This window comes from Macaca thibetana, chromosome 11, assembly GCF_024542745.1.
Source record: "Macaca thibetana thibetana isolate TM-01 chromosome 11, ASM2454274v1, whole genome shotgun sequence".
NCBI lineage: Eukaryota > Metazoa > Chordata > Mammalia > Primates > Cercopithecidae > Macaca > Macaca thibetana.
Window position 1 is genome coordinate 107,522,340 of NC_065588.1, and position 1,086,961 is coordinate 108,609,300.

The 1,086,961-nt window shown below is 44.8% G+C and overlaps 18 protein-coding genes, 2 long non-coding RNA genes, 1 other non-coding gene and 5 pseudogenes across 70 annotated transcripts; 15 read left to right on the forward strand and 11 right to left on the reverse strand.

Annotated features, from left to right (window-relative positions):
* Positions 1–11,334: 11,334 nt before the first annotated feature.
* Positions 11,335–16,589, reverse strand: PHETA1 (PH domain containing endocytic trafficking adaptor 1). Its single transcript, XM_050749941.1, has 2 exons — positions 16,500–16,589; positions 11,335–14,081 (listed from the first exon to the last, which is right to left on the reverse strand). The coding sequence occupies exon 2, from the start codon at positions 14,043–14,045 to the stop codon at positions 13,338–13,340; it is 708 nt and encodes a 235-aa protein (XP_050605898.1). The 5' UTR covers positions 14,046–14,081; positions 16,500–16,589; the 3' UTR covers positions 11,335–13,337.
* An 18,054-nt stretch (positions 16,590–34,643) lies between these two features.
* On the forward strand, positions 34,644–38,310 carry LOC126931482 (heat shock cognate 71 kDa protein-like; annotated as a pseudogene).
* Positions 38,311–47,999: 9,689 nt separating this feature from the next.
* Positions 48,000–467,734, forward strand: ALDH2 (aldehyde dehydrogenase 2 family member). Its single transcript, XM_050749773.1, has 14 exons — positions 48,000–48,003; positions 429,539–429,681; positions 444,689–444,793; positions 445,922–446,062; positions 448,354–448,433; positions 450,268–450,379; positions 450,882–451,010; positions 451,758–451,871; positions 452,522–452,624; positions 453,084–453,268; positions 458,595–458,759; positions 460,436–460,593; positions 461,430–461,544; positions 467,299–467,734. The coding sequence occupies exons 2-14, from the start codon at positions 429,568–429,570 to the stop codon at positions 467,329–467,331; spliced, it is 1,554 nt and encodes a 517-aa protein (XP_050605730.1). The 5' UTR covers positions 48,000–48,003; positions 429,539–429,567; the 3' UTR covers positions 467,332–467,734.
* Positions 58,673–104,750, forward strand: SH2B3 (SH2B adaptor protein 3). Of its 3 annotated transcripts, none has more exons than XM_050749727.1 (7): positions 58,673–70,968; positions 99,927–100,028; positions 100,116–100,207; positions 100,297–100,394; positions 100,506–100,720; positions 100,818–100,989; positions 101,142–104,750. In XM_050749727.1, exons 1-7 carry the CDS (start codon positions 69,958–69,960, stop codon positions 101,435–101,437), a joined length of 1,986 nt encoding a protein of 661 aa, XP_050605684.1. In that variant the 5' UTR covers positions 58,673–69,957; the 3' UTR covers positions 101,438–104,750. The 3 variants fall into 3 exon arrangements, with proteins under 3 accessions (XP_050605684.1, XP_050605685.1, XP_050605686.1); XM_050749728.1 differs by having other exon boundaries at positions 58,675–70,968; positions 100,300–100,394; XM_050749729.1 differs by lacking the exon at positions 58,673–70,968 and adding an exon at positions 86,521–88,160 and having other exon boundaries at positions 100,300–100,394.
* On the reverse strand, positions 105,576–260,562 carry ATXN2 (ataxin 2). 12 transcript variants are annotated; one of them, XM_050749642.1, is made up of 26 exons: positions 259,430–259,957; positions 213,026–213,062; positions 211,282–211,341; positions 210,050–210,121; positions 209,418–209,568; positions 181,937–182,061; positions 177,321–177,412; positions 176,304–176,501; positions 174,685–174,863; positions 172,618–172,827; positions 169,796–169,978; positions 166,867–166,926; positions 166,365–166,472; positions 166,024–166,094; positions 147,336–147,640; positions 145,317–145,380; positions 144,284–144,436; positions 143,835–143,901; positions 132,052–132,084; positions 123,676–123,860; positions 123,227–123,359; positions 117,452–117,505; positions 109,928–110,073; positions 109,157–109,384; positions 106,808–106,976; positions 105,576–105,965 (listed from the first exon to the last, which is right to left on the reverse strand). In XM_050749642.1, the coding sequence occupies exons 1-26, from the start codon at positions 259,654–259,656 to the stop codon at positions 105,937–105,939; spliced, it is 3,339 nt and encodes a 1,112-aa protein (XP_050605599.1). In that variant the 5' UTR covers positions 259,657–259,957; the 3' UTR covers positions 105,576–105,936. The 12 variants fall into 12 exon arrangements, with proteins under 12 accessions (XP_050605599.1, XP_050605590.1, XP_050605589.1 ...); XM_050749633.1 differs by having other exon boundaries at positions 143,841–143,901; positions 166,867–167,064; XM_050749632.1 differs by having other exon boundaries at positions 166,867–167,064.
* On the reverse strand, positions 223,565–223,627 carry LOC126931874 (U7 small nuclear RNA). The gene has a single exon (XR_007717983.1). It is a non-coding gene; the product is annotated as a U7 small nuclear RNA (small nuclear RNA).
* On the forward strand, positions 240,571–241,156 carry LOC126931526 (interferon-induced transmembrane protein 3-like; annotated as a pseudogene). The gene has a single exon (XR_007717862.1). The product of XR_007717862.1 is annotated as an interferon-induced transmembrane protein 3-like (transcript).
* On the reverse strand, positions 301,687–345,699 carry BRAP (BRCA1 associated protein). The gene is made up of 12 exons (XM_050749744.1): positions 345,414–345,699; positions 342,851–343,012; positions 341,315–341,513; positions 338,655–338,844; positions 331,506–331,619; positions 326,348–326,496; positions 320,325–320,400; positions 318,929–319,067; positions 318,457–318,566; positions 314,350–314,439; positions 308,048–308,151; positions 301,687–302,165 (listed from the first exon to the last, which is right to left on the reverse strand). Exons 1-12 carry the CDS (start codon positions 345,493–345,495, stop codon positions 301,802–301,804), a joined length of 1,779 nt encoding a protein of 592 aa, XP_050605701.1. The 5' UTR covers positions 345,496–345,699; the 3' UTR covers positions 301,687–301,801.
* Positions 303,521–304,148, forward strand: LOC126931529 (40S ribosomal protein S18-like; annotated as a pseudogene).
* Positions 345,743–418,300, forward strand: ACAD10 (acyl-CoA dehydrogenase family member 10). Of its 5 annotated transcripts, XM_050749657.1 has the most exons (22): positions 345,743–345,943; positions 354,224–354,423; positions 364,921–365,069; positions 368,804–368,998; positions 372,980–373,138; positions 375,950–376,109; positions 379,118–379,259; positions 384,071–384,139; positions 388,028–388,209; positions 389,868–390,018; positions 393,962–394,107; positions 397,476–397,649; positions 405,233–405,633; positions 406,699–406,839; positions 407,608–407,745; positions 407,854–407,944; positions 408,883–409,041; positions 410,067–410,239; positions 414,165–414,239; positions 414,676–414,819; positions 416,869–416,946; positions 417,535–418,300. In XM_050749657.1, exons 2-22 carry the CDS (start codon positions 354,237–354,239, stop codon positions 417,673–417,675), a joined length of 3,255 nt encoding a protein of 1,084 aa, XP_050605614.1. In that variant the 5' UTR covers positions 345,743–345,943; positions 354,224–354,236; the 3' UTR covers positions 417,676–418,300. The 5 variants fall into 5 exon arrangements, with proteins under 5 accessions (XP_050605614.1, XP_050605616.1, XP_050605617.1 ...); XM_050749659.1 differs by lacking the exon at positions 414,165–414,239; XM_050749660.1 differs by lacking the exon at positions 397,476–397,649.
* Positions 467,735–469,323: 1,589 nt separating the features above from the next.
* Positions 469,324–690,928, forward strand: ERP29 (endoplasmic reticulum protein 29). 2 transcript variants are annotated; one of them, XM_050749865.1, is made up of 3 exons: positions 469,324–470,898; positions 680,393–680,608; positions 690,096–690,928. In XM_050749865.1, exons 1-3 carry the CDS (start codon positions 470,851–470,853, stop codon positions 690,111–690,113), a joined length of 282 nt encoding a protein of 93 aa, XP_050605822.1. In that variant the 5' UTR covers positions 469,324–470,850; the 3' UTR covers positions 690,114–690,928. The 2 variants fall into 2 exon arrangements, with proteins under 2 accessions (XP_050605822.1, XP_050605821.1); XM_050749864.1 differs by lacking the exon at positions 469,324–470,898 and adding an exon at positions 687,697–687,835 and having other exon boundaries at positions 680,395–680,608.
* On the reverse strand, positions 471,891–490,925 carry LOC126931489 (endogenous retrovirus group K member 6 Env polyprotein-like). 3 transcript variants are annotated; one of them, XM_050749843.1, is made up of 3 exons: positions 490,835–490,925; positions 481,051–481,197; positions 471,891–475,453 (listed from the first exon to the last, which is right to left on the reverse strand). In XM_050749843.1, exon 3 carries the CDS (start codon positions 474,651–474,653, stop codon positions 473,604–473,606), a length of 1,050 nt encoding a protein of 349 aa, XP_050605800.1. In that variant the 5' UTR covers positions 474,654–475,453; positions 481,051–481,197; positions 490,835–490,925; the 3' UTR covers positions 471,891–473,603. The 3 variants fall into 3 exon arrangements, with proteins under 3 accessions (XP_050605800.1, XP_050605799.1, XP_050605798.1); XM_050749842.1 differs by lacking the exon at positions 490,835–490,925 and adding an exon at positions 490,483–490,572; XM_050749841.1 differs by lacking the exon at positions 490,835–490,925 and adding an exon at positions 489,488–489,577.
* LOC126931524 (putative uncharacterized protein encoded by MAPKAPK5-AS1) lies at positions 491,490–491,945 on the reverse strand. Its single transcript, XM_050749951.1, has one exon. The coding sequence runs from the start codon at positions 491,907–491,909 to the stop codon at positions 491,490–491,492; it is 420 nt and encodes a 139-aa protein (XP_050605908.1). The 5' UTR covers positions 491,910–491,945.
* On the forward strand, positions 491,826–542,682 carry MAPKAPK5 (MAPK activated protein kinase 5). 4 transcript variants are annotated; one of them, XM_050749794.1, is made up of 15 exons: positions 491,826–491,913; positions 513,301–513,374; positions 514,206–514,281; positions 515,619–515,716; positions 516,802–516,914; positions 518,355–518,440; positions 519,158–519,253; positions 529,286–529,366; positions 532,720–532,907; positions 535,084–535,204; positions 537,605–537,735; positions 538,020–538,135; positions 539,176–539,280; positions 542,074–542,129; positions 542,626–542,682. In XM_050749794.1, the coding sequence occupies exons 1-15, from the start codon at positions 491,878–491,880 to the stop codon at positions 542,680–542,682; spliced, it is 1,434 nt and encodes a 477-aa protein (XP_050605751.1). In that variant the 5' UTR covers positions 491,826–491,877. The 4 variants fall into 4 exon arrangements, with proteins under 4 accessions (XP_050605751.1, XP_050605747.1, XP_050605749.1 ...); XM_050749790.1 differs by lacking the exon at positions 542,626–542,682 and having other exon boundaries at positions 538,020–538,141; positions 542,074–542,527; XM_050749792.1 differs by lacking the exon at positions 542,626–542,682 and having other exon boundaries at positions 542,074–542,527.
* Positions 544,005–552,010, forward strand: LOC126931437 (disintegrin and metalloproteinase domain-containing protein 1a-like). The gene is made up of 2 exons (XM_050749682.1): positions 544,005–544,084; positions 547,974–552,010. The coding sequence occupies exon 2, from the start codon at positions 548,648–548,650 to the stop codon at positions 551,396–551,398; it is 2,751 nt and encodes a 916-aa protein (XP_050605639.1). The 5' UTR covers positions 544,005–544,084; positions 547,974–548,647; the 3' UTR covers positions 551,399–552,010.
* On the reverse strand, positions 552,295–561,655 carry LOC126931541 (uncharacterized). Its single transcript, XR_007717876.1, has 3 exons — positions 559,988–561,655; positions 558,172–558,371; positions 552,295–552,628 (listed from the first exon to the last, which is right to left on the reverse strand). It is a non-coding gene; the product is annotated as an uncharacterized LOC126931541 (long non-coding RNA).
* Positions 562,505–680,172, reverse strand: TMEM116 (transmembrane protein 116). 13 transcript variants are annotated; one of them, XR_007717859.1, is made up of 12 exons: positions 666,474–666,591; positions 665,780–665,826; positions 663,993–664,056; positions 652,521–652,652; positions 642,228–642,332; positions 636,606–636,655; positions 635,610–635,693; positions 635,140–635,278; positions 631,939–632,083; positions 630,629–630,702; positions 566,044–571,304; positions 562,505–565,147 (listed from the first exon to the last, which is right to left on the reverse strand). XR_007717859.1 is itself a non-coding variant. In XM_050749826.1 (12 exons), the coding sequence occupies exons 3-12, from the start codon at positions 665,791–665,793 to the stop codon at positions 629,674–629,676; spliced, it is 1,014 nt and encodes a 337-aa protein (XP_050605783.1). In that variant the 5' UTR covers positions 665,794–665,826; positions 670,613–670,732; positions 679,995–680,172; the 3' UTR covers positions 629,352–629,673. The 13 variants fall into 13 exon arrangements, 12 of the variants coding, with proteins under 12 accessions (XP_050605786.1, XP_050605788.1, XP_050605789.1 ...); XM_050749826.1 differs by lacking the exons at positions 562,505–565,147; positions 566,044–571,304; positions 666,474–666,591 and adding exons at positions 629,352–629,880; positions 670,613–670,732; positions 679,995–680,172; XM_050749829.1 differs by lacking the exons at positions 562,505–565,147; positions 566,044–571,304 and adding an exon at positions 581,546–584,027 and having other exon boundaries at positions 666,474–666,593.
* Positions 576,799–579,589, forward strand: LOC126931440 (disintegrin and metalloproteinase domain-containing protein 1a-like). Its single transcript, XM_050749686.1, has one exon. It carries the CDS (start codon positions 577,014–577,016, stop codon positions 579,489–579,491), a length of 2,478 nt encoding a protein of 825 aa, XP_050605643.1. The 5' UTR covers positions 576,799–577,013; the 3' UTR covers positions 579,492–579,589.
* On the forward strand, positions 593,081–596,518 carry LOC126931439 (disintegrin and metalloproteinase domain-containing protein 1-like). Its single transcript, XM_050749685.1, is given in 2 exon segments — positions 593,081–594,368; positions 594,371–596,518. Coding segments are annotated over 2 exon segments (2,496 nt in total). The 5' UTR covers positions 593,081–593,488; the 3' UTR covers positions 595,987–596,518.
* On the forward strand, positions 654,107–654,841 carry LOC126931518 (phosphate carrier protein, mitochondrial-like; annotated as a pseudogene).
* On the reverse strand, positions 660,841–663,979 carry LOC126931531 (immediate early response 3-interacting protein 1-like; annotated as a pseudogene).
* Positions 690,929–695,096: 4,168 nt separating the features above from the next.
* Positions 695,097–782,827, reverse strand: NAA25 (N-alpha-acetyltransferase 25, NatB auxiliary subunit). Of its 2 annotated transcripts, XM_050749671.1 has the most exons (24): positions 782,088–782,827; positions 764,912–764,997; positions 762,604–762,742; positions 759,563–759,681; positions 752,709–752,783; positions 750,643–750,750; positions 750,200–750,278; positions 747,364–747,475; positions 746,352–746,441; positions 742,940–743,109; positions 740,052–740,164; positions 732,076–732,283; positions 731,172–731,261; positions 724,713–724,893; positions 723,877–723,976; positions 718,620–718,771; positions 717,994–718,119; positions 712,430–712,673; positions 711,897–712,020; positions 710,849–710,914; positions 709,228–709,325; positions 707,985–708,095; positions 701,450–701,596; positions 695,097–697,884 (listed from the first exon to the last, which is right to left on the reverse strand). In XM_050749671.1, the coding sequence occupies exons 1-24, from the start codon at positions 782,143–782,145 to the stop codon at positions 697,762–697,764; spliced, it is 2,919 nt and encodes a 972-aa protein (XP_050605628.1). In that variant the 5' UTR covers positions 782,146–782,827; the 3' UTR covers positions 695,097–697,761. The 2 variants fall into 2 exon arrangements, with proteins under 2 accessions (XP_050605628.1, XP_050605629.1); XM_050749672.1 differs by lacking the exons at positions 759,563–759,681; positions 764,912–764,997; positions 782,088–782,827 and having other exon boundaries at positions 762,604–762,698.
* Positions 713,073–714,511, forward strand: LOC126931525 (low molecular weight phosphotyrosine protein phosphatase-like). The gene has a single exon (XM_050749952.1). It carries the CDS (start codon positions 713,074–713,076, stop codon positions 713,482–713,484), a length of 411 nt encoding a protein of 136 aa, XP_050605909.1. The 5' UTR covers position 713,073; the 3' UTR covers positions 713,485–714,511.
* An 18,368-nt stretch (positions 782,828–801,195) lies between the features above and the next one.
* TRAFD1 (TRAF-type zinc finger domain containing 1) lies at positions 801,196–832,522 on the forward strand. 3 transcript variants are annotated; one of them, XM_050749753.1, is made up of 12 exons: positions 801,196–801,860; positions 806,577–806,635; positions 811,417–811,552; positions 811,692–811,745; positions 817,192–817,597; positions 818,465–818,671; positions 822,329–822,405; positions 826,675–826,905; positions 828,665–828,785; positions 830,722–831,061; positions 831,348–831,420; positions 831,653–832,522. In XM_050749753.1, the coding sequence occupies exons 2-12, from the start codon at positions 806,589–806,591 to the stop codon at positions 831,707–831,709; spliced, it is 1,749 nt and encodes a 582-aa protein (XP_050605710.1). In that variant the 5' UTR covers positions 801,196–801,860; positions 806,577–806,588; the 3' UTR covers positions 831,710–832,522. The 3 variants fall into 3 exon arrangements, with proteins under 3 accessions (XP_050605710.1, XP_050605711.1, XP_050605709.1); XM_050749754.1 differs by having other exon boundaries at positions 801,196–801,563; XM_050749752.1 differs by having other exon boundaries at positions 801,196–801,329.
* An 11,112-nt stretch (positions 832,523–843,634) lies between these two features.
* On the reverse strand, positions 843,635–1,068,279 carry HECTD4 (HECT domain E3 ubiquitin protein ligase 4). Of its 8 annotated transcripts, none has more exons than XM_050749617.1 (76): positions 1,067,785–1,068,279; positions 1,002,363–1,002,880; positions 997,509–997,598; positions 996,064–996,194; positions 992,642–992,750; positions 991,835–991,973; positions 989,185–989,355; positions 966,985–967,177; positions 963,436–963,594; positions 958,952–959,065; positions 957,762–957,902; positions 954,355–954,587; positions 953,831–953,976; positions 951,314–951,384; positions 950,279–950,384; positions 949,270–949,390; positions 948,184–948,312; positions 945,472–945,596; positions 943,273–943,426; positions 942,648–942,748; positions 940,425–940,623; positions 938,155–938,274; positions 936,535–936,639; positions 935,084–935,247; positions 934,263–934,496; positions 932,438–932,630; positions 932,185–932,289; positions 931,594–931,682; positions 931,038–931,213; positions 928,013–928,148; positions 927,759–927,900; positions 927,489–927,655; positions 924,017–924,163; positions 923,180–923,364; positions 921,386–921,539; positions 919,938–920,218; positions 919,508–919,697; positions 917,875–917,956; positions 916,389–916,591; positions 915,557–915,692; positions 914,579–914,761; positions 913,554–913,718; positions 913,001–913,170; positions 911,531–911,646; positions 903,901–904,004; positions 901,543–901,704; positions 901,282–901,430; positions 900,806–900,885; positions 897,332–897,495; positions 894,718–894,955; positions 893,221–893,357; positions 892,597–892,723; positions 889,133–889,270; positions 887,285–887,421; positions 883,991–884,151; positions 877,894–878,075; positions 876,323–876,528; positions 875,915–876,045; positions 875,412–875,617; positions 873,635–873,814; positions 867,342–868,648; positions 866,209–866,416; positions 862,197–862,420; positions 861,954–862,105; positions 859,458–859,564; positions 858,597–858,720; positions 856,418–856,608; positions 854,851–854,997; positions 854,063–854,182; positions 853,223–853,378; positions 851,547–851,650; positions 851,047–851,268; positions 847,545–847,711; positions 846,991–847,186; positions 846,491–846,713; positions 843,635–845,975 (listed from the first exon to the last, which is right to left on the reverse strand). In XM_050749617.1, the coding sequence occupies exons 1-76, from the start codon at positions 1,067,959–1,067,961 to the stop codon at positions 845,839–845,841; spliced, it is 13,257 nt and encodes a 4,418-aa protein (XP_050605574.1). In that variant the 5' UTR covers positions 1,067,962–1,068,279; the 3' UTR covers positions 843,635–845,838. The 8 variants fall into 8 exon arrangements, with proteins under 8 accessions (XP_050605574.1, XP_050605575.1, XP_050605582.1 ...); XM_050749618.1 differs by having other exon boundaries at positions 859,458–859,561; positions 1,067,785–1,067,961; XM_050749625.1 differs by having other exon boundaries at positions 936,535–936,670; positions 938,150–938,274; positions 1,067,785–1,067,961.
* Positions 980,014–981,216, forward strand: LOC126931539 (uncharacterized). Of its 4 annotated transcripts, none has more exons than XR_007717872.1 (5): positions 980,014–980,092; positions 980,273–980,308; positions 980,494–980,569; positions 980,977–981,066; positions 981,142–981,216. It is a non-coding gene; the product is annotated as an uncharacterized LOC126931539 (long non-coding RNA). The 4 variants fall into 4 exon arrangements; XR_007717871.1 differs by lacking the exon at positions 980,273–980,308 and adding an exon at positions 980,159–980,248 and having other exon boundaries at positions 980,025–980,083; XR_007717873.1 differs by lacking the exon at positions 980,273–980,308 and adding an exon at positions 980,204–980,248 and having other exon boundaries at positions 980,025–980,083.
* Positions 1,068,280–1,086,961: the final 18,682 nt, after the last annotated feature.

Below are 1,086,961 nucleotides of genomic sequence, written 5' to 3' on the forward strand. Positions count from 1 at the left end.
TGCGATAGTTTGCTGAGAATGATGGTTTCCAGCTGCATCCATGTCCCTACAAAGGACACGAACTCATCCTCTTTTATGGCTGCATAGTATTCCATGGTGTGTATGTGCCACATTTTCTTAATCCAGTCTGTCACTGATGGACATTTGGGTTGATTCCAAGTCTTTGCTATTGATTACAACTAGTTTTTAAGGCACAAAGGCTCACACCTATAATCCCAGTGCTTTGGGAGGCCAAAGTGGGAGGATTGCCTAAGCCCAGGAATTTGAGGCTGCAGTGAGCTGTGATTGCCACTGCACTCCAGCATAAACAGTAGAGAGAGACCCTGTCTCTGGAAAAAAAAAAAAAATTTAAGCCTGGTTTCTAAATTGCCAACATTGGCTTGGCATGGTGGCTCAGTCCTGTAATCCCAGCATTTTAGGAGGCCAATGTGGGAGGATCACTTAAGGCCAGGAGTTTGAGACCATCCTGAGCAACACAGTGAGACCCTCCTCTCTAAAAAAAAAATTGCCAACATTAAAATGTGGGGGCATGTCCCATAAAAAGCATGAGCTTCTCTAGGAAATAGTCAAGATCTTGGCCACACTGGGCCCACGTTCCAGTGTGACAACAGCCAGATGAGGTCTGGCCACCTTTAGATGGGGCATATGCCCATGGTTTGCTTCAGCCCTCAACTGTGCAACCTGCCTGGGCCTTGTGGGCATCTGGGTTAGCAAGTGTGCCTTGTGGACCAGCCTGCAGCAGGGTGGAAGCTGGTCAGACTCCAGGGCCTGGTATGAGGAGTCAAGCTTGCAAGCTGTGCCCACCTCTGTACAGTGTGTGAGTGGTTAGTGCCCCCAGCCCTGATGGGAAAATGCCAAGAGGGGCTTCCTGTTGACCAACGTAGCATCACGCCTTTCCTAGTTGTATAACTGGGGCCTCAGTTTCCTCATCTGCAAAATGGGGGTATCATAGCAGCCAGCTCAGAAGGTCATTGTGAAGAATATACATGCATATGCATAAAACTGCATGGCAGTAAGGACTGGATAACTAAATACAAAGATTAACCAAGCTTAGTGGCGGGCACCTGTAGTCCTAGCTACTTGAGAGGCTGAGGCACGAGAATTGCTTAAACCTATGAGGCGGAAGCTGTCGTGAGCCATTGCGCCGCTGCATTCCATCCTGGGTGGGCAGAGTGAGACGATTAAAAAAAAAAATGCCAGGTGCAGTGGCTCACGCCTGTAATCCCAATACTTTGGGAGGCCAAGAGGGGGAGTGGATCATGAGGTCAGGAGTTCGAGACCAGCCTGACCAACATGGTGAAACCTCATCTCTACTAAAAATACAAAAATTAGCCGAGTGTGGTAGTGTGCACCTATAATCCCAGCTACTCAGGAGGCTGATGCAGGAGAATCGCTTGAACCCAGGAGGCGGAGGTTGTAGTGAGCCGAGATCGCGCCACTGCACTCTAGCCTGGGCGACAGAGCGAGACTCCACCGCAAAGGAAAAAAAGAAAAAACTCAGTAACTATTAGTTATTGGTATTGTAAGTAGGGGGTAGGTTCTTCCAGCCCATGATAGTGAGTCTCTGTGCATTAGACTACAGGAGGGGATTTTGTGACCTGTAATGTCAGGAGAGTCCCTGAAGTGGCACTAAACATTACTCACCCATGAGCCCAGCCATGTGCCTGTCCCAAGACAGCCCTTTTCCCTTTTTCTGGAAATCTTCCAGTTGCCGCAGTTTTTCCATATATCCTTGCAGGGAGAGTTGGACAGTTACCGCCGTCTCGGTTAGGATAACTGGTTGCTCCAAGCCCAGCAGGATGGCCCATTGGGATGCCTGGGCACCCCATCATGGAGTGGTGGCGGTGGGAGGTGGCAGGTCAGGGCCCAGTCCCCCATCAGCCCTGGAGCTCCTGAGCCAGCCCATTGCATGTGACATTTCAGGTGGATGGATATGGCCTATCCTCAGAGCTGGTGAGGAAAATGGGAGTCAACAGCCAGATGGCCTGGTTTCAACTCTGGCTCAACCTCTTAGAGCTGTGTGACGTTGGGCAAATGTCTAAACTATGCAGTGCCTCAGTTTCCCAGCCATAAAGTGGAGATGATAGTAATGGCATCTTGCTCACAAGGTGGTTGTAAAGATTCAAATTAAAACCAAAGACTAGCCTTTCAGACCCTCCGTTCATTCACAGCTCTTGAGAAGGTCGGAGGTCAGAAACCCCTAGGGTGTGGCCCCCTATGGGACCAGGCTGGCAGGAGTGGAGTCTGGCACCGTGCAAGCCACCTGAGAACCTGAGGGAACAGGTGCCTGTGGGCTTCAGGGACTGAAGCATGTTCTGGGTCATCAGCTTTGGTGTTGACAGGGTATCTGCCGCCACTGCCCTGGAGTGAAGCAGGCAGCAACAGCGCAGCAAAATGTGAAATTCTGCACTGGGGGCTGTGGGACAGTGGAGGGGCTGGAGAGCAATGAGAAGGCCAGGACAGTTCCCAGGAGGAGACAGGTTTGGATCAGAGCGCAGAGGAGAGTGGAGAGCCCAGCTGGGGGCCACTGGGCAACTGTACATCAGCTATTAAGTATTTACTGAGTACCTACTGTCTGCTCAGTGCTATAAGCATTTATTGAGTACCTACTGTGTGCTCAGAACTTGGATAGAGGAAACACAGGAGGCCATGAGGGCACAAGTAGTGGGGTCCAGGAAGGCTTCCTGGAGGAGGGGGCATCCCAACTGATGCCTGAAAGATGACAAGAGTTAGAAAGGAGAAGTAGGCTGGGTGTGGTGGCTCACACCTGTAATCCCAGCACTTTGGGAGGCCAAGGCGGGCTTATCACGAGGTCAGGAGATTGAGACCAACCTGGCTAACATGGTGAAACCCCGTGTCTACTAAAAATACAAAAAATTAGCCTGGCGTGGTGGCGGGTGCCTGTAGTCCCAGCTACTCTGGAGGCTGAGGCAGGAGAATGGTGTGAACCCAGGAGGCGGGACTTGCAGTGAGCTGAGATTGTGCCACTGCACTCCAGCCTGGGCGACAAAGCAAGACTCCGTCTCAAAAAAAACAAAGAAAAAAAAAGAAAAAGAGAAGTAGAGGAGGAGTGCAGAAGGAACTATAGGCAAGGGGTGGAACTGGGATAAGAACCAGGGAGGAAGAAGCCCAAAGGAGGCTGGAAGTTTAGGTAGGGCAGCGGGGAGGAAGAGGGAAGGGGCCAAATTGTAAAGCACTTCGGGGCATGGCAGGAAATATGCCTTTCTCATGAGGGCACTAGGGAGCCATGGAGGGTGTGAGGCAGGGGGTTGCTGTGGTCAATCTAGCATTTTGAGGATGTTAGGAGGTCCTATCTGCCTGGGGAGAAGGCAGGGCAGGCCCTGAGCCTCAGGCCTCTGTGCCCTCCTCCCTCCTAGTTTAGCTCCTCCCACTAAGCAGGCAGCCCCACATCCTACCACCTCCTGGAAAATGCACAAAACCAAGCCCTCCCTAGCTGACTGGCCATTGATGTGGTCATTCTGAAGCCCTACCTCCCCACAGCCAAGGTTCCAAGTTGTGCCGCCATGGAAACCAGGCTGTCTTTGCAGGTACGTGGGACACTGAATGCACTCCCACTCCCAAGAACAGGGGCCTGGGGCAGGGAACGTCACCCAGACAGGCCAGCCAGGTGACCTTAACAATGGTGACTCCTCACTCCAGGTCTGTTTCCCTACTTGCACACAATGAGAGGGAGAAACAGTTGAGCTCTTTGCTGATGTGTGATCTTCTCAAGCCCCCTAGGGAATAGCTATGAAAGTACAGGCTTTGAACTTAGCTTGGCCTGGCTTTGAATCTCCACTATCAGGTAATTCTAGAGCCCTTCCATGAAACTCAGTTTCCTTAACTGGAAAATGGATTTGATCATCATAGCATCACTTTTACTAGTTGTCTATTACTGCATAACAAACTATACCAAGATTGAGTGGCTTAAAAGAGTAAGCATTTATCTCTCATAATCTCCATGAGTTGGGAATTTGGGGATTGTGTAACTGGATGATTCTGGCTGGTAGGTCTTTCAGGAGGTTACGGTTAAGCCATCACCCAGGGCTGCAGTTATCTGAAGGCTGTTCTGGGACTGGAGGATCCGCTTCCAAGATGGCTCACTCCCATGGCCCGCAAGTTGGTGCTGGTTGTGCGCTTCAGTTCTCCAGGTAGGCCTCTCCACTGCTTGAGCATCCCCACAACATGGTGGCTGACTTCCCCCAGAGTAGCCACAGCGGAGATTGTAGTGTCTTCTGTGACCTAGATTTGGAAGCCCCATTGTTGCATCCAGTGTAATCTATTGGCTACATGGGCCCACCATAACTCAGTGTGGGAAAGAACCATACCAGGATGCGGATACCAGGAAGCAGGGTCACCTGGGGCCCATCTTAGAGGCTGCCACCACACTACCTTGTCATTTCTTCACCTGTGGCCCTAGAATCCCTTGCACCCTACTCAAAATGCAGTTTCCTGGGCCCTGCCCAAACCTACTGAGCCAGGGCCCAGGAATCTGCATTTTTAAGAAGCACTCCAGGTGATTTGGACACAAACTAAAGGTTAAGCCCCACTGACTGTCATAGGTCTCAGAGGGACTTCTCATCCAGTTGGTTTTCTTTGGCCCCCTGGGTGTGCCAGCCCCTAGGACGGACACTGGCAAACAGAAGAGAATGACAGAATAGGAGCACAGAACAGATATTCACTGGGTGTCTTACAACTGTTGGGTTGAAAGAAATTATAACCCACTTAACTATGCAAATGTTTATTGGGAGGATCGAGGGGAGATCTTGGAAAACCCCAAAACAGGAAGTTCAGCCGGACTTCAATAGGTGTTGCATAGGCTATTGTGATCTTAGCTCTCTCTAAGGCCTGGCTGTTTCTCTTCCTGCCATCATGTCCCAGAAGGGTTGCTCACCATCAGCTCTCTTTTTTTTTTTTTTTTTTTTTTTTTTGAGATGGAGTCTCACTCTGTCTCCCAGGCTGGAGTGCAGTGGCCGGATCTCAGCTCACTGCAAGCTCCGCTTCCCAGGTTTACGCCATTCTCCTGCCTCAGCCTCCCGAGTAGCTGGGACTACACGCACCCGCCACCTCACCCGACTAGTTTTTTGTATCTTTTAGTAGAGATGGGGTTTCATGTGTTAGCCAGGATGGTCTCAATCTCCTGACCTCGTGATCGGCCCGTCTCGGCCTCCCAAAGTGCTGGGATTACAGGCTTGAGCCACCGCACCCGGCCACCATCAACTCTTAAGTTTAGCACTTATGGCTACTGAACTTAGTTCCCAGGACCCTGATTGGCTCAGCTCGTGTCTGACCAACTCTCATCCGATCAGCCGTAGTCAAGGAAGGAAGAATCAGGGAAGCTGAGAGAGGGATGGCGGCAAAGATTGGCTTCTCTGTGCCAGGCCCCAGGGAGGGACAGAGGGGAGGCCCCTTTCTCAAGGAGCCGCAGCCTAGAGGGCCTGGGTGCCCTGCCCTGGGATTTTTCAGCTTCACAACTAGAGAAGCAATAACAGCTGCGCCCCTGGACCGTGAAGAGAGGGCAGCAACTGCAGCCCCGACACTCAGCTGCTCTCAGTCCCAGGCACAGGGCAACCACAAAGGTAGCTGGCCCCTGTGTCAGGAACAGGAAACCCTCTTGGAAAAAACAATCTATGGGCCCGCCTTTATTATTATTATTATTATTGTGGTAAAATATACATAATATACATAATGTTTGCTTTTTTCTTTTTTTTTTTTTTTTTTTTTTTTGAGGCGGAGTCTCGCTCTGTCGCCCAGGCTGGAGTGCAGTGGCCGGATCTCAGCTCACTGCAAGCTCCGCCTCCCGGGTTCCCGCCATTCTCCTGCCTCAGCCTCCCGTGTAGCTGGGACTACAGGCGCCGCCACCACGCCCGGCTAATTTTTTGTATTTTTAGTAGAGACGGGGTTTCACTGTGTTAGCCAGGATGGTCTCGATCTCCTGACCTCGTGATCCGCCCGTCTCGGCCTCCCAAAGTGCTGGGATTACAGGCTTGAGCCACCGTGCCCAGCCTTTCTTTTTCTTTTTTTTTTGAGATGGGGGTCACTCTGTCACCCAGGTTGGAGTGCAGTGGTGTGATCTCAGCTCACTGCAACCTCCACCTCCCAGGCTCAAGCAATCCTCCCACCTCAACCTCCTGAGTAGCTGGGACTACAAGCCCACACCACTATGCCTGGCGAATTTTTGTGGTTTTTTTAGAGACGGGGTTTTGCCATGTTGCCCAGGCTGGTCTCAAGCTCCTGGGCTCAAGCAATCTGCCCACCTCGGCCTCCCAAAGTGCTGGGATTTCAGGCATGAGCCATCGCGCCCAGTCATAACTTTGCCATCTTAACCATTTTTTAGTGTACAGTTCAGTGGTATCAAGAACATTCATAATAATGCAGCCATCATCACCCTCCATCTCCAGAACTCTTTTCATCTTGCAAAACTAAACTCTGTACTCATTAATCGCTAACTCCCCATTTTGCCTCCCCTGAGCCACTGCCACCCACTTTTCTATTTTTTGTCTCTGAATTTGGCTACTTTTAGTATTAGGTTGGTGCAAAATCAATTGCGGCTTTTGTCATTAAAAGTAATAGCAAAACTGCAATTACTTTTCCATCAAAATAATACCTCCTATAAGTGGAATTATATAGTATTTGTTGTTTGGTGACTGGCTTATTTCATTTAGCCCAATGTCTTCAGGGTTCATCCATGTTGTAGCATGTGTCAGAATTTCCATCCCTTAAGGTTGAAAAATATTCCATCGCCTGGATAGACCACGGTTTGTTTATCCACTCATCCACTGGTGGACACTTGGGATGGACACATGAGTAATGCTGCTATGAACATGGGTATGCAAATGTCTCTTCTAGACCCTGCTTTAGCCAGGTGTGGTGGCTCATGTCTGTAATCTCAGCACTTTGAGCGGCCAAGGCAGGAGGATTGCTTGGGCCCAGGAGTTCAAGACCAAGCTGGCCAACACAGCAAGACCCCCATCTCTAAGATAAAAAAGTTAGTCAGGTGTGCTGGCATGCACCTGTGGTTCCAGCTACTTGGAAGGGCAAAGTGAGAAGATCGCTTGGACCAGGGTGATTGAGGCTGCAGTGAGCCTAAATGGTGTCACCACTGCACTCTAGCCTGGGCAACAGGGCAATACCCTGTCTCTATAAGAAAAAAAAAAAAAAAAAAGGCCGGGCGCGGTGGCTCAAGCCTGTAATCCCAGCACTTTGGGAGGCCGAGACGGGCGGATCACGAGGTCAGGAGATCGAGACCATCCTGGCTAACACGGTGAAACCCCGTCTCTACTAAAAAATACAAAAAATTAGCCGGGCGAGGTGGCGGGCGCCTGTAGTCCCAGCTACTCGGGAGGCTGAGGCAGGAGAATGGCATAAACCCGGGAGGCGGAGCTTGCAGTGAGCTGAGATCCGGCCACTGCACTCCAGCCTGGGCGACAGAGCGAGACTCCGTCTCAAAAAAAAAACAACAAAACAAAACAGCTGGGCACGGTGGCTCACGCCTGAAATCCCAGCACTTTGGGAGGCCGAGGCAGACGGACCACCTGAGGTCAGGAGTTCGAGACCAGCCTCCCCATCTCTACTAAAAATACAAAAATTCGCCGGGCATGGTGACAGGTGCCTGTAATCCCAGCTATTCGGGAGGCTGAGGCAGGAGAATTGCTTGAACCCAGGAGGCAGAGGTTGCAGTGAGCCGAGATCGTGCCACTGCACTCCAGCTCAGGTGACAGACCGAAATTCCATCTCAAAAAGACAAAAAACAAAAAACTCTGCTTTCAGTTCTTTCGGATATATACCAAGCAGTGAATTGCTGCATCATATGATAATTCTATTTGTAACTATTTGAGGAACCACCACACTTTTTTCCATAGTGGCTGCATCATTTTACATTCCCACCAACAGTGCACAAGGGTTGTGCAATTTCTCCACATTCTGGCCAACACTTGTTATTTTCTGTGCTGACTGTAGCCATCCTAATTTGACTTGTGTTTTGCTACTGATTACTGATGGTGAGCATCTTTTCATGTACTTATTGCTTATTGGCCATTTATATATCTTCTTTGGAGAAATGTCTGCTCAAGTCTTTTGCCTTTTTTTTTTTTTTTGGAGACAGAGTCTTGCTCTACCCCCAGGCTGGAGTGCAATGGCATGATCTCGGCTCACTGCAACCTCCCCGTCCCGGGTTCAAGCAATTCTCATGCCTCAGTCTTCTGAGTAGCTGGGATTACAGGTACCTGCCACCACAACCGGCTAATTTTGTATCTTGAGTAGAGACAGGGTTTCACCATGTTGGCCAGGCTGGTCTCAAACTCCTGACCTCAGGTGATCCTCCCACCTCGGCCTTCCAAAGTGCTGGGATTACAGGCGTGAGCCACCATGCCCAGATTATTTGTTTTGTTTTGTTTTTTGAGATGGAGTCTTGCTCTGTCACCCAGGCTGGAGTGCAGTGGTGCCATCTTGGCTCACTGCAACCTCCCACCTCCTGGGTTCCAGCAATTCTCCTGCCTCAGCCTCCCGAGTAGTTGGGACTACAGGGACCCACCACCACGCCTGGCTAATTTTTGTATTTTTAGTGGAGACAGGGTTTTACCATGTTGGCCTGGCTGGTCTCAAACCTCTGGCCTCAGGTGATCTGCCCACCGCGGTCTCCCAAAGTGGTGGGATTACAGGCATGAACAACCTCGCCTGGCCTTTTGCCCAATTTTAAATTAGGTTGTTTTTTGTTGTGTTGAGTTTTAGGATATCTCTATATTCTGCATATCAGATTGCAAATGATTTGCAAATATTTTGCCCACCTTTTTAAAAAGTCTTCATCAGAAAAATGCAAAACCTACAGCTAGGCTTAGACAACTTATTCTTTTATCATCTTGGAAGAGTTTCATGTTGAATGCTGAGGTTTTAGAAGTTAGGACAAGTAGCAGGAACTTTTTTTTTTTTTTTTTTTTTTGACACGGAGTTTCACTCTTGTTGCTCAGGCTGGACAAACTCCACCTCCCAGATTCAAGCGATTCTCCTGCCTCAGCCTCCCGAGTAGCTGGGATTACAGGCGTGCGCCACATGCCCAGCTAATTTTGTATTTTTAGTGGAGACGGGGTTTCTCCACGTTGGTCAGGCTGGTCTCGAACCCCCTACCTCAGATGATCTGCCGCCTCAGTCTCCCAAAGTGCTGAAATTACAGGTGTGAGCCACCGTGCCTGGCCGCAGGAACTTTTTCATAACAAAGTTTGTGCAAGGTGAGTGTGGCGAAGTCATCCGCAGAGGGGTTGGGGGAGCAGATAGTTGGCACCAGATCTAACCACATAGCACATAGCAGGGACAAAGCAGCCCCACTTAGGAACATCCGAGAGGCAGGGCCGTAGGGGACATGATCTTCCTTCAATATTTGTTCACTCTTTAGGAAGGGGTAAGAAGCAGTGGCCCCTTTACTGTAACAGGAAATCCCATTCTAGCCCCAACCCGCACCCCACTGAGCCAACAACAGCCCTGCAGTTGGTTACCCAGAACCACCCTCAAATGTGTGCCAAACTCAGTATGGGGCATTTCCTTTAGAGTGGTCAACTTCATGACTGCAAGATGGATGCCAAAGTTCCAGACATCACAGACATTACTCCCCCTTCTCCACCCCCACAGAGAACAATGAAGAGCCTTTTTTTTTTTTTTTTGGAACAGAGTCTTGCTCTGTTGCCCAGGCTGGAGTGCAGTGGCACGATCTCGGCTCACTGCAACCTCCACCTCCTGGGTTCAGCGATTCTCCTGCCTCAGCCTCCCGAGTAGCTGGGACTATAGGCGCCCACCACCATGCCCGGGTAATTTTTGTACTTTTTAGTAGAGACAGGGTTTCACTACATTGGTTAGGCTGGTCCTGAACTCCTGACCTCGTGATTTGCCTGCCTTGGCCTCCCAAAGTGCTGGGATTACAGGTTTGAGCCACCGCACCTGGCCAATGAAGAGCTCTTTATTGTGTATTTTGGAAGGAAGAAGACTCTTCCAACTCACATCTCATTGGCCAAAATCAGGCCACACGGCCACTCTCTGGCAGCTAAAGTTTAGCTATTCCCTGAGAGCCTATGGCAGCGTAACTGATTGAATTTGACTAAGTATTTAGGGTGGAAGGATGTTTGGCAATCAGCCTAACTTCTCACTGCATTGTCCTGCTTGAGGGCCTCACCTTCTACCCCGAGTGGCTTCTCAGAATATTCCTTCTGACCACATATGGTGCCCCCTTAGACTTGTGCCCTGAACACCTCCCCTGGGTCCAGAGGAATCACTGACATATCGGCAGTTGGATGTCCAGCATTTTGCTGCTGACCCTCCCTCTTGGAGCTGTTTTTCTCTCCCACTATTTCCCCCACTCTTTGCCCCATGCTGTATGGTGGCTGCGGTCACAAATGCCACAGGCAGTGCCCTGACTCAGCTTGTGTGGGGAGCCACTTCCCCAGCCCCCATCTGTCAGCTGTGGTCCCACAAGAGATGGAAAAAATTATTCAGCATGCACTGGATGCTCACAAGGGCCACAATTCCCTGATCTTCATACTTCTCATTTCTTGAACATGAGGACTATAGGTTGCTCACCCTAAGCCACATGTTCCTAAATGTACAGGATTTTTCCAGGCCTGCAAGGGAGACCTGTGACCCAAACTGAGTCCATGTGAAGAGGACCTAGGGCTTAAGTCCATCATGCTAGGCCACCTTGGGCCAGCCCCTTCTGTGAACCCCCATTAACCCAGTAGACAGACTCAATCAGTCAGAGAGCAGATACATGGCATGAGCACCACTACCAGGCACGTGGTGCTCATGGCAGATATTACTAATCAATCACAGGCGCTTTCCTTCTGAACTTGCATCGGTGCCAGAGTCTTCACTCCAGCTCCCTCCACAGCCTCCATGAACTTATCAGTGAGAAGCATGCAGTTTCAACTATTCCATCTGCCATCCTAATCAGGATTGTTAATGTCCCTCCCAACTCTCAGGTCTTCAGCCCAGTTAGCTTTCAAATCCTTGGCTTTTCCCTGCCTTCTCTCCCTTCTGAAAGGAACTCTGGGCTCCATTTTCCCTCATATTCCTCCTGAAGACTCTATCCTGTCATGGGATTCCAGAGATTTACATCCCTGCTCTGATACTCTCCAGCTATGTGGCTTTGGCAAGTTTCATAACCTCAATGAGCCTGTTTCCCACATCTGTAAAATGGGACCAGCATCTGCCTTGAGAAGTGAGAATGCGCCTGGCAGGGCACCAGCCATGTGGTATCACCCACTAGTCCCTGCCCTTGCACAGCCTGCTCTGGGCTCTGCCAGGGAAATCAATCAAGGATTTTGATGGGGAAAAAAATGACATGATCAGCCATTACTTGACAAAATTTTATTTTAGCCCTTGCATCTCCCTCCCAGGCTGCCGGAAAGCTCCCCCGACACCCAACCTGGGAGGCAGCCTGACCCCACCTTGTGCTTTGGTAGGGGACATCCCCCACCCCTCTCTCCCAGGAGACCAGGGCCAGCGTACCTTGAGAGTCTGTAAACCTACGCCAGGACTGGGGTTAACACCTCACCCCACCAGCTGAGTCTGCCAGGACACGGGGCTCTGGGCGGCTCCGAACCCCTCCCAAGCCCCAGATCCCGTGCCACCCCCACCCACACTGCTCAGGACTCTGGAAGGAGGTGAGCGGGGACCGTACCAAGACCCCAGAGGTGCCTGTGGAGGAGAGCAGGGCTTGCTGGGGGGAAGACAATGAAGCAGCCAAGGATCCCTCTCGAGGGGCTCCATCTCTGGCTGTGCTTCTCCAGCCCAAGCTGCCCCTCTCCCCAGGAACAGTGACAACTGTTCCCCCAAGCCAAGCCCAGAGTCACAGATCATATCCCCTCCCACCAGCAAACAGGAAACTAAAGCAGTGAAAACATCAAGTTTTGTTGCCAGAAAAAAAAAAATGCACCCTAAGTATTTAAAATTCAGACTGAGGTCCCAGCCCACCGGGCCAGCCGTGAGCTGGAGAGGCCTTGATTGCAGACACACCCCCCTCCATATTTCCCCAAGTCCAAGGGTCTCCAAAGACAGAAAGAAGGGGTTTCGGGCTGAGTCTGTCACCAAGAGGCAGCGTTTGAGAAAATCAAGGTCAGGGTGGAGGTGTCCTCAGGCGGCCCCTGGTGTGGGGCATTGAGGACTGTAAACATGACCCAGGGTGAGGGCCAGAGGGTATTCTCAGCCCCGAGGTTCTCCCTGGATGAAGAATGGGCACTGTGGTGAGAAGAAAGGGGACCGGCGGTCAGCCCCGAAGCCAGGCAAGACCTGGTCCCCACCGGGAGTATGGGGGTGGGGGCTGAGCTCAGGAGGGGACCTGTTGGAGGGGGCTGCCTGGAGCTGAAGAGGGGCTCTGGAAGTTGCATTCGGTGTGAGGCTGTGTTTTCTCTGCCACTAGGTCAGCACCTGGGCCATCTTAGGTGGTGAGTCAGCTGGTGGCCTCCCCTCCCTGGGGGAACCTGCTAGAAGGTCACCTCAGGCCATGGCTGCCCAGCCCAGAAAGGGAGGTCAGGAGAGCTCCCAAGGGGCCCCAGGCCTGGGGGCCAAGACTGAAGGATGCAGTCAAGGAGTGTCTGGAAAGCCCTGTGAGAGCCACCACGGAGACAAAGACAGGGCCTGCAGCCAGAAAGCCACTACCACCAGGAGCACCACCATAAGGCCTGGCAGGGGACCCGGCAGAGTCCTGCCTCAGCCGGCCCAGGCCAGGAGCCCCAGCGACCAGGCAACCTCACCCTTCCGGTCCTGCACTAACACCTGCACCTGTGTCCCTGGTCGCCACCCTCCAAGCCACTGTCCTGCTCCTGGAGACAGGCAGGCACGGAGCCAGGTCAGCTCCTCTGGCAGGTCCTGGAGCAAGGCCAGGCCCAGGTATAGCTGCCACAACCGATCCTCTCTCTATCCACCCTGAGGGCCCGGTCAGGAGGCGCACTAACTGTACATTTGCTTTTCAGGCCACAGATTGTCCTCAGTCCCAGTGACCCTCTGAGCTGCAGGCCCAGCAAGGCCTGTTGCCAGCAAAGGCCTCTGCCAGGCAGCTCAGGCCAGCCTGGGGCCGGAGTTCTCAGGAAACCTCCCCCTCAGGCCCTGGATTCTCTTTAGTGTCACGTGTGACGTCCTCTCAAGGGTAGGCCTTCTGAATCACATGGTCCTAAAGGCCCATTCAGAATCCAGCACCTTCTCAGAGCCTGCATCCCCCAAAACCAGGCCATTCAGGGACTGGAGGCCAGCTTTGCCCATGATTTCCCTCAGGACCAGCTCCCCCAGTCTCTCCAGGACCCGGCCTGTCCCAGAAGGCGTGGAGCTTGCGTCCCCCTAAAACAGGTGCCCTGGTGGCCTCAGGGCTGGACCCGGCTGCTGAGCCACTGGCCGCGCAGGGCTCGGATCTCCTGGCCATAGCACTCGTGCAGCCGGGCGAAGGGGGCCACGTCCAGGGGCCCGTGGGGTGCCGAGGCCCGGCGGCGAGGCGGTGGCGGAGGGGGCTCGGGTCCAGGTCTGAAGGTGGCCTCAGTGCTCCAGACAGCGCAGCCATTCTCCTTGGGCGGGAGGGCGCTGGGCCGGCGGGGCAGGGGCAGGGGCAGGGGCAGGGCTGGGACTGGGGCCGGGGCAGAGGGCAGGGACTGAGGCTGGGGCAGGGCCATGCCACCCCCGCCGCGCACAGCCGCCAGCTGCTGCTCCAGCTCACGCACCACCAGCCGCAGGTAGTCGAAGCTGGCACGCGACAGGGCCTTGACCCAACCCTCCATGGCGGCCTGACTCTCAGCGGCCAGCACGTAGGTGCGCGCCCGGGTCCCCGCGAAGCGCACGGCGAAGGCGAACTCCTCCGCAGCCTCCACCAGCTCCACGGTGCAGCCCTCCAGGATGATGACGCCCACAGGCTCGCGGCTGGCCGCATCCTCGAAGTAGAAGAGCATGTTCCCGCGCAGGACGAACCAGCGCCGGTGGTAGGCTGCGTGTCGCCCGCCCTTCTTGTACAGGAAGCCTGCGTTGTCCACTGGGGCGTCGCAGGTGGCGTAGAAGGCCAGGCTGCGCTCGTTCAGCTTCATGGCGGCAATCGCCGGGCCTGGAGGGGAGCCCGGGGCCTGGACCCCATGGAAGGGCTGTTACGCACAAGGCCACTGATGCTAGGTCACCCAGTGCCCCGAGGGGACCTTTCGGCCACTCTACATCCCCGTTTCACAGATGAGGAAACTGACACTCACAGGGTGGAAGCAGGCAGCCCATGTGCCCACAACTCCTAAGGAGCAGAGACAGGACTGGAACCTGGGTCTCACCAGCCTCCCCAGACAGCCTCATAACCTCCTGCCCTCCTGTATCCCTGAAATAATGTTGTGAGTTCCTGCCGCATGCCAGACATTTCAGAGGGATGAACTCACTTGATCTCACAATAGACCTTAGGTTACAGGGACTGGCCTGGCTTGGGTTCAACAGATGAGGAAACAGGCACAGAGAGGTTAACTGCTTCCCCGGTGTCACAGAGCAGGTTGGGCAGGGCTGAAATCCAAACCCAGGCCTCATTTCAGACGCTGCTGTTTCCATCATCCCAAGAACAAGACCAGCTGGCCTTCCACAGTCCCTGCCAGGTCCCAGCCCTGACTGGTTCGACCTTGGTTTGTCCGTCCATGAAATAGGGATATGGGCGGAACCAACTTCAGAGACTTGTAGAGATTGATTTCATTCATGGAATGTTTATTAAGCATCTACTGTGTGCCAGGCACTGTTCCAGGCCTAGGGATAGAGCAAAAACAAGATGGACAGGGTCCCTGCCCTTGTGGTGTTGAAATGCCACTGGCAAGTGAAAGGGAGCAGACAGTTAACAGATAAGATGTCTGCCAGGTAGTCTCATGTCCTGTGGAAAATAAGACAGGGGCTGGGCGCAGTGGCTCACGCCTGTAATCCTAGGGCTTTGGGAGGCCAAGGCCGATCCTTCTCACCTGAGGTCAGGAGTTCAAGACCAGCTTGGCCAACATGGCAAAACCCCATCTCTACTAAAAATAAAAAAAAACCAGCCAGGTGTAGTAGTGCACACCCATAATCCCAGCTATTTGGGAGACTGAGGCAGAAGAATCGCTTGAACCCAAGAGGCGGAGGTTGCAGTGAGCCGAGATCACGCCATTGCACTCCACCCTGGGCAACAGAGCAAGACTCCATCTCAAAAAAAAAAAAAAAAAAAAAAAAAAGCCAGGCCTGGTGGGGAGTGCCTATAATCCCAGATACCTGGGAGGCTGAGGCAGGAAAACTGCTTGAACCCAGGAGGCAGAAGTTGCAGTCAGCCGAGATCGCACTACTGCACTCCTGCCTGGGGACAGAGCCAGACTCTATCTCAAAAAAAAGAAAGAATCTGGGCAAACATGCAAACCCAGGGTTAGGCTGACTTACAGGAAGGAGGGGCAGGGGGGTGTCCCATGCCATTTAGCATAGAGGACTCTAACTCCATGCCGTCAGCCACAGTGACCCCATTCACTTTCCCCCAAGGAGTATACGATGGGGCAATGCTGGCCAGGAAGGACTTATCGGGAGGTGGCATCTGCGTCCCTGGCCTGGCCACCTTCCCTTGGGGTTTTCCACGGCCATTTTAAGAGCCCACCTTATCTCCCACTGTAGAGCCTCAGCCTGCATAGGATGGTAGCTACATTTTTCAAGAGGCAAAGCATATAAAGTCCTGGTACGCAGTAGGCACTCAGTGTTCATTGCCCTGCCTGGGTGGCGTCTTTCTCAGAGCCTGGTGGAATGAGGTCAGGGTGGTGGCTCTCCTAGGAGCAGCTGACCGCAGTGAGGCCCTGTCGGACTACCTGACCTAGGGTGGAAGGGGTTGTCCTTGCCACCTCCTGTCACCCACACAGGCAGTCAGGGAAGGCTTCCTAGAAGAGGGAACATGAATTGTGACTTAGAAACTGAGAAAATGCCCATCAATGATCGAGTGTATAAAGAAAATGTGGTATATATACACCATGGAAAACTATCCAGCCATAAAAAGGAATGAGATCATGTCCTTTGCAGGGAAATAGATGAAGCTGGAAGCCATCATCCTCAGCAAATTAACACAGGAACAGAAAACCAAATACCGCATGTTCTTACTCATAAGTAGGAGTTGAACAATGAGAACACGTGGACACAGGGAGGGGCAGAACACACACGGGGGCCTGTTGGGTGATGGGGGTGAGGGGAGGGAACTTAGAGAACAGGTCAATAGGTGCAGCAGGCCACCATGGCACACGTATACCTATGTGACAAACCTGCATGTTCTGCGCATGTATCACGGAACTTAAAATAAAAAAAGAAACTGAGGTCAGTCTGTCCTGACCTAGTGGGGGGCCAAGGCCAGAGCCCCCAAAGTCTCCAGGTGTTGAATCCCCACCCTGCCTCTCAGATACAGCTGTCCCTCTCTAAGCCACAGGGATTCACGCATTCCCCACACCACCACCCATCAACTCCCATGTGGATGCTGGCCCCAGTTCTCACAGGACCCTCCCGCCCCACTTGCCCAGTTCCGCTCCTACCTCTCAGGCCACCACTCGCCTCCCTGCCCTCTGTTCAGCTCCAGCCTCAGCTTGCTCTTCTCTGGATTCAAATGTCAGCTCTGCAGCATCTGGGCTGGGGAACCCCAGGCAGGCTATTAACCTCTCTGGGCCTCCGTTTCTGCATCTGTAAAATGGGATCGTAACAGTGCCTAAGTCAGGGCTGTTGTGACAATGATACAGTGACTACACGGACTTTGCGGAGCACGGGGCCAGGCACACAATGCCTGCTGAGCACAGCTGCAGTTCACATTCTTCTTGGCTTTTCCCCAAACGTCCCCGTGTCATACTTCTGATCTCAGCAAATGGCCCTTGGTTTCCCTCTCACCCCCACATCTGATCACATATCAAGTCCAGTTGATCCCGCCTCTCCAGCGTCTTCCAAATCAGTTGCCTAATCTGTCCACTCCACCTCCCCATTCTAGGCCCCATCACCATTCACTGGAACGGCTGCTGTAGCCTCCACACAAGTCTCCTTGCCCCCCCGTCCATGTTCCTTAAGGTAAGATCCAAGCCTCCTTCCTAGGCTCTTCTCCGAGCCACACTGAAATCCACTCCCCACAGAGGGATCCTGTGAAAATTAAGTCCAATCACACTCCTCCTCTGCTCTAAACCCTCCCATGGCTCCCTACTTCTCTCAGCATAAAATTAAATCCTTAGGCAGGGTGCGGTGGCTCACACCTGTAATGCTAGCACTTTGGGAGGCTGAGGCCGGAGGATCGCTTGAGTTAGAGACCAGCCTGGACAACACAGCAAGACCCTACCTCCACAAAAAATAGAAAAAAAATAGCTGGGCATGTTGACACAAGCCTCTAGTCCTAGCTGTCTGGGAGGCTAACATGGAAGGACCCCTTGAACTTGGGAGTGATCATGCCACTGCACTCCAGCCTGGGCGACATAGTGAGATCCTGCCTCAAAAAAAAAAAAAAAAAAAAAAAAAAAAAAAAAAACAGTCCAAGCCTCCCATGGCTTCCAAGTTCCCTTTTCCTACCTCTTTCCCCCTTGTTCACTCAGCTCCAGCCATCCTGGCCTCCTTTCTGTTCCTTAAATACACCAGATACATCCCCACCTCCAAGACTTGGTCCCGGCTGTCTGCCTGCAGGTCTTCACAAGGCCAGTTCCCCATCCTTTGGTCTCAGCCTAGCTGTCACCTCCTCAGAGAGGTGGTCCCTGGCCACCCTATGCATAAGAGGCCCTCCAGTCCCTCTCCTGTGCCTCCACCTGAAATTATTAATACCTGGGTCATTTTTGCCTGCTCTAGGAAAGCTGGGGCTTTTGTGGTGTGAATTCCAGTGCCAGGCATGCAGTAGGTGCTCACATAGCTGTTTGATTCATTCTGCAGGTATCTTCTGAAACTTCTCAACGGCCCCATGACAAGAGGTCTCACCCCACATTCACAGATGTGGAAATGGACACAGGGAGGTTCAATAAGTTGGCCAGAGGCATACAACTGTGCCCAGAATCACATGCTCCAGGCAAGCCACCCAAATAAAGGAGCCAATCTTGGGGTCTCTCCACCCCATCAAGGCCAAAGGAATAGCAACTTCCCTCCTGCTCAGCAAACCACCTCCCTGCACTGCCCAGATGGAGGCCAAACTGCTTCAAAGTCACCAGCAGGCACAGGACCCAGCTCTGCCCATGACCCCTGCCTCCACCAGAACAGGGAAGGCAGGAAACTGCAGGGGCACAGGCTCCAGCCTTGCCTGGAGCGAAGGCCTGGTCCCTGCCTTATCTCCCCACACTGTTTTCCAAGAAGTTCAGAGTCCGCTGTGGGCACTGCTGCTGATTCAACAGCCCAGGGCCAGACAGGAAGCTGGAGGGAGCCTGGCCCCGTGCTGCTCCCAAGGCAAAGTTCCTGCCTCTGCAGGTCCAGGCTGGAAGGCCTTGGACAAGTCGTTTCACCTTTCCAAGCCTCAGTTTCCTCGTCTGTTAAAATGGGCTGTGTGGCAAGGGTCCATGAGCTAAAAGAAGGAAAACCCACTGGCAAACTATGGGAAATGGATTGCAAATATTAGCTGCTGTGAGTCGGGGTTTTCTCAGCCTCATCTGCAAAATGGGGATGTTAACTTCCATCCCTCTATGGGCTGAGTGAATTTACTCCTGAAGAGTCATTTTGCAAAATGCTTTCAGGGAAAGAGCTGTCAAAAAGGCAAATAATTCATTCAAGATCTCCAGGGGCACAGCTGGCCTGGAACCCAGGTCTCTGGGGAGACTGAAGCATGGCATTTTGGCACTCACTTTAACGAAAGAAGCCAGAACCACAGGTCCTGGGGTTGAATCCAACTGCCCTCAGTGTCCCCCAGCAGCGGGCGTGGGGAAGAGGGTGTGGCAGGCACAGGCTGAAAAACATGTGTGCCAAGAACACTGAAGACCAGCCTGTCCGTCAGCGCACCAGCAGGGACCCCAGGGACGTGCCAGCACCGCCGTCCAGACACAGGCAGCCCCCTTGCCCACGGCAGGGACTGCTTCTCCAGGTGTGGCCCTGCTCCCGGCTGCTCTCTGTCCCTTTGTGTGTTGTGCGTGGCAGCTCTCTTAAGTTCCTTAAAGGACAGTCAGGGCCCCAGATGGGTGATCAGCGGCAGAATAGGGGGCTTGTCCGCAGTCCCCCACAGCGGCAGACGTCCCTATGGGCTGAGGGCGGGGAGGGTGGTCATCGGCCAAGTTCGCCTCGGCAGCTGGAGAAGTGACCACTGGTGCAAAGTCCCAGCAGGGAAGATCCCCGCAGCGCGCTCTCCAGGTGGCCGGGGAACCCCGAGGCCCAGGGCGGCCTGACCCGGGTCCCGTGTCCCGGTGCAGGTCCCCCCGCCAGGCCCGCCTTACCTCGCAGCGCAGGCCTAGGGCGGCGACGGGACGGGAGGCGCGAGGCTGGGGGGTGGCCCGGCCATGGTCCAGGACTGGCCCGGTTGCGGCAACCGCGGCAGCAGCGCTTTGTCTCCTGGGCGGCCGGGGCGGCGCAGCCGCGGGAGAGCTCAGATCCGACGGAAGGAGGCGGGAGCAACCGGACAGTCCGCGACCCACGGGCGCGCCCCTTTAACCCTTCCCAGCCTGCTCGCGCCGGGACCGCCCTCGCGTTCTTCCCGCCTCCCGATTGGCCGGCCCCGAACCGGCACGCCCCCGGATTCGCCACGCCCCCGTGAGCCCGCCCTCGAAATCACTCTTAAAGGGTCCGCTCGTGGCTCTCGACTCCCCAGTGCCCTAGCCCAGAAAAGAGGATTCACGCCCGGGAAGCTCATTGCGCTTCCAAAGGTAAGGACCGGCTCAGGTCGTGGATTAGCCTGGAAAAAGCATTTGGGGATCCTGGGCGGGCCATTCGCTGAAGTCCTAGGCTTAAGTCCAAACTCCCCCTAGGACAAGGCAGGAGCCAGTAGTTCAAGACCAGCCTGGGCAGCATAGGGAGACCACCATCTCTACAAATAATAAAAGTATTTGCTAAACCTGGGTTGCCAGGTTTAGCAAATTTAACTCCCAGTTATATTAGAAAAATAGCTCTAACTCCTGAAAAATGTGTAATTGGCAGAAAACAGCTGAATCCAGTACATTTCCATACAGCACTGTTCCATACGGACAGGGCGCCTCGCAAGCTTCCCCTGGCTCCAGGTGAAGAAAGTTCTGGAATGGGGCAGACTTGAGTTCGAGTCGCATTAGGCCACTGAACACTGTGTGAGCTTAGAGAAATCATTTCACTTCTCTAAGCCTCCGTTTCCTCATCCGGAAAATAAAGACGATCATGATATGTAAAGTGCACGGCACAAAAGAAAGCTCTCAAGAAATAGGAATTGCTGTTGTTTTTGCCCTGCCCAAAATAACACAGTTCCAGCTCCTTGAACCCTTCCTTACTTCCTGTTCCTGACGCCTCTTCTCCACCACCTGCCACCTCCCAATCACTATTCAGTCCTGGCCTGAAAGCAGGAAGAACAGGTCAGACCAGGCTCAGCTCTCCATCGTTCAGCCTCTCATTAAGTGCCTACTGTGTGCCAGGCACTGCTCCTGAACCAGGTAAGTAGGTGCAGCCAAGAATCAAGACAACACAAATGAGTTCTGTAAGTTATTCATGCTAGGACTGTACGCTAAGGCAATGGGGCAGAAAGCCTGGGAGTGCAGTTTTTGTTGTTGTTGTTGTTTTTGTTTGTTTGTTTGTGACGCAGGTTGGAGTGCTGTGGCACAATCACAGCTTGTTGTAACCTGAACTCCTGGGTTCAACCAATCCTCCCACCTCAGCCTCCCAAGTAGCTGGGACTACAGGTGTGCGCCACCACACCCAGCTAATTTTTTGTAAATTTTTTGTAGAGATGGAGGGCCTTGCTATCTTGCCTAGGCTGGAAGTGCAGCTTTTAGCAGAGACCTGGAGGAATGAGGGAGGGAGCCATGTGCTATCTGGAAGAAGGATGTCCCAAGCAGAGGGAACAGCAAGTACAAAAGCCCTGAAATGGGGCCATCCTGGGCATGTTTGAAGAACAACAAGGAGACCAGTAGAGCTAGGTGAGCAAACGGAAGAGTAGTAGGAAAATAGGTCAGGTGGCTGGGCGCAGTGGCTCACGCCTGTAATTCCAGCACTTCGTGAGGCCGAAGTGGGTCAATCCCTTGAGGTCAGGAGTTCAAGACCAGCCTGGCCAACATGGTGAAACCTGGTCTCTACTAAAAATACAAAAAAATAAAAATAAAAAAAATAGCCAGGCATGGTTGCATACACCTGTAATCCCAGTTACTTGGGAGGCTGAGACAGGAAAATCACTTGAACCCGGGAGGCAGAGGTTGCAGTGAGCCAGGATTGCACCACTGCACTGCAGCCTGGGTGACAGAGCAAGACTCTGTCAAAAAAAGAAAAAAAAAAAAACAATAGATCAGAGATTATTGGCAAAACCAGGTGACCTAGGGGCTTAAGGACCAGAGGAAAGATTTTGCTTTCACTCTAAGAAGAATAGGGAGCCATGGAAGGTTTTGAGCAGAGGAGGGACATGGTCTGTGTTAGATTTAACATGGTCCCTAACTGTTATGGGAGGATGGACTGCAGGGAATGACAGTAGAAGCCAGGAGACCAGGGAGGACACTGCTGCAGTAGTTCAAGCAAGCGATGTTGGTGGCTTAGAGTGGAGCAGTGGAGGTGGAGAGAAGTGGTTAATTATAGATATATATTTAATGGATATATGTATTAGTCCATTTTCACACTGCTGATAAAGACATACCTGAAACTGGGAACAAAAAGAGGTTTAATTGGACTTACAGTTCCACATGACTAAGGAGGCCTTGGAATCTTGGCGGGAGGTAAAAGATACTTCCTACATGGTGGTGGCAAGAGAAAGTGAGGAAGAAACAAAAGTGGAAACCCCTGATAAACCCTTCATATCTCATGAGACTTATTCACTATCACAAGAATAGCATAGGAAAGACTGGCCCCCATGATTCAATGACCTCCCCCTGGGTCCCACCCACAACACTTGGGAGTTCTGGGAGATACAATTCAAGTTCAGATTTTGGTGGGGATACAGCCAAACCATATCATTTTGCCCCGCCCCCTCCAAATCTCATGTCCTCACATTTCAAAACCAATCATGCCTTCCCAACAGTCCCCCAAAGTCTTAACTCATTTCAGAATTAACCCAAAAGTCCACAGTCCAAAGTCTCATCTGAGACAAGGCAAGTCCCTTCTGCCTATGAGCCTGTAAAATCAAAAGCAAGCTAGTTACTTCCTAGATATAATGGGGATGGAGGTATTTGGTAAATACAGCCATTCCAAATAGGAGAAGTTGGCCAAAACAAAGGAGTTACAGGGCCCATGCAAGTCTGAAATCCAGCAGGGCAGTCAAATTTTAAAGCTCCAAAATGATTTCCTTTGACTCCAGGTCTCACATCCAGGTCAGTAAATGCAAGAGAAGGGTTCCCATGGTCTTGGGCAGCTCCACTCCTGTGCCTTTGCAGGGTACAGGCTCCCTCCTGGCTGCTTTCACGGGCTGGTAGTGAGTGTCTGTGGCTTTTCCAGGCGCACAGTGCAAGCTGTCAGTGAATCTACCATTCCAGAGTCTAGAGGATGGTGGCCCTCTTCTCACAGCTCCACTAGGCAGTACCCCAGTAGGGACTCTGTGTGGGGGCTCTGAATCCCACATTTCCCTTCTGCACCACCCTAGCAGAGGTTCTCCATGAGGGCCCCACCCCTGCAGCAAACTTTTGCCTGGGCATCCAGGCATTTCCATACATCTTCTGAAATCTAGGCGGAGGTTCCCAAATCTGAACTCTTGACTTCTGAGTACCCACAGACTCAATACCATGTGGAAGCTGCCAAGGCTTGGGGCTTCCACCCTCTGAAACCACAGCCCGAGCTCTGTGTTGGCACCTTTCAGCCATGGCTGGAGCAGCTGGGACACCGGACACCAAGTCCCTAGGATGCACACAGCACAGGGACCTGGGGCCTGGCCCACAAAACCACTTTTCCTCCTGGGCCTCTAGACCTGTGATGAAAGGGGCTGCGAGGAAGTTCTCTGACATGGTCTGGAGACATTTTCTCCATGGTCTTGGGGATTAACATTAGGCTCCTTGCTACTTATGCAAATTTCTGAAGCTGGCTTGAATTTCTCCCCAGAAAATGGGCTTTTCTTTCTATTGCAAGTGACTTTTTCTTTTTTTTCTTTTGAGAGAGAGAGAGTCTCACTCTGTTGCCTAGGCTGTAGTGCAGTGGTGTGATCTCAGCTCACTGCAACCTCTACCTCCTGGGTTCAAGCGATTCTCCTGTCTCAGCCTCCTGAGTAGGTGGCACCAGGTGTGCACCACTGCACCTGGCTAATTTTTTGTCAGGGTTTCACTATCTTGGCCAGGCTGGTCTTGAACTCCTGACCTCAGGTAATCCGCCCACTTTGGCCTCCCAAAGTGCTGAGATTACAGGCATGAGCCACCACTTCCAACCTGCAAGTTACCTCTTGAATGCTTTGCTGCTTAGAAATTTCTTCCACCAGATACTCTAAATCATCTCTCTCAAGTTCAAAGTTCCACAGATCTCTAGGGCAGGGGCAAAATGCCACCAGTCTCTTTGCTAAAACATAACAAGAGTTGCCTCTCCTCCAGTTCCCAACAAGTTCCACATCTCCATCTGAGACCACCTCAGCCTGAGTTTTATTGTCGATATCACTATCAGCATTTTGGCAAAGTCATTCAGTGAGTCTCTAGGAAGTTTGAAACATTCCCACATTTTCTTGTCTTCTTCTGAGCCCTCCAGACTGTTCCAACCTCTGCCTGTTACCCAGTTTCAATGTCACTTCCACATTTTTACATATCTTGTCAGCAACACCCCACTCCTGGTACCAATTTACTGTATTCGTCCATTTTTGCACTGCTGATAATGACATACCCAAAACTGGGAACAAAAAGATATTTTTTGTTTGTTTTTGTTTTTGTTTTTGTTTGAGATGGAGTCTCACTCTGTCACCCAGGCTGGAGTACAGTGGCGCAGTCTCGGCTCACTGCAACCTCTGCCTCCCAGATTCAAGTGATTCTTCTGCCTCAGCCTGCTGAGTAGCTGGGATTACAGCTGCCACCATGCCCAGCTAATTTTTTGTATTTTTAGTAGAGATGGAGTTTCACCATGTTGGCCAGGTTGGTCTTGAACTCCTGATCTCTTTATTCTTCTTATTATTATTATACTTTAAGTTCTAGGGTACATGTGCACAACGTGCAGGTTTGTTACATATGTATACATGTGCCATGTTGGTGTGCTTCACCCATTAACTCATCATTTACATTAGGTAAATCTCCTAATGCTATCCCTCCCTGCTTCCCCCACCCCACGACAGGCCCCAATGTGTGATGTTTCTCATCCTGTGTCCAAGTGTCAAACTCCTGACCTCTTGATCCACCTGCCTCTGCCTCCCAAAGTGCTGGGATTACAGGCATGAGCCACCACACCCAGCCAAAAAGAGGTTTAATTGGACTTACAGTTCCATGTGGCTGCAGAGGCCTCAGAATCATGGTGGGAGGCGAAAGGCACTTGTTACATGGTGGCAGCAGGAGAAAATGAGGAAGAAGCAAAAGTAGAAACCCTTTATAAACCCATCAGATATCATGAGACTTATTCACTATCATGAGAATAACATGGGAAAGACTGGCCCCCATGATTCAATGACCTCCCCCAGCACTCCTCCCACAACACTTGGGAATTCTGGGAGATACAATTCAAGCTGAGATTTCAGTGGGGACACAGCCACACCATATTAATATATATTTAAGATATATATAAGATTTGCTGATATGTTGCATGTGGGGAATGAGAGACAGAGAGAGAGTAAGGGAGAAGACCACCCCTCATATCATCTTATGCCCAATTTCTGCCTCCAAAGAAAGAAGAAGTAAAAACTAAAAGGCAGAAATGAAATCCACAGGCAGACAGCCCGGCGCACCCTGGGCCTGGTAGTTAAAGATCGACTCCTGACCTAATCAGTTATGTTATCTATAGATTACATTGTATAGAAATGCACTGTGAAAATCCCTATCTTGTTTTGTTCCGATCTAATTACCAGTGCATGCAGCCCCCAGTCATGTACCCCCTGCTTGCTCAATCAATCACGACCCTCTCACACGCACCCCCTTAGAGTTGTGAACCCTTAAAAGGGACAGGAATTGCTCACTTGGGGGGCTCGGCTCTTGAGACAGAAGTCTTGCCGATGCCCCTGGCCGAATAAACCCCTTCCTTCTTTTTTTCTTTTTTTTTTGAGATGGAGTCTCGCTCTGTCGCCCAAGCTGGAGTGCAGTGGCCGGATCTCAGCTCACTGCGAGCTCCGCCTCCTGGGTTTACAGCATTCTCCTGCCTCAGTCTCCCAAGTAGCTGGGACTACAGGCGCCCGCCACCTTGCCCGGCTAGTTTTTTGTATTTTTTAGCAGAGACGGGGTTTCACCGTGTTAGCCAGGATGGTCTACAATCTCCTGACCTCGTGATCCACCCGTCTCGGCCTCCCAAAGTGCTGGGATTACAGGCTTGAGCCACCGCGCTCAGCAACCCCTTCTTTCTTTAACTCGGTGTCTGAGGAGTTTTGTCTGCAGCTCTTCCTGCTACAAGAGAAAGGAAGAAAAGGACTTAAGAATAACTCCACGGGCCGGGCGCGGTGGTTCACGCCTGTAATCCTAGCACTTTGGGAGGCCGAGGCGGGTGGATCACAAGGTCAGGAGTTCAGGATCAGCCTGGCCAAGATGGTGAAACCCCGTCTCTACTAAAAATACAAAAAAAAGTAGCTGGGCGTGGTGGTGGGCGCTTGTAATCCCAGCTACTCGGGAAGCTGAGGCAGAGAATTGCTTAAAGGTGGGAGGCAGAGGATGCAGTGAGCTGAGATACAGTGAGCCCCACTGCACTTCAGCCCAGGCCACAGAGCAAAACTCCATCTCAAAAAAAAAAAAAAAGAATAACTCCAGGGCCACATATGCTGGCTCACACCTGTAATCCCAGCACTTTGGGAAGCTGAGGCAGGAGGATCACTTGAGCCTGGGAATTTGAGACCAGCTTGGGCAACACAGGGAGAGACCCCATCTCTACAAATAATAAAAATATTACCCAGGGCTGGACACAGTGGCTCATACTAGCAGTCCCAGAACTTTGGGAGGCTGAGGTGGGTGGAACCTCGTCTCTACAAAAAAATAAAAAATAAAAATAAAAAGGACTCTCGGCCGGGCGCGGTGGCTCAAGCCTGTAATCCCAGCACTTTGGGAGGTGGAGACGGGCGGATCACAAAGTCAGGAGATCGAGACCATCCTGGCTAATACGGTGAAACCCCGTCTCTACTAAAAAATACAAAAAACTAGCCGGGTGAGGTGGCGGGCGCCTGTAGTCCCAGCTACTCGGGAGGCTGAGGCAGGAGAATGGCGTAAACCCGGTAGGCGGAGCTTGCAGTGCGCTGAGATCCGGCCACTGCACTCCAGCCTGGGCAGCAGAGCCAGACTCCATCTCAAAAAAAAAAAAAAAAAAAAAAACGACTCTCAACTTTTGGACCTAAGTAATGGGAAAAATGGAGATTTGAAGGGAAAAATCCAGATTAGTCTTTTCATCAGATTGAGCTGGAATAACTGGATATTCATATAGAAACAAATAGCCTTGATACTTACCTCATGCCATACATAAAAATTAACTCAAAATAAATCAAACTCTTACACATAAAAGCTAAACTCTAAAATCTCTAGAAGAAAATAGGGGCGGCTGGGCACAACGGCTCACGCCTGTAATCCCAGCACTTTGGGAGGCCAAGCAAGTTGGAAGGATCGCCTGAGTTTGTGACCAGCCTGGGCAAAATAGTAAGAATCTCTCTCTTTAAAAAAAATGTTTTTTAATGCCGGGCGCGGTGGCTCATGCCTGTAAGCCCATCACTTTGGGAGGCCGAGGTGGGTGGATCACGAGGTCAGGAGATCGAGACCATCCTGGCTAACACAGTGAAACCCCGTCTCTACTAAAAATACAAAAAATTAGCTGGGCGTGGTGGTGCACGCCTGTAGTCCCAGCTACTGGGAGGCTGAGGCAGGAGAATGGTGTGAACCCGGGAGGCAGAGCTTGCAGTGAGCCGAGATGCACCACTGCACTCCAGCCTGGGCGACAAAGCAAGACTCTGTCTCAAAAAAAAAAAAAAAGTTTTTTAATTCGCTGGGTGTGGTGGCACATGCCTGTAGTCCCAGCTACTCAGAAAGCTGAGGCAGAAGGATCACTTGAGCCCAGGAGGTCAAGGCTGCAGTGAACTAGGATCACGCCACTGCACCCCAGCCTGGACAACAGAGTGAGACCCTGTCTCTAAAAAATAAGTAAATAAGGTTGGGCACGATGGCTCATGCCTGTAATCCCAGCACTTTGGGAGGCCGAGGTGGGCAGATCACGAGGTCGGGAGTTTGAGACCAGCCTGGCCAACGTGGTGAAGACTCGTCTCTACTAAAGATACAAAAAATTGGGCCGGGCACAGTGGCTTATGCCTGTAATCCCAGCATTTTGGGAGGCCAAGGCGAGTGGATCGCCTGAGGTCAGGAGTTGGAGACCAACCTTACCGATATGGTGAAACCCCATCTCTATTAAAAATACAAAAAATTAGCTAGGTGTGGTGGCGTGCGCCTGTAGTCCCAGCTACTTGGGAGGCTGAGCCAGGAGAATTGCTTGAACCTAGGAGGCAGAGGTTGCAGTAGCTGAGATTGCGCCACTGCACTCCAGCCTGGGCGACAGAGCAAGACTCCGTCTCAAAAAAAAAAAAAAAAAAGATACAAAAAATTAGCCAGGCATGGTGGCACATGCCTGTAATCCCACCTACTCAGGAGGCTGAGGCAGGAGAATCACTTGTACCCAGGAGGTGCAGGTTGCAGTGAGCCAAGGTCATGCCATTGCACTCCAGCCTGGGCCACAGGGCAAGACTCCATCTCAAAAAAAAAAAAAAAAAAGGAAATAAAAATAATAAAATAAAAAATAGAAAATCTTTACAACTTTAGGATAAAGATTTGTTAAGACTCAAAGAGCATCAACTTGAAAACATTAAAAATTGGACTTCAGTAAGTTTGGGGTTTTTTGTTTTGTTTTGTTTTTTTGAGACAGGATTTTGTCTCAAAATTGCCCAGGCCGGAGTGCAATCTTGGCTCACTGCAACCTCTGCCTCCCGGGTTCAAGCATTTCTCCTGCCTCAGCCTCCTGAGTAGCTGGGACTACAGGTGTATGCCACCATGCCTGGCTAATTTTTGTATTTTTAGTAGAGATGGAGTTTTGCCATGTTGGCCATGCTGGTCTTGACCTCCTGACCTCAGGTGATCCGCCGGCCTCACCCTCACAAAGTGTTGGGGTTACAGGTATGAGCCACCGCACCTGGCCCATATTGACTTTAAAAAATATAAAGTTTGTTTTTAAAACCTGTTAAGGCCGGGCGCGGTGGCTCAAGCCTGTAATCCCAGCACTTTGGGAGGCCGAGACGGGCGGATCACGAGGTCAGGAGATCGAGACCATCCTGGCTAACACCGTGAAACCCCGTCTCTACTAAAAATACAAAAAACTAGCCGGGCGAGGTGGCGGGCGCCTGTAGTCCCAGCTACTCCGGAGGCTGAGGCAGGAGAATGGCCTAAACCCGGGAGGCGGAGCTTGCAGTGAGCTGAGATCCGGCCACTGCACTCCAGCCCGGGCTACAGAGCAAGACTCCGTCTCAAAAAAAAAAAAAAAAAAAAAAAACAAAAAAAACAAAAAAAACCTGTTAAAAGAGAGAGAGAGAGGGAGAGAGGAAGGAAGGAAGGAAAAGGGAAGGGGAAAGGAAAAGGAAAGATACCATCAGAGAAACAAAAAGATAAGCCACCACCTGAGAAAAAAAAATGTTCTTGATATATATATCTGACAGAATCTAAATGCCAGAGCTATATAATGAAGTCTTACAACCCAATAATAAGATAAGCAACCCGATCTGAAGACAGGCAAAATATTTGTGTGTGTGTGTGTTTGTGTTTGAGATAGGGTTTGGTCCTGTTGCCCAGGCTAGAGTGCAGTGGCACGATCTCTGCTCACTACAACCTCTGCCTCTCAGGCTCAAACCATCCTCCCATCTCAGCCTCTCAAGTAGCTGGGACTACAGGCATGCGCCACCATGCCTGGCTAATTTTTTTTTTTTTTTTTTTTTTTTTTTTTTTGGATTTTTGGTTGAGATGGAGTTTCACCATGTTGCCCAGGCTGGTCTCAAACTCCTGCACTCAAGCAATGCTCCCACCTCGGCCTCCTGAAGTGCTGGAATTACAGGCGTAAGCCACCACGCCTGGCCCAGGACAAAGGTTTTAACAGATATTTTATAAAAATCTATAATATGGGCCGGGCGCGGTGGCTCAAGCCTGTAATCCCAGCACTTTGGGAGGCCGAGGTGGGTGGATCACGAGGTCAGGAGATCGAGACCATCCTGGCTAACACGGTGAAACCCCGTCTCTACTAAAAATACAAAAAACTAGCCGGGCGTGGTGGCGGGCGCCTGTAGTCCCAGCTACTCGGAGGCTGAGGTGGGAGAATGGCGTGAACCCGGGAGGTGGAGCTTGCAGTGAGCCGAGATCGGGCCACTGCACTCCAGCCTGGGCCACACAGTGAGACTCCATCTCAAAAAAAAAAAAAAAAAAAATCTATAATATGGGCCAGGCACAGTGGCTGACGCCTGTAATCCCAGCACTTTAGGAGGCCAAGGTGGGCGGATCACAAGGTCAAGAGATTGAGACCATCCTGGCTAACACGGTGAAACCCCGTTTCTACTAAAACTACAAAAAGTAACTGGGTGTGGTAGCGTGCACCAGTAGTCCCAGCTACTCAGGAGGCTGAGGCAGAAGAATGGCATGAACCTGGGAGGCAGAGCTTGCAGTGAGCCAAGATCGCGCCACTGTACTCCAGCCTGGGTACATTGAGACTCCGTCTCAAATGGCTAATAAGCAATGAAAAGATGCCCAGTGTCATTACACATCAGAGAAATGCAAATTGACACCAAATGAGCTAATACCATGTTCCAGTTAGAAAGGCCAAAATTAAAAAGACTGACAACACCAAGTGCTGGTGAGGATGTGGAACAACTGAACTTCCATACGCTGATGGGAAGGTAGAATGGTATAGCCACTCTGGAAAGCAAATTGGCAATTTCTTGTAAAAATGAACAGAAACTCGGCCAGGCAAGGTGGCTCATACCTGTAATCCCAGCACTGTGGGAGGCCGAGGTGGGTGGATTCACCTGAGGCCAGGGGTTTGAGACCAGCCTGGTCAACATGGTGAAACCCCGTCTCTACTAAAAATACAAAAATTAGCTGGGCCTGGTGGCAGGCGCCTGTAATCCCAGCTACTTGGGAGGCTGAGGCAGGAGAATTGCTTGAACCTGGGAGGTGGAGGTTGCAGTGAGCCAAGATCACACCACTGCACTCCAGCCTGGGTGACAGAGCAAGACTCCGTCTCAAAAACTAAAAATAAAAAGGCCGGGTGCAGTATCTCACACCTGTAATCCCAGCACTTTGGGAGGCCAAGACAAGTGGATTACCTGAGGTCAGGATCGAGACCAGCCTGACCAATATGGCAAAACCCCGTCTTTATTGAAAATACAAAAATTAGCCAGGCATGGTGGCGTGTGCCTGTAGTCCCAGCTACTTGGGAGTCTGAGGCAGAAGAGTTGTTTGAACCTGGGAGGTGGAGGTTGCAGTTAGCCGAAATTGCACCACTGCACTCCAGCCTGGGTGAGAGAGCGACACTCTGTCTCAAAAAAAATGAACAGAAACTCACCAGTAATCCCACTCCAAAGTACTTACCAAAAAGAAAATGAAAACATGATCACACAAAGACCTGTATATGACTATTCATAGCAACCTTATTCAGAAACACCAGAAACTAGCAACAATTCAAATGTTCATCCACAGATATATGGAGAAACAAATTATGGTATCTCCATATGATGGAATAGTGCTTAGCCATGAAAAGAAATAAAGTTTCCATTGACATTAAATAACCAGGAGAGCCAGGCACAACGGCTCACGCCTATAATCCCAGCACTTTGGGAGGCCAAGGCAGGCAGATCACCTGAGGTCAGGAGTTCGAGACCAGCCTGGCCAACATGGTGAAACCCCGCCTCTACTAAAAATACAAAAATTAGCTGGGCATGGTGGCAGGTGCCTGTAATCCCAGCTCCTCAGGAGGCTGAGGCAGGAGAATCGCTTGAACCCAGGAGGTGGAGGTTGCAGTGAGCCAAGATTGTGCCACTGTGCTCCAGACTGAGTGACAAAGCAAGACTCTGTCTCAAAATAAAACAAATAACCAGGAGAGAGAAATCCATAGAGCAAGAAATATTTATGGTTGCCCAGGGTTGGTAGGTAAGGAGTAACTGCCAACCAGCACGAGGTTTCCATTTGCGGGGATGAAAAAGTTCTGAAACTAGATAGTGATGATGGTTGCCCAACAAAGTGAATGTACTTAATGTCATTGAACTGTACAGTTTAGCAGTTTAGAATGGTTAAAATCAGAGGTGGTGTGTGTGTGTGTGTGTGTGTGTGTGTGTGTGTTTGTCAAAAACCAAACCAGATTCAGGATAAAATGTTAAGTTTTATGTTATGTGTATTTTTCCACAATTAAAAAAAGGAAAGCGGCTGGGCACGGTGTCTCACACCTATAATCCCAGCAGTTTGGGAGCCCAAGGGAGGAGGATTGTTTGAGCTCAGGAGTTCAAGACCAGCCTGGGCAACATAGGGAGACCCCCCCCCCATCTCTACAAATAATAAAAATATTAACCAGGCTTGGTGACACATACCTGTGGTTCCAGGTACTGAGGGGCTGAGGTGAGAGGATTGCTTGAGCCCAGGAGGTTGAAGCTGCAGTGAGCTGTGATCACGCCACTGTACTCCAGCCTGGGTGGCAGAACGAGACCCTGTCTCAAAAAAAAAAAAAAGAAGAAGAGGCCGGGCACAGTGGCTCACGCCTGTAATCCCAGCACTTTGGGAGGCCAAGGCAAGCAGATCACCTGAGGTTGGAAGTTTGAGACCAGCCTGACCAACATGGAGAAACCCCGTCTCTACTAAAAATACAAAATTAGCTGGGTATGGTGGCGCATGCCTGTAATCCCAGCTACTTGGGAGGCCGAGACAGGAGAATGGCTTGAACCCGGGAGGCAGAGGTTGCAGTGAGCCAAGATCGCACCTTTGCACTCCAGCCTGGGCAACAAGAGCGAAACTCCATCTCAAAAAAAAAAAAAAAAAGAAGAAGTACATGCAACAACCTGGATGCCTCTCAGACATTGAGATTCTGAGCAAAAGATGCTGACTGGGTCCAAGTGAAAGATGATGGTGGCTTGGAAAAGGGAACAGCTATGAAAAACTGTACAAGATGGTCACAAGTTAGAAGTGAGAGGTGAAAGGATGGGAAGAATCGAGGCAGTGGCCAGGTTCCTGGTCTGAACATCTCAGCAACTTGAGCAGGGGGACAGGACCAGGACTCAGAGAAAAGAGTGTAAGTTTGGTTTTAAACATGCGGAGAGACTCATTACGTGTGAAACAACCAACATCACCTCTTCTAGGAAGACCTCCTTGACTACCTGCTCTATGGCCACCCCCATCATTGCCAACCCTCGCTGATCTCATTTTCTCCACAGCTCTCATCACTGCCTGAGAAGTTTCTTATCTATTTATCTGTTCGGTGTCCATGAACACAGGAATCTTTATCTTCTTGACCACCACCAGATCTCCAACACCTGTCTCCATACTTAGCACACAGTAGGTGCTCAGTAAATGCTTGTGGGATTAATGGAGCACACTTCTGGGATGTAATCTCCATGAAAGCTGAGGCTTTTGTTTTAGCACTGCCATGTTCCCAGCACGTGGCACACAGCAGATCTTCGCTAAGTGCTTATTAGATGAGGAGAGTACCCACAAAAAGACAGTCCCACCTTCTCATGGGAAGGCAGGCTGCCAGCCCAGCCCTGGCTACGGATGTTCTAGCAGGGTAGGGTTTCCCGCTGAGCTTCCCACACCCTGTCCCCTTCCCCAAGGCCTCTTATCCACTTCTACCATGCTGTCAGCAAACCCAGATCCCATACTTTGTGTATGCCTCAGATTTCACAGGTCTGCCCTGGCTCAATCCGTTGTTGGTCACAGTCAGAGAGAAGGTCCCTGAGCCTTTGACCCATGGCATGGGGAAATGAATGCCTGGTCAGGTCAGGGACTCTTGGCTGTGTGATCCTAGGGAAGCCCCTCCCTGCTCTGGGCTTCACTCTGTTCAGGGCAGACAGGCTGTGTGGACCTTGGAGATTAGATGTATGGTACCCCCAGAAAGACACACACATACACACACACACACACACACACACACACAGAGTTCCATGGAAGGCATATTGCCCATTCCCGCTGCCTGGGCAATCAGAGCGGTCCGTGCCCCTGGCTATGATGAGGGGTTCAAGGATGGACATGTGACCCATGCCTGGCCAGCCAGGCTCAGACCTGAGACCCTGTTAAGTGGGAGGAGCACAGCCTGCCTGATAGTGAAGCCAGTGCAGAGGGCAGATGTGGAGGGAGAAGGCTACCAGGCAGCATCAGTGGAGCCCCTGGATTCTGGGCCAACACTAACACTGGCATCATTCCCAGGGTAGGAAGGGCAAGGTGGAGTGTCCCCAAGTCTAGACGTTCACCAGGAAAGGAAAATGCCAGGCATATGGACATATGGGCCTCAATGTGGGGGAAATTCCAGGGGGCCTGCGAATCTTGGTTCTCAGAGCCCCTCATGCTGGAGTCAAAGGTTGACCTGGGTGAAGGAGGCAGAAAGCAGAGAGCATGAGCCTGGCTTTTTTTGGGGGGGTTGGGTGCGGGGGGTTCCTTTTATACATTTTTTTTTAATTAAGGTAAAATTCACAAAACAAAAAGTTAACCATTTTAAAATGAATAATTTAGGGCCAGGCATGGTGGCTCACGCCTGTAATCCTAACACTTTGGGAGGCCAAGGCGGAAGGATCACTTTGAGCCCAGGAGCTAGAGACCAGCCTGGGCAATACAGTGAGATCCCATCTCTCCATATTTTTTTTTTTTTTTTTTTTTTTTGAGTCAGAGTCTCGCTCTGTCGTCCAGGCTGGAGTGCAGTGGCACAATCTTGGCTCACTGCAAGCTCCGCCTCCCGGGTTCACGCCATTCTCCTGCCTCAGCCTCCCGTGTAGCTGGGACTACAGGTGCCCGCCACCACACCCGGCTAATTTTTTGTACTTTTAGTAGAGACGGGGTTTCACCGTGTTAGCCAGGATGGTCTCGATCTCCTGACCTCGCGATCTACCTGACTCAGCTTCCCAAAGTGCTGGGATTACAGGCGTGAGCCACCGTGCTCGGTCCTAAATTTTTTTTTTAATTAGAGTCTCATTGAATATGACCACTGCTTTTAGGGTTCATGTGTCTCTCTTCACAATCAGAGCCAGGCCTGCATGCCAGCAACCATTTTCTAAGGGACCTTCATTTAGTGTTGATCTTGCTAGCACCAACTCTTGTGTGTATATTGTCCAGCACAAAAAGGTAAAGTTAATTGTCAATGATTGAGGAAACCAAACCACTCCAAGCTATGCCACCTTTGTGGATACTGAACGATTGATTGGTGATGCCATAAAGAGTCAAGTTGCAGTGAACCCCAACAACACAGTTTTTGATGGCCAACGTCTTATTGGATGTGGATTTGATCATGCTGTTGTCTGGTCTGATATGAAGCACTGGCCCTTCATGGTGGTGAGTGATGTGCTGGCAGGCCCAAGGTCCAAGGAGAGAACAAGGGAAAAACAAAAAGCTTCAGGCCAGGTGTGGTGGCTCACGCCTGTTATCCCAGCACTTTGACAGGCTGAGGTGGGTGGATTGCTTGAGCCCAGGAGTTCGAGACCAGCCTGGGCAACATGGTGAAACCCTGTCTGTACTAAAAATACAAAAATTAGCCAGGTGTGGTAGCATGCACCTCTAGTCCCAGCTACTTAGGAGGCTGAGGAGGGAGGATCACTTGAACCCGGGAGGTCAAAGCTGCAGTGAGTCATGATCACGCTACTGCACTCCAACCTGGGCAACAGAATGAGACCCTGTCTCAAAACAAAAAACTTCTATCCAGAGGTGTCCCCTATGGTTGTGACAAAGATGAAGGAAATTGCAGAAGCCTACCTTGGGAAGACTGTTACCAATGCTGTGCTCACAGGGCCAGCCTACTTTAATGACTCAGCATCAGGCTACCAAAAAGATGCTAGAACTATTGCTGGTCTCAATGGACTTAGAATTATCAACAAGCCAACTGCTGCTGCTATTGCTTATGGCTTAAACCAAAAGGTTGGAGCTGAAAGAAATGTGCTGGTCTTTGACCTGGGAGGTAGCACTTTATTTTATTTTATTTATTATTTTATTTTATTTTATTTATTTTGTCTTATTCTTATTTTATTTTCTGAGACAGAGTCTCATTCTGTCACACAGGCTGGAGTGCAGTGGCACGATCTTGGCTCACTGCAACATTGCTCTCCTGAGCTCAAGTGATCCTCCCACCTCAGCCTCCCGAATAGCTGGGACTACAGGTGTTTGCCACCATGCCCAGCTAATTTGTTAATTTTTTGTAGAGATGAGGTCTCACTATGTTGCCCAGGCTGGTCTCAACCTCCTGGGATCAAGAGAGCCTCCCACTTTTGCCTCCTGAGTAGCAGGACTATAGGCGTGCAGGAGGTGGCACTTTTGACGTGTCAGTCCTCACTATTGAGGATGAAATTTTTGAGGTCAAATCTACATCTGGAGAAGGTGGAGAAGACTTTGCAACCAAATGGACAGCTGTTGCACTGCTGAGCTCACGTGCAAGCATAAGAAGGACCTCAGTGAGAACAGGAGAGCTGGCTGGGCATGGTGGCTTTTGCCTGTAATCTCAGTACTTTGGGAGGCCAAAGCAGATGGATCACTTGAGGTCAGAAGTTCGAGACCAGTCTGGCCAACATGGTGAAACCCCGTGTCTACTAAAAATACAAAAGTTCAAAAGTTAGCCAGGTGTGGCTGGGCGCAGGGGCTTACACCTATAATCCCAGCACTTAGGGAGGCCGAGGCGGGTGGATCACGAGGTCAGGAGATCGAGACAATCCTAGCTAACATGATGAAACCCTGACTCTACTAAAAATACAAAAAATTAGCCGGGCATGATGGTGGGCGCCTGTAGTCCCAGCTACTCAGGAAGCTGAGGCAGAAGAATTGCTTGAACCTGGGAGGCGGAGGTTGCAGTGAGCCGAGATCACGCCACTGCACTCCAGCCTGGACGACAGAGCGAGACTCTGTCTCAAAAAAAAAAAAAAAAATTAGCTGGGTGTGGTGGCAGGCACCTGAAATCCCAGCTACTTGGGAGGCTGAGGTAAGAGAATCACTTGAACCCAGGAGGCAGAGGTTGCAGTGAGCCAAGATCGCATCATTGCACTCCAGCATGGGTGACAGGAGCAAGACTCCGTCTCAAAAAAAAAAATTGTAAAAAAATTAGCCAGGCGTAGCAATGGGTGCCCGTAATCCCAGCTATTAAGGAGGCTGAGGCACGAAAATTGCTTGAACCTGGGAGGCAGAGATTGCAGTGAGCAGAGATCAGGCCACTGCACTCCAGCCTGGGTGACAGAGGGAGACTCCGTCTCAAAAAGAAAAAAGAAAAAGAGCTGCCCCCACGCCTTCTTGCAGCTTGTGAACGTGCAAAGCGTCCTCTTTCTTCCAGCACCCAGGCCAGAATTGAGATTGATTCTCTCTAGGCAGGAATCGACATCTATACCTCCATTACCATGCCCGATTCGAAGAATTGAATGTTGACCTGTTCCATGCCTGATTCGAAGAATTGAATGTTAACCTGTTCCATGCCTGATTCGAAGAATTGAATGCTGACCTGTTCCATGGCATCCTGGACCCATAGAAGAAGCCCTTCGAGATGCCAAACCAGACAAGTCACAGATTCATGATATCACCCTGGTTGCTGGTTCAGCTTCTAACTGCAAGATTCAGAGCTCGCCCAAGACTTCTTCAATAGAAAAGAACTGAAGGCTGGGCATGGTGGCTCATGCCTGTAATCCCAACAGTTTGGGAGGCTGAGCCGGGAGGATCACTTGAGCCCAGGAGGTTGACACTGCAGTGGGCCATGACTGTGCCACTGCACTCCAGCGTGGGCAACAGTACGAGACCCTGTCTCAATAAAACAAACCAAACTGCATAGGAGCATTGACCCTGATGAAGCTGTTGCTTACGATCCAGCTACCCAGGCAGCCATCTGATCTGGAGACAAACCAGAAAACATTCAAGACTCATTGCTCCTGGATGTCACTCCTCTTTCCCTTTCATTGAAACTGCTGGCTGAGTCACAACAGTCATTGTTAAGCATAATACTTCCATTCCTACCAAGCAGACACAGACCTTCACTACCTGCCCTGGCAGCCAGACTGTCGTGCTTACTCAGTTTATGAAGGCGAGCGTGCCATGAGCAAGGATAACAGCCTGCTTGGCAAGTTTGAGCTCACGGGCATACCTCCTGTGACAGTGTTCCTCACACTGAAGTCACTTGACACTGATGTCAGAGACATTCTCAGTGTCTGTGCTCTGGACAAAAGTACAGGAAGTTGGGTGTGGTGGCTCACACCTGTAATCCTAGCATGTTGGGAGGCCGAGGCAAGTGGATTACTTGGGCCCAGGAGTTTGAGACCATCCTGAGCAACAATGGTGAAACCCCATCTCTAAAAAAAAATACAAAAAAATTAGCCAGGTATGATAGGGTGCACCTGTAGTCTCAGCTACTTGGGGATGCTGAGGCAGAAGGATCACTTGAGCCCAGGAAGTCGAAGCTGCAATGAGCCGAGTTTGCACCACTACACTCTAGCCTGGGCAACAGAGCAATGTCTCAAAAAAATAAAAAATAGTACAGGAAAAAAGAACAAGATTACTATCACTAATGAATGACTGTTTGACCTAATGAAGGGTCGTTTGAGCAAGGAGGACATTGAGCGTATGGTCCAGGAAGATGAGCAGTACAAAGCTAAAGATGAGAAGCAGAGGGTCAAGAATTCACTTGAATCCAATGCATTCAACAGGAAAGCCACCGTTGAAGATGAGAAAATTCAAGGCAAGATTAATGGTGAGGACAAACAGAAGATTCTTGACAACTGTAATGAAATTATCAACTGGCTCCATAAGAATCAGATGGCAGAGAAGGAAGAAATTGAACATCAGCAGAAAGAGCTGGAGAAAGACTGCAACCCCATCATTACCAAGCTGGACCCAAGTGCTGGAGGACCGCCAGGAGGCTCACCTGGGGGAGTCCCTGGTAATGGAGCTCCTCCCTCTTAGTGGTACTTCCTCAGGGACAACCATTTAAGAGGTTGATTAAGCCAACCCCAATATAAAGATCACATGATTCCACATAGCTAAAACACTGAAGAACCCAAATTTGTAACAAATTATGTGGCAGTTTTAATGCTGAGCTGCTAGGGGCCGGGCGTAGTAGCTCACGGCTGTAATCCCAGCACTTTGGGAGGTTGAGACAGGTGAATCACTTGAGGTCAGGAGTTCGAGATTAGCCTGGCCAACATGGTGAAACCCTGTCTCTACTAAAAATACAAAAATTAGCTGGGCATGGTGGTGCACACCTGTAATCCCGGCTACTCGGGAGGCTGAGGCAGAAGAATCGCCTGAACCCGGGAGGTGGAGGTTGCAGTGAGCAGCGATCGCACCACTGCACTCCAGCGTAGGTGACAGAGCGGGACTCCATCTCAATAAATAAATAAATAAATAAAGTCGAGCTGCTAAATTACTGGACATTCTCAATACTTATATGGAACATGTGTACAGGGGAAAGAAGTAACATTGTAGTTTATAAGCACTGTATTGTAAGTGGAAAATGCAATGTCTTAAATAAAACTATTTAAAATTGGCACCCCCCAAAAAAACAGCCGGTCTGGGTGGCAGGCACCTGTATTTCAAGCTACTCAGGTGGCTGAGGTGGGAGGATTGCTTGAGTCCAGGAGGTGGAGGCTGCAGTGAGCCATGATTGCTCCACCGCACTCCAGCCTGGGTGATGGAGCGAGACCCCATCTTGAAATAAATACATAAATAAATAAAGTGAACAATTCAGCAGCATTTAGTACATTCACAACATTATGAAGCTACCACCTCTATCAAGTTCCAAAACTTATTTTTCACCTTTACTTTGATAATTGGAAGCATTGATCATTCCAAAACATTTTTATCACCCCAAAAGGAAAAACCCTGTATCCGTTAAGCAGTCACTCCCCATTGCCCCTCCCCCAGCCCCTGGCAGCCAGCCATCTGCTCTCCATCTCTATGGGTTTCCCTATTCCGGACATTTCATATGAATGGAATCAACACTACATGTTTCTGTGTAACTGGCTTTGTCTCTTAGCATCGTGGTTTCGAGGCTCATCCCATTGTGGCGTGTATCATTCCTTCATTATTTTTTTTTTTTTTTTTTTTTTTTTTTTTGAGACGGAGTCTCGCTCTGTCACCCAGGCTGGAGTGCAGTGGCCGTATCTCAGCTCACTGCAAGCTACGCCTCCCGGGTTCACGCCATTCTCCTGCCTCAGCCTCCCGAGTAGCTGGGACTACAGGCGCCCGCCATCTCGCCCGGCTAGTTTTTTTTGTATTTTTAGTAGAGACGGGGTTTCACTGTGTTAGCCAGGATGGTCTTGATCTCCTGACCTCGTGATCCGCCCGTCTCGGCCTCCCAAAGTGCTGGGATTACAGGCTTGAGCCACCGCGCCCGGCCTCCTTCATTCTTTTCTATGGCTGAATCATGTTCCCTTGTATGGATACCCTACTTTTTTTTTTTTTTTTTTTTTTTTTTTTTTTTTGAGACAAGGTCTCATTTTGTTCCCCAGGTTGGAGTGCAGTGGCACAATCATGGCACACTGCAGCCTCAACCTCCTGGACTCAAGCAATCCTCCCACCTCAGCTTCCTGAGTAGCTGGGACTACAGGTGCATGCTACCACTCCAGGCAACTTTTTTGTTTGTATTTTTTGTAGAGACAGGGTCTCACTATGTTGCCCAGGCTGGTCTCGAACTGAACTACTGACCTCAAGTGATCGACCCACCTTGGCCTCTCAAAGTGCTGGAATTACAGGTGTGAGCCACTGCAACTGGCCAGATATGCCACCTTTGATTTATCCATCCATCCATCCACTGATGACCGTCAGGTGTCTCTGTTTGGGCTACTGTGAACACCCAGGCATCTTTGTGGCTGGGAACAGGAGAGGTGTGGAGAGAAGACAGTGAGTTAGAAGAACTAGAAAGGGGAATTTGGGAACTAGAACTGGGCTGTGGCCACTGAGATCAAGTCCTGATTTTACCTCCAAATCATGTCTTGAATCCATCACTTCTCCATCTCTGCCACCACTTCCCCATCCCAGGCCACCGCTATCTCTCCCCAGGTCAACTACTGCAGCCTCCCCTCCAGCCTCCCTTCTGCCACTCCCAACTCCCTCATCTCCGGGGTTCATTCTCCACTGAGCAGCCGAGGGATCCTCTTAGAACTTTCATGAAATCAAGTCATGGCACCCTCTTGCTCAAAGCCTTTCCATGGCTCCCCATGGCCTTGGGAGCAAGTCCAGACTTTGCCCCATGGGTGACAAGGCCCTCCATAGCCTGGCTGCTGGCTACCCCTCCAGCCTCTTCACACATGGTTTACTCTCCTCACACTCCGCTGCAGCCGCCAGACCTCCCTTTCTTCCCAGAGTGCACCATGCTCCAGTCCCTTGCACGTGCTGGTTCCCTTCCCAGGAGGCTTCTTCCTTCACCCAGTTACCCCTCATCCTTTAAGCTTTCACTCAGCCATTGCCTCTTTCAGGAAGGTCTGTGACCCCAACCCTTCCCCTCCCACTAAGTCAGAGGCCTTAGCTTCTTCCCATTAGCCATTCTCTCAACCAGTATTTACTGGGCACTGCTTTGCCCCAGGCACCAGGGATACAAGTTAAAAAGACAGGCAATGGCCAGGCACAGTGGCTCACACCTATAATCCCAGCACTTTGGGAGGCCGAGGCAGGCGGATCATTTGAGGTCAGGAGTTTGAGACCAGCCTGGCCAACATGGCGAAACCCCATCTCTACTAAAAATACAAAGTTAGCCGGGCATGGCGGTGCTTGCCTGTAATTCTAGGGTTCTCAGGAGGCTGAGGGGGGAGAACCACTTGAACCCAGGAGGTAGAGGTTGCAGGGATCTGAGATCACGACACTCCACACCAGCCTGGGTGACAGAACGAGACTCTGTATCAAAAAAATTAATCAATTAATTAAACGGTTAGTTTTGCAGGGCACGGTGGCTCACACCTGTAAATTCAGCTTTTTTTTTTTTTTTTTTTTTTTGGAGTGCCACTATTCAGAGCTGAGGCAGGAGGATCACTTGAGCCTGAGAGGTCGAGGCTACAGTAAGCCATGATCCTGCCACTACCACACTCCAGCCTAGGTGACACAGCAAGACTCTGTCTCTAAATAAATGAATGAATAAATAAATAAAATGGTTAGTTTTGCTGGGCACAGTGGCTCACACCTGTAGTCCCAGCCTCTTGGGAGGCTGAGGCAGAGGAATCACTTGAGCCCAAGAGTTCAAGACCATCCTGGGTAACATAGCAAGATTCCATCTCTATGTAAAAAAAAAAAAAAAAAAAAAAAAAAAAAAAAAAAAGGCCAGGCGCGGCAGCTCATGCCTGTAATCCCAGCACTTTGGGAGGCCAAGGAGGGCAGATCACGAGGTCAGGAGATCGAGACCATCCTGGCTAACATGGTGAAATCGCATCTCTACCAAAAATACGAAAATTAGCCAGGTGTGGTGGTGGGCGCCTGTAGTCCCAGCTACTCAGGAGGCTGAGGCAGGAGAATGGCATGAACCAGGGAGGCGGAGCTTGCAGTGAGAAGTTAAGAGCCCAGGAGAAAAATAAGCAGGGCAAGAGGATATGAATTGTTCATGAGGATGGGTTGTGGGGGTTGCCATTTTACTAGGAGGGGACCAAGGAAGGCCTCCTTGAGCAAAGACCTGAAGGAAATAAGGGCACAAACCATGCAGATAGCCAGGGAAGAGCATTGTTGGCAGAGGGAACAGCACGTGCAGAGGCCCGTAGGCAGGAAGCACAACCGGGAGGCCATGTGGCTGCAGCAGAGAGGAGGGGAGAGAAGAGATGACATCAGGGAGGCCTGTGGGCTTTTCTCAGGAGATTGGGAAGATGAGGTGGAACCCACAAAGGAGATGAGAAGACATAGCCAGTGACATAGGAGAAAAACCAGGAGAAGCCAATTGCAGGTCACATATCCGGGCTTGATAACTGTGGATGTACCCTTGGTGGACCTCTCCCCACATTGGAGGGCAGGTCCAGGAGGGCAGGGGGTTTGGTCTGCCTTGTTCACTGCTGTGTCTCAGCACCTGGCAGTGCCCGGGACATAGCAGGTGCTCAATGACCAGGACATGAGTCAGTGGCTGAGGTGGTGTCCCCTGTCCCCGCTGTTTGGCGACCAGATCTCAGTCTTCCGAAACTTTCCAGTGATGCTCCTCTTCACCTAGCCACCAGCAGGGGCAGATGGTGGTCCAGATGGGATCTGAGGCAGAGCTTCCTTCCACCGTGGCCACCCCACCCAAGAAGTGGGCTGAGCCAGTCACTCGCAAGAGGGAACTGAAATTATCCTCCACCACAACACACAGTCCTGGCGCCACACTGGGTAGGACATGGAGGAAGGGGGAGCAATAGCGAGGGCCAGAGTCCCTCCACTTCAAGGGTCCCCTTCCCCTGGCATATACGTGGGGGAAAGGAGGCACCAGCCAAGGGTTGGGTAGCTGTGTGTGAGTGAAGTTTGCTGAAGTCCCGGAGTCCTGGAAGGTCCTGCTGGCTCATCCCCTGGCTCAGGTGCAGGCTTTTTCTTTGTTTGGTTGTTAATTTTTTTTGTTTTTGTTTTTGAGACAGAGTCTCTGTCGTCAAGCTGGAGTGCTGTGGCACGATCTCGGCTCGCTGCAACCTCTTCCTCTCCGGTTCAAGCAATTCCCCCAAGTAGCTGGGATTACAGGCGGGCATCACATGGCCCACCTAATTTTTTGGGTATTTTTAGTAGAGACAGAGTTTTGCCATATTGCCCAGGTTGGTCTCAAACTCCTGAGCTCAGGCAATCTGCCCACCTCGGCCTCCCAAAGTGCTGGGATTACAGGCGTCAGCCACCACACCTGGCAAGTGCAGCATTTATGAGTCCTGCTTTAAAAGGTGGCACGTGGGACATGGTGGCTCACACCCGTAATCCCAGCACTTTGGGAGGCTGAGGTGGGAGGAATGCTTCAGGCCAGGAATTCAAGACTAGTCTGGGCAATATAGCAAGACTCCCTCTCTACAAAAATAATTAAAAATTAGCTGGCCGTGGTGTCATTCACCTGTACTGGGGGACTGAGGCAGGAGGACCACTCAAGCCTGGAAGGTCAAGGCTGCAGTGAGCGATCACGCCACTGCATTCCAGGCTGGGCGACAGAGCAAGACCCTGTCTCAAAAAAAAAAAAAAAAAAAAAAAAAAGCTGGCATCGCCAACCTCTCTCTTCATGCTTTCATCCCTCCTTTAAGGAGGCTTCTCATTTTCCCCCCAGACCCCTGCCACAGACCCCCAAATTCCTGGACATTTTCTCCCACGGGGCAATTTCTTTCTTTTTTTTTTTGAGATGGAGTCTTGCTCATTGCCCAGGCTGGAGTGCAGTGGCCCGATCTCGGCTCATTGCAGGCTCTGCCTCCCGGGTTCACGCCATTCTCCTGTCTCAGCCTCCCGAGTAGCTGGGACTACAGGCGCCCACCACCATGCCCGGCTAATTTTTTGTATTTTTAGCAGAGACAGGGTTTCACCGTGTTAGCCAGGATGGTCTCGATCTCCTGACCTCATGATCCACCTGCCTCGGCCTCCCAAAGTGCTGGGATTACAGGCGTGAGCCACCGCGCCCAGCCGAGGCAATTTCAATTTCTAAATTTCACCTGCTCAAAGCAAAGAAGAGGTGTTGCCTGGGGCTGGGGCGTGTTCGTTTGACACGGTGCCTCACCATGAATCCTCAACCCAAAGCTCCGAGATGGTGAGTGAGGCACCAGTGTTCTCACAGGAAGAGGCAGAGCCGGTGCTAGCCTACTGGTCACCAAAGCCGGTATTCCTTTTTTTTTTTGGTACAGAATTTTGCTCTTATTGCCCGGGCTAGAGTGCAATGGCGCGATCTTGGCTCACTGCAACCTCCGCCTCCCAGGTTCAAGCGATTCTGCCGCCTCAGTCTCCCGAGTAGCTGGGACTACAGGTGCCCACCACCATGCCTGCAAAGCCAGTATTCCTAACCACCTAGTACCCTCCGCTTCAAATCCAAAGAATCCTATCCAAGTACTGCTTTAGCAAAACCCACAACCAACCAACCCCCGCCCAGAAGCCCAGAATGACTGCCTTCTGTAGATAGATTCCATGGGATTTATTTTCCTTCTGGCTATTCGGGGTCAGGAGCTGAAGGGAGGTGGAGCTGGCGGGCATGGTTCCTGAGTTGCACCCTGGATTGCAGAAGAGCAAAGGAGGTCTTTCATTTGCTGGTAAAGCCCCAAACTCATAAAGCAACTTGTGCTGGGCATGGTGGTGCATGTCTGCAGTCCCATCTACTCGGGAGGCTGAGGCAGGAGGATCGCTTGAGGCCAGGAGTTCAAGGCCATAGTGCGCTATGATCGTGCCTGTGAATAGCCACTGCACTGCAGCCTGGGCAACATAACGAGATTGTCTCTCAAAATTTTTAAAAATAGTAAAAAGCAACTTGTAACCATGCATTAGGCTGGAAATTAATGGGTTTAATATGCATGAGTGGGTTCTAATCCCCACTCTGCCATTTGCAAACTGTGTGTCCTTCAGCAAGTCACTTTACCTCTCTGTGCCTTGGCCTCCTCATCTGTAAAACAGGGGAAATAGGCTGGGTGCGGTGGTTCACGCCTGTAATCCCAGCACTTTGGGAGGCTGAAGCGGGTGGATCACCTGAGGTCCGGAGTTCAAGACCAGCCTAGCCAACATGGTGAAATCCCATCTCTACTAAAAATACAAAAAATAACTGGTGTGGTGGCACGCCTGTAATCCCAGCTACTTGGGAGGCTGAGGCAGGAGAATCACTTGAACCCAGGAGGCAGAGTTTGCAGCAAGCTGAAATTGTGCCACTGCACTCCAGCCTGGGTGACAGAGCAAGACTCCATCTCAGAGACATAAAATAAAATAAAAATAATAGCTGATGTTTACTGAGCACTTGTTGTGGGTTTTGCTTCTTACCATGATGCTGAGAATTAAGAAAGACTTTGCCATCTCTGTTTTAAAACATAAAGAAACCAGAACAGAGAGGTGATGCAGCTTGCCTGAAGTCACACAGCGAGCAAGTAAACCCCAGCTTAGAATCTGAGTAGCTGTGTGACCTTGGGCAAGTCACCTCCCCTCTGTGAGCCTCAGTTTCCTCATCTGGAAAATGGAGATGATAAGGGTTGTTAAAAGGATTCAGTGAGCTTCATGGCCCATGAACTTGTCATTCTGTATTTAAGGGTATTTAACTTGTCACTTTGTATTTAAGGATTCCCTTTCCAACTGCCTGTCTACCATGAGAAGAAACACCATGTCTGCTGTGTTCACCACTGTATCCCCAGTGCCTAGAAAAGTCCTAGCACATAGTAGGGGCTCAGCAAATCTCAAGTTGAGGGGTAGTGTATTCTCTTGACCTTATGGGGCCTCAACTCCTTTCAGCCTTCCTCTGCCACCTGGTGCTGCAAACTTTCAACCCTAGGGCCATTCCAGTCAGCCCAGTAGATGCAAACAGGACCATCCCAGTCTCCTGTTTCAGGTACGAGGAGCCCACAAAGGACCTTTGGGTGATATGATTGCTATGAGGACCCAGTGCTGTTCTCTGGCCATTGCCAAGTGGATAAAAGCTGCACACAAACAGGCTTCAGCCAAAAAGAAATGACTGACTCACAGAGCTGAGAAGTCCAAGAGTGACTGCTTTCAGGTATGGCTGGATCTAGGTGCACAGACATTGTCATCAAGATGGTTTCTCTCTGTCTCTGGGCTTTGCTCTGCTATGAGTGTGTTCACTCCCAGGCAAGACAGCCCTCAGAAATTCTGAGCTCATGTCCTCTGGAGTGCAGTGACACAATCTCAGCTCACTGCAACCTCTATCTCCCAGGTTCAAGCAATTCTCCTGACTCAGCCTCCCGAGTAGCTGGGATTACAGGCGTGCCACCACACCCCAGCTAATTTTTGTACTTTTTAGTAGGGATGGGGTTTCACCATGTTGGCCAGGCTGGTCTCAAACTCCTGACCTCAAGAGATCCACCTGCCTTGACCTCCCAAAGTACTAGGATTACAGGCATGAGACACCGTGCCCAGCCAAAATGAGGTATTTTCTTATCCAACTGTGCTGTTAAAGCCTGGAATTGAGGCTCATTGGCCCTGTGGGGCCACCTGCCCACCCCTGAACCACTCACTGGGGCATAGGAGGGAGGGTTAGCCCCAGAGAACATCTTGAACTTCGACTGGATGGAAAATCAGGTGCTTCTACCAGCACAAGGGGAAGTCAGGCAGCCACAGCCCATGTCCACTTCGACCTTGGCCTCGCGGTGAGTGGCTCCCAGCACGGAAACGTGGGGTCAGCTGCGCTCCCCACCCTCCAGCCCCACCCTCCTCTTTCTACTTCTGCTTCTAACAGTGTTGCCAAATACTCCCCTCTCTCCTCTCCTCCTCTCCGTGGCCCTGTGGCCCCAGCTGCCTCAGAGACATGAAGTGATTTCCCCCAAGGTCACACAGCGAGTCTATGTGGCAGAGCCCTGAGGCGCACCCAGGCAGCTGGCCATAGTGTCCTGCTCTTGGCCCAAGAATAAGCTCAAGCCCACCCCCAGCGCAGACCAGGGGAGCTGGCGTCTGAGTTCTGAAAGGAAGTGACTCAGGCGCCTGAGGCTCTGAAGATAATCCCCTTCCATCTGGGTGACTGATGGTCTGATAGGCCTGAGAACCCCACAGAGGGCAGAAGAAAGTGCAGCTCCTTGCACCTTGCACCCCGCTCGCTGGCTCAGGGCACCTCCTGCCTCGGGGCCCTTCCAGCCATGACTTCAACTCCTCCCTCCCCCTCTGGCACCCTCTTTTCATATATATATATATGAAAAGTACTACATTCAGGTACGAGGAGCCCACAAAGGACCTTTGGGTGATATGATTGCTATGAGGACCCAATGCTGTTCTATATATATATATATATATATATATGAGAGAGAGACAGAGAGAGCGAGAGAGAGAGAGAGACAGAGAGAGCGAGAGAGAGAGAGAGAGAGAGAGAGACAGAGAGAGCGAGAGAGAGAGAGAGAAAGAGAGACAGAGAGAGCGAGAGAGAGAGAGAGAGAGAGACAGAGAGAGCGAGAGAGAGAGAGAGACAGAGAGAGCGAGAGAGAGAGAGAGAGAGAGAGACAGAGAGAGCGAGAGAGAGAGAGAGAAAGAGAGACAGAGAGAGCGAGAGAGAGAGAGAGAGAGAGAGCGAGAGAGAGAGAGAGAGAGACAGAGAGAGAGAGAGAGAGACAGAGAGAGAGAGAGAGAGAGAGAGAGAGAGAGACAGAGAGAGCGAGAGAGAGAGAGAGAGAGAGAAAGGAAGAGAGAGATGGGGGTTTCATCATGTTGCCCAGGCTAGTCTCAAACTCGTGAGTTCAGACAATCCGCTCGCCTCAGCCTCCCAAAGTGCTGGGACTACAGACGTGAGCCACCACGCCCGGTGCCCTCTGACACCTTCTGCCCCTCTCTGAGCATCTTGACATCTTACTCCCCAGAGAGGTCCTGCTTGCTGCCTCCTCCAGCGCAGAGGGTGCAGGTGGACAAGCTCCAGGGGTGGGCACCCCCATGCCTTTCTGCAGCCTCAGGTCCTGCGTAAGTCTTCTTGGGCTGGCAAGGGGCTCAGTAGGCCTCAAGTGTGGTAATCTAGGACCAGGAAGCCACCCTGGCTGATGTGCAGGCGAGGAATGGCCCATAAATATGTCACCTCCTCTGTGGGAGCAGCCCCAGTCTCTGCCAGGTTCTGGGGGTGTGGCGGGAGAACTTCCCAGCCTCTGCCACACATCTGCATCTTGGGGTCAAGATCACCTGGGGAACGGGATGGGGGATGGAGGATGGGGGTAGGGTGGGGGGATAGGGCTGAAGGAATAGAGAGGGCAGGGTGCATCCTAACACCTTTTTCCACATTAAAAAATTAAGGTGAAATTCACATAACAAAATGAATTAATTTTAGTTAATGAATTAACTAAATGTATTCATTTACTTAGAGACAGAATCTTGCTGTGTCACCCAGGCTGGAGTGCAGGGGCACCATCACCACTCACTGCAGCCTCAAGCTTCTGGACTCAAGTGACCCTCCCTCCCACCACCGCGCCTCCTGAGTAGCTGAGGCTACAGGCACATTCTACCTCGCCCGAATATTATTGTTATTGTTATTATTATTATTATTATTTTGTAGAGATATGAGTCTCACTCTGTTGCTTAGGCTGTTCTCTAACTCCTGGGCTCAAGCAATCCTCCCACGTTGGCCTCCCCAAATGCTGGAATTAACAGGTTTGAGCTACTGCACCCAGCCTCATGAATTAACTAAATGTAGTACATTCACAATGTTGTGCAACCATCACTTATCTCAGTCTAGATCCAGAACATTTCATCACTGCTAAAGGAAACCCCATACTCATTAGAAGTTACTTCCCATTCCCGCTGCCCATAGCCCATGGCAACCACTGATCTACTTTCTGTGTCTATGGGTTTACCTATTCTATATACTTTACATAAGCAGAATCATACAATATTTGTCCTTTTATTACTGGCTTATTTCACTTAGCATGATGCTTCCAAGGTTCATCCACATATGCTACAGCATATATCAATGCTTTGTTCCTTTTTATGGCTGTGTAATATTCCATCGTATAGATAGACAGCATTGTCTTGATTCATTCATCCACTGGTGGGCATGTGAGTTGTTTCCATCTTTTGCTTATTGTGAATGGCACTGCTATGAACATTCATGTACAAGCATCTGTTTGTGTGCCTGTTTTCAATTATTTTGGCTCTATACTTAGCTAACATTTTTGTTTGTTTAGAGATGGGGGTCTCACTATGTTGCCCAGGCTGGCCTCCAACTCCTGAGCTCAAGTGATCCTCCCACTTCAGCCTCCCAAAGTACAGGGATTACAGGCATGAGCCACCTCACCTGGCTTTAGCTAACATTTTGATGCTTCTTTTTTTCTTTCTTTTTTTTTTTTTTGAGATAGTCTCACTCTGTGGCCCAAGCTAGAGTGCAATGGCATTATCTCAGCTCACTGCAACTTCTGCCTCCCGGGTTTAAGCTATTCTCCTGCCTCAGCTTCCCAAGTAACTGGGATTACAGGCGTGCATCACTACGCCTGGTTAATTTTTGTATTTTTAGTAGAGACAGGGTTTTGCCATGTTGCCCAGGCTGGTCTCGAACCCCTGACCTCAGGCGATCCACCCGCTTTGGCCTCCCAAAGTGCTGGGATTACAGGCGTGAGCCACCACGCCCCACTGATGTCCCCATTCTTTGTTTCCATTTTACAGATGAGGAGACTGAGGCTCAGAGAGCCCAAGTCGTTTGCCCAAGGTGACCCAGCACTAAAAGGAGAAGCTAGCCATTAAGCCGTCCCCAAACCCGTGTTCTCAACGTTGATGACTACTCGATGGTGGATGAGAGGCATCCAACCTGGAGCCGGGGAAACTTCCAGGAAGGTTTGGGGGGAATCCAGGAGGAGGGTTCTTTCCGGGAGGATGAATCAGGCTGGGGAGTTTAGTTCGCTTCCCAGCCCTCGATCGCCCCATAGCCACCAGGGGGCGCCAGAGCTCCGCGCAAAGCGGCTGCCACCGAGCGGCTGCCACCGCACGCTACCACCCGCAGGGCCCGCCGCCTGGGACTGCAGCCAAGTCCCGGCCCCGGGGAGCTCGCGTGCCCCACGTTGATCCCGGGTCGGGGTGGGGACAGCTGGGGTAACTGGGTTGCACGTCCTCTGCGGAGCTATTAGGGCCTCTAATTACCGGGATTGGAAGTGAATAATTATCTGCTGGGCCTCAGGCCACTGAGTCACTTCCCCCAGAAACCAGATTCCCCGGCTAGCGGAAGAGGGGGTGGCTCGCAGGCTGAGGTTGGGGGGGAGGTGGAAGGGGGAGCCTGGGGTTGGGGTGCGCGGCCGCTGCTGTTTTTGGTGAAGATCAGAACTGGGGAGCCTGGGTGTTAATTGCTGCGGGGCCACTTACCAGCCTTGTAAGTTGGGGAAGTCACTTCATCTTTCGTGCCTCAGTTTCCTTTCTGTCAAATGGGGGAAAACAACATTCTCTCCTTACACTTGGGCAAAGTAAATTGTAATCTACCTAAACTAAGCCCTCAGAGTAGTGCCTGGCACATAATCCTCTGATAATTCATTAATCACTCAGAATTATTAATTAGGCCGGCCGAGGTGCCTCACATTTGTAATCCCAGCACTTTGGGAGGCTGAGGCGGGCGGGATGCTGAGGCAGGTGGGAGGCTGAGGCGGGTGGATCACTTGAGGTCAGGAGTCTGAGACCAGCCTGGGCAACATGGGGAAACCCCATCTCTACTAAAAATACAAAAAATTAGCCAGGCGTGGTGGCTCATGCCTGTAATCCCAGCTACTTGGGAGGCTGAGGCACGAGAATTGTTTGAACCCGGGAGGCAGAGGTTGCAGTAAACCAAGATTGAGTCACTGCACTCCAGCCTGGGTGACAGCAAGACTCTGTCTCAAAAAAAAAAAAAAAAAGACAAAAAATAACATTAATTAATCATTAATCATTGGGCCGGGCGTGGTGGCTCATGCCTATAATCCCAGGACTTTGGGAGAACGAAGCAGGCAGATCGTGAGTTCAGGAGTTCGAGACCAGCCTGACCAACATAGGGAAACCCCTTTTCTACTAAAAATACAAAAATTAGCTGGGCGTGGTGATGTGCACCTGTAATCCCAGCTACTCAGGAGGCTGAGGCAGGAGAATCGCTTGAACCCAGGAGGCGGAGGTTTCAGTAAACCAAGATCGAGACATTGCACTCCAGCCTGGGCGACAGAGTGAGACTCCATCTCAAAAAAAAAATAATAATAATTAATCACTAATTCAGAGTCATTAATTCTGTTATTATTTCCATTTTTTATTATTACTTGGGCTCAGTAGGTGGTTAAGAGGTAGGGCGCTCAGTGAGACCAGTCTTTAGTCCACACCAGCTGCTCCATCACCAGTCGTGTGACGTGGACATCTCACTTCACTGCCCTGTGCCTCAGTTCCCTCATCTGACAAACGGGAAAATGAATAGCAAACCCTTCATTTGGGGTGGAAGAGATAAGGCCTGTGATGTTCTCAGTGTGGCGCACGCTTCCATAAATGGAGTCCAGATTGTAAATACTGTTCATGCTTTTCTTAGGGAAGGACTTGTGGCAATTTTAGCTTCTAAAGCACTGGGAGGACAGAAAACGGAACCGAAGCTAAGGGAAGGAAGCACAGGGAGAGATGACATCAGGCACCTGAGCTCAGCAGATCAGACCCTGAGCCCAGGAATCTGCCGTGGGAGTTCTGCCCGCCCAGGCAAATAGGGAAGGACCCACTAATGTAATTATTTTCTGGCCTGGGGCAGATGTGTGTTGACCAAGGAGGACCATTTCCTGAGCCCTCTTGGTCTCTGTTGGACCCTAACGGGTGGGAAAAGGGTTGGTTGCTTGGCCCCCCAAGGTTTCTTGAGCTCTGTGTTAATTATTGATTGTTGGGTAAAACAAATTACTCCCACGTTTACTGGCTTAAAACAGCAAACCTTTATTATCTCATATGGTTTTAGGAATTCACATGCAATCCGACTTAGCTTGTAGTTCCGGGTCTCTCACTCATGAGATTATAGTCCAAAACGTGGGCTGGTGGCACACACACGCAGTCGCAGCTATCTGAGAGGCTGAGACAGGAGGATTGTTTGAGCCTAGAAGTTCAAGGCTATAGTGCACTAGGATAATGCCTGTGAATAGCCATTGCACTCCAGTCTGTGCGATGTAACAAGACCCCATCTCTTAAATAAACAAACAAACAAAAATGGGTTAGGACTGTTCTCATTTGGGGCCCAACTGGGGCTGGATGATTCACTTCCAGGATGGTTGGAAGAGATGGTTTCAGTCCCGGCTGCTGCCAGGAGGTCTCTGTTCCTTGCTGGCTGGTGGCAGGAAGCCTCAGTTCCTCCTCACGTGGGCCATCATAAAGCTACTTGGGTGTCCTTAAGACACCGTGGCTGGCTTCTCCCAGAGTGGACGGCTCAAGGGAGTACAAGGAGAAGCCTAAATGCTTCTTATGACTCAGTCTCAGAAGTCACACAGCATCACTTCCACTTTAGTCTCTTCGTTAGAAATTACTCATTAAGGCCAGGTGCGGTGGCTCACGCCTGTAATCCCAACACTTTGAGAGGCCAAGGCAGGTGGATCATGAGGTCATGAGATCAAGACCATCCTGGCTAACACGGTGAAACCCTGTTTCTACTAAAAATACAAAAAATTAGCTGGGCATGGTCCCTCGCGCCTATAGTCCCAGCTACTCAGGAGGCCAAGGTCGCAGTGAGCTGAGATCGCACCACTGCACTCCAGCCTGGGCGACAGAGCGAGACTCTGTCTCAAAAAAAAAAAAAAAAGAAAGAAAGAAATGAGTCATTAAGTCCAGCCCACACTCAAGGGCAGGGGAATCAGGTTCCACCTTTTCAAGGGAGGTGTGTCAAAGAAGTGTGGACTGTTTTTAAGCCACCAGGAGCACCTGTTATGTGCCAAGAACTGTGCTCACAAGAGTGAGCAAGACAGACCCAAATGCCTGGCCAAGTGGAGCTGACCTGCTCCTGGGGGTGGGGGAAAGAGACCACCAATAAACAGATGAATGAATGATTCTGGTATGAAGTCAGGAGACCACAAGGGCGAGGAAGGAAAAACATGCAGAGACAAGTCAGGCACGGTGGCTTCTGTAATCCCAGCACTTTAGGAGGCTGAAGCAGGAGGATTTTTGAGCCCAGGAGTTTGAGACCAGCCTGGACAACATGGAGAGACCCTATTTCTACAAAAAATAGAAACAATTAGCCAGGCATGGTGGGATGCACTTGTAGTCCCAGTTACTTGAGAGGCTGAGGCAGCAGGATCACTTGAGCCCAGGAGTTCAAGGTTGCAGTGAGCCATGATTGTGCCTCTGCACTCCAGCCTGGGTGATAGAGTGAGACCCTATCTCTAACAGAAAGAAAGAAAAAAAGAAGCAGGAGCAGAAGAGACATGGAGAGGGTCAGCAATGGAGGCAGGGCTGGTTTAGGTTTGGTGGGCGGTCAGACATCTCCTGGGAGTGAGGAAAGCAAGGGTAGACAGCTGGGCGTGGTGGCTCACGCCTGTAATCCCAGAGGCTGAGGTGGACAGATTGCCAGAGGTCAGCAGTTCGAGGCCAGCCTGGCCAACATGGTGAAACCCTGTCTCTACTAAAACTACAAAAAATTAGCTGGGCCTGGTGGCTTTCACTTGCAATTCCAGCTTCTCAGGAGACCGAGGCAGAAGAATCACTTGAACCCAGGAGGCGGCTGAGACTGTAGTGAGCCAAGATTGAGCTACTGCACTCCAACCTGGGCAACAGAGTGAGACTCTGTCTCAAACAAAACAAAACAAAAAACATCTGGTGGAAGAGCATTCTGGGCACAGGGAACAGCCAGTGCTAAGGCCTTGAAGTGGGAGCATGAAGGTGAGTTTGAGGAACAGCCAGGAGGAGCCCAGTGTGCCGCAGTGTCCTTTGATAACACTCAGCACCCTGCACATTCGCTGAAGGCCACTAGGGACAAAGTGTCCTACACAATGTCATTTCCCTTCACCCAACTACTATCATGCTCATTTGACAAGCCAGAGATACTGAGGCTCAGAAAGTGGGAGCCTCTTACTGGCAGCAAGAGGGGACCTTTGGAGGTTGCACAGCAGTGCTGTGATGGAAACTCGGGCAGGGGAAACGCCAGCAGTAGCCATTGCCCAGCTGGGGGCCAGACCAGGTCCCCGGGCCTCCTCCTCGCCTGTGGCCCAGGCCTGCAGAAGCACATTCTACAGGTGCAGACACCAAGGCCTCCACTCTAGCTGGGTGACCCTGGGCAAGATCTTTGCTCTCAAACCTCAGTGTCTGCATCGGTGAAAGGGGTGTGAAGGTCTGTTGTTCACAGGGCTGGTCTTTGTGGCCACTGCTCTTCACAACTCTCGAGGGATATGGGACTCTCACACCCAGTCATAGATTATAATCACATTTTTCGTTTGTTGTTTTTTTTGAGACGAAGTCTCACTCTTTTCACCCAGGCTGGAGTGCAATGGTGCAATCTCGGCTCACTGCAACCTCCGCCTCCTGAGTTCAAACAATTCTCCTTGCCTCAGCCTCCCGAGTAGCTGGGATTACAGGCACCTACCGCCATGCTCAGCTAGTTTTTGTATTTTTAGTAGAAACAGGGTTTGCCATATTGACCAGGCTGGTCTCGAACTCCCGACCTCAGGTGATCTGCCTGCCTCGGCCTCCCAAAGTGTTGGGATTACAGGCATAAGCCATGGCGCCCGCACTATATTCAACATTCTTTATCAGTCGTTGCTATGTGGAAGTACCTCCCCGACTCCTAAGCCCTTAATGTGTTTTTTCACCAAATTCTCCCCCTCGACCCAGTGGGGTCAGTCCTGTAGTCCTGTCACTGTCCCCATTTTCCAGATGAGGAAACTGAGGCCCAGAGAATCTATGTGACTGCACAGCTAGGAGATACAGAACAGATAACTTTTTTTTTTTTTTTGGAGACGGAGTCTCACTGTGTTGCCAGGCTGGAGTGCAGTGGTATGATCTCAGCTCACTGCAACCTCCCCTTCCGGGGTTTAAGTGATTCTCCTGCCTCAGCCTCCCGAGGAGCTGGGACTACAGGCACCCACCACCACACCTGGCAAATTTTTATATTTTTAGTAGAGATGGGGTTTCACCGTATTGGCCAGGCTGGCCTTAAACTCCTGACTTTGTGATCCACCCGACTTGGCCTCCCAAAGTGCTGGGATTACAGGCATGAACCACCGCACCCGGCCCACTTTTTGAATTTTTATGAGTACATAGTAGGTGCATATATTTATGGAGTATGTGAGGTATTTTGATAAAGGCATGCAATGTGTAATTATCACATCAGAGTAAATGAGGTATCCATCACCTCAAGCACTTATCATGTATTTGTGTTTGTACTAATTAACTTTTGTTTTTTAAATTATTATTAATACTAATTGCTAATAGAAGTATTAATAGCATTGATCATTGTTAATTTATTGCTATTGACCCTTGTGTTGTAATTGTTATTAATCCTGTGAGTCTTCGGCTTTCTGGAACTTGGCCAGCAGGAGGTGTTGGCGTTTTTCACAGCAAGGAGGAAGGGCGGTTGGACCTGCTCCCCTAAGACGGCCTGACTTGTTTCCGAGAGCTACCGATCAGTCGTGGGAATTTGAATAACCCTTTCACTCCTTGGGCCCCAGTGACCTGCCGAGCGGGAAGAGCCGTGGCTCGCCGGCCTCCCGGTGGCGATGACGACCTCGCTGTGCTCGTGGCAGCGGCACTCTCAAATCTAGGGCATGGTGATGGGAAGGTTATTTGTTGGAATCCCTTTGCCTTTCCAAGGGAAAATAAACACAAAAAGTGAGAAGTCTTGGGGTCTCAGCGAGCGCCAAAACAAAAAACTGGACTCCGGCGGGGATGCCGGCAAGAAGCGACTAAGTGAGGAAGGAAACCAATTTGGGCCTCCGAGAAATCTGGCAGGCGAGAAGGTTTGAACTGTGATTAAAAAGGGGAAGAACCACAAGTCCCAATTTAAGTCAGCAGAGCTGCTGTCTGGGCAGTGAGAGGGAAAGTGCTTGTGGCTGGCAGATTTCAGCAGCCATTTGGCATTGGCTGGGTACCAGGCTGCTCTGTGGGTGCCGCCTGGCAGGTGCATGGCTACAGACAAGTAACGGTCCTATCTTGGCCTCAGTGTCCCCAGGTATAAGAAAGTGATCAAATAATATGGGATGATCCGTTCAGACTTTTTTTTTTTTTTTTTTTTTTTTTTTTTTTTTTTTTTTTTTTTGAGACAGAACCTAGCTCTGTCTCCCAGGCTTGAATGCAGTGATACAGTCTTGGCTCGCTGCAGCCTCCACATCAGGGGTTCAAGTGATTCTCCTGCCTCTGCCTCCCCAGTAGCTGGGATGACAGGTACCTGCCACCATGCCCGGCTAATTTATATATTTTTAGTAGAGACAGGGTTTCACCATGTTGACCAGGCTGGTCTCAAACTCCTGACCTCAGGTGATCTGCTGGCCTCGGCCTCCCAAAGTGCTGGGATTGCAGGTGTGAGCCACTGCACCCGGCCTCGTTTAGACTTCATTGACATTCCCCCACCCCACCCCTCTTCCCACATCCTCAGACGCTGTGCGAACAGCTTGAATCCCATGCTCAACAGGTCCTTCTCCTCACAACCCTCCATGGCACCCTACTGCCCTCAGAATAATTCCCAAAGTCCCCACCAAGACCTTCAAGACACCATTTGATGGGCCCACCTTTGAAACATCATCTCTTATCAGTATAGGTATCACCACTGCCTTTATGACTTTCTTCCAATGCACCACATGTATTCCCATCTCAGCACCTTTGCACATGCTGTTCCTTTGGCCTGGAATGCTCTTCCCTCAGACGTTATAGCACCTGGATCCTTCTTGTTGTGGGGGATTCTAAGCTCACATGTTAGTTCCTCAGAGGTGTCCTACGTGAGTCGCGGCTCTAAGACACCCCTTTCCCGCTCTCCATCCCATAACTGTTTTGTCATTGTCATAACTGATCCCTCTTACTTATTCGTGCCTTTATGTCCCCCCACTAGAATATCAGCTCCACGCAGGCAGAGATATTTGTGTTGTTCACTGCTGTGTTCCCAGCACCCAGAACAGTGCTCGGCACATAGTAGGTATTTCGTACCTATGCGCGGAAAGCAGATTTTTGTGGTCCTTTTCTTCAAGGCCATTGGACACCAGGAATCCTGTAGCAGACTGGCTCCCTTCCCCCATCTACTTAGAGTCTGGAAATCCCCACCTTATGGGGAACCCCTTCCTGTAGCTCTAAGGCCAGGACTGAGGCCGGTTTGTTTAACACAGAGCGCTTCCTGGAGCCAAGCCTCGAGATAACTGCTTTAATGCATTAACTCACTTAATTCTCACTGCCAGGAGAGTGGGTACACATTATTTCCATTTCATAGGCAAGGAAGTGGAGGTACGGAGAAGTCAAGTCATTTGCCCGGGTAGGAAGAGGGGGAGGCAGTGGAATGGAGACATTTGCTGCCCGGGAAGGCTTGAGGTGGCCCCTCCAAGCTGGGGGCGTGGGCGACTTGTTTCCTGTTGGGGGAGGGGGAGAAGAGTACATTCCTCCCTCCCCGACCTCCCACATGTTGGGGGAGAGGCTGGCTGAGAGCATGCCCCACTCCGGACTAGGGGGAACCCCACTGTCAGTCTCAGCTCCCCATGAGGCCGTGGAGAAAATGTAAGTAGCCCAGGGGCGAGCAGGGCGGTGGGCGCAGAGTCCACGGGAGCCAGCGGTCCGAGAGGAATTCCTGGAGAAAGATGCACCCCTCCTAGAATTAGGGGACAGGACGGGTGGCCGGAGGGAGGCTGGTCTATACGGGCATCGGCTGTAGCAAAGGCGAAGCTGAGGGCTGGGACCAGAACCCAAATCGGGGGCCTGGGGCCGTGGCGGGTCGGGTCAGCATGATCGCAGATAGTCAGGACCGGGCAGGGCTAGGCTCCCTCCCCCGGGCGATGATGAAAGCCGTGGTCGCTATTGCACTGCCCAGCCCTGCGGGCACTGATAAGGCCCTGCAGGAGGGAGTCAGCAGGGGCGCGCCCCCTGGAGGCCAGGCCGCTCGACCCCGCCCGCCCTAGGCCCCGCCCCTTCATCTGGCCCCGCCTCCAGGCGCTGAGGCACCTGGTGACCTGCCGGCGTTCAGTGGGTGGGGCTCAGGTCGCCCCGCCCCTCCGATCCTCCTTCCTTCATTAGGCTGTGGGACGCGAAATAGGGTGGGCACGTGGTGGGCGTGGCTTCGCAAGGCCTCGTCTTTTTCCGGACCCGCGCCAGGAGAGCCCTCGGACCCGGGCAGCCGCGGACTAGCAGAATTGGCAGGCGGGGCCAGTCCTGGCTCCGCCCTCATGGCCCGCCCCTCCAGCCGAGTCTCCAACTCGCGCGCGGCCTGGGGCGTGGCTCCTGGTGTCCCCGCCCCTGCCCCGCCCCTGTCGCGGCCGCCCTCCCCCGCCGGGCTCCGCTCGCACAGCCGGTTCCTCTTTACATAACGGCGCGGGGCGGCATGGGCCCGGGCCACCGCCTCCGCCCGGCTGCCCACCCGGACTGTCGTGGCCCGCGGTGGCGACGGCGGCCGCTGCAAAGTTTCCCCGGCGGCGGCGGCCCGGGGGCGCATCCTCCCGCAACTGTCAAGCGCTGGCGGCGGAAATGATGAGGCGCTGGCCATTTTCCGAGCCCGGGTTTCCTGCCTAAGCCCCGCTTGAGCGAGCCGCGAGCGAGGAGCCGGCGCGCGGGAGAGGACGCGCCCAGGGCGGGGGCCCGCCCGCCCCCTCGGGATTTCGGGGGCCCGGGGGCGCGCGACGCCATGGGCCGGCCGGGCCCAGAGCTCCTGTCTCTCAGGTGAGCCCGCGTTTGCCCGCGCCCCCCTCCTCCGGGGCCGGGAGGGCTTTCGTGGGGAAAGGGGAGGCCCCGTGTCCAGTTCTGCCCGGGCTGTGCGCGTCACCCCCAGCCCAAAATACTGCCCTGCAGCTAACTCAGATGGAGGCGTTCCGGGGTGACGGCTCCCAGCGCCTACGACCCCCACTCAGCCACTCAGCCACTACCCCACCCACACACGTGTTGGGGAGAGCGTTCGGGTAACTGCGGCCGTGGGATGGGGGAGAGGGCATCGCTGACGTCCCCAGCCCACCCTACAGTAGCCTCGCCGATTGGGGGCGGCCCTCCCCTCAACTTGTGCCTGGGGAGGAGGGGTGAGGGGTCACCCATTGCTACCCTGAAAGTGAAAGTAGTCAAACTGAGACCGTGAGCACAGATGAGCCCTTGGGTGTGGGGGCAGCGGGGGAGGATGCGCCGGTCCTCCCCACTCCCCATTCCGGACCATGTGGCTAAGAGGGTAGCGCCCTGATTCAGGAAGCCCCTCTCCCTAGTCCCAGCACTGCCGAGGTGGGCCGGGCCAGGCCCCCCGCATGCTGCTGAACTGGGCGGTTCACCAGGGCTAGGCGTCCCAGACCCAGGTTTCTGGGATTGATCCTCTCACACCTCTGGCCTGGGGTTCCCTGGGAATCCCCCGACCAAAAAACGTCTGGAGTGTGTGTTGGTCTGGATCCACACGGTAGGGAGGGTATTTCAGAGGCCTCTGATGCCTGGTGCAGAAATCCCCTCCCCTCCCTTCCCTCCCTCCGGCCAGGGGAGCTTTGTTTTGAGGGAGGGGGACTGCATTTGAGGAACTGGAGAGGAGGGTCTTCCTGCCTGTCCCGCTTCTTTTTTTCTTTAGTTTCCTCATTCTCCTGTTTCTCTTCCCCATTCCCAGCCACAATGATGTAGGTGAGGAGGTCACTGCCTGCAGCTGGGGGCCTCCAGGGAGGGGTACGGCCAGGCTGGGCTGAGTGGGAGGAAGTGAAATCTGGTCGGGGGTTCCGAGTAGAGGCCCCGGCAAGGCGATGTCGGCAGGGCCTGCTTTGGTGGCAGGAGGGACCCAGATCTGACTTGCAGCCCCTCGCTGGGGAGATGACAGTTCTCTAACACCGGCCAGCAGCCAGGCCTCAGGGCCCCTGCCAGGGCAGTGGGCGGGTGGGTCTCCAGGGATGCAGGCGCAGGTTGTGTCTGGGTTTCCCATCACTGACCTGGCTGCCTGAGTGGAAACAGCTCTGGAGGCTCCTCGGAACCTGCCCTCGTGGAGGGAGAGCCGGCAGAGGCCACCTGGGCAGGCTGGGCTCTGGGGATGAGAACCAGGGCCTACTGGGGGAAGGTGGAAGGGTTTTTAGTGCACTTTTCTTGAGCCTTTTCCCACAACCCCCCTCTGGGAGGGAAAATCCTTCTGAGCCAAAGGGTGAGCATTCCTAGAACTCCTGTGAGTCCCCGTGGGCCACAGAGTGGCCAGCTGGGAAGGGGCTGGCCCGGAGCATCAGCAGCTGGGGGCTCAGGGTCTGCAGGGGCTCAGCAGGAAGCGAAGGAGGATAGTGAGGAGGGTCCTGGAGACTGTTTTGCTGCTCCTACTGCCTCCATTCAGCTGAAGGCGTGGGCAAGTGACTCTTGTGAACCTCAGTTTCCCCCTGTGTAAAATGGGGGAGTGACAGGTTTGCAGTGGAGATTTAATGAGCCAGTGTGTAATGAGCACCTGCTGCCTGGCAAAGAGTGGTTCAGTTGCAGGTGGTGGTGGTGGTAGTGGTGATTTTATCATCGTCTTCATTAGTGTTATTGTTATTGGCTATGAGGTGTTCCTTCAGCAGTCTTCCTTGAGCATCTCTTGCATACATAGCACTGGAATTTCCTGGGTCTTTGGCATCAGAATTTTGAACATCTGGGCACTTCCTTAGCTATGAGGCCTTGCTTAACTGCCCCACCTCAGTTTCCTCATCTGTGAAATGGGTGTGCTAATAGTACCTACTTCTTAGGGTCACGGGAACCATGAATGAGTGAATTCACAGTGTCCAGAGTGGCTTGGTCAGGAGAGAGAGAAGTAGCCTTGGGGCTGGAGTGATCTTTTTTGTTGTGGGTGTTAGCTCTGCTGGCTTTCCTTCTTCATTCCCCCACCTCCATGCCTCTCAAACCTGGACCTGATCCTCCTTCTCCAATAAATAGAACTTTTGAGTACAAATCAGATCCCACAGGACTGCTGGGCCCTTGGAGTTCTGGGTCCCGCTGTGCAATTCCCGGACATTCTCCATATCCTGGGTGGAGCAGAGCCGGAGGCACTTGGAAGGGCCTCCTAGCTGCCAGTCTCAGTGCCACCTGTCTCTGGTGAGGGGAGACCGGGTGCCCTCCCCAGCCAAGGTGGGGAGGCTCAATGTAGGGAGTCTCAGGGACATAGCAGGGAGCTGTCCCACAGTCTGGGCCAATACAGCTCCTTTTGCTGAAAACACCTTTGGGACCCAGTTTACATGACCCCACACCCTTCTGAGGGCTGGTGTTCATGAGGGTCTTCCATTGCTGGGGATCCTTGGGTTGGTCACTTAACCTGTCTGAGGCAATTGAGAGAGACAACATCTGTGAAAGGCTTTAACAGCTGTGCGCTTACTGTGACATGGCACGTAACGTACTGAGCACTGAGCCTGGCACTCAATTAACAATAGTAGATATTATTGCTATTATTAAAACGAGAGGCTTTTCCTGCTAAATTCCCACTTCTCCCTGGTAGCAGTATGGGCTTTGGAGCCGAATCTGGGCTCTGCCAGCTTCCAGGTGTGAGGTCCTAGGCAGGTTACCTGGCTTCTCTGGTCTGGACCTCGCCTGCCCAATGGAAGCCAAGAGTTCCAACCTCTCGAGGGTGGGTGTGTGGAGTACAGTGTCAGGACTGGAACTGTGTTGGCTGTACTTGCTCTGGCTGTGTGATCTTAGGCTGGTCCCTTAGCCTTTCTGAGCCACAGGTCTTTTTGTCTATGAAATAGGGGTGTTGCCAACTCCCTGTTAGGGTGGTTTTGAGAAGAGGAGGCATGCACAGTGCCTGGCATGCAATTGGCACTCAATAAGTGCAAGCCATTGCTGTTCATGCCCAATAGGGGCTGGCACTTAATTGCCAGGTTTCCTGGGAAAATGGTCCCTAAGGGCCTGCAGGCGTTCAGCATCTTTGACGAGGCAAGGCAGGAAGCTGCTTCTGTCTGGCAGACCGGAGACGCCTGCCTCAGCGAGTCCAGAGGTGCAGTGCTAGCTGCTCATTCCCTGCAAGACCCCATTCCTCACTGACACCCTTCCCGAAGAAACTGAGGCAGGCAGGCTGCCCAAGGGAAGTGACTCAGCTGGGGTCACTTGCTGAGTCAGGCCTTATTGGACCCAGGAGTCCTGCAACCCAACTCCCCAGCTTCCCAGGGCTTGAGATCCCTTGGAGACTGAGCAGGTCCTGAGGCCTGGCAGCAGGACCAGGGCCACCACTGGACATCTGCTTAGTGGGGCCCTGCCACCGGGGTGATGACCAGCGTCCCTCTACCAGGGCTCCAGGGTTCTGCTGGCCACCACTAGCCGTCCTTCCTCCCAGCAGGGGCAAAGGACACTTCCCCAGGGGAACAGGTCCTCCTGGCGCCCTCTCCACTCCCCTCCCCAGCCGGAAACCCGGCAGCTGAGCAGTTGGATAGAAGATTTTTCCTCCCACGCCACCCTGTCAGGGGTCGGCCAGCAGGGCCGGGCCACAGGCTTCCTTGTGAGCCAGGCCTGGAGCCCCTGGGGGCCCACCCGGATGTGGCCGCCCCCCGTCTGGCCAGGGGGGAGCCGGCTGCTGCCCAGGACATGTGTCCCCAGGGAGGCCTGGGAGGGAGGAAGTCTATGCCCTGCTCACAAGGGCTGACTCACAGGGCACCCAATGGGGGGCCCCGGCTGGGGGACTGGGAATGTGATCAATCAGGGAGGTGGACACACAAGGGGACCTCTGACATGGGATCTGCCCCTTCAGAGCTCACACACTGGTGTCATCTCAAGGAGGAGAGGCCCAGAGAGGGCAGTGTATGCTGGGAGAAGCGAGGTAATTGAGGGCTTATGCATGTCCCTCCTGATGTCCACAAGCAGCATGTGGGGAGGAGGTTCACCCAGAGGCTGCCCTCCTAGGGTCTCCCCTGTCTGCCCTCAACCCAGCGGCAGTGAAAGGAAGAAGCCCCGGCCTTGGGATGGGGGATGTGTGGGATTCTGACGGTGCTGCCTCTCCCGCAGGGAGATGGTTCCTGGTTTTCCCTACCTCCTGAAACCTAGCTGGGGCAGTGGCTGGGATGTCAGGCTGGCAGTGTGGGCAGAGGAAGCCAGAGGACATTTCCTGTTCTGGCAGACTGCACTGGCCTGATAAATGTCCCCGGGGCACAAGGTGACCCCAGCAAGGGTGCATCAGTGCCCCGCCGGCTGCCCCGTGGCCTGGTGTAGAACCCACCTCTCTGCCTCCCCAGGGCCTCTGCCTTCACCCCCCGCTTCCTGTGGGCATCTCTGCATCTGGCAACTTGAATGCTGTGAAAGGGCAGCAGGCCGCCTGCCAGGCAGTGTGTGTCAGAATCCCACAACTCTCTGGGCCTCCTTAGGACACAGGGTCTGGGCTCCTGGAACAGTTGGTGCTAGGCATGGGGAAGATAGAAATGTTCCTTGTGGCCTAGATTCAACCAGGAGGCCTCCCTGGAGGAAGTGTCCCCTCTGAAGGTGTGAGACTTCCTGCCTATGTCTGTGAGCTGGGGCAGGGGAGAGTGGAGGCTCTGGACTGGCCCAATTTAAATTCATTTACCACACTTTAAGAAATCTTCCCCAGGCTGGGAGCAGTGGTTCACACCTATAATCCCAGCACTTTGGAAGGTCAAGGTGGGAGGATCACTTGAGCCCAGGAGTTTGAAACCAGCCTGGGCAACACAGTGAGACCCTCTCTCTACAAAAAAAAAAAAAAAAAAAAAGCTGGGTATGGTGGCACATGGCTGTGGTCCCAGATACTTGGGAGGAGTGCTTAAACCCACAAGGTCGCGGTTGCAGTGAGCTGTGATCATGCCACTACACTCCAGCCTGGGTGACAGTCAGACCTGTCTCAAAAAAAAAAAAAAAAAAAAAAAAAAAAAAATTCCTCCCTAAGCCTCGGCAGGGGGAATTCCTACCATGGATAAAGGCTTTCTCTGCATGTGGGCCTGATCATTAAAAGGAAAATTTTAGCCTCCCCGAATTATACTATTATCCAGGGTGATTAGATAGAGGAGAGGCTGAGAAGCCCTGATCTCGGGGGGCCATGGATTAAGGGGACCCCACAGCTCAGCCAGGTTCCCAGCTGTTCACTGACTTGGTGGTTCCAGGTGCCTCAGGCTGGCTGTGCTTCTTAGGGAGCACCAGGCACCACTACTGCTTTGAGGCCCTCAATAGCCCTCTGGTGGACCTGGTTGTGTTCTGAGCTTGGAGTCCTGAGATGCAGACACCCCCAGCCCCGGCTGGTGGGCGTGCAGCTAGTTGTCTCCACGTATTTGCTGCAGGGAGGGACTTGGGGGTGGGGGACCAGGAGGCAGCAGGCTAAGATCTTCCTTCTCCACATCATCCTGCCCCTCCCCTGGCTGCAGGATTTGGGGAAACCCTGGAGACCCCCATAGCTGGGAGCTTCCTGCCCCAGAAGGAAGCCTGAGTAGGTGAGGGGTTCTCCTGGGTGCTGGGGCCCCTCTGTGGGGAAGGTGGTTGATTTCTCTGGCTGACCAGGCTTATCCGAAGCTCTGTGCTGGGATAGAAGTGTCCCAAAGACACTCTGCCCCCAACTCATACCCTACAGTGGAAACCTGGGGGCCGCAGGTCCCCCTGGCGTGATCATCATTGCTTCCTGTCCACAGCTTGTCAGCCCTGATCCCAGGGTTGTCACCATCTGATCAATTGCTTTTTATCTGCGCCTGGCATATAGTAAGCACTCAATAAACGCCACTGCCTGGGCCAGGGCCAGGGCCAGGGAGGGGTCATCTTCCTGTGGCCTGGCTGCCCTCCTGGCCAGAAAACCTCCCTGGCGCAGTCCCTTCCATAGCTTGGGCCGCAGCTGACTGCTCTGGGCTGGCAACTTCCTGCCCAGAGTGGCCTGAGCAGCCGCCTCTGCCCTGAGAAGGTCTTTTGTTCCAGCTCCCCGTGACGCCCCCAGCCCAGACCATGAGGCAGGCCTCCCTGTGGCTTCCCGTGGCAGGCAAGCCTGACTCCAAGGCTGGAGCTCTTTTCTAACAGTAATAGTAAGAAAATAGCAGCAGCCACTCATGAGTCCCGTGCCAAGCACACTGCAGACATCAGTTCTTTTTTTCTTATAGAGATATGGTCTGTTTCTGTCACCCAGGCTGGAGTGCAGTGGTGTGATCATAGCTCACTGCAGCCTCGACCTCCCGGGCTCAAGCGGTCTTCCTGCCTCAGCCTCCCGAGTGGCTGGGACTACAGGCCTAGCCACTATGCCAGGCTAAGTTTTTTGTATTTGTAGTAGACACAGGGTTTCATCATGTTGCCTAGATTGGTCTCAAACTCTGGTCTCAAGCAATCCTCCCGCCTTGGCCTCCCAAGGTATTGAGAGTATAGATGTGAGCCACTGAGCCCAGCCTCTCGTTTTTGTTTTCTTCCTTTTGCCCTGTGACTGTTTTCCTGATCATTGGTCGGTCTGGGACCTGGACAGAGCTACTGCCGACTCCTGACTCGCACTGGAGCTGAATGAGACCTTTATATTCTCTCCTCTGGGACTCACTCATTCATCCAATAAGCATTCATTGGGAAGTGAGCCCTTCTTGTATGCATTTAGGCACTGATCAGACATTTTGGGGGTCCCCTCTGTGTGGGGGTCTCTATGATCACTAGCTATGGGGCTGCTCTCTTTCAGTTTTCCCATCTGTAAAATGGAAGTAATCGTTGGACCTACCTCCTAAGGCTGTTAGGAACCTTGGGAGAGGTAATGTTTTGCAAAAGTAGTTAGAAAAATGCCTAATGTGATCTTGGCATGGTGCCATGAGCCTGTAGTCGCAGCTACTCTGGAGGCTGAGGCAGGAGGATCGTTTGAGCCCAGGAGTTCGAGGCAGCAGTGAGCTATGATTGTGCCACTGCACTCGAGCCTGGAAGACAGAGTGAGACCCTGTCTCTAAAAAGAGAAAGAAAAATGTCTGATGTGTAACAGACGCTCAGTAAATGCCATTGTTCTTATGGGAGGACTGGTGGAAGGGGCCCAGTGAGGGGGTTTCCCAGCCGTTGCCTGGACAGTGAAGGACCTGGAGTGGGTGCAGCTGTTCTGAGGAAGGCTCCTGCCAGGGTTTGGCCCTGCAGTTGGGCTTCAAGACTCTGACATACAGGGCTGCGCAGAAGGTAGGATGGCCCAGGGGGCGGGGGAGGTTGGTTCATGCTGGTTGCCATGCATCTGCCGGGAGAGCACGAATTTGCAAATCCAACTAATCTCTTGCATTCATATGTTCATTCATTCAAGAGACATTCATTGAGCTCCTGCTGTATGCTGGGAGCTGGAGATGAAGCAGGGAATGACTCATAGAACTCAGTCTGGTAGAGAGATAGTCACTAATAAAAGCATCCTGTCAAGTGACAGCGTGACCAGTGTGCTGAAGGTCAAGTTCAGTTGGGAGCTCAGAAGAGGCTTCTCTTATGTGCAATTGGAAGCAGACAGGGCAGAGGGAATGGCTCATGCCAACACCCACAGGCAGCTGGCGTGACTAGAGGCAGATCGTGTAGGTGGGGCAGGAGCCTGGGTCTGGAATCAGAGCTCTCTGGGCATCCTCCAAGCCACGAGGGCAGTGCCTGTCTCACCTGTGTGAAGGCTGGGTATGGGGAACAGTAGGATTGACCAAGAACAGGTGCCCTCATGCAGGGGTAAGACCCTCCCCTTCAGGGACAGGAAGAACATGGTGGCCAAGGGCAGATGTGGCCCCTCCCTCTCCCTTCCCATCTGCCTGACAGCTTTTACTGACTACTTACTGCAAAGCACCTACTGTGTGCGGGTCCCAAGGACCCTGTGATGTACAAAACTGTCGACTATAGCAGGGCACAGTGACTCATGCCTGTAGTCCCAGCACTTTGAGAGGCCAAGGTGGGAGGGCTGCTTGAGCCCAGGAGTTTGAGACCAGCCTGGGCAACATAGTGAGACCCCATCTCTACAAAAAAATACAAAAATTAGCCAGGTGTCGTGGTGCATGCCTGTAGTCCTAGCACTTTGGGAGGCCAAGATGAGGATAGCTTGAGCCTGGGAGGTCTAGGCTGCAGTGAGCCGTGATTATGCCACTGTACTCCAGCCTGGGTGACAGAACAAGACTCTGTCTCAAAAAAAAACAACAACAAACAAACCATTGTCGACTCTGCATGGCCCCCTTCCAGCGAGGGCAGAGGCACCTACTTCTGCTTTTTGGGGTCTCTTGCGGAGATCGGCCATGGGGGCTCCACCATGGCCTCATGTGGCAGGGGCACCCTTCATTGCCACTGCCCTGCAAACATGCCCAGCGGGACATGGCCACATGCAGAGACGGTGCCTGTGGAGGGGTGTGTGGCAGAGAGAACCCCATTTGCAGGTTCGCATCTCCACCTTGCTTTCCCTTTCATGGGTTCTCTACAGACACCTTGCAAGGTGGATGCCATGCTGCTACCTGGTTGCCAGATAAGGAAATCCAGGTTCAGAGAGGTTGAGTCAGGTGTCAGGAGCCACACAGCCAATATGTGGCCCCCTTTGTAATGTGAGCCCTGGGAGAGCAGTGTTCGTATGTGCTGTTCACCATGGTATCCCGGGGCCTAGCTTGGTGTCTGGCACACAGTAGGCCCTCAGTAACACCTGAAGGGAGGATGAAGGAGGGCATGGTTGGAGGCGGTAATTGTACCCAGGCCCCTGTGGCTCTGGCTATTGTGCAGCCACTACCCCTGCCCAGGGAGAGAGTCATTGGAGTGGCACCGCTGTTCATTCAGGGTGTGCTAATATCAGGGATCTGGGGCCCCGTTTTGTGCCCGAGGAGGGAGAGCTTTTCTTCTCCATCTTGAAGAACAGACGTGGACATGTGGTCGCCAGCAGGGGCCCAGGCCCAACCAGGGTCATGAAGAAGGAAGGATGGTGCCCACAGAGGTCCCAGCTGTTCTGTACCGCAGACAGCAGAGGAGTGGGGGATCTCAGTGCCATTCTGGTGATGTTGTGTCTAAGGAAAGGCCCTCTGGCCACGGGAGGAGAAGGATGCCCCAGTTGAGATGGGCAGGCAAAGGTCTGCCAGTCCTGAGGGTCCCCTGTCAGTGCAGGAAATCCCTCTGGACCCCTTGTGACTTTTGTTAATTTATTCCTTTTTATTTTTTGTTTTATATTTATTTTTGTTTTTGTTTTTGGTGTGTGATTTTTTTTTTTTTTTTCCCCAGGACAGAGCCTTGCTCTGTCGTCCAGGCTGGAATGCAGTGGCATGATCTCAGCTCACTGCAACCTCTGCCTACCAGGTTCAAGTGATTCTCCTGCCTCAGCCTCCCAAGTAGCTGGGATTACAGGCACGCACCACCACACCCAGCTAATTTTTGTATGTTTAGTAGAGACAAGGTTTCACCATGTTGGCCAGGCTGGTTTCGAACTCCTGACCTCAGGTGATCTGCCCACTTCAGCCTCCCAGAGTGCTGGGATTACAGGTATGAGCTGCTGCGCCTGGCCCGTTTTATATTTATTTTATAGACACCAATAATATACTCTCATTGCAACATGGAAATAACAATAATAGCAGACAGTCTTTCTTAAGCATTTTCTATGTTCTAGGGCTTTATGTCTATCAATTCATGCTCATAATATGCCTATGAAGTAGGCATGATCATGGTTCCCCTCTTACAGATGGGGAAACTGAGGCAGAGTAGTAGTCACATAAGTCACTTAAGGTCCCATAACCAATAAGTAGTGGTTGCTGGGCTTTTTTTTTTTTTTTTTTCGAGACAAGGTCTTGCTCTGTAACCCAGGCTGGAGTGCAGTGGCACCATCTCAGCTCACTGCAACCTCCACCTCCTGGATTCAAGCATTTCTCCTGCCCCAGCCTCCTGTGTAGCGGGACTACAGGTACGCGCCACCACAGCCAGCTAATTTTTTTTATTTTCAGTAGAGATGGGGTTTCACCATGTTGGCCGGGCTGGTCTCTACCTCCTGAACTCAAGTAATCCACCCACCTGGGCCTCCCAAAGTGCTGAGATTACAGGCATGAGCCACCGTGTCTGGCTGGTGCTGGGATTTGAATCCACATTCCAGAATCTGTGTTCTTAGCTATCCTTGCTAGAGATAAGTAGTAGCAAGCTTCTTGGTTTCTTCCCCGCCATTCCTACCATCCCCACACCCCAATTCTGATTCCTCCCCAGAAATACTCACTGTTTCAGGATGGGTTTGTTTCTGCCAGACCTTTCTTGCCCACCATTTACAAAATGTTGGTGTACACATAAACATTAGTAGTTTGGTTTTATGTATGTTCATGTAAATGGGATCGTCTAGCGTGTCTTGTTCTGCTGTTTGCTTTTTCACTTAGTGAATAGCCCTGCCCTGGAGCTCTCCCAGAGGTGGGGGGGTGGGTCTTCCTCACCCTTTCCCCCTGCTGCAGAGTCTTCCAGCCTATAGATGGGCCAGATTCTTTCATCAGTCTCCAACTGGGGGCATTTAGGTTGTCTCTTAGAGTTTTTCCCCATTATAAATGTTGCAGCAGGAAATATGTAGCAGGGAGCAAGTATTTCTCTTGAATACTTAAAAGTGGGATTCCTAGAGCCTAATTGCTCTGGCTAGGACTGTCAGTACTGTGTTAAATAGAAGTGACCAGAGTGGGCATCCTTTTCTCATCCCTGGCCTTAAAGGAAAAGTTGTCAACTTTTCACCATTAAGTGCAGTGTTAGCTGTGTGCTTATCATGTAGGGTCTTTATTTTATTTATTTATTTGTTTTTTGAGACAGGGTCTCATTCTGTTGCCTGGGCTGGAGTTCAATGGCTGATCATGGCTTACTGCAGCCCTGACTTCCTCAGGCTCCCAAGTAGTTAGGACTACAGGTGCGAGTGCTACAATGCCAACTCATTTTTGTGTTTGTCTTTTTGGAGAGATGGGCTTTTGCCATGTTGCCCAGGCTGGTCTCAAACTGGGCTCAAGCGATCTCCTGCCTCAGCCTCCCTAAGTGGTGGGATTACAGGCGTGAGCCTCCGAGCTCAGCCTTTATATAGGGTCAGTGTGTTAAGTACAACATATCATCTATGCTTAATTTGTTGAAAGTTTTTATAATAAAGTTATGTTGAATTTTGTCAAATACTCTCCCTGCATCTATTGAAATGATAATACGGTTTTTGTCCTTCAAAAGCAGGATTCCAGAGTCTAGAATCAATTCTGCCAAGTTGGCCATGCCCCTTACAGAATGCCACTTGGTAGGAGAGTGTGTGTTTCCCTGCATCTTCACCAGCACTGGGTGTTATGGTCGTGTCGGATTTCTGCTGTGGTTCGCGGTGTGTGACGGGCCGTCACCTGCTTGCCCACCTGCTCACTCCTTGTCGCCCCCCCACCCACATGTCTTTCAGCCCCGCCGCACCACCTGGGTCTCCACCATGAACGGGCCTGCCCTGCAGCCCTCCTCGGCCTCCTCCCCGCCCTCGGCCTCCCCGGCGCCGGCCCCGCGGGGCTGGAGCGAGTTCTGTGAGTTGCACGCCGTGGCGGCGGCCCGGGAGCTGGCTCGCCAGTACTGGCTGTTCGCTCGCGAGCATCCGCAGCACGCGCCGCTGCGTGCGGAGCTGGTGTCGCTGCAGTTCACCGACCTCTTCCAGCGCTACTTCTGCCGGGAGGTGCGCGACGGCCGCGCGCCGGGCCGCGACTACCGGGACACAGGCCGTGGGCCCCCCGCCAAGGCTGAGGCGTCCCCGGAGCCAGGCCCCGGCCTCGCCGCGCCTGGCCTGCCCAAGGCCCGCAGCTCTGAGGAACTGGCCCCGCCGCGGCCGCCCGGGCCCTGCTCCTTCCAGCACTTTCGCCGCAGCCTCCGCCACATCTTCCGCCGCCGCTCGGCCGGGGAGCTGCCAGCGGCCCACACCGCTGCCGCCGTCGGGTCCCCCGGAGAGGCTGCTGAGACCCCCGCCCGGCCCGGCCTGGCCAAGAAGCTCCTGCCCTGGAGCCTGGCCCGGGAGCCGCCACCCGAGGCGCTGAAGGAGGCGGCGCTGCGCTACAGCCTGGCCGACGAGGCCTCCATGGACAGCGGGGCGCGCTGGCAGCGTGGTAGGCTGGCGCTGCGCCGGGCGCCGGGCTCCGATGGCCCAGATGGCCCCGACCGCGTGCTGGAGCTCTTCGACCCACCCAAGGTAAGTAAGCCCTGCTCGCGGGGTTGCGCACTATGCCGCGCCCTTCGCCTTCACCCTGGGGAGAGAGCCGGCTGGGGAGGTGTGATGGCTTTCCAGCTGGTGGCCACAGAGTGCCCAGAGGGAACTAGGCCCTCTTAAAAAAGAACTTTTAGGCCAAGTGCAATGGCTCACGCCTGTAATCCCAGCACTTTGGGAGGCCGAGGCAGGAGGATCGCTTGAGCCCAGGACTTCGAGACCAGCTTGGGCAGCTTAGCGAGACCCTATCTCTATAAAAAATTAGCCAGGTGTGGTGGTGCGTGCCTGTGGTCCCAGCTGCTCAGGAGGCTGAGAAGGGAGGATGACTTGAGCCCACGAGGTGGAGGCTGCACTGAGCCGTGATCATGCTACCACACTCCAAGCCTGGGTGACAGAGTAAGACCCTGTCTCTAAATAAATAAAATAAAAAAGAACTTTTTATTTTTGAATTTTAGATTTACAGGCCAGGTGCCGTGGGTCATGCCTGTAACTCCAGCACTTTAGGAGGCCAAGGTGGGCAGATCATTTGAGGACAGGGGTTCAAGACCAGCCTGGGCAACATAGTGAATCCCTGTTTCTACTAAAAATATAAAAAATTAGCTGGGCACAGTGGCGCACACCTATAATCCCAGCTACTTGAGAGGCTGAGGCAGGAGAATCACTTGAACCTGGGAGGGAAGGTTACAGTGAACCAAGATCACACCACTGTAGTCCAGCCTTGGTGACAGAGTGAGAGTCGGTCTCAAAAAAAAAAAAAAAAAAATTTTAGACTTACAGGAAAGTTGCAAAGATAGTAGTGTTCCTTTACACATGGTACCCAGCTTCACCGAAGGTTCGTATCTTACGCTGCTGTGTACATTGGTTGTAGCTAAGGAACCAGCACTGGTACATCACTATTAGCTAAACGCCACTGTTCCTTTGGCTTTGCCAGTTTTCCTCTAATGTCCCTTTTCTGTTCCAGCTCGCCACCCAGGATACCACATGAAGTTTAGTCGTTACGTCTTCTTTGGGGCCTGCTGGCTGTAATAGTTTCCAACCCTCTATTGTTGATAGCCTTGGCGGTTTTGAGGAGTACCAGTCAAGGATTTTGAACAATGTCCAGGGACACCTTTTTGGCTTCCCATTTGGGTGTCATATGGACTGGTAGCAGGTCACTCTGAGATCCTTGAAAACCCTGACTCGGACTGGCGTTGACAGATTGTTGTTTTATTTCCAGAGGGCTCAAAACCATCAGAGAATTTCTCTGCACCTCCTGTGCCTTGGTGATGTTTTGCAAGTTAAAAATAATTTGTCCTTTAGCGAAACCCCATTGCTACAAAAAATACGAAAATTAGCTGGGCATGGTGGTGTACGCCTGTGGTCCCAGCTGCTCTGGAGGCTGTGGTGGGAGGATCACTTGAGCCCAGGAGGTCAAGGCTGCAGTGAGCCAAGATCGCACCACAGCACTACAGCCTGGGTGACAGAGCGAGACTCTGTCTCAAAAAAAAAAAAGTTCTTTTCCTTCACAGCTGGCTTAATTCCTACTGTGCTGTTGAGGCTGAAAGGTCACTGTGTTCTACTCACCTGACAGGCTCCATCTTTGACTCAGGTATGCATGACAGGACCATATAGCTTTCATCTAATTGCTCTCTCTTTGGGATCCTGTTACGTGGTAGGGCCTTACTCTAGAGCATGAGCAAAACCGATGTGATACTGGCCCTGAGGGGCTCACGATGGGGGTGGAGGAAACCTACGGTTACTCTTTCATTCATTCGACAGATATTTATGGAGCACCTACTATGTGTTAGGCACATTCTGGGGGACCAGGCGGTCTAGTGGAGGCTATTGAGGAAATAAACCCACAAATGAACATGGAATTAAAAATAGTAAATTGTGTTCTAAAACTGGTAAATTGTGTTCTTTTTTTTTTTTTTTTGGAGATGGAGTCTCGCTCTGTCGCCCAGGCTGGAGTGCAGTGGCCGGATCTCAGCTCACTGCAAGCTCCGCCTCCCGGGTCTACGCTATTCTCCTGCCTCAGCCTCCCGAGTAGCTGGGACTACAGGCGCCCGCCACCTCGCCCGGCTAGTTTTTTGTATTTTTTAGTAGAGACGGGGTTTCACTGTGTTAGCCAGGATGGTCTCGATCTCCTGACCTCGTGATCCGCCCGTCTCGGCCTCCCAAAGTGCTGGGATTACAGGCTTGAGCCACCGTGCCCAGCCAGGTAAATTGTGTTCTAAAGGAAAAGCAATGGGGTCTCTGGGAGGATAACTGAGGGGTCCCAGTTTGGTGGTTTGGGAGAGTCATCCAAGAATCCTTTGAAGTAACCTTTTCAAACTTGACTGTGGCGTAACATGCAGACCTGAAAGTATGTGAAGTATGAAACACATCTGAAGCTCTGTGTTTCCGTGTGTGTGCAATGCAAGTGACGAGCACCCCAGAGGGCTCCTTCATGCCTCCCCCAGGCCAGTGCCCCGTACCCCCATACATACTGCCTCTTATCACCACAGGTTCGATTTCTCTGTTCTTGAATGTCATGTGAGTGGAATCACGCAGTAGGTTGCCTTTGTTTTATTTTATTATTTATTTTGAGACAGGGTCTCACTGTGTCGCCTAGGCTGGAGTGCAATGGTGTGATCATGGCTCATTGTAGCCTCAACCTCCCAGCCTCAGGTTATCTTCGTGCCTCAGCCTCCCCAGTAGCTGGGATCACAGTCACGTGCCACCACTCCCAGCTAATAAATAGGCTGCCTTTTATGTCTGGCTCGTTTTACCCAGCATAATGTTTTAGAGATTGATCACATTGATCATACGTGTCAATGGTGTCTTCCTTTTTTTTTTTTTTTTGAGACAGGGTCTCGCTCTGTCACCCAGCTGGAGTGTAGTGGCTCGATCTCAGCTCACTGCATCCTGTACCTCCTGTCCTCCTGGGCTCAAGCAGTCCTCCCACCTCAGCCTCCTGAGTAGCTGGGACCACAGGTGCATGCCACCACACCCGGCTAACTTTTGTATTTTTGGGGGAGATGGGATTTCACCATGTTGCCAATGTTGGTCTTGAACTCCTGGGCTCAAACGATCCCCCCACTTTGACCTCCCAAAGTGCTGGGATTACTGGCATGCACCACCGTGCCCAGCCTGGTTTGTTTCTTTTGAGTACTGAATAGATTCCATTGCACAGATGTCTTCATGTCCCACAACTGATTTATCCCATCCTCTGATGAATATTTGGGTTGTTTCTATTTTGATTTATGAATAAGGCTGTTATGAAGTTTGCATCTAGGTCTAAGTATGAACACACGTCCTTTCATTTCTCTCAGGTGGATTCCTAGAAGTGGCATTGCTCAGTCATAGAGTAGGTGCATGTTTACTTTAGAGAAATTGCCAGACTTTTCCCAAAGCAGCTGCACCATTTTGTCTCCCACCAGCAGTGGGTGAGAGTTCTGGGTGGTTCCGCTTCCCCACCAGCACTTGAGCACTTGGTGGGTTTTTTTTGTTTTTTGTTTTGTTTTTGAGACGGAGTCTCGCTCTGTGGTCCAGGCTGGAGTGCAGTGGCACAATATGGGCTCACTGCAAGCTCCACCTCCCAGGTTCAAGCTGATTCTCCTGCCTCAGCCTCCCAGTAGCTGGGATTACCGGTGTGCGCCAGCACGCCCAGCTGATTTTTGTATTTTTAGTAGAGATGGGGTTTCACGGTGTTGGCCAGGCGCTTGGTGTTGAGTCACTGGTGGGTGTTTTCCCGGATCCCAAGGTGGCTTTACTTTGCATTTCCCTGATGACTCACAGAGGTTAAGCACCTTTTCATATGTTTATTGGCCATTGGAATTTGGTCCTTTGTGAAGTACATGTTTTTATTGTCTGTCTAGCCTTTTTAAAATTGATTTGTAAAAGTCGTTATGGCCGGGCGCGGTGGCTCAAGCCTGTAATCCCAGCACTTTGGGAGGCCGAGACGGGCGGATCACGAGGTCAGGAGATCGAGACCATCCTGGCGAACACCGTGAAACCCCGTCTCTACTAAAAAAAAATCCAAAAATTAGCCGGGCGAGGTGGCAGGCGCCTGTAGTCCCAGCTACTCGGGAGGCTGAGGCAGGAGAATGGTGTGAACCCGGGAGGTGGAGCTTGCAGTGAGCCGAGATCGTGCCACTGCACTCCAGCCTGGGCGACAGAGCGAGACTCCGTCTCAAAAAAAAAAATAAAAAAAATAAAAATAAAAGTCGTTATATATTTTGGACAATTTCTTTGCGTTTTAAACGTCATTTCCTACCTTTATGGGCTGGCTTTTCAAGAAAGCAGTTTTTTTTGTTTTGTTTTGTTTTGTTTTGTTTTGTTTTGTTTGAGATGGAGTCTCACTTTGTTGCCCAGGCTGGAGTGCAGTGGTGTGATCTCAGCTCACTGCAACCTCTGCCTCCTGGGTTCAAGTGATTCTTCTGCTTCAGCCTCCTGAGTAGCTGGAATTATAGGCGCATGCTACCATGCCTGGCAAATTTTTTATATTTTTAGTAGAGATGGGTTTTTGCCATGTTGGCCAGGCTGGTCTTGAACTCCTGACCTCAGGTGATCTGTCCACCTTGGCCTCCCAAAGTGCTGGAATTACAGGTGCGAGAACACCACGCCTGGCCAGGAGGACACTTTTCATCCTAAGTAAATCACTTACTTTCATCCTAAGTAAATCACTGGGCCTTCCAGGCAGAAGGAACAGCATGGGCAGAGACCCAGAGTAGAGAATGTATTTAGCATGTTTTGAAGAAAGGACAATATGAAGAGGCCAGTGTGGTGGAAGCACAGAGAGGGAGATGGGGAGCAGGGAAGTACATGTGGGTGGAGGACACTGGGAACGGAAGGACTTAGTGTTTTATTCCAAGCACAATCAGAAGCTGTTGGGAAAACGCAAGCACAGATAAAAACGGTTTTCTCATCATTTGTTAAAAATCTTGAGGCTGTGACACCATGAAAGACAAATAACGGTCTCAATACATGATCTTATCTGTGCAACACTGTGGGGTTCTTTTTTTTTTGGAGACAGAGTCTCGCTCTGTTGCCCAGGCTGGAGTGCAGTGGGTGTGGTCTTGGTACACTACCAGCTCTGCCTCCTGGATTCACGCTATTCTCCTGCCTCAGCCTCTTGGGTTGCTGGGACTACAGGCACCTGCCACCACGCCCGGCTAATTTTTTGTATTTTTAGTAGAGATGGAGTTTCACCGTGTTAGCCAGGATGGTTTCAATCTCCTGACCTCGTGATCCGCCCACCTCGGCCTCCCAAAATGCTGGGATTACAGGCGTGAGCCACCGCGCCCGGCCAGAGTTCTTAACTTTGAAAAACAACTTCTGTGGCTGGGCGTGGTGGCTCATGCCAGTAATCCCAGCACTTAGGGAGACTGAGGCAGATTACCTGAGATTGGGAGTTTGAGACCCACCTGGCCAACATGGTGAAACCCCATCTCTACTAAAAATTATCTTGGTGGCCAAGTGTGTGGCTCATGCCTGTAATCCCAGCACTTTGGGAGGCTGAGGCAGGTGGATCACCTGAGGTCAGGAGTTCGAGACCAGCCTGACCAACATGGTGAAACCCCGTCTCTACTGAAAATACAAAATTAGCCAGGGGTGGTAGTGTATGCCTGTAATCCCAACTACTTGGGAGGCTGAGGCAGGAGAATCACTTGAACCTGGGAGGCAGAAGTTGCAGTTAGCCGAGATCACACCACTGCACTCTAGCCTGGGTGACGAGAGCGAAACTCCGTCTCAAAAAAGTAAGTAAATATATAAAAAATAAAAATAATCTTGGAAGACCAGGTGTCGGGAGCCAGCTGGTCCTGGGTTTGAATAATGAATGAGCTGCTTTCTCAGCTCTGGGGCAAGTGCCATCACCTTTCTGAGACTCAGTTTCCCCCTGTATACATTGGAGGGTACTCATAGCCTACTCCATAGGGCTGTGTATATCTTGGCAGGGAGAGCACATGTGCCGCGGGCCTGGCGCTGGGAGCACTCCATGAGTGCTGCGTTGTTGTTGCCATGGTTGTTGTGGTTTGTTATGGTTTTGACTTCGGGCAGAGAGCCTGGGTTTATTTCCAGTGCTGGCTGGGCCCTCAGGGGAAGGCATCCCCAAGACTCCTGTTCTCTGGGAGCCCTGATGGTAGGGCCCCATCAGATTCCCCAGGGCTTGTCCCAATCCAGGGAACCAGGGAGGTCCCAGAGGGCTTTGCCTTAGCCCTGGCTGCTGGCTGGGGCTCTGTCACAGGCTTGGCGGTTGCTGCGGGGCCTGGGGTGTTGCCTGCAAAGCAAGCAGCCCTGGAGAGGCTTCTCCTAGCCCCTCTGAGCATCAGGTGGAATAGTCCGGGCGGTTCCAGAGCGTCCCCTCAGTGAATCTGTGTCCAGGTGATGGGCTGAGGGTGATCAGACCACAAATTTTGCATATGCCTGCCAGGTGGTCAACTGTGACCCCTGACCTCTGACCCAGGGGTTGGCTCTGGGAACAGTTTTAAACAAAAGGATAAGAAAGTTCTGGGCCGGGCGCGGTGGCTCAAGCCTGTAATCCCAGCACTTTGGGAGGCCGAGACGGGTGGATCACGAGGTCAGGAGATCGAGACCATCCTGGCTAACACGGTGAAACCCTGTCTCTACTAAAAAATACAAAAAAACTAGCCGGGCGAGGTGGCGGGCGCCTGTAGTCCCAGCTACTCAGGAGGCTGAGGCAGGAGAATGGCGTGAACCCGGGAGGCGGAGCTTGCAGTGAGCTGAGATCCGGCCACAGCACTCCAGCCTGGGTGACAGAGCGAGACTCCGTCTCAAAAAAAAAAAAAAAAAAAAAAAAAAAAGAAAGTTCTGACCACCAGCGCGTGGTGGCGAAGGGCTTAAGCTTTGGATCCGCACCTGCAGTCTGTCACTTAAAGGGTGCCCCACAGGAGAGGGAGCAGATGTAATCCCAGTGCCAGCCTGGAGGAGGCCCTGCTGCCCAGGGCTGTAAGAGGCTTTGGAGGGGGAGAGCCAAGAGAAGGCAGCTGCCCAGAAGTCTGAGGCCAGGTGGGCCCAGCCCACAGGTGAGCCTCACCTGCAGTTGGGCCGCAGCTCCGCCCCCGACCTGCTGTGTGACCCCGGGCCTGTGGAGCAGGGTGACGGTACAGCACCTCCAGGGGCACTGTGAGGGCTGCTCTGGAAGAGAGCGTTCTGTGACCAGGGGTGTGCAAGGGAAAGGCCACAGCCTGCTGGGGGTGGGGATGCGGTGGAGGAGATGTCTGTATTTTCTAAGGTCAGGAGAAGGGGAGAGAAGTCCCAGCTTTCTCTGGTCTCAGTGGCCACTGCAGGACGGCAGCGTGGGCCCTTGGGAGGTGGGAGGGGGCTGCCTTCCCTGGGGTTGGTAATAGGCATCCTAGGGTTGGAGGGAGCAAGAGGGGTGAGACTGCAAAGGTGGTGGAGCTGGACTATGGGGGCCCTTGTGGGCCACCGTGGGGACTTTAGATTTTACACTAAGGGCAATGGGAACAATTGGAGGATTTAGGCTTAGAGGGCTTGAGACACTTGCCTGGGCCGCCTGGGGGTGGGAGTGGGTGAGAGGGACCCTCCAGGCTACCCGTGGTCTCCCAGCTCAGGCCAGCGATGGGAGAGTATGGCATGATTTCTTATGAAGACCTCCCTCCCCTGGGCACTGCTGAGCCCGAGGCAGGGCGAGGACAGGGGAGGAGTGTGTTTACGTGGGGGCAAGGTGACATGCCTTTCATCAGCCATCATCGGGATCATGGCCAACACTCTTGCAACAAGACAGGTCAGCAAGAGAAAAGCATCACAAAGTTATTGAATCAGAGTTTTATGTGACACAGAGCCTCCAGGAATGAAGACCGAAAGACCCCAGGAAATGGTCTGTCTGGTGTTTAGGTTTGATGGAGCAGTGATAGCTGCATAAAAATGGGATTGGGACAAAAGGGTGTGATCTACTGAGCTAGACAGAGGCGGGATACCAGCAAGGCCTACCTGCTCCCAGTCCTCTTGGCCTCTGCATGGCGTTTCTTCCTCCCGGTACAGGGCAGGACCTCTCTGGAACTTACAGCCTGCCTCCCTCAGACAAGGTAGGTTGGAGAATTTCTTTGTGGATGGCTCCTACCCAGGAAGGTAGGGGAAGTTTAGAGTTGTAGTTCCAGGTTTTATTTCTGGCTTTCAGGGAGAGGGGTTCTAGATTCTATGACCTACCTTGAGGAAGAATTCTGGTACCGTTTTTCCTTTCCTTTGCTTTTTCCTTTCCTTTTTCCTTTCCTTTCCCCTTTCCTTTCCTTTCCTTTTTTTTTTTTTTTTTTTTGGAGACGGAGTCTCGCTGTGTCCCCCAGGCTGGAGTGCAGTGGCGCGACCTCGGCTCACTGCAAACTCCGCCTCCCGGGTTCACGCCATTCTCCTGCCTCAGCCTCCTGAGTAGCTGGGACTACAGGCGCCCACTACCGCGCCCGGCTAATTTTTTGTATTTTTAGTAGAGATGGGGTTTCACCATGGTCTCGATCTCCTGACCTTGTGATCCGCCCGCCTCGGCCTCCCAAAGTGCTGGGATTACAGGCTTGAGCCACCGCGCCCGGCCTCCTTTCCTTTTTTTGTAAGAGAGATGGGGATTTCCTATGTTGCCCAGGCTGGCCTCGAACTCCTGGCCTCAAGTGATCCTTCTGCCTCGGCCTCCCAGTGTTGGGATTACAGGCGTGAGCCACTGCGCCCAGCCGCCTACTTTCTATAACTCGCTTCAGGGGAGAAGGGAGGGTGAGAGAGACAGGAGGGCAGAAGAAGGTCAGAGAGACTTTGCTTCTGAGGGCCCCTTCTGAGCCCTTCTAGTCTTCTTTAGTTCAAGTACTTAGCACGCCACAGCACCTTTCTTTGGGGTGTTTTCTGAGCCCCAACATTCATGGCCCTGAATATGTGCCTCTGCGTGCCGGGCGTTGCCCTAAATTCTTTGACCTTCCCATGAGCTGGAGTTCACTGACCCATTTGACAGATGAGGAAATTGAGGCACTGGGAGAAACACAGAAACTTACTTGCTTGGGTTTGTGAAGTGAAGGGGATCTGAACCCTGAGATGGGAACCTTTGATCCCAAGGGCCCTCTAACCCCAAGTCCCTGGCCACCTGCTGAACTAGTTCAAACAAGAGAGTGTATAACGCCAGCTCCAGGCTGGGCTGGACCTGAAGTGCGCATCTCACCTGGCAGTTATCAGAAAAGGAAATTGTACTGGTTGCCACATTTATAACCTAAAGTGGAGAGATTTCACAGAATCCAGACTTCTGGTTTCTCTTATGAAATCAGGGGATCAGCTGGGCACGGTGGCTCATGCCTGTAATCCCAGAATTTTGGGAGGCCAAGGCAGATGGATCACTTGAAGTCAGGAGTTCAAGACCAGCCTGGCCAACATGGTGAAACCCAGTCTCTACTAAAAATACAAAATTGGCTGGGTGCGGTGCGCATGCCTGTAATCCCAGCTACTCGGGGGGCTGAGGCAGGAGAATCGCTTGAGCCCAGGAGGCGGAGGTTGCAGTGAGCTGAGATTGCACCACTGCACTCTAGCGTGGGTGACAGAGCAAGACTTCGTCTCAGGAAAAAAAAAGAAAAAAAATTCAGAGGATCTGGCGGTGCCAGGCCGGCATTGGAGGGGGTCCCAGCCTGGCCTGTGCTGCTGCTGGTTCAGCGGGAGAGCCTGACGGGGAGGTGACAGCAGGGACCCTGAGGGAAAGATTCCAGAAGCAGCTGCTGGACTGGAGTAGCTGGCCTTGGGCCCCAGACCTTCCTGGGGAGATGGGGCTCCCATTTCAAATGGAGCATACCCACCCTGCCGGGCCTCAGTTTCCATATATGCCCAGGCATGGGTTGGCTGAGATGATCTCGAAGTCCTGCCAGCCCTGGTGGTTCTGGAGGTTGAGCCTCAGTTTCCCTCATCTGTACAGTGGAGGACATGATGGAATTCTAGCTGTTGATAAATGCCCTTTAAGCCACCATTTATTGGGCTTTCCTTATACACCACGCACTTTACTGACCTGGCTTCCTTTTATCTTCACAGCAGCCCTGTGAGGATAGCTGCACCATTAGGCCCATTTCACAGATGGGGAGACTAGGTCTGAGAGAGCTTAGTGGAAAAAGGTGGCTTTCCCAAGGTCTCACGGCCCCTGTGGCCGAGAGGGGCTTGGAACCTGGGCAGTTGGCTGCCCCTGTGAGCAGTGAGTCTTTAGAAGGACTTACTGTCAGTATTATTGATGGTGCTGTTAACTAGGGCCCTGCATGGGTGGGGGCACCTGTTTCGGGCTCTGGGACTAGGAAAAGCTCCTGTGGCCATTTTATCCAATGCTGCCATTTTACAGATGCAGACACTGAGGCCTGGAGGGGGCTGGCCAGTGCCCCTCACCTGGCATGGAGGACTCTGCCTGGCACATCCCATCCATGGCCTCTGATGCCCAGCTTGGAGAAGGGGTAGAAGAGGGGCTGGGGGATGCCTCAGGGGGATTTAGCCCTCAGCCCTGAGCCCCCCGCTGCATCACAGGCCTGAGTGCCCAGGAGGCAGTGGTCTGGGTGGGAGTGGCTGCGACTCAGGGGCAAATGTGCTTCAGAGCCATCCTCACTCATCCCCTTTCGAGCCAGGTGTCCCGGGTGAGTGACTTGGCCTTGCTGGGCCTCAGTTTTCTGTAAAATGGGAAGTCTGTAAAATGGGAAATGTCATGGGGGGCAGGCTACGGTAATCACCGACTGGGCAGGTGAGGGGCAGCCTCGGGCCCACCCTCCTGGCAGGAGACATTTGGGGCACCCAGAAGCCCTGGAACAAGGCCACTCTGACTTTGATTTTGGGAACACAAAGTCCCCCCAGAGATAGCACAGGAGCCCGGGTCTCCGATGAGTGACCCAGCTCTTAGGGTCCTCAGTTCCTGGGCGCGCCTGGGTCTGCAGGGGAGGCAGAGGCTCAGGTGGGCAGCTCCCTCTGGGTGGGCCGTGACCCCCGCCTGGGCACAGGAGGGCTGTGCCCATCCGTCCTTGCCGTGAGTCTTCCAAGCAGCACCGCCCTTACACCTCCTTTAAAGAGGAGGAAACTGAGGCCTGGGGAGGCCACAGGAGTCAAGCTCTGGGCCCAGAGCCTGGGCGGGGGATGCAAGGAGCCACCCCCATGCCTCCGGGTGTGGGAAAGAGGAAGCAGAAAGAAAGGGACGTCCGCCGGAGGCCTGGCGGTTTCCTCTCAGGGCAGGAGTGCAAGGAGGAGGAGGAGGAGGAGGAGGAGGAAGAGGAGGAGGAGGGCCGGTGGCAGGAAGCAGCCGCAGGAGGGGCGCTGCCTCGGGCTCCGACAGGCGCGGGCCTGGCCTGCCCCTGCCTTTCTGAACCTTGTGACTCAGGGGAAGGAAGGCACTTTGCCCTCCCTGTGCCTCAGTTTCCTCAAGTAAAAATAGCTGAATGATGGCTCCCACCCCAGGATCAACTGAGTGCTGTCTGGGAAGCACCTAGAGCTGTGCCCAACACAGCCAGTGCCCAGCAAGGCTTCGCTGCTGCGGGCATCACTGGCGTTGTCATTTTTGTTTATTAATTTATTTAGAGACAGAGCACCCAGGTTAGAGCACAGTGGTGTGATCTCGGCTCACTGCAACTGTTGCCTCCAGGGTTCAAGCAATTCTCCTGCCTCAGCCTCCCGAGTAGCTGGGATTACAGGCGCCCACCAACACACTCAGCTAATTTTTTTGTATTATTAGTAGAGATGCGGTTTCGCCATGTTGGCCAGGCTGGTCTTGAACTCCTGGCCTCAAGCTATCCATCTGCCTTGGCCTCCCAAAATGCTAGGATTACAGGCGGGAGATATTGTGCCCAGCCAGTTTTTATTAATTGGTTTCCATGTGACAGGCACTGTGCCCGCCACATCCCATGGAATCCTTACCACAAACCCTGGAGGTGGGGACAGTGATGAAGCCATCTCACAGCCAAGAAAACTAGGCAGAGAGAGGTACAGAAGGTTGCCTGAGGCCCCAGAACTGGGAGGTGGCCAAGGCAGGAAATAAGAGTCCCTGGTGGATCTGCCAAGGCCAGGGGCAGACTGAGCCCGTATCCCGGCAGGCAGGGCAGACTGAGCCCTCGTCTTGGCAGTCAGGCAGAGCTCAGGTCCTGGCGGGCACACAAGCTTAAGAAGCCGATTTTTTCCCGGGCCCACCTCTCCTGGGTGACCAGGGACAGAGGCTCCTGGGGTAGGAATGGAGGTCCCATCCTCACTGTGTCGTGGGCTGCCACGTGACCGGGGTAGGTCCCAGTCCTCTCTGAGCTATGAAGCGGGTGCTTGGGGCAGTGGCCTTCTGGGAGTGGTGGGGAAGGAGGAGGGGGTTGGGCAGGGCTCCCGCGGCCCCAGCCACACACATTGCCACCCCATCTGCCCCCTTATTGGGGTTCCATGCAAAATCGTTTTTGAAAAAGTGCTTTGCCGCTTAGAAGAACCCCCCGACCGCGCTGAAACCACGGGGGTAGATGGTATCGGGCGCTTCCTTTCAGCTCAAATTCTGCGAATCCACAGCCTAGAAAGTGCCCTGAATCCAACAGGGTGGGCGGGGGGTGGGTAATTAAGTTATTATGGTCCGTCCCCACCCCGTCCTGCTCACCAGGCCTGGCTGCTCTTACTGGCTTCTTGGAAGTTGGTGTGGTGTTTTTTGTTTTGTTTGTTTGTGGGGCTGGTGTTGAGATGAGACCATTGTGGAGTCAGGGCTGTGGGCTTGGAGGTTCAGGGTCAGGGTCTAGGGGCGAAAGGTAGACGCTGGAGAAGGGCAAATGGACAGGGTCAGGTTCAGATCTTGGCTCTTGTATCCTTGCTGTGTGGCTCTGGGCCGAGAACTTGGCCTCTCTGAGCCTCTGTGGCTCATTACAGAAAATGGGATGCCAGCACTTGCCTTAGTGGGTTGTTTTGAGCCAAATGCAGGCTCAGGGAGGAGCTGGCATGATGTGTTCCTACCCTGAAGGGTGGAAAAAGGGGAAGGAGGCCACCACATCCCACAGGTAGGTCCCCAGGGTCCCTCCCCAGGATGGGCAGCAGCCTAGCTGCTCCCTACGGCAACCCCTGGCTGGCCCCACTGGTGCTGCTGGAAATCCCCCACCCAGTTCTTTGTGAATGGGAAAGGAAACTGAATGTGCTAGAAGAGGTCTCGAGTGCTGGCCCGGCGGGGGGGCTTCCTCCCCCAGTGCAGGAGGGGCCACCTCAGCTTCCTTTCTGGGGCCCCATACCCCCTTTTTCCTATCTTCCCTCTGAGTTGAGGAGAAGGCTGTGGCCCCTGCCCACTGGCCTCTGGAACCACTGGGTGACAGTGTACATCGGGGCGATTAAGGGCCACTTGGCCTCTGGACCTCCCTCGCTGTGGCTGCTGCCTGGGACCCCCCACCCCATGCCTGACTCGTACCCCGACCTCAGCTCTACACGCAGAGGCACCACTGTAGGAGGAGATAGAAACCTCTCTCTAGGGAACCACCTGGAAGGGGGTCCTGCCCTGTCTTCATCTGAGTACTCCATGTAATCTAGGAAACTGTCTCTAACTTGCCGAGGACCTCCATGTCTGAGTTCTAATGTTTTTTATTTTGCTTTTTCAATTAATAAAGCTCACGGCAGAAACTATTTAAAGGAAAAAAAAAAAAAAAAACAGTACCAGAAAAACCTCCCACAATCTCACTACCCATAGAGAACCAGCATTTCCATTTGATAGATGTCATTATCGTCATTTTTGTTTTGTTTTTGAGACCGGGTCTCGCTCTGTCCCCCAGACTGGAGTGCAGTGGCGCCATCTTGGCTCACTGCATCCTCAACCTCCTGGGCTCAAGTGATCTTCCCACCTTAGCCTCCCAAGTAGCTGGGACTGTTTAATGCTGCTGTTAGCATAGACATTAGCAGGACACCATGCCCTGCTAATTTTTAAGTTTTTTTGTAGAGACAGAGTCTTACTATGTTGCCTAGGCTGGTCTTAAACTCCTAGGCTCAAGCAGTCCTTCCGCCTAGGTCTCCCAGAGTTCTGGGATTACAGGCATGAGCCACCACCACACCCAGCCTCTTCTGTCTTTAACTTTGCCTCCACCCCCAAATTACAATTCCTTCAGCAATTGCTGGGAAGGGATTACTTTTTGCACAATTCTGTCTGGAGCCCCTTGCAGGCAGGAGCTTGTGGACAAAAACTTCAGCCTTTGCAGGCCTGGCATTCCTCATACTATTTGGTCACCTGCTTTTTTCACTATGTGTCCTGAACATTTTTCTGTATTCTTTTTTTTTTTCCCCACCTCCCAGGTTCAAGCAATTCTTGTGCCTCAGCCTCCTGTGTAGCCAGAATTACAGGCGTGTGCCACCACACCTGGCTAGTTTTTGTATTTTTAGTAGAGGCGGGGTTTCACCATGTTGGCCAGGCTGGTCTCAAACTCCTGACCTCAGGTGACCTGCCTGCCTCAGCTTCCCAAAGTGCTGGGATTACAGCCACTGTGCCCAGCCCATTTCTAACTTTTTTGCTGGTATAGATGACCCTGGGATGAACACCTTATGTCAGTCTTGGTGCCCATTTCTGTGATTTTCTTCTGCTCAGTTCCTAGAAGGGGAGTGCTGGGTCAAGGTTTTTATAAGCACTTCTGATCCATTCTTGCTCTCAAAGCTTTATTGAGATATAATTTACAAACCATAAAATTCGCTTGTGTAAAGCATGTAATTCATTGGTTTTTAGTATATTTATAGAGTTGTGCAACCCTCACCATAATCTAATTTTAGAACATTTTCATCATCAAAAAAGGAAACCTTGTACCCATGAAGAGTCACTCCCCGTACCTCCCTCCCCAGCCCCTGGCAACCAGTCATCTCCTTTCTGTCTCCAGGGATTTGCCTATTCTGGACATTTCACATACATGTAATCATAGACTATGCAGCCTTTTGTGTCTGGCTTCCTTCACTTAGCATCATGTTTTCGAGGTTCACTGAGGTTATAGGTTATAGCATGTACTTTGTTCCTTTTTATGGCTGAAAAATACTCCATTGTATGGACTTGCCACATTTTGCTTATTTATCACCTGATAGACATCAGGTTATCTCCACTTTCTGGCTGTTATGAATAATGCTGCTATGAACATTTGCGGACAAGTTTTTGTATGGATCTGTGTTTTCATTTCTCTTGGGAGTGGAATTGCTGGGGCATATAGTAATTCTATTGTTTAATTACATTGGGCTGGGCGGGGTGGCTCACACCGGTAATCCCAGCACTTTGGGAGGCTAAGGTAGGTGAATCACTTGATGTCAGGAGTTCGAGACCAGCCTGGCCAACATGGTGAAACCCTGTCTCTACTACAAATACAAAAATTAGCGGGGCGTGGTGGTGGATGCCTTTAATCCCAGTTACTTAGAGGCTGAGGCAGAATAATCACTTGAACCCAGGAGGCGGAGGCTGCAGCGAGCCAAGATTGTGCCATTGCACTCCAGCCTGGGCTGGAATGAGACTCTGACTCAAAAAAAAAAAAGAAATATATATATATATATATATATATATATATATATATATATATATATACACATATATATATATATGTATGTGTGTGTGTGTGTGTATATATACACACAATAAATATGACTATATATAAAATATGACTGCCAACCTGTTTTCTGAAGCAGCTGCACCATTTTATATTCCCATCATCATTTCATGAGGACTCCAATTTCTCCACGTCCTTGCCAACATTTGTTGTTGTCTGTCTTCTTGATTATAGCCATCCTAGCCATCTTAAAGGGTGTGAAGTAATAGCTCAGTGTGGTGTTTTTTTGTTTGTTTTTTTATTAAATGGGGTCTTGTTCTGTCACACAGGCTGGAGTGCAGCGGCACTATCTCAGCTCACTGCAGCCTCAAACTCTTGGGCTCAAGTGATCCTCCCACCTCAGCCTCTTGAGTAGCTAGGATTATAGGCACACACCACCACACTCAGCTCATTTTTGTTTTTCACTACACTACGCTGATGTGGTTTTTTGTTTTGTTTTGCTTTTGTTTTTTGAAGAGCTGGGGTTTCACTATATTTCCCAGGCTGATCTCGAACACCTGGACTCACGCAATCCTCCCACCTCAGCCTCCCAAAATGCTGGGATTACAGGTGTGAGCTACCGGGTTTAGCCTCAGTGTGGTTTTGATTTGCATCTCCCCAATGGAAAATGGTTTTGAGCATCTTTTCATCTGCCTAATAGCCATTTCTTGTTCTTTTGCTACATTATTTTCGAGTAGGCTTCCAGAAAGGTTATACCCATATATCTTCTCGTCACCAGTGGTGCCAGCACTGAGTATTATTTTAAAAACCTTTGCCGCCTTCTGGATGAAAAGTGGTTATCTTATCCTAAGTATGACCATTTCTCTTTGTTAAAAGTTGAGATATTCATATACCATAAAATTCACTTGTTTAAAGTGTACAATGCATTGGCTTTTAGTATATTTAAACAATTGTGCAATGATCACCACTATCTAATCCAGAACGTTTCTATCACCCTAGAAAAAAAACTCGGAGCAGTCAGTCCCAAAATGCCCTGCCTGCAGCCCCTGGCAACCATTGATCTTTCTGTCCCCGTGGAGTTCGACTGTTTCTCTTCTGTTCCTTGGTCATACACATTTCTTGTGATTCATCAGACTATTTACTCAGCATGTTTGTCTCCTGCACTGCCTGCTTTTTTCTTGATTTGTGAACACTACGTGGCATGGATATTAGCTCTGTCCCGTGTTGCAAACATTTCCCTGGTTTCCAATTTGACTTCTCAATTTTGTTCCTGCATTTCTTGACCTATGGGGGTTTGCAAGTTCCAGGCAGTAAAATCCAGTGATCTTTTCCTTTATGGTTTTATTTTTTTTTTTTTTTTTTTTTAAAAAAACCTTAAAAAGGCCTTTCCCCACCCAGGATCAGATAATTACTTAGGTTTTATTCTAGTTCTGTCTTGGTTTCCTTTTTCACTTTTAATTATTTAATCCAGCTGGCTTTTGTTATGTGTGGCTGGTGTGATTTCCTGTTGTTTTGTGATGTCAGTGAGAAGCTGTGTGTCAAGGCCTGTTAACATGGTAAGCGCTCAGTAAATAGGAGCTAAAATGATAGTAATGAGAGTCTATACCAGGTAGAGCTCAGAAGGACATGGGATTCCTGGTGCTGTGCCGTGGCTGGAGGAGGACGTGGCCTGGCTGTGCCAGCTGGCTGGGAGCCCCTCCGTCCCAGAAGCCCTTGCTCTCACCTCTTCTTCTGAATCATCGTTCTTCGAAGGCAGGCAGTTGCTACCGTCGTCTGGGGCTTTGGGGATCTTGGTGGTGACGAGTCCCCTCTCCTCTGGTGCACTCCCCCCACCAGAGATGGGCGACAGAGGTTTTTTGTTGTTTCTTAACCACATCTTTTTCCACCCACACCCGGCACAGAGCATATGCTTGGCCGGGGCTTCCCCGAGCTGGTCCTGGCTTTGTGGCAGGGGGCTGGGCCATCAGTGCCCCATTCAAGCTTGGGGACCTGGCCCCGCTGGTGTGTGCTACAACAGACCCAGCCCTGGGGCCTCATGATACTGTCAGTGATCATCACAGATGCGGGGCCTGGCTGCGGTCCTCACTGGTGGTTTTTGTTTGTTTTTGAGAGGGCGTCTTGAAGTAGCCCAGGCTGGAGTGCAGCAGCACAATCTCGGCTCACTGCAACTTCCGCCGCCCAGGTTCAGGTGATTCCCGTGCCTCAGCCTCCTAAGTAGCTGGGACTGCACATGCGCCACCACGCCCGGCTAATTTTTGAGTTTTTAGTAGAGACAGGGTTTCACTGTGTTGGCCAGGCTGGTCTCGAACTCCTGACCTCAAGTGATCTCCCCATCTTGACCTCCCAAAGTGCTCATTACAGGCGTGAACAACCCCCACCCACTGCAGGGAGCCGGGTTCGCCCCCTCCCTGCCAAGGAAGCTGCTTGCTCTCCCTTCTGTCTGGAGGCCAGCACAGCCTGGCACTCGTAATTTGGGGCATCCATGGCCTTGTGGTGGCCAGGAGCAGAAGGCATCACCTAAAAAAGGTGTGGCCAAGGGCAGGGGTGCTGGGCTTAGCCAGACTGGCCACAGTGGGGGCAGGAAGGATTCCTACGGGGACAGCTGGGAGCAGGATGTGGTCGTGCGAGGTATGGGCTGATGGCAGCTGACATGCAGCTGGGGAGGTGCACTGGGACCAGGCCTGGAGTGGGGTCTGGTGGCTCTGCTGTGTATGGAGCTGAGTGCTGCCCAGAGATGCCATCCTGTCCTCAGAAGTGGCTCAGGCCTGCTGGGGACAGGGCGGGTGGATGGAAGCCGCTGCATGCCCTGTGCCGTGTGCTGGCCCGCTGGCTGTCACTGTAGCGCAGCTCCCGGTGCCTGACAGTTATTTGTCCTTATTTGGCACTTGAAAGCCCAGCGGTTTGGCCAGAATGGTGCCCTGTGCGGAGGGTACAGCTTGAGTGAAGGTGTGGAGGGAAAAGGCCCTGGGAGTGTGGCTCCCCTCCTTCCATCCTGCCTCCTGCAAGGCCCATCCCAGGACATTCCTCCCAAGTGGGCTGGATGGGGCCTGGACTTCCTGTCCATGTACTGGGATGAGCGATGGGAAAGGGGCCCACTGCGGGGCGGGGAGTGTAGGGCTTTCCAGGCATCATCCCTCATAAGCCACTGCTCCCAGGCCTTGTGCATAGCCCCACCATGGCAGACCCAAGAGCAGAAGTGTCCCGCCATCCTCACAGCAGGCTGCAGGGGCCATGTGTAACTGGCCCCTCCACCCTTGACCACCTGGTGGAGTCGGCACCCACATCTGAGGAGGGGACCATGTCGCTGCTGGGGACTCTGGGCTGGTCTGGAAGCAGGTGTGGTGCGGGCTGTCTTTCCCTGCATGAAGGTCTTCCTCTGGGTGTCTGTCGCTGTAGGGAGGCCACTCTAGCTTCTGAAAGGGGCTCTGTGTCCTTGCCATCATGATTCTGTGTTGGGGTGGGGGGGGTGGTCGCTGTCTCTCTGAGAGGGGTCTTTGTGTCTGTGTCCCTATGATTCTATGCAGAAAGACCGTGATGGGAACTGAGGGGGAATTCACTCTGGGTGGGGTTTTAGACAGGTCAAGTCCTGTCTGTCCCAGCATCCCTGGCTAATCACTCCCCCCGTCCCCCTCCCGCCACACACACACACACACGAAAAGCAGGCTGGTGTGTGTCCTGTTGCCCACACCACACTCACTCAGTGTGAGCTGGGGTGCCACCTGCCTGGAGGGGGGATCTGACTCTCAACAGGGCTTCTGTATTTGGGGGTGTCACACTCACTGTGTCTGCGTCTGCCTCCACCATCTGACTGGGAGAATTCCTCTCAGGGTTGGGTTGGGCCCAGAGGAGATGCTTGGAGGATTTGCTGAGTGATGGATGGATGAGCACTTGGGTGGGGGCCTGGGACCCCCAAAGCCCTCAGATGTCTGGGAAGCAGGGGAGGTTTCTGTTTCTGGTACCAGGGGCTCTTGCCAGGAAAGGGGGAAAGCTGACTTGACCCATGTGGCTTTTCTGGAAGCTTCTCCCTTCTCTTTCCTCCTCCCCTGTGGGGAGAGGGGGCCTGAGGCAGCAGGGTGCAGACCAAGGGGGATCTGGCCCATAATGAACAGGGAGGTGGGGGTCTACAAGCCGCTGCCCTGTGGACTGGGCCCACTGGATGTTGAGGGCAGCAAGCAGGCTCCACTTGCACACATCCAAGGACTGGGTTCCATTATCATCTCCATTTTACAGGTGAGGAAACTGAAACCCAGCGGGCCAAAGTGATTTGATTGGGGTCCAGCATTTGAAGGGTCTATGAAGGAGGGGCCGGGCTTGGGGTCCTGCTGGGGGCATAGCAGAGAAGCGCTCTGTGGCCTATAGTTCTCACACTGATTCAGTCGCTGGAACTGGCTCACTGCCTTCAGTTTGCCCCCCAAGGAGCTGGGGAAAAGGGGGCTGAGATCACCCGTCACACCCCATACCTCCCTCTGCTTCCCAGGCACTTGAGAGCTTGGGGGTCCCAGGTACCTACTCAAGTGCTCATCCATCCACCCACCTGGCAAACCCTCCAAGTACCTCCTCTGGGCCTGCCCCAGGGCTGGGCCTCAGCTGGGAACAAGGTTTGGTGCCCACTCCAACCCTGAGACGGACTCTCGCAGTCAGATGGTGGAGGCAGCTGCGTCATCAGGAAACCATGGCCGGTCCGATAAGCTCAGTGCTGAGGGAGAGGCACAGGAATTGCACTAACCATGACTTAGTGGCCAGGGAAGGCTCCCTGGAGGAGGGGAGGTTTTCTCTGCTGGGACATGCAGTTTGGGTCAGACAGAGCATCACAAATGCAGGGGCTGGGCGGCGGGAGAAGGTGTGGGTGGGAAGGCGGCTGGAGGGAGACCAGGTGTTGGGGGTGTTGGGGCTGGAGGTGGGCAGATGAGGGTTGGAGCCCTGGCTCCACTTGGCTCTTCCCTGTGGCTGGGGTACTGCGTGATTTTGCCTCCCAGAGTCTGTAGTATGGGGGCTCCTGATGGTGCCCTTGCAGGGAGGTCAGGGGGCTGACACACCTGCACCTGCCTTTCAGCCTGCCTTCTTCCCCGGCCAGCTGGAGGGGTCCTGGGAGGCCCACCCCAGCCCTGATAGCACTGGCTTGTAGCATCCCTATCACTCATGGTCTTCACTGGCTGGAGTGGGGGATGGCAGCAGGGGCCATCATCCCCTATGCCCCCCATTACCCAGCACAAAGGATGCTTGGCCAGCAAAAGGCCTATGATTAATGTTGAGCACCCACCACCTAGCAGGCACTGGCTTGTGGCCAAGGACACCATGTGAGCAAAGCCAAGTCACAGTAGAGACCTGCATCAAGGAATGTGCAAGACTAGCTCATAGGACAACAGACAGGGAAGGAAGTTAAGGGGCTTCTGTGACTGGGGATTTAGATACTGTGGTCAGTGAGGGCCTCCCTGAGGAGATGACACTTTGAGCAGCAGTCGTATTTGTGAAGCTGTGGGGGGAGTTGCCTCTCTGAGGGCACAGCAGATGCACAGGCCCTGAGCACCCTTGGTACACTGAAGAAGAGTGGAGGCCAGTGTGGCTGGATCAGAGCGAGGGAGGGAGGCCCAAGAGGCCGAGGAGGTAACGGGGGTCTCTCAGATGGGGACCACAGGGGAGTTTGTTTTTTTCTTTTTTGAGACAGTCTTGCTCTGTTGCCCAGGCTGCAGTGCAGTGCAGTGCAGTGGTGCGATCTTGGCTCACTGCAACCTCTGCCTCCCGGGTTCAAGTGATTCTCCTGCCTCAGCCTCCCAAGTAGCTGGGACTACAGGCACCTGCCACCATGCCAGACTAATTTTTGTATATATATTTTTTTCTTCGAGATGGAGTTTCGCATTTGTTGCCCAGGCTGGAGGGCAATGGCATGATCTCGGCTCACCGCAACCTCTGCCTCCTGGGTTCAAGCGATTCTCCTGCCTCAGCCTCCCAAGCAGCTGGGATTACAGGCATGTGCCACCACACCTAATTTTGTATTTTTAGTAGACACAGAGTTTCTCCATGTTGGTCAGGCTGGTGTATAACTCCTGACCTCAGGTGATCGGCCTGCCTCGGCCTTCCAAAGTACTGGGATTACAGGCGTGAGCCACAGCACCTGGCCTAATTTTTGTATTTTTAATAGAGACAGCGTTTTACCATATTGGCCAGGCTGGTCTTGAACTCCTGACCTTGTGATCTGCCCGCCTCGGCCTCCCAAAGTGTTGGGATTACAAGCGTGAGCCATTGCGCCTGGCCAGGAGTTTTTTGAGATGGGATTTTGCTCTGTTGTCCAGGCTGGAGTGCAGTGGCACCATCATAGTTCACGGCAGCCTTGACCTTGCTGCTTCAGCCTCCTGTAGCCGCAGGGGAGTTTTGAGCAGAGGAGGGGAGGCTGGAACAGTGTGCTGCAGGTGGAAATAGCTAATTCTGGACAGACTTGGGCATAGTCTGATGGGACTGATGCGTTTTTGATGCTGTCCAACTCCCAGGGGGCCCAGGTGTCACACTGTTTTCTAGCCTGGCTCCTCTCTCCTCACTGGGAGTCCTTGTGAATACCCTTTTCCCCCAGTGGTTGTCTGGGACTGGAATCCTGGCTGCTCGGCTCCCAGCATCCACCACTTTCTGCCTTTGAGAGATGGGTCCTGCCTCCCCTCCTGCAAGTCTTCTGTGGCTCCCTGTCATCTGGGGGAAAATGGGGGACAGAGGCCTCCCTGCCCAGTTCTCTTGACCTCCTTCAGACCCCAGCCAGCTCAGAAGCCACCCATGTTAAAATGCAGATTCCAGGTTCCCTTCCAGATGTCATGTGCCAGCAGGTCATAGAAGCATCCTGTGCTGTGTTCACTCCCCCTTGAAGGTCTCTGAGCCTTCTCATCTCTGAAGTGGGTGAAGGCACAGGAGGGCCACGTGAGGCTCACACACACTGCTCGCACAGAGATGGCCTGGGGCAGGGTTGTGAGGCTTTTCCTTCGTAAATCTCACTGACCATGATGCCCAGGATTGTCCTTTGCTCTGGAACCATGACCTTCCTACTTGGTTTCGTGGTGTCCTTTCCTTGATGGTGTGATACTCATTTCTGTGACTTCCTCTTGGAAAACTTGAAATGTTGCCGGCCTGTGAATTCCACAATCTGGAAACTGCTGGCGGGTCACCCAGGTTCCAATGCCCGGCACACATCAGATGCTCACTAAAGGGCGACGTGGGGTCTGTGAGCATCATTTCCAGCCACAGTCAAGCCCCTGCTGTCTTCTAGCCTGGGGCTGTGCCTCCTGCCCTCCGGGTGTTGGCTCTTGCTATTCCCTTAACCTCCAATGCCTTCTCCTCCACCATCTCCACTTTGTAGAATATTCAGCAAACACTATTGCCCCTTACTCTGTGCCTGGCCAAGACCCAAAGATGAAAAAGGAGGAGGGAGGCCTTCTTGAGCCTCTGGTGCATGGGAGCAGGGCAGTGACAACTCAGGAGGGCTGCGCAGGGAGGGGCCTTCTTGCTCCCAAGTCTCTCCTAAGGCTGAGCTCCTAAGGCCCTGTGCTCCTCCCTGCCCTACCATCCCCCTGATAGCCTTCCATACCCCCCGGGAACTCTTTTGCACACACTATGCTCATATTCTCAGGGGAGGTTAGTGGCATTATTATCCCACCTTAGAAAATGCAGACTCTTGCTTGAGCCCAGGAGATCAAGGCTGCAGTGAGCCAGTATGCGCCACTATACTCTAGCCTGGGCAACAGAGAGTGACCCTGCCTCAAAAATCACACACACACACACACACACACACACACACACACACACACACACACCCACACCAGAGAGGGACCCTGCCTCAAAAACAAAACACACACACACATATGCATGGAGACTCACTTTGGGAGGCTGAGGCAGAAGGATCACTTGAGCCAGGAGTTTGAGACCAGCCTGGACAACATAGCGAGATCCTCTCTCTCTCTCCAAAAAAATAATCAGCCACGTGTGGTGGCATGTGTCTGTAATCCCAGCTACCTAAGAGGCCAAGGCAGGAGGCTCACCTGAGCCCCCAGGAGTTTGAGGCTGCAGTGAGTCAGCCTGGGCCACAGAGCAAGACCCTATCTCTTAAAAACAAACAAACAAACAAAAAAACACTGGAGACTGAGGCTAGGAGAGGTAAGTCACTTATCTATGGAAGAGAAGGCAGAGTTGGGACTCAAGCGCAGGACTGACTGTCCCAAACCTCAGGGTGGTGGAATTGCTGCATGGTGGTTCTGCAGCCCTGACGTATTTCTGGGCAGGATACTGGGTGGCTTTTAGCAACTAGGCTCAGTCTTGATGCTGCCCAGAGGATGGCTGAGAGGCACCATGTTTAGGGAGAGTTTGCAAGGTGAGGACCTTCCTCACCTAAATCCCTTATTACCTTGGGATGGTAATAAGGTCTACGAAAGAGGTCAAAGTTTGGGTAACGTATGGGTTCAATAGGTTTCTCTGCTGCAGGACTTCTCAGTCTTTAATGGAGCTAAGCAGCAGCATTCTCTGTCCAAAAATGACTGTCCTTTCTCGGAGTAATCCTTCTTTGCATTGGCTGCCAGGAAGCTCAGAGACAAGTCTGTGGCAAGAGGGACTCGTCTTGTCTTATAGCAGCTGTCTCCCTCCCGGCTCTTTCTGGGTGTCTCTAACCTGACTAAAATCATTTTTGGAAGGAGGCAAGGCATCTTTTTTTTTTTTTTAAGACAGGGTCTCACTCTGTCGACCGGTCTAGAGTACAGTGGCGTGATCTCGGCTCACTGCAACCTCTGTCTCCCAGGTTCAAGTGGTTCTCCTGCCTCAGCTTCCCAAGTAGGTTAACTTTTTGATACCAGACAGTAAGCTTGGATTATTTTCCATAATAATGCTCATTCATTCATTCATTCATCCATCCTGGCAGCATCCACTTCAGGTTCTGAGCTGGGGTGAGGGATTCAGCCATCCAGGACAGGATCTGGAATTCGCTCTGCGCCTTTTCAGACCCTCTTCTCCTCCTCCTCCAGTAAGAAGGTCAACAGGACCTGCTTACAGGCCCCCTATTACTGAAAGCAAACTGAACCTCCAGTTAATGTCCTGCCCAAGGTTTCAAAGGTAGTGAGTGGCAGAGCTAGGCCCAGGCTGCCAGATGCCTCCTTGAGGGCATGGGTGTGGCAGAGGCGTGGCTGGTGTTGGAGGGTTGACTGAGGCCTGTCCCACTGCTGCTGTACACAGATGAACGTGGGCTCAAAGGCCCTGGGGGAGATAGGACCACCAGGGAGCTAGTGTGGCCTGGGGGTTCCCGGGGGAAGGCGGTCTCTCCCCAATGCTGGTCTGGGCCTGGCCCTTGCTGCTGGGATGTGTCAGATGCTGTCCTGTGTCCTGCCCTCTAGCATCCCAGGAGGAGGGGGCCAGCCAGCAGGCCTGCTCCTGTTATGAGCTTCCTGACCTTAGAAAAAGCTCAAGCTGATTCCTACAGCCCTGAAGCCCCATGGTGGCTTCTGTGGCAGCCTCACCTGTGCCTCTTCCTGCTATCTCACCAGAGGCCGTGCCATCAGCCTTGCTCTCCACGCAGGTATGGTCATGCCACCAGGGCTCTGGCCTTTGACTGGTGTGTGCAACCCTGCCCTGCCCCCATTTGCCTGTCTCAGCCCTTGCTAGGGTGGAAGCTCCATGAGGGCCTGGCCAGTCACTCTGCTGAATGCCTGAGGGAAAGACCAGTAACAGACCCCACTCAAGGTGGTTGTGAGGACCTGGCAGGGTGGGGGTGTGGCCCAGTACCTCGGAAGACTCTAGGAGGACCATCCTGGCCCTATAAATGTTTGTGCCAAGGCAGGTCCCCTGTCCCTCAGCACACAGGAAGGGGCAGTAGGTAGCAAGACAGTTTCCAGGTGACAGCATGAGGGCAAGTGAGTAAGGCCTAGAGAAGAAGGGTCCGTTGCCTCCAGCCCGTCACATTCCCTCCGGGTGGGCTGGCCAGCCAGGTGGGAGAAAGAGGGATCCTCAGGTAGGCGGGAGTCAGGGAGAGCTGCGTGCCCTCATGAGGCTGGTGTTTCATCTCCACTTCTCAGATGAGGGGACTGTGGCTCAGAGACCTTTGCAGGGGGACTGATCATTGCACAGGGCCGTCTGAAGGGAGCCTGGGACTGCATTTCCATGTAGGCCCTGGGTGGATCTGGAACCTGGCTGGCTTTCCTGGCTCCCCCACCCTTTGGCTCCCTTATGTTCTTGGCCTTCTTTTCACAACTCAGAAGCAGCCGAGTAGTTGGTCGTGTTGTCTGCAGTCGCACTGAAGCACATTTTATTTTGGCTAAGTGACATTCCTTTGTTGTCCCTGTCTTGTGATTAGTTAGGGTAATAGGTTGGTTATATTATGTGGAATTTATTGCAGGATGGTAAGGGAGCATGTGACAAAATGGAGCAATAGTTCTGTAAGGCTGAGAGAAGCTGGGTGTGTACCCAGTGGCTGGGCCACTCGGAGGGGACTGTCATGCTGTCAGTACTGTAGAGGGACCCAAGCAGGCTTTACTCACCGGCCTGTTAACAGCTGTGCGAGTCAGGCCTTTCGCTTGTGTTAGCTCACCTTGTGAAAAAATGAGCTCTGACTTAACAGATGACAACTAAGGAATGGAGAGCCGAACCCCTTGTTCAGGGTTGCATAGGAAGTGGCAGGGTCAGGGCTGGTTAATCTTAAAACTTAGAGGGCAGGGCCTGGCGTGGTGGCTCACACCTGAAATCCCAGCACTTTGGGAGGCCAAGGCGGACGGATCACCTGATGTCAGGAGTTCGAGACCAACCTGGCCAACCAACATGGTGAAACCCCATCTCTACTAAAAATACAAAAATTAGCTGGGTGTGGTGACAGGCGCCTGTAATCCCAGCTACTCCGGAGGCTGAGGCAAGAGAATCGCTTGAACTCAGGAGGAGGAGGTTGCAGTGAGCCGAGATCACGCCACTGCATTCCAGCCTGGGCAACAGAGTCTTGAGACTCTGTCTCAAAAAAAAAAAAAAAAAAAAAAAAAAAACAAAAAAACCCAAAAAACTCTAGAGGGTAAAAGAACTGTAACATCTGGGATAAAGTTAGCTGTTGAAATAAATACAAGTCCTACTGTTGGAGTAGTGTCAGCTGGCCTGCATCTTTGACTTTGAGACTTCCTAGCAGCCAGAACAAAGAAAGAAATGGATTATTTCCACTGGAGCCACAGTGGCCGTAACAAACAGAAGCCATCTATTTGGATGCTGGAAATGGAGAAGACTTGCTCCCTAGAAATAGATGCTGCAGGATATGGTGGGTGACATTCTGTTCAAACCACAAATACCTGAAGTGATTTGGCCACTGTGATCACCCAACCATAGTATGGCCTAAGCTGGGTCCAGGGAGCAGCAGCTGTTGCTGGCCTGGCTTGACTTTTGAGGGAGGTGGAATAGCGGGCACATGAGAGAAGGGAACCTCAATCCCCCACAGCTGCTGACACAGCCCCCAGACTTGAGCTTGGCTCCCCCATCACCCATCCCCCCATATAGCTTAATCAGATGGGCATCTGGTGGTCCTTCCCTGCAGTGGCCAGAGTCCAGAGCCTGGGCTGTGCAGGCTGAGGTTTCGGCTGCAGCAGGGATTGTCCTGCCCCCGTGTGCCCACATGTTGCAACCTGGCTGGAGCCTCTGGCATAGGATACCCATACCGCCAGGTAGCTCAGTGGTAGACCCGGGCTCTGATACTTGGCAGGCTTGGGTTGAGATTGTGGCTCTAGGCCTGGGCGGCTCTCACGGACTGCTGTGGGGAGTCGGGGAAGAACCCCTGGGTTGTGCTCAGCCAGCAGGCAGGTGGCAGCCAGGCTGGCTATGGGTGAGGACGGGAATCCTCTTTTCACCACTGCCTGCCTGCTCAGCAGTTCCTCAGCTGCTGGGGGTGGAGCTGGCTTGCAGGGGCCAGAGTCAGAGTGAAACCGGCAGCTCTGCTGGTTAATCTCAGCACTGATACTGGGGACTAGGCCTGGAGCGGAACTGAAAGGGAGACCAGGCCCGTTCCCCTCCAGGCCTGGCCTATATCCTGCCAGTGATCCTTAAGGCCTGCAGCCAGTGGGGAGGGTGGAGGCCAGGCAGGGCCAACTGGAAAAGTAGCAGAAGGAAGTGGCCACTCGCACCTTACCCATCTTGCAGACAGGAAATGAAGGCTCCGCAGGGCTGGCTAGCTGTGAAAATGGGCAAGAGCACAGAGGCCCCACTCCCTGCACTGTGTCCAGTGCCCGTGTGGATGCCATGCGAGGCCTCACTCTGCCTGCCCCTTCCTGGCTGCTGGACCTCTGGGAGTGGGAGGTGAAAATGCCCTGGCTGGTGCTGGTCACTTCAGGTTGGAATGTTCTAGTCATGCAGCTTTCTAGTGAGAGGCTGCAGTAAGCTGTGGCCAGTGTTGGTCGTTCCTGCAGTTATTACTCTCCTCCAGCCTGTTGTGTCCGCCAACCAGAGCAGGCCCGGGAGCTCCCAGGAGACCTGCTGAGAGGGCCCAGGTGGCCATCCTGCTCCTGCCAGGATGCCCTCTTACCTCACTGTTCATTGACTCCCCTGCAGGTGGGGAAGAGGGATAAAGGAGGTGGCCAGGCCACTGGGTCATGATCCTTCCAACAGAGGTACCTGCTACCTCTGTGTCTAAAGCAAGGTTAAGCTTTTGGGGGTTAATAGCACTAGCAGCTCCAGTCCAAGGTGTGCCCTTTTGGGCTTGGGTAGAGGTTGGATTACCTGAAGCCACGGTTGCTGGAACATCCTTTGGGCCTGCCTCTGCTTTCCATCCCCCTGCTCCTGGTTTGTTAGGGGCTATAGTATTTTCCAGGAACACCTGAATGGAAGGGGACCAGTGGGACCACTTCTGTCCATTCCTCACTTCATCTCTTTCTCCCCTTTTCTTCTTTTGGTCATCTTTTCAGTCTTATCACAAGAGGAAGGGGAGGGGCAAACCCCCTCCTGAGCAGATTCCCAACCGGAAGCAGCTGGCTCCTTGGCTGCAGAATGCCCAGCACAGGAAGCATCTGCAGGGTCAGTCAAGACCTGGGAGCAGAGTTCCTGCCAGCAAAGGAACAGTGGCCAACTCCTAGCCACCCTGCAGCCCTATGTGCCGGGTGTCCTGGGAAGGTCCAGGGCCGAGATTTTGTGGTTTTACAGTGGCTGTAACTTGGGCTAGCCATGCTAGGCTCTGCCCCTTTTGGGCTTGGTGTGATGAGAGGGTCAGCAGCTGGCATCACCTGGCTGGGCAGGGAGCTCTTTGCTCACCAGTGGGAAGAGAAACGGATGTCAGACACATGGCAGAGTGGAAATGTCCCCAGGTCGAGGTCCAAGGGGCTGGCCTTCTGCCAGCACACGCTGCTTAGGACCTCAGTGTGAATGGTGTTCAGGAGGCTAGGGTAAGGCACCCTGGACCTCACTACAGGCTCAGAGCCTGCACAGCAACACCATGGATACTCTCTCTAAAAGGGGGACTCCTGGGGAGACTATAGACAAACTCAGGCCTGGCTGGAAAAAAAAGCATCAGGAACAAGCTTTGAGTACCCCATCTTGGTCTCGTAGAGTTCAAGGCCCAAGCTACAAGCAGCTTGCTCCAGCATCCAGGAGGTCCGGCGGTGCACACGCCTTGAGATGCCTGACAACCTCTACACCTTTGTGCTGAAGGTGAGTGACAAGGCTTTCCACACCCTGGGGCAATACAAATACATACACATACATCAGACCCAACCCTGTTCCCTTCCTTCCTGCCAGGTGAAGGACCGGACAGACATCATCTTTGAGGTGGGAGATGAGCAGCAGCTGAATTCATGGATGGCTGAGCTCCGGGAGTGCACAGGCCGAGGGTGAGGTCCCAGGCCCTCGTCCCTGGCACGACCTTTGCTGCTACCACCCCCTGACCTGCCCAGATTCTTAACCTCAGCCTCTTCTCCAGCAGGCTGGAGAGCACAGAAGCAGAGATGCATATTCCCTCAGCCCTAGAGCCCAGCACATCCAGCTCCCCAAGGGGCAGCACAGATTCTCTTAACCAAGGTGAGTAAACCAATGGCTAGGCCATTGTATTCTGGGTATGCTGGAACCCAGACTCAGCTCAGGACATAAGGCAGCCCCCTGCGACCACCATCACCCATCTTAATCTAACAGGTGCTTCTCCTGGGGGGCTGCTGGACCCAGCCTGCCAGAAGACAGACCATTTCCTGTCCTGCTACCCCTGGTTCCATGGCCCCATCTCCAGAGTGAAAGCAGCTCAGCTGGTTCAGCTGCAGGGCCCTGATGCTCATGGAGTGTTCCTGGTGCGGCAGAGCGAGACGCGGCGTGGGGAATACGTGCTCACTTTCAACTTTCAGGGGATAGCCAAGGTATGGGGGCGGGGCAGGCAGGACCGTGCCACTCCTCTCCACTGGAGTTCAGGGTCCTAGAGGGACAGCCCGAGCCCACCATCCTCTCCTCCCACAGCACCTGCGCCTGTCGCTGACCGAGCGGGGCCAGTGCCGTGTGCAGCACCTCCACTTTCCCTCGGTCGTGGACATGCTCCACCACTTCCAGCGCTCGCCCATTCCACTCGAGTGTGGCGCTGCCTGTGACGTCCGGCTCTCCAGCTACGTGGTAGTCGTCTCTCAGCCACCAGGTCTGACCCTACTGCCCTTTGCTAAAGGGGGTGGCTGACACTGGGTAGAGGCTTGCTGCAGACAAGGTACAGGGTACAGGGATCTTGTTCTGTGTCCTGTCAGCACTTGCCTTAAGACTGATGGTGTGGTCTCTCTCGGTCACTTGTCCTAGGTTCCTGCAACACTGTCCTGTTCCCTTTCTCCCTTCCTCACTGGGATTCAGAGTTGGGCCTTCCCCACCTTAGCTCTTCTGGCTGTCCCCGGGGGCTCAGCCCAGAGGGTCTCCCAGGGCGATCCTCACCCCCCGAGCAGATCTTCCACCTGGTGCCTTCGCCCGAAGAACTGGCCAACAGCCTGCGGCACCTGGAGCCTGAGCCTGTGAATCGAGCCCGGGACTCGGACTACGAAATGGACTCATCCTCCCGGAGCCACCTGCGGGCCATAGACAATCAGTACACACCTCTCTGACCAGAGAGGAATTCCAGGCCTCAACAGCTGCCCTTGAGGAACACAGGCAGAAGTGTGAACTTGTGAATGTAATTGATCTTTCCTTCCTTCCAGAGAGAGATTTAAGGGACACTGTTAACTGCTCGTGCCAGTTTGGACGTGACCCTTCTATTAGGCCTGTTGAAGGGCCCTCCTGTAAGTTTCATCTATCACCTGGCTTTCTCCTTATTGTTTACAGATGTAGTTCTTGTTAGAGGATGCCGCTAGCTCCTGCCCGGGGTCCCTATGCCCAGTCCCTGTTACTCTTAGAGAAAGGAGTTGGGGTGAGGGCCAGAGCTGGCAGTGGAAACTTGTTCTCTTTTTCACTGACACTGTCACAGCAGATGACAGACTTTCTACGGGAAGTGGGGGTCATCAGGAAGCCCAGAACACTAATAAGCGGTTCTCCCATCTACCGTCAGTCCATGTGGCAGGTCTACTGTGTCCATGCCACAGATGACCACACCTAATCCTGCTTCTACTCTCAGCTTTAGGACAAAAGCTCTGTCAGAGGGACAAGCTGAAGGTCAAAAATGATTTTAAACATTTTACCTCAGACTAATTTCTTTAAAGGATTCAGGTTCAAAACTAAACCACTGCTTATTTCAGTGCACTGTTTCAGCTAACACCCATGCAATTTTTGTAGTCGGAGAGAGCTATGCAAACCCTACCTAATTCACAGTCTGAGCCAGCACGCTGACTTGTCTACTGCATCCTTGGGACAGTCACTGCTGCTGAGCGGCCACTGTCCTTCCTAAATGTCAAGAAGTGAAGTATGTCACCCTTTCAGGGAAATTCAGGCAATTACTGAAATAGGGTGGCAAAGAACAGTTCTACCCTGGTGCCTTACGAACAAAAAACTGGATTCTGGTTTACAGCAGCTTTACAGTGATAGTTAACTGGGGTTGGGGGAAGAACAAGCCAAAAAGGAAGAAGGACTCCTGGGCCCTTTCTAGTAAATCCTTCAACAACAAGGCTGGCTCGGTGCCCTCCAAGCATCTAATGGCTTATTAAATTATCCCACAAGTGGGTTTTGGGCTCCTTTTTTGAGCCAAAATGGAAGCTGGGAATCTGGTGCCGTAACTAATGAGAAACTCTTTTAATAGCCCACAATCAGTGTTCTGTTCCAGCTGGCTACTGCTTCATTGGATTGAGAATGTATCTCCATGCACACATGGGCGCACACAATCTCCACCATCCAGGGAGGTCCTGAAGTCAAATCTCCATCTATACAAGTGATACAATTCATGGCGGGCTGGCTCCTCCCAGAATCTTTGTCTGGAGGCTCACAAACAAGGGGGCAGTGACAGTGGAATCAGCTGCTCTTGGGTGCCAACAGAGCCATTCAGTACAACCCCCAGGCTCATGGCTGTGGCTTCTAGGAAACTGGGAGTTTAGATCAGCTTTACAGATGCATCAATCAGAGGCTAAAATGAAACCTTGGCCTAAAACTTGCAGGACTGCCTGCCTGGGAGGAGGGTTAGGTCTGCTCCTTCTACTTAGTCTCTATACTCCAAGAGGCCAGATTTCTGCTTTTAGAATTTTCTTTGGGTCTTTCAGAGGGTGGGGAAACAAACCCCTCTGCACCACTGTTTTTCTTTTTCTTTTTTTTTTTTTTTGAGACGGAGTTTCACTCTTGTCAACCAAGCTGGAGTGCAGTGGTGCGATCTTGGCTCACTGCAACCTCCACCTTCCTGGTTCAAGCAATTCTGTCTCAGCCTCCTGAGTAGCTGGGATTACAAGCGCCAGTCACCACGCTCGGCTAATTTTGTATTTTTAGTAGAGACAGGGTTTCGCCATGTTGGCCAGGCTGGTCTCAAACGCTTGACCTCAGGTGATCCATCCACCTTGGCCTCCCAAAGTGCTGAGATTACAGGTGTGAGCCACCATGCCCAGTCTGTACCACTTTAGTACCAACACTCCTGGGTGATTTCATGGACCCTAAAGCAGACCTGACACTGATCCAGATTTGCAGTCCATTTTTAAGGACACCTGTCTTTATCTCCTCAAAGTCAAGCAGCTTTCTCTGGAAAATGAATGCTAACTAGTGTGAACCAAAAGAGTAAGTAATAGTCTGAAGTTTTTTAAAGGAGAAAGCTCAAAAGTCATTGGTCCTCCCCTCCGCACAGGAAAGATGCCCAGTAGATAATGAACCAAATTAAGTTCCTTCCCTCCAGCCAGAAGTTAAACATCTGGGATATGACGTCTTCACACCAGGGGCACTCATTTCTTAGCAGCCTCTCTACACACATCTCTCAGGTGATGCCAAGAGGCACACCAGGTAGAGCAAACTTGGCAGCTCTAACAGGCTGCAAAGTACAACTTCAGATTCCGTGGCAGAGATTTGGAAAGCACCCACCTCCAGACTGCTTCCTTTCTAAACTCGTCCAAGTTACCAGGACAGCTCAAATACATGCTGACAAAAAACTCTCATGGCCCTAGGAAGAAGTGACACTAAGCCAACGCCTTTTCTTTGTGCGGGAGCAGACCCAGCTGATGAAGGGGTGGGCAGCAGTGTGGGGCAGGCACCCCACTGGCTGCAGCTAGCCCACCATAGGCACAGCACATCCCACCACTCTCCTTCTAGTCCCGACCAGGCCCCAGCCAGCAACTTCTACCGAGAGCCATGGCTCAGCACCAAACTGGACAGTAGACATCATGATCCCTCCAGTTAGCTCTAAAATTACAGACCCCACCAGTAGAGCTTGACAGCTCCCGGCACCATCACTTCCTTCATCTGACTTTATTGAACTTTTACAAACTAACAGTCACCAGCACCAAAGAATTAAGTCAACTAACCTGCCTTGAATTTTAGACCAGCAATCCATATGGCTTTATCTGGTATAAATCTTCTGCCTTTGATCATTTCTGGACCGTAGGAAAAAGGAATAGCAATCATTAAAATCTTGGGCCAGAGAACACTATTTTTACATAACAGTTTCTTAACCTAAAGTCAAGGCCTTGGACTCTTCCCTGAGGGTTGCCTGCGATTCCTTCATGCTTTCTATTCAGGGTTAAGTCCCTTACTGCAAATGTGTTAGCTCTAACATCTCCCACAAGCTAGAGGAACTTGCGAGTATATTAACAAGGACACATCTGACATCCTGTATTTGGTTAGAATATACAGCACATTGTGATAACAAAGTGGATTCATCTTGTATCATTATAGGCAGAAGGTATTTGGCAAATTTTTATGTATTTTATGTACTGTACAAGTAACTTATTCTTGAATAATGCAAATTTTGCTATAATGTACAAATTGCTATATGTGAATTAAAAATTTTTCAGATCTTGATTTGCTGTCACAATATTTAAAGGCTCAATTAAGACCATGGTCTCTCTACAAAACCCTTGCCCTGCCCAAATACTTGCTCTTCCCTTTGTCCTCCCCACTGCAATCTGGGAATATTAACAAATGCTTATGAGTCCATCTATGTCAATAAGCAGCTTTGTACATCTTTGTGTCTTTTCAGCCTTCATGCCCTCTGGATTTCTTTATTGCATTTTTTTTCTGAGTGTCTCCTGCCCCCTACTGGTAAAATAGGAAAATGCCTGAATTGGGAACTTCCAGCTAATGACACTCATTTTGGTTCAGGAGATATTAAAAAGGAAGCTTACAGAATTGGTGCCAGCTCGAGGATGTGGAATTTCAGTGCTGCCCAACTCTGGCCAACCTTCCTCCTCCTGAAGCAGATCTCTAATCCACCAAAGAGAATAGCTCAGTCTTGTCTTTTTCTAGAGACACCTTGAACCAGAACTAAAGGTGAAGAAGAAAAATCATTTGACAGCTACCTTCCGGGATATTAAAAACACACCCTTAGCGCACCTGCTTTGATATTAAGTATCCTACAGTAGAAGTAGCTTATACAGACACACACTAACTTGATCAGTTTTTAAAACTTTTTTTATTTTTTAAATTTTTTTAAAGTTTTTATTTTATATTATCTACAAAGTAAAAGTTTTTCCCTTAACTTAAAAGTTGAACCACTGTAGACAGTGATCACCTCATCAAACTTGATTTATAAATAATAATCCATCAGTTTGACGGTAAGAATTTACTGAACCTTTGTCAAGTTTAGTAAAAGGGCGTTCCAAGTCTTGATTTTTTTTTTTTTTTTTAAGCAGTAATAGCAGCAAGAATCACTCTTGTTACTTCTTTTGCTAGCTGATGTGTTCATGACTTTCAAGGGTTATTAAAAAATAAATAACTTCCAGTTTCGGCAAGCAGAGCTGGGGTACCTGTGGGACTCTGAAACAGCGTATGGAATTATGGAATAGCCCCCAAGTTCCTAAATGCCTCTACTCGGTCCAAATATCTTCCACTGCAAGTGAACTGTTAGCATTCCTATTGGATGTTACAAGAAATCAACATATATATTTTAAAAACAAAATAAATGAAATTCTAGTTTTCTGTGCTTCCAGTTGGTAGAAGCAGTAGAAGGGAGGAGGGAATTTGGCCTTTCGTTTCCTCCAGGGCAGCCTTACAACTGCTGTTGGTGGTGGGCTTGTACTGTAAAAAGAAAAGCGAACATTGAAACAGAAAACTGGCAACACTACACATCAGCCTAGTGTCTCTGCAGCACATGATTGTAAACTATCCTCGTGCTAGCTGAGCAAGACTCAAAATTGAATTCGCTTTCCCCCCTCCCATCTGCACCAAAGTGGGGAGGGTTGGGTGGGTGGGTAGAAACAAACCAGTCAGACGTAAAACCACTTCAGGTAAAACTCCCAGAAGACTTGTTCATGGGTTAGAAAAAAAGGCCTTAACAAACCCCCTCCCCAAATATTAGCCAAGCACCAGTACTGCTTTCAGAATAACAGGTCAGACTGTGAAGTATCGCCATGGCAGCCATCAAGTAGTAGAGCACAATCACAGGGCGCTCTCCCCTGGTCAGGGCATAGGCTGGGGCTAACGCTACACTCAAAGCCAGTCCATCCACAGCGCTTTCTCAGCAGTATCTTCTCCAGAGCTACAATCAAACTCTGCCATGGTAATAACCCCCCACATGTCAGACTTTTGGGACTCAGGAAGGAAAACACTGCCCTGTCCAACCTATCATAACAAGGAAGGCCAACTGAGTCCTAGGCATGCATCAGCTACACAGAATGCTGCTGCTGCTGCTTCTCATCAAGCCAAATCCTGTATACCATCAGAACACACACAGACTCGGCTCCCGGAAGCCTCAGGCCCTGATGCTAAACTGATCGTCACAGTCCCTCCTGTGCACACTCCTGGATGGGTCTTGCTAGTTCTCAAATGTGGGCTTGAAGCACTGGCCCTGCCTGCCATTCCACCTGTGCGAGCAGAATGCTTTGGGGTGCCCCGGCGGCCCCTGCACACACACGCCTCACCTGAAGGGTGCGTCATATAGGGGAAATGCGCAGTTGTCGAGACTGGAATGGGCTGTAGTGCACTTTGAGCGAGGGCGGCCTGGGGACCGCCGGGTGGCTGTGTCGTCATTAGCATCATTGGCGCATGGGCAGTTGGATGAGAAGGAACCATTCCTGACTGTACATGAGCCTGAAACAGAGAGCTCTTTTACGCATACAGGCAACATCTCCGGCTTCAACAACATGTCAACTGTGTTCCTTTCACTGGGCTGGGACTCTCAGGAAAGGGCAATGGTGGGCCTCAGGGCCCAGTTCTGTTCTCTGGGGACAATCTCTAGTAGATTATCTGTTGACCTGAAGATGTGCTTCACCTTTGGGTAGATCCTGCAAGGAAGGGTCAGGGAGCAGGCACCAAGTGAGCCTAGGTAGAAGTCAGGGCTGTGCTGTCCTAGCCCTTGACATTTCTGATCATTGTATTCTACATATGGGGTAAGATCTTCACAAAGATTAGACACCGGATCCAAGGGTAGCTTTCTCAACTTAATATCATACAAGATTCAATGATGCTTCAGAATCAGGCTGCCATGTGGGGCCTGAGGCGATTTTGCAGATAACATCCCTTTCAAACAGGAAAGCAGATTACTACATTAATAAGCAGAGACTGTCACAGTCCAGTATGTGAATTACTTGGACCTCTGTTCATTTGCCTCTCTCCCTCTGCTTCCGGCCTGCTCACCAGGCAGTGAAAAGAGACTCTTAGGCCCCCGTGACTCTCTGAGAGATATGCTGATGGAGCAGGAGGAGTTGGAGTTTTTAATGGCTCCAGTGAGATGGAAAGGAGTAACCTGGAAGATCTGGGCCAGCCCAGTGTCTCTGTACCAAGTTCAACCTGGTCTCACTCACTGTCAAATTGGAAAGGTGATTTTAGTCAGCCCAAACTAGCTGGATTCCAGCTCTGCAGGGGGTTGGCAGGGCCAGGAAGAGCCCTTGTTTCCTTTTTCCCACACTGTGCACTGTTCTAGACTATGATGAGCCTTGGATGAAATGCCGTTTTTACTCTCACGTATTCAAATGGGTACATGGCATATTTGAGCTTCCCTGTGTTAACCTTTTTGCCCTTTCAGCACAAAAACACAGTGAGGTATTAGGGATCCCTGACTTACATGTAAGTTCACATGCCTACTTAGCCACCAGCCTCTGCTAGACACCTACAGGACCCCAGCTCTTATGAAGCTGACTCCACCAAACCACGCTGGCCGCCACGGACCAAACCGGCTTCCCTCCCCACTATCAAAAAGCAAATCAACTGCAGTGCGCTACACCACAGAACCTAAACTTTGCAGGGTAAGGACGCCCAAACTTCCCAGAGCTGTGGAACTCTACTTACAAGGTAGCCTTCTGAGAGATAGATCCAACTGAGTCGCATCTCTAGCCCACACCTTGCCAGAGCCTCACTGGCGCACTATTTAACAGGAAATGGAATTCATTGTGGCAGGTCTCACTTAGACCCGCCTCAGAGAGTTCTGTTATGAAGTAGCAGAGACATCTAATACAGCCAATTCACCCGTAACAGCCCCAGGGAGGGCCTCAAGGCCAGCGTTAGAGCCCAACTTCAGTGCAGCTCCTTCTCCTCATTAAGACAATCCCCTGGGCCCTGGAGTGCAGGGACCTTGTCAGCAGCTGATGCAAACAGCAACCACGGAGATGGCAAGCACACCTTTCACCTGGAGCAGCTGACACTGGAGGTGAGCTCCCAAGTGCTTCCAGGGCTGCTCTTCAAGAAAAATGGGACCACCTGGGTGCTTCCAGCTTCTAGTTACACTGCACCAATGTCCAAGGCCAAGCCCTCTCAAGAGTACAACTTATGGTCAAAGCAGATATATGAATAACCAGGGAAAACAATTGGAGAGATGTGTCTGGAACTCATGTGAGTAACAATCAAGTTGACAGGCCCCAGTAGTCACCTCGGAGAGCTGAGACTCTGTGAAGGCCATCATCCCCGCCTGGCTTCCGAGGTAAGTGTGTAGAGGGGGATATATATATACACATATATAGAGTAGTGAGGCTATATAGACGTAGCAAAGCAGACACAGAAAGGAAAGAAGGACTGGGTTGCATTCCAGAGTCAAAGATATTTTTAAGGTCTCAGTTGGAAAACTAAAGGACTGACCAATCAGCACCTTCACTGATCCCATGACAAAACCACACAAACATTCCCTTAGGGCCAGATCACGTGTATTTGAGCGGGAAAGGGAGACAGGCAAATGGCATGACACACAGGGTTTCCTAGCTGGGAGAGCCTCTAGCTGCTTACTGATAACCTTCACATTCTACCTGGCCTTCACAGAAAGTTGGCTAAAGCTGGTTTACCTGAGGTACGTGGGCCATGTGGGGTGGGTTGGTATACGCCGGCTGAACGTGAGAAGGATGGATCGTAAAGACGGTCTGTTGTGCTGCTGGGAAACTATTCTGTGGCGACTGCGTGTTGGAGGCAGGTGTCATGGAGGGTGGAGTTGGTGCAAGCCCCGCGTGGTAAATGGCTGACTGCTGCTGTGGACTGGCCAGATGGAGAGCCTGGGCGGCCTGGTGCTGATGGTGCTGCAAAGCGACAGGAAAGAATTGAGAGGAAAACTTCTTTAATGAAAAGCAGCCAAGGGATACTCACAAAGCTGAGCTTTGCACACGTGGGCCTATGATGAGGGGCAACGGAAAGTACAGGGGAAAGCTTCTGAGCATACTAAAGTTAAACAAGACTACTGCCCCAGGGAACTGACAAATATCAAAGTCTTTACCTCCATTAGCAAACATAATTCAAGAAGCTCATAGGAAAATAACCTCATCACATAAACCTTAATTAAAATTTAAAAGTCCCAAGCAAATAGGAATTTGCCTTATGAACCTTATGCTAAATTTGATTTTTCATTAACGCAAGTTTCCAGAGCTTATCCTATCACCTATTATCAATATGTATCTTAAATGTGATTCTTAAAAAAAGCAACCACCCCAGGGGCACAGCTGTATCCATCTTCATGAGAGTGGACATGCCATGTGTTCTGACGATGCAATACCTGGCACCTGAAGAAAGCACTCAGATACTAGGATGAGGAAGCCACTCCATGCAGACCTCTGAGTTGCCCTTACCTGAACAGGGCTGGGTGCAGGATGACTTCCACCATGTTGGCTTTGCTGCTGTCCAGTGGGGGTAGCTGAAGGCTGAGGGTGTGGAGTATGTGGGTGCAGGGTAGCGTTAGGGTGCGCATACTGCTGAGCAAGGGAGCCCGTGGAAACTAAAGTGAAAGAAAAAGGAGCATGTACACAACCGATGTGTGATAACCTGCATCGCTCCTCTACACTTCATCAACTGAACTTTCTTGATGGTTACAATGCATAACTCACGCCACTACCAATTTCTATAGGTGACTCCATTTAAATCATCCATTGTCTTGAAAAAATAAGTGTAGCTATTGCTTAACAGACTAGCATTTGGTTCATATAATACAGCTCTACATATGATATTAAAATCAAATTAGTTTGCTTTTACTCTGAACAGTCACTAGGTTTTCCCAAAAACACAACTTGAAGGCACAGGCAGAAACTACTCAAACAAGTGCATTTTAGGCGCACACTCTTTAGCTCAAGGCCATTATCTGGCTAACCTCACCATGCTACTGCCCTGGAGCAATGTCCTGAGGGCACAGACTGCATTGGGTGTGGTGGTGGGGGGGGTGTGGGCACTGTGTATGGTATGTGGCAGGGCCAGGGATCTATCATCAGGGCCGAAGGCCCACAATCTCTCTCAGCTAATCACAGCAGCCCCTCTGCCATTCAGTTTACTTCCCAGGCCCTTAATGGAGGATCTCCCACCTTTGCTTTATAAAATATAGAAAAGTAAACTCCCTTCTGAGTGCCTCAGCCCTTTAGAAAGAAATTTATTAGAGTAACTTCAAAGGACAACATGATGGGCCAGTTTAAGTCAAAATAAAGATAAGAACTGAAAGCCAATTCTTTGTGAATCGCAGCATGGGCCAAACCTTGGTACAAAAACCATTTCTTCATGTCTTTCATTTTTTTTTTTTTTTTTTTTGAGATATGAGTCTCACTCACTCTGTTGCCCAGGCTCACTGCAAACTCTGCCTTCCAGGTTTAAGCAATTCTCCTGTCTCAGCCTCCCGAGTAGCTGAGATTACAGGCATGCCACACCACACCTGGCTAATTTTTGTATTTTTTTTTTTTTTTTTTTTTGGAGACGGAGTCTTGCTCTGTCGCCCAGGCTGGAGTGCAGTGGCGTGATCTCGGCTCACTGCAAGCTCCGCCTCCCGGGTTCCCGCCATTCTCCTGCCTCAGCCTCCCGAGTAGCTGGGACTACAGGCGCCCGCCACCGCGCCCGGCTAATTTTTTGTATTTTTAGTAGAGACGGGGTTTCACTGTGTTAGCCAGGATGGTCTCGATCTCCTGACCTTGTGATCCACCCACCTCAGCCTCCCAAAGTGCTGGGATAACAGGCGTGAGCCACCGCGCCTGTCTAATTTTTGTATTTTTAGTAGAGATGGGGTTTTGCCATGTTGGCCAGACTGATCTCAAACTCCTGACCTCAAGTGATCCGCCCACTTCAGCCTCCCAAAGTGCTGGGATTACAGACGTGAGCCACCGTGTCCGGCCTGTTCATGTGTTTCAAAAACAGTAAGTGGAGAATCAGAAGCAGAGTAGGATGTGTTCACTGCTTCCAGTGACTATGGACAGCACACTGATGATACAAAACTAACCTCCATGTGGCAATGAGCTGAGAACAGAGCGTTCTCAAGACAACTCTAGCAAGGCATAGTTCCCAGCCCTCTCTTGAGAAATGAATCCTAAAATCCCTCAAGATAATAAGCTCATACACAGAAATGATTCCAAAATAGTTTCCCACATTCTTCATATAACGTGTTAGCGAACACAGACATATGCAGGACTGATTGGGGAGAGAAGCAAGCACAGCTTTGGGACCAGGCACCCTAGCTCCAGCAGTCTGGTAAGCAAGGCTGCCGAGTCACCAGCATAGATGACTAGATGACTCTGGGTATATCCCATGTAAATGGTGTGCAGAGGGTTAGGCAAGGCACATGGAGCAGTTCTATAATGCTAGGTGTTGTAGGACTAAGGGCCACCAACTCTCCAGCCCAGTTACATCTCGAGATGCAAAGCCATCTCTTAGTAGAGGAAAGGGCAAGGCAAAGAGCCAGTTCTAGGATCACCTGTGCATCCACTGCCAATGCCATAGCTGGCATTAATATTCCTTCATACCCAGTTTAGACTGGACACAGCAGCTTTGTTTATACACTGGGAAAATTTTCCAGACTGTAGGAATTAACATATGCCAGAACATTTTAACAAGAAAACTGTGGCAACATATTCTCTGAATGTTTTTAAGGGTAGTGAATGTCTTCTGGGAGCTAGAACAAACGTACAAACGATGAACAATTCTGAGCTTCAGTCTCATGAGTCTATGAAGACAGTCCTTTTTTTCTAACTTGCTGGCTTATTAACAGGCCCTCCATCATCATCATACTCATTAAGTTTACTTCCAGCTCCCCCAAGTTGTATAGGCACTGACTTGGTCTAAAAGATTTGATGTAAATTTCGAACCCGAGTTTGTTGTTTGTTTTTGTAAACATCTTACGTTCATCTTAAAAATGTATGTATTTATTTATTTAATTTTTGACAGGGTCTCACTCTGTTGCCCAGGCTGGAGTGCAGTGGCGCCATCTCGGCTCACTGCAACCTCCGTCTCCCAGGTTCAAGCGATTCTCCTGCCTTGGCCTCCCGAGTAGCTGGGACTATAGTCAAGCATCACCATGCCTGGCTGATTTTTGTATTTTTAGTAAAGATGGGTTTTGCCATGTTGGCCAGGCTGGTCTCGAACTACTGGACTCAAGTGATCCACCTGCCTCGGCCTCCCAAAGTGCTGGGATTACAGGCATGAGCCACTGCGCCTGGCCCTGTTTGTTTGTTTATTTTTGAGACCCAGTCTTGCTGTCACCCAGGCTGGAGTGCAGTGGCGCAATCTTGGCTCACTACAGCCTCCGTCTCCTGGGTTAAAGTGATTCTCCTGCCTCAGCCTCCGAGTAGCTGGGATTACCTGGCTAATTTTTGTATTTTTAGTAGAGACGGGGTTTCACCATGTTGGTCAGGCTGGTCTCGAACTCCTGGCCTCAAGTGATCCGCCCACCTCGGCCTCCCAAAGTTTTAGGATTACAGGCATGAGCAACTGCACCCAGCCTAAAAATTGATCTTTGAATAATAAAAAAGCCCCTTGTAGCTAAGCAGCTACTACGGTAGACAGCGCAGTTTTGTTGTTGTTTTGAGATGGAGTCTCGCTCTGTTGCCCAGGGTGGAGTACAGTGGCGTGATATCAGCTCACTGCAACCTCCACCTCCTGGGTTCAAGTGATTCTCCTGTGTCAGCCTCCTGAGTAGCTGGGACCAAATGCGCGCCTGGCTAACTTTTTTTGTATTTTTAGTAGAGACGGGGTTTCACCATGTTGGTCAGGCTGGTCTTGAACTCCTGACCTCAGGTCATCCACTCATCTTGGCCTCCCAAAGTGCTGGGATTACAGACGTGAGCCACCGCACCTTGCCACCAAAAGTTCTATTGGATAGTGATGTCTACAGTTGTCCATGGTCCCCTACTGTTAAACCATTAGCACTAACCCCTACCCCCAACCCAGCCTCTTAAAAATGTCATTTGTAGCAATACTAAATCTGTCTAAGGAAAAGCAATTCCCAAATCCCAAATTCTGTTCATGGTGGTTCATAAAGATATAGTACAGAATCTCAGAGGGTTTTTTTTTTAACTTTATTCAAGAAATTTTGTACTAAAAAGTTGTAAATTTCACGTTTAATTACCTTCTAAGCAAAGTACTAAGAATATTAAAAAGTAACAATAAATATAGAAAATAATTATGCCCATGAAGTCTCATAATTAAGTTATTCATCAACTGGAAAAATGTAAAAATCTTGAAATCATTTGAAGAGAAAAGTAAAGATGAAATATTTTTACTATGCATTTTTAAAAGGCATCTCTGCAATTTAAGTTTACCAATATTTAAAGACTATAATACAGTGTTCTGATCTATAGCTAATCTGCATGCATAGCACAAATACTCAAGCTGAGTGAATGCACATAGGCTTTGTTTAAAAAAACAAAAACAAAATCCTTTCCCTACCTAAATACCAGTAAACTGCAAGGCATTGATTAAAAACAAGACGAACAAAAATCACAAAGGATGTGTAAAATATGTATCACATATTGCAAACAAAATTTAAAAAGTTAATTAGAAATATTTCCCTTCTCAGCATTTTGGTAGGCCGAGGTGGGGAGATCGAGACCAGCTTGGCCAACAGGGGGAAATCCCGTCTCTACTAAAAATACAAAAATTAGCTGGGCATGGTGGCGGCGCCTGTAATCACAGATACTTGGGAGAGTGAGGCAGGAGAATAGCTTGAACCCGGGAGGCGGAGATTGCAGTGAACTGAGATCACGCCATTGCACTCCAGCTTGGGCAACAAGAGTGAAACTCCGTCTCAAACAAATAAATAAATAAATAATAATAATAATAAATTGGGAGAAATGTGAAACTTATACTTTAAATCAATACTCATAACAAAAATACAGTTCGGCTCCTTGATAGGCCAGTTAAGTAAGAGTGATACAAAGTGGGGTAGGAAGAAAATTTAAGTCAATGAAAAAAATAGCTTGGAAGACAAGAGAGACAAGAAAGGAACTGGAGGCCAAGGCGGGTGATCACAAGGTCAGGAGTTCAAGACCAGCCTGGCCAAGATGGTGAAACCCTGTCTCTATTTAAAATACAAAAAAATTAGCTGGACGTGGTGGCAGGCGCCTGTAATCCCAGCTACTCTGGAAGCTGAGGCAGAGAATTGCTTGAACCCAGGAGGCGGAGGTTGCAGTGAGCCGAGACTGCGCGACTGCACTCCAGCCTGGATGAGAGAGCGAGACTCCATCTCAAAAAAAATAATAATAATAATAAAAGGAACCAAGATAAGGTAAACAAGGAAAAAACACAGGAGAGTCAGGGAAAAGGAGAGTGCAGCGGGAAGGGCCGTGGGTTCTGACCCATGCATATTATTTCACTGCTTTTGTTATACATGCTCATTCTGGCTAAAGATCCCAGAGATGTTAAAAATAAAGTGAATTTTCTTTGTAATTCTGATTTATTCATCAGTTAAACTTCTATTTATAAAACTTAAGAAGTCTTCATAAAATCTTTTGGATTAAAGATAATCAAAGACATATGCTTCTTTGGTCCAGACATAGTCCAGAAGTTTCCCACTCAGTGTTCCTTGACATAAATATTTAAGATTCTAAATATATGATCAGTCAAAAATCCTTAATAACACTAACCACATTCCAGAACTAGTTTCCTCAGCTGTGATCTCACTGAAGAAAATTCAGTACATAAAGCTGTGTGTTTAATTTGTTACTAGGTTTTGTCATTTTGACTTTGGATGCACAAGTCATAAGAGATCACCAGCACTGCAAAACTTTAAAAATAAAACAAAATCTTCCAACTTGTAAATTTGATGTTAAATTCAGAAAAAGGGAAGTGAAGGAAAGCTGAAAACTCCAAAAGGGGAATAAAAGGCAACTTGACCAAACCATCACAAAATGGCTTAGAACAGGGGAAAATGAAGCAGCAAATTAAATTAGCAGCCCAACTGTTAGTTTCTTTTAAAAAGTACTGATACTCCCTTTTAAGGGAAGTTGTGCTAAGGCAATTAAGGCTTAGGTGTAATGATTAAGGACCTTTCAGCTACTTACCAGGAAAACGACACCAAACTACTAACAGAGACAGTAAGATGGTGAGGATAACTACGTTTGAGACCTCAAATTGAGTACATAATAAAATCACTGATTGACACTACCTTTTACACACTACAATCACAGACATAGTTTCCCCTTTAATAGTATATACATCCAGCAAGACTCCTTTTTAAAGAGCATCTATTAAAGGATTAAATTTAACATTTCCTAGCACCAAATAAATAATATATATATATGCACACATATACATATGTATGTATGTATGTATCAGTTTATTTTTGGATACCAAGTCATGGTATAATTAACAAAGATTTAAGGTCAAATGCATTTTAAATGCTAATATGGCATTTAGTAGAGTCAGACATTGAGTCACCCCAAAATAACTCAAAATGTTGTACCTAACATAAAATCTGAATCCTTAATATCCTCTAGAATACAATATTTCATACAAGGTTACAATATTAATAGCACAAATTTCTAAAAGATTTCTACAAATATTAGTACTCTTTCTATTTAAATACCAAAGTCCAAGAGACTAGCCTTATTTTTATTTTTATTTTTTTGAGACAGAGTCTCTCTCTGTTGCCCAGGCCTGAGTGCAGTAGTGCCATCTTGGCTCACTGCAACCTCCACCTCCAGGGTTCATGGAAATCTTGTGCCTCAGCCTCCCAAGTAGCTGGGACTGCAGGTGCGCGCCACCATGCTTTTGGTAGAGATAGTGTTTCACCATGTTGGCCAGGCTGTTCTCAAACTCCTGGCCTCAAGTGATCCACCCACCTCGGCCTCCCAAAGTGCTGGGATTACAGGCGTGAGCCACCGCATCCGGCCCTTATTTTTACAAATTGCCCTACCAATAGGAAAAATGTACCTTACAAGTTCATTTCCAAAAGAAAGCTCTGCCCAGACTTTCTCCATGAAGGAGCAACCATTTCTGTACTTTTTGCCAGGTGGGGAGAGGGGACCCGTGCTGTCCAAGATAATGACCTGAGAGGTCATGATCTCTTGTGCTTAAGAGTTCAAGACATCCTGAGGGGTCTGCTTCCTGAATATTTTATTTTTTGAGACAGAGTCTCGCTCTGCCACCCAGGTTGGACTGGAGTGGCATGACCTCGGCTCACTGCAACCTCTGCCTCCAGAGTTCAAGCAATTCTCCTGCCTCAGCCTCCCGAGTAGCTGGGATTACAGGCACATGCCACTACACACAGCTGATTTTTGCATTTTTTAGTAGAGATGGAGTTTTACCATGTTGGCTAGGCTGGTGTTGAACTCCTGACCTCAGATGATCCACCAGCCTCAGCCTCCCAAAGCGCTGGGATTACAGGTGTGAGCCACCGTGCCCGGCCCTTCCTGAATATTTAAAACCTTTAGCCATGCACAGGACTGAAAAGTTTTTCCCTTAGTATTTCATCAATCCTATTCAATTAAAAATCCTGGTAGGCATAAATTTCTTCTTATCAGAATATAAACAAACATTTTAAGTTTATACTAAGCTTGTGGCTTGGTGTGTGTGTGTGTGTGTGTGTGTGTGTATACGTGCGTGCATGTATAAAGCTGTTTAGGAAAAGTTTCTCTGAACAAGGAAATTATTAGGCATTTCCCAGTCACATTTGCTTGGTATGCAAAAATTGATTTCTGAAACAACTCCATTTTTCATTAACTCCAGCCTTCTTACTAAACTGCATTATATTTCCATTTTAAAAACTGAATTATTTACAGATATAAATACTTTCAATAATTTGACTGGCACAAGGAAAATACTGTTCAACAAGTCTACACCCTTAACATGTATTCTTTAAAAAGTGTTTTACTGTACAATTAAAAATTAGTATAAAAAACCCAACTCACTGGCAAAGTAGAAAGAAGGGCTTGTCTCCTTGTTGTATGGTAATTTGGGACATGCTGAATTTGGGAAATAGAAAGGTAAATTAGCCTTTTGAGGTGTGCATTTTCCGAATTTTCTGGAAAGGTTGACATATTAGTAATTTCTTTTTGTATTCATGCATAATTATTTTTATAAGAGATGACAAGCACTTTAAACATTGTTACAGAATTTTAAAAGAAAGAACTAAACCGGAAGACACTGTTCTTCTGTACTTAGCTTAGGTGTCAAGTTATCATGCTGACTTGCTTAAAAGTGAAAGGAATAAAATAATTATCTAATAAAAAGACCAACATGGCATTCTACTGAACAACCTTGATATAAATCATGTACCAAAATGAAACAATATTTACCAAGTTTAATTCAATAGACACACAATTTTGCAAAATATTACTAATGGAGATGTCATTATCCTGAAAGATCATCTAGCAATGGATCCAAAACTTTAGGAACATTGCAAAAATATAAACATGAATATTATCATTTCTTATTAAAACATGTCTGCATAAAGGGATAGGGCATATGAGTGAATTTAAATACACCTGGAAGGATACACACAAAATGTTAAAAGGCAGTTGTCAGGTGGAGGGATTATGGATGCTTTTCACTTTTTTTTTTAACTTACTGTATTTTCTTACTTATCTTACTAATCTACATTAAACTACCAAAAACAAACCAAAACAGGATTCTGGATCTAACTCTTCCTAATGGCCCTAGTTAGAAAAGTTTATTACTCTTTCTGAAAGGTCAAAGCATCACCATAAAGCAAAATTAGATGAATTAGAGGAGTAGATGTGAGGCTGGGCGTGGTGGCTCACATCTGTAATCCCAGGACTTTGGGAGGCCCAGGCAGACAAATCACGAGGTCAAAAGTTCGAGACCAGCCTGGCCAAGATGGTGAAACCCCGTCTCTACTAAAAATACAAAAATTGGCCGGTTGTGGTGGCGCACACCTGTAGTCCCAGCTACTTGGGAGGCTGAGGCAGAAAAGTCACTTGAACCTGGGAGGCAGAGGTTGCAGTGAGCCAAGATCATGCCACTGTACTCCAGAATGGGCGACAGAGTGAAACTGCCTTAAAAAAAAAAAAAAAAAGAATAGATGTGATAGGAAAAAAAAAAAAAAAAATTAAAGTAACTTCTTAGAAGGGATGGGGTAGAGGCAATGATGAAAGTTAGATTAAGAGACATCAAAGAGGCCAGGCGCAGTGGCTCACACCTGTAATCCCAGCACTTTGGGAGGCTGAGGTGGGTGGATCACCTGAGGTCGAGAGTTCAATACCAGCCTGACCAACATGGTGAAACCCGATCACTACTAAAAATATAAAAATTAGCCAGGCATGGTGGCAGGCACCTGTAGTCCCAGCTACTCAGGAGGCTGAGGCAGGAGAATTGCTTGAACCCAGGAGGCAGAGGTTGCGGTGAGCCAAGATTGCGCCATTGCACTCCAGTCTGGGCGACAGAGCGAGACTCTGTCTCAAAAAGGAAAAAAAGAAAAAGAAAAGGAAAAAAAAAAAAAAAATAAGAGGCTGGGCACGGTGGCTCACGCCTGTAATCCCAGCACTTTGGGAGGCCGAGGCTGATGGATCACGAGGTCAGGAGATCAAGACCATCCTGGCTAACACAGTGAAACCCGATCTCTACTAAACAAAATACAAAAAATTAGCCGGGCACAGTGGCGGGCACCTGTAGTCCCAACTACTTGGGAGGCTGAGGCAGGAGAATGGCGTTAACCCAGGAGGTGGAGCCTGCAGTGAGCCAAGATGGTGCCACTGCACTCCAGCTTGGGCGACAGGGCAAGACTCCATCTCAAAACAAAACAAAACAAAACAAAAGACATCAAAGAGATGAGGTTTTTGACAAAAGCCCTTTCTAAGATAGCTAGAAAGAGTATAAGGTCAATAATTTTTTAGAATGTAATAAATAACTCTCCTATTTGATCAATTTAACTGTTCAGTAATGTTAGCATATTTGTATTAAACATACTAAAAATTTAAAAACAATAATCAGGATTTCATTTTGCAGTCATTAGTGGTCTTATGTTTTCAATGCCTTTGGCTATGGCCATAACAATGAATGAGAAAAGGTGACATAAAATTGTCACCAACATCTGGGTGCACGTTCTGTTTGCATTAAATGTTTTAAAAACCTAGATAGGATGTAGCTTTAAAAAAGCACAATTCATACTCAAAGTATTTGGTTCCTTTGAGAAAATTTATGGCAATATATTTAATATATTTATAAAATATAAATCCTTCAGGGAAGATGAGTATAAAATTAACACTTCTATGTAAGTTTGTTATAGTTTATAAGAATGTACTTCAAATTTTGTTTATATTTGATATAATAAGGCTTTGAAAGTCTAATAATTCAAATAAACCACTGAAGATTTAATGAAGAATGTGCTTAAGCAGATTAAATTATGGCTTATGATGGCATAGAACAAAACAATTCTTTCTGATATTTTCTTTTTTTAAATAGAGACAGGGTCTTGCTCTGTCACCCAGGCTGCATTACAGTGGTGCCATCATAGCTCACTGTAGCCTCAAAGTCCTGGGCTCAAGTGATCCTCCCATCTCAGCTTCCCGGGTAGGCAGGACTACAGGCACATGCCACCATGACTAGACTTTTTCTTTTTTTTTTTTTTTTTGGTAGAGATGGGATCTCCCCATCTTGCCGAGACTGGTCTTGAACACCTGGGCTAAGCGATCCTCCACTTCAGCCTCCCCAAGTGCTTGGATTACAGGTGTAAACCACCATGCCCAGCTCCTAGTGTCCTTTTTAGGGTCTTAAGCACCCCAAAGGGAATCTTGATTAACTAGTGATAATCACAATAAATCCACACCCTTGCTCCTAGCCTGCCTCCATACAGACAGCAATTAAATACCACCTGTGTAAACTGCAGGAGAGTAGTTCATGTTTGGCTGAGTAACCTTCTCCTGGCATGAAATAACTGGTTCTAATGACTAGTTCGTTCCAGATTTCACTGGACTTTAGATCTAGTGCTGTGTTTTATTTGCAACATTTCCTATTTGCCCACACATAAATGGACTTTGGGGTCTAAGGCCCCACTGCTCTTCAAATGGACATGTTCTGGGAAGTAGTTATGAAAATTATTCGTACCTCAAACACAGTATTTACCCTATAGGCTGTTTCAAAATAAATGAACATTCATCCAAAAGATGAAGCCAGATGTTGGCAGTGAATGAACACATGGGAAGAAAGATTCTGCTTAACATTACAGTATTATTGCTACAATGTCTCAAAAGCATTGGTACACAAATATCTACTCTCCAAATGCAATGGAAATTTTAGCTCAAAAGTTTCACATCTGATTCCAAGGGGAGCATGCCAAAAAATGGAAGGAAAGAGATGTTTTTCCACTTGTTAAATCATGATGTATTCACCAGAAATGTACAAACAATCATAATGAACTTTTAACCTAGGCCTTTAGCAAACTGGAAAATTGTTAAAATATACACAAGTTGCATAAAAGCCAGCATGATGAATCAATCGTGCCTTTTCACGCATATGAAGTCCTGGTTAAGACAACTAAAGACAAGTCAAATGACATGGAGTCATAACCAAAATAATAAACCAAGTCAGTTTGTCAGTATCTTTTACAATTAAATTACGGATGGGCTTCTTGAAAAAAATGTTTTCCAAAATGTAGCAATCACATAATTTTTTATTTAAAATGTAAAATCCACAATAAAAAGTTGAAGGTGATAACGTGGGAAATTAAGACTGGGCTTAAGTTTTATAAAACTAAACACCTTTGATGATGTACAAATTCCTATCAGCAGTGAGTCTTTATGACAGACAAGAACCTCCAGGAAGAAAGCATAAGCTGTGGGTTACAGGTAATAGGAAGGATGATTGCTGCTGCCCAAGTCCTATTCTCATTAACCTACAGAATGTTAAAACTTTTAACACTCTGTTAAAAAGGACAGAGTTGATATGAAAAGTAGTAATGTCTCAAGAAGAGGGTTTACCAGAAATCTGTAAATTCTTTTTTTTTTTTTTGAGATGGAGTCTCACTCTGTCGCTCAGGCTGGAGTGCAGTGGCGCAATCTCGGCTCACTGCAACCTCTACCTCCTGGGGTCAAGCAATTCTCCTGCCTCAGCCTCCCAAGTAGCTGGGATTACAGACACCTGCCACCACACCCAGCTAATTTTTGTATTTTTAGGAGAGACGGGGTTTCACCATGTTGGCCAGGCTGGTCTCGAACTCCTGACCTCAGGTGATCTGCCCGCCTAGGCCTCCAAAAGTGCTAGGATTACAGGCGTGAACCACCACGTCCAGCCTGAAATCTGTAAATTCTTTTTTTTTTTTTTTTTTTTTTAAAAACAGAGTCTTGTTCTGTAGCCCAGGTTGGAGTGCAATGGTGCGATCTCAGCTCACTGCAACCTCTGCCTCCTGGGTTCAAGCAATTCTGCTGCCTCAGTCTCCTGAGTAGCCAGGACTATAGGCGCGTGCCACCGCACCCGGCCAATTTTTTGTATTTTTAGTAGAGACGGGGTTTCACCATGTTGGCCAGGCTGGTCTCGATCTCCTGACCTCATGACCCACCCGCCTTGGCCTCCCAAAGTGCTGGGATTACAGTCATGAGCCACTGTGTCCAGCCTGTAAATTCTTAAATAACTCAGTTTTGCCTAGACATACTTGTTCAGGACATCTAAACTTAAAAAATAAAAATTTTATATTCTTAGTATTTCAAAAAGTTTAAAAGAGGTTTTAAAAATGAAATGTCAATGTAGCTGCATGTAACTGTAATCTCATTCTCATAGCAGTACACTTTTCAACTGTACAAATAAACCAAAATTATCCCCTACTCCAAAAAACCAAAAATGCAAATAGGAAAACTAAATGACACTACAGTTCTCAGAAATATTCAGAACAAAACATCTTAATGAAATCAGTACTATTTAAAAGCATATTCTGAAAAACATTTGAAGCAATCCATTAATTCTATATCATAAGATATACAAGTGGACATTTAATTTTAAATTATCAACAGTGAAAAATCTGTTATTTTGGTACTTTAGACAGCTGCTAAGTTGATCTACACAAATTTTTCTGTTTAGTCACAAAATGAAGATGGGTTTTTGCTTATTACTGTCACATATAAATACTGCTTAGTTTTACATAAAATACTTCTCATTTTCATTTCAGCATTCTGTTTACATTGGTTATAAAGTGTGAATCATGTCTAAAATATATCTAATATTACATAATATTCAACCACTTAAAATACAGCATGATGTAGAAACATAGCATTATCATTATAACAGCAAAAACAAACAAACAAACAAAAACAAACAAACAAAAAAACGAATGCCCGTGACCCACAGATCAAGTAGTGAAGCAGAATGTTTTCATGCTGAAAACGCTTTTATGCTTTTATTATTATAAAATTCTCTTGCACGTCATAGGATATACCAAAGCATAATACTGATGAGGAAGAGGAGAAAGGTACCTTTCTCCACAAAGATGCTTTGCCATTATAAACATCATTACATTTTAGTTAAAGCAGGAGAGAGATCTGAAGACCAGGTACAGAAGTAGAAACTATTTGCCAAGACTTATAAAGCAAGTCAGGCAAAGAAACGAGTTCATCTTTTCCTTCAGATTCTTGACCCTCAATGTCATAAAAGGTCAGGTTATTCTTAGAGTATGTTTTCAGAAACTTAAATTAAGAAGAGTCACACACACTGGAAAAGACAAACAAAGTGCTTCCTACCATACATCGCATGCGTCTGCTCATGAGCCCCGTACTGAGTTGCTGAAGAAGACACTAAACCAGGCTGGGCATGTGTTGGTGGTGCCATCATTCTAGCATTACCCTGTATTACAGGACTATAGACATGAGGATGCTGTGTTCAAACAAAAAATAAAGAAAGAACATCAATACTGCAAATAGAGCCAAGCGGACTTTAGTTAAGATTTTTAACTCCATGGTTTCCAGATTTCCAGAAACAACTGTAAACTCTCAAATCTTTCTTGGCTGTTTCCTCTGAACCTGTTACAATGATCAGTAACCTTTGAATATATATTAAAAAGGGTCCCCAAGTCCTTATCTATCTACCCTACCATCACACAAAAGCAAAAATTATAAAGGAAAATCCCTTTACCATATTAAAAGCTTTTTTAAATGGTACAAAAATTAAGAGTTAGCCCTACCAGCCTTACCTGAGACTGATAATGTGGCACATGCTGAACAAGGGGCTGATTTGGGAACTGCTGAGGACTGTAGGCAACATATTGCGTGGAGTAAGCTGGTGGGGTGGCTGCAATCGGTGGGCCCGCTGCTGACGCTGGATGCATCATGGCACTCTGATGATGCTGGTCTTGCCGCTGTTGGGGCATATTTGGTACTGCAGAAAAAAAAGCAGACTGCCTATTAAACAGTATCTCCACAGCATAATACATGTGTTCACATGGTCTAGGAGGCTCTGAATGATTTGACCCTGCATCTGCGTCTCTGATGCCATCTCATACCACTCCCACTTCTGCCACTCTGGGTTGTCTGCGTATCATGCATGCTAGTCCTCAGCCTCAAACACCAGTTCCCAAATCCCAGCTGGGATAATTCTGCCTCATCCTTCAGGTGTCAGCTTGAAAGCAACTTCCTCAGAGAGACTTTCTCACATGGCCCTCAGACTTGATCAAGTCCCTGGAACAGACTCTTACAGCATTTTGAAATCACTTCTCATATGATATTTTCTGGGACAGGCACTGCATTCATTTTGAGAAAAACAAAAGTATGACCAAAGAGCCAAAACAGATCCAACACTAACTTTCTATCTTCCTCATTTCCTACCACCGAATCCTTGTAACACTTCCCATTCTTTCTCAAACCCAGTATAACACAGCACCATGTAGCATAAAGCAGGTTTCTAAATAATAGTTCTTTTAAAAGACTACTCTATGTCTTATCTTAATCCACACAGGTGGTCTGCGTGTAAGGGCCTCTCCCTGTTACAACTCCAGTTAAGAATTCAGCTCAACCGTCGTCTCCAATGTGAGGTTTTTTTCCAGTTCCTCCAGCACAAGCTAGCTACTTTCCATGTGCCTCTTTCCTCACACATTTCTTACAGCACTATTGTCTGTGACCTATTTCTGGTGTGGCATTAACCAAGCCACTTCAGGAAAAGAATTATGGAATGACTGCTTACAACTAGGTATAAGCCACAAAGAATATAGAACTTGTTCATAAAATCCTAAGAACTGATTATATAATTAACTGCAAATTTGTGGCTAAACATTCACTGACTTGCTGAAATTTGGGAGAGGTCGTTACAAATTATTTTATCTATGTAGAAAAGTAAACCTGAAAATTTTTCTACATTTTATCTTGGATGCATGTATTTAAAAAGCACCTCCTTTTGGTAGACAAAAAGCCACTGAAAACTATCACTTTTATCAAATGAAAGTTTGTTCAATTATGCTCACTAACTGAGCTTAAACTATTCACTATTATTACTTTGTTACTTATTACCTTCCCGTATATTTAAAACAAATTAAAAAGCTAGTCAAGTATACTATGGTGCTATTATTTAGATATCGTGCGTCTCCACCAATTTTCATGTTAAAACATGATCCTCAGGCCAGGTGCAATAGCTCATGCCTATAATCTCTGCACTTTAGGAGGCCAGGGCGAGCGGACTGCTTGAGCTCAGGAGTTTGGGACCAGCCTGGGCAACATGGGGAGACCCTGTCTCCACAAAAAATACAAAAATATTAGCCAGCCGCGGTGCTGTGCATCTATGGTCCCCGCTACTCAGGAGGTTGAGGTGGGAGGAACATTTCAGCCAGGGAGGTAGATGCTGCAGTGAGCCATGACTGCACCATTGCACTCCAGCCTGGGTGAAGAAGTGAGACCCTGTCTCAAAAAAGGGGAGGGGAGGGGACAGGAGGGGAAGAAAAGAAACCAAGTCCTTGACTCTGCCTGTTACTTGAAAAATGTTAAAAATATTTTTATCCAACACCTCAAAGGATTGGAATTTAGTAAAGGAGCAGGGTAAAAACTAACATACAGACAGCAGTAGCCTTCACATGTGGTACTTCATAAGTAATCAGTTAGAAGATGCAATGGAAGAGAAGTCCCCGGGTTACATTAACATTAAAAAAGAACCTACCTAAGGCATACACTGAAAAAAATGTACAAAACCTTAAGGATAAACTTTATTTTTATTTATTTATTTTCTTTGAGACAGAGTCTCGCTTGGTTGCCCAAGCTGAAGTGCAGCGGTGCAATCTTGACTCACTGCAATCTCTGCCTCCTGGGTTCAAGCGATTCTCCTACCTCAGCCTCTGGAGTAGCTGGGACTACAGGGGAGCACCATGCCTGGCTAATACTTGCTTTTGTATTTTTAGTAGAGACGGGGTTTCACCAGGTTGGCCAGGCTGGTCTCGAACTCCTGACCTCAGGTGATCTGCCCACCTCCGCCTCCCAAAGAGTTGGAATTACAGGCGTGAGCCACCGCATACAGCCAAGGATAAACTTTAATATGCTACTGAAGGTATACTTTGTTCTTGAACAGGAAGACTCAACATCATAAAGACATCAATCATTTCTTCTCAAGTTAATTTATAAGTTTATTGTGATTCTGGCCTGCCATGGTGGCTCATGCCTGTAGTCCCACCACTTTGTAAGGCTGATACAGGCAGACTGCTTGAGCTCAGCAGTTCGACACCAGCCTGGGCAACATGGTGAAATTCTGTCTCTCTAAAACACACAAAAATTAAGCCGGGCATGGTGGTGCTCGCCTGTAGTCCCAGCTACTTGGGAGGCTGAGGTGGGGAGATTGCCTTAGCTTGGGAAGTGAGGCTGCAGTATGCCCAGATCATCCCACTGCACTCCAGCCTAGGTAACAGAGCGACCTTGTCTCCAAAAAATTTAAAAAAAAAAAAAAAATCCCTAAGTTTATACTGACAATAAGAATCAACAACAAAAAAACCCACCTCATTGGTTACCTTTGGAGGACAACAGAAAACCAACTCATTATTTTGAAGACTGCCTTAAAAAGGGAAATGATTAATATTTTAAATTACTCTCCCTCAGGGTAACCAAACAGCTGGATATGGTAAAGTTTTTCTTTATAAAAATATTCCAGGTAATAATTGAAGAAGGAATGAAAGAAAAAGAATGTCACCATTCTGTAACCCCTAAGGAAATAATGGATCTTGGGCTAGACAATTATCATCAATGGCTGCTAAAAGACAACAACAAAAAAAGTAAGGCACTAAAGGGAAATATTATCTCCTGGATAGGTAAAACATCTAGGAACTCATTGGCTACTCCTATCAGGAAAAAGACTGGTTACATTACATGACTCCTCACTGAAAGTACATACATCTGTGAAACACGGGAAAAAAAAAATCTTATCAAGCCTCCATTATCTACTATCCGTTTACAAAGATTACAGGGGACAGAAGTCTACTTTAAATATCAACACAGGGATACAGTCAGCAAAATTCAGATGGTGGGAAAAAAAATACAAGACAAGTTGGATTGTACAAAGATACGAAGAAGACAAAAACTAAGGGAAAAACTATAATTAAAACTATGAGGGCTGAGTGCAGTGGCTCACGCCTGTAATACTGGCACCTTGGGAGCCAAGGTGAGCAGACTGCTTGAGCTCAGGAATTCAAAACCTTGTCTCTACAAAAAATACAAAAATTAGCCAGGTATGGTGGCATGCACCTTTAGTCCCAGCTACTTGGGAGGATCACCTGAGTCCAATTGGTCGAGACTGCACTGAGCTGAAATCATGCCACTGCACTCCAGCTCAGGTGACAGAGTTAGACTCTGTCTCAAAAAACAAACAAAAAAACCTATCACTTGGCTGGGTGTGATGGCTCATCCAGCACCCCACTAAAGTGCTGGCCTGTAATCCCAGCACTTTAGGAGGCTGAGATAGAAAGATATCTCAAGCCCTGGAGTTTAGGACCAGCCTGGGCAAGATAGCAAGATGGTGAGACTCTGTCTCAAAAAAACAGACAAAAAACAAAGAAGAAGAAAGACAAGACAAGAAAAGCTGGCAAGGTGGCATGTGCCTGTAGTCAAAGCTGCTTGAGAGGCTGAGGAGGGAGGAGCTCTTGAGACCAGGAATTCGAAGCAGCAGTGAGCTATGATTGCACTACTGCACTCCAAGCCTGGACAACAAAGCGAGACCCCATCTCAAAAACAAAAAACAAAACCAAAACTGACTTCAAGATACACATTAAAATGTTGATGAATAAACGGATGCAATGTCTAGAATTTGCTTCAAAATAATCCAGTGGACATATAGCTTAAGAGACAATGGGTAGAATGAAACATGACTGGCCTAGGTTATTAATGTCTCAAAACGTTCATAATAAAAAGTTACCACAAGGCTGGGAGTGGTGGCTCACGCCTCTAATCCCAGCACTTTGGGAGGCCGAGGCGGGTGGATCATTTGAGGTCAGGAGTTCAAGACCAGGCTGGCCAACATGGTGAAACCCCATCTCTATTAAAAATACAAAAGCTGGGCTACTTGGGAGGCTGAGGCAGGAGAACTGCTTGAACTCCAGAAGAGGAGGTTGCAGTGAGTTGAGACTGTGCCACGGTACTCCAGCCTAGGCGACAGAGCAAGACTCCATCTCAAAAAAAAAAAAAAAAAAGTTACCACAATATGAAACAATCACAAAAAAAAAAAAAAGACGTCAACACATAAACAAATCCAATTTGCAAGCCTGATTTGGACCCTAATTGGAACAAATTAATTGTAAAAAGATTTATCTTTTCTGTGGGATTTTTTTTTTCTTCTTCTTTTTTTAAAGAGGGAGTCTTGCTCTGTCACCCAGGCTGGAGTACAGGGGCACGATCTCAGCTCAACTACAACTTCCACCTCCCGGGTTCAAGCAATTCTTCTTCTGCCTCAGTCTCCTAAGTAGTTAGAATTACAGGTGCCTGCCACCGGGCCCAGCCTAAGATATATTTTAAAGATCACCTGGTTTTAAAAAGGCAACTGTTTTTTTTTGTAGTAATTTTAGAGTTCATATGGAAAAATAAACAAAATTCAAGGTAATCTGAAAAAACAAAAAAATCAGTCTTGGCAGTGAGTGGATGAGAATGTAGTCCTATTAGATTAGTGAAGCAGAGTGAAAAATCCAGAAACAAATTCAACCACAAATGGACACTTGGTATATGATAAAATGACATTTCATAACAGTTTGTATGACCATAATGGAATTACATTATTATCTGTCTATCCATGCACACACACACACACACACACACACACACACACACATATACACACACTTGCACTTTAAATACAGGGTCTCCTTCTGTCACCCAGGCTGGAGTACAGTGGTGCAATCACAGCTCACTGCAGCTTTAAACTACTGGGCTCAAGCAATCCTCCTTCCTCAGCCTCTCAAGTAGTTAGGACTACAGGTGTGTGCCACCACACCCAGCAAATTTTAAAATTATTTTGTAGATATGGGGTATTCCTATATCACCCAGGTTGGTCTTGAACTCCTGGCCTCAAGCGATCCTCCTGCCTTGGCCTCCCAAAGCTCTGAGGTTACAGGTATGAGCCGCTGTACCTGGTCAATATGATATACTTAGTAGATGATAAAAAAGTATTTGAACATAATCCAACAACCATTATGATCAAAAAGAAAACCCACCTCTCTGCAAATCAGGAACTGAAGTAACACCGAACTCTATGCTTAATAGTGAAAGACAGTTTCACCCCTAAGAATGGAAGCATGGCAAAATCTCATGCTTTTTTCAGTAACACACCAGTACAATAAGGCCAAAAAAAAAAAAAAACACCACCAACATGGTGATTAGATCATGACTGTATGTTTAAGTCTTAAAGGACTGCCAGAATCAGTGGGCTTACCAATGCATCAAGATACAGGATCAAATTAAAAAATCAAGTGCATCTCTATTTACGAATAAACAAACAGAAGTTTTTAAAACATCACTCACAACAGCACAAAACAGATGAAATACTAAGGGATAAATTTAAGAAAGTGGCACAAAATTGATACAAAGAAAACTAGAAAACACTGGTGAAACTTAAGACTTAAATAAATGGAGCAGTATATGATGACATCAATGAAGATTCCATATTGTGAAGATATTTCTCTCAGAACTGATACAAAGATTCAGTGCACAATCCTATGCTGATTCTAAAATTTATTTGGAAATTCAAAGAATGCAGAATAAGAACAATTTTGATGAGAATATAACTGGGAGACTTATATGAACTGACTTAAAGGTTGATTACAAAGTAACAGCAATAAAGAGAGAATTGGCATAAGGATATATACAAAGATCAATACAACGAAACAGTTCACAAATAGACATATATACATATATGGTCAACTGAATTCAATAAAGCTGGGCACAGTGGCTCATGCCTGTAATCCCAGAACTTTGGGAGGCCGAGACGAGCAGACCACCTGAGGTCAGGAGTTCGAGACTAGCCTGGCCAATATGGTGAAACCCTGTCTCTACTAAAAATACACAAACAAAATTAGCCAGGCGTGCTGGCAGGAGCCTGTAGTCCCAGCTAGTTGGGAGGCTGAGGCAGGAGAATGGCGTGAACCCGGGAGGCGGAGCTTGCAGTGAGCCGAGATCCGGCCACTGCACTCTAGCCTGGGCAAAAGAGTGAGACTCCATCTAAAAAAAAAAAAAAAAAAAAAAAAAAAAAAAAAATTAACTGGGCCTGTAGTAGCGGGCACCTGTAATCCCAGCTACTCAGGAGGCTGAGGCAGAATCGCTTGACCCCGGAAAGGGGAGGTTGCAGTGAGCCAAGGTCACACTACTGCACTCCAGCCTGGGTGACAAGATTTCAAAAAGAGAAAAAAAAAAATAAAGCCATCAATGGAAAACAGAGGCTGGTGCCAGAGAAATCGAGTAAATATTTATGGTGGAGAAAATGAAGCTCGACCTTTACATCACACCCTACACAAAACCTAACTGAAATCAACCATACACCTAACCATAAAAACATTCATAACCTAGGGTAGGTAAAAGATTTCTTATTATGATACAAAAAAGCATGAACCTTAAGAGAAAAGCTTGATAAATAAGGCTTCATTAAAATTAACAATACTGGCTCTTCAAAAAAACTGCAGACTGGGAGAAAATATTCACAATACCTGTATCTGAGAAAGGACTTGTAACCAGAATATATAAATAACTTAAAATAATTTACTAAAAGTAGTAACTTTACTTTTCACAGTAAGAAAAGAAACATGATTTTTTTTTTTTTTTTTTTTTTTTTTTTTTGAGACAAGGTCTGGCTCTATTGCCCAGGCTGGAGTGCAGTGGTGCAATCTCAGCTCACTGCAGCCTCGATCTCACCTCCATCACCCCTCAAACCCCTCACAACCTCGCTCAAGCGATTGTCCCACCTCAGCCCCCCAAACAGCTGGGACCATGCTTCTGTGCCTGGCTAATTTTTCCTTTTTTTTTTTTTTTTTTTCCAGACACAGAGTTTTGTCATGTTCCTCAGGCTTGTCTCAAACTCCCGGATCAAATGATCCATCCAGGTTGGCCTCCCAAAGTGCTGGAATTACACGCATGAGCCACTGCACCCAGCCAGAAACACTGAGACAAAAAGAAACGTTAGGACGGGCACAGTGGCTCACACCTGTAATCTTAGCACTTTGGGAGGCCGAGGCGGGTAGATCACTTGAGGTCAGCAGTTAGAGACCAGTCTGACCAACATGGTGAAACCCTGTTTACACTAAAAATACAAAATTAGCCAGGCACGGTGGCGCATGCCTGTAATCCCAGCTACCTGGGAGGCTGAGGCAGGAGAATCGCTTGAACCTGGGAGGCAGAGGTTGCAGTGAGCCAAGATGGCACCACTGCACTCCAGCCTGGGCAACAGAGTGAGATTCCATCTCATAAATAAATAAATAAAATGAAAAAAGATTTGAAAAATTTACTAAAAAAAAGATTGACAGCCAAAAACACACACACACATGACGAGGTGCTCCTCATCAGTCATCATCAGGGAAATGCACATTTAAGATCACAGTGAGGTAACCCTATGACACCCATTAGACCTACTGAAATTAAAAAGATAAGACAATACCAAGAGTTGGCAAGGATGCAGAACACTTGGAACTTGCATATGAACCTGATCAGCTGGAATGTAAAATGATACAATCACTTTGGAAGTTTGCTAATTTCTTATTAATTGAAATATGTATTTACCAGGCAGTGTGTGGTGACTCACACCTGTAATCCCAACACTTTGGGAGGCTGAGGCGGGTGGATCACTTGAGGTCAGGATTTCCAGACCAGCCTGGCCAACATGGTAAAACCCCGTCTCTACTAAAAATACAAAAAAATTAGCCAGGCGTGGTGGTGCGTGCCTGTAATCCCAGCTACTTGGGAGGCTGAGGCGGGAGAATTGCTTGAACCCGGGAGGGGGAGGTTGCCATGAGCTGAAATCACGCCACTGAACTCCAGCCTGGGCAACAGAGTGAGACTTCATCTCAAAAAAAAAATTAAAAAAAAAAAATAATAATAAAATAAATTAAAAAAAAAATAAAATATGCACTTACCATACCTCAGCAATTCCAATTCTAGGTATTTAACTAAAAGAAATAAAAACACAAACACTTGTACACAAATGCTCACAGCAGCTTCATTCATAATAGCCACAAGCTGGCAATAACTCAAATGCCCATCGACTAGTAATGGGTAAATTAACTGTGGTATAATCATAAAATGAAATGCTACTTAGCAGAAAAAGGAATACGCTGGTTGGGCGCAGTGACTCACGCCTGTAATCCCAGCACTTTGGGAGGCCAAGGTGGGTGGATCATTTGGGGGCAGGAGTTTGAGATCAGCCTGGTCAACATGGTGAAACCCCGTCTCTGCTAAACAAAGAAAAAAAAAAAACCACAAAAATTAGCCAGGCGTGGTGGTGCGTGCCAGCAATCTCAGCTACTTCGGAGGCTGAGGCAATAGAATTGCAGACCAATTCTGGGAGACAGAACAAGACTCCATCTCAAAAACAAACAAAAAAAGGAATAAGCTGATATTAACATGAAGCTCAAATTACTACACTGTTTAGGACACATATATGAAATTATATACCAAGCTTGTCCAACTTGCGTCCTGGGACGGCTTTGAATGTGGCCCAACACAAATTCATAAACTTTCTTAAAACATTATTAAGTTTTGCTATTTTTTTGTTGTTGTTCATCAGCTATCATCAGCGTGTTAGTGTATTTTCTGTGTGGCCCAATACAATTCTTCTTCCAATGTGACCCAGGGAAGCCAAAAGATTGAACATCCCTGTTATATGCTGTTTGATTCCATTTATTAAAAAAAAAATCTAGGGGCTGGCTGAGGTGGCTCACATCTGTAATCCTAGCACTCTGGGAGGCTGAGGTGGAAGGATCACTTGAGCCCAGGAGTTCAACACCAGCCTGGGCAATATAATGAGACGTTTCCATAAAAATTTTTCTTTAAGTAAAAAAAAAAAAAAAAACCCTAAATCTAAAAAAAAAAAGAAAGAAAAAGAAATCTAGAGAGGATAAATGTAATCTACAGGAAAAGAAGGTAGATCACTGGTTAACTGGAGCTAGTGGTAATAAAGTACAGTTGGACAGAGAAGAGGAACAGGCACAATGTTTTCCATCTTCACTGATGAAGCAAGTAGTTACATGAGCAAATGTATTTGTCAAAACTCATTAAAATGTAAACATAAAAAGATGAGCATTTTATTGTATGTAAATTACAGACTAATAAAACTGGTTAAAACATCTTAGTCATTTAGAACAAGATAAACTGGATTCACATTTTATACTTTAAGATAAATTCTAAAATTAGCCAGGCTTAATGGTACAGGCTGGTCTCAAACTCCTGAGCTCAAGTGATCCTCCCACCTCAGCCTCTCAGCTTCCCAGAGTGCTAGGAGGCAGGCAGATCACAAGGTCAGGAGTTCAAGACCAGCCTGACCAACATGGTGAAACCCCGTCTCTACTGAAAATTCAAAGATTAGCTGGGCGTGGTGGCACACCCCTGTAATCCCAGCTACTCAGAAGGCTGAGGCAGGAGAATCGCTTGAATCTGGGAGGCGGAGGTTGCAGTGAGCTGGGATAGCGCCACTGCACTCCACCCTGGGCGACAGCAAGACTCCATCTCAAAACCAAATAAACAAGAGGAAAGGAGTCTTTTCAACAAATGAGGTAGGGACAATGGATATCCACAAGCAAAAAGAAAAACCTGGACCACTACTCTCATATCATATACAAAAATTAACTCAAAAGAGATTGTAGACCTAAATGTTAAGAGCTAACCTATAAAACTCATAGGAGTTTTATGGGAGTTTCATAGGGGTGAATCTCTGTGGCCTTGTGTTAGGCAATGCTTTGTTTGATATGACATCAGGAGTGCAAGCAAGAAAAGAAAAAACAAACAGATAAATTGAACTTCATCAAAATTAAAAACCGTGTTACAAAGAACACCATCAAGCAAGTAAAAAGATAACCTATAGTCTGGGCACAGTGGCTCGCGTCTAAAATCTCAGCGCTTTGGGAAGGTGAGGCAGGCGGATCATTTGAGGTCAGGAGTTCAAGACCAGCCTAGCCAACATGGTGAAATTCCGTCTCTACTAAAAATACAAAAATGGGCCAGGCACAGTGGTGCACGCTTATAATCCCAGCCACTCTGGAGGCTGAAGTAGGGGGATCGCTTGAGCTCAGGAATTCGAGACCAGCCTGAGAAGCATGGAGAAGCTCCATTTCTACAAAAAATACAAAAATTAGCCTGGTGTGGTGGCGTATGCCTGTAGCCCTAGCTACTTGGAAGGATGAGGCAGGAGAATTGCTTGAACTCAGGAAGCGAAGGTTGCTCCAGCCTGGGCGACAGAGTGAGACTTCATCTCAAAGCAAAACAAAAATACAAAAAACCACAATAACACTTCATAACCACAAGAATGGACAAAACCCAAACCAAAGACAGTATCGGTTATTTATAAGGACGTGGAGAAACTGGAACACTTGTACATTACTGAAAGAAATACAAAACGATGCAGCTGCTTTGGAAAAGTTTGGCAGTTCCAACACAGCAATTCCTCTTCAGGAGAAATGAAAATCTAAGGCCACATGAAAAAAAAAATTATTTATTTATTCTTTTGAGATAGAGTCTCACTCTTTCACTCAGGCTGGGGTGCAGTGGCGTGATCTCAGCTCACCGCAGCCTCCGCCTCCCGGGTTCAAGCGATTCAGATGCTCCTGCCTCAGTCTCCTGAATAGCTGCGATTACAGGTGCACGCTACCATGCCAGGGTAATTTTTGTATTTTTAGTAGAGATGGGATTTCACCATGTTGGCCAGGCTGGTCTCAAACTCCTGACCTCAAGTCATCTGCCCACCTCAGCCTCCCAGAGTGCTGGGATTATAGGCAAGAGCCACTGCTCCCAGCCTCATATGAAAATTTATGGCCGGGCGCGGTGGCTCAAGCCTGTAATCCCAGCACTTTGGGAGGCCGAGACGGGCGGATCACGAGGTCAGGAGATCAAGACCATCCTGGCTAACACAGTGAAACCCCGTCTCTACTAAAAAATACAAAAAACTAGCCGGGCGAGGTAGCGGGCGCCTGTAGTCCCAGCTACACGGGAGGCTGAGGCAGGAGAATGGCGTAAACCCGGGAGGCGGAGCTTGCAGTGAGCCAAGATCCAGCCACTGCACTCCAGCCTGGGCGACAGAGCGAGACTCCGTCTCAAAAAAAAAAAAAAAGAAAATTTGTACATGAATGTCCACAGCAGCATTACTCATTACCAGAAAAAGGAAATAACCCAAATGTCCATCAACTGATGATAGGTAAAAGTGGTATATTTAGGCCAGGAGCAGTGGCTCACACCTATAATCCCAGCACTTTGGAAGGCTGAAGGAGGTGGATGACTTGAGGCCAGGAGTTCAAGACCAGCCTGGCCAACATGGCAAAGCCCTTTGTCTACTATGTTTGTTTGTTTGTTTGTTTTTTTGAGACGGAGTCTCACTCTGTCGCCCAGGCTGGAGTGCAGTGGTGCCATCTCGGCTCACTGTCAGTTCTGCCTCTCAGGTTCATGCCATTCTCCTGCCTCAGCCTCCTGAGTAACTGGGACTACAGGCGCCTGCCACCACACCTGGCTAATTTTTTTGTATTTTTAGTAGAGACGGGGTTTCACTGTGTTAGCCAGGATGGTCTTGATCTCCTGACCTCGTGATCTGCTGACGTCGGCCTCCCCAGGTGCTGGGATTACAGGCGTGAGCCATCACGCCCAGCTATTCCTTTCTCTACTATTAATAAAACTACAAAAATCATCTGGGCATGGTAGTGCATGCCTGTAATCCCAGTTACTCAGGAGGCTGAGGCAGGAGAATCACTTGAACCTAGGAGGTGGAGGTTGCAGTGAGTCGAGATCCCACTACCGCACTCCAGACTGGGCAACAGAGTGAGACTCTATCTCAAAAAAAGAAAAAGAAAAAAAAAAGGTTAAAAAAAAAAAAAAAAATTTTTTTTAAGTGTTAAGTCGGGCATGGTGGTTCACGCCTGTAATCCCAGCATTTTGGGAGGCCGAGACGGGTGGATCACCTGAGGTCAGGAGTTCGAGACCAGCCTGGCCAACATGGTGAAACCCTGTCTCTACTAAAAATACAAAGATCAGCTGGGTGTGGTGGCAGGCCACTGTAATCCCAGCTACACAGGAGGACAAGGCAGGAGAATCGCTTGAACCTAGGAGGCAGAGGTTGCAGTGAGCCGAGATTACACCATTGTACTCCAGGCTGGGCAACAAGAGAGAAACTCCATCTCAAAAAAATAATAACAAAAACTTATCCTGGTGTAGTGGCAGACACCGGTAATCCCAGCTACTTGGGAGACTGAGACACGAGAATCGCTTAAACCTGGGAGGTGGAGGTTGCAGTGAGCCAAGATCACACCACTGCATTCCAGCCTGGGTGACAGAGCCAGACTCCGTCTCAAAAAAAAAAAAAAAAAAAAAAAAAAAAAGGTTGAAATACTATCACATGTCACAACATGGATGATCCTTGAGAACACAGGTGAAAGAAGCCAGTCACAAAAGGCTACACATAACATGATACTATTATAATGACATATTCAGAATAGGTAAATCTGTAGAGAAGAAAAATAAGATTCGTATGCCTAGGCTATATGGAGGAGGGGGAAAGAGGGGAGCGAAGGGGAGTAACTGCTAAAGGGTACAAAGTTTCTTTTGGTGGTGATTAAAAGGTACTAAAGTTGATTGTGGTGATGACTACACAACTCTAAGATTATACTAAAAATCATGAAACAGTATACTTTAAATGGATAAATTTCATGGTATGTGAATAATGTCTAAATAAAGCTATTTTTAAAAAATAAACAAATGTAAATGTGCAAAAGTAAACATGTAAGGATAAATTAAAAAATTGTAATGATCCCCTACAGATGACGGGATGAGGGAAGACACAGGTGGACAAGACTGGGATATAAGCAAGACTTCTCTGAATGCATCTTTGTTTTTTTGAGATAGGGTCTTGTTCTGCTACCCAGGCTGGAGTGCAGTGGCACAATAACAGCTCACTGCAGCCTCTACCTCCTGGGCTCAAGTGATCCTCCACCTCAGCCTCCTAAGGAGCTAGAACTACAGTTACATGCCACATGCTCAGCCAATTTTTAAATTTTTTTGTAGAGATGGGGTTTTGCTATGTTGTCCAGGCTAATCTCAAACTCCAGTGCTCAAGCGATCCTCTCACTTCATCAGCCTCCCAAAATGTTAGGATTACAGGCGTGCGGACATTAAGCCCAGCCTTCATGAATGGCATCTTTTTACATAATTTTCACTTTAAAAGCATACAAATAATTTGCAGATGAAAAAATAGCTATCTCTAAATATGAAAAACAAACTCGACTGGATTAACTACCTATTTATCACACTGTCGATGTAACACTTAGCAACTTTAGAAGTTAGTACTGTGGAATTAACAAGGATGTCACACTCTGAAAACTGGCACTTAAAGAATTACTGAAACAGATACTGAGAAAAACTAATACTCCAAAGACATCTCAAAATTTATTCTGTAGTCTAACAATTAGATAATAATAATTTTGAAGATACTGTATATACTCTGTATGAAAATGTAAATAAGCAGACCTCTAAGATGGTCCTTGATGATCTAACTCCTGTTTTCAGTCCCCTCCCATGCTGTACACCAGGGTCACTCTGTACACCAGGGTCACTCTGTATGACCAACAGTGTAGAACATAATTGATGATATGCCACTTTCAAGATTAGGTTGTAAAACATGCTGCAGCTTCTGTTTGGGACTGTTTCTCTGAACTATGCATTTTGGGAGAAGCCAGCTGCCACGTCATGACTAGGGGCTGTGAAGCCCACGTGGCCAACCAACAGTTTCGAATTTGAATGCACATCCTCTAGCCCCAGTTACCCCTTCGGATAACTGCAATCCTAGCCAACACTGTCAACAGCTTCATAAGAGACGAGACAGAAACCACTCAGCTAAGCTATTCCTGGATTTCTGACCCTCAGGAACTGTGTGAAATAAGAAATGTTTGTTTTAGTAGCTAAGCTTTGTGATAAATTGTTATGCAATATCATAATAGTTACTATTTTTAGTAACCAAAGCTTCAGTGTAAAAGAATAAGAGATAAACCATGAAGTCATAGTAAAAAGTAAAAATCTTACAATGTTAACTTGACTTGGAAATATTAATTTAAATTTCTGATTTTAAAAAGTTCTCTCTCTTCCTTTCTTCCTTTCTCGTCTCACTCTATTGCCCAGAGCTGGAGGGCAGTGGCACAATCTTGGCTCACCACAACCTCAACCTCCTGGGTTCCAGTGATTCTCCTGCCTCAGCCTCGCAAGTGGCAGGGACTACAGGTGCACACCACCACACCCAGCTAATTTTTGCATTTTTAGTAGAGACAGGGTTTCATCATGTGGGCCAAGACGCTCTTGAACTTCTGACCTCAAGTGATCTGCCCACCCCAGCCTCCCAAAGTGCTGGGATACAGGTGCCACTGCACCTGGCCTACAGTGATATTTCCTAGTTTAGTCTGGAAAATGCCTAGAAGCAATACTGCAACAGTAATTAACGTCAATGACCAGATAATGATTTTAAAATACTATTTCCCAGCAAAAAGAAATCAGGGTACCTTGGAGGGATAGCTAATCAAGGCAATAAAGTTTTGCAGGAGCCAACTTGAACGGGTTCCCATTCATCAAAGATGGGACAATGAGAGTAACAAAAAAGAATACATGATACAATGAATATATAAAAATCCATGCATTCATAATACTTTTTAAAACAGTAAGAATAAATAAATAAGAATGTTGGGAGAGGATACACCCTTTAAAAAAACAAAAGCAAAACTTTGTGGGCACTGTTGGGAAGTAACAAGGGCACCAACTCCTCACTCTGAAAATTGAAAACAATTAAGAATTTATCCTGTCTTTCTTGTACAAATTATTTCAGGATAACCAAATACTCCCAATTGAAAACAACAGTCCTTTACAGAATAATTCCAGCTAATAAACACAGAAGAAAGCTAGGAATTCAGAAATCACCCTTTACAAACCCCTAATTGCAGTGGTTTTCAGTGTATAGCCCTAGACCAGCGGCATTACTTGGGAGGTGGTTTTATAAATTGCAATAGAAATGCAAATTCTCAGCCTATGCCTCAAACCTACTGAATCAGAAAATCTGGAGATGGGATCAAGCAATCTATGTTTTTAGCAAGCTCTCCCCAAAGGTTTATACTGCACACCAAAATTTGAGTACCATAGCCCTAAAGAAAAAAATGATGTTAAGCATTAAATTAATAATGAATTAGATAAAAGATTAATTGAAAACTTACAATGGGGAGGTGGTGGGATAGGGGAGCAGGGTATTACCACTTGAGCTCTCAATCATTTCGTAATTAAAAGTAGGAAAAGATATTGTGTGCCTCCTGACATATGATACAACGCACACAGAACCATTTAGTATTTGTCTCCCCAACCCAAAATGAACTCAGATGTAATCAATGACATCCCAAGAAGAAAACAGAAAAATTGAGAATGCATGACATACCACAGAACAACTGGCTTCTGATACAAAGCAATAAGGGAAAAGGCAGGGGAACTACAAAGAGATACAATAAATGTAATCTATATTCAAAACAAACCAGCTGCAAGAATATATTCTTGACTCAATTAGGGTGATTTGACTATGTGTGGTTACCACTGAATTACTATCTATCTATCTATCTATCTATCTATCTATCTATCTATCTATCTATCTATCTACCTACCTACCTATCTACCTATCTATCTGTTTATTTTTCATTTATTTTTATTTTTTGAGATGGAGTCTTGCTCTGTCGCCCAGGCTGGAATGCAGTGGTGCCATCTGGGCTCACTGCAAGCTCCGCCTCCCGGGTTCACGCCATTCTCCTGCCTCAGCCTCCCAAGTGGTTGGGACTACAGGCACCCGCCACCAGGCCCAGCTAATTTTTTGTATTTTTAGTACAGATGGGGTTTCACTGTGTTAGCCAGGATGGTCTTTTTTTTTTTGAGACGGAGTTTTGCTGTTATTGCCCAGGTTGGAGTGCATTGGCTTGATCTCGGCTCACCGCAACATCCGCCTCCCGGGTTCAAGTGATTCTCCTGCCTCAGCCTCCTGAATAGCTGGGATTACAGGCATGCGCCAACACGCCCAGCTAATTTTTGTATTTTTAGTAGAAACAGGGTTTCTGCATGTTAGTCAGGCTGGTCTCGAACTCCCGACCTCAGGTGATCCACCCACCTCGGCCTCCCAAAGTGCTGGGATTACAGGCGTGAGCCACCACGCCCGGCCAAATTACTATTTATTTTATAAAATGTGATAACAGCACTATGGGTACCAAAGAAAAATTCCTGTTTTAAAAAAGATACACATGAGGATGTAGGAATTAAATGACATGATGTCTGAGATTTGTTTTAAATACTTCAACAAAGGGAAAAAAAAGTACAAAGGAAGTCAGTTAAACAAGTCAGTTAATGGTGCCATCTTGGCTCACGGCAACCTCTGCCTCCCGGGTTCAAGCAATTCTCCTGCCTCAGCCTCCCGAGTAGCTAGGATTACAGATGCGTACCACCACGCTAGGCTAATTTTTGTATTTTTAGTAGAGACGGGGTTTCACCATGTTGGCCAGGATGGTCTCGAACTCCTAACTTCATGATCCACCCACCTCAGCCTCCTAAAGTGCTGGGATTACAGGCATAAGCCACTGTGCCCACCCTCTGAGTATATCATTTCTATTAAAAAGACAGCACCTCCATAAAGTTAGAATGTGACTCTCCCATCAGAGAGCCAAACTGTCATGCTTGCTCTTACTACAGTAATCTTTTATATTTTAACGACAACAAAAAGTTCCCATTGCATTGTTTTAAGTAATCACTGAAAACAGCTACACCTTCTAGTGATACATGAACACCTTAACATTACATTAAAATGGTAGCAAAAAAAAAAAAAAAAAAAAAAAAACCCACTTTCTTCTCAGAATTTTTACAGCCCCTGAAAATAAGATTAAACTCTATAATCTGATTACATTATTTCAGGCAGAGTTCTTTCAACAGATTCATATGTTCTAAGGCAAAAAAGAAAAAAAATAGCATACTGAGAAAACGAAAATTAAGATTTTTAGTTAACATCCATGAAATCACGCCGAGACAGGCTGATCATGAGGTCAGGAGATCGAGACCATCCTGGCTAACCCAGTGAAACCCCGTCTCTACTAAAAAATACAAAAAAATTAGCCAGGCGTGGTGGCGGGCGCCTGTAGTCCCAGCTACGTGGGAGGCTGAGGCAGGAGAATGGCGTGAACCCGGGAGGCGGAGCTTGCAGTGAGCTGAGATCCGGCTACTGCACTCCAGCCTGGGCGACGCAGCAAGACTCCGTCTCAAAAAAAAAAAAAAAAAAAAAAAAAAAAATTCCATGAAATCACAATTACATCATACATTGAGAAAATCGGCTGGGTGCAGGCACTTTGGGAAGTGGAGCCAAGCTGATAGCTTGAGCCCATGAGTTTGAGACCAGCCTGGGCAACATGGCAAAACCCATCTCTACAAAAAATAGAAAAATTAGCTAGGTGTGGTGGTGTGCACCTGTAGTCCCTGCTATCCAGGGGACTGAGAGGGAAGGATCGCTTGAGCCCAGGAGGTCAAGGCTGCACTGAGCCATGATAGCACCACTGCACTCCAGCCTCAGCAACAAAGCGAGATCCTGTATGCAAAAAAATAAAATAAATAATTAAAACACAAACACACACACACACACACACACACACACACACACACCACCCAAAAAACACATTGAGGAAATCTTAATTCAGGAAAAATGAAAACTTTATGTCAGAAAGGCAATTACTGGGCACTGAGAAATATGTTTTCTGTATAAATTATTCTACTTTCTGTAGTTTCTCAACTGATAGAAATTAACCATTCTAAATTAACTGATTGGCAAAAACGAAACCCTTTAGCATTTTCCAACATTAAAAGAACTCTTTTCTCTTTTTTTTTTTTTTTTTTTTGGATGGAGTCTCGCTCTGTCACCCAGGCACGCACCACTACACCCAGCTAATTTTTGTATTTTTAGTACAGACGGGTTTTCACCATGTTGGCCAGGATGGTTTCGTACTCCTGACCTCAACTGATCTGCCCACCTCGGCATCCCAGAGTGTTGGGCTTATAGGTGTGAGCCACCACTCCTGGCCAAAAGATTTCCTTTTAAGAAAAATAGGGGATTTTTTCTATGAAGGCTCTTTAACCACACAAGCACAAAATACTAGTTTATGCAACTAGATTATACAACAACTCCCTCATTTTAATGTAGAAACATCCATCTTTTTTTTTCTTTTTGAGGCAGGGTTTTGCTCTTTCACCCAGGCTGGAGCCCAGTGGTTCAGTCACAGTTCCCTGCAGCCTGGACATTCTGGGTTCAATTGATCCTCCCACCTCAGTCTCCCAAGTAGCTAGGACTCGAGGAACACACCATTACGGCTGGCTAAGATCTCTATTTTTTTTTTTTGTAGGGACGGGTTTTTGCCATGTTGCCCAGGCTGGTCTTAAAACTCCCGGGTCATGCGATCTGCCCACCTCAGCCTCTCAAAGTGCTGGAATTACACGCGGAGCCACCAAGCCTGGCCGAAACAACCTTCTAATAGGATTTCAACATTGGTTGAAGTTAGTTGCCCCTCTGCTTCAAAAGAAATTCTAGCTTTGGGGAAATAACCGTAGGTATATATAAAGCAAGGTTAGCAATCTAGTAAATTAATGTAGCGAACCCTCTTCTTCAAATTTAAGTTCAGATTTAAATGAGATTTCAGATTAAAAAGCTTTGGAATTACTTTTTTTTTTTTGAGATAGGGTCTCACTAAATTGCCCACATTGCTCTCAAACTCATGGGCTTAAGTCTTCCTCCAGCTGGGATATCAGGCATGGAGCTACTGTGTCCAGCCAATTAGTCTGTTTTTTTGTTTGTTTTTTGTTTGTTTGTTTGTTTTGAGATGGAGTCTCACTCTGTTGCCCAGGCTGAAGTGCAGTGGCACGATCTTGGCTCACTGCAACCCCTGCCTCCCAGGTTCAAGAAATTCTTCTACCTCATCCCCGCCTAGCAGCTGGGATTACGGGCAGCGGGCGCCACCGTGTCCAGCTAATTTTTGTATTTTAGTAAAGATGGGGTTTCACCATGCTGGCCAGGCTGGTCTCAAACTCCTGACCTCAGGTGATCCACCCGCCTTGCCTCGGCGCTGGGATTACAGGCATGAGCCACCGCGCCCGGCCAGTATTTATTTTTGAGACGCGGTCTCACTCTGTCGCCCAGGCTGGATGGCAGTGGCGCAGTCACAGCTCACTGCAGCCTCTACTTCCTGGGCTCAAGTGATCTTCTTGCCTTAGTCCCCCAAATAGCGGGGGCTACAGGCATATGCCATCATGCCCAGCTAATTTTTTTGAATTTTAGTAGAGACAAGGTCTCTGTTGTCCAGGCTGATCTTGAACTCCTGAGCTTAAGCAACCCTCCTACCTTGGCCTCCCAAAATGCTAAAATTACAGGTGTGAGACATCATACCTGGCCTCCAATTACTCTTTTTGAAGAGGATACTATACAATCACAATTGATGGGCATCTCTCCTCTCCTGTTTTTGTTTGTAAAATCCATGTGAATATCTATGTAATGTTGTTCATCAAAAGCCAAAGCATAGCCTCATCAAAAAGTCAGAGCTAAACTACAACTATTTATTCATTATAAACTTAGTTACTCAATTCATGCAGCATGCAAACTACAAGCAAACACAGGCAGGATTATTCTCACCTTTACCTGCTCTATATGTCTTGGCTTGATTCACTGGCATGGGCGTCATAGGTATTGGGTATAAAGGCTTGAGAGAATAAAAAAAAAAATTAACATTAGGCTCCTATGATAATAACAAGGTATTCTGTCGCTCTTAGTTTTATATTGCTAGAGAGCTAGGCATGAGAAGGTTTCCTGATTTTCTCTATTAGTCATTTAAAAATTAGATCATACCCACAGCTAAAAGGAACAAACCCCAAACTAAAGTAAATCTAAACCATCTTTTTCACAGAAAACATTCTCAGATTTAGGTCCTTATACTTAATATCACATTGAATCTCTGCATGCCTCTCTGTTTCAAATGCCTATGCATAACCATCACACCCTCAAGTCACTGAAAACCTAAGAGTGCTTGGTGTCAGATACAAACAATTAGGGAGGCTAAGTGAACATCAAATTCTATGACTTACTTGCACGCCTGGGCTCACTGGGACTGGATACATCATATTTGGTGCAAAACAAACAGGCTGAGTATAAACTGGAGTTGGCTGTTGATGACCCACCATAGATGGGCTAGGTTGTGCTTGAGGCCGAGGTGAAGTTGGGGTAGTAGAAGGCTTTGGCTACAAAAACAACAATAAATTCAATTATTTCAAGGTAATAAATGAACTATTATTGCAATTTAAAGACGGATTTTCCCAATCTGTCTAATTTTACTTGCTTTAACTATTTTCCTTTTATTGAAAACAAAAACATAGCACATCAATTTTCACATTTCAATAAAAGAAAAAACGTTTCAGTAGAAACTAAAAACTTTGCCAATTAAAAAATATTAAAAACAGTGGCAGTGATTTTTAAGAAACTGATGGAAGTGTTTTTAAAAATTAAAAATAAATATACCTTATGATCTCAGTAGAATAATAATAGCAGTCATCTCTTGGTATCTGTGGGGGATTGGTTACAGTACACTACGAAGATACCAAAGTCTTAGAATGCTCAAGTCCCCTATATAAAATTGTGAAGTATTCGCATACAACCTATGCATATCCTCCTATATACTTTACGTCATCTCTAGATTACTTATAATACCTAAAACAAAGTAAATGCTTTACTGTATCATTTTGGAATAAAGACAAGGAAAAGTCTGCATGTGTTCAGTACAGATTATCCTAACTATATTTTTGATCCATGGTTGGTTGAATCCAGGATGCAAAACCCTCAGGTGCAGAGGACATATTTATAAACCTGATAGCCTAGCTAGCCACCCATTGTCAAATTCTGGGTCAGAGAAATTCAAAGATTTGCCCAAGATCACATCTAACTGATGACAAAACAAAGACCTTTTTTTAATGTCTAAAAAGTATTCATTAATGGCCATGTAAGAAAAAGAAAGAAGGTTGTTTTAGCATACTAAAACAAAATTCAGATGACAGGTATGGAAGAAGGACTACTAATTTTTCTTTTTAGGGGACTAAATAACCTCAAAGAAAGTAATAAACCTACCTGAGAGAAGGAACGTGGGTTGAACTCCTTTGCATTAGGATTCAATGTTGATTTCCTAACTTGCCTAAAAAAAAAAAAAAGGCCAGTGAAATCTACATGGACTTTATGTTGTTCTAAAATCTTCCATACCTGACAATTTAAAAAAAACTGCTAGGCCGGGTGCGGTGGCTCAAGCCTGTAATCCCAGCACTTTGGGAGGCCGAGACGGGCGGATCACAAGGTCAGGAGATTGAGACCATCCTGGCTAACACAGTGAAACCCCGTCTCTACTAAAAATACAAAAAACTAGCCGAGCGTGGTGGTGGCGCCTGTAGTCCCAGCTACTCGGGAGGCTGAGGCAGGAGAACGGCGTGAACCCGGGAGCCGGAGCTTGCAGTGAGCCGAGATCACACCACTGCACTCCAACCTGGGCGACAGGGCGAGACTCCGTCTCAAGAAAAAAAAAGAAACACTGCTAAACATAGATTTAAACTGTTCTCACTCGAAGATCACTAATCCTCTTTATTGAAACATACGCACTTATATTGCCAATTCCTTAATCCCTTAAAGAATATAGTCATAAAAGAACAATTTTTTAAAAATCTGAGTAATATACAACTGCTCCTCTCAAAGGCAATCAAAAAATACTTTATTTTCTCCTTCAGAGTCCCACTCTGTTGCTCAGGCTGGAGCGCAGCAGTGCAATCTTGGCTCACTGTAACCTCTGCCTCCCCAGTTCAAGCAATTCACCTACCTGAGTCTCCTGAGTAGCTGAGATTACAGGCGACTGCCACCACACCCAGCTAATTTTTTTTTTTCAGTAGAGATGGGGTTTCACCATCTTGGCCAGGCTGACCTTAAGTGATCTGCCTGAGTCAGCCTCCCAAAGTGCTGGGATTACAGGCGTGAGCCACCACGCCTGGCCAATCAACAAACACTTGAGCTGAAAAGACAGTAGCTACTTATAAAATATCCTTAAAAGCACTTCTTAACATACCAGTATTCTTTTATTATTATTACTTTTTGAGACAGAGTCTCGCTCTGTCACCCAGGCTGGAGTGCAGTGGCATGATCTCGGCTCACTGCAGCCTCCACCTTCCGGGTTCAAGCAATTCTCCTGCCTCAGCCTCCTGAGTAGCTGGGATTATAGGCACCTACCACCATGACTGGCTAATTTTTGTATTTTTAGTAGAGACAGGGTTTCACCATGTTGGCCAGGCTGGTCTTCAACTCCTAACCTCAAGTAATCTACCTGCTTCGGCCTCCCAGAGTGCTGGGATTATAGGTGTGAGCCACCAGTCAACATACCAATATTCTAGCATGAAGTAATTTTTATGTGAGAAGATATTATCTATATAACATACCTGCAGAAAATCATGGCTCTAAAAAAAATTTGCCTCAAATCAAGAATAAGCAGTCCCCAATTTATCAATAAGCTACATTCCAAAACTTTAGCTTTAACTGGATTGTTTGGTACCCAGAACACCTAAGTCAATGGTAGTTAAGTTCTGAGGTTAGCCCCTGAAAGTCCATTTAACAAATATATGGAATGTGCAGAATTAAGTCTATTTTAACTATTTATGTTTTAGTTAATTAAACATTAACTAAAACACTGTTTCTGATGAAAAATATTTTGAATTCCAAGTAGAAGCATCGCATGCTTCTCTCCTTGACAGTGGCAGTTTTTCATCCTAGCAGCACAGTGAGGGTACAGTGGAATCCAGTAAAGATAGGTCTCCTGAACTGATAATTTTTCAACTCCTGTTCATTTACAGAAAAACTTTTCTTAATTTATGCCTTGTTTTTCTAGCCCTGGGGTGCAAAAAAGGGGAAGAACAGAAGAGTAGCACAGGGTGCAATAACCTAATTTACTTAAGATGTCATTTGTTTGGACTAGCTGTTTGTAAACTAAGGGCAATGTATGAAGCAGTCTAAAAGTCCAGATGGATTCTTCACAGTTGGAAGGACCTAAATGCCTTTAAAAAAAAAAAAAAAAAGTTAACTGAGTAACAGGATGGTCTAAGTTCCAGGTTTACTCACTCAGCTGCGTCTTTCTTCTCTTCCTTATCATCTTTCTCTTGTTTACATGCTGGACTGGAAGTCTGAACCCCTTGGGAAGTGACCTCAGGTCCCCTCTTGTGCTCCGTGTTACTAAGTATTGAAGGGGAAACGCTGGGGCTATTCGGCTTGCTGCTGCCACTGGTACAGTTGCTGCTGCTATTTTCAGTGAAAGAATCCTTAGCACTTGGTTCAATTTTGTCTTTGATCAAATCTCTTGATTTTTCTGCCTCTCTATTTTTGTTTAGTAGTTGATCCATAGATTCAGAAGTAGAACTTGGCTGTAACTAAATAAAGGAAACAATTATACTTAAATATCTTAAATAACTTTAGTAATCCATTTTTGCCATGAGCACAAGCAAAGTAATATTAACTATATGCATGAAATGTTTTGAATAAGGCTTTTTTCATACTTTAAGAGTAATGCTTTTACTATAAAGTAACAATAACAGAATACCTATATAGCACAACCACAGTTACCAAAGCACTCAAATGTCTTAGCCTCTAAAGTTCAATATTTACTGAATGCCTACTACATGTCAGAAATTGTGCTTGCTGGGTGAGAAAAATATGAAAAAATTTCTATCCTCCTATACTTGTCATCTAAATAAGATCAGACACTTCACAACAAAATGAGTAAATGCTAAGAGATTCTATAGAAAAAACAACCTATAAAAAAGAAAGGTTTCCTAATGGAAGTTTCAGCTAGTCTAAGGTGTGAAAGAAGTTTAGGAGAGGTGTTTGGGATGGAGAATAGTCTAAGTAAAAGGAGGAATATGTTTAAAAATCCAAAGAAAAGAGAGAAGATGGCTCTATCACATAAAAGAATAGCACCAATGGGGGCTGGGCGCAGTGGCTCATGCCTGTAATCCCAGCACTTTGGGAGGCTGAGGCAGGCAGATCACGAGGTCAGGAGATCGAGACCATCCTGGCTAACACGGTGAAACCCCGTCTCTACTAAAAATACAAAAATTATCCGGGCATGGCGGCGGACGCCTGTAGTCCCAGCTACTCGGGAGGCTGAGGTAGGAGAATGGTGTGAGCATGGGAGGCAGAGCTTGCAGTGAGCCGAGATCACGCCACTGCACTCCAGACTGGGTGACAGAACGAGACTCCGTCTCGAAAAAAAAAAAAAAAGTAAAAGGATAGCACCAATGACCCAGGCACAGTGGCTCATCACTGTAATTCCAGCACTTTGGGAGGCTGAGGCAAGCAGACTGCTTGAGCTCAGGAGTTCAAGACCAGCCTGAGCAACATAGTGATACCCTGTTCTCATTAAAAAATAATAATGATAATAAAATAAAATAAATAACAAAAATAAAGAAGTAAAGCAAAGCACCAATGGCTGGACCAAGGGTGGGACACACATGTACAAGTGAGTCAGAAAATGATAGACTTGCCAAAAGGAATATGACAATAAAGGAACTTAAAAGCTATGTTCAGGGCTGTGTGCAGTGGCTAACACCTATAATCCTAGCATTCTGGGAAGCCACGGCGGGTGGAAACACTTGAGGTCAGGAGTTTCAGACCAGCCTGGCCAACATGGTGAAACTCTGTCTCTACTAAAGATAAAAAAAACCCCCTGGTTTGGCAGTGAAGGAACTGAAATGAACCAGACACACTGATTTGAAGTGTATTAAAATACTAAAAATCCTAAAAAAAAAAAAAAAAAGATAAAAAAAAAATTAGCCAGGCATGGTGGCGCACACGTGTAAATACCAGCTACTTGGCTGATGTATGAGAATCGCTTGAACCCGGGAGGCGGAGGTTGCAGTGAGCCAAGATCACACCACTGCACTCCAGCCTGGGTGACAGAGCAAGACTCCATCTAAAAATTAAAAAAAAAATAAAAATAAAAATAAAAATTAAAAAGCTATGTTTTAGGACTTTGGCTTTTAATTCTCAAGGCAAATGGGAAGTCAATGAGGAATTTTAAGTAGGGTAGAGTACTGGGCAGATTTATAGTTCAGAAAGATTAACACAGCAGCTTTGTGCGAAATGAACTGCAGGGAAGCAAATTAGGATGTGGAGGTACCATCATGGAGGCTGGACTAAGAACTGGGCCTAGTGGGCTTGGAAGGTCATAAGTAGATGAATTCAGAATGAGACCTGACTGTACATATTGGTCAGTTAGACATTCTAAACCCCTAAGTAAAAAAAGAGACGGCAGGGGAGAGGAGACAGAGCGTGGTGGCCAAACAGAACCCTCCAGTGATCATCCCCCACAAGGAGCACCAAATTGAACAACTATCCACACAAGAAAGCACCTTCATAAGAACCAAAAATTAGGTAAGCGATCACAGTACCTGGTTTTGACATCCTATCAAGGAAAAAGGCACCGAGGAAGATAAGGAAGATGGTCTTGAATTGCCCCCGCAACACCCCTGCCATTCCCCCAAAATGCAGTGTGGGGTGGAGAAAGAATCTGTGTGCTCGCGGGACAGAGAGAGAAATGACTGGGATTTTGCATTGAAACTCAGTGCTGCCCTGTCATAGTGGAAAGCAGCACAGGACAGAATTCAGCCAGCACCCACAGAGGGAGTATTTAGACCAGCCCTAGTCAGAGGGGAATTGTCCATCCCAGTGATGAGAATCTGAATTTCGGGCTGGGCGCTGTGGCCTGTAATCCCAGCACTTTGGAAAGCCGAGGCGGACGGATCACCTGAGGTCAGGAGTTTGAGACCAGCTTGACCAACATGGAGAAACCTCATCTCTACCAAAAAACAAAAAAATTAGCCCGGGGTGGTAGCACATGCTTATAATCCCAGCTACTCGGAAGGCTGAGGCAGGAGAATTGTTTGAACCCAGGAGGTGGAGGCTGTGGTGAGCTGAGATCGCGTCATTGCACTCCAGCCTGGGCAGTAAGAGCGAAACTCTGCCAAAAAAAACAAAGAATCTGAATTTTGGTAAGCCCCACCACTATGAGTAAAGGGCTCTGGGGTCTTAAATAAACTTGAAAGGACCGCTATTCCTGGACAAGTCATGGTACTGTGCTGGGCTCAAAGCCAGTGGACTTGGGGTACATGTGACCCACTGAGACACCAGCTAGGGTGGCCAAGGGAGTGCTTGTGCCAGCCCTCCCCCAACTCCAGGTACCAGAGCTCACAGTTCTTAGCTCTGAGAGGAGAGGGAAGTGTAGGGAGGACTTTGTCTAGAAATGTGGATACTAGTTCAGCCACAGTAAAATAAAGCACCAAGCATAGTTCTAAAGCCTCAACTCTAGGCCATAGCTCCCAGATGACATTTCTAGACATATCCTGGGCCACAAGGGAACCCATTGCCTTGAAGGAAGATACCTAGTCCTGGTAGGATTCACCACCAGCTGACTAAAGAGCCCTTGTGCCTTGAATAAAAAACAAGGTGCCATGTCATATTGTGCCAGCTTCAGATATGACCCAGCACATTCCCAGCTGTGGTGGCCATGGGGAGACACACCTGCTTGAGGTGAGAGAAGAGTAAAAAGGACTTTATCTTGCAAGTGGGTGCCCACTCAGCCCCAGTAAAATAAAGCAGATTCCTAAAGCTCCCGATCCCAGGCCCTGGCTCCTGGGCGGCATTTCTAGATGCACCCTGGGCCAGAAGGGAACCTGCTGCACTGAAAGTAAAGACCCAGTCCTTGCAGGATTCTTCACCTGCTGACTAAAGCACCCTTGGGCCTTGAATTAACAACAGCAGTGGCCAGAAAATAGCTGCCACAGGCCTTGGGAGAGACCCAGTACAGTTCCAGTGATGGTGGCCAATGCAGTGCTTGTGTCATCCTTCCCCCAACTCCAGGCAGCTCAGCACAAAGAGAGACTCCATTTGTTTGGAGAAATGTAAGGGAAGAGGACAAGAGACTGCCTGGTAATACAGGGAATTCTCCCAGATCTTCCCCAAGACTACCAAGGTGATACCTCTACAGAGTTACAGTATTACTAGGCCTGGGGTGCCCTCTAATGCATGTACGGCTGCAGTGAACAAAGACTTAGATGACAACACTTAATTCCCTTTGAATATTTGAAAAACCTTCTCAAGAAGAATGGGGGCCAGACACAGTGGCTCACGCCTGTAATCCCAGCACTTTGGGAGGCCGAGGTGGGCAGATCACGAGGTTAGGAGTTCGAGACCAGCCTAACCAACATGGTGAAACTCTGTCTCTACTAAAAATACAAAAATTAGCCAGGCCTGGTGGCACGTGACTGTAACCCCAGCTTCTAAGGAGGCTGAGGCAGAAGAATCGCTTGAACCCAGGAGGCGGATGTCGCGGTGAGCAACGATTGTGCTCTGCACGCCAGCCTGGGCGACAGAGTGAGACACTGTCTCAAAAAAAGAAAAAAAAATGGGTACAAACAAAACCAGACTACAAAGAATAGAATACCCAACTCTTCAATGACCAGACACTGATGAACATCCACAAGCAACAAGGCCATTCAAGAAAACATGACCCCACCAAATGAACTAAAAATAAAGGGCACCAGTGACCAATTCCCAAGTGGTAAGAAATATGTGAACTTTCTGACAGAATTCAAACTGGATGCTTTAAGAAAGTTCAACGAAATCCAAGATAATACAGAGAACAAATTCAGAATCCTGTAAATTTAAAAAACAGACTGCAATAGTTATTAATAAAAAGAATCAACCAGAAATCCCAAAGTGGAAAAATTCAATTGACAAACTGAAAAATGCATCAGAGTCTCTCAATAGCAGAAATGTATCAAGCAGAAGAAAACATTAGTGAGCTTGAATTCAGGCTATCTGAAAATAAACAACCAAGCTGGGCGTGATGACTCACGCTTATAATCCTAGCACTTTGGGAGGCCAAGGCAGGAGGATCACCCTAAGGTCAGGAGTTCAAGACCAGCCTGGCAAACATGGCAAAACCCCGTCTCTACTAAAAATACAAAAAGTAGCTGGGCATGGTAGCACATGCCTGTAATCCCAGCTACTCAGGAGGCTGAGGCAGGAGAATTGCTTGAACCTGGGAGTCGGAGGTTGTAGTGAGCCAAGATGGCACTGCTGAGATGGCACCACTATACTCCAGCCTGGTGACAGAGCATGACTGTCTCAAAAAAAAAAAAAAAGAAGTTCTTCAATCTGAAAGAAAAGGATGTTAACAAGCAATAAGAAATCAACCGAAGGTGCAAAAACTGACTGGTAACAATAAGTACACAGAAAAATACAGAATATTGTAACACTGTAATTGTATATAAACTACTATTCATATTTTAAGCAGGAAGAATATAAGATGAACCTTTCAAAAATAAGAACTACAATTTTTTTTTTCTGAGATGGAGTCTCGCTCTGTCGCCCGGGCTGGAGGGAAGTGGTGCAATCTCGGCTCACTGCAACCTCTGCCTCCCGGGTTCAAGCAATTCTCCTGCCTCAGCCTCCTGAGTAGCTAGGATTACAGGTGCATATAAACCACACCTGGCTAATTTTCGTATTTTTAGTAGAGATGGGGTTTCGCCACGTTGGTCGGTTGGTCAGGCTGGTCTCAAAACTCCTGACCTCATGATCCACCCGCCTCGGCCTTTCAAAGTGCTGGGATTATAGTTGTGAGTCACTACGCCTGTGTGTGTGTTTTTTTTTTTTGTTGTTTTTTTTTTTTTTTTTTTTTAAAAAGACAGTCTTGCTCTGTCGCCCAGAGTGGAGTGCAGTGGTGCACTCTCGGCTCACTGCAACTTCTGCCTCCTGGGTTCAAGTGATTCTCCTGCCTCAGCCTCCTAAGTAGCTGGGATTATAGGCACCCGCCACCATGCCCAGCTAATTTTTCTATTTTTAGTAGAGAGGGGGTTTTGCCATATTGGCCAGGCTGGTCTCGAACTCCTGACCTTAGGTGATCTGCCCACCTCAGCCTCCCAAAGTGCTGGGATTACATGTGTGAGCCACTGCCCATGGCCTATAACTACAGTTTTTTAAGACATAGTATAATAAATGTATAAATAAAAACAACAAAAGTTAAAAAGCGGACAGATTAAGTTGAAGTGTAGAGTTTTTATTAGTTTTCTCTTTGCTTGCTTGTTTTTGCAATCAGTTTTAAGTTGTTACTGGTTTAAAATAATGCGTTGTAAAATGTTATTTGTAACCCTCATGGTGATCTTTTTTTTTCTTTTTGAGACAGAGTCTCGCTCTGTCGCCTAGACTGGGGTGCAGTGGCACAATCTTGGCTCACTGCAACCTCCGCCTCCCGGGTTCAAGCAATTCTCCTGCCTCAGTCTCCTGAGTAGTTGGGATTACAGGTGTGCACCACCACACCTGGCTAATTTTTGTATTTTTAGTAGAGACAGGGTTTCCCCATGTTAGCCAGGCTGGTCTCGAACTCCTGACCTCTTGATCCACCCACCTCGGCCTCCCAAAGTGCTGGGATTAGTTGTGAGCCACCGCACCTGGCTGTCATGGTGATCTTAAATCAAAAACACCAACAACAGATACACAAAAAATATAAAGCAGGAAATTAAAACATACCACCAGAGAAAATCACTTTCAAAACAAGGAAGGGAGGGAGGGGAAAAAAGGAGGGAAGAGGAAGTAAAAAAGAAGGGTGAAAGGAGGAAGTAGGATTACAAAACAACCAGATAGTAAGTTGTAGTAGTTGAGTCCTTACTCATTAGTAACAACATTGAATGTAAATTGACTAAACTCTCCAATCAAAGGACATACAGTGGTTAAATGGATTTTTAAAAAAAGGCTGGGTGCGGTGGCTCACGCCTGTAATCCCAGGACTTTGGGTGGCAGAGGCAGGCGGATCACCTGAGGTTAGGAGTTCAAGAACAGCCTGGCCAACATAATGAAACCCCACCTCTATTGAAAATACAAAAAAGTTAGCTGGGCGTGGTGGCAGGCGCCTGTAATCCCAGCTACTTGGGGAGGCTGAGGCAGGAGAATCGCTTGAACCCAGGAGGCGAAGGTTGCAGTGAGCCGAGATCGCGCCATTGCCCTCCAGCCTGGGCAACAGCGAGTCTGTCTCCAAAAAAAAAAAAAAAAAAAGAAACCCAATGAACCATTGCCTACAAGAAACACACTTTACCTATGAAATCACGCATAGACTAAAATTGAAGAGTTGGAAAAAGATATTCCATGCAAATGGAAACCAGAAAAGAGCAGGAGTAGCTATACTTAGATAAAATAGACTTCAAGACAAAGTCTACAAAAAAAGACAAAGAAGATCATTGTATAATGATAAAGGGATCAATTCAGCAAGAGATTATAACAAGTATAAATATATATGCAACCAATACTGGAGCATCCAGATATATAAAGCAAATATTACTAGAGCAAAAAAGAGAAACAGACCTCAGTAACGGTCAGAAACTTCAACACTCCACTCTCAGCACTGGAAAAATCATTCAGACAGAAAATCAACAAAGAAACATTAGACCTAATTTGCTTTATAGACCAAATAGGTCCAATACATATTTACAGAACACCGTGTCCGACAGCTATAGAATACACATTCTTCTCCTCAACATATGGATCATTCTCAAAGATAAACCACATATTAAGCCACAAAACAAGTCTAAAGATTTGACCTGGCACAGCGGCTCATGTCTGTAATCCTAGCACCTTGGGAGGCCAAAATGGGTAGACTGTTTGAACTCAGGAGTTCGAGACAACCCTGGGACACATGGCAATGCCCCATCTCTACAAAAAAAAAAATCCAAAAATATCAGCCATGTGTGGTGGCACGTGCCTGTAGTCCCAGCTACTTGGAAGGCTAAGGTGAGAGGACTGCTTGAGCCAAGAAGGTGTAGGCTGCAGGTGAGCCAAGATCGTAACATGTACTTCAGCCTGGGTAACTGAGGGAGACTCTGTTACAAACAAACAAACAAATAAAAATTTTAAAAAGTTGAAATCATATCAACTATCTTCTCCGATCACAATAAAATAACACTAGATAGGCCAGGCACGGTGGCTCATGCCTGTAATTTCAGCACTTTGGGAGGCCAAGGTGGGTGGATCACCTGAGGTCAGGAGTTCGAGACCACCCTGACCAACATGGTGCAATCCCCTCTCTACTAAAAATAAAAAAAAAATTAGCCGGGAGTGGTCGTACGCGCCTGTAATCCCAGCGACAAGGATGGTTCAACATATGCAAATCAATAAACTTGGTACATCTTAACAGAATAAAAGACAAAGACCAAAAAATATATATATTATTTATATTATATAAGACATAAATATATATAAATATATATTATGATATAAATATATAATGATTAAAACCCTCAGCTGGGTGTGGTGGCTCACGCCTGTAATCCCAGCACTTTGGGAGGCTAAGACGGGCAGATCATGAGGTCAGGAGATCAAGACCATCCTGGCTAACAGGGTGAAACCCCATCTCTACTAAAAATACAAAAAATTAGCCAGGCACGTTGAAGGGCACCTGTAGTCCCAGCTACTCAGGAGGCTGAGGCAGGAGAACGGAGTGAACCCGGGGGCAGAGCTTGTAGTAAGCCGAGATTATGCCACTGCACTCCAGCTGGGTGACAGAGCGAGATTCTGCCTCAAAAACAAAAACAAAAACAAAAAAACCCTCAAAGAACTGGGTACAGAAGAAATATGCCTCAACAAAATAAAAGCCATATATAACAGACCCGTAACTAGTACCATACTGAACAGGGAAAAACTAAATGGCTTTCCTCTAAGATCTGGAGGAAGAGAAGGATGCCCACTTTCACCACTGTTATTCAACATAATACTGGAAGTCCTAACTAGAGCAATCAGACAAAAGAAATAAAAAGCATCCACAATGGAATGGAATAAGTCAAATTATCCTTGTTTGCAGATAATATGACCTTACATTTGGAAAAACATAGACTCCAAAAAAGAAAAACCTATTATAACTGACAAATTCAGTAAAGTTGCAGGATACAAAAATCAACATACAAAAATCAGGAGCATTTTTATATTTAACAGCAAACAATCTGAAAAAAATTTTAAAAGCAGTCCCATTTACAATAGCTACAAATATAATAAAATACCTAGGAATAAACTTAACCAAATGAGTAAAAGATCTCTACAATGAAAACTTTAAAACATTGAAATTGAAGATGACACAGAGAAAACATGGAGATTCCATGTTTATGGATTAGAAGAATTAGTATTGCTAAAACGTTCACAATACTCAAAGCAATCTACAGATTCAGTGCAATCCCATCAAAATACCAATGACATTCCTCACAGAAGTAGAAAAAATAATTCCAAAATGTGCAGGGAACCACAAAAGACACAGAATAGCAAAAGCTATACTGAGCAAAATGAACAAAACTGGAGGAATCATTATCTGACTTCAAATTATTACAACAAAAATTGCATGGTACTGGCATAAAAAAAGATACACAGGCGGGGCGCGGTGGCTCACGCCTGTAATCCCTGCACTTTGGGAGGCCGAGGCGGGCGGATCACGAGGTCAGGAGATCGAGACCATCCTGGCTAACACGGTGAAACCCCGTCTCTACTAAAAATACAAAAAATTAGCCGGGCGTGGTGGCGGGCGCCTGTAGTCCCAGCTACTCGGGAGGCTGAGGCAGGAGAATGGCGCGAACCTGGGAGGCGGAGCTTGCAGTGAACCGAGATGGTGCCACTGCACTCCAGCCTGGGCGACAGAGTGAAGACTCCGCCTCAAAAAAAAAAAAAAAAAAAAAAAAAAGATACACAGATCAATGGAACAGAATAGAGAACTCAGAAATAAATCCATACGTCTAAGTGAACTCATTTCCCACAAAGACGCCATGAACATACACTGGGGAAAGGACAGTCTCTTCAATAAATGGTGCTGGGAAAACTGGATATCCACATGCAGAAGAATGAAATTAGACCCCTGCGTCCCACCATATTAAAAAAAATCAAATCAAAATGGATTAAAGATTTAAATCTAAGACCTCAAACTATGAAACTACTAAAAAACATTAAACTCCCAGAGACATTGCTCTGGGCAAAGATTTCTTGAGGAATACCCCAAAAGTATAGACAACCAAAGCAAAGATGGACAAATGGGATCACATCAAGTTAAAAAGCTTCTGCACAGCAAAAGAAATCATCAACAAAGTGAAGAGACAACCCACAGAATCACAGAATGGGAGAAAACATTTGCAAACTACTTATCTGACAAGGGATTAACAACCAGAATATAAAAGGCGCTCAAGCAACTCAATAGGGAAAATTTTAATAACTCAATTAAAAATGGGCAAAAGACCTGAATAGACATTTCTCAAAAGAAGACATACAGGCCGGGCGCAGTGTCTCACGCCTGTAATCCCGGCACTTTGGGAGGCTGAGGCAGGTAAATCACCTGAGGTTAGGAGTTCGAGACCAGCCTGGCCAACATGGAGAAACCCTGTCTCTACTAAAAATACAAAAATTAGGCGGGCATGGTGTCGGGAGGCAGGAGAATTTCTTGAACCCGGGAGGTGGAGGGTGCAGTGAGCCACGATCACACCATTGCGTTCCAGCCTGGTCAACAAAGGGCAACAAAGTGAGACTCCGTCTCAAAAAAAAAAAAAAAAGGAAGACATAGAAGGCCAGGTACAGTGGCTCACACCTATAATTTTAGCATTTTGGGAGGCAAAGGTGGGAGGATTGCTTGAGCCCGGTAGTTCGAGACCAGCCTGGGCCAAAGAGCAAGACCTCATCATTATTTATGAATGGCAAACAGGTATATGAAAGGTATTCAACACTACTGATTACCAGAAAAATGGAAATTAAAACTACAACAAGATATCATCTCGCCCCGGTTAAAATGGCTTTTATCCAAAAGACAGGCAATAATGAATGCTGGTGAGGATGTGGATAAAGGGGAACCTTCACACACTGTTGGTAGACATGTAAATTGGTACAACCACTATGGAGAACAGTATGGAAATTCATCAAAAAACCAAAAATAGAGCTACCATATGATCCAGCAATTGCACTGCCAGGTATATACTCAGAAAGGAAATCAGTTTATTGAAGGAATATCTGCACTCCCATGTTTACTACAGCACTATATACATAACAGCCAAGGTTTAGAATCAATCTCTGTGTCCGTCAATAGACAAATGGAGAAAGAAAATGTGGTATATATACATAATAGATTACCATTCAGCCACAAAAAAGAATGAGATCCTGTCATTTGCAACAATGTAGATGGCACTGGAGGACATTATGTTAAGTAAAATAAGCCAGGGACAGAAAGATAAACTTTGCCTATTCTTACTCATTTGCGGGCACTAAAAAAACAATTGAACACATGGAGATAGTAGAATGGTTACCAGAAGCTGGGAAGGGTAGTGGGGAGGGGGAGGGAAATGAGGTGATTAGTGGGTACAAAGAAAATTTAGAAAGAATGAATAAGAACTCTGCAGGACTGGAGGTAGAAATGAAAAAGATATTACAATGATTTAAAAGATTTTTAAAGGCTGGGCGCGATGGCTCATGCCTGTAATGCCAGCACTTTGGAAGGCTGTGGCGGCCGGATCACAAGGTCAAGAGATCGAGAACATTCCAGCCCACACAGTGAAACCGCATCTCTACTAAAAATACAAAACTTAGCTGGGCGTGGTGGCACATGCCTGTAGTCCCAGCTACTCAGGAGGCTGAGGCAGGAGAATCACCTGAACCCTGGAGGCGGAGGCTGCAGTGAGCCGAGATTGCGCCACTGCACTCCAGCCTGGTGACAGAGTGAGACTCCGTCTAAAATAAATAAATAAAATAATTTTAAAATTTAAAAAGTTAAATAAAGAATGAGTAAGATCTAGTATTTGACAGCAAAGCAGGGTGACTACAGTCAGCATTAATTTGTTGTATTTTTTAGAATAACTGAGGGAGTACAATTGCAACGTTCATTACACAAAGAAATGATGAATGATGATGGTGATGGATACTCCATTTACCCTAATGTGATTATTACACATTGTATGCCTTTATCAAAATATCTCACAGACCCCATGAATAATATGTCTACTATGTACCCATAAAACTATAAAAATAAAAACCTTTAAAGTAGACTGCAAAACCAAGGACCATCAAAAATAACAGAAGACAAAGATATTAGCGAAATAAGTGATGAGGTTTTTAAGTTTGCAGACCAGAAAAAATAAATGCTATCACTGTCTGAAGATGATTTAACATGGCATCCTCTAAAAAAGAAAGAAAACAGGAATGGCTGAAGAAAAGGGGGAGCAAGTACAAGCAACAAAAACAGAACCCAAGCCACAGGTTAGGACAACGGACCTAAGCCACAGCCCCAGGTGGTGAGAAGCAAACCAAAGAGAAACCTACACAGCCAAAAAGGTTGCCTGAAAATTGGAGAGAGCCAAGATGCCTCTTCAGCCTCAGCACAGGCAAATAAATTTCAATGGTTTCATTACCAAGGCTCCTGGCGTCATGGCAAACAGCATTATGCAACTCAGGCCCATCTCAAGCTTTACTGCATAGCTAAAGAGACAAGTGGCTGAGGGCAAATGTTGACAGGGCATTTATGTGGGCACACTGGCAATTTAAGTCACGATGTAGGGACTTACTGCTTAAACTTTCATTTGTTCACAAAAATCTTCGGTAGAGGCTATCCACATAATAGACCAACTACATATATATTGCCAAGGACTTCGGAGTTTAATTATCATAAGGATCCTTGAGTGAAGGCAAAAATTAGACTTTTGGTGTTGCTTTTTCTTATAATGTCAAACACATCTGCAGTTCTTCCTATGGGTTGGACATTTTTTTTTTTTCAGACAGGGTCTGGCTCCGTTGCCCAGATGAGCACAGTGGTGCAAGCTCACCTCACTGCAACCTCCATCTCCCAGGCTCAAGTGATTCTCCCACCTCAGCCTCCTGAGTAGCTGGTACTATTGGCATGTGCCACCACACCTGGCTAATGTGTGTACTTTTTTGTAGAAACAGGGTTTTACCATGTTATCCAGGCTGGTCTTTAACGCCTGAGCTCAAGATATCCACCTGTCTCAGCCTCCCAAAGTGCTAAGATTCATGCATGAGCCACTGCACCTGGCCAGACACTGTTCTAAACTAGTTACAGACTTATTCATTTAGTCTTTACAATGGCCCTATTTGATGTAGATACTATAATTGCCATCTTACAAATAGCAAGTCCACTATTTGGTATTTGAATATAGCACTCTGCTATACTGAAATATATTGTTATAATGCTATATTGCTATATATGGAATACAGCATTCTGCTGTATTTCCTCTCTGCACTATACTAAACCTAATGGAAAACTGAAGTTACTTTATTTATTTATTTATTTGGAGACGGAGTTTCACTCTTATTGCCCAGGCTGGAGTACAGTGGCACAATCTTAACTCACTGTAACCTCCGCCTCCCGGGTTCAAGCATTTCTCCTGCCTCAGCCTCGAGAGTAGCTGGGATTACAGGCACCTGCCACCACGCCTAGCTAATTTTCTGTATTTTTAGTAGAGATGGGGTTTCATCATGTTGGCCAGGCTGGTCTCGAACTCCTGACTTCAGTTGATCCATCCACCTCAGCCTCCCAAAGTACTGAGACTACAGGAGTGAGCCATCGTGCCCAGTAGAAAAGTGAAATTCTTATGTCATATAGATGACAAGACTAGGTCATCTATATTTTGCTAGTAAGAATGAACATGTATTGAATACATACCATGTGCTACGCACTATGCTAAACACTTTATAAAGGCAATATCTCATTGAGCTCTCACAGAAACACTATGAAGCAGGTTCTAAAACTAACCCATTTTGGCTTGGGGGAAGTAGATAGCATGCCACAATGTTACGCACATGATGTATAGAGGCCAACATTCAAACCTACGTCCATTTACCTCTAAAACCCACACTATTAACCCAAAACAGATCAAATTACTAGCAATTCTTACACAAATAAAGCTATCTGTAGCCTGCATATGGCTCACAAGGGAATGAACAACAAACACACAAGGTATTCCTATTTCTGCCTCAATGAAGGACTACAGATATTTGTGAACAAATGCAGTCTGGGGCTATGAGCAGGTCATGAAGTTAGTTCTAATGAATCACTGATTGAACAGTGAGGCATACACTATGCATTAGTTACTATTCAAAGCACTGCTAGAAGCTTAAACACCAGATAGCCAGGCCTGTTATTTACTAGACACGTGAGTTTGGGCAAATTACTTAACTTTTCTTTGCCCAAGCCGCCTAATACACACAGTGCAGATACAAACAGAACTTGCTTGAAAGAAATGTTAGACAATAAAAGATTTAACATACAAGCACGAAGAACAGCATCTGGTATGCAATAAAACATAAGAGAATAACATTATATTATCTGAAGAGAACAATTAGAAAGTTCACTATTTTTTTAAAATTATAATTTAAGTTCTGGCATACATTTTTTTTCCCCACTCTCTTTTTTTTTGAGACAGATTCTCACTCTTTAACCCAGTAATGCAACCTCGGATCACTGCAACCTCCACCTCCCGGATTCAAGTGATTCTGCTGCCTTAGCCTCCTGAGTAGCTGAGATTACAGGCATGTGTCACCATGCCCGGCTAATTTTTATATTTTTAGTAGAGACAGGGTTTTGCCATGTTAGCTAGGCTGGTCTCAAACTCCTGACCTCAAGTGATCCACCTGCCTCGGCCTCCCAAAGTATTGGGATTACAGGCATGAGCCACCATGCCCGGCCCACTCTCATTTTTTAAAAACTATTTCTTTTCTTCTTGGTATGCCCCTACGGATCAAGGAGTTATTAGTAAGAGGCTAAATAATACATTTGGTTATTCAGGCTCCTAAAAGTAATAAGACTAAAACTCCTAAAGAGATAAGACTTTTTATGTTGCTCCTTCTTGGAATTTAAGTCAAGCATTAATGAAGGTTTACAGACAGTTGTGATGATAGCTAAAATGTTTTCTGCTAACTGAAAAAGTATAGCCTTTTAAAATACAGTAACTCTAATCAAGACAGTATGGTACTGTTATAAGGATAAGACATAGAGATTCAGTGAAGGACAATTCAGAGTCCGGTAATAAACTTTCACATTTGTAGTCAACAGACTTCCAACAAGCATGTGAAGATAATTCAATGAAGGAAAGAATAGTCTTCTTTTTTGAGATGGAGTCTCACTCTGTCGCCCAGGCTGGAGTGCATGATCTCAGCTCACTGCAACCTCTACCTCCCAGGTTCAAGTGAATCTCCTGCCTCAGCCACTAGAGTAGTGGGACTACAGGTGTGCGCCACTATGCCCAGGTAATTTTTGTATTTTTAGTAGAGATGGGGTTTCACCATGTTGGTCAGACTGGTTTAGAACTCCTGACCTCATGTGATCTGCCTGTTTGGGACTCCCAAAGTGCTGGGATTATAGGCATTGAGAGCCACCGTGCCTGGCCAAGAGTAGTCTTTTTAACAGATGGTGCTGGGACAACTAATATCTACATGCAGAAGAATGAATCTGGACTCTATAGAGTAAAAATGGTTATAAATGTATGGTTATGTGTCAATTAGAAATAAAAAATTAATATTAAAGAATGAATTTGAACCCCACCTTATACTAAATAACTGCTCAAAATGGGCTGAGCACCAAGTCACTCTCCAATGAACTTTTCTTTTTCAAATTTTTTAGTAACAATTTATTTCACTTAAAAAAAAAATCAAACATTATTCTAATAATATTGTTATAGAAAACGGGTCTTGATCCAGACCCCAAGAGAAGGCTCTTGGATCTTGCACAAGATCAGGGCGAGTCTGCAGTGCAAAGTGAAAGCAATTTTTCACTTTGGGAGGCTGAGGTGGGCGGGTTACTTGCGTCCAAGTGTTTGAGACCAGCCTGGGCAACGTGGTGGAATTCTGTCTCTGCAATAAAAATACAAAAGTTATTAATAGCAATGTGTGGCGGTGCACACCTGCAGTACCAGCTACTCACTTAAGCCCAGGAGGCTGAGGCTGCTGTGAGCCAAGACTGCACCACTGCCCTCCAGCCTAAGCAAAAGAGCGAGACTCTGTGTCAAAAGAAAAACAAAGTTGTTCAAAATGGATCACACCTCTAAATGTAATTCTTTAAAAAACCCAGAAGAGTAATAAACCTTAATGATTGACTAGACAGTGTTTTCTTAGATATGACACCAAAAGCGTAAGTAACAACAAAATCAGATAAATTGGACTTCATCAAAATTAAAAATTTTTGTGCTTCAAGGGATGAAAAAGTAAAAAAAAAACCAACAGAATAGGAGAAAACATTTGCAAACCATGTATCTAACAGGGACTTGTACACAGAATATATAAAGAACTCTTACAACCTAATAATAAAAAGACAACTCAATTTTTAAAATGGGCTAAAGATTTGAACAGACAGCAATCCAAAGAAGATATATAAATAGCCAATAAACACAAAAGATGTTCAACATCATTAGCCATGAAAGAACTGCACATTAAAGCCACAATGAGGTAACACTTCACACCCACAAGGATCACTATAATCAAAAAAGACATGACAATAAGTGTTAGCAAGGATGTGGAGAAACAGAAACCCTCATACCCTGCTGGTGGGAATGTAAAATAGTGCAGATGTCTCGGCAAATAGCTTGGTAGTTCCTCAAAAGGTTAAACACAGTTGCCATATGACCCAGCAATTCAACTCCTAGGTAGGTACACAAAAGAAATGAAAACATAGGACGAGAAAAAAACTGCACACTCATGTTCGTGGCAGTGTTATTCAGAATAGTCAAATAGTGAGAACACCACAAATAGCTACAAACTGATGAATGGATAAACAAAATGTGGTATTATCCATATCATGGAATATTAGTAAAAAAAAAAGAAATGAAGTACTAAAACATGCTCCAACATGGATGAACCTTTGTAACACTACCCTAAGTGAAAGAAGCCAGTCGTAAAAACCATATATTTTATTATTTCATTTGTATGAAATGGAAATTTGTCCCAAATAAGCCCATCCATAGAGACAGAAAGTAGATTAATGGTTACTCAGGGATGGGAGTAAGGGAAAGAGAAGGGCTGGAGGCCAGTGTGGAACAACTGCTAAACTGGGCATGGGGTTTCTTTTGGGGGTGAAGAGTATGTTTTAAAATCAACTGAGGAGATGGTTGTACAATATAATTGTGAATATATTAAAAACCACTGATTTATACACTTTAAATGGTTGATTTATATATGTAAATTATATCTCAATAAAGCTGTTACAAAAACATGCTAATTCACATGCTTCAAAGTAAAAATGTTTTTTCTTCATGAGATATTAAATTCAATCCAAGTGTAGTATAAGAGGGGGCTGAATGATGTTAAAAAAATAATGCTGAGGAAAAAACTCAAATGGGGAAGAATACCTACAGTAAGACATCATTTATAGGAAATTTAAGATTATGCAAAAATATCATCTATTGCTCACAGATATATTCATATGCAGTGTAAATATAAACAACTGCACAGAAAAGAAACCCTTCCTTTTGGAAGGGAAGAGGGGGAAGCAGTTGAGGAGCAGCAAATACATAACAGGAGTTTACCTGTGTTAGAATGCTTAACTTACTAAGCTGGGTAGTGGGCACATGATCATATTCAATATTCTTTGTATCATGTGTATGCGTTAACTATTGTTTAACAAATTGAAACACCTTTTTTTTTTTTTTTTTTTGAGACGAAGTCTTGCTGTCGCCCAGGATGGAGTGGAGTGGCGTGATCTCGGCTTATCGCAACCTCTGTCTCCTGGGTTCAAGTGATTCTCCTGCCTCAGCCTCCTGAGTAGCTGGGATTACAGGCGCCCGCCACCATGCCAAGCTAATTTTTCTATTTTTGGTCGAGACAGGGTTTCACCATGTTGGCCAGGCTGGTCTCGAACTCCTGACCTTAGGTGATCTGGCCCACCTCGGCCTCCCAAAGTGCTGGGATTACAGGCGTGAGCCACCATGCCCAGCCAACAAATTAAAATTTAAGTTAACAACTGTTAATAGCATTAAAGCTGAATACATACATGTGCTAAAGTATGAAATAATAAGTAGTATTTTGAATGTTACCAATAAATCAAGAATGAAGTTATTATTAACATTTAGAAAGCTAAAACACAGGCTGAGGAAAGGCTGCCTTTGTCTTTGATTCACTCATCCTTTAATTCAGCTACTTTCTTTAAAAGGCTGGTATTTAGATTTACCTCTCTAAGAAGTTAACTTTCCAGAAGATTTCTTGGTTGGTCTCAAAATCTACCTTGATATCTAAAGTGTATTATAGTATATAATGTGCAAAAGAATGAAATGACAATCAAGGAGAGATGGTAAGCAAAGCCTGTCCTAAGATAGAGAAATAATGTTACAGAAAGATTTTGACATAATATATTTGTGTACAAAGTACAAATCTCCAACTACCTCAGAACACCAGAGTCCAGTACATCTTCCATTTGCCACACTAGATTATTAATGACTTGGCCTTGCTCTACTAATATCTAGCTTCATTAACAAAGTAATCAAATGACCATCAAATACTAAGCTGTACTATGGTGGTTTCAAATGTCAGGGCTATACTCTCATTTGATACCTACAAATTGGTTACCAAATCTCATGATTTTAGTTATCCCACTTAAAGGATAGGCAAAGACCACTTTAAGAATGTTCTGCTTTCTACATATATGGTTTGATGTTTCTGATTGTATACATAATGCATTTCTATAAATAGATGATAAATCTTTAGTAATGTTTATTTTTTAAAACTCAAATTAATCAGTCAGTACAACACTTACCCTAAAATCATTCTTAAATTTCTTTAAATCATCAATCTGTTTTCTATGTTCAGAAACAATTGGTGATATACCTGTAAAATTAAGAACTGTTAGACACAGGTTTATTTTTAAACTTTAACATTGCATTCTTTTTGGTATGAGATGATAGAAATTAGAATAAGATATAAGATCAAAAAATAATTTCAAATATTAAATTTGGATTTTGGAATTTGTCAAGCAATACATTTATCTATCACAATAGTAAGAAAAAATGTTGAACGAAAATATTCTGTACGGGCATGAAATTAGACATACTCCTTCCTATTTCTACAGTTAAGCCTAATGATTCTTTAAACTCTAACCTTTGTTTTCAGCTTTTGAGAAGCTAGGTGATGTTTCATTGGGCTTAATATTTTCTTTATTCCCTGCAGGAGAGTTCTGCCTTTGATCTTGAAGTCTGGAATCTTTAGCTAGAAAACATTTTTTTTTTTTTAAAAAATTCAGAGTTAGAAGTTAGAAAAGTAAAACAAGAAAACACTGAACAATAATTTTGATTTCCTATGTTTTTGGGAAAGAATGCTTTCATTTTAAACAGAGGCTTTTTTCTTTTGTAGATGTCATATGAAACACCAATAATTTTATTTACATAGGTATTTGACACCCAGGAATGTTAACCTTTCTAACACAGACATTGTATTAAATTAGTAGTATTAAACAACATCAAAATTTACACAAACTTTTAAATGTGCATTAAAAATACTTGTCTATGAATAAAAATAAGCTAGAATTTTTTCATATAATGTTACTCTCTAACATTCAATTTCACAGCTGAGATTATGGATCTAGAAGCCTTTTGTTACATACCCTCACTAGAAGGGGTAACAGCTCTGTTCGATGCAGGACTAGCAGGCGTAGGAGATGCAGCTGGAATAGGCATGGCAACAGCTTCAGTTGGAATAATACCAGCTTGGGGAGAAGCAAGAACTGGCCCACTGGGGGTATTTCCAATACTGTTCTGTCTAGGAGACCTGGGTCTATGAGTTTTAGGGGATAATCTTGGAACTAGAAGAAAGGGAAAATTTATTTATTACATTCTCAGTTCAAATGTTACTTCCTCAAAGAGGCTTCTCTTAAGACCTAGGTAAAACAGTCCTCTCTAGCCCTTTCCCTTTATCCCATTACTGTTTTCTTTTCCAAAATGTTAGGAATTTGCTGGCAATCAAAACCACAAGTATCTGAAGAAAAACAACAATTACTAATACGTATGATTTTCTCTCCTAACTAAATGTATCAAGTGCTTCCCCTGCCTAAGCCTCTGGCGTAGCTGGGATTACAGGTACTCGCCACCACATCCAGCTAATTTTTTGTATTTTTAGTAAAGACGGAGTTTCATCATGCTGGCCAGGCTGGTCTCAAACTCCTGACCTCAGGTGATCTGCTTACCTTGGCCTCTCAGAGTGCTGGGATTACAGGCATGAGCCACCACGCCTAGCTCTATAAATTCTTTATAGCGACATCAAGGTTCACTGTGTAGTAATCAAGGAAACTTGAGACCCAAGTTAGTCAAAAGGGGAAGATAATAAAAACAGGGTTTGTATCTCATACGACTTCCAAGTATGTATCTAATAGGTTTCATATACCATTATAAACCTATCTGCAGAGATTAGATTCAAAGGTTTAGAGAAAATGGTTTGATTACTTCATTTTAGTGGTTTTTTTTTTTTTGTAAGTCACAAGCGTCACGGAAGAAAACTATTATTCAACAACTGCCATTTTTCCAATTAGTAAAAACAGCAAATCTATAATGCTATTCTGAGTGTATCTCCAAAACTATGCTTATACTCTCTCACTTCTAATCATGTTATTCTCAAAATTAATTTCCAGACCATCTAAGTAATGTCAAAAGATTAATGGAATAGTTGAAGCAGATTTTTTTTTTTTGAAATGGAGTCTCGCTCTGTAGCCCAGACTGGAGTGCAGTGGCACAATCTCCACTCACCGCAACCTCCCCCTCCTGGGTCCTGGTTCGAGCAATTCTCCCGCCTCAGTCTCCCAAGTAGCTGGGATTACAAGAACGCACCACAATGCCCAGCTAATTTTTGTATTTTTAGTAGAGACGGCGTTTCACCATGTTGGCCAGGCTGGTTTTGAACTCCCGACCTTGTGATTTGCCCACCTCAGCCTCCCAAAGTGCTGGTATTACAGGTATGAACCACTGCGCCTGGCTGGCTGAAGATTTTTTAAATTTTTGTTTTCTTGGTAGTCTTTAGAAAACTGAAGACCAAAGAAGAAAATAAAGAGTACAAACGAATTTATGGTACAATTACATGAATGTACATCACATGAAGCTGAGCAGAAATGTATATCAACTAAAAACAGATTTAACAGTTGGGTTTTGTTTTGTTTTTGTTTTCCTTAAGCTTGAAGATCTTGCTTCTTTTTTCTTTTTTTTTTGAGATGGAGTTTCCCTCTTGTCACCCAGACTGGAGTGCAATGGTACGATGCTGGCTCACTGCAACCTCCACCTCCTGGGTTCAAACAATTCTCCTGCCTCAGCCTCCCGAGTAGCCACCACACTTGGCTAATTTTGTATTTTTAGTAGAGATGGGGTTTCACCATGTTGGTCAGGCCAGTCTCGAACTCCTGACCTCAAGTGATCCACCCACCTCAGCCTCCCAAAGTGCTGGGATTACAGGCATGAACCACCACACCTGGCCGATCTTGTTTCTTTTAAAGGTTCTACAGACTGATTAAATAGACTAAGTTTTTTTTTGTGTTGTTTTTTTTTAAGCTCTTGCTCACCACAGTTATGGGAACAAAGCACTAAGGATTGATTGGCAAAGTAGCAAAAGCAGTCAGCCTTATTGTAAAATCATGTCAACGTCTAATTTTTATACTTTTTTTTTTTTTTTTGAGATGGAGTCTTACTCTGTCGTCTAGGCTGGAGTGCAGTGGTGCGATCTTGGCTCACTGCAAGCTCCGCTTCCCAAGTTCACGCCATTCTCCTGCCTCAGACTCCAGAGTGGCTGGGACTACAGGCACCTGCCACCACGCCTGGCTAATTTTTTTTGTACTTTTAGTATAAGAGACAGGGTTTCACCATGTTAGCCAGGATGGTCTCGATCTCCTGACCTTGTGATCCACCCGCCTCAGCCTCCCAAAGTGCTGGGATTACAGGGGTGAGCCACCGCGCCCAGCCTAATTTTTATACTTTTATAGCTGGTGTCAGCATATTCCTTATGCTAATCACAGATAAAACTTGGACGCTTCATTTGTATTTCATATTCCTTATAATGGAAATATAGTTGGGAATTAGTGCCCTATACAGATGCTATAGAAACACACTACAATGTAAGCCAAAAATAAATGTTTACAGAATGTAATGATAAACAAAGCTGCTAAAAAGGAAATATGATCCCTACAAAGTGTTACATACTGTGTTTGCCTCGTATTCGAGAGGTACTTCACAAAACTTTATAGTTTTATAATATATCCATATTTATGAACCTTACAGGAATCTCATCACAACCCCATAATGTAGACTAGGCAAAAATTATTAACACTTTACTCACTGAGAAATCTCAACTTCAGAATGAGTGTTTGACTTGCTTTAATATATGGTGAATAAGTGGTAGAGCCCAGAATAAAAATATGGGCTTCCCAATTCCTGGTGATTCTACTATTTTTAATATATATATACTTACACTTTCTCAAACAGAGTTGTAGCTCAGCCCTCTTTACATCTAGTGTAATGACAAAATGAGTACCGTCATTATGCCCAAGTGTTACCTACCCCCACTGACCACTGATGACCACGTTCCCCCCGAGGGACTGGTCCTTGCTACTGGAGGAGTAGCTGCTTCACTGGGTGGGTTGTGGGATACAAACTCTAGGCCACTGGATATGGAACCCCTCCCAGCAGAAACTCTGTGATTTCGAGGATGTCGCTGGGCCTTTGGGGACATCCTTGGAGGCCCTAAGGAAGAAACAGTGAACATCACATAAATGCCATGATGTTCATCAGTACTACTTTTCTGCTAAATACACCCATCCCCACACACATGCACACACACACACTCTCACTCACTCTACAGTTTTTCCTTGGTTAAAAATAGGAAAAAAAAAAACACAACACCGTACATATTTTTTGGCCATACTAATTCTTTCAGAATTATTTTGTGGAATGCCATAAAGTTTTGTAAATAAATTTTATTATTTCCCTTTATTTTTAAAGAAAGGGAGGGATGAAGTTGGTGGTAAGAAATCAACAATAAGATGTCAACTCTTAAAATAACTGTAGCAATCTGTTTCAACTATGTCTTATTTGTAAAGAAATAGGTTACTAGAAATTATGACTACATGATAAAATATTTTTAACTTTCCATATATTTTACCTTTCCACACCCCGAATTTTCTACATTACTTCTAAAATTAGGAAAAAAAAATTTAAACAGAAGACTATTAATCCCTATACACTCGATACTACTAAAATATATGTACATACCCTTCTTAAATTTCTCTAAAATTTTAGGTTATTTATCTCTTCTATCATGATCATCAATTTTAAAACTCGGCTTAAAACAGTAAGCAGTAACAGTAACCTGTAAGCAGTTTCTTAGGCCTAGCAGGCTGTGAGATGAAAATTCTATTAAGGAGATGACTTGTATTAGTCTATTAATAGATGACCAATATAACTGACATTTGGGGAAGAAATCAGCACTACATGAATTGTCAAAATTCTGCATTATTGATTCTGCCATGCCACTAGTGACTACTCTTTCTAAATCAGCCTACTGTGCATTAGACCAATCTATTAGCTAAGAAGAGTGGACAGAATGGCCCTCATCAGATAAGTCTACTGGTGTTAACACCAAGCGAAAACTTTCCTAATGTCAAAGCCAAATCTCCTCACTCTCTCACCCTGCTGCCAAACTCTTTAGAACTTCAAATTAATGTGTGTTCCCAAAAGAATTGTTTTTTTTTATTATTATTATTTTTTAAGACAGAGTCTCTCTCTGTCGCCCAGACTGGAGTGCAATGGTGCGATCTCAACTCACTGCAACCTCTGCCTCCCAGGTTCAAGTGATTCTCCTGCCTCAGCCTCCCAAGTAGCTGGGTATTTTTAGTAGAGACGAGGTTTCACCACGTTGGCCAGGCGGGTCTCAAACTCCTGACCTCAAGTGATCCGCCTGCCTGAGCCTCCCAAAGTGCTGAGATTACAGGCGTGAGCTACCATGCCTGGCTCCCAACAGGAATTTAAACAAGAACATGATCTTTAGAAGAATGCTAATGTTATGCACTATAATTTTCAAATGGAAATATTCAACATCTCTGACACAGAACGTATATTTCTATGTGAATAGTTATAGTCTATCAGCAGTCCTTATATCTTAATGTAATAAAAATGTTCACAGTAATTAATGATCATGTCTTATTTAGTATATTCTCATTAAATAAATATCACTTATTCAAATAATGGACCTCAAGAAAAATATCAACAGAACTTTGCATTCAGTGACCACTATTAAGGCCCTTTTGAGCAAAGAAGTCACCTTGAAAATCAGTGGAACTTGCTCTTCAAGGTTAGATGCTTCAAGGTCACATGACCTGCCTGCTTAGATGGTAACAATTTATTTAAAAGTAGCCAATATAGTTTTCTCCAGGGAAGCAGGAGAAACACATTTTGTGCAGAAAACTTTATTAGTCCCAACATAATCAATATTAACTAACTTTAATGAACAAATCAGATTAAAATTTTAACATAAACATTCAGAACTAATATCAAAAGGACATTATGATTCAGAAAACAGGTTTTTAATATATATATGGGTAGCATTAAAATTAGAATGTTACCTTTCTACAACATATCCATGTATTCGATATGTGGCAATGATGGATTAAGCACCAAATACTGAATAAGAATTACAAGATTTTATTCTTATTTTTGATGAGAAAAAAATAGCTAAAATATTCAAATTCATGTCATTTTTATCAATAATTTTATCTCAGATCAAGGACTTCTCCCAGATTAAAGCAGCCTTTCACTGTGTAAGATTGCAAAGCTAACTTTAAAAAAATTACTCAGTTAAATTTAGAATTCTTCTGGCATTCTAAAAATCAAACTACTTTAATTGAAGAGCAGACACGCAAAGGCAGCTATATGGGCTGTCACTCTCAAAAATGACCCAGAAACACCCTTCCTGCTTATGGCCAATAGGAAGGTTCACTAGGACCTTGACCAAAGAGCCGTAAAATGAACCAAAGTTCAAGACTGGTTGAAGAAAGTTCATTTGTTTAACTCCTGTATACAGTGCAAATAAGGAGGGGGAAGGCTGTGGGGCAGACCTTTCTGGGGCTGTAAAGAAGCATAATTATCAGGCAGAGATAAACTCCCTTTTTAAACAACAATTCAGGAGAGTTTATAGCTTCACACAACATTTATCAAATTTCTCTCTAATGAACAAAAGGTTAATAGAAATAGTTGTAATAAACTAAAGTTAAAACACAGAAATTGTAGGTTATTAAATAATGAAGAGGAAACTATTTTGTAATTATAAACTCACATAGGAGTTAAACAAAGACAAACAAAAACATGAACAAATTGTGGTATTGTACCTTCTGAAGACATGCGTTTAGGCATAGTAGAGACAGGAGCTGGAGAACCATGAGCAGAGGGGTGAGACGGGGGTCTGGATGGCCGCGAGGGGGGCCTGGAGGGCGGCCGTGTAGGGGTGGCTGCCCGAGGTGGAAGAGAGTTGGGACCTGACTGGTAGCGAGAAGGTGGGCGAGAGGAAGGAGATGGGCAAGGCGATGGCCAGGGAACACCTGACAGAACAAATGATATGAAGGAAAGTATAAAAACTAAAGAAAAAAATGAGGGAAAAAAGTAAACAGAAAAAAAAGTAAAATGACAAAAATGATTTCTTGTACATTTTAACCCTTTGAGGACAGTCATTTGATTTGTGATAAGTTTTAGCATAACTTAACAGACATAAATTCACATTTTACTTTAACCTCCTTAAGATTAAGTCTGTTTAAATGAATACACGTTCCCAAAGGGTTAATTAGGATCTACACACACTATTAAAGAAGACAGTTAAGACTTTGCCTATTAATCTTGCTTCTATAACTGTTTCTCAGTAATCAGTTGTTTAAAGGAATATAACATACACTAGATAATTTCACATAATAAATCACAATAATTCCTACTCAGGAATAAGATTATTTACTGTATTAGTTTTAACTCTGAGGCATAATGAAAATAAGCAGTAGCTATTATATCCAATTAGAAATGCTGGTTCCTTACAATTATCTATGATTTTCATCAGGTTTACACTTGAACCTGAAATTCAGTTTGAAATCTCATTAAGCAAGTCCCATTTAAGTAGAAATAAAACATTACTCTTCTAGAGTCACGAGAGTATCAAATGATAATATTCATTGCTCTTTCAAAAAAAAAAGTCTTGACCTCATTAAACTAGAAAAAGGGAGACTTTCTAAATAATTTACACAGTTATCTAAGCGACTGCTTAATAAATACTGCAACTACAAAGCAGTCATCACCAAATAAATTTATATTGATGGATATGCCTAGGTAAAGATACACATAGTATTTAACATTACATATCACTTACCTTAATCTTATCAAACAGTCCAGGTCTCCTCTCCATAGGGTTCCACACACTTGAGTATCATACATTTTTCAGCCCCCTTCAGGTTTTTTAGCTTTAAAATTCTGTTTATAAACAACTAAAATCTTTCCTCAGTGAGCAAAGAAATTTCACCCCCAATATTAAGTACTGAAAATACTCAAGAGTGTCCATTTGGAGAGGAATTCTGGAGAAAAGACTCAATGAAAACAAATGAAATTGGAAACTGAGCGTTCTCTATTTTCATCTTTCTAACTTTCCAAATTTAAATAGCTAAAATTGAATGACCACTCTTTTCCCAAAGTTAGTAACATACTATTGCTATTACTATTCCCATACTATCCACAGAACTGTTGTTCAGTATCCCTGATTTATGGAAAAGATCCACAACCTACAAGACATATTCAACCTAGATTTAGAGGTAGAGTAAAAAATGTCTTCCTACTAATGATTCAGGTTTCTTTTACTTAGGTTGCTAAACTGTAACATCCACCCTTAGACTAAGGGTTGTTTTTGTTGTTTTTTAAGCGCATTTCTTTAATTACTTTCTTCACATGACTCTTAATCATGTCTTATATTATAAAAGCTACCTCAGATCCTTTCTTGAAGTAAGCATAATATAGAAACAAATAATGAGAATTAATCTATATTAACCACAGTGTTGCACATAGGTTAGAATTTTCCATATAAATTATGTCTAAATAATTTTATCATCCAGTGTTTTTAAAATTGAGAACCTACCCAAAGTTTCCAATTTCTTTATATGTGGAGTGTTTTTGGCCAAGTGATTGTCTTGGGTTAAATGTAGCACTTTATCATGAATATTTCATCATGCTAAATAAGGTATATGCCAATGACGTACACAATGTTTTACTAATTTGATATCCACAAAAGCCAATTTTAAGTAATGCTGAAGTGAAAAACTACTCCCCAAATCATTAAAGTGCACATTCTTATCAGTTATGCAAACTATTTTAAGTATTTAGAAAACTATTTGATCAATGATATTGACAAGTCTGGTCAAAATACTTGCCTCCATTAACTACTCTTTGGTCTGAACAAGAATTCGGGTTGAAATCTGAAGTGTGAGAAGTGGATCTTGATGGCATGGAGCCCGATCCAGGCTGGCCCATACGCGGTGAATTCTGTCTCCCACTTCCCCAGGATATGACTTCTCTATTTCTTTGTCCAGGAGGAATATATTTATTTTCCCTGAAAATGAGAGATCCTCTAAATCATTTTATTCCAAAAGCTACCAAGTCAATGAAACATATCTAAAAGTCATCTTCACAGAAGGGAATGCTTGTTACAAAAAGGTTCTACACTAAACCAAACTGCCTCACTCCCAGATGCTCTGTTCTTCCATCTTACCCTGAGTTCTAACCTCTGGCCTGTCCCTTCACTTAGATTCTGCTCCTAAGCACAAAGTTTAACAGATGTGTGCTCATTCTTATCCGACTTGACCTCTCTGTGGCTGATTCTATCAATCTTGGTCTATCTTCAACATTTCTTGTCCTTCACTTTCTCAATTTTATTTTCTCTGAGATATCTTCTTTCACTGGCTGTTCTTTGGTTTTCCATGGCTCCAATATCGGCAATGCTGATGAAACCTCAAACTGAACCACCAGTCTCACAATGTCAACATCTGTCAGTGGACATGTCAATTCAAATCACCAGACTCTAAGCTGACTGCCTTGAAGAGAGGATGCATCTCTTAGTTTATCAGATAGGTAGCAGGTATTTCTGAACACATGTTTATGAATAAATGAAAGACCCACAAGTCCCACAAATGCAATTAGCTGCACAAATGGAGTCATAGTTTTTCCCCTCAAACTTGCTCCATGGTTCCTCTCTCTCTCACCAGTACATCCATTAAGTCACTTAGTTATCAAATAAACCTCAGGTTCATCCCTGAACTAGGTGGTTAACAAATTCTCACAGTTGAACTATTTCAATGCACTAACTGTTCTCTGTATATCAGCCAGTCCTCAATGCCCCAGGGTTTATTCACCTCATCTCCTTCCAACAGGGTGCTCTTTAGCATGACATGCCAAGTCCTTCAATGACCTCAGTTCCTACTGTCAACTGCCACTGCTGCACCCGACACAGATCCTGTGTTCCAGACACACGCAACAACCAGCCCTTACCTGAGCTGGCCAAATTTTCTCACACAGCCATGCTTGTACATGGCTTTTCATCAGGTGAGAAATTCTTCTCCCAACTCCTCTCTGAATGTCAAAGACCCTATTATCTTATCACAAAATGTCACCTCCTCAGTGAGGTTTTCTCTGACTCTATAGGTTATGCTAGCTCCTCCTCATTCTGTATGTTCCTAGTACTTTGAACATGCCTTTAACCAAGCAAATCATATTGTACTGCTGTGATTGTTACACGTATCCCCTACCAGACCACTATTTTAACAAGCTCTTCAAGACCTTGGATTGCTCACCGTGACATACCACAGAGCTTACTCTCAAAAGCATATTTTCCAAGATTACCATAACCTTCTCTCTAACAGATCTTAAACCAATTCTACTTGCATTCTCTACCTAAGCTATATTAAAGGAAGAGGAAATATAGTAACAATACACCGTCTCACACAGACCTTGAGTTGTGTATCCAAAATACTGCATCATGATTTCCTTTAAATACCTAGTGTTTATGCTGTGCCCCTCACGTTCACTGGAATTTCTCTGAACTGCTGTGTATTTTTCTTCCTCACTCCTATCATCATTTTCCAGGGCCACTCGAGCTTTGTACTGGGCACTTGACTCAATTTCTTCTGCTAACTGGTTTGCCCTTGCTTCCCGTTTTAAAAATTCTTCTGAGTTATCTCTTTCTAAGGGCACCCTGAAACATGAGGAAAAGAAAAGCAAAATGAGTACTTTAAAGCCACAGTTTATATATCTGTCATAATCAACTACTAAGAAAGTTTAGAGTTTAGAATACTGGTTAAAAAACAAACAAACAAACAAACAAAAAACACTAAAACTAAAAGTTATAGTGATCTGTTTATTTATAAAACAAAATTCTAACCTTTTTTCTGTAACTTTTTCTCCAGAGGAACATATTTTAAAAACTAGTTCAACTGTTCATCATAATCTCTGCCCTTGCAAATTTTGTGTTTTTTAACAACTTAAAAGACAAAACCAGCCAGGCACAGTGGCTCACACCTGCAATCCCAGCACTTTGGGAGGCCAAGGTGGGTGGATCACGAGGTCAAGAGATCGAGATCATCCTGGCTAACATGGTGAAACCCCGTCTCTACTAAAAATACAGAAATTGGCTGGGCATGGTGGCGCACGCCTGTAGTCCCATCTACTCGGGAGGCTGAGGCAGGAGAATCGCTTGAACCCGGGATGCAGAGGTTGCAGTGAGCTGAGATTGTGCCACTGCACTCCAGCCTGGCAACAGAGCGAGATTCCGTCTCAAAAGAAAAGGAAAAAAAAAAAAAAAACAAAATTTGTTTAGTGGATAAAAATAGGGTATAAGCAAACTACATTTATTCCCTTTTTTTAATGGAAATTTATCACACGTGGTAATAAGAGAAAAATTATTTCACGTAATTGTTTAACTTAAAAACTAATGGAAACATTTATTCATCATAAATTAAGTTGATGAAAATCAAAGACAAATGCACTAAAATAAAAACAAACTTTTTAAACTTACGTATATGAAGATAAACTGCTATCATATGTAGACACTACACCATAATTTTCTTCATTATATCGAAACATATCATTGGGATCCCATCCATTAGACTAGAAGAAAATGAAGCTTGTTTTTCAAAATGACAAAGTATTTGTTCCCTTTCATTCAGTTATAACCAACATCTATATTAACAATATCTAACAAGCTACTTGAGCAAAATTAGCAAATTAGAAAACAGGAAAAAATTTCCTTGAAAATGTTTTAGAAAAATACTTACCAGCCCTTACAGTTGATAAATAACTATACAACACAATTATTTGAGCAGTTATTTTTAAAGTTTAGAACATTTTAATCACTTCATAAAATAGCCTTCAGATCAGGGTTCTCTCTTTTCTCTAACCTGTAAAAGCCATCTTTCAGTAGAGACATCTGCGTTTACCTGTAACCTTCTTGAGATCACTGGTCCTCAGGTCTGTGGAGGACAGGAGGTACATATTTTACTTCTTTTAAACAAAGGATTCCACATGGAACAAGGGGTGCTATTTAATAGCCAAAAATATTTCCAATATTTGGGAGAAAAAAGGGAGAAGCCAATGCTTTCCCCCATGTTCAACGATTCCAAGGTGGGACCACGGTACTAGGTCCCTGGCAACCTCCCCTTCCTCCTGGGAATTCTCAAATGGGAAGGCAGCATGAAACGGTGAACAGGCAATCACTGGACAAAGTCACAAGAACTGGGCTTTAGAACTGGTTTTACCATTAGCAGTTGTGAGACCTCAGAAGTGGCAACTCTGGATCTCAATACCCTAACCTATAACCTCAACATAGGTAACTCCACAATTCTACGAGGAAACTATAGGAAATTACCAATTGCAAAAGGGAGGCTGCCTTCTTTTTTTGGTGGCGGGGAGCCGGGGGCAAGCAAGTTTATTAAGAAAGTAAAGAAATAAAAGAATTCTACTCCGTAGGCACAGCAGCTGAGGCCGCATTCTTAAAAGTAAAAGAATCAACCAGTTGAGCCACAGGCTGGAAGATTATTTACCAGTGACTATTAATGTCTGGAAAATCACTTCTCTAATGTTTCAACTCCTTTTTTAAAGCCTTACTGGTGAAAACTATAAAGTCCAGTAAAGGTTGTAATCCATCCCAGAAGAACGAACACAACAACCAAGCAATGCTGATGGCAACCTCAATGCTAAGGCTTGCCTCAAAGTTCACCTATTAACCTTCGGTCCTCCTGTGCTACTCCAAGTAAGACTATAATGTAAGTCTACCACCAACACAATTCCTTTTGCCAAACACATGGGCAGGAAATTACAATTACTTATGGAGGCTTTAAAATTACTTAAGTAATGTATGCCCTACATAAAAAAAAAGCACACAATACAGAAAGACATCCAGTAAAAAGTAAATGTCTTCCAATCCCACTACTACTAACAGTTCCGGCTGGGCACAGTGGCTCGCGCCTGTAATTCCAGAACTTTCGGAGGCCAAGGCAGGCGGATCACGAGGTCAGGAGATCGAGACCATCCTGGCTAACAGGGTGAAATCCCGTCTCTACTAAAAATACAAAAATACAAAAAATTAGCCAGGCGTGGTGGCGGGCACCTATAGTCCCAGCTACTCCTGCTGAGGCAGGAGAATGGCGTGAATCCAGGAGGCAGAGCTTGCAGTGAGCTGAGATGGCGCCACTGCACTCAAGCCTGGGCGACAGAGCGAGACTCTGTCTCGAAAGACAAAAAAAAAAAAGAATTTCAGCGGGGCGCAGTGACTCACGACTGTAATCCCAGCACTTTGGGAGGCCGAGGTGGGCAGATCACCTGAGATTAGGAGTTCGGGACCAGCCTGGCCAACATAGTGAAACCCCGTCTCTACTAAAAATACAAAAATTAGCCAGACGTGGTGGCGGGAACTTGTAGTCCCAGCTACTCAGGAGGCTGAGGCAGGAGAATTGCTTGAACAAGGGAGGCGGAGGTGGCAGTGAGCTGAGATCATGCCATTGCACTCCAGCCTGGGCAACAGAGTGAGACTCTGTCTCAAAAAGAGTTTATTGGGTGTAATTTCAGACATCATCTATGCAATAAGAATATGAACAGCTCTTTTTAAAAAATACATTCATGGCCAGGAGAGGTGGCTCATGCCAGTAATCGCAGCACTCTGGGAAGCCGAGACGGGCAGATCATGAGGTCAGGAGTTCAAGATCAGCCTGAACCAACATGGTGAAACCCCATCTCCACTAAAAACACAAAAATTAGCCAGGCATCGCGACAGTTACTCAGGAGGCTGAGGCAGGAGAATCGCTTCAACCCAGGAGGCGGAGGTTGCAGTGTGACAGAGCGAGACTCTGTCTCAAAAAAAAAATCAAATAGGATCCAAGTGTTCTGCAATGTGCTTTTTCTTTCAGTAAATCTTAGATATCTTTCCCTATTGGAACGCTATTCTTTTTGGGAGATGTGTAGTGTTTCAACTGAATGGTAACATCATAAATCTAACTCATGGTATACTGATAGACACTTAGAATGTTTCCAGTTTTCACTATTAGAAATAATGCTATGGCCAGGCATGGTGGCTGACACCTATAATCTCAGCACTTTGGGAGGCCAAGGCAGGCAGATCACCTGAGGTCAGGAGTTCAAGACAAGTCTGGCCAACATATAGTGAAACCTCGTCTCTACTGAAAATACAAAAATTAGCTGGGTGTGGTGGCACACACCTGTAGTCCCAGCTACTTAGGAAGCTAATGCAGGAAAATCACTTGAACCCAGGAGGCGGAGGTTACAGGGAGCTGAGATCACACCACTGCACTCCAGCCTGGGTGACACAGTAAGACTCCATCTCTCAAAACAACAACAACAACAAAAGAAATAATGCTGCAAAAAATTAATTAATTAATTTAATTAAATCCTGGTTGGGCAAGATGGCTCACACCTGTAATCCCAGCACTTTGGGAGGCTGAGGTGGGTGGATTACCTGAGCCCAGGAGTTCCAGATCACCCTGGGCAACATGGTAAAACCTCGTCTCTGCAGGAAAAAAAAAAAAAATTCTCACATATAATTATTTGCATGTCTTATGGATATATGAGGGCAAAAATAAATTACTAGAGGTAGAACTGCTGGAACAAAGTGTATGTGCATTTTAAATTTTGATGAGCATTGCCAGATTCTCTCCAGAAAGCCTCTATCAATTTATCCACCTCACCAATAGTGTAAAAGAAGTCTCTGTTTCCTCACATTTTTCATACAGGTGATGTGATATACACACTTGAGAACCATTATTTTGGTTATATATGATTCGTTAAAGTTTGAAAATTAATGACATGTTGCCTGTGTATGTCCAGTTTTATTACTAGACTTGAGGTCAAAGTAGGACATTTTAGGCTTCTTGTCTGAGGAAGAGTGTCATTATTAAGCTGATTAAGTTTGATGCCTTAAACATCAAACACAGATATGTTACAAATTCTCTTTCTACTCAATGGAAGGTTCTTCATTCTACTCAAATTTTGCTACCATAACACTCATTTTTGGCAAAAGACTGCTTTGCATCTCTATGCTCTCTATCCTAAAGATAGAGTCTTTATTAAGCGTTTTTATTTTTATTTCGTAGAGAAGGGGTCTCATGGCCGGGCGCGGTGGCTCAAGCCTGTAATCCCAGCACTTTGGGAGGCTGAGATGGGTGGATCACGAGGTCAGGAGATCGAGACCATCCCGGATAACACGGTGAAACCCCGTCTCTACTAAAAACACAAAAAACTAGCCGGGCGAGGTGGCGGGCGCCTGTAGTCCCAGCTACTCCGGAGGCTGAGGCAGGAGAATGGCGTAAACCTGGGAGGCGGAGCTTGCAGTGAGCTGAGATCCGGTCACTGCACTCCAGCCCGGGCGACAGAGCAAGACTCCGTCTCAAAAAAAAAAAAAGAGAAGGGGTCTCATTATGTCGTTCAGGCTGGACTCCAAATCCTGGGCTCAAGTGATCCTCCTGCCTCAGCCTCCTAAGTAGCTGGGACTACAAGCATGTGCCAGCATACCCAGCTAAGCACTTCAAGTACAGATAATGCATTAAAGAGAGAAGCAAAACTAGTATGTGACAAGAAGCATTTTAGAAATAAGAGTTCTGTTGAGAACAATCCCAATTTAAGACCAATAAATTTATGTAATGCTTTAATTCCAATGTAACCTAATTATCTTAATAATGACAACCTTTTCTTCAGACAAGAAGCTTAAAATGTCCTACTTCAACCTCATCTCTAGGTGAAGTCAACAATTAAGACACCACTTTCCTTAGGCTACCTTATTTGGCAGGGTGTTAAAGCAAAACACACTGGCATTTCCTATGATTTCTAATTTTAACTTAAGTTGCTTATTATTATTTAGTTTAATCACAAAGAAGTAATTCATGAGCATCCACAAGAACAGACAGTACTCCTGCTTAATCCCTACAAGTAAAATAACAAACATTTTTCTTTATATACTGCTTGGGAGAAAGTCTCTAGTTACACAACAAACTTGCTGCTCTAAATACACTCACTACAATAACAACAACAACAAAAACACACTTCAATTACAACCAAGTGATAGGATGTCATATGCATACCACACTGACCACAGAGTCTAGCACTAATTACAAAGATCTTACTTACTACGTCATTTTCCAAAGCCTCAAGTTCCTCATTGGCTGTGAGTTCACCTGCATCCCAGGGCTCCAGGTCCTTCTCTTTGTGTTCGCCGTTCACTTTAGCACTGATAGCAGAGTCAGTAAAAGCATCTGGAAAGAATGGTTTTGGTTGAAAGTTCATATAGTCAGGCAATCAGCTACACTCACACATATGAATCACCAACAAAGACATATGTTAAAAAACAATTACAAAAAATGAATTTCACATAATTGTTTAACTTAGAATCTAACAGAAACATTTATTCAACATAATTTAGGTTGATGAAAACAAAAGACAAACGCACTATAATAAAGGTAAACTTAAAACGTACGTATGTGAAGATAAACTGCTATCTAAACTGATACGGAATATATAACATTCAGTAAGAGTATGCTTTCACATTTAATCTAGCAAATGGAATCATAGATGACTATCAGTAAAGGTATTTTCTTCTCATAATGCCACATGAAGTCTTTTTTTTTTTTTTTGAGATGGAGTCTCATTCTGTTGCCCAGGCTGGAATGCAGTGGCACGATCTCGGCTCACTGCAACCTCCACCTCCCGGGTTCAAGCGATTCTCCTGCCTCGGCCTCCCAAGTAGCTGGGACTACAGGTACGTGCCACCACGCCCAGTTAATTTTTTGTATTTTTAGTAGATGTGGTTTCACCATGTTAGCCAGGCTGGTCTTGATCTCCTGACCTTGTGATATCCCCACCTCGGCTTCCCAAAGTGCTGGGATTACAGGCATGAGCCACCGTTTCCAGTCCACATGAAGCGTATTTTAATGTATTGACATAATTTATTAAATTATATTACAGATAATTACTCTGTGTGTCTCAGAAGTGATCAAGAAAATTTCTGGCCAGATGCGGTGGCTCATGCCTGTAATCCCAGCACTGTGGGAGGTCGAGGCAGGTGGATCACGAGGTTAAGAGATCGAGACCATCCTGGCCAACATGGTGAAACCCCGTCTCTACTAAAAGTATAAAAATTAGCTGGGCATCGTGGCGCACGCCTGTAGTCTCAGCTACTCGGGAGGCTGAGGCAGGAGAATCGCTTGAACCCGGGAAGTGGAGGTTGCAGTGAGTGGAGATCACACCACTGCACTCCAGACTGACAACAGGCTGAGACCCCATCTCAAAAAAAAAAAAGAAAAGAAAAGAAAAAAGAAAATTTCTATCAATACATCAGAAATAACTCTTTTTTTTTTTTCTTTTTTGAGATGGAATCTTGTTCTTTCACCCAGATTGGAGTCCAGTGGCACCATCTCAGCTCCCTGTAACCTCCACCTTCCAGGTTCAAGCAATTCTCCTGCCCCAGCCTCCCGAGTAGCTAAGATTACAGGCGCTCACCAACAAGCCAAGCTAATTTTTGTATTTTTAGCAGAGACAGGGTTTCACCATGTTGGCCAGGCTGGTCTCGAACTCCTGACCTCAGGTGATCCACCCACCTCGGCCTCCCAAAGTGCTGGGATTACAGGCGTGAGCCACCACGCCTGGCCTAAAATATCTCTTTTGTTTAATGGATGTACTAATTAGATATATCTTCAAAATACTTGCGGCCAAATATATGTGGATTTTGTTTTTAACTTTCCATATTCATGTCTATGTGCAATGGTCAATATCCAAGCAAACTCTTGCCATTATTAAAGTAAAGCCATTCTAAGTGGTTTTAACCCCTCCCAGAACCCACTTCTTCATATATAACCACTCTGCTAAAAGTTCAGGCCCTACAGTATTACCTGTCTCAGAAAGTTCAGGTGGCAGGCGTATCTGGACTTCCTATTAACACACTCTCACTTTGTGTCCTCTTCTCTTCTACTAATGTTACTGAAGAGTACTGACTTATGAAAGCAAATGTACCATCCACATGTTTAGCTGACCATACTGCTGTCTGGCAAAGGAAATTTTCTCTAGTTGGGAGTTAGACTCAGCTAAATAAAGGACCACTGGGCAATGACGGCATTAGGAAATGCTCTGTAGATATAGGTTTGCATTTAAATGACTGGACCCATAGGGTACCACCTACTACGAACTAAGGAGTAATACTTCTGCTGATCTGGCTCTGCTGAGGAAATTAAGCTCCCAGCCACTGTTTCCTCCCAGTACTGCAAGTTGCCACTAAGAGGAGGAAGGGACGAATCAACAACTAAACACACAATACTCCTAACAAGAGGTTACTCCAGAGGAATTTTTTATTTGGCAATAAAAAATGACAACTGTCATTGTCTCCCTAATGGGCAAAGTGATGCCAAAATAAGAAATTTGAGCCAGCAAATGTAAGCATGGAACTTCAAGCCTAACTAATTCTAACCTCTTCTTATCCCAAACTAGGTGTGGGTAGGTATGAGTGTGTGTACCTGTACATCAGGAAATAAAAGCATCAATCCACCTCTGGGCTTAGCTGCCAGCTCCACCAGCAGCACTACTCCCACTGCTAGCAATTCTAAGAGCCAAGAGTGTGCTGAGGGAGTTCCCCGGAGTAGCAGGACTCAGATGGGGGTGGAATGGAGCATTCACTAGAAATGGCTGAATTTTGGAAAATCTCCGTAAGAGATTCCAAGAGACTAATGCTATCTTACCAACACCTCATCTTTGCTGAAAGCTACTGATGGCACTAAAAATATGATCTTATTTGATACTAACCTGAATCAAGTCCTACTCTACACTATCTTAAAGTTATGTGGATTGTTGGCAAAAATTAATTTAGCCACGTGTATTTTCAAGAATGTAAAATGTTCCAAGAAAACATCAAATAATAACCTACTTTAAGATCCTGAAATTCCTTAAATTCTTACAACACTAGACAAAAAACTATACTACAGGAAAATTCCAAACCAGTCATATTATCTTCTGGAAGAAGCAACAGGACTGTTCCTTTACATGTAAGATCCTGTTGATGTTTTAATCTTACTAGTTTTTGAAAAGCACACATTTAAGTAAATAAAGCATTTATTTAGATAGAAGCTCAGCATCAAAGACAATACACTTTTGATTCAAGAAATTAAAGCTCAAAGCAGTTAGAGATTTTTATAGAACCATATAAATAGATAAATTTTTCTCACTACAGGGTATGTATGTGTGTGAAAATATTTAGAAAATCTTGAGTCAAGCTGTCTTCAAATCAAAAGACCCCAAATTTACACACAAAGTAGCTTAAATATGTTTTTATGATATTATTATAAACGAATTTCTAAAAAGATCCCCAAGTAAGAACCAGTGTGGAAAAGCAAGCAAGCATCTAAAACTTCAGTGGCCCAGGCTTTATTCCACTGACCAGAATTTAAGCTGTGTTAAGAGGACATTATTAATAAATCTATTTTTCTCAATGCTACATTTTAATCTTAAATTTTCTGTTAACAATACCAAACTTAAAAAAAAAAAGTATTCACAGGTTATGGAGCAGTCTGGTCTGGTTTCGAGGCAGAAATGGGGAAGGGGAAACACATAAGTGTGATTCTATAAAGAATATTCCTTGATTTTAAAATTTCACCAAAAGTAGCTCTTTTTAAAGATGAGTAAAGACTTAGGGGAAGATGTCCAGAAGTGGAGAGTTAGTACAAAATGAGGCTGTAGCATCAGGATGCTGAGGAAAACCCTGGCTATATAAGTAATGCATTTCAGGTCAACATTGCATCATCAGCTAGAAAGGAAGCAAGATCTGGGTATCCATTCTGCACTATTACCAATATCCACTATCGTAAATTCTGATTTATTTTACAATGGTTACAAGTCTGGATTTTTGTTTCTATTTCTTAAATTTTTTTTTAAGAGATGGGATCTTGCTCTGTCACTCATGCTGGAGTGCAGTGCCTCAATCACTGCAGCCCTAAACTCCTGGGCTCAAGCAATCCTCCCATCTCAGCCTCCCAAGTCACTGAGATTACAGGCATGAGCTGCCATGCCCAGCAAGTCTGGATTTTAAAAAAAACATTGTTGGTAGTAAATAGTACAATGTTGTAACCAGGATTCCTGCAAAGTTCAGAAAAAACAACTGGCTCTAATCTACAGGTAACTGGGAATTTGCATGCAGATTTTACCAATGCCCTAAGTCAAAGTATATTAATTTTCCATCATCCCCTATGGTGAGAAACAAAAGCACTGTAAGAACAAGATGCAAGAATACAAAGTGACTATTAGAAACGTGTTACCTGTTTCTGAAGAAACTACAGGCATAGAGAGAAAAAAGGAAAAACATAAAAACCATCAGATGAGATGATAAAAGAATGTTTTTCAATTTATAAAAGCCTCTAGACTAGCAGGCGACGTTGGAGGAAAGAACGAAATTGTATCACCTCCACCCCCTGTATCCTACCTCCATGCTACCCCCATAGCAGCGGGCTCTCAACACCTTCCCTTCTGATTCTGGGCAGAAACCCAGTCATTTTGGGCCAGTGGTGCCACCTGGTGGTGGTCGTAAAGAAATGTCTGAACCAATGTGTGAAACTCTTCTGAGTATCCCCAGCCCCATACTCAGGAAACAAGAGTACGTATTCAGCTTCTCAATCTTCCCTCTTTTACCTCTGAGCCAATAATGCCTCTGAAAAACCATTCAAACTTGTCTGAGCATCTCTTAAAGGGCCAGAATAATGGTCAAATAACTAAAATGCTAGTGTTTAAACATTAGAAATAAATATAAACTTAAATGTATAAAAACTATAAAATGACATAAAACTGGATTAAATAATCATTAACATCAGATTTAACATCAGAAATCCTCAAATGTGCTTCCAGAGAAGTCATCAAAATCCTCAGCTACCCATTTCAATTCAACTAAATCAGCCTTTTCTCAAACATCAAAATTCTAGATAAACCTAAAAAATCATATTGTTTTGATCAATTACTATTCTTGTGGCATTTTCAACAACTTTTTAAGACAGTTTCTCATTATGTGTCATCAGTTATATGTGGACCAATCTATATACTATATAAAGTATCAGTATATAGATTGGTATCAGTGGGTGACAACCTGGCAACTGGGACTACTTACTCATTTTTAGCACTTACTGAGTACCTACAATGCACTCATAAGTCTGGACAAGGCGGGGATTCACATTTGACTGATACAATTCCCAGCATTTCCTGTAGGAGCTCCTGGGTGTGAGAGATTAGTTACAGAAACAAAGCAAATCTTTTAGAATCCAATACAGTGAGTGCTACGATACAATTAAGAACAAAGTTCTGAGGAACAAAAGGCTCTGGCTTTCTAAAGTGACAGTGACAGCCTAGCAGCAGCAGCTGATCGAGGCCTTCAAGAATACAAGAAGAAAATAAGGGGAAGTAAAATGATTCCAACACAGACTGGAGTGGCATTAAAAATATGTGTATAGGCGGGGGCGCAGTGGCTTACACTTGTAATCCCAGCACTTTGGGAGGCCGAGGCGGGCGGATCACCTGAGGTCGGGAGTTCGAGACCAGCCTGACCAACATGGAGAAACCCCCATCTCTACTAAAAATAGCTGGGCATAGTGGCGCATGCCTGTTATCCCAGCTACTCGGGAGGCTGAGGGCAGGAGAATCACTTGAATCCGGGAGGCGGAGGTTGCAGTGAGCTGAGACTGCGCCATTGCACTCCAGTCTGAACAACAAGAGGGAAGCTCCATTTAAAAATTAAATAAATAGGCCGGGCGTGGTGGCTCACACCTGTAATGCCAGCACTTTGGGAGAATAAGGCAGGCGGATCATGAGGTAAAGAGATCGAGACCATCCTGGTCAACATGGTGAAATTCTGTCTTTACTAAAAATACAAAAATTAGGCAGGCATGGTGGTACATGCCTGTAGTCCCAGCTACTCGAGAGGCTGAGGCAGGAGAACTGCTTGAACCTTGAATTGCTTTAACTACTAGGAAGGCGGAGGTTGCAGTGAGCCAAGATCGTGCCACTGCACTCCAGCCTGGCGACAGAGTGAGACTCTATCTCAAAAAATAAATAAATAAATAAATAAATAAATAATATGTGTATAAACATTTTCTGAATTGTACACAAGACCACAGGCTTCCCAGGGAAGTGGGACTGGGGGTTAGAGGGGAGATTATTTTTTCATTGTATACTCATCTGTTCTAACTGCATTGTATACTACGAGCATATACTACATCACGTATTATACAGATTATATTAAAGACTATAATACTGAAGAATAACATAAACAAGTTGGGGATAAGAAACACAGTAAGGGTGCAGGATGTATGAACTGGAACAACAAAACCAAGGGCACAGGTGGAGCCATGCTCCTCAGGCTAGAATGGGGTACGGGTATGACGACAAAACAGGACTGTGGGGAGCCTCCAGATTAGGAATTCTCAGCCTTTTTCTTAATACATGGGCCCTTTGACATTTTAGGGAAGCCTATGTAACCGTATTCAGAATGTACTTAAATTCATAAAATACACAGGAAATCAAATGAGAACAATTAACAATGAAATGCAGTTATCAAAAACTAAAAAAATCTGTTGGCATAGTAACATACATGCTTCTTAATTAAAGCATTAAATATTAAGATCCAGTAACAGGTTTAATAACTACTATAAATTTAAAGAGGTGATGAACATACATAATTATTTGAAGCCGGGTGCAGTGGCACATGCCTATAATCCCAGCTGCTCGGGAGGCTGAAGTGTGAGGACTGCCTGAGCCCACGAGTTCAAGGCCAGAGTGGATAACATAGCAAGATTCTGTTTCTAAAAATAACTTGAGGCCGGGTGCGGTGGCTCACACCTGTAATCCCAGCACTTTGGAAGCTAAGGCAGGTGGATCACTTGAGGTCAGGAGTTGGTGACCAGCCTGGCCAACATGGTGAAACCCCATCTCTACTGAAAATACAAACATTAGCTAGGCATGGTGGTGCGCGCCTGTAATCCCAGCTACTCAGGAGGCAGAGGCAAGAGAATCGTTTGAACCCAGGAGGCAGAGGTTGCAATGGACTGAGACTGCACCACTGCACCTCCAGCCTGAGAGACAGAGCGAGACTCCATCTCAAATATATATATATATATAAAATAATAATTTGAGATATCCATAACATCAAGCAATATGGAATTAACTGAGTTCTATACGTGCTTAAGTCATAAATACTGCTAACACTAGTTGTTTGTTGCCTATATTTTTAAATGGGAAAAAATGCTAAATTTCACTCGAAGGTTAGTGTAAATAAAGATGTAAATTCCTCTTCGTCCAAGGTCATCAATGCCCTGAATTCTCTCCACAAATTCCTTGAGAATCCACAGATCCAGGTTAAAAATCCTGCCTCTTTGTACTGACAAGCAGGAAGAAAGAGCCTCTGCCATGAATAAAGCAAATAGGTGAGGGACTAGAAGGAGTGGTCATCAAGGTTGCAGAAACAGGTTTAAGGGAGAAAAAAAAAAGTCTGCTGCGCTCTCCTGAGGCAAGAGCTGGAAACAATCAGCCCTCCAGTGGGACTTTCTCCAGCCACACCCAGCAGGCTGGATTAGGAGTAGACAGAGTTTAAGATCTCAGAGGAACAGAGAGCGCTGTGAGGGGCAAGAAGAGAATAGAAGTGTAGTTTACAGCTGTGGTCAGAGTAGACCTTGGAAGGCATTCTGGAAGAGAAGTCGTCCCTTCCGAGTGATGACACAGTCATGAAAGCAGGATGCTACAACGCCGTGGAGGTGAAAGGGACGGATGGAACAGAACTTACGAGGCTATGTTTCCTAAAGAATAGTGTTCTCCAAATGATCCATTTGAAAATAAATTATTGCAACACACACTACAGTCGTCTTTCAGTATCTACGGGCGATTGGTTCTAATACCCCCTGGGGATACCAAAATCCATGGATGCTTAAGTCCCTGATACAAAATAGTATATAATATTTGCATACTCTCGCATACTTTAAATCTCTAAGTTACCTATAATACCTAATACAAAGTAAATGCTATGGAAATAGCAGTTGTACTGCATTGTTTAGGGAATAATGACAAGAAAAAAAGTCTGTACATGTTCAGTATAGATGCTTTTCATTTCCCATATAATTTTCTTTCCTTTTTTTTTGAGACAGAGTCTCACACTCTGTTGCCCAGGCTGGAGTGCAGAGGCACAATTTCAGCTCATGGAAACCTCTACTTCACAGAATCAAGCAAATTTCTTGTCTCAACCTCTCGAGTAGCTGGGATTACAGATGTGCACTACCATGCCCAGCTAATTTTTTGTACTTATAGTAGAGCTACGGTTTTGCCATGTTGGCCAGGCTGGTCTTGAACTCCTGACCTCAGGTGAACCATCCACCTCAGCTTCCCCAAGTGCTGGAATTACAGGTGTGACCCACAGCCCCAGCATATTTCCCATATTATTTTGGATCCATGGTTGGTTGAATTCACAGTATGTAACACATGGATAGAGAGGGCTGACTGTATCTGCAAACTAACATTTGAAGACATCAGGGTCCCAGCCACAAAACTAAGAAATGAATGATAATTACAATTTTAATCATTGTCTATGGTACCATGCCTATGTAAGAGAAAAAAAAAAGTTCTTCCCTGGTTTAGGAGTATAAAATTGGGTCTAGTGAGTATAAAAATATATTTTAAAAAATTAAAAACATAAAAATATAGTAAATATAAGTAAATTAAGTTTAAAAATATAAATATTTCGGTGGTGGCTCACACTTGTAATCTCAGCACTGGGAGGCCATGGCGGGTGGACTGCCTGAGTTCAGCAGTTCGAAATCAGCCTGGACAACACAGCAAAATCCTGTCTCTACCAAAAATATAAAAAATTAGCCAGGTGTGGTGATGCGCACCTGTGGTCCCAGCCACTTGGGAGGCTGGGGTGGGAGAATCACTTGAGCCTGGGAGGAGGAGGTTGCAGTGAGCCAAGATCTGTATTACCACACTCCAACCTCAGTGACAGAGTGAGACCCTGTATATAAAAAATATATATATGTAAAGTTTTCAAAAATCAATCAAAGGAATACATGTATGTTGAACACCTAGTAACTGTAAGTCACTGTATATATACTAGACACCATGGTTGGGGGGACATTTCCTTAATTCTATAAATTTGTTTTCTAAACTCCAGAAAAGTTTAATGCATTGGGAGAGATAAAATATACTGGCAAAAAGATACTACACACTGCTTCGTAAAGATGAGTGTTTGATACATGACGGAAAGCACTGGTTCTCCAACTGTACTTCATGACATCCTATGATGTCTTCAGGACACCCCAGAAGACAAGGGAAAACTGAGTACGTAGGGAGCTAGGACACCACTAGCTCTTCTTCCAACCACGCTTGTTTTAACTAAGAGTCAGCATGGGATCTCATCAGAGGGAAAAAACTGACCTATTCTATGCTAAAAAGAAAATGTTAAAGTCTGGGCATGGTGACTCACACGTGTAATGCCAGCACTTGGGAAGGCTGAGATGGGAGGATCACTGGAGCCCAGGAGTTCAAGATCAGCCTGTGCAACACAGTGAGATATCTGTCTCTACAAAAGCTAAACTAAAAAAAAAAAACAAAAAAATTAGCCAGGTAGGGTGGTACATGTACTTGGGAGGCTGAAATGGGAGAATAGCTTGAGCTCACGAAGCAGTAACCCATGATGGCAATACTGCATTCTAGTAGGGGTGACAGAGAGAGACCCTTTCCCAACAAATAAATACATACAAACATAAATTAATTTAAAATGTAAAGTTTAACAGCCATTGTTATAGGCAATAAAAACAAACCACAATGAGCAGGGAATGTGAGAGAAGACTCTAAAAAGGACAGATGTGGGCTTGGTTTTGAAAAAGTATCTAAAACTCCAGTTAATAAGGTAGATTCTTGAAGTTAGGATTAAATCCAGGAGTAAAAGAAGAAGGCACAGGCTGGCCACGGTGGCTCACGCCTGTAATCCCAGCAACTTGGGAGCCCAAGGCACGTGGATCACAAGGTCAGGAGTTCAAGACCAGCCTGGGAAACAGTGAAATCCGTCTCTACTAAAAATACAAAAATTAGCAGGGCATGGTAGCACGCGCCTGTTGTCCCAGCTTTTTGGGAGGCTCAGGCAGGAGAATCACTTGACTTGAACCCGGGAGGCGGAGGTTGTGGTGAGCCAAGATTGTGCCACTGCACTCCAGCCTGGGCAACAGAGCGAGACTCTATCTCCAAAAAAAAAAAAAAAAAAAAAGAAGGCACAAAGTTGGTGATGTCTAACACACAGAACATGCCACAGTAGGTCAGTAAGTGGATTAACATTGGGAAATAATGAGAGGTAAGGTTGAAAAAGAGAAGTTCCACTGGGAAGAGTCCTGTATAGCATCCCAACTTTATTCTGTAAGCAATAGTGGCCACTGAAGATTTTGAGCAAGGGATGAGATGATCTAATAAAAGCAATGTCTAAGAATTTCTTTACGTCAATGCCCAGGACTGACTGAAAATGAGAAATCTGGCAGACAAGTTGTTTAGAAGATTATAACAATATTTGCCTTGGTGGAAGAAAACAGGGACCACCCTTATTTTCTATTTTCACTGTTAAATCTTTTGGTATACACTTTTTGAAATTTTTACCACGTGTGCATATATAATTTTTTAAAGTAAAGTTGTAAACAGAAAAAAAATCTACAATGAGATACTACTTCTTACTCTCCCACGAGGATGGCTATAATCAAAGAGACAGACAATAACAAATGCTGGTGGGGATGTGAAAAACGTAAGAAACCTCATACACTGCTAGTAGGATTGTAAAATGATACAGCTATGTTGGAAACAGCTATGTGGGATTGTAAAATGATACAGCTACCATGCCCAGGAGACCAGCCTGTGCAACACAGTGAGACCTCACCTCCATTTTCAAAAAAATAATAAAAAGGAAAGAAACAGCCCAACAGTTACATAAAAGCTTCAACACAGATTTAGCATATGAGCCAGCAATTATCTTGCAGGTATGTGTGTGTATGTATGTATGTATGTATGAGTATGCATACACACACATCCCCATGAAAATTGAAAACCTATGTCCACACACAATTTTTTTTTTTTGAGATGAAGTCTCACTCTGTCACCCAGGCCGGAGTGCAGTGGCATGATCTTGGCTCACTGTAGCCTCAGCCTCCTAGCTTCAAGTGATTCTCTGCCTCAGCCTACCTAGTAGCTGAGATTACAGGTGCACGCCACCACACCCAGTTAATTTTTATATTTTTAGTAGAGACGGGGTTTCGCCATGTTGGGCAGGCTAGTCTCAAACTCATGGTCTCAAGTGATCTGCCGGCCTCAGCCTCCCAAAGAGCTTGGATTACAGGCATGAGCCACCACACCCGGCCCACACAAAAACTTTAAAAGTCAATGTTAATAGCAGCATTACTCGTAAGTCAAAAGGTGGAAATAATGAAAATATCCACCAACTGATGAATAAACAAAACGTAATGTGCCTGTGTACCTGTACAATGGAATATTTGGCCATGAAAAAGAAGTACTAATACATGCCACAACACGGAAGAAACATACCAAGTGAAACAAGCCTATCATAATATATATGGCCAGGTGCGGTAGCTCATGGCTGCAATCTCAGCACTTTGGGAGGCCGAGGCGGGCAGATCACTTGAGGTCAGGAAATCAAGACCAGCCTGGCCAACACAGTGCAACCCCGTCTTTACTAAAAATACAAAATTAGCCAGGTGTAGTGGCAGGAGCCTATAGTCCCAGCTACTCAAGAGGCTGAGGCGGGAGAATCGCTTCAACCTGGGAGGTAGAGGTTGCGGTGAGCCGCGATCATGCCACTGCACTCCAGCCTGGGCAACAGAGTGAGGCTCTGTTTCAAAAAAAAAAAAGAAAAAAGAAAAAAAAAAAGAGGCTATATATGATTCCATTAATATGCAATGTCCAGAATGGGAAAACCTATGAAGACAATAGATCAACAGTTGCCTGGAGCTGGGGAAAATTGAAACAAACAGAGAGGAACTGCTAAGGGGTTCAGAGTTTCTTTTCAGGGTGATGAAAATGTAAATTGATTGTAGTGATGGTTGCACAATGCTGTGAATATATTTAAAAAAAAAAAATGGGCTGGGAGCAGGGTTCACGCCTGTAATCCCAGCATTTTGGGAGGCTGGGGCAGGAGGATCATTTGAGGCCCAGAGTTTTGAGACCAGCCTGGGCAACATAATGAGACCTCATCAGTACAAAAAATGACAAAAATTAGCCAGGAGTGGTGATGCATATCTGCAGTCCCAGCTTAACCAGGAGGCTGAGGTGAGAGAATCGCCTGAACCCATGAGTTTGAGGTTATGGTGAACTATGATGGCGCCACTGCACTCCAGCCTGGACAACAAAATGAGACCCTGTCTCAAAATAGAACGAAAAAAAAAAAAAAAACCTAATTTTCTCCCTATCTCAAATGAATGATTAAATTTTCTAGCACTATGATAAAGTGAGATAAAAGGAAAAAAAAAATCCGTAAGAGAAAAATATATCCTGTTTAAGTAATAAAAACCAGTATTTATTTTCCTTACTAATAAATTGTTTGTGAGAGGTACACATTGGATTCTTCAGTTAAAATTCAAGGGAAAACATTTATAAGATAAAATACATCATCTTAGTTTGACTAAGCCCACTACATAAGAAAAAAGGCACTACAATTAGTAACTTTTCTTCTTGTTGTTGAGACAGGGTCTCACTTGGCTCACCACAGCCTCAATCTCCCTGGGCTCAGGTGATCCTCTCACCTCAGCCACCTGAGTAGCTGGGACTACAGGTGCACAACACCATGTCTGGCTACTTTTTGTATTTTTTTGTAGAAACGGGGTTTCACCATATTGCCCAGGATGGTCTTGAACTACTGGGCTCAAGCAATTCATCTGCCTTTGCCTCCCAAAGTGCTGAGATTACAGGAATGAGCCACTATACCCAGCTGGTAATTTTATGTTTTTATAGCAACCTTCTTAAGCTCTAAATTAGCTAACTTAAAATTTGAACTAAAAATTGTTTAGAAATGGTATCACTTAAAATGGTCCTGCATTTTACTTCAAAATCAACTAAAAAATAAAAATAAAAAATTCAAACTTACTAATGAGGTTCCTCTGAAAGCTGAGTGAAGATCAATAGCCCACGCTCTACAGAATCAAAAATACATCAAATTCTACAGCAAAGCGTGAGTGGTGCAAAACAAGAACAAGACAAAATACGGAAATTCACTTCATGAGGTTTGCTGTATTTAAAAAAATAAGGTGATAGATTCCATGTATGTAATACTAGATTGCTGATTCCCACACTATCTCCTAAAAAGATCAAAATAAGTTTTAGAAAAGATTCCAATATAAAGATACTGCTGTTTTCATTTTCTCCATTAGGCTTCTGGATCAGGATCTATTTTAAGTGGGGAGGAGGAGGAAAAGCTACCTGAAAGAAATTTCTGCCATCTCAAAATATGAAATTAGCCTAGGCCTGGTGTGATAGCTTAAGCCAGTAATCCCAGCACTTTGGGAGGCTGAGGCAAGAGGATCACTTGGGCTCAGGAGTTCAAGACAGCCTGAGCAAGACAGTGGGACCTTGTCTCTATTTTAAAAAGAAGAATTCTAAAACTAGAGAGTAAAAGAGACAAAGAGAAAGAGAGAAACAAGGAGAAATTAGTCCAATCATTGTTTGAGCACTTCTTTATAAAAAGTACTATTTTCAGCTCAAAAATTAAAGAAAAAAAAAAAAAGAAAGTGATTCTGTAGAAGAGCTAAGACAAAAAAAGTAAATTTAGAAATGCTCAAGAATCAAAAAAACAGAATTTAGGAACTGAAATGTCCATACTATTAGCGAAGAATAGTAGTCTTTTTATAACAACTTATTCTCAAACCTATGGCAAAAGTGTTCAGAATTAGGTTAAGGAAAAGTCAGTAAAATGAAATGAATTCCAATTCTTACAGCTATACAAGTATCTTGTTTCCCTGGCAAATATGTAAAACATTTTATAGATTCGGATTCTTTTCTAATAAAAAACAGAACAACTATTCAAGTACATATGCCCACTTAATATTCTTTCCCAGGAGTATGAAATAGAAATAGAACAAAGTAGAAATTAAACTGAGATAATTTATTCACATTCCTTCTCTTGCTTTATTACTAGTTTTAATATATCTGCTATGCATAAGACTCCACTGAGACCATCCAAGGCAAGAGAAAAAAATAATACTAAAACCAGACAGTAAGTATATTAGCATTACACAACCCTGCCAGTAAAGTCTTACTGAAAATGTCCTGAAAACATATGAGTTACTTACCTAAAAAAGAGTTTAAGAATGCTACTTGTTTTACTTAAACTATCCCACTAGCAGAGTGTTAAGTGTTTTTGCAACTCCCTCAGTACCACTAAGTAGTATTAATCTTTCTCACATTTACCATTCAGCACCAGCTGATAGACAATCTGAATTTCTTAAAAATAAAATAAAAATAAACTACACTTCTCAAATCATTACAAGTGAGGAGGGCCACCTTTTCTTATGTTCACTGGCTATTTTAAAAACTTTTTTTCTACTTTTCCCAGTTTGTGGCAGGTCTTTTTAAATGTACGGTTACTTTTGGACACATCTAAGTATTTTTGTTTTTGTTTTTTTGAGATGGAGTCTTGCTCTGTCACCCAAGCTGGAGTGAAGTGGCACAATCTTGGCTCACTGCAACCTCCCCTTCCCAGATTCAAGCAATTCTCCTGCCTTAGCCTCCTGAGTAGCTGGGGCATGTGTCACCACGCCTGACTAATTTTTTTCTATTTTTAGTAGATACAGGGTTTCACCACATTGACCAGGTTGGTCTCAAACTCCTGACCTCAAGTGATCCACCCGCCTTGGCCTCCCAAAGTGCTGGGATTACAAGCGTGAGCCACCACACCCAGCCTAAATCTTTACTTTTTTAATAATCAAATATATCAATCTTTTATGTTTTTTTTTTTTTTGCTCTGGTAGTCATGCTTATAAAGTCCTTCTCCACTCAAAATTATACAGATTCACAGATCTGCTCCAGTGTAGTTTGAGTGTTGTTTTGTTTAATTACAGTTCTCTCATTAATCTATTTGATTTTATTTTAGTTATCAGTGTGAAGTAGGAATCTAATTTGTCCCCAATGTCCCAGAATCATTTACTGAATAATCCACCTTTCCTCCAGAATTAAAGTGCTATGTTTATTGTATATTAACAAAATACCACATAAACTCAGTTTTGGATTCTCCATATGTAGCCACTATGACAGTTATGTTTTAATTCTTTTTTTTTTTTTTTTTTTTTTAAACAAGAGTTTTGCTCTTGTTGCCCAGGCTGGAGTGCAATGGCGCAATTTTGGCTCACTGCAACCTCCGCCTCCCGGGTTCAAGCAATTCTCCTGCCTCAGCCTCCCGAGTAGCTGGGACTACAGGCATGTGCCACCATGCCTAACTAATTTTGTATTTTTAGTAGAGACGGGGTTTCTCCATGTTGGTCACGCTGGCCGTGATCTACGCACCTCAGCCTCCCAAAGTGTTGGAATTACAGGCATGAGCACTGCGCCCAGCTGACAGTTATGTTTTAATTCTGACATATTTTAATATTTGGTAGGGCAAGTCCTCCTTTATGACTCTTGTCGAAAGAAATTTCCAAAATTCTTCTGTTACTACACATAATCTAATAAACTTTAGAATTATTTTGTCAGTTTCTACAAAAACAGAGATATGTATGTGTGTGTGTGTGTATATATATATATAAATATATATATAATTTTTTTTTTTTTTGAGATGGAGTCTCGCTCTCTCACCTGGCTGGAGTGCAATGGCGCAATCTCAGCTCACTGCAATCTTCACCTACAGGGTTCAAGTAATTCTCCTGCCTCAGCTTCCTGACTGGCTGGTACCCGCCACCATGCCCAGCTGATTTTTGTATTTTTAGTACAGACGAGGTTTCACCATGTTGACCAGGCTGGTCTCAACCTCCTGTCCTCAAGTGATCAGCCCACCTCGGCCTTCCAAAGTGCTGGGATTACAGACGTGAGCCAACACACCCAGCCAAAACTGAATATATTTAAAGATTTCTTTGAGGAAAACTGATAACGTTGTAGTATTAAATAATTCCATTCAAAGTATGGCATGTTTCTCCATTTAGCCAAACCTACTTTTATTTCTCCTTCAGTAGTGTCTTCATAAATCTTCAGTTTATCCCCATGTCCTATGCTTATTTGTTTTTGTTTTTGAGACACAGTCTCGCTCTGTCACCCAGGGTGGAGTGCAACACGGCCATCTCGGCTCATTGCAACCTCCGTCTCCTGGATTCAAGCGACTCTCCTGCCTCAGCCTCCCAAGTGGCTAGGATTACAGGTGACCGCCACCCCACCCAGCTAATTTTTGTATTTTTAGTAGAGCCATGTCGGCCAGGCTGGTCTCCAACTCCTTAACTCAGGTGATCCGCCACACCAGGGTGCTTTGTTTTTGAGACAAGGTCTTGCTTGTCACCCAGGCTGGAGTGCCGTGGTACAACCACAGCTCACTGCAGCCTTGACTTTCTGGCTGCAAGTGATCCTCTTACCTCAGCCTCCCAAGTAGCTGAGTCTACAAATATACACCACCACACCCGGCTAATTTTTGTACTTTTTGTAGAGACGGGGTTTCGCCAAGTTGCCGAGGCGGGTCTTGAACTCCTGAACTCATCCTATGGCCTCAGCCTCCAAAAGTGTTACAGGCATGAGCCACTGCACCTGGCCTATTTCTACACTTTGGATTCTGCTCCCATGTATCTTGAATCAACCTTACTCTTATTAGGACCAAACAATATTTTTTTATTGTCTAAATAAAATCTATTTTATGTTAGAGGTTTTTCTTTTTTATATTTAATAAATGAAGTTATTGTTTTGACTTTGGCAAACGTGATAGGGCAGAGAATTTCTATATACTCTAAAAAATATAAAACATAACTTGAATAAATGGAAGATGACCATATCTTCATAAACAAGTAATACTATCTACTGTGTACCACCAACTATTCTGTTTAGCTTTCCATCACATAGTTCCATTCCACCTATTTCTTTCTTTTATCTCAGTAATCTCTGTACTGCCTCCATACTGGCCTCAATAAATGCCACTCTCCATTTACTGCTTGGCCCCCGAATGAACACATATCTGTGTCTTAATAAACCACAGCAAAGTCAAGGCTGTAAACTTTCTAATGGGTCAGTTTTAAGAGAAGAATATTGTACCACTGAGAGTTCTAGCTAGCTCACTAGAATGACAACTCCCAAAGTCCATGGCCCCAACTCAACCTCCTTTCCTGCCCACTGATCTGGACCAACCTAGCTACAAGACTACCTGTGTATCCATTATTTCATCTGTCTATGTACCACAGGGCACCTCAAAGGAGAGACTATCCATCCTGATCACTTGCCCAGCTTTAGTGCTGCCTGCCTGCCTGCCACATCTAAAGCCTACTGCATGCACTCCTAGCTACAAGGATATGCCTACTTAGCTGCAGGGCTGTGGCCTACCTGCCCTAGCCCTAGTAAAGCATCATCCATGAATGAACCTGAAATACATTTAGACTTCTCAGGCCCCAAGGCTTCCTAGGTCATATCCTGCTCTGCGATCTGCCTCTTCATTACATGACTGATACAGCATTTCTAATGTCACACCCTTCTGAAGAGATCCCTGTTTGTTACTCATATTCTGTTACTTAACACAAAGAGCTATCAGACCAAAAAGACAACCATATGAGAACACAACAGCACAACACCAGAATAAAACAATCTGTAGAATTTTATTTCTCACTGTTCTATAATTACACATTCATACTCCAACTTCTTCCAACTACTAAAATCTACACAATTCTTTTATTTTTTTTTTTATTTTTGAGATGGAGTCTCGCTCTGTCGCTCAGACTGGAGTGCAGTGGCATGATGTCAGTTCACTGCAACCTCCGCCTTCTGGGTTCAAATGATTCTCCTGTCTCAGCCTCCTGAGTAGCTGGGATTAGAGGTGCACGCCACCATACCAGGTTAATTTTTTTTGTTAAATCTACAGAATTATTTGCATCGCTGACTCCATTTGTTATTCAATGTCACGCAGTTCATTATTCCATTTTTCTTGAATTCATTCACATGCTTTTGTATCTCTAACTCTAAAAATGCTTAGAATAGAGTACGTGGCGTACATGAACTCCCTGAAGAAACCGTGAACACCATGAAATTACATATAGTGTGGGCACGGTGGCTTGCACCTATAATCCCATCACTTCTGAAGGCCAAGGTAGAGGACTGCTTGAACCCAGGAGGTAAAGGCCAGCCTGGGAAACATAGTGAAAACCAGTGTCTAAAAAATATTTTAAAAATTAGCCGGGCATAGTGGTGCGCACCTGTAGTCCCAGCTACTTGGGAGGCTGAAGTGGGAGAGTTGCTTGAGCCAGGAGGTTGAGGCTACAGTAAGCCATGATCACACCACTGCATTCCAGCCTGAGTGACAGAGCATGACCCTGTTTCTTTAAAAAAAAAAAAAAATTAATTTTTAAAAGACTTACATTACATGTAAAATCTACATGTGTGGTGTAAATTTTTCTAGGGTGAGGATATACAGTTTCACTAGGTATACAGTTTCACAAGGTTCTCAAAAGGGACCCAAAATAGATGCTTATATTTCTCTGTACTGTCCATAGCAACAAGCACAGCAAGGAACACATCCCAGAGCTCTCTAAGTATCTGTTGGATGACTATATATGTAAGACCACTTACAGCTTTTTCATTCTTTCCATAAAATAATGCTTCTACAAAAGTGTATTAAGGCACTGAATTTCATTTATTCAAACACATTTATATTGAGCCTGTACTATGTGCCAAAGCACTATACCAAACCATGAGAATAAATAATACAGTATCACTGTCTTACTTTGAGCACAAGGAACTCAAAGTGTAACAGGGGAGACAAGCACATAATTTTAATACAACATGGAATAAGGGCAATGATATACACATGATAGGAGGGAACTTGTGTGTGGTAGCTGGCAGTGTGTAAGTGTCATGTGGCAAAAGCAGCAGGCAAAGAAGCAGACACTGGGGACACACATCTAAGGAGGGTGTGAAGGAAAAGCAGCCCAGGAATGAGAAAGGGAAGGAATGATCAATAAACATAAAAAATACAGAAGAGCAAATTCTGAAGGAGGGTGAAACGAACATTTAAGTGCAGCAATAAAGACAGAAAAAGATTCCACAGGACCTGGCAGTTAGAGGTTAACGGTAGCCTTAGGCAGGATAATGGCTAGAAGAATTCAGGATTAAAAAGAATCCTTTTGGGCCGGGCACAGTGGCTCACGCCTATAATCCCAGCACTTTGGGAGGCTGAGGCAAGCAGATCAGGAGGTCAGGAGATCGAGACCGTGGCTAACACGGATGGTCTCTACTAAAAATACAAAAAATTGGCCGGGCAAGGTGGCGGGTGCCTATAGTCCCAGCTACTCGGGAGGCTGGGGCAGGAGAATGGCGCAAATCCATGAGGCGGAGCTTGCAGTGAGCCGAGATGGCGACATTGCACTCCAGCTTGGGTGATAGAGTGAGACTCTGTCTTTAAAAAAAAAAAGAATCCTTTTTAGGATGAGCAGGAAGCGAATAGGTTTTCAGGCTAAAAGGAAAGATTAAGTAGAAAGGAGGATGTTGAAGAGTCCAGAAACAGAGAAGTGGTATAAAAGAACAAGGAGAAAATAAGATGGCCGGGCATGGTGGCTCACGCCTGTAATCTCAGCACTTTGGGAGGCCAAGGCAGGTGATCACTTGAGGTCAGGAGTCCGAGACCAGCCTGGCCAACATGGTGACACCCCGTCTCTACTAAAAATACAAAAATTAGCCGGGCATGGTGGCAGATGCCTATAGCCCCAGCTACTCAGGAGGTTGAGGGGGGAGAATCCCTTGCACCTGGGAGGTGGAGACTGCAGTAAGCTGAAATTGCACCACTGCACTCCAGCCTGGGTGACAGACAGAGACTCTATCTTTAAAAAAAAGAGCGAGGAGGTAGGTAGAAGGGAGAGCGTCAAGGGCATGATTGAAGAAGTTGGCTTAAAAATCGTCTCTACTAAAAACAGAGGAAAAACAATAACGAGGCCAGGTGTGGTGACTCATGTCTGTAATCCCAGGATTTTGGGAGGCCAAGTCTTTTGGAAGACTCTTAGGCCCAGCAGTTTGAGACCACCCTGTGCAACATGGGGAAACTCTATCTCTACAAAAAATATAAATATAAAAAATTAGCGGGCCGGGCGCGGTGGCTCACGCCTGTAATCCCAGCACTTTGGGAGGCCGAGGAGGGCGGATCACAAGGTCAAGAGATCGAGACCATGGTGAAACCCCGTCTCTACTAAAAATAGAAAAAAAAAAAAAAAATTAGCCGGGCACAGTGGCAGGCGCCTGTAGTCCCAGCTAATCGGGAGGCTGAGGCCGGAGAATGGCGTGAACCCGGGAGTCGGAGCTTGCAGTGAGCCGAGATTGTGCCACTGCACTCTAGCCTGGGCGACAGAGCAAGACTCCGTCTCAAAAAAAAAAAAAAAAATTAGCTAGGCATAGTAATATGCATATATAGTCTTAGCTATGTAGGAGGTTGAGGTGAGAGGATCACCTGAGCCTGGGAAGTCGAGGCTGCAGTGAGCTGTGATTGCATCACTGCACTCCAGCCTGGGCAACAGAGCAAGACCATCTCAAAAAAAAAAAAAAAAAGATGGCACGGAGGAGGAAGATAAATTTGTAGATAAGGAAGGGAGTGGTCAGTTGATGGAGATCTTTTCCATTAACCAACCTTTTCCTTACATGATTTTTCACTAAATGTGACAAAGAATCTGTTAAGCGAAAGTAATTCTTCAGACTAAATCCAATTAGAATGGTCATGAATAAGGAATCGCAGGATATTATATAGTATTAGAATCAAAGCATGCAATTAGTTATAAGTTTAAAGGACAGAACATGTTCTGTGTTACTTCACCAAAGCCAGTATAGCATGTATTTTTTATCAGTCCTAAATAGCCCTAAATGCAGTGGAAAATATGATTTAGGCCAAGGGCTGGCAAACTTTTCTGTAAAGAGACAGTCAAATTTTCTGGCTTTGCAAGCCCTACAGTCAGCTACAACTATTCAACTCTACGGCTACAGCCATGAAAACAGCCATAGATAATGCACAAATGCATGGGCATAGCTATGCTGCAATAAAATTTATTTACTGATGGGTAGATCTGCTGACCCCTATCATCTAGGCTGAGAATCCTACTAAGAAAATGAAGCAGTAGGAAAAAGTATGAGGAACAATGGAATAAGAAAACAGAAGTAAAGCCATAGTTGAGTTGGAGTAAAGAGAAAAACATGAATAATAGTGCAACAGGAAGAGCAGAAAGAAAATGAAGGAAAAAAAATAGAGGAGAAAGGAATACTGGAAATGGATGGAAAATCAAGTAAAAAACAAGCAGAGATAACAGGACAATTCCAAAGGTACACAAACACAGAGTGAAAAGCGGCTGATAAGAAGTTTTGGCAAAATGAAGAGAATCTCAGATCTGTCTACACTGGAATTCAAATAAAGGATAAATAAAAACTGATTTTCCAATGATAATCTGATGGTCTCCTCTAATTATGAATGTGCCAAGGGGACTCACAGCTCATAAGATGTAAAGCTACTTTCAGTTTGTCAGTAAATCAACTGGAACATGTATAACATTCAAGAGACCAAATGAAATTTATTCATCGTACCGTAAGAAGTCACTATTTCTAAGCCTTTTACTCATTTGCATATATGCATGAGTATAACTTTTAAACTTTATTGAAATCAATGATGTTAGCATCAAGAACTTAAAAGTCACACTGACCTTACTTATGTTAAAAGGTTTCCCCAGCAGTGGCTCACGCCTGTAATCCCAGCACTTTGGGAGGCCCAGACGGGTGGATCATGAGGTCAGATCAAGACCAACCTGGCTAACACGGTGAAACTCTGCCTCTACTAAAAATACAAAAAAATTAGCCAGGCGTGGTGGCGGGCGCCTGTAGTCCCAGCTACTGGGGAGGCTGAGGCAGGAGAATGGCATGAACCTAGGAGGCGGAGCTTGCAGTGAGATGCGATCGCGCCACTGCACTCCAGCCTGGGCAACAGAGCGAGACTCCATCTCAAAAAAAAAAAAAAAAAGAAAGAAAGAAAGAAAGAAAGAAAAGGTTTCCCCAGCAGCCGGGTGCAGTGGCTCACACCTGTAATCCCAGCACTTTGGGAGGCCAAGGTCGGGGGAATCAAAAGGTCAGGAGTTTGAGACCAGCCTGGCCAATATGGTGAAACCCCGACTCCACTAAAAATACAAAAATTAGCCTGGCATGGTGGCAGGCGCCTATAATCCCAGCTACTCCAGAGGCTTAGGCAGAAGAATCGCTTGAACCTGGGAGGCAGAGGTTTCAGTAAGCCAAGATCATGCCACTGCACTCCAGCCTGGGCAACAAGAGAGAAACTCTGTCCCAAGGAAAAGGAAACAAAAAGGTTTCCCCAAAAATAAAGTCAAAGATTTAAAACACACACACACACACAAAATCTTGAACAACATAATAGTCTGCATCTTGTATTTCTTGAGTTTTTTTTTTTTTTTTTTTTACTTTTAGTTTTAGTTTTATTTGTGGAAAAATCCTTTAACAACCATGCAACTTACTTGGCTGGGCACAGTGGTTCACGCCTATAATCCCAGTAATTTGGGAAGCCCAGGCAGGCGGATCACCTAAGGTCAGGAGTTTGAGACAAGTCTGGCCAACATGGTGAAACCCCATCTCTACTAAAAATACAAAAATTACCCAGGTGTGGGTGGTGTGTGCCTGTAATCCCAGCTACTAAGGAGGCTGAAGCAAGATAATCGCTTGAACCCGGGAGGCGGAGGTTGCAGTGGGCCAAGATCATGCCACTGTACCCACCCTAGGCAACAGAGCAAGACTCCGTCTCAAAACAAACAAACAACTGAGATAAACAACAAACCACATAACTTATGTCACTGCAGTATAATGTTAAGAACATGAGTTAGAGTGGAAAAGCTAGATTTGTGTCCTCACTTTAGCAAGTTTCCTAAATATGCCTCTGTTTCCTCATTTATGATGTGGATAATAGCTGTACCTGCTACGGAAACAAGTTGTGATGATTACGTGAACAAGTGTAGGCAAATCTGTTAGCACAGAGTCTGGCACATAGAATATGCACTCAAATTGTAGTAATATTATCAACCTTAAGAATCTGACAGCACTATTACAGAAGAGAATTATACGATAAAAGCTCAGAAACGAAATCAATTCCTAACTTTTAGGAAACTACAACGTCATATTAGTATACTCTAATCATTCACCCACTTCTATTATAAAAAACACTCAATCCATCTATCCATTCAAGATGTAGAAAAGTACTACCAAATGATAACAGCAGAGACTATTTCAGGCAGTTGCCGATTCTGAGACAGAAAGGGGACTGTGAGGCAAGAAAAAAAAGCACAAATTCTTTTTTTATTCTGTTGCCTGGGCTGGATTGCAGTGGCGCGATCTCACAATCTCTGCCTCCCAGGTTCAAGCAATTCTTCTGCCACAGCCTGCCCCTGAGTAGCTGGGATTATAGACATGTGCCATCATGCCCAGCTAATTTTTTAATTTTTTAGTAGAGATGGGGTTTCACCACGTTGGCCAGGCTGGTCTCGAACTCCTGACCTCAAATGATCTGCCCACCTTGGCCTCCCAAAGTGAGATTACAGGCGTGAGCCACCACACCTGGCCTAGAAAGCACAAATTCTCAAGGCCACAGAACAGAGCCACTCCTGGGATCTCATCACATGAAGGCCATAGCTCACACCCTTGACTGCCCAGAGCCTCACCCAGGCTAATTATAATTAAACCAAGATCTTTAGAAGTGAAAACATTTTTAAAAACTCCCCACGTGACTAAACGTGAACCCAGCATTAAGAAGCATTGATTAAGCCATACCTTCCTTTACTTTGGGAGTAATCTGAGTAAGTCTCTAACACAAAATAATAAAAATCCAGATGCAGTACTAAATGCCTTAATTTTGTTATTAATGAAACCATGCAGCCTGGCCAACATGGCAAAACCCTGTCTGTACTAAGAACACACACACACACAAAAATTAGCAGGGCGTGGTGGCATGTGCCTATAATCCCAGCTACTTGGGAGGCTGAGGCAGGAGAATCGCTTAAACCCAGGAGGCAGAGGTTGCAGTGAGCCGAGATTGCGCCACTGCACTCCAGCCTGGGCAACAGAATAAGATTCCATCTCGAAAAAAAAAAAAGAGAGAGAAAATCATGCCAATTAATAACTCTAGAACAGATTTATCCATACTGATTGTACTTCCAAATTAATACTTCTCTTCTTTTATAGAAGAGAGCAATTTCTGCCTGGATAGTCTTAACTTAGCTTAAGAGACCTGAAAAGTCCTAAACACATGACTTAATACTATTTTCAGGATACTATACACTGGACACAACTGTATAATTCACTAAAGCACTCTAAGTTTTGAAATAAGATACCTGGCCAGGCGTGGTGGTTCACACCTGTAATCCCAGCACTTTGGGAGGCCAAGGCAGGTGGATCTCGAGGTCAGGAGTTCAAGACCAACCTGGCCAACATAGTGAAACCACCTCTCTATTAAAAATACAAAAATTAGCCAGGCACGGTGGCACACACCTCTAGTACCAGCTACTTGGGAGGCTGAGGCAGGAGAATCGCTTGAACTTGGGAGGTGGAGGTTGTGGTGAGTTGAGATTAGGCCACTGCACTCCAGCCTAGGCAACAGAGCGAAACTCCATCTCAAAAAAAAAAAAAGAAAAGAAAGAAAGAAAAGAAGAAATAAAATACCTGAAATTACTCCAATAGTAGATGTCCTCATCAAGAAAACTAATTCTGTAATATATAGCAAAATATACCCATCCCCTTATGAGTATAGTGAGATCTTCAAAGTTGTCACTCTGATCTGTATTTTCTTGCCTTTCTATAATGAACTAAAATTATCTGAGAAATAAAGACATAAAGTAATAAAAATTTAATGACATTAATTTTGAAGAGGAGCAAGGAATGGACCATCACAAACATCTCAAAGTAATATTCAGTCTTCCACATTTGGGAAATGCCAATTCATCATAAAAACAAAAAGACAATGCATACTGTAAATGGCTATTAAATGACCTGATACCCAACAGAGTAAGGAACCTTTTTTTTTGTTGTGGCCAATACTCTTTCTAGAGTGTTATGTATTAAATTCAACTAAAATTTTATCTTCCAAAATCAATTTTTGAATTTATAACAGTGGAATATTTCAATAGTATAAGTATAAATAATTTAGTACTCATAGGCATAAACAAAAATCAACTCCAAAGGTAGCTGCTAAAAAAAGACTTGTTTATTTGTATAGGATGCTGAAGGCCTCTTAAAACAAAGAGTTGTGAATCAAAGACAAGGACATTTGAGAAGATTCAAAAACAGAACACTGTGCTTTCATCAGCATATCAAGACAGTTAAAGAATACCCAGTACTGTTAGCCTCTGAAAAAGCAAGCCAAGAGAAAGACTCCTAAGTCTAAGAAAAAGAATCCTGGCATATTATTATTTCCATGTAACAGTGTAGAATAATCAGCCCAACAAAAAACAGCTCTTGGTATAGATTTGAATACTGAAAATCAAATTGCACTGAATTACAATTTACAACAGAATTATATATTTCACTACAGAATTTGGCATATACAAATAAATAAAAGAATTTTAGAACCGGCTGGGCGCAGTGGCTCATGCCTGTAATTCCAGCACTTTGGAAGGCCGAGACGGGCGGATCATGAGGTCAAGCGATCGAGACCATCCTGGCCAACATGGTGAAACCCCGTCTCTAAAAAAAATACAAAAATTAGCTTGGTGTGGTGGCACACTCCTGTAGTCCCAACTACTCAGGAGGTTGAGGCAGAAGAATCACTTGAACCCGGGAGGCAGAGATTGCAGTGAGCTGAGATTGCGCCACTGCACTCCAACCTGGGGACAGAGCAAGACTCCGTCTCAAAAAAAAAAAGAATTTGAGAACCAAGTTCAGGATTGCCCAGAAGTGCCTTGCAATATGTTACTGAACATTCAATAATGCTCTGCAAATGAGTAACAGGAATTCCCACTTTGTTCGTCAATGGACACTTACAAAAGAGACTAAATTTTTAATATAACCACATAATCGCTTTTAAATTCTCAAAATCTTGCCTCATATTCTATTTTTTAAATATACATGTTCTACTTCTTTACCCTTTTTCATTTTCATTAGACAACTGTTTTCTACCAGCCGTTCTCTACCTTTCTTCCTTAGCCCTATGCTTTGATTTCTTTCCAGATTTGCCACATGCCCACTTATAAACGAAAGCATTGTAGGACAAATGGGACAAAAAATTTTCAGTTGAATATAATCAGTAGCATTCTTGACCACAAAACTGTAGAAAATGCTTTACAAACTAATTTTTTAAGAGATCACAAAAACTCTATTTTTCTCTAAAGTACTAAAAGTTTTTCCAACAAAAATGCATTAAAATTCCCATTTTTCGGCCGGGCGCAGTGGCTCAAGCCTGTAATCCCAGCACTTTGGGAGGCTGAGACGGGCGGATCACGAGGTCAGGAGATCGAGACCATCCTGGCTAACACAGTGAAACCCTGTCTCTACTAAAAAATACAAAAAACTAGCCGGGCGAGGTGGTGGGCGCCTGTAGTCCCAGCTACTCGGGAGGCTGAGGCAGGAGAATGGCGTGAACCCGAGAGACGGAGCTTGCAGTGAGCTGAGATCCGGCCACTGCACTCCAGCCTGGGCGACAGAGCAAGACTCCATCTCAAAAAAAAAAAAAAAATCCCATTTTTCTAAAAAATTGCCTTACTTGGGTTATTCCAGAAAGCAGATATTTCTTTTTTCTTTTTTTTTGAAACGGAGTCCCACTCTGTCACCCAGGCTGGAATGCAGTGGTGTGATATCAGCTCACTACAACCTCTGCCTCCTGGGTTCAAGCAATTCTGTCTCAGCCTCCCTAGAAGCTAGGACTACAGGTGCACGCTACCACTCCCGGCTAATTTTTATATTTTTAGTATGTTGGCCAGGCTGGTCTTGAACTCCTGACCTCAGGTGATCCACCTGCCTCAGCCTCCCTAAGTGCTGAGATTACAGGAATGAGCCACCATACCCGGCCCAGATATTTCTTTTAAAAAAGTTTGTAATCCCAGCACTTTGGGAGGCCGAGGCGGGCGGATCACAAGGTCAGGAGATCGAGACCACGGTGAAACCCCGTCTCTACTAAAAATACAAAAAATTAGCCGGGCGTGGTGGCGGGCGCCTGTAGTCCCAGCTACTCGGGAGGCTGAGGCAGGAGAATGGCGTGAACCCGGGAGGCGGAGCTTGCAGTGAGCCGAGATCGCGCCACTGCACTCCAGCCTGGGCGACAGAGCGAGACTCCGCCTCAAAAAAAAAAAAAAAAAAAAAGTTTGTAACAGCACTGTGGAAATCTATGCTTGAATAAATTTAGTAAACCATGAGGCATATTTAGGAAATCAAAACCCACCTCTTTTTGCATAACTGGAGTCCATATCTTTAAACTGTACCACAACAAAGTCTGAACATTTGAACAAGATACTCTCCATTATTTCTTCACGTTTTGGCCCCGAACTGGATTCTGTACTTTTCTCATGTGCGGCATCAAGTACCAAATCACACTAAAATGAAAAACACAAGTAAGTATTCAAAACATTTACAAAATAACATTTGTTAGGAATTCTTTAGCTCATCAAGGTACCAGTTCTTATATGCCTTTGACAAAAATAATCTCAAGAGAACCTGATAATCACATCCTTTTTCCAACGAATATGATTTATTATCCATCATTTAAAAAATCCTCACTTCTAAATGTTTTTTGTTGCTATGGTTTGTCTTAAGTACATTAATAATAATTTTTTAAGAGGAAAAAATAAACCACTACATCCCTCTATTAGTTCACAATGCTTAAAAGTGATTGAAATATTTTAATAAGCACACACATCAAGAAGTCTTTCTGATTACACAAACCAGTCTATAAAATAATCAGTATTTGAAACTGAGGAGTAAAATCATTCAAAGTGGCTTTAAAAACTAGGTAAAGCACTGACTATGAATATGTTCTTTTACTTTGTAAGAAAAAGAAAAAAAAGTAAAAATTACCTTCGGACTGTAGGTTTTAAAAACTCCTTCATATATACCTCCATTTTTCACTTGTACTTCACATTTGGAGCCCTAAAAACATATAATTAATTTATCAAAGAAACAGTATATTATCTGGTCACCAGGGATAATTGTTTTCATTTTACTTTTTATACCTCATCAGGCTTCCTTCAATATTAGGTATTCACTAACAAAACAATACAAAAATTTCAAAACATTAACAATACACTGAACTCTCGAAATTCTTCAGGAGGCTCTACTCAGAGCTTGCAGTACGAATTTTAATACTGAAGCCAAACATGTCTGACCCCAGCTATTTTGACAAAATAATGTACAAAAGACAATCAACTACTAATATTATTTTACACACACCGCAGGGTTAACAAGAATACAGTTGTCTATTGTTATTGGTAGGGGAATGGTTCCAGGACCTCCTTCAGATACCAAATTACATTATACTTAAGTCACTTACATAAAATGTAATAGTATTTGCATATAACTAAGCACATTCTCCCAAATACTTTATCCCTATATTACTTATAATATCTAATATAATATAAATGATATGTAAATTGTCATACTGTATTGTTTTGGGAATAATGACAAGAAAAATGTCTGTACATCTTTGGTTCAGATGCGACCTTGCATCTTTTTTCTCAAAAAAAGAAAAAAAAATTTATTTATTTATTTATTTTTTTTTGAGAAGGAATCTGGCACTGTTGCTCAGGCTGAGTGCAGGGGCATGATCTTAGCTCACTGAAACCTCCACCTCCCAGGCTCAAACAATCCTCCCACGTCAGCCTCCCAAGTCACAGGGACTACAGGCACGTACCACCAAACTCGGCTAGTTTTTTTACTTTTTGTAGAGACGGAGTTCTGCCGTGTTGCCCAGGCTGGTCTTAAACTCCTGAGCTCAAGCGATCTGCCCACCTCGAACTCCCGAAGTGCTGGGATTATAGGCGTGAGTCACTGTGCCTGGCCTTTTTATCAAATATTTTTGATCCAAGGTTGGCTGAATTCATAAATATGGAACTCACAGATGCAGAGGACCAACTGTACTGTTACAATGATTAGACTGGATAAAGGGAGTTCTAACCTATTTCTCTAAATCATCCTGACTAAACATGATCTAAGCAATGTTACTTTGACAATCATTTATCCATATTTTAACTTCATGGAATTACTTTATTCTACCCCCAAGGCAGTTTATCCCCAATAATCTAATAACTTACAACAACTGATGTAAGTATATGAACCATCCTCATATTTGCATAGATTCCGTCAAAAGAAATCTGGAATATTAAAAAAAAAAAAAAAAAAAAAAAGACTATTAGAAATTAGTACAAATTGAATCTCCCTTATCTAAAATGCTTGGGACCAGAAGTATTTCAAACTGTGGGTTTTTTCGGATTTGGGGATACTGCATTACACTTAGTGCTTGAACATCCCTAATTCAAAATGTGAAATTCTAGAGCATTTCTGATTAGGGATATTCAGCCTGTATTTACACTTGCATATAAAGTTAATGTTTATTTTGTTGCAAAATGTTTAGTTAGGTTTATGATATCTTACGTGTATTAAAGGAAGATTCTGTTTATTTAATACTCTGCTTCTGTAGAGAACAGAAGGAACAGAAGGTCAGGTTTTCAAGTGTTATCAGTCATACCAACTAACGATATTTTGACTAAACGTGATATAAAAAAGCAAAAGTCAACTTCCATAAAGGAGGAAGGACACAAACCATAAGGATGGAAGACAAATCAATGGTTGGAGAGAGAGGAGGGTTCACTAAAAAGTGATTTGAGGGATTTTGGTGGGCAATGAAACTGTTCTATTATCTTGATTGTGGTGGTAGTTACACTGATTGTATGGATTTGTTAAAACTCACAGAAATATACCCTAAGAAGGGTAAAGTATAAATAAACGGGGTAGGAAGCCAGGTCATACCTTCACAGAAAAACCCTGACTAGGTTCTCCCAGCATATCTGCATCAATGACAGTGCTTAAGTCTGATCAACCACACTATTCCATATTACTACTATATACGTGTGTATCTTCCTGACTCTTGTAAAACAATCTGTCTAATAAAGGCAACGTCTCAAAAATTTGTAATAGCTTCTCATTTATTTCTTCCATTACATGGAACTTATACCGTCTGCCCTTTAGGTCCAGTTCAATTTCATTGGTAACATTCCAAAATTTAGGACCAGAAAGCCAAAGTAGAAAAATGAAAGCAGCAGAAAAAAAGCACATTAATTCAAAATAAAAAGCATAAAGAATTCTGCAGACTCCACTCTTGGTGTTCATAACATGTATCTTGGAGGTTTTTCACTTAGATTTGCACTTAGTCATTTAGAAAAGAACAAATGACTTGTTCTTATTATTACGCATGAAAAAAATACTATTTACAAATGATATGGTTTGGTTCTGTGTCCCCACCCAAATCTTATCTTGAATTGTAATAATTCTCATGTGTCAAGGGCAGGACCAGGTGGAGATAACTGAATCATGGGAGCACTTTCCCCTATGCTGCTCTCATGATAGTGAGTTCTCAGGAGATCTGATGGTTTTATAAGGGGCTTTCCCTGCTTTGCTCAGCACTTCTCTCTCTTCCCGCTATGTGAAGAAGGATGTGTTTGCTTCCCCTTCCACCATGATTGTAAGCTTCCTGAGGCCTCCCAAGCAATGCAGAGCATGAGTCAATTAAACCTCTTTCCTTTATAAGTTACCCAGTCTTGGGTATATCTTTATTAGCACTGTGAGAATGGACTAATACAACAAATAATTTTACATTTTATGCATAGAATCATTAAAAAAAAAAAACACATGTAGGCTAACAATCATATACTTAAACAGTCAAGTTATCTGTGATAAAATTCAAGAGAAGGGAATTTTTTGCCTTGGCATTTGGTCTGTGGTTAGAGATCATGTTTTAGCTACTAATTTTCCCCAATAAGTAACATTAAAGTTACTCACCGTAGACTGAGGCAGTCCTTTGTTACTGTTTCGACCTCTGAAAAGATTAAATATTATTTTTATTAAATTCAACAGGCTAAATAAGCTGAAAAATATTTCCAAACTTAAAATATAATTCCATTCAAATAAAGGAGAGGCTATCTGTGGGAAGAGCTCACCTAATATTAAGTCTAAAGGTTACCTAAGGATGGCTCTACCTGTGCACTGCTTGTCTGGAGACCCAGAATGGGTAGGGGTCATAGAAGGAAGGAAACTAGAAATAATCAAACTTTATCAAAATCAAATAAATAAAGTAAAATAGCCTACTGGAAGAAAAAAACTAATGTTAAACACAAATTAATAATAATCATAGCCAGGCATGGTGACATGCACCTCTAGTCCTAGCTACTCAGGAGGCTGAGGCAGGAACACCAGAGTCCAGGAGTTTGAGGCTGCAGTGGACTATGATCATTCCACTGCAGTCTAGCCTGGGCAACAAAGCAAGACCCTGTCTCTAAATAATAATCTTTACTCTCAAAGTAGCCAATCACTGTTATAAAGAGCTACTCCGAAGCAAAATACAGATTATATTTTTGATTTAACTAACACAGATGACTGACACCAAGCCACTTCCCATATTTCTCCCCCATCTATAAAAGAGAAACAGGTCATATGGGCTGGGCACGGTGGCTCATGCCTGTAATCCCAGTACTTTGGGAGGCCAAGATGGGCAGATCACGAGGTCGGGAGTTCAAGACCATCCTGGCTAACACAGTGAAATCCCATCTTTACTAAAATTAAAAAATTAGCTGGGTGTGGTGGCATGTGCCTGTAGTTCCAGCTACTAGGGAGGCTGAGGCAGAAGAATCACTTGAACCTGGGAGGCAGAGGTTGCAGTGAGCTGAGACCGCCCCATTGCACTCCAGCCTGGGTGACAGAGCAAGACTGTGTCTCAAAAAAAAAAAAAAAAAAAAAAAAAAAAAAACAAACCCAAACAAGAAAAACAGGTCATATGATTACAACCGCAGGGAAAAAAAAAAAAAAAACTGAAAATAAGCTAAATCATTCAAAGCACTTTCATTTCTAAATAATATGTGTCTATATGTGTGGATTGTTATAACAAGTGCCTTTCCTTGCCAACTCTCTCCCTCAGAAAAGATGCAGTACACAAAATTCGGCTGTCAAGTAAAGATGAACTCTATTTTTATGTGAATTACAGAATATAATACAACCTAAAGCTTATTCCACTGAAAAAGATTAGGGCCCTTAGAATAATTTAAAAACACCGTTAAAGTGAAATGTTACATTTCTCATAAACATTAGTCATGACAATAGGACTGGAATCTTGTTTTAATAAAATAATCACAGCACTCAAACCAAAATTCAAAACATTCAAGGAAAAGCACAATTCAGGGTCCAAAAAGTCTAGTAATATGACTGGTCCATTCCTAGAAGAGTACTCTAAACATTCTGAAGGCCAGTCCCAGCTTGGTCTCCAACTCTGTCACTTTCCTTACTTTCTTCTCTCATCCAGAAAACAATGACTTGAATCAAATGATATCTAGGATTCCTTTCATTTCTAACGTTCTAATTCTGTAACTGTTTGCCTCAAACATGGCACAGAGATAAACTTCTGAAGTCTAAGGAATACAACTAATAATTTATCTTTCATAGATCTCACTACAAAAAAAGACACCATACTAAGTACCTCACATGGAACATGTCTAATCTATCACCTCTACCTTACAGGTGAGGAAACTGAGCCTTACCAATCAAATATCTTGACCAAAATCATCCAATTCATGAGCAGTAGAGCTGGTATTTAAACCAGGTATATCTGATTCCATGTCTAAGTTTTTCATTTCTAGGTTATGCTGCCTCTTTGAAACTGTATCACAAGGAATAAACTACCTCATCTAACAGAAATTCTGTACTTTTTCAAACATCATTTGAATTCATGGCTTTAGTGGGGGGTAGCGGGTGGTTACTTATAGTCTGTACATGAAGGCAAAAATGCCTAAATCTTACTTAGAAGGATGATCTGGTATCCTGGTGGTTGCTGAGATGCCAAGTTACAAAACCTTGAACAAATGCCACGAACTGTCCTTAAATTCATATGGCCTCCCTACAAAGCTATGTAAAAGACTTAAAAACATAATCCCCTTTAAATAAGTCACATTGTTCTTTTTAGTGATTATGTGGTTACATCTTTAACTAATAAAAAGTAATTGTTTGACCATGGAGTTTACTCAACAGAACATATCATTCAACCAGGAAAGTATTATCATATAAAAAACAGTACAGAATACAGAAACCACTGATTTCCACTGATCTATGACATGGTTGGACACCCAAGAAGAATGTTAGCATATCGAAGCAGTATTCTCTGAAATCCATTAAAGTCTAAATTCTTGTTTCTTTTTGTATCCCTTCAAGTTATGCTTCACTTTTAATCTTTTCATTAATATCTCAAACCAAGTATTTTACTATTTAATAGAGAAACAAATACTGAATTGCAATAAAAAAAGGCCAAGAGCACATTTTAGACCTAAGTATATTTATGGTTAGATAGATCAAGTTTAACAAAACACTAATATCCAGGACTCTATGCTTTCAATAGTTGCCGAATATGAAATTCAAGTGTGACTTAAAATGTCAGTCAAATTAATATAAAGAAATTTACATGCTGAATGTGGTAGCTCATGCTTGTAATCCCAGGACTTTGGGAGGCTGAGGCAGGAGGATTACTTGAGTGCAGGAGTTTGAGATCAGTCTGGGCAACAAAGCAAGACCCCGTTTCTACAAAAAATAAAAAATTAGCCATGTTTGGTGGCACAAGCCTGTGGTCCCCGCTACTCGGTAGGGAGAGGTGGGAGGATCACTTGAGCCCAGGAGGTCAAGACTGCAGTGAGCTGTGATCATGCCACTGCACTCCAGCATGGGTGACAGAGCAAAACCCTGTCTCAAAAAATAAGTAACTAAATAATAATAACACAGAAGGGAGAAATCAATGGGGTTGTAAATCAAACAAGAATGGTATGAGCTCATAACTATTAAAGCTGGGTGATAGGTGTTCAGGGGTTCACTTTACCATTCTACTTTCAAACAATTTCCCTTAAAAAAAAAAAAGAAAAGAAAAAAAACCCACCTTCTGATGTGATACAATAGGATAGACCTAATCAAGTTTACGGATCTACTACCAGTTTACGAGAAACATTAAGATGGAAGGATATATTAACTGATACCATGAGGTTACTCACAGTTTAAATCCAGAATGTAGTAAATGCAACATAAAAAATGAGTTTTTCTTTTTCTTTTTTTTTTTTTTATTTTCTGAGACAGAGTCTCACTCTGTTGCCAGGCTGGAGTGCAGTAGCACAATTTGGCTCACTGCAACCTCCGCCTCCTGGGTTCAAGCGATTCTCCTGCCTCAGCCTCCAAGTAGCTAGGACTACAGGTGAGCGCCACCATGCCCAGATATTTTTGTATTTTTAGTAGAGACAGGGTTTCGCCATGTTGGCCAGGATGGTCTCGATCTCTTAACCTTGTGGTCCACTCGTCTCAGCCTCCCAAAGTGCTGGGATTACAGGCATGAGCTACCACGCCCGGCCAAAGATGACAGTTTAACAAATAAATCGGCCGGGCGCGGTGGCTCAAGCCTGTAATCCCAGCACTTTGGGAGGCCGAGACAGGTGGATCACGAGGTCAGGAGATCGAGACTATCCTGGCTAACACGGTGAAACCCCGTCTCTACTAAAAAATACAAAAAACTAGCCGGGCGAGGTGGCGGGCGCCTGTAGTCCCAGCTACTCGGGAGGCTGAGGCAGGAGAATGGCGTGAACCCGGGAGGCGGAGCTTGCAGTGAGCTGAGATCTGGCCACTGCACTCCAGCCTGGGCGACAGAGCGAGACTCCGTCTCAAAAAAAAAAAAAAGAAAAGAAAAGAAAAGAAAACAAATAAATCACGTAGTACAAAAACACCATAGGAGGAGAACTTATAAATTTTAAAATACATATAAAAGCAATACATAAGCTGGGCGTCATGGCTCAGGCCTGTAATCCCAGCACTTTGGAAAGCCGAGGTGGGTGGATCACAAGGTCAGGAGTTCGAGACCAGCCTGACCAACATGGCGAAACCCCGTTTCTACTAAAAACACAAAAATTAGCTGGGCGTGGTGGCACGCACCTGTAATCCCAGATACTTGGGGAGGCTGAGACAGGAGAATCACTTTAACCTGGGAAGTGGAGGTTCCAGTGAGCCAAGATTAGGCCACTGAACTCCAGCCTGGGCGACAGAGCGAGACTCCATCTCAAAAAAAAAAAAAAACTTAATGCGCTTAAAATTGTTGAAATGGTGTATTACATATATTGTACCAAAATTTAGGAGAAAAAAACTCAGAATCTCTTCCCAAAGAAATTTCATTTGCAACAAGGTATGAAAGAGTTCATGATGCTTTCAAAGGCACTTGGTAGGAGGAGATTGGTAGAATCACTGGAGATAAGTGCTAAATTGTAGCTTGCCAAAACTAGGGAAAGAGAGCTGGGAGGACTCCTCCGTGGATCAGAAGAAATTTAAAACACTGATCTCAGAAACTATCCCTTCAAAGAAGCTAAAATTTGATCAGATCAGTCTGTGGAGCAGTTTATGCCCCAAAGCATCACTGAAAAACAATGCAGGCCCTCCACATCTGAGGATCTCACACCCTCAGATTCAACCACTCGAGATGAAAAACACTTAAAAATAAATACGATAAAAACAAACACATAAAAAATATATAACAACTATTTACCTAGTATTTACACCATATTAAGTACTACAAGTAATCTAGAAATGACAAAGTATACAGGAGGATGTGCACAGGTATATGCAAATACTGTGCCATTTTATGAGGGACTAGAGCATCCATAAATTTTTATATCCAACAGGGGGGTCCTGGGACCAATCCCCCAAGGACACCAAGAAATGACTCTATAGCATCATCTAGTAATTAGTGTAGCTTAACAGCTGGGTACAGTTGGGAAAAGAGACAAAGCCATGCCAAAATCACTGTGATTCCAGAATGATGGTAGGCATACCCAAGGCTGCATCCCAAGAAAAGCAGCATCAGACACGTCACACTGTACGGGGAGGGAAGAAGCATAGAACACTAAAATCATTCAGCCAGTCATTAGACAAATAAGCAAATAACAGTAACAACCACCCCCCCCAACCATAGGCTAATGAGGACCAGTATCCAGAGTTACTACATTATTCAAAATGTCCAGTTTTCAACAAAAAATGACAAGACAAGCTAAGACACAGGAAAGTATAACCCCACCCACTGGAAAAAAAAAGTAGGCAATAGAAATTGCTTGTATAACCAGATGTCTGATTTAGTAAGAACTTCAAAAGTGGTCACTATAAACAGGTTTAAAGAACGAAAGAAAACCATAATTAATGCAGTAAAAGAAGGTATGATTGGCCAGGCACAGTGACTCATGCCTGTAATTCCAGCACGCTGGAAGGTCAAGGTGGGCTGATCACAAGGTCAGGAGATCGAGACCATCTTGGCTAACAGTGAAACCCAGTCTCTACTAAAAATACAAAAATTAGCTGGGTGTGGTGACATGCACCTGTTGTCCCAGCTACTTGGGAGGCTGACGCAGGAGAATCGCTTGAATCCACGAAGCAGAGGTTGCAGTGAGCCAAGATCCAGCCTGGATGACAGAGCAAGACTCCATCCAAAAAAAAAAAAAAAGATATGATTATCATATTGCATCAAATAAAGAATATTAATAAAGAGAAATTATTTTAAAGAAACCAAATGGAAGTCAAGTTGAAAATACAGTAACTAAAATGAAAAATTCACTAGAGAACTAAACAGATTTGAACTGACGAAATAACAATTTTGCAGACTGAGACAGATTATGCAATCCAAAGAACAGAGGGAATAAAGTATGAATAAAAATGAACAGTCTCGGTCGGGTGCAGAGGCTCACGCCTGTAATCCTAGCACCTTGGGAGGCCAAGACGGGTGTATCACGAGGTCAGGAGATGGAGACCATCCTGGCTAACACGGTGAAACCTCATCTCTACTAAAAACACAAAAACAAAATTAGCCAGGCGTGGTGGTGGGCACCTGTAGCCCCAGCTACTTGGGAGGCTAAGGCAGGAGAATGGTGTGAAAACAGGAAGCGGAGCTTGCAGTGAGTCGAGATCACTCCACTGCACTCCAGCCTGGGCAACAGAGCGAGACTCTGCCTTCAAAGAAAAAAAAAAAAAAAAGAACAGTCTCTGGCCGGGCATGGTGGCTCACGCCTTAATCCCAGCACTTTGGAAGGCCAAGGCAGGTGGATCACCTGAGGTCAGGAGTTCAAGACCAGCCTGGCCAACATGTTGACACTCCATCATTACTAAAAATACAAAAACTTAGCCAGGTGTGGTAGCAGACGCCTGTAATCCCAACTATTCGGGAGGCTGAGGCAGGAGAACTGTTGAACCCAGGAAGTGGAGGTTGCAGTGAGCCAAGGTCGTGCCACTGCACTCCAGCCTGGGCAACAGAGCGAGACTCTGCCTCAAAAGAAAAAAAAAAAAAGAACAGTCTCTAGTCGGGCATGGTGGCTCATGCCTTAATCCCAGCACTTTGGGAGGCCAAGGCAGGTGGATCACCTGAGGTCAGGAGTTCAAGACCAGCCTGGCCAATATGCTGAAACTCCATCATTACTAAAAATACAAAAACAGCCAGGTGTGGTAGCGGACGCCTGTAATCCCAACTATTCAGGAGGCTGAGGCAGGAGAACTGTTGAACCCAGGAGGTGGAGGTTGCAGTGAGCCAAGGTCGTGCCACTGCACTCCAGCCTGGGCAACAAGAGCAAAACTCCATCTCAAAAAAAAAAAAAAAAAAAAAAAAAAATCATAAAAAATGCTACATTAGCAAATATTCACTTGGCCAGGTGCAGTGGCTCACATCTGTAATCCCAGCACTTCAAGAGGCCAAGGCAGGTGGATCACCTAAGGTCAGGAGTTCAAGACCAGCCTGGCCAACACGGCAAAACTCCATCTCTACTAAAACTACAAAAATTAGCCACGTATGGTGGCACATGTCTATAATCCCAGCTACTCAGGAGGCTGAGGCACAAGAATCACTTGAACTCAGAGGCAAAGATCATGCCACTGCATTGCAGGCTGGGCGACAGAGCAAGACTCCATTTTTGTTTTTGTTTTTGTTTTGAGACAGAATCTCCCTCTGTCGCTCAGGCTGGAGTGCAGTGCCGTGATCTCGACTCACTGCAACCTCCACCTCCAGTGTTCAAGCGATTCTCCTGCCTCAGCCTCCCAAGTAGCTGGGACTACAGGCGTATGCCACCACGCCCAGTTAATTTTTTGTATTTTTAGTAGAGACAAGGTTTCACCATGCTAGCCAGGATAGTCTCGATCTCCTGACCTTTTGATCCACCCACCTCAGTCTCCCAAAGTGCTGGGATTACAAGTGTAACCACCATGCCCGGCCTCCAGACTCCATCTTAAAAAAAAAAAGAAAGAAAATATTCACTTGCCAGGTACAATGGCTCACGCCTGTAATGCCAACTAATCCAAAGACTGAGGCAGAAGGACCACTTGAGACTCAGAGTTCAAGACCATCCCGATCAACTTCGCAAGTCTCCATCTCTAACACAGTTTTAAAAAACAGTCAGGTGTTATGTGGGTGTCTGTAGTCCCAGCTACAGGTGGGAGGTTCACTTGAGCCCAGGAGTTTGAGGCTGCAGTGAACTATCATCATGCCACTGCACTCTAGCCTTGATGACAAAGGACTCTATCTCTTAAAAAAGAGAAAAAGGAGGCCTGGTGTGGTGGCTCACGCCTGTAATCCCAGCACTTTGGAAGGCTCAGGCGGGCGGATCACCTGAGGTCAGGAGTTCGAGACCAGCCTGACCAACATGGAGAAATCTCATCTCTACTAAAAATACAAAATTAGCCGGGCGAGGTGGCACATGCTTGTAATCCCAGCTACTCAGGAGGCTGACGCAGAATTGCTTGAACCTGGTGGGGCAGAGGTTGCAATGAGCTGAGATTGCGCCACTGCACTCCAGCCTGGGCAATAAGAGCGAAACTCCGTCTCAAAAAAAAAAAAAATGTACACAGAGTGATGGAAGAAAGGGGCATCACCACTTGGTAACACCATAGTAAATAACTGTTTCAGGCAAAGTGTTCATAGACGCTAAATATAGTAAGGGAAAGTAGAAACAGAGTATTTACATAAACACAAAGTAACTCCCCACAAGATACTGATGAAATGACAGAGTGAAAAATAACTTTATAGTGAAGAAACTTAGTAGACACAACCCTAACCAAGTGATCAAAGTTAACAACCCCAGTAATGGGACAAATATATATAATGCACTTTCTGATATCATGCAATGAGAAAAACACACAAATCATTTCTGTTGTATTCCTGCCAAAAATAAATATCTGAATCTAATGATAAGGAAACCTAAAATAAACCCTAATTGAGAGACAGTCTACAAAATAACCTATAATCTTCAAAAGTGTCAAGTCATAAAAGACAAAGGAACTGCTATGGATTAAAGGAGACCAAAGATACACGATAACTGAAGGTAACAATCCTGGATTGGTTCTTGGACAGGGGGAGTAAATATATATATTCTACATATATATAGGTACATATATATGTAAAATACAGATATATAGAATACATATATATGTACACATAGCGCATATACATATATGTAGAATATATGTATTTACTGGTTCTTGGACCAGAAAAAAATGTTGATTTGTTGACTGTTTTAAAGGACATTAGAAGAAAAGGTCTGTAAACAGCATAACAGTTTGACACATATTAATCTCCTTAAACTGTACTGTGGTTTTGAAATAGAATGCCCTTGTTATTAGGAAATACAATTTGAAGTATTTAGGGCTAAAGAAGCATCATGTCTCTCATATGTTTAATAAGGTAATTTTTATTTTATATTAAACCTTATATATACAAATACCAATACAGAGAAAACGTAAAGGTGAATATGGTAAAATGTTACTTGAAGAATGTAGGTGAAATATATGAGAATTATTTGTAGTATCTTTGCAATTTTTCTAAAAGTCTAAAATTATGTGTAAGCAAAATATTTTTAATTGGAAACTGTAAGTGATATGACTTGTTAACTCTACTTAGTGCACTGTCCAACACATTTTTTAAGTAATAATACTTAATCCTACTCAGCCTTGAAACTCAAATGCCATCTTTTCAGGAAGCCTTCCTTAGATTATCTCAATCAAATACACAATGCTGTTTTCAACTCTCCAGTTTAGATCTGTATTATAATTACCAGTGTATCTGTCATATGCCCACTACTCAGGACCATCACCTGACCGTATTATGCTTCTGTGAAAATCAGAAAATGATGCCTCTTCCAGGGGGTCATAGGCCCACATTAGGGAAAACAGTGTGGTTGGCAAGCAGTGTCTTTGTGAAAATTAAAAGGAGGCACCAGAAGCACATAGATATAGCCACAAAGGCACATTGTGTGGCCAAAGAAACAACTTGATTTCAACATCCATTTACACTTGGTCAGGAACTCGTGGACAAATGAAAACCTGAACAACCAAGCTTGGCGAAAGTATCTTTCTACCACTACCAAAATTAGCAGAGGAATCATGCCTCATATGATATACACTCAGTAAATATCCAATGAATTAACATCCCAATCAGAACAGGGGAAAGAAAAAAAGAAGAAAGTTAAAAACTTTCCATTTCAGGCCAGGCGTGGTGGTTCACGCCTGTAATCCCAGCACTTTGGGAGGCTGAAGCGGGTGGATCACGAAGTCAGGAGATTGAGACCATCCTGGGTAACATAGTGAAACCCCGTCTCTACTAAAAAAACAAAAAATTAGCCGGGCGTGGTGGCAGATGCCTGTAGTCCCAGCTACTTGGGAGGCTGAGGTAGGAGAATGGCGTGAACCCAAGAGGCAGAGCTTGCAGTGAGCCGAGATCGTGCCACTGCACTCCAGCCTGGGCGACAGAGTGAGACTTCATCTAAAAAAAAACCCCACAACTTTCCATTTCAAAGCAATCAATCTTTAAGTCAGGGGTCAGGAAACTACAGCCCACAACCTGTTTTGGTCTGGCTTCTGGACTAAGAATGATTTTTAAGTTATTCAAGAGTTGCTTATGGTAAAAGGAATTTGAGGGGAAATGGAAAAAAAAAAATAGTAAGGATTGTTTAAAGAAAAAAGGATATGCAACAGAGAAGTTATATGGCCTTAAAGCCTAAAATACTTATTATCTGAGACTTTCCATAAAAAGTTTGCCCATCCTTGCACTGAAGAAAAAAAAAAAAAAAGAAACCATAGCTGCAACAGCAACACAACAATTAAAAATCAAGCAGAGCCAGGTGCAGTAGTGCAGCCTGTAGTCTCAGCTACTCACAAGGCTCAGATGAGAGGATCGCTTGAGCCCAGGAATTAAAGGCCAGCCTGGGCAACATTACAAGACCCTTTTTTTAAAAAAATGAAAGATAAAGTTGTTTATTATTTTACATGAATCAGTATTTACTACTTCTGCATGGGGGCATTTCTGGTAAAGACTGGAAAACCTGCTAGACAAACTCTGTAAGAGCTGTAACACTCTAGTACTTCTTTTCTCTTTTGTAGAGACGGGGTCGCACTACATTGCCCAAGCTGGTCTCCAGCTCCTGAACTCAAGTGATCCTCCTACCTCAGCCTCCCAAAGTGCTGGGATTACAGGCATGAGCCACCACGCCTAGCCTCCAGTACTTACTTCTAAAATAAACTGCTGGATAGCATTAAATTATTTTCATGGAAATTTTATGCACACACAAGTAAGAAATGTCATGAAAGTCCCCATGTTCTCATTTAAGTAATGCTTCATGGCCGGGCGCGGTGGCTCAAGCCTGTAATCCCAGCACTTTGGGAGGCCGAGACGGGCGGATCACAAGGTTAGGAGATCGACACCATCCTGGCTAACAGGGTGAAACCCCGTCTCTACTAAAAAATACAGAAAGCTAGCCGGGCGAAGTGGCGGGCGCCTGTAGTCTCAGCTACTCGGGAGGCTGAGGCAGGAGAATGGCGTGAACCCGGGAGGCGGAGCTTGCAGTGAGCTGAGATCCTGCCATTGCACTCCAGCCTGGGCGACAGAGCAAGACTCCGTCTCAAAAAAAAAAAAAAAAAGTAATGCTTCATATTAAAATTTGAGGTTGATCCACCTACTGAAGAAAAAACGGTATTTTACTAGTGTACATATGATGGCAATACATGCACACCTCATTTTATTCTGCTTTGCTTTATTGAAATTCACAGATGCTGCATTTTTGACAAGCTGAAAGTCTGTGGAAACCTAGAGTCGGGCAAGTCCATTAGTGCCGTATTTCCAGTAACATGTGCCTTCTTTGCGACTGTGCCACATTTTCATAAATCTCACAATATTATCAAACTTTGCTCAATTGTAATACTTTACAATTGTACCTGTTAGAATAGATTGTATTTTACAATAATTGTAAATAATAATTTACAATTATTATTGTATCTGTTATAGTAATCTCTAATCTGCAATCAGTAATCATTGACATTACCCTGATTTAAGGCACCACAAACTGTCCATATAAGACAGCAATCTTAATAAATGCTGTGTGTTATGACTACTCCACGAACCAGCAGTCAGCTTGTCTCTCTCCTTTCTCCTCGTGCCTCTCTATTCCCTGAGACTCAACAATATTGAAATTAGGTCAATTAGGCCAGGCGTAGTGGCTCACACATATAATCCCAGCACTTTGGGAGGCCAAGGCAGGTGGATCACTTGAGGCCAGGAGTTCAAGACCAGCCTGGCCCACATCGTGAAACCCCATCTCTACTAAAAATACAAAAATTAGCCAGAAGTGGTGGTGGGTGCCTGTAATCCCAGCTACTCCCAAGTCACTTGAGCCCAAGAGGCGGAGGTTGCAGTGAGCTGAGATCATGCCACCGCACTCCAGCATGGACAACAGAGAGTGAGATGCTGCCTCAAAAAGAAGGGGAGGGGGCCGGGCGTGGTGGCTCACACCTGTAATCCCAGCACTTTGGGAGGCCGAGGCGGGCGGATCACGAGGTCAGGAGATCGAGACCACCCTGGCTAACAGAGTGAAACCCCGTCTCTACTAAAAATACAAAAACTTAGCTGGGCATGGTGGCGGGCACCTGTAGTCCCAGCTACTTGGGAGGCTGAGGCAGAAGAATGGTGTGAACCCGGGAGGCAGAGCTTACAGTGAGCTGAGATGGCGTCACTGCACTCCAGCCTGGGGGACAGAGCGAGACTCCGTCTCAAAAAAAGGGGGGCGGAGGGGACGAGAGAAAGAGAGAAAGAGAGACAGAGAGAGAGAAGGACAGAAAGAGAGAGGGAGAAAGAGAAAGAGAGAAAGACAGAAAGATATTCTGTAAGGTTACTGTTGCCATTCATAGTCATTCTCTGATGGATCTGGGCAAAATAAATTGAAAACTTTCTGAAAAGTATTCACCATTCTAGATGCCATGGAAAATGCCATCCATGAGCATGGGAGGAGGTTAAAACATCAATATTAGCGGAGTTTTAGAGGAAATTGTTTGTTTGTTTGTTTTTTTAAAGGTGGAGTTTCGCTCCTGTTGCCCAGGCTGGAGTGCAACCTCCGCCTCTCAGATTTAAGCGATTCTCCTGCCTCAGTCTCCCGAGTAGCTGGGATTATAGGTTCCCGCCACCATGCCTGCCTAATTTTTGTATTCTTAGTAGAGACGGGGTTTCACGACGTTTGTCAGACTGGTCTTGAACTCCTAACTTCAGCTGATCTGCCCTCCTTGGCCTCCCAAAGTACTGGGATTACAGGCGTGAGCCACTGTGCCCAGCCAGGAAATTGCTTATAATCCTCATGAATGATTTTGCGGGGTTCAAGACGTCAGTAGAGCAAGTAACCGCAGATGTGGTAAAAAAAAGCAAGAGAACTAAAATTAGAAGTGGGGTCAGAAGATATAACTGAATTGCTGCAATCTCATGATAAAACTTGAATAGATGAGGAGTTGCTTCTTATGGATAAGCAAAGAAAGTGGTTTCTTAAGATGGAATCTACACCTGTTGAAGCTGCTGTGAGCACTGTTGAAATGACAACAAGATTATTAACATTCCAGAAACAGGCCAGGTGCGGTGTCTCACGCTTGTAATCCCAGCACTTCGGGAGGTTGGGGCAGGCAAATCACGAAGTCAGGAGTTCAAGACCAGCTTCACCAATATGGTGAAACCCCATTTCTTCTAAAAATACAAAAATTAGCCTGGCATGGTGGCATGTGCCTATAGTCCCAGCTACTCAGGAGGCTGAGGCAGGAGAATCACTTGAACCCAGAAGGCAGAGGTTGCAGTAAGCTGAGATTTCGCCATTGCACTCCAGCCTGGGAGACAGAGCGAGACCCCATCTCAAAAAAAAAAAAAAAAAAAAAAAAAAAAAAAAAGAACTTGAGGTCAGGAATTCAAGACCAGCCTGGCCAACATGGTGAAACCCCACCTCTACTAAAAAGACAAAAATTAGCTGGGTATGGTGGCGTGCACTCGTGGCTCCAGCTACTCGAGAGGCTGACACAGGAGAATCGCTTGAACTTGGGAGGCAGAGGTTGCAGTGCGCCGAGATTGTGCCATTGCACTCTAGCCTAGGCAACAGACTCTGTCTCAAAAAATAAACGTACATTTTCATATGTTTGTCTGTCTTATTCACTGTGTTAATTAACAAGCAAAACAATATATACAAACAATCTAATGCATCCTGATAACTGACAAACATTAAATAATTTAAGAATAAAATTACCTTCCATTATTGTTTCAACAACTGGGGGAGGCCAGACGTAGTGGTTCACACCTGTAATTCCAGCACTTTGGGAGGCTAAGGCAGGTGGATTGCCTGAGGTCAAGAGTTCAAGACCAGCCTTGCCAACATGATGAAATCCCCTCTCTACTAAAAATACAAAAATTAGCCGGGCGTGGTGGCACACGCGTGTAATCCCAGCTACTTGGGAGGCTGAGGCAGGACAATCGCTCGAACCCGGGAGGCGGAGGTTGCTGTAAGCCAATATCATGACAATGTATTCCAGCCTGAGTGACACGGCAAGACTCCGTCTCAAAAAAAAACCAAACAAAAAAAAAATTGGGGGGAAAAAACGCTGCAATTTCTACTGGTACTGTCACCATACAATATAAGTATAGAGCTTCATGTCTTTTTATTTTTTACCATTCTGCTCATCCATCACCATTTTTCAACACTACTCCTCTATATGTCCTTCAGTAGTTTCTAATGCTATTTCAACAAGGTCTGGGTAACAGATTTTTTTATATAATCAAAATATTTCATTGATCCAGGTTTCTAGAATCACACTGGTTGTATAGAAGTAACTAATTTTCTTTGGCATAAGGGTACTACATACCTCTAACCCCCTTCCAGTAAAACTGTAAGAATGCTCTTCCCTCCAGCTATTCACACGGCTGCCCCTTTCTTGTTAGTTACCAACTTAAATGTCACCTCCTGAGAGAGGCCTTCTCAAACTATCCCATCTACAGCAGCTCCCCAACTACTATTATGTCTACCTGTTTTAATACTTAAGTAACTAATATTTAGTACATCAATTAGACAATTAACTAAAATCTAGAAATCAAGTTCCACCTCTCAAGGTTAACTCACTCAGGTGAGTCATTTTGTTCTTCCCATTTCAGGCTTCTTGTTGTTGCTGTTTAAATTATTATTAGAAAGGGAAATCCTATACCACTTATTGAATATTTTCTCCCTAAAAAGATGAGTCAAATGAAGTGGCAGCAGGGGGTGGGCCATGACAACCCAAACATAGTAAAGCTAGAGGTTTTTTGTTTTTTTGGTTTTTTTAAAGCAAACTGAGGTGGGAAGGCAACTCTAAATTCACACAGAACTGCCAGATTATAATCATTTAGGATCATTGTTTCAAAACAATTACCATTCACACAAGAACTAATATCAGCATTAATTGCCTGGGTTCAAATTCCGACTCCATCACTTCTCAGCTCTGTGGCCTTAATCCTGTGACTTCAGCTCTCCGTGTTTCAATTTCAACATCTACGAAATGAAGATAAAAATAGTACCTTCTCAAAAGAAAAAAAAAATAGTATCTTCTCATAAGGTTGTGGAAATTAAGTAATATTCCATACAGACAGCATAGCTTAAAACAGTGCCTGGTACGTTAAGTGCTTAATAACTGCTAGCTAATATAATTATTTTCCTCATATTCCAGCATAAACTAGAGTAGTAAAGGAGAAAAAAAGGCCAGTTGCAGTGGCTCACACCTGCAATCCCTCTGGGAGGTCAAGGTGAGTCCAGGAGTTTAATACCAGCCTGGGCAACATGGCGAAACCTCGTCTCTACAGAAAAATTTAAAAATTAGGCAGATGTGGTGGATCATGCCTACAGTCCCAGTTATTTGGGAGCTGAGGTGGGAGGATCACTAAGCCCAGAATGTCGAGGCTACAGTGAACCAGGATCACACCACTGAACTCCAGCCTGAGTGACAGAGCAAGACCCTGTCTTAAAACACCACCACCACCACCACCCACACCCTCTTTATATGAAGTTTTACCCCTTCAGTGCCTTTACCCCTTGAGTCCCTCTGGAGAAAGGGATAAGAGGCTTAGTCATGAAGCCATGAACAATTAGATCTACCTAGACACACCAAAAAATCCAAACAACTCCAGTAGAAAAGGATCTTAGGGCTCTAGTCCCATGCTGTCCAACAGAACTTTGTGCAATGATGAAAATGTCCTATGTCATGTTCTCCAATATTGTAGCCATTAGGCATATGTGGCAGCTAAGCACTTGAAATGTGGCTAGTATGGCTGAGGAACTGAAATATTTAAATTTTACTCAACATAATTTTAAATTTAAAGAACCATGTGTGGAAGTAGCCACAGTACTGGACAGTGCCCATTCCCATCTTCTCAAGTTCTCCAGATAGCAAGCCACCCACCTTCCACGGCATTCATATCACCTCTGACTTACGCACCAACAATGCTTCCTGACAGGAAACTCAAGTCTCTCCCAATGATCTACCCATTGCTCATAAATGTATCCCTTCCTGGAGGCCACAAAACAATTGTATTCCCCTTCAAAAGACTATCAGTGGAGGAGAGGAGAGTATAGCTGACACAAGGTTGGCCATTTACTGATAATTGCTAAAGCTGAGTGACAGGTACATAAGATTCATCCAACTGTTCTCTTTTTAAATACATTGAAATTTTATATTTTAAAAACCTTATTAGTGTTTACTTCAAGCTCATTTCATTTTCTAACTGAAACATATTCTTTCAAATTTGTTTCCTTACTTTCAGTGAGGACCCCCTCCAATTCTTTTATCACACTGTGAACCAAATTTTTTCTACATACACCAAGTATATAGCATCCCCGTGGTTTACCACAAACTCTTCCCTGCCTGAACTTCCTCCTCTCTTACATGGCCTCACTGAAAACTGCTTATCATCCTTGAAGATCCTTCTCAACTCTCACCATTTTGAAGCCCTTTTTCTTCACTGCCCACCCATGGCAGTCCCCTCCCAGTGCTACCAGTTTAAACTATCTGCACGCCTGCCTTCTCTACATTGGGTAACCTGGAAGCACAGATAATGTTTCATTCATCTTTGTCTCTGTACTAGTCTGACAGCGTCAACTGTGTAATGAATTAATGAATATACAAACTCAATGAAATGCTAAACTGCATCCATTCATACTGTACTACCCCAAGCCCATCAATACCACTTTTCAACCTTAACTTGCTGGTGTAGTTACTACTGGTTTCCAAACACGCTAATAAGAACAGCTAAAAGTTACTGAGCACTTATTATTTGCCAGACACTGATTTAAGCGTGTTACACGTTTAATTCATTTAATCCTCTTCCATCCCCTTTTTACAGGGGAAGAAACTTAAGCTAAGTGAAAATAACTCGCCTTACATCACCAAATATGAAGCAGCAGGAATGCGAATACTAGTTGTAAAGTCCCTGCTCCTGTGTACAATAAAGAAGTCAAATCATAACGATCTCAAACACAAGCTTCCAATCCCAAAATTCAGATTTGGGAAAAGGGATTAGGATGCAAAATAGGAATACTGACCTGTAAAAAGAAAAAATAACTTTAGGCATTCTCCATAAAACAGTGTGAGGGAAAATGGTAATCTTTTTATTCTTGTAATTTATAGTAAGCTACTATTGAATAAGAAAGCTAACTTGTACCAGACAAGGTTAAGTTCTACAGGAACTCTTTTTTTTTTTTTTTGAGACGGAGTCTCGCTCTGTCGCCCAGGCTGGAGTGCAGTGGCCAGATCTCAGCTCACTGCAAGCTCCGCCTCCCGGGTTCCCGCCATTCTCCTGCCTCAGCCTCCCGAGTAGCTGGGACCACAGGCGCCACCACCTCGCCCGGCTAATTTTTTGTGTTTTTAGTAGAGACGGGGTTTCGCCGTGTTAGCCAGGATGGTCTCGATCTCCTGACCTTGTGATCCGCCCGTCTCGGCCTCCCAAAGTGCTGGGATTACAGGCTTGAGCCACCGCGCCCGGCCAGGAACTCTTTTTTAATTATTAGAATTAGTTTCATGGAAGATTTGGGCTAGATCTTAAAGGGTAAGTATGAGGATCTCGAATGGCAGAACAAGGATGGAGAAGCAAGCAAGAGGCAGACGCTGGGCACTGAACCTCCACAAGCAGTGAGGAAGGAGACCATCTTGATTTAAATGGAGGTCTTATTTTTGAAGAGTTAATGGGAAACATGATCAGAAAGGTAAAATGGAGTTCTACCAGGGGTCAGCAAATGCCCATGGGCCTATGGCCTATTTTTATATGGCTTAAAGCTCAGAACATTTTTTACACTGTAAAGAGCTTTTAGGTCAGGCGCGGTGGCTCACGCCTGTAATCCCAGTACTTTGGGAAGTGGAGGTGGGCAGATTACCTGAGATCAGGAGACCAGCCTGGCCAACATGGTGAAACTCCATCTTTACTAAAAATACAAAAATTGGCCGGGCATGGTAGCATGCACCTGTAATCCCAGCTACTCAGGAAGCTGAGACAGGAGAATCGCCTGACCCCAGGAGGCAGAGGCTGCAGTGAGTCAAGATTGTACCACTGCACTCCAGCTTGGGCAACAGAGCAAGATACTGTCTCCAAAAAAAAAAAGAGCTTTTAAAGTATGTAAAGAAAAACATGCAAACACTCACAAAAAGGGGACTATATATGGCCTGCAAAGCCTAAAATATTAACTATCGGGCTGGGCACGGTGGTTCACACCTGTAATCCCAGCACTTTGGGAGGCTGAGGCAGGTGGATCATCTGAGGTCAGGAGTTTGAGACCAGCCTGACCAAAATGGTGAATCAACCCCATCTCTATTAAATACAAAAAAAATCAGTCGAGCATGGTGGCACATGCCTATAACCCCAGCTACTTGAGAGGCTGAGGCAGGAGAATCGCTTGAACCCGGGAGGCAGAGGCTGCAGTGGGCCAAGATGGCACCAATGCACTCCAGCCTGGGCAACAAGAGCAAAACTCCATCTCAAAACAACACAAAACAAAACACAAATTTACTATCTGGCCCTTTATGAAGTTTGCCAGGCCTTGGATTAGGTCATAGAAAGCTGTGGAGAAGACTCCCTCAGGTTTGGGAATAGGGTGATTTTTAAGCAGAGGGGTTACCCAACACAAGTAGAGTTGAAGCCTAACAGCAAAAGGTAGGCTAGGCTAAACCCATGGATAAAATCAATGTATCGTAGTAATTAACAATAAAATGTACAACCACCTGATATTATTGTTTGGCCCAAATAAATAACAGTATAGCCAGGAATTTGCATAAAGCCACAGAGGAAAGAAATTATTTCCTCAACTATTACATTCATTCCCTCTGGAAGACTAACACGTACTGCTGAAGTCTTGTTCAGTGTCCTTCTAGCCCCAGACTTTGCAGCCTACCAAAATGGACTGAGACAGGGAAAGCGTGGGCAAGTGAGTTCCATACTCTAATTTTCCTACAAAAACATCCTAAGTGGTGTGTGGGTTCTTAGATCAAGTCGCAAACACATTCACAGCCCATGATATCGTACAACACTACTTTTAGTTCAAATTAATTATGAGTAACAATGGACTATCTGCCAAAATAGGCAGCTGCAGAAAACTAATTTATGATGCTGTTTCCAAATTTCAAAATTTAAAAAAAAAAAAAAAAAAAAAAAAAGAATTATAAATAAACTTTTCGACTGAAACTCACTGACAGAGAACTGCCAGGACTAAAGCATGGTTGACAGAATAAATTTTATGGTGGACAATATTGACTGGATTGTTTTCTTCATTGTTTTTTTTTTTTTTTTTTTTTTTGAGATGGAGTCTTGCTTTGTCGCCCAGGCTGGAGTGCAATGGAGCAATCTCAGCTCACTGCAACCTTCACCTCCCAGGTTCAAGCGATTCTCCTTGCCTCAGTCTGCCAAGCAGCTGAGATTACAGGTGCCTGCCACCACGCCTGGCTAATTTTTTTGTATTTTTAGTAGAGATGGGGTTTAGTCATGTTGGCCAGGCTGGTCTCAAATTCCTGACCTCAGGTGATCCACCCGCCTCAGCCCCTCGAAGTGCTGGGATTACAGGCGTAAGCGACTGCTCTCAGTCTTCTTCGCTAATTTTTAGTGGCTTTTGTCATATCTCTATATTACAGGCAGTGGAACAGTTATTAAAAAGCAAAGACTTTGAAATCTCACAAGGTTAAAAATCTCGCTTTGTCACTTCCTATCTCTTTGACCTAAGGGCAATTTCCTTAATTTCTCATATCCATCACTTCCTCATCTGTAAAAAGGATATGGCACTACCAGTCTGACAGCCTGGGCTGTTATAAGACTTAAAAGATATACAAGTAATGCTCTTGGCACAGCTCTCCTGAAACCTAATAGGCACACAATAAATGGTATTTATTTTATTACATAACATTTATTACATAAATAAAATGTTCATCATCTCTTTTCACATCATAGATAGCTAAATGTGGTTTTTTTCTTCAGAAAAATTGGCCACTACTACCACTTGGCTCAGAAATGCTAGTTTTTTTCTAAAATGTTTTATATAGAAAAAATTTTAATAATCAATAGACATTCTTATATATTTCCTCACCCTTTTAGATTGGGTTAAAAAGTATGGAGACTTCCAGCCGGGTGCGGTGGTTCACGCCTGTAATCCCAGCACTTTGGGAGGCCAAGGCAGGCAGATCACGAGGTCAGAAGATCGAGACCACGGTGAAACCCCGCCTCTACTAAAAGTACAAAAAATTAGCTGGGTGCGGTGGCGGGCGCCTGTAGTCCCAGCTACTCGGGAGGCGGAGGCAGGAGAATGGCGTGAACCTGAGAGACAGGGCTTGTAGTGAGCCGAGATCGCACCACTGCACTCTAGCCTGGGCAACAGAGCAAGACTCTGTCTCCAAAAAAAAAAAAAGTATGGAGACCTCCTATAGCATTTATAGACTATGAATAACTAAATTCCCTATCTGTCACAAATGTAAATTCCTCGTTTTCTTTATTTCTTCCCTTTTTTTTGGCAGTGGGGGGATAGGGTCTCTGTCACCTGGGATGGTAAACAGTGGCTCAATCATAGCTCACTGCAACCTCGAATTCCTGGGTTCAAGTGACCCTCCTGACTCAGCCTCCCAAGTAGCTGAGACTATAGACATCCACCACCATGCCCAGCTAATTTATTTTTGTAGAGATGGGACCTCACTATGTTGCCTAGGCTGGTCTTGAATTCCTGAGCTCAAACAGTCCTCTTCCCTTGGCCTCCCAAAGTGCTAGAATTATAGGTGTGAGCCACTGCATCTAGCGAAAATTCCTCATTTCTTTCCATTTTTCACATTGTTGAAGTATAGTCCTTCACCCAGAGAAGCTAGTGACTCAAGTTCCTGACTGATTAAAAGAAACTAATCATAACATTTTTTAATACCATCACTAGTTTTCTTGTCCTGTTCTCACTTGCATATACCTTTCAGAGATCCAAAACACAATGATAGTAACTCATTCATTCCGTCTCTGCCACTTTCTGAGTGAATCTGAATAGGTCACTTAACCTCTCTGGGCCTTCATTTCCTCACGGGTAAAATGGGGACAGGATAACGGATGATCTAACAGGGCTATGTGGTAATCACATGAGATTATGTATGCCCTGGGAGAATAAACTCAGGGTAGGGCCCGGTCCACTCAATCCTGTTTCCCTCCTTTTTAATTATGACCCTAATCAATTTTTACAAGCTGAGGTCAGAAAGCTTCTCAAACATACTTATTTTTGTGCCTAGCCAGTGGCTGTCCCTGAAGCACTAAAAAGAACAAGACCCTTAGCAACATACCAGACTGCTGATGAGAGGGGCTGGAGCGCAGTGATGTGACCATAGCTTCTACAATCTTGAACTCCTGGGCTCAAACAATCCTCTCGCTTCAGCCTCGTGAGTAGCTGAAATTACAGGTGTGTGCTGCCATCCCCCATTAATTAAAAAATATTTTTTGTAGAGATGGGGTCTTGTTATGTTTCTCAGCCTGGTCTTGAACTCCTGACCCTTCCCACTTCAGTCTCCCCATGGCGTGGGGAGGTTTACAGACATGACCCAGACCCATTCTTCAGATGGTTTTTCTTTTTTCTGGTTTTGTTTTGTTTTTCTCTTCATCTAAAAGAACTCCTTTTAAGATTTTATGAGGCAGAAGTAAACAGTACCATCTCAAACACCTCAATACCATAAGGTGGCAGGGGTAATGTGAACTGTCTAGTCTATACTATCACATAAGCTCCAGAAAGAGAGAGACCTCATCTGGCTTATTCACTACTGTATTCCCAAGCCTCACAAGCAGGAGGTATACCAAAAATAAAAAAAAGGGTAGGGAATTAAACGTGGTATGCCTCTAAATGCCATGCTTTCTACATGACAGCTTTTTCTTGACAGGGTCAACTCCTACTGCCTAATAATAAAACCAACAGCCGGGCACGATGGCTCACGCCCGTAATCCCAGCACTTTGGGAGGCCGAGGTGGGTGGATCACTAGGTCAGGAGTTTGAGAACAGTCTGGCCAAGATGGTGAAACCCCATTTCTACTGAAAATACAAAAATTAGCAAGGCACGGTGGTGGGCGCCTGTAATCCCAGCTACTTATGAGGCTGAGGCAGGAGAATCGCTTGAACCTGGGAGGCGGAGGTTGCAGTAAGCTGAGATCATGCCACTGCACTCCAGCCTGGGTGACAAGAGAGAAACAAACTCCATCTTAAAATAAATAAAGTAAAATAAAATAAAGTAAAACAAAACAAAACCAATAGTCTGGCTGGGCACCATGGCTCACACCTATAATCCCACCTCTTTGGAAGGTCGAGGTAGGCAGATCACTTGAGACTAGGAGTTCGAGACAAGGCTGACCAACATGGTGAAACCCCATTTCTACTAAAAATACAAAAATTAGTCAGGCACAGGAGTGCATGCCTGTAGTCTCAGCTACTCGGGAGGCTGAAACAGAAGAATCACCTGAACCCAGGAGGCAGAGGTTGCAGTGAGCTAAGATTGCACCACTGCACACCACTGTACTTCAGCCTGGGCAACACAGCGAGACTCCAGCTCAAAAAATAAAAATAAAAATAAAACCAATAGTCACATATTCAACAAATTATTATTATTATTTTGAGACGCAGTCTCGTTCTGTCGCCCAGGCTGAAGTCCCCTGGCACGATCTCTGCTCACTGCCTCCTGGGTTCAAGAGAATCTCCTGCCTCAACCTTCTGAGTCACTGAGACTATAGGTGTGCCACCACAAATAGCCAATTTCTGTATTTTTAATAAACACAGGGTAGGCCAGGCGCAGTGGCTCATGCCTGTAATTTCAGCACTTCGGAAGGCCGAGGCGGGTGGATCACAAGGTCAGGAGATTGAGACCATCCTGGCTAACACAGTGAAACCCAGTCTCTACTAAAAATACAAAAAATTAGCCGGGCGTGGTGGCAGGTGGCTGTAGTCCCACTCCTGCTGAGGCAGGAGATGGCGTGAAACCAGGAGTCGGAAGTTGCAGTGAGCCGAGATTGCGCCACTGCACTCCAGCCTGGGCGACAGAGTGAACTCCATCTCAAAAATAAATAAATAAACAAACAAACAAACACGGGGTTTCACCATGTTGGCCACGCTGGTCTTGAACTCCTGACCTCAGGGGATCTGCCCGCCTCGGCCTCCCAAAGTGCTGGGATTATTAAAGGCGTGAGCCACTGCACCTGGCCACAGCAAATTGATAACTTACTAAGCATACAAAGTTGTACAAGGCACTTGTTCCTACTGTCAAGATGCTCTAAATCTAGAAGGAAGATAATGCAAATACTTCCACATAAGTCAGATCCCAAATAAAGACATGCACTGCATGTTTCAGTTAACAACAGACCTATATACAATGATCAACTAGTAAGTTAAATTAAATTTATTCTTAAAGAAAGGTATTTTTGACCAGGCACAGTGGCTCACACCTGTAATCCCAGCACTTTGGGAGGTCAAGGTGGGTAGATCACTTGAAGTCAGAGGTTACAAGTCTTAACTCCTAACCACACTGAACTTTCTGTCTGCAGAGAGTACTGGTCAAGAGTTCACAAAACGGCTAGGCATGATGGTGTGCACCCACAGTCCCAGCTTCTTGAGAAGCTGAGGTGGAAGGATTGCTGGAGCCCAGGAGTTAAACGCCCTGGGCAACACAGCAAGACCTCATCTCTGGCCGGGTGCGGTGGCTCACGTCTGTAATCCCAGCACTTTGGGAGGCCGCAGCAGGTGGATCACCTGAGGTCAGAAGTTCGAGACCAGCCTGGCCAACATGGTGAAACCCCATCTCTACTAAAAACACAAAAATTAGTCAGGTGTGGTGGCACACACCTGTAATCCCAGCTATTCAGGAGGCTGAGGCAGAATAGTCGCTTGAACCTGGGAGGCCAAGACTGCAGTGAGCGGAGATAATGCCACTGCATTCCAGCCTGGGCGACAGAGCAAGACTCTGTCTCAAAAAACAAACTAAGAAAGATACTTATCAATTTAGTGTATCCTAACTGTACAGTGTTCATCTATGGTAGTATAAAGTAATGTCCTAGGCCTGCACATTCACACACCACTCATACAATGACTCATCCCAAGCAACTTCCTGTCCTGCAAGCTCCATTCATGGTAAGTGACCTATTCAGATATACCACTTCTATCTTCTATGCTGTATTTTTACTTACCTTTTCTATGTTTAGATATGTTTAGATACATAAATACTTAACATTATTAGGGGCCGGGCGCGGTGGCTCAAGCCTGTAATCCCAGCACTTTGGGAGGCCGAGACGGGCGGATCACAAGGTCAGGAGATCGAGACCATCCTGGCTAGCACGGTGAAACCCCGTCTCTACTAAAAAATACAAAAAACTAGCTGGGCGAGGTGGCGGGCGCCTGTAGTCCCAGCTACTCGGGAGGCTGAGGCAGGAGAATGGCGTAAACCCGGGAGGCGGAGCTTGCAGTGAGCTGCGATCCGGCCACTGCACTCCAGCCTGGGGGATAGAGCGAGACTCCGTCTCCAAAAAAAAAAAAAAAAAAAAAAAAAAAAAAAAAAAAAAACATTATGTTACCACTGCCAACAATATTCAGTACAGTAACATGCTATATAGATTTGTAGCCTAAGAGTAATACTGTGTACCACAGCCTATGTGTGTAGTAGGTATACCATCTAGGCTTGTGTAAGTATACTCTATATTTGCACAATGATGTGATCACCTAAAAAATTTCTCACAACACATCCCCATCATTAAGCAATGCATAAACACAGTTTCTCATCACCAAAGATGGTATGAATGTCAAATAAACACATGAAAAGATGCTCAATATCACTTTGCATTAGGGAAATGCAAAAGAAACCCACAATGAGGCCAGGCACAGTGGTTCACTCGTGTAATCCCAGCACTTTGGGAGGCTGAGGTAGACGAATCACTTGAGCCCAAGAGTTCAACACCAGTCAGGGCAACATAGTGAGACCTCTTCTCTACTAAAAATCAAAGCAAATTACCAGGTGTGGTGGTACACACCTGTGGTCCCAGCCAGGAGGCTGAGGCAGGAGGATCACTTGAGCCCAGGAGGTCAATGTTGCAGTAAGACAATATCGCACCACTGCACTCCACCCTGGGTGACAGAGCAAGACCCTGTCTCAAAAAAAAAAAAAATTAATACACTGTTAGGGGAAGAAAATATAGTACAGTCACTTTAGCAAACAGTTTAGCAATTACTTTTAAAATTAAATAAACACTCACAGGATTATATGTACCCTGGAAAAATAAACACTTTCCACAAAACCCAGCAATCTCATTTCCATGCATGCCAACCAAGAGAAATAAAATCGTATGTTCACACAAAACTTGTACATAAATATTCACACCAGCTTTATTTTTTTTTTTTTTTTTTGAGACAAGAGTTTCGCTGTTGTTGCCCAGGCCGGAGTGTGCAATGGTGCAATCTCAGCTGACTGCAACCTCCACCTCCCGGGTTCAAGCAATTCTATTGCCTCAGCCTCCTGGCTGGGTTTACAGGCATGCGCCACCACGCCTGGCTAACTTCATATTTTTAGTAGAGATGGGGTTTCTCCATGTCAGTCAGGCTGGTCTCAAACTCCCAACCTTAGATGATTCGCCTGCCTCGGCCTCCCAAAGTGCTGGGACTATAGGCGTGAGACATCGCACCTGGCCTCCAGCTTTATTTTTAATAGCCAAAACCTGCTAACTCAATGTCCACCAGTAGATGAACAAACTGGTACATGCATATAATAGACTACTACTCAACAATAAAGAGAAAGAAACTACTGAGTAACATGCAATAGTACAGATGACTTCCTTTTATTTTGAGACAGAGTCTCACTATGTCACCCAGGCTGGAGTGCAGTGGCTCGATCTTGGCTCACTGCAACCTCTGCCTCCTGGGTTCAAGCGATTCTCCTGTCTCAGCCCCCTCGAGTAGCTGGGATTACAGGAGCGCGCCACTGTGCCCAGCTAATTTTTGTATTTTTAGTAGACATGGGGGTCTCACCATGTTGGCCAGGCTGGTCTTGAACTCCTGACCTCTGGTGATCCACCCACCTCAGCCTCCCAAAGTGCTGGGATTACAGGTGTGAGCCACCAGGCCCAGCCAGAGATGACATCTTGCTGTGTTGCCCAGCGCCTTGAACTCCCAGGTTCCAGCGATCCTCCCACCTCAGCTCCCCAAGTAGCTGGGACTATGGGTGCACGCCATCATGCCTAGCCATTTTGTGAACTGTTGACCAATGCTCCTCTCTGCAGACAGAAAGTTCGGTGTGGTTAGGAGTTAAATGGGAAGAAAGAGGAGGCTGGGTGCAGTGGCTCATGCCTGTAATCCCTTCCAACACTTTGGAAAGCCAAGGTAGGAGGTTCACTTGAGCCCAGGAGTTCGACACCAGCCTGGGCAACAGAGCAAGATCCTGTCTCCGGGGGGGGGGGGGGGGAATTAGCTGGACATGGTGATACACACCTGTAGCCCCAGGCCAGGTACTCAGCAAGCTGAGGTGGGATGAATGCTTGAGCCCAAGAATTCGAGGTTACACAGTTACAGTAAGCTATGATCGTGCCACTACACTCCACCCTGAGCAACAGAGAAAGACTCTGTCTCCAAAAAAACAAAAGATGACAATGGGAGGTGGGTGTAGTCCCAGCTACTCAGGAGGCAGAATCATCTGGGCTCAGGAGTTAAAGGTCAGCCTGAGGCAGAATCATCTGGGCTCAGGAGTTAAAGGTCAGCCTGAGCAACATAATAAGACCCTGTCTCTTAGGAACAAAACGGCAGGGGGAGAGAGTAGGTGGGGGGTGGGGGAGAGAGGAAGGGGTGGGAGAGACAGAGAAAGAAAAATAAAAGAAGAAATAAAAAGAGGTAGAGAAAGGAAGGAAGGGGGGGAGGGAGTGAGGGGAGGAGGCAGCAGGGAGGGGAGAAAAGAAGAAAGGAAAGGAAGGATGAAGAAAAAGAAAAATGACAGTGAAAGGCCAGGCGTGGTGGCTGATGACTGTAATCCCAGCACTTTGGGAGGCAGAGGCAGGTGGATCACCTAAGGTCATGAGTTCGAGACCAGCCTGGCCAACATGTTGATACCCCGTCTCTACTAAAATATAAAACTTAGCTGACCATGGTGGCAGGTGCCTGTAGTACCAGCTACTTGGGAGGTTAAGACAGGGGAATAGCTTGAACCTGGGAGAGGGAGGTTGCAATGAGTCAGGATTGCACCACGGCACTCCAGTCTCGGCAACAGAGCGAGACTCCATCTCAAAAAAAAAAAAAAAAAAAAAAAAAAAAAGCAATGTATTAGAAATAGAAGTACATCAGATTCTAATGTCAGTTATGCAGCCAATGAGGAGACACTCTGGCAAATAACCCTCTTGGTCTCAATTTATTCACCTGTAAATAGAATGAGTACTAAAAAACCACCAGAGCCAGAGAAATCCAAACTATCAGGCAAAGGGAGGGGCCCACTGAGAACCAGCCCAGCAACCCGACCACAGCTGGTCTTCCCTGGACACCATGAACCACACTGTCCAAACCTCTTCACTCCCACCAACATCGGCCATCCCCCTAACTATGAGATGCTCAAGGAGGAGCAAGAGGTGGCTGTGCTGGGGGTGCCCCACAACCATGCTCCCCTGATGTCCACCATGATCTACATCCACAGCGAGAACTCCATGCCCGACCATGTTGTCTGGTCCCTGTTCAACACCTACTTCATGAACTCCTGCTGCCTGGGCTTCATAGCACTGGTCTACTCTGTGAAGTCTAGGGACAGGAAAATGGTTGGCGACCTGACCAGGGCCCAGGCCTACACCTACACCTCCACCGCCAAGTGCCTGAACATCTGGGACCTGACTGTGCACATCATCATGACCATTCTGCTCATCATCATCCTAGTGTTGATCTTTCATGTCTATCAATAGATCAGGAGGCATCATCTAGGCCAGGAGCTCTGCCCATGATCTGAATCCCACATACTCCACCTTCCATTCCTCGCCCTGCCCCCAAAGCCAAGTCCTGTATCAGCCCTTTATCCTCACACACTTTTCTACAATGGCATTCAATAAAGTGCTCGTGTTTCTGGTTAAAAAACAAAACAAAACAAACACCAGAGTCATTTCAACTCCAAATGTGTTTGACTCTACATTGTTGAACATCTACTATGTGCCAAGAACAGAACGTAAGAATAATCTAGGCTGAGTGTGCTGGCTCACAGCCTTAACCCCAACACTTTGGGAGGCCAAGGCAAGAGGACTACTTGAGGGCAGAAGTTCAAAACCAGCCTGGGTAACAGTGAGACTGTCTCTACAAAAAATTTTTTAAATTGTAGGGAGCAGCACTTTGGGAGGCCAAGGCAGGCAGATCACTTGAGCTCAAGAGTTTGAGGCCAACCTGGGCAACATGGTAAGACCCTGTCTCTACTAAAAATACAAAAAATTAACCAGGCATGATGGTGCACGCATGTGTTACCAAGCTACTCAGGAGGATGAAGCATGAGAACTGCTTGAACTCGGGAGGTGGAGGTTGGAGTGAGCAGAAATTGCACCACCGCACTCCAGCCTGGGTGACAGAGCGAGACAGTGTCTCCAAAACAAAACAAGAAAACAAAAAAAAAATTGAAGGGTGTAATGGTGCATGTGCCTGTGGTCCCAGCTACTCAGGAGGCTGAGACGGGAGGATCACTTGAGGCTGCAATAAGCCATGATCGCAATACTGTACTCCAACCTGGGCAATAAAGCAAGATCCCATCTCAAAAAATGAATACATAAAAACAGAAAATATTAAGACTTTAGTATCTCACTTTATAAAGAAGGTATTGTTTCCCTTTTTGTTTTTTTTTTTTTTCAAGACAGAGACTCGCTCTGTCACCCAGGCTGGAGTGCAGTGGCGCGATCTCGGCTCACTGCAACCTCCACCTCCTGGGTTCAAGCGATTCCCCTGCCTCAGCCTCCCAAGTAGCCGGGACTACAGATGCATACCACCACGCCCAGCTAATTTTTTGTATTTTAGTAGAGATGAGTTTTCACCACGTTGGCCAGGTTGGTCTTGATCTCCTGACCTCATGATCCGCCCGCCACGGCCTCCCAAAGTGCTGGGATTACAGGCATGAGCCACCGTGCCCAGCCAAGGAAGGAATTCTTTCTCTTTTAATAAATAAACTAAGCCTGAGAGTGGCTGAGTAACTTGCCCAAACTTCTGACCAAGTAGTAAGTGCCAACCATCCAAGAAACAGGGATACAATCAATAGTGAATAAAACAAAGTTCCTGCTTTCATAGAACTTAAATTTAATTACTAAAGAGTGAACCATGGCCGGGAGCGGTAGCTGATGCCTGTAATCCCAACACGTTGGGAGGCCGAGGCGGGCGGACCACCTGAGGTCAGGAGTTCAAGACCAGCCTGAACAACATGGCAAAACCCTGTCTCTATTAAAAACACAAAAATTAGCTGGGCATGGTGGTGGGTCCTTGTAATCCCAACTATTTGGGAGACTGAGGCAGGAGAATCACTTGAACCCAGGAGGCTGAGGTTGCAGTGAGCCAAGATCACACCATTGCACTCCAGCCTGGGCAACACAGCAAGACTACGACTGGAAAAAAAAAAAAAAAAAAGAGTGAGCCATGATTCCAGCTTAGACTGGAGCTGCCAGATAAAATACAAGATGCTCAGTTAAATTTCAACTTTAGATAAGTAACTTTCTTCTATGCAATTTGATACACAATTATACTAAAAAATTAGTCAATGTTCATCAAAAATTCAAATTTAACTGAGTGTCTTGTATTTTTATTTCCCAAATCTGACAACCCTAGCTTAGATATAACCTCAAAACTCTTCCTCAAACCTTTAACTGCATTTCTGTAGCTCTAAAGCAGTAACTTTCTGACTGTATCAATAAAAAATTACTTTAAAAAATTTTGGGCTAGGTGCGGTGGCACATCCCTGTAATCCCAGCATTTCTGAATGCCAAGGTGGGTGGATCACCTGAGCTCCAGAGTTCAAGACCAGCCTGAACAACATGGCAAAACCCCATCTCTACAAAAAATACAAAAATTAGCCAGGCATGGGGGCGTGCTCCTGTAGTCCCAGTCACTCAGGAGGCTGAGGTGGGAGGATCGCTTGAGCCCAGGAGACAGAGATTGCAGTGAGCCGAGACTGCACCACTGCATTCTAGCCTTGGTGACAAAGACCCTGTCTCAAAAAAAGGAAAAAAAAAAAAAATTAATTGAACCATTGCTGCTCAAGGCAGAGCAGGACTAGTCCATAGGCAATGTGCCTAGAGTTGGCCAAAAACTACATTTTGAATTACAATGCAGTATATATACATTAACTCAAACCAAAGCTTAAAACAATTCTTGGCAGCTGGGCGCAGTGGCTCACACCTGTAATCCCAGCACTTTGGGAAGCCGAGGCAGGTGGATTACAAGGTCAAGAGATCAAGACCATCCTGGCCAACATGGTGAAACCCCATCTCTACTAAAAATACAAAAATTAGGTCAGGCATGATAGCTCACGCCTGTAATCCCAGCACTTTGGAAGGCCGAGGAAGGTGGATCACCTGAGGTCAGGAGTTCGAGACCAGCCTGACCAACAAGGAGAAACCCTGTCTCTACTAAACTACAAAATTAGCCAGGCGTGGTGGCCCATGTCTGTAATCCCAGCTAATCAGGAGGCTGAGGCAGGAGAACTGCTTGAATCCAGGAGGCAGATTGGGCCACTGCACTCCAGCCTCGGCAACTAAGAGTGAAACGCCATCTCAGAAACAATTATTTCAATAATGCAGTGTGTCCTAACACTTCCTATTCATTTTTCTAAAAATGCTTGTCATAATCCACTAATGTAATTTCACAATCTACTAAGGGGTCATGACCCGCCGATTGAAAAATACTTGTCTGGGAGATATAAAAAAATCATTTAACCTGGCGTTATGAGTCACCATTATGAGCACATTAATTAACTACATTGTGCTATAAAACAGTAATGCCCTTAGGGCCTAAAGTATACAGCTACAAACTTAGTCAAAACTCCCAGGCCAGGAGTGATGGCTCATGCCTGTAATCCCAGCACTTTGGGAGGCCTAGGTGGGTGGATCACCTGAGGTCAGGAGTTCAAGACCAGACTGTCCAAAATGGCAAAACCCCATCTCTACCAAAAATACAAAAATTAGCCGTGTGTGGTGGTGGGCACCTGTAATCCCAACTACTCAGGAGGCAGAGGCAGGAGAATCGCTTGAAGCTGGGAGGCAGAGGTTGCAGTGAGCCAAGATTGTACTACTGCACTCCAGCCTGGGCAACAGAGCAAGATTCTATGTCAAAAAAAAAAGCCAGGTGTTGGCCGGGCACGGTGGCTCAAGCCTGTAATCCCAGCACTTTGGGAGGCTGAGGCGGGTGGATCACGAGGTCAGGAGATCGAGACCAACCTGGCTAACATGGTGAAACCCCGTCTCTACCAAAAATGCAAAAAACTAGCCTGGCGTGGTGGTGGGCGCCTGTAGTCTCAGCTACTCGGAGGCTGAGGCGGGAGAATGGCGTGAACCCGGGAGGCGGAGCTTGCAGTGAGCCAAGATCGCGCCACTGCACCCCAGTCTGGGCGACACAGTGAGACTCTGTCTCAAAAAAAAAAAAAAAGGCCGGGCGCGGTGGCTCAAGCCTGTAATCCCAGCACTTTGGGAGGCCGAGACGGGCGGATCACGAGGTCAGGAAATCGAGACCATCCTGGCTAACCCGGTGAAACCCCGTCTCTACTAAAAAATACAAAAAACTAGCCGGGCGAGGTGGCGGGCGCCTGTAGTCCCAGCTACTCGGGAGGCTGAGGCGGGAGAATGGCGTGAACCTGGGAGGCGGAGCTTGCAGTGAGCAGAGATCGCGCCACCGCACTCCAGCCTGGGCGACAGAGCGAGACTCCCTCTCAAAAAAAAAAAAAAAAAAAAAAAGCCAGGTGCATTGGCTCACGCCTGTGGTCCCAGCATTTTGGAAGGCTGAGGCAGGCAGATCACCTGAGATCAGGAGTTCAAGACCAGCCTGGCCAATGTGGGGAAACCCTGTCTCTACTAAAAATACAAAAATTAGCCGGGCATGGTGACCAATGTCTGTAATCTCAGCTACTCAGAAGTCTGAGGCAGGAGAACTGCTTGAACCCGGAAGGCAGAGCTACAGTGAGAGGAGATGGTGCCACTGCACTCTAGCCTGGGTGACAAGAGCGAAACTCCATCTCAAAAACAACAACAACAACAAAAAACCTCCCAGAATGGTGTATTTTTTGAGCTCTTGTGTCCTTTTTTTAGTAATTCTCCAGTCTCTTTGTTTTGTTTTTTGAGACAGGGTCTCATTTTAATGCCCAGGCTGGAGTGCACTGGTGCAATCACGGCTCACTTCAACATCCAGACTCAAGTGAACCACTCGCCTCGGCCTCCCAAGTAGCTGAGACTACAGATGTGCATGACCACGCCCAGCTAAATTTTTAGTATAAATATTTTTTGTTGAGACGGGGATTGCCTTTGTTGCCCAGGCTGGACCTGCACTCCTGGGCTCAGGTAATCTGCCTGCTTCAGCCTCCCAAAGTGTTGGAATTACAGGTGTGAGACACCATGCCCAGCCATCAGTCTTCCAAACGTGTTTTTTGTATTTTTCAGAGAGTCTCGCTCTGTCACCCAGGCTGGGACACAGTGACACAATCTGAATCTGAGCTCACTGCAACCTTCAACTCTGAGGTTCAAGCGATTCTCCTGCTTCAACCTCCCAAGTAGCTGGGATTACAGGCGCACGTCCTGCCCCACGCCCGGCTTTTTTTCTTTTTTTTTTTTTTTTTGAGACGGAGTCTCCCTCTGTCGCTAGGCTAGAGTACAGTGGCCCAATCTCGGCTCACTGCAACCTCTGCCTCCTGGGTTCAAGCAATTCTCCTGCCTCAGCCTCCTGAGTAGCTGGGATTATAGACATGCACCACTACGCCCAGCTAATTTTTTTGTATTTTTAGTAGAGATGGGGTTTCACCCTGTTGGCCAGGATGGTCTCAATCTCTTGACCTTGTGATCTGCCCTCCTCAGCCTCCCAAAGTGCTGGGATTACAGGGGTGAGCCACCAAGCCCAGCCCTTTTTCTGTTTTTTAGTAGAGACAGGGTTTCACCACATTGGCCAGACTGGTCTCAAACTCCTGACCTCAAGTGATCCACCGTGCCCAGCCAAGTCTTTCAACTTTCTATCACGCTACTGTTATTTCTCATTGCGGTTAATATATCTGCCTCTGAAAATATTACTTTTCTACTTGCTGCCAATATGTATATCACAAAAGAAAGCTAGATAGAATCATGTGTAAAGTAAAAGTAAGTTCTCAAAGAGGCCATAAGGAACTCTCCAGACCAGAGGCTGAAGCAGGAGGAGTTTAGGCCCAGGAGTTGGAGGCCAGTCTGGGCAACATAACAAGACCCCCATTTCTACCAAAAAAAAAAAAAAAAAAAAACAACCTCTCCTTTCTATAATTTGCTCAAGCTTCAGTGAAAAGACATTTAGTCTTTAATTCCTGATTTCCAAATGCGTTTCAGGAATGAAAATAGTTAACTGCACAAAGTCCACAATAAATGTTTATAAACCCGAAAAGAAAAATGCAGTACGTGTTTCAAAACCAGCCCTTTATAAAAAACTAAAATTATAATCAAGATTAATTCCACTTAGAAAAATTATTAAGAACATTTCAACATGACTTTAAAAAGCAATATGAAAAATGTCAACGAAAAATATTTGACCTGGCTAGCCACGGTGCCTCACGCATGTAATTAAAGCACTTTGGGAAAACTAGGTGGATGGATCACTTGAATTTAAGAGTTTGAGACCAGCCTGGGCAACACGGCTAAACCCTGTCTCTCCAAAATATACAAAAACCGGGCATGGCTGCATGTACCTGTAGTTCCAGCTACTCAGGAGACTGAGGTAGGAGGACTGCTTGAGCCCAGGATGTTGAGGCTGCAAATGAGCCATGACCATACCACTATACTCCAACCTGGCCAACAGGGTAAGATCCAGTCTCAAAAAAAGAAAAAAAAAAAAAATTTGATCATTGGCAACACTGTTCAATAAAGCCTCTCAAGGCAATGGCTTCAGGAGACCAATATTCTAAAGCTCTGATACAGTTAATAAAAATAAACCATGTTCACTTATATTGCCAACAAGCCTCATACCACAACTAATGAGTTTTAAAAAGACTTCATTACAGAATGACATTTTATTCCATTCCCAAAATGTAGTTAGCTATTAATCATGGCACAAAACTGACATTTTCGGGCTGGACACAGTGGCTCACGCCTGTAACACCAGCATGTTAGGAGGCCTAGGTGGGTGGATCACTCGAGGCTATGATTTCAAGATCAACATGTCAAAACTCCACATCTACTGAAAATACAAAAAAACCAGGCGGGCACTGTGGGGCACACCAGTAGTTCCAACTACTCAGGAGGCTGAGGTGGGAGGATGGCTTGAACCCGGGAGACAGAGGTTGCAGTGAGCCATATTTGCAGCACTGCACTCCGGCCTTAGCAACAGAGTCAGATCCTGTCACGAAAATAAATAAATAAATAAATAAATAAAAGAAATTGACATTTTATAGTCACTTGACACAACTTCAGGGTTTAAATTACAAGCAATCTATGTAAGTATCGTTAAACGTTAATGAGAATTTCAAATTTTCACATGAATGCAAACACAGATAATTACCAGCAAATAAAAAGTCAAGGTTGCCAGGCGTGGGAGGCTGAGGCAGGTGGATCACTCGAGGCCAGGAGTTTGAGACCAACCTGGCCAATATGGTGAAACCCAGTCTCTACTAAAATACAAAAATTAGCTGGGCGAGATGGCGCATGCCTGTAGTCCCAGCTACTCAGGAGGCTGAGGCAGAAAAATGTCTTTAACCCAGGAGGCAGAGATTGTAGTGAGCCGAGATCGCGCCACTGCACTCCAGCCTGGGCGACAGAGCGAGACTCCGTCTCAAAAAAAATAAAAATAAAAAATAAAAAGTTAAGGTTAACAGCTGTGACAAGTTTTAATTAACAACCCAGACTCATAAAAATACTAAACCAGGCCAGGCATGGTGGCTCATGCCTGTAATCCCAGCACTTTGGGAAGCCAAGGCAGGCGGATCACAAGGTCAGGAGATCAAGACCATCCTGGCTAACACAGTGAAACCCCGTCTCTACTAAAAATACACAAAAAAAAATTAGCCAAGCATGGTGGCGGGCACCTGTAGTCCCAGCTACTCGGGAGGCTGAGGCAGAAGGATGGCATGAACTTGGGGGGCGGAGCTTGCAGTGAGCCAAGATGGCACCACTGCACTCCAGCCTGGGTGACAGAGCGAGACTCCGTCTCAAAAAAAACAATAAAAACAAAAACTAAACCAAGCCGGTCACGGTGGCTCACTCCTGTAATCCCAGCACTTTGGAAGGCCGAGGCAGTTGGATCACCTAAGGTCAGGAGTCCAAGACCAGCCTGGCCAACATGATGAAACCCCATCTCTACTAAAAATACAAAAATTAGCCAGGCGTGGTGGCACACACCTATAATCCCAGCTACTCGGGAGGCTGAGGCAGGACAATCACTTGAACTATGGAGGCAGAGGTTGCAGTGAGCCGAGATCACACCACTGCATTCCGGCCTGGGTGACAGGATGACACCCCGCAACACACGCACACACAAATAATAATAATTTAAATCAGCCAGGCATAGTGGCTCACACCTGTAATCCCAGCACCCTGGGAAGCCAAGGAGGGCAAATTGTTTGAGGTCAGGAATTCAAGGCCATCCTGGGCAACAAGTTAAAACCTCTGTCCCTACAAAAAAAAAAAAAAAAAAGCCAGGCGCAGTGGCTTATGCCTGTAATTCCAACACTTTGGGAGGCCAAGGTAGGTGGATCACCTGAGGTCGGGGTTGAAGACCAGACTGACCAACATGATGAAACCCCATCTCTACCAATAACAAAAAAAATTAGCCAGGTGTGGGGGCGCATGCCTATAATCCCAGCTACTCAGGAGGCTGAGGCATGAGAATCACTTGAACCCAGGAGGCAGAGATTGCAGTGAGCTGAGATCCTACCACTGCACTTCAGCCTGGGCAACAGAGTCAAACAAAAATTTTGCTGGGCATGGTGGCACATGCCTGTGGTCTCAGATACTCAGGAGGCTGAGATGGGAGGATCACCTGGGCCTGAGAACTTGAGGTTGCAATGAGCCATGATGATGCCACTGCACTCCCTCCTGGGCGACAGAGCTAGACCCCGTCTCAAAAAATAAATAAGGCCGGGCCCAGTGGCTCAAGCCTGTAATCCCAAAACTTTGGGAGGCCAAGACGGGCAGATCACCTAAGGTCAGGAGTTCAAGACCAGCCTGGCCAACATGGTGAAACCCCATCTCTACTAAAAAAAAAAAAAAATACAAAACTTTGCCAGGTGTGGTGGTGCACGCCTGTAATACCAGCTACTCAGCAGGCTGAGGCAGGAGAATCACTTGAACCTGGGAGGCAGAGGTTACAGTGAGCCGAGATCATGCCACTGCTTTCCAGCCTGGGTGACAGAGTGAGACTCTGTCTCAAAATAAATAAATATCCGAGGATTTAACATTTAAGTAGATTTCACACCACATAAGTACAGAACTACATACATTAAAAACAAAGATAAGAAAATAGACCTCCTATTTTAGCAAGCCAAAATCAAGGTTACAAAAAGATATCCTGAAGGTCAAGGACTGTCCGTGACTGTATTCTTAAAACAAGACTGTTAGGGGGCCGGGCACAGTGGCTCACGCCTGTAATCCCAGCACTGGGCAGATCACAAGGTCAGGAGATCAAGACCATCCTGCCCAATATGGTGAAACCCCGTCTCTACTAAAAATACAAAAATTAACTGGGCATCGTGGCGTGCGCCTATAGTCCCAGCTACATGGGAGGCTAAGGCAGGAGAATCACTTGAACCTGGGAAGCGGAGGTTGCAGTGAGCTGAGATGGCACCACTGTACTCCAGCCTGGTGACAGTGAGACTCCGTCTGGAAAAAAAAAAAAAAGAAAGAAAAAAAAAAGAAAGCCTGTTAGGAACCAGACTGCACAACACGAGCTGTGTGAGCATTAGCACCTGAGCCCCACCTGTCAGATAAGGTGCAGTGTTAGGCTCTCACAGGAGCACAAACTCTACTGGGAACTGCGCATGGCGAAGGATGTAGGTTGTGTGCTCTTAATGAGAATGAACCTAACAAATGCGTAATGATCTGAGGTGGAACAGTTTCTTTTTTTTTTTTTTTTTTTTTTTTGAGACGGGGTCTCACTTTGTCCCCCAGGCTGGAGTGCAGTAGCTCGATCTCGGCTCAGTGCAAGCTCCGCCTCCCGAGTTTCATGCCATTCTCTGGCCTCAGCCTCCCCAGTAGCTGGGAGTACTGGCGCCCTCCAACACGCCCAGCTAACTTTTTTGTATTTTTAGTAAAGACAGGGTTTCACCGTGTTAACCAGGATGGTCTCAAACTCCTGACCTCGTGATCCGCCCGCCTCAGCCTCCAAAGTGCTGGGATTACAGGCGTGAGCCACCGCACCTGGCCGGTAGAACAGTTTCATCTCAAAATCATCCCCTGCCCCTGTGGAAAAACCATCTTCCATAAAGCTGGTCCCTAGTGTCAAAAAGGTTGGGGACCATTGCCTTAAAATACACAGCAGGATCTTGTGTATATATTATGTCTCCATTTATTTCAAGGGAGGGGCCCTGGAACTTAAAATTTAAAAATAAAAATAAAAATAAAGGGGGGGGCACTGTGCAGTGGCTCACACCTGTAATCTCAGCACTTTGGGAAACTGAGACAGGAGGACTGCTTGAGTCCAGGAGTTTGAGACCAATCTGGGCAACACGGCAGGACCCTGTCTCTACAAAAAATTTAAATGTTAGCCAGCTGGTGTGTACCTGTAGTCCCAGCCACGCAGGAGGGTAAGGCAGGAGAAATGCTTGAGCCCCGAAGATTGAGGCTGCACTCCAGCCTGGGTGACAGAGGGAGACCTTGACTCTAAAAGAAAAATAATAAATGGAGAGGTGTAATAAAATCCTACAAATGTTGCTTTGGGCAAGTTCCCTAATCTCTCAAAGCTTAGGGTTTTTGCCTTCCATTTTTAAGATTTAGGAATTTTTGTTGTTGATGTTACTGTTCTTTGAGAAACAGAGTAGGCCACGCACAATGGCTCACGGCTGTAACCCCAGCACTTTGGGAGGCCAAGGCGGTGGACCACCCAAGGTCAGGAGTTCGAGACAAGCCTGACCAACATGGTGAAACCCCATCTCTACTAAAAATGCAAAAATTAGCTGCGCGGGGTGGCAGGCACCTGTAATCTCAGCTACTCAGAAGGCTAAGGCAGGAGAATCACTTGAACCCGGGAAACAAAGGTTGCAATGAGCTGAGATTGCGCCATTGCACTCCAAACTGGGAAAGAGCAAAACTCTGTCTCAAAAAAAAAAAAAAAAAAAAAAACCACCTTAGCTCACGAGGCTGGGTGGGGAGGCTCACGCCTGTAATCCCAACACTTTGGGAATCACCTGAGGCCAGGAGTTCAAGACCAGCCTGGCCAACATGAGTGAAACCCCGTAACTACTAAAAATGCAAAAATTAGCCGGGCATGGTGTTGGGTGCCTGTAATCCCAGCTATTCGGGAGGGCTAAGGCAGGAGAATTGCTTCAACCCCGGAGGCGGAGGCGGAGGTTGCAGTGAGCCAAGGTCACACCACTGCACTCCAGCCGGGCGACAAAGACTCTGTCTCAAACAAAAAAACCCTTAGATGGGTCGATTGTGGTGGCTCACGCCTGTAATCCTAGCACTTTGGGAGGCCGAGGCGGGAAGATCATGAGGTCAGGAGATCGAGACCATCCTGGCTAACATGGTGAAACCCCATCTCTACTAAAAATACAAAAAATTAGCCAGGCGTGGTGGTGGGCGCCCGTAGTCACAGCTACTCAGGAGGCTGAGGCAGGAGAATGGCGTGAAACTGGGAGGCGGAGGTTGCAGTGAGCCAAGATGGCACCACTGTACTCCAGCCTGGGCGACAGAGTGAGACTCCGTCTAGAAAAAAAAGAAAAAAAAAAACCCTTAGATGGTAACAGTCACGTCATAGATGACCCAGATAATCTTAGAAAAAAAAAACAAAAAAAATAAAACCCAAGTACCTTCATTTAAAAAGATACAGTAGCAGCCAGGCATGGTGGCTCACCCCTGTAATCCCAGCACTTTGGGAGGCCGAGGTGGGTGGATCACCTGAGGTCAGGAGTTTGAGACCATCCTGGCCAACATGGTGAAACCCAATCTCTACTAAAAATACAAAAATTAGCCAGGCGTGGTGGCGTGCACATGTAGTCCTAGCTACTTAGGAGGCTGAGGCAGGAGAATCACTTGAACCCAGGAGACAGAGGTTGCAGTAAGCAGAGATCGTGCCACTGCACTCCAGCCTGGGCAACACAGCAAGACTCCACCTCAAAAAAAAAAAAAAAAAGACAGTAGCAGGTGTGCCTGTTAACAAACTGTTTACATCTCCATTGAAGTTGTCACAATTACTTGAAATACCTAAAAAAAAAAAAGTAGGGTTTTGTTCATGCTTAACTTTTACACAACATCAAAATACTATCACTATCTAGTCAAAATAGAAAATTGTAATTCTCGCCGGGCGCGGTGGCTCACGCCTGTAATCCCAGCACTTTGGGAGGCCGAGACGGGCGGATCACGAGGTCAGGAGATCGAGACCATCCTGGCTAACACGGTGAAACCCCAACTCTACTAAAAAATACAAAAAAATAGCCGGGTGCGGTGGTGGGCGCCTGTAGTCCCAGCTACTCGGGAGGCTGAGGCAGGAGAATGGCGTGAACCCGGGAGGCGGAGCTTGCAGTGAGCTGAGATCCGGCCACTGCACTCCAGCCTGGGCGACAGAGCGAGTCTCCGTCTCAAAAAAAAAAAAAAAGAAAATTGTAATTCTCGAGGACAATCTTCTAAAATGTTAAAATTCCTTTCAAAGCAAAAAACTGTACTTTGCTAAGGTGACAGTTTTAACACAGCTGTAGCTATTTAGGACAAAGAAAATGAGATCCTCCTTTGTTTTTTCTTCTTTGTTTTGAGACAGAGTCTCACTCTGTTGCCCAGGCTGAAGTGCAATGGCATGATTTCGGCTCACTGCAACCTCCACCTCCTGGGTTCACGCAATTCTCCTACCTCAGCCTCCCAAGAAGCTGGGATTACAGGCACCCACCACCATGCCTGGCTAATTTTTTTATTTTTAGTAGAGACGGGGTTTCACCATGTTGGCCAGGCTAGTCTCGAACTCCTGACTCCAGGTGATCCACCTGCCTCCGTCTCATAAAGTGCTGGGATTACAGGTGTGAGCCACCGCACCTGGCCTTGAGATCCTCCTTTAAGTCAAAACATACGGCTACTATATAGCTACAATATGAGTTAATATCCCTTATGTAAAATTATATACCATCGCTAATTAGAGTAACACTGAAAATACAAGTTTACATTTAACCAAAAAAAGGAACACCATGACTGATCCCATAAATGTTTTCACTGTTTCAGAATGTGAAATCTTTAAGCAACTACAGACTTACTTTTTTCTCTTAAAAAAAAAGAAAAAGAAAACCAATGCAAGTTTTGGCAACTTAAAAAGTTTATTTTTTCCACATACTTGAAACAAAAACTAAACTAATTAGGTAAAATATATAAGCCCAAAAGAAAAACAAAACATGCCTCTTTGGTTAGTAATAGCCATCTACAATTTACCTCTAATGACCCTCAATGTCAATTAACTTTTTTGGTCTAACTTCAGAGATGGTTAGTATCAATATGCACATAAAAGAATAACAAAGGATGATGCCATTTAAACCTTATAAATTACTAATGAGGCCACAAGACTAATTAATCTAGATAAAAAGCAAATGGCTAAATACCTGACCTTCAAATCTTTGCTCAAATGTTAGCTCCTCAATGAAGCTCCCCCTAATCCATTTAAAATTGTAACTCATTCCCCTTCCCACACTCCCTATACCTTTAATCTGCTTTCTTCTAATCCCATAGCTCTTATACACTATTATACACAGGCTGGTAATTTAATGTCTCATTGTCTACCTAGTCACATTAGAATGTAAACTCCAAAAGGACAATATACTTGCTTTGTTCACTGATTAATCCCAAAAACCCTGTGTACATAGATGCTTCACTAGAGCTATGTTCAATGTAGATATTTTAGGTCCTTCTACAAGATATTTAACTGCAAAAGATGAACGGTCTCAATGAAATTTAAATGGAAGCATGACGAACAACTACATTAAACCACAGCACACTTTCTTTTTTTTTTTTTGGAGACAGAACTCACTCTGTCTCCCAGGCTGGAGTGCAGCGGTGCGATCTCAGCTGACTGCAACCTCCTCCGCCTCCTGGGCTCAAGTGATTCTCCTGCCTCAGCCTCCGAGTAACTGGGATTACAGGCGCCTGGCTAAACAGCACAATTTTTAAGTTGCAATGCTTCAAGAGAAAGAAGCAGTAAAAATACTAAGCTGAAAATCACTAAAAGAAAAATATTTTATTCACACTGAATCCTGTATCCCAAGCAATTCTAATGTCATATTATTTAGGTTTAGGAATAGAGTAACAGAATTGTAAATCCCTATTTTTATTTTTAATGGGGAAGGGAATGTAGAAGAAGGAGAAGATGAGTTAACCAGTGAAAATTCCCAACAGTGCCATGAAATTACATGAAAGTTACCAAAAATAACTTGGTCATAGGCTAGCAGCTAATAAAAAACACTTTCAGATGAAAAAGAGAGGTTAACAACAACAACAAAGCTTTAGAACAGTTCCTCAGGAATTTCATTCCTGCACTTAACTCAGTACTATAACAATAGATAAACCAAGTATCCTCATTAATAACAGTGGTTACAGGTTTCAAAACATCTTCACATATATTACCTTATAAAATCCTCAGAGGAACCAAATTAAACTCAAACATAAATAATCCAGTAACAAAAGCACTTAATAATGTATGCACTTGACAGTAAAAACGCAATTTTTCCTTTGAAAATTCCCCACAATATTTGAGAAACTACAAAGAAACCATTCTATGGACGAGCAACCTTCTTGGCACTGGAAGTAATACAAGTCTTCTAAAGAATAATAGAGCACCGTGGACGGGCGCAGTGGCTCACACCTGTAATCCCAGCACTTTGGGAGGCCGAGGCGGGAGGATCATGACGTCGGGAGATCGAGACCATCCTGGCCAACATGGTGAAACCCTGTCTCTACTAAAAAATGCAAAAAATTAGCTGGGCATGGTGGCAGGCTCCTGTAGTCCCAGTTACTTGGGAGGCTGAGGCAGGAGAATGGCGTGAACCCAAGAGGAGGTTGCAGTGAGCCAAGATCCAAGATCGCGCCACTGCACTCTAGGCTTGGTGACAGAGCAAGACTCTGTCTCTTAAAAAAAAAAAAAAGAAGAAGAATAGAGCACTGCTAGCAAAAGCCATCAAAATCCTGAAACCCTTTGACCTAGTAAAACCACTCTTGGGAACTTTCTCTAAGGAAATAATTACACTGAAGCAAAAAGCTATTTAAAAATGTTCACTGCACCACTATCTATAACAAAAAAGTGGAAACCCAATTCCCAACAATAGAATGGTTAAGTAAAAACCTTACAGCCAGGCGCAGTGGCTCACACCTGTAATCCCAGCACTTTGAGAGGCAAGGGCGGGTGGATCACCTAAGGTTGGGAGTTTGAGGCCAACATGGCGAAACCCTGTCTCTACTAAAAATACAAAAATTAGTCAAGCATGGTGGCATGTTCCTGTAGACCCAGCTACTCAGGAAGCTGAGGTGGGAGAATCGCTTGAACCTAGGAGTCAGAGGCTGCAGTGAGCTGAGATCATACCGCTGCACTCCAGACTGGGCAACAGACTCCGTCTCAAAAAAAAAAAAAAAAAAATTTACATTTACAATACAATGTTCAGGAGAAAAAAGCTAACTACAAAATAACATACACAATCACCTCTACTACATAAAAACAAAAAGGTAAAAAACAAAAATAAGAATTAGACGGATGGTTGGGGGCAGTGGCTCATGTCTGCCTGTAATCCTGGCACTTTGGGAGGCCAAGGCTGGCAGACCACTTGAGGTCAGGAGGAGTTGAGACCAGCCTGGCCAACAAGGTGAAACCCTGTCTCTACTAAAAATACAAAAATTGGCCAGGGGCAGTAGCTGACACCTGTAATCCCAGCACTTTGGGAGGCCAAGGCAGGTGGATGACTTGAGATCAGGAGTTCGAGACCAGCCTGGCCAACATGGCAAAATCCCGTCCTCACTAAAAATACAAAAAAATTAGCCAGGTGTGGTGGCACGAACCTGTAATCCCAGCTACTCGGGAAGCTGAGGCCGGAGAATCACTTGAATGAACCCAGGAAGCAGAGACTGCAGTGAGCTGAGATCAGGCCACTGCACTCCAGTCTGGGCTGTAACAGAGTGAGATTCCATCTCAAAAAAAAAAAATAATAATAATTATATTAAAGTAAAATTATGTTCTAATATTGTGCTTACATTATCTTTCCTAAAACAGCCACCTTCAAACATGTGTATAACAAAGATAGAAGAAATCACTTCTTTTTTTTTTTTTTTTTTTTTTTGAGACGGAGTCTTGCTCTGTAGCCCGGGCTGGAGTGCCTTGGCGCAATCTCGGCTCACTGCAAGCTCCGCCTCCCGGGTTTACGCCATTCTCCTGCCTCAGCCTCCCGAGTAGCTGGGACTACAGGCGCCCGCCACCTCGCCCCGCTATTTTTTTGTATTTTTTAGTAGAGATGGGGTTTCACCGTGTTAGCCAGGATGGTCTCGATCTCCTGACCTCGTGATCCGCCTGTCTCGGCCTCCCAAAGTGCTGGGATTACAGGCTTGAGCCACCGCGCCCGGCCAGAATAAATCACTTCTGAAAGTCATGAAAAACTATTCACACACACAAGAAGTCAAATTATGAGATGTTTCTTAAAGCAGATGTGAATTTCCAGACTTTCAAGAATATTTTGCTATCTCGAAACTTGTCAAATCCAATGCTGCATTTTCTTTTTTCACCCTTGCTCTCAGAAACTTATTTTCACTGTTGATACACACAAACATAAGTCAGAAGATTCTAGAAGCTGAAACTTATTTATAAGGAACGGAGGAAAGTGATTCAAATTCAAAGTAATACTACATTAACGATCTGTACAAGAATAAAATTTCACATTATGCAAATCCAACACAGTAAACAAAATTTCACCTATTCATCAAAAAGAATAAGGGCTACCATTTAGGTCTCAAGTAAAGGAACTTAAAGCAAGGAAAAATCTAAATTAACCTTAAACTGTTGTAAAGCCTCAAGGAACAGAAAAAAAGACCTTGTAGTACTAAAATATTCCAAATATCTTTGATCACTCCAACTACTCAGGTGCAAATTCTATTATAGTCTAATTTTTAAGCCTCATAGTCAATGCAACTTAACGACGTTAGTTTTAACGTTTATATATTTGAACATGTTGAATATATCTGCCAAATCTCTTGCTAATACCTAAGAAAGTAAAAACAGAATGCATCCTTTTCTATAAACATTGTATTTTAAATTTTTTTGCTAGATGCCAACGAAAAAAGGAAACTGAATTTACCCTCTACCTGGGGAAATGATCACTTCATCTGAACTAGTTTGGCTAAGCAGTGTTTGGGATGCTTCAGACTCACAGAAGGGGAAGGGTGGGCGGGGCGTGTAAAGTCAAACAACCGACTGTTTCCGCCCCCTTTGAAGGCAGCGGAATTCCTTAAAAACCAGCTGATTCCTCTTGATGGGGAATTTCTGCTGTAAATAAAAATTCTTTGGAAAGGGGTTGCTGAAAATGTGTTTTCAAAAAGAATACTCAGGTGAATGAAAAATCCTCTTATTCCACCTTCCAAAGCCCAAGATGCCTATTTAAGGAGGACGCCGGTCACCGGCCCTGTCAAGACGGCGGCCTAGGCCTAAGGAAGGCACAGCAGTGCCTGCAACACGGATGGACTTGAGGCACAGGGGAAATGGACTTGCGTGCCCTTGGTAAGCTCTGGCGGCACTCCCGAAGTTAAGGACACCGGCCACAATGGAATGGAGTCTATTGACGTTTGCTTCTCCCTTTGAACACTAAGCATTTTCTTAGTTCGCGAAATACGAACTGACAACCACCCGCCACCCCCAACAGGCGCTCCTGCACAAACACACCCTCGAGTCAAACCCAGCTAGCCGGGACAACACTGAGCCCCCAGTCCCTACCACAACCCCAGCTTAGGAGGAAAAAAGACGCCAGTAAACACCCGCATTTCTGCCTTCAGGATCCCCACCACGTCCCCTGCTGCAAACTCTCTCTCCTAGCATTTCCGAAATTGGGGCGGGGGTTGGGATAACTGCGCAGGGTGCCCGCCCCCTGCCACCAGCACTGCCGCCCCGGATCTCCCCGGTCCAGCCTGGGTCCGGCCCTCGCCCACCGCTGTTCAGAGGCGCCTTCTCCACCGTGGCCTCGAACAGCAATGCGGATTGGCCACCACCCGCGCGCCGGAGAGGCCTGGCGGGGGAAGGAGGAAGGCCGGGAGGGGGCCGGGCACTCCCCACCCCTTCCTTTCCCCAGGTGGGGGAGGGCGGAACGCTGCGGGAGGCCACACGGAGCCCCACGATTCCAAGAGAGTTCGGGAGCCCCCGCCGCGCCCTCGGACTCGAACGCGGAGAGGTGCGGGGGCCAAGGCCCACCTGTCTCCACCCGGTCCTCCAATCTTTCCCAGGACTGGGAGGGGGCGGGGAGAGAGCCCAGACAGACCCTGATGATTCCGGAGAAGCCCGGTGCCTACCCCTTTAACAGGCACGAGGGACGCAGACCTAACTTCTCCCCTCCCGAGATATCTCCCATGGCGGGTGGGGGGGGAGACACATGTTCCAGAAAACGACATCAAAGCCTCTAGACCCCTCCAACGTTCACATCTAAACTGGTAGTGGGGGCGCTGCCCGAGCATCCCCACGCTGCAGTCGGAGGATCGTGCGGAAGGGGGATCCGGGGCTGACCATCGCCGCTACCCGAAAACCCCTCCCAACACGCGTGGGGAGGGGAGGCCGCCCGCTCCCTCCATCTTGACCGCTGGGGGAGGGGGCGCGGATGCTGCGGGAGGCTGGACAAGCCTGACAATCCTAGAGGACCCCGGCTGCGCCCCCCGGCAGAGCCTCGGGGCTCAGGCCCAAGCGAGTCCCCCTCGCGCTGCCGGCCCCCGGCCCACCCCGGGCAGCCCGGCGGGTCACGGGGCGGGGACGGCGGCGCAGGCCGCGGGGGAGGGGACGCCGGGACCGGAGCGGAGGGGGCTGGCGTGCCGACACCCACCTGCCCAGGCCGGGCCTACCGCCGCCGGAGGTCGCCGCGGCCGCCGAGGAGGGAGTCGTGGCCGAGGACGAGGAGACCGAGGACGACGACGGCGAAGGCGAAGCGGCGGGCGACGCTAGAAGGCCGCTGCCGCCGGGCTTGCGGACATTGGCAGCCGCGGGCGGCTGCTGCTGCTGCTGCTGCTGCTGCTGTTGCTGCTGCTGCTGCTGCTGGGGCTTCAGCGACATGGTGAGGGGCCCATACACCGGCTCGCACGCCGGGCGGGGACAGCCGGGAGCCGGGCGCGCCGAGGAGACGCCGGAGCGCGGCGGGGACGCGCGGGCGCCGAGCAGGGAGGCGCGGGTTGGCGCGGCCGGGGGGGCACCCGGGCTGCCGCGGGGGAGAAGGAGGACGACGAAGGGGCGGGGAGGCCCGCCGAGACCGAGGAGCTGCGGGGAGCCGGGCCGGAACGCGCCACCGCCGTTGCTGTTGCAACCAAAACAGTCTGAGGCGGAGGGAGGCGAGCGCTGCCGGGAGGGAGGGGGGCCAGGGCCGGGCGGGGGAGGGGCGGCGGAGGGATACTGTCCAGAGGCCGCGCCACCGCCGCCCCGCCCGTTCCGCTGCGCCGGCCGCTGGAGCGAGCGCCACCCGGGCCAGTTGGCTGCGGCGAAGGGGCGAGACTTGGTGCCCGCCGCGGGACTCCGAGGAGCTGCGGCCACTGAGCGCATCGGAGGCCGGGCGCGCCGAGGAGCCGGGGGAGCGCGGAGGTGCGGTAGGGACTCTTTACCGGAAGTCGGAAGGGTCGGGCGGAAGCAGAACGTGAGTGGCCCCGGGGCCGGGAGGGACACGTGAGGAGAGGGCGCCGCGCTGGGCCGCTTTCGCGGGGGTCGGCTGAGGGCCCGGCCGCGGGCCCTGCCCGGATCCGCCCTCTTCGAGGCGGGTCTGCCCTTCGGGGAGGGCGTGTCGGTCTTAGCCTCTGGGGCCTGCCTGGTGTGTAGGACGAGAGGGAAGCATTTCTTTCCCCTACTGTATTCCTTCAGCGTCCTCACTTCTGCGGGGACCTGGTTTGCCCCCACCTGATGCAACCCAGAAAACGGACTGCGAGTGCCTTGAGGCGGAGAATGTGTTTTGCTACGTGTAAAGCACCTAGAACCCTGCCAGACTCAGGGGACACAGCATCCCGCCGTTTTCCTGCCGTCCCCACCTGGCACATAGTAGGCGCTCCAGTGGCTCTGGGCATCTCCCAGGCAGGCCGCGCTCTCCTGCCCTTGCCGGAGCTGGAGTGGAGCAACCCTCCGGGGCCACCCACATCTGGGTACCTTTTCCCCACTTTTTCCACCCCAGCCGCACACAGTCACCAGAAAACTCTTTTAGGTATCTGACCTTCATTTGAACCTACGTTCCCTCGTTTGAACTTCTTTTTCCTCATTCGTGACATTCTAAAGGAAATATATGGGACTGGGACTGCTAACACCACGGATAATAGGATCTCCCTCGGTAGAGCCAGAGCCGACCTCACAAGAATGTGTGAACTTTAGACCTTGCACCCTTTAGAAGTTTTAATTTAACTTACCAGCCAGCACAGTAGACCCTTTTAAAAATGTGTTGCAATTAAACTGGAAGCAAGTAGAAAGTAGATAACTTTTTATTTTTTTAGCAGTGAATCTATTGTTTTTTTAAAGTGAAAGGACTTCAGGAAATAATAGGGGAAGAAACACCAAAATTCCCCTCAATGTCCTAGAACTGCCCAGATAAAGGTAAAGACTTAGATAAACGTGGAGAATGATTGAACCAGCAGTTTTCAGTAGCCCAACTGAAATTAACCTCCTAGATAGTCCGGGCAAAACTGATCATCGTACTCTGCCAATGTAGGAAATCAGTGTTATTTCCCGTCTAAGGTAAAAAGATCAAGGGACCATTGCAAAACCCTTTAAAAAGTAACCGAGCCTAGTCAACATGGTGAAACCCTGTCTCTACTAAAAATACAAAAATTAGCCGGGCATGGTGATGGGCGCCTGTAATCTGAGCTACTCGGGAGGCTGGGGCAGGAGAATTGCTTGAACCTAGGAGGCAGAGGTTGCAGTGAGCTGAGATCACGCCACCCCATTCCACCCTGGGTGACAGAGCGAGACTTCATCTCAAAAAATAAATAAATAGTAACCTAAAGGAAATTGGGGGAAAAAAAAACAGTTGAGGAAACAAAAAAATAGAAGGGCCTTAATAGAAATACAATCACTTGGCCTGGCGAGGTGGCTCACACCGGTAATCCCAGCTCTTTGGGAGGCCGAGGCAGGTGAATCACCTGAGGTCAGGAGTTCAAGACCAGCCTGGCCAACACGGCGAAAGCCCGTCGCTACTAAAAATACAAAAAAAATTACCTGGGCGTGGTGGCGGGCATCTGTTATCCCAGCTACACAGGAGGCTGAGGCAGGAGAATCGCTTGAACCTAGGAGGCGGAGGTTACAGTGACCCAGACGGCACCACTGCACTCCAACCTGGGCGACAAGAGCAAAACTTTATCTCAAAAAGAAAAAAAAAAAAAGAAATCACTTTTCTCTGATTGGAATCAAGGTCCCAGAATACAATCTTTTTTGTTTGTTTGAGACAGAGTCTCATTCTGTCGCCCAGGCTGGAGTGCAGTAGCGCGATCTCGGCTCGCTGCAACCTCCGCCTCCCAAGTTCACGCCATTCTCCTGCCAAGTTCACGCCATTCTCCTGCCTCAGCCTCCCAAGTAGCTGGGATTACAGGCGCCCGCCACCGCGCCCAGCTAATTTTTTAAATAGTTTTAGTAGAGACAGGGTTTCGCCGTGTTAGCCAGGATGGTCTCAATCTCCTGACCTCGTGATCTGCCTGCCTTGGCCTCCCAAAGATCTGGGATTACAGGCGTGAGCCACCGCGCCCGGTCTCCAGAATACAATCTTAAGAACAAGTTTTGGCCAGGCGCTGTGGCTCACGCTGGTCAGCACTTTGGGAGGCAGAGGCAGGTGGATCACCTGAGGTCAGGAGTTCGAGACCAGCCTGGCCAATGTGGTGAAACTCCGTCTCTACTAAAAATACAAAAATTAGCCGGATGTGGTGATGCACGCCTGTAGTCCCAGCTACTTGGGAGGCTAAGGCAGGAGAATGGCGTGAACCCGGGAGGCGGTGCTTGCAGTGAGTGGAGATAGTGCCACTGCACTACAGCCTGGGCAACAGAGCAAGACTCTGTCTCAAAAAAAAAAAAAAAAAAAAAAAAAAGAACAAGTTTCAGGCCAGTGGAAGGGAAAATGGAAGTTGAATAAGAAGGCCTAGGCTGGGTACAGTGGCCTATACCTGTAATCCCAGCACTTTGGGAGGCCAAGGCAGGCAGATCCCTTGAACCAAGGAGTAGGAGACCAGCCTGGGCAACATAGTGAGACCCTCCTCCACATAAAAGTTAAAAAAAAAAAAAAAGAAGGCCTGAAGCTGACGTAGCTGAGAAAGCTTGTTTTAACTCACTACAATTGAATAAAAACTTAAGTTTTATCAAGATATAATTTACATACTATGAAATTTATTTTGTGTACAATTTAAGATTCTCAGTAAATTTACACAACCATTGCCACTAATTTCAGAACATTTCCATTACCCCAAAAAGATCCTTCTTGCCCGTGGGCAGTTTGGTTCCAATCTTCATCTAGGCAACCACTCATCTATATTTTCTCTCTATGGATTTGTCTGGATTTTTCATATAAGTAGAATCTTACAGCATGCAGCCTTTTTTTTTTTTTGACACGGAGTCTTGCTCTGTGCCCCAGGCTGGAGTGCAGTGGCGCGATCTCGGCTCACTGCAAGCTCCGCTCCCCCGGGTTCACGCCATTCTCCTGCCTCAGCCTCCCGAGTAGCTGGGACTACAGGCGCCCGCCACCTTGCCCGGCTAATTTTTCTTGTATTTTTAGTAGAGACGGGGTTTCACCGTGTTAGCCAGGATGGTCTCGATCTCCTGACCTCATGATCCGCCCGTCTCGGCCTCCCAAAGTGCTGGGATTACAGGCTTGAGCCACCGCGCCCGGCCTAGCATGCTGCCTTTTGTGTCTGCCTTCTTTCTTTTTTTTTTTTTTTTTTTTTTTTTTTTTTTTTGAGACGGAGTCTCACTCTGTCCCCCTTGCTGGAGTGCAGTGGCCGGATCTCAGCTCACTGCAAGCTCCGCCTCCCGGGTTCAGGCCATTCTCCTGCCTCAGCCTCCCGAGTAGCTGGGACTACAGGCGCCCACCACCTCGCCCGGCTAGTTTTTTTTGTATTTTTTAGTAGAGACGGGGTTTCACTGTGTTAGCCAGGATGGTCTCGATCTCCTGACCTCGTGATCCACCCGTCTCGGCCTCCCAAAGTGCTGGGATTACAGGCTTGAGCCACCGCGCCCGGCCTGTGTCTGCCTTCTTTCATTTGTCATAATGTTTTTGAGGTTTATCTAAGGTTGTTGCATGTAGCAGTATTTCATTCCTTATTATTGCTACATCATATTCCATGTATGGACATACCACATTTTGTGTCCACTTTCCAATTGGTGATGTTTAGATTGTGTCAACTTTTTGACTATTATGAAAATGCTGCTGGGGCTGAGATTGGTGGCTCACTCCTGTAATCACAACACTTTAGGAGACCGAGAAGGGAGGATCACTTGAATGCCCAGGAGTTTGAAACCAGCCTGGGCAACACAGAGAGAGACCTGTCTCTATGAAAAAACTTTAAAAATAAAAAATTAGCTGATTGGCCGGGCGTGGTGACTCATGCCTATAATCCCAGCACTTTTGGGGGCTGAGGCGGGTGGATCACCTGAGATCAGGAATTCGAGATCAGCCTGGCCAACATGGTGAAAACCCATCTCTATTAAAAATACAAAAAATGAGCCAGGCGTGGTGGCAGGCACCTGTAGTCCCAGCTACTCGGGAGGCTGAGGCAGGAGAATGGCATGAACCCGGAAGGCGGAGCTTGCAGTGAGCCGAGATTGCACCATTGCACTGCAGCCTGGGAGACAGAGCAATACTCTGTCTCAAAAAAAAAGAAAAAAAAAAAAAGCTGGTCATGGTGGCATGCACCTATAGTCCCAGCTACTAGGGAGGCTGAGGCAGGAGGACCGCTTGAATCCAGGAGATCGAGGTTGCTGTGAGCTATGAATGCACCACTGCACTCCAGTCTGGGCAACAGATCAAGACCCTGTCTCGTTCAGTTAATAGAATTGCTAAAACACAAAGAACAAAAGAAGAAGAAAGAAAAATAATAATGCTGCTATGAACATCTGTGAACATATATCTTCATGTGGATATATGTTTTCATTTATTTTGGATAGGTTCCTACAAACGAAATTGTTGGGTGATATGGTAAGTTTATTTATTTATTTTTATTTTATTTATTTATTTATGGAAACTACCTTTTCTCTGGACTTCAGGAGGCTTAAGCTTTATATGAAAATATCAGAGTAGGGTGGGCCGGTGGCTCACGCCTGTAATCCCAACACTTTGGGAGACCAAGGTGGGCGGATCACCTGAGGTCAGGAGACTGAGACTACCCTGGCCAACATGGTGAAACCCTGTCTCTACTAAAAATACGAAAATTGGCCAGGCTTGGTGGCTCACGCCTGTAATCCCAGCACTTTGGGAGGCTGAGGTGGGCAGATAATGAGGTCAGGAGATCGAGACCATCCTGGCTAACACGGTGAAACCCTGTCTCTACTAAAAATACAAAAAATTATCCAGGCATGGTGGCAGGCACCTGTAGTCCCAGCTACTCAGGAAACTGAGGCAGAAGAATGGCGTGAATCCGGGAAGCGGAGCTTGTGGTGAGCTGAGATGGCGCCACTGCACTCCAGCCTGGGCAACAGAGCGAGACTCTGTCTCAAAATAAAAAAATATATAGAAATTAGCTGGGCATGGTGGCGCACGCCTGTAGTCCTAGCTACTCAGAAGGCTGAGGCAGGAGAATCGCTTGAACCTGGCAGGCGAGTTTGCAGTAAGCCAATATCATGCCACTGCACTCCAGCCTGGCAACAGAGTGACACTCCATCTCAAAAAATATATATATACACACACATATATATCTGTACATACATATATATACACACATATAGATCAGAGTAATGCACCTTAAAAGAAGTGGTGTGTCAGGCAGCCTCTATGGTGGCCCCAAATGATTCTTGCCTCCTAGTGTTCAGACACTGTGAAATCCTCCCCACCTGAATTTTAAAACAAAACTTTTTTTTTTTTCCCCGGAGACAGGGTCTTACTCTGCCACCCAGGCTGGAGTGCAGTTCCACAGTCTGGCTCACTGCAGCCTCTGCCTCCCAGGCAGTCCCAAGCAATCCTCCCATCTCAGCCTTTAGAGTATCTGGGACTACAGGTGTGCACCACCACATCCAGCTATTTTTGTTAGTTTTGGGGATTTGTTTGTTTGTTTGTTTGTTTTTAGGCAGAGTCTTGCTGTCTTGCCCATGCTGTAGTGCAGTGGCGCAATCTCAGTTCACTGTAACCTCCACCTCCTGGGTTCAAGTGATCCTCCCCGCTCAGCCTCCCATGTAGCTGAGATTATAGGCATTCACCACCATGTCCAGCTAATTTTTGTATTTTTAGTAGAGACAACATTTTTTAATGTTGGCCAGAACTCCTCACCTCAAGTGATTTGCCTGCCTTGGCCTCCCAAAGTGCTGGGATTACAGGTGTGAGCCACCACACCACCCAACCAACAAGTGAACATTTTGAATGCTCTCCTTTCCCCCAAATTATCATCAGACACCCGTTTAAATAAAAGCAAAGAGTTAGAGAGTTGTCTGCAAAGGCAGTGAACAGTACTCTCCTGAAAGAGTTCTGATATTGGGAAGTGTTGCTAAAATTTAAACTTCAAAAATAGCTATGGTCATTTCAGCCACTATTTCAGAAATGAAAAAATATCTCAAGTGAGAAAGCTTAGAGACAGACCTGCAGACTTGGGAATCTAGTCCTGTAGATTCTGTACTTGCTTTCTGATTTTCATTGACCCTTCAGCAAGCCACAGGGTCCTTTTATTAGCCTGTTAATAATTTTCTTTTCTTTTTTTTTGAGACAGAGTCACCCAGGCTAGAGTGCAGTCGCACAATCTCAGCTCACTGCAACCTCCACCTCCTGGGTTCAAGTGATTCTCCTGCCTCAGCCTCCCGAGTAGCTGGTACTACAGGTGTGCGCCACGACACCTGGCCAATTTTTTTTTTTTTTTTTTTTTTTTTTTGAGACAGAGTCTTACTCTGTCACCCAGGTTGGAGTACAGTGGCACGATCTCGGCCCACTGCCAGCTCCGCCTCCCAGGTTCACGGCATTCTTCTGCCTCAGCCTCCCGAGTAGCTGGGACTACAGGCACCCCCCACCACACCCGGCTAATTTTGTATATTTTTTGTAGAGACAGGGTTTCACTGTGTTAGCCAGGATGGTCTTGATCTCCTGACCTCGTGATCCGCCTGCCTCAGCCTCCCAAAGTGCTGGGATTACAGGCGTAAGCCACTGCGCCTGGCAATTTTTTTTATTTCTAATAGAGACAGGGTTTTGCCATGTTGGCCAGGTTGGTCTTGAACTCCTGACCTCAGGTGATCCACCCTCCTCGGCCTCCCAAAATGCTGGGATTACAGGCATGAGCCACCATGCCCAGCCAAGCCTGTTAATTTTTATCACTTCAGTGATTAATCAAGTCTCGGAATTTGGGGATGACAAACTGATGGAGCCATGTGAAGCAGAATTGTGAAGAGTGATTTGCTTGCACTCACTACAGAAGCACATATCACGTGATCCAGTATTTCTGGCAGTTCGCATTTCTGCAATCATGTCTTTTCATTTCTCTTCACTTGATCTTGCTTAATGTATGATGATATATTATTCACTAAATACTCTTGATTTCACTTTCGAAAGCATGACAATTAATTCAAATCAGAACTAACTTGCATCCCCCCAAATTCATCCTCTTCAAGTTTTTGTATAGACCAATCCTTATTTATAAAAAATAAAAAAAATAAAAAAAAAAAGATGTAATGTCAAAAATAGGACCATGGCTAATTAAACCAATGTTTTTTTCCTAACCACAGTTACTCAGAATTCATAGAGGCTCATCTATTTGTAGACACTCCAGGAATCCCAAAAGAGTAAATGCAATAATAAATGTTATTTTTTAAAAAAGGAAAAATGTTTGGGGGTGGGGGCTTCCAGGAAGGCATTATTTATATACCTTGTGTGCAAAGTAATAACTTTCCCATAGCTTTGAAAAAACTGGAGGGTGGGGGGCTGCAAAATTGTAGAGAACACAGCAATATTATTTAAAGAGCTTTTAAATGAGCCATTCCCTCCAAACGAGCACACTCCTGGTTGTTAAGTTGCTCGTTTTGTTTTACCTTGTGGGATAGAATAATGATGCAGTAACATTATTCACAAGGCAAAAGCTGGTTGCCAGCTGAAATAGACACAGAAGAAAGAATTCTTTATTTTTCATTGGAAATGCTTGGGCTCTGCAGAGCCAGAAATTTAAAGAAACTCGGCCTTTTGTTTTTCCTCTTTCTCCCTTTTTTGTTTTTATTCACTGTCTTTTTGGGGGTGAGTTTGGTGAGCAGCCTGTTGTTTCAGGGCCACAGATTTATGGAAAGCCGAAGATCTGAAGTATGCACGATTTGCAGAATGCAGGAAGGGATTTAAAATGGATGTGTGCAGACCAGTGACAGCTGAACTGGCCATTAGCATGGGATCTTGTTTGTTTGCTACAGGGTACAGTGAGTCCTACAGTGGAGCCCCAGAGGAGTCAGACTCTAATGAATACTGACATTGCTGACCTTTGATCTCAGAATAGGGACTTGGATACTTGTTCCACAGTAGAATCACATATGGGTTTAACAATACACACCATTGTGCTTAAGCCATCATGTTATCAAAAATATTTATTTTCCACAAGGTAAGGCAGGGGTAGAGAACAATAATGAAAATAGTAATTGTAGACCTTTACATGGCATTTACTATGTGCCAACCATGTTCTAAGTGCTTCCTGCACAATAACTTGCTCATTGAATCCTTGCAACAACCTGCTGCTTCTCAGTGCCAAGGACAGTTTTGCCCCAGCTCCACCGCCCCTCAGGAGACATTTGGCAATGTCTAGACACATTTCTGTTTGTTACGATTGGAGGGGAATGCTCCTGGCATCTTAAGAGTGGAGACCAGGTATGCTGTTTGTGATATTGTTAAATATAGGTATTTGGTGTTTGTTCTGGTTTTCTGGCACACAACTCCTAAAACACTCAAAATCTGCAAAGTGATGGACAGCCTCACTATGAGGGCTGGTCACAGGAAAGACAATAATGACAGGGTTGGGACTCTTCAGCCCCATCCCTCAGCATCTGGGGAGGGAAGGGAGGCTGAAGGTTAACTTGATCACCAGTGGCCAATGATTTAATCAATCATGTCAAGAGAATGAAGCTTCCATAAAAAGCAAGAAGAGCTGGGTTATGAGAGCTTTTATTTATTATTATTATTATTTTGAGATGGAGTCTTGCTCTGTCACACAGACCGGAGTGCTGTGGCGTGATCTCGGCTCTCTGCAACCCCTGCCTCCCTGGGTTCAAGTGATTTTCATGCCTCAGCCTCCTGAGTAGCTGGGATTACAGGCATGCGCCACCACGCCCAGCTTATTTTTGTGTTTTTAGTAGAGATGGTGTTTCACCATGTTGGCCAGGCTGATCTCGAACCCCTGGCCTCAGGTGATTTACCCACCTCAGCCTCCCAAAATGCTGGGGTTACAGGCATGAGCCACTGCACCTGGCCTTTTTTTTTCTTCTTTCTTTCTTTGAGATGGCATCTCGCTCCATCACCCAGGCTGGAGTGCAGTGGCACAATCTTGGCTCACTGCAAGCTCCGCCTTCTGGGTTCACGCCATTCTCTTGCCTCAGCCTCCCAACTAGCTGGGACTACAAGCACCTGCCACCATGCCTGGCTAATTTTTTTTTTTTTTTTTGTATTTTTAGTAGAGTCAGGGTTTCACTGTGTTAGCCAGGATGGTCTCGATCTCCCGACCTTGTGATCGCCCACCTGGGCCTCCCAAAGTGCTGGGATTACAGACATGTGCCACCACACCTGGGTAATTTTTTGTATATTTAATAGAGAAGGGGTTTCTCCATGGTGGTCAGGCTAGTCTCGAACTCCTGACCTCAGGTGGTTTGCCCACCTTGGCCTCCCAAAGTGCTGGGATTACAGACATGTGCCACCACACCTGGGTAATTTTTTGTATATTTAATAGAGAAGGGGTTTCTCCATGGTGGTCAGGCTAGTCTCGAACTCCTGACCTCAGGTGGTTTGCCCACCTTGGCCTCCCAAAGTGCTGGGATTACAGACATGTGCCACCACACCTGGGTAATTTTTTGTATTTTTAATAGAGAAGGGGTTTCTCCATGGTGGTCAGGCTAGTCTCGAACTCCTGACCTCAGGTGGTTTGCCCACCTTGGCCTCCCAAAGTGCTGGGATTACAGACATGTGCCACCACACCTGGGTAATTTTTTGTATATTTAATAGAGAAGGGGTTTCTCCATGGTGGTCAGGCTAGTCTCGAACTCCTGACCTCAGGTGGTTTGCCCACCTTGGCCTCCCAAAGTGCTGGGATTACAGACATGTGCCACCACACCTGGGTAATTTTTTGTATTTTTAATAGAGAAGGGGTTTCTCCATGGTGGTCAGGCTAGTCTCGAACTCCTGACCTCAGGTGGTTTGCCCACCTTGGCCTCCCAAAGTGCTGGGATTACAGACATGTGCCACCACACCTGGGTAATTTTTTGTATATTTAATAGAGAAGGGGTTTCTCCATGGTGGTCAGGCTAGTCTCGAACTCCTGACCTCAGGTGGTTTGCCCACCTTGGCCTCCCAAAGTGCTGGGATTACAGACATGTGCCACCACACCTGGGTAATTTTTTGTATATTTAATAGAGAAGGGGTTTCTCCATGGTGGTCAGGCTAGTCTCGAACTCCTGACCTCAGGTGGTTTGCCCACCTTGGCCTCCCAAAGTGCTGGGATTACAGACATGTGCCACCACACCTGGGTAATTTTTTGTATATTTAATAGAGAAGGGGTTTCTCCATGGTGGTCAGGCTAGTCTCGAACTCCTGACCTCAGGTGGTTTGCCCACCTTGGCCTCCCAAAGTGCTGGGATTACAGACATGTGCCACCACACCTGGGTAATTTTTTGTATATTTAATAGAGAAGGGGTTTCTCCATGGTGGTCAGGCTAGTCTCGCACTCCTGACCTCAGGTGGTTTGCCCACCTTGGCCTCCCAAAGTGCTGGGAATACAGGCATGAGCCACTGTGCCCAGCAGTGCGTGGCCTACTTTTTGAGACAGGGTCTTGCCCTGTCACTCAGGCTAGAGTGCAGTGGCATGATCATGACTCACTGCAGCCTCAACCTCCCAGGCTCAAGTGTTTCTCCCACCCCAGCCTCTCTAGTAGCTGAAACTGCAGGTGCACACCACCACTAAAAATTAGCCTGGCTAATTTTTTATTTAATGTTTTGTGGAGTTGGGAGTCTCTCTATGTTGCCGAGGCTGGTCTTGAACTCCTGAGCTAGAGCAATCCTTCTGCCTAAACTGTCCAAAGTGTTGGGCATACAGGCATGAACCACCATACCCATCCCTGAGAGCTTCTAGATAGCTGAAAAGGTGGAGGTTCGTGGAGTGTGACTTGCCCCTTCCCACATACTTTGCCCTGTACCTGTCTTCCATCTGGCTGTATCTTTTGTAATAATGGAAGTGTTTCCCTCAGTTCTGTGACCCACCCTAGCAAAGTAATCAAACATGAGGAGGGGATCGTGGGAACCCCAATCTCTTACTGGGGCCCTGATTTACAGCCTGTTTTTGTGACTGGCATTTGAAGTCGGGGTTGTGATCCGATGCTATCTCCAGGTTGATAGTGCCAGAATTGAATTAGAGGTGCCCAGGTGCGCACTCCAGAAGTGCCTGCTTGACATGTGGCAGGGAAAAGCCCCCACACATCTGGTGTCAAAAGCATTCTTCTTTTGTTGTTGTTGTTTTGAGGCAGAGTCTCCGTCTGTCACCCAGGCTGGAGTGCCGTGGCGCAGTCTCAGCTCACTGCAACCTCCACCTCCCGGGTTCAAGCAATTCTCCTACCTCAGCCTCCTGAGTAGCTGGGATTACAGGCACGCACAAAATTACTGTATTTTCACCATGTTGGCCAGGCTGGTCTTGAACTCCTGACCTTAGGTGATCCACTTGCCTCGGCCTCCCAAAGTGCTGGGATTACAGCCGTGAGCCACTGCCCTGGCCCAGAAGCATTCTATGTTGTATTGTGAGAGTGTAGGATAAACCAAATTTTTTTTTTCTATATCCTTATACTGTTAAACACCCTATAATGCACAGGACAATCCCCCAGCACAAAGAATTATCCAGCCCAAAATGACAATGGTGCTGAGGTTAAGAAACCCTGCAGTAATCCTAAGAAGTAGATAGGATTATTATTATTATTATTATTATTATTATTATTTTGAGGGAGTCTCGCTCTGTCACCCAGGCTGGAGTGCAGTGGCATGATCTTGGCTCATTGCAACCTCCACTTCCCGGGTTCAAGCAATTCTCCTGCCTCAGCCTCCCGAGTAGCTGGGACTACAGACACCTGCCACTACACCTGGCTAATTTTTGTATTTTTAGTAAAGACAGTGTTTCACAATGTTGGCCAGGCTGGTCTCCATCTCCTGACCTCGTGATCCACCTGCCTCAGCCTCCCAAAGTGCTGGGATTACAGGCATGAGCCACTGCGCCCGGCCAGAAGTAGATAGGATTCTTATGCCCCTTTTACAGATGGGGAGATGGGGCATAGAGCAAGTGAGTCACTTTGTCTAAGGGCACATTTAGTAAATGGTAGAGCTGGGATTCAAACCCAGAAAGTCTTTTTCCAACATCTGGGCTCTAAACTGCTTTCCTATATGAAATAGTAAAGGCCTGACCACGCATGGTGGCTCACACCTGTAATCCTAGCACTTTGGGAGACCAAGGCAGGAGGATTGCCTGAACTCAGGAGTTCGAGACCAGCCTGGGCAACATGGTAAAACCCCATCTCTACTAAAATCCAAAAAAAATAAATAAGCCAGACATGGTGGCTCGCGCCCATAGTCCCAGCTACTCAGGAGACTGAGGCAGGAGAATTGCTTGAACCCAGGAGGCGGATGTTGCAGTGAGCCGAGATCATGCCAGTGTGCTCCAGCCTGGCGACAGAGTGAGACTCCATCTTAAAAAAAAAGAAAAGAAAAGAAAAGAAAAGCCTAAGGTGGGTCTCTTGAAAAAAATCAGCTTCTCTCCTGTGTCTCATCAAACACAGGGCTCTAGTGAACTGTCACCACTGATGACTGCCAGTTTCTTGATTCAAGGAATAAGTGATTATTGTAGAAGTCACCACCTGCAGGGGACAAGTTGGCAGTGCCTTAAAACCTGACAGTACATGCATGTTGGTTCCTATAGGGAAAAAATTAATTAAAAATAAATAAATAAACACCAGGCACGTGACTCACACCTGCAAATCCCAGCACTTTGGGAAGCCAAGGTGGGTGGATCACCTGAGGTCAGGAGTTTGAGACCAGCCTGGCCAATGTGGTGAAACCCTGTCTCTACTAAAAATACAAAAAAAATAGCTGGGCATGATGGTGGGCACTTGTAATCCCAGCTACTTGGTAGGCTGAGGCACAAAAATTGCTTGAATCCGGGAAGCCAAGGTTGCAGTGAGCCGAGATCACGCCACTACACTCCAGCCTGGATGACGAAGTGAGACTGTTTCAAAAATATAATAAAAATTTAAAAATAGGCCAGGCGCAGAGGCCCACGCCTGTAATTCCAGCACTTTGAGAGGCCGAGGCGGGTGGATCAACTGAGGTCAGGAGTTCGAGACCAGCCTTACCAACATGTAGAAATCCCATCTCTACCGAAAATAGAAAATTTTCAGTGGCACATGCCTGTAATTCCAGCTACTGTAATTCAGGAGGCTGAGGCAGGAGAATCGCTTGAACCCAGGAGGTGGAGGTTGCAGTGAGCCAAGATAGTGTGATCGTACTCCAGCCTGGGCAACGAGAGTGAAACTCCATCTCAAAAAATATATAAAAATAAAGTAAATAAAAAAGAATTAGCTGGGCGTGGCAGTGCATGCCTGTGGTCCCAGCTACTCAGGAGGCTGAGGTGGGAGGATCACTTGAGCCTGGGAGGTCAAGGCTGCAGTGAGCCATGATTGTGCCACTGCACTCCAGCCTGAACAGCAAAGCGAGACCATGTCTCAAAACAAAAAAAGAGACTGGGCACCATGGCTCATCTCTGTAATCCCAGCACTTTGGGAGGCTGAGGTGGGCATATCATTTGAGGTCGGGACTTTGAGACCAGCCTGGACAACATGGTGGTGAAACCATGTCTCTATTAAAAATACAAAAATTAGGCCGGGCACGTGGCTCACGCCTGTAATCCCAGCACTTTGGAGGCCAAGATGGCCGGATGACGAGGTCAGGCGATCGAGACCATCCTGGCTAACACGGTGAAACCCCGTCTCTACTAAAATACAAAAAAAATTAGCTGGGCATGGTGGTGGGTGCCTGTAGTCCCAGCTACTCAGGAGGCTGAGACAGGAGAATGGCGTGAACCCAGGAGGCAGAGCTTGCAGTGAGTGGAGATCACGCCACTGCACTCCAGCCTGGGCGACAAAGCAAAACTCTGTCTCAAAAAAAAAAAAAAAAATTAGAGCTGGGCTTGGTGGCTCACACCTGTAATCCCAGCACTTTGGGAGGCCAAGGCAGGCGGATCACAAGGTCAGTAGTTTGAGACCTGCCTGGCCAATATGGTGAAACCCTGTCTCTACTAAAAATTAGCCGAGTGTAGTGCCGCGCGCCTGTAGTCCAAGCTAATTGGGAAGCTGAGGCAGGAGAATCACTTGAACCTGGGAGGCAGAGGTTGCAGTGAGCCAAGATCATGCCACTGCACTCCAGCCTGGGCAATAGAGTGAGACTCCATCTCAAAAAACAAAAAACAAACAAACAAACAAACAAAAATTAGCGGGGCTTGGTGGTGGGTGCCTATAATCCCAGCTACTTGGGAGGCTGAGGCAAGAGAATTGCTTCAACCCAGGAAGCGGAGCTTAGTGAGCTGAGATCGGGCCACTACACTCCAGCCTGGGTGACAGAGAGAGACTTCGTCTTAAAAAATGAAAAGAGCCAGGTGCTTTGACTCATGCCTATAATCCCTTTGGGAGGCTAAGGCAGGCAGATCACGAGGTTGGGAGATTGAGACAACCCTGGCTAACATAGTGAAACCCCGTCTCTACTAGAAATTCAAAAAAAATTAGCCAGGCGTGGTGGCATGCACCTGCAGTCCCAGCTACTTGGGAGGCTGAGACAGGAGATTCACTTGAACCCAGTAGGCAGAGGTTGCAGTGAGCCAAGATCACACCACTGCACTTCAGCCTGGGTGACAGAGCAAGACTCCATCTCAAAAAAAAGAAAAAAGAAAAGAAAAAATATCTTACTGTCTATACCACTTTACTTTTGTGTTGTTCAAACAGAAACTACCATTTTCAAACTCTAGGCAGGAAATCCTAAGTCACACAGAAATAGAAAGGAAAGGCCACTTTCAGAAAGTTTTTGTTGTTGCTGTTTTTTTGTTTGTTTGTTTTAAGACAGAGTCTAGACTCCAGCCCAAGCTGGAGTGCAATGGCATGATCTCAGCTCACTGCAACCTCTGCCTCCTGGGTTCAAATGATCTCCTGCCTCAGCTTCCTGAGTAGCTGGGATTACAGGCACGCGCCACCACGCCCAGCTAATTTTTGTATTTTTAGTATAGATGGGGTTTCACTGTGTTGGCCAGGCTGGTCTCAAACTCCTGACCTCGTAATCCGCCCATCTCAACCTCCCAAAGTGCTGGAATTACAAGCATGAGCCACCATGCCCAGCAGGAAAGTTAATCCTGCATGCTTTTCTGCCACATTTGGATTTTTTTCTGCTGAAATGTCATATTGGCCAAATATAGGAGCAGCAGAAGCAGGCAGAGCCCTCTGCTCCCACTGCCACCTACATAGAGTCAATATGAGCATAGTAGGTACTTAATAATTTGATCTGAGACTAATTCTCAGTTTTTGCAAGTATGCTTACTTGGACCTGCAATGGCACATGCTTCCTATGCACCTGCTAACGGCTGTCAGCCATGGGCCAGGATGATGGGGCGAACATCCCGTGCTACCCACAATGACCCAAGCAATGCCAGGCAGTTAGGGGACCTTCTTTACCCAAGCATTTCCATCATATGTGATTTCAGTGGAGAAGTTTCCTTTTTTTTTTTTTTTTTTTTGAGACAGGGATTGGCTCTGTCACCCAGGCTTGAGTGCAATGCTGCGATCTCAGCTCATTGTAACCTTCTCCTCCCGGGCTCAAATGATCTGCCCACCTCAGCCTCCCAAGCAGATACATGCGCACAGGGACAGGGACCACAGTTGCACACCACCACGCCTAGCTAATTTTTTTTTTTTTTTTTTTTTTCCTGAGACGGAGTCTTGCTCTGTCGCCCAGGCTGGAGTGCAGTGGCACAATCTCCGCTCACTGCAACCTCTGCATCCCGGGCTCAAGCAATTCTCTTGCCTCAGTCTCCTGAGTAGCTGGGATTACAGGCGCCTGCCACTGCGCCCAGCTAATTTTTGTATTTTTTTAGTAAAGACAGGGTTTCACAATGTTGGCCGGGCTGGTCTTGAACTCCTGTCCTCAGGTGATCTGCCTGCCTCAGCCTCCGAAAGTGCTGGGATTACAGTCGTGAGCTACCTCCCCTGGCCTCAAAAAAAATTTTTTAATTAGCCAGACGTGGTGGCACATATCTGTAGTCCCAGCTACTTGGGAGGCTGAGGTGGGAGGATTCCTTGAGCTCAGGAGGTTGAGGTTGCAGTGAGCCATGATCACAGCACTGTACTCCAGCCTGAGCAACAGAGCAAGACCCTGACTCAAAGAAAAAAAAAGATAAGAAAAGAAAGAAGAAAGGCAACTGAATAAAGAGAATCTACTTACAGTATTTCCCTAAGCATGCCCAACTAGATTTTTTTTTGAGATGGAGTCTCACTCTGTCACCCAGGCTAGAGTGCAGTGGTGCAATCTTGGCTCACTGCAACCTCTGCCTCTGGTGTTCAAGCAGTTCTCCTACCTCAGCGTCCCACGTAGCTGGGATTACAGGCGATTGTCCTGCCTCAGCCTCCCAGGTAGCTGGGACTACAGGCACAAGCCACCATGCCCAGCTAATTTTTGTATTTTTAGTAGAAACAGGGTTTCACCATATTGGTTAGGCTGATCTTGAACTCCTGACCTTGTGATCCGCCTGCCTCAGCCTCCCAAAGTGCTGGGATTACAGTTGTGAGCCACTGCATCTGGCCCAACTGGACTGCATCCTTTGCCTCCCAGGTTTAAGCAATTCTCTGCCTCAGCCTCCTGAGTAGCTGGGATTACAGGCACCCACCACCATGACCAGCTAATTTTTTTTTTTTTTTTTTTTTTTTTTGTATTTTTAGTAGAGATAGGGTTTCACCATCTTGGCCAGGCTGATCTTGAACTCCTGATCTTGTGATCCACCCTCCTCGGCCTCCCAAAGTGCTGGGATTATAGGTGTGAGCCACCATGCCCGGCCGCCATGGACTATTTTTTAAACAGCTTTATTCAGGTATAAGTCACACCCTATACAATTCACCCATTTAAAGTATATAGTTCAGTGAGTCTTTTAGTATATTCACACAGCTTTGCAACCATCACCATAGTATAATTTTAGAACATTTTTGCCAATCATGGTGGCTCACTCCTGTAATCTCAGTGCTTTGAGAGGCTAAGGTAGGAGGATTGCTTGAGGCCAGGAGTTCAAGATCAGCCTGGACAATGTAGCGAGACCCTGTCTCCACAAAAAATAATCAGAAAAATTAGCCAGGCATTGGGGTGCATGCCTGTAGTCCCAGCTGCTAAGAAAGCTGAGGCAGGCTGGGTGCAGTGGCTCACGCCTATAATCCCAGCACTTTGGGAGGCCAAGATGGGCGGATCACGAGGTCAGGAGATCGAGAACATCCTGGCTAACACGGTGAAACCGCGTCTCTACTAAAAATGTAAAAATTAGCCAGGCGCGATGGCGGGCACCTGTAGTCCCAGCTACTCAGGAGGCTGAGGCAGGAGAATGGTGTGAACCCCGGAGGCGGAGCTTGCAGTGAGTGGAGATCGCGCCACTGCACTCCAGCCTGGGCGACAGAGCGAGACTCCGTCTCAAAAAAAAAAAGAAAGCTGAGGCAGGGGCCGGGCGCGGTGGCTCAAGCCTGTAATCCCAGCACTTTGGGAGGCTGAGATGGGCGGATCACGAGGTCAGGAGATCGAGACCATCCTGGCTAACACAGTGAAACCCCGTCTCTACTAAAAAATACAAAAAATTAGCCGGGTGAGGTGGCGGGCGCCTGTAGTCCCAGCTACTCGGGAGGCTGAGCCAGGAGAATGGCGTAAACCCGGGAGGCGGAGCTTGTAGTGAGCTGAAATCCAGCCACTGCGCTCCAGCCCCGGCGACAGAGCAAGACTCCATCTCAAAAAAAAAAAAAAAAAGAAAAAGAAAGCTGAGGCAGGAGGATCACATGAGCCCAGAAGTTGGAGGCTACGTAGAGTGAGTTGGGTTGGTGCCATTGCACTGTAGCCTGGGTGACAAAGCAAAATTCTTTTTTTTTTTTTTTTTTTTTGAGATGGAGTTTCGCTTTTGTTGCCCAAGTTTGAGTGCAATGGCGTGATCTTGGATCACTGCAACCTCCACCTCCCGGGTTCAAGCAATTCTCCTGCCTCAGCCTCCCAAGTAGCTAGGATTACAGGTGCGTACTACCACATCTGGCTAATTTTTGTATTTTTAGTAGAGTCAGGGTTTCACCACGTTGGCCAGGCTAGTCTCAAACTCCTGACCTCAAATGATCCACCCACCTTGGCCTCCCAAAGTGCTGGGATTACAGGCATGGACCACCGAGCCTGGACACATGAAATATTTTGATACAGACATGTGATATGTAATAATAACATCATTGAGGCAAGGAGCTGTTTCGTTTTATTTTGTTTGTTTGAGACAGGATCTCTCTCTGTCACCTAGGCTAGATTTCAGTGGTGCAATCTTGGCTCACTGCAGCCTCCACCTCCCAGATTCAAGCAATCCTCCCACCTCAGCCTTCCAAGTAGCTGGGACTATAGCCGTGTGCCACCACTCCCAACTAATTTATTATTTATTATTTATTTATTTATTATTTGAGACACAGTCATGCACTGTCACTGAGGCTGGAGTTCAGTGGCGTGATCTTGGCTCACTGCAACCTGTGCCTCCCTTGTTCAAGTGATTTTGGTGCCTCAGCCTCCCCAGTAGCTGGAGCATGTGCTACCACACCCAGTTAATTTTTTTTTTTTTTTTTTTGTATTTTTAGTAGAGATGGTGTTTCCCTGTGTTGGCCAGGATGGTCTCAAATTCCTGAGATTAAGTGATTCACCCACCTGGGCCTCCCAAAGTGCTGGGATTACAAGCGTGAGCCACCATGCCCAGTCTTCCCATTGAGATTTCTTTTTTTTTTTTAATTTTATATTTAAATATTATTTTTTTTAGAGATGGGGACTTGCTATGTTGCCCAGGCTGGCCTCGAACTCCTGGCCTCAAGCAATCCTCCATCTCAGCCTCCCAAAGTGTTGGGATTACAGGCATGAACCGCCCAGCCCCCGCTAAGATTTCTAATGGACTCCTTGAATTTAGGACGTAGAGCTCCAGTCTCCTCTTCCCACTTTCCCCATCTCAGGACACTCTACCTCCAGTCTTCCAGTTGCTCAATAAAACAACAACCTAGACCTAGACTTGTCCTTGGCTCCTCTTTTTCTCATTCCCTCTCACCAATGTATCAGCAAATATGATTGGCTTGGCTTTCTGCAATTTCTCCCACTTCTGTCACTAACACCCTTGTCCAGCCACCACCATCCTCCCCACTGAAGGTTGCTGGAGCCTTCTAACATGTTTCCCTGTTTCCAATCTTAGCCCCACTAAGTCCATTTTCCAAACAGCAGTCAGAGCAATCCTTTTAAACTGCCAGTCATAGGACATGCATCCCCTGCTAAGAACCTCTGAATGTTTCTCATGTCAGAGTAAATGCCACCTTTTTTTTTTTTTTTTTTTTTTTTTCGAGATGGAGTCTTACTCCGTTGCCCAGGCTAGAGTGCAATGGCATGATCTTGGCTCACCGTAACCTCTGCCTCGACTCCCAAAGTGCTGAGATTACAGCCGTGAGCCATGGCGCCTGGCCAATGCCACCTGTCTTTTTTTTTTTTTTTTTTCTTTGAGACTGAGTCTCACTTTGTGGCCCAGGCTGGAGTGCAATCATGCGATCTTGGCTCACTGCAACCTCCCCCTCCCGGGTTCAAGTGATTCTCCTGCCTCAACCTCCCAAGTAGCTGGGACTGTAGGTGTATGCCACCACACCCGGCTAATTTGTTGTATTTTTAGTAGAGATGGGGTTTCACCATATTAGCTAAGGATGGTCTTGAACTCCTGAGGTCAAATGATCAGCCTGCCTCGGCTTCCCAAAGTGCTGGGATTACAGGCGTGAGCCACTGTGCCCGGCCAATGCCACTTGTCTTAACATGACTTAGAAGGTCCTAGATATCTGGTCCTTCACTACTTTCTCAGCCTTCACCTTCTTCCCCTCTGCACCTTGTGCAGAGCAGGCCCTTTGCACTTGCCACTCCCTCTGCCCAGAATGCCCTTTCCCCAGGTATTCACATGGCTCAGTCCTTCATTCAGGTTCTTGGCCTTATTTTATTTTATTGTTGAGACAGGGTCTCCCTCTGTTGCCAGGCTGGAGTTCAGTGATGCAATCTCGACTCACTGCAACCTCCACCTCCTGGATTCAAGCAACTCTTGTGCCTCAGCCTTCTGAGTAGCTGGGACTATAGGCACGTGCCACCATGCCCAGATAATTTTTTTTTTTTTTTTTTTTTTTTTTGAGACAGAGTCTCGCTCTGTCACCCAGGCTGGAGTGCAGTGGTCGGATCTCAGCTCACTGCAAGCTCCGCCTCCCGGGTTCGGGCCATTCTCCTGTCTCAGCCTCCTGAGTAGCTGGGACTACAGGCGCCCGCCACCTCGCCCGGCTAGTTTTTTGTATTTTTTAGTAGAGACGGGGTTTCACCGTGTTAGCCAGGATGGTCTCGATCTCCTGACCTAGTGATCCGCCCGTCTCGGCCTCCCAAAGTGCTGGGATTACAGGCTTGAGCCACCGCGCCCGGCCAATTTTTTTTTTTTTTTTAGATGGAGTCTCGCTCTGTCACCCAGGCCTGAGTGCAGTGGCACGATCTTGGCTCACTGCAAGCTCCGCCTCCTGGGTTCATGCCATTCTCCTGCCTCAGCCTTCCAAGTAACTGGGACTACAGGCGCCTGCCACTACGCCCGGCTAACTTTTTGGGTTTTTTTTTTTTTTTTTTTTTTTAGTAGAGACGGGGTTTCACTGTGTTAGCCAGGATGGTCTCTATCTTCTGACCTCGTGATCCGCCCACCTTGGCCTCCCAAAGTGCTGGTATTACAGGCATGAGCCACCCCCCTGCCGGCCACCCAGCTAATTTTTGTATTTTTAACACATGAGTTTTCACTATGTTGGCCAGGCTGGTCTTGAACTCCTGACCTCAAGTGATCCACCCTGCTTTGGCTTCCCAAAGTGCTGGGATTATAGGCATAAGTCACCTTGGCCTTATTTTATTTTATTTTATTTTATTTTATTTTATTTTATTTTATTTTATTTTTGAGACGGAGTCTCGCTCTGTTGCCCAGGCTGGAGTGCAGTGGTGCGATCTGGGCTCACTGCAAGCTCCACCTCCTGGGTTCATGCCATTCTCCTGCCTCAGCCTCCTGAGTAGCTAGGACTACAGGCACACGCTACTATGCCTGGCTAATTTTTTTTAAATTTATTTTTAGTAGAGATGCGGTTTCACCGTGTTGGTCAGGATGGTCTCGATCTCCTGACTTCATGATCCTCCCACCTCAGCCTCCCAAAGTGCTGGGATTACAGGCGTGAGCCACTGCGCCCAGTCTATTTTATTTTTTCGAGATAGAGTCTTGCTCTGTTGCCCAAGCTGGAGTGCAGTGGTGTGATCTCGGCTCACTGCAACCTCCACCTCCTAGGTTCAAGTGATTCTCATGCCTCAGCCTTCCCAGTAGCTGGGACTACAGGCACTCGCCATCACGGCCAGCTAATTTTTTATATTTTTAGTAGAGACAGTGTTTCACCATGTTGGCCAGGATTATCTTGAACTCCTGACCTCAAGTGATCTGCCTGCCACAGCCTCCTAAAGTGCTGAGATTACAGGTGTGATCCACCGTGCCCAGCCTCTTTTCTTTTCTCTTTTTCTTTTCTTTTTTTTTTTTTTTTTTTTGAGAGAGGGTCTCCTATTACCCAGGCTGTACTGCAGTGGCACAATCATAGCTTTCTGCAGAGTTGACCTCCCTGGGCTCAGGTGATCCTCCCACCTCAGCCTCCCAAGTAGCTAGAACTATACCTTCACACCACCACACCTGGCTAATTTTTTTGTTTTTTGTAGAGATGGGGTTTCGCCATGTGGCCCAGACTGGTCTCGAACCCCTGAGCTCAAGCGATCCACCTGCCTTGGCCTCCCAAAAGGGTGGGATTATAGGCGTGTTTTATGTTTTGAGATGGAGTCTCACTCTGCCATCCAGGCTGGAGTACAGTGGCAGAATCTTGGCTCCCTGCAGCCTTATCTCCCTGGCTCAAGTGATCCTCCCACCTCAGCCTCCAGAGTAGCTGGGACTACAGTTGCCCGCCATCATGCCTGGCTAATTTTTTTGTATTTTTCGTAGAGATGGGGTTTCACCATGTTGGCCAGGCCAGTCTCAAACTAAATGATCCGCCTACCTCAGCCTCCTAAATTGCTAGGATTACAGGCATGAGCCACCGCCTCTGGCCTGATCATCCTTTTTGTTGTTGTTGTTGATTAGAGACGGGGTCTCACTCTGTTGCCAAGGCTGGACTGTAGTGGTGTGATCACAGTTCATTGTGGCCTCTAATTCCTGGACTCAAGTGATCCTCCCACCTTAGCCTCCCGAGTAACTGTGACTTCATCGTCCTTTTGGATGCATTTCGCGAGTGTGAAAGCACTGTCCAGTCCAGCTGATGTAATAGGTGCTAGCATTGTTGAGATGAAAATGCCCAATTGCTGCCTTCAATTATGCAATGTCTTCTTGGTTTTACTCTGCCTGGCCTCTGTTTCTTCATGCATTCCTTCATTTTCCAACAGCCCTTTGTTAAAGGGCTTCTCTGAGTGAGGCCTTGCGTAAATGGAGGAAAGTTGTCCCCACTTTCAAAATGCACACCATCGAGCAGGGGGAGAATGATGGGAGCCACTAGCACTGCCTGCAGGAGAGCAGGGGTGGGAAGGCTCCAACACAGAGACTCCAACAGTGCTCACTGAGCTATGCTAAGCACTAACTCATTTAATCCTGTCTAGGCAGGGCAGATACACTTATTATTGGCCTCATTTTATAGGTTGAAATCAGAAATGTTTAGAAATGTCAAGTAACTCTCCCTAGATCACAGAGCTGGGCAGTAGCGGGGCTGGGATTTGAACCCAAGAAGGCCAACTCCAGGACCATGCAGATAACCCCTGCACCACACTGTCCTGCCTTGATAGCACACCTGGTCCCTGGAGGTAGCAACACCATGCTGCTCATCTGTGACCCCCCAGGGCACCTTGGACTTAAACTAGGCCCTAGATGCATATTTAAGGAAATAGTTTATTTCCTGGCCAGGCGCAGTGGCTCACGCCTGTAATCCCAGCACTTTGGAAGGCTGAGGCGGACAGATCACCTGAGGTCAGGAGTTCAAGATCAGCCCAGCCAACATGGTGAAACCTCGTCTCTACTAAAAAATACAAAAATTAGCCCGTGTGGTGATGCATACCTGTAGTCCCAGGTACTTGGGAGGCTGAGGTGGAAGAATCGCCTCAACCTGGGAGGCAGAGGTTGCAGTGAGCCAAGATTGCCCCACTGCACTCCAGCCTGGGCAACAGAGCAAGACCCTGTCTCAAAAAATAAAGCATTATTTCCTTAGTATTAATTAATATTGACTTGAGAGCTCCTCTCCTGTTTCTGTGTGCCTAACACTGAACCCTGTGCTAAGAATTTCACAGGCATTAAGTCATTTGAGGTTCATATCAGCCCTATTGAGTGAGTATTATTACCCCCCTGCTTTTTTTTTTGAGACTGGGTTTCACTCTGTCACCCAGGCACAATCATACCTCACTGTAACCCTGAACTCCTGGGATCCTCCCAGCTCAATCTCCTGAGTAGCTGAAACTACAGGTAAGGGCCACCACACCTGGCTTCTTCTTCTTCTTCTTCTTCTTCTTCTTATTATTATTATTATAATAGAGATGGGGTCTCACTCTGTTGCTGGTCTAGAACTCCTGACCTCAAATGATCCTCCTGACTCAGACTTCCAAAGTGTTAGGATTACAGGCATAAACTCCCACACCTGGCCAACCTACATTTTACAGAGTGAGAAACTAAAGCACAACAAGAGTAAGGAATTGGTTGCAGTTCACACAACTAGAAAAGGGAGAAAGAAGCTGGGATTTGAACCCAGGTAGCGCATGCACTTAATTACTTGTTTGTAATGACTATGCAAAACAGCCTGTTTAGAGGCTTATTTCCTAGTAGAGAGATGATTTTGTAGAGAGGGAATATGGAAGGACACAGAAATTAGGAGGTAGGGCTGGGTGCAGTGACTCATGCCTATAATCCCAGCACTTTGGGAGGCCAAGGCAGGCAGATCACTTGAGCTCAGGAGTTTAAGACCAGCCTGGCCAACATGGTGCAACCCTCTCTCTACTAAAAATACAAAAATTAGCCAGGTATGGTGGCACATGCCTGTAGTCCTAGCTACTTGAGAGGCTGAGGGAGGAAAATTACTGGAACCTGGGAGGTGGAGGTTGTAGTGAGCCAAGATTGCACCACTGCATTCCAGCCTGGGCGACAAAGCAAGAATCCATCTAAAAAAAAAAAAAGAAAGAAAGAAAGAAAGAAAAAAAAAGAAATTAGGAGGTAGGAGATCTAGGGTATGACCCTAGCTCTGTAGTGTGACCAGGTAAACTCAACCTTTGCTCTGTCGTTTAGTCCACAAACACTGGGGATACAGTGAGGAAAGAGGCATAAACCCTGGCTTCTGGGAGTTTATAGTTTAGTGCAAGGTGGGAGGAAAAATACATGCATATAAATAAACAGAACTATTGCAGTGAAGGAAACAGTGTTGTGGCAAAGCGTAATAGCAAATGGCCGGGCCAAGGATGCTTCAGGGAACACTCATTTATTTAGTGCGAGAAGGGAGATTTGGGGAAAGCCTCTCTTAGGAGAAAACATATAAGCTGAGGTCTGAAGGAAGAGAAGGCCTCAGTCATTCAAAGGGTTCAGGAGGGCATTCCTGCAAGAACAGCACATGCAAAGGCCCTGAGGTTGGAAAGAACTTAAAAAGTCAGAGCTGGCTGGCCACGGTGGCTCATGCCTATAATCCTAGCACTTTGGGAGGCCCAGGGGGTGGTGGATCATGAGGTCAAGGGACTGAGACCATCCTGGCCAACATGATAAAACCCTGTCTCTACTAAAAATACAAAAACTAGCTTGGTGTGGTGGCGCATGCCTGTAGTCCCAGCTACTCAGGAGGCTGAGACAGAAGAATCACTTGTACCTGGGAGGCGGAGGTTTCGGTGAGCCAAGATTGGGCCACTGCGCTCCAGCCTGGTGACAGAGCGACACTCGGTCTCAAAAAAAAAAGTCAAAGCCATGTGTAATGGGTTGAATTGCATCTTCCCCAAACTCATATGCGGCAGTCCTAACCCACAGTACCTCACAATGTGACCTTATTTGAAGATAGGATTTTTCTTGTTTTGTTTTGTTTTGAGACTGAGTTTTGCTCTTGTTGCCCAGGCTGGAGTGCAATGGCCTGATCTCGGCTCACCGCAAACTCCGCCTCCTGGGTTCAAGCGATTCTCCTTCCTCAGCCTTCTGAGTAGCTGGGATTACAGGTGCCAACCACCACGCCCAGCTAATTGTGTATTTTTAGTAGGGATGGGTTTTCTCCATGTCGGCCAGGCTGGTCTCGAAACTCCCGACCTCAGGTGATATGCCCGCCTCGGCCTCCCACAGTGCTGGGATTACAGGCGTGAGCCACTGTGCCCGGTCGGAGATAGGGTTTTTAACGGAAGTAACCAAGTTAAAATAAGGTCATTAGGATGTATCCTGACCTAATATGACTGGTGTCTTAAAAGAAGGAATAGACACATGCACACAGGGGGAACGCCTTGTTAACATCAAGGCAGAGATCTTTGCTGGGTACTTTTCAGGAATTTGGCTGGGATAACTGGGCTTGGCTCGCATCCATGTGATCTCTCATCCACCAGCAGACTAACTTGGGTTTGTTTTCCTAGAGGTTGGGCAGGGTTTTGAGACAGAATAGAATTTTAAAAGGCCTCCTGAGGCTCAGAACTATCACAGTATTGCCAGGTGTGGTGGCTCACGCCTGTAATCCCAGCACATTGGGAGGCTGAGGCAGGCAGATCACCTGAGGCCAGGGGTTTGAGACCAGCCTGGGCAACATGGTGAAACCCTGTCTCTACTGAAAATACAAAAATTAGCTGGGTATGGTAGCACATGCCTGTATTCCCAATTACTCGTGAGGCTGAGGCAGGAGAATTGTTTGAACCTGGGAGGCAGAGGCTGTAGTAAGCTGAGATTGTGCCACTGCACTCCAGCCTGGGCAACAGAACGAGATTCCATCTCAAAAAAAAAAAAAAAAAAAAAAAAGCAAAGAAAAAAGAACTGACCAGGTGCGCTGCCTCACGCCTGTAATCCCAAAACTTTGGGAGGCCAAAGCGCGCAGATCACCTGAGGTCAGGAGTTCGAGAGCAGCCTGACCAACATGGTGAAACCCCATCTCTACTAAAAATACAAAAAAATTAGCCAGGCATGGTGGTGTGTGCCTGTATTCCCAGCTACTCGGGAGGCTGAGGGAAGAGAATCACTTGAACCTGGGAGGCAAAGATGGCAGTGGGCTGAGATCGCACCACTGCACTCCAGCCTGGGCGACAGAACAGGACTCCATCTCAAGAAAAAAAACTATCGGGCCAGGCACGGTGGCTCAAGCCTGTAATCCCAGCACTTTGGGAGGCCGAGACGGGCGGATCACGAGGTCAGGAGATCGAGACCATCCTGGCTAACGCGGTGAAACCCCGTCTCTACTAAAAAATACAAAAAAAAACTAGCCAGGCGAGGTGGCGGGCACCTGTAGTCCCAGCTACTTGGGAGGCTGAGGCAGGAGAATGGTGTAAACCCGGGAGGCGGAGCTTGCAGTGAGCTGAGATCCGGCCACTGCATTCCAGCCTGGGCGACAGAGCGAGACTCCGTCTCAAAAAAAAAAAGAAAAAAAACTATCACAGTATCACTTGCTAAAGCAAAAATTGTTGTCTAAAGCAAGTTAGAAGACTAGCCCAGATTCAACGGGGTGGAGAAGCTGCAGAGTCATGTTGTGGGGGTAATAGTGAGCCATTTTTTGCATACAGTCTACTGTCGTGGCCTTCCCTGACTATCCTACCTAACATAGCCCTCCCCTCCATCCCAATTACACTGTTTTACCTTTTTTCCTGGCACTTACCATTATCTGAAATTTTATGTATTAATGATTTTGTTTGTTTTCAGGATGGCAGTGCCTGGACGGCATTCATTGCCATATTCCCAGAACCTAGGCAGTGTCTAGCACTTAGTAGGCCCTGATGGAATTTTTGAGAGAACAAAGAAATCATGTAAAAATAATATGCATGCTGGGCACAGTGGCTTACACCTGTAATCCCAGCACTTTGGGAGGCCAATGTGGGCAGATCATTTGAGGTCAGGAGTTCGAGACCAGGATGGCCAAAATAGTGAAACCTGGTCTCTACTAAAAATACAAAAGTTAGCTGTGTGTGGTGGCACACGCCTGTCATCCCAGCTACTCAGGAGGCTGAGGCAGTAGAATCACTTGAACCTGGGAGACAGAGGTTGCAGTGAGTTGAGATTGTGCTACTGCACTCCAGCCTGGGTGGCAGAGTGAGAATCTGTCTCAAAAAAAAAAAAAAAAAGAATATGCATAGAAGATTAGCTGGGTGTGGTGGTGTGTGCCTATAGTCCCAGCTACTTGGGGGGCTGAGGTGAAATAATTGCTTGATCTTGGAAGGTCAAGGCTGCAGTGAGCTGTCATCGCACCACTGCCCTCTAGCCTGAGTGACAGAGCAAGACCCTGTCTCAAAACAAACAAGCAAGCAAAAATACCAGAAGAAACATACTGTAAAGTGTTAATAACTTCCTCTGTTGAGATAACCATGTAATTTTCTTCTTTATGTTTTTCTGTTTAGAAAATATAACATTGTATTTTAACAGGGGATATAGAAATATTCTACACACCTTGATTTGGGTTGTGATTACATGGGCATGTACAATTCTCAAAACTCTTTGAACTGACCACTTAAGATCTGCATTCTGTTGTATGTTTATTGTTGTTGTTGTTGTTGTTATTATTTGAGACAGAGCTTTGCTCTTGTTGCCCAGGCTGGAGTGAAATGGCACCATCTTGGCTTACTGCAACCTCCGCCTCCCAGGTTCAAGCAATTCTCCTTCCTCAGCCTCCCAAGTAGCTGGGATTGTAGACGTGCACCACCATGCCCGACTAATTTGTTTTGTTCTATTTTTTGAAACAGAGTCTCACTCTGTCACCCAGGCTGGAGTACAGTGGCACAATCTCTGCTCACTACAAGCTCCGCTTCCTGGGTCCACGCCATTCTCCTGCCTCAGCCTCCCCAGTAGCTGGGACTATAGGCGTCCACCACCACGCCCGGCTAATTTTTGTTGTATTTTTTAGTAGAGACAGGGTTTCACCACATTAGCCAGGATGGGCGCCCAACTAATTTTTTTGTATTTTTAGTAGAGATGGAGTTTTGCCATTTTGGCCAGGCTGGTCTTGAACTTCTAACCTCAGGTGATCCGCCTGCCTTGGCCTCCCAAACTGCTGGGATTACAGGTGTGGGCCACTGCGCGGGGCCTATTGTATGTTAATTATATCTCAATAAAAAATAAACACACAAGCAATATACTTTTGTACTTGCTATTGTCTAATAGCATTTGAAATATATAAGTAGGGGCTGGGAGCGGTGGCTCACGACTGTAATCCCAGCATTTTGGGAAGCTGAGGTGGGTGGATCACGAGGTCAGGAGATGGAGACCATCTTGACTAACACAGTGAAACCCCATGTCCACTAAAAATACAAAACATTAGCCGGGTGTGGTGGCGGGCATCTGTAGTCCCAGCAAACTCAGGAGGCTGAGGCAGGAGAATGGCATTAACCCGGGAGGCGGAGCTTGCAGTGAGCCGAGATCGCACCACTGCACTCCAGGCTGGGTGACAGAAGACTCCGTCTCAAAAAAAAAAAAAAAAAAAAGAAAAGAAAAAAAAAGAATATATAAGTAGGATAAGTGGACATAAGTGAAAATGTAAGTTCAGTAGCACAAATATAGCTATTAAATCAGATCATAGGCCAGGTGTGGTGGCTCACGCCTGTAATCCTAGAATTTTGGGAGAACGAGGTGGGTGGATCATTTGAGGTCCGGAGTTCGAGACCAGCCTGGCCAACATGATGAAACTCACCTCTACTGAAAATACAAAAATTAGGCCAAACGCAGTGGCTCATGCCTGTAATCCCAGCACTTTGGGAGGCCAAGGTGGGTGGATCACCAGGTCAGGAGATAAAACCAGCCTGGCCAACATGGTGAAACCCTGTCTCTACTAAAAATACAAAAATTAGCTGGGCATGGTGGCGCATGCCTATAATCCCAGCTACTTGGGAGGCTGAGGCAGGAGAATCACTTGAACCCAGGAGGCAGAGGTTGCAGTGAGCTGAGATTGCGCTACTGCACTCCAGCCTGGCAACAGAGTGAGACTCCATTTCAAAAAAAAAATTATCCAGGCGTGGTGGCAGGCACCTGTAGTCCCAGCTACTTGGGAGGCTGAGACAGGAGAATTGCTTAAACCTAGGAGGTAGAGGTTGCAGTGAGCCGAGATCATGCCACTGCACTCCAGCCTAGACAGCGGAGCGAGACTGTCTCAAAAAGGAAAAAAACAAAAAATCAGACCATAAATTGAACTTATAATTTTTTTTTTTTTTTTTAGACAGAGTCTCGCTCTGTCGCCAGGCTGGAGTGCAGTGGCGCAATCTCGGCTCACTGAAACCGCCAACTCCTGGGTTCAAGTGATTCTCCTGCCTCAGCCTCCCAAGTAGCTGGGACTACTTGTGCACGCCACCACACCCAGATAATTTTTGTATTTTTACTAGAGACGGGGTTTCACCATGTTGGCCAGGATGGTCTCAATCTCCTGACTTGTGATCTGCCCGCCTCGGCCTCCCAAAGTGCTGGAATTACAGGCGTGAGCAACTGTGCCTGGCCTAAACTTGTTATTATATAATATTTTTTTAAAAGGCCAGGTATAGCGGCTCATGGATGTACTTGCGGCACTTTGGGAGGCTGAGGTGGGTAGATCGCTTGAGGCCAAGAGTTTGAGACCAACATGGTGAAACTCCTTCTCCACTAAAAACACAAAAAATTAGCTGGGTGTGGTGCCGCAAGCCTGTAATCGCAGTTACTTGGGAGGCTGAGACAGGACAATCACTTGAACCTGGGAGGCAGAGTGCAGTGAGCCAAGATCGGACCACTGCACTCTAGCCTAGGAGACTCCGTCTCAAAACAAAAACAAAAACACAAAGAAAAAGCTCTTGAACACATTTGCACATAGATATACACATAGCACCAATTTACATCTGCCAAATTAATACTGCTTTATAATATCCTCTAGTAGTTTGTGAGATTTTTGTTCTAGGCTTTCTCTCTCCCCTATTTATTCTGTAATAAATTGAAGCTGCAAATTAAGCCGATCCTTCCAGAATCTCCAGTTTCCAGTTAGCCTGTTTATGCCGTTTTGACTGTACCTCTCAGGGCACTGGCAGAGTCTGCACTCTTACAGAGAGAACACCTTAGAGCCTGGATAGTCTTGTTCCAGAAGCAGCTTTTCTAATGGAGCGAATGTCCATGAGGCTCTGGATAAAGGAACTGAGATGCCAGTGTAAATGGCTGCTGTGGACTGAGCCCCAAGCTCCCCAGGGTGAAGGGGCCAGCACAGTCCATTGAAATGAATTCCCAAGACCAGCCTTTGGGTATAGTGGGGGGAAACCCTGTGGCTTTCCTCTTCCTTTCTCTTTATCAGCTCAGGCTCAGGCACCCCATTGAAGTGCGAGAGGAGAGAGGGAGAAGTTAGAAAACTCCATGAGAAGACGCCAGGCTTGGTGGCTCACGCCTGTAAGCCCAGAATTTTAGGAGGCCGAGGCGGGCAGATCACCTGAGGTCAGGAGGTCCAGACCAGCCTGGCCAAGATGGTGAAACCCCATCTCTACTAAAAAAACAAAAACTAGCTGGGCGTGATGGCGGGTGCCTGTTAATCCTAGCTTCTCAAAAGGCTGAGGCATGAGAATTGCTTGAACCCTGGAGGTGGAGGTTGCAGTTAGCCGAGATCATGCCACTGTGCTCCAGCCTGGACAACAGAGCTAGAGATCCCTTCTCAAAAAAAAAAAAAAAAAAAAAAAAAGGGAAGGCTGGCAGAGGGTGGATATACAGGACCCTGGACTCACACAAAAGTAGCCTCAACTCAGCACTCTCCTTTCCCCAAACAACAAAATCGGAACTAGGAGCTGTGTCTTTTACATTCCCAAGTCCCAAAGTTAGGGGAGATAGTAGAGCAGAGTGGTGATGAGCCCAGGTTTTGGGGTTAGATGATGTCAAGATTGAGAATTGGCTGAGTGTGGTGGACTGCAACTGATTCATCCCAGTGCTTTGGGAGACGGAGATGGGAGGATCACTTGGAATTCAAGGTCAGCCTGGGCGACGTAGCAAGATTCCATGTCTACAAAAACAAACAAACAAAAATTAGGTGGGCATGGTGGTGTACCTGTAGTCCCAGCTACTCAGGAGGCTGAGGCAGGAGGATCACTTGAGCCCAGGAGTTTCAGGCTGCAGTGAGCTATGATCGCGTCACTGCACTCCAGCCTGGGTGACAGACAGACCCTGTTTATAAAAAAAAAAGAAAAGAAAAAGGGCTGGATACAATGGCTCACACGTATAATCTCAGCATTTTGGGAGGCTGAGGCAGGAGGACCACTTGAGCCCAGGAGTTCCAGATCAGCCTGGGCAACATAGGAGACCCCCAAAATAAAAAAAGGTTAGCCGGGCATAATGGCACGCTCCTGTGGTCCCAGCTACTCAGGAGGCTGAGGCGGAAGGATCACTTAAGTCCAGGGAGGTTGAGGCTGCCATGAGCCATGATCACACCACTGCACTCCAGCCTGGGCAACAGAGTGAGACCCTGTCTCTAAAAAAAAAAAAAAAAAAAAAAAAGAGAGAGAGAGTGAGAGGGCTGGGTGTGGTGGCTCACGCCTGCAATTCCTGCAATCCCAGCACTTTGGGAGGCAAAGGCAGGTGGGTCACCTGAGGTCAGGAGTTTGAGACCAGCCTGGCCAACATGGAGAACCCCTGCCTCTACTAAAAAAATAAAATAATTAGCCGGGTGTGGTGGCAGGTGCCTGTAATTCCAGCTACTCGGGAGGTTGAGGCAGGAGAATCGCGTGAACCCAGGAGGCAGAGGTTGCAGTGAGCTGAGATCCTGGCATTGCACTCCAGCCTGAGTGACAAGAGCAAAACTCTGTTGCCAAAAAAAAAAAAAAAAGAGAGTGAGAGAATGGCCTTTATCACTTATCAGCTATGTGACCTCAGTCAGTGCTGGCCAAGTCCCATCCTGTCTCCACTGCACCCTGTTTTCTTGCTGTGTAAAATGGGTTCACTGTAGGACCTGACAGGATTGTGGTGAGGACTGGATGAAACATAGAAGGCAAGTGCTCAGCATGACGACTGTGGGTGGTGGGTTGTGCGAGCCAGCAGTGTCCTCAAACACATCAAAACCGCAGGACAGGACTTTCTTCCACTTTTCATTCTCAGCAAGTGCAAGGGGGCTCTCTTGGCTGTGTCCTACTAAAATCCAAAACAGGTTTGGGGTCTCTAGATTACCACTCTGGCTTGCCTGATTAGACAACCAGTGCTGGAAAAGAGGCCCCTCATAGGGATGTCCTGCTGGGATTTTCCTAGTCCACTTGGGTTCACACAAGCTAACGGTAATCCAGTGAGGCTCATTAGCATCCCTTACCTCCCTTCCCACGAGAATGTTATGTCTGAAGGTGAAAAGGAAACTTTTTAAAGAGTTAACCAAAAAGTCAACCGTCTCCTGTGGGCCATAACAGAGCTAACCGAGAAGGAGGAAGGGATAGTGTGGGTTATTTTTTGGGGGGACTGTTGTTTTTGAAAGCGGTGGAGCATTCTGATTGACAATGGTAAGGGGCAGAGGTGCTGCAGAGAGAGGAAGAAAAGGACAGGAGTGAGCCGTAGCATTACTCCAGCCAAACAGAGTCAGGAATCTCGCCAGCGAGAAAGTGCAGGATTGGCAGCCACCGAGAGATCCTGCATGGACTTTTAGGAAAGATTCTAGGCTGCAGCACGGGGCCTCCTCCGTCGCAGCCAAGATAATTCTGGCATCAGCCCCCGGCCCAGGCGTGTTCCCACATAATTGAAGTCGAATGTGCTCGGGGAGAGGCCTCTGCATTCTTCCTGGCTGCGGAATCCTCAGTGCCCTGCAGTTGGCCCTGTTTGGGATCAAAGCCAGTTCGTGTTGATTTTCCGCAGCATGGAAACAAATGCGACCAAGCTGTTTTCCTGACGAAGGCATTTTGAAAAGAGGATCTTAATTTTTTTCCCCAAGGACAGGTGGGGTGGGGAGGTGGGGGAGTGCCACGTGGCTCCTCTCTTGCTGTCCCTTTTGCAAACAGCTGGGCTCATAGCGTCTGCGTGAGCAGAAACTGATCAGTTAGAATAGAATACAGCTACAGCTAAGGTTGCTTCTATCACAAAAGATAATTCCTAAAAAATGCTGCTGGAAGACCCGCTGGCTGCGTGTGATAAGTCACAATTTGGTTGCTCTCTGTTGGAGTGCTTCCAAGACGGCAACTCCCCTTTTTCCTCCTAAAATTTTCCGCTTACATGTCTTCACTTCTAGGTCTTTCTCTGTAATCTGTTGTGCCTTCAAAATTAATTCTGTCCCTTCCTTTCAGTTAGCACTGAAGCCTTTTAGTGCTAAGCATTATGCTAATGATGTAAACTGATACAGGCGAGTTTCTTAAGTTGTGGAAACATCTTTTTTTTTTTTTTTTTAAGACGGAGTCTCACTCAGCCGCCCAGGCTCTAGTGCAGTGGCATGATCTCGGTTCACTGCAACCACCGTCTCCCTGGTTCAAGCAATTCTCCCGTCTTGGCCTCCTGAGTAGCTGGGATTAGAGGCACCCACCATCATGCCTGGCTAATTTTTTCTTTTTTCTTTTTTTTTTGAGACAGAGTCTCCCTCTGTCACCCAGGCTGGAGTGCAGTGGCCCGACCTCGGCTCACAACAAGCTCTGCCTCCCGGATTCACGCCATTCTCCTGCCTCAGCCTCCTGAATGGCTGGGACTACAGGCGTCCGCCATCGCGTCCGTGAATTTTTTCGTATTTTTAGTAGAGACGGGGTTTCACCGTGTTAGCCAGTATGGTCTCGATCTCCTGACCTCATGGTCCGCCCGCCTCGGCCTCCCAAAGTGCTGGGATTACAGGCATGAGCCACCACGTCCAGCCATGCCCGGCTAATTTTTGTGTTTTAGTAGAGATGGGGTTTCACCATGTTGGTCAGGCTGCTCTCGAACTCCTGACCTCAGGTGATCCGCCCGCCTCGGGCTCCCAAAGTGCTGGGATTACAGGCGTGAGCCACTGCACCTGGCCGGAAACATCTTATTCTTTTATAGGGGACTTGAGTTCTCCCAGTTCTCTAGGGAAAACCTGAACTTTTGCCTATTGGGCCGTAACCAAGGGATTGAGAATTACAATCAGGAGTTGATATAGCTGGGAGAGCAGTGGTGTGATCATAGCTCACTGCAAACTCGAACTCCCGGGCTCCAGAGATCCTCCTGCCTTAGCCTCCTGAGTAGCTGGGACTACAGGCATGTGCCACCCCTGGCTAATTGTTTTTAATTTTTAGTAGAGACAAGGTCTGTGTTGCCCAGGCTGGTCTCGAACTCCCAGCCTCAAGTGATCCTCCCATCCCGGCCTCCCAGAGTGTTGGGATTATAGGTGTGAGCCACAGCACCTAGCCTGGGCTCTTCCTTTTTAAATTAGGAAACACATGTACAAGGAAATCTGGTCTGGAACCTGCTGCTGCTTCTGGGCAAAAAAATGGCAGAAGACATCTTCACAGAGGCCAGAGGCCAAGTTGGAACTGTTTTTCCTATTTGGCATTTATGCTCAGTGCTATAGGTTTACTTTTATCTTTTTTTTTTTTTTTTTTTTTTTTTGATGGAGTTTCACTCTTGTTGCACAGGCTGGAGTGCAATGGCATGATCTCGGCTCCCCGCAACCTCTGCCTCCAGGGTTCAAGTGATTCTCCTGCCTCAGCCTCCCGAGTAGCTAGGATTACAGGCATGTGCCACCATGCCCGGCTAATTTTGTATTTTTAGTAGAGACGGGGTTCCTCCTTGTTGGTCAGGGTGGTCTCGAACTCCCAACTTCAGGTGATCCTCCTGCCTTGATCTTCCAAAGTGCTGGGATTACAGGCGTGAGCCACTGCACCTGGCCTGCTTTTATCTTTTGAAAATACAACACCCAGGCTGGGCGTGGTGGCTCACGCCTGTAATTCCAGCACTTTGGGAGGACAAAGTGGGTGGATCACTTTAGGTCAGAAGTTCAAGACTAGCCTGGCCAACATAGTGAAACCCCCGTCTCTACTAAAAACACAAAAATTAGCCAGGTGTGATGGTGGGGACCTGTAATCCCAGCTACTTGGGAGGCTGAAGCAGGAGAATTGCTTGAACCCAGGAGGCGGAGGTTGCAATGAGCCGAGATCCAGTGACTGCACTGCACTCCAGCCAGGGTGACAGGGTAAGACTTGATCTAAAAAAAAAAAGAAAAAGAAAAAACACCACCCAGATTTATCTTGAGTGTGGTCAACGTTCATGTTCTGGGATCTTGCGTGTGATTTCACTCTTGGACTTCCCCTCCTGGACAAACCTCCCTGCATTTGTTTCGAGGCAATCTTGAGCTGGATGGGAAAGGAGTCTTGGGTCAGGGGATTTAGAACAAGGTCTGAAAAGAAACAAAGCTGCTTCAGTTCACTTAGTAAGTGTGGTAATTAGCCTTGGAGTAACAAATGTTATCTGCACCGGCGCAGCTCCGTGCCAAGTACCAAAACCACATTTTCCAGATGATTCCAGTGAGTTTTTCACTCGAAGCAATTCAACATTAGGCCCCAAAGACTGCAATCATCTTGTATAAAACAATAGATAGTTCATCTCTTCCTTTCATGCAGCAAGAATGCAAAATCTAGATTAAGAACCAACAGCAGAACCCCTTGCATGTCCTCCTAAGCTTCCAGAATTACAGGGAGAGACTACTCAATATTCATGAAAAGCATACTAGCTACAATAATTCTGAAATAGTTTTGGCTTCTGGAAGTACAAGTTTCCAAATTAATGTCTGATAGACCCTATGGTCATAAATGTCTGTGAACATGTGAGTTTCAGGAATACAAGGTAAATAAAGGTTATCATTAAAACATGAAATATGGCCAGGCGTGGTGGCTCACGCCTGTAATCCCAGCACTTTGGGAGGCTGAAGCAGGCAGATCACTTGAAGTCAAGAGTTTGAGACCAGCCTGGCCAGTAGGGTGAAACCCCATCTCTGCCAAAAATACAAAAATTAGCCGGCATGTAGTGTGCGCCTATAATCTCAGCTACTCGGGAGGCTGAGACACAAGAATCACTTGAACCCGGAAGGCAGAGGTTGCAGTGAGCTGAGATGGCACCACTGCACTCCAGCCTGGGGGACAGAGCGAGACTCCATCTCAAAAAAAAAAAAAAAAAGTTGTTGATTATGGCATTAATCAGGATAGAGGCCAGCCCCCACTCCAGTAAAAATTAAAAGCCTTATGTAACTTCCCTGAAGTCCACTAATGCCCAAATGCAAAGAATGCTTTTCACTTGCTCCAGGGAGACTACAGAACAGGGTTTGGGGGAGGCCAGTGCGTGGGGGTGGGAGGTGCAAAATCAACTTCACCTTGCAGAGGAGAAGGAGACACTTGGCCTTGGCTCTAGGATAAAACTTGGGATTCCTAAAGGACAAGCTTTTCTCCCTTTTACTGCTTCAGTCTTTACTGTCAAAGCCATATCTGGGCCGGGCGCATTGGTTCACACCTGTAATCCCAGCACTTTGGGAGGCCGAGGTGGGCAGATCACTTGAGGCCAAGAGTTTGAGACAAGCCTGGCCAAAGTGGCAAAAGCCCATCTTTACCAAAATACAAAATATAAAAAATACAAAAAATGGCTGGGCACAGTGGCTCATGCCTATAATCCCAGCACTTTGGGAGGCCGAGTAGATGGATCACTTGAGGTCAGGAGTTCGAGACCAGCCTGGCCAACACGGCAAAACCCCATCTCTACAAAAAATACAAAAATTAGCCAGGCGTGGTGGTGTGTGCCTGTAATCCCAGCTACTTGGGATGCTGAGGCATGAGAATTGCTTGAACCCGGGAGGCGGAGGTTGCAGTGAGCTGAGATTGTGCCACTGCACTCCAGCCTGGGCCATAGAGTGAGTCTCTGCCTCAAAAAAAAAAAAAAAAAAAAAAAAAAAAAAAAAGCTGCATCTGTTGATGTAACCATTATATAGGTATTCTGGATCTCCTATTTCAAGAATTTTCACAGGCAAGCATGAAAATAACTGGCCAGCAGAAAAAGTCTGCCACAGAATACTCGGTAGCTTCCTAAACTCGATTAAGGTGACAGCCTGGTCTCTGGGTGGTAGTTTAAAGGACCCCAGCACTGTTAAGCTGCAGGAGCTGATTCTTAAGAGACTTTTAATTTCCCTTCTGCTGCCAAGAGAAGTGATGCAGCAGAGTCACTATGCAGCAGTTAATTCAGCTTTATCCTGGAGAAAACAAGAGTGACTTTTTCCTTTTTTAGATAAGCCCATGGACTTCATCGCACAAGCCAAAATATGCCACCAGCCCAAGCAATGTGGCATCGTGCATGGCAGCAGCCAAATCTCATGGATGGTATTTGTAGCTTGTGGAGCCTGACTGTACTAGGAGAGGGGTTTCTAAATGATGACAGAAGGTTGTTCATTCGTGATTTGCCAAGTTCTCCACACTCTACTAGGTGGCTGTGGAAATCAATTTCTCAGCCCTTTTGAGGAGGACAACTTTGTCATGCAAGCAGAGAGTGGGTAGTTGCTTCGGTGTTTATATATTGATCAATGTATCCTAACGAGTCACATTAATGATGGTTTCCCACCAAGAACAACCACCACCACCCCCCACCACCCCGCTAAACAATCTCAGCTTAGTGTAGGGCATGGGAAATAGTCTCAGGTGTAAAAATTGCTTTTCATGGCTGGGCGCGGTGACTCACGCTTATAATCCTAGCACTTTGGGAGGCTGAGGCAAGTGGATCACTTGAGAGGTCAGGAGTTCGAGACCAGCCTCGCCAACATGGCAAAACCCCGTCTCTACTAAAAACACAAAAAATTTAGCTGGGCGTGGTGGCACATCACAGCTACTCAGGAGGCTGAGGCAGGAGAATCACTTGAACCCAGTGGGTGGAGGTTGCAGTGAGCCGAGGTGGAGCCACTGCATTCCAGCCTGGGAGACAGAACAAGACTGTCTTAAAAAAAAAAAATCTGCTGTTAGTTTGCAAGAGTTGTGTGCCTAGGACGTCGCCTGCCCAGTTCAGCTACTTTTCACTAGTTTGGGAATCTGGAAGAAGGGAGTGGAAAGATGAATAATCTAGATGCTGACTATATTGTTAAGGGTTATTTTTTGAGACATGGTCTGTTGCCCAGGCTGGAGTACAGTGGTACAATCACAGCTCACTGCAGTCTTGAACTCCTGGGTTCACGCAATCCTCCCACCTCAGCCTCCCAAATAGCTGGGACTACAGGTGTGCACCACCATGCCCAGCTAATTGAAAACAATTTTTTTTTTTTGGTAGAGATTGGGTCTGGCCACGTTGCCCAGGCTGGTCTTGAACTCCTGACCTCAAGCATTCCTCCCACTTCAGCCTCCCAAAGTGGTGGGATTACAGATGTGAGCCACCACACCCAACCAAGGGGTTGATTTTTATGTTGCTTTTTAAATTAAGGCCATTGACTTTTTTTTTTTTTTAAAGACGGAGTCTCCCTCTATCGCCCTGGCTCGAGTGCAGTGGCGCAATCTAGGCTCACTGCAAGCTCCGCCTCCCGGGTTCACGCCACTCTCCTGCCTCAGCCTCGGAGTAGCTGGGACTACAGGCACCCACCACCATGCCCGGCTAAATTTTTTATATTTTTAGTGGAGATGAGGTTTCACCATGTTACCCAGGATGGTCTCGATCTCCTGACCTCATGATCTACCCACCCTGGCCTCCCAAAGTGCTGCGATTACAAGAGTGAGCCACCACGCACGCCCCTGACACTTTTTGAGATGGAGTCTTGCTCTGTTGCCCAGGCTAGAGTGGCGCGATCTCGGTTCATTGCAAGCTCTGCCCCCCGGGTTCATGCCATTCTCCTGCCTCAGCCTCCCGAGTATCTGGGACTACAGGCGCCCGCCACTACGCCTGGCTAATTTTTTTTTTGTATTTTTAGTGGAGACAGGGTTTCACCGTGTTAGCCAGGATAGTCTCGATCTCCTGACTTCGTGATCTGCCCGTCTCGACCTCCCAAAGTGCTGGGATTACAGGCGTGAGTCACCGTGCCTGGCCCACTTTCTTTTTCGAGATGGAGGCTTGCTCTGTCGCCCAGGCTAGAGTACAATAGCACGATCTCAGCTCACTGCAACCTCTGCCTCCCAGGTTCAAGCGATTCTCCCACCTCAGCCTTCCCAGGAGCTGGGATTACAGGAACCCACCATCATGCCCGGCTAATTTTTGTATTTTTGTACAGGCAGGGTTTCACCATGTTGGCCAGGCTGGTCTTGAACTCCTGACCTCAGGTGATCTGCCCACTTCAGCCTCCCAAAGTGCTGGGATTACAGGCGTTGAGCCACCGTGCCTGGCTGACACTTTCTTAGATTATTAGAGACATGCTCCCAAGTAAATGTCAGTCAGAGACACAAATTTCACACAGGGCAGAATAATTTCAAAGTTTGGCTATTTTAATTCAATTTCACTGTTCAAGGTAGTATGGATATATTAAGTGGTTCATTTCCATCCTGAAGAAAACAGCTTCTGTCTGATGTGATATTGTGAAATTCAAACATGACTCCTTGTTTTTATAACACACACACACACACACACACACACTTTCTTTACGTATCTTGGTAAGATTTTTTGTTCTTGAACTTTTTTTTTTAAACCTTCAAGTAGTTTGGAAACATTTGCCTATTTGCTCATTCCTCTGGGCACAGCCTTTCAGAGCATTTATCCCACCTGTGCTGAAAAATCTGTTTTCCCAGGTGGTAGTGGAGCCGCTGGATAGAGGGGATCACAGAGAAATGAGTGAGCGAGCTTTGTAAACTACTTCTAATTCTCTTCATTAGTATGCTATGATCCACCGCAGCTTCTGCAAGGTCAGACATGCAAGACAACTACTTGGCCAAAACAGCAGGATTCTAACTAGTGTAAAAATAGATTTTAAATAAAATAGAATCTCTATAGGAAAGAGAATTAGATTATGCTTTACATTCCCACTCTTAAGATATCTGTATATATAAGTCCAAGAGAGACTCAAAGAGTTGGTCTGCCCTAAGTAAAAATTAATGTCTGAGTACATTCATTTTGCAACATTACAGGTAAAGTTTTTTGGGAAATGCTGCAGCATATCCCACAAAAATGGACGGTGATTAGCAATACAGTTGAGGTGCTAACAAGTAACATGTAAGACATTTAGGTCAAAGGGGATGAGGTCTAATTACAGGCTAAAAACCTATTCTGAAATGTGATCATTTGAAAACCTTTGGCTAATTAGAAAGCAAAAACCAAAACCCCTCATTTAACAATACATCTTGCTAACCTATCCCTCTACCTCTTCAAGAAACTAAATTCTAACACAGGTCTTAAGTTTGCTCAATTACTGCAGGTTATGAATTACTTGACATTTATGGTTCCAGAGAGAGTACACAGCTCCTCTGTTGGCCCACACAAGCGTTATATGACTGTTGTAAAGGGGGCTCTGTTGAAATTCTAATTTTAGGATTTAGAAACAGCCTTTGGTTATATCTTGAAAGCATAATTGAAAATCTGCCCAAGCTCCCTCTAGCTGCAACCTGAACATGCAGCCCAATATTTTGTAAACATTTAGAAAACACTGAACCCAGCAAAATACACAATTAGCTAGTCAGAGGCCTCACTCTACATTTTCACATGGATGAGAAATCTCCCCACTCAGTCTTGCTAGATGCTAGGATATCCACTCTGAGATTTGAGTTTGGGAACAGCCATTAAGCCTACTCCTTAATTGTGGTTCATAATGACGTATGAAGTCACCAAAAATAAACAGTGGAGCTGCCACCATTTTTCCTACACTGAGTCTACCTAATGTGCCCCGGGTTGTTTGTTTTTCCTGGCTAGCCCCAGAGCAAGAAGAGATGACTGCTGGTAAAGAGCCAGGGCCCGGTTTACTACCAGGCCTCTTTTCAGATAACATTCAAGCAATTCCTCCCCTCCCTAGAGGAAGGGGGAGATGATAATGATATGACACTATTGCTAGGGAATTTTCATAACTCCTTAGTAGCCAATGGAAACCTCTCTTTAAAGCAGCTGTCATGACCTCAGAGAGGTTTGGTGCTTTAGTGCTAGATAACCTTACCTTTGAGGTTACAAGAAATAACTTAACATCTTAAACCTACCCCAGAACTGAATGTCAAATACACCAACTCCATAAATACAACGGAAAAATGCACAGCAGAGTTGGGGTTTCTACCAAGCAGGAAGGCAAAATGGTCATTAGAATGTCTGAGGTTAGGGAACTCTTAAGACCTTTTCAAACGCAGCCCCTTTCCATCAGCTCTCCAGTCAGCACCATCTACATTCACTACATCACACAACAGCAAATGAAAGAGCCAAACAACTGTGGCTTGATCCTCACTTGTACTTATTAGGGCCCACCCTCACATTTAGCTGAAGGTCCCAGCACACCCTCACGGTGCCAGGGAGAAGAGTCTCGGGGATGTCTGTTGCTCTGAAGGTCACTTGCCCCTCTTGCTGCGGCCCTTCCTGGAGGACAACTTCCCACTGCCGCCAGAAGAGGCAGGGCTCGAAGCTGAGGCCATGGCGATGTTGATCTGTCCCTCCTGGATTTCCTGCCGGGTCTCGGCAGGCAGATGGTTGATCTTCTGCTGTGTCTCCAGGTAGAACATGACATCACGCAGCTGCTCCTGGATCTCGGTGATCTGCAGATCTTTTTGGTCACAGGTCTCTTTCAACACCCTCTCCTCCTCTTTTAACTTGTTCTGCAAGAGGACTTGGTTGGCTCGCAAACACTTGTTCATTTCCTGCTCCTCTTTGAGCTCGTTGGTGAGTTTGGCCACTTTCGTGTTTAGCTGAGTGCACCTTTAGAAAAACAAAGGAAGACAAAAGCACATTTTTCATTTGCTGACACAGTCCCCTTTCTGCTCTGGGATTGAACAGAGAAACCATGACTTCAGAATCCCTTTAGGACAGACCCCTTTCTCCCATGATGAGGGAGACTGGTTTGTTGCCATCGCAATCAGCTACGCAAAGCAAGAATTTTGCTTTACTTAACACAAGCGTATTTTTTTTTTTGAGATGGAGTTTCGCTCTTGTTGCCTAGGCTAGAATGCAATGGCACGATCTCAGCTCACTGCAACCTCCACCTCCTGGGTTCAAGTGATTCTCCTGCCTCAGCCTCCCAAGTACCTGGGATTACAGGCACCCGCCACCATGCCTGGCTAATTTTTGTATTTTTAGTAGAGACTAGGTTTCGCCATGTTGGCCAGACTGGTCTTGAACTCCTGACCTCAGGTGATCCACCTGCCTTGGCCTTCCACGGTACTGGGATTAAAGGCATGATGTACTGCGCCAGTCCACAAGTGTACTATATATTTATTTATTTTTTTTTTGAGATGGAGTCTCACTCTGTTGCCCATGCTGGAGTGCAGTGGCGTGATCTTGGCTCGCTGCAACCTCTGCTGCCTGGGTTCAAGCAATTCTCCTGCCTCAGCCTCCCAAGTAGCAGGGATTACAGGTGCCTGCCACTGTGCCCAGCTAATTTTTGTATTTTTAGTAGAGACAGGGTTTCACCACGTTCCCAGGATGGTCTCAATCTCTTGACTTCATGATCCACTGCCCTCAGCCTCCCAAAGTGCTGGGATTACAGGTGTAAGCCAGCGCGTCCAGCCCACAAATGTACTTTTAAGACACTTTTTAAAAAAGCATCAGAAATGTTTCAGTAGCAGAAACTATTCTGTGACTGATGGTAAAAATTCTACTGCTTCTTTGTTTTGCAGTCAGTGGTTAAATAGGTGCCTTGCAGATGATAACTGTGATAAGGAAGTTATGAGGAAAAGTGGCATTCTTGGAGAGTCAAGTACTCTGACTTCATTGCATTTGCTGAAGGGAAAAAAAAAGGGCACTTATTTTTTTTTTTTTTTTTTTTTTTTTTTTTTTTTTGAGACGGAGTCTGGCTCTGTCGCCCAGGCTGGAGTGCAGTGGCGCGATCTCGGCTCACTGCAAGCTCCGCCTCCCGGGTTCACGCCATTCTCCTGCCTCAGCCTCCCGAGTAGCTGGGACTACAGGCGCCCACAACCGCGCCCGGCTAATTTTTTGTATTTTTAGTAGAGACGGGGTTTCACCGTGGTCTCGATCTGCTGACCTTGTGATCCGCCCGCCTCGGCCTCCCAAAGTGCTGGGATTACAGGCGTGAGCCACCGCGCCCGGCTAAAAAGGGCACTTATTCTAACCAAAGGGCTTTAGACTTGGGAGTGCCCTCTTCTTGATGTCCAGTCTTACTCATAAGTAAAGAATTACAGCTCTTCCACAAGAGGCCTACACACCACTGCTTGTGCTGCCGCCGTGTCTCTAGTGATCCCTGAAAAGTTCCAGCATATTTTGCGAGTACTCAACACCAACATCGATGGGCGGCGGAAATAGTCTTTGCCGTCTGTTATTAAGGGTGTGGGCCGAAGATATGCTCATATGGTGTTGAGGAAAGCAGACATTGACCTCACCAAGAGGGCGGGAGAACTCACTGAGGATGAGGTGGAACGTGTGATCACCATTATGCAGAATCCATGCCAGTACAAGATCCCAGACTGGTTCTTGAACAGACAGAAGGATGTAAAGGATGGAAATATAGCCAGGTCCTAGCCAATGGTCTGGACAACAAGCTCCGTGAAGACCTGGAGCGACTGAAGAAGATTCGGGCCCATAGAGGGCTGCGCCACTTCTGGGGCCTTCGTGTCCAAGGCCAGCACACCAAGACCACTTGCCGCCGTGGCCGCACCGTGGATGTGTCCAAGAAGAAGTAAGTCTGTAGGCCTTGTCTGTTAATAAATAGTTTATATACCAAAAAAAAAAAAAAAAAAGAATTGCAAATGAAACCATCATTTGAGGCCAGGTGCGTTGGCTCATGCTTGGAATCCCAGCACTCCAGGAGGCTGAGGCGAGAGGATCGCTTCAGCAAATGAAAGAGGAAATGAGTTCGAGACCAGCCTGGGCAACAAAGTAAGACCCTGTCTCTACACAAAATCAAAAAAATTAGCCAGGTGTGGTAGCGTGCACCGGTGGTCCCAGATTTACAGGAGGCTGAAGCTGGAGGATTGCTTGATCCCAGCAGGTCAAGGCTGAAGTGAGCTGTGTTCATGCTACTGCACTCCAGCCTGGGTGACAGAACGAGACCTTGTCTCGAACAACCCACACCATCTGAGACCCAGTAGAGTGGCTCATGTCTGTAATACCAGCACTATGGAAGGCAAAAGGTCACTTAAGGCCAGGAGGGTCGCTTTGAAACCAGCCTGGTCAACATAGTGAGACACCATCTCTACAAAAGAAACATTAAATAAATTAGCTATTTAATTTAAAGTGTGGTGATGTGCACTTGTAGACCCAGCTAATTGGGAGGCTGAGGCAGAGGATTGCTTGAGCCCAGGAATTTGAGCCTGCAGTGGGCTGTGATTGCACCACTGCACTCCAGCCTGTTTGACAGAATAAGACCCTGTCTCAAAAAAAATAACAAAAAACAAAAGCACACACACACAAAAAACACAAACAAAAAAACCCCACTATTTAAGATACTATTTTTATGTATCAGAACACCCAAGAGCTGAGACATGAGAAAAGAGGCACTTACATACTGGCACAGGAGCATGAACTGGTATAAACTCTTTTGAAGACAACTTGGCAATATCTATAAAAATTAAAAATTTGGGCCAGGCACGTTGGCTCATGCCTGTTATCCCAGCACTTTGGGAGGCCAAGGAGGGTGGATCATGAGGTCAGGAGTTCAACATCAGCCTGGCCAACATGGTGAAACTCTGTTTCTACTAAAAATACAAAAATTAGCCGGGTGTGGCAGTGTGTGCCTGTAATCCCAGCTACTCGGGAGGCTGAGGCAGAAGAACTGCTTGAACCTGGGAGGTGGAGGTTGCGGTGAGCCAAGATCATGCCGCTGCACTCCAGCCTGTGCGACAGAGCAAGATTCCGTCTCAAAAAAATAATAATAATAAAATAAATAAATAAATAATTGCATTCCCTTTGACACAGATACTTCATTTCTAGGAATTTATCCCATAGAATATACATACTCAGGATTGGGCAAAAAGAGACATGGAGAAAGATGCTCTTTACAGTATTGCTTATAGTACTGTGAGATTTGACACAACCTGACACAATCAATAGGGAACTGGTCAAAATTACTATGGTAGGCCAGATGCAGTGGCTCATGCCTATAATCCCAGCATTTTCGGAGGCCAAGACAGGAGGATCACTTGAGGCCAAGAGTTCAAAACTAGCCTGGGCAATATGGCAAGACCCCATCTCTACAAAAAAATTTTAAATTGGGCAGGCATGGTGGCACACACCTGTAGTCCTAGCTACTCAGGAAGCTCAGACTAGGAGGATCACTTGAGCCCAGGAGCTGGAGGTTGCAGTGAGCTATGATTACACCACTGTACTCCGGCCTAGGCAACACAGCAAGACCTTATTTCAACAACAACAACAACAACAAAAATAATTATGGTACATCCATGCAATGAAACAGCATGCAGATGTTACACAAAGATCAGGACAGATTTAGATGTGCTAGTATGAAAAAAAGTCCAAAAACATATTTTATCAAAGATAACACCTACATTCTATTTTTGCAGAGAAAAGATTATGCATGTGAGATATTTATGTGGGCAGAGCTAAACATCTAGAATAAATATTCACTAGTACTGGATAATAACGGTTAACACTAGATAGCAGGATCTAGGGGGTGAAAAAGAACTTCCTGTTTTTTTTTTTTTTTTTTTTTTTTTGAGACGGAGTCTCGCTGTCTCTCCCAGGCTGGAGTGCAGTGGCGTGATCTCGGCTCAATGCAAGCTCCGCCTCCCGGGTTCACGCCATTCTCCCGCCTCAGCCTCCCAAGTAACTGAGACTACAGGTGCCCGCCACCACGCCCGGCTAGTTTTCTGTATTTTTAGTAGAGACGGGGTTTCACCATGTTAGCCAGGATAGTCTCGATCTCCTGACCTCGTGATCCACCCGCCTCGGCCTCCCAAAGTGCTGGGATTACAGGCTTGAGCCACCGCGCCCGGCCAGAACTTCCTGTTTTGCAGGGTGTGGTGGCCCACACCTGTAATGGTAAAACAGTCTCTACAAAAAATTAGCCAGAGGCCAGGTGCGGTGGCTCACGCCTGTAATCCCAGCACTTTGGCGGGTGGATCACCTGAGGTCGGGAGTTTGAGACCAGCCTGACCAACATGGAGAAACCCCGTTTCTACTAAAAATACAAAATTAGCCAGGCATGGTGGCACACGCCTATAATTCCAGCTACTCCGGAGGCTGAGGCAGGAGAATCGCTTGAACCCTGGAGGCAGAGGTTGCGGGGAGCTGAGATCACGCCATTGCAGCCTGGACAACAAGAGTGAAACTCCGTCTCAAAAAAAAAAAAAAAAAATTAGCCAGGGCTGATGGTGCACAGCTGTAGTCCAGCTACTTGGGAGGCTGAGGTGGGAGCATCACCTGAGCCTAGGGAGGTGGAAGATGTAGTGAGCTGGCCGAGTGCAGTGGCTTATGCTTGTAATCCCAGCACTTTGGGAGGCCGAGGCGGGCGGATCATGAGGTCAAGAGATCCAGACCATCCTGGCCAACATGGTGAAACCCCATCTCTACTAAAAATACAAAAATTAGCTGGGCGTGGTGGCATGCTCCTGTAATCCTAGCTACTTGGGAGGCTGAGGCAGGAGAATCGCTTGAATCCAGGAGGCGGAGGTTGCAGTGAGCTGAGATCGCGCCATTGCACTCCAGCCCGGGTGACAGGAAGAAAGACCCTGTCTCCAAAAAAAAAAAAAAAAAAAACCCTTCCAGTTTAAACTCTATTCTTTATTCTTTAACACAGTTGTTCAATTTGTTAGGGTGCTGAAAGTATAGGGTAATTTAAAATTTTTACTTCTATTAATTTTGTAGTGTTGTTTTTACAATAGCTTAAAAAAAATTTACTTTTGTTGAGACAGGGTCTCGCTGTTGCCCAGGTTGGAGTGCAGTGTTGAGATGTTGGCTCACTGCAGCCTCTGCCTCCCGGACTCATGTGATCCTCCTACCTCAGCCTCCTGAGTAGCAGGGACTACAGGTATGCACCACCATGCCCAGCTAATTTTTGTATTTTTAGTGGAGATGGGGTTTTATCATGTCGTCCAGGTTGGTCTTGAATTCCTGGGCTCAAGCAACCTGCCGGCCTCAGCCTCCCAAAGTGCTGGGATTACAGGCGTAAGCCATCATGCCTGGCTGGTAATTTCAATCAGTAGCAACTATCTTCCCAAATAATAGTAAATAAGGAATGTTATTGCTATGCTGTTTATGAGTTTTATGCTCCATATTCAACATCTTTTGCCTTTAACTCCTGCCCAAGGCCACAGTATATAACATTTCCAGCTTAGACACAATCTCCTTCCTAACTGCCAGTTCACAGCCACAATGGCTCAAAGAAGCCAAAGGCTCTGGATGGAAGAAAATTGCTTTTCACAGGCAAAAATGGAAGATATCTGCACACACTTCAGGCGCACAGACATCAGGAGAGAGCATTGCATTCCACATGGCATCCATCTGGTATGAAACCCCACATTTTTTAATAAATGAGAAGCCTGTTCCATACATAGGGAGACTCCTGAAAACCTGGTGATACGTATATTTGAAAATGAGGGTGTTTCCATAGGAATGAAAGAAACTGTCTGTTTATAGAGCCTGTTACAGCAGAATAGACCAATTGTACCTACCTTCTTTCCACAGACTGCTTTTCCTTTAGGAGATCATTTAGTTTGTGCTCTAGATTATCACACTTCTCAATTGTTTCTTTAAACTTGGTCTTCATGTTGTTAATCTGAGGGAGCAAACAGAAATCAGATTCATTTCACAAAGGTAATGTGGTGTGCTCTCTGGGGCTAACATCATATTTTCCCCCCCAATTATATGTATGTAACTTTGACAAATCAAAATTAGAAAAGGTAATGGCAGTTTCCAGACAGGGAAAAAATATAAAGAAAAGGTGAGGTAATCATTTGAAAGAATTTCTGTAATAGGATTAAAAATGCCAGGAGATCTTTTTTTTTTTTTCTTTTTTTGAGACGGAGTCTTGCTCTGTCTCCCAGGCTACAGTGCAGTGGCATGATCTTGGCTCACTACAATCTCTGCCTCCTTGGTTCAAGCGATTCTCCTGCCTCAGCCTCCCGAGTAGCTGGGATTACAGGCACGTGCCACCACGCCTGGCTAATTTTTGTATTTTTAGTAGAGATGTGTTTTCACCATGTTAGCCAGGCTAGTCTTGAACTCCTGACCTCAGCTGATCCACCCGCCTCGGCTTCCCAAAGTGCTAGGACTACAGGTGCCTGCCACCATGCCCAGCTAATTTTTGTATTTTTAGTAGAGACAGGGTTTCACCATGTTGGCCAGGCTGGTCTCAAACTTCTGACCTCAGGTGATCCACCTGCCTCGGCATCCCAAAATGCTGGGATGACAGGCATGAGCCACTATGCCCGGCTTATTTTTTTTGAGATGGAGTCTCGCTCTGTTGCCCAGGCTGGAGTGCAGTGGTGCGATCTCGGCTCACTGCAAGCTCCGCCTCCCAGGTTCACGCCATTCTCCTGCCTCAGCCTCCTGAGTAGCTGGGACTATAGGCGCCCGCCACCACGCCCGGCTGATTTTTTGTATTTTTAGTAGAGACAGGGTTTCACCGTGTTAGCCAGGATGGTCTCGATCTCCTGACCTCGTGATCCGCCCGCCTCGGCTTCCCAAAGTGCTGGGATTCCAGGCGTGAGCCACCGCGCCTGGCAATTTTTGTATTTTTTAGTAGAGATGCCATGTTGGCCAGGTTGGTCTCAAACTCCTGACCTCAAGTGATCTGCTCACCTCGGCCTCCCAAAGTGCTGGGATTACAGGTATGAGCCACCGCGCCTGACCTAATTTTTGTATTTTTTGTAGAGACAAACATTGGTAATATAAGAAACTTGTAACAGTTGACTCTAGTCGTTTATTTTTTCCAATTCCCAATAATTTTTTCAAGTATCACGAAGCCACATGTAACATAAGCAGTCCATGGTCTTTTGAGTCTATTTATAAAATCAACATACATAGACTAATTCATATTACACAGCCTTAAAAACATAAGAGAATTTAAAAATTCTGATGTATAACATGTCAGATGGCAGCAATCCTATCCCAGAGTATTTTGGAGTCTGGCTAGGTAGATACTGGATCCACTCCTGTGTGAAGATCTGCGAACTTGGGAATTTCCTCAACTCCACTGGTATGAGGACACTGGCAAAAGATTAGGTGGGAAGGCAAAGTCGGGAGGCTGGGTGAACCATAAGGCAATATAACAGGAACTGAAAGTGGCTGAGAATTTAGGTCATACAGCCCAGGGATCAGCTGGACCTTTCTTTTTAATCATTTTCTATACAGCCTGCCTAGCAAGTCTCTAATAACACTAGCTTTAATAATAATAATAATAATGATAATAAGCCGGGCACGGTGGCTCACCCCTGTAATCCCAGCACTTTGGGAGGCCGAGACGGGTACATCATGAGGTCAGGAGTTCGAGACCAGCCTGGCCAAGATGGTGAAACCCCGTCTCTACTAAAAATACAAACATTAACCGGGCAAGGTGGCAGGTGCCTATAATCCCAGCTACTCAGGAGGCTGAGGCAGGGAGGGGCTTGAACTAGGGAGGTGGAGGTTGCAGTGAGCCAAGATCTCGCCACTGCACTCTAGCCTGGGTGACAGAGCAAGACTCCATCTCAAAAAAAATACAATACAATACAGTAAAACAAAAATAAATGTTCCATTCAAATTAACTTTACAGTCAACCTCCATTGGAAGAACACGGAAGAGAGTTTTTTTTTTTTTGAGACGGAGTCTCCTTCTCTCACCCAGGCTGCAGTGCAGTGGCACTATCTTGGCTCACTGCAACCTCCATCTTCTGGGTTCAAGTGATTCTCCTGCCTCAGCCTCCTGGGCAGCTGGGACTACAGGTGCATGTCACCACGCCCAGCTAATTTTTTTATTTTTAGTAGAGAAGGGGTTTCACCATATTGGCCAGGCTGTTCTTGAACTCCTGACCTCATGATCCGCCCACCTCAGCCTCCCAAAGTGCTAGGATTACAGGCGTGAGCCACCACGCCCAGCTGGAAGAGAGATTTCTAAATGTTCTTCTATGTCATAAAAATCAAAATAGCTTTAAAATTGCTCAAATTCTAGTTAGGTATTACTTTTCTCTTCAATATTGTTTTAAAATAAGAGCACTAGATCCTTTTGAAATTTTCTCCTAAACTGACTTGTCAGTTAAAGGAAGTTGAAAAGACAGAAATTACTATCATAAGGAACCAAATGGTGCATGTCTTGGACAGTAAAGATACTTAAGCTAAACACATTTAAATCAAGATGAAAATATAAAGGTAACCCTAAAAAGGTTTTTTTGTTGTGTGTGTTTTTTTTTTTTTTCTTGAGATGGAGTCTCGCTCTGTCGCCCAGGCTAGAGTGCAGTGGTGCAATCTCAGCTTACTGCAAACTCCGCCTCTCCTGGGTTCACACCATTCTCCTGCCTCAGCCTCCCAAGTAGCTGGGACTATGGGCACCCGCCACCACACTCGGCTAATTTTTTGTATTTTTGGTAGAGACAGGGTTTCACCACATTAGCCAGGATGGTCTTGATCTCCTGACCTTGTGATCTGCCTGCCTTGGCCTCCCAAAGTCTGCTAGGATTACAGGCGTGAGCCACTGCGCCTGGCCAAAAAGATTTTTAATATTGCTACAGACAAATGTTAACGATTTAAATTAGTGCTTTTTAAAACATTTCTGGTCCAGTGCCATGGCTCACGCCTATAATCCCAGCACTTTGGGAGGGCCGTGGCAGAAGGTTTGTTTGAGCCCAGGAGTTGGAGATCAACCTGGGCAACATAATAAGCGCTCCCCATCTCTTCTTTTTTTTTTTTTCTTTGAGATGGAGTCTCGCTCTGTTGCCCAGGCTGGAATGCAGTAGCGCAATCTCAAAAAACAAATGAAAAATTCTGACCATTAGCCCACAGTAAGAAACATCCGGCCGGGCGCGGTGGCTCAAGCCTGTAATCCCAGCACTTTGGGAGGCCGAGACGGGCGGATCACGAGGTCAGGAGATCGAGACCATCCTGGCTAACACCGTGAAACCCCGTCTCTACTAAAAATACAAAAAACTAGCCGGGCGAGGTGGCGGGCGCCTGTAGTCCCAGCTACTCCGGAGGCTGAGGCAGGAGAATGGCCTAAACCCGGGAGGCGGAGCTTGCAGTGAGCTGAGATCCGGCCACTGCACTCCAGCCCGGGCTACAGAGCAAGACTCCATCTCAAAAAAAAAAAAAAAAAAAAAAAAAAAAAAAAAAAAAAAAGAAACATCCATGCCACACACAAACCTGAAACGAGTTTCACAAAACAACATTGTCGGCGGGGCGCAGTGGCTCATGCCTGTAATCCCAGCACTTTGGGAGGCCGAGACGGGCGGATCACGAGGTCAGGAGATCGAGACCATCCTGGCTAACACGGTGAAACCCCGTCCTACTAAAATTACAAAAAATTAGCCGGGTGTGGTGGTGGGTGCCTGGAGTCCCAGCCACTCGGGTGGCTGAGGCAGGAGAACGGCATGAACCTGGGAAGTAGAGTTTGCAGCAAGCCGAGATGTCACCACTGCACTCCAGCCTGGAAGACAGAGCAAAACTCCATCTCAGGAAAAAAAAAAAAAAGTTAATTGTAATACACCCTAATATTTACATCTACACTATTTTATCTAATAAAAATGCTAGTTGTGGTCCACCAAACTCATTTTACAATCCACAGCTGGCAAAATACTGATTAACATGAAGCTAGACATCCACAAGAAAAGATATACTTCTAGAGGAGTTCACCTTACGACTACCTCTACCTACCATGTGTTCTTCATATATGGCCATGAAAACTAAGAACCTTTGAGTGTCTGTGAGCTTCGTCACCTAGAATAGGCTCTGCTCACATGCTACTATAACAGCCCTACCTAAGGCACTGGGGGAAAGAAACAGTGTTTATAACTGAAGCCTACAATGAATTTCAACCTTGATCCACACCCCTCCTTCATACCAACAGGAGGCCCACAAACAAGAATCTCTGTCAGTGAGACCCAGGGTCTGGGTTACTGGTACTCCCTGAACATGTTCTACTGCTGGGGGTGCTAACGGACAAGAGACTGGCCAAAAGAAGGACAGTGGTGGAACAAAAGGTTTGCATCATCAATTAACTTATGGATAAATGACATTTGTTACCAGAAAACAAAAGCATCCTTTTAAGCACCTCAAGCGTTTTATTTAGAGCTGCTCTGGCTTCCATTTCACCTGACCTAAAAGCAAACATGAGTTTCAGTGTTTCGTTTCCCTGCCCCTTGACTTGCTTTTCATTGGCATGTTTTAGGGGATGAAGTTAACCCTAAAGAATCCTACAGGGCAGAGAGAATCCTGAGCTTAGCTCTCAAGCATCTGGATGAAGCACTTGAGATAGTCACGCTGGTATATCCCATGGAAAAACCCATGAGTGCAGCTGCAGCAGAGTTGCCAATGCACTTCCTGTGAGCCATGACTTTACAGTATGCGGCAGTGACCTGTGCTCTGCCTCCATCAAGAGCATTGGGAGGCGGTCCTCCCTGCACATACTCTAATCAAGCCCTATTCAGAACTAGTAAAGTCAAGTGACCTTGAGTGCCTTCGGAAGGGCACTTGCATTGATTAGAAGGCTCTTGTAAGAATTTCATCCATAACTTTTAACTGCGAATCATTTTAAAACTGATTTTTTTTTTTTTGAGACGGAGTCTCAGTTTGTTGCCCAGGCTGGAGTGCAGTGGTGTAATCTTGGCTCACTGCAACCTCTGCCTCTTGGGCTCAAGCAATTCTCTTGCCTCAGCCTCCCAAGTAGCTGGGATTACAGGCGCCTGCCAGCACGCCTGACCAATTTCTGTATTTTTAGTAGAGATTGGGTTTCGCCACGTTGGCCAGGCTGGCCTCGAACTCCTGACCTCAAGTGATCTGCCTGCCTCAGACTCCCAAAGTGCTGGGATTACAGGTGTGAGCCACTATACCAGGCCTAAAGCTGATGTTAAGCATTAATTTTTACAAACCCTGATTTTGCCCACTTATGGCATATCCAGAAACTGGGGCCCATGGCCCTGCCTGCTAAGATCCAGGATATTCCTAGCCACCTCAGAGGTGGGCCCCAAGCCCAGCTCTGTACTGCCTATCTGAAGGCCCAAGTACAGGTGGGGACTCACAAAGTTACTAAAGTAATCGAGAAATTTTACAAGATTTTATTTCATACTAAGGTAATCACTGAATTACAGACAGTGTCCCTAGGTCCAAAGAAAGGTTCCTAGAGCCATAATTATACACAATTATACACAGGTGCTTACTAGTTTTCAGACTACCTTCTTTGGAAGTCACAGGGTTCCTTGCACATACTGGAGACAGAGCTCTGGGCCTTCCATCTAAGTTTCCACCAAAATCATACCACTGTTTAATTTTGCTAAAGTAGTGAATGGCATCTTTTTTAAAGGACTATTTCATTAAAATTTGAAAACTGCTGCCCTAGACCTTCAGGGTAAATAATGAAGTGCCAATATCTCTGCCCAATTTTATTTCCTTCCATTTAAAAGGGCTCTGCGCCATTTCACTGCCTTAGAAGTTCATGTTTAGCTCCCAAAGGCAACGGTTCCCAAGTGCCTGACTCAAATGACAAACCCTTAAGTAGACACTTCTGTCTTTTTAGTGGAACTTCACAAGGCACTAGAAAACCAGATTGAGGTTTAAAAAAAAAAAAAAAAAAAAAAAAAGCAAACAAAACCCCCTAAGACCCTAAAATATCAAAACAGTCAAGCCTTTAAATCCAAAGTTTCCACCTGTGGCAAAAGTTTTCCACCTGTTACCAGCCTGAGACGGGAAGATGGTAAGATTCCTCTTTCCCTGTACTCTGCCTTCCACAGCCCCCATCGGAGTGCCCTGCCATGTGGCATTTCAGCAGTCACCAAACCAAACAGACTTACTTCCTCTGCTGTGTCCTTCTCTATCCGAACTATCTTGTTTTCCCAGTAGATTCGCTGAGATTCCAGCTGACTTGTTAGTAAATATGAATACTAGAAACATAGAGAATAAAGACCAAAATGTAAGTCACTGTTGTCAATCTCTGAAATCCAATTTAAAAATCTGATCTTTAATGATCCACAGAAAACTAAAACTAACCAACAGAATGTATATTTACACCGTGGTTCCACTCTTCTCAATATATACTGGACGAGGGGACAGAAATGACATTATGCTTCTGTCCTCCTGCGGTTTACAATCTAGTCAGAATAAATGTACTTATAAAAAAATGTATTCTGGTCAAGCTGACTTTAACAAGAACCACAGTGGTTTTAGATCTATGTATAACTCAAACTTACCTGTCTCCCTGCCCCCATGAAGCAGTCCTGTCCCATCCTGTCCCACCCAGCACTTGAGTCAGGCACCCCCTTTCAGCTCCCTTAGCACTGTGCCTATCAGTAACAGCACTCAGGACAGCAACACTTCATCACCAATTTACCTGCCTGTCTCCCTGACTGGACTATGAACTCTTTGAAAGTGAGGGTTATATCTCTACTGCTGTATCTCCAGTGCCTGGCACACGGTGGACGTCAAGAACTGTTTGCTGCGTGACTGCATGAATCAATGAACAGTGCTGTGTAACCACAGGGAAGGGACAGATGGCATATGACAGTAAGATCTGAGAGAAGGCGAGATTTGAGAGGGCACTGACAGATAGGAGGAGAACAGATAAAGACAGAGATCCGAGTCCAGAGAACTACTTGGCCAAGACAGAACTGTGGACATTAGAATCTCTTCAGAAATGAACGAGTAACACTAATAAGGCTGGTGTGCCAGGTTAGAAGACATGGCGCCAGTGGAAGGCTTTGGGGTATTATAATATCGACAAATATGGGCAACGGGGAACCCAAGGCCAAGGAGTGGTAAGGTCACATCTCCATTTTGGAAAAACCATTCTAGAAGACTAGAAGAGATATAAACATGTCTGCAGGCTACAGAGAGGGCAAGGAGAAGAATGTCTGTGCTACTGAACCCTAAGCTCCACAAGAGCAGGGAGTTTGTTCAATGCTGTGTTTGCAGCACTAGCACCAGTGGGTGAGAGCAAATATTTTTTTCTTTTTTTTTTTTTTTTGGTTTAAACGTGGGTCTCACTCTGTTTCCCAGGTTGGAATGCAGTGGTGCAATCATGGCTCACTGCAACCTCAACCTCTTGGGCTCAAGGGATTCTCCTGCCTCAGCCTCCTGAGTAGCTGGGACTACAGGTGCATGCCACCACACCTGGCTAATTTGTTTTTAAATTTTATTTTTAGTAGAGACAAGGTCTTGTTATGTTACTGAGGCTGGTTTTGAACTCCTGAACTCAAGCGATCAAGCCTTGGCCTCCTGAAGTGGTGGGATTACAGGCATAAGCCACCATGCCTGGCTAATAAATATTTCTTTCGTTTGGAGACGGCGTTTCGCTCGTCACCCTGGGCTGGAGTGCAATGGTACCATCTCGGCTCACCGCAACCTTCGCCTCCCAGGTTCAAGAGATTCTCCTGCCTCAGCCTCTCAAGTATCTGGGATTATAGGCGCCCACCACCACACCCAACTAATTTTTGTATTTTTAGTAGAAGTGGGGTTTCATGTTGGCCAGGCTGGTCTCAAACTCCTGACCTCAGGTGATCCACCCACCTCGGCCTCCCAAAGTGCTGGGATTACAGGCGTGAGTCACCGTGCCCGGCCAGTATTTCCTGTATGAACAGAATGCATGTACATACTTAATGTGGAAGATGTACTTATTCTAAATACTTAAAAGTGTTTGATCTTTTTTTATTAATACAATAATTTATTTATTTATTTATTTATTTTTTTTTTTGAGACGGAGTCTCGCTCTGTCGCCCAGGCTGGAGTGCAGTGGCCGGATCTCAGCTCACTGCAAGCTCCGCCTCCCGGGTTCGGGCCATTCTCCTGTCTCAGCCTCCTGAGTAGCTGGGACTACAGGCGCCCGCCACCTCGCCCGGCTAGTTTTTTTGTATTTTTTAGTAGAGACGGGGTTTCACCGTGTTAGCCAGGATGGTCTCGATCTCCTGACCTAGTGATCTGCCCATCTCGGCCTCCCAAAGTGCTGGGATTACAGGCTTGAGCCACCACGCCCGGCCAATACAATAATTTATTAAAGATAACAATATAAACCTCATTTTAGGCCATTTTACAGACTATCAGACTTTTAAAAGTCTTGAAATAAGCAAGTTTTCAAACGTCCATTTCCTCCTAAGGTTAAGGTATGTTTCTAAAACAACCTTTTTCAAAATGTATATAAAACATGACTCGTGGCCGGGCGCGGTGGCTCAAGCCTGTAATCGCAGCACTTTGGGAGGCCAAGACGGGCGGATCACGAGGTCACAAGATCAAGACGATCCTGGCTAACACGGTGAAACCCCGTCTCTACTAAAAAAAAAAAAATACAAAAAACTAGCCGGGCGAGGTGGCGGGCGCCTGTAGTCCCAGCTACTCGGGAGGCTGAGGCAGGAGAATGGCGTAAACCCGGGAAGTGGAGCTTACAGTGAGCTGAGATCGCGCCACTGTACTCCAGCCTGGGCAACACAGCGAGACTCCGTCTAAAAAAAAAACAAATAAAAACATGACTCGTTGCCAGGTACAGTGGCTCACGCCTGTAATCCCAGCACTTTTGGAGGCCGAGGCAGGCAGACCACGAGGTCAGAGGTCAGGAGATTGAGACCATCCTGGTTAACATGGTGAAAACCTGTCTATACTAAAAATACAAAAAATTAGCTGGGCATGGTGGCACGCGCCTGTAGTCCCAGCTACTCAGGAGGTTGAGGCAGGAGAATTGCTTGAACCCGGGAGGCAGAGGTTGCAGTGAGCCAAGACTGTACCACTGTACTCTAGCCTGTAGCTACGGGAAGACAATCTCAACACTGAACTTGAGACAACTACAGATATCACAATGAAAGATGAAAGTAATAAGTCACTAACAGTGAAACTTAGACTTTTTTTTTTCTTTTTTTTTGGAGACGGAGTCTCGCTCTGTCGCCCAGGCTGGAGTGCAGTGGCCGGATCTCAGCTCACTGCAAGCTCCGCCTCTCGGGTTCACGCCATTCTCTTGCCTCAGCCTCCCAAGTAGCTGAGACTACAGGCGCCCGCCACCATGCCTGGCTAATTTTTTGTATTTTTTAGTAGAGACAGGGTTTCACTGTGTTAGCCAGGATGGTCTCGATCTCCTGACCTCGTGATCCGCCCTTCTCGGCCTCCCAAAGTGCTGGGATTATAGGCTTGAGTCACCGCGCCCAGCCTCTTTTTTGTTTTTTTGAGACAGGGTCTTGCTCTGTCGCCCAGGCTAGAATGCAGTGGCACAATCTCAGCCCACTGCAACCCCTGCTTCTCGGGTTCAAGAAATTCTGGTGCCTCAGCCTCCCAAGTAGCTGAGATTATAGCCATGAGCCACCACGCCCGGCTAATTTTAGTAGGGACAGGGTTTCACCATGTTGGCCAGGCTGGTCTCGAACTCCTAACCTCAGGTGATTCACCTGCCTCAGCCTTCCAAAGTGCCAGGATTACAGGCATGAGCCACTGCGCCCAGCTGAAATTTAGACTTTCAAAGAAGAAAAACAGAATAAAAATATTTTAATAACACTTCACAGCAATGACCGAACATTTTTTTTTTTTTTTGAGACAGACTTTCGCTCTTGTTGCCCAAGCTGGAGTGCAATGGCGTGATCTTGGCTCACTGCAACCTCTGCTTCCCAGGTTCAAGCGATTCTCCTGCCTCAGCATCCCAAGTGGCTGGGATTACAGGTGTGTGCCACCATGCCCAGCTAATTTTTTGCATTTTTAGTAGAAATGGGGTTTCACCACGCTAGCCAGGCTGCTCTTGAACTCCGGACCTCAGGTGATCCGCCTGCCTCAGCCTCCCAAAGTGTTAGGATTACAGGCATAAGCCACCGCGCCCAGCCATGACCAAACTTTTTTAAAAAAACGTACATCCAGGTAAATGACAAATATTTCAAATTAGAATAGTAAACAGCAGTAGAAACAGATATTGAGTGATAACTCATTCAGTCTCTTACCTCTAATTGTAAGGCATCTATTTTCTCTTCCTGGCAAGTATCCCCCTCACATTCATACTGTACTATTTTTCCGTCTGTTTTACTGGCAACCAGTCGATGAACATAGTTATCTAAAGAAAGAATCAATAAAAGTGTGTTTCTTTATAATGAAAAGGGTCTCACTTTTAACTCTGACAAAATTTTTGTTTTTTTCAGATCAAATTTAAATGCTTTATAATATTTCTTTAAAAGTGTCAAATCATTTGAATTTTAGAGGGGAGGGAGAAAGGAAGAATGGAAGTATTAACTCCCTTTATAATGTGTATGATTCAAGCCATTCCTAGAAAAATAGTGCCCTCAGGGAAACTGAGAATTTGGGTTTGCAACAGCTGTCAGAAGATGACATTTCAAGCTGGGAGGGAAAGTGAAGAGGTTGCAAAGGCAAAGTTTCCACATAGAATGAGTCCAAATTAGAAAAGAGAGTGGTGTTCACCTCCAGCATAGTCCCAGACTCGATGGTTGGTAAGCTGCATGGCATACGTGTGCTGTGTTTCCTCAAAGTGCTTATAAGCATGTCGACTGACATACCGTCCACATCCTATGTGGCCGCATATTAAACAAATCCAAAGATTCTGCCGGAAGAGGTAAGATCTTAATTAGTTAAATAAAAATAAGTGATCTGGCCGGGCGCGGTAGCTCAGACCTGTAATCCTAGCACTTTGGGAGGCCAAGGCAGGTGGATCACCTGAGGTCAGGAGTTTGAGACCAGCCTGGCCACCATGGTGAAACCCCCATCTCTACTAAAAATACAAATATTAGCTGGGTGTCGTGGCTGGTGCTTGTAATCCCAGCTACTCAGGAGGCTGAGGCAAGAGAATCGCTTGAACCAAGGAGGTGGAGCTTGCAGTGACCCGAAATCATGCCATTGCACTCCAGCCTGGGCGGTAAGAACAAGACTCCGTCTTAAAATAAACAAACAAACAAACAATCAATCCAGCTCACTCAGAGTGGGAGGGGGCCTGAGGCACAAGAAGACAGAATTGCTGGTCTGGTACAGTGGCTCACACCTGTAATCCCAACATTTTGGGAGGCTGAGGCAGGAGTATCGCTTAAGCCTAGGAGTTTAAGACCAGCTTGAGAAACATAGCAAGACCCCAACTCCACCAAAACAAAACAAAACAAAACAAAACAAAAACACTAGGCCATAGTGGCACGCACCTGTGGTCCCAGCTGCTTGGGAAGCTGAGATGGGAGGAAGGCTTGAGCCCAGGTATTTGAGGTTACAGTGAACTATGATTATGCCACTGCACTCCAGCCTGGGTAACAGAATGACACCCTGTCTCAAAAAAAAAAAAAAAAAAAAAAAAAAAAAGAGAGAAAGAAAAATCTATTCCTACAGGAGCCTGATTAAATGTATGTTTAAAACCCAACAATCAAGGATGCTTTTTTATGGGTCATTTTTTTGCTGATTTCTAAGAAGCACTTATATGAATAGCAAGAAAAAAATTCACAATTCATCAGTAAAAGCCTAACCCTTTCAAAAGTGCAAAGAAAAAAGGAATAAATTTAGCTCAGGAGTAACATAATTTGTGTATTCATGTCTTGCCCGACCCTAGACAAAAAGAAAAAAAATCAGTCTCAAAACTTTAAAAGAATTTAGGCTGGGTGCAGTGGCTCACAATTGCAATCCCAGCACTGTGGGTGGCTGAGGTGGGAGGACTGCTTAAGACCAGGAGTTCGAGACCAGCCTGGGCAACAGAGTAAGCCCTGTCTCTTAAAATATAAAAAAAAAAAAAATTAAAATAAAGAACTTAAGTCATACCAGGCAGAAGAAAACTCATGGCAATTAAAGCTGCGTTCTTTGTTCTTTTCCATCACCCATTACTTACTTCCTGAACACCACACTCAAAACACTTATTTTCTTCTACTGGCTCGGGCGTTTGACAGTACCGGCAAACAGGACACCTATCCAGGACACCAAAAGATAATGGTGCAGGTTAAATATAAATGACAGCTGTTACAGAACCCAAAAGTCAAACACTGGATTTTATATCCTCCTCCTCTTATATGCTATTTTTATCATAACTAAGGATATCACTTAAAATATACAAAATAAAAATATACAAAATCTTGATAAAACAGAGAAGAACAGAGAAATTGGGATCTGCCTCATGTCCTTTTCTGCTCTTCTGTCTAAAGGTTAGATGATCAAAGAGCTAAGTATTTGCAGGTTACAATTAGGACTTCATTTCATGTCTGATTATTTATAATGGTTTTTTTTTTTTTTGAGACAGAGTCTTGCTCTGTTGCCTGGCCTGGAGTGCAGTGGCGTGAACTCAGGTCACTGCAACCTCTGCCTCCCAGGTTCAAGTGATTCTCCTGCCTCAGCCTCCCGAGTAGCTAGGACTACAGGCATGCGCCACCACACCCAGCTAATTTTTCTATTTTTAGTAGAGATGGGGTTTCACCATGTTGCCCAGGATGGTCTCAATCTCTTGACTTCATGATCCACTGGCCTCAGCCTCCCAAAGTACTGGGATTACAGGTGTGAGCCACCGCTCCTGGCTTGTATTTTTTTTTTTGAGACGGAGTTTTGCTTTTGTTACCCAGGCTGGAGTGCAATGGTGTGGTATCGGGTCACTGCAACCTCTACCTCCTAGGTTCAAGCAATTCTCCTGTCTCAGCCTCCCGAGGAGCATGTGCCACCACACCAGCTAATTTTGTATTTTTAGTAGAGACGGGGTTTCTCCATGTTGGTCAGGCTGGTCTCGAACTCCCAACCTCAGGTGATCTGCCTGCTCAACTTCCCGAAGTGTTGGGATTACAGGCGTGAGCCACCGTGCCTGGCCTATAATGTATTTTTACTCCAAACAACCTGCCTTATCCCCATTTCCCAAAGATTTAAATCATTCAAAAAGTACCCTGTCTTCTCCAGGTTGCTCCTAAGAATTGGATTTAAAATCTGTAGTAAAAAACAAAGTTTTTTTTTTTTAAGACACAGTCTTGCTCTGTCACCCAGGCTAGAGGGCAGTGGCGCGATCTCAGCTCACTGCAGCCTCTGCCACCCAGGTTCAAACGATTCTACTGCCTCAGCCTCCCAAGTAGCTGGGACTGTAGGCGTGCACCCCCATGCCCAGCTAATTTTTGTATTTTTAGTGGGCATGAGGTTTCACCGTATTGGCCATGCTGGTCTTGAACTCCTGACTTGAAGTGATCCGCCCACTCGGCTTCCCAAAGTACTGGGATAATAGGCATGAGCCACCGCACCTGGCTAAACACAAGGTATTAATATACTTATTGAAATGCACATGATATCTCACTGCACCATGAACATCATGTGGAAGATATCAGTGCTCTATCAGGCATTCATGTCTCAATTTACAAAAAGCCAATAAAAACAAAGTTGAAAAAGTCCATTAACTGTTTTCTATTATACTCCACATAATTAATGTTAGGCTGGGCACGGTGGCTCAAGCCTGTAATCCCAGCACTTTGGGAGGCCAAGACGGGTGGATCACGAGGTCAAGAGATCGAGACCATCCTGGCTAACACTGTGAAACCCCGTCTCTACTAAAAAAATACAAAAAACTAGCCGGGCGAGGTGGCAGGCGCCTGTAGTTCCAGCTACTCGGGAGGCTGAGGCAGGAGAATGGCATAAACCCGGGAGGCGGAGCTTGCAGTGAGCTGAGATCCGGCCACTGCACTCCAGCCTGGGCAACAGAGCGAGACTCTGTCTCAAAGAAAAAAAAAATAATAATAATGCTAAATACTAGTCATGAGTATTTTTGTCAGATGGGCAACTAGGACAGAAAGTGGGTTATAGCTGAGGCTGATTGAACTGGCACCAGGAAGAAACAATTTTCAAGATATAACTAGTGGCTGGGCTCGGTGGCTCACGCCTGTAACCTCAGCACTTTGGGAGGCCGAGGCGGGTGGATCACCTAAGGTTGGGAGTTTGAGACCAGCCTGACCAATATGGAGAAACCCCGTGGTGGCACATGCCTGTAATCCTAGCTACTTGGGAGGCTGAGGCAGGAGAATCGCTTGAACTCGGGAGGTAGAGGTTGTGGTGAGCCGAGATTGTGCCACTGCACCCTAGCCTGGGCAACAAGAGTGAAACTCCGTCTTAAAAAAAAAAAAAAAGATATAACTAGTAACAGTTTGTTACCCAACTGAGTAAATAAAACCAAGAAAAGGGAATAAACAGGAAGAACACTAAGTGTGCGTCACAGATGACGCAGCTCTATCTGCGTAAAAGAAAGGAAAGGATCTAGTCCACTTCTTCCTTCAGCATCAGAAGAGAAGGCAGAAGACAAACTCACAGAAAGAAATGGTAGCCAGAAAGCAGAATGCAGTCTTATTAGAGATGGAAATTGGTTTTGTCTCATTCCTTCGGTCTGTGTGGTGGCTGTGAAAGTGGTTGAAAAAGAAAACAGGCCAGGTGCAGTGGCTCACATCTATAATCCCAGAACTTTGGGAGGCCAGGGGGCGAGGCAGGAAGATGGCATGAAGCCAAGTCTACCCTGGCCAATGTAGAGAAAGCCCTTCTAAAAACAACAACAACAACAACAACAACAACAAAATTAGATTTCAGAACTGGTTCTGAAATCCAATTCTCTACACTGTGCCCAAATGATCAAAATGATCTTTCTGAAATGTAAATTTGATCTTGAAAAGAAAAAAAATTACAAAAATAAACTTATAAATAAACAATTAGCATTCTATGATATACCAGCTCATCTGTCTACTAAAAAATAATCAACAGTTTATCAGCCAGGCACAGTGGCTAATGCCTGTAATACCAGCACTTTGGGAGGCTGAGGTGAGTGGATCACCGGAAGTCAGCAGTTCGAGACCAGCCTGGTCAATATGGCAAAACCCCATCTCCACTAAAAATATAAAATTAGCTAGGTGTGGTGGTGCACGCCTACAGTCCCAGCTACTCGGGAGGCTGAGGCATGAGGACTGCTTGAACCCGGGAGGTGGAAGTTGCAGTGAGCCGAGATCGCGCTACTGCACTCCAGCCTGGGTAACAGAGTGAGACTTTGTCTCAAAAATAATAATAATAGGCCGGGCGCGGTGGCTCACGCCTGTAATCCCAGCACTTTGGGAGGCCGAGGCGGGCGGATCACGAGGTCAGGAGATCGAGACCATCCTGGCTAACACGGTGAAACCCTGTCTCTACTAAAAATGCAAAAAATTAGCCGGGCGAGGCGGCGGGCGCCTGTAGTCCCAGCTACTCGGGAGGCTGAGGCAGGAGAATGGCGTGAACCCGGGAGGCGGAGCTTGCAGTGAGCCGAGATCGCGCCATTGCACTCCAGCCTGGGCGACTAAGCGAGACTCTGTCTCAAAAAAAAAAACAAAAAAACAAAAATAATAATAATAATAATTAACAGTTTATTAAATTCTTCCTGCCTTTCTCTGCAAAAAATAATTTTATCTTATTTTCCTGATGAGATCTTTGGGAGCTCTTTCCAGAATGGCCTTCTCTGACATCTCTCTGTATCAAAAAGACGAACACCGCCTCCTACTGCAGCCCTTCCTGAGTACTCCTGGTTAGGGATGCCATCACTCTCTCTTCCAATCTCCACCCTGAACCACATGCATTTACGTACAAGTGTAAACTCTCTTAGACCAAACCACCCCAAAGAGGACCTGAATTTGCTTCCTCTGTCTCAGCATCTCTCACAGTTCTATGCTTATACCAAGGCTCAAAACTCACTAAATGAACTGCATGATTTTGAGGGCAAATGGCCTGTCTTACACCCCATATGAGAGGTTGAATTTTAGTCCCAGTTCCGGCATTCTCCAGCCATGACACTTTTTGCTTGCAAATTCTTATCTCTGGGCCTCAGTGTCCTCCTCCTGTATAAACTCAGGTGGTTGGAAAAAATGGTCCCTGAGGAAACTTCCAACTTTAAAATGCTATGGTTCAAAAACAGTTAATTTATATCAAAAGGTATACTGGGGATGGGTATCGTGGCTCACGCCTATAATCCCAGCACTTTGTGAGGCCAAAGCAGGGACACTGCTTGAGCTCAGGAGTTCAAGATCAGTCTAGACAACATAATAAGACCCCATCTCCATAAAACAAACAAAAAAACAATTAGCTGGGTGTGATGGTGCACACCTGTAGTCCCAGCTATTTGGGAAGCTGAGGTGGGAGGATCACTTGAGCCCAGGAGTTTGAGGCAGCAGTGAGCTGTGATCATACCACTGCACTCCAACATGGGTGACAGAGCAAGACCCTGTCTCAAAAAAAAGTAAAAGTGGAATGGTGGGGAACAAAGAAGTGCCTAGAACTTAACTGGTATAGCGGATGGACTGAAGATACAGATAAACACTTTAAGGAATGCACATATCTCAGTATGGCTTTGTTCAAGGCAACTGGACAATTCCTTGAAAAACTCCCAAATGATACCCAAGAATTGACTGAGAACTCCATGGAATTGGAGCAAGACGCTTGTCCAGCTAAATAAGCAGGGCAGTGATAAGCTGCAGAAACCCAGTTTATTTATCCTTAGTGTCCACCAAGCTCCTCCTGTGTGCCACGTCCCCTACCAGGTATGAGAGGTACAGCAATGAGCAAGCAAGGCACAGCCCCTGCTCTGTGAAGCTGACATTCTTCTTCCAGCCACCAGGCCACTTGTGGGTAGACAAAGATTCCTGTAGACTTTCACCCCTCATCACTTCCGTGCTTGGGAACATGATCTTCCCCTTCCCTCACTGCCTTCTCTGGGTTCTGCTCTTTACCCGGCTTAACTCCTAATTATCCTCCTGGAGATGCCGCTTCTCAGGCGGTCCTGGCTTCATCAGGGCCCCAGTTCTCAGTCCCAGTGCTGCACACTGCTCTTCTGTAACACTGGTTATGGCTGTGATTTATTTACTTGTGTGATTTCATTCTGGGTTCTCCTCTGTGCTGGGAAATCCAGAAGGCCAGCATCTGATACACCTTTCTGGTTAAGTCCCACAGTGCAGTCTGCAAAGGGAGCAACCACTCTGGATTTGGGGGTAAAAAAAAGGTACAGGCCTCACCTGTTCTTTGTCTGTAGTAACATCACCTATGACTAAGACCTGGTACGTTGGGAATCAGGAGACTGTAGAGTAGATCTCATACTTAGTAACTGCTATTTCTACTGGCTGCCAAGCCATCAAGAGCCCAGTAGAGCTAAAATATTAGGCTGCTGTAGCCCAGCTGATAAGAAGCCCAGAGTGAATGGCAGACACCAAGTGCAGCTGATACAAGAGATTCCAGATCTAGATTTCATTGCAGCATGAGAGCCTCAAACTAAGCTTTGCTTTTTTTTTTTTTTTTTTTTTTTTTTTTTTCACTCTCTGGCTCTTGGAAGGAAAGAACAACTCATGCTGCTTTGGGGAATTCCACAAGGGTTCAGAATCAGCATACAAAAAAAGGACTTGGTCTCAGAATGCTGATTCCCTGAACTTAGGATACGGAAGGAGAAAAAGGACCTCTTGAATAAAGTCAAATACTTGGAATGGTTCATTTCTGCTGGTGGCTCTTTTTATTTTTATTTATTTTTATTTTTTATTTTTTTTGAGACGGAGTCTCGCTCTGTCGCCCGGGCTGGAGTGCAGTGGCACGATCTCAGCTCGCTGCAAGCTCCGCCTCCCAGGTTCATGCCATTCTCCTGCCTCAGCCTCCCGAGTAGCTGGGACTACAGGCACCCGCCACCATGCCCGGCTAATTTTTTGCATTTTTAGTAGAGATGGGGTTTCACCGTGTTAGCCAGGATGATCTCGATCTCCTGACCTCGTGATCCGCCCGCCTCGACCTCCCAAAGTGCTGGGATTACAGGCGTGAGCCACCGCGCCCGGCCCCTGGTGGCTCTTTTTAATTCTGGGAAGGGTTACAATGGGCTTGTACACAGTGGGGTTCGGCCCCTGCACTCACGTGGTGTCGTCCCAGCGCTGTAGACACTGGCTGTGGAAGCTGTGGTTACATAACGTTGTGAGGATGCCATTCACAGACTCGTCCATGCGCTCCAGACACACCGTGCACTTGGGGAGCTCAGTCAGGTCCATCACTGGGAGGCTGGCGCCCTACAGGAAACACCTCACATAAACCTTACTCTTCATCTACCAGCAATACTTTATTTTTCCTTCTTTTTTTTTGAGACAGGGTCTCGCTCTGTCACCCACACTGGAGCCCAGTGGCACAATCATGGCTCATTACAGCCTTGACCTCCCAGGCTCAAGTGATCTGCCACCTCAGACTCCCCGGTAGCTGAGACTACAGGCATGAGCCACTGTGCCAGGCCTTTCTTCTTTTAATACTAATTTTCTAGTTGCTTTTTTGACTCCTGGCAGGATATTCTCAATATCATTGCTCTAAGCAAATAATTTAAATTGGTAATATTTTCATTCATTTATTCATTCATTCAAGAAACACGCCAAGTACCTCCTATATTCCAGCACTGTGCCAGGTATTGGGAATACAGCGGTGAACAAAACAAAGATCTCTGCCCTCACAGAACTGACATTCCAGGAAGGGAGACTGCTGCCAAAACCTTAACATATAAATCTCAAATGTGACCAGACTCCTAGCTCAAGCTCTAAGTGTCTATGACTATAATAGAATACAAAGGAACAAAAGAATAGCTAGACCTAAAGGATTTTTCCATAAAGTTATAACTTAACACTTTCTACTCAGTGATAACAGCACCAACAACACTGATTTTTCTTTATTCCCTCATTTGACAGGTAAAGATTGAGCCCCTGCTATGGGCAGCAGACAGACACTGTTCTAGGTATGGAACAGTGGTGAGCAAAAACAGATTCATTAAGTCCAAAAAACAGTCAGTTCCTGTCCCCACAGAGCTTAGAATCTAGTGGAGGGAGAGACAAAAATCAAATTAAAAAGCAAACAGTACAGGAAGCCACAACAGGGTGTGAATTACGGGGCATGACAGTCTAGATGGTCAGGAAAGGCATTCCTAAGACATTGCTTGACTTGACGTTTCCAGCCAGAAGAGGAGAAGGAATTACTTAGGCAAAGGTCGGGAAGCACACACTTATGGACAGAGAAAAAGCACATTAACCTATAGTCCCTGAAGAGTAGATACTTACAGGAAATCTCTCAAGAAGCCACGTTAAGAAAGGAATCTCTAAAACTGAGGCCTCGTGCAGCATCCAGCACAAAGGATGCCCAATTTTATCACGTCAAATTTTTTTTGAGTTTGACAAATTTACTGGTATTTTAGTAAAGACATTCATCTCAGTTGTTTCTCTCTCCCAGCTTGACCTTAGGTTAATATTTCATTTGGGTCAAGAAAAGAGTATGTAGGAGAGTTATGTTAACAAACAGGAAAATGGACAAAAATGGATAGTTTGCCTACATTAAAGTAAGTTAAATTCATGTATTTTGATATAATTAAATCATGTAAGAACTAAGAGTTCTATATACATTTCCATTGTTTTACTTGGGGCTTATTCTAAACTTAAATGCTAGTGAACAAGTGTTAGGAATACACACAACATGCTTCTCTGTAGTTATTACCAACTAAAAGAGCTCAGCGAGCAGTTACCACCAATAAAACAGTCTGAAGCTGCCTCCAAATATAATATTGTAGGAGTTTTCAAGGAAATTTTTATACTGTATGCTTCTTCTGTGACTATGCTTTTAAAAATGTGTTTAACTGTCACATTAAGAAAGATGCCAGGCAGGGTGGCTCACACCTGTAATTCCAGCATTTTGGGAGGCTGAGGCAGGTGGATCACAAGTTCAGGAGTTCAAGATCAGCCTGGCCAAGATGGTGAAACACTGTCTCCACTAAAAATACAAAAAATTAGCCGGGTGTGGTGGTGGGTGCCCTGTAATCCCAGTTACTTGGCAGGATGAGGCAGAGAATTGCTTGAATTTGGGAGGCGGAGGTTGCAGTGAGCTGAGATCGTGCCACTGCACTCCAGCCTGGGTGACAGAGTGAAATTCCGTCTCAAAAAAAAAAAAGCATATGCAATACAAAATACAAAAACAAACACCCTACGATACACAAATCTCACAAAGCATATGTGGTGAAATTCCAAAAAAATGTTTGAAGATGCATTTTCTTTCCTTCTATTCCAGTATCTAGCATGTGCTTTTTGAGAGGCCATTTATTATTTTATATATACATTTAAAATAAATCACGTAATTTTACTAGTAAGAAAGCCAGGTCAGCATGGTGGCTCACACTCGTAATCCCAGCACTTTGGGGGCCAAGGCAGGCAGATCACGAGGTCAAGAGACCAGCTTGGCCAACGTGGTGAAACCCCGTCTCTACTAAGAATACAAAAATTAGCTGGGTGTGGTGGCACGTGCCTGTAATCGCAGCTACTCAGGAAGCTGAGGCAGGAGAATCGCTTGAACCTGGGAGGCATAGGCTGCAGAGAGCCGAGATTGCTCCACTGCACTCCAGCCTGGGTGACAGAGCAAGACTCCATCTGGGTCGGGGAGGAAGCCAGTAGTTAAGTTCAATTTAAACTGGATTTCACAAGTTAGTAATTTAAATCCTTAGACAAAGTTAAAGAAAGTGCATCTTCTTGTTTTCCATCTTCATACAATGTTAAAATTTTTTTTTTGGTGTTTATACTTTTAAATAAATAAAAACAGCCAAATGCTTAATATGTACATTTAATTTTTTGGTGGTAGTGGTTCGTATTTTAAAAGAAAAGCTTCCTTATGATTTGCCTCAAGTTCTAGTGGAAATGTTTACAGCAACTAGTTAATAAACAAAAAACAAGAGAAGCACATTCAAACTACTGATTTACTTTGGTAGCAAATGGTTTTTCTTTGAAGACTAATGAAGATACACAAGACCCATTAAGGTGAAGTGGGCTATTTCAAATATTCAACAGGTTACATTTTTAAAATATCCTTTATTATTATTTTTTTAATCTCGGTTCACTGCAAGCTCCGCATCCCGGGTTCATGCTATTCTCCTGCCCCAGACTCCCGAGTAGCTGGGACTACAGGTACCCGCCACAATGCCTGGCTAATTTTTTGTACTTTTTTTTTTTTTTTTTTTTTTGAGACGGAGTCTCGCTCTGTCACCCAAGCTGGAGTGCAGTGACCGGATCTCGGCTCACTGCAAGCCCCGCCTCCCGGGTTTACGCCATTCTCCCGCCTCAGCCTCCCGAGGAGCTGGGACTACAGGCGCCCGCCACCTCGCCCAGCTAGTTTTTTTGTACTTTTTAGTAGAGATGGGGTTTCACCGTGTTAGCCAGGATGGTCTCGATCTCCTGACCTCGTGATCCGCCTGTCTTGGCCTCCCAAAGTGCTGGGATTACAGGCTTGAGCCACCGCGCCCGGCCTTTTTTTTTTTTTTTTTTTTGGGGACGGAGTCTCGCTCTGTCACCCAGGCTGGAGTGCAGTGGCACAATCTTGGCTCACTGCAAGCTCTGCCTCCTGGGTTCACACCATTCTCCTGCCTCAGCCTCCGAAGTAGCTGGGACTATAGGTGCCTACCACCACGCTCAGTTAATTTTTTTTGTATTTTTAGTAGAGACAGGGTTTCACCATGTTAGCCAGGATGCTGTTGATCTCCTGACCTTATGATCCGCCTGCCTCGGCCTCCCAAAGTACTGGGATTACAGGCGTGAGCCACCGCGTCCGGCCAAAAAAAAAAATTCTATTAAGAGCTAAACGTCTGTATCCACTGATAGCAATGCAATACCTAGTTTATGATGACTTGAAACAAAACAAATGCGTATAAGGAAAAAAGCTGCATTGTAATTTTATCTAAATTTACTTTCAGTCAATAGTTCAGCAACATTTTCTTCCCAATGCAATACTCCCTGTCTCCATAAGGCTGTTCCTGGGAGCCAGACAAGTTTAGGTAATAAGCGAGTTAAGAGAGTAACTGCTTGCAGTTTTAAACAGCCAATAACGTTTTGCTTCTCTCTTTTTTGAGACACAGTTTCGCTCCTGTTGCCCAGGCTGGAGTGCAATGGCGTGATCTTGGCTCACCGCAACCTCTGCCTCCTGGGTTCAAGTGATTCTCCTGCCTCAGCTTTCTGAGTAGCTAGGATTACAGGCATGCGCCACCACGCCTGGCTAATTTTGTATTTTTGGTAGAGATGGGGGTTTCTCCATGTTGGTCAGGCTGGTCTTGAACTCGTGACCTCAGGTGATCTGCCCACCTCCGCCTCCCAAAGTGCTGGGATTACAGGTGTGAGCCGGTAATGGCTCACTATAGTCTGGACCTCCCCCGACTCAGGGGATCTTCTTGCTTTAGCGGCCCGAGTAGGTGGGACCAAAGGTGCTCAGCATCACACCCAGCTAATTTTTGTTATTTTTTGTCGAGACAGGGTTTCATCATGTTGCCCAGCCTGGTCTCGAACTCCTACGCTCAAGCGATCCATCACCTCAGCCTCCCAAAGAGCTGGGATTATAGGTATGAACCACCACGCCCAGCCAGGGTGATCCTGTCTCCACAAAAAATTTTAAAAATTAGCCAGGTATGGTGGTGCACGCTTGTAGTCCCAGCTACCGAGGAGGCTGAGGCTAGCAGATGCTTGAATCGGAGAGATCGAGGCTGCAGTGAGCCAAGATCATACCACTGTGTTCCAGCCTAGGTGACAGAGCGAGACCCTGTCTCAAAAATAAAAGGCAGAAACAAGAGTTAGGAAGACAATTAAGGGTTACTATTGAAAACAAAAACATTTATTTTCAGCTTCAGGCTTCACTGATCTAGAATTGATAAACACTCAATTTCAACAATGCAGTATCATTTTTTCTTTTTTTTACGTTTTTTGAAATTTTAGAAAATGAGATGAAATTCAATAAAATTCTCTATTTTAAAGTGTACAGTTCATTGGCTTGTAGTATATTCATAATGTTGTGCAACTGTCACCACTATCTAATTCTGGAACACTTCCATCAATTCCAGAAGAAATCCTGTATACTGTTAGCAGGCACTCCCCATTCGTCTCTTCCTGCAGCCCTGACAACCACCAGTCTACTTTCTGTGTCTATGGACTGGCCTATTCTGGGTATTTCACAGATACCTTAGCATTCAATTTTATACCAATCTGATATATTTTAATTAAACATAGGAACAATTCACACTTACATCTTCAGATTTGAGCACTTCAGCTCTTTCCACATACACTAGCTGGCAAACATCATCTTCTATTGAGTTGAACTGGCGGCCATTGCATGCCATGTAAAAACTATCTGCATCAGCCTATGTACACCAATGGGAAAAAGGAAAAAAATTAAGACAGATACCCTGAAAATCTGCTTTATATTCAATATGCATGGCTCTATTCATTCTCGTCAGCTTTAAAATTTATACATAGGAGAGAAAGCAACCACCAAAAGTCACATCTACTGAAGCTGATTGGTAGGCAAATCGCACTCTGTAAGTCAACAGTCTATGTTTACAATATTTCCTGGGCTACAACAGAGTTTTTACTTGAATTGGCAGAAGGTACTGAAGTGCAACAAGCTGAAAGCTGGTACAATTTTAATATTCAACCAGCAACAGTCAACATTTCCCTTAATAGCATTTTTTTTTCCCTCTAGTCATCACTTGTGCAGCTGCAAGTAAATACTCATTTCTGCAAAGCCTGGAACCAAATAAGTGACGCTTGTTATGAAAGAACTCTTTAAGGAAAGAACTCTTTAAGGAAATGTCAGCATTGGGCTGGGCACGGTGGCTTAAGCCTGTAATCCCAGAACTCTGGGAGGCCGAGGCGGGCGGATCACCTGAGGTCGGGAGTTTGAGACCAGCCTGACCAACATGGAAAACCCTGTCTCTACCAAAAATACAAAATTAGCCAGACATGGTGGTCCATGTCTGTATTCCCAGCTATTCGGGAGGCTGAGGCAGCAGAATCGCTTGAACCCAGGACGCAGAGGTTGCAGTGAGCTGAGATCGCGCCATTGCACTCCAGCCTGGGCAACAAGAGCGAAACTTCGTCTCAAAAAGAAAAAAAAAAAAAAAGTCAGCATTTATGTTAGAAAAAGAAAAAAGACCAGGGGAAGTGGTATGAGATGAAAAACCAACTAGTCTTTAATAAACCAAGTAAGTCTTAAACCGCCACCTAGTGTCCAATACCAAAAGCAAAGCTCTTGGTCAACGTCAAGAAGCCCAAGATGGACCAGCCTTTAAAATACTAACAGTCGCATTCCCTAGAGGTAGAAAATGGCTGAAATGTGGAGAAACAGCCCCCTTGAAGCAAAGTTGCAAAGGCACATGTGCGTCTATGAAATGGACACAGGTAAACAGAACCTCCTAGTCTAGCCTTAATAGAAAGCAACAGAGATGATTCTAGTTTTTAAACTCAGCCAATTTTCTGAGGCAAGCAGGGAGGCCAAGGCTTGTCTGGATTTAATTCCCACACAGGCATTAGCCCAAACAGAGAAAGTTGTGTGCTTTGGCCCTACCAACATTGACAGGCTGCTTCTGGGAATTCTGCAAAAGGAAACGCTGCATCATCAACCTTAACGAAGAGATTCAGTGCTGCACCAGGCAAAAATAGTCCTGCCTGTCCACCCTCACAAGGTTCTGAATCTCACAGACACTGTAAGCTTCTCGGTAGCTTTTAATTCCCCCCCAATGAGGTAAATGAGGTAATTGTGAATTCTTGATTACTTATGCTTCCCCCCAACATTTTTTTTTTTTTTTTTTTGAGACGGAGTCTCGTGCTGTCACCCAGGCTGGAGTGCAGTGGCCGGATCTCAGCTCACTGCAAGCTCCGCCTCCCGGGTTCACGCCATTCTCCTGCCTCAGCCTCCCAAGTAGCTGGGACTACAGGTGCCCGCCACCTCACCCGGCTAATTTTTTGTATTTTTTAGTAGAGACGGGGTTTCACCGTGTTAACCAGCATGGCCTCGATCTCCTGACCTCGTGATCCGCCCATCTCGGCCTCCCAAAGTGCTGGGACCACAGGCTTGAGCCACCGCGCCCGGCCCATTTTTTTTTTTTTTTATTACCTGAGATAGAGTCTCACTGTCACCCAGGCTGGAGAGCAATGGCACAAGGTCAGCTCACTGCAACCTCTGCCTCCTGGGTTCAAGCAATTCTCTTGTCTCAGCCTCCTGCGTAGCTGGGATTATAGGTATATGCCACCATATTCAGCTAATTTTTTGTATTTTAGTAGAGATGTGGTTTCACCAAGTTGCCCAGGCTAGTCTTGAACTCCTGAGCTCCGGCAATCCACCCGCCTCAGTCTCCCAAAGTGCAAGGATTACAGGCGTGAGCCACCGTGCCCGGCTACTTATGCTTTCTTAACATGACCAAGTGAGCTAAGCAGCTGAGGAAGGGTGATCAATTCTGAATGTACTTTTATTTTGGAGGGGCAAATTGGTGGCAGGTTGGGGTGGAGAGGCTTTACTTAAGGAAATAATCAGTGTATTGAGCATAGCGCATTTTAATTTCAAAATGTTTTATGCCAGCTGTTGGACAAGAAGCCTCTTTAATACTAAGAGGTTACAACCTAATATGGCTTCCCCCATTCTTCAGGAGCAACAGCTTCTTCTTGAAATGCTTTTGGCTGAGTAAGCAGCAAGATCAGCACATGGATTCACCAGGAGAAAACCGACTGTCTGAAAGTCAGGGCCTTCTCTCATCTCTTCAGAGCCTCAGGCACCACCAGGGGCTGGCAGAGACCTCCTGGGGTCTAAGCTCTGCAAATGCTCAGTAAATGACCAGGCCTCCTCAGAGGAAAGGATAAGACATGTGACCAAAACCATTCAATGAATTATTCCTTTCTGCTACCTGAGCCCAGGAGTGTGAGACCAGCCTGAGTGACGTGGGGAAACCCCATCTCTACAAAAAATACAAAAATTAGCTGGGCATGGGAGCGGAAGCCTGTAGTCCCAGCTATTTGGGGGCTGAGGTGGGAGGATCACTTGAGCCCTCCCACCTCAGCCCCCAAAGGAGGAGGTGAAAGTTGCAGTGAGCCGAGATCGTGCCACTGCACTCCAGCCTGTGCAGCAGAGCGAGACCTTGTCTCCAAGTAAATAAAGAAATTAATAATTAATTAAATAAAATAAAAAAGGAAAAGAGGCATGCAGGTGAGTCGCCATGGTGGCCTAAACTAGGATGATTGTGGCAGAAATGAAAAAAGTAAAAAAAAAAAAAAAAAAAAGTACTTTTTTGAAACGACAACATCACTACACAGCTGAGATTTCCCAGTTAACATATTGATCTCTTCTTTAAAATCTTGGTATTAGAAATGTACCTTCTCCTGTTTATGTATTTTCTGAGCATCTGGTATGTGCCAGGCCCTGTGCCATGTATTAGGTAGAGAATAGGGAACAAAATTCATATGGTACCTACTTCAACTCACCACCTAAACGCACTAAACAAAAGCCTGAAGCTAACTGCAAAGAACATAGAAGAAACAGCTTTTATTGAAAATGTTTGCATTGTATGGACCCAAAACTTTAAAGAAACCTGGCTTTTGTTTCCTTCTAGTCTTTTGGTTTTATTGTTCTCTTCTGAGGATGAACTCAGAAAAAGACAAATCCATTATGATCAAGGTCCTTCACTGTCACAGGAATCAACTACAGAGTTGAGAACATACCTCTACTTCTCCAAGGAGGCGTCTGCTAAGGCTGTGGTAACTAAGCATGCATGTGAAAAGGAGCCAACTATTAAGTGGTCATCTGTCCTTTTCTGCCCCCCAAATCAACAAAATTGAACTTCCTTCTGCTTTTCCTATGTCCTGAAGAATTGTTAATTCTTTACCCAAAGACCAAGTTTCCTAACGGTCACACTACAAGTTTGTAAGCACAACCCCCCTGCTTTTTTTTTTTTTTTTTTTTAATCTTTTAAAAAAAATTTTTTAAGAGACAGGGTCTTGCCATGTTGCCCAAGCTGGTCTTGAACCCCTGGCCTTAAGCGATACTCCTGTCTTGGCCTCCCAAGGTATTGGGATTACAAGCATGAGCCACCACACCTGGCCTCACAACTCTTCCAGCTAAAGCTAAGGCCAACAGAAATTCAAAAATTGCCAAAGATACAGAGAAGGCTTATGAGTCCTTAATTAAAAATCTGTGGTGAGGAAAAGAATAAAAACATAGTTAGCTGCCCAGGCTATGGAGTCAGGCTGCCCAAGTTTGAACCCTAACTCTGACACCTACTAGCTGTTTAGCTGTGGGCAAGTGACATATCTGTGCCTGTTTCCTCAACTGTAAAAAACACGGCATCTTTTTTTTTTTTTGAGACAGTCTCGCTCTGTTGCCCAGGTTGGAGTGCAGTGGTGTGATCTTGACTCACTGCAACCTCTGCATCCCAAGTTCAATCGTTTCTTCTGCTTCAGCCTTTCAAGTGGCTGGGATTACAGGCGTGTACCACCACATCCAGCTAAGTTTTGTATTTTTAGTAGACATGGGCTTTTGCCATGTTGGCCAGGCTGGTCTCAAACCACTGCCCTCAAGTGTTCCACCCACCTCAGCCTCCCAAAGTGCCGGGATTAAAGGCATGAGCCACTGCACCCAGCCAACATGGCATCGTTGAGAGAATTCAAGGAGACAATGCATGGAAAGCACTTGGCACAGGATCCGGTCTCTAGTAAGTGCCTCATAGTTGGTAGCTACTGAGCCCACTATTCTCATTACAGTCGATATTAGTTTAACTTCCAGTCTTACACCAAGAGGGTATTATTAGGTCTTAGAAAATCCTTGATGGGATGATAGGGATCAGTCCCTAAGATCCAGAGTTAGCAATAAACAATACAACTCATGATACCAAGATAAAGGGCTCTAGCCCCATGGGGAAGAACGTGCAGCAACCTGTTTCACAGTCACAGAAAAACATCTGTCAACTTGAGCAACCTTCACTTGATCAAAAGACAGAAGGGGAAGGACAGTGCAGAGATACAAGGAAAATCCATTCACAGTAAATATTCACAGTATTACCTGCACATTACGAAGGGCAGTACTTGTTATAGGGAACTGTGTGGGTTTATTAAACAGGTGAGTGTGGTGCATTTGTAAGACTTCAGACTATTTTAAAAGCCTAAATGTTCTTGAACATTTTTGTCTGGGTCTTTTCCTTTGTTATTTGCTTATTGCCCTAGTTGTTAAGTAGAAACTATAACAATACTGCTGTCATCGAATGTCTCACAACCAACTGCCTCCCTTCCCCACACCTTCATCCCACTTCCTACTAGAAGAGGAACGCATCCCTGGAACTAAAAGTGAGGATGCCACTCTTGCTTGCCATTTATGTCTAGCTATGTAACCCTGGGCAAACCACTTATCTCCCTCTGCAGTCACCCCCCACATCTGTAAAACAAGGATAACAATACCGTTTCCGCAAGGGATTGTAGTGAGGATTAAATGAGACAAAGCGTATTGAACACTTAGCATAGTGAGTGATACAGAAGCCATCGATAAACGCTGGATATTATCATCGTTATCCTTATTATTACATGTGCTACCAGACTGAAATGGCTCAAGGCAGGATTTTCTCATGGTTTGCAAAGCTCCTTGGCAACCTTGGAAGGCTTTCTGACGGTCAGTGAAAGGAGCTATTCAAGTGCTTTTCTGTTCTTAATGTCAACTTGTAAACTTTAAAACTACAGGATAATTGAAACGTGTTTTAAATGTCTCCCTAAATGATAGGGTACTTTGTAAAGATAAAACATATTAACTGTGTACTCTCTTGTAGACAGAACTCCACACTAAAGCTTCTCTCTGGGGCTCACAGAACAGGTACACTCTTCCACTTCATTAAAAAGACAATGAGGCCAGGCACGGTGGCTCACGCTTATAATCCAAGCACTTTCAGAGGCCGAGGCGGGCAGATCACCTGAGGTCTGGAGTTCGAGACCAGTCTGACCAACATGGAGAAACCCCGTCTCTACTAAAAATACAAAATTAGCCGGGCGTGGTGGTGCATGCCTGTAATCCCAGCTACTTCGGGGGCTGAGGCAGAAGAATGGTTTGAACCTGGGAGGCAGAGGTTGCTGTGAGCCAAGATCGCACCATTGCACTCCAGCCTGGGCAACAAGAGCTAAACTCTGTCTCAAAAAAAAAAAAAAAGAAAAAAAAGAAAATGAAAGAAGTGGGGTTAATGGAAAATAATAAGATGGTGTTAACTTCAAAAAGTTTGGGAACTACTGCTTTTCTGGAATAGTTACCACTTGTTTGAAAAAACAAGCAGGCCGGGCATGACGGCTCATGCCCGTAATCCCAGCACTTTGGGAGGCTGAGGCGGGTGGATCACGAGGTCAGGAGTTCGAGACCAGCCTGGCAAACATAGTGAAACTCCGTCTGCATTAAAAATACAAAAATTGGCCAGGCGCGGTGGCTCAAGCCTGTAATCCCAGCATTTTGGGAGGTCGAGACGGGCGGATCATGAGGTCAGGAGATCGAGACCATCCTGGCTAACACAGTGAAACCCCATCTCTACTAAAAAATACCAAAAAAACTAGCCGGGTGAGGTGGCGGGTGCCTGTAGTCCCAGCTACTTGGGAGGCTGAGGCAGGAGAACGGCGTAAACCCAGGAGGCAGAGCTTGCAGTGAGCCAAGATCCGGCCACTGCACTCCAGCCTGGGCGATAGAGCGAGACTCTGTCTCAAAAAAAAAAATACAAAAATTGGCCAGGCATGGTGGTGCATGCCTGTAGTCCCAGCTACTCAGGAGGCTGAGGCAGGAGAATTGCTTGAACCCGGGAGGCGGAGGTTGCAGTGAGCCAATACCACACCACTGCACTCAGCCTGGGTGACAGAGTGAGACTTCGTCTCAAAAAAGAAAAAAAAAAAAAAAAACAACTAGGGTTGTTTTTTTTTTTTTTTGAGACGTTGTCTCACTCTTGTCACCCAGGCTGGAGTACAGTGGTGTGATGTCAGCTTTCTGCAACCTCTGTCTCCTGGCAAAACCTTAGATTTCATACCGAATCTGATCTATAAAAAATCATGGGCATAAGGCCAGATGCAGTGGCTCAGAGCAACTGTAATCCCAGAACGTTGGGAGGTCAAGGCAGGAGGACTGTTTGAGGCCAAGAGTAGCCTGGAAAACATAGCAAGATCTCATCTCTACTGGAAAAAAATAAAAAAAATAAATAAAAATACCATGGGTATACGTTATAATTGTATTTCTGCTAATGAATTTAGAAATACATCTAGAATTAGAATTATATCTTAGAAGACATATCAAGAATCTTAAGTGCAAAATGCCGTAAATCACAACAGCTACTATCATACAGTTTCAATAACACAGTTTCTGTGGCAAAGAGATTTTTAATAACTTTAATAACTTTTACCTGTGCACTAAACTTTATCAGCACCATATATTGGTTGGGAGTAGAGTCTCTGATGATTTTCATTTGTTCAATTACTTCATTAAATGGGGCGACAAACTTCATAAGGTCATGACTGGTCATTGCAGCAGGGACTGTGAGAATACACAGCATGGCACTGCGCCGCACATCTTCTTTTAAGGAGGTCATCTTACTAACAAAACAATAATTAGAGGGTCGTAAATAGATGAGGTATGGTTAAACAACAGCAGACAACTTTTATGTCCAAGAAAACAGGAAAAAATAAAATTTTAATATTTCATTAATGAATTGTTCTACATTATACCCCCCCACTGGACTTTTTAATCTTCACTTCAATGTTTATTATGGTTAGAAATCTGCATTAGGCAAATTTGCAGTGTTTTACTCTTATCTATGTTTGAATAATAATCTGTCACTGGTGGCTAGGCGCAGTGGCTCATGCTTGTAATCTCAGCACTTTGGGAGGCTGAGGCAGGCAGATCATGCGGTCAAGAGATCGAGACCATTTGGCTAACATGGTGAAACCCCATCTCTACTAAAAACACACAAAAAATTAGCCGGTCCTGGTGGCGGGTGCCTGTAGTCCCAGCTACTTGGGAGGCTGAGGCAGAAGAATGGCATGAACATGGGAGGTGGAGCTTGCAGTGAGCCAGATCGCGCCACTGCACTCCAGCGTGGGCGATAGAGCAAGACTCCGTCTCAAAAAAAAAAAAAAAGTCTGTCACTGATTAACTTAAAAGCACAACTCTGGCTATGGACCTCTCTTAAAGGGCCTAAAAAAAGAGCTCTAAATATAAGAGAGTTCTCTATCTCTCTTTTTTTTTTCAGATGGAGTCTTGCTCTTGCTGCCCAGGCTGGAGAGAAATGGCACGGTCTCGGCTCACTGCAACCTCTGCCTCCTGGGTTCAAGCAATTCTCCTGCCTCAGCCTCCCGAGTAGCTGGGATTACAGACGTGTGCCACCACGCCCAGCAAGAGAGAACCCTAAACTATGAGGATGTAACTGAGTATTACAGGAAATGTTACCAAGTTGGGATAGCTGGAATAGAGAGGAAAGAAAATCCTCCCACAATGCAATTTGTTTTTTAAAATGCTGTAAAACTCACTTGACAGTTGTGATCCAGAATGGCTACCTGGGCTGGGCGCAGTGGCTCACACCTGTAATCCCAGCACTTTGGGAGGCTGAGGTGGGCTGATCACTTGAGGTCAGGAGTTTGAGACCAGCCTGGCCAACATGATGAAACCCCGTCTCTACCAAAAATAAAAAAATAAAAAAAAATTAACTGGGCATGGTGGTGTGCACCTGTGGTCCCAGCTACTCTGAGGTGGGAAAATTGCTTGAATTCGGGAGAGGAGGTTGCAGTGAGCCTGGATTGCACCACTACACTCCAGCCTGAGTGACGGAGTGAGACTCTGTCTCAAAACAAAACAAAACAAAAAACAAAATGGCTACCTGAATAGTCACTGTTTTCCCAGTAGAGATCCAGCAAATGAGTTAGCACAAGAACGGCTTTAAGGTATCAGCCACTGATAACCCAAGGAGGTAGTGGCTGGGCTTGTGGATTATCTAGCCAAATGCTTCCTTTCCTTGGGGCTCCAGCAAGCTTTATTTGAACCACAGAAAATGGTAAAAAGAGGTAATAAAATTGAAATGAGTTAACTGACTTCTTAGCAGCCTCTTCAGTAAAGATTTGGTGGGGACATGAGACTACAAAGATGCTGTGGATCATTTTCTTTGTCCTTTCAATTCCCCATCACCTTCCATGCGTATCTGCTAATAAAACATTTTCTGGCCGGGCGCGGTGGCTCAAGCCTGTAATCCCAGCACTTTGGGAGGCCGAGACGGGCGGATCACGAGGTCAGGAGATCGAGACCATCCTGGCTAACATGGTGAAACCCAGTCTCTACTAAAAAATACAAAAAAACTAGCTGGGCGAGGTGGCGGGCTCCTGTAGTCCCAGCTACTCGGGAGGCTGAGGTGGGAGAATGGCGTAAACCCGGGAGGCGGAGCTTGCAGTGAGCTGAGATCCAGCCACTGCACTCCAGCCTGGGCGACAGAGCGAGACTCTGTCTTAAAACAAAACAAAACAAAACAGAACATTTTCCTGGCAGGGTGCAGTGGCTCACGCCTGTAATCCCAGCACTTTGGGAGGCCGAGGCGGGCGGATCACCTGAGGTCAGAGTTCAAGACCAGCCTGGCCAACATGGTGAAACCCCATCTCTACTAAAAATACAAAAAATTAGCTAGGTGTGGTGGTGGGCACCTGTAATCCCAGCTACTTGGGAGGCTGAGGCAGGAGAATCACTTGAACCCAGGAGGCAGATGATGCAGTGATCCGAGATCGCGCCATTGCACTCCAGCCTGGGCAACGAGAGCGAAACTCCGTTTCAAAACAGAAAAAAAGAGAACATTTTCCCCACATATTCCCTTAAGTGTATCTATAGGCACTTCTTTTATAGGGAAAAGCTTTGACCCAATCCACAAGATTAATCAAATGTAAAACATCTGAGAATTCTCTAACACACAATACACAAAAGTATTATTTTGAACCTTAAAATACCCACTTTCCTTCAGGGCAAGAGATTACACTAAAGCAAAAAAAAAAAATTAGACTAACCCCCAAGAAAAAAGGATTTTCTTACTTTGTCTTATATAGGTGCATAATACCATGAACTATTTCAACTGACGGATTTCCACTGAAGAATGAAATCTGGTCTGGAAGCTGTTTGGATGGAGAATCTGGGGCAGTGTTTATGCATTCCTTACTGTGATCTTTACTTCTTTGTGCAGTGGGGGAGGCTTCTGAAGACTTCCTTTCTTCCACTGTAGTTTTTAGTTCATCTTTCACCAATTAAAAAATAGCAGATTATAAATGGATAGGACACATGCTCAAGGACTTGAACTAGATTAAAATTTCAAGTCAGAGGAATAAACTTTGATAATTATAATGTAATGCATTTAGAGCTATTACTTATAGAACAGCTGAGTTTATGAGAGTATCATACTTTAAAGCTCTCTTTGCCCCATAAAAATCTCATTAACACCCTCAGAAACTTAAGGATGGCTATTACATTTGGCAATACCATAATGCAAGCAGGTGTCTTCTATCATGAAATCCTAACTGGGACAAACATGCAGGGTTACTAAGTTCGAAATCCAAACCTACCAGTTCTGAACACCTCCATGTTGGAGATGTAGTACTATCTACACATCCACTTCCACAGATGAAATGAGCTGGCTGGCCGGGTGCAGCGGCTCACACCTGTAATCCCAGTACTTTGGGAGGCCAAGGCGGTCGGATCACGAGGACAACAGATTGAGACCATCCTGGCCCACATGGTGAAACCCTGTGTCTTCTAAAAATACAAAAATTAGCTGGGTGTGGTAGTGTGCACCTGTAGTCCCAGCTACTTGGGAGGCTGAGAGAGGAAAGAGAATCGCTTGAAACCGGGAGGTGGAGGTTGCAGTAAGCCGAGATTGTGCCACTGCACTCCCACCTGGCGACAAAGTGAGACTCCGTCTCAAAAAAAAAAAAAAAAAAAAAAAAGAAAGAAAGAAAGAAAGAAATGAGCTAGCAAAGCAGGGGAAGGCACAACATGTTTATTTGGACACATTAATGATCTGCCGCTGAACTAGGTGGTAAGAAATTCTCCCCAGTGGCTGGGTGTGGTGGCTCACACCTGTAATTCCAGCACTTTGGGAGGCCAAGGCAGGCAGATCACTTGAGACTAGGAGTACAAGACCAGCCTGGCTAACATGGTGAAACCTTGTCTCTACTAAACATACAAAAATTACCCAGCTGTGGTAGAGGGCATCTATAATCCCAGCTACTTGGGAGGCTGAGGCAGGAAGACTGCTTCAGCCCAGGAGGCGGAGGTTGTAGTGAACCGACATTGTACCACTGCACTCTAGCCTGGGCAACAGAGACCCTGCCTCAAAAAAAGAAAAAAAAGTCCCCCCGGCACTGAACTGAACTGTCAACCCTGACTGTTAGGATTAATTTGGAAGAAATATTTAGAAACACTAAAATGTGGCTTAACAGTGTCATATAAAGCACCCAGGCAGTGAAAGATAGAAGTATGCTAGATGTTGAAATCATAGGCTCATTAAACACCGTGTATAAAATAGGCAAGCAGGGTTCACATTACAAAAGAGAGTCCAGGGTTTTAAAAGCTTACCTGGGTTGGACTTCATGGTCTCAATGATCACATCTGTCATTTCTCGACGGCCGAGATGCTGATGGATAATTGCTACTTTCTCTCCTGGTGACTTCCCTTCTAAACAAGCTACAGCTGAAGCGAGTGTCGTCTTTTTTATCTCCTCATCAGACATTTCCCCGGCTAAAGAATACATGAATGATTAATACAAGGTAATAAAACAAGCTCCTCTCTGTTCTCTATTCCTCCATCATTAGGTTTCCCTTTTCTTTCTCCTGCCTTCCGCCAAGATGATAAAAAGCCTTTGTAGTATCCATCTCACTCACCTCTGGGACCACTGCAGTACCCAGCAAACAGTCAATAAGCAGCCAGGACAATGTACTCAGAAATGCAGGGCTGTTCTGAAATCATGCACTTTATTTTTATTTTTTGAGACAGAGTTGCACTCTGTCACCCAGGCTGGAGTGCAGTGGCGTGATCTTGGCTCACTACAACCTCCACCTCCCAGGTTCAAGTGATTCTCCTGCCCCAGCCTCCCGAGTAGCTGGGATTACAGGCACGCGCCACCACGGGCCTGGCTAATTTTTGTACTTTCAGTAGAGATAGGGCTTCATGTTGGACAGGCTGATCTAGAACTCATGGCCTCAAGTGATCCGCTCACCTTGACCTCCCAAAGTGCTGGAATAACAGGTGTGAGCTACTGCGCCTGGCCCGAAATCATGCACTTTAAAGCAAATTGCCAAAGGGGGAGCCTTAGAGAAGGTTCAACAGTGATCATGCCCAGAAGAGCTAACATTTTAGTAACACCTGATAAAATGAAATTGTGTTCAGCCCAAAATGAAGATATCAAGTCCATTAATAAACAAAATTTCAAAAACTTGTAGGGGTAGTCTTAAACATCCTGGCTTATGCTCATGCCATGAAGCAAACCATGAAAATCTGTGATTACTGTCTTAAATCAATGAAACACATGAAAAGGGAAACGGTATTTGGAGGCTTAACTTAAATATCCCGAATATAGGCTCTGTCAGGGCAGGGACAAGGCCTGTTTTGCCCACCACTGTATTCCCAGCACTTATACCACAGTGCGGAGCACATAGAGGAAGCTCTCTAAATATTTGATGAATAAATGACTACATGACTGACCCACGCGGATGTCTATATGCGGCTAATATCAATTCAGCTGACTTTCAGAACTCAGAAGCCACTTTTAGCCTTTGGAAAGGTGCTCATAAGCTATAAAATCATATTCAATCTTTAATTTGCAGCTCCAAAGGTCATATCCTCAGGAAGTTTCCAATGACACCATCTCTACCTGACCCCATCCCTCTCTCCAAACCAAACACATCTTCTTGTAATAGTTTCCCAAACTGTTTCTCCTTTCCTTCACAGCACTTACCACAGTTGTAATTCTACACGTATTCTGCACTTATCTAAATAATCTGTTTCCTCCACGAAACTGCTGCTGCCATTAAAGCAGAGACCCTGTCCGATTCAGCACACAATAAAAGCTCCAGCAAATATGAGCGTAAGTTTTTTGTTTTTTGTTTTGTTTTGAAATGGACTTTATCTCTTGTCACCCAGGCTGGAGCGCAGTGTCACAATCTTGGGTCACTGCAACCTCCACCTCCCGGGTTCAAGTGATTCTCCTGCCTCAGCCTCTCTATGAGCTGGGATTACAGGCACCTGTCACCACGCCCAGCTAATTTTTGTATTTTTAGTACAGACAGGGTTTCACCATGTTGGCCAGGCTGGTCTCGAACTCCCAACCTCAGGTAATCCGCCCGCCTCAGCCTCCCAAAGTGCTAGGATTACAGGTGTGAGCCACCGCGCCCGACCAAGTATTTATTGAATGAATGTTATTATTAGTTAATTATCTGAGGACCAAGGAACAGAGCCAGAGCTGCATTCCCCACTAAGGAGCTTCCTTGTGTTACTGATGTGAAAAGCTCAGACTCAAGTCCAGCTCACTGAGTGAGAATCCCAGTTTCACCCATCATTTCACCTTGGGCAAATGATTTAAATCACTAAACTTCAGTTTTCCAATGTGTAAGAGGCACATGCCACACCCATCTGCCTCTCAGAGCTGTTGCAAAGATAATTAAAGAATACAATACACAAAAGGTGCTTAGTACAGTGTTGGGATATAGGGAGTGTCTAAATTTTAGTTATGACTATGGTTAGGGGGCACTTCAATGGATATCCTTCCAAAAGGGAACAATTTAATTAATCCAGGGACAGTCCAGCGTTGCTGGGGACCCAGTCCCTGCCTTTACGAAGCCCAGAAGGAAGCAAGTGAGACAGACACACCACTCGACTCTCTCGAGAGGGAGCCGTGCCAGGTATAAACGGAATGCCCTCAGACGGCACAGGGAAGGAGGTTCGGGGGCAGGGCTTCCCTGAGATAACAAACGGGAAGGCCTCTCAAGGGTGGATGGGAAAGAGAGGGATCCTGATCACCTCTCCATGTCTTCCTGAGGCAAGAGCCCTAGCCGCGGGCTTTTCCCGGGCCAGTACTTTGGGAGAGGGAGCCCTCCGGACCCAGACCCGGCTACAGGGAATGTGGCGAGGCCGCGGGACTCACCCGCGGCGCTGAAGCCGAAGCCGGCGGGGACGGGCGAGTGTTCCGCGAGCTCCAATCGGATGACAATCAGTGACACACTCATAGGGCAGGCGCTGGCCGGCGCGGGCCCCGGCGGGCTCAGGCGAGGCTGGAAGGCGAGCCGAGAGGCCGAGCGGCCCGGGGCCGGCAGCCCCGCCACCGCCTCAACGCAGTGGCCGCCGCCTCAGCAGCAGCAGCTCCTCGAACAGCCCTCGGAGCCACAACAACCTCCACTTCCGCCTCCCGGCCGCCGTCGCTGACCCGCGGTTTACGCATGCGCGCAGGACCGCGCACCGCGATTGGGCTGCGCGGCATGGGGTCAGCCACTTCCCTTCCGTACGGGATCTCGAGGAGGTCGGAGCGGAAGGACGTCGTGGCGATTGCTAACGCTGGGGTCCCGCACTTAGGCCGAGCTGCGTGTTTTCGTACAGCCGCGAGTTAACCTCTGCCTGCCCTAGAGGCCTGGTCCTAACCCACCTCGGCTGACGGCGCGGGATCCCTGGCTCCGCGAGGTCTCCGAATTGTCCGAGCTATCTGTTATGCAGAACTTTGCCCCTTTGGTTGTGTTTGACTCCTCTCTCTAACCCTAGCATGGGTGGTTTTGTTTCTGTCCCACTTTACAGATAGGTACAACGAGGCTCAGAGAGGTGAAGTTGCTTCTAAGGGGCCTTAGAGAGTGGTGACTCGATCGCTTTTCAGATGGCGATCTGGCTGGGCGCGGTGACTCACGCCTGTAATCCCAGCCCAGAGGCTGAGGCGGGCGAATCACCTCATATCAGGAGTTCGAGACCAGCCTGGCCAACATGGTGAAACCTCTCTACTAAAAATAGAAAAAATTAGCCGGGCGTGGTGGCGAGAGTCTGTAGTCCAAGCTACTTGAGAGGCTGAGACAGGAGAATCGCTTGAACCCGGGAGGCAGAGGTTGCAGTGAGCCGAGATTGTGCTACTGCACTCCCACCTGGGCAACAAGAGCGAAACTCCGTCTCAAAAAAAAAAAAAAAGAAAAGATAAGATGGCGATCTGCTGGTTAGGAGCGCAGTGCTGCAGTTAGACCTGGGTCCTCCTCCCCACTTTGACTCCTCCCCTCGCCTAACTCCTAACCACCTAAACTCCTGGCTTTAGTTGATCTGACCTCCTTGGTCTCCCAAAGTGCTATCACTTCACAAATGTTTACTGAGAGTCTAGACACCCTTGAGATGCTTGAGATACATTGGCGTATAAGATAAACACAGTTCCTGTCTGTGCTGTGAGGTCGACCTACATCAGCAGTTGTGCAGTCTTGATAGTATAGTCATTGCATAAAGTTGGCATGATATATCCTCATGCAGTTGTGAGGATGAAATGGAATTATGTATATGGAGATAACATTAGCTTTTCTGAGGCTCAGCATTCTTTCCAGTATGTCAGACTGGCTTTTGTATGTAGATATTGACACAATTAATGCATATGGGACACGTACATGACAGGATGCTACTCTAGGTACATTGTATAATACATATATAAGTACATAGTACATTCTAGATGTGTGTGTATGTGGACTATATGTCTATGACATGACTACAAGATATATGTGTATATAGATCTTGTGACTACATCCTATGAAATACGTTTCCACATGCCCTGTTTAAATCAGGGTTTCTCAACTCTGCAGTATTGACATTTTGGGTCCTGATTACTTTTTTTGTTTTTGGCAAGGGGGCGGGGTGTCCTCAGCATTGTAGAGTGTTTAGAAACATCCCTGGCCTGACCCAGTAGATGTTAGTAGCACCTCTCCCCAGATAGTGACAACCAATGATGTCTCTGGACCTTGCCAAATGTCTTCTTGGGGTTAAAAAACATAACCCCGTTGAAGAATCACAGGGTTAGGTGAAAGTGCATAAACCATACACACATACTATATGCATAAAACCTATGAGACCTCTTGTGAACTTTTTTAGTATATTACTGTAGTAGATAACATTTCAATGTGTGCCAGGTACTAATTTGAGTGTTTCATATACCTTGTCTCATGCAATGGTAACAACAACTTTATGAAACTGGTACTATGTCTCTATTCTACAGAGGTGTAACCTGAGGCTCAGAGAAAGAGTAACTGGCTCAGGATTACACAGGTAGTAGTGGCAGAGCTGGAATTGAAATCCAGGCAATCTGAATCCAGAACCAACACTCTGTATCTCTTTACTAAACAAACCTTTTTTTTTTTTTGAGACAGAGTCTCACTCTGTTGCCCAGGCTGGAGTGCAGTGGTGTGATCTCGGCTCCCTACGATCTCGGCTCACTGCAAACCTCGGCTTCCTGGGTTCAAGTGATTTTCCTGCCTCAGTCTCCCAAGTAGCTGGAGCTACAGGCGCGCAGCACCGCGCCCAGCTGATTTTTGTATTTTTTTTAGAGATGGAGTTTCACCATGTTGGTCAGGCTTATCTCGAACTCCTGACCTCGTGATCTGCCCGCCTCGTCCTCCTAAAGTGCTGGGATTACAGGTGTAAGCCACCGCGCCTGGCCCCAAGCATCTTCTTAATGTATGACAACACACACTGTGTGTGCATTTTTATGAGAACATCATTTAGGTAGCAAGTCTGCATTATCATGCTAATCCCATTTTGAGTGTCAGAAAGAAGACAAATAAATCTTTTTTTTTTTTTTTTTTTGAGACAGTGTCACTCTGTCGCCCAGGCTGGAGTGCAATGGCACCATCTTGGCTCGCTGCAACTTCCGCCTCCTAGGTTCAAGTGATTATCCTGCCTCAGCCTCCCGAGTAATTGGGATTACAGGCACCTGCCACCATGCCCGGCTAATTTTTGTATTTTTAGTAGAGACGGGGTTTTGCCTTGTTGGTCAGGCTGGTCTCGAACTCCTGACTTTAGGTGATCTGTCCGCCTCGGTCTCCCAAAGTGCTGGGATTACAGGCGTGAGCCACTGCGCCCAGCCTGACAAATCTTCTTTATGGTAGATACCAGTAACAGATAACTAGAACTGTTAGCCAGAGTTGGGCAGGTTGGGAATGTTACAGCTCTTTGTGGCTGCCAAGGATTAAACCTGTACCCAGCTTTTCCCTATTTTCTGATATCTCCAGTTTATGCATCCTTCCAACTCATATGAAGCACCTGCTATGTGTCTAAAACCTGTACTAAGTCCCAGGGGATGTATATATATATATATATATATATATATATATAGAGAGAGAGAGAGAGAGAGAGAGAGAGAGAGAGAGAGAGAGAGAGAGATATGAATAAGATAGTCCTTGTCTTAAAAGGAGCTTATGAGTTCAGGAACACGTAGACGTGAAAACAGGCCGGGCACGGTGGCTCTTGCCTGTAATCCCAGCACTTTGGGACGCTGAGATGGGAGGATCACTTGAGGTCAGGGGTTCAAGACCAGCCTGGCCAACATGGTGAAATCCCGGCTCTACTAAAGAAAAGTACAAAACCTTGTATTCCCAGCACTTTGGAAGGCCAAGGTGGGTGGATCACGAGGTCAGCATATCGAGACCATCCTGGGTAACACAGTGAAACCCCATCTTTACTAAAAATACAAAAAATTAGCTGGGCGAGGTGGTGGGCGCCTATAGTCCCAGCTACTCAGGAGGCTGAGGCAGGAGAATGATGTGAACCTGGGACATAGAGCTTGCAGTGAGCCGAGATCGAGCCACTGCACTCCAGCCTCGGAGACAGAGCAAGACTCTGTCTCAAAAAAAAACAAACTTAGCCGGGCATGGTGGTGCACGCCTGCAGTCCCAGCTACATGTGAGGCTGAGGGAGGAGAATTGCTTCAACCTGGGAAGCAGAGGCTTCAGTGAGCCAAGATTGCTCCACTGCCCTCCAGCCTGGTCATCAGAGCAAGACTCTGTCTCAAGAAAAAAAAATGGAAGCAGTTACTGCGTAATGGGGTAAGTGCTCTGCCAAAGATTTGGAGAAGAGGCAATGGGAGTGAAAAAAAAAAAGTCCCACACTCTACCTGGAAAAAGAAAAGAAAAGGCTCCCCAGAGGAGCTAAAACTGAGGTTATGAGGTCAAAGTGAATGGAAATTCATCTAACAGATAAAGCAGGGAAAGGTGTTCCAGTCAGTGAGCACAGCAGGTACCAAGGCCTAGAGGTATGAGAAATGACAGCATTTCCTGCCTTGGGAAGTGGCTAGAGCAGAACAGTCTTCTGTAGTTGAAGGAATAAGCAGACTGCTTGTGGGAACATTTCCCACATGTTGGTTAGCGGGACTACGTGGAGGACAGTGTCCTCCATAAGGATTAAAGTTGCCCCTTCAGGCCCCAAAAGCATTTTTCATCTCCACTAAGCCCTCACACAAAATGTATTGACCACTTTTACAAGTGTGTAAGTAAATTTCTCCTTCTATCATAAACATTGGCCTTGGCATAGGAACGTAAGTAAAACTGAAAATACGAATGAACCTTGACATTTTTAGTTTCAAATATTGCCCCCAAATTGAGCAAATTTCCACTTACTGTCATTGCATGGTGGTATCCTCAGCAGATGGTTGCAGGACTCCCTGCAGATACCAAAATCTGTGGATGCTCAAGTTCCTGATATTCAATGGTGTAGCATTTGTTTATAACCTATGCACACCCTCCTATATGCTTTAACCCATTTCCCGTTTAGAAAAAAAAAGTACTTGGCCAGGCACAGTGGCTTGTAATCCCAGCACTTTGGGAGGCCGAGGCAGGTGGATCACTTAAGGTCAGGAGCTCAAGACCAGCCTGGCCTACATTGTGAAAACCCCTCTCTACTAAAAATACAAAAAACTAGCTGGATGTGGTGGCAAGCCCTGTAGTCTCAGCTACTCAGGAGGCTGAGGCAAGAGAACTGCTTGAACCCGGGAGGTGGTTGCAGTGACCCGAGATCACGCTACTGCACTCTAGCCTGGGCGACAGAGCGAGACTTTGTCTCAAAAAAAAAAAAAAAAAAAAAAAAAAAAGAGAAAGCAAAAAATGTGCAGCACGCTGCCAGCACAGTATTCTCAGGGCAAGCAGGATATGAGTTAAGTAATCCCTAGATTACTTATAATACTGGCCGGACATGATGGCTCACGCCTGTAATCCCAGCACTTAGGGAGGCTGAGGTGGGTGGATCACGAGGTCAGGAGATCGAGACCATTCTGGTCAACATGGTGAAATTCTGTCTCCACTAAAAATACAAAAATTAGCCGGGCGTGGTGGCGCACACCTGTAATCCCAGCTACTTGGGAGACTGAGGCAGGAGAATCGCTTGAACCTGGGAGGCGGAGTTTGCAGTGAGCCAAGATCATGCCACTGCACTATAGCCTGGTGACAGAGGGAGACACCATATCAACAAATATATATATTTAATATATATTATATGTATCAAATTATACTCATATCAAAATATATAAATATATACATACATATATATGTATACCTAAAACAGTGTAAGTACTATGTAAATAGTTGTTAGCCTGTATTTTTTGTTTGCATTTTTTGTTGTATTGTTATTTTATTGGGTTTTTTTGTTTGTTTGTTTTTGAGATGGAGTCTCACTGTATAACCCAGGCTGGAATGTGGAGTGCAGTGGTGCGATCTTGGCTCACTGCAACCTCCACTTCCCGGGTTCAAGTGATTCTCATGTCCCAGCCTCCCGAGTATCTGGGATTACAGGCGTGCACCACCACACCCAGCTAATTTTTTTTGTGTGTATTTTTAGTAGAGATGGGGTTTCACAATGTTGACCAGGTTGGTCTCGAACTCTCAACCTCAGGTGATCCGCCTGCATTGGCATCCCAAAGTTCTGGGCATTACAGGTGTCAGCCATTGCGCCCGTACTGTGTGTGTGTGTTTTGTTTTACTTAGAATATTTTCTATTGTGGTTGGCCGAATCTGCAGATGTGGAACTCACAAATACAGAGGGCTGACTATACATGAGAAACACATTATATTCAGGATTTACCACTTAAGAGTCCTTTCTCTAGGTGCTTATAGAGGTTGAGTATCCCTTATCCCAAATGTTTGGAACCAGAAGTAGTTCAGATTTTGGATTTTGGTATATCTGCATATGTATAATGAGATATCTTGGGGTTGGGACCCAAGTCTGAACATGAAATTCACTTATGTTTCATATACATTGTATACATATAGACTGAGGGTAATTTTATACAATATTTTAAATAATTTTGTGCATGAAACAAACTTTGTGTTAAGTACTTACGTGTGGAATTTTTCACTGTGGCATCGTGTGGGGGCTCAAAAAGTTTTGGATTTTGGATCACTTTGAGTTTTGGATATTTGGATTAGGGATGCTCAACCTGTGTAGTTTTTTGAGTCCTGGCCGGGCACTGTGGCTCACGCCTGTAATTCCAGCACTTTGGGAGGCCAAGGTAGGTGAATCACCTGAGGTCAGGAGTTTGATACCAACCTGACCAACATGGCGAAACCCCATCTCTACTAAAAATACAAAAATTAACCAGGTATGGTGGTGCCTGGTACCACCTGTAGTACCAGCTACTTGGGAGGCTGAGGTAGGAGAATCACTTGAACCCGGGAGGCAGAGGTAGCAGTGAGCCAAATTCATGCCACTACACTCCAGCCTGAGCAACAGAGTGAGACTCTCAAAAATAAAAAAGTTTCTAATTTTGGAGCATTTCAGATTTCAGATATTTGGATGGGGGATGCTCAAACTATATAGTTATGGAGTCCTTTTGGCCCCACGGAATTGACTCCTCTAAACTCAGAGGCTGTCTTACCAACCTGTTTTGCACTCTCCTGATTTTTAGTAAGCTTTTTAACTGTAGAAATCACATCAAAAGCTTAAAAATTTTCATGAAGAAACTAGAATTTTCCTTTATTATTTTGGTTTTTTCCCCATCTTTTTATTTCAAGCTTATAGAAAAGTCGAAAGAACAATAATCTCCCGTTATACCTTTCATCTAGACTCACTATTAATGTCTGGCCATGTTTGGTTTTCTCTATACACAGGTGTATATAGGTATGCATCTGTATACGTGTGCATGTATGTGTGTTGTGTCTGTCTTTTTTTTTTTTCTGAACTGTTTGAAAGTAAGTTTGGGGAACAGTTACTAGGCTGCTGCAGTGATCTGTAAGTGGAAATGATAGTGTTTTGTGGTGTGAGGGTGTCATCGTAAGTGCTAGGAGGAGGCGAGTATAGGACATCTTAGGAGCACACAGGAGAAACTCCTAATGAGTCTTTTCTGACTTCCAGAAGAGGCTTCATGAAGACAGTGACTGGTAAACTACAACCCAAAGGACTGTTTGGAATTAGCCAGGCAGCTGGTGGAACACAGCATTGCAAAGGAGGAGAACATGGGTTTGAGGAAACTGCATGTAGATATGCGTGTCCAGATCATCCCAGGTTGAGGAGAAAAAATGGGGAGTTGCTGCAAAAAGGAATGAGGTTTTTTTTTTTTTTTTTCCTAAGATGGGGTCTGGCTTTGTCAACCAGGTTGGACTGCAGTGACACAATCTCAGCTCACTGCAGTCTCCGCTTCCCAGGTTCAAGCAATTCTCCTACCTCAGCCTCCCGAGTAGCTGGGATTACAGGCGCCCAACACCATGCCCAGCTTATTTTTGTGTTTTTTAGTAGAGATGGGGTTTCGCTATGTTGGCCAGGCTGGTCTCCAACTCCTGACCTCAAGTGATCTGCCCATCTCAGCCTCCCTAAGTGAAGAGATTACAGGCCCGTGCCACTGTGCCTGATGGGAGTAGACCTTAGAGGGCCTTTTAAGCCAGGCTTAGGAATTGAGAGTTTATTTTAAGGGCAATGAGGAGCCATTGAAAGAGTTGTTTGTTTGTTTTTTGAGATGGAGTTTTGCTCTTGTTGCCCAGGCTGGAGTGCAATGGCACGATCTTGGCTCACTGCAACCTCCGCCTCCCGGACTCAAGCGATTCTCCTGCCTCAACCTCCAGAGTAGAGGGGATTACAGGCATGTGCCACCATGCCCAGCCAATTTTGTGTTTCTAGTAGAGATGGGGTTTCTCCATATTGGTCAGGCTGGTCTCGAACTCCCAACCCCAGGTGATCCACCCACCTCGGCCTCCCAAAGTGGTGGGATTACCGGCATGAGCTACTGTGCCTGGCCCAGATTTGCAATTTTGAAAGAATACTCTGACTGGAGGGTGAAGAAAAAATTGGAGAGAGGTCTGAGAAGAGGCAAGGGGGCCAGTTAGGATCCATGGGCAAGATGGTGGCAGTGAGAATGCAAAGAGGTAGATGAGATTTTCAGGAGGAAGACTTGACAGCACAGAACTATATGGGGCGTGGTGAGGTAAAGACTGCGGAAAGTTACCAGGTGTGGTGGTTCATGCCTGTAATCCCAGCACTTTGGGAGGCCAAGGCGGGTAGATCACGAGGTCAGGAGATTGAGACCATCCTGGCTAACACAGTGAAACCCCGTCTCTACTAAAAATACAAAAAATTAGCTGGGCGTGGTGGCGGGCACCTGTAGTCCCAGCTACTCGGGAGGCTGAGGCAGGAGAATGGTGTAAACCCGGGAGGCGGAGCTCACAGTGAGCTGAGATTGTGCCACTGCACTCCAGCTTGGGTGACAGAGCAAGACTCCGTCTCTAAAAAAAAAAGAAATTGCGGAAAGTCAGGGCGAGTCCCAGCTTTCTAGCCTGGGCAGCCGAGTGAGCGATGGAGCCCTTGACCGAGTAGCCAGGGAGGGAGGAGACACTGAGGTCAGTTGTGGGTGTGATTCGAAGTGCCTGTTGGAGATGGGTTAGAGATGTCTGGCTGGCCCCTCTGACTCTAGGATGGAGGCCTGCGTGGGAGGCAGTGCAGGCACGTCACGCCCTGTGCCTTCTTCCCACACAGCCTCGGCTTCACCATGTGTGTAAGGAGCTGTTTCCAGTCCTCCTGTCTCCAGTGGGCGTGGAGGACAGCCTTCCTGAAACACATCCAGCGCAGGCACCAGGGGTCCCACCGATGGACGCACCTTGGAGGCAGCACCTATAGAGCAGTGATTTTCGACATGGGCGGAGTTCTCATTCCTTCTCCCGGGAGAGTCGCTGCGGGTGAGCTATTCATTCTGTTTCACTTTGGGGGACTAGGGTGGCGGTGGGAGAATGGAGGGTGATCAGGAAGGCAGAGGGGAACACTTGGGCAGCAGTGTGTCCTAGCAGGCCATGCTCTGGCTCTCGAGTCAAATTCCAAGCACCACTAGGGGGCTGAGTGTCTTGGGCGCATGGTTTAGCTTCTCCAGATCTTACTTTCCTCATCATTAAATGAGAGCTAATGGTAGTGCCTTCCTCCTTGGGATCTGGCGGAGAGTTATCCATGGGAATCACTTGCTTAGCACAGTGATTGCTCAGTGCATCCTAAATTCTCAATCAATGATGAGCTGCCATGAGTACTGTGATTAGAATTTAACCACCAAGGCAGGGCACAGTGACTGAGGCCTGTAATCCCAGCACTTTGGGAGACCGAGGTGGGAGGGTCGTTTGAGCCCAGGAGTTCAAGACCAGCCTGAACAACATAATGAGACCCCATATCTGCAGAAATTTAAAAATTATCTGGGCACGTTGACATGCACCTGTAGTTCTAGCTACTTAGGAGGCTGAGGTGGGGGGATCACATGAGTCCAGGTGGTTGAGGCTGTAGTCAGCCATGATCATGCCACTGCACTCCAGCCTATGTAACAGAGGAAGACCCTTACTCAAAAACAAACAAACAAAAAACCCAAAGAATTTAACCACTTTTTCTTGGGAACTGTGCTGCTTCTGAAATCTAGAATGCTGAAAGTCCCCTTTTGATTACAGCCTTCCTCTGTTCTACCCCACTCCCTCTAAACCTGCTTCTGGACTGACAGGGTAAGAGTCAGCCCTCTGGTGTCTGGTCTTCTCTTTACCTGCCCCTTCCTGGTTTTACTTCTTTTCTACTCAGTTCAGCTTTTATTAGTTAGAGTCGTTTGGGCTTCAGGCAGTAGAAAACCTAAAAAAAATAGTGACTGAAACAAGCTAGAAGTTTCTCTTGCACATAAAAGCCCAGGTATGTGGTCTGGGGCACTGTGTGATGTGACTCTGTGGTATCAGGGACTCCAGCTCTTTCTAGCATGTTGCTCTACTGTGACTTTTCATTTCCACTCTCACCTCATGGTCTGTCTTGGCTGTCTCACCTGCTGCTATCACATTCTCATGCCAGCCAGCAAGAAGGACAAAGGGGCAGACAGACAGCCATCCCTCTCCTTTTGAGCTTCTGCGGTGGCCAGCTGGCCAGTTCTCCATCCTGAATCAACCCAGGCACAGGTTTTCTATGCCTGCATGTCTAGGCTTTCCAGCACTGCTGACCAAATTACTCAGCCATGCAAACTGGCTGCACAAGCTAGTTTTGAGCTCCAGCCTCAGGTGGGCCCTTGGTGCTACACCTGAGCCTCTCTGTTCTTTCACTCATATCTCTGTCATGTTTACCTCAGGGGCTGTTCCAGACTGTCTGCTCCCCCTGCTCCTTACCACCCCCAAATATTCTTGTTCTGCAGACAGCTGAATCTATTCTTTTACAAAGAACGTAAAGACTAAGCCTGAGCAACACAGTGAGACCCCATCTTGAGCTAGGATTGCACCACTGCATCCCAGACTGGGCAACAGGCTTTTTTAGAGAACCTGTCTCTAAAAAAAAAGGCAGTGGGGAAGAACATAAAGATCAGTGAACAGAAAGTTTCTTGACTTTCTCCAGAATATCTTAAGAACCAATTCACTTCTCTCCATTCCCACTGCCTCCACCCTTGCCTTCTCTCACCCAAATGATGTCATCAGCCTCCTAACTCTTTCCCTGCCTCTGGCTTTCTGGATTTTACAAAATCTCCTCCCAGCTCCAGAATTACCTTTCTAAAACATAGATCTTGCTTCTGCGCTTAGCGGCTCACACCTGTAATCTCAGCACTTCAGGAGGCCAAGGTGGGCAGATCACTTGAGCACAGGAGTTCACGACCAGCCTGGCCAACCTGGTGAAACCTCATCTCTACGAAAAATACAAAAAACTTACCTGGGTGTGGTGGTGCATGGATGTAGTCCCAGCTACTTGAGGGGCTGTGGTAGGAGGATCACTTTAGCCCAGGCGGTTGAGGCTTCAGTGAGCTGAGATTGCACCACTGCACTCCAGCCTGGGTGACAAAGTGAGACCCTGTCACAAAATAATAAATAAAATAAAAATAAAGCATAGATCTTGTTCCTTTCATCCCTGGCTTGAAAACCTTGACTGCCTGCATGTAGTCCCCTAGATTAAGTCTGGAAGCTTTCGCCTGGGATTCAGGGCTCCTCTCAGTTCTAGCTTTCCTGCTATGGACTACCTGATGCTCCCCAGGCATGCCAGGCGCATTTGCATGTTTATGCCTTTGCAAGCTCTGTTTCCTCCCTGTCTCCTCTCCCTGTTCAAATCCTACTGATGCTTTTAATGGCAAATTTAAGGGGATATTATTCAGCAATGACTGGAATCTTTTGAACACTCAATAAATCTCATGGTTGTTATTAACTTCAAGAGTCCTCTTCTGTCAAGACTTCTCCAACCTCATTTGCAACCTGGGCAGAATGTTCCTGGATAGCCAATTCCCATGCAAGTTTCACCTTCACCGAGACATTTTAGTTTGCAGTGGGATGTGTTCATGTCTCCTCTATGGGGCTCTTGGATTCCAGGACCCCAGATCTGGGATTTCTTCACTTCACTGTTGCAGTGTTAGCTCTGCAGGCTGTCTCAGTCATTCAGGAAATATTTGATGGGTAGGTGTGTGAAAAAAATAGTGATGCCTTATACTTTGTCTTTTGCTTGACTGGAGCTTCTGATGTTTATTTCAAATGAACCATATCAAGGGTCATTTGATAAGAATATGCTAGAATTGGCAAGGTGCGGTGGCTCACTCCTGTAATCTCAGCACTTTGGGAGGACGAGAGATGGGTGGATCACTTGAGGTCATGAGTTTGAGACCAGCCTGGCCAACATGACAAAACCCTGTCTGTACTAAAAATACAAAAATAAGCCAGGCATGGTGGTGGGCACCTGTAATCACAGCTACTCTGGAGGCTGAGCAGGGAGAATTGCTTGAACCCAGGAAACAGAGGTTGCAGTGAGCTGAGATCACACCATTGCACTGCAGCTTGGGAGACAGAGCAAGACTGTCACTGCAGTCTGAAACTCCTGGGCTCAAACAGTCCTGCCTCAGGCTCCCAAGTAGCTGGACTACAGGTGTTAGCCACTGTGCCTAATTTTTGTTTGTTATAGAGATGGGGTCTTGCTATGTTGCTCAAGCTAGTCTCAAACTCCTGGGCTCAAGTGATCCTCCTGCCTTGGCCTCTTGAGTCATTGGAATTACAGGCGTGAGCTACCATGCCTCACCTGCTGTCTGTTTTTGTATGGCCTGTCAGCCAAGAATGACTTTTATGTTTTGAAATACTAATTGAAAAATATCAAAACAAGAATAAGATTTTGTGACATGTGAAAATTATGTGAAATTCACATTTCAATGTCCATAAAAATGAAATTTTTTTAGAAAACTGTCTTGCCCATTTGTTTACATATTGTCCATGACTGCTTTTGCCCTGCACTGGCAGAGTTGAGTAATTTCAACAGGGTCCCTAATGCCTTCAAAGCCTAAAATATTTATCATCTGGCCCTTTTCAGAAAAGCTTGATTTAAGCTATTAGTTTACTATAAAATTAGTACACACAACAAAGAATTCAAAGTACAGCCCAAACATTTTAGTTTTTTATTTTTTATTTTACTTTATTTTTCTCCAAAAATGCATTTTCATACCAAAGCTCAAACACTTTAAGATTGAATTTAGGCCGGGCATGGTGACTCATGCTTGTAATCCCAGCATTTTGGGAGGCCAAGGTGGTTGGATCACGAGGTCAGGAGATTGAAACCATCCTGGCTAACATGGTGAAACCCTGTCTCTACTAAAAATACAAAAAATTAGCTGGGTGTGGTGGCAGGCGCCTGTGGTCCCAGCTACTTGGGAGGCTGAGGCAGGTGAATGGCATGAACCCGGGAGGTGGAGCTTGCAGTGAGCCAAGATCGCACCACTGCACTCCAACCTGGCCGACAGAGCGAGACTCTGTCTCAAAAAAAAAAAAAAAAAAAAAAAAATTAGTTGGGCATGGTAAACCATGCCTGTAATCCCAGATACTCAGGAGGCTGAGGCAGGAGAATTGCTGGAACTCAGGAGGCAGAGGTTGCAGTGTGCCAAGATAGCACCACTGCACTCCAGCCTGGGTGACAGATCAAGACTCCATCTTGAAAAAAAAAAATTGAATTCAGAGGGTATAATGATTTCGAAATTTCAGAATGTTTGACTTTAAAATTTTTGTTAGGCTGGGCGCGGTGGCTCAAGCCTGTAATCCCAGCACTTTGGGAGGCCAAGACGGGCGGATCACGAGGTCAGGAGATCGAGACCATCCTGGCTAACACAGTGAATCCCCGTCTCTACTAAAAAATACAAAAAACTAGCTGGGCGAGGTGGCGGGCGCCTGTAGTCCCAGCTACTCGGGAGGCTGAGGCAGGAGAATGGCGTAAATCCGGGAGGCGGAGCTTGCAGTGAGCCGAGATCCGGCCACTGCACTCCAGCCTGGGCGACAGAGCGAGACTCCGCCTCAAAAAAAAAAAAAAAATTTTGTTAGTGTGGTAGATGAAAATTCCATCTTTGTGGTTTCTTTCCTTTTCCTTTTTTTTGAGACAGAGCCTCACTCTGTTGCCCAGGCTGAAGTGCAATGGCGTGATCTTGGCTCACTGCAACCTCCATCTCCCAGGTTCAAGCAATTCTCATGCTTCAGCCTCTGAAGTAACTGGTATTACAGGTGTGTGCCACCATACTCAGCTAATTTTGTATTTTTAGTAGAGACAGGGTTTCGCCATGTTGACCAGGTTGGTCTCTTTTTTTTTTTTTTTTGAGACAGAGTCTTGCTGTGTTGCCCAGGTTGGAGTGCAGTGATGCCATCTCGGCTCACTGCAAGCTCCGCCTCCTGGGTTCACACCATTCTCTTGCCTCAACCTCCTGAGTAGCTGGGACTACAGGCGCCTGCCACCATGCCCTGCTAATTTTTTGTATTTTTAGTAGAGACGGGTTTCACTGTGTTAGCCAGGATGATCTCAATCTCCGGACCTCGTGGTCCGTTCGCCTCAGCCTCCCAAAGTGCTGGGATTATAGGCGTAAGCCACCGGGCCTGGCCTTTTTTTTTTTTTTTCTTTCTGTTATTTTAATGTTCATTTGCCTGATTGTGACTGAGTTTGAGCCTTTTATTTTTTATTTTTTTTGAGTCGGAGTCTCACTCTGTCACCCTGGTTAGAGTGCAGTGGTGTGATCTCGGCTCATTGTAACCTCTGCCTCCCTAGTTCAGGCTATTCTCATGGCTCAGCCTTTCTAGTAGCTGGGACTACAGGCGTGTACCACCATGCCTGGCTAATTTTTTGTATGTTTTTAGTAGAGATGGGGTTTCACCATGTTGGCCAGGCCGGTCTCGAACTCCTGACCTGAAATGACCCACCTGCCTCAGGGTTTCAAGGTGCTGAGATTATAGGCACAAGCCACTGCATCTGGCTGGCTTTGTTTTGTTGTTGTTGTTGTTGTTTGTTTGTTTTCTGAGAGAGCATCTTGCTGTATTGCCCAGGCTGTCAGGCTGGTCTCAAACTCCTAGTCTGAAGTGATCCTCCTGCCTCCTGAGTAGTGAGCCTTTCTTTTTTTTTTTTTTTTTTTTAATATTATTGGTCGTTCAGTTTTTCCATGAATTGCTCACTTTTCTTGCTAATTTTCAGTAATAACCTTTTTTTCTTTTTGAGATGGAGTTTTGCTCTTGTTGCCCAGGCTGGAATGCAGTGGCGCAATCTTGGCTCACCACAACTTCCACCTCCCGAGTTCAAGCACTTCTCCTGCCTCAGCCTCCTAAGTAGCTGGGATTACACGCATGCACCACCACGCCCGGCTAATTTTGTATTTTTAGTAGAGACGGGGTTTCTCCATGTTGATCAGGCTGGTCTTGAACTCCCTACCTCAGGTAATCCTCCTGCCTCTGCCTCCCAAAATGCTGGGATTACAGGCGTGAGCCACTGCGCCTGGCCAGTAATAACCTTTTATCTGTTGTATCACTTGCGAATATTTTCTCGTTTATGCATTGTCTTTTGATTTTATTGATAATGGTTTTAGCTGTACCAAAGTTTTGTTTTTCTTTCAAGATGAAATTTCACTCTGCCACTCAGGCTAGAGTAAAGTGGAGTGACCTTGGCTCACTGCAACCTCTGCCTCCCAGGCTCAAGCTGTCCTCCTTCAGCCTCACAGGTTGCTGAGACTACAGGCTTGCACCACCAAACCTGGCTCATTTTTGTATTTTTTGTAGAGATAGGGTTTCACTATGTTACCCAGGCTGGCCTTGGGAGTGTAACGGAATACCACACAGATGTTAAAACATGAACTTGAACTTGGGAGTGTAAACAATCTGTCCACCTCCACCTCCCAAAGTGCTAGGATTTTAGCCATGAGTCACCATGCCTAGCCTTCTGTATTGTTTTCAATTTTTTAGAATTTTATTTTTCTGACTTGGATATTTACTGTATTGGGAATTGGTTTTGTGATGGCCTGAAAGATTATTTAATTTAATTTTTATTCCATATTGAAACCTAGTTATGCCAACCCCATTTATTGAATAGTAACTGCTAAAAGAGTATAAAATACAGAGGAAATTTCCTGCTGCCACCTCGACCCTTTCCCAGTTGATTCCAGACTTCAGTGATTATCATTGTGAAAAGTTTCTTGTTTATTTTCAAAAAATTGCCCGTGTGTGTGTGTGTGAGTGTGTGTGTCTGTGTGTGTGTATACAAACTGGATCATATGCTGTAGACTGTTCCATACCTTTTTTTGACTCAGTATGATATTTTGCCATCTTTTTCATATCAGTTGGCATACGTCTACGATCTAGTTTGGGGCTTAGCAAACTTTTTCTGTAAAGGGCTAGACATAGTGGATGCGATGGCTCATGCCTACAATCCCAGCAGTTTGGGAGGCCGAAGTGGGAGATTGTTTGAGGCCAGGAGTTTGAGACTAGCCTGGGCAACATAGTGAGATCCCCATTTCTACAAAAAATAAAAAAATTGCTCGGCATGGTAGCACGCACCTGTAATCCCAGCTCCTCAGGAGGCTAAGGCAGAAGGATCACTTGATCCTGGGAGCTTGAGGCTGAAGTGGGCCATGACTGTGCCACAGCACCCCAGCCTGGGCAGCAGCAAGACCCCATCTTTTTTTTTTTTTTTTTTTTTTTTTTTTTTTTTTGCTGTTGTAAATGCTACTTGTATTTTAAGACCCCATCTTAAAAAAAAAAATAAAGAAAGGCTAGATAGGCCTTGTGAGCCATACTCTCAGTCATAACTATTAACTTCTACCATTGCAGCAAGAAAGCAATAATAGACAATAGTAAACAAGTGTGGCTGTGTTCCAATAAGACTTTATTTACGAAAATAGGTAGAGCCAGGCATGCTGGTGTGTGCCTATAGTTCCAGCTACTAGGGAGACTGAGGTGGAGGTTCATTTGAGCCCAGGAGTTTGAGGCCAGCCTGAGCAACACAGCAAGACCCCATCTCTTAAAAAAATAGATAGGAGACAGATTTGCCCCCAAACCATATTTTGCTGACCTTTGGGCAAGTTTATATGTTTTAACATCTGTGTGGTATTCCGTTATCTGAATATATCATAATTGATGTAATAAGCACCTTATTAATATACATTTAACTTTTCTAGTTATTTTTATTATGAACAATTCTGCACAAACAGCCTTGTACATAACCTTTGCTTACTTTCATAAATATATATGGAAGAAATTTCTGGAAGTAGAATTACTGCATCAAATGTATGTGCATTTCAGATTTTGACAGAAATTATCAAATTGCTGTGTCTGCAGAGGTTGTGCTTGTTTACGCTCCCATCAACAGCATATGAGGTGCCAGTTTCCTCACATGCTTACCAACTCCGGGGCTGTGAAAAATGCTATATGCTTTAGCTCTAAAATTAAAGAAGTATTTTTTGGATTGAGTTTTAACAGTCTCGTTATTTTCTTTTTTTTTTTTTTTTTTTTTTTTTTTTTTTGAGACGGAGTCTCGCTCTGTCGCCCAGGCTGGAGTGCAGTGGCGTGATCTCGGCTCACTGCAAGCTCTACCTCCCGGGTTCACGCCATTCTCCCGCCTCAGCCTCCGAGTAGCTGGGACTACAGGCGCCCGCCACCACGCCCGGCTAGTTTTTTGTATTTTTAGTAGAGACGGGGTTTCACCATGTTAGCCAGGATGGTCTCGATCTCCTGACCTCGTGATCCACCCGCCTCGGCCTCCCAAAGTGCTGGGATTACAGGCTTGAGCCACCGTGCCCGGCCAGTCTCGTTATTTTCAAAGGACATATACCAGATTGTTAACGTTGGCTATTTCTGAAAGATAGGATTGCTTGTCCTGTTTCCTTCCTTTCTTCCTTCCTTCCTTCCTTCCTTCCCCTTCCTCTTCTTTTTTTTTTTTTTTTTTTTTTTTTTTTTTAAGAGATGGGGTCTGGCCGGGCGCGGTGGCTCAATCCTGTAATCCCAGCACTTTGGGAGGCCGAGACGGGTGGATCACGAGGTCAGGAGATCGAGACCATCCTGGCTAACACGGTGAAACCCCGCCTCCACTAAAAAATACAAAAAACTAGCCGGGCGAAGTGGCGGGCGCCTGTAGTCCCAGCTACTCGGGAGGCTGAGGCGGGAGAATGGCGTGAACCTGGGAGGCAGAGCTTGCAGCGAGCTGAGATCCGGCCACTGCACTCCAGCCTGGGCAACAGAGCGAGACTCCGTCTCCAAAAAAAAAAAAAAAAAAAAAAAAAAAAAAGAGATGGGATCTTGGCCGGGCGCGGTGGCTTAAACCTGTAAGCCCAGCACTTTGGGAGGCCGAGACGGGCGGATCACGAGGTCAGGAGATCGAGACCATCCTAGCTAACACGGTGAAACCCCGTCTCTACTAAAAAATACAAAAAACTAGCCGGGCGAGGTGGCGGGCGCCTGTAGTCCCAGCTACACGGGAGGCTGAGGCAGGAGAATGGCGTAAACCTGGGAGGCGGAGCTTGCAGTGAGCTGAGATCTGGCCACTGCACTCCAGCCCAGGCGACAGAGCAAGACTCCGTCTCAAAAAAAAAAAAAAAAAAAAAAAGAGAGATGGGGTCTTGCTCTGTGTCCCCAGGCTGCAATGCGGTGGCACCATCATAGCTCACTGCAACCTCAAACTCCTGGGCTTAAGTGATCCTCCCACCTCAGTTTCCCAAGTAGCTAGAATTACAGGTGCATGCCACCACGCCAAGCTAATTTTTAAATTTTTTCTAGAGACAAGGTTTCATCATGTGGCCCAGGCTGGTATCAGACTCCTGGCCTCAAGCAATCCTCCCACTTCGGCCTCCCAAAGTGCTGGGATTATAGGTGTGAGCTACTGTACTCAGCCTACTTTCTTTTGTATAGCTTTCTATGAAATATATTGTCTGAAAAATTTTCAATGCACAGGCACTACTTTATCAGAAAAAAACAACAAAGGTTTTTAAATTCCAAAACAAAAGCTATATGTAAAGTGTATTTTGTCTTAGATATATAATTATGAATGTTGTATGTATATATTTGCCCCCAGCATCTGTACTGTAGACAGAAAAAGCAACTGTGGATGGGGAGAAACAATCCTTGCACAAATGTTCCCAGTATTCCACAGATACTGATGCTGATCCATCCACTGCCTTATCTCTTTGTGGACAGAAATTTCCTTCTTGGCCAGGCACAGTGGCTCACACCTGTAATCCCAGCACCTTGGGAGGCTGAGGCAGGCGGATCACCTGAGGTCAGGAGTTTGAGATCAGCCTGGCCAACATGGTGAAACCCCGTCTCTACTGAAAATACAGAAATTAGCCAGACTTGGTGGCGCATGCCTGTAATCTCAGCTACTTGCGGGGCTGAGGCATGAGAATCACTTGAACCTGTGCGGCGGAGGTTGCAGTGAGCTGAGATTGTACCACTGCACTCCAGCCTGGGTGACTGAGTGAGCCTTTTTCTGAAAAAAAGACGTTTCCTTCCTTATCTACAAAGACAGCATTTCAGGCAAACATTTCAGTGTATCCATTCCATGCTGTGAAGAATTACTATAGCTTATAGAAGGAAGGGCATGTTTTGGGGACCACCAGGATCTGGCTTATTCCTTCATGTGCTTCCATAGTCTCTGCCAGGTCCAGGTAAGTGACCTAACATATGGTCTGGTGAATATGAGACCAAGGAAGAAAATTCATCATGCAGTGCCCAGAGTCCTCTCAAGCAAGCACTAAGGACCTGATGCTTCACAGCAGTGTGCTCTCTGTCGTACAAATTAGTATTGTTCTTCCTCTGGGTGTCTAAGTTTGAGATTTTGCATTTTGTGAATGTCTGCAAATTTCCAACAGCATCCACCCTGGCAGTACGGCGAGGCCATAGGAACTGGTATGGTAATTTTCCTGAGCTCCCTAAACCCCATCATGTATCAATGTATTCCACTTTTGCATATTTTACTTCCTATAGAATGGGAGGTACAGAATCGTATCCCTTCTGGAACTATTTTAAAGGCCTTGATGGAAGGTGGTGAAAATGGGCCCTGGATGAGATTTATGAGAGCAGAAATAACAGCAGAGGGTTTTTTACGAGAATTTGGGAGACTATGCTCTGAAATGGTGAGTGATAAACATACCTACATTTCCATATTTTTCTTTTTGCCTTGAGTAGTGGTTGCAACATTCATGTATAAGTTAGTTAAACTGAAAATAAACTGAAACCTTATAACCCATTACATGTTTTAAAGTTATTTCTTAGGCCAGGCGCTGTGGCTCATGCCTATAATCCCAGCACTTTGGGAGGCCAGAGGGTGGATCACCTGAGGTCAGAAGTTTGAGACCAGCCTGGCTAACATGGTGAAACCTCGTTTCTACTACAAATACAAAAAATTAGCTGGCTGTGGTGGCGCACACCTGTAATCCCAGCTATTTGGGAAGCTGAGGCAGGTGAATCGCTTGAACCTCGAGGGTGGAGGTTGCAGTGAGCTGAGATCATGCCATTGCACTCCAGCTTGGGCAACAAGAGTGAAACTCTGTCTCAAAAAAAAAAAAGTTATTTATTTCACCCCTAGGTGTTCAATTTATATATGAATAACTAAAAATATTCTTAGCCAGGTGTGGTGGCTCACACCTGTAACTTCAGCACTTTGGGAGGCTGAGATAGAAGAACTGTTTGAACTCTGGAGTTTGAGACCAGCTTAGGCAACATAGCCAGACCTCGTCTCTACTAAAAATCAAAAAAGTTAGCCAGGCATGGTGGCACACACCTCTGGTCCCAGCTATTCAGGAGGCTGAGGCTTGAGCCCTAGAGACTGAGGCTTCAGCGAGCCATGACCATGCCACTGCACTGCAGCCTGGGCAACATAACAAGACTCTGTCTCAAAAAAAAAAAAAAAATTTCTTTACTAAGTTCCTCCAGCATATACATATATATATATATATATATATATATTTTTTTTTTTTTTTTTTTTTTTTGAGATGGAGTCTTGCTATGTCGCCCAGGCTGGAGTGCAGTGGCGGGATCTCGGGTCACTGCAAGCTCCGCCTCCCGGGTTCACGCCATTCTCCTGCCTCAGCCTCCTGAGTAGCTGGGACTACAGACACCCGCCACCTCGCCCGGCTAGTTTTTTTGTATTTTTTTAGTAGAGACGGGGTTTCACCGTGTTAGCCAGGATGGTCTTGATCTTCTGACCTCGTGATCCGCCCGTCTCAGCCTCCCAAAGTGCTGGGATTACAGGCTTGAGCCACCGCGCCCAGCCAGCATATATTTTTTTAATGTTTTCTAGTGTATTATAAAGGATATTATGAAGGATACGAAAGAACAGCCAGATAACAAGATACCTGGGGGCAAAGGTTTTAGAGCCATTGTACCCTTTCTGGGCCTGCCACCCTTCTCCCAGCACCTCCATGCATTCAGCAACCTGAAAGCTCCCCTCCAACAGATACCAAAACAGGAGCTGTCTACATAATGGCTTTGATAAAACAGCTTATTTAAAACAATAATAATATTGAACATTTTTTTCTGTACTGTGCACTGTTCTAAGCTCTTTATATAGCTCATGTAACTGTAATGGGTCTACTAAAATATAATTTAAAATATAGTAAGAAAAGTTCTGTAGGTAGATGGTGGTGATGGTGATGGTTGCACGACAACATGACTGTACTTAATGCCACTGCCCTGTATACTTAAAAATGGTCAAGTGCGGTGGCTCATGCCTGTGATCCCAGCATTTTGGGAGGCCAAGGTGGGCGGATCACCTGAGGTCAGGAGTTCAAGACCAGCCTGGCCAACATGGTGAAACCCCATCTCTACTAAAAATATAAAGTTTAGCCAGGCGTGGTGGTGGGCATCTGTAATCCCAGCTACTTGGGAGGCTGAGACAGGAGAATTGCTTGAACCTGGGAGGCAGAGGTTACAGTGAGCTGAGATCGAGATTACACCACTGCACTCCAGCCTGGGTGACAGAGTGAGACTCCATCTCAAAAACAAAAAACAAGGTTAAAATGGTAAATTTTGTGTTACATATGTTTTCCACAATTTATATATATACACATATATGTGTATATATAATAGGAAACCTTGAAAACATGCAAAGTGAAAGAAGCCAGTCAAAAAAGACCACATGGTATGTGATTCCATCTGTGTGAAATGTTCAGAATAGGCAAATCCATAGAGATAGAAAGTAGATTGGTGGTTTTCTAGTACAGGGAGACTTGGGGGAAATGAGGAGTGACTGTTAATGGGTATGGTTTACTGTTTTTAAAAAAAATTTTTTTTTGAGACAGAGTCTCGCTCTGTCACCCAGGCTGGAGTACAGTGGAGCAGTCTCAGCTCACTGCAACCTCTGCCCCCCGAGTTCAAGTGATTCTCCTGCCTTAGCCTCCCGAGTAGCTGGACAGGCATGCGCCACCAGCCCCAGCTAATTTTTGTATTTTTAGTAGAGACAGGGTTTCACCATGTTGACCAGGAAGGTCTCGATCTCTTGACCTTGTGATCTGCCTGCCTCTGCCTCCCAAAGTGCTGGGATTACAGGTGTGAGCCACCACACCTGGCTGATTTGCTCTTTAGAGTAATGAAAATGTCCTAAAACTGATGGCAGTGATGGTTGCACAACTTTGTGAATATATTAAAAACCACTGAATTGCACTCCTTAAATAGGTGACTTGCATGGCATGTGAATTATATTTCAGTAAAGCTGTTCTAAAATCTGTGTGTGTATATGTATATATAAAATAGCAGGCTTGCCTTTGCAGATTTTGAAATGTGATAATATAAGAGTTTTCTTTTTTTTTTTTTTTTTTTTGAGACGGAGTCTTGCTCTGTTGCCCAGGCTGGAGTGCAGTGGCATGGTCTCGGCTCACTGCAACCTCCGTCTCCTGGGTTCAAGCTATTCTCCTGCTTCAGCCTCCCGAGTAGCTGGGACTATAGGTACGTGCCACCACACTTGGCTAACTTTTTGCATTTTTACTAGAGACAGGGTTTTACCATGTTAGCCAGGATGGTCTTGATCACCTGACTTTGTGATCCGCCCACCTCAGCCTCCCAAAGTGCTGGGATTACAGACGTGAGCCATTGCGCCCGGTCTTATAAGAGTTTTCAAAACCCACACAGATTGAATTTAAAAACAAGAAAAAAATTGATCAGAAACTAAAGTTCATAATGGTGATGCTGAGGCAATACAAAAAGCATTAAATGACTTCTCAAGCATTAAAAATTAAATTACATATACTTAATATACTTTTAGAGTTCACTGTATCCTCTTATGATACGCTGGTTTTTTTTTTTTTTCCGACTAGCAATCCATGAGCAGAATAAAGAACTCATTTAATTGTAATATTGGTATAAATAGCTCCATTCCCTACTCTGTTGCTCAGGCTGGAGTGCAATGGCTTGATCGTAGCTCACTGCAGCCCCAGGCTCCCAGGCTCAAGCCATCCTCCCACCTCAACCCCCTGAGTAGCTGGGACCACAGGTATGCGCCACCAAGCCTGGCTAAGTTAAAAAACTTTTTTTTTTAGATCTCACTTTGTTGCCCAGGCTGGTGTCAAACTCCTGAGCTCAAGCAGTTCTCCCACCTCAGCCTCCCAAAATGCTGGGATTACAGGTGTGAGCCACTGTGCCTAGCCTATAACTCTAGTCCTAGGTAACTTTTTAAAATCTTATATGAGAGTTCAGCACAGGGGCTGAGGAAGTGAGAAACACAGTTCCTGCAGGCAGCAAGCTATGAGCCTTGGCTCCTGTAGCCAGAGAGCAGAAGGACTCCAGGAATAAGCTTATTTTTTTTTTTCTGTTGGCCATGAGTGTTTGTCACTCTTAATGATTGCTGTTCTCCCCTGCCCTCTCCTGTTTTTAGTCAAAAACCTCCGTGCCTGTGGACTCATTTTTCTCTCTGCTGACCAGTGAGCGAGTGGCAAAGCAGTTCCCAGTGATGACTGAGGCCATAACTCAAATTCGGGCAAAAGGTCTTCAGACTGCAGTCTTGAGCAATAATTTTTATCTTCCCAACCAGAAAAGCTTTTTGCCCCTGGACCGGAAACAGTTTGATGTGGTAAGCTTGAGCTAATTGAAAACCATTGGAACAGAATCTGTGCCCTCGCTTCAGGGTGCAGTGTTAAATGCTGCCTTCTAACAGGTCTTGAGTGAGGGAGTTTTTCCTTCAGACACTTGACTAAGTTAGGTTTAAATGCAATAGGTTGAAAACAGACCTTTTAAAATAACACTGTGTTCTTAGCAAGGTCAGACATTTATGGCATTTGATAACCGGTTGACACTTCAGCTTTACATTCTAAATTCGAACCTTAGTCTTCATATAACACAAGCATCTCTATCAGCCCTTACATCTTAATGGATCTTTTGGCCTTTTCTAAGACGAACTATGTTGCCTTCTATTTCTGTGACATTAATTCCTAGACCAGTGCTGTCCAATAAAACTTTACTGACTTCCTTGGCCTGATTTACTTCCATACTAAATCCATCTGCTCCATGTGTGTATCCCAACCTGTCATGTGATAAACCTATAGTTTTGACATGCTTGGCAGTATTTGGGTACTTTACTTATTTATTTATTTTTATTTATTTATTTTGAGATGGAGTCTCGCTCTGTAACCCAGGCTGGAGTTCAGTGGCGCAATCTCAGCTCACTGCAACCTCCGCTTCCCAGGTTCAAGCCATTCTCATGCCTCAGACTCCTGAGTAGCTGGAATTACAGACGTGTGCCACCATGCTTGGCTAATTTTTATATTTTTAGTAGAGACGGGGTTTCACCGTGTTGGCCAGGCTGGTCTTCAACTCCCAACCTCGAGTGATCCGCCCATCTCCGCCTCTCAAAGTGCTGGGATTACAAGTATGAGCCACCGTGCATGGCCTATTTTTATGTGTGTGTGTGTATATATATATATATATATATTTTATTTATTTTTTTTTTCTTGAGACAATCTTGCTCTGTTGCCCAGGCTAAAGTACAGTGGCACCATCTCGGCTCACTGTAACCTCCCTCTTCTAGGCTCAAGCATTTCTCCTGTCTCAGCCTCCTGAGTAGCTGTGATTACAGGCATGCACTGCCCCTGGCACTACCACCCCTGAATTTTTAGTAGAGACAGGGTTTCACCATGTTGGCCAGGGAAGAAGGAGGCTTCCCCTCCATCTTCCTGGGATAGAGACTCCAAAGTTTGAACTCCTGACCTCAAGTAATCTACCCACCTCGGCCTCCTAAAGTGCTGGGATGACAGGCATGAGCCACCATGCCTGGCCCCTATTTGGGTACTCTCTTTGTTTTTTCCCTGAGAGAGGGTCTCTCTCGGTCGCCCAGGTTGGAGTTCAGTGGCTCAGTCTCAGTTCATTGCATCCCCACCTCCCAGATTCAAGCAATTCTTGTGCCTCAGCCTCTTAGTAGCTGAGACTATAGGTGCATGCCACCACGCCTGGCTAGTTTTTGTTTTTTATTAATATTAGAGACCGGGTTTCACCATGTTGGCCAGGGTGGTCTCAAACTTCTGACCTCAAATGATCAACCCACCTCAGCCTCCCAAAGTGCTGAGATTACAGGCATGAACCACCATGCCCGGCCCTATTTGGATACTTTAAAAATGTTTGTTTTTGTCTTATAACCAACAGCAGTGATAATTCCCTTTAGAGACTCCAAAGCCCAGATTGGCAGTTGATCTTCCAGCACCTTTTAGAGTTGTGATGGATCAGAAGAACCCTTCCCCTGGCCCATTGCTCCAAAGATATTCCGAGTCAGTGCAAAAGGGAACAGCTCACCAAATATAGTGAGAGTCATGGTAACCTCTGGAACACATTGGATGAAATTTCTCTGATAACTCAAGTATTGGACATTTTGCTACCAGAGCCCCTTTCTGATTCTTTCCATCTTTGGAAGAGCTACTTTGGCTGGACTCCAGGAAGTGGCATATTCCCTTAGCCCTACATCTGCCTATGCCTGGCTGTATTTGTACCCTTCGTTGGGCCAGTGAGATTAAAGATTTTCAACTCTGCCCACACATCACATGACCTGGAAGTTTGTAAAGATTCTGGGTCTGTTTCCCTGGAGGCTTTTGTTGAGTATGTCTAGTTGGGATCCAGGCATGTGTATTTCTTTTTTTTTTTTTTTTTTTTTGAGACGGAGTCTCGCTCTGTAGCCCAGACTGGAGTGCAGTGGCCGGATCTCAGCTCACTGCAAGCTCTGCCTCCCGGGTTCACGCCATTTTCCTGCCTCAGCCTCCCGAGTAGCTGGGACTACAGGCGCCCGCCACCTCGCCCGGCTAGTTTTTTGTATTTCTTAGTAGAGACGGGGTTTCACCGTGTTAGCCAGGATGGTCTCGATCTCCTGACCTCGTGATCCACCCGTCTCGGCCTCCCAAAGTGCTGGGATTACAGGCTTGAGCCACCGCGCCCGGCCCTATGTGTATTTCAAAAAAGCTCCACAGGTGATTCTGCCGTGCAGCTGGGGTGAGACACCCCAAGATGCAGTGAGGGACTTGGACTTCGGATTCTGTCCATGCTTCTGTCTTACCACACAGCCTCCGTCATGCTTACCTTGAGAAGGAGGCTTCCCCTCCATCTTCCTGGGATAGAGCCTTGGTAAATAAAATCATTTTTATCTGATCCACATTTGGAAAAACACTGGCCTTGTTCCCACAGTTCCTGGTTTGCCAAGAAAGTAATAGAAACCCTGAATAAGTTCATGCCATCGTGTGCAAAATAGAACAGAAAAAGAAGGCTAGAGATCTTATCAAACAAATCTTAAGAATTTATTTTACTTCCCCCAGATGTAATTCACCTAGTGAGAGGAGCTGTCTGCTTCCTGGAACTTTGCCCCATCCCCCACAGTTCCCTCCACTTTCCTGTCTCTTGTCTCAGCCAGTACAGCTCTGCCGCTTCCATCTGGTACGTTACATCGATCGGTGTCTGAGACACCCTGCTTCTGTACTTCTCACTATTGACGTTTTCTTTGGGGTAGCTTCTTAGACTTTTTTTTTTTTTTTTTTTTTAGCTCATTCAGGTCCTTAGAAGACAAGAGAAAGTAGAAAGGTCCAGTTTATTCGGACATTTATTTACCTGAAAGGGCAGTTCCCACCCAACCCAGAATGCAAGTGTGGGATAGAGAGAGGGGCCATTGGATTTGTCCTTGGCCTTGGAGAGCCTGGGTCATTCCAAATGGCAAGTCAGAGATTTAGTTCTGTTCTTAGGGCAGATCAGAGGGTATTGGTTATAGGCTATGTGGCTGTCTTGGGCCCACACTATAGGAGATTAAGCCCTGGGGACACTAAAAGGACTTTCGGGGAATCAGTGGATCAGAGACAGCCTGACACTGAGAAGGCTTTCCCGGGTTCTCCTGTACTCTCACCAGCACCCTCCACCCATTGCAGATCAGATACGTGGCTGAAGCAAGGTCATCAGAGTATAGGAGCCTCTTAGCATGTCAGGAACAGTGTCAGCCCTCCCATGGAATTTCTGTCTAAATGGAGTATGGATGGGTTTTTAAACCTCTAAAATAAACACTAAGTTCGTATTTATTTTATACTTGTGACAGTGTCTTCTTTCTGAAAAAAAAAAAAAAAAAAAATGGTGAACTACTTCCCATAAAGCTGACATGTACAGCTTTTCTTCTGCTTTGTTTAGCCCCAAGATGTGACATTAGCCAAATGCTTTGTCATTTTGGAACTCACTTAAGTTTCATTTAAGTTTCACAACTTACTGAGCTAAGATAGGTAAGATGACTATTAATATTCTTCCCATTTTGTTGATGATGACACTGAGGCCCATTATAGCTTTGCTTGTTTGCACAGGGTCACAGTGTCTGAAACAGACATTTTGGTTTCTCGAGTTTGCCCCCATGTTGTAACCCAGTATTGTCAAATTCCTCAATTTAAGAAGGCAACATCATTTTATATCATAACAATCTTAAATTACTTGTTATAATAAATCTCAACTGTCCTTCTTATGCTTTTCCTTTCAAAAAGTTTACCAGCATGCGTGTGGGAGCTCCACCTTTAGGGACATTCATCTCTCATTCCCGTCCCTCCATCAGGTCGTGGAGTCCTGCGTGGAAGGGATCTGTAAGCCAGACCCTAGGATCTACAAGCTGTGCTTGGAGCGGCTCGGCCTGCAGCCCTCTGAGTCTATCTTTCTTGATGACCTTGGACCAAATGTAAAAGCAGCTGCCAGCCTTGGTATTCACACCATTAAGGTAATAGTCACTATTTTTTGAACCCCCTCCCATGCACGAGCCACTAGTGCAACATATTTCTCTGTAATCTTTTTACATTTGTAGCTCTAGCTTTCCTTAAGGTTTCCCCCTACATTTCCATAGTCATTTTGTGTTAATTATGAAATCTATGTGACTAGCTGCTTGAATTTTCAATGAGAAGCAAGACAAACAGGTACTGAGAAGGCAGCTTGAGAAAAGAGATAGGAAAGGAGGTGAATGGTAGGCTTAAGACCTTTGTAGGGGTGTTCACCCAGGAGGCAGAGCTTGCAGTGAACCAAGATTGCACCATTGCACTCCAGCCTGGATGACAGAGCAAGACTCCATCTCAAAAAAAAATAATAATATTAGCAAAAAAAAAAAGATGTTTGTTTCATAATTAAAACTCAATATTGTACCTTCGTTCCTAATAATACTGTCCCTGATGGACTATAACAAAAGTGCTACAGTATTAACCTCCCTATCTGATAAACTTGCCAAAAATTCTAAAATAAATCACCCATTTTCTAAAATAATAAAACATTGGTTCAGTGGATAAAAAGAAGTTTTAGGCCGGGCGCGGTGGCTCACGCCTGTAATCCCAGCACTTTGGGAGGCCGAGGCGGGCGGATCACGAGGTCAGGAGATCGAGACCAGCCTGGCTAACACGGTGAAACCCCGTCTCTACTTTAAAAATACAAAAAACTAGCCGGGCGAGGTGGCGGCGCCTGTAGTCCCAGCTACTCGGGAGGCTGAGGCAGGAGAATGGCGTGAACCCGGGGGGCGGAGCTTGCAGTGAGCTGAGATCTGGCCACTGTGCTCCAGCCTGGGCGACAGAGCGAGACTCCGTCTCAAAAAAAAAAAAAAAGAAGTTTTAACTTCGGTTCTCACCTCGTTTGCTCTTGTTATTGGTGTCCTTATTCTTGTAGGCTGTTATATTATTCCCGGCCTTCAAAGGTTTTTTTTTTTTTTTTTTTTTGAGATGGAGTCTCACTCTGTCACCCAGGCTGGAGTGCAGTGGCGCGATCTCGGCTCACTGCAAGCTCCGCGCCCCCCGATTCACGCCATTCTCCTGCCTCAGCCTCCCGAGTAGCTGGGACTACAGGCGCCCGCCACCTCGCCCAGCTAGTTTTTTGTATTTCTTAGTAGAGACGGGGTTTCACCGTGTTAGCCAGGATGGTCTCGATCTCCTGACCTCGTGATCCACCCGTCTCGGCCTCCCAAAGTGCTGGGATTACAGGCGTGAGTCACCGCGCCCGGCTATTTGTTTGTTTTGAGACAGAGTCTCACTCTGTTGCCTAGGCTGGAGTGCAGTGGCTCAATCTCGGCTCACTGCAACCTCTGCCTCCTAGGTTCCAGTGATCTCCTGCCTCAGCCCCCTGAGTAGCTGGGATTACGGTCGCACACCACCATCCCCGGTTAATATTTTTGTATTTTTAGTAGTGACGGGGTTTCACCATGTTGGTCAGGCTGGTCTCAAACTCCTGACCTCGTGATCTGCCTGCTTCAGCCTCCCAAAGTGCTGGGATTACAGGCATGAGCTACCGCGCCCAGCCTTTGAAGTTTTATACAAAATCTTGTCTCTGCCACTCTGTACAGAGTTAACTCCAAACTCTCCTCCACCCTATTTGGAAAAATTACTTCTATTAGAGGGACAAACAAAGCAATTAAATCAAAACGTATTAAACAAATTTGAAGAGAAATTATAAAATAAAAAGAGGGGGAATTGTAAAAAGTAAAGTAGAGGTTCCTCTTCAAAGACTTTCCTCCCCACTTAAGTAGGAATAAATGGTAACTTCTCTTAGAAGCAAAATGTATTTGAAGACCTGTGCTAGCATTCTTAAATATCTGCTAGCTGTGATAAAGAAATCAATGTACTTTATGTTCTTTACTCCCACAATTTAGCCTAAATATTTGCCCTGGCATGCTTATACTGGTCCAAGCAAGCATTAGGTCATAGCCTGTTCCTCTTCCTTATTTGAAGGTGTTTTTACTTTTCTCAGCATTCCACAAGTTACTTCTTCCTTCCTTTGTTCTCCTCTACCTTTGCCTCTTTCAAAAAGTTCTAGGCCGGGTGCGGTGGCTCACGCCTGTAATCCCAACACTTTGGGAGGCCCAGGCGGGTGGATCATGAAGTCAGGAGATGGAGACCATCCTGGCTAACACGGTGAAACCCTGTCTCTACTAAAAATATAAAAAATTAGCTGGGCGCAGTGGCAGGCGCCTTTAGTCCCAGCTACTCAGGAGACTGAGGCAGGAGAATGGCGTGAACCCAGGAGGCAGAGTTTGCAGTGAGGCAAGATAGCGCCACTGCAGTCCGGCCTGGGCGAAAGAGTGAGACTTCTATCTCAAAAAAAAAAAAAAAAAAGTTCTAAGTTGCTCGCCAATCAGGATAAATACAGAAAATAAAAGTCCCATTCCAGCGAAACCAGACACAGCAGTAGGGTGGATGCGTCAGGTTATAAATGACCCTGTCTCCTTTGTTTGGTGTACTCTTGTGGCAAAACTGCTGGCGAGTGTACCCTTTCTGCAGGAAGTAAAAATGGCCTTCCTGAGTAAATTAAATTTGTGTTCAAGTGCTATGTCTTTATGGCACTGGAGAACAAACATTTCGGACACCCCCTAGGAAACAGATAGGAGCCCCTGAGGCCAGGGTTGACTGCTGGCACCTGTTCAATATATATTCTCTACACCTGTACTACCATGAATTGTAAAATTAAAAAAAAAAGTATATATATTCTCAACATTCTGTGAAAAGAAGGGAAAAATAACAACAACAAAATATATACATATGCATATTCTCTCTGAAACCAGGTTAATGACCCAGAGACTGCAGTAAAGGAATTAGAAGCTCTCTTGGGTTTTACATTGAGACTAGGTGTTCCAAACACTCAGCCTGTGAGAAAGACGATGGAAATTCCGAAAGATTCCTTGAAGAAGTACCTCAAAGACTTACTGGGTATCCAGACCACAGGTATGTGGGTGTCTTTCATGTTTTGGTAACTCTCTCCGAGGCGAAGGTTTTGGTCTGTTTCTCACTTTTCAACCCTAATGGAATGGGCTGGAGACAAAGAAGTTTTACAATGAGGAAAATAGCCATTGGGCCTGGTGCATCTGAGCACTGCTTTCAGTTTTGCTTGGGAAAAAGCATTAACTTCCCTATTTATGGATCTCCAAAAGTATACCTATCCCACTCTTACAACTGAGAGTGTGGTATGGCAGTGGTTGCCTGCTTTCAACAGGGAGAGGAACTTGGGGACTGCAGTATGTGCTCAGAGGATTTTACAGTTTCTAATGCTTTGAGACGACAGCCCATTTTGTGAAGATGACTTAGAAGTTACATTGGCAGGCGGGGTACGGTGGCTCACGCCTGTAATCCCAGCACTTTAGGAGGCCGAGGCAGGTAGATCACGAGGTCAGGAGTTCGAGACTAGCCTGGCCAACTTGGTGAAACCTTGTTTCTACTAAAAATACAAAAATTAACTGGGTATGGTGGTGGGTGCCTGTAATCCCAGATACTCAGGAGGCTGAGGCAGGAGAATTGCTTGAACCCAGGAGGCAGAGGTTGCAGTCAGCCGAGATTGTGCTGCTGTACTCCAGCCTGGGCAACAGAGCAAGACTCCATCTCAGGAAAAAAAAAAAAGAATTTGCTTTGGTGACCAGGGTGTAGTGGCTCACTCCTGTAATTCCAGCATTTTGGGAGGCCGAGGCAGGCGATCACTTGAGGCCAGGAGTTCGAGACCAGCCTGACCAACGATGTGAAACCTTGTCTCTACTAAAAATACAAAAATTAGCTGGATGTGGTGGTGCACAACTATAGTCCCAGCTGCTCTGGAGACTGAGGCACAACAATCGCTTTAACCCGGGAGGCAGTGGTTGCAGTGAGCCTATATTGCGCCACTGCACTCTAGCGTGGGTGATAGAGTGAGACTCCCTCTTAAAAAAAAAAAGAAAAAGAATAAAAGGGGGCCAGGCTCAGTGGCTCACGCCTATAATCCCAGCACTTTGGGAGGCTGAGGCAGGTGGATCACCTGAAGTCAGAAGTTCGAGGTCAGCCTGGCCAACATGGTGAAACCCCATCTCTACTAAAAATACAAAAATTAGCCGGGCGTTTTGGTGGGTGCCTGTAATCCCAGCTACTTGGGAGGCTGAGGCAGGAGTATCACTTGAACCCGGGAGACCGAGGTTGCAGTGAGTGCCACTGCGCTCCAGCCTAGGCGACAGAGCAAGACTCCATCCCCCCCCTGCCAAAAAAAAGGAAAAATACAAAAATTAGCTGGGCATGGTGGCACATGCCTGTAGTCCTAGCTACTCAGGAGAATCACTTGAACCTAGGAGGTGGAGGTTGCAGTGAGCTGAGATCGTGCCACTGCACTGCAGCCTGGGCAACAGAGCAAGACTCTCTCAAAAAAAAAAAAAAAAAAGTTGCATGATTTTAAAATGCAACAAGTTGTCTCCATTTCTTGGAGAGAAGTTTTCTCTTTCCTCCTTCACATTCCGCCCTCAGAAAACCAGCTGCCTTGTGTGCTTTAGAGGACACTTTTGGGTCAGGAGTGGCGACTCATGCCTGTAATCCTAGCACTTTGGGAGACTGAGGTGGGCAGATCACTTGAGGCCAGGAGTTTGAGACCAGCTTGGTCAACATGGCGAAACTCCATCTCTACTAAAAATACAAAAATTAGCTGAGTGTGGTGGCGCATGCCTGTAGTCCCAGCTACTGGGGAGGCTAAGGCAGGAGAATCGCTTGATCCCAGGAAGCAGAGGTTGCAGTGAGCTGAGACAGTGCCACTGCACTCCAGCCTGGATGACAGAGCAAGACTCCATTTCAAAAACAAAAGAAAACAAAAAAAGAGACTTAAAAATTTTTTTTAATTTAATTTAATTTTTTTTGAGATGGAGTTTTGCCCTTGTTGCCCAGGCTGGAGTGCAATGGCATGATCTCAGCTCACTGCAACCTCCACCTCTTGGGTTCTAGTGATTCTCCTGCCTCAGCCTCCCAAGTAGCTCGGATTACAGGCACCCGCTACCATGCCTGGTTAATTTTTATATTTTTAGTAGAGATGGGGTTTCACTATGTTGGTCAGGCTGGTCTCAAATTCCTGATCTCAGGTGATCCACCTGCCTTGGCCTCCCAAAGGGCTGGGATTACAGGCATGAGCCTCTGCTCCCGGCCAAAGAAGACATTTTTCCCAGGTGATAAAGGTTTCACCCACTTGCTCCTTGAAAAAGGCTTTTATTGATAGAGTTTCACATTAGGATGTTTTCCAGCAATTGGATTATTGGTAGTGGCCTCTGCACAGCTGTGGCACCCACTCTGGCTAGCCGGAAGAACTCAGGCAGACTTCTGTTGCTTGCCTGCTCTTCTAACCAAGTGAAATCAATCTACACCCAGGGTTCAGTCTTCTTATGGAGCTGAGAATGAATTACTTTCACCTCAGCCAGGATCCTGCAAGGGAGCCATGGAATTCAGCCTAGTGCAGTGGGAAATTGCATCTCATGAAAGCAGCTTTGTGTCAGGCCAAAGGCCTCTGTGTCACTCCTTTCAGCTGTCCCAGCAGTGTCAGGCAGAGGGACGTGCAAGGGCACCTTTCATCCTCAGGCTTAAAGCATTCTATTTAGCAAGATGGGTTGCCATGGCTGCATTTGTGCTTGATGAACAGAATGAGCATGTTTTTATTCATGGAGCAGGAGTTGGCAGGAAGGACAAAATTGGACACCTGCACAAAATGAGAAAATTACTGTGGTATAAAATGAATGGCCTTTGACAAACTGTAGTGGCATGTGATCCTGGACCTGAGTTGGCGGGGTGTAGACCTGGGACTCAGTCACTCCTGGTAGGCAGGTAAGAGGTGCTTTTCTTGCACTGCATGGCAGATGAGGATATTTTGAAGCCCAAATGCAGAACTCATTAGAAAGAAAGAATGTCTGCTCAGATCTGTCGTCCAGGGCTGGTTTGAGTTTTCTTTGTTTTCAAACTTGCAGGCCCATTGGAACTCCTTCAGTTTGATCACGGGCAGTCAAATCCAACTTACTACATCAGGCTGGCTAATCGTGATCTGGTTCTGAGGAAGAAGCCCCCAGGGACACTCCTTCCATCTGCCCATGCCATAGAGAGGGAGTTCAGGTAAGTTTTCAGGGCCAGGGGAGCACTTGCCCACTAGCCTCCACCGTGCACAAGCTCAGCCCTAAACAGAAAAGTCAGCACTCCATAAAAACACCCCAAGACATTTAAAACTACAGTTATGGACCAGGTTTTGTGGGTCACACCTATAATCCCAGTGCCTTGGGAGACCGAGGCAGGAGGATCATTGAGCCCAAGAGGTCAAGACCAGCCTAGGCAATGTGGCAAAACCCTGTCTCTACCAAAAAAAAAAAAAAAAAAAGAATTAGCCTGCTCGTGGTGGCACGATCCTGTAGTCCCACCTACTCAGGAGGCTGAGGTGGGAGGATTGCCTGAGCTGGGAGGTTGAGGCTATAGTGAGTTACTGTGGCGTCATTGCATTCCCGCCTGGGAGACATTGTGAGACCCTGCCCCAATCCCCAAAAAAGCCAAATGTAAATTAGAACTATTCTGGAAAACAATATGATACAATTTATTAAAAGCCTCAGAGTTTTCATACTTTTAGACCTAGTAATTCCAATTCTGGGTCTCTGTCTTAAAGAAATAATTCTAAGTAGGGGGAAACAGCTTTATGTATTAATATGCTCACCACAAAGTTGTTTAATAAGAAGAATTTGGAAGGCCAGGAGCAGTAGCTAATGTAGTCCCAGCACTTTGGGAGGCTGAGGCAGGTGGATCACTTGAGCTCAGGAGTTTAAGACCAGCCTGGACAACATAGTGAAAACCTGTCTCTACCAAAAATACAAATAGTTAGATGGGTGTGGTGGCATATGCCTGTAGTTCCATCTACTCAGCAGGCTGAGGTGAGAGGATCTCTTGAACCTGGGAGGTGGAGGCTGCACTGAGCTGAGATGGCACCACTGCATACTCCAGCCTGTGTGACAGAGTGAGACTCTGTCTCAAGAAACAAACAAAAGAGTTTGGAAACTACTTAAATGTACTATAATCTGTACTATAATCTGTACCATAATCAGGAAATAAGTAAACCTTGGTATATCTACTCATTGCAATGACAGAAATAGTAATAGCTAACATTTATTGAATGTTTAGTGTGTGCCAGGCACTAAAATAAATGCTTTGAATGTCTTGTTACTGCAGAGCATCCTCACAACTCTATGATATGTTACTGTTATAATCCTCATTTATAACTAGGAGGAGTGAGGCTTAGAGAAACCAAGGCAGGCAGATTGCTTTGAGCTCAGGAGTTCGAGCCCAGTCTGGGCAACATGGTGAAACCCTGACTACAAAAAATACAAAAATTAGCCAGGTGTTGGTGCCTTGCACCTGTAGTCCCAGCTACATGGGAGGCTGAGGCCGGAGAATCACTTGAACTCAGGAGGCAGAGGTGTAGTGAGCTGAGATCGTACCACTGCACTCACAAAGTGAGACGCTGTCTCAAAAAAAAAAAAAAAAAAAAAAGATTAACCAGCATACCCAGGGTCATAAAACTAGTAAGCAAGTGCTAGAGTCTAGCTTTATAGCCAGTCCATCAGATTTCATAGCTCACCCTTAATGATTATGCTGTTATTGCAGCTAGTAAAACTATGCCTATAGTAACAAATGTGTATGATAAAATTTTAAGATAGTAAAGGCAGATACAAATTGCATATATAGTATTAGCTGATTTTTTTTTTTTAGGCAGAGAGTCACTCTTGCCTAGGCTGGAGTACAGTGGTGCGATGATACCTCACTATAAACTCGAACTCCTGGGCTCAAGTGATTCTCCTGCCTCAGCCTCCCAAGTACTACAGGCACATACCATCATGCCTGGCTAGTTTTAAAAATTTTTTTGTAGAAATGGGGCCTTACTATATTGCTTGAACTCTTGGCCTCAAGCAGTCCTCCCACGTTGACCTCCCAAAGTTTTGGGGATTACAGGCAGGAGCCAGCGTGCCTGGCCAAGGTTTTTGATTATTAATTTAATAAAAATATTGTTACTCAGATATTTTATTTCATCTTGTTTTAGTTTTGGTAAGTTGTAATTTCTAAGGAGTCTGTTCATATCACCCAAGCTATTGAATTTATTATTTATCATATTCCCTTACTATCTTTTTAATATATGTAGGATCTATAGTGATATCCTTTTTTTTTTTTTTTCTGTCGCCCAGGCTGGAGTGCAGTGGCATGATCTTGGCTCATTGCCACCTCCACCTCCCAAGTCCAAGTGATTCTCCTGCCTTAGCCTCTCAAGTAACAGGGATTACAGGCACGTGCCACCATGCCCAGCTAATTTACTATTTTTAGTAGAGGTGGGGTTTCACCATGTTGGCCTGGCTGGTCTACAACCCCTGACCTCAAGTGATTCACCTGCCTCGGCCTCCCAGAGTGCTGCGATTACAGGCGTGAGCCACTATGCCCACCCTAGTGATATCCTTTCTTTATCACTGCTGGTATTGATTGATAATTTGTATTCTCTCTCTCGTTAGTCTAGCTAGGGGTTTATCAATCACATTGATCTGGGAACCACAGTTTGTTTTGTTACTTTTTTCTATTGTTTGTTTTGTTTTGAGGCGGAGTTTTTGCTCTGTCGCCCAGGCTGGAGTGCAGTGGCGCTATCTTGGCTCACTGCAACCTCCGCCTCCCAGGTTCAAGCGATTCTTCTGCCTCAGCCTCCTGGGTAGCTGGGACTACAGGCACACACCACCATGCCCGGCTAATTTTTGTATTTTTAGTAGAGATGGGGTTTCACCATGTTGGCCAGGATGGTCTCGATCTCCTGACTTCGTGATCCACCCGCCTCAGCCTCCCAAAGTGCTGGGATTACAGGCGTGAGTCACCGCGCCCAGCCTTTTGTTTGTTATTTTTTGAGACGGGGTTTCGCTCTTGTCGCCCAGTCTTCATTGCAGTGGCATGATCTCGGTTCACTGCAACCTCCGCCTCCTGGGTTCAAGTGATTCTCCTGCCTCAGCCTTCTGAGTAGGTAGAAGTACAGGTGTGAGGCACCATGCCTGACTAATTTTTGTATTATTATTATTATTTTTTTGAGACGGAGTCTCGCTCTATTGCCCAGGCTGGAGTGCAGTGGCATGATTTCAGCCCACTACAAGCTCTGCTTCCTGGGTTCACGCCATTCTCCTGCCTCAGCCTTGCGAGTAGCTGGGACTACAGGCGCCTGCCACCACACCTGGCTAATTTTTTTTGTATTTTTAGTAGAGACAGGGTTTCACCATGTTAGCCAGGATGGTCTCGATCTCCTGACCTTGTGATCCGCCCACCTCGGCCTCTGAAAGTGCTGGGATTACAGGTTTGAGCCACCATGCACAGCCCTAATTTTTGTACTTTTAATAGAGACAGGGTTTTGCCATATTGGCCAGGCTGGTGTTGAACTCCTGACTTCAGGTAATCCTCCCACCTTGGCCTCCCAAAGTGCTAGGATTATAGGTGTGAGCTACCGTGCTGGGCTACATTTTAATTTTTATTGAAATTTATTGAGATTTATTTTATGGACCAGCACATGACTTATCTTGGTAAACATATTGTGTTTACTTGAAAATAATGTATGTTTTGCAATATCTGAGTTAGTGGTATACAAATATCCATCAGATCAGGTTGGTTGGTAGTGGGTTCAGATATATGTCTTTAGATAAATCTAGTTTTGTCTAATTCTATCATTACTGTGAAAGGAGTGTTAAAATCTCAGCTAAGACTTGTGGATTTCTTCATTTTTTTCTCTTTAATTTTGATCATTTTTACTTGACGTATTTTGAAGCTCTGTTGTTCAGCATGTACATATTTATGATTGTAATACCTTTCTGATGAACTTGCAGTTGTATCATTTTCAAATGTCTCTCTTTGTCTCTGGTGGTACACTGTTGTAAAGCCTACTTTATTTGATATTAAAGTAGCCACACCAGCTTTCTTATGCTTAGTGATTGCATAATGCTTCCATTTCCATTCTTGTTTTTGCAACCTATCTATGTTTATATATTCAGCGCATATCTCTTGTAGACATCATATAATTAGGTCATGCTTTTCTGTCCAGACTGAAAACTTCTGTCTTTTATTTTTATTTTATTTCATTTATTTTTTTGATTTTTGAGATGGAGTCTCACTCTGTCACCCACGCGAGAACACAGTGGAACGATCTTGGCTCACTGCAACCTCCACCTCCTGGGTTCAAGTGATTCTCATGCTTCAGCCACCCAAGTAGCTGGGATTACAGGTGCACGCCACCACGCCTGGCTAATTTTTGTATTTTTAGTTGAGACAGGCAGGAGCCACCATGTCCAGCCAACTTCTGTCTTTTAATTGGAATCTATTCATCTATTGAGTTTAATGTAGTTATTGATATGTTTGATTTAGGTCTACAATTTCACCACTGGTTTTTTGTGTGTTCCATCATTTTTTTTGTTCTTTCTTACTTTTGGGTCAATTGAATATTTTTTAGAATTTCATTTTAATTTATGTACCATTTTTAATTCAGAAAAGTAATTTCAGGCCAGGCGCAGTGGCTTATGCCTGTAATCCCAGGACTTTGGGAGGCTGAGGCAGGTGGATCACCTAAGGTCAGGAATTTGAGACCAGCCTGGCCAACATGGCGAAACCTTGTCTCTACTAAAGATACAAAAATTAGCTGGGCGTGGTGGTGCACATCTGTAATCCCAGCTACTCAGGAGACTGAGTCCTGAGAATGGCTTGAACTCAGGAAGTGAAGGTTGCAGTGAGCCAAGATCGTGCCACTGCACTCCAACCTGGGCAACAGAGCAAGACTGTGTCTCAAAAAACAAAACAAACAAACAAACAAAGAAAAGTAACTTGAAGAAAATCTCATCAATTCAGCCAGCGGTTTTGTTTATTTTCATTTGTCCTGGCAGGATTATGAAAGCCCTTGCAAATGCTGGAGTACCTGTACCTAACGTTCTTGATCTCTGTGAAGATTCAAGGTAAAGTTCAGATGTTTTTGCTATCGCACATTCAAGCTACAGGAGAGAACAGCCCATATGCTAACACAAATTCCAATTCGTTAAAGACAAATAAAATTTGGGTAGGAGGGCAAAGAAACTTTATAGCAACCTCTCCCAGAAGTTCTCAGATATTTAAGTTATCCTGCCAGATAAGTATATGCCTGCTTTAGGGAGAATTGGTAGAAAACATCTTTTTTTAACATTCAAAAAATCCATATTTATCTAGTTTCATGTTGCTTGTTTTTGTTTATTCTTTTATAAGAGTCTTTCTAAACTGTTTGGTGTTTTGAGACGGAGTCTCATTCTGTCACCCAGGCTGGAGTCCAGTGGCCCAATCTTGGCTCACTGCAACCTCTGCCTCCTGAGTTCAAATGATTCTCTTGCCTCAGCCTGCTGAGTAGCTGGGATTACAGGCGCCCCCCACTACGCCCGGCTAGTTTTTTTATTTTTTGAGTAGAGACAGGGTTTCACCATGTTGGCCTTGCTTGTCTCCAACTCCTGACCTCAGATGATCCGCCCACTTCGGCCTCCCATGATGCTGGGATTACAAGTGTGAGCCACTGTGCCTGGACCTAAACTATTTTAAACAGCTTTGTAACATGCTTTTTGAGTGTCACTTCTTTCCTAACGTTTTAATTATGAAACGTTTGAAACCTTCGGAAAAGGTGAAAGAAGAAAAAATAATATAATGAATATCTGTTTATATTTCATCTAGATCAAAAATTAAAACATTGTTAACATTTTGCCACATTTATTTTCTATATATGTGTGTGTGTATACATGTATACTTTTAACATGTATATAATGATTTTTTTTGGCTGAACCTTTTGAAATAAGTTTCAGACAGCATGCATCTCTCAAGAATAAAGACATTGACCAGGCATAGTGGCTAACGCCTGTAATCCCATCACTTAAGGAGGCTGAGGCAGGCAGATCACTTGAGCCCAGGAGTTTGAGACCAGTCAGGGCAACCTGGCAAAACCCCATCTCTACAAAAACAAAAAAAAATTAGCCAGGTGTGGAGGTGCACACCTGTAGTCCCACCTACTTACCTGGAACAATTGAGGTGGGAGGTGGAGGCTGCAGTGAGCTGTGATCACACCACCACACTCCAGGCTGGATGATAGAGTGAGACCCTGTCTTTTTTTTCCTTTTCTTTTTTTTCCTTTTTTTTTGAGATGGAGTCTCACTCTGTTGCCCAGGCTGGAGTGTAATGGCGCAGTCTGGGCACACTGCAACCTCTGCCTCCTGAATTCAAGCAATTCTCCTGCCTCAACCTCCCAAGTAGCTGGGATTACAGGCATGCACCACCACACCTGGCTAATTTTTGTATTTTTAATAGAGACGGGGTTTTGCCTTGTTGGCCAGGCTGGTCTCAAACTCTTGACCTCAAGTGATCCATCTGCCTTGGCCTCCCAAAGTGCCGGATTACAGGTGTGAGCCACTGCACCTGGCTGACATTGTCTTTCATAACCACAACACCAGTACACCTAAGATAACTAACAATTATTTAATAATAATACTGAATATCCAGCCCATGTTCAAATTTCCCCAATTCTCTTGGAAACATCTTTTGTAATAGTTTTTCAACTTGAAACATTTGTAATGGTAGAATTTTCTTTTCTTTTTTTTTTTTTTTTTTTTCAGACGGAGTCTTGCTCTGTCACCCAGGCTGGAGTGCAGTGGCCAGATCTCAGCTCACTGCAAGCTCCGCCTCCCGGGTTTACGCCATTCTCCTGCCTCAGCCTCCCGAGTAGCTGGGACTACAGGCGCCCGCCACCTCACCCGGCTAGTTTTTTTGTATTTTTTAGTAGAGACGGGGTTTCACCGTGTTAGCCAGGATGGTCTCGATCCCCTGACCTTGTGATCCGCCCGTCTCGGCCTCCCAAAGTGCTAGGATTACAGGCTTGAGCCACCACGCCCGGCCAATGGTAGAATTTTCAAAACAATTTTTTAGAGTAGTAAACTGGAGCCTGAGGCAGATGGATCACTTGAAACCAGGAGTTTGAGACCAGCCTGGCCAACATGGTGGAACCCCGTCTCTACTGAAAAATACAAAAATTAGCTGGGCATGGTGGTACGTGCCTGGAGTCAGGAGAATCGTTTGAACCCGAGAGGCAGAGTTTGCAGTAGGCCGAGATCACACCACTGTACTCCAGCCTAGGTGATAGAGTGAGACTCTGTCTCAAATAAATAAATAAATAAAGTACAGTAGAGTAGTAAACTGATTGCTAGTAATGACCAAAAGATGGATTAGTGACATGTCATTGGGTCACCTTAGTACTGCTGGGTGGTATATACACCATTCATACCACCGAAAAATGATAAAAATAACCTCAATAACAAGAAGGGATACTTACTGAACCCTTGTTGGAACCAGAGACCATGCCAGGCACTCTGTATGTTTGTTGCTTAATTCATTTTTTTTTTTTAAGTAACAAATACCCTGGAAGCGCCCTTAATTCTTGCAATTACCCTTTGAAGTGGGTATGTCTTACAGATTAAAAAACAACAACACGGCTGGGCGCAGTGGCTCATGCCTGTAATCCCAGCATTTTGGGAGGCTGAGGCAGGCGGATTACGAGGTCAGGAGATTGAGACCATCCTGGCTAACACAGTGAAACCCCATCTCTACTAAAAATACAAAAAAATTAGCCGGATGTGGTGGCGCACACCTTTAGTTCCAGCTATTCGGGATGGTGAGGCAGGAGAATCGCTTGAAACCAGGAGGCGGAGGTTGCAGTGAGCCAAGATCGTGCCACTGCACTCCAGCCTAGGCAACAGGCAACAGAGCGAGACTCCATCTCAACAACAAAGCCTAAAGAGGTTTAATAAGTCTCTCAGGGTCACTCTTCAACTAAGGGCAGAGTTGGGATTTAAACCTGGTTCTGACCAGGTGCAGTGGCTCACACCCATAATCCCAACACTCTGGGAGGCTGAAGCAGGCAGATTATCTGAGGTCAGGAGTTTAAGACCAGCCTGGCCAACATGGTGAAACCCCATCTCTACTAAAAATACAAAAATTAGTCAGGCATGGCGGCACGCACCTGGAGTCCCAGCTGAGGCAGGAGAATTGCTTGAACCCAGCAGGAAGAGGTTGCAGTGAGCTGAGATTGCGCCACTGCACTCCAGCCTGGGCAACAGAGCAAGACTCCATCTCAAAAAAATAAAAAAATAAGAAATAGGCCGGGCGCGGTGGCTCAAGCCTGTAATCCCAGCACTTTGGGAGGCCGAGACAGGCGGATCACGAGGTCAGGAGATCGAGACCATCCTAGCGAACACGGTGAAACCCCGTCTCTACTAAAAAATACAAAAAAACTAGCCAGGCGAGGTGGCGGGCACCTGTAGTCCCAGCTACTCGGGAGGCTGAGGCAGGAGAATGGCGTAAACCCGGGAGGCGGAGCTCGCAGTGAGCTGAGATCCGGCCACTGCACTCCAGCCTGGGCGACAGAGCCAGACTCCATTTCAAAAAAAAAAAAAAAGAAAGAAAAACCGGTTCTGTGTGACTCCAGAGGTCCTTCTCTGAGCCTTGCTGCTTGCTACATTATTACACTTTGAATCCATTCCTGTGGCTTATACAAAGGAACCAGGCAGAAGAGAAAAGCATGCTGTCCAAGAAGCACAGATGGGTGTGCATATGTGTATATGCACGTGTGTATGTATGTGGATAGATCCGTTGCAAGAAGGATACTTCTAATGCACTGTGCTTATGTGAAAGGAAAAAGGAAGTATCCAGTGCTCTGGGTCTGAACTCTTCTCCAGATCTCAACCCATACACCCAGGGACAGTGACAAAGAATAGGGTCATGACTAACAGCCTGCCACATTATGACTCTGATCCCTGAAACCCCTTCTGTGTTCCTCCCAGTGTCGTTGGCACCCCATTCTATGTAATGGAGTACTGCCCAGGTCTCATCTACAAAGACCCTTCCCTGCCAGGCTTGGAACCCAGCCACAGGCGAGCCATATACACTGCTATGAACACAGTCCTGTGCAAAATTCACAGTGTGGATCCCCAGGCTGTGGGGCTTGAAGACTATGGGAAGCAAGGTGAGCAGGAGGCCACGTCTCCCATGCTGGTTGTTTCATCACTAGTGCTTCTGCTTTTAGGATCTGAATCATTTTGGGTATTAACACACCATGCGTAAGGCACACTTAGCTTCTTCCTTGGAAATCCAGTTTAGTTTTAATGGAGGTGTTGCTGACTTAGGTATTTGGGCCTTCGATAAATCCCTTTATGAACTACACAATCTTTCTTCCCTGCAACTTTTTTTTTTCATTTTTTCTTTTTTTCCCTGAAGTATTCTACTATCCAATTCCCTGCTACTTTTATCTCACTAGACCATTTAAATTTTTTTTCTGATACTGACCAAAGGTATTTAAAATGTGTTTTTCTCTGTTTCTTACCCTTTTCCCTAAATACTCTTCAACAGGAATATATATTTTTTTTGAGATAGGGGTCTCACTATGTTGCCCAGGCTGGTCTGGTCTCAAACTTACGGGCTCAAGCCATCCTCCTGTCTCAGCCTCCCAAGTAGTTGGGACTCTGGGCATGTGCCACCGTGTCCAGTTTCAACAGGGATAGTTTTTTTGTTTGTTTTTTGAGACAGGGTCTCTCTCTGTAGCCCACACTGGAGTGTAGTGGTGTGATCTTGGCTCACTGCAGCCTCAACCTCTTGGGCTCAAGTGATCCTCCCATCTCTCCCTCTTGAGTAGCTGGGACTACAGGTATGGACCACCATGCCCAGCTAATTTTTGTATTTTTAGTAGAGACAGGATTTCGCCATGTTGCCCAGGCTCTACCCAAACTCCTGCGCTCAAGTGATTTGGCCTCCCGAAGTGTTGGGATTACAGGCATGAGCCACTGCAGCCAGCCCTCATATAGTACTTACCATATGCCAAGAACAGTTCTAAGGGCTTTACATATTTTATTCTCCCAACGGCTCTATGAGGACCATCTTAAGATGAGGAAACTAAAGCATAGAGATGCTAAGTAACCTGCCTGAGATCACACTGCTAGAGAACAGCAGAGCTGGGTTTCAAAGTCTGGCAGTCTGACTCCAGGGTTGATTTGCCTTCAGCTAACCACTGTGGTTTAGCCAAAAAGTGATTTATGAAAGGCTATTAGGAAGCACACAAGATCTTTTTTTTGGAGATGGAGTTTTGCTCTTGTTACCCATGCTGGAGTGCAATGGTGTGATCTCGGCTCACTTCAACCTCCACCACCTGGGTTCAAGCGATTCTCCTGCCTCAGCCTCCCAAGTAGCTGGGATCACAGGCACCCACCACCACACCTGGCTAATTTTTGTATTTTTTAGTAGAGACGGGCTTTTGCCATGTTGGACAGGCTGGTCTCGAACTCCTGACCTCATGATCTGCCCACCTTGGCCTCCCAAAGTGCTGGGATTACAGGTGTGAGCCACCATGCCCGGCCATAAGGTCTTTAAGAGGAGCAGAGATCATATTTGGAGACCACACAGCTAGGAACAGCACCCAGACCACACTAATCCAGCCAAACAGCCGATGATTTCCACCTTGGGGCAGCAGGAGCATCATGTGGGAAATTCTCCAGTCTTAGGAACGTGTTCAAAGACACCGCAGCACCCACTGCAGAGCATGACAAAGGGTTTTACTGCACTGGTTTTTTTTCCCGTTACTTTCAGAGGTTGCTGAAATTGCATACCATGTTCTAATCATCTTTCCCACAGGGGCCTATATTCCACGCCAGGTACGAACCTGGGTTAAGCAGTATCGGGCTTCTGAAACCAGCACCATCCCAGCTATGGAGAGGCTGATCGAGTGGCTCCCCCTCCATCTTCCCCATCAGCAGAGGACCACACTGGTGCACGGGGACTTCAGGTAGATGTGATGGCAGGGAGAGCTGAAAAATGACAGCAAGGACACTCCAAGGGGGAATTGAGCAATTGGTCTTGCTGCAATTTACAGTCGGGAATTATTCCTATTACAAAGCACCTCTCTGTGTGTGGCCTTTTCAGGCAGGGTTTCTCAGCTCTGGCACCGTGACATGTTGAATTGGGTACTTTTTTGTGGTGGGAGCTACTGTGCATTGTAGGATGTCAGGCATCATCCCTGGCCTCAACCCGATGCCAGTAGCACCCCTCCCCGCAGAGTGTGGCAACCAAAAATCTTTGCAGACCTGGTCCAGTGTTCCCAGGGAGGGCAGCATTCCTCTGTTGAGACCCACTGTTTGAAAGTAAGGCAGAGTCTACGGCCCCTGAAGAGGCCTGATCTCATCTGAAAGTAAGGCAGAGTGAGGGTGCCACTCACCTCCCAAGAGGCCTGGGGATGGACATTCTCACTGGGTGTAGTGAAAGGATTGAAAGAGAGTGACAGAGTCTCTGGGGGTATGTGATGAGTCTGTAGCGCGGCTAAAATGGGAACTTCAGTATGCCTGGCATCCGGCGGCAGAGATGATAGCTTTATCTTATCATCTCTTGCTGTGAAAACTGCCCATTAGGTACTTTTATAGGGTAGTGTTTATTGTGTTTTCTGCTTCACAGCACCTGGAGACCTGCTTTTGATGCAAGAATGCCTTATTTGGCTTGTCTTTTTGCCCATGTGGGGACCCAGGCCTTTTATTAAACAAGGCTAGACAGTGAAGGTTAATTTTAAATTTTAAAGACCTTTTGGCTTCTTTTTTTTTTTTTTAAAGACAGTTTCACTCTGTCGCCCAGGCTGGAGTGCAGTGGCATGATCTCAGCTCACTGCATACCCCACCTACCGGGTTCAAGCGATTCTCCCGCCCCAGCCTTCCGAGCAGCTGGGATTACAGGTGTGCACCACCATGTGCGGCTAACTTTTGTATTTTTAGAAATCCAAAAATACAATATATTTTTAGTAATACAAAAATATGAGATGGGATTTTATCATGTTGATCAGGCTGGTCTCAAACTCCTGCCCTCAAGTGTTCTGCCCACCTTGGCCTCCCAAAGTGCTGGGATTACAGGTGTGAGCCACCGTGCCCAGCCTTAAAGACACTTCTTTGCCCTCCAGATTTGATTGGCCTGTCTTCATTGGCTTGACCTGTGTCCCTCGCTCCCGGCTTCTTCTGTTATCCAGCCACCTTTGGGAATCCCCCTGGGTCTGAGAGTGGACAGCTGAGCTTTCTTTGTCATGTGGTCATCATGGGAGCTTGAGGAACCTGCTCCTGCATCAGAGACTGATGGGGCCAAGTGCTTCCCCCACACTGCCTTGAACTTGGCAAGCAGTTGGGCTGCATTTGACCCCCTCCTCCATCTTTCTCCACTTGGGACTCTAGAGCACTTGCCTGACAACACTTTCCTTGCCAGCTATTGCCATGTATTTCCTTTGGTGGGGAAGACCTCAGGTGGCCTTTGTGTCACCAGCCCATAACAGCTGCTCCGTGGACCTTGTCTTTGCTTCTCTTGGCACCTCAAAGATCTACGAATGTGATCAAGTATACAGCAGGCAGGAGATGTCCAGTGCAGTCTGAGCACCCCGTCCCCTAGCTATAGTGAAGTATGATGATCATTTAGGATGTTGCCTCCAGGAAAGGCATCCTCTGATTTTAGAGAGTGTGCTGCTGCTTATTGATCAACATAGTTGAGATAATTCTGATTTTTGATGGATGGAAGAATATTTCTTGCTAATGGAGTGAATCACCGGTGGTGAAAGCATAAACTGCCGCAGCTACTTTGAAAAGTAGTAGGCGACTCATGCCTGTAATCCCAGCACTTTGGGAGGCCGAAGCGGGCAGATCACTGGAGGTCAGCAGTTCGAGACCAGCCTGGCCAACATGCCAAAATCCCATGTCTACTAAAAATACAAAAAGTACCCGAGTGTGGTTTTACCTGTGTAATCTCAACTACTTGGGAGGGTGAGGCAGGAGAATCACTTGAATCCGGGAGGTAGAGGTTGCAGTGAGCCAAGACCGTGCCACTGCATTCCAGTCTGGGTGACAGAGTGAGACTCCGTCTCAAAAAGAAAAGAAATGAAAAGTAATGGGCAGTAACATGGAAGATGGGAATATGCTGCAACACATCGTTTTTTGTAAAGAAGCATCTGCAGCTTTGCACCAAGAGACTCAGGCGAAGATGTTTGTTTTGGTCATGCTTGTAATTATAATACATGATAAATAAAATGTAGTTTGGCCATATGTTGGAATTCTATTTAGTGGGTAAAATAAACCAATTTGCTGTACATAAGTCATAAGTCTCAAACAGATAATGCTAAGTAGAAAAAAGTAAGTTTCAAAAGGGTAATAAATCATTTATGAAAACTTAAAAATAATTGAAAGAACACTATATGTGGTATATAGGTACAGGTATAGATAAGAGAAATATAGAAATGTCTGAGACTGATATATACTAACTTCAGGATGGCAGTTAATCTGTCATTTTTTTAAAAATCTGAAGCAAATATAACAAAAAAGCAGATATAATATCTGCTAAATCTAGAAGATGGACACATGAGTTCTGACATTATATCATTCTCTGTATTTTTCTGCATGCTTGATGTTTACTTTTTCTTTTAAATAAAGCATGCATTACAGACAGCCCTGGCAGGAGACAGAAAGCATGAAAGAGGCTATTTGGGGAGAGTTCAATATAGGGTTGTAGTGTGGTTTAGAGGAAATGCTGAAGAACAGTGTGGAGTCCCGGGGCCAGAAACAGTGAGGAGTCAGTCTGACAGGGCAAGCATGTGCTGTGGTTATTGCTACTCTACAACAAACTTTGTCAGAACTGAGTGGCTATCAACAACGACAGTAGTCATTTTGCTCATGAATCTTTGCAGTCTGGGGACAGGACAGCTTATTTCAAAGTAGGGCGGCTGTTGGGCGGGGCTGAATCTTCTGAAGGCTTGCTAGCATGCCGGCCCTGGGCAGAGAAGATATGAACAGCCGGGCTCCTTGGGCCTCTCTTTCTGTCTCTTTATGGTTCCCACATCGTCTCTCCAGCATGGCAGCTTCTGGGTAACTGGACTTTTTTCTTTGAGACAGGATCTTGCACTGTCACCCAGGCTGGAGTGCAGTAGCTATTCATAGGCTGGAACATAACTGACTGCAGCTGCCAACTCCTGGGCTCAGTGATACTCCCACCTTAGCCTCCTGAGTAGCTGTGACTATAGGCGTGCACTACCATGCTCAGCTAATTTTTAAATTTTTTTTTGTAGAGATAGGGTCTTGCTATGTTGCCCAGGCTGGTCTTGAACTCCTGAGCTTAAGCAGTCCTCCCAACTTGTCCTCCCAAAATGTGGGGATTACAGGCATGAGCCATTGCACTCAACCCTGGACTTCTTACCTGGCGGCTCAGGGCTCCAAAATAGTGTGTTTCAAGGGACAGAGGGCTGGGCAGAAGCTGTATCACGTTTTCTGACCTAGTCTAGTCTCGGGAGTCCCTCAGCATCACTTCCATGTGTCTTGTATCTGTTAGAAGCAAGATGCTTCACTGGGCCAAGCGTAAGACTCTACCTTTTGTGGGAGGAGTGTCAAAGGATTTACAGATCTGTTTTAAAACCATCACAGGGAGGGAGTAATTCCCTGAACCCAGAGAGGCTAGCTCTCTGGGGAGGGCTGCAGAGAAGGAGCTGGGGAAATAAATAACCAGGCCCCTTCCCATCTCCTGCTTTTGATTGGCTGAGTCCAGCTGGAAGCCAGAGGGCAAGGGAGTCCTTGGAGCACACAGCCCAGGGAGCTCAGGCTCCCGGGCACAGAGGGGATGGGAGGGTGGGGAGCCAGTCTGAAAGGCAAACAGACCACGCAGAATCCTCCCTAGCCGGCAGTTTTCTTAGTGCTGTCTCTGTTCCTCTTGGGGCTTTTCAGGCTCGACAACCTGGTGTTTCATCCAGAAAAGCCAGAGGTGGTTGCTGTCCTTGACTGGGAACTTTCTACCTTGGGCGACCCCCTCATCGATGTGGCCTACAGCTGCCTGGCTCATTACCTACCGTCCAGTTTTCCCGTGCTGAGAGGTAGGAACTGCTGCTGGAGGATAGTGGAGGAGCAAGCCAGTTCTCAAAGCACTTGGGAGCAAACTCAGCTGAAGTAGTCCATGATTGGACAGGAAAGTGAAAGTGAGGTCCTGGTGGTTCTGGTGGGAAACATAGCTGGAATGCACTCCTGTCACATTTGCGGGGAAGTAGATACAGAATGTGTGTTAAGTGAAAAGTATGCTTGTATAGGCACCTCTTATGCTTTTACACAGCTAACTTCTATTTAGGGTTTTAAATTAAAAACACATTTATTGTGGCTGGGTGTGGTGGCTCACGCCTGTAATCCCAGCACTTTGGGAGACCAAGGCGGGCGGATCACAAGGTCAGGAGTTCAAGACCAGGCTGGCTAACATGGTGAAACCCCATCTCTACTAAAAATAAAAAATTAGCTGGACATGGTGGCATGCGCCTATAACCCCAGCTACTCGGGAGGCTGAGGCAGGAGAATCGTTTGAACCTGGGAGGTGGAGGTTGCAGTCAGCCGAGATCACACCATTGCACTCCAGCCTGCGCAACAGGGCAAGACTCCATCTCAAAAAAAAACAAAAACAAGCCACATTTATTATAAAAATACTAGAGCCAACAGATAGCAACAACAATGAAACAGTTAAAATCATTAGTAGTCCCAGAGATAACCATTTGCTGACATTTCAGTATCTATCCATGTCATCTTTTCTTGTGTGTATATGTATATTTCCTAAAACAAAAATGTAACATGATCGAATGACATGCTTTTTTTCACTTCATTGTATACTGTAGACATGTTTTCATGACATTACATATTCTACAGCATAATTTTTAATGAGAGCATATAATCTTATTGTATAGAATTAAGGGAAGATGGCTGGGTACGGTGGCTCACACCTGTAATCCCAGCACTTTGGACTTTGGGAGGCTGAGACGGGCAGATCATAAGGTCAGGAGATCAAGACCATCCTGGCTAACATGGTGAAACCCCATCTCTACTAAAAATACAAAAAAATTAGCCGGGCATAGTGGTGGGCGCCTGTAGTCCCAGCTACTCAGGAGCCTGAGGCAAGAGAATGGCACGTGAACCCGGGAGGCAGAGCTTGCAGTGAGCCGAGATGATTGCACTCCAGCCTGGGCGACAGAGCGAGACTCCATCTCAAAAAAGAAAAAAAAAAAACAAAAGAGAATTAAGGGAAGACTTTTGGGTTAATTCCTATTTAGATATTCAATTTGTTTCCAATTTTTTTTTTTTTTTTTTTTTTTTTTTTTTGAGACGGAGTGTCGCTGTGTCTCCCAGGCTGGAGTGCAGTGGCGTGATCTCGGCTCACTGCAAGCTCCGCCTCCCGGGTTCACGCATTCTCCCGCCTCAGCCTCCCAAGTAGCTGGGACTACAGGAGCCCGCCACCGTGCCCGGCTAATTTTTTGTATTTTTAGTAGAGACGGGGTTTCACCATGTTAGCCAGGATAGTCTCGATCTTCTCACCTCGTGATCCACCCGCCTCGGCCTCCCAAAGTGCTGGGATTACAGGCTTGAGCCACCGCGCCCGGCCTGTTTCCAATTTTTAAATATTACCTCCCCCACCCCTATGAAGAAAGGCAGTGAATATCTTTGTAGTAATATCTTTGCCTATATATAAGGTATACTCCTGGCCGGGCGCGGTGGCTCAAGCCTGTAATCCCAGCACTTTGGGAGGCCGAGACGGGCGGATCACGAGGTCAGGAGATCGAGACCATCCTGGCTAACCCGGTGAAACCCCGTCTCTACTAAAAAGTACAAAAAACCAGCCGGGCGAGGTGGCGGGCGCCTGTAGTCCCAGCTACTCGGGAGGCTGAGGCAGGAGAATGGCGTAAACCCGGGAGGCGGAGCTTGTAGTGAGCTGAGATCTGGCCACTGCACTCCAGCCTGGGCGACAGAGCGAGACTCCGTCTCAAAAAAAAAAAAAAGGTATACTCCTAAGATTAATTTCTATGAATAGAATATATTACATGCTTCTAAATCATGAAAATGTCACAGATGGAGCAAATAAGTGAATTTTTTTGAGACGGAGTCTAACTCTGTTGCCCAGGCTGGAGGGCAGTGGTTCGATCTTGGCTCACTGCAAGCTCTGCCTCCCAGGCTCACACCCTTCTCCTGCCTCAGCCTCCCGAATAGCTGGGACTACAGGCACTTGCCACCACGCCCAGCTAATTTTTTGTTTTTGTAGTAGAGATGGGGTTTCACTGTGTTAGCCAGGATGGTCTCAATCTCCTGACCTCGTAATTTGCCCGCCTTGGCCTCCCAAAGTGCTAGGATTACAGGCATGAGCCACTGTGCCCGGCCTGTGAAATTGTTTTATTTGCTATAATTATCATTTTCATAATTTGGTGAGATCTTTTTGTTTATTTTTATATTTATTTGTTTATTTATTTTTGAGATGGAGTCTCCCTCTGTCACTCGTTTATTTATTTTTGAGATGGAGTCTCACTCTGTCACCCAGGCTGGACCACGGTGGCGCGAACTCGGCTCACTGCAACCTCCATCTCCCAGGTTCAAACGATTCCTCGGCCTCAGCCTCCTGAGTAGCTGGGATTACAGGCGTGTGCCACAACACCTGGCTAATTTTTGTATTTTTAGTAGAGACAGGGTCTTCACCATGTTGGCCAGGCTGGTGTCGACCTCCTGACCTCAAGTGATCTGCCCTCCTCAGCCTCCAAAAGTGCTGGTATTAGAGGCATGAGCCACTGCGCCCAGTCAATTTTTTTTTTTTTTTTTTTGAGACGGAGTCTCGCTCTGTCACCCATGCTGGAGTGCAGTGGCGTGATCTCAGCCCACTGCAACCTCTGCCTCCTGGATTCATGCAATTCTCCCGTCTCAGCCTCCCTCCCAGGTAGCTGGGATTACAGGTGCATGCCACCATGCCTGGCTAATTTTTGTATTTTTAGTAGAGACAGGGTTTCACCATATTGGTCAGGCCAGTCTTGAACTCCTGATCTCAGGTGATCCACCTACCTCGGCCTCCCAAAGTGCTGGGGTTACAGGCGTGAGCCACTGCGCTGAGCCTGAGATTGCTCTTTCCACGTCATTTTTGATCAAATGACTGGTTGAAGATAATATGCATCCACCCTTAACTGTGGCCCAGATGGAGTTGGAAGCTCCCATTCCTTCCTTTACTGCCATTAGAGTCTGAAACCTGTAAGAGCCAATTTGTGAATAATGACTTCATGCCTGGATGCCCAGCCATCTAAGGGAATAAGAGCCAATGCAGGAATAAGCTAACCCCTGGAACTGGTCGTGAAACTAATTTTCAAGGGACATGGCAATTTTCAGAATTTAAATATTTGCCAGCTACAGGGGTATGTCAAGTCAGTGACTACCCATGAATGGCTCTTTCTCCCAGGTTTTAATGACTGTGACTTGACACAGCTGGGAATCCCTGCTGCAGAGGAGTATTTCAGGATGTACTGCCTCCAAATGGGACTCCCTCCCACTGAGAACTGGAACTTCTATATGGCTTTTTCCTTTTTCCGTTTGGCTGCAATCCTACAGGGAGTCTACTGGCGATCACTCACAGGTAATGGGATGGCTGCCCTGAAGAATCGCTTGGGAGTGAGTCACAGTGAGGACCGTGCCTCCACCTGGAAACCCTCTCAGGGCCACAGAGGCTTTGGAGAGACCGGTTTGGCCACGATTCTCTGAGATTCAGTTAATCCAACCATTTGTCACGTAAATATTTTCTTTACAATATTTATTATTTGTTTTTGAGACAGGGTCTTTCTCTGTCATCCTGGGTGGAATGCAGTGGTGCAATCCCGGCTCACTGTAGTCTCTACCTCCTGGGTTTAAGTGATTCTCCTGCCTCAGCCTCCCGAGTAGCTGGGACTACAGGCCTACACCACCACACCTCACTAATTTTTTTTTGTATTTTTAGTAGAGATAAAGTTTCACCATGTTGGCCAAGCTGGTCTCGAACTCCAGACCTCAAGTGATCCTAAAGTGCTGGGATTACAGGTGTGAGCCACCATGCCCAGCTTATTTAACAATATTTAAACTTGTTTTTTAATTATTAAAGTAATGCACAAAGAAATTTTTCCAGTTAAAGCATTCATGCTCATGATCAAAATTTGGTCATATAGAATTATGTAAAATTGTATTTCACCCTTTTCAACATCATTCCTCAAAGATAAATGTTACCGTTAAGAGTTTCCTGGGCCCTCCAGTTTTTCTGTTTATCTATCTTCTCTCTCTCCTCCTACTTTTGTGCAAACGTGATCATCCTATGTGTATTTTTCAGAACTTTGATTTTAAAATTTTGTATGCTTAAGAATTTCTATGAAATATGTGTGTGTCCATTTGCATATTTAACAACTATATTAGGCAAATTTCTTGTTTTGTGGGTTTTTTTGTTTGTTTGCTTCTGTTTTTGTTTTTTTTTTTTTTTGAGACAGTTTCTCACTCTGTTGCCCAGGCTGGAGCGCAGTGGTGCGATCTTGCCTCACTGCAACCTCCACCTCACCAGCTCAAGCAATTCTCATGCCTCAGCATCCGAAGAAGCTGCGATTATAGGCACAGGCCACCATGCCTGGGTCATTTTTTTCTTTGTTTTTAGTAGAGACAGGGTTTCACCATGTTGGCCAGGGTGGTCTCGACCTCCTGACCTCAGGTGATCCATCCGCCTTAGCCTCCCAAAGTGCTGGGATTACAGGCGTGAGCCACTGACCCTGGCCAGCTCCCAAATCTTTAGGTAAAACCGTTGTGGTCTTTGGCAACTTCCTTGCTTGCTGGTATGACAAAATGTTCCAGGTTCATCTTGGCTCTCCAGCCTATCCAACGTGGTGAAACTGTGTCTCTACTAAAAATACAAAAACTAGCCAGGCATGGTGGCGGGTGCCTGTAATCCCAGCTACTTGGGAGACTGAGGCAGGAGACTCACTTGAACCTGGGAGGGAGAGGTTTCAGTGAGCTGAGATCGTACTACTACACTCCAGCCTGGGTGACAAGAATTAGACTCTGTCTCAAAAAAAAAAAAGACTTGGGAGCCAACCTGAACAGGCTCCCACTTGCTAATAATAGGAAACTTTGGGCATCACCAAGGATGATAGCTGAAATGGATGAAACACATCAGGTATGTTTAAATCCAGGAGTAGTAGCCGGGCATGGTGGCTCAGGCCTGTAATCCCAGCACTTTGGGAGGCCAAGGTGAGCAGATCACTTGAGGTCAGGGATTTGAGACCAGCCTGGCCAACATGGTGAAACCCCATCTCTACTAAAAATACAAAAATTAGCCAGGTGTGGTGGTGGGTACCTGAAATTCCAGCTATTCAGGGGGCTGAGGCAGGAGAGAGAATCGCCTGAACCCAGGGGGCGGAGGTTGAAGTGAGCTGAGATCGCGCCAGTGCACTGCAGCCTAGGTGACTGAGGAAGATACTGTCTCCACCGAAAAAATAAAAATTAAATAAATAAATAAGTCCATGAGTAGTGATACAAAAACAGAGACAACAAAGTCTCATTGATGACCTCAGAGGATGCCAGGGAAGCAACTTATTATTCTGAAAATTGGTAAATGGGTTGGGGGGTGGGGAATCAAGCATTTGTCCTGTCTTTCCTAAACAAATCATACCTCAGGCTATCCAAATAATCGATGAGGGAATGTTTCTCTCTAGAGAAGTATCCTGGACAGAATAATATAGAATTTGCGTATCACCAATTTGCAACTCCTAATGCATTAATGCATGTGGGCAATAAGCTTCAATGAAAGCCAACACCACTGAGAGAGAGAGACAGCCAGACATTACGTTCCTCCTGATGCTTCCCTCAAAAGTCACACCGACTCTGCCCAGGCCTCCAGTGCCAGCTGCCAACTCATGGAAAACACAGGGTTCAGAGGGACATGTTCAGCAGCACGCTGGGCACAGCCACTCACAAAATCCAGATTCTGGAAAACATCACAGGGCACACAACTCAGTTTCTTCAAACACATACATTTCAAGGGGAGGAAAAGAGTGAAAAAGGAAGCTGTAGATTGAGAGAGACTTAAAAGAAACATCGGGCTGGGCATGGTGGCTCACGCCTGTAATCCCAGCACTGTGGGAGACCGAGGTGGGTGGCTCACCTGAGGTCAGGAGTTTGAGACCAGCCTGGCCAACATGGGGAAACCCCGTCTCTACTAAAAAACATAAAAATTAGCCAGGCCTGGTGGTGGGCACCTATAATCCCAGCTACTCAGGAGGCTGAGGTAGGAGAATTGCTTGAACCTGGGAGGCCGAGGTAGTGGCGAGCGGTGATTGCATCACTGCAGTTTAGCCTGGGCAGCAACATGAGACTGTCTCAGAAAAAAAAAAAAGGGAGAGAGAGACTTAAAAGATACATTAGCCAGTTACAGTGTTGGGACCTTATTTGGATCCTTTCTTAAACAAATTATTTGGAAAAAATTTTGATGATAGTCAGTGAAACTTGAATTCTGAGTAGATGGTCGATGATATGAAGAAGTTACAGTCAACGATTTTTTAAGGGTGATAATAGTATTGTGGGTTCTTTAAAAAGTACTTGTCTTTGGAGTTTTGAAAGAATCCTAGATGAGATATTTGGGATGCACTCCAAAAAATCCAGGACAGTGGGAGTGGGGATGGCAGGGAATGAAACCAAGACTGGGCTGGCATCAATCATTGCGGAAGGTGAGCAATAGAACCCTCAGGCTCATTATTCTCTCCTCTCTACTCCTGTGTGTCTTTGAAATTTTCCAAAAGGAGGCCAGTCGTGATGGCTTATGCCGGTAATCCCAGCACTTTGGGAGGCCAAGGCAGGTGGATCACCTGAGGTCAGGAGTTTGAGACCAGCCTGGCCAACATGATGAAACCCCATCTCCCCTAAAAATATAAAAAGTACCTGGGTGTGGTGATGCCGCCTATAATCCCAGCTACATGGGAGGCTGAGGCAGGATAATCACTTGAACCCGGGAGGCGGAAGTTGCAGTGAGCAGAGATCATGCCACTACACTCCAGCCTGGGTGGCAGAGCGAGACTCCATCTCAAAAAAAGAAACAAAAACAAAAGGCCGGGTGCAGTGGCTCACACCTGTAATCCCAGCGCTTTAGGAGGCTGAGGCGGGGCGGGGGGATCACAAGGTCAGGAGATCAAGACTATCCTGGCCAACATGGTGAAACCCTGTTTCTATTAAACATACAAAAATTAGCTGGTCTTGGTGGCGCGTGCCCAGCTACTCGGGAGGCTGAGGCAGATGAATAGCTTGAACCAGGGAGTCAGAGGTTGCAGTGAGCCGAGATTGTGCCACTGCTCACTCCAGCCTGGTGACAGAGCGAGACTCCATCTCAAAAAAAAAGAAAAAGAAATTTTCCAAAAGTGAAACTTAAAAACAAAAGGCAAGGAGAAAGAAGGAGAGAGGAACTCATCATGGGGTTTGCTGGTGCTGAGGGAGTGTTTAGCTTTGCAGTCAGCGACTCCCCAAGCTTACTGGCAGCCTGTGTTCCCAGCCAGGTTGCCAGAGTCTTCTGAGAGAAGCAGTTGCAGTAGGAGCACTGATCATTCATTCCCAAGTATATGAGCCTCTACTAAAAGCCAGCACTGTGCTAGGTGGTCCTGGAAATACACAGTCGTGGGGAAAACTGTCTGGAGAAAAACCAGTACCCAGAGAATTTCTAGTTTAACTGTACCTGGTCTGATAAGCAGGGGATGCAGGAAGCAGGAATTTCTGGAAACAATATTTTCCCTCTTTTGGGAAAATACAGTATCAGCTGTAAGCCACCATTTCACATTTTTTTAATGGTTTTCCGATAAACACTAACCAGAAATATTTACTTAAACAGAATGGCTGCTAAGTCCTTATGGTGATGAATAGGCCTGGTTGCTTCCGACATTTCCTAGCAGGCTGCCGAGTTTTCTCCCTGCTCTGCTCCAGTGACCTGGGAAGAGCTTAATAGACTTTGCCCATTTTAGAATCTCCACCACTGAGTGTCCTCAGCCTGTCTCTCAGGAAGCCCTTTGACATGTTTCTAAGATCCTGTGAGCCATCGTCGTGGCTTCTGGTTTCTCTCGGCCCAGAGCTAAAACACCCCACCTTTTGCCACCAGACAGAAAAATGTCTGTTTGTTCAAGCCTTTATTCCTCTTATCTTACTGTGCACTCTTTTCCCTCCCCCTGGGAAGCCATCCAGACACACTGAGGAAATGGCTTAGTTTTCTCACATAAAAACAACAAAATCCATTTTTTGAAAGAATAACATAAAAATATATGATGAATGGGGAAAAAACCAACTATATGAATATAAATATTACTTTTGTACATTTGTCTTCTACAGTTAGCTTTAAAATCACTTTTGTTTGAACAGCTGAAATATTTGGTACTACCCAGGGAAAGTGGAGCTTAGAGAAGGGGTATCTGTTTCCAAGACATTCTCTCTATGGTGTCATTTACAAAAGACCTCAGATCAACATTAGATTGGGAAGGGGATGAGAGAGACCAGAGCCCACTGAGCAGAAGATTTACAGTATGTACCTGCCCAGCACATGTGTCCTTCTCCTTCCTTAATAAGTGGGTGCAGAAATTAGATTTCTGGCAGATGGCCACTGAAATTCTATAAAGTACTTACGACTGCAACTTAAGTGGACACCAGTGATGTGGTCTCCTGCCAGAACTACATTTGGGAAATATACCAGAAGCAATAGGTCGAAATCAATCCAAGCTTATACAAGTGACTTTTTCAGAGACAAAGTAGCAGTCTCAGAGTGCGAGCCAACTAAATAGAAGAAAATTAAGAATACACCTCTTACTCTGTTAGAAGAAGAAAATCCTTATGAATAATAGGGAACATAAGGGAAGTATCTTTCCCCTTCAATGTGCTGTGTGCAGTCCGAGGAATAAGGGGAAAATGCAGCCCCTTGTACTTCTCAGCCCCCACTGTGTGTCTGCAAGGAAGGGGCTATCTGGTTTCCCACTGACTTCCCTGGGTTAGGTTCATACCGGAAGGTCCTCAGTAGAGACCTAGTGAGGTCCAGTGGGCTAATTCTCGGCAGGGTAGCAAAGAATTTGTTCCTAACTCTGTAAGGAATAGTTTAAACTATCTTTAACACCAAAGCTGCATGCAAATGGCTGTCTCAGCTGGGCATGGTGGCTCATGCCTGTAATCCCAGCAGTTTGGTAGACTGAGACAGGAGGATTGTTTGAGGCCAGGAGTTCGAGATCAGTTTGGGCAACATAGTAAGGCCCTATCTCTTATTTAAAAATAAATATTTATTTTTTTGAGACAGAGTTTTGTTCTTGTCACCCAGGCTGGAGTGCAATGGCATGATCTCTCCCTACTGCAACCTCCACCTCCTAGGTTCAAGCGATTCTCCTGCCTCAGCCTCCCCAGAAGCTAAGATTACAGTTGTGCATCACCACACGTGGCTAAATTTTGTACTTTTAGTAGAGACAGGGTTTTACCATGTTGCCCAGGCTGGTCTCAAACTCCTGACCTCCGGTGATCCGCCTGCCCTCAGCCTCCAAAGTGCTGAGATTACAGGCATGAGCCATTGCACCTGGCCGAAATATTATGTATCTTGATGGCAATGGTAGTTACCCAACTATGGGTTTGTTAAGACTTGCAGAGTTCTACATTAAGGAGGTGTGTGTACACCACACCTTAATTTTTTTTTTTTTTTTTTTTTTGAGATGGGAGCCTCACTCTCTCACCCAGGCTGGAGTGCAATGGCACGATCTCGGCTCACTGCAACCTCTGCCTCCCAGGTTCAGGTGATTCTCCTGCCTTAGCCTCCTGAGTAGCTGAGATTACAGGCATGCACCACCATGCCTGGCTAATTTTTGTATTTTTAGTAGAGACAGGGTTTCTCCATGTTGGCCAGGCTGTTCTCAAACTCCTGACCTCAAGTAATCCACCCACCTTGGCCTTCCAAAGTGCTGGGATTACAGGCGTGAGCCACCGCACCTGGCCACCTTAATTTTTTTTTTTTTTTTTTTTTCCGAGACGGAGTCTAGCTCTGTTGCCCAGGCTGGAGTGCAGTGGCCGGATCTCAGCTCACTGCAAGCTCCGTCTCTCGGGTTCACGCCATTCTCCTGCCTCAGCCTCCCGAGTAGCTGGGAGTACAGGCGCCCGCCACCTCACCCAGCTAATTTTTTTTGTATTTTAGTAGAGACGGGGTTTCACCGTGTTAGCCAGGATGGTCTCGATCTCCTGAATTCGTGATCCACCCGTCTCGGCCTCCCAAAGTGCTGGGATTACAGGCTTGAGCCACCGCGCCCGGCCTTAATTTTTTTTAATGGAGAAAAATGTGTTTGTAAAAAAAGTCTTGGCCGGGCGCGGTGGCTCAAGCCTGTAATCCCAGCACTTTGGGAGGCCGAGACGGGCGGATCACGAGGTCGGGAGATCGAGACCATCCTGGCTAACATGGTGAAACCCCGTCTCTACTAAAAAATACAAAAAACTAGCCGGGCGAGGTGGCGGGCGCCTGTAGTCCCAGCTACTCGGGAGGCTGAGGCAGGAGAATGGCGTAAACCCGGGAGGCGGAGCTTGCAGTGAGCTGAGATCCGGCCACTGCACTCCAGCCTGGGCGGCAGAGCGAGACTCTGTCTCAAAAAAAAAAAAAAAAAAAAAAAAAAGTCTTGATGCACATTTTAAAAGAAGAAAGAGACGGTGTGAGAGCCAAATAGTGAGTTGAGTGATGCTGGAGTTGATTCCATCTAGAGACAGTTGTGTGTAGAAATTGGCTCTTCCTCTAGTCAGTTGTGGCATTGCTGTTATCAATTTTGTAGCAAGGGTGGTCTAGGATGCAGGACTTCTTATAGCCCACTGGCAATGGCAGAGGTGATCTGGGGTGTTACTGATTAAATGTAGTCTTTTAGGAAAGCAGAGATCAAGAGCAGGGAGCAGGAAGTCCTGAGTTGGACTCTGGCCCCCAGCCCCCTAACTTCCAGTTCGTCCAAGTCACCTCCTTCTCTAAGACTCAGTTTTCTTGCCTGCAAAGTGCAGGTGAAAGCAGTTGTATTGCTTTGGTGATTCAGTGAGCTATAGTGGCTCTTAGTGTTCGGTACTTAGCAAGGGCTCAGCAAATGACAATACCTGTTGAAGTGACAATGTCATCACATGTTAACATCCCTGTGATGGGTTGTGTGGGAGTAATCACTGTTTTTCTTTGATTCTGCTTAGGGCAAGCAAGCTCCGCGCATGCGGAACAAACTGGAAAGCTGACCGAATTTGTGTCTAACCTGGCATGGGATTTCGCAGTCAAAGAAGGGTTCCGGGTTTTCAAAGAGATGCCCTTCAAAAATCCGTTAACAAGGTCCTGCCACACGTGGGCTAGGTCCCAGTCCCAGTGGTACCCCATAGGTACCAGGAGTTATAGCTCCGTTCCAGAAGCTTCCCCAGCTCATGCCTCAAGGGGAGGTCTGGTTATCTCTCCAGAGAGCCTCTCTCCACCTGTCAGAGAGCTGTATCACCGGCTGAAGCGCTTCATGGAGCAGCACGTGTACCCTGCGGAGCCAGAGCTGCAGAGTCACCAGGCCTCAGCAGCCAGGTGGAGCCCCTCCCCACTGATCGAAGACCTCAAGGTAAAGCAGCCGTGGTGAGGTGGTAAGACCCCAATACCATGGCACACCCTCCCCAACCCCACCGGGCTCACCTGAGCCATCCCAGGCAGTGAAGATACAGGAGGGCCGAGTTGAATGATCTTTGCTTCCATCATCTCAGAAAGAGCCAGCTAGCTCTTCATGACTCAGTTTCCATCTCTTGCTTTTGCTGTGCCTGTGTCACAGGCAGATGGCTCAGGTGTGACTGCACAGCCCAGGCAGCAGAATGCTTGGCCTTAGAAAGCCAGGGCAGGTTGGGCCTATCTCATGCATATTTGAATTACGTAAATTTGAAACAGTGCTGTATCAGCTAATACATCTCTCTCTAGAGAGCCGGTAATGTCACAGCTAGAGGGCCAAATCCACTGTGAGCTGAGTTTCTGTGTTGTCTCCCAGTGCTGTCACTTAAGCTGATAAACAGAAACACCTGCTGTTCCTTATCAGGTGAACCTTGGATTGTGTTAGTTTTGAAATTACTTGAGATCCTCAGGAGCATAATGCAATCATCATCTACTTTTCTTTTCCGCCCCCCCAGGTTCAAGCGATTCTCCTGCCTCAGCCTCCCGAGTAACTGGGATTATAGGCACATGCCACCGTGCCCAGCTAATTTTTGTATTTTTAGTAGAGATGGGATTTTACCATGATGGTCATGCTAGTCTCAAACTCCTGACCTCGTGATCTGCCCGCCTCGGCCTCCCAAAGTGCTGGGATTACAGGCATGAGCCACCATCTCTTTTTTCTTTTTTTTTTTTTTTTTTTGAGACAGGGTCTTGCTTAGTCACCCAGGGTAGAGCACAGTGGTGTGATCATAGCTCACTGTAGTCTCAAACTCCTGGGCTCATGTGATCCTCTCACCTCAGCCTCCTGTGTAGCTGGGACCACACGTGCAGCCACCACACCCAGCTCCTCATATCATTCATTTTTTGGGGCACACATGCATGTTTTGTTGTCTGCCTTGTTTCCTCCAATCCATTTCATTGTTTTCCGTGGTTCAAAATAAAATGAAATCTTCCACTATGGTTTCCTGACTTATTTTCCCCATGATAGGAGAAAGCCAAGGCGGAAGGACTTTGGAACCTTTTTCTACCCTTGGAGGCTGATCCTGAGAAAAAATACGGAGCAGGACTGACCAATGTGGAATATGCACATCTGTGTGAGCTCATGGGCACGTCCCTGTATGCCCCCGAGGTACCTTCTTTAAAGTTCTCCTCAGTGTGTGGGAACATCCTGATCTTCAAAAGAACTCACTCCTAAACAGATAGACCAGATTCAGAAGCACCAGCATGAACTTGAACTTTTTTTTTTTTTTTGAGATGGAATCTCGCTCTGTCACCCAGGCTGGAGTGCAGTGACGCAGTCTTGGCTCGCTGCAACCCCTGCCTCCCGGGTTCAAGTGATTCTCCTGCCTCAGCATCCCGAGTAGCTGGGATTACAGGCACATGCCACCACACCTGGCTAATTTTTGTATTTTTAGTAGAGACAGGGTTTTACCATGTTGGCCGGGCTGGTCTCGAACTCCTGACCTCAGGTGATCCACCTACCTCGGCCTTCCAAAGTGCTGGGATTACAGGCGTGAGCCACCATGCCCATCCAACTTGAAGCTTGAAATATTGACATGAGAAGGCCAGGCATGGTCGCTCACACCTGTAATCCCAGTACTTTTGGAGACCAAAGTGTGGGGGATCACTTGAGGCCAGGAGTTCGACACCAGCCTGTGCAACATAGTGAGACCCTGTATGTACAAAAAAATAAAAAATTAGTCGGGTGTGATGGTGCACACCTGTAGTCCCAGCTGCTTGGGAAGCTGAGGCGCGGGAGGATGGCTTCAGCTGAGGAAGTCGAGGCTGCAGTGAGCCATGATCGTCCCACAATACTCCAGCCTGGGTGACAGAGCTTGACCCTATTTTTTTTAGAAGAGGACATGACAGTCGTGGTCACGCTCCTTTTCCTTCTCAGATATGTAACTGCTCTGCGCCTGACACGGGCAACATGGAGCTGCTGGTGAGGTATGGCACCGAAGCGCAGAAGGCTCGCTGGCTGATGCCTCTACTGGAGGGGAAAGCCCGCTCCTGTTTTGCTATGACCGAGCCCCAGGTACCTTGCCTGGGCTGCCACCCACTTGCCTGGCCCTGTTGTTGTCAGCCCCGCAGGAAACACGGGCTGTCTACCGGCACCTCTGACTAGAATGTGCTCCCCACTCAGGTTGCCTCTTCAGATGCCACCAATATTGAGGCTTCCATCAGAGAGGAGGACAGCTTCTATGTCATAAATGGTCACAAATGGTGGATCACAGGTATTTGGCCTAAAATGCACTTTTCAAATGCACATCAGGGAGTCTGCACTGATAGGCACACCTCTCAATGCCTGGGAGGAGCCTCTGCTTTTTCAAGTTGACACAAAGGAGATTCTGTCACTTAGCGCCCCCAGCAGAGGCAGCTGGGAGAATAGGAGGGTTACTGCATGGAGCACGCTGTTCTCAGAGACGGCGCTTTGCAGGGCAGGGACGTCCCCCGGTGCCCACACATGGACGGATGCCTCCTGGCATGTGACCCCAGGAATCTCTCCACTTCCTGCTGTTCATTCTGCCTTGGGCAGCTCCCCTTCCTTGGTGGCTTCCTGGCTCCTTGATCAGATGTGTTACATCCTAAGGGTTAATGACAATGCTGACGCTTAGGGAGTGTCCAGTGTTACTTCTACAGGGCCCCCACAAGTAGCTATGGAGCTTACCTCCCAGAGCCCATACCTCCCTGGACATTAAGAATGAGCATCCCCATTTTTCAGAGGAGGAAACCACACTCAGACTTAGGTCCCTTGCCTGGGATATGAGCCCCTAGCTGGCACGTAGAGAACCCAGAGTCAAAGGTTCACCTGATTCCAAGGCCCAGGCCCAGAGCCATTATGTGTGCACACCTGTGGGAGCCGAGCCAGCTGGCAGGAATCAAGTAGCAGTTTTCGTCCTCTTATCTCTAAATTATATTTTCTGCTCTATGTGATGCTTTTAAAAACTTGCTCTTATGATGTTGGATTCATTCCTCACTGAAATAAAAGCAAAACCCAATTTGCTCTTATTTCTGGTCATCAGTCTGCAGATGCTCATCTGATTACATGGAGCCTTAAAGATTTGATCTGTCTGCTTCCTTGCTGTGCCTTTCTTGGGCCAGGACCACGTGTGTAGAGATTTGATGGCTCTGGTGTCAGATGATGAGGTCTGTCTCTCTCCTTTCCTGGCAGGCATCCTGGATCCTCGTTGCCAACTCTGTGTGTTTATGGGAAAAACAGACCCACATGCACCAAGACACCGGCAGCAGTCCGTGCTCTTGGTTCCCATGGATACCCCAGGGATAAAAATCATCCGGCCTCTGACAGTGTATGGACTGGAGGATGCACCAGGTGAGACGTCCAGGGGCAGTGTCACCCCTGGGTGTGGGTCTGGTCCCCAGGAAATGCCGTTGGGGAGCCCCTGCTCTTGTTCAGGACTTGCCACATCCCACGTCTGACAGTATGATATTTGGAGAGTCACATGCTCCTACATTTCATTTCCATACATGAATATCAACCATGCAGGCAGATTTCAGACAGGCATTTATGCATTTTTTCCCTCTTCTTTTTTTTTTTTTTTTTTTTTTTTTTTTGAGACGGAGTCTCGCTCTGTCGCGGCCCAGGCTGGAGCGCAGTGGCCGGATCTCAGCTCACTGCAAGCTCCGCCTTCCGGGTTTACGCCATTCTCCTGCCTCAGCCTCCCGAGTAGCTGGGACTACAGGCGCCCGCCACCTCGTTCGGCTAGTTTTTGGTATTTTTTTTTTAGTAGAGACGGGGTTTCACCATGTTAGCCAGGATGGTCTCGATCTCTTGACCTCGTGATCCGCCCGTCTTGGCCTCCCAAAGTGCTGGGATTACAGGCTTAAGCCACCGCGCCCGGCCATTTTTTCCCTCTTCTAAGCTTAGAAGGTAAGCAGGAGTCTGTGACGCAGGAAGCCATACAGGGCAGAGGCAGGAAGTGGACCCCAGACCTACTCTTCCAGGCCCCAGTGTGTACAGCTGACCTCTAGGTCACAGCCCTGGTTTGGTCTGCTCCCAGTTTGGTTCTCTGCTAACAGTGTTCACGTTTTTCCTTTCAGTGTTTTCATAGGATCACTACATTATCACAAACCACTAGGAGCTTCAGCTTAAGGTGGCATTATGTTTTTATAAAAGGAATCACAGAATATTCATTTGCCATTATAAATCAGTGATTCATTTTCTGTGTTTAACAGGCTCCTTCCTGCCATCCTTTTCCCTTTAACCATGTCCTAGTAAGAAAGCTAAATAAAGGGCAGGGACATTGCCAGCAGATAACCCAGACTAAGGTGAGGAAGAAACACATCCAAGGGAAATGACTATGGCAACTGCTCACAGTGATCATTTGGGTCTTTCAGGTGGCCATGGTGAAGTCCGATTTGAGCACGTGCATGTGCCCAAAGAGAACATGGTCCTGGGCCCTGGCCGAGGCTTTGAGATCGCCCAAGGCAGACTGGGCCCCGGCAGGATCCATCACTGCATGAGGCTGATCGGGTTCTCAGAGAGGGCCCTGGCGCTCATGAAGGCCCGCGTGAGTGCTTCCTCCTGCGCCTAGCACTGACTCAGAACCACCACCTTCTGCTTTGCTGTCGGGCTTCAATTCCTACCTGTTTTCTGAGTACAGTCCCAGCAGGTGAAGCAAGGTGATGTCCTTTCCAAGAAGTTGCATTCCTGTCTTTGCTTTGCATCTGCTACTTTGCTGCAGTTTGGATTCAGAGCAGGATAGAACCCACTCTGTCGAAGTGACCGGAAAGGCCAGGCTCTATAGCAGCAGAGGGCAAGGTTCCAAGGTGTAAAGGTCATGCTGCTAGCACATTATTAAAAATCAGTCTGGGTGCAGTGGCTCATGGCTATAATCCCAGTACTTTGGGAGGTCTAGGTAGGAGGGTTGCTTGAAGCCAAGCATTTGAGACCAGCCTAAGCAAAAAAGAAAGACTCAGTCTCTACAAAAAAAAAAATATTTATTTTTTTCTTTGAGATGGAGTCTTGCTCACCAGACTGGAGTGCAGTGGGGTGATCTTGGCTCATTGCAACCTCCACCTCCCAGGTTGAAGCAATTCTGCCTCAGCCTTCCAAGTAGCTGGGACTACAGGCGTGCACCACCACGCCCAGCTAACTTTTGTATTTTTAGTAGAGACGGGATTTCACTGTGTTGCCCAGTATGGTCTCGATCTTTTGACCTCATGATCTGCCTGCCTTGGCCTCCCAAAGTGCTGGGATTACAGGCATGAGCCACCGTGCCACCCGGCAAAAAAAAGTTGTTTTTTTTTTTTGGAGATGCAGTCTCGCTCTGTCACCCAGGCTGGAGTGCAGTGGCGCAGTCTTGGCTCACTGCAACCTCTGCCTCCTGGGTTCACAACATTCTCCTGCCTCAGTCTCCTGAGTAGCTGGGACTACAGGCATCTGCCACCACACCCGGCTAATTTTTTGTATTTTTAGTAGAGACAGGGTTTCACCGTGTTAGTCAGGATGGTCTCGATCTCACCGTGTTAGCCAGGATGGTCTCGATCTCCTGACCTTGTGATCTGCCCACCTCAGCCCCCCAAAGTGCTGGGATTACAGGCATGAGCCACCGCGCCTGGCCAAAAAGAAAGAGTTTAAGTGCCAGGCATGATGGCATGTGTCAGCTGGCATGTGTCAGACTACAGGTCCCAGCTACTCGGGAGGCTGAGGCAGAAGGATCGTTTGAACCTAGGAGTTTAGGGCTGCAGTGAGCAGTGATCACACCACTGCACTCCAGCCTGGGTGACAGAGTGAGACCCTGTCTCTTTAAAAATAAATAAACAAACAAATAAATAAATCAGACACCAGGGAGACCCCATGTGGCTTGTTTTTGTCCTTAGGTTTCCATCATCTGGCCTGTACCACCCTCCTCCACAGCATATCCAGAAAACTATTCTGCCATGACCCCACCGCCCCCAAAGTTTGGAAACCTAGGTTAAAAGACAGCTGCTGCCAGGACAAGAATTCAAATTGGTGATTATCAATTTCAGAAAGGTGATGCATACCATGAGACTAAAACCAGTGTCTCACAAGAACTGCTATTGAAAGAACAGAGGCAGTCTGCATTTTTGATTACTGAGCAAACCTGTGATTTACACCCTTTTTAGTTAAGACTGACCAGTTATTTTTTCTTTCTAAGTAAAACGCTCCTGTCTGTGGACTCAGGTATGGTGCTTCAGCCCCATGTGGCATTAAATTCAACCTGGCAGAACAATTGGACTGAATGAATCGGACAGAAGTCTCCAGAAAGTACATAGCATGAACATGGCACCTCCACTGAGGACTTGGTTGGAGTAACTAGGAATCTACAAAAGATTTGCTACTAGGAGGTTCACCACAGTGCTCATTCAGATAGCAAAATTCTGAACAACTTATAAGGATAACAATGACTGTTGGACAAATGAACCACGAGATGACATACAGTGAGACTTTAAATGATGCTGTGGAAATCTATTCCTTAACATGGAGAAATTGTTCACTATATACATTTAAATTTTTTGAAAAAAGACTGTGACCAGGTGTGGTGACTCACTCCAAGCACTCTGAGAGGCTGAGGCAGGCAGACTGCTTGAGCCCAGGAATTTGAGAGTAGGCTGGGCAATATGGCAAAACCTCATCTCTATGAAAAATAAAAAATAAGGCCGGGTGTAGTGGCTAATGCCTGTAATCTCAGCACTTTGGGAGGCTGAGGCGGGCGGATCACTTCAGATTAGGAGTTCAAGACCAGCCTCACCAACATGGTGATACTGCGTCTCTACTGAAAATAAAAAAAAAGCTGGGCCTGGTGGCACATGCCTGTAATCCCAGCTACTTGGGAGGCTGAGGCAGGAGGATCACTTGAATCCAGGAGGTGGAGGTTGCAGTGAGCTGAGAACGCACCACTGCACTCCAGCTGGGGTGACAAAGCAAGACTCTGTCTAAAAAAAAAAAATTAAAATTAAAAATATTAGCCAGGTGGGGCTGGGCGTGGTGGCTCACACCTGTAATTCCAGCACTTTGGGAGGCTGAGGTGGGCAGATCACTTGAGGTCAGGAGGTCGAGTCCAGCCTGACCAACATGGAGAAACTCTGTCTCTACTAAAAATATATAATTAATTGGGCGTGGTGGCACATGCCTGTAATCCCAGCTACTCGGGAGGCCGAGGCAGGAGAATTGCCTGAACCTGGGAGGCGGAGGTTGCGGTGAGCCAAGATCACACCATTGCACTCCAGCCTGGGCAACAAGAGCAATACTCTGTCTCAAAAATAAATAAATAAATGAATAAGTTAGCCAGGTGTGATGGCACGCATTTATAGTCCTAGCTACTCAGGAGGCTGAGGTGGGAGGATCTTCTGAGCCTGGGAGGTCGAGGCTGCAGCGACCTGTGACTCTGCCACTGCACTGCAGCCTGGGCAACAGAGCAACACCCTGTCAGGGGGGAAAAAAAAAAAAAAGAAACAAGCTGTTAGCTTTGATGCAAAATAATGTTTTTGTTTTTTTGTTGTTTTTGTTGTTATTGTTTTAAGCAGGCTGGCCGTGTGCAGTGGCTCACACCTGTGATCCCAACACTTTGAGAGGCCAAGGCAGGCAGATCACCTGAGGTCAGGAGTTAGAGACCAGCCAGGCCAAAATGGTGAAACACCCCGTCTCTATTTTAAAAATACAAAAATTAGCCGGGTGTAGTGGCAGGCACCTGTAATCCAAGGTACTTGGGAGGCTGAGGCAGGAGAATCACTTGAACCTGGGAGGCGGAGGTTGCAGTGAGCTGAGATTGCACCACTGCACTCCAGCCTGGGCAACAAAAGCGAAACTCCATCTCAAACAAACAAAAAGGCTACAAAACAATATGTAGAGTATGGCTCCTGTTTTTGGAAAAAATAAGTATATATACAAAAAGTCTAGAAGGATAGAGGAGAATATCCACCAAATATTAACTAGAGGTGACTAGATGGTAGGATTCTAAGTGTTCGTAATTACTGTCCTCTCTTTTTTTGTTCTGAAAACGGGTAGTTTTTCTGCCATGAGATAAATTATTTGTGTAGATTCTTTTAGTAAAAAAATTAAAAAACAAAAAAACTAGGCTGGGTGTGGTGGTTCATGCCTATAATCCCAACACTTGGGGAGACCAAGGCAGGAGGATTGCCTGAGTCTAGGAGTTCGAGACCAGTCTCGGCAATGTAGTGAGATCCTGTCTCTACAAAAAATTGAAAAGTTAGTTGGATGTGGTGGTTCACGCCTATGGTCCCAGCTGCTCAGGAGGCTGAGGTAGGAAGATTGCTTGAGCCAGGGGAGGTGGAGGTTGCAGTGAGCCAAATTCATGCCACTGCACTCCAGCCTGGGCAACAAAGTGAGAACCTGTCTCCAAAAAAATTAAAAAAAGAAGGAAAAATAATCAATAAAACAGGGAAAAAAAGGAATACTTAGAACCTTTTCTGATGCCTTGTGACTTTCAGAATTTAAAATCCCCATTGCAGATACAGCCGCCCACAGCAGAAGGCCGGGAGCAAGAGAGGGGGCTGAGGAGACCTTGCTTCCACTGGAGCTGCAGGGTGGGAAGGGGTGCTGCGGTCAGCAGAGGGCACCCTTCGCCTGCGCCGTGTGCAGTGCCTGCAGTCACTCCCTCATTTCCAGGAATAGCCTTGGACCAGATGCTGGCTCAGATCTGTAACTGCTCCTGTCTGGTAGCCAGGCCTGCCCAGATGTACAATGGCTGGAATAAAGGGTTCTTGGAAGCAATTTGTTACAGGTACCCTGTGGGCTATGGCTGGCTGTGGCGCACATGAAGGTTGTGTGTCAGACCTACTCCCTGGAAATGGCCCATGGCTGCACACAGGCACCTTGGCTGAGAAGCTGCACGGTCCTGCTTTCACTCTCCTCCCCTGCTGTGTCCTGTCTGCTTCCACTCAACTCTTCAGGCCACCAGCCCCCACCTCTTGTGACCACCCCCAGCCCAGCGTGTCCTCAGCCCATCTCCTGTGTCGACAGGTGAAGTCCCGCGTGGCCTTTGGGAAGCCCCTGGTGGAGCAGGGCACAGTGCTGGCGGACATTGCGCAGTCGCGCGTGGAGATCGAGCAGGCACGGCTGCTGGTGCTGAGAGCTGCCCACGTCATGGACCTGGCAGGAAACAAGGTAGGGGCAGGGGCATGAAGGGGCCTCCCAGAGGCAGAGATTCTTCCTCCTCATTCAGCAAAGCATGAGAGCCTGGCTTCTTGACATTAGAAACTATTTCACCTCTACTTGGAGCTGTTTTGGCAGTTTTTCAAAAATTGAACAAGAAGAGAGGACTGGCCTTTGTGTTTTACTGACCTGGTGAGCTGCTTAGTCCAAGGCAGTGGGTTTGATGGGGCCACAGCACCCCTGGGTGGCCCTGGACTCCCAGGGCCATTGGTGGAGGTGTTGGACAACCTAACAGTAAGTCAGGGAAAAGGGACCCTCCACTGGCCTTCATCTGAATATCGAATTAGCAAAATAGAAGCTTATTTTCAAGTGTGACATTAGTCATTAACTAAGGCGCTTTTTAACCTTTTATTTATTTATTTTTTGAGACAGGGCCTCACTCTGTAGCCAGGCTGGAATGCAGTGGTACATCATGGCTCACTGAAGCCTCAGCTTTCTAAGTAGCTGGGACTCCAGGCGCACACCTCCATGCCCAGCTAATTCTTTTTTTTTTTTTTTTTTTTTTTTTTTTGAGACGGAGTCTCGCTCTGTCGCCCAGGCTGGAGTGCAGTGGCCGGATCTCAGCTCACTGCAAGCTCCGCCTCCCGGGTTCACGCCATTCTCCTGCCTCAGCCTCCCGAGTAGCTGGGATTACAGGTGCCCGCCACCTCGCCCGGCTAGTTTTTTTGTATTTTGTAGTAGAGATGGGGTTTCACCGTGTTAGCCAGGATGGTCTCGATCTCCTGACCTCGTGATCCGCCCGTCTTGGCCTCCCAAAGTGCTGAGATTACAGGCTTGAGCCACCGCGCCCAGCCTCTTTATTTTTTGTAGAGACCGGGTCTCACCATGTTACCCGGGCTAACTAAGGCTCTTTCTAAGTGCCTGTGATGACCAAGTACAATGCCATGTTGACCGTGCTTTGTCCAGCCTTCTGTGGGGCAGCCTCCACCCCCACCCAAGATCCTCAGCCGTCAGGGACCAACCCAGGTTCACAGTTCCTGGTTCTTTGACACTGGCGTGCTAGATATGGTAGAGGCTGCTGGGTGTCCCCCTTGAACACCCTGCCCCAGGGCAGATCACTGTAGCTCGGTTTCCCAGAGCCCTGACTGGCCTTGGTCCACTGCTGCTTGGAGGCAGAGCTGGCCATGACCCTGAGCAAAGCACAGGCCCCTCCCCCTTGTCCCTTCAGTGTGTGCTGGCTGTGTTCCCCGTCATCTGGGAAGACAGCCACATTCTCCCAGCACTTGCTTCACATCTTGCAACATAAGATAGTAGTTGCTAACATGGCGCCCTTCATCCCTGGGTGCTGTCTAGCCATATACCAGGCAGGGGCAGCCTCACCCAGCTCACATCAGCGAGACCTTGGGGCCTCTGTTGTGGACCCTGGTGTTTGACTTCCTCCTGGGAATCTGATCATTATTCCAAGCTTTCTGCCCTCGGGTCTTTTTTGTTGTTTGGTTTTTTGTTTTGTTTTTGAGAGATGGAGGCTCGCTTTGTCGCCTAGGCTGGAGTAGAGTGGCATGATCTCGGCTCACTGCAACCTCCGCCTCCCGGGTTCAAGCAGCTCTCCTGCCTCAGTTTCCCAAGTAGCTGGGACTACAGGTGTGGACTACCACACCCAGCTAATTTTTGTATTTTTTAGTAGAGACTGGATTTCACTATATGTTGGCCAGGTTGGTCTCGAACTCCTGACCTCAGGTGATCTGCCTGCCTCGGCCTCCCAAAGTGCTGTAATAACAGGCCTGAACCACCGCACCTGGCCTGTTGTTTGTTTTTGAGATGAGGTCTTACTCTGTTGTCCAGGCTTGAGTGCAGGGTTGCAGTTTTGGCTTACTGTAGCCTTGACTTCCCAGACTCAGACAGTCCTCTCACCTCAGCCTCCTGAGTAGCTGGGACTACAAGCATATGCCACCATGCCCAGCTAGTTTTTGTATTTTTAGTGGAGATGGGTGGCGGGGGGTCTCACTCTGCCACCCGGGCTGCCCTTGGGTCTTTTATAATCACATCTCCTCTTCCTTACAGGCTGCAGCCTTGGATATAGCCATGATTAAAATGGTCGCCCCATCCATGGCCTCCCGAGTGATTGATCGTGCGATTCAGGTGAGCACAGACTAGACAGTTGGCTTATTTGAACCATCAATACCAGATGCCAAACTCCCCTGTCTTCAGCCGCCCAGCCTCCCGTAGACCCTGGCAGACACCCTGTGTCACCCACTCACCATGCATGCGACTTTCCTTTTCCTCTTCAGAATGACCCAGCAAGGTGCGGGGTGCCATCCTACCCCCATTTTTAATGTGAGGAAACAAGCACAGAAAAGTAAAGTGACTTGTCCAGGTCACTGAGCTTGCAAGTAGCTGACCTCAAATTCACATGAACCTGGGTTTTCATAAGCCCGGAGCCCAAGCTCTTTACCATGCAGGGAGGCCGCCGCCTCAGATCCTAACCCCCGGCCCCAACATGGGGCAGAAGGCACCTGCAGAGTGGACCTGGGGAGTCTGGAGGCTGTGGGATGGCAGGTGTGGCCCCACGGAAGCCCTATGGAATATTAGTGATTGTATCACATAGGTGCCACGGGGGAAGTCTGGGAAGATGGTTGTTATGGCCCATCAAAAGCAGGCTATCATTCCTGGGGCCCTCAGAGACAAGGGCTCACCCAGGGCCGCCTCCCTCCACCCTGTGTCTGCCAGGCCTTCGGAGCAGCGGGCCTGAGCAGCGACTACCCACTGGCTCAGTTCTTCACCTGGGCCCGAGCCCTGCGCTTTGCCGACGGCCCTGATGAGGTGCACCGGGCCACGGTGGCCAAGCTAGAGCTGAAGCACCGCATTTAGAGGCTTGGGGCTGCAGGAGCCCAGTGTCCTGGCTGGACCAGCCATGCTCAGATCTGTCACTGACGTGCCTTGAAAGATCCAGTGTGTGTGGCTCCTGCACCCTGCTCAGCAGCTCTGTCCCAGGACAGTCAGGGTGCACTCAAGCTTTCTGGTTCTCCACAGAAGACATCTCTGCAAGAAGCCTAAAGTCTGTTTCAGGCCAGGAGGAGGGGATTTGCTGAGGGCCAAGGGGGTTCCAGGACAGAGTCTGGAAAGCTGGTCTTCAGGCTCTCAGTCCCGGGCTGGGCAGGCACGGTCACTTCACTTCAGCCTCTCAGTCCCTCTCTCTGCCTGTGGGGATCTGGACACATTTTGGGAGGCCTCCCGAAGGCTGTGGGACATGCTTGCTCTGGCAGCTGCAGGGTTCCTGTCTGGCCTCCCTGGTGAGCAGAGGGGTGGCCACGATGGGCAGCGGCCTGGAGACCCAGGGCCTGAGCGCCTGGGAAAATGGAATGCAACCCACATTGTAAAGCCACTGGCATCTGATTATCTCCATTTGAACACACAGCACAGAACACTCATTTAAATGTTGTTTTGGAAAGGGGTTTTGGGATCACAAAAGAATAAGAAAACACATCTCAGAGGCTTTGTGGACTTTCTGTGTCATACAAAGAGAATCGAGTGGAGAGGTTCCCTTCGTGCCTTCTCCCGCCTGTGTTTCCTTGAGGTCCAAGCTGTCATCTCAGTCTCATACATGCTGGGAGCGCAGAGGCCACGGGTCCGATAACTCCCGAGTTGGCTGCCTTCCCTCACTATGTAGCCCAGGGCCCTGTACTCAAATACACTTCACCCAGGAGCTGGCATGTGAGGCCCCTGCAGCCTCCACCTGCTCCATAGTCAGAATCATATCTGGTGGAACAGGAGGTGGTGGCGCTTTCGCCATTACACTTTGGAGTGCAATCTCTCTTCTCTGAGGAAAGTGGAAACGCTCACTCACTTGTGGTCTGAGCTCCTTGAGAAACCCGGCGATATGCAAAGATGAGCCAGGGGCAGTGAGGACCCAGCCTACTGGTCTTATAACTCGTGGTGGTGTAGCCAAAACCTGTCACAGGTTAGACCAGACGGGCAGGGACCATCCCCCTGGCTGCCATATTGCTGAGATGACCCTGTGGGAACCGCCTTCCCTGAGAATGGCCAGCCAGGACCGTGCCCCTACACTATCGGCACCACGAGGGGCCCGTGAATGGCTCCTCAGACCTGTGTGTGCGGGGGTGTGGGGAGGCAGGTCCCCCTTCACCACGCTTGAGAAACTGCTTGTTACTCAAGGAAGTTAAACCCCAAACAAATGCCTGTCACAACGCCTGCCACACTGGCCTCCTGACCAGTGTGGCAGGAGCACAGCAGCTGAGTGCTCCCTTAGGCTCCAGGAGGAGGGGTTTTCTTCAAAAAAAGGAAGTGGTCATGGCCTGGCCTGTCTTGTGGGCCTAAGAATGTTTTTCATGGCCTCTGAGGTTAACCTTGCCTGTTCAGTAACACAGCTGCAGAGAGGAAAATGGGAGTCAGGCTGTGGGCACCCCCACATCTCCCTCAGATCCTCTGCCTTGAGGGCTGGAGGCCCTGGGGACCCTGGGAATGCTGCCTGCAGACAGGCAGGTCCCTGCAGGCCCTCCACCTTTGCTAGATGATTCTGCCCACCACTGTTGAGGGAGCCACAGCTCTGGGCCCAGCACGAGTCCAAGCCTTGGGGGAATGTGCAAGTAAACAAATCAGGCCAACTGCTGGCCTTTGGGGTTTGCATCTCAAGTAGGGGATGGTGGTTAGTGCCTCGGAGGCCTGGGCACGTGATGGGGCAAGCACTGCTGGGGCTGGAGGCTGAGGGGAGGACTCTCTCCAGAAGAGGTGTCTCAGCCAAACCTGCCTGACAAGAAGAAAGGGCAGGCTGGGTGCTGCGGGTCACACACATAATGTCAACACTTTGGGAGGCCAGATGGCATCTGGATGCCAAGACCTGTGCTCGCCAGGGCCTGATTTCAGATACTGTCAGATCATTCCACAACAATCCTACAGAGGCTGCAAAGAGACAATTCCAGGCAACTTGTCTGGGCAGGTCCCCTTCAAGACGGCAGCTGGGAGTGACACCGAAAGAACAGGCTCCAGTGATCTCTGCTGCATGTCCCCATTGTAAGTCCCCTGGGGTTGTCTGTCACCACCCAGGGCTTCAGAGTTCCCCAGGAATGCCTTGGGTGTGCCAGAGCTGTCACTCAGAGACCGCTCTGGTTGGTATTTCTGCTGCCTTCCCTGCTGTGACATGGGTGCAGATTTCTCCCCTTCGTCCATTTTACCAAAATGGATGTGCGTTGGGACAGGTGAGTCCCAGACTCCAGCGGCCTGGGCCCACATCTGCAAGTAACCTGGGACAGGGTTTCTTTTAATCAAGTTGACTGAATGGAGAAATGGCCCAGGGGATTTTCTATCCTATCAGCGTTAGACAGATGACACAACGGTGAAGAGCTGTCAGAGGTAAAGGTGGACACTAAAGTGGTAGGAACAAGTTTTTATTTATTTTTCTGAAACAGAATCTCACTCTGTTGTCCAGGCTGATGTGCATCGGTGCCATCTTGGCTCACTGCAACCTCCACTTCCTAGGTTTAAGCAATTCTCCTGCCTCAGCCTTCCAAGTAGCTGGGATTACAAGCATGCGCCACTATGCTTGGCTAATTTTTGTATTTTTAGTAGAGATAGGATTTTGCCATGTTGACCAGGCTTATACTGAACTCCAAACTTAAGTGATCTGCCTGCCTCAACCTCCCAAAGTGCTGGGATTACAGGCATGAGCCACTGCACCCAGCAGGGACAGGTTTTAATCAGTCATAAGTCATTGCCATAGGGAGCAGGGCCCAGTGGGAACTGAGCTCCACTTGGATTTGTGCGTAGGTGATGGGAGGGGTGGTGTTTGGGAGGGGGGCTCAAGAGTCAGGAAGGGGAACTATGGAGAGCAGGAAGGAGCGTGGTTGGCGTGACACCCGTCTGGGTTTGCTAACTGGCTCTTAGGGTTAGGCTCCTGCCCTCCCTCGGAGGCTCAGGGACAGGGTTCATCTTCTAATGTTGCTGGAACAAACAGTAACTTCTTTCAGCAGCTTTGGGCTTTCTCAGGGAGGTATGGGCATCCCAGGGATGTGGTCTTGAGCTGTTGGACACCATGTAACTGTTAAGTCTTTTCATGAGAGTATGGGGATGTGGACTTAAGCATTTGTGTTGAAAGTCTGCAGTTTTTCTAGGCCAAGTTTGAGGTCTAGTGGAGATGGGAGCTCAGAGGGAGGCTGGCAAGAGTGTGGTCAAGGAGAGAATTTTTGTCAGGACTGTGGCTCTGGATTCAAGTGGCCCAAATTCAAATGGGTTTATTTTTCTTTATTTTTATTTTATTATTATTTTTTTTTGAGACGGAGTCTCGCTCTGTCGCCCAAGCTGGAGTGCAGTGGCCGGATCTCAGCTCACTGCAAGCTCCGCCTCCTGGGTTTATGCCATTCTCCTGCCTCAGCCTCCCGAGTAGCTGGGACTACAGGCGCCTGCCACCTCGCCCGGCTAATTTTTTGTATTTTTTAGTAGAGACGGGGTTTCACCGTGTTAGCCAGGATGGTCTTGATCTCCTGACCTCGTGATCCGCCCGTCTCGGCCTCCCAAAGTGCTGGGATTACAGGCTTGAGCCACTGCGCCCGGCCTCAAATGGGTTTAAATCCTGGCTCTGTGACAGAGTAGCTGGGCAACCTTGGGAAATGTTCCTTCATCTTAGAGACTTAGATCTCTTGTTTTATTTATTTATTTAAATTTTTTTTAGAGACAGAGGTCTCACCATGTTGGTCAGGCTGGTCTCAAACTCCTGAGCTCAAGCAATCCTTCTACCTTAGCCTCCCAAAGTGCTGGAATTATACCACACCTGGCCAGATTTGTCATTTGAAAAATGAATAGACCAGTCCTTGCCTCCCAGAATCACCTGAGGATTAAATGGGATGATGCGTGGCTTACCATAAGCCACAGCACACACCAGCTGTTCCTGTGTGGCTGGAGTCAGGAGCAGGACCGGCTAAAGAGGAGGTCTCGGCTATGCTCACACTGGGGTGCAAGCATGTGGGGCCTCATATGGGCTGAGGACTAGCCTGGACCAGCTAAGATGCCATGCTTCTCACACTTAACTAGCAAAGGAATGCCACTGAGATCAGGTTAAAATGCAGAGTGTGGGCCGGGCGCGGTGGCTCAAGCCTGTAATCCGAGCACTTTGGGAGGCCGAGGCGGGTGGATCACGAGGTCAGGAGATCGAGACTATCCTGGCTAACATGGTGAAACCCCGTCTCTACTAAAAATACAGAAAACTAGCCGGGCGTGGTGGCGGGCACCTGTAGTCTCAGCTACTTGGGAGGCTGAGGCGGGAGAATGGCGTGAACCCGGGAGGCGGAGCTTGCAGTGAGCCGAGATCACGCCACTGCACTCCAGCCTGGGAGATACAGCGAGACTCCGTCTCAAAAAAAAAAAAAAAAAAAAAAAATGCAGAGTGTGGTGTGGTGGGCCTGCTTTCCTAACGCACTTGCAGGTCGTGCTCCTTGTTTTGGGACCCACTTTGAGAAGCGAGGGTAAGAAAGGCTTGACTTCCCTAACCTGATACCCAGGGGAGGGAGAATGAGCGACACCACCTGGCTGGAATCATAAGAGCTACTGGGTATTTAGTACATACCAGATGCCAAGAACTATCTGTATATTATTATTATTTTGAGACAGAGTCTCACTCTGTCATGTAGGCTGGAGTACAGTAGTATGATCTCAGCTCACTGCAGCCTCTGCCTCCCGAGTTCAAGTGATTTTCTGTCTCAGCTTCCTGAGTAGCTGGGAGTACAGGCGTGCACCACCACGCCCGGCTAATTTTTGTAATTTCAGTTGCGACGGTTTCACCACGTTGGCCAGGCTGGTCTTGAACTCCTGACCTCAGGTGATTGACCCGCCTCAGCCTCCTAAAGTGCTGGGATTACAGGCATGAGCCACTGTGCCCGGCTGGTTATTTTGAACTCTCTAACAATTGGCAGATCCTTTTATTCTGCCCCTGCTAGAGATGAGGAGACAGGGGTTCAAAGGAGTTGCACAACTTGCCTAAGATCACACAGCTTGTCAGTGAATTCAAACCTAAATTCAGAAGATCCTGGAGCTCTTTCTACTCCATGGCATAGATTGTTAAGATCACCTCCTGAGAGGTACTGGCCTCCTCGCCTAGGAAAGGAGGAAGATGATGAGGCTCACGTCACCAAGGAGAGCATGCTGTGCCCTCAAGAAGCGCATGAGCTTCTGATACTTCCAGAATAATTTCCGGGATGCACCCCCCGACTGCCTCTTAGGGGGTCAGGCTCCACCAGGGGGTGTCTGCCCTGTGCCCTTGGCTGCATGTGGGGTGTCGAGCCAGCTGTGTGTCTGAGAGAGAGAGAGAGAGAGAGAGAGAGAGAGAGAGAGAACATATGCAAAAAAAAAGGGCAGAGCTGGGGCTCAGGGCTGACCACATTTTTCCTCCTACCTGTGAGGGCAGATGTCTTACTGTGTTTTGTTTTGTTTTGTTTTGTTTTTGAGACAGAGTTTTGCTCTTGTTGCCCAGGCTGGAGTGCAGTGGTGGTATCTTGGCTCACCGCAACCTCCACCTCTCGGGTTCAAGCGATTCTCCTTCTTCAGCCTCCCAAGTAGCTGGGATTGCAGGCATGCACCACTACGCCTGGCTAATTTTGTATTTTTAGTAGAGACGGGGTTTCTCCATGTTGGTCAGGCTGGTCTAGAACTCCCAACTTCAGATGATCCGCCCACCTTGCCTCCCAAAGTGTTGGCCACTGCGTGAGCCACTGCGCCCAGCCAGATGTCTTCCTGTTAAAATGGAGCTTTGAATTCCCCACCTAACATCATTGTTTGCAACAACAACAACAAAGAGCTTCCATAGACTGAGTCAGTGTCCCAGAATGGGGACTAAACAACCAAACATCTAGAATCTCACCAGTCAGTGACCCTGAAGGAGACCTCAGTCACCATCTTTGTTAGAGAGCAAGTGGAACTAGGGTTTTTTTAAGCCTGAAAACACATCAGTTGTGCCCTAACAATGAAAGGTTTCGAGTAGTTGAAAGCTAAGAATTTGAATATCTTAGAGGAAGTTAAGTGGCTTGAGGTGTTTCCACAGAAGGTCTCAGCACTGAGAGAATGCCTGTGCTTCTGCCGGCCCCATTCCTGCCAGTGAGCCCACAGACATGGGGCGATGAAGAACCAGGAAACAGATGGAAAGAAACGTGGAAGAGAGGAAAGCGCTCTGTCAGGGCAAAATCTTGGTTGAGAGTTAAGTTTTAGTTCATGCTTTGGAGAGACTGAGCCACAAGGAGCCATAATTATATTAGAGTTTCAGCACATCCAGGTGATCTTTGTCTGCAGTATTTTGTTGAGGACAGCATGAAAGCAGCTGAGGCCGGATGGGGTGGCTCATGCCTGTAATACCAGCATTTTGGGAGGCTGACGCGGGTGGATCACTTGAGGCCAGGAGTTTGAGACCAGCCTGGCTAACATGGTGAAACCCTGTCTCTACTAAAAATACAAACATTAACCAGGCTGGTGGTGCATGCCTGTAATCCCAGCTGCTTGGGAGGCTGAGGCAGGAGAATTGCTTGAACCCAGGAGGTGGAGGTTGCAGTGAACTGAGATGGTACCACTGCACTGCAGCCTGGGCAACAGAGAGAGACGCTGTCTCAAAATTAAAAAAAAAAAAAAGCACCTAAGGAAGGCTACTATGGTCACAAAAGACTTCCCAGAAGATGGGACTTGGGCTGGATCTTGATAGGGAAGATTTCCATAAGGAGAGAGGGCAGGACGTGGGTGGAAGAGGTGCATCAACAGTAGGGCACCAGGGATGAGAGAGCTGCTGATTAAGGTTATGGTGAGCACCACAGACTGCAGACAAACCAGAATAAATGAACCTGTGGACCAGCGTGTCCTGCACTGAGACACACACCACACACACCAGGAGGGACGAATAAGCACGTTGCCCACACGGTATCGATGTATGCGACTGTGGATAAGTCAGCTCATTTTCTCCTTCCCCTCCCCACAACCAAGTTTACTGCTGCTCCTGGCTCCCCCATCCTGGGGAAGAGCACATGGTAGGAACCTCAGCACCCCCTCCACTCCTCTCTCGCCCTCATCTCCACACAGCTACCTGTCAATTCCACCTTCATGCTCTCTCTGCCAACTGGGCCCTCCTCATCTCTCTGGCTGTGGCCTGCCTCACCTCTACAACTGAGTTTCCATGCAGTTCTCAGAGGAATCCCTTGAAGGCACATGTGCAACCTCTTCATTTCTAGGCTGAAAGATCTTGGTTAAGAGAAATATTAGTACAAGCTATTAAAACAGGAGGCGGCCAGGCGTGGTTACACATGCCTGTAGTCTCAGCATTTTGGGAGGCCAAGGTGGGCCGACTGCTTGAGCCCAGCAGTTCAAGACCAGCATGGGCAACATAAAGAGACCCTATTTCTACCAAAAAAAAAAAAAAAATTAGCTGGTGCCTTAGTCCGTTTTCATGCTGCTGATAAAGAAATACTGGAGACGGGGCAATTTACAGAAGAGGTTTAGGCCAGGTGCTGTGATCCCAGCACTTGGGAGGCCAAGGCAGATGGATCACCTGAGGTCAGGAGTTCAAAACTAGCCTGGCCAACATGGTGAAATCCCATCTCTACTAAAAATACAAAAATTAGCCAGGCGTGGTGGCATGTCTTTAATACTAGCCACTTGGGAGGCTGAGACAGGAGAATCGCTTGAATCTGGGAGGCAGAGGTTGCAGTGAGCAGAGATTGTACCACTGCACTCCAGCCTGGGTGACAGAGTGAGACTCTGTCTCACAAAAAAAAAAAAAAGACAAAAGGAGTTTAATGGACTTACAGTTCCACATAACTGGGGAGGCCTCACAATCATGGCAGAATGCAAGGAGGAGCAAGTCACGTTTTACACGAATGGCAGCAGGCAGAAAAAGAGCTTGTGCAGAGAAACTCCCGTTTTTAAAACCATCAGATCTCGTGAGACTCATTCACTATCAAAAGAACAGTGCAGGAAAGACCCACCCCCGTAATTCAATCACCTCCCACCAGGTTCTTCCCACAACACGTGGGAATTGTGAGAGTTAGAAATTCTAGATGAGATTTGGGTGGGGATGCAGCAAAACCCTGTCAGGCATGGTGGCATGCAACTGTAGTCACAGCTACTCAGGAGGCTGAGATGGGAGGATCAATTGAACCTGGGAGGTCAAGGCTGCAGCGAGTTGTGATTGCACCACTTCACGCCAGCCTGGGTGACAGTGAGACCCTGGTCTTGGGGAAAAAAACAAAAAAGAGAAAGCTACAGTGATGAAAACAGTGTCGGGCCGGGCGCGGTGGCTCAAGCCTGTAATCCCAGCACTTTGGGAGGCCGAAACGGGTGGATCACGAGGTCAGGAGATCGAGACCATCCTGGCTAACACGGTGAAACCGTGAAACCCCGTCTCTACTAAAAAATACAAAAAACTAGCCGGGCGAGGTGGCGGGAGCCTGTAGTCCCAGCTACTCGGGAGGCTGAGGCAGGAGAATGGCGTGAACCCGGGAGGCGGAGCTTGCAGTGAGCTGAGATCGGCCACTGCACTCCAGCCTGGGCCACAGAGCGAGACTCCGTCTCAAAAAAAAAAAAAAAAGAAAACAGTGTCATACTGGCACATGAATAGAGAGATCAATGACACAGAATATACTGTAGTTCAGAAATAACTACTTACAGCACTTAGTAGTAAAGAGATGACTGGCAGGATGTATTTGTGCCATATATGATAGACAAAATGTTAATTGCATATACATATAAGTACCTACATATAATACATATAAAGTACCTACAAATCCATTTCAGAAAGACCAACAATCCAATAGAAACTTGAGCCAGAAACATGAGCAGCTAGTTCATAGCAGAGGAAACATGCATGACTTCATCTAGGCAAAAATGCTCAAGCTCACTTGTAAAAGAGAAGCAAATTAATGTGGTAGCGAAATGCTACTTTTTTGTCTCTCAGATTAGCAAAGCTAAACAAAAATCCTGAAACTTCTACTGGTGAGGGTGTAAGGAAACTCAGACATGACAGGGAGTGGGGCATAAATTAACCAAACTTCTTTGGAGGGTAATATAGTCCTATCTGTATTTAAATTGTAAATATTCTTTGTTCCATTTCTACTAATTTCTTTTTTCTTCTTCTTCTTTTTTTTTTTTTTTGAGACATAGTCTCTATCACCCAGGCTAGAGTGCAGTGGCACAATTTCGGCTTTTGGCTCACTGCAACCTCTGTATCCCAGATTCAAGCAATCTCCTGCCTTACCTTCTGGAGTAGCTGGGATTACAGGCATTGCCACCACTCCTGGCTAATATTTTTTCTTTTTTTTTTTTTTTTGTATTTTTAGTAGAGACGGGGTTTCACCATGTTGGCCAGGCTGGTCTTGAACTCCTGATCTCCAGTGATCCACCCACCTCAGCCTCCCAGAGTGCTAGGATTACAGGCATGTGTCACCGTGCCAACCTCATTTCTATTAATTTCTTAAGCAAATCAAGAACATATATTGTGGCATTGTTTGTAGTGGCAAAAGATTGGAAACAACCTAAATGTCCATCGTAGGAAATTCATGAAATAAAACTACTTCATGTATCCAGAGGAATACCATGAAACTGTCGAAGAGAATGGGGACATGTTCCTTATGTGCTGTGACAAAGCGATCTCCACACACAGTATTAAGGGAAAAAAAGTACCTGGCGCAGTGGCTCACACCTGTAATCCCAGAATTTTGGGAGGCTGAGGTGGGCGGATCACCTGAGGTCAGGAGTTCGAGACCAGCCTGACCAATATGATGAAACCCCATCTCTACTAAAAATAAAAAAATTAACCAAGTGTGGTGGCATGCACCTGTAATCCCAGCTACTTGGGAGGCTGAGACAGCAGAATCGCTAGAACCTGGGAGGTAGAGGTTGTAGTGAGCCCAGATGGTGCCAGCCTGGGCAACAAGAGTGAAACTCCATCTCAAAAAAAAAAGGTGCTGTTGGGAAGGGGAATTTGGGGCCTTCATGGCTGCATTCAGAGAAGGAAGGGAGTCTTGCTTATCAGATTATCTCTGCAGCTGATCTCCAAACCTATTTCCCTTCTTCCTGGCACACAGGGCCACTCATTTCCCAGACTCTTGCATGGAGGCACAGTTGTGTGATTGAAATCCAGCCAGGCAAGCAGGCTCAGCCCACGGAAACCTCCCCTGGGCCACCCTCCATGCCTTTTCTTCCTCTGGTTTGTGTGGAATGGTGCTGAGCCCCAGGACGACTTTGGTGGAATCTGGTATTCAAATCAGAGTCCCGCAAAGAAAGGAGCCTGGGTCCCTGAGTTCCCAGCTGGAGGAGAATTCCAGGAGTCCACCTGTTGGAAGCAACATGAGCAGGGACTTCATTGCATTTCCACTGGAATTCTGGGGCGTCTCTCTTGCAGACAGTAATTAGCTGTAATATCCCTTTGGCATCGTATTAGCCCTTAAAAGCAAAGCAAAACAAAATTCACACACTCTGCAGGCCTTCTTTGGCCCTGGAATCCACATTTTGCTTTAGCCAAACTCTCTGGCCTCAGCTCCAGGGGCTCCAGCCACAAACAGCTCCCTGGACGCTTGTTGCCTAGATGTGCACCTTTTCTGCAATTCTCTGCTGTCCAAACATCTCTCTTCTGGCACAGCTCAGCTCCTGTCACTTCTCCTGGCACAGCTGAGCTCCTCTCACCCACTCCTCCGGCTTTTGCTGACATTTATCTGGCTGAAATACACACATTTGACTGGGTATCCCACCTCCCTTCCCAGCCAGTGTCCTCTGTTCCTTCCTGCATACCCAGTGCCCAACCCCAGCATGTGTCTAGAAAAAAAGAGTTGGCAAAATCCTTAGATCCACCTGAGAAGAGTTAAGAAGCAAATTCATGGCCGGGCGCGGTGGCTCATGCCTGTAATCCCACCACTTTGGGAGGCCGAGGTGGGCGGATCACGAGGTCAGGAGATCGAGACCATCCTGGCTAACATGGTGAAACCCCGTCTCTACTAAAAATACAAAAAATTAGCCGGGCGTGGTGGCAGGCGCCTGTAGTCCCAGCAGTATACTTGGGAGGCTGAGGCAGGAGAATGGCGTGAACCCGGGAGACAGAGCTGGCAGTGGGCCGAGATTGCGTTCCAAGACCCTCCCTGCCCTGGCCCTGGTCGCCTGTCCCCCTCTCTCTCCCCTTGTTAACTGGGCTGCATTCATTCTTTCCATTTCTCTAACACGTGCCATGTCCCATCTCCTGGCCTTTGCCCTTGCTGTTCCCTCTCATCATTCAGGTCTCATTGTCATTTCCTGACCATGCTACTTACAAAAGCAGTGCCCTCTGCCCCATCCATGTCACCTCGTTCATCTCCTTCATCTCCGAAATGATCTCGCTTTTGGATTTACGGCCGGTCTCTTCCCCTGGAGCATCAGCCAGGGAGGTCAGGGTCGCCCTGGCTCGGGCCTGTTCACATTGGGGTCAAAGGCACACATTGGGGGCTCAACCAAGGCGAGCTGCGTTCGCGGGGCCGGGTCTTCCCGCACACGTGGAGGGCGGTGGCGGGTGCGGAGGCGCCGCGCGAGCCGGGAGGCAGCCAAGGGCAGGGGATACCTAGCGCCACCCGCTCCGCCTGCTTCAGCTGCGCGCCCCAGCCCAAGGATGGGAAGACGCGGCCCCGCCCCCGGCCCGCTCCCGGCCCGCCCCCGCCTTCCCATTGGCGGTCGCGCGGGGCGGGGAGCGGGGTCGGCTCTGTGGCCCTGAGCCCCCCTAGCCCTGCCTTCCGTCCGCTCGCAGCCCGCTATCCTGCTGCCATGTTGCGTGCTGCCGCCCGCTTCGGGCCCCGCCTGGGCCTCCGCTTCTTGTCAGCCGCCGCCACCCAGGCCGTGCCCGCCCCCAACCAGCAGCCAGAGGTCTTCTGCAACAAGGTGAGCCCCCCGGCCCGGCTCGCGCTTTGTTCTCCGGCCCAAGTTCCCGCAGGCCCCGCGCCGCCATGGGCCTCAGTGTACCCATCTGGGGCTCGAGGGACTTGCAGAGGCTGAGCTGGAAGCACATCTGCCCCTTCCTCTCCTGCAAGCATTTTAGCCCCTTCGCCGCCTCTGACAGTCCCCGTCCCGTTTCCCCTGACTTGGGCCCCCGCTCGGTCTTCGCCCAGCCTCGTTCTGTTTTCCAGCGCCAACTCTCGGGATTCCGTTCCCCCCACGGTCCTTGGCTTTCGGGTCTCCGCGGGGTCCCCACCCTCAACCACTTAGAAGACGCGGCCAAGTCCCTCTTTGCGGGAACTTTTCTGTCTTTTCCTTAGTCATCCCCTTTATCCCCTGACTCATGCCCTCATCCAAGGAGTTCAAAAGGAAAAACCAGGAAAGAGGTGATTTGCAGCCAGCGTTCTCCAGTTCGCCAAGGGCGAGGCCACGCCAGTGGGCGCTCGACTGCTTCCATCGCTGGGAGTGGGGAATCCTGGAGGACCTTAGGCCCCAGGGCGCCGACTCCAAGGGGTGTCCGCGGCTTGCAACGCCGGCTTCGACCAAACCAAGGAGGAGCTTTCCAGGATAAAACCGATTCCCGTGGTCCATTTATTGATTGCTCAATCAGTAATACTTTGGAATATTTTTTATTTTGATCTTTGAGTTTGGGCAAAGTTCTAGACTTCACAGAGGCCGAAACTGGTAATGAAAGAGTTTGTTTTGTTTGTGCCAGTGCATGTTGGCTGCTTTCTCTGACTTAAGTTTCTCCTATAAATGGTAAGGGGCTCAGAGGGTGAGGTTCACACAGGTCCTCATCAACCGGTCACTTCATAGTTAATCACAGCTCCTGTCCTCTCTGCACAGCCTTTGTGCCTGGCACTGTTCTAAGGGTCTACCTGTTTTGCAATTTAAGGTAATTCTTACAACAGCCTCAGTAGGTAGGGACTATAATTCTCCATTTTATAGATGAAGAGACTGAGTCACAGAGAGGTTTAGTGACTCACCTGAAGACCAAAGTCAGTGGCATAGTTGGGGTTCACAGCTGAACTTCCAGGAGTAAGCCCCTGACCAGAACATTTCATGGTATGTTGTGACTCTGGGTGGGAACAAAGGGAACACCGATCCTCTGGGACTGTTGCTGATTTGGGATGCTGTAGAGCTGACTCCTAGCCAGCTGCTTTCAACAGCACACCTGCTGGTCTGGCCCTGAGTGTGGCTGCAAATCTGGATATAGGTGATGGGTAAAGCCACATGCGTGTGATTTTAGGGGATGTTACAAAAGTCATTTGCAAGGGAATTTTTAAAAAGATAAAATAAAATGTCTTTTGTATAACACAAGCTAAAAAGGCAGCAGCTGTGGCTCCCTTGGCAGCCTGTGCAACTGAGGAGTTCATGCTTGGAAGACTTGAGCATCAAAAGATCTAGCAGAGGCCAGGAGCAGTAGCTCATGCCTGTAAATCCCAGCATTTTGGGGTGATCCCTTGAGCCTAGGACTTCGAGATCAGCCTGGGCAACCGCAAGACCCTGTCTCTAGTCTCTACTAAAAAAGTAAATTAGTCAGGTATGGTGGCACATGCCTATAGTCCCAGCTATATGGCAGGCTGAGGTGGGAGGATCCCTTGAGCCTAGGAGTTCGAGGCTGCAGTGAGCTATGATTGGGCCACTACACTTAGTCTGAGCAACAGAGCAAGACCCTGTCTCATAAACGTCCTCAAGGAACAGCCATCACACTAGGAACCCTTGTGGCCACAGGATCTGATTAAGATCTTTATCCTTCATCACATGCAGGTGAGGCAGCTGGGTCCAGAGGTGCACCCAGGCCTGTGGGTAACACTTCCTGTTCTCCAGATTTACTCTGTGGGTGTAGGCTGGAGAAGTGGAGCCAATTCCCGTGGTTGCTTTTCTTTATCAGACTTTTTGAGATCATTAAAGTAACACATGCCCACTGTATAAAATTGCAGAGGACTGACAACTCTCTGGACACAGTCGGCCAAGGTGGTTCATGCCTGTGATCCCAGCGCTTTGGGATGCCAAAGTGGGAAGATCGCTTGAGGTTAGATGTAAGGCTGCAGTGAGCTATGATTGTGCCACTGCACTCCAGCCTGGGCAATGGAGCAAGAACCCATCTCTTAAAAAAATAATAAGTAAATAAACCTCTCTGGATACCCCATTGTACTCCCTCCAAGAGCACTGTGAACAGGTGGGTGTGTCTCTTGTAGACATTTTTTCATTTACAAGTGCCTGCAGCGAGAGAGAGAGAGAATGCAAGCACACCAGAATTTTTTTTTTTAGACATAAATGAGATGCAACCACTTATATTCTGAAGCTCCCCGTCTCACTGAACAATGTACCTGGGTTATCATTCGAGTACGTTCAGATCTTATTTAACCCTTTCCAAGGACTACAGAGCATTCCACTTTGGCGGCACCATGCTGGAACTGGCCCTCTTAGAGCCCCCTGGGCTGTTTGCTGTGTGGCCTTGATGCCGACTCAGCAGGAAAGAGGGATGTTGTGTACAGCAGTGGACTCTGCACCTCAGCTGCCTCATCTGTAAAATGGGGTAAAATGGCTGGGTGCAGTGGCTCACACCTGTAATCCCAGAACTTTGGGAGGCTGAGGCGGGTGGATCACGAGGTCGGGAGTTCGAGACTAGCCTGGCCAATGTAGTGAAACCCTGTCTCTATTAAAAATACAAAAATTAACAGCGAGACTCCGTCTCAAAAAAAAAAAAATATACAAATATTAGCCAGGCACGGTGGCGCGCCTGTAATCCCAGCTACTTGGGAGGCTGAGGCAGGAGCATCACTTGAACTTGGGAGGCAGAGGTTGCAGTGAGCCGAGATCATGCTACTGCACTCCAGCCTGGGTGACAGAGCGAGACTCCGTCTCAAAAACGAAAGGGGATAAAATTCCATCTGCGTCACCGAGTTGCTGGGAGGACCAAATGGGGTGAGGCTTCATGGCCGCTGGTGCCTCCATATTGATTGCAGCCTTAAGCAGGAACTGGGATAATAGTGACGCTGTGAACTTGCAGTATCTTGGTGATCAAACTCCATTTGATATGGATGCTGTTATATTTGCAATTTGTTTCCTGAAGGGGTGAGCTAGGTTGTGGTAAAGTAGAATGGGAGTTTGGGGTGAATTAAAACTTGCATCTTTATTCTTACTCTCTCTTTCTATTTTTGTTTTTGTTTTGAGACAGGGTCTCTCACTGTTGCCCAGGCTGGAGTATAGTGATGCTCACTGCAGCCTCAACCTCCCAGGCTCAGTCAACAAGTTACCCTCCTACTTCAGCCTCCCAAGTAGCTGAGACTACAGGCATACCCTACCACACCTGATAATTTTTGTATTTTTCGTTTTATTTTATTTTATTTTATTTTATTTATTTGAGACAGACTCTTGCTCTGTTGCTCGCGCTGGAGTGCAGTGGTGTGATCTTGGCTCACTGCAACCTCCACCTCCTGGGTTCAAGTGATTCTCCTGCTTCAGCCTCCTGAGTAGCTGGGATTACAGGTGCCCACCACCATGCCTGGGTAATTTTTTTGTGTTCTTAGTAGAGATGGGGTTTCACCGTGTTGGCCAGGCTGGCTGGTCTTGAACTCCTGACCTCAGGTGATCCACCTGCCTTGGCCTCCCAAAGTGCTAGGATTAAGGCGTGAGCCACTGTGGCCAGCCTAATTTTTGTATTTTTTATAGAGATGGGGTTTCGCCATGTTGCCCAGGCTGGGTATTGAACGCCTAGGCTCAAGCAGTCTTCCCTCCTTGGCCTCCCAAAGTGCTGGGATGACAGGAGTGAAGCACTGAATTAAAGAGAGAACTGACAGAAAGGCAATTAAGGATGGATTTCCCAAGGCTAGGTGTGGTGGCTCACAGCTGTAATCCCAGCACTTTTGGAGGCCAAGGTGGGAAGATTGCTTAACCCCAGGAGTTCGAGACCAGCCTGGGCAACATAGCAAAACCCCATCGCTACAAAAACTTTAAAAAATTAGCTGGACGTGGTGGTGAGCGCCAGTAGTCCCAGCTACTTGGGAGGCTGAGGCAGGAGGATTGCTTGAGCCAAGCAGTTTGAGGCTTCAGTGAGCTTTGATCTTGCCACTGCAGTCCATCCTGGGCAACCCTGCAAGTCTACATAGGCACCGTGCAGAAATGTTCATTGCAACTTCTTTTATGTCAGTAAAAGCTTAGGAAATAAGCCAGCTTGAGCTCCATTGGGAAATAGACGAACACCAGTTACAGTTATGTTACAGTTATAGTAGGGAATAATCCTCTGCACGTAGCAGTTACAAATCATTGGCTGGACCTGTACAAATAATGTATCTCAAAAAGAATATGTCAAGGAGGAAAAATGTCCAGCACTCTACACCATATGAAACCATGAAAACTGTATAAAACAAAATTTTATATTGCACGTAGATAGACAGATCTCCATAAAAAATATGTAAGAATGTGCTGGAAGGAAAATTCTCCTTGGTGTGAGGATGGTTACTGCCTGAGTGGGCAAGACAGGATAGGGAACAGGCAGGACAGGATAAGGGTAGTAATGAACAGGGACTCTGGCTTCATTTAAATGTTTGATTTCTTTAAAAATTGAGCAGGCACAGTGGCTCACGCCTGTAATCTCAGCACTTTGAGAGGCTGAAGCCGGCAGATTGCTTGAGCACAGGAGTTCGAGACCAGCTTGGCCAACGTGGTGAAACCCCGTCTCTGCTAAAAATACAAAAATTAGCTAGGCATGGTGGCCCACGGTTGTAATCCCAGCTACTCGGGAGGCTGAGGCATGAGAATCACTTGAACCCGGGAGGCAGAGGTTGCAGTGAGCCGAGAGAGAGTGAGGCCTAGCAACAGAGTGAGACTCCATCTCAAAAAAAAAAAAACAACAACAAAAAGAAATAGATTTAGGCAGGCTGGGTGTGGTGGCTCATGCCTGTAATCCCAGCACTTTGGGAGGCCAAGGTGGGTGAATCACCTCAGGTCAGGAGTTCAAGACTAGCCTGACCAATATGTTGAAACCCTGTCTCTACAAAAAATACAAAAATTAGCCAGCATAGTGGCATGTGCCCGTAATCCTAGCTACCCCGGAGGCTGAGACAGGAGAAACGCTTGAACCCGGGAGGCAGAGATTGTGGTAAGCTAAGATCACACCATTGCACTCCAGCCTGGGAAACGAGTGAAACTCCATCTCAAAAAGAGAAAAAAAAGAAATAGATTTAGGCAGCCCAGAGAGTCTGGGGGTGTCACTGGGCCCCACCTTGGTTACTTCTGCTTCTAATAACATGTTTTTTTTTTTTAGATGGAGTCTTGCTCTGTCGCGCAGGCTGGAGTGCAGTGATGCGATCTCGGCTCACTGCAAGCTCCGCCTGCTGGGTTCACGCCATTCTCCTGCCTCAGCCTCCTGAGTAGCTGGGACTACAGGCGTCTGCCACCACACCCGGCTAATTTTTTTGTATTTTTAGTAGAGACGGAGTTTCATCATGTTAGCCAGGATGGTCTCGATCTCCTGACCTCGTGATCCGCCCGCCTCAGCCTCCCAAAGTGGTGGGATTATAGGCATGAACTACCACGCCCGGCCCATGTTTTTAATCAGAGAACACAAATGGGCATTCGGTACTTCCTGCCTGCCCAGAATCTGTAGGACACACTTGAGTTTCAGGTGATGGGGCTATAATAATGTTTGTGTTCCTGAGGTCAAGTTGAGTTGAGAATGTACATGTTGTGGACATTGGGTATGTATCCCCTGCTCCAGTAATCATGATTATTCATCACCTATTTTCTTTCTTTTTTTTTTTTTTTGTTGGAGACGGAGTCTCGCTCTGTCGCCCAGGCTGGAATGCAGTGGCGCGATCTCCACTCACTACAAGCTCTGCCACCTCCTGGGTTCACACCATTCTCCTGCCTCAGCCTAACTAGAAGCTGGGACTTCAGGCGCCCACCACCACGCCCGGCTAATTTTTTTGTATTTTTAGTAGAGACTGGGTTTCACCGTGTTTGCCAGGATGGTCTTGATCTCCTGACCTCGTGATCCACCTGCCTCAGCCTCCCAAAGTGCTGGGATTACAGGCATGAGCCACCGCGCCCGGCCTCATCACCTATTTTCTATCAGGCCCTCTACTGAGGACTTCTACCTGCATTTCACCCTTCATCCTTCCTGCAACTCTATAAGCCATATGTCTTATATGCTGTCCCATCTTGCAGGTGAGGAAACTGAGGCTCAGGGAGGTCAAGTTCACATTAAGTATAACTAAGGGCATGCTGTGTGAAGGTTGGGCAGGGCAGAATTTGAAGCCCACTTTCAAACTTAAAACTTAGTGTGGCCGGGCGCGGTGGCTCAATCCTGTAATCCCAGCACTTTGGGAGGCCGAGACGGGCGGATCACGAGGTCAGGAGATCGAGACCATCCTGGCTAACACAGTGAAACCCCGTCTCTACTAAAAATACAAAAAACTAGCCGGGCGTGGTGGCGGGTGCCTGTAGTCCCAGCTACTCGGGAGGCTGAGGCCAGAGAATGGCGTAAACCCGGGAGGCGGAGCTTGCAGTGAGCTGAGATCCGGCCACTGCACTCCAGCCTGGGCGGCAGAGCGAGACTCCGTCTCAAAAAAAAAAAAAAAAAAAAAAAAAAACAACTTAGTGTGAACTTGACCTCACTAACTGATGATCAGACCATAAGAATGTATTAATAAACATTTAAGGGACAATTGAACAGAATTTTAAAATCAGGGGGAGCCATGTTTGTATTGTTCACTTTTGCATTCCTGGCACCTAGCACCTTGGCTTAGGATCACTGTTGGGTAAATATTTATTCAATAATGAGTGGTTGCCATTTATGAAACCATGTATACAGTTTTGTGCTCCAGAAGTGAGGTAAAGGGTTGCTTAATGGGAACCCAGAATTTCTACTCAAAAGTGCCTTATTGCAAAGTATTTGGTAGTTTAAAAGAGTGGGAATGTGGGGACACATAGGGAGTGGTGAAATTGGCCCAGGGACAGTCCATTGCAGCAAGATAGAGGTTGCCAAACTGTAAGCAGAACGACAAGTTGAAACCGCGCCTGTCTGGCAAACAGTCCAGAGTAGAATGGAACCTCCCATCTTTGAAGTGGTGAAAAAAGGCCCTGGGGTGGAGGAGTGGGGCGGAGGGCTGGCGCTGGGGTGGAGGAGTGGGGCGGAGGGCTGGCGTCGGTTAGTCTTTGTTCGGAAGTGTCACGAGCAAGCCTGGGGAGATGGCTGCCCCTCACCTTGATCCCGAACTAACCTGGGGTTCTGGATGATGTGTGGGGAAGAGGAAATGTATGTGGCATTCCATGTTTGTCTTGGACTTTACTCCCTGGGATCTTGTAATACAAGCAATGGCATCTGCTTTCCATCAGACTTAATTACCGAACCGCAGATTAGCAAGTGAAAGAGCACATGCCATTGGATCCCAGGCTGCAAAACCCCGCCATTAGCTTGTACACTCTGGGAAAATAAGGTGTTCCAGGGACGAGGATTTCCTAGGTAACATGCCCAGTTCTTTCATGCTTCAAAGATTGAACTGAAATCTTTCTAGAATGTGTCCTACCTCCTTAAATCAGAACTAATGAACACAGTTTAGCCTTTCATTGGAGACCCTGGGCATATGATAACCACCCGTTGTCTTGAGGTCTGGGGGGTGGTGGCCGGAATTTCATTCTCTCCTGGCCTTGGTCTGGCCTCCGCCCCCAAGGTCCAGCTGTCCTGCTCTGGGTACTGACCCTGACCCAACTTCTGAGCCCCTCGGCCACCACCATCACCACTAAGTCTTTGCCTGGCATGGAGAACAAGATATCGAAGGTGAAGAGGGATCCTGTTACCCTCTAACTCAGTAGTTCTGATTTCTACACAGTAATCTGCCCCACGTTTGCAAAAACGCATGGGAAAGGATTCGCCACAGCTGTTGCTGGAATGATGATCACTTGCCCTGAAAGTGCATTTGTAGGAAATCGTTAAATAAACCATGGCCTGACCGTGTTGAGGAATGCTGTGTGGCTTAACATGAGGCAGAGCTGCCTGTGGAATAATGTCCAAGAGAAACTAACTGAGAAAAACAAGTTAGCAAATAGCTAGTCTATTACCCCCACTTTAGAAAGGACACGGCAGTGTCCCGGTTCCCCTGTCTCCTGGGTCCTCCCAGCACCAAGTGCAGATCCTGGCACACAGTGGGTGGAATTGCAAGCCCCCCCCCGCCCCCTCTCCCCTCACCTACACCCTGCAGCCATATCAGCCCATTCTGTTCCTCCTGTCCCCAGGCTCTTGCTAGCAGTCACCCTTCAGGTCCCCTCTTAGCGCACCGTCTGACCCCTCAGCTGGCCACTTCTCACTTGCTTGGTTTTGCTTGTTTACCGCGCCCTCTCCTCACCAGGACTTCAGCTCCCAGAAGCCAGGACTTGGCTGTTGGACTTCCAGTGCTGGAGTGGCCAGGGCTGTCAGTGAAAGCTTATGGAATGCGTGGGTGAATGAATCTCAACTTTTACAAAACAAAGTGAGACGTATTTATTAAAATATGTAGGAATTAAGAGTATTTTGATAGAAAATCTTTATATTTTGCCAACAGTCTAGATTGAAAGTGTCAACTCCAGACATCACTCTGCTTCTAGAAACTATAAAGAGGAAGTGGGAGCTAGGACACCCCCACCCCGCTCAAGAGTGTTATGTGTGTTATGTAAGTCAAGCTTCGGGTTTTGGGTCAGGAGGTTATAAAGCATCCACCCCGCCCAAGAGTGTACGGGTTAAGTGCGTTACGTAAGTCGAGTTTTGGGTTTCGGGTCAGGAGGTTATAGAGCATTTGGCCCAGAGTCTGCCCTGGTGTTTATTCAGGAGAGCTGCTCCTCACTTGAAGCAAAACTTTGGCAGAGACTCAGTGTGAGAACAGTTCCTACCCAGCCCCCCACCGGGGAGGGAGGCCACTGAGTCTGGCCCTAGGAGAAGGGAAATGGGAAATGTAAACCAGAGGATGTGTCCAAGGTCCTACTCGGCAGACCCAGGTTTATCTTATCAGTGGAGAAGGGAGAATGGGTTGTTGAAAGTGCAGCCTGATTCAAGGGTGAAGGGTGACTGAGAACATTCTGGGCTTTGAAAGGCAAACATGCCAGGGAGTGGTCTTTCCAGGATCCTAATCTAAATCAGAGGGGCCAGCCCAGCGAGGAAGGGGTGGGGCTGGTGGGGCTTTAGCCAGACTGGCCCACCTCTCCCCTTCCTACTTCCTGATCTTTGCAAAATAGAGTTTAAAATCCAGGACAATGTAGTAAGCTTTGGTGCAGGGAACAACATAAAGAGTATAGACCTGGCCCTCGCTCCTAAGAATCTTTAGGCTATGACAGCTGCAAGATCTAGAACACTGCAGGACCCCCTGCGGGCAAGGTCCTAGCTTAGGAACTGTACACCCATTCATGCATTTAACCTTCACATCCGGCCGCCGGAAGTATTCGGTGAGGCATCTGGGAAGTGAAGGGATTTGCGCAGGGTCAAATCTGTGAGGGATGGAGCCAGAATTCAAACCCAGGCTGGGCACGGTGGCTCACGGCTGTAATCCCAGCACTTTGGGGGTCCGAGACAGGAGGATCACTTGAGCACTTAGGACCAGCCTGGCCAACATGGTGAAAGCCCATCTCTACAAAAAGTACAAAAAAATCCCGCCTTTATTTAAGAAAAAAAAAAAAAATTCAAACCCAGATCTGTTTGGCTTTGAGGTTGGTGCTTTTTACAACATGCAGAATTAAAAAAAAAAAATTTTTTTTTTGAGACTCTGTTGTCCAGGCTGGAGTACAGTGGTGCCATCTTGGCTCACTGCAACCTCCATCTCCCAGGTTCAAGCCGTTCTCCTGCCTCAGCCTCTCTAGTAGCTGGGATTACAGGCAAGTGACACCATGCCCAGCTAATTTTTGTATTTTTAGTAGAGACGGGGTTTCACCATGTTGTCCAGGCTGGTCCCGAACTCCTGACCTTAAATGATCCACCTGCCTTGGCCTCCCAAAGTGCTAGGATTACAGGGATGAGCCATTGTGCCTGGCTCAGAATCAAAATTTGAAATCAACCTGTGTTGAATCAGTAAGTAAACCATAAAGATGGAGATTCGGGAATCAGAATTCCAGCCTCCTTGAAGGCAGACCTGGGCTGTGGCTGGAGGTTGGAGTTGGAAGAACTGAGGAAAGAGCATAGGCCTTGGAGTCCCAAAGACCTGCCTTTAAATCCTGTCTCTGCCTTTGCTGCTGTGTGACCTAGAGCCAAGTGGCTGGACTCTTCTGTGCCCAGCATCCTCTGCTGTGAAGTGGAGAGGATGAAGTTCACCTCCTAGGTTTGCTATGAGGTTTAAGTGGGAACAATCCAAGTATACAGAACCGCTGGTGCGGGGCTACTGCTTGAGGAGTAGCTAGTGAATGTTAGCCGTGTCCATGACACACAGAGGGCCAAGTGGACTTCCTCCCTCGGTAGGGGAGGAAGGAGAAGCTTGGGGACAGTACAAGGCCAACCAGACCTACTTCCACCCAGCCCAGCCTGGTGCTTCTCTGTACTCTCCTAATCCTGCTGACCCAAGTACTTTGCTGTGAGGCAGTTGCGTGTGAGGCGTGAACCCTGAGCCTATGCTGCAGGGGGAAGAAAAGAAGGACACTCACCCAACAGCTGCAGGCTGCCTGCCCGCCCCCCACGCCCGTGAGCCCCCTTCTTCCAGCAGGCAGCCCCGGGAACTCCCTTCTCCTCCACAGGCACCCAGAGGAGGAGCTGACTCTCAGTCGGGGAGCGAACAGGGCCTGCTGCCCAGGCACGGCATAGTTCAACTCGAACTTAGGTCTGGCAGTCTCCTGACTTTGAACCTGAGCTCTTTATTGCCACGCCTGTCCCCACACTGGAAACGACCCAGCCTTCCTGTGGAAAGAAAGAAGGGTGCCATTTCCCTAAAGATTAATGATTGACCAACTAATATGAAACTACACAAGCATGCCTCCAGAACCCCGGTTAATGTTTACCCGTGTTCTTCTCCGGTGCCAGAGCCTTTCCTGTGGGTGCGCAGCTACGGATTCCACCATAGAGATTTTGCGGAACAAATTTAGCCTGGGAAGGTGATTCCTGCTAGACCCTTACCTGAGCGACTCCTTCCTGGGGCACTCTGTTACCACCCTGCCACTGTCACGGCGTTGGGCATTTACTCCATGCTTGGCACAGAGACTTCAGACCCTCACACGGCTTTATAAAGGGGGATCTAGGGTGATTCCCACCCTACAGATGAGGAAACAAAGACAGGGGTGAGGTCCTTGTCCCATGTGACAAAATCAGGAGCAAAAGAGCCCATATTCAGCCAGGTGCGGTGGCTCATGCCTGTAATCCCAGCACTTTGGGAGGCCGAGGCTGGTGGATCGCCTGAGGTCAGGAGTTCGAGACCAGCCTGGTCAGCATTGTGAAACTCCATCTCTACTAGAAATAAAAAAATTAGCCGGGCATGGTAGCAGGCACCTGTAATCCCAGCTACTCAGGAGGCTGAGGCAGGAGAATCACTTGAACCTGAGAGGCAGAGGTTGCAGTGAGCCGGGATTGCGCCACTGCACTCCAGCCTAGGGGACAACGCCAGACTTTGTCTTAAAAAAAAAAAAAAAAAAAAAATCCCCTTACGCCTGTAATCCCAGCACTTTGGGAGGCCAAGACAGGCAGATCACGAGGTCAGGAGATTGAGACCATCCTGGCTAACATGGTGAAACCCCGTCTCTACTAAAAATACAGAAAAATTATCCAGGCGTGGTGGCAGGCACCTGTAATCCCAGCTACTCGGGAGGCTGAGGCAGGAGAGTGGTGTGAACCTGGGAGGCATAGCTTGCCGTTAGCTTAGATTGCGCCGCCACTGCACTCCAGCCTGGGTGACAGAGCGAGACTCCATTTCAGGAAAAAAATTTAAAAGCCCATATTTGTCCAGATTCTTTTTTTTTTTTTAAGAGTCTTTTTCTGTCACCCAGGCTGGGGTGCAGTGGTGCAATCACGGCTCACTGCAGCCTCAACCTCCCAGGCTCAAGTGGTCCTCCCACCTCAGCCTCCTGAGTAGCTGGGACTATAGGCATGCAACCATGCCTGGCTAATTTTCCATTTTTTGCGGAGAGAGGGTCTCACTATGTTACCCATGTTGTTTTCTAACTCCTGAGCTCAAGCAATCCTCCTGCCTTGGCCTCCCAAAGTGTTGGGATTACAGGCGTGAGCCACTGCGCCCAGCCACCCAGATTCTTGTCTTGAACCTCTGCTCCTTTTTGTGTTTTCTTTTTTGAGACAGGGTCTTGCTCTGTCACCCAGGCTGGAGGCAGTGGTGTGATCATGGCTCACTGCAGCCTCAACCTCCCAGCCTCAAGCAAGTGATCCTTCCATCTCAGCCTCCTAAGTAGCTGGGACTACAGGCGCATGCTACCACACTTGGCTAATTTTTCATTTTTTGTGGAGATGGAGGTCTCACTGTGTTACTCAGGTTGGTCTCAAATTCCTGAGCTCAAGCAATTCTCACACCTTGGCCTCCAAAAGTGCTGGGACTACAGGTATGAGCCCCTGTGCCAGGCCAAATGTCTGCTTTTGACCAATGAGCCTGGCCACCCCTCCCCAGCCCTGTTGTGAGCCTCGCTCCAGGCTTTGCTTGGCAGCTCGGTATTCTTTATGGTCCGAGACTCTGGCCCAGAGTGACCATGGGTGTCTCACTGGAGTTCTAGGCCAGGGCCAGAACATGCAGGGATGCTGGGGCCAAAGGGTCCCCCAAGGAAGGCAGGCAGAGAGGCAGATGTCTTTGCCTTCATGTCACCTGTAGCCTTTGCCCCAACACTGGTAAGGTGACCATGGACTCTGCCAGGATACTTGTTTACCAAGCCCGAAGGGGACAGCTTTCTGGGAGATGTCTTCTCTGTACTCCCCAAGACCATCCCCCAGTGCCTGGAAAGCAGAGGGTGAACTCTGGCACTTTATTTATGTATTTATTTTTATTTTTGTTTTTTGAGACAGAGTTTCACTCTTGTTGCCGAGGCTGGAGTGCAATGGTGTGATCTTGGCTCACTGCAACCTCCACCTCCCAGGTTCACGCGATTCTCCTACCTCAGCCTCCCGAGTAGCTGGGACTACAGGCACCTGCCACCACGCCTGGATAATTTTTTGTATTTTTAGTAGAGATGGGATTTCACCGGGTTGGCCAGACTCATCTCAAACTCCGGACCTAAGGTGATCCACCCACCCCAGCCTCCCAAAGTGCTGGGATCATAGACATTAGCACCGTGCGCAGCCTTGTATTTTAACAGGTGACTAGGTAATAGGTAAAGACCCTTCCTCTGAGCAAATTGAGGGGCTTTAGCTCTCTGACACTGGCCTCATGAGGAAGGCAGTCTTTCCCCCAGATGTAGCTTGGTTGGGTGATGGCCTGGTCTGAATTACATTATAGAGGCAGAACTGAGGGCGTCTTGGGACCCGCCCTCCTCCCGAACCCTGTTTTTTATCACTTCCTTTCTGGTTCACCAGTAATTCTGGCCACCTTTGCTTTTTCTCAAATCTACCAGACTTATTCCTGCCCTGGGGCCTTTGCACTTGTTATGCCACAGCCCGGACTGCTGGTCCTCCGGCTCTTCCTGTGGACCCCTCCTTTTCATCATTCAGGACTCGGTCAAATGTCTGCTCCTCAGGGCGGCCTGCCCCTACCACCACTGCTGGAGTTCTCTACCCCCCACCTTAGTCACCTTCTCTGGATCCTGTTCTTCCCTTTGCCTTCATCTGTACAGTCTGAGGTGGTCTTCTGTGTTTGATTGCCTGTTTATTTTCTGGCCACCATGAGAGCATGGTCTTTGTTAGCTTTTGGCTCTACTGTGTCCTCAGCCCTAGAATTGTGTCTGGCCCATCGCAGGTGTTCATTAAGTATTTGCTGAGTGAGTGAAAGAATAATCTAAGGCTGGGTGTGGTGACTCACCCCTGCTATCCCAGGACCTTGGGAGGCTGAGGAGGGAGTATCACTTGAGTCCAGCCTGGGGAACATAGAGGGACCTCATCTCTACAAGAAATACAAAAATTAGCCAGGCATAGTGGCATGTGCCTCTGATCCCAGCTACTCAGGAGGCTGAGGCAAGAGGATCGCTTGAGCTTGGGAGGAAGAGGCTACAGGGAGCCGTGATCGCACCACTGTACTCCAGCCTGGGCAACAGAGTGAGACCCTGTCTCAAAAAAAAAAAAAAAACCAATAAAAAGAATAATCTAATTTAGTTCTCACAATGAATTTGTGTGGGAGTGAAGGTGTTTGCAAATTGTTTGCCATTCCTTCTAGGAAGAAGGGGAGGCTCTCTCCTCAACCTGGGTCTCTGGACTGAGCCTGTGACTCACTTTGACCAACCGAATTTGGTGGCAGAAATGAGGCCAGGTGACTTCTGAAGCTAGATCTTAGGAAGCCGTTCAGCTTCCACCTGGGTCTCTAGGAACACTGTCTCAGGGGAAGCCAGCTGCCATGTGGGAAGTTGGACTAGCTTGAGCCAGCCATGCGGTCAGGAAGCCCAAGCAGCCATGTGGTGCCAGAGCAGTGGGTGCAGAAGCCATCTTGCACATCCAGCCTCAGAGTTGGATAACTATGGCCCCAGCTGCCCTCACACTGTAGCCACACAAGGGAACTCTAACCAGATGAGCCCAACCAGGGGACCCTACTGTGGGAGATAAGAAATCACTTTAAGCCACCAAGTTTTAGGGTGCTGTGTTACACAGCAATGGATAACTAGAACAAGTAGGAACATTCTCTTCATTTTTTCAAAGAAACCAAGGCACTGAAAAGTCAAATGACTCCAAATCACTTGGCAGAGTGGGCATTCTGGCCTAGACTGTCTGCAAGGCCTGTGCTTTTCATTTCTAGGCTACACCACTCTGAAATTAATTCATATTTGCTGCTTCTTGTTTTGTTTTTTGTTTTACCCTTACAATACTGGTAGTCAGTATTAGGTTGAGAGCTGGTCCTGAGAACTTCTTTCCTTCTCACTGCAGATCTTCATAAACAATGAATGGCACAATGCCGTCAGCAGGAAAACATTCCCCACAGTCAATCCGTCCACTGGAGACGTCATCTGCCAGGTAGCTGAAGGGGACAAGGTGAGAACTGGTGACTTACCTTGGGGGAGGGATGGATTCGTTTTCTATTTTGTATGTTTTTGTGTGCTGAAAGCTTCACTATTTATGTGTATTACTTTCACAAGTAACAGATACCAATGAAAAATTCCAAGTAAATTAATCAATAGAAACTTCCCTGCAGACAACGGTGTTAATTCACTGAGTGCAGAACTACAGACTTGAAAGTGAATTTGGCAAATATCTAATACAGTGTCTCCTTTCCAGACCTGGAAGTTGAAGGTCAGAGATGGAAACCTTGTTGGGTAGAATTAGGGTCTCCTAAGATGTAGCTCCTGTGGAGGTTTGAATTATATAGACTGTAGGAACCAATAGAAACTGATAATATTATGTTTACAATTTTTAAATTAGACTCTTAGTAAAAATATTTTGTGTTTTTGGCCGGGCACGGTGGCTCAGGCCTGTAATCCCAGCACTTTGGGAGGCTGAGGTGGGAGGATCACTTGAGCCCAGCAATTTGAGACCAGCCCGGGGAAACATAGATACCATCTCTAAAGTAAACAAAGAAACAAATAAATAATTTAAAAATAAGAAAATACAGGCCGGGCGCAGTGGCTCACACCTGTCCCAGCACTTTGGGAGGCTGAGGCAGGTGGATCATGAGGTCAGGAGTTTGAGACCAGCCTGACCAACATGGTGAAACCCTGTCTCTACTAAAAATATAAAAATTAGCTGGGCGCGGTGGCGTCTGCCTGTAATGCCAGCTACTCAGGAGGCTGAGGTAGGCGAATTGCTTGAACCTGGGAGGCGGAGGTTGCAGTGAGCCGAAATTGTGCCACTACACTCTAGCCTGGGTGACAGAGCGAGACTTCATCTCAAAAAAAAAAAAAGAAAGAAAGAAAATACAGAAATTGTCTGGATTCTCATTCCCACCAGGACTTCATGAAAGGAGGGGAAGGTTGTGTTATTCAACCCCATTGCTGAAGTCTGGTGCTGGTCAGGGCTCTGCTGGGCTAGGAGCATTGTTTACGGGGCAGGTTTTCTATGCAGCGATGTGCTGATGACCCTCTGGATGTGTTTGTATTCGGAGTTGGTTGTTACTGAGAAGGCCTGAGTTTTCCAGGAAGGCTTGAGTTTTCCTGTGTTTTCCAGGAAGATGTGGACAAGGCAGTGAAGGCCGCCCGGGCCGCCTTCCAGCTGGGCTCACCTTGGCGTCGCATGGACGCGTCACACAGGGGCCGGCTGCTGAACCGGCTGGCTGATCTGATCGAGCGGGACCGGACCTACCTGGCAGTGAGTCCTCAGCCCTTCTCCCCCTCAGATCCCACGTGGCGAATGCGCTCGCAGCATCCTGTGAACAGCCAGGAACCAAGCATCCTGTGAACAGCCAGGGGCCACACATCGGACATGGGACTGTTGGGAGTGGCGTAGGATGGACACCTTTGGGGGGCACCTCTGTACTAAGCAGAGGAGGCTTTCAGTGTCTCCTTTGTTTTTTTGTTTTGTTTTGCTTTTTTGAGATGGAGTCTCGCTCTGTCTCCTAGGCTGGAGTGCAGTGGTGACATCTTGGCTCACTGCAACCTCCACCTCCTGGGTTCAAGTGATTCTTCTGCCTCAACCTCCAAAGTAGCTGGGATTACAGGCACAAGACACCACGCCCAGCTAATTTGTGTATTTTTAGTAGAGACAGGGTTTCACCATGTTGGCCAGGCTGGTTTCCAACTCCTGGGCTCAAGTGATCCACCTGCCTCAGCCTCCCAAAGTGCTGGGATTACAGGTGTGAACCACTACACCCGGCCTTAGTGTCTCCTTTGATGTGGTGGGTTTGGCTAAGCAAGAAGGATCTAGGGGAGGGAAGAAGAGCTGTGTCAGGGAGGCCTTCCCAGGAGAGAGACCCCTGGGAATGGACACCTCTCCCTGGGCTCCTCCATGATGGGCATTCTCCCTGGCTGCAAGAAGAGAAGAAACCAGGAGGCAATCTCCTCCCAGCCACAATTGATTCTGCACACAGAAGCCAGAGCGAACCTTCCAGAAGGCAGATTATACGTGGCACTCTGCTCTTATGCCCTGCATGGCATGCGGTGTCCTTAGGATAAAACCCTCAACATGGTCTGTAAGACCCAGCCTTCAACATGGCGAGATCCTGTCTCTACAAAAAGTTAAAAAACTAGCTGGGTATGGTGGCATATGCCTGTAGTCCTAGCTACTTGGGAGGCTGAGGCGGGAGAATTGCTTGAGCCCAGGAGTTCCAGGCTGCAGTGAGCTTTGGTAGCACCATTGCACTTTAGCCTGGGCAACAGAGTGAGATCCTGTCTCAAAGAAAAAAAAAAATGGGCCCGGCGTGGTGGCTCAAGCCTGTAATCCCAGCACTTTGGGAGGCCGAGATGGGTGGATTACGAGGTCAGGAGATTGAGACCATCCTGGCTAACACGGTGAAACCCCGTCTCTACTAAAAAATACAAAAAACTAGCTGGGCGAGGTGGCGGGTGCCTGTAGTCCCAGCTACTCGGGAGGCTGAGGCAGGAGATTGGCGTGAACCGGGGAGGTGGAGCTTGCAGTGAGCCGAGATCCGGCCACTGCACTCCAGCCTGGGCGACAGAGCGAGACTCCATCTCAAAAAGAAAAAAAAAATGACCCAACCTGTTCTAGTTCCATCATCTGAGTCATGCTGCACTGCAGTCCTCATATTCCCATGTGCTCCCGAGCCTGGGCTGCCATGCTTGATGGCTAAGCCTCTTTGAGCATCAGCACTTGCACCTGCCTGGGATGCTCTTTGCCCTGCTGCCATCCGTACCATCCCCTTTGCCCAGTTGCCCCTACATATCATTCAGGTTCTAGCCTAAAGGGCTCATCTCTAGCTGATATTTCTGGACAGGGCTGGGCAGCCTGGCTCCCTGCTTTCTACTTTTTAGCACTCTTTTTTTCTTTTTTTTTGAGATGGAGTCTCACTCTTCACCCAGGCTGGAGTGCAGTGGCACAATCTCGGCTCACTGCAACCTCTACCTCCCGAGTTCAAGCAATTCTCCTGCCTCAGCCTCCCAGTAGCTGGGATTACAGGTGTGCACCACCATGCCCAGCTAATTTTGTATTTTCGATAAAGTCAGGATTTCACTGTGTTGGCCAGGCTGGTCTTGAACACCTGACCTCAGGTGATTGACCCACCTTGGCCTCCCAAAGTGCTGGGATTATAGGTGCGAGTCACTGTGTCCGTCCTTTAGCACTCTTAACACATGTGACTGAGGACTTGTGTCATTATGCACAGTCTCTTTGCTCTGTGAGCTCCACTCTGGTCTCTATCTCAGCACCCGGATATGGCAGAGAGCAGAAGCTAAAAGAGTGTGTTATGTGAAATCACTGAGTGAGAAGTCAGTGCCTCATCCTGCCTGGCCCCCTTCCTCCTCCCTGCCTTTGGAGAGACCATGGCAATAGTCCAGAGATGCCAGTGACATTTGGCAGCACAAAAGGGACTCTCACCCTGGGCTTGCACCAGCCCTTCTCAGTCCCAGCCTTGGCTCCCTCTGTCAGCCCTTTATTTTCCTCTCATTCCTGCACTCACGTCTCTGCTGACCTTGTTTTCTTCTCAGGCCTTGGAGACTCTGGACAATGGCAAACCCTATGTCACCTCCTACCTGGTGGATTTGGACATGGTCCTCAAATGTCTCCGGTACGGGCTCAGCTTTCCTATTCTTTGTTCTGGCAGGGGAAAAGGGGAGGCAACATTGTTAGGAGGTAAAAATTAAATTACAAAAATTCAAAAGGGGCAGGGTGCGGTATCTCATGCCTATAATCCCGGCACTTTGGGAGGCTGAGCCAGGCGGATTACATGAGGTCAAGAGTTTGAGACCAGCCTGGCCAACATGATGAAACCCCATCTCTACTAAAAATACAAAAATTATCTGGGCATGGTGGTGCACACCTGTAATACCAGCTACTCAGGAGGCTGAGGTAGAAGAATCTCTTGATCCCTGGAAGTGGAGGTCACAGTGAGCCAAGATCATGCCACTGCACACCAGCCTAGGTGACAGAGTGAGACTGTGTCTCAAAAACAAAAACAAAAATGAAAAACAAATAAATTACAAAAATCCAAAAGGATCACAGCTGTGCTAGAAGCCTACTCCATTTAGACTCCAGCTTGTGGGAAAATCCTTCAATATCACAAATTGTGGCTTAGTCATAAATGCTTTCTTTTGTTCTTGAGTCACTTTTAGTACTTTCTCTGTTACTTGGAACTTGTCCATTTTATTGAGGTTATCTAATTTGTTGGTGTACAATTGTTCACAGTATTCTTATAATCCTTTTTATCTCTGTAAGATGTTGTAGTGATGTCTCCATTTTCAGTTTTACTTATTTGGGTCTTCTCTCTGTTTCTTAGCCTAGCTACAGGTTTGTCCATTTTGTGAATGTTTTCAAAGAACCAAACTTTTGGTTTTGTTGATTTTATTGTTTTTCTATTCAAGAAAATACTCTCTTTTGTCTATCTCTGTTTCAGTATTTATTGTTTCCTTCCTTTTACTAGCTCTGGGTTTAGTTTAATCAAAAATGTTTTATTGATTGATTATTATTTTTTTTTGAGACGGAGTCTCGCTCTGTCGCCCAGGCTGGAGTGCAGTGGCACAATCTCAGCTCACTGAAACTTCCGCCTCCCGGGTTCAAGCGATTCTCTGCCTCAGCCTCCAGAGGTGCTGGGATTACAGGAGCCTGCCACCACGCCCAGCTAATTTTTTGTATTTTTCATAGACACGGGGGTTTCACCACCTTGGCCAGGCTGGTTTCGAGCTCCTGACCTCATGATCTGCTCACCTTGGCCTCCCAAAGTGCTGGGAATACAGGTGTAAGCCACCGTGCCTGGCAATACCCTGTTTCTTAAAAAAAAGAAAGAAGGTCGGGGATGGTGACTCACACCTGTAATCCCAGCACTTTGGGAGGCTGAGGTGGTTGGATCATGAGGTCAGGAGTTCGAGACCAGCCTGGCCAAGGTGGTGAAGCCCCATCTCTACTAAAAATACAAAAAATTAGCCAGGCATGGTGGCAGGCACCTATAATCCCAGCTACTCGGGAGGCTGAGGTAGAGAATCTCTTGAACCCACGAGGCGGAGTTTGCAAAGGTTGCAGTGAGCCGAGATCGCACCACTGCACTCCAGCCTGGGTAAAAGAGCGAGACTCCTTCTCCAAAAAAAAAAAAAAAGAAGAAGAAGAAAGAAAAAAATTCTAATTCCTGGACATGAGCCCCAGCGAGTGGGATTGAGTATATTGGAAGTAGACTCTTGGGATCTGGGTTTTTTTACAAGAACTCCAGGTGATTCTGAGGCTTAGGGGTTAGCTACCTAGAGTAGATTATCATGACCTTAGCAGTCACTTGTCTTTCTCTGAATAAGCCAAAAGCAAGGGCAGTTATCAGAAAGACTCAGCTGGACCAGTTTGAGTCTTCTCTTTCTGCCAGGGTTTGCAGGGATCCCTGACAATCATTGATTAGATCTTGAATGTTTCTTTTTTTAAAGGTATTATGCCGGCTGGGCTGATAAGTACCACGGGAAAACCATTCCCATTGACGGAGACTTCTTCAGCTACACCCGCCATGAACCTGTGGGGGTGTGCGGGCAGATCATTCCGGTGAGTCCAGCCTCCCTGGGGTTTCTTCAGGGTGCCCTGAGATTTGGCAGTCTTCCAGGCTCTTTGCAGAGGTTCTGGGGGTGGCGTTGGAAGGCAGCCTGGGTGGCAGGTAAGAAGATGGGCTCTGACAAAGCCAATCCGGTTTGAGTCTGAGCCCTGCCACTCGTGAATTCTGTAACCTTGGGCAAGTCACTTATCCCCCAAGCCTCAGTTTCCCCATCTGAAAAGTGGAAATGAACATAGTGCCTGTCTTAGGGAGGTAATTAGGGCTTAGCATGGTGTCATGGATGTAAAAGCACAAATGAGTATGAGTCTCTGTCATCCTCATGCACCACCTGCCTTGTCCATCCATCTTAAAACCACGATGGACGGAGTTAGGGGAGGATACACAGGGTGCAGAGAACTCAGCGCTGCTTCTGTCCTCTGGGGGTGCCACCTTCTGCTACCCAGTGTAGTTCTCTGAGGAAGCTTGGATTTCGAGGGCTGCTGCTGTTTGTTGCAGTGGAATTTCCCGCTCCTGATGCAAGCATGGAAGCTGGGCCCAGCCTTGGCGACTGGAAACGTGGTTGTGATGAAAGTAGCTGAGCAGACGCCCCTCACTGCCCTCTATGTGGCCAACCTGATCAAGGAGGTACGTGGCTTGTCCCGGTCTTAACCTCTAAATGCCCTTGTTGAGGCTTGTTCTAAAGAGTTCTCAGGAGGGTCTCAGGGGTCCCTAAACAGGGAGGTGTGTTTTTGGAGCCCTCATCATCATGTGAACCAGAGTGGCTCCCTCTTACCTCTTTTCCACATTGGACTTCACTGCAAGATCCCCTTTGAAGAATTAAAAATATTGCTCCAGGCCAGGCTTGGTGGCTCACACTTGTAATCCCAGCACTTTGGGAGGCCAAGGCAGAGGATTGCTTGAGCCCAGGAGTTTGAGACCAGCCTGGGCAACATAGCAAGACCCAGTCTCTACAAAAAATTAAAAATCAGCCGGGTGTGGTAGCATGCACCTGTAGTCCCAACTACTTGGGAGGTTAAGGCAGGAGGATCACTTGAGCCCAGGAGTTTGAGGCTGCAGTGAGCTGTGATCACACCACTGCACTCCAGCCTGGGTGCCAGAGAGAGACTCTGTCTCAAAAAACAAGCAAAAACCCACTATTGTTCTAAGTGAATGCTGTCAGGGGAGGGGCAAAGACACAGGGAACCCCAGCGAACAGGCTCCTTCTCCATCCCATTTAGAATTCCCATGTAGTGCCCCATAAAACTAGCTTCTGTCCATGTGTGTCCCTTGGCAGACTGTCCCACCCTCTCTGAGAAAGGATGTGTCTTCCCCTGGCCGAGCCTTTTGGAACAGGAGGGTGACTCCCAATGTCCCCTGGCTGTTTGCTCACAGGCCGGCTTTCCCCCTGGTGTGGTCAACATTGTTCCTGGATTTGGCCCCACAGCCGGGGCTGCCATCGCCTCCCATGAGGATGTGGACAAAGTGGCATTCACAGGCTCCACCGAGGTAAGGTGACCCTGACCTCAAGCTTGCAACCTCCTTGGCCCAAGCTCCCCCTGTCCTCAGTGGACAACATGCTCAAGGTGAGCTCCTGGGTGTCAAGTGGAGGCCTCTTCCTCCAGGACTTGCCTGTGCAGAGCTCAGGCGAGGACCCTGTAGGTACCAGGAGGGGTGGGCAGGGTTGAGCCCTCTGTGGTCTGGTTGCCACACTAGCTGCCCTTGGGAGGGGCCGGTGTCCCATGTGGACTAAGGAGGCCAGGCCTGGCCAGGCTCCACATAGCGCAGAGCTGACCGCTTGCCCCAAATCAAAGCACCTTGGCCAGGTCAGACTCCTTGACCAGGACTGCCATTGTGGTTAAAAATTAGCCTCGTGTGGTGGTGTGTGCGTGTGGCTCCAGCTACTCGGAAGGCCAAGGCAGGAGGGTTGGTCGAGGCTGCAGTGAGCTGAGATCACGCCACTGCACTCCAGCCTGGGTGACAGAGCGAGACCCTGTCCAAAAGAAAAAAAAAAGTGAATGTCTATTTGGTGAAATTCTCTAGGTCTCTCTTGGTCCAGTTGCTCGCTCAAGCCGTGGGGACCTCTGTTCTGTGTCTACAGAGTACTGGGCTCTTTCTCCCTGCACTGAGAGCTCGTTCCTCTCTCTCTGTCCCCACAGATTGGCCGCCTCATCCAGGTTGCTGCCGGGAGCAGCAATCTCAAGAGAGTGACCTTGGAGCTGGGGGGAAAGAGCCCCAACATCATCATGTCAGATGCCGACAGTGAGTTTCCAGCTGGAGGAGGCCTGGCCTTAAAGGCAGCCCTGGCCGCCTGTGTTGTGGGTCCAGCTGATCCTGTCGCCCCCACTGCCCAGTGGTGTTGGTTGCTGTCCCTCGGGCCTCAGGATAAGATGCCAGCGGCCTCGGGATAAGACGCCAGCGCAAGGCCCGCGTGGCCTGGCCTTGGCCTGTCCCCAGCCTCTCCCTGGCTGCTCCCTGCAGCATCAGGCTAGGCCACGCCCCTGCTATCTGACTCATCCACTCGCCGCCATCACGCCCTTTGTCCTGGTGGGCAGTGGGCTCCCAGATCGCCCCTCTTCTCCCTCTGTCTGTCTCTGGCACTCAGCAGGCATCATTCCTGACAGTGGTGGGAACAGGCTTCGTTGGGCAGGCGGCCACAGGGGCCAGGGTCCTCCTCCTCTTCTCACTGTCACCTTTCTGTCCCCTGACCACTTCCTGCAGTGGACTGGGCCGTGGAGCAGGCCCACTTCGCCCTGTTCTTCAACCAGGGCCAATGCTGCTGTGCTGGCTCCCGGACCTTCGTGCAGGAGGACATCTATGACGAGTTTGTGGAGCGGAGCGTTGCCCGGGCCAAGTCTCGGGTGGTCGGGAACCCCTTTGACAGCAAGACCGAGCAGGGGCCGCAGGTGAGCCAGGCAGTGCAGCAGGGTCTGGGTGTCCAGAGCCAGCATGAGAAGCAGAGAGGGCATCAGGTTCAGATTGGTTGGGACTGGGTTCAGGTCTCAGCTCGGCCACACAGCAGCTGTGTGCCCTTGGGAAGCTGTGTTCCCTCCCTCAGCCTTCATTTCCCCATCCCAAGCCCTGCCCTGCCTCATTCATGGGGTGGCTATGATGTGGAAATTAATCCTGGGAAGCACTTTGTAAATTGCATATATGTAACAAATACCAGGAGTGTCTGCAAAAGGGAGTGTGTGTTTCCAAGACCTTGGTCATCAGTAGAAATGTATCCACCAGAAGATACACAGCCCTGCAAACCTTGGTGTCTGAGAGTCATGATATGACTAGTGTAGGGACCTTATTTCACTTCATGTTTTGAGCTGTTTGATTTTATTTATTTATTTACCTATTTATATTTTAGAGACAAGGTCTCTCTTTGTTGCCCAGGCTAGAGTGTAGTGGTGCAATCATACCTCACCTCAGCCTTGAACTCCTGAGCTCAAGCAGGCTCAAGAACCACCACGCCTGGCCTGGATTTTACTTTTGAGCAGTTGTAGGTTTACAGCAAAATTGAGCTGAACATACGAGGGTGCCCACATGTTCCTTTGCACCTCTCTGGTCCCCCAGTTTCCCCTTTATTCACGTCCTGCACGAGCATGGTTCATCTGTTAGTACCAATGAGCCAATACTGGTACTTTATTATTAACTTAAGTCTGTAGAGTACATTCGGGGTCACTTTTTTTTCTTTTTTTTCGGAGACCGAGTCTTGTTCTGTCGCCTAGGCTACAGTGCAGTGGCGCGATCTTGGCTCATGCCTCCTGGGTTCAAGCAATTCTTGTGCCTCAGCCTCCTGAGTAGCTGGGACTACAGGTGCGCACCACCACGCCTGGCTAATTTTTTGTATTTTAGTAGAGACAGGGTTTCACCATTGCCCAGGCTGGTCTCGAACTCCTGACCTCAGGCAATCTGCCCTCAGGCTCCCAGCCTTGGGGTCATTTTTTTGTGTTGTACTTACTATGGGCCTAGACAAATGTATCATAATATGTATAATACCATCATGCTAGTATCATACAAATAGATTTGTGCCCTGAAACCCACTGTCCTCCACCTATTCCCTCTCTTCCTCCCCTGAGCCCTGGCAGGCAACCACTGATTTTTTTAAATTTTATTTTATTTTATTTTATTTTATTTTTGAAACAGAGTCTCACTCTGTCACCAGGCTGGAGTGCAGTGGCGAGATCTCAGCTCACTGCAACCTCTACCTCCTGGGTTCAAGTGATTCTCCTGCCCCAGCCTCCTGAGTAGCTGGGACTTACAGGTGCATGCCACCTTGCCCAGGTAATTTTTGTATTTTTAGTAGAGACGGGGTTTCACTGTGTTGGCCAGGATGGTCTCAATCTCCTGACCTCGTGATCCACCCACCTCGGCCTCCCAAAGTGCTGGGATTACAGGCATGAGCCATTGTGCCTGGCCGATCCTTTTATTGTCTCTCTAGTTTTGCCTTTTCCAGATTGTCTTACACGAATCATACAGTAGGCAGCCTTCTCAGACTGGCTTTTTTCTTTTAGCAATTTGCATTTCTGGTTCCTCATTGGGGAGCCACAGCCATGTCTGAGGATGGACTGGCCTTGCCATGGGACAGGGTTATGTTCCCAACATTCCCCTCTGTGATTTTTTTTTTTAGAGACAGGGTCTTGTTCTGTTGCCCAGGCTGGCATGCAGTGGTGTGATCATGGCTCACCGCAGCCTCAACCTCCTGGCCTCAAGTGATCCTCCTGCTTCAGCCTCCCAAGCAGCTGGGACTACAGGCACACGTCACGACACCTGGCTGATATTCATATTTTTTGTAGAGACGAGGTCTTGCTATGTTACCGAGGCTGATCTTGAATTGCTGGGCTCAAGCGATCCTCCCACCTCAGCCTCCCAAAGTCCTGGGATTGCAGGTGTGAGCCACCGTGCCTGGCCTCTAACATCTCTATCTTTCATAGCTTTATTGAGATATAATTCATGTAGTGTGAAATGTACCATTTTAGTGTACGATTCAGTGATTTTTAGTATATTTACAACATTATGCAACTATCACCACTAATTCTACAATATTGTTGTCACTTCCCCAAAATATCCTGTACCCATTAGCAGTCACTCCCCATTCCTCCCCCCACCAGGCCCAGGCAACCACCAATCTATGTTCTGCCTATAGATTGATCTATTGTGGACGTTTTATACACATGGAATCCTACACTACATGGTTCTTTGTGTCTGGCTTCTTCCATGTAGCATGTTTTCAAGGTTCATCCATGTTGTAACAAGAATGTAACAGAACATAAAAGGCCAAGTTATATTCCGTTGTGTGGATAGACCACATTTTGATTTTTCCATTCATCTGCTGACAGACACTTGGTTGTTTCCACCTTTTGGTTACTGTGAATAGTGCAGCTAGGAACACTAACATTTCTTTCTTTCTTTTGAGACAGTCTCACTCTGTCACCCAGGCTGGAGTGCAGTGGCACCATCTCGGCTCACTACAACCTCCGCCTCGTGTGTTCAAGCAATTCTCCTGTCTCAGCCTCCTGTGCAGGTGGGACTACAGGTGCATGCCATCACGCCCTGCTGATTTCTGTATTTTTAGTAGAGACGGGGTTTCATCAAGATGGTCAGGCTGGTCTTGAACTCCTGACCTCAGGTGATCCACCTACCTCAGCCTCCCAAAGTGCTAAAATTGCAGGTGTGAGCCACTGCACCTGTCCTAACATTTCTTTTCTTTTCTTTTTTTTTTTTTTTTTTGAGACAGAGTCTCGCTCTGTCTCCAGGCTGGAGTGCAGTGGCGCGATCTTGGCTTACTGCAACCTCTGCCTCCCAGGTTCAAGTGATTCTCCTGCCTCAACCTCCCAAGTAGCTGAGATTACAGGTGCCCACCACCATCCGTGGCTAATCTTTTTGTATCTTTAGTAGAGGCGGGGTTTCACCATGTTGGCCAGGCTGGTCTCAAACTCCTGACCTCGTGATCTGCCCGCCTCAGCCTCCCAAAGTGCTGAGATTACAGGCATGAGCCACTGCGCCCATTCTAACGTTTCTTTTTGTCTCATTTCTCTTTGTGGCTAATTATTAAGGTAATATAAACTTGCATTAATAAATTTAATGAGAAAGTGTGTAGGCTATGTGTGGCAGCTCACATCTGTAATCCCAACACTGGGAGGCTGAGGCAGGAGAATCTCTTGAGCCCAGGATTTCAAGATCAACCTGGGCACTACAGCAAGACCTCGTCTCTACTTAAAAAAAAAAAAAAAAAAAAAAAAAAAACAAATCATGACCAGCCTGGCCAACATGGTGAAAACTCATCTTTACTAAAAAGACAAAAATGATTCGGGCATGGTGGCGGGCGCCTATAATCCCAGCTACTCGGGAGGCTGAGGCAGGAGAATCACTTGAACCTGGGAGGTGGAGGTTGTGGTGAGCCAAAATCGCGCCACTGCGCTCCAGTCTGGGCGACAGAGTGAGACTCTGTCTCAAAAAATAAATAAATTTTGTTCTTTTTTAAAAAAGCAAAAAAAATTAGCCAGATGTAGTGATGCGTGCCTATACTCTCAGCTCCTTGGGAGGCTGAGGTGGGAGCCCAGGAGGTCAAGGCTGCAGTGAGCAGTGATCACACCACTGCACTGCTGCCTCAACGGCAGAGTGAGACCCTGACTCTTTTAAAAAAAAGGTGTTTAATGTAAAAAATAAGACTCTGTTGCATTTCTTTTATTCTCCATTGGTAACCTCACATATGAACACACAGTTATGTTGTTGTATGTTTATTTTTTTAAAAATAGGCTGGGTGTAGTGGCTTACCCCTGTAATCCTAACACTTGGGAGGGAGGCCAAGGTGAGCCAATTACTTGAGCCCAAGAGTTCGAGACTAGCCTGGGCCACATAACAAAACCCTATCTCTACTAAAAATATAAATATTACCCAGGTGTGGTGGTGCACACCTGTAGTCCCAGCTACTAGGCAGACTGAGGTGAGAAGATCACCTGAGCCCAGGGAGGTTGAAGTTGCAGTGAGCCGTGATTTTGCCAGTGCTCTTCAGACTGGGCAATGGAGTGAGACCCTGTCACCCTTCCCCCTACCCTATAAAGAAGTATATAGTGCATATTCTACAAGCTTTCCTTCTTTTTTTTTTTTTTTCTTGAGACGAGGTCTCACTCTGTTGCCCAAGCTGGAGGGCAATAGTGCGATCTCAGCTCACTGCAACCTCCACCTCCCCGGTTCAAGCGATTCTTCTGCCTCAGCCTCCCGAGTAGCTGGGACTACAGGCATGTGCCACCATGCCCAGCTAATTTTTGTATTTTTAGTAGAGATGAGGTTTCACTGTGTTGGCCAGGCCAGTCTCGAACTCCTGACCTCATGATCCACCTGCCTTGGCCTCCCAAAGTGCTGGGATTACAGGCATGAGCCACTGCACCTGGCCCAAGCTTTCCTTCTTTTTACGGAATATCTTGGGCCATCTTTCTGTGTCAGTTAGTTCTCAGATCTATTAGTGACAATAGAATATATCGGATGCACCGTAATAATTTTAACCAACCCCTCTACTGATTTATACTTAGAATTGCTTCCATCTTTTGCCTTTACAAAATGCTCCCCAGCCTGGGCAACAAGGGAAACCCTGTCTCTACTAAAAATACAAAAATTAGCCCAGCATAGTGGTGCATGCCTATAGTCCCAGCTAACTCGGGAGGCTGAGGTGGGAGGATCGTTTGAGCGTGGGAGGCATAGGTTGCAGTGAGCAGAGATCACACCACTGCACTCTAGCCTGGGTGACAGAGTGAGACCCCATTTCAAAAACAAAAATACAAAAAAAAAAGATACTCCCTAGTGAATATCCTTGTTCATTTCTCTTTGTGCATATGTAGAATAAATTCCTAGAAGTTAAATAGCTGGGCCAAAGGGTCTGAGCATATAATTTTTGAGCAATATTAATAAACCACTTGCTCTAAAGGCTGTACCAGCCTGTCATCCTTCTAACAGTGTATGTAACAGTCTCTTGCTATCAGTGTATTTTCTTCCTAAACTTTTTGGTAATCCTACAGTTGAAAAGTAAAAATTGATTTGATGTCCTTTTCTCTGATACGCTGAGGAAGTTGGGCCTTTTTGGTGTTTTCTGCTATTGGCCCTGTGTGTTTCCTCTTCTGATCTTGCTTACTCATGACCTTGGTCCGTTTCCCAGTTGTCTTGTTGCCTGCATAATTCTAAGCCTGAAGCCTAGGAGAGGTCTGAATCTGATGCCTCCATAACTCTGGGTTCCTTCTCCCACAGGTGGATGAAACTCAGTTTAAGAAGATCCTCGGCTACATCAACACTGGGAAACAAGAGGGGGCGAAGCTGCTGTGTGGTGGGGGCATTGCTGCTGACCGTGGTTACTTCATCCAGCCCACCGTGTTTGGAGATGTGCAGGATGGCATGACCATCGCCAAGGAGGAGGTGAGCACCTGGGGCCGGTGTTCTGGGAACGTTTTTGGTGGGAGATGAGGTAAACAGTTCAGCCTGGCATCCTGCCACTGTCACCCATCTGCTGGCTTGGGGCCAGATCTGGAGTTAATGCCCAGAACCAGTGCCCATAACAAGTTATTCATAGTATGTATCTGATCTTGTCGCTCCTCTTCAGCTTGTACCCTCTGTCTGGGAGATCGTCTGCATTCCTTAGCATGGCCTGCAGGCCTTCGTGTCGTGGCCCTCAGAGCCAAGAGTCTAGGAATGATGTTGCCTGCTCCTTCCCATGACCTTTTGTTTTTCTTTTTTTTCAGTCAGAGTCTTGCTCTGTTGCCCAGGCTGGAGTGCAGTGGCATAATCATGGCTCCTTACAGCCTTGAACTCCTGGGCTCAAGTGATCCTCCCACCTCAGCCTCCTGAGTAGCTGGGACTACAGGTGCTCACCACCATCCCTGGCTAATTTTTAAAAAAATTTTTAGTAGAGGCTGGGTGCAGTGGCCCATGCCTGTAATCCCAACACTTTGGGAAGCCGAGGTGGGTGGATCACATGAGGTCAAAAGTTCGAGACCAGCCTGGCCAACATGGCGAAACCCTGTCTCTATTAAAAGTAAGAAAAAATTAGCCCAGTGTGGTGGCACTTGCCTGTGATCCCAGCTACTCTGGAGGCTGAGGCAGGAGAATCACTTGAACCCGGGAGGCTGAGGTTGCAGTGAGCTGAGATCATGCCACTGCTCTCCAGCCTGGGTGACAGAGCAGGACTCTGTCTCCAATTTTAGCCACGCCTGGCTAATTTTTGTATTTTTAGTAGAGACGGGGTTTCACCATGTTGATCAGGCTGGTCTCAAACTCCTGACTTCGTGATCTGCCTGCCTTGGCCTCCCAAAGTGCTGGGATTACAGGTGTGAGCCATCACACCCGGCTTATTTTTTCTTTTCTTTTTTTGAGATAGAGTCTCACTCTGTCGCCAGGCTGGAGTGCCGTGGCACGATCTCGGCTCACTGCAACCTCTGCCTCCCGGGTTCAAGCGATTCTCCTGCCTCAGCCCCTACTAATAGCTGGGATTACAGGCACGCACCACCACACCCAGCTAATTTTTCTTATTTTTAGTAGAGACAGGGTTTCACCATGTTGGCCAGGCTGGTCTCGAACTCCTGACCTCAGGTGATTCACCTGCCTCAACCTCCCAAAATGCTGGGATTACAGGTGTGAGCCATCGTACCCAGTCAGAATTTCTTTTTTTTTTTTTTTTTAGTAAATACAAGGTCTCACTGTGTTTGACAGGCTGGACTCAAACTCCTAGACTCAAGCAGTTCTCCCACCTTGGCCTCCCAAAGTGCTGGGATTACAGGCATGAGCCACAGTGCCCAGCTGACTTAAATTCTTTCACACTAAATCTACATGTCACGTGTGAATAACATACCTGGCAGAATTGTTTAGAAATGGGAAACTGTATGTAAAGCCCGGGGACCACAGGAGGAAGTTGGCCCCTGTTAGCTCCATTCCCTGTGTGTTCTGCTGAGCTTGATGACTGTTGTCTTCCCCTGGAACTGTTAGAGCATGGCTGGGGGCTCATCCCCCAATCTGGAATCATCTGTTCTGCTCTGCGAGAGCTCGATGGCAGGTGCCTCTGTGTTGCTGAAACCCCCTACTCTGCTCTGTCCCTCCAGATCTTCGGGCCAGTGATGCAGATCCTGAAGTTCAAGACCATAGAGGAAGTTGTTGGGAGAGCCAACAATTCCACGTACGGGCTGGCCGCAGCTGTCTTCACAAAGGATTTGGACAAGGCCAATTACCTGTCCCAGGCCCTCCAGGCGGGCACCGTGTGGTAAGAGCCTTCCAGCAGCCCCTCACAACCCAACAGAGATTCCTCAAAGCCAGGGCCTTCTGGAATCCAGTGGTCAGCATCCTGGAATTTGGGGAGCTGGGCTCAGTTTCTCCTGGGTCAGGGTGTGATGTTGATTTGAGAGGTCCTGCTACCTCACCTCCGAGGGATCAAGCTTCTCTGTGGTGCAAACGCCCTGCACCTGTCCTTGACAGGCAGCTGGGTGGTGGGCCTCCTCCCCAGCTGCCTCAGGGCAGGAGACCAGAGCAGAGGGACCCGTGATTGTGACACTGATCCTAAAAACTTAGCCCCCGCTTCACACTTAGCCCCACTAGGATGGCTATATATTTACTATTTTATTTATTTTTAGTTTTATTTTTTGAGACAGAAAAAAATACTCCACCCAGGCTGAAGTGCTGTGGGGTGCGATTATAGCTCACTGCAGCCTTGAACTCCTGGGCTCAAGCAATCCTCCCACCTCTGCCTCCTGAGTGGCTGGGACCACAGGTCTGTACCACCACACCTGGCCAATTAAAAACAATTTTTTTTGTAGAGATGAGATCTTGCCACGTTGCCCGGGCTGGGCATAATAAATATAAAAATATATATTTTTTAAATATATAAATATTTATATATACCTCCCAGATGTGGAGGTTGCAACGAGCCGAGATCATGCCATGGCAACTCCAGCCTGGGTAACAGAGAAAGATTACATTTCAAAAAAAAAATTTTTTTTTAAGTTAAAAATAAAATACAGACTTTGGGGCAATACAGGGGATCCTGGGAGTGTAACCCATAACCCCCAAGAGTGACTTCTGCAATCTCATTTCAAATTACAGGGTCAACTGCTATGATGTGTTTGGAGCCCAGTCACCCTTTGGCGGCTACAAGATGTCGGGCAGTGGCCGGGAGCTGGGCGAGTACGGCCTGCAGGCATACACTGAAGTGAAAACTGTGAGTGTGGGACCTGCTGGGGGCTCAGGGCCTGTTGGGGGTTCAGGGTCTGCTGGTGGCTCGGAGCCTGCTGGAGGATTGGGGTCTGTTGGAATCTCAGGGCCTGCCAGGGGTTTAGGGTCTGCTGGGCAGGCCACCTTTTGGCCTTTCCCTCATGCTTGAGGCCATCAGCGTTTCCTACTAATTTCCCATTTTAAGCCTGAGAAGTGACAAGAGAAGGTAAAGACCCAGCCTCTGCTCTGTCCCATGAGAAATACCGAGGGACGTGCCCCAGCCAGACCTATGTGGTCATTTGCTGGGCTTCGTTATATGCCAAGGCCTATAGAGCCTGAGAAGAGGGAGAGACCTCAGGGGCTGGAGCCAAGAGGAAAAGCTTATAGTAAGAATCAGGCCGGGCGCGGTGGCTCACGCCTGTAATCCCAGCACTTTGGGAGGCCGAGACGGGCAGATCACGAGGTCAGGAGATCGAGACCATCCTGGCTAACATGGTGAAACCCCGTCTCTACTAAAAAATACAAAAAACTAGCCGGGCGAGGTGGCGGGCGCCTATAGTCCCAGCTACTCGGGAGGCTGAGGCAGGAGAATGGCGTGAACCCGGGAGGCGGAGCTTGCAGTGAGCTGAGATCCGGCCACCGCACTCCAGCCTGGGTGACAGAGCAAGACTCCGTCTCAAAAAAAAAAAAAAAAAAAAAAGAATCAGCTGGCCAGGCGCCCGTGGCTCACACCTGTAATCCCAGCACTTTGGGAGGCCAGTGTGGGTGGATCACGAGGTCAGGAGTTCAAGACCAGCCTGACCAACATGGTGAAACCTCGTCTCTACTAAAAATACAAAAATTAGCCAGACGTGGTGGTGTGCACCTGTAATCCCAGCTACTCGGGAGGCTGAGGCAGGAGAATCATTTGAACCCAGGAGGCGGAGGTTGCAGTAAGCCAAGATTGTGCCATTGCACTCCAGCCTGGGTAACAGAGCAAGACCCCATCTCAAAAAAAAAAAAGAGAGAGCTATTAGGTTGGAATGGAGCAATTCCCACAGTAATAAAAATATTTTAAAATAATAAAAAAATAAGCTATTAGGCATGAGATATCAAGGCCCATAACCATACCCATCTCCTTTGATTTGCAACTTCAATGATTGGAATATAGCCTGAAGGACTCATCAGAAATAAAAGAAAGCGTTCCTTCCATAAATGTTCTTCACTGCTTTATCTCTAAGAAGGGAAAATCAGATGTAACCTTAATGCCCAATAAATTATGGAACACCCCGTTCAAGGAGTAACAGGTATCTGTTACAGATGTTTTTGTAGAATATTTGATATGGAAAATGCTTAGCCTTTAAAGTAAAAACAGTATACAAACTAACATATATTCAATATAAGCGAATTTTTGGAATATATGTACATAGATACTCAGATACATTTACTTATAAATATAAAAAAAGACAGGAAAAAGTGGAGTGTGGTGGTGCATGCCTTTAGTTCCAGCTACTTGGGAGGCCGAGGTGGGAGGATCGCTTGAGCCACAAGTTTGAAGCCAGCCTGGAAAATGGGTTGAGAAGGCTTTCCAGGATTGAAATCACCAGGCTGGAGTGCACTGGTGCCATCACAGCTCACTGCAGCCTCCACCTCCTGGGCTGAAGTGATCCTCGCATCTCAGTCTCCCAAGTAGCTGGGACTACAGGTGCACATCACCATTCCCGACTAATTTTTTTATTTCTTGTAGAGATGGGGTCTCACTATGTTACCCAGGCTGGTCTCAATCTCCTGGGGTCAAGTGATTCTCCTGCCTTGGTCCCAAAGTGCTGGGATTATAGGCGTGAGCTACCACACCCAGCCTGGCTCTCAGTTTTGTAAGTCGAAAAACTTGGACAGGCCAAATTAAAGAGTCGTGTTTGCCAATTTCATAAGAGACTAATTTGGCAATGTAGCGAGACACCATCTTATTAAAAACAAAATGGCCAGGCGCAGTGGCTTACACCTATAATCCAAGCACTTTGGAAGGCCGAGGTGGGTGGATCACGATGTCAAGAGATCGAGACCATACTGGCCAACATGGTGAAACCCTGTCTCTACTAAAAATACAAAAATTAGCTGGGCATGGCGGTGCGCGCCTATAGTCCCAGCTACTTGGGAGGCTGAGGCAGGAGAATCGCTTGAACCCGGGAGGCGGAGGTTGCAGTGAGCCAAGATTGCACCACTGCACTCCAGCCTGGCGACAGAGGGAGATTCAAAAAACACAAACAGGCCGGGCGCAGTGGCTCACACCTGTAATCCCAGTACTTTGGGAGGCTGAGGCGGGCAGATCACGAGGTCAGGAGATTGAGACCATCCTGGCTAACATGGTGAAACCTCGTCTCTATTAAAAACACAAAAACAAAATTAGCCGGGTGTGGTGGTGGGAGCCTGTAGTCCCAGCTACTCTGGAGGCTGAGGCGGGAGAATGGCGTGAACCTGGGGGGTGGAGCTTGCAGTGAGCCAAGATCATGCCACTGCACTCCAGCCTGGGTGACAGAGCAAGACTCTGTCTAAAAAAAAAAAACAACAGGGAAATACACTAAAGTGCAAATGAGTTTCTACCTACCATGAATACTAATTATAGTTTAACCAGAAAACATAAGCACAAGTGATGTTTAAGGAAGAGGTAAATGGGTTGAGCTGGCCTTTCCAGGATTGGAAAAGAGGAGGCTCAAGGCAAGCCTGCCAGCTCTGGAGCAGGTGAGAAAAGGCAAACAGGACTCATTCAGGGCTACAGTGCCAAGCCTGAGACTGGAGAGGCCGAGGACACACCCTGTGTTTCTGAATAGCTCACTGGAATCAACTAAACGTGTTTCCTTGTTTAATGTGGAAACTTTCCAATCTATGCAAGGAATAGGTATAAAGGTAGAATGAGACCAGGCACAGTGGCTTATGCCTGTAATCCCAAGCATTTTGGGATGCCGAGGTGGGCGGATCACTTGAGGTCAGGAGTTCAAGACCAGCCTGGTCAACATGGTAAAACCCCGTCTCTACTAAAAATGCAAAAATTGGCCAGACTGGTGACAGGTTTCTGTGGTCCCAGCTACTTAGGAGGCTGAGACAAGAGTTGTCTGAACCTGGGAGGCAGAGGTTGCAGTGAGCTGAGATCACGCCACTATACTCCAGCCTGGGCAACAGAGCAAGACTCTGTCTCAAAAAACAAACAAACAAACAAAACAGTAGAATGAGCCCCTGTGTCCCCACCATAAAGCTATAACAAAGACCAGCTCACAGTCAGTCTTGTTTCCTGTATGCCCTACCCACTTCCCAGCATGTTCACTTCATCTACTGCCCGAGCAGAGCCCACAGCAGCAGGAGATGGCCATGTGAGTGGACAGCCTGTGCTGGGCTTTGAGTTATGGCATTGGATAAAAGGTCCAACTTCAGTTGATGGAGACTCTTAAATCTTGGCACATGACTAGTGTTAAGGAGGCGACGTCCAGGATGGCCACATGACAGGGTGGTATCTAAGCTGATATACCTGAAGGATGAGTGGAAGTTGATTTGGTGAAGGGAGGAAGAGAATAACGTTCTAGACAAAGAGCATGACTTCTGGAAAAGCTGTGATGGTGAGAAATACGGCTCCTCCAGGAACTGCAGGAAAGTTGCTGGTGGTGGAAGATGTAGTGGTTAGTGGGGAGAGAGCAGGGCCAGAATACATAGGCCCTTGTTGGCCATGATGTGGGGTTTGATGTCTTTGATAATGGAGTTTGATCTCAGCTATGGGAGCATTTTTAGTAGAAGAATTACGTGGCTCAATTTTTTTTTTTTTTTTCTGAGACAGAGTCTCGCTTTGTTGCCCGGGCTGGAGTGCAGTGGCATGATCTTGGCTCACTGCAACCTCCGCCTCCCAGGCTCAAGGGATTCTCATGCCTCAGCACTTGAGTAGCTGGGATTACAGGCACCTGCCACCACATCTGGCTGATTTTTTGTATTTGTAGAGATGGGGTTTCACCATGTTGGCCAGGCTGATCTTGAACTCCTGACCTCAAGTGATCTACCTGCCTCGGCCTCCCAAAGTTCTGGGATTTACAGGTGTGAATCACTGTGCCTGGCCTGCTCAATTTGTATTTTTAAAAGATTGCTCTGCTTAATCTATAGAGACAGAAACTTATTACTGGTTGTCCAGGGCATGGGGAATGGGGAGTGGCTGTTCATGGGTGCAAGATTGCTTTTGGAGATGATACAGATGTTCTAAAATTGAAGTATGATGATGATTGCACAACTTAAAATATTCTAAAAGCAATTACACTTGATTGTGCATAAATCATATCTCAAGAAAGTTGTTTAAAAATTTAAGAAAGGCCGGGCGCGGTGGCTCAAGCCTGTAATCCCAGCACTTTGGGAGGCTGAGGCGGGTGGATCACGAGGTCAGGAGATCGAGACCATCCTGGCTAACATGGTGAAACCCCGTCTCTACTAAAAATACAAAAAACTAGCCGGGCGTGGTGGCGGGCGCCTGTAGTCCCAGCTACTCGGAGGCTGAGGCAGGAGAATGGCGTAAACCCGGGAGGCGGAGCTTGCAGTGAGCCAAGATCGTGCCACTGCACTCCAGCCCGGGTGACACAGTGAGACTCCGTCTCAAAAAAAAAAAAAAAAATTTTTAAGAAAGCGACCAGGTGCCGTGGCTCATGCCTGTAATCCCAGCACTTTGGGACGCCGAGGCAGGTGAATTGCCTGAGATCAAGAGTTCGAGACCAGCCTGACCAACAAGATGAAACCCCTTCTCTACTAAAAATAGAAAAATTAGCCAAGCTTGGTTGCAGGTGCCTGTAGTCCCACCTACTCGGGAGGCTGAGACAGGAGAATTGCTTGAACCTGGGAGGCGGAGGTTGCAGTGAGCTGAGATCGTGCCACTGCACTCCCGCTTGGGCAACAGAGGGAGACTCCATCTCAAAAAAAAAAAAAAAAAAAAAAATGTAAGAAACGTCACTCTGCTTGCCATAGGGAGAATGGACCATCTGGTAAGAGGGGGGATGAGGGAGCTGTCAGGAGACTGCTCCAAGGAAAAAGATGATGGTGGTCTGGATTGGAGTGGTGCAGTGCAGGTGGAGAAAAGAGGGTATATGTGACGGGAAGCCAGGAGTAGGATTGGTGACTCTGGATATGGAGAGGAAAAGCAAAACTAGGAATCAAAGATGGCGCCCAGGTTTCCAAGGAGGGGTTGAGTGGTGACGCCAGTCCTATGATAGAGAACACTGAAGTACTGTGGTTCTCTTTAGGGTTGTGTTTGAGGTACCTGTCCAAACCCAAGAGGTGATGTGGAGAACACATCTAGGGAGATGGGCTTGGAGCTCCAGGGGCAAGACCCAGTTTTGAAATAGAAATTCTGACATCATTGGCCTATAACTGTTCATCAAAATCGTAGTTACAGGCCACGTGTGGTGGCTCACGCCTGTAATCTCAGCACTTTGGGAGGCCCAGACAGGCGGAACACTTGAGCCCAGGAGTTCAAGACAAGCCTGGGCAACATAGTGAGACCCCACCTCTAATAAAAATACAAAAAATTAGCTGCGTGTTATGATGCATGCCTGTAGTTCTAGCTACTTGGGAGGCTGAGGTGGGAGGATTGCTTGAGCCAGGAGGTCAAGGATGTAGTGAGCTGTAATTGCACTCCTACACTCCAGCCTGGGGGAAAAAAAAGAAAAGCCCTTTCTGCTCACACTCAGTCAGCAACGAGCTGAGAATGCCTACAGATCACAGCGAAACAGGAAGATCTAACAGTTCTCTGTCCCCCTTACAGATCACAGTCAAAGTGCCTCAGAAGAACTCATAAGAACCATGTGGGCTTTCTCCCTCAGCCATTGATGGAAAATTCAGCAAGATCAGCGACAAAACCAAGAAAAATGATCCTTGCGTGCTGAATATCTGAAAAGAGAAATTCTTCCTACAAAATCTCTTAGGTCAAGAAAGTTCTAGAATTTGAATTGATAAACATGGTAGGTTGGCTGAGGGTAAGAGTCTATGAGAAACCTTTTAAATGACAACAATACTGCTAGCTTTCAGGGTGCATTTTTAAAAAATAGATTCAAATGTCTTATCCTCTCTCTGAAACGCCTCCTGTAACTTGAGTTTATAGGGGAAGAAAAAGCCATTGTTTACAATTATATCAGCATCAAGGCAACTGCTACACCCTGCTTTGTATTCTGGGCTAAGATTCATTAAAAACAAGCTGCTCTCAACTTACTAGGTAACTCTTTGTCCATCTCAATAACCAAAGGAAGGTGGGGCGTGGTGGCTCACCCCTGTAATCCCAGCACTTTGGGAAGCTGAGGCAGGTGGATCACTCAAGGTCAGGAGTTTGAGACCATCCTGGCCAACATAGTGAAACCCTGTCTCTGCTAAAAATACAAAAAGTAGCCAGGCATGGTGGCTGGCACTTATAAGCTACTTGGGAGGCTGAGGCAGGAAAACTGCTTGAACCTGGGAGATGGAGGTTGCAGTGAGTAGAGATCGTGCCACTGCACTCGAGACTGGGAGTCAGAGTGAGACTCCATCTCAACAAAAATAATAAAATAGCCTAAGGAAACACTGGCAGGCAGTAATGATATGGCACACTGGGTATGATTTCTGTTCCTCCTCCGCTGTGGGTAAACAGCTTCTGTTTCATGCATTTAGTTTTTTATTTTAATTACACCAATAAGAATGTGCTTGAATGTTTCATGCACTTAACTTCTGGCCTGTTTACCCGTAGCAGGCTCTGAGATGTGCTCTAGAGACAAAACCTAAACATGATGCCCAAGATGGGGAGAGGTAAGCCAGAAAAGAGACACTGAATGTCCAGTGTTCTTAATTTTTTTTTTTTTTTTTTTTTTTTTTTTTTTTGGAGACAGGGTCTTGCTCTGTCTTCCATGCTGGAGTGCAGTGGCACAATCATAGCTCACTGCTGCCTCAACCTCCTGGGCTCAAGAGATCCTCCTGTCTCAGCTTCCTGGGCTAATGTTTGTATTTTTTGTGGAGATGGGGTTTTGTTATGTTGCCCAGGCTGTTTTCAAACTCCTGGACTCAATTGATCCTCCCGCCTCAGCCTTCTAAGGTGTTGGGATTACAGGCGTGAGCCACTTTGCCCAGTTCAGTTCGTAGTAAAAACTTGATCAGGCCAAATAAAAGTGACATTGGCCAATTTCATAATAGATTGATTTGGAAACCAGATGTCAGTTTACTCAGTTTAAGTGAGATCTGTATCTTCAGTAATCAGACCTCTTGAGTCTCCCACCCAGAACACTATCTTCCTGTAGTCAAGATACCTGTCAGAGGCCAGACACAATGGCTCACACCTATAATTCCAGCACTTTGGGAGGCCAAGGTGGGCGGGTCACCTGAGGTTGGGAGTTCCAGACCAGCCTGACCAACAGGGAGAAACCCCATCTCTACTGAAAATACAAAAAAAAAAAAAACTAGCCGGGCACGGTGGCACATGCCTGTAATCCCAGCTACTTGGGAGGCTGAGGCAGGAGAATCACTTGAAACTGGGAGGCGGAGGCTGCAGTGAGTCAGGATTGCTCCATTGCACTCCAGCCTGGGCAACAAGAGTGAAACTCTGTCTCAAAATATAAATAAAATAAGAAAAAGAAGAAATGGAAGCTGGGTTCAAGAGGGCAATCGGCAGTCTCTACCATCATGTAAAACAACACTCTGTGATTTGACAGTCTTGACAATGTATTTTTTTTTTTTTTTTTTTTTTGAGACCGAGTCTCAGTCTGTCGCCCAGGCTGGAGTGCAGTGACGTGATCTTGGCTCACTGCAACCTCTGCCTCTTAGGTTGGAGCAATTCTCCTGCCTCAGCCTCTTGAGTAGCTGGGATTATAGGTATGCACCACCATGCCTGGCTAATTTTTGTATTTTTAGTAGAGACGGGATTTTGCCATGTTGGCTAGGCTGGTGTTGAAGGCCTGACCTCAGGTAATTCACCCACCTCTGCCTCCCAGAGTACTGGGATTACAAGCGTGAGCCACCGTTCCCGGCTGACTATGTATTTTCAATATACTCCCCAAACTACAGCAAACTCCTCTTTAACTACTCAGGATTTAGGGTGATACCCTCCTTATGCCTAACTTTATCACAAGCTTAACCCTCATCTAATTATATAGGATGAGATTACTTCTAGGAAGATTTTCTGTGTATGGAGTGCATCATTTAAGAATATTTTAGGTCAGGCACTGTGGCTCATGCCTGTAATCCCAGCACTTTGGGAAGCTGAGGTGGGTGATTTGCTTTAGCCCATGAGTTCAAGATCAGCCTGGCCAATATGGTGAAACCGCATCTCTACAAAAAAATATAAAAATTAGCCGGGTGTGGTGATGTGTGCCTGTGGTCCCAGCTACTCTGGAGGCTGAGGTAGGAGGATCACTTGAGCCCAGGAGGTCGAGGCTGCAGTGAGCTGTGATCGTGCCTCTTCACTGCAACCCAGAGTGAGACCCCATCTCTGAAAAAACCACAAAATACAAGAAAAGAATACTGCAAAGACCCTTGGTAGGGGTGAATTGGAAAAAGTAGAGAAATATAATATTTCTTGACTGCTGTACTCACTGTAACTGTGAGAGAATTGGCTCTTTTAACCAATAGATAAGAAAGGAAATATTAGCTATGAAGAAATGTCTATCATGTTGATTTTGACATCCTAGACACATTAATCTCCTTGCACTGTTAGTGACATTAGAACCTTAAGCAGCTGTCTGAAGTAAAAACAAAGCTCTCAGGTGATGAACCATCTAATCTCTCTGGGTATTTGGATATGCGTTAATCACAGGAGTATTAGGTGTAAAGCCACTGCTTCTGGGTAGAGCCTCCACTTCTGGCTGCACAGAGGGCACAGAGAGCTTTTCCTTCAGCCCAGAGAAGCTTCCTAAGTGTGGGCGCCACCTTGTGGGACACACATTGAACTAAGATGCTATTTCTCCGAGAAGTAACAGGACAGTCCCTCCCACCAGTGTCCTTCCAACAGTGTTGCATACAATTTGGCTGTATATTTGGCAGGCAGTGTAATGAGGGAATCAAAGACCAGGATCACAGACTCGAAAGAATTGAAAACAGGGACTCCCAACAAAAACTTGTACACGAACCTTCACAGCAGCACTATTCATGACAGCTCAAAGGTGGAATCAACCCAAATGTCCATCAATAGATGAATGGACAGACAAAATGTGACATATCCATGCAATGGAATATCATTTGGCCATAAAAAGGAAGGAAGTGCTGATGCATGTTGCGATGTGGGTGAACCTTGAAAACATGATGCTGAGTGAAAGAAGCCAGACACAAAAGGAGAAGGACTGTATGATTTCACTTACAGGAAATGTCCAGAACAGGCAAATCTATATATAGAGAAGGTCGATTGCTGGGGGCCCTGAGAAAGGACCAATGGGGAGTGACTGCTATTGGGTGGGGTGCCTTTTTGGGGTGATGAAAATGTTTTGGAACCAGATACAGGTGGTGGTTGTACAGCATTGTGAATTTACTAAATACAACCAAATTGCTCACTTAAAAACAGTAAATTCAGGCCAGGCACAGTGGCTTACGCCCATAATCCCAGCACTTTGGGAGGCCAAGGTGGGCGGATCCCATGAGGTCAACAGTTCGAGACTAGCCTGGCCAACATGGTTAAACCCCATCTCTACCCAAAATACAAAAATTAGCTGGGCATGGTGGCTGGCACCTGTAATCCCAGCTACTCGGGAGGATGAGGCAGGAGAATTGCTTGAACCTGGGAGGCAGAGGTTGTAGTGAGCCGAGATCGCACCACCGCACTCCACCTGGGTGACAGAGCGAGACTCTTGTCTCAAAAAAAAAAAAAAAAAAAAAAAAAAAAAAAAAAAAATGGCCAGGTGCCGTGACTCATGCCTGTAATCTCAGCACTTTGGGACACTGAGGCAGGTGGACTACCTGAGGCCAGGAGTTCAAGACCAGCCTGGCCAACATGATGAAACCCCATTTCTACTAAAAAATACAAAAAATTAGCTGGGCTTGGTAGCACATGCCCAGCTACTTGGGAGGCTGAGGCAGGAGAATCACTTGAACCTGGGAGGCAGACGTTGCGGTTAGCCAAGATTGTGCCACTGCACTCCAGCCTAGGTGACACAGAGAGACTCTGTCTCAAAAAAAAAAAAAAAAAGTAAATTCTATGTTATGTGAATTTCACCTCAACTGAAAAAAAAAAAAAACAGGATCCCAGAGCTGGTCAGGGGAACTTGGGCAAACCATACAACCTCTAAGCTTCCATTTCCTCACAATCTCTGAAGTCACTTCCAAGTCTCATTTGGCTTATTCTGTGAAGGATAAAACAGAGCTGACATTTGTTCATTTGTATCGGTTTTATTTACATTTTTGAAAAGGAAATAGATACAGATGGTAAAGAAAGTTTCAGTGAAATGTAAATCTGATGCCCAATCCTGTGGCCCCAAGAAGAAGTATTAACTGTGCACCCACTACATGCCAGGAACTGTACTTGGAGTCTTCTCAAGAGCTTTTTAAAAATATTTTTACTTTTTATTTTTTTTAGTGACAGGATCTCACTCCGTCGTCCAGGCTGGAGTGCAGTGGTGCGATCATAGCTCACTGCAGCCTCTACCTCCTAGGCTCAGGTGATTCTTCTGCCTCAGCCTCCCAAATAGCTGGTACTACAAGCACGTGCCACCACACTCAGCTAATTATTTGTGGAGAGTCAGGGTTTCAATATGTAGCTCAGGCTGGTCTTCAGCTTCTGGCTTGAAGTGATCCTCCTGCCTTGGTACATAGAAGGGGTTACAATATAGATATACTAGAGTGAGAGCATAGGTGTGATGCCTGGCGATATGTGGTTTACTTGTGAGACAGCACCTGACCTACAGCCATCTATGACTCCTACTATATCTTCCATGCCAGGAGTAACAGTGAGGATACCTGGCAATAATAATAAGCCTAGAGTCTAATGGCTTATTTTTTGTAGAGATGGGATCTCACTGTGTTGTTTAGGCTGGTCTTGAACTTCTGGTCTCAAGCGATCCTCCCAACTCAGCCTCCTGAGTAGCTGGGATTATAGGTGTGCACTACCATGCATATATATTTTTTTTCTTCTTTTTTTTTCTTGAGAGAGAGAGAGATGGGGTCTTGCTATGTTGCTCAGGCTGATCTCGAACTCCTGGCCTCAAGTCATCCTGCTGGCTTGGCCTCTCAAGTGCTAGGATTACAGGCATGAGACGCTGTGCACAGACCTAATAGCTTATTTTTAAAGCTATATCAAAATGTCATGCACCTGAACATTTGAAGTAACCTCTCCGATACAGTTTGGATATGTATCCCCTCAAAATCTCATGGTAAAATGTAATATTCAGTGTTGGAGGTGGGGCAAGGTGTGAGGTGTTAGGATCATGGGGGTGGATCCCTCATGAATGGCTTGGTGTCCTCCCCCATGGTAATGAGTTCACGCAAGAGCTGGTGTGGACCTAATCTCTGTTGGACTGAACAAAGGGGGACGAACACAGGAATAAAGATAAAGACCAAAGAGTATATTTGGAAGAAGGGGCCAGGGGGCTCCTTGCTTCTAGTGACCAAGGGCCCTGAGCTTTAGAGCCCTTTGTATTTATTGGGTAAAGGAGATAGGGAGAAGAGAGGGTGGTTGTTGGTCAGCAGCCTGAGTCATAGCAGGCTCGCAAGACTGCATTCTTTGAACAGTAGGCTCTAGATGTCCCAGTAGATAACCTCAAGGTGCACAGCGCCAGGGAGTGATTGCCCTCAGCAAACCTTCTGGCGGCTAAAGCAGAAGTGAGTTTGCCCACATTCTGCATTCATGATAAACAGTTTGCTCTTTGATCATATAGCCTCAGTGGAATGCTGAGTTGGTGACGACCCATGGGCATTCGGCTCTCTACATTTCCCCCTTTCTGTTTATGAATTAATTGAAAGAATGTAAGGCCAGGCTGGGCAGCTCTCATTTTCTGATTGGCGGTCCATCCAATTTTACAGACTGTGAACAGAAGACAGAGAAAAAAACAACATTATTGCAAGGACTACATATAAGATGTTAATGAGGTGCTTTAGATAGGTCCAAGGGTTGAGGCTCTCCAGGCCTTGCTAGAATTCGGTCCAGTCTTCTAAAGAAGGCTGAAACTCTTGAGTTTGTTTATTTAAATCAAGAATTTTGTTTTGTAATTGACCAATATCAAAGGTGATGTTGGATGTGCAAGCTCTCTGCAAATGGGCTTTCACAAGGTTCCATGGATACTCACTTTGGTTATATTCTAAGTTGGTTACACAAATATGAGTGTGATTAAAATGATGGTGCAATTGCTGTTGCAATTGCAAGCTTTGTACTTGTTCTTCTAACCATAGAACCATGGATTTCAACATTGCTACTTCAGTTTGTAACTCAGTGTTAATTTTATTGTGAAGTAGCCATACTTGGTTGGCCATACGCATCCAGTTTTCCACATACTGAGTTGTTTGAATAGAACTATGCAAAGTTACAGAGGACATCACAACAGAAGTTATTAATGTGACCAAGGAAACAATAGCAAAAATTATGATGCCTAAGGCTTTATGGATACAATGAGTAAGATGAGTTAAAAGTGGTTTCATGAAGTGCAAAGCAGGGGTGGTAGCCCAAGGCTCAGACAGATGAACAGGAATCCATAGCCCAGGGATGCAACCCAGAATAATCAAAGTAGAGATATTATGTGTGTGCAATGTGCTATGATTAATGCAGTGATATAACTGGCAAGATTTACAGGTCAACTGGGTATTGTTTACCTGGAGCTGGTCCTTCTTAGCTGCCAAAAAGACATAAGGATTAAAAACACAAACTATAAATCGAGTGGTGATATTCTTTACAAACGTAACATTAAGACTGTGTTGCTTACTATTGCTATTATTGGATAGTATCCCATCCCAGATGCTGGCATTCATAAATGGGAGTGCTGCCTTCCATAATGTCTCTTGGATTGGTCCTTTCCTCCCTAGATAATGCCACTGAGGAAGAGGCAGGCTAAAGCCTGCTCCATGCCAAGCAATCCGGGTGGCAGACTGGGATTGGATCCCGGTACGGTATAAAGAAGCAGCATTAAAAGCTTGCCACCCCATGCCAGCGAAGTTTGTGCCATGATTTCTGATTTTCATGTTTTCCATATAGTTGACCTTTAGGTCCCCAATCCACAATGTCTCCAACTTACCATAGATTGTTTTCTAGCCAGTGGGCCGAGATACTGGGTCCATGGAGGTGGGTAGGAACTATCAAAGGGAATCCATTCCATACAGTCAGCACAATTAGGGTGATTGGGCCGGGAATGGTTGGTTAGCACACCAGTTACATTAATAGAACCAAGACTTAATAGGTACATGACTTTACCATAATGACTCAACCTTTCTTGAGCTTGAATTATAAGACAGCTATGGTTGAGCGACGTCTTTGTAGTGATAAAGGGAGTCCTTCTAGTGGGGCGCTATAATTAATGACGTTGTTCTGAGAGCCCAACTGTTCTATGTCGGGGGAGTCAGGGGTCCTGGAGCCCACACTCCCTGATCATAATAAATCTCAGGAGGAGTGTCACTCCAAAGTATAGGTTGCACTACTGGTAGATTGAGAACATATGCCCAATATGTTTTTGCCTCTGCACAGGGTAAACACCGCACAGGACATTATGGCTAATATGGCCAATAACATGGAATCAGGGGTTTTTGCCTGGCCTTGATGCTCCAGTAGTTTCTCAGCTTCCTGCGGGGTATTCTTGAGTTGCCCCCGGGTTATGGGGGTTGAGGTCCTCATGACTCCAGTCGGCCTTCTCTCCATCTTTGCACTCAGGCTCAGCTGGCTCATGGCTTGTACCAGAGGGACCGGGCCCATAGTTGGCCACCCTGGGTTCCTCTAGTCTCCTGTTCCATGGTCGCATGCACCTTGAGGGCACCCACACACACGGCTTGTCCATCTCCTGTAAAAACACAAGCATACTGTCATCCCCACGTCAGTGAATCCACCAGACCTTTCCATTGTCCTTTTTCTGGGGATTTCCATAACACTTTCAGATAAACTTTTCTCTTTTCCTCTAACACTTGCCAATGTATTTCTGCTGTAGTCTTACCATCCATACCAGGAGTCAAAAAATTTAAAGTAAATAAGGCTAAGTATAGTTTTGTTTGAGGTGGTAACTGGTCTTCTATCCCTCCTTTCTGTTTTTCCCTTTTTTTTTTTTTTTTTTTTTTTTTGAGATGGAGTCTTGCTCTGTCACCAGGCTAGAGTGCAATGGTGGGATCTCGGCTCACTGAACCTCCCAGGTTCAAGTGATTCTCCTGCCTCAGCCTCGCAAGTAGCTGGGACTACAGGCACGCGCTACCATGCGCAGCTAATGTTTGTATTTTTAGTACAGACGGAGTTTCACCATGTTGGCCAGATGGTCTCGATCTCTTGACCTCGTGATCTGCCTGCCTCGGCCTCCCAAAGTGCTGGGATTACAGGCGCGAGCCACTGCACCCAGCCCCTTTCTGTTTTTTCAACTTGCGTTGTAATGTTTGATGTGCCCACTCTATAATTCCTTGTCCTCTAGGATTATAAGGAATTCCTATTTTATGGGTTATAGCCTAAAGCTGTAAGAATTTTGAAAAGCATGACTAGTATAAGCGGGTCCATTGTCAGTTTTTAATTATTTAGGTATCCCCATATGAGCAAATGATGACAGACAATGTTGCCATACATGACCAGCTGTCTCACCTGTTTGGCATGTAGCATGCTGCATATGAGAATAAGTGTCTATAGTCACATGAACATAGCTAAGTTTACTAAAGGCTGCTATATGTGTAACATCCATTTGCCAGATTTCATCTGGAGCCAAACTTCGTGGGTTACAATCTTCCACAGGTGTGGCTCCAGGGACATGCTGGGAAGTAGGACAGGCTTGTACTATAGCCCTAGCTTGGCTGCGAGACAAATGGAACACGCGAGTAGGGCGGAAGTATTTTGGTGCAGTCGTGCATGAGAGGCTTGAGCTTGCTGAAACACAGAGCTAATCAGTTTATCTGCTCTATCATTACCTAGAGGTAGTGGCCCAGGAAGTTGTGTGTGAGAGCGAATATGAGAAATATGAAAAGGAGCCGCAGGAGAGCAAATAGTTTGTTGAAGTCTTAGTAACAAATTAAGCAGTTCTGGGTCTAGTGTATTTTTAATTGTAGCAGTTTCTATGCAACTGGCTACACTTACAACATAAGTTGAATTGGGCAGGGCCTGGTGGCTCACGCCTGTAATCCCAGGACTTTGGGAGGCCGAGGCAGGCGGATCATGAGGTTAGGAGATCGAGACCATCCTGGCTAACACGGTGATACCCTGTCTCTACTAAAAAAAAAAATACAAAAAATGAGCCGGGTGTGGTGGCGGGCGCCTGTAGTCCCAGCTACTCGGGAGGCTGAGGCAGGAGAAGTGCTTGAACCCGGGAGACTGCACTCCGGTCTGGGCGACAGAGCAAGATACCGTCTCAAAAAAAAAATAAATAAATAAGTAAGTTGAATCACAGACAATGTTGATAGGATCTGCAGCTGTGAGCTGTAAAACCTGAATGACTGCAATTAACTCTGAGCCTTGAGCTGAAACCCCAGAGGTCATTATTGTTTGAGTATGTTTAGGTCCATAAATAGCTGCATGACCTTTAGAAGAGCCATCAGTAAACGAAGTCTGGACACCTGAAATAGGCTTGTGTTAAGTAATCACAGGAAGAATGAAAGAATGGACTTTATAAAACTGCAAAATTTTGTCTGAGGGATAGTGGTTGTCTGTTGCACCCACAAAGTCTGCAAAAGTGATTTGCCAGGCAGTCGACATTTCCCAAGCTCCAGACTGTTGCTGAGAGTCTAAAAGAACAATAATTTTATCTGGATCATATCCCATAAGCATCTTTGACCTATGCCTGCCCGGACAGTCACAATTTGTGTAATTAAAGAAAGGTTTTTTATTGCAAGGTTTTCACTGTTTGATTAGGTAGAAAGAGCCATTCTATTACTGTTACAGATTTGTCTAAGCACTGGCCTAAAAGTCCTGTTGGAGAGTGAGGGATAGGAAAAACAAAAGCAAAGGTTTTTGTGGTTGTAGCCGTGAGGCATATCATTGCCCTTGCGTCTGCTCTACAAGTCGTCACTCCACTTCTGCCTCTTTGATCAATTGCTGTGGGGAATTTAAGGAAGAATCTCCTTGCAAGGTTTGATAAAGGTGTGTAAGTTGGTAAGTTGCAGTACTTAGCATTGATCACAACCAATTAATATCTCCTAATAATTATTGAAAATCATTTAAAGTCTGTAACCTGACTTTACGGAGAACTACTTTCTGAGGCCGTACACTCCTCTCCATAACAATAGTTCCTACATATTGGTATGGGGATGTTGTTTGTGCTTTCTCTGGAGCAATTTTGAGATTCCTTTTAATTAAAGCCTGTTTTGTTTCTCTGAATAACTGATGTAAAATTTGATCTGTAGGAGCGGCCAAAAGAGTATCATGCATAAAATGAATGATATACACAGTGGGAAACATATTTCAAGGCTCCTTTAATGCTCTTCCCACAAAGTGCTGACATAATGTAGGACTGTTAAGCATGCCTTGAGGTAAAACTTTCCATGGATAGTGAGAAACAGGTTCTCTATAATTAATAGAAGGCACAGAGAAGGCAAATCTAGGCTTATCCTTCTCGTGTAATGGTATAGTAAAGAAACAATCCTTAAGATCTATTACTACAAGAGGCCAGTCTCTTGGAATGGCTGCTGGGGAAGGTAAACCTTGCTGTAAGGCACCCATCGGTTTAATTTGTGCACTAATAGCTCTCAAATCATGCAGTAGTCACCATCTTCTGGACTGTTTTGGAATAACAAATACTGGTGAATTCCAGGGGCTGACTTCTCTGTATGTCCTGCGTTCAATTGTTCTTTTACCAACAGATGAAGTTGATCCAGCATCTCCTGTGTTAGGGGCCATTGATCCACCCACACAGGTTTGTCACAAAGCCATTCTAATGGTAAGGCAGTGGGTGGAGGAGAAATATTAATGATCCCCATCAGAAATCCTGACATCCTAGCCCTTTGCTGTTTTTCCAGTTATACATACCGGGTTAGGGTTTCCTTGTAGGAATTTCCCTAAACCTTTTCCACTCTGATATCCCATGTCCTTAAACATTTTAAATCCTGGGTTATCAAAGTTTTCACTTGTAAGTCTCATATCCCATGCTGTAAGTAAGTCTTGACCCCATAAATCGATAGCTGTATTTGCAACATAAGGCTGGAAAGTACATGACTGTCCATCCGGACCAAGACAAGGTAAAATCTCAGCACTCTCTTGAACACTTTTAGCTGCTCCTACTCCCACTAGGGATGTAGAGGTTAGTCTGAGAGGCCATGCTGGGGGCCAGTCCTTACTGGATATTACTGACACATCAGCTCCGGTGTCCATAAGCCCATACAATTTCTTTCCTTTCCTTTGTACTACACAGGTGGGCCTATTAGAGACTATAGGTTGTGATAGATTTCTCATGTAGTTGTGCTCCCAAAGCCTTTATTTCCTCGTTTCTCCTTTCGTGGAGAAGAGTATAATTTGCAGGGAATAAGCAATAATTGAGCAATATATTCTCCCGGTTCCAAAACCCAAAGATCTTGTGACAGTAAAACTACTTGAATTTCTCCTTCATAGTCAGAGTCAACTACTCCTGGGACTACAGTGATGCCTTGCAAGTTAAGGCAGTTTTTGCCTAAAATTAGTCCCATGTATCCTGCTGGTAAAGGTCCCCAAATGCCAGTGGGGACTTTGATAGGTTTGCCTCCATCAACTAATGTAATTCTTTCTCTGACTGGAAGATCTAATCCTGCACTTTCTGGTGTTCCTGGGGTGAGGGAATCAATGTTCCTCCTGGGACCCACCCCTGAAGTGGGGTTGTAGTCTGAACTGGGAATGCCCTCATTGTTTGAGGGGCCCGGGTCCAGGCCCCCTTCTCGTTTCCTGATGGGGGTACCGTTTTGATGAAATTTTGAGCGGCATTGAATAGCCCAGTGATTTCCTTTGTTTCAGCGAGGACAGAGTACTGGCGTTTTTTCTGCTGGGGGGGATGGGGGGGCACCGCATTATAAGGCATTCCTTTTTAAAATGTCCAGTTTTTCCACAGTTATAACATGTTCCCACTTTAGGGTTTGACCCTTGGCTCCTTTTAGATTTGTCAACTACTAAATTAGTCGTTGCTTGAGCTAAAATTGCAGAGCGATGGAGCTCAGTTCCTACATCCTGACAAGTTCTGAGAAAATTTCTCAAGTTTTGTACACCTCACAGGTGCCAGTGCACATTTACAATCTGCGTTTGCATTCTCAAAAGCTAAAGTTAAGGTTAGCATTTCTGTGGCAGCGGTATGAGGAATCTGATGCTTCACTGACTCTTGTAATCTTGCAAGAAATTGCACATAGGGCTCCTGCGACCCTTGCATGATATATAAAAAGGATTGTACTGGGACTCCCTCTTCTGGAATTGTGACCCAGGCATGTTTAGCGGCCTGTGCACACTGCTGATAAGCAGCATCTGGAAGTGTCATTTGAAGTTCCAGGTCTGAATAAGGGCCATTACCTAACAGCATATCCTCTGTAATGTCTCCGTGTCCAGCAGCATGATTCTGTCTAGCCTGGTCTGCACACATTTCTTGCCAATTTAAATTCCATGTCAGGTATGCACTAGCAGACAAACAAGTGCGGGCCAAATGTTTTACATCAAAGGGTAGAAGGCGCATAGCACCAAATACAGTTTCTAACAATCCTAAGGTGAATGGGCTCTGTACCCCATTATTAATTACACTGGTTTTTAATTCCTTCAACAACGTAAACTCTAGTGGGGTTTGTTCATGAATAAACTGCTGTGGATTGTTTGGATCAGGCCTTATGGAAATAGGAAACGTGCCACGTCCTAAGGGCTCTCCAGCTATGGCAGCAGAGCGTAAAATTCTTTGTACTGAGGTCTCTATTTCTGCTACTGAAGGAAGCGGTACAGATATTTCTGCAACTGGAGGGGGCGGTATAGGCCAATTTTTATCCTCCCTCTCCTGTTTTTTATTTTCAATTGGTGCTGTGGGTGGGATAACACTCTTTCAGATTTTTAGACTCAGAACGTGACTCCTGCTGTCCAGCAGAATAAGAAGGAGATAATGGCAGGAAAGTACGAACTAAACTCCAAGTGGAGAAAGCAGAAGAATCAACTTTAAGACCTTTTTGATGAGCCTGTTTTAATTTTTTTCCTGCTCTTTGCCAATTTTCTACATCAAGAGTGCCTGCCTGTGGAAACCATGGGTTATGCATAATAACCTCCTGCAGCATCTTCGCTAATGTCTGAGGATTAACCTGAGCACCAGATTGTTTCAACAAAACTTTAAACAACTGCACATAGTTTTTTTTCAACAGAAAAATTCTGCCCCATGTTACCTGATTCAGAAAACTTCCCATTCCCAGTACTTCTTTAAGAGAGCACTGACCTTATATTGCTCCTGGTACCTCTTTAGGGCACTGACCAGTACCTCTTTAGGGCACTGACCTTATATCAGCTGCCAGCAGACTCATTCCAGGGTCCCCATTCGTCTTGTCAACTTCAGCTTCTCTGCTCCAGCAGAACTTCTTCGTTCATGTCCTCGGAGTTCCTGTTCTGGGGTGCCACTTTGATGCGTGAATGGACCTTGGTGGACTGAACAAAGTGGGACGAATGTGAGAATAAAGATAAAGACAAAAGAGCATATTTGGAAGAAGGGGTCAGGGGGCTCCTTGCTTTTGATGAACAAGGGCCCTGAGCTTTAGAGCCCTTCATATTTATTGGGTAAAGGAGACAGGGAGAAGGGGGGTGGGGTGGTTGTCGGTCAGCAGCTTGATTTACAGCAGGCTCACAAGACTGCATTATTTGAACAGTAGGCTCTAGATGTCCCAGTAGATAACCTCAAGGTGCACAGCGCCAGGGATTGATTGCCCTCAGCAAACCTTCTGGTGGCTGGAACAGAAGCAAGTTTGCCCACATTCTGCATTCATGATAAACAGTTTGCTGTTTGAGCATATAGCCTCAGTGGAATGCTGAGTTGGTCACAACCCATGGGCATTCAGCTCTCTACGGAAAGGAGCCTGGCATCTCTCTTGCTGTCTGTCGCCATGGGATATGCCGGCTCCCCCTTTGCCTTCTGCCAGGATTTCTAAGCTTCCTGAGGGTTCACCAGAAGCAGAACAGATGCTAGCACTGTGCTTGTACAGCCTGCAGAACCATGAGCCAAATCAATCTCTTTTCTTTATAAATTACTCAGCTTCACGGCTGGGCACAGTGGCTCATGCCTGTAATCCCAGCACTTTGGGAGGCCGAGGTAGGTGGATTACTGAGGTCAAGAGTTCGAGACCAGCCTGACCAACATGGTGTAACCGCATCTCTAATAAAAATACAAAAATTAGCCAGGCATGGTAGGGCATGCCTGTAATCCCAGCTACCCAGGAGGCTGAGGCACAAGAATCGCTTGAACCCAGGAAGCAAAGGTTGCAGTGGGCCAAGATCATGCCACTGCACTCCAGCCTGGGCAACAGAGCCAGACCCCGTGTCGAAAAAAAAAAAAAATTACCCAGCCTCAGGTATTCTTTTATAGCAATGCAAAACAGACTAACACACTGTCTTTTTTTTTTTCAGCTGTAAAGTAAGAATAATCATTGTGAAATGAGATATTAAAATTCTTTTTTCTTTTTTTTTTTTTTTGAGATGGAGTCTCGCTCTGTCGCCCAGGCTGGAGTGCAGTGGCTGGATCTCAGCTCACTGCAAGCTCCGCCTCCCGGGTTTACGCCATTCTCCTGCCTCAGCCTCCCGAGTAGCTGGGACTACAGGCGCCCGCCACCGCGCCCGGCTAGTTTTTTGTATTTTTTAGTAGAGACGGGGTTTCACCGTGTTAGCCAGGATGGTCTCGATTTCCTGACCTCGTGATCCGCCCGTCTCGGCCTCCCAAAGTGCTGGGATTACAGGCTTGAGCCACCGCGCCCAGCCGAGATATTAAAATTCTTTGGAATAGTGCCTCCTCAGCAGCTTCACAAAGCTACCATGTGGAGTTGTTGTTCAGTGGGTATAGAGTTTCAGTTCTGCAACATGAAAAAGTTCTGGAGACCGGCTGTGCAACAGTGTGGATATACTTCACGTTACTGAACTGTACTCTTAGAAATCGTTAGGATAAAGCTGGGCATAGTGGCTAATGCCTGTAATCCCAGTAATTTGGGAGGCCGAGGCAGGTGGATCACGTGAGGTCAGGAGTTTGAGACCAGCCTGGTCAACATGGTGAAACCCCATCTGTATTAAAAATACAAAAAAATTACTCGGGCATGGTGGCAGGTGCCTGTAATTCCAGCTAGTTGGGAGGCTGAGGCAGAAGAATTGCTTGAACCCGGGAGGCGGAGGTTGCAGTGAGCCAAGATAGCGCCATTGCACACCAGCCTAGGTGACAGAGTGAGACTCCATCTCAAAGAAAAAAGAAATGGTTAGGCTGGTACATTTTATGTTATGCATTGTTTCCCAGAGTTAACAAAATTTTTAAGGAAATGTACACCATGTGAGATACCTAAAAAGCTGTCCCAGGAGAGGGATGATACTTATTCTGTGAGCTCTGAGAGGGGAGACAGGAGCCAGTTAGCAAACACTGAGTGCTCCAGCCAGCCCGCAGAGCCCCAGCATGGATGCTGCACCTGAGGTGAGGCTGGCCTTGGAGACCTCTGGGCCCCTTCCAGCTCAGAGGTCTGAAGGATTTGAGCTGAGTCAGGTCAGCAGATGCTAGAACTTTCCATTCATAGACTGTCCAGTTTTGCTATATTTGAGGAACAGAAACAGGTCAGAGACCTTGGCATGCTTTCATACTACTACGAAAACATAACTTGATACAACCTTTAGTATTATCATTTATATTATTATTTTTGAATTTTATTATTTATTTTCTTTCTTTCTTTTTTTTTTTTTTTTGATACAGATTTTCCCTCTTGTTGCCCCAGCTAGAGTGCACTTGCATGATCTTGGCTCACTGCAACCTCTGCCTCCCAGGTTCAAACGATTCTCCTGCCTCAGCCTGCTGAGTAGGTGGGACTGCAGGCGTGCACCACCATGCCCAGCTAATTTTTGTATTTTTAGTAGAGACGGGGTTTCTCCATGTTGGCGAGGCTGGTCTCAAACTCCTGACCTCAGGTGATCCGCCTGCCTCGGCCTCCCAAAGTGCTGTTATCACAGGTGTGAGCCACCATGCCCAGCCTTTTTATTTATTTTATTGAGATAAGGTCTTGCTATGTTGCTCAGGCTGGTCTTGAACTCCTGGCCTCCCAGAGTGCCGAGATTACAGGTGTGAGCCAAGGTGCCCAGAAGGCACAACCTTTCTGGCAGGCATTCACGACTAAGAACTTAATCCAAGAACACAATTGGGCAAGCGTGTGAAGTTAGGGAAGAGCACTGTTGTGAACTTCAACCAACGAAGATGGCCTGAGAAAAACTGGTGACTGCTCGGCAGCATTCAGAGGGATGAGACATCACTCCAACTGAGCCATGAAAATAGGGTCTGGAGGCAGGGAACATAAGCCCAATTCACACTTCAGCTATGACAGGAAATATCCTCTCCATTTACACAGGGCACACACCAAGTAAATGACTTTGTACCTTTATTTCATTCTCTTTACTTTTTTTTTTTTTTTTTTTTGAGATGGAGTCTCGCTCTGTCACTCAGGCTGGAGTGCAGTGGCACGATCTCGGCTCACTGCAAGCTCTGCCTCATGGGTTCACACCATTCTCCTGCCTCAGCCTCCCGAGTAGCTGGGACTACAGGTGCCTGCCACCACACCCGGCTAATTTCTTTTTGTATTTTTAGTAGATGGGTTTTCACCACGTTAACCAGGATGGTCTTGATCTCCTGACCTTGTGATCCACCTGCCTTGGCCTCCCAAAGTGCTGGGATTACATGCATGAGCCACCGCGCCCGGCCTGTTCTCTTCTTTTACATAGGGCGTACACCGAGTAAATGACCTTGTAACTTTTCTTCATCCTCTTTATTTACATATGGCGTACACTGAGTAAATGACTTTGTAGCTTTACTTCATCTTCTTCATTTATGTAGGACATACACCAAGGAACTGATGGAAACTTCTACAGGGTATTTAAACCCCCAAAAATTCTATAATGGGGTCTTTGAGCCCCTATGCTCAGCCTGTTCCCACACTGTGGGGTATATTTTCATTTTCAATAATTTTCTTCATTTCTTTCCTTGCTTTGTGCGTTTTGTCCAATTTTTTGTTCAAGACGCCAAGAACCTGGACACCCTCCACTGGTAACACAACCATCAGGCAATAGGGGTACACCTGGAAAGGACATGGGACAGTTAGTGCAGTGAGGAATGGGAGGCAGGGCCAAATCTCTCTGAGCTGGGAGGCTGCTCCTTCTGGCCTCTCCACAGCCTCACCGCTTCCATTTCCTGAGGCAGACAAGGACTGCCTCAGCCTGGGACAAAACAACCTCTCCGTGTCCACAGCCACCCACAACTGGCTTAATGTTCCAGTCTCACTTCCCAGGATCCTCTGAAGGGCCCAGCTTGGGTCAAATGGCCATTCCTGGGCCAGTCAGCTGTGGCCAGGGGATGGAGTCACATGGCACCCACATGAAGCAAGGCCCATCCTGTAAGTAGGGGCTGTTGAGTGACAGGCACTGTGGAGGTGTCGACACCCACTCCTCAAAGTATGGTCCTGGACCGAGCAGCAGCATCTACATCACTGGGCAGCTTCTTAGCAATGCAGAAACCCAGGCACCACCCCACAGCTAAGGAATCAGAACCTGCTTATTTATTTTGATGATAGGTGCATGGCACCACACTCAGCTCATTTTTGTATTTCTAGTAGAGTCAGGGTTTCTCCATTTTGGCCAAGCTGATCTCAAACTCCTGACCTCAAGTGATCCGCCTGCCTCAGCCTCCCAAAGTGCTGGGATTACAGGCATGAGCCACCACACCCAGCCTGTATCCCACATATTGATCCTTTTTTTTTTTTTTTTTTTTTTTTTTTTGAGACAGAGTCTTACCCTGTCACCCAGGCTGGAGTGCAATGGCACGATCTCGGCTCACTGCAACCTCCGCCTCCCAAGTTCAAGCAATTCTCCTGCCTCAGCCTCCCCAGTAGCTAGGATTACGGGCATGCACTACCATGCCTGAATAATTTTTTGTATTTTTAATAGAGACGGGGTTTCACCATGTTGGCCAGGCGGGTCTTGAACTCCTTACCTCGTGATCCGCCCATCTTGGCCTCCCAAAGTGCTAGGATTACAGGCATGAGCCACCATGCCCAACCTTATTTATTTTTAATTTTTAAAAATTTTTTGGAGATAGTCTTGCTCTATTGCCCAGACTGGAGTGCAGTGGTATGATCTTGGCTCACTGCAACCTCTGCTTCCCGGGTTCGTCATTCTCCTGCCTCAGCCTCCTGAGTAGCTGGGATTACAGGCAGGCGCCATCACACCCGGCTAATTTTTGTACTTTTAGTAGAGATGGGGTTTCACCATGTTGGTCAGGCTGGTCTTGAACTCCTGGCCTCAAGTGATCCACCCGCCTCGGCCTCCCAAAGTGCTGGGATTACAGGTGTGAACGACCGTGCCCGGCCAAATTTAGTACTTTAAAACAACATTAAAAAATCTGTTTCTGGCCGGGCACGGTGGCTCAAGCCTGTAATCCAAGCACTTTGGGAGGCCGAGACGGGCGGATCACGAGGTCAGGAGATCGAGACCATCCTGGCTAACACAGTGAAACCCCGTCTCTATTAAAAAACACAAAAAACTAGCCAGGCAAGGTGGCGGAGCCTGTAGTCCCAGCTACTTGGGAGGCTGGGGCAGGAGAATGGCGTAAACTCGGGAGGCAGAGCTTGCAGTGAGCTGGGATCCGGCCACTGCACTCCAGCCTGGGCGACAGAGCGAGACTCCGTCTCAAAAAAAAAAAAAAAAAAATCTGTTTCTGTGGGACGGGAATTTGGGTATGGCTTGGCTGGGTGTGCCTGGCATAGAGACTCTCACAGGGCCACGATCATGTTGTGGGCTGAGGATGCTGTCAGCTAAAGGCTCAATTTGGTGAGTATCCTGTCCAAGCTCATGTATGTGTTGGTAGTCCTTAGGTACTCACTGGCAGCTGGTAAGAGACGTTAGTTCCTTGACATGTCTCTAATGGACTGAATAGTATGTTGCCCCCAAATTCATGTTTGCACAGAAGTTCAGAATGTGACCTTATTTGGAAATAGGGTCTTTGCAGATGTAATTAAGATGAGATCATGCTGGATGATGTTGGACCCTAAATCCAATGACTGTTTTAATAAGAGAGTACACAGAGAGACACACAGGGAAGGCCATGTGAAGACAGAGGCACAGCCTGGAGTGATACAGCCAAAGAATGCCAAGGACTGTCCAAAGCCACCGGAAGGAAGGAGCCTTCCCTGTAGCCTTCAGAGGGAACATGGCTTTATTGACTTTTTTTTTTTTTTTGAGACAGTCTCACACCGTCACCCAGGCTGGAGTGCAGTGGCGTGATCTTGACTCACTGCAAGCTCTGCCTCCTGGGAACACGCCATTCTCCTGCCTCAGCCTCCCGAGTAGCTGGGACTACAGGTGCCCGCCACTACGCCTGGCTACTTTTTTGTATTTTTGGTAGAAATGGGGTTTCACTGTGTTAGCTGAGATGGTCTCAATCTCCTGTCCTCGTGATCTGCCCACCTTGGCCATAAGCCACTGTGCCTGGCCACTTTTTTTTTTTGAGATAGAGTCTTGCTCTGTTGCCCAGACTGGAGTGCACAGGTACAATTTCAGCTCACTGCAACCTCTCTGCCTTCCCGGTTCAGGTGATTCTCCTGGCTCAGATTCCAGAGTAGCTGGGATTACAGGTGCCCACCACCACCACTGGCAAATTTTTTTTTGTATTTTTAGTAGAGACGGGGTTTCACCATGTTGGCCAGGCTGGTCTCGAACTCCTGTCATCAAGTGATCTGCCTGCTTTGGATTCCCAAAGTGCTGGGAGTAAAGGAGTGAGCCACAGTGCCTGGCCTCTGCTGACACATTCATTACAGACTTCTAGCATCTGGAGCTGTGAGGATCAACTTCTGTTGTTTTAAGCCACCCAATTTGTGATACCTTATTACAGCAGCTTTAGGAACCAAGTGAGCCAGCTTCCCTAAGAGCAAATGAGTAAGAGTCAGAGAGGGCCCCATTGGAAGCCAGTGTGTTTCTGTAACCTAATCTTGAACATGACATCCCGTTCACTGGAAGCAAACCACTTGATCCAGCCCACATGCAGGGTGAGAGGACTACATAAGATCATAAGTACCAGGAGGTGAGCATCACTGAAGGCTGTGAACCAGGGCAGCCTCACCAGCAAACAATAGAGGAATTTCATTGGAAGAAACCGCTTTCTTCAGGGTTCTGCCTTCTCCATTCATTGATTCCTTCAACGGATAAATTTATTAAGTACCTACAATGGATTGGGTATTAGGGACATATGACCAATAAGACAAAAAAGATTCTTTCCCTTGTTGAGACTATTTAGTTACAGGATAATAGGAACATCTGATTTAGATTAGGAAAGGAGGGTATGGGCAAGGCATGTCTTTCTGAAAAAACATTATCAAGAATTGACCAGGTGTGGTGGCTCATGCCTGTAATCCCAGCACTTTGGGAGGCTGAGGTGGGCGGATCACCTAAGGTCAGGAGTTCGAGACCAGCCTGGCCAACATGGTGAAACCCTGTCTCTACTAAAAATACAAAAATTAGTCGGGTGTGGTGGCAGGCACCTGTAATCTCAGCTACTTGGGAGGCTGAGGCAGGAGAATCACTTGAACTCAGGAGGCGGAAGCTGCAGTGAGCCGAGATTGCGCCCTTGCACTCCAGCCTAGGGGACACAGCAAGGCTCCACCTCAAAGAAGAATAAGGTTGAAGAATGAGTAGAAACTAGGGTGTGCGTGTGTGTGTGTTTGTGTGTGTTTGTGTGTATGTGTGTGTTTTAGGAGGGAAGAGTTTCTAGGTAGTGGGAAAGCATGTGCAAATAAGTAAGTTGAGCAGCTAGACTAAAAGCTGCCTGAGGGCAGGGACCTTGTCTCTTCATCACTGCATCTCTATTATATGACATCATCTCTGCATCTGTATTACAAGACACAGAGCCTGGCAGAGAGAAATTCTTACTGGAGGAAATGAATGAATCCCGGGCATCTTCTATATAGGTTGGTGCAAAAATGATTGCAGTTTTTGCCATTACTTTTAAATGGCAAAAACCACAATTACTTTTGCACGAATATTTCCTATTACAGATGTCAATTCAAGTCATTTAAAAATTTTCTCCCGAAGTTAACTGCCGGATGATTGCTCTTATTCATAGTAGGTAGCATAGGCAAAGCTGCTAGAACAAAAGACTCAAAGTAAGTAAAAGGTCAACCTAAGTTTCTTTATTCTCACATAACAATACTGAGTGGATATTTAGGTCAGTAAGGCACAGTTCTCCTCCACTCAGGAATCTCTCATCTTCAGGCCTTGCCTTCTCCAGAGCCTGGTCACCATCTGCTTCCAGGTGGCAGAAGGAGTAAGAGCACAGGGGAGCACCTGTTGGAGGTCTGTATGGGCCAGGCCTGGAAACTGTGCACACCTCTTCTGCTCGCTTTCTGCTGGGCAGAGCATAGGCACAGAGACACACTTATTTTACTTTGATAATGCAGTGTAGGTGTATGTCCAACAAAGAAAATAATAATTCGGTAGACAACTAAGTCTCCACTCCAATATTCAATTACTTATGCTCTGGTATGTCTCAAATTAACCTAGATAGAAATGAACTCTGAATCTTCCACTTCCATCAAGTTTTTCACTCACTCAGTGGCATCATTATCCATCCAGTTGCTTAAGCATACATGTGAAAGTTATCCTTGGTCTGTTTCTTATCCTCCCCTTCCACATCTAATCCTTCAGGAAGTCCTGAAAATGTTACCTCCGAAACATGTCTTAAATCCATCTTCTCAGCCAGGCCCAGTGGCTCATGCCTGTAATCCCAGTACTTTGGGAGGCCAAGGGAAGTGGATCACTTTAACTCAGGAGTTGGAGAGCAGCCTGGACAACGTGGAGAGACTCCATCTCTACAAAAAAATACGAAAAATTAGCCAGGCGTGGTGGCATGTCCCTGTAGTTCCAGCTACTCAGGATGCTGAGGTGGGAGGATTGCCTGAGCCCAGGAGGTCTAGGTTGCAGTGAGCTGTGATCATGCCACTGCACTCTAGCCAGTGGGACCCTATTTAAAAAAAAAAAAAATCCATCTTCTCTACACCTTTACTGCCACCTCCTTAGTTCAGACAGTGTATTAATCGCTCAACTGCATTATTCTCCAATAGCCTAATAGCTCTGTTTCCATTCTTGCTTTCCTATATTCCATTTTTACAAAGCAGAGTGATATTTTAAAACAAATTTGATCACACCACTCTTTAGTTTAAAACCTTACAATAGCTTAGAATAAAATCCAAAGTCCTGATTATGACCCCCAAAGGCCACATATGATGAAGCCACTGCCCACATCTCCAACCTCATCCTTTTTATACTTTTTAAAAAAATTTTTTTGAAATAGAGACGGAGTTTCACCATGTTGGCTAAGCTGATCTCGAACTCCTGACTTCAAGTGATCTGCCCACCTTGGCCTCCTGAAGTGCTGGGATTACAGGCATGACCCACCGCGCCCGGCCTCCAGCCTCATCCTTTATCAGTCTCCTCCTACTCGATCTACTCCAGCTACAATGACCTTCTTGCTGATCCTTGAACATATTTAGCATATTTCCACCTTAAATTTTTTACCCATCTGCTCAGAAATCTTTCCTTGGATTTCCAATAGCCAGCCCTTTCTCATTCCTCAGGGGTCTCAGCTTAAATGTTACCTCCTGAGATTCCTTCCTTAATAATCTAATACGAAGCAGTCTCCACATCCCGTTATTCTCTTACCTCAGCATCCTGTTTATGTTCTTCTTAGCATCAGACTCGGGCTTTTTCCTGTTTATTACCTACTTCCTTTTCCTGAAAGATCCATGTGCCGGTACCGTGTCTTGTTCCTACTGTTTCTCCAATGTCTAGTAGATTTGGCACATACTGATGTGCAATTAATAAGTGAATGAAGAACCATTGAGAGGCGATTAGTCAAAAGCTCTTTCAAAGCCCTTTGATAGGTTATCGGTGGAGAGTAGGGAGCACAAACCTGGGGTCCCATTCTAACTTGACCACTTCTCGGCTGTGCGCAAACTAGCTCTCTTGAGCCTCAGTTACCTATTCTGCAAATTAGGGATGGGAACATCCATACCTCACAACACCAAATGGCTCCCTTGTAAAGATGAAAAGAGGTAACGTAGGAAAGAACTCCACGTAAGGTTAATGCTCCGTAAACACCGCTGCTACTGCTATTATATATTCTACACAATCCTGCTCCCTTAAGGCAGGACACTTTAGGTGCTTCAGTCCTCTCTTCTCTCTCCCGGGTTGACCTCCATGGATCCTCTCAGAAGAGCGTTTCCCAGGCGTGAATCCCTGCAGAGTGGAGATAAACGCTGAGGCTCCAACGCACGCGCACTCACGCGAGTTCGGACCCATGACGTCATTAGCGCAGCGCCATCGCCGCGGAAGGTCCAGGGGCCTGTTCTGTAAGCGGCGCTACTTAGGGAGGCCCAGGCGGGCGCCTGCAAGTCGGGTGCGCGGCTTCGGGGCGGCTTGGAAACCCCAGCTGAAGGCAGCAAGGGGCGCGTGGGACCGTGGAGTCACGAAGCTGGGCGGCAAAAGGGGCGGCCCGGAGCTCCCGCGGAGCACAGCGCGTGCGTGAGGGCGGCCGGCGGGGCTGCCCGGCGCGGGTGTCCCGGCGATGTGTGGCGCTGAGGCGGCGGCGGGAGCAGCGGCGCCGAGCTCTGCTTCGGCTTCGGCTTCGCGGCGGTGCAGGCGGCGGAGGCGGAGGCGCAGGCTCCTCTTTAGGACCTGGCGAGCCCGGATCTAAGCGGCGGCCCCACGAGGCCCCTGCACAGCGCCCCGGGTGGAGGCCCTCCCGGCCTCGCCCTACCCCGGGAGCCTGACTCCCCAGCCGGGGATGAGGCTAGGAGGCGGCCGCGCGGGGCCCAGCACAAAGACTTGTCCCCAGGGGCCGCCGCCTCCGCCGCTGCTGCTGCCGCCAGCCTAGAGCCGCCCGCCGAAGCAGAGCCGGCTCCGGGGTCTTCATCCCCACCGGTCCCGAGGGGCGGCTGCCTCCCGTCGTCACGAGGCCCAGGGGCCCGAGAGCCGAGCCCTTTGCTTCCTCGGCCCCGCGGGGACAGGGCGGCTGCGCAGCCTCTGCCTCTCCCGGCTGTGGGGGCCCCACTGAGTATGTCGGAGGAGAGCGACATGGAGAAAGCCATCAAGGTAAGGGGGAGGTGCCCCCTCTTCCCCTGCGTTGTCCTGTGGCGTTCTTCTCGGCTTCAGCCTCAGAAAGCGGGGAGATTTTGCAGTGAGAGGTTCCATCGACTCCTGGGTTTCGGTCTCCTCTGGATTCCGTGGATCGCGCTTTACAGCCCTGGGGCCAAGGGTGTGGGTGTACGTCTGGGTGTGTGTCCGACTCCCACCAGCTTCCTTGGTGAGTGTGACTTGTGCTCAGCTAGAACGGAGGTGAGTGTTCTGGAGACACTATCAAGTGTCAATGAATGGGACGAAGAGAGCCCTGCTACTACTACACGTTTCGATCACTCCCCAAGGGCCGCCGGCATTTGCTTCCGGATGGTCTACAGCACTTGGAGAGTTGGAATTTATCCATCCCTCCCGATTTGTTTGAAATCAACCTTCTGGAAATCTGCAGTTTCGGAAGAAGGTGGTTCGCCATACAAAACCTGTCCTTTGTCAAATAGGTTGTCCTCACTTTTCCGTGTGTTCTCCCCCTTTTCTCTTTCCTCTTCTCTCTCCTAGGAAGCATTGAGTTTACTTAGGAAAAGTTAACAGTTCCTGTGACTTAACTGCGCTTAAACCCAAAGAAAAGCAAATGTGTATTCGAAAATTACACAAATAAAATAAGTTTTCTAAAACCTGTTTTTAATTTTTTTTTTTAAGGCACATTTTGCTCACTTAGGGCTAGTTACCTGTTTTGACAGCTGTAGCTAAGAAATTAGTCTCATGAAAATTAAACAAGCTTAAAGTTTGATGTGTTATTTATTTGCTTGCAGTGTTAAGTCAACCCAGTGCGTTGAATAATTTCATTTTATCTGGAAGGACAGGCATCTGTTGTCAACTTGGGGTTATTTTCCCCTTCAAGGCAATGACTATTACTAGTAACTGATTAAGAATTTACACTTCTACCAATTCTTTAGGTGGTGTATATAGTTTCTCAAAATCATCAAGTCATTCCAAAGAAACTTAACCCTTTAAAGGAGATATCAACATATATATATTAAGGAAGACCAGGTTTTGGTTTTTTTTTTTTGGAGACAGAGTCTCACTCTGTCCCCCAGGCTGGAGTGCAGTGGCGCGATCTCGTCTCACTGCAAGTTCTGCCTCCTGGGTTCACGCCATTCTCCTGCCTCAGCCTACTGAGTAGCTGGGGTTACAAGTGCCCACCCACCATGCCCTGCTTTTTTTTTTTTTTTGTATTTTTAGTAGAGAGGGGGTTTCACCGTAATAGCCAGGATGGGCTCGATCTCCTGACCTCATGATCCACCTGCCTCGGCCTCCCGAAGTGATGGGATTACAGGCGTGAGCCACCGTGCCTGGCCCAAGGAAGACCAGGTTTTTAATCATAAAAATAAAGATTCTGCAAGACTGCTTTGATATATCCTTTTCTTCTTCTTCTTTTTTTTTTTTTCTGAGTCGGAGTCTCACTGTCGCCCAGGCTGGAGTGCAGTGGCACACTCTTGGCTCACTGCAACCTCTGCCTCCCAGGTTCAAGTGATTCTCCTGCTTCAGCCTCCCGAGTAGCTGGGACTACAGGCATGTGCCACCACACCCAGCTAATTTTTTTGTGTTTTTAGTAGAGGTGATGTTTCACCGTGTTAGCTAGGATGGTCTCCATCTCCTGACATCGTGGTCTGCCCACCTCGGCCTCCCAAAGTTCTGAGATTACAGGTGTGAGCCACCGCGCCCAGCCTTGGTTTGGGTTTTATTGGCACAGAGGCATGATTTGCTGCCTGAAGTTATTTAATTGGGTTGTGAATCAAAGCGTATGTGGCCAGTTTTTAAGCATTATCTCCTGTGTGCCAGGTGGTGTCCTAGACACAAATGGTACAAGCCAGACTCCTAGATGTCCCTGTTGTCATGTAGCTTATATTTTAGAGGGTGGTGTTACTGCTAGGTGGTTTTAATTAAGTGTGGAAAGGGTGAGGAGTACTGTGTTAAATAGGGTAGTCCAAGGAGGTAACACTGTGTAGAGTTCTGATGGAAATGTGAGAGCAAGCCACTACTGTCTCAGGGAAGAGTATAACAGGCAGTGGGAACAGCAAGGACAGACCTTGAGGTAGAAGCAGGTGTAGTGTGATGTAGGAAGAGCAAGGTTGCTGGAATGCAGTGGGTCAGTGGAAATGGTGTAAAGTAGCAATGGGAAGCAAGTCACTTAGGGCCTTGTAGGCCATTGTAAGACCTTTGGCTTTGACCCTGATTAAAAGGGGAACTATAGGAGAGTTTTGAGCAGAAGAGAAACATAGTTCCACGGGACAAGTATACAAATAGGGCAGCAATGTTGCTTAGTGGTTGTTATAGTTTCTCTAGGTAGACTCAGTTGAAATCTCAGCCTACGTTTTTTTTTTTTGAGACAGAGTCTCACTCTGTCACTCAGGCTGGAGTGCAGTGGTGTGATCTCGGCTCACTGCAGCCTCTTCTTGGGTTCAAGCAGTTCTTGTGCCTTGGCCCTCTGAGTAGCTGGGACTACAGGTGCACACCACCATGCCCGGCTAAAATTTTTATATTGCTAGAAAAGACGGGGTTTCACCATGTTGGCCAGGCTGGTCTCCTGCTCTCAGATATCTTCTCAGCCTCCCACAGTGTTGGGACTACAGGCATGAGCCACCACGCCCAGCCTAGCCTTTCTATTTTATTAGCTGTGTGTCTGAGTATGATGTCACTTCACTTCTGTCTTGTTAGTTTCCTCATCTGTAGACGGGATAAAAGCACTCCCCAGCTGATAGGGTTTTTCATTTGTTTGTTTGTTAGTTTTTGAGGATTAAATGAGCAGATATACCTAAATGTGCTTATAATAATACCTAGGCCAAGCACAGTGGCTCACACCTGTAATCCCAGCACTTTGGGAGGCTGAGGTGGGCGGATCACCTGAGTTCAGGAGTTGGAGAACACTCTGGCCAACATGGTGAGATCCCCATCTCTACTAAAAATAGAAAAATTAGCCAAGTGTGGTGGCACACGTCTGTAATCCCAGCTACTTAGAAGGCTGAGGCAGGAGAATCGCTTGAACCTGGGGGGCGGAAGTTGCAGCGAGCTGAGATCGCACCACTGCACTCCAGCCTGGGTGACAGTGAGACTCCTCAAAAAAATAATAATACCTAACAGCAAGAGCTCAATCAATATTAGCTCGTAGCAATTTAAAGGTGCTTTACAAAGAGTTGTTTTTTTCACTTGACTCTTTCGCAGCCCAATTTTTTTTTCTTTTCTTTTCTTTTTTTTTTTTTTTTTTTTTTTTTTTTTTTTTTTTTTTTTTTCTTTTCTTTTCTTTTTTTTTTTGAGACGGAGTCTTGCTCTGTCCCCCAGGCTGGAATGAGTGGTGCGATCTCGGCTCACTGCCAGCTCCACCTTCTCGGGTTCACGCCATTTTCCTGCCTCAGCCTCCTGAGTAGCTGGGACTACAGGTGCCCGCCACCATGCCTGGCTAATTTTTTTGTATTTTTAGTAGAGACGGGGTTTCACAGTGTTAGGATGGTCTTGCTCTCCTGACCTCATGATCCACCCGCCTCGGCCTCCCAAAGTGTTGGGATTACAGGCGTGAGCCACTGCATTCGGCTACCCAGCCCAATTTTCTTAAAATTTTTTTAGCTTTTCTTCACTCAAAAGTACTCAATAGGTCATGGTGAATCTACACTAATTTGGGCATGTCCAACCAATACCTATTGGTGGAGCTGAAAATCAGTACTGATTAGGATGTACTGCTTTGGAAGCAAGCCAGCATTACATCAAATAAAAAACATTTGGTCTGTGGCATTGTGTTGTATTCATTGTTTTGGTTTTTTTGAGGTGATCAGCAGATGGTGGGCACTGAGACAAACCTGTAGTGTTGAGCTGGAAAGCTGTTTTCCTGGCCTCCAGCCATAGCACTTGAACTCTTGCTGCCAGGCTACCTGAGAGTGGACTGATTGGACTTTAAGATCTCATCCTCCCTTATCATGGTTTTGCTTTCCACAGTTTCAGTTACATATGGTCAACTGCAGTCTGAAAATATTAAGTGGAAAAACCCAGAAATCATTAATTCATAAGTTTCTTTTCTTTCTTTCTTTTTTTTTTTTTTTTTTGAGACAGAGTCTTGCTCTGATGCCCAGGCTGGAGTGCAGTGGCGCGATCTTGGCTCACTGCAACCTCTGCCTCCTGGGTTCAGGCAATTCTCCTGCCTCAGCCTCCTGAGTAGCTGGGATTACAGGTGTGCGCCACCATGCCTGGCTAATTTTGGTATTTTTAGTATGTTGACCAGGCTTGTCTTGAACTCCTGACCTCATGATCCACCCTCCTCGGCCTCCCAAAGTGCTGGAATTACAGGCATGAGTCACTGCGCCTGGCCCTCATTAGTTTCAAATTATGCATTATTCTTTGTAGTGTAATGAAATCTCTTACCATATTGCCTGGGACATGAATCATCCCTTTGTCCAACATGTTCACACTGTATATGCTTCCTATCCTGTAATTACTTAGTAGTCATCTTGGTTATCAGAACAAACAGTATATATAGGGTTCACCACTATCCATAGATAGTGCCACTGCACTCCACTCCAGCCTGGCAGCAGAGCGAGACTCTGTCTTGAAAAAAAAAAAAAAAAAAAAGGAAAGAAAAGAAAATCTTTTCTACATTCATAGTAATGATCGAATAGAGGAGGGTATACTTTCTAACTTATTCTATAAAGCTAGCATTACATTCATACCAAAACCAGAAAAAGGCATCACAAGAAAATATCTATCATGAATATAGATTTAACAATCCTCAACAAAATATTAACAAACTGAAACCGGCCACATGTAAAAATGATTCTACACCAGATAAGTGGGTCTAAGTGGGGTTTATACCAGGAATGCAAGATTGGCTTAATATCTGAAAATCAAGTAATATTACCATATATTACATTAAGAATACAAAACAAAAACCACGTAATTAATAGATGAAGGAATAATATTTAATAGAAACTCAACACCCATTCCTGATAAAAACTGTCAGCCAGGCCAGGCATAGTGGCTCAAGCCTGTAATCCCAGCACTTTGGAGGCCGAGGCGGGTGGATCACCGGAGGTCAGGAATTTGAGACCAGCCTGACCAGCAAGGTGAAACCCCGTCTCTACTAAACAGATGAAAAATTAGCTGGGCTTGGTGGTAGGCACCTGTAGTCCCAGCTACTCAGGAGGCTGAGACAGAAGAATTGCTTGAACTTGGAAGGCAGAGGGTGCAGTAAGCTGAGATCACACCACTGCACTCCAGTCTGGGCAACAGACAGAGACTCCATCTCAAAACAAAAAAATTTTGTTTTATACGTAGAAAATCCTAAGGGATCTATAAGAACTGGTATGCAAATATACTAAGGATACAAAATACAAAATCAATGTACAGAAATCAACTGTATTTCCATACACTAGCGACAAACAATCCAAAAATGAAATGAAGAAAACAATTCCATTCTTTTTTTTTTTTTTTTTTTTTTTTTTTTGAGACGGAGTCTCGCTCTGTCACCCAGGCTGGAGTGCGGTGGCCGGATCTCAGCTCACTGCAAGCTCCGCCTCCCGGGTTCACGCCATTCTCCTGCCTCAGCCTCCCGAGTAGCTGGGACTATAGGCGCCCGCCACCTCGCCCGGCTAGTTTTTTTTTTGTATTTTTTTAGTAGAGACGGGGTTTCACCGTGTTAGCCAGGATGGTCTCGATCTCCTGACCTCGTGATCCGCCCGTCTCGGCCTCCCAAAGTGCTGGGATTACAGGCGTGAGCCACCGCGCCCGGCCTGTTTTTTTTTTTTGAGACAGAGTCTTGCTCTGTTGCCCAGGCCGGAGTACAGTGGCACGATCTCGGCTCACTGTAAGCTCCGCCTCCCGGGTTCGCACCATTCTCCTGCCTCAGCCTCCTGAATAACCGGGACTACAGGCGCCTGCCACCACGCCCGGCTAATTATTTGGGTTTTTTTTTAGTAGAGACAGGGTTTCACCATGTTAGCCAGGATGTTCTCGATCTCCTGACCTCGTGATCTGACCGTCTCGGCCTCCCAAAGTGCTGGGATTACAGGCGTGAAGAAGAAAATAGGAATAAATTTATCAGGCTGGGCGCGGTGGCTCTTGCCTGTAATTCCAGCACTTTGGGAGGCCAAGGCAGGTGGATTGCCTGAGGTCAGGAGTTCAAGATCAGCCTGGCCAACACGGTGAAACCCTGTCTCTACTGAAAATACAAAAATTAGCCAGGCATGGTGGAGCGAGCCTGTAATCCCAAATACTCAGGAGGCTGAGGCAGGAGAAATCACTTGAACCCAGGAGACAAAGGTTGACATGAGCCAAGACTGCACCACTGCACTTAAGTCTGCGAGACAGAGTGCAACTCTGTCAAAAAAAAAAAAAAAAAAAAGGAATAAATTTATCAAAGGGCAAGATTTATAGATTTATATACACTGGAAACTAGAAAACACTGCTTAGAGAAACTGAAGAAGCCCTAAAGAAATGGGGAGCTCTACTACGTTCATGGACAAGATAATATACTTGACCCTTGAACAATGTGAGGGTTAAGGGCACTGATACCATGGGCAGTCAAAAATCTGCATATAACTTCTGACTCCCCCAAAATTTAACTACTAATAACCTGTTAACCAGATTGACAACAGAAAGTCAATTAACACATATTTTATATATGTATTGCATACTATATTGTTACAATAGAGTAAGAGAGAAAAAATATTAAGAAAATCGTAAGAGAAAACATATTTGCTACTCGTTAAGTAGAAGTGTATCATCATAAAAATCTTCACCCATCTTCAGGATGAGCAGACTGAGGGAAAGAAAGGAGTTGGTTGGTCTTGCTGTCTCGGGGTAGCGGAGGTAGAAGAGGTGAAGGGCATGGAAAGGAGGGCAGGAGAGGCAGGCACATCTGGTGTAACATTACAAAAATACATCCTCATTTCTGTCTGACTTTTTTGCTTTTCCATTTCTCTAAAAACATTTATATACAATGCTAATCCTTCTTCCACCATTCGCTTTCATTTCAGTGCCAGTATCATAGAAGGGTCCATTCCATATTCCATAAACAAAGCCAAAGGAAGTCTTGAATAATTGGAACCCTTCTGGCAAATTGTCTAATGTCAATTTTTTCCTGCCCCTGTTTCTTGTACATCTTATTCCTTACTGTCTGGCACAGAAGCACTCATCTCCATCAAGTCATCTTCTATTAATTCCTCAGGTGTGGTGTCTATTAGCTCTTGAATTTCTCCAAGATCTGTACCTTAAAACTCTTCACCCTTCACCTTTTTTGCCATATCCACAATCTCTGTCATGATTTCCTTAACCAGCTGTCATAAATCCTATGAAGTCATGCACATCTGGACAGAGTTTTCTCCACCAGGAATTTATTGTTTCAGGCTTGATGGCTTCCACAGCTTTTTCTATAACAATGGCATCTTCCGTGGTGTAATCCCTCTAGACTTTCATGACGTACTATCAGGATTCTCTTCCTTGGTGTTAACAGTCTTTTCCAGAGTATCCCAATAATTAGTCTTGAAAGTCCTGGACCAGGTGCAGTGGCTCAAGCCTGTAATCCCAGCACTTTGGGAGGCCAAGGCGGGCAGATCACTTGAGGCCAGGAGTTCGAGACCAACCTGGGCAAAATGGTGAAACCCCATCTCTGCTAAAAATACAAAAATTAGGCCGGGCACGGTGGCTCAAGCCTGTAATCCCAGCACTTTGGGAGGCCGAGACGGGCGGATCATGAGATCAGGAGATCGAGACCATCCTGGCTAATACGGTGAAACCCCGTCTCTACTAAAAAATACAAAAATCTAGCCGGGAGAAGTGGCGGGTGCCTGTAGTCCCAGCTACTTGGGAGGCTGAGGCAGGAGAATGGCGTGAACCCGAGAGGAGGAGCTTGCAGTGAGCTGAGATCCGGCCACTGCACTCCAGCCTGGGTGACAGAGCGAGACTCCGTCTCAAAAAAAAAAAAAAATACAAAAATTAGCCAGGCATCATGGTGCGTGCCTGTAATTCCAGCTACTCGAGAGGCTGAGGCATGATAATTGCTTGAACCTGGGAGGCAGAGGTTGCAATAAGCCGAGATCACCCCACTGCACACCAGCCTGGGCGACACAGCCAGACTCTTTCTAAAAAAAAAAAAAAAAAAAAAAAAAAAGTCCTTACAACCTCCTGATCTAGAGGCTGAATTAGAGACACTGTTTCTGGACAAGCGGACCACTTCAAAGCCTAGTGTTGAACTCATGGGATTCTGGGTGGCCACAGGCATTGTATCAAAAGAACTTTAAAAGGCAGTCCTGGCCGGGAACTGTGGCTCACGCCTGTAATCCCAGCACTTTGGGAGGCCGAGGCAGGCGGATCACTTGAGGTCACAAGTTTGAGACCAGCCTGGCCAACAAGCTGAAACCCTGTCTCTACTAAAATACAAAAATTAGCTGGGCGTGGTGGCAGGCACCTAGAATCCCAGCTACTCAGGAGGCTGAAGCAGGAGAATCGGTTGAACCCGGGAGGCAGAGGTTGCAGTGAGCCAAGATCATGACACTGCACTCCAGCCTGGGGGACAAAGCGAGACTCTGTCTTAAAAAAAAAAAAAAAAAATGTAGTCCTTTACTGGCATGGTACTTCCTGATTTCAGGGACAAAGCATCAATGGAACTGAATCAGAAAATGGGTTCTCAGCTGGGCTCAGTGGCTCATGCCTGTAATCCCAGCACTTTGGGAGACTGAGGCGGGCAGGTCACAAGGTCAGGAGATCAAGACCACCCTGGTTAACACAGTGAAACCCTGTCTCTACTAAAAATACAAAAAATTAGCTGGGTGTGGTGGCGGGCGCCTGTAATCCCAGCTATTCGGGAGGCTGAGGCAGGAGAATGGCGTGAACCCAGGAGGCAGAGCTTGCAGAGAGCCGAGATCACGCCACTGCACTCCAACCTGGGCCACAGAGCAAGACTCCATCTCAAAAAAAAAAAAAAAAGAGAGACAAAATGCGTTCTCATTATCCAGGCTTTCTTTTGATATAAACAGACTGGCAGCGGTGTTTTATCTTCTCCCTTCAAGGCTCAGAGGTTAGCAGCTTTATAGACAAGGGTAGTCCTGATCATAAACTTGACTGCATTTACACAAAACAGAAGTTAACCTAGCTCTTCCTGCCTTAAATCCTGGCACTCACTGCTCTTCCTTACTAAAAAATGTCCTTTGTGGCATTGTTTTCCCCAGAATAGGGCATTTTTGTCTGCATTAACAACCCATTCAAGCAGATATCCTTTTTCCTCAATGATTTTCTTAATGGCATCTGGGAACTTGTTTGCAACCTCCTGGTCAGCAGAAGTTGCTTCTCCTGTAACTCTGACATTTTTTAAGCCAAACTTCTCTACAATTATCAAACCATTCTTTGTTGGCATTAAATTCTCCAACTTTAGATCCTTTACCTTCCTTTTGCTTTAAGACACAATGACTGATTTTTCTCGAAAAATATTAGAGGCTATAGGTATGCCTTTCTTTTTTTTTTTTTTTTTTTTTTTTTGAGACGGCGTCTCGCTCTGTCGCCCAGGCTGGAGTGCAGTGGCCGGATCTCCGCTCACTGCAAGCTCCGCCTCCCGGGTTTACGCCATTCTCCCGCCTCAGCCTCCCGAGTAGCTGGGACTACAGGCGCCCGCCACCTCGCCCGGCTAGTTTTTTGTACTTCTTTTTAGTAGAGACGGGGTTTCACCGTGTTAGCCAGGATGGTCTCGATCTCCTGACCTCATGATCCGCCCGTCTCGGCCTCCCAAAGTGCTGGGATTACAGGCGTGAGCCACCGCGCCCGGCCAGGTATGCCTTTCTTATAGCACTCTTGCACCCACATAAAAGCTGCATCTTCAATATGAAATAAAAGGTTATTTTGGCCAGGCACAGTTGCTCATGCCTGTAATCCCAGCACTTTGGGATGCAGGCAGATCACAAGGTCAAGAGTTCGAGACCAGACTGGCCAATATGGTAAAACCCCGTCTCTATTAAAAATACAAAAATTAGCCGGGCACGCTGGCACACACCAGTAATCCCAGTTACTCGGGAGGCTAAGGCAGGAGAACTGCTTGAACCTGGGAGGCAGAGGTTGCAGTGAGCTGAGATTATGCCACTGCACTCCAGCCTGGTCAACAGAGCAAGACTCCATCTCAGAAAAAAAAAAAAAAAAAAAGTATATTTCACAACCAGTCGTGGTGGCTCATGCCTATAATTCCAGCACTTCGGAAGGCCAAAGTGGGACAACTGCTTGAGCTCCAGAGCTGGAGACCAGCCTGGGCAATATAGTGGGACCCATGTCTCTATGGCTAATTTTTATGTTTTTTAGTAGAGACGGGGTTTCACCTTGCTGGTCAGGCTGGTCTCAAATTCCTGACCTCCGGTGATCCACCCGCCTCGGCCTCCAAAGTGCTGGGATTACAGGCTTGAGCCACTATGCCTGGCCTGGCTGACAGTTTTTATCAGGAATGGGTGTTGAGTTTCTATTAAATATTATTCCTTCATCTATTGAGTTAATTACGTGGTTTTTGTTTTGTATTCTTAATGTAATATATGGTAATATTACTTGATTTTCAGATATTAAGCCAATCTTGCATTCCTGGTATAAACCCCACTTAGACCCACTTATCTGGTGTAGAATCATTTTTACATGTGGCCGGTTTCAGTTTGTTAATATTTTGTTGAGGATTGTTAAATCTATATTCATGATAGATATTTTCTTGTGATGCCTTTTTCTGGTTTTGGTATGAATGTAATGCTAGCTTTATAGAATAAGTTAGAAAGTATACCCTCCTCTATTCGATCATTACTATGAACGTAGAAAAGATTTTCTTTTCTTTCTTTTTTTTTTTTTTTTTGAGACAGAGTCTCGCTCTGCTGCCAGGCTGGAGTGGAGTGCAGTGGCACAATCTCGGCTCACTACAACCTTTGCCTCCCTGGTTCAAGCGATTCTTCTGTCTTGGCCTCCCAAGTAACTGGGACTACAGGCACGTGCCACCATGCCCAGCTAGTTTTTGTATTTTTAGTGAAGATGGGATTTCACCATGTTGGCCAGGTGGTCTCATCTCTTGACCTCGTGATCCACCTGCCTCGGCCTCCCAAAGTGCCGGGATTACAGGCATGAGCCACCACGCCCAGCCAGTAATGATTTTCAATATGAAATAAAAGGGTGTTTTACAGCCAGGTGTGGTGACTCATATCTATAATCCCAGTACTTTGGGAGGCCAAAGTTTGGAATACATGATTTCTTTAAATATGTGATTCTCAATGGAAGGGGCAGGGATTTTACCTCTTGGAAGACATTTGGTAACATCTGGAGAAATTTTTGGTTATCACAGCTGGTGGCGAGTGCTTCTGGCACCTAGTGGGTAGAGGGAAGGAATGCTACGGAACATCCTAAAAGGCAAAGGCAACCCCACAACCGAGAACTCTCTGGCTCAAGATGTCAGTGATGCTGAGGTTGAGAAACCCTACAAATGTGTAGTATTTACCACTGAAACCCATGGGCTTAGACTTTGTTTCATGGGAAGATACTCAGTTATTAATTCAGTTTTTTTTTTTTTTTTTTTTTTTTTTTACTTGTTATGGGTCTATTCAGGTTTTCTTTTTCTTCTTGAGTGAGTTTTGGTAATTTCTGTCTTTCTAGATATTTGTCCATTTTATCTGGTGCTTTAATTTGTTGGCATAAAGTTGTTCATGGTTTCCCCTTTTAATACTTTGATTTCTATAAAGTCAGTTGTGATGTTCCCTCTTTCATTTCTAATATTAATAATTTGTGTCCTCCCCTTTTTTTTAATTGGTCAGTTCAGCTAAAGGTTTGTTAACTTTGTTGATCTTTTCAAATAATCACCTTTTGGTTTTCATTGATTTTCTCTATTTTTCTGTATTCTATTTTATGGCTTTCTGCTCAAATCTTTATTATTTTCTTCTTTCTGCTTGCTTTGAGTATAGTCTGCTCTTTTTCTACATTTTAAAAGTAGAAGGTTAGGTTAGTGATTGTGATCTTTTCTAATGTAGGCATTTACAGCTATAAATTTGTTTCAGCACCACTTCAACTTCATCTCATTATTTTTGGCAAATTGTGTTTGCATTTTCATTGAGATAAAATATTTTCTAATATCTCATGTTAAATCTTCTTTGACCTCCTGGTTATTTAAAAGTGTGTTGTTTAGGCCGGGTGCAGTGGCTCACGCCTGTAATCCCAGCACTTTGGGAGGCCGAGGCAGGCAGATCACGAGGTCAGGAGTTCGAGACCAGCCTGGCCAATATTTATTTGATAATGCCTTTATTTCACTGTTAATTTTTGAAGGATAATTTTGTTCAATGTAGAATTTAGCCTGTCTCTACTAAAAATACAAAAATTAGCTGGGCGTGGTGGTGTGCACCTGTAGTCCTAGCTACTTGGGAGGCTGAGGCAGAAGAATTGCTTGAACCTGGGAGGTGGAGATTGCAGTGAGCTGAGATCGTGCCACTGTACTCCAGCCTGGAAACAAAGCAAGACTCCATCTCAAAAAAAAAAAAAAAAAAAGCATTGTTTAATTTCTTTCTTTCTTTTTTTTTTTTTTCTTGAGATGGAGTTTCACTCTTGTTGCCCAGGCTGGAGTGCAATGACGTGATCTTGGTTCACCGCAACCTCTGCCTCCCAGGTTCAAGTGATTCTCCTACCTCAACCTCCCGAGTAGCTGGGATTACAGGCATACGCCACCACGCCCAGCTAATTTTGTACTTTTAGTATGAGACTGGGTTTCTCCATGTTGATCAGGCTGGTCTCGAACTCCCAACCTCAGGTGATCTGCCCGCCTCCCAAAGTGCTGGGATTACAGGCATGAGCCACGGTGTCCAGTCATGTTGTTTAATTTCTAAATATGTATGGATTTCCCAAGTTTCCTTCTATTCATTTCTAGCTTAATTCCATGGTTGTTGGGGAACTTCATATAATTTATTTTCAATTTATTTAGATTTCTTTTATGATCTAGAATATGGCCTATCATAAGCCATTTCAGATGAAGACTAACTTTAAATTAATACTAATAGTTTCAGTTTTATAGAAAATGCTCCAGTTTAGCTCCAGTGTCTCCCTCTTCTTTTTTTTTTTTTTTTTTTTTTTTTTTTTTTTTTTTTTTTTTTTTTTTCTGAGACAGAGTCTCACTCTGTCTATCCAGGCTGGAGTGCAGTGGCACGATCTCGGCTCACTGCAACCTCTGCCTCCCAGGTTCAAGTGATTCTCCCATCTCAGCCTCCTGAGTAGCTGGAATTACAAGTGTGCACCACCATGCCTGGCTAATTTTTGTATTTTTAGTAGAGATGGAATTTCACCATGTTGGCCAGGCTGGTCTCAAACTCCTGACCTCAGGTGATCCACCTGCCTTGGCTTCCCAAAGTGCTGGGCTTACAGGCGTGAGCCACTGCGCTCAGCCTTCTCCCTCTTCTTTTGTGTTGCTGTTGTCTGTGTATTATGTATATAGATATTACAAACCAGAAAATACAGTGTTGTAGTTATTTGTTTATGCAGTTAAATCTTATGTGTTTTAAATAAGAGAAAGGAGTAAAATATATTTACAGCCTTTTATGTGGACTTACAGTATATTTACCATTTTTGTTATTCTTCATTTTTTCCCTCTTGATCCAAGTTACTATCTGATGTAATTTCTCTGTTGATTTTCTAGATATGTATTTTTGAAATACTTTTATGAGGATTATAATATGCATCTTTAATTTATCACAGTCTTACTTTGGGTTAAAATTGACTAAAGTCTGGTAAGATACAGTGCCTTTGCTCCAAAGTAGCTCTATTTCCTCCTTTCTCCCTTGTGTTCTTATTGTCATGTATATCTTTATATGTTGTAACCTATCTTATGTATATTTATGAAATTAAGAGAAGAAAATAATTTTTTCCCATGTTTACCTGTTCTAGTATTTTCTGTTCCTTCTTGTCTATCCAAGTTTTCTTTTTTCTTTTCTTTTTTGAGATGGAGCCTCGCTCCCATCGCTTAGGCTAAAGTTCAGTGGTATGATCTTGGCTCACTGCAACCTCCACCTCCCGGGTTCAAGCAATTCTCCTTCCTCACCCTCCGTAGTAGCTGGGATTACAGGTGTGTGCCACCATGCCTTTTTTTTTTTTTTTTTTTTTGTATTTTTAATAGAGATGGGGTTTCGCCATGTTGGCCAGGCTGGTCTTGAACTCATGTCCTAATGTGATCCCCCCCGACCTTGGCCTACCAAAGTGCTAGGATTACAGACGTGAGCCACTGTGCCTGGCCTGATCCAAGTTTTCATACAGTAGCATTGCCATTCTCGACAAAGGACTTCCTTTGGTAATTCTTGTAGGCCAAGTCTACTAGCAGTGAATTCTTTCAGTGTTTATTTATTTGATAATGCCTTTATTTCACTGTTAATTTTTGAAGGATAATTTTGTTCAATGTAGAATTTATGCTTGACAGTTTTTTCTTTCAATACTTTCATTATGTGATTCTACTGTCTTCTGGCTTCCATTGTTTCTGATGAAAAGTCAGCCATTATTTATATTGCTGTCCATGATTTGCCATTTTTTCCGTCATGCTTACATTATTTTCTCTTTCTCTTTCAGTGGTTTTGTGTATGTGTGTGTGTGTGTGTGTGAGAGAGAGAGAGAGAGAGACAGGGTCTCGCTCTGTTGCCCAGGCTGGAGTGCAGTGGCATGATCTCCGCTCACTGCAACCTTGATCTTCGGGTCTCAAGCAACCCTCCTACCTCAGCCTCCCCAGTAGCTGGGACCACAGGCACAGGCATGCACCACTACACCAGGCTAATTTTTGTATTTTTTGTAGAGACGGGGTTTTGCCATGTTGCCCAGGCTATTCTCAAACTCCTGACTTTTAAGTGATCCTCGTGCCATAGCCTCCCGAAGTGCTGGGATTACAGGCATGAGCCACTGCACCCAGTCTTGTCTTTCAGTGTTTTGACTGATATATCTAGGTGTGGTTCTTTTTGTGTTTATCTTATTTAGAGTTTGTTGAGCTTCTTGGAGACCATAGGTTATTACTGTTCATCAAGTTGGGGAAGCTTTTGCCTGTTCTTCAAATATTCCCACCTCCCCCATCTTCACCGCTCTTTGGCTCTCCCGTTACCCATATGTTGGAATGCTTGACATTATTCTATAGGTCTCATTTTTCTTTAATCTTTTTTCTGTCTATTCTTTGGATTTGATAATTTCTTTCTATGTATTTTCATGTTCACTAATTATTCTGTCACCTGAAAATTTGTTGAGCACCTCTTTTTTTTTTTTTTTTTCAAGACAGAGTCTTGCTCTGTCACCCAGGCTGGAGTGCAGTGGTGTGATCACAGCTCACGCAACCTCCACCTCCTGGGTTCAAGCAATTCTCCTGCCCCAGCCTCCTGAGTAGCTGGGATTACAGCACCTGCTACCGCGCCTGTCTAATTTTTGTATTTTTAGTAGAGACAGGGTTTCACTGTGTTGGCCAGGCTAGTCTCGAACTCCTCATGTCGTGATCCACCCGCCTTGGCCTCCTAAAGTGTTGGGATTACAGGCGTGAGCCACCGCGCTCAGCCTGTTGAGCACCTCTAATCAGTTTTTCATGCCAGTCATTATAATTTTTAACGCTAGAATTTCCATGTGGTTCCTCCTCATTTTTTCTGTTTCTCTGCTGAAAATCTCCATTTTTTTTTTTTTTACTTTGTCATCGGTTTTCTTTAATTCTGTGGACATTTAAAATAGTTGCTTTTAAGCGCAACTATTTGCTCAATGTAGTATCTGCATCCAATCAGAGACGGATGCTATTGATTTCTCTTTTTCCTGAACTTGGGTGACACTTTCCTGGTTTTTACAAGTCTACTAATTTTGGTTGAAAAGTGGACATTCAGATAATACATTGTAGCAACTCTGGATTCTGAGTTTTCCCCCCTGTGGCTTGTTATGTTTATAGTTAATTGCTTAGAATTAAACCAGAATCTATTTTGCCTTTGGTGTGCTAATGTCTCTGCCTAGCTTTAAATTATTATTATTATTTTTTGTCACTAGGCTGGAGTGCAGTGGCGCAATCTTGGCTCACTGCAACCTCCACTTCCCAAGTTCAAGCGATTCTCCTGCCTCAGCCTCCCACGTAGCTGGGATTACAGGCGCCTGCCACCATGCCCAGCTTTTTTGTATTCTCAGTAGAGATGGGGTTTCAAGCTGGTCTCAAACTCTTGACCTCATGATCCTCCCGCCTTGGCCTCCCAAGTGCTGGGATTACAAGTGTGAGCCACTGTACCCGGTCAATTTTAAAATTTTTATTTTCAGCTGGACTCAGTGTCCTACGCCTGTTATTCCAGCACTTTCTTTTTTCTTTTTCTTTTTTTTTTTTTTTTTTTTGAGACTGAGTTTCACTCTTGTTGCCCAGGCTAGAGTGCAATGGCATGATCTCAGCTCACTGCAACCTCTGCCTCCCTGGTTCAAGCGATTCTCCTGCCTCAGCCTCCCGAGTAGCTGAGATTACAGGCACACACCACCATGCCCAGCTAATTTTGTATTTTTAGTAGAGACAGGGTTTCACCATGTTGGTCAGGCTGGTCTCGAACTCCTGACCTCGGGTGATCCACCCGCCTCAGCCTCTTAAAGTGCTGGGATTATAGGCGTGAGTCACTGTGCCCAGCGAATCCCAGCTACTTGGGAGGCTGAGGCAAGAGAATCACTTAAACCCAGGAGGTGGAGGTTGCAATGAGCCAAGGTGGCGCCACTGCACTCCAGCCTGGGCAACGAGAGCGAAACTCCGTCTCAAAAGAAAAAAAATTTTTTTCATTATTTTCTTCCTAGCCTGGCTTTTGGTGGGTTGTCCCTGTATCTGTTTAACTTAGTTGTCAGCCAGTGATTTGGGCAGAGGTTCTCAAATACTTTCAGCCCCTGAGGCTTTTACCCTATCCTGATCTACTTACAGTCAAATGCTCTACTGCTGAGCTATACCCCCCCGCCCGGTCAATTTGTATGTGGGTTTGGAGAAACTCTAAAAAATTGCAACTGGCTCTAAAGTCTCCTTAGGTTTTCAGTTTTTCCTGGTTCTCTTAGGTATAATTTCCTAGTCAGTGATGGTCATGTGAAGAGCTTAATCTCAGCCTTTCTATGGCTCTGTTTCAGGATTTTCCCATTAAATCCCTGGATGTTCTGCCCATCTAACAAGGACCACTGCCAAAGCTATTCATTTCCATCCACATTCACAACTTTTAGCTGGCAGATCTGTGAATTTTCTTCCTCACCCCAAATTGAGTCCACCCCCTAGAGCAGCAGAACTGCTGATTTTCATAGCTGGCCCCATGCTGGGAAAACTAGCATCGTCACCACCTGACTATGCTGTAAGCAGTGGGGATAGAGGGGTAGAAGGATGGCAGGATCCTAGGCTAGAAAGCTTACTATTTTTACCTGAATCTCTAGCAGATTTTTCAAGAATCTGTACTTCTCAGTTTGTTTGATTTACACTGTATTAAAATAGTTCTTTTTGACAATTTTAATTTTTAACTTTTGCGTTGTGGTGAGGAATTGCCTACCACTTCATGCTGTGAATACAAGAATTTCCACACCTGTAATCCCAGCACTTTGGGAGGCCAAGGTAGGCAGATCACCTTAGATCAGGAGTTCGAGACCACCCTGGCCAACATGGTGAAACCCTGTCTCTACTAAAAGTACAAAAATTAGCTGGGTGCGATGGTGCAAGCCTGTAATCCCAGCTACTTGGTAGGCTGAGGCAGGAGAATTGCTTGAACTCGGGAGGTGGTGAGACCAGATCACACCATTGCACTCCAGCCTGGGCAACAGAGCAAGACTCCGTCTAAAAAAACAAAAAAATAAGTACAGTGGAGAATTTGGTCAACTTATTTTTACATCCAAGGGGTTGGGCATATAAACTCTGATTATAATGAATAGTTCAGTAGAACAAATCTTATTTTCCATAGTCTCCTGTGAGTGTATGATTCCATTAGTTGAGTGGAACAGTTTTCACCACGATGCTTAAATTCTGCTTCAACTCCCTCCTTCCCACTACTCTATTCCCCTGGGTCTCGTCAGACACTCCTAAGTCAAACAGGTCATGCAGCAGATAAGTGAAGAAAGTAGGCAGGTTAAGTGGGTAGGTTTGAGTTCTGTTTAGGAGGTGGTGAGTGAAGATGGAGCTTAGGACCTCTCTGATTGGGCAGTACTTGTTCCTAATCTTTATGCTAGGGCCTGGGCAGTTACCCTTAATAGATTGAAAGGTGCTTGGGATAGGGGATGGTAGAGGATACCAGATCCATAGATTATATAACCTTGATAGTGCCCATAACTCACTATGTGAGCTTGACAAGCTCCATAACCCTGATGCACAGTTTTTCAGAAGGGAGTTTGTGTAGCGATCTTGCTGGGTCCTCCTAACTCAATATCCCTTCATCATAGGGCTTTAGTCTGCCCTCCTAGGGATTAATTCCTTTCTAGTCATTTATTCCATAGTTATTTACTGTATGTTGAGAACCTTTACCAATAATTGGACACAGGGGTAGACATGAAGACTTTCCAAGCCTGGCACATTCACTGGGTAGAGGCCTTGTTTTCGTGTCTGAACTTAGTCTGAACTTAGCTGCTCAGTGAGTATGTATTACATGAACAATGAGTATGTATTACATGAGCAAATATCCTATTCCTTTATACTAGCAAGCAGGATTCTTGTGCTACATATGGTCTATCAGATTTTCTTTTTTTTTTTTTTGAGACGGAGTCTTGCTCTGTCACCCAGGCTGGAGTGCAGTGGCCGGATCTCAGCTCACTGCAAGCTCCGCCTCCCGAGTTTACGCCATTCTCCTGCCTCAGCCTCCCGAGTAGCTGGGACTACAGGCGCCCGCCACCGCGCCCGGCTAATTTTTTGTATTTTTAGTAGAGACGGGGTTTCACCGTGTTAGCCAGGATGGTCTCGATCTCCTGACCTCGTGATCCGCCCGCCTCAGCCTCCCAAAGTGCTGGGATTACAGGCTTGAGCCACCGCGCCCGGCCTGTCTATCAGATTTTCATTGCAACAAAACAATGTAAAAGTCTTATGGATTTTGATTTTTTTTTTTTTTTTTTTTTTTTTTTTGAGATGGAGTTTCACTCTTGTCGCCCACGCTGGAGTGCAATGGCGTGATCTTGGCCCACAGCAACCTCCGTCTCCTGGGTTCAAGCGACTCTCCTGCCTCAGCCTCCTGAGTAGCTGGGATTACAGGCATGCGCCACCACGCCTGGCTAATTTTGTATTTTTAGAAGAGATAGGGTTTCTCCATGTTGGTCAGGCTGGTTTTGAACTCCCACCTCAGGTGATCCTCCCACCTTGGCCTCCCAAAGTGCTATGATTACAGGCATGAGCCACCGCTCCTGGCAGGATTTTGACTTTCTTAAGGTCTGCAGCTGGTTTCCTGTTTTACCTGTGGAACTCTGCAAAAATGAATTTTAGACTATCACAATTTAAATATATGACTTTCGGCCGGGCGCGGTGGCTCACGCCTGTAATTCCAGCACTTTGGGAGGCCGAGGTGGGCGGATCATGAGGTCAGGAGATCGAGACCATCTTGGCTAACACGGTGAAGCCCCATCTCTACTAAAAATACAAAAAATTAGCTGGGTGTGGTGGCAGGCACCTGTAGTCCCAGCTACTCGGGAGGCTGAGGCAGGAGAATGGCATGAACCCTGGAGGTGGAGCTTGCAGTGAGCCGAGATCACACCACTGCACTCCAGCCTGGGCGACAGAGCGAGACTCCATCTCACACACACACAAAAATAAACAAAGAAAAAATAAATATATGACTTTCTTGCCTATAACCCCAGCTATTCGGGAGGCTGAGGCAGGAGGATTGCTTGAAGTCAGGAGTTTGAAACCAACCTGGGCAACATAGCAAGACCCTATCTCTAAAAAAAGAAAAAAGAAAAAAATTAGCCACATGTTGTGGTGTGCGCTTGTTTTCCTAGCTACTTGGGAGGCTGAGGTGGTAGGATCATTTGAGCCCAGGAGTTCAAGGCTGCAGTGAGAAATGATCACACCGCTGCTCTCCAGCCTGGGTGACAGAGTGAGGCCGTCTTTTTTTTTTTTTTTTTTTTTTTGAGATGGAGTCTTGCTCTGTTGCCAGGCTGGAGTGCAGTGGCACAATCTCAGCTCACTGCAGTCTCCGCCTCATGGGTTCAAGCAGTTCTCCTGCCTCAGCCTCCCGAGTAGCTGGGACTGCAGTCGCGTGCCACCATGCCCAGCTAATTTTTTTTTTTTTTTTTTTTTTGAAATGGAGTCTCGCTCTGTCGCCCAGGCTGGAGTGCAGTGGCGCAATCTCGGCTCACTGCAAGCTCCGCCTCCCGGGTTCACGCCATTCTCCTGCCTCAGCCTCCGGAGTAGCTGGGACTACAGGCGCCCACCACCTCGCCCGGCTAGTTTTTTGTATTTTTTTAGTAGAGACGGGGTTTCACCGTGTTAGCCAGGATGGTCTCGATCTCCTGACCTCGTGATCCGCCCGTCTCAGCCTCCCAAAGTGCTGGGATTACAGGCTTGAGCCACCGCGCCCGGCCTAATTTTTGTATTTTTTAGTAGACATGGTGTTTCACCATGTTGGCCAGGATGGTCTCGATCTCTTGACCTCATGATCTGCCTGCCTCGGCCTCCCAAAGTGCTGGGATTACAGGCGTGAGCCTGGCTGAGACCCTGTCTCTTATAATAAATGAGTGAGTGAATTAATTAATTAATTAAATTCTTTTTTATCTAAAAGCATATGGCAACAGAAGCTAACATGTAATAGTTAGCCAGGAATTCCATTACAACTTTCATTAAACTGTAGAGGCTCTATCTTAAACTGTTGAAAGTTATTTATATCAGAAATATACTTACATAATGAATATGACACAATATATCTGTACACAAAATGGTGCTGTTGGAAATTAGATGGTTACTATGATATTGATTAATTGCTATTTTTTTTGAACTTTGAAGTCTCAGTTTATTCAGTTATTCCAATAATGTAATCAACTTGTTCAGGGATATAGGCCTCTATAGCTTGGCAGCATATATCTGACTAGTCTTTCTAGAATCTCATAAAATATACTTGACCATTGTAGCAAAGAGGCATTTAGTAATTGAAGCATTTTGAAAGAATATCTTACTCTCAGATTCCCCCAAAAGCATTGATTGTCTATGGAAATGTACCTTCTAGATGAGCTGAATAATTTCCTTTTATACTGAAGTCTTTGCTTTCTTGTTGGAAAATTGGAAAACAATGTATAACTGAGTCATTGTCATTTAGACAAAATGTCTAGTTATAAAGCCTTGTAGAACACAAAGTTCTGCTTATCAGATTCTTTTAGAAGATGAGCTGTTGAGCAACAGGTCGTCTGTTGTCCCATCTCTGCTTATTCAGTTTGTTAACTGGGGAATCATTCTCTGTCCTCTCCCTTTTTTTATATTAATAGGAAACTTCCATTTTAGAAGAATACAGTATCAATTGGACTCAGAAGCTGGGAGCTGGAATTAGTGGTCCAGTTAGGTAAGCAATCCATATGAGAAACTATGGCAAAATGTTGGCATGTGCAAACTCTGAGAAGGGCCATTTGAAATACATCTTGAATTAGATACATCAAGTGTGCCAGGTTTGAGAAATTGGCTGAATTTAACAAGTACAGGTTTTTATGTTAGGCTTTTTCTCATGTATTTAGAAATTAGTCAAGAGTGACTGAATCGCATGGTCTTTTTATAGAGTCATTTAAGATGTCGAGACTGGCCAGGCGCGGTGGCTCATGCCTGTGATCCCAGCACTTTGGGAGGCTAAGGCAGGCGGATCATGATGAGGTCAGGAGATCGATACCATCCTGGCTAACATGGTGAAACCCCGTCTCTACTAAAAATACAAAAATTAGCTAGGTGTGGTGGTGCGTGCCTGTAATCCCAGCTACTCGGGAGGCTGAGGCAGGAGAATCGCTTGAACCAGGGAGGCAGAGATTGCAGTGAGCTGAGATCATGCTACTGCACTCCAGCCTGGTCACAGAGTGAGATTCTGTCTCAAAAAAAAAAAAAAAATGTGGAGACTTTGGGGCCACTGTGAGAGTCACCTGTAGCCAGCTGAGGCCATTATTTGTTCATTGACCCACAGCAGCAAGTTGCTGTTGCATGACTTAGAAGCTGAGGCCTGAGCATTGGCTGCTGGGCAGAGGGGTGAGATGCTTCTTCGCCCTCACCTGCCACCCTTGGGGGCAAGTTTGTTCTGATGCACCTGGCCATATCCTTGATGAGAAGTATAAATCTCAAAGAAAAAATGTGTTAAATTAATTTTCATTCTAACATATATGATCTCTGATTGATTTTTTCCCTCCAAATCTAGAGTCTGTGTAAAGAAATCTACTCAAGAACGGTTTGCACTGAAAATTCTTCTTGATCGTCCAAAAGCTAGAAATGAGGTACGCTTTATTGCCTCGACTTAAATACTTGAAGTGCCTAAGAATTGTTCTTTTGCAAGTAAGGCGGCTTCCTAGAGAGAATACAGTGATGCATAAAAAGTTTTATGTCCAAAGTTTACTTCTCTTCCCCATTAATGCTATCATTGTAAAGTAGTCCTAGATCTGTCAAAGGCCATTGAGTCATTTCCTTTCAGCCACCTCTTGTTCTTTTAAAATTAATGTGATTCTTGTACCCTCATGTATTCAGATTTACCTCAGTTTTGCTTATTGAAAAAGATACTTAAAGGTGGAGATAAAATAGCACGAGGAAGGGTCAGGTGAATGGTGTATAAAAGTGATGCTACAGGAGGACTCTGAGGATGTTTCCAGTTTGTTTCTTCTTTTTGAGATGGAGTTTCGCTCTTGTTGCCCAGGCTGGAGTGTGATGATGCAGTCTCGGCTCACTGTAACCTCCGCCTCCTGGGTTCAAGCTTCTCCTGCCTCAGCCTCCTGAGTAGCTGGGATTACAGGCATGCGCCACCATGCATTTTTTGTATTTTTAGTAGAGGCAGGGTTTCTCCATGTTGATCAGGCTGGCCTTAACAAACTCCTGACCTCGGGTGATCCATCCGCCTCAGCCTCTCGAAGTGCTGGGATTACAGGCGTGAGCCACTGTGCCCAGCCTTTAGTTTTTAAAAATATACATTGGGTTTTTGTTTCTGTTTGAAACAGGGTCTTGCTCTGTCACCCAGGCCGGAATGCAGTGGCACAATCACGGCTCACTGCAGCCTTGACCTCCCTAGGCTCAAGTGATCCTCCTACGTCAGCCTCCTGAGTAGCTGGGACCACAGGCATTTGCCACCATGCCAGGCTAAGTTTTTTTGCATTTTTTGTAGACATGGGGTTTTGCCATGTTGCCCAGGCTGGTCTCAAACTCCTGGGCTCAAGCGATCTGCCCGCTTTGGCCTCCCAAAGTGTTGGGATTACAGGTGTGAGCCACTGACCCTGGCTATACACTGGTTTTAAATTATCTGGATATGGTAATGACATTCTAATAACATGTGCAATGAAGGACTTCTTTTGCATAAAGAGGTGTGAATAATTTCTAAAATGAAATGAGATGTTTGCCAGATTTTCATTTGCAAATAAATGGAACAGTAGGAAGTAAACCTGTTGGTGAGGTTTTATTCATGGAGAAAGCCTTCTTAAGGAGACAATCTTTGAAAACACTGGCTTTTTACATCATTCTGGGTGATTAAGTTTTTATTGTAATTGGCTTGTATCTAGTGTGGTCAGTTTTTGGAGAGAAAATGTTGGTATCGCCTACCTATGGAAACATTTCCTCTGTTCTCTTTAAGGTACGTCTGCACATGATGTGTGCCACACACCCAAACATAGTTCAGATTATTGAAGTGTTTGCCAACAGTGTCCAGTTTCCTCATGAGTCCAGCCCTAGGTAAGACTACACAGTGTCATCATCATATGCCCATATGTAGGCCAATGTGTAGTGGAGTCATCCTCTCTTTTATGTGCTCTCTCCCCTTCCCTCTCCTTCCTCCTCCTACCCTCCCTTCCTGTGCCCTTCCTTCTCCCCCTTCCCCTCCATCTCCCTTTTTGTAATTTGGAAAATGTCAAGCATTTGTGAAAGCAGACAGAATTATGTAATGAATCCCCAAGTTCTCATGACCCATCCTCAACAGTAATCCTCTCGTGGCCAGTCTAATTTCATCTATGCCCCTACCACTCTTCAAGTCACCTGATTATTCTGATTACTTTCTCATTTCAGGAAAGCATTTAATGTGGAATTTAAACAGATTCTGTTTCAAATCAGTGAAAGGGACCCAAATATTATTCTAGGCAAAGTCTTAGAGGCTGATAAAACAAAAAGCTTTTATTATTGCTTAGTCTGACTTTCCTTTTAAAGAAAGAAATCAACATTATTCTTTCAGTTAACAAATGTTTGGCAAGCATATTGGGTGGCATTCTAAGTCTCTTTGATGAAATTCAAAATTAAATAAGGTATGGTTTTTTTGGGGAAGACTGAGATGTAAACCCATCATCATAGCAGTGCAATAGGCACTAAAGACAGGCATCCCTAAAATATTCTAAGCTTACAAAGGAGAGGAGCTGCTAACTATAGTCTGGGAGGAGAGGTGTCTCACAGAGGCTGTGTGGAAGCTAGGACTTGAAGGAAGGGTAGGAATTTTCCAGATGGAAAAAGAGGATAGAATTTTAAAACTAAATGGGAAATAAAACGATTATTTTTCATAACTGTGCTCTGTTGGTGAAAGCATTTGGATGGAAGCTGGAAGCATATATGAAAGAATGGTAGCCAAAAATCACATTAAAATTTTTTTTTTCAGAACATGAGAATTTTTGCTCTTAGTAACTGTGTTACCCTGGACTTAGGAAGTTGTTACACACTTTGTAGATGCAGTATCTTTAGGTCAGCTTCTTAATGTTTCAGGGTTTTTTTGTTTCTTTTTCTTTTTTTTTTTTTCCTTTTTTTTTAACTTAACAAAATCAAATGCTTTCAAACAGGGCCCGACTCTTAATTGTAATGGAGATGATGGAAGGGGGAGAGCTATTTCACAGAATCAGCCAGCACCGGCACTTTACAGAGAAGCAAGCCAGCCAAGTAACAAAGCAGGCAAGTTAACCCCAGGTACCAGTCAAACTGCCAACAAAGTTGGTTAACAAGCGCAATTTCATTGGGGGGAAGAAAAGAAAACTTAAAGAAAATCTCTATTTGACTTCTCATTGCCTGCTTTGTTATGTAATCAGAAAAGATGTTTTGACAGGAGAAATGTGACCCCTTTTATACTTGGGGGTGGGGGTACTGTGTTCTTAATTGGTTGTCAACTGTTTCCTGGGGCTGCTGTGAGATTTCAATAAATTCTGGGAGGAAGGCGACCTTAACTCCTTTGTAGACTGCAGGTATCTTTAGGCATGTAGCTACCAAGTACTGGTATTGGACTTTGCGATAAAATGCTGCTGATACCACCTGAAAGATTGTATGGTATAAAAATATATTCTAAGAGAATTGTACATAAGATGCTTCCTGCATGTGAGCCACCTTTCTGTGATTTCTTCAGATTTAATAATATCCTAAGATCTTTGTAATTCTGGATTATTCCTGGTTATATTCTATTTTGACATCACATTTTATTGCTATAGAAATGATTTATGTCATGAACAATACGAGGAATCCAGCTGATAATCACTTCCTGCAGAGGTGAAAAGCTAAACCCTCAAGGGTTATCTTCAGAATACCAAGCAAGCAAAGCAAAGAGAATTAGGAAGCACAGCCCAATTGCTTCTTAATAAAAAGTTCTTCCAAGTTTCCCATGAACCTTAAGCATTTCTGGATGCCTCCTTTCTGGTAGGGAGGAACTGATACTTGGATTGCTGAGAAAACTCCATATTGAGAGTTAAAGAACACGTAGAATCTGTTCTTTCTGTTTGATTTTAAAAATTATACCTTAAATTTTTTCAAATATTAGGATTAAAGGATGAGCTCTGATAATCTTCTATAAAATAAAACCCCTTCAAATTCACATAAACAGGCAACATTTTCAACAAGCATGATGAGCAAAATGAGTTTCCAGTATTAGTTGGAAAAACCCAGTCAGCTGGTTTCTTGACTCTCAGCTCCCTGGAGAGTGCCATTCTTGTCTGAGCCAGGCCATCCTGCCATCCTGCCGGTAGCCCTGCTACGGGGACCGCGCCTGCTGACCATTGCTCAGCTTAGGTGTTTCTTCTGCAGTGCCTGTCATACCTCAGAGGAATGAAAGTGGGAGCATTTCATTTTCCCATTCCTTACAGGATTTACCCATCAGTTTATTCTGACAAAGAATTGCTGTACCATCATATTTTTCTTTCTGTTTGACAAAATACAAGTTGCAGTTAAACTAAGCTTAATCCATTCTGTTTCTTGGTATTCCAAGTTTTTCTTAATTTCTGCTTTAAAATTGAAACTGAACGCAGTCTTAATGAAGGCTTGTTTTTTAACATCCTGAGTTCTCTATACCAGGTGTATTAAAGAGCGATCTTTTCTAAGAAGTGGCTGTTCCATTGTGTCTTTTTTCAGATAGCTTTGGCTCTGCGGCACTGCCACTTGTTAAACATTGCGCACAGAGACCTCAAGCCCGAAAATCTGCTTTTTAAGGATAACTCTTTGGTGAGAAGACTTGTTTTTCTGCATTTTAGTGCTGCTACTCTTAACATAGTTCAGGAGTGGGTGTGTTTGGAGTGCTCTGAATTCATGGTGAAGAAGCTTTAGGCCAAAGTGCTTCAAACAGCTTGTTTCTTCTACTCGTTCCCTTGCTAGAGACTCAGAGAAGCTGTACTACTGTACTCCCGGCATTGATAATTTTGGATGATACTGATATGTATTTGTGGGACTTATGATTTTGGATATTATTTGGAGGACCTTTGGGAAGGGGCAGGAATCTATATGCTGTTATGTATTATCTTGAAACTTGATTGTTTCATTTGTGTTTTCCCTTTCAGCCCTGTCCCCTGCCCCATGTCCCACCAGATAAGTTGCTCTGGCTGTCACAAAGCTTAATGGCAGATATTAAGAGTGAAGTAGCCCAGACTGATGAGAGGTGAAGGGGCCCTAGGCCAAGACCTTGATGTTAGTGCTGCCCTTACAAGTTCTAAAGCAAAAATAGCTGTGTGAGTGGGTAGGAATTCCTTACTTCTGCATTACTAAGAACAGTTCCTCAGTGTGAATCATTGTCTCCAGACCCGGGGACATGTTATTTTCATAAGCTCACATCTCAGCCAGAAAGAAACTTGTTAGAGCTCAGGGTAACTTGTCTTGCACCTGGATTTTCCTTTAATGTTTACTGAGCACTCTGGAGCAGTGATTCCCTTTTTTTTAAAATTTCAGGATGCCCCAGTGAAGTTGTGTGACTTTGGATTTGCCAAGATTGACCAAGGTGACTTGATGACACCCCAGTTCACCCCTTATTATGTAGCACCCCAGGTAAGCATGTGCTGTTTCTGTCCTAAGATCTGTCACCAAGCTGCCCATAGACTTGTGTTCCTTCTATTCTACAGCACAAGTAGGCATATATTACAGATGGGAGGGGGAGAACTTAACTTTAGAAACCTACAGATTGCTTTATTTAGTGTAGATCTTTTATTCTTTTAAAATCAACTTTAGCCAGGTGTGGTGGCTCATGCCTGTAATCCCAGCACTTTGGGAGGCTGAGGCGGGCGGATCACAAGTTCAGGAGATGGAGACCATCCTGGCTAACACGGTGAAACCCCATCTCTACTAAAAAAAAAATACAAAAAATTAGCCGGACTTGGTGGCACACACCTATAATCCCTGCTACTCAGGAAGCTGAGTTGGGAGAATCACTTGAACCCCCTCCAAATTTCATGAGCTGAGATGGCACCACTCAGCTCCAAGCTTCATTTCTTTTGCTTAGCATGTTTTTGAGATTCGTCCGTGTTCCTGCATTTATCACTCGTTACTTCCTTTGCATTGCCAAGTAGTATTTCATTATATACTTAAACTGCATTTGTTTTTTTCATTCACTGACAGGATTTTGGGTTGTTTCTCATTTTTGGCTATTATGAAGAAAGCTGCTAGGAACACTTCATTTAAGGTTTTGGGGGACATGTTCCCCCATGCCCGTATCTTTTTTCCAAAATGGTTATACCAGCAACGTGTAGAGTTCCAGTCATTTCACATTTTTACTAACGCCTCATGCTTGTTGCTTGTCAGCATTTGTCATCTTAGTCATTTTAGTAGGGGGTAGAGTGTTACTTCATTATGGTTTTAATCACGACATTGTCCTGATGGCCACTGTTTCGGAGCACTTTTTGTACAAGTTTATTGGCCATTCTGTTGTGAAGTATGGGCATTCATCTTTTGCCCTTTTGTTATTGTTGGTTTCTTGTTAAAGATTTCAAAATATTCTGGACACAGGTTCTTTGCCATATGTATGTTGTGTTCTTACTGCTACTATAACATATTGCCACAAACTTAGTAGATAAAAACAACAGAAATGTATTATACTTCTGGAAATGAGAAGTCTGAAATGGTACTCAGTGCTATAATCAAGGTTGTCAGCAGGGCTGTGTTCCTTCTGGAGGCATTTCTTGCCTTTTCCAGCTTCTAGAGGCTGCCTACATCATTTGGCTTGTAGCCTCTTCCTTCATCCAGTGAATGTCTCTCTCTATGACTTTGACCCTCTTGCCTGCCTCTTATAAGGACCCTGCTGATCACATTGGCCTTACCTGGATAACTCCCCATTTTAAGATTCTTAACTTAATTATTCTGCAATACAAGGTAACATAATCCCAGGGATTATAACATGGACGTCTTGGGGGGCCCATTATTCTGCCTTCCATATATATATCATGAATATTTATCTCAGTCTATGACTTGCCTTTTAATTTTCTTAATGGCGTTTGAATACCAGAAGTTTTGAATTTAATGAAGTCTATTTCACCATTTTTTTTTTTAATGCCTAGTACTTTTTGTTCCTAAGATCCACAAGCATAAATACTTTCTCTGATGTTTTCTTATAAGATGTTATAGCTTTAGGTTTTACATTTGGGTCTGTAATTCATTTGAGTTTGTGTGTGTATGAAATGAGAGACAAGGTTCTTTTTTTCCCCCTTCAGGGTGTCAAGTTATTGCAGCATCATTTGTAAAAGGATTTGTAAAAGGATTGCATCATTGAATTGCAGTTTTTTATTTGTTTGTTTGTTTGTTTGAGACGGAGTTTCGCTCTTTTTGCCTGGGCGGGAGTGGTGCAATCTCGGCTCACTGCAAGCTCCGCCTCCCGGGTTCAAGCAATTCTCCTGCCTCAGGCTCCCAAGTAGCTGGGATTATAGGAGCCCGCCACCACATCCTGCTAATTTTTTGTATTTTTAGTAGAGATGGGGTTTCACTATGTTGGCCAGGATGGCCTCTATCTCTTGACCTCGTGATCCACCCGCCTTGGCCTCCCAAAGTGCTGGGATTACAGGTGTCAGCCACTGCGCCTGGCCTGAATTGCAGGTCTTTTCTGGATTCTGTTCTGTTGGTTTAATATATGTATGTGTTTATAGCAAGAGCATCTGGATTATTGTAGCTTTATATTAAGTCTTAAGATTCATTCTTTTTCAAAATTGTTTTGGCTATTCTAGATCCTTTGCATTTCTCTACATTTTAGAATTCACTTCTGTATAACAGAAAAGCCTCCTGGGATTTGACTGGGATTGTATTTAATCTATAGATGAATTTGGAGAGAATTGATATCTTAACAATATAAAAGTCTCCCAATCGATGAACAAGGTATATATCTCTCTATTTATTTAGGTCTTTAATTTTTCTTAAAAATGTTTATACTTCTTAATGTTACAGGTCTTGCACATATTTTCTTAAATTTATCCTTAAATTTTGTTTTTGGATGCTATTGGAAATGGTGTTTTAAAACATTTCAGCTGGGCGTGGTGGCTCACGCCTGTAATCCTAGCACTTTGGGAGGCTGAGGCAGGCGGATCACCTGAGGTCAGGAGTTTGAGACCAGCCTGGCCGGCATGGTAAAACCCCATCTTTACTAAAAATACAAAAATTCGCTGGGTGTGGTGGCTGGTGCCTGTAATCTCAACTACTTGAGAGGCTGAGGCAGGAGACTCTCTTGAACCCGGGAAGTGGAGGCTGCAGTGAGCCGAGATCGTGCCATTGCACTCCAGCCTGGACGACTAGAGTGAAACTATGTCTCAAAAAAAAAAAAAAAAAAAATTCATTTTCTAATTTTTTTTTTTTTTTTTTTTGAGATGGAGTCTCGCTGTGTCGCCCAGGCTGGAGTGCAGTGGCGTGATCTCGGCTCACTGCAAGCTCCGCCTCCCAGGTTCATGCCATTCTCCTGCCTCAGCCTCCCAAGTAACTGGGACTATTGGCGCCCGCCACCATTCCCAGCTAATTTTTTGTATTTTTAGTGGAGACGGGGTTTCACTGTGTTAGCCAGGATGGTCTCGATCTCCTGACCTCGTGATCCGCCTACCTCGGCCTCCCAAAGTGCTGGGATTACAGGCGTGAGCCACCGCGCCCGGCCATTTTCTAATTTTAACTAGTTTATAGAAATACTAGGTTTTTTTGGTTTTGTTTTGTTTTTTTTTTTTGAGATGGAATTTTGCTCTTTGTTGCCCAGGCTGGAGTGCAGTGGCGTAATCTCAGCTCACTGCAACCTCTGCCTCCCGGGTTCAAGCAGTTCTCCTGTCTCAGCCTCTGGAATGACAGGCGCCCGCCACCACGCCACCTTGGGCCCCCCAAGATGTCCATGTTATAATCCCTGGGATTATGTTACCTTGTATTGCAGAATACTTAAGTTAAGAATCTTAAAATGGGGAGTTATCCAGGTAAGGCCAATGTATTTTTTGTTCTAAATACAAAAAATAAAAATATTATATTTTTAGTAGAGACAGGTTTTCACCATGTTGGCCAGGCTGGTCTTGAACTCCTGACTTCAGGTGATCCACCCGCTTTGGCCTCCCAAAGTGTTGGGATTATAGGTGTGAGCCACCGCCCCTGGCCATACTAGTGACTTTTTTTTTTTTTTTTTTTTTTTGACATGGAGTCTCACTCTGTTGCCCTGGCTGGAGTGCAGTGGCACGATCTCTGCTCACTGCAGTCTCCGCCTCCCAGGTTCAAGCGATTCTCCTTCCTCAGCCTCCTGAGTAGCTGGGACTACAGGTGCCCACCACCACACCTGGCTAATTTTTTTGGTATTTTTAGTAGAGGCAGGGTTTCACTGTGTTAGCCAGGATGATCTCAATCTCCTGACCTGATCCGCCAGCCTTGGCCTCCCAAAGTGCTGGGATTACAGGCGTGAGCCACTGTACCCAGCCCATACTAGTGATTTTTGTATATTGACTTTGTATCTTGAGACCTTGCTAAATTCATTTATTAAATCTGGTACATTTTTTGTAGATTTATTAGGATTTTCTTTTTTTTTTGAGAGCCTAAAAGTGGGCATGCCTCTTCTGTTGCTCGGTCCAAGTGTTGGGTTTGAGGGTTAAATCAGTCTACTCAAAAGCTGAGCTGAGTGTGAGTTTTGTTGTTGCTATCATTGTCTTCAGTGCCCCACTGGCATGGGATCCTGTTTGTTACCTTCTGGTTAGGTGAGGTCTGAAATGCCCTTCTTTATTTATTTTTATTTTTATTTTTTTAAAAATATTCCACTTCTACCCTCAGCCTTGGCCTTGCTAGTGCACCTATACCTCAGAGGGGATCTCTCTTTACAGTCTTGGCCCCCCCCTTAGCAGTAGATTGCTGTCAGTTACCACTTGGTCCCTGCAAGCCTGAAGAGTGATGGCAACAGGGGACCGAGAGGTATCTCTGTTTCTCTGCTGTTGGGCAGGACCTGTGTTTTTGAGTCTCATTAACATCTGGTGGAAGTCTGTGCAGAAGAGCATGGGAGCAGGCATGAGTCTTCCTTGTTTTCTACGGCTCCTACAGGGTCTGTACTCTTATCCTAGCCCACATTTTGCCTTTAGCAGTTAAAAACCTCGCTTAATTCTTTTTACCCAAATAGCATGTGATATCACTTCCTCCTGGGCTCTGCCATAGGTGAGCCAGCGTTCACTCCCCATCTCTCCTTGGAAGGGCCTGACTTAAAGATTTCAGAATAATTGGTTGCCCTGAGACCTGATCCTTGATGGGTTCAAAAAAAGTGATGGGCCAGGCACTGTGGCTCATGCCTATAATCGCAGCACTTTGGGAGGCTGAGGGGGGTGGATCACTTGAGGTCAGGGGTTCAAGACTAGCCTGGTGAACATGGTGAAACCCTGTCTCTACTAAAAATACAAAATATGAGTCGGGCGTGGTGGCAGCCACCTGTAATCCCAGCTTCTCAGGAGGCTGAGGCAGGAGAATTGCTTGAACCCAGGAGGTGGAGGTTGCAGTGAGCAAGCAAAGATTCAGCCTTTGCACTCCAGCCTGGGCGACAGAGCAAGACTGTCTCAAAAAAAAAAAAAAAAAAGTGATGATTTTATAATTTATCTTTGACACTTTCCAGCTTTCTATATCCTAGCAGAAATAGAAGTCCAACAATTTGGGTGGAAGGAGGGAACTACCTACCAGGTTCTATGCTTATAACCTGGGTGACGAAATAATCTGTATACCAAACCTCTGTGAAACCACTACAATTCACCTGTATAATTACATGTATAATGCACATATACCCCTGAACCTAAAATAAAAGTTAAAAATAAAGGCCCAACAATTTGATTATGTGTGCACTCTTGTTCCTTTGTTTTTCCTGCCAGGGAGCTCTTGAGCTCCTTGGATCCAAATAAAAATTAGGAAATTTTTCAGACATCATCTCTTCAACGATTTTTCTACTCCTCTACTTGATTTCTGAGACTTTCAATCAATTACATGTATGTTAGACTGTACAGGGAACTGGAGTTCTGATCTTTTGTATTTTCATCCTTTTTTCCTTTTCTTTCATCCTTTTTTCTTTCTGCTTTCCCTTCCCTTCTGATACATACTCAGTAGTGGCACTGCTGGATGATAAGGTATTTCTAGTTTTAATTTTTTTAGGAACCTTCCCACTGTTTTCCATAGCGGTCATACTAATACGCATTCTTATAAACAGTGTACAAAGGTTCCCTTTTTTCCACATCATTGTCAACACTTATATTTTATCTTTTTTATAATAGCCATTGTAAAAGGTGTGAGGTAATATTTCATTGTAGTTTTAATTAATTTATTTATTTTTGAGATGGAGTCTTGCTCCCGTCATGCAAGCTGGAGTTCAGTAGCATGATCTCGGCTCACTGCAACCTCCACCTCCCAGGTTCAAGCGATTCTACTTCCTCAGCCTCCCGAGTAGCTGGGATTAAAGGCATGCGCCACCATGCCTGGAGAATTTTTGTATTTTTAGTAGAGATAGGGTTTCGCCATGTTGTTCAGGTTGGTCTCAAACTCCTGACCTCAGGTGATCCACTCCCCTTGACCTCCCAAAGTGCTGGGATTACAGGTGTGAGCCACTGTGCCCGGCCTATTTTTTTCTTTAATATTTCTGGCCTACAAATGATTCCATTAGCTCATTTTTTTAATGCAGTGTATGAAAGTTTCAGGTCTTCTACATTTTCACTTGCATTTGGTGTGGTCAGTCTTTTTAATTTTGGCCATTTTAGTGGATATGTAGTGGTATTTCTTTGTAGTTTTAATTTGCATTCCCTAATGAGTAATGATGTCTGCCATCTTTTCTTTTGTGTACACATTTGTGTGTGCACCTGCCTTCTGTATATTTTCTTTGGGAAGTGTCTGTCCAGACCTTTTCTGTATCTACAAAATTGGGTTATTTTCTTATTATTGAATTTGAGAGTTCTTTGTATATTTTGGATATGAATTCCTTTCTTTTTTTTGTTGGGAGACAGGGTATTGCTCTGCCACCCAGACTGGAGTGCAGTGGCACAATCACGACTCACTGTAGCCTCAACCTCCTGGGCTCAAGCGATCCTCCCACCTCAGCCTCCTTAGGAGCTGGGACCATAGGCATATGCCACCACACCTGGCTAATTAAGAAGTTTTTTTTTTTTTTTTTTTTAATTAAGATATGGGGCCTGACCACGTTGTCCAGGGTGGTCTTGAACTTCTGGGCTCAAGTGATCCTCCTGCCTCAGCCTCCTAACTTGCTGGGATTACAGGCATGATCCACCACATCCAACTGACTTTTTTTTTTTTTAAACTCTCTCAGGTTGTCAGGAGATGGATACGAATCTTTTACTAATCTGTGCTTTGCAAATATTTTCTCCCAGTCTGTGACTTATCTTTTCATTCTTTTAACAGTGTCTTTTTGAAGAGCAGAAAATTCTAATTCTCATGAATGCCAGTTTATCAGAAAACATTTTTAGGGCCTGTGCTTTTGGTTTTCCATGTTGAAAATCTTTGTCTAACCCAGGATCAGTCTCCTATGTTTTCTTCTAGAAGTTTTATATAATGTTAGGTTTTACATTTAGGTCTGTGATTAATGTTGAGTCAATTTTTATATAATGCATGAGGTATGGATCCAAGTTCACTTATTAGCATTTGGATATCCAGTTGTTCCAGCACCATTTGTTGTTATGTTTATTTATTTATTATTTACTTATTTAGAAGCGGAGTCTCGCTGTGTCGCCAAGCTAGAGTGCAGTGGCGGATCTTGGCTCACTGCAACCTCTGCCTCCAGGGTTCAAACGATTTGTCTGCCTCAACCTCCCAAGTAGCTGGGACTACAGGCGCATGCCACCAAACACAGCTAATTTTTGTATTTTTAGTAGAGACGGGATTTTACCATGTTTTCCAGGATGGTCTCGATCTCTTGACCTTGTGATCTGCCCGCCTTGGCCCTCCCAGAGTGCTGCGATTACAGGCGTGAGCCACCGTGCCTGGCCCTGTTGTTCTGTTTTTTTTTTTTTTTTTTTTTGAGATGGAGTCTCGCTCTGTTGCCCAGGCTGGAGTGCAGTGGCGTGATCTCGGCCACCTCCCGGGTTCACGCCATTCTCCTGCCTCAGCCTCCTGAGTAGCTGCGACTACAGGCGCCCGCCACCACACCCGGCTAATTTTTTGTTTTTTTTTAGTAGAGACGGGATTTCACCGTGTTAGCCAGGATGGTCTCGATCTCCTGACCTCGTGATCTGCCCGCCTCGGCCTCCCAAAGTGCTGGGATTACAGGTGTGAGCCACCGCGCCCAGCCTGTTGTTCTGTTTTTATATATATGTGTTTATGTGTGTGTGTATATATATATATATTTTTTTTTTTTTTTTTTTTTTTTTTTGAGACAGAATCTCGCTCTGTCGCCCAGGCTGGAGCGCAGTGGCGCAATCTAGACTCACTGAAAGCTCCGCCTTCCAGGTTTACTTAGGCCATTCTCCTGCCTCACCGTGTTAGCCAGGCTGGTCTTGATCTCCTGACCTCGTGATCCACCCACCTCGGCCTCCCAAAGTGCTGAGATTACAGGTGTGAGCCACCGCGCCCGGCCGCCATTTTTATCTTTTAAGCCCCACCCTCAGAAGCAACCGTTCGTGAAAAAGGCTCTCTTTTCTCTGCAGCATTGCTTTTGAGCCTTTGTCAAAAATCATTGAACATATATGTGTGAATTTATTTTCGGACTCTTTATTCTATTCCATTGATTTTTCTGTCTTTACCCCAATACCACACTGTCTTGATTACTGTAGCTTTATAATAATTCTTGAAATCAGGTAGCGTTGGCCCTCCACCTTTGTTCTTCGTTTTCAAAGTTGTTTTTGCTATTCTAACTTCCTTGCATTTCCATGTGAACTTTACAGTCAGCTGTTGATTTCTATAAAAAAGCCTACTGGGAGTTTTGACTGGGGTTGTTTTAGAGCTATCATTCAGTGTGAGGGTGCTGAGATTTTGGTGATACTGAGTCTTCTGACCTATGAGCAAGCTGTATCACTCCATTCATGTTTGTCTCATAATTTTGCTCAGCAGTATGATGTAGTCAGTTTATAGGTCTCTCACATCTTTGTGAGATTTATTCTTAATGTTTAATATTTTTTCTGCTGTTGTGAATGGTGTTTTATTTTTCAGGTTTAATTAACTCACTTTGTTGTTCTTGTGTAAAAACTCTATGTGGTGGTCATGGTTGGAGCCCAGGTCCTCTGCATGGAGACTTTGGAGTAGGTTTTTTTTTTTTTTTCGAGATGGCATTTTGCTCTTGTTGCCCAGGCTGGAGTGCAGTGGTGCCATCTCGGCTCACCGCAACCTCCACCTCCCTGGTTCACGTGATTCTTCTGCCTCAGCCTCCTGAGTAGTTGGGATTACAGGCATCCACCAACATGCCCATCTAATTTTTGTATTTTTAGTAGAGATGGGGTTTTACCACGTTGGCCAGGCTGGTCTCAAACTCCTGACCTCATGATCTGCCTGCCTTGGCTTCCCAAAGTGCTGGGATTACAGGTGTGAGCCACCACGCCCAGCCTAGTATAGGTTTTCATAAGATGGTCAGTGAATTTCTTTTTTTTGTTTTTGTTTTTGTTTTTTTTTTTGAGATGGAGTCTCGCTCTGTCGCCCAGGCTGGAGTGCAGTGGCCGGATCTCAGCTCACTGCAAGCTCCGCCTCCCGGGTTTATGCCATTCTCCTGCCTCAGCCTCCCAAGTAGCTGGGACTACAGGCGCCCGCCACCTCGCCCGGCTAGTTTTTTGTATGTTTTAGTAGAGACGGGGTTTCACCGTGTTAACCAGGATGGTCTCGATCTCCTGACCTCGTGATCCACCCATCTTGGCCTCCCAAAGTGCTGGGATTACAGGCTTGAGCCACCGCGCCCGGCCAGTGAATTTCTATTAGGTGAGATAGCTGCAGGTTTTAGAGATGGCATTGAAGATGGCCTTTGCAAAGTTGCCCAAGATGGCAGTGCAGCCCCTGGCTAAGTGGTAGCAGTTGTATCCCATCCGCCCCAGCTTCATGGGCACAGGGGCTGAGACAGTATCAAGTAGGTCTGGCTGTGGGATGAAGTCCCCTAGCACAGAGCCTCAGCGTCCTGTCACTTTTCTGGGAACAGTGTGGGGCTGCTAATGTTGTGTCCCCCTCTGGAGGCCCTCCTCATGGGACATTAGAGAGGTTGGCCAGGATAATGGTCTCACAGTGGCAGTGGCTACCTCCTTGGAGCATTTAACACCTAGACAGACATGACTGTTGTAGTCCCTGATGGTAAAAGATGGCTTGAAGCTCATCTGCTGGACAGGTCTGCTTTTGCATAGGCATAAGGGCTATCCCCAGGAAAGAGTCAGTGATCTCAGATTCCCTGATGGGCAGGAAGAAGAGAGAATCTCCTCTAGGAACTTCATCTTCATGTCCTTGACCTGAGTATTTACTTGGCTGATGGGTAAATGACTTGGTTGTAAGAAAAAAAGTTTTTGGAAGTGTAGTGTTTATGTGGATTTTTTTTTTAATGGCTGATTGCCAGTTGTTTACCTCCTTTAGTCTTACAGTAGCGTGTCTCAAGGCAGGTTATCGGGGGTGTGATTTTCAGTAAATGGTCCCCTTTGGTCTGACTCTTAACAGGTACTGGAGGCGCAAAGAAGGCATCAGAAGGAGAAATCTGGCATCATACCTACCTCACCGACGCCCTACACTTACAACAAGGTACAGGAAGAGATACTTCTCTTCATTTGGCCGATGCAGCCCCTCTCCTTTAGTGAGGCGTTTGTGTCCCTCTGGGAGTGTGGCCAATTCCTTTCTCACCCCTTAATATTCCTGCCCCAGAGAAGCAGCCAGACTCACAGAAAAGTATTTGGAATTCAAGTTTTTGTTTGATGAAATATCAGATAAGGTTCAGCCAGACTCGCAGAAAAGTATTTGGAATTCAGGTTTTTGTTTAATGAAATATCAAATAAAGTTTGTACCCATTTAGCTTTTGCAGCAGTAATTAGGGGCTGTGATCATCATTCAGGTTATTTTTTTGACTGTCTATACAGTCCACTGGCCACACTGAAAAGATATGGTTGGCTTGTGGTTTTGAGGGGGAGGCCATTTCTGAGACACAGACGCTAGAGAACAATTTGTGATCATTTATGGCACCATTCTTTCTTACCCCATAAAATACCCAACTTAGAACAGTATCTGATACACATAGCATGGGCTCCTAAATGTTACTTGGTAGTGTGATGGTTCTTAATCTGTAGCCCACATTTTTTTTGTTGTTGTTTTTTGAGACAGTGTCTTGCTCTGTCGCCCAGGCTGCAGTACAGTGGCGTGATCTCAGCTCACTCCAACCTCCACCTCCTGTGCTCAAACGATTTTCCTGCCTCAGCCTCCCAGGTAGCTGAGATGATAGGTGCATGCCACCACACTCGGCTAATTTTTGTATTTTTAGTAGAGTCGGGGTTTCTCTGTGTTGGCCAAGCTGATCTCAAACTCCTGACCTCAAGTGATCCGCCTGCCTCAGCCTCCCAAAGTGTTGGAATTACGGGTGTGAGCCACTGCACCCAGCCTGTAGCCCCCATATTGATCCTGTCTGCTTTTTTTTTTTGAGACAGAGTCTCACCCTGTCACCCCGGCTGGAGTGCAGTGGCACAATCTCGGCTCACTGCAACCTCCGCCTCCCCGGTTCAAGCAATTCTCTTGCCTCAGCCTCCCAAGTAGCTGGGATTACAGGCGCCTGCCACCACGCCTGGCTAATGTTTTGTATTTTTAGTAGATATGAGGTTTCACCATGTTGGCCAGGTTGGTCCTGAATTCCTGACCTCAGGTGATCCACTCGACTCGGCCTCCCAAAGAGCTGGGATTACAGGCGTGAGCCACTGCGCCTGGCCGATCCTGTCTATTCTAAAGCACAAGAGGTTTAGGGCCTCTTGAAATAGACCGCGGAGTCACTGAGTAAGTAGATCAGAGAGAAGATGCTACTTGGGGACTTGAGGCTAGATGTAGATGACAGAAGGGGCTGAGAATGGTAAAAAGGCAGTAGGCTGGGACACTTGCTGTGGCTCCACTACTCTTAATCTGTGACATTGGTGAGGTCACTTGGTTTCGCTCTTGACAGAGGACCTGAGAGAGGACATGATCTCTGTAGTATTAGTTTCCTTTCTGGAAAGTAAGGGATTGAAGGTCCCTTTCCACCCCTGTAATTTTATTCTGTTCTACAGCATGGGCTGTGTCATCCACAAATATCTACTAGTATAATGTGAAAACATGGACAGGCTGGGCTCAGCAGCTCACGCCTATAATCCCAGCATTTTGGGAGGCCGAGGCAGGCGGATCATAAGATCAGGAGATCGAGACCATCCTGGCCAACATGGTGAAATCCCATCTCTACTAAAAATACAAAAAATTAGCCGGGCGTGGTGGCGGGCACCTGTAATCCCAGCTACTTGGGAGACTGAGGCATGAGAATCGCTTGAACCCAGGAGGCAGTGGCTACAGTGAGCCGAGATCGCACCACTGCACTCCAGCCTGGCGACAGAGCGAGACTCCATCTCAAAAAAAAAAAAAAAAAAACAAAACAAGAAAACATGAGTGAGAGTACCTGAGACACCCCATTATTCAGCCTTTGCACAGAGCACCACATAGCTGTGGTGTGAGGGGGAGTGTGGGGCCCCAGTGGCAGGCTCACTGGGCTGCCATCTTAGGCAGATACCTCTTTTATCTCGCCATTCAGGAAAGGCTTGAATTGAAGCCTCTGCAAACCCAGTTTTCAAAGCAAATGGAGCTGCATTTAACTAAAATAGGAGTCCTTTCTTTATGCAGTGATTATAGGCCATGGAGTCACCTTACTTCCTGCAGACATGGTAGTTGGTAGCAGTTTTCTTTTTTTCACAGTATCTTCCCCCAGAATGGTGTAAGAGCTTGCAAATGGACCTAGTGAGTCCTTCATGGTCAAAGGAATGCATTTAGACCTTCTGTTCTTCCCTCCAGTCCTCTCCATGATCTGTGTACTGCTTTGGGCCTTTACGAAGTGGCCTGTGCTGTATCGTAGGTGAGCCTACCTGTGTCTTAGTTGCTTTGTTTCTACATAGAGGTTTCACAGCCAGCTGGTTTATATCTATTCTTTTCTGGCTGGGGCAAAGCATCCTGTGCCTGTACACAGGGATCAGATAGGTGCTTGGGCCTAAAGAGTGAGAGTGAAAGTACCTGTACATTTTATCCCAGACTGGCTTTGTATGATGGAATGCATGTATGTAGTATTGGTAGCTTATTGAAAATATGGAGAGAGGCCGGGTGTGGTGGCTCACGCCTGTAATTCAGCACTTTGGGAGGCCGAGGCAGGAGGATCACAAGGTCAGGAGTTTGAGACCAACCTGACCAACATGGTGAAAGCCCGTCTGTACTAAAAAAAAATGCAGGCCAGGCGCAGTGGCTCACGCCTGTAATCCCAGCACTTTGGGAGGCCGAGGCAGGCGGATCACAAGGTCAGGAGATCGAGACCATCCTGGCTAACATGGCGAAACCCCATCTCTACTAAAAATACAAAAAATCAGCCGGGCGTGGTGGCGGGCTCCTGTAGTCCCAGCTACTCGGGAGACTGAGGCAGGAGAATGGCGTGAACCCGGGAGGCGGAGCTTGCGGTGAGCCAAGATTGCGCCACTTTACTCCAGCCTGGGCGACAGAGCGAGACTCCGTTTCAAAAAAAAAAAAAAAACAAAAATTAGCCGGGCAGCATGGTGGCACGCCTATAATCCCAGCTGCTCAGGAGGCTGATGCAGGAGAAGGACTTGACCCTGAGAGGCGGAGATTGTAGTGAGCTGAGATTATGCCACTGCACTCCAGCCCGGGCAACAGAGAAAGACTCTGTCTCAAAAAAAAAAAAGAAAAAAGGAAAATACGGAGATAAAGACTAGTTCTCCTAAGATTTCCTTCAGCTTTCCTAGTCTCTGTTAAGTGACTCTAGTTTATAGCAGCCTATATATTGCAGGGGCTATTCCTGAGTCTGTCTGTCACGGGGTGTTTCTTTGGGGGCTCTGCTTCTCCTGTGAGTGACCATTTTCTTTTTTTGGTTTCAGAGCTGTGATTTGTGGTCCCTAGGGGTGATTATCTATGTGATGCTGTGCGGATACCCTCCTTTTTACTCCAAACACCACAGCCGGACTATCCCAAAGGATATGCGAAGAAAGATCATGACAGGCAGTTTTGAGTTCCCAGAGGAAGAGTGGAGTCAGATCTCAGAGATGGCCAAAGATGTTGTGAGGAAGTGAGTTCATGGGCTGCTGGGCAGGGAGGCCAAGGAAGCCTCCAGGTGGTGGAGCTCAAGGGAATGTGGGTAGAGAAAAGTCATTGGTTTCCTAGGCAGGCTCCTCCCCGTTTTAATATCACAGAAATCTCTCTGGAGCCTGAGGTGACTCTTCTCAGTGTCCACACCTGGGTGCGAATGAAGCTTTCCTCCCTCCTGTTGCATCCCTAGACTTTGTCCCCAGGGTGTGAACCCAGGTCCCTCCATAGCCAGTCTCTGCACATTAATTCAGGACCCTAAATTATAAACCTGGCGTACTGTCCTTCTTACATGTGAGCCGGCATGTCATTTGGGACAGATACAATGCCAGGAGATGAACTAGGGGCTGAGATGACAAACAGCATCCTTGGATGCTGTGGGCATGTGGGTTTGTCAGGCCTGGACCCCACCCTCCACCTTGACACTGCCAGTTGGTTGCTCTGACATATCTTTTATTTTTTATTTTTTATTTTTTTTGAGATGGAGTCTTGCTACGTTGTCCAGGCTGGAGTGCAGTGGTGCAATCTTGACTCATTGCAACCTCTGCCCCCTAGGTTCAAGTGATTCTTCTGCCTCAGCCTCGGCAGTAGCTGGGATTACAGGCGCCCACTACCATGCCCAGCTCATTTTTGTATTTTAAGTAGAGATGGGGTTTGACCGTGTTGGCCAGGCTTGTCTCAAACTACTGATCTCAAGTGATCTGCCCACCTTCCCAAGTGCTGGGATTACAGGTGTGAGCTACCACACCCAGCCGCTCTGACACATCCTAAGATGGGAAGATTTAGTAAGAATTAGGGCTAGGGAGTGGGTGAGGGAGAGTTGATATTCAGAGTCTTTTGGTAGCTGGAGGACTAGGTAGGAAGTCAGACCTAAATTTGAATATGTTTGTTTTTTCTGCCCCCCTGTGTGGGAGGCTGGGTGCCCGTGGACTTAGGCACTGCTCCTGTCTTCCCACTGCTGGGTCTTCACTGAGCAGTGTCTCCCTTGTTGATCTCAGTTTCTTCCTCTGTAATGGGATGAAGGTACGTGTTTAGGGGCAATACCTGGGAACTGTCTCCCGACAGTACAGCCATTTCTCCGTGGAAATTACTCCCTTTCAAAAGTGAGCTCGTCCTGTTGATTGGAGGGTGGGGGTTGGGGCCAGGTTCTGTGTGCTGTAAAGAGGAACTGTTTTCTAAAATAGACAAGTACAAGTTTTTAGGAACGTGGGTGCAATGATTAAATCACCATCTGTCTTCACATGCTATTTCCTTGCTGTAATCCCAACTATTTGACCAAAATCTCAATGTCCTAGAAGTAGTTCTTTGCCAGCTTTCTATAAAATACATTTCCTGTCCCTAGAGCAACACTGATTATCTTTTTGGTTTTGGGATCTTCCAAATAATCCTTACTTTAGAATCTGAAGCCATCTGTTCAGAATGATACAGAGGAAGGTGGCAGACAAGCTGAAGGAGCAGTCAGGCATGTTGTCCTGACATTTGTAATGAGAGATGGAGTTGGAAGGAGGGAACGGGCTGAGATGAGCTAGAAACCACATCACTGGGAATGAACGAGATGGAAAGAAGCATGATCTGAAGGCAGACAGCACAGAAGCAACGCCCTGGGCTTAGAAGGAAATGCCATCCCTGTCTCAGAGACTCTAGGTTTTTAGCTTTTGAATGTCTGTGGAATAATGGGCTCATGACCTGCCATATGGTGACATCTAAGAGTTTTATCTTGGGTAGCAACCTGCTTCTCCAGAACCTCATGACCCTTCAACTAATTCTGCACCACTATCAGCCAAAAAGAGCACTCTGAGTTCCTTTTGGAAGTTAAAGCCCATTGTCCTAGAAACCTCAGTATGGAGATTCAAGGTCTTAGGAACTATAAACCATAGGTAGGATTACCTTATTAAACCCTAGAACTCAAAAGTATCACTGGATTAAGCCTTTTTCTACCTTTGTAATCTCACTTTTTGCAGTATAGAAAAGATTGCCTCTAGCCATAGTACCCCTACCAGTGATTGGAGACTAGAATCCCACCTGTGCTCTGCAGGTGGAAGGCCCAGACTTAACAGAAGTCAGAAGCAACCAGAGTTGTTTAGAGCCAGGTCCAGGAACTTCCTATGGCCTTTTAGTAGCAACTGTGCATGGCAGCCCTGTTGGCGTTTTCTCTACAGGCTCCTGAAGGTCAAACCGGAGGAGAGACTCACCATTGAGGGAGTGCTGGACCACCCCTGGCTCAATTCCACCGAGGCCCTGGATAATGTGCTGCCTTCTGCTCAGCTGATGATGGACAAGGTTTTGAATGATGTTTACTTTGTTGACTGAAAAGACTGTTGGGAAGGAATGCTGGGGCTTGGCTCAGTGAGGGGTTAAAGGCAAAACAGTGCAGAGTACACGATCCTTCCCAGAGAAACATCTCTGGTTTCCTCAGAGTCAGGATCCAAAATAAGGAACTTCTTTTGGTAAAAGACCAAATCAAGGCCTAGTGAGTACACACTAAGGGAGCACTCAAAGGAATAGCCTCCATATTTCTGCTACAGGACTGGGGGCACAGAGCAGTTTAAGATACCCTCCCTTTCCCCAAGGGGTTTAAACAAGACTGGCTGAGAAGGCAAGGCCAATAAACATGAAACAAAGAGGGAACATTTCAAACATCAGAGCTTTGCATGTTAACTGTTCTGTGAATGCTGTGGGAATTCAGAAAAAGAGCACATCTTTGAAGGGATGTAATTTGCCCAAAGAGAAGGCAGAACCCCTCACATGTATTAACTACTCAAATTCTTCAAGGACAGCGCATGCCCAAACATGAGAACTCAGATGCTGCAACACAGTAGACAGTTAATGTAACGATGATGTATTTGCATCTGTTTTGTTGCTTATGCTGTTCACCACACATGGGCATCGTCAGGAAAAATAACTTGGCCTCACTAATGGGAAGTTAATGAGACGGGTGTGTCAGGGCCAGGCTTTGCAAGTGGAGAGAGGGGTTTAAGTCTTAGTGGGACGCAACTGAGAGGCCATGGTAGCTTTTTGAGAAGAGATTTCCCACTAGGAAGGTATTTAGAGATAGTCAGTCAGACTTGGCAACTCACGGACTTGCCAACCTAATACTTCTGCAGTAATCTAGAAGTCAGGGGTGGCTATGGGAGCAGAGAAGTAGAGGTGAATAGGCTCAATAGTTTTGAAGAAAAATTTCTACAGCTTTTTGTGATAAGACTAGATATAAGGGGACAGGAATGACATATCTGGTGATAATGTTGACAGGAGGTGGGGGTTGCATTGAGCTGAGATCCACCACTGCACTCCAGCCGGAGTGACAGAGTGAGACTGTTTCAAAAAAAAAGTGGTCAGGATGTGAGTGATCAACTTTGGAAGTGTAGAACACTGTCCAACCAAGCCCTGTCTAGGAGCCTAAGCTCATGACTTTGAGCTGTTTCCTCCTTCTGTCAGGTCATTACTGATGAGGGGGATGTGAAGGTGCAGAAAGGGATAGCCAGGGCTGGGTATGAGTATACAGAGCCCTTAAATGAGTTCCAACTTTTCCTGATCTAATTTTATGCTCACCATGGAACTACTTTTTAAAATAGTCAAATTTTGACTGGGTGCAGTGGCTCACACCTGTAATCCCAGCACTTTGGGAGGCTGAGGTGGGCGTATCATTTGAGGTCAGGAATTCGAGACCAGCCTGGCCAACATGGTGAAACCCTGTCTCTACTAAATATACAAAAATTAGCCAGGCGTGGTGGCACACACCTGTAATCCCAGCTACTCGGAGGCAGGAGAATTGCTTGAACCCAGCAGGGGCAGAGGTTGCAGTGAGTCAAGATTGCACCACTACACTCCAGCCTGGGAGACAGAGCAAGACTCTGTCTCAAAAAAAAACTTTTGTTGTGAAAACTCAGATGGTACAGCAGTGTTAAAAGAAAAAGTAAAAGTTCCCTTTCATTCCCCTGCCACAGTCACACCCCTCAGAGGTGAGGTAATCTATGGCTTGATGTATACTTCCTGATCGTTTTCTGGGATACGTACACAGATACACACATTTTGTCCTTTTAAAATACAAAAATGGAAAAAAAAAATTTAAAAAAAAATACAAAAATGGGATCATATTCCTGTGAAGCCTTCTGATGATTTGGTCTGCCTGTAGTGAGATCATACACTGTTCACAAAAGCACAAACTTCAAGAGTTCCAGACTCCATGAGAGCTATTTCTCACTGTAAATTATTTGACTGGTTGTGGCCTCTGTCATGTGGCCTTAGGCTTGGCCATGCCCTCCATGTGAGATGGTCAGGGCTCTGAGCTGTCGGGGCTGAGGTGAATCAATACCGTCTGTGAGACTTCTTGGGCAGCAGCCTGCCCCCCTTTCCGCTGATGTCCATATGTGCCTCTCTTTACACTTCCCCTCAGTAGTGGCTATGAGTGGGGATCCTGCTGGTATTTCTTACTTGCTTTTCTGTCGCCCCACCAGGGAAGAAGGGCTAGCTGTTGTGTGACCTTTGGTTGGCCTGGTGTTCCCTGGTTCCTGCTGATCCATGGGGAAGAGTCCTCTGCCTTATCAAAATATTTCTATTCCTTCAACATAAGAGTGAAATTGCCTTCTTAGTACTTTGAGCTTTTCCTTTCCACTTTCTTAGTCTGGCTTTTTAGGTGCCCAGCAATGAATATGAAAAACTGACGGCAGTGTTTGCATTCAGGCAGTGGTTGCAGGAATCCAGCAGGCTCACGCGGAACAGTTGGCCAACATGAGAATTCAGGATCTGAAAGTCAGCCTCAAACCCCTGCACTCAGTGAACAACCCCATTCTGCGGAAGAGGAAGTTACTTGGGTAACTGAGCTTATTTCTTCGATTCTTCTTCATGGCTGGAATGGCTGAGTACTGGGTTCTCAAATTTAAGAAATTTAACTTGCTCAGCTAGGGATCTTTCTTTGGCCTCTGAAGAGGGTGGAGAGGATAAGCTCTTTAAATAGTATCAGGAGTTGGACACTATTGTTATTTTTCTATTGTTATTTTTCTGATATATCTGTTACCTTATATTTAGAGTTAATATCTATCCAGAGTTGGTTTTTGGATTCTCACGTTGTCATTACCCCTCCCTCAAACTCTTAAAGCACCAAGCCAAAGGACAGTGTCTATATCCACGACCATGAGAATGGAGCCGAGGATTCCAATGTTGCCTTGGAAAAACTCCGAGATGTGATTGCTCAGTGTATTCTCCCCCAGGCTGGTAAAGGTCACACCATTTACTAATCCTTTGTGTGTGTGTGAGTGTGTGCAGGGGTGGGTGGGTGTATGCATGTACATGGCAAAAGGAATGGCTTAATTTTAGGTTGTCTGTTTCATCTTGTGTTATAAGAAAAGTATATTATATAAGGTAGTCTGTGTCCACTAAAAAGACTGGACAGTGGGAGTTCAGAAATGCAGTTAAGTTCTACCTCTCCTTTGGTTTTCTGTGAAATTTCTAGTTTAGACTTAATTGGCAGTGTCAGGTGCAAGCATGCAATTTTGTGTTTTCTTAGTTTGACAACAAGGGCACAGATTGGGGGATGGAGAATGGAAAATGTAGGTAGGGTCTGAATCTCATTGCAGGCTGTTCACCATTTCCAGAGCATTTTGAGTGCAAGGCTGCCATTAGCTCATAAATATGAGAATACCTCCCTAGTTCAGAAGTGACTCCTGCTGTTACTCATATCATGGGCAGCATGATATGAATGGGTCTTTGGAGTGAGACTTACACGTGGGTCCTTTGGAGTGAGAGCTTTCTTTCGTTATGTTCTCTCTCCACTCATCGGCGGGTGAGGGGCTGTTCTCAGCAGATAGATGCTTCACGTACTAGGCCAGAAAATGGATATCTCCCTAGATTCCTTGGGTTTTAAGAGAACTCATATAGTGTACCTCAGATAGCTTTCTAAAGTAAGAAATGAGCTTAGCAGAGAGAAAGTAGCCCACTCTCCCACTTTTGGTCTTTGGTTGACCAGGTGTCTTGTTCAGCAATAGAGTCTGCCACAGCCTATTTCCCATCCCCCCGGTGCTGAGACTCTGGGGCCATCAGTGGATTTGTATGAAGATGTCAGAGTAAAAAAGAGTCCAAATACCAGATGCAGTCTACATAATGTAGGGACTAGCAGTAAAGCCCGTGTCTGGTGAAGTTTTGCACATTCAGTCATCATTTTTCAACCAGTTGGACATCACGTTCTTCCATCTCTCACACTAAAACCCCATGATGCTGCAGGAAAAATGCAAATTCCTCTTCATCCTTACCAATAGGAGAGAATGAAGATGAGAAGCTGAATGAAGTAATGCAGGAGGCTTGGAAGTATAACCGAGAATGCAAACTCCTAAGAGATACTCTGCAGAGCTTCAGCTGGAATGGTAGGAGCCTTCATCACTCTCTTCCCCAGGAATACAGACAAGTGATTATGTTTAGAACACATAGGATCTCTTTGGTGCCTGAGCTGCGGCTGTTTTGAAATGAAGTGAGGCTGGCTGGAGAGTGAGTGGAGCATTGTGGAATGGGGGTTAGCTCTATATTAACTGCCCCGGCATACCTGGATATCTGGCCCTTTCACTTATTTTCCAGAGTTCAAGTGAATTGTGTGTTGCAGATTCAACACTGGAAAGCCCCCATCACACACCACTTGGGTTAAAAAAAAAAAAAACCCAGATTTCAGAACTCCTCTCGGATACCAGGACTATTTACCAGGTCATTAAGAAGCAACAGATGCTGAAGGGGAGAGAGAGGACAAAGTGCCAGCAAGTCCACCCTGCTGACCCCGCTGATCTACTTAGCTTAGAGAAGAGCTGTTTCACGAAAGAGGAGAAAGTTTGCCAGATCTACTGCTGGTTAAGTTTTTTTCCCAAAGCAAATAAGGTAGAGATATATTTCTTGAACTGCCTTTTTTTTTTTTTTTTTTTTTGAGGCGGAGTTTCATTCTATCCCCCAGGCTGCAGTGCAGTGACGCAATCTTGGCTCATTGCAACCTCTGCCTCCCGGGTTCAAGTGATTCTCCTGCCTTAGCCTCCCAAATAGCTGGGACTACAGGTGAGTGCCACCATGCCCAGCTAATTTTTGTATTTTTAGTAGAGATGGAGTTTCACCATGTTGGCCAGGCTGGTCTTGAACTCCTGGCCTCAAGTGATCCACCTGCCTCAGCCTCCCAAAGTGCTGGGATTACAGGCATGAGCCTCTGTGCCTGGCTTGAACTGATTTTAATATTGTCTTTCCAGTTGAGCAAACTGTACTAGACTTACGCTCCAGGATGCTCCGGGAAGGGGGCAAACTTAAGATTTCAATGCCTCACTTGTTTTTTTTTTTTTTTTTTTTTTTTTTTTTTTTGAGACGGAGTCTCCCTCTGTCACCACGCTGGAGTGCAGTGGTGCGATCTTGGCTTACTGCAACCTCCCCCTCCTGCACTCATGTGATTCTGCCTCAGCCACCCAAGGAGCTGGGACTACAGGCACGCACCTGTATTTTTTTTTTTTTTTTTAGTGGAGACGGGGTTTCACCATGTTGGCCAGGCTGGTCTCGAACTCCTGACCTCAGGTGATCCACCCACCTTGGCCTCCCAAAGTACTGGGATTACAGGTGTGAACGACAGTACCCGGCCTGCCTCACTTGTTTCTTAGACATGCCATAAGAAATCTAAAGTGCTAGCCTGGCCATTCCCATTCTTGGAGGAGATTCACTTTCCTGGGATTTTTTTAAAGAAAAATTTGCGGGCCAGGCATGGTGGGTCATGCATGTAATCCCAACACTTTGGGAGGCCAAGGTGGGCGGATCATGAGGTCAGGAGATCGAGACCATCCTGGCTAACACGGTGAAACCCCACCTCTACTAAAAATCCAAAAAAAGAAAAAAAAAAATAGCCGGGCGAGGTGGCATGCGCCTGTAGTCCCAGCTACTTGGGAGCCTGAGGCAGGAGAATTGCTTGAACCTGGGAGGTGGAGGTTGCAGGGAGCCGAGATCACACCACTGCACTCCAGCCTGGGCAACAGAGCGAGACTCCGTCTCAAAAAAAAGAAAAAAGAAAAATTTGAAATGTCATTTTAGAAAAGTGATCACATATGAAATATGAACTTCAGTGAATTTTCACAAAGTAAACACTCCTCTGTAACCAGCACCTAGATCATGTAGTAGAACATGCGTCCTCTTCCAGTCCCTCCCTCCCTCCATTCAAGGGTAATCACAGTCCTGATTTCTAGCACTGGAACCTCATTTTGCCTGGTTTTGTATTCTTTGTGAATGGAGTCAGACAAGTCTGCATTCTTTTATGTCTGGCTTCTTTAATCAGTTATATTTTAGTCATTATATTTGTGGCATCCATCCATGTTGTGTGTAGCAGCAGATCATTCATTTTCACTGTATGAATGTGTGCTATATTTGTCCATTGTACTGTTGAATGGACTTTAGGATTATTTCCAGATTTGGGGAATTAAGGGCTGTGGTGAATACTCTTGTGAATGTCTTTTGATGAGCTCATTTATCTTACGTGTATAGGATTAGAATTGCTGGTTCACGGAGGTCTTCATCTGTCTGGCTTTAGTGGGTGCTGCTACCAGTTTTTCAAAGTGGTTGTATGAATTTATGAACTCCCACTAGCAGTGTTTGGGGGTTCTGGTTACTTCATATCCACACCAGCTCTTGCTATTGTCTTTTAAAAAAATCTTCGTTATCTTGGTTAGTTTGTAGGTGGTATTGCAATGTAGTTTTAGTTTGCATTACCCTTAAGTGTACCCTTAAAACGTACTGATGTACGTTTTAAATGTTTATGGGCCAGTTAGATTTCCTCTTTTGTGAAGTACCTATTAAGTCTTTTGCCCATTTTTTTTTCACTGAATTGTGTCTTTCTTATAGATATATAGGAATTCTTTATATATTTGGATATGAGTCATTTGTCAGCTGTATGTATTACAAAGATCTTCTCTCTCTTTGTGGTTTGCTTGTGTGTTGTGAGCTTTGGATTTTTACTGCCAGGTTAGTGGAACGGTACAATTGCTACCTGAAAAATGGGGGATCTGAACTGCTTTTGATCAGTGGTGGGGGTGGTTCCTCCACTGGTGAGGGTGAATTTGATACTGGTAAGGTGGACCTTATTGGGCCTCTGTCAAGAGTCTGCCACCTCTCAAAGAATTTGAGGGCTGATCTTGTTCTTTTTTGGTTTTCAGGTCGTGGATTCACAGATAAAGTAGATCGACTAAAACTGGCAGAAATTGTGAAGCAGGTGATAGAAGAGCAAACCACGTCCCATGAATCCCAATAATGACAGCTTCAAACTTTGTGGTTTTTTAAATAATTTGAAAAATTATTCTTAAATGTATAAAGTAATTTTATGTAAATTAATAAATCATAATTTCATTTCCACGTTGATTAAAGTTGCTGTATAGATTTAGGGTGCAGGACTTAATAATAGTATAGTTATTGTTTGTTTTTAAGAAAAGCTCACGTCTAGAGATACACTATTACTTTAGGACTATGTAGTTGTATATTTGTAAGATGACAGATGATGCTGTCAAGCAATATTATTTTATTTGTAATAAAATATACAAAAATCACTTGCCAGCAGTAGATAAAGGACCGACTATACTGACTTTTCTGATTAGTAAACAGCTGAATTAAGGACTCTGGATTCTGGTTTCAATTGCCCTGTGTATTTGTTTTCCACACCATTGCTAGATGAGCTCTACTGCCAAGACATTTTTGTGGCTCAGTCATTGCAGACTGCCTGCTGGAACTCACAGAAGGCACACTTGAGCTTGGGGAGCCAACTCCCATGATGGAAGAAGAAGGAGCTGAGCCCTCATTTCTCCTGTACCTAATTCCTTAGAGAAAAGCAGGAACATTTCCTTTTTGTCATATTTTTAAAAAGGGTACTGGTGTGTTTCTTAAATCTAACAGGGTTTTCTTTTGGGTTTATTTTTTTTTTTTTTTTTTTTTTTTTTGAGACAGAGTCTCGCTGTTGTCGTGGAAGCTGGAGTGCAGTGGCACTATGTCCGCTCACTGCAACCTCCGTCTCCCAGGTTCCAGCGATTTTCCCTCAGCCTCCTGAGTAGGTGGGATTACAGGTGCCCACCACCATGCCTGGCTAATTTTTGTATTTTTAGTGGAGACAGGGTTTCATCACGTTGGTCAGGCTGGTCTTGAACTCCTGACCTCAGGTGATCTGTCTGCCTTGGCCTCCCAGAGTGCTGGGATTACAGGCATGAGCCACTGTGCCCGGCCTTGGGTTTATTCTTTGTTTGTTTGTTTGTTTTGGGATGGAGTCTTGCTCTTGTCACCCAGGGTGGAGTGCAATGGCACAATCTCGGCTCACTGCAACCTCTGTCTCCCAGGTTCAAGTGATTCTCTTGCCTCAGGCTCCCAAGTAGCTGGGATTATAGGTGCCCGCCACCATGCCCAGCTAATTTTTATATTTTTAGTAGAGACAAGGTTTCGCCATGTTGGCCAGGCTGGTCTCGAACTCCTGACCATCCGCCTCAGCCTCTCAAAGTGCTGGGGTTACAGGCGTGAGCCACCAAGCCTGGCCTATTCTTTATATGTTTAACCGGAGCTTCCCTTTCTCCTTCCAGGAGGTCCTGCTTTGTCCTTTCCCCTTCCCTGCAGCCTTCACCAGCTCCATCATTCCTTTTTTCCGTTCCCTGTTCCTCCGGTCCTGTTTTTGGAATAATTTGTCTGAGAAATGTACATATAATTGAAGTGGGACTATTGGATTATCATGTAAGATGATCCAGTTTTGGGTTTTTTTTTTTCATAAGGTTGCCTTGTTTCTCTGTAATATGTCTGCCTGGGTTTTGTGTTGGCATTCTCTGGGCTTTGTTTATCCTGTTTATTACCCTTCATTTTCAGGAAGCACGATTTTGGCCCAGAGAGCAGCTGTTTGAAGGAAAAATAAGGCTAGGTCCTTTTTCAGTTTTCTGTTGTGCGTATGGGTTTCCATAACCAATTTTCGTGTGTGTGTGTGTGTGTGAAGCAGTTTTTGGTGGATACTTACTTTGGTACATAGAAAAGCTGGCAGATAGGCTCCACCTCCCAGAGCAGAGGGAGAGGATAGTCATCTGTTACTCAGTTTTTTTTCATCGCATTCTCTTCTATCAGAATTGATCTCACCAGCAACTTATTTTCTAACTCCTCCACTGTGCTGAGTAATTCCTCCACCCTGAGTCTTCAGGATGACATTCGGTTAGTATGCCCTGTATGTGTGTGACTGCCTGTGGGAATAGATGATAAAAACACAAAGTGTCTTAAGAATTACCTTACTACATTGGTTCCTTTTTTTTTTTTGAGATGGAGTCTCGCTCTGTCGCCCAGGCTGGAGTGCAGTGGCGCAATCTCGCCTCACTGCAAGCTCCGCCTTCTGGGTTCACGCCATTCTTCTGCCTCAGTCTCCTGAGTAGCTGGGACTACAGGTGCCTGCCACCACACCCAGCTAATTTCTCTTTGTATTTTTAGTGGAGACGGATTTTCACTGTGTTAGCCAGGATGGTCTTGATCTCCTGACCTCGTGATCCACCCGCCTCGGCCTCCCAAAGTGCTGGGATTACAGGCATGAACCACTGCGCCCGGCCTACATTGGTTCCTTTTTATCTTGGAGAATTTGTAATTAAAAGATATTTTTTGAGGTAAAGTTCACTAATCTTAGGTGACTGGTAACTGTTGTAAATGGATTTCCTTTAAGGAGAATTGAATATATCTCCCCACCTCCCCACCCCCCACCACCAAGATAGAGTCTCGCTCTGTCCCCCAGGCTGGAGTGCAGTGGCTTGATCTCGGCTCACTGCAACCTCCACCTCCCGGGTTCAAGCGATTCTCCTGCCTCAGCCTTCCGAGTAGCTGGGACTACAGGCAGGCACCACCATGCCCAGCTAATTTTTGAGTTTTTAGTAGAGACAGGGTTTCACCATATTGGCCAGGCTGGTCTCGAACTCCTGACCTTGTGATCTGCCCACCTCGGCCTCCCAACCTCATGATCCGCCCACCTCAGCCTCCCAAAGTGCTGGGATTACAGGCATGAGCCACCGCGCCTGACCTGAATACTTTTCATGATGGCAAAAATCTAACAGGCAACAGAAAAAAACCCAACGTTTTTTAATTTACTGACCAGAGAACTTGGCTGAGAGTTGAATTAAGTGCCTGTTGTGTTTTTCAATGAAATGTAAATCTTACAGATCACTTCTTACAGTTAGGAAAACTGCACTAACTTTTGTGTAATATTAGAACAACTGTAGTTTTCCTATCTTAGGGCAGAGGTTCAGTATTCCATGGGGAGAAAAAAACAGTAGTAATTACTTTTGTTACTGTTCTTTTCTTTAGAGGAATCTTCTAGCATATCCAGTATATCCGTAACTTCTTAAAATTGTGACTTGGGTGTCTTCTAAAAAGGCTCAGGATGATTTTTTTTTTCCCTCAGTGTATGCTGAATTTTAGGTGCGATGGAAAAGGCATCCAAAGTGATCCTTCCTTTGACTCTGAGCATCTGTTGCCCATGTTTCAGTTACTTCAAGCTGAATTCATGTGACCCTTAATATAAGTGCTGTGTCCAGACACATCCAAATGAGCACCAATCTGGAAGTTTGTGAACACTCTGGAGGATGCCCCAGCTGTTGTAACGCAACAGCATGCCTTGAAAAAAAACAGTAGCTCCCAAGGGACTCAGCATGGCTTGGTCTTCGAAGTGGAGTTTTGTTTGTGTATTCCTAGTCCAGCAGTAAATTCTACTTTAACATAACCGTCAGGTTTGCTACTCGAAATTTGCACGTAACTGGAAGTGAAACAGTATCTTTCTCATATTTTTTGGCCTAACACCTACACCTGTGGAAACAACACTGTAAAAACAATTCTTATAAAGCAGCAGGTTATGCTCTCCTGTTTGCCTACATGATTTATTAACCTTCTGCTTATTAAAGCCATTACTTGTCAAATACTTTTAGACTTTACCACAGTTATAAGAGTCAGCTTGATGTAGTAAAAAACACTTGTATCTCTCTAATGTATGAACATAGGAGAATGCCAGTCTGAATTTATTGTTTGAAACATAGATAAGGCTCAGCGCGGTGGCTCATGCATGTAATCCCAGCACTTTGGGAAGCCGAGGCGGGCGGATCACCTTAGGAGTTCAAGACCAGCCTGGCCAACATGGCGAAACGCCGTCTCTACTAAAAATACAAAAATTAGCCAGGTGTGGTGGCACATGCCTGTAATCCGAGCTGCTTGAGAGGCAGAGGCAGGAGAATTGCTTGAACCCGGGAGGCAGAGGTTGCAGTGAGTGGAGATCGCCCCACTGCACTCCAGCCTGGGTGACAGAGCGAGACTGCATCTCAGAAATAAATAAATTAAAATTAAAAAAGACGTGATCCTGCTATGTTGCCCAGGTTAGACTCAAGTTTCTGGGCTCAAGCACTCCTCTTGCCTCAGCCTTCTAAGTAGCTGGGACTACAGGAGCAAACCACTGTGCCTGGCAGGAATTACTCTTTTTTAAAAAGAGTTTATGTTGCTTGTATTCATTTGAGAAAAAACGAGTTGAAGAAATGGTAATTGTTGGTCAAAGAAGCCAAAAGATTTAAATCAGGTCTTGTGTGTGGGTATGTGTGTGTGCATGTATTTATTGAAGAAAATATGTTTCAATTTGAGAATCAGAAAATTGGATACTTCATTTTAATTGTTTATTTAAAGTAGAATGTTCTATTCTTGAATCTTCTTTTATCCCACCAAATGGCTTAACCTAATTTGCCCTATTTTGGTTAAGACACAGGGAAACACCCTAAAATCTGTGATAATTTTCAAAATATAATTTTAAGAAGCTTTGTGCTTACATAAATCACAAGAAGTACAGCTGGAAATCATTTCACTTTTCTTGCTGTAAATTTTTTTAGTGGATTTGTGACAGTATAAATTTTCTTGCTAGATGCTACTGATACATTGTATTATCTGTATTAGGAATTAAGGAATAATGAATAAATTGATCTGTTCTCATGCTGTTACCTAAGATCTGGTACCATTACATTCCTTTCTGTAGTCATATCTCATATTTGAAAGGTCTCTTGTTGTAAATATTTGACTTGCTGTAAAATTATGCAAGATAAAAAATGTAGAGCTTTATTTTTCTTCATCTAGAATGCACAGAATAACTGCATAAGGAATGGGTGCATAGGGCTTCTTTTCCTTTTTTTTTTTTTTGAGACGGAGTCTCGCTCTGTCGCCCAGGCTGGAGTGCTGTGGCCGGATCTCAGCTCACTGCAAGCTCCGCCTCCCGGGTTCCCGCCATTCTCCTGCCTCAGCCTCCCGAGTAGCTGGGACCACAGGCACCGCCACCTCGCCCGGCTAATTTTTTGTGTTTTTAGTAGAGACGGGGTTTCGCCGTGTTAGCCAGGATGGTCTCGATCTCCTGACCTTGTGATCCGCCCGTCTCGGCCTCCCAAAGTGCTGGGATTACAGGCTTGAGCCACCGCGCCCGGCCTCTTTTCCTTTTAAATTTGTACTGCTAAATACACCAAGGAAACTGACATGAAAACCAAATTCAAGGACTTCCACAGACATTTCAGGTCGATTTTAGTTCCAAACCGAAGAAATCTTTTAAAAGTTCTTCTATAGCCCAGTTTTCTTTTCTTGGTGAAATGTTAACTAGACATCTGGTTAGTCAGCTTTTATTTTGACCCCACAGTATTTTTTGAGACGGAGTCTCACTCTGTTGCCCAAGTTGGAGTACAATGGCGTGATCTCGGCTTACTGCAACCTACGCCTCCCGGGTTCAAGCAATTCTTCTGCCTCAGCTTCCTGAGTAGCTGAGATTACAGGCGCGCTCCACCACGCCCTGCTACTTTTTGCATTTTTAGTAGAGACGGGGTTTCACCATGCTGGCCAGGCTGGTCTTGAACTCCCGACCTCAGGTGATCCAGCTGCCTCAGCCTCCCAAAGTGCTGGGATTACAGGGGTGAGCCACTGTGCCCGGACCCCACAGTTTGTTTTCATATTAGGGCAGTTGGAGGAACTGAACTTTGATCCTGATCCTTTATATACCCCCATGGTGAAACTGAGCCCATTTTACTTAACATGTAATATATCTGTGCTTTAGGAAAACTTGATAGAGAAGATTATATGCAGATATAAAATATCTAAACTCATTTGTTATGAACCGGCAATAATGAGGGAAAACTTGGACATACACATACGGATTTTCTTGAATTAAAGAGAAAAAAAACCAGACACTGACAAAGGAGAGTCGAACTGAGAAATGGTACCCTGAAAACTGCAAAAATGAGGGAAAGAGGCAGTGGGCCACAAAGAACTTTGTCCTTTTCAGAGCTCCCCAGAGAAGCCCTGTCCCCTTCCCCCCACCCCCTGCCAGAATGTTGGGTTTCAAAGAATGAGCAGATTAACGGATATCAAGTTGTGTGGCCTGAGCTGAGGATAAAGAATAATTTGCCTGAGTTACAGTACTGGCTGGATCACTACAGGCCTTCTGCTTGGAATATCTCTCCATGAAGGTAAAAGGAATATAACTAAGGAAGATTACAGTTGTTGCCGTTGGAAGGAAGACATACTAAAGAAACTGCCGAAGGCCAGGAGAGAAGCAGGAAGAGAAACACAGCTTGAAGTTATCTGTAAGACTCAGAATTGGGCAAGAACTGCCAGTGAGGGAGCCAGTGTAGATCTGAGACTAACATCTGAGCCTCCAAAGGTTTGTGTGCGAGGGGGAGCTCTGCTGATGGATATAGGCCCAGAATCATTAACTGATTTATTTGGGCCATGTCAGTGCTGGCATTATTAAAAGACTCTGCCAACATCCTGCTCTATCTATGGAAAAGCCAAGTGGCCTTGGAAGAGGTTAAGATAAAGTTCCAAACTTGGGCTCCACAGAAGTGGAACTTGAGAATGGGGCTAGTACCCGGACCTTCATGTATCAGGTTAGAGATTTTGCTGCTTTTGGTGATTTTTGTGCCAAGCATGCACTGTCACCTGGGATCAATCTATTACTCTTTCTATGAAATAATTATTCCAAAGAGGCTGACAGTCCAGGGAGGAGATAGCTCAGTAGAAGGACTGTCCTACTTGCTATTTATGCAAGGCCAGAAGCACTTGGTTCACCTGAAGGTGAAGAGAAGCCATTTTGTGAATAACTTTCCAGTCTACAGTTACCACAACGGCATCCTGGGGCAAGAATCGCCTTTCATCTCACATGACTGCCACTATGAAGGCTACATAGAAGGAGTGTCAGGTTCTTTCGTTTCTGTCAACACCTGTGCAGGTCTCAGGGGCATCCTGATTAAGGAGGAAAAATCTTACAGCATTGAGCCCATGGACTCTTCAAGACGGTTTGAACATGTGTTATACACCATGGCACATGAAGCGCGAGTCTCCTGTGGTGTCACTTCCAGAGACAGCCATGTGGTGTCCACTAGCTGGCAACAAGGGAGCAGGAAGCCTCATGATCTACAGGCGCTGTCCTACTTGTGGTCACACACCAAGTACGTGGAGATGTTTGTCGTGGTCAACAACCAGCGGTTCCAGATGTGGGGCAGTAACATCAATGAGACGGTCCAGAGAGTAGTGGATGTCATTGCTCTGGCCAACGGCTTCACTAGGGGAATAAACACAGAGGTGGTGCTGGCCGGAATGGAGATTTGGACCGAGGGGGACCTAATAGATGTCGCAGTGGACTTGCAAATCACACTCAGGAATTTCAATCGCTGGAGACAAGAGATGCTCTTCCGTCGTGCGAAGCATGATGTTGCCCACATGATCGTCGGGCATCATCCTGGACAGAATACGGGCCAGGCCTTTCTCAGTGGTGCCTGCTCAAGTGGTTTTGCGGCGGCTGTTGAATCCTTCCATCATGAAGATATGCTGTTGTTTGCAGCCCTGATGGTCCATGAGCTCGGGCACAACCTGGGTATTCAGCACGACCACTCGGCCTGCTTTTGCAGAGAGAAGCACTTTTGCCTCATGCATGAAAATATCACAAAAGAAAGTGGCTTCAGCAACTGCAGCTCTGACTACTTCCACCAGTTCCTTCGAGAACACAAAGGGGCCTGCCTATTTAACAAGCCACGGCCTAGGGGCCGCAAGCGTAGGGATTCTGCCTGTGGAAATGGCGTGGTGGAGGACACGGAGGAGTGTGACTGTGGTTCTGCCTGTCACCTCGACCCATGCTGTGATCCCACATGTACTCTGAAGGAGCATGCTGAGTGCAGCCATGGCCTCTGCTGTCTGGACTGCACTTTCAGAAGGAAGGGGTTTTTATGCCGTCCTACTCAGGATGAGTGTGACCTCCCAGAATATTGTGACGGTAGCTCTGCAGAATGCCCTGCAGACAGCTACAAGCAAGATGGCACGTTGTGTGATAGAATTCACTATTGCTCTGGGGGTCAGTGTAAGAACCCTGATAACCAATGTGTGAATATATATGGGTACCCTGCAAGATCTGCCCCGGAAGACTGTTACATTTCAATGAATACCAGAGGAGACCGGTTTGGAAACTGTGGCTATCCCACTGAGGATCAGCAAACATATGTTACATGTTCAGATGATAATGTATTTTGTGGGAAACTCATATGTACAGGTGTTCAATCCTTACCACGAGTCAAAGCTCAACATACAGTGATCCAGGTCCCTCATGACAATGACTGGTGCTGGAGCATGGATGCCGATAACATTACTGATATCCCTGATAATGGCAATGTGCACGTCGGCACTTCTTGTGCCCCAAACAAAGTCTGCATGGATTACTCCTGCGTTCATCACTCTATACTCCTGTATGACTGCAGACCGGAGGAATCGTGTCATGGGAAAGGAGTTTGCAACAATTTAAGGCACTGCCATTGTGAGTCTGGTTTTGCTCCTCCTGACTGTAAAAATCCAGGAAATGGAGGCAGTGTGGACAGTGGCCCCCCGGGAATGCAAGTTACCAACAACAGTGAAAGTGGTAGTGAAAGTATTGCTCGTGGTCAAAGTCTGAGACAAGACGTAGACTATAAACTGGTAGTGTTACTAGTCCCTTTGTTTCTTGTACTATTATTGTGCTCTCTACTTACAATATCCTACCTCTGCTCTGAAGTTCAGACAGCAGTGGCTGACGTAGAGGAGTCATCAACAGAGACAACACTGGAATCAGAGTTGACTTCAGCAGATCTAGTCCCAATAGCAGAAGAAATCCTACCACCAGGTGAGGAGGCCCCACCACCAGGAGAGGAAGCTCCACAACCAGGAGAGGAAACTCTACCACCAGGAGAGGAAGCTCCACAACCAGGAGAGGAAACTCTACCACCAGGAGAGGCCCCACCAGCAGCAGAGGCCCCACCAGCAGCAGAGGCACCACCACCAGAGGCTGCCCCACCACCAGAGGCTGCACCACCACCAGAGGCTGCCCCACCACCAGAGGCTGCCCCAGCACCTGAGGCTGCGCCAGCACCAGAGGCTGCTGCCCCACCACAGGCCCCGCCACCAGAGGCTGCCCCACCACCAGAGGCCCCACCACCAGAGGCCCCACCAGCACAGTAGGCCCCTCCACCAGAGGCCCAGAAAGAGCCCACACCAAAAGAGGAAGCAGGTAAAAGACAGGGAAGGCTAAAAGAGAAGAGTGAAGGATGAAGCCAAATATCTCAAACATGTCAGGCATTGAGTGGGAATAAGAAGCTCATAGAAGCAAATGTGAAGTGAGAATTGGTGTCTTCAGAGGCTGTGACTGGACTATGTAATCTGTAGAAACATACTAATGTACGAAGAGGGATTTCCCGACATACGGTATTCATTGTAAACTCATTATATTTTCATACATAAAATCATATATAAAATATTATTTATTTCTGTTTTTTCATGTTTCATGAAATAATTTTAGCTCTTCTCATGGGTCTTTGCTATTAATGTCTTGTTTCAGTTGGGCCAGTTTCTGAGTCACCCAGTTTGCTTTTCAGGGCATATAAACTTTCATTCACATGATCTGACATAATGTATTATCAATTATCCATGCCTGCATTGTTGTGACTAGGTTATTCATCCCAGTAATAGTGACCCATTATGTTACGAATGTTATTATAATGATTGAATGTTCTAATAAGCCCTGTCTGCTTCTATTCAATAAATACAGGTGATTTTAAATAAAAGTTTTTTTCCACATGAATCATCACTCCAGACTCCAAGCAGCCTAGTGCTTGGGATCCTTTATTTTGGGGCTCTATGAAAGGGGGTAAACCTGATCCAGGGACATCTCACACACTCCGTTTGGGTGTATGGAGGAGGGAAGGCAACCTAGGCAGTATGTGAAGTAGATTGTAAAGTGCTGAGTTCACATTTGAAGTATTTATTTCTTCATTTTTTTTTGTCTTAATGATTCTACTGAAGTTCCTTTTTCCTTTATTGACAATTTATAGGAACATCTTGAATTACAAGTAACAGAACTTTTTTTTTTTCCCTTTGAGACAGACTCCCACTCTGTTGCCCAGTCTGCAGTGCAGTGGCGCGATCTTGGCTCACTGCAAGCTCCACCTCCCGGTTCACGCCATTCTCCTGCCTCAGCCTCCCAAGTAGCTGGGACTACAGGTGCCTGCCACCACTCCCGGCTAATTTCTTTTTGTACTTTTAGTAGAGGTGGGGTTTCGCTGTGTTAGCCAGGATAGTCTTGATCTCCTGACCTTGTGATCCGCCCACTTCAGCCTCCCAAAGCGCTGGGATTACAGGCATGAGCCACTGCGCCTGGCCAGTAACAGAATTTTCAGTATGGTAGTCATTTCTCTGTGAAGTAAGGACATAGTAAGTATAACAGTAACATTCTCCATTCTGTGCCAGGCCCAGTGCTAAACACCTTACATTCACTGTCTTCATTTAATCCTCCCAACTGCCCTGTGAAACCTCCAACTTGTACATGAGGAAACAGAGACTGAAGAGTTTGCTCTAGTGCTAGCCAGTAAGTCGTGGGACCTGCATCCCTCCCCAGGAATGAGTGAATCTATTGCCTCATGAGCCTTTTCCTTCAGTTAAAAAAAAAAAAAAAGGCCGGGCACAGTGGCTCACACCTCTAATCCCAGCAATTTTTAGGAGGCCGAAGCGGGCAGATCACCTGAGGTCAAGAGTTCAAGACCAGCCTGGCCAACATGGTGAAACTCTGTCTCTACTAAAAATACAAAAATTAGCCCGGAGTGGTGGCAGGCGCCTGTAATCCCGGCTGAGGCAAGAGAATCGCTTGAACCCAGGAGGCCAGGGTTGCAGTGAGCAGAGATCGCGCCATCACACTCCAGCCTGGGGGACAAGAGCAAGACTTTGTCTCAAAAAAAAAAAAAAAAAAAAAGTGAGGGAAAAGACATGTCCTTAACTTCCCAGAACACGGCTTTATCTTCAGTGACTCTAATGAAACCAAAGCCGTACAAATAAATGTCGATCCTATCCTGAACCTATGGCATTGTGTAGTCATTACGGATTAAAGTGTTTTTTCCCCTACTACATCCTGACAGATGGCTGGCAATAAGGTTGGCATCTTATTTAGCTTTGAGGGCCCAGCTCATGGTAGGTGCTCAATAAGTGTTGGCCAAGTCAATGACTTAACCAGAGCCAACCTCAGAATATGGGGATTGCTAGTCTCTACGCATGGCACTTGCAAAATCTTTCTCAGGTACAACAGAGCTACAGACTGAGCAAATGTTCTGTCTCAGGGAAGGTCCTGAGCATCAGTCCCCAAGCATACACTTGCCGAGCCTCTCTTCTAAATGCCTACTCTATGTGCGATAACAGAGCAAACCAAAGGATAACACCTGCTGTCTGCTTTCAAGAAGCTTATGTTAGTTACTCTAAGTGGAATAAAAACTTCAAAGCAAAATCTGAAACAAAGTTTTCAGTTGTGGATATGTGACTACAAGGAAAACAGGTAGGAAAACCAGGTCACAAGTTCTCAGGTCTGATTCTGATAATCAAATCCAGGATAAATTTTATGCCAAAAGATCAAAATTCACAGTGAGAGACCATGGTATCAGGCTGGGTGTGGGAACTCACGCCTGTAATCTATAGTGCACTTTGGGAGGCCAAAGTGAGAGGATGGCTTGAATCCAGGACTTTGAGACCTGTCTGAGCAACATAAAAAAATTTACCAAGAAAATTTTAAAAAATTAGCTGGGCATGCTGGTGTGCACCTGTAGTCCCAGCTACTTCAGAGGCTGAGGCGAGAAGCTCCCTTGAGCCTAGGAGTTAGAGGCTGTAGTGGACCACAATTGCACTACCACACTCCAGCCTGGGCAACAGAGTGAGATTCTGGTTCAAAATAAAAACGCAAGAACCCATGCTATCAGTCGGTGGGCACTTGAGAGTTTTGAGGACAAAAGTGAAACTGTATAACTAAAGTTCTCCAAATGTAAACTTGTATTAGAGACTTCTGCAAACGATGTGAAGATGTGTGCTGAAAAGCACTTGTACAGAGAACTGGGGAGTTACAGAAGAGGTAACCCTCATAGTGGGCATGCTGATGGTGACTGTAATAAAAGAATGAGCATCACATATTTAAAGCATCAAGGATAAGGGAATCATGACATAAATCATGATTTATACATAGGATGATTATTCTTGGCTGATTTAATAGAACTCTTTAAGGACCATAAGGCAAGTAGATAATTGGGAATCAACACATAAGGCCAACAGCATTTCACAGCATTGGACAAAGAAGTTAAGAAATTTGGCAAAGAAGGAGTTTTTTTGTAATAGACTTTTAGGATTTTAGTTGCTTATCTTTATGACTGATTTGAGCTTCAGGGTTACAAGACCATGTTGAAGATGAGAAACCGAGATAAGAACAAGTGTTTGGTTTTTATTCTTTTCTTTTGAGACAGGGTCTAGTTCTGTTGCCCAGGCTGGAGTGCAGTGGCATGATCATGGCTCACTGCAGCCTCAAACTCCTGGGCTCAAGCAGTCCTCCTGCTGGAGTTTCTCAAACAGCTAGGACTACAGGCACATGCCACCATGCCTGAGTAATTTTTTAAAAAAATTCTTCTTAGGGCCGGGCACGGTAGTTTACGCCTGTAATCCCAGCACTTTGGGAGGCCGAGGCAGGTGGATCACTTGAGGTCAGGAGTTCTAGACCAGTCTGGCCAACATGGTGAAACCCCGTCTCTATCAAAAATATAAAGAATTAGCCAGGTATGGTGGTGCATGCCTGTAATCCTAGCTACTCAGGAGGCTGAGGCAGGAGAATCACTTGAACCCGGGAGGCGAAAGTTGCAATGAGCCGAAATCATGCCACTGCACTCCAGTCTGGGTGACAGAATGAGACTCCATCTCAAAAAAAAAAAAAATTCTTCTTAGACATGGAGATCTCAGCATGTAACACAGGCTGGTCTCAAACTCCTGGCCTCAAGTGATCCTCCTGTCTTGGCCTCCCAAAGTGCTGGGATTACAGGTATAAGCCACCGTGCCTTGCCCAAAACAGGTATTTGAATAGATGTTCTCAGAAATGATGTTAGGAAATTGGATATATTTATAAACTCTCACATGAATTGTTACTTTTTTATATTTTTCGTAGATATGAGATTTCACCATGTTGGCCAGGCTGGTCTTGAACTCCTGTGCTGAAACAATCTGCCTGCCTCGGCCTCCCAAAGTGCTGGGATTACAGGTGTGAACTACCACGCCCAGCCACAAGATCTGTGTTTTAGAAAAGTAATTCTGGAGCTGGGAGGGGATTTTGTAAAATCCAGAGAGCCAGAGGCAGGGGAAGAGTTAGGAGGATGATGACCATTCAAGTGAGAGAAGGCAAGGGTGCAGGCAGTGGGAATGGAGAGAAGTGAACTGGTTTTTAAGATATTCTGGAGAATGGTAAGAAACTTTCTGTCCAGTATGTTCTTCTCCACTGCATTTTTTTTTTTTTTTTTTTTTTTTTAAAGCAGGTTCTCTGAAAAAGCCTGTTGCCTAGGCAGGGGTGCAGTGGTGCAATCCTAAACCTGAGAGAGATATGAGTGAAGGAGGAACAGAGAGGCTCAGGCATAGCACCAAGGGCCCACCTGAGGCTGGAGCTCAGAAACTAGCTTGTGCAGCCAGTTCGCACGGCTGAGTAATTTGGTCAGCAGTGCTGGAAAGCCTAGACATGCAGGCATAGAAAACCTGTGCCTGGGTTGATTTAGGATGGAGAACTGGCCAACCAGCCACCACAGAAGGTCAGAAGGAGAGGGATGGCTCTCTGACCCTTTGTCCTTCCTCCTGGCTGGCATGAGAAGGTGATAGCAGGAGGTGAGGCAGCCAAGACGGACCACGAGGTGAGAGTGGAAATGAAAAGTCACAGCAGAGCAACATCCTAGAAAGAGCTGGAGTCCCTGATACCACAGAGTCACATCACACAGTGCCCCAGACCACATACCTGGGCTTTTATGTGCAAGAGAAGGAAACTTCCAGCTTGTTGTTTTTTTTTTAGGTTTTCTACTGCTTGAAGCCAAAACGACTCTAATAAAAGCTGAACTGAGTAGAAAAGAAGTAAAATCAGGAAGGGGCTGATAAAGAGAAGACCAGAGACCAGAGGGCTGACTCTTACCCTGTTGGTCCAGAAGCAGGTTTAGAGGGAGTGGGGTAGAATAAAGGCTGTAATCAAAGGGGGAATTTCAGCATTCTAGATTTCAGAAGCAGCACAGTTCCCAAGAAAAAGTGGTTAAATTCTTTGTTTTTCATTTTTGTTGTTGTTGTTTTGAGACAAAGTCTCGTTTTGTTGCCCAGGCTGGAGGGCAGTGGCACAATCTCGGCTCTCTACAACCTCTGCCTCCCGGGTTCAAGTGATTCTCCTGCCTCAGCCTCCTGAGTAGCTGGGATTATAGACGTGCACCACCATGCCCAGTTGATTTTTGTGTTTTTAGTAGAGATGGGATTTTACCATGTTGGCCAGACTGGTCTTAAACTCCTGACCTCAAGCAATCCACCCACCTCAGCCTCCCAAAGTGCTGGGATTACAGGCGTGAGCCACCATGCCCGACCTTGTTTTTTTGAGACGGACTCTCACTCTGTTGTCTAGGCTGGAGTGCAGTGGCGCGATCTCTGCTCACTGCAACCTCTGCCTCCTGGGTTCAAGCGATTCTCTTGTCTCAGCCTCCTGAGTAGCTAGGATTACAGGTGTGCGTCACCACATCTGGCTAATTTTTTTTTTTGTATTTTCAGTAGAGACAGGGTTTCACCATGTTGGTCAGGCTGGTCTCGACCTCTGGCTAATTTCGTGTATTTTTAGTAGAGATGGGGTTTTACCATTTTAGCCAGGATGGTCTCAATCTCTTGATCTTGTGATCTGCCCACCTTGGTCTCCGAAAGTGCTGGGATTATAGGTGTGAGCCACTGCGCCTGGCTGTTTTTTTGTTTTGTTTTGTTTAGACAGGGTCTTGCTCTGTTGCCCAGGCTGGAGTGCAGTGGTGTGATCATGGCTCACTGCAGGCTCAGCCACTTGGACTCATGTGATCCTCCCACCTCAGCCTCCCGAGTAGCTAGAACTACAGATGCATGTGATTGTGCCCAGATAATTTTTTTTTTTTTTTTTTTTTTTTGAGACGGAGTTTCACGTTTGTTGCCCAGGCTAGAGTGCAATGGCACGATCTTGGCTCACTGCAACTTCCACCTCCCAGTGACTCTTTTGCCTCAGCCTCCTGAGTAGCTGTGATTACAGGCACATGCCACCACGCCTGGCTAATTTTTTTATATTTTTAGTAGAGACAGGGTTTCACCATGTTGGCCAGGATGGTCTTGAACTCCTGACCTCAGGTGATCCACCTGCCTCGGCCTCCCAAAGTGCTGGGATTACAGGCGTGAGCCACTGAGCCTGGCTGTGCCCGGATAATTTTTAAATTTCTGCAGATATGGGGTCTCATTATGTTGCTCAGGCTGGTCTTGAACTCCTGGGCTCAAACGACCCTCCCACCTCGGTCTCCCAAAGTGCTGGGATTACAGGCCTCAGTCACTGTGCCCTGCCTTGGTGGTTAAATTCTAATCACAGTACTCATGGCAGCTCATCATTGATTGAGAATTTAGGATGCACTGAGCAATCACTGTGCTAAGCAAGTGCTTCCCATGGATAACTCTCCGCCAGATCCCAAGGAGGAAGGCACTACCATTAGCTCTCATTTAATGATGAGGAAAGTAAGATCTGGAGAAGCTAAACCATGCGCCCAAGACACTCAGCCCCCTAGTGGTGCTTGGAGTTTGACTCGAGAGCCAGAGCATGGCCTGCTAGGACACACTGCTGCCCAAGTGTTCCCCTCTGCCTTCCTGATCACCCTCCATTCTCCCACCGCACCCTAGTCCCCCAAAGTAAAACAGAATGAATAGCTCACCCGCAGCGACTCTCCCGGGAGAAGGAATGAGAACTCCGCCCATGTCGAAAATCACTGCTCTATAGGTGCTGCCTCCAAGGTGCGTCCATCGGTGGGACCCCTGGTGCCTGCGCTGGATGTGTTTCAGGAAGGCTGTCCTCCATGCCCACTGGAGACAGGAGGACTGGAAACAGCTCCTTACACACATGGTGAAGCCGAGGCTGTGTGGGAAGAAGGCACAGGGCGTGACGTGCCTGCACTGCCTCCCACGCAGGCCTCCATCCTGGAGTCAGAGGGGCCAGCCAGACATCTCTAACCCATCTCCAACAGGCACTTCGAATCACACCCACAACTGACCTCAGTGTCTCCTCCCTCCCTGGCTACTCGGTCAAGGGCTCCATCGCCCACTCGGCTGCCCAAGCTAGAAAGCTGGGACTCACCCGACTTTCCGCAGTCTCAACCTCACCACATCCCCATCTAGTTCTGTGCTGTCAAATCTTCCTCCTGAGAATCTCATCTACCTCTTTGTATTCTCACTGCCACCATCTTGCCCATGGATCCTAACTGGCCCCCTTGCCTCTTCTCAGATCTCTCTCCAATTCTTTTTTTTGAGGCAGAGTCTCTGTCACCCAGGCTGGAGTGCAGTGGCACGAATTTGGCTCACTGCAACTTCCTCCTCCCAGGTTCAAGCAATTCTCCTGCCTCAGTCTCCTGAGTAGCTGAGACTACAGGCGCCGGCCACCACGCCTGGCTAATTTTTGTATTTTTAGTAGAGATGCGGTTTTGCCATGTTGGTCAGGCTGGTCTCAAATGCCCGACCTCAGGTGATCCACCCACCTCGGCTTCCCAAAGTGTTGGGATTACAGTCGTGAGCCACCGTGCCTGGACTGTTTTTTCTTTTTCTTTTTTTCTTTCTTTTGTTTTTTACTTCGAATATTTTCTATTATAGTTGGTTGAGTTTGTAGATGTGGAACTCAGATACAGAGGGCTGACTATATATGAGAAACACATTATATTCAAGATTTACCATTTACCACTTAAGAGTCCTTTCTCTAGGTGCTTATAGAGGTTGAGTATCCTTTATCCCAAATGTTTGGAACCAGAACTAGTTCAGATTTTGGATTTTGGTATATCTGCATATATATAATGAGCTATCTTAGGGTTGAGACCAAGTCTAAACATGAAATTCACTTATGTTTCATATACATCTTATACACATAGACTGAGAGTAATTTTATACAATATTTTAAATAATTTTGTGCATGAAACAAAGTTTGTGTTAAGTACTTATGTGTGTGGAATTTTTCACTATGGCATCGTGTTGGGGGTGTTCAAAAAGTTTCGGATTTTAGATCATTTCAGATTTTGGATATTTGGTTTAGGGATGCTCACTCTGTACAGTTTTCTGAGTCCTGGCCTGGCGCGGTGGCTCACGCCTGTAATTCCAGCACTTTGGGAGGCCAAAGCAGGTGGATCACCTGAGGTCGGGCATTTGAGACCAGCCTGACCAACATGGCAAAACCGCATCTCTACTAAAAATACAAAAATTAGCCAGGCGTGGTGGCCGGTGCCTGTAGTCTCAGCTATTCAGGAGACTGAGGCAGGAGAATTGCTTGAACCTGGGAGGCGGAAGTTGCAGTGAGCCAAATTCGTGCCACTGCACTCCAGCCTGGGTGACAGAGACTCTGCCTCAAAATAAAATAAAATAAAATAAATTCTGATTTTGAAGTATTTCAGATTTTGGATATTTGGATGGGGATGCTCAAACTACAGAGTTTTTGGAGTTCTTTTGGCCCCACTGAAGTGACTCCCATAAACTCAGAGGCTGTTTACCAACCTGTTTTGTGCTCTCCTGATTTCCAGTAAGCTTTTAAACTGTAGAAATCACATAAAAAGCTTAAAGATTTTCTCCAGGTGCGGTGGCTCATGCCTGTAATCCCAGCACTTTGGGAGGCCGAGGCAGGTGGATCACAAGGTCAGGAGATCGACACCATCCTGGCTAACACAGTGAAACCCCGTCTCTACTAAAAATACAAAAAATATTAGCCAGGCGTGGTGGCAGGCGCCTGTAGTCCCAGCTACTTGGGAGGCTGAGGCAGGAGAATCGCTTGAACCTGGGAAGTGGAGGTTACAGTGAGCTGAGGTTGTGCCATTGCACCCCAGCCTGGGCAACACAGCAAGACTCTGTCTCAAAAACAAAAAAAAAAGAATAGTTGAAAGAAAGTATAATGATCTCCTGTTATAACTTTCATCTAGACTCACTATTACCATCTGGCCGTATTTGGTTATCTCTATACACGGGTGTATATAGGTATGCATATGTATATGTGCGCATGTATGTGTGTTCTGTGTGTCTTTTATTTCTGAACCATTTGCAAGTAAGTTTGGGGAACAGTTACCAGGCTACTGCAGTGATCTGTAAGTAGAAATGATGGTGTTTTGTGGTGTGAGGGTGTCATTGTAAGTGCCAGGAGGAGGCGCTGCTGCAGTGATCTGTAAGTAGAAATGATGGTGTTTTGTGGTGTGAGGGTGTCATTGTAAGTGCCAGGAGGAGGCGAGTATAGGACATCTTAGGAGCACACAGGAGAGACTCCTAATGAGTCTTTTCTGGTAGACAGAAGGGGTTTCATGAAGACGGCGACTGGTAACCTACAACCCAAAGGACTGTTTGGAATTAGCCAAGCAATAGGTGGAACAGAGCATTCCAGAGGAAAAGAACAGTGGATGCAAAGGTCTGGAGCAGGAGGAGAACATGCGTTTGAGGAAACTACATGTAGACGTGCACGTCCAGATCATCCCAGGTTGAGGTGGGTGAAAAAATGGGGAATTGCTACGGAAAGGAAGCAGACCTTTTGTTTGTTTGAGACAGAGTCTTGCTCTGTCGCTCAGGCTGGAGTGTAGTGGTGCAATCTTGGCTCACTGCAACCTCTGCCTCCCAGGTTCAAGTGATTCACCTGCCTCAGCTTCCCGAGTAGCTGGGATTACAGGCACCTGCCACCAAACCTGGCTAATTTTTATACTTTTAAAAGAGCTGGGGTTTTGCAGTGTTGGCCAGGCTGGTCTCAAACTGCTGACCTCAACTGATCCGCCCACCTCGGCCTCCCAAAGTGCTGGGATTGCAGGCGTAAGCCACCACACCTGGTGGGAGTAGATCTTAGAGGGCCTTTTAAGCCAGGCTTAGGAACCAAGAGTTTATTTGGAGGGCAATGGGGAGCCACTGAAGATTTTAAATGGAGTTAGGATGTGATCAGATTTGCAATTTTGAAAGAATACTCTGACTGGAGGGTGATTAAAGAATTGGAGAGAGAGCCAGGCACGGTGGCTCAAGCCTGTAATCCCAGCACTTTGGGAGGCCGAGGCGGGTGGATCACAAGGTCAGGAGTTCGAGACCAGCCTGGCCAAGATGGTGAAACCCCATCTCTACTAAAAATAAAAAATTATCTGGGCGCGGTGGCATGCGCCTGTAGTCCCAGCTACTTGGGAGGCTGAGACAGGAGAATTCCTTGAACCCGGGAGGTGCAGGTTGCAGTGAGCCGAGATCGCGCCACTGTACTCCAGCCTGGGCGACAGAGCGAGACTCCATCTCAAAAAAAAAAAAAAAAAAAGAATTGGAGAGAGATCTGAGAAGAGGCAAGGGGGCCAGTTAGGATCCATGGGCAAGATGGTGGCAGTGAGAATACAAAGAGGTAGATGAGATTCTCAGGAGGAAGATTTGACAGCACAGAACTAGATGGGATGTGGTGAGGTTGAGACTGCGGAAAGTCGGGTGAGTCCCAGCTTTCTAGCTTGGGCAGCTGAGTGGGTGATGGAGCCCTTGACCGAGTAGCCAGGGAGGGAGGAGACACTGAGGTCAGTTGTGGGTGTGATTCGAAGTGCCTGTTGGAGATGGGTTAGAGATGTCTGGCTGGCCCCTCTCAACTCCAGGACGGAGGCCTAGTTCAAGACCAACCTGTGCAACATGGTGAAACCCTGTTTCTACTAAAAAGACACACACACACACGCACACATACACACACAAATTAGCCAGGCATGGTCGTGTATGCCTGTAATCCCAGCTACTTGGGAGGCTGAGGTACAGGAATCGCTTGAACCCGGGAGGTGGAGTTTGCAGTGAACCGAGATCCCGCTACTGCACTCCACATTCCAGCCTGGGTGATAAGAGTGGGACTCTGTCTCAAAAACAAACAAAAAAACCCCAATAAAAGTAATAGTACAACAATCAAAAATACAAATAAAAAATACAGTTTAACAACTATTTACACAGTATTTACACTGTATTAGGTATTATAAGTAATTTAGAGATTACTTAACTCGTACCCATTTACCCTAAGAATACTGCGCTGGCAGCGAGCTACTCTTTCTCTCTCTTTTTCTTTCTTTCTCTTTTTCTTTTTTCTTTCTTTCTCTTTCTCTGTCCTTCCTTCCTTCTTTCCTGCCTTTTTTCCTTCCTCCCTTTCTCCCCTTCTCTCTCTTTCTTTCTTGACAGAGTCTTGCTCTATTACCCAGGCTGGAGTGCAGTGGTGCAATCTCGGCTCACTGTAACCTCCACCTCCCAGGTTGAAGCAATTCTCTTGCCTCAGCCTCCTGAGTAGCTGGGACTGCAAGTGTGCACCACCATGCCCGGCTAACTTTTTAATTTTTTTAGTAGTTGGGATTTAACCATGTTGCCCAGGCTGGTCTTGAACTCCTAACCTCAAGTGATCCTCCTGTCTCAGCTTCCCAAAGTGCTGGGATTACAGGTGAGAACCACTGCACCCAGCCTGTTTTCACGTCTATGTGTTTCTATAGTCATAAACTCCTTAAGACAAGGAGTATCTTAGTCATCTTGGTATACATCCCATGGGACTTAGTACAGTTTTTTGTGTTTGTTTTTTTTTTCCCCCGAGATGGAGTCTTGCTCTGTCACCCAGGCTGGAGTGAAGTGGCACCATCTCAGCTCACTGCAACCTCCGCCTCCCGGGTTTAAGCAATTCTCCTGCTTCAGCCTCCCGAGTAACTGGGATTACAGGCACCTGCCACCACACCCGGCTAATTTTTGTATTTTTAGTAGAGACGGGGTTTCACTATGTTGGCCAGGCTGGTCTCCTGACCTTGTGATCCGCCCGTCTTGGCTTCCCAAAGTGCTGGGGTTACAGGTGTGAACCACCGCGCCCGGCCTTTAGTACAATTTTTAGACACATAGCAGGTGCTCCATATGAGTTGGAAGGATGCATAAACTGGAGATATCAGAAAATAGGGAAAAGCTGGGGACCGGTTTAGTCCTTGGGAGCCACAAATAGCTGAAACATTCCCAACGTGCCCAACTCTGGCTAACAGCTGTCTGTTACTGACATCTACCATAAAGATTTGTCTTCTTGCTGACACTCAGAATGGGATTAGCATGATAATGCAGATTTGCTACCTAAACGATGCTCTCATAAATATGCACACACAGTGTGTGTTGTCATACATTAAGAAGATGGTTTGTTTGGTAAAGAGATAAAGAGTGTCGTCTCTGGATTCAGATTGCCTGGATTTAAATTCTGGCTCTGCCACTTACTACGTGTGAAATCCTGAGTCAGTTACTCTTTCTCTACGCTTCAGGTTACTTCTCTGTAAAACAGGGACAATTATAGGGAGACATTTAAAACACGTTTCAATTATCCAGTGGATTAAGAGTTTACAAGTTGACATTAAGAACAGAAAAGCACTTGAATAGCTCCTTTCACTGACCGTCAGAAAGCCTTCCAAGGTTGCCAAGGAGCTTTGCAAACCATGAGAAAATCCCGCCTTGAGCCATTTCAGTCTGGTAGCACATGTAATAATAAGGATAATGATGATAATATCCAGCGTTTATCGATGGCTTCTGTGTCACTCACTATGCTAAGTGTTCAACACACTTTACCTCATTTAATCCTCACTACAATCCCTTGCGGAAACGGTATTGTTATCCTTGTTTTACAGATGTGGGAGGTGACTGCAGAGGGAGATAAGTGGTTTGCCCAGGGTTACATAGCTAGACATAAATGGCAAGCAAGAGTGGCATCCTCACTTTTAGTTCCAGGGACGCGTTCCTCTTCTAGTAGGAAGTGGGATGAAGGTGTGGGGAAGGGAGGCAGTTGGTTGTGAGACATTCGATGACAGCAGTATTGTTATAGTTTCTACTTAACAACTAGGGCAATAAGCAAATAACAAAGGAAAAGACCCAGACAAAATGTTCAAGAACATTTAGGCTTTTAAAATAGTCTGAAGTCTTATAAACGCACCACACTCACCTGTTTAATAAACCCACACAGTTCCCTATAACAAGTACTGCCCTTCGTAATGTGCAGGTAATACTGTGAATATTTACTGTGAATGGATTTTCCTTGTACTTCTGCACTGTCCTTCCCCTTCTGTCTTTTGATCAAGTGAAGGTTGCTCAAGTTGACAGATCTTTTTCTGTGACTGTGAAACAGGTTGCTGCACGTTCTTCCCCATGGGGCTAGAGCCCTTTATCTTGGTATCATGAGTTGTATTGTTTATTGCTAACTCTGGATCTTAGGGGCTGATCCCTATCATCCCATCAAGGATTTTCTAAGACCTAATAATACCCTCTTGGTGTAAGACCAGAAGTTAAACTAATATCGACTGTAATGAGAATAGTGGGCTCAGTAGCTACCAACTATGAAGCACTTTTTAGAGACCGGATCCTGTGCCAAGTGCTTTCCATGCATTGTCTCCTTGAATTCTCTCAACGATGCCATGTTGGCTGGGTGCAGTGGCTCATGCCTTTAATCCCAGCACTTTGGGAGGCTGAGGTGGGTGGAACACTTGAGGGCAGTGGTTTGAGACCAGCCTAGCCAACACGGCAAAAGCCCATGTCTACTAAAAATACAAAACTTACCTTGACTGTTGACGCCTGTAATCCCAGCCACTTGGGAGGCTGAGGAGGAGAATCACTTGAACCTGGGAGGCAGAGGCTGCAGTGAGCCAAGATCACTCCACTGCACTCCAGCTTGGGGGACAGAGCAAGACTCTGTCTCCAAAAAAAAAAAAAAAAGATGCCATGTATTTTACAGTTGAGGAAACAGGCACAGATATGTCACTTGCCTGCAGCTAGAGAGCTAATAGGTGTCAGAGTTAGGGTTCAAACCTAGGCAGCGTGACTCCATAGCCTGGGCAGCTAACTACATTTTTATTTTCCTCACCACAGATTTTAAAATAAGGACTCATGAGCCTTCTCTTTGATAATTTTTTGAATTTCTGTTGGCCTTAGCTGTATGCGGGAGGTCTTATAAAAATGAGTTGTGAGGCCAGGCATGGTGGCTCCTGCCTGTAATCCCAACTCTTTGGGAGGCCAAGGCAGGAGGATGGCTTAAAGCCAGGTGTTCAAGACCAGCCTGGGCGACATGGCGAGACCCTGTGTCTTAAAAAATTTTTTTAGGCCAGACACAGTGACTCAGGCGTGTAATCCTAGCACTTTGGGAGGCCGAGGCGGGCGGATCACCTGAGGTCAGGAGTTCAAGACCAGCCTGGCCAACATGGTGAAACCTCATCTCTACTAAAAATAGAAAAAAATTAGCCGGGCATGGTGGTGGGTGCCTGTAATCCCAGCTACTCAGGAGGCAGAGGCGGGAAAATCACTTGACCCTGGGAGGCGGAGGTGGCAGTGAGCTGAGATCATGCCACTGCACTCCAGCCTGGGCGACAAGAGTGAAACTTGGTCTCAAAAAAAAAAAAACCACAAAGGTTGTGCTTACAAACTTGTAGTGTCACACCCAGGAAACTTGGTCTTTGGGTAAAGAATTTACAGTTCTTCAGGACATATGAAAAGCAGAAGGAATTTCAATTTTGTTGTTCTTGGGGGCAGAAAAGGACAGATGACCACTTAATAGAGTATGTTGGCTCCTTTTCACATGCATGCTTAGTTACCACAGCCTTAGCAGACGCCTCCTTGGAGAAGTAGAGGTATGTTCTCAACTCTGTAGTTGATTCCTGTGAAGGACCTTGATCATAATGGATTTGTCTTTTTCTGAGTTCATCCTCAGAAAAGAACAATAAAACCAAAGGACTAGAAGGAAACAAAAGCCAGGTTTCTTTAAAGTTTTGGGTCCATACAATGCAAACATTTTCAATAAAAGCTGTTCCTTCTATGTCCTTTGCAGTTAGCTTCAGGCTTTTGTTTAGTGCATTTAGGTGGTGAGTTGAAGTAGAAACCATGTGAATTTTGTTCCCTACTCTCAACCTAGTTCATAGCACAGTGCCTGGCACATACTAAATGCTCAGAAAATATGTGAACAGACAAAGATGCATTTCTAATACCAAGATTTTAGGCCGGGCGCGTTGGCTCACACCTGTAATCCTAGCAGTTTGGAAAGCTGAGGTGGGTGGATCATGAGGTCAGGAGTTTCAGACCAGCCTGACCAACCCCCATTCCTACTAAAAATACAAAAATTAGCTGGGTGTGGTGGTGCACACCTGTAATCCCAGCTACTCAGGGGGCTGAGGCAGGAGAATTGCTTGAACCCGGGAGGCGCAGGTTGCAGTGAGCCGAGATTGTGCCATTGCAATCCAGCCTGGGCGACAGAACGAGACTCCATCTCAAAAAAAAAAAAAAAAAAAAAAGGTTTTAAAGAAAAGACCAATATGTTAATTGGGAAATCTGAACCATTCAGTGATGTTGTCATTTCAAAAAAGTACATTAAAAAAATTTTTTTTTGCTGCAATCATTCTAGTTTAGGTCACCATCATAACTCACCTGGATGCCTCTTCTCCTTTTTTATTTTATTTTTTTTTTGGAGACAAGGTCTCACTCTGCTGCACAGGCTGGAGTGCAGTGGCACAATCTCAGCTCACTGCAACCTTCACCTCCAGGGCTCAAGCGATCCTCCAATCTCAGCCTCCCAAATAGCTAGGACTACAGGCTTCTGTCCCCATGTCCAGCTCATTTTCGTATTTTTTTTGTAGAGACGGGGTTTCGCCAGGTTGCCCAGGCTGGTCTCAAACTCCTGGGCTCAGGTAGCAGAAAGAAATCATTCATTAAATGGATTTGATCACATGCCTTGTCCTTTCCTCTGAGGAGGCCTGGTCATTTACTGAGCATTTGCAGAGCTCTAGACCCCAGGAGGGCTCTGCCAGCCCCTGGTGGTGCCTGAGGCTCTGAAGAGATGAGCGGAGGCCCTGACTTTCAGACAGTCAGTTTTCTCCTGGTGAATCCATGTGCTGACTTTGCTGCTTACTCAGCCAAAAGCATTTCAAGAAGAAGCCGTTGCTCCTGAAGAATGGGGGAAGCCATCTTAGGTTGTAACCTCTTAGTATTACAGAGGCTTTTGTTGTTGTTGTTGTTGAGAGGGAGTCTCGCTCTGTCGCTCAGGCTGGGGTGCAGTGGCACGATCTTGTTCTCACCTCACTGCAACCTCCGCCTCCTGGGTTCAAGCAATTCTCCTGCCTCAGCCTCCTGAGTAGCTGGGACTACAAGCACCCACCACCACGCCCAGCTAATTTTTGTATTTTTAGTAGAGACAGGGTTTTATCATATTGGCCAGGCTGGTCTGGAACTCCTAACTTTGTGATCCATCACCTCGGCCTCCCAAAGTGCTGGGATTACAGGCATGAGCCACTGCGCCCAGTCTTAAAGAGGCTTCTTATCAAACAGCCAGCTTTAAACATTTTGAAATTAAAATGCACTATACTCAATAGACGGATTATTTCCTTAAGTAAAGCCTCCCCACCTTCTGCCAGTTTGCCCCTCCAAAATAAAAGTACATTCAGCATTGATCATCCTTCCTCAGCTGCTTAGCTCACTTGGTCATATTAAGAAAGCATAAGGCTAGACACAGTGGCTCATGCCTGTAATCCCAGCACTTTGGGAGGCCAAGGTAGGCGGATCACCTGAGGTCAGGAGTTCAAGATCAGCCTGACCAAAGTGGCGAAACCCCGTCTCTACTAAAAATAGGAAAACTAGCCGGGTGTCATGGTGGGTGCCTATAATACTAGCTACTTGTGAGGCTGAGGCAGGAGAATCCCTTGAACCCCGGGGGCGGATGTTGCAGTGAGCCGAGATTATGCCACTGCACTCCAGCCTGCGCAACAGAGTGAGACACTGTCTAAAAAAAAAAAAAAAAAAAAAAAAAAAAAAAAGCAGAGGTAATCAAGAATCCACAATTACTGCATTGGAGGGTAACTAAAAGCTGCCGAGAAGCTTACAGTGTCTGTGAGATTCAGAACCCTACGAGGGTGGACAGGCAGGACTATTTTTGTCTGGCGTAGCCTTGAGTCTCTTCCTTAAGGCTAACAATGCAGCGTTTCCTTTTGCAGAATTCCCAGAAGCAGCCTGTCAACATTGGTCGGCCCAAAGCACACAACTTTCTCTGTTTGGGCTAATGCCCGTGTGGGAATTAAATCCAGACAAGCCTTGGCCTCCCTGCTTGCCTCAAAAAATTGGCTGAGTTTAAAAACTGGAATCATCTCTGTTGCTTTCTACTAAGGCTAGACTAGAAGGTCCTGTTTACCTGCGTCCAATTCACAGACACACACACATGTGCCTTTGTGGCTTAGCCTCAAGGGGGCTGTTTCTCGGCATTTTCACCCATTTTCTACCGCTAGGGAATGAGACTGTTAGTATTTTAAAGGCTGGTTCATCTTGGGCCTCTTGACCTTGACCAAGAGCTTTTCTTTTGGTATTGGACACTAGGTGGCGGTTTAAGACCTCCTGATGGGATCCATTAAATGGGATCTAACTATCATGTATTATTATTATTCGATTTATTGAAGAGGAGTTGGTTTTTCATCTCATACCAGTTTCCCTGGTCTTTTATTTTTTTCTAACATAAATACTGAGATTTTCTTAAAGAGTTCTTTCATAGCAAGCGTCACTTATGATTTGGTTCCAGGCTTTGCAGAAGTGACTGTTTACTTTCAGCTGCACAAGTGATGACTAGAGAAAAAAAAACTGCTGTTAAGGGAAATGTTGACTGTTGCTGGCTGAATATTAAAATAGTAGCAGCTTTCAGCTTGTTGCACTTCAGTACCTTCTGCCAGTTCAACTAAAAACTCTGTCATAGCCCAGGAAACATTGCAGACATAGACTACTGACTTATAGAGTGCGATTAGCCTACCAATCAGCTTCAGTAGATGTGACTTTTGGTGTTTGCTTTCTCTCCTAAGTATAAATTTTAAAAGCTGATGAGAGGCCGGGCACGGTGGCTCATGCCTGTAATCCCAGCACTTTGGGAGGCCGAGGTGGGCGGATCACCTGAGGTCAGGAGATCAAGACCATCCTGGCTAACACAGTGAAACCATGTCTCTACTAAAAATACAAAAAAATTAGCTGGGCGTGGTGGTGGGTGCCTGTAGTCCCAGCTACTCGGGAGGCTGAGGCAGGAGAATGGCATGAACCCGGGAGGCGGAGCTTACAGTGAGCCGAGATGGTGCCACTGCACTCCAGCCTGGGTGACAGGGCGAGACTCCATCTCAAAAAAAAAAAAAAAAAAAAGCTGATGAGAATGAATAAAGCCATGCATATTGAATATAAAGCAGATTTTCAGGGTATCTGTCTTAGTTTTTTCCTTTTCCCCATTGGTGTACCTAGGCTGATGCGGATAGTTTTTATATGGCATGCAATGGCCGTCAGTTCAACTCAATAGAAGGTGACGTTTGCCAGCTACTGTATGTGGAAAGAGCTGAAGTGCTCAAATCTGAAGATGTAAGTGTGAAGTGTTCCTATATTTGATTAAAATATATATATCAGATTGATATAAAATTGAGTGCTAAGGTATCTGTGAAATACCCAGAATAGGCCAGTCCATAGACACAGAAAGTAGACTGGTGGTTGTCAGGGCTGCAGGAAGAGACGAATGGGGAGTGCCTGCTAACAGGATACAGGATTTCTTCTGGAAGTGACGGAAGTGTTCCAGAATTAGATAGTGGTGACAGTTGCACAACCTTGTGAATATACTACAAGTCAATGAACTGTACGCTTTAAAATAAAGAACTTTATATTATTGAATTTCATCTCATTTTCTAAAATTGCAAAAAATGTAAAAAAAGAAAAACAGATACTGCATTGTTGAAATTGAGTGTTCATAAATTCTAGATCAACGAAGCCTGGAGCTGAAAATAAATGTTTTTGTTTTCAATATTAACCCTTAATTGTCTTCCTAATTCTTGTTTCTGCCTTTTATTTTTGAGGCAGGGTCTTGCTCTGTCACTGATGCTGGAGTACAGTGGTGTGATCTTGATTCACTGCAGTCTTGAACTCTCTGGCTCAAGCAGCTACCAGCCTTAGTCTCCTGAGTAGCTGGGATTACAGGCATGTACCACCAAGCCTGGCTATTATTATTTTTGTGTGTGTGTGATGGAGTCTTGCTCTGTCACCAGGCTGGAGTGCAGTGGTGTGATCTCGGCTCACTGAAACCTCCACTTCCTGGGTTCAAGTGATTCTCCTGCCTCAGCCTCCCGAGTAGCTGGGACTACAGGCGTGTGCCACCATGCCCAGCTAATTTTTGTATTTTTAGTAGAGATGGGGTTTCACCATGTTACCCAGGATGGTCCTGATCTCTTGACCTCGTGATCCGTCCACCTTGGCCTCCCAAAGTGCTGGGATTACAGGCGTGAGCCACTGCGCCTGGCCTAATTTTAAAATTTTTTTGTAGTGACAAGATCACCCTGGTCAGGCATAGTGGTTCATGCCTATAATCTCAGCACTTTGGGAGGCTGAGGTTACAGATCGCTTGAGCACAGGAGTTCGAGACCAGGCTGGGCAACATGACAAAACCTTGTCTCCATAAAAAATACAAAAATTAGCCGGATGTGGTGGTGAGCACCTTTGGTCTCAGCTACTTGGGATACTGAAGCAGGAAGATCACCTGAGTCGGGGGAGGTCCAGACTATAGTGAGCCATGATTGTGCCATTGCACTTAGCCTGGGCAACAGTGAGACCCTGTCTCAAAAACAAACAAACAAAAAAATAGTCTCCCTCTGTTACCCAGACTGATGAGGTGGTACTGCGAGAAATGTGTTTCCTCATGAGACGTGTTCTCAGAACTGCAATTCTAGAGGTATACTTATGTCTTAGAGGAGAAATATAAACAAAACCTTGTAAGAAACACATGAAATAATCCTCAAACCACAACATTTCTTCTGGTAGTGGATTTTCAATAGTGGAAACCTTTCTTCTCACAGATAGTGATGAGCTGGGTGTCGCAGACAATTTCACATGAAAAATAGAAATAAAAAGGCATAATGTCAGTGCTAAGGAACAGGAGAAAAAGCTCTCCCTCATGCCCTCCACTGGCCCCTTACACACCCAAAGCCATGCTTTCTATTTCCACGAATAACTTATGTCATTATAACTTGGCAGAGATACAAATAAATATACTAAGACAAAGCAAAAGGCTACCAATTAATTCTTTGGTTTAAAAAAATAAGAATGGGTCCCCACTTTGAGGTAATGAATGTGTCATGATTTATGGAAAGTTCCAGACATTCATGTATCTCTTTATCGAAAAACTAAAACTGCTGCCACAAAATTACATAAGTGCATCAAATTTCACAAATATGAAGGGTTTTCATGTAAAGTTTTATATTTTTACACTAATACACCTAAAATAAGAGCCTGTTAATCTTATTCATGAGCTTTTACAAGAGCAGACAACTTCTGATCAGACTCAGTACACTGGCCATGTTTGTTTATTTATTTATTTATTTATTTACTTATTTATTTTTTGAGACGGAGTATCCTCTGTCGCCCAGGCTGGAGTGCAATGGCACGATCTCGGCTCACTGCAACCTCTGCCTCCCAGGTTTAAGCAATTCTCCAGCCTCAGCCTCCTAAGTAGCTGGGATTACAGGCACCCGCCACTACGCCTGGCTAATTTTTGTATCTTTTTTACTAGAGATGGGGTTTCAGCATGTTGGTCAGGCTGGTCTCAAACTCCGGACCTGAGGTGATCCACCTGCCTTGGCCTCCCAAAGTGCTGGGATAACAGGTGTGAGCCACTGTGCCCGGCCGTTTATAACCAATCTAAATACCTAAAAATGTTTTACGAAACAACTCAGTAGAAAAGATCTGAGACACCTTTCTTGAGCCCTCCAGGAGCTCTCTTCTTGCCTTGGATGCTAAGAACATGAGAACTATGTCAGCTCTGCATCTTGTGTTTTGCTAGCCTAATAAATCCAACCAGGAAGATATATTTTAGAGCAAAAACAAATCTTTTTAAAAGGGGAAAATTCATCTTTGTTCTGAATGAGGGGACTTCCATGTTCCACATTCCTAAGTAGCAGGTGTCACGTTCTCACTGTGTCTTAAGACACGGAACTGAACTTCCTGAGATCTGGGTTTCCTCCTCAGTAAGATGCCACACAAAGGATGCCTCTCATAGAGTATTTGTGAGGTTAAAGTGGATAATGTGTGTGAAGTGATCTAGTGCAGTGCCTGGCATACAGCTGGTGCTCAAATAAATGCTGATGGCCTCTCAAATCAAACGCCGTGATGGATATAGATTGTATTATTAATTGCGTATCATTCAGCAATGATCAGATTTAATCACCATCAACTTATAATACTGAATTTCTCTGATACGGCATTGCGATCTACTACATGGTCATTGCAAACATATTCTGTCTCCACTACTATAGAGCAAATCTGCGGGTGAGGAGCAAAGTTTGGTTAACTTGGTCTCGAACTCCTGACCTCAGATGATCTGCCCACCTCGGCCTCCCAAAGTGCTGGGATTACAGGCGTGAGCCACCATGCCCGGCCAACTTTGTTTTAAATGGAGTCCCGCTATGTTGCCCTGGTTGGTTTCAAGTTCCTGGGCTCAAGCCATCCTCCTGCCTCAGCAAATGGTATTGATGTTTGCATAAAGACAGGATTGAGGGTTGATTATGTGATTTGACAATGGAGTTATTCACTGGTAACCTGTAGTAGAGCAGTTAGCTGGATAGGGGCTGAGGGATGCAAGCCTTTTTCTACTAGAATCAAAACAGAAAGGATGGGCCGGGAGTGGTGGAGCACGCCTGTAATCCCAGCACTTTGGGAGACTAAGGCAGGCGGATCACTTGAGGTCAGGAGTTCAAGATCAGCCTGGCCAACTTGGTGAAACCCCGTCTCTACTAAAAATACAAAAAAATTCGCCAGGCATGGTGGTGCATGCCTGTGATCCCAGCTACTTGGGAGGCTGAGGCAGGAGACTCGCTGGAACCTGGGAGACAGAGGTTGCAGTGAGCCGAGATTGTGCCACTGCACTCCAGCCGGGGCAACAGAACAAGACTCTGTCTCAAAAAAAAAAAGGATGGGTCAATAAACATTTATAAAGGTCTTCAGGTCTTTATCCTAATTAGTATTCACAGAAATGCAAAGCATACCTACAAAAGAATATCATTGCATATCACAGGCTTGGTAAAATTTAAGAGTCACAACACCAATTATTATTGAGAATGTGCAGCATTAGAGATTCCCAAACTGCTTTGGGCATGCAAACTGGCACACAGTTTTGCAATACAGTTTGTTATGTTCTAGTTTAATGAAATTTTGCTTTTCCTATGACCTAGCATCTACTGCTAGGTTTATTTTTTATTTATTTTTATTTTTTATTTTTTTGAGATGGAGTCTCGCTCTGTCACCCAGGCTGGAGTGCTGTGGTGCGATCTCAGCTCACTGCAAGCTCTGCCTCCCAGATTCGTGCCATTCTCCTGTCTCAGCCTCCCGGGTAGCTGGGACTACAAGTGTGCGCCACCATGCCCGGCTAATTTTTTGTATTTTTAGTAGAGACGGGGTTTCACCATGTTAGCCGGGATGGTCTCGATCTCCTGACCTCGTAATCTGCCCGCCTCAGTCTCCCAAAGGGCTGGGATTACAGGTGTGAGCCACCACGCCCAGCCCTGCTTCTAGGTTTATACCGTAGAAGGTCATATGCATTTGCATCATGTTACATAGACAATAATACAGCAGCAGTGTTTATGGGTATAGAAAGCAAAGGATAACAGATAAAGAAAGGATCATGAATCTTAAGGGATTCACACAGAGAAATACCAGTGTTGTGCTATGGAGAGGAATGAACTTTGGCTTCACACAATAACTTGGAGGCAACTTAATGAACTATGGAATAAAAGAAGCCCCGTTAAAAAGTTGTACTTTTATGTATTCATGTGAAGTCTAAACACAGGTGAAATGAAGCTACATGCTACAGGTTGCACATTTAGAAGGCAAAAGTACAAAAAAAGCAAAGAAGCTGTTAATCTACCACAAGTTCAAAAATAAATGTTAGCCAGGTGTTTTGGCATGTACTTGTCTTCCCTGGTGCTTGGGAGACTGAGGCAGGAGGACTGCTTGAGCTCAGGAGTTCAGGGGTACAGCAAGCCATGATCACACCACTGCACTTCAGCCTGGGTGATAGGGCAAGACCCTGTCTCTCAAAAAAAAAAATAATAATAATAATAAGACAGCATCCTGGGTACATACGCAAGAGGAGGGATTCATAATTATAAAGGGGTGCCTATGTTTATTCTGTGGAGTTTAAATTGTTGATTGCTTTAACAAATTTATGCTTACACAGCTTTTCTATTTTTCATAATTCCCCCAAATCTACATCTATGTCAAAAATGCACTTTTTGCTGGGCGCTGTGACTCATGCCTACAATCCCAGCACTTTGGGAGGTTGAGGTGGGTGGATCACCTGAGGTCAGGAGTTCGAGACCAGCCTGGCCTGGTTTAGTAGAAACCCCGTCTCTACTAAAAATACAAAAATTAGCTGGGTGTGGTAGCAGGTGCCTACAGTCCCAACTACTTGGGAGGCTGAGGCAGGAGAATCACTTGAACCTGGAAGACCTTGAAATGGACGGTGGGAGAATCACTTAAACCTGGGAGAACCTTGAAATGGACAGTAGGAGGTGGAATTTGCAGTGAGCTGAGATCACACCACTGCACTCCAGCCTGGGTGACAAGGGGGAAACTCAGTCTGAAAAAAAAAAAAAAAAATGCACCTTTTAGTGAATGCACTGTATTCCAGAATTTAAAATGTTAAAATCAAACACTAGGTGATGAACAATGGAGAGCGCAACTATGTTCTCTTTCTCAAAGCCATTCAGTATAAAGCATAGGCAAGATTTGGATGGTTACTGGAGAATGATATGAACTGAATGGAATGGTTTCATTAAGGTGAGAAAATGCAACATATAAAGAGGTTGATCCAATGGATAAACACATTTTTAAGATTAGAAGAGAGAAGGGCCCACCATACAAGTGAAGTTCATAAGAAAGTGAAATGAAAGGAGACCTAATACACAAGTGAAAGAATTGATCTTAGACCAGACCATGGATGATTCATCCATCCTAACAGGAGTAAAATTTAGATACAGGTGGATTCATCTGGGGCTACATTTGCTTCTTTTTTTTTTTTTTTTTCAGTGAAATATGAGGCAAAATAAATCAGGAGAGTGAGCTGACTAGCAAAATGTGGTGGGGAGTAAATTTGGAGATCAGGAATGTGCCATTAGTCAGTACAGGTCAGTCAGTGTGTAGGATTTCCTGAAGACATTTTTAGCCATTGGGGTAGGCATGCAACAAGTACAAATAACACACAACAGATGACACACTGTACCACTCATACGCAAGTGTCCTTTATTCATTCAAAAAGAATTTGTGTTCATTTACTCTTGGACAAGGCCTCTTGTATGCCTGATGGTATCAGGATGAACAAATAGAGGTGGTCACTGATAGTGTAGAGATTATATTCTAACATAGGGGAGACTTTTTGGACACCTTCCTTTCAAAAGACATAAGAATAATCTTAGCACCTCCCTATGTGAGGCTATCGCCAGGAGAGTGTAGTTCTGGAGGTACCAGCCAATGGTCTATGATAATCACACATAATAGAAAGCTGCTCTGTTGGCATCTCCCATATACTCTTTTGGACAGTAAAAACTCAACTTCGATGATGTTAAAAAATAGGACTGGCCGGGTGCGGTGGCTCATGCCTGGTATCCCAGCACTTTGGGATGCTGAGGTAGGCAGATTGCCTGAGGTCAGGAGTTCGAGACCAGCCTGACCAATGTGGTGAAACCTCGTCTCTACTAAAAATACAAAAATTAGCCGGGCGCGGTGGCAGGTTCCTGTAATCCCAGCTACTTGGAAGGCTGAGACAGGAGAATTGCTCAAACCTGGGAGGCAGAGGTTGCAGTGGGCCGAGACTGGGCCATTGCACTCCAGCCTGGGCAACAAGGACAAAACTGTCTCAAAAAAAAAAAAAAAAAAAAAAAAAAAAAAAAAAAGACTACTGTGCCTTGTCCATGGGTCACCAGCCCACTGGGGTTTATGCTGGGGCACAGGGTAGCCACCTCACTTGGCCACTGAAATGCAGACACACATATCTATAATGCCTCACTGAGCAGAAAAGAGCACCATAGGTAAAGATGTTTGTGTGCTCAGAGCATGAGTTTTAGAAGAGAGGAAATGGACAGTGGTGTATGCCCACCAGAGAGATCTCCAAGACCCCTGGTCTGGAACATGTGGAGTTAGCTGAGCAACGGACAACAGGAGGGGTGGGGGAGGGGTTGTTCCATATGGCCCAGTTGAAGAAAGGCACGAAGATTTTGTTTCCTCTCGCACAGTACAGTCCTGCATTATAGAATGTCCTTCATGATGTCGACAGGACCTTAACCAGGGGCACTGAAGCTGAAGCTGAAAGGGAAAGTCATCAAGTATGGAAAATTTCTGAAAGATATGAGATAGACCCGGAAGACTAGGCAGAGACTCAGCCAGAAAGCTGGGTCTTTCAGAGGTGAAAGTAGCTTCATGCAGCTTGCATAGATCTGGGGCTAGTACCTGTGTCTGACGGTCTGCGTGTCAGGGAGAGCTGCTGCTCATGGACACAAGTTGCATCATCAACTGATTCCCTAGGGCCATGTCAGTGACAGCCTCTGTGAGAGACTCTGCCTCCTTCCTGTCTTCTCTGATGAAACTCCATGTGGTGTTGTATGAGGCTAGGAGGGTGCTTCAGACCTGGGCTCCCCAGATGAAAAATTTGAGGCTGGGGCTAGTGCCAGGTCAATCGTGTGTCAGGCTGGGGATGATGTTGCTTTTGGGGATAATTTTTCTCCCGAGCATATGCTGTGACATGGCTTCGGTATATTACTCTTCCTATGAAATAGTCATCCCAAAGCGGCTGATGGTCAGGGGAAGTGAAGACTCAGTGGAAAAGGCAACCTATTTGCTACTTATGCAAGGCCAGAAGCACTTGGTTCACCTGAAGGTGAAAAGAAGCCATTTTGTGAATAACTTTCCAGTCTACAGTTACCACAATGGCATCCTGGGGCAAGAATCGCCTTTCATCTCACATGACTGCCACTATGAGGGCTACATAGAAGGAGTGTCAGGTTCTTTCGTTTCTGTCAACACCTGTGCAGGTCTCAGGGGCATCCTGATTAAGGAGGAAAAATCTTACAGCATTGAGCCCATGGACTCTTCAAGACGGTTTGAACATGTGTTATACACCATGGCACATGAAGCGCGAGTCTCCTGTGGTGTCACTTCCAGAGACAGCCATGTGGTGTCCACTAGCTGGCAACAAGGGAGCAGGAAGCCTCATGATCTACAGGCGCTGTCCTACTTGTGGTCACACACCAAGTACGTGGAGATATTTGTTGTGGTCAACAACCAGCGGTTCCAGATGTGGGGCAGTAACATCAATGAGACGGTCCAGAGAGTAGTGGATGTCATTGCTCTGGCCAACGGCTTCACTAGGGGAATAAACACAGAGGTGGTGCTGGCCGGAATGGAGATTTGGACCGAGGGGGACCTAATAGATGTCGCAGTGGACTTGCAAATCACACTCAGGAATTTCAATCGCTGGAGACAAGAGATGCTCTTCCGTCGTGCGAAGCACGATGTTGCCCACATGATCGTCGGGCATCATCCTGGACAGAATACGGGCCAGGCCTTTCTCAGTGGTGCCTGCTCAAGCGGTTTTGCGGCGGCTGTTGAATCCTTCCATCATGAAGATATGCTGTTGTTTGCAGCCCTGATGGTCCATGAGCTCGGGCACAACCTGGGTATTCAGCACGACCACTCGGCCTGCTTTTGCAGAGAGAAGCACTTTTGCCTCATGCATGAAAATATCACAAAAGAAAGTGGCTTCAGCAACTGCAGCTCTGACTACTTCCACCAGTTCCTTCGAGAACACAAAGGGGCCTGCCTATTTAACAAGCCACGGCCCAGGGGCCGCAAGCGTAGGGATTCTGCCTGTGGAAATGGCGTGGTGGAGGACACGGAGGAGTGTGACTGTGGTTCTGCCTGTCACCTCGACCCATGCTGTGATCCCACATGTACTCTGAAGGAGCATGCTGAGTGCAGCCATGGCCTCTGCTGTCTGGACTGCACTTTCAGAAGGAAGGGGTTTTTATGCCGTCCTACTCAGGATGAGTGTGACCTCCCAGAATATTGTGACGGTAGCTCTGCAGAATGCCCTGCAGACAGCTACAAGCAAGATGGCACATTGTGTGATAGAATTCACTATTGCTCTGGGGGTCAGTGTAAGAACCCTGATAACCAATGTGTGAATATATATGGGTACCCTGCAAGATCTGCCCCGGAAGACTGTTACATTTCAATGAATACCAGAGGAGACCGGTTTGGAAACTGTGGCCATCCCGCTGAGGATCAGCAAACATATGTTACATGTTCAGATGATAATGTATTTTGTGGGAAACTCATATGTACAGGTGTTCAATCCTTACCACGAGTCAAAGCTCAACATACAGTGATCCAGGTCCCTCATGACAATGACTGGTGCTGGAGCATGGATGCCGATAACATTACTGATACCCCTGATAATAGCAATGTGCACGTCGGCACTTCTTGTGCCCCAAACAAAGTCTGCATGGATTACTCCTGCGTTCATCACTCCATACTCCTGTATGACTGCAGACCGGAGGAATCGTGTCATGGGAAAGGAGTTTGCAACAATTTAAGGCACTGCCATTGTGGGTCTGGTTTTGCTCCTCCTGACTGTAAAAATCCAGGAAATGGAGGCAGTGTGGACAGTGGCCCTGCTGGTAAGCCAAGTGATGAAATTATAAGTAGAGAAGAAAATAGAAATCATATTGTTGGTCATGGTAATCCCCAAAGAGGTGACGTGAGTAATAATAAAAACAAAAGCCTAGGGAAGTTAGTGTACATAGTTCCCCTGTTGCTTTTAGCATTATTTGCAGGTCTAATTATTCTTGCCAGTATGGGAGCTAGAAAGGAGATATTACAGAGGTCACAAGGTTACACAGAAGGAACTCCAGAAGAGGTTGCACCAGAACAGAAACTAGGCAAAGGACAGGAAGAAGAGGCAAAAAATGAGTCGTCCAATAAAGCTAACAGCGGATACACTGGGTGAGGAGGAGGCTCAGTACTTCAGAGATGAAGTGGGCATTTATGCTGCTGTACTTCTGACTAAAAGTCTGTAATCTAAAATGTACTAATGTGGAAGGAGGGATTTTTTTTCTACTTTCTTCATTTTAGTAATTGAGTACATTTAGTAATTGAGTACCTATAATTTAAAATTATATGTAAGATAAACTATTTTTATGCGATCACATTTAATGAAACCATTTTAATTAAATTTTTGTTTTGAAGCATTCCTATCAATGTCTTGTCTTATTAGGACCAATTTTTGAGTTGCCTGTTTTTAGGTAATGCCATCTCCCATCTACTTTGTTTAACATGCAATACTATCTGCATATGTACATATTGCTTTTCTAGAATTTTATATCCCAATCATAACTACATATTATGTTACAAAAGTTGTTTATGTGATGTGTTGTTTTAATTTGCCCTGTGAAGTTTATTCATAAAATGATATTTTAACATAAAGCTACAGAAACGCCTATTTGTTGATAATATGTAAGTTAGGCTTTTTGTGACCTAATAATTGGGACTCCTAATGTTTGGGGGCTCTCTAGAAAAGGCTACACCTGATCCAGGCCCTTCTCAAACTCTTAGCCCAGATACCTAAAGAATGGGAAGGCAACCCAGGCAACATGCCCCTTGCTAAGGTGCTCACTTCTTGTTTGAAGGATTTGTTTCTTCATTTTTTGTCTTAATAATTCTACTGAAGTTCATACTTTGTTTATTGATGATTGATAGGAACATCTCGAATTAGAAGTAACAGAATTTTCAGTATGGTAGTCATTTCTCTGTGAAGTAAGGACATAGTAAGTATAACAGTAACATTCTCCATTCTGTGCCAGGCCCTGTGCTAAACACCTTACATTCACTGTCTTCATTTAATCCTCCCAACTGCCCTGTGAAACCTCCAACTTGTACATGAGGAAACAGAGACTGAAGAGTTTGCTCTAGTGCTAGACAGTAAGTGGTGGGACCTGCATCCCTCCCCAGGAATGAGTGAATCTACTGCCTTATGAACCTTTTCCTTCAGTTTTTTAAGAAAAAGGCCAGGCACAGTGGCCCATGCCTGTAATCCCAGCAATTTTTAGGAGGCCGAGGTGGGTGGATCACCTGAGGTCAGGAGTTGGAGACTAGCTTGGCCAACATGGTGAAACCCCGTCTCTACTAAAAATACAAAAATTAGCCTGGAGTGGTGGCAGGCGCCTGTAATCCCGGCTGAGGCAAGAGAATCGCTTGAACCCAGGAGGCCAGGGTTGCAGTGAGCAGAGATAGTGCCATCGCACTCCAGCCTGGGGACAAGAGCAAGACTTTGTCTAAAAAAAAAAAAAGTGAGGGAAAAGACATGTCCTTAACTTCCCAGAACACAGCTTTATCTTCAGTGACTCTAATGAAACCAAAGCCGTACAAATAAATGTCGATCCTATCCTGAACCTATGGCATTGTGTAGTCATTACGGATTAAAGTGTTTTTTCCCCTACTACATCCTGACAGATGGCTGGCAATAAGGTTGGCATCTTATTTAGCTTTGAGGGCCCAGCTCATGGTAGGTGCTCAATAAGTGTTGGCCAAGTCAATGACTTAACCAGAGCCAACCTCAAAATATGGGGGATTGCTAGTCTCTAGGCATGGCACATGCAAAATCTTTCTCAGGTACAACAGAGCTACAGACTGAGCAAATGTTCTGTCTCAGGGAAGGTCCTGAGCATCAGTCCCCAAGCATACACTTGCCGAGCCTCTCTTCTAACTGCCTACTCTATGCGCGATAACAGAGCAAACCAAAGGATAACACCTGCTGTCTGCTTTCAAGAAGCTTACGTTAGTTACTCTAAGTGGAATAAAAACTTCAAAGCAAAATCCGAAACAAAGTTTTCAGTTGTGGATATGTGACTACAAGGAAAACAGGTAGGAAAACCAGGTCACAAGTTCTCAGGTCTGATACTGATAATCAAATCCAGAATAAATTTTATGCCAAAAGATCAAAATTCACAGTGAGAGACCATGGTATCAGGCTGGGTGTGGGAACTCACGCCTGTAATCATAGCGCACTTTGGGAGGCCAAGGTAAGAGGATGGCTTGAATCCAGGACTTTGAGACCTGTCTGAGCAACATAAAAAAATTTACCAAGAAAATTTTAAAAAATTAGCTGGGCATGCTGGTGTGCACCTGTAGTCCCAGCTACTTCAGAGGCTGAGGCGAGAAGCTCCCTTGAGCCTAGGAGTTAGAGGCTAAAGTGGACCACAATCGTACCACCACACTCCAGCCTGGGCAACAGAATGAGATTCTGGTTCAAAAAAACAAAATAAAAAAGAAAGAACTTATGCTATCAGTTGGTAAGCACTTGAGAGTTTTGAGGACAAAAGTGAAACTGTGTAACTAAAGGTGTCTAGGCTCAGGTCTGTAATCACAGCATTTTGGGAGGCCGAGGCGGGCGGATCACCTGAGGTTGGCGCTTTGAGACCAGCCTGACCTACATGGAGAAACTCCGTCTCTACTAAAAACGCAAAATTAGTCAGGCGTGGTGGTGCATGCCTGTAATCCCAGCTACTGGGGAGGCCAAGGCAGGAGAATCGCTTGAATCCGGGAGGCAGAGTTGCAGTAAGCCGAGATCACACCATTGCACTCTAGTCTGGGCAACAAGAGTGAAACTCCATCTCAAAAAAAAAAAAATAAAGTGAAAATGCTGAAAAGCACTTGTACAGAGAACTTATACAGAGGGTTACAGAAGGGGTAACCCTCATAGTGGGCATGCTGATGGTGACTGTAATGAAAGAGAATGAGCATCACATATTTAAAGCATCAAGGGTAAGGGAATCACAATATAAATCATGATTTACACACAGGATGATTATTCTTGGCTGATTTAATAGAGCTCTTTAAGGACCAAAAGGCAAGTAGATAATTGGGAATCAATAAATAAAGCCAATACACGATTTCACAGCCTTGGACAAAGAAGTTACAAATTTTAGCAAATAAGGAATCTTTTTGTAATAGACTTTTAAGATTTTAGTTGTTTATCCTTATTTTTAGGGTTTGTAGCTCAAACCTTGTTGTAGCTCAAACCCTGTGAAGACCATGTTGAAGATGGGAAACCAAGATTAGAACAAGTGTTTGGTTTTTGTTCTTTTGTTTTTGAGACAGGTTCCAGTTCTGTTGTCTAGGCTGGAGTGCAGTGACGCAATCATGGCTCACTGCATCCTCGAACTCCTGGGCTCAAGCAATCCTCCTGCTTCAGTTTCTCAAGCAGCTAGGACTACAGTCACATGCCTGTGACCATGCCTGGCTAATTTCTCTTTTTTTCTTTTTTTTTTTGTATTTTAGCAGAGACAGGGTTTCTCCATGTTGTCCAGGCTGGTCTCGAACTCCTGAGCTCAGGCAATCTGCCCACCTCGACCTCCCAAAGTGCTAGGATTACAGGCGTGAGCCACTGCGCCCAGCCAATTTTTATTTTTATTTTTTAATTTTTTTTAAAGACATGGGGGTCTCACTATGTTACACAGGCTGGTCTCAAACTTCTTGCCTCAAGTGATTCTCCTGCCCTGGCCTCCCAAAGTGCTGGGATTACAGGTATAAGCCACTGTGCCTTGCCTAGAACTGGTGTTTGAATAAATGTTCTCAGAAATGATGTTAAAAAATTGGACATGTTTGTAAACTCTCACATGAATTATAAAATGTCTAGAAACCCCAAACTCTAGCCATGAAGGCTGAGGTCCATTAGAATAGACTATTACAGGGAAGTGACCAGTTTTAATGTGGGCAGAGCAAAGAAGATATGGTAGGCCTGAAATCTCTGGGGTTCAAGGGGCAGCTTTCTGCATTATGTATGACTGTCTTTAGGAAGTACACTCTTTTGCCTCTTGCTGTTAATATTTGGGGGCTTCTGAGTAATGCTTGTACCTTCCAGTGACAACACAATAATATTGGTGGTCACATGTGACTCAGCCAGGTGCTACCCCAGGAGACTCTGGTGGTGACTTCTTGCCGTTCTTTACCTGCCTTCTCTGGGCCAATCTTGTCCTATCTGTTCTCTCCTAGGCCAGTGGAGACCCAGGCCCTTCCTTTACTTCACCAAAGTATAGCCAAGCCCAGGCTCTAGATTTTTATCCTGACATGGAAAAAACATAGGGAAATACACTGTGGGAAAGAAAGAAATGGGAAGCTGCAGATATTAATGCTACTGGACAGCCCAGGGGTCAAGCCCTTCCCTGGGAAACTTGGATTGGCCCTCCCTCTCCTTGGTCCCAATCTGACATCTTTGCTTGTCCCTTCAGGAATATCTGATGAAATGTCTTCCTAACCTGGAGTCATACTGCACTCCCTTCTCTGGGGTTCAGTTAAAGAAAAAGTAAAGACTGACCTTAAACCCAGAGGACATTATGGCCTCACAGGGATGCAATTCTGCACACAATGAAGATTATCTCAATATCTCAAGAGTTATATTAGCTTGCCAAAAATAAATCAGCTTCTTCAGAGGTTGTAGTGAGCCAAGATTGTGCCACGGCACTCCAGCCTGGGCAACAGTGAGATTCTGTCTCAAAAAAATAAATAAAATAAATAAACAAATAAATAAGTCAACTTCTTTTGTTTACAAACTTAATTCCACAATAGCATTTTGGTATTGCCATTGGGTCAATGTGCCCACTGAAGTGTTTCTTCAAAATTAAGGGCAGATTTCTTCCAAGAATAAGGTTGCAATGTGCTGTAGCTTTAATATTAATACTGCTTTTGGACATTATCCTTGAAAAATGTTTGAGCTAGGCAGGAATATGAAAAAAAGACTCACTTATGGTGTTTAATAAAGATGTGAGTCTTACATAAGGAGGTCATGCCAGAATGAAGTGTAAGAGGGTGATATGGTTTGGATTTGTGTCCCCACCCAAATCTCATGTCCAATTGCGGGGGGTGCCTGGTGGGAGGTGATTGGATAATGGGGGCGGATTTCCCCCTTGCTGTTCTGTGATAGTGAGTGAGTTCTCATGAAATCTAATGGTTAAAAAGTGTGTCACACTTCCCCCTTCGCTCTCTCTCTGTCTCTCCTGCTATCATGTGAAGAAGGTCCTTGCTTCCCCTTCACCTTGAACCATGGCTGTAAGTTTCCTGAGGCTTCCCAGTCATGCTTCCTGAGAAGCCTGTGAAACTGTGAGTCAATTAAAACTCTTTTTTTCATAAATTACCCAGTCTCAGGCAGTTCTTTATAGTAGTCTGAAAATGGACTAACAGAGGATATTGGGAGGAATTTGTCAATGACAAAGCCATGGTGACTTCCCATAGTTAGGAAATATTTTTAAAAATATTTCAAAGGAGGGCTGGGTGTCGTGGCTCACACCTGTAATGTCAGCACTTTGGGAAGCAGAGGCAGGCAGATCACTTGAGGCCAGGAGTTTGAGACCAGCCTGGAAAACATGGTGAAAACCTGACTCTGCTAAAAATACAAAATATTAGCTGGGTTTGGTGGTGCGAGCCTGTAATCCCAGCTACTCAGGTAGCTGAGGCACGTGAATCGCTTGAACCCAAGAGGTTGAGGGTGCAGTAAGCCGAGATCACACCGCAGCACTCCAGACTGGGCTACAAAGCGAGACTCTATCTCAACAAAAAAAAAAAATTCAAAGGAAAACATCATAGATGGAATCATGACTGACCAAGTGTCTGACACGTCATGCCTGTTTCATTGCTTTAATCTAATTAACTGGGTTCTCTAACATCCTTACTAAGATTCCCCAGACACACATTTGTCATCACAGTCTGGAGTCCAGGAACTTTAACTTCTTGCTCATTATCTACAGTAGAAAATGTAAACTCGGTGTGACACTGAAGGACAGTGAAGACTAGGACCCCCTGGTTGTTTCCAACTATTATGGTCTATGGTTTCTGAAAACAAGTATTTCCTCCTATCAGCATGCCTAACATGTCTGTCATAATCACATATCATGTCCATTTGCCACTCTGGATCAGATCATGGTCTTGTTTCCAGGGAATGACCTTACTCTTCCCTATTCCTATTTAGTTTAACCCTCACAGTCCCGGTGAGGCTCTTGAAACTGCTCCCACATATCTTTCTCAACTTTCTTTCCCAGATGAAATAAGGCTTGAGGATACTCATGGAAAGTGAGGCAGAACCTATAGAGGAGGCAGTCCGAAACAGACCATCAGGTGGTTGTTTTCTAGGCAACAGGGAGAATATATGCTTCTTTATTAAGTGAAATTTCCAATTGGTACTGTGAGAATGAGAAATATGTTTACTCATGAGACATGTTCTCAGAACCGCAATTCTGGAGAAATAGAAACAAAACCTTGTAAGAGACACACGAAATTTCCTCTGGTAGTGGATCTAATAGCCATGAGCTGGGTGTTGCAGACAATTTCACATGAAAAATAGAAATAAAAAAGGCATAGTGTCAGTGCTAAGGAACAGGAGAAAAAGCTCTTCCTCATGCCCTCCACTGCCATCCTATTTACCCACCCAAAGCCATCCTTTCTATTTCCATGAATAACTTATGTCATTATAAACAGGCAGAGACACAAATATATATGCTAAGATTAAAGCAAAAAGACACCAATTAGTTATTTGGTTTAAAAAAATAAGAATGGGCCGGGCGCGGTGGCACAAGCCTGTAATCCCAGCACTTTGGGAGGCCGAGACGGGTGGATCACGAGGTCAGGAGATCGAGACCATCCTGGCTAACACGGTGAAACCCCGTCTCTACTAAAAAATACAAAAAACTAGCCGGGCGAAGTGGCGGGCGCCTGTAGTCCCAGCTACTTGGGAGGCTGAGGCAGGAGAATGGCGTAAACCCGGGAGGCGGAGCTTGCAGTGAGCCGAGATCGCGCCACTGCACTCCAATCTGGGCGACAGAGTGAAACTCCGTCTCAAAAAAAAAAGTAAGAATGGGTTCCTACTTTGAGGTAACAGGTATGTCGGGATTTATGGAAAGCTCCAGACATTCAAGTATCTCTTTATGGAAAAACGAAAACTGCTGCCATAAAATTATATAAGTATATCAAATCTTACAACTATGAAGAGTTTGAATAGAAAGTTTTATATTTTTACACTAATACCCTAAAATAAGAGCCTGTTCATCTTGTTCATCAGCTTTTACAAGAGCAGACAACTTCTGATTAGACTCAGTACATTGGCCATGTTTATAACCAATCTAAATACCTAAAAATGTTTTACGAAACAACTCAAGAGAAGAGATTTGAGACACCTTTCTTGAGCCCTCCAGGAGCTCTCTTCTTGCCTTGGATGCTAAGAACATGAGAACTATGCCAGCTCTGCATCTTGTGTTTTGCTAGCCTAATAAGTCCAACCAGGAAGATATTTTTTTAGAGCAAAAATGAATCTTTTTAAAAGGGAGAAAGTCATCTTTGTTCTAAATCAGGGGACTTCCATGTTCCACATTCTTAAGTAGCAGGTGTCACGTTCTCACTGCTTGGTCTTAAGACACGGAACTGAACTTCCTGAGACCTGGGTTTCTTCCTCAGTAAGATGCCACACAGAGTATTTGTGAGATGATCTAGTGCAGCGCCTGGCATACAGCCTGTGCTCAAATAAATGCTGATGGATCTCCAATCAAACACCATGACGAATATAGATTGTATTATTAATTGTGTATTGTTCAGCAATGATCAGATTTAATCACCATCAACTTATAATACTGAATTTCTCTGATATGGCATTCTGACCTACTATGTGATCATTTGCAAACATATTCCGGCTCTGCTACTATATAGCAAATGTCTGTGGGTTAGGAGCAAGGTTTGGTTAACTTGAAAATCACTGCTTTGGGCCCAGTTATGGCTAAGGCTGGCATGGACTTTCCTGCTTTCCTCAGCGCTTCACTCAAGACCATGGTGACATTAAAGCAATTTAGTTTCTTGGATCCCAAATCAAGAATCCTGATCTTTGGCCTCTTCTGACCCTGTCTTCTGCTCTTAGTGCCCAAATCTCCAGAGGAAATCTGTCGGCCCACACCAGGCCTTGACTGCCCAGATTTATACTTTTTAAAAGAAGTGCCATTGTACTGAGAGGCTTGCACCTGCTGTAGCTTCCTATGTTTTCATTCATTCATTCATTCATTCATTCCACAACTCTGTACTGAGACTTTATTCATGCATAGTTCTAGGCACTATGGCATGTGGCAGTGAGTAAGACAAAGCCTCTTCCCATGAAAATTATAAACTTGGGTTGGGGCAGGTGAGCAATAATCAGATAACTACATGATGTGCCAAGTTTCATTATGTGCAGTGTAGTAAAATGAGCAGTGCAAGGGGATTGATAGTGATGTTAGGGTGGTGTGCTATATTAAACAGTAGTCACAGGGTCCTGTCTGATAAGGAGTCATTTGAGGAGAGACGTGTAGAAAATGAGGGGAAAAGCTCTGCAGGTATCCGCGGATGGGCAAACCAGGGAGAAGGAACTCTAGGCAGACGGTCCTAACACAGGAGCTTGCTCGGCACGTAAGAACAGCAAGGAGGGTCGGCACTTCTGGACAGAGTGAGCAGTGTGAAGAGCAGTGAATGAGGGCTGTGGGTGGACACAGGTCACATAAAGCCATGGTAGGGAATGGTGTTTTTATTGCAGTGGAGATGGCAAGCATGGAAGGTTGTAGCATAGGAGTGATATGAGCTGAGACGCATGGAAGGAGTACTTCATCTGCTATATGAGGACCAGGCAGGAGAGGGCAATGGGCAATCCATTGTAGAAGCCAACAATGCTTAGCAGTGCCTGTGATTTGCCAAGCAGGAGATGTCAGAAGCTTGTAGGAAGGTGGTTGGAGTGGTACTGTGAGAATGGTTGGAATATGGAAATACTGTGTGATGGAGTTAAAGGGTTGGCTGAGAGAGCAGATGTAGAGTGTGAGATAAAGGAAGCAGAGCAGGATGGCTCCAGAGGCTTTGCCCCGAGCCACTGCAACAACGGAGTTGCCATTTACTAAGATGGGGATGAGTCTGGATAGAGCAGGTGTTGGAAGTGTTGACAGTTTGAGATGCCGGCTAAGCATCCAAGCAGGCATGTCGGCTATGCAGTAAGATGACTGGGTCTGGATTTCAGGAGAGACATGATCGAGAGAAGTATATTTGAGAGCTGTCTATGCATCAGTGACACTTCAAGCCATGGGGAGTGGTTGACATTGCCTAGAGAGGGATTATAGCTAGAGAAGGGATCTGAGGACTGGGTGAGGACTTAGCTCTAGGGTATTCCACATGTAGTTGTTGCTACGAGGCAGTGGTGTCAGGAAATAAGTCAGAGAAAGATGGGACACAGAAAGACTGGACACTGTGGTAGAATACCAGCAAGGGATAGCTCTGTCCAGAAAACCAAGAAAAGAAAGTGTTTCTGGAGGGGTTTTCATGACAAACCCAGTTCAGCAGGAAATCCTCTTGGCTCTATGCTTAACATATGTCCAGAAAGTGACCTCTTACCCCATCCCCACTCTCCAGTGTTGTACAAGTCACCTTCAACTTCCTCCCAGTCAACTGTACAAGTCTTTAACTAGTCCTCTGCTTCCATTCTGACTGCCCTTATAGCCTGTTGTTCATTCAGCAGGCAGAGTGATTCTCTTAATGTATAAGGCACCTCACACTAATTTTTTTAAAAAAATGGAAAATGGGTCTTGTGGCCAGGCACAGTGGCTCACGCCTGTAGTTCCAGCACTTTGGGAGGCCAAGGCAGGCAGATCAACTGAGGTCAGAAGTTCGAGACCAGCCTGGCCAATGAGATGGCAAAACCACATCTCTACTAAAAATACAAAAATTAGCCTGGCGTGGTGGTGGGCGCTTGTAATCCCAGCTACTTGGGAGGCTGAGGGAGGAGAACCGCTTGAACCCGGGAGGCGGAGGTTGTGGTGAGCCGAGATCACGCCACTGCACTCCAGCCTGGGCAACAAAGTGAGACTCTGTCTCTAAATAAATAAATAAATAAATAAAAGGGGCCTCACTATGTTGCCTGGGCTCCTCTCAAGCTATCCTCCTGCCTCAGCAAATGGTGTTCATGTTTGCATAAAGACAGGACTGAGTGTTGATCATGTGATTTGACAATGGAGTTATTCACTAGTAGCTTGTAGTAGAACAGTTAGCTGGATAGGGGTGGAAGGATAAAAGCCTTATTCTACCAGAATCAATATAGAAAGGATGGGTCAATAAACATTTGTAAAGGTCTTCATCCTGATTAGTATTCACAGAAATGCAAAGCCTAGCTACAAAATAATATCATTGCATATCGCAAGCTTTGCAAAATTTAAGAGTCACAACACCAATTCTTAATGAGAGTGTGCAGCAGCTAGCAATTCCCAATCTGCTTTGGGAATGTGAATTGGCACATTCTTTTGTAATATGATTTATTATATTCTAGCTCACTGAAATTTTGCCTATCCTGTAACCTAGCATCTACTTCTAGGTTTATACTGTAGAAGGTCATATGCATTTGCATCATGTTACACAGACAATAATATTCACAGCAGCAGTGTTTATGGGTATACCCTGAAAGCAAAGGATAACAGATAAAGAAAGGATCATGAATCTTAAGGGATTCACACAGAGAAATACCAGTGTTGTGCTATGGAGAGGAATGAACTTTGGCTTCACACAATAATGTGGAGGCAACTTAAGTGAACTGCAGGATAAAAGAAGCCCCGTAGAAAGTTGTACTTTTATGTATTCATATGAAGTCTAAAGACAGGTGAAATGAAACTACACGTTACAGGTTGCAAATTTAGAAGGTGAAAGTACAAGAAAATGTGAGGAAGCTGTTACTTTACAAAAAAATCCAAAAGTAAAAAGTAGCCAGGCGTGTTGGCATGTACTTATCCTCCCAGGTACATGGGAGGCTGAGGCAGGAGGATTGCTTGAACTCAGGAGTTCAGGGGTGCAGTGATCCACGATCACACCACTGCACTCTAGCCTGGGTGACAGAGCAGGACCCTGTGTCTCAAAGAAAAGTAACAATAAAAACAAAAAAGATCATGAGTATCTGTGCAGGAGGAGGAATTTGTAATTACAAAGGGGCACCTAGGTTACTGCTGTGGAGCTCAAAGTGTTGTTTGAACAAAATTATGCTTATATAGCTTTTCTATTTTTCATAATTCCCCAAAATCTACATCTATTTTTAAAATCAACATTTCAGTGAATGTGCAGTACTCCAGAATTTTAAAATGTTAAAAACAGGTAATAGGTGATGAAGTATGGAGACAGCAAGTACGTATACTTTTTTTTTTTTGAGACAGTGTCTCACTCTGTTGCCCATCCTGAAGTGCAGTGGCAGGATCTTGGCTCACTGCAACCTTCAACTCCTGGGCTTCGGCAATCCTCCTGCTTCATCCTCACAAATAGCTGGGACTACAGGCACAAGCCACCATACCTAGCTAATTTTTGTATTTTTAGTAGAGATGAGGTTTCGCTATGTTTCCCAGGCTGGTCTCCAACCCCTGGCTCAAATGGTCCATTCACCTCACCAAAGTGATGGAATTACAGGTGTGAGTGATACCTGGTCAAGTATGTACTTTTTATAAAAGCCATTATAAAACAGAGGCAAGATCTGGATGGTTACTGGAGAGTGATGTGGGCTGAAAGAAGTAATTTTTTTAAGGTGAGGAGGTACAACAAATAAGAAGGTTGATCCAGTGGACAAACACATTTTTAAGATTAGAAGAGAGAAGGGCCCATTGTAAAAGCAAAGTTCATAAGAAATTGAAATTAAAGGAGACCTTACATAAAAATGAAAGAACTGACCTTACATAAGACCATACATGATTCATCCACTATAACAGGAAAATTTAGATAGAGGTGGATTCATCTGGGAGCAACATATTCTTCTATTTTTTTTTTTTTTCAGTGAAATATGAGGCAAGAAGAAATCAGGAGAGGAGCTGACTAGCAAAATGCTGTAGGAGGTAAATCTGGAGATCAGGAATGTGCCATTAGTCAGTATAGGTCAGTCAGCATGTGGGTTTCCCTGAAGACATTTTTAGCCATTGGGGCAGGCATGCAACAAGTACAAATAACACACCACTGTACCACTCCTGTACCACTCATACCCAGGAGTCCTTTATTCATTCAAACATGGTTCTTTTTAATCTACTCTTAGACAATACCTCTTATAGACATGGTGGTATCAGGATGAACAAATACAAGTGGTCACTGAAAACATGGAGATTATATTCTAACACAGGGGAGATTTTAGGACACCTACTTTTCAATGAGCATAAGAATAATTTTTATTTTTTATTTTTTTTATTTTTTTTATTTTTTGAGACGGAGTCTCGCTCTGTCGCCCAGGCTGGAGTGCAGTGGCGCTATCTCGGCTCACTGCAAGCTCCGCCTCCCGGGTTTACGCCATTCTCCTGCCTCAGCCTTCCGAGTAGCTGGGACTACAGGTGCCCGCCACCTCGCCCGGCTAATTTTTTTTGTATTTTTAGTAGAGACGGGGTTTCATTGTGTTAGCCAGGATGGTCTCGATCTCCTGACCTCGTGATCCGCCCGTCTCGGCCTCCCAAAGTGCTGGGATTACAGGCTTGAGCCACCGCGCCCGGCCTTTTTTTTTTTTTTTTAAAGACAGAGTCTCGGTCTGTCGCCCAGGCTGGAGTGCAATGGTGTGATCGTGGCTCACTGCAACCTCCACCTCCCAGGTTCAAACAGTTCTCCTGCCTCAGCCTCCTGAGTAGGTGGGATTACAGGGACCTGCCATCACGCCTGGCTAATTTTTTGTATTTTTAGTAGAGATGGGGTTTCGCCATGTTGGCCAGGCTGCTCTCGAACTCCTGACCTCAGGTGATCACCTGCCTCGGCTTCCCAAAGTGCTGGGATTACAGGCATGAGCCACAGCACCCAGCCTCATAAGAATAATCTTGGCCCGGCACGGTGTCTCACGCCTGTAATCCCAGCACTTTGGGAGGCCGAGGTGGGTGGATCATGAGGTCAGGAGATCAAGACCATCCTGGCTAACATGGTGAAAACCCATCTCCACTAAAAATACAAAAAATTAGCTGGGCATGGTGGCGGGCACCTGTAGTCCCAACTACTCGGGAGGCTGAGGCAGGAGAATGGCGTGAACCCGGGAGGCGGAGCGTGCAGTGAGCCGAGATCGCGCCACTGCACTCCAGTCTGGGCGACAGAGCAAGACTCTATCTCAAAAAAATAATAATAATCATCTTATCACCTCCATATGTGAGACTATCCCAAGGAGAGTGTAGTTCTGGAGGTACCAGCCAATGGTCTATGATAATCACATATAACAGAAAGCTGCTCTGCTGGCATCTCCCATATACTCTTTTTGATAGTGTTACAATCAGAATTTAGAAACTCAATGTTGGCAATGTTAAAAAACAGGACTATACCTTGCCCATGGGTCATCAGCCCACTGGGATCTATGTTGGGGCACAGGGTAGCCACCATACTTGCATTTTCCAACAGCCTGGCCCCTGAAATGCAGACACACATATCTATAATGCCTCACTGAGCAGAAAAGAGCACCATAGGTAAAGATGTTTGTGTGCTTAGAGATGAGTTTTAGAAGAGAGGAAATGGACAGTGGTGTATGCCCACCAGAGAGATCTCCAAGACCCCTGGTCTGGAACATGTGGAGTTAGCTGAGCAACGGACAACAGGAGGGGTGGGGGAGGGGTTGTTCCATGTAGGCCAGTTGAGAAAGGCATGGAGATTTTGTTTCCCCTCGCACAGTATAGTCCTACATTATAGAGTTTCTGGTCTTTTTGATAATACATCCCTCCATGATGTCGATAGGACCTTAACCAGGGGCACTGAAGCTGAAACTGAAAGAGAAAGTCATCAAGTATGGAAAATTTCTGAAAGATATGAGATAGACCCGGAAGACTAGGCAGAGACTCAGCCAGAAAGCTGGGTCTTTCAGAGGTGAAAGTAGCTTCATGCAGCTGGCATAGATCTGGGGCTAGTACCTGTGTCTGACGGTCTGCGTGTCAGGGAGAGCTGCTGCTCATGGACACAAGTTGCATCATCAACTGATTCCCTAGGGCCATGTCAGTGACAGCCTCTGTGAGAGACTCTGCCTCCTTCCTGTCTTCTCTGATGAAACTCCATGTGGTGTTGTATGAGGCTAGGAGGGTGCTTCAGACCTGGGCTCCCCAGATGAAAAATTTGAGGCTGGGGCTAGTGCCAGGTCAATCGTGTGTCAGGCTGGGGATGATGTTGCTTTTGGGGATAATTTTTCTCCCGAGCATATGCTGTGACATGGCTTCGGTATATTACTCTTCCTATGAAATAGTCATCCCAAAGCGGCTGATGGTCAGGGGAAGTGAAGACTCAGTGGAAAAGGCAACCTATTTGCTACTTATGCAAGGCCAGAAGCACTTGGTTCACCTGAAGGTGAAAAGAAGCCATTTTGTGAATAACTTTCCAGTCTACAGTTACCACAATGGCATCCTGGGGCAAGAATCGCCTTTCATCTCACATGACTGCCACTATGAGGGCTACATAGAAGGAGTGTCAGGTTCTTTCGTTTCTGTCAACACCTGTGCAGGTCTCAGGGGCATCCTGATTAAGGAGGAAAAATCTTACAGCATTGAGCCCATGGACTCTTCAAGACGGTTTGAACATGTGTTATACACCATGGCACATGAAGTGCGAGTCTCCTGTGGTGTCACTTCCAGAGACAGCCATGTGGTGTCCACTAGCTGGCAACAAGGGAGCAGGAAGCCTCATGATCTACAGGCGCTGTCCTACTTGTGGTCACACACCAAGTACGTGGAGATGTTTGTTGTGGTCAACAACCAGCGGTTCCAGATGTGGGGCAGTAACATCAATGAGACGGTCCAGAGAGTAGTGGATGTCATTGCTCTGGCCAACGGCTTCACTAGGGGAATAAACACAGAGGTGGTGCTGGCCGGAATGGAGATTTGGACGAGGGGGACCTAATAGATGTCGCAGTGGACTTGCAAATCACACTCAGGAATTTCAATCGCTGGAGACAAGAGATGCTCTTCCGTCGTGCGAAGCACGATGTTGCCCACATGATCGTCGGGCATCATCCTGGACAGAATACGGGCCAGGCCTTTCTCAGTGGTGCCTGCTCAAGCGGTTTTGCGGCAGCTGTTGAATCCTTCCATCATGAAGATATGCTGTTGTTTGCAGCCCTGATGGTCCATGAGCTCGGGCACAACCTGGGTATTCAGCACGACCACTCGGCCTGCTTTTGCAAAGAGAAGCACTTTTGCCTCATGCATGAAAATATCACAAAAGAAAGTGGCTTCAGCAACTGCAGCTCTGACTACTTCCACCAGTTCCTTCGAGAACACAAAGGGGCCTGCCTATTTAACAAGCCATGGCCCAGGGGCCGCAAGCGTAGGGATTCTGTCTGTGGAAATGGCGTGGTGGAGGACACGGAGCAGTGTGACTGTGGTTCTCTATGTCAGCGTCACCCATGTTGTGATGAAAACTGTATACTGAAGGTGAAAGCAGAGTGCAGTGATGGTCCATGTTGTCATAACTGTAAATTTCAACCTAAGGGATATTCTTGCCGTCCTTCTAATGATTCCTGCGACCTCCCAGAATTTTGCAATGGTACATCTGCAGTATGCCCCGACAACAGGCATAAGCAAGATGGCTCAAAATGTCATAAAATTTACCAGTGCATTAAAGGTAATTGTATGGACCCTAACAATCAGTGCAAACAAGTATTTGGATATGGTGCAAAATCAGCCTCACAAGAGTGTTACAATTCAATGAACAGCAAAGGGGACCGATTTGGAAACTGTGGCATTCCTACCAGTCCTGGGTCACAATATGTTCGGTGTTCAGATGGTAATACATTTTGTGGGAAACTTATATGTTCTGGGTTTACAGGCTTACCAAAAATCAGTCTCCAACATACAATGATTCAGGTCCCTCGGGGAGATGACTCATGTTGGAGCATGGATGCCTATACAAGTACTGACATTCCTGATGAAGGAGACGTGCACAATGGCACTTACTGTGCACCAAATAAAGTCTGCCTAAATTCCGCCTGCACAGATAAAACCCCAGTGATGTCTGCCTGCAACCCAGAAAAAACGTGTAATGGGAACGGAGTTTGTAACGATTTAGGGCACTGCCACTGTAATGAAGGGCATGCCCCCCCTGACTGTGTTACTGCAGGAAGTGGAGGTAGTGTGGACAGTGGCCCTCCTGGTAAGCCAGGTGGGACACCTTCAGGAGGTCAAAATCAAAAGATATCTAGTTCCAAACATGAAGAACGTGCTGTAGACATGATGATATTATCATTCATTATACTTTTTATAATACTATTATTAAGTGTAATTACTTGCTTGATCTGCTTGCTTAAAGAATCACCAGAGGCTGCCCCAGCAGAAGCTCCTCCAGCAGTGCCTCCACCACCGGCCCCAGAAATAAAGCCAGAGGCAGCAGAAGTGGCCCCAGAAGAAAAAGAAGAAAAAGAAGAGGAGAAGGAAGAAGAAGAAGAAGAAGAAGAGGAGAAGGAAGAAGAAGAAGAAAAGGAGGAGGAAGCATCAGATTCTTAAGATTAGAAATAGGGAGATGAAGCCAAGTATATCATACTTCTCAAGCACTGAGTGGAAATGAGAGGTTTGGTGAAGTAGAAATAGATAGCTTTAGTGGCTCTGACTCAGATATACTAATGTGGAAGGAAGGATTCTTTCACTTTTATTATTCATTTTAGTAATTAAATTTACATTAATTTAATATGTCAAATATTTTGGTACCTTTTGCTTTTTCACATTTCATTGGAACCATTAACATGCATCTTTGGACATCAATGTCCTTGTCTTTTTGGGCCAATTGTTTTAGTCACCAGAAACTTTTTCAGGACATGCTGTCTTCTATTTGTTTGACATACAGAATCATATGTGCCTGAATTTATTACTGTCTCTGGAATTTTCATTTTAAGTAACAACTACCTATTATGTGAGGACAATTGTTATATGATTAGTTGTTCTAACTTGACCTATAAATGTGCATTCATCAAAGGAAGAGTTTTTAAATCCAAAAACAAATAAAACCCTATTCATATTAGACATGTCTTCAGGTTCCACATGGTTTAGTTATTGAGTCCATTTTATTCTGGGGCACTGCGGGAGGGACTGTATCAAAGAAGAAAACCCTGATTGCTTGTTGGTTAAGAGGTCAGCATTGAGGTCACCTGCTTTCCAAATCTGGCAGATGTTTAATATGATATATGTATATTTGATTTATTATTTCCCAATATTTCTAGATGCTTCCTACAGCCATCTTCCCTTTGTACTTAAAATACTTTTTATCTTCAAGGCCAGCTTTTTTTTTTTTTTTTGAGATGGAGTCTCGCTCTGTCACTCCAGAGCGCTGGAGCGCAGTGCTGTGATCTCAGCTCACTGCAACCTCCGCCTCCTGGGTTCAAGCGATTCTCCTGCCTTAGCCTCCTGAGTAGCTGGGATTACAGGTGCATGCCATCACACCTGGCTTATTTTTGTATTTTTAGTAGAGACAGGGTTTCCCCACGTTGGCCAGGCTGATCTCAAACTCCTGATCTACCTGCCTCAGCCTCCCAAAGTGAGGCCAACTTTCATAGCTTTTCTGTTTTACTAATTTCCCTGGGATGAATTTCATACCCCTCAGATAACTCATGGCTGATGAACATCACCTAGAGTTAGGAAACTGTGTTTACATTAATTCTATAATAGTATAGAGGCATCTACCACAGTGCTGACTATATGTATGAAATTAAAATATTTTTGGCCAGGCGCGGTGGCCTGTAATCCCAGCACTTTGGGAGGTCAAGGAGGGTGGATCACCTGAGGTCAGGAGTTTGAGAACAGTCTGGTCAGCATAGTTAAACCCCGTCTCTACTAAAAATACAAAAATTACCCGGGAGTAGTAGCATGCGCCTGTAGTTCCAACTACTTGGGAGGCTTGAAGTAGGTGAACTGCTTGAAACCGGGACGTTGAGGCTACAGTGAGCCAAGATCACACCACTGTACTCCAGCCTGGGTGACAAAGCGAGACTCTGTCTCAAAAAAAAAAAAACTAAAAATAAATATTTTTTCCTCTAGTTTTCGTTTAAAAAAATTATTCACATTAATAACTTGTTGACTGAATATCAGAAGGAACTTCTGTACAGGTAATAGAATTCTGGAGGTGGCAATTACTTCTCTGAGAAGAGAGCACAAAGAAAATATAATGTTAACATTAGGCCAGGCTCGGTGGTTCATGCCTGTAATCCCCACACTTTGGGAGGCCAAGGTGAAAGGATCACTTTCGGCCAGGAATTCAAGATCAGCCTGAGCAACATAGTAAGACCCTGTCTCTACAAAAAAAAAAAAAATTAGCCGGGCATAGTGGTGTGCACCTATAATCCCAGCTACTCAGGGGGCTAAGCCAGGAGGATTGCTGAGCCCAGGAGTTCGAGGTTGCAGTGAGCTATGATACCACCACTATACTCTAGCCTGGGCTACAGAGCAAGACCCTGTCTCAAATAAATAAAAAACATTCATTCTGTTCCAGGCACTGTGTTAAAGCAATACTTTACATTCATTGCCTTAATTTAATCCTCCCAACTTCCCAATAAAACTTCCATCTCGTATATGAGGAAACAGAGACTGAAGAGTTTGCTATAGAGGTAGCCAGTAAGTGGTAGGACCTGCATCCCTCCCCAGGAATGAGTGAATCTACTGCCTCATGAGCTTTTTCCTTCCGTTAAAAACAAAACAAAACAAAACAAAACAAAAAAACAAACAAAAAAAACTGAAGGGAAAGACATGTCCTTAATTGCCCAGAACAGAGGTGCTTCTTCAGTGACTCTAATGAAACCAAAGCCTTACAAACACATGCTGATCTCTGTCATGAATCTACTGCACTGTGTAGTCATTATGGATTAAAATGTCTTTTCCCCTACTACATCCTGACAGAATGGAGTGGCAAGCTGGCATCATTATTCAGTTTTGTAGGCCCAGCTCACTGCTCAACAAATGTTGACCAAGTGAATAATTTAATCAAATCTAACTGTCACAACCGTGGCAATATTTGTACCTTGAAGAAGGATTTTTTTTTTCCCAAAGATGGTGTCTAGGCACGGTAGATGGTGGAATAGAAGGCTCCACCAATCATCCCCCTGCAGCAAGGACACCAACTTAACAACTATCTACACACAAAAAAGCACATTCATAAGAACTAAAAATCAGAAGGGATAACTGGACCAAACACAGCTGACACCTGCCAACAGAGGGAGCATTTAAACCAGTTCTAGCCAGAGGGAAATGATAGATCCCAGCACTGGAACTTGAGTTCCTGTAAGCCTCACCACCATGGGTTAAAGTGTTCTGGGGCCCCAAAGAAACTTGAAAGGCAGTCCAGGACACAAGGACTGCAAAACCTAGGTGGAGTCCTAGTGCTGAATTGGCCCTGAGACAGTGAACTGGGTGAGAGGGTGGTGGGGACATGACCTACTTTGAAACCAGCTGGAGTGGCTAAGAGCATCACCCCTCCCCCTTCACCCCAGGCTGCAAAGCTCACAGTTGTGAGAGACTCTCCTTCCCTCCACTTGAGGAGAGGAGTGGAGGTCTTTGTCTTATATCTTAGATACCAGCTCAGCCACAGCAAGATAGGGCACTGGTCAGAGTTCTGGGGCCCACTTTCCAGGCCCTAACTTCTGGATGATAATACTAGACACACCCTGGGCCAGAAGGGAACCTGCTGCCTTGAAGGGAAAGACTCAGTTCTGGCAGCGTTCATCACCTGCGAATGGAAGAGCCCTTGGGCCCTGAATAACCAGCAACAATACCCAGGCACTACATCGAGGGCTTTGGGTGAGAGTCTGAGACTTGCTGGCTTCAAGTGAGACTAAGCACATTCCCAGCTGTAGTGGTTATGGGGCAAGACTCCTTCCACTTGAGAAAAGCAGAGGGAAGAGTAAATGGGATTTTCTCTTACACCTTAGGTACCAGCTCGGCCACAGGTGAGTAGAGTATCAAGTGGGCTAGAGTCCCCGATTCCAGGACTTAGCTTTGGACAGCATTTCTGGACCTGCCCTGGGCCAGAGGGGAGCCCAATTTCCTGAAGAGTGAGTCCTGGGCCAGACAGCATTCACCACAAGCTGACTGAAGAGCCCTTGGGCCTTAAGGGAACTTTGGCAGTAGTCTGGCAGTACTCCCCATGGGCCCATGGTGGCGGTGGCCACAGGGTAAGGCTTCTCTGCCTTTGGAAAGTGAAAGGAAGAGTGAGAAGGTCTGCATCTAGTGATTTGAGTGCCAGCTCAGCCACAGTACAAGAGAACATCAGGTAGACTTCTAAGGTTTTTGATTCTAGTCCCTGGCTGGCTCCTCTGGACCCACTCAGGGCCTGGGGAAACTCACCACCCTGAAGGGAAGGACACAAGCCTGGCTGGCCTTGCCACCTGCTGATTGTAGAGCCCCAAGGCCTTGAGCAAATATAGGTGGTAGTCAGGGAGTGGTTACAGCAGACATTGGGCAAGACCCAGAACTGTGCTGGCTTCAGGTCTGACCCAGTGCAGTCATAGTGGTGGTGGCCACAGGGGTGTTTGTGTCACTGCACCCCCAGTGGTGGCTCAGAACAGAGATAGAGACTCTGTATGTCTGAGAGAAATTAAGGGAAGAGAACAAGTCTCTGGCTGGCAATCCAGATTATCCTGGATCTTGCCTAAGACTATCAAGGCAGTATCTCTATGAATCTTCAAGAACCACAGCATTACTGGGCTTGGGGTGCCCCCTAAAGCAGATACCGCTTAGATTACAACACCTAAGTCCTTACAAATATCTGGAAAGCCTTCCCAAGAAGGATAGGTACAAACAAGCCCAGACTGCGAAGACTACAATAAATACCTAACTCTTCAATGCCCAGACACAGACAAACATCTACAAGTATCAAGACAATCCAAGAAAACATGACCTCATCAAATGCACTAAATAAGGTACCAGGGACCAATCCTGGAGAAACAGATATCTGACCTTTCAGACAGAGAATTCAAAATAACTGTCTTGGAGGAAATTCAAAGAAACTCAAGATAACACAGAGAAGGAATTAAGAATTCTATCAGATAAATTTAACAAAGAGATTGAAATAATTAAAAAGAATCAAGCAGAAATTCTGGAGCTAAAAATGCAATAGGCATACTGAAGAATGCATCAGTGTCTTTCAATAACAGAATTGATCAATCAGAAGAGAGAATTAGTGAGCCTGAAGACAGGCTATTTGAAAATAAACAGCCAAAGGAGCAAAAAGAAAAAGAAAAAAGGAAGCATGCCTACAAGATCTAGAAAATAGTCTCAAAAGGGCAAATCTGAGTTATTGGCCTTAAAGAGGAGGTAGAGAGAGAGATGGGGTAGAAAGTTTATTCAAAGGGATAATAACAGACAACTTCCCAAACCTAGAGAAAGGTATCAATATCCAAGTAAAAGAAGGCTGTAGACCACCAAGCAGATTTAACCCAAAGAAGACTACCTCAAGGGATTTAATAATCAAACTCCCAAAAATCAAGGATAAAGGAGCCTAAAAGCAGAAAGAGAAAACAAACAAATCAGGCCAGGCTTCCTCAGCCACATGAACTGCCGGGGCTGGGGCTGAGAAAATCAATTATTTTTTTATTAAAAAAAGAAAGAAAGAAAACAAACAAACAAATAACATACAGTGGAGCTCCAATATTTCTGGTCACAGACTTCTCAGTGGAAACCTTAGAGGCCAGAAGAGAGTGGCAAGACATATTTAAAGTTCTGAAGGAAAAAACTTTTACCCTAGAATAGTGTATCTAATGAAAATATCCCTCAAACACGAAGGAGAAATACTTTCCCAAACAAAAGCTGAGGGATTTCATCAACATCAGACCTGTCCTACAAGAAATGCTTTCAAGGGAGCACTTCAATCAGAAAGAAAAGAATATTAATGAGCAATAAGTAATCACCCTGAAGGTACAAAACTCACTGGTAATAGAAATACACAGAAAAACACAGAATATTATAACACTGTAACTGTGGTGTATAAACTACTCTTATTTTAAGTAGAAAGAATAAACAATATACCAATCAAAATAATAACAACAACAACTTTTCAAGACATAGCACAGTAAAATATAAACAGAAACAACCAAAAGTGAAAAAGCAGAGGTATGAAGTTAAGGTGTAGAGTTCTTAGTTTTCTTTTTGCTTGTTTGCTTATACAAACAGTGTTATGTTGTTATCAGTTTAAAATAATGGGTTATAAGATAGTGTTTGCAAGCCTCATGGTAACCTCAAGCCAAAAAAACATATAATAGATACACAAAAATAAAAAGCAAGAAACTAAGTTATTTTCTTAATAATTTAGAAATAATAATAAATAAAAATAAAAATAATATAATAATTATATTATTATTATTATTATATTAGGATCACCTGAGGTCAGGAGTTTGAGACCAGCCTGACCAACACGGAGAAACCCCATCTCTACCAAAAATACAAAATTAGCTGGGTGTAGTGGCACAAGCCTATATAATCCCAGCTACTCGGGAGGCTGAGGCAAGAGAATCACTTGAACCCAGAAGGCGGAGGTTGCAGTGAGCCAAGATCGCAACATTGCACTCCAGCCTGGGCAACAAGAGTGAAACTCCGTTTCAAAAAAAAAAAAAAAAAAAAAAAAAAAAAAAAAGAAACCCCTGGGACCCGACGGCTTCACTGCTAAATTCTAGCAAACATTTAAAGAAGAACCAATACCAATCCTACTCAAACTACAGAAGAGGAAGACAAATACTTCCAAACTCATTCTACAAGGCCAATATTACCCTGATTCCAAAAACCAGACAAAGACACATCAAGAAAAAGAAAGAAAGAGAGAAAGGAAGGAAAGCAGGAAGGAAAGAAGGCAGGAAGGAAGGAAGGAAACAAATTACAGGCATTGGTCTCTGATGAATATCAGATATCTCGGATGAATATCTCTGACAAAAATCTTCAACAAATTACTAGCAAATCTAATTCAGGAATATATTAAAAAGATTATTCATCATGACCAAGTGGAATTTATCCCTGGGATGCAAGGATGGTTCAACATATGCAGATCAATTAATGTGATACATCATATCAACAGAATGAAGGACAAAATCCATATGGTCATTTCAGTAGATGCTGAAAAAGCATTTGATAAAGTTCAGCATACCTTCATGATAAGAACCCTTATCAAAAAACTAGGTATAGAAGGAACATACCTTAACATAATAAAAGCCATATACCACAGACCTACAGCTAGTATCATACTGAACGAGGAAAAACTGAAACCCTTTCCTCTAAGATCTGGAATATGACAAGGATGCCCCCTTTCACCAATGTTATTCAATATAGTGCTGGAGGTCCTAGCTAAAGCAATCAGACAAGAGAAAGAAATAAAAGGCATGCAAACTGGAAAGGAAGAAGTCAAATTAACTCTGTTTGCAGATGATATCATCTTGTATATGGAAAAACCTCAAGGCTCCACAAAAACACTATTAAAACTGATAAACTCAGTAAAGTTGTAGGATACAAAATCAACATAAAAAATCAGAAGCATTTCTGTATGCAACAGTGAACAATCTGAAAAAGAAATAAAAAAGTAATCCCATTTATAATAGCCACAAATAAAATTACATACCTAGGAACTAATGTAACCAAAGAAGTGAAAGATATCTGTAATGAAAACTATAAAACACCGATGAAAGACATTGAAGAGGACACCAAAAAGTGGAAAGATATTCCATGTTGGAAGAATCAACATTGTTAAAATGTCCATACTATCCAAAGCAATCTACAGATTTAATTCAATCCCTATCAAAATACCAATGACATTCTTTACAGAAATAGAAAAAACAATACTAAAATTTATATGGAACCATAAAAGACCCAGAATAGCCAAAGGTATCCTAAGCAAAAAGAACAAATCTGGAGGAATCACATTACCTGACTTTGAATTATACTACAGAGCTATAGCAACCAAACCAGCATGGTACTGGCATAAAAACACACACATTGACCAATGGAACAGAATAGAGAACCCAGAAACAAATCCACACACCTAGTGAACTCATTTTTGACAAAGGTGCCAAGAACAGGGAAAGACAGTCTCTTCAATAGACGGTGCTGGGAAAACTGGATATCCATATGCAGAAGACTGAAACTAGACCCTTATCTCTTGCTATATACAAAAATCAAATCAAAATGGATTAACACTTAAATCTAAGACATTAAACTATGAAACAGCTACAAGAAAACATGGGGAAAAATCTCTAGGACATTGCTCTGGGCAAAAACTTCTTGGGTAATACCCTACAAACAGGCAAACAAAGTAAAAATAGACAAATGGGCTCACCTTCTGTACAGCAAAGGAAACAATCAACAAAGTGAAGAGACAACCCGCAGAATATGAGAAAACATTTGCAAACTATCCATCTGACAAAGCATTAATAACCAGAGTATGTAAGAAACTCAAATATAGGAAAAAATCTAATCTGATCAAATAGGCAAAAGATTTGAATAGACGTTTCTCAAAAAAAGACACACAAATGGCAAACGTGCATATGAAAAAGTGACTGTTCACTAATCATCAGAGAAATGCAAATCAAAACTACAATGTGATATCATCTTACCCCAGTTAAAATGGCTTATATCCAAAAGACAGGTAATAACAAATGCTGGCGAGGATGTGGAGAAAAGGGAGCCCTTCTACACTGTTGGTGGGAATGTAAACTAGTACAATCACTATGGAACTAAAACTAGAGCTACCATATGACCCAGCAATCTCACTGCTGGGTAAGGAAGGAAATCAGTTATTGACGAGATATCTGCTGCACTCCCATATTTGTTGCAGCACTGTTCACAATAGCCAAGATTTGGAGGCAACCTAAGTGTCCATCAACAGATGAATAGATAAAGAAAATGCAGGTTGGGTGCAGTGACTCATGCCTGTAATCCCAGCACTTTGGGAGACTGAGGTGGGTGAACTGCTTGAGCATACGAGTTTGAGACCAGCCTGGGAAACATGGCAAAACCCTGTCTCTACAAAAAATATAAGAAATTAGCCAGGAGTGGTGGCATGTGCCTATAGTCCTAGCTACTCAGGAGGCTGAGGTGGGAGAATCACCTGGGCCCCAGAAGTTGAGGCTGCAGTACATGTATACAACAGAGTATTATTTGGCCATAAAAAAGAATAAGATCCTATCATTTGCAATAACATGGATGGAACTGGAGATCATTAAGTAAAATAAGCCAGGCACAGAAAGACAAACATCATACGTTCTCACTTATTTGTGGGATCTAAAAGTTAAAACAACTGAACTCATGGAGATAGAAAATAGAAGGATGGCTACCAGAGGCTGGGAAAGGGCATTTGGGGGTAGGGGGAGGTAGGGATGGTTAATGGGTACAGAAAAAAATAAAGAATAAATAAGGCCTACTATTTGATAGCACAACAGGGTGACTATAGTCAGTAATAATTTAATTATACATTTTAAAATAACTAAAAAAGTATAACTGGATTGTTTATAACACTAAAGATAAATGCTTGAGGGGACAGATAACCCATTCTCCATAATGAGATTATTATGCATTGCATGCCTGTATCAAACCATCTTATGTACCCCTATAAATATATATACCTACTATGTACCCACAAAAATTAGAATTAAAAAAATTAATAAACTGCTTTGGATAACATTTTCTTAAAAAAGAGAGATGAGGTCTCATTCTACTGCCCAGGCTAGAGTGCAATGGTGCAGTCATAGCCCTCAAATTCCTGGGCTCAAGCAACCCTCCTACTTCAGCCTCTTGTGCTAAGTATTTTTATTTTTATTTTTATTTTTAGAGATGGAGGTCTATGTTACTCAGACTAGTCTTGAACTCCTGGCCTCAAGTGATTCTTCCACCTTGGCCTCCCAAAGTGCTGGGATTACAGGCATTAGCCACTGTGCCCAGCCACGCAGGATGCTTTTTGCCAGTCCATAGCCACTGCACAATCCAAAATCTTGTTCAGATACAATATTGTTAATTTTATAAAGCTCATGAAGTAAATTTTGAATGTTTATAAATCGCAAACTCCAGCCAAATAAGGCTGAAGCCGTTTATGATAGACTGTGGCAGGGAAGGATGAGTTTTAATGGGGGCAGGAATGAGCATGTACATGGAACTTGGGATCTTAAATGTCTGGGTTCAAGAGTCAGAGTTCCCTTAAGCACGAGTGAGAACAGTCTGTTCTGCATGGTGTGTTTGTGCCTCTAGGAAGCATAGCCTTTCTCCTGGTTCCTCTCCCCAGTGTGTTGGAGGATTATGAGGAATGTTTACGTGTTGCCATTGGTAGTCACTTGTAACCCAGCCAGGTGCTGCCCCAAGAGACTCTGGTGTTGGCTGGTGACTTCTTGCCATCCTTTATCTGCCTTCTCTGGACCACTTTTGTCTTCTCTGTGCTGCCTCAGGCCAGCGGAGAACCAGGTCCTTCTTTTACTTACCCAAAGCACTGCCAAGTTCAGGCTCTAGTTTTATCTAGACTTGAGGGAAACCAAGGAAATGATGATATGGGAAAGAAAACACATTTGGATGTTACAGATATTAGTGTTCCTGAAGTCCAGGGGCCAAGTCCCTCCCTGGGGGACTTGGATTGGCTATCTCTCTCCTTGGCCCCAACCTGACATCTTTTCTTGTCGCTTTAGGAATGTCTGAGGGAAGCTCCTCCTAACCTGGGGTCATACTCCATGTCATTCTCTGGACTCAATGAAAGGGAAAAAAGTTTTTTTTAAATAGTTTACTGAAAACCCAGATCACACCATCACAAATTCAGATAGGTGCAATTCTGTCCACAATGAAGGCAAAGTGTTACACTAATTTGAAAAAAGTTTAGCTTCTTATTCCCCCAAACTTCATTCTTGAATTTTGTCATTTTTTTGTGGGCAAGCTGTGGGAAAGGGGCATGAAAGTATCACTGAAGTGTTTTTTCAAAAAAGAAAAAAGGCAGTCTTCCTCTACTAATGAGAATGCAAAATGTTGAACAACTGTAAAATGTTTTCACTCTGCTTTTAGACGTAAAGCTTTAAAAAATTGTGAGCTCTTTTATCACATCCCCGTTGTATACGTAATATGGCTCCAGATAATTACTCTGCCATGGGAAGAAAATCTTCCATAACTCTCCCCCGTATATCTGTATACTCCACTACCATATCTTGTTATGTTATGGTGGTGGGAGTATTTGTACCACAGAAACAGGCAAATTATACAAATCTGGGCTTCAGGCTGGGCGTGGTGGCACACCCCTGTAATCCCAGTATTCTGGGAGGCTGAGGGGCAGATCGCTTGAATCCAGGAGTTCAAGCTCAGCTTGGATAACATGGTAAAATCTAATCTAAAAATATAAAAATTACCCAGGCATGGTGGCTTGCACCTGTAGTCCCAGCTACTCAGGAAGCTGAGGTTGGAGAATCAGCAAGCCCAGGTCACGTCAAGGCTATAGTGAGCTGTGATAGTGCCACTGCACTCCAGCCTGGGTTACAGAGTAAGACCCTGTCTCAAAAAAAAAAAAGAAACCCAACAAACTAATCTGACCTCAGTTCATTTGTTTATTTTCTCATTGACTTCGTTCTTTAAATTAAATATTTACTTTTAAGAAATATTTATATGCTAGGAACTAAATGGCTAAAGATAAAAAACACAGATTCTGGATGTAGAGAAATTAGAACCCATATGCACTGCTGGTGTGAATGTAAAATGGTGCAGTCACTTTGAATCAAAGCTTGGTAGTTTCTTAAAATGTAAATAAATGCAGAGTTATCATATGACCTAGCACTTCCACTCATATATGCATAATATACCCAGGAAATACAAAAACATATCCAGACAAAAACTTGTACCTGAGTATTTATAGCATGTTACTTATACATTAAATGAAAACAATCCAAAAGTCTATCATCAAGTAAAATGTAGTATATCCATACAATGGACCACTATTCAGCAATAAAAAGGAATGAGTTGAGCTGGGCACAATGGCTTATGCTTGTAATCCCAGCATTTTGAGAGGTCAAGGTGGGAGAACTGCTTGAAGCCAGGAGTTCCAGACTAGCCTGGGCAACATGGTGATACTCTTTCTCTAAAAAAAATTTAAAACTTAACAGTTTGTGGTGGCATGCATCTGTGGTCCCAGATACTCAGCAGGCTGAGGTGGGAGAATCTTTTTTATTTTTATTTTTATTTTTTGAGATGGAGTCTTGCTCTGTCACCCAGGCTAGATGGAGTATAGTGACAAGCTCACTGCAACCTCTGCCTCCCAGGTTCAAGCAATTCTCCTGCCTCAGCATCCCAAGTAGCTGGGATTATAGATGTGCACCACCATGCCCAGCTAATTTTTGTATTTTTACTAGAGACAGGGTTTCACCATGTTGGCCAGGCTGGTCTCAAACTCCTGAGGTCAAGTGATCCACCTGCCTTGGCCTCCCAAAGTGCTGGGATTACAGGCGTGAGCCACTGTGCCTGGCCAGGAGAATCTCTTGAGCCCAGGAGTTTGAGGCTGCAGTGAGCCATGACTGCACCACCGCACTCCAGCCTGGGCGCAAGAGAAACCCCAACAATTTTTTTTTTCTTGAGACGGAGTCTTGCTCTGTCGCCCCGGCTGGAGTGCAGTGGCATGGTCTCAGCTCACTGCAAGCTCTTCCTACTGGGTTCACACCATTCTCCTGCCTCAGCCTCCCTAGTAGCTGGGACTACAGGCACCTGCCCCCACACCCAGCTAATTTTATTTTTGTATTTTTAGTAGAGATGGGGTTTCACCGTGTTAGCCAGGATGGTCTCGATCTCCTGACCTCATGATCCGCCTGCCTCGGCCTCCCAAACTGGTGGAATTATAGGCATGAGCCACCACGCCTGGCCAACCCCAACTCTAAAAAAAAAAAAAAAAAAAAAAAGGAATGAAATACTAACACATGCTACAATGTGGATGAACTTTAAGAATATTATGCTAGAATCGGGTGGAGCCCACCGCAGCTCAAGGAGGCCTGCCTGCCTCTGTAGACTCCACCTCTGGGGACAGGGCATAGCTAAACAAAAAGCAGCAGAAACCTCTGCAGATGTAAAAGTCCCTGTCTGATAGCCTTGAAGAGAGCAGTGGTTCTCCCAGCATGGAGATTGAGATCTGAGAACGGACAGACTGTCTGCTCAAGTGGGTCCCTGACCCCTGAGCAGCCTAACTGGGAGACATCCCCCACTAGGTGCAGAACAACACCTCACACCTCACACGGCTGGGTACACCCCTGAGACGAAGCTTCCAGAGCAAGAATCAGACAGTAAAACTCGCTGTTCAGCAATATTCTATCTTCTGCAGCCTCCGCTGCTGATACCCAGGCAAACAGGGTCTGGAGTGGACCTCAAGCAAACTCCAACAGACTTGCAGCTGAGGGTCCTGACTGCTAGAAGGAAAATGAACAAACAGAAAGGACACCCACACCAAAACCCCATCAGTACGTCACCATCATTAAAGACCAAAGGCAGAGAAAATCACAAAGATGGGGAAAAAACAGTGCAGAAAAGCTGGAAATTTAAAAAATCAGAGCGCATCTCCCCCTCCAAAGGAACGCAGCTCATCGCCAGCAATGGAATAAAGCTGGACGGAGAATGACTTTGACGAGTTGAGAGAAGAAGGCTTCAGTCGATCAAACTTCTCAGAGCTAAAGGAGGAACTACGTAACCAGTGCAAAGAAACTAAAAATCTTGAAAAAAGAATGGATGAATGGATAACTAGAATAATCAATGCAGAGAAGACCTTAAAAGAACTGATAGAGATGAAAACCATGACATGAGAACTACATGACAAATGCACAAGCTTCAGTAACCGCCTCGATCAACTGGAAGAAAGGGTATCAGCGATTGAAGAGCAAATGAATGAAATGACGTGAGAAGAGAAGTGTAGAGAAAAAAAGAGTAAAAAGAAATGAACAAAGCCTCCAAGAAATATGGGATTAGGTGAAAAGACCAAATCTACGTCTGATCGGTGTGCCTGAAAGTGACAGGGAAAATGGAACCAAGTTGGAAAACACTCTGCAGGGTATCATCCAGGAGAACTTCCCCAGCCTAGTAAGGCAGGCCAACATTCAAATTCAGGAAATACAGAGAATGCCACAAAGATACTCCTCAAGAAGAGCAACTCCAAGACACATAATTGTCAGATTCACCAAAGTTGAAATGAAGGAAAAAATGTTAAGGGCAGCCAGAGAGAAAGGTCGGGTTACCCACAAAGGGAAATCCATCAGACTAAGAGCAGATCTCTTGGCAGAAACTTTGCAAGCCAGAAGAGAGTGGGGGCCAATATTCAACATTCTTAAAGGAAAGAATTTTCAACCCAGAATTTCATATCCAGCCAAACTAAGTTTCATAAGTGAAGGAGAAATAAAATCCTTTACAGACAAGCAAATGCTTAGAGATTTTGTCACCACCAGGCCTGCCCTACAAGAGATCCTGAAGGAAACACTAAACACGGAAAGGAACAACTGGTACCAGTCATTGCAAAAACATGCCAAAATGTAAAGTCCATCGATGCTAGGAAGAAACTGCATCAACTAACAAGCAAAATAACCAGCTAATATCATAACGACAGGATCAAGTTCACACATAACAATATTAACCTTAAATGTAAATGGACTAAATGCCCCAATTAAAAGACACAGACTGGCAAATTGGATAAAGAGTCAAGATCCATCAGTTTGCTGTATTCAGGAGACCCATTTCACTTGCAGAGATACATATAGGCTCAAAATAAAGGGATGGAGGAAGATCTACCAAGCAAATGGAAAACAAAAAAAAGCAGGGGTTGCAATCCTAGTCTCTGATAAAATAGACTTTAAACCATCAAAGATCAAAAGAGACAAAGAAGGCCATTACATCATGGTAAAGGGATCAATTCATCAGGAAGAGCTAACTATCCTAAATATATATGCACCCAATACAGGAGTACCCAGATTCATAAAGCAAGTCCTTAGAGACTTACAAAGAGACTTAGACTCCCATACAATAATAATGGGAGACTTTAACACCCCACTGTCAACATTAGACAGATCAATGAGACAGAAAGTTAACAAGGATATTCAGGAATTGAACTCAACTCTGCACCAAGTGGATCTAATAGACATCTACAGAACTCTCCACCCCAAATCAACAGAATATAGATTCTTCTCAGCACCACATTGCACTTAGTCCAAAATTGACCACATTGTTGGAAGTAAAGCACTCCTCAGCAAATGTAAAAGAACAGAAATGATAACAAACTGTCTCTCAGACCACAGTGCAATCAAACTAGAACTCAGGACTAAGAAACTCAATCAAAACCGCTCAACTACATGGAAACTGAACAACCTGCTCCTGAATGACTACTGGGTACATGATGAAATGAAGGCAGAAATAAAGATGTTCTTTGAAACCAATGAGAACAAAGATACAACATACCAGACTCTCTGGGACACATTTAAAGCAGTGTGTAGAGGGAAATTTATAGCACTAAATGCCCACAAGAGAAAGCAGGAAAGATCTAAAATTGACACCCTAACATCACAATTAAAAGAACTAGAGAAGCAAGAGCAAACACATTCAAAAGCTAGCAGAAGGCAAGAAATAACTAAGATCAGAGCAGAACTGAAGGAGATAGAGACACAAAAAACCCTCCAAAAAATCAATGAATCCAGGAGCTGGTTTTTTGAAAGATCAACAAAATTGATAGACCACTAGCAGACTAATAAAGAAGAAGAGAGAGAAGAATCAAATAGATATAATAAAAAATGATAAAGGGGATATCACCACCGACCCCACAGAAATACAAACTACCATCAGAGAATACTATAAACACCTCTACACAAATAAACTAGAAAACCAAGAAGAAATGGATAATTTCCTGGACACTAACACTCTCCCAAGACTAAACCAGGAAGAAGTTGAATCCCTGAATAGACCAATAGCAGGCTCTGAAATTGAGGCAATAATTAATAGCCTACCAACCAAAAAAACTCCAGGACCAGATGGATTCACAGCCGAATTCTACCAGAGGTACAAGGAGGAGCTGGTATCATTCCTTCTGAAACTATTCCAATCAATAGAAAAAGAGGGAATCCTCCCTAACTGATTTTATGAGGCCAACATCATCCTGATACCAAAGCCTGGCAGAGACACAACAAAAAAAGAGAATTTTAGACCAATATCCCTGATGAACATCGATGCAAAAATCCTCAATAAAATACTGGCAAACCGAATCCAGCAGCACATCAAAAAGCTTATCCACCATGATCAAGTGGGCTTCATCCCTGGGATTCAAGGCTGGTTCAACATACACAAATCAATAAACATAATCCAGCATATAAACAGAACCAAAGACAAAAACCACATGATTATCTCAACAGATGCAGAAAAGGCCTTTGACAAAATTCAACAGCCCTTCATGCTAAAAACTCTCAATAAATTCGGTATTGATGGAACATATCTCAAAACAGTAAGAGCTATTTATGACAAACCCACAGCCAATATCATACTGAATGAGCAAAAACTGGAAGCATTCCCTTTGAAAACTGGCACAAGACAGGGATGCCCTCTCTCACCACTCCTATTCAACATAGTATTGAAGTTCTGGCTAGGGCAATCAGGCAAGAGAAAAAAATAAAGCGTATTCAGTTAGGAAAAGAAGAAGTCAAATTGTCCCTGTTTGCAGATGACATGATTGTATATATAGAAAACCCCATCGTCTCAGCCCCAAATCTCCTTAAGCTGATAAGTAACTTCAGCAAAGTCTCAGGATACAAAAGCAAAGTGCAAAAATCACAAGCATTTTTATACACCAGTAACAGACAAACAGAGAGCCAAATCATGAATGAACTCTCATTCACAATAGCTTCAAAGAGAATAAAATACCTAGGAATCCAACTTACAAGGGATGTAAAGGACCTCTTCAAGGAGAACTACAAACCACTGCTCAGTGAAATAAAAGAGGACACAAACAAATGGAAGAACATACCATGCTCATGGATAGGAAGAATCAATATTGTGAAAATGGCCATACTGCTCAAGGTAATTTATAGATTCTATGCCATCCCCATTAAGCTACCAATGACTTTCTTCACAGAATTGGAAAAAACTGCTTTAAAGTTCATATGGAACCAAAAAAGACCCCTCATTGCCAAGACAATCCTAAGCCAAAAGAACAAAGCTGGAGGCATCACACTACCTGACTTCAAATTATAGTACAAGGCTACAGTAACCAAAACAGCATGGTACTGGTACCAAAACAGAGATATAGACCAATGGAACAGAACAGAGCCCTCATAAATAATACCACACATCTACAGCCATCTGATCTTTGACAAATCTGACAAAAACAAGAAATGGGGAAAGGATTCCCTATTTAATAAATGGTGCTGGGAAAATTGGCTAACCATAAGTAGAAAGCTGAAACTGGATCCTTTCCTTACTCCTTATACGAAAATTATTTCAAGATGGATTAGAGACTTAAATGTTAGACCTAAAACCATAAAAATCCTAGAAGAAAACCTAGGTAATACCATTCAGGACATAGGCATGGGCAAGGACTTCATGTCTAAAACACCAAAAGAAACAGCAACAAAAGCCAAAATTGACAAATGGGATCTAATTACATTAAGGAGCTTCTGCACAGCAAAAGAGACTACCATCAGAGTGAACAGGCAACCTACAGAATGGGAGAAAATTTTTGCAATCTACTCATCTGACAAAGGGCAAATATCCAGAACCTACAAAGAACTCAAACAAATTTACAAGAAAAAAAAAAACAACCCCATCAAAAAGTGGGCAAAGGATATGAACAGACATTTCTCAAAAGACATTCATTCAGCCAACAGACACATGAAAAAATGCTCATCATCACTTGCCATCAGAGAAATGCAAATCAAAACCACAATGAGATACCATCTCACACCAGTTAGAATGGCAATCATTAAAAAATCAGGAAACTACAGGTGCTGGAGAGGATGTGGAGAAATAGGAACACTTTTACACTGTTGGTGGGACTGTAAACTAGTTCAACCATTGTGGAAAACAGTGTGGCAATTCCTCAAGGATCTAGAACTAGAAATACCATTTGACCCAGCCATCCCAATTACTAGGTATATACCCAGAGGATTATAAATCATGCTGCTATAAAGACACATGCACACATATGTTTATTGCAGCACTATTCACAATAGCAAAGACTTGGAATCAACCCAAATGTCCATCAGGGACAGACTGGATTAAGAAAATGTGGCACATATACACCATGGAATACTATGCAGCCATAAAAAAGAATGAGTTCATGTCCTTTGTAGGGACATGGATGCAGCTGGAAACCATCATTCTCAGCAAACTATCGCAAGAACAGAAAACCAAACACCGCATGTTCTCACTCATAGGTGTGAACTGAACAATGAGATCACTTGGACACGGGAAAGGGAACATCACACACCAGGGTCTATTGTGGGGAGGGGGGAGGGGGGAGGGATAGCATTAGGAGATATACCTAATGTAAATGACGAGTTAATGGGTGCAGCACACCAACATGGCACATGTATACATACATAACAAACCTCCACGTTGTGCACATGTACCCTAGAACTTAAAGTATAATAATAATAATAAAAAAAGAAGGTATCACTCTTTCACAAATAAGTGAAACCCAGTGAGTTGAGTGACAGATCTGCATTTCATGGACTACCATAGTTCAAATGTCACTGTTAAAAAAAAAAAAAAAAAAAAAAAAAAAAGAATATTATGCTAAATTTAAAAAGTGCAAAAACTCTATTTAAGGGTTTCCTGTGTTCCATTGATCTATGTGTGTATCCCATCAGCAATACCACATACTATTGAAACAGAAAAAAGCGATTTCTCCAAGTTATTATTTTCCAAAATTGTTTTAGTTAGTCTTGTTTCCTTTGTCTTTTAGAAAATTTATATTGTAAAATATAAATTTGAAAATTTTCTTGTCTGTATCTACAAAGAATCTTGTTTGGATTGTGATATGAATTGGGTTAAGCCTATGTATCAGTTTGAGGAAAACTGATACCTTTATTACCTTGTGTCTTCCAATTTGTAAACACAGCATATCTCTATTTACATCTTTGATTTCTTTCATCAGTGTCTTGTGGTTTCCATTTAATAGGTCCTATACATATTTTGTTAAATTTACATCTAAATATTTCATTTTTTGAGTGATTTTAAATTGTATTTTTATTTTGATTAAATTGTTCATTGCTAGTATACAGAAATATAATTGATTTGTATATGTTGCTACTGTATCCTGCAGGGGGAAAGATTCAGTCTTTCACCATTAAGTAAAACACTAACTGTAGGCTTTTTATAGATGTTCTTATTACATTGAAGTAGTTTTCACTCTCTACCTAGTTTTCTGGGAGTTTTTATCATGAATAGGCGTAAAGCTTAGCCAAATGCTTTTTTCTGCACCAATTGATATGATCATGGGATTTTTCTTATTTAGCCTGCTAACATGGTGAATTCAATGATTGATTTTCAAATATAAACCAATCCTGCATCCCCGGAAGAAACAAAACTTGGTCATGGTGTATAATTCTGTTTTTCACATTGCTGAATCTTATTTGCTAATATTTGGTTAAATTTTTTTTGCATCTATATTCATGAGGGATATTGGTCTGTAGTTTTCTTTTTTTGTACTGTCTTTCTCTGGTTTTGGTATCAGGGTGACACTGGCCTCATAAAATGAATTGGATAAGGTTCCCTTCCCTTCTCTTTTATTTTTCTAGAAGAGATTGTGTAGAATTAGTGTTAATTTTTAAAGGTTTGTTACAATTCTCCAGTGAAACCATCTGGGCTTGATATTTATTTTTCTTGGGAGATCTGAAGTTATAACTTCAATTTTCTTTTTTTTTTTCCTTTTTTTTTTTTTCTTTTTGAGACAGAGTTTTGCTCTTGTAGTCCAGGCTGGAGTGCAATGGTATGATCTCGGCTCACTGCAACCTCCGCCTCCTGGGTTCAAGTGATTCTCCTGCCTCAGCCTCCCAAGTAGCTGGGATTACAGGCACGTGCCACCATGCCTGGCTAATTTTGTATTTTTAGTAGAGATGGGGTTTCTCCATGTTGGTTAGGCTGGTCTCAAACTCCCAACCTCAGGTGATCCAACCACCTCAACCTCCCAAAGTACTGGGATTACAGGCATGAGCCACTGCACCTGGCTAAATTCAATTTTCTTAATAGCTATAAAGATATTCGACTTATCCAGTTCACATTGAGTGAGACGTAGTAGTTTGTGCTTTTTGAGAAATTGGTCCATTTATCTAGGTATCAAATGTACGTCTATCAAATGTTTGTAATGTTTCCTCATTATTCTTTTGGTATCTCTTAGGTCTGTAGTGATATATTATTTCATTCTTGATTGCCATATTGTTTTAAAACAAGAATTTAGGCTGGGCGCAGTGGCTTATGCCTGTAATCCCAGCACTTTGGGAGGCCAAGGCGGGCGGATCATGAGATTAGGAGATTGAGACCATTCTGGCTAACATGGTGAAACCCCCTCTCTACTAAACATACAAAAATGTAGCCGGGCGTGGTGGCACATGCCTACAGTCCCAACTACTTGGGAGGCTGAAGCAGGAGAATCACTTGAACCCGGGAGGCAGAGGTTTTCAGTGAGCCAAGATCGCACCACTGCTATCCAGCTTGGGTGACAGAGCAAAATTCTGTTTGCAAAAACAAAACAAACAAAACAAAACAAAACAAAAAAATTGTGCTTTTGAGCCCGAGGTGTGCCTATCAAGTGAGCCCAGGAGTTCAAGACCAGACTAGCCAGCATGATGAAATCCTGTTTGTACTAAAAATACAAAAATTAGCTGGGTGTGGTGGTATGCGCCGGGAGTCCCAACTATTTGGGAGGCTGAGGCATAAGGATTGCTTGAACCTGGGAGGTGGAGGTTGCAGTGGGCTGAGATTGCACCACTGCACTCCAGCCTAGGCAAGAGTGAGACTCTGTCAAAGAAAAAAAAAAAAAAATGCTGGGCACAGTGGCTCACACCTGTAATCCCAGCACTTTGGGAGACCGAGTCAGTTGGATCACGAGGTCAGGAGATCGAGACCATCTTGGCTAACATGGTGAAACCCCATCTCTACTAAAAATACAAAAAATTAGCTGGGCATGGTGGTGGGCACCTGTAGTCCCAGCTACTTGGGAGGCTGAGACAGGCGAATGGCGTGAACCCGGGAGGCTGAGCTTGCAGTAAGTTGAGACTGTGCTATTGCACTCCAGCCTGGGCAACAGAGCAAGACTCTGTCTCAAAAAAAAAAAAGGTGGGGTTGGGGGTGATTTTTTGAGCAGCTAGGAGAGTCATGTTCCTAGAAGTCAAGACCTGGATTCCTTAAGAGAATAAGGCTGGCCGGGCATGGTGGCTCACGCCTCTAATCCCAGCACTTTGGGAGGCCGAGGCGGGCAGATCACAACATAAGGAGATCAAGACCACGGTGAAACCCCATCTCTACTAAAAATACAAAAAACTAGCCGGGTGCGGTGGCGGGTGCCTGTAGTCCCAGATACTCAGGAGGCTGAGGCAGGAGAATGGCGTGAACCTGGGACATGGAGCTTGCAGTGAGCCGAGATTGCACCACTGCACTCAAGCCTGGGCAACAGAGCGAGACTCCGTCTCAAAAAAAAAAAAAAAGAGAATAGGGCTTATACTATAAGGCACACAGGAAAAAAAGACCAGTTTATTCGTTATTAAAAAAAACAAAAGAAATAAAAATCCTCTCTGGGTAGAGGAAGGAGGAAGGACCTTAGAGAATATTCAAATAGAACAGTGAGGTAATTTTGACACTGGTGTAAAGGCTTGCTGCCTTAGAGTTAAAACCCTGTTAGAAGAGCTATAAAAATTCCAAGATAGATTTGGGAATTGGATATAGAAGTGGTTTATGTTGAAAGCAGTGGCTAATTTATTAAAAAGTTATACCCGGCCAGGTGTGGTGGCTCACTCCTGTAGTCCCAGCACTTTGGGAGGCTGACGTGGGCGGATCTCTTGAGCCCAGGAGTTCAAGCCAGCCTGGTCAACTTGGTGAAACCTCATCACTACAAAAGAACCCAAAAAATGTTATACCTACTTCTACCTCCACTAAGAAGACATGGAAGGTAGCTGAGAATTGAAGATATTTATGGAACACTTCATTCACCAAAAGCAGAATATACATTCTTCTCAAGCTCATATGATATATTCCCTAAGACCACATTGTGGGCTATAAAACATAGTTCAGCAAAATTTTAAAAACAGAAATCATACAAAGTATGCTCCTGGACCACAGTGAAATTATTTTTGAAAAAATATATAAACTATTTATTAACTGTACACTTAAAAACAGTAAAGATGGTAAATCAGATCTATATTTTTATTTCAATTTAAAAAATAAAAAATAAATTTCTTAAAAATGTAATTATATTAGAAGTCAGTAACAGAGAGATAGCTGGAAAATCCTAAAATATCTAGAGATGAAACAATACACTTCTAAATAACACATGGGTCACCCAGGCATGGTGGCTCATGCCTGTAATCCCAGCACTTTGAGAGGCCAAGGGGGTGGACTGCTTGAGCAAGACAAGCCTGGGCAACACAGGGAGACCTCATCTCTCCAAAAAATGAAAAATTAGCTGGACTAATTAGCTGATGGCATGCGCCTATGGTCCCAGCTACTCGGGAGGCTAAGGCAGGAGGATCACTCCAGCCTGAGCAACAGCGTGAGACCATCTCAAAAATAATAAATAAATAAATAACATATGGGTCAAAGCAGTCTCAAGAGAAATTTTAAAATATTTTGAACTAAATTAAAATGAAATACAACTTGTCAAAATTTTGTGGGATGCAGTGAAAGTAATACTTCAATGAAATTTATAGCACCTAATGAATATATTAGGAAAGAACATCTAAAATCAATCATCTTAGCTTCATTTTAGGAAACTAGAGAAAGAAAAGCAATGTAAGCCTAAAGCAAACAGAAGAAAAGAGATACAAAAATAAAAGCTGAAATAAATAAAACTGAAAATAAGAAATCTACTGAGAAAAGGAATGAAACCAATGTTTCTTTGGAAAAAATCAACATAATTGATAAACCTCTAGGTAAAGTAACGAAGAAAAAACTAGAAAAGACATAAATTGCTAATATCAGAAATGAAAGAGGGGCCATCACTACTGATCCCATAAACATTAATTTGAATAATAAATATTAGAAATACTTCCATGCCCACAAATTTAATGAGATGAAATATACCAGTTCCTAGAAAGACATAATCTGGTAAAGCTCACACAAAAAGAAACAGATCATCTTAGTGTAGCCTGTATCTATTTAAAAATTGAATCAATAATTAGTAACTTTCCAAAAAGGAAAGCACCAGGCCTAGATGGGGGTTTCCACCAAATATTTAAGAAAGAAGCAATACTGGCTGGTCATGGTGGCTCACACCTGTAATCCTAGCACTTTGGGAAGCTGAGGCGGGTGGCTCACAAGATCAGGAGTTCAAGACCAGCCTGGCCAAGATGGTGAAACCCTGTCTCTACTAAAAATACAAAAATTAGCTGGGCGCCATGGCAGGTGCCTGTAATCCTAGCTACTTGGGAGGCTGAGGCAGGAGAATTGCTTGAACCCAGGCGGCAGAGGTTGCAGTGAATCGAGATCGTGCCACTGCACTCCAGTCTGGGCGACAGAGGGAGATTCCAGCTCAAGAAAAAAAAAAAAAAAGAAAAAAGGAAAAAAAGAAAGAAGCAAAACCAATTAGCTACGATCTCTTCCAGAAAACGGTAGCTGAGAGAACATTTCCTAAATCATTCTATGAAGCCAGCATTACCCTAATACTAAAACCAGATAAAGACAATCAAAGCAAAACTACAGACCGTATCTTTTATGAACACAGATGAAAAAATTTTCAACAAAATATTAGCAAATTGAACCAATGTATATAAAGACTTACACACCACAACCAAGTGGGATTTAGTGCAGGTATACAAGGCTGGTTCAGCATTCAAAAATCAATTAAAATAATCTATTATATCAATGGGCTAAAGAAGAAAAACCATATAATACACAGTAGATGCAGAAAAAGCATTTGACAAAATCGACACATATTCATAATAAAACCTCTCAGCAAACTAGGAATAGAGGGGAGCTTGATTTTAAAAAAATCAACTTGATAAAAAAATCTATCTACAAAAAACCTATAGCTAACATCATACTTAATGGTGAGAAACTGCATGCATTCCTACTAAGATTGGGAATAAGGTAAGGATGACACCTTTCAACACTTCTGTTCAACTTCATACTGGAAGTCCTAGCTAACACCATAAAACAAGAAAAGGAAATAAAAGGCAAACAGATTGAGATTTAAGAAACAAAACCGTCTTTGCCTACAGATGACACAATTATCTATGTAGAAAAATCCCGAAGAATAGGCAAAAACAAAAAACAAACCACCCTTCTGGAACTAAGATGTGATTATAGGAAGGTTACAGGTTACAAAGTTAATATAAAAAATCAATCACTTTCCGACATACTAGCAATAAACAAGTAGAATTTGAAATTATAACCATAATACCATTTACATGAGAACCCCCAAAGGGAGAAATACTTAGGTATAAGTCTAATGAAATACGTGCAAGACCTATATGAGGAAAACTGCAAAACTCTGCTGAAAGAAATCAAAGGAGGTCTAAATACATGGAGCCATATTTCCTGTTTATAGATAGGAAGACTCAATACTGTTAAGATGTTCTTCCCACCTTGATCTACAGATTCAAGGCAATCCCAATCCAAAGCCCAGCAAATTATTTTGCGAACACAAACTGAATCTAAAGTTTATAAGGAAATCACAAACCAACACAATACTGAAGAAACACAAAGTTGAAGGACTGACACTATCTGACTTAAAAATTTACTATAAGGTTATAGTAATTAAGACAGTGTGATCTTGGTGGAAGAGTGGACAAGTGGATCAATAAAACAGAATAGAGAATCCAGGAACAGACCCACAAAAATACAGTCAATCAACTGATTTCTGACAAAGGAGCAAAGGAAATTCAATGGAGAGAATACAGCACAAATGGTGCTGCAACAAGTAGACATCCACATTACAAAAAAAAAAAAAAAAAGGAATCTAGACACAGAACTTACTCCTTACACAAAAATTAACTCAGAATGAATCATATACTAAAATGTAAAATGCAAAGCTGTACAACTTTCAGGCTGGAGTGCAGTGGTGCCATTTTGGCTCACTGCAACAACCCCTGTCTCCCAGGCTCAAGCGATCCTCCCACCTCAGCTTCCTGAGTAGCCGGAACCACAAGTGCACACCACCACACCCAGTTAATTTTTTGTATTTTTGGTAGAGATGGGCTTTTGCCATGTTGTCCAGGCTGGTCTTGAACTCTTGAGCGCCAAGCAATCCACCTGCCTCAGCTTCCCAAAGTGCTGGGATTACAGCCGGCCATCGTGCCCAGCCAATGATGACTTCTTAGAGACAACACCAAAAAAGCATGATCCATGAAAGAAAAAAATGGTAAGTTGGACTTCAATAACATTTTTAAAATCTGCACTGTCAAAGACACTGCTAAGAGAATGAAAGGACAAGCAATAGACTGAGACAAAATATTTCAAAAATGCATATATGATAAAAGATTTGTACCTAAATATACAAAGAACTCTTAAAACTCAATAAGAAAACAATCCGATTTTAAAAAGGGCGTAAGATCTGACCAGACACCTTACCAAAGATATACAGATGGCAAATAAGCACATGAAAAAATTCTCAATATCATATGACATTAGGGAATTGCAAAACGAAGCCGGGTGCGGTGGCTCACACTTGTAATCCCAGCACTTTGGGAGGCCGAGGTGGGCAGATCAGGAAGTCAGAAGATCGAGACCATCCTGGCTAACATGGTGATACCCCGTCTCTACTAAAAATACAAAAAATTAGCCAGGTGTGGTGGCACGTGCCTGTAGTCCCAGCTACTCGGGAGGCTGAGGCAGGAGAATCACTTGAACCAGGGAGGCAGAGGTTGCAGTGAGCTGAGATTGCACCACTGCACTCCAGCCTGGGTGACAGAGCGAGACTCTGTCTCAAAAATCAAACAAACAACAACAACAACAAACACCGATACCTATTAAAATGTCTAAAACACAAAACACTGACAATACCAAAAGCTGACTAGAATGTGGAGCATCAGGAACTGTAATCCACTGAACAATGGTATAGCCACTTTGGAAGATAGTTTGGCAGTTTCTTACATTACACATGGGCTTACTATATGATCCAGCAATCATGCCCCTAGGTATTTACTCAAAAACTTATGTACACACAAAACCTGTATACAAATGCTTACAGCAGCATATTCATAATGGCCAAACACAGGAAAATGTCCTTCAATTGGCAAGATTTGCCTTCATAAGTGAGTAAATAAACATACTGTGGTACATCCAGAGTGAAATATAATTCAGTGATGAAAAGAAATGATCTGTAAGGTCACAAAAAGACATAGAGGAAACTTACATGGATATTGTCGAGTAAAAGAAGACAATATCTTGTCTGAAAAGGTTACATACTGTATGCTAAAGATATGTCATTTGAAAAACACAACACTATAAAGCAAGCAAAAAGACCAGTGGTTGCCAGGGGTTTGGAAAGAGGGAGAGATAAATAGGTGGAACACAAGGGATTTTTAGGGCAGTGAAACTGTTCTGTACAACATGGCAATGGTGGCTACATGACATTATACATTTGTCAAAACTCATACAAGTATATAACACAAAAAATGAGCCCTAATGTAAACTATGGACTTTAGTTTATAATAATGTATCAGTATTGGTTCATCAATTGTAACAAATGCACCACACTAATGAAAAAGGCTAATGGTGAAATCCTGTGTGGAGGTAGAGGAGGTATATGAGAACACTGTAATATCAGTTCAGTTTATATTTTCTCTTCTTTTTTTTCTTTTTGAGACAGAGTATTGCTCTGTTACCCAGGCTGGAGTAAGTGGTGCTACCACAGCTCACTGCAGCCTTGACTACTCTGGCTCAAATGATCTTTCCACCTCAGCCTCCTGAGTAGCTGGGACTACAGGTGCGTGCCACCACGGCTGGCTTTTTTCTTTCCTTTTCTTTTCTTTGAGATGGAGGCTTGCCTTGTCGCCCAGGCTGGAGTGCAGTGGCACGATCTCGGCTCACTGCAAGCTCCGCCTCCTGGGTTCACGCCATTCTCCTGCCTCAGCCTCCCGAGTAGCTGGAATTATAGGTGCCCGCCACCACGCTTGGCTAATTTTTTGTATTTTTAGTAGAGACGGGGTTTCACCGTGTTAGCCAGGATGGTCTCGATCTCCTGACCTCGTGATCCACCCGTCTCAGCCTTCCAAAGTGCTAGGATTACAGGTGTGAGCCACTGCACCTGGCCATGCCTGGCTAATTTTTTTTGTACTTTCGGTAGAGACAGGGTTTCACCTTGTTGCCCAGGCTGGTCTCAAATTCCTGGGCTCAAGCGATCCACTTGCCTTGGCTTCCCAAAGTGCTGGGATTATAGGCATGAGCCATAGCACCCTACCGAGCTCAATTTTTCTGTAAACCTAAAACTGCTCCACAAAATAAAGCCTACTGGCCAGGCGTGGTGGCTCACACCTGTAATCTCAGCACTTTGGGAGGCCGAGGCAGGAGGACCACTTGAGGCCAGGAGTTTCATACCAGCCTGGGCAACATGGTGAAACCCCATCTCTACTAAAAATATGACAATTAGCCAAGCATGGTGGTGGGCACCTGTAATCCCAGATACTCAGGAGGCTGAGGTAGGAGAATCACTTGAACCTGGGAGGCAGGGGTTGCAGTGAGCCAAGATCGCTCCATTGCACTCCAGCCTGGGCAACAAGAGTGAAACTCCGTCTCAAAAAACAAAACAAAACAAAATAAGGATTTAATATCAGAATGCAATTGGAAAATGTCTCCGATTCACAAAAATGACAGTGAGCTGGGATGCTGGATATGTGTTTTCACAGGGAGCATTTCTACTGGGAAGAGCCAAATAAATTACAATGCCTCCATCAGAGATGCACAGTACGAGATTATAATGGGCTATTATACACATTATCTTGGTCTCAGAGAAGAGATGCTGATGCCCTAGATATAAGTACATCTGAGAGATTTATTCCCTAGACTCTGGAACATTTAAAACAACTTGGGTCTCTAGATTCCTAAAGATCAAATCTCTTTTTCCTTTCCATGTTACTTATGTATTATAGGAAAGGTCTACTCATACTTCCTTCCAGGACTTGCTGGTTTTTTTGTTTGTTTGTTTGTTTTTAAGCCGATCCCTGGTGTTTCATATTCAGGATCTCATAGCTGATTCCCCTTATACTAATGGACATATATCATATCAAATAGGGAAGTGCCCATATCTCAGATGCAGAAGTAATTTTAGAGCAAGGATCAAAATCAGTCTATTTAAATGAGGTAAACGTCCATGCAGAAGAGATTCTTAGGACAACAAAGTGGTAGGTCAAAGACCATGCCCACAAACTCTTTTGGAGGCAGAAAAGGTTTGGGGGTTTGAAATGGACTGTGTGGTACAGAGTAGAGAATGGTGCAAGAGGCACTGGACAGCAGAGGCCTGTGACCTACCCAGAGACCCACAAAAGCCTGCTCTGGAACCTTTAGATTCAATGAGCCAAAAGAATAACATATGCCAGGAGAGGTGGTAGAAGCTGTTCCATGGGCACTACAACTGACAGAAAAAGGTTATTTTTTTTCCTTTTCTTGAGGCCTGATCCTGGGTCATGGAACTTGCTGAACCTCTGAAATCTTCCTCTCCTTGGTATATTCTTCCATGAAAACAGCAGGAGGCAGGGCGTTTGGCTCATGCCTATAATCCCTGAACTTCGGGAGGCTAAGGCAGGCAGATCGTCCTATGTCAGGCGTTCAAGACCAGCCTGGCCAACATGGCGAAACCCCTCTCTACTAAAAATACAAAAATTAGCCGGGTATGGTGGCAGGTGCCTGAAATCCCAGCTATTCAAGAGGCTGAGGCAGGGAGAATTGCTTGAACCCAGGAGGCGGAGGTTGCAATGGGCTGAGATCACGCCATTGCACTCCAGCCTGGGCGACAGAGCAAGACTCCTTCTCAAAAAACAAACAAACAAAACAAACAAAAACAACAGCAGGAGTTCAGCTAAAGAGCACTAAAATGTTGAGGTAGGTTGCAAAGTAAGGACAATCATGGAGAGAGAGGAGTAGGAATAAACATGATCAAAAGGCAGGTGTCATCATGTAATACTCAGGTGAGAGCAGCTATCCTTCTGGCAGGCAGCATAGCTTTGAGCTTTAACCAAACAACTATATCACTGACAAAGTCTGGGTCCAGGAAAAACAACTGAGATACAGAGGTCCAGGATTATTGGCTGCTTCACTTGGGCCATGACAATGACATCCCTAATTAATTACTTTGCCTCCCTCTTGATCCTTCTTCTGTGAAATCAAGCGGTCATAGGTAAAGTTTGGAATGATTTGTATTTTATTTATTTAGAAACAGGGTCTCACTCTGGCACCCAGGCCACCTAGGCTGGAATGCAATAGTGTAATCATAGCTCACTGTAACCTCAAACTCCTATGCTCCAGTGATCCTCCTGTGTCAGCCTCCTTGAGTAGCTAGGACTACAGGCACATGCCACCACGCCTGGCTAATTTTTTTATTTTTTTGTAGAGAAGGGGTCTTGTTATGTTTCCCAAGCTGGTCTCAAACTTCCGGCCTCAAGTAATCCATCCACCTCAGCCTCCTGAAGTGCTGGAATTATAGGTGTGAGTCACCATGCCTAGCCTTGGAAATATTTTTCATCCAGGAATCCCTACATGGGGTTTTGAGAATGGGGGAAATATCTTTATTATAAAATAGTCGTCCTAGAAACCTGATGATATTCAGAGGACTAGAAGAAAAAGGAGAAAAGGTGGTCTATGTCTTAATATGCGAAAATGGAATATTATTAAATCTGAAGCAAAATTAAGGATTGTTAGTCAAAAACTTCCCTATCTGTACACATTAAAATGAGAAATAAAGCTTGGGCATGCCTTTTACACAGGATCACTGTTACTATAATGCAGAATCAACAGGTGACCTAGAGTCTTTGGTGACTATCAGCACTTTAAAGGACCTTTTAAGAACTGGACTTCTGGTGGGGCACAGTGGCTCATGCCTGTAATCCCAGCACTTTGGGAGGCCAAGGCGGGTGGATCACCTGAGGTCAGGAGTTCAAGACCAGCCTGACCAACATAACGCAAACAATTTTGAACATATGGTTTACAGCATATCTTGAAATAAGGATTCAGAGCAGAATAGAGCCCAGACCACATGCCCCATATATGGTTGCTTCCCAAATATGTAGAAATGTTTCTTGTGGTTGACAATAAGTGATTACAAATGTGGAATAATATAATGTGACCAACATTACACAGATGGTAACAGATGTACACACGCTGGTCAAGTGGTACAATAAGGAGCTAAATAGTACTTACTGGTTAGTTATATGGACTAGTTTGGAGATACGGACAGAGAGAAGGCTAGTGCAAATGCCCCTGAATCTGCAGAAAACGTTTCAAAAATTTAACTGCTGGAGAGACCGGCCGGCACCCCTTCAGAAAGGTGAAACATGTTGTTGCTCATATTTGGATCATTGTTCAAAATCCCAGAAAGTACCAGGGCTATGCATTTCTCAGTTGTATCTGTAGAGCTAAGAATACAATGAGTGTTGAATCTTTCTTTCATGAAGATATATCCCACTTTGCAGCTCTCATAACTCATGAGCTTGGCCACAGCTTGGATATAAAACATGACTATATGGCCTACAAGTGTCATGGCCAGAACCTCTATACTATGCATAAATTTATTACTACAGATATGGGCTACAGCAACTGAAGCTTCCACTGCTTCCATTAGTTTTTGCATAGGCACAGAGAAGACTGCCGGTTTAATAAACTTGAGCACCAAATCTCCTTTGGAAAACCATATTGTGGGAACGAGACAGTGATGACAGAGAAGAATGCAAGTGTGGCAATGTCCATGATTGTGAAAGGGATCACGATTATCTACCCTCAGGGTTCAGACATGCATTTGGACATGCCTTGTCTGTCATAAGGGTTCAGATTATGCATTTGGATTCTGTTGCAGACACTGCAAATTGCCAAACCCAACCACACCCTGCTGCCTCAGTGTACGTGAATATGACCTCCGAGAGTACTTTAATGGCACCTCTGAGTGGTGCCACACAGATACATACAAGGAAGATGGCATCCCTTGCAAAGAACAAGGTTATTGTTACCAGGGCCAGTGCAGAAGCCTAGAGAATCAGTGCATTAAAATCTCTGGAAAGGGCACATGAGCTGCTTGGAAAAATTATCATTACCAAGGGGGATAGGTTTGGAAACTGGCAGTGAGTCTAAAGGATTGCTTAAAGTCTTAAGGAAGTACAAGGCCAAATATGTAAGATGTGAGACTGCTATGTGAAAACATCTAAAGATCCCACACACTGAAAAACATCAAACACACATTTCCCCATGCAGGACATGTAGTGTTGGAGTATAAACAGGGCTGATGAGGGGGAGGTAAAAGATAGTCCATGTGGTCCACAAAAGATCTGTATCAATCAGTCGTGCTTAGATACCACTGTACTCCACTATGACTGCAACCTGGACAAGTGTCATGGGAGGGTTGTTTGCAACAATTTTAAGAACTAGCACTTGTCTACAACTATGCCCCTCCTACATGAGAATATAATGGTTAGGAGGCAGTCTAACAGTGGCCCAGCTCCACACATCCCCTCTGACTCTCAGTATGACAAAAAGCTGATAATCCTAATTCAAGTCTTACCTAGCCACTTATTATTTCTCATTCCTACCATCTTGTTTGCTTACATCCATGATCTAAGAAACTGTCAGTACATCACTGGAACAGCAAGATGAACAAACCTGAAAAATATTTGATAATTACCTTCTTTCTGGTAATAAGGCCAAATATGAAGTGATACTGAAAGAACCCTTTTTTTTTTTTCTTGAGCCGGAGTCTCGCTCTGTAGCCCAGGATGGAGTGCAGTGGCCGGATCTCAGCTCACTGCAAGCTCCGCCTCCCGGGTTCACGCCATTCTCCGGCCTCAGCCTCCCGAGTAGCTGGGACTACAGGCGCCCGCCACCTCGCCCGGCTAGTTTTTTGTATTTCTTAGTAGAGACGGGGTTTCACCGTGTTAGCCAGGATGGTCTCGATCTCCTGACCTCGTGATCCACCCGTCTCGGCCTCCCAAAGTGCTGGGATTACAGGCTTGAGCCACCGCGCCCGGCCGAAAGGACCTTTTAAGAAATGGACTTCTGATCGGGCGTGGTGGCTCACGCCTGTAATCCCAGTACTTTGGGAGGCCGAGGTGGGTGGATCACCTGAGGGCAGGAGTTTGAGACCAGCCTGGCCAACATGGTGAAACCCTGTCTCTATTAAAAACACAAAAATTAGCTGGGCATGGTGGCATGTGCCTGAACCCGGGAGGCGGAGGTTGCAGTGAGCTGAGATCATGCCAACGCACTCTACCCTGGGCGACAGACCGAGACTCTGTCTCAAAAAAAAAAAGACTGGGCTTCTTGGTTCTGGTGTCCCTCAGGGACTATGGATATAGGAATTCTTTCTTGCTTCCATCTATTTTTCTATATGCTGACTGCTTAGTAGTTTTTAAATGAAAAGAAGTTAACACAGCTTTCTAGGTGAAGCAGTCTTTTTTTGTTCTGTGCTATCATGAAATCAGGTCTCAGGATCTCTGGGACAATGAGAAGCCTCAAGATATGATCTTGACAGAATAAGGCCAGGTTACCCTCCATAACTTCCATGAAGCTCATGGTCTAAAACTGAAAGAGCTATCATTGAGCTCCCTGACATTTCTATAGAGAGCTCTTTTGGAAAGATCTCTGTAACTTACTTATCAGAATATCCTGTCTAATCTTCCATTATAATCCTCTTAGTCAATTTCTCTAATCTTAAAGATTTTGCCTTGGACATACCAAGGTATGCATCAAGTGAGAATAAGACCACCTTTGTGATCATCAGATTATTAGGTCTAGATGTTTTGATTACTTATCATTCCAGTCACCTTGTCCATTTGGCTTTCCCTTTGTTTCGGCATCATAGTATATGATGCTCTGGCCTCAGACTGGCCTTCATAACTTAGCTGGAGAAACCAAGTATCACTGTTACATGATTCACGAGGAAGAAACAGATTAGATAGATATTCCTGCCCCAGAATGAAGCTCTGGAGTCTGAGAATCTTTTCTTTCCCAAAAGATTTAAATTTTACCTATAAGTCACTAATTTGCTTGTTCACTCATTTATCCTATAAACATATATTTAGCACTTACTATTAGGCTGAACCATGTGAAATTGATATTAGACCATTTTCACCTATAAAAATGGCAAGTTGTTCATACTGTTCAACCTAACTTTATACTTTGATAAATGAACACAATGAAACCAACCTTGTACTTCTGCTTATAAATGCAAGTTAACAGTTATTGATTACTAGAGGTTTTTTTAGTCTCTATTTCTCATAAATCTTATTGTCCCTCTAACTTCAAAAGATTAGTCTTAGTATTCTAGAATGGGGTGATCCCTATTGTTCAAGTCCTAGAACAGAATTGAACATATGAGACTAAGATGTGGTGTGTCTAAAGATCCCACTGTCACTTTTTTATAGTAGTTTTCTTTATGAGTTTCCAAAACTCTTCACAGAATAGAAACCCAGGATTTTCTGTGTCCAACTTTAGAGACAGTAATAGCAATAGCAAGACCTGAGCAAGTTGTTGCATGTCCCCTACCCCCACTTCCCCTGCAACCATGGAGTAGAGCGCCTTGAAATGACACATATAAATAATAATCTAGAATTTATTTTTTCTAGAAAAGACTTAGACAAATCTAATATCCATCAAGGTAACATGAGTCTATCTCTGAGATGGAAAGTGTCTTCCTCTCCCTGAACCCCTAGACTTTAAGGATCACTAGTAAATCTGGGAATAACCGCAGAGATACTGCAAGTTCACCTAGAATGACTACCAACCAATGGCACTATATTTCCTTTGAGTTCTGCAGTTTAGGGCATAGTTAGAAAAGATTTAAGATGTCCTTTCCCAACATTCTTTCCAATCCATTAGCGCAGAATAACTCCAGTTCCTGGATGTTCCAGTATTGTAGTTTCAAAGAATGGTAGAAGTACTGGTAGGAAAAGTAAGGGCGGATTCCAGTGAATTTAAGCCCCTGCTATAGAATCTCTTCTGTGAGCATAATAATGGTGTCTGGGTATCTGCATCACGCCGAGCCTCCTGCTTTCGTTGGTGGAATTTGTGCTGCGTCCAGCCATATACTCCACAGTTGAGTAGACCCTGAGATGTTGCCGTCAGAGCCTGGAGGAGATGAAGGGGTGATGCAGCCCATGCTTCAGGTTTTCAGGGATCCAGGGAATAATTCCCACTCCCCTTATTCATAAAGCATTGTTACATTTTCCCTATCTCAAACATGAAGATCTGACTTCAGTTTTTTATATTTTTCTAGTTTGTCCTGAACTCACTCTCTACACTACACTGTTATGGATGACTAAGAGTTGGTCATATTTCTTAGTATATACACAGGGATAATGAAGTAGCTTCAATGCCCCTCCTTATTACCTCAGGGTAGCCTTGAGAAAACTCTCATCAGAATAGTCAGATAGCCCAAAAATCTTCTTAAACCCAATAAATAAAAAAAAGAGAGATGATCATTCCATCCCCTCCTCATCATTCACCAAGAATAGCTCATTTATCCCATTCAATTCACTCTGGATGGGAAAGAACCATGTCACTATCAATGTTTCATAAGAACATGCCTGGCAGATCTGGTTTATTTTTACTGTCCATTCCTTAAAAACACATCAGTAAAATGAAGTTGACCAGAGATATATATGCTCTGGAATGCATGGGGGTACTTTTACATCATCATCTACCTCGACTTTGAGAAAATTTTCACATTATTCATAACTGAGTGTAAATAATACATTTTCTATTTTGCAATGTTTAAATACCCTGAGGGAAAAATTGTGCTTACCGAGTAAAGGTAGTATAAGAAAATAGGCTGAGCGGGTATAAGAACAGAGATACTAGATGTTGAAGGTGTTACCTGGAGAACATAAAGGGCCATGTGAAGCTTGGTGTCCTGTGGCTTAGTCAGCTTTATGATCATCAGAATGACAGCTGTGAATACACAAAGTGTAAACCTTTTTTTCAGTCTTGACTGTCTAAAGTATCAGGTTCCTCCATACACATGCCTGAGCATTATCAGAATGGAAACAACAGGCATAATAAAATCCATCAGTGAGGTTAACGTGTTATGCAAACCAATGAGTCTTAGGCCTCCAACTTCTAGTCTTTATTGATGAAACTTTGTAGATTATTAGTGTAGTAATGGTAGCAGGATATACTATAGGAAGGTAATAATTTATACCTCCTATCAATTCAGATTTTCCCAAGCTCTTTCATAAAAATTATCCAATCTGGGTGGGCACAGTGGCTCATGCCTATAATCCCAGCACTTTGGGAGGCCAAGGTGGGCAGATCACCTGAGGGCAGGAGTTTGAGACCAGCCTGGCCAACATGGTGAAACCCTGTCTCTATTAAAAACACAAAAATTAGCTGGGCATGGTGGCATGTGCCTGTAATCCCAGCTACTTGGGAAGCTGAGGCAGGAGAATTGCTTGAACCTGTGAGGCGGAGGTTGTAGTGAGGTGAGATGGCACCACCACACTCCAGCCTGGGCAACAGAGGTAAGACTCTATCTCAAAAAAAAAAAAAATTATCCAACCTGATCCTCACTATAACCTTATGTACTAGGAAGGGCAGGTGTTAATATCTCCAAATCTGTCATGATGTTTTTTCCTCTTATATCGTGGTGCATCTCATGTCTAATTATCTTAATTTCTAAAACATAAGAAGCAAAAGGAGTTAAGGAGGTTAGTAAAAACTGGAAATATGGGTAGGGCCCATACAAATTTTATAAGCTGAATAGGAATTTGCAGCCATTCTTCTTTTTTTTTTTTTTTTTTTTGAGACAAAGTCTCGCCCTGTCGCCCAGGCTGGAGTGCAGTGGTGCGATCTCGGCTTACTGCAAGCTCTGCCTCCCGGGTTCACGCCATTCTCCTGCCTCAGCCTCCCAAGTAGCTGGGACTACAGGCGCCTGCCACCACACCTGGCTAATTTTTTTTTTTTTTTTTTTGGTATTTTTAGTAGAGATGGGGTGTCACTGCGTTAGCCAGGATGGTCTCGATCTCCCGACCTCATGATCCGCCCGCCTCGGCCTCCCAAAGTGTTGGGATTACAGGTGTGAGCCACCGCACCCGGCCACAGCCATCCTTCTTAGTGAGACCACTTTGCTTGATCAGAACCTAATAACTGCCCTCTTCACTGCCCATCTCTTCTCGTTAAGATACCTACCTGGGCCCCAACAGCAAAAGAAGGCCATTAGGTATAAGCGTACCCGCTGGTCCACAATGTGAATCACTGCCCACTGTTCACTCCCCAGAAAGCCAGATGACTTCACAAACTTCTTATACAATGTCTGGGCCCGGATAAGTAAGACCTAAATATGAGTACAGCAGTGAGCAGTTTGCTTAAAGCTTAGTAAAACGCCCCTCTATCCTCCTGTCATTTAAATCTATCCTCCTATCATTTAAAAAAGATTATTCTCTTAGAATCTCACAACAGGAATGACCCCATTCTCTTGTCTTTACTTTCTGAGATCAGGCTTTTTTTCTGAGAGAAAATTACTTTCAGAGTGAACTTTTACTAGGTTAGGGAAATGGACAGATACTAGCCAAACTTGCGTACCATGTTTAACACATGAACCTTACATCAGCCTCTGGGCATTTCCCCCTCTGAGGCTAATCACAGTTTACACAGGAAATTAAAAGTAAGCTCTAACTAGTTCCTCTTAAAACACTTTATTAGAGATTCTGTTAAAAAGTATTCTATGCTTAACACACTTAAACACTTTAGCACCATGGCTGAGCTTAAATTCTCAACTCTAAGCAACACAAGTTTTAGAAAGTCACTTCTTGCCGGGCGTGGTGGCTCACGCCTGTAATCCCAACACTTTGGGAGGCTGAGGCAGGCAGATCACAAGGTCAGGAGTTCAACACCAGCCTGACCAACATGGTGAAAACTGTCTCTACTAAAAATACAAAAATTAGCCAGTTGTGGTGGTGTGTGCCTGTAATTCCAGCTACTCAGGAGGCTGAGGCATCAGAATTGCTTGAACCCGGGAGGCAGAGGTTGTAGTGAGCTGAGATGCGCCACTGCACTCCAGCCTGGGCAACAGACCAAGACTCCGTCTCAAAAAAAAAAAAAAAAAAAAAAAAAAAGAAAAAGAAAAAGAAAAAAAAAAGAAAGTCACTTCTTGCCTTTAGATGGAAAACAAATTGCTTTTCCATACTTCAGCTGTCTGAATAAGGTTTAGCTCATGAAACAAATATAAATCAGTTCAAAAGTTCAATGTGGTTTTTTGCAAAAAATAAATTAGATAACACTCTTGGTAACAAATCTGAGTATTTTTCCTAATCCAGATCTACTCTCTAAGTTAATAACCTCATTACTTAATCAAGTTCAGCCATGTACATAGTCTCTTTTCCCTACATAAGCATCAAAAGGAGACTGGATTTTGAGAATACTTACATCTAAAAGAATCAGTTCACCACCTGCTGATTTTTTTTTTTAAGAGATGGAGTCTTGCTCTGTCACCCAGGCTGGAGTGCAGTGGCATGATCTCAGCTCACTGCAACCTCCGCCTCCTGGGTTCAAGCAATTCTCCTCTCTCAGCCTCCCAAGTAGCTGGGACTACAGGTGCATGCTGCCATGCCCTGCTATTTTTTTTGTATTTTAGTAGAGACGGGGTTTCACTGTGTTGCCCAGGCGAGTCTTGAACTCCTGAGCTCAGGCAATCTGCCCACCTCAGCCTCCCAAAGTGCTAGGATTACAGGCATGAGCCACTATGCCTGGCCACCATCTGCTGATTTTTAAAGAATCTAGAATGCTAATTCTAAATATATATTGAAACCTGGGCTATTCTAAAGAAGCAATCAGGAATCCTCAAGGTGCCAGGATTTGGGACCTGTCTCTCTTGTTAGTCAGTTCCAAACGTAAACCATCAAACCCATTTTAATATGAACTAGTCATTGTGAACTCTTTACAACCTGACGAATTGAACTGAGTCATCTCGTATGTGTATGTATATGTGTGTGTGTGTGTGTGTGTGTGTGTGTGTGTGTGTGTGTGTGTGTGTGTGTCTGTTTTAAGACAGAGTATCGGGCCGGGCGCGGTGGCTCACGCCTGTAATCCCAGCACTTTGGGAGGCCGAGACGGGCGGATCACGAGGTCAGGAGATCGAGACCATCCTGGCTAACCCGGTGAAACCCCGTCTCTACTAAAAAATATAAAAAAACTAGCCGGGCGAGGTGGCGGGCGCCTGTAGTCCCAGCTACTCCGGAGGCTGAGGCAGGAGAATGGCGTGAACCCGGGAGGCGGAGCTTGCAGTGAGCTGAGATCCGGCCACTGCACCCCAGCCTGGGTGACAGAGTAAGACTCCGTCTCAAAAAAAAAAAAAAGAAAGAAAAAAAAGACAGAGTATCCTCTGTTGCCCAGGTTGGAGGGGCATGATCTCGGCTCACTGTGACCTCTGTCTCCTGGGTTCAAGCGATTCCCATGCCTCTGCCTCCTGAGTAGCTGGGACTATATGCACATGCCACCATGCCTGGCTAATTTTTGTATTTTTAGTAGAGACGGGGTTTAGCCATGTTGGCCAGGCTAGTTTCAAATTCCTGGCCTCAAGTGATCTACCTGCCTTGGCCTCCCAAAGTCCTGGTCTTACAGGTATGAGTCACTGTGCCCAGCCAAATTGAGCCATCTCTATAACTTATGTTTGAATTGCCAAAGGAAATTCCCCATAACTGTATCTAGTTCACAGGTACTAGTGAGATATACATTTGATCTGCAGGTAGATACCTTGTAATTCTTGAACTGAAATATAAAAAGAGGAGAAAATGATATGGAAAAATAGATATGGGAAATACAAAGGCATATTTGCTCATTTACTGCTTTTGTATGAAACAGTTATGTAACTTATCCCCTGGCTAATTATTATAATTGTACATCATCCTGATGACATGAAATGAGTATCTGAAAACTTCATGAGCCACTTAACACTTTAGCCCCAGTTAGACACAGCATAAATGCAAATTTAATGGCCAAATGAAGAATTTTAAAAAGAAAATTATTTTCTTATTTGGAAAATTAAATCAAAGTATATGTTCTGTGTTTCACAGTGTCATCCTAACTATGTAAAGGATATATTTGACACACGAGTTTTCTGGCCATGGGGGATTGATGAAGCCTATATTAGTTGTAGAGTGAGTATAATTTTCACCTAATGAATACAAGCTGTTTTCTCTCTCTTATCATTTGATTTGGGGAAGTGCAAAAGTCTGAGGCAATAATTATATTGTCAAGATCTCCTAGCTACTTTCTTAGTTCTAGGACCACAAGAAGTGCCTCTCTGCCCCATCTTTCCCAAGTCCTGGGAATACTGGCCCATCCCCCTCATTTCCCCATCTCTCCACAAAGGAAGGTAGGGTGGTACCATACCATAATGGTAAGGAGGCTGAGTACAAAGCTGCCCAGGAAAATGGTGATACCATAAAAATAAAGTGTGCTACAGACAGATGTGTTGGCAGAAGGTGGGAGTTCAGCCACGGCTGATGGTGGTGAGTGCATCAGGATACACCTAGGAAGAAAATCAATAAACAGAAGTACCACTACAGATGTAAGAAAAGAGCTGCTCAACAAAAGTTAATAAGCATGTTATTCTACTTATCATTTTGCTAACTCTTGACCATAAAACCTTGTCTCTCCCCCACAGACACATTATCTTGTAGTCACTTTGTGTTACACTTTTACTTAACGTATTTTTAGCCTTTACTACATCTTACTCCCTAGCCCATTTCTAATATTAGCACTTTGGTCAGAATGTATGTAGAAAGTCTTTTTCCAGCTTTATTTATAGAAACAAATAGGTGTAGTCTGCCATGAAAATGATACATTTAGTTCTTACTTACTTGTGGCTCTGACTGAAGTTTTGGAAACATTCGCTAGTATTGCCCAGACAGAATACAGGTGTCATCAATAGTAGAGGTATCAAGCTGGGAGGGAAAAAAAGTATCACCCTAATATCCAGTCTTTTTCATGCCCTTCCTCTTTTGCAGAATATTCTCCTGCTCTTCCCTCAACTCTATCATCTCACCAATCTCCACAAATAACACATTTCATTTCTTCAAGAAAAATACCTCAAATACCTTAGGTATTCCTTCTTTTCCAGTTCCTAGGGAAGTACAATGCAGTGGGGAATTAATTTTATATCTAGGTTAATGAACCCTACCATAGTTTCACAGAGAATCTCTGGGAGCTGTATGGTCAGATAAAAATGCAAGTGGGTCAAAGTGAAAGGAAAATCTACTAAGGAGTTCTGTGTGCAGTCTCTTTTACTTTCTGTGGTGACTAGGGATAATCTCATTCTCATCAGCCCCTTCTTGGAAGCTTTTCCAAAATGTAGCTTTAAATAGCCAGCTATTTATCCAACTAAATACAGCCAGCTTCCTGTAAGAGGAAAAGATCCAGGAGCAAAAGTCACAAAGTCTAAAACCAACTCTGATACGGCCACCACTTTAGGTGAGATCCAAACCCTTTCTGGACTCTGTAATCCTAAGAGTCTTACCCAATGTTATAAAATAGATGATATCCTGAAGACCGTCTATTACAACTCTTTATGATACAGGAAAAGGAATAAGTGATCCAAAGACTCAAAGAAATTTTTCAAGGTTACATAGAGTTGATGGTAGAATTGGAGCTAAAACCCAAATCTATAACATCAAGCTACTTCCCTATTCAACGTGGAAAAATGGAACCAATGAACACATATTTGTTGTTTCTAAGTTAGGCTCTGTGAGGACTTAGGAGTGACAACAGAAATAAAGGGCATTGTCCTATTTGTTCCCACCTGAACACCAGAATAATGAGAGTCTACACCTTGCTAAGAAGTAAAGAAAAAATCTTACCTTGAGAAAACAAAGGCCATTTGACCAACTCGACAAGTATAATCTATCACCTGTGAAAAGAACAAATGTGAGAAATGTCTTAAGACATTGTCAATCATATAATTATAAATACCAAGTCATCAGTTAACACTCAATAGAACAAAAAGATTTCCAAAAGCCAGTTTGCTTCTGTCAAGCAATATTTGCTATAAAATTCATCAAATAGATAGTTCCTTATTAGCACTGTATATAATAGAATTTTATCTCTATTACTATATTCTAAAAAGTACAACAACAACAACAAAGCCACAAAGAAAGCCTGCAGGAAGTAGCCTAATATGGAATTTGGGTACTCAAACAAATTCTCTTAAAAAGACAGGCATATATGAAATCATATAGTAATCCTCCATCTTCTAATAACAGTTCAGCTCTTTTCTCTTAGACCCAGAGAGGTGTGGACTTTTTCAGACTTTATGAGTGGAATGAAACCCTTCTTATAAGATGACCAGTAAAAAGTGTAATAGGCCAGGATTAGTATAATAGGGCAGGGTCAAATATGCCCTTTGGATGTAAGACTGTTAAGATACTAGATGATAGAACATTTTCAAAATCTTGACTTGTGTTAGACACTGTAAAACAACTTATAGAAGAATTATTCCTACCCTCTAGGACTTTATGATGTAAGACTGAATAGAACATCTTAAAGAAATAATAGAATTAAAAATAAGCTTTTTTCTAGTTTTTAGACAGAAAACAATATATTTGGAATGGCATTGTTAGGGATCAATAAGCATTAAGTGAGCAATTAATCAATAATCAGATATTGGTAATTAATCTGCCCCAAACAGTTTGGACCAGGAATAGGACAGCTACTGTTGACTTTAGGGAAACAAGTAAAATTGTTTTTTGTGACCCCTCCCACTCACTTCCCTTCTTCACTTTTCATTCTTTCCTCTGTCAGGTGGTTATCCTGTGTTTAACTCTTATTTTTACCTGGGTACCAATGAATCTCTGATAAAAAGCTTATTGTTGGCTGGGTGCCGTGGCTCACGCCTGTAATCCTAGCACTATAGGAGGCCGAGGCAGATGGATCACGAGGTCAAGTGATCAAGACCATCTGGGCCAACATGGTGAAACCTTGTCTCTACTAAAAATACAAAAATTAGCTGGCTGTGGTGGCATGCACCTGTAGTCCCAGCTACTCGGGAGGCTGAGGCAGGAGAATCGTTTGAACCCGGGAGGTGGAGGTTGCAGTGAGCAGAGATTACGCCACTGCACTCTGCACTCCAGCCTGATAACAGAATGAAAATCCGTCTCAAAAAAAAAAAAAAGTTTATGGCAGAAGTCTTGCGTTTATGGCAGAAGTCTTGCTAGGGTATTCAAAGAGAACTCAGGCTGAACACGGTGGCTCACATCTCTAATCCCAGCACTTGGGGAGGACAAGGCAGAAGGTTCACTTGAGCCCAGGAGTTTGAGACTAGCCTAGGCAACATAATATGACCCTCCCATCTCTACAAAACTACAATTAAAAAAAGAGAAAAGAAAAAATTAGCCAGGCATGGTGGCACACACCTGTGGTCCCAGCAACTTGGGAGGCTGAGATGGGGGGATCACTTGGACCCAGGAGACTGAGGCAGCAGTGAGCTGTGATCATACCACTGCACTCCAGCCTGAGTGACAGAGTGAAATCTTGTATCAAAAAAACAAAAAGAAAAGAAAACCCAAAGAAGAAAAAGTATCTTCAAAGCTCTTTGTGTGTGTGTGTGTGTGTGTGTGCGCGCGCGCGCGTGTGTATGTAGCTATAATAGCAGACTAATAGGTAGTAGAGTTAATATATCAGGCCGTGGTTGGGCATGGTGGCTTATGCCTGTAGTCCCAGCACTATGGTAGGCCAAGTGGGTGAATCACCTGAGGTCAGAAGTTCAAGACCAGCCTGGCCATGTCTCTACTGAAAATACAAAAATTAGCCGGGTATGGTGACATGCACCGGTAGTCCCAGCTACTTAGGAGGCTGAGGCAGGAGATCGCTTGAACCTGGGAGGCGGAGGTTGCAGTGAGTCAAGATCGCGCCACTGCACTCCAGCCTGGACAACAGAGTGAGACTCTGCCCCCAAATATATACACACACACACACACACACACACACACACACACACACATATATACACACATATAAATACTTTTTCCTCTTTGGGTTTTCATTTTTTTTTGAGACAAGGTGTTACCCAGGCTGGAGGGCAGTGGTATGATCACAGCTCACTGTGGCCTCAATCTCCTGTCCCCTACCAAAAAAAAAAAAAAAAATATCTCTCTCTCTCTCTCTCTCTCTCTCTCTCTCTCTCTCTTAGGCTAAAGCTTTTCTTCTTGAAACCAGTGACAGAGTATGGGTTATAAAGAGAAATATAGTATACGCATCTGTATGCATAGAAAGCAGTAGGATACCATATTTTAGAGCTAATCTCATGTCCTTCCCATTTTTCTTTCAAATATTTTTTGTTCTGCTGCCAGGAGCTCAAGCCTCAGAAAATTATTGCCCCATGTTTTCTCCATTCTTGGCTTCCAGTCTAATCATGGCAACTTCTTTAGGGAATGACTTGTGGCTGAATAAGTCTCACAATCTATAGTCAGTCTATTGGCTTTTGAGTGAATGAATGAATAAATAAAAACTTGAAATGCTATCCCTGTAAGGCTGTTGGACTTTTTATACATTCACTTACCTAAAGGGAAAGATATTGAATAATTCTTTCTTTCTTTTTTTTTTTTTTGAGACAGAGTAGTCTTACTCTCATCCAGGCTGGAGTGCAGTAGCACAATCTCGGCTCACTGCAAGCTCTGCCTCCTGGGTTCACGCCATTCTCCTGCCTCAGCCTCCTGATAGCTGGGACCACAGGCGCCCACCACCACGTCTGGCTAATTTTTTGTATTTTTAGTAGAGATGGGGTTTCACCGTGTTATCCAGGATGGTCTCAATCTCCTGACCTCATGATCCGCCCACCTTGGCCTCCCAAAGTGCTGGGATTACAGGCGTGAGCCACCGCGCCCGGCCATTATTTCTTTATAGTATCTTTCAGTTACAGAATACTAAAGGATATATAGCCACGGGTCCTTACTAACTTGTAGGGAGCTAAGAAACTATGTGAGTTTAAAATATGGAAGAGTAGGCCAGGCACGATGGCTCATGCCTGTAATCTCGGCACTCTGGGGGGCCGAGGAGGGCAAATCACGAGGTCAGAAGATCGAGACCATCCTGGCCAACATGGTGAAACCCCATCTCTACGATAAATACAAAAATTAGCTGGGCATGGTGGCACATGCCTGTAATCCCAGCTACTTGGGGGGCTGAGACAGGAGAATCGCTTGAACCAGGAGGTCAGAGGCTGCAGTGAGTCGAGATCGCGCCACTGCACTCCAGCCTGGCGACAGAGCGAGACTCTATCTCAAAAAAAACAAACAACAAAAAAAGAAGAGTAATTATTAGTATGGAATAAATACCCAGAGGTAAACTAAAGAAAAGGGCCCAGAGTATAATCCTGTGTTGCACAATACAGTAGCTATAGCTGCATGTGGCTAATTAAATTAAAATTAATTAAAATTAAATAAAATTTAAAATTCAATTCCTCAATCACACTGGCCACATTATAGGTGTTTGGTATCCACATATAGCTAGTAGCTACTGAACTAGACTGTGAATTAAAAATTTTTATTATTGAAAAACTTTGAACAGCTCTTATGTAAACTATGATATCTTGTTCAGGATACTGCTTAAGGGCCTCTTCATGTTACTTTTTCAGTTATTTCCTCAGTGCCCTTTCTCCTTACAGCAAGAGAGAGTGAGAGAAGAAATTTTAAAAGCACTCTCTGCCCCTGCCCTTCTTCAAACATGAACATCTAGAACAACAGAAAAAAGTAAGAAGAGTATCTCCTTAAGAAGTTAATCAGGGCCAAGTGTGGTGGCTCAAGCCTGTAATCCCAGCACTTTGGGAGGCCGAGGTGGGTGGATCACGAGGTCAGGAGATCAAGACCATCCTGGCTAACACAATGAAACCCCGTCTCTACTAAAAATACAAAAAATGAGCCAGGTGTGGTGGCAGGTGCCTGTAGTCCCAGCTACTCAGGAGGCTGAGGCAGGAGAATGGCATGAACCTGGGAGGCAGAGCTTGCAGTGAGCCAAGATCGCACCACTGTACTTCAGCCTGCGCGACAGAGCAAGACTCCGTCTAAAAAAAAAAAAAATCAATCAGATGAAGAGTTCATAGAATCATAGCATCTTGGAGGTGGAAGGGACGTTAAAGATCACACAGACTAACATTTCATTTTATTTTATTTTATTTATTTATTTTTTTAGACAGAGTTTTGTTCTCGTTGCCCAGGCTGGAGTGCAATGGCACAATCTTGGCTCACTGCAACCTCTGCCTCCTGGGTTCAAGCAATTCTCCTGCCTCAGCCTCCCAAGTAGCTGGGATTACAGGTATGTGCCACCATGCCCAGTTAATTTTGTATTTTTAGTAGAGATGGGGTTTCTCCATATAGGTCAGGTTGGTCTTGAACTCCCAACCTCAGGTGACCCGCCCGCTTCTGCCTCCCAGTGTGCTGAGATTACAGGTGTGAGCCACCATGCCCGGCCAACATTTCATTCTGTTTGTTTGTTTGTTTGCTTCTTTTTTTGTTTTATTTTTGAGATGGAGTCTCTCACTGTCGCCCAGGCTGGAGTACAGTGTGGCGTGATCTCGGCTCACTGCAAGCTCTGCCTCCCAGGTTCACGCCATTCTCCTGCCTCAGCCTCCCAAGTAGCTGGGACTACAGGCACCTGCCACCACGTCTGGCTAATTTTTTGTATTTTTAGTAGAGACTGGGTTTCACCATGTTAGCCAGGATGGTCTCAATCTCCTAACCTCGTGATCTGCCCGCCTCAGCCTCCTAAAGTGTTGGGATTACAGGCGTGAGCCACTGCACCCAGCCAACACTTCATTTTACAATGAAAAATTGGAGGTGCAAGAAAGGGAGATGGTATGTCTAAGGTCACAACAGGAGATAAATAACAGAACTGGGTCTCCCAGGGTTGGCATGGAGTCAAGAAGAATTTCCCTTCCTGAATCAAACCAGGCAGGCATGCCAGCACTGTAAATAATATTCCTATAATCAAACCTGTGTGTGTATGTGTGTGTGAGAGAGAGAGAGAGAGAGAGAGAGAGAGAAAGGGAGAGGAGGAAGTGATGTCAAAAGAATGAAAACTGTGGGAACACGTTTTTCCTTCGATTAACCTCCATAAATGCACCTAGCTAGGGCTACATGCTTACACTGTTTATCAGGGATATACGGGGATTGTTTTTACATACTATTATTATTTTTTTTTGAGACAGGGTCTGTCTCTGTCACCCAGGCTGGGGTACAGTGGCTCAAGTGATCCTCCTGCTGCAGCCCCCCAAGTTGCTAGGACTCCAGGCATGCGCTACAATGCCTGGCTAATTTTTTTGGTATCTTTTGTAGAGATGGGCTTTCACCACTTTGCCCAGACTGGCCTTGAATTCCTGGGCGTAAGCAATCTGCCCCCCTCAGCCTCCCTAACTGCTGGGATTACAGGTAGGAGTCACCACACCTGGCTTAGCATACTATTATTAACTATCAGCTCTGAATAAAACTTACCAGTGGAGATGTGCTCTGTCCACTCTGCGTGTGTTTCATCCTCAGTTCTGTGTACAAATACCAGATGTAATTGATGGTGTAGAGAAATGAGGAAATGTAGAATATCTAGGTTAAAATCAAAACAACCCATCACAACTATCTCACTCTGACACTGTGAAGTTCTTTCAACATATTCCATTATTTTCTATTATGGGAATCCTACCTACTAGTCTATTAGTAACGTACCATCTAGTGTCTATCAGGCAAAACCATACCAAGTCTGAAATTCTTTTTTTTGTGTGTGTGACAGAGTTTTTACTCTTGTTGCCTAGGCTGAGTGCAGTGGCACAATCTTGGCTCACTGTAACCTCTGCCTCCCGGGTTCAAATGGTTCTCCTGCCTCAGCCTCCCGAGTAGCTGAGATTACAGGCACGTGTCAGTATGCCCCGCTAAATTTTATTGTATTTTTGGTAGAGATGGGGTTTCACCATGTTGGCCAGGCTGGTCTCGAACTCCTGACCTCAGGTGATCCACTCACCTTGGCTTCCCTAAGTGCTGGGATTACAGGTGTGAGCCATCGCACCTGGTCCCAAGTCTGAAATTCTAACAGGCCTACCTAAAACATGCCCTGCTTTCTTATTTTATCCTTTGGACTGTTCAGAAGAACCACAGCATTATCCCACCTCTACCTGCCCAACAGTCCCACTTTTATGAAGATATCATATAATCTTTTTCTATTTTATTTTTTGGTTTTTTTTTTTTTTTTTTTTTTTTTTTTTTGAGACGGAGTCTCACTCTGTCGCCCAGGATGGAGTGCAGTGGCCGGATCTCGGCTCATTGCAAGCTCCGCCTCCCGGGTTCACGCCATTCTCCTGCCTCAGCCTCCTGAGTAGCTGGGACTACAGGCGCCCGCCACCTCGCCCGGCTAGTTTTTTGTATCTTTTAGTAGAGATGGGGTTTCACCGTGTTAGCCAGGATGGTCTTGGTCTCCTGACCTCGTGATCCACCCGTCTCGGCCTCCCAAAGTGCTGGGATTACAGGCTTGAGCCACCGCGCCCGGCCTTTCTATTTTATTTTTTAATTGGAAAGGCAATAAGGATTTCTACTTCTAGTAATGACAGGCTAAGCTATTTGAATCAACTTTCCATTCAAAAGAACTAAACATGATGAATAAGATATATTTTTTAAAATCCTTAAAAGAACCTAAGAACTGAGATGATATCAAGGAACTAGTAGGATAAAATCTAAGGGAAGGAATTTCTACTTCCAGCTTTGATGAGATAACAGGAATAGAATTTACCCTCCAGCCTTAAACATCTAAAAATTGAATAAAATATATGAAAACATCCAGTTTTCAAACAGTAGGCAACAAGCAGAAGAGAACAGCAATCCCTGAAAAAAGAAAAGCAAGGTGAGTCCATCAAGTGTCCCAGCTCACCAGCTGGTAAGAAAACAAGAGGGCTGGGCATGGTAGCTCACCCTGTAATCTCAGCAGTTTGTGAGGCCAAGGTGGGCGGATCACGAGGTCGAGATCGAGACCATCCTGGCCAACATGGTGAAACCCCATCTCTACTATAAATACAAAAATTAGCTGGGCGTGGTGGTGCATACCTGTAGTCTCAGCTACTTGGGAGACTGAGGCAGGAGAATCACTTGAACCCAGGAGGCAGATGTTGCAGTGAGCTGATATTGCACCACTGCACTCCAGCCTGGTGACAGAGCGAGACTCCATCTCAAAAAAAAAAAAAAAGAAAAAAAAAGAAAAGAAAAAAGAAAAAGAAAGAAAAGAAAAAGAGTGAGTACAGGAGCGGGAATCCAAACAGACCACTGTCTTGGTGAGTTGAGAAGACAAAATTCAGAGTTTGGGAGGCCAAGGCAGCTAAAATTTGTCAAGTACAGTATCAGAGCAGGGGAAGCTATATAGTGACATGATTCTCAGGAGAGCTGCAGAGGTCACCCCAAGTCTTTGGTTAAGTATTAATCAATGTATATGGGAGAGAAAACCATGAAAACCAGAGAAAGGATCATCAGAAAGGAGTAGATGGGACAATCCCTAAAGCTCACACAGGGCCAAGAATAGTTTGTTTGCTTTCTCATCAACCAGAGTGGAAAAATACACAGGGCATAATCATAAGAAGAACATTGCTTCTGTAATGGGATCAAATTAGCCATACATAAAAGGCTGCCCTCACAATGCTTAAAAGCAAGCCTTCTAATTAGCGGGGCGTGGTGGTGCACGCCTGTAATCCCAGCACTTTGAGAGGCCGAGGCAGGCAGATCACCTGAGGTCAGGAGTCTGAGACCAGCCTGACCAATATGGTGAAACCCCATCTCTACTAGAAATACAAAAATTAGCTAGGCATGGTGGTGTGTGCCTGTAATCCCAGCCACTTGGGAGGCTGAGGCAGGAGATTCGCTTGAGTCTGGGAGGCGGAGGTTGCAGTGAGCTGAGATCACGCCACTGCACTCCAGCCTGGGCAACGGAGCAAGACTCTGTCTCAAAAAAATAAAAATCACAAAATTAGCTGGGCATGGTGGCATGCACCTGTGGTCCCAGCTACTCAGGGGTCTGAGGTGGGAGGATTGCTTGAGCCCAGGAGGTCAAAGCTGCAATGAGCTGTGATTGAACCACTGCATTCCAGCCTGGGAGACAGGGCAAGACCCTGTCTCAAACAATAATGATAGTAATAATAATAATAGTTTAGAAATAGAAAATTGGAACAGACCTATAACTAGTAAGGAGATTTAATCAGTAATCAAAAAATTTCCCCAAACACAAAGCCTAGAACCAAATGGCTTTACTGGTAAATTATATCAAACACTTAGAGAATAATTACCACCAAAACCTGTCAAGTTATTCCAAAAAGTTGAACAGGATGCAATGCTTCCCAACTCATTCTATGAAGCCAGCAAAACCCTGATAGCAAAGCCAGACAATGACACTACAAGAAAAGAACAGACCAATATCCCTGATGAAAACTGTTGTAAAAATCCTCAACAAAATAGTAGCAAACAAAATTCAGCAGCACATTAAAAGGATTATATACCATGATGAAATAGGAGCTATTCCTGGAATGCAAGGATGGTTCAACACACAAAAATCAATTAATATATCACATTAATAGAAGTAAGGAAAAAACTATATGACTATTTCAATTAATGCAGAAAAGCATCTGACAAAATTCAATACCCTTTCATGATTTAAAAAAAAAAAAAGCCACCAAAAAAAATCCCAAACTAGGAACAGAAGAAAACTATCTCAACAAAATAAAGGCTAGTACATATACACACTGGAGTACTATTCAGCAATAAAAAAAATGAGATGTCATTTGCAACTACATAGATGGAACTGGAGATCATTATATTAAGTGAAACAAGCCAGGCACAGAAAGGCAACCATTGTATATTTGCAGTTATTTGTGGAATCTAAAAATCAAAACAATTGAACTCATGGACATAAAGAGTAGAAGGATGGTACCAGAAGCTGGGAAGGGTAGTGGGAAGGTAGGAAGGAGGTGGAAATGGTTAATGCATACAAAATATATATATAGTAATGGGTACAAAATACATATATAATAATGAGTACAAAAATATATATAGTTAGAATAAATAAGACCCACTATTTGATAGCCTAACAAGGTGACTATAGTCAACAATAACTTAATTGTACATTTTAAAAGAATTAAAACAGTATAATTGTATTGCTTATAACAGAAAGGAAAAATGCTTGAAGGGATGGATAACCCCATTCTCCGTCATGTAATTATTTTACACTGCATGCCTGTATCAAAATATTTCATGTACCCCCATAAATATATATACCTACTATGTACCCACAAAATTTTAAAAAATTGTTTTAAATGTTACCAATTTATAGTCTTCCTCCACCAGAGGTATATAACAATTCCCATTTTATTACACATTTACCAATATTAAATCATTTCATAAACAAAAAAGCAAAAACAAAATAAAAAAAAATAAAGGCCATATATGAAAAGCCCAGAGAAAACATCATACTCAATGATGAAAGACAAAGCTTTTCTTCTAAGTTCAGAACAAGGTGAGGATGCCTGCTTTTACCACTTCTATTCAATGTAGTTTTGGAAGTCCTAGCTAGAGCAATTAAACAAGAAGAAACACAAGATAATGAAATTGAAAAGGAAGATATAAAATCATATTTGTTTGCAGATAACACGATCTTATATGTAGAAAACTCTAAAGATTACACACGCGCGCACACACACACACACACACACGCAACTGTTCAAACAAATAATAGAATTCAGTCAAGTAGCCAGATACAAAACAACATGCAAAAATCAGATGCACTTCTACGTATCAACATGAACAGTCCAAAAAAGAAATTATGAAAATAGTTCCATTTACAATATCATTAAAAACAATAAAATACTTAGGAATAACTTAACCAAAGAGGCAAAAGACTTGTACACTAAAAAGTATGAAACATCGCTAAAAGAAATTAGAGAAGACACCAATAAATAGAGAGATACCCATGTTTATGGACTGGAAGAGTTACTATTTAGTTTTTTGTTTTTTGTTTTTTTGAGACAAGGTCTCGCTCTGTCACTCAGGCTGGAGTGTTGTGGCGGAATCATAGCTCACTGCAGCCTCAACCTCTTGGGTTCAAGCAATTCTCCCATCCCAGCCTCCAGAGTAGCTGGAATTACAGGTGCACACCACCACACCCAGCTAATTTTTGTATTTTTTGTAGAGACAGGGCCTCGCCATGTTTCCCAGGCTGTTCTCAAACTCCTGGGCTCAAGCAATCTGCCTGCCTCAGCTTCCCAAAGCGTTGGGATTGTAGGCATGAGCCATCACACCTGGCTGAAACACTTACTGTTGTTAAGATGTTCAATACTACCCTAAGTGACCTACAGATTCAATGCAATCTCTATCAAAATCACAATAACTTTTTTTTTTTTGCAGAAATAAAATATACCATACTAAAATTCATATGGAATCTCAAGGGACCCTAAATAGCTAAAACAATCTTGAAAAAGAGAGGCCGGGCATGATGGCTCACGCCTGTATTCCCAGCACTTTGGGAGTTTGAGGTAGGAGGATCACTTGAGCCCAGAGGTTTGAGACCAGCCTGAGCAACATGGCAAGATCCTATCTCTACAGGAAAAAAAAAAAAAAAAATTAAAAATTAGCCAGGTGTGGTGATGTGCACCTGTGGTCCTAGCTACTCAGGAGGCTGAGACAGGAGGATCACTTCAGCCCAGAAGGTCGAGGCTGCAGTGAGCCAAGATCATGCCACTGCACTCCAGCCTGGGCGACAGAGCAAGACCCTGTCTCAAAAAGTAAAAAGTTGGAAGACTCACACTTTCTGGTTTCATACAGAACGAATGGATCAGAATTTAAAGCCCAGAAATAAATCCTACATATATAATCAAATGATTTTGACAAGGGTGCCACGATCATTCAATGGGGAAAGGACACTCTTTTCTTTTTTTTTTTTTTTTGAGACGGAGTCTTGCTCTGTCGCCCAGGCTGGAGCACAGTGACCAGATCTCGGCTCACTGCAAGCTCCGCCTCCCGGGTTCCCGCCATTCTCCTGCCTCAGCCTCCCGAGTAGCTGGGACTACAGGCGCCCGCCACCTCGCCCGGCTAGTTTTTTGTATTTTTTTTTAGTAGAGACGGGGTTTCACCGTGTTAGCCAGGATGGTCTCGATCTCCTGACCTCGTGATCCACCCGTCTCGGCCTCCCAAAGTGCTGGGATTACAGGCTTGAGCCACCGTGCCCGGCCAAGGACACTCTTTTCAACAAATGGGGCCAGGCATGGTGGCTCACGCCTGTAATCCCAATGCTATGGAAGGCTGAGGCAGGAAGACTGCTTGAGCCCAGGAGTTCAAGACTAGTGTGAGCAACATAGGAGGCCCCATCTCTACCAAAAATACAAAAATTATCCAGGTGTGGTAGCATGCACCTGTAGTCCCAGCTACTTGGGAGGCTGAGGTGGGAAGATCAATTGAGCCCAGAAGGTCGAGGCTACAGTGAGCCATGATCATGTCACTGCACTCCAGTCTGGGTAACAGACCAAGACTCTGTCTCAAATAAATAAATAAATGGTACCAGGAAAACTGAACATCCACATGCACGAGAATGAAGTTGGACCCTTACTTTACACCACAAACGAAAATCTACAAATAGATCACAGACTTAAACGTAAGACTAAAACTATAAAACTCTTAAAAGAAAATATGGTGTAAAAGCTTCATAACGTTAAATTTGAAAATGATTTCTTGGGTAGGACACCAAAAACATAAGCAACAAAAGAGAAAATGAACTGTAACAAAATTTATAAAACTTACATGCATCAGAGGACACAACAGAATAAAAAGGCAGCCTACAGAATGGGAGACAATATTTGCACATTGTATGTCTGGCAGGGGATTAATATAAATACTTTATAAAGAATTCTTACAGCTCAGTAACAAAAAAGCAAACAATCTGATTAAAAAATGGGGAAGGAGCTGGGCATGGTGGCTCACACCTGTAATCTCAGCACTTTGAGAGGCCAAGGCAGGCAGATTGCTTGAAGTCAGGAGTTGAAGACCAGCCTGGCCAACATGGTGAAACCTCATCTCTACGAAAACTACAAAGATTAGCCAGGTGTGGTGGCGCATACCTGTAATCCCAGCTACTCAGGAGTCTGAGGCAGGAGAATCACTAGAACCCAGGAGGCGGAGGTTGCAGTGAGCCAAGATAGCGCCACTGCACTCCAGCCTGGGTAAGAAAGCGAGACTTTGTGCCCCCTAAAAAAAAAAAAAAAAAGGGAAAGGACTTGAAGAGACATTTCTTCAGAAGATATATAAATGGCCAATAAGCACATGAAAAGTTATCCAACATTACTAATGATTAGAGAAATGCAAATCAAAACCACAATGAGATACCACTTTGTACCCATTAGGATGGCTATTACTTAAAAAACAAAAAAAACAGCAACAAATGTTGGCACGAATGTGGAAACCAGGGCACTGTGCACTGCTGTTATGGAAAATATGGTGTTTCCTCAAAAAATCAAACACAGAATTTCCTTCTGATCCAGTAATTCTACTCCTGAGTATATGTACAAAAGAACTGAAAGTAGGGGCTCAAACGTATTTGTACATCAATATTCATAGCAGCATTATTCACAACATCTAAAAGGTGGAAGTAACCCAAGTGTCCATTGACAGATAAACAGATAAACCAAATGTGGTCTATCCATACAATGGAATATTACTCAGCCTTAAAAACAAAGGAAATTCTGACACATGCTACAACAAGATAAACCTTAAAGACATGCTAAATGAAATAAGTCAGATACAAAAGGACAAACATTATGTGATTCCAGATTGAGACCATCCTGGCTAACACGGTGAAACCCCATCTCTAGTAAAATACAAAAAAAAAAATTAGCCGGGCATGGTGGCATACGCCTGTAGTCCCAGCTGCTCGGGAGGCTGAGGCAGGAGAATCGCTTGAACCTGGGAGGCAGAGGTTGCAGTGAGCCGAGATTATGCCATTGCACTTCAGCCCAGGCAATAGTGTGAGACTCTGTCTCAAAAACAAAACCAAAACCAAAACAAACAAACAAACAAACTAGTGTGTGTAAGCCCTCTCCAGCTCATCCCTGATTACAAGTAAGAATCCTAGGAAAAATATAAAAAACAACCACTTGAAGACACTGAAAAGTAAACAAAAACAGGTAGATTGTGGAAAGGAGTCAAACTTGGAGAAGTAAACCGAACAGAAGAAGTGAGTTTCCCAAACTTTTTCCTCTCTTTTCTCTTAGTTTTGCTCAAGCATGTACCTCAGTCATGATGGTGCTCAATGAAGGCACCTCCAACTCTAATAGAAATCTATCTTAAGGAAACAGAGATCAGAAAAGGGCCCCCTTTGGGCAGGAAAGTATGGAGGGAATCCTAGAAGAAAGGCAGTCAGGAAAAGGGATGCTTTAATTCTGCGTATTAATCCAAACAAGTCTCAGCCTAACCTGTCTACTATGCATGTGCATGACAGTCTCAAACCAACACAGCCAAGGCTTATAGAACTAAACTGAGATTTGAACCATTGTCCACAGATGATGAGACCAAATTTACATTCTAAACCTAATCAGGTTGCCTGCTAAAATAAAAGTATTAACAATCTCTAGAGAGTTACAAAAGGACCCAGATTGTATGCAACATAGTATTCATGACATCTAAGATGCAATCCTAAATTACCTGACATATAGAGAATAGGAAAACGTGACCCATTCTCATGGGAAAAGATAATCAACAGATACCAACCTAGAAATGAACCAGACATTGGAAATATCCAACAAATATTTTTAAAAGCAGCTATTATACTACATAGCTCAACAAGGTAAAGGAAAACATATCTGAAATGATTTGGAGGGTGATGGAGACAGGAATGTTTGTTATCTTGATTGTGGTGACGATTTCACAGGGGAATAGATATGTAAAAGCTGATTAAATTATACACTATAAATACATATAGTTTACTATAGATATAGCTCAATAAAGTTGTAAAAAAAAACAAAGTAACAGGCCGGGTGCAGTGGCTCATGCCTATAATCCCAGCACTTTGGGGGGCCAAGACGGGTAGATCACGAGGTCAGGAGATTGAGAACATTCCGGTTAACATGGTGAAACCCCATCTCTACTAAAAATACAAAAAATTAGCTGGGCATGGTGGCAGGCACCTGTAGTCCCAGCTACTTGGGAGGCTGAGGCAGGAGAACGGTGTGAACCTGGGAGGTGGAGCTTGCAATGAGCCGAGATGGTGCCACTGCACTCCAGCCTAGACGACAGAGCAAGACTCCATCTCAAAAAAAAAAAAAGAAAGTAACATTAACCACATCCGTACCAAGCACAAAGTAAATATTATTAATGAACATTTTACAGATTAGGAGACTGAAGTTCAGAAAGATTAGGTACTGGCCAAACATTACAAAGTTAATCAGGTCCAGGATTCTAATACAGACTTTTCTGATCAAAGACTATAATTATCTCAGTAAACAATACAGTCTTAATTCTATTTAACTCCTGAGGTTATTAGCGGGACTGAGCAAAGTATGACTCTAAAACTTTTTAAACTCATATGAGATTGGTAATATATTAGTGCACAGATTTTATACCACCAATTATATATCATTAATTTCTTACTAAATTGAAAGAAATTACCCCTCTAGTAACAAATTCCAAAGGAAATATCTAGCAGTGAGCATAGGCTGCATTTTAACCTTTACTTTTCTCACACCACGTCTCAGAAATATAGAAGCAGTATTATATACTGATGGCACTATGTGAATTAATGCATTGGTAAAATTCATGAAAGATATACAATCCATATATGATTATCTGTAGTATTTTCAAAATCCAATGTTCATTTTATTCTTGTAACACAAAACCATCCAATCATTTCAAATGATGTTATAGAAAAGTATTTCATTACCTGGAAATATGGTCACAATATGTTGAGTAATAAAAACAGGTTATAAAAAAGTATTCATTGGCTGGGGACGGAGGCTCACACCTGTAATCCCAGCACTTTGGGAGGCTGAGGCTGGCAGATCATGAGGTCAAGAGATCAAGACCATCCTGGCCAACATGGTGAAACCCAGTCTCTACTGAAAGTACAAAAATTAGCTGGGCCTGGTGGTGCACGCCTGTAGTCTCAGCTACTCGGGAGGCTGAGGCAGGAGAATCACTTGAACCTAGGAGGCGGAGCTTGCAGTGAGCCGAGATTGTGCCATTGTACTCCAGCCTGGTGACAGACCGAGTCTCAGTCTCAAAAAACAAAAAAAATAATCCCAGCACTTTGGGAGGCCGAGGCGGGTGCATCACGAGGTCAGGAAATAGAGACCATCCTGGCAAACACGGTGAAACCCCGTTTCTATTAAAAATACAAAAAATTAGCCGGGCGTGGTGGCAGGCGCCTGTAGTCCCAGCTACTTGGGAGGCTGAGGCAGGAGAATGGCGTGAACCCGGGAGGCAGAGCTTGCAGTGAGCTGAGATCATGTCACTGCACTCCAGCCTGGGAGAGAGAGCAAGACTCCGTCTCAAAACAAACAAACAAAAATTAAAGAGTAAAGATAATATTATTTATCTTTTTGCTTCTCTGAATTTTCAAAATTTTCTATAATAAATAGTGTTTTTGTATGAAAAAAGATAGAAGCTATTGTTTCAAAATGTAACAATAAATAAATGGGTCTCCACTTCCCAAGGTGAATCATCTTTGTTTCTATTTAGATCTGAGTGTGCCTTTCTTGCAAGGTGCAGTGACAGTCTTGTAGCACTTACCTGTCCAACTGCTTGTAGGTTATAGCAGATGATGTCCTTATTTGCTACTGAAGCTCCATAGAGAAGTGTCTCTGTGAGCCAGCAAAGTCCCAGGAGCAGGTCACAGAAGCTCAGATAAAAAAGTGGTCTTATCTGTCAAAGTAATAAAATCCTCATTTCATACATGATGTAGCTAGGAGAATGTTAACAATGTAACAATTCTTACATTTTATCTTTCTAGTAGGAAACTGGCATCATTTTTCTGGGGCCTCTGCCATTGGCTGATTGTGGGGAATGCAAATGAAGACTACAGATAGGAAGGAATCTATAACATAACTACAGTTATCCCAACTGTTCTGGAATCAGAGTACTCATGGATAGATTAGTACTGAAACTTCTTACTCATAGGGACACTCCTTTCTTAGGTATAGGGTTAAAAAAAGAGTGGAAAGATGAGAAATTTTGCAGTGGACATGTACCACAAGGAGACAATTGAGAGTGCTTTAGTGGCACAGGCAACATCTTCTACTTTTTTTTTTTTTTGAGACAGAGTTTTGCTCTGTCACTCAGGCTAGAGTGCAGTGGCACAATCTCAGCTCACTGCAAGCTCCGCCTCCCAGGTTCACACCATTCTCCTGCCTCAGCCTCCCAAGTAGCTGGGACTATAGGTGCCTGCCACCGCGCCCGGCTAATTTTTTGTATTTTTTAGTAGAGACGGGGCTCCATCATGTTAGCCAGGATGGTCTCGATCTCCTGACCTCATGATCCACCCGCCTCGGTCTCCCAAAGTGCTGGGATTACAGGTGTGAGCCACTGCGCCCAGTGGCAACATCTTCTAAATATTAAAAATGAGGTAATCTGCTAAGTGTTTAGGGATGTGGCTGAAGACTTAAAGAAAATGAAAACATGTTTACAGTAATAAAAAGTCAGGGTAAAAAGTCAGTAATAGTGAAAAATGTCAGAATGAACTGTACATGTTGCCTTTCAATTTCTGACCACACTAGTGAAATCTGTCTTCTTATCCTTCTCCTTTTGGCATCCCTATTCCCACTTATCTAAAAATAGTTTTGGTCCTTCTATGGAGAAAATTATAAAACATTTATTGAGGGACTCCTAAAGGAGGTCTAAAGTAAAGAAATATGTCATATGCTTATAGATTGTAAGACGCAATACTATAAAAATTTCAATTCTGCCTAAATTGTTCTATAGATTAAATGCAATCTCAATGAAAGCTCAACCTACTTTCCTGTGGAACTTGACAAGCTGACTCTAAATCTGATGTAGAAATACAAAATATCACCCTGTGAGCCGCAATCCAAGGGAGTAACGGTTGGGTGTTTGCCATCTTAGGGAGAAGCTCTCATCCATGGCACACCTGGCATGGGCAAACCCCTTTAATGCACCACACCTGCAGCTTGTGGACAATGGCCTCACGGACCTCCACAGCAGCCCCACAGGACCCACAGGCCCCCCTCACTGCTCTCTTAACCTGGCAGCTGCTGCCTTATAAAAGTACAGTTGTGAATTTGACTCCACGAAGTATTATGCACTGTGTGGTTCTCGTGGGGTCTTAGGTTGTGGTCTGACACACACTGTGGTCATTCCCCTAGGTTTAGTGAAATGCTGTATGCAGGTGGATCCCCAAAAGTACAAGGGCATATTTAATGGATTCTCAGTTACACTTAAGGAGGATGGTGTTCATTGTTTGGCTAAAGGACGGGCTCTAACTTTCATTGGTCACTCCATGCAGGGGCTCTGCAAGTTTGGCTTTTATGAAGTCTTTAAAGTCTTGTATAGCAACATACTCCCAGAGCATGTTATCTCTGGTGCACATCACTATACTTGGCTGTCTCTGCCAGTGCTGAATTATTTGCTGTAACTGCCCTATGGAAGCTGGTAAGGTTCAAATTCAAACCCAATCAGGTTAGACCAAGACTTTGAGGGATGCAGCTCCCAAGATGTATAAGGAAGAAGGCCTAAAAACATTCTACAGAGGGGTTGCTCCTCTCTGGATGAGACAGATAGCATATGCCATGATAAGTTTGCCTGCTTTTAAGGTACTGTTGAAGCATTGTACAAGTTTGTGGTTCAGAAGCCCTGCAGTGAATGTTCAAAGGCAGAGGAGCTGGTTGTAACATTTGTAGCAGGTTACATACCTGGAGTGTTTTGTGCAATTGTTTCTCACCCTGATGATTCTGTGGTATTTGTGTTAAATAAAGAAAAAGGTAGCAGTGCTTCTCAAGTTCTCCAGAGACTTGGATTTAAAGGTGTATGGAAGGGACTGTTTGCCTGTATCATTATGACTGGTACTCTGACTGCACTACAGTAGTTTATCTATGATTCTAGATGCCAGAATCTCTGAAGAAGAGGCTTGGGTTAACTCAGCAGATAGATCAAAGCAAATGTGGGCTGAATCTGCCTGTTGATCAGTGTTGAAGAAAGTACAAAAGGAACTTTCATATATTTGACAGTGTAGGAAATTGTCTATTCCTGATATTATTACTATAGTACTCTTGCTTAAGTCAAGAATTTCAAATTTACCATTGAAATAAACCCAATTCTTCAGGGAAAAAAAATACAAAATATTAAGATAACCAAGACACTCTTAAAAAAAAAAAGGAGAACTTGCCCCACCTCATCTTAAGACTTATTGCGGGATCTAGCCAGCAGCCTGCAATGCAACGGGGCTCTTTCTTTGTTCCCAGACGGATCGGCAGGTTGAGAAATAAAAGACAGACACGAAATAGTGAAATCTGGGTCCAGGGGGGTCACCACCTTCTGGTCCTGCGATGCCGCCAATGCACTGGATATATCAGCATTTATTATTAAGTTTAGTGAGGGCGGGGGCAGGTTAGTGAGGGATTTAGGGTCGTTTATGAGGTGAGATGATCACATGGAGATGAAATAATTCTTTAACATAACATCGGTATGCAGAGGTGCAGTATACAGAGATAAGAATTTAAATATAGTGTGTGCGTCAGCAATTTCTAACAGAGCCTTGAAACAGAAACACAGTCTATCCATAACCTATGTTTAGTAAGATACTAATCAGCAATAATAACTGCAGCAAAAGCTGGTTGCAAACAATCAATAGAAACAGGACGTGAAACAACCGGTTAGACCACAAATTCTCAGAAAGGAGTATGCCTTAACCCTAAAGAGACCTAGAAGAGCTGTGGCAAGATAAAGGCGTTTATAACCCTATCTTCTCCATATGAAACAGGGTGCCCCTCATGTGTCCATTTATAGGCTCTCCACAAGGGTCTCATTCCATTCCCAGAGCTATGAACATCTGCTTTTCTGGGATAGGAATCTTGGTGATGTGAAACCTCCCTGACTGCACATCCGTTTATAGGCTCTCTGCAGGGGGAAGCACATCACGTACTGTTGGCTCATTTTGGCAGTCCAACCTGACATTGTCTTTACACAGTCCTGCATGCAATTTTGTATTTACAATAATCAGGAGCATTTAATCTTTTATTCCGTAGCAATAGTTTCAGGGGGTCTCCCTACAAAGACTAACATAGACCTAGAGAGAAGATACTGTGGTACTAGTACAGGGATGGACAAATAGGTGAATAGAATGAAAATATCCCAAATTAAGCCCAGCAATATATATATATATATCTCTGATGTATGATACAAGTGACTTTTTCAATCAGTGGAAAAGGGACAGTCTTTTCAAAATATGAAGCTAGAACAATTGGGTATCCATACAGGGAAAAAAAAATGAAATTAGGCCCCTACTTTGTATCACACTACACTCAAAAAATCAGTTCTAGGATGGGCACGGTGGCTCATGTCTGTAATCCCTGTACTTTGGGAGGTGGGCAGATCACCTGAGGTCAGCAGTTCAAAACCAGCCTGGCCAACATGGCGAAACCCCATCTCTACTAAAAATACAAAAATTAGCTGGGCATGGTGGTGGGCGTCTGTAATCCCACACTCAGGAGGCTGAGGCAGGAGAATCATTTGAACCCAGGAGGCGGAGGCTGCAGTGAGCCGAGATCGCGCCACTGCACTCCAGCCTGAGCGACAGAGTGAGACTCCATCTAATCAGTTCTAGGCCAGGCTCAGTGGATTATGACTACAATCCTAACACTTTGGGAGGCCGAGGCAGGAGACCTGCTTGAGCCCAGGAGTTCAAGACCAGACTGGGCAACATGGTGGATTCCATCTCTACAAATAATATAAAACACAAAAAAATTAGCTGGTCACGGTGACATACACTTGTGGTCCCAGCTACTTGGGAGTCTGAGGCAGGAGGATCACTTGAGACCAGAAAGTCGAGGTTGCAGTGAGCCATTAATGCATCACTGCACTTCAGCCAGGGCAACAGAACAAGACCCTGTCTCAAAAAAAAAAAAAAAAAAAAAAAAAAAAAAATCCATTCCAAGTGGTTTAAAGACCAAAATGTGAAAGGGCAAAAACAATAAATCTTTTTTTTACATTCTATGTCATTTTATTCCGTAGCAATAGTTTCAGGGGGTCTCCTATGTTAGTAAAAAGACTAACATAGACCTAGAGAGAAGTGCAAGCAAACCTCACCTCGTTTTGCCCTCTTTTGCCCTGCCAAAGACTTTTGATATGTTTTAACATCTCCCTATACATAGGGTCCCTTTCCTTTCCTTTTCCTCTTTCCCCCTTTCCCTTTCCTGGGAGTCCAAATGGCCATAAACATATGAAAATATGCCCTACCTTATTAGTAATAAAGGAAATGAAAAATTAAAACTACAATAAGAAAATAATTATACACCCATGGCAAAAATTTTAAGTCTGATAACAGCGAGTATTAATGGGAACAAAAAGCAACAGGACCCTTTATATACTGCTGGCACAACCAGCTGGAAAAGAGTTTGGCATTAATTTAGGGGCAGTGGAAATCCTATAACAATTCTGATATTGGGCAAATACACTAGATAAACTTGTTCATCTGTGCACCAGAAAACATGTACAAGAATGCTTATAGCAGCATAATGTACAAGAATGCTTATACAAGAATGCTTATGTACAAGAAAACATGTACAAGAATGCTTATAGCAGCATAAGCAGGTAAATAAATTCTAGTATATTCATACTACAGAATACCAAACATCAATGAAAATGAAATGACCTCGTGCTCTATACAACGTGGATACATCTCACAAATAATATTGAGGGATAAAAGCAACTCACAAAACAATACATACAAAAATACATATAGCATTATTCCATTTATATCGAGTTCAAAAACAAGCAAAACTAAATTGTTTAAACATACATACATTTCTGGTAAACTGTACATAAGAGTAAAAAAATGCTTATCACAAAAATCTGGATACTGATTATCTCTAAAGGTGAGAGGGAGAGCTGTGATTGGGAAGAACCTCAACAGGTATATGTCTGGAGGTACAGGTAATGTTCCATTTCTTGTCACTAGTGTTTGTTTATAATCATTCTTTAAACAGTACATATATGTTTCATGCATTCTAGTTCACGTCTGATATATCTCACAATAAAAAAATACATTTACAAATTTTAAAGTCCTGGCCAAGCATTGTGGCTCAAGCCTATAATCCCAGCACTTTGTGAGGCTGAGGCGGGAAGACTGAATGAAGCCAGGAGTTCCAGGCCAGCCTTGGCAACATAACGAGACCCCTGTCTCTACAAAATTAAAAATTAAAAAAATTAGCTGGCTATGGTGGCATGCACCTGTAGTCCCAGCTATTCAGGAAGCTGAGGTGGCAGGATTGCTTGGGTCTAGCAGTTTGAGGCTACAGTAGGCTATGTACTATGGCCTGAGTGACATTGCAAAATCCTGTTATTTAAAAAAAAAACAAAAAAAAACAGATATTACCTAATACGAGAACTAATCTCCCTATATATACAAAAGAGAATTTCTCATCTCTTTCTCCCAAGCCCACCTGTACAAGAGGATTTTTCTCATATATTTCTCCCAAACCAGAAAAAGAGGTAAGATGCTAATTAATATCTTGTTAATAGGGTTAGACGGTCACGTTGCCTTGGCTAACAGAAACATAAACAAGTGAACTAATATGTAACAAAACATTTAAAAGTATAAAGTATTTAATAAATATCAGCTATTATGTTAACCACATATGGCCTTTTCTCTGGGTAAGCTTGCTAAAATTCCAGCTGGATGGCACAGTCACAGATTCTACTGGCTTATGACCTATCACAAGTTTATAACTGTTAAGAGATTAAAAAAACTAAGACTAAATATGAAATGGTGAAGTCAAGACATATATAGAGACAAATCTCTAAATTTAAAATGTTTTATTTGGGAAGCAAGAATTGTGTTTCAGGGCATACACACAGACTGGGTGGTCTTGGACATGTCTGAAGAACAAAGAGATGACTGAGTTTTATTAGAAAGGGAAATAGTACATGTTATTTTGAAAGCAACCTCACTGGCACCAGAGAAAGTTTTGGGAGTTGGCAAACTCTGATTAGTGAGTGACCATGGTATGTAAAACTGGTCCTAAGAGTCAGGCAAGTCATTTCAGCAACTACAAGGTCAAACTGTTCTCAAACTGTTATATTGAGCCATTTCAGTAGCTGGGCTTGTGAAAATATTAATTATTGGAGCAGGTACTGTGTGCTCTGAGAGCTTGTTCCCCCTGGCTTCTCGACTCTGATTTAGTTGGGTATGACAAGAATGATCCAATATATATATAATCAACTTTCACATAAATAATCCCTGGAGAAGAAAAGTGGCCATGCAGCTTTTGTGAGCAAGAACATAATTCTGATCATTAATTCAAGAAATAGCCCTATGAGGCTGGGCGCAGTGGCTCATACCTGTAATCCCCAGCACTTTGGGAGGCTGAGGGGAGCAGATCACCTGAGGTCAGGAGTTCGAGACCAGCCTGACCAATATGGTGAAACCCTGTCTCTACTAAAAATACAAAAAAATTAGCCAGGCATGGTGGCACATGCCTGTAGTCCCAGCTACTCAGGAGGCTGAGGCAGGAGAATCACTTGAACCTGGGAGATGGAGGTTGCAGTGAGCCGAGATTGTGCCACTGCACTCCAGCCTGGGCTACAGAGCAAGACTCCATCTCAAAAAAAAAGTTATATATATACACACACACACGTGTGTGTATGTGTGCATATAATACACACACACGTGTATGTGTGTATATAATATATACACACATATACACACATACACACACGTGTGTGTGTGTATATGTGTATATGTGTGTATATATTATATACACACATATGTGTGTATATGTGTGTATATTATATACACACATATGTGTGTATATGTGTGTATATTATATATACACATATATATAGCAACTAATAATTTTCACAAAAACCATTTATATTGTTTCAACCTTTCTGCTTAAAACTGTACTATGAGATGAGCAAACAATCCCACAAGATGATTTGAGACATAAAAAAATAAACAAAAGACAACCTATCCAGCATGAATATCCTATTGACAAACACAATGAAGAATTAAAAATCACAACCCACAGTGTGCCACTTTACCAAGAAATGGAACTGGAATGATTTTGGTAGAGGTAAATGCTTCACAACAGTCTTCTTGTGTAGTATAGTTTAATTGTGGTTGTTTAGAACTGCTCTTGCAGGCTAATATTTATGCTGTTTTTTTTTTAAGTCATCATTGTAAAAAGGGTAGACCTTTGTAGATTTTTCTAACAATGAAAATATGTAGATACTGGTCTGGTCTCATCATTTAGGCCAATTAATAAAATAATAAATGCATCAAAAAAGTAAAACAAAATCATCATGTGACTAACACAATTCTCCTTGATAAATGAGAGAGTATTACTCCTCAATAGTGTCTATAAATTTGAATTATTCATAGCTGAAACAATATACAAACAACATAATTAATCAAGCGGTTCAAAAGAAAATTACTCAAATTACCTATTTATCATTTTACATGTAGCAATTACTTTTTAAAAATCCTTTAAATTTTATCTAGGGATAAGCACTCACATCGTGGCTAAGTCCCAAAGAACTTCAAAACATTTTTTAAAAATTCATCCCTGAGAAATGAGAGATAGAAAAATATCTTTAAAAACAGAAACAACAGACTTATGCGTTCTTTTAACAATCTCAGCACAGAGTGAGCTACTATTAAGAGTGAGCAAACATTCCAGTCCTGGAGAGTTATTGCCTCTCATGATCTGATTTTTTTTTCTTTCTTTTTTTTTTTTTTTTTTTTTGAAATAGGGTCTCACTTTGTCACCCAGGTTGCAGTGCAGTGGCCCGATCTCGGCTTACTGCAGTCTGTCTTACTGCAGTCTTTCTTTCTTACTTATTTACTTACTGAGCCTTCCAGGCTCAAGTGATCCTCGTGTCTCAGCCTTTATTCCAATAATGACCTAAATAATAACTTCTGCTAGCATCTCTTCTGAGTCTCTATTTCCTCCACGGATATTCATCCAAATAATAAAAGTAACACAGTTGCAATTGAGTTTACTATTATCAATGGCATTCTCATCACAGTTGTTACAGATTGAATATGGTTCATTAGCTGAGATTTAATTCCTGGCTCCTCCCCGAATCCACCAATTCTCTAGTCTATTATCCAGCCAATGTTCTTGAGGAATCTCTCCTTGTGCAGCATGGTGATGGCGCTGACACAGAGCAGGGCTGCCTGCAGCAGTGAGTACAAGGTAAAGGTCACGACCATCCAAGCTCCCCTGAGGTCCAACTGATTCTTCTCTGTTGCCACAAGGGACTTGTCACCACCATGGCTGGTGCTTTCCTCTCTATTTGTCTTTAATTTAAACCACGGGCAGAATAAACCAAGAGCTCTCCCTACTCAAGAGCATCTCTATTTTGTTTTAATTATAAATAATAAGAAAAAAAAGTCACTTCCTAAGCCAAATTAGACCTCAACACCTTATATCTTTATACAGTCCCAACCGACTGTTATGCCAGAAAGTCACCTCGGACAGTAGTTTCCAAACAAGAACAATTTCGCCCCGATCCCACCCTCACAGGGACATTCAGCAATTTTTTTCTTTTTAAGAGATAGGGTCCTGCTCTGTCACCCAGGCTGGAGTGCAGTGATATGATCATAGCTCATTGCAGCCTTGAACTCCTGTGCTCAAGCAATCCTCCCACCTCGGCCTCCTGGGTAGCTAGAACTATAGGCACCTGCCACTACACCTGGACCATTTGGTGTTGTTTGAAGAAATTTTTCGTTGTCACAACTGAAGAACAGAGGGTTTACTACTAGTATCTAGCTGATAAAGGCTGCCAAACGTCCTATGTACAGGACTACAAATAATTATCTAGCCCCAAACCTCAATAAAGCTGAGGTTGAGAAACCCTGCTTTCAGAGATAAAACTTAGCTCTCTCTATTGTGTAACTCATACTTTATTAACTTAATCACATCTGAACTCAAATTCCAGTAAAGGAAATAAACATTAGGAAAATCTGAATCAGAAGATGTTTGACTTAAAATTACTTTAGCAGGCAATGACAATACAGTATCAAGACTTTTACTTTCCAGTTTGACTTACATAGTCACAATCTACCTCTGAAACTTCAAAATCCATTTTTATTGGACATTATATTTTGGTGGTTTAAAAGTGTGTGGGGGAGAGGCTCTGGAATAAGACAAGGCTGCATTCAAATTCCAGCTCCAACACTTACTAGCTGTAAGAACTTAGGAAAGTCCCCTAACCTTACCAGGATTTAGTTTCCTTGTCTACAATATCATCTATTGTAGACTACTAATAATATCCATCTCAAAGTTTTTTAAGGATTAAATGAAAAATACATTGAAAGCACTGAGCAAATGTATCTAGAATATAATAAATACTAATTTTTTTTTAATTTGGAGAGCAATTAGTTAAGAGTATGGACTTTTAAAAATCCTTGCTCTTGGCCGGGCTCACACCTGTAATCCCAGCATTTTGGGAGGCCCAGGCAGGTGGATCAGGAGGTCAGGAGTTCAAGATCAATCAGGCCAAGATGGTGAAACCCTGGCTGAGGCAGGAGAATTGCTTGAATCCAGGAGGCGAAGGTTGCAGTGAGCCGAGATTGCACCACTGCACTCCAGCCTGGACAACAAGAGTGAAACTCTGTCTCAAAAAAAAAAAAAAAAAAAAAATTAGTTGGACACAGTGGCAGTCACCTGTAATTCCAGCTACTCAGGAGGTTGAGGCAGAAGAATCACTTGAAACTGGGCAGCAGAGGTTGTAGTGAGCCAAGATCGTGCCACTGCACTCCAGCCTGGGTGACAGGGTGAGACTCCGTCTCAAGAAGAAAGAAAAAAAAAAAAAAAAAAAACCCTGCTCTTCTACTTACTGTGTAACTTGAACAAATTATTTCCTGACCTTGAACCACAATTTCCTCTTTTGTGAAATGGGCCTAATACTATCCCTCTTATAGATTGATGAGGACCAATGAGATAAAGTATGTAAAGCACTCAGCATAGTTGGAAAATAGTAAGCGTTTAACATACAGAAGTTATTTTTATTATTAAAGTGGGCCCAATAAAACCCAATGGCATTTCCCACATATAAAAGCTCTCCCATACACGTCCTGACCTATGCTTTGCCTAATTTTGTGCTATTTGGTCTGGTTAGAAAATAGCTGTTATATTTCTCTTAAAATCTGTTTACTAAGCTAGAAAATACATCACTCTCCCTAGTACTCTGTTAATCAGGAAGGTTTTTAATTTGATCTTTTTGGTATGAATAGTTTAAGATGTATTTTTACTCTGTTTTCACCATAAAATTGCAATTGCCTAGAAGGCCAGAGAAGCAAAATAAGTATGTTTCATATACTAAAGTTTTTAAACTATCTCCTAGTCCCAGTAGCAATTTTACTAAAGTATCAAAATCCGAGAACTCACCTCTAGGCAGGCTCCTGCTATGCTTAGAGTGAATATTGGTCAGACAACATTCTGTTTCCTTAGCCTTAGCAATTAACACATACCAAAGAAATCCACATTTAATAGTTAATCTCGGGGCCGGGTGTGGTGGCTCACACCTGTAATCCCAGTACTTTGGGAGGCCGAGGTGGGCGGATCACAAGGTCAGGAGATCGAGACCATCCTGGCTAACATGGTGAAACCCCATCTCTACTAAAAATACAGAAAATCAGCCAGGCATGGTGGCAGGCGCCTGTAGTCCCAGCTACTCAGGAGGCTGAAGCAGGAGAATGGCATGAACCTGGGAGGTGGAGCTTGCAGTGAGCCGAGATTGCGCCACTGCACTCCAACCTGGGTGACAGAGCAAGACTCCGTCTCAAAAAAAAAAAAAAAAAAAAAAAAAATGTTAATCTCTCAGAATTCGAAGTTATAGCTAAAATAATTACCTAGAAGAAAAGGGAGCTCTATTGACCAAGCCAAAAATATCTCATTGTATCATCATGACAAATTTAAAAGTAATTCATAGAATTATTTCACCATTTATAGGTAACATCTGTTATTTGTTTTGGAGACTAAGTCACTAAAAAGTTCAAATCCAACACAAAGAGAAATCACTCACCTCTGGAGATTTCTGTATATTCTGGAATACAGCATAGGCAATAAGTGAACTTGAACCTATAACACTGAGAGATTTAGAAGATGACTGATCATTAAAGCAGGACAATGGAGTGCCATGGTTTTTGTTATTAATTTTGGGATTTTTTTTTTTACAGTTTTATTGGCATGATTGATATAAAATAAACTGCATTAAAAAAAAATTTTTAGACATGGGGTCTTGCTATGTCAGCCAGGATGGAGTGCAGTGGTGCCATTATAGCTCAACGTAACCTTGAACTCCTGGGCCCCAGTGATCCTCCTGTCTCAGCCTCCTTAATAGCTAAGACTAGAGGTGTGCATCACCACAACTGGCTAATTATTTTATTTTTTGTAGAGGCAGGATCTTGCTATGTTGCTCAGGCTGGTCTCAAACTCCTGGCCTCATGGGATCTTCCCACTTTGGCCTCTCAAGCACTGAGATTGCAGGTGTGAGCCACCATGCCCAGCCCTGCACATATTTTTTTATTTTTATTTTTATTTTTAGAGACAGGGTCTCCTTCTGTCACCCAGGCTAGAGTACAGTGGTATAATCACAGCTCACTGCAGCCTCCAACTCCTGGGCTAAAGTGATCTTCCCACCTCAGTCTCCTGAGTAGCTGGAACTACGGGCATCTGCTACCATGCCCAGCTCATTTTAAAAAAAATTTTTGTAGAGACAGGGTCTCACTATGTTGCCCAGGCTGGTCTCAAACTCCTGGGCTCAGGTCATCCTCCTGCCTTGGCCTCCAAAAATGCTGGGATTACAGGCATGGGTCACCATATCCAGCCAATTTTTTTTTTTTTTTTTTTTTTTTTTTTGAGACGGAGTCTCGCTCTGTCACCCAGGCTGGAGTGCAGTGGCGAGATCTCAGCTCACTGCAAGCTCCGCCTCCCGGGTTTGCGCCATCCTCCTGCCTCAGCCTCCCGAGTAGCTGGGACTACAGGCGCCCGCCACCTCGCCCGGCTAGTTTTTTGTATTTTTTAGTAGAGACAGGGTTTCACCGTGTTAGCCAGGATGGTCTCGATCTTCTGACCTCGTGATCCGCCCGTCTCGGCCTCCCAAAGTGCTGGGATTACAGGCTTGAGCCACCGTGCCCGGCCCAGCCAATACTTTTAAACAAATATAGAATGCTTCACAAATTTGCATGTTTTCCTTATCCAGAGGCCATGTCAATCTTTCTTTTTTTTTTTTTAATTTGTTTTGAGATAGGGTCTTGCTCTGTCAACCAGGCTGGAGTGCAGTGGCACAATCACAGCTCCTCCTGAGTAGCTGGAACTACAGGCACATACCACCATGTCCAGCTATTTTTATGGTTTTTTGTTTTCTGTTTTGTTTTGTTTTTTGGAGGGACAGGGTTTCACCATGTTGCCCAGGATGGTCTCAAATTCCTGAGCTCAAGCGATCTGCCCACCTCAGTCTCCCAAAGTGTTGGGATTATAGGTGTGAGCTCAGCCCTGCCTATTTTCTCTGTGTCATTCCAATTTTTAGTATAGATACTGCTTAAGTAAGCACTTTGCTATTGATTTTGCAATTGATCCTGTTGACCAGGTTGTCCACTGATGTTCAGATGTTATCCTTTAATCAGTTTTTTGTTGTTATTGTTGTTAATGTTGTCATTTTATTAGTAAGAAGATATCAACATGATAAAGAACATCATTTCTTTTTAACTAAAGAGTAAAAGCAAATTCCCGAGGGGGAAATGTGGAAAACTACAGAATTGACCAATTGTGCTTATACTAGTTTAGTTATATGAGATTAAATAAACATACCTCAGAGTAGCCATGACAAATTGTATCCACTGTATTGCAGGAAAAACCTAAATAAAACAAGGAAAAAAGAATAAAATTAAACCTTTTACATTGAATATTCAACCTAACTCTATGTTCATTATTAACTATCTATACAGAATAAATTTTCTTCAAAGCCTAATCTCAAAACGTACTACAAGCCTGAGAATGAGTCAAAAGGCTGAACGGGCCCCTGGAAAGACAAGGTGCTCCTTTTTTCCTCTCTTATTTCTGTTTCTCTGGGAAATAGTATGATTTTTTAAAAAATAGAGATGTGGATTAAAAATGACTAAATGAAAAAAGCAAGCTAGCCAGGCACTGTGGCTCATACCTGTAATCCCGACACTTTGAGAGGCTGAGGTAAAAGGATCACTTGAGGCCAGAAGTTTAAGAAAAAAGAAACCTGGGTGAGAAAACTAATAAAAGGAAGAACAAAATGGAGAGCGGGTAGGAAAAATGTTGACAGAGAATACAGAGATGTGTGGAAAGAATAGGTAAGAGAAAAGACAAATACTAGAGTTCACTGATAGGAAGAAAGAGGAAAGAGAATAACAGTAAAACAGAGAAACTGAAGAAAAGTTAGTAGTATGGAGAGAGAGACTGTGAGTGAAAAATGCAGAACAGGAAAGAAGAAAGGGAGAACACAAAGGAAGACAGGGAGAGCTTCTGAGCTTACCAAGTCCCAACTGTCCTCCAGAATGCTAGCCTCTAGTGAAAAGGTCATAGGGACTTCAGTCCCAGCTACCCTTGAGCAGCCGATCCTTCCTAGTCTGGTTCTGAATCCTGAAGCAGTGATCAGGTGGCTCCACCCCTACCCCAGTTGGGCTCCTCCTATACCTAATCCTGCCCTGTACCTTGAGGGCAAGGAGAGAGGTACTGACAAGTGCAGGAGAAAGCCAAACAGAAAGAACGAAAACAGAAAGACCAGGTGACAGGAAAACAAAGTTGTAAGTGGCATTAGAAATTAAAAGGAGCAAGAGTCAGAGTAATAAAAAACAGACAGATACAGAAGGGGCAGGATTGAGAAAAAAAGAATGAGTCATAGTGAAAAGATAAATAGAGCTGCAATAGAGAAATGGAACTAAAAAAAGGGGTCGGGGGAGAAATAAATGGGATAGAAAGGAGGTCTCCCTAAAATTTGCCCTTGTTTAGAGACAGAAGCCTGTGATGGAAAAGAGAGATTGCATATTCACTCAATTAATAAAGTTTTAGTAATACTAGTGGAAAGCTGAGGTGGTTATTAATGTTTGTCATCAATTACATTATTCATTAATACACTGATGCTTAAATATCAACTTTGTGCAAAGCAGTGTGTTATGGAAGATATAGAGATAAATAAGATACAGACCCAGCCTTCTAACAGCTTATAATATAGTAGGAAAAATGGCCTGAATACCAAAAATTCAAATGATCTGTGCACAGCAAGAATATACCTACACAGAGTAGCATTCAAAGAGGATTTGGAAGAACTGATAAAATTTGGACAAAGACTGGAGGAAAAAAGAGAGCAGAAGGAAGACCATTCATCTGAGTAATTTATCTTTCATCTAGCTATAATTGCATATAGTCTACAAATCCTTATTGATAACAAATTAAATCCCTTGCATGACTAGAGTAATTTAAATACATGACTAATTTATTCATATCAGGTTAAAATTACAGTCCAAAGCAAAACAAAAAACAGGCAGATGCAATGTCATGCACCTGTGGTCCTGGCTACTTGGGAGGTGGAGGCAGAAGGGTCTCTTGAGGCCAGGAGTTTGAGGCTGCAGTGTGCTATGACTGTTCCTGTGAACAGTCATTGCACTCCAACCTGGGCAGCACAGCAAAACACCATTTCTAAAACAAAATAAAACACAGCCAGGTGTGCTGGCCCATGCCTGTAATCCCAGCACTTTGGGAGGTCAAGTCGGGTGGATCACTTGAGGTTAGGAATTTGAGACCAGCCTGGCCAACATGGCAAAACCTTGTCTCTACTAAAAATACCAATATTACCCAGGCGGGGTGGCATGCACCTGTAATCCCAGCTACTCGGGAGGCTGAGGCATGAGAATCACTTGAATCCAGGAGGTGGAGGCTGCAGTAAGCCAAGATCATGACACTGCACTCCAGCCTGGATGATAGAGCGAGGCTCCATCTCAAAATAATAAATAAATAAAAATAAAACAAAACAGAAACCAAACCAAACCAAACAAACAAAAAGATTATAGTCTATAGTGGAAGACCAGACATTGTTAAATAAAGGTTACGTTCTAATCACTTTGCTTAAATTGTTAGGTAAACAAATAAATAAAAATACCAGGAAATTTCTAGATCAGAAATCCCCAGCATAAAGTCTTAGGAAGTATTTTAAGGCCTCTACACACACGTCTTACCTCATAAAGGTGAGGAGACTACTGACAGTTTCACCAAGTGATAAGAAAATGCTTTGAGACAAAGGACTGTTGTTTCAGTCAAGAACAAATCTCATGTTGTTCAGAGAACAGCCATGCCAAATTAGTCTGCTGCTCTTGTCAGGACAATCAATGATGAATAACTTTTCTCTTTGGCATTCTCTTCTAAAACATCTATACCATCTACCAACATTTGGGGATTTACTTTCCAGTTTTTCTATCAAAATTAATCCCCTGCTTGCTGTATATTCAGTACTTTGTCCCTTTGAAGTATCTTTGGAAACAATCTTGCCATCTTCCTTTTCTAAAAAGGCTAACCCAAGCTCAAATGATGAAGTAGGTGATATTTACTTTGTTTTCCTTTATCTCTTTTTAGCAAAAAGCTCCTTGCATGCCTGCGGTCCCAATTACTCAGCAGGCTGAGGCAAGAGGATCTCTTGAGGTCAAGAGGTCCAGGCTACAGTGAGCTGTGTTTGCACCACTGCACTCACACTCCAGCCTGGGTGACAGAGTGAAACCCTGTGTTTATAACAACAACAACAACAACAACAACAAAACCAAAAAACAGCCGGGTGTGGTGGCTCACGTCTATAATCCCAATACTTTTGGAGGCCAAGGCGGGTGGATCACAAGGTCAGGAGTTCAAGACCAGCCTGGCCAAGATGGTGAAACCCCATCTCTACTAAAAATACAAAAATTAGCTGGGTATGGTGTAGGGCGCCTGGAATCCCAGCTACTAGGGAGGCTGAGACAGAGAATTGCTTGAACCTGGAAGGTGGAAGTTGCAGTGAGCCAAGATCATGCCATTGCACTCCAGCCTGGATGACAGAACAAGAGTTCATCTCAAAAATAAATAAATAAATAAAAGCTCCTTAGCAAGTTCAAACCTATCCCAATTCTTAACTTATTGGGCTACTATATATTACATATCAATTGAAGTTAACACATATTCATAAAATTGCTATCATGAGCAAGTTACTCAAAGTCAAGAAAGACACTTGCCTTTGTAAAATATTTTTATTTAACCAAAAAGTTTTCTAAAAATAACATTTAAAGATTTCTAGGGCCAGGCATGGTGGAGCATGCCTATAATCCCACCACTTTGGGAGGCCGAGGTGGGTGGATCACCTGAGGACAGGAATTCAAGACCAGCCTGACTTAACATGGTGAAATCCCATCTCTACTAAATACAAATAATTAGCTGGGCATGGTGGCGGGTGCCTGTAATGCCAGCTAGCTACTCAGGAGGCTGAGGCAGGAGAATTGCTTGAACCCAGGAGGTGGAGGTTGCAGTGAGCCAAGATTGTACCATTGCACTCCAGCCTGGGCAACAAGAAGTGCTTTTGAGTTGTATCTTAGTAACATTATTGCCAATAAAATGAAGTTTGGAACAAAAGCAAGGAAGGAAATGCCCAGTGCTAGAATTCATGGTGTAATGATTAATGGATATGTTTCTGTCTGACTAAAAAGGATAATACTCAGAATATAAAGTATAAAACAAACATTGTAAGAGGGAACTGAAGATAAAGATTGTAAGAGGGCACTTGACTACTCTAAATAAATCCACCACTCCTGGACTGAACAAATTACACTCCAGAATTTTGATAAAACTTGCCAGTTAACCTAATAAACCATTTGAGAAAAATTTGAGAGTTCATGTAAAAATGGGAAAGTTGCTAGAAACCTGGTGATAACTAAATTAAAGGCAAAAAGATGGTGAAATCTGCAAACCAAACCATACATCAAGGATCTTAGTATTGATCCCAAATAAGAATCTAGAATGAATTGTCCAAAAGATGTGTTTGCAAACAATTAGGAAAAAAAAAGTAACTGCTAAGTCGGCATAGGTTTACCTAAAAAAAAAAAAAAAAAAAAAAAAAAGGCTGGGTGCAGTGGGTCACACCTATAATCTCAACACTAGAGGTCAAGGCAGGAAGGATCACTTGAGACCAGGAGGTCAAGATCGGCCCAGACAACATAATAAAACCCCGTCTCTACAAAAAATACAAAAATCAGTCAGGCATGGTGGCACATGCCTATAGTCCTAGCTACTATAAAGGCTGAGATAGGAGAACCGTTTGAGGCTGCAGTGAATCATGATTGCACCACTGCACTCCAGCCTGGGCAACAGAGGGAGAACCTGTCTCAAAATAATAATAATGCCAGACTAATCTGTTCTCTTTTTGGATAGAATTACTAGACATATATCTGAAATTCTAACAAAGCATTTGGTGAGACATTTCATGCAATAAAAATTAGAAAACAGGCCAGGTGCGGTGACTCATGCCTGTAATCCCAGCACTTTGGGAGGCTGAGACAGGCAGATCATCTGAGGTCAGGAGTTCAAGATCAGCCTGGCCAACATGGAGAAACCCCATCTTTACTAAAAATACAAAAATTAGCCAGGTGTGGTGGCACATGCCTGTAATCCCAGCTACCAGGGAGGCTGAGGCAGAAGAATTGCTTGGACCCGGGAGGTGGAGGTTGCAGCGAGCCGAGATAGTGCCACTACGCCCCAGCTTGGGTGACAGAGCAACTCCATCTAAAAAAAAAAAAAAAAATTAGAAAATATAGGCTGGATGCAGTGACTCATGCTGTAATCACAGTTACTCAGGAGACTGAGGTGGAAGGGTCCCTTGAGCCCAGGAGTTTGAGGCTTCGGTGAGTTACGATCACACTACTGCACTTCAGCCTGGGTGACACGGTAAGATCCTGTTTCTACAAAAAATAAAGTAAAAAATTACCCAGGTATGGTGGCACATGCCTGTAGTCCTAGCAACTCGGGAGGCTGAGGTGGGAGGATAACTTGAGTTTGAGGTTACAAAGAGTTATGATCACACCACATAATGAGACCCTGTCTCTTAAAAAGAAAAAAGAAAAACAAAGTAGACAAAGTAGAAGCATAATTAAGGTCATTCACTGCACAAATAAACCTAAGTGAATGCTAAGTAATTGATCAATATTAACCTAGCAATGACTTCTATTGATATGAACCAGCATACTGACTTGGCACTGTTCTGTAAAACATTTTCATCAATGACTTGAAATAAAACATAGTGAGCATATTTATCAAATGAGTATTACGTATCTATTGTTGCATAACAATTTTCTACAAATTTGGTGGCTTAAAATACACATTTATAGGCCGGGCGCGGTGGCTCAAGCCTGTAATCCCAGCACTTTGGGAGGCCGAGACGGGCGGATCACGAGGTCAGGAGATCGAGACCATCCTGGCTAACACGGTGAAACCCCGTCTCTACTAAAAATACAAAAAAAACTAGCCGGGCGAGGTGGCGGGCGTCTGTAGTCCCAGCTACTTGGGAGGCTGAGGCAGGAGAATGGCGTGAACCCGGGAGGTGGAGCTTGCAGTGAGCTGAGATCCGGCCACTGCACTCCAGCCTGGGTGACAGAGCAAGACTCCGTCTCAAAAAAAAAAAAAAAAAAAAAAAAATACACATTTATTATCTCACAGCTTCTGTGGGTCAGAAGTCCATAGCATGGCTTAACTGGGTCCTCTACTTCAGGGTCCCTCAAAAGGCTATAATCAAGATATCGGCCACAGGTAGAGCCTCCCTCATTTGAAGGCTCAAATAGGGAAGAATCTGGCTCCAAGCTCATGTCATTGTTGTAATTCAGTTTTATGAGGGCTGTTAGACTGAGGGCCTCGGTTCCTAGCTGTTACCGAAAGGCTTCACTCAGTTCCTTGCCATATGGACATCCGCAAGATCTTCTCCTAGAAAGATGGAAGGTACAATCTTATGTAAACAAATCACTGAAGCAAGATCCCATCACCTTTCGCATATTGTTTTGGTCATAGATCTTACTAAGGGATTATACAAGAACACGAACATCCAGAGGCAGGGATCACTGGAGGTCATCTTAAGAGTCTGCCTACCACTGTGTATTCCTCCAACACATCAAGCATTTTTCCACTTCAGATCATTTGCAACAGTTGTTTCCTCTGTCTTGAGTGCCCCTTCCTCCAGATAATCACAATGGGGTCCTTCTCATCCTTCAAGTATCAGCTCAAATATCATCTCTGAAATGTAACGTTTATCAAATTTCCAAGTACCTTGGTTATATGTTTGTTGTCGGATTCCCCCAATAGACTATAACTTCCTTGAGGGCAGGTAACTTATCTGTTGCGTTCTAAATAAAATGCTATTTATAATAATACCTGTAGTCGTCGAGCTTTTGAAATGTGGCCAATCCAAGTTGAGACATGTTGTAAGTGTAAATATCCACTGAATTTCAAAGTATAAAAGAAAGGGTGTAAAATATCTCAATGACATATTTATATTGATTGTATGTTGCAAGGATATTTGGGATATTATCTAACTTTTTTTTTTTTTTTTTGAGACAGAGTCTCGCTCTGTTGTCCAGGCTGGAGTGCAGCGGTGCAATCTCAGCTCACTGCAACCCCCACCTCCTGGGTTCAAGCAATTCTCCTGTGTCAGCCTCCTAAGTAGCTGGGACTACAGGCGCCAGCCACCACGCCTGGCTAATTTTTGCATTTTTAGTAGAGACACAGTTTTACCATGTTGGCCAGGCTGGTCTCAAACTCCTGATCTCAAGTGATCCACCTGCCTCGGCCTCCCAAAGTGCTGGGATTACAGGAATCAGCCACCGCGCCCGGCCTATTATCTAAATTATTACACAAGATTATTTTGGATATCTGGAGATACAATATCTCCAGTACCTAAAACAGTGCTTAGAAGAGGCACTCAGTATTTGTTGAATATTTACTCAACAATGTACCAAACTTGTGAGGAATGACAGACTTAAGATCTAAAAAGATCTAAACACTTCAGAATGAGTTTTATTAAATAAAAGTTAATAGAAATAAATGTAAGTATACTGTACTTGGGTCTAAAAAACCAACAGGGCAGAGATTAAGATGAAGAATATAACAATTATCTTATTTTTAAAATCTTAAGTGCTACTATCCAATAGAAACATAACGTGTGTCACATATGTAATCTTAAATTTTCTAAACGCAACATAAAAAAGCAAGAAAAAATAAGTGACTTTTTTTTTTTTTTTTTTTGAGACAGGGTCTCACTCTGTCACTCTTGCTTAATTATAATGGTACAATCATAGCTCACTGCAGTATCAAACTTCTGGGCCCAGAGATCCTCCCACTTCTACCTCCCAAGTAGCTAGGAATGCGTGCCTCCTATCATGCCTGGCTGATTTTTAAATCTGTTGTAGAGATGAGGTATTGCTGTGTTGACCAGGCTGGTCTCAAGTTATCCTCTAGCCTTGGCCTCCCAAAATGTTGGGATTACAGGCGTGAGCCACTGCGCCTGACTGAAATTAATTTTAATAATACACTTATTGGCTGGGTGGGGTGGCTCACACCTGTAGTCCCAGAACTTTGGGAGGCCAAGGTAAGCGAATCGCTTGAGCTCAGGAGTTCAAGACCAGACAACATGGTGAAACCCCATTTCTACAAAAAAATACAAAAATGAGCTGGGCTTGGTGGCATGCGCCTTCGGTACCAGCTACTCAGGAGGTGGAGGCGGGAGGTTCGCTTGACCCCAGAGGTGGAGGATTGGGGTGAGGCAGAAGTTGCAGTGAGTCAAGATTGGGCCACTGCATGCCAACCTGGGTGACAGTGAGATCCTGTCTCAAAAAGTAATAACAACATATTTTATTTAACTGAAGTATCCCAATTATTATCACTGCAATGTGTAATCAATGTAAGGATGTCATTGAGATATTTTACATTTTTAATTTTGTACTTTGAAATTCAGTGGGTAGTTACACTTCCATGTCTCAACTTGGATTGGGTACATTTCAAAAGTTCAGTCGCTACATGTATTATTATAAATGCATTTCTATTTAGATAGCTTTTATAACTAGGTTATGGAGGCTGTTGCATTTGGATTTTATCCTGCAGAAGTGCCATTATAAATTCCTGAGCATTATAAAGGCTTTAGTGAGTACATACTTTATGCCAGGCACCACTCTCAATGCTTCATATGCATTAACTAATTTCATCTACTCACAATCCTATAAATTATTACTATCCTAATTTTACATGATAAAATTGTGAATATTAACACAATGGCAATATACAGTACTAAAAGATGAGACTGACAAGAGTTAGGTTATTTTTATTTACTTACTTATATCCCTCTTTGACTTAGATAATATTTCAGGTCATTTACAAAACTACATAAATAAGACAAAATAACATGAGTTGAAAGTGGGACAAAAGAAGGAACATTTCTGCTGATGTGACTTGATTCCTGAATGTTAAACTCTGAGTTTTTAAATGTTATTTTATTGCAAAAACAGTATTAACATAATAGAAATCCAAAGTAAAAAGTTTCCTGTAGTCCTATTATCTCGCTAAAACAATGATTTAATTCTTGCCTATATGCATATTCCATTTTTACAAATTTGCAGTAACTGCAGCTAGTATTTTACATTCTATTCTTTTTTCTCAGCATTATGCCATAATTTTTTCCTTTTATTAGTCTTATGTGCTTTCTCTCCACTCCCTCAGACTGTACCCAATGTTAAATCCTAGTGTATTTCTCTGTATTTTTTCTCTATGCTCAGCAATACACATTCAAATATATACACACATATATGGCAAGGGGTATTGCTGAGGCGGCAGGGTTTTTAAAAATGGGATCATATGTTTCTGTACACACTGCTTTTCACACTATTTCACAGATATCTTTCTGCTTTAATAGAAATAGTTATAATCCATTTTGATTGTTACATAATATTCCACATAAAATCATTTATCCAGCAATTCTTCTAATGATGGACATGCAGATTATTTTTGTTTTCTGCAAACAATGCAGCAATAAACATCCCAACACATATAATCTCCTTCTGTGCTGATTTGTTGTTGTTGTTAGAGGCAAGGTCTCATTATGTTGCCCAGGCTGGTCTCGAACTCCTGGGCTCAAGGGTCCTCCCACCTCAGCCTCCTGAGTAGCTGGGACCACAGGCATGTGCCACCATGTCTAGCTAAAAGTTGTTTAAATTGCTTGTAGAGATGGGGTCTCCCTATGTTGCCCACGCTGGTATTGACCTCCTGGGTTCAAGCATCTTCTTGCCTCAGGCTCCTAAAGTGCTGGGATTACAGGTGTGAGGCACTGCATCTGGCCTTAATCTCATTTTTTCCATGAACTTTTTGAAGTCTGCTTGCATGTGGTCCAAGAAGGGAATGTAAAAAGAGCCAAAAGTATTTTGAGACACAGACATGGAATAGTTTCTCCTTCAGACAAAAAAAAAAAATTTAGGCCTCACAGGAAAGGTAATAAGCAAAATCAAACTAAGCAAATTATATAGTGTGTTACAAGTTGAAAGTACTATGGAAAAAAATAATGAGGGGAAAGGAGATGGAAAGCAGGGCAGTCAGGTAGAAGCAATTTTTAAAAGATGCTCAGGATAGGTCTCAGTAGGAGGTTGAGGTTTCAGCAAAGACTTGAGGGAAGTCAAGTAGTCAGCTATGCGGATATCCTAAAAGAAAGCATTCCAGAGGGAGAAAATACAAAGGTCTTGAGGTAAGGGACATGCATTGTGTATACCAGGAATAGCAAAGAGGTCAGTGAAACTGGGGCCTCACTGGCTTAAGGACAGAAAAATGGGAATTTATATATTAATTGCCTTAGCCAATCATGCTATTTTTCTTTCTCTTCACTCCAGTTGCTATGCTGAGTCTTGTGGACATTCATGCAACATGCCCCCTCCTCTTCACCTCCATACAACACCCAGGGTAACTCTTGATTTTCCACATCAGTGTCAACTGTGGGATTTTATGACTTCCAAAATATGCCGGAACTATACTCAGTTTATTTTTGTAGATCATCATCAAGGTCCTGAGGCCAAAAATCTAATTATTATTATTATTATTGTTTTTTTTAGACGGAGTTTCACTCTTATTACCCAGGCTGGAGTGAAATGGTGCAATCTCGGCTCACTGCAACCTCCACCTCCCAGATTCAAGCAATTCTCCTGCCTCAGCCTCCTGAGTAGCTGTGATTACAGGTGCCCACCACTGCACCCGGCAAATTTTTATATTTTTAGTAAAGACAGGGTTTCACCATGTTGGCCAGTCTGGTCTCAAACTTCTGACCTCAGGTGATCCACCCGCCTTGGGCTCCCAAAGCGCTAGGATTACAGGTGTGAGCCACCGTGCCTAGCCCAAAAATCTAATTATATCTTAACACAACTGACTAGGACCAGAGTGCTATTCAAAGGAAGGATTGGGACAATTACTTTTGCAGTTTATAGCAAAAGTGCCAATTTTTCCTTTCCCTATCCAACCAATCCTCTTCCCTTACTTCTACAAAACCTACTTTTAGGCCAGGCATGGTGGCTCACGCCTGTAATCCCAGCACTTTGGGAGGCCGAGGCGGGTGGATCATTTGAGGTCAGGAGTTCAAGATGAGCCTGGCCAACATGGTGAAACCCCATCTCTACTAAAAATACAAAAAAAAAAAAAAAAAAAATTAGCCAGGTGTGGTGGCAGACGTCTATAATCCCAGATACTCAGGAGGCTGAGGTAGGAAAATCACTTGAACCCAGGAGGTGGAGGTTGCAATGAGCTGAGGTCAGGCCTCTGAACTCCAGCCTGAGTGACCAAGTAACTCTGTCTCGAAAAAAATTAAAAAATAAAAAATAAAAACCTACTTCTAAACTAACCATGACTAGATAGTCGCTGTTGATCAATTCTACTAACTAGATATAACCAAAGTTACTTATACTGAGAAGTGAATAATTTTAGAAGTTTAAATGTTTTATAAAGAAATTTTAAAACTCTTAATAGCTCCATATAGACTACAGAACAGAAAATTCTTAGTTTGACTTCAAGATTCTCCCCTACCTGGGCTTAAAACTGTTTTACTATCTCCCGTTTTGAGAACTCCCTCCAACCAAGCCAGTCATTCTCCCAAAGCATCATGTTCATTCCCACATCTGCTCCTTTTCCACTTGTTCTCTAAAATGTTCTTTCTTCCAAGCCTTAACTCTATTTCCACCAATTACATAAAGCCTTGTTTCACCACCTCAGTTCATAGTTTTCCCCTCTTCTAACTTCTATCACTTGTCTTGTAGCTCATAGTGTTACGGGATCTTTGGGGTATCCATTTTCTTGCCAGAAACCTCTGTGGCCACAGTGCCTTTGCCCGAGTTCTTGTCCTGCATCCAGGAAGAATGAGGTATGTGGACAATGAAGGGTGAAAAAGACAAAGATGAGCTTTATTGAGCGTTACAGCGGTTCAGAGGAGACCTGCAGTGGGTAGTTCCTCTCCGTAGGCAGGTTGTCCATCGAGTATTCAGTTCTCAGTAGAGAGGAGGCCCTGGAGAGGGTGGCTCCTCTCTGCAACTGATCGTCCTGATGTCTGCAGCTCTCAGAAGAGAAGAGGCCCTGGAGAGGGTGGCTCTTCTCTGCCCACAGGTTGTCTCTGCAGCTCTCAGCAGGCAGGGTAGGTCCTTTCTGCAACTGGTTGTTCCGTCATCTCCAACTATCAGCAGAGAGGGTAGCTTCTCTCTTAGGCTGGTTGACCCATAGGTCTCTGCCCTCTTGGTCCTCTGGCAGTCCTCTGCCCTGCTCTGGGTGAGCCCAGGGCTTTTATGGACCTCAGAGGGAAGTACATGCCGATTGGTCCATGGGCAGCCATGGCAGGCCAAGAAGATGCACCACGAGTCCCTACTCCAGTCTACAGGACTGGCAGCCTGGACCCCTGTCTTCAGGCCCTCCCTGACCTGAAGGTGGGGGTCTTACTGGGGACTCACCCTCTTCTACCCAGGAATCAATTTGCCTCCCGCTGCCATTCTTGGCCCCAAGCCTGCTCTGACATTGGAGCAGGGCATGAGAGTGGAGAGAGGCCAGGCGGTGGGAGCAGACACTCCTGAGCTTGCAGGGATTGCAGTAGGGTGTCTAGCTGGTCCCCCAAGGGTGCAGGCTGCAGAGATGCCCAGGTCCTACACCTGGGAGGGCAGCCACAATGGCACCAGGGGCTCCTGAGTCAACTCAGAAGGGGCAGGGTTCCCACAGGCTTCATGGAGTGTGCAGCCCTAGTCACACCTCCCTGCTGCAGCTGGCTGCCATCAATAGGGCAAACTCAAATTTTTCTGAACTTCCCCAAACACACACACACACACACACGACTCTTTCAAAATTTATATATAATCAAACTGGTTGTCCATGATTGGATCCTGTTATCACTGATGACTATTTATATACATAAATTTTGGATACATACAATGGTTAATTATAGCAGTAAGTCCCTTACAATGCATTGTATATGTTCTCTTACCCTTACATGCATTTGTTAATCAAATCTTGTGAATTCTACCCTTTAAAAGTTTGTCAATTCCATCCACACTTCAGCCTTATTATGTCCTACTGTATGACCTTAACCTCTTCCAACTAGACTACTGCCATACCCCATTAATTGGCTTCAGTCCAATCTTCTCACTTTCAATCCATTCCCTTCATTCCTGAGTAATGTTTTTGTTTTGAGACAGAGTCTTGCTCTGTTGACCAGACTGGAGTGCAGTGACAGCAATTAGGGCTGACTGCAGCCTCAACCTCTCAGGTCCAAGTGATCCTGCTGCCTCAGCCTCCCAAGTACCTGGGACCACAGGCACACACTAACACACATGGCTAATTTTTCTACTTATCGTAGAGACGAGGTTTCATTACATGGGTAATGTCCAGGCTGACCTGAGTGCTGTGTCTACACACAAATCTAACCTTATTCTCCTGGTTAAAACTTCTGGTGACTCCAAACTCTTTAGCGTGGTAAGACCTTTTCAAATCCGCCCCATGGAAGCTCAGTCATAACCAACCAAAATAAAAAAGAGTGGCAGCAGCTGCTGCCCCAGTTCGCCTTTACACAGACTGATCTCAACCAGTTCCCCAATATGCCTGTGCATAATTTTCCCATTGCTAGAAATGCCCTGTTTCTCTTTGCCTCATGCACACCCCGTCTTATTTCAAGGTCCAGCTCAAAAGTCACCTCCTGTCTACAACTTCCTCTGATGCTCCTGAGCAGGGCTGGCTGAATCCCTGCCTCTTTACAATAAGCAAATACAGTCTTTTTAAAATTTCTTTTCTTTTTTTTCTGAGACCTTGTCTTGCTCTGTCACCTAGGCTGAAGTGCAATGGTGCAATCTCGGCTCACTCGAACCTCCGCCCCTTGGGTTCATGCAATTCTCCTGCCTCAGCCTCCTGAGTAGCTGGGATTACAGGCACGTGCCACCACACTCGCCTGATTTTTGTATTTTTAGTACAGACGGTGTTTCACCATGTTGGCCAGGCTGGTCTCGAACTCCTGACCTCTGGCAATCCACCTGCCTCGGCCTCCCAAAGTGCTGGGATTACAGGCGTGAGTCAACGCGTCCAGCCAGAAATAATATTTTACAGCAATTACACTGCACTGCTTAGATGATTATTCCTATGCCGCCTCCTCCCCCTACAAGGTGCGTGCCTTCAACACAGAACTGTCTTGTTTCTGTCTATTCCGTAGCCTCGCAGGCAAAGCCAGCGTCTGGCACAAGCCAAGGACCGAGTGACTACCTGTGGAACACAATTATTAGAATTGCGTCTGGGGTTCCTGGAGGGTGGGCCTTGGCTGGGCGGATCCCAGGAGCCTGGCGTCTCCCAGGGGAGGTGCTCACCTCAGGGCGGGTCTAAGACGGCCCTGCCTGCCACACTAACCGCCAAGCCTGGCCAAGAAGCTCAGGGAAGCCGCGTAGCCACTGCCCGCCTGGGTCAGGGCGGTGACGGAGCCTGACTGATAATAACAGCTGAACTTGACTGACAGACTGACCTAGGGTTGGAGCGGGTCCCAACCAACTGCCTGACGGCCCAAAGTTAGTAAGAAGGGATGGCAGGCCTTGTCATCTTCGAAGGAGAGGAAGGTCCGCAAAGGAATTGCCATAGCCTTCCTACGCGCGCTTCGCGCCTCTTCTCACGCGGAGCAGGAAAGGAAGTGGGCGAACCCGCCGGAAGACTCGCCGAATGCGCGCGCGCAGCAGCCCATTTTCCCGCCCCCAACGTGGCCCGCCCTTTTACCCAGGCCCTACGCGAGCTTCGCCGAGTACGCGTGCGCGGCAGCTTTCTCCCCACCCCCCCCACCCCCGCCCCTCACGTGGCCCCACCCTCTCACCCTAGACAGACGGGAGCCTCCTGGGGTGTCCACGTGAGCGCGCGTGAGCCCGCCCCCCCAGTCACGTGATCGCTGACTCCCGGCGTTCTCCACTACGGCTTACCTACCTCCCTTGCCCGGAACCCGGCGATATGGCTGCAGCTGTGTCCCGCGCCGCGTCTCTCTCCCCGCTGCTTCCCCTTCTCCTGGGCTTCCTGCTCCTCTCCGCTCCGCATGGCGGCAGCGGCCTGCACACTAAGGGCGCCCTTCCCCTGGATACGGTCACTTTCTACAAGGTAACAGGGGCGTGGGACGTCGCGCGCAGGTGCTGTCGGGCCGCCTGGAAGAGCGCGCGCTAGTGGATGGACGCTGGACACCGGGAGCTGACGGGAGGTGGTCTGTAGCAATGGTCCCAGGGCTTCCCGGAGTCCTACAGGCCTAGTGGACTCTGAGCCGGGGGAATGTTATGACCACCGGGCATGCACGCTTCAGGGCCCCGGCGCACCCGTGCTTTTGCAGCATTTATACTTGCATCCTCCCTTGCAAAGATGCAGCCGAGGGAACTGTGTTCCCCTTCCCTTCACCTAGGGGGAGAGGGTGGTGCCTGGAGAGATCCAACCCTCGAATCCCAAGTGCGAGAACCGGAGGGCGGTGCGAGGCCGACGCCACTGGGCTCCCGGCTGTGGTAGGGGGGAGGGATTGGCGGGGAGAAATGCAGGTGCGTTAGTCTGCATGTTCGCGCCCCTCTTCCCCAGGCATGGATTGCAGCCTGCTTTGCATATGCAAACAATGATCAGATATCATACATCTTGAATAGTGCAAGCTTGAAGAATAAGCTTCAGTTCAGCCACCCTGAAAAGCAGGGGCCCCCAACCACCAGGCCCGTCGGTGGCCTGTTAGAAACCGGGCCGCACAGCAGGAGGTGAGCGGCGGGTGACTGAGCATTACATCCTGAGCTCCACCTCCTGTCACATCAGCTGCGGCATTAGATTCTCATAGGAGCACGACCTTTATTGTGAACTGGGGGATCCAGGTTGTGCGCTTCTTATGAGAATCTAATGCCTGATGATCTGAGGTGAAACAGGTTCATGTCGAAACCACCCAACCCCCCACCCCCGTGGAAAAATTGTCTTCCATGAAACCAGTCCTTGGTGCCAAAAAGGTTGGGGATAGCTGTTGTAGAAAACATCTTGGGTTTAGCAACAAAATGAATAAAATTGGGTCAAGGCATGGAAGAATTTGCCACTACCTCTGCCCCTCCCCCTTCCATTTTTGCAGAGTTAGGGATCCTGGCCTGGGTAAATGGACGGTTGGAAATGGGGCAGAATGCAATACCGCAGTCCCAGTCCCCTCCTCTTGCACCTGTCTTCACCCACGAGCAGCTTTTAACTTCCTCTAGGAGATGGGCAAGCTTAGTGTTGCGAGAGAGCCAGTCATTTCATTTTCGAGTTTTGTACTCATTGTGGGGAAGTGAAACCAAGAAGTAGTTTTCTCCAGTGGTTGAAGTCTTCCCTGTTTTCAAGCATTCCCTGTCATGGACTTGGCACTTGTAGCTCATTCAAGGCAAAGTTTCAAGAATTTAAAAGTGTAGGCCGGGCATAGTGGCTCATGCCTGTAATCCCAGCACTTTGGGAGGCTGAGGTGGGTGGATTTCCTGAGGTCAGGCGAGACCAGCCTAACAAGGTGAAACCCTGTCCCTACTAAAAATACAAAAATTAGCTGGGCGTTGTGGCAGGCACCTATAGTCCCAGCTCCTTGGGAGGCTGAGACAGGACAATTGCTTCAACCCGGGAGGCAGAGGTTGCAGTAAGCCAAGATTGCACCACTGCACTCCAGCCTGGGCGACAGAGCGAGACTCCATCTCAAAAAAAAAAAAAAAGTGTGGGCCGGGTGTGGTGGCTCATGCCTGTAATCCTAGCACTTTGGGAGGTGGAGGTGGGTGGATCACCTGAGGTCAGGAGGTGGAGACCAGCCTGGTCAACATGGTGAAACCCTGTCTCTACTAAAAATACAAAGATTAGCTGGGTGTGGTGGTGGGCGCCTGTAATCCCAGCTACTGGGGAGGCTGAGGCAGGAGAATTGCTTGAACCCCGGAGGCGGAGGTTGCAGTAACCTGTGATCATGCCATTGCACTGCAACAAGAGCAAAACTCTGTCTCAAAAAAAAAAAAAAAAAAAAGGTGTAGGTATGGCTGGTTGGTTGTCAGGCACACTCAGACACACCCTACAGCACCCTATGCTTTGGGGGCCTTTATTGGCAAAGTGACACCCCTACCCTACCCTGCTCCATGGGAGTGAGATAATATCACAGAACAAGTGTAACCCAAAGGGAAACTTTGCACCATAAAGCTAACAGTGTTTTCTACTATTATCACCCTAATCTAGGTCAACATTACAATAGCCTCTTCTCTGGTCTCCCTGCTTCCACTCTTGAGTCTCCACACAGTAGCCTAAGTCCTACATGACCTGATTCCTGGCTTCCCGTTCATCTCCCAACCATTCTCCTCCTGTCTTTTGAATATTCCTTGCTCTTTACTGCCTTAGGATGTGTTGCACTAGTTGTTCCTTGTGACTGGAATATTCTCTGCCCAAACTTTGAAAGGCTAGTTGGTTACTTCTCATCATTCAGACTTAGGTTAAGTGTTTCCTTCTTAGAATTCTTCCTTGATTTATCTTCCCCCAGTCCAAAGTGCCAGTCACGTTAATCTGTTTTATTTCTCCATACAGCTCTCATCACTGATTTTTTTAAAATCCATTTTGCTATCTTTCTCTCTCCCTGGAATATTATGTGCTCATGAAGAAGCTCTGTGTCTGTTTTGTTCCTGATCATCTGCACTGCGTAGCAGATTACCTGTCTCATAGAAGGTGCACAATAACTAATTTGTTGCATGAATGAACAAAACGTTTTCTCCAGTCTCTTTTCAGATCTTCTCTTCATCACCATTGAACCAAAGGGAAATGTACTAGTGTTGTGTCTGGCAGCCTTGTTCCACGCTTTGCCTTTTGGTGATTTCCAGTATCTTTTTTTGTTGTTGTTGTTTCTTTCCCTTCACCATCACTAGAATGTTAGCTTCATGATCTAAGAGATCCCATTTTGTTCCCTGCTGTGTTCACTTAGTATGGGGCCTGGCACATGATAGATCCTTAGTAACTTTTTATTCAGTGAACGAATGAATGAATGAATAATGAACTTATCTATACTTTAAAGAAGTGAGTTGCCTAATTATAGGTAATGGTAGAGCTGATTCCTACCAGCCCATTGGACACCAAGGGCTGGTAGGAAGTAGATGAGGAAAATAGATTTCTAAAGCTATCATTAAGAGATAACAGGCCGGGTGCGGTGGCTCAAGCCTGTAATCCCAGCACTTTGGGAGGCCGAGACGGGCGGATCACGAGGTCAGGAGATCGAGACCATCCTGGCTAACACGGTGAAACCCCGTCTCTACTAAAAAATACAAAAAACTAGCCGGGCGAGGTGGCGGGCACCTGTAGTCCCAGCTACTCGGGAGGCTGAGGCAGGAGGATGGCGTAAACCCGGGAGGCGGAGCTTGCAGTGAGCTGAGATCCGGCCACTGCACTCCAGCCTGTGCGACAGAGCGTGACTCCGTCTCAAAAAAAAAAAAAAAAGAGATAACAGACCACTTCGGGAGGCCAAGGCGAGTGGATCACGAGGTCAGGAGATCGAGACCATCCTAGCTAACACGGTGAAACCCTGTCTCTACTAAAAATACAAAAAAATTAGCTGGGCGTGGTGGCAGGCGCCTCTAGTCCCACCTACGTGGGAGGCTGAGGCAGGAGAATGGCATGAATACGGGAGGCGGAGCTTGCAGGGAGCCGAGATGGCGCCACTGCACTTCAACCTGGGTGACAGAGTGAGACTCTGCCTCAAAAAAATAAATAAATAAATACATAACAGACTAAGATAACAAGAGAAAATTCTTTATGCGAATGTTTGCCATTCAAAACCATTCTGCCTTACCCTTGTAACTAAGAATGGTGGAAGTAAAAGGTGGAGATCTCTGAATTATATTTTAATGTTAGACCACCGTATAATTATTAATATTATTCCATAATACAAATGCAGGCCCTTGAAAGTAGGTATCCCGTGTTGTGCTTTTTAAACAAGTGCTTCTCCCCTTCCCCAACATGTAGCATCTGCTACAAAGCCTGTCAGAGTATTGTTCATTCATCAGATATTTTCAGAACATCTGCCACATTCTAGGCACTGTTGGGCACTAGGGATACAGCAGAAAACAGGTCAGACAAGGTCCTTATTCTCATAAATGTATATTCTAGTGGAGAGGATGGAAAACAAGCAAATAAGGATTTCAGAGAGTGAGTAATGCACTGAAGAAAATACAGCAGGGTAATGATACCAGGGTATGATGAAAATGCAGCCATATTAGACAGTCTGATTGGAGGAGTCCCCAGTAGCAGGGGACATTTGAACTGAGCCTTGAATGATAAAGAGATAACCATGAAAAGAACTGGGGAAAGGACATTCCAGCCAGCAGAGAGCAAATGAAAAAGCTCTGAGTGGGAGTAAGTTTCATGTGCTGAACTGAAATAAGGCCAGCTGGGCCAGAGGGATGTGAACTCATTTGTATTTTAATTCTTTCCTGCTTTTAGGCCTCCAGAGCTCAGGCTTTTTGGCATTTAAAGATGACCTGTTCTGGTGTCTTTTCCTCCCTCCTTTGTGTCCCTAAACAGTGTTAAATATTTTTAAAAACCAAGAGGACATCAGTACACAGTAAAGGACAAAGACTAACAAGAACATTGTATCTTTTTTTTTTTTTTTTTTTTTTTTTGCGATGGAGTTTCGCTCTTGTCACCCAAGCTGGAGTGCAATGGCACGATCTCGGCTCACTGCAACCTCCACCTCCCGGGTTTAAGCAATTCTCCTGCCTCAGCCTCCCGAGTAGCTGGCATTACAGGTGCCCGCCACCATGCTCAGCTAATTTTTGTGTTTTTAGTAGAGACGGGGTTTCGCCACGTTGGCCGGGCTGGTCTCCACCTCCTGACCTCAAGTGATCCACCAGCCTCAGCCTCCCAAAGTGCTGGGATTACAGAAGTGAACCACTGCGCCCAGCCCAGAACATTGTATCTTTGCCTTCAGCCAGAATTATGTCAGCTTGACATAATTTTTTTTTCTTTTGGGAGAGAGAGAGAGAGATGGGGTCTCACTCTGTTAAACAGGTTGGATTGCAGTGGTGCAATCTTAGCTCACTGTAACGTCTGACTCCTAGGCGCAAGTGATTTTCCACCTCAGCCTCCTGAGTAGTTTAGCTGGGAATACAGGTGTGTGCCACCGTGCCTGGCCAATTTTTTTTTTTTTTTTTAAGCCAGCTGTGTTGTCCAGGCTGGTCTTGAACTTCTGGCCTCATGTGATCCTCCCACTTCAGGCCCGCAAAGTGTTGAGATTACAGGTGTGAGCCACCATGCTCAGCCGTGACATGATTATTTACAGTGATTGCTTGTGATGAAAAAACTCGATGATAGGGATCACTTGGATTAGGAAACAAAAAGTTGATGGAAGTGAGAAAGGCAGTGTTATGCTAAAGTGGCTGGTTAGATAAAACTTGTGCATTGGGAGAAACCATCAAAAGAAGTCCTTGGCTTCCTCAGTAAGTTAAATGTAGACTTAGCATATGACCTCCACAGTTCCACTTGTAGGTGTATACCCAAAAGAGTGGAATACAGGTTGCCAGGCACAGTGGCTCACGTCTGTAATCCCACCACTTTGGGAGGCCGAGGCGGGTGGATCACAAGGTCAGGAGATTGAGACCATCCTGGCTAACATGATGAAACCCCGTCTCTACTAAAAATACAAAAAATTAGCCGGGCGTGGTGGTGGGCGCCTGTAGTCCCAACTACTCGGGAGGCTGAGGCAGGAGAATGGCCAGAACCAGGGAGGCGGAGCTTGCAGTGAGCCAAGATGGCGCCACGGCACTCCAGCCTGGGCGACAGAACAAGACTCTGTCTCAAAAAAAAAAAAAAAAAAAAGAGTGGAATACAGGTGTTCAAACAAAACATGTTATGTGAATGTTCATAGCAGCACTATTGACAGTAGCCAAAAGGTGGAAACAACCCAAACATTCAGCTGATGAGCGAATAAATAAAATGTGGTCCCTCTGTACAATATAATATTTATTTGGCCATAAAAAGTAACAATGTACCAATACATGGTACAACATGGATAAACTGAAAACATGCTTGGCTGGGCGCGGTGGCTCATGCCTGTAATCCCAGCACTTTGGGAGGCCAAGGTGGGTGGATCACCTGATGTCAGGAGTTTGAGACCAGCCTGACCCACATGGAGAAGCCCCATCTCTACTAAAATTACAGAATTAGCCAGGCTTGGTGGCGCATGCCTATAATCCCAGCTACTTGGGAAGGCTTAGGCAGGAGAATCGCTTGAACCTGGGAGGCAGAGGTTGTGGTGAGCTGAGATCACACCATTGCACTCCAGCCTGGGCAACAAGAGTGAAACTCCGTCTTAAAAAAAAAAAAAAAAAACATGCTAAGTGAAAAAAGCCAGACACAAAAGGCCACATACTGTACATTTCCATCAGAATAGACAAATCTATAGAGACAGAAAATACATTAGTGGTTGCTGGGGCTGGGAGGAGGAAGACTGGGGAGTGACTGCATAATGAGTATGGGGTTTCCTTTTGGGATGATGAAAATGTTCTTGGCACTGGATAGTAGTGATGGTTGCACATTCTTAATGCACTGAATCACACAGAATGTACACTTTTAAATGGTTACAATGGCAAATATTATGTGAATTTTACTGCAATTAAATGTCTCGCCCCAACAGTTTAAAACCCAGAGATCTAGCCAGAGAGAAGTGTAGTCTAGGGAGAACACATTGTCCCACGCCTGGCCTCTCACTAACTTAACTGCCCTGAAATTGCTGGGTTCAAACTCCAGCCTATCTAGCCAAAGCGTCCTCCATGATGCCAACTCCTTTGTAGGTGGTTTTATTTTTGTCAGATTTCTTGTTCAGGGTTTACTGAGAAAGGCCTCCTGGGATGATGAGTACGACAGGGGCTGATGTAGTGTGCAAAGGGTCTCCTTCACCTAACTGAAAGGAACCCTGCAGGAGAAGGCCTTATTATGTCTGCAGCCTTGTTTATTCTGGACAGGGTTGTGTATATCTTTGATTAGTGTGAACAGGTACTAATGGGGTGCCCTCCACATCACTGGCACTCACTAAATTGTTAAATAAGTCAATGGATGAATGAATAAATATTAATTTGTGAGAGCTTGCCTCGCTTGTGGGCTTGTTTCCACTCTATTTCTTAAACAGGGGCCCCTTGGGAAGGGGAGTTAGCCCCAAAAGTCCCTGGAACACCCACTTGCTCAGCTCTATACGCCCTCAGGTCATTACCAAAAGCAAGTTCGTCTTGGTGAAGTTCGACACCCAGTACCCCTACGGTGAGAAGCAGGATGAGTTCAAGCGTCTTGCTGAAAACTCGGCTTCCAGCGATGATCTCTTGGTGGCAGAGGTGGGGATCTCAGGTATGGACAAGTCCAGGATGGCTGGGGAGGGCAGAGAGGGAGGAAGCTAGGAATCGTTTCCACTTGGAAGAGGAGTACCCAGCATCTTTCCTTCTGAGCCACCCTCAAGGAGTGTAAGTAAACAGGTTCATGGCCTCTAAAGGAATCTGGTGCCCATAGTAGGCTTAACCTGAGCAGATTCTGGGACCATGGAATCTCAGCTCAGCCGTGCAGGTGCCTGAAGGGAAGGGAACCCCTGACATTCCACCCCTCTCTGACATTAAACTGTGAGAACTTTGAGCTCTCCTTGCAGTGAACAGAATGAAGAGGGCAGAGGGGGTGCTATGTCCCCTAGTGGACTGCATAGTCAGTTCTTCTGTCTTCATTTCAGCTTCTGTACCAAAACTGTTTGGTTTTGGCTTTAGCTCAAATGCACTGATGCCACCACTAATCCAAGGGCACCTCCCAACCACAGTGACAGCTTCAGTAGTCGCCAGCATTTAGTGGTCGACAGGGTAAAGATCTGCGCCCCCCATTGCATTTTAAATCTTCACTTGAACTCTGCCTGAGAAGCAAGATGTATTATCTCCATGTTATACTTCAGGAAAAAAACCTGAAGCTCAAAGCTTAAAGGACTGTGGGCTATGGAGTGGCTCATCCAGAGCTCCACCTAAGTGTTTAGTCCCAGGCAGGGACTTACTTGTCTCACTTCCCTCCCAGCTTGGATGCCTCCATTCCGTAGTAAGCTGGGAACTTAGTAGAGAGTCTGGTCCTGGGTATACCGATAGAGATAGCTGGCACACCTCTCCAGGACAGTCAGTCAGATTTGACTCAACTTTAGGTAACTCCCTTGGTGCTTTTATTAGAAAAATAATAATAGTTAACATTTATCAGATGTTTACTGTGTGCCAGGCCACTGTGCTGAGTGTTTTACATGTGTTTCATCTTTGCAAGAGCTCTATGAAGGAAGTCCCATGTGGTACTATTACCTCCATTGTTTCAAATGAAGAAATGGATGCTTAGAGTAACTTGCTCAAGAATGTGGAATTGTTAAGTGGCAGAACTAGGTTTGGAACCCTAGGCATCCAATACTACCACTACTAGTAGTTGGTCTTAGCCGTTTCTTGGCAAAGTGTAAGAAACCAGTTGTCACAGCATCAGCCCTTGGGGCTGCTACTGCCCGTTAGGAAGGGTGTTTTGCAGATACTAACAGCAGCTACCACATATTAAGCATTTAACCTGGCCAAGTATCATGCACATATTCCCTCATCCGGTCCTCCCAACAGCCCCCATGTGGCAGGGACTGTGTTCCTTCCCTTCCACATGCTCCCCTTTCTCACCCAGCTCCAGCCAGACTGGCCTTTCAGGAGACTGAAAACTCCTGAGCTTAGTCCTGCCTCAGAGCTTTTGCACTTGCAGTCCTTTCTGCCTGAGACACTCTTCCCAGATCTTCGTGTGGCTGGCTCCAGGACATTCAGGTCCTTTAGCTGATGTCACCTTCACAGGGAGGCCTTCCATGACCACCCGAAGTGGGCTTTCTTACCCAGTCACTTTGTCACATCATGCTGTTTTGTTTTCCCGATGCCACTCATCACCTATGTTTATGTGTTTGTTATGTCTCTTCTCTCCCTTAGAAGAATGAGCTTAATAGTCTTTTTTTCTTTTTTTTTTTTTTTGAGACAAAGTCTCACTCTGTTGCCCAAGCTGGAGTGCAGTGATGCGATCTCAGATGACTGCAACCTCCACCTCCTGGGTTCAAGCGATTCTCCTGCCTCAGTCTCCCGAGTAGCTGGGACTACAGGCATGTGCCACCATGCCCTGCTATTTTTTTTTTTTTATATTTTTAGCAGAGATGGTGGTTTCACTATGTTGGCCAGGCTTGTCTTTAACTTCTGACCTCGTGATCTGCCCGCCTTGGCCTCCCAAAGTGCTGGGATTACAGGCATGAGCCACCGCATCCGGCCGAGCTTAATACTCTTAATCACAACTAGACCCTCAGCACCTAGAACAGCATCTGACACATAGTGGGCATATAATAAATATTCAGAAGAATCTCCATTTTTTCATCTAACAGTTCAGAGTTTAATTATTTGCCTAGTGCTACATGGCTAGGAAGTGGTAGAGGAGGAATTCAAACCCAGGTATGTATGGTTGCTCCTCACTTTGAACCATTACATGGCCAAGAAAATTCTTCTTCCCTTCAGTGCAGCTAGGTCCCATAGCAATTTTCTGCCCTGAGTTCCTCATGGTCTTGCTTTTTGTGTCTGGTTTCTGCTCACAGATTATGGTGACAAACTGAACATGGAACTGAGTGAGAAATACAAGCTGGACAAAGAGAGCTACCCAGTCTTCTACCTCTTCCGGGATGGGGACTTTGAGAACCCAGTCCCATACACTGGGGCAGTTAAGGTTGGAGCCATCCAGCGCTGGCTGAAGGGGCAAGGGGTCTACCTAGGTATGCCTGGTTGCCTGCCTGTATATGACGCTCTCGCCGGGGAGTTCATCAGGGCCTCTGGTGTGGAGGGCCGCCAGGCCCTCTTGAAGCAGGGGCAGGACAACCTCTCAAGTGTGAAGGAGACTGAGAAGAAGTGGGCCGAGCAATACCTGAAGATCATGGGGAAGATCTTAGACCAAGGGGAGGACTTCCCAGCATCAGAGATGACTCGGATTGCCAGGCTGATTGAGAAGAACAAGATGAGTGATGGGAAGAAGGAGGAGCTCCAGAAGAGCTTAAACATCCTGACTGCCTTCCAGAAGAAGGGGGCCGAGAAAGAGGAGCTTTAAAAGGCCGTCTGTGGTTTTCCAGGGTTTGGTGGGGATAGGGAGGGGAGAGTTAACCTGCTGGCTGTGAGTCCCTTGTGGAATATAAGGGGGTAGTGGGAAAAGTGGTACTAACCCACGATTCTGAACCCTGAGTATGCCTGGACATTGATGCTGATGTGACCATGCTTGGGATGTCTCTAGCTGGTCTGGGGATAGCTGGAGCACTTACTCAGGTGGCTGGTGAAATGACCCCTCAGAAGGAATTAGTGCTATAGAGGAGAGAGGAGTATACGGCCCAGGTCTTTGACAGGTGTAATTCTCATTCAATTAAAGTTTCAGTGTTTTGGTTAAGTGGACCTGAAGCCATTCTGTTGTCTTTTCAAATTACACTTTGGTCTATGACCTGCTTTCCTCTTTGAATCTAAGCTGGCATGGACTCCACTTTCCCAGCGTAATAAACTATCCTTGTAACACTGTGGAAACTGGCATACCTTTGTTATTTTCCAGTGATATTCAGACTGACATGGATTGACTGTTAATGGTTAAGTGTGTTGTCCATTTTCCAGTCCTTAAAACTCAGTAGCAGTATTGATGAATACATTGAACCAACATTGATGGACCATGGTGTGATTATTTTCCATGCTCTGTGAGGTACACATAGCAAATTATTAGTTTTACTGATATATTCTGTGACTTGGATTTACACAGCTAAATGATATAGTCCAGTCCAATCTGAAAATTAAAAAATATTTTCCATCTAAATCACTATCTGTCACTAAATAAATACTAACTTCTAGAAAGCAGACTAAAGAGCACTTGTGCCAACATTCACGTCTTTTCTTCAGACTCAGAAGCAGTTATCTGCAATAGTGAGCTTCATGACAGCCCTACTTTCATATTTAACTATGTGAAAATGTTATCAGACCACAGCTCCTGAAGTATGTCTAATTGCACCCACACAAAGAATGGAGTTGGCAAATAAGACCTTGAATTATTTTCCTCCATTTTATCCAGGTTGGTATATTTAGTTACTGGAAACAAAAAAATAGAGGAAATTCCATGTGTTGAATTGGATGGGACAAAAAAATTGTGATAGCTTAGGCTAACAATTCAAACCAAGTAAGAGATGTTTAAACCTAAACATCCACCTGCTGACAGCTTACGTACTCCACGTATGATGAAAGACTAATAATTTCTACATTTTCCCTTCTCATTAGTTCTCACTGAAACTTTTGGAAGATCTTTTTGGACACTTCTAACTGGTAAATTTGCTTTGGCTGTTCTAGTGTGTACCATGTAAACAGGATCACTTCCAAAGAGCAAAGTATTCACTGTTTTATAGAAATTAGAGTAAGATGACAAATGGCAGGTAGGGAAAGGACTCTAATATTAAATGCATCCACAGTCCGTGAATGAAGACTAATCTTGATTCTCATTTGTAAGAAGCAGGAATGTGACTACCTCCATGGGCACGGCACTGGATGCGTTCTGGCTGGGTATGGTTCTTTACAACCCCAGGGCCTTGAGTTGAAGAAACCTGAGCTATTGGGCAAAACTACATTATCGTATGTCAGAGGCCCTTTGTTAGCCAATAGTTTTCATTAAAGATGAGCCCTCTTTCTAGAGTCTTGTGATTTGCATATGTCACATAAAATCCAGTCTTCCCTGACCCAAGTCAAATGGATTCCTTTCCTCTACCTGTTAGCATTTACTAATCCTGTGGCTCAAGTACTGCTACTCAGATTCTAATGAAGACTATGGACTGGAATCCCAGAATCAATCAAATATTTATAGTTGTTTTTTTAAAAGAGATGGGCATCTTGCTATGTTGCCCAGGCTAGACTTGAATTCCTAGGCTGAAGTGATCCTCCCACCTCAGCCTGCTGAGTAGCTGGGGAGTACAGGTGCATGCCACCACACCTGGTTAAGTATTTTCAATTTTAAGGGAGTTTCCTGATAACCTGAAGCAAAGCAGACACTGGATCCAACATGAATTGTGTTTAAGGAACTTACAAGTTATCTCAAATGGTGCCAAGAGTAATTTACAAATAGTTCTTGGTAATTGGCACCACAAAAAAAATGTTGGAGTTGGAACTGCATCAGCAGAGATTATTCATAGGGAACTAATCTGGGAATATGAACATGGCCAACAAGACTTAAGAATGTGAGAGAGATGGTGAGGGGGATCTGGATTTTAGCTCATTTCCTCAAAGCTTAAGGAAGTTTGAATCGTTTGCAGGAGAGTTCAATAATTTCAATATTAAATAGTAGTCTTACCTACAACAACTACTTTTCTGATTTGTAAAACAGTACAGTGTCTGGGCCGGTGTGGTGGCTCACGCCTGTGATCCCAGCACTTTGGGAGGCCAAGGCAGGCGAATCACTTAAGGTCAGGAGTTCAAGACCAGCCTGGCCAACATGGTGAAACCCCATCTCTACTAAAAATATAAAAATTAGCAGGCCGTGGTGGCAGGTGCCTGTAATCCCAGCTACTCGGGAGGCTGGGGCAGGAGAATCGCTGGAAATCAGGAGATGGAGGTTGCAGTGAGCCAGGATCGCGCCACTACACTCCAGCCTAGGGGACAAGAGCAAGACTTTGTCTCAAAAAAAAACCAAAACTACAGTATCTGAGGCCTAAATTTACTGGACTATATGGAAGCTGAAGGTTGCAGAAAAGCTCTGCACTTCTGAAGCATAAACTTCTGTAGGAACCCCACAAATAATTTGTATAAGCATTTGGTTCATGGTAGCTTACCCTCCAGTTGTACTATGAAATACATGTTTGCATCAAAGCAGGAACAGCATCTAAAAAAAACGGCATGTAAAAAAGCATAAACCTGAGGCCGGGCGCGGTGGCTCAAGCCTGTAATCCCAGCACCTTGGGAGGCCGAGACGGGTGGATCACGAGGTCAGGAGATCGAGACCATCCTGGCTAACACAGTGAAACCCCATTTCTACTAAAAAATACAAAAAAAAACTAGCCGGGCGAGGTGGCGGGCGCCTGTAGTCCCAGCTACTCGGGAGGCTGAGGCAGGAGAATGGCCTGAACCCGGGAGGCGGAGCTTGCAGTGAGCTGAGATCCGGCCACTGCACTCCAGCAAGGGGGACAGAGTGAGACTCCGTCTCAAAAAAAAAAAAAAAAAAAAAAAAAAGCATAAACCTGAGCCCATCTCTGGAGAAAAGAATGGCAGCGAGGTATGCCCAAGTACCTATCTTTTGCTAGAGAAAAACTGTGGGAGGCCGAGGTGGGCAGATCACGAGGTCAGTTCGAGACCATCCTGGCCAACATGGTGAAACCCCGTCTCTACTAAAAATACAAAAATTAGCTGGGTGTGGTGGCACACGCCTGTAATCCCAGCTACTCAGGAGGCTGAGGCAGGAGAGTCACTTGAACCTGGGAGGCGGAGACTGGTGAACCAAGATCATGCCACTGCACTCTAGCCTGGTGACAGAGCAAGACTCCGTCTCAAAAAAAAAGAAAAACCTTGGGATGGAGTTAATTCATAACTGAAGAAAGAGGCAAAAACTGACTCTTTGGGGGCTCATACAAGGGGACAATATGACAAGACAGAAAGTAAAAAAGAGAAAAAGTTCCTACTTCTACCATGTTGTCAATGTACCTGAATAAGTTCTGAATCCCAGCTTGTGGGTTTGAGTTCCCTTGGATAAATCATGTCATCAGCCTGCCTGAAATCCTCCGGTAACTTCCCACTAAATTGAGAATAAAATCTTATTCCTTCCCCAGACTACAAAGTCCTGATGGATCTCATCCCTGCTCAACTTTCTATCTCAATCCTACCCCTTTCATTAAGTCCCAGCCACTTGAACATTTTTTCACTTCCTGGAACTGGCTCAGCAGTCTCCTGCCTTGGGGCATTTGCATATGTGTTACTTTTTTCCTGAGACTTCATCATTCAAATCAGAGGTCACCACTTGGGAGGTCCTCCTGTGGCCCAGTCTGAAGTGACCATCTAGACACACTCAATTCACATACTGTGATTTACATTATTAAGCAGGATGTAATTACAAACTAATATTTTTATTGCCTCTTCCCCATCTCACAGCCACTAACTGGGATATACGTTACTCATTTACTAAATAGGACACAGCATCTCAGCAGAGCCTAAAGTGGAATCTACTATATGCTAATTAAGTGTTCAGTACATGTATGTTGAATTAATAACTGCAAGTATAGAAGGTACTAACTTTTGAGCCAAAAGGACTAGTTGACTTCAAATAAAATTTCTAAATTCTCAAACATTGAAAATATGCTGGGATATAGCACTAAATTCACAATTGAGATGAATTACACCATTTAGAAGGTTGTGGCTTCTAGGAATCTGAACAAAAAGGAACCAGGCAGAAATGCCAACTTAAAATGAAAATGTTTATATAAATTAACCCATCCAGTTTAAAGTAGATTTGCTATGCTTCACTTACTTAAGAAGGAAGAATATATACTTCCCATATTAATAAATCACATCAAATAAGTAGGAAGTTTCAATAACAAGCCTGTAGATACATTGAAACCCCTTTTTATATTAAAAGTTAAAATGAAAGACAAATCCAGATTGAACATAGTGATTGCAAAATATAATGCAATTTTGAACAATTGAAATTATGAAAATATACAAAATTGATGGGCAACACAACTAGGCATTTTTACATTTTCCATTATGTGGAGAACACTACAAGTTTCTCTACCTTTTATCCACATCAGATAAATGATTTAAACCAAATGTTTGCTTTGGAGAGTCTTAACTTAGGATCTCAGTAGTATAAAAAGCAATAATTTTTCAGTCTGTAAACAGTAGTCGTGATTTTTCTCCTTTCCTTTTTTAAATATCAATTTACCACACAAAAACAAACAAAACAAAAAAACCCATACAAATCAAAAACAGCAGCAGCAGCAATGAGTTATTTGGGAATTCTCTTCAAATACCAATGACATACAATTGCTGGGAGAGGGTGCTTTTTACTCATGTAAGAATATATATATGTATATATATATATATATTTTAACTGTACACAATTTATAGTGCATGAGGGTTACCAAAAGAACAGATTGATAAGAGATATTGGCCATTTCTGCATAATTCCATTCTTTTTACAATTATCTCAAAATGTGAAAGCTGGATCTAATTGAAATGCTACATTTAGTAGGAAAATCAGCAAATAACAAAGGAAGCATAACCTCAACATAACATTATTTGTCATTAAAGCCAGTAGAGGTCCCAGATATCTTCAGGCAAGAGACTGGTTAGGAAGACCACTAGAGTCACACACTGTCCCTGAGGACCAAGGCCAGCCCACTGAACATATATATATGCTAGATTGATCATGGTCAGTTGACAGACTTTTTCAAAGAGCATTTCTACAGTACAGTACTTGTTTGGATATTCAGAGAGACATCATTTCAAGAACACATGCCATACACACGTACCCCACCCTCCCCAGCAGACACACGCAAAGTTCCATCTTAAACAGGCCATAGTTTTATGAAAGAATATGTTATCATTACATAAAATTCAGAATTAACCAGACCTTTCCATTCATCTTGTTTAAGACAGTTCTTCCTTTTGGGATGGGGTATATGACAGCTGTGGCTACTCATATCAAAAATAAATTTTTGAAATTACTTGATGGACTAGGATTTCCAACAAGCCTTATTTTGAACAGGTAATGCAGTAACTGTTTAAATTTTCCTTGGAAGTTTAAGCACTATATCAAATTATGAATCTAAGAAAGTCAAAATGGAGGGACGAAATGCAATTACTATGAATACACAGATATTCCCAGCTCTCTTGGTTGCTTTTAAAAGAAAAAAGTATCACATTTCACTGGAGCAGTGCAGATTGGAAAGCACCTTTAAGGTCTTCAAGACCAATCCTCCATTGGATGCTTAATTTCCTCATCAAATTCATTTCTTTGCTCTTACAGAATTAAACTTGAACTATATTTAGGTAACAGACCAAAAACAGAAGCAGGGATTCAAACAGAAAAATATTATCAAAGAAACTATAAATTGTATGACATTTTCAAGAGCAATTTTTACCTCTTCTATCAGACCAACCTCTGATAGAAGAAGCTATAGTCTTGGGGACATCCAGGCAAACAAAGTAAACACCATCCTGTTACAATTCTCTAAGTTTGAAGAAAGTAGTTCAAACCTCAAACCCACTGAATAACATTTCTTTTGCCAGCCTAAAACTTAAAGCCTAAGGTTAAATCCATAATATTACGTTCCTTCCTTCCCAAACCCCCCACTTAAAGTATTAAATCTTAATTTTCATCATATATATGTATATATATGACTCACAAAACCAATGAAATAAGTATCAGACTTGCCTGCATAAATTATGTACACCTCTCTTCTTTGAAACAGTCATTCCCATCTTTCCCAAATATATGAAAGACAGAAAGCTAGTCCTCAGCGGGCTTAATAAGTGGTCTGCACTGCTTTCCCCTCTAAACAGCTATAAATTAACAGAGCCTTCCTTGCCTTCCTGAGATTTTAACTCTCACAGAAGCTAGGATGGGGATGTCTTAACTATCAGACAAAAACTAAGCCAAAAAGTGAGGGCCTGTGGTCATCCAAGTGGTGCCCTTCTATGACGGGTGCATATGCCAGATCTCATCCAAGGTCCTCTGTGTAACTGCCTTGGGTTCTGTGGGAGCCAAGTAGCTGAGCAAACCTCAAAACAAACTTACTGCTGTGGAAAGGGGGCCTGTTCGCAGGCATGGTCTCCCTTCCATGACTTGTGGCTCAAGGACCAGACCAAATACTCTCATGGTTATTTATAATGGAAGGGCTACTCAGTTGCTACGAGGTTGATGCTTTATGCTTAATTTCTATTGCTGTTTTTATAGACCCCCCCGATTCCCTGAAAAGATGTTTCTGGTGATGGGAAGAAGAAAAGTAGGGTTCTCTTGTTGCTGCCATATGCATATGAACATGTATAAAAAGTGGTCAAACCCAGATAAGGGTCTTGCTTCTGGTTTATATACAATAATTTAATCAGTTGTATATATTTAACACCTAAAAAAATTCACGATCAAAGTCCTTCATGCATTTTATGAGGAAGTTCTGGATTAAAATCATGGTCAACCAGATGTTGCTTTTGCCTGGGAAGATGGTGTCATTTTCTGTTGCAGAGTCATCAGTGCCCGTGGTTGATACTTTCTTAAATTTTTAGTTTCTTTGTGGTCTCAAGTCTTTTTTTCAGCAGCTCCCCCATTTCCAGAAGTGAGTGCAGATAACTGCTCTGCACCTTCCCTTGCACAGTCTTTGAAAATTTTCTCTCTTCCTATAAAGGAGGAGACAAGAATAATTAATCTTGTTTAAAAACCATGCCCCCAGATTCTACTTCTCAGATAAAAGTTAAAGCTGCCATTACCTTTGGTCTCATCGCAAGCTCCATCAGAACACAGTGGGTCATTTTCAATTGCATAAAATGCAAAGAAGGCAAAAGGCCATCACAAATGGGTATTTTTCCATGTGATTCTTCATGGAAACCCTATTGCTTTAGCATCATTACTCTTTCAAGTACCCTTTGTTGTAAATTATATAAGGTAGAAAAACTGGGCCAGGCACAGTGGCTCACGCCTGTAATCCCAACACTTTGGGAGGCCCGGGCAGGTGGATCACTTGAGCCCAGGAGTCCGAAACCGGCCTGGTCAACATGGTGAAACCCCATCTCTACTAAAAATACAAAAATTAGCCAGGCATGGTGGCACACACCTGTAATCCCAGCTACTCAGAAAGCTGAGGCACGAGAATTGCTTGAACTCGAGAGGTAGAGGTATTAGTGAGCTGAGATCGTGCCACTACACACCAGCCTGGGCGACAGAGTGAAGCTGTCTCAAAAAAAAAAAAAAAAGAAGAAAAACTGAGATTTCTCATTACTACTTTTTAATCAATAAAAATAGAAAATTATGACTAGTTTGGACATAAAATCCCTACTATGTTGTTATAAGCTGTACAAAGTGGAAAATTTGAGATTTCTGATTGTTTTCATCAGAAAAAAGTAAACATTTATTACTAATTTGTACATCATCACAGCCACTTTTAACAATGGCCTCAACTTTACCAACTCCATCATTTCCAGTTACAATATTAACAAGTCTCCCTCCATATTGACAAAGCCCCTGAGTTCAAGAGACCAAATATATATTCTTTAATATGAGTTATTATTTGCTGACAAATGTTTGGGGAGATCACACAAAACAAAGGGGAAGGAGTGAGTTCTCAAAGAGAAAGGAGGCTGGCTGTAGACTGATTAGGTTTACATGAAGTTGAGTGCTGCAGAGCCCAGAACTGTAGAAGAAACAGGGAATATACTTTCTGACCCAACAATACTAGTACTTCAGGTCTAATTTTCCTTAGAAATACAAATGTGCATAGAAGGGTGTGCACATTTCACTCGGTAACATATGTAAAAGCAAATATAAAGAAACAACCTAAAATGTCCAGCAGCAGGGGTGCATTTATATTCTGCAGCTGTTTAATGAACAAGATTGATCCATAGGCATTAGCTTGAACAGATCTCTTGAATATAAAACTGATTTTAAAAAACTTTTTTTTTCAAGAGGCAGGACTCACTAAGTTGCCCAGGCTGATCTTGAACTCCTGAGCTCAAATAATCCTCCAGCCTTGGGCCTCCCAAAGTGCTGGAATTACAGGCATGAGCCACTACACCTGGCCGAATTTACATTTTTTAAAGTACAAAATAATAAAATACTGTATATTTTCTCTATGAATATAAATACACACAAAAAAGTCCTAACACACACCAGTTTCACTGGGATACCCCATAGGAAGGAAGAAAGGGAATCAGGACTAGAGGTCATAGTCCAGAGACCTTATTCACAGTGTTTCAAGTTTAGAAAGAAAGGGAGGAAAGAAAGCAAAGGAGCCTAATGGAAACTGAATTGAAGAGATTTTTACCTTTAAAAGACAAGTAGCCAGCACCATATGCATCAGGTATTTGGTACTGCTCAGTAACTATATGAAACATGACTTTAACTAAGGTAGGCAATATAAGGCCGATTACTGCTTTGTTTAATCCTTGCTATAATCCTATGAAGTAGGCATTATTATCATTCCCATTTACAGATAAAGAGATTGAAGCCTAGAGAGGTTAAATAACTTTCCCAAGGTCAAAAGACAAGAACAGAAGCTAGGGCTTCAAAAATCTAGAGCATGGCCAAGTTAAGGATAACCTCTAGAACTCTGAAAATAACTCTTGCTCAACATTTCAGGATGCAGAGAGATCTTTTAACATAAACAACCACTTGATAGTCAAAACAGGGCTATTGTGCCTATCACCTTCATATCTAAAAGTATATCTATGGTATCCCTTCCCGTACACCATAAGCTCTGGCCCTGCCAACTGTGTCACACTGCACCACAGAATTCACTTTCCTGCCCCTGTGCTTTTATCTGTGCCTCCTTCTGCTTGGGATCCTTTTCCTACATTTCTTTCTACCTGGTGAAAACCAATTAATCTTCCTCAAATGTCCCCACTCTTAATTAAAGAAAGCAGACATGTTCATTTTGAAAGGAGTAACTCAGTTCAATATGAACATGTCTGCTTTTTTAGGGGGGTGGGGGATGGAGTCTCACTCTGTCACCCAGACTGGAGTGCAGTGGCGCGATCTCAGCTCACTGCAAGCTCTGCCTCTGGGGTTCATGCCATTCCCCTGCCTCAGCCTCCCGAGTAGCTGGGACTAGAGGCGCCCACCACCACACCTGGCTAATTTTTTTGTATTTTTTTAGTAGAGACAGGGTTTCACCTTACCTCATGATCCGCCTGCCTAAGCCTCCCAAAGTGCTGGGATTATAGGCGTGAGCCACCACGCCCAACCCATGTCTGCTTTTTTAAATCAATATTTGGTAATATGAACTGCTCTGAGCCCTTTCCCACAGTAAATACCTTGTTCAAAGTCTAACGTTTTTAAGCTTTACAAAAGAGGGGCTTACAATCTCTTAAGGCTGGTGTGCTAAGAAGGAAAATTCTATTCATTCCCTTTCCTATGAAGGTCTGGTGCTATGATGATGGCTGCCCACAGGTTACTGGATAAATTCCCTCATCAGCAGTTTAGCTCAGACAAACTCCTGGAGGGAAGCATTTTCTTAAGATCAGTTTCAGTATCAACAAAAATTTAAAAATCAGCCTGGAGCAACAGACTAGAAACAGATGACTCCACCACTGGTGGAGTCCTTCTGGCCCCTATCAAAATCCTAAATCTACTCCAGGCCGATGAATTAACATTTACAAAAAAGAATTATTATTTTAAGGGAAAAGGCTTTATAAGGATTTTGCTAACTACTAGAATTTGAAAAGACCTAAAATAATATCAGAAGACATTTGATGGTGGTACGTTTGATTCCATACTTGGTTTCATTCCCTTTTTGGTTGGCTTGCTCTAGCCTAATTATTACTGACATAATTACCTCTGATGTCCAGCATTTCTCCTTTCTTAGGTGATAACTGGGTGGCAAGGAAGACAGCTAACTCAGCAGCAGGTAAATTCTACTCAACAAGATTGTCCCTGGATTTCAAAATATGGCTGGTTCCTCAAAATGCTGGCATTAGTTTTCATAGTAAAAGAACAACCCCAAAAATGTATAGAAAGGAGGAGGTATGGGAAAAAATGAAGAGGGGGAAAAAACCTACCACCACCAACACAACAAGAAACTACTGCCAAGCACCTTCTAGTCACAAGTCTTATAAAGAGGAAATGATAAATTGAACTTTAACTTATCCTTGTGATAAAGATGAGAGAGAGAGAGAGTGAGTGAGCGCACGAGAGAGAGAAAGTGTGTGTGTGTTGTGTAGAAAACATTGCTGATTGCCTACAATCTCTTACCGGTGAGAGAGAAGTGTCTTCTAAAATAAGTTCTTCAAGTTTAAGTGCAATTAGATATGTTTCAAGCCCTTTAATATGATCCACAACATTGGAAATTAAAATCTGGAGCCCAGTAACATAGTCTTGGAAACTGGTAAAGACAGGTGGCTGGGAAAAAGATTAAAAAAGAGTTGAAACATTATCAAACATATTACCCATATCTACATCACAAAAGCTACTGAAAGATATGAGGGAATTTAAATAGTGGCATTTCACACTAGTGGTTTCAAGTGAATGAACGGTACTAAAATAACCAGCTAGACATTTGGAGATACAAAATAACACACAGTAATATTAAAATAAATTTCAGATAGATTAAATACTTAAATAAAAAAATCCATCAAAGCACTGGAAGAAAATTAGGTAACAACTTCTGCAATCATGACACTGACGTTAAAAAAGCCTTTCTAAACATCACAGTAAGCTAAAAACAATTAAAAAGATTATCCTTGTTTTTAAAAATATTACTACATTGACAAAAAAAATCACTCAAGTTAAAAGACAAATAGCAAACTGAAAAAAAACTGCATCACCTATGACAGGGGATTAGTAACATTATTATGTTAAGAACCCAGTAGCTCACCACATATAAATAGGAAAAATATTACTACCACAATAAGAAACTTGGACAAAGAATAGAAAACATATCAAAGAAATCCAAGAAACATGTGATACAACTAAAAAACCTAGCCAATCCATCAATAAGGCTAGCTTTTCACTCAAGAAGTATTCTTGGACAGTTCAATATCAACAAAAATTTAAAAATCAGTATTAGAAAAAGGAGATACCAATATTTACCTACCCAGATGGTTAAAGATACAGACACATTCAGCACTGTTGGGGATTAGCACAAATGTATATATGTATATACATTTATTAACTGTATAACTACATATATACAGTTAATTTCAGATCTAAGAGCTATCCTAAAGAAACTATATTATATGCCAAGCATGGTGGCTCATACCTGTAATGCCAGCACTTTGGGAGGCTGAGGTGGGTGGATCACTTGAGGTCAGGAGTTCAAGACCAGACTGGCCAACATAGTGAAATGCCATCTCTACCAAAAATACAGCCAGGCACAGTGGTTCATGCCTGTAATCCCGGCACTTTGGGAGGCTAAGGCAGGCGGATCACCTGAGGTCAGGAGTTCGAGACCAGCCTGGCCAACATGGTAAAACCCTATCTCTACTAAAAATACAAAAATTAGCCGGGTATGGTGGCAGGCGCCTGTAATCCCAGCTACTCCTGAGGCTGAGGCAGGAGAATCACTTGAACCTGAGAGGTGGAAGTTGCAGTGAGCCAAGACCGCGCCACTAGACTCCAGTCTGGGCGACAGAGCGAGATTCTGTCTCAAAAACAACAACAACGACAACAACAACAAAAAAAATTAGCTGGGCATGGTGGCGCATGCCTGTAATCCCAGCTGCTCGGAAGGCTGAGGGAGGAGAATCGCTTGAATTCAGGAGGCAGAGGCTGCAGTGAGCTGAGATCCTCTGCACTCCAGCCTGGGCGACAGTGAGACTCCATCTCAAAAAAAAAAAAAATTATATTATAAATGTATCTTTGTGGCTCTGTATCTCAATAGCAGCATATTTATAATATTCAAAAAATTAGAACCAACAATTCATCAATATAAATTATAGCATATTAATATAACAGTACAATATATAACCATTAAAAGTAATGAGATGTATCTATATTTACTAACATGAAAAGATATCCAAGATACCCTGTTATATGAAAACAAAAAGGCAAGTTACAGAACCTTCTAGATAGCAGGTTTACCATGAAAATTTTCGCAGTGGTTATTACTGACTGGTGGGTATATGAATGATCTTCACTTTATTCACACCTTTATGGGTTACTCTGATATCAGAAAAACCATTCTCACTTTTAGAAACCAGAAAAACAACAAAAAAACGCTACAAAAGGCAATTACCAAAAAGCTATCTGACATGTTCTAGGGTTGTAAGCTTTCATTAGAAGGACAGCAACAAAGCCAGTCTGACCTATACTTTCAAACTTTGCCCTCTTTTTTTTTTTTCCTTTTTGTTGAGAACGAGATCTTGCTATGTTGCCCAGCCTGGTCTTGAACTCCTGCGCTCAAGCTATTCTCTCGCCTCTGCCTCCTTAAGTGTTGGGATTACAAGCATGGGATTACCAGTGCCCAGCCTCGAACTTTGTACTCTTGATCAGTTAAATTATCTTTGTCTCTGTTCTTGTTGTTTAATTCTCATGAATAGAGGAAAGTTTCGAAGCGCCCTCATTCATATCTAAATATCCTTTGTTTTTGAATGAATAGCAACACTCAGCAGCGCATCCACTCTAAGGAACTCCTGAATTTAACTGAATTGTTCAGAAAGTCAATTTATAACTGAAACATCAACTTTTTTTTTTTTTTGAGACAGCGTCTCACTTTGTCATCCAGCCTTGTGCAGCGGTGCGATCACAGCTCATAGCAGCCTCAATTTCCCAGGCTCTAGTGATCCTCCTGCCTCAGCCTCCTGAGTAGCTAAGACTGACTGTAGGCATATGCCACCATGCCCAGCTAATTAAAAAATTTTTTTTTGTTTAGACAGGGTCTCATTATGCTGCCCAGACTGGTATCAAAACTCCTGGGCTCAAGCAATCTCCCCACCATGGCCTCCCCAAGTGCTGGGATTATAGGTGTGAACCACAGCACCCAGCCAACATTTTCAAATGATAATGATTTTTTTTTTTTTTGAGATGGAGTCTCGCTGTGTTGCCCAGGCTGGAGTGCAGTGGCGCAATCTCAGCTCACTGCAAGCTCTACCTCCCGGGTTCACGCCATTCTCCCGCCTCAGCCTCCGAGTAGCTGGGACTACAGGCACCCGCCACCACGCCCGGCTAATTTTTTGTATTTTTAGTAGAGACGGGGTTTCACCATGTTAGCCAGGACGGTCTCGATCTCCTGACCTCGTGATTCGCCCGCCTCGGCCTCCCAAAGTGCTGGGATTACAGGCTTGAGCCACCGCACCCGGCCGATAATGATTATTATAATGCTACAGTGAACAAAAATCCAACATAAACTCAAGCCTTAATAAAACAGCACATCATGAGCTGTAATGAGCACTAAATTATTTTCCTGTGAAATGGAAAAAAATTATGTTACTGTTTTTCACATTCAAAAATTAAATCAATAAAGATGGGGGAACCCTTAAACTGAATACAAATGGAAATAAACTTTATATCATATTAATAAAAAGTAATCTCAGTTTTTAATTCCAATGTTTTTACAGAGTATCTTAACTGTCTACACTCACTGGAACATATTCTAAGGACAAAAAGAATTGCAAAACATTTGAACTTTAATGAGTTTATTGGAACTAGTAGTGGAACTGATGTATGAATTCCCAAAACTATTTAGTATTTATTGTGAAACAACAAATAAATATATTGATATTTGGATGCAGGGTTCTCACTCTGAGAAAAAGAAGCTACAAAAAGGAAATGAGGGAAAGAGTGGAAAGAACTCTTGAAACTGAAAGTATCACTAAAATGCTGGCTTGAAAGTATCACTAAAAATTCTTTTTGTAGGCCAGGCATCGTGGCTCATGCCTATAATCCCAGCACTTTCAGAGGCCAAGGCAGGTGGATCACCTGAGGTCAGGAGTTCAGACCAGCCTGGGCAACATGGTGAAACCCCATCTCTACTAAAAATACAAATATTAACTGGGAAAGTGGCACCTGCCTGTAATCCCAGCTACTCAGGAGGCTGAGGCAGGAGAAGCACTTGAACCCGGAAAGTGGAGGTTGCAGCGATCAGGCCATTGCACTCCAGCCTGGGCCACAGAACAAGACTCCATCTCAAAAAAAAAAAAAAAAAAAATTACGTAAAACTGTGCGTGTGCATGTGTGTGTGTGTGTACGCGCATGCATAAAAACACTGCCTAAGGTCTCATCACAGAAATAAACTAGAAGCAATGAAACCCCAATAGCAATGAGCACACTAACACCTAGATCTTGGTTTTGAAATTCATTGCCCATAAAGGAACCAGTGCTCTTGAAAAAATGTATGATTTCAGTTCAGTGAGAAAATACCAAGTATGTGGAGCATTTATGCTGTTCCAGAAAGGGCCCCAAAACTGATGAGGACATGTTAAAGGACAGAAACTAGATTAAAGGAGCTAAATAAATTTGGCACAATTTGAGCATCCAAACGAAAATGATGATAATGGATTATAATAAAGTGAATTTTTTTAAAAAGAGTCCATGGTGATACTCAAATAGTGACATTTAAAAATATATATATATTCAAATTAGAATATATTCAAATATATACGAATGGGTTGGGACATCTCTTATCTTACAAAATAACAGCAGCTGATAAATGATAAAATACAGAATTTTAAAAAATCATTTGGGACACATCAATGTAATAACTAATTCAGGCGTTGAACGAAGAATGGATGCTAAAACCAGTGGGTGAAGGGCCATTGGGAAATAGGATTTTCACAGACTCAAGCATTATACCATACCTTACTTATTACAGAGAGAAAAATGCACCTTTATAATGAAGAAATCTGGTAGATATGTCCTTAATCATATAATGAAATCTGAAATCACCAATAACAGGACACAACAACATGAATCACATTAGTGTCCCATTATTGGTGATTTCAGATTTCATTATTTAACAATGGGACACAACAACATTAGTGACTCCTGATTTAACTCACTAAAACGGATAACAAGTCTATATTTAACTTCAATATAAGCAATCAGCTTACATTTAGCGATTATCTAAATCCAGATTGTGGGACATTCTACCAAAAAGCTAGCTAGTGTCTTCAACAACAAAAACAAAGCAAAAGGTTAAGGAAGCGTTCTAGATTAAAGAAGGGTAAACAGACATGACAACAAAAGGTCATGTCAGATCCCTGACGGCATTCTAGTATTCTGGAAAAGGATATAAAAGACATAACTGGAATAAGTGGAAAACTTTGAATACTGATTTGTTTTTTGTTTTTTTCAGACGGAATCTCACTCTGTTGTCCAGACTGGAGTGCAATGGCGCTATCTTGGCTCGCTGCAACCTCTGCCTCCTGGGTTCAAGGAATTCTTGTACCTCAGTCTCCCAACTAGCTGGGATTACAGGCACTCACCACCATGCCCAACTAATTTTTGTACTTTTAGTAGAGATGGGGTTTGACCATGTTGGTCAGGCTGATCTTGAACTCCTGACCTCAAGTGATCTGCCTGTCTTGGCCTCCCAAAGTGCTGGGATTACAGGCGTGAGCCACCGCACCCGGCCTGAATATGGACTTTATTAGATAGTATTATTGTATCAATGCTAAGTTTCTTGAGTTTGAAATTTTCTTGAGTATTACGGTTTTACAGAGACCTGTCCTTGTTCTATCCTGATGTGTTACATGTCACAAGTCTGTACTTTCCTTTTACATGGTTCAACAAATGAGATAAAGCAAATGTGATAAATGGTTAAAAGTTGATAATCTAGGTAAAGATCTTTATGGGTGTCAGCCGGGCGCAGTGGCTCAAGCCTGTAATCCCAGCACTTTGGGAGGCCGAGACGGGCGGATCATGAGGTCAGGAGATCGAGACCATCCTGGCTAACACGGTGAAACCCCGTCTCTACTAAAAATACAAGAAAATTAGCCGGGCGAGGTGGCGGGCGCCTGTAGTCCCAGCTACTCGGGAGGCTGAGGCAGGAGAATGGCGTGAACCCGGGGGAGCGGAGCTTGCAGTGAGCCGAGATCGCGCCACTGCACTCCAGCCTGGGGCACAGAGCAAGACTCCGTCTCAAAAAAAAAAAAAAAGATCTTTATGGGTGTCATATTACTCTTTCAACTTTTCTGTAGGTGTGTAAATTTTTTTTAAGGTTGGGGAGAAAAACAATGCATATGCAGGGACGTCCAATCTTTTGGCTTCCCTGGGCCACACTGGAAGAACTATCTTGGGCCACACATAAAATACACTAATGTTGGACAGGCGCAGTGGCTCACACCTGTAATCTCAGCACTTTGGGAGGCCGAGGTGAGCAGATCACCTAAGGTCAGGAGTTCGAGACCAGCCTAGCCAACAGGGAGAAATCCCATCTCTACTAAAATACAAAAATTAGCCAGGCGTGGTGGCGGGCACCTGTAATCCCAGCTACTTGGGAAGCTGAGGCAGGAGAATCGCTTGAACCCAGGAGGCAGAGGTTGCAGTGAGCCAAGATAGTGCCACTGAACTCCAGCCTGGGCAATAGAGTAAGACTCCATCTCAAACCAAACCAAACCAAAACAAAACAAAACACTAACAATAGTTGATGAGCCTAAAAAAATAATAATAAACTAAAAAAATCTCATAACGTTTTAAGAAAGTTTACGGGTTTGGGATGCATTCAAAGCTGTGGGTTGGAGAAGCTTGGCATATAGGATCCTAAGGACTCAACATGGAGGAAAATAGTGAAAAGAAAAAGTAGCATGTGGTCAGATTGGTACTTGTATATCACTTGTATTACTGTTATTACCATGATGATGCTGGTTTCTTTTTTCTTCCTTTTCTTTTTCTGTAAATTTAGTTTGTATGGTCGCAGGACACTCTCACAGTAACTGGATACCCAAAGGATAACAGAAATAGTCTGAAAGGAAAAATTGCAAATTCACCAATAAGGATTACACTAAAAATATCTATCAGGAAATTAGAGGCAATGGATTCAACAAATTCTAACGCAGTTCTTCTATGTAAATCCCTTCAATTTCTCATGTGAATTTCCACTCTAGTTTCTGCAATCACTCTACTGATCCAGGCCTTCATCATCTCCTGCTCAGAATACTACAATGACCTAACTCTTCAGCCTTTCTTATGGCTCTCCTAGCTCAAAATCCATCCTCCACTTCACTCCAATTTTCTGTCACTTCCCTGGAGAAGTGGGGACTGATTAACATCCTTTTCACTCAAGGAAGAGTCCAAATTCCTAGGCATGGAATCCAAAGGTTCTTTACAATATGCCTCTCCCCTCACATCTCTCCAAGCAGGTAAGATACCACCTTACCTGCAAATCTTAACTTACCTATGTATGGAGAAATCTACCCAGTTGATCAGCACATATCCTGCATTGTATCAAATTAGCTGTTTATATGTCTTCATCTATACTACAATGTGTGCATGTACATATATGTCCGCTTATTATTCAATAAAAATCTCTTAGGCACTTACAATTTGCCAATCACCAGAACAGTGTACACTCCCCATACACAGCAGTAATGGGAGAATGGTTAACAAATATATGACAGGAATAAAAGAAAAGATAATAGATTATGAGTGTTTGCAATCCTCCTCCTTTTCTCTCTGGCAAAAAAAGAAGACGGAGTTTTGCTGTATCAGTTGTTGGATGCTGTCATAATGCATATCTCAGCAATTAATAAATGACAACAACAAATAAAAGAAGCTGAAAGAATTAAACTACATAATAAAGAGTGAGTCAGAAAGGAGAATGAAAACAGCTAGATTTGGGGTGAATCTGGAGAAGTTTAGAGATAAGTATAGCAAATTTCAAGAAGTTTTACCTAAGTATTAGGAATGAAATCATCTTAGAATTCTTGGAAGGAATTGGTTTAAAAATGATTTAAATTTGCTTTTCAATTAACAAAAACAGGGATGGAGGGTTAAGTTGCAGGTATAAGGTGCCTATTACCTGTTCACTGTTGAAAAATGAATCCTGTAGACCATTAAGAACAACACTGTCTTGTAGGAAGAGAACAAAAACTTACCTCAACAAAGAAAACTAGATTTTCTAAAAGAGTAGGATGTGTTTTCAAGTTACCGTCTTTAACTTCTAAGAGGTCACCTTTACATTTACTGAAGACATCTGAAAACAAAAAACAGTTTAGTTTTATTCAGCTTTTATTTCAATGCTATTTTAAGGAACACAACACACAAATAAAGAATAAGCAAATAAAAACTTAATTTAGAAAGCAATTTTTTTTTCATTTTCCATAATGAACCCAACTCCAAAGGACAGACTATCCATTTTAAGCTCTTTAAAAAGCCATGCTATTGCTCTATAGTCTTCAAAATATAAAAGGTAGCCTTAAAAATTATATATTCTACGGTCTAAACACCAGCGAAGCCTTTTCAGACAGATCATGAGCACAGTAAGACTAAGACTCTTAAGTGAATGATTCAGAGGACTTGTGCCATTATGAACTGAAAAACCAAAAAGGTACATTGTAGAAATGCATCTTCATACTGAAAGACCAAAAAGGTACATTGTAGAAATGCATCTTCATAACAGATAATAAATTTTATTATCATAATCTTAATCATTAAGTTTTCAGACATTCTTCATCTGGGCAATAAAATATAAGACCAAGCCAGGCTCGGTGGCGCACACCAGTAGTCCCAGCTACTCAGGAGGCTAAGGCAGAAGGACTGCTTAGAGTCCATCCTGGGCAACATAACAAGACCTCATCTCTTAAAAAAAAAAAAAAAAAAAAAAAAAAAAAAAAAAAAAATCCTTTAGGGTACTAAAAAGAAAGACTCCTTTATTTTTTTTGAGATGGAGTCTCGCTCTGTCACCCAGGCTGAAGTGCAGTGGCACTATCTCGGCTTACTGCAAGCTCCGTCTCCTGGGTTCATGCCATTTTCCTGCCTCAGCCTCCTGAGTAGCTGGGACTACACGTACCTACCACCACGCCCGGCTAATGTTTTTGTATTTTTAGTAGAGACGGGTTTTCATCGTGTTCACCAGGATGGTCTCGATCTCCTGACCTTGTGATCCTCCCACCTCAGCCTCCCAAAGTGCTAGGATTACAGGCATGAGGCACCACGCCCGGCCAGAAAGACTCTTATAGATATAAGATGCATATATGTGCCCTTTAACAATTCTATTAAATTACTGGGAATTTAACAATTTAATAATTCTATTAAATTCTTGGGAATTTAATCCCAAGGAAGGACTCAAATAATATCCTAACAATTTGTCCCAAGATATTCATTTCAGCATTGGTAGAAGAAATAACTCATATACATAATATGTCACCAATTGGGGAGAACATAAAAAATGTTAATACAATACTATAGAATATTATGCAATCTTGAAAATAAATGGAGTATATATAACTAACATGGAAAGGTATCCAAAATAACAAAAAAAAATTAAAGTCAAAAAAGCATGTATTACACCATTTTCTATGTTTAAAATTATTTTTTATCTGTATTTGCATTCACACACATATAAGTGCTTAGGTGGCATCTAGGAGTATTGACTCCAAAGTGTTAACACTACTTACTTATCTCTGGGTGATTGGGTTTGGGAATGGGGGAAAGAACTTCCAAGCTATTGCCATACAACCAGATACAAATACATGAATCTACAGTAGGAAAACTTACCTTTTAACTGGTCTAGTAAAGACTTAAAACTATTTTCTATTCGTTCCTGGATCTCCATTGTATCCTCTAAAATTGAAAAACAAAAAGTGAAAAACGTTCAATTCCATTTTTAGTAAGATAAAGAAGCAAGATAAATACCTGCAAGAAGTTCATGGGCAAGGACATTTTCTTTTCTCTACAGACCCTTATGCATTTTTCATTATTTTGAGACAAAAAGAAAAAGATAATGAAAGGAAAAGGAAGAATAAAAGGAAAGGCACTAATTACCTTTCTGCCAAAGGTACTACCTAAAATTCTTTAACAGGGCTTAAAATCTATGTGCTTCAAACACTCTAAATGGTAGGATCTACTAACCTTATGATTTTAAAAAAATAGATAAATAAAAGGAAAAGTCTATAGAGTATTTGTGATTTTCATGGGTTGAGAGCTTACAAAAAAAAATCTCTTCTCTACAAAGTTTAGTGCTTTTCCTTTTTTTTTTTTTTTTTGAGACAAAGTGTCACTCTATCGTCCAGGCTGCACAGTGGTGCTACCTTGGCTCACTGCAACCTTTGCCTCCCAGGTTCAAGCGATTCTCCTGCCTCAGCCACCGGAGTAGCTGAGACTACAGGCACCCCCCACCATGCCTGGCTAATTTTTGTATTTTTAGTAGACAGAGGGTTTTGTCATGCTGGCCAGGCTGGTCTCGAACTCCTGAACTCAGGTGATCCGCCCGCCTCAGCCACACAAAGTGCTGGGATTACAGGCGTGAGCCACTGCGCCCGGCCTACTGCTTCATTTTTAAAATCCAACAGCCTTTCAACAAATGAAGAATTTCTTCAACTTCTGGACCTAAGAAGTGATTTTAAATATGGAATGGACTTAAGCATCTAAAACATTACTTTGTAACCTATGACTGTACCCTCTTGTATACTAAACCAGACATCTCCAGAACAGCTTCCAGCTGCCATATACTCTAAAATTTTCCAAATGTGAGGTTATAGACATTTTATTACGTGTACTACATTTTCTATGACACACACACTGTAAACACACAGTGTACACTTACCTAAACCACTGGTATCCAGCTCATAAATATCACTGACAAGATAAAAAGAGCTTATCTGGCACTGAGAACAGCCAGAATTAAAGAATCCACCCATTCTAGTAGGTACAGGACCAAGGAAAGGATACTGGAAAAAAGGGAGAAAAATAATGCTCTTCTAGATCCATCTAAATGCATACAAAATAAGAAAATCAAGTAACTAGTGAATAAAAACCTGTCTCAGCTAAAAGCCACTCATCAGCAAACTAATAAACTGAATCATTACAGTAAAAACAGAACATCTATATAAATTTGTTGCTAGCTATTAAAAACTTACCATCACAAAAAGTTATTTTGCTTTCTCCCTCACTAGTCTGGATATTGAGGAAGCCTCTGCAATTCCCTCTGAGTCTAAAATATTCCTCTTTCTCCTACAGAAGCCATAAACTGGGACAAAACAATTCCTTACTACTCACTCACCCCAAACGCCTGTTTATAAAACAGTCATAAATATAATTATTGCAACTTTGATGGTAAATTATATATATTGATGGTACCTGAATATCCTTCTCAATAAATCGCTTTCCTGTCTCCAGGGCTGCCTCCAGCTGTTGAAGGAGCAAACGAAGAATATCAATCCGGGAGGATACCCCATTCTCGGCAGTCTTCTCCGAGTTCTTTGGCTCCACAGGGTGGTTGAGACTTGGAAGTCCACTGATCAGCCTCAATGTTAAGGATCGGATTCTTAACCACAAGGTCTCCTCCTCTAAGGAAAGTTTCTTATGTTCTTCAGAAACGTCCCTTAAACAGAAACATCCCCAAATTATCTAACTTATTCAATTCATTGCTTTCAAATCTTTTTTTTTTTTTGAGACGGAGTCTTGCTCTGTCACCCAAGCTGGAGTGCAGTGGCACCATCTCAGCTCACTGTAAGCTCTGCCTCCTGGGTTCACGCCATTCTCCTGCCTCAGCCTCCCGAGTAGCTGGGACTACAGGCGCCCGCCACCACGCCCGGCTAGTTTTTTTTTTTGTATTTTTAGTAGAGACTTCCAACAGCTTGGAAGTTTCACCGTGTTAGCCAGGATGGTCTTGATCTCCTGACCTCGTGATCTGCCCGCTTCGGCCTCCCAAAGTGCTGGGATTACAGGCGTGAGCCACCGCACCTGGCCTCAAATCTTTTAAAAGTTAACTTTCGGGAAAGATGGCGGAACAGGCTACCAAGTCCGTGCTGTTTGTGTGTCTGGGTAACATTTGTCGATCACCCATTGCAGAAGCAGTTTTCAGGAAACTTGTAACTGATCAAAACATCTCAGAGAATTGGAGGGTAGACAGCGCGGCGACTTCCAGGTATGAGATAGGGAACGCCCCTGACTACCGAAGGCAGAACTGCATGAAGAGGCACGGCATCCCCATGAGCCACGTTGCCCGGCAGATTACCAAAGAAGATTTTACCACGTTTGATTATATACTATGTATGGATGAAAGCAATCTGAGGGATTTGAATAGAAAAAGTAATCAAGTTAAAACCTGCAAAGCTAAAATTGAACTACTTGGGAGCTATGATCCACAAAAACAACTTATTATTGAAGATCCCTATTATGGGAATGACTGACTTTGAGACGGTGTACCAGCAATGTGTCAGGTGCTGCAGAGTGTTCTTGGAGAAGGCCGACTGAGGCAGGTTCATGCCCTGCTGTGGCCAGCCTGACTAGACCCCACCCTGAGGTCCTGCATTCTCAGTCAGTGTGTAATCATGTTCCAGAGCCCAAATGCCCAGCTCTTTGTTCAGCTGACTTACTGTTTCTTACCTTAAAAAATATTGTAGATGGAAATCAGTTATGTTTGGCAGAAGAATCAATAAAATTATTTGATTCTGACAGTTTATGGGGTATATTAAGCATTCTTAGACTAGTTGAACATCTCACTTTGCCCCAATTACAAAAATAGTAGAAAAAGCAACATAAAACATAATGAAGGAAAACCTCACTTGAAGGCCCAGGTCAGCATCTAAGCCCGCTGAGACTTAGATAGTCAAGTCTACCTCTTCAGTAGGTTTGTGTGGATGGCCTGATGGAGTGCAGGTGCCCTCTGCTCCCTGTGCTACCTCTCTCTTCCCCAGGGCCTTTTATGGATTGACAGTAGCCCTCTCCATAGGAGCTCACAGTCTAGATTAGAAGTGTTTTAATTTACACACACCCATAGTGCACACTTGTATATTGAAAAGATAGGGAAGAGAGAAACATTTATGGAAACAGTAGTTAGCACCTTCAATACTTCATGATTTTTGTCGAGTTTACTTCATGAGGAGGTCAGCTCATTTGCTCCCATCTGAACCACTTTGCCTCTGCAACTTAATTATATCCAGAAAGAAGGACGCTTGTATGCTAGTCTTAACTATGGTCAGTTGAGGAATATGACACTTTTTATATGCACATGTAACCCAAATGTCCAATATAAATTGGCTTATTTTTAAAAATAATTTTAAAAGTTGGGAAACGCTTTATTATTTGGCATGCTTAAATATTAAGTATTCTTCATCAGCATTTAATAAATGTATAGGCAGATATAGGTAATTTCTGTGTATTTTGAGATAATGTTGAAATCATGAATATTTCAAAATAAACTGGGGAGTTATAAAAGTACAACTAGAGATACAAAAAAAAAATAAATAAAATAAAATAAAAGTTAACTTTCACCAGTTAAGATGCTTTGAATGGTTCCGGCTTTCATTTACTAGCTGAATGACCTAAGACAAGCCAAAATGTTCTCAAACACCATTTCACTATCAATAAAATGGGAATGATAACCTATTCAACAGGTCATTTTCGGCCGGGCACGGTGGCTCACGCCTGTTATCCCAGCACTTTGGGAGGCCGAAGTGGGCGCATCACAAGGTCAGGAGATCGAGACCATCCTGGCTAATAAGGTGAAACGCCGTCTCTACTAAAAATACAAAAACATTAGCCGGGCATGGTGGCAGGCACCTATAGTCCCAGCTACTCGGGAGGCTGAGACAGGAGAATGACGTGAACCAGGGAGGAGGAGCTTGCAGTAAGCCGAGATTGCACCACTGCATTCCAGCCTGGGCGACAGAGAGACTCCATCTCAAAAAAAAAAGAGGTCATTTTCCCTATAAATGACACTTTGTTCTCTGATTATAAAAATAATACATGAGGACAGGAGTGGTGGCTCACACCTGTAATCCCAGCACTTTGGGAAGCTGAGGTAAGGGATCGCTTGAGGCCAGGAGTAGGAGAACAGCCTGGTAAACATAGCAAGACCCAGTCTCTACAAAAAAAAATACAAAAAATTAGCTGGACATGGTGGCACACACCTATAGTCCCAGATACTAGGGAGGCTGAGATTGGAGGATTGCTTGAGCCCAGGAGTTCAAGGCTGCAGTGAGATATGGTCACGCCACTGTACTCCAGCCTGGGTAAGATCCTGTCTCTAATAAAAATAATAATACATGATATAAAAAATTCAAATGACAGAAAAATGTAAAAGGTAGAAAAGCTGCCCTGATAACCAATACCCACAGTATTATCAAGTTTGGTATAGATCTTTTTAGACTTTTGTAATGCGGATGTATAAAAATCTAACTAAAAATAGGGGCTGTGGCCGGGCACAGTGGCTAATACCTGTAATCCCAGCACTTTGGGAGGCTGAGGCAGGCAGATCATGAGGTCAGGAGATCGAGATCATCCTGGCTAACAGGGTAAAACCCCATCTCTATTAAAAATACAAAAAAAATTAGGCGGCTGTGGTGGCACACGCCTGTAGTCCCAGCTGAAGCTAAGGCAGGAGAATTGCTTGAGCCCAGGAAGTGGAGGCTGCAGTGAGCCGAGACTGCGCCACCGCAGTCCAGTCTGGATGACAGAGTAAGACTCTGTCCCCCTCCCAAAAAAAAAAAAAAAAAAAAAAAAAAAATTGGGGCTGGGTAAAATAGCTTACACCTTTAATTCCAGCACTTTGGGAGGCTCAGATCGGGGGACTGCCTGAGGTGAGGAGTTTGAGAACAGCCTGGTCAACATGGCAAAACCCCGTCTCTACTAAAAATACAAAAATTAGCCAGGCATGGTGGTGGGGACCGGTAATCCCAGCTACCTGGGAGGCTGAGGCAGGAGAATTGCTTGAACCCAGGAGGTGGGGGTTGCAGTGAGCCAAGATCACGCCACTGCACTCTAGCCTGGGCAACAGAGAGAGACTAGGTCTCAAAAATAAAAAGCAACTAAAAATAATACTTATACAACTTAATAATTTTAAACAAATTGGTTACAGTACGCAACAGGCTCTATCTAAAAAAACAAGTAACTAAAAATAGTATGTATACAACTTAATTTTAAACAAACTGGTTAGAGTATTTACACTATTTTGCAAACTTCATCTTTTTATGACAGTGTGTGCAGAAAAGAGTTAACATAGCAGGCCTATAGCTATTATCATTAGAAGGGCCTACTTGCAAGGTTGGCCCTTGGCTGATGTCTGGGAACTCTGCACTCCAACTGTTCCCTAAAATAAGAGTGGCTCGCTGTGCCTAGACTGTTTATATAAACCATGTTGTTTATGGTGAATACCTGCTTTCTTTCCACTCAGGATAGACAGAGTGTACCTACATAACAATGAAACCTTAAGCACCAAGTCTCTACTGGGTTTCCCTAGGCAGGAACATTCCACCTGTGTTGCTGCATTTTTCCCTGCTAGAGAAAGGAGCATACTCAGTGTTTCCCCTCAGAGGAGGGAGAAAACACTGGAAGTCTGAATTCTCCAGACTCTGCCTGTTCCTTTTTCCCTTCCAGATTCTGTCATGTGTCCTTTCATTATAATAAGCCTTAGCCGTTGAGTGCAACTATATGCTCAGCCCTGTGAGTCCTTCTGGGACTCAAAAATTCTAAATCACTGAATGTGGCCTTGGCAACCCACAAATCACAGAATGTTCAGAACTACCTCATATACACATCTTAGCATGTTTCTGCATTTATTTCCTTAGGTTCTATTTTCCTACAAGCAGATCTGCCAAATTAAATGGTGTGTGGCGTTTTAAATCTTGGTAGAGATCACTACAATCCCCTATAGGAAGACTGTATAAAATTTATCCCTGTGTAAATGCATAATAAGTATTTTCCACACAGTCTTGCTGACCACAAGTATTCATCTTTTTTTGCTAGAAACAAAATCTTTATTGCTGTAAGATGTGTTTCTTTGAACTTCTTGTTAAGCCCTTTGCCCAATTTCTTGTTTTCTTATTGACTATTAAGAGTTCTCTCTACATATGAAGGATATTTATATGAAGAAATTTACTACAAACCTTTAGAACTTAACAAATTTATTATTTCTATTTACAGAAGTTAAATTCTTTATGTTTCCAGATTTGGTATAATGCTAAGAAAGGCTTTCCTCGCCTATTTAAAAATATTTTCTATATTTTCTTCTACAATTTCTAAGGAATCTAAAATTTAGCATATAGTCTTTAATCCGTCTGGAATTCTCATATATGCTGTAAAGCTGATCTAACTTTTAGATTAACCGGCAATCCCAGCATAGGGGTGAGCTACACTTTCTTCATTTGGCTTACCTATATTTTCTATCACTACAACAAACACATTATTTTATATTTGTGTAAAGTGCAGTTTGTTTTTTTTAACTTTAGATTCATCCTAATTCTTTTTTTTTTTTTTTTGAGATGGAGTTTTGCTCTTGTTGCCCAGGCTGGAGTGCAATGGTGCGACCTTGGCTCACTGCAACCTCCGCTCCCTGGGTTCAAGCAATTCTCCTGCCTCAGCCTCCTGAATAGCTGGGATTACAGGCACATGCCACCATGTCCAACTAATTTTTGTATTTTTAGTAGAGACAGGGTTTCACCACGTTGGCCAGGCTGGTCTTGAACTCCAGACCTCAAGTGATCCACCCGCCTCAGCCTCCCAAAGTGCTGTGATTAACGGCCTGAGCTACCACGCCTGGCCCATCTTAATTCTTTAAAAATAAATTGCTTCACCCAGGAGTTCAAAGCTGCAGTGAGCTATGATTTTGGTCTCTTTAAAGGCCTTGTCTCTTTTAAAAAAAAAAAAAAAAAAAAAAAAAAAAAAACTTTAAAAATTGCTTGGGGTTAAATTCCAGTTACCTGTCTTTTGGATCCCAGCTGAAAAAAACATTTAAGTCTCTGTTGTCTCGTAAATCTTCCCATGGAATGTCATCTTCTTCTGGCCTAAGGTTCATTGACTTTATACTTTCTGCTAAACTGGTTGATCTGTGATTAAAAAAAAAAAAAAATTCATGTATTAATAGTAAAATAGCCAGAAAATATTATTAATCAGGACTTCCTGTTTTACTAGACAGGAAGGGAAAGAGGAAGGAAGGGCTCATATAGGGTGAAATAGAACCAAGCACAGATCAAACTGGCTTGCTACATGGCAAGAAAAAGGCTTCTGGAAGCCCACACAAAACAAAGGGGATCAGCATTAATTCCTGAAATCTCTTGATTTGTAGGGAAGGAGGAACCTTTGTAAGCACAATAGGGACCAGGTGTTGATGACCATGACCTAAATGGCTTCTGTAATGGTCCCAAGATGTTGCTGGCAGTATTCTATCATTTCCCATGACATGTACCAAGTTCTGTTTCCCCACTGTCTGTCTCCCTTTTTTTCCCCATATTTTACCTTAAGCCTGCTAATAACACCCATGAGCCCATTAACGGCTCTTAACTGATCTAATCCCTTAGCTCCTTTAGAGCTCTCATGCAATACTTACATATTTGCTTCAAGTAGAAGGTCTAACAGCATCCGTTCAGTACGGACTTGTGCAAAATGAAGAGAATTATTCAGCCTGTTCCTAAAAGCGATAAACTCTGGGATCTTCTCAAATGCACCATATTTGTAAGCTTGAATAATATATTCTGAGGTCTGAGAAGGAAAGATATCACCTTGGTATAAATAGTTCACAAGTCAGGCAATGTAAGCAAACCTTGCCAGTCAAAACAAAACACTCAAACTAAAATTAAGTTTTAAATCTAATCTTTAAAGGTCTTGGTCACCAAGTAGAGTATTAGCTTTTTAAAATGTTGTTTTTCTTCCTTCTTATACTTTAGACAAATGTCTCCTTTACTAATATTACTAATTGTAATAACCAGCTTCTGCCATCATCACATAAGCCTTCTCTTGGCAATCATGTCTTTCAATTCAATAGGAACTGAGGTTTTGTTTTGCCGCATCAGTCAAAAATTTGGTTAGTGCCATTCTGGAAGGGATGTTACCCCATGTTTTTCTGCATCTAAGATAAACTGTGTTTCATACAAAGGTTCCAAAAGCACCAGAATAATAGAACCACCTGCCCCCCCAGCCCAAATAAAAACCACTCTCCTTCAGAAAAAGACAGGTTACTCCTTGGTTTTGCTTATTTCTGAATACTGTATTAGAAACACAGGGCATATAAGCATTACGTCAGGATAGAAGACACCAAACAAAAGACCTATAAAAATTCATGTCATAATGTATTCTGAGGACAAAGACTTCAAGAACCAAGTTTCTTGTCCATCTACATTACATAAGACCTCTGCTGGAAATTTCCTTAAACAAGTATGTGAAGGGAACATTCACCATATGTGCTTTAATTGTAGATTAATACATATACAGAGATTAAACATTACAGAACAGAGGCAAGATAAAGAATTCTAAGCAGAAATTCTGGCACAATAGAAGAAAATCTCAGGGAAGAACATTTCATGGGTGTGGGTCTATGCCATCAGGATCAGAAGATAGGAGATTACCCCTTTAGACCAAGGAAACTATTATGCTCAAAGCTGATGTCTGCCCCAAAAAAAGATCCTTTCTAGAAAAAACAATCTTTTTACACAGCCTCAGTTAATCAGCTCTGCCCCCATCTCCATTACGTCTGAATAATTTGCCCAGTAGGAAAATAGGCCAATAGTCAACAACATACCCTCTGATATACAGCCTTGCAGGGTTCATTTCAGGCCGCGGGATTGCGCCACGGGCGCTAATTCAACTGCATTCGATGCGGCTTTTAAACCCCCATGGGACACCTCGGCGAGCTGTTTGCCTGCAGTATCTGGAGAAATTAAAGACGGACGGACACAAGAAAATTAAAAAGATTACTTGTGATCCTGCAGGTTTCAAGAAGGACTACCTGAAAAAGTTCGAGTATACCTTCTAGCTTGATTAAAGGACAGTGATACACCCTATCAAGAGGAGGCCAGGATACTCTAAACACATGTGCCTATCCTACGGCCCCTTGGCTTAGAAAACACAGCAAGGTTTACTATCAGCTCTTGTAATAGGAAATTACAGCTGGGGCGGGGAAAAAAAAACAGCTGGTTAGGAACACATGATTCAGCAATTAATCAAAAAGAAAATATGACTTTAGTAATTCCAATCAAAGTTATAATTACAGTTCCAAAGTAAGTTATGATTTAAGGAGGCAACCTAGCCTTACCAAGTGTAGAGGCAGTTTTAATTTCTAAGTGGTCCGTGGAACACCACTTTATTAAAAAAAAAAAAAAAAAAGCAATGGCTTTTCAAAGAGAAAAATAAGGGGTAACGAAGAGAGTATAGTCTTTAACAAACTAAGAAGGTAGTCACAGTTCTCTGGCTTATCTTTTTTAGATAGTCCTTCTGTAACACTGCAGTAAAGTACCACTGCAGAGCTAGACAAGGGCCTGGGATGCAACCAGTAGGACCAAGGCTATGGAAGTAGTACTATGTGAAGAAACAACCCCGCACTGGAACTGCAGGCAAAACTGAAAGCCACAGGCACTTTAAAGACTTTTGAATATCAAAGTATGTTGTCCGTACCTATTTCTACTAATTTACGCACCAATGAGGCTATTTAGATCCCGAATGGATTCCTGAAATGAACCCTGGTCACTGTAAAAATTAGTGAAATATATGGACATAAAACCCCTGAATAATGATCTTTGTGAATACTTAAAATAGAGATTTGATTTTCTTTACTTTTTTTTTTGAGACAGAGTCTCACTCTGTCACCCAAGAGTGACAGCTGGAGTGCAGTGGCATGATCTCAGCTCACTGTGACCTCCACCTCCCAGATTCAAGCAAGTCTCCTGACTCAGCCTCCCAAGTAGCTGGAATTACAGGCATTTGCCAACACACCCAGCTAATTTTTGTGTAAAATAGAGATTTTAAAGTGAAATTTTAAAGAAGTAAAAACACATAAGTGACTTTTGAAGATATGAAAATCTAGTGCTCATTCTCATATTTTTTTAAAAATCTATTCCAAAGTAAGATGACAACAGAAAATAACCTTTCTAGAAAGAAAATCCCTGTGCAGACCTTCCAAATACAACTTTCAATCCCATAGCACAAAATGTTACTAAGCAGAACACCAGATTTTCCATTTAAGTAAAAGTGTTCTGTCAAAGAGCTAGGTGGGAATTGAAATGCATCAGTCACCCAAGGAAAAAGCATCCGGGGATCCCAAAAACTACCAAGAATAGAAGACGCAGAGTACAGAACTCTGGATTTGAAGAGAGATATTTCTAATACTCTAAGCACAAGGTTGAACACACACAGTAAGACACTACAATCATAATCTTTCTTAGCCTTAGATTTCTTTAGGAAACAGCTCACATCACAGTCTCTATCTGGCACTCAACATTAAGGTCAAGCTACATGTTCCTAACTGTACTGTGTTTTTCTTTTTTGGTCGGGGGGCAGAGTCTCTCTCTGGTCACCCAGGCTGGAGTATAATGGTACAATATCAGCTCACTGCAACCTCCACCTCCCAGATCAAGCAATTCTCCTGCCTCAGCCTGCCGAGTAGCTGGGATTACAGGCACCTGCCACTATGCCCGGCTAATTTTTGTATTTTTAGTAGAGACGGGGTTTCACCACGTTGGCCAGGCTGGTCTTGAACTCCTGACCTCAGGTGATCCACCTGCTCAGCCTCCCAGTGCTTGGATTACAGGTGTGAGCCACTGTGCCCAGCCTGTACCATATTTTTCTTTTGCCTCTAGGACTCCTCAAGATTTTCTCCTTTCAGCAGATTAAATAAGCTCCATCTTCTTAGCAGTAATCAAAATATATTTGAAGTGTCTTAGTCTCTGATCAATAAAATGCTATGATTTTATCAGGTTCAACATCACATACATTCAGATGAATTAGTCACTTTTGCCACACACAACCATCAGCAAAACATCAAACAAAGATACAAAAAAAAAACACTGAGGATGACACATCCCCTCAAATTGCTCCCAGGGGTCTCCTTTGCCTATATTATAATACTTCTGTAATTTTATTTTTAGAGTTTTCTTTCAAAAAAACTCTTCAGACACAGTATTTGTGGGAAAAAAAATTAAAGCCTAAGTCTGATGTATATAAAGTAATGTGTCTTTATTGACCACATCTTCATGAGTAATACAGTTCTTCTAGAATGCTGGATGATTGAAAGCTAGAGGAAAAGCCACCGGGCTGGAATGAATCCCTTATTTGCTCCCACTACCTCAAAGCTATTTGAGAAACAAACCTTTGAAAAGGAATCTTCAGTAAATCAAATGTTTCTTTAATCTCTCTTATAAATACAGAAATGAGGGGATAAATGAGATGAGGAAACCAATCCTATTTTTTTTTTAATGAAACTTCTTGAAAACAGGAGGTCAAGTACAGATACTTGAATACACAATGAAAATTCATAGGTTTATAGTTCATCCATGCTAGATTTTAGAAACCCAACATCCTAGAGATGACCTTCTGACCACTAAGCCAGGCCAGCACACCTTCTGAGCAACATGCTCAGATACTAATACTCATTTTCTTCTCTCCCTGATCAGAGGCGTGCCACAAAATGAGGTCTGAACGGAGATACCAATCACTGGGAGGGGGTAGGGGGACCACTTTGGGGAGGGGATACAGGACTAAGAACCAACTGATGGTACACAGCTCATTATCTAAGCACAAGAGGCTGCTTTCCATCTGCTCCGAGCTGTCCTTTTGCTACTCCAGCCCTCTAGGCCATTCCCTGAAACTTGTCAGAAAGTAATTATCATAAACTGAGAACAAACCTATATCCCATGTTCAGAAATGCTTCTATTTAATACAACATACCCTTAAAGAATTAGATGGAAGATAGATTAGTTAACCTGTTATACTAAAACGAAAGGGTTTAAAAAAAATCCTCATGAGTGTTTGCCAAGAAGAACCCCAGAAACTAGCTTCCTTGCTAGTTCCTTAATTGCTGGTAGACCATGAGAATGGAAGGCTATGGGCAGATAGCTGGCACAGCCAACTTCAAGCGATGAGGCCTAGAAGTCTGTGAAAACCAAGTAGGCAGTGACCACCCTGGAGACATTCCTTTTCTCCACATTCATTGTTGGGCAGTTTTTCACAATTGGTCGACTGAGTACAGACCATATGGTTTTCCTACAAAAACTTCTGCTTAACCAACAAGTAGAGCCCAAGTCTGCTTGCAGTGAAAAATATGGTGCAAATCCCATCCTTTCATTATGGCACAGAGAAGCTCTATTTTATTTATTTCTACTTTAAAAAACATATTATTCACCTAAGTTTCTTAGAATGCCTTTTAATTTTCTAAGAAAATACAAGTACATTCACTGTTGGCAAACAGCACAATGGACATACATTTCAGAGTTAAATAAAAGTAACGGAGAGCAGCTGCTACTGCAGAATGTTAAATGGCATCCCAGGCTATGAATGCTTATGGGCTGTTTCTTTTACCCTTGGAAAAGTCTCTTAGAGATCAAAAGACAGGTCTAAGATGAATAACACTTCCCATTCACTAAATACCAGTTTTAAATGCAACTTTCCAAAGAATCTATCAAACACACCCATTCTAACAAACACAAATAACTCTCTACCTCTCCCTACCAGCCTTGGACAGTAAGCTGTGGTCTAAGGGCACTTGCTAGTTCAGCATAGTGCACCTTAACACGTGTACTTGTGACATGAGGTGACGCACTCCTCAACAGTGTGCAGTCAGCAGGCAAGATCACGTTAAAAAATAGTTTTTCACTTACATCTTTCTGGTTGGAGTGAAAAAACCTGAGTGCGAAGTTACAGGATTGGGACGCAGCAGCATACTGACCTAGAGATTCAGCATATCGGGTCAAAAGATAACTAGATCAGAAGGAAAGAAGGAAAAAAAAAAGACATGTTATACTTACTTACCTACCTCAAGTAACAAATATTACGCTTCAAATTACTTGGCAAAAAAATAGTTAGGCATAAGAAAACACTAAAACATACACCCACAGAAATGATCTAATTCACAAGTTAAAATTTTTAAAAAAGCAAAAAGTTAACTCAGTTTTGTGGGAGACGTAAAGTTCTATACTAGGCTTTCTTACACTCTGATGATTAATGGCACATAAAAGGTCTAAGAGAACATAATGCTGTCTTCCTAAAACAGCACCACAGACAACAGAGAAAATGCCATTAAGTGATAATAGCATAATAATAAAGAGTAGTCTAAATACAAATCCAAAATACAAATTCAAACTTTGTTGAGGTCAATAAAGTACAAGTGTCAACTTCAACTGCAAAGCGGAAATGAACACTTCAAAATAATGTGTGCTAAGAATAAGGGTTCAAAGTGTATGTGTGTGTGTATATATATATATGTTTGCTATCTCTGAGGAAAACTCTCTTACATTTCTAAATTGTGCAAATTTTCAAATTACTACAAAATGCTGGGAGATATAAAAATCTTTCTGCTTTGCAATGAATCATAACAGATTATTATTTAATCAAAAAGGCTTAATGTCAGGATCAACTTTAAAATCTAACTTAGAGTCCTGTATACCCCCACACTGGTGTAGCTGGCTGCTCATTATTCAGAGTATATACTACCAACCCAATGGTATCATGCTGGATATGCTTAGCATCAAGGCTGGAGTAAAGATCCACCACTGGTTCAAATGCACCCAGCATACAGTAGATTCGAACAAGCAGCAATTTGAACTGAGCATTGGAAGGGCTATGGGTTAATCCCTCTTCCAGCAAAGTCAGGGCCTGCCACACAGCAGTCTCATCACCTAGAACCAAAATACAATATTATCCACTGATCTTGACAGCAAATGAAAGCTTCCCAAAAACAAAAAACAAAACCTTATTGACATCATCACCCCCACTCTATAAATGAAGTTAAATGACAGAGAACAAATTTTAGATATACATCTATAACCAAAATAGAGAATTTCGCCTAAATAGAGAGTCCCTTAATAGTTAAGTCTATTCTTAAACATGCCCACGGCAAAAATGATGCAGATTTTAAGTGGCCAGGTCTTATGGGGGGAAGTTACAGAATCTCAGATTCTGGGAAGACATGGACTTTGAATGAAAACTGGAGCTCAGCATCTTGCCCCTGCAAGATTTCCTTTATGAAACCCCAGACAGATGTTCTCTATAGACATCATTTTTCTTCCATATGTAACTCTACTAACAGAATGGCAAATAGGATGTTTGAAAATATTTACTCATTAATAATCAAACTAGGCCGGGCGCGGTGGCTCAAGCACCATACAGTAAGATTTTAAGGTAATATTCTATATGCTGTTTTCCAAAAGAAAAGAAAGATAGGCCGGGCACAGTAGCTCATGCCTGTAATCCCAGCAGTTTGGGAGGACAAGGCAGGGAGATGGCTTGAGCCTGTAATCCCAGCACTTTGGGAGGCCGAGACGGGCGGATCACAAGGTCAGGAGATCGAGACCATCCTGGCTAACACGGCGAAACCCCGTCTCTACTAAAAACACAAAAAATTAGCCGGGCGAGGTGGCGGCGCCTGTGGTCCCAGCTACTCGGGAGGCTGAGGCAGGAGAATGGCGGGAACCCGGGAGGCGGAGCTTGCAGTGAGCTGAGATCTGGCCACTGCACTCCAGCCTGGGCAACAGAGCGAGACTCCGTCTCAAAAAATAAAAATAAAAATAAAAAAAATAATCAAACTAAAATTTTTTTTTTTTTGGTCTATGAAATTTCAAAAGGTACATGTATCTGTAGGCTTCAAGATTAAGTAACTTATTCTTTAGGATCCATCTAAAGAAAATACTATGAAATACAGATAAAGCTTTATATATAAAAATAGTTATCGTACTATCTAGTGATATAATGATGGGAGACTGATTAGGTAAATTATGGTAACTTCCACACATGGAAACATCATATAACTACTTGACAGTAATGAAGACTTTTTAATTACAAAGGAAAATGTTTGTGCAATAATGTTCAGTAAAACACACAGAGAGAGAGAAAATTCAAGTTAGTACAAAGAGTTGATCTCAACTCTTAAAATATGCACAAAGAGAGAGAGAAGAAAAACACAAAAAAAATGTTAGCTGGACATGGTGGCTCATGCCTATATTCCCAGCACTTTGGGAAGCTGAGGTGGGAGGATCACTTGAGCCCACAAGTTTGAGACCAGCCTGAACAACATAGCTAGACCTCGTCTCTACTAAAAACATTTTTAAAAAAATTAGCCAGATGTGGTGGTGCACACTGCCTATGGTTCCAGCTACTCAGGAGGCTGAGGTTGGGAGGACTGCTTCACCCTAGGAGGTTGAGGCTGCAATGAGCTGTGATCATGCCGCTGCACTCCAACCTTGGCAGCAGAGTGCAACTTTGTCTCAAGAATAGAAAAGAAAAAAAAGAAAAAAATGCAAAAGTGATAGAGTGCTTTTGAGGTCCAAAAAGGTGAGATTTTAAGTAAACTGCTTTCCAAAATTTGAACAAGCTACTTTTACAGTCAGTAACAACAGCAAAAATGAAAGCACCATACAGTAAGATTTTAAGGTAATATTCTATATGCTGTTTTCCAAAAGAAAAGAAAGATAGGCCGGGCACAGTAGCTCATGCCTGTAATCCCAGCAGTTTGGGAGGACAAGGCAGGGAGATGGCTTGAGCCCAGGAGTTTCAAACCAGCCTGGGAAACATGGCAAAACCCCATCTCTACAAAAAATACAAAAACTGGCTGGGCGCAGTGGCTCACACCTGTAATCCCAGGACTCTGGGAGGCCAGGGAAGCGGATCACCTCAGGTCAGGAATTCGAGACCAGCCTGGCCAACATGGTAAAACCTCTTCTCTACTAAAAATACAAAAATTAGCCAGGCGTGGTGGATAATTCCAACTACTCAGGAGGCTGAGGCAGGAGAACTGATGGAACCCAGGAGACACAGGTTGCAGTGAGCCGAGATCACACCACAGCACTCCAGCCTGGGTGACAGAGTAAGATTCCATCTCAAAATAAAAATAAAATTTAATAATAAATAAAAAATAATTTTAAAAACATTTAAAATTAACTAAATAAATAAATAAATACAAAAACTAGTCAGGCATGGTGGCATGTGCCTATACTCCCAGTTACCCAGGAGGCTGAAGTGGGAGGATCCCTTGAGCCCAGGAGGTTGAGGCTACAGAGCGCTACTACGGTGCCACTGCACTCCAGCCTGGATTACAGTGTGAAACTCTGTCTCAAAAAAAAAGCCTTTCAGAAAAAAATATTCGAGAACATCAACTTCCTGAAGCACTCAATCCTTCTGAATTCAAATGAATCTCTTTAAATGCCCTCATCAACTTTCTATTGATTTCTAAGTTCTGCCAGGTGCACCTTGAACAATGATTATGACTGTGACTGGAATACTTCATCATCATCCCTTTCACTGACTTTAAGAAGCCCTGCATCTTTACAAGATCTACAATTTCATTTTGCAAATGATTCCCATGTATTTGTCTGCACTGCAGGATTTTGGACACTTTACCTTTTTTCTCTCTGCCCTCCACTTCTCTCATCTATAAAACTGTGATAGTAACTATATTGTTAAAATGTTTAAATTGGCCGGGCGCAGTGGCTCATGCATGTAATCCCAGCACTTTGGGAGGCCGAGGCAGATGGATCACGACATCAGGAGTCCAAGACCAACTTGTCCAACATGGTGAAACCCTGTTTCTACTAAAAATGCAATAATTAGCCAGGTGTGGTGGTGCGCGCCTGTCATCCCAGCTAGTCAGGAGGCTGAGGCAGGAGAATCGCTTGAACCTGGGAGGCGGAGGTTGCAGTGACCCAAGATTGCACCATTGCACTCCAGCCCAGGCGACAGAGCGAGACTCCATCTCAAAAAAATAAACTAAAATAAAATTGTTTAATTTGTGTAAAGTACTTTCACATGCCTGCTAATCAACTGTCAGTTGTTACTATTATCATATGGCCACGTATCTTGCTCAAAATATTAATATATGAGACTAGCAAAGCCATAGTCACTATTGGTGAGAACAGATGCTAGGCATAAGTAAGAAAGGCTATCTGTGTGGGGATCAAATTATGTGAGCAGTTCATTAATGTTTTCATGTAAAAATGACTTTTGCTGCCCTATGCAGCCTCATGAATCTAGGGGCTCAAATAACAAGTTACCTGATGACAAGGATTTCACTGTCATCCTTGGTACAATACAGTGTAACAAGTAACATGGGCTGGGCTCGGTGGCTCATGCCTGTAATCCCAGCATTTTAGGAGGCCGAGGCGGACAGATCACCGGAGTTAGGAGTTTGAGACCAGTCTGAGTAACATGGTGAAACCCCAACTCTACTAAAAATACAAAAATCAGGCTGGGCGCAGTGGCTCACGCCTGTAATTCCAGCACTTTGGGAGGCCAAGGTGGGTGGATCACAAGGTCAAGAGATGGAGGCCATCCTGGCCAACATGGTGAAACTCCGTCTCTGCTAAAAATACAAAAAATTAGCCGGGTGTGGTGGCGGGCGCCTGTAGTCCGAGCTACTCGGGAGGCTGAGGCAGGAGAATCACCTGAACCCAGGAGGGGAGAGGTTGCAGTGAGTCAAGATTGCGCCACTGCACTCCAGCCTGGTAACAGAGCGAGATTTTGTCTCAAAAACAAAAAACAAAAACAAAAATTACCCAGGAATAGTGGCACGTGCTATAATCACAGCTACTTGGGCGGCTGAGACAGGAGAATCGCTTGAACCCGGGAGGACGATGTTGCGGTGAGCCAACATCGTGCCATTACATTCCAGCCTGGGCAACAGAGCGAGACTCCATCTCAAAACAAACTGAAAAAAAAAAACACACTACCATATGGTTACATACAATGTTCTACAGAAGTTCAGAGGAGCATAAAATCCCCAGTGGTGAAGGAGTTAAAATCAAGACAGGCTTTGTTAAAGGCACCATTTGAGTAAAAGTTAGATGAGGGAGGTAAGAAAGTTATTTCAAAGACAGGCAACATGATGTTAAGTGATAGTTGCAAAAAAATTTTAAAGCAGATTCAAGACCACAAATACCTAAGAATCTGGAGATGTGGACACAGGCCAGATTATAAATAGCATTATAAAATATCCTAAAACACTTGACGTTTATCTTCAGGAAAACAGGGTACCTCTGAAGGATTTTTTTTCTTTTTAAATTTTTTAGAGACAGGGTCCTGCTCTGTCACCCAGGCTGGAGTGTAATGGTGTGATCATAGCTCACTACAGCCTTGAACTACTGGGCTCAAGCCTCAGCTTCCTGAGGTCTGAAGGATTTTAAGAATGGCATGATAAGGCCGGGTGCGGTGGCTCACACCTGAATTCCAGCACTCTGGGAGGCTGAGGTGGGCGGATCACCTGAGGTCAGGAGTTTGAGACCAGCCTGGCCAACATGGCAAAACCTCGTCTCTATTTAAAATACAAAACCTGGCCGGGTGCGGTGGTTCGCGCCTGTAATCCCAGCACTTTGGGAGGCCGACATGGGCGGATCACGAGGTCAGGAGATCAAGACCATCCTGGCTAACACGGTGAAACCCCCTCTCTACTAAAAATACAAAAAATTAGGGCGAGGTGGCGGCGCCTGTGGTCCCAGCTACTCGGGAGGCTGAGGCAGGAGAATGGCGGGAACCCGGGAGGCGGAGCTTGCAGTGAGCTGAGATCTGGCCACTGCACTCCAGCCTGGGCGACAGAGCGAGACTCCGTCTCAAAAAAAAAAAAAAAAAAAAATTAGCCGGGCGTGGTGGCGGGCACCTGTAGTCCCAGCTACTTGAGAGGCTGAGGCAAGAGAATGGCATGACCCCAGGAGGCAGAGCTTGCAGTGAGCTGAGATGGCACCACGGCACTCCAGCCTGGGTGACAGAGCGAGACTCCGTCTCAAAAAAAAAAAAAACCAAACAAACAAAACAATAACTAGCCAGGCGTGGTGGCACATGCCTGTAATCCCAGCTACTCTGAGGCTAAGGCACGAGAATCGCTTGAACCCAGGTGGCGGAGGTTGCAGTGAGCTGAGATCACGCCACTGAACTCCAGCCTGGGCAACAAGAGCAAAACTCCATCTCAACAACAAGCAAAACTGAGAGCTCTGTGAAATGATCCATGAGGGCAGAGGTTGTGTTTATCTTGCTTACCATTGTCTCTTCAGCCCTTTGTTTCTTCTATAGTTTAATTCTCATGAATAATATGCAATAAGCACCTAAAGTTATTTTTTCTCCAAAACTGCTAATAAGAGAATATGTCAGGGTGTGGGACCTAAAGAAAAGGCAACCCAATACCATTTGCTGAATCATCCTTTTCTTCCCCAATCACTCACGATGCTTCCTTTACCACGTCTTATATTTTTATCCTAAATGAGACAGACTACATTCCAGAAAGAATGCATTTTTCTGTATATAAAATTTTTTGAAGTGAATAAAAGATATTCTGTTCCATAGGCCTGTGCATGTATTTCTTAGTCAGTTTCATTGTATTTTAATTTTTGTAGCTTTGTCATAGTATTTTTTTTATAGTCACTACTTATTATTCACAAACACTTAAAAACAGAACAGATATCCATTCATTTAACATTATCCTGGTTACAAGGGGATAAATTGGAGACAGTTTTTGTTGTTGTTGTTGTTGTTGTGAGACGGTATCTTGCTCTGTTGCCCAGGCTGGAGTGCGGTGGCACGGTCTCGGCTCACTGCAACCTCCGCCTCCCAAGCTCAAGCAATTCTCCTGCCTCAGCCTCCCAAGTAGCAGGGACTACAGGCATGCGCCAAAATGCCCAGCTAATTTTTGTATTTTTAGTAGAGACGAAGTTTCGTCATGTTGGCCAGGCTAGTCTTGAACTCCTGATCTGAGGTGATCCACCCGCCTCAGCCTCCCAAAGTGCTAGGATTACAGGCAGGAGCCATTGCACCTGGCCAAAACAGGTTTTTCTGGAAGCACCCTAGAAATATCAAGAAAAGTAGAACCTAAAAGCATAAATAAAATTTATGGATTGTATAATTAGTCTAACAAAAGAATGCAGGACTTATAATCAATAAAAGCAAAAAGTAAAGTTGAACTGAAATCACTGCTACTTACCTGTTTCCCTCCATACATCAATAAGCACATGGACAGCAAGGAGACAGTAATAGTCAGAAAATTGCAATTCTGTTTTCAAACAGGTTTTCCCTACGGGGGAAAAAAATCATATCTATTTTAATGTTTGTTCAACTATTACTGACCCCATAGGAGTTTTTAAAAGCAGGAAAGTGACAGGAGGGAATAGAGGAAAAGTAAAAGAAAATTAAGAACAAGATAAGTATCAGGAGAAAAATATGAACCATGAATCAAAGGGTTCAAAAGAAGGTGAAACCACACTCAGCTGGAACAGAAGGTAGGGTTCCAGAGCAGGGGTGGTATCTATGATGGTCCCAAAGGGAGAAAAGGAAGATTTGAAGGAGGTCGAAGTGAAGAAAAGAACATAAGCCAAGTGCCATGTATAACTAAATTCACAATATGCTCCTCACTTCATCTAATTCTTTAGATTACAGATAAATACTGACATCTTATAGTCAGACAATTATGTGTCTATCACATATATCTAGCAAAAGCCACACCTATCTGAAGATCATCTATTTCTAAACTAAATATTTATCTTACAATTTACAATATTCCTTTTGTTCACTTACAGTCTGTATATTAAGAATACTTAGGCCTACAAGCAGAAATGTGATAATTATAAACTATGCAATCTATATGAGCCCCAATCTAATAAAAAGTTAGCTCATCAGATCAAGAACATAGACAACTGAAAGCCAATCCAAATTATTTAAAACTCCAGGCTTAAGAAAGGCTTTACATCATATTACTTAGATGGTCTTCCCAGACAAAATAGTCTCCTTACAAAACTCATTAAAACAGGGTGCTACAGGTGATTAAAAAACTGACTTCTAAGTCTTAGCGTAGATCAGGGAACTACTGCACATTTTGAATGGTTGCTCACCAAATTCCAGTCCATGCTGGTACCTTAACATCAATTCTCTGACCACACTCAATTTCTGATTTTTATCCATGGTGTGGTACAAGCCAAGTAACCTCGTCAGCTGCACCACACACAAATGTTGCTGCAGAGCTCTGATGTCAGCAGGCAGTGCCAGCTTATCCTCTGTTGGTGTCGACAAAGGAACAACTCCAAGTAACTGATTAATAAACTGCAAAGTGGGGAAAAAAGGAGCAAAGGTCTCAAAACACATCTAGTCTTCAGTAGGCCATAATTAACAGAAATTGAAATGGTCTAGAAAAAGACATCAAGAAAAAAACCCAAAAACTAAAATTCCTTTCATACACCATTTTCTATCTACCAAAATAGCTAAAATGAAAAAAATTTGTGACAGCACACAACACTGGTGAAGCTCCAATGAAACTGGCACACTCATTCATTACTGGCCAAAAGTATTCGTCAATACCATGTACTACAGGCAGTGAAAGATTTGTATAATTCTGAAAATGTTCCACAACTTATAGCATATTAACATAATATATATTACAGCAATGAGAACATTAGGAAGACTATAGAAAAGAGCAGATTACCAAACAATTTTTAAAATTTTAATCTGTAATTATGCTGATAAATTCTGAAAGGAAAGGTTATACATGGAAAGACACTGTTTAACTCATGTCAGTGACCCTACATTTTTCTTAATTGAACTTATTATAATTATAGATTCATGCTCAGCTATGAGAAATAACAGAGATCCCATATACCATTCATCCAGTTTTCTCCCAATGGTTACATCTTGCCTTAAGATGTTTTTCATCCTTTAAATTTGGATTCAAATTACAAAATAAAACCCACATACCAGTTCTAGTCATTTATTTATTAAACACATGCTTATTTCCTCTCAATTCTAAAATCCTATTAAGATGCCAGTAAGGAATAAAAAGAAGAGGTCGGGTGCAGTGGCTCAGGTCTGTAATCACAGCACTTTAGAAGGAGAAGGCGGGCAGATCACTTCAGGCCAGGAGTTCAAGACCAGCTGGGCCAACATGGTGAAACCCCATCTCTACTAAAAATACACAAAACAATTAGCCAGGCATGGTGGCGCACACCTGTAATCCCCGCTACTCAGGATGCTGAGGCAGGAAGGAGAATTGCTTGAACCCAGGAGGCGGTGGTTGCAGTGAGCCAAGATTGCGCCACTGCACTCCAGCCTGGGCAACAAGAGTGAAACTCCATATTAAAAAAAAAAAAAAGAATAAACCCACAAAGATCAAGAATGTGTGAAGAGGCCGGGAGCTGTGGCTCACACCTATAAGCCCAGCACTTTGCAAGGCAGAGATGGGAGAATCACTTGGGCTCAAGAGTTCAAGATCAGCCTGGGCACATAGTGAGATCTCATCTCTACTAAAAATATAAAATAAAAAAACACACAGCCAGGCATAGTGGTGCACGCCTGTAGTTCCAGCTACTCAAGAGGCTGAGGCAGGAGGATGGCTTGAGCCCAGGAGTTTGAACCTGCAGTGAGCCATCGTCCCACCATTACACTCCAGCCTGGGTGACACAGTGAGACCCTGTCTCAAAAAAGAGAAGAAAAAAAGAATATGTGAAGAAATGAGAGACGACAGCAAATAAAAATCATCAAGATTCAAAAGATACAAGAACAGTTGGTAAGAAATAACTTATGTTGCCAAGAACACCGAAATCTAACAGTACGCAATGAGGCAGACCCCAATAAGCAGGAAGCGCACTCTAGTCACAGAATCTTGGAAGACTCAGAGACTAAGGGCACCAGGTGTCCCTAAAGGCTAAAGTGCTGATGGGACTAAAATAGAATATATAAATTTCTAAGAAGTTAGGCCCAAAGTCCACAGACGGAATTTCTAAGTGTGAGTAGAATAGCCTGGGTTTTATAGCCGTAATGCGCTGAACCAGAGAAAGAGTCAGAGACAGCAGTCATAGCTGAAAACAGGGGAATAAAGTGAAATTTGCTTATTCAGTGATAATTTCAGGCTCCCACCCCGTACTCCCAACCATATCCCAGAATGCTATCAAACAAATATGTAAGTTCCTAAACAGATAGTAGCAAACAGGCATTTTGGAATGGAAAGCATTTCTTACATTGGTGAAGAGAAGGGTAGAGACAACAGAATCTTATGTTTTATCCTAAGTATATAAGGGGGCAATTGATTTGTTATAAACAACTAATCACCTTCCACAGAAGGGCACCAATAGTTTAAGACTATAACTATAAAAATAAATTGAAATAATATAGAAATATGGAGGAAATATGAAAATAATCTCAAAATATGGAGGAAAATAACAAAAGAATTTAGTTGAAAGTGATTTGCATCTGTTGAGCTGGAAAAAAAGAGTGACTACTGCCTCTCAACACAAGCCTTGTGATACTATCTGACTTTTTCAATTGTACACAGCACATGTATTTCTTTTTCCTTTTTTGGGAAGGGGTCTCACTATGTTGTCCAGGCTGGACTCGAATTCCTGGGCTCAAGCAATCCTCCTGCTTCAGCCTCCTGAGTAGCTGTGATGATAGGTGCGTGCCACTGCGCCTAGCTCCAATACATGTAATTTTTTGATACAAATGAAAAAAAAAATTAAAACAAAATCCCACTCATCCTGCAGTTTCACATCTGTAATGAATTTGCTTCAATTTACCTATAATTCTATGAATTTTAATCATTATGATCAGATATATATATTCCATACTTTTAACAAACTGCAGCACTGATTTTCATGTTTTTGTTGTTGTTTTTGAGACAGAGTCTCACTCTGTTGCCCAGGCTGGAGTACAGTGGTGCAATCCCGGCTCACTGCAACCTCCACCTCCCGGGTTCAAGCGATTCTCTTGCTTCAGCCATCAGAGTAGCTGGGACTACAGGCATGCACCACCACACCCGGCTAATTTTTGTATTTTTAGTAGCCACGGGGCTTTGCCATGTTGGCCAGGCTGGTCTCAAACTCCTGAACTCAAGTCGCCTGTCTCAGCCTCCCAAAGTGCTGGGATTGCAGACATGAGCCACCATGCCTAGCCATTATTTTCATGTTTTTGACTAAATGCTTGTATAGTTTCTACTGCCAGTTCTTCTAACCTTGCAAGCCATTTTATGTATTAGTTAGGTTTATTGCGGCCTTCTTTAGTGGATGCTAAAGAAAAATCTTCCTGACAAGGTTTTGTTACAAAACAATCTGCTCATTCTTTAGTCTGTACTGCTGTGTAAAATATTTCCTTTAAAACTAGAATCGCTGAGGCCAGGCACAGTGGCTCACGCCTGTAATCCCAGCATTGGGAGGCTGAGGCGGGTGGATCACTTGAGGTCGGGCGTTCGAGACCAGCCTCACCAACATGGAGAAACCCCGTCTCTACTAAAAATACAAAATTAGCCAGGCATGGTGGTGCATGCCTGTAATCCCAGCTACTCGGGCAGCTTAGGCAGGAAAACTGCTTGAACCTGGGAGGCAGAGCTTGCAGTGAGCCGAGATGGCACCATTGCACCCTAGCCTGGGCAACAAGAGCGAAACTCGTCTCAAAAAATAAAATAAAATAAAAAATAAAAACTAGAAGAAGTCGGGCGCGGTGGCTCGGGCCTGTAATCCCAACACTTTGGGAGGCCGAGGTGGGTGGATCACTTGAGGTCAAGAGTTCGAGACCAGTCTGGCCAACATGGTGAAACCCCATCACTACTAAAAACACAAAAATTAGGCTGGGTGCAGTGGCTCAGGTCTGTAATCCCAGCACTTTGGGAGGCCAAGGTGGGCAAATCACTTGAGGCCAGGAGTTCAAGACCAGCCTGGCCAACATGATGAAACTCCATCTCTACTAAAAATACAAAAAAAATTAGCTGGACATGATGGCGGGCGCCTGTAATCCCAGTTACTCGGGAGGCTGAGGCAGGAGAATCACTGGAACTCAGGAGGCAGAGGTTACAGTGAGTTAAGATTGCGCCATAGTACTCCAGCCTGGGCGACAAGAGCTAAACTGTCTCAAAAAAAAAAATTAGCCAGGCATGGTGACGGACACCTATAATTTCAGCTACTAGGGAGGCTGAGGCAGGAGAATCACTTGAGCCCAGGAGGTGGAGGTTGCAGTGAGCCAAGATCATGCCACTGTACTCCATCCTGGGCAACAGAGCGAGACTCCGTCTCAAAAAAAAAAAAAAAAAAAAAAAAAACTAGAATCATTTTGTTGTTTAGCTAAAACCCTAAGGCAAAGGAAACAAAGATTACAACATACCCAGGGTAAGCCACTTCAGGATAACTGAACTCACTGGCTCACTCTTAGGGGCTAGTCAGACTTTAAAAAGATTTGGTTCATAATTCATTAGGACAACAATTCTCAGCTTGACTTGGACAGTTCGTAATCCTCTGACAAACATACTTGCTGAGTGACAGGATATTTACCTACTGAAGTCATTCTACAGTCAAAAAGTGGCAGCAAAATTACCTCTCTCAAGTAAAATTTACATAGACTAGGACTATAAACTCAATGTAACAGCTTTAAATCCTTATTCTCACAGAATAGTGACTAGAGCTTATCACTGCTAGAATTCTAGTAAGGGTCATCTGAATAGATGATTCTTACTATGTGGGATCACATGAGATGACCTAAGATTCTCAAACATACCAATGAAGTAGAGCTGTACAGAAAAGGTTACTGGTACTAGATTCATGGTAGCAAACCTTTATGAATCTCAGCTAAAAGCAGCAAGTGTTCCTCTAATGCAGCCCCACCATTTGATGCTTCAACTAGCAAAACAATAAGCACTGTAAGACAAGATCAGTTATTCCTTATCTTAGGGCTTAGCACACAATATGCTCGACACTTACTGAATGAATCCCTCCCACATGGTTTATCTACATTCCACTTCAATCCCTCCAGTAACATGAAGCTCCCACACAGTATTCGAGAGAATTCTCACTACTAAGAAAGATCTTTTTCTCAGTGAGTCAAATTCTGAGCTCCCTGTAGAACTTCTTGCTGGTCCTTGTTCTCCTCCCTCTTCTAAATACAGCTTTTCAAATAAGTGAACAGCAATATCACTCTGTCCTTGACAGACCAAACCTCTCCTCCACTCAACCATTTTTCCCTCTTATATGCTTTTAAATCCTCCTATAACCCATAACTTTCCTTTCTGAATGTGTTACAATTTATCCAGAAACTTCCGGGCTTGGCCTGAGCCCTATAACCACAGCAACTCAAACAGAGCTTTACTAAACCAATGTGAATGGCAGCAGTCATTTCAGAACCCGAGACCACTGGTTACTTATGAGTTGGGGAATACACTGCTCTATCTGCCCCAAATGTGTAACCCCAGGTCTGCCAAAGTATTGAACCTTCATGGACTAAAAATGTGGTCACTAAAAAAATACTCTAATTATATCTACTGTGCTTCCAGTGCACTTCATCCATTCCACATGGGGACAACAGAAAGTTTTCTGGGAGAATGGATGGTGGCAGCCCTGTCACAGAAAGACTTCCAATCTTCCCAGCCTGGCCAACATGGTGAAACCCCATCTCTACCAAAAATACAAAAATCATCCAGGCATGGTAGCACACCAGTAATCCCAGCTACTTGGAAGGCTGAGGCAGGAGAATCCCTTGAACCAGGAGGCAGAGGTTGCAGTAAGCAGAGATCGTGCCACAACATTCCACCCTGGGCGACAGAGTGAGAGCAAGAATCCGTCTCAAGAAAAAAAAAAAGAAAGAAACAAAGAAACACGGCCGGGCGCGGTGGCTCACGCCTGTAATCCCAGCACTTTGGGAGGCCGAGACGGGCGGATCACGAGGTCAGGAGATCGAGACCATCCTGGCTAACACGGTGAAACCCCATCTCTACTAAAAAAATACAAAAAACTAGCCGGGCGAGGTGGCGGGCGCCTATAGTCCCAGCTACTCGGGAGGCTGAGGCAGGAGAATGGCGTGAACCCGGGAGGCGGAGCTTGCAGTGAGCTGAGATCCGGCCACTGCACTCCAGCCTGGGTGACAGAGCGAGACTCCGTCTCAAAAAAAAAAAAAAAAAGAAAAAGAAACAAAGAAACAAAGAAGACATTAAAAGGAGAGCCCACTAGACTTCAAAATGCAAACTTTGTACCACAGAATTTCATGAAGATAATGAATACATTTGAAACCACATATCCGACAAAGAACTTGTATCTAGGATATATGAAGAACTCTGCAAACTCAACAGTAGGGAACACTTGTTCTATTTTATAGAATAAAGTGTTGCCCAATTCTCAAAAGTTAAAAAAAAAAAAAAAAATCCAGGCACACTGGCTCACACCTGTACTATCAGCAATTTGAAAGGCTGAGGCGGGTGGACCACTTGAGGTCGGGAGTTTGAGACCAGCCTGGCAAACATGCAAAACCCTGTCTCTAACTAAAAATACAAAAATTAGCCGGGCATGGTGGCATGTGCCTGTAGTCCCAGCTACTCAGGAGGCTGAGGCATGAGAATCCCTGGAACTCAGGAGGCGGAGGTTGCAATGAGCCTGGGCCACAGAGTGAGACCCTGTCTCAAAAAAAAAAAAAAAAAATTAAATAAACGGAATCATACTATGAGTAACTTCTGAGATTGGCTTATTGCACTCAGCATAAATTCCTGGAGAGTCAACCATGTGGTTGCTGTGATCTCAGATCACTGCAACCTCCGCCTTCTGGGTTCAAGCAATTCTCCTGCCTCAAGCCTCCCAAGTAGCTGGGTCTACAGGTGCTCAACACCACACCTGGCTAATTTTTTGTATTTTTAGTAGAGAGAAGGTTTCACCATTATTGGCCAGGCTGGTCTCGAACTCCTGACCTCAGGTGATCCACACACCTCAGCCTCCCAAAGTGCTGGGATTACAGGCGTAAGCCACTGCACCCAGCCTCTTTTTTTCTTTTTTTAAGAGACAGAGTCTCTGCCGGGCGCGGTGGCTCAAGCCTGTAATCCCAGCACTTTGGGAGGCTGAGACGGGCGGATCACGAGGTCAGGAGATCGAGACCATCCTGGCTAACACGGTGAAACCCCGTCTCTACTAAAAAATACAAAAAACTAGCCGGGCGAGGTGGCGGGCGCCTGTGGTCCCAGCTACTCCGGAGGCTGAGGCAGGAGAATGGCGTAAACCCGGGAGGCGGAGCTTGCAGTGAGCTGAGATCCGGCCACTGTACTCCAGCCTGGGCGACAGAGCCAGACTCAGTCTCAAAAAAAAAAAAAAAAAAAGAGACAGAGTCTCACTCTGTCGCTCAGGATGGAGTGCAGTGGCATGATTACAGCTCACTGCAGCCTCAAACTCCTATGCTCAAGCAATCCTGCTGCCTCAGTCTCCCAAATAGCCGGGGACTACAGGCACGTGCCACCGCACCTGGCTATACTTCATATTCATAAAATGACAAAATTATAAAGACAGAAAACATAGTAGCTGCCCAGAGATAGAGATGGGGGGGTGGCTATTGTTATTAAACGGTAGCATGTGGGATTCTGGTGGTGGTAGGACTCTTCTGTATCTTGACACACACCCATACGTACCACATACTGCACTAATTCCACACATAACACCCAAACACATAAAAATCAGTGCATGCAAAACTGGCAAAAACTGAATAAGTTCAACAGAAGAGAGGAATGTCAATTTCCTAATTATATTACACTATAATTGTGCAAGATGTTGCCATTGGGACAAAACAGATAAAAGATACATGAGATGTGTTATTTCTTCTAACTACATGTAAATCCTTAATTATCTCAAAATAAAACAGTCAAAAAAAGGAGAATCCACCATCTGTTAGGGCTTTACTCCCATTGTGACTTAACCAGAAATTATGCCTTCAATGTTGTAACACATAGAGTACTTAGCCTGACAGGGCAGTTATCATTTATCTCATGATTATCAGCTCCACACATTTTAGAAAAGAAACCCAAACATTTAAACTCTGTGTTTCAACAAATAGAGGCACCCAACAAACTTCTAAACTGTATAGTACTTACTTTTGTACACTGTGTAGCAGGTAAGAGGTCAACAAACACCTTAAGGTCTGTAAAACAACAAGGTTTATCGCCAAACTTTTTAAAATATTGGAACATTAATTCTTCTGGATCACCTGGGTGACGGGAAACAAAATCACTTTATTACTCATGAACAGAAGCATTTTCTATTTAAGTGAGAATCTAATTTGAAAACACTCAATTAAAACAAAATTTTGCTTGAGGCTGGTCCCAAGATAGTGGGTTATCTCAACTGCTTGTTCAGTTACAGACTAAACTCACTGTCCTACTCTTTCCCCCTTTTCACCACTGCACCTGACTAGTCTTTAAACAATAAAAAAATGGGCTGGATGCAGTGGCTCACACCTGTAATCCCACACTTTGGAAGACCAAGGCGGGCAATCCCTTGAAGTCAGGAGTTCAAGACCAGCCTGACAACATAGTGAAACCCCATCTCTACTAAAAGTACAAAAATTGGCCAGGTGTGATAATGCATGCTTGTAATCCCAGCTGCTCGAGAGGATAAGGCAAAGGATCACTTGAACCCAGAAGGTGGAGATTGCAGTGAGCCAAGATCATGCCACTGTATTCCAGCCTGGGCAACAGAGCAAGACTCCATTCAAAATTTAAATTAAAATAAAGATTATAAAATAGGCTGGGTGCAGTGGCTCATGCCTGTAATGCCAGCACTTTGGGAGGCCAAGGCGGGCAAATCACCTGAGGTCAGGATCACCTGAGGGCAGATCATCGAGACCAGCCTGGCCAATATGGAGAAACTCATCTCGACTAAAAAATATAAAATTAGCTGGGTGTGGTGGTACGCACCTGTAATCCCAGCTACTTGGGAGGCTGAGGCAGGAGAATTGCTTGAACCCGGGAGGCGGAAGTTGCAGTGAGCCGAGACTGCACCACTGCACCCCAGCCTGGGCAACAGAGACAGACTCCATCTCAAAAAAAAAAAAAAAAAAAACTGTAAGCTAGGCCAGGTGCAGTTGCTCACGCCTGTAATCCCAGCACTTTGGGAGGCCAAGGTGGGGAGATCACTTGAGGCCAGGAGTTTGAGACCAGCCTGGGCAACATGGCAAAACCCCATCTCTACTGAAAATACAAAAATTAGCCAGATGTGATGGCGCTTGCCTGTAGTTCCAGCTACTTGGGAGGCTGAGGCAGGAGAATCACTTGAACCCAGGAGGCAGAGGTTGCAGTGAGTGGAGACTGCACCACTACACTCCAACCTGGGACCTGGGCAACAAAGGGAGACACTGTCTCAAAAGAAATAATTATAAAATAAAAACCCGTAAGCAAACTCATAGTATGAGCAAAGAATTACTGCTTTCCTTTAGGGACGTGGTAATTTTTCCAGCAAAATTGTGAACTAGTACGATGACGACATCCTTTATTTATTGAGCAATAAGATCATAAAGAATCATTTTATAAAAAGATATAAAGGCTTCATCAAATTTCCTGAAGGATTCTCTCAATGCTGTACTATCCACGTCATTCTTTTCCGCTATCTTGTCATTATCCAAGTAAATTTTCTCTTCAGTTACAAATTGCTAATTCCACCAAATATTCTTTTGTCAATAGTTTTTTGAGTGCTTCGAGCAGATTTTCAAGAAACCTTTCATCCACTTCATGAAACTTTTCCAAAACTGGCAATTTTACTTTGAAATTGATTTTGACTTTATTATTTTTGAGGGTTTTTAATTTTTTTTTTTTTAAAAGACAGAGTCTCACTGTGTCACCCAGGCTGAAGCCACAGTGCAGTGGCACGATCTTGGCTAACTGCAACCTCCATCTCTTGGTTCAAGCGATTCTCGTGTCTCAACCTCCCAAGTAGCTGGGACACAGGCACACGCCAACACGCCCAGATAACTTTTTGGTTTTTTGTTTGTTTTTTGAGACGGACTCTCACTGTCACCCAGGCTGAAGCGCAGCAACACGATCTCAGCTCACAACCTCCACCTCCCAGGTTCAAGCAATTCTCCTGCCTCAGCCTCCCAAGTAGCTGTAACTACAGGCGTGTGCCACCGCGCCTGGCTAATTTTTTGTACTTTTAGTACAGACAGTGTTTCACCAAGTTGGCCAGGCAGGTCTTGAACACCTGACCTCAGGTGATCCACTCACCTCGGCCTCCCAAAGTGCTGGGATTACAGGCATGAGCCACTGCGCCCAGCCAATTTTTTGTATTTTTAGCAGAAACAGGGTTACGGCCATGTTGCCCAGGCTGGTCTCGAACTCCTGAGCTCAAGTGTTCCGCCCACCTTGGCCTCCCAATGTGCTAGGATTACAGGTGTGAGCCACTGCGCCCAGCCAGGTTTTTTCATTTTTTATAACTAAATTTTTGAGACAATTTCTGGCTGTGTCACCCAGGCTGGAGTGAAGGCGCGATCTCGGATCACTATAACCTCTGCCTCCTGGGCTCAAGAGATTCTCCTGCCTCAGCCTCCTGAGTAGCTAAAACTACAGATGTGCACCACTATGCCCAACTAATTTTTTTGTATTTTTTGTAGACGGGGTTTCACTATGTTGCCCCAGCTGATCTCCAACTCCTGAGCTCAAGCAATCCACCCACAACAGCCTCTCAAAGTGCTGGGATTACAGGTGTGAGCCACCGCAACCAGTTGATTTTGACTTTATTGTTGGGTCAGCAACAGAATGCCTGACAAAGACTCTGACGGAACAGGGAGATAAGTTAATGTTAAGCCAAGATGAATATATGATAAAGGACTAATTTTATAAGTGATCCATTCATTAGCAAATATTTTCAGGCTATGAAGACATCTGCTTCCCAAACATGACTCTATCCAGTGTAGATCTCAAATAACGTATATAGCACTTGGGTATTAAGGGCATTCTCCAGGCTTCCCAGATATCATATGGTTTCTTACCCAGTTTGTACTCATCGTTACAACCTTGACTTCGTAAACGCCTAATCAGCTCCAATTTAGCTAGATGTGGTCCTCGGAGATGGCGAGAACTTTTAGATTCTTCCGTTATCCGATCTTCTATAAACTTCACAGCTTCTTCTGCAGAATAATGTACTTCTCCTTCTAAAGAGCTGAGGAGAAGCACGTGAAAAAGGTATTTTATTGCCTCTATCATCCTTCCCAAAGCTTAAAGTCAAGCCAAACTCATTAAAAAAAAAAAAAAAAAAAAACTTTGATAATTATAAAATAATAGAAAAAGGAATAAAAGAGAACTATGAACATATTCTAACAGATAACATGTTATAAGATTACTTTCAATTTTGGCATTTGATTACTGCGGCATAACTTAACCTTTTTTAAAAAAGAATGAATAATTTTGTCTATATGAAATATTGCCTGGCCGGGCATGGTGGCCCACACCTGTAATCCCAGCACTTTGGGAGCCCAAAGTGGGCGGATCACGTGAGGTCAGGAGTTCGAGACCAGCCTGGCCAACATGGTGAAACCCCATCTCTACTAAAAGTACAAAAAATTAGCCAGGCGTGGTGGCATGCACCTGTAGTCCCAGCTACTCAGAAGGGTGAGGCAGGAGAATCACTTGAACCCGGGAGCGAGAGGTTGCAGAGAGCCAAGATCACGCCAATGCACTCCAGCCTAGATGACAGAGCGAGACTCCATCTCAAAAAAAAAAGAAAAAGAAAAAAGAAAAAATATTGCCTAATAAAAATATAAGGCTGGGTGTGGTGGCTCACACTTGAAATTCCAGCCCTTTGGGATGCTGAGGTGGGAGGACTGCTTGGGCCCATGAGTTTGAGACCAGCCTAGGCAATGCATGGAGATCCCATCTCTACAAAAAATTTTAAACTTAGCCAATTGTGGTGGTGCACACCTGCAGTCTCAGCTACTTGGAAGGCTGCTGTGGGATGATCACTTGTGCCTGGGAGGTAGAGATTACAGTGGAAGGCAATATCACACCACTGCACTCCAGACTGGGTGTCAGAGCAAGACCCCATCTCAAAAAAAAAAAAAAAAAAAGGCCAGGCATGGTGGCTCACACTTGTATGGGAGGCCAAGGAGGGTGGCTCACTTGAGCTTACGAGTTCAACATCAGCCTGGGCAACATGGTGAAACCCCATCTCTAAAAAAATACAAAAATTAGGCAGGTGTGGTGGTTCATGCCTGTAGTCCCAGCTACTTTGGGGACTGAAGCAAAAGGATCACTTAAGCCCAGGAGTCAGAGGTTGCAGTGAGCCAAGATCACACCACTGCACTCCAGTCTAGGTGACAGAGTGAGACTCTGTCTCAAAAAAAACAAAAATTAAAAATTAAATACATACACACACATATATTTTTGAGATGGGGTCTTGTACATTTTACCGCTTTAAGAATGAAAGCTGAAGCTGGAGCCGGGCGCGGTGGCTCAAGCCTGTAATCCCAGCACTTTGGGAGGCCGAGACGGGCGGATCACGAGGTCAGGAGATCGAGACCATCCTGGCTAACACGGTGAAACCCCGTCTCTACTAAAAAATACAAAAAACTAGCCGGGAGAGGCGGCGGGCGCCTGTAGTCCCAGCTACTCGGGAGGCTGAGGCAGGAGAATGGCGTGAACCTGGGAGGCGGAGCTTGCAGTGAGCTGAGATCCGGCCACTGCACTCCAGCCTGGAGGACAGAGCGAGACTCCGTCTCAAAAAAAAAAAAAAAAAAAAAAAAAAAAAGAAAGCTGAAGCTGGGTGTGGTGGCTCACGCCTGTAATCCCAGCACTTTGGGAGGCCGAGGCGGCGGATCATGAGGTCAGGAGTTCAAGACCAGCCTGGCCAGCATGGTGAAACCTGTCTCTACTAAAAATACAAAAAATATTAGCCAGGTGTGGTGGGGAGCGCCTGTAGTCCCAGCTACTTGGGAGGCTGAGGCAGGAGAATTGTTTGAACCTGGCAGGCAGAGGTTGTAGTGAGCCGAGATTGCACCACTGCACTCCAGCCTAGGCAACAGAGAGAGATTCCGTCTCAAAAAAAAAAAAAAAGAATGAAAACTAAGAAAAATTAGGTAATGTAGTTAATATTATGAAGCAAGCATCAGCTCATAACTGTCATCTTGAATCTTACTTCTGTATTGATTTTTTAAAAGATGCCATTTATTCATTTACCTCTAGATGCCTATAAAAAGGAAAAAAAGCCGGGCGCGGTGGCTCAAGCCTGTAATCCCAGCACTTTGGGAGGCCGAGACGGGCGGATCACGAGGTCAGGAGATCGAGACCATCCTGGCTAACATGGTGAAACCCCGTCTCTACTAAAAAATACAAAAAAACTACTCGGGCGAGGTGGCGGGCGCCTGTAGTCCCAGCTACTCGGGAGGCTGAGGCAGGAGAATGGCGTAAACCCGGGAGGCGGAGCTTGCAGTGAGCTGAGATCCGGCCACTGCACTCCAGCTTGGGCGACAGAGCGAGATTCCGTCTCCAAAAAAAAAAAAAAAAAGGAAAAAAAAATTTTATTGTAGTACTGCCTACGATAGCCAATAACAAAAGGACAAAGGAAAAAAAAAGAGATCTTCAAAAATCCAAGTATCATCAATAGGGAAAAGGCTAAATGAATTATGGTACATCTGGAGTACTCCTAAGCTGCTGGGGGAAAAAAAAAATGAAAGAGATCTATATGTACCAGAAATGAAAGATGTTCAAGAAATATTTTAAGGCAGAAAATAACAGGTTGCAAATCATGTCTAATACAATCCCATTTTTATATTACATAAGGATAATTAAGCTGGGCGCAATGGCTCATGCCTGTAATCCCAGCAGTTTGGGAGGCTAAGATGTGGTGGTGGGTGGATCACCTGAGGTCAGGAGTTCGAGACCATCCTGGCCAACACAGTGAAACCCCGTCTCTACCAAAAATACAAAAATTCGCTGGGCATGGTGGCGGGCACCTGTAGTCCCAGCTATTCGGAAGGCTGCGGCAGGAGAACTGCTTGAATCTGGGAGGCAGAGGTTGCAGTGAGCCAAGATCATGCCATTGCACTCCAGCCTGGGTGACAAGAGTCAATCTCCGTCTCAAAAACAAAAAAAGAGAAAAAGAAAAAGAATAATTATCTTAGCATAAACATGAAAATAAATCTGGCAGAAAGGCACCAAACTGTTAAAAAGAGTTATTTCTGGAATGGTAGGATAAGTGGAAATTAGCACACCACATATTTCGGCACTAACGTGATTTTTAGAATGAACTTGTTTATTTTATACTTTAAAAAATAGGAAAAAATCTCTTACTTTGAAAGGAATACTTTATTGAGACAGAAAAAGAGAATTCGATTGGCTTATAATGAAATCCTTTCACTACACTATATTAAAAAGCGCCATTGTAATTCAGGAAAGAAGACAACTTACTGTTCACCTTCAGCAGGAGGAGTCCAGGCCTCTTCAATCAGTCGAAAGACAGAATCGAAATAAGTCAGATAGAACTGCCAGTCATCTGAGCTAAAATCAGATTGAATGATGCACACAGGATTAAACTCAAGTTGTGACAGATCTGCCTTAGGAACCATGATATTCAATTTATTTTGTAAGTTACATTTTAGTATGTAGTAGGTTGGCTCACCCCCACCCACTCCATGTTTCCTTTGCAACTCTAAAAGGCATTCCAGAGGCATTTTCAAAGTAATACTACTTTGTATTTGTAAAGACTAGTAAGCTACTCTTTCCCTCAATAAAATGACCAGGTCTAGAAAACTAATATTCATAACAGACAAGTCCCCACATAAGCACTTCCAAAATGGAGGGAAGGGGAGAGAAGTGCTGTAGCAAAGAATGAAGGCTCTCTCTTTCAGGGGAATACTGAATTTGAGAAATTAATGATTTTCAGTGTTCATTCTTAAACCCTAACTAGAATTCAGCACCATGATCACAAGTATCTTTTTTTTTCTTTTTGAGATGGAGTCTCACTCTGTCACTCAGGCTGGAGTGCAGTGACACGATCTCAGCTCACTGCAACCTCCACCTCCTGGGTTCAAGTGATTCCTGTGCCTCAGCCTCCCAAGGAGCTGGGACTACAGGCACGCACCACCACGACTAACTAATTTTTGTATTTTTAGTAAAGACAGGGTTTTGCCACGTTGGCCAGGCTGGTCTCAAACTCCTGACCTCAAGTGATCTGCCCGCCTCGGCCTCCCAAAGTGCTGGGATTACAGGCATGAGCCACCACGCCCAGACTACAAGTACCATTATAATACTCTACTGAAAGATGAAGGCTCCTTACAAACCTTTACAAACATGCAGGACACAACTACTATAAGAAAACTTTATGCCCAGAAACTTTAAAACACAAGACACCAAGAAAATCAACAGTGAGGTCTTAAAGCCTCACTACAGTCAAATGGTATAAAAGAAAGCTTTTACTTACTTTTTTAGTAAGAGGCGCCGGGAAAGGGCATTGCACTCTGGCCACCTGCTCAGCTTCTTGTACATAGCCATGCATTTATTTTCCCGACTCTGAATCTCACTTGTCAACTTCTCTAAAATCAAAAGTTGTAAAAGTTGGTAAGCTGGTTTCATTTCTGACAATTACCAGATAGAGTCCAACCACAAGAAGGAAAATGTCACATTTTCTTTTCTTCCTTTTTTATTTTTAGGAGATGGAGTTTCACTCTTGTCACCCAGGCTGGAGTGCAATGGCATGATCTTGGCTCACTGCAACCTCCACCTCCTGGGTTCAAGTGATTCTCCTGTCTCAGCCTCCCAAGTGGCTGGGATTACAGGCACCTGCCACCACGCCTGGCTGATTTTTGTATTTTTTAGTAGAGACAGGGTTTCACCATGTTGGCCAGGCTGGTCTTAAACTCCTGACCTCAGGTGATCCACCCATCTCAGCCTCCTAAAGTGCTGGGATTACTGCTGTGAGCTACCGGGCCTGGCCTAAATGTCACATTTTTTAATTCACTCTCTTACAAAATGGGACCACTATTACATACAAACTACTACTATCTTATTAAAGATTATTTTACTTCAAAGAAAAAAGTACATTACTGACAGTAAATTTTTATAATCATTTTCTTTGTAAAATGATAGGTTCCACAATGTATTGGGTTGAAGATCTATTAACAGTACATGGGATATACTTATAAAATCCCAACAGCATCTAGGGACTAGTAAATTTAGTCCATAGACAGGCTGCCCATCCATACAGTTCCAAAATATCAAATAGGGCTGGGCTGACGTGAGGTAAGAAAGATGAGATGTTGAAAGAACACAAAAAAAGAGTGGAGATGAATCAAACTCTTTCCAAACAACTGAAAACAAAAAAACTAGGATGATAGTCCTGACCAAATTAGATTTGCCCAACTGTTTAGTAGATTAAGGATACCAAAAATTACATTATGAATTTCCTGTTGAGAATCTAAATTTTAACTATCCATAGAACTATAATCTAGTTTAAAAAAAAAGGAAAAAAAAAAAAAAAAAGGCCAGGCATGACAGGTCACACCTGTAGTAATCCCAGCACTTTGGGAGGCTGAAGCAGGCAGATCACTTGAGCCCAGGAGTTCAAGACCAGCCTGGGCAACATAGTGAGACCCTGCCTCTACAAAAAATGTAAAAATTGGCCAGGTTTAGTGGCATACGCCTGGAGTCCTAACAATTTAGGAGGCTGTAGTGAAAGGATAACTTAAACCCCGGAGGTCAAGGCTGCAGTGAGCTGTGATGGTGCTACTGCATTCTAGCCTGGCTAACAGAGCAAAGCCCTGTCTCAAAAAAAAAAAAAAAAAAAAAAAAAAAAAGTTTCTTGGGAGTAGCCTAAATATACACCAAAAACTTGTTAAGTAAATTTCTATATTCACACTGTGGAACACTGGACAGTCATTAAAGAGAGTGAGGTAGTGAACTTTACCTCTAGGAAATATAATTTAGTTAAAATAATAATAAAATAATGGAGGCCAGGTGTGGTGGCTCACACCTATAATCCCAGCACTTTGGGAGGCCGAGGCAGGCAGATCACTTGAGATCAGGAGTTTGAGACCAGCCTGGTCAACATTGTGAAACCCCGTCTCTACTAAAAATACAAAAATTAGCTGGGCGTGGTGGTGCATGCCTGTAATCCCAGCTACTCAGGAGGCTGAGGCAGAAGAATCCCTTGAACCCAGGAGGCGGAGGTTGCAGTGAGCTGAGATTACGCCACTACACTCCAGCCTGGCCACAGAGCGAGACTCTGCCTCCAAAAAAAAAAAAAAAAAATAGAAACAATGGAGCCCAGTGTGGTGGTGTGTGCCCCTAGTCCTAGTTACTTGGGAGGCTGAGATGGGAGAATTGCTTGAGCCCAGGAGTTCCCAGCCTCGGCAACACAGTGAGCCCTCATCTCTTTAAAATAAATCAACAAATAATAAAAATAAATAATGGGTATAAGAGTATGCAGAGCAGAGTTCACGAACTCAAATGCCTTCATAGGACAAAAATGTAAATAAAGAAGGAATGTTTATGGTATCTACAGAGTACAAATCCTAACTAGAGGGGCATTAATTTAAAATTTTTAAAGAAAAAAAATTTTTTAATAAAAACATTGCACTAACTGAATAAGATTATTCTATGAGCCAGGCATACTATGTTTTCATTCGTGTTTAAAAAAAAAAAAGGCCGGGCGCGGTGGCTCAAGCCTGTAATCCCAGTACTTTGGGAGGCCGAGGCGGGTGGATCACGAAGTCAGGAGATCGAGACCATCCTGGCTAACATGGTGAAACCCTGTCTCTACTAAAAATACAAAAAACTAGCCGGGCGTGGTGGCGGGCGCCTGTAGTCCCAGCTACTCGGAGGCTGAGGCAGGAGAATGGCGTAAACCCGGGAGGCGGAGCTTGCAGTGAGCTGAGATCGCGCCACTGCACTCCAGCCTGGGTGACACAGCGAGACTCCGTCTCAAAAAAAAAAAAAGAAAAAAAAAAAAGAAAAAAAAAAGTGGAGAAGATGAATCTTTCGAAGAATATAAAGTATAACTGGAGGAAAACCTATGGGAAGAGGGCTAGAGATCTGAAGCATAACCTTTCACATTCCTTGAAGTTTCTGAATCTGTTATTTTCAAGTAAAAACATTTTTAAAAATAAATTTACAACATACAGAAAAGTCTGGAAGAATATAACAAAATGATCAAAAGTGTTTATGTCTTTATATCCTTATGTGGAAATTTTCTACGATAAACATTTTTCATGTTTAAATAAGGAAAAAAAAAAAGCTTTAAGAAAATTTTTAAAAATTACCTCCTAATTTCCCTCTGATGACATCCAAGGCCTCCTGGTACTTTCCCAAACGTTCCAGGATCATATAATAAAGTTCAACCTTACAGAAAAAAAAACAAGTGCAACCTCTGAAACTTTTCAATAATAAAGAGATAGTCATTTATAGGTTTTTAAAAAGTTATTTAATAGAGCATGTCTTCAAATGAGATGAAACTGACAGTAAGAAAAAGGTAACAGGATCTTCTCCATCTATCTCTCTCCCATCTATATACATCTCAGCCTAGAGTACTTGCTAGAAACAGCTCAGTGATTAGACCTAAGCTGAGGGCTTCACATTTACCCAAAGGCCAAGAGTGAGGACCCAGCTATCAAACTAGAACAAAACAACAGTTTATAGTATTATAACATAATATTGTAGCACCAGCAAAAAAATGAGAACACAAAAGTGGGCTTAAAATACTCACTTCAGCCTCAGCTTCTATCTTGTCCTCTTTCACCATTTTTTCTACCATTCTCTCAGCAAGGGGCAGAAACATTGTTTTTGAGAGGTTTTCATCCTGTGCCGATATAGACTGAAAGAAGAAAAATAACGTTTCATTCTAATTTCTCCCCTGCTTGCGCTATTGATAGTAACATTACCGTTAATTGGGCACATAATTATCAATCCATCATGTCAAATATCAGATCTAATATGAATTCCCTGCCAAGGAGGCACATTACAGAGTGGTTTGTTTCACAAAAGATTTCTCTGCTAAAGATTCATTATCCTATGTGTTCTTGAAATACTGAGCTTCCACAATACAACCTAGCATTTAAGTCGGTTATTTATACATTTTTCTAAAAGAATATAAAGAGGCAGCATGCCTATACTGTTTATTATTTATGAGTATTATCAGGTATTTGAAGAGGAAAGCCTTCCAGGTATCTTTGAGATGTTCACATACTGCAAGAGAAATGCCAATTCCTTTCATTACACAGTTTACTAGTAGCTAGTTACCTTAAATTGGTAACAAAAATTAACACATGAAATTCATAAAGTTAATAACGTCAGAATCTGCTCACAGATCACTTAACCCTTGTAAACAACCTTTCAAAGTAGATGTTATGCTTATTTTACAAAGAAACTAAGGTTAGGCCAGGTGTGGTGGCTCATGACTGTAAACTTAACACTCTGGGAGGCTGAGACAGGTGGATCCCTTGAGGCCAGAAGTTTTGAGACCAGCCTAGACAACATGGCAAAACCCCCATCTCTACTGAAAAAAAATTTTAAAATTAGCTGGGTGTGTGTGGTGGTGCATGATTGTAATCCTAGCTACTCGGGAGGCTGAGGCATGAGAATCACTTGAACCTAGGAGGTGCATTTTGTGCCATGCACTCCAGTTTGGACAACAGAAAAAAAAAAAAATCAAAGTTAAGAGATTTCCCAAACAGCTTTACCAGACATGTGGTAAAGCTAACGTATGAAAGCAGACCTGTCTGACCCCATAACATCTGTTCTTAATCACTACTTTTAAATCCTTCCTCCCCATCCTCTCCTATACAGAATCTCACTTTGGTCCCTGGGAGAGAAGTGTCTCCTTTCTGCAAAAGAGCAAACTGAGGCTCAGAAAGGAGAAGTGATAAAAGAAGGCCACCCAGTTCAATGAGCCATTAACTAACCAGCAATGTTGTCTTAAAGGCAAACATCAAGTTGTAATATCAAACATTTCAAGGCTCATGCTTGATCAAGCAACCCAGCAATAGATCAGAGATTCAGGGGAAATACAGTCCATGCTACCCACAAATAAACTGATATACCAACTCATAAACAATACTCAAAATCCCTAACTTAAGTCAACTGACAACACAAACTCCCTGTCTGACATGCTGCAACACATTACGCAAAATGTTCACAGTCAGATGCAGAGGCTGATGCCTGTAATCCCAGCACTTTGGGAGGCTGAGGCAGGAGGATTGATTGCTTGAGGCCAGGAGTTCAAGACCAGCCTGATGTTGAACAGTCTCACTGTCGCCCAAGCTGGAATCCAGTGGTACAATCTCATCTCACTGCAACCTCCACCTCCCAAGTTCAAGTGATCCTTCTGCCTCAGCCTCCAGAGTAGGTGCGATTACAGGCACGTGCCACCACGCCCAGCTAATTTTTATATTTTTAGTAGAGATGGGGTTTTACCATGTTGGTCAGGATGGTCTCGATTTCCTGACCTCGTGATCCACCCACCTCGGCCTCCCAAAGTGCTGGGATTACAGGTGTGACCCACCACATCTGACCAAAAAAAAGAATTTTGTTTTAATTAGCCAGGCAAGGTGGTATGCACCTGTAGTCCCAGATACTTGGGAGGTTGAGGTGGAGGGACTATTTGAGCCTAGGAGGTCAAGGCAGCAGTGAGCTATGATTGCACCACTGCACTCCTGCCTGGGTGACAGCGTGACCCTGTCTCAAAAAAAAAAAAAGTTCAGAAGACACATTGAGGACAATGACTATATAAAAAATAAAACCAAACCTCAATCCCATTCTGAATGCCATACTCACTTGCATAATTAAGCTCATCACAGACCAAAAGTAGTAGGGATTTTTGGGGACAATCTTATATAGAGCCATGCCAGCCTAAAAGAGAACCATAAATATTTTATTTAGAAACACCATACAGAGGGGGATTAATGATCTAGACACATGACAAAAAATTTATTGGGAGAACAGCAATATATTTACATATTCCAGTTAGTAAATGCCTAGTGACTTGATGGCTATAGCAATAGTAGTAATCACAAAGGTGAATATTCATGTTATGAGTGACACTTCAATTTCTGAACCAGAATTTTCTAAAATTAAAGTCCGATATTTCCAGAATACACTGCAATCCAATATAGTTCTAGCAAACTACAAAGCAAACACAAAATTTGGCTTGTAAGTGTACTATACATCAATAAACTTTACTGAAGATACCATACTAACCAGTTATTAGTAAAAACAAATAAACAAGCCCAGAGAATACACTTAAACTTCAATATCAGAAAAGATTACTATGCCATAATTCAAAAATTCTTCTTAGGAAAATAATATGGTTACTTCAAGATTCCAATAATTAGAACTAAAATCTTTCATTATAAAATGTATAATATGCAAATACTTAAAAGCAAGAACATGCTTTTAAAAAAGAATAGACCTATTCAAGCATAATTTAGACTGTATCCATAATTAGCCAACTAGTAATTGACACTAAAAACTCCATCAAGTAATTTTCATATGTTTTTTAATCTTTTGCCTACTGCCAATCTAGTTCCAAAATTACTGCCAATCTAATGGAGCTCCTATGAAGTAGAAGAAACTATCTATTCCCAACAAAGATTCAAAGATCGAGTCCCTGTCCCAAAGCCATTTAAAAGCGAGGGAGAAAACAAATACATAAATGACTGAAATGTATTTAGCATTTAAAATAAATGTCCTGGGCCAGGCACAGTGGCTCATGCCTGTAATCCCAGCACTTTGGGAGGCCGAGGCTGGCAGATCACCTGAGGTCAGGAGTTCGAGACCAGGCGAGCCAACATGGAAAAACTCCATCTCTACTAAAAATACAAAAATTAGCTGGATGTGGCAGCAGGGACCTGTAATCCAAGCTACTCGGGAGGCTAAGATAGAGAATCGCTTGAACCTGGGAGGTGGAGGTTGCAGTGACCAGATATTGCGCCACTGCACTCTAGCGTGGGCAACAGAGTGAGACTCTGTCTCCAAAAAATAAATAAATAATAATAAAAAATAAATGTCCTAGGCCAGCCATGATGACTCATGCCTGTAATCCCAACATTTTGGGAAGCTGAGACAGGAGGATCATTTGAGCTCAAGGAGTTTGAGACTAGCCTGGGCAACATTTTAAATCTTACACACACACACACACACACACACACACACACACACATATATGTTAACCAGTGTGGTGGCAAGCACCTGTGGTCCCAGCTACTGGTGAGGGGCTAAGGTGGGAAGATCACCTGAGCCCAGGGAGATCGAGGCTGCAGTGAGCTGTGATCACACCACTGCACTCCAGCGAGGGCAACAGAGACTCTGTCTCAAAATCAAAATGATAAAACTAAAATATAAAAATAAATGTCCTATATAAAACACCATGCTAGGGTTTTTCCAAGGAAGGCAAAGTTGTTCATTTTCTTACCTCTTCCTTCCTTAAGGGAAAGTAGAGAGGAGAACGTTATAATTAAAGCCCCTCCAAGGTAGCCATCTTTCAGATGACTTCGAAGGTCAAACAGAACATGGCGGCGGGGTGCGGGGGTGTGGTAACGATACATATAAAACTACAAATATTTGCAGTGAATGGGTAAATGAATCACCTCAAAGTAGGAGAAAAATGAGTCTGAACAAAAAACATTCAAGAAAGTTAAGGGATATATGCTGATAAAAACAAGTAGGATATCTGGCTAAAACAATTCAGAGTAGTAGGAAAAGTGTTGAAAGATAGGCCAAGGTACTTTTGTTGTAAGGTGTTAAAAAAGGAGCCTATACAGAATAGAGAAGTGATATATATAAATCTATACTCTTCTAGGAATAGTATCTTAGCAGTACTGTGAAAAGACAAAGTAGGAAGAAAGAAAAGGTGAGGTGATGAGGCACAAAACCAGGATGGGGTAGATCAAACAGAAAAGAAACCTGGAAAGATACAGCAGATGCCGGGCACCATAGCTCACGCCTATAATCCCAACACTTTGGGAGGCCGAGGCAGGAGGATTACCTGAGGTCAGGAGTTCGAGACCAGCTTGGCCAATAAAGTTAAGGTAAAAGAAAAAGTGATGGTGAAACTCTGTCTCTACTAAAAATATGAAAATTAGCTGGGCATGGAGGTAGGTGCCTGTAATCTCAGCTACTCAGGGGGCTGAGGCAGGAGAATCGCTTGAACCCAGGAGGAGGAGGTTGCAGTAGGCCGGAATTGCACCACTGAACTCCAGCCTGGGCGACAAGAGTGAAACCCCATGTCAAAAAAAAAAAAAAGATACAGCAGCAGTAGAATGAAGATGATCTAGAGACAACAAGGACATAAAGGATAGGAGAGTCGAAGATGGCTTGAGGCTCCTGCTTCTAACACTGGGGTACATATACTCCACAGGTATAAAATGAAAAATGTTAGGAAATTCAACTGATCCCTGGGAAGACTTTACAATCAAAATAAAAAAATAATAATTTTTTCTTTGAGTTAGAAAACTGGCTGGGTACAGTGGCTCATGCCTGTAATCCCTGCACTTTGGGAAGCCAAGGCAGGAGGATTGCTTGAACCCAGCAGTTCAAGACCAGTCTGGGAAACATAGTGAAATCTCATCTCTACAAAAAATGAATAAATGTTTAAAAATAAATAAAAGTTAAGAAATCCATTTTACTTGAGAATATGGGAAAACATTTTTATAAGACATACAGAGATAAAAATATGTAACATTAGAATATGAATTAATACAAAATGCAAGGCAAAAATTTCATGTCCATACCCTATGATCTTGCAGGCTCTGATAATCTGCTAAAACAAAATTTTTGATGACAGACAAGTTTAAAAACATGAATCTAAGATGGTGACGCAGAATGAGAATGTCATTTACAGGAAAAGAAAAACCTTATCACCATATGAAAAACTAGCTACTCTTCATTTATGGTGGTTTCAGAATCACCAGCCAGAAATGTTATTTGGGGCAGCAGAAGCTCTTAAGTTTCCCTCCCTCCTACCTCCACCAGTTTATACAAACTGTATTTGCTTAACAAATTAATGTGCAGATGCTATTCTAGGCAATGGAAAATCAACAATCAGCAAATCAAACAAAAACCTTTATCCATATGAAATATGACATTAAATTTGTGAAATACCTCAGACTGACATTCCACACTCAAAATAAACATACTTAAGCTAAGAAACTGTAACTTCCTTAAGCAGCAACAGTATAAAAATTAGCCAGGCGCAGGCAGGGTGCAGTGGCTCAAGCCTGTAATCCCAGCACTTTGGGAGGCCAAGGTGGGCGGATCATGAGGTCAAGAGATGGAGACCAGCCTGGCCAGCATGGTGAAACCCTGTCTCTACTAAAAATACAAAAAATTAGCTGGGCATAGTGGCGCGCACCTGTAGTCCCAGCTACTCAGGAGGCTGAGACAGGAGGATCTCTCGAACCCAGGAGGCGAGGTTGTAGTGAGCCAAGATCGCACCACTGCACTCCAGTCTGGAGACAGAGCGAGACTCAATAAGTAAATAAATAAAAATTAGCCGGGTGCAGTGGCTTACACCTGTAATCCCAACACTTTTGGGAAGCTGAGGCAGGTAGATTACTTGACGTCAGGAGTTTGAGACCAGCCCAGCCAATATGGTGAAAGCCCGTCTCTATTAAAAATGCAGAAGTTAGCCGAGTGCAGTGGCTCACGCCTGTAATCCCAGCACTTTGGGAGGCTGAGGCAGGTGGGTCACGAGGTCATGAGTTTGAGACCAGCCTGACCAATATGGTGAAACTCCGTCTCTACTAAAAATACAAAAATTAGCTGGGCATGGCGGTGTGCACCTGCAACCCCAGCTACTCAGGAGGCTGAGGCAGGAGAATCTCTTGAACCCGGGAGGCAGAGGTTGCAGTGAGCCGAGATCACGCCACTGCACTCCAGCCTGGGCAACAGAGAGTGAGGCTTCATCTCAACAACAACAAAAAAATTAGCTAGGTGTGGTGGCAGGCACCTGTAATCCCAGCTACTTGGGAGGCAGAGGTGGGAGAATCACTTGAACCCAGGAGGCAGAGTTTGCAGTTAAGCTGAGATTACACCACAGCACTCCAGCCTAGGCGACAGAGAGAGTCTATCTCAAAAAAAGAAAAAGAAAGAAAAGAAGTATATCCTTTTTGAGGACAACATGAGAAGAATGGGAAGAGAAGGCCATTGCTTGTCTCAATTAACATATACTGGGAACATCTTTCTATGTCAACCATATAAAGACACCCAGTATTATTTGGAGAGATGGGGGAATGCATTTTATGTACCATAGGGATGAACTATAACTTCTTTTACTCTGTCCTTCTGAATGAATATTTAATACACTTTGCTTAAAACATAATCTTAGGCCGGGCGCGGTGGCTCAAGTCTGTAATCCCAGCACTTTGGGAGGCCGAGACGGGCGGATCACGAGGTCAGGAGATCGAGACCATCCTGGCTAACACAGTGAAACCCCGTCTCTACTAAAAAATACAAAAAAACTAGCCGGGCGAGGTGACAGGCGCCTGTAGTCCCAGCTACTCCGGAGGCTGAGGCAGGAGAATGGCGTGAACCCGGGAGGCAGAGCTTGCAGTGAGCTGAGATCCGGCCACTACACTCCAGCCTGGGCAACAGAGCAAGACTCCGTCTCAAAAAAAAAAAACAAAAAAAAAACAAACAAACATAATCTTACAAATAAAAATGATATTAAGGATTTATATGTATATATGTTAGCATTGCCAATTTAAAAAAATATACCCATTTTATGGCTGGGCACGGTGGCTCACGCCTGTAATCCCAGCACTTTGGGAGGCTGAGGTGGGCAGATCATGAGGTCATGAGTTCGAGACCAGCCTGGCCAATATGGTGAAACACCATCTCTATTAAAAATACAAAAATTAGCCGGGTGTGGTGACGTGCACCTGTAGTCCCAGTACTCGGGAGGCTGAGGCAGAAGAATCGCTTGAACCCAGGAGATGAAGGTTGCAGTGAGACGAGATCGTATCACTGGATTCCAGCCTGGATGACAGAGCCAGACTGTCTCCAAAAAATATATATATATACATATTTATATTTATATATAAATACACACCCATAGCCATTTTACATTTTTAAAAATTATAATGTCTAAATACCTTTCCGTAAATAAATTAATAAAATGTTATTAAATAATTACATTGGGATCTCTCAAAAAATTTCTCCAGTTGAGCGCACTGGCTCACGTCTGTAATCCCAGCACTTTGGGAGGCCAAGGTGGGCAGATCACTTGAGGTGAGGAGTTTGAGACCAGCCTGGCCAACATGGTGAAACCTCACCTCTACTAAAAACACAAAAATTAGCCGGGTGTGGTGGTGTGCACCTGTAATCCCAGCTACTTGGGAGGCTCAGGCAGGAGAATCGCTTGAACCTGGGAGGCAGAAGTTGCAGTGAGCCAAGATCGTGCCACTGCACTCCAGCCTGGGCAACAGAGCAAGACTCCATCACAAGAGAGAAAAAAAAAAAAAATTCTCCAATGTTAAAACTTGCATAAACTTAAAATACAGAGACTGATTTTAAGAATTTATATTTATATTAATATAGTATCTGCCACCCTGCCCAAATTATCTATTGTTGTAACTTGATATTTAATGTAAAGAATAAGATGAAAACACAAAACATTTTGCCTTCAGAAGATATTATACCCACAAAGAAAGCATTTCTAAAGAAGTACTAGCTTGGGCTGGGTGTGGTGGCTCACGCCTGTAATCCCACCACTTTGAGAGGCCAAGGCGGGCAGATCACCTGAGGTTGGGAGTTCGAGACCAGCCTGACCAACATGGAGAAACCCTGTCTCTACTAAAAATACAAAATTAGCCGGGAGTGGTGGTGCATGCATGTAATCCCAGCTACTCAGGAGGCTGAGGCAGGAGAATCGTTGAACCCAGGAGGCAGAGGTTGCAGTGAGCCGAGATCGCACCATTGCACTCCAGCCTGGGTAACAACAGAAAAATCCCATCTCAAAAAAAGAAGAAAAAGAAAAATACTAGCTTGACATCATAGCCATTTATGGACTTAATAGTTCTGATTTCATTTCTCTGAGATGTTAGCTTTACCCGCAACCTAATTTAAATGTGTTCAAATGAGGCTCCTTCAGATGTATGTAAAGAATACCTAAAATATGGTAGCGGCCAAATAAGCTGCCTTAAACCAAAAACAAAAAAAAAACGAAAAATAAATTTAAAAAGAAACATGTCAGGCAACAGGGATTCTTCCCCTGGTGGATTTAAAAATCTTAGCAGGCTATCAACAGTTTAAATTTACAAATTAGATGTAACCTTTAAATTTACTCTTTCCATAGTTGTTCATTTTTTGCTCTCGTATATCTGCCCATTTTCTAAAAATTTAACAGCAATCTGATGCAGTGGGACAATCTGAAGCTGAATTACCAAAACCAAACAAAACATAACATCAGGCCACAAAAGAACAATCAACTTATTCCCAAATAAAACATTTAAAGATCTTGAAAAACAGTTCAACTTTAAACACATAAGGAAAACAACTGACTGACCTCCACACAAAAAAAATCCATAAATTCAATTCTACACACACACACCCAGCGCAGTTAACTCACACGAAAGAGACTTTTACTTCTAATAGTAAATCCCATAGCCCAGTAGGTTTGGGGATCAAATTACCTGTTGCATTTTCTTGTATTCACCCACTCTGGCATAGGCCATGAAGAGGTGAGAGTGATACTCCTCACTATTGGGAACTTTCTTCACAGCTGCCTCATAAAGTTTTGTAACTAACTCCGCTAAGATAAAGAGAAATAAGATTCAAGTTATACTTCAAGAAAATTCTAATGGCATTTAATGTTCTTCCTATCTGGCAGAAATAGATGTCTCCTATCATTATAGAAGAAGTATCTGCTTGGCCTCATCCAATCATCATTCATCTCTCGGTTAGGTGGTGTTTAAATGAAGCATGGAATAGGTCAAGTCTCCTCATAGCATTTACAACATATAAGACCTTATAGGATCTGGCCCCTGTCTCCTCTTTCCCTCAGCACTTTATCATGTAGCCACAAACTATTTGTAGTTCCACCAGATTCTCTGGGATGTATCATGCATACCTCTATGCCTCTACACTCTTCCCTCTGCCTGAATTCTCCTTTCCTCTCTTTTATCTTAGTGAACATCAGCCAAGACCCAATTCAAATGTAAGTTGAACTGTAAACTTTCTCTGAACACCATCTCTGCTCCTCCACTGCAATTTCACTACTGCCTCCTTCTGCCATCTTGGAATCTTATATAAATAAGTATATTGTAGCTTTTTTTTTTTTTTTTTTTTGGAGACAGGGTCTCACTCTGTTGCCCAGGCTGGAGTGCAATGGCACAATCACGGCTCACTGCAGCCTTGACCTTTCAAGCTCAGGTGATTCTCCAACCTCAGCCTCCCAATAGCTGGTTCTGAAGGCACATACCACCACAACTGACTTATTTTTTGTAGAGACAGTGTTTCGCCATGTTGCCCAGGCTGTACTGTAGCATTTATTAACACATAATGTAGTATACTGTCTAGTGATCTATTTCCCCTTATAGACAATGAGTGACATGACAGCAGAAAGTGCTTTTTTTTTTTTTTTTTTTTTTTTGAGATGGAGTTTTGCTCGTTACCCAGGCTGGAGTGTAATGGCGCAATCTCGGCTCACCGCAACCTCCGCCTCCCAGGTTCGAGTGATTCTCCTGCCTCAGCCTCCCAAGTAACTGGGATTACAGGCATGCATCACCATGCCCGGCTAATTTTGTATTTTTAGTAGAGACAGGGTTTCTCCATGTTGGTCAGGCTGGTCTCAAACTCCCGACCTCAGGTGATCTGCCCATCTCAGCCTCCCAAAGTACTGGGATTACAGGCGTGAGCCACCGCGCCCAGCTGAAAGTGCATTTTTTATCTTTGACTCTGATAGAATAGCAGTTATAGAGAAACATGCCACCAATATCTGTGGAGTAAATGATTTTTTTAAAACACTGGAGAAGAATCCATATCCCTAAACCAACATAATCTGTAAATATTCAGATATAATACCTCAACTCTTAAGTTTTATCTTTTGTAAAAATTAAAAACAAAATTGAAGCTGAGCACAGTGCCTTGTGCCTATAATCCCAGCACTTTGGGAGGCTGAGGCAGGCAGATGGCTTGAGCCTAAAGAGTTCAAAACTAGCCTGGGCAACACAGCAAAACCCCCTCTCAAAAGAAATTGGCAACAATGTTTAAGGTTACAAATACCAAATGTTACAATCTGAGCTATTTGAATGAATGAAGAGACAAAGCATACCAAGTGTTGACAAGCATGTAAGCAATCAGAACTCAAAAACTGCTATTCTATTTATAAAAGAAGTTGACATTATCTTGCTTTATGCTAAACATACACTTACCCCATGACTTGAAAATTCCACTCCTAGATATTGTAATGTAGTTACCCAGTGAAATATTTTGTGGTAGTGAAAATGGATTAACTATAGCCACTTGGCTACTAGATGACAAATGCAAGTCACAGAACATATACAGTACAGATACACTAACAAAATTTTAAAATTAAGCAAAATTAATAATGTATTACTAAGAGAAATAAATGTAATAAACATTTAAAGAAAAGCAAGAGAATAAAAAATCTTCAGAATAGCAAGTAACTCTTGATAGGTAAAAGGAGAATTAAGATTGATTGAGGAGGCCAGGTGCACTTGGCTCACGGCTGTGATCCCAGCACTTTCGGAGGCCAAGGCAGGTGGATCACTTGAGGTCAGGAGTTTGAGACCAGCCCGGCCAACATGGTGAAACTCCGTTTCTACTAAAAATACAAAAATTAGCTGGGGATGGTGGTGCATGCCTGTAATCCCAGCTACCTGGGAAGCCGAGGCAGGAGAGGATGCATGAACTCAGGAGGTGGAGGTTTTGATTCTTCTGCTTCAGCTTCCCAAGTAGCTGGGATTACAGGCGTGCACCACCACACCCAGCTGACAAGGTTTCACTATGTTGGCCAGGCTGGTCTCGAACTCCTGACCTCAAATGATCTGCCTGCCTCGCCATCCAAAGTGCTAGGATTACAGGTGTGAGCCACTACGCCCGGCAATGCTCCACTTCTTAAATTAGGAGGTAGGTTCATGAGTTTTCATTATTACACATCAAATTTATTTATATGTTACATAAAAAAGATTATTTTATAATATGTACTATGAAAAATATGTATTATTTCACAATGAAATATTTAAGAAATTAACAATAAAAACCTTTATTTCAGAAGAAACGATGGACTACTTAGGATATGCTCTGAAATAATCTGCCAGGGGAAAGGGTAGAAACAAAATAAAATTTGGGCCATGTGTTAATTGCTGAAGGTGGATAATAAGAACAACAGGATTTATTATTCTATTCTATTTTTGTCTGCTTGAAATTTTCCATATTAAAAAGTGAAAATAAGGGTGAAGCCTCCATTTAGCAAATCAAAATATCACAAATGAAGTCACTTTAATCCTCATTCCAATTCAAGGATCCTAAAGCATGTAAACTATCCTTTCTAGCTACAGTTCTTGCAAACCCTGGCTAATGTGTTATTCTACCTACTGTCATCCATTCAAATCATGAATGACAAATCAGACAAGGGCAAACAGATAACTCAGTCAGAAATATCCAAAATTTTCAGCTCAAGTTTAAAAACAACGAAAAGAAAGAAACATACGTCGGTGCATCTCTCGGTAAAGGATAGTCAGTGCCTGCAGTGAGTTGTCATCTGTGGGTTCAAGGGCTGCCACCTCCTGTGCAAGAGTAAAGGCCTCCTCTTGCTTTCCAGTTCTCTGTAAACCAATTGCCTTTAAAACCTGATAGTAACAACAGAAAAATTAGTTTTTAAAAGGACAGAAAAGGAAATATGAACCAAAGAAAGCTGATCTGAAAGAACAAGTATTAAGGTATGCCTAAGTTGCTGATATACTAGTTTCAGGCTGGGTGCGGTGGCTCACGTCTGTAATCCCGGTACTTTGGGAGGCCAAGACGGGCACATCGCTGGAGCCCAGGAGTTCAAGACCAGCCTGGGCAACGTGGTGAGACTCCATCTCTACAAAAAATAATAAAAAATTAGCTGGGTATGGTGGTGTACACCCAGCTACTTGACTGGTTGAGATGGGAGGACTGCTTGAGCTTGGGAGGTTGATCACGTCAAGGCACTCTAGCGTGGGCGACAGAATGAGAACCTGTCTTGGAAAAAAAAAAGTGAACAATAGCACTGGCATGGTGCACTCATGCCTATAACACTTTGGGAGACTAAGGCAGGAGGATCACTTGAGCCCAAGACTTTGAGACCAGCCTAGGCAACACAGTGAGACCTCATCTCTAGAAAAAATTTGAAGGAAAACAATAGGCCAGGTTCGATGGTCAGGAATGTAACCCCAGCACTTTGGAAGGCCAAGGCGGGAGGATTACTTGAGCCCACAAGTTCAAGACTGGCCTAGGCAACATAGTGAGACCCCATTTTTACAAAAAGTTTAAGAATTAGCCAGGTGTGGTGGTGCACATCTGTGGTCCCGGCTACTCAAGAGGCTGAGGTAGGAGGATCACTAGAGTCCAAGATGTTAAAGCTGCAGTGAGCTGTGATCACGTCACTGCAGTCCAGCCTAGGCAACAGAGTGAGAGAGACCCTATCTCCAAAAAAAAAAAAACAATAGCCAGGCATGGTGGTACACCCTGTAGTCCCATAGTCCCAGCTATGCAGGAGGCTGAGATGAGAGGATCATTTGAGATCAGAAGACCAAGGCTGTAGTGAGTCACGGTTGCGCCACTGCACTCCAGCCTGGCTAATAGAGACTTTGTCTCAAAAAAAAAAAAAAAAAAAAAAAGTGCACAATATTGCATAAAAGGATTCTGTGAAAATAAAATAAATTAGGTAAGCAATATGCAAAGAAATAGTTAGCTTTTATTGAAATATCACAGCCAGGCACAGTGGCTCACGCCTATAATCCCAGCACTTTGGGAGGCCAAGGCAGGTGGATCAGGAGGTCAGGAGAACAAGACCATCCTGGCTAACACCGTAAAACACCGTCTCTATTAAAAATACAAAAAAATTAGCTGGGCGTGGTAGGACACGCCTGTAGTCCCAGCTACTTGGGAGGCTTAGGCAGGAGAATCGTTTGAACCTGGGAGGCAGAGGTTGCAGTGAGCCGATATCGTGCCACTGCACGCCAGCCTGGGCAACAGAGCAAGACTCCATCACAAAAAAAAAAAAAGAGAAATATCACTTGTGGCATGTAAGTGACTATGGAAATAAATGACCTATAAAGTACTGAGAAAAAACACAAATAGTCAGCTGGGCCCAGTGGCTCACGTCTGTAACCCCAGCACTCTGGGAGGCTGAGGCAGGCAGATCACCTGAGGTCAGGAGTTTGAGACCAGCCTGACCAACATGAGGAAACCCCATCTCTACTAAAAAATATACAAAATTAGCTGGGCATGGTGGTGCATGCCTGTCATCCCAACTATGTGGGAGGCTAAAGCAGGAGAATCGCTTGAACCTGGGAGGCAGAGGCTGCGGTAGCTGAGATCAAGCCATTGCACTCCAGCCTGGGCAAAGAGGGAAACTCCGTCTCAAAAACAAAAAAGACACTACTAGCCATCCTTTCTCTTTTTTTTTTTTTTTTTGAGACAGAGTCTCACTCTGTCGCCCGGGATGCAGTGCAATGGCGCAATCTCCACTCACTGCAACCTCCACCTCCGGGGTTCAAGTGATTCTGCTGCCTCAGCCTACTGCGTAGCTGGGATAACAAGCGCACGCCACCAAGCCAGGCTAATTTTTGTATTTTTAGTAGAGACAGGTTTTCAACATGTTGGTCAGGCTGGTCTCGAACTCCTGACCTCATGATCCGCCCCACCTTGGCCTCCCAAAGTGCTAGGATTACAGGTGTGAGCCACAGCGCCCAGCCCTCCTTTCTCTTTAAGGTAAGGAATTACAAATATAACCCGCCACAGGTAAGTAACTGAAGGGCAAATGAAGTTACCTTAGCACAATGAAGATCCTTATGTTTCTTCAACAATTTATCTGCTTGCTGAATTGCCATTTTATTATTACCATTGTCAAGATAATCTATGAAAAAACAAATTATGTGACAGTTATTATACTCCTTCAACAACAAACATAAAAAATGCACCAACTGGTATGAGATGTTTTGGAAAGTATCTTAATCTGCTATATAAAACATCATGGAGGCAGGGAGTGGTGGCTTACGCCTATAATCCCAGCACCTTGGGAGGCCAAGGCAGGTGGATCACTTGAGGCCAGGAGTTGAAGACCAGGCTGGCCAACATGGATAAACCCTGTCTCTACTAAAACTACAAAAATCAGCCAGGCAGTGGTGATGCACACCTGTATTCCTAGGTACTCAGGAGGCTGAGGCATGAGAATCGCTTGAACCTGGGAGGTAGAGGTTGTAGTGACCTGAGATCATGCTACTGCACTCCAGCCTGGGCAAAACAGTGAGACTCTGTCTCAGAAAAAAAGTAATAACATAAAATAATAATAATAAAACAAAATAATAAAAACATCAAGGGCACAGTGCAGTGTCTCACACCTGTAATCCCAGTACTTTGGGAGGCCAAGGCGGGTGAATCACTTGAGCCCAGCAATTCAAGACCAGCTCTGGCAACTTAGTGAGACCCTATCTCTAGAAGAAATGTAAAAATTAGCCAGGCATGTTGCCATGCACCTGTAATCCCAGCTACTCAGGAGGCTGAGGTGGGGTGATCATTTGAGCCTGGGAAGTTGAGGCTACAGTGTGAGCCACAGTCGTGCCACTGCACTCCAGTTTGGGCAACAGAGTGAGACCCTGATTCAAAAATACTTTTTTTTTAATTAAAAAAATTTTTTGAATTTTAAATAAAAACATTATGGATCTAATTTTAACTATAAATGGCTAGGACAGTCAAGAATACAAACTTATCCCAGCACTTTGGGAGGCCAAGGCGGGTGGATCATGAGGTCAGAAGATTGAGACCACCCTGGCTAACATGGTGAAACCCCATCTCTACTAAAAAATACAAAAAATTAGCCAGGCGTGGTGGCAGGCTCCTGTAATCCCAGCTACTTGGGAGGCTGAGACAGGAGAATGGCGTGAACCCAGGAGGCGGAGCTTGCAGTGAGCTGAGATGGCGCCACTGCACTCCAGCCTAGACAACAGAGTGAGACTCTGTCTCAAAAACAAAAAGAAGTATACAAACTTACTTGCCTATAGTCATCTCTCATCTACAAGTAATATAATCGCACTATATAATCCTTAGGGAAGATTCAAGACTATACATATTTAGATAAGATGATATTAATATTTTTATCTATGGATAATTGAGTTTAGTCACCGAAACCTTAAAATCTTTTAAAAATTAAAAACCAAAAAAGAAGCCTTTCTAGTATTCAAGCCTCAAATCTACCAAGTGGACTATGTTCCTTCAATAAAATATATTTAATGAGTACTGACTTTGCCACAGAGTTAAGTTTAATTTGCTGAAGAAAAAAATAAGAGAAAGTTTTACCCATAAGATTGGGAGGTAGGGAATGAATTCCAATAATAGCAGGAGTAGGCAAGGATGTAGGGAAAATAGTACTTTTTTTTGAGACACAGTCTTGCTCAGTCACCCAAGCTGGAGTGCAATGGTGCGATCTTGACTCACTGCAACCTCTGCCTCCTGAGTTCAAGCAATTCTCCTGCTTCAGCCTCCCAAGTAGCTGGGATCACAGGTGTGCACCACCACGCCCAGCTAAATTTTGTATTTTTAGTAGAGACAAGGTTTCACTATGTTGGCCAGGCTAGTCTCGAACTCATGACCTCAAGTGATCTGCCCACCTCAGCCTCCCTAAGTGCTGGGATTACAGGCGTGAGCCACCATGCCCAGCTGATACATTTCTAATTTTAAGGAATATGGAGACCCATCACAAAATTGTGTTAGGCCGAGTGCAGTGGCTCACACCTGCAATCCCAGCACTTAGGAAGGCTGAAGTGGGAGGATCACTTGAGGCCAGAAGTACAAGACCAGCCCAGGCAACACAGCAAGATCCCATCTCTACAAAAAATTTAAAAATTTGGCCGGGCGTGGTGGTTCACGCCTGTAATCTCAGCACTTTGGGAGGCCGAGGAAGGCGGATCACGAGGTCAGAAGATCGAGACCATCCTGGCTAACATGGTGAAACCCCATCTCTACTAAAAATACAAAAAATTAGCCAGAAGTGGTGGCAGGCACCTGTAGTCCCACCTACTCAGGAGGCTGAGACAGGAGAATGGCGTGAACCCAGGAGGTGGAGCTTGCAGTGAGCCAATATTGCACCACTGCACTCCAGCCCGGGGAACAGGTGAGACTCCGTCTCAAAAAAAAAAAAAAAAATTTAAAAATGTGTCAGGTATGGCCAAGCGCAGTGGCTCATACCTGTAATCCCAGCACTTTGGGAGGCCAAGGCGGGCGGATCACAAGGTCAGGAGATCGAGACCATCCTGGTTAACACGGGGAAACCCCATCTCTACCAAAAATACAAAAAATTAGCCGGGCGTGGTGGCAGATGCCTGTAGTCCCAGCTACTCGGGAGGCTGAGGCAGGAGAATGGCGTGAATCCGGGAGGCGGAGCTTGCAGTGAACTGAGATCACACCACTGCACTCCAGCATGGGTGACAGAGCAAGACTCCGTCTCAAAAAAAAAAAAAAAAAAAAAATTGTCAGGTATGGTGGCGCATGCCTATAGTCCCAGCTACTTGGGAGGTTTGCTTGAGCTCAGGAGGTAGAGGCTGCAATGAGTTATGCTTGCACTACTGCATTCCAGCCTGGGTGACAGAACAAGACCTTGTCTCAAAAAAAAAAAAAAAAAAAAGAAATGAGCTATCAAGCACAAAAGACAGAGAGAAAGAAAAAGACATAGAGGAAACTTATATTCATGTTGCTAAGGGAAAATAAGCCAATCTGAAAAGTTATATATACACATAACTTCTACCTGGCATTCTGGAAAAGGTGAAAAACTAGAGATAGTAAAATAATCAGTGGTTGACAGAGGATGGAGGTTGGGATGAATAGGTGAAGCACAGGGGATTTTTAAGGCACTGAAACATTCTGTATAATACTGTAATGGTGGATATATGTCTTCATACATTTGTCAAACCTACAGAATACACAACACAAAGAATGAAGCCTAAACTATTTATGAATTTTACTTAACAATTATGTATCATGTTGGCTCAGCAATGGTAACAAATGCGTATGAATCCAAGTTGTTAACAACAAGGGAAACCATGGGGTTGGGGAGAGGGAGTAGTTGGGAACTCTGTACTTTCTACTCATTTTTCTGTAAACCATAAAGCAGTTTTATGCTCTAAAAACAGTCTATTAATTATTTTAAAAAGTCTAACAGGGCCGGGCACAGTGGCTCATGCCTGTAATCCCAGCACTTTGGGAGGCCGAGGTGGGTGAATCACGCGGTCAGGAGATCAAGACCATCCTGGCTAATATGGTAAAACCCCGTCTCTACTAAAAAATACAAAAAAAAAAATAGCCGGGCGTGGTGGTGGGTACCTGTAGTCCCCGCTACTCGGGAGGCTGAGGCAGGAGAATGGTGTGAACCGGGGAGACGGAGCTTGCAGTGAGCCGAGATCATGCCACTGCACTCCAGTCCAGGCAACTGAGCAAGACTCGGTGTCAAAAAAAGAAAAAAAAAAGGCTAACAAAAGCAAAGATTCATTTCCAGAGAAGAAAAATGAGAAGTGTTATAAATGGGAAACAGTACAGTAGCTGTCAATTCTAAATATACAAAGATGACTGAACACAGGCCAGTTCACAATCCTCACCACTACCAGGTTCCTCTTTGCTCATCAAGGTCCCATATCAGTAAAGGCACAGACAACTTAAAATAATCTATGATCCTGGTGGCTCAGAGTGTCCCAAAGAACAGAAATAAACTGTCATTTTACTATATGGTTTAAATTTTTCTGCAATGAACACTTAAACTAAAACTTAGTCACATGAATGCATGAGTTCAATGCACTTAATATTGATGAGCACCAATAATGCTAGGTAAAAAGATAAGCCTTACTCTGTAGGGAATTACAATTTAGAGAGGAAGGCCAAAGACCTAATATTCTGGAGAGACATTGGAAAATCACAGAAATCTAAAAGCACATAATCTTGGCCTAAATACCTAAATATCTAATACCAGTTTTCTTAAATCCTTAGCTCAGCTGACAGGCCATCATTTGTCCTTATAAACTATCTGACAAAGACAAACCAGCTCAATAAACAACACCCTCTCTTCCTCATAACTTGATGCCTCTCTCATTCTGAGACAGTTCTAAGTCACTGCTGACTCAGTGGTCCTGCAAGGTTCCAGGTTCATAGAACCTATCTTGAAGCCTTCTCAAAGGGTAAACATCTTGATGAGACCCATCTCTGAAGGTCTGCCCATAAATGGATCAGACCAGAGGTTAGGACTATTAGGGTATTTTCCCCTTCCCCTCTGTAGTTGACGAGGTTCCGATATAATGTACCTACTTGCCCATGCCCTCTTGTCTGGGAATGGTTTCTAGTACCCCTGCTTAAGGGGTAGGACTAGATGACCATGTCTAGACTATGTAACTGCAGCCCGCCCCAGGTTGGACATTTGATCCAAGCTGGGTAAATCAGGTTTCTTCCTGGTACTCTGTAACTATAACACTGAAAGCCAGAGTCAGTAAGCTACAAGGAACCTCAGTTGGAAAATCTTAAAAATTTTAAGTCTGAGTTTACCAGTGGCAGCTCCAGAATTTCTATTTTGAAGGCACTTTCGGGGATGCAATTTGATTGATGTGGAGCAAAGAAAAAGAGTTGCCTCTTGACTCTTTATTCACATAGCATTTATATAAAAATGAAAAATGTCAATTACCTTTATTGGGAAATCTAGAGAGATTAAGCTTATGGGGTGAGGCTAATGAACCCTCCCTTCTCCAGCCACAGCTTGGTGTGGCTACAGAAGTTAACATGTTGGGTTCTGGGTAAGTTGATGAGTAAGCAGGAAAAAACAGTCTGAAGAACCAAGCAGTCTGGGCGCAGTGGCTCACGCCTGTAATTCCAGCACTTTGGGAGGCAGAGGCGGGCGGATCCCTTGAGGTCAGGAGATCGAGACCAGCCTGGCCAACATGGTAAAACCCCGTCTCTACTAAAAAATACAAAAAACTAGCCAGGCAAGGTAGCGGGCACCTGTAGTCCCAGCTACTGGGGAGGCTGAGGCAGAATGGTGGAAACCCGGGAGGCGGAGCTTGCAGTGAGCTGAGATCCGGCCACTGCACTCCAGCCTGGGTGACAGAGTAAGACTCCATCTCAAACAACAAAAAAAAAAGTCCAAAAATTAGCTGGGCGTGGTGGTACACGCCTGTAATCCCAGCTACTGGGAAGGTTGAGGCATGAGAATCACTTGAACCCAGGAGGCGGAGGTTGCAGTGAGCTGAGATTGCGCCACTGCACTCCAGCCTGGGCGACAGAGCAAGACTCCATCTCAAAAAAAAACAAAACAAAACAAAACAAAAAAAGAACCAAGCAGAGAAAAAAAACAGACACAGAGAAAAGCAGAGATGAGCAACTGAGAAAGAAACTTCAGGTCCTGACAACTTTCTCCTTTCCATCAGGTCCTGGGGCACTACACTCTTGCCTTGGCAAGATTTACAGTAACCCTCTTTACTTGCGCTGGTATCAATGAGATTGTTTCTTCACCTGAAAGAGTTTAAAACACTTTACCACATTCAGCCAGGTATGAGGCTCCCCTTTCCTGGACACCTAGGAGAGTGTGATTAATTGGCTGCTAAGTCTCTTGGGAAAGTTTATTTTCATTTTACATTACTAAATCTGTAATATAAGTTAAGTAGTCCTTGGAGAAAACAGGCCAATAAAAATGATATCCTAAGTCTGTCTTCTCAGTAAGTCTTTTTAAAAAGTTACTCAAGGGGAATTGTAGTTTGGCCATGAGGAATGGTGCTGTTCCCTTAATAACAGGAGTCAGCCAAAATCAGCCATCCACAAATCAGGCAATGGAAACAATAAAATTTACTGGTTAAAGCAATATTTTCCAAAGCATGGGTGAGTGCCATTCCAAATGAAATGCTTTTAGTCCTTGCAGACAGCCCTAGATAATACTCACTGTGAAAAAGTCAATCTCTTTTTTTTTTTTTTTTTTTTTTTTGAGACGGAGTCTCACTCTGTTGCCCAGGCTAGAGTGCAGTGGCATGATCTCAGCTCACTGCAGCCTCCACCTCTGGGTTCAACTGGGATTGTGCTGGGATTACAGGCGTGAGTCACCACACCTGACCCTAATCTCTTTTCTAATACTTCCTTTACATTAAGGAGAAAGTGTCAGTTTAGTGCTAGCCTACTATTTCTCTAATAATTGCTAATATCTTTTTTTTTTTGGAGATGGGGTCTCACTCTGTCGCCAGGCTGAAGTGCAGTGGCGTGATCTCGACTCACTGCAACCTCCACCTCCTAGATCAAGCGATTCTCCTGCCTCAGCCTCCTGAGTAGCTGGGACTACAGGCACGCACCACCACACCCAGCTAATTTTTTTGTATTTTTACTAGAGACAGGGTTTCACCATGTTGGCCAGGATGGTCCCAATCTCTTGACCTCGTAATCTGTCCATCTCGGCCTCCCAAAGTGCTGAAATTATAGGCATGAGCCATCGCGCTCAGCCTTTTTTTTTCTTTCCAGAAGGAAGGAATAGGTCCTCGAGTTTTACAAGTATCAGAATCTGGTTAATTTAATAACATTGTTTAGTTTTCATTATACTTTACTTTTATAGTTTTATTTTCCTAGAGCAAGTGATACAGGTTTTCCACTCATAGCAATAACATAGATTATTGTAAGATAAATTTAATTGTAAAAGTCACCTTGGAGAAAAATATTAATAGCACAGATAATACTATAATGCAGCTAAAATAATGAGATCAGTAAAAGAATGATAGAAATTTGGGAAGGATAGGGATAAATCATTGGCAAGACACTATCAAAATTTGTTGAATGAATACATAAGCTGCACTCCAGAGGTAACACTTCCCAAAGAAGTTACTAATCCTTGAAGATGCAGGCAGCAGCAGGCCTGGACACATGCAGGCCTGCTGTCCACATGCCCTGGAGAAGAGGTCCTGGGATTTGTTCATCCAATCTTACTGAGGGATGGATACTGACAGTAGGAAAAGTGTCAATTTTGCAAATAAAAAGGAAAGTTTTTAATCTGCATGTTCTTGCACCTGTCATGAATGGTCTCCTTAGCAGCTGAAATAATATGCTCGTTTCCACTTACTACAAGAATTTCAGACACTATTAAAGATATTGCCCCAACTTAGAAAAACACTAAATAGAAGAGAGCTCCATCTGTAAACACAATATCCTTTACTTAAAAACCCTAAAAGTTGGAGAATAGGAGCCTTGCTTTTACCATGAATACAAATTACAGAAGAAACATTCCTTCAGTCAGCAAGCCTTTGTTAAATACCTACCACGTGCAAGACTGCAAGGGACAAGGATGAACCTAAAAATGAATAATGCCTCCTAACTGACCGACCCATCCTACATTTGCCTTCCATTTATGTATTTATTTACTCATGATGGAGTCTTGCTCCGTCACCAGGCTGGAGTGCAGTGGCGCGATCTCAGCTCACTGCAACCTCCACCTCCTGGGTTCAAGTGATTCTCCTGCCTCAGCCTCCTGAGTAGCTGGGACTACAGGCACGTGCCACCACGCCCAGCTAATTTTTTTGTATTTTAGTAGAGATGGGGTTTCACCATGTTGGCCAGGATGGTCTCGATCTCCTGACCTCGCGATCCTCCCGCTTCAGCCTCCCAAAGTGCTTGGATTACAGGCGTGAGCCACCGCACCTGGCCTTGCTTCCCTTTTAGTTTAAAGGTTTATTTCCCACACAGTATTCATAGCTATCTTTTTTACATGCACACCTTGTCACTCTATTCTTCTGGTTAAATCCTTTCAACATCATCCACAGTCTTTCTTTCTTTTCACAGGTATTGATTCCACTGTCTTTAAAACAAATTTCAGTATCCTTAAAATGGATTACAAAGCTGAGTCGCTGCCCACCCCTAGTCTCATCTCACTTCCTCACTTATCTCTTCATTCCAACTACACAAGCCTTTGTTTACATCCTCAAGTGGACCAAGCTCCTTTTCTCAGGGTCTTCACCACCCTCTCCCCATCTCTCTGCCTAACCCTGGTTCTCCTTTCATGTCCAAAGTAAAATATCATTTCCACAGGAAACCTTTTCTTGACCTGACCCCAACATCCCAAATGCCCATATTGTATGCTCTCATGGCAAACTGTCCTATTCCTTCAAATCCCTTAACACAACTGTAATGGTGATGTGTACTGCCATTTCAAGGAGATAAGCTCCTTGAAAGCAGAAACTATGTCTGTGTTGTTTAATACTCATTCCCTGCATCTATATTGTGCCTAACACATATCAGGCCCTCAATAAATGTTGAATGAAGGAATGCATAAACGAACAAATGGTATGGCAAAAAAAGGGTAGTCTGTTAGGAAAATGAAAGATATATATGATATATATATAAGATAATACAGGGCGGATGCAGTGGCTCATGCCTATAATCCCAGCAGTTTGGGAGGTCAAGGAAGGTGGATTGCTTGAGGTCATGAGTTCAAGACCAGCCTGACCAACTTGATGAAATCCTGTCTCCACTAACAATACAAAAATTGGCCGGGTATGGTGGCAGGCACCTGTAATCCCAACTACTTGGGAGGTTGAGGCAGGAGAATCACTTGAACCTGGGAGACGGAGGCTGCAGTGAGCGGAGATCACGCCATTGCACTCCAGCCCAGGCGACAGAGGGAGACTGCATCTCAAAAAATCCATCTCAAAAAAAAAAAGATAATACAAAGTGATCAAAGAACCAAAGGAAGTTCAAAGAACCAATGATTAGTGATGGCTACCAGCTATTAAATTAGATTTTTTCCAAATCCTTTCAACTTTTTTTTTTTTTTGAGACAGAGTCTAGCTTTGTCGCCCAGGCTACAGTGCAGTGGTGCAATCCCAGCTCATCGCATCCTCCACCTCCTGGGTTCAAGCTATTCTCCTGCCTCAGCCTCCCGAGTAGCTAGGATTACTGGCGCGCATCACCATGTCCAGCTAATTTTTTTGTATTTTTAGTAGAGACGGGGTTTCACCATGTTGGCCAGGCTGGTCTGAAACTCCTGGCCTCAAGAGATTCCCCCAAGGAGGCGGAAGTTGCAGCCAGCCAAGATCGCACCATTGCGCTCCAGCCTGGGCAACAAGAGTGAAACTCCATCTCAAAAAAAAATAAATAAATAAAAATTTAAAAAACTAGCCAGGCATGGTGGCCTGTGCCTGTAGTGCCAGCTACTCCAGAGGCTGAGATGGGAGGATCGCTTGAGCCCAGGAGGTCGAAGCTGCAGTGAACCATGTTCACATCACTGCACTGAAGCCTGGACAACACAGCAAGACCTTGTCTCCAAAAACAGAAAAAAAAGAAATGTACTAATCTCTTCATCTTGTCCTATGTTTCAACAACTACCCTCTAATCTATGTAAGAGTATTTTTGTGCATTAAAACCTTCATTTTAAGTCTAAAATGTCAGGGTTTTTTGTTGTTTTTAATTTTTTTTTTTTTTTTTTTTTTTTTTTTTTTGCGACGGAGTCTCGCTCTGTCACCCAGGCTGGAGTGCAGTGGCCGGATCTCAGCTCACTGCAAGCTCCGCCTCCCGGGTTCACGCCATTCTCCTGCCTCAGCCTCCCGAGTAGCTGAGACTACAGGCGCCCGCCACCTCACCCGGCTAGTTTTTTTTTTTTGTATTTTTTAGTAGAGACGGGGTTTCACCGTGTTAGCCAGGATGGTCTCGATCTCCTGACCTCGTGATCCGCCCATCTCGGCCTCCCAAAGTGCTGGGATTACAGGCTTGAGCCACCGCGCCCGGCCTGTTTTTAATTCTTTAGCTAAGACAGCAGAAGAGTTTTTTGTTCATGTATTTTGACACAGCATCTTGCTCTGTGAGGCCAGGCTGGAGTGCAGTGGCACAATCTCAGCTCACTGCAGCTTGGACTTCCTGGTTTCAAGCATGCACCACCACACTGGCTCTCCTCGTCCCCTACCTCCCCGCGATGTAGTCTTACACTGTCGCCCAGGCTGGAGTGCAACAGTGCAATCTTGGCTCACTGCAACCTCCACCTCGTGGGTTCACACAATTCTCTTGCCTCAGCCTTCCAAGTAGCTGGGATTACAGATGCACACTACCACACCCGGCTAAGTTTTTGTATATTTTTAGTAGAGACGGGGTTTCACTATTTGTATATTTTTAGTAGAGACGGGGTTTCACTATGTCGGCGAGACTGGTCTCGAACTCTTGACCTCATGATCCGCCCACCTTGGCTTCCCAAAGTGTTAGGATTACAGGCGTGAACCACTGCGCTCGGCCCTATTTTTTATTTTTTTGAGATGAAGTCTCGCTCTGTCCCCCAGGCTGGAGTACGGTAACATAATCTCAGCTCACTACAGCCTCCGCCTCCCGGGTTCAAGTGATTCTCCTGCCTCAGCCTCCTGAGTAGCTGGGGTTACAGGCGCCTGCCACCACGTCTGGTTAATTTTTGTATTTTTAGTAGAGATGGGGTTTTGCCATTTTGGCCAGACTGGTCTCGACCTCCTGGCCTCAGGCAACCCACCCACCTCGGCCTCCCAAAGTGCTGGGATTACAAGAATGAGCCACCTCACCCAGCCAAACCACTGTGCCCAGCCTTGTATGCTTGTTACACTTGGCCAAAACTGAACACAAAAATAGTCCAGAATGTCACAGGTCCAGGGCAAAGGACCAACAGGGACTGTTTTGGTTATGAGCAAGGTGAGTCTCAGAGGTGGTCTCAGCCATCCAATGGCAATGGAAGTCTTAGATTCATTGAGACAAGTTCTAGTAAGTCAGGGCTTTTTAAATGGTCATATTTTCAGAACGGAAAAAAATAGGTTGTGCCAAGTGACTTTTCTACAGAAAGGCAAGATAGTCTTCACTCACCAAGGTACCCTGTCACTTCTGAGGCAAAATAGGACCAGATTCGCAAAGCTACCACACTGTCCAAGGGGAGGTCAGAATAATATCACTTTTGATTGAGGACTTACAAGTTTTCATTTATGAACTAGAGCAGTGGTTCCCAACCTCTTGCACCAGGGACCGATTTAATGAAAGGCAATTTTTCCACAGATGGCAGGGAGGGATGGTTTCGGGATAAAACTATTCCACCTCAGATATAAGTCATTAGATTCTCACAAGGAGCGCCAACCTGGATCCCTTACATGCACAGTTCACAATAGGGTTTGTGCTCCTACTCCTAAGAGCTGATCTGACGGGAGGCAGAGCTCAGGCATTAATGCTCTCCCCTACAACACCCTGCTGCTCACCTCCTGCTGTGCGTCCCAGTTCCTAACAGGCCACAGACCAGTATCAGTCCACCATCTCGGGGTCAGGAACTCCTAAACTATGAACTGTAGTAGAATAATTAACTGAGCCAGGCACCCAAGAGAAATGTTCTAACTCAGCAAAGAAGTCATTGCCACTGGGGAGACACACTGGAAAATATCTTACACCTGATTCAAGCTAGTCCAAGACTGTAGGTCAGTATGACATATTAAAATAAGGGATCTCATGCCTGTGTATGTGTGTATATTCTAAAGACTGCGCAAACATTTTTTCTACTTTGAACTTTCTCTATTTCTATTATGCAATTTGCTGACCTAGAAATTCCCATATTCTATACAAATTTATTAAGTGCCATACCTGACCATCAATTCCACTTTCAATTACTTAAAGTTTAGTCAATTACTTAAAGTTTAGTGAAACTAAAAATAAAAAAAAGAAAAATAAATAAATAAAAGTATGGTGTAGAGGAGGCTGCATAACAAAACAGAGTCAAATATTTATTATCTCCCTCCATTCCTTCCCTTCCCTAATCCATAACCACTGAAAACATTTTAAAATTAAGAATAATGGGGCCGGCTGGGCGCGGTGGCTCAAGCCTGTAATCCCAGCACTTTGGGAGGCCGAGGCGGGTGGATCACGAGGTCAGGAGATCGAGACTATCCTGGCTAACATGGTGAAACCCCGTCTCTACTAAAAATACAAAAAACTAGCTGGGCGAGGTGGCGGGCGCCTGTAGTCTCAGCTACTTGGGAGGCTGAGGCGGGAGAATGGCGTGAACCCGGGAGGCGGAGCCTGCAGTGAGCCGAGATCACGCCACTGCACTCCAGCCTGGGAGACACAGCGAGACTCCGTCTCAAAAAAAAAAAAAAAAAAAAAAAAAAAAAAAAAAAAAAAAAGAATAATGGGGCCAGGCGCAGTGGCTCACGCCTGTAATCCCATCACTTTGGGAGGCTGAGGCAGGTGGATCACAAGGTCAGGAGTTCAAGACCAGCCTGGCCAACGTGGTGAAACCTCATCTCTACTAAAAATACAAAAAATTAGCCAGGCGTGGTGGTGGGCGCCTGTATTCCCAGCTACTCGGGAGGCTGAGGCAGAAAAATGGTGTGAACCTGGGAGATGGAGCTTGCAGTGAGCGGAGATCGCACCACTGCACTCCAGCCTGGGGGACAGAGTGAGACTCCATCTCAAAAAAAAAAAAAAAAAAAAAACTACAAAAATTAGCAGGGCATGGTGGTGAGCACCTGTAATCCCAGCTACTCAGGGGGTTGAGGCAGAGAATTGCTTGAACCCAGAAGATGGGGGTTGCAGTGATCCAAGATTGCGCCACTGCACTCCAGCCTGGGTGACAGAGCAAGACTCCTTCTCAAATAAATAAACACATAAATAATGGGCAGGACGTGGTGACTCACGCCTGTAACCCCAGCACTTTGGGAGGCCAAGGGAGGCAGACTGCTTGAGCTCAGGAGTTCGAGACCAGCCTGAACAACATGTGAAATACTGTCTCTACAAAAAATACAAAAATTAGCCAGGCGTGGTGGTACCCGCCTGTAATCCCAGTACTCAGGAGGCTGAGGTGGATGGATGACTTGAGCCTGGGAAGTGGAGGTTACAGTGAGCCAAGACACTCCAGCCTGTGTGACAGTGCCAGATCCTGTCTCAAAAAAAAGAATAATGAAAGAAGGCACTGGGGCTTACCAAGTCACACAAGAGTACAAAATCTGCTGAGAACTACATAGCAAAAGAGAATAATTTTAGCAAAAGGAGACCAAATAATCAAGTATGGGTTCTAGTAAGGTCATGGGTGGAGGTTTTCAAAAACAAAAAATGCAATACCCAAACTTATTAGTAATGTGAGATGCACTGTGAAGATGTTTCAAATCTATGTACACAGAAAAGCTATTCCAACCCCAGACACACCACCAGTAAAATTTAAACCCACCATAATTTATCACCTCACAGCCCTGTCCACGTAGCCCTCAATGAATTCCAGCAAGAGCTGAGGCCCCAAGCAAGGTTTCCAACACAATTGTAAAACAAATCCATGGCCGGGCGCGGTGGCTCACGCCTGTAATCCCAGCACTTTGGGAGGCCGAGGCGGGTGGATCACCTGAGGTCAGGAGTTCGAGACAAACCCGGCTAACACGGTGAAACCCCATCTCTACCGAAAACACAAAAAATTAGCCGGGCGAGGTGGCGGGCGCCTGTAGTCCCAGCTACTCGGGAGGCTGAGGCAGGAGAATGGTGTAAACCTGGGAGGCGGAGCTTGCAGTGAGCTGAGATCCGGCCACTGCACTCCAGCCTGGGCGACGGAGCAAGACTCTGTCTCAAAAAAAAAAAGAAGAAACAAATCCTGAAATCTTGGCAGTACAAATACTGTTGTACAAACACAGTGGTGCTACTGAATCTGAACTTCGTGAAGAGCTGAGCTCTCAGTGAGAATGCCTATGTTCGAATCCCAGCTCTACAACTTGGTAGCTACAACCTTGAGCAAGTTAATCTCTAGGCTTCAGTTTGATTACAATAATCTTACCTACCTAATAGGGCTGTTAGCCCACCAGGAAACACTCATTAATGCTGATAGTTGTTGAAATTTTGGCTGGTGGGCAAGTACCACCACAGATGAGTTCGTTCATTTGTCAGAATGTCTGAATTCAAGGAACCATAGTTGTTTGGGGGTACCAATGTATTTAAACAACAAAAGTGTGGAGTTCAAAAGTCAAATGTGCTAAAGTGCTGAATTCACGGACAGTCTGTACTGTTCTTTTCCTAGACCTGCCAGTTTATACTAATCGCCTTAGAATTCCTGAAGAAAGCCTCTTCTAATCCTCTTCCCATGTACACATAACAAAAACTACATAACTCTGACTTCAGTTTTGAGAATATAACTTGTTAATATATCCTGATGTTTAGTGATATGAAATGGACATAGTGCTTCCCACTGGACAGTGAAAACACTATTAATTCTAAATAACTATGGGACCAAAGAAATTCTCTTTGGTCCTCAAGAACAATTTTAAAAATCAAATTATTCTTGAAAGTACTGAGCCTTTTTAGTTTAAAAAAAAAAAAAAAAGTCTGCAGGCAGCTCTGCACAAAGCTGTAATGAGTCACAAACTATGAACCCTGGATTCAGTTCTCACCTTCCATCACCCACCTTGTATACATACCTCTGCGCTCTGAAAATATACACTGGAGGGCAAGGGCATGAGAATATGCACTCCCGGGGAAACAGGAAATCAGAGTCCTTTCTCTGCCACTTACCATCTGCGTGACCTCAGGCAAATTAATGTCTTCAGCTCAAAGTGATGTGGTTTCTAGCACGGTGGTTAAGACGGTGAGCCTGGACCAGGCGCAGTGGCTCATGCCTGTAATCCCAGCACTCTGGGAGGCCAAGGCAGGAGGACTCCTTGAGCTCAGGAGTTTTAGACTAGACTGGGCAACATGGCAAAACCCATTCTCTACAATATATACAAAAATTAGAGGCCGGGCGCGGTGGCTCAAGCCTGTAATCCCAGCACTTTGGGAGGCCGAGACGGGCAGATCACGAGGTCAGGAGATCGAGACTATCCTGGCAAACACAGTGAAACCCTGTCTCTACTAAAAAAATACAAAAAACTAGCCGGGCGAGGTGGCCGGCGCCTGTAGTCCCAGCTACTTGGGAGGCTGAGGCAGGAGAATGGCGTAAACCCGGGAGGCGGAGCTTGCAGTGAGCTGAGATCCAGCCACAGCACTCCAGCCTGGGTGACAGAGCAAGACTCCGTCTCAACAAAAAAATAAATAAATAAAATAATTAGCCAGCATGGTAGTGGGCACCTGCAATCCCAGCTACTCAGGAGGCTGAGGCAGGAGAATCACTTGAACCCAGGAGGCGGAGGTTGGTTGCAGTGCGCTATGATTGTGCAACTGCACTCTAGCCTGGACGACAAAACGAGACTGTCTCCAAAAAAGAAAAAAAAAGGTGAGCCTGGAGCCAGGCATGGTGGCTCACACCTATAATCCCAGCACTTTGGGAGGCTGAGTAGGACAGATTACTTGAGGTCAAGAGTTTGAGTCCAGCCTGGCCAACATAGTAAAATCCTGTCTCTATTAAAAACATGAAAGTTCGCTGGGCCTGGTGGCGTGCACCTGTAATCTCAGCTACTCAAGAGGCTGAGGCAGGAGAATCGCTTGAACCCGGGAGCCAGAGGGTGCAGTGAGCTGAGATTGTGTCACTGTACTCCAACCTGGGCGACAGAGTGAGACTCATCTCAAAAAAAAAAAGGTGAGCCTGAAACAGTCCACAGGGGTTCAACTTCTAGCTCCAAGAAATACTAGCTGAGTGGCCTTAGACAAATTACACAACATCAATAAAGCCTCAGTTTCCTCATCTGGTTTTGTTGCTGCTGTTGTTGTTGTTAAAGGGTTCAGGGCCATGAAAACAGTACCCATCTCTTGAGAATGGGTGAAGATTATATTAGATAACCCATGTAAAAGGCCAAGGCCAGTGACTGTCATAATGAGTTGTCTATAAACTTTAGCTATAGGATTGCTGCTAAAATCAAATGAGATGTAAGAGTAAAAAATCACACAAATTATGAAATAAAAGCAGGAGTAACTGTGGCCAGAAACAAAGTTAACCACTGCTCCCTACTCCCAAAACCATTTCCGCCATGGGAAGAAGCCTCCAATTTAATAACATCCACACAACGTCTATAAACACGATGTCTACTTTTGTAAAAACCACTGACCTTGAGGCTTCCTCACCATTAAGTGAGATAGACCAAGACCATAAAACCATCTAACAGGAAAGGAAATGCAAAAAGGACCAATCCAATTACACAACATCTCGGTTACTGGAAAAGGGTTTCTCCCAAACTCAAATCTGTGATTTTTCACTACCAGGGTAACTGGATGACATCAAGGTCTTCAAGCCTGCGGGTTGAGGTAAGAGTGGTGGAGAGGGATCTGCTTAGCATAGGGAAGGAAAGCTGCAGAGAAAACCACAGAGAAGCTGCAGAAAGGAGAAGCCCTCCAGTAGCTCTGCATGCCCCTCTGACACGAGCTATCACAACCTCTTCACCGCTATTTTGGGCCCAAGACCCCCTCCCCCCGCCTCCCACGTGTGACCAGAGCAGCTGCTTCTCCACCAAACAGCTCTGGATTGGGAGCCTGGAATCTCGGGCCTGCTCCCGACTCGATGTGGGTGACCTTGCGTCAGCCCCTTCCCCACTCTAGACCTCGGTTTCTCCTGTGCACCGAAGCCCACCTAGTCAGACAACCCTCCAGGCCCAATTCCCGCAAAAAAAAAAAAAAAAAATATATATATATATATATATATATATAAAAAAGTATATGTATATATCTGGTAGGGAATCTTCCCTCAGGCAGGGCGTCCCACACTAGTGCCGGAGCCGGCTTCCACCTTCGGGGAGATCTCCGGTCTCCCTAGGAGCGGCGGTAACAATGCAGCCTGCGGGTAGCGCAGGTGTTTGCAGAACCACGCGTCCCACGGGGCCTGCCAGGCAGGCAGCTCTGCCGACCAGCTGCTGCCCAGACCGCGCCGCTACGACCTCAGGGCTGAGGAAGGCTGGGCCGGCGCCTACGCGAGGCCCGCGGCTGCGGCCTAGTGGCCCGCGCGGCCCGCCCCCTGCGCCTGCCCGGCCCGCGCGCCGGCCCTCAGCACCCATCCCGGGCTTTCGCCCCAGCCTCGGCAGCCCTCGGCGCGTCGGGCTGGTGAGCTGGCTGGCCCGAGACACTCACCGTAAATGGGCCGGAGGCGCCTGTCGTTAGGGTCCTGCACATGGCCCCGCGTCGCCATGATGACAAGCGCAGAACCACAGTGCGCACGCGCGGGGCAGGACCCCGGGAAAGGGCTATTAAAGGGCCAGCATCGATCTCGCTTGTTTATCGCGATAGTCGCGGTGCTGCGACTGAACGCGCCTGCGCGGAAAGGGAAGCATCAGTCTTTGCCGATTGCCACTTCTTTAAACGCTGATTCTTCACTTTGCAGGTGGGATCAAGCTGGCAAAGAGGAGGCAGCTGTTGCTGTTAAAATCCTCTGAGTCACTGACTGGGAAGTGAGGAAAGGAGGGGAGAAAGCTCTCAAAGTTAGGGTTCGGCTGCTCCTGTTTATCCTATTTATTCTTTGTCTTGAAGAACCAGCTAGATTTGGCTGTGATTAATTGCAGAGGAACCAGAAACTCCTGGCGGAGAGAGACCCAGGGGAAAGCTGGGGAAGTGGGGCTGATGAACAGCAAAAATATGCCAAAAAAGTTCGAGAGAGCCGGGCGCGGTGGCTCACGCCTGTAATACCAGCACTTTGGAAGGCCCAGGCGGGCGGATCACAAGGTCAGGAGATCCAGACCATCCTGGCTAACACGGTGCAACCCCATCTCTGCTAAAAATACAAAAAATTAGCCGGGCGTGGTGGCGGGCGCCTGTAGTCCCAACTACTCCGGAGGCTGAGTCGAGGAGAATGGCGTGGACCGGGGAGGCGGAGCTTGCAGTGAGTCCAGATCAGGCCACTGCACTCCAGCCTGGGCAACAGAGCGAGACTCCGTCTCAAAAAAAAAAAAAAACCTTAAGAGCCCTCCACCACCTGTTCCTGGGCCAAACTGAAGTTCGGACTGCTATTTCTTGTGGTCCAGTAAGGAGATGCAGATGAACTGGAGAAGAAGCGAGTTTTTATTTCTGCAACCGGTTACAGGGAGAAGGCCTGGAAATTATCACCAAACCAACTCAAAATTACAAAGCTTTCCAGTGCTTATATACCTTCTAAGCTATATGTCTATGTGTAAGTGTGCATTCATCTAAAGACATAAGTGATGAACTTAGTCTATAACTAAGGTCTGCGTCCTGAAGACCTTCCTTTGAAGCCTCAGTAAATTTACTTAATCTAAATGGCAATAGGTGCTGAGGTGATTACCCTTATCTTGTCTCCTGCTAAATCACGGAGGTTTGGGGAGTTACTTCAGACCCCGGATAAAACTTGTTTAATCCTAAATGGGTCCTGTGAGGAATTCTTTCATTATTTTGTCATGCTTTAAGGCCAAGGAAAGGCCTAGGCAAAACTCTTGGTGGGCTTTTGTTAAATTCCAGCCTTTGTATAAGGGCACCGGCTTTATTTTAGCTTTTAATATTTAACTTAACCACTCAGTCAGTACTGAAACAGTTTTTATGGAGGCCTGTGTTAGTGAGACCTGGCCTGCCACACACCCTTCTCCCAGGACTCAGCCAACAAAGAAGCATCCTAGATGAATACTTACTCGGTATATGCCTAGAGTATTGAAATGCAACGTCTTTACATTTATTCTCTCATTTAATTTTCATAACTGTTGTCGTATTTCCCTGGGAGGTAGATCCTATTATTAACTCTCTTTTTACAGATAGATTTATTCATACAACACTGAGTTATTGAGTGCCTATTATTTGACATACTCTTGTTTTAGGCACTGAGGATACATCAATAAATAAAATAGACGGAGACTTAATGGAGCTTTTATTTGTAGTGAGGGAGACAGACAATAAATAAGTAGATAGCCTATTACATGGTGATAAATGCTACTGAGAAAAATAAAGCAGGAAAGGGGGGCAGTGAGAGAGGGAGGTAATTTTAGTGTGGTTTACAGTGGCTCACCCCTGTAATGCCACCACTTTGGCAGGCCAAAGTGGGTGGATCACATGAGGTCAGGGGTTCGAGACAAGCCTGGCCAACATGGTAAAACCCCTTCTCTACTAAAAATACAAAAATTAGCTGGGCATGGTGGTGTGAGCCTGTAATCCCAGCTACTCGGGAGGCTGAGGCAGGAGAATCGCTTGAACCCAGTAGGCGAAGGTTACAGTGAGCCGAGATCGTGCCATTGCAACAAAGATCGTGCCTTTGGCAACAAAGCAAGACTCTTGTATAAATAAATAAATAGGCCAGGTACAGTGGGTCATGCCTGTAATCTCAGCACTTTGTGAGGCCGAGGCGTGGTGGCACGTGCCTGTAATCCCAGCTGAGGCTGAGGCCTGAACCTGGGAGGTGGAGGTTGCAGTGAGCCAAGATCACGTTATTGCACTCTAGCCTGGGCAACAGCAAGACTCTGTCACAAAAAAAAAAAAAAAAGGCATTTAAATACTCCCTGGAGGTCGGGAATGATGACTCACACCTGTAATCCTAACATTTAGGGAGGTCTAGGCCAGCGGATCACTTGAGGACAGGAGTTTGAGACCAGCCTGGGCAACATGGTGAAACCCCGTCTCTACTAAAAATACAAAAATTAGCTGAGTGGCCAGGCACAGTGGCTGACACCTGTAATCCCAGCACTTTGGGAGGCTGAGGTGGGCGGATCACGAGGTCAGGAGATCGAGACCACCCTGGCCAACATGGTGAAACCCTGTCTCTACTAAAAATACAAAAAAATTACCCGGGTGTGGTGGCGGGCACCTGTAGTCCCAGCTACTCGGGAGGCTGAGGCAGGAGGATGGTGTGAACCCGGGAGACAGAGCTTGCAATGAGCCGAGATCGTGCCACTGCAGTCCAGCCTGGGCGACAGAGCAAGACTCTGTCTCCAAAAAAAAAGAAAAAAAAATTAGCTGAGCATGGTGGTGCGCACCTGTAATCCCAGCTACTCAGGAGGCTGAGGCACGAGAATCACTTGAGCTCAGGAGGTGGAAGTTGCAGAGCCGAGATTGCAACACTGCACTCCAGCCTGGGCAACAGAGGGAGACTCAAAAAAAATTATAAATAAATAAATACTCCCTGGATAAGGATCATTTGAGCCCAGGAGTTTGAGGCTGTAGTAAGCTATGATTGCACTACTGCACTCCAGCCTGCGTGACAGAGTGAGACCCTGACTCTCTAAAAACAAACAAAGACTCCCAGGATGAAGTTATCAGGCAAAGTACAATAAAATATTTGAGACATACATACACATACTTCACTGTTTATCTTAAATTCAAATTTAACTGGGTGTCCTGTATTTTTATTGGGGGGCAGCCCTGCCCTAGGGAAAACTCCATGCCCCCAAATCGTGCTAAGCAGCAGCAATGAAGGGCAGATGCCTCAGGCCAGCTGACCCCAGGATCACTCAGAGGTGGTGTATGACCCTGCTGAGGTTGGGCTTGGACAGGGAAAAGGAGGGAGGAGAGCTGGGGTTCACCTTTGGTGCAAGGGAAAGATGATGAGTCACCTGAGATTTAAGAACTTCCCAGGAATGGAAAAATACAGCACCTTTAAGGGGAGCTCCTAACCAAGGCTCAGGTTACTCAGCCATGTTCTTTGGTTACCTTTGTTGGCCTGGCCCCAGAGGAATGCTGATAGACTTGGCACCCAGCTCCCTGAACTTGGCAAGACCAGAGCGTCATATGGACCTACCTAGCAGAGGCCTCTAGAGTCTTAGGTCACCATCCTTAGTGGGATATATTTCCCTCCACTCTGAAAGGCTGTTTAGCGTCCAAGTAGGATTAATTGGTTGTTCTCTTTTCCCATTCCTACTGCTTGTCCTCAGAACCTAAGAATGAAGTAGTGACTTGCTCGGCTCTGGGCTTGTCCTTACCTGCCGCTGGGAGGCAGCTTCCACACCCTTTGGCAGGCCTGAATCATTTCGGGTAACAAGATGACCTCTGAGGAAGCCAAAAACCCTCCTTGCTGTACAATTCAGAACTTGGAGCTCTTAGAGATGACATTATGGGAAAGTGCTTGGCATATAGCAGGTGCTCATTAAATGGTGGTTTCCATTTTCTCAACTTAGAGGAGGGGCATACACTCTTCATTTGGTAACACTTTCTCCCGTGAGAAACATTCTCCCTGGCCAGGCGCAGTGGCTCGTACCTGTAATCTCAGCACTGGGAGGCCGAGGCAGGTGGATCACTTGACGTCTGGAGTTTGAGACCAGCCTCGCCAACATGGCAAAAACCCCATCTCTACTAAAAATGCAAAAATTAGCCAGGTGTGGTGGCCCACGCCTGTAATCCCAGCTACTCGGGAGGCTGAGGCAGGAGAATCGCTTGAACCCGGGAGGCAGAGGTTGCAGTGAGCCGAGATCATGCCACTGCACTCCAGCCTGGGCAACAGAGCTCCGTCCCCCCAGCACTGAAAAAAAAGAAGAAGAAAAGAAATGTTCTCCCTAAAGGGCAGTGAGACACTTGGAAGCTCTATGCCTGAATAGCTAAGGACACAGGAAGAGGGACTGCATTACTTGAATGTGGTGATGTGGGTGTCTCCACCCAATGATTCTTCTAGTTTTTCTTTTCCATCTTGATGGACATGTCCCGATGCCTAATCCTAAACAGAACACTGACCTATTTCACAGTTCTCATGGTTGATATCCTGCACTTTTGACAGTGGAATAAACAGCAACTCTGGCTCTGAAATCAAGCCGATTTCGGCTTCAAATCCAGGCTCTGACATTTATCAACTATGTGATGCTAAGCAAGTGACTGAATGTCTCTGAGCCTCAGTTTCTGCCTTTATGAAATTATAATAATAAAATGACCAACCTCATCAAGTTGATGGAAGGAATAAATGCTGTCTTCCATGAAAAGAAACAGACATAGGCGGGTGCAGTGGCTCACGCCTGTAATCCGAGCACTTTGGGAGGCCTTCCATGAAAAGAAACAGACATAGGCGGGTGCAGTGGCTCACGCCTGTAATCCGAGCACTTTGGGAGGCCAAGGCGGGCAGATCACCTGAAGTCGGGAGTTCGAGACCATCCTGACAAATATGGTGAAACCGCATCTCTACTAAAAGTACAAAAAATTAGCCGGGCTTGGTGGCAGGTACTTGTAATCCCAGCTACTTGGGAGACTGAGGTGGGAGAATCGCTTGAACCTGGGAGGCGGAGGTTGCAGTGATCCAAGATTGCACCACTGGACTCCAGTCTGGGTGACAGAGCGAGACTCTGTCTAAAAAAAAAAAAAAGAAAAGAAACAGGCACAAAGAAAGCACTCAACAACGGTTGTTATTATTATCCTTCATATTAGTATGAGGACTCCTTTGATTTAAAACTGCAGAAATTCTCATGCCTGTAATCCCACCATTTTGAGAGGCTGAGGCAGGAGGATTGCTTGAGCCCAGGAGTTCACAATTGGCCTGGGCAATATAGGGAGACCCAAGCTCTACAAAAAAATAATTAGCCAGGCATAGTGGTGCACACCTATAGTCCCAACTACTCAGGAGGCTGAGGTGGGAGGATTGCTTGTGCCCAGGAGGTTGAGCCTCCAATGAGCTATGATTGTGCTACTGCACTCTGGCCTGGGTGGCAGAGTAAGACACTGTCTCAAAACAGACAAACAAAACAACAACAACAACAAAAACCCTGCAGAAATAACTTCCTGGCACTTCAGGACACTAAGGAAGGAAATTTTCCCAAGTCTGACATGTCTCCTGGTAGGAACAATATCTGGGAATTTCCCACACTGGTCAGCATAGGGAAAATCTAAAGTATAAAGTAGGCACAGAGTTAAAGGTAGATGGAGAAACGCAGAGCCTTCAACTAAGAGTTAGGATAACCTGAGCAATGGTCTTCTTTTGACCAATAATTCAAGTTCTGACTTGTTTCCATTAGAAAAGGAGAGGATGGGCTGGGCGCGGTGGCTCACACCTGTAATTCCAGCACTTTTGGAGGCCGAAGCAGGCAGATTGTCTGAAGTCAGGAGCTTGAGACCAGCCTGGCCAACATGACAAAACCCCATCTCTACTAAAAATATAAAAATTAGCTGGGTGTGGTGGCGCACCCCTATAGTCCCAGCTGCTCAGGAGGCTGAGGCAGGAGAATTGCTTGAACCTGGGAGATGGAGGTTGCAGTGAGCCAAGATCGCACCACTGCACTCCAGCCTGGGCAACAGAACAAGACTCTATCTAAACAAAACAAAACAAAAAAAGAAAAAAAAAGAAAAGGAGAGGATGAGCTGGGCGCAGTGGCTCACGCCTGTAATCCCAGCACTTTGGGAGGCTGAGGTGGGCAGATCACTTGAACCCAGGAGTTCAAGACCAGCCTGGGCAACAGGGCAAGACCCCCATCTCTACAAAAAATTTAAAAATTAGCCAGGTGTGGCGGTGCATGCTCAAGCCCAGGAAACCCAGGCTGCAGTGAGCCATGATCACACCACTGCACTCCAGCCTGGGTGATGGACTGTCTCAAAAATAAAGAAAGAGTGAAATTCCGTCTCTACTAAACAACAACAACAAACAAATACAAAAATTAGCTGGGTGTGGAGGTGTGCACCTGTAGTCCCAGCTGCTTGGGAGGCTGAGGCAGGAGAATCGCATGAACCCGGAAGGCAGAAGCTGCAGTGAGCCGAGATAGCGTCATTGCATGCCAGCCCGGGCGACAGTGCAAGATTCCGTCTCAAAAACAAAAAGAAAGGAAAGGAGATGATGAGACTAAGAGACCCTTTCCAACTCAATCCCTTGTGTGCAGGAGCTGTCTGCCTCAGCACTTCCAATTGTGTCCGCCAGGTGGCCTATGAATGCCAAGTCTCCCAGGCCACTTTCCAAATCAAATACATCTCATTTTGCATGCTTTAATAAAACATAGCAAACATTGTGTTTGTGTAAGCTACATTTTATTAATTTTTATACTGAATTTTATTGAGATATAATTTAAATGCCATAAAATTTGCCCATTTTAAGTGCAAAATTTAATGATTTTTATTTTGCTTTTTTTTAAAGACAGGGTCTCTGTCACCCAGGCTGGAGTACAGCGACATGATCATAGCTCACTGTGGCCTTGATCCCTCATGTTCAAGGAATCCTCCCATCTCAACCTCTCAAGTAGCTGGAGCTACAGTTGGGCACCACTATGCCTGGCTCCAGTCTGATCTTGAACTCCTGGCCTCAAGTGATTCTCTTACCTCAGCTTCCCAAAGTTTTGGGCTTACTACAGGTGTAAGCCACCGTGCCTGGACCTTCCATATCACTTTTTAAATTACTTTATTAATTCTCCTAGTAGTTTTATGGTTTTATTTTTAACATGTAAATCTTTGATCCATTTGGCATTTATTTCCATATGAATAATAAGGTGGGCTTTCGGCCGGGCACGGTAGCTCACACTAATCCCAGTACTTTGGGAGGCCAACGTGGGTGGATCACTTGAGGTCAGGAGTTCCAGACCATCCTGGCCAACATGATGAAACCCCATCTGTACTGAAGATACAAAAATTAGCCGGGCATGGTGGTATGCACCTATATTCCCAGATACTCAGGAGGCTGAGGCACGAGAATCACTTGAATCCAGGAGGAGGAAGTTGCAATGAGCTGAGATCTCACCACTGCACTCCAGCCTGGGCGACAGAGTGAGACTCCATCTCAAAATAAACAAATAAATAAAATAAATAAATAAATAAAGGTCGGGCCCGGTGGCTCACGCCTGTAATCCCAGCACTTTGGGAGACTGAAGTGAGCGGATTGCCTGAGCTCAGGAGATTGCAACCAGCCTGGGCAACACGGTGAAACCCCATCTCTACTAAAAATACAAAAGGTTAGCTGGGCGTGGTGGCATGTGCCTGTAGTCCCAGCTACTTGGGAGGCTGAGGCAGGAGAATTGCTTGAACCCAGAAGGCAGAGGTTGCAGTGAGCTGAGATCTCACCACTGCACTCCAGCCTGGGCAACAGAGCGAGACTCCATCTCAAAAGAAATAAATAAATAAGGTGGGATTTCAATTTTATCTTTTTCAGTTGTATCTATCTATCTATAGTGGTCATATAAATATATATATAGGGGGAGGGGGGAGGGATTGCATTGGGAGTTATACCTGATGTAAATGACTGGTTGATGGGTGCTGACGAGTTGATGGGTGCAGCACACCAACATGGCACAAGTATACATATATAACAAACCTGCACGTTATGCACATGTACCCTAGAACTTAAAGTATAATAAAAAAAAAAGTTAAATTGAAAAATAAATAAATATATATATAAAAAAATATATAGTAGCTGTATAAATATATAAAGGGAATATATTATATATATATCTTTTTTTTTTTTTTTTTTTGCTGGGTTCAGTGGCTCACAGACTGGGCGCAGTGGCTCATGCCTGTAATCCCAGATTACAGGAGAGGTAGGAGAATCACTTGAAAATGGAGGCTGCAGTGAGCCAAGATCGCGCCACTGACACCAGCCTGGGTGACAGAGCGAGACTCCATCTCAAAAATATATATATTATATATATATAATATATATATTTTATATAATCTATATAATATATATATTATATAATCTATATAATATATATATTTTATATAATCTATATAATATATATTTTATATAATCTATATAATATATATTTTATATAATCTATATAATATATATATTTTATATATATATATTTTGGAAGAGACAGGGTCTTGAACACCTGGCCTCAAGCAATCCTCCCACCTCGGCCTCTCAAAGCCAAGGGAGCCACCATGCCTGACCTCAATCCCTATTTATTGAATAATCCATCTTTTTCACAGAGCACCCAATGCCATCATTATCATATATTAAATTTACATATACGTTTCTGGCTAGTCATGGAACAGTCTTAGTCTCTATTAAAGGGCAGGTCAAAACTGGAGTCTGCAGAGCTGGCTGGATTCTCTGATCTGAGTCTGGGCTTGCTCTGTACAGTCTCTGAACCACTCGACTATTGGGAGAACCTTGTCAGCTGCATTTGGGCTACTGGATACTAAGAATGAGGCCCTTAATTTGGAATGAAGTCACCTTGTGGGGGTAGGGCTGCTCTGTGGCCAGTTCCCTGAGAAACCGTAGGAGATAAGGAATTAAAACCACCCAGGAAATTTTTAAAATGACTCTAAAATTTACATGTAAATGGTAATGACCTAGAATAGCCAAAATGGCAAGGCCAGTTGCAGTGGCTCACATCTGTAATCCCAGTACTTTGGGAAGCCAAGGTAGGACGATTGCTTAAGTTCAAGACCAGCCTGAGCAACATAGCAAGACCCCCATCTCTACAAAACTAAAAAAATTAGCTGGAAGTGATGGTGCACCCTTGTGGTCCCAGCTACTCTGGAGTGTGAGGCGGGAGGATTGCTTGATCCAGTCAGAAGTTTGATGCTGCAGTGGGCTATGACCCTTTCTCAAAATAAATAAATAAATAAATAAAGCCACATTCATTAAGACTGTGGAGAAATAGCATAAGGATAAACAGGTAGATGTGTAGAACAGAGAGCCCAGAAATAGATTCTATACATATGGTCACTTGATTTATGACAAAGACCCAAGTGAAATTCAATGGAGAAAAGATTTTTCTCCCAGTAAATGGAACCATAGGTTATGTTTTTATTTATTTATTCGGTCTGTTTGTGAGGCAAGGTCTCACTCTGTCACCCAAGCTAGAGTGCAGTCACACAATCACAGCTCACTGCAGCCTTGAACTCCTGGGCTCAAGCAATCCTCCTCCCTCGGTCTCCCGAGTAGCTGGGACTACAAACACACACCAGAATGCCCAGCTAATTTTTTTACTTTTTTTTTTTTTTTGTAGAGGCAGGGGTCTTGCTATGTTACCCAGGCTGGTCTTAAACTCCTGGGCTCAAGCAATCCTCCCACTTTTGCCTTCCAAAATGCTGGAATTATATATAGGTGCGAGCCACTGTGCCTGGTCTCACACCTTAGGCGTTGTTAGGGTAGAGAACTGAGTAAGGGCTTTTCCTGGGAAATCAGACTGAAACAAAGTGATCCTAAGTCTCCTCCTCTAAACACTAGCAGGGTCCCTGCAGGTGTCTGAGGGATGAAGCTGCCCGGAGAAGGGAGCGGTGGCCCCTGGGAACTCTGCCTGGCAACCAGGCAGCCTGGAAAACGTCCCAGCATGCTCTGAGGCCTCTGGTCCAATCCCAGTCCTCCTCATGAATATGTATGAGTCCCCAGATGTCAGCTGCATCTCTGAGCCTCTTCCTCCCTGCTCAACCCCCCCCCACTGCTCCCCTCCCCACACAAACCTCCCTCACCCTTCCTCTTCTTGATAACTGGCAACATCTCGCTCCTCGCTTCAGAACTGATGAAATAATGTGAACATTTCAGGGCCTGAGGACATATCCACAGAGTGTTTCAGGGCCTGTCGCTTTGATTAGGAAACTGGCTTTTAGCAGTGGTTTCACAAATATTTCTCCAGTTAGAGATGAATGTATTTGTGACTATGTGCCAAAAAAAAAAAAAAATAAGAAGAAAAAAAATTAAATCAGATGAATGTCTAAAGCCCGTCTTGGAAGACCAAACTCCAACTAGAAAATAAAAGTGCGTGGTGTCCTTCTGTGGCAGACACTGTCCTTTGCTCTTGCTTCCCTAATAGCTCCCTCCCTGGTTACTCCCCTGTTACTCCCTGGTTACTTCCCCTCCCAGTGTGTCAGTTATCTAAGCCTCTCTGAGTAATCAGATGTCCAGCTAACGAGTGAGTGCCTGAGTCACCCTGGGGCCACTGAAAAATAAAAAAAGATGGAATTTCCAAAACTTGTATGTAGAAATTAAAAGACTGTATTGTTTTGTTTTTTAAGCCAGAGCCAGCACAGTGGCTTACACCTGTAATCCCAGCACTTTTTTTTTTTTTTTTTGAGACAGAGTTTCGCTATTTTTGCCCAGGCTGGAGTGCAATGGTGCGATCTCAGCTCACTGCAACCTCCGCCTCCCAGGTTCAAGCGATTCTCCTGCCTCAGCCTCCCGAGTAGCTGGGATTACAGGCATGCGCCACCACCCCGGCTAATTTTGTATTTTTAGGAGAGACGGGGTTTCTCCATGTTAGTCAGGCTGGTCTTGAACTCCTGACCTCAGGTGATCCACCTGCCTCCGCCTCCCAAAGTGCTAGGATTACAGGCATGAGCCACCGTGCCCGGCTATCCCAGCACTTTAAGAGGCTGAGGTGGGAGAATCATTTGAGACTAGGAGGTGAAGGCTGCCGTGAGCTGTGATTGTTGTCACTGCATTCTAGCCTGGGTGAGACCTTGCCTCAAAAAAAATTTTTTTTAATTAAAAAAAAAAAAAAAGCCAGGGGCCGGGTGCGATGGCTCATGCCTGTAATCCCAGCACTTTGGGAGGCCAAGGTGGGCGGATCGCGAGGTCAAGAGATTGACACCATCCTGGTCAACATGGTGAAATCTTGTCTCTACTAAAAATACAAAAATTAGCTGGGCATGGTGGCGTGCACCTGTAGTCCCAGCTATTCGGGAGGCTGAGGCAGAAGAATCACTTGAACCCGGGAGGAGTAGGTTTCTGTGAGCCAAGATCATACCAGTGCACTCCAGTCTGGCGACAGAGCAAGACTTCGTCTCAAAAAAAAAAAAAAAAAAAAAAAAGCCAGGGCTAAATAAATATTAATAACTCATGAGAGCTAGAGATATTTATGTACACATGGATGACTGGAACTTTTAATAACCAAAAGCCAAATAAAGGCAAACTCTATAGCCCATTCCAGTATTTCTACTCCTGGGTGTATACCTAATAGAAATTAAGATCATACCTAACCAAGAACAAGAATATTCATACTTGGCTGAAACTAGAAACAAGCCAAATGTTCATTAACTGGAGAATGGGCTAATAAATTGTGAAGCTGGCCGGGCGCAGTGGCTCAAGCCTGTAATCCTAGCACTTTGGGAGGCCGAGACGGGCGGATCACGAGGTCAGGAGTTCGAGACCATCCTGGCTAACACGGTGAAACCCCGTCTCTACTAAAAAATACAAAAAACTAGCCGGGCGAGGTGGCGGGCGCCTGTAGTCCCGGCTACTCGGGAGGCTGAGGCAGGAGAATGGCGTAAAAACCCGGGAGGCAGAGCTTGCAGTGAGCTGAGATCCGGCCACTGCACTCCAGCCTGGGTGACACAGCGAGACTCCGTCTCAAAAAAAAAAATAAATAAATAAATAAAAATAAAAAAAAAATTGTGAAGCTGTGAAGATATTCACAATTTATTAAGAACACTACACGAGAATGAAAAGGAATGAACTAAGGTTATATGCAATGACATGGGTGAATATAACATTCAAGATATTGCCTGAAAGAAGTCGTACACAAAATAGTATATATTGCATCATTCTATCTGTTCCTACAGAATAGAACAAGCAAAACTATTCCTTTTTTTTAAATTTGTTTTTTGAGATGGAGTCTCGCTCTGTCACCCAGACTGGAGTGCAGTGGTATGATCTCGGCTCACTGCAACCTCTGCCTTGCAGGTTCAAGCGATTCTTCGGCCTCAAACTAACAAGTAGCTGAGCCTACAGGCATGCACCACTACGCCCGGCTAATTTTTGTATTTTCAGTACAGATGGGGTTTCACCATGTTGGCCAGGCTGGTTTCAAACTCCTGACCTCGTGATCTGCCGGCCTCGGCCTCCCAAAGTGCTGGGATAATAGGCATGAGACACCATGCCTGGCCGGGAATTTTCTATTTATTGATCTGAGTAATGGTAACAGGGGTGTATACAAATACAAAACTCCACTCCTAGGTGAAATTTCTCCTAGAGAAATGAAAACATACATCCATGCAGGCTGGGTGTGGTGGCTCACGCCTGTAATTCCAGCACTTTGGGAGGCTGAGATGGGCAGATCACAAGGTCAGGAGATCGAGACCATCCTGGCTAACACAGTGAAACCCCATCTCTACTAAAAATACAAAAAAATTATCCGGGCGTGGTGGCGGGCGCCTGTAGTCCCAGCTACTCAGGAGACTGAGGCAGGAGAATGGCGTGAACCCAGGAGGCGGAGCTTGCAGTGAGCTGAGATTGGGCCACTGCACTCCAGCCTGGGTGATCAAGGGAGACTCTGTCTCAGAAAAAAAAAAAAAAAAAAAATTGAAAGAAAAAGAAAGAAATGAAGTACTGATTAATGCTATAGTATGGATGAACCTTGAAAACATCATGCTAAGTGAAATAAACCATCACAAAAGTCTCCATATTGTATGATTCAATTCATATGAAATGTCCCAAATAGGCAAATCCATGAAGAAAGAAAGCTGATGGGTGATTGTCAGTCCGGGTATGGAGATGAAGGGAGTAAGTGTTAATGGGCACAGTTTATTTTGGGGATGATAAAAATGTCCAGGATCGCCAGGCACGGTGGCTCACATCTGTAATCCTGGCACTTTGGGAGACCAAGGCGGGTGGATCACTTGAGGTCAGGAGTTCCAGACCAGCCTGGCCAATATGGTGAAACCCCGTCTCTACTAAAAATACAAAAATTAGCTGGGCGTGGTGGCAGGCATCTGTAGTCCCAGCTACTCTGCAGGCTGATGCAGAGGAATTGCTTGAACCCGGGAGGCGGAGGTTGCAGTGAGCTGAGATCGCACCACTGCACTCCAGCCTGGGCGACAGAATGAGACTCCATCTCAAAAAAAAAAAAAAAAAGTCCAGGAACTAGATTGCAGTGATAGTTGCACAAATCTGTGACTATACTAAAAAATCATTGTGAAGTCTATTTTTTTTTCTTTTCTTTTTTTTTTTTTTTTTTTTTTGAGACAGAGTCTCAAACTCTGGGAGGCAAAGTCTGCCTCCCAGGTTCAAGCGATTCTGCTGCCTCTGCCTCCCAAGTAGCTGGGATTACAGGTGCCTGCCACCTCATCTGGCTATTTTTTTTTTTTTTTTTTGAGACGGAGTCTCGCTCTGTCACCCAGGCTGGAGTACAGTGGCGCAATCTCTGCTCATTGCAACCTCCGCCTCCCAGGCTCCAGTGTTTCTCCTGCCTCAGCCTCCCAAATCCCTGTATCTGGAATTACAGGCATACGACACAATGCCTGGCTAATTTTTGTATTTTTAGTAGAGGCGGGGTTTCACCATGTTGGCCAGGCTGGTCTCAAACTCCTGACCTCAAGTGATTCACCCGCCTTGGCCTCCCAAAGTGCTGGGATTACAGGTATGAGCCACCACGCCCAGCCAAAAACAATTTTTTTTTTTTTTAGAGGTAAAAGTCTGTTATCCAGGCTGGAGTGCAGTGGTGTGACCATAGCTCACTGCAGCCTTAAAATCCTGGGCTCCATTAATCTTCTCACCTCAGCCTTCCGAACACCTAAGACTACAGGTGCACACACTAATGCCCAGTTAATTGATATCACTTTGAGTAGAGACGAGTTCTCCCTATGTTGCCCAGGCTGATCTTGAACTCCTGCGCTCAAGGGATCCTCCTGCCCCAGCCTCCCAAAGTGCTGGGATTACAGGTGTAAGCTACCATGCCAGGTCCACTTTAAATGGATGAATTGTCTGATATGTGAATTGTACCTTTGATAAAACTGTTACTGTTATTTAAAAAGTCCTTACACAATATACTTAAGATTTATGCACTTTATGGTGTGTACTTTTACCCCAGTCAAACTTGAAACAAAACAAAATAATAGTTTCCTACCAGAGGTGTCTGAGAAGATGGGCAGAGAAGGAGAAGGTATTTGGGATTGGGTGCTTGTTGGGACGCCAGGGAGCAAGGGACTCACTGCCAAAGTTGCCTCTTGATGCACCCAAAAAAGTGCCAGGAAGATCAACAGGAAGGGGCCTCAAAAGACAGAGGGAGCTAGGGAAGGGCTGAGAGAAGTGCAAAGGATGGAATGCTAGAGAGTAGAAAGGAACCCAGTTTGATGAAAACCCAATTTGATGAAAACAGATTTGGTTTTGGCCAAAAACAAAACAAAAAAACACCTTTAAATGTTTATTGTAGGCTGGGCACGGTGGCTTACACCTGTAATCCCAGCACTTTGGGAGGCCGAGGTGGAACACCTGAGATCAGGAGTTTGAGACTGGCCTGACCAACATGGTGAAACCCCATCTTTACTAAAAATACAAAAATTAGCTGAGTGTGGTGGTGCATGCCTGTAATCCCAGCTACTTGGGAGGCTGAGGTGGGAAAATTGCTTGAACCCAGGAGGTAGAGGTTGCAGTGAGCCGAGATCGCACCACTGTACTGAAGGCTGGGTGACAGAACAAGAGATTCTGTTTCTTTTTCCTTCCTTTTTTTTTTTTTTTTTTTTTTTGAGACAGTTTCGCTCTTGTTGCCTAGGCTAGAGTACAATGGCGTGATCTCGGCTCAACGCAATCACCACCTCCCAGATTCAAGTGATTCTCCCACCTCAGCCTCCCGAGTAGCTGGGATTACAGGCACGCACTACCACACCTGGCTTATTTTGTATTTGTAGTAGAGATGGGGTTTCTTCATGTTGGTCAGGCTGGTCTCGAACTCCCTACCTCAGGTGATCTGCCTGCCTTGGCTTCCCAAAGTGTTGGGATTACAGGTGTGAGCCACTGCACCCAGCCGAGATTCTGTTTCAAAAAAAAAAAAAAAGAAGAGTTTATTGTAAAGCAGCACCTTGAAGTAATTCTGCAAGTAGAAATTGAGTGCCTTCCATGTGTCCGGGCTAGGCATGGGGCCAGGAATCTGACTCTAAGCAGCTGCTTGCTGGGAAGTAAAAGTGGGAGGAAGGGAATAGGTTGGCAGCTAGAATGAGGAAAAGCTGCATACTGTCAGGGAAGATCCCTAGCCCTTGAGCAGGGGCTGAGCCTGTGGGAGGCAGAGGACGGTTTAAAACAGGGATGGAGGCATGTTGGGGAATAGAGGAGTCGGGTTGGCTTCTCAGACTAGGTAGTCACAGCTTTGGCTAGAGGAGAGGAATTTCTCTCCCCAAGCCTGGCAGGGCTCTGAGTAGGGCTGAGCTGGGAAGGGTAGGGCAACACCTCTCCCTTTGGGCTTTATCAAAATTCCACTGCAGTGAATGCTAAATCTGCCAGAGCCCAGAAGTGCCATTTAGGCCATGACACCAGAAATCCAGATTCAGTTAATTTAGTGAGTTTTGGGGGATGAGGTTGGGATACTAGGGAATTGGGATAGTGAGGAGGTTGACCTTGAGCAGACATATAAATTTCTAACAAGCCGGCTGGGCGCAGTGGCTCATGCCTGTAATCCTAGCACTTTGGGAGGCCAAGGCAGGAGGATCATTTGAGGTCAGGAGTTCAAGACCAGCCTGACCGACATGGCGAAACCCCATCTCTACTAAAAATGCAAAAAAATAGCCAGGTGTGGTGGTAGGTGCCTACAGTCCCAGCTACTCGGGAGCCTGAGGCAGGAGAATTGCTTGAACCCAGCAGGCGGAGGTTGCAGTGAGCCGAGATCGCGCCACTGCACTCCAGCCTGGGCGAGAGAGTGGGACTTTGTCTCAAAAAAACAAAAAATAAGTAAATAAATAAAAAAAAATAAATTTCTAACGAGCCCTTTAAAGATTCTGGTGCAAGGAGGTTGGGGGGAACTCCATCTAATCCTCTCATACAGGTGACTCCTGGTAAACCAAGACGCAGCTCTTCCTCTAACCTAATCTAAATCCTTTCTGCTGCCACTGTAATCACCCTGCCTTGCCTGCCTTTTTTGGTCAGGAATAAAATGCTCCTAAACTTTTTTGATTTCTGCTGTTGGATTTAGGCCAGTGAAAATAAGGCGCCCCAGGGGTTAAGTGAAATTTGAGCTTATCATTATTTCCAGTTCATTCTTTGCTACCCTGGACCTTGTTTTCTCCTCCCACTGTGAACTATGAATTTAGAGGAGCTTCTGGGTCACTCAGGCAAGGGAAGACAGCTGTTCCCAGGAGACAGGACTGCCATTCTCCTGTTTATTTATTCAAAATGTGTTTATACCAAGTGGATGACTATGCGGAGCAACTGAAACTCTCCTACACCGCTGTTGGGAACGCTTAGTGGCACAATCACTTTGGAAAACAGTTTGGCAGTTTCTAAAGTTAAAACATAGACTTACCATATGATCCAGCAATCCCACTTCCAAGTATTTATCTGAGAGAAATAAAACATATATCCCCAAAGACTTGCACAAGAATGTTTACTACTGCTTAAACTAGAATCAATTTTTTTTTTTTTGAGGCGGAGTCTCACTCTGTCACCCAGACTGGAGTGCAGTGGTGCCATCTTAGCTCACTGAAACCTCCACCTCTCAGGCTCAAGCAATCTTCTCACCTTAGCCTCCCAAGTAGCTGGGACTACACGCATGAGCCACCACCAGTGGCTAACTTTTTGTATTTTTTGTAGAGACAGGATTTTATTATGTTGCCCAGGCTGGTCTGGAAGTCCTGAGCTCAGGCGATCCACCCGCCTCGACCTACCAAAGTGCTGGGATTGTGAGCCACCACGCCTGGCCAAAAACTAGAACCAGTTCTAATGTTTGTCAGTATAAATTGTGGCATATCCATGTGCTGTGCTACTTGGCACTGAAAAGGAATAGGCTTGATATTATCAACAGCATGGATAAACCTCAAAAACATTATGCTGAGTTAAAACACCTTATTCATAAGAGAACACACTATATGGTTCCTTTTTTCTTTATATATACTTAATATATTAATATGCTTAATTCATATTAATACACATTTTTTCTGATTGTTTTTTAATCTTTAATGATTGTGCTTTCTTTTGAACTCCAGTAAGTTTTAACATACAATGTAAAGTGCTTAAGACATAGGTGTGTAGCTTAATAACTATTTACTAATTAATACATCTGTGTTAATCACTTTGCAGATCAAGATATAAATATTTCTAGAAAATCTTTCTCATATCCCCTTGCAGGCTATATACCCTCTGAATGGAACCAGTTACTTACTTCTCTTGCACTTTAGGTTAGTTTTCCCTGGTTTTGAACTTTATATGTTTGGAATCGCACAAATTATACTGCATATTTAAACTAAATATTTTATTTTGTTATAAATATTGCTTTGAGACGGAGTTTTGATTTTGTTGCCCAGGCTGGAGTGCAGTGGCTCAATCTCGGCTCACTGCAACCTCTACCTCCTGGGTTGAAGGGATTCTCCTGTCTCAGCCTCCCAAGTAGCTGGGATTATAGGCGCCTGCCACCACAGCCAGCTAATTTTTGTATTTTTAGTAGAGATGGGGTTTCACCATGTTGGCCAGGCTGATCTGGAACTCCTGACCTCAGGTGATCCACCAGCCTCGGCCTCCCAAAGTGTTGGGATTACAGGCGTGAGCCACCGCGCCCATTAGATGCTTTTCTTGCTTAGTACTAGCTTATGAACATTTTGCTATTATATTATATTATATTATATTATATTATATTATATTATATTACATTATATTATTTTTGAGACAGGGTCTTGCTCTGTTCCCCCAGGCTGGAGTGCAGTGGCATGATCAGGGCTCACTCCAGCCTCTGCCTCCTAGACTCGAGGGATCCTTCCACCTCAGCCTCCCAAGGAGGTGGAACTACAGGTGCATGCCACCACGCCTGGCTAATTTTTGTATTTTTTTTGTAGAGATACGGTCTCACTATATTGCCCAGGCTGGTCTCTAATTCCTGAGCTCAAGAGATCCACCCGCCTTGCCCTCCATATTTTGCAATTATAATCTGCAATGGAATCATAATTTTAAATGGCTGTATTGTTTGTAATATGTGCTTGGTAATTATACTTACATAATTATTCTCTCCTTTATTATACACGAGGTAAGAGAAGCTCAGGGAATCCATTCAGGCAGCAAGTGGAGAAACTAGCTCTCAAACCTGCATCTCAGGTTCACTCTTCCACTGCAAAAAAGTAAAGTGCTCAAATATGGTCACAGCCCTGCAGAAGTCTTGCACAAGGGCATTATCATAGCAACAAGAATGACTAATAAGTATTAATGGCTCATGAGAAAAGAACAAATACCATTAATTATCTCAATATATTAGGCATATTAGTAATGTTTGTACAGAATTATTCATGCAAATATTATTAGCCTGTGTCGGGGACAGTTGTTAAACTCAGCAACAGGCTCACAGCTCAGCTCCGTGCCTCTGGTTCCAGATGTGCAGGGGCCAGGGCTTCCAGGGACACGCCCCCGTGGGCCTCCGGGGAGCCAATCGACGCGCAGAAGGCGGGGCCCTGGGAGCGACAACGGTGTTATCCAATGGGTCGACAGCTGGAGCAGCCTCTGACCAATGGGAGCGCTCCTCCGCGATGGGCGGAAGTGGTGAGGCAGCTCTGAGGGCCGTTGTTCAGTGCGGGGTCTGACAGAGGAGGCTCCGTGTCTGCAGCTAGTGTGTCAACTCAACGTTTCTCCTCTCGTCCCTGGTGAGGTGTAGCGGCGGCACGCGGCTGGAGATTCCCTGAGGCCTCCAGTTTAGGAAGGGTCCGGCATCCCAAGGGAGGGGTGTGTGGGCGTGGGGTCTCTGGGCCCGGGGTAGCGACTGTGAGGAGAGGATGCCCGCGCGGCGGCATCTCTGGCGACTGGAGGAGGCCGCGCTTTCTCCTCAGGGAACCGGCGCCTTGGCAGCCCCCGGCGACGCCGCCCCCTTCGCGGCCTAGGTTGGTCTGGGGAGCCGGGAAGCGGGCGTCGTCCACAGCGCCTCTGTGGCCACCGCGTCCCGGGCGGAGCTGGGCTCAATGCCGGCCTGGGCCTAGAGCCCGAGCCTCGAGCTGCCGGCCTGGGGGGTCGCGAGTGGCCTAATGCGGCCTCGAGGCCGAAGGACCCGAGTCCGAGCCCGCACTCCGACCCGCTGGTGCTGCGGAAAACTCAGGTGGCCTTCCGCTTTCGCAGCCTCTAAAGTGGGGACCAAGACTTTCACCTCTTAGGATTGTAGTCGGGATTAAAAGATTTTCCCGGTAAGCGTTTGGCAACTGCTATTATTTGAGAAGCCGCTTACTTCTTCACTCCCCATCACCGACCTTGCTGGGGAAGGGGGCGATTGGAAACTACCTTGGGGTATCTGGACCCGGCAGTGGAAGCTACGCTGCCTCGGGCAGAGGGACGGTCCCCTCTGCGGACCAGAGAGATCTAGCCGACGCCCAACGGGCTTCTTATAAGCTTGAAGACTTTTTTCTGTGCCTCGACTCTTCCGTGCATTCGCTCGTTTCCTTGATCGTTTGAAGTATTGTCAGTCTTCTGCCTGAAGAATCTGAGGCCCAGAGAGGTTAAATCTGGCAGAACCAGCCAGAACTTGACCCCCAGAGGGGGACCCTGCAGGCCACCCCCAGTCTCCTTGCATCTAGAAAAGCAAGCACCTGCCACATCTGAGCTCTGGCCTTAGAGTTGGCCATTTAGTGGTCTGGAATAGAGCACACCTGAAATCAGTCGGACAGCCCTCCTTAGTTGCCATTTCGTGAGAGTGAATATCTTTTTTTTTTTTTTTTTTAAATGGAATCACCTTCTGTTGTTCAGGTTGGAGTGCAGTGGCGAGATCTCAGCTCAATGCAACCTCTGCCTCCTGGGTTTAAGTGATTCTCTTGCCTCAGCCTCCTGAGTAGCTGGCATACAGGCGCCCGTCACCACGCCCAGCTAATTTTTGTATTTTTAGTAGAGACTTGGTTTTGCCATGTTGGCCAGGCTGGTCTCGAACCCCAGACCTCCAGTGATCCGCCCACCTCGCCCTCCCAAAGTGCTGGGATTACAGGCGTGACTGCCGCGCCCAGCCCAGAGTGGGTATCTTGAATTATGTCATTCCCTGGTTTAAAGCCCTTCAGTGTTTACCATTGAGCTTGGAATCTAATCCAATATTCTTTCTGTCTTATATGACAAGACCTTGAGTCATTCCCCTTTTTTATTATGTTTTTCCAGGTCTGCCTTTACTTTCTCTTTCATTGCTTTTAGGCCTTTTGCCCTTCCCACTGCCTGGATGGATTTTCCCCCATTCCCATCCTCCATCTTTGTCTTTTCATGGTTGGCTCTTGTACTTCAGTTCTTAGTTTAAATGTCGTCTGCCTAGAAAGTTCTTCCCTGATCACTCTTATCTACCTAAAGTAGATTTGCCTCTACTCCACCCCCATTTATTTGTCTGTATACTTTTCCATCACAATACTCACCTTAAGTTATATGTATTTTTTTGCTTATTGTTTTTCTCTACCACTAAATCGCTTTATCAGATACTATATTTCCTTATTTTGTAAAGTATTTTTAGTGCCAGGGCACAGTGGCACACAGTATGGTCTTCTTTTTCTTTGAGACAGGGTCTCACTTTGTCACCCAGGCTGGAGTGCAGTGGTGTGATCACAACTCACTCACTGTAGCCTTGACCTCCTGGGCTCAAGCCTCCCAAGTAGCTGGAGACTACCTCATCCTCCCACCCCAGCCTCCCAAGTAGCTGAGATTACAGGCATGTGCCACCACACCCACCTAATTTTTTGCCTTTTTTTTTTGAGACAGAGTCTCGCTCTGTTGCCCAGGCTGGAGGGCAGTGGCGTGATCTCAGCTCACTGCAAGCTCTGCCTCCCGGATTCATGCCATTCTCCTGCCTCAGCTTCCCGAGTAGCTGGGACCACAGGCGCCCGCCACCACGCCCGGCTAATTTTTTGTATTTTTTAGTAGAGAGCGGGTTTCACTGTGTTAGCCAGGATGGTCTCGATCTCCTGACCTTGTGATCCGCCCGTCTCGGCCTCCCAAAGTGCTGGGATTATAGGGGTGAGCCACCACACCAGCTGCTTATTTTTTATAGAGACAAGGTCTTACTATGTTTCCTGGCTGGCCTTCGACTCCTGAGCTTAAGTGATCTACCCACCTCAGCCTTCCAGAGCGCTGGGATTACAGGTGTGAGACACTGCACCTGGCCTACAGTATTGTCCTTTTTTTTTTTAATTTTTATTTTTTCGAGACAGAGTCTCACTCTTTTGCCCAGGCTGGAGTGCAGTGGTGCGATCCTGGCTTACTGCAACCTCCACCTCCCGGGTTCAAGCAGTTCTGCTTCAGCCTCCCTAGTAGCTGGGACTACAGGCACCCGGTTAATTTTTGCATTTTTAGTAGAGAGGTGTTTCGCCATGTTGGCCAGGCTGGTCTCGAACTCCTGACCTCAAGTGATCCGCCCACCTCGGCCTCCCAAAGTGCTGGGGTTACAGGCGTGAGCCACCGGGCCCAGCCCCAAAGTATTGTCCTAATTAAGCTTGTTGAACAAATGACTAAATACATGTTTTGAAAAGTGGCAACTCACTTGATAATGCCAAAACCATTAAAGAACCCTATTGGGGGCAGGATTTAAGACCATTTTTGTATCATGGAAAGGAATAATCTAAACTAAACAATGGTAGTAAAGTTGCCAGTGCTTTGCTTTCTGCATTGACATCTTGTTTAAAAAGCAGGAGAAACTTTATAGTGAAGAAATTTGGCAGACACCATATCAACTATGTGATCATGGTTTACATCAATAGTAAAATAAGACTGTTGACATCATGTACCTTCTGATATAAGGCACTGAGACGAGCATAACATGATTTCTTTTTTTTTTTTTTTTTTTTTTTTTTGAGACGGAGTCTCGCTCTGTCGCCGGGGCTGGAGCGCAGTGGCCGGATCTCAGCTCACTGCAAGCTCCGCCTCCTGGGTTTACGCCATTCTCCTGCCTCAGCCTCCTGTGTAGCTGGGACTACAGGCGCCCGCCACCTCGCCCGGCTAGTTTTTTGTATTTTTTTAGTAGAGACGGGGTTTCACCGTGTTCGCCAGGATGGTCTCGATCTCCTGACCTCGTGATCCGCCCGTCTCGGCCTCCCAAAGTGGCATAACATGATTTCTATGGTGTTCTTGCCAAAAATGTGTAACCTGAATTTAATCATGAGAAAATATCAGACAAACCCAAACTGAAGGACATTATATAAAATAGCTGGCTGGGCATGGTGGCTCACACCTGTAATCCTAGCACTTTGGGAGGCCAAGGCTGGTGGATTATCTGAGGTCAGGACTTCAAGACCATCCTGCTCAACATGGTGAAACCCCGTCTCTACTGAAAATACAAAAATTAGCTGGGCATGGTGGCACATACCTGTGGTCCCAGCTACTCGGGGGGCTGCGGTGGAGGTTGCAGTGAGCCGAGATCACACCACTGCACTCCAGCCTAGGCAACAGAGCGAGACTCTGTTTAAAAAAAAAAAAAAAAGAAGCCAGTATGCTTAACAAGGTCATGAAAGAGAAGGAAAGACTGAAGAACTCTCCCAGATCAAAGGAAATTAAGTACAAGTAACTGCTAAATGCAATGTGTGATCCTAGATTGAATGCTGGACCAGAAAAAGGGTGGGATGGTGATTTTTTTTTTTTTTTTTGGAGACAGGGTCTCACTTTGTCACCCAGGCTAGGGTGCGGTGATACAATCACTGCTCACTGCAGCCTTGACCTCCTGGGCTTAAGTGATCTTCCCATCTCAGCCTTCTGAGTGGCTGGGACCACAGGTGTGCGCCACCACGTCTGGCTAATTTTTAAATTGTTTGTAGAGAAGGGGTTTCACCATATTGCCCAGGCTGATCTTAAACTCCTGAGTTCAAGCGATCCTCCTAGCTTAGCCTCCCAAAGTTCTGGGATTACAGGCATGAGCCGCTGTGCCTGGCTTGTTGGTGAAATTTGAATAAATTCTATAGATTAGTTACTAGTATTGTATTAGTGTTAATTTCCTGTATTTGATAATTTTACTATTGTTATTTATGATGCTTTTAGGGTAATTGGATGAAATCTCTGAGGGATGTTATTTTATTTTTATTTATTTATTTATTTTTGAGACAGAGTCTCACTCTGTCGCCAGGCTGGAGTGCAGTGGCACGAACTCCACTCACTGCAACTTCTTACTCCCTGGTTAAAGCGATTCTCCTGCCTCAGCCTCGAGAGTAGTTGGGATTACAGGCACGCGCCACCTCGCCCAGCTAATTTTTGTATTTTTAGTAGAGATGGGGTTTCACCATGTTGGCTAGGATGGTTTTGATCTCCTGACCTTGTGATCTGCCTGCCTCGGCCTCCCTAAGTGCTGGGATTATAGGTGTGAGCCACCGCACCTGGCCAGGATATTATTATTATTTTTGAGAAAGGGTCTCACTCTGTCACCCAGGCTGGAGTGCAGTGGCATGATCATGGCTCTCCGCAGCCTTGAACTCCTGGGCTTAAGCATTCCTCTTGCGCATTCCTCCTGCCTCAGCCTCTTGAGTAGCTGGGACTACAGGCACACATCACCATGCCTGGGTAATTTTTTTTTTTTTGTATTTTTTGTAGACGTGAGGTTTCCCCAGGTTGTGGCCAGGTTGGTCTTGAACTCCTGGGCTCAAGTGATCCGCCCGCCTCGGCCTCCCAAAGTACTGATTATAGGCATGAGATTATAGGCATGAGCCACTGTCCCCAGCCTAGTAAAAGTATTTTATTTTATTATTTTTATTTTTTAAAAGTCTGTTATCCAATAAAATTATTTTAAATTGATAATTTTAAAATAAGAAAATCTCAAGGGGCTGGATATTGAATAAAATGCTTTAACATGCAGGTTTGGGTGACATTTTCTGTATACTAGTTTTTTATTTTGTTTTTTGCATGTCATCTTGAAAGCAGAAATGAAAGAGAAAGTTCATGTCTTCCTTTGTGGTTTTCAGGAAGAGCTAAAGATGGCTGAATTTCTAGATGACCAGGAAACTCGACTGTGTGACAACTGGTAAGACATTAAATCTAAGAAATGTTAGTGGAATGAGGACAGTCAAGCTTAATCACTACCATTTCCTGATTTAAAAACTCTTAGTGAAGACTGACACAGTCTTGAATGTTAAGCTTTTTATTTTGGTGTTTATAACCCACATGAATTACAAGAAAGAGCATCTTTTTCCTGATGAAATGAAACTAGTTGTAAAGTTAGTAATCAGCTGGTTCCTGTTGGGGATTTCCTAAGAACTTAACTTGGTATCTTGGTGCTATACAAGTGCTCTTACTGTAAGCTGACAAAAAAAGCAAAGCAGAACTGTCTGCTATGTTTATTACTTTATTTTCCTTCACTGGGTACTTCTTTCACAATGTGCTATGTTTACCTTAGCAAACTGTGGTAGAAAGAGATGTGGAATAACAAAAATAGTTTGACTCATTGGTAGAATATTTGAGTCAAATAACATTTTTGTTGTCGTTGTTGTCTTTTTCTTTCTTCTCAGCCTAACTTTGGCAGAATTAGGATATAATTAGAGCAAGAGCTGGTTACAATATTCTTTACCTGCTTGGAATTAAGATTTCATCTCATTGAAGGTGTCTTGCCATATTGTAGGGTATTTCTGCTATGCCACTATCACTTTCTACCATTTCATAAGCTATTTTAGGTTTTTTTGAATTTTATATGTATAGCTACTGAAACATAAGAAAACAGACACACTGGTTTTTAGCGTTAGTTAAGATACACCTGTTTTATCAGTCTACTCCAATTAGGAGGAATCTCAAGCCTAGGACAATATATAAATAACTATGCTAAGAGAGTTAAAGGGTGAGTTAATGGAAAGCTAGTGAAAAACAAGGCTATTCAAAGCCAAAGAAATTAAAGAAAAAAGCAAATTAGCATAGAAGGCTGACTAAACCTGTAAAGAATTAATTTCTGGTTGTTTGTGTTTAGTGTTTGGAAAGCTCTTGGGAATTTTCCTGGAAGCTTTGGTTTGCCTTTCAGCTATTTATATCTAAATGAAATTTCACCTCTAATTTGCTAGCCCTTCCTTGAGACTTTTAGCAGTTTTATCTGGATACGGAATTGTGCGCCCATTTATCTCACTTAAAACATCTTCATTTTATCTGAAGGTAGGAAGAAAGCATATTAGTACTTCATCTGGTTGGAATGTTTGGTAGGAATATGTTGGCAGTTAAATTTTAAAAGAAAAAAACAGCAGGCAACTATTTTATATAATTGTTGCAAATATCTTATTTTAGCATTTCCTAAGAGGTGAATATGTGGACTAGTAAATGCTTTGTGGTCTTACCTGACAGCTGCTTTCGATTCTTGCTTTTTCATATTATGATGGTGTGGTCCTTAATATTTTTTGTTTTAATTCTAAAGTTTTAGGGGCCTTGTGTATGTAGTATGTCGACAAGTTATCCTGAACAGCCTTGTAAAGTAAATGCTAGACATTTAGTGTCTCCATATTTGCCATTAAAATAAAATTATTGCCAAAATTATGAAAAAGGAACCCAGGTTTTCTACACCCTAAGCAGTAATTGCTGGCTTTAATTTTCTTTTTTTTTTTTTTTTTTTTTGAGACGGAGTCTCGCTGTGTCTCCCAGGCTGGAGTGCAGTGGCGTGATCTCGGCTCACTGCAAGCTCCGCCTCCCGGGTTCACGCCATTCTCCCGCCTCAGCCTCCCAAGTAGCTGAGACTACAGGCGCCCGCCACCACGCCTGGCTAGTTTTTTTTTTTGTATTTTTAGTAGAGACGGGGTTTCACCATGTTAGCCAGGATAGTCTCGATCTCCTGACCTCGTGATCCACCCGCCTCGGCCTCCCAAAGTGCTGGGATTACAGGCTTGAGCCACCGCGCCCGGCCAGCTGGCTTTAATTTTCATGGCATTTGTACATACATGATTTGCAATCACAATATAACATTGCTTCTTTCACTTTGTTGGTGTACTATATGTAACTTAGATATTCCTTTCTTGCTTAGGTATTTTTAATGACTTTCATTTTTTACCATTCTATGATACTCTAATGAAAATATTCATACATAATCCCAAGAGGAGGATTATTGTGTTACAGAGTATATAATTTTATGGTCCTAGAAATGCATTTTCAGACTGTTTTTAGATAGTTTATTCTACCACCAGTAATGTATTAAACTATTAGTTTCACAACATCTTTAAAAAGTTGGGATTTATTATTTTAACTAAATTAATTCAAAATGAGTAGTTTCCTTAGAAAGCTAGAAATTTGAGAGAAATATGGGAAGTTAAATCTGTCAGTAATTTACCTCTTTATCCATTTGAGTTTTCTTCCCATCTCTCACGGTTGATTGTTCTGTCACCTTCCAGTGCCGCTTTGAGAGCTGCCTTGGGGTCCCCAGCTTGATAATTCCACCATTGGATGAAAATGAATTGCACTGCCTTGGTGTCTTGGTCTTTCAGTTTGGAAGAATGACTATAAGCTGGAGGCACATCATTTATTCTACTTCGAAATGTTTTTTAGACAATGTCTGAATATTAAAGGTTATTAAAAGAGAAATAAACTATTATTTAGTGTGGGAGAGAGTTCTTCTAGTATTCAGCTTCAGAGGCAAAATATGATCTTAAATAATGTGTTTTATGACTATCTGTATTGATCCTGTTCCGTATTTTATTTTTCTGAATTATTGTTATAGGTACCTTCTTTAATGTCTTTAGCTGGTCAAATTGGAATTTTACAATGGTCCTATCCAAATAAGTAAAAGTAAGGCCTTTGAATAGAATGTACCTTTAGTTCGAGTGTGTGTCTAATCTTTTCATGTTTAAATGGTCTTATTCTTTCATGTAAGATTATCACTTTACTTCCTTAATTTGTGTAGCTTAGATATGTTCTTTGGACCACTAAACTAAGTGAGAATGGGAAAATTAAGTGGAGAGACCAGACTGGTGGAGGAAAGGGTTCAGGATTTGATTTTTGTGCAGCTTTGAAGTGAAGTTTCTACCAACCCAGCCAGAGAGCATGTTCCTGTAGTCAGGAAGCATCCAGCCTGCTTTGAAAGGCATGTGAGGCATACAGGAGACAATTTCCCCTTCCCCTTTGACTATCCCAAAGCTAGCATCTTCTCCTTTTGGTTTGACTTTTCATGGAATAAAAGCCAATGAAATTTAACTACTTAAAACTGAGGAAAAATCAGTGGTAGGGTATTTTTTCACTTGTTTTTATTGTTGTTTTGGTTTGTTTTCTGTTTTAAAATAATCCTAGGCCGGGCGCGGTGGCTCACGCCTGTAATCCCAGCACTTTGGGAGGCCGAGGCGGGCGGATCACAAGGTCAGGAGATCGAGACCACGGTGAAACCCCGTCTCTACTAAAAATACAAAAAATTAGCCGGGCGCGGTGGCGGGCGCCTGTAGTCCCAGCTACTCAGGAGGCTGAGGCAGGAGAATGGCGTAAACCCAGGAGGTGGAGCTTGCAGTGAGCCGAGATCGCGCCACTGCACTCCAGCCTGGGCGACAGAGCGAGACTCCGTCTCAAAAAACAAAAAAAAACCAAACAAACAAAAATAAAATAAAATAAAATAATCCTGGAGCATATCACTCTGCTTTGGGACATGGACGGTTTTGGAATAGCCTAGCTCCACTCTTTTTGGCATCTGACTTCATGTTGTGATCAGCTCTGACTTTGAGAAAGTAAGGCTGAGCTTTTAGAGGTAGTAGTACATAGCACTGGTAACTCAGAATGTTGCACAGAAGAGTCAGCCTTCAGGATTTAGTTCTTTTTTTTTTTTTGATATGGAATCTTGCTGTTGCCCAGGCTGGAGTGCAGTGGCACAATCTCAACTTTCTGCAACCTCCGCCTCCTGGGTTCAAGTGATTCTCCTGCTTCAGCTGCCCAAGTAGTTGGGGTTACAGGCGCCCGCCACCACACCCCATTAATTTTTTATATTTTTGGTAGAAGCGGGGTTTCACCATGTTGGCTAGGCTGGTCTTGAACTCCTAACTTCTAGTGATCCACCTGCCTCAGCCTCTCAATGTGCTGGGATTACAGGTGTGAGCCACTGCACCTGGACAGGATTTAGTTTAGTTTAGTTTAGTTTTTTTTTTTTTTGAGACAGAGTTTCACTCCTGTTGCCTAGGCTGGAGTGCAATGGCACGATCTAGGCTCACTGCAACCTCCGCCTCCCCGGTTCAAGCGATTCTCCTGACTCAGCCCCCTGAGTAGCTGAGATTACAGGCATGTGCCACCACACCTGGCTAATTTTGTATTTTTAGTAGAGACAGGATTTCTGCATTTGGTCAGGTTGGTCTTGAACTCCCGACCTCAGGTGATCCGCCCTCCTCGGCCCCTCAAAGTGCTGGGATTACAGGTGTGAGCCACTGCGCCTGGCCAGTTTTTTTTTTTTTTTTTTTTTTTACAGTAACTTCTGCGTCCCAGGTTCAAGTGATTCTCCTGCCTCAGCCTCCCGAGTAGCTGGGATTACAGGTGCCTGCCATCACGCCTGGCTAATTTTTGTATTTTTAGTAGAGACGGGGTTTCACAATATTGGCCAGGTTGGTCTCGAACAGCTGACCTTAGGTGATCCGCCTGCCTCGGTTTCCCAGAGTGCTGGGATTACAGGTGTGAGCCACCGCGCCCGGCCAGGATTTAGTTCTTGAAAAGCAGGATTGGTAATAATCATGAGTTTGTAGGCTAGGTATTCACTAAAGATAAATAATGGAGACTAAAGATTGGACAGGACAGATTTCCATGTGATGCCACTGTGCAAGAAAAGGCATAGATTAGTCAGTAATGCTTGCCTTTTTCTTTGTTCTATTTCTGTAGCAAAAAAGAAATTCCTGTGTTTAACTTTACCATCCATGAGATCCACTGTCAAAGGAACATTGGTATGTGTCCTATCTGCAAGGAACCATTTCCCAAATCTGACATGGAGACTCACATGGCTGCAGAACACTGTCAGGTGAGCCACCAAGTACCCAAATGTTTATACATGTGTTACACTTGCTGTTGTTCATAAATGTATTTTGTTTGCTATTGTGCAATAGCAAATGAGCATATTGTCACAAAGCCAATTTATTGATTCTCACTTCTTATGCTAGGTGACCTGCAAATGTAACAAGAAGTTGGAGAAGAGACTGTTAAAGAAGCATGAGGTTAGTCTTGTTGCTCCATGGAGTGAGTTACTGTGGTCCCAGTCCTACGGAGATTACAGACCCACATGCAGAGCAGAAAGCCAGTCTGGTTGAGTGTTAGTTCTCCACGAGCTCACATGCATACTGTTTCTCAAAGCCTGTTTGAGGCCTTGACTTTGTGACTGCTGCCTGATTCGGCTACCTGGCTGTTGGAACTCCCTTGTGTATGTTGAGACTCCCGAAGTCTTTCCCTTTGGAACTGAGTCTATCATTTCTGCTGGGGGTTAGTTATTGGCAGTCTCACTGAATATGAAGCCAGCCCTGGAGTTGCCAGTATGGGATAACCTCTTTAGCACACAGCCTGCCTTGCAAGCTGTCATTTCATTTTAAATTCTTTGGTTTTTTTTTTTGTTTTTTTTTCCGAGACAGAGTCTTGTTCTGTTGCCCAGGCTGGAGTGCAGTGATGCAATCTCAGCTCACTGCAAACTCTGCCTCCCAGGTTCAAGCAATTCTCCTGCCTCGATCTCCCGAGTAGCTGGGATTACAGGCGTCCGCCACCACACCTGGCTAATTTTTGTTTTTTTAGTAGAGATGGGATTTCACCATGTTGGCCAGGCTGGTCTCAAACTCCTGACCTTGTGATCTACCCGTCTCAGCCTCCCAAAGTGCTGGGATTACAGGCGTGAGCCACCACACCCAGCCTCATTTTAAATTCTTGAACACTTGGATAACATGCTACTTAACCTAAGAAATTCCTCAGCATTTGGTGAGAGAGAATAGAGTATCATTTGCTTGTTAGTTGAGATAAAACTGGCAGAAGGTTTTTTTTTTTTTTTTTTTTTTTTTTTTAAATAGAGACAGGGTTGGCTGGGTGGGGTGGCTCACGCCTATAATCCCAGCACTTTGGGAGGCTGAGATGGGCGAATCACTTGAGGTCAGGAGTTCGAGACCAGCCTGGCCAACACGGTGAAACCCTGTCCCTATTAAAAATACAACAATTAGCTGGATGTGGAGGTGCATGCTACTTGGGAGGCTGAGGCACGAGAATCGCTTGAACCCGGGAGGCAGAGGTTGCAGTGAGCCGAGGTCGCGCCACTGCATTCCAGCCTGGATGACAGGGTGAGTCTACGTCTCAAAAAAAACCCCCCAAAAATAGAGACAGGGTCTTGCTGTGTTGCACAGGTTGCTCTTGAACTCCTGGGCTCAAGTGATCCTCCTGCCTCAGCCTCCCAAAGTACTAGGATTACAGGCATGAGCCACTGTACTCAGCCCAAAGTTTTTTTGTCCTTTTTTTTGAGATGGAGTCTTGCTCCTGTCATGGAGGCTGGAGTGTGGTGGTGCGATCTTGGCTCACTGCAACCTCCACCTCCCAGGTTCAAGCGATTCTCCTTCCTCAGCTTCCCAAGTAGCTGGGATTACAGGTGTGCTCCACCATGCCTGGCTAATTTTTTTTGTATTTTTAGTAGAGATGGGATTTTGCCATGTTGGCCAGGGTGATCTCAAACTCCTGACCTTGGGTAATGCAACTGCCTTGACCTCTCACAGTGCTGGGATTACAGGCGTGAGCCACCATGCCCTGTCATTTTTCTTTTTTTTTTTAATTAAAAACCTTTTTTAAGAGACAGAGTCTCACTCTGTCACCCAGGCTAGCATGCAGTGGCATGATCATAACTCACTGCAGCCTCAAATTCCCGGGCTCAAATGATCTACCTGCATAGGTGGGACTACAGGTATAGGCCACTATGCCTGGCTAATTTTATTTATTTTTGTTTTTCATAGAGTTGGGGTCTTGCTATGTTGCCCAGGCTAGTCTCGAACTCTTGGCCTCAAGTGATCTTCCCTTGGCTTTCCCAAGTGCTGAGATCACAGGCGTGAGCTATGGCACCTGGCCAAAACTGGCCAACGTTGAAAGAGTATATTAATTCACCAATTTAAAAATCCAGTCAGGTGCAGTGGCTGACACCTGTAATCCTAGCACTTTGGGAGGCTGAGGCGGGTGGATCATGGGGTCAGGAGTTCGAGACCAGCCCGGCCAACATGGTGAAACCCCGTCTCTACTAAAAATACAAAAATTAGCTGGGCATGGGACGTGTGCCTGTAATCCCAGCTACTCGGAAGGCTGAGGCAGGAAAATTGCTTGAACTTGGGAGGAGGAGGTTGTAGTGAGCCGAGATCGTACCATTGCGTTCCAACCTGGGTGACAGGGTGAAACTCCATCTAAAACAAACAAACAAACAAAAAAACGGGCTCACCATGTTTTCAAGTGTTGACATAAACTAATAGTCAAAAGCACCACTCAATCTTTTATAATGCAACTGAAATCAGTGCTGTACCCCTTCAAGGAACCATGTGACAGTATGTTCAGTTGAGCTAAAGTTCCTTGCAGGAACAGTTGCTGGCAGAAAGGCTGTGTCTACAGCCTATGTGGAACCAAGGACAGTTTTCCCATTCAGTAGGGAGCATCCCGCAGCCTTGATCTTCAGCATTTCTTGGCCGGGAGTGGTGGCTCATGCCTATAATCCCAGCACTTTGGGAGGCTGAGGCGGGTGGATCACGAGGTCAGGAGATCGAGACCATCCTGGCTAACACAGTGAAACCCCATCTCTACTGAAAATATAAAAAATTAGCTGGGCGTGGTGGCAGGCGCCTGTAGTCCCAGCTACTCAGGAGGCTGAGGCAGGAGAATGGCGTGAACCCGGGAGGCGGAGCTTGCAGTGAGCCGAGATTGTGCCATTGCACTCCAGCCTGGGAGACAAAGTGAGACGCCATCTAAAAAAATAAATAAAAATCCAAACAGCTGTTTATATGGTAGTTATGCAAGAGTGGATATACATATGTTAAAATTCACCAAGGTATATACTTACAGATTTGTGCATTTCATTCTATGTGCCTCAAACTGTAACAACTTAATTTTATTAATTTATAATTAAATTACCCTTAAATTAAAGGTAATTCATAGTGGGCTACAGTGACTCACGCCTGTAATCCTAGCACTTTGGGAGGCCAAGGCGAGAGGATTGCTTAAACCAAGGAGTTCAAGACCAGTCTAGGCAATATCGTGAGACCCCTATCTCTACAAAAAACTAAAAAATTAGCTGGACATCGTGGTCCGTTCCTGTAGTCTCAACTGCTCGAGGGGCTGAGATACAATATTGTTTGAGCCTGGAGGTTGAGGCTGCAGTGAGTCCTGTTTGCGCCACTGCATTCCAGCCTGGGCGACAAAGGGAGACCCTGTCTCAAAAAAATAAAAATAAAAAGGTAGGCCAGGCGCAGTGACTCACACCTATAATCCCAGCACTATGGGAGGCGGAGGCGGGCGGATCACTTGAGGTCAGCAGTTCAAGACCAGCCTGATCAACATAGTGAAATCCCGTCTCTACTAAAAATACAGAAATTAGCCAGGCATGGTGCTGCATGCCGTAATTCCAGCTATTCGGGAGGCTGAGGCAGGATAATTGCTTGAACCTGTGAGGCAGAGTTTGCAGTGAGCCAACATCACACCACTATATTCCAGCCTGGGCAACAGAGTGAGACTGTCTCAAAAAAAAAAAAAAAAAAAATGGCTGGGCATGGTGGCTCATGCCTATAATCCCAGCACTTTGGGAGGCCGAGGTGGGCAGATAACATGAGGTCAAGAGTTTAAAACCAGACTGGCCAACGTGGTGAAACTCCATCTCTACTAAAAATACAAAAATTAGCTAGGTGTGGTGGTGGGTGCCTTTAATCCCAGCTACTTGGGAGGCTGAGGCAGGAGAATTGCTTGAACCCAGGAGGCGGAGGTTGCAGTGAGTCGAAATCATGCCATTGTACTCCAGCCTAGGCAACAGGAGCGAAACGCCATCTCAAAAAAAAAAAAATTGAAGTTCTATTCTAAATGCTACTCCAACATTTTCAGCACTGTTTATATATGCATGAACTATCTCTTGCAGGAAACACAATAAATTGATAAAAAGGCCTTAGGTAGCTGAGGAACAAGGAAGAAGAGACAAGATTTTTACATATATCCTTTTTGGGCTTTAAAATTGTATACCAGCTGGGCACAGTGGCTCACGCCTGTAATCCCAGCACTTTGGGAGGCCAGGGCAGGAGGACTGCTTGAGCCTAAGAGTTTGAGATCAATCTGGGCAACATAAGGAGACCCTTGTCTCTACAAAATAAAAATAAAACAAAAAACCTAGCTAGGCATGATGGCACGTGCCTGTGGTTCCCAGCTACTTGGGAGGCCGAGGTGGGAGGATCACTTGAGCCCAGGAGGTCAAGGCTTGCAGTAAGCCATGATCGCACCATTGCACTCCAGCCTGGGTGACACTGAGATCCTGTCTCAAAAAATAAAAGAAAAATTAAAATTAAAAAATAAAATTTGATACTATGTAGATGTAATGCCAATTCAGAAGTTTTTTTTCAAAAGCTTTTTTTTTTTTTTTTTTTTCGTCCCCACTCTGTCACCTAGGCTGGACTGCAGTGGTGTGATCCCAGCTTACTGCAACCTCTGCCTCCTGGATTCAAGCAATTCTCCTACCTCAGCCTCCCAAGTAGCTGGACCTATAGGTGAATGCCACCACACCTTGCTAATTTTTGTATTTTTAGTAGAGTAGGGTTTCACCATGTTGGTCAGGCTGGTCTCAAACTCCTGACCTCAGGTGATCTGCCTGCCTTAGCCTCCCAGAGTGCTGGGATTACAGGTGTGGGTCACTGTGCCTGGCCCCCAAAGCTCTTTTATTGGATAAATAACATGTATTTGCCAGGAGTAGTGGCTTACACCACTTGAGGCTGGGAGTTTGAGACCAACTTGGCTAATGTGGTGAAACCCCTTCTGTGCTAAAAATGTAGCTGGGTGTGGTGGCACACACCTGTGGTCCCAAGCAACTCAGGAAGCTGAGGCACAAGAATTGCTTGAACCCGAGAGGTGGAGGTTACAGTGAGCCGAAATTGCACCATGCACACCACTGTGTCATTGGGCGACAGCGATACTCTGTCTCAAAAAATAATAATAATAAATAAAAAATAAAACCTGTGCTGAATACAAATATGAAGGTTAGAGAAACCTGTGTCTTTCTAAAATGCAGGTTCTTTTCCTCATTATTAGGTAGTTAAGACTGAATTGGAGTAGTTGGTAGGGGACAGGGACATTGGAGCTTTGACAAACATCTGAATTGCTATGATTCTTGTTATTTGCTCCTGGGCTTCTCTGGCTGGTTTTAGATTACTTAGTAATGTGTGCACAAAACGATATGATAGTCAGGATGGCTGAGTAGTGGACTCCCTCTAATATTTTATTTTCCTTTATAGAACATTGTGGCAGGAACGAAAGGGGAAGCTGTGACTCTTAAATACATAAAAAAAATGGCAGGATAATCTAGGGTTGGAAGAGAAGATTGCAGTAGATACTCTTGGCTTTCCTTGCCCTATACTAAAACACACGTCTCCAAGATATGCATATTAACTACCTCATTCCTCTGGTTTGTAGGAGACTGAGTGCCCTTTGCGGCTTGCTGTCTGCCAGCACTGTGATTTAGAACTTTCCATTCTCAAACTGAAGGAACATGAAGATTATTGTGGTGCCCGGACGGAACTATGTGGCAACTGTGGTCGCAATGTCCTTGTGAAAGATCTGAAGACTCACCCTGAAGTTTGTGGGAGAGAGGGGGAGGAAAAGAGAAATGAGGTTGCCATACCTCCTAATGCATATGATGAATCTTGGGGTCAGGATGGAATCTGGATTGCATCCCAACTCCTCAGACAAATTGAGGCTCTGGACCCACCCATGAGGCTGCCACAAAGGCCCTTGAGAGCCTTTGAATCAGATGTTTTCCACGATAGAACTACCAACCAAAGGAACATTACAGCCCAGGTTTCAATTCAGAATAATCTGTGTGAGTTGTGCTTGGGATTAGGGAACTAGAATGGCATCAAAATCCCAAGGCAAATGGGAACAGGGCTTTGGGGCCAGATAGATCTTGATTATAGAAACTTGACTGTAGCTGAGTAACACTGGGAATACCTCACTTTCCTATAAAATGGAAATAGCCTCTATTGGATTATAGTTAGGGTTCATAATGGTGAGGATGATGACAGTCTTGTAAATAGCCAGCACTTATACAGATTGAGTATCCCTTATCCAAAATACTTGGGGCTAGAAGTGTTTTGACTTTTGAAGTATTTGCATTATATATACTGGATGCATATCTCAAATCTGAGAAATCTGAAATCCAAAATGTTCCAGTGAGCGTTTTCTTTGAGAGTCATATTGATGCCCAAAAAGTTTCAAATTTTGGATTTTTGGATTGGTATGCTCAACCTGTATCTTACTTCCTGTAGGCATTTGCAAAGTACTTTATATGTATTAACTCATTTAATTGTCTCATTATTTGAAGGTAGGTAAAATTGAAGGTAGAACTAAGATTTGAACTCAGGTAATCTGACCTCGTGCTTTAAACCATTCTACTATAATTCAGAAAATAAGTATAAAATGTTTAGCGCAGTGCCTGTCTCATAATTATGGCTTAGTAATATTGCTTAATAATACAATTAGAATAATAATGGAGCCTTTTCATATGGCAGACTTTAATGTTCAGAGCTAGGAGACCCAGAGGGTGAAGAGAGCTGGTTGAGCATGGTCATTTTTGTTCCTACCCAGATGCCTGTAAACCTTGACTATTTGCTAGGCATGGACTTGAGTTGAGGGTGGTAACATTTCTAATGTATCCTGAATGCTGGTTTTTGGTTTTTTTATTTTTCAGTTGAAGAACAAGAGAGGCAGGAACGGAATAGAGGCCAACAGCCCCCCAAAGAGGGTGGTGAAGACAGTGCAAACTTGGACTTCATGTTGGCCCTAAGTCTGCAAAATGAAGGCCAAGCCTCCAGTGTGGCAGAGCAGGACTTTTGGAGGGCCGTATGTGAGGCAGACCAGTCTCATGGCGGTCCCAGTTCTCTGAGTGACATAAAGGGTAGGCTTGCTTATTCTGTACTAGCCTCTTTCTCTACAGTTTTTGTAAGTCAGGTTATACAATTCTTATACAATTGAAAGATTTTAATGAGATAGAATTTGCCTTATTTTTCGTTTCGTTTTTTTTTGGGGGGGGAACAGTCTCGCCCTGTCTCCCAGGCTGGAGTGCAGTGGCATGATCTCAGCTCACTGCCCCCTCTGCCTCCTGGGTTCAAGTGATTCTCGTGCCTCAGCCTCCCGAGTAGCTGGGATTACAGGCGAGCGCTTGAACCCAGGAGGCAGAGGTTGCAGTGAGCTGAGATTGTGCCACTGCTCCAGCCCGGTGACAGAGTGAGACCTTGTCTCAAAAAAAAAAAAAAAAGCTCTTAAGGACATTATTGTACAAGTAGAGAACTTACATTAAAGTTGCTGAGAGTGACATCGTATTGTTTACATAGGAGAAAGCAGTGACCTTGTTCTTCAAAGACACATGATGAAGTATTTAGGAATAAAACGTTACATGTTCAGACTTATCCTCAAATAGTTCAGGGGAATAAATACATAAAAGTAATGTGAGGAAATATTAAACTTTGTGAATATAGATGAGAAGTATATGGGTATTTGCTATACTATTCTGAACTTTTTTTTTTTTTTTTGGAGATGGAGTTTCGCTTTTGCCCAGGCTGGAGTGCAATGGCGCAATCTCGGCTTACTGCAACCTCTGCCTCCCGGGCTCAAGTGATACTCCTGCTTCAACTTCCCGAGTAGCTTGGATTACAGGCATGTGCCATCATGCCCGGCTAATTTTTTTTTTTTTTTTTTTTAAGACGGAGTCTCGCTCTGTCACCCAGGCTGGAGTGCAGTGGCGCGATCTCGGCTCACTGCAAGCTCCACCTCCTGGGTTCACGCCATTCTCCTGCCTCAGCCTCCTGAGTAGCTGGGACTACAGGTGCCCATCACCACGCCCATCTTATTTTTTTTTTTTTTTTTTTTGAGACGGAGTCTGGCTCTGTCACCCAGGCTGGAGAGCAGTGGCGCGATCTTGGCTCACTGCAAGCTCCGCCTCCCGGGTTTACGCCATTCTCCTGCCTCAGCCTCCCGAGTAGCTGGGACTACAGGCGCCCGCCACCTCGCCCGGCTAGTTTTTTGTATTTTTTAGTAGAGACGGGGTTTCACCGTGTTAGCCAGGATGGTCTCGATCTCCTGACCTCGTGATCCGCCCGTCTCGGCCTCCCAAAGTGCTGGGATTACAGGCTTGAGCCACCGCACCCGGCCCCATCTTATTTTTTGTATTTTTAGTAGAGATGGGGTTTCACCATGTTAGCCAGGATGGTCTCAATCTCCTGACTGCGTGATCTGCCCACCTCGGCCTCCCAAAGTGCTGGGATTACAGGTGTGAGCCACCGCGCCCAGCCACGCCCGGCTAGTTTTTTTGTATTTTTAGTAGAGACGGGGTTTCACCATGTTGGCCAGACTCTTGACCTCAGGTGATCCACCCGCCTCAGCCTCCCAAAGTTCTGGGATTATAGGTGTGAGCCACTGCGCCCAGATATTCTGGGTAATTTCTTATCTGTCTTCTAGTTCACTGATTTTTCTCCTTAGTTATTTCTAATCTGTTGTATAAAGTGTCCATTAAGATTTTCACTTTAGTGATTATATATTTAATTTTGAGTTCTGTTTGATCCTTTTCCTCATTGTACCTCCTAATTTTTAAAAATAATCTTTTTTTATTTTTAAAATAATCTTTTGTTCCATAGTCATATTACAGTTCCCTCTTTGGTTTTTTTTTGTTTTGTTTTTGTCTTTTGTTTTTGAGACAGAATCTCGCTGTGTCAGTGAGGCTGGAGTACAGTAGTGTGATCTCAGCTCACTGCAGCCTCCGCCCCCAGGCCTCAAGTGATCGTCCCACTTCAGTCTCCTATGTAGCTGGGACCACAGGGATGCACCACTACCTATGTTTTTGTATTTTTAGTGGAGATGGTTCCTTACTGTGTTGCCCAGGCTAGTCTCGAACTCCTGAGCTCAAGCAATCTGTGCCACCCATTGGCCTCCCAAAGGACTGGGATCACAGGCGTTAGCCACTGCACCCAGCATAGTTCCCTCTTTAACATGTCTTTAAACATGTTAAATATATTTATTTTCTTTTGTGTCCAAAAATAGCACAAACTGTTTCTTTGCTATGTTGTTTCTGCTGTCTCCCGTTCATGGAGGCTTGCTCTGTGTGTGTGTGTGTGTGCGCGTGTGTGCATGTGTGTGTGGGTGTTTGTGTGAACACCAAGTTTTCTGGCATATTCCTCTGAGAATTTATATGTGCTTCTGGTAGGCACATAGAGATACTACCATTAGGGGTAACTTTAAATTAAGCTTTTGGCCTGGACTTTTTTTTTTTCTTTGTGACAGTCTCCCTCTGTTGCCCAGGCTGGAGTGCAGTGGTGTGATCTTGGCTCATTGCAACCTCCGCCTCTGGGGTTCAAGTGATTTCTCCTGCCTCAGCTTCCAGGGTAGCTGGGATTACAGGCTTGCACCACCATGCCCTGCTAATTTTTGTGTTTTTAGTAGAGATGGGGTTTCACCATGTTGCTCAGGTTGGTCTGGAACTCCTGACCTCAGGTAATCCACCCACCTTGGCCTCCCAAAGTGCTGGGATTATAGGCATGAGCTACCATGCCTGGCCGGCTTGGACTTTTAGAAAGCATCATATCTCATTCCTATAATCCCAACACTTTGGGAGGCTGAGGCGAGAGGATCATTTGAGCCAGGGAGTTCAGACCTCATTTCTACACAAAATAAAAACTAGCTAGGCATGGTGGCACACACCTGTAGTCTCAGCTACTGGGGAGGCTGAGTGGCAGGATCTCTTGAGCCTGGGAGATCGAGGCTGCAGTGAGCCAAGATTGCACCACTGCACTCCAATCTAGGCAACAGAGTGAGACCCTGCCTCAAAAAAAAAAATCACAAATGTGAATTTATGTAAAAATAGAAACATAAAAATCATAAGCACAGACTGTGACCCCAAACCTATATAAGGGGCCAAGCTCTAGTTACTCTACTTGGTAGAGACTTTTCTGTCTTCTACCCAGAACTAAAATCTAGTTGGGTTGAAGGGTTAATTTCCCTGCATCCCCCCATTGTTCACCCTCCCATTTGTTTAGCAGTCTTACTGAGGGTGTTGTGTCTGGGAATCTTGGTTTTAAAATGTATCGATTTGTTCACTTCATTTACTTTTAGTCAGGATTTTTTGGGTGTTTCGGTACTGGGAGGAGTATTCATGATATTATTTGCCAGTTTGCTCAATTTCTTTATCTGTAAAATAAGGATAATGTAGGATCTGCTTCGTAAGTTTATTCTGAGGATTGAAATAGTGTGTGGAAAACACTTAAGATTATTGCCTACGATTTAAATCGCTTCCTTAGAGTAGTGAGTAGCAGGTAAACTACTACTATACTGCTACTCAGGAAATTGGGGTCAAGTACATTTCTTGTTTCATAATGGAAGTTTTTGCCTAGAGTTTATCTCTTAGATGGGTTCCCTCTGAGAATATACAGCCCCACAAATTGCTGTCTATAAGAAACATTAAAGAAAGCTAAACTTCTATATAAGACCCCATAAAGAGGATAAAAGGTTAAATTCAAATTTGTTTTTGTTCATCCTGAGTCTCATTATGTGGCCTAATACCTAGGTGCAGCTGACGAGACCATGTTGCCTTGTGAATTTTGTGAGGAGCTCTACCCAGAGGAACTGCTGATTGACCATCAGGTGTGTTATGAATTACTTGAGGACTTTTAGTTGGAATGTATGCAGGCCGTAGTTGGCATTACAGGCCACATGAGGCCTTGAACAAATCATTTTAATACAATGCCCGTGGTAGGAATAGCAAATGTTCTTTTCCATGGTGTGACTGGCATACAGATATGAAAACTTAGCCTTGTTCCTTCTTAGAAAAAGTGATGGCAGTAGTTTGTGCCTGTAGTCCCAGCTACTCAGGAGGCTGAGGTGGGAGGATTGCTTGAGCCCATGAGTTTGAGGCCAGCCTGGGCAACATAGTGAGACCCCAGCTCTACCAATAAAACAAAGGGGGCGGGGAATGATGCTCATTTCAGCAGACCTAGAAATCTCATGCTAGCCGTCCTTTCATGTGGTAGTGACTGGTGCACATATATCTCCACTACCCGTCTTGTGATCTGGTCTCATCTCATGCCACATTTTGATTTATTGGAGCTGTATTGAAGTCCTTACATTTTTCTAGAAAGGTCAAGGGTGTTTTCTACACATTCCTTTATCTACCTGAAAGGTGTCTGGCCTTCTGCCACTGTCTCCTTAACACATCCAACAACAGAGCCCCCTTACTTGTAGAGTTGGTTCAGATGTGACTTTATGGAAGCCATCCTGAGAGGTACTATGAAGGCTAGGTCAGGAACCACACCTGTGTGCTTCTGAAAGTCCGTGCCCACCTCTCTTATAGTTTATCACTTTATGATGTGGTCTTCTGATCTCCTGTTGGTCTGCGTCACTAGGCTGAGTTCCCTGAGGGCAGGTTCTGAGTTTTCCCGGTTTCAGAATCTCTAAATACTTGGTATCCGAAAAGGTGTCAGTTATTTGAATGACTGACTATTCTCGAGCCATTTAGGAATGATGAGCAAATAGCTTTATGTGTTTGAGGATTACCTGATGGAGGGAACTTCTGTGTTTTTTTTTTTTTTTTAAATTTATTTATTATTATTATACTTTAAGTTGTAGGGTACATGTGCATAACGTGCAGGTTTGTTACATATGTATACTTGTGCCATGTTGCTGTGCTGCACCCATCAACTCGTCATTTACATCAGGTGTAACTCCCAATGCAATCCCTCCCCCCTCCCCCCTCCCCATGATAGGCCCCGGTGTGTGATGTTCCCCTTCCTGAGTCCGAGTGATCTCATTGTTCACTTCCCACCTATGAGTGAGAACATGCGGTGTTTGGTTTTCTGTTCTTGTGATAGTTTGCTAAGAATGATGGATTCCAGCTGCATCCATGTCCCTACAAAGGACTCAAACTCATCCTTTTTTATGGCTGCATAGTATTCCATGGTGTATATGTGCCACATTTTCTTAATCCAATCTGTCACTGATGGACATTTGGGTTGATTCCAAGTCTTTGCTATTGTGAATAGTGCTGCAATAAACATACGTGTGCATGTGTCTTTATAGCAGCATAATTTATAATCCTTTGGGTATATACCCAGTAATGGGATGGCTGGGTCATATGGTACATCTAGTTCTAGATCCTTGAGGAATCGCCATACTGTTTTCCATAATGGTTGAACTAGTTTACAATCCCACCAACAGTGTAAAAGTGTTCCTATTTCTCCACATCCTCTCCAGCACCTGTTGTTTCCTGACTTTTTAATGATTGCCATTCTAACTGGTGTGAGATGGTATCTCATTGTGGTTTTGATTTGCATTTCTCTGATGGCCAGTGATGATGAGCATTTTTTCATGTGTCTGTTGGCTGTATGAATGTCTTCTTTTGAGAAATGTCTGTTCATATCCTTTGCCCACTTTTTGATGGGGTTGTTTGTTTTTTTCTTGTAAATTTGTTTGAGTTCTTTGTAGGTTCTGGATATTAGCCCTTTGTCAGATGAGTAGATTGCAAAAATTTTCTCCCATTCTGTAGGTTGCCTGTTCACTCTGATGGTAGTTTCTTTTGCTGTGCAGAAGCTCTTTAGTTTAATGAGATCCCATTTGTCAATTTTGGCTTTTGCTGCCGTTGCTTTTGGTGTTTTAGACATGAAGTCTTTGCCCATGCCTATGTCCTGAATGGTACTACCTAGGTTTTCCTCTAGGATTTTTATGGTATTAGGTCTAACATTTAAGTCTCTAATCCATCTTGAATTAATTTTCGTATAAGGAGTAAGGAAAGGATCCAGTTTCAGCTTTCTACTTATGGCTAGCCAATTTTCCCAGCACCATTTATTAAATAGGGAATCCTTTCCCCATTTCTTGTTTTTGTCAGGTTTGTCAAAGATCAGATGGCTGTGGATGTGTGGTATTATTTCTGAGGACTCTGTTCTGTTCCATTGGTCTATATCTCTGTTTTGGTACCAGTACCATGCTGTTTTGGTTACTGTAGCCTTGTAGTATAGTTTGAAGTCAGGTAGCGTGATGCCTCCAGCTTTGTTCTTTTGACTTAGGATTGTCTTGGAGATGCGGGCTCTTTTTTGGTTCCATATGAACTTTAAAGCAGTTTTTTCCAATTCTGTGAAGAAACTCATTGGTAGCTTGATGGGGATGGCATTGAATCTATAAATTACCTTGGGCAGTATGGCCATTTTCACGATATTGATTCTTCCTATCCATGAGCATGGTATGTTCTTCCATTTGTTTGTGTCCTCTTTTATTTCACTGAGCAGTGGTTTGTAGTTCTCCTTGAAGAGGTCCTTTACATCCCTTGTAAGTTGGATTCCTAGGTATTTGATTCTCTTTGAAGCAATTGTGAATGGAAGTTCATTCCTGATTTGGCTCTCTGTTTGTCTGTTACTGGTGTATAAGAATGCTTGTGATTTTTGCACATTAATTTTGTATCCTGAGACTTTGCTGAAGTTGCTTATCAGCTTAAGGAGATTTTGGGCTGTTTTTTTATTTTTTATTTTTATTTTTTGAGATGGAGTCTCACTCTGTCACCTAGGCTAGAACGCAGTGACATGATCTGGGCTCACTGCAACCTCTGCCTTCTGGGTTCCAGCTATTCTTCTGCCTTAGCCTCCCGGGTAGCTGGGCTACAGGCGCGGACCACCATGCCTGGCTAATTTTGTATTTTTCATAGAGACAGGGTTTCACCATGTTGGCTAGGCTGGTCTCAAACTCCTGACCTCGTGACCTGCCCACCTTGGCCTCCCAAAGTGCTGAGATTACAGGAGTGAGCCACTGCGCCTGGCCTGGAGGGACTTCTTATTCCCTCAATACGCTCATTTGGTTTGGCTTAGTCTGGCATTTCCACAACTACTAAGTAGTGCCTGTGCTCTGTATAGTGGAACATACTTTCCCTCATATATGAAATAATATACTATTTGAATACATGTAGTTTTTGTTTTAGGAGTACTGTAGAAAATCCATTAGCAAAGATAATAGAGAATATTTGTGCCTCTCTTTTACTGTATGGGTGTGAGGGGAAGAACCTTGAATCATTTCAAATTAATTTAAAAAGAATAAACACATGAACACACTTTTAAAAAACCCACAAAAATATTTAAAAGTAAAATGAGTGTTCTATGTATAGTCCCCCTTTTAGTTCCTCTTTCCAATATTAAGCATTGTTTGTTTTGTTTTGTTTTGTTTTGTTTTGTTTTGTTTTGAGATGGAGTCTCACTCTGTCACCCAGGCTGGAGTGCAGTGGCGTGATCTCGGCTCACTGCAGCCTCCGCCTCCCAGGTTCAAGCAGTTCTCTGCCTCAGCCTCCCGAGTAGCTGGGATTATAGGCAAGTGCCACCATGCCCGGCTAATTTTTGTATTTTCAGTAGAGACGGGGTTTCACCATCTTGGCCAGGCTGGTCTTGATCTCCTGACCTCGTGATCTGCCTGCCTCGGCCTCCCAAAGTGCTGGGATTACAGGCATGAGCCACTGTGCCCAGCCAAGCATTGTTAAAATTATTTGACTTCTGGCCGGGCGCGGTGGCTCAAGCCTGTAATCCCAGCACTTTGGGAGGCCGAGACGGGCGGATCACGAGGTCAGGAGATCGAGACCATCCTGGCTAACACGGTGAAACCCCGTCTCTACTAAAAAATACAAAAAACTAGCCGGGCGCGGTGGCGGGCGCCTGTAGTCCCAGCTACTCGGGAGGCTGAGGCAGGAGAATGGCGTGAACCCGGGAGGCGGAGCTTGCAGTGAGCTGAGATCCGGCCACTGCACTCCAGCCTGGGCGGCAGAGCGAGACTCCGTCTCAAAAAAAAAAAAAAAAAAAAAAATTATTTGACTTCTAGAAAATATCTTAGGAATGTAGTTTTTTAACCTCTGATTTTTGTTTTTAACATATATTTTTTGAATGACAGACAAGCTGTAACCCTTCACGTGCCTTACCTTCACTCAATACTGGCAGCTCTTCCCCTAGAGGGGTGGAGGAACATGATGTCATCTTCCAGAACTTCTTGCAACAGGCTGCAAGTAAGCAGTTAGACTCTTTGATGGGCCTGAGCAGTTCACGCCTTGTGGAGGAGAGCATCATCATCCCCTGTGAATTCTGTGGGGTACAGCTGGAAGAGGAGGTGCTGTTCCATCACCAGGTAAGGGTCCCTGGAGTCCCTGTCCATGTGGCTCTGTGCGTGGACCTGAGGCTTCCAGAGCTGCAAACACTTCCTTAGCCTTTAAGTTGCATTCCATCCTGACAAGGAATGCACACACTTGGCTTCTGGCCGTGTCATCTTTGTAAGCTGTCTGTAGTAACCAATACGCAGGCTTTTAGACTTTCCCTCCCTTCAGGCAACTGAAGCCATCTTGTTACTAGCTGAGGGCCAAAGAGCCAGGACTCTATTTGAGCAGGTGTGGAAGGAAGCCTTGTCAGAAGGTTTAGATGAGAGGCTCCCTGCTTTTCACCAGATGGGTTTTTCCCATTGTGGTGGCATTTGAGACTTGCACTGTAGGACACCTGAGGGTCTACTTCTGGTTTTGTCCTATGGATGCCCCTCACTGGGGCCATCTGTAAGTGAGGGAGTTGGACTAGACAATATGAAGTCATTTTTCAGCATTTACAGTATAGGATTCCAATCTGTTAGTGGAAAATATGTTTTCTGCTCAATAGTATATGTTACGGGGAGTGGGAGTCAACACTGTAGGTACCACTTCTGTAGTTGATGCCATGCAGCTGTTACTAGAACATTGTACATTTCATTTCTATAATAAAGACTCCTGCTTTTCAGAGGCCAGGCGCAGTGGCTTATGCCTGTAATCCCAGCACTTTGGGAGGCTGAGGCGGGCAGATCACTAGAGGTCAAAAGTTTGAGACCAGCCTGGCTAACATGGTGAAACCCCGTCTCTACTAAAAATACAAAAATTAGCTGAATGTGGTGGTGGGCGCCTGTAATCCCAGCTACTCGGGAGGCGGAGGCATGAGAATCACTTGAACTTGGGAGGTGGAGGTTGTAGTGAGCTGAGATCAGACCACTGCACTCCAGCCTGGGTGACAGAGCGAGACTCTGGCTCAAAAAAAAAAAGAAAGAAAAAAAAAGACTCCTGCTTTGGGATCAAACAGTAGATAAGAGACTGCTTATCCTCTAGGGCAGACTGAAATAAGCAACCACACAAATAAATACTCTGGTGAGAGTATAGAAATGCTTTTCAGCTGCTCTGAAGGTAGTGAGTTATCTCAGTTGATTGTTCACAGTCACAGATCGAACTCCTTGTTCTACTCCTTCCCCTCTTCTCACTATTGCACTTGAGTAGTCTTTTTTTTTTTTTTTTTTTGAGACGGAGTCTGGCTCTGTCACCCAGGCTGGAGTGCAGTGGCGCAATCTCAGCTCACTGCAAGCTCCGCCTCCCGGGTTTACGCCATTCTCCTGCCTCAGCCTCCCGAGTAGCTGGGACTACAGGCGCCCGCCACCTCGCCCGGCTAGTTTTTTGTATTTTTTAGTAGAGACGGGGTTTCACCGTGTTAGCCAGGATGGTCTCGATCTCCTGACCTCATGATCCGCCCGTCTCGGCCTCCCAAAGTGCTGGGATTACAGGCTTGAGCCACCGCGCCCGGCCGAGTAGTCTTTAAAAAAAAAAAAAAAAAGAGAAAAAAAGAAAGAAATGTTTTTTTTTTTGCTCCAAGACCAGCCCTTCCCTCATCCCTGCACAAATCAGAAAGTGCTTCTGTCAGTGCCTCAGGTGCCGATGGGATTGAATTCACCATTCCAAATGTGTGGTTTCTGAAAGTTCCCAGAACTTTCAGAGGTTGTCAAAGTCCCCATCCAGATAAGGAATACCCTGCTGTTCCTCCCATCGCGTGCTCTTTTCTGGGAATGACTCAATTCAGAGGTACTAATTCTGTTTTTTCTTGTTTAGGACCAGTGTGACCAACGCCCAGCCACAGCAACCAACCATGTGACAGAGGGGATTCCTAGACTGGATTCCCAGCCTCAAGAGAACTCACCAGAGCTGCCCAGGAGGCGTGTCAGACACCAGGGTATTTATTAGCCAGGACTGAGCCAAGGCCGCAGGTCCACTGCTGGCTCCGGCCTGTTTACCACTTCTCATCCACTGCTCTAATGTGGGGATTACCTGCATTCGAATTTCCAAACACACTAGGGTCTCATGGGAGACTCCTGCAGGTAGTTGTGATCCCACATTAGACTGAGCTCTCTCAAGTGTGTGATTTTTAGGGTAATGGCTTTGCGGACATCTGTGAGATACACGTAGTAGTTAGTGCTTGTAGTAAGTTTCTGGTTTCCTGTCTGTGCACTTAGTGGACTATTTGTAGATAATTTGCAGACCTTATGGTAGCTACCCTGGACCCCCATTTCAAGTTGAAATACACTTAGGGTACTCAAACCTATTGTTATTTATTTTTAATTTTTTGTAGAGACAGAGTCTTGCTCTGTCACCCAGGCTGGAGTGCAGTGACACAATCATAGCTTACCACAGCCTCAAACTCCTGGGCTCAAGTGATCCTCCCTCCTCAGCCTCCCAAGTAGCTGGGACTAAAGGCACACTCTACTACACCCACCTAGTTTTTTGTTTTTGTAGAGATAGGGTCTTGCTATGTTGCCCAGGGTGATTTTGAACTCTTGGCCTCAAGCAGTCCTTCTGCCTTGGACTCCCAAAGCATTGGGGTTACAGGCGTGGGCCACTGTGACTGACCTCAAACATTATTTTTCTTTTTTTTTTTTAAGACAGGGTCTCTTAGTCATCCAAGCTGGAGTGCAGTGGCGTGATCACAGCTCACTGCAGTCTCAACTTCTTGAGCTCAAGTTATTCTCCCACCCTTAGCCTCCTGAGTAGCTGGGACTATAGGTAGGCTAGGTGCCCACCACCACACCCAGCTAATTTTTATTTTAGTTTTTTGTAGAGTTGGGGTTTCGCCACATTGTCCAGGCTGATCTTGAACTCCTGTGCTCAAGTGTTCCTCCCAGCTCGGCCTCCCAAAGTGTTGGGATTACAGGTGTGAGCCGTCATACCCAGCCTCAAACTTATTATTATTACTTAAGAGCCTCAGGTTTAGGCAAGTAAACTGTTTTTGAAACCTCACCACTACAAAACCAATTAGAAATTATTTTTCCTTTGGGCATAGTGGCTCACGCCTGTAATTCCAGCACTTTGGGAGGCTGAGGTGGGTGGATCACAAGGTCAGGAGTTCAAGACCAGCCTGGCCAACATCATGAAACCCCGTCTCTACTAAAAATAGAAAAATTAGCCAGGCGTGGTGGCGGGTGCCTGTAGTCCCAGCTACTTGGGAGGTGAGGCAGGAGAATCACTTGAATCCAGGAGGCAGAGGCTGCAGTGAGCCACGATCATGCCATTGCACTCCAGGCTGGGCGACAGAGCAAGACTCCATCTCAAAAAAAAAAAATTTTTTTTCAAGGTTTGCTTGCACACTGTTGTTGAATAGTTAGGAGGCTGTCTTTGAGGACTCATATAATATATGCAGAATAGATAAAATATCGCCAACTCTGCCCTGGAGATGTGGGGTCCAGCAGCCTTTTGGGGTGAGCAGTTGTCTTTTTTTTTGAGACAGAGTCTTGCTCTGTCTTGCCCAGGCTGGAGTGCAGTGGCATGATCTCGGCTCACTGCAGCCTTCACCTCCCGGGTTTAAGTGATTCTCCTGGTGTCAGCCTCCTGAGTAGCTGAGGCTATAGCCATCTGCCACCTCACCTGGCTAATTTTTTATTTTTATTTTTTTAGTAGAGATGGGATTTCACCATGTTGGCCAGGCTGGTCTCGAACTACTGACCTCAGCTGACCCACCTGCCTTGGCCTCCCAAAGTGCTGGGTTTATAGGCATGAGCCACCACACCTGGCTGAGCAGTTGTCTTCTATCTGGAATCTTTTTGTTCTTGCCCTAAACCTGGCACTATAGCCAGAGCAGGCTTTTTCCTAAAGCTGTTACCATTTTCTCTTCTCAGGAGACCTGTCTTCTGGTTACCTGGATGATATTAAGCAGGAAACTGCTAATGGGCCCACCTCCTGTCTGCCTCCCAGCCGACCCTTTAACAATATGACAGCCACCTACAACCAGCTATCAAGATCAACATCAGGCCCCAGACCTGGGTGCCAGCCCAGCCCTCCTCGTGTGCTGAAGCTTAACAACTCAGACAGCCAGGACATCCAGGGGCGGAATCAAAACAGTCAAAATGGGGCCATAGCCCCTGGGCACGTTTCAGTGATTCGCCCTCCTCAAAGTCTCTACCCAGAAAACATTGTTCCCTCTTTCCCCCATGGGCCTGCAGGGAGATACGGAGCTAGGTAAGAATCAGTAGCCCAGGAATGGGGCCTGGGAGTAGCTGAAGCAAACATGGGCAAAGGCCTGGTTACCCTTGCTGGGCCTGGGGTAAGACTGAGGTCCTTGCATGGTAAGAGGAGGAGTATGGATTTTTCCTGTATTGTCACCTGACTCCAAAAAAATTATTTTGTGGCCCATGGGTTTTTTGGGGTTTGTCTGTGAGCATAGGGCTGCTTCCTGTTCCCTCTGAGTTTGTTGACCTTTGCTCAGGGACACCTCAGGAGCTAGTTTCCAATTGTTTTCTTTCAGCGGTAGGAGTGAAGGTGGCAGGAATTCCCGGGTCACCCCTGCAGCTGCCAACTACCGCAGCAGAACTGCAAAGGTAACTTGGGCTCCAACCCAACGATGCTCAGGGGGGACTCAGACATGGTGGGGCTGGTGTGGCTCCTGAAGTTGTAGAAGTTGCTGGAACCAGGCTGGTTGTGGTTGAAAGACTGTTCCTTTGACTTTTGAGGAGGTTTCTATGGAAGCAGCACATTTTCAGGGATCCAGGGGAGGAGTACTGCTCTTTCACTTTTTACATAAAGCTTCATTTGTGTTGTGTTGTTTACCAGGCAAAGCCCTCCAAGCAACAAGGAGCTGGGGATGCAGAGGAGGAAGAGGAGGAGTAATGGTGTCTCCAGAGACTTTACATCGGTTCCTGTCTTCTGTGCACAGCAGCACTTGCCGCCGTGCAGGCCCACCTCTCTGGCTCTTTGGGTGGGAGAGATTTTCCAGATTTTAGATTTTTCTAGGTTATGGCCATTTTGTGTCTTTTGGGGTTGTACTGTGGGGGTTTGGGTTTGAGGGAAGGGAGCAGGGTGGTGGTTGAGGAATGCTTCAGCCTTAGCTGCCACCTTTCAGCAGCAGTGAAATACAAGCTGCAACCTCGGCTGCCAGGGCTCCCTTTTGACTTAGTGTCGCCACTGCCCCTTGGTGCTGTGCGGTCCCGGTGGAAGGAGGGGAAGATTTTGGAAACCTGGTACCAACCAGTAAAGTGATTTTCTGCCCTGTTGGGGCCTAAATTTGGGGGCTTTTGGGCAACCTCTCCCTGTACCACCTCTGTCCACACTCGATTGGGTCCCAGGTGTGTGTGAGGCACTCTGGTAAGGTGCTCAGGCCACTTGCAACGTCTGTCAGTAACGAGGCTTTTGATGTGTTGAGCTGGAGGTGAGTGCCCTGGGGACTGTGTTTTAAGCTGCTTCCTTGGCATTTGGCATCACTGCCTTCTGTTCCTGGGGGAGCATGGATCTTTTGTCCTCATTGCTCTCTAATGGGGAGGGCTGAGGGCTCCCTGTCCCCACAGGGGCTATGTTGGGCTCTGCCGCAGCCCCATGCTTGCTCTGAAAACCAAGTGTCAGAGCCCCTTCCCCTTGTTTTTATTTTACTATTATAATTATTATTAACTTCCTTGTAATGGAAATAAAGTTTGTACTTGGAGTTCAGCTCAGTCTTGTGGTTCCTTCTCCTGTGTGCTTTAGAGACTGCAGGGGAGGCCAGGGTAGGCTGGAGTTAGCCCTGGGGTTGGAGGAGGTGAGCGGGGGCTGGGCTTTCTCCAGCACTCCAGTAACCCTTGCAGCTCCACCGTGAGTCCCTTCTCGGATTACACAGACATTGAACCTGTAGTGTTTTAAATTGGACTTCTGAGAAAACTGACAGGCTTGCTGCAGCTCCAGTGATAATTGGGGCTAGAATGGGTGCCTCTGACTGAATAGAGAAAAGCAGATTCTTCAAATGCCTCCATCCTGAGAGGAGTTGAGTCCTAGCAGGATTAGCTGTTACCCCTCAGTGCCTCCGTGTGCATAGGACTATCGAGCACCTTAGGTCATTTTGAGTTCCTTTGTTCTTTGAACAACCTGTTGGGGTGGCAAAGGTAGGAGGAACTGCCCTATTTCATAGATGGAACACTAGACACGGGAACCACGCGGCCAGTTCTTTGTGGAGGCAGTACTCTATTGAAAAGAATTATCCCAAAGTGCTGGGATTACAGGTGTGAGTCACCACGCCTGGCCTCTAATAGTAATTTTCAAAACCTGTATCTTTTATCTTCTCACAGTCTTTTTTCCCCCTATTTAATGGATACTTTTTCTTGTACTTTTGCGGCATATTTTTTGATATCTTCTACTCTTTGTGTTGTCCATTTCCTGGGAGTTATTTTCACTTCAGTGTTTTATGTCGTAGACTTTTCCTTCTGCTACTGCTTGGCTGGCTGGCTATGCATGTAAGAATAGGGAACTAAGAGCAACTCAACTGCTGGCTTTCACTGTAGGGCAATCAATCAAGTGGCATTTTCACTGGCGATCCCTAGATGTCAATCTCTGTAGGTCTTTTCTCTGAGTTAGTTCAGAGAGAGGTTTTCTGGTCTGCAGTCTAAACCTGGAGTGGCACTGCGAAAGGGGTTGGGATGTTCAGAAGACAGACTTTATTTTGTCCCCATTTTGGTCTGATCATTCCCTCTCCAAATGCCACAGGGCTGGAGTTGTGAGTTTCTGAGGTTGTTTCTCCAAATATATATAACTTCTGGTCTTGTTAATTCTAACTGCTTTTTACATGAACTTCCAATTCCTGTTCTTCCCTAGCATATGGGGTCTCCAATTCTTCTCTATTACATTTTTTTTTAAAGATGGTGCAAATAATCTTGCTTCTTATGATATACTCTGGCTAAGTCATTTATTATTCTCTCATCAGCTGTCCTTTTTCATAAATTATGATTGAAATTACATGTGTCTCTTGGTTTCATGAAGACAGAATGTATACTTTCCTTTCTTGATTTCTCTGTTTTGGCATACTTATAAGAAACCATCTATATAGTACAACGTTCCTATAGAAAAGTGCATGGATGTGTACAGCTAAGTGTGAACACATTTGTCACCACCACCCAAATCAAGAAACAGAATGTTACTAAGATACCACAACACTCCTCATACTCCCAGGCCACTCTCCCCATCCCAGGACAAACGTAACCCATGCCTTGACATTCTATCACTATCAGTTATTACTGTCCATGTTCAACATTATCCATGGAATCCTACCATTAAGTACCCTCTTAGGTTTAGCTTCTTTTGCTGTTCATTATGTTACTGGCTCATCCATGTTGTTGCATGACCAGACAAGCCTGGTCAACATGGTGAAACCCCATCTCTACTAAAAATACAAAAATTAGATGGGCGTGGTGGTGGGTACCTGTAGTCCCTGCTACTGGAGAGTCTGAGGCACAAGAATCGCTTGAACTCGGGAAGCAGAAGTTGCACTGAGCCTAGATTGCGTCACTGCACTCTAGCCTGGGTGACAAGAGTAAGACTCTGTCTCAAAAAAAAAAAAAAAAGGAAAGAAAAAACAAAAAAAATTATTCCACTGTTGATGGGCCTTCAACTTGCTTCCAGTTTTGGCTGTGACTGTTAGTGCTGCTGTGAACTTTCTCATACATGTCCTTTGGTGAATGTGGGTAATTCTATTGGGTTTATACCTGTGAGTGGGATTGCTGGGTTATAGGTATGTGTAGAGAGAGTACCAAACAGTTTTCCAAAATAGGAGTAGTTTACATTTTCATAAGCAGTGTATGAGAATTCTGTTGTTCCACATCTTCCCCAGCCATGGTATTGTCTTCCTAATCCTTTTGGTGGTGTAGTATATCACACTGACATTTTATTTTACTTTACTTCTTTTTTATTTTTTGAGACAGAGTCTTGCTCTATTGTCCAGGCTGGAGTGCAGTGGCACAACCTCAGCTCTCTGCAGGCTCTGCCTCCCAGGTTCAAGCTATTCTCCCGCCTCAGCTGCCCGAGTAGCTGGGACTACAGGCACGCACCAGCACACCCGGCTAAATTTTGTATTTTCAGTAGAGACAGCGTTTGGCCTTTTTGGCCAGGTTGGTCTTGAACTCTTGATCTGGACCTCAAGTGATCCTCCCTCTTCGGCTTCCCAAAGTGCTGGGATCAGAGTCGTGAGCCACCGCAGCCGGCTCATTGTCATTTTAATCTGTATCTCCCTGCTGACAAATGAGGATGAGTATCTTCTCTTTAGTGGATGGTACACTTTTTGAACAGTACTTATCTCTCAAGAGGCAGCCCAGTGCGATGGCCTCAGCAGTGGAGAGCAGGGGACTCCTGGTTCTGCTCGGCCAGGGAGACAGCTAGGCATCTTCCTCAGCTTCTCATCTAAACAGAAATCTCTCTTTGCTGTGAGTGGTTGTGTTTGCTCCCTGTTCCCAGCACCCTGAAGCAACAGACAGGGGAAGGAAGGAAAGCTGCCTGTCCTTTGTCCAAGAGGGTCCTTGCTCTGCCTATGAAAAAGACACATCTGGGACACTTCCACCAAAGTTAGCACTTTTTTTTTTTTTTTTTGAGACGGAGTTTTGCTCTTGTTGCCCAGGCTGGAGTGCAATGGCACGATCTGGGCTCACCGCAACCTCTGCCTCCCAGGTTCAAGTGATTCTCCTGCCTCAGCCTCCCTAGTAGCTGGGATTACAGGCATGTGCCACTACGCCTGGCTGATTTTGTATTTTTAGTACAGACAGGGTTTCTCCATGTTGGTCAGGCTGGTCTCGAACTCCCAACCTCAGGTGATCCGCCCACCTTGGCCTCCCAAAGTGCTGGGATTACAGGCATGAGCCACCGCGCCCGGCCTAAAGTTAGCGTTTTTTTAAAAAAAAATTATTATACTTTAAGTTCTGGGATACATGTGCAGAATGTACAGGTTTGTTACATAGGTATACATGTGCCATGGTGGTTTGCTGCACCCATCAACCCGTCATCTACATTAGGTATTTCTCCTAATGGTATCCCTCCACTAGCCCCCCAACCCAGACAAGCCTGGTGTGAGATGTTCCCCTCCTGGGTCCATGCGTTCTCATTGTTCAACTCCCACTTATGAGTGAGAACATGCAGTGTTTGGTTTTCTGTTCCTGTGGTAGTTTGCTGAGAATGGTTTCCAGCTTCATCCATGTCCCTGTAAAGGACATGAACTGATTCTTTTTTATGGCTACATAGTATTCCATGGTGGTGTTAGATATGAGTTCTAAATTTCTTTTCAAAGAATCAATATGTCAGTATGTTCAATTCTTTGCCTTCTTTTAAACTTAACTTCCTCATAAAGCAACCTTTTTCGATTCCCTGCTCCACCCTGACTCATTCTGATTACCTGCTCTGTCATAACCGTTTTTCCCGCCAAACCACTCATTGCGTCACTGTCTTTAAATTAGCCAATAGGAATTAGTTTAGCCTGTGTGATCTAACCCTAGCCAATAGGGGAACGACACAGCAGCAGGGGCCACATGCATCAGGGATAAGAACCCCTTCCCCTCCCTTGTCCAAGTGTGCACGCACCATTGCTCCATCTGTAAGGGTGCACCCTTCTATAGAAGTAACTTGCCTTGCTGAGAATTAAAAAGAAAATTTTATATTTGAGTGCTATTTCTTCTGTGGCACCAAAACTTTCTTTATAACAGTGTATATGCGCCAAATTTTCTTTATCCAGTCTTTTTTTTTTTTTTGAGATGGAGTCTCACTCTGTCGCCCAGGCTGGAGTGCAGTGGCGCAATCTGGGCTCACTGCAAGCTCCGCCTCCTGGGTTCATGCCATTCTCCTGCCTCAGCCTCCTGAGTAGCTGGGACTACAGGCACCCGCCACCATGCCCGGCTAATTTTTTTGTATTTTCAGTAAAGACGGGGTTTCACCGTGTTACCCAGGATGGTTTCGATCTCCTGAATCCAGTCTATCATTGATAGGCATTTGGGTTGGTTCCAAGTCTTTGCTATTGTGAACAGTGCTGCGATAAACATACGTGTTCATGTGTTTTTACAGTAGAATGATTTATATACCCAGTAATGGGATTGCTGGGTCAAATGATATTTCTGGTTCTAGATCCTTGAGGAATCACCACACTGTCTTCCACAATGATTGAACTAATTTACACTCCCACCAACAGTGTAAAAGCATTCCTATTTCTCCACATCCTTTCCAGCATCTGTTGTTTCCTGACGTTTTAATGATCGCCATTCTAACTGGGGTGAGATGGTATCTCATTGTGGTTTTGATTTGCATTTTTCTAATGACTAGTGATGATGAGCTGTTTTTCAGGTTTGTTGGCTGCATAAATGTCGTCTTTTGAGAAGTGTCTGTTCATATCCTTTGCCCACTTTTTGATGGGGTTTGTTTTTTTCTTGTAAATTTGTTTAAGTTCTTTGTGATTCTGGATATTAGCCCTTTGTCAGATGGATACATTGCAAAAATTTTCTCCCATTCTGTAGGTTGCCTGTTCACTCTGATGATAGTTTCTTTTGATGTGCAGAAGCTCTTTAGTTTAATTAGATCCCAATTGTCAATTTTGGCTTTTGTTGCACTTGCTTTTGGTGTTTTAGTCATGAAGTTTTTGCCCATGCCTATGTCCTGAGTGGTACTGCCTAGGTTTTCTTCTGGGATTTTTATGGTTTTAGGTCTTACATTTAAGTCTTTAATCCATCTTGAGTTAATTTTCGTATAAGGTGTAAGGAAGGGATCCAGTTTCAGCTTTACATACAGCTAGCCAGTTTTCCCAGCACAATTTATTAAATAGGGAATCCTTTCCCCATTGCTTTTGTCAGGTTTGTCAAAGATCAGATGGTTGTAGATGTGTGGTGCTATTTCTGAGGCCTCTGTTCTGTTCCATTGGTCTATATATCTGTTTTGGTAGCAGTATCGTGCTGTTTTGGTTACTGTAGCCTTGTAGTATAGTTTGAAGTCAGGTAGCATGATGCCTCCAGCTTTTTCCTTTTGCTTAGGATTGTCTTGGCTATACGGGCTCTTTTTTGGTTCCACATGAAATTTAAAGTAGTTTTTTCTAATTCTCAATGGTAGCTTGATGGGGATAGCATTGAATCTATACATTACTTTGGACAATATGGCCATTTTCACAATATTGATTCTTCCTATCCATGAGTATGGAATGCTTTTCCATTTGTTTGTGTCCTTATTTCCTTGAGCAGTGGTTTGTAGTTCTCCTTGAAAAGGTCCTTCACTTCCCTTCTAAGCTGTATTCCTAGTTATTTTATTCTCTTTGTAGCAATTGTGAATGGGATTTGGCTCTCTGTTTGTTATTGGTGTATAGGAATGCTTGTGATTTTTGCACATTGATTTTGTATGCTGAGATTTTGCTGAAGTTGCTTATCAGCTTAAGGAGATTTTGGGCTGAGACAATGGGATTTTCTTTTCTTTTCTTTTCTTTTTTTTTTTTTTTTTTTTGAGATGGAGTCTTGCTCTGTCGCCCAGGCTGAAGTGCAATGGCACAATCACTGCAACCTCTGCCTCCTGGGTTCAAGTGATTCTCCTGCCTTAGCCTTCTGCGTAGCTGGGATTACAGGCGTGTGTCACCATGCCCAGCTAATTTTTGTATTTTTAGTAGAGACCAGGTTTCTCCATATTGGCCAGGCTGGTCTCAAACTGCTGACCTCGTGATCTGCCTGCCTTGGCCTCCCACAGTGTTGGGATTACAGGCATGAGCTACTGCAACTGGCTGACAATGGGGTTTTCTAAATATACAATTATGTCATCTGCAAACAGAGACAGTATGATTTCCTTTCTTCCTACTTGAATACCCTTTATTTATCTTGCCTGACTGCCTGGCCAGAACTTCCAATGCTATGTTGAATAGGAGTGATGAGAGAGGACATCCTTGTCTTGTGCTAGTTTTCAAAGGGAATGCTTCCAGTTTTTGCCCATTCGGTATGATATTGGCTATGGGTCTGTCATAAATAACTCTTATTATTTTGAGATGAGTTCCATCAATACCTTGTTTATTGAGAGTTTTTAGCATGAAGAGGTGAATTTTATTGAAGGCCTTTTCTGCATCTATTGAGATAATCATGTGTTTTTTGTCATTGGTCTATTTATATGATGGATTACATTTATTGATATGAGTATGTTGAACCAGCCTTGCATCCCTGGGATGAAGCCGACTGGTGGATAAGCTTTTTGATGTGCTGCTGGATTCGGTTTGCCAGTATTTTATTGTGGATTTTCGCATCGATGTTCATCAGGGGTATTTTCTTTTTTTGTTGTGTCTCTGTCAGGTTTTGGTATTAGGATGATGCTGGCCTCATAAAATGAGTTAGGGAGGAGTCCCTCTTTTCTTTTATTTGGAATAGTTTCAGAAGGAATGGTACCAGTTCCTCTTTGTACCTGTGTTAGAATTTGACTGTGAATCCATCTGGTCCTGGGATTTTTTTGGGTGGTAGGCTATTAATTACTGCCTCAATTTCAGAACTTGTTATTGGTCTATTCAAGGATTCGACTTCTTCCTGGTTGTCTTGGGAGGGTGTGTGTGTCCAGGAATTTATCAATTTCTTCTAGATTTTCTAGTTTATTTGCATAGAGGTGTTTATAGTATTCTCTGATGGTAGTTTGTATTTCTGTGGGATCAGTGGTGATATCCTCTTTATTGTTTTTTATTGTATTTATTTGATTCTTCTCTCTTCTCTTCTTTATTAGTCTGGCTAGTGGTCTATTTTGTTAGTCTTTTGAAAAAATGAGGTCCTGGATTTATTTATTTTTTGAAGGGTTTTTCATGTCTCTTATCTTCTTCAGTTCTGCTCTGATCTTAGTTATTTCCTGTGTTCTGTTAGCTTTTGAATTTGTTTGCTCTTGCTTCTCTAGTTCTTTTCATTGTGATGTTAGGGTGTCAATTTTAGATCTTTCCTGCTTTCTCCTGTGGGCATTTAGTGCTATAAATTTCCCTCAAAACACTGCTTTAGCTGTGTCCCAGGGATTCTGGTACGTTGTGTCTTTGTTCTCATTGGTTTCAAAGAACTTATGTATTTCTGCCTTAATTTCATTATTTACCTAGTAGTCATTCAGGAGCAGATTGTTCAGTTTCCATTGCAGTTGTATGGTTTTTGAGTGAGTTTATTAATCCTGAGTTCTAATTTGATTACACTGTGGTCTGAGAGACTATTTGTTATAATACATTCTTTTGCATTTGCGGAGGAGTATTTTACTTTCAATTATGTGGTCAACTTTAGAATAAATGCAGTGTGGTGCTGAGAAGAATGTATATTCTGTTGATTTGGGGTGGAGAGTTCTGTAGATGTCTATTAGGTCCACATGGTCCAGAGCTGAGTTCAAGTCCTGAATATCCTTGTTAATTTTCTGTCTCATTGATCTAACATGGACAGTGGGGTGTTAAAGTCTCCCACTATTATTGTGTGGGAGTCTAAGCCTCTTTGTAGGCCTCTAAGAACTTACTTTATGAGTCTGGGTGCTCCTGTTGGGTGCATATATATTTAGGATAATGAGCTCTTCTTACTGCATTGATCCTTTTATGTAACGCCCTTCTTTGTCTTTTTTTTTTATCTTTGTTGGTTTAAAGTCTGTTTTATCAGAGACTAGGATTGCAACCCCAGATTTTTGTTGCATTCCATTTGCTTGGTAAACATTCCTCTATCCCTTAATTTTGAGCCTATGTGTGTCTTTGCACGTGAGGTGTCTTTGCACGTGAGATGGGTCTCCTGAATACAGCACATCGATGGGTCTTGACTCTATCCAATTTGCCAGTCTATGTCTTTTAATTTGGCCATTTAGCCCATTTACTTTTAAGGTTAATATTGTTATGTGTGAATTTGATCCTGTTATTATGATGCTAGCTGGTTATTTTGCCCTTTAGTTGATGCAGTTTCTTCATAGTGTCGATGGTCTTTACAATTTGATATGTTTTTGCAGTGGCTGGTCCCGGTTTTTCCTTTCCATATTTAGTGCTTCCTTTAGGAGATCTTGTAAGGCAGGCCTGGTGGTGATAGCATCTCTCAGCATTTGCTTGTGTGTAAAGGATTTTATTTCTCCTTCGCTTATGAAGCTTACTTTGGCTGGATATGGAATTCTGGGTTGAAAATTCTTTTCTTTAAGAATGTTGAATATTGGCCCCCACTGTCTTCTGGCTTGTAAGGTTTCTGCAGAGAGATCAGCTGTTAGTGTGATGGGCTTCCCTTTGTGGGTAACCCGACCTTTCTCTCTGGCTGCTCCTAACATTTTTTCCTTCATTTCAACCTTGGTGAATGGGATGATTATGTGTCTTGGTGTTCCTCTTCTTGAGGAGTATCTTTGTGGTGGTCTCTGTATTTCCTGAATTTGAATGTTGGCCTGTCTTGCTAGGTTGGGGAAGTTCTCCTGGATAATATCCTAAAGAGTGTTTTCCAACTTGGTTCCATTCTCCCTGTCACTTTCAGGTACACCAATAAAATGTGGTTTGGTCTTTTCACATAGTCCCATATTTCTTGGAGGCTTTGTTCATTCCTTTTCATTCTTTTTTCTCTAATCTTGTCTTCTCACTGTATTTCATTAAGTTGATCTTCAATCTCTGATATCCTTTCTTCCGCTTGATCGATTTGGCTATTGATACTTGTGTATGCTTCACGAAGTTCTTGTGCTGTTTTTCAGCTCCATCAGGTCATTTATGTTCTTCTCTAAACTGGTTATTCTAGTTAGCAATTCCTCTAACCTTCTTTCAAGTTCTTAGCATCTTTGCATTGGGTTAGAACATGCTCCTTTAGCTTGGAGGAGTTTGTTATTACCCACCTTCTGAAGCCTACTTCTGTCAATTCGTCAAACTCATTCTCCATCCACTTTTGTTCTCTTGCTGGGGAGGAACTGTGATCCTTTGGTGGAGAAGAGGTGTTTTGGTTTTTGGAATTTTCAGCCTTTTGGCGCTGATTTTTCCTCATCTTCATTGATGTATCTACCTTTGGTCCTTGATGTTGGTGACCTTTGGATGAGGTTTCTGTGTGGATGTCGTTTTTGTTGATGTTGATGCTATTCCTTTCTGTATGTTAAGTTTTTCTTCTAACAGGCCCCTCTGCTGCAGGTCTGCTGGGGTTTGCTGGAGGTCCGCTCCAGACCAGTATTACCAGCGGAGGCTGCAGAACAGCAAAGATTGCTGCCTGTTCCTTTCTCTGGAAGTTTCATCCCAGAGGGGCACCTGCTCGATGCCAGCCGGAACTCACCTGTATAAGGTGTCTGTCGGCCCCTGCTGGGAGGTGTCTCCCAGTCAGGAGGCATGGGGGTCAGGGACCCACTTGAGGAGGCAGTCTGTCCATTAGCAGAGCTCAAGTGCTGTGCTGGGAGATCGGCTGCTCTCTTCAGAGCTGGCAGGCAGGAATGTTTAAGTCTGCTGAAGCTGCACCCACAGCCACCCCTTTCCCCAGGTGCTCTGTCCCAGGGAGAAGGGAATTTTATCTATCAGCCCCTGACTGGGGCTGCTGCCTTTCTTTCAGTGCTGCCTTGCCCAGAGTGGAGGAATCTAGAGAGGCAGTCTGGCTACAGAGGCTTTGCCGAGCTGTGGTGTGCTCTACCCAGTTTGAACTTCCTGGCAGTTTTGTTTACACTGTGAGGGGAAACCCCGCCTACTCAAGCCTCAGTAATGGCAGACACTGCTGCCCACAAGAAGCTCGAGCATCCCAGGTTGACGTCAGACTGCTGTGCTGGCAGTCAGAATTTCAAGCCAGTGGATCTTAGCCTGTTGGGCTCCATGGGGGTGGGATCTGCTGAACTAGACCACTTGGCTCCCTGGCTTCAGCCCCCTTTCCTGGGGCGTGAACTGTTCTGTCTCACTGGCATTCCAGGTGCCACTGGGGTATGAAAAAAAGAACTCCTGCAGCTAGCTAGGTGTCTGCCCATACGGCTGCCCAGTTTTGTGCTTGAAACCCAGGGCCCTGGTGGTGTAGGCACGGGAGGGAATCTCTTGGTCTGCAGGTTGTGAAGACTATGGGAAAAGCGTAGTATCTGGGCTGGAGTGCACCATTCCTCCCAGCACAGTCCCTCATGACTTCCCTTGGCTAGGGGAGGGAGTTTGCTAACGCCTTGTGCTTCCTGGGTGAGGCAACGCCCCACCCTGCTTCAGCTCGCCATCCGTAGGCTGCACCCACTGTCTAACCAGTCCCATTGAGATGAGCCAGATACCTCAGTTAGAAATGCAGAAATCACCTGCCTTCTGTGTTGGTCTCACTGGGAGCTGCAGACGAGAGCTGTTCCTACTTGGTCATCTTGCCACCCTTCCAAAGTTAGCGTTTATGAAGTACAAGAAAGGTGGAGTTGAAAGCATGAGAATAAAGTGACTCTAGGTGAAGACTACCATGGAACAGTAGGAGGGGACAAGCAGGTCACAGAGAACTGAGATTATTCAGAGTATAGCCAACCTGGGCCCCCTGGCCAGTGAGGCAGCTGTGCAAGGAGCTGAGTGTTGATCATGGACAGCAGGACTCAGCAAGTCCTCACATCTTTCCTGTATGTCCCTTCTGCACAAGGTAGGTCTACATCCACCACCTGCTCCTGAAGGAGGAGCTGTGTCTGAGGGGCCCAGACTCTGCCACGGTAACAGTCCGCTTGAGAAAAATGCCCACACCAGGCCCAAGTGCAAAGACTAGCTGCCAGGACAAAAAGTGGGCAGGGAATATAGGGTTAGGTTTAGCTTTGATCTTGGATTCCCCTGCCTTCGTAATTTCTACATGCAATGCACAGACTCAAGAGTCAGGTTTGGGGAAGGGTAGTTTAAAAGCCTCATGGGGTAAGAATCACGTCAAATGCCAAGAGACCATAATAATTAGAAACACTTTAATTCCTAGCCACTTGGCAGCACTTAAATATCAGAGCCATCCAAGCATGCCAGTCTTTGAACTTGCTCAGCAAGAGTAGATGATCACACAACTCTTAAGGTAAATCAAAATTAGATGAAGGTTATTTATTGGTGTGACTTTTTTCCTTTAGTGAGCTTCCTTTACACAGCATGGTGTAAATAGCATCAGATTGAATGAAAAGTTTGTTAAATGCAACCATAAATAATTATAATAAATATACATCAAGTAACTTTACAGCACACATTTTTTAGGGCCAAGGTTTGGAACTGTCTGGACCTCAATGTGCTCTCGGAGAAGCAGCCATGTTAGCAGCAGATACCTTACAGCTGTCATCTACTCAAGTGATGGCCAACAGAAGCTTCTGAACTCCTCCTGGGGAGGTAGCTGACAAGTCCATTCAAGGGATGAGGACTAAAGAGAACCAAGAATTTAAAGATACAGGGAGGAAAAACCATTTCTAATAAATCCAAAGGCTCTTTCGTTTTGCAGAAATGAAAATAAAAGGATCCTTGTTGTCAGGAATACATCCTGGATGTGACCGCCCCCCCCCACTCAAGGGAGCTGTGGCTGCTGGGGAGGCAGTGGGCTGACCATCTTCTTTCAAAACAGGGGAACTGCTTGCGGGCACTCACCTCCAGAGGTGACTCGCATCAAATACAACTGATGCAGCTGTCATGATTAACCCTAGGTCGATTTCATCCTGAGGTCAGGGGATCCTTTCTATAATGGTCCTTGATGCATTTCCTAAGAGTTACAGGGAGGAGATGGATGCTAACGGCTCTATCTCTAGAACTCACAATCTTTCCAGCAGGCCAGGGCACATCTTCTTTCTTGGACCAGCATCCACACTCCAAAACCTTCTAGATAGCACTCACTCAAAACTTCCAATATTCACAATATTATACAATAAATACAGCGATGTGATTCTGTGAGACCTGGCAAGGCCCAAAGTGACAGTGTCCAACAATGGCCTGTGCTGCTCATGAACAGAGTACCATTGGACAAAGACCTATTTGGGGCAAAGATGCACTGGGGCAGTGGGTGAGCCTGGAGGCAGCCCGGCCCTGGCACACACACTTACACGGGGTGATGGGGAGTGCTAGGCAGGGCTGGCCAGAGAGGCAGAAGGACCCCCCTGGAGTCTCCATCTGGACTTGCGTGTCTGGGTCACTAAGGCAGACCCCGAATTGAGCAGAGCACCTCAGTCCACTCTTTTGAAAATGGGGGTGTGGCCCTTTCCCTTGTCCTATGTCACTGCAGGGAGGAAGGGCCATTTCTGAGCATTTTGTGCTCCTTTTTTGTGGGGTAGGCTTGAATCATGTGCTTTCCTCTTCAACCAGAGTCTCAGAGGAGGCCCCCACCTGAGCACTGTCTCCCACCTCTGGGTGTCTTCTCACCCCCTGCAGCTGGGATGCACCCAGCTAGGCTCTGTGAATTAAGGTCGGGATGAACCCTTGAGTCTCCTGCTCCTGAGGAGGCCTCAGATGAAAACTGTCAGACTAGGGCCCAGCAGAGACAGATGGCAGATAGGGAGGTTTGGGACGCGCAGGGAAACCACTGTGGGCTTTTCCTCAGAAAAACCAAGACTGGGAGCAAGTTCTAAAGCAGGAAGATGAACATATAAAGCTCCCTGTGTGTCTCCCATGTTTGGGCAACTGGCCCAGCCACCTCTAGGTGGAGGGAGGCCTGCTGGGGCTGCCTCTGGAGCAACTCCACCTGGAGGCCAGAGGGGAGGGCTGGCCACAGGCTTGTCTGTGGAGGCGCTCTGCTAAAGCACGGATGCTCTGTGTGGCTGAGGTCATTGTACCCCTGGCTTCCTGCTCGGTGGTTCTGTGATGGGGAACCAGCTGGGGCCTTATGGCATTAGAATCTGGTGGCCACGAGGGACAATGTCCAAGAAGATCAAATTAGACACAAACTGTCTGGGAACTAAACTATCCTACAAATAGACCACAAACAGGCAGCAAAAGAACCAACCCATCACGAAACGTACAAAGACAAAAGGTTAAGTCTTCCAGGAGGCCCTGGAACGTGGACGAAAGTTCGGAAAAGCAAAATGTTGCCAACTCCTCACGCAGGGCCCTGGAGGGACGGGCTGCAGTAGTGGCTTCCCAAGCCGGCAGAGCAGGTGCCTCAGTGACATCCTAATTCTGGGGCTTCCTCCTGTCAGCCACTGAGGGGGTCTTCGCGGTAGTGAATGGCACAACGAAGTTTCTCCAGCATGATTTCCAGAGAGGAGTACTGGGGAAGCTTGATCATGAACATGCAGGTCTCCACGCGGATGTAGCGAGAGTCTGGGGAACCTACAAGAAACCGAGCCAGCGTCAGAGGGTTGGGCCCCCGTCTGTGAGGCTCCCATGGAAGCTGGGCTGGCCTCCGCTTCCAGGTTTGCCTCCTAGGGTAGCCCTAAGCCAATCCTGGCGCCCAGCAGGATGGGAATGAGGGCCTGGGAACCTGGGAGAAGTTCTTGGAGGGAAAAGGGGAGAGAGCTGCTGGACAGCATATGTGCCAAACTGCTGATGGGTTTGTCTGCCCAGCAAAATGTTTTGTTTTGGTTTTTACCCATTTTTCTGCATTTAAAAGTTAGAAGATTTGAAGCATTCTGGATTTTCAGCTTCTTTTGAGATACGAGAAGGTATCTAACAGCAGACCCACATGGCTGGCTCCTGCCCGGCCCTAATCCTCAGTGATGTCTGGGTTTTGGCGTGTGGGGCTCCTGTTCATTGTTCTCCCTTCACATGGGGCCTGGCAGCCCCAGTTCCAAACAGAGAAGGGCTAGTGTGTCCCTACTTGGGAAATGGCCAGGGGAGGGCGGTACCTGCTGTGCCATCTGGGGGGGCGATCTTCATGGGGTACGGGGGCACATGGGCGGTGTCGGGGCCCCCGTCTTTGCAGGGGCAGGTGAACGGGATGCGCTCCTGGTTGCAGGCAAACTTGATGAACTTGCACAGCTCCTCCTGGGTGAACATCTCCAGGGCCCCCCAGAAGAACTCGATGTGCTGGTCGGTCTCCATCAGCCCCACCTGGTACATGGTGTGGGCCTGGGGAGGAGAGGCCCAGGTGTCAGGAGCCCTGGAACCCCACCTACCCAGTGCCTCCCCAGCCCTGGGGTCTGCGGGCCAGGCCCAATCCCAGGGCAGGGTGCAGCGTGTGGGCTGTGAGCACAGGGAGATGACAACGATGACAATGATACAGGTCTGTGGCAAGGACAGAGCTGAGACAGGCCACTGCCGATGCCTGCTGCTGGACTTAAGGGTGACAGGGAGGCAGGCCTGGGGCTCACCACCTCCCCGCCCAGCCTGGCCCTGGGCCGTCTACCTTGAGGAACTCGAGGTTGATGTAGGGGAGGCCGCAGGTGCGCAGCTCCATCTCCAGCGGGCTGAGCGTAGTCAGCAGCTGCAGGGGGATGATGGAGCCTAGGCCAGCCCGCACGGCCGTCACACACTCCACATTCTGCAGCTCCCGCAGCCGCAGGCTCCGGATGGCTGCCGCATAGATGTCCTTGTTCTCCCACCTGCCCAGGTGAGGGGCACAGGTGAGGGAGACCACCACCAAAGAGGCTGGGTCTGGGAGCCACACCCACTCAGTCGGAGGTCCTGGATCCTCTCTTGGGAGAGGCCTGCGGCCCAGCCGCCCTGGTCATCCCAGTCCTTTCCTGCCTCTGGTGCCGCCACCTCAGAGCTGCTGTTTTCTTAGTAAACCCCTTCTGCTGAGGACCCTCTTTCTTGGCACCCACCATCCTGCCTCATCTCCCTCCCCTGGTGAAATCCACCTGTCACCTGACCTAGGTCCTCATGCCATTGCCCAGGAACAGATGCTGCTGTCAAACCCTGGCCGGCCCCCGCCAGCCCCCACCACGTGCACACACTCACGCCACAAGGATGTGCCGGCCCCGGCTGCACAGCTCCACCTCCTCGCCCGTCATGGTCAGGTAGGTGAACCTGCAGCAGGGCTTGTTGGGGCTGTCAGGGCTCTCGGTGGCCAGGTGCTGGGAGGCAATCTCAGCGCACAGGGCCTCCAGCTCGGTCTCGTCATTGATCTGGAGGGTGGAGGCAGAGTGAGGCTCATTACAAGGCCATGGGAAGTGGAACCCTGATCCCCAGGTGGCTGGGCAAATCCCAGGTGCAGCTGGTGGGATCTACCCTTGGCCGTGTGGATGGGCATGTGACATGGGCTTGGCCAATCAGAACCTGCCATCAGTTCAGGGCCGGGCATGTGACCGAGGCCAGGCTGAAGAGACCCACATTCCAGGCCTTTTCCCATGACTGTTTGGAGGCAGCGATCCTGTCTCACTGGCACGGGCAGACTCTATGATGGGAAACCCTTTACTGCTGGAGGCCACCTCTGCCCGTGTGCTGGGAGAGCCTGCCTGAGACTAATTTTGCTTTCTTTGCTTTTTCTTTTCTTTTCTTTCTTTTTTTTTTTTTTGAGACAGAGTTTTGCTCTTGTTGCCCAGGCTGGAGTGCAGTGGTGCGACCTGGGCTCACTGCAACCTCTGCCTCCTGAGTTCAAGCAATTCTCCTGCCTCAGCCGCCTAAGGAGCTGGGATTATAGGCACCCGCCACCACGCCTGGTTAATTTTCATATTTTTAGTAGAGACGGGGTTTCACTATGTTGGTCAGGCTGGTCTCGAACTCCTGACCTCAGGTGATCTACCTGCCTCAGCCTTCCAAAGTGCTGGGATTACAGGCGTGAGCCACTGCACCCAGACTGCTTTTTCTTTCTTTTTTTTTTTTTTTTTTTGAGACGGAGTCTTGCTGTGTCACCCAGGCTGGAGTGCAATGGCCAGATCTCGGCTCACTGCAAGCTCCGCCTCCCGGGTTCACGCCATTCTCCTGCCTCAGCCTCCCGAGTAGCTGGGACTACAGGCACCCGCCACCTCGCCCGGCTAGTTTTTTTTTGTATTTTTTATTAGAGACGGGCTTTCACCGTGTTAGCCAGGATGGTCTCGATCTCCTGACCTCGTGATCCGCCCGTCTCGGCCTCCCAAAGTGCTGGGATTACAGGCTTGAGCCACCGCGCCTGGCCTCTTTTTTTTTTTTTTTGAGATGGATTCTCACTCTGTCAGCTGGAGTACAGTAGTGCGATCTTGGCTCACTGCAACCTCCGCCTCCCGGGTTCAATTCTCTGCCTCAGCCTCCCGAGTAGCTGGGATTACAGGCACCCGCCACCATGCCTGGCTAGTTTTTGTATTTTTAGTAGAGACGGGGTTTCACCATCTTGGCCAGGCTGGTCTTGAACTCCTGATCCACCCGCCTCAGCTTCCCAAAATGCTGGGATTACAGGGGTGAGCCACTGCACCTGGCCGCTTTCTTTTTTTTTTTTAAAGCAATCTGGATAAGAGGCCTGAGACCAATACCAGATGACACTGTTTGAATACCTGGATTTGGCCCTGCCTGAAGTCAAACCCATCATGGTTTTTGTTTTAAGAGCAACTAATTTTTTTTTTTTGAGATGGAGTCTTGCTCTGTTGCCCAGGCTGGAGTGCAGTGGCACAATCTTGGCTCACTGTAAGCTCCGCCTCTCGGGTTCACGCCATTCTCCTGCCTCAACTTCCCAAGCAGCCAGAGACTATAGGCACCTGTCACCACGCCTGGCTAATGTTTTGTATTTTTAGTAGAGACGGGGTTTCACCATGTTAGCCAGATGGTCTTGATCTCCTGATCTTGTGATCTGCCCACCTAACCCTCCCAAAGTGCTGGGATTACAGGCATGAGCCACCGCGCCCAGTCTAAGAGCAACTAATTTTAAACAATTTTTTCTAAAGCTGGTTGTGGCTGGGATTTCTGTCCCTTGCCACCAGACAGCCCTGACTTAGTCCTGTCTGTGGAGGTGTATAGGCTACTGCCTCCCTACATTTGGCGACCAGAATCAGGGTCCAGGGAAACTGATTCGCACTGTGTCTGCTGGGCTATCTGGGAGACGACAGGGTGAGACCCAAAGGAGACTGACTGCAGCTCGGGGACAGTGACAGGTGGACGGACATTCAGGTCTAAGTCTGGAGTCTCCTTAGTAGCAGCCTCCCTACCCCTTCACTGCAGACGCTCCACTGATACAAGTCGAGAGCATTTCTTTCCAGTACACATCCCACACCACCATGTGGTTCTGCACCCCACACCCTCTGGGGCCCTGGCCATCCCTGCAGCCAGAAGCCGCAGCTGGCCTGCAGGACCCCGCCTCGCATCCCCTGCAGCCCCAGCCTGCGCTGCACCCAGAGCCCCAGAAGGATTCCTTGGAAGAGTGCAGGAGACACATAAACCCTCAGTCCACTGTGGGTGTTCTCCTTCCACCCTTTAGACAATGCCTTGTCATGCCTGTTTCTACCGAGAAGCCACAGGCATCCGGGACTCTGGCTCTGCTATTGTCTTGCAATGGCTGCCCTGAGTGACCCAGGGGGACAATGGCAGAGACCTGGCCAGGCAGTGCCTCAGTCGGCCATGGAGTATTCTGCCGGCGTACGCAGAAGCAGCTGGCACCTCCTTCACCTGAGGCCCAGGAGAGAGCAGCTTCTGCCAGGCCTCAGGCACGATGTTCACTCTCGTGGCCTTGAGGGGCGCCGGGTGGGACGTTGCCCTCCACACTCGGCCAGGATGGTTCTCTCAGCTGCAGGGCGTGTGGTGCTGGAGAGCCCAGAAGTCAGAGCAGGCAGCCCTGGGCTCCCGGTGGCTCTGCTCCCTGCCAGCTGTGAGGGCCTGGGCAAGTCACCTCCATTTGGTGAGCCTCACTTTCCTCCTGACCTTGTGATGATGGAATAAAGCCCTCCACCCTCCACCACGAAGGAGACAAGCCTGGACACTCCCCGAGGACAGGGTGAGTGCCCAGAGCCTGTCTGGCCCATGACAGGGCCTCAGTGACGGCCACTGAGTGAACAGAGGGACTGTGGACCCCATCCACCTCCAGGGGGGTGCTGAGCAACAGCACCATGCTCTCAAAACCTACGTGTGCCCTGGACAGGCAGGAAGGGCTCCATCCTGACGCCTCTCCCTTGGTTGACCTCAGGTGGTCCCAGGGTTGACTCCTGTGCTCTGAGGCCCTGAAACAACTCTTAACCTGCACCCCTACAGCCGTTTCCCTAGTGCCTGTTCACTCAGCTCCAGGAGCCCTTACCCATGGCCAGGTGACGAGCACCAATGTGGGAGGACCAGCAGGGCTGGTCATGTTACCTCCAATCTCTGCTGCCAGCAGGGAGGGAGGCCAGAGGCCTCTGTCCCTATGAAACAAGCCTTCCTGGCAGATGGCTCACACCCCTAAGGTCCTCTGGGGGATCCCAACCCAGCCTCAGCAGGCAGCTCGGGTCTGCATGGAGTCCTAAGCAAGGCGGCGGGGAGGCCCCGGGCGCTGCACGCCCCCGGAAGAACTGTGCCTTGTACTCACGCTCTCAAACTTCTTGACGTAATTGTAGGTGAGGATGTCCGCTTCCTGCAGGTCTTGCTCAGGGTCCAAGGGCTCGCCCACCAGCGTCTTCCAGAAGGAGGGCAGGAGGTCCAGGGGCAGCGGGACATCTGCCCGAATAGCAATGCCCAGCAGCTGCCCCAGGAAGTGCAGCAGCTGCTCCTCCCCGTAGGTGATGGGGCTCGGGGTCAGGATATACTTGCCCTGGAAGCGGAGGTGGGCATGAGGTGACCTGGGCATGGGCCTCTGTGCCCGCCAAGGAACATGTGTTTCAGGCCACCGCACCCTGTGGCAGGCAGGAGAGAAGTCACTGCAAGCTCCCAGAGCTTGCCCAGGCAGTGTGGCAAGGGCCTGTCCCCACAGATTGGGAAGGTTTCTGAAAAGGTTTAGTTTCGATGAGACACACCCTGCCCCACCACCACCAGCCACTGCACTGGGACCTGAGCTTGGGGACGTGGAGCCTCCTCTCGGTCTCCGCCTACCTTGTTCTTATTGACAGCTGAGCTGGGGCACAGCAGCAGCAGCGACAGCGAGGAACTCTGCAGCTCCTTACACACCTGCCACAGGAAGTGGCGGAAAGAGCCACCTGCAGGACAGACGAGAAACATGGGCACCTGGGGGCGTCCCGGCGGGAGGTGGCACCGTTCCCTCCCTCTCACCTGCTGGCCGGAGCGGCTACTCTTTCCCTGGCCTGCCTGCCACTGTGGCGGGGTGGAAAGAAGCCACCTCAGGCCTAGGAGGCCTCAGGTCCAAGCCTGCTCTCCACTCACTAGTGGGGCCACCCAGTGATACCACAGAGGGCAAGATGTCCCCGAGGCTCGGTCACCTGTCTGTCAAATGGGAGAGTGACCGTACCTTCCCCAAAGGCCATTCGAGGATTCAGTGAGGTCACCGCAGGTCCCCACACAGGCAACCCCTCACAGCTGCAAGCCTGCCTGAGTTGTGGACTTGTTTGGTCCACGTCTGTGCCCCTGGCCCAGGCTGAGGGCAGGACCACTTGTTTCACTCAGCACTGCCTCCCCCACTGCCCGGGCTCGCGTCTGTCCAATGAATGTGTAAGTGAATGGACAAATGTGTGAATGTGCAAAGGGCAACGGTCACTGCTCATCCTCTCCTGCCGCCATTCAAGATGGGCCTTTGGTTTCCTTGCAAATCTCTTCCTCTGGCCTTCCCTGTGTTCCCTATTGGTACCCTGAGGTCAGGGAGCTCTGAGCACAGCTGTGCCCACACCCTGCTTGGTCAGAGCCACGTGGAAGCCCAGTGCAGGGGCAGATGTTGGGCCTGGCCCTCACCTCTGCTTCAAGGAGAAGCAGGAGTGTCCCGACTGCCGACACTTGGAAGGCCAGGGGCCTGGACCCTGGAACCCCAGTTGGCTGCCTGACCTTGGGAAGTGACTTGGCTTTGTGGAGTCCCAGTTTCCCTATGTGTAGGACGGGCCAGGGCTGGCACTCTGGGCAGGTTCACTGCTGTGGGGAGGATAAGGTGTCGTGCGTGAGTCTGGGCTGTCAGTGAACCAGAGCTGCTCTCAGAGAGGCCTAGGAGGCCTGCCCATAGGATGCCAGGGTCCTCTGTCTGGGAGGCAGCTGCATTCCCATGGGGGCAGATCAGAGGAAAGGGGAGAAGGAGCTGGGTGGGGGCTCCCTCCTGCCCGGACAGCCTTTCCCTCCAGGGTGCCCAGCTGTGGAGAAACTAGGTTTCTTCTGCATCTGCAGTGGAGACATTTCCTGAATGTCTGGGGCTAAGCATGAGAGGGTCACAAGGGAGCACTTGCTCAGCTGCCAGTCCTCATCCTTGCAGAGTGCGATGGTGCCATCTTAACCAAGGGCTCCCCAACACCCTGCCTCTCATGGGGCACACACAAGCTTTCAGGCCTACCAACTCCTCAGCCAGGGCCCTTCCCAGGGAGGGGGCCAACCGGCAACGAGAAGGGCCCTGAGAACAAGTGCCATCCCCAAGCCCAGGAGGGACTGGCTGAGGCTTCCACACGGGGACGGTCTGGAGGACATGGGTGTGAGGCCACTCTGGGTGCAGACCAGGCTTCTGTAGCACAGGTGCTGAGGACGCAGCTTTTACTCTTAGGAATGGAGGTCCTGGGCAGCTGGGGCTAAGGCTGGACACTAAACACAGCTCCTTCAGCGGGGAGCCCACCACAACTTACTGGTGCCGTGGACCTCCTCCCCAGTGAAGCGGATGTTGAAGGCATATGTGGGGTCGCCACCACTGGCCAGCTTGACACAGAGCTGAGACGACGGCACTGAGGCCAGCTGCCTGGCAGCCTGACAGAAGTAGGAGTTTTCAGAAGCTCTGATTTCCCCTGGAAAGTGAGATGAGCTGATCAAAGCACCCCCCATGGCAGCCCTCTGCCCTCCCGTTGAGGACAGACCCCGGGCCTAGCAGGCCTATGCCTGTCCCTGGACCCCTGCTCCCTCACTTGGCCCCCTGTGCCTTCTCTGCCCTTAGAACATCTTAGAGCCTTCTGTGCCTTAGTACTTGTGGCTCCCACCTCTGGAACCCGCCCTCTTGGGCCACCAGTGCTTGGACCCTTCTCATTTTCTAGAAGCTTCCCTCTGCCTCTCAGGGAGGTCCTTGCCCCCCAATTCCTCTCTCGTTTCCTCTGCGCATATCCCTTCTGTCTATACGCTGTGGCAGAGACTCTGGGGAGCCTCCCCAATGCCCTTCTCTCCCTTTCCTTTGATGCTGGAATCCCCATTTTTGGCAGTCGCACGGCTGATCAGAGCAAAGCCTGCCCCATCTGACCCCATGCAGCTGGGCAGGCCCCCGGAAGCCAAGCTCCTTCTGCTATGCCCCTTCCCTGAGCTCCTGAAGGGACCTTCCAGCAGGAAGCCACACACCAGGATGCTCCAGCAGAACGACAGGAGGAACTGCCGCACCAGCCCTGGGCTCCCTTCTTCTAGAAGCTTCTTTTATGTTCCAGAAATCCACTAGTGTGTTTAGGCACTGCCATTTTGCATTTTTTGCCCTCTGCAGCCAACCTCACCTCCCACAATTTCCAGTGGGTCCAAGGTGATCTCAGGTGCCGCGTGGTCCGCTGTCCTCTGCACAGTGGCATTCAGCACTCGATTCATCACGGTCACTTTTGTGTCATAGAAGATCAGCCCTAAGGAGAGGAATGTGGGAGACGCTTGGGTGGGGCTTTGTCCCTTCCTTCCCAGTCCCCCCAAGACTCTCTTTACGTCCCTGGGTGTGGCACTCTCAGGCCCCCTGGTGGCAGCAGAGCCGGGTCCTGACTGTGGAGGGTGGTGTGTCGCATCTACCCAGCTGCTAAGTGCATGTACCCTTTGTCATTCCCAGGAGACACCCAATTTCCAGAAACAATGCAAAGAAACTAGAGTTGCAAAATGGAATGTAGAAAATGATACCTATTTTTAATTTAAAAAAAGACAAAAAGCTTTGTGTGTGCACACGTGTCTGTCTGTATGTGAAGAGAAAAGTCTGGAAGGATAGATACTCATCTGTTAACAATGTCACTCTGGGATGTAGGGATGTGGAGGCCAGATAGTAAACAGAACTTCATATATTTCTAATTAATTTGAAAACCTTAAAAATAATTTTACTTTTCAGAGCATATGTTACTTTTATAATTAAAGTAACTTCCCTTGGGTGGACCTGTTGCTCCAGAGGAGCCAAGCCTGCTAGATGAAAGGTTTCGGGGGGAAGGCATCTTCCTGGGGGGCTGCCCAAGGACCCTGCCTGTGGATTCTGGCCCTGGCGTCTTGCAGGTCACCTCTCTCTTCCTGCAGGGCCAGGGCGGGTGCAGGCACTGACCTTTGGCCTCCTTCAACAGGGCGGCGATGCTATGGGTGTACATAGGGGTCTGGCGCAGCTCCACCAAGGGCAAGAAGAAGGTCTCCAGCGTGGTGTTGAGGGACTGCAGTAAGGCGAAGCGCAGGCGCAGGCTCTCGATGGGCACGTCTGCAGGGCGCAGGAGCAGTCAGGCTGAGATCTTGGCCAGATCGGCTGAGATGCCTGACTCACAGGCAACACAGGGGGTCCCTATCACTGGGAACAGGATTGGTGGATTTTTTACCTAGGACCCTGGAGACGCTGTCAGTGAGCGAGCGGCCCCTGATGTGCCTGTGCCTATGCCAAGCAGACACAAAGGGCGAGGCCCTGGCTGGCCAGATGGAGGTGCTGGCTCTTAAGGAGTCCGAGGCCCCCTCATCTACCTTCAGGGCCATGCCAGGGCTGTCCACTGTATTATTTTTTGACTTACTATTTTGAAATAATAATACAGGAGGTTGCAAAAATGGCACAGAGTCCCGTGTACATTTCACCCAGCGTCCCCCAATGGTGATGTCATATCAAAACCAGTAAACTGTGCTACTGGCACACTGCCCTTCAGTTCTTCACCCTTCACATTGCCACAGACGGAAGTCAGGGACAACCTCTTGCCCACCTTTACCTCCTTGGCACCCAGGAGAGAGCAAGGGCTCTGCACCTGTTGCTGATGAGGCAAGCGGCTGAGCACAGCCCCTGGTACGAGTGTAATGAGCTGCTCACCAACACCTTGTAAAGGGGGGACGTCTGGGAACTAACAATTTATATTTTGTGTGCAATCCTAGTTTTTTTATGGAGACGGGAGTTTTGCTCTTGTTGCCCAGGCTGGAGTGCAATGGCGTGATCTTGGCTCACTGCAACCTCCGCCTCCTGGGCTCAAGCGATTCTCCTGCCTCAGCCTCCCAAGTAGCTGGAATTACAGGCATGTGCCACCATGCCCGGCTAATTTTGTATTTTTAGTAGAGATGGGGTTTCTCCATGTTGGTCATGCTGGTCTTGAACTCCCGACCTCAGGTAATCTGCCCGCCTTGGCCTCTCAAAGTGCCGCAATTACAAGGCATGAGCCACTGCGCCCGGCCCAGAGAACAGCTTTCTCTCTTTCGAAAGACAGGGGCACCTGAATGGGACTTCCTGCAATCCTAGCTTTTAATAAAAACATGGTGTTCTCCATTATGAAGGCTAATGCCTCTACTGCAAGCTATCAGACTATAAATGCTTCTCACTCCCCATGGCAGCCCTGGCCTCAGTGGGGCCTCCAGGCAGTGGCCTGGGCATCCCCTGCAGCCATGCATTTCTGTATCTGCTCCCTGGCTTTGCTTTCATGGGCATCTAAAAAGGCCCCAGACTAATTAGGCCACAGTCCTGGCCCCCTGCCTTGCTCTCCCTGTTTCGTCAGCCCCCTCCTTCCTTGCGCACCTGGCGCGTAGCAGGTGTTCATGTTCTGAAGTGTTCGTTTGACGGGCGTCTAAATGAATCTAGCCCTTGTAAACGCCCCTTGTCAGGGGGCATGCCCGCATCAGGCAGCAGGGGAGGGGACAGGCCCAGGGCCACATACTCAGGAGACAGGCCACTCTGGGGTCCGCAGCATCCGCAGGGTCCAGGTACACCTCGTGGGGATGGAGCCGTGCGGGTGTGATGGCAAGGTGGCGGCACAGCTGGTTGATGTACTGCACGAGTGCCACGTCCATCTCCAGGGTCCACTTTCTTGAGGCCTTCTGTGCATGTCGGACATCGATGCAGGCGCACCTGGGGGTGGGAACAGGGGGAGAAGGGCAAAGTGAGGCGGGGTGCACTGGGATGACTGTTGAATTTCTCTTAGAGTCTTGTCCTCAGCTCCTGGAGCACATTGAGAAGACAGCCTCGCCTTCCAGGTTGTTTCTTGGTGCCTGTACCGCTCCTCATGGGGAAAGCTCTTTCAAAAGAAGCAAGCCAAGCACGCTGGCGGGAGTGGGAACGCTGCAGCCTTCTGGGAGGCAGCACCAGGCACCCACCCGTGTCTCACTCCCGAGAGTTGGCAGCAGCGTGTGAGGGTGAAGGAGGAGCTCATAATAGCATCAGCTTGCAGTGTGTCACAAAACTTTCTTCTCCTTAGAGACAAAGTCTTGCTCTGTTGCCCGGGCTGGAGCACAGTGTGGTGATCATAGCTCACTGCAGCCTTGAACTCCTGGACTCAAGCAATTCTCCCACTACTCAGCCTCTCCAGTAGCTGGGACCACAAGTGCAAGCCACTACGCCTGCCTAATTTTAAAATTTTTATTTTTTATTTATTTTTTTTGAGACGGAGTCTTGCTCTGTCACCCAGGCTAGAGTGCAGTGGCCCGATCTCAGCTCACTGCAAGCTCTGCCTCCCGGGTTCATGCCATTCTCCTGCCTCAGTCTCCCAACTAGCTGGGACTATAGGCACACACTGACATGCCCGGCTAATTTTTTGTATTTTTAGTAGAGACGGGGTTTCACTGTGTTAGCCAGGATGGTCTCGATCTCCTGACCATGTGATCCGCCCACTTTGGCCTCCCAAAGTGCTGGGATTACAGGCATGAGCCACCGCGCTCGGCCTTGGTAGCCATTTTCTTTTTCTTTTTTTGAGATGGAGTCTCATTCTGTCGCCCAGGCTGGAGTATGGTGGCGCGATCTCGGCTCACTGCAACCTCCGCCTCCTGGGTTCAAGCGATCGTCCTGCCTCAGCCTCCTAAGTAGCTGGGATTACAGGCACGTACCCCCTGCCCGGCTAATTTTCATATTTTTAGTAGAGACGGGGTTTCACCATATTGGCCAGGCTGGTCTCAAGCTCCTGACCTCGTGCTTCCCAGAGTGCTGGGATTACAGGTGTGAGGCACCGCGCCCGGCCTGGTAGCCATTCTCATTGATTGATGCCGGGTGCACTTGCTGTGGACAAGGCTGAGTAGGGGTGTGTGTGTGTGTATGTGCACACGCGTGTGAGCCAGAGGGAGGGCAGGGCAGGGTGATTTCTGGAGTGCCTGGGATTCACTTATAGCTAGAAAGGGGAAACTATATTTAGTCCTGGAGCCCTGGAGAGCTGTGGCCTAGCTGTGCCCCTGCCTGGGAAGGAGTGAGGGCAATGGGGACTCGAGGCAAAGTGTGACTCTGAGGACAAGGTTCTTTGGGGTAAGAAATTGTCTGTTATGGGACTGAACTGTGTCCTCCCAGTCCCCAAACAGATACATATGTTGAAGCCCTAATTCCCAGTGTGACTGTATTTGGAGACAGAGCCTTTAAAGAGGTGCTTGAGGTCATCAGAGTGGGTTCCTAATCCAACAGGACTGGGGTCCTTGTAAGAAGAGGAGATTAGGACACAGATAGGTACTGAGGGAAGACTTCATGTGGGGACCTTGAGAAGGTGGCAGTCTGGGAGCCAAGAAGAGCGGCCCCAGGAGAAACCAGCACTGCTGACACCTTGATCTGGGCCTTCCAGACTCCAGAACTGAGAGAGAACAAGTTTCTGTTGTTTAAGCCACCCAGGGTGTGGTGTCCTGTCACGGTAGCCCAAGCTGACCAGCACAGCCTCCAAGTCAGGAGTGTGGAGGAAAAGAACAGGTTTGTTTACAAGTGGGTTAGAAAATCCATTTAGCACTTAGGGAAAAACTCAGAAATTATGAAATAACTCAGAAAGCATTATCAACAGGGGAGATGGACTAGCTCCTCAGAAATTATGCTCTTGGCTGAAAACAATTTCTATGCAAGGTGCCAACTGAGTTGAGGGGTAACCCTCTTACCTCTCAAAATGAAGATCATAACCACAGGACAAGATCGCCCTCCAGACACTGCGGATGTCTTGCTTGGCTCGGTCAACAACAAATTTGTGAAATCCTTCCAGCGTCAGGTATTTTTCCTCAGGGACTGGTGGAAAAGGTCCAGTGTGAGGAATCTGGTGAGACCTGAGCACGTCGCACGCCTCCAATGTGCTCTGCTCTCACCACAGCCTCTCCCTTAAGGCACAACCCACCTAATTCCCCTCTCCCTCCCGTAACTCTGGGAATTGTCATTTGCCATCACAACCCATTGCGCACAGGACACTCATAAGCCCTCATGTGCCCAGGCCCCCAAGGGCTCTGTCTCCCTCAACAGGCTGCAGTTTCCCACGTCCCCTCTTTCTATGAATCTCTAAAACATCCCCGACTGACAAAGCAATTTTCCAGACAACAAGAATAGCTTTCTCTAATGCTGCCTGGGCCTTTCTGGAGGCTTGCGTTCTACTGCCCCAGCACGGGCTGCTAGCTTAGGCCGTGCCTTCTAGAAGAAAGTGTCCATGCAGATTTCCCAATTTTCACTTTTTGGTCACAATCATCTATTCTTCATCGTGGGCGTGTGGTGTTTCTGGAACTGCTATTTTACCTCCTCAAGTTCACGGTCATCAAAGATGGCATCGAGGGGCGATCCCTGGCCAGGAATATTTCCCAGAATCTCTGGAAATGCTGCCCTGCCTGATACCCCAGGGAACCCAGAGCCCAGAGCAGAGGCCATCTCAGTAGGAGAGTGGCCAGTCGGGAAAAGCAGAGGCCTGCTCCGTGGGGGCTGCCCAGTCTCCAGGATGGAAACAGGTCCCAGCCCACTCCAGGCCCCATCTGCTCATTCACCTTCTTGTTTTTTGGTAGGGGACTTTTCTGGGTCCTTTTCATCTGGTTTGCTCTTTTCTGGTGACTTTGGCTTCACAGTTGGCTTCTTCTCACTTAAGGCAGTCCTGCTGTAGACCAAAGCACTGGAATTAGACTAATGCACGTTCACACCTCCTCCCGATAGGAAATACACAGCCTCGTACAGTCATTCATTCCTGCCCCCTCCTCCAACTTAGGGCTTAGGGCTCAGACAGGGCTAGGTTCAAGATCGCCTTTGCTCTGAGTGAGAAAAGTTTACTGAGCAAATTACAAGGACAAATCCGTGCCTTAAAATGTGAAAAATCTTGCAGAGACTCTTTTCAGACCCTCTTTCTACATATTTTAGAGCTACATTGTTCTGTAAGGTAGCTGCTAGCCAGATGTAGCTACCTAAAGTTAATTAAAATGAAATATGATCACAAATTCAGTTCCTGTTCACCCTTGCCACAATGCAAATGCCCCTTAGCCAGTTGTGGCTTAGGGGCTGCTGTACCCAACAGCACAGATATAGACATAGCACTGATTTCTACCAGCACAGAAAGCACTATGGGACAGTGCTGATTGAAAAACACCATTTCTACATAATGAATTAACTTTTTAAAACCTTTATTTTTCTGGTTAAACAATTCCTCTAGCGATTCTTGCTAGGTAATATTTTGCTATCAAGGTTTCATCTCTGTGTACTCGAGAGTCATAGACCCCGTATCTAAAGAATATTCTATTACATATATATGCATATCCACACATGGAATGCCATGTAGCTATTTTTTAAAAAAGGAATGGGGAATTCTTTTTGTACTGGTCTGAAATGATTTCCAAAATTAGTATTAAGTAAAAATGGCAGCCGGGCACGGTGGCTCATGCCTGTAATCCCAGCACTTTGGGAGGCCAAGGCAGGCGGATCACGAGGTCAAGAGATCGAGACCATCCTGGCTAACACGGTGAAACCCCGTCTCTACCAAAAATACAAAAAATTAGCCAGGCGTGGTGGCGGGCGCCTGTAGTCCCAGTTACTCGGGAGGCTGAGGCAGGAGAATGGTGTGAACCCGGGAGGCGGAGCTTGCAGTGAGCTGAGATCACGCCACTGCACTTCAGCCTGGGCGGCAGAGCGAGACTCCATCTCAAAAAATAAAAAATAAATAAGAAAAATAAAAATGGCAAGGTGTGGACATTGTGTATGGTACCCAATACTGGGCATATGTATAGAATTGCTTCTATATTTATAGAAAGGGTTCTTCTGAAAGGCTACAGAAGTAACCTTGCAGGCTCAGGGAGGGGAACTTCAAGGCTTAAGAATGGTCGGAAGAGCGGCTTTTCACTGCACATGCTTTTGAATTTTGTACTATTTTAGTCGTTCAAAACTTAAGAAAATAATATAGAGGCATAAATCAAAGGTCATGTACTTAAAAGTAGTTGCTATGCATGGGGCAATTTAATTTTTTCCAATAGGCACTATGCATTTTCTTTTTCTTTTTTTTTGAGACAGGGTCTTGCTCTGTCACCCAGGCTGGACAGGAGTGCAGTGGTGTGATTATGGCTCACTGCAGCCTTGACTTCTGGGGCTCAAGCCATCCTCCTGCCTCAGCTTCTTGAGTAGCTTCTTGAGTAGCTGGGACCACAGGTGCATGCCACCACAGTCAGCTAATTTTTATATTGTTTTGTAGAGATGGGGTTTTGCCATGTTGGTCTTGAACTCCTGGGCTTAAGGCGTTATACATTTTCTAATCTTCCTACAATAACTATGCATTATTTGTGTGGCTAAAAGAAGTAGGATTAAAAAAAATGTATGGGGGGAGGGATAGCATTAGGGGATATACCTAATGTAAATGATGAGTTAATGGGTGCAGCACACCAACATGGCACATGTATACATATGTAACAAACCTGCATGTTGTGCACATGTACCCTAGAACTTAAAGTATAATAAAAAACAACAACAACAACAACAAAAAAGTACAACATTTTAGATGTTGTCTTCATTTAGATGGGTCGGCTTTCCAGCCTGCACGGTCAGGATTTGACCACACCTGTGGATAAAATGAAACTCCAGTGTTCACCTGATGGAGCTGAGGACTGAGAAAGGAGCTCAGCAGAAAGGACCCAGACACCCACCGGCCACAGTGGCTCCTGCCTGTAACCTCGGAACTTTGGGAGGCTAGTGCAGGCTGATCGCTTGAGCCCAGGAGTTCGAGACCATCCTGGCCAACATGGTGAAACCCTATCTCTACAGAAAAATTCAAAAAATTAGTCAGGTGAGGTGCCATGTGCCTGTAGTCCCGGATACTCAGGAGGCTGAGGTGGGAGGATCACTTGAGCCTGGCTGCAGTGAGCTGTGATCGGGCCGCTACACTCCAGCCTGGGCGACAAAGCCTGACACCAAGCTCCTCCAGAGGAGCTGCAGCCCCCCAGGCTCCTGCACGGAGGGCGCCCCCACATCTGCCCACAGGCCAGGCTGCCCAGGCTCCTTGGGGCACACACCTGACGCTGTTGAGCACGGCCTTGTCCTTGGTGGGCGGCTTGGTGATGGGCCGCTTGGTGCTCACCACCTTCACGGGGTGCTGCTCCTTCCCGGCTTTGCTGTACTTGCTCTTGTCAAACTTGGGCTTTGGCACGCCATACTTCCTCAGGATCTGTGGAGCACAGAGGTGGCAGGGAGGCTCTGAGTTTCGTCCTGTGGGGCACGCGAGGCCCAGCCTGGGTATGGTGGGGATGGGCAGCTACCTGGGTGAGCTGATCCTCCAGCACCTTTTTTGGAGGCCGGACATTGGTGAAGAAGAGGTGGAGGAGGTTGCCTGGGGTCTGGGAGTTGATCTGCTCTTTGCTAAGATAAATGTCAGAGACTCTGATGGGCTTCGCTGGTGTCAGGCTCAGCGTCTGCTCTGAATGGGCACAGCTCTTAAATATCTCCGTCAGAACCTCTCTGGCCCCGGGCACCAGCTTCTCCCCTGTTGGATGGAGAGGGGGCAAAATAATTCTGCCGTGAACATACATCAGGACAAGCCCTGCGAGCATTCTGTTTGCAAACACTGTTTGAAAGGGGCAGTAGATGGACATCAGAGGAAGGGCGAGCTGCCCACCAAAGCCTGGTTCCCTCTCTGGGCACAGCCCAGCACATGCCCAGCCTTCCTTGCCGTAAGGTGAGGCCCTGCAACCGTGGTCACTGTGGGATGTGAGCCACATGGGGGCCAGGCTGCTGTCCTCTGCACTTGGCCCCTACCTGGCTGCTCGGGGATGACAGGCCCCTCCCCGAAGGTGGGCACACTGCAATGCTCACCCTGACTCTTACATCTGCAGGGAATTAACTTCCACTGAACTTGAGTCATTGTCCTCCTGGGGCTATTTATCATAGCAGTTTAGTCTAGAATAGTCCCAGATGATAGTCAGTCAGCAAGTATTTTTAGTTGGAAGTACAACTTGTTAAACAGGTGATCGCATTCTTAGGAAATATTCTTCAAAATTGGTGCAATGAGCAGGTGAAAAAGAAAGTTTTCTGAGATACAAGAAAACTGTCTATGAGCACTGAAAAAATATTTTTTTGTTCCCAAACAAGCACTCCAGAAGGTGCTCTCGCCTTTCCAAAGGGCCAGTCATGAACCCATCTGCATGTTCTCAGGAATCACTCCCTTCTCCTGGCAACCCAGGCCCCTCACTCCCTCTGGCCTGCTCCGTCTCCTGGGGAGTCTGGCCTAGGCCAGGCCCAGCTGTGGCAACTCCAGCACATCTGGGCTGAGGGTGGGAGGGGCAGGTGCGGGGAAGAGAGAGGCTGAGCCCTAAGCTGACTCAGCAGAGTCACAAGTTGAAAACCCATGAGGCCAGGTGTGGTAGCTCACACCTGTAATCCCAGCACTTTGGAAGGCTGAGGCAGGTGGGTCACTTGAGGTCAGAGTTCGAGACCAGCCTGGGCAACATGGTGAAGCAAAATACAAAAATTAGCCAGGCGTGGTGGCGTGTACCTGTTGTCTCAGCTACTTGGGAGGCTGAGACACAAGAATCACTTGAAACCAGGAGGTGGAGGTTGCAGTGAGCCGAGATGGTGCCACTGCATTCCAGCCTGGGTGACAGAGTGAGACTCTGTTTCAGAAAACAAAACAAAACAAAACAAAACAAAACAACAACCCTCACAAGAGGAGTGTACCTGGCACCATGAGGCATATCCATGCAGTACCAAAAGACCAGGTACCATATGTGGAAAGTTTGACTGTAAAAGAACCAGGAACTAGAACTAAAATTCAGTATCTAAGTATGAGAAGACTGGGAAAGACAATAATGGCAGAAAGACCTCAGGCTTCCTGTCAAGCAGACCTGACATCGACCTTGGGGGCAGCTGAGAGCTGAGGGGGCAAAACACATGCCAATAAGGGACAGGACTGGGACCAGGATGAGCCCACCGAGGCCTTTGCTCAATGCCAGGCAAGATTTAAGGAAATGCCAAAAACCTCAGTCATCAAGATAAACAATACTTTACTGTAGTATTTTAATCAGTCAAAATTATTTAGTAGCACTTGTGAGCTAAAAAAAAAAAAAAAAAATATTGGGCAAGGTGGCTCACGCTTGTAATCCCAGCACTTTGGGAGGCCAAGGCAGGCCTCCGCAGGATTACATGAGGTCAGGAGTTCAAGTCCAGCCTGGTCAACGTGGTGAAAACCTCTCTCTACTAAAAATACAAAAATTTGCCAGCATGGTGGTGCCTGTAGTCCCAGCTACTCAGGAGGCTGAGGTAGGAGAACTGCTTGAACCCCAGAGGCGGAGGATGCAGTGGGCCGAGATCACACCACTGCACTCCAGCCTGGGCGACAGAGTAAGACTCCATCTCAAAAAAAAAAAAAAAAAAAAAAAAAAAAATTAATGTAAAAAAACCTCCATAATAAGCAAAATATTTACAGTGCTGTGCTGACTGATATCAGAGCCCGAGAAAAGATCAGTAATGCTGATCCTATCTTTATTTAAAATTTTAACACTTTGCTGATCATGGATACTTTACATTAATTTTGACTTAAAAAAAATGTACTAGAATATTTATGTTACTGAGTTTTCTGGAGCCCCATTAAATTGTGTCCCCAAGATCTCACTTACCTCACCCTGATCCTACCTCTGAGGGAACATTTCCAGATTTCATGATTGGGGTAAGCAAGTTTTTTTTTTTTTTTTTTTTTTTTTTTTAAAGATGGGGTCACCCAGGTTGGACTGCAGTGGTGTGATATTAGCTCACTGCAGCCTCCGACTCCTGGGCTCAAGTGATCTTCCCAGCTTAGCCTCCTGAGTAGCTGGGACTACAGGCATGCGCCACCATGCCCAGCTTATTTTATTTTTTGTAGAGACGAGGTCTCACTATGCTGCCCAGGCTGGTCTCAAACTCCTGGGCTCAAGCAATCCATCTGCCTCGGCTTTCCAAAGTGCTGGGATTACAGGCATGAGCCACTTTGCCGGGCCTGGGGTCATAATTTTAAACAACAAAACCTCTACTCAATATTACATTTTTTGGCTGGGTGCAGTGGTTCGTTCACACCTGTAATCCCAGCACTTTGGGAGGCTGAGGCGGGCGGATCACCTGAGGTCAGGAGTTTGAGACTGGCCTGGCCAACATGGTGAAACCCCGCCTCTACTAAAAATACAAAAATTAACTGGGTATGGTGGTGTGCCTGTAATCCCAGCTACCGGGGAGGCTGAGGCAGGGAGAATTGCTTGAACCCGGGAGGTGGAAATTTCAGTGAACTGAGACTGCACCACTGCACTCCAGCCTGGGTGACAGAGCAAGACTCTGTCTTAAAAAAAAGAAAAAATTACAATTTTGTACTTCAAAAACACAAAACAACATAGCAACTCTATGACGAAATTTCAAACATTAAAGAATCAGATTAAGGCCGGTGTGATGGCTCACGTCTATAGTCCTAGCACTTTGGGAGGCCGAGGCTGGAGGACTGCTTGAGTCTAGGAGTTTGAGACCAGCCTGGGCAACATAGGAAGACTCTCTGTACAAATAATAAGTAAGATAATTTTTTTAAAGAAAAGAATTTTAAAAAGAAAAAAGGAATAAAAAAAGAAAAAAAGAGGAATTAAAAAAAAAAAAAAGAAATTAGTGGGAAGGAGACAGAGTTTGCTCCACAAAAGAGCCACCACAATGGCAAAAGGGCTGGCAAACGGGACTTCAGAGAAAAAAGGGCTGGAACTGTTTCTTTCCCAGGGGTCAGTTTACAAGGGAGAGGCATGAGCTGTCCTCAAGCATATGACCAAGTACTTACCAGCAACGTTCTAGCTGCATAGGACAGAACAAAATAAATACACTTGCACTTGAACCAGGGGAAGCCTGGCTAGACAAAAAGGAAAAAATGACTTGAATACAAGCCCACATTCAAGCCTGTTGCAGGCGGTACAAAGCCACCCCGGTAGCCTCTCCAGCTGGAACACGGCAGGCCTGTGGCAGGGGCTGCCCCCATGGCCTTCAGCGCCCTGACAGCTGGGAGAGGAGGGGAACATTTCTTCTTTTCACATCATACAAAGATGCACACAATCAGCCCCTACTGGCAAACAATGGAGCCTCTTGTCCCATCTCCCCAACACTGTCTGAATTGTTTTCAAAATCTGCAACCCAGGAATAGCTGCCAAGTTCCTCTTTAATGCAAGATGTTAAAAATAGGGGACACTGGGGAGGAGAGGAGATTTTAATGCAATTTTTTTCTGTGAGCCTAAAATTGCTCCACAAAGTCTACAGATTAAAAACAAATCCAGAACCCACCTTTAATTGACTTATCATTGAAATAATCTTCTAACCCTGGGCTCCCTTGAGTATCAAAGAGACTCTGATTTACTACAGACACGGTGAGAATCTCTTCGGTTGACATTTCCATCAATTCATCTTCACCATCCAAACTTGACAAACCAATCAAATCATTATTGTTAAATAAACTTGCTCGAATTTTCTCAATTTTGGCTCGGGATCTTATCTGTGTGAACAGAGAACAGGGTCAGGATTTGAGTAGCGTGACCAGGCATTCAGTGTGAGTGAACTTCTCCCTTCCACCTTTTCCTGGAAACTCTCTATTTGTCTGGAGAGATGTGAGAGCTGCCCGACTCCGGTGAGCTGGACCTCCTGGGAAACTTTCTCCCACAGGCCAGCAACAGCAACTTTTGGCAAACGACTCAACCTGAAATCTCGTCACTAAACCTCGGCTAGGTCTGTGGCTTGCCTCTGTTTCCCAGGGAGTAAAAATCCATGCCTAACTGAGGAAGTCCCCACGAAGGAGGATGATGGATTCAAAGAAGTGATTCTAGGAAAGAAACTAGCTGCTTGATCCTTGAACCCTCCTTGCAGAGCCTGCTGGGAGAGTATAACGCACGTCAGTTCCCTACCTGTACTGTTACGCAAAGGCACAGAAAGGCTTTGATGCAGGATTTCTAAACAGCGAGGCTTAAGAAATACATGGGATCCTGCAGTGGAACTATGACTCGCTAGCATGCAGGTTATCTGAAACTCAGAATCACCTGGGACAGAATGGCAAGCGTCTATCCTCACACTGCTCAGTGACCATCCCTCCTGCCAATGGCAACACCAAAAAGAACAAAAAGAACCCAAGGCTGCTCAAGAAGATGCGACGGGGCTGAGTCAGAATGCACCGATGGCAGCCACCCACCATGGAAGGCCAGGCCCTGAGCCCTCTGGCTCCCCTTTACTTCGTGATATGGGACTTGGTGTCACTCTTAGAGATGTCATCCCCAGCAGACTCATTGTGCTCATTCCAAGGGCTATCCCAGGGAGCCCCTGACTGCTCCACCATTACCTACTAGGAAATAAATTTGGAAGGTTTAAAGAGGCTTGGGGGATTGAAATGGGTCATGATTTAGTGGTTGCAGAGGCTTGAGAGCTGTTACCTCCACCACTGCGAAGCCTTTGATGGGGCGTGCCACTAGGGGCTGGTGGTCCAGGGAAGTTACTGTGTACATGGAGCCCATGTCTGACACCAAGGCCGTCTCTGCATTGTCCAGGGGCTCCCCCAGGCTGCCCAGGCTGCCCAGGCTGCCAGTGCTGCACAGGGAAATGTCCAGGCTCTCCTGGCTGGACACCACGTGGGGCTCCAACAGGCCCGGAGGGATGGGCAGCTCGAGGCCGGCAGGCAGCGGATCCACGGAGAGGTCGCTGACAGTTTGGGAGATGCCCTGGGAGCTGCAGATGGAAGCCTGGCTGGTGGAGGCAGAGGCGCTGATGCTCATGGCGGGGGTCAGGCTGCTGGACGTGCTGACTTCCATGCTGTCTGAGCCAGGGAAGGCCAGTGTCTTCTCGGGCTCAGCTTTCCCGTCCCCGCCCTCGGCCTTGTCTTTCGGCTTCTTGGGGTCTTCTTCCTGCAGCGGGATGTAGATCTCGTCTTTGAAGACCCCGCCGTGGGCGTTGCAGGCCTTGCGGATGGCGCCTCTGACTACGCCCTCGTCCAGGTGGGTGGGGATCCCGGAGATCACAAGCAAACGGCTGTGGGCGGTGGGGCCCACCAGGGCCTGGCAGGCATCAGCGATGGCGTCACTCGTCACGCCCAGCCCCTGTGGGTCCTTCCTGGTGAGGTGGCGGAGGATGATGAGCAGGGTGAGTGCGCGGTGGAACCACAGCATGTCCTCGGGCTTGCTGCCTCCGATGCTGAGCACAGTGGGGTCCGAGTCCACCGTGCGGGAAGACTGGCGCTTGCCCGACGAGGCGGCCTTTTCCCGCTTCATCTTGACTTTTTTCCTCTTGGAGAGGAGGCTGGGACTCTGCGGGGTCTGTCCTGGCGAGGACGAGGAGGAGGAGGACGAGTCACTGAGATTTGGGGCGGTCGCTGAGGTCACCCCGCTGGCTGTGACACTCATGTTAGTAGGCAGGGTCACTTCGGCCACCGCCAGGCACCCTTCCATGAGTGCATGAAAATACGTAGAGAACCTGCCCTGGTCGCCGGCCGCCGGGCCCCCGGATCCCCCACAGGTGCTGCCTGAGACCCAGTTCTGCGTCTCCTCATCGTACAGCTTGTGGAGCTCCGACTGCAAGGCCATCAGCATGGCCAGGCAGGGGTTCAGCTGGAGGGCGATTGAGGAGGACAGGCCAGCGGGGTGCCGCCTCTGCTCCAGAGTGTGCACAGTGCGCAGGAGCTCTGCCAGGAGATGGAAAACAAGCTCCTTCACGCAGGCTGCCATGTCCGTGGTCCACAGGAAGTTTCCTGAGGCAAATGAAAATAGTAACAGTAATTACTATGCAGCACTGGCTACGTTCCAGGCCCCTCATAACAACTCTGTGAACAGAGACTGTGCAATTCGGTCCCTTCTTACAGATGGAGAAACAGAGGTTGGGAGGTGGAGGCCTGGCTGGAGGTCACACAGCTACTAGACAAAAGAGCTGGGATTCAGAGCTGAGGGGTCGGCCCCAGAGGTGAAGGCTTTGACCCTTGTGCCCAATGGCAGGGTGCCAGCAAAACACCATCATTTTCTGTCTCAAAAGGTTATGCAGCATGTTGGTGATAAGTCCCTAGAATAATGTTTCCCAAAGTACTGGATGCTTACTATGGGGCACACAAGCCAATTTTACCAAATGGCACTGAAACACACACTGAAACATTGTTCCTTTTAAACTCCTCTTTTAGTCCTGATTTTTGTCAACAAGAAAGCCTTACTTTGAGGGTGGTTTTTTTTGTTTGTTTGTTTTTTGAGACAGGGTCTTGCTCTGTCACCCAGGCTGGAGTGCAGTGGCACAATCATAGCTCACTGCTGCCTCAGCCTCCTGGGCTCAAGCGATACCTCAGCCTGAGTAGCTGGGATTACAGGTGTGTGAGACCATGCCCAGCTAATTTTTGTATTATTATTTTTCTTTTGCAGAGACAGTTTTCATGGTTTTGCCATGTTGCCCAGGCTGGTCTAGAACTCCTGGGCTCAAGTGATCCTCCCACCTCAGCCTCCCAAAGCGCTGGGTTTACAGGTGTGTGCCACTGTGCCTGGCCATGAGGCTGGCACATTCTTTTTTTTTTTTTAATCTTTTTAAAAATTTAAATCATATTTTAAAAATACTTTATTTTTTTATTTTTTATTTTTTGAGAGTGAGTCTCAGTCTGTCACCCAGACTGGAGCGCAGTGGCATGATCTCAGCTCACTGCAACCTCTGACTCCTGGGTTCAAGCAATTCTCTGCCTCAGCCTCCCGCATAGCTGGGATTACAGGCTCCTACCATCATGTCCAGCTAATTTTTGTATTTTTAGTAGAGACAGGGTTTCATCACCTTGGTCAGGCTGGTCTTGAACTCCTGACCTACCTCGTGATCCACCCGCCTCAGCCTCCCAAAGTGCTGGGATTATAGGCATGAGCTACCGTGCCTGGCCTTCTTTAATATTTTTTGAAGCTACTTTGTTTTTGTTTGTTTGTTTGTTTTGTTTTGTTTGCTGAGACAGAGTCTGCCTCTATCACCCGGGCTGGAGTGCAGTGGCGTGATCTCAGCTCATTACCACCTCCGCCTCCCAGGTTCAAGTAATTCTCATGCTTCAGCATCCAGAGTAACTTGAATTACAGGCATGTGCCAGGACACCCAGATAATTTTTATATTTTTAGAAGAGATGGGGTTTCATCATGTTAGCCAGGCTGGTCTTGAACTTCTGGCCTCAAGTGGTCCGTGTGCCTCAGCCTCCCAAAGTGCTGGGATTACAGGTGTGAGCCACTGTACCTGGCCAAGGCTGGCATATTCTTTTTTGTTTTTTTGAGACGGAGTTGTGCTCTTCTTGCCCAGGCTGGAGTGCAATGGCGCAATCTTGGTTCACCACCACCTCTGCCTCCTGGGTTCAAGCAATTCTCCTGCCTCAGCCTCCCAAGTTGCTGGGATTATAGGCATGCACCACCACACCCGGCTAATTTTGTATTTTAGCAGAGACAGGGTTTCTCCATGTTGGTCAGGCTGGTCTCTAACTGCTGACCTCAGGTGATTCACCCGCCTCGGCCTCCCAAAGTGCTAGAATTATAGGTGTAAGCCACTGTGCCTGGCCGGCTGGCATATCCTTAAGAGAAAGTGAGCCAGAGTCCCAGAGCCTTTGACAGGGAACAGTATTCAGCTAGATTTTTGTGACGGCAACTCTTTTCTTTGAATGTATGTATGTATGTATGTATGTATGAATGGATGGACAGATGGACTGATTGACTGATTGAGACAGGGTCTCATTGTGTTGCCCTGGCTGGTCTTGAACTCCTGGGCTCAAGTCATCCTTTTGCCTCAGCCTCCCAAAGTGCTGGGATTACAGGTGTGAGACACCAGGCCCAGCCTGTATTTATTTTTATGGGCACCTTTTAGTTATGCCAATGGATACTAATTTTGTATTTAGAGAAGTGATGTAAAGGTTTTCTTTTTTTTTTTTGAGACAGAGTCCCGCCCCGTCACCCAGGCTGGAGCGCAGTGGCGTGATCTCGGCTCACTGCAAGCTCCGCCTCCTGGTTTCACACCATTCTTCTGCCTCAGCCTCCCAAGTAGCTGGGACCACAGGCGCCCGCCACCATGCCCGGCTAATTTTTTGTATTTTCAGTAGAGAAGGGGTTTTACCGTGTTAGCCAGGATAGTCTCGATCTCCTGACCTCGTGATCCACCTTGGCCTCCCAAAGTGCTGGGATTACAGGCATGAGCCACCGTGCCTGGCCAAGGTTTCCTTAAAACTAAATTTAAGTTTTAAAAAAGGAGGAGTTGATTGCAATAAAAACTGTTAAATAAATAAATGCTGGCTGGGTGCAGTGGCTCATGCCTGTAATCCCAGTATTATGGGAGGCCAAGGCAGGTGGGTCACCTGAGGTCAGGAGACTGAGACCAGCTTGGCTAACATAGTGAAATCCCGTTTTTACTAAAAATACAAAAAAATTAGCTGGGCATGGTGGCAGGCGCCTGTACTCCCAACTACTCAGGAGGCTGGGGCAGTAGAATCACTTGAACCCAGGAGGCAGAGGTTGCAGTGAGCTGAGATCATGCCACTGCACTCCAGCCTGGGTGCAGTGGATCATGCCAATGCACTCCAGTGAGACTCCATTTCAAAAAAATAAAATAAGTAAGTAAATAAATGCTGATAGGCACAATTTGTGGACATGGCAACAATCATACAATGGTGGCATGATAATGACTGAAGTTTGGGAAACACTGTCTAGGACCACACGTTTGTGCCAAGGTCTCCTTCATACCAGACGCGTATCTTACATTCACACATACCCTGGATCTGAGTGGAAAGAGAGAAAGCTCATGTACGTAAGACACGATTAGGGATCATGAACATCTAAAGCCTGCATCCCACTGAGCCAGCTGAGCCCTCACCCTGCAAAAGAGCGAACTGCAGTTTGCTACATCCAGATGGCTCTTGTACAGGATAAAAGATTACTGGCCGGGGGAATCCCAAGGGCCTGCTGAAGCTGACTTATTAAGTCCAGCACCTACCAACGAGGGGACCAAGCTTCCTGCTCTCTCAGGACTGACATTGCTTGCGAATTCTGGTTGGAAACAAGTTTGTGACTGTCCTGGAACATGGGCTCTCAAAGAACCTTCACAGAGGACAGGTGTCCATGCTCCCCTCTCCACTGGGGCACAGGGCTAGGCCCTCAGATGCTAGAACTATTCACGTCACCTCCGCTGTCCTTGCTTTACCGTTTAGCATTCGTGTAAGATGACCTTGGAGATAGTTCTTCACCAAAATTATACATGGCGGCCTATGAGCTGAAACTCATTCTCAGACAGTGTTCCCGCTTATGTTCCCCCTATTCACTCCCTGGGTGTTTTTCATCTTTTTTGCAGAGAAAGGGTCTGGCTATGTTGCTCCATATCCTGAACTCAAGCGATCCTCTTGCCTCAGCCTCTCAAAGTGCTGGATTACAAGTGTGAGTCACTGCACTCGGCCCTCCTAAGGTGTATGAAAGAATTTGACTTGGTTGCCAACATTTAAAAATTGAGAAATTCACATCGACATTTGGATTCCTGGATTTTCTTGAAATAAGAAATTACGGTTCTGGCAGGAGCAGGGCCATGTTCTCCTGTAGCAGTGGGTGACAGGACACGTGTCCTCTGTGCCTCCGGCTCACCAAAGTCCCCCTGCCAACTTTCCTCTTTATTTCCCTCATTTAGCTGATCTGTTTGAACCCTGAAGGCACTGAAGGCATCCGAGTGTGCAACGTTTTCTGTTTTGAGATGGAGCTTCACTCTTGTTGCCCAGGCTGGAGTGCAATGGCGCAATCTCAGCTCACTGCAACCTCTGCCTCTTGGGTTTCAAGCAATTCTCCTGCCTCAGCCTCCTGAGTAGTTGGGATTACAGGCATGCACCACCATGCCCGGCTAATTTTTTGTATTTAGCAGAGACAGGGTTTCATCATGTTGGTCAGGCTGGTCTCATACTCCTGACCTCAGGTGATCCACCCACCTCGGCCTCCCAAAGTGCTGGGATTACAGGAGTGAGCCACCGCGCCCGGCCGAGTGTGCAATGTTTTCTTCCCTGCAACATCATGAAAAAATTAAAAAATACAGAAAGCCTGAAGAAATTATACAGTAAATACCTGTGTACTTACCAGCTAGATTCCACCATAAACATGTTGTGTATTTGCTCTACTACATGTCTATCTACCCCTCTCTTCATCCACACACCCATCTTAGTTTTTGATTATTTCAAAATAAGTTGTAGACATCTGTATGCTTCCTCCCTACACACTTAAAGAGGTATATCATTAATTAAAGTTTAATATTTATTTAGAACTTGTTTAGGTAAATTTGCATATGGTAAAATGCACAACTTTTACATTTATCATTCCATGAGTTTTGCAACCTTCTTGACCCTTTGAGGACCTATGCAGTTATAACCTTTGATTTTGCAACATTGTTCATTTCCACACCACCCTTCACCCCTAAAGTTATAATAATGGCGTATACTTCTGTTTTAAAGTAAAGTGGATAAAGTTAATCTTATTTTCGTCGTTCGTTAGTTGCCACTCCTCAAAATAATGAAAATACCCGACAAATCATGGATTTGGGAGTCTAGGTTGTACCTTAAGATCTATTCCCCAAGCCCACTTCAAACGACAGCAATCTGAAGGAGGCTGCAGCTGCCTGGGTTACCTGTGGCCACTCCCTGCACCAGCTGGCAAGCTCCTTCCTCAGGCACCATGCCGGCTCCACCCACACCCTAGATTCCGATCCCCAGGGAAGGCAGCCTCACCTAGCAGCTCCACCACCTGCAGGAGGACGGATGTCGGAATGGTGTCAGGCTCATCTTCGGACTTCCCTTCACTGTCCTCTGATTTCCAGGACAGCAGCTGCTCTGCAAAGGCCATAGCCAGTGGGAACTCCAGGGGCAAGGAATGTAACACCAGAACCGCTCCAGGAGGTGGAGACACCCCTGCAAGAAGCACCCAGGAGGAAAGCAGGTGATTGGCAGCACCTGACCCAAATAAGCCTCACAAAAGATCCTGCCGGGTGTGCACGCAGAAACAGGGCTGGAGAGCCCACCCACTCATCTGCTCCAGGATGAGGACACATAGCTCCCGACACTCCGGACAGCGGGCTGCAGGGACACGAGGAGATGGAGGCTATCCCTCCAGGGAGTCCTCTTACTGGGGTGGATTCAGCAAATGCGACAAAGGGCAGAGATGAGAACAGAGGACACGCACTTGTCATTCAGTTAGATACCAACTAGAACGGGGACAGTAAGTAACACTTTAAAAGATGCCTCACTGGGATATTCCCAGCTTGGTAAAGAAATAATCAGTCCTTTGGTATGGCTGCAATCCCACTAAGACCATTATGCTTATACAGTGGACCAGCAAGGGGTCCCCAAGACTTAAGACTACTGGCACCTTGGGTTTTGATTATCTTATCACCTTTTGTCACTGCCGTGGCCTACGTGTGACCAAAGCTGTCTACGGTGAAAGGAAGAAGGTCCAAGGCTTGATCCCCCTCACATCCTGCACTGCACCCCAAGCCCCTCTATAAACACCAGTCAGACAGAAGCCAGGGCATCAGAGGGCTTTGGACAAGTCAGAAGCAAACCACATTAGCTTGTGTACTCTGGGGTGAATGTTTACATGGTGATAATTGTGGAATGACAGAGATCTTCTGTTTTAAATGTAAAGTTTAAAATATAGCTAGTATAGGCAAAATACTATGAAAAACAGACTCTAATAAAAAAGACCATAAAGTTGTTTAGCAATGACCAAATCACTTAAGAAATGTCCTTTCATTTCATTCCCTAAGATGCAGTGTCTTAAGGACTGGGGCTGTGGAGAAGCCCAGGCCTGTTATTTTGGCTAAAAGTTCATATGTTTTCTGTCTCTGGCAAACACGTGTCAGTCTTTTCCTGTCAAGCATGCCAAGAAGGAGCAGTGCAGGCCTGTGACAAGGATTTCCTTTCTTTTCTGTGCATACTCAGATACAGAGCCAGCGGGCCCTGGTGCATACAGAGGACAGGCAGTGACAGCTTCAGGGCATGTGGAGGCAGAGCCCTCATCTAACTCTAAAACCATGGAGGCTTCAAAAAAATGCCCAGGAGATGAGAGCAATCGAGCTTCCAGTTAGATGAGGAGCAGACGCTCACAGTGGCCAGTGCCCCAGTGAGCCATGTTGAGAATTTGGTTAATGAGAACTCAAGGAATGGCAACTGGGATTATCATAGCCTGAGTCAGCTGTAAGGTTGTGATTGCTCTGGTTATATCATTCTAAACAGAAACATCTCAGCACACACTTGTGAAAAGAAACGAAATCTCCAATGTAGTCTGGACAGCATCTGCCAGGCGTTCCCTAGGTAGGAAAGATAAGTCTTTTAACTTACTGCCTCTAAAAGAAACAGCAGTTTCTTCTAGAAGAAGTCCCAAGAAGTCCTATTCTTTATCAATAGGAATTGGAAAATGCAAGGTACACAATTCATTATAGCTTCACAAAGAAGGCAAGCGGAGAATGACTCCAGCTGTTCTCATCACGACAAGCTGCTGGAGACTCACCCAGTTTGATGTGGACCCTGTCTGTGGAGAGGACCACAGAGGGGTACTGGTCAGCGGTGGGGGGAGGTGCAAGCCCAGTGTTGGCTGGGGATGCGTCCCGTGGGTAACAGGCGGCCTCGATGAGGTTCAGCTGGCCATTTCGCTTCACTTTGTGGCCGAGGCCGTATACAAGCACCCGTGCCCATGGCGCCTTGTACAGAGAGGAGCTGAGAAAGAGGGATGGGTGGGTGTTAATACAGGGTCTAGCCACGCACATGGGGACAGGCAGCATTGCCTTCTCACCAGGGGACATTAGATGAGAACTGGGCCCAAGTCATTTCCACCATACTTTAGAAGGTCATTCTTTATAGACTAATTCCCCAAACACAGAAATATGAAGAGAACTGTAAGTTATTTGCATTAAAGAATCAAAGTGATTTGAATTTTTTTCCTTGGCCAGTTTCACTAGAATTTATTTAGCTTTCCTCTCCCCATCACCATCTTCTTGAGAACAGGCAACTTACTCTTTGCGGAATCCAGATTGACTTTCTTTACAAGACACAACAACAAAAGCTGCACCAGGGAAATTCACGTCCATGTTGACTTTGGATTCAGAAATTGGGAACTCTTCGGAGGGGAACTGCTCTGGTGCTGTCTGCAAAGAGACATTGAATAAGGAAAGCCACGGGCTAAACATAGGGACAGCATTTCATCTTCTCATCTCACATGGCCCAGGAAAGCAGCCAAACGACTAAATAGCCCTCTGGAAGGAAGCAACCTACAGATGAGATAAAGCAGAAGAGCTTCTAGGAAAAGGAAATTGAGAGGAATGGGGACTTGGAGGGGAAAGGAGAGTCATTTTCAGCAAGCCAGTGAGACTCCCAGTAAAAAACGGTAACCACACTGCAGGAACATGAGCTTTAGACTTCTACCTGCAGGAAAGAGCAGATCTGTTTCGTCAGCTCTAAAAGGCTCTCCTCGCCCTGGTGCAGGGTCCGGGTGATGGCCACGTTGAGCCACTCTCTCACTGTCTGGGAGTTGCCCTGGTAAAAGAGGTCCGTGGCGGAGCAGTTCTGGGAATGGATGCAATGCTGTAAAGACTGTGCCAGGAGGATCGAGCTGGAGCTGATGGTGCCGTCTGGGGACGGAAAGGAAACAGAAGTTGACAAGAATCAAAGCAGCCAGTAGCTGCGAGAGTCTAAGTAACAGACAATGAATAACCCATCCAGAAACCCCAGATGGGAGGGTTATCCTGGATATGATGTCCTGGATAACAGATGCCGGCAATCAGATCCTCTGCTTTAGGATGGTGGAGGGGGACCCAGGAGATCAATGGGCATCATACTTTTCCTTTCTTTTCAGCTGTGAAACTGTTTCCTAAAATAAAATCTAAAGAGAGGCCCAGGTCTATGAAATATATCAAATGGGGCTGCTTGGATCCAGGGGTTCCTAGAGCCTGATCTGTCTGACTACCCTGGCCCGCCCTCGCAGGGTACCTCAGGGCAGAGCCTGTAGAGAAGCTTGTTAGATCATCATGGCAAAGCTTCTGCCACCACACTTGATGCTTTCCAGGTATGTTTCAGGGCATCTAAGTTCTTGGGGTGGGCTGTGGACCCCAGGTGCTCATATAGGCCAGTAGAGATGTAGGGCATACATGCCCTGGCTGGGTGGGACCCCACAGTTGTCAGCTGGAGGGCAGCTACCCAGGATGCTGACTGAGCTCAGAATGCTATCTGCAAGTGAGCTTTGAGGGGTGCCCCCTGCCTGCCTCACCTCTTTTTTGAGAGAGAGAGTCTTGCTCTGTTGCCATGTTGGAGTACAGTGGCACAATCTCGGCTCACTGCAACCTCCGCTTCCTGGGTTCAAGTGATTCTCCTGCCTCAGCCTCCCGAGTAGCTGGGGACTACAGGCACCCACCACTATGCCCAGCTAAGACCTCTTGTTTCCATCTTAGTTGCTGGGAGATCAAGGGGGCAGGTCAGAGGCTGAGATGCCAGGGGAAGACAGAAAGGGCCCCTCAGTCCTGGACAGGGCTGAGGGCAGACTCATCACCTGGCATTCACTGGGTAGCAGACACAGCCCTCATGCCAAGGGCTGACCTTTGGAACAGCCTCACCAGAACTTATGATGAACCAAATAGGTCTGCTTTGGAGGACGCTGATGACAGGAACATTCCCTTTCTTTCTAATGTCAAATACACTGTCTGTGGCAACAATACAGTGACTTGGCTTCATAAATAATACTTAATTTTCTTTGATCCACAATTATTCTGGGAAACTCGATGAATGCTTAACAGAGTAATGACTCAAGAGAGTAATCCATTACATTTTTCAAAGAGTGAGAAAGCCCTGCCAGGAGAATCCCAGTTCCTGGGTGCAATTTCTCACATGAGCCTATGCGCACAATGAGGCACTTCTTGCCCTCACGCGGGGAATGACTACATTATGCACAGCACCCGCCTGGTGCTGAGTTCCAGAGTGACAGCAGCAAAGCCAAGTTTTACCTGGGAGGGGAGGCGCGAGGAGCTGATTGGACAGCAGCTGCAGGTGCTCCAGGGTAATGTCCCGGATGGCAGGGATGTGGAAGAGGCGGGTGAACAAGTGAGGCAACTTGGGGGCGAAGATATTGAGCAGGGCCATGCGGCAGTACAGCCTGGCCAGCGCAGCCTCGCAGCGCAGCAGCTCCCTGCAAGGGAAAAGGTAGGTGAGATGCTCAAAGCCCTGATGCTCCGGCCCCCATACTGGGACCAGGCCGCAGGTTCTGAAGGGAGAGGATCCCATCTCAGGCTTCTCTTCCAGCCTGATGTTCCAAACCCTAAGGGAGTCACTTGAGTTTTAAACAAAAGTCACATTGAGTTATATTGTTAAGTTTGATTTTTCCCAGCTCAAAAAAGTACTGTAGGGAAAAAAATAAAAATACACGTCCACACAAAAATTTGTACATGTATGTTTTTTGCTTTTTTTTAAAATTTGAGACAGAGTCTCACTCTGTCGCCCAGGCTGGAGTGCAGTGGCACGATCTTGGCTCACTGTAAGCTCTGTCTCCCAGGTTCATGCCATTCTCCTGCCTCAGCCTCCGAGTAGCTGGGACAACAGGCTCCCGCCACCACACCTGGCTAATTTTTTGCACCTTTGGTAGAGATGGGGTTCTACTGTGTTAGCCAGGACGGTCTCGATCTCCTGATCTTGTGATCCGCTCGCCTCGGCCTGCTAAAGCACTGGAACCATAGGCGTGAGCCGCTGCGCCCAACCCACATGTATGTTCATAGTAGCATTATTTATAATAGCCAAATAGTGATAAGAACTCAAGTGTCCATTAACTCAATGGTAAGTCTATACAATGGAGTATTATTCAGCCATCAAACAGATGAAAGACTGACACATGCCACAACAAGAATAAACCTTGAAACATCATGTTCAGTGAAAGACACCAGATACAAAGGGCCACATATTGGACTCCATTTCTGTAAATTGTCCAGAGGAAAATGCAGATAAATAGAAAATAGATTGGTGGTTGCCAGGAGATGGTAGGAAAGGAGGAACGGAAGTAACTGCTATGGGTATGGGGTTTCTTTTGGGGTGATAAAAATGTTCTAAAATTGATTGTGGTAATGGTTGGACGACTTTGTGAATATAATAAAAACCACTGACTTGTGTACTTTAAATGGGTGAATTGTATGGTATGTGAATTATATCTCAATAAAGCTATTACAAAAATACCATTGTGGGCATTTTTTTAATGTGATAAATCTGTGAAGTGATCGGCATTCAACTTGAATAACAGCTCATTAGTGCCTAAGCACATCTTACGGGGCCAGGTGCAATGGCTTACACTTGTAATCCTAGCACTTTGGGAGGCCAAGGCAGGAGGATCACTTGAGTTCAGGAGTTTGAGACCAGCCTGGGTAACATGGTGACACTCCCTCTCTACAAAAAAATAGAAATCGCCCTGTAGTCTCAGCTACTTGGGAGGCTGAGGTGGGAGGACTGCTGAGCCCAGTAGTTGGGAGGCTGCAGTGGGCTATGACTGTGCCACTGCACTCCAGCCTGGGTGACAGAGCAAGACTGTTTCTAAAAAACAAAAACCTAGGCCCCAAACTCACTCTGAACCCACGGGGGTCATTTGATATTCCTACTGACTCTAATTAAATTTAATGTTGGTATATCATAATTCAAATTTAGGTGTAATGGCAATTAAAGAAACAACCCCACATGGAACACTTGATGAGTGTATGTGTGAAGTGAAGATAAACAAAAAGAAGGCAGCTAAGAAACTACATCGTAGGTGGTTTCTTCCTTATCAACACCAGTCTCTGTGGTTCTCATGCCAGGATGAATAATAAACACACTTCTCCTGTCTCCTCCCTCCTTGGAAGCCCATGTGTTCACTGCATTAACAAAGCACATTAGGACAATGGCAGCAAAACTGGTAAGGACTGAATGGGCAAGCTGAGAACTCCACGGTTCTCCCCATGGCTTTCACCTCAGACTTTATAGGCCAAAGTTACCAGGGACAGAACTGCTTGTTTTGTTTTCTTGGGCTTTTTTGAGACGGGTCCTGTTGCCCAGACTGGAGTGCAGTGGCGTGATCATAGCTCACTGCAGCCTTGACCTCCCAGACTCAAGGGATCCTCCAGCTTTAGCCTCTTGAATAGCTGGGACTACAGACATGTACCACTGCTCCTAGCTATTTTTTTCTTATTTTTGTAGAGACACGGTCTCTCTCTCTCTCTCTCCTTTTTTGAGATGGGGTCTTGCTCTGTCACTCAGGCTGGAGTGCAGTGGTGTCACCTCGGCTCACTGCAATCTCCGCCTCCCAGGTTTAAGCGATTCTTCTACCTCGGCCTCCCAAGTAGCTGGGATTACAGGCGTGTGCCACCATGCCTGGCTGATATTTGAATTTTTAGTAGAGACAGTGCCTTACCATGTTGGCTAGGCTGGTCTCGAACTCTTGACCTCAAGTGATCTGCCCACCTCGGCCTCCCCAAGTGCTGGAATTACAGGTGTGAGCTACTGTGCCCAGCCGAGACAGGGTCTCTCTATGTTGCCCAGACTGGTCTTGAACTCCTGGGCTCAAATGATCTTCCTTCTTCGGCCTTCCAAAGTGCTAAGATTACAGGTGTGAGCCACCGCGCCTGGCTATGAGCTTGCTTCGCTTCTGACCTGCAGCCCCAGTTTGGACACTGTGCACTGCTAATGCCTCTGAAGCCACTGCTGCTCTAGCCTCTGTTTTCCAAAATCCTCTTTATTTATTTATTTAAAAAAATGTTTGAGACAAGGTCTTGCTCTGTTGCCCACGTTGGAGGACACTGGTAATCACGGCTCACTGCAGCCTTGAACTCCCGGGCTCAAGCAATGCTCTCGCCTCAGCCTCCCACTTAAATAGCTGGGACTATAGGTGTGTGCCACCAGGCCCAGCTCACCAAAGTCTTCTTTAAAACCACTGTGACCGCTTTAGCACAGAAAACAATCTTGATGAAAATCTGTGCTGGGACCAGAAATCCAACCACTGAATGATCACACAGATCTGCATGGCATGTTTCCTATGTCTTCCAATACCAAGACCACCGCAGTAACACCGAGTAAACGTCCTACACTTGTAAGTTGACTGTAACTCTACAAGGACTTTCTTGCCTTCTCTCTCAGTTGCTAGTCAGCAGTCAACAGGTTTCATCTATCAAAGATGTTTGCTAAAAAATATGACCAAAAGACTTATTAAATAAAGCTTTAAAAGCTTTTAATTACCATGTTGACATTCAAGCATGTATGTCTTCTTAATAATACCATGTTGATATTCAAGCGTGTATGTTTGGGGACCTTTTTCAGCATCTGTTTTGGGTCTACAGTGTGTCAGGGCCTAGCTTAGGCACTGGGGACTCTAGCAACTTCTGCCTCCTGGGATCAAGTGATTCTCATGCCTCAGCCTCCTGAGTAGCTGGGACCATCAGCACATGACAACAGACCCAGCTAATTTTTGTATTTTTAGTAGAGTTGGGGTTTCACCTGTTGGCTAGGCTGGTCTTGAACTCCTGGCCTCAAGTGATCCACCCACCTTGGCCTTCCAAAGTGCTGGGATTACAGGTGTGAGCTGCCGCACCCAGCCCACAAGAACAAACTTTAACAAACAAGCAAAATAACAGCAGTAAAAATGTCAGGTCCTGGGAAAGCATTAAAATACTGTAGTTTCCTGACAAAGAGCGCCTGGACAGTCACCTCAGACAGTGAGGGCAGAGCTTTTTGAAGAGGTGAGAATTCACTGAGATCTGAATCACAGAATGAGACAGTCAGGGGGAACTCGGGCCATCCCTAAGGAAGAAGCACACTAGCTGTGTGAGCACCACAGATGAGGGGCTGCCAAGCTCAGAGGCTCCTGTGGGGTTTTGTGAGGCAGGTTAGGGTTTGAATGTACTCGATGGGAAGGTGTGCATTAGAGGAGGGAGAACTGATTTCTGTGTCTAAAAGATCGCTCCAGCTGTTGTGGAGAGGAGAGCCGAGGCCTGGGCTGTTGTGGTGGAGGTGGGAATGGAGACATGTGCAGATGGGGACATATTTTGGAACAGTCAATGGCACTTGCCGACAGCTCTCTTGAGGAAAAAGGATGGCTCATGGCGCCCCTTCCAGATATGGGGAGGCCAGTGGTAGAGGAGATTTTGGGGAAAAATTCAGATTCCACCTCACACACTAAATTTTAGGGGCTTATGAGATTATCTGTGAGTTAAGGGTCAACAAAACCGTATCCTTGTCTACCTCAGAACTGCCTTTGGTTAAGCTGTTTTAAAGTCAGTTCTTCTGAAAACGTGACAAAGAATGTCGGCAACATCACAAGGCACTGCTTATGATACTAGTGACCCCTCACAGGCAAGCTGTGTCTAAATGGGGAGGACTGTGAAGAACATTCTTGGTGGGAAGCCACAGCTTTGAGGCTTCTGGAGCATGGCGATGCCTGTAACTGGGCATGCCTCTTGCTGAAATCCCTGGAAGTCATGCCTGTGGAGTGTTCACAAGATATATCAGCTTGGATTAGGACATGGGGCTGTTCAGTCACTGGCTGCAGGAGCCCTGCCGTGGGACATTTCTCCTTCACACTGGAGTTGACACTTGGGTAGGTAGGTGGGGTCAGTAGGTAGGGTCAGGGAATAGCCCGTGAACTTCTATGGGGATGACTGTGAGGACCCCTGTTGAAGAAACATTCGTGATGTTGCCTGTGGTATGCCTACTTCCTGTCCTGTATCTTGCTAAGTAAAGCTAAGAAGGTCACGTGTGACCTGTTTTGGTCTTGTGAATTTGACTGACTCATTGAACTTAAGATCACCCAAACGCTGCAATGCAATCTGAAGCGGAGATGGTCTATCTCAAGAGGTCTTGCCGTCTAGATAGATAAACATATCTGAAGTTCCAGTGAGTGATGAGAGCTGGTGATACACTCAACTTGGTTCAAAATTGTCAACATCACGAGAAATTGTGATGGCTAATGGATGAACAGCATGAAAAATAGTTTCTGGAAATTTTTATTAGAGAACTCCATTTATTATTATATTTTTCTCTGAATTATTGCAAGAAATTTTAAGATGAAAAGGAATAATTCTCAGGGGAATTGGTAATGGTGACTATGAGGGAGCTTTGCCAGATCTTTATGTTTCAGCCCACTGAGGGCAGGCACATGCCTCGAACACCTTCTCTTCTCTTCTGGAAGCCTGCATGGTGCTAGGCCCATAGAAAGCACTCAAGCAATACCTCATCAGCTTCACAGGGAAAGGAGCTTACACTGTATCTGGACATCTTCTTACCTTTTCTTGACTTGCTTTACTCTCTGTAACTTACTCCACGACGCTCTTCCAATCCGTGGAATGTGATGGCTATTCATCCATTAGCCATCACAAATTCTCACGATGTTGACAATTTTGAACCAAGTTGAGTATATCTCCAGTTCTCATCTCTCACTGGAACTCCAGATACGCTTATCTGTCTAGATGGCAAGACCTCTTGCTGTCTCCGTTTAAGACTGCATTGCAGCGTTTGGGTGGTCTTAAGTTCAATGAGTCAGTCAATCTCTAGCTATCCAGTAGTCCCTCCAAATCACAGCAGCGTGCATGTTGCATAAGCCAGATGATTCTAGATCCCCCAACTTTTTTTTTTTTTTTTTTGAGACAGTCTCCCTTTGTCACCCAGGTTGGAGTGCAGTGGCATAATCTCAGTTCACTGCAACCTCCGTCTCCCGGGTTCAATAGATTCTCCTGCCTTAGCCTCCAGAGTAGCTGGTATTACAGGTGCCCATCACCAAGATCGGCTAATTTTTGTATTTTTAGTAGAGATGCTATTTCACCAGGTTGGCTGGGCTGGTATCAAACTTGTGACCTCAAGTTATCTGCTCACCTGGGCCTCCCAAAGTGCTGGGACTATGGGCCTGACCTACCGTGCCTGGCCCCTAGATCCCCCGACTTTTCTTCACACCTCCTGCAATTTTGCTGTTATCTTTATTAGCTGCCTTCTCTAAGTGTTAGCTTTGAAGGAAAAACTTTCTTGCCGAGGATAAGTGGTACATGTGGTAGAGTGAGGTTGGTGGAGTTCTGTGACCCAGTAGAAAGAAGGGCCCAACTGTACCTGTGAATTTGAAGGTTGGTATTGTCCAGTGTGACCAGCCCATTGGTGGCAGTCCTTCGGTAGCCTGCTGGGGGCCTTTCCAACATATCAATGGGATACCAGTATCGCACCAGCACACCTTCACTGCGGAGGTATGTTTCTACCTGCACCAATTCATTCACCTACAATAGGAGAAGAAAATGTCTGTTTGTGCTGTTTGCTTTTGTTTTCCATGTGTACGTGTGTGTGTGTGTGTGTGTGTATGTGTGTGTATTTTTAGTCCAGGCTTTTAGGTATTATAATCTGTAACTAATTGCAATTTCATAGACAAAACAAATGAAAGAGAATTCACAATACATTGTTGAAACACATAAGTAGTCTTATTATTATATAAACTTGCTATATGCTTTTCTAAGCAAATAACAAAATAACAAACATCAGAAATCAGAGATCTTATTTTTTTTTTTGAGATGGAGTCTCACTGTGTCATCCAGGCTGGAGTGCAGTGGCGTCATCTTGGCACACTGCAGTCTCCGCCTCCCAGGTTCAAGAGATTTTCCTGTCTCAGCCTCCCGAGTAGCTGCGACTAAAGGCACCCACCACTGTGACCAGCTAATTTTTGTATTTTTAGTGGAGACGGGGTTTCACCATGTTGGCCAGGCTGGTCTTAAACTCCTTTCCTCAAGTGATCCACCTGCCTTGGCCTCCTAAAGTGCTGGGATTACAGGCGTGAGCCACCATGCCCAGCCAGGAATCACAGAGATTTTAAATGAATTCTTAAATATAAATGTGAATTAACGACATACTAGAAAGGCCAAAAGCCAGTTATTAAAAAAAAAAAAAAAAAAAAAAAACTTCAATCAAAATAAAAACAGTATAATATATACATAAACACACACACAACCAGACTAATATATATATCTATATATTTATACATATGTATAACCAGACTATAGCAATAAATGCTAGTTTCATGCTATTGATTTAGTCTAAGTTCAAAGACATCTGCTTAGTACTGAGTGTTTTAGTTTTTCCATACCAGATGGAAAATTTTAATTGATACAATAAAGATTTTCAATGTAATCATAAGTTAGCAATTTAAAGAGAATAGTGCTATATTTCCAGCACACACTGTTGCTAGGTAAAATTTATGTTCATTGTTTTTATGTTAATAATATCTTAAAAGGAGGGAATCTGTCTGATCTCTCTATTTTATTGCTAGGAACATAAAAAGTAAGCTCATACATATGCATTTTGGATGCAAATACCAATGCAATTTTCATTTAGGGATTATTAAAATGGAGAGAAATTACCATAGAAACAACAGAATGATTACTATAAGGACATTTCTATTTTTCTAACTTTTATTTTCACACATTTAGATTGCTCAAAAATATCGTCAGTAATGTATTTTCTTATAATCAGAGTCAGAAGTTTGCATCAGAAGGCAGTGGGAGATTAACAGTATTATTGATGGAATTTTCCATTTGAAAGTTCACCTCAGTGACCACCAGTCAATAGCCCCTCTAAACAAATTTAATGAGTTAAATTACATTCTGACAAAATAGTCAGATGATGTAATTTTTTTTTTTTTTTTTTGAGACAGAGTCTTGCTCTGTTGCCCAGGTTGGAGTGCCATGGCATGATCTCGGCTCACTGCAACCTCTGCCCCTGGGGTTCAAGCGATTCTCCTGCCGCGGCCTCCCAACTAGCTAGGATTACAGGTTCGCGCCACTATGCCCAGCTAATTTTTGTATTTTCAGAAGAGATGGAGTTTCGTCATGTTGGCTAGGCTGGTCTCAAGCTCCTGACCTCAATTGATCCACCTGCCTCGGCCTCCCAAAGTGCTGGGATTACAGGCATGAGCCACCGCACCTGGCCTAAAGATGTACATTTTTTCTTTTTTTTTTTTTTTTTTTTTTTTGAGACGGAGTCTCGCTCTGTCGCCCAGGCTGGAGTGCAGTGGCGCGATCTCGGCTCACTGCAAGCTCCGCCTCCCGGGTTCACGCCATTCTCCTGCCTCAGCCTCCCGAGTAGCTGGGACTACAGGCGCCCACAACCGCGCCCGGCTAATTTTTTGTATTTTTAGTAGAGACGGGGTTTCACCGTGGTCTCGATCTCCTGACCTTGTGATCCGCCCGCCTCGGCCTCCCAAAGTGCTGGGATTACAGGCGTGAGCCACCGCGCCCGGCAAAATGTACATTTTTTCAAGGTAAATTTCAAAGCATTAATGGAATCTAATATCATCTGTATCTCTCTAGACAGATACCAAAGTTTATATCTATACAGTGATTGATAATATTAATATTTTATCAGAGACTCTCAGGCTTGATCTGTATATTATTTCACCAGTTTTTCCTGCATAGGAAGCTTCTCAAATACAAGGATGTGCATGCAACCTCAGAATCACAGTCATGGCTTTCAGAGTCTCTTTTCAAAAGAAAGCTCTGGCCTTGTCCTCTCTCACTCTCTTACTTCTCTGCCCCCACCCCTAAAAGTCCTAGCTGTGTTCTAGGAGAGAGCTTTGCAAAATGGAGGAGGAAACTACTGATCCAGTTTAATACACTCATTTTACAGATACAGAAATTGAGGCTGAGAGAATCAGTGAGATGACGTAATCAAAATGACACAACTTTTTTTTCCCTTTGGAGAGAGGGACTTACTCTGTTGCCCAGGCTAGAGAGCACTGACGCCATCACAGCTCACTGCAGCCTTGACCTCCCAGACTCAAACAATCCTCCCACCTTAGCCTCCCACATACCTGGGACTACAGATATGCCCACCATGACTGGCTAATTTTTTGCAGCTACAGGGTCTCACCATGTTGCCCAGGCTGGTCTCGAACTCCTGGGCTCAAGTAATCCTCCCTTCTCGGCCTCCCAAAGTGCTGGGATTACAGGCATGAGCCCCACGCCCAGCCTATTTCTTTGATTTGTGTCTCTATGACCATCATGACAATGACAGATCAACCATTCATCAAGGATAATGGGGACTTTTCCCTGGGAACTTAGGTAGATACAATGCAGGAACAGTCTGAACGTGTCGGACAGAAAATAATGGTAGAGGTGGTGTGGTCTGAAGGCACTGACAGCTTTGAGACTGGACAGCCTACTATCTACTGTCAGCCCTGATCTGAGTCCCTGAGGAAAGCTCAGGCAAGTCAATTGGCATTAGAGCATTTTTGCTTTGTGTCTTCGTCCTTGATTTGAAGAGAAACTTATCTGTATAATCACTTTTTAAGGTACTTGAGAATCTGGGCATGACAGCCTCAGTATACATAAAATAGCTTATTAATCAGAATGGCTGTTCACTCACTGAATCAACATCTAAGACGACTCCATGAAGCCCAAAGGTTTTCAGCATCCCTCGGATGGCAAATTTTGGCAGAGCAGTTCCAACAGCACTGCTGGCTACATTATTGCTGTCTGGAGAGCGGGTTACTACTGTGAGACCTGAGGAGTGTAGAGGGAGAAGTTTTTCAGGAAAAAGTACCACTGCATCTGGGTTGTAAGAACCCAGATTTAGCTAAACCCAAATTTAGCATCTAAAATAGCTCTCCAGATAAAAATAAAATAATAAAATAAAATGAAATAAAATAGCTCTACGGGCTTTAACAGAACCCTCAGTTTTGTTATAACCAAGCAAGAACACAACTCAGTCGGGAAGGTAATATAATAGAACGTTGTAAAAGCTGTTACAATTCAAGAATAAAAAGACAAATAAGCCAGTTTAAAGTGGGCAAAGAATTTTTTGTTTGTTTTTTGAGACAGAGCCTTGCTCTGTGGCCCAGGTTGGAGTGCAGTGGTGTGATCATGGCTCACTGCAACCTCTGCCTCCCAGGTTCAAGTGATTCTCCTGCCTCAGCCTCCGGAGTAGCTGGGATTACAGGCGTGCACCACCAGGTCCGGCTATTTTCTATATTTTTAGTAGAGATGGAGTTTCACCGTGTTGGCCAGGCTGGTCTTGAACTCCTGGCCTCAGGTGATCCGCCTGCCTTGGCCTCCCAAAGTGCTGGGATTACAGGTGTGAGCCACTGCCCTTGGCCAGTGGGCAAAGAATTTGAATAAACATTCCTCCAAAGAGAAATGGAAAGATACAAATGAAAAGATGTTCAACATCATCAGTCATTAGAGAAACGCAAGTCAAAGCCACAATGAGGTACTACCTCATGCCCACTAAAATAGCCAAAATAAAAAAGACAATTAATAACAAGTGTTGGCAAGGATGTGGGGAAACTAGAGCCCTCGTACATTGCTGATGGGAATGTAAAATGGTGTAATCACTTTAGAAACTAGTTTGGTTGTTCTTCAAAAAGGTAAACATAAAGTTACCATGTGATACAGCAATTCTACTCCCACATATATACCTGAGAGAAATGAAAACACATATCTACACAAAAATGTACACACAAATGTTCATAGCAGTATCAGTAGTAGCAGTAGATTAGTGGTTCCCAGAGGCCAGAGGGGAGGGAGGAATGAGAAGTGATGAGGGCACACGATTTCTTTTTGTGGGGATGAAAATGTTCTGGAATTAGAGGCAATGTTTTGATGGTTGCATAGCTTTGTGAATACACTAAAACCACTAAATTGTATACTTTAAAAGGGTATTTTATGATGTGTGAATTACATCGCAAAAAAAGAGAGATGAAAAGTAAATATATATTCCTCCTGCCTTGCCTACGATGTTCTGGTATTTTTATGAAGGTCTTCTGGTAACTCTAAAAATAGTGGTTTTCAATTCTCTTTTTTTGTGCTTTTCTGTATTTCCCTCAATTCTTTAAAATATGCAATAGATTTTTAACCAAAGAGAATACATTTTATTAAAATTCTAAAAAGCCCAGTTTAGCCATGTGCATGTGGTTTATCATCTCAGAATACAGGACTAAGCCTGAGAGGCCCATCTGTAATCCTCAGCCTGGGCCCTACCTCTCTTCTTGTACAGCTGCCTGCCCCACTCAGCTAATGCTACTGAATTCTGGGAAGCGGGAAAGGCTCCACCAGGGTTGCTCTAAGGCTTCACATGGGGCGTGTGGAAGAGGTCAGCTCAAAGAGTAAGGAGAGTCACCCTAGGAGAGCTACCAGCTGCTTGTGCACATTAAGGAAAATTCAACCTCTCATTTCAAAGGAAATTTCATAGGTGGAGTAAGGAGGAAAGCAAAACCTTTTCGAACTTTATCAATTGTGAACTTGTTTGCTTCGTCTTTAATGTCTTCAATGGTGGGAAGATAAAGATCTCTTGGGATGCCACCATTCTCTTCATAGAGAAATTCAACCGTCTGTCGGGCAATATCCACCATACCTAAAAAATATAACAGCACTGGGTAACTCCCCAAAGAGTTCACACAGATCAACCACGACACTAAGTTACATGCAGAGTGAAATGATAAGGGAATCTTTCAAACACTGTTTATGGGAGTATGTAATCCTTTGGCAAAGGAAATTATGCAGTATCTACCATGTTTGGAATACTAAATGCAGTACTTTTAGGAATGTCTCAAATCTCTTCCACAGAAATATAAGCACTAAGGCCAGGCACAGTGGCTCACACCTGTAATCCCAGCACGTGGGGAGGCTGAGGCAGGTAGATCACTTGAGGCCAGGAGTTCAAGACCAGCCTGGCCAACATGGTGAAACTCCATCTCTACTAAAAATACAAAAAGTAGCCAGGCATGGTGGTGGGCACCTGTAATCCCAGCTATTTGGGAGGTTGAGGCAGGAGAATCACTTGAACCTGGGAGACAGAGGTTGCAGTGAGCCAAGCTGGCGCCACTGCACTCCAGCCTGAGCGACAGGGAAAGACTCCATCTCAGAAAAAAAAAAAAAAAAGGCCAGGCGTGGTGGTTCATGCCTGTAATCCTTTGGGAGGCCGAGGTGGGAAGATCACCTGAGGTCAGGAGTTCAAGACCAGCAAAACCCCGTCTCTACTAAAAATACAAATTAGCTGGGTGTGGTGGCAGGTGCCTGTAATCCCAGCTACTTGGGAGGCTAAGGCAGGAGAACTGCTTGAACCCGGGAGGTGGAGGTTGCAGTGAGCTGAGATTGAGTCATTGCACTGCAGCCTGGGAGACACAGTAAGACTCTGTCTCGAAAAAAAAAAAAAAAAAAAAGAAAGAAATACAAGCACTAGTGTGCAAAGGCATAAGAATACTCACTGTAGCACTGTTGGTAGATAGCAAAAAAGTGGAAAAAACCGAAGTGTTCATCAGTATAAAATGGCTAAAAATGGTCCATTATTTTGCAGTTATTTCATTTTCGTTAACTCAAAATAACAAATTACAGGACAAACAGAGAGGAAGAAGAAAGTGAGGGTAACATTTCTTTTTCTTTTCTTTCTTTCTTTCCTTTTTTTTTTCCCTTTGAGACAGTCTTGCTGTGTTGCCCAGGCTGGAGTGCAGTGGTGCAATCTCAGCCCACTGCAACTTCCATCTCCCAGGCTCAAGCGATTCTCATGCTTCAGCCTCTCAAGTAGTTGGGATTACAGGCGCGCACCACTACACTTGGCTAATATTTTTGTATTTTTAGTAGAAATGGGTATTTTTAGTAGAGATGGGGGTTTACCATGTTGCCTAGGCTGGTCTCAAAACTCCTGACCTCAAGTGATTCACCTGCCTTGGCCTCCCAAAGTGCTGAGATTACAGGTGTGAGCCACTGTGCTGAGCCATGTTTATTTCTTTATATATTTTTGTACTGTTTGATTTTTACTGCAATAAACACATGTTGCTTGTTTAGGAGAGAAAGAGGGCTATATGAGCTTCTTCTATCCACTTACTGAGATTGCTCTTTCTTCCCAGAGAAAGAACATATGATTATGTTTGATAGCAACAGCTACTATTGATTAATAAACTAAGGAAATAAATGTCCAAAGACCTAGGAGGAAAAGCATTATGGGAGGAAAGCAAAATGGGCACAATTCCTCCATATCCTGTTGTTGCCTTAGGCCCCATAGCACCCAGGACGTTGTGGGTGAAAGGGCAGGTGTTGGTCTGGGGCAGTGGCTCACACCTGTAATCCCAGCACTTTGGAGGCTCAGGTGGGAAGACTGTTTGAAGCCAGGAGTTCAAGACCAGCCTGAGGGACATAGCAACACCCTGTCTCTACAAAAAATAAAAAAATTAGCCAGGCATGGTAGTGAGTGCCTGTAGTCCCAGATACTGGGGAAGCTGAAGCAGGAGGATCTCTTGAGCCCAAGAGTTTGAGGCTGCAATGAGCTATGATCGCACCACTGCACTCCAGCCCAGGTAATATAGAGCAAGACTCTCTCAAAAAAATAATTTAAAAAGTGGGTGTTGATAGAATCTGCTTTTTATTTTTATTTATTTATTTTTTGAGACAGAGTCTCACTCTGTTGCCCAGGCTGGAGTACAGTGGCACAATCTCCACTCACTGCAAGCTCCGCCTCCTGGGTTCACGCCATTCTCCTGCCTTGGGCTCCCAAGTAGCTGGGACTACCGGCGCCCACCAACACTCCTGGCTAATTTTTTGTATTTTTAGTAGAGACGGGGTTTCACCACGTTATCCAGGATGGTCTCAATCTCCTGACCTCGTGACCTGCCCACCTCAGCATCCCAAAGTATTGGGATTACAGGCGTGAGCCACTGTGCCCGGCCTAGAACCTGTTTTTTTTTTAATACAAGGCCTAACTCCATCCCACCTATCTACCATTCTTTTATTCACTGGTCTTACTGTAAGGAAAAAGTAAGGCAATTTTCTGAGCAGAGTTTAAAAGGGGGCTGTGATTAGAGACAGATGCTTTTGGAAATAAGTGTTAGAATAAACAAGAAATTGTGGCCTAATATTAGAAGATTAGGGAACAATAATCTTTGCAATGTTTTCAAAAGGAACAGTGGGTATGAGAAGAAAATACCATTTGTTTATTTATTTATTTATTTATTTATTTATTTATTTATTTTTTGAGACAGAGTCTTGTTCTATGTTGCCCAGGCTGGAGTGCAGTAGCACAGTCTTGGCTCACTGCCGCTTCCGCCTCCTGGGTTCAAGCAATTCTCTTGCCTCAGCCACCGGAGTAGCTTGGACTATAGGCGTGTGCCACCACACCCAGCTAATTTTCTATTTTCAGTAGAGATGGGGTTTCGCCATGTTGGCCAGGCTGGTCTCAAACTCCTGACTTCAGGTGATCCACCCACCTCAGCCTCCCAAAGTGCTGGAATTACAGGTGTGAGCCACCAGGGCCGGCCAAAAATACTGTTTAATAAGCAGAATCAGGGAACAGTGAGAGACTGCCATATCAACCTTGCAGAGCACAAATTCCATTTTAAAGATGGGGAAAGCCCAGAGATGTTAAGTAATTTTCTTAAGTCCACACAGCTGGTAAATAGTGTGACTTCAGATGTGACTGTTAACCACCAGACCACAGAGTTTCCTATTATAACCACTCCAGCTTCATTGCAGCAGCCCATCAACCCAAAATATTCAGGTAAATTGACAAGCAAATCAAAGTCCAGCAATGAAAACAAAAGATCAGAGTTCACTAAAGGTAAGATCAAAGACATTGTTAAGTCTGGTGCAACATTAGATGAGTCTCTCCTGATTTACGTTCTGATTTTCATGCAACTCCTCACTTCAAGTCATGAAGTAACCTCCTTAGCAGAACAAAAAGTACCAGACCTAGTTGTAAGGCTCCCTTTATCTGGTCCAGGCCCGATTTCCGCTCTGCTTCATTGCGGAAGCGTCTTCGGATGGTAGGAAAAACCTTGGTCTCCCATGCTTTCACCAGTAGGGCGTAGTGGTCCTCCTGGAAGGAGAAGGAACCTCATGAATGCAGAAGGAACACCTGGTGCAGGTATCATTGTTTCCCTAACTTACAGCCCTCACCCTGAGGTCTTCACCCCACTTAAATGCCAGTAATAGAAAGATCAGGCATGGACCCCTGTACTAGACATACCCCCAGATGCCAGGGCAGGGAACGGCAAGACTAGGGCAAGCTCTTCCTTTCCCTCTAAAGAAGCCATAGAAGCATTGTCACAGGATTCTGAACTATTGCAAAGCACTTCACTTCTCCAGTTTCTGGATCTTAACTGGGCAAAATGGCCCAACGGATATCGCTATTGATAGAGGTTTAGAAAAATGAACACTCTAAGGTTCATTCACTGTTCAAGCACGATGATGTCACTGAGAGTAACAACACCAGCTTTGCACTCGCACATCAAAATCACTCCGTGAGGCTTGTCCTAGTCACCAGGGAGCTAAGCAAATGCTGCTGAGTCCTGATCTAAGCCGTGGGTCTCTTACCTGCGGGATGTCATCATCGTCATCATCATCGCTCTCATCATCTGCAATGGGAGGTGGGTGAGGGTCTGGGCCAGAGGTGATGAAATTCTCATAGCTGAGCTCGACTTTATAATGACAGGAGGTGTCACTATCATATTCTGTAACAGAGCACAAGGACAGTGAATTCTAAACAAGAGCAGGCTAGAAAAATCCTTAACTTCTTACCCTTAGACAAACCAGATTATCTTAATTTGCATGACAGGAAGACTCCTAGTATGCTGAGGAATTTTAAATCACAGAGTCTAGGAATAACTAATTATCTATAATTACCCTGAATCCTAAAATAGTTTTTATGAGTATAATTCATTCAATTCAGAGAAAATTTAGAAAGTCCTTCACTATGGATAGAACTAAACAGACCTTTTTTTTTTTTTTTTGAGACAGAAGCTCACTCTGTTGCCTAGGCTGGCATGCAGTGGTGCGAAGACAGCTCACTGCAGCTAAACCTCCTGGGCTCCAGTGATCCTCCCACCTCAACAGCCTGAGTGGCTGGGACTACAAGTATGTGCCACCACACCAGGCTAGTTTTAAAATTTTTTGTAGAGACAGGGTCTCACTGTGCTGCCTAGGTTGGTCTCAATCTCCTGGACTCAAGCTGTCCTCCTTCCTTGACCTCCCAGTGTTGGGATTATAGATGTGAGCCATGGTGCCTGGCCCTAAACAGAATCTTAAAATAGTTTGCAAACCAGTATCCCAAGGGCCAAATATGGCTTGCAGACATCCTTACTTTGGTGAGCTGTTTAATTTTATGACAAAATTGTTACAAGTAATTATAAAAGGTTTTTTTTTTTTTGAGATGGAGTTTTACTCTTGTTGCCCAGGCTGGAGTGCAATGGTGCGATCTTGGCTCACTGCAACCTCCACCTCCCGGTTCAAGCAATTCTTCTGCCTCAGCCTCCTGAGTAGTTGGGATTACAGGCATGCGCCACCATACCCAGCTAATTTTGTATTTTTAGTAGAGATGGGGTTTCTCCATGTTGGTCAGGCTGGTCTCGAACTCCCAACCTTAGGTGACCTGCCCACCACGGCCTCCCAAAGTGTGGGCATTACAGGTGTGAGCCACCTCGCCCGACCATCATGAGTTTTTAGTGCACACCTATATACCCATTGCCTAGCATTTTATTATTCTGTGATTACCTCAATTTTAGGACAAGTTTTGAAAATGAGTAACACGTGACATGAGGAGACTTCATACAAAGTGCTGGGGCTCTACTGGTCTTGCACTGGCTGCCCTGAGGCATAGCAGGCTTCCTGGAAATGGGGATGAACTTTGTGGTCTGCTGTGCTTCCTCCTGCTCCCCACCTTCTTTCACCAGATTTGACCCCATTACCAATGGGCACTTGAGTTTGCAATTCCTGATTGTAATGAGGATGCTCAAGTGCAATGGGTTTATGGAATTCATAACATTCACGGTCTCAGGAAGCCATGGAGGCAGTAACTCCCAGGAGGTGACTTACGTTGCTGAGCGGTGGCCACAGCAGCAATCCGGCATGGTGGCCCATGAGTGCCTGGGTCTGATGCAATACTGGTGCCAGCATCATTGTCACTGTCAGATGCCATGGCGAAGGGAAGGGCCTCGAAGTTAGCGCTGATCTCTTCTGCTAGGTCGGTGCACAGGTCGGCAGCATTGCGGTGGGCCTGCCCTTCTGCGTAGGCAAATGGCCGGGAGCCAAAGTTGGCTCGGGTTTTGGTGTTCTGGAAAGGAGACCAAATGAAGGATTTGGAAAGACTTAGGTTTATTTTTATTTTTGCAAGAGCCCAAGGTGCAGCTCACTAAACGTCACCTTGGAAGAATAGCCTGAGGTGTGTGCTGGCATGAGAAACCAGGCAGGGGCTGAAGGGACTGAACACACCTGCCCTCAGAGCCCTGTACAGCCAGCCCTGCCTCTCCGTCCCTCATCTCACACTTTCATGCACTTTGCTGCTCAAACGCATTGACCTCTCTTGTTTCCAACACTGCTCCTCTCTACCTGATACTGCTTCTCTCTACCTGACACCAGCACCCATGCTGTTCCTTCCACCTGGAATATTCTTTTGTCCAACTTTGCCTAGTTAAGACCAGCTAATAATATTCCAGACCTGGCTCAAGCAGCACTTCTTCAGATTAAGAGATACAAGTCAGATGTGCCTGCCACTTGCTTCCAGGAAGTCTGTGATTCTCATTCACAGCATTTATTAGTCTGTGATTATATACATACACATGTATATTTATGTGATTATTTGGTACGGTCTTATTCCTCCAACTGATCATAACCCAGTGAAGACAGAGATCGTATCTGTTTTGCTCACTGCCATATACCCAGAGCTTAGCATAGTGCTTGACATAGAGTAAGTGTTCAATAAATATTTGTTGAATGCATGAATGGAACAGGCTGAGAAATGCTGCTTTAAATGATTGGCATCATTAATTCACTCAACAAATAAAGAGATAAAAGATGGTATCAGAGGCATGGTACAGGGCCAGATCCTATACAACCTTATAGATTATTTTTTTAAAAGATGGAGTCTTCACCGGACGCGGTGGCTCTTGCCTGTAATCCCAGCACTTTGGGAGGCTGAGGTGGGCAGGTCATGAGGTCAGGAGTTCGAGACCAGCCTAGCCAACATGATGAAACCCCATCTCTACTAAAAATACAAAAATTAGCCTGGTGTGGTGGTGCACATCTGTAATCCCAGCTACTCCAGAGGCTAACACGGAGAATGCTTGAACCTGGGAGGTGGCGGTTGCAGTGAGCCGAGATCGAGCCATTGCACTCCAGCCTGGGCAACAAGAGCAAGACTCCATCTCAAAACAAACAAAAAAAAAGATGGAGTCTCACTATGTTGTCTAGGCTAGAGTGCAACTGACTGTTCATAGGTGCAATCATAACGCACTGCAGCCTGGAACTCCTGGGCTCAAGTGATACTCGCACCTCAGCCTCCAGAGCCATGGGGACTATTCTGGCACCACTACACCTTGCATCTTGTAAGTCATTGTGAAGACTTGGGCTTTTAAAATGCATGACATGAGAAGCCACTGACTGGATAGTGGCATTCCAACTAACATTTAAAAAAGATCATTGTGATTGCTGGGTTGAAAAGACATGTATTACCTTAGAGATGTCCTGAAGGGGGAAAAAAAAAAAAAAGATAAGACGTGAACAGGCAAGAATGCGAGCTGGGAGAGGAGTTAGAACACTGTGATGAGCTACCCAAGGGAAGATGGTGGTAGGGCTGGGTTGCTGATGGAGGAATGGGAGAAGTGGTCAGCTTCTAGATACATTTTGAAGGTTAGAACCAAGATCTGCTGACAGGTTGGATGTGAAGCAGGAGAAAAAAGAGAAGTCAAGGAGAATATCAAGGTTTTTGGCCTTAGCAACTAAAAGCATGGAGCTGACATTTCCTGAGAGATGAAGAAGACTGGGGAAGTGGCGGTTTTGGGTTTGGGGAAGAGTTAGGCTCAGTCTCGGTCATGTTAACCTTGACATGCCAATAAGGCATCTCTTTAGAGATGCTGCCCAGGATGCTGGGTATGTGAGCATAGAGTTTAGGGAAAGGTCTGGAATAGAGATATGGATTTGGGAGCTACCAGCATGTAGTAAGTAATAATGTTCCAGAACACTGGATATTAATAGATGCTCCTTAAGAAACAAGAGTTCCATCATTAAATATGTATGGGGATGCTGGTTAACTAAGTTGAACTTACAAATCTTTACTGAAGGATCTCTCCAAGTTTCTGACATACTGAGCAACCAAAGAGAATCATTTTCAAAATTTACTTGATCATGGAATCATTTTACTGACATTTGAAAGAACTCTAGTGTTCCTTGCATTGTTGTCTGGGAAAGGTTGCTAAAAAGATGTCAAAGCAATGAAGCACTAAGTTCCTGATATAGCATCATTCAATCTAAGACTGTGGGGTCAACACAAAGGAAGGCATGCATTCGCTCAGGCTGGCTCTGCCCTTCCTCTGCCATTGTGTACCAATATTATGTACAACGAGGGCCTGTTTGCTCCCTTTCATTTTTCCATGTCTAACAGGAACAGGTGACGAAGGAGAATTTGTTTTCCTTTCCCAATAAGGTAACCTGCCTTTTTCTGAATGTGAACCACTGGCCACATGCCACCAGAGACGTCTTCGAGATACGGTGAGAGGCGCTGCCCACAGTACGTGAAGTACACCCGGCCCTTGGCTGGTTGTCCCGGAGGAGGTGGAGTCCCCTCGGTTCTCTCCCAGCCAATTCCTGCCACGTCACCTATAGCAGAGAATGGGAAGGAAAACACATTTTCTCTCTCTTATTAAGTAAAATTTAAATTTGCAACCAGAGTGTCACCCTACACATCACTGACTATTTATGCCCTCATTTACTTCTGAAATGGACATGAAGTTATTGTATTTCTTTATTTACCAAGATGGAGTCTCACTCTGTTGCCCAGGCTGGAGTATAGTGGTGCCATCTTGGCTCACTGCAACCTCTGCCTCCCAGGTTCAAGCAATTCTCCTGCCTCAGCCTCCAGAGTAGCTGGGATTACAGGCGCCCATCAGCATGCCCTGTTAATTTTTGTATTTTTAGTAGAGATGGGGTTTTGCTGTGTTGGCCAGACTGGTCTCGAATTCCTGACCTCAGGCAATCCACCTGCCTCGGCCTCCCAAAGTGCTGGAATTACAGGCGTGAGCTACCGCACCCAGCCTAAGTTTTTGTACTTAGATATAAAGCAACATAACAGAAACAACCCATTTAAAGAAGCTGTCAGAATTTTTTAGAAGGAAAATGCCTAGTGTCTGTGTTAAATCAGTTACCGCAATTACATATTAAATTTAGCCTTTATTTTCCTGGCAGGCAAGACAAAAATGAAAAACACTAGGTACTATTTTTGAAATAGAAAAAATGGAAGTTTTTCTCTTTTGACACATGGAGAATTACTTATGACAAACAAGTAAAAAGGTAATAGTAATATCATCTCCGGTGGAATATTCAGAAATGGCCTTAAAATATATAATTTAAGGCCAGATGTGGTGGCTCATGCCTGTAATCCCAGCATTTTGGCAGGCCAAGGTGGGAAGATTGTTTGAGCACAGGAGTTCAAGACCAGCCTAGGCAAAACAGTGAGATCTCGTCTCTACAAAAATACAAAAATTAGTCAGGCATGGTGGTGTGTGCCTATGGTCTCAGTTACTCAGGAGGCTGAGGTGGGAGGATCACTTGAACCCAGGGGGTCGAGGCTGCAGTGAGCTATGATTGCACCACTGCACTCTAGCCTGGGTGACAGAGTGAGACCCAGTCTCAAAAAAAAAAAAGAAAAGAAAAGAAAAAAAATACATATATAATTTTAAACTCCATTCACAATGTAAGCTAAAGATAGACCATTGAATTCCATTATGTTCCCTACTTATAGGCATTTAAGGCATTTTGCAAAAAGTGAAGGTAACTAACATAATCCAGGCTGCTATCTGACAAGATGACTGGACACCGAGGTAGGACTCACAGAATCAAGAGGAGCCTGTCAATCGTATCAGCCTCTCTTACATCAGCTGTCTCAAGCAAGCTGCTAGCATGTGTGGCCTTATAATTTATCTTTTCTAAACTCTGCAATAAGTGGATGAAGTTCTAAGGTGCTGTTTTGATCACAGAGTCTCCTATGGCTTAGGTACCACAGGAATGCGAGCTTCCCAATAGTTGGGGACTTGTCATTGTTCGCCACGGCATCCCCAGGGGCCAGAAGAGGGCCTAGCAGGTAGGAGATGCTCAGCAAGTATCTCCTGATGAATGGAAGCCCATGTATTGGTAGAGGGGTTGAGATTCTGTTAGACAGATTGGGTTGTAATTCCTATTCCTTTGCAGACACATTTCTCTAGGAAGAGGGTAGTCTGTATGCCCGTGGTCCAGTCCTAAACGTTCTCAAAAAGCAAAACTGATAAAACAACAAATACAGCAACAAGAAAATAAAAACACTGAAAACACTCCCCCAACCTACCACCGCCCCCCTGCCCCACACACCCTTTTGTGTTTAAAGCACTTAGGTAAGTACTCTGCTGAGATGTCTGAGTTCTGCTTTGTGAAGTAAGAGAAAAACTACTTTGCCCTGAAATGATTTCCAAGTCATAACATGGCTTGGCTTGAGTAAAAACACTACGCTGCCAGGGGCCGGGCGTGGTGGCTGACACCTGAGAGCCCAGCACTTTGGGAGGCTGAGGCAGGCAGATGACTTGAGGTCAGAAGTTTTGAGACAGCCTGGCCAACACGGTGAAACTCCGTCTCTACTAAAAATACAAAAATTAGCTGGGCGTGGTGGCAGACACCTGTAATCCCAGCTATTCGGGAGGCTATGGCAGGAGAATTGCTTGAGCCTGGGAGGTGGAGGCTGCAGTGAGCTGCGATTGCACCACTGCACTCCAGCCTGAGCAAGACTCCATTTCAAAAGAACAAACAAACAAACAAAACACAAAAAAACCACACTGTGCTCCCAGGAAAAGCATAATTTAACAAGCAGCTCCCTTAACGACAAGTGATGGCAAAAGTACCCTCCAGGCAGCTACAAGAGGTTACCTATTGGAGTGACTTCATATTCCCCATCTCATCATCCCAGACTGCTTACTAAGTATCTCAATTTAAGTTTTATTATAGATGAAGCCTAAGATGTATTGTCTAAAAATAAGTAACCAACATATTCGGCTGCTTCAAATGTCAGCAGGACAATTCTGTTTTTTTGCTACAGCTGGAGTATGTAGAGCCAATCCTAATTCAACTACTATATAGATCTAGTTATTTACAGAGGCTAAAAAGAAGGAGGAAAGGGTTCTTTATTGAGTTGACTGTCTATGTGACTGAAACATAGAGGCAGAATATTTGTCAAAGCTTGACCAGATGTTTATAGGCTATAACCACCAATAAGGTATTTCTCTCTCTCTCTTTTTCTTTTGAGATAGGGTCTCACTCTGTCACCCAGGCTGGAGTGTAGTAGTATGATCACAGCTCACCATAGCCTCAACCTTCTGGGTTCAAGTGATTTTCCTGCCTCAGCCTCTCGAGTAACTGGGACCACAGGCATGTGCCACCACTAATTTTTGTATTTTTTGTAGTGATGGGGTTTCGCCATGTTGCCCAGGATGGTCTTGAACTCCTGGGCTCAAGTGATCCTCTTGCCTCAGCCTCCCCAAATGCTGGAATTATAGGCGTGAGCTACTGTGCCTGGCCCGATAAGGCACTTCTCCAGTGCCTCACAGCTAGAGGTGGAGTTCTCTTTTTTTGAAGCTATTTATCTGCTCATTAGTGAATAAGTGAAGAAAGACTAAACTTCAGATAGAAGCAAAATCTCTGAATTATCTAATGATGAAGGCACAAAAGTACATGTAACTCTGGAGTTACCAAATGGAGGCTCTAATGGTGAGGGCTCATAAAGTGAGGTGTTTGGTGTAAACTAGAGGGCAGTAAGGATGTGTTTGGTTTTCACTAAATGACAAATTGCCCATTTCCAATTGCTAAATTTATTTAACTTTAACCTGTTTAGACCCAAATCTGAGACCAACAGAATCACACAGGGTGGAAAAGCTCCCACTGCACTCACCGGGGGAGAGAGTCACGTCTAAGCGAACGCTCTTCCACTGTAACAAACTGGAGCCATTGTAGTGCACGGCTCGGCCGTTGCTATGAAAAATACAAAGAAGGGAGGTCAAAGACAAGAAAGATAAGCCTCACTGGCCAACACACAAGCAGGGAAGTGGTGAAGAGGGGGGGGTCAGCATTGTGATATTTATTATAATATCACTTCAGTATTAAAATACCCACACCAGTATTTCCCAAACTGTATTCCTAGAATAAAGGGTTATAGAATTTGGAAAATAAACAGGTTTTTAAAAAATTACAGGACAACTAGGAAGGAATCTTACTAATGTGCACTGGAAATCTCCAGAATGGAAAAATAATGCTCTCCTTTCTCCAAACTCACTTGAAGACAGAACTCTATTTTGACTTCCTGAACACCTTACACACCTTGTGGGAAGCTACTGTTCTCTGTCACGCTGAGCTACTTCTTTTACTTACTTATGGAAAAGACAAGTGCCCACTGGATTAGTCCAAGCCCCATCTCGCTTCTCTGCTTCTGTAGTGAAGCCAAAGGAAACTATGGGCCCGGTGTCATCATCAGTATCTCCATAGGAAACAATTTCAATTTCCCAGTAAAAAGACGGGGCCTGAAGAGATGCCAGAAGAGAGCAGCAATCAGAGGGCTAAACCCGGGCCTGAGACCTGCTTTCTCTTTCAAATTTGAAAATGCAAAAGACAGTGTGTCATGTGATGTCTCACCTGAACTGGCAGTGGTGATGTGGCATAGATAAAAGTGCCCCGGGGCAGGCCTCCCCCAGCACTGGGGTCAGCCAGGAAGGTGACTGAGGTAAGGTGAGATGAGAACATGCAGGCTCGAACAGGCGGAAACACTCGTGAGGGGCTCCAAGTAATCTCTTTGGGCTGCATTGAGGGGAAAAACCCATATTCAGTAGAACTGCAAACACCAATCCCTTTATTTTCTCAAAGAAGAAAAAAATTTTATCTGATGGAATTAAAATATAGGCGCGCACACACACACACACACACACACACACACACATTTATTTATTTAGAGACAGAGTCTCACTCCCATCACCCAGGCTGGAGTGCAGTGGTGCAATCACAGCTAGATGCAGCCTCAAGCTCCTGGGCTCAAGTGATCCTCTTGCTTCAGCCTCCCCAGTAGCTGGGACTACAGGTGTGCATCACCACACTCAGCTAATTTTTGTATTTCTTTGTAAAGATGGGGTCTTGCTATATTGCCCAGACTGATCTCAAACTCCTGGGCTCAAGCTATCTATCTGTCTTGGCCTTCCAAAGTGCTAGGATTATAGGCGTGAGCCACCATGCCCCGCCAGGCACATATATTTTTTAAAAAGCGTATCTTTTTTCCAAATAAAATTTTTACTACCCTTTTAAGACACTATTTATCTTCCATTATCATCAATTCCAAGGTCTGGTCCCTATCCTCTTATAGTCCCCATGTAGTTACAGAACAAATTTTAGTTCAATTTATAAATGCATGACTTAATATTCAGCTCAAAGCTAAGCAGGGGTACCATAGTGACACTTCCTTTTTCTTTTTTTAAAGGTTAGTTGTCTTGCTTTCTCAGTTTTATTTTTAATCATTCTAACCATAAAAATCTCAAGCTTCTCTATCAGATAAAAGCATCTTTTTTTATTTTTTATTTTTTTTTTTAATTTTTATTTTTTGAGACAGAGTCTCATTCTGTCGCCCAGGCTGCAGAATCCCAGTTACTCGGGAGGCTGAGGCAGGAGAATCGGTTGAACCCGGGACGTCGGGTTGCAGTGAGCTGAGATCAGGCCACTGCACTCCAGCCTCAGGGACAGAGCGAGACTCCATTTAAAAAAAACAAAAAACCAAAAAAACGAATTCATGTAACACACAATTCACCCATTTGAAGTGTATAAGTCAATGTTTTGTTTTGATTTTTAATATTTATGGGTACATGGTAGGTGTATACATTTATGGGGTAAGTCAATGGTTTTTAGTATATTCACAGAATTGTGCAACTATTATCGTGACCTAATTTTAGAACATTTTTGTCCCTACTGAAGGAAATTCCATACACTTTAGTAGTCAATCCCTGTTCCTCTCTTCCCTTAACTCTCCTTTGCCCCCAGCCCCTGGCAATCACTAATCTATTTTCTATATCTATGGATTTACCTGTACTAGACATTTCATATAGATGGACTTACATAAGATGTGGTCTTTTGTGTCTGGCTTCTTTCACTTAGTGTAATTTCAAGTTCATTCATGTTGTAGCATATATCAAAACCTCATTCCTTTTTATAAACAAATGATATTCCATTACATGGCTATAGCATATTTTGTTTATTTATTCATCAATTGATGGATATTTGCAGTTTCCACTTTTTGGCTATTGTGAATAATGCTGCTAAGAACATTAACAGATGTATCTATTTTTTAACATTTTGCCCCTCTTTTTTTTTTTTTTTTGAAGACAGAGTCTTGCTATGTCCCCCAGGCTGGAGTGCAGTGGCACAATCTCGGCTTACTGCAACCTCTACCTCCCGGGTTCAAGCGATTGTCCTGCCTCAGCCTCCCAAGTAGCTGGGATTACCAATGTGCACCACCACGCTCAGCTAATTTTAGTATTTTTAGTAGAGATGGGGTTTCAGCATGTTGGCCAAGCTGGTCTCAAACTTCCAGCCTCATGTGATCTGCCCACCTCGGCCTCTCAAAATGTTGGGAGTACAGGCATGAGCCACCATGCCCAGCCCACTTTTGTTTTTTAATTACTCACTCATATTCTCTATTATGAAAGGGACTGTATCTCTAAACTTAAAAAAAAAAGCTTTTGTTTTATTATTGACAACACAAAGAAGCTATTTATAAATTACTAAGTTTTGTTCCCCTGCTATGATTTTCCAATATTCAGAATGTCAGCTTAATTTGCTTTGACAGTCAAAGATGAGAGCATGGCACCGCAAAGGAGGGCATGTCACCACAAAAGAACGCACCTCCAAACAGCTTTGCAAACACTTATTCTAAATATCCTTAACTTGCTGCTGGCCTTACTCAATGATGTGTGTGGTGGCTGCAGGAGGTGCAAAGCACCACAGAGGGCTCACCTGTCTCCGGTCAGCCTGCAAAGGAGGCGGTGGGGGCCGAGCACAGTCCCGGTACAGCATCCTCAGCCGTTCACACTGTACCTCCACAACTGCAAGTCGCTCTCCTGTAGAAGGCACATGTTGAATCTGTGAAAACAGTTCCTGCTACTCCCAAGAGTATGCTGACTCTTTTGGAGCAGCATCAAAACAATAAAATGCACTTACAGAGCTCAATGAAATTCTATCTTTTTTTTTTGAGACAGAGTCTCATTCTGTTGCCCAGGCTGGAGTGCAGTGGTGCAATCCTGGCTCCCTGCAACCTCCCCTCCTGGGTTCAAGAGATTCTCCTGCCTCGGCCTCCCGAGTAGCTGGGATTACAGGCACGTGCCACCATACCTGGTTAATTTTTGTATTTTTAGTAGAGACAGGGTTTCACCATGTTGGCCAGGCTGGTCTCAAACTCCTGACCTCAGGTGATCCACCTGCCTTGGCCTCCCAAAGTGCTGGGATTACAGGCACGAGCCGCCACGCCTGGCCTGAAATTCTTACAAAAGAACAAATACCCCGAGACATCTTTGTCTTCCATACGTAGCTCAGCAGCACAACAATGAGGGCAAGTGCTTAGCCTCTGGTGCAGTCCAACTCCTGGATTCAGAACCTGGCCTCAGTACTCAGTATTTATCATCTCACTTGCAATACTGGGTAACAACAGCACCTGTGTATCACAGGGCTGTTGTGAAGACGTGATGAAATAAGTAAAGCCCGTGGCTAAGTCCCTGGCACAGGCATTCAATAAATGTGTTATTATTCTCATCATCTAATAAATGAAGACTATTATCCTTATCATCTAAATTAATCTTCAAAAATCTAATATCTATGGAGCACCTGCTATGAGCAAGGCACACTGCAAGGTGTTGGAGAATACAAAGATAAATGAGCCAAAGCTCCTACTATGGAGGGAAAATAAGGTGCGCACACACGCACACCACACACAGGCACACACACACGGTAAAGAGCACAGTGCAAGGCTGCAGTATGTGATTATGTAATACAAGGTACAAGCAGAGGCACAGGTGAATGAGCAGTGACTTCATTCAAGCATCCAGAAAGGCTTAATGAAAATATCATGAAGTTAGGTCTTAGAAAGCCGGGTGTGGTGGCTCACGCCTGTAATCCCAGCACTTTGGGAGGCTGAGGCAGACAGATCACTTGAGGCCAAAAGTTTAAAACCAGCCTGGCCAACATAGCAAACCATCATGTCTACAAAAAATACAAAAATTAGCCAGGCGTGGTGGCACATGCTTGTAATCCCAGCTACTCGGGAGGGTGAAGCATGAGAATTGCTTGAAGCCAGGAGGCAGAGGTTGCAGTGAGCTGAGATCACGCCACTGCATTCCAGCCTGGGTGACAGACCAAGACTCTGTCTCTAAATAAAAAAAAAAAACAAAAACAAATAAATAAATAAATAAATAAATAAATAAGAGATAAGAAGCACCTGCCTTGGCCCTGCATGATGGTGCATGCCTATAATTCCAGCACTTCTAGAGGCTGAGGCAGGACTGCTTGAGCCCAGGAGTTTGAGACCAGCCTGGGAGACATAGTGAGAACCCGTCTCTACAAATTTTTGTTTATTTGAGACAAGGTCTCTCACTCTGTTGCCCAGGCTGGAGTGCAGTGGCGTGATCTCGGCTCACTGAAACCTCTGCTTCCCAGGCTCAAGTGGTCCTCCCACCTCAGCCTCCCAAGCAGGTAGGACCACAGGTGTGAGCCACCACACCTGGTTAATTTTTTGTATTTTTTGTAGAGACAAGGCCTTGCTATGTTGCCCAGGCTATAAAAATTACAATAAAAAAAAAAAGCACCTGTTTTAAAGGGTTGGTAGTGAAAATGGGCAGGAAAGGGATAAATTTCAGGAGCACTTTATTTTATTTTATTTTATTGAGACAGGGTCTCACTCTCTCTCTCAGGCTGGAGGGCAGTGGTGCAATCACAGCTCACTGCAGTGCTGACTTCCTGGACTCAGGTGATCTTCCTACCTCAGTCTCCCGAGTAGCTGGGACTACAAGTATCCACCACCATGCCTGGCTTTTTTGTAGATACAGAGTTTCTCCCATTTTGCCCAGGCTGGTCTCAAACTTTTGGGCTCAAGCATTCCACCCGCCTTGGCCTCTCAAAGTGCTGGGATTACAGGTGTGAGCCACTGTGCCCAGCCTCAGGAGTATTTTAAAGGAAGAACTGGATATGGCAAGTGATTGGATGTGAAGGGACAAAGAAGAGGCATTATACTTGACTCAGTATCTGGGCATCAAAACTAACCTGGCACGGTATCTCATGCCTGTAATCTTAGCACTTTGGGAGGCTAAGGAGGGAAGATCACTTGAGCCCAGAGGCAACATAGGGAGACCCCATCTCGTTTTTCTTTTTCTTTTTTTTTTTTTGAGATGGAGTCTCGCTCTATCGACCAGGCTGGAGTGCAATGGCATGATCTCAGCTCACTACAACCTCTGCCTCCTGGGTTCAAGCGATTCTTCTGCCTCAGCCTCCTGAGTAGCTGGGATTACAGGCACTCACCCCCATGCCCGGCTAATTTTTTTTTTCTTTTTTTTTGAGACGTAGTCTCACTGTGTCACCCAGGCTGGAGTGCAGTGGTGTGATCTCGGCTCACTGCAACCTCTGCCTCCCGGGTTCAAGTGATTCTTCTGCCTCAGCCTCCTGAGTAGCTGGGACTATAGGCGTGCACCACCACACCTGGCTAATTTCTGTATTTTCAGTAGAGATGGGGTTTCACCATCTTGGCCAGGCGGTCTCGAACTCCTGACCTTGTGATCCACCACCTTGGCCTCCCAAAGTGCTGGGATTACAAGTTTGAGCTCCCGCGCCCGGCCTAATTTTTGTATTTTTTTTTTTTTTTTTTGAGACAGAGTCTTGCTCTGTCACCCAGGCTGGAGTGCAGTGGCCGGATCTCAGCTCACTGCAAGCTCCTCCTCTCGGGTTCACGCCATTCTCCTGCCTCAGCCTCCCGAGTAGCTGGGACTACAGGCACCCGCCACTTCACCCGGCTAGTTTTTTTTGTATTTTTTAGTAGAGACGGGGTTTCACCGTATTAGCCAGGATGGTCTCGATCTCCTGACCTCATGATCCGCCCGTCTCGGCCTCCCAAAGTGCTGGGATTACAGGCTTGAGCCACCGCGCCCGGCCCAATTTTTGTATTTTTAGTAGAGACGGGGTTTCACCACGTTGTACAGGCTGGTCTGGAACCCATGACCTCAGGTAATCCACCCACCTCGGCCTCCCAAAGTGCTGAAATTACAGGTGTGAGCCACAGCGCCTGGCCCTCATTTTTCTAATAATTAAAAAAATTACGCTGGGTGCAGTGGCTTGCACCTGTAATCCCAGCACTTTGGCAGGCTGATCACTTGAGGTCTGGACAGATCACTTGAGGTCTGGGCAGATCGCTTGAGGTCAGGAGTTTGGGAACAGTCTGTCCAACATGGTAAAACCCCATCTCTAGTAAAAATACAAAAATTATCCAGGTGTGGTGGCGGGTACCTGTAATCCCAGCTACTCAGTAGGCTGAGGCAGGAGAATCACCTGAACCTGGGAGACAGAGGTTGTAGTGAGCTAAGATCGTGCCACTGTACTCCAACCTGGGCAACAGAGTGAGACTGCCTTTAAAAAACAAAACAAAAAAATTAGCCGGGCATGGTGGTGTGTACCTGTGGTCCCAGCTACTTAGGAGGTTGAAGCAAGAGGACTGCCTGAGCCCAGGTTGTGGCTGCAGTGAGCCTTGATTGCAACACTGCACTCCAGCCCGGGCGACAAAGCAAAACCCTGTCTCAAAAAACAAAAACAAAAACAAAAACAAAATTAGTCTGAATATTAAGTAAAGCAGGGAAATCGGGAAGGAGAGCTGATTCCAGAGTAAGGAATGACTTTGGTTATCAATTTGGTGCATTCATGAGGCTGGGGAGGGGGATATTTTTAAAGAAGTAGCTGCTAAGCCTGGATCTCAGCAGAGGGATTGCTCAGTGTAGAATCCAGGAAAGCTCAGGAGAAGGGTAGGTAAAGGAGGGTCAGGGCAAAACTTGGAGCCCTGTTTCTTCCAGTGAGGTCTGATGGTCCCTGTAGCCTGCCATCTGGGACCACCCTCTACTTAAAATTCTGACTTTGTAATCATGCTTCCTGGGAGTTCCGAGGAACTTCCAAAGTTGGAGAATATCTGGCTCAGGGAATAAGTACATTAGGAAGCTGGGAGAAGAGGAAACAGCTGAAACTGGGAGATTCTAGCTTCTGCAAGGGGGTAAAATAATGTTGAGAACTTTTTTGGTTTCTATGTGCCTTTTCTTCAGGCTCAAAAATCGGCTTCCTCTGTGATTTCAACCAAGGGATCTAGTTAATGTATCAGGAATATATTTTTCTTTCTTTCTTTCTTTCTCTCTCTCTCTCTCTCTCTCTCTCTTTCTTTCTTTTAGACAGAGTCTTCCTCTGTCGCCCAGGCTGGAGTGCAGTGGCACGATCTCGGCTCATGGCAATCTCCAACTCCCGGGTTCAAGCGATTCTCGTGCCTCAGCCTCCCGAGTAGCTGGGATTACAGGAACACCCCACCACGCCTGGCTAATTTGTGTATTCTTAGTAGAGACAGGGCTTCACCATGTTGGCCAGGCTATTCTCGAATTGCCCGCCTCGGCCTCCTAAAGTGCTGGGATTACAGGCGTGAGCCACCACACCCGTCCTTCAGGAATATTTTTTCAAGGAAAAAAGTTTTTAGTGCTATCTCCCTAGACCAAATGGAATCTGGTACTGTCTTCTTTAGATAGAGATGCTATAAAATTTAGCTATCAGTGAGTAAATATTAGAATGGCCAAGTTTGCCACTTAATTCATCCCAGAAGAGGAAAAATAATGGAAGTTGATTAAAATATTTTAAAATTTAAAAATTTTAAAAATTTGAGTATCAATACATTATCGCTGATAAATTTCATGACATTTTCATATATAAAATAAAAATTTTAATACTTTAAAAAATGAAATCAAGTAACTCTCTCTCCTCTACCTACCCCTCACCTTGAATCTTGTTTATTAAACAGTTTTTCTCCTGAGCGTAGTCTATGCTTCCCTTGTAGGCCTAAGAATCTACCACTGTTCTGCAAAGTAACCCAGAATGTAGATTTTTCCCTCTGGTTTTTATCACTGATACTGGAGTCAGTAAACTTTGCTATTTACTTTAAATGTCAGAACCATTCCTGGTAACCTAATAAGTGAGTTATTAAGGATTCTTTTTTTTTTCTTTCTTTTTTTTTTTTGAGATGGAATCTTGCTCTGTCACCCAGGCTGGAGTGCAGTGGCGGGATCTCGGCTCACTGCAAGCTCCGCCTCCCAGGTTCATGCCATTCTCCTGCCTCAGTCTCCCGAGTAGCTGGGACTACAGGCGCCCACCACCACGCCCGGCTAATTTTTTGTATTTTTAGTGGAGATGGGGTTTCACCGTGTTAGCCAGGATGGTCTCGATCTCCTGACCTCGTGATCCACCCGCCTCGGCCTCCCAAAGTGCTGGGATTACAGGCGTGAACCACCGCGCCCGGCCCAAGGCTTCTTCAACTTTACATAGGATACTATTTAGAATACAAATCAATGGGCATAAGCTCATAGTCTTTTTTGTAGTAATTAACAAGCACTTCCCACACATTTCTTTGCAACTCTTTGTTACCGCAAAGTGGTTTTCCGCTAGGAAAAACAGGTTAGGTGGACTATGATCAAAACCACGTGAGACCACTGCTCTAAATTATTACAAATCCTACCCTGTGCATTCAGTATCAATGTAAATTTCACAATTAAGACCTCTTTATTCTATAAAATATATAAAAGAGGATACCCAGAAACAGTACCATAGAAAATCAAATGATTAATTCAGCATGTTATATGCTGCTATAATCAGTCAAAATATGTCTTTGAATGCAATCTAAGCCAACAATATAAAAAAAGTCAGAGGCAGTGAACTAAGGACCTACTAAGAGTACAAAACGAAGTCACAAGTAATTTCACCCTTGAAGCCTAGCACACCCCTTGCTTCTGTTCTTGTTCTCTATTCTTAGGATCTCTCTGAGGTTTATTAATGGTTCCTGGATCTCCCAGCTGGAGCTTCTGCTGAATCCAAGGCACTACCCTTATCAAAAGAAAGAGATGTGAGAAGTAAAACAGATATAGACAAATTTAAAAATAAAAAGAAAACAACAGAAATGACCACAATGTGAAAGAGTAACAAAAATTACAAACAGAAAAGATATTAGAGAGTTACTGACAAAATAAATGGCATGAGAAAAAGTAATACAGATTTTTTAAATGACCAAAAAAAAAAAAGAGGATGAACCTACAAACACTAACGGAGTTTAAAGCTGTCCATTTCTAACATGAAGTTTGTGAAAATGTTAGCATTAGAGCATTGAAGGAATGCTAATTGAATTGTGAACAATTTCACTTAGGGTCCAGTTATATCCTTGGGGACAAAGGGTAAATTTTCATTTAACCAGGCCAACTACCAATTTACAGGAAACAGAAGGGTAAATGAACATAGTAAATGATACCACAGGGATACAGTCATCAAAATTCAGACTAGGAAACCTTCCACAAACAAATTGTAAGGCAGAAAAAAACAAAACAAAACAAAAAAAGCAAAGACTAAGAGGAATCTATATTTTAAGATAGATTAAAAAGACACAGCAACAAAGTAACAATTTGTAAACTTTATTTGGATCCCCATTCAAATAAATAAATGTAAAAACAAGAATGATCGTTATGGGAAAATTAGGAAGTTAAACACTGACTAGATATGTATATACACATATTTTTAGAGACAGGGTCTCACGATGTTGCCCAGGCTGCACTCAAACTCCTGGGCTCAAGCAATCCTCCTGCCTCAGCTTCCCAAGTAGCTGGGATTATAGGCACGTGCTGCCATGCCCAGCTTAGATACTTAATAATATTTTAAAATTACTATTAATAATGTAGGTAGGTGATAATGGTGTGGTAGTTATTTAAGATTCTTTATTTTTCAGAGACATATGCTAAAATATTTATAAATAAAATAATATCTAGGATTAAAAATAATTCCAGGGGTTGCAGCACAGATAAAATAGGATCAGTTATGAGTTGACAACTGTTGAAACTGGATAATGGAATCCTAAAGGTTCATTATACTAGTCTCTCAATTTTGCTATTTGTTTAGACTTTTCCATACACACACAGACACACACCCACATGCCAGGATAGATGTTAGTGCAAACTCTTGACTGGGAATTCAAGTGTAGCCAATGACAACAGTCAAAATGTACACGCCAGGCCTAAGGACAGCTCCTAAATATTATAGTTCTAATAGGTAAATAAATGCAACAAATCAATAGGAATGAAGAAAAGAAAACACTCTGAGATGGTCTTAAAGCTAAATTGAAAAATGCTGATTTCCTAACTGGTACAGATTAAAGCATTTTATTTACATTTCTAGGTCTGTGATGCATGTGAGTTGTGACAGGTGTTGTCCTTACAGCTCAGCTGTTTTGACGTGTGTGTATGAAAACACTTAACATGCCATTATCAAATTGCAAAAGTGCTGAGAAAATTCAATAAAACAGGGTGGTAAAGAAAGTTCAGGTACTTACCAGCACTGCATTCCTGGGCTACCAGGTTAAGAACTTCAACAGCTGCTGGACATTGTTGTATGAATTCTTCACAAAATAAGCTGTCTTCTAAAAGCTGGGCCATGACCAGGCATGCTCTTAATGTTAAAAGATTTACAATATTTCAAAGTCATCAGTGTTCATTGTCTAAAAAAGTCAACTGTGAAAAACATTTCAATCAATTTTGTCCCCCAGTTTACAAGGTTCAAACTCCCCACTCTTCTTGCTTTTTTTCTGAGCTGGACTGTCTTGGAAATATATAAATAACTTCTCTTTTGCCACACAGTAACTGCTGACACTGCATGAAGAATTGGAAAAGAGAAAAATGGTTGCCATCGCCACTAAATGGAGACACAAAGTGCTGGGTGAGAAATCAGCACTGTCTCTTAAAAGCTTTTCCTAACTGTGCCCTAGGGAAGCAAGAGGGATTCAAAAACTGGGAAAATCTGTATGGTGATCGCTCTCACCTGATGCAAAATACATACTAGAAGTTTCTAAGAAGTTCCATTGTTGGCCAGGCACAGTGGCTCACGCCTGTAATCCCAGCAATTTGGGAGGCCAACGCAGGTGGATCACCAGAGGTCAGGAGTTTGAGACCAGCCTGGTCAACATGGCGAAACCCCATCCCTACTAAAAATATAAAAATTAGCCAGGGGTGGTGGCACCCGCCTGTAATTCCAGCTACTCAGGAGGCTGAGGCAGGAGAATCGCTTGAACCGGGGAGGCAGAGGTTGCAGTGAGCCGAGATCATGCCACTGCACTCCAACCTGGGTGACACAGCGAGACTCTGTGTCGAAAAAAAAAAAAAAAAGTTGTTCCACTGTCAAAAAGAGACACTTGTTATTGCTATTTAATGCTAAATAAATGTATTTGCAGGAAAAGACCAACACCAACCCCTGTGTGCATATCCTAGGTTTCCCATCTTCAGTTTGGAAAGTGATAGGCCAGATATGTATCAATGTGGCCTGAATCATTTTATTTATTTAATTATTTATTTGAGATGCAGTTTTGCTCTTGTTGCCCAGTCTGGAGTGCAGTGGCGCACTCTCAGCTCACTGCAACCTCCACCTCCTGGGTTCAAGCGATTCTCCTGCCTCAAGGTAGTAGAGATATTCCTGTGTTGGAACAAAGTTCTATTTAACAAAGCAAATCAGTGGGGCCTTATATATGTGTTTCATACATCACATTTCATTTGTATGTTTATTTTCTTAGGTGAACAGCTAAACTTTATTTTGAAGTGTAGACATGGGGGAATGCAACAAAAATTGCAGAAATTAAGGAATGCAACGAACTGTGGAAAAAACTGTAAAAGAATGGTTATTGTTGCTCAGTTTAGTGTGAGCTTCAAGCTGTGGACTCATTAAGTTGGGAGTGGTGGGGCCCACCAAGGATCCCTTCTTCTGTCAGCTTGCACCACGTCAGCACATCAAGCAACATGGGAAGGGTACTCACCTTGTCCTTATTTCAGCAAGGAGCCGAACGACTGCCATCACAGGAGCTGACCCATCTCCTGTTGCAGGAAGTGAGGTGTGAATAGAGAGACTTCCCTCCTGAGGAAGCAACATGGACTGGACTGCCTGTACTACCTTCTCAGTAATGGACAGTTTATGAAGAGGCAATGCCTGATGGCGGTGGGGGGCATGGCAAAAAGTTAAATTCAAGTAGTTAGTTTATAAGAAATGAGGGTGTTATTATTATCTGGAGTTCTTAAATTTTCAGTTAAAAAAATAAAATCACCATACAGAAAACTGCAAAACACATCAAAACAATTAAAAATACACTGTACAATAGCCCTAACGAACAAAGAAATGAATTTGGTCATCTAGATGAAAATTTTCACATAAGCATTACTATTAAATAACTATAACCAATATATAAACATACATCGCAAGTACAATTTAAGACAACCAAGCATTTGTGCTTCTGCACTGAGCATGTGCATAGACTCATTACAGTACAGTTACCATTGGCAGATATTTTACGAAGCATTTAAAAATCACCTTACCTCTGATCTTGGAACACAAAGTCTAGACAATGGAATAGTCAATGTGTCTGATGCTTGCGAAGTCTTTCTACAGTCTATGGGTGGGAATCTGACTGTAGCTATACCTTCCTGTTCATTGATAGAAGCCACTACTCCAATGCTTCCTGAGATTCCTCTACCTAAAACCTGGAGACAGAGATAGATTAGCACTACCAACCAGCTCTGATGTGTGGGCAGCTGTGTTATGACACAAGAGGAAAGAGTAAATTTATAGTTGCCATTGTTGGCGTTACAGTAGTTTATACTACCAGCGTAGCAGATACCAATCCCTAGACATGACTTATTATAGGCCCTAAAACCTAACTGCAAGGTGATCACAATGTGCTGTCCTCTCAAACAGAAACTCATTACTGCTAGGCCAGGTGCGGTGGCTCATGCCTGTAATCCCAGCACTTTGGGAGGTTGAGGCAGGCGGATCACTTGAAGTCAGGAGTTCGAGACCAGCCTGGCCAGCATGGTGAAACCCCATATCTTAAAAATACAAAAACTAGCCGGGCAAGGTGGTGGGTGCCTGTAATCCCAGCTACTTGGGAGGCTGAGGCAGGAGAATCATTTGAACCTGGGAGGCAGAGGTTGCAGCGAGCTGAGATTGCACCACTGCACTCCAGCCTGGGGAATAGAACAAGACTCTGTCTCAAAGCAAACAAAAAACTTGTTACTGCTGTTTAACGGTAAATAAATTTTTGCAAGAAGACACTCTTTTCCTTCCATTCTAATTCCATCATCAATTCTAAGACTGATACTGATCACACTACAGGACACAAGTATTGCAGTTAACCTAAGATAGTATTGCATTAATATCTGAATGATGTGCGGCACAGTGTGGATTTGAATTCAAGAGTTTCTCAGATTCCTTATTTAACTTGAAGAAACAGGTTTTTTTGTCCAGCTGGTTGGATAATACTTGTCTTACAGATGATCAGCTAACCAATGGATGCTTATATATATGGGAGAAGCAATGATTTGGGGAAAATGGTGGTTGGTACCTGAACCTCGGATCCTATCTTGATTGTCTCTTTGAAGCCTCCAAGTGCACACAGTGCAGCAACAGCCTGGCGGGCAATTCTCTGAAGTTTGGCAAGTTTCCTGCCACTGCTGCTGCCATTTTCCAGAATGCTTTCTGCGTATTTCCCCAATTGTGGAATGTACATCAGTGCTCGAGACAGAACCTAAATATAAAAGCAGCCCGTGCACTAGGAGTTAAAGCTTTGGTTGTTTTGATGCCAAGGGTGACAAAGTGTCTACAACAGGGCCTGGGTCCCATGTATTGAAAGAACTCTGGACATGTGAGGGACCAAAAAGCTATCAGGTATGGCCAATGACATTTGCCCATATTTGTCTATGTAACTGGACAAAACTGGAAATACACAACTGGGAGAATAAAACATCATGTCACTAAAACCTCTAAAATGAAACAATCATTTATCTGAAGGAAAACCATCCCAGCATACTGTCCACTTGTCAACACTCAATTACCTTCAGGACATGTCATAAGGGGTTCACTTGAAGAGTAGCTGTGGAAAGCGGGAATTGATTACAGATCTGTAGTTTCAGGCAACTGGGATACTGTTTGTAATGATGAATCACTTACTAATAGGGCACTCAGGCAGTGTAAATCACACAGAGGCCTCCTTGGACTTAGCGAGTACGCTTAAATCCAATAAACCAGTGCTGCATGATCTCCTAATGTCAGTACCAATCTAACATAAGCAAGAAGAAGAGAAACAAGGCCTGTCACTCTTTCCCGGAAAATACTGTCCTATCTTCTGCAAAATGAGAACTGGCAGTGACAGGAGATATAGGTTAACAGAGTTGAAACTACTACAGCAAGGCAAATTCCAGGGGAAAGTCAGTTAACAGGTATATCTGACGAATATGGACTAAAATGTCCCTTGCTGGGTATGATTCTAACTCTAATTAGCTTACTTCTTACTTTCTCAGTTGAGTAGCAACACTGTGCTAACCTTCTCTGCTGTTGTGGTCCATATTTGAGCAGCATTTGATTCGGGTGCCATGAGCAAGCTATGTAGCAAGGCGATCACTTCTGCAGCCATGCTGTTTGCCACGTGCCCACTGATGAAGGGACGCACGGGATCAGTCCTGCAAGTGTCAACAGGAAAAAGTGTCAGTGCCCAGTGATGATTAAGACAGCAGGGAAGTGGCTTTCAGGGTTACCATCAGACAGAAACCTTTTCTATTTACATAAGAAAAAGTGGATTCCATTGACTGAGAAAACAAGAAGCTGCATTATCATTAGGAAGAAATCACTGTGTCATATTCCTTGTGGTATCTGAAGAACTGCCTCAAACAATGGACCTCGAACTTTATTTATAAGCCATGAGGATCAGGGAAAGACACTGCATTGCAACTATTCCTGGCTTTCAAGCACAAAACACCTCGAACCAACTTCACAGAGGTAACACTTAACTGCTGCTTCTGCTCCTAGAAAGAAGCGTGTGTGTGTGTTCAGTTGGCGCAGTGGAGATGTACCATTTGCAAGAAATAAAGGTAGCAAGACCAGAGTTTTTTAATACTACTCAAAAGAATCCTCTGGCTATAAATGTCCCCTCAGCCAGGAGCATCCCTCTATTCTTTCATGACAACCTCAGATCTACCTGGATAGTCATTACTCTCTGAAGTACTCCAGGCTGTACCTTGAGTGCAACTACTACAGCAGACGGAGGCCTCATTTCCAAGAAGTTAAGAGGATGGTAGAAAATTAAAATACGAAAAACAAACCCATTACAAAGTAAACCTGAGATGAGTGTGGATAGCTTCTACCTGTGGAAGGTTTACCTCGCAAGCTCCGAGTTCCTCTCTCGGCAAATGGAAGTTTGGGCAGTTTTCTTTTTGTCACCTGTGGATAGTCCACTCACAGCCTCTGGGTTGATAGACTCTACAGGTGGCCCAATGCTGACGATGAGGCCCGACTGTGCCCACTTGGTGGCTTTCCGCAGGGCGGCTGCAGCCTCTTCTGTAATCACTTCACAACAGCCACCCTAGGGGTGAGGTTGAAGACGCTGAGAAGATTCATTTCATTCTTCCCAGCACTATATTTTTCAAGTCTATTTCCCCTCAATTACCAAAGCCATCCACGCTCATTTTTTTTTAAATTCAAACATAAAATATTATATGTAGAGAGTAAAATTTCCATAGACATCCCAGACCTCATTCAGGCTGAGATAATGGTTAGTCATCTAGATCACTTCCGTGCAAATTCTGGCATACCTATCAGAGGGCCCCGACATGCAGGCTGCTTTTCATTTTGCTTTTATCAGTTATCAGTATATCACAGAGACTCTTCCATATCAATACATGGAGATCTATCTCATTGTTTTTCATAGTTGCACAGCATTTCATTATATGACTGTAATAATTTCTTAACCAATCCCCTGTTTATGAGTACGTGGATCCTATTTTTTGTTTTTGTTTTGTTTGAGACTGAGTTTTGCTCTGTCGCCCAGGCTAGAGTGCAATGGTGTGATCTTGGCTCACTGCAACCTCCGCCTCCCGGGTTCAAGCGATTCTCCTGCCTCAGCCTCCCAAGTAGCTGGAATTACAGGTGCCTGCCACCACGCCTGGCTAATTTTTGTATTTTTTAGTAGAGACAGGGTTTTGCCATGTTGGCCAGCCCGGTCTTGAACTCCTGACCTCAGGTGATCCACCTGCCTTGGTGTCTCAAAGTGCTGGGATTACAGGTGTGAGCCAAAGCACCTGGCCTATTTTGTTTTTTCAAACAAAACTGTGAAGAACACCCTGTGTTTCTCCCTGGACACTTGAGACTTTATTTACCCTCACCTTGACAATAAAGGCTATTATTAATTTTTCTTGACTTTACTTGTCTGACAGATGGAAAATGATGTATTACTATTGTTTTTATTCCTTTCCTTTGATTATGTGTGAGCCTGGGCATATTTTTATATTTTTAATAAGGTATTTGTAATTCTTATTATCTGTTATTTTCTTAGCAACCTTTCACCTATTTTCAACTATCTCACCTATCTCAAACTATTTTTAGGCTATTAAACTATTTTCAACTTTAAACTATTAAACTTTCTTAAAAGAGCTAAGAAAAAATTTCTAGGTCAAAACTAAAAGTTCTGATTTTGACAAACTGATTTTTACTAAAATGGCCTCAATTAAGGCACTGACTTCAATTTCTCACGTTGCCTCTTCGTTGGAACTTGAACTAATTTTTCTTTTCTTAATTTGTTCTGAAAATCTAAAGCATGACAAATACTCTACAATTTCGGGTTTAATCAGTTTAACCTCATGAGGTTACCTTGGTCATGTCTCGATCCATCTTCACAACTTTCTCCATGTTGGCGCCAGTACCAAGTCGGAAAGGTCGTCCTTCTGAACTACTAAAAAAAGGCAGGCAGAGAGCAGAGCACACCTTACAGGCACTGCCAAAAGTGGGCTGCATGTCATGGGGCCACCCAGTCATGGTGAGGCCCTATTATACACTAACATGAGCTTTTTTTTTTCTTTTTTGAGACAGGGTATTGCTCTGTCACCCAGGCTGGAGTGCAGTGGCGTGATCACAGCTCACTGCAGCCTCGACCTCCCTAGGTTCAGGTGAGTCTCCCACCTTAGTCTCCCAAATGGCTGGGACCACAGGTTGATGCCACTATGTTTGGCTAATTTTTGTATATTTTGAAGAGACGGGATCTCGCTATGTTGCCCAGGCTGGTCTCGAGCTCCTGGGCTCAAGCCATCCTCCTGCCTTGGACTCCTAAAGCACTAGGATTATAGGCATGAGCCACCATGCCTGGCCCTCTAACACTAGCTTTTAAAATCCACAGTAAGACTCAATTTTTCAAAAAGGAAATCATTTATTACTGCTTAATTATAGCACTTTAGGGCCCAAAACAACAGCGTTTTTAGAGTTGTAAGTAAATCTAGAAATCCAGATGAAAATAATGCACAAAATGAAAAACTGACATGAACCCAGAACAAGGGCAGGGCCTGAGGACATCATCTAAACCCCAAGGAGAGGGAACTTTAACGACACCATAAATGTGATCGATTGGCAAATGACTGGATCTTCCTTTCTAACAGTTCAGCTTCCCCTGCCTCCTGAACTTGGCTCTCCAAAAAAAATTTTTCACCAGATTTGTACTATGATGCATTGCAATGTCCAGGAAAGTTTCCTGGAGATTTCCTCATGTAAGCCCTGACCTGCCATAATCCTGCTTAGTTTATACCATGGTCCCATTAATATTTTCAGTTGCCATAATGGCAGACAGCAGATTCAATTATGAGGATGACAACATTGTCAGAGCATTTAAGTAAAGAGAGGCCTCTTCCATCTGAGACATAAATACCTGCTCTGAATTCCCTTGTGCTATGTGGCAAGCCTTCCTGTTGCCCTGGATCCCACTAACAAAGGCCTGCAGGTTTGTAGTATTTGGGCAATGATTATATTTTTACTTCCTGCTTGAGTAATCATACCATTTCATATTTCAACCAATTAAAGTTTTAAAAAAGTGTCTCTTGTTTCTCCAAATCACAGTCAATGAGTTGGAGCTTACCTAAATTTACCGACAGCTGAAGGATGCCAATAACTAAAAATCAAACTGCATTATTCCTCCTCAAAGCCCAAGTCACACTGGAGACTTCCCATAGACAATAATACATTGTCCACATGGCTTTAGCTCTCAGCTGTGTTTAGAGAGACAGCACCAAGTTGTGGTTCAGAGCTTGGGTTTTGTGGTCAGAGAGGACTACATCTGCATTTCAGTTCTGCCTCAGTTTCTTTCTGTGTCACCACAGGAATCACAGTGACAGTGTCTACCTGAAAGGGATGTAAAGAGGGCCGAGGCAGTCGATACATGTACAGGGCTTACTTAGCACAGTGCCTGTGACATGGGTGGTGCTTGAGGACGTGTAGCTATCACAATCATTACGGTCACCTTAGCAACGGCTGAAGGACTTCATGGGATGACTGGTCTTCCCGCTTGTGGATAAATATCGAGAGCTTGCCATCCACAGCCTCACTCTCTTCTCCAGGATCTTTATCTCCTTTCAAGGAATTCTTGGGACTGGTTTTTGTCAATGTGGTGTCAGGTTCAGAAGCGGTTGGAGAAAGAACTGTCTGACATCCTTTAAGTAAAAAACAAAGCTCGTTCAGGAAAACTGCAGTGGTGTTTTGGCGGCTCTGCTAAAATGAAAAATAATGGTTTGGGATTTGGAATCTCTCTTCCCCCTTCTCTATTCCTCTGTCCCCACTCCCTTCTCTGTCACTCAGTCTTTCATCACAGGAAGCACAGATGCAAGTGGGGACCTGACTGGGCCCAGAAAGGCTGCACTGCCATGCTACTCTCCTGTTGAGGAGCTTCTCACCTGGAACCACGTAATCTGCCAGCTTTGCTAAGAGCAAGGAGGCGATCTTGGAAGCTGGGTCGCTGGGATCCTCCTGCTCACTGTTTAAGGAGGGGACAGAGTAGCTCCAGGGTGGGAGCTCCACGTTTCCACAGTCTTCTACGCTCATCAGAGGCAGCGCCGCCCGGCACAGCTGGAGAATAATAAGGACCAGCTTTGGAGACGGGCGTTGGTCAAGCAGCAGGGAGAGGAGTTTGGACACACAAGCTGGCTGGCTCAGGATGGCTTTACCTATGTGGCTCCTGGGAAAAAAGGAAGAAAAGGTAAACAGTGCTAGAAATGTTGATCTACAGACATTCAGAAGCAAGAGTTCTCTGAATGAAACAAACTAATGAAATTTGATTTCATGAGGAAGACATGAATTTGGCACTATGCTTCTGTGAAGAATTAAGAATTTTGGAAAATTTGATGAAACCAAACAACACTAATACTTAAAAAGAAAGATTTTTGAATATTTTCTGGTCTCTGATGCTTACTTGAAATCCTAAATTCAGAGTGATTCATGGAGCACTGAGACTTACAAACTCAAACTAAAAGCTTTTCAGTTTGTCATCTATTCTTTCATTTTTTTTAATAGGAAAAAAGACACACAAATTTATTTAACATGTATACACAGGAGCCTTCAGAGTGAAGACTGAATTTTCCATGAGTTACAGAAGCTTATCTACCATCTTGAGGTTACAGATAGAATGGGGGCTTGGGTCCTGGTAAACCAGGTTATGGGAGAGGGGAGAAGCATTCTATAATAAATGATTGCTAGGGAGAATGACTGGATCTGGAAACAGAGATTAACTTGTAAATAGTTCTCTTTGGAATTTATGTTATTTATTCTTTCTTAATGAGTGCCTCAAGACCAAAGCTATCACACAGTGTTGTACAGCCTTCAGTGTTCTAGGATCTGCCACAGCTAAAACTGCTACATTCCAAGAAAGCTAAATATCATGCAGTCAGTCATACGTGGATATTTTATGGGCCTCATGGCTCACACAGGGGGTATACAACCAGCACAGAATATCTTCTTTTAAAGACACAGCATGAGAAAGTGAGTTAATTACAGGCCCTGACTTATTACTCTTTAATCTTGCTATAATGAGGGTAAGATTTTTGGTTAATGAATACAACTGCATCTATGGGAAAGGTTAGCAGCTGCTGTCAGTAAGGTATTAAAGCAAATGATAATATATTATTTTATGATTTAGCTATTCACCTAAATAATCCTTAAACTTTAGAACTAAATACTATGTTTCAACCACTTCATCCTCCATTTTTTTTTTTTTTTTGAGGCAAGGGTGTGTCAAAATGGCCTAGTAATTTAGCTATTTTGAAAAGACAACCACCACCAAAAGAAACCCCAATCGTTCAAGAGGAAAGCCAGCTTCTCCCAGAGCTCCAGGCTGGACCTTGCATACCTTGAGAGATCATTGAGAAGACTAAGGACATCCTGGAGCGCATCATTCCCAGCAGCCTGGTTGCCACAGCACTCTGTGGCTCGGGCAAGATGGTTGGTGAGAAGGCTGGACACCTGCCGGGCCAGACCTGAGTGCACAGCCTCTGTGGAGCCCCCTTCACAGTTAAAGAAAAAAAGAACTTGGTGAAAACCTAAGGGTGCCATGGTGAGCCTGCGGGGGTGGCGAGCCCTGTCCATTTATCTTGCTTAATGTTTCATGAACCATCTAAGAGTGTCTCCTCATTAGATAATATCTATACATAAAAAGGATAATAGTTATTTTAAAAATAACCCCATGTTGGGAGTAAACATTACTATTCATGAAAATTGAATATGATTAATCCATATATAATCAAAGAACATACTTTGATTGATAGTGAAGAATCACTATTTCACTGGTGATGAAAACATCTTGATTTTTTAACTCATACTTTGCCAAACATAATAAAAGACCTTTCTGGATTCTTCCATGTTCACCATAGTTCCAGAACCTCCCAAGCATATAGAAGTTATGAAAAAGTATTTGTTGTTTCCTGAACTTTCCATGCTCTTTTAGATCCCTGAGTCTACACACACTATTTGTTCTGCTTGAAAGTCTTCTCCATCCTTCAAGAGTAACTCCCATGTCACCTTCTCTGAGAAGCTTTGCTGGATCCCTAGCACAGCTGGTCTCTGGGACCTCTACACTCCCACTGCACTTCCTATCCACCTCAGTTGTAGCACTGATTACACTATAAGTATTTGCTTATTAGTCTAGTTCCCTGCCAGACCATATTTTTAAAGAGAGGAATAATGCCTTATTTATCTTCTGCCTGGCATATAATAGACTCTCAAGACATTAAAATGCATCGTGAACAAATAAACAGATAAATAAACAAGTTATATACACAGGCCTGGAATCTTATGGGGAAATTTATCCTTCAAATTTACTTTTTTTTTTTGAAACAGGGTCTCGCTCTGTTGCCCAGGGAGTGTAGTGGCACAATCACAGCTCACTGCAGCCTCGACCTCCCTGGCTCAAGCAATCTTCCCACTTCAGCCTTCTGAGTGGCTGGGACTATAGGCATGTGTCACTGCACTTAGCCCAGGTTTACTTTTTATTTGGATTGGTCACTAAAAATAAAATTTGGAAACATCACCTTGAAAATGCAACTGAAAAGCCACTTCAGAAAGTATTTGTTTTTTTGAACGCCAAGGCATAAGGACTGCTCGAGGCCAGGAGTTTGAGACCAACCTGGGCAACATAGCAAGATCCTGACTCTAAAAACAAACAACAACAACAAAAAAACATTAGCTGGGCATGGTAGTGTGCACCTGTAGTCCTACTTGGGAGGCTGCGGTTGGGGGATCGCTTATCACTCGAGTCAGGGAGGTCGAGGTTACAGTGAGCTATGATTGTACCACTGTACCCTAGCCTGGGTGACAGACCTTGTGTCTAATAAATTTTTTTAATTAAAAAATATATTTGGAAACTGTTAGCAGTGTTGACAGGGAGAGAATAAAAAATACCTTCTCAATTTCCTGGGATAACTGTACTCCTTCAGGGTACGGGGATATTTAGTCTCATCGTAATGCTGTAAGTTTTCATAGAACCACACTGAGGAAAAGTCTCTCATGAAATCATCCACTGATTTAACCCATCTGATCATGTCATTTAACGGAGCCTTTCTCTCTCTCATTTAGCATAAAAAACCTAATAAACTAACACACCAATAGAAGAAATCAGTGAGCTCTAGAAAGGAGTCCGGCATCTCACCTTCCTCTTTTTCCCACTCAACACAGCGGTTGGCAAGCACCTGGAAGGCGGCCCAGGCCATGGTGGCCACCTTCTGCTTCTTGGTCTGTTTCTCACTGGAGCTGGACTCGGTCTGACTGCTCAAGCTACACAGTCGATCCATGAGCTGCACAAGGCCACTGCGTACCAGGCACTTCTCTTCACTCCTGACAAAGGGTCATGGATTACACTAGATAAACGTAACTGACCAACACTCAGGAAACTCTTACGTGAGGTTCAAAGGGGCATAAAACATGCTGCTGTAGTTCCTTCCCTACAACTTAGGATACTGCCATGTGCAATCAAACACAAAATGATTTTCTTATAATGATGATTCCCTTCATTAACAAGGAACTTCAAATTCTGATTTATTTATCTACAATATCAAAGCAAAAATCGATGGAATCAACTCAATGTTGCAGTGATGTAAAAAAATCATATATTTTGTCCTAAGGGGATTCAATGAATGCTTGACATCTTCAAATTAGTAACTAAGTCACCCAAAAGAGGAAATAAATGTGCATATGCAAAATATTCCTGCCAAATATGTAAGTAATTTCCTAGGGACCTTTTATTTTTCTTTGAACCTCTGTATCTTCACAATGTAATATAATCCTAATGGCTGCATTTAGTCATGTAGGAACTCAATAATAAGAAATTTACACAGGAACCTTAAGTGTCTTTCAGGAGAAAAGTTTTCTATAGCTAGTTCCGGATAATGAAAGCAAAAAATCCAATTTTTAAAATTAAAAATACTTTCACTTAATTGACTATACATCAGTGTAACTTACATACAACAAAAGGCTTTTCCGTACTTACCTGGTATAAGGTATGGTACATAAGAGTCCAATGCTATTTGCACAAGCGATAGGGTAACGAGCACACAAAGACACAACGGAGGTCATGGTCTCGCCAAAGGCTTCCTGGACCTGCTCGACCATCCCACCACATGTGAGTTCTTCAATTCTGTGAAAGAGAAACCAAAGCTCAGGCTTCCTGAACCACGTCAAGAACAGTGGCTGTGACCATGTGAGCAGGAGAGGCCTCTTGAGAAACTCTAGAGTTTCTGGATGAATCCAGAACTGAAGGGATCTTGGAGAACATCCAGCTCAGTGTTTCCCAAACTATGTAAGACTGCTGGACAGAAGTTTTAGGAGTGCCTCCAAAACAGTGGTCCACACTCCAGAAAAGTCTGGGAAATCCTGGGTTAGGGAAATTAAAACAGACTACTGTAGACTTTTCAGAGCCTTCAGTAAGGGTAAAGTGAATGGCATCTCTACAAGCAGAGGACATTCAACATTTTCCAAACATATTTGATCATGAAACCAGTTATTTCAGACATGTCTACAATAATCTAAGTAGCATTGAATACTGTAAGTGCTTTTTCTTTTTTATTTTTTTAGAGACACGGTCTTGCTCTGTTACCCGGGCTGGAGTGCAGCGGTACAATCACAGCTCACTGCAGCCTTGATCTCTTGGGCTCAGGTGATCCTCCCACCTCTGCCTCCCAAGTAGCTGGGACCACAGATGCACACCACCACATCCAGCTAATTTTTTTTTACTTTTAGTAGAGATGATGTTTCACCGTGTTGCCCAGGCTGGTTTCAAACTCCTGAGCTCAAGTAATCCTCCCACCTCGGCTCCCAAAGTGCTGGGATTACAGGCCTGAGCCACTGTGCCTAGCCAAGGCAGTTTTATTAATGAGACAACTAAAGCTCAAATGGATTAGCTAAGTGTCTGTTTTTGAGTTCCCACTTCAGTTATTAGCAGATGATGAAAGCCTAGTTGATAAAAAATAAAATTTTCACAATGAAAAAAACACAATATAGGGCTGATTCTATACCAATTAATATTAGTTTAGAATTGAGACTATCAGGATTTGTCTACAAAGACATGCAACATCGTATTGTTTACAATAGCAAAAACAAAGAAGCAAAACTAACCTAATGTTCAAAAATAGGGAATTTGTTAAAGTTTCAAGCATATAATATAAAGTTTCACTGCATATAATGCAGTGCTACAGAACCACTAAGAACACTACGGGAGACATCTATGGTTAGAACACAGACATTAAAGCGTTAACAGATGTTACCTTAAGAGGGTGTACTTGTAGGTGATTTTCATTTTATTTTTTGGCATTTTCTACATTTTTTTTCAAGTTTCCGACAAATGACAATAATCGAGGGAAAAAGGAATAGTGTTGCCAGTTTTATGGAGAAATTAAATTCTGGAAATAGGCTATGGTAATTATGAGGGCTTTTCACTGTTTCTTTCTGGGCACCCTGTGGTTGGCTGGACAGTGGCAAGTCTGGTCAATGAGCGAGAGTTCTGACAAGGAGCCTGGCAGCTCTCGAGGTGGTGGTTTCCTCCTCTGTGATTACCACGAGCCAGCATGAACCCATCACGAACAGAAGCAAGACCTAAAATTCTGTCTTCTTTTTATTTTTTTGTGATAAGGTTTTGCTCTGTTGCCCAGGCTGAAGTGCAGGGTGATGCGATCATGGCTTACTGCAGTCTCAACCTCCTGGCCTCAAGCGATCTTCCTGCCTCAGCTTCCCCAGTAGCTGGGACCACAGGCATGCCCCACCACTCCGGCTAATTTTTTCTTTTTTGTAGAGACAGGGTCTCACTATATTGCCCAGGCTGGTCTTGAACTCCTGGCCTCAAGTGATCCTCCTGCCTTGGCCTCCTTAAGTGCTGGGATTATAGGTGTGAGCCACTGTGCCCCCAAAAATTTTATCTTTTAAGCCACTGAAATTTTGGACTTGTTTCCAAAGAATAGTCTGACCTCTCCTGTAGTCCCAGCTACTTGGAAGGCTGAGGTGGGAGGATCTCAAGATTTCTCAAGATACTCACTTCAGCCTTAATTAACCCATTTTCCTCCAGTCACTGGACCCTCTCTGCCTATTGGCCAGAATTCCTCACCTCCAGCAGCTCAAGTCCAGGGCTTGTAGAGAAATGCATTTTCTATTTCTACTTGAAGATCTTTGAAGCCCAATAGGAAACTCATATAGAACAACTCACAAATGAGTTATAAAACCATCTTCAGAGTTAGTATCTACGATTACATTTTTAGAAATTGGTTCAGTAATAACAGTCATGGAAATATACAAAAATATAGGCAAAACGAGGTTGTTAATGCAAAAACAAAACAAAAACAAAAGAAATAAAGACAAATGAACCTATGTGTCCATCAGTAGAGGATGAGTTAAATTTTTTAGAAAAGGTCATCTATATAATGTATATCTATGACCTCTTAAAAATCTTAAAGCAGCCAGGTATGGTGGCCCATGCCTTTAATCCCAGCAGTCTGGGAGGCTGAGACAGGAGGATCCCTTGAGCCCAGAAATTTGAGACCAGCCTCAGCAACATGGCAAGACCCCGTCTCTACAAAAAATAAATACACTAGCTGGGCATGATGGTATGCGCCCATAGTCCCAGCTACTTGGGAGGCTGAAGTGGGAGGATCGCTTGAGCCTGGGGAGGTCAAGGCTGCAGTGAGCCATGATCACGTCATTGCATGCCAGCCTGGGTGACAGAATGAGAACCTGTTAAAAAAAAAAAAAAAAAAGGCTGGGCACAGTGGCTCATGCCTGTAATCACAGTACTTTGAGAGGCCGAGGCAGGCAGATTACCTGAGTTCGGGAGTTTGAGACCAGTCTGGCCAATATGGTGAAACTCCATCTCTACTAAAAATATAAAAATTAGCCAGGTGTGGTGGCATGTGCCTGTAATCCTAGCTACTTGGGAGGTTGAAGCACAAGAATCACTTGAACCCGGGAGGCGGAGGCTGCCATGAGCTGAGATTGTGCCACTGCACTTCAGCCTTGGTGACAGAGTGAGATGCTATGTCAAATAAAAAAAAGATAAAGCAGACCAGACCTATATGTACTGATATGAAAACAGATACCTGAGATATCTAAGACATACTGAGCAAAACAACCGTGGATATAGAAAGGCACGGATAATATAATCTGAATTAAGTTGAAAAAATTTATACACAAACACATTTATGTGTACAAGAAGAATTATACAGCTGCTTATGCATGTATGGTTGCTATAATGAGCTCTTAATGGACAGAGTGGAATTTAGGAGAAAATGGTGAATACCAAGAGTTTTACATTCTATTAATATGTTGAGTTTTTTGCAAGATCATGTACCACTTTTATATAAATATTTTAGAGGAAAACATTAGCAAATACTATGCCTATGTTTGGGCCCCAGGAATAATCTTTGGAATGGCTCTGACCATTCTAGAAAGGACAGGATAAACTAACAGAAACAACTAACCTGGGTCCTCCCTGAAGGACCATTGTCACTGGACCCACAAGATGTGTCACTCCCCCGACTCGCACGGCAGCTGTCAGCAATTCCCGCATGTGCACCAGTGCCTGCTTTCGAGTGTTTCCCCGCCGCCATCTTGTCTGTGCAGCCAAAAGAAAACTGCTGCTGGACACCTGAAATGCACAAGAAGGAAGGACACCTGACTCCTGCTAACTGCCCCAAGACCCCTCATGCTGTTAGGTGCTATTCATCGGGAGCCTGCAAAACATAACGTACAGCTTGGTCAGGGTTGGTGCCGATGAAAGCAAACAGCTGCCCTAGCAGGACACTGTAGGTGGGCTTGTCCCTGCTGTCCTCAATGGCCAGCGACTGCAGGAGTGTAAAGGAGCTGCTGCGGTGGCTGGTCACGTGGCGACGCCTACAGGGAACATAGAACAGACTGGCAAGACGAGAAACACACTCAGGGAGCTTGTTTTGATGAATGCATTCAGCTGCATGTGGGAACCCAACCCTGGCCATTAGCCATTTACCTCTGATTTGCTCTAGTAAATTCCAAATCTTCATTACCAATCATTTCCAGGTCAGAAGGAGCTGACATGCTGCGAAGAAAAACAGGCTGCCTGACAGCATGAGATATCACTTTTGTTTCAGAAGCTGATTTACAAGCTGGAAAAAAGGAATTAAAAGGCTGACATTTCTGCTATCTGTACAACAGCCAAATGCAACACAGAACTACCCAACAGTTTAAGTGTATCTTTGCTTTCTATCACAGTTCAGCCACCAGTCTAGCTAGCACAGCATACTGATGGTTTTTACATCAATTTTTTAACCTAAATATTAGGTTAAAAATTATTTTAACTTAAAAAAATTAAAATCTTTTTATTAAATTGGTTTCCCAAAGAAAAGCTGAAAAATTCATTTAATTTCATAGCTATCAATGTTCACTTTAACCTAAGCATTCTAAAAAGCAAGGAGGACATAGCAAGTAATTGCCAGAAAGCACAAATTTCTTTTTTAACATTTTTTAATTTCTTATTTTTTTGAGATGGGTCTCGCTCTGTCACCCAGGATGCAGTGCAGTGGTGTGATCTCGGCTTTCTGCAACCTTCATCTCCCAGGTTCAAGTGATTCTCCTGCCTCAGCCTCCCAAGTAGCAGCGATTACAGGCGTGCACCACCACGTCCAGGTAACTTTTGTATTTTTTTAGTAGAGATGGGGTTTCACCATGTTGGCCAGGCTAGTCTCGAACTCCTGACTTCAAGTGATCCACCCACCTTGGCCTCCCAAAGTGCCAGGATTACAGGTGTGAGCTACCACACCTGGCCCAAATTTCTTAATTCAAATACATCCAAATCCATTTTTTTCAGAGATGGCCTTTATCCCCACTTTAACCCCAGATTTATTTAGCTGATTTATTGTCATTTGATGATACCTCTGCTTTGATCATAGTTGGTAGGAATAAATATCACACTTGAGTTGGAATCTGAATGGGTCTTTCTATAAGACATACTCCTTAACCCTGTCCAGGGAAATAGTTGTTTTATAAAACAACCCTTAAATGGAAAGAAGATAAAACTATACGTCAAGACTAGCTAAGAAAAAAGGTGTTGAGAAAGTGCAGAAAAAAACCATTTTGTTTTATTTTTCTAAAATTTTCACTTATTTATTTATTTAGAGACAGGGTCTTGCTTTGTTGCCCAGGCTGAAGTGCAGTGCTACAATCATGGCTTACTGCAGCCTTGTACTCCTGGACTCAAGCAATCCTCCCAACTCAGCCTCCCAAGTAGCTGGGATTACAGGTGCACACCACCATGCGTGGCTAATTTTCATGTTTTTTTGTAGAGACCAGGTCCTGCTATGTGGCAAAGCCTGGTCTTGAACTCCTGGTCTAAGTGATCCTCCTGCCTTGGCCTCCCAAAGTTCTGGGATTACAGGCATGAGCCACTGTGCCCAGCTGAGAAAACCATTTTGTATCTGTCTTAAGAGTGGTTAGACAGCTTAAATATTAAAAAAGTATATAATTTTTGAAGATACTGTTATCTCTGAGGTCAAGAGCCTCTGGGACAGTACTAACAGCCTTACCAAGTGGTCAGGTCTATATACAAGACCTTTACCAAGGGCTTATGTGTATAGCAGACCATCCTGGCATGTGATTGTACCACACACTCAGCACATGTCTCTCTCCCAAACCTGTGTCTTCCCCTGAAGTTCTCAGGGAGAACCTGTATTACAGAGTGAGACCTTGGGAGTCCTCCTAGACTTCAAATCCCAAGTGAGAAGAGCCTTAGATGACCAGCTGGGATGAAAACAAGTTTGCCTGCTCCCTACTGCTCACTGGGCAATGGGGCTATGTAACATGGACGCTTCCATTTAAGAACATGTTTATTTAATTTTATCTCTTAGGTTAAGAATGAATGCTTGTGGGCTGTGCCATGTTACAGATCCTGTCTTAAGTAAGAAGACTCAATGATTTTCCTGAGAGATGCATTTTTAGGCTAACAATTAAAATGTGACCTAGGCTGGGCATGGTGGCTCACACCTGTAATCCCAGCACTTTGGGAGGCTGAGGTGGGTGGATCACCTGAGATCAGGAGTTCAAGACCAGCCTGGCCAACATAGCGAAACCCTGTCTCTACTAAAAATACAAAAATTAGCTGGGCATAGTGGTAAGTGCCTGTAATCCCACCTACCTGGGAAGCTGAGGCAGGAGAATTGCTTGAACCCGGGAGGCAGAGATTGCAGTGAGCAGAGATTATGCCACTGCACTCCAGCCTAGGCAACAGAGCGAGACTCCATCTCAAAAAAAAAAAATAAATAAAATAAATAAATAAATAAAATGTGACCTAGAAAAAGTTAACTCCCAGGAAGTCATAGCACAAGGTTCCACATAATTACTAAAGATGAAATGCAAACTCAGCTTCAAGTAAAGAGGGAAAAATGATGTTACAAGATTCATGATGTTCACTAATTGTATATGATACTATGAAATCTAATTATATATGTTAGTATGAAAACAAAAACAGGGCCGGGCGCAGTGACTCACACCTGTAATCCTAGCATGCTGGGAGCCCAAGGCGGGCGGACCACCTGAGGTCAGCAGTTCAAGACCAACCTAGCCAACATAGTGAAACCCCGTCTCTACTAAAAATACAAAAATTAGCCAGGCATGGCAGCATGCACCTGTAGTCCCAGCTACTCGGGAGGCTGAAGCAGAATTGCTTGAACCTGGGAGGCAGAGGTTCCAGTGAGCCGAGATTACGCCACTGCACTCCAGCCTGGGCGACAGAGCGAGACTCAGTCTCAAAAAGTAAAATAATATAAAAGAAACAAGAAGTTGACTACAGGAATTTAATGACATACAAGTATTTCTTTGTTTTTCTTTTGTCACTCAAGTGCTTTGTAGAGAAAGTATAAGGCAAAACTAAATATGTTAAAATTTCCTTTTGTTTTCCTTTCTTGGAGTACCGAAGAGTGAATTTTTCAAAATATAGCTGACGTGTCTTATATGAACAGAGTAGGACCAGAAGCCAATTAGGGGCTATCTTTGAGTAGCACCTGGTGTTTCAGCAGGGGTCCCAGAGATGCTTCTTGTGAGGCCTGACTGGGCCGCGATGGTGACATGCAGCAAAAGCTCGGCTCGGTTCATTAAACTCTTCACTAACGTCTTTGTTTTAGCCAGTGGGTGTGAGGGTTTCTGAATAAGAGAATTCACTTCTTGTAGGAACTTCTCCCTATAAAGAAAGATTGATGTGCATTGAGTTGTTCTCTAGCTTACCAAAAACAACCATTAAAAAAAATGTTTACAAAGAATAAGAGAAGACACAGGGGAAACTAAGCAAAAGTAACCTAATCAACTTACTTCCCTGTTTCCTCATCCAAGGAACAGTGTTAGAAAATCTGGCCACTTCTGGTTTCTTTTTCTGTTTCAAATGCCTATGCTAACTTTTGAAGGTTAAAACCAAAACTTCCAATTTACCAAATGAGTTCCAACTCTAAAATATTTAGTTAAGTTCACAATATAAAAAAATATATCTATTAAGAGACTAGACCTTTACAATGTGTTTTGAGCATCAAGGTGATAATAGCCTTAATAGTTATTAATACCACTAACCTCAGTGATAGGACCATGTTTTCAAGATCATTCCCATCAAAGGAGACTTCCTTCATTGAACACAAAAGTTCTAGTTCTTTCATTTTGTTCTAAAGAAAAAAAAGATGTATGCAGGATCTGCAAGAACCAAGTTTTACTATACATATATTAAAATGAACAGAAAATTTCAGAGAAAAACCACCACCTTTGGTCCATATTTCTATGCTTGAAACTCATTTGTAAGTTATTATTTGATATTTTAATGATTAAGAATGGCATTGACTACTTTCTGGGAATTCTTTCAGGGCTTATAATTTTGCCTATTTTTTGTTTTTTAAGGCTTGAAAGCAAAATTTGACCATGATGACAACTTCCTTATATATCTTTATAAAACTATTAATCATTTAGAAAAACAACCTCATGAGTAATTATTTGTATACTGCATGCTGATCTAATCAATTTTCATTTAACCTCTTTTAAAGAATGGGTACAGTTTTGGAGTGTGCAACATTTTAGGAAATGACATTATTGTACCTCTACACACACACACACACACACACACACACACACACACACACAATGCCCCAGGGACAAATCATACACTTTGCTCACCTCATTAAAATGGTAATCATAAAAGAAAGGCATGTTGTTCTCCAGTTTCCCCTGCATGGCATCATCAACTTCACTTTGCCATTTTTGTTCCAGTTCTGCAACACTCTAATAAATACATTAAAATAGATGCAAAATAAAAACAAGTACAATTCAAAATTTTAGTCACAATAGTAATTTTAAAAATTAGATCACATTCTAAATTTCTTTAAATTTCCATGAAAGAAATTATTTCCAACAGTTATCAGACATTTACCTGCAGCTGTCTCTCCATGGCATTGAGCTTCTTAAAAGTCTCTCCCATAATTTTACACAATAAATCATATTCTTCAGCATGTTCTTCTTGATATTGGAAATTTATTAGAGATTGCAGTGCATCAACCAAGTTCAAGTGTTTAATAACACAAGATACCACCATTTCCTCCATCACGTCTGGCTGAATTACTTCTCTGTGACCACAATGGAAATTAGTCAGATGTATGCCATGCTCTCAGCTTCTCAATACTGTATTTATTTTTATTTTTAATTTTTTTAGAGACAGGGTCTCTCCCCCTGTCACCTAGGCTGCAGTTCAGCGGAGCAATCATGGCTCATTGCAGCCTCAAACTCCTGGGTTCAAGGGATCCTCTTGCCTCAGCCTCCTGAGTAGCTGAGACTACAGGTGCATGCTGCCATGCTCAGCTAATTTGAGAAAAAAATTTTAGGGTGGGGGTTTCTCACTATGTTGCTCAGGCTGGTCTTGAACTCCTGGGCTCAAGCAATCCTCTTGACTTGGCCTCCCAAAGTATTGGTATTACAGGCATGAGCCACCATGCCCCAGGCCCAAGAGAGTATTTTATAGGTTGGAGAACTTAGGCTTTGATATAAAGATATTAAATATTCACCACACCTCCTTTGTTACAATAGAGTAAGAGGTATGCATAGTATAATGGCACTGTCGGGAGTCTTATGTTGGCAAATAATTTAGTATATTAACTGATAAAACTGACATTGGCTGATAAAGCTGAAAATCAAGAGTAAAGAGACTTCAGCCTATAATCCTAGCACTTTGGGAGGCCGAGGCAGGTGAATCACTTGAGGTCAGGAGTTCGAGACCAGCCTGGTCAACATGGAGAAACCTCGTCTCTACTAAAAACACAAAAATTAGCTGGCTATAGTGGCATGTCCCTGTAATCCCAGTTACTCGGGAAGCTGAGGCAGGAGAATCTCCTGAACCTGGGAGACGGAGGTTGTAGTAAGCCGAGATCACATCACTGCACTCCAGCCTGGGTGACAGAACGAGACTCCCTCTCAGAAAAAAAAAAAAAGACTTCATTTTCTATGATTGCTATATTTTCAGTTAGAGACATATTAGAGCTGGAAGAGGGCTAAGGCTAAGAAAGGATCTTCAGCAGCATCTATCCACTAATTAATTTTATGCAGTATTATGGCCTGCAGTGTTCAGTGCATATGGATGTTGGGCTGAAAACAATAGTGTTTTCTGTATTTTTTTCATTTCAAATTTCATATATTCTCCAAGTTTTCTCTCTGAAATCCTGCCTCAGGAGGCAGAGCAGAGGCCTGCAAAACAGACTTGACTTGAAGCAAGAACACCACAGACATTTGTAACTGTAAGTCTGTACATTCTAGATTACAGAACTCCTCACCATTTCTCTAGGCATCAAAAATAAACACATATCTCTAGACTCTGGAAAGTAAAGTAGAGGCTGACTGCTAGTAGAAGGTCAAAACACTAGAGATAAACCTAGCACTTGTCACACTTTAGCATGTATCAGTCACATGGGAAACTTGTTAAGCTGGGCCCCATCCTCAGACCTCCTGATTCAATAGGTGTAAAATGGGGTCCAAGAACTAACAAGCTCCCAAGTGATGCCAATGCTGCTGACTAGGGGACCAAATTTTGAGAGCCCCTAATCTGGAATACTGCCTGGTGGGCCCTCCAGACTCGGTTAATTTTAACACTCATAGAGTAAACATAAAATTAAAGTTTCATTTACTATACCACAGAAGAAATACACCCATTTCAATTGTTTAAACTTTTTTTCCTACTGGGAAAAGTAAAACACTACACAGCAACATACTTTATACTTGGTCTAAATTGAGGTCTAGCACGCCCAGAAATTTCCCTGAGCTTTATCATGATTCCTGGAGGCAGCCTGATCCGAGGCAGATCAAAGTAGTTTCCAACAGGAGGCACGAGGACATCAGAGGGGTAGGTGAATTCTCTGTCTTCCTCTATGGTCAGAGGCAGTGGAGAGGGGCTCGGAGTAAGGGCAGGGGAGATCACGCCATTGGCCTCCACCTGCCACTGGCACCTGAGCAGACAGAAAAGAGGCTCTTCACTTCCTCTCTCATCAAGATTATTGGAAAGCTATTGGATGTTTGCAGACACATCAAACATATGAAGAATCACATTCTGTGTTAATTACTCATCAAACCTTCTCCAGAAGCTAAAGAAAAATGAGCATTGTATGAAAGCCCATCTTTGGGGATCTAGCTCCCCCCCAATATTTAATCATTAAACTTTTAAATGTACAGAAAAGCTGAAAGAATGACATGGTTAATGTCCACAGACACATTTGTCTAGATTGTACAATAAACATTTGCTGTGTTTGTTTTATCACACATCCACTCATCCTCTTGGGGATCATTCAATTTAATTAGACAATAATTGTGTCGGAGAAAAGCTTATGCAGTTCAAAGATGTAATCTTAAATTTAGTAAAGTAAGGGCCAGAAAGCACTATGGTGTAATTTTCATCTTATTTCTTAGACACAATGACACCCATGAGATTGCCAGGCAGTAGGCACAATCACCCTGGAAATGTACCAAAAGGATTTTTCCACATAAAGTCCTTTTTCCTTTGCAGGCAACACTAGCTCAAATTCAACCTTTTTGTTACCTTTGTAAAAGTTTGGACCGCAATAGCTCCTGACAGGCTTCTTCTTCTTTGGTAATTTCTGGTCCATTGTACAGGATTCTTAACATGGAACAAGCTAACACAGACAGACCTAAAGCCAGGTCTACCAGAAAGGGCAAGCCTCCTGAGACATCCTCCGAAGACTCCTACAATGCAGACAGGGGTAAACCACAATGGTCAGTGTACGCTGGCAGAGGTTGCTACCTGTGCTGCCCCACACTGCACTGTTCCCAACCACAGGGTTCTACAGAGCAGCATTGAGTATCACTGCTAGGGAACATAGGTACAGCACCCAAATCATGACTAGATGGTGGTACTGCAATGACCAGAGTGAAGTCTCAACATAATTCTGAAGAGAAAATAGTTGATCAGACCCCATATACAATAGTACAAATCAAATAAATAGTATAAATGAAATAAAGAAGCCTGACTCTTTGATAGCTTCCTCTTTGTTGTGCCTACCTAAGTATAAACCACTATTTTGTTTTTTCACTTCCATCCTGTGCTCAAACTGTGATATTGTCAATGACTGCAGTGAATTCATTCAAGAAATATTTACTGGGTGTCCTCTGTGTGCCAGCCATTGTTCTAGGTGCCTGAGATACATCGGAGAATGAAATGAAGATCCCTGCTCTCATGGAGCTTACATTCTAGCAGTTAATGCCACTCTGGAGAGTCTTAGCGTGGTTAAGCTTAAGAAACATCAAAATCTAAAATACGTTTTTGGAATCAGGCAACTGGAGGGGTCAGTAGGATGTTTAAGTACTCTGGTTTTTGTTTTTTTTTTTTTTTTAACTTTTGAGACGGAGTCTCACTCTGTCACCCAGGCTGGAGTACAGTGGTACGATCTCAGCTCACTGCAATCTCTGCCTCCCGGTTCAAGTGATTCTCTTCCCTCAGCCTCTCAAGTAGCTAGGACTACAGGTGCCCATCAACACACCCGGCTAATTTTTGTATTTTTAGTAGAGACGGGGTTTCACCAAGTTGGCCAGGCTGATCTCGAACTCCTGACCCCAGTTGATCTGCCCGCCTCAGCCTCCCAAAGTACTGGGATTACAAGTGTGAGCCACCATGCTCAGCTGGATGCTTAACTACTCTTAAAACCCAGGATCCAAGTGCTTATTTCTATTAAGTTCTATTGAGTCCTCTTTGCCCTATGGAAAGATGCTGGGGTCAGGTCACCTCCCCAAGCTTTGAAGAGGCAGCCCCAATCAATAGATGTATTTCTGTGCTGCTGAGCTGATATTAGGTCATGGCTAGTTTTATTCTGTAAAAGTACTACTAGCTGCTAGTAGTTGACTAGTGCCAACTAGAAGAGAAAGATGAAAGAGTGACTCATATTCTGCCCTGTTTCCAAGGCAAATATGATGTATGTAATCAAGGCACATAGCAGATAGTACATTTTGTCCACGGCAGTGGTTAGATTCAAGTACCTGAGCGCGAACTGTGCAAGCAAAGCCCCACATGGCTTTATCAGGAGTGTTGTGTTCACGGCCACTTCTCATTTCAAAGGAGAAGGTGACTGTATCTCCTTCCACCTTAAAATTTAAGAGGGGGGTGGGAAATGCACTTTAAAAACAAGATACACAATTTTCAAAAGAGCAATGAATTTCAGAGGTTACTTTCAAAAAGGACCACAGCAATATTTCACTCCTTTTCTCACTTGCTTTTTGATTCAAATTCCATTCCCTTTCATTTAGACACCCAGTCCTTTAAGTGTCTCTCTTGACGAGGTAGCCTTTGGGATGAGGCATCTGTGAAATGGGCCACAGTTGCCCATTAGCAAGATCAAAGTAAAGGTTAATCAAATCTTGAGAATAATTTTTTTTTTTGTTTTGAGACAAGGTCTTACTCTGTCACCCAGGCTGGAGTGCAGTGGCACAACCATGGCTCACTGCAGCCTCAACCTCCTGGGCTCAAGCAATCCTCCCACTTCAGCCTCCTGAGTAGCTGGAACTGTAAGTGTGCGGCACCATGCCCAGCTAATTTTTGTTTTTGTTTTTGTTTTTGTAGAGACAAGGTCTCAACTATGTTGCCCAGGTTGGTCTCAAATTCTTGGGCTCAAGCAGTCTGTCCACCTTGGCCTCCCAAAGTGGTGGGATTACAGGCATGAGTCACCTTGCTCGGCCTTGAGCATAATTTCTCTCTCTCTCTTTCTTTTTTTTGAGATGGAGTTTCGCTCTGTCGCCCAGACTGGAATACAGTGGCGCAATCTTGACTCACTGCAACCTCCGCCTCTTGGGTTTAAATGATTCTCCTGCCTCAGCCTCCTGAGTAGCTGGCATAACAGGCGCGTACCACCATGCCTGACTAATTTTTGTATTTTTAGTAGAGACGGTGTTTCACCATGTTGGCCAGGCTGGTCTCAAACTCCCGACCTCCGGATCACCTGAGTGATATAGTGCTGGGACTATAGGTGTGAGCAGCTGCACCTGGCCATAATTTCTAACAAATGGCTTGCCATCTATGGCTGAATTAAAGAGGGTCCATAACGTATATGAAATAAAGGCCCTGGGAATAGACTTTGGGGACATTTTTGGGTTTTAACAGACATTTCAGTTTATATTCATATCCCAGGCAGATACACAGTAAGTAGTTTGAGGGCCGAATTACAAAGCATGGCACTCATTTCATCAGTTTGAGAATGGATAATTGTTTTTGCTCCAAAGGCCCAAATTCATCTGAACACATTAACTCAATACTTTTACACTGCAATGGCCTTGTGGTTCTAGGGTACTTGTCAACAGGGAGTATAGAGGAGAACTAAGCTGGAAAAGATCTAGCAACCCTTTTAATCAACAAGGAAGAAAATGCTGTGACAAATTCTATCCATGGAGCAACTTGTGAAAGGGAGTGAACAGGGGTCTGATGTCCTACAAGTGAAAGGAGGATCATTCTGAATAGGAGTGAGGTGACAGGCCTAGTAAGGTGGCCCCACCTCAACAAAAGCCCCCAGGGCAAATGTTTTTCTGGGATTACAGTTAGTACTTGGACCTGTGAGGACTGCAAGTTCATTTTCTTTTCTAGGAAGCGATTATGACTGGATACCATACCTTCACCAAGTCTTTCGGCCAACCAGTTCCTAAGACACTACGGCTGCCATATCCCAGTGTGTTGCCTCCATATTCAGCAACCTTCCTACTGTTTGTGTTAGGCCCCGCATATATCACCAACTTCAAAACAGAAAATATACTGTTAGACTGTAAAAGAAAAACAAAAACAACATCTACAAATAAAAAGGCTGCAAAAAAAATTGTTCAAAATACAATTATAACCAGGCATTGGTGTCATTATAACTAATATTTCCTGATTTTTTTAGGTATAACTGATACTAGTTTGGATGCAATCAGTCATTGGTATTTACAGGGAAGCCACAGAGTAATAACAATTCTTAATAAAAAGAAGTATATTTTTTATATTAGCACACTTTAATTGGCTTGGGGACCTCACATTAAATAGTTATACTCAGCTATTGTACATCAATATTTTTGAAATAGTTATTTTAATGCTAATTAATAACATATAACTCATTAATAACAGTTTGGCCCCTTAAGTCCTCCCCAAAATTAGTAAAGTGAGCAAATACAGATGGAAATATGATTATATCTAACAGAACAACAAATAAAAGCACCAAAGAAAAAAATCAATGAATAAATAAGAATTTTAAAAAATGCAACAAATTGAAAATAAGCCATATATTCTTAGGATGTTGCTTAATGGTATAAAAAGAAAATGATACAAATTTGGGCCAGAAAGGGGGTGGCTGCTTCTTGGGTCAGTTTTCATGTATCAATACTTCTCTAATTCATGTATAACCAGCTAGCTGACTTTCTAATCGGCAGAAGAAACATTTATAGCTCATTTGGCATTCCACAGGAAAAATAAAGCTCTGGCTTCTGTAAATACCAAACCCTGTCTTCTAATGTGTACTGTGACTGCTTCTCACTGCATCTAACTTCAGATTTAGAAGCTCCATCTTCAGCCCTGAATGCTTATCATTTTGTGATGCCTTACCCTTTGGGGTCTTTTGCTGACACCAGCCAGGGACCACTGGAAAAGTAAATGTACTTTCATCCATGTAGTAAGCCTCTTTGTGCTTCATCATTTAACACTAATGTCTACTGCAGGCATAAGTTAGCGCATATCAGAAATGCAAAATACGGTTTTTAAAGGAGAAACAAAATGACACCAACTAAAACAGCAGACTCTCCCATTTCTATATTAAGTCACTTCACCTGAACCTGGGAAATGGGGGTAGCCAATGCCAGGAGCTATGAATTACAGTGGACTGATGGTAGGAGATATGCTTCTGAAAGGCCTACTAAAGATCATCTCATATATTTTCTTGGTTCCAGCTAAGGTGAGTTTTGAGGACAAGGCTTTGGTGACACCTGGGAATCTTCACTATCCTAAAAGATAATGGGGAAGAGGATTCTATAACTTGCCCAGAAATGTGTTTCACCATCTCATAGTATATACAGTTAAGAAGTCCTTTATTTTTAACCTAAAAACCTCCCCGGATAGAATGTTTTTAAAAGCCAGCCTCAGAAGTCAGAATCCCCTGCTAGGATTTAAGCCCATTTGCCCTCACACAGTTCACAGGAGAGAGACACAATAGATCACTAACAAGCTACATAAAAATAGTATGCACAAAGCTATTAGATAATCCTCCAGCTGTTCTTTCATATGTTACATATTTCATTAGCCTTTCCCCCTAAGACCACATGACAGGTTACAATTCAATAATTCTAAGTGGAAGAAAATGTTTCAACCCCTAAGATGCTTCCTTTTGTTCATAACTGTTAAGCCACAAGGTTGGAAACTACTCTTCCTCAAAAAAAAAAAAAAAAAAAAAAAAAAGTTTAAATAAATATAAACCAGATCCTAGCACCTCTGAAACCCTTCTAAAAAGCCACCTTTTCCCAAAAGATACATGAGAAGCCCCAAGAATTGGGCAGTGAGACCTTTCTAGATGAATGGACATCACACATCTGGGAGAACTTCAAGCACAGAGGGAGGGCAGGGGTAAGCAGAATGAAAAGGAACATTTCCTTCCACTCACATCTAAGCACCTGAAAGCTTACAAAGTACACTTTCAACATATCATTAAAACACTGTTCTTAGACTGCAGAGGTGGTGTTTCTTTAACTTCCTTAAATCACTACCCTTCAAAGATAAGAACTTTATCTTAGAAAAGTTCTCCTTAGAGATAGCTACAGACAGAAATCAGTCAAGAATGGTGACCAGCAGCAAAGAAAAATAAGAAGCATCTAAGAATCAGCTTACTTGAGGTGGAACCAATAATAACCCAGTTCCTACTTACTTTGTCATAGTCATATTGTGAAGAGCATCTGCTATCAAATCTAAGGTACAGGCAGCGAGCTCCTGGGATATGGACCGTTTCTTTAAATTTATAGTTGTCTCTGACGGGGTGGACTGTTTCCACAGTCTTTCCAGCAGCCCATGGGGCAGGAATCTTTAAACCAGTGAGAAATCCTGGCTCTTCCTTCTCTTCTAACATTCTAAACAGAAATAGAGAAAGTGATTTAGCTTAGCAGCCAAGGAAAGGAAAAACAATATAAACATTAAATTGCTCTTTAATTTTCCACAGCATGCAGTATGATAACACTGAGGCTTTTACATGCTTGATATCAGTGGCAATCAGAAACATTTTAAAAATTCCCACATTTAAGGGTTTTTTCTTTCTTTGTTGTTAGATATTATATTTGCTTTTTTTTTTCTTTTTTGCCTTTTTCTAGGACAAGAAGCAGAGATATATTTTCATTTTTCTTTCTTTTTCTCAAGGGAGAAGCCCAATTGATATCCAAGAGAAGACCTGATCAACTCTCATTTAAATGTACTCAGGAAAAAAAAAAAAAGGTACTGTAAAGGATCTTTAAGATTGGCCACTTTGCAAATCCCACAGGGTTAGCATCCTGTAAAAATTTCCTTTTGTTGATATCTACATGCCAATTGCTGAAAACTCCAGGAGTCTACATAGCTACTTTTCACCGTAATTTTTACTAAGGAAAGGTGCCTTCAAAGGTTCTCTTACCTACTGTAATTGAACTCTCAAGGACAGCATGGAGCCTGAGGTTGCGGAATACAAACTCCTAAGACTTAAACTTAGTTGCCACAGAATTCTCTTATTCTTTCAACTCTGAAGCTTGAGCTGCAGAGCCTTACTGTCCAATACAGTAGCTACTAGTCACATGTGGCCATTTCAATTAAATTGAATTTAAATGAAATAAAATTTACAATTCAGCTCCTCAGTCACATTAGCTATACTGCAGACACTCAATAACAACCTGTGGCTATGGAACTAGACAGCACAGATAGAAGTTTGCATCACTGCGAAAAGCTCAATTCCATAGCCCGCTGCTCTAGAGAAACCCAGGAAATCTTTTTAAAAGACAGCTTTAATGCAACATAATTGACATAATAAATTGCACATATTTAAAGCATACAACTTGATAAGTTTGGACATTTGTTATACCATTAAGTTTCCTTCTTCCTCTTTGTAACCACTCCATTTCTCCCCCAGGTGATCATTTATTTGCTGTCACTAGAGATTAGTTTGCATTTTCTAGAGTTTTATATAAATGAAATAATATAGTACGTGACCTAAGGGGACGTGGCTTCTTTAATTCAGGGTTAAGTATTTTGAGATTACATACACACTGTTGTATATAACAATAGTTCATTCCTTTTTATTGCTGATTAGAGTCCATTGTATGACTACATCACAATTTGCTTATCCATTCACTTATTGATGGGCATTCATGTTTCCAGATGGACATTTATGCTGTTTCCAGTTTTGGGCTCTTCTAACCAAAACTGCTACGAACCTTAATGTAAAAGCTTTGTAAGAACCTATGCTTTCTTTTCTTGTGTGAATACCTAAAAGTGAAATAGTTCAGTCATACAATAGGTGTATGTTTAAGTTTTTAAGAAACAGCCAGCAGGGTGCGGTGGCTCACGCCTGTAATCCCAGCACTTTGGGAAGCCGAGGTGGGTGGATCATGAGGTCAGGAGTTCAAAACCAGCCTGGCCAACATGGTAAGACCTCGTCTCTACTAAAAAATACAAAAATTAGCTGGGTGTGGTGGCATACGCATGTAATCCTAGCTACTCATGAGGCTGAGGCAGGAGAATTGCTTGAACCCAGGAGGCAGAGGTTGCAGTGAGCTGAGATGAGCCACTGCACTCCAGCCTGGGTGACTGAGCAAGACTCCGTCTCAGAAAAAAAAAAAAAAAGAAACAGCCAAACTGCCTGTCAAAGTCATAATATTTTACATCCCCACTATTAGCATATAAGAATTTCAGATCAATTTTGAACTAATCTCTTGCTCCATGGGGAAATTTATTCTAACCAGTTGCTGTAAATCTACAAAGCAATGTTACAGTTATCTAAAATTTTCATTTCGAAGTCTTTTTCTTTTCACATAGATAATCCCTGCTAAAAATCATTTTCATAAAAGGAGTACTAGGCTTTCACCAGAAGAAAACAAGAAAAAGGTTCCTGAAAGGAAGCAGCATTCATTACCTCTCATCAGGGAACAGCCTGCACTTCTGGTCTGGTGCACCACACGGGGAACAGCCCACCTCAGCAAAAACTGGACACTGGGTTTTAAGCAGCAAAGCCGTCTGAAACACAAAAACCATCATTATGTCTTCCAGTGCTACTGTCAGTTATCTAAATGGTATGAGAGCCAAACTTAGAGATCTCTCTTAAATCATCTTTTTACAATCCTAGTCGGCTCTCCTTCACTAAAATATGCTGTGCTACTTAGACAACTTAATATTATTTTACTTAACGCTAGAATGGAATGCATCATTTATATTAGCTACTATTAGCTGGCAAGGACTCAGGAGACAAACTATAATGGTAGGTTTTTAGTAGCATTGTATATTAGCATTTTTATAGCTGATCAGCCATGAACACTTGCTAAAAGATTGCAGTTAGTAATTTAGTCAAACAAATAAAATGCTTTCCCTTGTTATTTGTTTATTTTTATGACACAATATTTTTCTTCATTCCATCATTATTTCCCTTGGCATAATCCTGAAAGGCAGGATTATGTTTATTCTGCCTTCAGTGAAAGCAAACAGCCACCTTGTGAAGCAGGTTGGCCAAAAAGCAGTTCACTTTGGCACACCAAGGATCATACCTGGCTTGTATAGAGTACCAGCTGCACTAGCTGAGGCATCAGGGCATCGGCCATAATCAGAGTCTGTAAATTTGGATGCATCAGGGAGGTCAGTAACACTGGAAGAAGGTGACCAAGCATAGTAGCCTTAGTAACTTGTTCCAAGCCTTTTAACCTACAAAAAGTTCAAGAAAAACACACAGCCTAAGCAATGCCCAAACATGTGAAGAAGCACTAATGTCATCTTTATCTGACAATTTCTCCTAAACTGCACCTCCTTAAAAACCATTTAAGCACTTTCAGTGATAGCAATTCAGTCCACAAATTTTCCACCTTCTGCCACTGAGGGAGAGGGGAAGAACAGAAAGAAAGCTATTAATAGATTTCACCTTCAGTCTCTGATTTTTGCCAAAAAATTTATAAGCTGCCTTTTTTTTTTTTTTTTTTTGACAGGGTCTCACTCTGTCACCCAGGCTGGAGTGCAGTAGTACAATCACAGCTCACTGCAGCCTTGATCTCCTGGGTACAAGTGATCCTCCCACCTCGGCCTCCCAAACTGTTGGGATTACAGGTGTATGAACCACTTATGTTCTAGGTTCTAGGTTGCTACATGGTGCATTTCATAGCACCTTTGAAGTACTTTACAAATGGATTCTAAAATGTCAATGGTTACTACCTGTAAAGTTCCCTTGCCTCTGGGGCTGCTGGTCACTATGCTACACAGTGACTCTAAAAAGGAGGAAGTGAATGGCTACAACATTGATTCACCTGGAATCAACATTGATTCACCTGGATGTCAGAGCTGTGACATCCATTACTGGTCTAGAGAAATTGAGGCTTGTCTGGGGCATGCAGAAGCAGGCAGATTTCTTCCCCCAATTTTTTTTTTATTACGGTAAAATAAACATAGCATAACATTTACCATCTTAGCCATTTTAAGGGTACATTTCACTGTTATTAAATAATGTTGTGCAACCATCACCATCATCCATCTCCACAACTCTTTTTGTGTTATAAAACCCAAACTCTATACCCATTAAGCAATAACTCCTCATTTTTCCCTTGCCCCCAGCCCCCGGTAAACACCATTCTACTTTCTGTCTCTATGATTTTGACTCATTTAAGTAGGCAAATTTTTAATTTATCTTTAAAATCACATTTTTAATATCCCTGTCCTCTGCTAGAAGAATTAAGGAATGCAGAAAGAAAGGATTATGTAAATTCCTTAAGGCTACTTAGGATATTGGTAGTGGAACCAGAAACCCAGGCTCTCCCATTAGACTGAACTACGTATTACTAAGCCTCAATGCAACACCTATCTGGGTTATATTGTTCTCAATCCCAACCTCCTATCTGCTCTCTGGGAGTGGGTAAGAACCAAGTCCATAGGAACAGACAGGGTTACGGAAGCAAAAATTACACTGTAGGATTCTTTTAGATCTACAGCTCCAACATGCAAATCGTCAAAAAACACAGTATGCAATGCACCTCTAAAATCAAACCAGAGCAGAATTTTGTCTTTTTTTTTTTTTGAGACGGAGTCTCGCTCTGTCGCCCAGGCTGGAGTGCAGTGGCGCAATCTCGGCTCACTGCAAGCTCTGCCTCCGGGGTTCAGGCCATTCTCCTGCCTTAGCCTCCCCACTAGCTGGAACTACAGGTGCCTGCCACCATGCCCAGCTAATTTTTTTTTCTTGTATTTTTAGTAGAGACGGGGTTACAGCAGAAATTTTAATGTGAAGGGCTGAGAAAGGGCTTTATTACTGTGAAAGAGAGGTCAGACATGTATTTGGAGAAGTAAAATTACAGTAAAATCTTGAGGCACCACATCAGTGTCATCCTTTGTGTAGCAGTTGACAAGTCACTTATTCCTCCCAAAAGTCTTTATCATGAGGAAACTAAGTGTGCATGGTGCTGACCTCGATAATTAAAGGAAAGGCCATTTTGGGAGTGATGGCAGTAGAAGTCTCAAGTGGCAGAGATTAGGCCGTGCCCTCCACAACTTCGCTACCCTTAGATCATGGCTGTTGGCCCAATCTCACCTGAAAGCACACGAAAGAGTGTGACTGCACTTGGCTTTCAAACACTTGCCCTTTTAGCCTATTCTCACAAAAATCTCTCTATATAAAATTGATCCTTCTATATTCTAAAAATATTTAATTTCAGTAAACAAATTTTTCTTCCCACAGGGCAGCTGGTCACAGCTCACCATCCATTCCTTACCTCTGCTCACGGTCTGCTATGTCACTATTTATGAGGGCAGTTGTGACCTGCTGTAGCATTTCCAACACTTCATCACATCCAGTCAGGATTTGGGTGGCAAGAGCCAAAATACTGACTTTTAGCTCCTAGGCAGAAAATATCATCATATTATTTTTAAGCTTTGTGACGAACATACGTTCACAATGACAACATGAAATGATGTATTTAATGATGCATTTCCAAATGAAATAATGAGGTGGCCAGAATAAGCCCAAAGCAGTAAATTCTGCTAGAATGACAAGTAGCAAATTGGGAGGCCAAGGTCTGGAGAGCTGACAGAAATATACAGTATTTCAGAGGGATCACACTGAGTCCCTAGGAGAAAAGGCTCCCATCCCAGCCAGCACAAGAAATATCTCCCATCCCATCCAGCACAAGAGAGCTCCTGGTGGCCAGCCCAGAAACTGTCCAGGTGGAAGACTGCCTTGGGTGGTATGAGGATAGCTAAAGAGAAAAACAGAACAGTAAAATGCGCATGTAGAGGCGGTGAATAAAATGAGACAAAAACACAACATTCTGAAACAGTACAAGTGACCTTTTACTCAATGTCCTAAAGCCATCACAGTTAAAAACAGGCAGTTAAAAAAATTCAATTAAGGTAGCAAGCAGTTACAGGCTATTAAACATTAAAATAACTATTACAGAGTTCGTGGGAGTACAAATACTAAATAATGTGTTAAGAAGGACTAGCTAACATTATAGAAATGTTTAGTTTACAATGATTTTCAGTTAAAAAAATACAAACTCTTTAGGGGACATGTTTCCCCAGAAACCTAGACAACTGAGCCTATTCAGCCTTTCCTAAGAGTCTTTACCTTTCTCTCTATGGTTTAATTAAGAATTTACTAAGGCTACGCCAGGCACGGTGGCTCATGCCTATAATCCTAGCACTTTGGGAGGCTGAGGCAGGTGGATCGCTTGAGGTTAGGAGTTCAAGATCAGTCTGGACAACACGTTAAACCCCGTCTCTACTAAAAATACAAAAATTAGCTAGGCATGGTGGCACACATCTGTAATCCCAGCTACTCGGGAGACTGAGGCAGGAGAATCACTTGAACCCAGGAGATGGAGGTTGCAGTGAGCCAGATTGCACCACGGCACTCTAGCCTGGGCAAAAAAGCGAGACTCCATCTCAAAAAACCAAAAAAACAAAAAAGAATCTACTAAGGCTAAAATTTAGCCTTCAAATAGAAAAAACTTTCTCATTGTTGGAATTTTCCGGGGTCTTTATTATTATTGTTATTTTTTGAGACAGAGTCTCACTCTGCCACCCAGGCTGGAGTGCAGTGGCGTGATCAGGGCTCCCTGCGACCTCTACCGCCTGGGTTCAAGCAATTCTCATGCCTCAGCCTCCCAAGTAGCTGGAATTACAGGAGAGTACCATCACGCCTGGCTAATTTTTGTATTTTTCAGTAGAGACGGGGTTTCGCCATGTTGGCCAGGCTGATCTCGAACTCTTGGCCTCAAGTGATCCACCTGCCTCAGCCTCCCAAAGTGCTAAGATTACAGGTGTCAGCCACCACACCTAGCTGTTATAAGTATTATTGAGATTTTTTTTTTATCATTAAGATAGTAGGAATTCTGAACTAATGATAAGCCAAATCATGTTTTAAGTCACACTAATGACATGCACAATCATCTACTGACTCCATACCACATGGCAGCAAAGTGCCAGGTATTTACAGGGCTTGTTGTTAATACAGCAACTTTACAAAGAAGATGTTATTGTCCCTTTTTACTGATGAGAAAACTAAGGCAAGAGAAGTTAAATAAATATTATCAACAACTTAAATTAAAAGTGCATGTATGTCTGCCTATTTGAAAATGGATTATACAATGAAATAAACTCAAGTACAATAAGTACAAACTATCAGATGTATGATTTACATAGTATATATGCATGAAGGAGTAAGAAAGGGGCAAACTGCATTGGTTTTTATCTTCAACTATGGCTTCCTTGGTTGATTTTTCAGTGTGTTTAACATTTTAAGAAAGAATAAAGTTCTTGTTGATTTCTCTGATTCTCCCACAAAGATGAAATTCTGAAGAACAATGCAAACAACAGCCTTGAGCATCTGTCAAAATTATAACAACCACGGCTATAAAAAAATCTTTGGACTGCTATAAATTGTCAAGTGGGAACAAGTTAGTGAGTTTACACAGAAGCTAATTTAAAAATAATTATAGAAAATGAAATTGACTATAGGTTTAGAAATTAGATTATTTCATACAAAAATTGTGAAAATTATAACCTTTTAAAAGTTATTTTAATCAAGAGAATATAATAAACCATCAAAAATTTTGAAATTATTTAATGCTCCAAGATTGATTTATACATACATACATATATATATGTCTATGTAACTGTAACTTTCAGGTACACATGAGATCACTTGTAAGTGCCATATTTTATAGTTCTTAAAAGAAGATGGAAGTAAACAAAGGCACAAAAAGGTTGACAGGAGCACATGGATGACACATTATGAGTGTCACAAGTAGGTGACTACTGAGCAATGACATAAAAAATCTATGGAATGAGTGGCCTAATGTTACCTCTCACAAGAATATAAGCCACAAGGTGAATTCTGACATCATAATACACAGAAATTTAGCCAATTAAGCTGCTTTTCACACTGGGTAGAACGCATCGTTAAAATAAAGCTTGGTGTTTACCTGTACCTTCAATGTCTCTCCCTGCAAGGAGCTGTCACTGTCATCATTCTCATCAGGTTTAATCAAAATAGTGTTACTGAGAAGGTGATTCTGAACTGCCATCAGATAGCGCAGGCAGGAGGATGCAGCCTTTAATACAAATAAGGGCATTTAAATGATCTAAACCCTACTGAAAGAGCGATCATGTAATCCTCACGTTTTTAAAAGATTTTGACAAAGAAAACAAAAAGAGAAAGTACACAAAACAGACCAAGTTAGTTTTTCAGGTGACTTATTTCCACATGGCTTTCCATGCATACTCTGACACATTTACTATAACTTTCTGCCTTTTGGTACACAACCCTCACTAATTAGAATACTTACTTGAATTTTTGCCTCTTAATAATTATCCTTCCTCCTCCCTCTCACACACATCTCCATTACAGAAGAATACCCAAACCCTTAAAAGAATCTTTTGATTCCTACTGGTCTCTATAAAACACCCATGGTTTAGAAAACAATGTAAAATTAAAAATTAATAAGGGAAAAACACTCTCACTAGATAAAACAAAAACCCCCAAATCTGATCAATTTATTGCATCAAGCAATTTAAGCAGGGGGAATAGTCTTTGGAAAGTTTTTCAAGTGCATTTGTCTAGGTCTACATTTCTAGGGTAAGGAGTCATCCACTGACTTTCATAAATTATTATTATTTGAGACGAAGTCTTGCTCTGTCACCCAGGCTGGAGTGTGGTGGCGCGATCTCAGCTCACTGTAATCTCCACCTCCTGGGTTCATGTGATTGTCCTGCCTCAGCCTCTTAAGTAGCTGGGATTACTAATGTGCGCCATCACACCCGGCTAATTTTTGTATTATTAGTAGAGATGGGGTTTCACCATGTTGGTCAGACTTGTCTTGAACTCCTGACCTCAGGTGATCCACCCACCTTGGCCTCCCAAAGTGCTGGGATTACAGGCATGAGCCACTGCGCCCGGCCTTTCATAAATTATTTTAAGTCTGTATGTATGTACACACCTGTCAATACAATAAAATGAAAACAGGGATGCTTGATATAATTTTGCTTTCATTAAACACATTTTTACTTACAGGCACAGTTGAAAGGAGCTTTTGAAAATCATCTTTAGAGACAGTTTGGCACTTGGTGATTAAGATACAGGATTCTCGTACAACAATCTTCAGAATGTAGTGTAAAAGTTCATCATTTAGTCTTTAAAGTGCAGGAAAAATGTTTATTGATGGTTTATTCATAAAAGGATAAATTTTATATAATTAGTATAAGATAACAAATAGAAGATACATAATTGATTCTGTAAGCAAATCACCTTAGTAATAATGCTAATAACTAGGTACACTATTTTTTTTTTGTTTTGTTTTGTTTTTGTTTTTTGAGACGGAGTCTCGCTCTGTCGCCCAGGCTGGAGTGCAGTGGCGCGATCTCAGCTCACTGCAAGCTCCGCCTCCTGGGTTTACGCCATTCTCCTGCCTCAGCCTCCTGAGTAGCTGGGACTACAGGCGCCCGCCACCGCGCCCGGCCAGTTTTTTGTATTTTTAGTAGAGACGGGGTTTCACCGTGGTCTCGATCTCCTGACCTTGTGATCCGCCCGCCTCGGCCTCCCAAAGTGCTGGGATTACAGGCGTGAGCCACCGCGCCCGGCCCTAGGTACACTATTTAAATCAAACTTATAGAAATCAAATGGCACCCAACTATAAAGTCAAAGTATTTTATAAATAACATAGAAAAACAACACCTTCATCTGCTTCACCAGCTCTAACACACATACTCAGCCTTTCTCATAAACCAGCAATTTGGACAATACTCTGAACCAAGATCTCCTAAATAAGTTCCATCTGTTATTTTTGCTAAAGACCCTTTCCCCAAGCCCAACTTACTTTACTGATAAAACTGAAATGTGCAATTATCAGTTCTGAGGGGAACTATAGAATCTATTATCTTTCATCTGGTCCATGCTTTAGGTTTAACATGCTAACGATCATATTAATTATAACAGGAGACTAAAGTTGATCAAACACATTGAAATGAAAACTAATGACTGAGAACACAAAGGCTAGGAGTGAATAATATAACTTGTGTCACCTGTAATGATCATCTTCATCGCTGCCAAATCGGTTGTTTTGGAGCTGTTCGGCCAGGTTGGTTAGGATCACATCCCGTAGCTGGGAGAGTCCACTGTTTCTCTCTCCTAACACAGAACAAAGCTCCATCAACTACCCTGGTAATGACTCCTCGAAAACTGATGCTATTTTTAAAAAGTTTTTAAACAAATAGATTCTCGGCAAGCTAGGGGCACCAGACATACGGACTTATACAAATAAAAGCAGCAAAAATGACATCACAATGAATCCGACTTTTTAACCAGCATCCTGATTAAAGTGTAATTACCTTCTTGATATATTATGAAGTGTGATTTTTCATTCCTTAATATTGCTTTTAAATGCCAACTGTCTTTAACACAGTACCTTTTGTTGTGTTGTTTAGTGTAACTTAAAATGTTAGGCTCCAATGTGTGAAGACAAGTGGCTTAGAAATCACCAATAAGTGATCATTTTATTTGTTAAACATCTATAGTCACATACATTATGCTAAGCAGTGGAGACAGTTTATAAAGCTTGAAGATATATAAAACACTGTTTTTGCTTTCAATCTGGTTGAAATGTAAGCATATATGCAGATACGTTCTTTCTTTCTTTCTTTCTTTTTGAGACAGGGTCTGGCTCTGTTGCCCAGGCTAGAGTGTAGTTGTGTCACCATAGCTCACTGCAGCCTCAACCTCCTGGGCGGAAGCAATCCTCCTGCCTCAGACTCCTGAGTAGCTGGGACAACAAGGTATGGGCCACCATGGCCAGCTAATTGTTTTTATTTTTTGTAGTGTCAGGGTCTTGCTACGCTGTCCAGGCTGGTCTTGAGCTCCTGGGTCAAGTGATCCTCTCGCCTCAGCCTACCAAAGTGCTGGGATTACAGGTGTGATCCACTGTGCCTGGCCTGCAGATACATTTTTAAGATATGCTGACTAACATATATGAAGAAGTATCAATTATCTTAATACGCAGTTGTTTCTTTCGGGACAAAAAAAGGACGGCTGTTCAAAGATAATTAGAGGATAATTCTTACCTTCTGTTAAGACCAGTTTAAGTAAGTTATTGATTTCAGTTTCACCTGGGTACAAGATATTTAAACCAGAGCTGAAATGACAAAAAAGTCAAAAACATTTAAGCAAAAATTCTAGAAAATCAAAACTCTAAATATTTAAATTCTTATTTTTATTAAAGATGTCAATTTGATTATATAAAACTGTGAAAAAACTTTTATCACTAAAAAGGCATTAAAAAAATTTGAGACAGGGTCTCAATATGTTGCCCAGGTTAATTAAACTCCTGAGCTCAAGCGATCCCCCTGCCTTGTCCTCCCAAAGTGCTCGGATTGCAGGTGTGAGCTACTGCACCTGGCCTAAAAAGGCATTTGAATCTAAATTCACTGTCACGATACAGTCCAATCACTTCCCTGATAAATGTCATCCCTCTCCTCCTCTTCCTGTGAATTACCAAAATAAGTTACTTGGGGTTAGATGCAGAACTGGTTAAAAAGAATTGGTAAGCTATGAAAAGTCAATGTAGTCAAGCCTACATATATCAATTGTGCCTCCCCAAAAAAACAATTAAGAAAGTAAATTGCTAATTCTCAGCTTTTTCAAAGAGAAGGGAAGAACAACATTGCAAATGGCATCAGAATCTTTTTTCTTTTCATTAATTTATTTGTGTGTGTGCGTGCGTGTGTGTGTTTTAGATAGGATCTCACTGTCGCCCAGGCTGGAATGCATGGAGTGCAGTGGTGTGATCTCGGCACATTGCAGCCTTGACCTCCCAGGCTCAAGTGATCCTCCCACCTCAGTCTCCCAAATAGCTGGGACTACAGGTGCTTGCCAGGGCATTGGGCTAATTTTGTTTTTATTTTTATTTTTTTGTAGAGACAAGGTCTTACTATGTTGCCCAGACTGGTCTCAAACCTGGCCTCAGCGATCCTCCTGCCATGGCCCCTCAAAGTGCTGGGATTATAGGTATGAGCTACCGCATTCAGCCTCTTTTCTTTTTTTTTTTTTTTTTTGAGACAGAGTTTCACTCTTTTTGCCCAGGCTGGAGTGCAATGGCGTGATCTCGGCTCACCGCAACCTCCGCCTCCCGGGTTCAAGCGATTCTCCTGCCTCAGCCTCCCAAGTAGCTGGGATTACAGGCATGTGCCACCACCCCGGCTAATTTTGTATTTTTACGGGGTTTCTCCATGTTGGTCAGGCTGGTCTTGAACTCCCGACCTCAGGTGATCCACCTGCCTCGGCCTCCCAAAGTGCTGGGATTACAAGCGTGAGCCACCGCTCCCGGCTAGCCTCTTTTCTTTTTTAATTGAGGTTTAACATTTAATCAAGTGCACATATTTACAGTGTACAATCTGATAAGTCTGACATATGTATACACCAAAGAAACCATCACCATAATCAAGATAGTGAATATACCCATCCCCTCCAAAAGTTTCCTCAGAGCACCAGATTTCAATCACTGCCTTAATGCTCCACAGAAAGAGATTTGAAGCATAATGCGCTGTGGAAGGAAAACAACTTCCTGTCATCTATGCTCACCCCTGTCATACAGATCTTTCAGATCAACCATTCAGCTCTCTCTTGGAAACTAAATTATAGTTATAGTCACTTTAAGGCTGTATTCCTGTATAAAAGCTCGCTGAGGCCAGGCATGGTGGCTCACACCTGTAATCCCAGCACTTTGGGAGGCCAAGGGGGGTGGATCATCTGAGGTCAGGAGTTTGAGACCAGCCTGGCCAACATGGTGAAACCCCATCTCTACTAAAAATACAAAAATTAGCCAGGCGTGGTGGCAGGCGCCTGTAATCCCAGCTACTTGAGAGGCTGACGCAGGAGAATCACTTGAACCTGGGAGGCAGAGGTTGCGGTGAGCTGAAATCGCACCACTGCACTCGAGCCTGGGCAACAAGAGTAAAACTCTGTCTCAAAAAAGCAAAAAGAAAAAAAGTTCACTGAACTAAAAAAAACAAAAAAAGACTGACAAGAAATAGAAAATGGCCTATAAATTCTGCTCTCTTGTCTCAAAAGCTTTAAACAGGTTGATAAAGACTTGCATTTTTGAGCACTTACTTTGCATCAGGCCTTACCTTAGGAAAACCTCACAGACCCATAAAATAGGTGCTATTTTTATGCTCATCTTACAGCTAAGGAAATGCGAACCTTAAACCAAGGTCACACTAGTGCGTGGCAAAGTCTAGAACCCAGATCTGCCTGTTGCCAAAGCCTGCTTCTTAACCACGCTGCCACACTCTGCAAAATGAGAACATCAGCCTGCAAATAATCAAAATATCCACTTAAAGGGTTTTTTTTTTTTTTTAAGATCCAAACAGTGAGATAAGGAAATGCAAGTACACAGTTGGCTTTGGTCCTCTACAGGTGGGGCTACAAACCCCTCTTCAGTGAAATTATCCCCAATCTATGAGGTCCTGACTGTGGGATGGGGTAAGAGGCATTTATACTACCAGCTTTCAGGGAGGATTACAATGCCTTGCAGAAGAACCATTTTGCAGAGAGCACTACGAATATCATTAGCTGTTTACCTGATGGCAAGGCAGACTTCCTTCTGAATCTCAGGGCAAATTTGATCTTTTGGTGCCATCAACAACTGCCAAAGAAGCAATCCCGACCGTCGAATGATGTCTCGATTCCTTTCAGTTTGTGGGCTGAAGAAAAATTTAAATACCACCTACAGAAACATAAGGAGTCTATCTAAAAATGCTAATTCTACTGGGGATAAAATTATCCCTACAAAGAAAGTACATGGTAGATACCCTATGAACAAATAAACCAGGTGGATTTTTTTTAATCACAATCTCTTCTATTGTGTAATGGTATAATTATAGTAAATATTTTGCATATATTAATTGTAATAAGCTATGTATAGCAATACTCCATTAATCACAGTGCAATGAATACGATAATTCTAACTACAGGATTAGAAGGTGGTAGGATACAGAACAGGAAAGTCATTAAATTTTTCTTCTGGTAAAAATGAACTGGCTGAAGCCAAGGTTTGCGTTTCCTTTTCTCTATCATCTTATTTATCTCCAAACAATGTATTTACCTGAAAGACAACGAGAATGCAGCGTATAATACAGGTATCTCCATTAACCATGGCCTTCTCCATAATGTCACAAATACTGCTAAGATGGTGTGCTTCAATTGGATGCTGCTTGCCCAAGACACTTGTGATTGGAAGATTGGGGTTGGTGGCAAGAAGATTAAGTTGGTGTATGCACATCGCACCAACGTGGTGCAATAATTGGTTTATAACCTCATTCGTGGTTATAGCCTCTTCTAGAAGATGAAAAGGAAACTGAGTGAGGAAAGACATCTCTATGGGTGGTCCCCAAAGAACAGACCTCTGACATACAAAAGGTGTGTGCACACTAGAAAAGGGTATTTTGGCTATAATCTCTTTCACTGCTGCCAGAGAACCCTTCTCCCTGCCACAGGTGCTGGGGTGAAAACACTTCAGGAGTTCATTTGTTTGGAACGGAAGTAGCTACCACTTACTGAGCCCTTTTTATATGCTGAAGAATGGGCTGAATGCTTTACATGGTTCTCAACTTAGACTATTTTAGCCCTGTTTTGTAGAGCAATAAACCAAGAGTCACAGAAGTTAAGGAACTTGCCCTAGGTCACATAGCTAAGAAGTGGTAGAACCGGGATTTGGATTCAGGCCACCTCAGTCCACAGCCCCTGAGGTAACCCCTGCTGGTAACCACTCTAGTAAAACCTCTCCATATCCTATGGCTGCTCCATATTAGAACCCCTGTCTATAAATAGTTCCTCATGTTTTGACATGTTAAGCTGAAAATGCCCATTAGATAACCAAGTGGAAGTGAATCCATAGTCTGGCGTTCAGGCAAGAGGCTTGTGAGTCAGTAATACAAAGTGGACTTTCTTTTCTACTTTTTGCTTTTTCAAAAAAATAGCTTTATCAAGATATAATTTATATTCCATAAAACTCGCCCACTCTAAATGCACAACTCACCAAGTTTTAGTAAATTTACACAAACACCAAATTCGAGAGTGAAAGCTGAGAAAAAAAACTGACCCTAGAGATAATAATTACTGTGCTGATAAACATTCATCTATCCACATGAACTGGCTTTGGTCCTCTGAAGGACCAAGTCTACAAGTTCTCTGATACACTTTTTCTAGGAGGTGGAGCTTAATTACCCTTCCCTTCAGTGTGGTTGAGACTAACAGAGTATTGAAAGGGAGAAGTAGTAATTTTATAGTGGAGAAACCTGGCAGATATCATTTAAACCAAGTGATCAGTTTTTATTATCACTAGTAATAAGTCATGTCAATACCATGTACCTTGGAATAGATGTAATGTGAAGGGGATATTGCTTCTGTGGTATTCTTCCCCCAATCCATAACTTCAGTTTAACCATAAGAAAGCATCAGATGAACCCACAGGGAAGGACATTCTATTCTACAAACGTCTGACTAGTACTCCCCAGGTGTCCTGTTCTGCTCTTCAGACAGAACAACTCTACCAATCTATGGTCCAGGTTTGCTGCTTTCTTCTCCCAGCAGCTCAAATCTGCTGTTGAGCCACTCTACTGAATTTTTCTTTTCAAACCCGGAATTTCCATTTTCTTGTTGTTGTTGTTGTTTTTAAATAATCTCTTTACTGAAATTCTCAATTTGCTTGATCATAGTCATCATATTTACCTTTGATTTTTTTAAACTTGGATTCCTTTAGTTCTTTAAATGCATTTATAACGGCTGCTTTAAGTCTTCATCTGACTTTAAAGTCATTAGTCCAACATCTGCGTTTCTCCTGCATTGCGTGGTTACTGATTTTTCTGCTCAGTTTATTTTCTCAAATACTTGTTTCTTTCTTTCTTTCATTTATTTATTTATTTATTTTATCTTATCTTATTTTATTTTTTTGAGATGGAGTTTCACTCTTGTTGCCCCGGCTGGTATGCAATGGCGTGATCGAGGCTCACTGCAACCTCAGCCTCCCAGTTCAAGTGATTCTCCTGCCCCAGCCTCCCAAGTAGCTGAGACTACAGGCGCCTGCCATCATGCTCAGCTAATTTTTATGTGTTTTTAGTACAGATGGGGTTTCACCATGTTGGCCAGGCTGGTCTCGAATTCCTGACCTCAGGTGATCTGCCCACCTCGGCCTCCCAAAGTGCTGGGATTACAGGCGTGAGCCACCACGCCCAGCTCCATTTATTTTTAATTATTCTTGTTTTTCTTTTTCAGCCTGGCTTCCTAGGGGTCACCCCTATCTGTATTCCTTAGTGGTTGTCAACCAATGATTGTACTCCAACACCTTGAGCCAGTAACACTTTCACCCTGGATGGATCTGTGTGCTTTGGGGGAAGTGCAGCAAAGTTCACAGGGTTTTAAACTCTGCTCTGGTTTTTGCTTCCTGTTGGGCCCTCTCACATCTTTGCATGTGTATGCAGACTCATGTTTCGCCAGAATTGTGCGAGTAGCTTAGGCTGTCTTAGGCCTCTTCTGTGTAGGCGTGTGGTCCCCCACAGCTTTCTCACTATCCAGATCTCACTAGTAAACTTCTAGCTAGTCAGCTGGGCCACTGCTTGCCCTAACTGGGATCAAGATCTAAGGCCTGCTGAGCCACAGGTCTCTGTTTGTTTGCCACCAAGATGACTACTGTTACTGACAATGCTACTGGACATGAGGTTTTTCCACGCTCTGCTCCCTATCAAGTCAGCCCCCTCTGGCAGCAAAGCTGCTGCTTTTCACAGTCTTCCCCACCCTGAGAGAATTATTATGCTGACCAAGCTTGAGGTGGTCAGCACAGTAATTCTCCCACAGCAGACTGAGGTGGAGGATCGGAGCAGTTCTAGTACCCAAAGTTCAGGGCTTTTTAAAATGAATAACAACTCTCAATTTGGTGTATGCCTTGGCAATTTCCAGAGCCTGGAAATAGTTGTTTCTGATAATTACCTGTTTTACTGTTGCTTTATGGGTAGGGGACTTGCTGAGTGATTAATTCCTCCATATTAGCATAGTTGACTTTAAAGCCACAAGATTTTAAGTTAATATTAACTTAATATTAAGAATGTTCATATTAATATTAAAAAATACAAAGGTCCTTCACTGGTAATTCCATCTAAGTTTGTATATAAATAAGTCATTATCAATGCAAAACATTACAACAGCATACAATCCCATGCCAAATACAAATAATTTTTGCAACAAAGTTCCAACAATTTCAGGAAGGACATAACAATTTTCCTTTAAAAAAGTCTATTGACCACCTCAAAAGCTCTATTTATGTACATACTTATTCACTTAATCATAACTCATCTTTCATGGTTACAGAGAACAAAGGACTTTAGGTTTCAAAAGTTCAAAGAGGGAAAACTGGGGACACATTCTGGGGTTGGGCTATGTTTTCACCTACAAATGCTGTGGTATTCTCTCATATTTCAGAAGGAAATCTTTTCCTGCAAGACCCTGAATGCACCTCACCTTTGGGCTCAGTGATAATGTGACTGACTCCAAGTCTCTGGCAGACATAATGGAAGGCTTGATTCCCAGGGTTACACCACTGATCGATATAGTCATTTGAGCATGTCCATAGCATGTTATTCACTGTGTCATAACATGCTCCTGCAAAAAGAGCATACTGTATTCAGTCATCATGCCACCAGCTACCTGTATACATATTTCTCACAAGCACTGCTACAAAGTGGAAGGGCAAGGATGCTCTCTAATGTTGACAACCCACATCCCTAGTCCCATAGATTTACTTGGCAAGGTACTAGGTGGGGACTCGGCAAGAAGCCAGCATTTAATTTTTAATTTTGCTTAACTCCTGTGTGAGAAGGAGTAAGTCTCACAAAATAGAGAGCTCTTAGTAACTGATTTATCTGTGACCTACTTCCAAAAAGGATTTAAGTGTCTTACATTAAAAACCCAGGTATAATAAACCACTTAATATTAATACACAGTAAAAAGCCCTAATAACTGAGCCTAAAACTTAGAAATAAGCTTCCTACCACCCAGGGCAAAGAGAAAATCCAGAATATTACTTAATGTTCATTTTCTAGCAATAACAGGTATACCAATTCCTCACAGGAAATAAACTTTTCATGGCATAAACCTTGAGAATTTCCTATAGGCATTATCGCACAACCTAATAAACAGTATCTTCAATTGCAGTTTACTCAGAGGAATTTTACATATGGCAATTTCTTATACTCATTCCCAAAATTAAAATTTAATATTAAAAAATTCTTTCTGGCTGGGCACAATGGCTCATGCCTGTAATCCCAGCACTTTGGGAGGCTGAGGCAGGAGGATTGCTTGAGCCCAGGAGTTTGAGATCAGCCTGGGTGACATAGTGAGACCTTGGCTCTACAAAAAATAAACAAAATTAGCTGGGCATGGTGGTGTACTCCTATAGTCCCTGTTACTCAGGAGGCTGAGATGGGAGGACTGCTTGAGCCCAGGAGGTGGAGGCTGCAGTGAGCCAAGATCGCACCACTTCACTCCAGCCTAGGTGACAGAAGAGACCCTGTCTCAAAAAAACAAAACAAAACAAAAAACGTCTTTCTTTTCAAGGAAACAAGAATGCCACAGGAAACTGGCAAGATAGTTCAAGAGAAATTTGCTAAAACTTTAAATTTTCCAAAGAAATGTGCACGTTTATTTCTTACCCAATCCTGGTACGAGAGCACCACGCCCCAGTGAGCTTCCAGCAGCATCTATGAGATCTGCACGACTTGTAAACTGACCATCCGAAATATTATACACCAAGCTGGAGGCTAGGACTTTGGAAACAAACATTAAGCTGTTTAATGAGCCTGAAGATTATTTTCAAAGTTTAAATTTTAGGCTTTTAACAAAATTTTTATAAAAATCACACCCCTTTCTTATTGTTGCATATTGGTGGTAATTGGTGGTAAAGGGATGGAGAATACATGCATAAGACCACAGAAAGAAAACTGTCACCACCAGAAATCTTCCTAAATTTAACATTGAACCATAGTTTTCAAAGTGTTTTTAAAACGGCACCTTTTGCATGATGGTTCTTTCTGATACACATTATCAAAAGGGTAATTGCAAGAGGGGTTACCATCACTAAATCACAAGATGAAAATGTTTACAAGAAACACTTTGCAGTTAGTCAGTGTTCAATAAAGCTTGGTGTACACTTAGCTGCAATCTTTCCTAATACACCTTGACTTTTTCCCTTAACACAGGATGGTGCAGTGGTAAAGAGCATGGACTTTGGGCTTCGGAGTTTCAATTCCAGCTCTAACACTTTTGGGTGGCCCTGGGAAAGACATTGAACATCTCAGTTTCCTCATTTCTAGAGTGGAAATAATAAAAGTACCTACCTTATACAGTTATTGTAAAGAGTAAATGAGTTAAAATATGTCAAGGATCCACACCAGCATATATATACATTAATTGCTATCACTGATTTTATTTTCTTCCCCATTTTCAAACAAAACTTTAGCACTGTGTCTCAAGTTTGCTTCTTTTTCATATTCTCATCACCCTAGTAGCCCAGATCTGCATCATGCCTAACTTGAGTTATAACATAAATGATACTCTTTTTTCTATTTTCTACTGTTCCATTAAACAAAATGGGACAGTAGAAAATAGATCTCCAAATCTCTTTTCATGGTACTTAACATACATATGCTTTCTCCTCACTTGGCCACTTATATGAATAATACCCGTTCTTTATGGCTTAAACTCAAAACCTCATGAAGTCTCTCCTTTCTACCCCACTCCACAATGAGCCTTTCTTTCTCAGATTCTGCAGCTCACAAATCTGCTCCACGTGGCTCCTTCCAGCAGGGATGCAGCACTGTCTATCATTTTCTCATTGTCTCACACACCTACGTCATCTCTCCTAACTAGACTATGAGTTGTTAAAGGCAAGCACCAATTCTTCCACTTTCTGAGCAGCCCCCACAGTAGCCAAAGAGGAACACCCCTGTGTAGCTGGGACTACAAGCATGCGCCACCATGCCCAGCTAATTTTTGTATTTTAGAAGAGATGGGGTTTCACCATGTTGGCCACGATGGTTTCGATCTCTTGACCTCATGACATAGAAGGAATTTAAGCATTTACTGGTTTGTTGCGCTAAAGTAGAATCACTGTGTAAGCTATATCCTCATGAAAGAATGGTACCATCAAGACCCACTTTAATTCAGTGGGGTCAATTTCAGTTCAGCAAAAAAGCCATGCCAAGGAGACTAAACACAATTTAATAAGACCAATGGTCATAATATGCGGTAATAGTAGGAAAAAAGAGGGGAAAAAAAAGACTGATGGTCAATAACATAAAAACCCAATTTTTACTTTTGCTTTATTTATTTATTTATTTATTTATTTATTTATTTATTTAGAGACAGAATCTCGCTCTGTCGCCAGGCTGCAGTGCAGTGGCGCGATCTAGGCTCACTGCAACCTCCACCTCCTGGGTTAAGCAGTTCTCCTGCCTCAGCCTCCTGTGTAGCTGGGACTACAGGCACGTGCCACCATGCCCAGCTAATTTTTGTATTTTAGTAGAGACGGGGTTTCACCATGTTGGCCACAATGGTCTTGATCTCTTGACCTCATGATTCGCCCGCCACGGCCTCCCAAAGTGCTGGGATTACAGGCGTGAGCCACTGCGCCCAGCCAAAAAACCCAATCTTTAAATGGACAAAAGACTTTGGAGGAATAAATATTCCTCCAAAGAAGATATACAAATGGCCAATAAGCACATGAAAAGATGCTAAGCATCATTAGTCATTAAGGAAATGCACAAATCACAATGAGGTACCACTTCATATCCACAAAGATGGCTATAATCAGAAAAACGGAAAATAACAAATGTTGGCGAGGATGTAGAGAAAATAGAACCATTATACTTAGGAGATGAGAACGTAAAATGGTATGGCCACTTTGGGAAACAGTTTAGCAGTCCCTCCGAGGGTAAACATATACTTACCATATGACCCCGCAATTCCACTCCTATGTATGCGCCCATAGTATGAAAAATGTCCACACAAAACTGATATACGAATGTTCGTAACAGCATTATTCAAAATAGCCAAAAAGTAGAAACAACTCAAATGTCCACCAACTTATGAATGGATAAACAAAATGGGATATTATCTACACAATGAAATATAATTCAACTATAAAAAGTAATGAAGTACTGATTCATGCTGTAATATGGATGAACCTCAAAAACATTATGTTAAGTTTAAAAAACAGTCACAGACTCGCTCCATCCTGCCAACGTGTGAAGATGCCTGCTTCTCCTTTGCCTTCTGCTATGATTGTAAGTTTCCTAAGGCCTCCCCAGCAATGTGTAACTGATGGATAGAACAACTTGCAACCAATGAAAAAGAGCTGGATCTGGTGTCAAGAGACTTGGACCACATCACTTCACCTGTCTGAGCCTCAGTAACCACGTAGTGATTCCATGGCTAAAGACTGAGAAAGATCTAGGATCATTGGTGTCCAGTAACAAATGCACATTTGCAAGCACTAAGGAGAAAACCTCATTCCATGTACTTTCTTCCTGGAGACCAAGCCCACTACAGCAAGGAGTATCCACAAGCGAGGGTGGAATTGTGCATGAGTAGAGAACACTCTCCATCTCTTCTCACATCATACAGCTCTCCAGTTGACACAATCCTCAACTATATTTACATAGAGGGAAAAATGATTCTATATTTATATAGAACTCTCCATAATGTGTCAAGTGTCCTCACACTATCCTATGTGGTAGGTATAATCATCTGCACATTTTTTTAAATGGGAAAGTTGAGGCTTTGAATGATTAATTTTCCCAAGATAATAGTTACTAAAAGGAAGAAACAAGATTTTTACATGTCTGTCTACTTTTATAGCTCCTCCTGATTTTATTCATAGCTCAGCCACCATAATATGCACAGAATGAGACAAAATAATAAGTGGTATTTTGCTACTATCAAGTAAAATCAAAAATTAAAAATCAAGCAAATAAACAAACAAAAAAGCAGTCATAAAAGGCTGTATGTTGTATAATTCCATTTACATGAAAAGTAGAGTACAGGTAACTCCACAGAGACAGAAAGTAGATTGGTAGATGCCAGGGGTCAGGGAGTAGGAGAGCAACTGTTGATAAGTATGAGGTTTCTTTTTGGGGTGATGGGTAGATTAGTGGTAACGACTGCACAACTCTGTGAACTTATTAAAAACCACTGAATTGTATATTTTAAACGGGTAAAATTTATGGTGTGTGAGTTATATCTCAATAAAGCCACCGTCCCCAGCCTGAGGAACATTTTTTTAATTCTATACTTTATCCCATTTAATTATGTGTCCACTCTGAAGCCAAAATTACACTGCTTTAATTACTGTAGTGTGCCTCCTTATACAAATATATGTATATTTTAAAATATTAATACATTTTTCCACATCTGCTTTTCTATGTCTTATGCTTAGTATTTTGTATATGTGTCCTAAAATGGAGGTGTTTTGCATACGTATTTTAATAGCTTTGAAATTCTATCCGCAGGGCGTGGTGGCTCATGTCTGTAATCCCAGCACTTTGGGAGGTCAAGGTGGGTGGATCACCTGAGGCCAGGAATTCGAGACCAGCCTGGCTAACATGGTGAAACGCCATCTCTACTAAAAATAAAAAAATTAGCTGGGCATGGTGGCATGTGCCTGTAATCTCAGTTACTAGGGAAGCTGAGGCAGGAGAATCACTTCAACCTGGGAGGCAGAAGTTGCAGTGGGCTGAGGTCATGCCACTGCACTTCAGCCTGGGCGACAGAGCAAGATTCCATCTAAAAAAAAAAGAAATTCTATCACAGTGAGTAGATCTCTTGCTATCAAGAGATCTAGATATCATCAGTAAATAATGTGACAAAATATTATTTTGTTTCCTAAAACTTTGTTGAACTGATTATTTCTATTAATTTTACAGGACAATAGTTTTCAAAAACTATACTAATATGTCATCCACAAAAAATTATATTGTTAAATCTTCCTAGCCTATATTGATAATTGGTATTTTTTGTTATCAGAGAGCTATTGCAAACAGCTATTTAACAAAGTAAGTTTTAAATAATTAATAAGAGAGCCTTAAATTTCAGAGTTTGAGATAAATCGAGGAAAGTGCCACAGGTAAAATTCACTTACTTTTTAAAGATGACAAACCACTTGTTCCACCAAAAAGAGATCGGGTGGCAGAGCTGCCTGATCCCCCTGGAGGAGGCACCAGCATCACCAAGTAGGTGCCACAGGTATATATGGGTGTCTTCCGCAGCATTTTCAGAGGCAGCCCACAGCTAGTATTTGCTGGACAAAGAAATAAAAATGCTAAGTCAAAATACTTGACACAAAAATTAATTTGATTACCAACACAGATTAGGATATAAAGAGGGAGACCCAAACTCAAACTAAGATTTGGAAAACAGATTTCCAGATTAGGAAAACAGAGTAAGAAGTAATAGCTAAGGAAAAAAATAAGTATCTTCTGGCTCCACAGCCTGACCCTGAGCCTCCTATTTATATGGTCTGAACATTTCTTGAATGTGTTCCCAATCCTCAATATACCATCATGCCTCCACAAATTATTTTAAAAAAAAAAACATCCTCACGTGGACTAAATCTCAAAATAAGAGAAGAATCCTACTATTTATTTGCGTTTCCCCTAGAAAACTGATATAGGTTGAGTACATTTATCTGAAATGCTTAAGACCAGAAGTGTTTTGGATTTCAGATTTTTTCAGAATTTAAAATATTTGCATTATACTTAAGAGTTGAGCATTCCTAACTGAAAAATCCAAAATTCAAAATATTCCAATGAACATTTCCTTTGTTTTTTATTTATTTTTACTCATTACATCTGAGATTAGTGAGAGTATTTCCTTTGAGCATCATGTAGGCACTCAAAAAGTTTCAGATTTGGGAGCATTTTAGATCTTTAGATTTGGGATGAACAACCTATATTCTAATCAAGATCTTGGGTTCTTTTTCCATTTTATATAGAACAAATTCTTGAAAGGTTTGTGATATTAAACTCATAACAAACAGCTTTCAACATGAAATTGGCCAAAAATTTCAACCTAATGAAAGCTTTCACAATATCTATCACAAAACAGTTTTATAGCTGTGTAATTTATTATAACCCTTTACATACATTTTTCTTGTTTAAAAGGGTCAATGACATAAACTGTCATTAGGAAATAATTATTGTTTCTAATCAAGAGGTGTAAAATGTACTTTAATCTCCCTTACTGGCATATCTAAAACATGGAGTGAATTTACGGATTTTCTATATACAAGCCTAGCAAGGATTGATTATGTCAACAGAAAATCAATCAGAGTGCTTTACTTAGAAAGCTGTCAGGCTGTAAAATATAACTTATTATCTATAGCCTAGATAGATGAAAATCATTTTTAAATGGTTTAGATTAGAAGAGTGAGTAAAGTGAAACCTAATCTATCTGATATTTGTTTTGAATGTTTGTGCTTCTAAAAAGTTTTATTTTTTTTAAGCTGCAAGCCCCCACCAAGTATATTCTTCATTAAGGACATAAATTCAAGAAGATAAATTTCCACAGGTAAGAAACCTCAAGACAGCAATAACTGGAAAATTAGCAACTTTGTGAGTATAACATTTTCACCAAGATGTTTTTAATAGACATACCCTTACTAACATGGTAATAGGTATTAGTTTATAATGGAATAAAAGCTTTTCTATTTTTTATTTTTTGAGACTGAGTCTCAAAATTGAGTCTCACCATTGTCGGCCTGGGCTGCAGTACAATGGCGCCATCTCGGCTCACTGCAACCTCTGCTTCCTGGGTTCCAGCAATTCTGCCTCAGCCTCCCAAGCAGCTGAGATTACAGGTGCCCGCCATCAAGACCGGCTAATTTTTGTATTTTTAGTAGAGATGGGGTTTCACCATGTTGGCCAGGCTGGTCTTGAACTCCTGACCTCAGGTGATCCACCCGCCTCGGCCTCCCAAAATGCTGGGATTACAGGCGTAAGCCACTGCGCCTGGCCAAAAACGTATAGACACCTTGTATGTTCGCTTACTTTTGAAAAGTTTCTTGGTTTATAACTGGTGAATTTTTAATGTAGCAACATCATGTTAAAGAATCCACAGACTGCTTGAGCCCAAGAGTTTGAGACCAGCCCGGGCAACATAGCAAGACCTCATCTCTTAAAAAAAAAAAAAAAAAGTACAATGAGACCACATGTTTAGAATACAGATACCAGTTTCTACCAATTCCAGTATATGTGCTACTAAAGCGTGCACATTTCTACCAAATTCTAAATATATCCTTGCTTTCTGAGGTCTTGTTTTGATATTATACATATTTTCAATAAGCATTCCTTTAGTATTTCCATTGTTTAGGGTAAGATTTCATTTTCTCCCAAGGGACAAACCCAGATCAGGCCTTCAGCTTGTCATGAAAACGTTTATTTAGGTAACAACAAAAACAGAAACATAAAAGACTATCCTCTAGAAAGTATCTTCTACAGCTGGAATTATCCACTTACCCAAATCACAAAAACTATTAACAATTTTGCCACTTATCTTTGATACAATAGAAGCCTGTGAAAATAAAATACTGTCCTTAAATTCTAATAGGGACTAATAAGTATTTAATTTGGTAGTCTCATAACAAATTAACCATAAATATTTTCTCTTCCTAGCATTTCTAACTATAAAAATAAAGCATAAAATTACACTGAATTCATCAAATGCCTATTAATTCAGATGCAGTTTTCTACATATGGTATCTTTTTCTAGCTTTATCTTTTACTACAGTTCATAGTTTGTTATTAATCCAAATATTTGGTATGTAATCTATAAACTCCACAGAATAATGGTTCTTAATGTTTTGGGGGGTCATAGACAACTCTGAAAATCTGATGAAAATTATGACAGATACATATAAAATGATATCTAAAACTTTGAGGGAGTATGTTAATAACATGTTATTAAACACATTCCCTTAAAGGTGTATCCTGGTTAAGAATTCCAACTTTAAAAGTGCAGAATAGTGTATATAGTATACTACCTTTTATTAAGAAAAGGCAGAAATTATGAACATATAAATTCATCTTTAATTATGCTTGCATAAACACTGGAAGGATAAATGAAAACTAATAAATATAGTTACCTGTGGTGGGGTAGGGTGGGGGCAGAATATAAAATTTACCAACGTGGTGAGAATAAGACTTCTCCGCATATACCTTTTTACATTATTTTGACTTTCAAATTCTGTACATGTATTATCTATTTTAAAACATTAAGTTACAAAAACTAAATGATAAATTCTAAAAAACAAAATATCTACTGTAGAAGGCTTTTCTGTTATTTGCTTGGTCAAGACTGTATTTAGGGAAGATGATGCTAACTTTCAGGTTTTCACATTCACAAAGCATATGTGAAATATGAAATCAACTAATTTATACGAATGGTGACGATGATAAGATGTTTATAGTTTAACATGGGGTTGTTTTGCATTCCTACAGGTTCATATGAATTTATGTCCATAGCCTACAACATGTATTGGTTTGGAATAAAAAGCTGGACAATGACTGGAAGACCAAATAAGGTCAACTATGCAAAGGAAAGGGCTTTGCACAGCATGGAGGAAGTGCACAATAAGACGTAGCTGAACAGAGCTATACAAGGAAACAGATCTGGGAAGCACAGAGTAACATACCTGCTTGATCCTCTTTTAGTGTGTTGGAGATGGTGGAACCAGTCAGGGCAGCAAGGGTTGCTGACGGGGAGGCTCTATACCGAGAAAGTCTACTTAGAAGCATCTCATTAATGCTTTTTGCAGATTCGCCTTCTTTTCTCATTAGAATTGTGCGTTCCTGAAGAGGGTTGGCTACAAATACACCATTTTCAACCTAATATAGAAAAAAAGGAGGTCCTAAAATGATACCTGTTTCCATTTTGTCAGCAAATTTCTACTTGAGGATATTATTGTGAGTAAATCAAAAATATTTCAAAAACTGCACCTGAGTAGATGTACACCTTACAACTTAAATGCGCTATAGAAACTACTACAAACAAAAGAGACTATGATAAGTTTGAGAGCTTTCACTTTTCATAATAGCTATAATGTTTAATAAGTCTATGAAAAGTTGTTGATTAAAATTCCTTATACTGGATTCCACAGGCAGCACTTACTAATTACATGCCTCTGACAGGTTGAAGTCGAACGAGAGGAAAACAAATCAATCAGTCTTTGATTTACTGTTAAGGACAACTACGAGGATAATGTCTCAAAATATCTTCAGTGGCTAAAATCCAAACTCTTTATTAACAGCAGTTAACATTAGCACCAGCTGCTCAGGCCCTGGCAGAGCAAGCCTGGACAAAGGCAGATTTTGCTAAAAATACACATCAACTTCAACTGGATCTTTGCTGGTGCTTTATGGTTCTTTCATTCACCACTTGGTTATTCCCCAGAAAAATCTTTGGAGTGGTGACTCCAAAATTCCTTCACCAATTCTGAGCTTAACTTTTAGCAGACCACCTGGTTTTCTTCTTTCTTCTTCTTTTTTTTTTTTTTTTATTCCACCTGGCTTTCCGTATTGCTAAAAAGATCCAGACCACTTACCATAAGCTTCTCCTACTCACGTCTCTTTCAACTTAAGAATCTTGGGACCCAGCCTCATGTATTATTTCCTTCGTCTTAATTCAGAGGAAAAAGGATTTCACCTCATATTAATGAAGATGAACCCTTCCACTTCTGCCTCATGTCCTGTGCTTCCCTCTGCCTCTTCATCATTAGTGCCTCCCTCTCCATTGACTTCCTTCTCTGTTTTCAAATATTCACAGGTCTTAAACAAAACCTTGGTGGCCCATCGAAATATCATCCCTTTTGTCAAATCTGTCATGGCCCCTTTCTAGATCCAAGAACCAGGCCCCCACCAGCAAAGACAGGCAGGACTGGCTTGCAGTTGTAGGGTGTGGAGATAAAAGGGAATGGGAGTGCAAAATGGCAAATCTTCAGAAGCAAAGGGAAAGCAAAAGAGGAGAGAACAGGGAAAGGTTGGTAACACAGAAGGGGCAAGAGAAAGTGAGTAAACTCAGGAGCACAGCCAGGAAAGATTCCCAAAGGTGGGTGTACTTAGTGGGGGAGTCTTTTAAGATATGCTCACAAATGACAAAGAAAAAGATTTGTTACAGAGTCCAAAAATGCTGCTTCTATTTCCCCATTCCCTGCTTTTTAACCCTTTGCAGTTGGTGGTCTCTGAATTCAGCACCCTCTAATGAGTCGGCAATCTCAATGGTTACCCCAAAACCAGTGACCTTTTCCTCGACTTTCTTGCAGGTCGTGCCATCACTGCCATCCTTCTTGGGATTCTGATTCCTTAGTGTTGGTGGCAGAACACAATCCTGGTTTCTTTTTTTTTTTTTTTTTTTTTTTTGAGACAGAGTCTTGTTCTGTCACTCAGGCTAGAGTGTAGTGGCGTGATCACAGCTCACTGAACCCTCAATCTCCCCAGGCTCAGATGGTTCTCGCACCCCATCCTCTCAAGTAGCTGGGACCACAGGCATGCGCCACCACAACTGGCTAATTTTTGTATTAATGTTTTTTGTAGAGACAGGGTTTTGCCATGTTGCCCAGGCTGGTCTTGAACTCCTGGGCTCAAGCAATCTGCCTGCCTCAGCTTCTCAAAGTGCTGGAATTACAGGCGTGAGCTACCATGCCCAGCCTGGTTTGTTTCTTTTTAACATGAACACTTACCTCTGTGTAAAGTGCTCACTGTGCTGGTGAGTGAAGCCAGCACAGTCCCTGCTTTCCTTCCTGTCTCTCTCTTTGCTGGTCAACATCTTCATTTGCTTAAATGGGACCTTTCCCAAGATTAGACCTAGCCCTGGTGTCCAAGACCTTCATCTGGAATGCTCTATCCCTAGACCTTCCAGAGGCTGGCTCTTTCCTATCATTCAGGTCTCAGTTAAACGTTACCTACCCAAAGAGGCCTGCCCTGGTTGCCAATCTAAAAAAGATTCTTCCCCAGCATCCCCAAGCCACAGCACATCATGCTGTTTCATTATCTACACAGCATTTACTACTCTCTGAAATTATTTTACTCATGAAGTCATTTATTGTTTGCCCTTCTACTTTAACATACCCCAATGAATGCCAACTTCCTGAGAACAGGGATCCACCTGCCTTGTTCACCTTAACATCCCCAGCACTTAGGAGGCATTCAATGAATACTCAATTGCTTGCTGAATAAACAGATGAGGGCCCTCCCCCAAATCCAACTCCGCCTCTCTATGGTGACTCCCACATTTCTATTTACAGACCCAACCTTGCTACTAAGATCTAGTTCTACTTTTCTAACTGCCCCTCACCCTCCCCACCGACATTTCTACTTGAACAGCCTCCTGTCACCTAAAATTCAACACATCCACCTCTTACTTCATTGTCTTACCCCAACTCTCCTACTAGATTAACTTTTAGCAAGCATAGCTCTATTTATGTCGCGCAATTCTAAATATACTCCTTCAAAAGCATCCAAGATAAAAATCAATCCCTTTAAGCTTGGCATTCAAAAGCATTACCCAATCTGGCCCTATGAGAAAATCAATAGATACTTTAAAAACAAACAAAACGCTATATTATTGTATTTGAGTACTATGAAAATACTGCAAAGAAAAACTGATAAAGCACCTGTGTGATACAACTAGGGCTGAAGTTTGCTACAAAATGGTAAATCTGCTGGAAATCCCTACTTCAGCAAAGACACTCTTCAGGGTAAGAAGCTGCTGATTTAGGAAGGAGAGGAAGAGCTGGGAGGAGTGAGAAGCAGCCCAGGTTCCTTCCTGGCAACCACTCTGGTCCAAGTCAATATCATCTCAAGAGAGATGATTAGACCAGTCTCCCAACCTGTCTTCCCACTTCCACGGGCACCCCAATGGTTTACTCTCTGCATAGCCAGTGATCATTTAAAAATGTAAATAAAGCCAGGCACAGTGGCTCACACTTGTAATCCCAGCACTTTGGGAGGCCAAGAAGGGAAGATCGCTTAAGCCCAGGAGTTTGAGACCAGCCTGGGCAACATAGTTTGAGACCAGCCTGTCTCAAACACACACACACACACACATACACACACACAAAAATTATCCAAAGGCAGTGGCATACGCCTGTAGTCCCTGCTGCAAGGGAGGCTGAGGCAGGAGGATCGCCTGAGCCCAGGAAGTCGAGGCTGCAGCGAACCATGATTGCACCACTGCACTCCAGCCTGGGCAACAGAGGGAGATCCTATCCCACCCCACCCCGCCAAAAAAAAAAAGTAAAACCACGTCTTCCCTCATTTAAAACCCTGCAGTGGTTTTCCAACACACTTATGATAAAATTCAAATTACTGACAGGGCTTCACAAGGGCCAATGACTGCTGACCTCCTCAGCAACATCTGCCTCAACTCAACCCTTTCTCACCACATTTTTAGCCACACTCGCCTTCTGTCACACCTCCAAAATACCATGCTTCCTCCTAATGTTGGGCCTTGGTACTTGCTATTCCCTCTTCTTGTGCTACCCATCTGTTGCAGTTTGCCTGGAACTGCAGGTTTCAGCACCAAAAGTTCCATGTCCTGAGCAATCCCTCAGTCTCAAGCAAACTGGGATAGTTGGTCACCCTGTCAGGATGGATGGCTTCTTATCATTCAGGTCTCAGCTCAAATGTCTTTCCTTACAAAGGCCTTATGTGCCCTGCAAGCTAAAGGAGCTCCCCATCTCTACCCCGGGCACTCCCTCTCACATTATCCTCTTTAATTTTCTCCCCAGCATTTATCACTAGCTGAAATTATTTCATTCTTGTTGTTTACTTCTGTACTGTCCCACTTCCCATACTCTAATATAAGCTCCATGAAAACAAAAGCTTATTTACTGGGCTACCCAGATACGGCAATATAGTATAGGCCCTCAATTAATACAGAATGAAGGAAGGGTAGCTTAGTAATCTGGATCATAACTGGAAGGAAATAACAAACCCTTAGGGAGAAGGGGGGAAAGACACCTAGTGTGTCCATTACTACACTGACAATATCTTTAGGAAGTTACATGAGGAGAGAAAAATAGCAGTAAAATTGTCACTAAATCTAACCACTTTAAAAACTGCAGTTTATACAGAGTACATGGGAGCAAAAGACCACTCAGAACAAAACAGATGTGAGGATATTTTTTCAAAAGAGGCTTGAAAAGGTAAAAAAGAGTTATAGGCCGGGTGCAGTGGCTCACACTTGTAATCCCAGTAGGTAGAGAGGCAGAAGCAGGAGAACAGCTTGAGCCCAGGAGTTAGAGACCACAGTGAGACCCCATTCTCTAAAAAAAAAACAAAGAGTTATAGAAGATTCTCAAGCAGAGAATCCAGAGTAGAAGTAGCCAAATCAGGCAGAAAGATTCCATGCCTCAGCTATTTTGTAGTCTTAAAGGCCAGAATTCTGTGTCTAGAGTTTCAGAACGCCTGTTGCTCCAGGTGGGTAGACTGTCACATTGGTGGCCCCTAATGAATGATGCATCCTTGTATTTATGCCCTTGTATAGTCCCCGTCCCACACTGAGTCTGGACTTGGTCATATGCCTTTTTTTTTTCCCACATTAGAAAGCAAGTTGCTGGCCAGGCACGATGGCTCATGCCTATAATCCCAGCACTTTGGGAGGCCAAAGCAGGTGGATCACTTGAGGCCAGGAGTTTGAGACCAGCCTGGCCAATATGGTGAAACCCCATCTCTACTAAAAATACAAAATTAGCCAGGTATGGTGGTTTGCACCTGCAATTCTAGTTACCAAGGCAGGAGAACCACTTGAACCCAGGAGGCAAAGGCTGCAGCGAGCAGAGATCACACCACTGCACTCCAGCCTGGGTGACAGAGCAAGACTCTGCCTCAAAAAAAAAAAAAAAAGAAAAGATGCAGCAGGGGGCGATGGCTCATGCCTGTAATCCCAGCACTTTGGGAAGTTGAGGCAGGTAGATTGCTTGAGCCTAAAAGTTCAAGATCAGCCTGGGCAACATGGCAAAACTCAGTCTACACAAAAAATACAAAAATTAGCTGGGCATGGTGGCATGAGCCTGTAGTCCCAGCTACTCAGGGGGCTGAGGTGGGAGGAATGTTTGAGCCCAAAGCAGGGAATTTGTAGTGAGTGAGACAAGATAGTAGCACCACTACACTCCAGCCTGGGCCACAGAGAGACACAATATATCAAAAAAAGAAAGCATGATACAAGCAGAGGCTTGATACCCACTTGTCCTCTTGAAAAGCTCCTTCCTGAAAACCAGCCTCCATGATGTCAAGAGCTTCAGCATAGGTTACTGAATATTAGGTGCCAAGTGGAGAGAGGCCCTAGAGGATAAGAGGCCATCTTCAATGGCACAGCCCAAGCTAAGCTCCCAGTTGAATGAGGCTGCAGATGTGACTTCAGCTTCACCACGCAGAGCAGAAGAACCACCCAGCTGAGCCCCATCAACCTGTAAATCACTGTTGCTTGAAGTTACTTAGCTTGGGGATTGTTCATTGAGTAAAAGTAGATAACTGAAATACCATAAAAGTCAGAGAAATTCTGTGATCCAAATGTTAGAGGTCATTTTATATTAATAATAGTTTGTTAGTTAAGCAGGATAATCTTGACATTCCATTTTGTTACATCATATTCCTAAATATATGTCTTCTCTTTTCTTCTTTTTCTTTTCTTCTTGAGACAGGATCTTGGTGTGTCACCCAAGCTGGAGTGCAGTGGCATGATCATGGCTCACTGCAGCCTTGACCTCCAGGGCTCAAATTATCCTCCCACCTCATGCTACTTAGTAGCTGAGACTACAGGTGTGAACCTCCACACCTGGCTAATTAAAAAATTTTTTTTTGTAGAAACGGGGTCTCACTATGTTGCCCAGGCTGGCCTAAATATATTTCTATAGTCTGCCTTTTATAACAATTAGTTATCTAATTCCATGCTTAGTTAATAAGATATCATTTTGAGAGGTAAGCATGGCTAGTTAGATTCTGCTCTCTGATCTTAGTCATTTCAATCCATTAGTTTTCCCTGAGTCTTAGGTACCAAGAGATCTATTTGGTATAATAGATTAAACTAAGCTGATTGTTTTAGGAAAAAGTGACATTATGGAGGAATACAGATGGTGTTCCAAGAATTTTTTTAATGTTTAGGTTTTTTTTTTCTAATGATAAAACTAATTTATGGTTACTCTTGGAAATCTTGGTGGGGGGAAGAAAGAAAACTATAAATAAGAAAAGCTACCATTATTCTTTGGTTTTGCTTTGTTTTTGTTTTTTGAGACAGTCTCGCTCTGTCGGCCAGGCTGGATGGAGTACAGTGGCATGATCTTGGCTCACTGCAACCTCCGTCTCCCGGGCTCAAGCAGTTCTCCTGCCTCAGCCTCCCGAGTAGGTGGGAATACAGGCATGTGCCAACATACCTGGCTAATTTTTGTATTTTTAGTAGAGACAGGGTTTCACCATGTTGGCCAGGCTGGTCTTGAACTTCTGACCTTAGGTAATCCTCCTGCCTCGGCCTTCCAAAGTGCTGGGATTATAGGCATAAGCCACCACACCCGGCCTATTCTTTCTTTTTAAGGGGATAATCAGTTAATGTTTTAAGTTCTAGCATTTAAAGAAATCAGGCCAGGCACAGTGGCTCACGCCCTTAATCCCAGCACTTTGAGAGGCCGAGGCTGGTGGATTGCTTGAGCTCAGGAGTTTGAGACCAACCTGAGCAACATCGTGAAACCCCATCTCTACAAAAAACACCAGAATTAGCCCAGCAAGGTGGCATGTGCCTGTGGTCCCGGCTACTTGGGAGGCTAGGTGAGAGGAACACTTGAGCCCAGGAGGCTGAGGCTACAGTAAGCCATCATCACACCACTGCACTCCAGCCTGAGTGACAGAGTGAGAGCTAGTCTCAAAAAAAAAAAATCAATCAATCAATCAATCATAGGCTCTAGAAAATAATTTTTTTAATTAGCTGGTCATGGTGGCAGGTGCCGGTGGTCCCAGCTGTGAGGGAGGCGGAGGTGAGAAGATCGCTTGAGCCTGCAAGGTTCTAGGCTGCAGTGAACTGTGATCACACCACTCCACTCCAGCCTGGGCAAAAGAGCAACACTCTGTCTCAAATAATAATAATAATAATAAAATATAATAAAGAAATCAGGCCGGATGCGGTGGCTCACACTTGTAATCATAACATTTTGGGAGGCTGAGAAGGACAGATCCCATGAAGTCGGGAGTTTGAGACAAGCCTGACGAACATGGTGAAACCCTGTCTCTACTAAAAATACAAAAATTAGCTGGGCATGGTGGCGCATGCCTGTAGTCCCAGCTACTCAGGAGGCTGAGGCAGGGGAATCATTTGAACCCGGTAGGTGAAGGCTGTGGTGAGCCAAGATCTCACCATTGCACTCCAGCCTGAGCAACAAGAGCGAAATTCTATCTCAGAAAAAGAACAAAAAAAAAGAAACAAATCACAGATAGTTTTGGATGCTGCATGATACCACTGGGATCAATAAAAGGATTTGTCACCAATTTTTAAAAGAATATATCCTGAATCTGTTCACTTTTTACCACCTCCATCATTACTTCACCTTCAGTCCAACACATTATTATCTTTCACCTGGTCTGTGGCAATAGCTTCCTACTAATCCCATTCTTGCCCCCTTCTCGCAAGGTACATTCTTTTAAAAAATGTTTCATTACAAAATTTTTCTTAATACTAAAATATACACAAAAAGAACTAGTAATATCCACTTAGATATTATCTAAGTGTAATTAGATATTATCTAATAAGTAATATCCACTCTAGATACAACAGTTATCAAGATTTTGACATATTTGCTTCATCTCTCCCAGGCATTGTCATTTCACCCCCACATATTTCAGTGTATATCACTATAAAATATAGATATTTTCTTTAATAACTACAATGTAATGACACTTATTATTAGCAATAATTCTTGACATCATCTAATATTGAGTCCATAATTCAATTTCCCCAATTTTCTCAAAAATACTTTTTACAGGCCAGGTGCAGTGGCTCAAGTCTGTAATCCTAGCACTTTGGGAGGCTGAGGTGGGAGGGTCACTTGAGCCCAGGAGTTCAAGGACAACCTAGGCAACATAGTGAGACCCCATCTTTAAAAAAAAGAAAAAAGAGCCGGGCATGGTGGCTCACACCTGCAGCACTTTGGGAGGGTGAGGCGGGCAGATCACGAGGTCAGGAAATCGAGACCATCCTGGCTAACACAGTGAAACCCCGTCTCTACTAAAAATACAAAAAATTAGCCAGGCGTGGTGGTGGGTGCCTATAGTCCCAGCTACTTGGGAGGCTGAAGCAGGAGAATGGCGTGAACCCGGGAGGCTGAGCTTGCAGTGAGCCGAGATTGCGCCACTGCACTCCAGCCTGGGCGACAGAGCGTCACTCCATCTCAAAAAAAAAAAAAACAGAAAAAAGGAAAAAAAATACTTTTTACAGTTGGCAGTTGGTCTGTTTGATTCAGGAACCAAACAAGATACAACCTAGACATTATATACATTTGGTTTGTCTTTCTTTAAATCTCTTCTGGCTTTATTCTTTACCCCAAACCTACAATGAACCTTTAAAACAAGATCCCATCATCTTCCTGCTCAACACTTTCCAGGAGTCTCCCATATCACTTAGAATAAAATCCCAATACTTTGCAAGGCCCTATAAGATATGGCCCTGGCTACCTCTCCAACTTCATCTGCCTTTACTCACTCTCGTCACTCCACTTGAGACACACAGACTTCTTGTTCTTCCTCAACATGCCAACCTCATGCCTATCTCAGGGGCCTCTGCACATGCCATTTCCTGTCTGTAATGTTCTTCTGCCAGATCTTTACATGGCTCATTCCTTTATTTTATTCAGGTGTCAATGCAAATACCACCTCCTTAGAGAGGCTCCCCTGATCATTACCTAGATTAGTCCTATACCAAACACACACTAAATCATTTTTTTATTGCTTTACTTCATCTTCCTTTTTAATAGTTACCACTGCTTGAAACTGTGCTTCTGTCTCTTCCACTAGAATGTAAGCTCCATGAGGACAGATATCTCACTGTCTTTTCTATACTGTATCACCAGCTCCTAGGATACTACCTGGCATGTAGAAGGCCCTTTGTAATGTAGGAGATGAATGAATATGTGAAGACATAGCTACTTAAACTTGAGGCTACTGCATGAAGTGCCCAGAACTCACATCAGTAAGGCTGGATGAGAAGCTTCCATTTGTATACAGTGGATTAGGATTACTAGCATGCCACAAAATAAAAATGCCAGGAAAAAACCTTTTGGCCGGGCGCGGGGGCTCACACCTATACTATAATCCCAGCACTTTGGGAGACCGAGGCGGGCAGATCACAAGGTCAGGAGTTTAAGACCAGCCTGGCCAACATAGTGAAACCCCGTCTCTACTAAAAATACAAAAAATTAGCCAGGGGTGGTGGCGGGCACCTGTAATCCCAGCTACTAGGGAGGCTGAGGCAGGAGAATTGTTTGAACCTAGGAGGCAGAGGTTGCAGTGAGCCAAGATCACACCACTGCACTCCAGCCCGGGCAATAATGCGAAACTCTGTGTAAAAAATAAAAAAATTAAAAAAATCTTTCATGAGGGATGTTATTGAGGGAATTCAAATATCCAATGAGGGCCAGGCGCAGTGGCTCACGCCTATAATCCCAGCACTTTGGGAGGCTGGGGTGGGTGGATCACTTGAGGTCAGGAGTTTGAGACCAGCCTGACCAACATGGTGAAATCCTGTCTCTATTAAAAATACAAAAGTTAGCTGGGCTTGGTGGTGGCACCTGTAATCCCAGCTACTCAGGAGGCTGAGGCAGGAGAATCACTTGAACCAGGGAGGTGGAGGTTGTGGTGAGCCGAGATTGCACCATTGCACTCCAGCCTGGGCAACAGAGCAAGACTCCGTCTCAAAAAAAAAAAAATTAGCTGGGCGTGGTGGTGGTGGCTTGCGCCTGTAATCTCAGCTACTCGGGAGGCTGAGGCAGGAGGATTTATTGAACCTGGGAGACAGAGGTTGCAGTGAGCTGAGATCGTGCCACTGTACTCCAGCCTGGGTGACAGAACAAGATTCTATCTCAAAATCAATCAATCCATCCATCTTGCTTTAAAGTAGAATTTTACTTCAATAATAGAGCAAGGTACAGAAGAATGTGTATAATAAATCACCATTTGTGTAAAAAACAGAAAAGGAAAAACAAAATATATACATGCATTTGTTTGTATGTGCTCAGTCTGTGGAAGGATATAGAAGAAAATGCCAACCTCACTTGCCTCTGAGGAGGGAAACTGGGCTAGGAAGCAGAGTAGGTGACAGACTTTTGTACCTTCTGAGTTGTATAACTGTGAATATCATGTTAAAAATATTTTTAATTAAAACAACATAGCTATTACCAACCTTGAAGAGAAAGTTATCAGTACTTAGTTTTCTTTCTTTTTTTTTGTGGTGCTGGGGAGACAGGGTCTCACTCTGTCACCCAGGCTGGAGTGCAGTGGCGCAATCATAGCTCACTACAGTCTTGACCTTCTGGGCTCAAGCAATCCCCCTGCCTCAGCCCCCTAAGTAGCTGGGACTATAGTGCACCACCACACCTGGCTAATTTTTTTTTTATTTTTTGGAGAGATGAGGTCTCACTTTGTTGCTCAGACTGGTCTTCTTTTTTCTTTTCTTATAGGCCATGCTAATCTTTTCTGTATCTTTCCAATTTGGATGTCTGTGCTGCTGAAGTGAGCACTTATCAGTACTCCTAAGTATCGGAGTGAAATCATAATTCCCAGCAAATCTAATTCCTTCCAGTAATTATTATTAGCCACATCTATGTGACAAGTATCTATATTATTTAGAAACCAAGATTAATCATAACTCAGTAGAGAATTTCAGGGCTAGAACTCTATGAAACATTTCATCTAAAGCATCATTTCATAAAGTTTTTTGCCTGGTTTGGCCCAGCCAATCACAGGAGGTCTATGGCTAAGCCCTATCATTTGTGAATTTAGAAACAGGTGACTTTTTAAAATCTATTCAATAACTTAAATTTTTAAAGATGAGATTAAAATATTTCAATGTTCCCACAGTCCATTCCATCATCCCCTTCCAATTTCTCTCCTGTTTTCACATCAAACCCCTGGAGAGAAAGATCTATTGTTCTCCATCTTATCCTCCCTACCTTACCCTCAACCAATTCCATCTGGTTGCCACTCCTATTATTCCCCAAAACAGCTCTTGTTAGCACTGCAACGGCCTCCATATTATAATTCAAAAGGCCTCTTTCAGTCTGACCTTGACTTCTCCAGCAGAATTCAATGCTGTTAAACAAGTTCTCCTTTTTATAAAAAATTCCTTTTTTAAAAGTTAATTTTTCTAAAGAGCCCATTGTTAAACTTTAAAAACACATGAAAAGATCAATGGTGGCAAGTAAGTCTTGCCCCAACCAGTTCCCTTCCCCAGGGAAACCAATGCCTCCAGTCTCTTGTGATGTTTCATCCATTCATTCATTTAGCAAACATTTAATAAGCATCTACTGTGTGCTGGGTACTATTCTAGCACCGGAGGGCACGGTGGCTCATATCTACAGCCACAGCACTTTGGGAAGCCAAGGCAGGCTGGACTACTTGAGTCCAGGAGTTCAAGGCTAGCTGGGGCAACATAGCGAAATCCCGTCTCAAAAAAAAAAAGAGAGAGAGAGAGAAACAAAAATCCCTTCGGTGCTGGAGCTGACATTCTAAGCAGGGGAGACAGTCAATAAAAAAGCAAATAAATGAGTAGTAAGAAGAAAACTAAAGCAGGGCAAAGAGGATAGGGAGGATTTTATTTTATACAAAATATTTCATATAGAATGGTCTTTTGTTTTACATGAAATATTTCGTACAGAAAAGTCTTTCTGGTAAGGTGATTTTTTTTTTTTGAGAGATAGGGTCTTGCTTTGTTACCCAGGCTGGAATGCAGTGGTGTAATCCTAGCTCACTACAGCCTTGGACTCCTGGACTGAAGTGACTGAAGTGATCCTTCTACCTCAGCAACTGGCTAATGGTAATTTTTTTTTTTTTTAATAGAGACAGGGCCTCACTTTGTTGCCCAGGCTGGTCTTGAACTCCTGGCTTCAAGTGATCTTCCTGTTTTAGCCTCTCAAAATGCTGAGATTATAGGCATGAGCCACTGTACCCGGCCCTCTTTTTCTTTTTTTTTTGAGACAGGGTCTGTCTCACTCCACTGCCCAGGCTGTGTGCAGTGGTGTGACTGTACTTCTCTGCACCCTTAAACTCCTGGGCTCAAGCAATCCTCCCACCTTAGCTCTCCAAATAGCTGGGACTACGGATGTGCACCATTAAACAAAAATATATATATATATATAAAAATATCTGTAGTGATGTGGTCTCACTCTGTTGCCTAGGCTGGTCTCAAATCCTTGGCCTCAAGCTATCCTCCCACCTTGGCCTCCCAAAGTGCTGGGATTACAGGTGTGAGCCACTGTGCCTGGCCTGATAATGTTATATTTGAGCAGAGATATTTAAAAAGTGAGAGAAACAGCCATGTGGTTATCTATAGTCCAATATTCCAGCACAAGGGGACAGAGGGGGAACATACTTGGTGTGTGTGAGTAACATGGAGGAAGCATGGCTAAGTGGCATGAACAAGAAGGTATGGTAGGTGCAGAGGGTGTAGGTGCAGCAGGTGGTAGGTGCAGAGGGTGTAGGTGCAGTAGATGTAAGTGCAGTGGATGTAGGTGCATTGGATGTAGGTGCAGCAAGTGGTAAGTGCAGAGGGTGTAGGTGCAGAGGGTGTGGGTACAGTGGATGTAGGTGCAGATGGTATAGGTGCAGACGGTATAGGTGCAGAGGGTGTAGGTGCAGTGGATGTAGGTGCAGAAAGTGTAGGTGCAGAGGGTGTAGGTGCAGTGGATGTAGGTGCAGATGGTGTAGGTGCAGTGGATATAGGTGCAGAAGGTGTAGGTGCAGTGGATGTAGGTGCAGATGGTGTAGGTGCAGAGGATATGGGTGCAGTGGATGTAGGTGCAGATGGTGTAGATGCAGACGGTGTAGGTGCAGAGGGTGTAGGTGCAGCAAGTGGTAACTGCAGAGGGTGTAGGTGCAGTGGATATAGGTGCAGATAGATGGTGTAGGTGCAGAGGGTATGGGTGCAGTGCATGTAGGTGCAGATGGTATAGGTGCAGATGGTGTAGATGCTGACGGTGCAGGTGCAGAGGGTGTAGGTGCAGCAAGTGGTAACTGCAGAGGGTGTAGGTGCAGTGGATGTAGGTACAGAGGGTATAGGTGCAGTGGATGTAAGTGCAGATGGTGTAGGTGCAGAGGGTATGGGTGCAGTGGATGTAGGTGCAGATGGTGTAGATGGAGACGGTATAGGTGCAGAGGGTGTAGGTGCAGCAAGTGGTAACTGCAGAGGGTGTAGGTGCAGTGGATGTAGGTGCAGAGGGTATAGATGCAGTGGATGTAGGTGCAGATGGTGTAGGTGCAGAGGGTGTAGGTGCAGTGGATGTAGGTGTAGAAGGTGTAGGTGCAGTGGATGTAAGTGCAGATGGTGTAGGTGCAGAGGGTATGGGTGCAGTGGATGTAGGTGCAGATGGTGTAGATGGAGACGGTATAGGTGCAGAGGGTGTAGGTGCAGCAAGTGGTAACTGCAAAGGGTGTAGGTGCAGTGGATGTAGGTGCAGAGGGTATAGATGCAGTGGATGTAGGTGCAGATGGTGTAGGTGCAGAGGGTGTAGGTGCAGTGGATGTAGGTGTAGAAGGTGTAGGTGCAGTGGATGTAGGTGCAGATGGTGTAGGTGCAGAGGGTGTAGGTGCAGTGGATATAGGTACAGATGGTGTAGGTGCAGAGGGTGTAGGTGCAGTGGATGTAGGTGCAGAGGGTGTAGGTGCAGTGGATGTAGGTGCAGAGGGTGTAGGTGCAACAGGTGGTAGGTGCAGTGGATGGCAGTACAGAGGGTGTAGGTGCAATGGGGGCCCAATCATTCAGCACCTCTAGAAGTAATGGGATGGGATACATTTTGAAGATAGAGTAGACAGTATTTGCTGACTAGATATGGAATTTGGCAGGGGTAGGGGGAGAAGGCAGAGTCCAGAGTGACACCAAAGGTCTCTGGCGAGCACTGGAAAGACACATGCTATTATCTGAAATGGGAAAGATTTTGGAAGGAGGAAATCTGAGCTAACCTCAGGAGTTTAGCTGGGGGCATATTTAGCTTGAGGTGACCATCAGATTTCCAACTGGGGAAGTCTAATATTCTGTGCACATGCAAGCAAACAGCCACATCAATATGCACCTAGAGTTTTGGTAGCAGGTTTTGGCTGAGAAGAAAATTTGAGCATCATCAACATATATGGGTGTTTGAGGCCACAAAACAAGAGGAGATCAACTAAGAAGTTAAGACAGTTGACAGAAGCAGACAGAGCGAGAGAAGAGGTCCTACAAATAAGACTCAGAAGGAACAATCAGCAAGTAGAAGTATCATGGGGTGTCCACAGCTGAGCGAAAACAGTTTCAAGAATGGAGAAGTGATGAACCATGTCAAATAATAGTGGACCACTGAATTCAGTAATGTGGGAGCCACTGGTGAACTTCAGAGAACTGTTTGGTGGCATGACGAGGATGCATCAAGAGCGATGGGTTCAAGAGAAAATGGAAGGAGAGGAGGCAATGACAATGAAAATAAATGATTTCAAGAGTTTCACTATAATGGGGAGCCAAAAAAATAGAGTGCCTGGAGGTAGGCAGGAATCAGGAGAGGTGGCTTTGTTTTCTCAAGATGGGATATAGTCTAACGTATCTGTATGCTGTGGTGGACAATCCACTGAGAGAGGAAAAGTTGTTAACACAGAAGAAAGACAATTGCAGAAACATTCTGTCCCCTAGCCACTTTTATTACACAGCAGGTAGTGAATACACACAGTGTTCTGAGCCTAGCTTTCTGTACTAAACAATATCTCATGGAAATTAATCTACTTCATTCTAGGTAGATCTGCCTCGTACCTTTTTTAATTTTTAAAAAATTATATTAATTTTTTTTTTTCTTAAGAGATGAGGTCTCACTATGTTGCATGTTGCCCAGGCTGGTCTCAAAATCCCAGACTCAAGCGATCCTCCCACCTTGAGCCTCCCAATGTGCTTGGATTGGCCAGGTGTGGTGAGTTATGCCTGTAATCCCAGCACTTTGGGAGGTCGAGCTGGGTGGATCACCTGGGATCCGGAGTTCAAGACCAGCCTGGACAACATGGTGAAACTCTGTCTCTACTAAAAATACAAAAATAGCCAGTGTGGTGGCAGGCGCCTGTAATCCCAGCTACTTGGGAGGCTGAGGTAGGAGAATCACTTGAACCTGGGAGGTGGTGGTTGCAATGAGCTGAGACAGTGCCACTGCACTCCAGCCTGGGTGACACAGCGAGACTCCATCTCAAAAAAAAAAAAAAGTGCTGGGGTTACAGGCATGACAACCATGCCCGGCTGCTGTATACTTTTAATGGCTACACAGTGTTCCATTCTGTGAAAGCACCATAGGCAGCAAGCCAGATATCTATGTTTAGCTTCCCAAGTTAACATTTTAGGAAAGTTGCTAAATTAGTGGCTGGGTGACACTTAAAAAGTTTTTTAATGATGAAAAACTTCAAACTTATGCAAAAAAAAGAATAGTACAATGAACCTCCATGTACCCATGATTCAGATTCAACTATTGCCACAGCTGTTTAACCTATCCTCCTATTTTTTTTTTTTGTCAACTATTTTAAGGCGTATCCCAGACATCACGCAATTTCATTTCTGAATATTCTGAATACTTCACTAAGCATCTCTAAAAATATAGACATTTTCTTATATATTTCACCATCATACTTAAAAATTAGACTAAGTTCAGATGCAGGGACCTCACATCTGTAATCCTAACACTTTGGGAGACTGAGGCAGGAGGATCCAATAAGCCCAGAGTTCAACACCAGCCTGGACAACATGGAGAAACCTCCCACCACAATCTCTACAGAAAATGCCAAAATTAGCCAGGCACAGTGGCATGTGCCTGTAGTCCCAGCTACTTGGGAGGCTGAGGTAGGAGGTTCACTTGAGCCCAGGTGTCTGAGGCTGCAGTGAGCCGAGATCTAGCCACTGCACTCCAGGCTGGGTGACAGAGAGACTCTGTCTCAAAAAACAAACAAACAAACAAACAAAGTAAACTAAGACTAAGCCCCTTGGTTTCATCTAATATTCCTAATACTTTCATATTCAAATTATCTCCAAAAAGATTTTTTAAATTGGTTTGTTTTATTCAGACTCTGAAAATTATTCAGAAATTGTTATTTTAATCTAGAGCAGGTTCCCTCCTCCCCAACTTTTTATTTCACGCCACAGGCAGGGATTGTTTTTTAACTGTTCTACAAGGCAGGTATCAGCTTTTGATTATATAACTATATGTCTAAATATATCTGTATGTTGTCTTCATAGTTGATTGACACGTTGGTTGAATATGTACTTCTAGGTTGAAAAATAATTTCTGGCAGGAGGCAGGGGACGCTGAACATTAAAAAGGAAGATCCAAGGCCGGGCGCGGTGGCTCAAGCCTGTAATCCCAGCACTTTGGGAGGCCGAGATGGGCGGATCACGAGGTCAGGAGATCGAGACCATCCTGGCTAACACGGTGAAACCCCGTCTCTACTAAGAAATACAAAAAATAGCCGGGCGAGGTGGCAGCGCCTGTAGTCCCAGCTACTCGGGAGGCTGAGGCAGGAGAATGGCGTGAACCCGGGAGGCGGAGCTTGCAATGAGCTGAGATCCGGCCACTGCACTCCAGCCTGGGCTACAGAGCGAGACTCCGTCTCAAAAAAAAAAAAAAAAAAAAAAAAAAAAAAAAAAGGAAGATCCAACGCCAGGCACAGTGGCTCACGCCTGTAATTCCAGCACTTTGGGAGGCCAAGGGGGTGGATCACTTGAGGTCAGGAGTTTGAGACCAGGCTGGCCAACATGGTGAAACCCCATCTCTGCTAAAAATACAAAAATTAGCTGGGCATGATGGCCTGTAGTCCCAGCTACTAGGGAGGCTGAAGCTGGAGAATTACTTCAGCCTGGGAGGTGGAGGTTGCAATGAGCCAAGATCATACCATTGCACTCCAGCCTGAGTGACAGAGGAATATTCCATCTCAAAAAAAAAAAAAAAAAAAAGAAAAGAAAAGAAACAAACAAACAAACAAAAACAATTTCCCTCAGAATTTTCAAAGTACTGCTCCATTTTTGCATCCAGGAATGCTACTGGACAGCCTGGTGCTTTTCGAATTGCTCAACATTTGTGTATATATATATTTTTAATTTCTGGAAGCTTTAGAATCCTCTTTTATGCTTGGTAATCTGCAATTTCATGATGGTGTGGGCATTTTGCATTCACTGTGTCAGATACCTTTTAATCCAGATGCCAACATCCTTCGGTCTGAAATCTTTCCTGTATTGTTTCTTTTTTTTTTTTTTTTCTTTCTTTCTGAGACAGGTTCTCACTCTGTCACTCAGGCTGGAATGCAGTGGTGCAATCACAGCTCACTGCAGTCTTGACCTCCAGGGCTCAAGCAATCCTCCCGCCTCAGCCTCCCGAGTAGCTACGACTACAGCAGTGTGCCATCATGCCTGAATAATCTTAAAAAACATGTGTAGAGGTAGCATCCCACTATGTTGCTCAGGCTGGTCTTGAACTTCTTGGCCCTACTAGCATTATAGGCATGAACTACTGTACCCAGCCTGTATTACTTCTTTTTTTTGAGATGGAGTCTCGCCCTGTTGCCCAGGCTGGAGTGCAATGGCACGATCTCAGCTCCGCCTTGGGGGAGCCTCCCAGGTTCAAACTATTCTCCTGCCTCAGTCTCCTAGTAGCTGGGCTTTACAGGTGTCCACTACCATGCCCAGCTAATTTTTGTATTTTTAGTAGGGTCAGGGTTTCACCATGTTGGCCAGGCTGGTCTCGAACTCCCGACCTCGTGATCTGCCCACCTCAGCCTCCCAAAGTGTTGGGATTACAGGTGTGAGCCACCGCACCCAGACTCCCGCCTATATTATTTCTTCATCATGTCATCCTCTTTATTTTCTGTTCTTTTTGGAACTCCTATTAGCAAGACTTTAGATGGATGGCTCCACACATCTTTTATCTTTTCTCTCATATTTACTGTTATCTACTTGTCCTTTCTCAAATATTTCTTAACTCTTTTACTAATTTTCAAATTTGGATAATCATAGTTTTAATTTTCTCATTCCCTGATAATTCCTTTTTGAGGCATCCTTTCCTGTTTTATAATATGAATGCAATATCTTCACATATCTCACAGAGCAATTAGTGCTTATGTGAAGTTTTAGTCTATTTCTTCAGCTAGCTGTTTTTTTTTTCTTAAGGAAAATTTGTATTATTTTAATTTTATATACAGAAAACTCAACAGTATGCGTTTAACCCAGTTTAGTGGCAAGTTCTTTAGCCTTTGCCTTTTCAAGCTTGGCGATGGAAGCCACAGACTTGGGACCCAAGATACTGCCTCCCCAGTGACAGCGGATCTCATTGTATCTGCCGTTGTCATTGGTCCTGATAGCTTCCACCAGCTTAGCCAAAGCTCCTTTGTCTTCCAAGTTCACCTGTGTGAAGGCGACAGTGGTATAGGTCTTCCTGTGGACTAGACGGCCCAGTCTTCCCTTCCCCTTGATAATGCAGTAAGGGACCCCATTTTACAACACAGGGCAGGCAAGAAGACAACCAGCTCGAAGGAATCCACGTTGTGTGCAATCACCACCAGCTGAGCTTTCTTGTTCTCTACCAAGGTGGCAGGTGGTCTCTTAGTGGGGATGTCCCCTTTGCCAACAGCTCTCTTCTCAGCCTGGGCCAACAGCCTCTGCTTCTTCTCTTGCTTTGTCTCTGGTCTGTACTTGTGGGCCAGCTTAAGCAGCTGAGTAGCTGTTTGGCGGTTCAGGGTCTGGGTGAACTGGTTAATCGCAGGAGGCACTTTCAGCTGCTTATAGAGGATGGCTCTCTGCCGCTGCAACCTGACATAGCAGGCCATTTCACAAAGTAGGTGAGGTCTCTTTTGGGCTGAATGTCCTGTCCAATGCCAAAATTCTTAGGCCTTTTTTCAAAATTCACCACTTTCTTGGCCTCCCGCTTCTTCACAACAGCAGGGGCCAGAGCCACCTTCCCCGCCTTGGCCTTCTTTCCTTTCAGCATCTTGGGTGGCGGGAGACCAGTTAGCTGTTTTTTAACTTTTTCTCATTTTTAACCTTCATATTAGAAGTTTTCCTCACTTTTCTAGTAATCCTTGGTAGTCTGCTCTTTTTGTTTAATTTTAAAACTTTTTATTAGGGAAAATTTTCAATATACACAAAAGAAGAAAGAATAGAATAATGAGCTTCCTATGTGCTGAACCCCTGGCTTCAATCATTAGCACTATTTTTTTAACCCATTTGCCTCCCCTCCACACACATACCTCTCCAAAGTTTGGAATTTTGTTTGTTTGGGTTTTTATTTTGTCTGCTCTTTTTTTTAACAGTTCAGCACTAATCAGGAATTCTGTGGACAGGGTTGAGGCTTGCTTGCTGGAAGACATCACTTATGGGTGATTCACCAGAGAGGCAAGTCTTTTCCCTTAGATGACCCCAACATCAGTATGAGAGGTCTTTTTTCAAACAGGGTCATTCAGTTTCTTCAGAAAATAACTAAGTCTTGGGCCTGGACAGCTAGCATCTGAATGCAAATGTGTGAACAGGAAGGGGGCCTGCAGGCCCTTATGTAAACTCTTTCTACCACCTTGTCTCACAATGGCTCTGCACCACATCTGATCTCCCAGTTGCTAAGATGCTCTAAGGTTGGTGGGGTGAGTCATCTCTCTTCCTCTGGTATTCCCCTAAATGTATACTTGGCTTTCTGCACAAAGAAGTATGAGAAAGGGCACTACACTCTCCATCTTATCTTCTAAAGTAGGGGGATAAGAGATACTGCCTAGAGTTCATGAACAAGAAATAAAGGTTTAACTGTAAATTACAAAGATAACTAAAAGAAAAACTAAAACAAAGGAAATCAATATGCTAGGTGGAATCAGAAAAGAAAGAGGGAGGCCAGGTGTGGTGGCTCAGGCCTGTTATCCTAGCACTTTGGGAGGCTGAGGCATGCTGATCACTTGAGCTCAGGAGTTCGAAGCCAGCCCAAGCAACATGGTGAAACCCTGTCTCTACAAAAAAACACAAAAATTAGCTGGGTGTGGTCATGCACAGCTAAGTCCCAGCTACTTGGGAGGCTGAGGTGGGAGGATGAGGTGTACCAGAGCACCGTCATCTCAGACAAACACTGCCACTTTAAGTTCCAGCTCCCTTTTTAAAACTCCCGGGCTCAAGAGATCCTTCCATCTCAGCCTCCCAAGCACTGGGATTACAGGCATGAGCCACTGTGCTCAGCCAAGACCTAAATGAAAATTCCTTAAACAGCTGGTAAGTCTGTTTAAAAACCAATTTGAAAAAAAAAAAAAGCTTTTCTGACAATTACGAACACATGTTCAATCTCTAGCAGACCAATTCAAAGATTCTCTCTGGCAGGGACATTTTATAAGATAATGGTTAGAGGACACTGTGAGATTCACTAGGAAAAGAACATGCACAGTTAAAGGTTACAAGACTCCTGACTGATAGTCTGCTGTTGGGTTGGATGACTGGTTTCCCAGAACATGTTTTAATCCTGTTATAATTTATTAGAAAATTGCTTTGGTTTTTTTTTTTTTTTTTTTTTTTAAAGGAATGCTAATTTCTTCCCAAAAGGAGACTGTAAATTATCTCATGAAAAAAAGTTTTGTCACAGACCTGGCTTGGGGCAATTTGTTCTTTTGTAAGTCTCTACAAATACTACCTAGACCAGCTCTGTCCAATAGAACATTCTTCATGATGGAAATGGTCTATATCTTTGCTGTTTAACGAAGAAGCCACTAGCCATATGGCTACTGAGCACTTGAACTGTGGCTAATAGAGCTAAGCCACTCCAGTTTTAATTTTATTAAATTTCAAGTGAAATTTAAATAGCAACGTATGGCTAGCGGCCACTGTGCAGGATGGTGTGGATCTAAAGTGCCGTGGCTACCAGCTGCTCCTTACCCCAAGCCCTCCTCCTCTCTCTGCATTCCAGCCACTCTGGCCCACTTTTTCTCCCTAAAACATGCTGGCTCCTGCCACAGACACTTTGCATGTGTGGTCTCCTCTTCCTGAAATGTTCTTCCCTCACCTACTCCCCAGCCTCTTCATCTGGTACACGACTACTTTTCCTTCACTAACTAGGATTATCTTGTGCATTTATTTGCTCACTTGTTTATGGTTAATCTTTATGTCTCTCCACCACCATCACCCCAACCCACCCAACTCTGGGGCCTGAATACACATCACATTTGGGCAAGAACCCTGCCCACCCTGTCCATCTCTGTACTCCCACCAACTAGATAGAACACACTTGGCTCTCAGTGAGCATTTGGCTAATATCCAAAAGGTAAATGACACGTCACAATGTTGTTATCTCTCTGAGAGACTCCCAATTTCTATCTGTGACCCATTCTTGCTACTCTAATGTTGTCCCACATTTCCAACAGCCCGTGAGCATTTCTACTTAAATACCCTGCTGTCTACACATTAAATAATGTTATCTCCAGTCACCAGATTAACCTTCAGAAAGTTTGGCTCTACTTACGTCATATGACTCCAAACAAAGAAACCTTCAAAGGCATCTAAGAGAAAAATCAATTTTAAGGAAACACTGAACACACTATACATGCTGCAAGGTTCTTAGGCCCTTTGCACACCAATATAAAAAGAAAGCAAACAGAAATGTTTCTGCAAAGACACAAGCGAGAAAGTTCAAACTTACCACAAGTTCAAAAATGTCCATGAAGACAGAATGTCCCTTTGGTGTTTTCTCATTCAGGCTGGCAGGAGACCAGATCCAATAGAAGTAAGTGCCATCTGAAGACAGGTGCACAGTGCTCATGGTGCTGCCAATGGGGAGGTGATTGGCTGGCATTGGCACCACCTGGCACACCTGGGCATGAAAGGGAGGAAATCTCTATTAGAGCCACATATAAATTCTGATTAATCCTATCAGCTCATCATGAATGCCATTATGTCCAAGGTGAGAATTCACTAGGCTTTCTGGTCAAAATAGAATGGATATTTATCTCTAAGAATAATATACACAAATTACATAGCAAAAATATGAAAGTTCATACAATGGGCAATGCAGATGAAAAGGTTCTTGGGATTAATTCAAATTATTTTTTAATAGGAAAAAGTATTTACTAAACACTTTGAATCTGTTATGCATATGTGTTGTACCTAACACTTATTAAAAACAAAGTTTTAGAGAAGCAGTACTTTCTGAAATTTCTTTAGTAAATGAAATTAAGATAATTTTATTTAAAGGACAAGAACTGTGTCTTGTTCACCTCTATATCTCCAGTACCTAATGGAAAGCCTAACTCAAAGTTATTTAATGAATATGGAAAGAAGGAAAAAAAGACAGCAAAAGAAAGCCAAGAGGAAAAGCTGAGAAGAGGGAGAAGGAGAAACAAAGTAAAAAATATAAAGGCCCATGACAGATCCTAACTTAGCACAGAAGGGCTTACTGAAATGCACCAAGTCCATCAGGAAGAAAAAAGAAACACCAATTCTGTATATTAAACATGAAGGCACGTGTTTCTAATATTAAACATCCTTCTGTTTCAGCATAATGAATAAGCTTTGCATCATTTCACGTTAAATGTGTAGCTACATACTAATTTTTACTGCCAAAGATAAGCACTTAAAATTATGGAACATTAGGACCACAAAAACCTGCTGGCTAGGTTAAAAAAAAAAAAAAAATCCAGAAATAGAAGAGCTGAGAAACTCAAAATAAAAATAATTAGAGAAGGTCAGATGCCTTCAGAGAACAGAAGAACAGTGTTCAATTCCCCATTACTTTGGGAGGGGGCACTAGTTTTCCCAAGGCTATCTCTGACCCCTCAAGTGATTTCACATGAACTTTTTTCCAGACCTGTTTTGTCTAGCTCAAAAGTAAAAACTCATTTAGTTGATGTAACCATACTTTGAACCTACAGTGCCAGGAAGACTAGAAAGTTGACAGCTACTAATTGGCCTGTGTTATCCCCAAAGTGCTCCATTCCAATGCACATATCTAGTTTGTGACCTACAGCCCTGCTTTCCTGGACAGTGTCAAAGTTTCTGCAACAACACTGAGGAACCCGGAATTACTTCAAATGTAAACCATGTTCTGAGATTTAACATCTGTTTAACTTCCAGTCTTATAACTTCTATTTCAAATGAGTATGAGACATTCTTATCTGACTGTACTTGTGACAAGAAATTAGGTTAATTGGGCATCTATTTGTTAATTTGTTCATTTTATTCATCCAACAATTATTGAGCACCTACTATTGTGCTCTGGAGATGACAGTGGTGAACAAGACTCAGTCCCTGTCCTCTAGGACAGGCAGTTGAGTGACAAGAAGAAATGTAACATTACACTTAATTTCTAGATATGACTACTCTCTGAGCACTCCACAGATGCCACCTCTAATCATTTAATCCAACTTTGTTTGAAAGGCAGAAAGTTGCAGTGTAAAGAGTTCAAACTCCTGGGCAGAGAACCAAAGGTTCAAGTTCTGGTGCTGCTACTATTGGCTGTATGGCCTTAGGCAAGTTACTTAACCTCTCTGAGCTGTATTCTTTCACTCAACAATAAACATTTACTGACTGCTTACTAGGTGCCTAGACTCAGTTGCCTTATCTGTAAGATAAACCTACATAGTAATGCCTCACAGGTAGGAAGAGGAAGAGTAGGTAAATTGCCTAGGCCAGGACCTAGCAAATAGGAGATACTGAGGAATGGTAGTTACCATCATTGTTGTTATTATCAGTCAAATGTCAGGTACTGTGTTATGTTCTAGGGATATACAGATGAGTAGGACAGGGTCCATACCTAAAGGTGTGCATGGTCAGTGAAGTTTGACAGAAAAGCAGGTAACTGCAGCGTAAGATAGCAAGTGCCATAGCAGAGTGCTTACGAGAGCACTAAAGCCAAGCTCTCAATCCCTAGCACACAATGATTTTACTCTACACTCATTTCAAAGCTCCCTTTCCCACAGAGAGGCTGTTTAGAACAAATTGAATAAGGAAATGATGCCTTCCCAAAATAGATCTCGTTCAAAAAAAGAAAAAAAAGAAAAAAAAAAAAAAAAAAAGCTAGTATTTATACCATCTTTGACTGTTTAGAATTTTTTCTTAATTATAAAAAAAAGTTTGTTGTAGGCTGTAGAAACTAACACATTCACTCAGTTCATATGGGAAAAGTCTAAGACATTAAATAAAAAGCAGAATGCCCAAACTATAACAATTAAAAGGATGCCACTCTGGGAGGAAAATATACCAACTGTATTATTATTACTTCTGATGATGTCAGGAACGAACTTTATTGCCTCTAAAATATATGTATTTTTTAAATGCCTTGGTTTTCTGTTTACCTGAAGGGTGTTCTGGTCAATGACCTGGAAAAGGGAGTGAGGTTTATTATCGAAAGAGACAGGCCGGTGGAGAAGACTGCCACTGCCAAAAGCCACCCATCCTGGTTCCAACTCCTCATTCCGGCAGTACACAAAGCCTCTGTGGAAGGAAACGGAGCACAGGCTGAATCACCCGGCTATGTCGGAACCTCACACAAGCTACAACAGACACAAACAACATTTTTGACCTAATTTTAAAAAATGATTAAGTATGTAGAACATCTGAAGGAAAGTGAATGTATTACATCAATTTGAGGACTGCAAAACTATAGCAAATATTGACTTTCCACAATAACTTAGAGGGGAGAAAAAGTTGGGGGAAAAGATCTAAATGTATACAAGGCTCTCAAACTGCAGTTTCTTTTGGCAACAGTTTATCGATCTTATATCCCAACTGAAAATCACTTGCTAATCCAATGTCAAACCTAAGTTCAAAGAGACTTAAGTAGAAAAATGTCCACTTATCAACATGGAGAAGTCACTGATATTGTTACAAAAATACTGATCACAGAGGACTTTCTGGCTGGAAACAATGATCTTAGGGCTACCAAACTCTTCTGGGCCAAAACAAGGCTAAAATGCATTAACAGAACAAGATGGGGAAAGGTGGCAATAAGAGAAGATTGGAATTATTTGAATTAGTTCAGACTTGTTATTTAGTTACTAGTCTATGGGGAGTCGGAATTTACCCCCAGTGTCTTCTTCAGAGATTTATGTAAGGAGGAAAATGTTCCAGCCCAATCATTTAGGAAGTTCCATGCAACTGACCTGAGAGTACCATGTAATCCAGACCCCAATTTGCTTACTCCTCTTCCAACTGAGTTAGTAGTATACAGGTAAAGACCGTCTGCCGTGAGACAGCGTCCCAAGTCAGCATCTGAAATTGTTTTTTCACAGGTAAATTATATATATGTTTTTTCAATTGGAATTATAAACATGCTTTTTCTAATGAAAAAGCCATTAGGAGGTTAAATGAAAGATTACCTCTCACTTCTAAAATAAGAGCTTCAGTGTGACTTTCAGGGAAGATGGCTTGAACCCCCAAATCAAACATCCAAAATGCATGTGGACCACGGACCAAAATAAGGTCAGATAGTTACCAGCAGGGGAATGTGGTTTAGCCCACCAAATGTTTTTCTTTCTTTTTTTTTTGAAAAGCTTGTACTGAGTCAAGTCATTCCTAATTCTAATTTGAAATGACTAATCCTAATTCTAATTTGAAATGACTAAGAATACAGTACAACACTTTTATTAGTAATTGCATAGTAAGAGAGGCATGAGCTCTTATGAGCTCAGTAAGTGACTCTGAATCTCTTTGAACATCAGTTTCTTCATCTGTAAGATGTGGATAATAATAAGTACCTCAAGGGTTACAGTGATGGCCAGATGAGATAATAGAGGTAAATACATCTATACTGCTCTCTGATGCAAAGCCAGTATTCCATAAATGGCAAATGAAATTGTGTTAATATACTAATGATATACACTAAATTAAAATCTGCTTCTGTAGATTTTCCATTCAGAGATCCTAATTTTAGTCTCTGGAGGGACGCAGCACAAAAGTTTAATATCTTTTCTATTTTAAAACAGCAATATGTTTCCCCTTAGCTCTGTCTTCCTCAATCTAAAACAGTATCTCTCTGTATGATAGTAATTGGTTTAGTAACTCATATTCCAAAGAATTTGCCTTAAAATAGAGCTTATGGATAAAACCTTCAGTGTTTATTTTCATAATCATTCTGCTCACTATGTTTAAGTGGGGTCTTTCCACCTGAAGCATGCCATTTTAGCTGGAGGAAATGCAATGTCACACCATCAAATTAGTACTAAAAATGCTATTAGCTTAAAAATTCAGTCTACTAATCTGAGACAACTGGGACCTGTACCTATTGGTTCCTCAATAAAAAAATTCGTTAAAGTGGGTAACCATTTTTAAAACACTAATTTCACACCTTAAACATTGTAATTTAAAGCTCATAGACTACATTTATTCCTCAATCTTTAGATTAAGGCCCAAGGCCTTCTGGGTATGGCTCTGTCGAGGGGCAGAAGTGAAAAGGACAAACAAAACAAGATTGGCCAGGAGTAGATACTTGTTGAAGCTGAGTAATGAGTATACAGGGCTTATTATAGTGTTCTCTCAACTTCAGTCAAATGTAGAATGTTCCAATATTACAAGTTACATTGCAGCTGGGCACGGTGTCTCATGTCTGTAATCCCAACACTTTGGGAGGCCAAGGCAGGCAGATCACCTGAAGTCAGGAGTTCAAGACCAGCCTGGCCAACATGGCGAAACCCCATCTCTACTAAAAACACACAAATTAGCCAGGCATGGTGGTGGGCACTTGTAATCCCAGCTACCATGGAGGCTGAGGCAGGAGAATCGCTTGAACCTGGGAGGCAGGGGTTGTAGTGAGCCAAGATCGCGCCATTGCACTCTAGCCTGGGCGACGAGAGCGAACCTCCATCTCAAAAAAAAAAAAAAATTACGTAAATTAGTCTAAAAACTATTATAAGAAAAACAGGCCAGGTGCCGTGGCTCGCACCTGTAATCCTGGCACTTCAGGAAGCAGAGGTGATGGGAGGATGGCTTGAGCCTAGGAGTTAAAGACCAGCTTGGGCAACAAAGCGAGATCCTAGTCTCTACATAAACAAACAAACAAACAAACAAAGAAATAAATAATCCAGGCCTGTTGGTGTGTGCCTGTGGTCCCAGCTACCTAGAAGGCTAAGGTGGAAGGATGGCTTGAGCCTGGAAAGCCGAGGCTGCAGTTGTGATTGCACCACTGCACTCCAACTTGGGCAATAGAGCAAGACCCCATCTCGAAAAAAAAAGAAAAACAAGAAAAGAAAAAAAAGAGAGAAAAAAAAGAAAACCATTCTCTCCCTAGATGCAAAACCAAAGGTTCAGGAAAATGAAAGCAAACAGACCAGCTTAATACCATCCTCCTCAGTGAGAAACTACACCCAGGAAGATACCAAATGGAGTTTTTTAAAAGGAGAAAATCAAGAAAGAAGTTTTCTGTGTTAAGAAGTTGGAGCCTATAATGTCTGAGAACTTCTTGGGTACTGCAGGCATCTCCCTCTCCTGTTGACTCTGGTTGAGTCAGTGAAGGAAATAAATCATACCTAAAAGCCTTGCCTCTTCTTCTCCACACACTCGCATGCCTGTTTAGAAGAAATAGTAGACCATGGAAAGGCACAAGCCCTGGGCTGAGAGATGCGAGGGGGCCTGCCGCTTAGATTCTCCTCTGTGCTGGTGGGGTTGCCCAGGAAGGCTGCCCCATGGAGGGTGGGAAATGAAAGGGAGGGAGGAACAGACTCTCAATCCCACACCTGATGAACGCCAGTTTCTTAGAGACTCACTTCGTGGAGTCTTTCTAAAACATTCAACTTCTTAATGGCAACTATTTCCTTTTTTTTTTTTTTCATTCCTATTTCATCAGTTATGTAAGATTTAATGATATTATCACAACAGTAAGTACCAGTTACAATTAACAAACTGGTTTGGGAGCAAGCCTGCAACTCCGCTGGTGGGAGCAGAGCTCACCAGCCCTGTGGGTTCAGTGGACCACGGCAGGGCAGCAGCCTAGACATTTTATTGAGTGAATGGAGAGGTCTAACCCATCTGGCAAGCCAGTTAAGACAGCTTCTGCCATTTGTTGAGATAATGTAAGAAACTGACATGTAATATTGTAAAGCTCTGTAAAAACATTTTAACCTAGCCTACTTGTTTAAAGGAGATGTTAACAATGCATGCTCCCTTGAACCTCTTCATTTTTTGCTTTTAGAACAGGAGAGCTCATTAACACACAGAAAAATTACTAAAGGAAATATTATCAAGCAGTAAGACCTGATATTCTATTAGCAGACAAGAAAGTTCAACTTAAGGCTATCATACCCAAACTCAAATATCCAGTAGTCAATTTAAGTAATTCATGGCTCCTTGGCAAGAGTGTATGGATGATACCTTTTCCTTGTGATAATAAAACCTATCCATTTTCTTACATCACCAGTATCAGCTTTTATACTTTTACTGATAAAGCAGGCAATGAACATACTGAATAGAAATCTTGAGCTCTTAATTAAAAGGAACACACAAAGTTATATCCCAGTCATTTGCTACAGTGATCTAAAACCACTTTATTTACATCTTATTATTAATCACAGGACAAAAACTTTTACATTACCTTTATTTTCAGAACTGGAGCCAGTGTTGCTATCTGGCGCAGGCAACATGTCTTCATAACCCCATGATACTATGTGTTTGCCCCCAAGCAAACAGGAGGGAGATCCAGGCCCCCCTTCCAAAAGCAACAGCCTATATGGGACAGAAAGAAAATCACAAAGACACTGAGACAATCCATTTCAGCAAGAAGTATACCTGTTACCCCAAAGAGTAGAAACCAAAATCTTAAAACTAAGATGTATAATATTTTATAGAAATATTATTCAAAAAAGATATTCACAGTATTTTTATTTTTTATTTTTCTTTTTTTTAGACAGAGTCTCGCTCTGTCACCCAGGCTGGAGTGCAGTGGTGCGATCTCAGCTCACTGCAACCTCTGCCTCCTGGGTTCAAGCAATTCTCCTGCCTCAGCCTCCCGTGTAGATGGGACCACAGGCACCCACCACCATGCCCGGCTAATTTTTGTTTTTTTGTTTTTTTGAGACGGAGTCTTGCTTTGTCACCCAGGCTGGAGTGCAGTAGTGTGATTTTGGCTCACTGCAAGCTCCGCGTCCCAGGTTCATGCCATTCTCCTGCCTCAGCCTCCTGAGTAGCTGGGATTATAGGCACCCGCCACCACGCCTGGCTAGTTTTTTTGTATTTTTAGTAGAGATGGGGTTTTGCCATGTTGGCAGGCTGGTCTTGAACTCTTGACCTTAAGTGATCCTCCCGCCTCGACCTCCCAAAGTGCTGAGATTACAGGCATGAGCCATCACACCCAGCTACAATATTTTTAAATTAAAAAATTACGGAGCTGTGTTTATAAAAATGTTACAATAAAATTATACCTGTGTGTAAAGTACTATTTTATGTGTATTTTTGTGTGTGAGAGAGAGACAGAGTGGGTTATGAATTAGGAAGCATATGTACCAAAACGTTATGAGTAGTTATCTTTGGGTAATGAGATTATGAATGATTTTCACTTTCTTCTTTATACCTTAATATATTATCATCTCAAAATTTACATCAGAATTCATTATAAGCTATTGGATTTTTATTTTTTGAAACAGAGTCTTGCCCTGTCACCCAGGCTGGAGTGCAGTGGTGTGATCTCGGCTCACTGTAACCTCTGCCTCATAGCCTCAAGCAATCCTCCTGCTTCAGCCTCCCTAATAGCTGGGACCACAAGCACGTACCACCACACTCATGAGTTATTGTGTCCCACCAGCTATGGCATTTTTAAAGACATTGAACTAAAAAATAATGAAAAATAACATGCTCTAAAAACTTTCCAAAAAGGAAAGATAAAAAATAAAATTCTTACTTAAGAAGGTAAACATGAGTCTATACTGATTTAAAAATCAATCACTAATTGATAAGAGTTTAGCAATCTACTTAATAAAGGAAGCATTTGGCACAAATCTGCCTAGTTTGGAAGGAGGATAAGGATACAAAATGACAGCTTACCTATATAGCACGTCAGCTACAGGCAGGGACCCTAGATCCGTCTGTTTCTGTAATAGATGGACTGTATGGACGAAAGTTTTCAATGATCCCCTAAAAATAAAAGGAAAGAACAGTAAATCATCAAAATTTAAAGTCAAATAATTTAGGTCATTAATGCTAATTTAATTAACCACATGGAAAAGTTTCAAAATGTGTCTCTCTGCTTCTGCTGGTCAGATGATGTGCTGTACAAAATATACTTGATTATTAACTATCACCATTGGTTCATACACAAAGATACAATGAAAACAACACTATGCCAATTATGAAGGAGTTCTCCTTGCATTTGGAAAAGTAAACAATTTTCCCCTAACATAAAAGTTCAAAACCACAAGGCTCGAGCACAGAGAACTTGTGGCTATTATGCTTGGTTACTCTATCACCAAATCACCCTCTGGAGGATCATAGAGTCTAACAGTATTTCCAGACTTGATTTTCAAATCTTTGCTAAGTTCATTCATTTTGAAAAACAGCTCACTAAACTCCATCACATTAAATATGACCAGAAGGAATATATTCAAATAAATATCACATTAAATATGACCAGAAGGAATATATTCAAATAAATAATGCTTTGTGCTGAGAGATGCTCCTTCTGCATCCCTCTGACTGCACATAGTTGTAATACTTGCAACAGGGCTCACCATTACCAGAATTCCTTGTGGTTTCCAAGACTCAAGGCTCTAGGAAGTCTGTCATATGGTCAGCAAGATCTAAAAGAAGGTGCTTTTAAGATGCACAGACTTACCTGGCCGCAATCCCAGTACAAATCACCACAAGAACACTTCCTGAACTAAATGATCGCCTGTATCAGATGGGCTGACTTCAACTTGCTGCCTTAGTCTCTTACCCAAGGTTTTAATTGCTGGGTATCACATGCCTAAACACCAATAGAAATGGAATACCTAATGCAGAACCAAGTAGGCCTAGAGTCCTCCTCTTAATTGCCCCTCTCGCTATCTCTAGTTTCAGAGAATAAAAATCAAAGAATAGCATTAATAGAAGGCAAGGAGGCAGCAGACAGAGTAGAAAAACAAGTTGGAATCGGGACACATGGGTTCTAAAACCTGGCTCTGCCACTCACCAGTTGCACAATCTCAGTCCCGTCACCTAACTCCTATGGATTTTTGCTTCTTCATCTGCCCAACAGGGACACTTCCCTGGGGAACAGTGAGGTTTAAAATAAAAAAGCAAAACCTTTAACATTTGGAAAGTTTAGAACTATTAACCAACTCCAAGGAATTACTACCTGCCAGATGCAATCAGATTTGTTTTTTTAAAAGAGACAGGGTCTGGCTGGGTGCAGTGACTCACACCTGCAATCCCACAACTTTGGGAGGCTGAGGCAGGAGGATTGCTTGAACCCAGAAGTTCAAGGTTGCAGTGACCTATGATCACACCACTGCACTCCAGCTCGGGCAACAGAATGAGACCATGTCTTTAAAAAAAAAAAAAAAAAAAGAGACAGGGTCTCATTACATTGCCTAGACTGGTCTCGAACTCCTGGCCTCAAGAGATCCTCTTGCTTCAGCCTCCCAAAGTGCTGAAATTATAGACATGAGCCACCATACCCAGCCTTCGATCAGATTTTAAGAGTAAAATGTAAAGTCCTTCCATGGATCACAAGCCCCTATGTGATCTGGGTCCTGCCAACCTCATCTCCTGCCCCTCTCCTTCTACCATCACGTTCCAGAAACCCTGCCCACTGTGCTGTCCCCTCAGCTACCCCAAGCACAAGAAGAATGTCAGTTTTGTCACTCGCCACTCCATTTACGTGGAACTCTCTGCTGCTGGCTGTTTCTCATCATCCAGTGCCAAGTGTTACCTCTTCAGTAAGGCCTTCCCTGGCATCTCCAGCTAATGCTGCTCCCTACCTCCACAGTCATTCTCTATTAAAATATCTCTTTGTCTTTTCATATAGTGAATATTCCTCTCTACAATGATCTTTTACCTATATTTGTTGCTCACGGTCTGCCTCCCTCACTCTTACGTAAACTCTGCAATATTAGGCACGGTCTAACTGCTCTCCACGGTATCCCTACCACCAAGAGAATGCCTTCCATGCAGTAAGTAAGCAATAAGATTTTGCAGAATGACTCACCCTGAGTCCATTCAACCATAAGCTCTGTGAGGTAAGAAACCTAGAATCACTACATCCCTAAGACTGGACAAGATTCCCGCACATCAGAAATGTTCAATAAATGTTAGTTGGTTGAATGAATAAACATCTTCATAATAATTTTGGGGAATGGTTACTCTGTCTTTGAGAGCATCAACCAAAAAATTCAATAATATGCCACTAATAACTTTAGTAAGATGATCTAACACTGAAAAGCACATGACTTCTGAAGTCCAGAACAATGTATTAGCAATAAAATGTAGGAACCATGTTAAAAAAAAAAAAAACACAAGAAGAATAAATAAATAAAAACGTCCATTTCAACATTTCTGCTGAATGAAATTTAGAATCTCAAGTACAGGAAGTAATTTCAATAACTATCTTTGGTATAGACTGAATTTGGGTACATAATAAAAATGTGAGTTTTATGAACCAACGATTAATAACTTAAACTGTTTGAAACTAAAGAGTTGATAATTATTCCTAACATCCTAAATCTGTCTAAAGATAGTACTGTCTAAAAGCAAATTTTCTCAAATGGAATTTTCACATTGATAACAGATCTCGGACTTGAAATTGTCTCTGCATATGCAGAAAATAAATCAATCCAATATAAAGTCTTTACAAGGAAACTTATTTCAGTACCACACAATGACTTAAATTAAGCACATGTCAGGATTCACAAACCACAGTTTCGGGGGATCTAAAACTAGGCTATGACAGCTTGCTCAGAGCAAAGAAACTTACAATAAATACTGGTGCCATTTTGCCTTAAAAAAAGCCCTTGAGATTCAATCATTTGAAGGTCTACTTTGAAACTATAAAGAGAAAAACAGGGGAAGAAGACTTATAACTAAGAACTTCATAATTATTCAAGAAAAATTCTCCCACAAATGTTTGGCTAAAAGAAAGAAGATCCCAACCAAGGAAAAAATTCTATGGAAGACAGACAGAATAGTGACACTAATCTGTCAGGCTGTGGTCCTAACTGTTCTCTAGGCAATTAGTCTAGAGGAAAACAAAGGTAGTGAAACTTCTTTCTCACAAACAGATGCCAGTGATCATATGGGTCACTGGGTAGAAGAATGTATATTCCTAGAAAAGCAACTCCAGGCCTGGCGGGGTGGCTCATGCCTGTAATCCCGCCAAGGCCAGCAGACTGCTTAAGCTTAGGAGTTTGAGAGCAGCCTGGGCAACAAAGGGAAATCCTGTCTCTACCAAAGATACACAAAATTAGCCAGCCATGGTGGCAGGTGCCTGTAGTCCCAGCTACTCGGGAGGCTGAGGTGGGAGGATCACTTGAGCCAGGGAGGCAGAAGTTACAGTGAGCTCAGATCATATCACTGTACTTCAGCCTAGTCTTTGAGAACAACACTCCATCTCAAAAAAAAATAAAAAAAGAGAATAGGCCAGGCACAGTGGCTCATGCCTGTATCCCAGTACTTTCGGAGGCTGAGGTGGGCGGATCACCTCAGGTCAGAAATTTGAGACCAGTCTGGCCAACATGATGAAACCCCATCTCTACTAAAAATACAAAAAATTTAGTTGGGCACCTGTAATCCCAGCTACTCGGGAGGCTGAGGCAGGAGAATCACTTGAATCCGGAAGTTGGAAGTTGCAGTGAGCCAAGATCATGCCACTGCACTCCAGCCTGGGTGACAGAGTGAGACTGTCTCAAAAAAAAGAGAAGAGAAGAGAAGAGAAGAGAAGAGAAGAGAAGAGAAGAGAAGAGAACAGAACAGAACAGAAAAGAAAAGGAAAAAGAAAAAGAGAAAAGCAAAAAGAAAAGCAACTCTAAGCATATTTCCTATTGACAGTGGGCTTGCACATGAAGAACAGCATACTACTTTTTTTTTTTTTTTTAAAAGACAGAGTCTTGGTCTGTCGCCCAGGTTAGGGTGCAGTGGTGCCAACTTGGCTCATTGCAACCTCCACTTCCTGGGTTTAAACGATTCTCCTGCCTCAGCCTCCAGGTAGCTGGGATTACAGGCGCCCACCACAGCGCCCGGCTAATTTTTGTATTTTTAGTAGAGACAGAGTTTCACCATGTTGGCCAGGGCAGTCTAGAACTCCTAACCTCAAGTGATCTGCTCACCTCAGCCTCCCAAAGTGCTAGGATTACAAGCGTGAGCCACCACGTCCGGCCATATGTACTACTATTAAATCTGGATATATACTGAGAAATCTTCCAATTAAAGTGATCAAAACAAGTATTAGGTCCAAAAATATAATTTGTGACCAATTTTGTGATGGAATCCAGGTGAATAATAGCTCACTAACTTGCTGATGTACTTCTTATAGACAAGCATGAAAATTAATACCTCTATAAATTTTTGACCATCCTCCTAGGAGAAGCAGACATAACATCCTCTGCTAACTACCTGATGTAAAACACTAACCGTCTAAGGGACGATTAGATATGTCAAGGGTTGATTCTCCCTTTTCTGCTGTTTAAGCTGTTATCATGGTATACCAGAAATGGAAAACGTGAACTTGGGTTCCAGCTCAGGCACCTGGTGCCAAGTTTGGCAAAAGCATCTCATGCACTGTCAAGGCGGTGAAATTCAATACTGAAAACAAAGAAGGACTTCTAAATGTTAAGACTTCTGTCAAATATACTTGGCCTCTTCTTCATTCACCCAAACCAGGTGGCAGTAGTCACAGGGTCACCAAATGATACATTCGATTTTCCTTACCTGGCACAAGCCAAAGCCACCAGGGCAGCAGCAGCATTTTCTTTTTGCTTATGTGGGATGTGTCGGCCTGTGTCAGAAGTCTCCTCTAGCCAAGAGCACAGCAAAGTTTCAATTCCATTGAGACAGTCAGCAGGCTCCTTGGTCAAGCTCAAAGGCTGGCAGTCACGAAGGCAGTTCAATAGCACCTCAGCAGTTATGTTACAGAGAGAGGGGTCTGTTCTACTCTGGGACTGAATAAGGGGGAAGACCAGTAGGAGCCCCATCCTTGATGTGAAGGGCGCTTGCTCAGGTTGCTGCAACAAGCCCTGGCGTTTGAGCAGGGCCAAAGTTTCCTCATCACCTGAACTTTCCCTTTCATGCTGTTCTTCTAAGGCCAGCTGGCGCTGGGCATTCCACAGTCCTCGCAAGGCATTCAGGCGGTATTCCAGCAGCCGGGCATAGGCATTGCTCTGATTCCCACAAACAGAGCGCAAACGTTCTGCTAATTCCGACGGGTTCTTGGTCTCAAAGGTTAAAATCTAAGGAAAAAGACAATGGAGAAGTGGGTAAATATTACTTTCACCAAAGTCATCTAAGGAAGAATATATGCTTAACGATATCCCAAAATAGTCCACGCCAAAAATTATTTTAATTACAATCAAATGGAAAACATGTACTGTAAAGCCATTTATTTGCTGATGGAGTTGTTCCCCCTTTGGCTTTTCTGTTAATGCTTCTGTGAAAACTGGGATTAGACCTAATTGAAAGAGCCCAAATCATAAAAGAATATAGTTAAGTGTGAAAGTCAGAAATTAACTCCCTAATTTATTTTAGAAAATTGAAGCATAAAGCCAGGCGTGGTGGCTCACGCCTGTAATCCCAACACTTTGGGAGGCTGAGGTGGGTAGATAGCTTGAGCCCAGCAGTTGGAAAGTAGCCTGGGCAACATGGTGCCTGTCTCTACCAAAAACACAAAAAACAGCCAGACTTGGTGGTATGCACCTGTCGTTGAGGCTACTTGAGAGACTAAGGTGGGAGGTTTGCTAAAACCCAGGAAGTAGAGGCTGCAGTGAGTCATGATGGTGCCACTGCACTACAGCCTGGGTGACAGAGTGAGACCCTGTCTCAAAAAATACTACTACAAAATAAAGAAAGAAAATTGAAGCGTAAACCTTTAGTAAATGATCTTGAATTATAAATGTTAAGTTTCTAGGCCGGGCACAGTGGCTTAAGCTTGTAATCCCAGCACTTTGGGAGGCTGAGACAGGCAGATCACAAGGTCAGGAGTTCGAGGCTAGTCTGGCCCACATGGTGAAACCCCATCTCTACTAAAAATACAAAAAAAATTAACCAGGCGTGGTGGTGCATGCCTGTAGTCCCAGCTCCTCAGGAGCCTGAGGCAGAAGAATCACTTGAACCCGGGAGGTGGAGGTTGCAGTACACCAAGATTGTGCCACTGTACTCCAGCCTGGGTGACAGAGTGAGACTCTGTCTCAAAAAAAAAAAAAAAAAAGTTAAAGTTTCTAACTCCTATTACCAGGTAGAGTACTAGTAAAAATGGAATCAAGTTTTATCTCTGTTCTTCAAAACCTAATATATATATATATATTTATATATATTTAATAAGTGATGGATTATTCATGGTTCTTTGGTTTTGAAGCATACCCCATTCTTTTTTTTTAAGATGGAGTCTTGCTCTGTCATCCAGGCAGGAGTGCAGTGGCCGATCTTAGCTCACTGCAACCTCTACCTCCCAGGTTCAAGCAATTCTGCCTCAGCCTCCCTAGTAGCTGGGATTACAAGGGTGTGCCACGACACCCAGCTAATTTTTGTATTTTTAGTAGAGAAGAGGTTTCACCATGTTAGCCAGGCTGGTCTCGAACTCCTGATCTCAGGTGATCCGCCCACCTTGGTCTCCCAAAGTGCTGGGATTACAGGCCTGAGCCACCATGCCTGGCCTCATACCCCATTCTTAATAGTGTTAACCCATTATTTTAATGTATGACATGGTATAGTTTTATCCAATTCATATTAGATTGCTTTCTTGCCAAAACATACAACTATCAGGAGACCTCCATTTTCAGCAGCTGGGGATAATAAAACCATTATATCTCTGTCAACTAAGAAAGGAACCAGCTCTCAAGATCAAACTAAATCTCAAGAATCAAACTAAGTTTACAATGCAAAGAGTTTATGCACATAAATTTGACTAAATCAAAATGAACAGACTACTGTAATCAACAAAGGAGGGCACTCTAGGAGCAAGCACACTGAAACAGATTATCAGACAAAAGAGGTGCCTGGTTCACTGTAGACCAGAAAGTCAAGGTGGGAAGAGGCCTGGAACAAAAGCAAAGAAAATTCTGCCAGGTCTTTGGCACTGACATTAAGAAAGGTCATAGCGCAATTTATTTCCCTTACAAACTGGAAAAATACTTTCTTCTATCTCAAATTTTGCCTTTAGAAACTTATTAATATTTTAGCCCAATAAAATAACGAGAATTTCCAAAGCAATGCAAACACTGTAACTGCCTTGCTTAGCTACATATGCAAATGACTGAATTGAAATGAAAAAAAGTTCACAATTTAAAAACAACACAAAAGCAAAACGAAAGGAGCAAGAAGCTAAAGAAAAACAAAGATAAGCTGAATTAGAAGCTGCTCAATTAGCAAAGGAGAAAGAACTGATAATTAGACAACAAGTATTATTGGCAAAGAAAGAAAAAGACATCCAAAAAAGAAGAAAAAAAAAAACATTACAAAGGAATGGCAAGCTAGGTGGGTGACATACACCTATACTCCCAGCTACTTGGGAGGCTGAGGCAGAAGGACTGCTTGAGCCAAGGAGTTTGAGGCTGTAGTGGCTATGATCATGCCTGTGAACAGCCACTGCACTCCAGCCTGAGCAACATAGTAAGACCTCATCTGCTTAAAAAAAAAAAAAAAGAAAGAAAGAAAAAGAAAAGGAAAAAGAAAGAAAGGCAAAAACCTGGAAACTCATCTAAGATCTGGAATCACTTTTCCAACAATGAGGCAGGGTAGGTTAAAATGATAGAAGGCCAGGTGATGGCTCATGCCTGTAATCCTAGAACTTTGGGAGGTCAAGGTGGAAGGACTGCCTGAGGCCAGGAGTTCAAGGCTGCAGTGAGTTATGATGGCACCAGTGCACTCCAACCTGGGTGACCGGGGTGGGGGAGACCCTGTCTCAAAAAAGAAAAAAAAAGAAATGATGGAATAAGTAGAAAAACTTTGTAATCAGCTTGAACTAAAAAGCTTATAGTACTTGAATGAAATACATCATCTACAAAAGAAGTAGGAATGGTTGCTCTGGAAAAACAGAAGAAATGAATGAACAAATTACAAAAGAGAAACAGGAAGCTGGGGCTCATATGTGATAAGCATCTAAGAATGCAGCGAAATACTGCCAGAGGTGGAAGTGACAACAACAACTGGTAAGAAGACATCTGCAGCTACAAGTTAAGGCTATGAATCTCTTCCCTGCTGGAATGAATTCAAGATGGGAAGTTGGGAAGTTATTGCTAATTACATCAACATACATTCTTCTACTGATGTCAAGACAACCACCAAAGGTGTTACTGGCAAAGCAAAGAGCCTCCAAAAATTGGACCCTCATCAAAAAGATGACAAACAAAAAAGGTTTTTGATAAACTTTAAAAAGAACATTGCCTCAAGCAGACAATGAAACACCTTCAGAATGATTTTAAGGTTCATGCACCCACTTCACCCCTTGGACAATGAACAGAAGCTTTTTGAACAAGTGTTGAAAACATACCCAGTCAACACACCTGAAAGATGAGAGAAAATAGCACAAGCAGTACCTGGCAGGACAAAGAAAGGCTGCATGAAAAGATGCAACGAACTTGTCAAGATGGTAAAAGCAAAGAAAGCTGCTCAAGAGCAAGTGTTGGCCGGGCACGGTGGCTCACGCCTGTTATCCCAGCACTTAGGGAGGACGAGGTGGGAGGATCACTTGAGGCCAGGAGTTCAAGACCAGCCTAGTAGCGAGACCTTGTCTCTAAAAATAAATAAAATTAAATAAAATTAAATAAATAAAAAGAGCAAGTGTTGAATGCAGGCAGAGTTAAGAAATGACTTAATCTTTATTGGGTGTGTACTTTTATAATAAAACTGAAAATACTGTGAAAACAAACAAAACAACAAATTCCAATTTAAAAAATTAACTATAAGTATCTCAGTTAACTAATATGAAAAATGTTCATAGTTTTAAAAAAATTCAGTGCCAGCTTATCAGATCTGATGTAATATCAGGATGCCGTAAAATTTCAACCAACAACTTAGCAAAGAAAGAAACTATTGATAAACATAACTACTTCAATTAATCTAATGGCATTTTGTTGAGAGAAAGAAGCCAACTTCCATGGTTATGTTCTGTATGATTTCATTTCTATGACATTCTGGAAAAAAGAAAACTATGGTAAAGGAGAATAGATCAATGGTTACCAGGGTTTAGGGGTAAGGGTAGGGTCTGACTACACAGGAATAGTATGAGGGAGTTTTTTTGGGGAGGTTGAAGGAATTGTTCCCAGTTGTGGTAGTGGTTACATGAATTAACAACGTGTTAAAATTCATAGAACTACACACCTCCCGAAAAAGGCCAGTTTGACTGTATGATAATTTTAAAGATTAAATAAAAGGAAAAAAAATTCCAACCGGACTATAGTTGTATTCAACTAGATATCATTGGGTAAAGATATACTGAAAATAATATTATTAAAAATAAAAATTAGAGATTTTTTTTTTTTTGAGACGGAGTCTTGCTCTGTCACCCAGGCTGGAGTGCAGTGGCGCGATCTTGGCTCACTACAAGCTCCGCCTCCTGGGTTCACGCCATTCTCCTGCCTCAGCCTCCTGAGTAGCTGGGACTACAGGCGCCCGCTACCACGCCCGGCTAATTTTTTTTGTATTTTTAGTAGAGACTGGGTTTCACCGTGTTAGCCAGGATGGTCTTGATCTCCTGACCTTGTGATCCGCCCGTCTCGGCCTCCCAAAGTGCTGGGATTACAGGCTTGAGCCACCGCGCCCGGCCAAATTAGAGATTTTTTTTACTGAGGTGCTTGCCTGCCTTCCTCCCTTCCTCCCTTCCTCCCTTCCTTCCTTCTTTCTTTTCTTTCTTTCTTTCTTTTTCTTTTTTTTTTTTTTTTTTTTTTTTTTGATGGGGTCTCACTCACCCAGGCTGAAGTGCAGTGGTGCAATCTTAGCTCACTGGAGCCTCAACCTTCCCAGGCTCAGGTGGTCAATTGTCCCACCTCCGCCTCCTGAGTAGCTGGGACTAGAGGCACGTGCCACTATGCAGCTAATTTTTGTATTTTTTGTAGAGATGGAGGTCTCCTTACGTTGCCCAGGCTAGTCTCGAGCTCCAGAGCTCAAGCAATCTGCCTGCCTCAGCCTCCCAAAGTGCTAAGAGTATAGGCGTGAGCCACTGCGCTCAGCCACTTACTTAGTTTTCAATACAACCACATCAAACAAATAATGATTGATTAAATGTCCTTCACCATCAAGTAATATAAAACTGTATTTCCCTACCGTTTTATTTAGATTCACCAAACACATTATTACCTTTCTGATTATTTTTCAGATGGCAGTAGATAAAATAACTCAAGTTCCTTTAAAAATGATCACATTTCAAGGGCAACCACCTGCCTTGAAGCTGCTATCAAACTCAAGAAAGTCATATTGCCTATTTTCATTTTTTTAGTGCTATTCCCCCCAAAAATCAGTAACCAGCCTCCACTATTACAATCAATAAAGATTACTGAAATATTTTTCAATGATGTGGAAAACTGTAAAATTTTAAATTTCATCATCTGCCCAGTCATAAACATCTAAACAAATAATAAAGTTGTTGGCACTTTAAAAAAGCTTTTCAGGCCGGGCGCGGTGGCTCAAGCCTGTAATCCCAGCACTTTGGGAGGCCAAGACGGGTGGATCACGAGGTCAGGAGATTGAGATCATCCTGGCTAACATGGTGAAACCCCGTCTCTACTAAGAAATACAAAAAACTAGCCGGGCGAGGTGGTGGGTGCCTGTAGTCCCAGCTACTCGGGAGGCTGAGGCCGGAGAATGGCGTGAACCCGGGAGGCGGAGCTTGCAGTGAGCTGAGATCCGGCCACTGCACTCCTGCCTGGGAGACAGAGCGAGACTCCGTCTCAAAAAAAAAAAAAAAAAAAAAAAAAAAAAAAAAAAAAAAAAAGCTTTTCAGTATTGTTATTTCTTCTACCCAAAACAACTCTTTTATATAAAATACCTACCTATGTACTCAACATACATTTTTATTTGTGGTACACCGATCATCTACTTACGAATCAACTACTAGAAAAATTCAATAGTCTTTTATTAAACTCAAATGATGAACAACTCAGTAACATAAAACAGGGCTTTTTATTATTAAACATGAGTACTTCTGAAATATGACATTTCATGGTACATAAAATGATGTGTATGACAGAAGCTCTACCTCCAAATATTAACTTAATATAGCTTAGAAAAATGACATAATGTACTCTGCATTTTTCTGACCATTCTATTTTTACAAGTACTCCAGTTATATTTAGCATTCGATTTGAAAGACAAGTACACTGAAAGAATTTGAGTTATAATATAATTAACCAAATATTATATAACTTACACACTTAAATGACTGTTGTGTTTATTGATCTGGCAGTATCTAAAACACACTATGCTTTCAGGAATCCATTAGGCTACTCAGCATTATCCATTTCAGTGGCCCCTTATGACAACTCAGAACTGTTTGCTATGCTGCTGCTTTTTTAGAATTCCAAAGTTTGAAGGTCATGGCCTAAAATCATTTTATAAAGACATCATACCTTTGGGTTTTTGTAAGTCAGCTATGGCACATCTATTCTGGTACTTATGAATATTAAATGATTTGTGTCAGATCCTCAGATAAAACCACTGCTCTTGACCAAAATGTCATCAAATTTAATATTTTTTTCTTTAAAAAAGTAGAAAGCTATGTAAGGAAAAGGGAATATCCCTGTTGGCCTTAATCAGAAGGGTTACTAACTGTACTTTGGTGATAATGCTAACGTTACCCTAATTAAGGGAGTGACTGCCAAAGTAACTCACAGCCTTAATGTATTTTTTTTAATCACACATAACATATGTGTTTTGTTGCAGTTTTTTTTTTTTTCTTTTGAGACAGGCTGACTCCAGCAGCCTTGCTCTATCACCCAGGCTGCTGGAGTGCAGTAGAACTATCATGGCTCACTGCAGGCTGAGCCTCTTGAGTAGCTGGAACCACAGGCCTGCACCACCACACTCGGCTAATTTTTTCGTATAGACAGGGTCTCGCTATGTTGCCCAGGCTAGTCTCAAACTCCTGGGCTCAAGCAATTCTCCTGCCTCAGCCTCCCAAAGTGATGGGATTGCAGGCATGAGCCACTGCACCTGGCCAACATAAGTGTTTTTAAACTAAGACAACAGTCATTCTGGAAAATCTAATTGAATGTGGGTAAAATATTCTTTGTTGGCCAAATCTGGCTTTGAACAAGACTACAATATTTGATAGAACACAGTGGTCAGGCCAGGTGTGATGGCTCATGCCTGTAATCCCAACACTTTGGGAGGTTCAGGTGGGAGGATCACTTGAGGCCAGGAGTTTGAGACCAGCCTAAGCAACATGGCAAGACAGTCTCTACAAAATAAAAAATAATTAGCTGGGTGTGGTGGCATGCACCTATAGTCCCAGCTACCTAAAAGGCTGAGGCAGGAGGATTGCTTGAGCCTAGGAGTTCAAAGCTGCAGTGAGCTATGATTGCAACACTGCATTCCAACCTGAGTGAGAGTAGACCCTGTCTCTTAAAAAAAAAACAAAACAGAGGATCGATCAGATCATTTTAGCCAATTTACTATTTCTATTTTTTTTCTGAGAAAATACTGGACAACACATACCAGCCAGCCTGGATGTGAAATGTAAAATGCCAACCTGCATTTCAAGTAAGTGTAGGAGTGAGGACAGGCATATAGATGCTTTTGAAGTGGTACAGAATATTATATCTATGTATAAGGACATTAACTAGACTAATCATTAGCACAAACTACTATAATCCCGTAAGGATAAACATCGATTTCCATCTACTTTGTTGTATAGAATAGCAGAGAGATAATTCTGGAAAAGGGTCAAGTAAGAAGCTAAAATCATCTTTTCCTATATATTTGAGCATACTTCTGAAAGAAATAGAAATTATATTTCTAGGAATTTGTCCTAAAGCAAATTCCTAGAAATATAATTCTTACTTCTTACTCTAGAAGTAAGAAATACACAGAGATATTCATTGCAGTATTGTTTATTATAATGGGAAAGGCAGAAGCAATCTCAATGTACAAAAGGGAAGTGTTGGGCCGGGCACAACGGCTCATGCCTGTAATCCCAGCACTTTGGGAGGCTGAGGCGGGTGGATCACTTGAGGTCAGGAGTTCAAGACCAGCCTGGCCAACATGGTGAAACCCCGTCTCTACTAAGAATACAAAAATTAGCCGGGTGTGGTGGTGCATGCCTGAAATCCCAGCTACTTGGAAGGCTGAGGCAGGAGAACTGCTTGAACCCGGGAGGCAGAGGTTGCAGTGAGCCAAGATCGCGCCACTGTACTCCAGCCTGGGCGACAGAGCAAGACTCCATCTCGGGGGGGGGCGGGGAGGAAGTATTTAATTAAATTATAACATCCCAAAATGGAATATTAATGATTTTTATTTATATTAAATAAAAATATTTATTTTTTATTTATACTAAATTATTTATATTAAATAATCATTAAATTAAATCAGTATATTAAATAAAAATCATTAAAAACAAAATAAAAAGCAGTATCAAAATTGCATTTGCCCTCTAATTAGGAGTCTGTAAAACACACTTGTTCAATTTTGAAATTAGTGTTTGTGATAATAGAAACATGGATGTTATTTTTTCTCCGTTTAAAAAACAACAGACTAATGACAAGTTACATTGTTTATACAGAAGAAATGCTTAGAACTTCTGAGTTTCAAAAGACAAAAAAAAGAAAAGCAGTCATAACTAGCACTGATAATTTTTCACACACAAACGCTATCTTTAAATAACTGGTAGTCAAACAAATGGTGACACAAGTACTACAGGAAATGCTTTCCTTATATCAGTTCACTAGTCCCATCTGTTGTGCTTTGGCAGCAGTTAATTTCAAATAATGTAGAGCTGATTATCTTCCTGGTTAGGATGGAAGACAGGATGGTAAATGGGAAAGACCCTGCAGATATTGGGAACTATCAATGAATGATAAAAACTTTCAATTTCCAAAACGAAATGATGTTTAAAACTCAGGGTCACTCAGGCTCTAAGCAGATGAATTATATTACTATACTCCCCAGTATGGGACATTAACCAATTCAATTCATTATATGAACCTGTCAGCATAAAAGGAATTTATACTTGGATTATTTCAAAGGAGATCCACTGGCTAGACTCACAACCTCAATGTAAAACTTTTTTTTTTTTTTTTTTGAAACAGGGTCTTGCCCTGTCATCCAGGTTGGAGTGCAGTGGTGCAATCTCGGCTTACTGCAACCTCCACCGCCTGGGCTCAAGTGATCCTCCCACCTCAGCCTCCTGGGTAGCTGGGACTACAGGCACATACCGCTATGCCTAGCTAATTTTTAAATTTTTTTAGAGGTGGGGTTTCACCACGTTGTCTAGGCTGATCTCAAACTCCTGGGGCTCAAGTGATCCTCCTGCCTCAGCCTTCCAAAGTGCTGGGATTACAGGCGTGAGTCACCATACCCTGCCAATACAAAACTTAAAAGTAAACGCAGAATACTGAAACCCTCTCAAATGTCAGAATAGATGCTTAAACCTTTCTACAGATTTTTTTTCTACCATTTTTCACATAATGAAGCAGCAATCATAGCCAAATTGAATTGCATGTTGCAATCAACAAAGACTTGAAAGCTCTCATGTGAGCCAAGTAAGTAAATCATGACGGGAGGTTGGAATTCTCTCTTACTAAAGCCCAAATCCGGGTGGATCACTTATCAATTAAATTAGACCCTGAAGTTGCATGACCTTATCCAACTTGGAAATATGTGTTTATTCAAACCCACTTTCAACATCTCCTATTTGTAAAAAGGGTCTTAAACCTAAATGATAACGATGATATTAAATTTCACACTTTAATTCATGAGTTTTAGCCTCTAACCGGATGCCAAAACTGAAATGGACTCTGACTTCTTGCTAGATTTTTTTAGTTTTGGCTAAGCCCTGCAAAACTATCTCCAGCATATGGTGACTTTCCCAGATCTTCATATAACTCCTGGTGACAGCAGGATTGTCAGAATTGTGAGGACTCCAATACATAATAAATTACTGTTCAAATTCTTTTACCATGAAAGTTCCATCTTGTTGTGGCCCCTGCCCAGTTTTGATCTTTTGTGCTGTCCCTTTGACCAGGGTTCTATTTTTCCATCTCCCTGCTCTTGTTGCCTGAATGCCTACATGACTCAGTATAAATCCTACCTTTCAAAATTCAGCTCTACTCCATCAAGACCTACTTTGAGAAACTCTGACTTCCTCTCTTTCTCTTCCCCTTTCCAAAACAGTTTCTCTGAGTTTTCACAATACTGTATACATACTTCTTATCAAAAGGTCAGCTACAAACTATAAGGAAAAGTGTTTTAGCTGTTTTAATAAGAATGTATTGATTTGTTTGGGGTTTTTTTGTTTGTTTTTTGTTTTTTTGAGATAGAGTCTTGCTCTGTTGCCCAGGCTGGAGTGCAGTGGAGCAATCTCGGCTCATTGCAATCTCTGCCTCCTGGGTCCAAGCAATTCTTGTGCCTTAGCCTCCCAGTAGCTGGGACTGCAGACATCCACCACCACATCGGGTTAATTTCTGTATGATGGCCAGGCTGGTCTTGAATTCCTGACCTGAAGAGATCCGTCCACCATGGCGTCCCAAAGTGCTGGAATTACAGGCATGAGCCACCACACTTGGCCTATTGATTTGTTTTTAATAAATGGTATCTACAAAGGAAGTATAGTGAGTGATGTACAGAGTGGCTCTTGAAAGTTGATCTGAGGCATCAAATCTATATCTAAAATTTTCTCCATGTTACAAAATCAGTTTTTCATCAACATAAAATCTTGACAAAATAAATACAGATCATATACCTATGCTTAGTAATTAACAGAATAGAATTTGGAGGTTGGGTACAGTGGCTCATGCCTATAATCCCAATACTTGGAAAGGCCTAGGTGGTAGCATCAATTGCTTGAGCCCCAGAGTTTGAGACAAATCTGGGCAACACAGTGAGACCCCATCTCTACTTTTTTTAATAAAAATATTTTTTAAAAATCAAAAATTTGGAGGACTAGCCAGGCGCGGTGGCTCACGCCCGTAATCCCAGCACTTTGGGAGGCTGAAGCGGGCAGATCACCTGAGGTCAGGAGATCGAGACCGGCCTGATGAACATAGTGAAACCCCATCTCTATTAAAAATACAAAAATTAGCTGGGCATGGTGGTGGGTGCCTGTAATTCCAGCTACTTGGGACGCTGAGGCAGGAGAATCCCTTGAACCTGGGAGGCAGAGGTTGCAGTGGGAGGTTGCAGTGAGCTGAGATCGCACTACTGCACTCCAGCCTGGGCGACAGAGCAATACTTTGTCTCCAAAAAAAAAAAAAAAAAAAAAAAAAAAAAAAAAAAAAAAAGGAAGATGTAGGACTAAACTCTTCAAAATGGTTTGAATACTATTGTTGTACATTTTATTATTAGGGGTATTTAGAGAAAGAAGATATTTCCACAAAATTTCTGCAGACTAACTTTATCTGTTAGTTGCTTGAATTACATGCTTAATGTAAAGACTAATATAGTGCAACATATTCACCAAATGTTTGGCATAAATATGTTAAGAAAATCACTGTTGACAATTTTTAATACAAAACTATAATAAATTTTAAAAAGAAATTATACAGCTCTGATACGTGTAACACTTACCACACTCCACTATGATGTTATTTATTTACAGTTTGTCTCCCCTTTCAACTGTGAGCCCCAAAAGGGGGAGACCATGTCATACTCATATTTGTGTCCCCAGAGCTGAGCATGGTGTCTTGCACATAAATGTTTGATAAATTAATGAATGAGAAGATAAATAAATTCCAAGAATAATCCTCTTAGGACTTACACCTGGTTTCCACTGTACATCTGAGTAATCCTCTCCCACTTGGACTCATTTTACTTTTGCCTTCTGGAATGATGGAAAATAATCCTCTCTCTTCCACATAAGAACCTTTTAATTAAATGAAGAAAATACATGTGGTGAGGGGGAGGGGACATCAGAATATGATTTAGGGCAGCTGTTCTCAACCCTGGCTGAATATTAGAATTGCTTTGACAGCTTTTAAACAAGAGTAGTGAGTTGGTCCCACCCCAGTCTTGTTACCTCCGAATATCTGAGGATGGGGCCTAGGCACTAGTTTTTTTGTTTTGGTTTGGTTTGTTTTTTTTGAGATGGAGTCTCACTCTGTCCCAGGCTGAAGTGCAGTGGCGTGATCTCGACTCATGCAACTGCCGCCTCCCGGATTCAAGTAATTCTCATACCTCAATCTCCCTAGTGCCGGGACTACAGGCACGTGCCACCACACCCAGCTATTTTTTGTATTTTTAGTAAAGACGGGGTTTCACCATGTTGGCCAGGATGGTCTCGAACTCCTGACCTCAGGTGATCCTCCTGCCTCAGCCTCCCAAAGTGCTGGGATTACAGGCGTGAGCCACCACACCCAGTCCAGCATCAGTTTTTAAATCCCACAGGCGAATCCAATGTGCGGCCAAGATTTCAAACCACTGAGTTGGGGGAACTAGGTTCTATGCCAGCCTCTGCAAAGAACTCTCCCTCCCCTTAGGCATTTTACTTCAGCTCTCTCAGTCTGTATTTCTGCATCTATAAAATGAGGGTAGCACCTCCCTTCATCTTACACAGTTGTTAAAATCTAAGGATATCATGTACAGGCAATGCTCTGAAAAAGTTGAAACTGCTAAATAATTGTTATGACATTAAAGATACTATTTCCATGTTTTAGACCAGATCACCAACAAGAAAGGGAATTTTTGCTGATGGTCATAGAACAAAGACCTGACTAGATAAAAGCTGGGAGAGTCAGGGGTGGCATAAACGAGGTTTGAGTTAAACACAAGCTTCACTTGAGCCAACACTGTTTTCAAAAGCTACTGCAATCTTAAAATGCATCAGTAGAATTCCAGTGTCAGCGACAAGGGAGGTAATAATCCCATTTATATTCTGCAATGGTCAAACTATAACTGGAATATCCTGTTCAGATCCGAGTACTTCATTTTAAGAAGTCATTAAGAGACTGGAGTGTGTACAAAAGAAGATGATTCGACTAATCTGGAAATCATGTCACATGAGAAATGGTTAAGGAACCTGGGGTGCGTGGCCTACAAAAGAGACAGGTGGGAAGGGGGAGCTGTCTTCCTAAGACTGAAGGGCTGTCGTGTGGAGGAGGAAAACCTATTCTCTATTATACCAGAAGCAGAAATAGGAAGTTACTGGTATGCACAAAGCATAATAAAGAACTTTGATAATATATCACTCAAACAGTGTGCATCAAAATCCCTGGATGTGCTTACTTTATATAAAGATTCCCGGGGCAGGGCGCAGTGGCTCATGCCTATAATCCCAGCATTTTCAGGGGCTGAGGCAGGAGGATCACCTAAGGTTGGGAGTTTGAGACAAGCCTGGCCAACATGGTGAAACCACATCTCTACTAAAAATACAAAAATTAGCCAGTCTGGGTGGCATGAGCCTGTAATCCCAGCTACTGGGGAGGCTGAGGCAGGAGAATCCATCGCTTGAACCCAGGAGGTGGAGGTTGCAGTGAGCCAAGATCACATCACTGCACTCCAGCCTGGGCAACAGAGTAAGACTCTGTCACAAAAAAAAAAAAAAAAAGATTCCTAGAATCCATTTCTAAAGATTTTAGGATATTACCCTGGAATCTGCATTTAAGCAAGCTCCTTGGGTGACTTTAAGGACTCCTTTTATAAAAAAAAATAATATTTATTAAAGGTTTGTTGTAACATAATTCACATACCATAAAATTCATCCACCTAAAATATAATTCAATGGCCTTTAGTATAATATATTCACATTTCAGAACATTTTCATCACACACCCCCACCCTACCGCAAAAAAAAAAAAAAAACCCTGAACCCATTAGCAGTCACTCTCCATTTTCCCCAAATCTCCCAGTCCCTATTCTATTTTCTATCTTTATAGATTCGCCTATTCTTTACATTTCATATAAATGGAATCATATTATGTGGGGTCTTTTGTAATTGGTCTCTTTCTCTTAGTATACTGTTTTCAAGGGTCATCCATATTTTAACATGTGTCAGTATTTCATTCCTTTTATTGCTGAATAAAATTCTATCGTATAGCTAGATCACATTTTATTTATCCACTCATCAGTTGATGGACATTTTAACTGTTTTCATTTTTTGGCTATTATGAATAATGCTGCTATGAACATTCATTCACAGGTTATATAGACATGTTTCCATTCCCCTTGTGTAAATACCTAAAAATGGAAGAGCTGAGTCATATATTAACTCTGTTTACCAGCTAGAGGAAATGATAGACTATTTTCCTAGATGGCTGCACCATTTTACATTCCCACCAGCAACGTATGAGGATTTTAATTTCTCCACATCATTGGTGCCACTTGTTACTATGTATTTCTGATTATAGTCATCCTAGCGGGTGTGAAGTAGCATCTTCATGTAGTTTTAACTCTAATGGGTAATGATGCTGAGCATCACATCTTTTAATGGGTTTATTGGCTATTTGTATATCTTCTTTAGAAAAAAATTATCCCTTTTGAGAAACAATGATATTGCCAGATTAGTATGGACAATAGAGGCCAGACATGGTGGTTCATGCCTGTAATTCCAGCACTTTGGGAGGCCAAGGAGGGAGGACTGTTTGAGCCCATGAATTCAAGACCAGGGCAACAGAGCAAAATCCCTGTGTCTATTAAACAAACAAACAAACAAAAAGCACAATAATGCAAGGGACAGAAACACATCAAATGTTTAAATCCACAAGTTCGTACTGTTACAAAAAGGAAAATTATCATGGAGGATGTTGGCAAACCAATTCATTATTTTGAAAATTGCTTAATATAAGCAGAAATTTATCCTGATTTCTCATATGTATTCTACACCTAGGTAAGCAAATGGCTGATGAGAGAAAACTTCACTTTAAATAAGTGAGGCCAGGTGCGGTGGCTCATGTCCATAATCCCAGCACTTTGGGACGCCAAGGCAGGTGGATCACCTGAGGTCAGGCGTTCAATACCAGTCTGGCCAACATGGTGAAACCCCATCTCTACTAAAAAACACAAAAATTAGCTGGGTGTGGCTGTGCATTTCTGTAGTCCCAGGCACTAGGGAGGCTGAGGCAGGAGAATCGCTTGAATTGGGGAGGCGGAGGTTGCAGTGGGCCGAGATCACACCACTGCACTCCAGCCTGGGCGACAGAGCTAGACTCCATCTTAAATAACTAACTAAACTGGGAGAAAATCTTCACAATCTATACATCTGACAAAGGACTAATATCCAGAATCTACAATGAACTCAAACAAATTAGCAAGAAGAAAAAAAACAATCCCATCAAAAAGGGGACTATGGACATGAATAGACAATTCTCAAAAGAAGATACATAAATGGCCAACAAACCTATGAAAAATGCTCAACATCACTAATGATCAGGGAAATGCAAATCAAAAAACCACAATGCCATACCACCTTACTCCTGCAAAAATGGCCATAAACGGCCGGGCGTGGTGGCTGACGCCTGTAATCCCAGCACTTTGGGAGGCCAAGGTGGGCAGATCACGAGGTCAGGAGTTCAAGACCAGCCTGGCCAACACAGTAACCCCCGTCTCTACTAAAACTACAAAAAAAAAAAAAAAAAAAAAAAAAAAACTAGCCGGGCATGGTGGTGGGTGCCTGTAATTCCAGCTACTTGAGAGGCTGAGACAGAATTGCTTGAACCTGGGAGGCAGAGGTTGCAGTGAAAAGAGATCCCGCCATTGCAGTCCAGCTTGGGTGACAAGAGCAAAACTCCATCTCAAAAAAAAAAAAACATTGGCTGGGCACGGTGGCTCATGCCTGTAATCCCAGCACTTTGGGAGGGCAAGGCAGGTGGATCACCTGAGATCAGGAGTTCAAGACCAGCCTGGCCAACATAGTGAAACCCCATCTCTACTGAAAATACAAAAATTAGCCAGGCATGGTGGCACAGGCCTGTAATCCCAGCTACTTGGGAGACTGAGGCAGGAGAATCGCTTGAACCCAGGAGATGAAGGATGCACTGAGCCAAGATGGCGCCAGTGCACTGCAGCCTGGAAAATAGGGTAAGACTCCGTCTCAAAAAACAAAACCAAACAAACAAACAAAAAATCAACCAATCTCAGTGTGTGTGCCTTATTTAGACTCTGATTCAAAGAGCCGTTTTAAAAAATTAGCACAATTAGGCTGGGTGCGGTGGCTCATGCCTGTAATCCCAGCACTTTGGGAGGCCGAGGTGGGCGGATCACAAGGTCAGGAGATCCATACCATACTGGCTAACATGGTGAAACCCCGTCTCTACTAAAGATACAAAAAATTAGCTGGGCATGGTGGCGGGCGCCTGTAGTCCCAGCTACTCGGGAGGCTGAGGCAGAAGAATGGCGTGAAGCCAAGAGGCGGAGCTTGCGGTGAGCAGAGATCGCCACTGCACTCCAGCCTGGGCGACAGAGCAAGACTTCGTCTCAAAAAAAAAAAAGAAAAAAAATTAGCACAATTATAAAATAATTGGAAATTTGAACACTGCCAATATATTTAATTATATTAAATAATTATTAATTTTAAAAGATACGATTCGCGGTGGCTCACGCCTGTAATCCCAGCACTTTGGGAGGCCGAGACGGGCAGATCACGAGGTCAGGAGATCGAGACCATCCTGGCTAACACGGTGAAACCTCATCTCTACTAAAAAAATACAAAAAACTAGCCAGGCGCGGTGGCGGGCGCCTGTAGTCCCAGCTACTAGGGAGGCTGAGGCAGGAGAATGGTGTGAACCCGGGAGGCGGAGCTTGCAGTGAGCCGAGATCGCGCCACGGCACTCCAGCCTGGGCGACAGGGCGAGACTCCGTCTCAAAAATAAAAAAAATAAAAAAAATTAAAAAGATACGATTGTGGTTATGTTTCAAAAGAAGTACTCATCATTCGATATATACTTAAATATTTATAGATAACATGTAATGGATTTACTTCAAAGTAATATGGGAATAACGTGGGAAAGAGAGAAGTAGGTAGAAGTACAATTGAAATAAGATTAGCCATGAGCTGATAATTGTCGAACTTGCTGATGGGTACATAAGGGTTTATTATGTGACCTCACCTACTCTTACGTATTTTTACAATTTTCCAAATTTGTTATAATAAGTTTTTTAACAAAAGCTTGTCAAAGACAAAATAGGGTATATTGAATGATTATGATCACTGGCTGTGATCAAGAAGAAACTGGTAGCCTTTTATGATAGTTCTTGTAATGTAAATGACACACAAGAATTTTTTCTTCCAATGCTAGGAAGCTATTAAAATCAGTAGCCTTTTAAAACAGGCCTAGCTAAATCACTTCAAATTCACCACTTAGTTTTGCAGATAGAAACTTTGAGACTCAAAACTGTTTATAAACAACTAATATTAATTCAGTTTTCTCAGAAGTAAATATATTTGTTTAAATGACTTACCTCTAAGGCACACAAATTAATCAAATGAGAAAATGCATTTAAAACTTTTTTTTTTTTTTTTGAGACGGAGTCTCGCTCTGTCACCCAGGCTGGAGTGCGGTGGCCGGATCTCAGCTCACTGCAAGCTCCGCCTCCCGGGTTCACGCCATTCTCCCGCCTCAGCCTCCCGAGTAGCTGGGACTACAGGCACCCGCCACCTCGCCCGGCTAGTTTGTTTTTGTATTTTTTTAGTAGAGAGGGGGTTTCACTGTGTTAGCCAGGATGGTCTCGATCTCCTGACCTCGTGATCCACCCGTCTCGGCCTCCCAAAGTGCTGGGATTACAGGCTTGAGCCACCGCGCCCAGCCCATTTAAAACTTTTAAGTGTCAAATGCAATTCACCTCTAAGGTCCAAATATTGTTAGTATGAACAATATTTTTATTATCGAATGATATATTTCATGAGACAAGGGGGAAATACATTTTCTGGGATTAACAACTAACATCTGTTCCCTCAAAATAAATGCACAAATATACTATCTAATTGAGCAGAAAGGTTAGAGTTATCAGAAAGAGAGAAACAGAAAAAAACACCCTTACCAATCTATGTTTAGCCAAAAAAGATTTTGTATGATGGCATAGAGTAAAACTACAAATAAAGAAAACAGAAACAAAGGAGTATGCCAATTCACGTAACGAGTACCAACAAATCACTGGAGTATTTTCTAGAGAGAAGAAAGAATATGTCCAGAATATATTAACTGGCTGATGGATGAGGCAAGTGAAATAACAGTTATAATGCATTATCTACAATATATGCATAAACTTAACCAAATCCCTCAACTTCATTACTATAGTATTCAACACTACAGTATTAACAGTTTTACTTTCTTATTAATGTACTCCATTATTTCTTGTTTTTGCATTCCAAACTAAATTTTTAAAAATTTGCACTAGTTTTACAGAATTGCTTAGTAAAAATCTCCTGCTGGAAATATGTTGACAAGAATGTGGAGTAATTCTTTGACACTCCTGGTAGAAATAGAAATTGGTGCAAAAACCTTGGAAATCAATGTGGCATTATCCGATTGCGCTGAAAATGCATTATATTAGTTTCCTGTGCCTACTTTAACAAATCACCATGAATTTTGTGGCTTAAAACGATAGATATTTATTCTCTCACAGTTCTGGAGGCTAGAAGTCTGAAATCGGTATCACTGGGCTGAAATCGAAGTGTGGGCAGGGCTGCACTCCCTCCAGGGGCTCTAGGAAAGAATCCGTTTCTTGCTTCTTCCAGCTTCTGGTGGTTGCCAGCATTCCCTGGCTTGAGGCCGCATAACTTTAATCTCTTCTTTGTGTAATCTCTTTCTGCCTCTCTCTTGTGCAGACACTTATGATTGCATTTAAATACTGATGATTCCACATCAAGACCCTTTCTCCATATGTGTTAGGCCATTCTTGCATTGCTATAAAGAAATACCTGAGGCCGGGCGCAGTGGCTCACGCCTGTAATTCTAACACTTTGGGAGGCTGAGGTGGGCAGATCACTTGAGGCCAGGAATTCGAGACCAGCCTGGCGAACATGGTGAAACCCCATCTCTACTAAAAATACAAAAATTAGCTAGACGTGGTGGTGCGTGCCTGTAGTCCCAGCTACTCAGGAGGCTGAGGCAGAGAATTGCTTGAACCCAGGAGGCGCATGTTGGAGTGGGCCGAGATCACACCACTATACTGTAGCCTGGGTGACAGACTGAGACTCTATCTCAAAAAAAAAAAAGAAAAGAAAGAGAAAAAAGACATACCTGAGACTCAGTAATTTATACAGAAAAGAGGTTTAATTGGCTCACAGTTCTGCAGGCTATACAGAAAGCATGGTGCCAGCATCTGCTTGGCTTCTGGGGAGGCCTTAGGGAGCTTTTACTTGTGAAGGAAGGTGAAGTGGGAGCAGACATCTCTCAGATGGCAGAGTGGGAGCAAGAGAAAGTTAGGAGGAGGTGCCACATACTTTTAAAACACCAAATCTTCTAAGAATTCACTCACCAGTGAGGACAGCCCCTATAACCCAAACACCTCCCATCAGGCCCAACCCCCAACACTGGGGATTACAACTCAACATGAGATTTGGTGGGGACATATATTCAAACTACATCATCATATAAGATAACATTTACAGGTTGCAGGGACTAGCCTACAATCCATCAATCCACTCCTAGGTAATTCCCTATAGAAAGTCTTGTACATGAACACCAGATGACAAGTATAAGAATATTCATAGCAACACTGTTTATAATATCAAAAAGTGGAAACAACCCAAATATTCACCAACAGGAGAATGGGTACACTATGCCATAGTTATATAATCCAAAATTATGCAGCAGTGAAAATAAATGAAGCATAGTGACACATATCAACACAGAAGAATCATATAACACATGCAGGGTCCAGGAAAATGCAAGTCACAAAAAAATATACATGACATACTACATTTATATAATAAAGTCTTAAAATACACAAAACTAAAATAAGCCCTATATTGTTTAGGGCTATATGCATTATATGATAAAATAATAAAAGCAAAAGAAAAACAAAATTCAGAAGGGCAGTTTCCTATGTGGAAGAGAGGGAGAGTTGGTCTTGTACAGCTGAGCAGGAACTTTAAAGGTACTAGTAAGGGTCTATATCTTAACTGGATGGTAGGATGACAGGAAAACAAGGGGTGTGTGTGTGTATGTTTGTGTGTGTGTGTATTTAAAAGGGCTATACAAAAGATAGAGATACACAAACATGCACATTCACATCCACTCAGACCTTTTAAATACAGACAGTCCCTGACTTACGATATGCTTACATCTAGATAAATCTATCACAAGTGGAAAAATATAAACTGAAAACACACTTTCAGCTGGGCATGGTGGCTCATGCCTATAATCCCAGCACTCTGGGGGCCGAGGCGGGTGGATCACCTAAGGTCAGGAGTTTGAGACCAGCCTGGCCAACATGGTGAAATCCCGTCTCTGCAAAATATACAAAAATTAGCCGGGCATGGTGGCACACACCTGTAATCCCAGCTACTCAGGAAGCTGAGGCAGGAGAATTGCTTGAACCTGGGAGGCAATGGTTGCAGTGAACCAAGATTGCACCACTGCACTCCAGCCTGGGTGACAGAGTAAGACTTAAAAAAAAAAAAAAAAAGAAAAGACACTTTCAACTTACAGTATTTTCAATTTATGATGGGTTTTTCAGGATGTAATTCATCATAAGTCAAAGAACATCTGTATATGATATAATTAATAATAAAACATTGTAATTCCTATTGATTATTATTCTAGTACTGGAAAGCAGACTAAGATCACCATCTCCACTGCTGATAAGCATGAAATGGTTTCTCTAGAGATGTGGCTCTATCACTGTATAATGAAAGTATTCCCAATGCAAGGTGTGATAAGCCCAAGTGCTTCACATTTTTAGGAAGTGTGAGCTGATGCACAAGCTACACTTGGGGTGATGCTGCAATCAGCTCTGCCCTTCTGAATTTTGTTTTTCTTTTGCTTTTATTATTTTATCGGAGCTATTACTTGTCTAAGGGAGACTAAAGCCTAGACCAGGGGCTCTCCCATTAAGGTGGGAGGGAGAAACTGTCTTCCAGGTGGCATCTGGCAAGGTCTAGAGATATTTTTGGTTGTCGCAAGTATAGAGGAGCTACTGGCATCTAGTGGGTAGCATCCAGGGATGCTGCTAACATCCTAAAATGCACAGGACAGCCCCACAGCAAAGAATGATTTGGCTCAAAATGTCAATAGTACTGAGGATGAGAACGCCTGGTCTACAGTGACCCCTTGATAGAATGTGTGCAGTAAGGCTAACTATTGCCATCTGACATTAAGTACAACAATACAATCTGTCATAAAAGATATAGAAAGCCCCTGTTTGCAAAATTTATCAATCCTCAGAATTGTACACAGGAATGATTATATTCATATGCTGAACTTGACAAATTTTACATATGATTATTAGGTACCAAAAGGATTCTGATAGACTGCATGCTCATCGAGGGTGGGGATTTACATTCATTCATCTTTATACCTTCTGCATTAAAATCTCAGTGTGTCTTGAATTGTTCCTCCTGAAATAAGGCACAGAACACAACACCTGGCACATGGTAAGCACTCAATAACATTTAATAATATTATTTTTTAAAATATTTTTCAAATTAACTTGAGACTCTTGTCAGTATAGCTTACAGCTTTGTCTATTTTGTTCACCAATGTATCCCAAGCACCAGAGAACCTGACACATAATAGGTGCTAGACAAATATTTATTGAATGAGCAACTGATTAAAAATGCTACCTGTCAGTGCACATACATTAAAAATGCTACCTGCTAGTGCACATACATGCTCCCCCAAAACAAGACAGCAAACTACAGAAGGAGCAACAGACACAATAAGGCACCACTTCCAAATGCACTCCCAGGTCAGCATTTCTATTTGAGACTTCTGACCCTTCACCTTTTTTTAAGATCAGAGGCATTAACCTGTGCCTCTAAACCTGTGGTTTGTAGCTGTTCGGCTGAATGTGAATATGCACCCAGTGACTACTCAATAAAAATTCCCAATAACTATGGCTGCCCTAAGTCCCTCTAAGAAACATGAGAAATGTTACCTATTTTATGCCACTGAATCTTGCCCTTCCTGTCGATTCCTGCTCACAGCTGTGCCTAACTAATTAAAACTCCCTGGAAACCTCGTCTATCGCTTTACTGGTTATTTCTTCTGCTACATGAAAAGACTCCACTTTAGAATTCAAATCCATCTGGCTCCCTCAGTCTGCAAAGAACAAATGTTCAGAAAAACTAACCAACTAGCTAAAATTAAATGTACCTTTCCCAGCTAAGACTTAATATGTGTTGGGGGCAGGGAGCAAGGAATTAAGGATAAACCACTAAAAAAGAAGATAAAACAAAGCTTAACCATATTAGATAGTACATAGATAGTCATTCAACTCCCATCTTAGCAGACCAGGGACAAATCCAGAAATTCTTGGTTGAAATGGATTTATATCCAAAGGCAAAATTTTTTGGTGAAGCTAATATATGTCAAACATTGCTCACCCAAAATAATATGACTCTAGACCCCAAAGGTTTGCTCATCCATTTTCCTCTCATTTGGACCTCAGAGAGCCTAAATTGGCTCATAACCTATAGCTTCACTTTTTGATATATGAAATTATTTATTGTTGAAGGCTAACTATTGTCATCTGACATTAAGTAAAACAATACAATCTCTCACAAAAGGATTTATTGTTGAACTACTACTGGTCCTATCTCATGATCAGAAAAACACTAAAGGCTGGGCACGGTGGCTCATACCTGTAATCCTAACACTTTGGGAGGCCAAGGCAAGAGGATTGCTTGAGCCTGGGAGTTCAAAACCAGCCTGATCAACACAGCAAGACCCTGTTCTCAGTAAAAAAAATTTAAAATTAGCCAGTTGTGGTAGTGCCTGCCTGTAGTCCTACCTGCTCAGCAGGCTGAGGTGGGAGGATCGCTTGAGCCTAGTAGTTTGAGGCTGCAGTGAGGAATGACTGTACCACTGCACTCCAGCCTGGGTGACAGAGTAAGATCCTGTCTATTTAAACACAAACAAACAACAACAACAACAACAAAACAATAAGAAATGTAATCTAGTTTTTATGACCTTTCTTTGGAACCTATAACTTCAAACTTCTAAGAGTTGTATCAATTATTAAAGTAAAATATATAAAATTACCTGATCTTAATGCTGCTTTTACTATCGCATCTGAGTTATAGTTTTGCCTAGAAGTAATTACAGGATGAATATACGAAAATATTCTACAACACTGAGAAAAACTCTAATGCAAAATGGATTTAAGCAAGAAGTTGCCTCTGTGCGATTTGATTAAATTTTTGCTGCCAAAACCACGTATGCCAAATTATACCATGTTATATCTATCTTCTGTGATGTCACAAGACATCTAAAGTTCAACTTCTCTTTCCAAAATGGTTTTTTACCAAAGGAATCCTTTCCCTAGTAAGCACTGTAACAGTTAAAATGAAGCATAAATCACAATCAAAAAATTTTACATCTTAGAAAGTTCCTTCAAAAACATTGTAATTTATTACACTGATGCACTTGTAATTTACAACACTGTAACACTTAGAGGTTACTAATAAAATGAAACAAGGTTCCTTCTTTCATGTTCAAAATCATATAACTGTACAATTTTAGAATTTCACAAAAACTCCTAAAGCTACAGCAAAATCACCTCCAAAGACATGTCAAATCTTTTTTTTTATTACACTGGAAATCTGCTGTACCAAATATAACAGAAAATAAATGTACAAGACTTAGGCTTAAAAATATTTTTGTTACACATTACAAAAGGTTTAACCTGCATCCTTGATGTCCCAGAGCACACAGGTAGCATTCTTTCAAAACTATACTTCAAATAATTTGACATTCTATTTCTTTGAACTCTATTTCTAAATAAATTAATTAAACAGCAGGTTCCAAATGCAATTCAACAAGCTTTATGTAAGACATGGCTTCTGATGTACAAAGCAGTAATATGCACTGCAAGGATTAAAAAACATTTGAAGGTACAAAAATATTGAACATTGTTTGTATTAGAGAAAAAACTGAGGCTGTGCATGGTGGCTCAGGTCTGTAATCCCAGCACTTTGGGAGGCCAGGGAGGGAGGATCACTTGAGGTGAGGAGTTTGAGACTAGACTGGGCAACACAGCAAGACCCCACCTCTACAAAAAAATTAAAATTAGCTGGGCGTGATGGTACATGCCTGTAGTCTTAGCTACATGAAAGGCTGAGGTGGGAGGATTTCTTGAGGCCAGGAATTCATAGCTCCAGTGAGCTATGATCACGCCACTATACTGCAGCCTGGGCAACAGAGAGAAAGACCCTATCTCTTGGGAAAAAGAAAAAAAAAAGTGAAATCGATCTAAAATATTTGCCAACAGGAGATGGGCTAAATCACCTGTGAGGAAGTTAAAAAATAATGAGGCTGAGTAATATACATATGAATAAAGCTGAGGCCAGATATTGAGTGAAAAAAACAAGTTGCAAAAATATGCATATAACAACATTGATGTTTTTAAAAAGATAATACTGTATGAATAGCTCCAATGGGTAGCATCTTCAGGTTTTGTGACTAAACAAGCTGAGAGTTGAGATGAACTTGCCTGGAGGAAGCCAACTTCCTGGAGGAAGCCAACTAAGGCAGGGAGGATAATGGAATGGGTTTTGAATAGGGCTTAATGTGAATCCTAACTCCCTCTCTACAAGGCTCCCTAAAGCAAGTCTGTAGATCATTTAAAAATTTTTAGTAATCAATTTTGATTTCCATTCATTTAAAACTGTAAGGGGCAACTTTTAGAATTTTAACTCCAACTATTTCCAGCCCTTAATGGCTTCAAGGAGAAAAATCAAGAACTACAGAAATATCGTAGAATGTCCTGTTTTAGCAAAACACTAAAGCTGAAAACCAAAAACTGCAGGGGTGTTATAACTGGTCCTCCGGTTTCTGTAACAATTCAGATGAGTGTCAAGAATAAAGAACATGGCCTGGTAAACTGCGACACTATAAGAAACTAAGCAACCCATCCAACACTTCTGTTTAAAATACAAACTCCAAAACTAGCTTAACTCAGAGCTCACAAAAAGCTCAACAGGGCAGAGACACATAAATATGAATACAGAAGAGGGTAGACTTGGGGGAAGATGGCAGTAGGCCTCTGGACTGTCTTGAGTTTTTCCTATCACATATAAAATGTTTGGATTAAGAAAAAAATCAGGGCCAGGTACGGTAGCTCATGCCTGTAATCCCAGCACTTTGGGAGCCCGAGGCAGGTGGATCACCTGAAGTCAGGAGTTCAAGACCAGCCTGACCAACATGGTGAAACCCTGTCTCTATCAAAAATATAAAATAAGCCAGGCGTGGTGGCGCATGCCTGTAATCCCAGCTATTTGGGAGGCTGAGGCAGGAGGGCTGCTTGAACCTGGAAGGTAGAGGTTGCAGTGAGCTGAGATCATGCCATTGCACTCCAGCCTGGGCAACAAGAATGAAACTCCATCCCCCCAAAAAAAAGAAAGAAAGAAAAGAAAAGGAAAAATCAGGCTGGGTACAGTGGTGCACACCTGTCCCAGCACTTTGGGAAGCCAAGGCAAGAGGATCACATGAGCCCAGGATTTCAAGACCAGCCTGCCTAGTATAGTAAGACTCCATCTTTTAAAAATTGTCAAAAAATAGGAGGGTGTGATGGCATGCACCTGTGGTCCCAGCTACTCAGGAGGCTGAGGCAGGAGGATCACTTGCGCCCAGGAGGTTGAGGCTGCAGTAAGCCATGCTGGCCCTGCTGCGCACTCCAACCTAGGTGACAGAGCAAGACCCTGTCCACCACCAAAAAAAGAAGAAAAAAGTGTGATGGAAGAACAAAGTCAGAAGAAGAAAAAAGAAAAAAATCAGGACAATGAAATGATATGAAAACAATAAATAAGACTCTAACTCCTGTCTATAAAAACAAACAAAACAACCAACCAAACAAGCAAATCTTAATAGTATAAGAAACACAAAAGTAAATACCAGAATAAGCAATTAGAGGAAAATTAGTTTACAAAATAAAATTATAATATATTGTAAATATAATATATTGTATAATATATTGTAAATAATGTAATTTACAAGAGAAAATTATATTATAGCATTTGTTACAGAGACTGGAAACAAATTCATGAAATAATGAGGTTCGAGTAATTTATATTTTCTTCCTTTTCCTTTTTCAGATTTTGTCAGGTGAGTATGCATGGCTTTTGTAGGTGCTATTTTAGAAAGAACAGAAAGCAAACATTGATCTTCCTGAATGTTCTGGAGCTATGGCTCAAGAACTCACAGGAAGTCTGGTAGTTAGGAGCAACATTTATCAAATGTTTATGATGTGTTGGAATAAGAAGCTTCCATTCACTACAGTCCTTAACCTGGAAAACCACAGCATTAGGTAGCTAAGGAGTGCAACTGTCCCCATTTCACAGGTGAGAAAACTGTGGGTTTAGAAGGTTAACCCACTGGCCAAGGTTACCTCACTTGTAATTGGTAAACTAGAATTAAAAGGAAGTCGCTAAACTCAGAGCCCACTTTGTGAACCACACTACCTGTGTTTCTCACACATACCTGATAAGAATCACCTTGAGCACTGGTGAAAAAATCATATTCCCCCTAAGCCTTCCACCAGAGATCCTAGGAATCTGCATGCTTAACAGACATCCCAGAAATTCTTTTCTCTCTCTCCTTTTGTTTCCTTTTCTTTCCCTCCCCTCAGATCACTCTGGTACATATCAGCAATTCTTATCAAGTGCAGCTTGAGAAACTCTGCCCACCCTCTACTGCCACTCAAACTTTTTATTTAGGATGAAGACTATTACTACACTGGCTCTCATTGCAGGATGAGCTATTTAAATGCCAGATACTGGACTCCGAAACAAGCACAAACAAAACCTAGACAATCTATGGTTGAAGCTACTCTTGGCTTTCCAAGAGAGAGAGAAATAGTCACCTTATAACATAAATCAGGAAAGATTTTTGTGTTGAGGCTGCCATAGTTCTTGAATTTCTCCAGCCCCGACAGTTGCTCTGAGAGTCATATTTTCCCCAGCCAGAACTCAGTGGTGGGGAAAGGAGCAGGGCAGTATGTTGAGTGACCACCTTATTTGATTGCTCTCCTTTTTTAAAATATGATAAAAGGAGACAGAATTTCACATTCCTAAATAAGAGCTTTCCTAGCTCTTAATTGAAACAGGTTATCAGTTATTTGGATTAGCATTTCATATGTCCATATATACTGGAAATGGTGGTGCCCAAGGCAAATTGGAGAAGTCACGTCCCTCCTAAAGGCATTCAAAGTATTTTTTAAAACCTCTGCACATCAAACAAAATCTCTGTGGGTTGAATCTGGCCTTCTAACTACAGTTTGCAATTCCTCTGGCTTCAATTTTTCATATGTTTCTTTTTTCATAAATGTATACATTTATCATATAAAATATATATTTATATATCTCAGGAAGGAGGAGCAAATGTTGAATAAAAAATATCTGATGATAAGTTGGTGTCTGTCAAGCAGGCTCTTTGAAAAAGGAGACTCAGCCAGGCACGGTGGCTCACGTCTGTAATCCCAGGACTTTCGGAGGCCGAGGTGAGTGGATCACTTGAGGCCAGGAGTTCAAGACCAGCCTGGCCAACATGGCAAAAATCCATCTCTACTAAAAATACAAAAATTAGCTGGGTGTGGGAGTAGTAGCATGCTTGTAATCCCAGCTACTTGGGAAGCTGAGGCATAAAAATCGCTTGCAACCCGGGAGGCAGAGGTTGCAGTGAGCCAAAATTGCACCACTGCACTCCAGCCTGGGAGACAGAGACCCTGTCTCAAAAACATAAAAAAAGAAAGAAAAGAAAATGGAGACTCCAGAATTGGGAAGAACTTAGCAATTGAAATACAAATCCAGGGAAACTTAAGGAATTTACTTGCACTTCAATTACCTAATTTAACCATCAATATGCAAATATCATACATCAGAACCCTAATGGAGCTATGATTCACAACCTTTCTTTTATTCCAACATAGCTGAGAGAGACATCACACTGTGGTTTCCTAAAGCCGAGATGCTCAGGGCAGAAGGAGAGGGGGGCCCCACGGCAGGTGGTAAGAACTGCTGATTTAGAACATAAGGACAGTATGTTGGCCCAAGCTGTGTCTGCTCTCATGCCAATTGCTTGCCAGATGAACTGTACACACATTCCATTTATATGGATGACGTGTAACAGGACAGTATACAGAATTCCGTGCTTGAGCTTTTTCAGGCTGTCACTTCATGGGCTCTGCCTCTATCTTTGCCCCAGGCTTGAGCAGAAATAGTTCACTTCTGAATCTGGACAGGCCATAGAGATCTACCATAAAATAGCAGAAGACCATGAACTTTTATAATTTGAACATTTTAAAGACCAAGCATTCTAACTGCAGGTGGAAAAACTTAAAAATCTTTTTAAATTTAATTAAATCGCTGCAGCACAGAGAAAAGTTATGGTTGATATTAAGAAATAAGCTAGATTAACACAAGAGTAGTTCTACAAGGGAATGCATTAGGAGGAGCATATACTTTATCTGGGTAACCCTAGTATCTTTCTGTTTTTATAAGCGACCTCTCAAGCAAGAGGTAAGAAACCAATCAATTTCATAGTTGAGAGAAATAAGCCTCACCAAACAGACTCTACTATGCCCTTGAAATAGGTTTTAGAATGCTCCTGAACATTGTATCAAACGGAACTATGGATGGAAAACTTAAAACTTATATTCACTAAAACATTATGTGGAGCATAATCCTATTTTTATAAAAAATGTGGGCCAGGAGCTCATGCCTGTAATCCCAGCACTTTGGAAGTCTAGGCAGATGAATCGCTTGAGGCCAAGAATTTGAGACCAGTCTAGCAACATAGCTAGACCCTGTCTCTATAAAAAAAATTAAAAGATGAGCCAGACACAGTGGTGTGTACATATAGTCCCACCTCCCTGGAATTGCTTGAGCCCAGGTATTCAAGGTTGCAGTGAGCTATGATCACACCACCACGGTCTAGCTAGCTTGAGCAACAAAGTGAAACCCCCTATCTTTTGGGGGGGAAAAAAGTGCATACTAGCAAGAAATGAAAAAAATATATAAATAAATAAATAAAAGTGCACGCTAGGCTTTATATATAAACCTATGAATGTATATATACTAAGCATTTATATATTTAGAGACAGGAAGAGGAGGAGCAGGTTCAAAATCTTAACAGTGGAGGAATTATGGTTGATTTTCATCTTTTTTTGTTATCTTTATTTTCCAAGTTGTTTACGATAAACACAGATTGCCTTTGAATGAGGAGGGATATGATATCCTGGAAAAATAATTAAAATATAACATTAGGTGAATAAAACAAGCTACAAAACAAAAATAAAATATTTTTACTATTTTTAGAAATATTATATATAAAGAGGCCAGGTGCAGTGGCTCAAGCCTGTAATCCCAACACTTTGGGAGGCCAAGGCAGGCGGATCATGAGGTCAGGAATTCGAGATCAGCCTGGCCAACATGGTGAAACCCCATCTCTACTAAAAATACAAAAACTTGGTTGGGTATGGTAACATGCACCTGTAGTCCCAGCTACTCAGGAGGCTGAAGCAGAAGAATTGCTTGAACCCAGGAGGCAGAGGTTGAATGAACAGAGATCGCGCCACTGCACTCTAGCCTGGGCGACAGAGCAAGACTCTGTCTCAAAAAAAGAAAAAAAAAAAAAAAGAAAGAAAGAAAAAGAAAAGAAATATTATGCATAAATAAACCTAGAAGAAAATACGGCCAAATCAACATTTAAAATTTTTGTTGCATGTTATTTCCTTATCAAGTTACTTTCCAGTGAAGAGTCTAATTGGCAAAGATAAGGCATGCTCCTGGGGAAGAAGTCAGATGAAAACATTTAGTTTTGCTTCCCTCTTGTTATATGAATCTCAATCTCATGCTGAGAACAGATGGCAAAAAAAAAAAAAAAAAAAAAAAAAAAAAAAAATTGGCGCAGAACACAGCTACGGCAGTACAAATATGGTGGTCAGCAGGAAATACATTATTCTTAATTTCAACCTTTTCCTGGAAACAGTGCCTGGAGTGTTACGGAGTAAAATGGGTGAACAGGTGTAGGAGGATTTTATTTTGGGCAAGGGCTGAAGGCAAAGGAGAAAAATTAGTTTGATTTAAGGAGCCTATTTAATTCTAGAAAAGAAATAAAACAGACTGGGAATACTTTGAATAATTTTGTATTTCTGTAAATGTTTATATTTTTTAGAAAGGCTATCAATAATATGATACTTTTTTTTCTTTTTCTTTTTCTTTTTTTTGAGACAGGGCCTCACTCTCTTGCCCATGCTGGAGTGCAGTGGCATGAACACAGCTCCTGGCAGTCCCAAACTCAAGTGATCTGCCTGTCTCAGCCTCCCATGGAGCTGGACCCACAGGCGTGCACCACCATGCCCAGCTAATTAATTTATTTTATTGTAGAGATGGGGTCTTGCCACGTTGCCTAGGCTGATCTCCTGGGCTGAAGTCATCTCCTGCCTTGGTCTCCCAAAGTGCTGGGATTACAGGCATGAGCCACCACACCCAGCCATACGATACTTTTTATTTAGATACCAAATGTCTTCTTAGAACTCTAAACTCAAAATAAACATGCCATTCTCATGATATGCTAAAAGGAGGTAATAATCATTTCTGGGGAAACGGCATGTGTTATCAGAAATAATAATATTTTGCATAATTTCTCTTGCTTTGGCTTCACTGATTTTTAGAGCAGCATCGTCAGGTTCTCATAAGCTTTTAAGTATTCTAATAGAGACCCAAGAATCTGCTTCTGAGAGGTTTAAAGGACCCATGTTGTTTTTCTTTATTAAAGATATGTACTAGTGCTACACATGAAACCAATGAAGTCAAACAGGCCCTCCCCAGTCTGTCAGTATATTTTTATCTAACAAGTTTTAGTGTTCTTGGATGAATTCATTTTTCTAATCTTCAAAGAATCAAATATCTTTATAGTGTCCCTCAAGTGAGTAAGACTTTATTTCATTATAAGAAAAAATGATACAATTTTAAAAGCTTCAGGTTGCCAGCAAGACACACCCTCAAGGTTCATTCCCCACATATGGCTTGCTCTGATTTATGGTGCCAGTACTTTTGGCCATGCAACACACTACCCTTTGTTCTCCTGGTTACTGGTCTCAGTGACAGGGCTAGGTCAACTGTTTTGGCTAATGTGGCTAGCTCAGTAGATTAGAACCAAATACAAGTGTGGCTCAATTTAAATTAAGGGCCTATTAGTCTCCCTAAGAAAGAGCTTAATTCCATGTCAGAAATCTACTGGAGTGTGAATGGCAGCATACATCATCACCTTCATTCAAAATGTGAGGTCAGCTTGGTCACCGGCCACCTCATTTCATATTCTACAGAGGAGGACATCAGTTTGGTTTGGGTAAGGGTTTATTTCCCATATCTTGCAGATCTGAAGATCTGTACCTAGTTTTCTGTGTAGGTATATCAAATAGCCCCTGCACTCCCCTCCTGACTTGCTCTATTAATGTTTTCAAATAATTCAAATCTCTTGCTTCCAAGTAGAAGCTTACTGTAAGATGAGCAGTCCCTGTGCATGAAGGAGACAAGGAGACCAGCCTCATGATAGCGTCAGAAGTGGTGGTTTGGCACTATCATCTCTAACCAAATGTGCAGGGCAGGGCAGGTTTGCATCTGCCAGGACACAGATAAGGGAGTATGGCTGGCCTTCCTTCTGCTATCTCAAAATATGGCTCATAACAGCATGGACATCTTCTCTAGGTAACCAATTTAATCTTTTAATAGTAGAAAACCAGGCCGGTGGTTTAAGAAACAAGTCTGTTTAAGCAAGTATTCCAACAAAGACAAATCTATAAATTTCCAGGTCTGTCTATAAACTATTCATAGTGGTAAGATAAATATCATGCTTTAATAAATATAAATTTCTAGGCAAGGGGTAAAAGCGAAATTTAGTGTGTTCAGTTGTCTTCTTGCATTAAAGCTATAGATAAATCATGGAAGATCACAAATGACTATTTTTACTTTTTTTAATGCTACACTGACTGACATAAAGATTTTACTACCAAGGATGGCATAAGTACCTACTTAGTAACATGGCCGAATAGATAAAATTACTGTCGGCATGTTTAAAAGGCAAAAATTCTAACCCAAAGTATCTCAGTCATCTCAGTCACTAATCTTTCTGTTACTCAGTTTCTTAGTCTTAAAACAAAGACAGAATGAATATGGCCTATGTCCCTTCACTTTCCTATTTTGGTGTTTTCATTCAATTTAACAGATATTCAGCAAAACTACCACACTATGGGTAGTGAGAAGGCTGAGGAGCTCTCATATAAATGCATGTGCAGTTATAGGGAAACTAATAACTTTTCCTATTAAGAAGGTTTTGCTTTTTTTTTTTTTTTTGAAACAGGGTCTGCTCTTGCACATAAGAACCTTTCAATTAGATGAAGAAAATACATGTGGTGGCGGGGAGGGGACATCAGAAGAATATGAGTCAGGGCAGCTAAATTCTCAACCCTGGCTGAATATTAGAATTGCTTTTAGAGCTTTTTTTTTTTTCTGAGACGGAGTTTTGCTCTGTCGCCCAGGCTGGAGTGCAGCGGCGCGATCTTGGCTCACTGCAAACTCCACTCCCAGGTTCACATCATTCTCCTGCCTCAGCCTTCTTAGTGGCTGGGACAACAGGCACCCGCCATCACGCCTGGCTAATTTTTTGTATTTTTAATAGAGACGGGGTTTCACCGTGTTAGCCAGGATGGTCTCGATCTCCTGACCTTGTGATCCGCCCTCGTCGGCCTCCCAAAGTGCTGGGATTACAGGCGTGAGCCACCGCGCCCGGCCTGCTTTAAGAGCTTTTAAACGAGACTAATGCGTTGGTTTCATCCCAGTCTGGTTACCTTAGAATATCTGTGGATGGAGCCTAGGCATCTTTTTTTTTTTTTTTTTTTTTTTTTTTTTTTTTTTTTTTTTTTTGAGACAGAGTCTTGCTCTTGTTGCCCAGGCTGGAGTGCTGTGGCACAATCTCAGCTCATTGCAACCTCCGCCTCCCAGACTCAAGCGATTCTCCTGCCTCAGCCTCCAGGGTAACTGGGATTACAGGTGCCTGCCACCATGTCCGGCTAATTTTTATATTTTTAGTAGAGACAGGGTTTCACCATGTTGGCCAGGCTGGTCTTGAACTCCTGACCTCAGGTGATCCGCCCACCTAAGCCTCCCAAAAATATCATTTTTTCCATTTTATTTTTTGGAGACAAGGTCATGCTGTGTTGCCCAAGATGAAGTACGGTGGTGCCATCACAGCTCACTGCAGCCTCAATCTCCTGGGCTCAAGCAATCCTCCCACCTCAGCCTCCCAAGTAGCTGAGACCACAAGTACATGCCCCAATGCCCAGCTAATTTTTTAATTTTTTTGTAGAGACAGAGTCTTGCTATGTTGCCAGGGCTGGTCTCGAACTCCAGGGCTCAATCTCTGCTCTTGCCTTGGCTCCCAAAGTGCTGGGGTTGCAGGCATGAGACACCACAACCCGCCCAACGTAAGTGCTTTAAACTAAGACAACAATCATTCTGACTTATGATGAGACCTTGTCTGTAATGAAGAAAACTTCAGAATTCCTATAAGTTGCCAAAAGGCTAGAAGCATCATTGATTTCCTGTTAGCAAACATCCATGACAAAGACTAAGTCCTTGCTTTAGCCCAGACCAAAACAGAACATCAACTCTATGGAAACCAGCAGAAGAATTTCATAAGAACCAAGGAGCTGACTGACAGCCACCTGACTGGCAGCCACCATTACCATGTTAAAACTATGTCTGACAATGTTTCTTGACAGCTCTGCAGTTCCAAGAATGAGTACATGGCTTCATTACAATCAAGGGGCAACTTAAAGAACAGGTGAGGGATTCTTTCTAAGTATCTTTCTAGGTTAATGGATATTTTATCAAACCTGTACTATTTCCCTAAATTCTAAACATGCTACTGAGAGAAAAGGCTCTAAAAGTATTAACCCATTTACAGACTATTTTGTTTTTGTCATTTCTCTTGTAGAAGAACATATATTACTTTTAAAATGTCAGCTTCATGTTGTCTTTTATATTTTCTAAAATGTGGCTCTTTCCTGAGTTTCAACAATGACTGGTTGAATAGAGATGAGTTATTTTAAGAAACTACAGGCTGGGCATGGTGGCTCATGCCTGTAATCTCAGGCTGTGGGAGAACAAGGAGGCTGGATCACAAGGTCAGGAGTTCGAGACCAGCCTGGCCAATATGGTAAAACCCTGTCTCTACTAAAAATACAAAATTAGCTGGGTGTGGTGGTGCGCGCCTGTAGTCCCAGCTGCTCAGGAGGCTGAGGCAGGAGAACCACTCGAACTAGGGAGGCGGAGGTTGCAGTGAGCCAAGATCGTGCCACTGCACTCCAGCCTGGGTAACAGAGTAAGACTCTGTCTCAAAAAAAGAAACTACAACCAGATCCTTTCATGCATCGAAGAAAAACCCAAAATAAGTTCTAAATTTCAGTTTTAAAAAGTTAGGCTAGAAGAATCATTTCCTATCTTCCTAGAATCCACTTGCCTGCTGAAAATATTATAGAAATAGAACTTTATTAATGTGAAGGGTAATTTTAATCTCATCAGCTAACATTTGTCAAAATGGAATATGTGCTCGACAGGATTAATAATAGTGGTTTTTGGCCAGCACAGTGGTGCATGCCAGTTGCCCAGCTACTCAGCAGGCAGACATAGGACAGTGACTTGAGCCCAGGAGTTCAAAGCCAGTCTGGGAAACAGAGCAAGACCCTACCTCTAAGAATAATAATAATAGATTTTTTTTTAATTTTTATTTTTTTGAGATAGGGTCTTGCTCTGTTGTCCAGGCTGGAGTGCAGTGGCGTGAACACAGCTCACCGCATCCGCGACCGACCAGGCTCAAGCAATCCTCTCACCTCAGCCTCTTGAGTAGGCACATACCACCATGACCAGCTAATTTTTTAATTTTTTGTAAAAGCAGGATCTTGCTATGTTGCCAAGACTGGTCTTGACCTCCTAGGCTCAAGCAATCCTCCTGCCTAGGGCTCCCAAAGTGCTGGGATTACAGATATGACCCATCACCCAATAGTGGGATTTTTTTTTAATCCATTGGTTTGAAATTCTTCACCCTAGCTCCTTAAAGAGACAGAAAGAGGGAAAAACCTGGGTGTGTTATTCAGAATGCTTCTATTAAAACCAAGGAGCAGCCAGGAGTTTGAGACTAGTCTGGGCAAACATGGTGAAACCTCGTCTCTACAAAAGATATAAAATTAGCTGGGCATGGTTGTACACACCTGTAGTCCCAGTAGCTTGAGAGGCTGAGGAAGGAGGATTGCATGAGCCCAGGAGGCAGACATTGCAGTGGGCCAAGATTGCACCATTGCACGCCAGCCTGGACGACAGAGCAAGACTGTCTCAAAAAAACAAAACACCACCACAAACACGCACACAAGCGCGCGCGCACACGCGCACACACACACACACAGCAACACTTCAAATCTCAAATTATTTTGGGTCACCACTACAAAATTATATTCTCAACCATGGTCTATGCTGGTTATTCCAATCCTAGTTCAATTTCAAACATCATAAATACTAAGAATTTGAGCCTCTGTACAAATAAAAACTACACTCAAAACAAAGATGAGTGCTGCCCTACAGGTCAAATATTTATTCTATGCTATATTTAAATAAGCATAAGGTTAAGGGTTTGCCAAATGGGATTTTTTTGGGGGGAGGGGCAGGAACGGAGTCTTGCTCTGTCGCCCAGGCTGGAGTGCAGTGGCGCGATCTCGGCTCACTGCAAGCTCCGCCTCCCGGGTTCACGCCATTCTCCTGCCTCAGCCTCCGGAGTAGCTGGGACTACAGGTGCCCGCCACCACGCCCGGCTAATTTTTTGTATTTTTAGTACAGACGGGGTTTCACCGTGTTAGCCAGGGTGGTCTCGATATCCTGACCTCGTGATCCGCCCGCCTCGGCCTCCCAAAGTGCTGAGATTACAGGCGTGAGCCACTGCGCCCGGCCTTTTTTTCTTTTCTTTTCTTTTCTTTTTTTTTTTTGAGACAGAGTCTTGCTGGGTCGCCCAGGTTGGAGTGCAGTGGCAGGATCTCGCCTCACTGCAACCTCCGCCTCCCAGGTTCAAGCCATTCTCCTGCCTCAGCCTCCTGAGTAGCTGGGATTACAGGCGCGTGCCACCATGCCCAGCTAATTTTTGTATTTTTTAGTAGAGACAGGGTTTCGCCATGTTGGTCAGGCTGGTCTCAGAACTCCTAACTTCAGGTGATCCGCCTACCTCAGCCTCCCAGAGTGCTGGGATTACAGGGATGAGCCACTGCGCCAGCAGCCAAATGGGATTAAATAAATAAATAAATAAATATATATATATATATATGTGGGCCAGGCACGGTGGCTGACGCCTCCGACGCCTGTAATCCCAGTACTATGGGAGGTCGAGGCAGGCGGATCACCAGAGGTCAGGAGTTTGAGACCAGCCTGACCAACACGGTGAAACCCTGTCTCTACTAAAAAATACGAAAATTAGCCGGGCATGGTGCCAGGCACCTGTAATCCCAGCTACTCGGGAGGCTAAGGCAGGAGAATAGCTTGAACCTGGAAGGTGGAGATTGCAGCAGGCTGATATCGGGCCACTGCACTCCAGCCTGGGTGACCAAGCAAGAGACTGTCTCAAAAACAAAAATAAAGGCCAGGCACAGTGGCTCACACCTGTAATCCCAGCACTTTGGGAAGCCGAAGTGGGCAGATCACCTGAGGTCGGGAGTTCGAGACCAGCCTGACCAATATGAAGAAACCCCGTCTCTACTAAAAATACAAAAATTAGCCGGGAGTGATGGCGCGTGCATGCCTGTGATCCCAGCTGCTTGGGAGACTGAGGCAGGAGAATCGCTTGAGCCGGCACTCCAGCCTGGGCAACAAGAGCAAAACTCCATCTCAAAAAATAAAAATAAAAATAAAATAAGATGTACCATTCTATTTAATTATATAAAGATTTATTCAATCACATTGTGTGGATGATATCACAGATGTGAACAGTATTAGGAAGCAAAAAGCAATCCCTTCACGTTTCTTAATATTCAAATAATTTTTTTTAATTTGCCAAAATGAAATCTAGTAAGTCAAAGGGATCTTATTTCTAAGGACTCTTGGATTATAAACAGAATTTCTAAAGGGATGATATCTGGGGAGAGTCACTTGGCTCAGTCACTGACCTTCCTTTATTCTTGAGAGTGGTAATTTCATGACCCCAAATAGTACAAAAAATATGTCCCTCAAACGTACAAGCACCATATTAAGCTAACAGCCTTTGAAGGTCTATATTTACTGTGTCATAGATAAGCTCAACTACAATTCGATTTGATTAAAAAATCAGTACAGTGCTACTCTAATCCAAAAAATGTCAAACGATTGCTAAAAATAAAGGGGATATTGTAAATGGCACTAAATTGCATAAAAATGGGAATGAACACTAAATAATTACAACTATATACATTCCAAAAACTGAATGACAAAAGAAAGCTGAAAAATCCCCAGTACTTCTAATTAGATCTTTTCCTTCTCACTGTCTTTCTGGTGTGTGTTTTTGTTTTTTTTGGTTTTTTGTTTAGAAAGACGGGGTTGGACTGTCACCCAGGGTGGAGTGCAGTGGTGTGATCTCGTCTCACTGCAACCTCCATCTCCCAGGCTCAAACAATACACCCACCTCAGCCTCCCAAGTAGCTGGGACTATAGGCATGTGCCACCAAGACCAGCTAATTTTTGTATTTTTGGTAGAGAGAGGGTTTTGCCATGTTGCCTAGGCTGGTCTCAAACTCCTGGGTTCAAGTGATCCTCCCGCCTCAGCCTCCTGAAGTACTGGGAGGCATGAGCCACCATGTCAGGCCATTTACCTTTTCTTAACCAAGAAGGTAACATACAAAAACTGCCATGACAATCATATTCAAACACTTATGGATAGGGCTAGCTACCAAAAAGTTTAAGGTTCTTCTGACCTTTTAGGCTTCCTGATTAAAAAGAATTTTAAAAAGTTCCTTCACCCTTGCTGAGCTGGGGGTTTAGGCACTAGAAGTCTCTAAATGTTTACTCTCTGTTTTTGTGCTTATCTTGTCATTACAGTAACAGACAGTTCATGGTATATGGACCATACTTTGAGAGGCATTGCTCTGTACGTAACCTACTTAATTTTCCAGTGTAATTTTAAAAGCCTCCAAGTTCACAGTAATGACCACAATAGACCAAAGGAACTCAGTGTTTTCTGAAAAAAAGCAGGACTAAATGATTTCAAGATCCTTTTCAGCCCCACAAGTTCTATGATCCTAAAGCTAAAGATGTGGTTTGACTGGTAAGTAAAACGCTTATTGCCTAATGATAGGCATTTTTGTCACACCAACAGAGTAGCTAAAACAGGAAAAGTCATAATAAAAAAAAAAAAAGAGGGGGAAAATAAGCTCAGAGAAGAGAAAGAATTTAACTGCGACGTAGACACTGACAGTGAGGAGATGTAGCTCAAGTAAGACAGATAAAACGCCCATAGGCTGAGCAACATGGTGAAACCCCATCTGCCCAGCTACTGGGTGAGGGGCTAAGGTGGGAAGATAGCTTGAGTCTGGGAGGCTGAGGCTGCAGTGAACTGTGATGATAAGGAGGGAGGGAGGAAGGATGGAGGAAAAAAACAAACTACTACAGCAGTTACTTTCAAACACTCAGAGTAGGAGATGCGCTCTCACCAATTAGTGTCTGAAAATTGGTCTTTTTAATAATTAAGTCTAAGTCATGAAAGAAAGGTTAAAATATCTTTAAGAACTTTGTTTACCAAAGCAAAGAAGTATGTAATAAATAAAAGACATATCAAAAAGATTACATAGCATTTCAAAAAGACTCCTAGATTCACTATTTCAGAATCTTTATTATACAGTATGAGTTTTATGTTACTTACAAAATGCTAATGTATGGTATGAATGGCATTAATACAATTCTAGGCTTCCAGTAGGAGCTCAATAAACTGCTACTATCATGTGTTTTATTCTTTACCTGCAGAAGCCTCCATGTTCTCATATCTAAAAGACAATTCTGGCCAGGCCCAGTGGCTCACACCTGTCATCCCAGCACTCTGGGAGGCTGAGGCAGGCCGATCACTTGAGGTGAGGAGTTTGAGACCAGCCTGGCCAACATGGCGAAACCCTGTCTCTACTAAAATTACAAAAATTAGCTGGGCATGGTGGCAGGCACCTGTAATCTCAGCTATTCCGGAGGTTGAGGCACAAGAAGTTGCTTGAACCCGGGAGGCGTAGGTTGCAACGAGCCAACATCATGCCACTGTACTTCAGCCTGGTGATAGAGCAAGACTCTGTCTCAAAAAAAAAACAAAAAATAATTCCTATTGTATCTATCCCACGAGTTTATTTTTAGAGGAATAAAATAATGTGGTCAGTTAAACAAAACATAATTCATCCATAAAATAAAGTACTATAACCTATTAAAAAGAATTAAGAGCTGGGCACACTGGCACACACCTGTAATCCCAGCTATTCAGGAGGCGAAGGCACGGGGATCACTTCAGCCCAGGAGTTCAAGACCAGCTTGAGCAACATAGCAAAACCTCATTTCAAAAATTAAAAAAAGCAAAAAAAAATCACGTAAATTTTATGTTATGAATATGAAAAATATCCTTACACATATTGTTTAGTATAAGATACAAATAGCATATATAGTATGATCTAAATGATACAATATTATTCAGGGGGCAGTAATAAATGTGCCTATCTGTCTATGACCATAGACAGATTATGACCAAAGAAAGGAGGCTTAAACTAACATTTTGAATCATAACTGATGACACCAAAAAGATTCATTCAAAACATGTATCAGGCCGGGCGCGGTGGCTCAAGCCTGTAATCCCAGCACTTTGGGAGGCCGAGACGGGCGGATCACGAGGTCAGGAGATCGAGACCATCCTGGCTAACATGGTGAAACCCCGTCTCTACTAAAAATACAAAAAACTAGCCGGGCGTGGTGGCGGGCGCCTGTAGTCTCAGCTACTTGGGAGGCTGAGGCGGGAGAATGGCGTGAACCTGGGAGGCGGAGCTTGCAGTGAGCCGAGATCACGCCACTGCACTCCAGCCTGGGAGACACAGCGAGACTCCGTCTCAAAAAAAAAAAAAAAAAAAAAATGTATCAATAAAATTTAGAGGAGATACTGTTTCTCAGTTGTAAATGCCAGAAAAACTCATAAGGCTACAAGAGACAGAGATCCGGAGCTATATTTGCTAAAAAGAAATTTGTGTCACTGTCAACATAGTAAGAAAGAAGCTTACTCTCAACAAACACACATTCTAGATCCTGTAGTATAAGAACTGCCAGCCAGGCTCGTGGCTCACGCCTGTAATCCCAGCACTTTGGGAGGCCAAGGCGGGCGGATCACGAGGTCAGGAGATCAAGACCATCTTGGCTAACACGGTGAAACCCCGTCTCTACTAAAAATGCAAAAAATTAGCCAGGCGTGGTGGCGGGTGCCTTTAGTCCCAGCTACTACGGAGGCTGAGGCAGGAGAATGGTGTGAACCTGGGAGGCCGAGGTTATAATGAGCCGAGATCGCGTCACTGCACTCCCTCCTGCATTTCAGCCTGGGCAACAGAGCGAGACTCCGTTTCCCCCCCCCAAAAAAAGAACTGCCACTCAAGTGTGGTCCTGGGCCCTCAGCATCATCAGCATTACCTGGGTCCTAGTTAGAAATGCAAAATCTTCTCTACCATGTGAATCATGCTTTAAAACAAACAAACAAACAAAAACAAAAGGAATAATATAAACAAACAAAAAAGAAATGCCAAAAAAAGAACTGCAAACTCTCAGGATCGCTCCCCTCCCCAGCAACCACTACATCAGACTCTATGTCTACATATTATTTTATTTCATTATGTATTTCATTTTTGAGATGGAGTCTCACTCTGTCACCCACGCTGGAGTGCAGAGGCACGATCTCAGCTCATTGCAACCTCTGCCTCCCAGATTCAAACGATTCTTGTGCCTCAGCTTCTGAGTAGCTGGGATTACAGGTGCCAGCCTGGCTACTTTTTGTATTTTTAGTATAGATGGAGTTTCACCATTTTGGCCAGGCTGGTCTTCAACTTCTGGCCTCCAGTGATCCACCCACCTTGGCCTCCCAAAGTGCTGGGATTACAGGCGTGAACCACCGTGCCTGGCCTACATTTTTTTTTAAAGAGACAAGATCTCTGTCATCAGGCTAGAGTGCAGCAGCACGATCATAGCTCACTGCAAACTTGAACTTCTGGGCTCAACTGATCCTCCTGCCTCAGCTTCCCAAAGTGCTGGGACTACAAGCATAAGCCACCACACCCAGCCTTACTCCACATTTTAGTATATGTGCTGCCGAAGCGAGCACCTTACTCCACATTTTAACAAAACTTCCAGGTGGTACGTACATTAAAGCTTAAGAAGAGCTGCTACAAAGCCCAAAGAGAATTAAGAGGAAGGAATATGCACAGGTGCAACAATGGACTTTTCCCGATTGATGCAACAGAGATATCTTCTGGTTTGGATGACAATCACGTGGACAAGAAGTTGCAATGATCTTTCCTCCATTTTCTAGAAAGTATCTTTCTTGCTAACTAGAAAAAAGCTGGAGTATTTCTAGAAAGTATCTAGGTATAGGTTTAAACACATAAAAGTAGCAAAATAGGAGCAGTGGCATGCACCTGTAGTCCCAGCTACTTGGGAGGCTGGGGCAGGAGGACTGCTTGAGGCCAGCAGTCTGGGGCTGCAGTGTGCCATGACCGTACCTGTGAATAGCCACTGCACTCTAGCCTGGGCAACAGAGTGAGACCCTGTCTCTAAGTAAATAAATAAAATTTATAAAGTAGCAAAATACTATTCTTACCATTCACAAAATTTTCCATCATCAAAGAAATTATATATCAAAAGAGTTTCCACTGGAGGCATCCATCATCCCAAGAATAAAGTTTTCCTTGAGGGGCACTTCTCAAGAACTAAGTACCGGGCCGGGCGCGGTGGCTCAAGCCTGTAATCCCAGCACTTTGGGAGGCCGAGACGGGCGGATCACGAGGTCAGGAGTTCGAGACCATCCTGGCTAACACGGTGAAACCCCGTCTCTACTAAAAAATACAAAAAACTAGCCGGGCGAGGTGGCGGGCGCCTGTAGTCCCGGCTACTCGGGAGGCTGAGGCAGGAGAATGGCGTAAAAACCCGGGAGGCAGAGCTTGCAGTGAGCTGAGATCCGGCCACTGCACTCCAGCCTGGGCGACACAGCGAGACTCCGTCTCAAAAAAAAAAAAAAAAAAAAAAAAAAAAAGAACTAAGTACCTTGACCTTATATCTCCAACGAAGTGAAAAAATAAAACAGAAATATAGGGAAAGGAAAGTATTAAAATATATATGAGAAGATATATCATTAAGATGCCCTTTTGCAAAAATGTTTTAAATTCAGTCTAGGGAAATAAATTATACCTGGTCCCATATGTCTCTAGCAAAAATAACCAACAACATTATTTCTGTTAAAGATAAGATTGGCCAGTGGCGGTGGTTCACGCCTGTAATCCCAGCACTTTGGGAGGCTGAGGCAGGTGGATTACCTGAGGTCAGGAGTTCGAGACCAGCCTGGCCAACATGGTGAAAACCCATCTCTACTAAAAATACAAAAATTAGTTAGGCATGGTGGCACATTCCTGTAATCCCAGCTACTTGGGAGGCTGAGGCAGGAGAATCGCTTGAACCCAGGGGCCAGAGGTTGCAGTGAGCTGAGATCGCACCATTGCACTCCAGTCTGGTGAACAAGAAACTCCGTCTCAAAAAAAAAAAAAAAAAGATAAGATCAAAACAGTATTATTATTTATCTACCTGAATAAAGATAAGGATCTAATTTTTTCCAACTTTAAAGAACCTGAAGGATAATGTCTGTTCATCCACGACAATACACGATTTTAGAATGCAACACACCAACAAAGACTTGCGAGACCCAATACTTGAATTATAACAGGTGTTTTAACAACAAAGCTCTTCTCCCATCTGTATTTTCTTCATTATTATATGTCATATGTCAGTTGCTATTCTGGGTGTGTTACCCCATTTATCTCATTTAGTCTTATTTACCCCTCTTTTTTTTTTTTTTTTTTTTTTTTTTTTTTTTTTTTGAGACAGAGTCTCACTCTGTCTCCCAGGCTTGAGTGCAGTGATGCAATCACAGCTCATCCCAGCCTCAACCTCTAGGCTCAAGCGATCCTCCCACCTCAGTCTCCCAAGTAGCTGGGACTACAGGTGCATGACACCACACCTGGCTAATTTTCTAGTTTTATTTTTGTAGAGATAGGGTCTCACTACATTCATTGCCCAGGCTTGTTTTGAATTCCTGGGGTCAAGCAATCCTCCCACCTCAGCCTCCCAAATGCTAAGATTACAGGTGTGAGTCACCACACCTGGCCCTTATTTACCCTTGAGCAGGGGCATTTGATAACCAAGAAATTGAAATTCTGATAGGTGGTAGAGCTGAGCTAACAGCTGGCGAGATGTGTCAATGCCAAAGCCTACAGTCTTAACCACTAGTCTCACTCTGTGTTCCTAAGGATCCCCTGAAGGACCCTGCATTTTGAAGTCCCAGGTTATTTGTCACTGACTCCATATACCATCCTCCTTTAAATCCCACAGGGCACAATATTCTGTACGGCCCTGCATGTTAACGTGTATTCCAAAAACAACAAAAAACTCTACAATATAGTACTTTACATACATTTAAAAACCAGTCATGTGCAAGATATATACTTATTTTTTGTGTAAGTACCTGCTTAACTCCAGAAGCAGGAAGAAGGACACTGAAGCACCAAATAGAACTACTTGGAGAAAGATGAAATAAACCGGTAGGATCAGAATTTGGGAGCACTCTTCTAGTTAATACTATAGTTTCCCAATTACAATGTATGTAGGAATTATCAAACAGACTTGCAACCAGAGGGACTTTGAATTCACAAGTCCTCTGTCTCTGTTGCTGTGATACTTAAGTATCTATCTGTATTCACTGGGACTGTGCTTATGTACACAACTGTATGTATCTGTTTGAAAAGATTTCCGTTTCAGTTGTTTCAAAGTTATCCTCATTGATCTGCTAACAGAGCTGAAGCTGTCCTGGGTAATACCGTTGCTTTTTGTTTTCTTTTGCTTTTCTAACATGTTAGGTTTCTAAGTACTTCATACTTTAATAATCTCAAAAATACTACCTTTATCACCTGGTGGACTGTTGCCTTATGGAAGTTAATATTCTCCAGAGGGAAGAGTAAGGGCCTGAGGAAGCCAACCTGCAGGCCTCCTCTATGGGAACACAAGGAAGCTATGGAGACTGCAGTGGAGTGATGGGAGGGAGGGGAGCACATCAGGAGCCCAGGTCAGGGAGGAATCTGCCCATGTATCACTCATACATGTGCTCACTACCTCTGGGGAGCATCTAAGCAGCTACTAATATTGGCTGCTGCTGGGAAGTTGGTGGTGGGGGAGGCAGGTGGGGAGCGTTATGTTAGCAAGGCGACGTTCCCCTGTATTCTCTCTTGACTTTTAGAATTTGAAGTAATTCTAAATTTTCTTTTTTTTTTTTTTTTTTGAGACAGGGTCTCGTTCTGTCAAACAGGCTGAAGTGCACTGGCAAAATCAGCTCACTGCAGCCTCAAACTTCTGGGCTCAATCAGTCCTCCTGCCTGAGCCTCTAGAGTAGCAGGGACTACAGGCACACATCACCATGCCCGGCTAATTTCTGTACATTCAGTAGAGATGGGGTTTCACCATGTTTGCCAGGCTGGTCTCAAATTCCCGACCTCATGTGATCCGACCACCTTGGCCTCCCCAAGTGCTGGGATCCAGGCGTGAGCCACTGCGCCCAGCCTCCCTCATGTTTTTTTACATCTTCTAAATTTTCAAAATTTCCTCTAACATTTTAATTTTTTTTAAGTATTTTGTAATGTTTTAAATAAATTATCAATAGCTTTATTATGCTAATCAGTAATTAGATTATACTAAATCTTAAAACTTCTGCAACAGTTCCATTCTTTCTTTAATTTTTAAAAATTTATATATATAATAAAATAGATAATATACATTTATATGTATATAAAAGTTACATATGTGTATATACACACAAGCATACACACACACCCTCTCTCTCTCTCTCTCATATATAGAGATGGGATCTTATTGTGTTGCCCAGGCTGGTCTCCTGAGCTCAAGCAATCCTCCCACCTTGGCCTCCCAAATCATCAGCTGGGATTCCAGGCATGAGCCACCGCGTCCGGCCCAGTTTTCAAGGCACTACCACTCAATAAAAGTGGCTTAATGGACACAGAATAGGTTTACTGAAAACCTGAAAATGTGCAAAATAAATAGAATAGTGCTCAAGTTCACTACTTAATCATAGAACAACTAAGTTCTACAACAAAAAATTCATTCAAAGTCATTAATATTTTTAGAATGATGATCAAAATAACATATTTTCAATTTACTCCATCTAACTAGCTATTTTCAGAAATCTCTGAGGAAATCATTATTCTCTTTGTAAAATTCACTATGCTCTACATAAAAATCAAAGGTCAGGCCAGGTGTGGTGGCTCATGCCTATAATCCCAGCACTTTGGGAGGCTGAGGCAGGTGGATCACTAGGTCAGGAGTTTGAGACCAGCCTGGACAACATGGTGAAACCCTGTCTGTACTAAAAATAAAAAAATTAACCAGGCGTGGTGGTGTACACCTGCAATCCTAGCTACTCGGGAGGCTGAGGTGGGAGAATTGCTTGAACCTGGGAGGTGGAGGTTGCAGTGAGCAGAGGTTGCAGTGAGCCAAGATCGTACCACTGCACTAGCCTGGATGACAGAGCAAGACTCCATCTCAAAAAAAAAAAAAAAAAAAAAAAAAAAAAGTCCTGACCCCATATTACTTCTCTAGGTTCCAATATTAAAAATATTAATAATATTACAACTGTTGGGAAGTGTTTTCTTCTTATCCAAAATGCAAAATGGGCTGGAAATGGTGGCTCATGCCTGTAATCCCAGCAGTTTGGGAGGCTAAGGCAGGTGAATCACCTGAGGTCAGGAGTTCAAGACCAGCCTGGCCAACATATAGTGAAACCCCATCTCTACGAAAAATACAAAAATTAGCTGGACGTAGTGCCACACATCTGTAGTCCCAGATACTTGGGAAGCTGAGGCAGGAGAATCGCTTGAACCTAGGAGGCAGAGCTTGCAGTCAGCTGATATTACGCCATTGCACTCCAGCCTGGGTGACAGAGCAAGCCGTTATCTCTCAAAATAAATAAATAAATAAATAAATGGCAAAACGTATGCCAGGAGCAGTAGCTCACGCTTGTAATCCCAGCACTTTGGGAGGCCAAGGCAGATAGATAGCTTGAGCCCAGGAGTTTGAGACAAGCCTGAACAACATGATGAAACCCCATCTCTACAAAAACACAAGAATTAGCCAGGCATGGTGGCATGGGCTTGTAGCCCGAGCTACTCAAGAAGTTGAGGCACTTGAATCAATTGAGCCTGGGAGGTCCAGGCTGCAGTGAGCCGTGACTGTGCGCCACTGCCCTCCAGCCTTGGACAACAAAGCGAGACCCTGTCTCAATAAAAAAATAAAAATTTTAAAAATTAAAAAGTAAAAGTGTAACTGCAATTAAGATTCCTAGAGTCTCACCTAAACTACTTCAGTTCATCAAAAATAACTATGTATTCTTATTTGATTCTCCATTAGTGAATTTTTCCTGACCTGTGTCCTCAACCTATGATCTTATTTGATCACAGAGCCCTAGAAGGCTTGTGGGGCATAAGATCTTGTCACAACTACTCAATTCTGCTTTAAAGCATGAAGGCAGACAATATGTAAACAAATAGGCTGGTTATGTTCCAATAAAACTTTATTTATGAAAACAGATAGTTGGCTGGATATGACCCTGAAAGCCACAGTTTACTGACCTCTATCTAAAGAGCGCTGTCTAATAGAAATATGTAAGACACATATATAATTTAATATTTTCCAGAATCCATGTTAAAAAAGGTAAAAATAAACAGATAAAATTAATTTTAGCATTTTTAATTTAAATGGTAGATTTTACTTAACCCATTATATATACAAATCATCATTTCAACATTTAATCAATATAGATCATACTAGCTGGGTATGGTGGTATATGCCTGTAGTCCTAGCTGCTGGAGAAGCTGAGCCCAGGAGTTCAAGGTTACAGAGAGCTATGATAATGCCACTGCACTCTGGCCTGGGTGACAGAGTGAGACCCTGTCTCTAAAAACATAAAATAAAAAATAAAATATTACTACTGAGTTCTTTTAATTTTTTTTTGCATGAAGCCTTCATAAATCTGATGTGTATTATACTTTCAGCACATTTCAATTCTGACCAGCCACATTCAAGTACTCAATAGGCACATGTGGGTGGTGGCTACCAGTGCAGTTCTGGAGGCTATTTAAGTAAAACTCCTGAACCTTGACAATACTAATGTAAAACAACAATCTGAACAACAAAAGAAACTACAGGCATATAATTGTACTCTATAAGAGGACAGAAGCAAAAATGCATTTCAGATTTTAAAAACAATGTTTCTCTTGGGATAGCAACTGTTGCTGCTGCTGCTTCTTTTTTTTTTTTTTTTTTTGTTTGGTTGGTTTTTTTTTTTTTTTTTTAAAGACAGGGTCTCCTTGTGTTGCACAGGCTAGAGTGCACTGGCGTGATCTCGGCTGATTCACTGCAACCTCTGCCTTCTTGGCTCAAGCGATCCTCCCACCTCAGCCTCCCGAGTACCTGGGACTTGGGTGTGCACCACCATGCCCAGCTAATTTTTTGTATTTTTAGTATAGATGTGGTTTCACCATGTTGTTCAGGCTGGTCTCAAACTCCTAGGCTCAGGCGATCCACCCACCTCAGCCTCCCAAAGTGCTGGGATTACAGGCAACAGTTACTGTTTGAGGTTACCTGTTTAAAATGATTAGCAGTGTAAGATACCAACACTAACAAAATTTGATTACATTTTATTCACATACTTTCAGCTGACCAACATTCTCCTCGGACAAGAGGGAAAAAAACAAAATACCTGGTGAACAAAAAAAAATTGTTCCATTTTGGCAGAGCACAGTGGCTCACATCTGTAATCCCAGCACTTTGGGAGGCCAAGGTGGGTAGACAACTTGAGCTCAGGAGTTCAAGACCAGCCTGGGCAACCTAGTGAACCCCCATCTCTACAAAAAAAAAATTTTTTTTAAATAAAAAATTAGTATTAAAGGCATGGTGGTGTGAGCCTATTGTCCCAGCTACTTGGGAAGCTGAGATGGCGGGATCGCTTGAGCCCAGGAAACTGAGGCAGCAGTGAGCTATGATTACGCCGTTGCACTCAGCCTGAACAGAGTGAGACTGCATCTCTTAAAAAAGACATCGTTGGCCGGGCGCGGTGGCTCACGCCTGTAATCCCAGCACTTTGGGAGGCCGAGATGGGCGGATCACGAGGTCAGGAGATCGAGACCATCCTGACTAACACGGTGAAACCCCGTCTCTACTAAAAATACAAAAATTAGCCAGGCGCGGTGGAGGGCGCCTGTAGTCCCAGCCGCACGGGAGGCTGAGGCAGGAGAATGGCGTGAACCCGGGAGGCGGAGCTTGCAGTGAGTGGAGATCGCGCCACCGCACTCCAGCCTGGGAGACAGAGCGAGACTCCATCTCAAAAAAAAAACAAAACAAAACATCGTTCTATTTTGAAAAAATTGCTTGTTGCTGGGCCCACCTGGCCAACATTCTTAATTATTTCAACATTTAAAAAAAAAAAAAAAAAAAGAGCGCCTGTAATCCCAGTACTTTGGGAGGCCAAGGTGGGCAGATCACCTGAGGTCAGTAGTTCAAGACCAGCCTGGCCAACATGACGAAACCCCATCTCTACTAAAAATACAAAAATTAGCCAGACATGGTGGCAGGCCCCTGTAATCCCAGCTACTTGGAGGCTGAGGCAGGAGAATCACTTGAACCCGGGAGGCAGTTGCAGTGAGTGGAGGTTGCGGTGAGCCGTGATCGCGCCATTGCACTTCAGCCTGGGCAACAAGAGTGAAACTCTGTCTCAAAAAAAAAAAAAACAGAAAAAGAAAAAAAAAAGAAAAAGAAAAAATTGCTTGTTACTATTTTTTTTTTTTTGTATCGTACATGTGGGTACACTGCCAATACTACTTGAGTTTGTTGACTGCCTTCAGAGGGAGAAAATGCTAATTTTTGGCTGGGTGCAGTGGCTCACGCATGTAGTAATCCCAGCACTTTGGGAAGCTGAGGCAAGCAGATCACTTGAGGTCAGGAGTATGAGACCCTCCTGGCCAACATGGAGAAACCCCATCTCTACCAAAAATACAAAAATTAACCAGGTAAGGTGGCACACACCTGTAATCCTAGTTACTCGGGAGGCTGAGGCAGAATCGCTTGAACCGCTTGAACCGGGGAGGTGGAGGTTGCAGTGAGCCGAGATTGTGCCACTGCACTCCAGCCTGGGCGACAAAGTAAGATTTGGTCTCAAAAAAAAAGAAAAGAAAGAAAACAAAATTCTGAATTTCAGCTAAAGGTATGTGAAAATAAACATATATATATTTTTCCCATCCAAGGTCACAGATGCCATGAATTCTATTCATGGTATCCCATGCATCTCTGAATCCTATTTAGGTTCAGAACCCCTGAGGGAAAGGAAATTGTATTTATAAACGCAACCAAAAAAATGTTTCCGGCAGGGTCCAGTGGCTCATGCCTGTAATTCCAGCACTTTGGGAGGCCAAGGCGGGTGGATCACCTGAGGTCAGGAGTTCAGGACCAGCCTGGCCAACATGGTGAAACCCAGTCTCTAATAAAAATACAAAAATTTAGCTGGGCGTGGTGGCGGGCACCTGTAATCCCAGCTACTAGGAGCACTGAGGCAGGAGAATTGCCTGAACCTGGGAGGCAGAGGTTGCAGTGAGCTGAGATTGCGCCATTGCACCCTGGCCTGGGCAACAAGAGTAAAACTCTGTCTCAAAAAAAAAAAAGGCAAGCTTCCTCCAAAGTTCCCCAAATGTATTTTGCCTTTCCATCTATTTTCTCCTTTCCAGATTAAATAAACCAGTAGTTGTTTTTCAGCTTCTCCGTAACTGATTAGGAAAGAATTAGTATCAAGAAATAAAGAAGGAAATTCTATTACCTAACACTGTTTTAATGCAAATATGTTGGCACATATTTCTTTTTTTTTTTTTAATTGAGACAAGGTCTCACTGTCATCCAGGCTGGAGTACGGTGGCACGATCAAAGCTCACTTCAGCCTTAACCTCCCAGGGCTCCGGCAATCCTCCCACCTCAGCCTCCCAAGTGGCTGGGCCTACAGGCTTGTGCCACCATGCTCGGCTAATTTTTAAATTACTTGTAGAGACAGGGTCTTCCTATGTTACCCAGGCTGGTTTCAAACTCCTGGGCTCAAATGATCCTCCCACCTCAGCCTCCCAAAGTGGTGGGATTACAGGTGTGAGCCAATGCACCTGGCCAACATTCTTAAGTATTTGAGCATAAAAATAAAAAAAAAAAAAGATCACCGGGGTGGCTCACTCCTATAATCCCAGAACCTGGGGAGGCCGAGGCGGGCGGATCACAAAGTCAGGAGACCAGACTGATCAATATGGTGAAACTCTGTCTCTACTAAAAATACAAAACTTAGCTGGGTATGGTGGCACGCATCTGTAATCCCAGTTACCTGGGAGGCTGAGGCAGGAAAATCGCTTGAACCTGGGAGGCAGAGGTTGCAGTGAGCCAAGATCTTGCCATTGCACTCCAGCCTGGGCAACAGAGGGAGACTCCATCTCAAAAAAAAAAAAAGGCAAACATGTCCAGATTTTCTACTCTGCCCCATAAATAGCTACATCTATTGTATTAGACTTTACACATTTGAAATTGTAACACAAACTACAGAGCACAAAGCAAATATAGTAAACGCTGAAAAGATCCATTACAAATACAAACTGAATGTTAATATTTTGTTAGTATAAAACCACTACTTGAATGCCGAATCTATAGTTATTAGCATTACTAAACCTACAATTTGCATTAAATATTTTGCAAATTACGTATCTTATTGTTAATCTAAAATTGCTATACACTGTGCTCTGACCTAGTAATTCAGCCAACTGCAGGTTTTAGTAAAAGTGCTAGGGATCCAAATGTGTCCACTCCAAAGTGTCCCATCATGGAACATTAATTATTCACCAAATGTGCTTAATAGCCTTTCTAAACTACAAGCTCCATGCAAATATTCAACATTATTGGGAGAGGATTCATACAGCACTATTAAAATCCCTTGAAATTATAAAGTATTAACAGTAATAAGTCACAGAAACACTTTAAAAATCACTACAAATGTATAATTTACCAAACTCTATCAAACAGATAACACTTTAATACTAAAAATTATTTCACTTCTTATAAGTTGATATTATCTTTAAATAGCAGATTATCTTTAAAATAGCATATTTGAAGAAATAGCAGAAGACAGTTATAGTATATCCATAAATTACTATGCAAACATTAAAAATCATATCTTTAAATCTTATTCAAAATGTTCCCAGTAAGTGAATACAGGATCCAAAACTGCAAATAGCATATAACCCCAATTTTATCTATATAAAAATATGAGCTGAAGAAGCAAATAATAAAAAAAATTTTCATCTGGGTGGAATGGTGTAATCTCAGGGTATTTATTGTCTCTCTTATACTTTTAGATGTTTTCTCTATTTTCAATAACATCCCTGTATTATTTATTTATAATCAAAAAGGTTTTACATAGCATAAAAATACAATCCACTTAATATAGGTATTTTTCATATAGGTAAAAAAAAATGTGGAATCATTCATGATATTAGCATGTAAGAGAGAAAATTTTCAGGGGATCTAAGTCCAAATAGTCTGCCTCACAACTGCTATGAATTCTGAGCACACTTCGGGAGCCAATGTTTCTCTTCCCGGTGTGTGTAGCTCCCTTGCCCTGCTGGTCTCTGGCACTTTCCATAAACCATCACGGAGTAAGGAGTTGTCGTTTCTCTCCTGCCTATATATGGACATGGTCTGTATTAACTGGATTACAGACCAAAATGAGCCTATGCCAGGACAAGAAGGCTATCAAGCCACAAGAGAGGTGCTCTGAAGTGAAGTCAAAAGAGCTGGATGGCACGGACAGAAAACTCTGGCTTCTTTTGGCTGACCAGGGTTCAGTGTGCATTTCTAGGTACCCAATTACATCCATTGGATGCATCTTTTGGAGCGAAAGTTATTGGCTTATTAAGCAAAACCTACGATTTTTTTTTTTTTTTTTTTTTTGAGACAGAGTTTTGCTCTGTCACCCAGGCTAAAGTGCAGTGGCACGATCTTGGCTCACTGTAACCTCCACCTCCCAGGTGCAAGCAATTCTCCCGCCTCAGCCTCCCAAGTAGCTAGGATTACAGGCGCCCACCACCATGCCCAGTTAATTTTTAAAATATTTTTTGTAGAGATGGGGTTTTGCCATGTTGGCAAGGCTGGTCTTAATCTCCTGACCTCAAGTGATCTGCCTGCCTTGGCCTTCCAAAATGCCGGGATTACAGGTGTGAGCCACCTCACCTAGCCAAATTAAGCAAACTTACGAGTTCTAAAATGGCCTCTGCGAGGGTGTGCAGAAAAGAGGTCCTATCAAACACTAATACCGGGACTATAAATTGGTAGTCACACAGGAGGGCAATTTGGTAGTATCTATTAAAATTAACTTGTCACCAATGACCCAGCAATTCCACTTACCCTAGAGAAATAATCTCAGGTGTGCATAAGCAGGCATGCAAGAATCTGTACTGAAGGACTGTTTTTAAGAGTGAAAAACGGAAAACAACCAAAATACCCATGATGCTCAGCTGAATAATGGTGCCCACCAAAATGTCCACTTACTAATCCTTGGAACCTATAAATGTGACCTTAGATGGTAAAAGGGACTTTGCAGATGTGATTAAGTTAAAGATCTTGAGATGGAGGGATTATCCTGTATTATCTGGGTGGGCCCTAAATGTACTCACAAGGGTGCTTATAAAAGGGATGCGGGAAGAGTGGGTCAGAGGAGAAGGCAATGTGATGACAGATGACAGACTGCAGTAACGTACTCTGAAGATGGAGGAAACAGCAACAAGCCAAGGAATACAAGTGGCCACAAGAAGCTGTGGAAAAGGCATGGGAACAGATTCTCCCCTAGAGCCTGCAGAAGGAACCACACCTACCAACGCTTGACTTTTAGCCCAGTGAGACTCATTTCAAACTTTTGACTTCCAAAAATGTAAAAGAATAAATCCATGCTGCCTTAAGCCACGAAATTTGTGATAATCTGTTAGCATGGCAACAGGAAACTAAGATACTCATCAATAGGGAATGTCTAAATAAAACTGTGGCATTTCTACAGTCTTGTGCAACACTTAAAAATAATGTGGTAGATATATATATGGAGACATAGAATGATCAAAACACATCCTTGAGTCTAAAAAAAAAAGCAAGTTACAGAAAGATATGTCTAGTATGACATCTTTATGTAAAAAAGAAAAAAATAGAATGTGTTATATACACACCAAAATTTTAAAATGGTCTTGAAGGATACACATGAAAAAAATTGTCACTAAGTTAGCCAGGGCAGGAAGGACACAAAGATCCAAATTAGAGATGGTGCTTAAAAGGGACTTCAGGTTTACGTGTTATTTCCATTTTGTCAGTAATGTATTAATGTACTACTCATAGTTTTTTTTTTTTAATTAATAGATACATAAGCTGTGCTTAAAATGCAGGATCAAAATAATCATTACACAATTTCTGCAATCTTCTCTCCTTTTGAAATAACTATGCATTTGTCCCATAGCTGATCACCTGCTGTTATTTACATTTGTCTACAACTATTGACTAAACATCTTGTAAAGCAGACTACACTCCTTGTGTTCACCCCACAACCACTTTGTAAAACAAGAGGGAAAGGTGGGGAGGGGAAAGCATGGGGCACTTTCAGCAATTGACAGTCCTTTCATAATTATCACCACAGTTACCTTCAGACCTAGGAAAGAAGAGATGCATGACCACCCACCCAGCATCTCGAGCCAACAGGTGGTATTTTATGACAGTCAAGATGGAAGCCAAGAGGACAGATAATAATCAAAGCTGATTTATTTAGCAAGACCTTAGGGTCTTGCTATTGGAGAAAAACTGAAACAGAGACTATCTATCATTTCATTTGCCTAGCCATATTGCAAACAAATTGGGAAGGAAGAAAATTCCAGCCAGGCACAGTGGCTCACACCTGTAATCCCAGCACTCTGGGAGGCTGAGGTGGTTGGACCACCTGAGGTCAGGAGTTCAAGAGCAGCCTGACCAACATAGTGAAACCCCGTCTCTTCTAAAAATACAAAGTTATCTCTGCATGGTGGCACAAGCCTGTAATCTCAGCTACTCGGGAAGCCAAGGCAGAAGAATCGCTTGAACCCAAGAGGCGGAGGTTTTAGTGAGCTGAGATCACGCCATTGCACTACAGCCTGGGCAACGAGAGAGGAATTCCTTATCAAAAAGAAAAAAAAAAAAAAAGAAAGAAAATTCCAGCCGGGTGCAGTGGCTCACACCTGTAATCCCAACACTTTGGGAGGCTGAGGCAAGCAAGTCACCTGAGGTCAGGAGTTTGAGACCAGACTGACCAACATGGAGAAACCCTGTGTCTACTAAAACTACAAAATGAGCCAGGTGTGGTGGCATATGCCTGTAATCCCAGCTACTCGGGAGGCTGAGGCAGGAGAATCACTTAAACCCGGGAGGTGGAGGTTGTGGTGAGCCGAGATTGCGCCATTGCACTCCAGCCTGGGCAACGAGAGTGAAGGTCCGTCTCAAAAAAAAAAAAAATTCCACAGGGATCACCAAACAAACAAAAAACTATTCCACTACTATAGAAAAAATTATGTTGATGGGATAGTTTTGCTTTCAAATACAATAGGCTGCTGGTTGACTATGAATAAAATAACTTCCAAGCAACATAGCACCTTATAGAGTCAACACACTTTAAACATAATCACTTTTTTTTTTTTTTTTTTAATATTTTGGTGCCAGGATATCACTCTGTCATGCAGGCTGGAGTACAGTGGCACAATCATAGCTTACCACCTCTTCCAGCTCCTGGACTCAAGTGATCCTCCCACCTCAGCCTCCCAAGTAGCCAACTATGACCAGCTAATTTTAAAATGTTTTGTAGAGATGGGATCTTGCTATGTTGCCCAGGCTGGTCTTGAACTCCTGGCCTCAATCAATTCTCCTGCCTTGGCCTCTCAAGTGCTGGAATTACAGGCATGAGCCACCACACTCAGCCCACATCCATTTTTTTTTTTTTTTTTTCTTTTTGAGACAGGGTCTGGCTCTGTCACCCAGGCTGGAGTGCAGTGACACAATCTTGGCTCACTACAACCTTTGCCTCCTGGGCTCAAGTGATTTTTCAGCCTCAGCCTCCTGAGTAGCTGGGACTACAAGTGCATGCCACCATGCCCAGCTAATTTTATTGTATTTTTTTGTAGGGACAGAGTTTTGCCATGTTGTCCAGGCTGGTCTTAAACTCCAACCCACTCCTTGCCCCTACCATAGTAATGAGATTACAGGCATGATACCATATCTGGCCACCTCCATCTTTTTAATTCTGACATTAATTAGCCCTATCATTATCCCACTCTTATAGATGATGATAGTGTAACAATAGTTCAAGAATAGGGACTCAGGGCTGGAATCAGACAGATCTATTTCAGCCTTAGCTTTGCCACTAACTATCTGACCTTTGTCAAGTTACTTAACTTTTGTTTGTGCCAGTTTCCTCATTTATAAAATAAAGATAATTCTAGGCTAGGCACGGTGGCTCACACCTGAAATCCCCATACTTGGGAGGCCGAGGAGGGGGGATCACCTGAGGTCAGGAGTTAGCCTGGCCAACATGGTGAAACCCTGTCTCTACTGAAAATACAAAAAATAGCCAGGCGTGGTGGCACGGGCCTGTAATGCCAGTTACTCAGGAGGCTGAGGCAGGAGAATCACTTGAACCTAGGAGGCGGAGGTTGCAGTGAGCCGAGATCACGCCATTGCACTCCAGCCTGGGTGACAGAGTAAGACTCCATTTCAAAACAAACAAACAAAACAAAACAAAAAACAAACAAAAACAATAAAATAAAGATAATCCAGTACCAACCTCATGTTTTTTGTGAGGATTAAATAAAATAATGGATGTGAAGTACTTAGCACAGAACGTGCCACTCAATATGCTGGCGCTGTTGTCGTGGTAGTGGTAGAGATAGTGACAATGATGACTAAGAAGATGCACCAGAAGAAGTAACTAGGGGCTGGGCACGGTGGCTCACACATATAATCCCAGCATTTTGGGAGGTTGAGGCGGGTGGATCACCAAAGGTCAGGAGTTCCAGACCAACCTGGCCAACATGGTAAAACCCCATGTCTGCTAAAAATAGAAAATTAGCCGGGCATGGTGATGCAAGCCTGTAATCCCAGCTACTCGGGAGGCTGAGGCAGAAGAACCACTTCAACCTGGGAGGCGAAGTTTGCAGTGAGCTGCGATCACGCTATTTCACTCCAGCCTGGGCGACAGAACGAGACTCTGTCTCAAAAGAAAAAAAAAAGTAACTAGGGATTTCTGAAGTTATGGAATTAGGCCAGGCGCAGTGGCTCACACCTGTAATCCCAGCACTTTGGGAGACTGAGACAGGAGGATTGCTTGAGGCCAGGAGTTCACGACCAGCCTGACAACACAGCATGACTCCATCTCTATAAAACATTTAAAAATTAGTAGCACACCTGTAGTCCCAGCTACTCAGGAGGCTAAGGTGGGAAGATCACTTAAAGCACAGGAGTGTGAGGCTGCAGTGAACTATGATCACACCACTGCTCTCCGGCCAGCAACAGAGAACCTGTCTCTAGAAAAATATGTTTAAAAAAAGGTATGGAATTTGCCCAAGGTCACACAGCAAGCAAGGAGCAGAGCTAGAATTTCAATCCCAGTTTGACTCTTTAAACCTGACTTTAACTTCAAGGCAATACTGTCTCCCACAGCCCTCAAATACGTCATTCTCATTTTACAGCTTGAGCCAGACAAGCCTGAAAGCCTGTTGGGCCTTTTGCCCAAGCTCACAGAATACTGCACCAAGATTCAGTGACTCCTATTACAGTGCTCATTAATTGCATGGTAATCGACACTACTGGTGAACAAGGTTAGTTTATTCCCTTATTCATTAACTCTTCCAAATCTAGAATTCTATAAAAGTACATAAACACGGCCGGGCGCGGTGGCTCAAGCCTGTAATCCCAGCACTTTGGGAGGCCGAGACGGGCGGATCACGAGGTCAGGAGATCGAGACCATCCTGGCTGACACGGTGAAACCCCGTCTCTACTAAAAAAAAAAAAATACAAAAAACTAGCCGGGCGAGGTGGCGGGCGTCTGTAGTCCCAGCTACTCGGGAGACTGAGGCAGGAGAATGGCGTGAACCCGGGAGGCAGAGCTTGCAGTGAGCTGAGATCCGGCCACTGCACTCCAGCCTGGGCGACAGAGCGAGACTCTGTCTCAAAAAAAAAAAAAAAAAAGTACATAAACACTTTCCAAAGGATTTTGCCCAAAGGATATATAGGCTAGCAGTGTCCTCCTAGGAGAACAGATCAACATAAATCTAAATATCATCTCAAATATTTCACTTGAGTGTACGATAAGTATTTAAAGCCTTGACGATTTCAGCTGATCAACTTCAAACCCAAATGCCTTTTCTTTTTTGGCAAAACAAAATAATAAACAAAAACCCTTTTGCATTTATTAGGTTTCATTTGTTAATTAACATATAGTTGCCATACAGTAAACAGCACATATTTAAAGTGTGTGATTTAATGAGTTTTGACATACATATACAAATGTGAAACCATCACCACAGTCAAAATAGGGAAATAGCCATCGCCCCAAAAGTTTCTTCATGCTCCTTTATACTCCGTCCCTCTCATCATTTCCTGCCCGCCTCTATCCCCACGCAACCACTACAGATCAATCTGCATTTCCAAAATTTCATAGAAATGGAGTCTTACAGTATGTACTCCTGTTTGTCTGGTTTCTTCCACTCAGCATAAATCCACGTTGTGAGTACCAACGGTTCATTCGTTTTTGTTGCTGAGTAATACTCCATTGTATGGATGTACCACATCTGTTTATCCATTCACCTGCTGACGGACATTTGGATTGTTTCCAGCTTTGGGCAGTCACAAATAAAGCTGACTTAAACATTCATGTTCAAGTTTTTGTGTGGTGTGGGGCAGGGTGGAGAGGGAGTACTTACAAGCAAACACCATGAAATATGAGAAGCACTAACCAAAATGCTTAAATTTAAAATAAACCTCAACTGTGGAGTAAGAAATATCTTAGCCACCTTGGGTAAGTTAATCAGCTTCTCTGTCAACACTCTTATATACGATGCCTGCTTGTTCCCAACTGCAGTTTGTAAAGAAAAATGGGATAGGAAGCAGAACGCTTTTGGAATTTCCACAAGTAAGCTATTCCTTTTTTTCCCCCCTCTTAAATTCCGTTTATTTTAAAAAGGATAATGTTCTATGAAATTCAATGTAAAATGCAATAACATCTGAGATGTTATTTTTGAGTTATTGCTTCTTTATTTCTCTTAAATGTATATTTATTTCAATATTTTTAAAAAATTTCCTAAGCCGGTCATGGTGGCTCATGTCTGCAATCCCAAAACTTTCAGAGGTAGAGGCGGTTGGATCACTTGAGGTCAGGAGTTCGAGACCAGCCTGGCTGATATGGTGAAACCCCATCTCTACTAAAAAAAAAAAAAAAAAAAAAAAAAATTAGCTGGGTGAGGGTCACCTGTAATCCCAGATACTCGGCAGGCTGAGGCAGGAGAATCCCTTGAACCTGAGAGGCAGAGGTTGCAGTGAACTGAGATCGAGTCATTGCACCCTAGACTGGGCAACAGAGCAAGACTCTTGTCTAAAATAAATAATAATAATAATTCCTATACGTCTTTTGCTTTCCACCAGTAACATAAAATTAAAATAAATACAAACGGCTATATTTTTCTTTCTTTTTTTTCTCTTTGCCTATTTCCACATGTTCCAACAAATGGCTATTTTAAAGGACAAGAAAAAGCCTCACTCTGCATTCTTTTTTTTTTTTTTTTTTTTTTTTTTTTTTTTGAGACGGAGTCTCGCTCTGTCTCCCAGGTTGGAGTGCAGTGGCCGGATCTCAGCTCACTGCAAGCTCCACCTCCCAGGTTTACGCCATTCTCCTGCCTCAGCCTCCTGAGTAGCTGGGACTACAGGCGCCCGCCACCTCGCCCGGCTAGTTTTTTGTATTTTTAGTAGAGACGGGGTTTCATCGTGTTAGCCAGGATGGTCTCGATCTCCTGACCTCGTGATCCGCCCGTCTCGGCCTCCCAAAGTGCTGGGATTACAGGCTTGAGCCACCGCGCCCGGCCTTTTCTTTTTTTTTGAGACAGAGTCTCACTCTGTCGCCCACGCTGCAGTGCAGTGGCAGGATCTCAGCTCACTGCAAGCTCCGCCTCCTGGGTTCACGCCATTCTCCTGCCTCAGCCTCCCGAGTAGCTGGGACTACAGGCGCCCGCCACCACGCCCGGCTATTTTTTTTTTTTTTTTTTTTGTTTTGTTTTAATGTTTAGTAGAGACGGGGTTTCACTGTGTTAGCTAGGATGGTCTCAATCTCCTGACCTTGTGATCTGCCCGCCTCGGCCTCCCAAAGTGTTCGGATTACAGGCGTATCACACCCGGCTACACTCTGCATTATTAATTCACTCATAGTAAGATCCAAAGCCCTCACCTACAAGGATCTACTTGATCTGTATCCCCTGCTCCCTATCTCTCCTCTCCCCTTTAGCTTACTGGGCTCAGAGCTCCAAATATGCTGAGGACGCTTCCCTCTCAAGGACTTGCCTCTTGCTGTCGTCTCTGTATGGGATGTTCTTTCCGGGGAGCCATATGATATACTCCCTCCTTCCCTTCAGGTCTCTGCTCAAAAGCCATCCTGGGCTTTCCTTTCATGTCCACCCTATATAAAACAGGACAGGCTGGGTGTGGTGGCTGACTCGCCTGTAATCCCAACTCTTTGGGAGGAAGAGGTGGGCGGATCACCTGAGGTCCAGAGTTCAAGACCAGCCTGACCAACATGGTAAAACCCCGTCTCAACTAAAAATACAAAAATTAGGCCGGGCGCGGTGGCTCAAGCCTGTAATCCCAGCACTTTGGGAGGCCGAGACGGGCGGATCACGAGGTCAGGAGATCGAGACCATCCTGGCTAACACGGTGAAACCCCATCTCTACTAAAAAATACAAAAAAAAAAAAAAACTAGCCGGGCGAAGTGGCGGGCGCCTGTAGTCCCAGCTACTCGGGAGGCTGAGGCAGGAGAATGGCGTAAACCCGGGAGGCGGAGCTTGCAGTGAGCTGAGATCCGGCCACTGCACTCCAGCCTGGGCGACAGAGCCAGAGTCCGTCTCAAAAAAAAAAAAAAAAAAAAAATACAAAAATTAGCAAAGCGTGGTGCTGCATGCCTGTAATCCCAGCTCCTCAGGGGGCTGAGGCCGGAGAGTCACCTGAATCCGGGAGGTGGAGGTTGCAGTGAGCAAAGATGGCACCACTGCACTCCAGCCTGGGAAACAGAGTGAGAATCTCTGTCTCAAAAATAAATAATTAAAAATAAAATAAAATAAAACAGGACAGTTGGCTGGGTGCAGTGACTCATACTAAGCACTCTGGGAGGCTCAGGTCGGAGGATCACTTGAGGCCAGGAGGAATTCAAGATCAGCCTGGACAATATAGCAAGGCCCCATCTCTAACAAAAAAAATTAAAACAAAAAAACAGAGCCCTCTTTCCAATGCTCTCCATCTTTTTATTGAGCTATAGTTTTCTCTTTAGCACTTATCATTTGCCTCTATGTCATGTTACATATTTGTCATTGTCTGTATCATTCCAATAAATTATAAGCTTTTTGAGGACAAGGATTTTATTTTATCCACTGCTATATCCCCAGCATCCAGGACGGTTGGCCCAGCTCACTCTAAATTCCACCAATACTTGTTGAATGAATTAGTTGATTAAACATTATTTATTGCTTTAAAAAAAAAAAAAAAAAAAAAGAGGCCGGGTGCAGTGGCTCATGCCTATAATCTCAGCACTTTGGGAGGCTAAGGAAGGCAGATTACTTGAGGTCAGGAGTTCGAGACCAGCCTGGCCAACATGGTGAAACTAAGTCTCTACTAAAAATACAAAATTAGCTGGGCATGGTGGCACATGCCTGTAATCCCAGCTAATTGGAAGGCTGAGGCAGAAGAATCGCTTGAACCTGGGAGGTGGAGGTTGCAGTGAGCCAAGATCACATCACTGCACTCCGGCCTAGGCAACAAGAATGAAACTCGGTCTCAAAAAGGAGGGAGGGAGGGAGGGAATTTACTGGGAAGAAAAATTTTAATTCAAATACTCTGGATCTGCTTAAATTAAAATATTAAGTTAATGTTGATCTGCTTCTTAGGAGGGATTCTTTCTTTAGATTGACTTTGAGCAGTGCTGACAGGGTGAACAGAACACTAGAATCCAAACGCAGAAAAGCCAGGGTCTAGTCATTGCCCTGCCACAACTAGCTATGCTATAGTGACTAAGCCATAACCTCATCTCCTGATCTCTGAGATCTCCTGATCTTAGAGAACTTCGTTCTAAAATGAGGGAAATTATTATCTCTGAAGTCTCTTCTTGCTCTAAAATTCTAAGACTATTGCACTCTTCTGCAGTGAGTCCCGTCCCTCATAATCCAAAAGTGTTAACCAAAGGATTCTATATATATTAATAAACTCTGTGGAAAATGGCCATTATTCACCCAGATGTCCACTGGAAGGAGAGGCTTGGAAGACTGTATTTCATAGATGTGGTGGTATTTCAAAAGATAGCTTTTAAAAAATTAATAAACCATGAATCTTCCTCAAATATGAAAAAGAAACAGTTACTAAAGAAAACAGAAATTCTTCCTTCTGTAGCCAGTTATGAAATTTAAAATAATTGCAAATACAAATACTATACATGCATGGAAGCATAAAGTATTATGATGAGGAGCAGATATGCGGTGAACAGAACTAGGTTAATGTGCAAGCTCTTTATGTGCTCTTGAGCAAGTTGAATACCTACTCTGCACTTCCTTCATCTGTACAATGAGTGCAATATATCCAACTGTTAGGCTCTTTTGAGAATTTAATAAAATAATGCCTGACATGTAGGACACATTTAATCAACATTATTAAGTAATTAAATATGTACCAGGCGTGGTGGCTCATGCCTGTAATCCCAGCACTTTGGGAGGCCAAGGCAGGCGGATCACCTGAGGTCAGGAGTTCGAGACCTGCCTGGCCAACGTGACAAAACCTTGTCTCTACTAAAAAATACAAAAATTAGCCCAGCATGGTGGTGCATGCCTGTAATCCCAGCTACTTGGGAGGCTGAGGCAGGAAAATTGCTTCAAGCCGGGAGGCATAGGTTGCAGTGAGTTGAGATTTAGATGGAGCCACTGCACTCTAGCCTGGGCAACAGAGAGAGACTCTGTCTCAAAAAAACACAAACAAACAAATAAAAAGATTATATATATATATGAATACACCCAAACACAAATCTAATAGCCACAAAAAATATTCTTAGCTATTTCTCCTGAGACCATGGAGCCTGTATAACATGGAAAGAATGAAAAAAGTTATGCACTGCTACCAGTGTATCACCCATACACATACTAGTTTCTGAGAAATCAGACCATAAATTCAAAAAGCAATTAAAAAAAACAAAATCTAGCAGGCCAGAGAGGTTCTTTCCTTTTAAAACCATTCTCCTGTAGAAATAGCTGACAAATTCATGCAATACATTTACAAACATTTTAGGAAAACCAACTTAACAGCACAGATACTTTAATCCTACTCTTTCTAATCCTAAAAATAAATAAATTACATAAATGACATATATATAAATTTTGGTTCTGTGAACTTGGATTAGTCTTTAAGAAACAAAGAGCATAGGCACGGCACAGTGGCTCACGCCTGTAATCTCAGCACTTTGGGAAGCCAAGGCGGGCAGATCACTTGAGGTCAGGAGTTCGAGACCAGCCTGGCCAACATGGTGAAACCCCGTCTCTACTAAAAATACAAAAATTAGCCGGGCATGGTGGCGCGCGCCTGTAATCCCATCTACTCGGGAGGCACAGGCAGGAGAATCACTTGAATCCAGGAGGCGGAGGTTGCAGTGAGCTGAGATCGGGCCACTGCACTCCAGCCTGGGCGACAGAGGAAGACTCGGTCTGGGGGTAAAAAAAAAAGAAAAGAAAGAAACAAAGAGCATCCACTTCCCACCTTTCACACACAACACAGCCAATTAAATCAAAAGATTCCACTATCATAGCATAATACCCCTTGAGTTTTCAGGCAGATAAGACACTCAGACACACCTTGCTTTTTATAGAACAGGCCCAAATGAGACACAATAAAACGATGATTCCATGTTAGGAATTCCCTACCAACCATATCCTCCTCTTTTTGGTGACTAGATTGTAAAATAAGTCAATTAAGAGTTCACAACGGAAGTGCTGAAGCAACCGCAAATCCAGACACAAAAATACAGAGGAACGTATTCGCATCTCAAGCACGTCCAAATGTCTCGGCCAATGCGATCCGATCACTGCCGTTTCCAGAAACACACAGTAATGGCTTTTAATTCATTTCTATAAATGTTCGTTGTGCGTAAAGCCAAACTGCACGCAAAACCGCAAAACACAAAAGATTCCTCGCATTCCGTTTATAGCCAGAAGATAGGCCATCCTCTCTGCGCCTATCCCAGAAAGCTCTCCATACGGCAGTAAGAATTTGATGACACCCCATGCTACCTACACATCAAAATGTCATCCCACGAAGTGGAGGGGGAGCAGTGTCAGCATCCGCTGGCCTCCATGAAACGCCACTGCCAGTATTCCCACCTTTAGGCAAATACGAACCCAAGTGAAGTCGATGGAAAGTTCCCACCAACCAAGCACATTTGGTTCCCTTCTGCCCCCAAGGCCAAGCAGCTCAACTGATGAGATCTGCTGTTGCACCTGCCACGGCTCTGAACCCGGGATGCTCAGCGACCCCCGAACACACAAAAAGGCCCTGCGGCCTAACGCGCCAGTGACCCTTCGCCAAGAGCGCACGGAAGGCCGCTGGAGCATCCCTCTCGCTGTCCACACCGCCCGCTTCCCTGACAAAGGCCCCGTGTCAATCCATCCCAGACACAACACAGAGAAGTTGCTGGATTGCCCACCGCGGACCCGCAGCTGCCACTACCCTCTCCCGGAAAAAAGAAAAAAACCACAGAACTAGGGAAGAAAAGGGTGGGAGGGTGCACAGCGTTAAAATAAAAATGTTCCCAAAGCTAAGCAACCTGGGTGTGCCCTGGAAGTGGGTCCAGGGGGCCCGTGGGGGAGGGGAGGGAGGCCCGGGTGGTGGCGGCGGCTCCTCCGGGGCATGAAGGCCGAGCCGGGTGCTAGTCTAATAAAATGCCGGGTGTCGGAACGCTCAGAAGAAAACCACAAATGAAATCCCCGGCGGGCGCCAGGCCGCGAGGAGGGAGGGAGGGAGAGCGGGGCGGGCGGTCTGCAGACCTGCGGCCGCGGCCCCCACCTGCCCGCCCCGCGCCCACACACACCTGCCCCGGCAGCCCCTGGGAGGCGAGGCCCGCGGCTGGGGCGAGGAAGGGGCCCGACCCGGGGGCGCCGGGAGAGTGGGCCAGTCCGATGGCGGGGGCCGGGGGCCGCCTCGCTCACCTCCAGGTCGGTGTCGGCGGCCTCCGGGGCCCCGAGGATCTCGCTGGGCAACTCGGCCAGGTCGGTGACCCGGATCAGCCCGTCGTGCAGGAAGATGGTCTCCTCCTTCACCGAGAGCCACTGCGCCGAGTCAGCGGCCGCCGCCGCCGCCGCCGCCGCGGCCGCCGACGAGCCCATGGCCCCGGCTGAGGGCTTGGAGCTGAGGAGCAGACGCCCGGCCGGCGGAGACGGAGCAGCAGCAGCCGCGATCACCAGTCCATGGCAGCGGCCGCCGCGTCCGCCAGCGGCGACCCGCTTGCCGCCTCGCCCGTGCAGCTCCGCCCTAGGCGGTCCGAGTCGCCATCCCCCCCGACCCCGGCCCGGGAGACCCCGGCCCCGCAGCCGCCACCGCCGCCGCCGCCGCCGCCGCCGCCCTCAGGAGCAGGATCCGCCTCTGCCGCTCGGCAGCCAACTGTCAGTGAGACGCCATGTTGGGGGCGGGGCTCCCGGCATGCCCCGCGGAGCGGACAATACAGGCCCCGCCCGCAGCCCCGCCCACCGCTCCGCGGATCCAGCCACCCGGGTGGCCTGGACCTCCGCCTCGCCCTTTGCTGCCGCTTGCCCTCAGCCTGACCTCTGCCGGCCCCTTCTCCTCCTGGCCATTCAGGGTAGCCCTGGCTCTGCAGCGCGCCAGGGAAGAGGACGCCGCCTCCCCGGTCCTGTCCCTACTCAGGTGTGCACTCCTTGCTCGGACCCGCGCCCCCACGCTGGGCAGAGCATAGAGATCACTCCTTGTTTTCACGTTTAAATGAGATGCAAGCGAAAGGCTGGTGCAGAATAGGCACTGCACACTTGTTCATAAGCACTTGGTAGAATAGCATAGTAGGTGATTAATATTTACTGAAAAGTCTAGTACCCAGTAAGCACTCAAAACAAAAAATAAAGCGTCTGTCAACAGTGCTTGGTGCCCAATGCCCGACACTTAATATGTGCTCAGTGAGTGGCAGTTCTAATTATTGCTATGTTCATTCCATCAGTGTTCCACACTAATTGACATACACCTTAAAAATATGCTCAGGCCGGGCGCGGTGGCTCAAGCCTGTAATCCCAGCACTTTGGGAGGCCGAGACGGGCGGATCACGAGGTCAGGAGATCGAGACCATCCTGGCTAACACGGTGAAACTCCGTCTCTACTAAAAAATACAAAAAACTAGCCGGGCGCGGTGGCGGGCGCCTGTAGTCCCAACTACTCGGGAGGCTGAGGCAGGAGAATGGCGTGAACCCGGGAGGCGGAGCTTGCAGTGAGCTGAGATCCGGCCACTGCACTCCAGCCTGGGCGGCAGAGCAAGACTCCGTCTCAAAAAAAAAAAAAAAAAAAAAAAAAAAAAAATATATATGCTCACTAGGCCGGGTGCGGTGGCTCACACCTGTAATCCCAGCACTTTGGGAGGTCGAGGCAGGAGGATTGCTTGAGCCCAGGAGTTTGAGGCCAGCCTGGGCAACACAGGGAGACCCCATCTCTACAAAAAATAAAAATTAGTAGGCCGGGCGCAGTGGCTCACGCCTGTAATCCCAGCACTTTGGGAAGCCAAGGCGGGCGGATCACGAGGTCAGGCGATCAAGACCATCCTGGCTAACACGGTGAAACCCCGTCTCTACTAAAAATACAAAAAAAATTAGCCGGGCCTGGTGGCGGGCGCCTGTAGTCCCAGCTACTCGGGAGGCTGAGGCAGGAGAACGGCGTGAACCCAGGAGGTGGAGCTTGCAGTGAGCCCAGATCACGCCACTGCACTCCAGCCTGGGCGACAGAGCAAGATTCCTTCTAAAAAAAAAAAAAAAAAAAAAAAACACCAGATGTTTAAGGTGGGTTGCCATGGGAGTGTGGGGCTGGTCTGGAACTACTGAGATGAGATTGTTCTCTATTGCTTGTATATTTTTATCACTTAAAAAATAATAAAACAGGCAGAGTGCAGTGGCTCACGCCTGTAATCCCAGCACTTTGGGAGGCCAAGGTGGGCAGATCACCTGAGGTCAGGAGTTTGAGGCCAGCCTGGCCAACGTGATGAAACCCTGTCTCTACTAAAAAAAAAATACACAAATTAGCCAGGAATGGTTGCTCATGCCTGTAGTCCCAGCTACTCAGGAGGCTGAGGCAGGAGAATCGCTGGAACCCAGGAGGTGGAGGTTGCAGTGAGCCGAGATCGTGCCACTGCACTCCAGCCTGGGCAACAGAGTAAGACTCCATCTCAAAAATAATAATAATAAAAATAACAGGAGAATAATAAGGTGCATACCCTTTGATCCAGCAATTCAACTTTGAGGAAGTTGTCTGCAGGAAATAATCAGACTCGTAGTCAAGGATGGATATACAGGGTTGTGTAGCTCAATATTGTTTACAAAAGGAAAAACTATTTTCAATCTAGATATCCAACAATATGGGGCTGGTTAACTAAAATATGGTATATCCATAAGATGGAATATTATGGCAGGGCACAATGGCTCACACCTGTAATCCCAGCACTTTGGGAGGCCAAGGCTGGCAGATCTCTTGAGCCCAGAAGCTCGAGAACCCCTTGGGCAACATGACAAAACCCCATCACTACAAAAAATACAAAAATTAGCCAGGCATGTTAGTGCATACCCATAGTCCCAGCTACTCAGGAGGCTGAGGCAGAAAGATCGCTTGGGCCCAGAAGGCAGAAGTGATGTCCAACTTCTGTGAGCCACCGTGCCTGGCCCTTCATTCCCTTTTCCAAACCTACTGACAACTGTCTGTCACAATTAAAAAAAAGGCTGGGTGTGGTGGCTCACGCCTGTAATCCCAGCACTTTGGGAGGCTGAGGCGGGCAGATCACCTGAAGTCAGGAGTTCGAGACCAGCCTGGCCAACACAGTAAAATCCTTTCTCTACTAAAAAATATATAAAAATTAGCCAGGCATGGTGGCGTGCACCCGTAGTCCCAGCTACTCAGGAAGCTGAGGCAGGAGAATCACTTGAACCCAGGAGGTGGAGGTTGCAGTAAGCCGAGATCGCACTACTGCACTCCAGCCTGGGTGACAGAGCAAGACTCTGTCTCAAAAAAATATAAAAAAATAGAGACAGGGTCTCTCTCTGTCACCCAGGCTGGAGCGCAGTGACACAACCATGGCTCATTGCAGCTTCAACCTCCTGGGCTCAAGCAATCCTCCCACCTCAGCCTTCTAAGTAGCTAGGACTACAGCTACACATCACCATGCCAAGCTAATTTTGTTTGTTTGTTTGTTTGTTTGTTTATTTAGAGACAGAGTTTCGCTCTTATTGCCCAGGCTGGAGTGCAATGGTGCGATCTCGGCTCACCATAACCTCTGCCTCCTGGGTTCAAGCAATTCTCCTGCCTCAGCCTCCCAAGTAGCTGGGATTACAGACATGCACCACCAAAGGCCCAGCCAATTTCGTATTTTTAATAGAGACGGAGTTTCACCATGTTGGTCAGGCTGGTCTCGAAGTCCTGACCTCAGGTGATCCACCGGCCTTGGCCTCCCAAAGTGCTGGGATTACAGGCGTGAGCCACCACGCCCGGCCTATTTTATTTTATTTATTTATTTTGAGATGGAGTTTCACTCTGTCACCCAGGCTGGAGTGCAATGGATAGGTCTTGGCTCACTGCAACCTCCGCCTCCCGGGTTCAAGTGATTCTCCTGGTTCGGACTCCCGAGTAGCTGGAATTATAGGCATCCACCACCCCACCCCACTAATTTTTGTATGTTTAGTAGAGATGGGGTTTCACCATGTTGGCCAGGCTGGTATTTTTTCATTTTTAAAAGATTTTTGTAGAGATGGGCTCTCCCTATGTTGCCCAGGCTGATCTCCAACTTCTAGCTTCAAGTGATCTTCACATCTTGGCCTCCCTAAAGCTCTGGGATTACAGGCGTGAGCCACTATGACCAGCCCATCACAATTTTTAAATGCTTAGATTCAGGACTCAAACCATCTTAAATAGTTCAGATAAAATTTCTTCTATATTTAGTCTTATGTCTTCTACTGTTAATGATATTTTAAGATCAGGAGTCAAGGTGCCCAGGAACTCTTGTCCTTCACCCTAAGTGATGAGAACAGCATAGATCTAGGGCTTAAAGTCTTTAGACTGCATAATGAATAGTTATTTAATATTTTAGCAACAGTAATTAATTAGTCATAGGACTGCATGGCTGCCACTGCACCACGATGAGGCAGCTGATGAATTAATATTTATAGAACCCCCTCTGGAAAGAAGATCATTTATTAGGGATTTCTAGAACGGATCAGCAAGACAAAGAAAATGCCTGGTCAAAAGAACTTTAGGTTGGAAGCTACAAGGCAGAGATCCGTATCTAGTCTAGACAACACACACGTACACACACAAGACATTCATTTATAGGAAGGAAAGATTTATGGCTTATGACTTCTTTTCTTTGGAATCGTCCTTTCTACTCTTCCATTCAAGAATGGGGGATCAGGAAGGGAAAAGGCACAAGAGAAAGCATTGGCTGGGCAACTCTAAGTTAGAAGCAGAGAAGAAATATGAGGAAAATAGCTATGACTAAGTTGGACCTCAGTTACCCCTGGGAGGCATCTCCCCAAGAAGAAGCAGCAGGCTTGTTGATGGAGATCATCTCCCTCCTGCCCCAGCTGCTGACGTGATACTCGCTAGCCCTGGCTCAAGCTGGGGCCCTTCTGGGATTTTGCAATATCTCTCTCTTCTGCTGGCTTTTCTATACCAGCTGACTGTCTAAAATGGCTTCGTAATCCTTCCTGGGTCCAAAAATATGTGAGTGTGGTGTGAAGATAAGTGGTCCTTGATAAACTTTATTAGAGTTTAAAGGTGGTTTTACATGAGGCAGCCATGTTAATTTTTAAGGCCTTTCAAAACACCAAGGAAAAAACACACACACACACACACACACACACACACACACACACACACAGAACCTATGGGGGAGATTGATTATTTCCATCTTACTAATTACAGTCTAAAAGAGGAAATACACACACCTACTCAAAATCTTTTTTCCAAGTGTTCTGGTAGGCCCTGTTCATTCATATTTTTATTTCAAAGAAGATTATTTCGGCTCATGGGTGGATCTATGCAGTAACAGGGAAAAGAAATCAGATGAAAGAGATATTTGAAAACAAGGAGGGGGAAATTCTCTTTGGAGCACCACTGAATTGCTAAAACTAAAGGACGGGCCTCCACATTGATGAAAAGCCAGAAGATGAAGCAGCATTAAATGCCTCTCTCATTTGAAAAGATCAGCAGCAGGGAGCTCTGAAAGATGCTATGTCCTCCATCGCCACCTTGTGTGCATCACAGGCCTTGCTGCACTGGGATTTCTAGTTCTGACTTGGAGATTTGCTAACATTCGTCTCCTGCAAAAAAAAATTAGATTAAGAAAAAGTTGGCCGGGCGCGGTGGCTCAAGCCTGTAATCCCAGCACTTTGGGAGGCCGAGACGGGCGGATCACGAGGTCGGGAGATCGAGACCATCCTGGCTAACACGGTGAAACCCCGTCTCTACTAAAAAAATACAAAAAACTAGCCGGGCGCGGTGGCGGGCGCCTGTAGTCCCAGCTACTTGGGAGGCTGAGGCAGGAGAATGGCGTGAACCCAGGAGGCGGAGCTTGCAGTGAGCTGAGATCCGGCCACTGCACTCCAGCCTGGGCAGCAGAGCAAGACTCCGTCTCAAAAAAAAAAAAAAAAAAAAAAAAAGAAAAAGTTGTTCCTGGCCAGTCGTGGTAGCTCATGCCTGTAATCCCAGCACTTTGGGAAGCCGAGGTGGGCGGATCATCTGAAGTCAGGAGTTTGAGACCAGCCTGGTCAACATGGCAGAACCCCCACCTCCACTAAAAATACAAAAGTAGCCGGGTGTGGCACATCTGTAATCCCAGTTACCTAGTTACCAGGAGGCTGAGGCATCAGAATCACTTGAACCCGGGAGATGGATGTTGCAGTAAGCCGAGATTACGCCACTGCAGTCCAGCCTGGGTGACCTAGCAAGTCAGTCTCAAAAAAAAAAAAAAAAAAAAAAGGGGGGGTTAGCACAAAGGAAAAGTGGACAAAAGATATTATTGTAGAGTTTTCATTCAAGGAAAAGTGAACACTGTATATTTTTGTTCCTTCAGTATTCGTTAAATGCCTACTCTGTGCCAGGCAGAGTTAGGTTCGAGGATCGAGTTCCCAAGGAGACTGGCAGCTTCCCTCTCTCATGAAAGACAGGGAGGCTACTTGGAAGGAATCATTGCAAAGGGAATGAGAAGTCCAGGCACCTAGTCTGGGGCTGAGGTTCCCGGAGGATGTGAAGTTTAAAGCTGGTAACTGCTACTTGTGACTTAATGAATGTGAGGATGGTGGGGGAAACTTCAATAGTACTATTCACCAAAAAAAGCACTTACGTGCAACGCAGTGTGGTGTTTGAATCATGGACTGCTTGGATTTGGTCCCAGATCTTTTGCATGTTACCATGAAGAAGTAATGTTTCCCAGTTTTCTGGGATGATAGTGATAGTAACTACCTTCGTAAGTAATCAAGGTTGGTTCCTTCTGAGGATTTGTTTGTTTGTTTGTTTGTTTGTTTGAGACAGGGTCTCGGTCTGTTGCCCAGGCTGGAGTTCAGTGGCATGATCTCAACTCACTGCAACTTCTGCCTCCCAGGCTCAAGTGATCCTCCCGCCTCAGTCTTCTGAGTAGCTGGGACCACCGGCATGCACCACCACGCCTGGCTAATTTTTGTATTTTTTGTAGAGACAGGATTTCACCATGTTGCTCAGGCTAGTCTCGAACTCCTGAGCTCAAGCAATCTGCCCGCCTCTGCCTCCCAAAGTGATAGGATTACAGGTGTGAGCCACCACACCTGGCCTTTCTGAGAGTTTTGAAAGAAGAATCTATTCCAGACCTCACTCCTTCGCTTGTAGATGACCATAGTCTCCCTATGTCTCTGTATATTATCTTCCCTTGGTGTGTCTGTGTCCAAATTTTGTTTTTTTTTTTTTTTTTTTTTTTTTTTTGAGACAAGGTCTCACTTTGTTGCTGGAGTGCAGTGGCATGATCACGGCTCACTGCAGTCTCAGCCTGCTAGGCTCAAGTGACCCTCCCTCGTCAGCCTCCCTAGTAGCCAGGACTACAGGCATGTGCCACCACACCTGGCTAATTATTTTTTATTTGTAAAGATGGGGTCTTGCTGTGTTGCCCAGGCTTGCCTACAACTGCTGGGCTCAAGCAGTCCTCCTGCCTTGACCTCCCAAAGTGCTGGGATTACAAGCAGAAGTCACCACACCTGGCCCACATTTTCTCTTTTTACAAGGACATTAGTCATATTGGATTGGGGCCCCCACTTAAGGACTTCATTTTAACTTGAGTCTCTCTCTCTGAAGACCCTGTCTCCAAATAACATTACACCCTGAGGTACTGAGGGTTAGGACTTCATCATGTACATTTTCAAAGGGACACAGTTCAGCCCATAACAGAGATGGAGCTATGATTCCCTGAGATAGGAAGTATTAGGGAAGAAACAGGCGTGGGGAAGGAGGGCAGAGAACCAAGAATTGGAAAGACAAACAGTTAAAGTCATGAGACTATTAATTTATAATGATTTACATTGTAAAATAAAATAGGCCGGCCATGGTGGCTCATGCCTCTAATCCCAGCACTTTGGGAGGTTGAGGCAGGCGGATTACTTGAGGTCAGGAGTTGAAGACCAGCCTGGCCAACATGGTGAAACCTTGTTTCTACTAAAAATATAAAAATTAGTTGGGCGTGATGGTGCACGTTTGTAATCCCAGCTACTTGGGAGGATGAGGCAGGAGAATTGCTTGAACCCGGAAGGCGGAGGTTGTAGTGAGCCAAGATCATGTCACTGGAGCCCAGCCTGGGTGACAGAGCAAGACTCTGTCTCAGAAAAAAAAAAAAAAAAAGCCAGGCGTGGTGGCTCACACCTGTAATCCCAACACGTTGGAAGGCTGTGGGTGGATCATCTGAGGTCAGGAGTTTGAGACCAGCCTGACCAACATGGTGAAACCCCATCTCTACTAAAAATACAAAAATTAGCCACGTGTAGTGGCAGGCGGCTATAATCCCAGCCACTTAGGAGGCTGAGGTAGGAGAATTGCTTGAACCCAGGAGGCGGACATTGCAGTGAGCTAAGACTGCGCCACTGCACACTGCACTCCAGCCTGGACAACAGAGTGAGACCCCTCCGTCTTTAAAAAAAAAAAAGTATCTATCCATCGGAAAGCATAATTACGTAGCTTTGACAGCAACACAAACATTTTATGAAATACAGGTGAGCACCCCTAATCCAAGAACCCAAAATTCAAAATGCTCCAAAATCCAAAACTTCAAAAAATTACTATTTTCTAGAGACGGAATCTCACTCCATTGCCCAGGCTGGAGTGCAATGGCGCGATCATAGCTCACTGTAACTGAGCTCCCAGATTCAAGTGATGCTCCCGCCTCAGCCTCCGAGTAGCTGGGACTACAGACGTACACCATCATGCCCAGCCAGATTTCTATTGTCTCAAGCCACCCAGTTTGTGGTTCCTGTTACCACAGTCTAGGAAACAAATACAATGGCGTTCCCAAACTTCACCCCAGAGCAGGTGAGGTATATTTCCCTGCCCCATTGAGGTTGGGCTTGGACATATGTAATGCTTTGGCCAATGGAATTGTAGCAGATGTTAATGAGAGCAAAAGTTAAATGTGTTTGCCCAGTTTGTCTCTGGGAGCTGCTGGTCCCTGAATGAAACATGTGGGCAGGCAGATCTCAGCCTTGAAGCAGAGCCACCCTACAGACCTGGAAGGGGCGAAATACATGCTTGTTACTATCAGCCTCTGAGATTTTTGTGGTTAATCACTTAGTCCCCGGTGCCTGCCATGGTGCTTGAAACACAAGCTGCTTAGTCAAGAATTTTAGTGCTGAATGAGTTAAAACATTAAACTGTTATGTTGTTTAACAGTTTGTGGCATTTGGATCTCTCACGTTGCCGACTTGGCCCTCTTCCAAGTGTAATTTGCTTTCTTTCATTTAAATAAAAACAAAAATGGCAGAGCATGGTGGCTCACACCTGTAATCTCAGCACTCTGGGAGGCCGAGGTGGGCAGATCACTTAGGCCAGGAGTTAGAGACCAGCCTGGCCAACATGACAAAACCCCGCCTATACTAAAAAAAAAAAAAATACAAAAATTAGCCAGGCATGGTGGCGGACCCCTGTAATCCCGGCTGCTTGGGAGGCTGAGGCACTAGAATCACTCCAACCCGGGAGGTAGAGGTTGCAGTGAGCAGAGATCGTGCCACTGCACTCCAGCCTGGTCGACAGAATGAGTCTCAGTCTCAAAAAAATAAATAAATCAAACAAAAAACAAACAAAAAATAATTTGCATTGTATACTCCCACTTGTCACCTGCTTCACGTCATGTCAGGCCAGTGCCCATCTTTATATATCTATATAAACATAGATATATAAAGACATATATATATGTGTCTGTTTTCATATACTTGTTGACATTTGCGTATATATATATATGGGGTAGACATGCAATTATGTTATGTGAGAAGTGGTCAAGTCAGGGCTTTTAGGGTATCTGTCATCCAAATAATATACATTGTACCCATTAAGTAATTTCTCATCATCTACCCCCTAACAGCCCCTTATCCTTCCGTGTCTCCAGTATCTATCATTCTACTCTTTATGTCCATGTGTACACTTTTTTTTAGCACTCACTCAGGAATGAGAACATGCAATGTCTATTTTTCTTTTCTTTCTTTCTTTCTTTTTTTTTTTTTTTTGAGACAAAGTCTCACTCTGTGACCCAGACTGGAGTGCAGTGGCACGATCTTGGCTCACTGAAACATCCATCTCCAGGGTTCAAGCGAATCTCATGCCTCAGCCTCCCAAGTAGCTGGGATTACAAGTGCATGCCACCACACCCAACTAATTTTTATATTTTTAGTAGAGACGGGGTTTCACCATGTTGGCCAGGCTGGTGTCGAACTCCTGACCTCAGGTGATCTGCCCTCCTTGGCCTCCTAAAGTGCTGGGATTACAGGCGTAAGCTACTGTGCCCGGCCCACAAATATTTTCTTTCATTGTGTGTGTTGTCTGTTCATTATCTTATTTCTTTTGCTGTACAGAAGCTTTTTGGTTTAAGTCCTGTTTGTCTAGTTTTGTTTTTGTTGTCTGTGCTTCTGAGATCTTAGGCATACCGTGCCCATCTTCATCTCAGCAAGCCACCCTGACTGCTTTTGCAGTTTCTTTAACAATTGTACCATTTTCCTACCTCTAGGCCTTTGCACTTGCTGTTCCCCCTGCCAGAATGCCCTTCCTCACCTGCTTCACTTGGCAAACTCCTACACATTCTCCAGTTATCAGCTTCCTTGTAGAGGACATCTGATTCCCCCAAACACCATAGGTCCTCCTGTTTCTCAGTCATTTTTGCACACTATTTCTTTTCATAGTAGTACTTATCTTAACCATATAAATCAAATTTATATGGTTTGGATGTATATTCCTTTTATGTCTCATGTTGAAATATGATTCCCGGGGCTGGGAGCAGTGGCTCACGCCTGTAATCACAGCACTTTGGGAGGCTAAGGTGGGCAAATCACTTAAGGTCAGGAATTCGAGACCAGCCTTGGCAAAATGGTGACACCCTGTATCTACTAAAAGTACAAAAATTAGCTGGGCTTGGTGGCAGTTGCCTGTAATCCCAGCTACTCGGAAGGCTGAGGCACGAGAATCACTTGAACCTGGGAGACAGAGGTTGCAGTGAGCTGAGATTGCGCCACTGCACTCCAGCTTGGGCAACAGAGTGACACTCCGTCTCAAAAAAACCATCAAAAACCGCTGGGTGTGGTGGCTTTATGCCTGTAATCACAGGACTTTGGGAGACTGAAGTGGGTGGATCACCTGAGGTCAGGAGTTCGAGAACAGCCTGACCGATATGGTGAAACCTCGTCTCTACTAAAAATACAAAAATTAGCCAGGCGTGGTGGCATGTGCCTGTAGTTCCAGCTACTCAAGAGGCTGAGACGGGAGAATTGCTTGAACCCAGAAGGTGGAGGTTGCAGTGAGCCAAGATCGCACCACGGCAATTCAGCCTGGGTAACAGAGCAAGACTCCGTCTCAAACAAAACGAAAACAACAACAAAAAGAGATATGAAAAATATTATTCCCAGTGTTGGAGGTGGGGCCTGATGGGAGATGATTGGATCATGGGGAAGATGCCTTGTGAATGCTTTAGCACCCTTGGTGATAACTGAGTTCTCACTCAGTTTATACTGTTTATAACCAGTTTATACAGTTTATAACCAGTTTATATCTGGTTGTTTAAAAGTCTAGGACCTCTCTCCACCTCTTTCTCTCTTGCCATTCAATACACTGCTCCCCTTCACCTTCCACCATGATTGTAACCTTCCTGAAGCTCTCACCAGAAGCAGATGTTAATACCACACTTCCTGTACAGCCTGCAGAACTGTGAGCCAAAATAAACACTCTCTCTTTATAAATTACTCAGCCTTGGCCAGACGCGGTGGCTCATACCTATAGCCCCAGAACTTTCGGGAAGCCAAAGCTGGCAAATCGCTTGAGCCAACGAGTTCAAGACCAGCCCAGGCAACATGGTGAAACCTATTTCTATAAAAAGAAAAAAAGTAGAAATTAGCTGGACTTTGTGGTGCATGCCTATAGTCCCAGCTACTCAGGCGGCTGAAGCAGGAGGATTACTTGAACCCAGAAAGCTGAGGCTGCAGTGAGCTGTGATGGACCCACTGCACTCCAGCCTGGGTGACAGAGTGAGACCCTATCTCAAAAACAAAATCAAACAAACAAAATTACCCGGCCTCAGGTACTTCTTTCCCATTCATAAATTCCTCCAACTGTGGTAGTATAAAGTGACTTGAAAGCATATACTTTAGGCTGGGCATAGTGGCTCATGACTGTAATCCCAGCACTTTGGGAGGCCAAGGCAGGTGGATCACTTGAGGTCAGGAGTTAGAGACCAGCCTGGCCAACATGGTGAAACCCCATCTCTACTAAAAGTACAAAAACATTAGTGGGGCAGCTGAGCATGGTGGCTCATGCCTGTAATCCTAGCACTTTGGGAGGATGAGGTGGGTGGGTCACTGGATATCAGGAGTTTGAGACCAGCCTGGCCAACAGGGCGAAACCCCATCTCCACTAAAAATACAAAACTTAGCCAGGCATGGTGGTGTGCACCTGTAATCCCAGATACTCAGGAGGCTGAGGCAGGAGAATTGCTTGAACCTGGGAGGTGGTGGTTGCGGTGAGCCGAGATTGCACCATTGCACTCAGGAGGCTGAGGCACAAGAATCACTTGAACCTGGGAGGCAGAGGTTGCAGTGAGCCGAGATCGCACTACTGCAGTCCAGCCTGGGTGACAGAGTGAGACTCTGTCTCAGAAAAAAAAAAAAAAAGTATATCCTTTAATGTTGAAAGCAGTATGGCAGTTCCTTTAAAAATTAAACATAGAGGCTGGGTGCGGTGGCTCACGCCTGTAATCCCAGCACTTTGGGAGGCCAAGGCGGGCAGATTACCTGAGGTCAGGAGTTTGAGACCAGCCTGACCAATATGGAGAAATACTATCTCTACTAAAAATACAAAATCAGCTGGGCATGGTGGTGCATGCCTGTAATCCTAGCTACTTGGGAGGCTGGGGCAGGAGAATCGCTTGAACCCGGGAGGTGGTGGTTACGGTGAGCCGAGATTGCACCATTGCACTCCAGCCTGGGCAACAAGAGTGAGACTCTGTCAAAAAAAAAAAAAAAAAAAAAAAAAAGAAAGAAAGAAAAGATCAACTTAATGAAATAAAGCTGAAGACAAGATTAGAGAAAAAAGAATGAAAAGGAACAAAGCCTCCAAGAAATATGGGACTATGTGAAAAGACCAAACCTACAATTGATTGGTGTACCCGAAAGTGATGGAGAGGATGGAACCAAGTTGGAAAACACACTTCAGGATATTATCCAGGACAACTTCCCCAACCTAGCAAGACAGGTCAACATTCAAATTCAGGAAATACAAAGAACACCACAAAGATACTCCTTGAGAAGAGTAACCCAAAGACACGTAATCATCAGATTCACCAAGGTTGAAAAGAAGGAAAAAATGTTAAGCACAGCCAGAGAGAAAGGTCAGGTTCCCTACAAAGGGAAGCCCATCAGACTAACAGCGGATCTCTCTGCAGAAACTCTATAAGCCAGAAGAGAGTGGGGACCAATATTCAACATTCTTTTTTTTTTTTTTGAGACGGAGTCTCGCTCTGTCGCCCAGGCTGGAGTGCAGTGGCGCGATCTCGGCTCACTGCAAGCTCCGCCTCCCGGGTTCACGCCATTCTCCTGCCTCAGCCTCCCGAGTAGCTGGGACTACAGGCGCCCACAACCGCGCCCGGCTAATTTTTTGTATTTTTAGTAGAGATGGGGTTTCACCGTGGTCTCGATCTCCTGACCTTGTGATCCGCCCGCCTTGGCCTCCCAAAGTGCTGGGATTACAGGCGTGAGCCACCGCGCCCGGCCTATTCAACATTCTTAATGAAAAGAATTTTCGGCCGGGCGCGGTGGCTCAAGCCTGTAATCCCAGCACTTTGGGAGGCCGAGACGGGCGGATCACGAGGTCAGGAGATCGAGACCATCCTGGCTAACACGGTGAAACCCCGTCTCTACTAAAAACTGCAAAAAACTAGCCGGGCGAGGTGGCGGGCGCCTGTAGTCCCAGCTACTCGGGAGGCTGAGGCAGGAGAATGGCGTAAACCCGGGAGGCGGAGCTTGCAGTGAGCTGAGATCCGGCCACTGCACTCCAGCCTGGGCGGCAGAGCGAGACTCCGTCTCAAAAAAAAAAAAAAAAAAAAAAAAAAAAAGAAAAGAATTTTCAACCCAGAATTTCATATCCAGCTAAACTAAGCTTCAGAAGCGAAGGAGAAATAAAATCCTTTACAGACAAGCAAATGCTGAAGGATTTTATCACCACCAGGCCTGCCTTACAGGAGCTCCTGAAGGAAGCACTAAATATGGAAAGGAAAAACTGGTACCAGTCACTGCAAAAACATACCAAAATATAAAGCCCAACGACATTATGAAGACACTGTATCAACTAACATGCAAAATAACCAGCTAGCTTAATGACGATAGGATCAAATTCACGCATAACAATATTAACCTTAAATCTAAATGGGCTAAATGCTACAATTAAAAGACGCTGACTGGGCCAGGCATGGTGACTCACGCCTGTAATCCCAATACTTTGGGAGGCCAAGGCAGGCAGATCACGAGGTCAGGAGATCGAGACCATCCTGGCTAACACGGTGAAACCCCGTCTCTACCAAAAATACAAAAAAATTAGCCGGGTGCGGTGGCGGGCGCCTGCAGTCCCAGCTACTCGGAAGGCTGAGGCAGAAGAATGGTGTGAACCTGGGAGGCGGAGCTTGCAGTGAGCCGAGATTGCGCCTCTGCACTCCTGCCTGGGTGACAGAGCAAGACTCCATCTCAAAAAAAAAAAAAGACACAGACTGGGCTGGGTGCGGTGGCTTACACCTGTAATCCCAGCACTTTGGGAGGCCAAAGTGGGTGGTTCACAAGGTCAGGAGTTCGAGACAACCCTGGCCAACATAGTGAAACCCCATCTCTACAAAGAAAATAGCCGGGTATGGTGGTTCGTGCCTGTAATCCCAGCTACTCAGGAGGCTGAGGCAGGAGAATTGCTTGAACCTGGGAGGCGGAGGTTGTAGTGAGCCAAGATTGTGCCACTGCACTCCAGCCTGGGGAACAGAGCCAGACTCCATCTCGGGGAGGCGGGGGGTGGGGGTAAAAAGACAAAAAAGACACAGACTGGCAAACTGGATTTTCAAAACCCAGCCTGTTTTTCAAAAAAACCAATGAATCCAGGCTGGCATCGTGGCTCACGCCTGTAATCCCAACACTTTGGGAGGCCGAGGTGGGCAGATCATGAGGTCAAGAGATCAAGACCATCCTGGCCAACATGGTGAAACCCCATCTCTACTAAAAATACAAAAATTAGGTGGGCATGGTGGCATGCACTTGTAGTCCCAGCTACTTGGGAGGCTGAGGCAGGAGAATCGCTTGGAGGCAGGAAAATTGCTTGAACCCAGGAGGTGGAGGTTGCAGTGAGTTGAGATTGCGCCACTGCACTTCAGCCTAGTGACAGAGTGAGACTTCATCTCAAAAACAACAACAACAACAACAACAACAAAAAATCCAATGAATCCAGGAGCTAGTTTTGTGAAAAGATTAACAAAATAGATAGACCGCTAGCCAGGCTAATGAAGAAAAGTGGCTGACGCCTGTAATCCCAACACTTTGGGAGGCCGAGGCAGGTGGATCACCTGAGGTCAGGAGTTCAAGACCAGTCTGGCCAAAATGGTGAAACCTCATCTCTACTAAAAATACAGAAATTAGCTGGGCATGGTGGCAGGCACCTGTAATCCTAGCTACTTGGGAGGCTGAGACAGGAGAATTGCTTGAACCCGGGAGGCGGAGGTTGCAGTGAGCTGAGATTGTGCCATTGCATTCCAGCCTGGGTGACAAGAGTGAAACTCCATATCAAAAAAAAAAAAAAAAAAAAAGATAAAGGGGATATCACCACCACTGACCCTACAGAAATATAAGCTACCATCAGAGAATACTATATATACTTCAATGCAAATAAACTAGAAAATCTAGAAGAAATGGATAAATTCCTGGACACATACACCCTCCCAAGACTAAACCAGAGTAAGTTGAATCCCTGAATAGACCAATAACAAGTTCTGAAATTGAGGCAGTAATTAATAGCTTACCTACCAAAAAAAGCCCCGGACTAGACAGATTCACAGCCAAATTCTACCAGAGGTACAAAGAGGAGCTGGTACCATTCCTTCTGAAACTATTCCAAACAATAGAAAAAGAAGGACTCCTCCCTAACTCATTTTATAAGGTTAGCTTCATCCTAATACTGAAACCTGGCAGAGACACAACAAAAAAAGAAAATTTCAGGCCAATATCCCTGATGAACATCAGTGTGAAAATCCTCAATAAAATACTGGCAAACCAAATCCAGCAGCACATCAAAAAGCTTATCGACCACGATCAAGTTGGCTTCATCCCTGGGATGCAAGGCTGGTTCAACATACACAAATCAATAAACGCAATCCATCACATAAACAGAACCAATGACAAAAGCCAGAAAATTATCTCAATAGATGCAGAAAGGCCTTCAATAAAATTCTACACCCTTTGATGCTAAAAACACTCAATAAACTGGGTGTTGACGGAGCATATCTCAAAATAATAAGAGCTATTTATGACAAACCTATAGCCAATATCATACTGAATGAGCAAAAGCTGGGAGCATTCTCTTTGAAAACCAGCACAAGACAAGGATGCCCTCTCTCACCACTCCTATTCAACATAGTATTGGAAGCTCTGGCCAGGGCAATCAGGCAAGATAAAGAAATAAAGCGTATTCAAATAGGAAGAGAGGAAGTCAAATTGTCTCTGTTTGCAGATGACAAGATTGTATATTTAGAAAACCCCATCGTCTCAGCCCCAAAACTCCTTCAGCTGATAAGCAACTTCAGCAAAGTCTCACAATACAAAATCAATGTGCAAAAATCACAAGCATTCCTATACACCAATAATAGAGAGTTAAATCATGAGTGAACTCCTATTCACAATTGCTACAAAGAGAATAAAATACCTAGGAATACAACTTACAAGGGATGTGAAGGACCTCTTTAAGGAGAACTATAAACCACTGCTCAACAAAATAAGAGAGGACACAAACAAATGGAAAAACATTCCATGCTCATGGATAGGAAGAATCAATATCGTGAAAATGGCCATACTGCCCAAGGTAGTTTATAGATTCAATGCTATCCCCATCAAGCTACTATTGACTTTCTTCACAGAATTAGAAAAAAAACTACTTGAAATTTCATATGGAACCAAAAAAGAGCCTGCATAGCCAAGATAATCCTAAGCAAAAAGAACAAAGCTGAAAGCATCATGGTACCTGACTTCAAACTATACTACGAGGCTATAGGAACCAAAACAGCATGGTACTGATACCAAAACAGATACATAGACCAATGGAACAGAATAGAGGCCTCAGTAATAACACCACACATCTACAACCACCTGATCTTTGACAAATCTGACAAAAGCAATGGGGAAAGGGTTCCCTATTTAATAAATGGTGTTGGGAAAACTGGCTGACCAGAAGCAGAAAACTGAAACTGGACCCCTTTCTTACGCCTTATACAAAAATTAACTCAAGATGGATTAAAGACTTAAATGTAAGACCTAAAACCATAAAAACCCCAGAAGAAAACCTCAGCAATACCACTCAGGACATAGGCATGGGCAAAGACTTCATGACTAAAACACCAAAAGCAAGTGCAACAAAAGCCAAAATTGACAAATGGGATCTAATTAAACTAAAGAGCTTCTGCACAGCAAAAGAAACTATCATCAGAGTGAACAGGCAACCTACAGAATGGGAGAAAATTTTTGCAATCTATCCATCTGACAAAGGTTTAATGTCCAGAATCTACAAGGAACTTAAACAAATTTACAAGAAAAAAATAAACAACTCCATCAAAAAGTGAGTGAAGGATATGAAGGGATATGAACAGACACTTCTCAAAAGAAGACATTTATGCAGCCGACAAACTTATGAAAAAAAGCTCATCATCACTCGTCATTAGAGAAATGCATATCAAAACCACAATGAGATATCATCCCATGCCAGTTAGAATGATGATCATTAAAAAATCAGGAAATAACAGATGCTGAAGAGGATGTGGAGAAATAGGAATGCTTTTACACTGTTGGTGGGAGTGTAAATTAGTTCAGCCATTGTGGAAGACAGTGTGGCGATTCCTCAAGGATCTAGAACCAGAAATACCATTTGACCCAGCAATCCCATTACTGGGTATATACCCAAAGGATTATAAATCATTCTACTATAAAGACACATGCGGGTCGGGCGCGGTGGCTCAAGCCTGTAATCCCAGCACTTTGGGAGGCTGAGACGGGTGGATCACGAGGTTAGGAGATCGAGACCATCCTGGCTAACACAGTGAAACCCCGTCTCTACTAAAAAATACAAAAAACTAGCCGGGCGAGATGGTGGACGCCTGTAGTCCCAGCTATTCGGGAGGCTGAGGCAGGAGAATGGCATGAACCCGGGAGGCGGAGCTTACAGTGAGCTGAGATCTGGCCACTGCACTCCAGCCTGGGCAACAGAGCGAGACTCCGTCTCAAAAAAAAAAAAAAAGACACATGCACACGTATGTTTATTGCAGCACTATTCACAATAGCAAGGACTTGGCACCAACCCAGATGCCCTTCAATGATAGACTGGATAAAGAAAATTTGGCACATATACACCATGGAATACTATACAGCCATAAAAACAGAATGAGTTCATGTCCTTTGCAGGGACATGGATGAAGCTGGAAACCATCATTCTCAGCAAACTAACAGGAACAGAAAACCAAACACCACATGTTCTCACTCATAAGTGGGAGTTGAACAATGAGAACACATGGGCACAGGGAAGGGAACATCACACACTGGGGCCTGTCAGGGAGCTGAGGGCAAGGGGAGGAATAGCATTAGGACAAATACCTAATGCATGTGGGGCTTAAAACCTGGAAGACGGGTTGATGGGTGCAGCAAACCGCCATGGCACATGTGTACCTATGTAACAAACCTGCACATTCTGCACATGTTATCCCAGAACTTAAAGTATAATAAAAAATAAAAACATATAAAAAATAAAAATAAAAAAAGAATACCAAATAGGGTGAGAGATATTGTTGCCATCTTTTGAATAATATGATCTACCTCAAGCCCTAAGAATACACAATGTAGGCTGGGTGTGGTGGCGCATGCCTGTAATCCCAGCACTTTGGAAGGCCAAGGCAGGCAGGTCACTTGAGGCCAAGAGTTTGAGACCAGCCTTGCCAACACGGAGAAACCCTATCTCTACTAAAAATACAAAAATTAGCCAGGCTTATCACGAGGTCAAGAGTTCAAGACCAGCCTGGCCAACATAGTAAAATCCCATCTGTACTAAAAGTACAAAAATCAGCTGGGCATGGTGGTGCACACCTGTAGTCCCAGCTACTCGGGAGGCTGAGGCAGGAGAATTCCTTGAACCTGGGAGGCAGAGGTT

Coding starts and splice junctions, on each gene's coding strand:
- BRAP (XM_050749744.1), bottom strand. CDS start 345,495: ATGAGTGTGTCACTGATTGTCATCCGATTGGAGCTCGCGGAACACTCG. Junction 326,497..331,505: donor AAGTGCTCAAATCTGAAGAT/GTAAGTGTGAAT, acceptor TGTTTCCTGTAG/GGCGCCAGCCTCCCAGTGAT. Junction 302,166..308,047: donor AAGCAGTCTGTGGAAAGAAG/GTAGGTACAATT, acceptor GTTTTTCTAAAG/GTGCACTCAGCTAAACACGA.
- SH2B3 (XM_050749727.1), top strand. CDS start 69,958: ATGATAATACGGTTTTTGTCCTTCAAAAGCAGGATTCCAGAGTCTAGA. Junction 100,208..100,296: donor CGGGAGTGCACAGGCCGAGG/GTGAGGTCCCAG, acceptor CCTCTTCTCCAG/CAGGCTGGAGAGCACAGAAG. Junction 100,395..100,505: donor CACAGATTCTCTTAACCAAG/GTGAGTAAACCA, acceptor TTAATCTAACAG/GTGCTTCTCCTGGGGGGCTG.
- ERP29 (XM_050749864.1), top strand. CDS start 680,465: ATGGCTGCAGCTGTGTCCCGCGCCGCGTCTCTCTCCCCGCTGCTTCCC. Junction 680,609..687,696: donor ATACGGTCACTTTCTACAAG/GTAACAGGGGCG, acceptor ATACGCCCTCAG/GTCATTACCAAAAGCAAGTT. Junction 687,836..690,095: donor GGCAGAGGTGGGGATCTCAG/GTATGGACAAGT, acceptor TTCTGCTCACAG/ATTATGGTGACAAACTGAAC.
- LOC126931440 (XM_050749686.1), top strand. CDS start 577,014: ATGTCAGTGACAGCCTCTGTGAGAGACTCTGCCTCCTTCCTGTCTTCT.
- ATXN2 (XM_050749631.1), bottom strand. CDS start 260,136: ATGCGCTCAGTGGCCGCAGCTCCTCGGAGTCCCGCGGCGGGCACCAAG. Junction 172,828..174,684: donor CCAAAGAGTAGTTAATGGAG/GCAAGTATTTTG, acceptor TTGTTCTGTCAG/GTGTTCCCTGGCCATCGCCT. Junction 166,473..166,866: donor TGTTACCCCTTCTAGTGAGG/GTATGTAACAAA, acceptor AATGTTTTCTAG/CTAAAGATTCCAGACTTCAA.
- TMEM116 (XM_050749825.1), bottom strand. CDS start 666,521: ATGACCTTTTCACTAGAGGCTAGCATTCTGGAGGACAGTTGGGACTTG. Junction 664,057..665,779: donor TTTGTCATGGCTACTCTGAG/GTATGTTTATTT, acceptor TAAATCTCTCAG/TGTTATAGGTTCAAGTTCAC. Junction 635,279..635,609: donor AACTTCAGTCAGAGCCACAA/GTAAGTAAGAAC, acceptor TTTTCTTCCTAG/GTGTATCCTGATGCACTCAC.
- ALDH2 (XM_050749773.1), top strand. CDS start 429,568: ATGTTGCGTGCTGCCGCCCGCTTCGGGCCCCGCCTGGGCCTCCGCTTC. Junction 446,063..448,353: donor GGGACCGGACCTACCTGGCA/GTGAGTCCTCAG, acceptor TTTTCTTCTCAG/GCCTTGGAGACTCTGGACAA. Junction 460,594..461,429: donor CTCCAGGCGGGCACCGTGTG/GTAAGAGCCTTC, acceptor TTCAAATTACAG/GGTCAACTGCTATGATGTGT.
- PHETA1 (XM_050749941.1), bottom strand. CDS start 14,045: ATGAAGCTGAACGAGCGCAGCCTGGCCTTCTACGCCACCTGCGACGCC.
- LOC126931489 (XM_050749843.1), bottom strand. CDS start 474,653: ATGGAAAACATGAAAATCAGAAATCATGGCACAAACTTCGCTGGCATG.
- LOC126931525 (XM_050749952.1), top strand. CDS start 713,074: ATGGCGGAACAGGCTACCAAGTCCGTGCTGTTTGTGTGTCTGGGTAAC.
- LOC126931437 (XM_050749682.1), top strand. CDS start 548,648: ATGTCAGTGCTGGCATTATTAAAAGACTCTGCCAACATCCTGCTCTAT.
- NAA25 (XM_050749671.1), bottom strand. CDS start 782,145: ATGGCGACGCGGGGCCATGTGCAGGACCCTAACGACAGGCGCCTCCGG. Junction 743,110..746,351: donor CCTCCTGCTGAAGGTGAACA/GTAAGTTGTCTT, acceptor GCTTCTCCTCAG/CTCTTTAGAAGGAGAAGTAC. Junction 710,915..711,896: donor GCTGGATACCAGTGGTTTAG/GTAAGTGTACAC, acceptor TTTCAATTTTAG/AGGATACAATGGAGATCCAG.
- MAPKAPK5 (XM_050749794.1), top strand. CDS start 491,878: ATGTCGGAGGAGAGCGACATGGAGAAAGCCATCAAG. Junction 532,908..535,083: donor GCCAAAGATGTTGTGAGGAA/GTGAGTTCATGG, acceptor TTTTCTCTACAG/GCTCCTGAAGGTCAAACCGG. Junction 539,281..542,073: donor GCAGAGCTTCAGCTGGAATG/GTAGGAGCCTTC, acceptor TTTGGTTTTCAG/GTCGTGGATTCACAGATAAA.
- ACAD10 (XM_050749657.1), top strand. CDS start 354,237: ATGTGTGTAAGGAGCTGTTTCCAGTCCTCCTGTCTCCAGTGGGCGTGG. Junction 365,070..368,803: donor GGAGACTATGCTCTGAAATG/GTGAGTGATAAA, acceptor TCCTGTTTTTAG/TCAAAAACCTCCGTGCCTGT. Junction 407,945..408,882: donor TCACAAATGGTGGATCACAG/GTATTTGGCCTA, acceptor CTTTCCTGGCAG/GCATCCTGGATCCTCGTTGC.
- TRAFD1 (XM_050749753.1), top strand. CDS start 806,589: ATGGCTGAATTTCTAGATGACCAGGAAACTCGACTGTGTGACAACTG. Junction 828,786..830,721: donor GAGGCGTGTCAGACACCAGG/GTATTTATTAGC, acceptor TTCTCTTCTCAG/GAGACCTGTCTTCTGGTTAC. Junction 831,062..831,347: donor GCAGGGAGATACGGAGCTAG/GTAAGAATCAGT, acceptor GTTTTCTTTCAG/CGGTAGGAGTGAAGGTGGCA.
- LOC126931524 (XM_050749951.1), bottom strand. CDS start 491,909: ATGGCTTTCTCCATGTCGCTCTCCTCCGACATACTCAGTGGGGCCCCC.
- HECTD4 (XM_050749625.1), bottom strand. CDS start 1,067,961: ATGGGCTCGTCGGCGGCCGCGGCGGCGGCGGCGGCGGCGGCCGCTGAC. Junction 916,592..917,874: donor TGGATCGAGACATGACCAAG/GTAACCTCATGA, acceptor CCTCACCCCTAG/GGTGGCTGTTGTGAAGTGAT. Junction 893,358..894,717: donor TGTGGCCACCGCTCAGCAAC/GTAAGTCACCTC, acceptor GCTCTGTTACAG/AATATGATAGTGACACCTCC.